Source organism: Ornithodoros turicata, chromosome 5, assembly GCF_037126465.1.
Source record: "Ornithodoros turicata isolate Travis chromosome 5, ASM3712646v1, whole genome shotgun sequence".
Classification (NCBI taxonomy): Eukaryota; Metazoa; Arthropoda; class Arachnida; order Ixodida; family Argasidae; genus Ornithodoros; species Ornithodoros turicata.
This window is the reverse complement of record NC_088205.1, coordinates 75,772,128-76,795,005: the sequence shown is the minus strand read 5'-3', so window position 1 is coordinate 76,795,005 and position 1,022,878 is coordinate 75,772,128. Positions and strand designations below refer to the sequence as shown.

Below are 1,022,878 nucleotides of genomic sequence, written 5' to 3'. Positions count from 1 at the left end.
TCAAATCTTGCTCTAAAATTAAAGCGCAGTTCCTGCTGTGTACCTACGCGCAATTATGGCTCGATCTGAGCACTTTTATTTTTCGGCCAAAAAAAAGGTAAGCCTAACCCCTTGGGGTTTTTTCGGTCCAAAAATTGAAGGTCCATTTTCGGTTCAAATTTTAAGCTAAAATTAAAGCGCAGTTCCTGCTGTGTACCTACGCGCAATTATGGCTCGATCTGAGCACTTTTATTTTTCGGCCAAAAAAAAAAAAGGTAAGCCCTTGGGGTTTTTTAGGTCCAAAAATCGAAGGTCCATTTTCGGTTCAAATCTTGCTCTAAAATTAACGCGCAGTTCCTGCTGTGTACCTACGCGCAATTATGGCTCGATCTGAGCACTTTTATTTTTCGGCCAAAAAAAAAAGGTAAGCCTAACCCCTTGGGGTTTTTTAGGTCCAAAAATCGAAGGTCCATTTTCGGTTCAAATCTTGCTCTAAAATTAACGCGCAGTTCCTGCTGTGTACCTACGCGCAATTATGGCTCGATCTGAGCACTTTTATTTTTCGGCAAAAAAAAAAGGTAAGCCTAACCCCTTGGGGTTTTTTCGGTCCAAAAATCGAAGGTCCATTTTCGGTTCAAATCTTGCTCTAAAATTAAAGCGCAGTTCCTGCTGTGTACCTACGCGCAATTATAGCTCGATCTGAGCACTTTTATTTTTCGGCAAAAAAAAAAGGTAAGCCTAACCCCTTGGGGTTTTTTAGGTCCAAAAATCGAAGGTCCATTTTCGGTTCAAATCTTGCTCTAAAATTAACGCGCAGTTCCTGCTGTGTACCTACGCGCAATTATAGCTCGATCTGAGCACTTTTATTTTTCGGCTAAAAAAAAAGGTAAGCCTAACCCATTGGGGTTTTTTAGGTCCAAAAATCGAAGGTCCATTTTCGGTTCAAATTTTAAGCTAAAATTAAAGCGCAGTTCCTGCTGTGTACCCACGCGCAATTATGGCTCGATCTGAGCACTTTTATTTTTCGGCCGAAAAAAAAGGTAAGCCTAACCCCTTGGGGTTTTTTAGGTCCAAAAATCGAAGGTCCATTTTCGGTTCAAATCTTGCGCTAAAATTAAAGCGCAGTTCCTGCTGTGTACCTACGCGCAATTATGGCTCGATCTGAGCACTTTTATTTTTTGGCAAAAAAAAGGTAAGCCTAAACCCTTGGGGTTTTTTAGGTCCAAAAATCGAAGGTCCATTTTCGGTTCAAATTTTAAGCTAAAATTAACGCGCAGTTCCTGCTGTGTACCCACGCACAATTATGGCTCGATCTGAGCACTTTTATTTTTCGGCCAAAAAAAAGCTAAGCCTAACCCCTTGGGGTTTTTTAGGTCCAAAAATCGAAGGTCCATTTTCGGTTCAAATCTTGCTCTAAAATTAACGCGCAGTTCCTGCTGTGTACCCACGCGCAATTATGGCTCGATCTGAGCACTTTTATTTTCGGCCGAAAAAAAAGGTAAGCCTAACCCCTTGGGGTTTTTTCGGTCCAAAAATCGAAGGTCCATTTTCGGTTCAAATCTTGCTCTAAAATTAACGCGCAGTTCCTGCTGTGTACCCACGCGCAATTATGGCTCGATCTGAGCACTTTTATTTTTCGGCCGAAAAAAAAGGTAAGCCTAACCCCTTGGGGTTTTTTAGGTCCAAAAATCGAAGGTCCATTTTCGGTTCAAATCTTGCTCTAAAATTAAAGCGCAGTTCCTGCTGTGTACCTACGCGCAATTATGGCTCGATCTGAGCACTTTTATTTTTCGGCCAAAAAAAAGGTAAGCCTAACCCCTTGGGGTTTTTTCGGTCCAAAAATCGAAGGTCCATTTTCGGTTCAAATCTTGCTCTAAAATTAAAGCGCAGTTCCTGCTGTGTACCTACGCGCAATTATAGCTCGATCTGAGCACTTTTATTTTTCGGCTAAAAAAAAGGTAAGCCTAAGCAGGAACTGCGCTTTAATTTTAGAGCAAGATTTGAACCGAAAATGGACCTTCGATTTTTGGACCGAAAAAACCCCAAGGGGTTAGGCTTACCTTTTTTTTGGCCGAAAAATAAAAGTGCTCAGATCGAGCCATAATTGCGCGTAGGTACACAGCAGGAACTGCGCTTTAATTTTAGAGCAAGATTTGAACCGAAAATGGACCTTCGATTTTTGGACCGAAAAAACCCCAAGGGGTTAGGCTTACCTTTTTTTTGGCCGAAAAATAAAAGTGCTCAGATCGAGCCATAATTGCGCGTAGGTACACAGCAGGAACTGCGCTTTAATTTTAGAGCAAGATTTGAACCGAAAATGGACCTTCGATTTTTGGACCGAAAAAACCCCAAGGGGTTAGGCTTACCTTTTTTTTGGCCGAAAAATAAAAGTGCTCAGATCGAGCCATAATTGCGCCTTGGGGTTTTTTAGGTCCAAAAATCGAAGGTCCATTTTCGGTTCAAATTTTAAGCTAAAATTAAAGCGCAGTTCCTGCTGTGTACCCACGCGCAATTATGGCTCGATCTGAGCACTTTTATTTTTCGGCCAAAAAAAAAAGGTAAGCCTAACCCCTTGGGGTTTTTTAGGTCCAAAAATCGAAGGTCCATTTTCGGTTCAAATCTTGCTCTAAAATTAAAGCGCAGTTCCTGCTGTGTACCTACGCGCAATTATGGCTCGATCTGAGCACTTTTATTTTTCGGCCAAAAAAAAGGTAAGCCTAACCCCTTGGGGTTTTTTCGGTCCAAAAATCGAAGGTCCATTTTCGGTTCAAATCTTGCTCTAAAATTAAAGCGCAGTTCCTGCTGTGTACCTACGCGCAATTATAGCTCGATCTGAGCACTTTTATTTTTCGGCTAAAAAAAAGGTAAGCCTAACCCCTTGGGGTTTTTTAGGTCCAAAAATCGAAGGTCCATTTTCGGTTCAAATCTTGCGCTAAAATTAAAGCGCAGTTCCTGCTGTGTACCTACGCGCAATTATGGCTCGATCTGAGCACTTTTATTTTTTGGCAAAAAAAAAAGGTAAGCCTAAACCCTTGGGGTTTTTTAGGTCCAAAAATCGAAGGTCCATTTTCGGTTCAAATTTTAAGCTAAAATTAAAGCGCAGTTCCTGCTGTGTACCCACGCGCAATTATGGCTCGATCTGAGCACTTTTATTTTTCGGCCAAAAAAAAAAGGTAAGCCTAACCCCTTGGGGTTTTTTAGGTCCAAAAATCGAAGGTCCATTTTCGGTTCAAATTTTAAGCTAAAATTAAAGCGCAGTTCCTGCTGTGTACCCACGCGCAATTATGGCTCGATCTGAGCACTTTTATTTTTCGGCCGAAAAAAAAGGTAAGCCTAACCCCTTGGGGTTTTTTAGGTCCAAAAATCGAAGGTCCATTTTCGGTTCAAATTCTAAGCTAAAATTAAAGCGCAGTTCCTGCTGTGTACGTACGGGCAATTATGGCTCGATCTGAGCACTTTTATTTTTCGGCCGAAAAAAAAGGTAAGCCTAACCCCTTGGAGTTTTTTAGGTCCAAAAATCGAAGGTCCATTTTCGGTTCAAATTTTAAGCTAAAATTAAAGCGCAGTTCCTGCTGTGTACCCACGCGCAATTATGGCTCGATCTGAGCACTTTTATTTTTCGGCCGAAAAAAAAGGTAAGCTTAACCCCTTGGGGTTTTTTCGGTCCAAAAATCGAAGGTCCATTTTCGGTTCAAATCTTGCTCTAAAATTAAAGCGCAGTTCCTGCTGTGTACCTACGCGCAATTATGGCTCGATCTGAGCACTTTTATTTTTCGGCCAAAAAAAAAGGTAAGCCTAACCCCTTGGGGTTTTTTCGGTCCAAAAATCGAAGGTCCATTTCCGGTTCAGATCTTGCTCTAAAATTAAAGCGCAGTTCCTTCTGTGTACCTACGCGCAATTATGGCTCGATCTGAACACTTTTATTTTTTGGCCGAAAAAAAAGGTAAGCCTAACCCCTTGGGGTTTTTTCGGTCCAAAAATCGAAGGTCCATTTTCGGTTCAAATCTTGCTCTAAAATTAAAGCGCAGTTCCTGCTGTGTACCTACGCGCAATTATGGCTCGATCTGAGCACTTTTATTTTTCGGCAAAAAAAAAGGTGAGCCTAACCCCTTGGGGTTTTTTCGGTCCAAAAATCGAAGGTCCATTTTCGGTTCAAATCTTGCTCTAAAATTAAAGCGCAGTTCCTGCTGTGTACCTACGCGCAATTATGGCTCGATCTGAGCACTTTTATTTTTCGGCCAAAAAAAAGGTAAGCCTAACCCCTTGGGGTTTTTTCGGTCCAAAAATCGAAGGTCCATTTTCGGTTCAAATCTTGCTCTAAAATTAAAGCGCAGTTCCTGCTGTGTACCTACGCGCAATTATGGCTCGATCTGAGCACTTTTATTTTTCGGCCAAAAAAAAGGTAAGCCTAACCCCTTGGGGTTTTTTCGGTCCAAAAATCGAAGGTCCATTTTCGGTTCAAATCTTGCTCTAAAATTAAAGCGCAGTTCCTGCTGTGTACCTACGCGCAATTATGGCTCGATCTGAGCACTTTTATTTTTCGGCCAAAAAAAAGGTAAGCCTAACCCCTTGGGGTTTTTTCGGTCCAAAAATCGAAGGTCCATTTTCGGTTCAAATCTTGCTCTAAAATTAAAGCGCAGTTCCTGCTGTGTACCTACGCGCAATTATGGCTCGATCTGAGCACTTTTATTTTTCGGCCAAAAACAAAAAGGTAAGCCTAACCCCTTGGGGTTTTTTCGGTCCAAAAATCGAAGGTCCATTTTCGGTTCAAATCTTGCTCTAAAATTAAAGCGCAGTTCCTGCTGTGTACCCACGCGCAATTATGGCTCGATCTGAGCACTTTTATTTTTCGGCCGAAAAAAAAAGGTAAGCCTAACCCCTTGGGGTTTTTTCGGTCCAAAAATCGAAGGTCCATTTTCGGTTCAAATCTTGCTCTAAAATTAAAGCGCAGTTCCTGCTGTGTACCTACGCGCAATTATGGCTCGATCTGAGCACTTTTATTTTTCGGCCGAAAAAAAAAGGTAAGCCTAACCCCTTGGGGTTTTTTCGGTCCAAAAATCGAAGGTCCATTTTCGGTTCAAATCTTGCTCTAAAATTAAAGCGCAGTTCCTGCTGTGTACCTACGCGCAATTATGGCTCGATCTGAGCACTTTTATTTTTCCGCAAAAAAAAAGGTAAGCCTTTGGGGTTTTTTCGGTCCAAAAATCGAAGGTCCATTTTCGGTTCAAATCTTGCTCTAAAATTAAAGCGCAGTTCCTGCTGTGTACCTACGCGCAATTATGGCTCGGTCTGAGCACTTTTATTTTTCGGCCAAAAAAAGGTAAGCCTAACCCCTTGGGGTTTTTTCGGTCCAAAAATCGAAGGTCCATTTTCGGTTCAAATCTTGCTCTAAAATTAAAGCGCAGTTCCTGCTGTGTACCCACGCGCAATTATGGCTCGATCTGAGCACTTTTATTTTTCGGCCAAAAAAAAAAGGTAAGCCTAACCCCTTGGGGTTTTTTCGGTCCAAAAATCGAAGGTCCATTTTCGGTTCAAATCTTGCTCTAAAATTAAAGCGCAGTTCCTGCTGTGTACCTACGCGCAATTATGGCTCGATCTGAACACTTTTATTTTTTTGCCGAAAAAAACGGTAAGCCTAACCCCTTGGGGTTTTTTCGGTCCAAAAATCGAAGGTCCATTTTCGGTTCAAATTTTAAGCTAAAATTAAAGCGCAGTTCCTGCTGTGTACCTACGCGCAATTATGGCTCGATCTGAGCACTTTTATTTTTCGGCCAAAAAAAAAAAGGTAAGCCTAACCCCTTGGGGTTTTTTCCGTCCAAAAATCGAAGGTCCATTTTCGGTTCAAATCTTGCTCTAAAATTAAAGCGCAGTTCCTGCTGTGTACCTACGCGCAATTATGGCTCGATCTGAGCACTTTTATTTTTCGGCCAAAAAAAAAAAGGTAAGCCTAACCCCTTGGGGTTTTTTCGGTCCAAAAATCGAAGGTCCATTTTCGGTTCAAATCTTGCTCTAAAATTAAAGCGCAGTTCCTGCTGTGTACCCACGCGCAATTATGGCTCGATCTGAGCACTTTTATTTTTCGGCCAAAAAAAAAAGGTAAGCCTAACCCCTTGGGGTTTTTTCGGTCCAAAAATCGAAGGTCCATTTTCGGTTCAAATCTTGCTCTAAAATTAAAGCGCAGTTCCTGCTGTGTACCCACGCGCAATTATGGCTCGATCTGAGCACTTTTATTTTTCGGCCAAAAAAAAAAGGTAAGCCTAACCCCTTGGGGTTTTTTCGGTCCAAAAATCGAAGGTCCATTTTCGGTTCAAATCTTGCTCTAAAATTAAAGCGCAGTTCCTGCTGTGTACCTACGCGCAATTATGGCTCGATCTGAGCACTTTTATTTTTCGGCCGAAAAAAAAAGGTAAGCCTAACCCCTTGGGGTTTTTTCGGTCCAAAAATCGAAGGTCCATTTTCGGTTCAAATCTTGCTCTAAAATTAAAGCGCAGTTCCTGCTGTGTACCTACGCGCAATTATGGCTCGATCTGAGCACTTTTATTTTTCGGCCGAAAAAAAAAGGTAAGCCTAACCCCTTGGGGTTTTTTCGGTCCAAAAATCGAAGGTCCATTTTCGGTTCAAATCTTGCTCTAAAATTAAAGCGCAGTTCCTGCTGTGTACCTACGCGCAATTATGGCTCGATCTGAGCACTTTTATTTTTCGGCCAAAAAAAAAGGTAAGCCTAACCCCTTGGGGTTTTTTCGGTCCAAAAATCGAAGGTCCATTTTCGGTTCAAATCTTGCTCTAAAATTAAAGCGCAGTTCCTGCTGTGTACCTACGCGCAATTATGGCTCGATCTGAGCACTTTTATTTTTCGGCCAAAAAAAAAAGGTAAGCCTAACCCCTTGGGGTTTTTTCGGTCCAAAAATCGAAGGTCCATTTTCGGTTCAAATCTTGCTCTAAAATTAAAGCGCAGTTCCTGCTGTGTACCTACGCGCAATTATGGCTCGATCTGAGCACTTTTATTTTTCGGCCAAAAAAAAAAGGTAAGCCTAACCCCTTGGGGTTTTTTCGGTCCAAAAATTGAAGGTCCATTTTCGGTTCAAATTTTAAGCTAAAATTAAAGCGCAGTTCCTGCTGTGTACCTACGCGCAATTATGGCTCGATCTGAGCACTTTTATTTTTCGGCCAAAAAAAAAAAGGTAAGCCTAACCCCTTGGGGTTTTTTAGGTCCAAAAATCGAAGGTCCATTTTCGGTTCAAATCTTGCTCTAAAATTAACGCGCAGTTCCTGCTGTGTACCTACGCGCAATTATGGCTCGATCTGAGCACTTTTATTTTTCGGCCAAAAAAAAAAAGGTAAGCCTAACCCCTTGGGGTTTTTTAGGTCCAAAAATCGAAGGTCCATTTTCGGTTCAAATCTTGCTCTAAAATTAACGCGCAGTTCCTGCTGTGTACCTACGCGCAATTATGGCTCGATCTGAGCACTTTTATTTTTCGGCAAAAAAAAAAGGTAAGCCTAACCCCTTGGGGTTTTTTAGGTCCAAAAATCGAAGGTCCATTTTCGGTTCAAATTTTAAGCTAAAATTAAAGCGCAGTTCCTGCTGTGTACCCACGCGCAATTATGGCTCGATCTGAGCACTTTTATTTTTCGGCCGAAAAAAAAGGTAAGCCTAACCCCTTGGGGTTTTTTAGGTCCAAAAATCGAAGGTCCATTTTCGGTTCAGATCTTGCTCTAAAATTAAAGCGCAGTTTCTGCTGTGTACCTACGCGCAATTATGGCTCGATCTGAACACTTTTATTTTTTGGCCGAAAAAAAAGGTAAGCCTAACCCCTTGGGGTTTTTTCGGTCCAAAAATCGAAGGTCCATTTTCGGTTCAAATTTTAAGCTAAAATTAAAGCGCAGTTCCTGCTGTGTACCTACGCGCAATTATGGCTCGATCTGAGCACTTTTATTTTTTGGCCGAAAAAAAAGGTAAGCCTAACCCCTTGGGGTTTTTTCGGTCCAAAAATCGAAGGTCCATTTTCGGTTCAAATCTTGCTCTAAAATTAAAGCGCAGTTCCTGCTGTGTACCTACGCGCAATTATGGCTCGATCTGAGCACTTTTATTTTTCGGCCAAAAAAAAGGTAAGCCTAACCCCTTGGGGTTTTTGGGTCCAAAAATCGAAGGTCCATTTTCGGTTCAAATTTTAAGCTAAAATTAAAGCGCAGTTCCTGCTGTGTACCTACGCGCAATTATGGCTCGATCTGAGCACTTTTATTTTTTGGCCGAAAAAAAAGGTAAGCCTAACCCCTTGGGGTTTTTTCGGTCCAAAAATCGAAGGTCCATTTTCGGTTCAAATTTTAAGCTAAAATTAAAGCGCAGTTCCTGCTGTGTACCTACGCGCAATTATGGCTCGACCTGAGCACTTTTATTTTTCGGCCGAAAAAACAGGTAAGCCCCTTGGGGTTTTTTAGGTCCAAAAATCGAAGGTCCATTTTCGGTTCAAATTTTAAGCTAAAATTAAAGCGCAGTTCCTGCTGTGTACCTACGCGCAATTATGGCTCGATCTGAACACTTTTATTTTTTGGCCGAAAAAAAAGGTAAGCCTAACCCCTTGGGGTTTTTTCGGTCCAAAAATCGAAGGTCCATTTTCGGTTCAAATTTTAAGCTAAAATTAAAGCGCAGTTCCTGCTGTGTACCTACGCGCAATTATGGCTCGATCTGAGCACTTTTATTTTTTGGCCGAAAAAAAAGGTAAGCCTAACCCCTTGGGGTTTTTTCGGTCCAAAAATCGAAGGTCCATTTTCGGTTCAAATCTTGCTCTAAAATTAAAGCGCAGTTCCTGCTGTGTACCTACGCGCAATTATGGCTCGATCTGAGCACTTTTATTTTTCGGCCAAAAAAAAGGTAAGCCTAACCCCTTGGGGTTTTTGGGTCCAAAAATCGAAGGTCCATTTTCGGTTCAAATTTTAAGCTAAAATTAAAGCGCAGTTCCTGCTGTGTACCTACGCGCAATTATGGCTCGATCTGAGCACTTTTATTTTTTGGCCGAAAAAAAAGGTAAGCCTAACCCCTTGGGGTTTTTTCGGTCCAAAAATCGAAGGTCCATTTTCGGTTCAAATTTTAAGCTAAAATTAAAGCGCAGTTCCTGCTGTGTACCTACGCGCAATTATGGCTCGACCTGAGCACTTTTATTTTTCGGCCGAAAAAACAGGTAAGCCCCTTGGGGTTTTTTAGGTCCAAAAATCGAAGGTCCATTTTCGGTTCAAATTTTAAGCTAAAATTAAAGCGCAGTTCCTGCTGTGTACCTACGCGCAATTATGGCTCGATCTGAGCACTTTTATTTTTCGGCCAAAAAAAAAAAAGGTAAGCCTAACCCCTCGGGGTTTTTTAGGTCCAAAAATGGAAGGTCCATTTTCGGTTCAAATTTTGCGCTAAAATTAAGGCGCAGTTCCTGCTGTGTACCTACGCGTAATTATGGCTCGATCTGAGCACTTTTATTTTTTGACCAAAAAAAAGGTAAGCCTAACCCCTTGGGGTTTTTTAGGTCGAAAATGAAAAAAAATGAAAAGAAGAAGGTAAGCCTTGGGGAGATATGTTTAATAGAGTCAAAGAAAAAAAAACGGAAATGTCAGCCAGGCTAAGCCATGGGTTTTTTTATGCCAAAATTCGCAGTTCAATTTTAGATACAAATTTTGGGCTCTAGTTGCTTGGTGGTGCTAACACACAATTTTTAAAAAGGCGTTTTTGTTTTCAGTCTCAAAATTTAAAGGTCTTTTTTGCGGCCAATTTACTGATAAAACGAATGACTGATATGCTTTGGAGATCTCCCCAAATAGCCACTTACCTTCATATCTTTCTAACGGGCTTTGTTGCAAGGTGGAATCATTCACTCCCCCCTCCCCCCAAACCCACCTCCGCACCCAAACAAAGCGCCTGAAGGATGCAGGTTCTTCACCTCAGTTGTGAAATTCTAGTCAGGTGTTTCCCATCCACGCATGCTGTTTCTTCTAATTCCCATGAAACCTTTAACACGTCATCCTTAGTCCTTTAAATACTATGCAAATGGGTTTTGAGGAAGGTGCCGAGAAGTTTCTAGAGATAGTCACTGTTTTATTTTCTACATGATTGTGCGTTTGCTAAGAGGCCTTCCAGTTTTGGGAGTAAAACTCATTTAGCACAAACAGCTCTTCGTCAATTTTGAACGGATTGCGGGTAGTGCAGGGACCAGCACATACAGTGAACCCTCGTTATTATGACCCCCGTTAATCTAATAGCGTCTTCGATAAACTTGCTCCGGAATTGCCCCGAAACCACAGTGGTGCGTGACGCTCTACACTGGCGGTGACCTGTGCGGAGGCATTATCGAACATGAAACTGCACTGCACTGGTGGATCTGATGGATACTAGCATGCGCTACCTAGAGATCTGTGCTCGTTGTGGCTCGTAGGCTGCGCGACCCGTAGCGAGAGGCACCTGGCGAGCGGCACCGATCGAATGCCATGCTGACGATGACTGTCTGCTGCTACTTGCCCGGCTACACCTGGCTACTTGCCGCTTCCGCCTTCCTCCGTGCTTCCGGCAGTCGCGATGCTTCTTGGGATTGCACTCTGGCGCTCGGCCGCTTTTCTCGGTGTGGGTTCGGGGCAACTCAGTGCTGCACTGAATGGGTGCACTCCTTTAATCGAGTACGTTCAGTGCGCACCAGTGCAGTTTATCGAGGATGGCAAGCCGCACCAGGTCGCACCGGGGCGCACCGGTGCAGTTTATCGAGGACGCTATAACATGAGCGCTTTATGACAGTTTCACCGCCATGTAAATCCATGTTGTTAGATGAGAATTCGGCGACAATCACTGAGACATCCTCTTGTTATTATGACCGCGCACTTGACGTCCAGGCTAGCCTAAACGAGAGGCTACCACAGATACCTCATGCAGAGAGCGACATGTGTTAAAGTAGGCCAACAATGTTTGGGATGACTTCTGATTATGTCGATCTCTGGATTATGCATAGCGCTTTTCGAACCGCGAAAGCCCTGAAAAAGGCGATGACCACAGCACCAGGTCACACAGTGTTCTGCTGACGCACACAGTGCTTTCCGAGAGTGACACATTGGGTTTGCAGAGGTCGCCTGCTAACGTCGTGAAAGGGGTGCCTGGTGGTGAGCTGAGTGGGCAACCACACGACACTGCGAAGGAGGCAAGCGAAGCACTAATGGTTTCACTGCTATTTTTTGAGCAATAGAGGGACATTTATAATGAGGGTGCAGTTGATGGTGCTATTATTGATTTAGAAAACTTGATTAGTGATAACTGCGCCAAGTAGACATCGGTCACGGACTTTCTCAGAAAATAAAACATCGTAACTATACGTAGGCCTAGCCCCGTAAACCAGAAATATCCTAGGTACGTCCCACAAAGGTCGCACACGTCGCACATATCCACCACGTCTATGCGATGTTACCTGTACGTCCGCAATGTGACTTCGAAAAGTGTCTTACTTTGTATATCCCTGGGGCATCTGGTAGATGTAAAAAGAAGAGAGAACCGCGCGTTATTTTTCGGAGACATCTACGACACGTGACCGTTAGTGGCATGACGTAAGCAAACAGGGAAAATTTTGGGGTTTACTACGTTATTTACCAAGTAATCACACTATAGGCGGTAGCTTGAATTAAAAACACGATAGCGGCTAGGATGGGGTGTCAGGAACGTTCGCAGGTATAAGCTGACACGGTATGCAGACTCACAAATTAACTGTAAAGACGTTGTCACCGTTGCAAATGTGATACGCCACGCTACACTTGACGAACGTTCTCCAACAATTTGTATTTCAGTATATGCTCGCTTTGGTATCTCTTGAAATCCGCGTACGCGGTGGAGTGGCCAAAAAGGCAGCCTGCGTCTGATATGATGAAAGGCGGGAGCACATTTATTAACCTGTGGTCTGCGTTGGTCTTGGATTATGGCCGAAAGGTCGCTGTGCACCCCTCCACAAGCGGGGTGTGCTTCCAAAAGTAGAAGCCTTTTTGTTTAATTACTATGTGCAGCATTTATTTGCTACAGCAATCAATCAATCAACTTCAATCAACTATCAATTTCAAATTGATTCAACGCGAAAATAGCATAAATTTTAAAATATCCCCTGAACATCCAAATATCCAAAATAGATGTCTATGCGACGGTTCTGGGATGTGAAAACAGTAGGAATCTGGGAGTTGCATGGATGTACTTTCTACGTAAACGGGCTCTCTGTGAAGCTCCCATGGATATCCTAACATCCAATTTGCGATATCGCCAGGATGTACCTGGGATATATATGGTTTACTGGGCTGTGTTCTGTGTAGCGGGCTGTCCGCACCGGGGCGCACCGGTGCAGTTTATCGAGGACGCTATAACATGAGCGCTTTATGACAGTTTCACCGCCATGTAAATCCATGTTGTTAGATGAGAATTCGGCGACAATCACTGAGACATCCTCTTGTTATTATGACCGCGCACTTGACGTCCAGGCTAGCCTAAACGAGAGGCTACCACAGATACCTCATGCAGAGAGCGACATGTGTTAAAGTAGGCCAACAATGTTTGGGATGACTTCTGATTATGTCGATCTCTGGATTATGCATAGCGCTTTTCGAACCGCGAAAGCCCTGAAAAAGGCGATGACCACAGCACCAGGTCACACAGTGTTCTGCTGACGCACACAGTGCTTTCCGAGAGTGACACATTGGGTTTGCAGAGGTCGCCTGCTAACGTCGTGAAAGGGGTGCCTGGTGGTGAGCTGAGTGGGCAACCACACGACACTGCGAAGGAGGCAAGCGAAGCACTAATGGTTTCACTACTATTTTTTGAGCAATAGAGGGACATTTATAATGAGGGTGCAGTTGATGGTGCTATTATTGATTTAGAAAACTTGATTAGTGATAACTGCGCCAAGTAGACATCGGTCACGGACTTTCTCAGAAAATAAAACATCGTAACTATACGTAGGCCTGTGTTCTGTGTAGCGGGCTGTCCGCAGGGTGTGTTTCTCGTTAGTGTGACAATTCGCGTTATGACCAAAATCCACAAGAATGGCGGCGGTCATATTAACGAGAGTTCACTGTCAGAGGGGGGGGGGGGCGAGAGGGGCAGCCGCCCCGGCGCTCGCGCTCGCCAGGGAGGGTGCCGAAGAGAGGACCTGGCAGGTTTTTTTGTACAGTATAAACCGGAAATGAAGAGAATTTTAATTTAGAATCTTGGCCGTGTGAATGAGCGTTTTCTTTTCTTTGTTTACAGAGCTTCTGACAGGAGTGAGAGAGAGAGAGAGAGAGGGGGGGGGGCGCTTCACGGTTACCCTGCCCAGGGCGCAAACTCGCCACGCGACGGCTCTGCTCACAGCATATCTCATCTGGAGAGGAAGACATGATAATCGACTCTACTTCAGACGGGGAGCCTGGTATACTGGTCTGGCGGAGATAGACAGACAAGACACAGCGAATAAATAACCGAAAGTAGTTTATTGCTTTAAGCTTGGTGCTCCTGTTTCTTGGAAGCACAAGAAAAAGAGATGATCATGGCACATTTCAGGCATTTGTGCAGCACATTTCTTGGCGAACGGTGAGAGCGTCACAGTGGTAGACAGTTCTTGGATATTCTACACAAGCAGTGTTATTCAAGAGACAATGCTTTGGCAGCCAGTATAAATAGCATGCCAGTACAGGAAAACCAGCAAAGGACGGTTCTCGGTGAGGAAAAATGCACAATGGACTAGACACTTGAGTTCTGTTAAAACACGGGAATGTACATGTATGATCATGGAGATAAGACATCAGAAGATATGACCGAGACATGGAGCAATACGAGAATTTGTTTTTCGTGTTTATGATTTATATGTGCAATCCCTGAAAGTAGATAGCTGAAGGATTTTTTTTTAACTTCTCATCTGATATCCTTGTTCTCACGTTCATGAAGTATTTTAGGAATGCATGTTAGTTATAGGTGATATCTGCAGTGTGCTTGCAGAGCGAACTGGGAATGACGAGTGTATGGCAAGTGAAGGGAAAAAAAAAAAGGCAAGTGAACTGTCCAATAGGGGACAAAATAAATCAGCATGCCAAAAACGGAGCATAAGGCACAGCACAACACATTATTCCTCTGAGTACACACATTCCTGTTTTTACGTATCTCAATGCACACTGTGTCACTTTTAACAGGAACGTGGTTTCCACTCACACATTCAACACATGTAGACATGAAATACACAACTTCTGTGGAAATTTCTTATTTCATGTGACCCGAAAACTTTACTCTGACTAGGTCTTCAGCTAAACTCAGAAGAAATCTTCCCTCTGAAGAAGCTAGCAAAAAAAAAAAAAAAAAAAAAAAAATCTATGCACACAGTAAGTCCCAAACATTCCCACTAACACACACTCTATTTACAGGCATCTTTGAAGTACTAGACATTTTTCTACACTATGTATATGGGTATGTACAGAGATGATCAACACCACTCACACATACTCCTCACTTGGCTTGGAATGACTTGGAGTTAATGGGTTCACAGTATCTGGAAGTTCGGCTATGTCCTTGAAGACTCCCACCAAATTTTCAAAGTTAGGCCCCCAGTTTAATAAGCAGTCCCAACCCAACATGTTCGCACCATTGGGTGGCTTGTAAGGCAAATGCGATATATCATCGTCCGATGCCACGAGTGTACTTAGCGAGCCGCGAAACGAATCGAAGCCGTCGTAAGTCTTTGATGAGTCTTCGTCGTTCTCGTTTACTTCTTCGGCCAACTTCGAGAAGATCATGTTTCCCGGACCGAAGTCCCGGTGCCCTTTGTCGTAGTTGTTATCATACTCGAACTCGGAGCAAGTAAAGGAATCATTTCCACTCTCGTCGGTAGAAGACTCGTGAGCGTCCATTATCTGTGTGTTGCTTTCAAGGAGATTAGATAACTTATTCTTCTCTGTATTGTCCTCACTGGAGGACGAGACAGCGTCAAGCGTGCTTACCAAGCTCGAGTTTCTTGGACGCGCGTTGAGGCGGTCGATCTCTTCAGCAGTCAACCCAAGGGATAACTCTCCAGGCTTCTTCTTCTTTAGCTTAGTGGCCTGAGGAGGACCGGATTGCATACTACTAGTGCTGCGGCTTAGATGGCTAACCGGACTGTTGAGACTCCGTTCCGAGTTGGTCAGAGGATCTTTGTAGTCCTTGGAGCCAACACCAGTGTGAGATGTTGCGAGTAGTGCAGTCTGAAGAGGTTTACCACTTATGTCTTGCAGTGTCAAGATTCGAGGAGTTTGCCTGGAAAGTTCACTGGAGGGGCTCAACCTTGCCAGAGGTGTATTTTGCATCTTGAGCGCTGAAGGACTCTCCCTAGGAACGACGTGGCTTGGACTTTGTCTCAGGACGTTACGCGGGCTCTCCCTGATGGGGCTTGGCTGGAACTGGTGAGGACTGTGCCGGTGATGATGCTTGTGATGATTCGGCATGTGAGGATTCGCCTTGAATTTGCGCAGGTTGTGAGTATTGCCGTCGCGAAATACTTTGTAGTGGTAGACAATATCGATGTCCGAAGGTGCGATGCTGCTGGCGTTCTCTAGGTCGTAGTGTTCTGGCATTTCTGGTTCTTGTGGCGGACATGATGGCACAGGGTTGTACGGTGGCTTCTCGATTGCAGGTGGGTGGTCTTCAACGCGCGGTGGAATCACAGCGGGAGAAGTGTTCATTACTTCTCTCTCGATTATGTCTGGACGTTGTTGAGGGCGTTCCTCTCTCATGACATCGCTACGATCTTTCATTTTCTTCGGGACGAGGTCTTGCCCTAAGTGGTGGCTTCTTAGGATGTCTTCGTGTATGTTACCGGTCGTGTTGACATTGGGGTTGTCGGCAAAATTTGAGTTGGCATCCTGGTGCAAGCCAGCCCGTGTGTTTCCCGACTCTGGACCCAGGTTGGTAAGAAATGCATTGCCGTTTTGTTTGTGGCTGGGTGCAGACTTATCGCGGCGTAGCTTGCACCGGCGGAACACGACGAAGCTCACCAGTATCACAACGATGAGAATCACGAAGAACACAATCACTAAAATGATGCCGACACTGAGAGGGTCGGTGGGAGCAACGTCCAATCCCATCGCTTCCTCGCTGCAGCTCCGAAGTACGACCCCGTGTGGGATCACCTTAAAGAATCCATGACTGGCATTCGGGGACTGTATCTCGCCGTTTATGATGACTTGCTGAAGGCAGCCCTGGAAATCTGTGATGAAAAGAAATACAACATCATGCAACTTGAACAGCAGTCTCTATACTGGTTGAGCATCTAAGCAAAGATTATGATTATAATACTAGTAAGTGCCCTGCCAGCACTGCGTACCTCGAACAGAGTCGTGCGCAACTGAGTTCTGCTCCCAGTGTCCACCAATCGCCAGCGATGTCAGGAATGGGTCAAGGAAGTCGTGCACTGCCTTCTCTGCTCTAATTTCTTCAGAGAGGTCATCAACCGACAACGTGATCAAATTATTGTTATCCAGGTTCTTCCACAGGGTTATGGTGTGCCAACGCCCATCAGAGACCTTTCTTGAGACCAGTGTGACGGGATCATGGTTTTTCATTTGTGAAGTATAGGTGATGTATCCTTCCGTCAGCTGAAAGGAAACAATTAAGCGGTAAGTCGAACGCATGGTCTCCACTTGACGAATGCTGTTAGCAGTCCAGCAGCTGGGGTAACATACCTGGAGAGATGTGTAGTCGTACTCAGTCGCCGCGTACATCAAGAGACCGTTTTCCACTTTCGTCCGCACTCTAACAGAGAAACTTTTCCTGGGTGGTATGGCGTCTTCTTCAATAGACCGTTTCAGGCGCTGGCGAGCAGCAGTTCCCTGGTAGAGCGCACCCCTTCTGTGCTTTTCTCGTGGCACCAGTTCCAAGTACGACCCACTGGCCAACGAATACGGTTCAACAGCTGAAAACAGACAAACAACTCTATTATTAAAGCTCAACTATAGTAAGCACAAAGCTTACTGTTGGTATGAATAGAATGACCTATACCTTCGTTACATTCCTCGGCCACTGCTCCTCCGGCGCACATACACGTTGCTGAAAACCAGAGGTCATGGCAGGTCCCACTTTCTCCGCAAGCCTTGCTGGAGGGTGTGGAACACAGGTCTCCCTTCCTACCACAGTTTGAAGTTGTGTGTTGTGACTGAAGGGGTGCATCCAAGTCCAACAACTGTCCGTTTACAGCCACACTGTGTACGCAGCCGACGAAGTCATCAAAGGCTACTTGACTGGGGCGCTCTAGTAAAGGGTCGATGGATGGGACACCACCGATGTACAGGTGGTTGTTGCTGAAGCTGAGAGTACTGTAAGAGAGAACAGCCGTATATTGCAAACTTGTGGGCTGAATAGGTACAGCCGCACTCGGAACTACTTTGGCATGGAAATGTGACAGGCTGTGCCGGCGTCCACGGAGGGGTAGGGGAGGGGCAAATTGGCCCATAAGTCCGCCATAGGGGGCACATAACAAACAAACAACACCTTTCGGACCGGGCATATCTGCTTTAGGACGACAGAGGAGAGAAAAACAAGAACAACGGGGGGGGGGGGGGGCACAAATTTACCATTCATGCCCCTGGAGACGAAATGTAGACGGCATCCCTGGGGACAAGCTCCTCAGGCAACACATTTCGCGAACTGTCTACAGAAAAATTCGCGAATGGCTTAAAGTATCAGTGAAGGCACACTCCGTAGATCTGTCGTTTATGGCTGCGACATACTGCGCAGCAGATAACACGTACTCTTGCACGAGAACGATGATCCTGGCTCACGCGTGGGGTGAGGTAGACGAGAGATATAGATGTGTAGAGGAGACAAGAGAGATATAGAGATAGATAGATTGTACGCGTGAGATATCTTTATGTGCGCATCCTCTAGAAACAATTCGATGTCCTCATAGAGCCCGATCGGGCTCACAAGTAAAGCTGCGCCATGACCGGCGTTCAGTGAGAATTGAGACCTCGCGGCTGCTCTCCAAGCTGATGCAACATCGCACGGACCTGATTAATCAAACACACCATGAAAGCATCCAAGGTGACGCCGTACCGCTCAAAAGGGTGTACGGCGTAGCATATGGCATATCGCTTCGAGCTTTTGTCTTGTTCGCTCTTTCATTGACGTCATAGCAGCATCCACAGCAAGCCTTCGTGTGTGACGCTGTGTCACGTGAGGCGCATGTCTGATGCTATCTAGGTGGTGTTGACTCAGGCCATGCCATCTAGGTGGCCTTGACGTGGCGCCCGCACGCGCGCAACAACGCAAACTGTTGCGCGTGGACGATACAGCTATCGCTGCCACTTCTTTGCACATAAGTTCCACGTCGTATTAAATTTTCTTACAACATAAGCGCCCAAAAGGCGTAGATTTTTGTTGAAGGGCGTACATACTGTCGCTTTCAAGAGCACGTCGCTGCCACGAAGGCTACAACCACGATTCTGCACCTGAGCACTGTTTGATATTCTTTCCATGCACACAGTTCAGGCGAAACTAAAGGCAGCAGTTATTGAGACCAAGCAGCCATGTTTTCATCCATAGTGTTAAAACTGCTAACAACACGAACATGTTTTCATGCCCGTGGATTAGAATACAGTGTTTGTGTAAACATTTTGCACATAGCTCCGCTTGCTGATAACAAGAAGCTTTGAATATTCAGTCAATGTAATGCGTCTTACCCTGTTTGTCCAGTGACAGAAACGGAACAGTTCAAGTTGGCATGGGAACATTCCTCGCAGTACTCTCCATGATTCTGACATCCCACAGCTGAGAGCGAAGCCACCTAAATAGATGAACGCGATCAGTTTAGTTCTCCTTCACCCTGCGAGAGGCAGAACAGGTGTCAGGTTACTTACTCTTCCATTCCTAATCACGGTAACTTTATGCCATCCACCATCGGCTACGTCAGTGTTCAGGGACACCTTCGAGATTGCTGTGCGGGATCCACCAAATGAGAACTGAGGCTTTCCTTCTATAATTTCCAGTGCGACGAAGTCCGACCGTCCGCCATTGTGCATTCCGAAATTGTACACTAACAAGGCGTTCTTTCGGTTCGTAGAGAAGATGACAGATATGTCGTTAGTTGTGGGCCTCAAGGATGGGAATGCCATGTAAGAATACGGGTGAAAACCATAGGTAGATTTCTCGCAGTGGCGGCCGAAGTAGTTGGGCTCACAGACACAGTGGTAGCCTTTGAAAAGAATAACACAAGAAACTGTGAACGAGCCACTACGAGAGAAGCGAAACAACATGGAGTATGTTATCTATGGTACTCACCAGGTTTCTCATTTACACACGTCCCTCCATTCAGACAGCGGTTTGGTCTGCAACTGTCCGTTGTCTGTTCGCAAAGAGATCCCTTGAAGCCAGGTCTGCATAAGCAGAAGAAAGATCCAGTAGGGGCGTCTTTGCAGCTTCCACCATTCTTGCAAGGAGAGCTTGCGCAGGTATCGGCACGAGGGGCTTCACATCGTTCCCCTTGAAGATGAGAAGGACAGTGGCACTGGAAGCCATTCCCATCAAGCTGGCACGTTCCGCTTCCGGCACAAGGGTTCGGCGAACATGGATCCCGCTGGTCTTGGCAGTGTACACCAGAGAAGCCGTCTGGGCACTCGCAGGAGAACGATCGAATGACAGTGGGCGACGTAAACACGAGGAACGGCGAGTCGAGGATGGATAGAGAGTCTTGAAGGTCCAGAAAACTGCCACACTTTCCTCCATTCTTGCAAGGCTCGGAGGTACATGGGTCATAGCCTATGAGGACTTCTTTAGAAAGCATGCCTTGCAGAATGTCCTTCTTCTTGTTCAACCAGGCAGTCACTTCAGTGGGAGTGGCATAGCCTCCAGGCTTCCTCACAGTAAGAGTGAGCTGGACTTGCCCGTTCATATCAGTGATGCTGTATATGACAGGTTCTCCGATGGTCTGCACGGACAAGACAAGAAATATATTTTGCTAAATGCCTCCACGCATACGATCGAGCTAAGACGACTGTAAAGGGTCTCAGGAAATGTGAATAACTGTTGATAGGCTAGGCTAGTTGACTGTTGCACTGATGGCACTTCCCCTAATACGTCGATAACAATACCCACGTTAGATTGACACCACGACACCTGCTGTCGCCAAGATATCAACATCGCCAGGCAACACACCCTTGCACAACTTTCAACAGCGCCATAGTGGAAGTGTCTACATATGTTAGAGGAACCATCAATAGAACTACTGCTGGTACCAGTGATAACAGGGCGGACCCAGGGGGGGGGGGGCAGTTGGGCGATCCCCTCCCAGCGCAAAACGTCAGTTTAAACATTGGATTTCCCTCTCTCCCCTCTCCCACTACGCGCTTCGACAAAGGAATCGCCGCCCCTCCCAAACGGGGTGGTCTAGATCCGCTCCTGGCTATTATGGTATGAATATTGGTGCTCATAGTATTGTTAATGATGTTTTTCGTTGATATAACTAGAGATTCTATACCACTGTCTGGTGTAACGTTAGACGCCATCCATAGATTATCTGTGGGGTAGCACCCATTGCTTCCAAGAATGCAGTAGGTAAAGCACAGTTACCTATGAGGCACGACTAGAGAATTATCGCCCAAGTCACTGACTGCTGCTTTAAGCAGGCCAGTAATACAGGCAGGCACAACTTTTTACTCACCTTGAGAACTTTCGCCAAAACCTTGAGGAAGTGGTCGTAGTGCGAAGTCAAGAAGTCACTGGCCGTCTGGTTAACGATGCGCAGCGTCACGCTGTTCTCTACCGTAGTATTATCGAACGCTCTAAACTCGATCATGATGTTAGACATGACATCTTGATGGTACCCATCGTTGCCTCTCATTGTCAAACTGTAGTTTCTTGGATTTTGCAGGCGAGAGGCGTGAAGGTCACAGTTTCTGATAATGCTGAAGACGGAAGAATCTCCTGCTTCGAGGTGGCATTGATACTCGCCGGTGGTGTCTGGGTCGAGCGGCCGAACATCAGCAATTTTTCCACCGGAAAAGACGTGCTCGTACACCCACACCAGGACCGTCAATGACCTCGGCGAAGAAGGCGAATCGTTCTTGTCCTTGACGACTACGGTAACAGTGTGCCTTGCTTTCATCGCAGGTACACCACCATCTTGTACTTCAACTATAACGTCAAGTGTTGGAGTAGCCTCACGATCCAGACTCCGAGTGGTCCTGAGCAGACCAGTCTGCTTATCAACTTGAAACTCGTTTCGGTGCCCTCCAACAAGGTAGTATGTGAAGGGTCCACCATTGGGTGGTAAGTCTCTGTCTTGAGCGCTCAGCACCATAACGCTCGTATACGGAGGTTCGTTTTCAGAGACATAGCCAACGACTTCCGGGGGGTCGAAGATAGGGCCGTTGTCGTTTACATCATCAATAAACACTCGAAGCATAGCTGTTCCTGTCTGCGGAGGACTGCCGTTATCAATGGCACCGATCGTCAGGTTGTAGCCGGAGATTTGTTCTCTGTCAAGTTCGCCGGCTGTGTGAACGAGTCCTGTTTGGGAATCGATTGTAAAAACCTTCCCGATATTTCCATCTATGATCGAGTAAGAGAACTGATTGTTGTTCGGCCTGACGTCTTTGTCTACAGCAGACACAACGATGATTGAAGAACCCACGGGAGCAGCTTCGCTAACGTGAGCTTCATAGACTTGGTCCAGGAAAACAGGAGGATCATTGCCGTCTTGAATACCGATCACAACTTGCGCCTCGTCAGTGTCATTGCCACGAATACTGCCGCTGTTCTTAGCCATCACTGCAAGGACCACCCTTGCCTGTGACTCCCTATCAAGGTGTCTGGCCACCGTGATGATTCCAGTATTCGGTTGAATACGAAAGCCTTTGTCGTTGCTGCTGCCGACAAATAAAAAGTAAACGTCGCCTTCTGGTCCACTGTCCTCATCGGCGGCCATGACCTGTCCAATGGGTGTTCCTAGTGCTGTGGACTCACTGACTGTGAACTGGAAGACAGGTTGCACAAACTTCGGGTAGAACTCATTCTTGCCGGTGATATGAACGTTGAGTTTCGCTGAACTGTACTGCAAGGATCCTGGGTTGCTTACAACAACTTCGAGGGAGTAATAATTTCGGTGCTCGTAGTCAAACGCGTTCTTCGATCTCACAACACCAGTCTGGCTGTCGATAGTGAAGTCCCTCGAGCTGGGTCCAACCAGGGAATACTGAATGAGACGGTTTCTAGGTGAGTCAGCGTCTGTGGCAACGAGCTGAGTGATGTATGTCCCCGGAGACTCATTTTCAGGGATGTAAGCTTCGAATGAGGTAGCATTGAAGACAGGTGCGCAATCGTTGACGTCAGTAATAATGACTATCAGCTTGGCAGAGGCGCATTTCGGGTGGAAAGCACGATCGCAAGCCGTGATGTTCACCCTGTACTGGTTTGTAGTTTCGAAGTCCAATGGGTTGATGATGGTGATAGCGCCGTTATCACTGTCAATACTGAAGCTGTTGTTGATATTTCCATCTGCGATGCCATATGTGACTTCGCCGTTCAGACCTGCACAAAAGAGCAACGTTATTTTCACATCAAAGTATTACGCAGAGCATGAACCCAGGCGTTCACACGAACCTGAATCAGCGTCCGTCGCAGTCACTGTCAAGATTTCAGACTGAACAGGCTCATTCTCAGGGATGATGATCTGATAACTGAGGGCGGTGAACACCGGACTGTACTTATTGTCGGCGGTTACAGTGACAGTAACTGTGGTTTCAGCATATTTGGACGGCACTCCCATGTCCGTAGCTCGAACCTTGATGGTATATATTTGTCCGATTTGTCCGTGAAATGGCTTGGAGACAGTGACCCATCCTGGAAATAATTATAAATGTGCATTAAGGCTGAGAAGAACAACAGACATGAGAAGAAAGATGAGAAGAAAGATGAGATTAAACGAGAAAAACATTCAGAGACGGTGACAAGAAACTGAAGGACACGTACCGCTTGTCGTATGAACAGCAAAGGTGTCGCTTCCATTGCCTGCTGTGACGCTGTAACGCACCTCAGCATTCACACCAGCATCCAGCGTGTCTTGAGCATGTACCTGCACGACTGATAAACCCACGCCAGAGTTGTCAGGAAGAGGGGAGAAGTAGGCCACCTTGGTGAAGACAGGTGCGTTGTTGTTGGAGTCGACGATATTGACGTGAACTGTAACTTCAGAAGACAACGGAGGCTTTCCATGATCCATTGCGATAATCTTCAGCGCATGCTGGTTTTCGGGAGAAGAATCGCCGCGTGGAGATCTCTTGTAATGCAAAACCTGTTTTGTGAGAATTTCTCCCGTTCCTGGGTCTATCCTGAAGAAATCCGATGGTCTCTTTAGAGTGAAGGAGACCATTGAGTTCGGGCCCTGCTTGTCCATGTCAGTAGCCGATACCCTTCCTACGAACGAAACCGGTTGCCGCAGTTCTGGTATGCTGAAGACATACTTAGACATCGTGAAGCTAGGAGGATTATCGTTGACGTCCTGCACTGATATAGTTAACGGCGTCTCCGCCTTCCAGGAGCCGTCGACAGCGGCCACTTTGAGAAGGTACTCGTCTCTTGTCTCCCGGTCAATGAGTCCGACGACGGTGACGTTGCCCGAAAGCGGGTCAATCTCGAACTTTTCCCCTGGATTTTCAGTGAAGCTGTATGTTGCGTTAGCATTGACATCTGCATCACGGTCTGAAGACGTCACTTGAATCACGAAGGATCCGAGTGGTGCGTTTTCGGTGACGTTCACACTGAATAGCCTCGTGAATCTGGGCGGATTATCGTTCTTGTCGGCCACGGAGACAAATATGGTCGTCGTTCCAGTCTTAGCCGGGGAACCATGGTCAACGGCTTCAACCACAAGCCGATACTCATCGACCTCTTCGCGGTCCAGCTTCGCGGTTGTCCGGATTTCTCCTGTTTTCGAGTCCAAAGAGAAGGGGATGTCTGTGGGTGTGCTCGCTTTAAACTGGTAGGTCATTTCACTGTTGGGGCCGCTATCAGCGTCAGCGGCTTTAACAGTGATAACCATTTGAGGTGGGTACTGTTCTTCTCTGATTGAAGCGTTGTAAATGTCATACTCGAAGACGGGAGCGTTGTCGTTAGCATCAGTCACTTCCACGTTGAGTTTCAGGACGCTACTGTAAGGTGGATCGTCGCTGTCCCTTGCTTCGATCCAGAGCTCGAACCTTGGTGATGTCTCAAAATCGAGCCCTTCGTTATCTGCGGCTACGGTTACTTTTCCCGTGGCGCTGTCCACAGTGAACACACCTCCTACGTTGCCCCCTGCGATGTGGTAGGAGATCCTCCCAGCAGAACCCGGCTTAGGCGAGACAGCCAATACGGTTGCGAAAACCCTCCCATCATTCGTAGTGTCCTCTTCTACGGTAAAGCTTCTGGAACCAGGCTTGTACTGCGGGAACAAATGCGAAGGTGCCGTCAAGACTTCGAGGTGGGCACTAGAAGAGAGTGGCACCCTGCCGTTGTCCATCGCATGAACTTCCAGGTGGTATCCAGCACGCTTTGCAAGCTTGTGCACCAATCGTATGACGCCCGTGTCCTGGTTGATTTGGAACTTGTCTGCATCTGATCCAGACAGGTGATAGACAACTTGGCTGTTGATGCCAACATCGGGATCATGTGCGTGGGCCCCGAAGACGAAGTGACCTAAAGGAAGGAAGATGGAGTGAGATGCCTGTGAACACCAGACCACGCCTTTGGAAGTTGCCCCGGTCCGTGGAAGCAGGTAAAAGTCGCGTCGCAACACCAGAAATTTTCGGGACAGCGTACAAGTCGCAATGACTAGATATGTAACATGACACCTTTCTTCCTCGAACGTAGCAGTTGGTGCAGCACATATGTTGCAGATGGTTTCTTCCGAGAAAAAAAAAAATACCACAGGCAGACTTCGCAGCAAACTCGAAGTTGCCCTTCTCTCTGAGCACGTTGTAACATTTACCATTACCAAACCTCGTCCACCGATCGTACTCGTCTGCCCCTCCCCTACCCTACACGTGGCATATCACCCTATTGTCTAGTCAGCAGAAGACACCCCACAACATCAAGCTTCATGCGCCTCTGCATTAAATCCTATGGAATTCCGCACATCATGACCTCGAGCCCTTTCCGAAAAGACACCCTTGCATGCAAATCAAGCAGACACTTCAGACACATTCTTACACTGTCTCTAACCAAACAATGGGGCATATCCAGAAAGCCGCCATGAGGAACGCCGAGAAAATATCTTCAAGGGACCTCCACCACAGAGCCAGACGTCCACACACACACACGCCATTTTCGTTTTCCACACTTTTGTTCTCGCCGACTGACAAATGGTAGGATTTCCATCAACACCTTCCTGCTTAGTAAAGCTCGGGTGTTGTCGCCTAGCGACCCTCAGAGACGAATCAGGGACTCCAGGGATGAAATATCGACGAATGATTCTGCAACGTGGTGCAACCCGGATGCCCTCACAGCGGGATATGTGAATCCGCGGCGACGTTTCAGGTTGCGTGACTGGCTTGGGGCCAACCGGAATTTACATCCCTGACGCATAAAATTTTGCGACTTCAAGGGGCAAGAAACAACTGCATTCTTTATTCCTCTGCAGAGACGACGCTGCGATGTGTGGAACTGCGCAAGATCCAATATGGGTGAGAAAAAGAACTACTACTTCTGAAGAAATTTGGCCTCAGAACAAGAACAGCAATCTTAGAACTCGTTCGGCAGCATGAATTCTGCCGTTTACTTTAGAAATAAAATAGAAAAAAAAAAGGAAACGTAGGTCGGCACTGGTGCGGCCAGCTGTTCCAGGACGCTTGACGTGTGATTTAAAAGATTATTTCAGCACGTTTAATTTAGATTTCCTTCGCGTCAACGGGTTTATCGCGTGTGAAAGTATTCATAAACAGCAGCAAGCGCGAAGAGGTATGCGACGCTTTTGACTGAGGTACATGCCCTGTCTGGTATATCTGTACTCCAGTCGTTTTACTAGTTGAATGAGTTAAACTCTACGCTCCGGCTTTTTTCTTTCATTAGATACGACACATCAGCCGCTCTCCACAGATTGCAACCGAACTTACCCTCCTGAGCCATCTAGAATACAGGGTACACCGATGTATTTGAACATTATTTACGTACCAGGCTCTGAACGGGTGTGGACGGTATACACCTTACTAGGCAACCCCCCCCCCCCCATACAACAGTATGGCTTCGACTAGATAAACATCTTCACATAATATATATCCACATGCGCTGAACCTCATCTTCAGAGGACTCACCGAACGTTCTCAGAAGGAATGGCCGCCTGCAAAGCATTCCCAGCAGACTCCATCAATTAACCTTCATTGCATTCTCTGGCACTTCTTGCAACGTTTTCGATTAGATTGATAAGATTACATTTTCTTTTGCCATCCGCAAAGATCGCAACTGGTATAATGAGTTTGGTCGCCACACCTTGCAATCTTCCTGCGCCTTTAATACCAGTACGTTTCTACAACATCATAGTCGCCGAGCATTCATCTTAATCTAAGACTGAACCCTTCTCCCCTTCTATCGGCGTACGTACGCTTTATTTATTCTCACACACTCGTCTAACGTACATCCCTATCAAGCATTCGATAACACATGACTGCAGCAAACGACCAAGCCATCATTACCATGGACCAATAAGCATGCAGAGTGTCTTTGTTGATTCACAATTTCGTTGCAGAAGGTCATGAGCTCAGAAATCAAAGCATGAAGCTGTTACTGCGTTCTACATGCTGGTCGGCCATCTCAGAGCGCTATGTTGTTTCGTATTATCCGGCGCAGTTACGGGTACATTACCTGGCGATGGAAGGTCGCCCAAAATTAAGTGTCTTAGGCCATATACGGTCAAGACTTCACAACAACGTCGGGTGGGAGGAAAAGTGAACCGGCGCTGTCAAGATGAGAAATGAAATGCCGCAAGGCGGACGCTTCCTTCCATAAAGTCCAAGACAAATGGCGGAGGGAACTGATGGGTGTGGTACCCTGCTGATGTGCTCGCTTAAGACGCTCCCATTGGCTCGATCCTTGAGGTCTGGCTCGTATAGACGCATACAAAGTGGCGCATCGCGCTTAGGATGAATTTTAATGTAGCAAATTACCAAGGGGGGTGATCGACATGGGCCAACTATGTACAAATTACCGTCTGGTTACGTTATGATGTGGAACGAAGAGTAACAGTCGGAAGCCTGCATGCCTACCGTCTCTTGGAAGGGATCGGTTGAGCGCTGCAGACAGGGGCGTTTTGTGAGAAATGGAGACATATGATAGATCATTACGTCGACAGCGTGTTTCTTGAAAGGAACGATTCACTTGAGTGATACATTTTAAAGCTTGGTAGCTGCAGGGGATATGAGCGTGTTTTGCTGGAGACTGGCATGACGAATCGAGGGGTTACGTCGGGGTACACACGTGATCTTCGGACAATGCTGCAGTGCTAATGACGGGGTAGGAGTGCTCAAGGTCGAACGCGTGAAGCGAAAAAGAGCTGGACTAGGCCTAGGAGCCATATGGGTAAGCGAGTCAGTAATAAATACGAAGCCCAGTTGTTGAACTGCAAGGATCTGGCAAAAGTCGTCTGTTTTCTGCTATTCACAGTCATCAAAAGTTATGTATGGCAAGATAAAAAAACAACGTGCACATGCACGGCACGCGCTTTTACTTTCCAAGTGTAAGCAACGCAGCACCAGCAAATACGGTATAGTGTAATATAAATGTAATATAAATAATAATACTGAATTTCAACAACCATGTGTCATTCCTGTATTGCTCCGCAATGAGAATGATGGGCTTCGTTTGTCGCATATCTAAGAATTTTAGAGACTTTCATACTGTTGTATGTTTGTTCTATTGTCTAGTACGAAGCAAGTTGGAGTTCGCATCCGTCCTTTGGAACTGTCTCTCTAACACACTCTCAGATCGCATCGAAAATGTGCAAAAGAAGTTTGTGCGAATTATTTACGATAGGTATTCACAAAGAAAATGGTTTTATGAATACAATCACCTCCTTGCTAAGCTTAAGATGACATCACTGAAGCAACGTCGTTATATTCGGGATATGACTTTCTTGTTCAATGTCGTGCATGGTAAAATAGATGCTCCTTTATTGTTAGCCAGTGTCGATTTTCATGCTCCATCTAGACATTGTAGAGTTCATCGTACTTTTTATCCACGTTTTTGTCACCCGTCTTCTCCTTTGGCGCTCATGCAGTGTTGCTTTAATGACATTGAAAACACTAGTGTGGACATTTTTGCTGATTTTACTTTATTTTTATCCTCTTTGTAACTTATCGTTTTGTAAGTTAACCACCTTTCCGTGCACCTCTACGTAGGCTCACGCTGTTGGCGGGCACGTGAAACTAATAAATAAATAAATAAACAGCATGGTAAGCTACATGCACAATGAAGACATTGAGCCCAAGAAAACAAGCTGAAACGCGATATATGCTCGTCTAACAGCACAATTTAACACGTCTATTCACTGTTCTGAAATATATGCGTCACCTGCTTCTATGTGTATAATCATGCAATACCAGCTACTACATGTTGCGACCACTCTCATACTGATATCTTGCCGGAACATTTATGTATGTCCTTCATGTGGCTGACAATTAAGAAGTTTCGTGTAACGTTTTCGCGTTACCGGTTGGTGTAGGGTTAAATTAATTAAGTCACATTATTTTAATTTTAGTTAGTAGTTAATTATTCACTAGTTAATTAATATAACAAAGTAGATAAATGAAATTAAAAGACACCAAAGTAAGTTCTACGTCCAAAACCTCGTGTACCTCTCCAAGGAAGAGAAGCCCGCAGATTTTGTTTTTGTTTTTGTTTTAGAGGTCGTTACTTACCGCCTTGGGCCCCATCAGGCACGATGACAGTGTAGTTCTGTCCTGCGAAGCGCGGCTCGTTGTCATTCTGATCTTCCACAATGATTGTGACTTCTGCCGAAGTCGAATGCCGCGTGGTCAAGCCGCAGTCTTCAGCGACAAGGATGACGTCGTAGCGAGCTCGTTCCTCGCGGTCCAGGACGGTCTTAGATACAATGGCTCCTGTCCAAGAATCAACGGCAAAGCGACCCTCGTGGTCACCCTTCATAGAATACCTGCGTTAAAATAGATCCGATGCTTAGACGAGCTGTACAGCTGAAGACGACAAGGGAGAGGACGACGCAGAAACGTGAGGCGCGGATATGCAGAACGGGCCTTGTAAAACATTCTGCAAAACATACATCTTGTTCAACAGCCTGTCTTGTAAACATCTTGTAAAACCTACGGCGTCGGCGACTCAACGTGACAACTGCGTCATCCCGTGGAGCCGTGTCACGGTAGATCATCTATGGAACTCCCTGGCGAACTTGCTGCGCATGACGTCACTTTGGGACATGTGGGCGTGTCCGTATTTTTCAGCGGGGCAAGTAAATCAAGATATAACGCTGCTGAAACATGTTTCGGATCAAGTTGATCGTCGAGGATCACAAAACACGAATACGGTCATTTGCTTGTGGTCAGAACCCCGTATTTCATGTAATATTTCTACCATGAATACTTTTTTTGTGAAAGTCGGATTAGATTCGACTCCTCCCAGAAAATCTGGCTTCTTTAAAGACGAGAATCACTCGAACGTACCTTAATGAGGAACAAAACTCGGATCCATTTCCGGAAGATATACAGGATTTCTCCAATGAAACAAAGAAAGAAACAATGGAAGAAAGAAGGAAACAGTGCATAATGTAATACCCCGAGACTAGGGAACATGAAGGGACAGACACAACACGAGTTGTGTCTGTTCCTTCATGCTCCCTAGTCTAGGGGTTTTACACTATGCATCATCTTCAACATGAAGGGACAGACACAACACGACGTGTCGTGTCTGTCCCTTCATGTTCCCTAGTCTCGAGGTTTTACATTATGCATAATCTTAACCAGCTCGCTTACTTCCTAGCCATTTTTTCAAGGTAACAGTGCCCGGTTGTCTGCCTACAGTGAGTCTCACTGGAATAAGTATGTCGCTGGTGCACGGACTATGCATGGTGTGCGGCTGTCGGAACAAGTTTACTCAGTACCGACGATTTCTATGTCGTCTGGAAGGAAGGTATGCAAATCACTGTCGCTATTCGGTTACTGCACGCTCATACACATTCACAAATCGTACACAATACACAAACAAAGTACCATACACCCAGGTTCCCAATTGTAATACCGGAGCCCAAGATAGCATACTGAAAATGAAACAAGTGCACCCAACAGCCACACACAGGCGGGTTCTGAAACAGGTCAAACACGACTTCTATTTCGGTAATCACCTCACATGCCATTATCACTCCAAGGTTCAATAACTGTTTTCCAACTAATGAACTTGTCGACTAATAGCTCATTAATAAATTATATTGCAACACCTTCGCTGCAGATACCATTATTCAAACACGACGACTATGTTTGGCAAGTGTTGAACGTAATTACCTGTCGCATGTGTCTTTGCTGGGCGTTTCGCTGAGATATTTTGCGCAACAGGAAGTATAGCGCACCTCGACTCAGCTATTTTAATTTATCGTTTAAAGAATTATACAGATCAGAAGTACCCGTGCAGGAGTTATCAGTTGCTTATCAAGCAAGTAGAAGCTGTTTCCTTCCTGAAGTCCACTCTTTTCGAAACAAATCGACGGAGTGACCAGTCCTACGTAACGGAATGTGACCGTTTCGTAAATCGATGTTCTTATCAGTGGATAGAAATCGGAAGGAAATGAAACTACGAATCGTTACCGTCCGCTCCTTGCATTCAAATAACCCTTTTTCTAGCACACCCAGTCAATTTTTCGGACTGTACAGATATGGGGAGATTGAACGATTGATTAGCCTTGGACAACGTCTTTTTTTTTTCTCTCTCTCTCTCTCTGTTGCTGTGCTGCGACAGCAGCTAATAAGCACCTCTCTCTGATTCCGTGGTTGCTGTTGTTAAACGATTATATCCACTAGTCGTTATAAACCAGAAGAGTTCGCATGATTATTTTTAATTTTTCGGCTGAGCAGTGTTGCCTGTTTCTGAGTGACGTATCACCAAACCCTTTGAATATTTCCTTCACCAAACCCATTACACCCAGCACACACACAAAAAAAAAACACTTTATTTTTAATTTTTACTTTTATCGTGGTGCTCGGCACAGCTTCAGCGTACCGCAAGCACAGTCTCTCGATCACGTGACTCTGACACGTCACAGGTCACGTGGCCCTACAATACCACGGACGGACCTACACAGTGGTTGGCACTACGAATAAAAATGAACTCGAAATGGCAATACGTACTTTACAAGCCCATTGTTGCCGGTGTCAGCATCCGTGGCCGCAATCTGTACGACGGGATAGTTGGGAGGCTGGTTCTCCGGAACTGAAGTGACATAACGCGCACGGTCGAATCTCGGAGAGTTATCGTTGACGTCACTCACAGTCACAGACACGGTGCCAGAGCCTGTTTGTCTTGGTGTCCCTAAAAGTGATAAAAAAGTGGGGGGGAAACAATGAAGTCACGGCGCAGTCGTCTGCGCATCGTACTTGTCGAAGTAAGCATCAGAAAAGAACAACAGCCTAGTTACTACAGCTTATAGCTTACTAGCTTACTTAACAGCTTACTATTAGTCTTATGTTACGGCCTCTTGTTTACAGTCCGTGCAGGGGTTGGACCACGTTAGAATCTCGTCGTAGTATAGCAAATCTCAGATTCTTTTATGATATTTATTATGGTACCATCGCTATTTCGCGTGATCTTTATTTAATACCCCCAACTTAATTTTCGATCGACTAGATCACGAATGTAAAATTGAACCATATCGTTTTCGCACCTCTGTGTTTCAAAATTCATTTTTTTGTTCGCTCAATACCACATTGGAACAGCCTTCCACGTGACCTTTTCCTCTCAAACTCGGGTACTCTGTTTACACAAAAAAATTGTTTCTTTCTTTTCGCGGTAACGGCTCACACTTTGGTTAGATTTTGTACTTATCAAATCCGTGTCACTGATGTGTTATCACGCTATACATTCTTTTGGCTCAATGCGTACTATGTGTTACTGTATTTTGTTATTACTGCATGTCGTGTACTGCACTCTCCCCTACGTAATTCCACTGATGTGGAGCAGTAGGGTATGATTGATAAATAAATGAATAAACAGGGAGCGCTTGCACAACGCCACCTAGATACACAAGGCCTGCTTCTTGGCTCCTCTCCCTCACGCGGACATATAAAGTCAGAATTCGTCTGCTACTGCCGCGATTCCCCGGTTCTGCGAATTCAAGAACTCACAAATGATTGCACCTAACTTCGAACCTGCACACTTAAATCTGCAGAAAAAATGTGCAACACGGTTTTGAGAAAGATATTGGACTGTTTTGCGCTTCATTTTGAAGTTTTTTTGTTTTTGTTTTTCATTTAGTACGCGGGGACGTTCAATCACCACTCGCAGACGACAACGGTTCGTCTCCATGGCTGCGACTGTTGAAAGCACTTTCGTGATTGGCTACAGCCATTGAAAACACGATCCTGATTGGCTGACTCTTAGTTGTTACGTCACGTCGACGAGTGAGCAGGCTTTCTGTATCCAGGTGGTGTTGGCTTGAACCCACGCTGAAGAGCGGCGTCTTCGGTAACTTTGGGCGGGCGCTACTATCCTCTATGCTACCTGTGCGTAAAGCAACTGGTAACGCTACGACCGGACACTGAGAAATGTCCTCAACGTACGTGCAAGCGGGCCCACAGGTGCATACATTGGCGTGTCTACGGTATTCATCATCAAGTGGATAGTGTCGACCTCACTGGGATATCGGTCGCAAATTGACATTTTCAGCTTCGCCTCGCAGATGTCGGCTCGATATTGGCAGAAAAATGCGACATCTAGCCAACACTGCCAACTTGTGACGGATATCATGTTGAAGTTGGCGATGTCGGCTCGGTGTTGACCAGAAGAAGCGACATCTAGCCGACACTGCCGACTTATTTTGGATGTCGGTCGGAAGTTGGCATTGTCGGCTACATGTCGCTTGTGTGTGCTAGCGTGAAGCCAACATTGCCAACTTCAAAGTGATATCGGCGGCAAGTTGGCATTGTCGGCTACATGTCGCTTCTTCTGGTCAACACCGAGCCGACATCGCCAACTTCACCATGATATCCGTCGCAAGTTGGCAATGTTGGCTAGATGTCGCATTTTTCTGCCAACATCGAGCCGACATTGCCAACTTCTGTGGTATATCGGTTACAAGTTGGCAGTGTCGGGGATATGTTGGGCCGACATGCCCAACTTGCTGCCTACATCGGCCCGATGTCGTGTGCTGCCTGGGCATTGCTGCAAGTGTAGCAAAGAGGCGAGATGATGATGGTGGTGGTGGTAGATAAAGAGGTGGGACACCCAAAGCGCATTTCGTCTATCTTTACCAATAACACGCCACGCGTACTGCCCAACGTTTTCCTTAGTTACTGTCCCCGTTGCCCAATTGAAGCTCTGCTTGTGTCATCATTGTAGCAGGTGATGGCTAAGAGAGACATCAATTGTAATAGAGCTAGCGTCAGACGTGAGAGAACGCAAAACGCGAACGCCACTGAACTAACATTGGAGAATAAAGAAAAGACGTGAAATCCCATATCGCTAGTTCCTGTCCTTGTGTAAATGACGAACACAACGCCTCAATCTGTACCTCAATAATAGGCAGTTTTATAGAGTAAAAGGTGTTCATGATGAAGGTTCCGAAAACATGATACAGCCAATAGTCCTATATTCCTTCGAAGCGGCTGACATCACGTGGCTAATCTTTGACCTTGCTGCTCATTTACAGTATTCGATTTCGTAAAGACTGCGTCCAATCTAGCAAAAACTCCTTCTTACTGCATGTCTTTGAACGCTATTCGCTGCGAGATCGGCCTATAGGGGGCGACACCGTCACCTTTCTAGTGTGAACAACACGCCGGCCGATGTTCGGAGTCGATGGCTCTTTTCCGTAATTCACCGGAATATCACTTGTGCTGCGATGGTACGATACTGTTCGATTCCCCAATGCTCCATCTACTGCCCTGAACGTGGAAAATAAACGGCTAAAAGCAGACGAAGAGAGGAAGCTACCCACACTACGGTAGTTCATCGTTTCTCCGCAGCGCTCCGACACCGTTCGATCTCGGGCGAATACATAAAGGCGCTGTATTCCGAAACACGTGAGAGATAGCTTTCCTGTTCCTTCTCCTTTGCACTGCACTACTTTTCTTTTTCGCAACACCGCATCGACACCAAACTATAAAATTTACACGTCACTTATCGTAAAGAAGCCTAACAACACGGACGCGCAATATACTGACCTAAAGTGCTCAACTATGTACCTAATACCTGATACTGCCTTGTCGCATAGTGTTTATTACGAGCAAAACACCCCCTTAGTGACACGTCCTGCTAGTTCCATATACAGCCACTGCAAAACGACAACCAACGCCAGGAGCGCCGATAGCGTTTTTCGGAAAAATACAAAATCCTTTCTATCCATACTTCTTTCCATACAGACGTGAGCGGCTTAAATATGGCAACAGAAAACAGGCCGCCGAGGCGCTTTATTTTTCTCGAACCTAATCTCTGGTCTTGGAAACGGACATAATGCGGTGATTTCTAGGCAAGACGTGATTCTGTTATCGCGCTGCTAATTGATGCCAATGGAATTCAGTCAAAGGAAACGCGCCTTCGTATCACCTTATACCTCAGTAATGCGCCTACGTCAACGGACGACAACGTAGCATGGGAGGTGACATAGACCTCTACTTCAATCCGTGACTTATGCGAAAAAGTGGCCATGCATTTTTGCGCCGTATGTATTGAAGATATTAATGAGGATCGCCCGTATGCTGAGCTGCTGAAGAATGCGGTTCTGATGTCGCACCCATTACAGCGAAAGCAACATATGGGCGACATGAAGACGACGTGCAGCGTCTCGTTTTCTTTCGGAAATTTCCTAGAAAATGTGGGAATCGACTTTTTTTTTTTACATCGTACTGGTAACACTGTGCGATGTTGCCGGGGAAGTTAGAGCTGCCTGACTCGACTATTATTATGCCATTTTGCGCTCGCAATGTGTAGTTTTCATACGGGATTTCTGCGTTCCTTTTTTTTCTTTTTCTTTCCTGGAAGCAACTCGACGAAACTGCTTGGTTTGCAGAAACATTATAAGTCGAAGGGGATGCTGGAGCAAGAACGTCGGAATTTAGCAGGAAAGCTCTACACGTTTATCTGTTTTCAGCCGCTTTTGTGCTGATTTAAAATGTAGCAAACAGCACACACAAAAATTTGAAGTGTGAACTGAAGTGTGAATCTTAAATCAACCATTGCCTCAACGTTCCATGAGCACCCGTTTCCAGGATTGACTCTCATCTTCCTCCTCTTCCTCATCATCATCCCCCCTTCCCTTATCTTCCCCCTTCGGGTGGAGTTGTGTTTCAGTATGTAGATCAGAGTTGGAGTGCGTGTAAAGGAGCCCACTTCCGTAGGTAGGTTCCTTACTTGATGACAACACACACACACACTTGCGCACATGCTAAATCTCGAATTTTCTACTCCCAACACAACTATTAGCTTTAAGTTTGTGCTGATACGGCAGATGTGGCTACAATGTGGCGCTCCGCACTTGGAGCCATTGTAGCAGAAAGACACCGTAGCACAGAAGCCTCGCTCAGTGGTACTTCGAACGCGATTCACAGAAAATAAACACTCTGTTCACGAAGAGAGCAAAAAACAAAGCTGTATTTGATGTAGCATTCTCACTCTAATGGCATCTTCATCTGGCCAGTCGAAGATACCATAAGACCCAAAGAAGACGCTACAAGATCGTTAGAACGCTAATAAAAGAAAACGAGCAACCACGACGTACTCTATACTAGAGACCTGGACAGCTGGCGACCCCCTATGGGAGAGACGGGTCACGGGTTAGTTACGTTAGTGACCGCTGCAAGTGCCACATAGCATTATTGGGGAGAGGGAATCACCCTTGCCACCGCCTTTAGTCTGCTACGCAGGGATACACAGGCTGTTGCTAAGCACGCGCTATTATCTCTCTTATACTGCTTCGTCGTTGTCAACACAGCCTACCATACATCGCCGCGGTTTCGACAAGTCACGTGGTAACGAATAGTGCGAGCTAGCGCCAAATCCCATAGCCAAGCGGCAATTGCCAGAACTACTACCCCGGTGCTGGGAGCATTGCGGATGTCCAGGTCTCTAGTATAGTAGTAGGTCATGCGAGCAACTCACCAGAATCCATAGCCAAGATAGTGAGCACGTATTCCGACTGCTTCTCTCTATCCAGCGCTTTGATCACAGACAGTTGCCCACTCGTAGCGTTGATACGGAACGCCGACTTATCACCATCCTTGATAAGATAGTGAAGGTTGCCTCTCGGCAAGAGATCGGCGTCGTACGCACTCATGGTCACAATCGCCGCGGGGACGCGGTCCGAGTTCTCCACCACGTTCACTTCGTACGGGGAATCCAGAAACACCGGTGCATTATCGTTCACGTCCGTAAGCGTGATGGTCACGGTGGCCGTATCGTACCTCACATCGTTCCCGGAGTCCTCCGCTTGAACGGTCACAACGTAACGATTCTTTCGCTCGTAATCCAGGTTCTTTCGTACACGCACAATCCCGGTATCCTCACCGATAACGAAGTCGTGATTCGGATCACCGGCGATGATCGAATATCTCACTTGTCCGGATGAACCCTCATCCTGGTCAGTCGCCGAGATCTGCAGCACGCTAAGCCCGATACTGGCGTTTTCCGACACAGACGCACTATACTGGCGTGGATCGAACACAGGACTGTTGTCGTTTTCGTCCAAGACGTTTACTACAATGTCCACGGACGCTGAGCGCGTAGGATAACCTCTGTCCTTTGCGATAACACGGACCTCGTAGCCCGACTTCACTTCACGGTCCAAAATACCCTTCACTCGAAGCAGCCCATCCACGGGCCCTAAGACGAACTTGTTGTCGGCTTTGGGTGCTAGGCTGTACTCGATGTAACTGTTACGACCTTCGTCCCTGTCCACTGCTTTCACGGCCATGACAATAGTGTTCATTGGTACGTTCTCCTGAACAGAAGTGACGTTTGGAGTGACGAATTCCGGTGACATGTCATTGACGTCTTTGAGTATTATGGTCACTTGAACAGTGCTGGAAAGACGCTGGTCTACTATGGCCGCTTGGTCTGTAGCGCTCACAACAAGGCTGTAGAAGGATTTTGTTTCACGATCCAGAGACTTGGTTGTGAAGATAGTTCCGTTGGCGGAGATGGCGAACTGCTGGTCAGCATCCCCTTCCACGATTTTGTAGATGATTCTGCCGTTGTCACCTGGAAATGAAGCAACGTTTTGCGAGTTAGATGCTTAGAAGAGACGCTGTGGTACATCGTGGTTTTTTCAATGCAGCCGAAGCCTACTTACCAGAGTCCAAATCTGTTGCGCTTACGCGTACGATGCTCGAACCGATAGTGACATTTTCGAAGACTTCGTCGCTGTAGCTCATTGGGTCGAACAGAGGAGCGTTATCGTTCAGGTCCAAGACGTTGATGTAGACGGTGACAGTGCTTGAAAGACTTGGGGTTCCCGAGTCTTGTGCTTGTACCACGAATACGTAATGCTGGTACTGAAATGGAAACGATACGTCCGTGAGTAAGACGGCTTGATGCGGATGATTTTCAGACTGATCTAAAGCGATCGTCGCACCAGTCGCGGTCGATTCCGAAACTATGGTGCCGTTTTACTCGTCGTTCATCACGACAATAGCGCCGAAAATCCGACACGAATTAGTGGAGTTGTTGCTGTGCAATTTGACGTAATGCATGGCAAGAGCGCACGACGGATGTTGAGAGTATACCGGAATTCCCTCTCTGGCAACTGATGAAACTGAGGAAAACGTCACTCAGGCAAGGCCAATCAGTGAGCGCCTTTTGGCGCGGACAAGTCCAACCCACGACCTATTAGATCACAGCGACCATGTCATAATCGGCAAACCCAATGGGGAGCCCGTCCGCACGATCCGTGAGATCTACATCATGATTGGACGATGGAAATTTGAATTTTGAACACGTAGAAGCGGACATACACGACTACCGTAGCAGAAGACAGCAAGAGCTCCTATGAAAACGCGTAGGATGATGATGATGATCAACTTTAGAAAGAAGCATCCCTCGTGGGACATCCACCGTTTGTACAAAAATACTAAAGTAAACTAAAGTATAGAGTACTGTAGAAATTCGGGAAGCAATAACCGGGCCAATGAGCAGCGCCACCGCTAGACACCAATACCCTTGTCATGCGGGCAGTTTTAACCGCGGTTACGCTTAACCGCCGTAACCCGAACAAACCGCGGCTATCTTGAACCATGGTTTGTTGTTGTCACACGGCAGTTTGTGATATGTTAGCAGTGACCGCACGATTGTGACACAAGCACCAGGTACATTGTGATTACGCTCTGCATAGAACGAAAAGAAAAGGGCATAATGGTAAGTAAAAAGTTTAACAATCATTAAATACACGGTACGCGCATGATTATTTGCGGGAAATGTTATTACACGCGTATTGACGTCGGAAAATCGGAATCGCGAAATCGATGTTGCCAAGCTCAGTTTGCCATAACCGCGGTTAGCGGCATAACCTGCGTTCGGTCGGCCGTGTGACTGCGGCGAATACGGCGTGTGACTGCGGTGACTGCGCCGTAAACACGGTTAGCGCTGCCCGTGTGACAAGGATATAAGGTAAGCGAAAGTCGACGCATTTACCGAGGACCTTTGATTCTTCACGAACTCGTAACAGACGACTCCGGAGATAATCGCCTGGCGCTGCGCTCCTATTCGTGTGTCTGGCTTACGTCATCGTGCTGTCACTATTGATGGGGCTTCCTTAGTTGCAGAATGTGTGCGAATCTTTAAAAACTCGTTTATTTAATATGTAAGCCGTTTTTTGGAACAGAAATTCGGCCAAATGGACTGTAAAGCTGTGACGAACGTTACCGTTTCCGGATGCTGTACTCCCTTTAAATTTCTGCAGGTAATCTTGTCGTATTATTGTCGTTTTCTCGTGGCCCAGCTGATGTTTAGGGACATGAACCGTTGTTGTTGTTACGAAGAACACAGTTGTTACAATGCGATATGGTCTGGTGGAATGTTCTCTGCTGGAGGTCTGTTAAAATGCGTCCAACACAAAAAGAGCACACACAAAGAAAGAAAGAAGAGAGGCGTCAGGATTTCTCGAGATGTCAGACACTGCACGTGGGACATCCTGGTAACTTGCCCACCAATGTTACATCGCAGTTTTCGCAAGCTACCAACCTGAACCCTACTAAGAACATGTCCTTCAGAAGCAGAAAACAGAAAAAAAAAGAGCGAAACCACTGATATTTCACCAGCCTACAAGCGACGTCAGAAGACAAAAACTCTTCTGCTATTTTTTCAATGTCTGAGAATGCAGTCTATCTACAGTCCAATCAGACTGCGAAATACCTCCTACTTAATACTACTTCTGTTTCCTTCTCCTTTTATTGCACGAGACGGATTGCCTTTTTTTTTCTTTCTTTCTTACGTGATACTCATTTATATACGCTCACTTTAAGCCGGCATGTAATATATGGCTCTGTAATAAGGATATTCTCCATTCCTGCAGTTGGTCCGAAAGCGACATAGAGGAGCAAGGTGTACGAGGGCGAGGGTACAAAATGGATCAAGGAGGAGAGCGGCTGGAAGATGTTATTCAGCGAACATGATTATCCAAGCTTCATCCGTGGGCTAGTAATCAAGCGGGCACTCCCGAAAGCGAAGGCTACCCGAAGAGCCTATGATATAGTGATACCGGAGGGACGGTACTGGGACATGCTTACATATGCAGAGGTGCGGTCACACCTAGTGAGGCTGTATGCGCCCCCAGGGAGCGTAATGGGAGGAAGAATTGCATTGTGCAGGATGTGAGCCCCCTGAGAGAGGAGGACTATTGGTGATCATTATCGTTCCTCCTGGCAGAATGAAGGAGTGCGGGATGCATACGGGTTATCAGACGAGAAGGAAGCAGGATAACACATGGACAAGAACGCGATTTCTGTCGAGGGTAAACCAGCTATTGGCTGCAGATACTTCAGGGGCTGTGTGAGGAATTTGCGAGAGAGGCCTGAATGGATAGAAAGCCACGAGTGGTTGAGGTGCGAGGGGTTTGGGATGCAGGTCAGTATGGTGGAGTTTTGCGTCGTCGTGTTAAGGTCCAGTTGGTTTGAAAGAAAGATATTCACGACACTGAGCTCAAGATCTCGGGTTCGATACTGGTCGAGTACGGTAGAAATGTGGGGGAGGTGGACGTAGCCTCTAACACCGTGTGTCGGGTGTCTCCAGCTCATGTTCGCAGGCCTATACCCTACGGCACAAAACACCTATACGGTCTATACCGTCCTATACCGTCGCCACAAAAATATAGGCTGACTCACCTTGCGTGTAAATCTACTCCCAATTATAATATTTTATTACATAAAGGACAGGAAGCGATACTAACGTTGCGGTCGTTGCATTAATGGCATTAGAAGGGGAGTGTCTATCTATGAGCCTATCGAATGCCTTCGTTTCCTTCTTCGTTATCCTTGCTTCCCTCTCAGGCATGTGTAATATCTAATAAGCATTTCAGGTTGACCTTCCCACGCAAAAAACGCCCATTCATTCGCTCTCGATCAAAGCGTAAGCACTCTCTACTCGGTGTTTTCAGCGACACGATCTCGTATCAACGCAGTCGCTCCGAGGAGCAATCTGAGGCATCGTGAGCATCCCACGATCGACAGGAAATATATACTCGTATTGCACAGCATTGCACTTCACGCATGCGCGAAAGGGCTTGGCACGTGCAACCGGAACGCCCACCGGGTCGGGAGCGACGTCATCAGGAACGAGTGCGCCACGCAAATTAGAGAAAGAGCTGCGTAAAAATATCACACCGCCTTCCATTGCTACGCTGGTGTTAGGGCTTCCGCGATGTACTTCTAGACAGCAAGTGTTTTTACACCTTTCAGGTGTAAATGCTTTGGCCAATGCCACACACCTTCGTGGTGCGAGTTTCACGCCAAAGAGAAGGGGGTGAGAAGGGTGAAAAAATGATGTATTCTAAATTGATGATATGATTCGAAATGATGTATAAAATCTAAATGATGTATTCGAAAAACACGATTTCAAAGGTCATATTCTACAGAAAACAGCCATTCATGGGGGGTGCATTCCATTCAAAACACTGTTTCAGATGGGTATTTTGGAAACATCATTTTTAACACCGGTATTACATCCTTTAGTAGAGGCTGAGGAATAATAAAAAAAAATGTATTTACAAGAACACCACTCTTAGACGCTGAAAGATGTAGAAATGTCACGGTGTAGCTTCCGGTTGTGGTTGCCCCGCCCTACGTTACCGCCCTTAGGTGTTTACCGCGATTGAAGGTGACCTGAAGAAGTGCAGCCTACTGCACGAAAGTCTTGTTTTTATGTATATAGTAAACAGTTGATGCTCTTAACCGTCTTTGTTATTTGTGACTTAAAAAGGAAGATTTTGCAGTCGTTTTTTTTTTTTTTCAACATTATCTACCTTGACCTAAGACAACAGGCGCATACCACAAGAAGGAAACAACTTCGAGAGTACGTGGACATGAAAAGAGGAAGACATCACATCTTACTTGTTCGTAGTCCAGATGGGACGTTAACGTGAAGACACCCGTCTGTGGATTCAACGAGAACACATCGTTGGCCCAATCACTAAGCACTGAGTAGGAGACCTGACGGTTGAGGCCCAAGTCCGCGTCCTTCGCCGATACGACGCCGACTTGCGCCCCACGCTGGGTGTCTTCCCACAGGTCGAAGGAATAAACTTGCTCACTGAATACTGGTAGGTTGTCGTTAGTGTCGATCACCTGTTTGGGACAGAATGAGGGTCAGTGACGTTTTAATGATATTGTCCAACTTTGGAGAGCACCTGTTTCATCCAGCCCAACATTTTATGCAACATTAACTACACCCTCTTGTTCCTGTGAGGCACGTTACAAAAACAGGCTTTTTTTCTTTTAAATTCTTCGATACAAAATGTCCAATGCCTGACACCAGCGGGAAGCTCTCCCATATCTTATCACGTGAAGTTGTACTTTGTATTAGAATCTACACTGCTTTTTTTTTTTTTCTCTCTCTCTCTCTCTCTTTGTAATGTTGCGGTTTCGCGGCATCAAAAGACGCGCGCGGGTCACATGAGTGACGTCAAGAGCAGGAAGTTAACTTTTGTGTTCAATATTGGGAGCTTTCTGTACATCCAGTGTCCGCTTGCAGGGACGTTGAGGAAACTTCCCAGTGCCGTCATCAGTAGCTTTGGGGCGCGTTGAGGACAGTACCGTGTGCCCGAACCACAACCCAAGCTATTGAGGACACCACTGTTCGTCCAAGCGGTCCCATGACTCTATTCACAGTAGTAGGTCGTGAGTACGACATCGGCTTGGTTACATGTCTAGCAGTTAGGGCTAGGACTGTCCCAGATGCTCCTTACTCCATGCAAGAGCTGGGGATACGTAACATCTCGTGACTGGACGCTTGCACCTTTACTCACATCAATGGTAATGGGAGCTTCAGCAGCCTGAATGCCATCTGTGGCTGTCACCGTGAATTTGTGTTGCGCTTTGGTCTCCCTGTCAAGAGGTTCCATGAGCACGATGACACCACGTTGAGGATCAATCTGGAACCGCGACTCTTCAGCAGCTAGGCTGAACTTGACGCCACCTTCCAGATCAGGGTCTTCAGCACGAATGGTAGTAACCGTAGCACCCGTCGGGGTGTCTTCAGACATGGAGATGAGGAAGGGCGTGTTCAGAAAGCGAGGAGGACTGTCGTTGCGGTCCAGGACAGTAACCGTCACCTATGGAGGTAAAATATAAAATACGTTGAGAAAACTGCCCGAAACTATGACAATGTCAATGTCTGACAAAAGAAATGCTAATAAGTGGAGAATGAATGGCAGCACTGGTAGCTTTTTGTCTTGGGCTGCCACCAACTCTGATGGAAACGGAAATAAAGGGGGAAATTATTAAGCGAAAACGACGTTATTACTTATTTGCTTTTTTTCCTTGTGTGTTTAAATCATGTTTCTCCAATGCCTTAAGCTATATATGAACTAGGTCATTTGAAATTTGAGTAATTCGAAGGTTTACGTCGCGAGATAATTATGATAATGAGCGACGCCATAATGCTCTCAGTGATGACTGTGGTCTCGCACACAGCACCCCGTACTTGACGTTACTCACGAAAAACGATAGGTCTAAGTCATGAAGTCTCATGCCATCAAGTTGAAGCCGGCATGGTTCGAAGACCCGGGCTTGAGACCATTAATGACGATAGTTTAAGATGACTTTCGAAAAAAAGGAAAAGACGGTGATGGTGATTTGACTTAAAAAAAAGAAAAAGGGGGGGGGGGTGAGTCGCGACGAAGTCGAAGTGGCTACTCCAGGACGCTTACACACAGAAAATACTAACAGATGAACGAGTTAAAGTGGTGGAGTTCAACATGTAGTTCAAAAGTTTCAACCAAGTGAGCGTAAAACGTAGGGATCGGTGGGGGCACACACAGCACACACCCAGCAAGTCATAGAAAAAAAAAAAGAAAGATCTCTTGAGCTCTTCGAGCACCCAAATAAGAAATGTGAAATAATGTACGAATCTTTCTTGGCACCGTAAAGGTTCTTCGTGGGTTCTTTAAACGTTCTTCGAACGAATACCGCTTGAAAAAACAAAACAAAAAAACGCCCTTATAAAACAAAATGACAGAGCGTATACTCCCCAATGCTTTGCTTGTGCTTTCCGTTTTTGCAAATAGTCACTCATCTCTAGTTCACAAATTTCCAAATAATTGTAACGTTGTAGCAGCTCACTCAATGGGACATTGAAGGATGAACACAACATAGATTTGTGTAGTTTTCCTTTCTTTTCTGAATAACGCGTCCTGGAGTAGCCAGTTCCGAGTGGCTCGAGTGGCTCTCAATTTTTTTTTTCTTTTACAAATCAAGCAATCAACAGAACACTTACGCGCCCACATTAACATTTATTTAAATAATGGTGGTTGATGAAAATAATGATCCCTCCACTGATGCCTTTTCATCAACTGCCATTATTTAATTGATGTTGTATGGGTGAAATTGATGTATGGGTTGGATCAAGTGTATAGACGCCAGGTATGGTATGTCGTACACTGCATCGTATATCTCTCGTGAAATATTAACGCGCTATCCACGTCTTATTCCACTGTGGCTTCGTTAAATGCAATTAACTTCGTGGACAATTCAAGCATGTTCTACTTCCACCTTTCAATAGAATCGCCACGATATCAGCATCTATATCTTTCTACGACAGACAGCCTACAAATTATATAACGGTCCTTATAATTACGATCAGCGCTCTAAATCAGCATCTTAGACAGTCATTACTTAGGTCTCCAATTAAAAATCAGCATCGTAAATAAGTAGATCACCCATCGCGAATTGAGCAACGGTATAAGACGGGCAAATGGCAGCCGTCGAACGCCTGAAGCGCGCCGTATGAATATTCATGACGCGACAACCCGACACCCTTTCAGGGAAGGCACCGACATGCGTGTGACAATTATGGCAGTCTGAGAGAAACTGGTTGCGCAAGTAAGCACGGTTCCAGTGATAGTGAGACCCCCTGGAACTACGCACGAACACCAGTTCGCGGGATAAATGGACCAAGATGCATCGAAATATCAAGCTATAAAATTGCTCCCATTGTTCTTGTGCGCGGGTGTTTCTTGCGATAAAGGCGACAAGAACACGATTATTTTCTGTCGTTCTCCTTTTAGCTTCGCTTTTCAGTGCTGGACTAGGGAATTAACACGAATTAGACATTATTTTCAACTAACTATGCTTTAGACATCACAAATTAGAGAAAATAGGACGGAAAGCGTAAATTAGAACCAGTCCGAAATGTATCCAATACCCACAAGTCATGGCACATTATTTCGGGAAGATTGGAAGCAATTTTATTGTTCGCACTTTTATTTTCGGTTCATGCGTACATATACATACATGCTTTCAGACCGACCGACCGACAGACAGAATCCATGATGATGATGTGAACAAAAATGTGAACCTCTTCATCACAAAGCTCCAAAAGCTCCTCAAAAAAAAAAAAAAAAAAAGGTGCCGAGGATGTCTTTTACGAATTAAGCTTAGGCAAACAATTCGTTCCCGAAGCACGACACATGTATGCCGAACCAGACTACTGTTTCAGGAGCACAAAAGCAAGTGAACAAAAGCCACTCTCTTCAAACACAATTTTGTACGTGGCGTTTCCTTGATACAATTAAAAGAGGAAACGATCGTACAACTATTAAGCTTCGTTGAAGGCAAGGCTACCGTGCAGGGCTGAGTTAGAGCATTTTCTCCATCTGTCTCTGTCTGTCTTGAAGGAACCTGGCTGTTTTTGTCTCATCACACGGGTGACTGTTGCGTGATAGCCAAGTTGTTCCTGTGCGCGGCGAACGATTTGAGTGCTTCTTTTTTCTTTGCGTTGTTTCATTCTGAAGCAGGATGGCGGGTCGTTTCTCTGCGGAGGGCGATATGCGACTTTCATTGTTTGTATAGCTCAGGAAGCCAGGGTACAACGACACCAGGCAGCAGCTCGTTTGCTTTGAAGAGGAGGGTTTGGGAGGAGTTGAGGCAAGTGCCCGAGAGGTTCGAAAATGGTTTATTGTAGTGTGGTACGTGGTGTCTATAGATACGAGGTGCCCGCAGTTTAACTGTTCCCGCTTAGCTGTTCAGGTGTTACGGCTGACATCCACTGCGAGTGACTAATTTATCTGTAAATCATATCTCATCGAAGGAACACTCGTATACGTGTAGAAACGGCGAAGAGATTTCGTAATTGTCCCCCACACAGAAATTTAGAAATTGTCCCACACACTCTGTAGGACACCACCAGGTACAACAGCCAGTTGGGAAGCAGGCACTGCGTAAAAGACGCACGTTCTAAACCACCGTGACTACTTATTCGCCAGTTATTTCTTAAGTAGAAAAAAAAATAAACAAGTAGAAGAACCGCAGGTAAAGCCAACGACTGTTGTAGAAACCAACAGCTCGAGATTTTTCTTCCCACACGGAGAACCATGACCATAGAGCCACCGACCCGCAAGTGTTGGATCATCGTTCATGGCTTCCACAATGCCAAACACCGTGAAAGTTGTGAAACTCCAGAAACATGTACTTTGATGCCAAAAAAATGCACAGCCCAATGACACGAAAGCGTTGCGAGTGTGGAACAGCGTGTATTTCCTCACAGAGGGTAATATCGCCCAACATGCGTGGTTGCCCTGTCGCTTCCTGCAAGGCTACGGATAATGTTCACTACGGTTGCCGGGGGTAGAGTCAAGCTTATTTAGTGGCTCTTGGCGGAAGAAGTCTATAGAGCTACAGAGGCTGTCCCTCACAGCTACGAGGCTGACGACGTAGCTCGTGGCAATTCTTTGCACCATCTATTTCATTTATTTATTTTTTCCACCCGAAGCCTGGATGCTGAAGTCAAAAATCCTCTAGAACAACTTCCTCTTTTAACAACGAGCCTTCCCTCTACCACACACACACACACACACACACACACGGCGAGAGGCGTGGACTTCCAGATGTCAGTAACGGCCACAAAAACGAAGCAAGGCGAGGCTTTCAAGGGCCCTGCCCTCGGTACACATTACGCACCTGGCTTAAACACACCAAACTGTGTGACTTTCGCACCAAAAAGAACGACCCAGAGGCGCCTTATGCAAGCAGACGAAAGTCAACATCACACGCCCGGAGGCAAGACTTTCACTGGGCAAATACATGTATGCCCAGTAGTTCTCAAAAGCTAACGCTCCTCGTGAGGTCAAACTCTCATTCCTCCTCCGAATTCCTCAAATGGAGAGGTAATACGAAACTACAAATGTTGTCCGCAGCGTTAATCTCCTTAGACGACCGCAACTCTGACGTCTCCTCGCGCTCGTGCTTCCAGTATGACAGACAGACCAAACCTTGGATGAGTCGAAACTGATATTTTAAGTAATAACCGGGTTGTTGCGAAGAGATGTTCGCAGCAGTCGATGTGTATAACCTGGTTCTGAACAAAAATCAACGAAAGAAAAGGGAGAAAAGTACCTATATATAATCATAGGTACTGTACTACTCAAGCTGTCAAGCAGTGACGGTAAGGAAGCCCAGCTGTCGTCAGTCCGACTATCGGTGCTGAAGAGAAAGCACGCGCATTGATGATGTTGATGTTGATGTTGGAGAAAAAAATAATATGGAGATATTGATTACTAAGCGGGGGCAAATGTGTTTGTCCGGGTTTCCGTAAGTGAGGGGTTGACAGCACACAAGCGTGATGCTTTAGCAATGGGGACAACAGTATATAGTTGAAGCAGAAGGATGCATTATCACATATCTAATAACACGATCATGGGTGGTAGGACATTTTTTGTTCTGTGAGATGGGACTTCGCTATACGCATACCTCTCCACAAGGGGAGTCGAAATGAAAGTGAAGACGTAGAGAGGTCCGGGTGGTTCCTGTTGATGTTCCCTGCCTTGTGACAATATGGTACGTTTTTGGAGCGCGTAAACAACAACGATGAATGAATGAATAGTGGTGACGGCATGGGGTGCTTCTCCGCAGTAGTCACAGGACCCTATCCCACTTCAAAGAGGTTGTTATGAGAGGATGAATTAAAGGGGAGCAAAGGAGATGGCATGTCGGGAAATTTAGAGTTCTTGGAGGAGTCCTGTAGCTTGAAGGAAACCAAAGAGGGAGAGAAGCAGCGCTGGAGTGCTCCATTGGGCCAATGGCTTTGGGCGAACTGAATGATCTTGGTCCAGGGGCTCAAGAAGGCGTCTAGCCACTTGTCGTTTGCACGTGTATACTGGTCGCAGACCTCGATGATGTGGTGAATCTTAGCTGAGGTATGGCAACCTGAGTTGGTAAAGCTGAGCACAGCGTCACGTTATTGTCGCACAGCTTATACCGGAACACAGGGCAGAAGGCGATGTTGAGTCGTAGGCGACATGAAGCTGCGAGGGCAGCCACCTGACATCCTGAATGATAATGTCAGGTCCACTGCATAGAGCAGTGATCACTGAGTGATGCCATGGCACCATTGGTGGCCTGCCAAGGGCGACGCCAACGCAGACGAATGGAAAGCCTATTCCCGTTGGACAGTATGATGGGTACGGTGTTGCCGTTACGGTAGGTCGAAGAACCCGTCAAATCTGCGACGCCATTACCTTGAACTCCAATGTGACCCGGGACCCACTGTCACACACTGGTAAAAAACCGGGACATATTCGTAAAAACCAGTGTCCCTTTTCCGTCAGGGTCTAGAGCACCCCCACCCCGTTGAGGAGTTGGTAAAGAAATGCAGAAAACTTCCTGTTTCTGAGACTATAAGGGTAGTTGCAGGAGTGAGTGGTAGACGGTCGGCCCTTCGGCTAGGACCAGGGACGGATCTAGGGGGATCCGGATGTCCTGACTCCCTCGAGCTCTGTCGTTACATAGAGTTTCACGTGACCTTGGTAGTGTTACAGCATGCTGTCCAAGGCAAGAACCCCCCCCCCCCCGGCCCCGCCCCTTTCAGAAAAATCCAGGATCCGCCTCTGGCCAGGACCTTGTTGTTATTTTCTGTTCATTCGGTGGTCCTCATACTCCTGGCCTCGTAAAGGACTATAGGTACAAGACGCGAGCATCAGGACGAGGAGGACAGTCTCGCATCATACCACGTGTGCCTGAAACCCGTCAAATCCTGGACGCCGAACTACCAACCAGTCACACGAACCACAGCGTACAAGAAACACATTCGGGGTCTTCTAACTTGTCGCAGATTGCCAGGTATCCAATTCTGTCTCATGCTTCACGCTGTCCCTCTAGTAGCCACACAAGAAGTCAGCCAGAGACACGACAGCTACGCTCGTTGGCCGCAATAAGACCAACAAAAGGCGAGACAGGTATTAAAACGAGAGACAGAAAAATCCTCTATGACAGAGGCAGCGTGAATGACAGCACGGCTGCCGTTAGCAGAATGGCGCCTGCTTCGTGGTTTCCAAAGCTCAGGGATCAAGTTCAAGACATCACCGTGACACAATAGAGTTTTGAGGACGCCGCGCGGATGTTCCGTGATGACCGTGAAAGTTGCACCGGCACGGTCACAGCCGGTCACGAATCGTGCAACGGGTGACGCAGTTGACAGAGACGCCCTCTTGCTAAGCCATGGCAGGGCATACGTCACGACGCTGATTACCGTGATGCCGGATTCGCCTGGACGTCGTTGGCTGTGCGAGGAAGCACTGCCGTCTGGAGTGTGGTTGGTTTTCGTGATGGTTTTTGTGCCAAGCATGAACTGTATGACTAAGTAGCCTCAGCGTATACGGGGTTCTCATGGTTGGGTTCCTGGGCGCGATGTGAAACGTCTTCTAAACTAATTGCCTCACACGTTGAAGTTCTCGTAAATGACTCCTCTTTTCTGGATACTAACTTCTTCGTGGCCCAGTCAAAGAACAGTATCCTGTTGGACATATCGGTTCCTGATATTTCGGTCGCTGGATCTACATTCTTGTCTACCTGTTTCATAAAGTGGGCGTTGTCTTGCTATTCCGATATTCCTTATTTCTTAATTTTCTTTATTTATTTATTTATTTCCGGAATAGCAAGCCGACGTCCCGTTTGGCTGACCTTTCCCCAGTTTTTTTTCTCTTCCTTTTCGTCCAATAAATATATCCCCCCCCCCCCCGATATGAACCGATACCGTAGTTCAGCAGTTAGTCATTCAATGCATGCTTTTCTTTGTTCATGACAGAGGCATAGAAGTACCAGCTCCCGTGGCATAGTGGTTAGGATGATCGCTTTCCACGCCGAGACTGGGAGGTGACACGGGCTCGAATCCTGTTACCGGCTGTGCTGTGTGAGGTTTTCCCCGGGTTTTCCCAAGACTTTCCAGGCGAATTTGTTGGATGATGATATGGTCAAGAAAACAAGTACGAATTCACAAACAGCTGTCGGAACAACCAGGTTCTTCGATGTATACAGTGCTGGATCGTACAGACTTAGAGACATGTACCTATACAGGTAACACAGTCGCCTGTTTGCAAGTCCGTACGGTACCTTTCGCTGCCAGCGTGTCACCCTGAGGAAGGAGCGCGTCGGAGCGTGTCCCGTAAACTGTTGTCCAGCACTGTACTGCCATTGGATGGTTGTAACCAGCGCGAAAGGAAAAGAAGCACAGGTTTCAAGTAGCGTTTGATGCTTTGTTCAACGCCACGAAGTTCATGCGAATGTAACCGTCAATAGATTCGAAGAATGACTTGTCATCTAGTCCTCACACATTCATCCTCGATTCACTACCCCGAAGGCATCCGTTATCGACAGGTCTATGGCAGACGGGCGACATGTGCTAATGATACGAAACGACCAGCAACGGCACGTCACTTGATGACACGTCAAGATGGCAGTCGTCGCTCAACGCGCGTATACGAGATAAGCGCTTTCCTTCAAACGCAATCTACCTCACACCGAAAACGCTCACGCAGGGAAACAGTGATCTACAGCTTCTCCCTCATTCCAACCATAGACAATTCACCATTCCATTTTTGCACCTGATAGCATGACACGCGGGGGACCACAAACAAATGGCTCTCACATTCCTCCTAGCCTCGAAGACCATTTCTTTAAACACTTGCCTCAGCAGCATGATATCTTTACCGCGAGTGAAACAGACAGTCCACTACGCGTTCTTTCGACTCAATCTTGCGAAATGAACGCAAAAGGAAAAGAAAATATGAAACGAAAAATAAGTTACGTGAAGGGAAAGAAAAGATGGAAGGAGGGGGACCTGCCTTTAATTTGCACAGACTTGTTCCTCTTTTTTTTTTCTTCTTTTTCCTGTTTCTTTAACAGGACGAGGTCAAGTCCTGGCCCGCCCCCAACCGCTGATGATTGATATAGTCTGCCCGGCCTATGCTTTCAGTAAGGCCGGTGCGTCCCAACATGGAAGTCGGGAACTGGAATGTGCCGCAGACCAGACCCTGTCTCGCAGGTCCTGGTGCAAGCAAGACATGCAGCGGCGGCGATTGCTTGTGAAAGACAAAACCCGAATGGGATCGTGGAGGAAATGGCGACAACCGACACCGGCTGTTTTGAGAAACAGTTCGTGCGTTCGCAGAAAGGATGTTATACACATGTGTTGAAAGGGGACCAAAGACAGAAGAGCGATGTGCTCTCTTGTGGTGTAGGGTGTGACAAAGATGGAGCTGAGGACGAGGTGTGAATTACGACGCGAGTAGAATGGGTTTTCAACGCTTTTGGGTGTGTTTTGCAGTGAGGGAGCTGGCACGTTTTGTGTCTTTGAGCTGCCAGAAAGTGATGTGTAGAAACACAGCTATGAACATCTTCCTCGGTACGTTTGCTGGGCGCGCAAGCAGATCGTGAGCTCTCCAATTCGTGTTATGTCCAGACAATTTACGTTTTCTTCCTTATATTTGCGTCGCCCAGCAACGTAGCCCGGTGGTCAAGTAGACTACATGGTTGCGGACCTAAAATGTGTTGGCAACGAGAATTAGCCGATGCGAGCTCCATCCAGGCACGACACAAACGCGTGAGCTTCCAACGCACAAGAAAAATGAATTGCAAATCATTCGGGAAAAAGGTGCCGACGCCAGGATTGGAACCTTGACCCTCCTGATTGCTACCGGAAGCCAGAAGCGTACAGGTTGCAGCTATCTGAATAAAATATGTGTCCATATATTTGTTTCCCTTGACACTTCTGCAAAGGAATATTCCGGTACAATTCGAGACAGCGTCGAGAACATCTGATGACGGCACCATAGGCCCCAAGGCACAATTACTAACACTGAGCAAAAAAAAAAACTAGGATGCAAGCAAGCTGGTGATAATCTGGGCACGGTGACATTCCTCGAGATTGACGGACGACAACGGACGCACACGAAGACATGTCCAGTTTGCTCCAGTTTGTGTCCACTGCTGTCCCTCAGTCTCAAAGGATATTACCGTGCCCACAATTACTAAATTTCTCCATATCATTCACATGTGACCTGAAGGCATCATCCTGTTCTGGCAGTTCAACACGTTGCTATACGTCGAATGATACCCTTTTATCATCCGGGCACTTCCGCTTGGCCCGAGCGTGAAGTGAACTTTCATCGCCTTCCGTCATCTCCTTGCGCACATCGGTGACCGGTCTACAACCGGTACGGAGCCGCTATACATTCCTCCAAATCTTTTCTCGTAATCACTGTTATTATTGTACTGTTCGCAGCCGGCCTGATATAGGGGCCCCCAATCTCTCCCTTGCCAGGACAAAAACCGCGTCACCCACCACACCTTTCCTGCAGGTGCATGATCCTTGGCAACGATAGTGTTCTTTTGTTTCAGGCCATACGACCAATGCCGGGTGTGGTTTGCTGGAAATGGGTAGAACAAAGCCCAGACCGCTCGCGCAGGAAAACTGGAGAGTTCATCTTGTGCGTTGAATGGCGCTATTAAGAAGCCACAGTGCTCCTGCATGCAAATCGGCTGCCGAGCTTGGTGGAACGTTTGAGTGCAGTGCGGTGCCCGGGTTCCTTGATGAGATAGGGTAAATTGTGGACGTGGTTGAGATCGTGAGAGGGTAATAAACTGGGGGGAGACGCCCCTTCTTGGGATGAGCTCTAGAGGCATAGATTGGTCTAAACGTGTATGAGTACACAGTAAATGCCTTTCCAACTTTCAGCGTGTCAAAGTGATATTTCTGTAAATGAACACCCTTCCCTATTCCGCATTGTCAATTGAAAGGTGTAATAACAGTGTATTAGAAGGGTATTAAGGGTAGAAAACAGAAGGGTAGAAGGGTAAAAGGGTAGAAAACACTCTCGTATGTGGTGCGGAACTTACACCACAAAGTCGTCGTCGTCATCTCAAGAAACTCGCCTATACGTCTTTAGTCCGGTCCAAGTTGGAATACGCATCTGCCATATGGGATCCATCCCAACTTTACTTATCACTATCACTTGAAGCGGTTCAAAACCGAGCTGCTAGATTCATTGTTGCTGATTTCTCGCGGAATTCTTCTGTATCATCCATCAAACAACAACTCAACCTTACCAGCCTGGATAAACGTCGGCTTGTTGCCAGGTTATTGCTCTTTCACCGATTCATCCATAATTTCCCATCTGATATCCCCCCGTTCTCCCGTTCCTCAGTTATCTTCCCCCGCTTTGATCACCGTTTCAAGGTCAACAGATTCGAGTGCCGCACAAATATCTACTCGAAGTCCTTCTTTTGCAAATCTGCTATTGACTGGAACAGTCTCCCTTCTCAGATAGCTGATATCACCGATCACTCGTTATTCCACAGGTCCCTTACTAATTAGCTTCCATACTCACGAGTGCGAACCACTGGTTGGTGTGTTACCTGCTTTTTATCTTCTGCTTGTGTGTGCCTCCACTAAACTTTTTTTTTCCTTATATTGATAGTTGTGCCTTCACGAAGTTGTTTGTTTGTATATATGTTGTTATCATTATTTGATTTTGCTTAGTCGATAGTTGCTGACTGTTTTCTTTCCCCACCCCCCATGTAATGCCTGCAAGGGCCTTTGGGGTATCATGAATAATAAATAAATAAATAAAGGTGTGTGCCATCGCACACTTGGAATGGTTCGATGATACCGAAGAAACCGAATGAAACCGAAGCTCACTCGCTGCACTGTAGTCACATCACAAGTGATGGAAGCTTGTATCACAGCGCTGAAAATGTGTTGCGATATATTCCGATTCCATTCTATTGATGTGATGTGATGTGATAAAGAAAAAAATGGGGATGTGAATTTCGACGAAGTCGAACTGGCTACCCCAGTACGCTTACACACAGAAAGTATAAATAGATGATGAGATGATGAGAAAACAAAGAGAAGAACAGAGATGATGACGGAGTTCACATGCAGTTCAAAAGTTTCGACCAAGTGAGTGTAAAATGTTGGAATCGCTGGGGGCACACACAGCACACATTCAACGAGTCATAAGCCCGGATGTATGTCGAAAATCTTCAAGTGCCCTCAGCGCATTGTCGGACGACGGAGGACCTAACAGTTTCGCGATGTCGAAGGCTCGGGAGTCCACACGAGAGAGGCCTGTCTCTAGTACCCTTCGAGCATCAACGATGACCAACCAATCATCAATCAACCATCCTATTGATGTATTTTGATTGTTTCGTATGTTTTGATCAATTTTCGAAACGTATCACATTCTTTCTCTCCTTCTACGACGATGTACGTGGCCCCATCAAGTCACCTATACGCTGTGCAGGTGGACCAGGAAAGGGTTCACCAAAGTCCACGCTCACAAGCAAAGTACCGGACACCAAACAGCTCCGTCTCTCCAAATTTCCCGCTGGAAGTTTTATCACTACCATATCCACAGGCAGCTCATGGAAGAGACAGCGCTTTGTTTCGGTACGGCGTCCGCACGCTGCATCGGTGCCTTCAAGCGTTGTTCTATGGCAGCCGGATGATTTACGCCAAAAAGGGAGCAACAAAAGAAAATGGCCGCGCACTTTTTCGATGATTTACGCTGCACCGGGAAGAGTCCTCTCACTGGCACTGCTGGAAACGTATGTGGGAGAAGGGAACAGCGAAAGTTGTCTCGATATGATGCATGCGTCTGCCGGTGCCATATAATATGCGAAGTTGGGGGGGGGGGGGCAATTTATAGACGCTATCTGATCGATGAATATAGATACGGTGCGCTTCTTTATTTCTTCTTCTTCTTCTTTTTTTTTTCCTGTCTTTCGAGGGATATATTACAGAGTTGATTGACTGTAAGGGAATGCTGTGAAGTTGCATGGTCTGAGAGCAACGGCGTGAGAGGATATACCTTGTCAATGCATTGATGCTGCTTTGGCGATGTCAGGAGACGGATGTCCACAAGGCCATCGGTAAGGGTTTGGTTACATACACTCAGAAGAAAAAAAAAGGTGAAGTAGTTACACCTTTTAGGAGGTAATAGCTGTCGCATATGTTGTGCCTAAAAGGTTGCAAAGTCCTACCTGCTTCCTATGAATGATAGGGTTACCGCTTCTGATTCGGTAAGCGAGGGAGGCGTACGACTTTTTGTAGCAATTTGGATATATGATAATTTCTTTTACCACCCTTTTACACCCTTTATCAGACGCTATGTTGACCTAGGTAGTAACTATAGAAGTTACCATCTTTTCACACCCTTTTTTTCCTAGAGTGTACGTGAGTACATCGTGAATATCGTTCGTTCTTCCAAGTTAGAATTCCGGTACCTGGCTGTGCTGAATGACATCATTGTCTTTCTTGATTTGTCGAGAATCAGAGGTGTACGCATTTTGTATCAATTAACACGCATACAAATTGGTACGAAAAGGCGTACACGTCCTATATTCAACAAATCAGCACAGGCGATGATATCATTGTAAACGAAAGTTTGTCCTTAGCGTGTTGTACAATGAATTTCTAACAGTATGTCGCTATTAGCGTTATAAATATACAGAAAAATGACAGGTAACTCATACCACCACATTGCTAAACCCCGAAACACACATTTTCCCATATGCACCCTCACGACAAAAAAAAAAAAAAAAAAAAGTGTTCAGCGAGAATAACAGGGTCCAACTTTTTTCCAAACCACCGCAATTCAGGAGACAATACAATCCGTCTTGCACACAAAAGATGTTCCTTTCATTACGAACGTGCAACGAACCAGTAAATAATCTCCCAGACACTATGCCATCTAACCAGCAACTAACCCCTCCTTGAGAAGGTGTAACCATCCTGTGGATAGAGCCCCCGAACGAAGAAAGGGTACTGCAATTAAAATGCCTCCCTGGGCAATTAAGCGTGAGACAACATTCTTCCCGGTGACACGGAAAGAGTAATTCACCCGTGGGCCATCCAGGGACCGGAACGGTTAGGCCCCGCCCCCTTTGAAGGCGGAGCCTCGTGTGTAGTTATAAGGGAAAACCAGGTATGCGCCAAGCACTTGATATTGCAAGTGCACGGGGGTGAGCTTGTGCAAGCCAATTAGAGTAAAAAGGCTGTCTGGTCCTGCCTTTTCTATATTTGCACTTTGTGCGTGAACGTCTCTTCATTTCATATGAGTGTGCGGGTTGCTCGGCGGTGACAACGACATCTGTAGAATGCAGTCATTCGGAAAGACGAATTAAAATATGGTTTCATGTGTGGACGGAAAATAACTGGTTTTTGTTGCGGTAAAAAAGGAACGTGGGAGCAATGTCGAGCTCGGAAGCGCACGAGGAAATATATGGCCACGTATGCCGATGTGGCTGTGATTAATGAACGTGATAAGAGCTATTATATGAAAAGAAACAGCGGATGCATATGACAACAACGTGGATGCTTCGTGTTTTAAGAGCTTGTGAAACTTCACGTAGTTCACACTGTGTGTCTCTTTAATGATGCCTTACGCAACAACGAAGAAGCGAAGCGGTGTCGTGGTCTTCGTCCCTCGAACTGAATGATGGCAGTTTAAGAAATGCTTTAGTCCCTGATTGAGAGCCGTATAGACAGTGCAGCATGAGATGACATTTCCTATAGTTTGGGTGCAGGACACAAAAAGCGATTTGACGCCCCAGACCCTCTTCTGTTTTTTTTTTTAATTCCATGTTAGTGCCGCGAAGCAACTGTGGCTATGAGCGGCGTACAGACGTGGACAGATGGAGAGAGGACAGCAGGAAGGAACGGGGGACAAAGGGAGGGGGGGTTAGTATGTGTCCTGGGCCGACTTCAGGGGGAACTGTGCCCACATTCGCCTGGAAAGTCTTCGGAAAACCCAGGGAAAACCTCAGAGAGCACAGCCCGTGACAGGGTTCGAACCCGTCTCACCTCCCAGTCTCGGCGTGAAAAAAGCGATCATCCTAACCACTATGCCACGGGAGGTGGCCGTCCCTCTTCTCAGTGATTGAAACAAAGTGTACTGTAAGGACATCGTAATGTTTAAATTGGGCAGCGTGTCTTGTCGAAGCAACTTGTCTTTGGCGTTCTGGCCTGTGACGGATCCATGGAAAAAACAGCGTGTCGAAATCAACGAACATCTGTACTTCCCAATCACGTCGATTTCCGAACGTATATACGCACGGCTGACCTTACTGGCCATAGTGACCATATTGACCCGTAGCACGAGTACTCAGACATGAACTTGGGCGAATAATATAAAATTTGCGAAACGTCACTGCTGTCTCACCAGCGTGCCAGTTGGTCCGTGTGTACTTTTCAGTGAAGTTACGTAGGGGAGTGACCTTTCCTTTTCTCTGCAAATGTCCAACCTTCCAATGCTTTCTCAAAAACGGACCGGGGTCTGCTCCACTATTCGTTATTCCATACCGCGTAATAAATGGTGGTGATGGTGGTGGTGTGGTAGTCCGCAACTCTCATGCAGGCAACGCCACGACTGACGCCGTCGGCAATATGCGTCCTGGGCCGACTTCTAAGGGGACTAGCTGTACCGACGTATGTCTGACAGCGTCTGCGACAAACCCAGAAAAAACCAAGACAGCATAGCCGGCACACCGGGATTCGAACCCGGGTACCTCCCAGTCTCGACGTGACGTGGCCATATCGCGCTAACCACTGAGCCACGCGAGCTGGTGTCGAACCCGGGTCACCTCCCAGTCTCGACATGGAATGTCATCATCGTAGCCACTGGGACAAGGGAGCTGGGAGCACGTGATAAATGCATCGCAAGCTCCAGCGCGACGGCCAATCGAAACGCTTTTCACGTGCGACCGCGTAACATTCGGAGCACGCCGACGTCGAAAATAAGATAACAAGCATATATGCACAGTTCAGCATCGTGCCCCAGCTAACAAACGCAACGAAAAAGCATCAAAGGTACCACGGAGCATTCAACTTCGAATTCTACAATTTTCGTCGTTTTCTTTCTACGATGATCCTCTGGGACATATGAATTCCCTACGCTTGCTCCTTGTGAACGTCTCGACAGCTATAATACATCGTCACTGTCGTCATCATTCTTGTAAAACGCCAACACACACACACACAGACACAATCATTGCGTTTTCTGCCGTCGACTTTTCCCTCCTTTTCTTCCCCGCCGTTTTTACCAATACTATACATCAGGGTCGCCCCCAAGGCATACAATTGCTTGTGTACCATCGAAGACACCGCAGGAATCGAACGTGCTCGAGACCCACAGGTCACAAGAAGGGTCGGTCGGCGTCGTTTCGTTCTCTCCGTGAGTTTCGTAAAAATTTCACCGACAGTCAGTCGGACGCCTCTCCACGGCCCTCTGTGACTTTTTTTTATTTCGTTCTTTCCCTGTCTCGAACTATTTTTTATCTCGAGATCCGATCTGGAAGAGAAAAAAAAAAAAAAAAAAACTGTTCCAGCGGCTCAGTTGGGTTCTTCTCGGTCGACTGTGCAAGGTGTGTTTAGCGCACCTGACAACCCCCATTCTGGATTCTTCAAGGTCAAAGTACAGGGGGGTGGGTTGAGATATGATTATTATTATTGTTGTTGTTACTGTCGCTATTCCTTTTTCGCTTTATCTCAATTATCAGATATTTTCTTTACGATTTTGTTGTTTGTTCTTGTTGTTGTTGTTGTTGTTGTTGTGATGTAACGTTGTATTGAAAGTTCGAAACATTGAAAGTAAAGATACGAATACTATGCCCCCGTCAGACGGAGTGACTCGGGCGCAAGACCAATTTTGGAAAGATACAGACGAAAGCTAGTGTAAAGTAATGACTTATAAAGTAAGCTAAGGCTGCCTGGAGAAGCTGTCGATGGTGATGACGTCGTCGGCAAGACAAGCACATTTCAAGAAGACGATTAAATAAATAAATAAGGAAGCAAAACGGGGAATAATTGCAGCTTCTAGTCCCTTAGATTGCACATTTTAATCCCCTGACCCCGAAATTTACTCCCCAGGACTGCAAATAGTCATTGGAACTTGGCACATGGTCTCCTGAATGCAACAGTCTAAACGTAAATATGCGCTCTTCTTGAATTTGATGGAATAAGGCACAGAACTTAGCTAACTTAGCAATTTTTCACTCACACAGAATAAGAAATAGTTAATCGTGCATTATGCATGTCGCAAGATTTTATATCACTCGACCTATTGACGGCTTAATTCGAAGTATTTTCATTCATGCACATGAATTATGTACCCGGGACTTTTAGAACAGAGCGTGAAATGCAGACCCCACTCTTTGATGTTCACTTACTCACGCGCATTTACTCCCTAAAGGGACCAATTTTTGTGGCAATGCATTTAGTCCCCAAAGGGGATTACAATTACTCCTTTTTTTCTTAGAGTGCACATGTTCTATATCTTCAGCAGACCCACACACTCAGCATGTTAGTACAGCCCGCAACATGTACTTAAACGAACTATATATACGACCGCTGGCTAAATAATGAAAGAAACGCCGAGAAACAAGAGGAAGGGGGAAAAAGACATCCATCGCGTAAATAAAAATTCCAAGCACATCACAAGACCAATATACGCAGTAATGGACCTGTAAACTCCATATCTCATTAGGTTCGAGTCAAAGTGGGGAAAAAATGATGAAGATTCTAATCGCTATATGACATAACGAATGATTTTAAAACGCAACAGAGTCCTTGATTAATGGTTATTTTTTTCTAGCGCGCAGCTTCCGTTGCTTTTAAACTTATTTTCTCCATTCGTATAAGGTCGGTGACACAGATACAGCTGAAGTTCATCTTATAATCCAGTCTTTCCTGTTGTCTTTCGTTGACATTTGCGTTAGAGCACCTCAGAAGCAGGTTAATTGTCGTGACTCGCTTACGTATCCCACATGCGAACAGATGAATCAAAAGATCACGTGCATGTACGTCGACTTAACGACGACCCCTTATGAAGAGCCACAAGTGGAAAAATGCCTGACAAAGCCGAACACGGCCTCGAAAATCGTGACTACGTTATTAGAAATGTCAACCGAGCGAAGAGGTTTGAAGGCTCGCTCGTGGTAACCTAGTTGTGCGCGTTGCCCTTTATTTCTTTTTATGAAAATTCGTTGCAAAAGAAGAAAAAAAAAGGTCACGACAACCGTTTTAGTGAACGGTTACCAGCAAAGCGGCAGTCTGTTGCCACTTCGTCCTCTCCGAGATAAAATAGGAGCTGCGGTCACAGATGTATTCCTCCGCCAGCCGACGATTGAGAGTGGAGCATACGAGTATGGCCGCCATAATACAAGATGATAACGGACGCAAGACAGACGGGAAACACGCGCTTCGTTAACGCGAATATTGTACATGTTTGGTTTTGAAAACACGCAAATATGTTCAAAGTACGTCGTCTCCGACGAGTGCGAGTGTCCATAATCTGCGCACAAGCAACAGCTTGAAGCATGCAGACGTACTACGTTGCGACGCGGAGACGTCATGCGCCGGCCTAAGCCAATCAGCAATCACAGACGTCTTTTTTATTTGTGTTTGTGGACTGGGTTGACCTGTCGCGGTAGGCATGTCTCGAAGTTTTGTCCTCCAAACACTTCATTTGGCGATGAGGCGATGAAATGGCATTCGATGTTTGATGTGCGGTGAAAACTGATTTGACGGGAGTAAAACAAAGTTGATGAACGATATTTCAAGCGCAAGTCTTCTACATTCGCATTTCATTTCGCACTGAGTATTAGCAGGCAAAAATGCTCGGTTTATTGACTCGCATTCACTAGGGCATACATTACACCCGACCGTCAAGTTGTATACATTAGGTTAGCTTGGTATCTCTATTTGCTCCGTACGCAGTAATTTTTGAATACCTTGCAGCCTGTACAAGGGATTTTTTTTTAAATAAACACCTTTTTTCAACTGAAATTTGTAACAACAGTGTTAAAAATGATGTTCACAAAACACCCATAGACCGATGGTGATGTGATAAAGAACTATCTAACTTGAACTAACTTGATAATAAACAAAAATAACAAAGACGGTTAAGAGCATCAACTGTTTACTATATACATAAAAACAAGACTTTCGTGCAGTAGGCTGCACTTCTTCAGGTTGGATAATAAACCTAATAAACTAACCAACATGCTGTTCCGACGTGTCCGTCCTGCTAAGCCTAACCGCCGCTAAAATGTTACTTTCATTCGCTAAAACGACTTTTACAGACATCGAAAACTCATAAAGCTAAGCGGCAAATTAGTGGTAACGGATTTCTAAACACGGCATATCATCTTGCGAAGCAATCGAGCATATTCTCTGTTTCGAGACCGTGAATTTCGAGGCCCTTCCAGGAACGACAGCCGTACGTACTATTTTTCAAGGAGGACGTTGGAAGCTTCGGCCGTCCACCACTGAGAGATGATTGATTTTGAAAAGTTAATTTCGTGAAGTGATATTTTTTTTTTTTTCAAATGATATATATTTCGGAGTCATACCTAAATAAATATAGAAAGAAAGAAACACTACGTACTCGTATACTATTATCATAACTCATGTCTTTGGAAGGATAAAAATAACTCAGGGAAGGAATGGTTAGCCTTTAGTTATTGACTCTGTTATCTTTTTCTTTCTTTTTTTTTCTGTAACCGAGCAAAAGGTGTAGCCAGGTCGGTGCTGGTCTTATTTATCACGTCCTACTGAAAATACCACATCCAAAATGACATTCGCCCCAGCAGCCTGCTACAAATCGAATGACATTGCAAAGACGACAGCAAAACGAAGGGTGATGATGTCCTTCTGTTTTCCTGCAACATTTATGTTTGTGTGTCAAGAAAGATTCAAGAAGCACCATTTGAAGGTCGTATACCAGCCAACCACACACACGCAGGTTTCACGAAAGGAAAGCACGAACATGCACGCTGGCAGCAAAAGGCGCCAGCCTCAGTCTATACACGTGGAATACACCTCCACCAGCTATAGTATTTGAGGCTCTGTAAACATTCGCTGGGAGGAAAGTACTTGAACGGGCTGCTATGCCTCCTTGAATGCCGGACGCGAAAAGAACGCTCTTGAAGAGCGAAGGAGAGATGGACCTGTTTCAATACGAGCTGCGCAGCAAACAGACCTCGTCCAAAGGAAATGGTGTCGTGTTTGAACGTTTTCACGTTCAGAATCACGTACAACGTCAACAAAGGGGACCAGTTCCCGTGGCATGGCGGTTAAGACGATCGCTTTCCACGCCCTAGACTGGGAGGTGACACGGGTTCGAATCCTGTCACCGGCTGTACTGTCTGAGGTTTTCCCCGGGTTTTCCGAAGACTTTCCAGACGAATGTCCGTACAGTTCCCCCTGAAGTCGGCCCAGGACGCATACTAAACCCCCACCACCACCACGCCTTCCTGCTGTCCCCTCTCCATATGTCCACGTCTGTACGCCGGTCATAGCCACAGTTGCTTCGCGGCGCTAACATGAAATTAAAAAACAACAAAGAAGATAGAAAAAAAAAAGAAGACGAGAGAAATGTCATTTTTCACGCGTTGCATTTTTTATTCCTGCTTGTGATACAACGTCGACATCCGCACCGAGACTGCTAAATCGCGGACTTTTGGTGTACGGTATAGTCACAAAGGATTTTCAAAAATGGCACCGGGATCATCAGATACGGAGTGTTATCCGGATATATGTGTCCGGTACATTCTAACTGTTTTCTAGTCTGAGTACAACAACAACAACGATAAATGAAGAAGTGATGATGACATGGGATGTTTCCCCGTGGTAGCCACAGGACACTACCCCACTTCACAGTGGTTAATATGAGAGGATGAATTATGGTGAGATTGAAGCGACGACAGGTCGGAGTTCTGTTTAGAGCTCTTCGAGGAGTCCAGTGGCTTGCATGAAAGGATAAATGAGAGCGAAGAGCCCGGCACTGATGCGCAGGGGAGCTCCATGGGCCAAGTACTTTGGACAGGCTGAATGGTCTGAGTAAAACAAAATTTAAATACAAAGAGTTGCAGTGTCTAGCGGCAAGCTGCGTTCCACGCTGTCATCTCCTTCCTCAGGACTATAGGGTTCGAACCCGGGATCCCGAAATCCAAGGATTTCGGCATAATTTCATGCCCCGAAATCCCGGGATAATAAATTTCGGCGTTCTTGACAATGAATACTAGGCAGTATGGAGTGACTTTTGGTTTCAAGTACCCCTTCACCGAAAAATATCATTTGCGATCCGAAACCGAACAACATGACAAAGACTTTTAGCTGCCGACTCATGTGGAACTGCGCAAGCCATGACCAAGAACAGCGCTCATGTAGCTTTAAGACTCCCTACGAGATCAGAAGAAGTCTTCCGGTCCATAAGGCTACACAAAATACTGCCAGATTCTCTCTCTGTCTCTCTCACTCTCTTTCTTTTCTTCTTTCTTTTTTCTTTTTTGTCCTCAGGAATATGTTTGAAAGTAAGAAGAGAAAATGGAGACAGCGTGTTCAGAAAACTAGACTCGCCTGCTCCAGACGAGAACACGACTGTTACTGTGGACGAATAAAAGGGGAGGAGTGCAAAGCGCACCATTGCACGTATTCTCACAAGCGACATCCCTCGGAATACTACAGCGGAAGACGGGAAAAAACGTCCCTGGTTTTAGTTGCAGCATAAGTACAAGTACAAGTCCTGAACGACATATCTTCACGTGCACTGCTAACGGCGAGAAGTATCCTGGGGCACAGCCGCAAGATATTCCGTAGCACACGACAAGAGACGCATCACAACGGAAGGTCGATATTCCGGCACGGTGCGAGTGCTCAATATAATACTTGGCGAAACTTTTGCCACTTTTGTGACAACTTTTTGGGTACATTTTTTTTTTTTCGTTTTCTTCCACTATAAAGTTCCGCGGGGATGTCAGGGGGGGGGGGGGAATATATATTTATTGAAAGGAAAGGTCAGGTCGGGGATGTCAGGAAACGCGCGCTGTACCGCAATTTGTGATAGGGTGGATATGTAGGTGGATACAGTCCTGTATGGCATCCTGGGGGATAGTTGAAAGAAAAAAAAAAGGAAAAAACTCGATCCCGTTCCGGGATTCCGGGACCCGCATTTAGAAATCCCGGGATTGTGAAAACAGCTTGGAATTCCGAACCCTACTCAGGGTTCTCATGGAACACACATCCCGAAACGGATTTGATTTGATTTGTAAAAGAAAATAAAAAAATAAAAAGAAACGGAGTTGTTAGTCCAGAGCCACTCGGGACTGGCTACTCCAGGACGCGTTATTCAGAAAAGAAGAAGGGGAAACTACACAAATCTATATACACTTTGAAATTGAATATAGATGAAAACATCACCACAAAACTTGGCACCAAAGGGCAACAATGTAGGAGAGTTCCCGAAACGGACCATCTCCATATCCTTAATATTTCCCGAATCAAATCTAATCAAATCAGCAACACAATGAACGTTATTGGAGCTGGAAATCTGTGGAAGACCTTGTAAGTCTCTTAAAGGACCTTAAAGAACTACGAAAATTTTATTGTGAAACCTACAGAGAAAACAGTGCCAACACACTTACGTTTGAAAACAGTGCACAGAAGACAGCAGAAACACGAGAAGGTGCTTGAAGCCCTCTAACGCGCCTATACGAGCAACACCTGTCTTCATAGAAAGACGGTCACGAGGGGGGGGGGGGGGAAGAAAAGATAAGGGAAAGGAAAGGTTATCCATGATGGAGGTTCTTCCATACCTCCTTCCTTCCATCAAAAGACACAACGTCACAACGTTTCATACACGGCGAGCGTGTCCTTACCAGTACCCTGTTCTATTTCTTTTTAGAGGATGTCCGCGTATGGAACACCAGGATGGTGTCACATCTCGTAGACAGAACACGCAAACCGACAAGTCATCCAACGACCTTATATACCTGAACTGACAAGAGTCTCTCGGAAAGAAGTCTCGCCTCGTACGAGATGTGTCGGAAGAGAGACAAGCGCTCTTCCTCACAAGAAGCCCGCACTCACACAACCTTGATTGATTATTGAGGAGCGCTATCGTAGCTGCCGACAAATAAATAAGAACAGCAAAGAAGAAGAAGAAGAAGAAGAAAAAGAAAGAAGGCCTTTGTCAAGCGCAAATTAAAACGCTTTTGCTTCCTTCGGCTCTGGTGCAAGAAGCCCCCCGGCGGGGGGGCATGAGCAGGCCAGCGGGGGCAACGGGAGGCAGATTGGAGTGGAAAGAAGGTTAGCAGGAGAGGAGGCAAGAAGAAAAGAAGCAGACTGGTATGTCGGGAATGCTATGGGGATGCTTTGGGTGGTGGACGCTCTGCTTGTTCTGTTTATGCGGTTTGTGTTTCTGTTAAGCATCTCAGTGCCAGGGATGTCCGGCGTGGTTGGGTGACAGAGCGCCTGTGGCTTTGAGTAGTCTAGCTGGCTTTGAATAGTGGTGGGAGGCGACGGTATGGGAATTTAGTGTCGGTTCCACTTTGGAGCGAGGGTATAGAAAATTGGAGTCACGCGGACTGTGGGAAAGGTTGCGGGGGAAGGTGTCGTCTTTTGATGATGAATGCTTTCACGTTCGAACGAGGTGTCAGTCAAGATGTGGGCTGTGGTCAGTAGGGTGTTACAGTTGTCGCAGGAGATAATCTGAAGCGGCAGCCACAGTACTTAAAGACAGTTTTGCGATGACACGTTGTTCAAATGCTGTTGAATGCAGACAGGCACATGCCATGTCATTCAAAGAAGGCCATTTTTAGACATTGATCGTGACTATGATGAGATGACTTTTTATTCCACACCAGCGACTATGGCTGGTGTGCAAGGAGAAACAAATGAAATTTCATACATTAATATCGGATAATCTGTTTTGTGCCAAAAAAAAAAAAAAAATAATTTGTACGCTTATGCTTCGCGCCGTATTTCTTGCTGCAAACTCAGGTCCATTCGTGAAGATGGCGACTAGTTGTAGTTATCGCGCTTTTTTTTTCTTTCAACACCTAAGCTAAACAAAGCTCTGTCGTTATTAAGAAACTACACCCCCAGTGTACTCCTTCGAGAGATTACTTCCGCTTGAGCAATAGCCTTACAAAAATATAACAAGGATGCTAGCTATCATCATCCATTCCAACAAGTGACGAGCTATCCAAACAACCGCTAACCTGCAATAAAACAAAACGCGCCTTCAAAAGTCCTCTTCAGTATATACTCAGCAGGCACCGCAGACCACTTAACGTCCTGCCGTGGAACGCCATGACGGCACTGCCTGTCCATCCCCCTCTCTGTTAACGCTGAGAGAGTGGAGTACGCTAACGCCGTCTAGCCGCAATGATACTGCGGAAGGCCTGCCCACCAAGTTAATGCTCTTTACGAAAACGCTACAACGACATCGAACCTCAGACTATCACCTGTTATGGAATCTCACACGGAGACGCAGTTTACGAAGTATATACGCGCGGGCTAAAAATACAAACACAACAAGACCAAAGGACAACCTCGCCGACGAAAAACGATCAGCGAAGCGTACCTTCTCAGCAGCAGCAGCAACAACAACAACCCAGACCTAACGACCCATTCTTCACTCACATATTTCACGGGAGGTCTTAGGCGGGGTTACTCTTATACGATCCGGACCAAGTCTCCGTGAGAAAGACATTTTTTTTTTCCTTCTTATTCTCTCGTTCTTCTTGAACGTGAGAGTAAAAAAAAAAGTGGCATCCGCCCCAAAGCTCCCCCGTCTAATATAAATATAAATATACTATATGTGCCCCCCGCAATGAGCACGTGCTGGGGGCTTCACGAAAATCGATGACTTCGTTCGAAAAATTCCCCAAGTGTCACGCTTATACACGGTTCAACTTTATCTTGCGTGTCGGGTGTGGTCACCGTTTTTTTGGTCCAAACCGGAACCACACAATCACAATCAATGCGTGGGTGGTAATCATATATACCCAGTTTTTTTGTTTCATGCTCTGGGGAGAAGCCGAGTGCCAGAAAGGTTGAGAGGTTCAAACGTTGTTTGCTCGATTAATTCCCTTCGTGACTTCCGCTCGATGATCATGTGTGCAATCTGTTGTTGTGCAGCTTTATTTTGTTTTTCAACCTTAATTAAAGCGAGATGTGAAAGGTGAATCAAGGTCTGCAAAGGAATAAGAAGAAGAAGGGAAGGTCGAGGTTAATATGGGAGTGGTTGCAGAAAAGTCGGTCGCCACAAACGCGGATTCGTTCTGCGTGCGGAATGACGATGCCGGGTTAGGGTTAGCGTTTCGTAAGAAGTTGTGTTCAAAGGCAAGAATGGCAAGAATATTCATAAGTTGTCCGTTTTGCCCACAGCCTTCATGTGTGAGAAAATGGGCGGTAGTTTTGGCGCTGTTGCTGTGAGAATCAGGCCGAATATCGGATCCCGAAACGGCAAAGATACGGGGACTAATATGGCCGTATATTTCATTTCCCTTCTAATCAAATCTATACTGGATTTTAGATGGACGCGCACTTCAATTTGGTCGGACGGACTTTTCTCGTGTGCTTTCGAGAGTTACATTGATAGGTGATTGCGCAATACGGTGATGCGCGTGGACGTTGTTGCTCGAAAACAACAGGCAGTACTGCAAAACATCAATTATTCCTCACTTAACACAATTTTTTTAAAAATAAGCTACAGTTCAATTAAGCCAAATTTCATCAATTGACTTGTTTATCATACCAAAATGGCTGAGATGCTATCGCATAATGCCTCTACCTATAAGAGAAAACGGGCGAATTCCGAAGAAATTCAATAAATGCGTATATTGTAATCAGAACACCCAGCTGACCTGGTTGTGAGTGTTACGATTTCCTATGCCATTATGCAATTACGATTTTATCAAAGATAACACGGTCCAAAAGCCATAGGGTAAACGAAGTCGACAAAAGGAGTTGCCATATTACACAGGACCATAACAAAAAAAAAAGAAAGAGAAGCCTCGATATTGTACATCGCTCGCATTCCTGTTGTTTTCTCACCTGCTAAGGAAAATATTAGTAATTTGTTCGTTTGAGGAAATTTATTACACGGCTGGCAGCACTGTGAGTAATTTTTAGGGATGGGCCAACCGAATCCGCGAATCCTGGAATCCTAGGTAGGGATCCGAGATTCGGGAACCCGAATGCAGTGCTCGAAACGGCGAGTGGAATCTTTCGAATCCACCATCCAACAACAACAAATAAATCATGACTATGGCCTGGGGTGGTTCACCATCCACGTTTGTTTATTTCTTTTGAAAACTGGCGCCTCCAGATTCCGCCAAAGGCCTGATTGGCCAGTGGGACCCGGTCGCATTAATTTAAAACAACTTTCAGCTGTGTTTTGTTGTTTGCTTGTTTATTTATTTATTTATTTATTATTTAGTTAACGTGACCTCAAAGGCCCGAGGGCATTGCACGAGGACATTACATATTTACATTGCTCTGGACTGAAAGAGTTCAGGCAGGAGCTCTTTATACATTCCAAGTTTAGAAGTAACATGGTTTTGCTTTTGATTGTTTCTTAGTTTTATGGAAATAATTCAGACTCGAGAGTTTTGTGTTTCCTGTAGTCGATTGACAACACGCCAAATAAGTTACATTTAAGAAGTATGTAGGATGTATGTATGTTTTCTCCTGAAAGTGAACTATTATTCTTTTTTTTTTTTTTTCATTGAAAAAAGGCATATCGAATTCTGCTCGAAAACACTTTTCGATAGAAGTGTTCTCTTTCCCTGGCGTTGTAGAATTCGTTTTTTTTGTTTTTTTTTTATGAAAGGATTCGAAAGATTCGAGGATTCTCATAACCTTCCTTGAATGCGGATTCGTCCTACCTCTAGTAATTTTAGTCCTTTTTTTGGTGTGTGTTTGGGGGGGGGGGGGGGGGGCTAAATACATCGCCACAACCATTCGTCCCTTTTGGGGATAAATGGAAGCGTATGGGACGTATACAGACCGTTTGCTGTGCTGGGGACTAATTTCGAGGCCTGGAGACTCTAAAATGGAGCCCATTTCTCAAAGCCCCCCCATTACCAAAGAAAGCAACTTCTTTCGCTGCCGCCGTATATCGACATTGCTCATTCTGCATAACAAGAGGAACGTGCAACAACGTAAGCGAACGCGATACCGAAACACAACGGAACAACTTCGGCACTAAAAGGGGGCTCGTCTCGAACAAAAGTAAAGGGACGGAGAATAACACATTTTCTCCGCGGACCACGTTGGGCGCCCGTTTCATGATGCCCGAGCAAAACTCGGAGAAGAATATATCTTGACTGCGCTACACGGTAATGCGGGTCCAACAGTAATTTATGCAGCTGGGAAGAACGAAAGAGAAAACGTGAGATATGCACAGAGACTTCGGGGAGAGAGCCAGACGGCGGAACCCGAATGTGTAAACATGGAAGACTTGTGTGCACGGTTCTGCGGGTTCTCGACGCTCAATGCAAGCTCAGGAGCACGCACGGAACAATACGCTTTCTGTAGCCCGAACTTCTTAAATAAATAGAAAGACCGCGTGTTCTTTCCTACGCTTATAGTTCCTGCCTGCTCATGTTCGTACGTTGCAAGAACGGCGCTTCGTGTACATCGTTATATAGGCGCAAGAGAAGTCGTTAAACTAGCAGTATATACTGTTGCCGAGCGCTTGGAAATATATAGGCACATCTGACGAAGAAACGGTCAAGGTTGGAGCAACCGCGATGTCCTCATTACGGAACATCCATTGGATTGGATTGGATTGGATTGGATATAAAAGAAAAATGTGGACATTAATCGACATATTTTGGTTGTTTACAACGAAAGCTACTAATATTTATACAACACTCCATGGACTTCCTGTCGTCCACTGGATTGCTCTAGACTACGCTTTCTTTCTTGTATTTTCATCCCCCCCTTGATCATCTTCACATAATGTTGTACGTGCAATGGAGTAGGGTTCCGCACCACCGCGGTAAAACACCCTATCTATATCGTCATCATTTATTATTTTGTTGTTGTTGTTGTTGTTGTTATACAACACATACTCTCTCCCATCTTGACCACAGCAAGTTTAATCTGCTGTTAATTCATTCCATTTTATTTCGTAAACACTCCATAACTCACAATGTAAAGCTATTTCATCTTCTAAGCGTTTACGACTTGCAGTTCTGTATACCTACAGCTACAGCAACTTAACGCGTAGCCAGTTTATTGCAATTACGGCGAGTGTCGGGGGCTAAATTAGTTTATCGTAATTGCGGAAAGTGCGAAGAGGAAACTCCCCACTGCCGTGGCGGCAGCGATGTACTCTAGTGAAGGGTCGTTGCCATCTTAATCCGACCACACGATGGACAATTTTCCAGCGACTACATGTCAAACAAAGAAGCACAAAAGGTCTTCCACGTACAAAATGTTTTCGCAATTGAAATAGCAAGCGGAATAGCACGCTATAGGCTATTTGTGTTCCGCTAAACCTTACCCACAATGCGTAGAAGTACTATATCATGCTCATTCCCCCCCAAAATCTCGCAGTGATTCATGGCGACTCGGCTTCACAAACAAGTTCAGAAACGACACAAACAACTCAGCGTGGTATCCAAGCCGTAATCCTCGGCAAAGCAAAACGGACGTGACAATACACCGGGACAACGATACCTACCACCCCCATTGAATGCCTCCCGAAGAACCAATTCAAGAACCAAAATACGGTAACCTTTAGGGGATAACTTTGAAAAAAAAAAAAAGAGAGAGAAAACAACCTACGGAGAGTGAACGAAGAAAAAAATTACTATAGAAATGTCTGAATTTCAACTACAGTTAGCATTTATCCATGAGGACCGACGTATGAAAAGAAAGGTGGGGATTGGTCTATTGTTGATTGTGACTTTGTATAGTCGCGTATAAAATAGGTTTGCTGGTTAGACTTTGAAAGACTATTCAGCGGTAGCACAATAAGCTTTACATCCTCATCTGCGCAGATTCCAGTTAAGATTAGGATTTAAGATTTAAGATTAGGCGGGAAAATACCAGGTAATTGATGACAAGGCGGCATGAATGTAAGCTGATTGCCTCAGAAAGGTTTCCGAAGCGTACGAACATATCAGACACTTCGAGCTATAAAGGTTAGGTATTTTCCAGGTGGACTACATATGATTGATGCTGTTCAGGATATTTAATATGCCGAAGTACACTTGCGTAGTACAATTTCAATACAGTGTATCAATCTAAAAATGATTGATGCTGTACTGTACTCTCTTACAATCTTCATATTTATTTATTATTTAAGATATACTATTAGCCCAAGGGCTACAATAGGAGTGGTAGGACCAGGAAAGAAAATACACCTACTGAAGAAAACAGTCTGAAGCTAACATGAAGGCATCAACACTTGAACAGCTTATCACAGACGATGGTAACTGGTTCAACGCGCCGATACTACGGGGAAATAAAGAAAAAGGAAAGCAATCCGTACAAAAATTAAATTCAGTAAAGAGCTTATCATGGGCTCGCCGAAGCGTACGGCCAGCGAGTGGTCTCAGATACCTTGATCTGTCAACAAATAACAGGCCTCTATCAATTGCGTACGTTTTATATGTCGGTATATGTAAGTGATGTGGATGTGATATACTGATAAACGTGAGGCATTGTACGGACATTATCAGCAACGGGATTCGGGAAACCAGCTATTACGAAATGGACTCAAATTAACACATTTGAAATGATAAATAATAATAGCGAAAACATAACAGCCGACAGCGCATTTGAAGTCTCGATGAATTTCAACACATATGTTTGCAAAGCTGCTATCTATTTCTTATAGAAGTTTTAGTGGGAAGCTGCATATTTCTAGCTCAATTCACTGAAAAAAATGTGTCAGGAGCAGCAGGAATGGAAAAACAAGAGCCATGTCATCATCCTATTCAAGTAAACCGATGCATTTACACCGCTTCATAGCACCATATTTCCATATCTCACACCTTCATATCGTATTCCGTATCTTATAATACATATCTATCTTATCTCAACACTCTGTGCCCTTTAAGATCATTCAACGATATTATGAAGCTCGTTCGTAACGATCACTGTAGCAGAATATGCAGCGTACGCCGTCTACTGGAGAGTGGGGACAACGGACAACCACAGAAATCCTCTACGACGAACAGCACGGATTTTAGGTCGCCCGCAGAATTAAACACAAACTAAAAACAAACAAAACATACACCAGACGAGGAGCATAATTGTTGCTGAGCAACAAATCAACAGACCTTTCCATCAATACAACTGTCAAACACAATATCAGTTTCCGAGAACGACGTCCACTTGTAATACAAAGCTTCCTTCAAACAATCATCCGCTTTTGTCTTAACACAAAGGAGCAGATACTTTTTTTTACAAAAGAAGATGATTAATGTACCTCGCATCCGACACGCTGTCCTACCCGATCTCATTATGCATGCGTTACTTGAATCAGTACAACCAATTCGAAGCCCATTGATGACTACTTAGAGCATCACGAAAGCAATTCGAGGAGACACCTCCTCATTTCCATACGGAGAATTGGATACAATGAGCATCGACATCCAGCTGCGTCCAAAAGGATTTTTGTAACCGTGTCGAAAATGTGGGAAGATGGAGAAGGAACGTCTTCCGATTGTCAAAGGATGTCATTGCGCATGACACCACGTGTCACTCGAAAACGCCGAGCTATACACGTTTGAGGGAATGTCAGTTTCAGAGTGGATGTCGTTTATGCACGAACTCTGGTTTGCTTTGTAGGACGTTGCATACATTTGCAAGCTCGCTGCGGTGGCGCGCGGAGCGCAAGAGTTTCGTGAGGTACGGACGCAAGGTTGTTTAATGCAGCGTAGTAGCAACTGAGGCAATGAAACGGAGGACAGGAAGCAACACTAAAACAATTAACGATCGAGAAGTTTACGTGCACAGTGTTATTTGAGAGCTTGTAATCCCACACAACATGGCACACACGTGATATGTCGCGCTAATTTATTTTTATTCATTGATCGTCAAATTTACAACAAAATCGGGCGGGACAACACCTGGTGTGAGATAACTCTCATTTTTGCGCTCATGTACTCAACTTTTTGTTTATTTGTTTGTTTGTGAGAGATTTCGATTTCCGCGCGGCGTGCCGTAGACGTGATTACATCGGACCCAATGTTGTCCGCATGCAATGTAGTTTTGCCACCACACTTGACGGGCAATGCGAAAGTGGTGTCTACTTCGGCACAGTGTTGGCCGCATTACGTACAAGCGACGTCTCATTTGAGTTTAGTGTGCGGAGCCAAATTTTAACGAACTGCGTATCTTGTAGGTTCCGAAGGCTCGCGTCTGTGTCTTGTTTCCTCCTCTGCTTGCTCTCGTCCCGCACTTTTCAACCAAAATTACCTCGAGCAGACGCCATTTTAAGTACGTGTTTCAGCAGCCAACATTTCAGATTAGAGACCTTCAGCACTCATCCTCCTGCAATACTTTACCACCTCGCGTTACTAAAAGGTCCTGCACTCGAGATTTCTGTCCGGTGGTCGCCGAAATATCAGATTACAGGGTCAGTAGTCAACAGTAATGTGCTGGATACCTTGTGACCACACCGGGTGTCACCTTGTGTCTGGTGGTCAGCGCCTGCAGCGCTCGTTTGTATTGCCAACTCTATGATGGAAATGCTTGCTGTGACCACAAGAGCAATGCTGGCTTCTATTGCCAACTGTACGATGGGACAAGCGGCTACAACAAGTGCATTGGCACCAAAGTGGAAGGCCGACCACGGGGGCCTACAACTACTAACGTTCATTCATGACACACACACATTCTCTCTCTCTCCCCCATGCCCCTTTCGCTGCGAACACTGTACCCGGGCAATGACAAACGAAGGGAAACTTTGGGAAACATACAACACAGTGATTGCTAACATGACGGATGCTTTTTTTTAAATTCCGATATGAGACTACCTTCGGCCGCAATGAGATTTTGGTCGTAATGACACACTCTGGGATTAAAAGATTATTGGCCATAATGAGACTTCGGCCGTAGTGAGGTAGAATCTCCCGCAGGGACTAGAAGACGCCGCCAGAGAACTCAGATTCCAAAGACTGAGGTCACTAAGGAGACTTGAGAACATTCCGAACTTTCCTTTGCCATGAGAACGAATCAGTTGTGTACGAAGCAGTCGCGATCAAAGTCCAACGTCAAACACACACACACACACACACATATGGGGATCCTTTCAAAACACAAGAACGCAAACTGAACCGACGAACTCCCACGGAGTGATTCGGGATGTCTCGTGTCTCGTGTTGCATGCAATGGGGGCTACGTGCAAGTTTGGAATGCATCGAGGGCTCGAGAATGTTGCAGAAGTTTGCAGAGGCTGTTCCTTCCGCTAGACTTTGACATCAAAGATAAGCAGAAAAGAAAAAGTACAGCGAAAACGTTCCAGGAGCCATTGATATTTCGAACAAGGATTACGATGATTAAGGATTACCTGAGCTCGAAGAAGCATATGAAGTGGACAGGACACACTCAAGGCCAGCAATGAAGCTTTGATCCGGCTTGTACAGTGACAACATGAGAACAAGACTGATATTCTTCACACTATTTTCTATACAACACTCCTGGTCCTTGTCTTTACGCGAACGTTTCTTTTGCTAAAATCAAGAAACTCGACGCCGTTTCCGTTCGTAAAATACGTAGCGTCACCACATATAGTTGAGCTGCTGAACAAAACTCGCTTTTGATCTGGTACAATCCTTCACCCGCGCCGGGATCTCATCAATGAATTACGACGTGAACATTGACCACCATCTTACGGCTCGGCTTTCTGACAACACCAAGCACGCTGTCAGAGTTGACGGACAACAAAGTCTCGCTATCCGGTGAAAGAACATGGCATATTGGGAGCAAGCTTTCACACAAAGTGCATTTGTATGTCTCGTGGGTGGCTGTTTGTGCAGATTACTTGGCAGACAGACCGCGTCCTGCACTTCGTAAAACAAGTGGAGCGTTTCGCCGCTGAGACGTCTAGGAAACGGAAGAAGTCGGAAGAGATTGATCCTTTCAAATATGCGCAGGCAGCGGGGAGGGACGGGTTCGAAAAGCGGCTGGTCATGGACTGACGGCGTATATCTGACAGTTTCATTGTTTGGCGAGCGCCTTTCGTACAGGGAAGTGGGTTTGCGGAAAGTGTCTATATACGCGAATCGTTACACTTTTCAGAGGTGGTGAAGAGGCATGAATTTCTGCGCGTAGGTGGACACTGTATAGCGCGTTCTCGTGAGAATAAGCGCTGCATTTGAAAGCTGATAATAATATTAACAACAACGGTTGGAACGAAGAGGACAGTTTAGATACGAGGGAGTTATTTATTTTGTCAGGGTGACCGAGAGAACTGCAGAACGCGGTTGTTGGCACTGTTCTCTGTGAAAGTCAGCCCAGGCCGCAGGACGTCGTCGTATCGACAGGCACGATCGACACAACCATCACCGCGGAATGCGCGTTTGCCGAAAAGCAAGGGAAGCTTGAAGAACGGTGGAGGCGGAACGTGATATTTTGCACTATGTTTCAGAATTCAAACGAATGCTTTCGCCAGAAAGCCACACTGAGAACGATGTTCGGGTTAGATAACTAACAATGTATTCATGCATAATGATGCACCACCTTATAAGGAGAGCTTTTCGCTAGGTACGGCGAGGTCCAGCCGACTTCGGGAACAGCTCTCATCCTAGTCAAATGTAAGCATTGCAAGGTAAAAAAAAAAAAAACTAAAAACCACCCTATAAATACGAACCAGTAGTAAAGTCATCTTTGGTTTATGATTGTTATCATTCTTATTATAACTTCCCGAATGTTCTGTATTGGTCTGCACCACCTCCCGAGAAGCACCCCTTTTGCAAGCACCCTTTTCGCCCATGAAAAAAAAGGGCAGAAAAGAAAAGCATCACCCGCACCGCCGACGTAACCGGATCGTCCATAGCGCACCCGAGTGTTTATTACCTTATCTTGACAACCTGGTGGATACACGTTCAAAAACGTAATTACCGCGGCAGCCTCCTCCGCATTATTAATGCTCCCCGAGCGATGTCGGACGCCAAATGAAATTGGCGGGCTCAAGCCGGATCAAGAACTCGCATGGTTCAAGGGTCGCCTTGGGAGTGGTACCCTGCTGGAAGCACTTGCTGCATAACAAAAGGCCCTTCCCAAAAAAAGGCGCGGCTCGCCACCAGATCCGAAACAAATCGCCGTCTGGGTTCAAGGCTACCTCCTCTAGTGGCGCCCTCATACGCCAAAACGGAACTCGTCTTGGATGGTGGTGCACTATTGGATGCAGCCACATGGAAAGCTGCAATGCATCATCACAGACTGCGGCGAATTTTCTATCTGTGTTGCGCATGCAAGGCGAATTGCTCTAGGTTGTGTTGTCGTCGTTGTATGCAAAGCGCTATGGAAGATGCGGGCTTTTTTTTTTCTCTCTCTCTACCTGAAACAGGACACAAGGTTGCTAGTTTGGTGATTGAGTTTGGGCCTGTAATGTACTCGAGTGCGTGGGAGTGGAGGTTAGAGCGGTAATTATGTGAGGGAAGGAATGCGGAAGATTTGGACAGGAATATAATGGATGTGTATTGTTAATGTCTATGCATATGGTGCTTGCGCTTCATCATTCTTTGGGCATGTGCTTACTGTTCAGTGAAGTGTGTAGCTAAGTGGGCGTCGACGTAGAAAACCTAAGGTGTATTACTTTGCGTCCAATTTATTTCCAAATTGGTCAACGCAGGCTGTTGATATAAAATAGGCCTCTGTCGACCGGCATGCGACGCTGTGCGCTACCACAAGGTTGCCAGAACAATTCGCACAAAAGTGCATTTGTGTATGTTTTGAAATGCCCAGGAAGATCGTGCTAAACGTCACATTCAGGAGGGTTATCAGCACAGCCCTTCAACTGTAAATGTGCATAAAATGAATATTTTTGGAGGTTTTACGTCGAGGTCTTGAGATAACTCTGATGAGTAGCGACGCCACGGCAGCTCGTCTGCAGATTATCTTTGACCTCCTGAAGGTTCTCTGACATGCTCTGGAATTTCTACACGCCAATCACAGTGTTTATTACCCTTCGTGGAGGACTAAGTGCCTGTGAACTTTGTAACGTCGCACCAAACAATCTTGGCCACCTTCGAACTCACGACCTTGAGATCAGTAAGAGGACACCTTACCAACTGATTCACCGAGGCCAGTAATTGGAACGATGTCACGTGGGTCGTCTGATAACTTGTAGGGGGGAGCAGAACGTGTAATCCTCTAAGACAAGAACTGTCAATACCCAACAAACATCCAGCACAGCTTAATTAGTTTCTGACAAGCAACATTACTCTAATACCCAATCCATCAAAAGTGCGAACGATAAGCTCCGACCAGATTTCTGCACTTCCTTGAACCTTACGCCACTCTGCCGCCATTTTGTCCCACAGTGCTTCTCATCGTAAGCTGATGTACGTAAGCACGAGAAAAGTACCGCACTGCACTCTCCTACCTACCTCTATATCATATAACGAGACAATTCATCAGAAAATGGTCGACCGCTTGGGAAAAGTACCTGGTAGGAAAATTCCAGAAAGACATCCCGCTGATACAGAAGCTCTCGATGCAAATTTTACGGACGCGTAAACAAAAAACAGAAAAGTGTCTCGGTGAGCGTCAAAGTAGGTTTGTAGTGATGTAGATATGAGGTGGCTGTACCGCGTGGGCACCGGAATGACCGGCGATGGGACCCGCCTCCCCTTGGCAGGATTAATCGGCCCCGACAGCCGCCCTGGTGTGGAATCCGACGGCCCACGTCTAATCGACGACCGGCCCGAGCAAAATTAGATTTTCTCTTCTCTTTTGTTTATTTTTTTTTCTTCTTCTCCGGGACCATTGATGTGATGTCGCAGAAGTGTGCTTTGCGCGTTCAGTGTGGCGAAGTGAAGAATGTTACCTGCGGGTCGGCTTATGTCTTATGTCGGAATCTGTGAGCGATGTTCCCGGTAAGGTGGCAAGGGCGACTATAGTGGTGTGCTTTGTTGCGTCGTATGTCGCACCATACGCTGCAGAGACAACGTTGGTTCTTGTGTTGTGTTATTCCTTCAGCGTTCCAGCGGCATCACATGAAAAACGTGGCCCTCGGGAGGGCGGTAAGCACGCTTTCAGGTGGTGTCGCTAGAGGTCCGGGTGATGACACAAATAAGCGCCACCACAAACACTGAGAAGGCTGCTGAAACGACACCGTTGGTCTAGCACGCTCCTGAATAGATTTAAAGTCTCCTGGCCGACTGGGAAAAATTTATTTGTACTCCTTATTTTACATACTTCACGCCGTCAGTTCGGCTTTCCTGCTCGATGACAAAATATTCGGCCGCAGGGGTCACGGGACAGTACTGCTTGGGCAGTATTACTTACAGTACTGCTCCTGGAAGGATTTTTCCTAGTCCATCAAAGTCAAGGTGTTGCTATTCAATATGCTTCACTATAGTTTTCAGTATAGACAAACATATTTTTCCAACAGTCGCTCAATGAGCGGAAGTCATCCCCAGATCATCGTCATCATGTATTTCTCTCTCTCTCTCTCCAACAGTCGAGCACTTGATCCTGCACTCTTCGTGCTTTATCTACTTTATCACGAAGATTGCAGGATCAAGAGCTCGACTATTGGCTGAGGGCGCGTGACATTCATCTCTGTTCTTCACGCCTTCTTTACGTAACGACCAATCGCAGGCGAGACACACAAAGTAATACAGGCCGATTACTTTGACGAGAATATAGGACCCCTGACATTTATTTTGAAGAGCACAAAGGTTGAAACCGCTATGTGTCGAAAAAGCGGCTGGCAGGTACAGGGAACCCCATGCATGTCTCAGTCGGTTCCCAACGACAGAGGCGCTTTTTAATAAAACATGCCGGCGAAAACGGCAATAAATCTCAAGAATGAGAACAGGAAAAAGTAAAACGCACGAAACGTCCTGTGATTCCTTGAAAAGATTAATTTCTTTCGATGTGCCCACTGGTGCTATCCTAATGGCCCTCATTACAGCTATATGCCAAGGGCAGAAAAAAAAAAGCTATTAAGGTAGCCCAGTTTGTGTCCCGTAGAAATTCACCGCTCGCACATTATATAGTGTTCTGAATTGGACACCTGCGGCTCTCTTGCGACGAACAAATCGTAAAATGTGGACATAAAGATTAGCTCCTACGATTATTATACGTACTATATCGCGAATGCTTGCTTTCGTTGGTGCATCTTTGGGAATACAGGGCCAATAACCATACTGCGCACCTCTCCTCGATATCTTCGTCGTTTACAGCTTCCGGGGACTCAGATAAATTTCCCTGTGTCGTTATAGCGTGAACGTATACGTTATGATTTGTCGTATCGTTTAACATCTGTAGCGTGATCTCATACCTGACATTCTTATCTTGGCTTATCTCTCCTCTAGCAACACGCCGCTAATGTCCACGGAGTCAATATGTCAAAGTATAGCCACGTGAAAGCCTGTCGTTGCGGCGAAAGAGACCACACTAATGTGTGAAGAAATATAAAGCCTCGATATCACTTTGGAAGTATTCTTGCTTGTCTATATGGTGAACACCTCGAGGTGACTCGATAGGACTTTCGGCGACGATGCTAGTAAATAGAGGGACACGGGGGAGACAGCTTATCGGTGGTACTCATCTGAACACAGCGCAGAGAATTTAATAAAGCAGTAATAACAATCACGACGATTAAACATTACATGATAAATTGTACGTCAATTTTTTTTTAAAGGAGCACAAAACTGATTCGCGCTCGATAAATTCCGAAGAGCACACAAGGACCGCGTACTGACAACCAAACCATAGAAAACCCCATTGATGGTAATTTATTACTTATTATTATTATTATTGGTTGTTTTTGGGCACCTTAACAAAAATAAAGTTATGATGATGATGATTATTATTATTATTACCGATGAAAGCTTCTCACCTCAGTTTTCCCTGTCAATATTATTATTTCGATCACACACTTTCTGCCAAAAAATAAAAAAATGTCACATGCAAATTGGAAGGCATAAAACGATATTTCCTATCACGAACAGCGAACCCTTTACATAAAACGAGGGGGAGCTGACGCTGTGTACTGCCTGGTAAAAATTTGAATTGAATTTTACTGAAATGGGGGGGGGTGAGAAAGAATCCAGGAATTGAACACGTCACCCGGCGAATTCTGCTACTCCCTCTACAACAAACCCCTTCTACAAACAAAAAAGAAAAAGAAAAGAAAAGGAAGGTAACCCCTAACTTTATCGCTTTTTAACCCCTAATCCCCAATACTGCTCTCTCCCATCGCCAAAAGACAAATTAGTTCGCGCAGCTTCCGAAACTTGCTGCCTTAGCCTTGACTGCAGCCAACACGATACACGATACTTTGCTCGGCCCAAAAAATCTATTAACGTTACGTCTCAATAACACCTTTCTGACAACACCATATAGAGTTGAAACAAAGCTGGAACCACCATACGTGCCCTCTCCCAACTCGGTCTCTGCAATCTCGATCAGCCGTTCTTAAGAAAGAGACCAGCAAGAGCAACACTCGAGATTATTAATTGTTTGCGCCGATCACGGCAGGCGTGACAGCGCAACACTCGAAGCAACGCACACACACACACACACACACAACCAGACAGAGGCGAACCGCAAGATATGAAATATCGAGTTTCCATTGCTGACCACAATACTTAATGGCCCTTCAACTCCGCAGATCACGGAGTTTGAAACGAGAAGGAAACTTCTTTCCTTTCTTTCCTTTTATTTTTTTTCAGTTGGTCACTAAGGAATAGTAAAATGGGTCATAGCGGACTTTATGATACGAATATGGGAGATGCATTATATTGTCAGCTAAAAGTCGTGAAACTATGAAGTGCGACGGAAAGCAAGAAAACGCACGAAGAATCGAAGTACGTGTAAATAAATATGTAATAAAAAAATATGGAAAGAAAGAGAGAGAGAGAGGGGGGGGGGGAGAATGTAGCATGCTCTCGCGAATGAATCGTTTTGACCTTCCGTGGCACAGCACGATGTCATTTTTCATTTCGCCCAGAGCCGGAAAGGGCCGAATATTACAGGTCCAAGAAGATTGCTTCGGCCACTTGGACTTGATACGATGTGCGTATGTGAGGCGTCTTTCTCGAAGCTTAGCTGTATACTTTATTTGTCTCGTTTTCCATTTTCTTCTTTTTTTTCTCTTCTTTTTTCCGTGAGTATCGTTTGCTTCTTTTTGCGCGCGCGCGCATGAGGGTTCGCCCCGCGTTAATTTCCGTGTAAGGTATTTAGCGATGAGTCCGCGTGCGTATTGTATGTCAGTGACGAGCCGTGTGCACTCGGAAATTGCGTGCTTCTTGTTGGCAGCGAGAAGATACGCCAGCTTGTAGTCAAGTTCGAGAGTATATACATACAGTCAAACTCCTTTACAACGAAACTCAGGGGACAGCAAAAAATTCGCAGTAAAGGTATTTTCGTTAAAAAGGATGTCCATTATTGGACCTAGAGATCGAGCTCCAGCGGGACCGCAAAAAAATTTGCTGTAGTGGCATTTTCGTTAAAAAGGTGTTCGCTATAAAGGAGTTTGACTATACTGTGTTGTGCTGCGGGTTGAGTTTGAACGTGCTGCGAGCGTTTGCCGAGTTATACAAGTGAGTTTTAGTTGTATAGGGGTACGCACCAGCGGCATGGCCGAGTGGGATAAGGCGTCCGCTCGTTGCTGATAACCAAGATCGTGCTGAAGACTGGGTTTTCCGAAGACTTTCCCGACGAATGTCGGCACAGTTTCCCCTGAAGTCGGCCCAGGACGCATACTAATCCCCCTGTCTCCCACTCCTTCCTGCTGTCCTCTCTCCGTCTGTCCACATCTGTACGTCGCTCATAGCCACAGTTGCTTCGCGGCGCTAACACCCAATAAAAAAAAGTTGTAGGGTACGCGATAGTTTTGCGAACACAAGGAAATAAACTATTAAAAAAAAACGCTTTCTTTATTCAGTCTTGGCGCCGCTAAGCAACTGTGAGCGGGGGAGGGGGGGGTTAGTATGCGTCGTGGGCCGACCTCAGGGGGAACTGTGCCAACATTCGTCTGGAAAGTCTTCGGGAAAACCCAGGGAAAATCTCAGACAGCACAGCCGGTGGTAGGATTCGAACCCACCTACTCCCAGTCTTCAGCACGGCCTTGGCCTACCACCAACGAACGCTCGGCCATGCCGCTGGTCGTACGCAGTACTAAAACTGCGCACTGAGGTATGTCAACGTAAGCGACGTCTATCAAACGTCCCGAGCAGAGCAGAACCGACAGTGTTTCATCCGTGCTTGGATGCAAAACGGACGTCGAGGGACCGTCCTGACTTCGTCTTGTACATTGGGCACCGCTGGAAAATAGTGGACATCAAGTGCATTTCGGCAGCACAGGCGGCCATGTTTACCGTACGTGACCCGACATAAAATTAACTACTAATGCGAGGTGACAACGGCTATAGAACGACGGGTACAAACTCCCAAGCACTGCAAGCGAGCGCCAAGCAACGTCACAAACTCGCGCCACTAATATTTACTTCGTCCGTTAGCTGACAGGAAAGAAATACACGAAGAACATAAGGGGGTGGAAAGATTCCACATTTCACTGTTCCGCTGTCTTTTTTTTTTTTTTCGTATTTGCCGTAGCTAACACACGGCCTATTCACATATAGACAAACAGACCAGAACATAACGCAAACACACGCCCACAAACAACGCGACTACATGTCGTACAGTCGGACTCACTTCGAAAAATTACAACTTGCGTGCCTCGTGAACGCCTACCGGAAACACAAGCTCTAAGGCGCCAATAAAAAAAAAGAAGAAAAGAAAAGGAGAAACGGGAGAAAACGAAACTTGAAACATCAAGAAGATGGCACGGGGATTCCACACGAAGATGAGACCAAGCCCTGTGCGAGGTGAAAAGAACCCAATAATTTTTGCCGTTTCGTGATCAAGACGGAAGAAAAAAAAGAAGAAAAGAAACGATGATGAACGAAACAAAAAGGAAAAAGAAACTGATCGCGCCTGCGCTTTTGAAGCAAGAGACAGAGAGGGGGGTACCGACGGAGAAAGTAAAGACAAAAAGAAGTTAAATAAAGAAAAGAAGAAAAAAAAAGAACACGAAGAAAGCGCGAAAGAGTGACTCGAATGCCATGGCTGTTCCTCAACAAGAGAGCGCCTTCTTCTACCTGGAGGTGCCTAGAGAAAAAGAGCCATCAGGGAATGAGTCTGAGAATCAGAGATGGCACAGGAATGATTTCGGGCTAACGGAAGTGGGCCGGTTGGAAAGATCGCTTTAGCGTCTTCCCCGACGGAACCTGGTTAATGGTGCTGATGGAAGGGTATAAGGTCGATAACTTTTGGACGATGTCGCGTTATGCGTCGTTGTGTCTGTTGGAAAGAGAGAGGGTTTCGTATGGAAGTGAGATATGGTGATGTCGGGTGCGGGGAATTGAACAAGTGTGCGCATTGTTATGAGGTACGTTGCCCCAGCAGAGAGGAAGAGTAGTTAATATGTATAGCAGAAAGAGATAGGTGTCGCAGGGGTCAAACCACGCCGCTCACCTCTCAGAGCAAGTTCCTTCGCCTTTTAGTGGACTATACACGAGTGAAATCGCACACTAAACGCGCGACGATATTAGTGCACGATTTTGAGTACACGAAGGTGCTTTTTTTTTAACTGTGTAATACAACACACTCACAGGAAATATACGTGACGGAACAGGAGTTGATTATTGGCAACGTTTCCTTGGCTTAACGAAGATCTCCAACAGATCCTGGGAAACGTTAGCAAGGGTGTGAGTTACCCAGGGTGTGTTACCGTCAGGGTGCTGCCAGTTACACGGCATCAGTTTGCCGCATGTCCTATACAGAAGTCGACGTCAGCCAAAGTCATACGAAACATAAGATAAGCCTCAGCCTCAGAAACTACGTCATCTCGCATATAGCGAGACACGAATGTTGGTCATCTTGTACAGAGACTGCAAATTTATGATTCAACGCTACTGCGCATGCGCTCCTCTGTCTAACCGTGATGAGAAACAAGCCCCACGAACCAGAGTCGCGTTCCGACACATTCAGAGCCAGCGACGACAAACAACACACTAAATCACCCTGATCAGATAACGGGTGGATTGCACGACATCTCACTAACCTTGAGACCTACTTCTTCCAATTCCCGTAAAACAGTCGCCACGTCTAACTAATACGTTCCGCCTCGATACATCTTAGCCCACTAGCACGCATCGAGAAACCATAAACCAAACATCCTTTTTTATTTAATCTCTTTTTCTCTCTCTCCCTCTTTCCAACCCGTAGTGCACAAAAATCTACGCACCAGAAGAAGGCGGGTATACGACCCCATCAAAATGCCATTTCACGCACGAAAAAGCTAAAACAGAGGGGAGAGAGAGAGAGAAAACGAAGAAAAACTTTCTCTAAACTAACCCTATGGCTCAGATATGCAAATTAGTATGCAAATCCAAAGCATCCCTTCGCAAAAAACCTGTCCTTGAGAGTCACGTATGGGCGTGGCCTAAGACTTTCCCGTCTCCCTGGGTAACTGCAGCGGGTTATAACATAAACACTACGTGTAACGCACGGCATCGGCTACACATATATTCTTGTGCCAGGACAGCACGAAAGAATAAAAGTGGACGCAGTATACGAAGCAACAGGGTTATTGGAAATAAAGCCATTAATATTCAGGCAGGATCTCAGATCGAAGATGCGTTTCTCGCATGTTCAATGTTTGTGCGCGCCTTGGTTGTACTGGGAAGAAGTGTGGGATGTCGAACACGCACGTACGGTAATAAGATGATGCGATTTGTATACTCTGTATCAATCGCGATGACATTTTATTTGATAATCGTGATTGGGCAGTGAGATGTACGTTCGTCGTGACTGCGTGTGGCGTCTGTTCTTAATCAGGCCTCAACGAGACTGATTTGTGTTTTTGATATGAGGGCATTAAAAAAAATAAGAATAAAAACGTAGTTATCACGCGGTAACGGCAGGTACGAAATTTGTTTGTCGGATTTATGCCGCCTATAGATTGATGGTGACCGGAAGTTAAGTATCAAACCGGAAGAAAGAATGGCGCGGTATCATGGTGTGCATAAAACGTACCACATCGTCCTACTTGTACTAGTTTTTTCCCCCTCTGAAGGGCTGACAAGTATTATTGATGAAGTGCAGAACGCAGATACTTTCGTTACTTCCTGTCAGCAATTGTGTTACTTCCAGAGATTGGTATTGAACACATTTCTTTCTCTCTCTCTCTTCTAAATTCCGTGCTAGCGCCGCGAAGTAACCGTGGCTATGAGCGGCGTACAGATGTGGACAGATGGAGAGAGGACAGCAGGAAGGAGGAGGGGGGGACAGGGGACACTTCTTTCGTCAGTGCTACACGCTGCCTTTTCTCTTGCCCATAGTTTGTGATACAAGGAACCTGTATTGATTTCCACTTGAAGTGCATAATACTTGAAGTGCTGGATAAAAAATAAAACACGCATAACCGGGGTTACAACGGTGCTGAAGTGGTGAACAGAATGAACAAGTTAATAATAGTGATGTTTGCGTGATACAGAAAAAAAATGATGATGTGAGTCGTGACAAAGTCGGACTGGCTACCCAAGGACGCCTACACACGGTGAACAGATGAACGGGCTGAACAAAGTGAAGAAAGGCTTCGTTCGGTTTTACCTTACACGAGTGGGAACAGACCCACATATGATGATGATGATGATGATTATGGAGGAGGACTATTGCACGCCTCCGGGCAAATAGACGATGAGGTAGATGACTAAACTACATTAACAGTCGTCGGCGAGACGTGCCTCAGTTCCTCTACTAGCAGACATTGGAGAACGCTGCAGTTTAAACTGCCACACGACATGAGACACAAACTCAGCCGCTCGCGAAGCTCTCAGAGAACGCACGAGACACATCTGGACACGTCCAGATACGAGGCGCAACTGACTACGGCTGCAGCTCCGGCTGACGAGCCGCGCGCTCCCACGTGACGGAGAAGGGCGAATCAGCTTGCTGAGCGCAGCCTGATTCGTTCTGCTCCGTCACGTGCCGCGCTGTACACGGACACCACAGTCACCCTGCTACGACGCCGGCTTTTCTTCAAAATGTGGCTTCTAATGCTAACGCATTAAAACAAATGCGAGTAATCTACTACGAAACGAGACCTTCAGCTATGATCACCAACCACCTGGCCTTCCTGCTGGTCCTCACACAAGTTCAAACAACGTATACTCATCCCCCTTTGTCTCAGCATAACGTCTTCGTCAGATAGTAAGAAGTGATTATATCGAAACGCAACCCTTGAAGACGTCCCTGAATTCGTTTCACTCAATTACAACTCTCGCAGGCTGTCATTTGGCGACATATCCAGAGACACGTAGCACCGTCTGATTACAATTGAATACATATGAAAGACCCCCTGTAGACCCTCCAGGAGGTCGAGATGGTGAGATATGGACAAGTGCTCTATTAGCCATTGGCCGAACAGTCGCTTCGTGAGAGAGTCATTTAAGAAGGTGCACGAGAAGCGATCGCCGGAAAATAAATTTGCTCGATACGGGCTCCTGATACTGCTGCTGGATGGTAGCAGGGTTCACCGGAGCGTTCACGGTGGGGTCACAGGTCGAGAACTACGCGGGAGTCGAGGACGAAATCTTTTTTTGTACGATGTGTCTTGCGTGCGCATCTACGCAACATGTGCGTGGGTGTTGGTGGCGCCACTGTTGTGACGGAATTAATGGTGCGAGACCATGACTTGATTATAGAAGGCGCATGATATGATATGGGCAAGAGTCATGAAGACTGGTGCGTTTAGCTTGTGATCACGGCGCCAAGAAACGAAATGAAAGGAAGGTGATATATTTGGAACTTTTTGTCTCCTCTGAACATCCGTTTCCATTGCTGTGAGCGCATTTTGTAACATTGTATTTTGTAACATAACAAGAAAATATTATTATCTGAGAGATATGTGCTATGTCTTCAAGGAGGTATGTTCAGAATGTACATACATATATACATTTTTTTAATTGAAATCGAATGACCCACAACATCATCATCCCATTTATGTGTGTGTGTGTGTGTGTTTAATTGAAGTCAAATGTACGGCATGGATGGCACGTTTACTGATGACGAAGCTATCTGCATGCCATACTGACGTCACGCGGGACACATCCTGTGCTGGCCAGTGCCGTTGCAAACTTTATCATCGAGTAATCTGTCAGTACGTGCTTTTTTTTTCGTCTACGTGGTAGCTTGCCTCATGGGTGTTACGTGGTCACATTCTCTCTCTACAAATTTTCCCAATATTATCTACCATAGTGTTCTGCGCCAGAAAAAACAACGTCGAATGAAAGAATAAGGAATGCGGAAGAGCTGTGCTCCTATTAGCAATCTTCTTAGAGATTCATTAAAGCCTCACTTGGGTCAAAAAGCTTTTCGGCGAAGGTTTAATATGTATCATTAGAAGTCTCAAGCTTCGTCCCTTGACCGACCTCAGACACACAGTCTCCAAAAAGACTATATATCGTTACAAATGGCGCTAACGCTTTCTATACCGATTCCAAGTTTTTAGCATATCTGTAAGCACTTCATTCTAGGCACAGAAAGCTTACGGTAACTTGCACGAAACTGCCACGGCTGTAGGATGCCAAACACGTTTCATCTTACCTGCAAAGAGAAAAGGAGGCATGTTTAGAATATATATATATAAAGCTAAAACATCTGTACGCCAGACAAACAGGGTTTCGTGCATCGTACGCTATCGCCTTTGCGTACGTAAGAAATAGCGTGGTTGTTCTGCGCACTGCGCGGAGATCTCTTTATGTTTTGCGCGCGCGCAGGACCACCAACGCTATCGTACCCCTTACGTACGCAACGGCGATAACGTACGGTGCACTAAAACTCTCTACTATCATGCGTATATCTTTCACATTTTCGTGCTTTCCACGATCTACAGACTTCACGTAAACGAAACAGACATTAGAGTCCACAGAACAACAACAACAACAACAACAGCAAGTGCATGTATAGTGACGATGAGTGAGGTTTGCCACGTAATTTGCGGCTGACCACACCAGGCTCACCACTCACGTCACAGCGTTATAAAGCCCCTAGAAAATACACATGCCAATCGCTCAAGAGTTTTTTTGCTCACTGCGACCGGGACCGTATACACAGTGCAACAGTGAACACATTAGCCTCGCACCATGCTCCCGTGGCATAGTGGTTAGGATGATCGCTTTCCACGGCGAGACTGGGAGGTGAGACGGGTTCGAATCCTGCCACCAGCTGTGCTGTCTGAGGTTTTCCTTGGGTTTTCCGAAGCCTTTCCAGACCAGGCCAGGCCATAGTCATGATTTAGTTGTTGTTGTTGTTGTTGTTTCCAGACGAATGTCGGCGCAGTTCCCCCTGAAGTCGGCCCAGGACGCATACTAACACCCCTATCCCCCACTCCTTCCTGCTGTCCTCTCTCCATCTGTCCACGTCTGTACGTCGCTCGTAGCAACAGTTGCTTCGCAGCGCTAACACGGAATTTAAAATAAAAAGAACATTCGGTTCACTTCGAAAAACAGGACCTCACGAATGGAGATCATCGCACCGATAGCATTCCGATGACCACCCGAAGCTATATCCGAACGTTCTCGAAGGGGTTTCCAGCTCAGCTGTCAGTCACAAGATTGACTCGACGCACCCAGTGTACATCGCAGCGGGCCTTTACATTTTGTCGAAGACTTAATAACAATAACAACCACCCAACAAAATATAGAAGCTCAACCTGATGATCATAATCGGAGCGGTTCAGTACCACACCTTTCATCTGCGGTTGTCTGTCTGTAATTTCGGGAACGCGCAGGGGGGTCGGGAGCATAAAGCGTTCTGTAACAGAGTATAACGTTTGTCATGAAAGCGAAAAGGGTAACGTGCTCGAAATATAGATTGCCACACGAGGTTCGAGCTTGACGAGGATTGATGCGGTTCGAGGTGGTTGCGAAAAAAAAAAAAAAAGTTGTTGTGTAAGATTTTGTTTGTAAAATGTCCGGGTTCTTACAGAATCGTGGCGATGCTTTTGGGAGGGATTGAACTCGTGATGCTTGTGGAGGACGAGCAAATTGAAATTTTAGTGGAGAGTAATTTTGAAGAATGTATGTGGCTGGTTTGTAGGGTGCTTGCGTCAGGGGTATATAGAGGTGTCTCCTGTAATAATTTGGTGTTTGCAGTAATTCAGTGTGAAGTAAAGCGAGGTTTTCGCTGTTTGGTGAATTACGCTCCGATATGGAGGTGTCACCTTGGGGGCTTGGACGCAATTGAAAACAACTTTAAGGCTTATTCTTCACATTACGATGCCTTCTGAAGAATGCCTTTTGGTCGTGAGACCTGTCGCCCTGAAGACGTCAAGAAGCGGAGCCCCTGCACAGTGTTGGACCTTCCGTCCAAGATTTTTTGCAAAAGCTCCAAGAAATATCGCACGTCTTCAACGGTATGGTATCAATTGTGTGGATGCCTCAACCCTGTCTATAACGACTAATGATCATCATTTCACAGAGAATCACCAAATACGTCAGCAATCCATCATCATCTCCGCAACAATTGATCACCCGTCACTCAACTCGTCCTAACACCTCTACAACGCAGATCGAAACCATGTGGACACATCACTTTCCCCGTTCACACCAAGAGGGCCTATACAACTGAGCTCACTTATAGACTCCGTGCGCTCAAAGGCATGGCGACACCTTCATACCCGAAGCACCCCAGTATATCGAACACACCGTGAATTCCTTCGGGTCTTCTAATTCCACGGCGCGCAACAAGTTCGAGACCTTGAGGACCGTCCAGGTCTTGGACTGCTTGGTATGCACGGCAGCTGCATGCCACAACGTAAAATTGGACGCTCTGCATTTCTCTCTTATTGCTTTTTACCGCCCCCTATTATTATTTACTTTGCCGTTCGCAGCTCCATCCTGCACTTCATCGACCAGGAGCACTGGACCGTACGTGAGAGGCGGTACCGGCCATTTTATCCGCATAAAATGCAGCCAATAAGGGACGATCGTGCTTCCCTTGCCCGTTCACGGCTCTACCGAGGTGGGCTAGCTCGTCTCTAGTCTCTAATTAGTCTCCGGAGACTATGCGATAGCGCTGAGCTCATCTGCATATGAATTCATCGTCTTGTATAGTACACTGTCCTGAAGGAAAGGTATTCGCGCTCGTTACAACGTCCGTTGTTTTCGCGATGGGAGGTTCTTTGTTTGCGATGGTACGGGTCTCGGAAAAGCATGCGTCAAAGGCTATCTCTGGAGTGGGAAATTTAGGGAACCTCCCCCAATTTCCGTTAGGCTTAACGGAAATTGGCGTCACTATGTAGGGTTGTGGCTAACTTCAGTGACGGCGCAGACAGTGAGCTCGTTAGTAAGGTCTTAAGTGGATGGTGCTCTATAGTTCGAAACTTTTACTAGCTGTTATGGGATGTGATAGATGTGATAATTGGTGTTGCGACAAGCGGAAAGGAGGAAAAGATATCACCACGAGTACCATATTTACCTTGGACATACTGGGATACCATGAACAGGGCACCATAATCGAGGTACTAGGCTCCTGAGGGTTCTTTGAGCTCTTGTACTTTATGTGTATTGAGTATAGTCACTGGGCTGGGGAACAACAAATCAAGAAGTTGCGAAAAGTCATTTGTTTTTTTAAATTGAAAAATAAAAGTGGGAAAACAAGGGATAGTGATGACGATAATGATGATGATGAGTTGATGTTCTGTGGCGCACAAGCAACTACGTCAACTTCGGGTTGGAATAATGCCACAAGCAAAGCTATCGTGAATTTTAAACTTCACGCAAAATTATGTAACCAAAAGCAACAACAACAACAAATAAGTTAATGACAATGAATGGGGAAATTCGCCACTTGAGGTGCGGCCCACTACCCCAAGGCACAATGGGGCAGGATGCAAGCAAGCAACTACACTAACCCACACTAACACAAGGTGTACCTGTCATATACTCAACACAGTCTCCTCACGCTCCTACTGTTCATTAAAAAAGGACACACCACAGGACCTCTGCCGCAACACACCCACCCACATTGCGGTCCCTTATACGGAAACCCTTCTTGAAGACTGCTGTAATAACGTTCCTCTACATCAACTTCACAGCACAAGGGAGAGGCTTCGCTTCGGAAGAGAATAGAGCAACTCCAGAACGATAAATCTCGAAGACGAATTTTTGGGCGCGGTAAACGACACGAGATTATAATGGAAATACGTTATGATGCCTTCCTCCATGGACCCGTCAGCAGCTGCTGCACACAGTGCGGTCGGAAGCTGTCGCGTCCAGGTTTGGATAGATGGGTTCTTCTCAGCAAGGTGCCGTGGATATCCACGGGGATTTGTGATGGAGCAACCTTTATAGGTAGCCCCAACGTTCAGGCAGTGCATGGTTGCCGTGCAAGGGCCGTCAGTTGATGCGAAATTGTTTATGATGCAATATTACGCTACGGTCGCTTGTCAACTCGTCAGTGCGTGATCTAAAGTAATGCGGTTCGGTCCAGCTAATGCATCGAAGGCTGTTCTTTTTCTGCCCGAACCGTTTATAATGTATGGGACCGGCATTACAGGGTTTGTAGTATGTATCTTGTAATGTTGCTGTTTCATATAAAGAGGATGATGAACGTGTCAATGTGATCGCCTGCTTTTGACGCAAATTAATGCGATAGGACCATAACCACACTTGTTCTTCTGGTTGTCATCACTATTCATTTTGCTCCAAACAGGATGTAAAAGATAAAAAGATAGAGATAAAAATATATAAACACAAAGTTTTCATAAAGTTTGTTCGCAGGAATGTTAATATATAACATCGCTTGCGTATACAACAAAACAAAGGGTGACATGTAATCTCTCACGTTTCGCGACCGCTATCTGTTTTCTCGCAATGTAAAATCATTTTTATTTTTTTATTCGCGCAAAAGTGCAGGCCCTATATATGTGGCACTAGCAGGAGCGGCTCCGCTCTTGATATAGCAAAGAAAGTGGCGCCATCTGTATGTAAACCCTGTTTACAAACAAAATAGGGTAACAACGAGGCTACAAAGTGGTCAAGATATCAACTGAAACTTTCAAGTGAACTTAACGCATTGAGTAGTATCTTATTCCAAACATCAACGGTTTTCATCATTTCGATAATTAATCATTTAATGGTAATTAAAGTGACAAAGTAAATCGTGACAAATCAGACTTCATCTCCCGGACATGTAATAAAAGAACCTAAAACAGAACAATATATTTTTGTTCAGGTTTCAGGGTATAATAATGAACCGTCAGATGGGCTAATAAACTTCAACTTAATTAATTGGCCCACTGTCCGATGCTCATGATTATAGCTATGTCGCAGCGTAAAGACTTTCTTTTTAAATTCGTTACAGAATTTTTATTTAAAACTCGCAGAGCAAAATAGATGCCGTTTTTGCAGTTGAGTTATATGGCGGGGCAAACATTCTCTCGAAGAAAGTATGTAACTACAAGATCACTAATTACCAAATATTCGTTAATTAACTCTTTAATTACTAACTAACTAACTAACTAACTAGGGGATTTCTCGCAAAAGCGATGTAGCAGAACGAGAGATATTTATTGTTGAAAGCCATTCCATGTTTTAAATATCCTTAAGCGCGCACGTGTGTTGATATACTTATCTATCGCTGAATATCGCTGTGCAAATGAGCCGAAACAAGAAGTGCGCACTTTTCGAGCGCAGAAATGCAACCTTCGCCTTATCTGCTTCGGAGAGCGGTCTATCTGGACAATAGATTAGCTCATACACCAATCAGCTCCATCGCTCTAAAGCACGTGGCCCTCTCATGTGGATTACCTGTCGGTCTTTCTCGGCTCGAAAAGTGCGTAGTTCTTGTCTCGGCTCATTTGCATAGGGAAATTCAGGGATGAATATTTCAACACAGGTGCGCGTTTAAGGGATTTTTTTAACATGGAATGGCTTCCAACGAGGAACATCTCCCGTTGTGCTATCGCGCTTTTGTGCGAAATGCCCTAATTAAAGAGTTAATTAATGAATTTTAGGTATTTAGTGATCTTGCAGTTACGTCCTTTCTACGTGAGAATGTTCACCTGGCCATATAACTCAACTGCAAAAACGGCATCTATTTTGCTCTGCTAGTTTCCTTTTTTTATATATATATAAATTCTGACACAAATAAAAAAAAACACCAATCATATATATCAAAAGAATATCAAAGAGAAAAACGTGCGAAAATCAATTCAATGACTGATATATATGATTGACTGATATATGACTGAAAGTTCCAAACTAATACCAAGTACCAATACTTGATACTTGGTACCAAGGTACTAAAACCGCTCTTTCACTTCGCTAGTCAAAAATTCAAAAATTCCTTTGCACGAGCTATACATAAATTATTTATTTTGAGCAAATTGAGCACGACAGAACGTAAGACACCTTCGACACTGCACTTGATACTGTCGAACGCGAAGGATTTTCATGCGCACGTAGAACCTGTCTCAAAAACGAAGCTGTCACTTGCCAGTTGCACAAAACGATTCCGTGACTCTGGGATATATGGCAAGTTTTCGGGAGCCCAATTCTGAACAATTTCGAGCCTCCTGAAGGTCGAAAGCGTCAGCGAACGATGCGCCATCTATTCGAACTGTCTTAGTGTTCCGCTCCAACAGTTAATCCTCCACGACATATAATTCAGATTACCGCTGAAATCCGCTTGCTACGTCGTGACTACTGCTTCTGCTTTTATTTCTTTATTGTTGCCAGACCAAAGAATCTTCCGCGAGTTGCACTTTGTGAGTCGCAGGAATGTTACTGACGAAAAAAAAAACATCCGATAAGAATACTGCGTTTCAGTATTCTTGCCTGTGCTTGTCATCCCAACCTTGACTTGTTGATCCCAGTCACAGGGTGCATGGGCCGGAACATTTGTAAACACGCTGCCTGTTCAGGTTTGTCTCTATTCCATGTTTACGACTTCACGAGGAAGGAGGAGGGGGGGGAGGATCGGCAATCACGTGACGGTATACGGTACAAACTCCAAAGTAGAGACGTAAAATGAGATTTAAGAAAAAAGTAATGAAAGAAAAGAAGACTGGTGAGAAAAGCGGGTCAGTGGAAGATATGGAGCGGCGATGTTGCTAGTGCATGTTTTTACGAGGTCTCTACGCCAAACATAACCCAGGAATGGTTTCAGATAAGACTTGTTGTTGAGATAAGGTGGGGGAAGGAACGCGTCTGATGACTGTACACCTATCAACTAACTTTCGACATGGGTGTTCGCTTTTATGATTCGAATGTTTGGCATTACGGGACAACCGGCACATGAATGAGACTTTGCTGGGGGAAATATTCTTCGTTAAGCTATATGCTGCTTCCGTCATGGAGTAGGAAAGTAAGAGGTCCACAGTTTTGAATGAGTACCGTCTGACTACCTTGTCATCCCTATATGCTTGAATCATTTGCCCTAAAACGCATTTACAAAGAAAACATGCTATTGAATGTGCATGCCGCATTGCATGCTATTGCATACTGCACGTGCAACATATCGCCACAAAAACTGTATGATATGATACAGTACTGTACTGTACTGTAATTTACAGGAGTTTTGCAAACTGGGAAAAAGCATGTGTGAAAAATGACATATTTCAGCCATTTAACGCTTTAGTTAAGGGAACATAGTTATAACAGTTTTGTTTGAATCGCACGTGCTGTACAAAAGGGGTAGAGCAGAGCCATGTAAATTTTAATGTACAGTATTTACTGTTACTGCAGTGATGTGTACTGCTTAATGTAGAGTATTATGAAAGCGTAGCCTATTCTTGTTTACCTACAGTTAAAAACCTGATTGTATCAAACCAAGTAATTATTTTTACCAAAACACATTTGAACAAAATGTACCGTCGTTAGTCTCTTTGTACGTTTCAAATTAGTGTTCTTATGTGATGACGCGCAACGTGGAAGAGTCCGTAATACATTAAGCATAACAAACGAGATGAACATGCACAAAACCAAGCAACGATACAACAAATAAGGAAGTCAATCACAAACAAAGCACAAGACAGCGCTCCATTATAATAGCCTAGTGGACACAGTGATTTCATCGTCGGGCCCCCAAATTTTATGCCGACTGAATCGTAACTACGTAATGTACGAGAGAAAGAGAAGAAGAAAAAAAAAAGAGAGAAGGAAATTGGGGGCGCCACCTGTTTCTCTGAATTCTCCGAGGATGATGTATAGGAGGGTGAGCCCAATTGGCGAGCAGGACTAAATGCGCGGTGGGTTCTTTTGTTTCATTCAGAACGCTGATTTTTGTTCCTATCTGGTTTTCGACTTGTATATTTTTTTTGCTGTGTCAGTGCAGATGATGAATCTGGGCGGATGTCGTTCCGCGGGAGACTCTGGGGGGAAGATGGCCCTTTTGTTATTTAATGAGGTTACATGAAGGTGGGGGAGAAACATAGCTTTGAAGGCAACTCTACGCATCGTGAAGCAATGACTGGCATATGAATATGTGCTGTACGTGGCACGCGTGAGACGTACATTGGTATGAAGGGGAAAGGGAAACCTACCCTTTTCACTCTCTCTCACACACACAAACAACACAACACAACACACAACATGGTCACGTGACAAAGGCACTTGTTCCGTTCCTGCGGTTCTGTGGCCTTCTGGGTGAACTATGATCAATTTCGTGTTTGTTTACCTTTTTGTTTGTTTGTTTTTCTTTTTGTATTCCTTTCTTTTTTCTTTTTTTTCCTTTCTTTCCTGGGAATAGCAAGCCGTCGTAGCGCAGGCTAACCTTTCCCTCCTATTTTTTTTAAATATAATAAACATATTGCCCCTCTCCTTTTCAACTTATTGTCTTATCATTCGGGCCAAACTGTACTACGACAGTGCTGTGTTCGCGTCGTCCTTCCAAGGTGTACCCCCCCCCCCTGCACAGGGGTTTTCGACCATTTTAAAATGAAGCACCAAACAGCCCAGTTTTTAACCCTTTTAAAGGGAACCTAGGTGCGATTCTTGTGGCCGTGCTAAATAAGTCATTGTTGTCTTTGAATTACGCCAACCGTCATCTCTAGTGTCATACCCCTTGATGAGGGTACATACTCCACTCTTCCATGGAACAATGATGTATACTGACCTGATCAGTCAACACTACAAGCCGCCATTAGCCATTCGATCACATATGTCATTCTGTACATAATAAAATACGTAGAGTACGTATCACGTAATAAGTACATGAAACAGATATAAATTAAGGGCAAAGGAAAAAAGTGGGTTAATACAAAACAGAATATGGGCCCACCTTTTTCGTGACCCATCTAATCAGTCAACAATGAAAAAAAAAAGGGATACGTAATAAAGCTTTATGGAAGATGAGCTAATAAGTCAACGATATGAAGTAGTAATTACCAAGTAACCGCGATGCGAATGTTAAGAGGTTACTGAAATAAGCACTGTATTAAGCACAATTGAGTTACTTCACGAAAACTCGAATGCCGAAAGAAAAACTGTGATGATGATAAACCTCAATTTTATAGGAGAATCCAAGTCGTAGTTGCGGCGTCTTATGTGATAGACGTTTTTCCGTCTCAGCGTATAGGGATACATTGGCCCACGTACAGTAGGATTTCGCACGCCAGGGCTTTCAATTCTGCCTTGGCACCGCGAATCAACTGTGAACATGAGCAGTGTATAGACGGAGACAGATACAGAAAGGACAATCACGAAGGAGATTGAGAAGGACAGATGGGTTAATGAACGTCCTGGACCCACTCCAAGGAAACTGTGACAGGAAAGCCTCAGACTCAACTGAAAAAGTGGTGGGTTTCGACCCCAGCACCGATGATCGCTTTCCACGCCGAGACTGGGAGGTGACACGGGTTCGAATCCTGTCACCGGCTGTGCTGTCTGAGGTTTTCCCTGGGTTTTCCGAAGACTTTCCAGACGAATATCGGTCGGTACAGTTCCCCCTGAAGCCGGGCCAGGACGCATACTAACCCCCCTGTCCCCCACTCATTCCTACTGTCCTCTCTCCATATGTCCATGTCTGTACATCGCTTATGGCCACAGTTGCTTCGCGGCGCTAACACGCAATTAAAAAAAAAAGATCCCAGCACCTCTGACCAGTAGCTATAGAGGAAGCTGCGTCAAGTCGGACATGTGAGGTTGCTTCTTCTTCTTTGTAGGGGGTAAGAGTTGTCAGCTACAGTCAAGTGGCTTGCTACTCCGTCGCGGCTGCTTTGTCGTTCGCAAGTGTTCGCAGATCAGCTGGGAGCGCATAGAACCGTCAGACCAATTACAACAAACCTCTCAAGGAGGGAGCTAAGTCTCATTTACGACTTACTTTTGAGGAGTTGCAAAAATTCCCCTATATTCAGCCGACGATTAGACAGACGCGAATGCGGAATAATAATTATTGCCCGTTGACACTTCCTCGTCGAAGACATCTTGCACTGCGCAGACGCTCGCTTCATCCCCTGTATGAATATAGACGTCAAAAGACGATTTATATCCACTTAGACTCCCTTGTCTCCATACTATGCTCTGTACGACGGCTGAAGAATTTGTGAAGCTGGCTGTCTACTGCTGCGGTGAAAGCGGTCTTTTATGGCTTCGTCTCTCGTGACAGGAAAAGAAGAACGAGGAAAAAAAGTATGCGGTGTTGTACTTCCCGACACCTTTGTAACAGCAAAATCCGAAGCCATAGCCAAAGTTTCAGGACAAATTCATCATCCATCCATCTCATCATCGTATCTCTATGTTTGTGTGTGTTACGACAAATTGGCGCCTTTTCAGCAATATTCATGACGTGAATAAATATACACAAATTAATGAATTATTATTATTATTATTATTATTATCACTAATAAAGTAAATTATTATAAATAAATAAATATGCTCTACGTGGCTTAACGGCTATTTGCATTACGCTGATGCAAGTTGTCGCATAGCAGGCTCGAAAGAAGAAGCAATCGTTGTTTGTGTACCATGTGTGTACCACGTTTGTTTGTACCAAGCAGTGGATTAATTGCGTATGAGCATTTTGTTTACTTATTCTGGCGTCTCGAATTCTGGTTGAATATCAACGTTGTTTGAGGAAATTTATTTAACGTCAACACTAGAACACTATTTAGAAGGTTCGGTGAAACGCGTATTCAGGCATCTTAAAAGAAAACCGAGTTCTCGTATTTCAGTCAATAACTTGCCATGCATAATTTAAATCCGACCCTGCAAATCTATCAGTAGGGAACAAACATACTGGCACGTACGTACCATTCGACATTCTCATAACTTAAATGCAATCAGTGTTCCGACGTTTCGGTTTCATGTAATGCTGACATATGCACTATGTCATTTTTCCTTCGTGCCACCCGGCTGTTGGACACACTGCATAATAGCGCTGCCAACCGTACTCCCCTCTTCCAGGCGACTGGCTATATACTGGCTACAATATCGCCTGCTACGTACTGCAAAGACTCAAAAGCCAATCAATACCGATGAAGGTAACTTGCTTTACAAGGATTATGCTGCAGAGGGACAGGAGCTGGGGAATATTTCTCAAGTGTCTCCAACGGCGCCCTCTGTCGCTCGCCCCCTGCGAAAACCAGTTGGCGCAAGAGACCCTCCCAGCCTTCTTTTTGAAGCCGATTTCCCCCCCGTCATCTCGGAAGGCAACCAAATGACTGTGCTATGCTAATGCCTGCGAGGCTCGAAAAAATGCCACGAATGCGTTGTGCCGCTGTGCTTTACATTCCCTTCGCACTCAACCGGCTCCTCATGCGTGTTCTTTTTCTTTCTTTCTTTTTTTTTCATTTTCAATGTCACAGGCGCTATATTCGCATCCTTCGTTACATTCGGAGGCCATATTGAGACGCGAGTTGTCTTTTCTAACTCTCTGACGAGTTTCCGGAATGGGTATTAAGGAAACTGGTTGCAACGTCACAGGTTCCGGAGGTGTACAAGTACTTAGATGGACTTGGAAAGCAGAAATGTATACTTCTTTACTAAGCTACGTTTCCTAAAATACAAATATGTTGCAAACAATTCCATCGTGGGAGTGTATCTTGAATAACACATACACACAAATGAAAATGAGAAAACCGCAATGAGTCATTAATATTAAAATGTACTACATCGCAACCATTGTGTGCCGTTGTATAACTGAGAGTGGGAAAAGTACAGGAAAAGAACACAGACACCGCCGCAACCACCTCACCCAAATGACGCCTCAAAACGTCACTGACATCCTACAAGGCCAATGACCGATACAATACGAATGTGTGCAGTGACTGTGTAGTCCTATATCTAGAAACGCTAACAGTGATACGCCTCTCCTAGATCAGGCACAAAACAAATACCAGCTCCCTCCCGTGGCATAGAGGTCAGGATGATCGCCTTCCACGCTGCGGGACTGGGAAGTGAACCACGTTCGTATCCCCCTGAAGTCGGCCCCAGACGCACACTAACCCCCCTGGCTCCCCAAACCCTGCTGTCCTCTCTCCATATGTCCATGTCTGTACGGCGCTCATAGCCACAGTTGCTTTGCGGCGCTAACACGAATAATTAAAAAAAAAAAAAATTAAATACCAAACACGGAACACAGACAGCTGTACAAACTAAAATGAGAGCAAGTCATTCCAAGACCGACGACAATATTGTACACGCCATCTATAGACATCTAGACGGTTTTTTCTAAGGCATATATCGGGTATCGTGCTACATTTAACGGTTAACGTTAACTTTAAGGTTCCGCAATCAGAACACTGCCACTTATATAGTTTGGCTGTCCCAATAAGAGCACGTGATCAAACGTGACCTCGCGCCAAAGTGGCCTGATTAACCTGACAGGAGTCATTGCATGGCGGATACCTGGTCTGGCGGATTCTCTCACGCCATTTCCTGCACCAAGATTGACACGAAAGGCACGTTTGCATACGAGGGATGTTATCGATTAAGTTGGGCAGTCATTAGGACTATTTTTTGTTGTGTGTGGTATTCCTCCAGCTTGGCTCCTTTCCATGGAATTACTGCCGTTGGTGTTCCAGGAGAAATCGTTGACGTGACGCGGTGGGCACCATTTACTGGCTCTTCAGCGTGTCGTTAGCCGTTTGTTTCTGTAGTTAACGTAGTCATGCAAGCACGTTTAAAAGCCATCGCCGTGGAGAGCTGGGCACTTTGTAACAGGCAAATTTTGTATCGGCGCTATCAATTTATGACGACACGATGCCAGCTGTCATGAAGGTGCGGCCATGTTACGGTTTAGGCATTCATAATTTCGAAACCTTCGTGCTAAAATTGTTTATGTTCTCTCACTTTATGATGTTGAATTATGAATTGAAACATGAATGTTACACGCACAGTATTCAGCTGGACCAGTGAGTTGAATGAACGGGTTGATAAGCGATTATATTCCACAATATAACGCAAGGAAGGTTTCTGAGACGCGTGAGATTCCGACCGGAAAAAACGAAGACTTTTGCGTGAACGCCGCGTTTAATAATAATAATAATTGGTAACACAGCATGGCACCACGAATAACCAACTCCTTAAAAGTTAACGAATATTACGAAGGCCACGCTGTTCCGCCAGAACATATGATAGGATCGTGAACGTTACATCACTTATTTTGTGTTTCCGAGCAGCTGTTAAGGGAACCCCCGTCGACTCCGCTTAAACAAAGCATCCGTTATCGCACGTCCGTGTAGGTGTGGCAGATCTTGATGTCCCATTTTCGAAATGTCACGACTGCACGGTCGAACTATCACGCCGGTATTTAGCATTATGTAATGACCACGCAGCTTTATATGAGTCGAAATTCTCCTTATTGAAACCACCGAGTGGATACGATTAAAAATCTCCCCCTTTTTATGAAACGCGTTCTTAATGGCCTGTCAGATGAATGCCTATCACCGGCGGCGAGATTGTTCGTACTTCGACGGACACGACATGACAGTCGTTGATTGTGGTGTTTTCTTGGTGAAAAATTCGTTTGTCCTCTAAGATCCTGCGTGACGTCAGGGCGGAACGTCGATGATGATGATGATGATCATGGACGAAGTTACGGAGACTCGGGCACCACGTAACGTGAGAAAAGATTTTCATAACGTAAAAGCGTTGTGTGTGTCTTGTGTTTGTCCTGTTTTTAGCGCTTTCACGTTATGAAAGTCTATCACCAACAAGCCCAAAGGGATGTTTTAGTGAGAAAAGATACTCCAGAGTGATCACGTAAGAGCATCATGGCTGAATAGGTGTTAAAATGATGGCGCCTCCTCCATATGAGCTATACGTAAATGAACGAGGAAACGTCGAAGAGATACTCCATATCTGCACACTTCCGAAAAGTATAAAGTAAGTGCTATATAAACACGAACTGATCCAGACTCGACGTATCCAGGATATAACGCTTCGGAGAACAAGGTAACATAAAAGACAGAGTTTGCGTCTCCGACTCTCTGTAGCCGCACAACGTGCCAATGCTGGGTCACTAGTCACAAATTTTGAAATGGAGATTTAAGAGTTAATATTTTTGTTTCGTTCGCTAGATATTCGTTGTGAACAAGATTGTAACTGTTCAATCGCCACCGCCATCCACCCACCCACCGTAACTGTTACTATCTACCTGAAACGGGGGGCGCATTCCTGTGGCCGCGGTGAGCTCAGGGATGCTGGTGCAGAGATGTGACTTCCCTGCATGTATGGCGCTTTTTTCGCTTGGAGGAGAGATCGTAAGTTATGGGCTGAATTTAGGGGGAACTGTGTTAACATTTAGTGCACCTGAGGGAAACCCAGGAGAAAGGGACCAGGTACCACAGTCAGTACAGGGATCCAAACCCGGGTACACGGGTATTTGGAAAATCTCTGGCACTTGTCTGGAGCATGGTCGATGTTTTTGCAACAAACACACTGTGATGTGTCACCTCGTCATTTGTTTTGTGTGGAAAATACGCCGGAGGAGGCCACAACAGCCCTTTTCATTGAGACATTTGTCGGGTGTGACGTGATGTGATGTGATAGAAAAAGACAAAAAATGGGGATTTAAGTCGCGACAAAGTCAGACTGGCTACTCCACAACACTTAGCCGACGTTTGTCGGGTCCTTTTCTAGTCCCCATCGATACCGTGCACACGGTGTGGAAGGCACGCCGGTCTGCTACACCAAACGAATCGCCAATATCCAGTTTGTGATCCGCCGTCACCTTCAGCTGGCTTAAGATGTGGTAAATAGTTACAGCGCTTGAGGACGGTACAACCGCAACTATCCGCAAGTCTTAAAAGAAACAAAGTGATCCGTTCTCTGGTCTACAACAATTTTTTGTTCTTCACTTGCTCGAATTTCTTCTATACTTTAAGTACACGGGATGTGCTTTTTGGAGACAATGCCTCATCAGAAGTACAAATTCAAGTCCAGGGAATTACAGTTGGAAATCGACAACCGTCGCAAGCTCAAAGAAAAAGAAAACATACTTTTCCGTTCATTCAACCCAGATAACGTACGTTAAAAAAAAAAAGGCACACACACACACACACACACATCGAAAAAGAACCCGCAAAAGCGGTTGTCGAAGCAAGTGGATTCTTAATCTGAACTGTCTCTTGGACGGCACCAGATATATCACATACCGGGTACCATAGTACTCCAGCGCTGACCCTCTCTCCACGTATATTGTACGGCTATGGGGTGAAAGGAACCATTACCGGTCAGGTATTTAGCTCGATTTATATACACATGCAACTCTATCGACTGTTACGTAATCCGAAACGTCGCACGGGCTCGCCACTGTCTGTGCGATATGTCACGGCTTAGACGTCGAAGAGCTTTGATGCACCTGCTGAGCGGAGCTTTCCGCTGCCCTTGGGTCAGGGTTAGCCGCAGTGAGAGAGACATCCATTTTGCAGTTGGATATCGTAAAAAAAAGAAGCATGCGGGAATCAATTTGGAAATTTAAAAAATGGGGTATCATTATGAAAGAGTGTAGTAAAGTTGTCGTATTGAGCGAAGGTGATCCTGTTCAGAGGGCATGGTGAATGGAGGGCATCGTGCGATCACGGTAGCGGTACGTCATACCGTGAGTCGTTTTATTTATTTATTTATCTATCTATCGAATAACTTAGGCGTCAGCTGGCATTAGATCAGTAGGGATGAGTATGTGCACCCGTTGGGATTTATAAAAAATGATGTTTGTGTAAGCATATCGCTTATGTCTCTGCTTTGATAAAGGGTTTTGGGCTTAGTATATCGTCGTTGTTTTTGTTTTTGTTGTTGTTGTTTTTTCTTTATACTCCGCAGATTCTCTAGAATGGAAGTCCAGCACAACACTCTATCGACATTTCGGGGTACTGAAGGGTTGGAAGAACTGAGTTGCGCAAATATTTTGGAGTCGTTTTTCTTCCCACTTGTCACGATCTTTGTTCGCTCAAATAACATACGTTACGCAGTGTACTCTCATCTACGCATCAAACACACTATGCGACTACATAATTAATAGGAACGACAGATAATGTGAACGATATGAAAGAGCAGTGAACGGAGTCGCGTCAGTTGTTGTTCTGTTTCCCATAACAGTCCCTGGTTGTGTCCCTGTCCCTTATTTGATATACCCTATGTCTACACCATCGTGTTTATTATTATTGTTTATTTTTTCAAATTAATTTCACTGCACGTAGTAAGGTACCAATACCGCGCAAGTGTATCAATACAGGGTGTTCAAAATTAAGCTTTCACGCGCAAACACAGCGATGACAGGAAACCGGATGATAACTTTACGCTACTTGTGTTAGAAACAGGTGCTGCTAATTATGTAGCACCTGTTTCTTACTCAAGGAACAGAAAAAGTAGCACGAGTTTTCTTTTGTTCGCGTATTTATAAAGTGCTAGTGACAGCTTAATTTTGAACACCCTGTATAATGTACCAGTACACAAACAGCCCGAAGTTACTTTTACTTCCTGGTATAGGAAACTGAGCGGCATCGAACAATTTCAACCCCCTGCCCACACCTCCCAGCGTGAACTATATTTCCATCATCGTGCAGTCACCGTAACTTTTCCCATCAGCTTCTCTTCGACGTTCCTCGCTGCACGAACGTTTCATGCAAAAGAAGCCAGGGCGGTTATATAGCCGTAATTAAGTTACTTCACAGAGGTAACTTTTACAACCGTCGCAGCAACAACCGCTTGCATGGAGCAATAAAACGCCAGAGAATCCGAGCCGTACAAGGGAACCGCTTTGAGGCATCGTCTTTTGAGACGTCGAACCCTCTTCCTCCCCCCCCCCCCTCCAAGCAAGAGGCCCTCCACTCCTTAGACTTGCGGAGAGAACAAGTGGTAACAGTTTACTGGGGGAATGACGGAGGGAAGGTTTGGCCCGGCTCGCGTCTTCGCCACACATGGCATCGGAGGACAGGTGAAAAGAATAGAGACAATGGTAGGGCTAAATGAAACGAAAGTTAGCGTGGATCTTTTGTGTTTTTTATTTATTTATTTTTTATGTCTCTCGAGAAGGAAGGGCAAGGTCGAGAACGATGGCAGGGATGAGTCGGAAGTGTGGTGGAGGAGCTGTGATGGGGCGAGGGGCATGGTCTTGTTTTGTGCATTTTTAACGTTTTTTTTATTTTTTTTTCAGCAATTAAGTTGAGGATAGCTACACGTAAGCAAGGTGCAATATCATGCGATTCATATGGGATGCCAAGATAGAAATCTGTACTCATAGCACGTTTTGTACCCCAGTCTACTGAACTGTGGAATGATTGCCATTAAAGCTACCAGGGTCATCATCAGCACCATGAAAAAGGCGGTAGACACACATGACATCAAGTGCAGTGCATCAGTGCATGTTACGTCGTTACGTAAAAAACGTGCTCCTGGGGGGGGGGGGGGCATCGTTTATCTAAATAAATATTTAAAAAAAACAAAGAGAGCGCGGTCTGCCTGCCGAGACGGGAGGCAAGTTGCCACAGAGAGAGAGAGAGAGAGAAAAAAAAGGCAAGAAGAAAGGGAAACAGGAAAAAACGGGACACAGCAACTGGACACACGACACATGGCGACGATACGTTCAAAGTTCGGTGGCTGTGCCTTCTGGGAACTATAAAACATAGAAGACTTTCGTGACGTCAACTTTTCCTCAAAACAGCACATAACGCTGTCAATTTGCTTTTGACGAACAACTTGGAGGTTAGCTTCTATGGCTTTTAACGTGCGCGTAATAGCGATGTGATCGTTCTCAACCTTAGAGAATGACAGTAAAAAAGAAAAAAAAATTAAATATACAAGAGACCTAAAGCGTATGACGTTCTCTGTTTGCCCAAACTATTCTCGAAAATATTTAAGTATATATAATGGTAATAAGGGTATATAAACAAAAAAATATAAAAAATACAATAACAATACAGAAAAAACACACAATAAGGGAAGGCCCTTTCACGCATTCACGAAACGTTCCCATGGCCCTATTCCGGCCCTATGCCAACGTCCAACTGCACAGGTACGCACATAAAACGGATAAAACCAGAATAAATATCAGGAATGTTTTCTGTGGCCTCCTCCCAACACCACAATCAGCATGTGGTTCCTCTCGTACAACGGCGCATTCATTTTGATTTTTTTTGTCCCAACCTCCTGGCACCTTGAACAGCACAGCTTCCGCAGGCGTCTCACACACATCTTTTGTCAAGCAGCGTACCCCATACGGTGTTCCAAGAAGGAGGTTATTTTGCACGTGAGTGCGGACCGGCACTTGAAAAACGCTTGTGAAGTGTTTTGAGCGACTGCATCTCGAACAACGGAAGCGAGTCGATGGAAAGGGTTTGCAAGAATGGGGGGGTGAACACTGGAGAAAAGTTATTTCGATAGTACAGCCGGTCTTGGTTGAAGAGTCTGGCAGGGCTGTGCGGTCGAAAGACGGTCTCGAAGAAGAAGAAGAAGAAGAAGAAGAAGAACGGGCAGGGAAACAGGAAGAAATCATAAACAATGCGAAAAGGCGCGACGCACGGCACTGTGGGAGGTTTTTGTGGGAGGCTGAAAAAGTCGCGTCTTGTCAGCGGTGTGACGGCAGTGCTGCCACCTGGATCTGATTTTGAGCGATCTACAGGAAGGACCGAAAGAAAAGAAAACTAAAAGTATGCAGGTATGGTTCGACGAAGCGAGCATAAATTTGTAAGAAAGGATCAGCAGGGGCAGTATGGTGATGAGGAAATTGTCGAAGCGGTACCTTTGGCGACGGTACTTTCTGCTTGTCTCAAGGGGGGGGGGGGGGGGGGCTGTGGTGTTTGGAACGAAGGTCGACATTCCTGACAGGGATTAAGCTGTGGATCAGTGGATATCTCGCTACCGCACTTTGTTGACGGTGGAAGCGGGACAGAGGCGAGTTATGCGGGAAACGGTGCTACAACAGGATTTGAGTTAGACATGGTAGGGGGTGGTTGTTTACAAGTAGCTACTGGTAGCCGGGTCGTTAATGCTGCAAAGGCGTTCTTTTGTGTGCGTGTGTTTTCCGTACTATTTCAGTGAAAAGGGAAAGCATGTCTACGAATGGCACTAACAGACGTGATCTTACAATTTTATGAGCATGCGAGCACAAGGGTAATAACAATGGCAATCGTGGTATGGTTTTTCTTTCTTTCATCATCATCATCGCTGTAGGGTCACAAATACTGAAATAAGCGTTCGATAGCAATGATCATTGTCATAATAGCAACTGAGTGTACTCGCCTTGTTTTCCATCTAGGTGCACCAAAAAAGCCATTCCAGACATCTCTTTAACCTAGTATTGTATGCATGTGCGTGTGTATGTACGAATAGATCGTCCTAACATCGCAAAAGATCAGTCACAGTGACGACACAACCGATTGTGCGTGTTTGTGCGAGGGAGAGAGACGTGAACTACGACAACGCGACTGAGCACCAACAAGGATTTACAGATCAAACTCAACGCAAGAGCAACTTGTGCGTATGTTATCTTACCGTTTCAAAAAAAGGTATTCCCGCACATGTTGCGATGCGCAAGACGCTACGAACACAAAAGAAGACGTCTAATGAAAAATAAATAAATAAAGATAGACCCGGCGCTACCCAGCATCCTTGCTGGGATCCCTAATCTACCGCAACGGACCACTGACGCTACAAGCTAACGAGTGGCGGGAAATTCAAAAAGGTGGGCACGTGACACATTGCGCGTGACGTGTACCACGGCCTTCACGTATCGTGCGAAGAGCGCCGTGCACGTGGTTTATCACCGTGCCCACTTTTTTAAATTTCCCGCCCGCCTTTTTGAATTTCCCGCCACTCGTTAGCTTGTAACGACCGTAACGACGATGAAGCGATTAAGCCTCCAGTATCGACACGGCGAAAAACCCGAACGATTCTACTGGGATTCATGAGGGAAAGTCTCCACATAGGAGTCATTTAACGACAAAGAGCGCTCAGGGTACAAGTCAACTTCACTGCCCTGTATACGGTGCCTTCCACGTGTGTGTGTTGTGTGTGAGTGTTTCTTGAGTTGAGTTGAGTTTATAAGAAAAAAAAAAGAGAAATAGGCACTCATTACGAAAGCCGGCTACTCGCCAGGTCCCTTAGGAAAACACAAATGGCTATCTACAATAAAACCAATTGCTCTATGTCTTTCTTTGTTTTAGGGCACCTTGCTGTCTTTCTGGCATTTTTTCAGCGTGACGTGACGTCACATCACTTCATGCACATATCTGCCACTCTTTCCCCTCGATGAATTTTCCCAATATTCAGAATGAGAACAGGAAACAAGAACTCCACAGCCTCAACCTCCATTGGACCGCGTCATATTTACTGCCTTCACCGCACCATTAGCGCGTAACATATCTGGCCGCATACTTCGCCATGGTTTACAATCGCGACTCTGTCCGTAAAACAAGCACCGATGAAAAGTAATTAAGCAAGACTCGTCTATATACCAAAACAACCAAGTCCCGTAGAAGGTGGCCGCAAATCACACCCACGTCTGGCAACAGCGTGTAGTATATACGGCTTCATCATTTAGTATGCATATCAAGGAAACCTACCATGTTACATCTCGCACCCGAGCGCCAACGATCCCAAAAGTAAATGCTCGCTGCAGTGCCTCACCTATACCAGTCTGTTTTATTGCGCGCTGAAGGATTGCTTTATAGTCCCCAGGCTAGTAGGTGGGTCCTGATTACCAAACACCCATTAAAATGCAAATTTGCTCGGCAACCTGGACCGACTGGAAAGCGTCGACGCCGTCGGAGTGTAAGAAACGACGACCTTGATAGTTACTCGCTTGTATGTGCATTTGATCCTGGTCGTACGTGGCGTAGACATATGCCGTATCAGTGCTCCGCTTCATTATTTGTTCGTCTTTGTCACGTCTTGGCTTGGCTTGCCATGAACAGATTATGTTACCAAGGTGCGGAAGGTCAGCGAGTTCTGCTACGGGAACAGTACTGGCGACAATGTAACGGATCGGAATATCGATTCTGCACATTGCGTCCAGCCTGATCGATTGGGTTTGCGTTTCAAGGGTGGAATTTTGAATAGAACGAAGCTGATACATTATACAAATGATCCGCGATAACAGTAGACAGCGTACGGTACAGTTCCAGTGCACGCGAATCTCGAAGCGTAAAATGAGCCAGATAATATTGCGCAACACAGCCAGGCTCAATACAGCACGTTGTGGGCTTCGATTCTGGATTGACTTGGATTTGAGTTATAATAAAATGGACAATGCAGCTCTCCTTGTGGGAACTGCTTGGACTTGGATTCTGGCTTTGGTGACTGGCGATGTTCCGTGACCACACACCGCTATGTATCCTGACGAATATCACCCCGAACACTATACGAGGCACACAAAGCGAGCTGTCAGGCGGACGCCAACAACCTCCACCGATTCAGTGTTCTTCACGGAGCCGCGCTTGGACTTCGCACCTCTCCACTTACGAAGCTGCTACCATTCTTCGCAACTAAACCCCCGTTCCCTCTCTCTCTTTCTCTCTCTCTCTCTCCCTCTCTGTGAAAGCTGATTCATCGCATCTCTACTCCTCCGAGAGAGCAAACTTCAGTCCTCCACACGGCAGAGGAACAGAAGCAAAACAAAAACTAATCCAAGAAGAAAACTTTCATGAGGGGTGGCTTCTTGCTGAGCCCAAGAGCATGCAGGAGCCGACCTGTCCACTTCGCAAAACAGCGACTATAGAGCAAGGCAAAAAGAAGAAGAAGAAGAAGAAAAAAGAAAAAGAAACACGCTATGGCATGACTCGTGCTTGCATGGGCCACTCCTTCCACTGCTTCGGCGATGTAATAGAACTTGCGCGTTTTGAGTGTGTGCGAGGTGTGTGCTCGCGGGGTTGGGGGAATGGAATAAGAATTGGATCAGGTGAAGCCGTGATAACGTTTCGCGGTGGTGATGATGTGGTGATGCTGAGGATCTAGTCGTATATATCAAGAAGGTACGGGTAGGGACGTATACACAGGAAGAGATAATGAGAGAGTCGTGACGTTGTTGTGATTTTTCTTGTCCGTGCACGGTTTCACGAGGGCACGACACTGTGTTCGTCCTCGCGTAACTCATCTAGTAGTGTGCATAATGCAGTGTGGTATTCATAGAGAGCACTGACACAGTGCGAACATCTAATCCGATTGCTGCGTTTTTTTTTTGTTTTTTTTAATACACGTGCTTATTTGTCGCTTAGTGTTACACTGCTATAGTGAAGTAATAAGTTAGAAACCTCGTCTCTGAATGTTTCGTTTTCCTTGGGTGGGGGGGGGGGGACATATTTATTAGACGAAAGGAGAAAAAAAAACGGGGGAGAGGTCAGCCAAACGGGACGTCGGCGTCGTTTTCCTTGGGGGGGGGGGGGGGTATATGTTTCCTTGGATTAGACTACATTGCGTTCGATTAAGCGGATTGTAAGTGTTTTTTGTCCTTTATCACATATCTTATTCCAGCTTCCTGTTCTACTCGTGTATTCAACTACTATGTGTTGATAGGATAATAACATTATTAAACATTAAAAGTAACATAGACAATAAACGTAACATATGACGGGTACAGTAGCGCGTGCGCGCTTACTGGAGCGAAGCCTAAGCTAACACAACTGTCATGACTGTCATATCACATCTACAACCTTCATTATAAAGACGCGCACGTTCCAGTGCCCTCCGCAATGGCTGTCAGAAACAGTCGAATAATAACGTCACTTCCTAAACCTGCATTCCTATTAGCATTTTGCCCGCTGTCCCCTGTCCAGACTTAACTCTCTGCGCTCAGAGCAAAACGTCCTTCATACCTCCTCGTGTCCTATCATTTCATCAGACATGACAGACCTCTTCTAAAAGGAAAGGACATGCCACGGTACATCAGAGGTCGGTTCTTGCAGACAAGAGAACAGTTAAGCTCTGCGGACGTCGGTGTCACGTTAGATTTGCGCGGAATGGTGTCAATGGATTCTTGCTCGGTATATGCGTGCCTAACTTGATAGGAAGTAATGGTACGTCAGAGATGTCGTGGCAGTTTTCTGCAAGCTACAAGGAGATATCTGTTGATGAGAGTTAGATCAACAATCAGGGAATGTTGAAACAGAGTCGAACGGTCAACACGACTGGTAAAAAGACAAGAACATTAAAACTACACTGTTAAATCAACATGAAGAAACCTGTCAGGTTCAGTGTGGACACAGGGGATATACTGAACGGTGATATACACATATCTGTTTAAGATCTAGTTACATGTTACGGCGTACTGAAACAGCCGGTCCAGGTATATAATGATAAACGGAACGCAGCCAGGGACACGGACGAGGAAGTGCACAAACGAACTGCTGACTCTCAACTAACAGAAGTTTACTTGCAACACACATTTAAATGCAAAAAATGCAAGGAATGTGACAACACCTTATCACCTTATCGGTCCAAGTATGTGTGGCGACATGCCGCATGGATGGTACTTGTGTTGGATATGAGTTTATGTTTTTCAGTTTATATTTTCACAGGAGAGTTTTGCTACAGAAGTTTAAAATTTTCTGGCTAATAGTCAACGGTCACTTAGTCATTGATCCAAGTGAATATGTTACATTCTCTGGCTTAGCAGAATCACTTATTAGACATTGTAAAGCTATTAAACTTGAGAAATGTCGAACTGATAAGTACATGCATTCATTTTTCCCATATATATGTCACGTCAATGGAATTCCCTCCCTAACAATGTTGTATATGTTCAACTAATTTAGATGCATTTCTTGATCATATCTCCTCTTTGTTAAAATAATTGCTTTTAATTCATACATTTATCTGGGTATTGTGCATTTCATTTTGCTCTGTCTTTAGGCACATGCTGTGTATTGTTTGTTTTGTCTTCACTTCCGTAACCGCCTCTTGGGCCAACAGTATTGTAAATAAAAATAAATAAAAAATGTACAATTATATGTATTTCTCATGGCGCTTTGTCTTTGACGATGCTTTGTATGCACGTAAACGACGACATCGACGCATAATACCGCACGCAACATTAATAACCATGACCAGTCGTCAGTTTCATTCCATGAGAAGACAGTGAGAATTACATTTTCGCTCGAGTACACATTTATACCACATCATTATATACAATTCTAAACAAGGAAAACGCCCTCGTTGTAGTAAAAATCTCGAGATTAAACAGTAAAAGCAGCAATTAAAAAAAGGGAGCTGAAGTAAAAAAGCAATTAGTTAACGCTTAGTATTATCTCAGCCATAGATCATCGCGCCATTGCGTAATGGCAGACAGCTTTGCTGTATCTACAAGGTTTAGGGTTACCTTCGAGAAAAGAGGCGAAGACCGGTACGGCAGTAATTAATCACGAAGAGGCAGTAAAAACACTGCACTTTGTATAATAAATAAAGGGGACCCCGAGGTATATCACACCGATCTACAGGCAAAGTTCGTGAGAGTGCCTGCTCTGCATTGTTGCTCTATACCAGACAACTGTCTAGTTTTGTGAACAATCACCTGGTAGTTTGTCACGGTAACGTTAACTACACAAAGGTTCTCGTGAGCCTGCTAAGATAATGCTGTCTCGCTCGCCTTCATTCATCATCTTCCACGTTGCTCAATGTCGAGGGTCCAACTTTTTCCCCGTTAATTCGACCTTTTGGTTAATGCGATACCAAAAATTCGAAAGCAGCAGCAAAAGTTCAACGTGAGATTAGTTTGTTTGCTTCCACGCTGTGCACTGCGGTCAGAAAAGTGTACCACGCCACAGGGAAATTTCTCAACAAGTAAATGAAGTAACGAGCAAATAAAAACAGTTCCTTCGTCACGCACAACGTACGCACACTACAACCATGCGCGTAGCCTTAATAATCATTACTTCCTCCAAAATGCCACTAATTCTATCCCGGCGACTCAGCCAGAAAAAAGAAAAAAACAAATGCATGGTCCACCATTTATAGGGAGCTCAAAAAACCAGTTTGGCGATGCTAGCGCTTCGGCACGGATGCACCCTTGACCCAGACCGGAAGACAGGGTCGACACTAGCGCCCTCCACACCCGATGACCTCTTCCGGTTCTGGTATCTGCCAGACCACTATATAGGGTTGAGGGGGAGGACGCAGTCATGAATAAACGTGTGAATCTTGCTCATAAAAAAGCCAACCAGCCACGCAGGAATGAATTATATGCATGTGCGCCATGTTAGGCTTAGTGAAAGAGCGATATCCGTGCAAAACGTTCGTCTGGGAACGTCGTCTGCGCACACTCGTGGAAGGTAATGTTGTGGTTAGGCAGCAACGGGTTGGTGTTGCGTGGCAGCGGCGAAGTCAAAATTAAATAAAGGCCGGGAAGCGTTCATCTTCGGTATAGGGCGTTTGTTGTTGGAGGCGGAAAACTACAAAGGTAGAAACGATCAACCGAATGCACACACATACGGATGACACGACGTCGAGTTTAACCAACGGTACGACACGTTTCTTGAGCTTCGGAGGTGAAGAGGGCAGAAAAAACGGGCAGAAAAAAAATGACATTACAATGTAATGCCAGTCGGGGCCCGAATGCCATTTCTTACGATAGTCAAGCTACACGTCAGATTGGAATGACATTAAACGTCGATGGGTGCGGGTCTCCCACTAGACGCGTAAGAGATGGCGTACTTGAAGAGCGTAAACGTGTTCAATGAGATTGAAAATACCCATAATATCCCACAAAATCAGAAAATTTGCTCTGTTTTTTTTTTCATAATCGAAGGTCTGTACTATGTCTCTGTTCTCACCTTGCTGTTCTCATCTTGCCCGTCAGGTGGCAGTCTACGCCAAAAGCAAATATGCAAAAAAGCAATCGTTAACAACGCCAGGCATTAATTTTGCCAAAATAATGCTTGCTTTTCGTGCAATTTATAAAATAATTGCGCGGTGGGCAGTACAGAGTGGCTTTATGGAAGTTTTAAATTGCTCTTGTGCCCAGACAATGGGAGCGAGGGTATGCATTTCGTGGGCGAATGAGTTGTGGCGATCTCATTACGCGGAAAATGTCATTCAGATGAATGTCATTAAATATCTCCGTATAACACGGCACGAATGACAGTAAGACTTAACTCATTACGCACTTAATGCCATTTTTCGTGCCCATGTGGCAGGGTTGTTAGAAAGTAAAGGGAACTTTGGATGTATAATATACGTATATAAGCAGTAAACATGAAATAAAACATTTATTCATTTATTGAGTTTTACAAAAATATATTGAGTTTTAGAAAAGTCACGTGGTATTCCTGCAGGAGAGGACTCTCTAGCTTTTCATTACCTAATATATGTATGTTAGATGTACCGTCGTCCGATAACTATAATTAGAATTATCGTGATGAATTGTCATTATCACGATGAATTCAGTGCCAACAGATTTCGGAGAAAATAGAGGGCACAGAGTTAACCTTGCTTACTGGTGTAGAAATATACAATGGGGATGCTTCTCGTTGTAATTATTACGCATTGTCTTCTTTGCTTTTCACTGATACTTGTAGTCACCTTAGTGGAGAGAACAGTGAACAGAGAAAGGGAGGACATGTTTATTAAGAAAAAAGAAAGGAAAAAGCCGCCTCATAGACAGTATGGAAAGCGGGATCAAGACAAAGAATAAGTAAAAAAAAAAAACGAAATCAGCCTTTCGAATGAAGGTCATCTCGTCAGTGTATGATAAGCGGAACGCAGGTAAGATCAAAGAACGTACAAGCAACAAAGGTACGTGGGCAAAAAAAAGAAAGGCGAAAGAAACGACTTCCCGACCTCTGATATATTGGGGCGTTATCATTTTTTTTCACGCAGGGTGGTTTCAGGAGGGATAGAGCGAATTTTTGTTTCTCTTTATATAGAGGCTGAGCTCATCGCATATGTGTCCCGTGCTCGCAGGTGGATTTTCGCAGAAACCGGTGAAGGGGAAGCTATGCGATAATTAATTACTCGCCGATGGACACATGCTCCTTCTTTCGATTATTGATTTATTGTTTACGATCCGTCCCCAGCATGCTTTCTATAGTCATCGCATCTGCGCACCGCCCGCCCCTCCTGTTTCACGTAGGCACGTCTTGTATACGAGAGGCCTTGTGTAACGCTGCAGCCCCTGTCAGGTTGTACCCCGGAGGAAGTTCGCGTTCAGCATCTGTGATTGTGTAGCTAAACTACGAACAGGAAACTGGTAAGATGAGTCGATAAGATGAACTACGTAAAGGAACTTTGCGGCAGTGTGCTGGAAGGAATGCGTTAGATTTTGTGTGTGTGTGTGTACTGGCACCGCGAAGCAACACGATGCCTATGAGCGACGTGCAGTCGTGGAATGGGGGAGAGAGGTCAGCACGAATGAGAGGGAGACAACGGTCTCACTATGCCTCACTAAGCCTAAAAACACGGACTATGACAACAATTCTGTATTGTGTGGTGTGCCCCAGTTCGTGTTTTAGTGCTTTGAGTAGAATGCGAGTTAGTAAAATATGCCCCCAGGGCGACTTCACGGCGCACTGTGATAGCATCCGTCTGGAGGGGTTGCCGGTAAACCCGGGGAAAACATCAGACAGCACAGTCTGTGGTAGGGGTTCGAATCCAAGACATCTTCAGCACGTCCTCGTAGCTATATACCTTGCATGTCAATGCCACATGATCGCACACGAATGAATGTGATAGATATCAGACAGCGACCAGCTCTATAGTGGCTGAGTCAATGACACTCGTTTGGATGGGACAATTGGCGTCAAGTTAAACCTGGTTCTAAACGGCACATTCAACAAAAGAGAAACAACGTAGATGGGGGTCATGTTTCAAAAATGCATTGTGAAGCAGTAGCATAATGTACGTAATGAAGAAGCTGATGATGCTGCAAGACACCTCTAGTACATGACAGGGACTCGGCAATGGTGTAGGGCATAAAAAATGAACGGTGGTGAGCAGCATATTGAGTGTGAACACGTATAGCAGGGAGGACGAAATGGCAATTTTTTTTACCTTTAAGCCCTCTTCCACAATGTAAGTTCTTACTTGTAAGCCGGCTTTTCTTCTTCTATACAGATTAAAAATTCCTGTTACAAGAACAGGTTGTGAAACGTAAATAAATATCGTGACGTCACTACTCATAACAAGGATGTCTTTGTCGCTGGTAGCGGAAACGTTTCGGGGACCTGAAGAACTCCACAAGACAAATGCCAGCCCTTATTTCACTCCCGTGCGCTTTCGCAACCGTCGAGAGCCACGCGGGCAAAAGCCTACAAACTACGAGCCGCTGTGCGGGCAGAAGAACGACCTGCCTCGAGAAAAAAGAAGCTTGACAGAAAGAAAGAGGCATCGCTGGTCTAGATTGATTGGAGAAAGCCCCCGGCGCCGTTCCGCGGCAGCCGTCCAGACCGGACGATCCACACTAGGAAGTTGGCGCCAAAGAGACCCTCTCCGAGAGGTTGCGAGACCCAGCGCAGGACTCCGTCACGTGGTGGAACTTCTTGCGCAACTTTCGTTTCGTCGCGTTTTTCTTCGACAGCATTCGCTTTCGCCCGATTTGGTCGATCCCCTCGGTAAATCTTTTTCTTCTTTTTTTTTTCTTTTTTCGGGTAGAGCAATTAGTGCCGAGTGTCTTGCAGACCTTGATGTAGAAGGTTGTTTTTTTTTTTTTTTAAAGAAGGCGTTCGGTTCAGTTTCGGGGAGGTAGAGTGAATGCCGTCTCTCTTGTTGTGCTGGTGTTAAAGTGATGAAGATGGGGTTAAGTGGGAGTTGATGGACAATGTTGTGTGTGTGGTCTTGAGGGAAAAGAATGCCGTTCGGGATTGAGCAGAGCAAGAGCTTTCCTTTCTTTTTGTGATAACGCGTTTGTAAAGTGAAGCATAATAAAGTAAAGTACAATACGGGAACTACGACTAGTGTCTCAAGCGTGACGTCATCATGATGCGAACTTGAATCGCACAAAAAAAAAAAGAAGAATGCTCGGTGAATTTTGGAGAAACCTTTGTATCTCACTCGATCTGTTCCGGCATGAACTAACAGACTGAGCTAATCAGCAATCCTCCAACTGTATGGTGGCCTACTTCTTTGACCGGATACGCATCAAATCACATTTTTTCTTTGTTCCGCGTTTGCACCGCAAAGCAGCTGCTGCCGCGTACACCGGTTGACAGTCGACAGTAGGCCTATAATGTGCGCCATGGGCCGACCTCAGTGGGAGCTGCGTCGATATCCGTCTCGAAGGTCTTCCAGGAAACCAAAGGGAAACCTCGAACAGCGTAGCTGACGGTGGGATTCGACCCTGCAGCCTCCCTGCTTTTGAAGTGAACTTGGACCCACCACCGCTATATCTAGACGCTACATCTACGCCGAAAGCGCACACCAAATCATGATATGGCGGAAGAATACACCTCGTGGGCACTACTTTCCTCTGCATTCTCGTTCCGTTGACTATTCAGCAGCCTATAGAAATCTATAAAACAAGTAACACGGCGTGTTGCCCCGTTCCAGTACATACCCGTCTCATTAAACTACCCAGAACTGTGCGTGTATGTAAGAAAGATTCCTTTTTAACCATCGTTCCAGAGAGATTAGCTAATCCCAAGTTTATGACTGCACCTTAAAAAAAAAGAAAAGAAATGGGTAAGACGCATCATGCACGACGACATGCTTCCTCCCAAGTACCTTCTGCAACGACCGAATGGTGTGGCCCTAAGACGTAGTCACGCGAACGACCCATCAAGCGCTTCCCCTCAGCAGGGTGCTTTCCTGTCGAACAGTTTTTAAAGGCGCAGTGCCACTTTGCGAGATCTGCGAAAATTTTCGATAGTCACGTATGTATTTTATTTTTATTTTTTTGTTTCTTCTTCGACTGTGGAAGGCGCTGCTTTGCAATAACCTCAGTTGAGCTGTGCTGTGTATAGTGCTCTTACTATTTTATTTCCTCCTCCCCCTCTCAGTCTATACGATTGAATTCGGAGCATGGCGTGGTGGTCTAGAAGAAACGTAGTTGTTAACGCGTTCATGACACGCGATTGGATAAGATCAATTTTCGTGCTTTCCGCGAAAAAAAATTAAAAAGAAAGTAAACTGTGGCGCCAAACTTTGCATCAATAATCTTGCGCTGCGAGGCATTTGAATTTTAAAGAGCGCGATAACAAAATTTTGTTTTCACGCGACAGAAGGAGATATGCTGAAAATTTCAAACGGTAATTGAATAGATAGACATTTTTTTTCTGTACTTTTACGGAAAGATTATAGACATAGTTCAGTTAAAAGACACTTTTTAAAAGCTATCGGTCAACATTGGTTTGCCTAATCAGATTAGTGTTCAGTTGTTGTTTGTAACCCTAAAGTTATATTCCGGTTAATACCGTCACAGCAGTATTGGCAATGATGCCGCAAATGCGAATGCCATTTCTGTTTTGGTTTCGTTCTTTAGCAGGGCCCGGACTTCCAACTCTTCGTTTCATGGCTTCGGTATATCTTACCTTGCACCTTCAAATGAATAAATGGCTACTATAATGCGGGACACAGCAACCATTTGCCTGTAGCTTTGATTTGTACCGTCCGCAATACTTTTGTGCCGTCGACAGGCGAACACTCCAAATGAAATGAAATTCCAAACATTCGAGAGCACACACTCTAAGAAGAAAAAAAAAGGAGTAAAACAGGGAGTAATTGCCGCTTCTAGTCCCCTAAACTGCATTTACTCCCTATTTTAGTTCCCTGACCCCGACATTTACTCTTCAGGACTGCAAATAGTCACTGAACTTCGCGAATGGTCTTAATTCCGAATGCAACAGTCAACGTAAATATGGCATAAGGCTGTATAACTCAGCCAACTTAGAAATTTTCCACCCCCAAAGATTAAGAAACAGTTAGTGCTTCTTTCTTCGCAAATTGCGCCCTATGTATGTGTCGCAAGATTTTATATCACTCGATATATAACTGTTGACGGTTTGATTAAACGTACTTTCATGCATGCACACGAATTATGTACCTGGAACTGTTAGAATAGAGCTTGCAATGCAGTCTCCACTCTGTGACATTCATTTACTCCCGAAAGGGACCATTTTTTCGTGGCAATGCATTTAGTCCTCAACAGGAGTAAAATTAGTACTTTTTTTTTCTTCTTAGAGCACATTTGAATCCTTTCCGAGAAGGAATGGTGTCCTAATAAAATAATACGTATTGACGGCTCTCGCCTTAATTCCAACTCATCCGTCCCCTCGACAACCTGCGATTAAAATCCCGCGGGCATCGCATCATCCGAGAGGAGAAGAAGACGAGGAAGAAAGAGAGGAAGACGGAAAGGACGTTTCGGATCCATACCCTGTAATTGCGGCAATCAGTGAAGCAGGGAAAACTTAGAGCTGCCAGAAAGAGACGAATCCTTCGCGACCAACAAGTTTTTAAGCGGCCAGATGATAATAATTAGAGGAGGGCAGGATCAGAAAGAGGGAGAGAGAGAGAGAGAGAGAAGACGCGTTCCTTTTGTCTCCTGCCCTCTGACAGCGCTCAGGTCGGAGCGCTGTGTGCTGGATGGAGTACCGTCGTAATTTCTCTCGCCTTTCGTGATGCACCCTCGTATTTGTCCGTGGAATGGTTTATTAGATGTAATGCGGCTAGCTGTCACACGCGTTACTGTGTTGCGCGTGGACTATAATGTTGGCCAAATAAAACACGGGATCGTGGGCTCGTGCGTGTCATGTCAGGAGCGCGTATGTAGGGAATTACGTTAGGGGGCCGCCGTCGGAACCGAGCTAGACTGCGCGTGTTACGTAGAGGTAAATGTGGACACTATGAGAACATATAAATTCACTTGCAGAAAAAAAAAAGCGCGTGATCTTTTTGTTTAGTCGTTTCAGGGACTAAAAAAAGACCCTTTCGTGACATTAGTCGCTTTCGGAAAGTTTGGGGACTACTATTTGCAGTGGTGGGGATTAAATTTCGGGGTCAGGAAACTAAACTGGGAAGTAGTTGCAATCTGGGGGACCAGAAGCTGTAATTGATCCGCAATTTACTCTTTTTTTCCCTTCTTTCTCAGAGTGGCCAGGATGATGGTGTGGCAAGGGCGGCAACTATATACGAAGGTTGGCGGAAAGGTGGCCGAGAAATATGTTATTGGAAACTATGGGAAAAACAAAGAAATACACATCATTTCTCCGTGGAAATTTCTGTCAAAATACTACCAGAACGCTTTACAATATCGCTCTGGACCTTATCTTTGATAGCAACTTTAATTCACCTGAAAGTGCTTGTGGGAATGTCGACAATATTGTGTCCCCAAATTTTTGCTAAGATTTGTTTCGCGACGTTTTCAGTTCAGCAATATCTGTTTGAGCATTAAACATGATGTGCGCGAGCTACCTCAACTACTGTTACGAACCTGCAGTTTAAAAGTATATGTACAAGATCACACGTCCAGAGGAGGTCCATTCATTGATACCCAACATGCCGTACATCTTTCCAGCTGTGCAGGTGCCGAAAGGCAGGTGCCAGATGTAGTAATTATCCGCGTACAGGAAATTACTTGAATGCATAACGAAGACTATGTCTATGGTCGCTAACTTAAAAACAGATGCGCCACGTAAACACCCCGCAATATGTCGCGATGCCGAAAAAGAACGAAGAACCAGATCCAGACGGACGTGCTGAGATCATGATCGAGTAGGTGACAGAAAACAGCACGAAAACTGAAGCGTCGCGGCATCTCACATCTTCAACGTCTCCAAAATGAGAAAGAACAAACAACAAAATGGCCTTGAGCACAAAATGAAAATGGGTGTTAAACCGAAAGTGGGAAATACTTCTGCGAGTAGACGAAGAAAAAAAAAAAAAAACTCACGGCATGACCACCTGCATGACGTTTCGGTTGGAGCCCCAAAACGGCCAATTTCTGCATCTTCTGTCCGACTCATGCGGGCATTGGGATCATCGCCAGCAGAAGATGGGTCGTTATGGCCCACCGCACTCGATATAGCATGTATTTTCACGAGTTCTCTATAGAGGAGCACATGGGGGCGCTGCAGGGCATGGCAATATGGCAGCCGCCATAAATTCGGCATCGAAGGAATGTATATACTGTTCGGAGTATGCAGCGAGGTATATTGGAAAGGGCGGGATGATTGGTACAATTAGACTTGCTATGGATGTCTCCAAATTGCACGATGTTGTGGCCATACTTAAGGGCTCCGGATGCGTGCGCTGGTCATCGCTTGTGTGGTTGTTGCGCAGTAAGACGTGAGCTGGGCATTACACTAATTGGCCAGTGCAAATTCGTATCTGTATAAAATGGGGTTGGATTCGCCTGGCGGTTCTAATTCGTGGAAGACATAGGCAGACACCGTCCGCCATAGGTTCCTGGAATATAGCACAATATCTACTGTGCATAGCACCATATCTGGTCGTCGGGGAACATCCTTTGCGGCTGTTCCTGGAAAGATTTTTTGCTAAAAATCACAATAACTCACGAAAACTTCGTGACATTATAGCAATGATGTCACGAAGCTTTCGTGAATTATTCCTGAATTCGTCTTCGTGAAGGTTTCGTGAATTCGAAGTCGAACCCTACAATCAAGGATTCGCCATGATTTTTATCTTGCAATGTAGTTTCATAGTGCCATATATTTTCGTGTAATATGTATTCGTATCGGATTTTTTTGGTGAAGCGAGCTAGGAAGGGAGGGTTTTTTAAAGATCTTAAGACAAGAGAAGTTCAACAGAAAAAGTAGGGCCGGTTGGTAGAACTCCATTTCTTAGCTACAATAAATAGGGACACTCGGTTAGAACAGAATAGGAAAGACGAGGTCGCAAGACAAGACGAGGACAAGAGAAGTTGTTAGGGACATGAAGGTAGGGTACTTGGATAATGCTTGCCCACTAGTTCACCCACACTGACGAATAAATTTTTAAAAATTTGTCCACAGTACGCGTAGACACCCTGTGCGTGTATATTACTAAAATCTTCCATGCCTCTTCATAGTCTACGAGTTCGTAAAAAATGTTATTACCTAAATCCGTAACTTTATACAGTTACTTGATCCACGTCGTCACCCTCATACGACGGCTCAAAACAAATAAACGCAAAGAAAAAAGATAGTTTCGCTCTTTCGAAGCAAAATATATCTTATTGACATTCCTTTTTCAGCTCGTGAACATCAAGCCATACATTAATAATGTGCACCTCATGCACTAATAATAGAAACACCTCCTAACGATGACGTGGTCAGCAAGCGCTTGAGGATACCAAAGAAGCTACATCGCAGGTGGCGAGTACAAAGCCCGAGCGGCACATAGCTACTGCACCACTCCATTCATCTATTTCCTGTTGCGAGATTTTATGCGACAGCGGACAGCTTAGCACACACGCACATGTTCGGTGTTCGAGACTTCCAAACCACTCCTGAATGAAACCCACAGCGGCGGGCGGGATAAGCCAGTATAGTACCTTTCTATGCGAAGCATTGCGGTCTTAGGCGAAAGAATAGGCTGTCTCGCTTTCACTTTCGTACTGGGAGAAGATTCCGACAAAGTTCGCGAAGAAGGCGTTGGGGGATTAGCTGAGGAGAGACGCTTTCGCTTTCTGCATTGATCGGAACTTTTGTTGTTTTCCTTTAGTTTGTACTTTCCTCAAAGCATGAGGACCACCACACTATTTATTTGATTCTGGGCTTAGCAGGTATACAATGGACTCTATATGCTTCGATGCAGGTGTCCGCTCCTTTCCCTTCTATTTTTTTTTTTTTTTTATGTAACAAACATATTTGAGCATGAGAGAACTGATGTTCTGAGGCTGGAAGAACAAAGAAGGGACAAATACATACAAGCCTCAAATTGCCTAAGAAATTAATGAAGAAAGATGAAAGTCACTGAAAAGGTTAGCCAGCTGTAGGACTCGAACCCACATCTTCTGGATTGCCTGAGAAGGCGTGTTAACTTAGCTCAATAGACGATTTCAGAAATTGCATGGATGGCCCACCAGAGAGCGCCGTGTTGCGAAAGCCCCGCTGCACCTTGGGATTTAGTTTTCATGAGTCAGAGAGAAGAAGAGCGCAAACGGTTTCGGTTTTCTTTCTCCTTCACCTCCCGCAACTTCGAGCAACAGGCAGCGAGCACGAATGTAAACCATTTCCCACGACGCATTGCGCGATGCGCGATCCTTGGGCGACGGAGGGCCCCCGTGCGGAGCACAAGGGCAATATCTGAAATCGCCTATTGGTAGAGCCCTGGACCAGCAATCCAGAAGATGTGGGTTCGAGTCCTGCAGCTGGCTAACCTTTTCAGTGACTTTCATCTTTCTTCGTTAATTTCTTAGGCAATTTGAGGCCTTGTATGTATTTGTCCCTTCTATGTTGTTCCAGCCTCAGAACATCAGTTCTCTCATGTTCAACAATTGCCGCTTGCGTCGATCCCTGTCGTACCAATGTGTGTATGAGGGAGCAAAAATATAAGAGTGAAAGGAGGATGAGTGAGAGAGAGTGACTGGTTTGTCCCTTCAGATGACGCACCCTGGAAGTCGCTGAGAAGGCGTGTTAGCTTAGCTCAATTGGTAGAGCCCTGGACCGGCAATCCAGAAGATGTGGGTTCGAGTCCTACAGCTGGCTAACCTTTCCAGTGACTTTCATCTTTCTTCGTTAAACATATTCGTTCTGTGTAACTCCGGATAATGGGTGAGAACGTATGTGCGGAAATCTAGTTCAATTATACCTTTATTACGCATGCGCGTATATTGTCTATGCTTTGTCAGGCTCCGCGCTAGCGCCCCGATACAACCGTAGCTATGAGCAGCGTACAGATATGGACGGTGGGAGGGAAGACACCGGGGAGGAGTGAGAAGCAGGGAGATTACTTCGCATCCTGGGCCGACTTCAGCACAGCCGTGTGCGCGATTCAGACCCGCGACGCCCCTCCTGTCTCACGTTTACAGTTAGCGTGACGTTTAGGATACCGACAACGAGCCCTTGTCCCCAACAGCGCCGAATATCCATTAGACGTACGAATTCGTTAGGACATTATTCGTACGTCCAGAGGATATTCGGTGTTGTTGGGGTTTGCATCCACACAACCACGCCTCTGGTAAGTTCCTGGAGCTCTCATCATACGACAAATAACGTGAGAAGCTGTTTCTAGATCATCAGGTGCTCCGGCAATAAACGTACCAATTCTATGATAGGAATTATGATAGGGATACGCCACGTCCTGCGTATCGGTATCGACTGTTTTCCTGTCTTCACTTTGTCGGCATACCAAATAACTAAGACGGGTAATAATAAATAAATGCTTATCTAATAAGAAGAAGGAGGAGGAGAAGAAGAAGACAGGGCATCTTGATGTCTTCATTTTAGCCAAGAGTAAGATCATCTCGCGTGACTCGATTATAACGTTAAATTTAAATCGTGGTGATTTGCCGCCGAGATACGGAGTTAGAGCACACAGCATAGGAGCCGTCACGTATATTAAACAGACACACAAAGAAAACAATTCCTTCTTTGTTTCATAATTCTTCGGCAAATTATCGCAATTTTTCTCAACGCACATACGTGTCTGCATTGAGTAAATGTATTCCGCAGCACAGAAATCCGCTCCGGTAATAATGAATCCCCTCGCATAACTTTCACAAATTACCCAACACGTATACATTGTCTTTTCTTATGTCAACACACAAATTATAAGAATGATGCATTGACTCCTTCCGTTCAACTGCGGCACATACACACACACACACACACACATGTGCAGCACATCCGTGCAAAAGTGCTCGGCCCTTATTACTTAATTACGAGTGGACGCAATATATTATATGTGCTTCTTGCACAAAAACAGAGCGCCAGAAACAGCTAATAGGTGGCGCGCAAATTTCCCGTGTTATAGAGATAAGAACCAATTGGGACAGCTGGAATTACAATCCACGGCCATGCGCAGACATGAGATTCCATTCAGGAAAATAAATGCACGGTGTTGGCGAGTGCTTGAAGCTCCACCTTCTTCATAAGTGCAACGTGAGAAAGAAAGCTTGCCGTCTTATTCAACGCTATGGACCGTACATGACAGTACTCTGCATATTCGTTTTAACAAAAAAAAAAAAAAAAAAGAAGAAGAAGGAGAGAAAGAAAGAAACTCCGTAGAGGGTGAGGAGTGAAGCAGGAAGGGGGGGAGGGGGGGGGGGGGGGTGACGTTGTCTCAGAGGCTGATTAATGAACACTAGGAGATCTTGTCAGAAATTATTTTCGTTAGAGGTCGCCCGGGGTCTTATTATTGCAAGGTCGACGCGTTTGTTTGTTTAGGAGGCTCTCGAAAAGTGTCCGTACTGTGTAGCCACCTGTTAATTACATTGGGGATTCATTAATCTTTTACCGTGAGTTACCGAAACTGAAATTACCGTGTGTGTATGAGGGGGACTCGCGTGCAGAACAAAGACAAGACGGTGATGAGCCTAGTGTCTAGATGTCTTTTGCGTGGTTATGATGTGTCATTTGTGAGTGGACGGCCAAAATTTAGATCGTTGGACGTAATTTGAAGTAATTGTGACGGATGAGGTTTAAGACCCAGCGATGTAACGTCAGAGAGAATGAAGTAGCGTTTTGTGACCCCGTAATTTTGAGTTCTTTAACGTTTGCCTTTAAATGAAAAGTTTAAGGAGTATTTTGTTGAAATTTTGCTCTCAATGTTCATTAACCCTTGTACCTCACGTAAGGGATTGCTTTGAAACGCGAGTTTTCTGCATCCTGAGGAAGGAAGGAAAACATTGAGGAGTAATCGCACTGTCTAGTTCCCTGGACGGCAATTACTCGCCACTTTAGTCCGAATCCCTGAAATTTGCCCCTCAGCCACTACAAACAGCCCCTGAAGGGACGACAGAGGAATTTTCGAAACAAATAAATAATTTCAATAAATTTCTTATTACAGTGTATGGTCAAAAATGTGCACGTATAGTGCTGCAACTCATCACACCAAATGACATCGTTATTAAGGAATTATTAACAAAACGGAAAACATTAACGATCCCGCAATGCACTGCCAACATCGAGGCACGCTTTTCAAGTCAAGCCAAATTGCCGCGTCCAGTTCCAGTCCAAATCACTGCCGAAGCAGGCAGCAAAATAATAAAAAGAATGTGGAGCATCTCAAAGAGAACTCGAAGCAGCGGATAAATACGAGCAACCTTTTTTTTTTCTGCTTCATCTGTACCTCTCACCGGATTCTCCACTACATAAGTTCACGAGCCTCAAATCGTGACGTAACGGAGGCCAACTTCAAAGTCTCGTCCTCTCCCGCACCACGCGAGAGCGAGAACAAACGCCGAATAGGGCAGAGGCAAAGTCACACCTCGCCCTGCGCAGGGTTCACGGGGAGGAGAGATATGGCTGAAAGAAAGCGATAGGTATATAGAAAGTGCCGTCTGACAGGAGAGCCCTGCTTCGAGAGATTTTCTCGGCGAAAGTTCGAAGCGGAAAACGGACAATGAGACGGCTTTCATTTTTCATTTCTTTTTCGCTTGGTTCGTGAGGGTCGCGGGAGATACGTCAATATACTATGGGAGGCTATAATGCTGGATGAAATGGTCTTGTGTTATAAAGGAGGATGTGTTTGCGGACTTTTCGTCTGTGTGGATTGCCTATTTTGGGTATTGAGCACAAGAAAAAAGGACGCACAGACGTTCTTGCACACAGACGGTCAAAAGAAAATGTTTCTGGGAAAGTCTTGGTTGATATGGTTAAGAGCGTCTTTGGTCTGCAGCTTGGAAGTGATAAAAGTGATGCTCCAATGATTTTTATACAATGGCGAAAGCGGCTTAGAGAGATGTTCTGGCATGCTAGTGTAGCCTGCATTTGTTTGTCTCAAGTATAATTTTGTATTTGTAGCTTGGAAATGATTAATTCACAGACTTTCGCACTTTCTGCAGGTTGTCTGCTACCGTTAGTCTCTGTGACGTTCAGACAGAAAGCAACGATGAAAAGTTAAAAGACAAAAAAAAATACACAGAAACAACACGAATATTTTTTAGTCCTTTCGGGCACAACACGCTCTACCACAGCCACTAGTCTCGGGACTAAATGCAAAAATATACACATGAAGGGCTGAGGAGTGAATTTTATGGTCAGGGGACGAAAACGTGGGCTTCATGCAAATGAATGGACTGAAAGCTGTAGTTGCGCACAATTCACTCATTTTCTTGTTACGGTGTACTGCGCACAAGGCTGCTGGGGGATGATACGATGGTTTAATTTAAACTAAAGCTAAACAATGGTCCTCCTCATCAATTAGTTAGGACCAGACTTCGATAGTGAAAAAAGTTACTTCTGAAAGAGGCGCAACGACATACCCTATCCACAAATCTTACCTTGACCACCTTACTTTCCCTGAGTATCCCCAATGTCACAGCTTTCTTAATTGGCCTCTCTATTAACCCTGCTTCCGTAAAAAAAAAAAAGAAAAGAAGCATTCGCAAAAACCACCGCTCATTATCGTCATCGCTCTTGCTCACTTCTCCCCCAGGAAAATAAAGGCCAAAAACACAAGGAAACGTACGAAAAAACGTCCCGCTGCAGGAAAGGGCAGCGAGAAAAAGCTGGAATCTTCGCCAATCTCCCATCTTTTCCATGCACCGTCAAGTCGAGCGCTCCTGTCCTGGACGTGCCTGGAAGTCCCGGGACATCGCGCGTCCTGCGATGATGAGACGCCACACACGGCAAGAGCTAAGAATGCGACCGGTGGTTGTGGCGAGGAGACCTTTTCTGCCGGTATAATGACACGGCGACGGAAAATTGTCCACAGGTAATGACACAGCCGCTCCATTACCATTGCGAGATGCTATCACACGGGCGTCCTCCTCGCTCTCAGAGGAGGTGCCTTCTTTTTTCAGTCTTTCGGCTCGTTTGTTCAAGCACAAAATCAGCCCAGGCTTCTCTGTGGGAGCAGGTGCGGTTCTTTTTAATCGGCAAGCTAGCTGAGCTGCTGTCTTAAGGTTTCCACATACGGAGGAGAGGACATTTTGTTTTCTAGCTTCTTGTTTGTTGTTGTGGTGGTGGTGAGCGATGTCGTGGTTTTCTGGAAGACTGCGGGATTGACAAAGTGTTGTCTTTGCTGCAATGAAGGTTTGTATGTCTGGAGGTTATCGTTTTTGTGTTGTTCGAAGACTACTTGGACAGCGGCGTTTAGGCGGATGTGACATACCCCAGAAATGTGATGAAAGAACGATGTGATGGTGTCAGTGCTATATTGTTTGCAGATTATTTACACAATCGTTACGTTATTTACATAAATGCAATGTGCTGCACATGCTTTGACGAACCTTCGGCGAAGTGTGTTTTAAAAATACATAAGTGAGGACAACAACTACATGAATGACGTTGGGATGAGGTGATTCACCACATCAATTGCGGTACTAACCTTACCTCAATGGCTACTTTATTATGGGAACAAAAGTGTTGGGTAAAAATTATTCACAAGAGCGAGAACCAGGAAGCTACACTGCCCCTCCTGTTTTAATAGAAACTGCTCTGTCATCAAGCAGCAGATGCCTTCCGAAATAAAAGCAATTTCCGCATTCCCATTTCCTGAGTTGCATTAAGTTTTGCTCGTTGTACTTCCTCTTCAATTTACGTGTACTGGAGTAGCCTTTCCCGACTTTGTCGGGACACGCATCTCGATATTTTTTCTGTTATCAATCAATCAATCAATCAAAATTTCCAAGGAAAATGCAGCAATGCTGCTTGAATGAATCCCTGTCCTTGTGCACCGTGTCCTTTGCTCCTCTGTGTACAATTTTGACAACACTGCAGCCCATGCCTGCATCGCACGTCATACTGGGCTACTGAACGGATGAACATGTCCGTTGAGCGTGGACGGCAGAATTTAAACAGGACAGATGTTGATTGCATTTTGGTGGCACGATACACTCTGCTTAGACACATTCGCCTTCCGTTATCACTGATAGCGGGTACTGATTGGTGAGAGTCTGTCACCTACTGCTAAGGACATCAAACGGTGAGTGCCTTGCGACGAGGTTAAAGCGAATGCTGGAGACTCTCAAGCCAGCAAGGTTGGTGGCCGACCACCTAGGGTACCTACCTACCTACCTACCTAGAGTACATATAATCAATGTCTTGATGTCCTGAACCTGTTTCATAACCAGCGACTAAAGACTTCTATAAGAGAGAGAGAGAGAGACCAGGAACGCCAGACGTGCCCACCAGTCATTCAAAGAAACCTCAGACGATGCTCATACAATCGCTTAGCGGACCAATGTTCTGCCAGGCTCATTGTTTAAGATAACAAGGAATTGCCATCATCGACGAAGCAACCCACAAAACCGATTAGAACCCCTTTTGTCGGGCGTTCGGCGACAACCCATGAATGCTGATAACCTTGGGCCGACGTGCCACACGACTGAACACGAAAGACTGTCGCTTTCTCCCGGAGACAACTGTGAGACTGTCGATGTGAGATAAAGCTGTAAATCGTTGCTGGGCCCATTTATCAGCCGCGAGATAACTCAAGCGTCTCAGGAATGTTTAAAGAGACGAGGTGCTCCAATTAGGGAAAAACGGCAATTACGGCGATTACTAACGCGCTAGTAAAAGAAGCTCCGGTTTCAATTATGACCACCGCAGTTGCACTGCAACATAAAGCAAAGCGCCGTGCATGCGTGACACACCGCAACGCTAGCCACGGCTCGGCTGGGGTACGAAAGGCACGCAGAGAAGAAAGACGGTGTGCAGACAGTGATTGTAACCGAAGCTGCGAACAGGTTGCTGTACTAATGAAGTGCACTGGTGGAGGAAAAGTGTTCCGCCTTGAATTAAGCGATTATACACGCTAACTACCGCATGGCGATACTGTCCGCTGTTGGAGGGGCTGAGAAAGGCCTTGGTACAGGTCAGGCGTGATAGTTGGGCATGCATTTATGCGTGGATACTGAATGTCTCAAAATAGTCCAGAGTATGAGCGCTGGATTCGGGTCTAGTGCTCTGCTTAGCAAAGACGAACGAATGAATAAGTTACACCCGTGGTTAGAGGTATTATATCGGACGCAGGGGGCCTGGTATCAAATTTTCGACGACTCTCTCTCTGAGGACAAGCCGGTTGCTGTAATTCACAGCAAAAGAAAAACGGGAGACTCACCTTGGTTTTTGCTGTTCGCGGTGACGTCGCCTTGGTGTCGATGACGTGCACCTCCAGTTCGTAGACGTCGCTGTCAATCTCCCTATCCAGGACAGCTGCCGTCGACACGACACCCGTCTCTCGATGGATTGCGAAACGTTGTCCCACCGCCGCACCATCGGCACGCACTGCCGTCAGGTAATACTCCAACTGGGCCTCGGCGTCCGACTGGGCACGCACAGTAAGCACACTTGTACTCGCTGGCTCGTTCTCGTACACTGCACCAGAGTATTCCGAAGCCGAGAATACTGGCACCCCCTGTGTTCTCTTCGAAGACCCCAGGACTGTCAGCACTGTCCTGGAGGACTTGCGGTGCGATAACACAGCTTCGTCAATGGCTTGAACCGTCAAAGAGTATGTCACAGCGGGTCGCCCAACCTGGCGACTGAGGTACAAGTCACCCGTGTTTCGATCGAGACTAAAGAGACTTGTGTCTCCTTCTAAAAGGTCATAGGTGACCAGGCCGTTTGTGTTGGCGTCGGCATCAGCAGCTGAGAGAGACATAACGATGTATCCTTTCTCCGAATCTTCTGGGAGAACACCAGCGTCAACGGATACAAACTCTGGAGCGTTATCGTTAATGTCCTCAACGATTATTGTCACCGTCTTTTCGGATGATAGTTTTGGGAAACCTTGATCCGTTGCTGTCACTGTCAGGCGGAAGGTGTCACTGAACTCGCGGTCGATATTTGCAGCCGTGTAGATGACACCGGTTTCAGGACGAACAGCAAAGTGGGATCCGGGAGGTTCTTGATTGGTGATGGTGTAGACAACCTTGCCGTTTAGTTTAGAATCTTTATCCACGGCAGTCACGGTAACGACAGGGGTGTTCATGGGAATGCCTTCCTCCACTTGGCGGACGATGGCGACGTTGGCGAATTGCGGTGGGTTGTCATTAACGTCCAGAACCTTGATGACGAATGGCAGCGTTCTCAGTTGACGAGGAGAGCCACCATCGCTAGCTGTGATGTTAAGAAGATAACTACTTTGTTGCTCATAGTCTAAGGGGCGGTCCAGGAAGAGTACGCCTGATACGCTGTCGATCTTAAATGTTTCCTTGATGTTTCCAGACGCGATAGCAAAGGAAACTTCTCCGTTTAGTCCAAGGTCTCTATCTGTAGCGACGAAGCGATGAATTTCGTAGCCGACTTGCGTTGTCTCTGGAATTTCAACTTTCTGTAACCTCACCAAGAACTCTGGTGCGTTATCGTTTTCGTCCAGCACCTGAATGTTGACCGTTGCCGTCGAAGTGTGCTTGACATCAACCCCAGTATCCCTGGCTAGAACGGTCAACTCGTAACTCGACGTCTTTTCTCTGTCCAAAGATTTCAAAAGGCTGATCTGCCCCGTCGATTCATCGATGACGAACGAATCGTCGACGTTTCCCGCGACAATCGCGTAGATAACATTCCCGTTAGGCCCATCATCAGCATCAGTTGCGCTGATTCGGACGACATGAGTCCTTTGAGGGGCGGCTTCGGACACGGTTGTTTTGTACGAAGCGCGAAGAAACTTCGGAGCGCTGTCGTTGACGTCCGTCACGTGTACAATAACCTTGGCTTCTCCTCGTAACCGCGTTATTCCGCCATCGAGGACCACGGCTTCCAATACAACGTAGTCATGACCGGACACTTCGACCAGCTTTTCTCGGTCGAAGAAGTGGAGCGTCCGAAGAAAACCAGTTTTGGGATCCACGGCAAAGTCGTTCTGATTACTGCTGATGGAGTAAGTCAGTTCAGCGTTCCTTCCTCTATCATTGTCCTCAGCTGACAGTTTCCCAACGTACGAATCTGGAGGTTCGTTCTCGGCGATGTAGAACGTGAAGGTAGCATTGTCGAACCTTGGACTGTTGTCATTCTCGTCTACCACGTGTACGACGACGGAGACGGCCGAAGAGCGGGGCTTCGTGCCGTTGTCGCGAGCGGTGACAGTGAGGGAATAAAAGTCGCGGGATTCACGGTCCAGCGGGTTTCTCACGTACATCGTGCCGTCGGGGAATATGCCGAATTTTCCATCGTCGTTGCCCTCGACGATATCGTAAAGCACGCGGCCGTTTTCGCCAGAATCGGAGTCGGACGCCAGAAGGGAGAAAAAGCGGTCGTTGACGGGTGTTAACTCTAGGATTGAAGTCTCGTAGGAGACCCTGTCAAACATTGGTGTGTGGTCGTTCTCATCTTCGACAATGACAACAATCTGCTGGCGCGACGACAAGGGAGGACTTCCCAAATCCGTAGCCGTAATTTCGAGTTCAAACTCCCTCCCGGCCTGTGATCGTACCGGCTTCTGTAACTTCAGCATTCCAGTATCTTTATCCACCGCAAATATTTCTTCGGGGTTCGACACCAACCTGTACTCGATCCTGCTGTTAATCCCGTCGTCCTTATCGGTCGCTTCTGCCGCGTAGAGTTCTAACCCAATGGGCCACCCTTCTGGAAGGGAGATACGCTGAAACGGTGTCTTGAATTCCGGCGCGTTGTCATTCAGATCCGTCACTGTCACGGTGACACTGGTCCTGACAAAGTACGCGAGGGTGTTGGCCACAACGTCCAGTGTGAGTCGGTCCCTCTTTTCGCGGTCGATCGGCGCAGTCGTCACGACGACTCCCGTCAGGGGGTCGATCCTAAACCAGCCCAGGGGGTCCCCTCCGATGATCGAAAACCGTGCTCTGTCTACATGACCTGACCGCACCAGGGCTGCCCGGCCTATCTCTCGTCCAACCGATGCATTCTCGTCAGTCACGAACTGGTAGCCGTCTCGTTGCACAAATTGCAGAGGGATCACCTTCGTTGGGTCCCGAACGAATACGACGACGAGAGCAGTTTGCTGGTTCAGGGACTCCTTGTCGCCCGGGTTTGTGGCAGACACGACAATTTCGTATCGCGCCTGATGGGCGAGTATTAGATTCGCCGAAGTCAGCAACACTCCGGTCGTCTCGTTGATCTCAAACTTTCCTTCGGACCCACTGACAATGTTGTACGAGATCGCAGCGTTCCTTCCTTCGTCTTTGTCAGTGGCCGTGACAGTAGCAACGTAACTTGCGGGCGGAGAACCGTCTTCGAGGTGCACGAAGTATTGTTTGGGGTAGAGTTCAGGTTTATGGTCGTTGACGTCCAAGATGGTCAGTTGAATCGTGACCGTCGACGACAATGTCGGTTGTCCTTGATCTCTGGCAACGACTTTGATTGTGTAAGAACCGCGTTCTTCTCTGTCAAGTTCAACCTTTGTCATTAGTCTGCCGTGCACGCTGTCAAGGTCAAACATGTTCGGGTAGATGTGCTCCACCTCTGGGTCCAGGGCGTACACCACACTGCCGTTCATACCGAGGTCGTTGTCAGACGCCGAAACAACCGTCACGAGCGATTTGGGTTGAGCGTTTTCCGAAAGCGACACGTTCAGGGTTGACTGCGAGAACGAAGGTGCTTCGTCATTGTCGTCCAATATTTGTATCTTGAGGAAGGAATAGGCCCATCGGGGGTTGGGTCCACCGTCTTTCGCGGATATCTTCAGCTCCACAAAGTCCTGCTCTTCGCGGTCTAATGGACGAACTGTTGTCACTAAACCCGTGTTGGCATCGATTTTGAACCACTTCTTATCGTTACCGGACGCTATCGCGTAGAAGATATGCGCGTTCACACCTGTATCTTCATCCGTTGCACGAATGCTGGCTACGAAGGTTCCAACGGGTGCTAGTTCAGACAACAGCGCAGAGTACTCCGTTTTCTCGAAGACAGGTTCGTGATCATTGACATCGTTCACGTGAATGATCAAGAACGCCGTTGAAGATCGTGGAGGAGAACCACGGTCGGTCGCCGTGATAGTCAGGTTGTACCGAGAGACCTGCTCCCGGTCGAGAACGCCATTGACACGCACAATATCAAAGCTGGGAGTCGACTCCAACCGAAAATGGTTCTGCTCATTGCCCCCTCGGATCTCAACAAACGTTTCTCCGTTTGGACCTTCGTCATAGTCTATGACGCTGACAGCTGCGACCACCGAACCGTTCTGTGCATTCTCGTCGACCGTAGCGTAGCTGTCGGGAGTTGTAAACACGCGGAACCTGATCACAGGATCGTGATCATTAGCGTCTAACAGATTCACAGTCACATATGCCCTTCCGTTTTGTTGCGGTGACCCGTGATCTCTTGCGAATACTGTAAACACGCAACTTTTGGGTCCCTTCCCTGGGCTTTCTTGCGGGGTCGGGTTGTTCTTGCGGCAACTTAAAGTGTCTGATGTTGTTATGACACCTTGCTGGGGGTCTATTGCGAATTCAGTCTCTGCGTCGCTAAGGAAGTAGGTGATGCGAGCGTTATCGCCAATGTCACTATCAGTCGCTCGTACCTGAAGAACACTCGTACCTGCTGGAAGAGACTCGTTGATACTCACGAAATAATCACTGTGGTCGAAGATGGGAGGGTTGTCGTTCACATCCAACACGGTCACATTCACCTGCAAGAATCCCATCTTGGGGATTTCACCACCGTCCTGCGCAGAAATGTTGAGCGTGTAGGAATCCTTCGATTCCCTATCCAGTCTCTCGGTCGTCTCGATGTGAAGGTACGGTGTTTCGCCGCTGGGATTCGTCGTCACCACGAGCCGAAACTTCCTATCCTCATTCCCGCTGACTATTTTATAATCAGTCGTGATATCGTTCACACCGGCGTCGCCGTCCGTCGCCGTATCGAGGATCACTCTCGTTCCCACATTCGCACTTTCCGAAAACGACACCGCGATGCTCGCCTCCGGAAACACTGGAGCATTGTCGTTCACATCTAAAATCGTGACGCGAACTTCAATTGGATACGTAGGTTGACTGCTCAGCACCACCAGGTCGAACCGGTCACTCGACAAACTTTCGCGATCGATTTCGACAGTCGTCGTGATTGTACCAGTCGTTCCGTTCAGAGCAAACTCCCTCGGATTATCGTTGAATCGGTAGGTAAAGTTTGCACGCGTTGGAATCGTTCCCACCACCGTTCCAGCTGGTTTGCCTTCTTGGAGCTCGAATAGAACTCGCGTGTCCACTTCTTTCGAGCGCATGGCCTGCTGGCCATCTGCCCATGATGTCCACGATAGGAGCACCGCTGTCAACAACAGCGGGACGCCTGCTTTCATGATTGGGATCCTTCACACTTTCTTTACTATGAAGAGTCTTCAATGTTCGCCATTAGGAAGCAGCTTCTCCGGGAGGTGAGCATTTTATCCCGGACGACTGCTGCCTGAACCACGTCCCCTGAAGCTGTCAACACTCTATTTTCCGTGCGTGCCCCAAGTGAACTATCCCGTAGCAGACGACATGACGTTATATCCTCGCAGCAACCCAACTCCAACCACCACCAACACAAACTCTCAGCCACTTGACACCACGCAAAAGAAGAGAACCAAGCCAGCGATCACTGCACCATCACAAGCAATACACACCCCGCTTGCGGTTGATAGGAACACTGGCGAGCAAAGCCAACTCTGTAGTTGTTCCCTCGCAAACTTCGAAAACCTGCTCCAGCGAGACTGCATTCCAGAAAGGTTGCCGATGGGGGGGAAGAAGGAGGCCCTGGTGACGTCACGCCCTTGATGGCCGCTCCTTCAGAGAGGGTCTTTGCGAGGGGGGTCCGAAAAATAGGCGAGGAGGGCTCGCAACGCGGGGGGAAAGAAACGGGGGGTTTGGAGGGGGGGCATCCTTTTCGGAGATTGAAGAAGCCGGGAAGACCAGAGAAGAAGCTTTGGAAGCGAGGAATGCAAGAGAAGAGAGCTTTCGCGCTGGATTCTCGTTAGCCCTGTTGGCTGCTGTTTCCTGTTGTCCGTGCTCCTGGCGCGTCGTTCGGCGAATTCTTGCTCGACTGGCGTAAAAAGCGAGAGGAATGAAAAAAAGAGAAAAATACGGGGCGGTGCAGTGGGTTAAGGGGCAGCTCGTTTTCGGGAGGGCCGAACGGGACTCTGATGGGGGCTATGAATGTAGGAGGGAGTTAAACAAGAAGAAAACGGGAAGACAATAGATTTAATAGACTAGCAGCTTCACGTTGTGCGGGGAGGTGCCGATAATTTTTTATGGTGTTGGAAGGTGGCACCATTTCGTGAGTGAAGGTTGCAAGATGGGACGGAGCGTTTGCTATCCTCTGCTGTTGGCGTCTGCTACCACGCAACCGATTTGTTCTTTGGGTGTTGGGATCGAGATAAGCAATCTCCATTTCCATTTGCCTGCCCATGTTTCTTTCTGCTGCGGAAGTACCACGTGTTTTAAGATGGCCGGCATGCTAGTTAGTGCAGGAGCGCTGATCTTGGTGGGCTCTCTGGATGCGCAAAGACACGGAGTGCTTAGAAGGAGAATGTACCGAAACGGTGAGAGGGGAATGGAGCCTTCGTACTACCTGGAGTTTTATACCTTGCGCGGCCTGTTGCAGTAAAGTTAGAGGCATCAGTCCCTGCAGCGTTGGGTCTTACTAAGTGGACAGAAACACACAGCGAGCGGTACTGCTAACCGCTGATTAAACATTCATCTCAAGACAAATACACATGCGGCTCGCTTTAAGTAGTAACACGTGACCCTGCTGTATCAGAACTGCAGTGTGCTGCAGATGAAATTTATACGGCCCAGTTCTATAGGAAGATTATCAGAATACGGGGTTGTTTTGTCCCTCCTCGATTATCAGAGCACTATTAAAAGAGTAAAATTCTATTTCAGCTCGCCTCCTTAGGAGTCATTTAAAACGTTTAAACTGCACTGTCGAAAGGTGAAGTCAAACACGCAGTTAAGGATGACACTGAATTAGAAACCCAAGCCCTTCTCGTGAAAGGCAGAGACATAATGTGCAATTTGAGGACAACCGACGAGGACAGAAGAAACCACACAGGACAGGCTCCCTGAAGACAGAAGACAGACAACACTGCGAGGCAACAAAATCGATAGATGCACGGGATCTCCACTTGCCGCACTGGCCTCATCAATTTCAGTCCAGCGTTTATAGAGTCGCTACGCAGTGTTGATGATACGGATTAATGCTTGCAGAAGCGTAACATGTGTTATTCGTAAGGAGAACCCGCTCAATTACATTTACGTTTTCTTTACTAAATCAGACGCTGTCCTACCATCACTGAGAACTCAAAAGATGTTATCGTAACCAGACAAATGGGACATCCTCGACGCAGCGAATCGGCCGCCTGTCCCGTTTTCAAATGCCACATGCACTGGATCGCTTATCCTGGTTTCCTTCGGAGACCATCCTGAGCAGCGTGGCGTCATTCTAGACAGGCAGACCACTCGGGTACAAAGTGTTACCCCCCCTGATATCCCTTCACTTAAAACCGTTTCTTCTCGAGGTTGTTTCTTCAGAGATCAAACACTTCTATTCCATCACCGATGCGCGTTAAATCCTTCACATACACGTCGAGCCTAATCTGGAGAAGGGTTAGGACAGGATATGGGGGGCATACAAAGTTGCAAACCCTTCAGGATAACCATTAAGTATCAGGCATGTGTTTAATTTAAACAGGAGGAGCTGATGACCTTTCTCGTTTTTCGTCGTACGATATTCAATGTAGTTTCTTGCACTGAGGGGTTTGTTTGCGGAGAGGTTAGTCAGAAAAAAATATGGTAAGAGTAAGACCTTCTACTTTGCATTCACGGGTTGTCCTCAATCACCATCATCACCACCACCAACTTTACTTAAATGATGATGAGTGGATGTTTTCATAGCCAGGGGCGATACCTTATACCCCATTACCACCAGTAGTAGCAGTAGTATTTGTTAGTAGTAGTGAAAGTAGTAGTTAGTTGTTGTTAGCAAATGAGTCAGTTGCTACCAGAACAAAAGCGGGGGTGTACGTATATGCGATTCATCCAAAGACACCGCACCAGCATCGACTTGATATGACATGATAAAATAGGATACGCTAGTCACTTGTGGAGTTCCGCCAGTATTTCATGTTGAAGGCTAAGTTCCGTCGTCCATTCAAAGCGCAGGCACGGTAAACCATTTTTAGGCACCAGTACTCCAGTAGTGACAATATGCAGTATACATCTTCAAGTACGCAGTAAGGAAAAATGAACCTTGTTTCTTTTTTCTTCTTCTTTTTTTTTTACATAAATCAGGTGGAACGCGTCGACAAAAAACCATTATCCGACTTTGGACGCAGACTGTGACGCAGGTTAACTCTGACGTGACGCAGTCGTCATGCCAAAACATATAATGGCCCGGAAGATAGCGTTAACTCTCACTGCCTAACATATTACGCCGTAAGATGTAATAAAGAGGTGAGAGGTCCAACCGAATGTGTCACGGATGGTTCCATGGCACCTACGAAAACGTTGGCGAAGCAGTAGCGCACACATGTTATCTACGTCTGCATTCGTCCCAGTGACACTGCCATTCAGACCACCATTATACGTGCAGCAATCTAAAACAACTTACCCAACTTTTTCAGCCTCTGTAGGCATCGCCCTACAACCTCATTTCATCCCACGCATCACATCTGCCTTCTTTAGCACTCCGACAAAGAGCCACATTCAACCTCTACAAACGCTGCGTATATATACGAAGCACAAAAGTACAATGTCAGGGCGTGTATGAAACAGAACCCTCCGCAGTAATTGTTGCAACAGTCGTCTGTCGCACCTGCACTGCCTGCAGTTAAAAGGACGATCACTCCTCAGACCGAGGGGGGGCAGTGCCGTAGGTGGGCAACTGTTGGACGAGCTACACAAAAGCTTGCCGAGGAAAAGCTATGGCCCCAGCGCCGGCGGCATGCAGAGCCACAGTCCGCGTTTGCCATCGTGAAATTTACGACCGGTCGGCATCGTGCGTGCGTGTGTGTGTGTCTGTCTTTGTGCGCACACCTCGCAGGCGTGGGCCAGTGGAAGAAAAAGCCATTCGGACGCTTGCCGTCTAAGACTGTGTACGCACAGGTACAGGCCGGTCGGCCTCACGTGCAAAAAGTGACTGACATACACGTACAGACCGTTTGCGCAAAAGGAATGACGTGGAAGAACTGGTGTAGCCACCTGGAGGAAAGCCGAGAAAACGCTATTTGTTTTAGGAGGGGGTGGGAGTGCTGGTACGAGAACGTGCATTGCCGTAAAGTGCTTACTCGTCGGTATGACGTATGTTGGACCTAATTCGCAGTCGTATAACCGTTCAGTTGCGACCGAATAAAAATTCACAGCCACAACGCTCGGCCGTAAATTTGGCCAGGTGTCCTGGACGAATACAATTTGTAAAATGTCAGTAACAAGTTGGTATAAACAAAGACATCGAACAACGAACATTGTATACTACAAAGCAGACAAGATGTTTCGACGCCTGTCAAGGTAACTAAATCCAGAAAGAGCCAGCCACCTTACATAAAAACGGTTCCAAGTAAAAAATAAATAAATAAATAAATAAATAAACAAACAGAACCAACAAAGGAAAAAAATACAGACACACACACACACACGCCACCTGCCCAACAGTATATGATGTATTGATTAAAAATTCGTCTTTTCCAGTTTGGCGGGTCTCCATCCCTCAAATAAAACTTTCTGGCGTTGCGATAGACCTGTAACGATACGGATGTGCATCAGCATGATTGTTCAACCTTCGCGTGTGAACAAGTTCCTCAGAACCTTAAATTTTTTTTTACGTCATTTGCGTGTAGTATGACGGTACTTTCTTCAATGTTCATAGGCGTTGGAGGCCTTGTGTTTTTCTTTTTGTGTGCGAGTTTCGACTTGGTTCATTTCCAGAAATATGGTACACTTTCTCGAGAGAGAGCGCGGGTGTGCTTGCACATGGTGCATGCTCTGCACGTCTTACATTTTGTCGCTCTTTTTTGTATCTATTATTTATGTTTCGCCAGACGAGCAATGCGTCTTCGGACACCAATACAAGTTTGACGCCTAATATTTCAGCAAATACATGCACGAAAGAGTCAGGACCCCTTTTATTCGGGCGTATATCTCCACACAATGGTTGGATTCTGATTACTGTAAGAGATTAAGATTAACTGATTAACTGATTAAGAGATTCCTTGCGGGACGTGACCTGGAGTCTGCGCGTTTCGCGGCATGACACAGCTCGAGCATGCTTTTCTTTCTTTATTTTTTTTCTTTCTCTCTCTCTCTCCTTCCAGGGGCAGCATGGGTCTGGACTCATGATCTCTCATTCCGCCTTTGGCAGCACGCTATGTCATTGCAGTGAATATCCATCATGCTCACATGCAAACTGTTAACCGCGCGCTGTGCCTTATGTTTGCAGAACGGAAATATCTTTGCCCGAGATCAGACTACCTGCGCTTCACGCTCAACTCAATCATAAGGTTTTATCAGCCCATACCTAATCCTTTATAATGACCTCCGGACGAAGCTTTCGCATACTAATATAGTGGATAATCCAACATCGGTACGAAGAGGGCGTCCGACAGAACCATCTTGAGCGAAATTAATAGTCCGAAGTGGTGAACTACACGTGGTTCGCTTATCGTCGGCACAATCTTTATCGGCGATTCTGTATCACATATGAGCAAGTAGCCGCTGTGAAAACAGCACCGCGTAATCCCTAAAATAAGATGGTACCGAGAGCACGGGTCATTCCAAAGGATTTCTGTCTTCATGGTGTCCAGTTAACGTCTTCCTCTCCATGGATATCAGTGCATGGAGCATGGGCTTCCAGAAGCGTAGGGGTTCTGAGCCGAGACAATAGTAGATGCGGGCGCAAAAATTAAAAGAAGAAAAGAATGCCAAGCATTGTGCCCTGTGTGAGAATCCGTGGTGGAGAAATGCCCTCACGGTCTCTGTCCTTACCTCAGTTTTTACGAACAGAGGTTTCATCTGACCTCACCTCAACGTCCGTGAAGCGAGGGTGAGCAGAGTGTGAGGACTTCTTCTACCTCATGTGTCCTTGTGAGGGTACCCACCGCTGATCACAACCCGTTCGCTTAAAACATAATATACAGCATGAACGCATTGCGGGAGATCGAGTGCAACAAGCGACCAACCAGAGCAAAGTCCAGTACGGCATCGCTTGCGCGAATGTATAACCACGCAGACCAGTTCACGGAAGCGTGGTCACAGAGTTCAATGGCTACAGGCTACAAGACACATTTCTGCCCTTCTTGCCAACCACAGTTCCAGGAATTCAAACCGACCAACAAACCCCAAACTCGACGACCGCGAAAACAGCTTCACAAAAGGCTGTCGACGGCTCGCACCACTTAAAATTCAGAACCTGAGTAGCCCGATACGTGGCAACGTATTAAAAACGAGTCAAAGATCCACACCATATCTGCCTTTCTGAGGGCATTCATTGACTTATCTCCAACAGCTTCACTTTCAATTAAAGCACTCGTAAAACGGGTAGTAAAACGACAGTAAAAAGGGACCAACCACACAACTATACTCCGCAGGCGAACAATATTGTTCGGTTCCTTTCAAAGCGGCGACTGGACGGACATCCGAAAACCTGTGTTTCGGTCGGCGACGATAACATAAAGTGCACGTGTCATTCTCGCCTCATATAGTGCGGCGCTGAATGTGAGTTCGTCCGACGGCCGCAGGTGCGGAGGTTCTGGAACGGCGACGACGGTGCCGGTTCTATTTGTCAAGTGATCCCCAAGCCTGCAGGGATGTTATACACGGTTCTAACCGGTCTTCGGTAACAACTAAGTAACTTGTAATTGTAACTGGTTCCCTTTTGCAATAACTAGGTACGGTAATTAGAAACTTGTCTGCAAAGGTAACCTGTAACTGTATATAGTTACCGCATCTAATAATAATGATGATGATAATAATAATAATCTATTTTCTGTTTCGCATGCGTACAGGGGTAGGCCAAGGGGGGGGGGGAATTTATTGGCAGAAAAAAAAGAAAAAGGGAAGGAGAAAGGTCAGCCATGCAGTACGCCGGCTTGCTATTCCCTAAACAAAAAAAAAAACATAAATAAGAGAGAGAAAAGAAATAACCGAAAGACAAATAAATAAATAAATATATAAATAAGGGGCGGGCGGGATGACCTATATGCCTTTTGGTATGTGGGTCCACTTTTACAGTGATAGACATTGACGAAACATTTGCTTAAAAGATGAAGAAGAAAAGAAAAAGAGAGAAAAAAAACGGAAGTATATGAGTTAGAAATACTTATTTTGCGCAGAAGCATAGAGAAGCCTGAGAACCTTAGTCAGATCCGCTAACACATTTAACAACATCATCAAACCAACACTTCATTGTAACAAAAGCTAACACATCAATACGTCAAAAAGTGATTACGCATTAAAACGCACTACCTTGTACAGTGGGGGGGTGAGCACGTGCTGGGCGAGAGCGTTCATGTTTTTCTTTAAATTGTCGGCATAGTAATATTTTGAAATAACCGTGCGTTGATAGAGGTTTTTAAATGGTAATATTTTGTGCCTGTGTAAAGTAACTGTAAAATGTAACTGAAGCTAAGTTACTCAGCTATGGCAATATTTTCCACGCGTCAGTCCCCTACCGTACGTTCTGTTGAGGCTTTAAGTACACTGCCATTTTTCCCAACCAGAAAATACGACATATTTCGTCCACAGCCAGGTTGATCTACACCAGGGGTCAGGAACCTTTACAGTCCCAAGGGCCCCATTTCAGCACCCTCCCTCCCCTCGTCGATTTTATTTCAGGGGCCGCAAAAGGCATTTGAACATATTTCAAAATAAGTCTAAATTAGCCTGCCGAAATTATTAATCGAACGAACAAACCGTATAACTGTACCGAACGCTTGCATTTTCGATGGCTTGCTGCATTCGATATATGGTGAGGGAGCACGACAAACACCTTTTTTTTTTTTAATTTTATCAAGACCGGGAAAGGCAACAGAGAGAGAGAGAGAGAGCTTTTGTCAGAAGAATTCGCCTGCAGTGCCGCACCCTCTGTCAGTCAGCTACGCACAGGCGATTTTTGTCGCACGCTTGCTCTGCGCTGGGCCGCAGATACCCAACTCCCAAGGTGCTGTTAAGGCCCATGAAAAACCCTCCGTTTTTAACACTGTATAGCTATGCTTGGACAGTATACAAGTGCTAAAAGAAATTCTAGAAATTTTTCTAGAGCTACATTTATGCGTTTTTTTTCCTTAAAAAGTAGCTGTAAAGTTACGAAGTTACTTTAACATGGTAACTGTGGCTGTATGTAGTTACATTTAAAAAAGAGTAAGTGTAATTGCAATTCATGCTAAGGTAACCGTTAAAAAAGTGAACTAACCGTAACTTATCGTTAGTTACCTTTAACGGTTAGTTAGTTAACGGTACAAACCTGAGCATGAGTTACCTTAGCATAGTTACCTTAGTTATAGTTAACGGTTGTTACCTTTTTTGAGTAACTTACCGATGACTGGTTCTAACGTGCTGCTATCGTGGTGCACTATATCCCGCCAGAGGATAACATAATGAAACTACGATTACATGTTCTGCGTGGCCATGACCTGTATGTGCAGGCTTTCGCAAGAGACTGTACTGTGTTTGCAATCATCTCATTTCGTCTTACACTAACCAACATGCCCTTATGTAGTGAGCCACAAGATATATAAGTGAGAAATTTCCTCACCGATCGTCATCACATGCATTTGTTGTTGTTGGTTTAATCAAGCGAAAATCAATTAAATGAAAGAAAACGCTGGAGGATACATTAGACGCTTAAAAAAACTCATGATATAATATGAAAATGAAATTTAAATATGAGAGTTTGAATTTCAATCTAACTCTCCGCCGATAAATCATAAACATTTAAATATATCTATTAGCTGCGTCTTAGCCTATGGCCTATAACACTTGCTAAGCCTCGTGTGTATAGTCGGTTGGCTTGTTCTGTGCAATCTTAAAGGGGCCCAAATATTTCTCGCGGAATGGAAGGTTGCATAATCTAGATAGCAATGCAAAAAGAATGCGTTGTGTCGTTCCTGATTTCAGGGCCAAGGAAAACGCAAATTTACGCTTTCCTTCTCAAGAGGAGCGAGAGCCTCTTATTGGTCACCGCAAACGAGCTGCCCAATGATCGTGGGAAATCGTTCACGGAGACCAACGGGAGGCCGACCCGCACTGTTAGTACCAGAGGAGAGGGAAAGCGCAACATGCGGTTTCCTTCGCGCTTAACTCACCAACGACGCGAGGTATTAATTCCACTTTTTTTTTTCTATTGCTATCACAGCAACTGTATATCCGCTTTATAGCAGTTTATCCGCTTTAAACTTTCTTACGATATTTCTGTTGCGTACTTTTTTACAATTTGTAAACAGGACAGGCACACATGCACTTTTGTTATGTCGCCGTTACTAAATATTTTACGTTCTACAGCATCCCTGGCAGATAAAAAAATGGTGCAATAGGCTATTGCCACTGCATAGAAGAAAGCACATTAAAGTGCAGCTCTTAGGCGCCCATTCCTGCGTTGAGCGGCATCGGTGTTGTAACCGGCAGAGCGAACGAGGAACGAAGCGAAGGATGAAAGTACGGGAGAGCGTGAGAAGGAAAGCAGTGGGGAAGCGTACGGCGAAAGTGAGGAGGGCACGAGGAGGAAAGCGAAGAAGGAGGGCGCGCTTAGGAAGCCGGGACGCATGCAGTTCGGTGAGCTTGGTGCCCTTGTGGCCCTGAGGGTATTGAAATTAAATAAATAAATAAAATTGCGACTGGAACCTGTGTGGGGAAAATAAAAAGAGTAGTGTATAACTCAACCTCAAGAGCGGCGCTCAAATTTCGCATTACTGATTATCGTAATCGACAAGTGAATGTTTTACCCCTTTCCCTTTTGACGTTTTTTTTTTTTCAGCAGCAAATTTGCAATCCAGATGTCCTTTCACCATTGCTACCGCAAAGCAATGATACACGAATATTTTGAACGGCGGTCGACAAGGGCGTATTCGCCTACGCGTAAAGGAACGCATGTAGCAAGGACGACGTTGACGGCTACCAGATCATCGATGTGTCTTATCTGTGGTACATATAATCCGTATCTGTAATCAAAGACAAGTGTGAAAATGAATATAAAATTATACACTGCATAAATTTCGTGCTCACGTGACCGAATATTTCGTATTCCGTTCGAGGGAAATCTCCAGCCGCAGCGCAGGCTAACCTTTCCATAATTTTTTGTCTTCTTCATAATAAACATATATCCCCCGCCCCTCTCAAGCCGAGTGCACTTGATGCAAAGCGAGAACAAGAAGAGCTCAGGTACAGCTACTTTCCAAGCGTGACTTTCAATAAGTTATAATTGCGTGGTCATTGACATATTTCAGTATCGGTTATTGTTTCACAGCCGGTAAAGTAACTGAACGCTACCTAGCACAACTACAGTTAGGGTGGATGGATACCGGGTGTAGGAACAAAAATTAACCCTGAAGAATGGTCCTTGGGGCGAAAAAAATGGTCCCGCAGGCACCTGCGACTATGATCCGTTTCGTCAGCTATGCACAACGACGCTCCTGCATTTTTGGGCGCACGGAACCCCGCAGGACCATTATTTCTGCCCACGCAACCAGGGACCATTTCTTCCGGAACCCATGGATACCCGCTCTTGGTGTCCGGGAAAACCGCATTCAGATATTCCCTTTCTGCCACGGTTTTTCGCTTCGCACGCTCAGACGTTTTCGAGACACCACTTGTATTACGAACCGTCGTCGACGCTACTTAATTTCAGGACTGAATACTGTGCAGCTTTCCGCGAAGTAAACTAATATCCTCCGGGCGCTGTTGAAGGTTAATTATACTATACAAGCCAGATTCCTCATTTAGCGAAGTACGAGTTGGAATGAACGCTTGCTTTTTTTAAAATTAAACGTTCCAGGTAACGTTTCAGACGCCCCGTATAGATGCAAGAACTCAAGAGCATGAAGAAAATAATCCAAGGTTAACCCCGAAAGAGCAGAAACACACACCAGCGACAGAAGCGAGTGGCTAAGCAAGTATAAGCAAGCAGGCAGTCGGTCCTTCGGGTTGGAGAGACTTTCATGCGAGTGTCGGTGAAGACACAGCGACGGTGGTTCTGTCGCGACCATAAAATCTGTCAAAATGGCCGGGCAAAAAGAAAGCAAAGGTCGCTCTACAAGAGGCCTACAAAACCCATAAGCCAAGGAACCGGTTCTCCGACACCAACGAAGCTCTGCTGTTGCTGCTACAACGCCACTGTCTCTTATTTATTGATTTTTTTATTCTTAGTGTCGAGCATCGTATCGCTTGTAACTCAGCCTGTACGAGAGGGGTAACCAGATTTCAACTTTGTGTACTCTTTTTATGCTCGGAGTTTCATATATTTGGGAGCTGAGTCTCTTTCGAGTGGAACAAAGCAAAACACATGAAGGGAGCTAGTCTCTTGGCTCGCAGTGCATGTGTTTGTTGGGTGGTTCCAGATAATTTCAAAATTTAAGAGAGAGAGAGAGAGAGAGAGAGAGAGAGAGAGAAGAGAGGAGAGGAGAGGAGAGGGCGGGGGGGGGGGGGAAGATCTATGGGGAGCACGAAAGGGAGCGAAGCTACCTTTCGTTATTGACTCAGTCCACGGGAAGTCTTCAGATTACGTAGCTACATCATGTTCAGAATCAGATTATCAGAAAGCCACCGATGGAGCGTTTTAAATTTATTTCATGCAATCGAACAATATATTAATTACTAACCATGTCGCGAAGATATGTAAGTAGATGGAAGCAAGCGGTTGCATGTCTCCCGCAACCGAACTATTTGCAGAGTGGAACTCATGCAGACTGGAAACGTGTGTGGTGAGTTCGCAGCCAATTCAGATTCATTCGACGCAATCTTGGAAAATGGACAAATCAAGGGAGGTAAGTTGCGGGTAAGCACACGCGGGTAGCCACACTCGCACGCACCCGCACCCGCAGACGTGCCACCCGGCGTGTGATGCAGGTATACCCACACATACCCGCGACATGGAGCGACACCCTTTACAGCGACAGAGTTTTACCCTCAAATAAGAAAACTACAGGTACTCCGATAAAATGCCAAATGACAATTCAACAATTCAACTAAAAAACAATTATTGGGTGGGTCCCGTAAGAAGCTTAGCAGTGAGTTAGCAAGAGGATGGCAAAATGTTGCCTTAGTGGGTCCGGGTAACGCAGATTGACCCGCGCTACCCGCGGGTGCATAGTGGGTACGAAAGCACTTTACCCACAATCCTCATCGACGTTATATTTCTACCCACAGATAGCAAAACTGTTCGGGAATCTGCGGGTACCTCGGATTTTGGCGCCTCGCCTACACAGATATACGAATCTTGTAACAATCACCTCACTAATGCAAAAATAACAGGATGACGGAGTTCGTAACCCTCGTCCAGCGACAATACGTATACCGTTCGCCTACAATCATATCGTCAATCAGGCTCATAAGCATACCTACAAAGAAAGAGTATCACAATGCAGGAACTAATCGGAAGCCAGCAGGAAGCATGCAGCAGACATAATTAGCTCTCGCGGCCCTCTCCTTATCCCCCTAACACAAATGTAATCATCCCTGCATGGCGGGATTATGACATGGAGACCCACAGTTCTAATCTCAAGCCACGTGGGAGAGAGACACTGAGCATATAAAGGTCTGCGGTGAAACGCAGTGCGCAACATTTCAGCTGGTTGAAGACCAGGAAGGGGTATCGCGATGTCCAAGGACCGGCGGGTGTTCCTCGGTGCTGCAGTGATGCTTGCGACTTTGGTCGCTCTATCTCAGACTGCTTCCGTTGAGTGGAATCCGCAGTTGCTTCAAGAGGAGCTGATGAAAAGGGTGAGTTTTAAGAGTGTATCCTTATGACGTGTGCATGGCATTTGTTGGGTTTGGTAGAAAGAGCTGGAACTTCCGTTCCTTCACCCACGCCACATAGGTTGAAAATAACGTGCGGTAAAAGCGGAATCCGGTAGGGCAGCTCAGCCCCTCAACCTCGAGTATAGGGATTGGAACCCCAGACACAAAAAATCATGATAGAATCGATGAACGTTCCAGCTCTTCACTCGAAAGCATGGCTTTGTTGAACGCTACAAGAACGTCTATAGTGGGACAACTTCAGCTCCGCAGTCTCAGTAGTCGGTGTTCAGAGAACACGTTGAAAATAAGGGTGTAAGCCTATGACAAGGTATGTGAAAACCGCGCTTGCCGGAGAAGACATACAAGACGAAACTCAGTAAAACATTCCGTGTTAGAGAGAGGAACATGGTGATAGACGCTAAGAAAACACGGACGGACAAAGACGGAAAACAAGCACATATGACTGCCTTGTTCACGCCTCCTGGTTCATCTAGCACAGGATGTATTGCTTCTACAGAAGGAAAGCCATAACTCGAGAGCCTGCTCGCGCAAAGTGAACCATCCTTCTCCTCTATGACGATGCTGCTGCATAACACTATTGGTACCATTATGATTATCGCCTTTAATAGTGAGCTGCACGTGTTATTAGAAAGTAGTGCTGTGTTTCGTTGGCATCTCATTGAAAGAAACACAGAGAAAAACAGGGAACACACAAGTCTACCGCTGACGACAGGACAGGACCACCGTTTGTCATGTGAATTCTCTATCTGTCTGTGTTTCTCTGACCAACCCTTCAAGTACGTGCCAATTACCCGAAATCGCTACTATCATCTTGTTGAAATTCTTCCCCAGTCTCCTCACCACTGCTCTCTCCGGATGGAAGAATGTGAAATATTCTCTTTGCACGTCTTCAGTAATTCGTACCATGATAGTTTCTGTACAAAACTGAGAGTGCTACACGACGTTGGCACAAGGAGTGGATTGGAGACATATCCTCGACATTGTCCGAATGGTTAATGACGGAATCTAACACTGCCACAGAGCTCAGCTGCACAGACAACGAAGTGGCAGAAATGGCCTCTGCTGTCTCTCATGCCACGTCAACGGCTGTACGAACAGTACGAATCCCGCCATGGCCAGCAGCCGCAGGGACCTGCATACAGCGTCGAAGGGGACGACGACGACGTAGGACTAGACTCTCAGGACGATTCCAGAAAAGCAAAACAGAGGAACAGTGAGTTGGTATAACCTCGCCCTAAGAGGCATTCTTTAGAGTTCTTAAAAGCGGTTGTAACAGATTTGTGCAGATTCACGTTCAGCAAGATTAACAAGATTGTGAGACGCTTACTGAATAGAATGTGACGTTGCGATGGTATATTCCTCACGTGGTTATATCGGGAAATGTTAATTGGTCCTGGGGCTAACAGGCAATCCGTCTGCTGGTAGCCTTCTTGAGTGAGACTGGTCTCACAACTGTGTTGTGAACACTCTAGTGCGAACTCCATCTTAGTGTGATCTGCTGACACCGTACTTTGTAGATCTGTAGTGTGCTATATTGTTTTCCCGCTCTGTTGATTGAGTGCCCGTGAGAATGTGAGGGATCCCGCTGTGATTTGTTTTGATTGCTGTGAGGATTTTGATTCAGAGTGTGTAATACCTATATAGTTTTTGCAATGGAGCAGGTAGCACCCATGGTGGGTTGCTGAAAGTTCCAAGGTTTACTTTATTTTACTAATTTATTAACTAACTAAATAACTATAGTTCTTCTGATGGGGGGGGGGTGATGTAGGGGGAAGGTGCAGCCAGCCTGCTCTGAATTGGCGCAACGGTGCACCCAGGGGAGGGGAGGGGAGGATGCAAGAGGGAGGGGAGTGATGATGGTGACACTGGAGAGGGAGGGGCGTGCTAACCCTCTTGCTCTTGGACGTGGGTAGTCCAAGAGGACTACCCACCACAGAAAACATGCGAGCATCACTCAGTAGTCTTCCTTGGGATGCTCCCTGTACCACAGTACGGTAACATAACGGTAGGATTATCGGCGAAGTTACCCCACGTAGTTCTTCTGATGTCATCCGTCCAGCGTACGCTTCACACGAACGCTGAGGAGACATTGTGGTATAACAGCAGCAAGACAAGACAAGGACAGCAAGAATAGCACATATGACGACTGCATCCCACCAGACGTCCTGTGTGCTATTCTTCCTGTCCTTTCTTTTTTTTTTTTTTGTCTTCCTGCTGTTTTACCATCATGTCAGAATACCGGCTACCCCAATTTATTTCCACTTTAGCGCAGAGGATATTCCTCAGTGGCGTCCTCTGAAACTTCGCTAGTGCTTCGGGCACGCGCTATAGGTTCCTCAACGCTGCTCGTGGTTCTGCCAGAGCTACTGAGGATGGATTCACTTCACTGATGGATTCACTTCACTGATGGATTTCCTCAGCGTTGGGGTAAGCGAGTTGAGGTCTGAGTGCTGAAGAGTGTATATACGGTAAAATACGCAAGGCGAAAGTGGTTGATAAAATAGCATATGCATGCGATTGGGTGGAGGGACTCCATAATATATATTAAAAAAAAAGCCCCAGTTTGTGCAGAAAAGCAGAACGAACGACACAGAAGGACGCACTCTGTGGAAACACTACTTCTGTGTCACCCGTTCTTTCATTATTATATTTAATTTTATATTATGGAATGAGGTTAGGGTGTACGGCATACGGTGTACATTGGGAGGGGAGCCTTAGTCAAGCCTCGTCGGCTTTTTGCTTCCCCTTCCAACCGAAAGGAAAATAAATACTAAAAGAAAAAAAAAGGTTCTAGTTGATTTCTTAGGAGCCCGTGTCACTAACTACCAATACTATGCAGAGTGGCAGAGTGGTATTGAAATCAGTCCAAGAATTACGTGAAGTCGTGCCCAGTAATGCAGTAGTTGCGTCAGAACTTGAGACTCGTGTCGGATCTCCTGCTTGCGGCATACGGATTTGCTAGTCTAGAGGGCATTAGCTGCGTTTCCTTCTACGTAATGTTACCGAAGGAAACACACGATGTGGCTACGGACCTGAAGTGTGACTAATGATTCAAAGAGCTGATATTTACCTATGCTCGCACTATAGAAGTGCCTGAAATGGCCAAAGGAATACACAACGCACTCTAGTAAAGCGAAGGGGCTCTGAACAAGACCGCTGCAATATGTAAACAAAATAAAAAAACAAAAAAAAAGTAAGGCTCGTGGTACCTTTGATACATCCGACTGATCTGAATCTGAATATTAGTGAATACGCTAAGGTTGAAATAAAAGAGGGACATAATACAACGAAAACCATAAAAGCACGCGACACAGCACTTCCAGGTATAGTCAGTGACGGAACTGCACCCAGGTCGGGTAGCTTACGCCAGCCTCGAGCGACTACGACACGGAAACCAGTGCCCATTGTTACGTCTCTATCACCTAATGGGGACAGACCATTGAACGGTGTGCGTTTTTGTCTCGCAAATTGTCGGGGACTCCTTCCTGCTGACTGGGAAGTTACGAGTCCTGCCGAGTAACTGCTCCATTTTGTTCGTGCGTTTTCCAGACATTAGGACTGCAATTGCAAATGGCGTTAGATATAACCCTTATACATATACCTGAGGCTAAATATTTGTTAACTCTTCTTTCAGAAGCGTGCTTCTTCAAGATATGTTCCTTCAGCACTCGGGCCCTGAAAGGAAGAGAGATGAATCTAGACTGAGACCTACCTCCATGAGAAGTTGAACGGTGACGGGGAGGGTGATGATGCAGAAATAAACTTCTTTTGCTGTAGTTTACTGTACACGAATTATTAATTGGGGTATCTAGTTCCCGTAACTACAAGTAGAAAAAAAAAAGAGGCAAAGCTGTGCTACGACAAAGGTCTAGGTGCCGTACGACTGTGAACCGTAGGAAGTGCAGTTCTTTAAGAATCACTCTAGAGCTACGGGATATGTGGCAACCACATAGCGGCCCTCGCATAGTAGAATGTGAATATTGCACTTAAGGCCGTCCAGAAATCATCTATACTGAATTCAAAAACTGAGCCCCTTAAAACTAATCTGAATGTGTGTCACGACAAACTATTTTCACAGCATTTTAGCATAATATTCTGCTGCGAGAACGCTTTCTCATTTTCCTCTTGTTTCTCTTTTCATTTCTTATTTACTGGATGTGATGTTCAGCTCGGCAAACTATTCTCGTTTGCGAATCAGATCTTCAGTTGTGGGGTAAACCCCCTAGAAACAGAGTTAGCAGGGCAAATATTCTAGTTTTATTGCAGTAGTGGAAGGCACAAACGTGTCATTTGCATAGCACGTCACTTCCGATATTCCTGCACAGTGCTAGTGCTCAATATCGTACGTGGCTGAGCTTATCCCCGTCAACAGACGCTTTCTTTTTTTCTTTTTTTTTTCTTCCACTAGAATATTCCGTGCGTATATATTGCGCGTGTGAACGCGTGGTATCTGTCCGTGTTCCCCTGGTTGCGCTATACTCAGTTCACAATATGCTAAGCATGCCACTGCACCACTTTCTTGCACACCCCGTTCAAACAACACATACACCAGCTTCCCAAAGACGACACGTGACGGCGCAACCAATCACTGTCAGTGACGGCGATCACCATGGGGTGTGCCCAACCGATGTTCCTCTCCTCCTCTCCGACTGTACAGCAGAGGTCCCCCTTCTTTGTGCTCCGTGCGCTTTCACGGCAATAGGCAAAGAGATACTATGTCGTCAGCGGCGGTTGAGCCAAATGTCACCGCGTTTGTGACATGGTCTCAGAACGAAAACGTGACCAGTGTGCGAGAACTGTGTCCGACGTGGCCTTGAGGGCTGTGGGCTCTCATAAATCATCTTTATACGCCACCTGTCAAAAAAGCTCCGGGGAGCGTCCCATGGCATTCCTGGCGTGCCGCTCGTCCAACCTGCTCATTGGACACTGCATGCTACGACCGTACGCGCACTGGCTAAAGTGCTTGGAAACAGTTTTAATCTTCCACTATAAGGAGGCAAAATGGAAGGCCTGCGTGAAGAGTATGTTTTGAATCATTGGTGAGTGTGAATGCAGGAAGTGCTTGAGATCTGAGTCGAGCGTGAACGTCTTTCTAAAAGGTTTTATGCGACGCTCAGGTGAGCTGATGGTTTTACGGCGGTACACAGCAGATCAGTTAATCTACCAAATTTTACCTTACAAAATAATAATAAGAAGAGGTGTTGGTCTGCTAAGCAGTGGCACAAAGAAAAAGATTAAGAGAAAATTATGCTACAAATTCACCGGGGGGGGGGGGATATGTTCATTATATAAAAAAATAGGGAGGAAAGGTTAGCCTGCGCTACGGCGGCTTGCTATTCCCAGGAAAGAATGGAAAAAAAAGGAAAAAGAAAGACAAACAAAAAGAAAATCAAACAAACAAACAAACATGCTAGGCTGAGATACTCTGCGTCTAAAATCTCCAAGATCGAATGTGTTTACGAGGTATGGTCTACATGCGACTCAAAGGCTCGAAGACCTAAGTCGTCACTCGAGTGTTTGAACAAAAACACATACCTTCTATACAGGGTGGTCCACCAACCATGTTGGAAATTCATAGTAAATACTGTAGGCAACGTAGAGACATGCGGTCCAGGAATTTTTTTTTCTGTCAGGAGCATTTGCCACATATTGGCACCATTTTATTTCATTTTCATTGATGGAAATTTAATTTCTTGAATTGAACTCTGAAATTTTCCAAGTCGACCTAACATTTTCTTTGCGGAAATAGGTTCCTCGTGTTCGTTTTACTTAGTATAGCATAAGTAACGCAGCGAAAATTGCTGAAATAAATTGGCCGAAAAGCCGCGGAAAATCAGTCTTTCGCTCCGTCCTTTCTTTCTTTCTTTTTGCTCTAGTTTGAGCACCATAGTGCGGCGAAATGAGGTTACATTCACACGCCATACGAGGGCGAGAGGGTTAGAATCCCATCAAAACGTCAGATGACCTCGTTTTTGATAAGACAGCTCTGCTTCTGGCACTCACCGCAGCGTGCTTATCCTGCAGGTTAGGACTCTAACTCTCTCCCCCTCATATGGCGTGTCAATGTGACCACCTTCCCTTTCGTTGCACTTTGGCGCTCAAGCTAGAGCCGACAAAAAAGAGGCGGGGCCAAGGGTCTCATATCCGCGGATTCTCGGCCAATTTATTTAAGTAATTGTCGTTGCGTTACAGGTGCTATAGTGAGTAAAATGGCCACGAGGAACCCATTTCCGCAAGGGAAAAGTTGGGTTGACGTGGAAAATTTCGGAGTTCACTTCAAAAAATTAATTTTCCATCAATTGAAATGAAATAAAAATGGTACTAATATGTGGCAAATGTCCCTGACAACAACAACAACAAAAAAGAAAAAATCCCTCGACCGTATGTCTCTCCGTTGTCTACGTTGTTTACTATGGATTTCTGTCATGGTTGATGGTCTACCCTGCGTACATTTAAACAGAAGGGAATGATTACAACCACCAGGAAAGTGAAAAGAGAAGAAAAGCTACTTAACGATCACAGATACATTGCAAGACGCGCAAAGTGTAGTTGTTCGAACAGAAGGGTCATAAGAAGATGGCGAAAATTGTAGCGAATTAAGCAGGAATCCCCAGAATGTCAATCGTCATTTCTGTCTCCCCATTAGGAGGGCTTCTGCTTCCGGTTTAACAGAAATTCCGCACTGCGCGCCATACGAATGAATGCTTGAAGTTCACGGGATACATCTGCATAATTATTGCGGAGGATTACACCACTGCGCACACATGGTTGCCAGAATGAAAGCTGCAGCATAAATTAGTTCCGCGTAAAGGCGAACCATAGTGCGGAACCCAGAGGCTTACAAACAATACAAACGCGATTTGCTTTCTGTTTCCACGCGCGATAAATCATGCCAGCAAGACACGCTTGTCGGCGGCTTGTGGTGCATTAAGGACCATTTCATAGTCAGTAACTCGAGGAGTGCGAAGAACTGCTAATGGATGCGAGCACGCGATGTGCTACACCTCGGGCTTCGAGCGTTGTCGTGATGCTGCAAAGGGTTACTTAGTGTCGGGACAGCTCCGCTTGTTCGTGTTGTGGATTCAGCATGTTTGAATAGGTGGCAGCACTATATGTAGACACATTTGCTTCTTCTTTATACACTTTAGTGGACATCCCTTATTAGAGCGTCAGTTCGTGAGACTGAGGTACTAAGATTGGCTGCTGAAAATTGTCGCATCTTCCACTACGGTGCCATTTTACTTGAAAGTGGCGTCTCATTTTTGTCGATGCAGTTCATAATGCTAATATTTTTCTGTGTTTACTCTACATACCGCAGTGTATTATTTACTACCATTTATTATACTGCGTATAATCTTTTTTTTTTTTTTTTTTTTGTTCCATACCTGAGTGTGCTCTACGGACAACAGGAATTGTGTAACCAGTCTTCCTGGAGCGCACAGCAGCTCGTGTTTCCCGAGACTGACTACGAGGTTCTCTGCTCGGATATCGGGCATGAAATTTGGCGATCTAAGGTAAGTGATGCCATGGTACCTCGTTTCTCGGAGTTGCGGTATTCGGAATGCCGACTTTCTACGCTGTATCCACATTACCCCCACTGCTGCAAGAGCGCCACTACGGGGTAATACATACACCGGATTATTATATATATATATTAATTCGTAACATATAAATCAACCTCGCTCAAAATACTCAATACATCAGCTCCCAGGAATGTTCGAAAGAAGCCGCAAAACCCCCATAGCTTCGGATTCTTTATGAGAAGGTGGTCACTAGCTGGGGGTCAAGTTCTGGCGTCTTTCTTTCAGGAACAGTGCGAGCGTCTCGCGCTCCACTCAACGTTGAGTGACCAACAGATGTGAGGAGGAGACGGAACTAGACTTCCGAAGAGCAATGTTGCCAGACGCGTTGCGGATTGCGCATCTGACGACGTATGGAAACGATAACCTACGTGTGTCGTCTTCTGTGTCCGTGTCTCTCGGTCTTCTTCATGGATCTATACCAGCTAGCCTGCACCCTTTCCTTTGTTTCTTTAGAATTGTCTGATACTTTTTTTTATAGTTCCGCTTCACATTCAGAAAAAAAATATTTTGGGAGTGTACGGCGCGAGACACGTGGATTTGAAAATTTGCATGAATGCAAAGACCCCAGACTTACTCCGTAGTGGCACTTTATGACATGTCAGAGCTAGACCTCGCAAGCTAGACCCCCCACACAACGTCTCACAGGGCAAAAAAAAAAGCCAGTCTACGAAGCACACCACACACAGCAACCACGAAGTGCACCTGACGGCTAAGACAAAAGGCAAAGAACGCTATACATGCAACCTTGTAAGCACGACAGCTTCCTCGTCGACTTGGCACCAAGGTAACACTATGTCACAAAACGTAACAGCCCGACACATTGAAACGGAAACGCAAGCCGTCCGTAACAGGCACATGCACGGTACCCGCCGTTTCCATGTTGGGGGCCTGATCTGTCATATTTCTGGACAACTTAATGAGCTCGTAAAAGAAGTAAATAAAAATAGCGCCGTAGAAGGGCAGGAACGACGAAGCAGAGGTCGAACTCACTTAACGCTTCGTTAATTCCTTATTATGCACAATTTTCATCAGCCCTTAAGTGTGCTTTCGGTGGAAGGCCACCGATGTTTGATGGGCGCTTATCTTCCGCAGGAATCTCTTTTGTCCACTGCGCTCAGAGAGGGAGAGAGAGATAGCAGGGAATGACGGAGGGCAAGCAAGGATAAGAGCATATAGGTACTATGTCTCCTGCGCGGGTCGTTGGACATCGAAATGACGGGCTCGGGACTCGAACGAATTCCTCGAACTTTGGCCCTGCGAACAGGATTTGGTGTTCCACCGGTGAGGCAAGAAAAAGCAGAAAGTAAACTTAGTAAGCGAAGAGGCCTTACGTAAGGTTTGATTCGTATTGAAGCGTTTTTCTTTTTCCTTTCGTCGTTGTTGTTGTTGTTTTTGGTCGTTCGTCAGCCTTTACTTTGTTTTCCTTCTGTCGTTTTAACGCTGTCGACAATACGTACTTTTCGTGTCGCATACTGTAAGGACTGGTACGACTACAAGGCGCCATGCAGACGAAGGCCACGGTGGAATGGAAATAAAGTGCACTGAGAAAAATGACGAAGAAAACACAAGGAATTGTTTTCAGTAGGTGAAGTGAAGGTCATGCTATCCATTTGCCTCCCTGTGTGAGTGTGTGAGCGTTTCGAGGTTTTCATGTGCTATTCACGTTCATCCCCCCCCCCCCCCCCTCCGAGAGCACGTGTACTAAGTTCTGAGTCTGAGGTTCTGACACTTGTCGGAACCAACATCCTCTATATCTAATATAATTTAATACCAAGTACGTCTCATCTGGAGTATATGTAGATCATTGCGAAACATTGCGAGATCTGCAAAAAGCTGATTCATGTTTACGTTACTTTTGTTTTCTTTTTAGGACAAAAATTTACGAACCCGATCTTGAGTGTCTTCCTTACACATCGAGGACTTCGCTTGAGGGCAATTACGTAGGCCGTACAGAATACTGTAAACAAAAGGGGGCCATGATGGAATCGAGCATCACACACAAGGTACTCCGTATAAGGCGATCAATTATGGATAACGACATTACGGAGCAATCCGTTATAGCTGAAGCAAGGAAAGGTAATTAATGGGCTCTAGAACACGGCAGGCAGTTTTTAAGTTGGTTTCATCACAATTTCTTCCTCCTCGCCGTTCCTCCAAGCATCACTAATACGAATCCTCTTGTTCTGCCTAAAGCGGAAAAGCAGCAATGCGTAGTCCTCAAAAAAAGAAATAAATAAAGGAACTGCAATTATGTCAAGCCTAAACACCATATGTTAGTTTCTGCTACAACTTTGTATTTGGTAGGATCATTTTCAAATCACATTGAATGTCTTATATTTAGCTATACGAACTGGAAACAAACTGGAAAAGTAAAATACATATAATCGCTCAAAATTAAGTCGACTCCTAAGTGAAAGGAAAGGCAATGGGGGTATGACACAAGACCATTTCGTTCAACAAATTTTGTTTTTCTTGAAGTGAAAATGAAGTTCCTTGAAACTGGGCGAGTTTTCTTGAAGATATCCGACCGATTAACATGTGTGACTTTTCCGTCTTTAAGTTTGTGCGGACACTCGTCAGGTGATCTCCACTGGTTGAACATTTGCCCTCTTTTCGCTTTTTTAAGTTCATTATCATTTTTTGAGCGGTTAAAAAGAAACACGCCAGCCTATCCTCCCTCGCATCTCCCGTCACTGTTTTTTTTTTCGTATCATCATCGTCCCTATCGCCAGTCTTTTGCGGAATTTTCCGCAGAGCACGAACCATTCGGTTACACCAGGGACGAAACATTGTACCTCGGTGTCATCATACAGAACAACACAAGAAGCAGGATGGAAGGCTATACCTCTGATTCTTCATGCACGGAATGTCCATCCCATTCCGACACAATTATATCCCCTCGAACAGCACACATGCATATGTAGAAGGACATATTCCTCACTGTTGCGCAGCAATTACACATCCATATAGAGCCCAGAGTGCATCCTGAATCACAGACTGCCGCCACACCTCATGCATAACATACATACCTTATTAGCGCAATTAAAAGCGCACTACCCCTTTAAGCAAGACGAACAGAACTATCGCAGAGACACACCCTATCCATATCTTACATCCAAGCCGGGGTCACGCTTGGGCATTGACTCTCCAAACACTCCCACATGTACCAGTTACGTCTGCACACACTGTCTCAAACCCGGATTACGAAACGTATGCATGCCCTTTGTGTTCACACAATGTTGCGAACTGGCCAATAAACATTATACAAGATCCGGGGACTCGCAACAACGACTTCCTTCAATATATATTAAAGATGAATATAATTTGCAGCCATAAATAACGTCTGGATTCCATCGCACGTGCCATATGGAGAACACAAACGTGAGATGGTATCCGTCCACCCACGGCCACACCCAATTGTACGTGTTTTTTTTATGTGATGCTAAATGACTCGCTGCGTGGTATTGCTGGATGAAATTGCTGCATCTAGTTATAGACCTGGCAGTATACGGTTTGTGTCCCGGCTGACTTGGTGGTACGACGAACCTTGCCGTTCCCACGGTTCAAATAGCATGCGTTAGTCGGATCAGTACGTTTCTTGCGTAGGTGGTCTGCAGACTGTTCAGGTGGTCTGCTCGGAGGCAAACAACTTAGCGGGAAATTGCGCGGAATTAAGTACATACGATGCGATGTGAAACGCACGTAAGTATAACATCAGTCACTGGATTTCGTAAGGCGCTAATCTCGCGTGGGGGTCCATGATGTGATGTGATGTGAATAAAGAAAAAAAATGGGGATGTAAGGGGGGTCCATGTTAGAGTGAGCTCAAAAGGTTGTGTGTTAACGGTCCGAGCTGGTGCGCTTTGGTGCCTGAACGGTTACGAAAACGGCTGAAATTCGAAGATAAGAGACATGTGATGGCGATGAACCGGAAAGCTGTTTTTGTTTTGCTGAAATCGGGGTATGCAGGAATGCTAGTAGGTCATACTTTAATTACTTCGGCAGCGAAGACTCTGCAGGGCAGCTTGATCAAGGGGAACCCATACCAGGCAGCGTTTTATGAAGGTTCTAAGAAGAGGGTTCCGCTGTCTATATGCTGGGCTGCGAAACATCACATGTGGTACTCTGCAGGTAGGTATGGAAGCCTTCCTCATGGGGCAAAACAATTTGCCATCTAATATGCTTTTACGACTACAGGTTCGTTGACATTGCAGGAAAACCTGCCCTGAAGAGGGAAGACAAGAGCTCAGATAAACATCCCTATCTTGTGCAACTTTAGAGAGCACGGCACCACGCACACATCACTTTGGAGACAGCTTAACAGAAGACGCCATAGTGTTGCATTGTCTAACTGCGCTCATGCTCAGGCTCCCTTTGTCATGACTCTTCCCGCTGTTTCAGTGACAGCTATGGAGGTGGATGTCTCTGGCCAACGTCCGAAAACTTTGGTCACCTCCGCAATAGGGGTGTTATGCGTTTCTACTGCCACCAAATAAGGAACCTACCAATGGAGATAGACCCCCTAACGGATATTCCACATGCTAGAAGACGATTACTCCCGACGAAGAGGGGCAGCTGTCCTGTGCGGACGCGCCATACCAGAAGAAACCAAGAGATCGGAAGGGTCGTTTCGGAGGCCAGCGTATAGCGCCAGCCCGCTGACGAGAACGTGATCTTCAACCCACCTCTCCAGAAAGGAAAGAAAACAAAGACACTGACGGGTACACCACAAGAGTCCACAGAGGGTCTGGTCGCGCTCAAAACACAAATCTGTGCTAATGACCTGAACATCACGCGAATTTCCGCAGACCCAGGTCAGCGAATGCTAACCGGCACCGGCGCACGGGTAATTTCTGCGAACTGAATATCGCGCGTAGGAAGATTGCCCGAAATTGATTTTACTGCAGAGCAAAAGTGTAGCGCCCGTAGACACTATTCCTCAGCTGCACCTATAGCAGTGAAAAGCACACACTGTCAGCTCCGTCCTCGCTGGGCATCACCCAAAGGTGGAGCATCCAAGTTTGACATTGATCTGTAACTCCCAGATCCTGCTTCGCTGTCATCAAATACGTGCGGCATGGGCAGCAATGAGATTTCCTGCGCGCAACACTACCAAAGCGTCGCCAGTCTAGCCGAACACAAGCGAAGGACATGAACTCTGCAACCTAAGCGTAACAAGTTATCATTATTAAACGTGAGGGGAGTTTACCAGACGATAATGGGCCACGAAATGGTGAAGCGATGGGGACATGAGGCATCCCTGTGTAGAAGAGGTGGTGTCATGAGTCCTGACCGGCGGTGATGGAATGTACGAGCGGGCAGATGTTCGTAGCCTCACGCTAGGACGGTGCCGATAGAACTAGAGCTGCTGCTGGTAGCGCGTGTTCTTAGCGAGGTAACTCCGTCGTTGTCCACGGAGCGCCACATCACCCCCCCCCCCTCAGACACGGAACGGCAATAAGATTGAAGGCAACCACGTCGTAACCGCAGGAGATGAGGAAGGACGACAGAGGACGACATGAGCTACAAAGGGCGCACAAGACACAGCTGTCATGTCACAACATCGAGGCACAGAAAAGCGAGGGACCAGTGGTGTGACAGAAAAATGCTTGAACGTGACGAGATGGGCGGACGAAGATGCGGAGGCGAGGTCGAGGAGGTGGCCTGGGGTGCCGCAACCGGCACGGGACGGGAGCGAAAGCTCGTAGGGTCCCAGGGAAAGCGAGGCTGCATTAGACGTGATGAGGGCACAGACGCCGGCTAGAGAAATCGCGCCGCGGTGTCGGCTGCCACGACGTACCGCAACCGGTAGGCAAGCACGAGGGTCTGATGTCGCGGCCGGCAGGAGGGGAGCGGGGCAGATGTCGTCCATGAATGATGCCTGTGTGCCGATGGGTCGTGCTTCGCGATATGCCGTGAGTGGTACAGCGGTCTTGTTGCCGAGTTGAGGAAGCCGTCGGAAAATGTGCCCAGGTCGAGACTTGTAGAGGAGTGGGTTTGAAGCGTGTCGAAGCAGGGGTCGGATAGCGAGTAGAGTCGAGGCAGACAGAGCGGCGAAACCAAGACCGGTACGGGAATGACGAACTCGAAAGGTTATCGCAGTTGATGATTGTCGGGTCGTTGCGCAGGCGTAGGGCGTCGTTGGGTTGGGATGCTTCCAGGGTTCGATGCTCGGCAGCAGCCATCGAAGCTGTTGCAAAATTTAGAATAGCGGCGGTATAAAGGCTGAATTGTTCATCGGACTGAGGTGTTCGTTGTCCGGATCACCAAATGTAAAGGAGATGTCGTTCCTCTACATGAATCCTCACTGGCGATGATGGAATGTCCCAGCGGACAGATGTTCGTGGCCTCACGCTAGGACTGTGCCGGTAGAACCGGAGCTGCTGCGGGTAGCGTGTGTCCATAGCTGGGTGACTACGTCGTTGTCCATGGACCGCCACACCTGTGTACCCCTGTGCACACGAGATCTCAAAGGGATCCATGAAGCCGACATTATAACGAAAACACAGCTGCTTGCTTTCCAATGAAACACCTCGATGCTGCGCATCTGAACTTTACCAAAATCGTAAGCCTTCAACAGTGATGGCAGGTATCCGTGTCGCGCACGACTGTCGCGAAAGACGCGACGACCAAAGGAATTACCCAGTAAGTCGATGTAAAGATGGAACTTGCTGCGCGACAGAAATGCCGGGTTTCTTTTATATTTTTACCTCTATGTGCCCCCGCGCTTTCGGAGAACACGGCCGGACACTTTGAAGATGCCACCCTCGTTCCTAGCATGTATGGTGTCTAGATAGTGCTCCTAGAGTCTGGAGCGAAGACACGGGGGATCGGGTTACCGTGAGGGGTTCTTCCAATGGTTGTGTGTAGCAAACAGGAAGCTATAAATCTCAGAGTTCGGGGATGGTTTGGATAGGCGAGTTAACGTTTGGACGAGGTGTATTGTTTTTGTATTATTTTCGTCAAGCGGGTAACTTAAGTCGTACAAAGGGAAGGGCAGCATTGGGGACTGGAAAACAACGCCATGAGCAGCAGGGTTGAAAGAAAGAAGGGGACTTGGCGAACGGGACTCCGAGGCGAACGGACGTCTCAGGACGAACGTCTTGACTGTGTCTTGTAAATATCATCGTGTTAATAAACCCGTCGTGGAGTGACTGAGACGTTGCCCGATTTCATCATCAAACGCAACAACTGGCTACGGCAAGCAGTGGGATCAGAAGAAAACATCGAACCAACAACTTCTCTCACACGAACGAAGTTTTACTGTCGAGTCACGTAGAGCCAAACTTTGTACGGCGGCCGGACTGCTGGAGACAGAACAAGCCTGGATCGGGTGCAGCACCCTGTCTAGTAGATGTGTTACTCGCGAAAGAAGCGTTTTAGCAAGGACCTTGTAATCGCACGGTAACAAAGTGACGGGAGCGGTACGCGTCCGGGTCTGCTTACGCGACGCATCCTTGCAGAGAAAAATGACGACCCCTGTTTGCATCATCCTAGAAAATGCTCCACGGGAAAGACATTGTTAAGAAGCCATAGCCATTGATCTCCCAGGAGTCTCCCCGATGCGTTTATAAAACCCGACCTGAAGACCATCCGCGCCGTTGCACTTTCCGCCCGACATTGCGGAGAGAGCAGCAAACGAGCAGATTCCCATTGTGCTCTACTTATTTCACCTGCAGTGTGTATTGTCATCAAGTAGGGGAACTACCTACAGTGGGCACCTCTCGACTGACTACAGTCTCTCATTTAGAGATGGCTCATTATAAAGAGTGGCACACTGGTAACGCATTGCGCGTTGAATATCAACTGCGTCGGTGAGAAGTGAACCATCCTCTGACTTAGATCGGCCATACTTGAGCCCAGAGCTCCTCACATGGAACGACGCAACAGTAGGCGCGAGCAGTATGCCTCAGGGAATCAACGCTCGCATTCCACTTGACGACAAACTTGCGCCACGCGTGCTTGCCAGTCAGCATTTTACGTCCGCAAGCTCAATGGCTGCATGAGGATCACGTCAGCCAGGATGCTGCATCCCAGGCAAGACCTGCCTGAGTGCATCTCCACACAGCCAGTGCTCACGCGCACGACGTCTATTCCTAAACTGTAAAGGGGCAGCAGCCCCTTCCTTCATGGTTTTCAAGTCGTGTGGTCCAAAATTCCTATGGGAACATTGTTCCTGGAGACAATTTTCTATATTACTTTCGATTTCTTGGTCATCTAGCAAGTAAACGTAAAGAAGACAAAGAGAGCACACGGTGCAAAAATACGCAATGTCAGATAGCGATAAACAGGGCTTCTTGGTCATCCGTAATGCCACCAGCAGGACACACCAGGCATCTCGACAGCGAGACAGCTAGGGCCGTCGACGCACAAAACCAGTAGCTATATTCGGCTGCGTTGTCAACGAGGATTGCACATCATCTTTCATTATGATGAAAGTGAGTAGTACATCAAGTTCTAGTAAGCAAACTGTTCCGCTCTTCGTACCGACTCTTCCGCAGGTTCAGGATTGTTCGTACGGTATGGTATGCACAACAAGCAATCTCTCCTTGGGAACGTTTTTATCCCGTATAGAGTTGATAGAGTTATCATCGGTGTAAGGTGAACTACCTGCACAGGGAGTTCTCCTATTTGATGACGGTACATATCTGTTAGTTCTTTCTTCACCGTCTTTAAGTGCCCCTCGACCATGAAACACAAACAAGGTCTCATTTTCAGTGTCAATTTTAATTGCAGAAACCCAGGGTACTACCAGTGCCTTCTGAGCCACAGACATTTCTATGGCCAGAACCGGCGGCACGTTCCTGCCCGAAGCAGAAGAGGGGGGGGGGGGGAATATGTTTAATGCAAAGTAAAAAAAAGAGAAGGGAAAGGTTAGCCACGATGTGGGCTTGCTATTCCCTAAAGCTTTCAAGCAAACAAAGGAATATACAAACAGCTGGGATACAGAAAATTATGAAAAAATACAGAAGAAACAGCAGAAGAGGGAGGTGGCAGTAGCAAGAAAAATCGCGTTCCATGGTCCCTTGTAGCCAAAAAAAAAAAAAAAAAAAACTGAGATAGAAGACACTGGTCGGGAGGGGGGAGGGAGGATATATTTATTAGAACAGAAAGGGAAAAAAAAAGAGGAAACGTCAGCCAAACGGTGTGTCTGCTTGCTATTCCGCAACAAAATAGAAATAGATGATGAATGATGAAAGGATGAATGATGAATCAGAGCATTTCCGCTTTCTTTCCCACTCAAGAGCTGGGACCGTCACTACCATCACCATTTTACCATAGTTACCTTTTCCTGTGCATATCATTGCATTCGTTCCCAAAAAGCAAAAGGGACGGTAAATTGCCCACCTCATCATCATCCTCATCATCTAACGCGCCCGCGTGCGCGCGCATGTGTGTGTATCATTGTAACCTGCTCTCGTCGCACCAACATGTTTTTTCGAAGACTGGTGGCTAGATCTAAGAAAATTCAGAAGACTTGCGTTAGAATGTGAAACCGAATGAAGTGGAAAAGTGCGTTTGAGCTGCTACACATGGTGGAACCCCAAAATATACCACAAGTATATTTTGACCATTTGACCATATATATTATTGACCATTGACCATTTGACCATATATATTTGACCACAAGTACCGATTCCAAGTCACCTTCGCCACTCAATGGTAAAAACACCACCCGCTTCAGCCGGACACCCTGTCAGCCCTCCTTCACAATCAGCATCGACGAAAAGATCACCTCATGGATCCCCGTCAGCTTGGGTTTCCCCATCATACCTTCACCTTCGCTTTTATCATCACCTTCGAGTGGAGTTGTTCTCCAGTATGTAGGCAAGAGTTGTAGGTAAGAGTGTATAAGGGCCTGCCTCCATAGACACGTCCCTTACTTGATGACAATACGCACACCGTAAGACAACATACACCTGTTTCCAACCATCCACTCTACAAAATACAAACGAGTAACGTACAGTTCCCACGGCAGTGTGAACCCTGCTTTCAACAGGCTCCACACGAACGAAAGCGAAAGGGGTATTTTCTCACAGCCACGGGGAGGGCACATCTGCGACGACCAAATCATCGTGCAATTAGTCAAGAACGCGCAGCTATCTATCCACCAGCAGACGGAGGAGGAGGTAATCGATCCCAATATATCAGCAGGGACGAACGCTGCACTGTGCGGTATTAAAGACTGCAAAGGCAGAGCCAGCCCCTTTCCTTGTTTCAAAGGGGACGGACGGTCCGCCTTACGTAACGCTGCTGCTGCTTTCGGATGATAATTGCCGAGGAACGCAAGCGAGGGATTTATGAGAAGACGTCGACGCGACGGAGAGAATGCCGTCGCCGACCTCTTTGTGGACGTACGCAGAATGGCTGCTCCCTAGACGGCACTGTCCAGCGAACACAGAAAAATACCAGCTAGGGGCATAGGTGGAGATGGTCCTTGTTGAGGCGTCGAGTTTTCTTTCTAGTGCGCAGTGCTGAAAGGTCGTATTTGCATACAGGTTTTTTGAGTTGCGCATCCGGATACTTTTTATGTACAACATAAGTAAGACAGTTGGTGTGGGGAATGGAGTAGAAAAAGCGAAAATCAAAACTGTATTCGAAATGATTTCAAGAAAACTGAATACCTGAAGAAAACGAACATCGCCTTCCGTCCTGATGATTGTCGCATAATGAAGCAATGTCTTGGAAAGCACGACACTTCATAGAGTAAGAGGCTTCATTACGTTTAGTGAGGGACATTAATTAGAGAGATTAATGAGATAGATATAGGTCCAGCACCCCCCTCTGCGTGTGCGGGAAGTCCTCACACATATTTGCGGAAAATGACGTCCGCGACAGATTGCGTGAAAGCAAACCTCCTAAAGGTATATTTGTACATCTCGCCAACCAGTACTACAAAGCGGAGAACGGGGTCACACCTGTATCCGGTTGTCGGTACTGGTGCATCTGGGACAAAAGTGCATGATTGCACAATCATTAGTCCTATCTCTACACACAATCAATTGCCAATCCACTTGAAAGATTCGGCACACGAGATCATGAACTGTGTGTGTGTGTGTGATCTACAAATTCCAATGACTATCCCAGTGTTCCTCTACACCGTCACCAAAGAAGCCGATTCCCACCTCCTATGGCACTATGTGCCGATATCCAGTGGTTCCACGCTTGATGTGTAAGGAGTTCTGGACCACTACCACACTCTAAGAAAAAAAGGAGTAAAAAGGGGATTAATTGCAGCTTCTACTCCCCTAGTCTGCAATTACTCCCCATTTTAGTCCCCTAACCCAACTCCCCAGGACTGCAAATTGTCACTAAACTTCGCGAATGGTCTCCTGAATGCGACAGTCTACGTAAATATGTGCCCTTGGTCAATTTGAACGACATAAGGCTGTATAACTCAGACAACGTAGCAATTTTCCAGCCACACAGAGTAAGAAACAGTTAGCGCATATTTCTTCGCAAATTGTGCCCTAGTATGGCGCAAGATTTTATGTCAGTCGATATATCACAGTTGACGGTTTGCTTCAAAGTATTTTCATGCATGCGCACCAATTATGTACCTGGGACTCTTACAACAGCGCGTGAAATGCGGTCTTCACTCTGTGACATTCATTTACTCCCGCGCATTTACTCCCGAAAGGGACTATTTTTTGTGGCAATGCAATTACTCCCCAAAAGGAGTAAAAGTACTCCTTTTTTTCTTAGAGTGCACCACCACTGGGGTCCATTGCTTGGAGACACTATCAAAGGCCATGACTGGGAATTGCTCCTCCTGGTTCTTCTGTACGACTTAACTACGCACAAGATGACACGATGTACCGAGCATTAGGGACTGCAGGGAACCGTGCCGCGACCTCTGACTTGCCACAATGGAAGGTTGGTGAGAGCAGTCAATCAATAGTACACAGACCCGACATTGCGCCGACGATCTTAATCTAGTTATGCAACCAGCTAGAACGTACAGGTCATTTCGTAGTCAAAACCTGGACCGGGGGGGGGATATGTTTATTGAAAGAAAAGAAAGGGAAGAAAGGTTAGTCAGGCGTAGGCCGACTTGCTATTCCTTCAATCTCGACCAAGATGGCGTACATGCCACCCAGCACTGTCGAAATATGCAGACCGTTGCTGCACTATTGGTTTGAAATACTTCACTCAAATATACAGAAAATTTCACTTGAGGACTGGAAGATGGACCGATGGGCCGAAATTTATTTACATTGTGCATGATGTAAATACAGTGAGATGCTCAAGAAATGCATGCTTAGGTGTCACAGATGCGCGGAAAACGATTAAAGAGTGTGTGTTGTCATCAAGCAGGAGAACGTCAAAGATTATTCTATTGACGACTGGAGGATGGGACAATGTGCAATGCTTGACGACGTCGTTTCTCTATACTAGAACCCCCTATGTTACATATCGGATAGCGATGTCCCCCGTGATATCCCCACCGCCATTTCAGGTTAGTGTCACTAACCAACGTTAATGTGCAGGATACGGCACGACACGACACGACACGACAGTCGTAGGTGAAGTACATGTTCGATTCCGTGTTCCTGCAAAACGGGCACATAGAGTTTGTCACGGTACCACAGCGGCATAGTCGATCACGTGTGTGGGATGAATTTTCCAGGTATAATTTTCCACAGTATATCTCTTGCAGTCAACCGGGAAGCCACGGCGGGATGAAAAGCAGCCCACTGAATTTTCTGCATCTTGGATGCACAAATGTACGTTGCACGTTGCGGGGACCCGGATTATTGCAGGTTGAACCCCTCCAGGTGTTTCTGCGCTAAGGCCGTTGTTCACCGGATAATCCGGCTCACGGTAGCGGCGAAGACGACCTATAGGCAATATCGCAGGAGTGTCTTTGCAGGGATATATTCCATTAACAAAATGCGCATCGCTGCATGTAAAGCAAAGCCTTGGTGCGTATTGTCAAACAGGAGCAGGATTAATAATTGGGTGTTTACGTCGCGAGACAACTGAGATCATGAGCGACGCCACAGCGGTCGGTCTGTGGATTGCTTTTGCCCACCTGAGGGTTCTTTGACGTGCGATGAAAGCTCATCACACGGCACCCCGTATTTAACGTCCCTAGCGGAAGACGGCGTGTCTAAGCAACTTGTACCCTGCCACCAAGTTGCTGGCGCCCTCGGCCGGGTTCGAACCCGCGATCTCGGGATCAGAAGGCGAACACGCTACCGACTGAGCCACCGAGGCCGTTAAACAGGAGCAGGAGAAAACTCGGAAGTGTATATTGTCATCACGCAGGAGAACTGCACGGGATATTTAATTCGCACTCCCGGAATTCACACTCGCTCTGCAGCTAAGGAAGCCCCAGCGATAATAACATCATGATGACGTAAGCCAGGCACACCAATGGGAGGGAAGCGCAGGCGATTGTCTCCGAGCTCGTCTGCATCGCGTTCGCACCGCGATATACTAACTGAAAAGTCTTCGGTAAAGACGCCGACTTTCGCTTACCGGTGTTACGCTCCTGGATGTACGAACACGTCAGACGCTATCCCAGAAGCACGACTGCAAGATGGTAAAAGCTCTACATAGCCAATCTCGTACCACACGCAGCCAAAATGTAGCCAACTAAGCAACACGTTCCGTAGCCAAAGAGACAGCCAACACTTCATGATGGGTTCATCTTTCCTTCCACAACAACTTTACTTACCAAACTCTAAAACTTTTGCCGAATGATTCGCAAGGGCAAAAGTTGTCAGTAACAATATGGTGGTCAAGCTCCCGTGTCATTACTGGTTTTAGGCATTTGTTTACCTAATTTCAGACAGGAATCAGTTATCATCATCAAAGTGAAGTTGTTGTCTTTGTGTCGTTTTTGTTCCTGACATGAAATACGTGTGGGGTGCCACTGCTCCATGAAAGTAATGTTATTCAATTAACGAAGGAATTTTCCTTCACCATGATCCGCACACCATGACAGATGCCGGAAAACATCTCGCACGCTACAACGGTGAAACATAGAGTGACCAGACACTTCACGAGTCTTTATCATCGTCTTTATCATGGCATATGACTATGGCGGGCTAGAAGGACTAGAAGGAAGGTCATTCTAGCCCGCCATAATATGACTGCTGAAGGTGCTTGAGAATAATAACACGAAGACATGTTCGAAAAGCGTGCATCCTTTTTCTATCTCTTCTTCTTGTGTTTCGTGGTATTCGTCATTTGGACACAGGGGGTAGCCAAAAATAACCGAATAGCCAACTCCGGTATTAAGGCGGCGGATGAGACAGAAAGTAGCCAAATTTGGCTACTTATAGCCACATCTGTCAAACTTGCCCAGAAGTGACATTCCACAAGCCGATCCCAGGCTCGCCGCGACCTGCGGACGCCCTGCCATCCGTTTGCCGGTCGACAGAGCCAGTGCCACCTAGATACAGAGGGCATGGTTATTGCCTCCTCTCCCTTCTTCTCTGCGTGGACACATCAAGTCAGAAACCGTCTGCTATTATTGCGATTCGCCGTTCTGCGAATTCAAGCACTCGCAAATGATTGCAACTAACATAGAACTTGTAGACCCGAATCTGTAGAGAAAAAGTGCAACACGCATTCCAGAAAATCAGTCTTGAGAAAGATATGGGACTATTTTGCGCTTTATTTAGAATTTTTTTCCCATTAAGTACGCGGGGACGTTCACTCACTACTCGCAGACGACAGTGGCTAGTCTCCATGGCTACGATCGCTGAAGGCACATATTCGTGATTGGCTACCGCCGTTGAAAACACGATCCTGATTGGATGACTTAGTTTTTACGTCACTTGGACGAGTAAGCAGGCTTTCTCTATCTGGGTGGTGTTGCCAAAGCAACCTACTCTAAGAACGTTGATCAAAGGCCCTTCGGCCGTTCCCTGATTGGCCTTGTCCGAGTGACGTTTTCCCCGATTTCCAGAGAGAGATTTCCAGCATACTCTCAACATCCGTCTTCTGCTCTTGTCGTGCATTTCATCAAATTGCACAGAGACTACTCCACCAATTTGCGCGGATTTTCGGCGTTATTGTCGGTGGGTGATGACCGAAGAGTACAACGACACCATAGTTTCGGAATCGACCGGGACGGACGGACGGACGGGACAGTTCTTTTAAGGCTAGACATCTGCAGAAATGTCGGGAATGCTCCAACCGCCCAACAACAATGGGAGCTGCAACGTGTGCGCGTGACGATTCACGGCGGCTTCTCTCCCCAACCACAAAAAGGCGAACATTATGAAATTAAGACAAGTGACGATTGTAGGGGAGCGGCGGAAAGATCTGACCCAAGTGCCACACACGAGTAGAAGAGATCGAATAAAGCAGCTCCGCTCGGTAAAACTAAAAGTGAAACGTTGGGCTGATACAATTTTTGCCCTTATTGCAGAGATTAAATTGCCCCACTTTGCAAATTTCAATCCATGCCTATCAAAAACCAAGCCTAGAATGCGAACAGACGTACATATACTGCAAAGCTAAATCCAGGAGATAAAGAGCCTGGAGTCATCTCCTTACTCTTCGGCACGGGGTTGATCCCGAAGAAATGAAGTAATGTCATCTGCATATGCAGACAATTTGACAGAACCACTGCTCGTAATGGGGAGGTCATGAATGCTTCGATGCAGACATTTCTGACAAAAATATCAAATTTACCCCAGCAGGTCGCGAATACCAGACAAGGGAGAACACTTCCCCCTATTTGGCGCTGACATACATTCAGCGTCATGGACGATGCTAGAAGAGACATCGCGGAGACGCAGAGTTCATACAGACATACAAACAACAACGACAACGACGACAACTTTATTTCATGATTATGATTAGTTTCATCGCCAGTACAAACATAAAAAGTTTATAGTCGGCATTCAAAAGCGTAATTGGACGCCAAGCACTCGGGTCCGACAGATCTACGCCGTTTTCGGGAACAAGGATTATCCGACCAAATGTGAAAAACGTCGGGATTTTTGCGACTGTCATTACGGACGTGAACATGTCAAGAAAATAATGGCGTAGTACTGGCTCAAAGGTACGGTTTGAATTGAAATGGCAAGCCATCTGGAAACGCGGTAGTCCTGCAACGCATATGGCGCAGTGTCTCGTCAGGCTCATTTAACGATAAAGGAGCACGCACCAGTTCCTGATCTATAGTACTCAGCAGAGGAAGAACGTTAAAGAAGGAGTTGTCTTTATCACACGCAGGACATCCTGGAGAAAGGTCGCGGGAGTAACAGCTGTTAAAAGCATCGAAGATCGTAGTGGGGGTCTGTCGTCACCCCCTGCATTGGGGAAGGGAGCAGGGCAAGCGCCCCGAGGATGTCTGGTGGGGCATCGACGACACCGAGGGTCGTCCATCCATCGTATGGCCGGAAGAGGAGCATCGCTCACCCAAAGGAACTTTGCATGCAGATCGAATATGGCGTTCCTCCTCGCACCGACAGCAGACTCACAGAGTGTCCCTGCCTTTACGATCTTGAAGTGTAACGTCATCTAACTCTAGGTCCTTTCTGCATACTTGTTTGAGGCCTGAACTGAATTTCCGTCGCTGAGGTACAAGGGAAGCACCTTGCAAAGAACGGTGACACAACGAGGACCCAAGGGTTGAATGGAGCAGTTCAATGAATCAATGGACTGCTCAGTGACGGTCAGGACGCTCTTGAGGACACGAGCCAAGCGCGTTGTCAGTGTTGTTGTTTGTTGTTGTTGTTGTGTGTTGTTGTCAAACCCACCTCATACAGGTTTCCTCTGCGATGAGAAACGTCGTATGTCAGTGCTTCCCAAACTCTGCCACCCTGCGATCCGCCAAAAATACAAAACATAGCGCCATAGAGGATTTGCTCAGAAATTTTGGTATGAATGTACTATTATATTAATCAAGTAAAAATCTGACTCAGGGACAGATTTAGAGACTCATCAGCGAAGACGACGAAAGCAACACAGAGACAGACAAGGGGGGATGCGTTTATTGAAAAAATGAAGAGACGAAAGGTTAGTTAGGCGCGCAGGCCGACAGACAGGGAAGGTCGAACTTTCAACCTTTTATCATATGATTAAAGGTTGATTATGATTCAAGGTTGAAAGTTCGACGTTCCCTAGCTGTCTTTGTGTTACCTTTGCCGTCTTCGTTGTTGTCGTCTTCGCCAACCGACCCCGCTCTTCTTTTAGTTAGAGAGTCATCGGGTGTTACAAGCCAGTGGCAACAGTTTTTCTATTACTAATTAACGCAATGTAAGCTGCACGAGTACAGAGCCCAATGATAACATCACGACCATTCATGAAGCTTCAGCTGATTTCTTTTTCTTTTTTCTTTTCTTTTTTGCTCGGGGGCCCCGCGGGCCGTATGGCAACCCCAGGCGGGTCGGCACTTCGGCAGATGCTCTCCTCCTACCAGAGTTAACTGCCAATTTCGCCCGAAATATTGAGAGCAGGGTGCGGTACCATTATTTGACACACTGCATATATTTTAATTGATAAGTCAAAAGCGTACGCCCTGCTTTTGTAGCGAATCGAAAACATAACTTTGATGCTTTCAATTTGCGTTATCACCCTTATAAGATGTAACTTTCAACTACCTAGTGATTGTTCCTGAGCGTACTAAACGGTGATGCTCTGCTCATGAATCAACCGATGGCAAAGACCACCATCATCAGCTCAAATTCAGCACAACAATCAACTGTGAAATGAAAGCGTGAGAAAGAGCGCTGGAAAATTGCAGCTTCTAGGTTCCTATATGTTGCAATCTATAAATTGCAATTACTCCCCATTTTAGTCCCCTGCCACTGAAAGTTACTCCCCAGGACATCAAATAGTTACCAAACTACGCAAATGGTCCTCTGAACGAAACAACAACAACAAATAAATTAATGATAATGAATAGGGAAAATCGCCACGTACAACAACAACAACAACAACAACAACAATAAATGAAGAAGTGATGATGACATGGGATGTTTCCCCGTGGTAGCCACAGGACACTACCCCATTTCACAGTGGTTAATATGAGAGGATGAATTATGGTGAGAATGAAGCAACGACAGGTCGGAGTTCTGTTTAGAGCTCTTCAAGGAGTCCAGTGGTCTGCATGAAAACGAAAAGGGAGCGAAGAGCCCGGCACTGATGTTCAGGGGAGCTCCATGGGCCAAGTACTTTGGACAAGCTGAATGGTCTATGGTCGAGGAGTTCAAGTTGGCGTCGAAGTACCCGGCGTTCACACGTGTACCGCTCACAGTCCTCGATGATATGGGGGATCGTAGCTGGGGTGCGGCAAGCTAGGCACAGCGCCGTGTTACTGTAACCCAGCTTAGCACGGAACGCAGGGGTGAAGGCGACGTTGAGTCGTAGACGCCGCAGGAGTGTCGTAAAGCTGCGAGGGAAGCCACCTGGCATCCTAAATGATAATGACGGGTCCACTGCATGGAGGAGCGACCATTGAGTGATGTCATGCAGCCATTGCTGGCGGGCCAAGGGTGACACCAACGCAGACAAGTAGGAGCGCCTATCCCCGTTGGAGAGGATAATGGGCAGGGCTCTGGAGATACGGTGGGCCGCAGCAGCCGCCAAATCTGCCTCTCCGTTGCCCTGAATGCCGGTGTGGCCGGGGACCCACTGTAGGGTCACCCGGTGTCCCTGTTCGCCGAGAACCCTGAGCGCCGTCAGGATACTAACAACCACCGGGGCCAACGAGCCGCGGATGCCCATGGTTCCTACACATTGCAGGGCTGATTTTGAGTCGGTGTATATCACCCAGGAACGGGGAGGGTACTTTGAGACAGACTTTAGAGAGAACAAGATGGCATACAGCTCCGCAGAGGTCGACGAAGTGCGATGTGACAGGCGGAACCCACATGATAGTGACTCCTCCGGTATGACAAAGGCAGCGGAGGAGCCATCCGACGTCGACGAACCATCTGTGAACACAGCCGTGCGGCCTCTGTAGTTTGTATCCATCATTTCCAAAGTAGACTGCTTGAGAACCGAAACGGGGATCTGGCTCTTCGGCCCCAGGAGGCCAGGGATGTGTGTCGAGAGGGATGGGCTCGGCAGTGTCCATGGTGCCACTGAAGGGGCGGTCGGGGCAACAGTGAAGTCAGGGATGTTTCCAGATGTTGCTGTAACACATAGCGAGAGTTTACTGTTCTTCCGCCTACGTAGCTTTTGAACCAGAGGATGACGCCGGTGGTGAGCGAGCAACCGTAGGTAGTGTCGGATGGTTTCTCTTCGGCGGAGGACATCGATGGGTATTTCCCCGGCGTCGGCGATCACCATCCGTGTCTCAGCGCTGCGCGGGACACCAAGGCACGTCCGCAGGCTGCGTGCCAGTGTACACCGGAGCTTGTGCTCAGACGTTATATCGTATTGCACGGTATAACAACAACAACAACAATCTACGTAAATATGCGTTTTTCTGAATTTGATGGAGGCTATATAATGACGCAATTTTTTGCCTACAGAGTAATACACATGGGCTAGCTAGAACTCCTTTGCGGCCCTTTACTGCTTTGAAGGACACCTTTGTTTGACACCGATGACAAACGACAGTGCCGATCTCCTTTTAGCTCAGTAGCGCCATCTGAAATGTGGCTGGGAAGTGCCGTATTCACGAACCTTCGTGAGAGCTTCATAAACTGCAATTACGAAATTAGCTGCAAATGGCTTTCTAACTTTGTCAGTTAAACAATTAAAGCCTACAAGTCGCACATTCTGTCGTGGTCTAATAATAACGGCTGGTTCTGTGTTCGAAGCTACGCATTTTCGTCCGTAAAGGAGATAAGTAATCTCCTCCTTATCTTCTTTACGCTCCCGCTTACGAAAGGGAGCATCTCCTTAATCGTGTGTCGTGGCCTCGTGGGACGCAAACGGCGTTCGTAAGGTGTCCTTCTCTGGAAAGGCCTTTAAGCTGCCCGTATGCTAGAAGTAGATTGGTAGTGTAGAAGAGGTAGCGATCCGTCCTTGGCAAATCGTGTCTTACGCATGTCACAAGATTTTGTCTTACACGAGTCACGGTTTAATTCCAAGTATTTTCATTCATACACATGAATTATGTACTGCTTGCGACACGATTATGTCTGAAATCAGCTCCCCATAGGTTATTCCACCTCAAATCTCGATGTGTCGCCAGATAATTTATTTCGAGTAATAGAAACACGTGCAGCCTATGGTCCACCTTTAAGTACAATATTGGAACTACATTTTCGAGGACAATCAAGGAAATATGGGTTGCAGAACTACTGACATGCGATTTCAGGCAACCGTGTCTAGAGCACTACATATAAGGACTGTGAGGGCAAAGCGTGAAATTCAGTGCCGACTCTGTGACACTCTGTGACTCACGCATGCCTGGGCAAGCGACGAACACATCGTCTATTGCCTCACTGCATAGAAGTAATAGTAGTAGCCTGTCGATATAGGATCACAAAAGTTACACTCAATTGTCTTGGGGATCCCTGCAGAAGTTTTTTTTTTCGCCAAACAGTTAAGTTATAGTATGATCAGAAACAATAAATATAGAAGTTAATAGTAGGAACAATAGTAGAATAACGTTGCAGGAACGCAGGTAAAAGTTATTGCCTCTCACAGGGTCGTCTTAAGAGCTCGCAGTACGTAATAATGCATCGAGACTGCCTTATAATGACACATGCCCGTAAGAACTGTTGTGGCGCTAGCTGCTGGTGACCAAAACGCCTCTCAGGTTGCGGCGTCATTAATACTGCCGTTAACAAGATCAAGATATTTCGTCCGTCGTTACTTTTCTCGTTCGCCATTTTGTTAATCCGAAGCGCCCTCTCTCAGAATCTCAGGAGTCAGGACTCATGGACAGCCATTGACATTGTACACGGTGTTGTGGTCAGTGTTTTCTTTTCATTTTTTTTTTAATTTTGGAGCAGCAAGCAGGCTCTTTGCCTGTTCAACCTCCCCCTTTTTTTCTCGTTTTAATAAACATATCCCCCCACCTCGTCCCGAAGCCCTACGACCACTTTTCCCATGACCTGTGCACAGAGGTCTTCCAGATGCACTTGTAGCACATAACGCGAAACAGACGCTGTACGTATACTACGATGAATGCCCACAGCCATCTATATACTGTATAATGCGGTGTGACACTAACCGAACGAGCGAGCATTCATCACCTTCGCCGCCTCCTTCCCTGCATGTAATCCCTCAGACCCGCACACGTGGACAAACCAAGAAGTAACCCGTCGCGACCCCGACATACATTGGTGTGAATGGATCTCACATGCAAGCACTCCGGCATAAGCTATCTATCGTTTCGCAGACGTTTATGGTGCACTGACATTATCCAAGTCAGAAAGTCCAGAAGGAAATGAATGGCTCGTCTGCAGCTGTGTAAACCGAGCCGCGCTAAGCCAGTTGATACCATTTCTACGACAGTTCAACGAATTGGGTCCCTCGAACAAGGAAGGCGTGGGAATGTTCTGCAAACGTTATAAACGTCTCCGTAACATTCTGTTGGTGTAGCTTTAGTGCTTGTTTACCTATCTTGCAAATTTGCTCTTTCATTTAATTACAATTACATTACATTTCATTACAATCATCACATTTCGCGTGGAATTTTCGGCTTCATGGATGCGTAGAAGAAAATTATTTTTTCATCTTGGGATCATGTAATTTAGCGAGGTGGGCCCTGCGGCTACCACGGGGAAACATCCCATGTCATCACTTCTCAATCATTTATTATTGTTGTTGTTGTTAGCGACAAGCAGGACACATCTTCCATCTACCCGTTTCATACTCAGAAGAGCTTGTTACGGTGCCACATATGACTTCAAGAACGTTGCAAGACCTAGAAACCCATATAATACAGCCAGAAGATTTAAAAAAAATACCGTGCATGCGGTGCAGAATCAGGGCTGTCGCATAACAGTAACACACTGCATATATTTAATTTATTGACGCAGAAATTAATGGGACGAAGAATCAATGAATAACGAAAATTGCGATACATATAGCATAGCAACATCTTGTCAATCCGTCGCTAGTGCTGCGATAAAAGTTCTGCTACACCGTCGACAGTTCACAGCATGAGAGGAGAGGCGGGTGTAACTCGGGTAGCGGAGCTGATAGAACGTGCGAATTTTCGAACGGCCCGCCACTAGTCAATACCAGAAGGCATCTGATAAAAGGAATGGCAACCAGGGATACGGACAAGGAAGCTCACAAACGAACTGCTCAACCAGAAGGCGCAGTCCACAGCACGCCAGTACTTCCAATCTGTACCCTAGCCGATGTTACAAAATTCAAAGCTAGCTGTGGAGTTTCTGCCTGCGCCTGTGCTTCGAGAGCGAACCTACTGCAATTCCAGAAACTGTTTTTTTTTTTTAATTCCGTGTTAGCACCGCGAAGCAACTGTGGCTTTGAGCGGAGTACAGATGTGGACAGATGGAGAGAGGAAAGCAGAAAGGAGTGGGGGACAGGGGGTTAGTATGCGTCCTGGGCCGACTTCAGAGGAAACTGTGCCGACATTCGTCTGAAAAGTCTGCCGGAAAACCCAGAAAAAACTCCAGAAACTAGTGTTGATCACGCTTTAGATTCAAATTTTTTGAACAGCGGAATGTCCTTTGCAAGCTATTACTGCTCAGTTTACCTTTTGGCAGTTTTCGGATACAACTCAAGTATTATGGGCGCAAACGTTGAGCAGGGTTGACACAAAACGATCCGACAGCTCCTGAACGATGTCTGCATATTCACAGCATAATGCTTGCGGCAGTGATTACACATCGTTACCTCCTTAATTGTTTCTTTCGGGCGGCTGACAGCTTCATTTCCAGAAAAAGACGCACTTGAGAACAATGATGCGCACATCCTGGCTTGCATATGTTAACCTCAACCCCTTCCTGAGCAGCATTTGTATGCAAACCGGACAATGTTTCACACCATCAATTTGTTTCTGCGCGCTACCCCGAAAAAAAAATAAAATAAAGAAATACAGAAAGCCAGTGCTTCTTTCCGGTCGAGCGACGCTCGGGAATGGCGTGTTTGTCGTAATACACCGTAGTGTAGGTGTTAGCTGTGAACTCCGCGAATAAACGGCGAAGAATTATCCCATGGGTACATCACGCACGTGGGGACCCTTCCTGAATGAATGAACGAACGAACGAACGAACGGATATGAAGGGACGACCGAATCGGTGACTTCGTGAATCGAAGAGGTACAAGTACAGGAAATTTCCCATAATTTCGATTTAGATTAGATGAAAAAGAAAAATGCGGAGGAAAAAAAGCGTAATGCTGTGTGCGATGCCTAGTGCAATGTGCAGAAAGACTTGCTTTCGCTGCAACCCGACAAGAGACCCAGAAAAAAAAAGAAAAGCAATATTTTTGCTCGCCGGACTCGCGGCAGGAATTGAGACTTTCGCACATTTAGCTTTGACTTTATTACGAATAGGCTGGAGAATGTGCCTAGAGAAGGGCTCTTGTGCCTGAAAGGAAGCGGCGCTGTATGCAAGCTTCACGACATAGCGTTTGCACTTCATGCTTTTTCAATGCCACACCAGTTGGAAAACAGATTGCTTGTCACTTCCGAGGCCACCGGTTCCGAAAAAGATTTAAAAAATACAAGCATCTCCACTGTGTCTCTCCCACATAACTGCCAGTGCGGTGTACAGCTCCAAAATGCGCTGGTATTATTACTAATCGCTCGTAAAATTCGCAAAATTCATTGAGGGGGGAACTTGCTGGGGGGGAAGCTGCTCTACTGGGGGGGGGGGGAGGAACTTCCCCCCCCCCCCGGCTGAGACATTATTTTCCCTTTATTTTGCATGACTTTGCAACTGCCCTCAAGGCTGCACGTCCCTGAGAGTTCCCGCCGCATTTCTAGTACTTTTCTTTTTCGTTTCCGTCGCCCGCAAACAGCAAACGACCAGCCCTAAATAATGTGGGACTTTGCAGTGGCGCCCGGGTCCGAGATGCTAGCCCTCCCTGAAAAATTGCCTAGTGGCGCACCTGGTATACGCAAGTCGACCTGCTGGATTTCGCAAGTCGAAGTAAATCTACCGCGTAGTGGAAGAGCCTGGAGCATGGGCAACAAAGAAATACGTGTTGTCTCTATGTTTCTGCCCACGTTCAGGTTTTTTTAACAAGGAGTTCATAAACCAGCTTGCCTGTAGGTATGCGGTTTTATCTTAACCGCGCTGCCACAGTATCTTATCTTTCGCAACTCGGAAAACGGATCTAGCTCAGCCTCCTTGAGTTCACCTGTAGCCACGCCCCGCCATCTAGAGGCACGTGCGTTAGGTAGAGCGCTCCATGTTGTTGAAACCGTTCGACACTAGATGGCTGCTCTGTGGATGCGGCAATTCCAAACGTTGGCATATCAACACGTTGCTGGAAATATCGTTTTTACCGCTTGATACACATTTTTCATTTCTTTCAACTTGCTACAACACAAACACAACTGGCTGTTGGCGACCTTACTGTACGGGACTAGGGACGATGAACAATTAATAAATACAGGACTGCAATCCCAGATGGTTTATGAAACAATTTCCACTTTAAACCATTAGGTACCGAAGTGGTTCAAAGTAGCTTCAAGTAGGGATTGTTTTATAAACCACTTGTAACTGCAAAAATTTTCACCTGGGATACATCTCAACCAATTGTTCGCCGTCCATGGTCCGTTAGTGTCGAATCGCCAATAAGAGTCAGTCATGTACCATACTTTTTACCATACCATACTTGCACGATACTCTAGCATACCGTACCATACTTTTCGTTGCTAACACAACTCGCAGGCAAGAAGCCTACTTGTATACTTGCCGTGATGTACAGGTCCCGACAAAAGTTTACGGAACACGCGAGCGGTGTATTTCCTCCTCGGTACGACACCCTAGCGGCAAGCGGAAGCTGGCGAAATCAGGCCAGTTCATTGCCTCAGAGGGGTGGACGACTGCGCTCTTAGCGACACACTGCGGTCGTTTCGGTATGATTACTGTTGTATGTGCCCGCAAAGTAAGTTGGATTTTACTGTTGTGCTCGCCAACAACACGTGATTCAACGGTTGTTGAGACAGGGAGATCGCCGCTATCATCGTGCTAACAAGGATGAATCATGGTGGAAACACTTTACGGTGTATTGCTTTTACTGGAAAGCCGTGATATGTAGACAAGAGAAAGAAAGATATCTTGTAAACAGTTGTTTTATTATGGACGACGCGTGACGAGCTGATAAACAATTGACACTGATATTGATAATTGATTGGTTGATAAACAACTGACGTTGAGTCACGAGTTGTTGGCGAGCGCAACAGTTAAATACAACTCACTTCGCGGGCACATACAACAGTAGTCATACCGAAACTACCGCTGTGTGTCGCTAAGAGCGCAGACGTCCACCCCTCTGAGGCAGTGAACTGGCCTGATTTCGCCAGCTTCCGCTTGCCGCTAGGGTGTCGTACCGAGAAGAAAATACACCGCTCGCGTGTTCCGTAAACTTTTGTCGGGACCTGTACCGTGATTATTCTTCGGACGCCACTATGCCGACTAAAAGGAACTATGCCGACATGTGTGTCTGAAAGCGTCTGGGGAAAACCAAGGAAAAACCCGCAGACAGCACAGCCGGCAGCGGGATTCGAACCCGGGTACCTCCCAGTCTCAACGTGACATGGCCACTCGGCGCCCGATGTGAAGCGGTGTCAACTCAAATTCGGAGAGGGCTTCACTGGGGGAAAACGGGGGTCGTATCTAGACTAGTTAAACCTGGAGAATTTTTCTTTCTTTCTTTTTTTCTTCTGCATTCGTCTCTAACTTAGTGATGTGTGATTTGTGAAAAGGATCCAAATCCCCTGCCGTGCACCACGTGATTGCAACCGCTTCGAAGACTACCCGCAAGACTAGGCGGAAGTCGTTTCATTAATAATTCATAAACAATTTTTCTAAGGCTACAGTATAAAATTCCCAAGCAAAGATAAGATGTCAACACACCCACCGTAGCAAAGGCCAAATATATTGCTGTAGCACCAAATAATCTTAAAAATGGCCTACGCAACCACAACGCAATTACTTTAATTACAAAGTAGCACAGTTTACTCCATACTTTACATACGTGGTTGACATGATTTCTTCGTCACGAACGCGTCCAGATGCCCCAGAAGATCCTGCTAGAGTCTAACAATCGGCTAGCATGAGCAGCGAACTTTCGTTTCGCTTCAAGACATTCAGCTGTAATGTGGTCGAGAGAAAGGAGCTCACTGTACGGAGTTTCACACAAATATTATCCTTATTAATTTATAATATTCTCCATGTCCTTGTAATTGCAAGCCAGAGCCTGCTCTCTCGGGGGACAAGTCGTAGCGCGGCCTCTTACTAATTCCATAGACGATGGCATTGTCCTAGCTAATGCTACATGTATTACCCAAGGCCTGAAAATTTCACGATTCTCGTATGAGAGGTTGGGCGGAACTTGTTGTAATTACTTGCCGCCATAGCGCTCGCTACATGACCCAGAATGGTGGCGAAGTCGTTGGAGGACGCTAACGGTAAAATGTGATATGTCGAAGAGTAACAAAATCGCGGTTTATAGCACGCATTTTCATGAATTATTCAAGAAAGGAGCACTGGCCATAACTGAACACGTGCCAATTTTTGACGTGAATCGTCATTAAAATCAGACCGAAACATATGGGTACCAGATTAGAAATTTGGACCGTAACGCAAACGTCTATATCTGCCGATATATACGATACAGTGTATCATCTCTCCTTAATAACTCCGTAACTATAGTAACATCGGAGACGCAAGCGCGGTGTCGTTCAATAGCGTATATAATCAACTCGCTAACACGACTCTGACTTCGCGTCGGAGCTGAGCGCGGGATAGGGGGTGGGGTGGGGTGAAATAACCAAAAACAGGCGCTCGCGGAACTTTCCGTTCAGTGTAACTCGCTAGGTGCCGCGGTGATCCGGGTGTCTTTAAGTGGACTTCGGACAACTTTTCTTTCTGAAAAGAAATAGCTGTGCAAAAATTTTTAAAAAATTGAGATGCCGGCAGCAGCACGCGCGGGAGCCAGTCGGAAATACAGATTGCGCATATCGTTGGCAAGAGGAGGCTCTGGAGGGGTACTCACCGATCACCCAATGTCGAGCACCGAGCGAGCGAGACAGTTTCTGGAGCGTCGCAAAGTTGACGCGGGCGCGCGCGCGCGCGGTGTGCGACCTCTACCGCCCCTGTACCCGAGCCGATGGACATAGCGAGCGAAGACGACAGAGACACATCGTAGACGCTTCACGTTAAGCCAAACACCGTGCACCCCAACATAGTCCCGGCCAATTTATTTATTTTATTTATTTATTTATTTTTGTATGCGCAAGGAAAAAGAGTGATAACCACGGTTAGCGTCGTCTGCTATCATCATCAGCTGGCGCAGAACTTTTCAGCAGGCATCCAACATTTAAATTACGTCAATTTCATATTCTACGTCAGATCGCAATTGATACAACATGTAGTCGAAGACACGGTGGTATAACTAATTATCCATGAGTGTTGCACGCAGCTCTCGAAGTCACATACGCTCGTTCGGCTGCCCAGGGGGCCTCCTCGCTCACTGTCTCCAGAGTCACCAGTGGTGGCAAGGATAAGTTATTTCCCGTATTTACCTGAGTTACCTCCCGCTTTCCGGCAGTTGTTTCAAACAGCCAGACATTGCGCACAAAGAAGAGATAGGTCGAGCACAAGACAGAATACAAACACGGCCACACGTGAAATCGCCAAAATCGTCTTCTATACACTTGTATAGAACATGCGAGTAAAACATTCCTCCGCCCGCCGCGGGGGCACAAAGCCGGCGCTACTGTCGGCCTGCCAAACTCTAGCCGAACGTCCGTCCCTATTGGGGGAGAGCTGCGTCACGTAATTGCCTGGGTATTCGCTCCGAGATCGAACGGTGTCGGCGCGCTGCGGAGAAACGATGAACTACCGTAGTGTGGGTAGCTTCCTCGAGTCGTCTGCTTTTACGCGGTCAGGGCAGTAGGTGGAGCATTGGGGAACCGAACAGTATCGTACAATCACGGCACAAGTGACCCTCCGGTGAATATACGCAAGAATTACGGAAAAGAACCATCAACTCTGAACATCGGCCGGTGTGTTATCCACACTACACAGGTGACGGTGGCGCCCCCTATAGGCCGACCTCGCCGAAAACCGTTCCTCGTTGTGCCCAGAGCTCTGGTTGTGCCGCCCTGACAGCGCCAATGTTCGCAGGTAAGTGAACTAAGTGTGAGAGAGCTTTTTTTTTTTTTTTCGTGGGAGCTTTCAGGCCTCCAATAATGCACTTAGGTCTCGGTCTACGGTACCATGTCGTCCTCTGCGGGGGACGCGAAATGCAGGGTGCTGAGATTTCCTCATGCGGGGAAGGCCTATACCCGCAGACGTTGCCACTGTGGCTTCGTTGATCACTATAGAGACGTAATTGCTGTGTCGTTAACCTCACACAGACAGAAGCCGACAGCGCCGCAGAAGCAGCACTCTCGTCTCGGAACCGGACCCGTATTGTTCTGCTCAGAGGAGACCGCCGTTCAATTCTGCGACGTCTAGTGACACCCCTGGCTTCCCGCCAACGGACAACCGACATTCTTCCCCCCTCTATGTTGAACAGAGTTGATCCCACGCTCGCTTTCCGCATGCCACGAAACACATCTCGTCAGGATGCTGCATTAATCCACCGCATGCGCCTCGATGTGGCCTTTGCAGCTCAGTGGCGTTACCGCTTGAGACAAATTGATTCTCCCACCTGCTGCCACTGTGGTGCTCTTGAGGATCTGGAGCACATTCTTCTTCATTGCCCTCACTACGAACCTTCCCGAACCACACTCTCCGAGTCTCTTCGTCAGCTGGACTCTCGCCCTCTCTCCCTACCGAAATTGCTTGGTTCCTGGCCCAATCCAGCCCAGCAACGCTCTGCGCTCAAAGCTCTTCTGACATTTCTGGACACCATCGGACTTCGATCGTTATTGTAAAGGGGCTCGTTATTTTATTCCCCCCATTCCACCAAGCACTGGGGTAGAGTATCGCCTGTTGCGATGAAACTCCCCACTCTCCAAGACCGAAAATAAAGTTGTTGTTGTTGTTAACCTCATTCATTATTTTAAGTCGAAAAGAGGGGAAACATTACAGAAGAAACAACTTAATTGTGAGACGATGAATGGGGAGTTTCATCGCCAGGGGCAATACTCTATCCCATTGCTGGGGCTTTGCGGAAGAAACAACTTATGTACTCACCATTTTCCGACGGGGACTTTGCTTGTGACGACGCACCAACTGTCTGAACTGGTTCCATTTCTCACAGTAAAACATACAGCGTTACTGAACACCAAGAATTGACGCTGCGTCCAAAAGCATGCAACGTAACTTCAGACATGTTAGGGACGTGCCTGGAACGCAGGGCAGGGGAAAGCGGGAGTGCTTCGTGTCTTATCTCGGACCATGTATCTCCGGCGCACCGTCGATGCCTATCTGCCACGCCCTACGAAAAACGTGACCAAATGAAACAGAAATGTACATGAAGCGCCATTACGAACTAAACAGAACTTCCAACAACTCATTTCCCCGCGAACTCAAATTTATACTGTAGCAGACATACGCTCTAGCAAAGCTACATTACTCATGTTAGCTGCTGATATCCGAGCCGTTTTTGTCGGAGCAGCACTATACAGCAAAAGTAAGGAGAAGCCAAAGCAAGAGATCAGAAAAAAGCTAAGAAAGATTATCCTTTCAAAAGTGCCTTCTTCTCTTTTTCTTTTTTGCATTCTCTAAGCCCTCCTGTGTCATTTTAACCACACTGTTTAGAGAGCGACTTTCTTTTTTCATTCCTCCGAGAGAATATCGTTGCAGGAAGGGGGCCATATACTTACTTCAACATCACTGGCATCAGCACTACACAACACTGATAAGCGGGAGATATTAATGCCTCAAATACATAACACGTGACGCATCACTTTATTTGCATGAACATTGAAAGATAATCGTATTTTATTGAGTACGCACAAGAGCTGGTATCCAACGTGGGCGTGTAATGACTTCAAACCTGCCAACCGCGTTGGGTTCCAGTATATATGATCCACTCGCGTCCGTGATTCACGTTGTGTAACCAGAAACAGGTAGACTCTTGAGACCGACGAGACAGACAAATGCACTATGCTGATTTCGCTGTCTTCTGCCACCAGTTGTGTACGTTGCACGCACCAGAAGCATAAAGGTAGCTGAAACTTCGTAGGCACAGAACACTCGTTTTACTGGCATGCGCCAGCACACACACTTAGGCACGTTATTTTTTCCTCATTTTTCCCCCGGACTTGCTCACCACCGGCGTCGTTGCACTGATGTCATTTGGGTGGTACGTATCAGCACGTAGGCAACATTTCTTTATTGGAACAACGCAACACCGCCACACTGCCGTTCCACGAGAGCTTCACAGCCGGGACACATAAGTAGTGCCTCAACAGGAGAGGGGGGCAGACTGCAGCATCCGAATAAAAACCAATGTCGTGAAAAGGAACACAGTGGAAACCCTGAACGGTATCACGTCCGTTACGTCGTTCTCGTTAGTGACGTCACGGAGAAAGCACGGCAAACGGAAACGTCGTCATCATCACGTCACGTAGCACAGTTGGTAAGTAACGCACTGCCCCTTACATCACTTTCATCGTCACCAACACCCTTTCACTTCACCACTACGACCATAAGCTCGTGACGACAACAACACTTAAAACTGACCATGTTGCGGGATCTACTATGGACGCCGTGTTGGTGCCGTCGACGCCGTTGACTTTCTGCTGTTCTGAGTGTCCCTTCTTCGGTTCGAAGTCTTCGGGATGACACTCAGGTATATCCGCCATTGGTACCCGAACTACCGTCCAGTTGAGGTACTCCGGAGGGTCCGAGCAATAGGATTCTTCCATAAGGTTGCTCGTGAGCCAACGAAGTCTACAGTCGCACGGTACCCAGTTTCCCGTAACAACCACGCGGCTGACAGCGTCTGTATCCGTGTAAAGGCCGTCCAGGGCCCTGGGCTGGAGGTTCGCGATGCGATTGCCGCGAATTCGCAGTTCGGTGACAGCCATCATGCCGGCGAACGCTGCTGCTCGTATCGCACCGATAACGGAATTTTCTATCGCGATTAAGCTTACGTTTTTCAGACCGGTAAATGCGCCGGAATCGATGACGCGAATGCTGGAATCGCGAAATATAACCTTGGCGATTTTTTCCATGCCGCGAAACGCAAACTGCGGCAACACGTCACTCTTCATGCCTTCGAACGTCAGTTCGTTGACGCTGTTGAAGCCGTGAAAGGCGTCCGACTGAATGCCGTCCAAATCGTACGGCATCGACACTATGCCGATATTGCGAAAATCGCTGAAGGCGCGAGGCCTTAACGTCGATATTGGGTTGCCGTCGAGAGATAACTGCCTAATGCCGTGGCTTCCCGCGAACGCGTGAGGTTCGATTGTGGTTATTCGATTGTATCCGAGGTGGAGGTACTGAATCTCGGAGAGGGACGATAAAGAATAGGTTGGAAGTACGGTGAGAGGATTGTTTTGGAGGCTGAGTTCCAGCATATTTTTGAGGCCACGAAACGCGTAAGGGGCCAAGGTGTGGATCTGGTTGTTATCCAGGATGAGCTTTTGAAGTTGGTTGAGGTGCTTGAAGCAGTCCGTGGGGACCCTGGTGATCTTATTGCTCGTGAGGAGGAGGTCTCGAGTTTCCCGAGGAATCTTCTTGCTAGGAATGTGTTCGTAGCCGGATTCCTGACACAGCACCTATAGAAAAGGAGACAGAGAATGTAATATTTTTTCTTTCATTTCCAATCCAATCCAATCCAATGTAATATAATAACGGGCAACATTGGAAATCAGCTGTGGATTGCGTTGTTGTGGGTTCGCGCTCAACTTTCTCGAGACATTTATTTATACGGGTTACAATGAGAGAGACTTTCAAGGTTAGTGGCAAGTGCGCGGTTTCGAATCCCAGCATCGCCTGTGCTAGTTTTCCTTCGGCAGACTTTTGACAAACGGATGTCCGATACAGTTCCCACTGAAGTCTGCCCAAGACGCATACTAACCCCCTCTCCGACTCTTGTGTGCTGTCCTCTCTCTTCGTGTCCGTGTACATCACTCATAGCCACCACTGCTTCGCGGTGGTGGCTATGGTATTATGGTATTATACCATATATATTTAATACCATTATGGTATTATGGTATTAAACAAAATAAATAATTGTGATATGTAGTATTCTACATGACATCCACATATCGGCCTCCTTCTTGCCAAATGGGATCATTCATGAACGCGCCTCGATACCCAGAAGCTTGTTTTTAAAATAATCTTCACTATAATCCTCCTCTCCCTTCGCTTTCGTTGCATAGGATAGTCCGTGTTGGAAACGCAAAACCGTATCACTCTTGATAGTAGTGAAATTTCATTGCATTGGACATCAATATGCAATGAATTGGTTATAGCACGTTATATACAACACTTTATTTTGATGATGATTGTTGAGCTGAGGTAGCCACATATTACCACGTCTGTCCTCCCCCTATATACCCTAACAGTCAATCTTCATCGACTCCTAACCTCACCTTCCAGCCACAGCCGTGGCGCTGCCCCTTCTTTTCCTGTATCTATTTCATTTCTCTCCTAACGGACTCCAACATGTTTTTATTACCACTGCTCAGAGTCCAAAAACCCACGACTCTGCTTACGTTCCGCAGAAATCATCCTTCCAAGCCCACACCAAACACCAACAAACAGTGTCCCATAACCAGAAGAGGGAGCATCAATTAGTTACTTTCACCCAGCTATGTAACCCCTACCATCCTTTTAATATACGCCCAGCAATATCACCAGCATGTACTGCTGCTCACACGTGCCACGAAAAATTCACTCGAATGTGGACGGCGAGCACCAGTACATCACACCCGACACGGCCGCATTCCGAGGGACGCAATCCGTAACCTGAGAACGATGCACCAAAATACCGGACATACCTCAACGCGTAGTAATTAGTTACTGCAGACATATATTGAAGCGAGAGATATATACATCGCATAATGAAAGCATACCTTCCGTCGTGTGGCGTCCGCTCTAACGACGAGGCGTTAACGTTATAATGGTCTTAAATTTCTGAAAGTTTCCCAGCAAGCCAGTAAATAACGACCAATTACTGCGGACGTGCGAGGGTTGTGCGGGATGTGCGGTCGTAATTATTTACAAGCGGAGAACAATAGCGCGTAATTAAATTCATTACGGTGAAGGCGCTACTATCAGGCTTCGTGGGAAGGCATGCTCGTATATGGCTGCGTCCTTATGGGGGACCTGGTCGGTTATCTCTTTCCTGAAAGGAGCTTATGCTTCTTAGGGGTTCAGGGGTTTGGAGTTCGCAGACGACAACGCGATGAAATACCTTTTCGATCTCCCTCTTAGGGGACAAGGCCCCGGGTGTCGGCAAAAGTTATCTTGGGTGATATTTAATGCTTGGCTTGCTGGGTTCCAGTAGGGCGTTCTTCCAAAATTAATTTGCTTCTTTTCTTTTTCTGCATCGACTTCTAGAGACAAGAAAAATCATACACCTATTGTTCATAACATCTCTCATGACAGGAAGGAACGTACAGTATTCATAACCGCCGACCTGGGGGCTTAATCGCTTCATCGTCGTTACGGTCGTTACAATCTAACGAGGGGCGGGAAATTCAAAAAGGTGGGCACGTGACACATTGCGCGTGACGTTTACCACGGCCTTCACGTATCGCGCGAAGAGCACCGTGCACGTGTTTTATCACGTGCCCACCTTTTTAAATTTCCCGCACGCCTTTTTGAATTTCCAGCCACTCGTTAGCTTGTAACGACCGTAACGGCCGTAACGGCCGTAACGACCGTAACGGCCGAGCGCTCGATGGCAAACGGTGGTCGTATCAGACGATAATCGCAGTGCCGTGTATTAAAAGGGAATCTTGCCATTAGGAGGAGCATAAGAAAGAGGCTCGACCTGTCAATCAAACTTGGGCGCATTTCATTGGTTGCCGTTTTCCATGGGAGCCGCCATGGCACCAAAAACCAAAAAAATCAATGTCACGACGAGACTGGGAGGTACCCGGGTTCGAATCCCGGTGCCGGCTGTGCTGTCTGGGGTTTTTCCTGGGTTTTCCTCAGACGCTTTCAGACATATGTCGGCACAGTTCCCTTAGAAGTCGGCCCAGGACGCACATTCCCCCAGGGCGTGAGTCGTGACGTTGCCCACATACGTGAGGCCGACAACGGCAAGCCCTATCACCACCACCACCACCACCACCACCACCACCAAAAACACCAGCTCGCGTGGCTCAGTGGTTAGCGTGATTGCCATGTCACGTCGAGACGGAGAGGTACCCGGTTTCGCATCCCGGTGCTGGATGTGCTGTATGGGGTTTTTCCTGGGTTTTCCTCAGACACTTTCAGACATCTGTCGGCACAGTTCCCTTAGAAGTCGGCCCAGGACGCACATCCCTCAGGGCGTGAGTCCTGCCGTTGCCCTCCTCTGTGAGACTGACAACGGCGGGTCCTTTCACCACCACCTCCACTAGAATTTCTCCAGAATGGAGGATGGCGCTTGGACCGGCGAAGCGGAGATATCGTGACAACTTTTTTTTTCTCATGAACTACTCTAATTTTATTCTGCGAATATGCATCCTCTTGTAACTCGCTGCAAAATCGGCTTCAACTTTCTCTCCGCCACGATTATTTACGCCAAAATTTCGTTCGTCGCTGCCGTTAGACCTAGTTAAGACAACGATCTCAAGAAAATAGCACGAAAGACGCCACTGATGCGTAAGATTACGCATTATATAATTGAATTTTATTTATACATACATCTTTGCGTATTTTTGATTACATCTACTTACGTTGCATAATTAAAAGTTCATACCGGCAGCCGTCTGTTACGAAGAAGCGGTTCTGCCGGCCAATCAGTTCTGCCAGAAACCATTTCTGCATTTCTGAGGCTTCCCAACATGCCTCTCTCCATGCAGATGGCGTTGATAAAAGCGGGCGCAAAATACGTCGTTTCGTTCTGTCACCAGTGATATCCGTTTCAATCCAAATCAATCTAGTTTCTCCAAAATGGTGGCACCCAGTAAATAAGGGTGAGGGATAAGTACTGGATGGCCTGTAACAATAGGGAACTGTATTTCGACCTGTGATTGGCTAGATACATCAAAAAGTGGGCGGAGCCTCAGGTACATGCAGGTCCCATTAATGACCACACTCCCTTTTAATACACGGCACTGGATGATCGCAGTGCCGTGTATGCCAAAGGGAGTCTTGGCCATTAGGAGGAGCCTAAAAAGAGGCTCGACCTGTCAATCAAACTTAGGCGCATTTCATTGGTTACCGTTTTCCATGTGAGCTGCCATGACACCAAATTTTCTTCAAGATGGAGGACGGTGCTTGGAACAGCGGAGCGGAGATTTCGTGACACAAAATTTTCACGGACTACTTTAATTTCATACTGTGAGTATATATCCTCATGTACGCATCTGGAAAATGAGCTTCAACTTTCGCTCCGCCATCATTATTTACGCGCAAATGGGATGTTTCGTTGCCAACGTTAGGCCTAGTTAAGACCGTGATACCAAGAAAATAGCAAGAAGGACGACCTTTATGCGTAGGATTTTGCATTATATAACTGCATGTTATTTATACATACATCTTTTTTCATTTTTGATTCGATCTACTTACATTACTTGACTTAAAACTTCATACCGGCAGTCGTCTGCTACGAAGAAGCGGTTGTATCGCTCTCTTGGCCAATCACTTCTGCCAGCAAGCATTTCTGCAATTCTCAGCCTTCCCAACATGCCTCTCTCCATGCAGATGGCGTTGATAAAAGCGGACGCAAAATCCGTCGTTTTGGTCTGTCACCAGTGATATCCGTTTCAATCCGAATCAATCGAGTTTCTCCAAAATGGTGGCACTCAGTAAATAAGGGTGAGGTATAAGTACTGGATGGATGTAATAATAGACAACTGTATTTCGACCTGTGATTGGCTAGATATCTCAAAAAGTATGTGGATCCTCAGGTATGGGCAGGTCCCATTAATGGCCAGACTCTCTTTGGTATACACGGCACTGGATGATCGTGGACGAGTGCGCCGCTTGCGGAGGTATCAGACATCGTGCGTTCGTTTTCTTGATGAGAAAGTCGCTGATTGCTGCTATGGACGACGTCTCGTACGGGAACGATGGAGGCTTTGCATCCACCGGGACGTTGACTGGGCTACTCCTCCACTTGCATATTTTGTACTCTGTTACGTCACTGCGGATCGTCCTAGCGCATGGGACAACGCGTGTGACGTCACTCCGGTGAGCTAAAGCTACGGGAGGTAGGCTCCGATGTAACTGCGGGAAAGCACCTCATAGGATAATGGCGTGAGCTACAAGCTCGATCGGCGCAAAGTTCCATTTCAATAGGATTTGCAGCAGTTGGATTATAGAACCACGAAGGCAACCTCTCCTCCTCGATTTATGCAACGTTGTCCTGTACCTTTCGGCAGTACAAAGCTGAACAACTCGACAAAAAATGAATGAAAAGAAAGAGAGCACACAAAGCAGTGGGGAAGAGAAGAAATGTACCGCTAGAGCAGACCACTTTCGAACGTAAAAGTCAAGAAGACAAATCTCGCACAGTTTCAGAGTTCCCAATCGAAGTTCTTGCATCTATAATTTAATCTGGACGCTGTACGGACTGAGAGTTGCAGTATGGTTTCCAGTATATCACCCCTCTTGTACTCCGTCTTTTATTGGCTTCTTCATCTGTACATATATTTCTTTTTTCGACAATCCCTCCCCAGAGCCTATAAATATAAATCACTCCTAGATGAAGACAAAAATCACTCTTCCGAACAGAGTGGAATTGAAATTGAAATGAGGCCGAGTTAGAAGAAGGGAAAAAGAGAACCGTCAAAAGGCTAATCGAACGACGGGAAGACTAGTGTCGATATCAATAGATTTATTATCGCTGCACTCTAAAAAGGGAACCTCACCACATAGCTCGGTGAAGGCTATACAGGGTGCTCAAAATTAAGCTTTCACTAGCACTTTATAAATTGGCGAACAAAAGAAAACTGGTGCTATTTTTCCGTTCCTTGAGTAAGAAATAGGTGCTACATAATTACACCTGTTTCTTACACTTTGTTAAGTAGCGTAAAGTTATCATCCGGTTTCCTGTTATCGCTGTGTTGGCGTAGCGCTCGTGAAAGCTTAATTTTGAACACCCTGTAGAATGACACCTTTATCATTCCCGATGTGGGAAAAGAGCGGGGCGTACGCCCTTTTTTTTTCTTTTTGGAACTGCATAACTGACAGCGTTGGGTTTACACTTCGCAAAGGGGACCTTGTTGGAATGTCGCGTTGCCACTGTAGGGTAGACCAGGAATCAGACAAATGCCTGAGGAGGGATCTTCTGTCTCCTCTCGAAAGTATAATGGGTGTAGAAGGCCGTTGTTGATGTGCAGCGGCAGCGTCGGCCTCGTGGTTCCCAGTTATTACGCAATGACCTGGAGTCCACTGAAAGGCAACGGAGCAAGAGCGTTCTTGTAGAGACTTCAGGGCGCACAGGACATCTATCACCACTGAGGGTTGGGAACCGCGGACGCCCATGTTTTTAATGCACAGGAGAGCTGCTTTGGAGTCGGTATAAGTTAGCCCTTGCCGCAGTTCACAGCCTGCCGCATATGTCAAGAATAACAGGATAGTATAAAGCTCAGCAGATGTCGATGAGGTGCGGTGAGACAGACGGCATCCACGTGTAACGGACCCTTACAGAAAGGCTGAAGATGAAGTGTCCCTAGTCGACGATAAAGCTGTACCGTTGCAGTATTGAGCCTCGATGAAGTCAAGGGTAAGTTTCCAAAGGATAACATCAGTATAGCTCTTTTTGTTGTTCTTGATGCCGGGTATGGAGGCATTGACAAGCGGCGATGGCAACGTCCATGGAGGCACTGGTGCCGTCGGGTCTACTATGAATTTGGGAATATGAGCTCTGAATGATGTTATAGAAGCATAAGCCGTCGCGTTAAGTCTAGCGTAAAGCTTGCGAATGAGGGGGTGACGTTGATGATGGACACGTAGACGCAGATAGTGGCGTGCAGTTTCGCGAGTACGGGGAACCTCAATGGGGACGTCCCACGCCTCAGCAGCTACTAGGCGGGTTTCAGTGGCTCGTGAGACCCCGAGACATACCCGAAGGCTTCGCGCGAGCAGGGCTCAAATCTTTTGAGGAAGTCCGTAAAGGACGGGAAGCCTGTACATTAGTGCAGGGCCACGAACCACGGCAACGTGATGACATCCTTCTCGTCTCGTCCCCATCACATACCTGCGAAGTGACGGATGACGTTGACGCAACGTTGGACTCCGTTTTCAAGAACGCCTCTGTGGCGCTTCCTCGACAAATTCCATGATAGAGTTACGCCGAGAAACTTGTGTTGTGTCACCTGCTCCAGTGAGCGTCAGCCAATATACAGGCGACATCTAGGCATGTCTTTGCGCGTGAAGGCTAGAACAGCGCTTTTCTTTACGGATATCTCCACTCCTGTCTAGAGCAAATACTGACGAATGGCATACTGACCCTGACGGAGTGCTGGACGGGAAGTACCTGTAGTCCAAATGCAGACGTCGTCGGCAGACGGGGACAAGTTGACTTTCCGCTGAATAGCGGGTTCCAATGCTCGCCGTAACGCCATTAAAGAGGAGCGGATTTGGGACGCTTCCTTGTGGTACCCCATGAGAGATGGGGATTTGCTCTGTGTTGCCTCGTTTCGTCCGGAGGAAAATACATCGTTGACTGAGGAAATCAGCGAGGCCCCACCTCCAGCTTCAGCACGCACTGATGCGTCATCAAACGAGTAAAGCGTTTGCAAAAAATCACTTTAGGTCCATTTTGCCGCAGCCCATCGTAAACGTTACAAATGATGCGCTTATCACGCCGCAACATTTACTCACGGACTCGGCAACCAAATGGATGTTTCGCACGCAGTCTGACTGTTGATGCGTTTGGCCATATTTTATGCAACAAATCTACTTTCAGCCGTCTCTTCGGATTGATATTCACTGGCCGAATGAACGATGAGGTTCTCCTCGATTCAGATTGACAAACGGAACACGGTAGTTACCTGTACACGTTATCACACGCGAACCCGAATCATCGTTATAAAATAAGGGTGTTGTTTTCACACATGAAGCACTTTGCCGTCTTGAGAACCACGCCACAATGTGATGTGCTTGGGTACCCGTCTCCTGGGAGAGAGTAGCTATCAGATTTAAGCTATGCGGCCAGAATATTTCAAAGCAGGCGTTGATTGTGACTTGCAAACAGTAGGGCGCCTGTAGCTCCCTCTGCGTGAGGTAAGGAAAACCACGTCGTCTGCTACGATATCCGCCATTTTGTCTCTAACGCACAGCACGCTCTGCGCTGACAAGACTGTATTGTTGACATTTTAACTGTACACGACACTTAAGAACCAAGTAAATACAGGAAATAGTAGTACAGGAGGTTCGAAAAAGCTGGTGAAAACGGAACACAGCATCTAGCATGCATGGTGATGGAGAGCGTCAAAATGGCGGCTTGCCGGCGTTCGATTCTGCAAGGAGTGAACCCTCCCTACACATAGAGGGAGCTAGTGATGAAGCACACTCAGAGCCGCATATCCACCCACTTCTTGCGCTGTCTGACCAATGACGTCTCAAAATACGGGGCATTATCAATCAGCCTATCCTCACTATCTGACCCCCCCATGCATGGCATGGGCAGCGCCATTTTGCATGGTGGAAGGAAACCAAGGAGCGGCCCTACCTACCCGCATTTCTCTACGCAAGCAAGCGTGGCAACCGACGCAGACGATTGTGGGATACACTCGGCCCCCACGTGATCGTATCACGTGATGTAAACAACATGGCGGCCCCCACGAAAACAGGGAATGTTCCCAATGCACTCCGTCCACGCATACTGTTGCGAATGCTTATGAGGGATGACACAAGGCACGTTGGGAAATGTCGTCTGCCATCCGTTGTTATTCCGCTGCAGCTCTGGTACACATCCTGTCTCCGATACGATTTTTTAAAAATTAAACAACATGACTATTTGGAACAAAAAAGGCAACAATCTTTTATCCCAAAAATTCAGTAATTAATTCAAACCTGTACAGCACAGTGCCGTTTTTCTTATTTTTTCGCTGTGATCGCCGTGTTCTCTATAGATCTAACAACCACATCAGAACGTGTTCTTTTCGGTTAGTCGTCGGTTGTGGAGCATAAGTTGCAACTGATTTTCGATAAACTTATAGGAGGATGTTCTGCTTGCGGCACGGTTTTCTGAAATCAGCACCCCGTGGTTTATCCCATCTCAAACCTCCGGGTTTTGCAAGATCATTTATTTCAAGTAAGAAACACGTGTAGCATATGGCACTCCTTTTAAATACAATATTGAAACAACATATTCGATGGAAATGGAGGAAATATGGGCTGCAGAACTACTGACAGGCGATTTCAGGCAACCGTGTCGCGAGCAGTACGTGTGCATAGTAATATCAGAGTAGTCCGTGAAAAAAATTTGTCACAAAATTCCCGCTTCACCGTGTCTGTTTTCGTCGCCATTTTGACTGGCAGTCATGGGGCGGCCCCGTGGTAAGACAGCAAACCGATTGCCACACTACCAAGGGGGTGAGTTTCAGCCTGCGTTAAGAACACACGTGACTTCTTTCCCCCTCGATTTCATTTTCGCACCACGAGGCAACTGTCTCTATAAGCCAGAGCGGACATGAGAGAGGAGGCGTGAGAAGGTGCGGGAGATATGGAGGTTATTTTCCGTCCAGGGACGGCTTCAGAGGGAGAAGCGACGAGAAAGAAAACTCCATAGCTCCTCGGGCAAACTCCCAGCTGCTCTCTACTGGCTATCACTTCAGCCTTTTACTCTAATATAATGTCGACGTCCTATATATGCCTATGTCTATAGTCTGATATTATCTAAACCCACATATATCTTCGTCTTCGACCTCACGCAGGTCCTCCTCTTTAATATCTACTAAATAAATACTAATTTGCACGGTCTCCGCGATTGCAACTGCTTGCTGCGCGAACTTATATCTTTCGTAACACGGACGATGTCTCACCTGCTTGTTTTCCAGGCACTTGCAGTGATCAGGACAACCTAGGCAGGTTCTCGTTGTTAAGAGGCCCACCACCAGGGGCAAGAGAAGAAACCGTGTACTCCACCTCACGCTCATCTGGAAGGAAAAGGAACGAAAGGTAAATGGCAAACGCGACTACCAACATACAGAGTGCAACACCCGAAAGTATGGATGTAGTATATACCGGGGGTTTCAGCTAATCCCCGGGCTAAATGATTCGCGAACGGGTGCACCAATCCACGAACTTTCTTTTTTACAAGTATCTGTCCGATACCACCTACAAGCTACACACCGTGTGAATGAGTGGGAGGCGCTCATTATTAAAATAAAAATGCAAATGAGTTTCGTAAAAAAGCGTAACTTCTAAAGCAGGGCGCTGTCGGCATTAAAATGGGTACTACCCCTTTTGGGACCTTCAGAGGACACCTTTTAGAGAAAAATATGCCACCGAAGCTGGTGACTTGTTGCAGTAATTAATTGGTTTCGGTTTATATAATTTTGTCACGGCTGGTCGCGGTGAAGCTCAAAAGGACGCTCTTTCATTCCCTTATCCACCAATGAATTACACCAATGAACTACGTCCTTTTGCGCTTCGCCGCGACCAGCCGCGACAAAATTATGTAAACCGAAACCAATTAATTACTGCAACAAGTCACCAGCTTCGGTGGCATATTTTTCTCTAAAAGGTGTCCTCTGAAGGTCCCAAAAGGGGTAGCACCCATTTTAATGTCGACGGCGCCCTGCTTTAGAAGTTACGTTTTTTCACGAAACTCATTTGAATTTCTATTTAAATAACGAGCGCCTCCCACTCATTCACACGGTGCGCAGCTTGTAGGTGGTATCAAATAGATACTTGTAAAACAGGAAGTTCTTCGATTGGTGCACCCGTTCGCGAATTATTTAGCCCGGGGATATAGGCACAACGATATGTTGAGACACTGGTATTATACCACAAATTTGCTGTAACTGTTTGCCGGATTCCCCGGGGGCGGGTTGAAATGATATGTGGGCAAGCATAGTACAGTTGGTAATACAAAGAGCCGGGTTGCGTGCGCGCATCATCCGTGAGTATAGTCATTGTCACGTCCCATGTGCAGTGCTCTCGACGCTGGCTTACCTCAACTGGGCTCTTTCATCACGATCAAGATTAGTGGCACATCAAGTTCTGGTAAGCACACCAGAAATTTGATCAAGTACTGCGACTCGTCCCATCCTCGAGGAAGCGACACAGGGACACTAGAAGTGTTTCGCCCTCCGTATAGCGACTCTTCCGGAGTTTCAGGATTGTTCGCATGTCACGTACAAAAAGCAATCTCCCTTTGGGAACGTTTTTATCTGGTATGTAAGATACAGTTACTGTCAGTGTAAAGGGGACTACCTCCATAGATAGTTAGTTCCCCTTACGTGATGACAACATACGCTTACAATTCAGTGACGATACACACTTTCAATTTGATGTCTACTTGATGGCAATACACACATCTCGTCTTGTCTCATCCTCCAACTAACAATACATACATGTAGTCGTGGTCGAGGCTGACATGATGATGGTGTGTGCTGACTCTTCTGGTCACAGGGCACCCAGCGCATTAGTATTTGCCAGTCTTGGGTAAGTTACTTCTAAAAAGTAACTGAGGTACAGTTATATTTACTTTCTTGGTCAAGTAACTAAGTTACAGTTATAGTGACCGAAAGAAAGTAACTGAGTTACATTACAGTTACTTTTTATAAAAACGACCATGAGAGGGTGATACAGTCGTTAAAAACATGCATTTATTTACATTTACTTAAGCGCGATAAAAGTATTATTGCACTTAATCAGAAGCTGTATAAGTCAATATGTGGCTCTCCCACAGGGAAAAAATACGACATGTGTACGCACGTACAAAAAAGGATTGACATTTGTTCGAGTAACTAGTTACATTTTGCAGTTACGTTCACAGAAATAGTAACTAGTTAAGTTAAAAGCTACTTTTCTGGAAATGTAACTAGTTACTGTAACTAGTTAACCCCAAAAGTAACTAGTTACAGTTACAAGTTAAAAGTAACTTAGTTACCACCCAAGACTGGTATTTGCTACTGACACTAATCTGGTATGGCGGCGTCGGAATAGCCTGACATGGTGGTGGGATAGTCTGAAAAGGCGTTCCATCGCATCAGTCGCGAATACCTCATTTCTACGATGAAAGTCCCTTTTATGTCCCTTCTGTCCCTTCTATGTTGTTCCAGCCTCAGAACATCAGTTCCTCTCTTGTACCTCTTTTCTGTTTTGCATAGCGCTCGTGTGAACGGCCGCTTTACAAGCATATGGTAGCGGTTTGGTACCGACGCACGACGTCTTGCGCGATGCTTAACGGACACGTCTCGGCGCATCTCTTTTTTGAACGGGGCGTGCGCCAACGTTGCCCATTTTTTCCAATACTGTACGTGTTAGGAATAGAGCCACTACTGCGGAGCTTTCGTAGCGACATGGGCACAGGGGCACACGCGAGTCCCTCGCGTCGCATCATGCGTTCCACTGATGGCTTTTGCTCACGACATCAATATAGTTGTGCCAGGCGAGGCCTCAATATCTCGGGTTGTCAGTATATCGCAACAATACTGTACAGTCAGCGGGGCCCGCCTGAATATACGAGAGAGTTCTGTGCTGGTAGTTTCGGGAGCGTATGCGGGTATACAGTTTAGCTCCAGGCGCCGCTCGGGGGCCGTGCTGTGATAGGGGACGTGCGCTTCTTTAGGTGGCGCGGCGAACACTGTGGCGATAGCGACAAAGTAGGAAAATTTTAACTCTCCGGTCGCTCCCTGCATCGCCTTTTCATCACTACCGACTTCACTGCCATTCAGAAATAAACAGGTAAGGGTAGTAAACAAAATGTGAACGATTCTTGCGAACAAAACACTGTCCGTCCGTGAGTGCTCGTTCGCGGAAGCTACACGACCGCAAAGCACCTTCTTTCTCCGCCCCGAAACTTTATTGCACGGTCACTATAGTGCAATCTCCACTTTTTGTTTCCTTTCTGCGGAGGGCAGAGGAACTGCCATCTGCCTCCATGTGTCATGCCTCTATGAACGTCTGTGTGTCATGTGAACATGTCTTTGTGTCAAATTGTAGGAAGTTCTGTTTTACGTCAAATAGCTCCCACAAAAATAGCTTTATCTATGTAGTCAAAACATGTGCTCAGGTACTATATACAGGGTGTTTGCTCTAACGTGTCCAGAAATTTTATTTAACGCGAGCGATAAAAGTGAAACGAGCGCTACTTTCCAGGTACTTGACTACTAGTGAAGCAGTACCTGTTTCTTACTCAAGTAGCAGACAAAGTATCACTGGCTTTTCTTTTATCGCTCGCTTTAAATATGATTTCCGGACACGTTAGAGCAAACACCCTGTATAAGGCAAATTTTGTGCATTGCATGAGTAGACCCAATAATAGAGCGGGAGCTTTTAATGGACGGTTATAAGATTGGAATTGTCTCAACGTCTGACGTGCGGGAGGAGAGCAATCTCCGTTATCGAATACGCGGCAATCCTTAGCGTTATGAGAAATCATGGAGGTCTGAACAATGATATCCTCTTCTATATGCACGACAAAGTAGCGACGGGACGGCATCGCACTTCTGACACCTTTTCAGCGTACAGCGTATTATACGTCTATCTTCGCCATTCGCGCCCTGTAGCCTTTTCGTCGACTCACAAAATAGGATACACGAGGAGGCTGGTAGTCGTGGCACGTGAAACTCGTGTGTGTGTGAGTGAGGAAAAATGTAAGAGTGAAAGGAGGATGAGTGAGAGAGAGTGACTGATTTGTCCCTTCAGATGACGCACCCTGGAGTCGCTGAGAAGGCGTGCTAGCTTAGCTCAATTGGTAGAGCCCTGCACCGGTAATCCAGAAGATGTGGGTTCGAGTCCTACAGCTGGCTAACCTTTTCAGTGACTTTCATCTTTCAACGTGAAACTCCTCCAGGAAATAACGCCGTTCGCCGGTATAGTATGTACCATAGCGGACGAGGAGGTTTGCGGGTACGGGTTGCTCGCACTGTCGTGTTTCTGGTCTATTCTGAAGGGAAGATGTGCTCGAAAACGTCCAAAAGCTATAAATAATGAACACTTCGGAAATAATAAAGTTACCGCTGAACATTGTAGCTCCAGTTGTCTTCTGCAATTCCCTCAGAGAGCTCATTGTCGTATGTCTTTTCTATGTCCGGTTACACTGCGTAAAAAAAAACTACGTTGTGTCACGTAGTTTACTTCGTTATAGTTACTATACTATACCGATCATTACTTTGTTACGTCGCATTGTTTAGCATTATCAACCTTCCCGTTTCACGCGTTTACCGTCACTGGAGCCACTAAGGCAGGTTAACTTGAATTGAACGCTTGACTCTTTTCTCTCTAAACGGATTTATTGTCACTAAAAGATTCATCACGCCACCAAGTAACGTGTGTAAACAAGAATTGAGTGTTAACTTCAAGTTTTAGCCACCCTTGACCTCGGTTCAAAGTCAACCAGCGTGGGTGAAACCTGGCCTTAGACGCGTTTGCAACCCTGTTGCACCTCGTTTCTGTCTTCTACACTTTGGGACACAGAACCTGTGCAAGAGGTGGTCAAGATGTCACGTGATTTGACATGACGACTTCTTATCGGGTACAATAAAGCGAAACAGGCTGAAATGAATGTGTGAAGCTATGGTGAATCTAACACGTGAACTTGTTAGCTAACGTTTCCTTCAGTATACGAGGAGAAGCTTCCGATAGGGTACACTAAAATTTAATGCGCTGAAATGAATATGTGAATACCACGAAAGCTGCCTGTGAGATGTTCGCTATATGGTGTTTTAAAACTGTCGTCGTTAACGCAACGTCAAGCTTCTTGGTAACGCCATTAAAAATGCGATAAAATGCACTCCACAAGGAAGCGCGCATCGGCTACGATGAATATGCGACACCAAACCAGCTTATTATTTGGAAGTCCATGAATTCGCATTCGCAATGGAGATCCATTCTCAAACGACGACCACAGGCACTAGCGCAAGAACTCGCGGAAGAATATCGCACTACTTTTACATCTCAGTGCTGAAAGTATCGCGCGGTGCTTTTTCAACTTGATGCCGTATGTAGCATTGCGCTCGTCGCAACTTCGTCACCAGTGCTCGTGGGTATGGGTAAGGAAAAAGATAGCGTCACCTCGTACCTGGATGATTGGAAAGACGGAAAGATCGAAGCAATCGTGTAAATGGCGCGGCAGGCAAGCGTAACACGTTTCCATGGAGACGAGTGCACGCGACTTCCACGGTAGCCTGGTGATAGTCTAGAAAAATGAGCAAGATACATGCGATGGGATTAAGTGGTATCGACTTCACCTGCTGCTAGTAGCACAGAGGAGCCATAAGTAATATCATCAGCTGGTTGCATCTGGCTCGTTAGCGCGGTGCGATATGGCTATATACTGCGCATTGTGTGATGTTCCCAGTTTTTTGTGCCGCGTCTTGTACACCGTGGAGGATATTGACAATATCAAACATGGCTAGAACTGATTTTACTCAACAGGGTCGATGTTGCGCAAAGTACCCAAAATTTACTTAAAGTATTAAGTACAAAGTACAGCTTGCGACATACTTCTCCGAACTTGCGGTTTATCCTTCTCTCTGAAATCTACAGGTGTTGCAAGAGTGTTCCTTCCGACCAGAGCCGTCGCGAGCCGAGTTGGCGCCCCCCCCCCCCCACCCTCTCTCACTGCCGTCAGAAGCTCTGTAAACAAAGAAAGAAAACGATCATTTGCCCTGCAGAGATCGTATAAATTCAAATTCTCTTAATTCTCGCTTTATACTGTACAAACGGCCTGCCGTTCGGCGCCCTCTCAGCCGAAGGAACCCGGGACGGCTGCCCCTCTCGCCCCCCCCCCCCCCCATCGCAACGGCTCTGCTTCCGACAAACATACACGTACGGTATCCTAAACCCAGTGCGTGTTTATTAGTCGAAACAGACAATCTTGCAACGTCTGCAGACTCCAGGCCGGATCAACCGCAAAGCTGTCGATTCTAGACAGGTATGTCGCAAGCTGTACCTGGCGTCAATAGTACTTGAAGCGCAGCACAGAGTACGACATTTTAAATGTACAGTGCTGGACAGAAGTTTACGGGACACGCTCTGGCGCATTCCTTCCTCAGATTGACAGGATAGAAGCCAATAGGACCGTACGGACTTACAGACATGTGCCTTATAGGTAACACAGTCACCTGTTTGCAAGACCATGCATGCATGTTTGCATGATTCGCTGCTAGGGTGTCACTCTGACGGGGGAACGGGCCGTAAACTTTTGTCCAGCACTGTTCTTGAAGTACAGTACAAAGTACTGAGAATTGTGCTTTAAAGTACCTGTTAAGTGCATTGCAACAGAGTTAGGGTAGTAATCTAAACAAACTGGTACACCTTGAAGAGAGAAGACGTGCAAAACTTGTGTCAGCGTTCTGTTGTGATAAAATTTGATAAGTGCTCACGTTTCGATTGGCCAGTGTGAGCATTTTTTTTTTTTTTTTTTTTTTGCAAATGCTAAGTTTTCAAGCCCAGCTAGTTAGTGCTTATCCATGAATATGAACGGGAACACAAGGCATAATTTCCGTTTACAGCTGCTCAGGCTATTTTATTTATACGTATTTTATTTCCCGATGTATTCGTCCTTGCACCTATTGGTATACTATGAAAAAGGAGGACAGCAATCCATTTTCTTGTTCAAAAGTACTGCTTCTAGACAAAAAATAGCTTACTTAATATTTTTCATATATTGTCTTTGCATTTCCAGTCGGGTAATTGAGTAATTGTTGTTGTTTGATGGGAACGGTACTAGACAAAAGTACCTAAAGTACAACCTGAAGTGCACAATTGGAAATGTACTTAAAGTAAATCACTCAGAAATTTACTTAAAGTACTACTTGGTACTTTAAGTACTGGCCACCACTGGGTATGGTAAACGTAGACCAATAAGCACAGCCCTGGAGAAAGTTTTCATGGTAATGAAAGTCTTTGTGTCGACTCAGGGAAAACGCGGCACGACGCTAGGGCATCATTGTGTCATTTGTCACACTGAGTCATTAAGCAAGAAGTGACTCGCGAAGTCACTTATGTTTTTTCTGGCCGCCCGCGCTCAGGCTTTTATATTAATACCAAGTAAGGTCACCAGTGAGCGCGCCTAGAATCTATACTTTATTCGAAGCTCTGCGTATAACTTATTGTATCGAGTTTGAAAAAACAAAAACAAAAAACACGTGCATGAAGTGAAGGACAGCAAAAGTAACAAAAGTACCTTCCATCCCAGTGAACCGAAGCTCCTTCTTTTTTTCTTTTTTTTTTTTTTGTCTACGCATATGTCTTGCGTACACCGTTCAGACTGCTACGCCACGAAACATGAGGCGACTAAATGAGAGGTTTTTCAAGGACGAATATCAAAAACGCCAATGCGTACTCTTGACTAAAAAAAAAAAAAAAAGCTACAGCAAAATACTCCATGGAATAGACATAACAGGTCGCGAGAAGCACAACTAGCAACCAGACAAGCAAAAAAGCAACAAAAATCGGGGCTCACTAATAGCCTTCACGCACTGCCAAGTTGTCGTATTCCCGCTTTTCCGCACAGTACAAAATCCCCGGGGAAAAGTGTACGCGTAGCAATAATGCGACAAGATAGCGCGAGAAACAGAAGCGAGGGACGGTAATTGTTGCAAATTCAGTGTATGGAGGCTGAGAACGCAACTGGGAAAACGGGACTCACTTCTTTACTTGGGCATGGAAATCGCAGTCTCTTCTCTCCACGAAGATGTGCTTATATACTGAGCAGTTCCACACAGAACGGCGAAAATGAGGCGCGCATCTGAAAGTACCACAGAGTGTTCTTCCTTCCCTTTTTCTTTGTTGTGCTTCAGAAGCAGTTGATGAACTCGCTTGGGAGTTTTTCCTTTCGCAACCAGAGGAGGTGCTTTAGGGAAGCGGATAGGCAATTGCGCGAAAGCAAGGTAAGCGTCAAACCGTAAGGGAAAGAAAAGGTTAAAAAGGAAATCCAGTAGCTGAATGGGAATGCCAAACTTTCCTTTCGGGTATGTGGAGAAAACTGTCACAAGTATGTTCCCAGTTCCATAGATTAATGCAGATTAGCCGAATTGTCAGAATTAGCAGAACGGCTATTGTGTCCCTCGAATTTGTTATCGGCTTTGTAAACGGGAAAGAAACCTTGTCGGCATAGGCTTGGTTGGTTGTTTATTGGTCGTTATTTGGTTGGTTGTCATGTGTGTGTGTTTTGTTGTGGTGTGGTTATTCGTTAGGTCAATGTGAGAATACTGGTTTAGCTTTCCTACACACGTTTTTTACGGAATCAATGTAACTGCTCGGGATTATCCTGGAGTACTGCTAAATGACAAAATAAAATGGGCCATTTCCATATTCGCGTCGCCCCTGGCGGCGGAATATCGAACGTCTCGTCTTTCCCCCCAATAAACACGGTGACGCTTATGGGACTGGCACGTTGCGTGGGAAAGTAGCAAGAGAAGATTGGAAGAAGAATGCGGAAAGAATGAAACCGCACTGCACTCATTACCAGTACAAAAGGTTGTCGTAGACCTCAAACGTCCACGTAACCTTGAAACAGATTGTCTCCCCCCAATGAACATGACAGTCGCCCGCAGGTGGGTCCATAGGAATTTTTGATTTTGATTTGATTTGATTTGGTTTTATTGTGCCCATTAACATCCCATTAAAGCGCCTTGTGATGGTACACATACAGGGAAAAAAGGGATCAGGGGGAAAAAAGGGACACATACAGGGAAAAAAGCAGAACACTGTTAGAGAAAAGCACTTCGAACAATATGATAAAAATTCGTGTTCATGAACATATGAATCTCATTAGATACTATAGTATCAAACATTAATTCACTCCTGATCACGGGTTAAGACAATAACACACGAGCAACGTGAAACAAATTAGCATTCCTCCGTTGGCGAGAGGGTACGCAAAAAGATACACATGAAAGTAAGACTGGACAATCAATAGAACTGTTTAAAATTTTGTGTAAAATTTTTCTAAAAAAATTGATGTTTTCCATCCAAAGATGGTGGTCGCAAGGGCTGGGCATGCGCACATGCGTTGTCGGAAATGGTCCATTGAACAACTGAGAACAAACAGCCGAGCTCATGCGAAATACTTGGAGGTGGCGGGATGGAATCCCACTGCGGACAGTGCTGTGATGAGGATTTCCCTTGATATTTTGCGGGCGTGCTCTCGGATAAATGCTGGCATAGTTGCCCATGAAGTAGACCCAAGACATATGTCAACAAAGCACTTGTCAGCTCCCTGTCGACCATTTTTCATGTGTCCACTTCCATACACCGCTCATAGCTTCGGAGTGCAAACACGCAATTCAAGACGGAATTAAATAATTTGAACCAAATGTAAAATAATTTGGTAATCACGTATTCAAAACGAAAAAAAAAAAATGCGGGGCGCGGAACAGATTAGTAACTGGAGAAAAACAAAATTGTGTCGATAAGACCTGCATTATATACTACATGTAATGTAAGATGGACAGACAAATAAAAGAAGAGTAACTGGAATGTACCGTTACTGCATCGCCTATTAAGTTTCATTAGCAATGGGTGAGAAATGTAATGTAGTTAACGGAATGTATGCCCAGAAGGTTGACGCCGAGTTGACAACAATATACTACTTTCCTTCCTAGAAAGCAAGGTCATTAGACGCTTCTAATTCGATCTCAATGAAAGGTGAAAATATATAAGCCGAAATCAGTACAGTAGTTGGAAAAGCAACAATAAACTGTAAACGAATGTGTAAATTATTCGAACAAGTACAAAGTGAAGTACCCTATACTTTCTGCCACTTAATATTCAGTTTATTCGTTGTTTTCTCAGCTACTGCGGCCAGCCAGTCGTTTCAACTGATATTTGCGCATACACGCGCATACTTTTTAAATACTCATCACACTTCCATGGTGCGCCCCGTTGCCCAACAAAAGCAAGGCACTATGCGATGCTTTCCTATACGACCCGTACGATAAGGCAGGGCCATCGTGGAAATGTCACATTTATCCTCCTGGCAAGTAAAGAATGGTTCGTGAACAATGGGGTTGTCACTGTTTGTTATATGTTACGCGGAATCTCACATTGACCTCATCATCTCTTGTGTCCTTCGTCTTTTCTGCGTTCGTTGCTTCACGTTTATTCGACCTAAGCTGCATTACAGCCCACTAATATACATTTATTAGCGCAACCTGCAGTCATTCAAGGCAGGGTGCCTCTTAAAAGTAAACGCGAAAGTAGGAAAGTTTCGTGACATAGATCATTCAGGCATCAGAAACAATTTGGAAGCATCGTAGATCAAAAGCGCGCGATGAAAGCTTTTTATTTATTTTTTTTTCATTTTCGGCGAAGTAGAAAAATGATTAATATTGCTTCGGAGTTTGGATCCCGGAATGTCAAAACACTCGTCGCCCGGAACTCAAATATGTTGAAAATAACAACAAAACAACTATGGTGTCGAGGAATATATGGGCATCTACAAGCGAAAAGGGAAGAACTGGCCTTAGAAGACACTCTTTTTTTTTTAAAGGAATCCCAGAACGGATGACATAGAGATATGAACTGTGACAAATGAGGCCATATACGAACAGCACGAGACCTGTCATCAATTCGTCTCTTTTTGAGCTTTACAATCTGGAAGCTTTGAAAAAAAATAAAAATAAAAATTGAGGTGCAAAATAGTATGTTCTGTTTGAATGTGACGACGCTGCGTAGTTTGAGTGAAGTGCGAAGGCTGGTGTACAGGGTGTCTCATGTAACGTGTCAATAAATTTTATTTAATTTACGACCGCTACTTTTCCGCTACTCGAGTTAGAAACAGGCGATACTTTCGATGTAGCACCTGTTTGTAACTCAAGTAGCAGAAAAGTAGCACTCGTTTTTCTTTTTTATTGCTGCTCTTCAAATAAAATTTATTGACACGTTACGCGAAACACCCTGTATATAAGGTCCGTCTTTCTCGTGTTAAATGCCTTTCTCAGATTAAGGGGGGGGGGGGAGGCAATCGGATGCTATTTTTAAATCTGTAATTCGGGGAGAAATCGGGCGATAATTGTGCCTTCGGGTGTTATCGCATGTTGTTGTTTCTCCTCCTCTTGCCTATTAAGTCCTTTCCTAATCTTTTTATTATTTTTTTGTTGTTGTTGACCTACAGCGCTAATCCCCGAAAGCATAGACAGTGCTGACACACATGGGTGTATTTTTGGGAACGTAAGTGACCCATCCTTACATGTGTAACACGTGACGACCCTTGTTCGTCTTCAGTGGAAACGTCGCTTGAGGAACGTCTAAGTGACTGGAATTCGGGTAGAAATCGGGTTTAACCCGAATTGGTCGGAGGGTAGTAACCGGGCGGAATCGGGTTTAACCCGACAAAGTTACTCCCTAGACCGCATTCAATGCATTTATAAAGATAGCACATTTCTTCCTCATTTTAGAACACTATAGCAGTTGGTTTCTAATGCAGCTTTTCTGTTACAGGAGGTAGTGAGTGGTACTGGACGAAAGCGTGAAAATTATGTGCGGTTTCTTTCTTCTGTTGTGACACAGATTAGAGGATACCTCGGAGATGGAACTTCCGTTTGCTCAAAAGATTTAGTTTCGCAAAAATCATAATATTCAGAAAAAGAGGAAAGAAAAAAAAAATAGAAAGAAAAGCCCAGAAGGGAGCGAAATGGAATATGTTACCATATGTAGCTGGTGCTGTTACGGTCAGACAGAAGAGGAGACTGAACAGGAAATGGAAAGTTTGCTGTTAAAAAAAAAACTGCGTGCGGCGCTCACACACAGCGGGAGTGTTCAATCGAACAGCACCGGCTCCAGATCTCGTTTCGCGGCTTCAAACATCAACACGCACTGCCGTGGAGAAACAACATCAACCACAAACGTTTATTCACAGCGTAGATGGGACTGGGCTACCCGGAAATTAATCGGATTAAAATCCGGGCCAGCTATTCAAACTCGGAACAGATAGAAACTGAAGGGAGAGAAAGAGAGAGAGAAACGATCTGGGTTACTGGGGCTTGGGATGTAGGAGCTAAGAAGAGCTCGGAAACCAACCAAACAAGACTAAGCTCTGTATTTCTATTAAGGCAGTATATGTTTTTTTATTCCGTGTGAGTGTCGCGAAGCAACGGTGGCTATGAAGCGCGTACAGACGTGGACAGATTGAAAGAGGACAGCAGGAAGGAGTGGGGGACATGGGGTTACTGCGCGTCCTGGGCCGTGTTCAGGGGGAACTGTGCCGACATTCGTCTAAAAACTCTGCCGGAAAACAGAGGGAATAAAACCTCTGATAGACCTTGACGCGTTACTCTCAAACCACTAGTCTCTGTGCGCTTCTTAGCCTCGTTCCCAGCAACGACACAACAGGGGGGGGGGGGGATATGTTTATTGAAGAAGAAGAAAAAAGGAAAAGAGGAAAGGTCAGACAGGCCGAGGCCAACTTACTATTCCCAAGAGAGAAAAAAGAAGCAAAAAGGAATGACATGGTCGTTATAATCTAGTAGGTCGTGGTCCGCACGTGCACAGTTCCTGTGACTACCACGGGGTGGCAGCACTAGTGGCGGCGCCTATTCCTTGAATCGCGTTTTTGTGTATATGGTCGTCACTGGACGTAAATTCCTACTACTAAACGAGGCCTCACTGCTAATCGCCGTAACGTAGTGAAGAGTCCGCCAATTCCAGCCATGCTTTCATCGGCCGTGGCTATGGAGACAAGCCGTCACCAGCCGTGTGGGGAGCCACCCGTAGCCATATAGTCTTTGTGCGCTTGCGTTCGACTGCGGCTGGTTGAATACATCGTGACTTCATAAGTCAACCCAACGACGGGGAGGAGAGGCGGCGACGTGCAGGCCTTCTTTGTTCTAGAAGGCGTTTTTATTGGCTCTCGATGTAAGCCCAAGTGTTGCAAGGGTAGAAGCCCTATAGATGCGATTTATTCCTGACATTTCTGGTATTCAGTGTCGGGAATAGATAAGCTTTAGTATTAATAATAACGAGCTCAACATCGTTACTGTTAAAACACACTAAAACAACAAGATTGGATTGGATTACTTTTTTTAAAATTAAAATAACAGGCTTTAAGCGTACTTACAATGCAAGCCTCGCTACTTCCATTTCGGAGTTACGGCATGGGCCAGCCTGATTATGCACCTCAATCTACGTGACGCACTGGCGAGCCATATCGATCATATATCACGTCGGCATTCCCTGCCTAATGTTCTCAAAGTTTCTCCAAGTCTCAGCTGCGTATCTGCATAATCCTTCGCCGTGATTCTTTCTGAAGCCTCGCATTAACAAGCAGACACGGAGATATGATAATTTGTGGGGGAGCACGTCCGCGTACGTTCAGCGTCTTACTGTTACTTTTACTTTGTGGAAGAGTGCGAGTTGGTGTTTGCACATTGAATTCTTCGAACGAATATTGCCGCGAAAAATGTCCGCTCGCGGTTGACATAACGTAGCGCGATTCAACAACGAAGCTACGTTTCTTCAGAACTTCTCGGTGCTTTTGAAAGGAACAGTGAAAGCGCCCTCAATGATTAAAAAGGATAAAATCCTCAGTGCAGGAAAAGGCGAGGACGGAACGCAAAAAGAGACAAGGACACGCCACTGAACCGCCAACCAAAGAATTTTTATTTCGCGAAACGAGGCTTTGAATACATAGGGACCAGCTCCCGTGGCGTAGCGATTAGGGTCCCAAGCACCACAACATCTTGGTCCCATATTGGCCCAATATCGGCAATACCGGCCCAATATTGGTCCAATATTGGCCCATTATTGGGCCAAGATGTTGTGCTGCTTGGGGTGGCCACTTTCCACGCCTATAGACTGGGACTTGACGCGGGTTCGAATCCCCGCACCGGCTGTGATTTCTGGGGTTTTCCAGCAGACTTTCCATGCGAATGTCGGCACAGTTCCCATTGAAGTCGGCCCAGGACGCATACTAACCCCTCTGGTTAGTAACTCCACTCCTTCCTGCTGTCCTCTCTCCATCTGTCACATCTGTACGCCGCTCATAGCCACAGTTGCTTCGCGGCGCTAGCACGGAATTAAAAAAAAAAAAACAACACAGGAATCCCCCTTTATTCCTTCTCGTGCAGGACTTTCTGTTTACACCACTATCTCTTGCACACCCAATCGTTACCAACAGATAGTGGTGTAAACAGGAAGTCCGGCACGAGCGGGAATAAAGGGGCGAGAGGGGGGTTTCTATGTATTGAAGGCCTCGTCGCGCGAAATAAAATCGTTTGGTTGGCAGTTCTGTGCCGTGTCCTCGTCTCTTTTTTGTGTTCCGTCCTCGCATTTCCCTGCACGGAGGGTTTTATCCTTTTCAACTATGAATCACCAACCACACCAAGTTTTAACCCTTATTCATGCCCTCAATAAGTTTGTCGTTTTTAGGTCCGATGCATGTAGTGCACGTCTTGTCCGTAAAAAAAAAAAAAAAAAAGAGAGAGAGAAAGAAAAAAGAAGAGAGAGGAAAAGAGAAAAGACGGCGGGACAAGAAAGGAAAAAAAAAAGAAGTGATAAATGGACGTCCGTCCTCTTCAAACCGCAGAGAGCACAACAGCTATACAAGCCTGTGTGAGCGCTCGAGTCGTTTTCCTGCCATTATGCATGCACTGTCCCGTGGTCATCCGTCTCGCTGGCCTCTATCACGCTTACGTCTCCCTTTCCATCTCACGACACCACCCTTGTCAATTTCACCTAGACCAGAGATGAGGAAAAAGTGTAGCATGCATAACTATAGAGGCCAGAATTTGCAGTGGGAAATCAAGGCCTCGTGGATGTTAGGGAAGGCCTCGTTACGCTAATGTTACGTCACACCGACCTGGTTACGTCACGCAAGGAGATCGGGCCGGGCCTCCAAGGGGGCGCCGCACGGCTACTGGTTCGTATTGGCACTTTCATAAATTAGATTGCGCGACCACTAGACACCGTCCAGCGAAAATATGTATTTTTTGCGTGGAGCTCCTCATAGACTTGCTTCGTGAATAATAAAGCGGGACTTTGTCATTACAATGTCATTGTCATTTACTTTATCGTTACATTGCTCCTTTAATGAGTGTCTGCGCTGGTTCGAGTCCTGTGTCGTACGTAGCTCTTTTTCTTTTTTTTTTGTATTCTTCAAAATCAACGGGATACACAGTGAAATACTGTAAATAAAAAGAAACTATCTGCAGCACCCTCCTGGGAGGTTTCAGTTAACTTGACTCTTAGGAACAATAATGCGTGAGGAACGAGAAACGCGACGAATTTTTCCATGGTACATTACAAAGTCTTGTTCAAGCCTTGCATATATGCAGGTACAGAGATTTCATGTCGCTAACGCGCAGGAACTCGGGAAGGTGGGACTAGGGGAGGTGGTGGTGGTGTGTGTGTGTGTGGGGGGCGGTGGGGGGGGGGGGCGACCGCCCACCCACCCCCTTGAGCCCATGCGGTAGGGGCGTCGCCTCCCTTTTCGTGCATGGAAACCGGGCAGAGTGTCGGACAGAAGCTTACAGGATTTGCAAGTTCGTTGGAATGAATTTTTATTACTGCGGCTAACGTTTCTTCTTATTTTTTCTTACATAAGGAAAAAATTCTTCGTATAAACATACTCATTGATACCGACACTACCCCTCCTGACACCGAAAGCTTTCCAAATCTAATTGTGTCAATATGTGTATATGTGATATTCACATAGAAAAAGACCGGCAACTGCTTAATTAATTGAATTTCGTAAGGCGAAGCTGCTTTAGCATGGTTCCAGTCATGCTGCTCTGCGTACAGACAACAACAACAACAAAAATACACTCATGACGATGAATGGAGAAACTAGCTACCTGGGTTGTGGCTCACTACCCCTATGCCGACAGGGCTGCATGAGATGTAAAATCACAATGAGGGTAATGAGGGGACAATGCGTCATTTCACAACATCTTTTCAGTTATTTTCTATACAGGAAATTCTTCTTCCGACGTCCCTCACGCAGTACGGTAACATCAGCATGTGTCCCATAAGCTAATTACATTAATAAAATAACTTAATACCACTGTCGCGTTCACACGGGCGCATAAGAAATGCGTACTACGTTGTCCCACTGAGGGAAGGTAAAACGGGTAGGAACACTTTATTACAATTAACATTAACATGAACAAGGCTTTCGTGCAGAGCCTGCACTTCATCATGTTAAAGAGTAGCCATACAACTGGACGTATATATACCAGTAGAAAGGGAGGGAGAAAAGGAAATAGAAAACCACAATCGAAGACACTTATCTAGCCGAGTGAGTTGAAAAAACAATAAGTAAAATAAGTAAAAAGCGAAGCAGACCGGGCAAGACCAAAAACAACAACCCAGGGCCACGGACACATAACAGGGGAAAGTTCACAGCGCGGACAGCCGAAAAAACGCAAGGCGGTCCCTCCGATGCTTCCTGTACTCGGGAGTTTCGAAGTTTAATTGTAATAAAGTGTTCCAACCCGTTTTACCTTCCCTCAGAGTAATCACAGTTAATAGGACCTTGGCGTTGCTTTTTAATTTGTATTGTAACGTTGTCCCAAATCAGGTAAGCCTGTTTAGACAAACACGAATGTGCCATTACCTGGCGTATCTTCGCCACTTCTGGACGACTTGCAGCACAACTTTCCTATCATGCGGTTGCGAACAACCAACTCATCGTGAACACTTCGACGGTACTACAACAGTTCTACACGTTGTACGACGTACAAAAAATACGACTGACACAAACAAACAAACAAAAAAGGCGAATTGTTCAGGCGTCAAGCACACAGAGACATCTTCACCCCCTGGGAATAAGCAGCAAGGCATATTCCTACAAATCCTCCGTGGTTCTCGAAGCACTTTGTGCAATTCGCTGCCGGCTTTGTCTGTCTTCAAGGCGCTGCTAGACAATATGACAACTGGCACTCTCTACTCTGATGGATCGCATTTAATGCCCCCTTTCCTCACGTAACTTAGAAAGAGACAGGAGTGGATTGTTCACACTGACAGATACGCAAGCACGATCATTAGATATGGCTCTGTAGTTGAACTATTGTTCCCAGCCAATCAATCAATCAAGTGATTCAGGCCAATGATTAGCAATGACGTCTGTATAGAGTTGTTATCGTGAAGTCGTATCGTGTGAGCGGATCTCACACACATCGGACAGCGTCAGGACAGGATAGGACAACATCCTATTACGCTACATAAGGTCAATTGAAGCTCTATGTAACGACAGAAATACCTCCCCCCCTCCAACTCCCAGATCCGCCTATGATCGTGCGACACCACCGGTGACTACGGAGACGTTGCTCACAAAACACATCATATCCAAGAGTCCTCAAAGTAACTTTTTTTCAGTTCTCAGCAGCAGTTCTCTGAAGGAGTGCCTTTCGCAAACCTGTCAGCCATCGCTTTCCATCATTTCAATTCTCTTTTAAAGAGTACGCGAAAGAGAAGAGAAGAGAAAAGACGATGAGACTGAAAGAGAAAAAAAAAAGTGATAAATCGACGCCTGTCCTCTTCAAATCGCAGACAGCATAACAGCCGATGTGAGCGGAGTACTCGAGTCGTTTTCGTGTCATTATGCATGCACTGTCCCGCGTCATCCGTCACGCTGGCCTCTGTCACCCCTACCTCACTCTTTCCATTTCACGACGCCACCCTTGTCAATTTCACTAAGATGAAGGATGAAGAATATGTGTAGCATGGAGAACTAGAAGCGGGAATGCCATCCGCATATGCGTATAACGTAAAGTGAGAGGGACATCCGGGTTGAGCCGGGGGGGGGGGGGGGGGGGGTCAGTCGAAAACGACATTTTTTTTATTTCTTCTGCACGCCGTGTCTTCATTTTCTTTACCCTCGTAATATGTTTGTATTTTTGCGTGCTCCTTTACGCACACGTAAGCTAATTTGACTAGAGTGCATTCTCTTTAGTGTGTCGTCACCCTTGCGGATAAAAGGGAGGCCCTCTCGCCCAGAACCCTTCGGTGAATTTCATTTCGATATGATAGTCGGCGCCGCGGTTATAAGTCATTATCCATAAACCACGATCGTTAATACTCATTAAAACAAGAAGGACATATTCCCATTGAGGCAGCGTGATGAGAAAAGCGTGCACAAACGGGCCTTGGTTTGAACAACCAAACACAACCCGTTTTGACTACGGGAGTGGGTCTCTAGGTCTTTCTTTCTTTCGTTCGAAGTTAGTGTATTTGAAGCGATCGGACAACGACAACGACGATCTGACAACGACGATACAAAATTCCCATGTAGTGTTTCTAGAATGTAACTTTAATGTCGTTGCCTTACAGAAAACCCTGGTGAACTTTCTGAAGACAGTGGACCCTCACGGTCGACAGGAAACTGTAGAACCAGACTGTGAACCTTTCCCTTCCCCCTGCCCACACCCCCTTTAATCCTTCCATGAGCAACGTGCCGCCAATCTAGGCAGGCAGACCGCTCGAATCCCCACATCACCGTAACAGGAGATGGTCTATACAAACGGCAGCCGCCAACGTTTAACTATCGTGACCTCTTAGATGCAACGTGATGATGTCTGTGTATTCACACGAGCGACATTCCCCAGAATACTCCAGCGGAAGATGTGAAAAACGTCATAACTTTCTGCTGTCACATGAGCGCTCAACGTCGTATCCTCGCGTGCACTGCTAACCGTGGGGAATATCCTGCGACAAAGCCAAAAGATATCCCGTAGCAGACGACAGGAAAAGACGCTGACGGTGTCGTCTGCTAAGTGTCGTCTGCTAAGTGCGCAGTACGCCACTCTCGATATTAAGCACCGTGTGAATACTCAATTTAACGCGGGACGGAATATTCGCCCTGTGAGCAGTGTTTTCGCTTTTTCTTCCACTAGAATCTTCGGTGAGCGTGTCGCTCGTGTGAATACACGGTGTAAGTATGAAGTATGAGGCGAAAGAGGGCCTTCAGAAGACGGCACTTTGCACATGCGCAGGCCTACAGAGCACGTAGGTTGCGCTGCCTCTTCAGAATGTGAAGCTGCACAATTTTTGTTGTGACTCAAGGGTCATGATTTTATAAGTTACTTTTTCGCAAAGTGGGGCGCATTACCAACGCTCGTTCTTGAAGCCGGTTACAACAATTACATAAGTCAAGACGGATTGGACCAGGAGCCTCCGACATTTCGAACAGAGACTGTACTTCTGCTACAGGCACCGTTGAAGAACAGCTTCCGCGGAAAGTTCAGGGCTCCGCCACTACGTTTTGGTGTGTATGTGTGTGTGTGTTACGACACGGTTTCGATTCTTTCTATATCTTTTTACTTTATTTGTAGTTTTTTTTTTCGAGTTGCAGAATTGGTCGGGTGTCGAATTCAATTTCTCCGTATCTTTTTAAATTTACTTATCAACTTACCTGGGGTCTGTCAGTGCAGCGTGTCGCCGCATAAATAGGGGCTGACTGATCTTACGTGTAATCCCACTTCGAATTATTATATTATTGTTGGGCACCGTCTTCATGATTGGCAGCGCAATGCTGCGGCGACCCAGAGAAACTTGTGAAGATGAGACAAATGCTATTTCGTCTGCTTGCTCCCCCTTTCGGGTATGCAAAGCACTGCTAAACAAACGTGTACAATCGAATACTACGTGTCTGTGACCCTAGTTCTAGTTTCAAGTCGCCGCTGTTTCCTAACGCAAACAACGTTTCCCCCCAAGCGGGGGAAAGGAAAGAGCACTGCTTCTCTTTTCTTTTTCTTCTTTTTCGAGGCCACTTTGCAGATACAGTGGCGGCGCCAAATGTGTGCGTCCGTCCCCTCGGCCCATTCACGAAAAGAGCGATCCTTCAGTTGCGGAAATGGAAGACAATTAATGATGGCGGTGGACCGCAATGAAACGCTACGACCTCACAGCTACAAAAAGGAAGCGTGCACTTCAAGGCTCTCCCTATTTGTCCTTTGGCAGCGCGTCATCAAAAAATTGCCGTTGCCTTTGGCCAACTACATTGCTTCGAAAAACAAACAGAGAAAATAAGCGTTCAACGTGATGTAAGCTAGCAGAAAAGATTATTTTTAGCGAGTTAGAAGGAAACGCAATATTTTTATTTTTTGTTATATTCTATTTTATTACGTTGAAAGCGTGACGTTGCGTAATTGTGGTGGAAGTTGTTGTTTTAGTTGTGTGTATTATTATTATTATTAGTTTTTTTTTTTTTTTTGCAGAATAAGCAGCTCAAGTTTCATAATTCGATCTTTTGCAGAAACGGCCTTCTATTTCCCGCACAAAATGACCACTTGGTGTGTTCGTCCTCCTAAGTCGTCCAGGTTTCAAACTTTCACCACACCGTATAAGTTGTATAAGACGCATGTGCTATATGTACTGCATAAGCAAGGCTCCGCATTTTCGGTTTTAATCGAAAACACCGAAAAACATACGCCGGGTAAATTTTCCCTCATTCGGTTTTAATCGAAAAACACCGAATACGGAGGGACATTCCAGGAACGATGACAGAGATAAATTGCTGCGCATGCCCAGCAAGTTGTTGATGCAGGTCACAAATAAGATGAACGTCTGTTTACTTTTTCGTCAGCCGTAAAGCGCCACCGCAGCGAACAACGCCATGTTGAATAAGCGTCGTGCAAATTACATTGTTATTTCCATTCGCCGATAACTGTCGGGTAAACCACGTACACGCCAGGAAAAATACCGAAAAACACCGATTTCGTGAGAATAAGTAAACACCGAAAAACATAAGCCGAATCCGAGCACAAATAAAAACCGAAAACGCTGGACGCATAACCAGCGGTATCAGATACCTCACCGTTTCCTTTGGATTTCCCGGTACAAATTAACAATCAAAGGCTTAAAAGGGCACAACGAAAACTAAAAACAAAGTTTCAGTTGCTAGGTCTTTCTTGTGACTGCTACATCACAGGCGAGACGGATGTAGTAATGTTAAGATGTTAAGTTGATGATCTGCACATCCTTTATATTTAGCAGTCCTTCCTGTGACAGCATGGAGGACCCAAAACATCAATATAACGTCTAACGCTTTTCTAGGGATAGATGTGGTGTTGATTGTCAAATCACGTGACATTATACCGGACGAGAAGTGCTCACACTTCATTGTTGTGGTTGGCGATTTACTGGAGCAAAGCACATTTTAAGGAATGGCAGTAAACTAACAAACTAACAAAAAAGTGCCAGAATGCAGAATAGAAGCTTCACTTGACCCTTTTATGCTCCATTTATCCAAAAGAACACCGCATAAAACATCCTAATAAAAATACCGAGCAAGATGGAATATGAGTCCCTCGATTCGCAACCACTTGGTTGATACTGAACCGTCCCATGACGTCATCATGCATAATTTAATTGTTCTCGTTGTTGGTTGATATACTTTATCATAACTGAACACTCTGAACATAAACTCAGAAGAGACACGAACCTTTCCTACTCCAAGCAAGGCACCCTGCCGAATATCCTTCAACAATATCCGTCTTCTTTCAAAGACAGAACTCGGTTAAAAAAAAAAAATCTCCGTCCACCATGCTCAGAAGCACGTGCAAAGAACTCCTTCAAACAGGTGTGCACTTCACAGAAAGAAGCTGTCTGCGGGTCACATAGAACACTTCACAAGCTCACGACAAGTCTTCTACTCCACTATAGTCGCCAAAACGACATACAGACATGTAGTAAACCGAAGGCTGTTGTTATATTTACGAGGAGTTGAAAATCCAAGCCTGTGCTCCATGCGGGGGTTGCGCCGGAGCGACGAGCCAGGAACATCGTACGACTAGCATTCCGAAAGGCGAACTGACGATGGACGGAACGTGGGGGATGCGAAAGGCGCCGCGTGCACCACGTGATCCGACCCGGGGATCGAAGGGAAAGCGCTATGCTCAAAACCATAAGTGTGAGCGGGGAATGCGATGGTACGGGTTAACAGCGGACGAGGGAACCGTGTTGCAACGTGACAGTGCAGTATCGGGTAGCACAGCCGTGGGACCGTATTTTATCCCTATTGTGGCTAACATTTCCCTTCTCTTTTTTTTTTAACTTTGCATTAAACATATCCCTCCCCCCACGATTGTACTGTGTGACACACTATGAAGAGATAGATACACTGAAGGTCAATTTGCCATGTAAATAACATTGGGAGCCAATATAGGGTTATATTGGTACAATCTTTGTTGTGCAACACGGCCCGACATTGAGCCAACATAACTGTCAATATTCGTCAAATACAGCAAGCACCTGACTAGACAGTGAAAAGTATGAATACTCCCTAGCTACCGTATTCCACGCGTAATTTTAATGCGTAGCAGGGATATAGTATAAGAACGCATCGCATTATAAAGCTACACGCAAAAAAAAAAAAAAAAGATATTTAATAAGAGGCGATAAAACACCCGACTTGGTTGTGCTGGTGAAACGGCTCGCCGTTGTCGGCATCACAGAGGTGGGCAACGTCACGACCAACGCTCTGGGGGAATGTGCGTCCTGGGCCGACTTCTAAGGGAACTGTGCCGAGTCGACATCTTGTCCTTTTGCGGACCAGAAACGGTGCTTGCTAATGAGATTATTCATATACCAACACCGCATGCAGGGCAGGGCATGGTCCAAGAGTTCGGCACTGCAAATGTCTCACTGAAATGTACTCGTAATAGTCGTGCATTGGAACTCCGCTGCAGTGAAAGTAGCTACTATTGTACAGCCTAATGATGTAAACACGATACAAAAGACAAAGGGACGGAGGAACGGACAGGACGAGCGTCTTTTACTGACACAAAAGGTAGGCCAAAAGAAAGGAAAACACAAACAGCGCCACAGATCTCACAGGTTCAAGTACACGAGTAATATTTTTTTATCCTATATACAAGGAAAAAATGTGAAACGATATGAAGGTTCACCCGTGCCCACACCTTGAAGAAATTGTATTTCCCGCTCAGATAACGTAATCGAGGGCTTGCTGACACAATTATCCCCATTATCAAAAATACAGTGAGCTTCAATAATTTCCCGAGTAATCTGCAATCTCGATTTCTCCAAAACAGTGGTGCTTCCAAAGTCAGGCTTACATCCACATCTGCTTCAGTGAACCGCTCAGCTCCCGGAAGGCGTACCTTTTAAGGTACACTGGCGTTCTCTTAATCTAATAATAACACATCTACCTGTCTGTCCGATATACTTTTTTACATGAGAGTGGGATTGAATATACCACACCAGTTGTACAAGGAATAAACTTTGCTTGATAACACACACACTAGCCCGATCATTTTTCTTCCTATAGGAGCAAAGGCCACGTAGCTCATTTGGGGCTGAAAAGACAGGGACGCTCGTCCCTTTGTCTTTTGCGTCGTGTTTACTTCATCATGCATTCGCACCAACTAGCCCAATTGCTCATCGTGTTGCAGTTCCTTTATTATACAGCCATTGGCCATCTTCTTGAACACCCCTGGTAAAATGGAGTGTACAGTCCATCGCACAGTGGGATGGTGGGATCCTTCAATGCACCCGCACCTTTGGAAACGAGTCTGTGCGAGTTCAGACGGCACTGGATCCGATTACTTTGCAAAGACAGCTGGTTACCTCATTGGGCGGAAGGAGATTAACACACTCGGAGGCTTTCCGGGTTTCAACACAGGAGCCATTAGTGATCTATCCCGGGAGCCTGGGAAGTGGGAGCCTATCTTTCCCCTCCCTTATAGTGGCAGTTCGGTGCTCGATAGTATACACGCGGTGGTATATTCGTGTACTGAAGCGCGCGCGCATTCAATGTAATTTCATAGTTGTATGTTTGCGTACATTCCGTCCGTGCGTACTAAACAGTGCACAGGATGAAATGGACTTAGCTGAACCTGTACGCCTGTCGCTTGATTATTTCGCTTCTCGTGTACAGTAAATTTTCCCCAGTATTTTCTCTAGTCAGTATGTGTGTCCGCTCCTGTGTGCTGCTAGGGTGTCGCTCCAATGGAGAAATGTGACACCCTGGTGTTCCGTAAACTTTTGCCCTAAGCTGTACTATCAGAAGCCTCGTGTACTACTTTGTCTTGTGTACCTCTTGCTATATTTTCTGGACCATCGTTTTTGTTGTTGCCCTTTCTTTTTCTTTTTGTGGCCGTATGCTGTCCTGCACGCTGGACTGGACAGGGTGTCCCCAAAAAAACGAGACATTGAGTTAAAAAAATAATAATAATAACGTGACTTAGAATCATGCAGTCAACGGCAAAGTTTTTGTCACCTCCTGATGTGAGTGTCATCTAACTTGTGTTTTATTATGTCAATTTCTGCGAACTCAACTCGAAAATTTGCCAAGTAAGGTCGCTTTTTTATCCCACCAACGTGAAGCGCATACCAAATTTACTCAAGTTCGTGATAACTGACACGGATATTGAGGAGCTATCCCATCGATATAAATAACCGAACATCACGCTTTTCGGAGCCTCCACAGCATAGCGCTGGATGAGTTTTTGCGCGCAGTCGTTGGCGAGAGGAGGTTGCCAAACTCGGCCCACACAAGGATAGTAGAAAGGGACAAGACTTATCTTATCTTATCGCATGCGGCTTCCGCTGGAATCATACTATCCCTATCAAAATTTCAAGAATTGTCACTTTTTCTACTATCCCTCTGTGGGCTGCATCTGGCAACGTCCTTTCGTCGGACTGCACGAAGGCTCTCACAAAGTCGTCGAGCGCTATGCTCTGGGGGCTCCGAAAAGCATGATGTTCCGCTATTCTTTCCTCCCGGGAGCAATGGGGTAGCATTCTGCTCAATGAGCGGAAGTCATCCCCATATCATCGTCATCATGTATTTCTCTCTCTCTCTCCTCCCGGGATAGCTCCTGAACGTCCCTGTCATTTATCATGAACTTGAGTAAATTCGGCACATACTTCACATTGGTGCTGTAACAAAGCGACCTTTATATAGCAAATTTTAATTAAAATGTAATAAATAGCATAATAAAAGTTAGATTACGCGCACATTCACATCAGGAGCTGGCAAAAACCTAGTAAGAAGAAATGCCGTTGACCACGTGATTCTAGGTGGCGTAGCTTTTTTATTATAATTGAATGACACGTGTTCTGCGACACCCTGTATGTATGTACATATACGTTTATATTTTTTCTGCACCAACACTAAAGCCTTGTGCTGTTCTTGGGCACGTACATCAGGATTAGCAGTAAGATTATGTGACAACAGCTTATCCGGGAAATATTACACATCTTCATTGTCCTCTAAAGCAACTATTTTTTTGGCAGAGCTGTTAAACGAAAGACTTCGTTCCACCCACAGCATACGCTGAAGTCCCGTTGAATAAACGCGTCAAAAGAGGAAAAGCTTTAAGGCTGTGACTTTTCAATGAATGAAAAAGAACGGAATGAGATCCGAAGAATTTCATTTCTCGAAATCGGGCTTCATTTAAAAGTACGGAACTTCAGCCTTTGTCAAGCTCACCAGCTGTGACCGGCAAAGTTTTGAGTTCAACAGGGCCGGCCCTGCGAGCACAAAAGTCTGATAGCCGCCAGTTTCACACACAAGAGAAAGAGGGAGAGAGAGAAAGAAGAGTTTGCCTCTGAAGAGTGACTACATTGATAGCTGAGGAAATTCCAAGCGAAAACTTCAATTTCAGCTACTTCGCACAAGCATTCATCTAGCTGAATGCGGCACGGAGGAAGCCTTGGCTCCTTCTGCAGAGATCAACTGACGCTCGTGTAATATATTGAATTGGAGACGCAATACAATTACACGCATATGCCGCGAATTATACGTCAAAAAAGAATGAGCGGCCGAAAAAGTGAGACCTACAGAGTGATTACATAATAATATATAGGCGGATTTATTAATTTAAATAATGTGTATCGAGACACTGCACATGGAGGACTGTGACGCAGGCTTCTCAAAAATGAGAGTGAGAAGAAAAACACACACACACACAAATAAAAAGCAGTGTGCGTCGATGACAACATTAGTCACCTGGAGTTTTAATCTACTTGCGGTAACTGCGTCAAAGGAGCTTTCAATTACGCGTGTTGTATCAGCCATCGCTGAAAAAACAGAAATAAAGTAAGAGCGTCCAACTTAAAGACTTGAATCCCCAATTCGAAAATCGGCTAATTCGACCACGCAGTCATAACCAGCTGAGTTTACATAATTGATGAAAGCTCCGGAGAGGAATAATAAATACAGGCATCTCTGGAAGGCGTAATTGATTGCGTTACTCATCGAGGCGTGCAAAGAAAGAATTTTTTTTTATTTTTCCTCGGCGTCGTCTTCGCGCACGCGAAATGGAGGGCAAGTGCAGTGTTTGGCGACATAGAAAGTCCCAATTAACGTATTCTGCACTAATTAATCTGATGTAGGCTTCGGTACATACTGGGCTCTGACCGTTTCACTGCGAATAATCGCGATAAGTAGGGCTCAACGTAATGACAGACAACTGCAGAGAGGGTCATTATCATTAACGAGCCCCATAACCATGAGCATACGTTATCTAACGGCCCTCGAAAAATATGACTTCCAGCTCGAACTATGCCACAAGGTGATGTGCTCCTTGCGACACGCTTGTCTGAAATCTTCAATAAGTGGTTCAACAGCCCGTAGTGGGTTTGTCGCCTTCGAAAGGGCTGCACCCATATCATGTCTGAGGGTGGGCCGCGCGTCACAGGATTCTATTAGTCACGGGAAATAATCTTGCAACAGGATAGACCATGGAGATAGACAGCTTTTCGTGAATTACCTGTTGACTTTGGCCATAAGCTGTCGATTTCAGAGAAGTATGTCGCAAGCAGTATGCCTAAGCCGGATTCGAACCTGCTACCCAGGACTTCAGTTCATCAGACAGTCAGTCAGTCAGTCAGTCAGTAGGTCATAGTAATACTTTACTCCATTTTCATATGTTTACATCGATAGGTCTATCCGTGCATAGACCGGTTTATGCCTTTGGCATTTGGGCCGTCCTTATTGATAGCAGGAAGTTCGAGTGATTATGTTAATCCATGAACACACGAAATACGAAAGGTTTTATTCGAGCAATATCTGAAGTTTTATTTACAGATGAAATATATTAGTTACAATATTTACAATACAAATAAAATTTATTTACAAAGCGAATAATTTAAAGTGGACACAGAGGTTAAATTCTGGGGAGAACGGCAGGTATGCAGAGGATTTCGCTTTCACAGCTCCTAAAAGCGAAATCGCCAACAAAACAACTAACAAAACAAAACAAAACAAATCGCTGATTGCACCGAATTTTGGTTGCTCATGGGACTCCAGTTCCAGCGTATTAATCTGTGTGGCAGTTCGAAGGACCGGTGTTGTTAGGCTGTTACGAACACGTTGGAGTACACACATGACTCAGCACACGCGGTGTTAGGAAGTCTCACATTGGAGAGCTCTATTTTGCCTTTCTTGTTTTGATTGCGTGTTAGCTCCGCGAACCAACTGCGGCTACGAGCAGGAGCTCTGTTCGTATGGACTCTAAGATCGGTGTGCGTTCGGCACACGCTCGTGGGCATAAGTGTACATGGGCGGGCTTTATGGGCACCTACAGTACCCCTGAAGGGTACGGGCTCTGAAAGGGGAAGGGACCGTACCGCTAGTGGGCAACCTGGTGACAGCACAGGGGTAGGGTATGGATTGCTCTCGCCAGCCCTAGCAGCATGTTAGCGCAAATTACACATACAGCCGCACTTCCTTGAAAGAGTTAGTATTCAGATTGTTCTTCGTGTGCTGGCGAAAACACGAGCTCGGCTTAGAATAATACATGTCTCGAGTATGCAAAATGCCGTAATGTGCGCCGTCGCGCGCTGACGCACACAAGGCAGACAGCCCATTACGGGAGCGGATTGGATTGGATTGGAAAATAAGATCAGGGAGTTACGGTACAGTACTACACTCCTCTGCAGGAGCCGCAATGTAAGAAAAGTGTTAAGAGAGGAGAACGTGCTGAAACACCGCGCTTTGAAAAGACATAAGAAGTTACTTTCGCGAATGAATACAGAGAAACCGCGAAGCAGTGCTGGAAACAAGAAGGCGCCAATGTTTCAAGAAAGTTGGCGAAACGCCGTCTGCGGGTGACAGGTCCCTCAGGGTGTGTGCTGGCTGGCGCTGCTTAGCGTTGTTAACGATGTTTCGACTACGTGAAGGGGATTATTCTTTTGAGTTCAGGTCCTTGAGATGAAAGGAGCTTCACCCTACCGGATCTTTTATGCTCTGCACGGGAGTTTGAAAGGTTAAACAGATGGGAGAATTTCATTTGGGAACGTCATAGCTGGATACGGAGAGAAAAAGGGGGAGAGGTAGAAGTGAGAGCAGATGCAACTGAAGAAAGAAAGAAAGAAAGGGAGAAGCTTTATGACACCGAAGTACCAGCTGCTGTAGCTGGGAGAGTGCGTGTGGAGAGGAGGAGGTATCGGACGGACATAACGCAACGGGATTAACCCTACGGAATTCCACCGCAGAGAGAAAGGGAAGGATAGAGGAACGTAGTGTACGTCAATACTCTCCCATTTTTGTTAAAGCGCGTGTTAGCGCCGCGAAGCAAGTGTGGCCATGAACGGCGTACAGATGTGGACAGATGGAGAGAGGACAAAAGGAAGGAGTGGGAGACAAGGGGGTCAGTACACTCTAAAAACTGAACTTCACCGCATAGCGCGCTCTGCGCCAATCACACCCACGAATGATAGGGTTATCGCTTCTGATTCGAGGGGAGAGGAAGGCGTACGCCTTTTGTATCAATTATCATGTATCCAAATTGACACAAAAAGGCGTACGCCGCCCCTCTCTCTTCGAATCAGAAGCGATAATCCTATCGTTCCTGGCAGTGGTTTGTGCAGAGCGTGCTATGTGGTGAAGTTCAGTTTTTAGAGTGTATGCGTCCTGGGCCGACTTCAGGGGAGCCGGAAAACCCAGCGAAAACTCCAGACAGCACAGCTGGTGCAGGGATTCCAAAGTGCGTCGCCTCCCAGTCTCGGCGTGGAAGGGGACCGTCCTATAAAGTCTCTCATTGCAGGTACGAAACTGCTACAACTAAATAAATTATGTCCTACTAATACGTTCCCAGCTTGAGACGCCGAAAAAAAAAAACGTCGTTCTACAACCACCCCCAAACTGAAGAAAATATGGCACTTCCGCATTCCGGACCGTCCATACACGTTTCAGAAATACAGGGAACATAACAGCTCTGGAATATCGCTTTGTTACCCGCGACGCTCGAACGCTGCATTTGCTTCCTCCTTTCCAGTTTATTCTTACGATGGGGGGTGGAGTGGAAAGGGTGGCAATACAGGCCGCGTGAGGGATACGTGCGGGAATACGGCCTAAACGTGTCTCATTTTTTAGGGCACCAACGATAGCGCAGGTCGTTGACGTTTTGCCCGTCGACGATGGGCTTTGAAACGACCGATGTGTTCATGCAGCCAACGTAATACCCCGGGCCAACAAAGGTCGATGAACAGTTTCCATTCATTTTGTTTGGAAACGGTACGCGACAGATATTTCACTCGGGAATGCGACGTGACAACGAAAGACGTGCATTCGAAAGTGCTCTTCTTACGCCGTCTGCCTCGACAATCCGAGGGAGGCTCTCATGTTGGAACGGCGTCGAATCCTGACCAGTGCAGCAACAATTTTGGTGTATGGTATATCAGTCGCAGAGGCACCTCCTCGTCTGCGAGGGACTACGAATGCCGCCTACTAAGAATTCAGCGCGCATTAAATATCCCAGTTTCCAGATGAAGGTAAAAATTAAGTCACCGTCAATCAATCATTGTCAACGACAGTTAAGCGGTAACCGCATACGACGATTTCTCGACGGAAAAAAAAAAAAACGGCCAACTTCCCCATCGGCATGACAACTCGACGGAAAAACGGCGGGATGAACCGCATGCACAAATTTCCAGTGCGGCCGACGGTGGCGTCCTAGCGGGCGTTTCGTTACTCCGTGTTAAATTTCGACTTCAAGTTAACTGATAAATATTTTGCTACACATAGAAAAGTTATAGTGGCACACCGAAGAAGTTCTTGCAGTCAAAGCATATTCGCGAAGCAAGCGCTACAAAAGAGCCCTTAGACAGCACAGCGCTCCTCCTTCGAACCTTGTCAATGCCTTGTGATTGTGTGACTGTGTGTGTGACTTTTCAGTTTTAGTTTTGTGTTCTTCCTTTCCTTACCTTATCTCCTTTCTTCTTAACTCTTTTTTCTTTTCCTTTCCTCTTCTTCTTTTTCTTTCTTCTTTTCCTTTCCTTTCCTTTTCCTTTCTTTTCTTCTTTTCCTTTTCTTCCCTTTCCTTATTCTTTTTTCTTCTTCTTCTCTTCTCTTTTCTTTTCTTATTTTTCTTTTCTTCCTCATTTCTCCTTCTTTCTTCCCCTTTGTTTTCTTATTTCTCTTTCCGTCCCCTTTTCTTTCCTTCCCCCTCCTTTGCCCCCTTTTTGTTTGGAATAGCAAGCCGACCTTCGTCTGGCTGACCTTTCCTTTCTTTTTCTTAATAACCATATCCCCCCCCCCCCTTAGACAGCAGCGAGCGGACGACAGCATCTTTCCCACTTCCCAGGTTAGCCATACAGGCATCCCAAATGCCCGCCACTGCTCCGGTACGTCTGTTCCTGGAACGACAGCGCGTGGAGCGGTCCTATTGGCTGCCGTCGAGCGGCCGCTTCCGCTCTTCGCCGAATTTTTCTGTCCACCGCTGTCGTCAAGAAATCGGTGAAGTTCCCATTGCTCGCGTCGGCTCACCGGAAAAACGGTGACGGTGGCCGTTTTTCCCGTCGATAATTCGTCGTATGCGGTTAGCGCTCCTCTTGCAACAGTCTAAGAGTGAAAAAAAATTACTCGATCGACTGGAATCGATACCAGCATTATCTAATTTTTCATAGATGGAATGGAGAGGAAGGGTAAAATCATCGAACGCGAAGCGTAGCTGAGACTGGGTCACAAAAAGGAAGAAAGCCACTAACGTGAACCAATGCAGGAGGAAACATGCCATGTTCGTTTGAATTTGCATAACTAAAGCGGTAAACGAAACGAAACGCACCAGGTGGACAGAAGAGATAAGTCGAGGAGCATTTGAAACGATGTGGATTCTATTCCACCGAAGCTTGCCGTTTACCGGCTCCCTTTATGACAGCAGTTATCTGCGCGTAATAAATACAGTTCGTCATTACGAGCCAAGAGGCTTTTCGCTATGGCAGACCCGACGTGCGTTTTTATCTGCGCTCGGCCACAACCGCCTGCAAGGATATTGTCTAGGATTTCAAGGATTTACGTTGCTATACGATGCTAATGTGTTAGTCGCTAAGCGTAGTTTCGAAACTATTGGGAATATTGCGAAACTAACGCCACACTCTAAACGCTATGTACTTTTAAAAAGCGCCCTTTTGAGAGATAATATTTTGCAAAAACGCACCTCTTATTTTATACGATACAGGACATCTTATAGAGGACCAATCCTTACAACGTACAGCTTCGGACAAAAGTTTATGGGACACGGCACTGGCGTTTTTCTTCATTTGAACCCCGATTCGATAATGAGCCCCTGCAGAATAAGGATACAAGTCCGAACGTGTCCAGAAAGGTCGAAAGAGCTTCGAGCGCATAGCGTTGGTGGGCTGGATTCGGCCAGGGACCAAGCAATTTTGATAGGGAGAAGTAACAATAACTAATTTGGTAACAGTCTACTCGTGGCCTTGGAATCTGAACATGTCGGTTGCGGTGAATTCTACGTGGTTCGGCGCCAGACGAGGTGAAAAGGTAACGTTGGCCAATTTTGAGGTCGCCACTTAGGATCTGGAAAAATTGTTTTCATCGGTGGGTCTTTCGACGCACTAATATTGGCTCGAGGCTTACTTGAGCATACAAGGGGGATTACTAAGGATCTTCTGCGATACGAGCCATAGATGAAACGGGGGGCAAGTCTCTGCACCCGATCCAACTGGAGAATGTGAGAAACTGTATGGGGATCCCACATGACATCAGCGTACTCGAGAATAGGTCGAACTATAAGGACAAGGAAGCTGTTAGTTTAGCTTCTCGAGTGCTGTGACCCAGATGAAGTCTACGAAACTAGAGTTCCTTTGTTGCTCTGCGGGTTACGTCGTCCACGTGATTATTCCAACGGAGATAGGAAGAAATCACACCACCAAAGTATCCGTGAGACTGGATAACCTTAAGAAGTACGGCGTTCACGGCGTACGGCGTTTATTATGTGTGGCGCTATCTTGTACTAACAACTAGTGGATGTTGTACCCTTGACCATTCAATGTATATATATGTATATGTGTGTGCGTGTGCGTGTGTGTGTTTATGTTGTACTCATATGGTCGCAGCGCCGGTCAGAGAACAGTGTTTTCAAACTTTGAACACGTCCCGTGGCAGAAACTAGTCGTCAACAATCGCTGCCGCAGGGACCGTGCCATTAATATTTCCTCATCACGGAAGGTATACATCTGATGAGCTCCCAAGTGCAAAGTAAATGTGTTCGTTGAGGATTCTGTTTAAATGTCACCACACTGACTGCTTTCAAGATCAAAGGCACTGCTCCCAGGAGCACGACGTTATCTCGGAAAGATTTCCGGAACCACTCATCGAGCTACCATCACAGTGTTGCTGTCACGACTGTTCTGTATTACACGTCCCCACGGCGATGTGTGTTGCGTTATCGAGAGAACCTTCTCAAAAGAACCTCATGGGAAGCATTCGGGGAAAGCAAAGTCCGTACGAGGAAACAGCCGTCTAAGACGAGGCGATGTCGTTTCTTTTTTCTTTTTTTCCCGGAACTCTCGAGACGTATCCTGCAGCATCACCGCCGGCACAGCACTGCCCTTGCGTAGCTGACGTCCGGACAGGTAAGATTCGGATGCTTTCGACATCTTCTGTTTGTGTCGTCGTGCATTAGCTGTCACCCTTTTGCTTTTTATTTCTTTTTTGGTATCAGACCGGCAACCGTGCAAGAAGGGAACGGTTTATCTCGGCTTTTGATCAACATATATTACCTGTGTATGTGTATTATGTTTCGAAAACGTAATATTATTCCCATTCACCATTTGTACGAGCACAGACTCTCAATTGCCTATATAAAAACCACGAGGGCCTGTTCTGCTTAGTATTGCCACCCTTTTACCTGCTATATATATACATGCTTTCATCGTCATCAGCAAGAATGGATCATTCCAAAATGTAGAACATTATATGGTGAGCAACAGATACAACATGCTCTGCCTACATTGTTAAATAACATTCGCATTAACTTACTAGGAGCCACAAGAAAATGTGTTAGGGAATATTTTACGAGTTAAGAAGTGTGTCGGAAAGTATATTGTTTTGCTTTTGTTTCCTGTAAGGTGCAATGTCCTTGTCTGTACGTCAGTTTTCTGTAAAAAATAAAATACTACGACATGCTGCTGTACGAGGAACAGTGACCTCGTCAAGTCACAACGTGACTTTTGTCGCTGTCCCCGGTCATCTTTGTGACGAAATAAAGTATTATTATTATATTATTATTATTAATATTATTCTATTATTAGTTTTCCTGATACACCATCTTTATTACATCAGCTTCATATCGCCGTACCTGTCAATGTAACCCGACGCACTAATATATTGTACCTATCCCACCATATGCCTGCAAATCCTCAACAAATGACAACGCAGTTCACCCCATTCTTGATATCTTTAACCCGCATACAAACGTTTTCAAAACTCTCCTCTAGCGTTCACTGAGTAACCATGTGAAGTTCTACAGTCTCTCTTTTCTTTCTTTCTTTTTTTCTCCTTCCCATCTAGTGCCATGTACTGTATATCTGTATATTTGTACTGTATATATCAATGTGAATATCTTCCTGTTATGTTCTTGTTTGTGAATATGTCTTAAATATGTTATGTTTTGTGTAATCTGTATATATGTGTGTATATGTATATTTGTAAGTACTGTATTGTCTACGTGCGCCAATACCAAGGCTTTGGCTCTTCTTGGGCACGTTAATAAAGATTATTATTATTATTATTATTATTATATTGTAATGTGGGAGCTACACCCTCACACGAGTACGATGGTGACGAGACGACGATGGTGGTATGACAATAATAATAACAATAATAAATCGGAACTTTTCGTCGCGACGTGACTAGCTAACGAGCTCACTAGCGCGAAGTAATAGCTGATCTGAGCTGCTTTTTGTCCCCCGGACCCACACTGTATGTCATGTACACTGAAATAAGCAAATACACAAAAACTATGATCATTATCGACGCCAAAAAGAGTACGGGAGACTGATCTGAACTTCCTCTCGGTGCAATGGCGGCCTGTCTAGGGTCGGGGCTCACCTTCTGCTTTGGAGAGAAAAAGAAACCGGAGCAACACGTTCATAATACATTGATTATTCACAGCACATACAAGGCGTGGGTACCTGCAATCAGTCCAGCCCTCCAGAAAGCAAGAATGTCCAAATAGGGGACATTGTCTACACATAAGTATGGCAACTTCCAGCAATGGAATGTCGTCATCTCTAAGACCGCCCTGAACCCACAGGACCTTTTTTTTGTCTACGTGTTGTTCTGTGTGTTCTACGTCAACAAGCCCTCCCGCTTTGCAACTCTTCCCTTCTGCTTCACTTTTCTTCCTCCACACCCGACTCTTTGCAATATTGGACGCAAACTGTTCGGTGTGCAAGTGACAAAACAGGTATCTACGAAGACCCGTGAAAATCCTTTCGAATTATCTCTTCCGACAAAGTGTGAGGAAGGATCGGACATCTCGGGATAGTGAGGAACGATCTGAAGAAGGCCATGCATCTTCGGGAAGACAATGGCTGCGATGAACTTTGCCCAAGCTGGGCTTGGTCTCACGTTGAGCAATTTAGAAGGAGCATGTTACGGAGACGCATGCTGAATCGTTAACGGAGACGGACAAAGACTGCAGCTGAGTAGGGGGGAAACACTTTCCTCGTGCTACCGCTTTGAGCATTAATTATGCAGATTTAAGTAAGACGGCTCCGTCTTGAGCGTCAACATTGGCGGTGTACATTACTGGTGGAAATACGAATGGTTCTGCCACGAACAGGTGCTCGCGCTGCCTAAGGGAGCCGAGAAGGACAATGCGTGGAATGGTAGCTAGAGCAGCAGACAATTCGGAACAGAAGCTTCAGTGCAAGTTGATTTGAGAGTGTAGCGGCTATTAAGGAACGTCAAAAATTGGATACAGAAACGCAACTTGTGAACTGGCGCCTCGTAGGCTCATGCTGCAGATTTTAGAGGGTTGCGCGCAGGCCAACCCAGCGATTTGGTGTCTATTCTAAAATTTTCGTGCCCCATCCCAGCCAATATAGGTTTTCAACGGGTGACAAAGATTATATCGTACAGATATACCACAGGGGTGGTATCCAAGGTATTGCTCCGTAGACGAAAGCGTGCTGGGCGAACGCAATGCATCCCGGACAGGTCCTGGTCGCACGTCACAGCAAACGTCAAGGCACACGTGACCTTAAAGATGGCGGCCAAACCGTTTGTAAACAATGCGGTTGTTGTTTCTGCGCGACGTTTTGAATGTTTTTCGATCATGGTAATTATTGGTATCCGATAATCTCGCAGTAAAACGCGCAGTTTTGCACATAGGCACTGTTGACGACTTCCAAAGATGTGATGACGACCGCGCATTCAGACCCACTGAGCCGATGCGATGTACTTAAACTAAGGAGAAATGGGCTACCATTGCGGAAGAAGCACCGCATAGTTCAACGCTGGCAAAACATGTTCATTTCTTCTCGTCGTGACGACGGAAATATGTCGGCAAGCGGCAAAACGACATGTAAACAAAGTCACATGACCTGAAAATGACGTTTTCTATGACGTGCGACCAGAACAAAATGGCAGTTTTGCCAAAAGTAATCGCTGGAGGGCAGTTACAACAATGGAGGGTTTGTGTCACCCCTGTGAGATATACTTTACAGTGATGTTCCTCCTGTAAAGCGTGCTCTTCCACATTATCTGTTATAGCGTGGCCTAGCGAACTTTACTTATGTAGTTTACGTGCCACGACATGGTACACAGGTTGTTGAACATAAAAGTAATATGCAAGCGTGCTGCTGTATACTTGATGTTGGCAACATATCCCTGAGCTCGGGGAAAAGACGAATTAATAGGGCATACGCGTTTCCTTCCGTTTGATATTTGTAGTTTCATTGCTAGGTTGAACATTGTCTTCTGCTGTTCGTTCTGCGTTCTCTTCATTTGTATTTTTCCCAAGGTCGGGCAGACGTTGCCAACGTCAAGTACACAAGGGAAGCCTCCTGCATAAGTTTTGCGTTTTCGAATGCTGCGTACGTGGCATAAGTAACACGAGCTATTGATCGTAACTGACCTGCAGCGCGCGCCAGATATCTTTGATCGCACACGCTCTAGAAACTCCTGCCCACTTTCGGAGAGCTGGTAAGTGAATCAGTGATGCTGACGTCACGCTGTGACGTGGAGAGTCCATCGCAAGGAGCGACGCGCGGTGTCTGCGACGCACCAATTTTCAGCGGGAAATGAGACCTGGGAACTGGTAGCTACGTTGACGCTTGGTCACACGGACCTGATTACGTCACGATAGAAGATCGGACCGGACCTCAAAGGGCATGCCGCACAGTACATGGCTGTTACTTTCATGACGTTTTAATGGCACTGCGACAAGAGAGTGCACCGCGGAAAAGTTTTACACGGTGACCCCTGATAGACTATTCGATGAATGAAGCAGGGTTCTTAAGCAATGCTAAATGTCACTTCCTTGCTTCTATAATGTTGGAAGGTACTGAATGTTGACGGACCGCTCCGTGTGAGGACGGCGTCTTCCGAGACTTCACAAGACCAACAAATAATAGATGATGAGGACAACATGGAGTGTGAGACCTTAACATGAAAGAGACATTATATCCGAGGCTGTCATAGGATAACGAAATAGACGTCTGCAGGTCACCCATCTCATTAAAGTCGATGCGTTCACTTCTGTCACGAAAATAGATCATGGGCTTCTAGGACAGCAATGTGCACATAAAGCACGTGGCTTGCGCAATGCACACAATCATGCGCACAATCATTATCATAGTACCATCGTATGGACATGGTAGCAAGGCTTTATGTCATTGAACAAAACAGTAAAGAGCAAGCAAGTTGGTGTGAAAGTGTAACATATCCTGGCGTTTCCAAAGACGTAAAGAGGATGACAGGGAAAAGTGGACAAGACAAGGCTCATAATTTCGATACCGGAAGAAAGGGGCTGGAATAACTGCGGCAGAACATTGCAGTTCAAGAAGCTTTTAACTGACCGACAGTCTGCCAGCCGTTATACGTGTGCGATGCATTTGTTTAGGAAGCCTATTACTGCAGTCGGAAGCCGGAAGCAATGCTCGCAGCCTATAGTGCACCGTCACTGAGATCCGCTAAACTACCGCTTTCGGTCATAACACATGGATACTTGACAGAAACAATTTCTGAAGGACAATAACCGATACATCATACATACCCTGTTCGTCGAAGTCAACGAGGAGCGCGTTGAAGAACAAAGCCAGAAAAGTTCATTTATCCCCGGTTGAAGTGGTAGACTCCACTGTAAGGGAATAAAAAATGACTTTAGAGGACATTCAACAGTCTCTATCATTTCAACCACAGTGTCGGATCATCCATAATTCGAGGTAGGATTGCATGGTACGGACAAAGGTTTCGTGAAATGTTTTCGAGGGTTGTGCATAATTTTCGAGGATCTGGTGGTTGATTAAATATGTACGCTTGATACGAATGTGTGGTTTAATTAATTATGTGGATATAGAACAGAGCTATGAGAGAGCCAAGCTCATCTCTGAGAGCCAGCTGTATGCTCTCTATCGGTAGGAGGCAGAGCTTTCACTAAATGGTCCTCGATGAGGCATTCAATGGCTTCGACCACGTAAATAACCTTCTCATAGAGACCCCTTGTATGTTACTAAATAACCTGTTGATGAAGTGCTGTGTTTCCTGTATTTATCATTCGTTTCTTCGACGTAGCGCAATGGCAACTATTAGTGGGCAGCGGCGATGATAAGGAGTTAATGAGAGCTTAGGGATGCTGGATACCACGGCGCATACAAGCAGCGTTGTGAGCGAAGAGCTGCGTGATTTTAAAAAGCGTCCATAAAGAGGAGTGCTCAGCATTCTCGAAAGGCGTGCTGTGGCATCCACTACATAATTCTTCTAAGAAGGTTCCTGTTGCTGCTTTGGAGCTACCCTATCTCGTTCAGTTCAACGATAGAGACAAGAGACTAAAATGTGCTCTAAAAGTTCGTTTATTTTGTCCAGTAGCGTCGCTATTTACTTTATGTATTTATTTACACCTTTGTTAGGGAGACCTGAACTATAAGACCAGAAGGATTTGACAAAGGCCTCTGCCCCCTACCCCCTCAGCAGCGAAAGAAACAGATTGTCAATACGTACAAATTGAGAAATACACCAATACACACATCAGAAACAACAGGTCACTGAAAAGAAAAGAAAGAAACAAACAGAATAGAATACAACAAAAAACTAGATGGTCTTACTGTTCAAACTATTCAATGTATTCAATTCATATCCAACTGCGTTGTTACTAGGTTGTGTTGCTGAGTCTGGAAACCGTAGGATGTTCTAGATCATGGGGGTTTATATTTTGAATGAATGAATGAATTTAATGTGCCGAAGAAGGGCAGTAGACATGATTGAAAAGCTGTATGCTTGTCCAAAAATTCAGTCATGTTTTCTTTAGTCGCAACTCTCTTATGTTAGGACTAATATGCAGCTATATAGGTTATTTATTTTTAATATTCTACGTTTTTCGAAAAACCCTGGGTCGTATCATGATAATGTACATTTTCTAAAGTATGCAAAACCTTATTCTGAAGCACTATTAGCTTAATCAAAGAAGTCTATGTGCCTGCAAAGCGTGCAGTTGTAAATGTTTTGAAGTCAAGTGATCGGGTAACTCATTTAATCGGTCAACATTACAAAACATTAGTTTAAAAAAAATCTTCGAGGGAACAGTACCGCAAAGGAAAACAGTATTGGTATTTCGTGATCATTCCTGCAAGACGGCTCCTGCGCAGAAACAGCTCGTACTGTAACTGTTTTGACACACACTGTGAAGTCATAGAATAAAGTGCAAAATGAAGTACCCCAAGGAATCGTCACCACACATGCCCAGACAGAAACAATGTTTTTGCGCAGCAACGACTTCTTTCTTCCTCGGGTATCATGTACTAACACTTTATTTTAGACGGATGTGTTACTCTGATATTCTCCTATACTCCTTACGCCACCTAAGAGCTCCTTTTCCTTCTCGTTTTCTTTTCCTCCTTTTCTTTTCCTTTTCTTTTCTTTCCCCATTTTCCATTTCTTTTTTTTTTGGAATAGCAAGCCGACCTCAGTCTGGCTGACCTTTCCTTTCTTTTTTCTTAATAAACATGTCCCCCCCCCTCCTTTTCCTTTGATTATGTTTGTCAGATTTGCTCTCTTGCAGTCTGCGATGTGATGTGATAGAAGAAGAAAAAAAAGGGGGATTTAAGTCACGACAAAGTCAGACTGGCTACCCCATACCCAGACCGCATAGCCGCAGTCTGCTTTATTGGCGTCTTATTTATTTCATCTCTCCACTTATTTACTCCTCACTGCGGTTTTGTCTGCTTTTCTTTTTTTATTCGCCATCTATGCTGCCTTGTCCACTTTTTCTTGTATTTATGTATGTTTTCCCCCTGACTCTGGGTATTGGAGTATCAATTCTGCTCGCATCGGGGCTAATATCTCGACGTTTTTCTTTTCCATGAAATGTGATCTTATCAGCGCAAAGAGTCTTCAGGGATGCCATCTGCACAGCCATGACGATACGGCTTCTTGATGATACGGTAACGCTAAACGAAGCTCTGCATTCTGGAGGCTCTTCACTTTACCACGTGACATCCCCCGAGGAGCTAACTCTCCAAAGTGCTGACAGGCGAAGTAAGCAATACCGAATTGATTAGAAAGACAGCAATTACGACAAGAGCTCGTCAGCCCAGAGGGGCGCCGTCGGTCACCGGCGAATGGCTATTTCTAGATTGGTCGGCCCTGTCGTGTCATGTTGCCAACGTCGGGATTGGTTGATATAATTTCTCGGTGGACTCCACAACACTCCAGGCTAGACTGAATGTCTGAAGCGTGGATGTGCTGCTCACTCGCAATGATCTCCAAGGGTTAAAGATTCATCTTAAAGGTATAGTGAGGTCGTAGGTAATAAACCACGGAATATGACGTGAAAGGGATAGTTCGTTCTCCAAGGACCGATTCGTTGATCTCTGTTGCAGATAGTAGTGTATTTCAAACTTTATCAGGTTCATGGATCAGTTTCCCGCAGCTCGAGCGGTATGATTTATTGTAGCCATCTGAAGGCAACGAGGTTCATGCAAGCAGGCTTTCCCGCCGACGCCCGCGCGACGTCTGTTTGAGAGCAGTATGACGTCAAGCAGGCGGTCCGTTTCCCCGTCAACGAGATGCGGCTTCCTATCGCCAGCCCCGAAGCAACGTCACGAAACGTCACGCGAGGCGACCGCCCCCTCCCGTAATATGCTCCTCCCTCGGCGTTCCGCCGATGTCCACAGGAAAATACTGAAAACTCAGGAGAATACGTCGCTTTTGAACCAAAGGGCCTCCCGGCCCCATTTCTTGTTCTGGGCGATATAAATGCGCATCACCCATTGTGGGGCAGCAGGAAAACAGACAGTCGGGGGAAGATCTGGGCAGACGTTTTGGAGGACCTACAGTTGCATCTGCTTAATGATGGATCGCCCACTTTCCTCACCCGAACTTTTCAAACCGATACCCTGGACGTTGCCGTCTGCTCCAGCGATGTTTTTCCACGTCTCACATGGTCTCCTGGTCCTGATGGCCGAGGCAGCGATCACCTTCCCATCTTCATTTCGTTCGACGGTTGTGCAGGCCGTGCTCGCAGGCGGTGGGTCACTCTCATTAATTGGAAATCCTTCCGCAATGAATGTGCCACCCACATGGGCGAGGACATGTCCTCGGAGGGCGTAACTTCTCTCCTTCAGGACGCCCTGCAGCGGTGCAGCTCACGTGTGAAAGTGATCCCTGGCCACCATGGAACGAGTCCCCGAGTTGAGAAGCTTCGGGCGTATAGGCGACGCGCAGAGCGCAAAGCTCGTAGATCTGGCATCCTCGAGGATATTCAAGAGGCCCGTCGTGCCGCAAAGCTTGTCTCCAAGGCCTTAGCGGCGCTGGATCGGCAGCGATGGAGGAAATTTTGTGCAACGCTGACGCCGTTTGTCAGTCCTGTAAAAGTGTGGCGTGTGCTGCGGTCCCTCAAGGATGCACCTCCCTCGCGTAACCCATTGGGCGCCCTTGCTTTGGCGCAGCACAAAAGCGAAAAAGACGTTGCTCTCTCCTTTTGCCACCTTATAACAGCTGGGTCACAAGCAATGTCGACTACGGCGTTCCGGTGCTACGCATCTTCTATAAATGCGCAAGTTGCCGATGCCGCTCCAGTCAGTGATCCCGCTATGGATATGGACTTCTCGCTGGCTGAACTTATGAACGCCTTTCATCTCTCTCGAGCACGGTCTTCTCCTGGTCCGGACGACATATCATATCTGGCGCTCCGTAACTTGGATGAGCAGTCACGGGGGTGTCTTCTGTCAGCTTTGAATGCATCCTGGAGGGAAGGTAAATTGCCCGAAGCCTGGAAACGCGCACGCGTCGTCCCCTTGCTGAAACCAGGCAAGATCCCTTCACAATTGTCCTCATTTAGGCCGGTAAGCCTAACCAGTTGTGTCGGGAAGCTGTTGGAGCGCATGATACTTCACAGACTTCAATGGTGGCTCGAAAAGAGATCTTTTTTTCCCAAAGAAATGTCGGGTTTCCGTCAGTACCGCTCAGCGCTGGATTCCATCATCGACTTAGTGTCCGCAGCACAGGAAGCAATGGTCCGCAAAAGGATAATGGTGGCTGTATTCCTCGATGTGAAACGGGCGTATGATACCGTCAGTCGCATTTTCATCCTATACATGCTTACTTGTGCTTCTTTGCCATTAAGGGCCATGCGTTGGATCACGGATTTCCTTCGCGATAGGTCCCTGTTTATCCGCACAGCTGAGGGAGATACTGCGCCTGTTCCATCAGACTACGGGGTGCCACAGGGAAGTGTGCTTAGCCCGCTTCTCTTCAACGTAGTTATGGCCGGTCTTAAGGACTGCATAGGGAGGAAAGTATATTTCTCTCTTTATGCTGACGACATCTGCATCTGGACTACCGGAAAATCTCGCCCCGCCATTCAGCGGCGACTGCAGTCAACCCTTAACTCCATACACCAATACCTGTTGACGGCAGGCTTAGATATCTCGTGGGAGAAGACAGACGTCATCGCCTTCACGCGAAGGAACATGCTTCCATATCGTCTTTCTGTGGCTGGACAGCAGCTCCAGTACTCCACCTCATGTAAGTTCTTGGGTGTAACGCTGGACTCCCGGCTCTCGTGGAGAAGACATATAGCGGGCCTAGAGGCGAAACTCTCCAAAGGGATCGCCCTAATGCGACACATTGCTGGCCTTAGGTGGGGCTGCGATGCGCGATCTCTTTTGACCATTCATCGAGCCTTGGTGCGTGGTCCGCTCCTATACAGCCTTCCAGTATTACACGGGATTTCGCCATCCTCCGAGTCCAAGCTTCAGTGTCTTTTGGCACGTAGCCTTCGTGTGTGCCTGGGCGTGCCAAGAACAACGGATACTTGTTTAGTCATGGCAGAAGCGAGAGAGACTCCGCTTGCTATCCAGCGCTTTAATGAGACGAGCCGTCACTATCTCCGTTTGTTGGCTCATCACCGGCACCACCCTTTACTGCTGAAGCTTTCCCGTCGCAGGAATAACAAGTTCAGGCCTAAACAGCTCAACCTAACAATTCAACAGCTAAAGCCTCACCTGCCACGTTTTCAAGTTGAACCCCAGGCGCGTTCAACACCACCTTGGACCCTCCCTCTGCCATCTGCTTCACTATCCGTTCCCAGGCTGCAAAGAAAGGATGATGTCGCTGCAGGTGTGTCCAAGGCGCTCACACTGGATATGATGAGTGAGCTGTATGCAGGCTTTACTCCTGTTTTTACGTATGGCTCGTCCACAAAATCCAGCTCTGCATGCGCCTATATTATTCCGTCCGAAGACATAACTGGTATCTTCCGTCTCTCGCATCTGACGTCGTCAACATGTGCTGAGCTACATGCTTTGCTCTTTGCCATGCGCAAGATCCTGCAGTGTTCATCTCGGCCATGGGTCTTCTACACAGACTCGAAAGCTGCTATCCAATGCCTCGCAACAATGGGCATTCGAGGTCCTCTCGCGTCCATTGTTGCTGACGTGCTTGAAACTTACAAGGAGCTGCTAGACCTGGGCCACTGCGTAGTATTACAGTGGGTACCTGGTCATGTCGGCGTACCCGGCAATGAAGAGGCCGACCGGGCGGCCCTGCGGGGTCATCATATACCTTCAGCCCACTCTATCATCTTGCCCAAAGGTGATCGTCAGGCCCTCGTCCGTGCTCTCTCTGCAGACAAGACAAGATCACAGTGGCTGCATGACATTACACCCTACTCTCTGCTCCACGCAGTGGATCCTTCTCTTTCACTGTCGCTTCCTCATCGCCTTCCGCGACACTACGCATCCCTGCTTCACCGCATGCGGCTGAATGTTGCATTTACACCAGTTATGAGGCAGCGTCTTGGCCGTGCGCCCTCGGACCTTTGTGCAGCATGCAGTGTGCGTGCAGACCTGCACCACCTACTTATGGACTGCCCGGACTACCAGCGGGAGCGTGCGATATTGCAGCACGAACTGCATGCGATCGATCATCGCCCCTTTACCATAGGCAAGGTGCTGGGCCCATGGTCCAGTCCAGCTCATACACGCCAAGGTCTGCGTCACCTCTGGGACTTCTTGTCATCAACAGGCCTCTCCACCCTGCTTTGATTACCGGACCCCTTATCATAATCATCATCATCTCTCATCACGTACAAGTGGCACTGGGGCAGCGCCCAGCCTGCTGGCCGGCATCAGCCCCATCTCATCATCGTACCTCTATTTGTGTGTGTGTGTGAACCAAAGGGATTCACGGGGAGTTTTTCGTTGTCTACTGCACAGGTCCAACAAGTTATTCTTTTTCTTTTTTTTCTGTTTCGTTAGGGAGCGAACAATCCGTTTAAACAGAACACATCGTCCATGTTAGAACCAATTTTTGTCACATTGGCCGTTTCTGTGAGGTTGCTGCTGGTGAGGGTGGTGAGGGTGGTGGTAGTGGTATTGGTGAAAGGGCTCGCCATTGTCGGCCTCACAGAGGTGGGCAACGTCACGACTGATGCCCTGGGGGAATGTGCGTCCTGGGCCAACTTCTAAGGGAAGTCGGGTGAGATTGCTATATCATATTCCACAGCAGAGTAGCAGATCAACGAAGGGATGATTTAATGAACGATCAAGCTGACAAAAAACTAAACTGAGCAGCTGAACGATATGTTGAAGCTCTATAACTGGTGAAACCTTGCTGTAACGGTTTGACCTCCATAATCGCGAAAAAAAAAAGCTTTATCAAACAAATGCGATATGCTTCTGGTAGTGTACTGTAATCCTAACAAATTGAATCGTCCAAACCACAAGAAATGAGCATCTCGAAACAGCCAAAATAGTCTGATATTCTTCAATCATTGCAGTTTATGTCGTCTAAATACCTGGTGATTATGATGGTGATGATAGGAACAAGAGAAAATGTTTCCTACAGCTGCACTGAGCTGTGTTTCTTCTTCCATACTTATGTAGTCTCAAGACGCAAGCGACATAAGCTGTTCCATTCTATAAGCGCCATAAGTCCGCCATAAGTCAGCGTCATATGACAACAGAGAGGACCTGAGTTGTCGCTTTTTGATTATAACATGTTGCTTCCCGAGGGCGATTTCCTCGCATACGACACAGTGTCCGGTGCGACTTACTGTAATAATTTCTTGTTTGCGCATCTTATTTTTCCATTACCACTAAGTATGCGTCCCAGAGGCCCAGTAGAGCCCGGAGCAGAAGTCATTCAGATGTCAGAGGGCGCTGCGTTTCGTACTCTGCCGTCCAATCAGAGTGTTCCGCTCCTTAGGGAGCTCTCTCTCGTGTGTCTGTGTTTGTTCTGTTCCCATTTCCTTAGTTGCAACAGGTTGTTCTTTTGGACGTTTGCTTAACACAACAGACGACACGCTTAGCCCCAGCATGGCAGTCGTGTGCAGGATAAAAATGCCAGGCCCTGCCTTTCGATGAGAGTCCCTGCTTTTAGTCCACTTACACGGCTGGAATCAATGCAATATACGACGTACCGAATACTGGAAGAGAAAAACAAAACAAGAAATCTGCTGCATGAACCAAACGCGAACGATGACACTTTATTATATTCATAGGATGATATCACACTGCCGGCGAGACCTTCCTAAGGCAATATACTTTCATTATTTCACCAATAACATTTTCATTAATATACGGCCGAAGAAATTGGCGATATGGATATATCCATAGAAACAGGGTATCTACATAGCACTGCGTTTATCGGCCATTGGCCCGAGTTGATGAAGGCGCTTGAGGAACAGAAAATTTTGGTGGCTGTTTTCTGCCTACCCTGCAGGAACCAACTTACGTAATAATGTTATGTGAGTAGTATAGTCGGAGTCTGAATAGTGAAACGGGCTATGCACAGCTAGTGCTGCATACTAGCCTCGCTACTGTGCTGAAACGATTGCCATCGTGCAGTGCACACACGGGTTTCATAATGACAATTTTGTGAACTAAACGTTGAAAGAGGAGCAGAAAGTTCCAGGAAATGCGAATTTAGAAATGAAACACCGTTGCAATGAAAACAGACACGGTACAAGAGATTTTCTGTAACAGCACCATCAAAGAACAGCTAGCCGGAACGAAATCTATTGTGTCTTCCTTCGCAGAACGATGTCACATCCGCAGGCGCACAAACGAAATCGCAACAGTTCCACCCTCTTTTACACAGCGCCCTCTGTTATTGTTCAAGAAGCAGGCGCCCCGCGTCTCTGCTTTTGCAGTCAGTTGGATCCTGTCACGAAGCCAAATTGCGTAAAAGTCAGCGTAATGCTTGATATGTGTATCATTCGTCGTGCTAGACAAAATCCGCTTTCTCATCCCTGCCTTCAGAGAGCCTGTTGTTTTAGTGAGTTCGTATATAGTTTTTTTTATTCAAGTCAGATTTTCATGAAAAAAAAAGCTATAAGGGCTAAAGACATGCTATTTTCACTTCTATCATCTACGTTCTTGGCCATATGTTGCACAACTGTCAAATGACTAATTACCTAAAAATCTTTAATTAAGTTTTTAATTATAAAAGCTACGAAGTTACTCCAATGAGTCAACATCTGTTCCGTTCGGTGGCCTGATATCGTAGCCGTTTTCAGAACAATAATTCGTCCGCTAGATCGTCCGCAAAAAAATTCGTGAAGGAACACCTTTTCTTTTTTTTTTTCTTTTGTTCATTGCGCATTTTCGGAGACGCGTCTTTCCTTCAACCCCAATGTGAGAGGGGGAAAGAGCACGCTATCGCCTCTTGCGTCCTGGACAAAGATTACAAGAAAATGTAATATACATATATACGGATAAGGGCAATAAAAAAGGAAAAAGAACAAGGAAAGCAAACGGGCCTCGCGGAACACTCTAAGACTATCTGCATGTAAGATCGTTGCACTGCGCAAGGACTACTTGGCTTCATTGAGATATACAATACACAAGGCTTCCCTTTCGAAGTGAAAAGACTTCAATTTCCGAAAAAGGGGCGAACGCAGCAAAGGCACTTCTACTCAACCCTGTGCGTGGTTTCTCAATTCGTAGAATGCGAACGTCACTTGAACAGAATTGAGTTCCCGATGTAAATGGTCCTAGTCGGCGGAGTTGTCTGCGAACAATTTATTAACCTTATTTTCCGCCGACAGCTTCCGGATCGATGTGATGTACGAGGTGTCCGCTCCTGACTCGCTTTATTTGCATTTCAGAGAAACACCGGGAGGCCATTGAAAACGTCGGTTGCGCTGGTAGTAATGCTTCCCAACGGTTTAAAGAAGCCAGCGAGATTTTTTTTTAAAACCCGCTTTAGCGCCGCGAAGCAACTGCAGCTATGAGCAGCGTACAGACATGGACAAATGGAGAGAGGACAGCAGGAAGGAGTGGGGGAGAGAAGGGTTCGCATGCGTCTTAAGCCGACTTCAGGGGGGGGGGGGGACTGTGCCAACATGCGACGGGAAAGTCTGCCAGAAGACACAGGAAAAACCTCAGACGGCACAGCTGGTGCAATGATTCGAACTCGCTGCACATGCTAGTCTCGGGATGTGTTTGTCCTATCCTTCTACGTTTAATTGCCCAATCCACAACCAATCAGAGAAAAATAGCGGTCTCCCTGCTGATGCAAGGAGGAGTAATGGGATAGCAATAGTTGAACTTCAAAAAAAAGAAAAAGAAAAGGGGGTAATTTTAGACTGCGCGTAATTGTGTGCAGATTTGGGTCGAATGTAGGACCACAACTGCAATGAGTTATGATGTAACGCTAGGGAGGATAACGCGCTATGAGGTTTGACGTGATGAAAAACCCACCATGAGTACTAAAGGGACCATGAAAGGATATTTGCCAAGCCTACGATCATCTTCAATTTGCTTTCAATTCTCTGGCTTCGGAGGTAAACAGTTCTCAACGTGCTGCCCTGGCTAGACGGCGCAGCGCTTTCTATATAGTGGCGTCAATGAGAAAACAGTGTATACCGGGAAAGGGGGAAGATGCATAAACTTGTCCGCCTCGCGACATCTATCGTACAGAGCTGATTTTCGGCGCAGAGAGACAGGAATTTCTGAGGAGCGAGCCCAACAATGCTACAAGTGTGAGGCCATTAAAACACAGTTATATAGGTGTGTCCCGCCTTACTATTGCTCTCCACATATCCATATTTTTCTTACCATTACAGTCATCAGGTTGAGTACCACTAAAATTAGAAAACCCGTCTTAATATCAAAGAATGCGTTTCGTTGGACGCGTGCAGTAACAAAAAGGTTCTTTCCTCCATGTCACGTGCTCACATTTTATGGTACCCGGACACGGCTAAGTACCTTGAGAGTATGGAGGCGTGTCTATCTCTTGTTCGCAGCTGTCTGCGGCTATAAGATTAAGCCTAACCACCGGTGAAACTCGGTTTACGGCAGTGTAGTCCGTGAAGGCAAGTCTTTTGCAACCAGCAGGAATGAATGTGATGGCGCGCAAAATTCAATTTGGAAAGTTTGCGGTCCATGCTAAACGGTTTAACTGGAAACATCACACTCAGAATGGCATAAAAGCAAGCCAGCTAATGGCAGAGATCTTGTTTTATTCTCGTTAGGGATCACGGTGATGAGTGTGTGTACGTGCGCGACTGCTACGAGAGGGGAATTTAATCAACCATGAAGACGGGTTCATTTTAAGTAATAAAATATTTTATTCGCACGTTGGAATATGATCAAAATATAAAGACGAATATGCAGAATCGGGAAAAGGAAGAGAGTGCTAGCCGGAGCAGTCTTCAGACGAACTGTTTCGAAACGGAACTGGATGATGTTCCTGTGCGGTGGGAGGTCGTCGTTTAATGTTTGTGTTCACGCATTGTCCACTAAGTACAGTTGCAAATTTCGCGCACGCAGTAATGCCTGTCATTGTGTCCGTTATATCGAGGAATTCATTCATAAAAACGAGAGGTTAAAATGATCCGATCAGAACGTCAATCTGTGTCCCGCGCGAACAGCGGCGTATATAAAAATATGCTTGAATGTAAGTGTAGCTCTGTGGCTAAATCCCTTGAGTTCACCTCAACCACCTCTTGGAATCGCTACAGAGATCATTCTCTGGCCGAACTCTCAATCTCGTAAGATACACACCTATGTGTATAGAGAAAGGCTATTTACATGTGATCGAATGGCTGATGATATTTGCAGTGAACAATGAAATGCACGGTGCCCAATAACCCAATAAATTATACAATGATATGTACAGGTATTGCAAAGGACAGCACTAATAACCATAGGTTAACCATAAGTAAGAAGTTTAAATGAAGGTACACGTTACTATTGAGATGACAATATAGAAACATGCTTTATGCTAATGCTAACACAGATCACGGAGTTCAAAAAAATTGGCGTGTACGAATTGTTATATTATATATATATATGACATGACGACGTTTGACTTACAAACATATGCTACACGTGCAGCCAAAGAGCTCTTGCTAATTTTCTTTTTCCTTATATATATATACCGGGTGTTTCAGTTAAATCCCCGGGCTAAATAATTCGCGAACGGGTGCACCAATCCATGAGCTTTCTTTTTTACAAGTATCTGTCCGATACCACCTACAAGCTGCACACCGTGTGAATTAGTGGGAGGAGCTCATTATTAAAATAAAAATGCAAATGAGTTAAGTAAAGAAGCGTAACTTCTAAAGCAGGGCGCTGTCGGCATTAAAATGGGTAGTACCCCTTTTGGGACCTTCAGTGGACACCTTTTAGAGAAAAATCTGCCACCGAAGCGGGTCATTTGTTGCAGTAATTAATTGGTTTCGGTTTACGTATTTTTGTCGGGGCTTGTCGCTGCGAAGCACAAAAGGACGCTCTTTCACTCCCTTATCCATCAATTAATTACGTCCTTACACCAATGAATTACACCAATAAATTACACCAATGAAATACGCCTTTTTGCGCTTCGCCGCGACCAGCCGCGAAAAAATACGTAAACCGAAACTAATTAATTACTGCAACAAATGACCCGCTTCGGTGGCAGATTTTTCTCTAAAAGGTGTCCACTGAAGGTCCCAAAAGGGGTACTACCCATTTTAATGCCGACAGCGCCCTGCTTTAGAAGTTACGCTTTTTTACTTAACTCATTCGCATTTTTATTTTAATAATGAGCGCCTCCCACTAATTCACACGGTGTGCAGCTTGTAGGTGGTATCGGACAGATACTTGTAAAAAAGAAAGCTCGTGGATTGGTGCACCCGTTCGCGAATTATTTAGCCCGGGGATTTAACTGAAACACCCTGTATATACAGTGTGTCGCACATTGAACACGTGTTCTGCCACCCACAACATAACCCATTTAGGCTGGTCGATAGGTGCTAGATTGACAATTTTCTTCGTCCAAAAGCTCACAAAATCTAGTCACTCAACTGAGAGACACAGCAACAGTGATCGAAGCAAATCTGGAGAGCAAATAATGAGCCTCTGTGCCGTCCCCGTAAATCTATTTCGCATTCGCCGCAGTCGTCTCATTTGTACCCCGTTTTCTTTGCGCTCGAGAATAACCTTGAGGCAGAGAAGAAGCAGAGGAGAAGAGAAGAGAACCTCGAGAAGAAGAAAATAACCCTGAAGAAACACCTTGAAGTTTGTCACCTTACACAATAAAAAAGAACCGATTCCGAAGTTGTCTCCAAGTTCTCAGTGCCTTATTCTGAAAACGGTTCTCCCCCGTGTTCTTAAGTTTTGAAACGGCACATCCCTTACTTTTTTCTACGAATCTTTAGTAGTCTACTGTTCGATTGCGACAGACACTTATTTCAGCGTTTTTCGCGATTTAAGAAAGACTGATTGCGTCTTACGTCCTACGAAGAGCGGCGGATATTCCCCCGCGTCGCAGAACCTTGTGTCGTAATGGGGTGACAAATCAGCATCTTATTTAAACTGAATTTGTGTCGCACAAGTCGTAGTGCACTGAATGTATATCCGCAACTTTTCTAGTTCGACTATATAATCCCATTCGTTGTAATTTAACGTAACGTAACTCGGCGTTTCACTGAACAGCTCGGGATTGATGGGCCCTGTCGTCTGTGAAGCATATTAGTGAAGTGCAAAGCGAAAATACTTCACGTTTGTTTTGTTTTCCTACTTTGTCTTGTATTTACGCGTTCTGGAGTACGCTTCTGGAGTAGTATTCCCACTGTATGGGTTCACATATCCATATTTGTCTTTTTTCTGACATTAGCCGTGTCCAGCCGACAAACAGCTCACAACGGACATCAGTCGTGTCCACTTTTCCATTGTCACCTGGGTCGCGACGTCAACACCATGTGACGTGCGAGCCCTGCTGCCACATTCCCAACGGTTATCAGTGTAGTTGAAGACATGGCGTTGAGCGCTCGCGCTCACGTAATAGCAGAAAGTTACGACGGTTTTCGCATCTTACGCTTCTGGGGTAACGTCGCTCGTGTGAATACACGGTAAAGGCTGGGCGTCCGCGTATGCCGCGATAGACGCAGACGCTGTGGCCCTTAGTGGGAGTGAGTGGACCTCACGACATAGATTTTGGGCCTCGTGCACAAGTGAAAGCAGGCGTGAAAGCGAGGCTGCGTCGCGTACCCCGCATGCGAGCGCATTTATGAGAAAACTCCGGGTCTGCGGCGACGGGCTTCCTGGTAACGCAAAATAGCGGACACGGCGTGGCATTTTCTTTTTTTTTCTTTTTTTTTTGTGGACCGCTTTGTGACCGACAGTTTGGGAACCACTGACGAAAGGAATAACCGTACCGCGAGAACCAGGAAATTTAAGAGCGAAATTGACGGGTCATTCGCCGATCACGGCATTCGGGCGTCCGCTCTCGTTTCGGTGCCATTGTAACTTCGTCGTTCATCTCTTCTTCTCTCCACAACTGTTATGGACAGACCTATACGGCTGCCAACGTTGGTGAGCCCTTATAAAGCCATCGCTTTAAAACAAACGAAAAAATATAAAGCGTGAAATATGCGCAAGTGAACGCTGTGCTGTGATGAAGATGGGAACAAGAAAAAATGGCGGTGACGAACTCAGGTACCATGAATCGTCTTATTGAAGTTACAATTTCTTTTTTCTTAACCACTGTCTTTGCAATCTATAACATCGATAGAGCTGTGTAAAATGGTGAACAGCATCTATAGGTACGTTGCAGAGAAGCTTAGAGAAACAGGCTTCGGTAACAGCAACAAAGAAACTCAGGAGTTGTATTCGTTACGTCGTCTGCTGACATCAGGCAGGACAACTTCCTCCGGAACCGGAACTGAGGCCCTACACGCTCCAGCTATCAAGTCAGAACCTTTCAACCTTCAACTTCCGCTCAGAGGTAAGGCACGGAAGTGCATAACTGACGGACGATGCTTTCAAATTCGACAAACGGAAACGGAAATGCCGTATAGCAATCCCCGAGGAAGCTATTTCAGCAACGTCTGTAGCTCCCCCGAGTGTAAAGCCATGTTAATTACGTTCGTGGAAAATCACCTGTCATCTGTCTGCGCGACGACAGTAGAATAACAGGGCCAGTGTAACCAGCAGAAGTGGTCACTTTTCTTGTGGATCCACTGCTGGCGTTACATTTTTTATTCTTTGTTCAGCACCGCGCGGAGACCGGTTACGACAGGCGTACACAGAGACGAGAGAGGGCGACCAGAAGGAGTGCTGCTTTTATCGTCCTCGTCAAGTCTATTGCAACTCTAATCTTTTTCCGGCAGCTACATTTAGCGGAAAAGCAATATTTCCATATCGGACCCCACTCCTGGGAACGAGGCCAACCGCAAGTCGCGCGTACGCTAGTAATTAATTACGCTGTTATTTCTAAATTTCCAAGTGAGGTTAGGTTGGGTAGGCTAACAGACGGCGAAGCCGTTGGTTAGGTCGGTGCGCCATGGCAGAAGCCTTGCGGCAGGCGAAACAACCGTTGCTGCATCAGCTGCACTTCCGTCTAAGCCTCGTTCCCAGTGCTAGATATGAGCGTGTCCAATGTGGGATATGTGTCTTGCTCCTACATGTAGCATAAGTTTACTAAGTTCAGTGTAACACACCACGGACGTTAGAAACAATCGGACATACATTTATTCTTGTATATATTACGTTATGCATGTATGTACATCTTTATATTCTTATTTTTTTCACCACCAAACCAAATCCTCGTATCTACAACAAACCTGTGCTTATCGTTCACAACTACCGACCTGGACGAAAGACGGAAGCCTGTTCACCCCGACGAGCTATTGGGCTAGTTGGTGTGAATGCACGATGAGGTAAACACGAAGCAAAAACACAAAGGGACGGAGGAGCAGAAGCTCGTCCTGTGTGCTCGTACGTCCCTTTATCTTTTGCGTCGAGTTTGCCTGTTCACCACGGACTTGGGAAGCCTGTTAACCACGGGACATAAACTGGGGATCTTGAAGGACTGAAAGAGATCTGAAGCTATAGGGATAGCCTTCCATACAGGTGCCAATACACTTAGGTATAGTTGGTCTCCGTTGGGCCCCGTGTGCCAATGCACGTGTATCGGGATAAAGAAGCTATAGGGGGCTACAGAGTCATATATCTGTAATTAGAGGATTCTCAGATCCTGACACGCCACTCAGCAAGATGCCTACGTTGTATCCCTTTGCAAGTAGTGTAGTGCTGTAGCGCCGGCTGCGCTTGCTTTTCTCTTGTGCTTTGAAAGCAACGCAAGCGCTTCGAAAGTCGGAGAAACTTCAGAGCAACTCTCCTGCCTACTCATGGACTTGGGATTTACAAGGATCAGTGGCAACCCACAATGCGTTCGTTAACCCCAAGTGTCGTTAAACAATTGAATGAATCCGCCAAACCTCAAGCGACACCTTGCGATGAAACAATAAACAGCTAAGTAAATTACGCTTAAATAGTTAAATAATCGGGCATGCAGAGCGAAAATCTGCTACTTGTACGGCACCTAGTTCGCCTCACCCACTTCTACACAGTTATCGCGAAGTGTAGTAGGTTACTTGAGGTCGTGCTGGCATGATCACTCGTCCCCTGCAATAAGTTGAGAACCATTGAGCTAAGGGGATGGGTGGATATACTTTGATAAGCAGTAGGGGACATCCGTTGACTTAAAGGTTTGTTGCCGCCTGCAGAAAATCCTGCATAGATGCAAGATATGCCTTTTGGAATTTAATGCAGCGCTATCGAAGCTTTCCACTTGAGTGGACAACTAAGCCGAAGGGCCTTTTTCTTTAATCTATCGCATGCTTCTTTCGCCGCTTGTTAGTTTGTCCTTTATTTCCTAATTACTTCATTTCTTCATTTCAATCAATTCATTTCTTTTTATTTATTTTATTCTTCTTTCATTTATTTTTATTTTTTCTTTGCAGAATAGCAAGCCGACGTCCCGTTTGACTGACTTTTCTCCTTTCTTTATTTGTTCCAATAAATATATTCTGCCCCCCCCCCCCCCGAAGAGAACATTTCTCCCATTCGTTAAATGCCGTTTAAGCACCGCGAAGCAGCTATTACCGTACCGTGTGGCTTTGATCTGTGTAGAGACGTGGACAGGCAGGGGGAGTGTAACAGGAAGGAGTGCGAGGGTACCATGTTTGCCCTAGGCTAGCGAGGTATGGCAAACCACTGTTCTGCACGGCTACAAACAGCTAAATGACTGCGGAAATCGGGACTTGAGGTCCAGTGCTTTCTAAGAGGTGTGACCAGCTCAGAGAAAACGAAGTGCTCCTCAAACAGCAACCCATCTTTCAACATATTGCACCGCAAGTTCTTTTCTCGCCTCCATCTTTTTACACAAGCAAATATGCGCGCAGAAAATGTATGCGCGTTCCTCATTCCACGAAACGTAGAAACGGAAGCAAAAACTGTATGCTTCTCTAAGCGTGAAACATTTAATTAAGGGCTGTCAGTGACAAGGGAACAACGTTCTTCGTCTCACGCCAGGCACGAAACAGGACAGGAAAAAGGAAGAAAAAGAAAACTGGCTGCTATCTTCTCTGCAACATTTCTGTTTGAGTCACATAGAAGCGTTCAACTGTTCAGCTTAATTAAACACGAATGAGTTCCGAATTGGCACAGTCAGCAGCCGAAACGCTGTGTACCCGCCTTTTCTCAACGGTACTTATTTCGCGAAGGATATTTCGAATCATTTTACTTTCGGTGGCATTTGCGCCCTTACCGCTACATTCGGCACCCTATACGAAACGGCAGTTTGCTTCATTCTACTTTACACGTACTGTGAAAACTCGATATTCGCAAATTAGAGCAAGTGCAACGTTCTAACTTTGTTACTTTATTTATTATTATTATATATTAGTTAATCTATTTGTTTGTAAAATATTCAATGAGTCTCCTGTCAGTAATATCAGGAACAGGCTTTCAACAGGAAGGAGTCAAATAATTAATAGATTGAACAGTGTATAGACTTGTGTAGTTTCCCTTTCGTTTCTGAATAACGCGTCCTAGAGTAGCCAGTCCCGAGTGGCCTTAGACTAACGTCTCCATTTTTTTCTTTTACAAATCAATCAATCAATTAATCAACAGCAGTTGGAGAGGATGTATCGTAAGACGAAAATGACAATCACGTGGCGGTATAGACAAATAGAGGAAAATAAATATTCAACAAGACATTCCTTTTGAAATCAATTTTGATGATCAATGATCAATCAAAAAATCACAGCGCAAGATATGCTTGCAATCAATTAGTCTACATGGACTCGATGGACTCGAGAAAATGTGTTAAAAATATCAATATCGTGTGGCATATGGTTGTACACAATTTGCAACCTGGATGATGGTAAAAGCTTCAATTGATTTAGTGGATAAAATAGCGAAACCTGTCAGGAACGTCAAATCGGCACATGAAATGCTAGAGCAGCAAGGAAGTCCCTACAAAATAAGGCACCATTAACAACTTTAAACAAAAAGAGAATATCACGTTCGTATCTGCGGCTAAACAGTGAAGAAATACCAAGCTTGCCAACAAAGTTTCAATTTCAAGTGGAGGTAGTGCCCTTTACTTCGAATTCTGCTCTACCTATACAGTGAACCTCGTTTATAACGAACTCGACGGTCAGGCTACAGCTGTTCATTATATCCGATAGTTCGTTATAAATGAAGTCCCCTTACATTGAGTTAAATATTGACGGTCGCTTGCGATGGGTTCGTTATAATAGGAAACTCGTTATAAGTGGGGCTGTTATAACCAAGATTTACTGTACCTGTTGCGGGGCTGTAGGAGAAGACGGTTCGGTTCGACAGGCACAGTTCAAGTGCCCGAAATCGTTTACTTAGCGACGTACATGCGGAAAATATGTTTACATGTCATTCACAATGTGGGCGAGTGACTGAATATGACAGCATTCAATGAAAAATACAATGACCAGTTAATTATTATTATTATTATTATGAATCCTGTCTTATGAAATGTGCAATGCGATACACAAACGTTACAAAGAAAATGCGAATGATACAATGCAGTCCACCAAAGATTACGATTAAAAACTAAACAATTTACACAGCGTAGAGCGCTGACTGAATACACGATCAGACCTCGCACTAGATTACCGTGTTAATGCGAATGAAATTGTATCACCTAACTGTGCTCGTGTTGGGACGCAGTGAAAGAAATTAACACACTATATTTCGAACGGCGAACAAGCTTTCTGTAGGCAAAGGTCGAACACCACAAGACACATCAAAGGGAGACAACAGCCCATGGGAAACAGCGAAACACTTTGTAGAGGAGGTGGTGTTCCTCTACATGAGTCCTGACCGGCGATGATGGAATGTCCCAACGGGCAGATGGTCGTGCCCTCACGCTTTCTGTATCTACACGTGGAAGTAGTGCCCTTTACTTCAACTTTTCTCTCCATGGAGCAAGAACCTTTACATGGAGCAGTTCTGCAATGTTGAATTCCAATGGCAAAGTCGGTGCAAATGGCAGACTCCGCAATGGAGCGGCTTGATTTGGCCTATAGAGCAAGTGATCCGAATCTGCGACTGGAACACTTCTGGAACTGGAAGACATCTCATCATCTGTTTGTACTTTCTGTGTTGTAAGCGTACTGGGGTAGATCCAGTTCGACTTCGTCGAAACTTACATCCCCATTTTTTTTTCTTTATCACGTCACCAACACTTGCGCCCAACTTGGAGTTAAGCCCTGGTCAATCTACCTTGATGGATGACGACCAGAGATGGAGGAACAAGGAGAAGAAGAAGGTACAGGTTGGGACAAAAGGTTACGCAACACGCGAGCGGCGTACTTTTGCTTTTGTGCGACACCCTAGCGGCCGCCGGAAGTGGGTGAGTTCACTGTTTCGGAGGGGTGGAAGGGTGCGCTGTTAGCGACACACAGCGGTAGCTTCCACTCTCCAGACACACCCAAGTCCCCAAGCGACACCGAAATTACCACTGTGTGTCGGAATTACAACTGCTTGCCCACTCTGCTAGTTGTGTTGCACACTGTAGGACTTGTATCGCCAACTGTAGGATGGGACAAGTGTTAGCTTGCCCACATCACGCTTCAAAAGTAGACCACAAAACAGCAACCGCCCGAGATCCCTCAGAAGCCTTCATTGGGATCGCAAGCGCCACCAGTGCTACGCAAGGGCTCATGGGAACTTAGGAACGTAGGACTTGTTATTTGTTTGTCTTGCAAGTTATAGGATGGGACAAGCGCAATGCTTGCTCACATCACGCTTTAAAAATAGTGCTGCTCTCGCTCTCTAAACGAAAAGCACGCTCTTACTGCTTGTATTGTTGGCTCTATGAGATGAGCCAAAGAAGACAGTGTACTCCCTCCCGGCGGATGGGACTTGTTAGTTCTTCAGAGTATTTTATTTAACATAATCATCCAAGTGCACACGTCACTGCCGTCACCTTCGTATTGCCAACTGTAGGATGGGACATACGAAAGTTTGCCCACATCACACTTCAAAAATAGTTGTATTGTTGACTCTATGAGATGAGCCACAGAAGATCGTGTACTCATCTTCCTAAACTTTCCCTAACCATTTATCCCGCTTGCTACCCCACTTGTCACATCACACTTCAAAAATAGTACTTGCCGTCAGTGTATTGGCATCAAATGGAAGGCCGGCCACAGGGGCAGGGGCAGGGGCACTTTGCCGACTGTTTATCCATTACCCAGATCACAAAGTAGATTCCACAGCCTGTGCGGACCAGAATAATTTTCGGCATTTCGTTTTGACGGTGCGCAGGGCAGCATGCACCCAAACCCTTTCTGCCAACACTGTCTTGCGCTAAATAATAAACACGGTACCGTGATGTTACAAGTAAGGTTTGTCTGCCTATAGTATGGCGACATGTTGCACGAGCCGCAGGGTAAGACTGCGGCCACCTGGGGTTCTTTCGACACACGGTGCTGGAAGCAATGTTTACCTCTCCCACGTTGCTACCGCCTATGGCCATGTTCGAAACCCGCGAAACAGGTGATCATTTGTAGAGCGGCGTCAACGCCGCTTAGATACAGAAGGCCTTCTTATTGCCCCCTCTCCCTCCTTCCCTACGTGGACATATGAATACGTCGAAAAGGGGAAAAAAATAAAACACTGTCAAGGAGCCCGCGAAGAGGGAATCACACACGTAACATGAAAAACGGTTAAGAGCAACTAATATTTATTCGAACAAGAACTTTCGTGCAAGAGACTGCACTTCTTCAGGTACCTGAAGAAGTGCAGTCTCTTGCACGAAAGTGTTCTTGTTCGAATAAATATTAGTTGCTCCTAACCGTTTTTCATGTTACGTGTGGACATATGAAGTCAGAATTCGTCCGCTATTATTGCTATTCGCCGTTATACGACTTGAAGAACTCGCAAACTTGCAACTAAGTCAGAACCTGTAGACCTGAATCTGTAGACAAAAAGTGCAACACGCTTTCCAGAAAATCAGTCTTGAGAAAGATGGCAGACCGTTTTGCGGATTATTTTACATTTTCCCCCCATTTAGTACTTTGGGACGTTCAGTCACTACCCGCTACCACAGATGATGGTGGCTCACTCCATGACTACGACTACTGACGGCACGTTCGTGATTGGCTACCGCCGTTGAAAACACGATCCTGATTGGCTGCCTCTTAGTTGTTAGCAATTCTGGCAGTGACTAGCCTAGACCTAAACTTTCGGCCGTCATCATTCTTCCATTTGTATCACGTCATCTCATGTCATCCTGGATACAGTCGTGACGAAGCCCACGTAAGTGTGGCGAACAACGGCAAGCCGTCACCACCACCGACGAGTAAGCAGGTTTTCTCTATTTAGGTGGTGTCGGCTGAGTACCGGTAAGTAAATTCGCACCCACACCGCACCCGCAGCCCGCGGACGCGGTGCAGATATACCCGCTTGTTGCCCGCAGCTCTGTGTCACAGAGTTGCTAGTCGCAAACGGCACAACTTCGAAATAAATCACAAATCAAAATCACATATCTATAATGGGGGTTAGTTCTGAGCGTCAGGCGTGAGAAACAACCAAACATCTTTATGTTAAGGATCACGAATGGGGAGTTTCATCGTCAGGGGCGATACTCTACCCCATTGCTACAGGTAATGAGTGAAATGGAGGAGATGGCGGTAATGTGTGGGAAGACGACTGATACTGTGTACTCACACGAGCGACATCCTCACGGAAGATTCTAGTGGAAGAAAAAGCAAAAACACTACTCACAGAGACCAAGTTCCGCCCCGTGTTACGTTGAGTATTCACACGATGCGGAATATCGGGAGTGGCGTACTGCGCACTTAGCAGACGACACTTCGCAGACGACACCGTCAGCGTCTTTCCTGTCGTCTGCTACAGAATATCTTGTGGCTGTGTTGCAGGATATTCCCCACGGTTAGCAGTGTACGTGAACACTGGACGTTGAGCGCTCGCGCTCATAAGGCTATGACGTTTTTCGCGTCTTCCGCTTCTGCGGGGAATGTCGCTCGCGTGAATACAGCTATAGTCCAATCTGACCGCGATATTCATAGATGGTCAGCTGGTGTTTGTCGAAAAGAGCTGACCGAACTCTCTCTCTGTATATGATACGGGGCTCTACGTCGCGAGGCAACTATGATGAAGCGACGCCACAGTGGTCGGTTCTGTGGATTAATTTTGTCCACAAGAGGGTTCTTTAAACATGCGCTGAAATCTCGACACAAGGCCCACCGTATCTGACGTCCCTCGTGGAAGACTGTCAGAGCAACTTGTGCAGCTTGGGACAAAAGTAGACAGAACACGGCACTGGCGTATTTCTTCATCGGAGCGGCTCCCTGCTGGCCATCAGCGAGAGACCGAGTAAGAAACGTGTGACCAGCTATTCTGTCCATTTCTCAGTGTGCGTGCTCGCTGCAGCTTGATGCTAGGGTGTCGCTCCAACGGAGAACTGTGTTCCGTAAACTTTTGTCTCCAAGCTGTACCCTTCCGCCAAATTGCCATCGTCCTCGGCCGGGTTTGAATCCGTGATTTTGGGATCACCAGGAGAACACGCTACGAAATGAGCTACCGAGGGCGTCACTAAACTCCATGATTTCTCCACGAGGACCTGCTGTTTCGCTTAATGTGTATCGTCATCAAGTAGGAGAACTACCTGTGGTTTGTATTGTATTGCAAACTGTAGGATAGGATAATGGCAATGCTTGCCCACATCACGCTTCAAAAATACTGCCCTCGCCCTAAAAATGAATAGCGGAGAGTTACTTGACAGCCGTTTTGACCTTTTGGGCTTCTTCAGCAGTGCTTTCGGTTTCGCTTAATGTTCGATGTCGAACTTGTCAGCTATTTAAGTAGAGGTCAAAGGTGCTCTGGTGGAAGGTCAAATGACCATGGGATACGTCAAAAAGCTTACTCTTGCGGATGGCAAAAGGTTAGCTTAGTAGGTGCGGGTAATGCGTGTTTAGGCGTACTACCCGCGGACGCATTGCGGGTACACTTTCACTTTACCCGCGGTAACACATAATTTTTACCCGCAAATCGCAAAACTGCGCGTGTGTCAGCGGGTATCCGCGGGTATACCCGCACAGGCGATCACCTCTAATCATTTGTGTCTTGCTGACTTCCGTAAGATCTGTCGACCTTCTGGCTACACAGCACAACACAAATAAGACATGAGAGAGCTGATGTTCGTTTTTCAGTGACTTTCATCTTTCAACAAATAAGACACATTAGTGTTTGCTATTGACACTACTCCAGAATGGGGGAGACCACCCGTGTGGTTTACGTACGGTCTTCAAGTGACCGACTTCTTTCAAGCTACACGAAACCGCATTTTAAAGCGGAACGTCGGGTAGTGGTGGTTGTGATGGAACTGCTGGCCGTAGTCAGCCACGCTCAGGCACGACGTTGCCACGCTCAGGCGAGCAGCGTCGTCCTGGGCCGACTTCACAGGGAGCTGTACCAACATTTGTCTTAAAGCTCCTGAAGAAAACACAGGGGACGTCAGGAATAACATATTGAATAAGCAGTAAACCAATAAAAGCAAAGACACGGAAAAGAAATATAGCTGAAAGCTGCAAAGTTTGATATCTCGGTACTTCACGAGATTGTGTACTAGAGGAGTGCTATCTATCAAGACTGTAGGAATTAAAGCAGGCCTCGACTACCTGTGGAAATCATTCTTATAGTAATTTCCGTTGCAAGGCTCTGCGCAGCACCAAATATATGGCAAAGCATTAAGAGCAAAGGGGCCCAACAAGAATCGGGTTCAGTCATACGCCTGCTGAGCAAGAGGCTTCCACCGGGTCTGCTAGGCTTCAAAGCATTCCATTCGCCTGGATGTTTCCGAAATACAGAAAAACAAAGCAAAGCAAGTTGTGAGCGATCTTCCCAACGTCGGGGGTTTTAGAACCCCCAAGAACGCTTTAAGTTCAATTGACGACTGGTTCCGTTTATTGCCTTAGCACATCCCACATTGCCACAATAAACTTCCGTTGCAGGTTATGAGTATTTTCTTCTGTAGCTTGTGCTCCGTCTTGCGCATTTCTTTTTCCTCAGTCTTGAGAGAATGTTACCTTATTCGGATCTACAGAGAGCTTCCGTACTTCCTGCTCTGATGTCCGACAAAACCTACGTGCTTCATGCTGAGCGAAAGTAATAAGAGAGAAGAACCCTGAAGAGCTCCCGTGATAAATGGATAGCATCACCGCATCCACCGCGTCGCTCCTCTTGAGATGGAGACGAGAGGGAAAGCATAGATGAGGAATGACGCGACGTATGAATCCCATTCCTTTCATATTTGTTGTCAAGGTGACGTAATTTGTTCCGTGTGAACAAATTTTCTCACTTTAACATCATTACAGTGTTTCATAACACTTAGCTTCATCTTTAATCGTGCCGTATTTGGCACTGTAGTATATTTAAAAAGTTCCTTCTGTAGCATGCGAAGTTCCGTGAGGCATGACTCTGCTATCTAAGACCGAGCAGAGTGAAAAGGGTCACCCGTATACATACATGCATGCTGATTGAATATGTCCATGGATTCAGTCTTTAGAACTGAACCGTGGGACGAATCATTCCACGCTGGCGTGCGAAGTGGTCATAATGCCCCTCCTCCTCGCAACAAAAATGTTTAATACATATTCCTCCTTCTTTGCGGAACTTAAGCAAATAAGCACGGTATCATTGTCACCAAGTAGGGGGAATATCTGCACCAAGTTGGTCACGTGCGAGTCTCAAACGATTGAACACCAACATTCCACCGCGTCTCCAGGTGATAGCGGTTCAAAGGTAACCAAAACTGTCTTTTAGGCTTGTCCGTACATCGCTCCTTTAAGAGCGCTAAAACAGCATCACACGACTACACACAAAGGAACGACAGAGGAGCGCTGGGTGTTGTCGGTGTTATTTCCTTTGTGCCTGTGTTTGCGTGTCCGTGGTTGTGTCTTAGCACTTTGTCTCCAGCTAAAAATATTGGGTGATCCGAATGCAAATTAGTTCACGTCACTTCTGTCCCTCTTATTTTTGCTTCAACATCATCATCATAAACGTAGTTAATGTATTCTTCCTCATGCGATTTGGTTAGTCACATTAGTCAGGCGGGCAGATCACTCGGAAAATAGCACGCTACCACCACCACACCACCACCACCACATTAGCCAAAAATTAGTTTGTTCAGAATACTCAAAAAGAACTGTCTGGAAAAACAGGAAAGTAAATTACGTAAGTTTAATAGTAGTGAAAATAATAGTAGAGACGCTACGTTTCCGTCGATTGTGACGTCATCGTTGGCTATCTATCACCAGATAACGGAACGTCATTGATGACATTCCACGTGTTGTAGTTTCTACTGCTGCCGTAGTGCGACAGACGGGTTTCAGCAAAGCTGCGATATAAACCACGTGTCCCCATGTGCACGACCTGTGTAGGGAAATTAAAGCGGAACCAGTGTCCCAAAGCAAAGTCGCATTGTGCACGAATAACTTACATTAGACACATACACATGAATTTGTGTGCATGCGTCCACACCGAGCTTACCACGTGTAGCTGAATGGGTCTCTCGACATGCCACGGTACAGCGTTAATTAAATGCAAATGGAACTTCTCGGCTGAGCGGAAAAGTGGCATGTTCCAAGGATATTACTTCGGCCGAACTGAACGGAACTTTGTTAAGCAATTTAAGGAAAATATATTTTCTATTTCAACGGTAATGATCAACAATGAAATGACGAAAGCAATCACAAACCAAGAGTTCTGTGCAGATCTACTTTACAGAGATACGTTAGTACAGTGTATGCACTCGCTATAGGTCGAAAATTAAATTGATCGATTCAGCTTTTTTGTTGCGCCCTATGTAGGTTTGCGAGGATTTGCCGAACACAAGAACGCGTCGTTTTCTCAACCAGTCCTTATAGCCGCACCAGTCGCACACCAGTGGGGTTCCGAAGATCACATAAAAGAACTAGACGATCAAAAATATGAAGAAAAAAAAAGAGAGAGAGAGGGATTGACAGGTATCGGTAATATCCTCCAATACGAGTTGGAAGCATGGTCGGTTACCTGAAATGGCTCCCTAGGGATGGGGAGGGAGGGGGCAGTATTTCGATCCACGGTTTCTGACAGGGGCATATACAACCGACCACGATGTCTGCTCTGCGAACGATAAGTGTAGTTGCCTCGTGCCTGACGCTGATATTCGGGTAGTGTGGTCAAGAATCGAACAACTGAAGGCTCACAAAAGAGGTGTCATGAAAATAAATGAAGTGGCACGTTTCTGTCATGTTGCAAAGGAAGCACCCGCAGTGACTCCAATTGACGTTCTATACCGGCGGGCCTTTCACACGGTGAGCCACGCTCACCTTCGTCAGGGTTTCCAGCATGCTGGCGTCGGCGGACGAACTTACCAGTGGATCTCTGACTACCTCACAGATAGGACCATGGAAATGATAACAGCAGACGGAAAAACCAACTCAGTGCCAGTTAACGAAAGAGTACCACAAGGGGGAGTACTTAGCCCAACCCTTTTCAATATCGTCATGGCTGGACTGATACCCCTACTCCCCCAAGGTGTGAAGATAACTGTGTACGCGGACGATGTGTGTATCTGGGCCAGCGGACGACATGTCAGCCGAATCAAGAACACTTTGGAATATGCCATGGAAACAATCACAACATTCTTCGAAGAGAGCGCTATGGACCTTTCCCCGGAAAAAAACTGTGTTCATAGCCTAAACCAGTGAAAAAAAAACATCTCAGACTGTCAGACTACCTATCCTACATCGATCCGGTACTAAATGGTATCATCCCTAGAAATCAGCATAGGTCTATCTAAACAGCCGTCCACAGAATTCGCCTGGGACAACTCTACACTCAAGACGACTCTTTACCGAATGAGGAGATCAGCATCGCCAGTATGCGCAACATGTAAGACGCGGGAAGATCACCCAATGCCCCGCCTTCAAACAGCACTGATAAAGGCTGGAAGCTGTCCTAAGCAAGCTCGACTCGCGGCCCTTCAGTTTTCGTAAGCTGCTCAAGATTGCAAAAGAAAGCGGAGAAAGCCCTCTTCGTTTTTCTTAAAGAAAGCGGCATTGCGGACCGCTTCTAAACCTGGACTCAAAAACATGAGACCCAAAGTAAAAGTGTCACGTGTCATTCACTCAAGAGTGGCGCATGCTAAAGACTTTTCTGTGGATATCACCTACAGAGCCTACAGGAAATGGCGCTGCAGGCGGCATATGAAGTCACCACATAGCTCCAGCAAACATCCAGTTAAAAGAAGAAGAGGAAGATACTGCAAAGCGGCCGGATTTCGATGTCGTATCACTGTCTGCTATAAAAATCAGAAACCATTCCCATGTCCTTCTTGTCCTTGATATTCTGCCATGCTTTCATATCGCGTGATTTAATTGACATGTAGGACTGTCACTTTGACGCCCACTGACATTGCAAATATAGCGTAAGCTGTGAAGCATAGTATATAGTGTAATATTGTGTAAGCCCGCACCTAGCAGAAGCTCCAGCTCTCGTGGCATAGTGGTTAGGATGATAGCTTTCCACGCCGACACTGGGAGGTGATATGGGTTCGGATCATGTTACCGGCTGTGCTGTCTGAGGTTTTCTCAGGGTCTTCCGGAGGCTTTCCAGACGTGTGTCGGCACAGTTTCCCCTGAAGTCGGCCCAGAACGCATACTAACCCCTCTGTCCTCCACTCCTTCCTGCTGTCCTCTCTCCACCTGTCCACCTCTATACGCCGCTCATAGCCACGGTTGCTTAGCGGCGCTAACACTGAACTAAAAAAAACATAACAAAAGCGAAAATCTCCCTCTATCCGGCCATCCCTTCATTCACTACACATCGCCTTTTTTACTTGTTTTTCTTGAAATGTGTGCTCCCTTTAAACTTTTTTAGATATTTTTTTTCCTGCGTTCACGTAAAATCGTGCGTGTAAACCATTTTAGGACGCACGTGCTTATGGCACAGCACAGATGTATTCTAGCCTTCACGCGATTTCTCTGCTACTAAAAGAAAATAACTGTATAGAATTAATTCATTTTGCTTGATTCTCAGGGATAAGCAAAAATGCAACAGAAAAATAACACGAGAGAGAGAGAGGCATAGAGGTTCACAAGTACAAGCGACGGAGATATCGCGTCGGTATCTCGGACATGGAATCTCTAAAACCTGTGAAACAGCGTAATTGCTGGTACCGAGTACAAGTGTATCTTCTCCAAAAACGCAAAGCTCCAGGGTTATGGGACTTGGTCTTTGTACTGTGCTCTTTTCCATTGTCCCATTTAAAAAATCATTTTGCAACTACAGTTGCGATTTATTCCATTTTATCTTTGTCCTTACAAAAATGTTCTACTTGCACTATAGTTCCACCTCCTCTCTCTCCACACACACGCAGGCCCGCCTAAGCTTTTTCCTACTATATTTCACACTGCCGTCTCTCACCCCTTAGTTTTTCGTCTTTCCAAGTACCTAGGAGTGTCACTCCCCGACATTAGTCACAGCGGGTGGAAGGGCACGGACGCTAAAAGCGGTTCCAGCTTTCCACCTGTGTTGAGAGGGCGGGAAAACTTTTCTGTAAACGAGAGATTGAAGGTGGCCCTAATGGAACACAGGGAAAACCACTGCACTGCGTGGAATGGATCGATATCTTGACACTTACCACACCCCAACTACGGCGGAAGGGAGAACAATTGTTTTCCAATGCTTACTAAACTGCGCTTCGAGCCTCAGAAAGGAAAGGCTGTGCTGAGATAAAGTATACAGATAGGCAAACCAGAAGAAAACCAGCGGCCAGTCAGGAGGGTCCAGGTTCACCTCGTGGCGCTGGCACTGATTGGCTTTTTCGAGGATTACTTGTTGATAAACGGTAACCGGCGTTGATAAGGGGGGAAAAATAGTAAATTTAGTCCAACGCATGGAAGCGCATGCGTACCTTAGGGACTGCTCGCCGTGATGGGGAGTAAATTTTGATGGTCGTGGTACGAAAATGGGAAATAATTGCAATCTGAGGGACTAGAAGAGGTGTTTACTCTCGAATTTACTACTTCTTTTACGCTGTCTACGCTGCTGCATCACCTGCTCGTGAAGTTACTTCACATTTCTCATAAACAACAAGTACAATTTCAAGCTACATAGATTTTTTACGCAATACTACTTGAAAGCTGCCAGGCTCTGCATCGCATCCGTTTTACTACAGCATGATGGGTAGTATCTAAGCTGAGGATACACTCTAAAAGAACGAGTAAATAGGAAATCAAACAGCTAAATCAAACACCCGAGGAAACTGTTTGATTTAACTGAGTGTGCGCGTTGGAAGCTTACGAGGTTGTGTCGTCCATGTTTGTAGCCCGCCTCGGTTAATACCTCGTTGTGTACGAGTAAACAGGGGAGCAACCACAGCTGCTAGTACCCCAGATTTCAATTGCTTTCTATTTTAGTACCCTGAAACTGACTCCTCACAATTGTAAGTAATCCATGAACTTCACACACACGTTCGCGCGTTTAGTCCCCAAAAAGGGACAAATAGTTGTGGCAATGCATGTAACCCCAACGGCACCGAAATCGGTCTTGAATGAAACTTACTCTCGAAGTCTTAACTTACTTTCTTTTCTTAGAGCCTAGAACTTAGATGAAGAAACAGAACACAAAGGCCACTATCGCCTAAGAACAATGGAAGACATCATCCCACACTTCCTGATTGCCGCGCACACAGCTGACAGCTATTGGAAGATTCGCAAATGTCCACGTTCTTAGGCGTTCCCGACATATTTCTCTCTTTGTGCGCTGACCCCTGCTTACTTCATCTCCATCATATTTACCAGATGCCGCCTGCTATTTTTATATCGTGTTAGCGCCTCGAATCAACTGTAGCTATTAGCGGCGAGCAGACGTGGACAGATGGAGGCGACAGGAAGAAGTGAGGACAGGGGGAAGTTAGTAAGCGTCCTGGGCCGACTTCAGAAGGAGCTGTGTCGATATCCGCCTGGAAAAAACTGCCAGAAAATCCAGGAGAAGCCTCAGACAGCACAGCCGGTGGAAGGATTCGAACCCAAGACCTTCCAGTCCTCAACATGACTGGTGATCAAGAAGCTTCGATTCCACTCGATCCCACCGTGAGCTTTATTTTGTCTTGTCGTGGTGGTGGTGGTGGTGGTGGTGGTGGTGAACCCTGGTGACTGACGCCCTGGGGAATATGCGTCCCAGTCTCGACGTGACATGGCCAGGGCGCTAACCACTGAGCCACGCGAGAACACATAACTACGGGACAATGAGTTCAACGAATTACAGCTAAGCATTGCCACATCTGATGACATGAGTGGTTTTGAAGCAGAACACGTTACTGCTATGAGTCCTGGCAATGGCGTTCGTTCGAGATCGTGCTCTGCTACACATAAGCAAAGTTATGGTTGAAAAGAATAATGACAACCTTTGTAACAGAAAAAAAAAGAAGAAAAGACTGTAGGATTGCAACCTAGCTGCCTATGTAAGGTACTTGAAATGTTGTCTTCGTCCTCAGACATGGTTTCTTTTGTTAGACCCGCAATTTATGATAGTTTGAAAGTGAAGTAATATTACTGCAGTTGCTGTACAAATTTGATGTGCGTAAACTTTCACAAAACGGTCAGTGACGATGATACCTGTTCCGTTCATAATTTACCTGAACCCAAATGTACCTGAAAGAACTGAAGTCCTTCATACATTCACACGAAGGACCAATTCATCAACGCACTTCCAATACGTTGGCACACATACACGAGATCTCTGTACGTAAAGACAGGCTTATCACACGATGACGACGCTTACGTCATTGGCTATCAAGGTGGGAAAGGCGAATAACACCTACATCTAAAGCATCATCCATATTTCCGGTGTGCGAGCAATCCGACCCTATCCTCGAAACGAGTAATCCTCTGCTTCCCGTCAAAGGAAATCCTTCGAAGCGAAACAGCGTAGGCACATTAAGTCCAGTCCGTTTGGAGGCTACCAAGCGGATTCCCTAGCGGCGGCTTAATGCCCCTCGAAAATAGAGGGAAAACACAGGAAGAGTCCTATTCACAAAAGTCAACAACGCAGAAGGCTGTGTATGGGGTACGTGCGACTCGATGCGAAGCATAAGAATGTCTTAGTTTCGTTGGGAAAGAAAAAAAAATACGTGAGCATGTAACAGCGACATCCCTAAGGAATATCCTAGTGTAAGACAAAGAAAAAAAAAACAGAAATGAGGCTGACTGGGCGGAGGCTCCACAGCGTCTCCTGCTGAGCATTCGCCCTGCGTCGCAATATGGAGAAGGACGTGCTGTGAACAAAGCAGACGACACCATTGGTCCTGTCGTCTGCTACGGGATATCTTGTAGCTGAATCGCTTTCGCATGACTAGAAAAGCACGAGAAGACATGACGTTGAGCTCTCACGTGACAGCAGAAAGCTATGACGTTTCGCGCATCTCCCGTTGTACTATTCTGGGGAATGTCGGTCCTGTGAATGCACACGGATATGGATGGAAGCATAACCTCCGTGCCTTCTGCTCTTTAGTAACTTCACTTCTTCGCTCCTTCAGTAACTGGCAGCATAGGAACGATAAAAATCTCTATTTTTTACTCTCTCCCTGTCATTCTTCCAATTTCTTAGCGAGTGCTTAAAAAAGTTCGAGAGAACTCCCAACTCTCTTTCATGGACGATTCTTACGCTCGTCGATAATTCCAACCGTTGCACTCCCGCGCGTCTCCATTTACGTAAACAAAGTATTATGTTCAACTTTCAGTAGCAACCCTAGAGGAAGCAGGAACCGCACACGTGCTGCAACTTGAAATTGAAGGTCGTCGTTTCTTTCGACACTATCTGCATGGGAGAGCATAGGTGGATTTCCCAGTGTGACAGCTGCGAAGCAGCAGCTCTCCTTTCGTATGCATGGATGAAGTTCTAGCGGCAACTTGATTCTCTGTTCTGCTTCAGTTTCACGTAAGGGAACGTGCGCACACTTTGTCTAGTCAGACCTTGGCCCGACTTCACGAGGGAAGTAGGATATTTATTCAGTACCTCCCAGCAATAGAATTCTCCTCACGATCACTGTTGTCGTGTAGTATAACGGAACATCACTCACTGCATCTGCAAGGCGGCATCAACAGAGCTAACTAAGAGAAAATATGGAATTTCTTCTGCTCTGTATGAAATATCGCAGGCGTCGTAACTTTAGTCAACGGCGCATGAAGTGAATCGTGTCAATAAATTGCAGATCTCAGCTTTTTTTCCGCGAATTACGAAAACTTAAAAAAAATGGCCCGTTCGTGTAAATTGCCTCTATACCGTATTCCATCATTTCATTGAGTTCTCGGAGAACTGCTGATGGTCCGAGATTCATTCTAGAAGATACCACTTACTATAGAAGTGTTATGCCAGATCTGTACTTTGCAATATGTTATACTTTGCAATTGTTAAGAAGCAGCAAAGTAAACATCGCAACGAAGTCTCTACTGCTACGAAGCTGCGCTATCCTACACACGCACACGAGGCTTAGCAAGCGATATAGGCCATTGGAAATGCCAAGAGGACAGCGTTACTTTTCACGATTTACCCCCAAGAACTGACAAGACGGAGAAGCAACTTGTACATAAACGTTTCCGCATAATACGGACTTCAAAGTATGACTTAGCTCCCGAACGCTCTTTCCGTTCATTTTATCTTGGTTACAAACGTCGTACATTGTCTTGGGTAACCCTCTAGAGGTAAGAAGGTAAGTGAACAACCCCGGTCCATCATTTGTAGCACTCCATTATAACACTCGGAATTCCCGAAAGCGTTTCGACAAGCATCAACTTGAGATTTGAGATTTAGATGAATGAAAAAACAGAACCGAGAGATCGACTAACGGCTGAAGCATTCAGAAGTGAAGAATAAAGACGAATAAGTAGAGTCTTGCTAAGGCTTTATCGACATTTTGTGGATGCTGATATAACGGAGCCTTTGTTGTATACGTATAGGCAATAGCATTGCAGGAAAATAGCATGGTCAGACAGCGCATGCGCTTTTTACGAAGACATACTCGGCACATGCGGAGTTTGCACGCAGTATTTCCTTGCGTGAGCGATATCAAAACTTTGCTTCACGGCCACGCCACTTGCGGTTTCTTTATTCGCGTTTCTCTTTCAATGGTATATCGGTGTTCGATATTTATTGATATTTACACGTACGGCTTCGATCTCTCAGAGCGCAGCCTTGGTTCCGGGACTTGGCCTCAGCCCGTACTTTGTCTCAGGACAGGAAAGAAACAACCGCGACCTAGAGCCCATCTTCACTCGCAAACACCTCAGAAGTAAGACCGAATAGATATAGCGCCTCCCGTTCCTCCCTGCCGGCCACCCCTTGTGATATCCAGAGAAACCCTTGGGTTATTGTAAAAGAGAGAGAAAGAGAGAACAAGAAATAAAGCATGTCATAATGCACCGTGTGTGAAGTAAGCACGCATCGACTTCACTATTATTGGGAGAAAGTAGACGACGCGGAGGAAATATTATAAATCTCGATTTTCTGCATTACTTAAAATACGGGCAATAAAAACGAAGATTTTGCTTTCGCGCTTCGCAAATTCGCCGGAGACGAAAGCGGCACAATATTATGTCCCGCTAATCAGGAACAATCAAGGGAATAATTAACTGTTAACGAATGTTAAAGCTGTCGAGCGAGCCACCAGTCCTGAGGCGGCTTACGGAGGCAATTAAAAGTTCATTTCCGATGGCAAGAGTTGACAGAGTCATTAACCAAATGCGGAGAGAGACAGAATTGAGAAAGACTATACTTCCAGTGTTCACGCACTGGACGCAAATGCTCGCAGCACGTTCCAATAATTGCGAGTGATACTGGAAATCGATTAGAGGTAGCTCTGATACAAGACGGAAGTCGGGAGATTTCGTTCGAGAAAAACGAAAAATTCACGTCCGTTCGCGCTGAATATCGAACCGTCGAAGAAGAGCACCCGCTCTAATGAATCTCACTCTTGTTATGGTACTCTTATGTATATACTTATTTTGCAAAACAACAACAACTTTATTGTGAGATGATGAATGGGGAGTTTCATCGCTATACTGATTTTGCATAGCATGATATCCCCTATACAATTAGACATGCATCACTAATGCTCATAGATGTTACATAATTCTCCAATCTCCCTTCGTTGATGAGGACCAATGCGTGTGTAAGGAAGAAGAAAAAGAAGATCTTGCTCTGCATGCGTCGTACTTTCATTCTATTCGTAGTGCAGCTCGGCCACTTCCCCGAGGCTGAAGAAGAAGAAGAAGAAGAAGAAGTGCAGTTTGATGCAATCGCTGAGCAGCTCCAGTCCTGCAAGCTCTTCGCTGTATTAACGCCCTACGTCCTATACACAGATGGGTAGAAATCCAGCGAACCGGTAGAGATGTAGGAAGGGAGTTGCCTCAGGACAGGAGCCGCCGATATTTCGAACACAGACTGTTCGAACAGACTCTGTTCGAAATATCGGCGGCCTCTGTCCTAAGGCAACTCCTTTACTACGTCCTACGCAGTTGGTTTCAGCTCTAGTCTGCTCTCTGTAACCATGTGCACGTCTCACCGAAAAGTCCCCGACAGCATAGCATCACATATTTCGGCTCTCCCCTCAATTCAGGCGCACTATGTCTCCACTATTGGCATCATGAAGAAATGTCATCCTCAGCGTACCGCCATCTGTTCTCCGAGGTAGCCAGGACATGGTGAGTCCCTCGCCTGCCAGTCATACCACCCAAAAGAGGGTTAACGCGAGTCTCCGTGTCCTTCTTCGTAGTCACAGTTCTACCACTTAAGTTAGACTCCTCGCTCGGTTAGTCATGAGACCCAGTACCCATGGAACCGTGAGGCACATTACAAGGTTAGTCTAGCAAACGTTACACATTTCAATCGCATCGTAAAAATAGAAGATGGGGTGGGGTTTACCCTACCCCAAACTTTGAAGACTGACAACCATTTGTCTTACGTTTTCTTTTTGTATTTTTTGTAAACGCTATGGTCAGGTAGGAAGAGAATTAAAATTCAAGCAAAATCTCGCCCCCATGTATTTTCAATGGCCTATCTCACGCAAACAGCGCCATTTTCTCTGGCGTTTGCTTCACATTTACATCACATCACACAGGGGGCGTTGCCTACAATGTCACATGCCCCATTCTGATGTTAGGCACTAATCGTCTTCATTTTTATGTTGGCGCCATCTGTGTGTGATGAAATGAAATTGAAATTCACACAGGAGAAAATGGTGGCTTTTGACTGATATAGGCCATAGAAAATGCATAGAGTGAGATTTCGCTTGATTTTTAATTTTTCTTCTACAGGACCATAACACCCACAAAAAGTTCTAACACTTCAGACAAATGGCGACCAGTCTGTGCGACGCTGTCTCACTATTACACAGCGGGCGAATGTCACTCTTAGCACATGTAACCACTGTATGCTGTTCTAATTTCTGTAAATTAAAATTGGACGAAATCATTTTTAACGCAATGCAATGACGTCCCACTCAGACGACAGCAAGTGCCCCTGTAAAGCGTGCTCTGCCGTATGAGGACTCCATATGTGGGGGAGCCAACTTTACGACGCCTGACACACTGTTATGGCACACTTGGCAGAAGTGTGTGTCAGGCAGCGCAAACGCCAGCACGTTTGAGAATATCAACATATAACAAAAAAACTATTTCAGGATGATGGGTGGAGAGTTGCAGCATAACAAAAAAAAAAAAAAAATGAAAAAGAGAGAGAGAGAGAGACAAGTTGGAAAAGGTTGGTAAACTCGCCTACTTCAATTATTTCTGGCTGGCTATTATCCTAATTCATATTCCACGCTAAAACAACAACGGCTGGTGGAACGTCAATATTGAATTCGCAAGCCGTAACAGAAATGGCTACGAGAATGGGTTCGTTAAGAGTGTAGCGATAGAACCTCGAACCAATGCTGTCTCGAATGACTGGTCAGGCTGAACCACTTCTGCAAATGGGGATTGTTGCGACAGGGAAGCGTGGAGGGTTGCCATGACGACGGATGTGTATCCGTCATACCACAACCCTTAGGCTCAAGTCTGACCAGTGCAAAAAGAACCTGTGTGCACTTATAACGTGCGCCACGCCTCCATTTAGCAACGTGAAGATGATGATGACGGTGATAATAATAATAATAATCTTTATTAGCATGTCTAAGAGCAGCCACAGCCTTGGTGTTAATAATAATAATAATGAGATATTTTATCAGTATAAATATTATATTGAGATCCCAAAACTATTTAAACAGCTCTCCCGCATAAGCCATCAAGTGCTTGTTGGCTGGGTGTGGTAGCCAGAGTAAGGGAGACGTAACAAGGCAACAATATGCAAGAGTGCGCACTAAAGGAAAAACCATATGTCAACAACAACCAATATGTCATACCACGTAAATGAATGCACTTCAGGATAAACAACATATCATACAAAGTAACATTGACAACATGGAACAACAACGTACTCTCAGACTAGCCGGTAGCAGTAGCAGAAAGAGGAGGAGGATGAGGAATAACAATAATAATAATAATAATAATAATAAACAATAAAAGAAACTGTATCACGGGCGGTCACAACAGCAGAATCACGGGTCATTCTTTTCACTGCTTTGGTAGCGACCACAGACAAAGCGCCTAGCGGCAAAGAATTGAAACTCTCTGGTACTGTTTGGGACACGGTTGTCTAAAATCTCCAGGCCGCGGCGGAGGGATCCTCTATCGCCGACGTCGCTCACGAAGAAACTATATCAATGCCCATCCCCATCCCCAGGTAATTATTAATATTATTAATTATTATTATTAATAATATTTTGATGGTGTCCATTGGCGTAAAGTTAAAATGCCTTCCGCCTCGAAATATTATTATCTGGAATGACGGCGTGTGCGAAATGGTCGAGAACCAGAAGGGCATTTTTTTTTATTATTTTGAAATAAATATTTTTTAATTAAAAATTAGAAATGTCATGAAAATGTTCTGTTATTGGTCCCTAGGTATGTGTGATAATTGAGAATCAATACGAGCGGAGTCGATTGGATGGTGGGCACAGCGGTGAATTAGTTATACCCGGCTATGTATCGAGCTTTTCTTGGTGGAACGCCACTTGTCGATATTGTGCCGATGAGAGAATGTAGAAGCACTGCCCCTCGATCGTACACGTGTCTTTTTTCTCGGACTTTACGAGTTCACGAAGGGGTTTCTAGAATCAAGCTCAAACAGTTAGGACCATCTAGCATCGAGGAACAAGCTCTCGTGAAGATTAGTAAGAATATAATTGAACCGGTGAGGAGGCGATAGTTTTCATGCCAAGCTCTTTCGTTTCGGATTCTGCTCGAAAGTTTGTCATTAAAACTACATCCAGCTAAAAATAACTCCAAACCGTTCAATTTCATTCTGGGTATCTTATGCGTGATTTTATTGATTTCCAGTATCAGTAATTGGTTTTAGTATTTTCTGTGATGATCGGAAAAAAATATGTGAACAAAAAGGCAGCCCCTGATTTGCTGTTCGGAAGTCTAGAACGGAATTCGAAAACCGCGTACACTTTCAAAGTGAAAACAGGCGTGCATTGCGTAGCAAGTTCGCACGCGAAAGCTGAATAGCCGCTATTTCTACACAGAAGACAAAGAGCTCCTTTTCAAATTACCCAAAACGAGGGAATAGAAAAAGACCGAGAAGTAAAAGAAATGGTGCCTCTCTCTCTCTCTTTTTTTTATTTATTTTTTGTTTCCCTTGAACTCTGCGACTTCTTAATATCATCTGCATAAAACACAAGGGAGCTCCTTTCATTGAGAGTATTCCATGAATGAGTTGTAATGTGAGGAGCTGGTTTCATGCTCAAGCAGTTTGTGTCACAGAATGAAGCTGCTCTCAATAGAAAAACAAACAAACAAACAAAAACAGCATTTTAAGGTACCCCGTCTAACACAGCTTTTTCACTGATTTCATTCTCATTATCCTTTCTTGGTGGACATCACTTTACGCTAAAACCCTTTTTAGGTTACACAGACATTTTTAAGTTCTCATTTCTTCCACGTACAGTTGAGGACTCGAATGGCCTCCCAGCCACGACCGTAGCCCAACAAAATATTAATACTTCCCTAAGAAAAAACCGTTACGGATGTTTGATACCGGCCACTTTCTGTAACGACCCATACTGACGTATGGATAAAATACAATAAATAAAACCTCCGGAGCCTAAGGAGTTAATGTGAACTTGTTGAAACAGTACCCGCATTATTAGAGCCGCATCATGTATCACCAGTAATCCGCTGATATTTGAATAGGAATGCAAATTAAGACTGTGGCTCCCGCTGCCTGCTGCTTCCTGTGTTGCACATCAGTGTGTATCATATACATCGCTTTTTTTTACGTTATGTGGAGTAATTTCCATCGACGTTAGGAATTCATTCTGTCCTGCATACCTCTTGTAAATATGCCGTCCTGGATTTCTGAATATTCAGCAAAGAAATTGCTTTGATCCTCCACAAAACTGAATACCAAACGCGAGGTATCTGCTTCACTAATGGAAGGATGTCGTAATAACCCGATCGCCTCATAAGACCCTATGCGCAATGAAAAGCAAAGCTCTTTTATACAACCTCAAAAGAGACGAGTAAGCTTTTACTTTTTCTATTAGGTTTCATAAAATAAGAGGAATTCTTTGGAAGAACGCGTTACGGATGTATGCATAGAGCACATTAGGGAACCCATCTACCGAATTGCACTACATACATCGAAAGCTTTACTGGTTCTCAATTTGCTAATGCAAGCGATACAAATGCCCTGTTGAGAACATGCATTTCAAACAGTGTATGCCTTCCTTATCAGTTCCCCTTGAGTCATGTGCCATAGAGCTTTCGCGCACGGATGACTTGGAATGAGGGGGGAACAAAAATGTCACGGAAATGTTCTCTAATTGGTTCGTGTGACAAAGTCATTCACTGGCTTCATGTAAACGCTGTACATGTTCAAGGAAAGGATACATACAAGAGAAGAGACACTGACGATAGCAAGCTTACAGTCAAGCTGGGCAATGTCAGTGTTTCCATTATGGCATGGGCACATGCTAAGTGCGTTCCTACCGTTACCAACAAAGTCTATTTAATGACATCTATATTATACGTGACATACAAGGGATTTATTCAAATGCTCACCGGTGGCCAGATGCTGGTGGCCGCTGATCTCCTGTCGCAAAAGTGAATTTGCTTCTTTGCCTTCCTATCCTATACACCCAATGGAGTACCTCTGCAGTGCTATGCACTGAAAGTGTGAGTGCATTTGGGTCTACAGGTAGATTACAGGTATAAGGTCTCTTCTTTTCCTTCGGAGTATATGTGCGAAACGAAACACTTCACTGATAGGGCACTTGCTACCCTCTCCTATGTACTTGAAGTTTCAATACACTGCGCTGATTGGGTACGTTTCCTCTTATATTTGGCGCTCTCGTTGTCAGGGAGGCATATTTTGTTTTTATGTTATTTTTTTATTTTTTTTTCACACAGAGCTAAGTGATTCTTTGATACGCATGGGGCGTCATGTGTATTGTCATCAAGCATCTATGGTGTACCTTGACCTGCGAGGCCGCGTTACGGAATTGGCAGGAACTTTAAATGTGCATAATTTCAAAACTATACTAAGAAATCAGAATATCGCAATGAGTGTGGTAGCGATGTGATGTGATGTGATGTGAATAAAGAAAAAAATGGGGATGTGAGTTTCGACGAAGTCAAACTGGCTACCCCAGTACAGTTAATACAGAAAGTTCAATCCGATGATGAGATGATGGAAACGCAAAAGGATGATGTCCAGAGACGAACAGAGATGATAATGGAGTTCAACATGTAGGTCAAAAGTTCAAGAGCTGCGCCCAAGTTAGAGTAAAGTGGCGGAATCACTGGGGGCACACACAGGACACATCACACATGGTGGTAGCACTGCATGGATAACAGATTGAAGTATGCTGTGATAATACACGCGTCAAGGAAGACGGTGCGGGGGGCGGGCGTGTAGCGCAATCGGGGGCACGAATTTCGTCAGTCCCCTGACGACAGAGCCGCACGGAGCGTTTTTTGCTCGCGAAAACGCGACGCGAGCGAAGATGCTCTCGCATGGAACCAGAGAAAAACGTCGCCCCGCGGTGTGCTCGCAGTGTTGCATGTCCACAGGGACGTCAGATGCACTGATGTTATTTCTGAAAAAATAACAAGACGATTGCTAAAGTAATAAATACATATTTAAAGCGAACTTGTAGTTTGACAGTCGACGTGCCACTTATTAGTGAATCTTAGAGCATTATACCCTATCGCCTTTGCGTGCGTAGGGTATAGCGTTGGTTGTCCCGCGCAAGCGCAAAACATGGGGAGCTTCGCGCACTGCGCAGAAGCACCATGCTATTCCATGCTATTCTATGCTATTGCATGCTATTCCATACGTAACACAGAAGAACAGTCAGGGCAGTCGCCGGCCAAATAACCCATAGTATTATCTTCATATTTCTATCCAACAGCAATCGCCAGCGAGAACATGGGGCTACCCTACCAGACAAGACGGAAGCTCTTGCAGTCACGTGATCCCGCCGCCAACTCTTATTGGCGAAAGTCCCTCCCAGTTTCCGACTGCGTCGCGACGCCGATAGGTCCTTCTTTCTTTCTTTCCTTTTTATTTCTATTATTGCTATTTTTTTAGCTCTCCTAGATAGCGGATATACGGCGAAAATGTGCGCCCGCGCGTCAAAACTTCGTCGCGCCGCGCCGACGAAGTGCGAATCGCAAGCAAAATCGCTCGATGGGTGTCAGTAATCGTGCGACGCACACGAATCGTGTGTCGAGACATGACAAGTGACGTGCTAAACTATTTGTCTTAACAAACTCACACCGTATGCACAAAAAAAAAAAAAAGAACACAAACACAAACAAAAAATTTCGAATGTAAAAGGCGTAGAGTAAATGGTGTGCCAAAGTGTGAATATCCTGGCAAAATCAGCACTAATGGGACTAAAATACCATCAAGGTCAAAGAAAACGTTTTCTACAGGAGGAAAAAGCTGACTCTATCGAATGTAAAACGGTATCACTACTGTTTCAGACCGTTCTAGACCTTACAGGCAGCGAAAGGACAAAGAAGCCACTCACGTTAACAGCGAGATTACATCACCACATCACCGAGGCTATCAACGTCGACGGTCCCTGCTACAAAACAAGTCAAAATCACTTGACAACCATCACGGACAGCACGTCCGTAGCTCAATGGCAAACCCCGACAGCTGTGACTCCGAGAACAGTCACCGCCGCCATTTCTCTTTACTCTGTCGACGTTGAATTCGAGCGGCTATATGGTCACGGTCGACAGTTTTAGAATTTGAGAGCGTTGCCCCCAGGAATATGGAGGTAGGCCCTTTTATACGTGTTTCGACTGCAACCCTCTCTTGAAGACTGTAGGATGGCACAATCATACATACTGAAGGATGACTCCACCGCAACAACTGCGTCTATTGTCACCAAATCGATGAGAACAGTGTGTGTTGTCAATAAGTAGGGAACCAGTGCGTTGTCAAGTAGGAAGCTTACCTATGCGAGGAGTCTCTTGTACACCTGAACGTCATCATGTAGCAGACGTACGTATGGAATCCACTTTACACCGACGGAAACTGCCCTTCTGTTGAAGTGGAAAATCTCCCCACTTCATCATCAAAATATATATGTTGTTGTCTGTTGAAGAGTGGAGTATGAGGCGATCCTACATACTCGGGAAATATACCACAACAACAGTGTGTTGTCATGAGGTAGTGACCATTTCATATTTGTGCCCCAACCGGTTCAGTGTGTATTGTCATAAAGTAGGAGAGCTACCTATCGAGGCAGTTCTCTTTACGGCGGTTGAAACTCCACTCCACTCCACTTACACTCCAGATGACAACGCTCCTGAAAGGAGATTGTTGAAATGTTGCCATATCAGATTGGCGTCAGCAGCCTACACTCCGAACCGAACCTCCTCCATCTCAGGCTAGTGTCTGATGTCAGCATTGTACACTGGGCTCCTTAGCGACATCAGACAAACAAAGACGTGAACAACATCATCGTGTTTACCAGCCCCTGGTGACGTTCCCTATAGACTGAACCTGTGCACTGCCACCAAGCAGGAGACTGTACCTGTATGATATTCAGAAAGCTTCCTTGTTTCCTACACACCTTGACTGTATCTGTTTCTTTGCGTGTAAGAAGGGCGTTTCAGCTGGTGTACATCGGGTCCAATGTCATCACTGAAAAGAAAAAAAGAAAAATCTGACCCCAGTACACCTATCCTTTAAATATGATTCCGATTCCTCAGGATTCGCACAGATTCGTCTTCGAGTTCCTCGAGGAAAGGACAGGAACTATTTACGAATTTTCGTTCTTCGCAATATCAGCACATAAGGGTAATGGTGCGTAAGTGACAGAGAGCTTAGGCGAATGCCATGACTATGTCTACTGTAGCCAGAAATAGCCACCAGTATAGCTGTGTTACTAACTAGACGTCTAACGCGGAAAGTAGCTTTTTTTTCTAATTTTTCTGCAACGAGGCGCGGCTTACCCCTCATTTGCGCACAATCCTAACTCTCGACGGGCCTCGTTAGTGAAAATATGGAATCTCCGCCAGAAGGCTATGCGCTGCTTATCGCCCTAACTTCGAAAAAGACGAGAGATTAGTCTCTTTAACAGAAACTACTCTGGTTATACATTTACCTGCGGCACTATTGTGTCTACCTGCAAAGAGGCAGTATGCAGCTCTGTCTTTAGAAAAAGCTCTGTCAATTGTGTGCATGAACTTGTTTACAACAGTGTGCTTCCTCTAGAGCCTCCCCCCCCCCCCTTTTCTCTTAGGACGTTTCTAAGACGTATTAGGGTGACTTGCTCGATAAATGCACTTCAGCAGTCAAGGCCTATTTTAACAGTATCGCTACCTTTAAACAAACTGTCGGGAGTTGTTGACTGATTTTGAGATTAGAGTTGCACTCCAATGTAAATTACGTGCAGATAAGGAGAAGGAGATTGAGGACTCCTTTGAGATATGGTAATTGAGGTACGGTTGATGATTCCGATATGCTATAGGGTAATCGGGGAATTTTAATAGTAACTGGGACTAGATTTACGGGGGATCAATGGTTTTAATGTGTGACAGAGCAAGAACCAGAAGCGACGGAGAGTGACGTCACAAATCACGAAAGCGATTGGACCATTCCAGGGTACGCGTATGCGCATGCCCAGTTACTGATGGCGGCAGCCGCCATATTTATTGATATGAAAACATGCTGCAGGCTCTAAATGGTGCAGCTTTTGGCCGCAATACATTCTAATGTGTTGCGTCTTCGACTGCCGAAACATCCAAGGCATAAACGTCGGTGTGCGATTCTTCCGCTTCTCACAGGAAACGCATCACCGAAAGAACCGGGAGCTTTGGTCACGCGCCGTTCCGCACACAGAAAAAGACGTGCATCTGAGACGTGCACGCTTCGTTTGAGTTTCGTGACGGTTTCGTGTGAAAGCCGAGGAAGAACTCACGTGTCAAGCTCACCGTCCCTAACATCTGAGTGCGTTTTCTTATTCAACTCTGGCAACTCCGAGTTACTTTCAGCCGGCGAAAAATAGCCAGAGTAGCCGGGGAGTGACAACTCTTCTCTAGTCTGAAGAATGTATTGCCATCAAGCAGCCGCAGCAGGTGTGTGTGTGTATTGTCATCAAGCAGGAGAGCCGTAGTTATGACGTCGCACAAAAGCTAGCAGACGACGATGCGTCGTCTGCTACCAACCGCCGTGTTGACAGACAATTTGGGTGGTGTTCAATTTGGAAATGCAGGACTCGTTACAAACTGCCAAACATTTTCAAAATCTGCTAGAGTGCACGCACTTGCGGTAAGTTGTTAAACAGACAGTATGCCAGCACTTCCACATCGTCTCGCCCGTCTTGCCAGTCCGCCATTTTGAGCGCAGAGTAACTCTAGCCGTTCGAAAATTGCGGTCAAAGGTGGCTACTCTGGAGTCACGTGATGATAAAGGTTCTCACGTCATTACCCAACTCCCTGGCTACTTGGGCTGAATAACAAAACGCGCCCTCTGTCTCTTTGGCGGTGTTTGCGCATGTGGTTTGAAGCTACTCGCAATGCCTGTAATGTGTTGCGTCAAACAGTACGAGCGCCAGAAAGATGCCAGTTAAGTCCATGTGGTGTTACTTCGTCACTTCACCGCCAGGAGCGACGCGTACATGGAAATGGTCCATTATAAATAATTAGTTGCAAGATTAATTTATGTACATTTTGCGCCCTGCGCGCGACTGCGCACATCACAAGACAGGTTGCGGCAGCGACTTCTTTAACTTTGGTTTCGGTTCGGGCTATCGCTCTACAATACATCACAGTTCTTATGTATGTTACGGCCCGGGTTTTCTTTAACGAAATGCGTCTCAAGTACCGCGCGACAAACACCGCATTCAGCGGCTTGCTTATAGAAAGCCGGCATCAGCCTGGATGACATCTACCCTTTTCTTTTCTTTCTATTAAACATATCCCTGCCCTCCTCTCATTTACCGCCACGTGGGCCGTTAACTCTCTCAACCACTCAAATACAATGCGGCAGCCACCTATTCCACTCACCTGTCTGTTCCTTCTTATATATTCACCGCTCAAATCGTAGAAAGAAAGAGAGATAAATACATAATGACGAATGAATCTATGCACGGTTCAGTAGCGTCAGGGCAAGGCAGTCAGCAAGAAGGATCAGGGGGTAAAACTCAAAGGTGAAAGTTAGAGAGCAACAGACGGTGGTGACATCGCTTACAGTTGCTGCTCGTGTTACCTGCGACGCCCTTTCTTCTCTTCCTTCCCAATAACGGTGCACGACAGGGATACAGGTGAGAATATTAAACGAATATGATATCGCGATATTAGAATTCCAGGCTCAAAGATGAGGAACTTAAAATATGACCATCCGGAACGAAGTACCCCGCCCCCTTTTTGTATAGCTAGTCTAATCTGGCCCTCCTTCTGACACTAAGACCGTTGTCTCACGGAGATCAGATGCTATCAGATTAGATTAGATTAGAAAAAAAAAATGTAGAGATGACGTCGCTGCTTGACGTTTCCCAGGAGCGTTATATGTGATCGTGCCACACATTTACATTAAAATGTCATGAGTCTCATATGAGGACGTTGCGGTATGGTCAGCTAAAATTCTAGCCCATCCATGTGTGATCTCCATATGTTTGATATCTCAATCAATCGATCAATAAATCAATCAACTAAACAATCAATAAATCTGAGATGATCAACTCTCTTTCTACTTCTGAAGAATTTTATACAATCAACACGGTTTCCGTAAAAATCTGTCGTGCACAACTCAGGTGTTTCCTGCTGATATACTTGAAAGCTTCCGTGCTGGCTATCAGTAGGAGACGCGGTCTTTATCGATGTGGCGAAAGCGTTCGATATCGCCTCGCACGATTACTCCATAGTGTATCACATTATAATATTCACCGAACCGTAATTAAATTGATCGAAGCCTCTTTAGCCGATAGGTAGCAGGTCGTCCTTTTAAACAACCCACGTTACAGGGGTATACATGTACAATATAATACAGGGGTATAACACTCGCGTCCCTCGAGAACCGGTCTTTTATAGCCCTGTCAGACGATACCCTAAATGTCAATTTAGTAACTGTCATTTAGGACAAAGGAGCTTTGTGTCCATGTCACATGGTAGCGGAAATGGCCTTTAGCAGTAACTGGCAATTTCAGCTAACAGAGCTCACTAACGGCCTTTAGAGTGTCAAAATGGCGAAGCCTCGTCACCGGGGCGCTTGCATGTATATCCTCACACACAAGAGCTCTTTGACTGTTGACGCCGGTCGGACACCATCTATGTAATTGAATAGGGTGATTGAACGATTCTTCTTCTGAATGTATGCGCCCATTAAACGGTTGACTGCGTGATGGATTTGAGTGCATATTTTGTGGAATTTGATTTACGCAATGATCCGCGCGCTACGGCAAGGCTAGCACGGCCGCGTAAGCTCGTCAATTCGGTTGCGTTTAGCAGTCGGCCAAGTACGGTGAAATACGTAGCAGCTCCAGAATAAACGTTCGTTTTTTTGTGTAACGGTGGTCTCTGGCATTCGGCATCATTGAAGATACACGTCAGACAGGAACACGCGACGGTTTCGAACGTCGCGGAGTGTTCAGGTAATCACACACGTTCTACATTGGACACGCCGCCATCTTGTGAAAGGTAAAGCGTTGGACCATGTACCATCCTACATACATTAAGTCACGTAAGATTACCTAACTTTAGTTAGTTCAGGTTGCGATAGACATTATGTCCCCCCCCCCCCCGCAGTTACGCAATAGGCGGTTCGGGCCTCAGAATTACAACAAGATACGATCAACTTACAACATGTGAAATTTGCTGTCAATCAAATACAAACGAAGCGAAGATTTAAAGCACGCGATGTCCATATCATTAGTGTACTCTAGGTTTCTCGCGATTTCTTGGTAATGCTCTTCTCCACGGACATCCAGCCTACGCAGATACCGGATGCTGTGTTGACTCTTACTCGATGAAACAGCGTTCCTCTTCCCTCGTTTGGTTTCGACAGACCCCGAGCATTCAACAACGTCCCCTTAAGGATAACACATTGTCCCGCGTGTACATTAAACCTCTGGCGCAGCTCGCTTTTGCAGACCACGCGTCCACGCAGCAGAACGACAGGGCCTACTTTGGAGTATCTGAGACGAAATGTATGCACTATAAGTAGTGTAGCGCCCAACCTAATTGGACGTATCTCTTTCTCTACCTTCCCCTCCCCCCCCCCCAAAAAAAAACATAAAAATCACAGGGAGTATCCTAGAAGTAACTGAAGAGATGAGTACAAAATATCGCCCAAAAGCATTACAGTTAAGATACCAAATATTGCATTTTAAAAGTGTTTGTAAGGTACCAACTCTTCCTTCACTCCACTCTCTCCATGCATCTTACGGTAAGGTACCAAGGTAGGGTACATTGTACAGGTACCAAGGTACTTGTAAGGTACCAAGTTACTCCCAAAAGTATTTAAGATGGAGTAACTTGAGTAGAACATTACGTACAAATCTTCACACAGCCCACTGTCGAAACGTTGTCCTCGCAAGTTCAGTTGTATATTTTGAGCATATTTGAACTCACAGGTTAATCTCGTGGTAGATACTCAAAAAGAAGAACCCACCTGTAAGACAGAAACATCAATAGTGTGGTTACGTCGACTAAAGCTAACAGAAAAAAAAAATAAATGAATACGAACCAGGCGGGCGAAAGCAATTTTAATCGGAAGCAAAAGCTTTGGACCGTAGCAACAAGACAACATCTGAAACTAATGGGCGCCATGTGATGACTGCACACCGTCGAAAGACATCAAAGCGGTAATCACGGGACGTTCACCACGTTGCAACCCGCGAAATGGAGCTGTCTTCTCAGGCTGATGCTTCTTTCCAATAGCTGACAGCATAGCCCGAATGACACATTAGCTGTCCTACGTTAGCTAGGGCTGGTGGCACGGAAATTCCAACCGAAAATATCCCATTCCTATTACTTTTCGGCAACACAGTCAGCAAGAGGTGTCACCGTAAGGCACTGCATAACCGCGAGCAGGATGAGGAAATAAACAAAATTGAGAAGATATGATTCCCTTCTTGATGACCTGTCAGGCTACGGCACATCGGAGTTCCTGCAGTTGCTTTATCATTGCTCTGCAACAAAATGTCTCTTTAACTTAGGGACTTTTACTTGTTGTTCAAAGTAAACTTTTTAAGTTTACTTTTTGTTCAAGTAAACAAGTTTACCTGTTTTACTTCAACTTTTACTTGTTCAAAGGGACAGGTAGAAAACGAAGTCTGAATGCTTTAGCTTCACTTTTGCACTTGATACTGTTAGGATTCAAATTATTTTGTTTTAATGTCCGCAAGGTGTCGATCGTGGAAAGACAAAGTTTTCATTTCCCAACATTTGGGTGATAGTCGACGGTCGTGTACGTAGGTCCGTCCGTAAGATGCGTGGAGAGAGCGGAGAGAAAGAAGAGTGTGGAAAAGGGGACAGTAGAAGGAAGAGGAATAAGTTACAATGCACCAAAACAAGTACCTTCGTCAACCTTCGTTATACCTTAGTGGACGAAGGCTAGAGTGTAAGGAAGAAGAAAAGGAGGAAGCGGAGGAAGAAGAAACGTGTGGGAGCCCATTGCCCTGAGGTAGAAGAAGAAGAAGAAGAAGATCAGGAACGGAACATGGCCCCATAAAGCTACTACAGTTAACCTCGTTTTGCAGAATGCCGAAGTTTCCTGTCATTTTTTTTTTCCTTACAAGTCGTCTTACTTCGATCATGCAATACGTGCAGCATGACAGCCCTTTCTTCTCTCGCCAGATGACATTACCCGCCCGTTAATTGGTCTCTCGGGTCTAAGTCGCAGAAGAAAATGCAGATTCTATGCGTTCCAGTTACTAACTCTCTCTAGAGCCTCCGTAAGGACGCATTACCTTAATGCGAAAGTATGAAGAAACGGGAATGGAAGAGGGGGAGGCTCTTAACGGCAATATTCACAGTCACTCAGTACGAAATGAGCACATTCCCAGAGGCAGTGGAGACCAGCTGGGACAAACCAATTCATATTTTCTCCAAGAAGCATTAACATACGTATTTGCTTCCTCTGGCTCCCTTCTGGCTTCGTTCTGACGGGCGTACTTTCTCACTCTGTCACCAGGAAATGAAGCTTCGTGACGCCGTAAATGCTGCGAAAGTGTGACGGGCTCACCGCATGCCAGACGGGATTTTACCGTAAAGTACGCATCTCATCTGTGCCATTAGTGTGCCTTGATTACCGCAAGGGGGATCGAAAAACACTTCGCTTCTCATGAGTAGCACACAAGCCACAAAGAAGAAAGTTCCACACTAGAAGGGTTCAGCCAAGCGCACGAAAAACAGATCCGGAAACCGAATGTTGCATTTCAGAAAAGAGAAAAAAGTTCATGTTCCGTTTATGGACTGTCGCAAGAACTCCACATTTAGCTAGCATGACCCTTGCTGGCGTTGGTTGAATATTTGTTGCATGCAGATCACTAACGGCTTCCGTACCTGTAGTTTTGCAAAGGGCACTCCCTCCTCAAAAATCAGTTATGTTACAACATTTCTGTCTCTCATATTTCCCTCGTTCAGCTCTGCTTCCAAAGTGTATTACTTCTAGCATTCTCCCTAGATTACGATTATTTACGAACGCGTACTCTACTGCCAACTTGCGACGTCTTGCCTGGGAAATCTTTCAAGAGCGGTCCAACACACCGTACAGGTTCTGTCGCCTTCGAAGGAACTATACCAATTTTGAATGTGGGCTGACGGCCACGCGATTCTATTAGTCAGAAGAAACAATCTTGTAACGCGATGCCTATGACTTCGGGGCGACCGCCAAACATCTACCCTAGATGCCAAACAATTGCCCGCACCGCAGAAACTGCATCCCACAAGTTTTAATGCAAAGTAACATAGTACCATGAATAATGCTCCCGCTGCCATCCAAACAGATTCGCACTGACGCGAAAAGCAGTTTGCAAATGTGCATCGTTTTCAATTCCACCCACAATGTTTTCGTCTGAAGCGAATACATTGTTTCGGGAGCAAACAGTTCGTTTGCATAGAAATAGCCCGTCCGTCCATGTTACCATACACAAATAAGGGCACCAGTTCGAATGTATTGTGCGTCCGAAAACTCGTTATAACGCCGCTACTGAATGAAAAAAAAAAAGAAGAAGAAAAACAAGAAAAAACAGAGGACGCTGCACTACCCTCTGGCCCTCGGCCACTGGTAGAGCATCGCCCCTGGCGATGAAACTCCCCATTCATCGTCTTCAAATAATGTTGTTGTTGTTTCCAGCGGCGTTGTGTACAGCGAGTTTCCAAGGGCACTTCAGGGGCCGCGACATGATATCTATATTCTACGTGCCCTGAGCCCTGAGTAGCGGTGAGGTGGCCTCATATTTTTCTTCTAGTTCTTGACTGTGTAAACAAACAAATAAAATGGGCTCCTGCGAAAGAATGACAAACAGAGGTGAACCGCAGCGCGCGCGCGCGCGCGTGGCCTTTGTTCCACACAGCTTTCAAAAATCCTCCACTCTTTCAAAGCGTGTGTAAGAGAACGAGGGGAGAAGGACGGTACTTCGTGACATGAGCAATCAGCCAGGCACGGTGATCGTCTGACTCGCGACGTAGACTGGCGCAGCAGTAGCAGGTACAAGCGTGTGAGCTGAAAACAAAGAAAGGAGGAGGGCACGGGGAGCTCTTCGACGTCATGCGAGGAGCGAGAGGAGGCGAGAAGAATATTTTGAATGGAAGAGGAAGACTTCGAGCCGCGTTAGATGCCTCGTCCCTGTTTCTTCAAACGCAGCTGCGCATCTTTCGGTGATTCATTAAAAAACATTCAGGATCTGTCATCTAGCTAAATTGCTCGTGAATTATTGATATTTTCTTTCGTTGATGACGATACACATTGTGAATAACGTACTCTTGGTTGTTGTCGTGACTCACGGACGCAATAAGAGACGTGTACTTCTCCGCAGCAAATACACACACACCGACACTTAGACCCATAAAGACCCCTTCCCCGCAAAACGTCCTCTTACGTACGATAACAGTATGCTTTCTAAAGGAAATGAGAGGATGCACAATCCTGTAATACATACTGGACATTGCGAAATGGACTCGCTGTTCTTTCTCAGCAAGACAAGACGCAGAAGCACGAATAAACCCTGATTGTGCCAGTGCTCGTTGAAGTGTTGCTACTCTAAGTAATAAACTTTTGATCAAATTGGTATATAAAATAATTATATTAATGCAGTATCCGATCAATATTTCCCAGTGCAATAATCTAAGTAACGTAGCTCTGTAACTACGCTATCCGCAGCTTCACACAAGGAAAAAAATTACACAGGGAAAGCAAATCTCGTATTTAGTAGACGGGGCTGCTCCGTTGGTCTTCCTCACTACTACACGGAGAGAGCAAGGAAGATAGGGATGTGAGAATTATAACTGAATGTCATGGACTCCCGCGATGATTCCCAGGCCCAAGTGAAGAGTTGCAGTAATATATGATGGCAATATTTCGGGATATTGCCGCGCGAGGAAAGTGTGATAATGTGATAAATAACGCCCGCAGGTGTCGGTCCGAGGATTCACCTTCCCCAACGAACTTTTCTTCAGCTTGCGCTGAAATCTGACGCTGCACCCGGTACTTATCGTTCGTCGCGCACAATGATGTGTGTAAGACAAACTTTTATCGTGTGGCGAAGTTGCTTGCGACCTGAGGTGTGTTCGAACCCCAAAACATACGTACCGGTATGCGAAAAGGTGACAAACTACACTTCGGGGCAACATACAGGCTACAGCCATAGAGATATATCTCCGCCAGCGGAGAATGTAGTTCGCGCATTGAAAGCGGGGCATACGACAAGATTGCGGATGCTAGGCGGATAAGGAAGTCGATTACCACGTTAGCTAGTAATAATTCGTTAAGGCGAATATATTACGTATTCGCTTTAAAAACATGTAAACGTCCTCTGAGCTCGTCGTCTCCGACGAGTGCTGTCGCAACATGGCCAGCGTGCAAGCAACAGTTTGAACATGCAAGCACATAACCTTACGACGCAGATGTGTCATGCGTCCACTTAAGCCAATCAATGACGCTTTTTTTTTTTTTTTAGATTTGTGGGCGGATTTCGATGGTAAGAGTTATCTTGTCCCGAAGTATAAATTACCGAATTCGGTGGTCAAAACGGTCCCCACTATTCAAGCATTGTATATCTGTCAGATGCACAAAGACAGATGAAGGTACGAAGTACTCAACACTCATCAATGCGTACCAGAGTGCATCCCTTCGTATCATTATTACGAGCGTGAACATTCGCGCACGTTTGAAAGGTTATGCATGCGTATACCCGGATATGAATCCCTGTCATATCTCAACACAGCCGCGCCGTCACCATAATTTCCGTCGGAAATTAATCAGTCGTACAAACCAAGTAACAATGAAACGTTCCAGTGAAAAATGACTCTGTGCGAGACGTTGCGGTCCATTAAGGTTATTAATTATTGGCCAGGATACTGCAACGATAACATATTACAGGACGAGATAATGAGCTCGGAATGATCATGCATAGTGAGGATATCGCCAAACAGGGGAGATGCGAAATAGTGCTGGTTAACAATATCAGTTGAAGGCTCTTGCTGTATTCAACCCTTTGCCATCAGCAAAACTAGTATCGCGAAAAATTTCCAAGCAGGGAATGGTAATTACGCGTCAGTGTGCTTAAAAGCCTCTAAAAGTATGAATACATAATACGAGTCAATCTATACATAACAAGGAGCTAGCTCCCAAGAAACGTGAGGAGGAAATGATGAGGCTCGAGGTACACCTTTTTTAAATTTTGCGGAACATCAATTTTGTGAACTATCTGGATTACGTGATATTAAGGCGGAATGTATCTGGAGACAGGAAGAGAAGTCGGACAAAATGTGTGTCGATTAGCCCGTTCGTGCCACTTCCTGTAAAGCGTGCTTTGCCTGCACTACCTGAGTGTACTCAGGAGAAGCGAACAAAACAATATCTCGCCCCGGCTCTCTAGCCGGTGGATATAATATTGTTGAAGCGAAGAGGGCGACCAGTTAATGTTGCTGTGCTTTTGTAATAGAATCTAATGATAGGGTATTTCGGTAGGATTATACACTCGGAACTTGTGAAGACAGCTTCCTGAGGTTTTCCCTGGGTTTTCCGAAGGCTTTCCAGACGAATGTCGGCACAGTTCCCCCTGAAGTCAGCCCAGGACGCATACTAATCCCCCAGTCACCCACTCCTTCCTGCTGTCCTCTCTCCGTCTGTCCACATCTGCTCACACCGCTCATAGCCACAGTTGCTTCGCGGCGCTAACACGCAATAAAAAAAAAGACAGCTTCCATTGTGTTTCGACGTAAAATAGGCCAAAGTCTGAGCCTTTTCTCTTTGTTTTTTTCTTAATAAACATACCCCCCTGAGCCTATGTGCAGTAGAATAATAATAACAATGACAATAATTCGGGGCTTTACGTGTCCACAGTGGTCGGGACTGTGGATTAATTTTGCCCACCTGAAGGTCTTTAACGTGCGCCGAAATCTCGATGCACGGTGCACTACATTTAACGTCCCTCGGCCGGGTGTGAACCCAGGATCTTGGGATCAACGGGCGGACACGCTAAGCCACCGAGGGCGACACAGCAGCAGAATAGCGATTTCTAACACTTCCCAACTGCAAAGGGCATAAAGACACAAATGCACTGCCACAATTCGCGTTCACGTTCAAATTGCAGCTTGCATCGGTGTGTTCGTGTTTGTGTCTTTCGCTCCATTTAACTTAACTTGGGTACAGTACATCGCGTACTTAAGCATCGCAAGTCCATTCTTTGCATCGCCAATTCGAACAACCCTGCAGCTCAAGTCGAAGAAACGAGCGCCCCGGGAAGTTCTAGGGGCTGTAACCGTGTATTCACACGAGCGACATCCTCATGGAATATTCTAGTGGAAGCGACAGCGAGAACACTGCTTACGGAGCCGAAGTTCCGTCCTGTGTTATGTTGAGCATTCACACGGTGAGAATATCGGGAGCGGCGTACTGCGCTCTTAGCAGACGACACTTCGCAGACGACACCGCCAGCGTGTTTTCCTGTCGTCTGCTACGGAATATCTTGTGGCTGTGTGGTAGGATATTCCACACGGTTAGCAGTGTACGTGAAGACACGACGTTGAGCGGTCGCACTCACGTGACTGTAGAACGCTATGACGCCTGTCGCATCTCCCGCTTCTGGCGGAATGTCGCTCGTGTTCGCTATCCCGTAACGCTCGCTAAACGATCGTGCTCCCCAGTTGACGGCCACTGCGCGTGACAGAATGAGCGCGCAAATTTTGAAAAATAGCTATAACGATCGCTATGTGCAAATCAAGATTGAGCCCCAGACTCGAGGCAAAACGATTAATAACGAGAGAAGACAAGGATAGACGCTGCGTTCCCTTAGTGATCGGCTTAACAAGAGTAGGAGATCCAGAGCGAAGACGTACCCGATCTCATCACTCGGATGATCCCGAACAAAAACAAGCTGCTCGGCATGCGGAGGAAAGATTGCGTCTGTCCTCGTTTGTCAGTGTTGTGATTTAATGAGACTATACTTCGGCTTCGCGTTCTCCAGGGACTGTACCTCGAACGTCATGACAATCTAAGCCGAGTCCCTCAACGAACCAAACACGGTTGCCGTTGAGTGGTGATTTCCACTGAGTTGAGACTGAATGTTTGCCGTGCAGCCAGAAACAGATATAATGCAGGAACGCCTGCTCAGGACGCACCTGCTCCACCGAGACTTGGGCCCTTCTGCTGTTGGAAAGAATTACGGTACCGGCACATTGTGTCATTTGGTGTACATTACACGGCGATAGCTTCACTGTGGTATTTATTTTGGTACACCGCGACATTTATTTATTTATTTATTTACCCTCATGGCCGTGAGGCAATACAGAGGGGAGTGGGTTAACTATTGGTAAAAATATGTTAATACAAACAGCATACCGAAATATTTCCAAATGAGGTCCACATAAACAAAGTTGCACTTATCGAGCAAATTACACAGACACGTATATGTGAAAAAAAGAAAAAGAAATGAAGAGGTTGAGTCTATTAGAGAGCAAAAAATGACATCACACGTGTACAACACGTAGAATGAAAAATGGCTATGCAGAGAAATAATCGCATAAACACTTCTTAAATTGCTTGTCGTCGGTAATGGGGGTGGTGGTACCGGGAAGGCGGCTTCATCACCAGGAATGGAACTCCACGCGGAATTTACGAGCAATGTCATCACGCGTTACTCGGTCAAAATGTAATTACTACTGCTCAAAACTCAGGAACATGCTGCCTGAACATCATGAACATTCGATTCTGCGTGCCTGTAGACAAATGAAGTTTTAAGACATTGATGACGCAAGCTTTTCTCGCCGGCGCATAAAACAGAAATCACTATTTTTATCAAGTCTGCGTTTATTTTTTCTTTCTTTCTTTTTGTCAGCAACCCATTCGACTTGACGGCCGATGTTTAGCACTATCCCATCAAAGTACAGAAGTAACTCAGCGCGGTTAGGAGTTCGGAAAGTAGAAATGCGTAGTGACGTTAAATCTCTGTCGCCTAAAAAATCTCGCACGGACGTGAGGAGAAAAATTTGGAATTAAGAAGCGCGTCAGAGTCTGCGACAAATCGTGTCACGTGTCAAGTTACGCAAACATCCGAATCACACACGCAAAAGAAGACACTATCACAGAAAGGTAGAAAAAAGGTGAGAAAAGGGTAGATAAACGAATAGAAAGAGACACAGAAGCCTTCCAGTAGGAGTGAACAGAGTGTCTCTCTGACACGCTGCGCTGCAGGCAACACTCTTTTTGGTATTATCAGTATCAGGAAAGAAGAAACACTGTTCAGCAATTTATTACTTTTCTTTTACATTTAATCTTAAAATAATGTAAGCAAAGTGTGAAGTTGACTTGTTCAAATTGGCTAATGTTGTTTCATTTCACTTCATTTATTTCGTTAATTTGTACCCTCAAGGCAAGCATGACATAGGGAAGTGGCGATACTGTTCCGAAAATGTGATGGTGAGTGGGTTCCAGTCGGTACTTGATTTTGGCACAAATGAATTCAAGAAGCGCCGACAATGCGGAGGGGCTTCCGATTGGTCTCCTCAAACGATCTCTCTCGATGGTTGGACAAATCGTTTGAGGAGACCAATAGAGGATTTTACAAAGATGCGCGCGCCACCAAGCGCGCGGCGCAAAGCAGCCTGGGAACTTTGAGCGATACGGCTCGGTCGTCTACTTCGGTTATCGTTTACCCCGGCTGTCGCTGCTGCTGCGCACACCGGGAATGTTGTTGTTCTTCTTCTACCTCCGCCTCTGTCCGTCGCGTAATGCTCGAAGGCGCCATAAGTTCCCATGAGCCTTTGCGTGCCACAGGTGGCGCTTGCGATCCCAATGAAGGCTTCTGAGGGATCTCAGGCGGTTGCTGTTTTGTGGTCTATTTTTGAAGCGTGATGTGGGCAAGCTAACGCTTGTCCCATCCTACAGTTGGCGATACAAGGTCTATGAGAGCGCGCACCGCACTGTCGGCCTTCTTGAGAAGGAAAGAAAGAATGAAAGCGTAAATTACTGGTGCTGTCTCTCATAAATAAAAAAAATAATAAAAATAAATAAATAAACTAATTAAAACACGAACAACGCGACCTGCTCATCCCATTCCTCTTGTATTGCTGTAAAGGTAACGATACCATTCATTCCGCGAGGAGGTATTTTTGCACTCTAGAGCCCCTTTAAGACGTTGATCATGGCGATTGCTGAAAGTTAATCATTATTTGTAGATATGCAATAACTGACATGACACAGGGAGCATGAATACTATCAGTAGAGCGCGGATAAATATAAAACTACCGAAATATGCCCATGCAACTACGTACAGAAAATCTTCTAAATATGCAGTAAAAACCCTCAACATATGCGGTGTTTTGCATTGTTTTTGGTACGAAAGTAATGCACAAAATACCTTTTTTTTTTTAAGTGAGTGTTTTGTTAGTTATAGTACGGTAAAATAAAGGCTCGTTCGTTCTGCAGAGCGCAGCAAAGGATACTTGCGCCACAGATATAAATCATGGAGCAGAATGCTTTGCGTTCGTGATTGATAAAATAGCGTAAACGTAGTCTAGCTGGCGGACGAAACTCATGACGGAACAAACCTGAGCATGGGCAACACGAAAAACACAAACAAACGTGTATGTTCGTGCTTTTCGTGTAGGCTATCCTCAGGCTTGTTTCGTCATGGCTTTGAGTTCGGCACTGCATCATGCCGAGAAAAATGCAAACTCCGTCCGTCTTCGTAACCGTCATGTGGCGCATGTGACGTACGGCCCATCAGCTATGCACGCTGTGGACGATGGAGCAGCCAGGTTACGGGCTGAACACCACACCTCACCCCACCGAAACACGAAAAATATCCGATTACGACCACAATTTTCGCGAAAGACCGTCGACGAAACCGCGTCGACCGTCGACGAAAAACACCGTCCCGAAACCAGCGAAACAATCAATGGAAAAAGAAGAAGTTAGCTCTCGCACCTAAAAATATGGCAAAATAGGCATTTTACATGCCATTTCATGCGATATATGCCACAACGTGGAAAACATGCATGCATATGTACAATAGAACATTTCTGATCGGCCTCAAATAAACATCAAAAGTGTTTTTTCATCATCCAGATACGAAACCACATCGAGAAAAAAACGTACATTTATATGAAAATCCGTGCTCTCAATATCAAAATAAAAGACTGAGCAGTCAAAAAAAAAAAGTCTTATCCTGCCTTCTTTCCGTTAGAGTAGGAAAGTTCAGAAGTCAGTCTTCAAAAAGTTGACAAGAAGTGCGGAAACGGGAGATATACTAAGTTCAGTCACCGTTGACGTTCAATCGACTTTGAAGTACTTAGTAGTGCAGGATTTAAGCAGAGTGCCACCTAAATATATGTTTAGCTATGGAAAGGTATTCGTGTGGGAGGACGCTCGATTACACGCTGGGATCTTGCACGCTAGCATAGCTTTGAAGGAACGCAAACTTACGGTGTACAGAACGATGCCCAAGCTATAAAAACACAGTCAACTTGAGTTTGCCTGTGTGTAGCGCATACTACTAAATCAAATGTCTGAGATTTTGATACCACCATTTGGACCACGTATACACTCGAAAAGCACTTGGCGCACTTGTATTCACTGTGCATAATAAATACTGTTCATATTAGTTGCATTTTCAACTCTGGCCTGCTTCTAATGAATACGCTTTGTGACGGGTCGGTACGAACGTCCCTTGTGTCTTTAATGTTTTTCTATTCGAATCGCGATCGTGGGGAAAACGCCGTTCTATTTAAAACAAAAACACAAAGAAACGAGAGCTAAAAAGAAAAGAGAAGAGAGAAGGAAAGACAGACGTAAATATTGACGCGCAAAAAGTGTGCAGAAACGCGTAGTTTATACTAAAATTGAAACCTTATGCTACGTACCAGTCACTTGTCCTGTAAAAAAGAAAACAGAAAAAAAACGCACTAATTTTAACTTGAATCTTGCGGTGTTGTTGACAACACCAATGTTCTTCATCCCGTTGTCGCATCAAACTCCTTGGCATGATTTTCGGTCCTGTAAGTATTGGGGGGGGGGGGGGGTATATGTTTATTGAAGAAGAAGAAAAAAGGAAAGGATTATGGGCCGTAAGTATGGGTATGGCCTCGAACCATCGCCTACGTATATATAGCCTACACTCCATCCACTGTAGTTTTTTAACCGAAATATAAAACAGGAAAGATGAAAGTCACTGAAAAGGTTAGCCAGCTGTAGGACTCGAACCCACATCTTCTGGATTGCCGGTCCCTTCTATGTTGTTCCAGCCTCAGAACATCAGTTCTTTCATATAAAACAGGGACTTGTGAAACTAAATTGCGCTGTTCGTCGTTCTCTATTTCGTTGGCTTTAGCTACTACTACGTTATGCCATCCGCGTCACGAAGTGGGATTATTGGAGGATCTTGATCGCCATTATATAGGATGAAGGTTGTATGGAGCTTACTTGCAAAAGTGATGTCGTTGAAGTATGCGATTACAACGAACGTTTTCTTTTTTCACATTTACGTAATAACTTTTTATCGCTATCGCTTTGAAACCATCTTATAATGGAGTCATTTCGTATAGTTTCTCGCGTAACGTTAGGTAGTAGGGTAGTTATTAGTTTTTTTTTTTTGATTCCGTGTTAGCTCCGCGAAGCAACTGTGGCAATGAACGGACATGAGAAGTGGACAGATGGAGAGAGGACAGCAAGAAGGAGTGGGGGACAGGAGGGGGGTTAGTATGCGTCCTGGGCCGACTTCAGGGGGAACTGTGCCGACATTTCTCTGGAAAGTCTTCAGAAAACCCAGGGAAAACCTCAGACAGCACAGTAGGTGGTAGGATTCGAACCCACGGCCTCGCAGAGTTCAGAGGTAGTGTAGAAGACTCATCGGACTCGTTAAATTTTGTCGTTTTTCTTTAAATTAATTGTTAAATATTAAGTTATTTTACGCTTTCACACTCTTTCCGTTCTTCTTTGAGGCCAGTTCTATCGTGGCTTTCCCGCAGCAAGTATGAAATGCCCTGAAAGAGGATGATGTGATGTGATGTGAATAAAGAAAAAATGGGGATGTTAGTTTCGACGAAGTCAAACTGGCTACCCCAGTACACTTAATACAGAAAGTTCAAACCGATGATGAGATGATGAAAACACAAAGGGATGAAAGAGGAGTTTTAATTTACTAATCAACTTATCTTATTATCAGGATTTACTAGCACGAGTCATTCTGAGCCGCGCTACAGCTTAACTTATGTCCTCATAAATGATTTTTTTTTACAGTACATAAAAAGAAATCGTTGTTCATGCGCCAGTAAAACCTAACTCATCATCATCATCGTCATCACATCAAAAGAAATCATTCAGTAATGGCCTAGGGTAAAGCACCGTGATTTCTGCACTGCCTCTGTGCTGTCTGGGGTTTTTCCTGGGTTTTCCTCAGCCGCTTTCAGACATATGTCGGCACAGTTCCCCTAGAAGTCGGCCCAGGACGCACATTTCCCCAGGACGTCAGTCGTGACGTTGCCCACATACGTGAGGCCGACAACGGCAAGCCCTATCACTACTACCACCACCACCACCAAAACCGCACTGCCCTCCTTGCAAACAATGACAGGTTCGGTGGTGTTCAGTTGATCATTTCGATTACGCTCCCAAGCCTTTTTCTCAATATCGCCGTTGAAAGAACCTAACATAGCCGTACGCGTAACTAAGTATATAAGCGAAACTAGTTGGCAGCAGTAAAGAAATACGCTTTATTTTTACGAGACTGACATCGGCTAAGAACCGGCGTAAAGAAGACGAACGTATTATGAGTCTTCATGTTGGTGCTGACGCGAGAAATGCCGTTCATTCCTATCTTACGGGCGGGCACGAAATTAAACTCTCTTCTTTTCGAAGGAATACAAATTGTACGAAGAACGCTGTCCATCCTCCGCTTTATGCGCACGTAATTAAAGTTTCTCCCCTTCAGAAGAATACATCTTCTTGCCGTTATTACGGAACGAGATACACGCATATTTCCGGCGCATGACTGCGACATTGACGAAAGAAAAGACCGTGCGTCCTGGGCCGACTTCATAGGGAACTGAGCCCGCATTCGTCTTAACACCGGCTGAGCAAAACTCAGGTTAAAAAAAAAACACCCATGCAACACAGCCGGCGCGCGGATTCAAACCCGGGTAATGTGGCCATATATAAAGTCGGAATGTCGGAAAGAGCTTTAACCAATCATCGCAGACTATTTCAAAGGCAGGCTTTCTGCGGCTACCAGTGGTTGCCCATATATTGTATTGTATTTATTTTCGTGTTTCTCGTTTAATAATGATTCTGTGTTATGCCAGTGACTTTTTTATATTTTTTTATACGGACGTTGTTTGTAATGTGATGGTCTGTGTGTAATGTAATGTTTAAACATAAACGCGTGTCACGTGTGTGAATTGGTTATTGTTATTAATTCGTTCGAATAATATTCGCTGTTATTAACATGACTCTGTGAAATGCATTTATTACTCTTTGTTATCATTGTTGCGAGGAGCCTTCAACCGGCATCTCTTTCCTGTGGCTCCTCTTCATGTTTATATTATATATTAACATTACATTACATTACATTACTTTACATTTTTATATTTTACATTATTATATTATATTAACACCGTAACAACCTGAATAAATTTTGGATTTGATTTGATTTGATTGTATTTAATTTCGTGTGACTCATGTACGTTCGTCTCAATAGCAACGGTCGCCCAAAGCACGTCGAGATCGGCGGACCTTGATGACGACTTCACTTCGCTTAAGCGATCAGGTTTTCTCGACCTACGTGGTAAACCGATCTTGCCACGCGTGTTCAGGACTGATACGTACTGGTGGAAAATCGCTGCTGTCACCGCAATAAATTCTCGGTTGACTGCGTTCGCGTAAGTCTGATTGATTGATTGATTTTAAAAGAAAAAAATGGAGATGGTAGTCTCGAGCCACTCGGGACTGGCTACTCCAGGACGCGTAAGTCTCTTTTCTGCCGTTTCGTTGCTTTGTCGTCGTAGCGATTTTAATATGTGACAGCCGCCCAAGAGAGCTTTGTCTTCTCGGCGGATATAAAGCGTCGCGATAAGAAATGCATTAACCATTGTGCACTAACATAAGACGGAAGAACAAAGCGCACGCAGGAATGCGGGGATCAATGGCGGAGCAATGGAAGGCTGAATGAAGACGCTGGCAACAGCTGCATCTCCCTTCTGCAAACACGAGACACGTTAGGGAGGAGAAAGAAATGGTTTCCACGCTATTATCCCCTTTTTACGTCTGGCCAAATGATTTAGATCAGAAAAGGGCGGTCGGTCTCTTTGGTGACCAGCAGCTGCGCGAAGTCACGACGCCCGCATTGGCGATGGTCTGTCCATATACCCATATAGTTGCCCCGCGTTTTAGCCAATCCCGTATGTTTGGATTAAAAACAATTAAAAACCCCCCAGTGCTGGGTAGGACGAGGACAGAAGATAAAAGGACAAGGACCGGCACTGAACTGCAACCAAGTGAAGTTTATTTTTCGAGCAAACCAGCGACACCCCTCTCACCCCGCAAAAACCGCCCAAAAGAGAGCGCTATAGGGCTGTTGCAGTGAAGTTTGCACAGCGCCATTTCGGGCCCAAACGGCCGCGGATCCCAACAGTAAGGAGTTCCATCAGCGGGTTTTGCATGGTGTGTCAAACGGTATGGTGCCAAGGAAGCTACAAAACCTGTAGGAAATCAACAGAAAAAGCGGTGCTTCTTGAAAAGCGCGAACAACTCGAAACCGTGTACTTGAAAGTGCCGCGTCGTCTGCTAAAATGGGGAGTGTTGCATGATTTGGGGTGCTGATGTTGCTGCTCACTCGCGCCACCTGGCCCAGAGCAACAGGCCCATACACCAGAAACAAGTTCTTCCAAATCTGCTTGCCTATCTGTTGTTTCGAAGAAAGTCGAAGAAAGAAAATCGAAGATTTTTATCAACGCACGAAACAACCGATAGGCAAGCAGATTTGGAAGAACTTGTTTCTGGTGTATAGCGCTCTCTTTTGGTCGGTCGGTTTTTGCGGGGTGAGAGGGGTGTCACTGGTTTGCTCGAAAAATAAACTTCACTTAATTGCAGTTCAGTGCCGGTCCTTGTCCTTTTATCCTCTGTCCTCGTCCTACCCAGCACTGAGGGTTTTTAATTGTTTTTAATCCAATATGAACCAACCAGCACAGACGATTGCTCTGCTACCCGTATGTTTCACGTTAGATATTGGCTCTATGGATACATTTCCTTTGAAGCGACCAGCAGTTAATATGTCGCTAGCACTCCTGATTTCTCCGCTCCCATACATTCGAGTTACGCTGATGGGGGGGGGGGGGGGGGTATGTTTAATGCGAAGTAAAAGAAAAAGAGAGGAGGAAAGGTTAGCCACGGCGTAGGCTTGCTATTCCCAAAAAGCTATCAAGCAAACAAAAGAGGATACAAGCAAGTGGGACACAGAAAATTATGTAAAAATACAGAATAAACAGCTCCTTCTCTAATCGTTGCGCATAGGACGTATCAGAGCATGCCCAGGAGTTTAGCTTCCCGAAAGAATCGTGTCAGCGCAGACGTGACGCCAGCGTGCTGAACAGGGCCAAGTAGCACCGCGAGGGAAAGCTCTCGGTAGCCTAGATGAGCAAGGCGGCGCCGGAGACTCGACCGGCGCTGATGGCTTCCCCCGGGAGATGTGCAATTATAGTTTAGCGAATGGAATACGCATTACTCCTCGTAGTAACGACGTTGGTACTCAGGTGTCGAGTGTAACTAATGATGTCGACGAAAAGTGTTGATATACGGCACATGATGCTTATGGTATACAGGTGACACGCCGAATGTGCACCGGAACTCTCACCATGTTTGAACCGTCCTCTGGAATATTAGTAATACTACGATGTCCACATCCATTTAAGGGTGTCTTAAAACACATGTGAAACAGCTATGACGCACCTCAATTCTCTGTGACAGTCTAAATATTTCCAGTCTGAATGGACACGAGATAATGTGCCGCCTGTGTGACTGGCTAAGCTGTTCCGTCGCGTTGCCGCAATGTTCTTTCTTGTAGCGTGCCAGAAAACACAAAACAAAAAAATTTGGCAACAAAATGGTCATTTCCGTATTCAGTTTGCTACTTTGTCCTCACAATGTAATAATACGTATAGTGAACGTTCTTCCCGCGTCGAAATGGTTATTATGACACATGGGCTCTTGAGGTATTCACGGAAATAAATAAATAAATAAATAAACACCAAAATATGGCGATCGTTGAAAAAGCCATACAAACTCTGTCATGTATCTTAAGCACCTTGAAGCTTGCATGTGTTGTGTTTCAGCATCGGAACTTTCATAAATAAATGTTCCACAACATTCTTGTTCCACTATTTTCAGCCTTTCATACATGCTACTCTCTTCCCAAAAGCACGTACGCAACTTGTTTTTTAGCGTCATGAAATAGTAGCAGTCGTTTGCTCGAAAATTTTCTTAATCGAAATTCGTGTGGCTTCAGTTCAACGCAAAAATATCGCGCCTTCATTCGATGGCGGTGTGATGGTCATAAAGAAAAACATGAGGTGTGAGTTACGACCCAGTCGAACTGACTACCCCAGGACACTTACACACAAAAAATACAAACAGATGCACGAGTTAAAATGACGGAGTTCAACACGTAGTTGAAAAGTTTCAACCAGGTGAGTGTAAAATGTGGGAATCGCTGGGGACACACACAGCCCACATTAAGAGGGGATATCACCGAGGAGCCATCTCCGATTCACGACTTTGTCGCATGTAGATGGCGCCGCACAAACATCCGGGTCTCATCAAGGTGAAAGCTCTAATGAATACCCCTGTTACGAGTTTCTCCTCCGCGGGATTGTGTAGTTCCATAAACACGTGTGACCTCCTTGACTATTGAGGTGCAGGGATCTCCCGTCATATGTGGGTTGCCAAGGTCAACTGAGCTAAAGGAAAAAAAGACAGGTCCGACCAAGGCGAATTCTTCTTCATTGTCTCTTTGTGGACAGCATCTCCTGACTTCTGGGGTTGATGTTATCTTAGCTTTTCTAAGCTTTCCATGTCTGAGTTCTTCGACACCAGCCCGCAAAGTCGAAGTGTTACGTTTCGTTCGCCGCGCTTATTTCTTTAAAATTATATTGACCTGCTGATGTTTCTTTGGCTGGGAGTTGCAAAACATTTCGCAGATAGAAGCTAGGCTTTCGTAAAGCCAAGTGCTGTGTATTCACAGAAAAAGTGTGGTGCATTGATTGATTGATTGATTACATTACCATATAGAATTTCTCCAATCTGCAAAACACACACGCAAGCGAACCTATGCTTGATTAACGATGAAAGAAGAAAGTCACTGAAAAGGTTAGCCAGCTGTAGGACTCGAACCCACATCTTAGTTCTTTCATGTCTATGCTTGATGTTTACGAGTCTCATACCATTTTTTATTTCTCCTTTCTTGGAAACGGTCACAATCGGGCAGGGGGACACAAATAGGCGACAAAACACTTTTGTTTAGAACTTCTACTACAATGTCATACCTTCGTCCTATTCGATGTCTGACTTATGGGTGACGGAATAAATGGTCCTAGAATATGAACCCACAGAAGAAAAAGAAAAGGCCATGGCAGTAAAAGAGTCGCAGTCGGTAAAAATGTGAGCGATATCGTTGGGTGAGCTCTTGTCCGATGAGCGATTGTCGGCGCCCTGGTGAACTTCATTCCGATAGAAATTCGCAGGGGCACTACATGCGAAACGAATTGTAAATAGCTGTATTCGAAACGAATATGCGAAATTTTTCTTCTCTTTTTTTTTGTTTGGTTTTTCAGCTGAAGAGGGGAGACCACTGGTTATTTTCATATCTTTGTCATTCACGAACAGCACAGGTCAGATAAAGGTTTTTCAGTTGTCTTCTCATACTTCGATTGTAGATTAACCGTATCATCAGCAAAAGCGGAGTTGTAAGGGCAATGAAACAATTGAATAAGTGTGTGTTCAGCTTTTATTATCCATAAAACATCGACACAGAAAAGTCTCACCAACAGATGAAAAAAACTAGCTTCCAGCGAACGATCGCTAGCGAACTAGTGCAGCGAGTCATATCGATTTTCTGTTAAACTCTGAATCAAATGTAGATTTCATTAATCCATTAACACACGAAAGAAGAAGAAGAAAAGAAACAAGAACCTACGTCTCCCAATTTCAACAAATCGGAAGATCGAATGGTACCACTTGGTCGGCTTTGATGTGCTTCATCGGCGATCTGCAACTACGCCTCTGCATTTTTGTCCGCGCTGTACTGTCGGGCAGACTTGTGCGTAACTCGTTACTAGTAATTGCGTTAGTTGTAATCAATTACTTTTCTGAGGTATTTTTGAGCAATCAGTTACTTTACTGTGAAATTAAGTTTTCGAGTAATTAGTTAGTTTACTGTGAAAGTAATTTTTCCAGTAATCAATTACTTTTCCGAGTAATCGATTACCCAGTAATTGGTTACTTTTCTGGCAGAGATTAACTTGTCTTTCTGACGTTCTGCACCAAGTCAAGCCCGTCAGCCTTAGTTGGGCCGTTCTTCTTTTTTAGTGACTCTAGTTCTACTATAGCAAGCGGAGGTCATTGTAATAACGTTCTGGAATCTCAGGGTCTCTCTCCCAAATCCCTTCCTACACCAGAGGTGCGGTACATGAAGCTTTTGGGGTTTAGTGAGTCATGGGGAAGTTCCACGCAATGTTCTCCCACAATCGGGTCAATGGCTTCCGGGGCCATAAATACAGTAGCCGTACAGATCTACCTCTTCTACGCGTTTGCGTTTTTTGCTGTTCTTCAGCTGTTCCGCTGTTGAACAGCTTTTTCTTTTCCTTTTCTTTCTTTCTTTTCTTTTTTGTTCTTGAGGCACACAAGGACGGGTATAATTTGCGTGAATGTAGAGTAACGACCGGAGTAACGCGTTACTTGTCTACTCGTTACTCAATCACATTTGGAGTCGAGTAATTGGTAACGGTAATCAGTTAGCTTTTGCGTAGAAGTAACGGTAACGGTAATCAATTACTTTTGTCCAGTAACGGGCACAAGACTGCTTGAGGGGCCATTTTTTGTCGACCATTTTTTCCTACACCCGTACGCATCCCAAGCAGCAAGATGTACTGAAAGTCGAGTGCAATAGGGGTGGACGGGTAGGTGGAAGGCCTTGAACAAACTCGTGAAACTAAAGAACACTGATAAGACACATACCGTCCACCCCTGTTGCACCCGACTTTCAGTACATTGTGCTGCTTGGGATGGTACCCACCACATGCGAAATCATTATTCAGCATGAAACGGACGTAATCTTTAAATTTCCTTATCAACTTAGCTTATCTTGCTACAATTTACCTAGACGTTTCGTGTCCTCCGTTGCTTTCCATGCTGGAGCAGCGCTCACATTATTTTATGCCCTCTAGTCTAACGTGTGCAGCTTCGACATTATTGAAATGTTTCTCCCTGGTTTTCTTTTAAATAATCAATCAATCAATTATTGAAATGTGTTCGGTTTGGAAGAAACATCGATGCGATTAGGAATTCGAACGTTGAATTGCATGTTTGATTCGGAATTCAAACAGAATATACGACTACTCGCTTCGGTTGACCTTTCATTTTTTCCCTTGTTCTTTAATTCATCTTCATATCCCCCCCCCCCCCCACCGTGTTTATTCACACTGTAGCAAATCGCCGACGTCCAAAGTGAACAAGCCCACGCGCATCAATATTGGATGTCCCTCAGGGGACATTTTTTTTTGTGCACATTTCTTCCAGCTGATAATTTTTTCGGTGGCATTTTGATTATTTGGGGGGTGGGGGCATTTTCCCCTAAAACCCTGCACCGGAGCAACTAATAACAAAAGCAGTGCCGATTTTCATACTCAGTGCAATTAAAAACTTGTATGCTTTCAAAGACAGCACCCTATAAAAGTAGGATACATGGTCCTTTTACCGAAAAATTGGCGGCCACTGTGCACAGAAAACAAACAAGGGTGATCGACACAGCTGCAGACTTGCCTGCCGGAAAACTTGCATTGCCATACCGATCAGGTCGGAAAAACCCTAGGCAGGGAACAGACTGGGAGATTGCGACACACATACTATCTCCAACAATCCCAAACAGCAGACGCTTTTGTCATTCCCTTACCTAATCTCCCAAAAAGAGCTGTTTCAAAGACTTCATCAGAGGGAATGGAACCTTTCAGGAAAGGGAATCTAGGATAGGGTGTTGGATTTACGCTGCTGTGTGGCGGAGGGATTCTTTGTACCCCTTTAGCCCGCGATATGGCGCCACAGGGAGGCGCAAAATGCAGCGCGTTACCAACATTCACATTTTATCATATATCGAGAGAACAGATAATCGGATGTGTATGATCCTCGTGTTAAAATGCTCTAGAAAGATTTTTGCTTTGCCGCTCCAGGAAAATTTCCGCATAGGTCTCTTAGTTTTTTTATCAGAGCGTGTCAAAGCTTGAGTATCCAATTTTGGTAATTTTTTGTACTTCAATAACGCGTTTAGAAAAATGTCTTGAGAAAAGCAATATTTTTTCCTGAAGCGACAAAGCGCATTTCCGAATGCTATCCAACAAGACCAGTCTCGTGAAAATCGGTTCATTATTTTCCGAAAGAGACTGCAAAGTTTGTCCCATAGAAAATACATGGGGCCGCCGGAGGTGGTATCCCCTCTTAAGCAAGTCATACAACATCCATAAGCCCGGTTGCACGTAGGAAATCTTCAAGTGTCCTCAAGCGGTGTTGACTGATTCATTTATTTAATGCAATGAAACGAACTCGCGTGTCCTGGAAATGAAAAAAAAAAAAAAACGGAAATAAACCGTCCTTGGAAAAAAAAAAAAAGAAAAAAAAAAGAACTCGCGTGGCCAAGTGGTTAGAGTGCTGGCCATGTCACGCCGAGACTGGGAGGTACCCGGGTTCGAATCCCGGCGCCGGCTGTGCTGTCTGGTGTTTTCCCTGGGCTTTCCTCAGACGCTGCCTGACATATGTCAGCCTGAATCAAGCCAGACCTTTCGCCACCGCCACCACTACGTAAGAACAATGATGGCAGCAAATCCAATCTAGGCATAATAGCTCCACTTTATTTGAAATGCAATATAGGCCAAGGGTTGCGTGCAAATTTCAATAAACACCTGGTTGTTGGCTGCGGCGTTTTGTGCAACAAGCAGGGATGGGCAGTATTTAAATACATGGTATTTAAAATAGTATTTAAAATATAAATACATGTATTTAAAATACGTATTTAAATACAGGCAAGAAAAATGTATTTATATTTAAATACCGTTTTAGGCGTATTTATATTTAAAATACACTTAAATACACATATCTCATCCTCCCGTATTTGTGTGCTTCTCTCGAGTTCCACATTGTTAGCCTCCAGCAATGAAGGGTATCTTGGTTAGATGTTACACTAATTTAAAAGAATAATGTGCCTACACTCTTAAAAATGAACTTCACCACATAGCACGCTCCTAGCCAACCATTATCTTGAATGATATCGTTATCCGCCCTGATTTGTTGAGAACGGGAGGCGTACGCCTTTTTTGTGACACTTATGCTGTTCATAATTGTCACAAAAAAGGCGTACGCCTCCCGTTTTCAACAAATCAGGGCAGATAACGATATCATTCGAGATAATGGTTGGCTAGGAGCGTGCTATGCGGTGAAGTTCATTTTTAAGAGTGTAGACGCCTGAAAGTATTTACGGAAGTAGTTACAGTATTTAAATACTGTCTTAATGTATTTATATTTTGTATTTAATTACTTTCATCATAAAGTATTTATAGGCAGTATTTAAATACATTAAAACATGTAGTATTTTGTATTTATATTTAAATACCCGAAAAGTGTATTTATGCCCATCCCTGGCAACAAGTAACATTCGCTCTTGCACAATAACGATGATCGCAGCAGCCCAATAGCGCGCACGAGAAGGGGGGAGTTGATAACTTTGACTGGGAAGTTGCAGCACTATAGTTGGACAGTTCTGCAGATTTTCTGGCCCTATGCTCTCGTGCACGCTATGCTCCGTAGGGCCAAAACGTTCCGTGCAATTTCTTAAGTGCAACGTAAACGCTCGTAAATGCCTGATTCTACGTAAAACGACAAAAATTTAGAAAATATAGATCTGACCCGAGCTTCAGCACTTTGCCTGTCATGCTGGGAAGGAAAACAAGTAGAAACACTGAACGCGGTGACGCTGAGTGCCATCAAAACAGGGAAGATAGCCAGCGTACTTTATTGCTTCCTCACGTCTTTCCCATATTGCTTCCCATAGAGAGAGAGAATAACTGGAGGTGCAACCAATTTACCCCTTCAATCTCCTTTCATGCCCTGGAACCTCGTTTCGGTGGCGCCGTCTTTGCATGGATATTCGAGAGAACCGTAAGAAAAACGAGAATGTGCATTTTCTTCTCTCTCTGATTCCGTTTTACGTCGCGAGTACGATTTTGAGCCCAGCTGAAAGGATAATCATTTCGATAGCGCCACGTTCAGTGCGTACTGCGAACAAGCCCTTATAGAAGCCTATAGTCGTGTTCAACTTAAGAATGAAAAGAAATCTAGTCCGTCAACTACGTACGCCTTTGAAGATAAGGAGAAGCAACAGCGCGCCATGAGAAATACCGCAGCGCCACCATGCGTCATCGGTACGGTAAGCACTTGCTTGTTTCATATCATCGGTAGGAGAGCGCACTTTCTGCCGCAGCGTACTGTCATGCGGCCAGTCATAACAGCCATTGCGGAAGCAGAGTGAGCATGATGGATTACATTATCTGGCGCAGGGAGAGAGCGTGACCTCTCCGCGTCCAGCCACCCTACCTGCTTAATGTTTTTTTTTTTTGTAATTTGTAGTAGTAATGTTTTGAGAGCTGACGGACTAGATCTCCTTCCCATTCTTATGCTGAACACGACTGTAGCATGGTAATCGAAGGAGTGATCTTTTGCGGAGACAGCTGTATGAGGGAAGTTTTGTCAAGTCCGCTGCGTGGTTCCTCGCATTTTATTCGGCGCGCCACTGGTTGGCGCTGCTGGCGCAGCAGCAAATCGGAAAGCAGATAGAAAAAGAAAAAGAAAAGCGCGGCTCGACCGCAGTCAGTGCACTCTCAGAACAGAACTTCACCGCACAGCACGTTGTCCACCAACCATTGCCACGAGGGCTACCGCGAGGGGGGCGTACGCCTTTTGTAGCAATTTGGATATATGATAATTGTTACAAAAAGGTGTACGCCCCTTCGCTCTTCGAATCAGAAGCGATATCCATATCATTCGTGGCAGTGGTTGGCGCACAACGTGCTATGCGGTGAAGCTCTGTTCCGAAAGTGCAGTGATGGCCACTAACTACTTCTACTGTAGTTTAACTATAACTACGAACTACTTTGCGATAGAGTAGTTTAACTAGTAGTTCAACTGCTTTTCAGGGGAATAGTTGACACTACTTCTTTAACTACTGAAATGTAGTTTAACTACGTCGATAACTACTTAACGTTGTCCGTCAACACCAATCACTTGTAGTGTTCTTGGACACCTAAATATGAATCACAAGCAATGATAAACTTTGGCTCAAGCTATTGCTACGATCGTCAAATACAAAGCTTGTGGCGGGATTCTTTCTGTGCCTACGCGATAAACTAAGCTGCAGAATTATTTCACAGCAAATGAGGCTTCACTAGACAAGCAATAAAAGCGAAGATTTAGTACACATGCACGACACAATTGCTCTGCACCTCCGTTCCCATCAAACAAGTAGCACGAGGTAAAAGTCGGAAGCACAATCGTGCCGTAAAGCTTGCGGCAAAATCGGAAGTAATTGGCGTCTTCAGTGACCTAACTACTGTAGTTAACTACTTAAAATAGTAGTTTAACTAGTAGTTGCCGATACATTTCTGCAAGTAGTTGGTAACTACTTTTTAACTACAATCAGGTAGTTTAACTGGTAGTTTAACTACATGTAGTTAACTACAGGCCGTCACTGCGAAAGTGTGTGATGTGGCGGCCACGGATGGGGGGGGGGGATATGTTTATCAAGAAAAAGAAAGGAAAGGTCAGCCAGACGAAGGTCGGCTTGCTATTCCAAACAAAAAAGGCAAAAGAAGGGGAAGGGGAAGGAAAGAAAAGGGGACGAAAACAGAAATAAGAAAAGAAAAGGGAAAGGAAAGAAAAATGAGAAAAGAAAAGGGGAAGGAAAGAAGGAGAAAAGGTGAAGAAAAGAAAAATAAGAAAAGAAATGGGAAGAAAAGAAGAAGGAAAGAAGAATAAGAAAAGGGAAGAAAAGGAAAAGAAGAAAAGAAACGGCCACGGAGAGTTGTACACCGTTCACAGATAGGAAGGCTCCGCGCCGGCTGCAGCACGCGAACGGAACAGCAGTGAAGGAACGCAACCAATGAGACGAAGCCAAAAAATTTTGAAAAGCTGGAGAATGCGAAGCCGAGGCGCCGAGTCCAAGAGACGAAGGTGGGAGAATGAACAAGTACGCGAGCACGAAGCCGCGGCCACGAGGTGTAAACAGTCCCATCCGTGTGCACTTGAAACGAATGCGCGTCCGTAAAGGTTTGCACTGACTAACGCGGAGTTTGCGGAGAAGTTTCTGAATAACGAGTTTCGACATGTTTGTGACGTTTACTGTGGTTTAGGACCGACGCGGCGACCGCACGCGCGCAACACAGAGAACTGTTGCGCGTGGACGATACAGCTATTGCTATCGCTTCGCACATGGATGAGAAAGGCGTGAATTTTTTTGTTGTTTGTTGGTTGGTTGGTATAAAAAAGAAAAATATGAAGATGTTGGCCCAACTCAACATTGAGCCAGCTACTCCAGTACGCTTATAGTAGCGAGGACTGGCTACGAAGGAGTCTAAAAGGATGTTTGTTCCACAAAAGTCCGAGGGAAGGAATTTTTTTTATTGACCTAATTACAGTTCGAGTTGTTAAAGGCACAGCAGCGACAAACTGACGGTGATGTGGCTTTGTATAAACTACTGCTACTGGTACGTATAAATTCCTAGTGAGATAAGTGCAGACTATCGTTTGGATGTACACATGGCAGACAAAGTCGGCGGCAACAACAAAAGACTTTATATGGATCATTATGATGACGCGGTTTTATCGCGACAGGCGGCGGCGGCTGTAATGCCTCCTGGCAAAGGGGATAGCGCCCTATAAAGGACATGGTTGGTAGTTGTGACTTCCTTTCACCACAGCAAATAGTTAATTACACATCCCTCCTTGGTGAAAACGGAATACTATTCGTGTTAAGCGTACTGTTTCCAGCACAGCTGTTCTCGACACGGATTTAATTACATGTCGCTTGTCGTGCGCCTTCTGGGTGATAATGCAATAGTGGTTGACAGCTGACACATATTTGGTCTTACTTCGGCGCGTCTTGGTCCCCGACGAATGTTATATATACGATGTGCCTTGTGCGGAGATTTCGTCGCCCGTCAGGCGGGTAAAATTAACTCACGTGAAGTCGTAACGCCGTTAAGTTTTCTTACCCTTAAATAAACAAGAGGGAGTAACGCACGTTAGCTATTGCTTTGGAATGTGCGAAATTAATGAAAATAAAAGGGCGATTATTTGCCCCAATTACAGCGACTTCTTTGTTGGTTCCTGAATGCCTCCCTCCTCTTCTCCCACGCGGCCACAACCAGCTCCGGTGGCGCAGCGGTAACGCGTGCGCTTGGAGACTGGGAGGTCCGCGGTTCGTATCCGCGGGCCGGCTGTGCCGTCTGGGGTTTTTCCTGGGTTTCCCTCAGATGTGTAATAGGCGTATGCCGGCACAGTTCCCCTGAAGTCGGCCCATGGATGCAGCTATCCTCCCCCCGAGCGGATTCCACTCGGTCTTCCACTTCACCCTTTCCTCTTCTCCTCTCCACCACCTTTCCCTTCCCGAGAAACATGCCGCCTAATCAGGCAAGCAGACCTCTCGGGTTCCTCCCAACGACACTCCTCCTCCTCCTCCACGCGGCCACACGCAGTGTTCCATTTCACTGCCATTCGACGCCATCAAGGGATCTCGATAGGATTCTCTCTATATACGATTCTTCACCTTGAGCTCTTAGCTGCCCCCTTATTTGGAAGAGGAGCCAATGAGGTAACTCCACCGCCAATAGCGGAGAGAGGGAAACTAGGGAGCTGAGCAAACAGGTGACGTCCTTTCATAGATCACACCACCAGCGTAATCCACACCAATCATAAGAAGACGTTGCCATCTACTTCGCCGTTTTCCAGTTCCCATTCTGCTTCTAAGCGCTTTCCTTTCAGCCTTCCTTTGCCATTCAATCACTATTTTTTATTATCACGCCTCGATTATGCAGTCGGTTTGTTCATCGCTATAGTCTTGAACATGTTTTAACGCACGTCTATAACGAATACTCGTAAAATTCAAAAAGATCCAAATCGGTAACAAGAAGAAAGCTTAACATGCCAGTAGAAAAAAAAAAAAAGAAAGAAAGAAAGAAGAGTGCCGCAGTCGCGTACTCACCAACTCGTTTACGAAAAATGTTGAGCTGTTCAGGGACAAAATTACCCACCTGTAAGGGACAAAAGACAATAATTAGCTACCAACAACAACAACATCAGATAAATTAATGATAATGAATGGGGAAATTCGACACACGAGGTGCGGCCCAGTACCAGGCCCGGCACTAGCTACCAGATATTCATGCGTCTCCGTATTTCCACAGCGCTTCTTGCACATTTAATATGAGCGACTCGGTGGAATAATAATATTTCTGGAAGGTGGAAGGAGTAATATTTCGTGTGGTGTAGTGGACGATGAGACAGGTTTACGTCGGAAAGAGTTGCTCCTGGCTGGTATTTCGTGCATAACAGACGACCCAGCTTTTCTCACTCAGCTCGTAGGTCCCTGTGATAATCCCCGCAATCAAGAGACAAACAATCTCTCTTCTGGTTGCCCCTCCTGTACCAGTTTGGACTAACCAGTGCATTGTGAACAATGAAAGTGACCTGTCCTTGCGCTGATTCCATGCGCAAACTGTGTAGGACATCTCACGGTGTATTTTTCTTCTTATTCATTACAGTCCCAGAGTGTGCTGCGGTTATGCATCCCGGGCAATGGAGCGTGTATAGGGCCTTTAAAGGCTGCTGAACGATCGAAGCTTTACTTTACTTATGTTTTTCTTCAAAATCTCTATCTAGATGTATATCTATAGCAGCTAGTGCCTCACTAGTGACAACTTCCAACACTCATGTGAAAATTTCTCGAACGTGGCAACCTAAGCTGGAAGCTAGCAAGGTGACAACCGAACCTGGATCAATATTAACCAACCGCGCTCGTAGGCAGGTGATCATTTTCCTGAAACGAGTTTCTTGTGGTGGCTTAACGTCATTGCTCTTTGTGTATGTTTTCTTTTTTTTTCTTTTCAGCACGCTACTAGTTCATATCCTCTTAAGTTATTACGGCGGAGAAAATTGGCTAGCAAGGATATCTACATATAAGCAATGCATGGAATCTCATCATGGGCCTGTGTCAACGCTGACGAATGTGAGCAACATGATATTAACGGAGGTGCTCCCTTGAAAAGTGAGAAACGAAGTATGTTAAGTCTTCAAAGCCATATTAGAGACAGGGATTCAACACGATCGCAACTTTTTTTTTTATGTCTTGAGGATTACGTACCACTATGACAACAACAACAACATAGATGAATGGATGATGATGATGTGGGATGTTTCCCTGCGTTGAGTGCTGGACCCTACCCCATTCCAAAAAGGTTCACATGAAAGGATGACGAGGGAAGGAAATCCCTACAGTTCGTGAAGGAGGCCGGTGGCCCTCAGAAAGGAAGAAGAGCGCCAAGTGCACGGCACCACTATGAAGCAGAAGTAGAAGCATACCGTTTAGAGGAATAGCCCCACTCCCACTAAAATGTGCATTAGTACGTAATACGCAAAAGTGTTTTATTCAATAGGCGATCAGAATGTACTAATACCTAACACAGCAACCAACTACTTAACTAATACTACTAACACTTATCTGTGAATCATTAATTCCTCCCATTCTCTGCGAAAGTGGAAACAGAGGCCAATTCTAAAACTCTACGTAGTGGCTTTTGCAGATATATTCCTCAGTAAAATCCTCCAAAAAATCCTCATGAAGGTGGAGCGTATTAAGACATGACGTTACAACGACGTTAACACTTCTTGCCACAGTATAGCGCCTGGTGTACGAGGGTGTTCGCAATGTCATCTAAAGCTCCGGTATATTGAGGTTCCACGCGAACGTCCAGAAAAGTACACAATTTAAAGCGTCATACGGCCGCTCATTTCCGGTGTCCTTGCAGCAATTGCCGAAACGAGGACCCGAGAGAATCAGTTCGGGCAACTAGTTCGATAGGATACCAAAGCCCAGCGTTTATTAACTGATACGGGGAGACATTCATTAAAGCGTCAATGTTATGAAATTCAGTCGATGCATTCATTACGTGATAAGCAAACGAAAATGCGCATCGTTCGTCACAGATAGATATTGATTCGATTCGATTATTGAGGCATCTGCAAGAATAGCTTCACTTAACGGAGCTTTACAATTATTAAGCTCATTTTCGGAAAGTTAGACTCTCTTGATTGGTTCTCCAGGATCCGTGAAGGAAATACGGGTTAGCGTCTCTGACCTATAGAAAGACACGAGTGACATGTGGCGAAAATTCTATGACTTTTTTTTTTTTGATTTCGTGCTAGCTCCGCGAAGCAACTGTGGCTACGAACGGCGTACACATGTGGACAGATGGAGAGAGGACAGCAGGGAGGAGTGAGGGACAGGGGGCGAGTTAGTATGAGTCCTGGGGCGACTTCTTGGGGAACTGTGCCAACATTCGTCTGGAAAGTCTTCGGAAAACCCAGGGAAAATCTCAGACAGCACAGTCGGTGTGGGGATTCGAACCCAACACCTCCCAGTCTTTAGCACGACCTTGACCCCCTCGGCCATGCCGCTGGTAAATTCGATAAAACGCCAGTGCGATGGTGAAAGAATATTTATGTAGTACATTTAGTAGTCGTAGTTAGCAGTAGTTAGTAGGAGCTAGTATAGTAATGCCTAAACATGCAGGCAATTTTCTGCTCGACAGCAATATCTGCAGAACGCAGGTCATTTTCCAAGCGCCTTCTTGTTTAGAAATCAACTCGTATTACCTGATAGCAGAACTGCAAGCACAAAAACGTTGCCTAATTCCGACCACTGCGTAGTACACCTTCAGTATTTTCCCCTCTTGTATGAGATCGTGAGCGCTGAGTGGATTTCCGTTTGTACAAAAAGAGTTCCGCTAAACGAGAGGTCATCGCCATAATGCACTAGGCATGTGTGGACCATCTCAAGGAAGTCATTTATTGAATTGCCCTCCATACGGCCAAGCTTCAGTTTCAATTAGCTTCTGCTCAATGAGCGGAAGTCATCCCCATATCATCGTCATCGTGTATTTCTCTCTCTCTCTCCCTCGGTTTCAACTTACCAATGTACGCGCGGAAAATCACGACCAAGCACATGCTCCAAGCCAAGCTCATGATTTTCGGCGCGTACATGCGTACTTAATACTATCTATGCTTTCTGCTACTGTGACAACCTTGTCTGTGTCGTAAATTGTTTCTGAAACGATTTTGGCGGCGTTTGTGGCTGTTATTGTGATAGCCGCCCCTGTCTCTGTTGTGTCTGTTGGGTTGAAACTGTTCCTGAAAAAAATTTGGCGGTGTTTTGTGCCTGCTTTGATGGGAGTTTGTTTCCTTTGTTTCCTGCTTGTTTGTTTGTCTGTTTCCTCCTGTCTTTTTTCCCCTTTCCTACTGCTCCCCCCTTCCCCCTTCATCATTTTTCTCTATATTTTTGTGTGTGTTATATCAAATGTACACGCACACCCATAGTGTCTTTAAGTGAGTCCGTGCCATGGAGCAGCTGGTCTCCATGTATGTGGAGCAAAACAAGGTTTTCTTTTTATAATCAAGCAATCAATCAATCGATGCTTTCGTTGTTCTCTGGTTGTTTGTTAGCGTCGCGAAGCAACAGTGGCCATAAGAGTGCGCGTAAATGGAAAGAGGACTGAATAAAGGGTTGCTGACAGGGGCTAGTATGCGTCCTATGCAGAGTTTATGAGAAATTCTGCCAACGTTTATTTAGGGAACATGTCGTAAGATCTCAAAGAACACTTGTCGCCGCCGTCTACAGCATGACTCAAGAGGCACGACAAGCCCGCGGATCATGCTTCTACTCGGCAACGCCGTCGGTACCAACCAGTCGATCTTTCTCTCTTTGAAACTTAAGTAACTTACTCAAGCAGCCCGTGTTAGGCGCTTAGGAAAAAGGCGGCTATGAATGACTCTCAAGGTGCTCACGTACCTCGTGCCTTGTGGAGTTTTACGAATCTATTCCATATTACTTTGAAGTCATGCATGAACACGATTGATAGATACACACTTGTACTGGATGAAAACGCAGATGCAATTCACGATTTGAGTGTAACGCGCTGTTGAGCATGGGGGATATAGAGAAGCCTACACTCGAACCGAATACAAGCCCTAGAAAGCCACCTCAAATGCAATTGCAGTTTCTCATCTTCAGTAAGCGAGTTCCTCTCGGACCGCGTCAGCAAAGTCAGGGTATTCGAAGATAATGTGCGACCACCGGCAAATTGGAAGACCGGATTGGAAGGAGCAACAGCAGGCTATATTGGGCACAGAAAATGCTATAGCTTCCTCTATATCGAGGAAGAAGTTTCGGTCCCGGCAACTGTTCTAGTAGTTTCCTCTAGTTTTCTGGGAAATGCAAACAAGCGCCGGTAATTGCCCGGAAATAATATAATACACACAGTTAAGAAAGACGGGAAAGGGTAAAAAAAAAAAAAGACGTCATTTATTGAGCGTAATAGCCAGGAAACGCCGCGTTAGCTACGCCGACGATTAAGAAACTACGGTAGCCGGTGCCCATGCAGTGCACTAAAGTAACAGAGAGAAGAAAAAAAAAAAAGTCCACTGCAAGTTTGCATACACACGATTAGGTGACGGAAACGTCGTACGCACATCTGTGGAGTGTTCAATGAAAAATGGGGTTAGGTTGGAGAACCCATTACGTAGCAGTTGAACAGAACTTCTGTTTTCCTTTCCTTCATTTTGGGTGAGCACTTTGGTAAAGAACGGAGAAAAGAGCAACGTTTATTGAAAAAAAAATATATATATACTTCCCTTTCTTTCCCTTATCGCCACGCGATGTTCTAACCTTGAACTAATGACGTGCGTTTGCATATCAATGTGGGCCTGGTTGTTTTCCTGCCTTGTGAGACGGTTTTTCGAGAGGTTGGTTATGATGAAATCCTAGTGGCCGGACCAAGAAGATAGGGAAGAAGCTGCGTAACACACTCCTACATTGTTATAGCCCACCGTATAGCTACGTTCTTCGTTCCTCCTGCGTCTTCGTCGACTAAAGCTGTACAAAAATGTTAAACTTTCTTACTCGTCCTCAGAAAATATTATTTAGTACTCGTAAAACTGATCTCCAGAATTGTACTGTTATCGCTATACCCGTATTAAACCTAAAACCTGCATGATATGTAGTCCGTGAACCCTAACAGAGTTACTTCGCCGGAAATATTACACTGCAACGCCACCAGGTACCGCCACCAGGGTTCACATATATAGTTTCGGTGTTGGCGTTCTACTTGTCGTGACGTAAGTGATGTTGATGGCACTGCAGCTAGTATTACGGCATAGTATTGCAGCCAATAGAAGCACGCTCAGGGCGGGGCTTAATTGGAACCCGCGCCACCTCCCAGTCTCAACGTGGACGGCGGCCACCCTAACCGCTAAGCAAGGATAACATAAGATAAGAGAATTATAGCGAGGACACGAAGAAGAAACCTCCAGCGTCTTTGTGCGTTCTGTCAAACATGTCTAAATCGTTAATCACATTAAATCCTTATTATTCGAAGTTGGCGCGTTGCGTTGAGCATCGAGCCCTGATTCTGATCTCCGGGCACTCCCACCTCCTTTCGGTGCCAGTCTAAACCCCCCCCCCCCCCCCAATAAGCCGAAACGGAAACCGCAACGACACGAAGCGCAGGGAGGGCTCACGTGCTATGGAGCAATAGAAATGATTGGAGTAGCGCATTTATTGGCCAGATCTGCCGCTTTGCGACCCCGAGAAGCTCTCGTCGGCGAGGGTGAAGCTATGTAAATGAGCTGAAACCAAAACAGTGCGCCTCAGGAGAACTTCACCCTCAGTGAAGCTATGCAAATGAGCTGAAACCAAAACAGGGCGCCTCAGGGGAAGCGATGGATATTTCACGGCGCGCGCTCGTTGCAGCAATTCTAAAAGGTAGAATGACTTTCAACGAGGATTTCAAATTCGACATCTATACTGCTTCCACAGCTTTTTAATAAAAATTATGTAAAGGATTAAAAAAAGATGGCCCTGTGTACAAAGCAGAGCGTTGAACCGAAACGTTTTTCGGTTTGTTTCGGGTTCGGCCATAAAGGTTCAGTTCCGGTTCAGCTCCGGAGTTCACGGTTCGATTATCCGGTTCACAGGCTGCAAACCGGTTCGAAATAAACGTATATCCCCCCCCCCCCGGTCGGAATCGGTTCCAGGTTCTAATACGCTACAAAATTAGAGGTAGCCACTAAAAATGATACAGGATCTCTTAGTTACGCTTTTTGTGCATTTATTTCTGTTTTTCGGCCAACAGGGCCCCCCTAATGTGCCGCCCAATCTAGGCAGGCAGCCGCTCGAATCCCCATATCACCCCACACCACACACCGAACCGAACCTATATCCCGAACCGGTAACCGAGGTTTTTAGATCGGTTCAGTTCCAGCTAAAAATTTCGGTTAATTCCGGTTTTCGGTTCGGTTCGACGCTCTGGTACAAAGCGCTATGCACAATAACCCACTACGGGTATCAAGGTATCAGACAGACTAAACACAGAAAGGGAGGGAATTGCATCAGGACAGAAGCCGCCGATATTTCGAACAGAGACTGTTCTTCTTCTGGGAAACCCCAGCCCAGAAGAAGAAGCCCAGAAGAAGAACAGTCTCTGTTCGAAATATCGGCGGCTTCTGTCCTGAGGCAACTCCCTTCCTACATCTCTACCGGTTCGCTGGATTTCTACCCATCTATAAACACAGAAAGGTTTGACGTGATGTCGTCGTAAAACATTCAGCTTAGTAACTTCAACTGTGACAAGTTAACAAGGGCCCCCTTACACTTCTAGCAGGACGTTTGCTTTATATTTCAGTGACTCGCACATCTTCCGAGTAATTTCCCACAGGGAATCGTTTAGGAAACCCCGTGATTAGTGACCATACCGGAAAGTCACTTAAAACGAGCAATAAAACAGAGATGCTATACGAAAGAAATGGAGCAGAATTGAAAGCAACTCCTTCCGCGGTCGTCTTAAATTGCTCCTCCAGGGGGTATGTGCTTCTGGCGAGCACTTTCTCACTGTGTTGCACATCACAAGATACACGTAAAAGAAATTTAGGTAAAGCCATGTAGCTACGAAAAGAGTTATGTTTAACTGAGACCCTGCCGGCTAAATGGGATCTTTGTGAGCACGATTCCCTCGTGAAACGTGGGGGGGGGGGGGGTATGTTTATTAGACGAAAAAGAAAAAAAAACGGGGAAATGTCAGCCAAACGGGACGTCGGCTTGCTATTCCAGAAATAAGAAATAATAATGAATAAATAAAAAGAAAAGATAAGAATTAAAGAAAGAAAGAAATAGGAAGGAATAAGAAATAAATAAATCAATAAAGAAAAAGAAAAAGAAGTAGGAAAAAACGAAAAACTAACAGATGATGAAAGAAGGATGAGGTAGATTAAAGACAAAGATGACAAAAAAAAGATGACTAACAAACGGTGAAAGAATGATGAGATGAATCACAGAAGATGACTAACAAACGGTGAAAGAATTATGAGATGAATCACAGAAGATGACTTTAAAAAGAAAGCATGAGGTTAATGCGTTGAGGGTGAGAGTGGGGCACAGAAGAAGTATGAGATTTCACGACTGAGTTCACAGGCTGTTCATCAGACCTGAACCTCTGTGAAACGGGGCCTAGCTTGGAAACTTTTCTCTTGTGCTATAGGTCAACTCTTATAACCTCTGAGAGCTTGGAATTGGAGAACCGGTCAGTCATCGTTAGTAACCGCCTCCTGCTCTTATCTCCTCATATCCCTCAGTGACAGTCGCGACGTTGCCCACAGTTGTGGGGTCAACAACTGCAATCGGCTCACTCCATCACCAGGAAATGTTGTGTATACTATGATTATGAAATGGTGGCGCGTTTCCCATATCTCGTTTTGCAACGCTTTGCAATTCTTGAACGTAACTATCGATAATTTAGGAATGTTCCCTCGCTTCCTTGAAAGCCAAGGGGTGCTGCCGCAAGTAGTCAGGTAAAGTAAACATTATTTCATCGCTTTAAAGAAACTGAGGAAAACTAATTTCGCAAGTATTCCGAGTCACATGAAGGACAATCATTACGTGTTGTATTTGGTAAAGTTTTATGTACTCTCAATTGTATCCCATGGTTGGGAAGCAAATAAAACGGAGTTTGAGCGCCGTGTCTCAGTTCACTTCGTTCTTATGTGCTGAATGCAGTACGTAGGTTGGTTCCCCATCGATCGGAAAACGATTGTATTCTGATAATCACTTTGCTTATTGCTGTAAATTTCCGAAAAACATATGCTCAAACAAAAAAAAAAAAAAGGAATGTTCAAAAAAAGAGGAAAAGAAAAGAAAAAAACGAAATTTGGACGGTTGATTATTACATTAGCGCCTTTCAATTTCTCCGTCTATCCCTATTTGCTCTTCATTGGCGCTTCTTTCATGTGCTTCTTCCTTTTGTGTGACGTAGCGTTGCGGAACCAGAGGACGGGAGTTCAAGAGTTGTACTTGCACATAACTTCATTTTCATATTTCACATCTCACGCTTCTCGTGTAATGGGGTAGTGTACTGCTCTCAAGCGGTGAATCACCCCAGGCCATAGTCATGATTTAGTTGTTGTTGTTGTTGTTCTTCTTCTTCATAATGTGGCAACAGTTACTGGGATTTCCTTCTGGTAATTGTTACAGATGTCGGCTCTGTGTGCAGTTTAGTTTTACGCAGAGGTCACGAGGCGAGGTAGATTGAATATTCCTGAAGTACTACGATTCACGACCTGCGTTTGTCCTGTTTGCAGAGTATGGTTGCTACATGCTGCGGCACCGACAGTGCAACTTATAGGGATCTGATCATTATAATGCAAAACACGAGAAGTAATTAATCAGATCCCTATAGGGCTGCACTGCCGGTGCCCAAACAGAACAAACCCTTGAATTGAATTCAATTAAATTTTATTTCCATCATACGATGAGGAGGCTGGACAAAAAATCAGTTTTCAATATTTTAGCTGTCCAGTAGCAGAGGATCAGAAAGCAGCTTTGCAAGTGCCGTCCTGCAAAACAATAAGAAATAAAGAATAAATAAATAAAATAAAATAAAAATAAGAGGGAAAGGACACTCTATGAAAGAATTTTAATATAATTCGGCTCAACCCTTCCCCATATACACTGTCGTGAAGTATACTGTCAAGCGCTCGAAATGTAATCTGTCACACAACATGGCGGTAAGGACGCTGGTGCATTAAAGAGTGATATGTTTTCCAAGCTTTTCAGATGCACTTTTTGCGGCTCCCATCTGTCATAGGCTTTGAGGCCATACTGATACTTTGAAAGGCACATCTGACAAAGGCTGACCTTTCTAACTGCGCGTGCCTGCGAGCGACTCTTCGCTATATGCATAACCAAGAAGGCGCCTCGGAAACGGCTTTTGTGAACAGCGGTGTCGTTCGAGGCGTTACAAGGGAGAAAATATGTTCCTTCTCCTCTTTTGATAGAGGTTTCTACTATGTGTCTCTTTCTCATCTCACATTAATGTCGATAGTGTTGCATCTGAGTTCGACTTTTGACAAAAGCCAGGCGTCAGGACAGTCACATTTTAAAGTAAGACCAGCATTCTTCATGCATCGCCATGCAAAGGGTGTCCGACCATTTTATCGAACGCCGTTTCCTGGAACGTCGTTTCATGGACGTCGTTTTATCGAACGCCATTTCATCGAACGCGTTTTCGTTGACGCCTGTTCAAGGTTAAATCAGGAGAGCCTTTTACGTATTTCACATGTTGCCGCAAGAAAAAGCGGCGGCCACTGATTCGATGAAGCGGCGTTCGATGAAACGTAAACTTTTCGACGAAATGGCGTTCGATGAAATGTCACGGAACCCATGCAAAGATGCCACGAACCTTACGGTCAATTCATCGACTGAGTGTCGATGTTCCGCTAGCAGCCGCATTCTCCTACAACATCGCAGCCGCCGGAACCTCGAATTCGACAACTTGTGGAACCCCTACTAAAACGAATCCAAAGTATGGGCAGTGTTGCCAACAACCACCAATGACTCATCAAAATAGCTGTTTTAGGCGAAACATTAAGGGCATAGAGATCTGCCTCGTGCATGAAGACCTCTAGTACAACAACGCACAGTGCGGAGTTCGCGAATGCAATTTCCGTCAAACTTGCTCACGCGGGAAAGGGTAATTACGCGTTATTGCAGTAATATTTCCAGTACAGACATAGCTAACAACGTGTAGATATTGCTATGGCTCGTGCTTAACGACGCAGGTGCACATAAATCAGCGAAATTATTCCTCGCGTATCGTTGATGAAGCGAGGGTAGGACGAGGTATGGAGCATTCGCAGCTCATATTCATGTTCGTGTGTTATGTGCATAAGGATAAGTTAGACGTCAGCATTCTATGTTCGTTTGGACGAAAGCGAAGCCATGAATTACGCTTGCATAGATGGCGCTCAAATATCAGATTTAATCCATGCGCTCGCTAATTCGGGCACGACATCTTGTTAAGTTGTTACATGAAGTAAGTTCTGAGAAGCAATTTGTATTTTATTTCGCCGCAGTCCGGCTTCTTTGAAGACTGACCTATTTCGTTGTTCTTGGACGATGGTGGCTTCAGAGTTCTAAGGAGGTGGTTGTCTGTCACTCCCATTATGTACTTTTCTGTACATAATGGATTGCGGAAACCACACGGCGCCTGAATTTCCACTCGTACCGAGTTCCCAGTCAGTGGAGGAAGCGATCCAACGTTGTACTTCGCACCACTGGTCGCATTCACATACCTGGTTAATGTAAACTGCGTGTTAATCACTTCATTTCATATTACATGAGCTGGATCAATTAACGGATGGATAGCCTGAAGACGTGACGCTCACCCTTGGCATCGATACGGTCGCCTCGCAGCTGCCCTTTGAGCCCTTTTGACATTGAACGCCTTTTCTCTGCGATAAATAATTTGGCCAGACAGGGTGACAGAGGAAACAATAGCTTTGGGGACGATTTATCCTTCCTCACAATCATTTGAGGCTTTCTGTGTGTCGGGTGAGGAAAGACGCAGCTGTGTTTATTCAACCCGCCAATTGAATTGTCATTAATCTGTCATTTTCCCGCAATCCGTAGCTCGCTCCATTCTCTATAGCTTGCACACTGTGACAATGGTTTCTTCGTCTCTCTTTTTTTTTTTTTTTCACTTTCTCCTCTATATGCATTCGCATTTCTTGATTTCGTTGTTTCCATTCGAACACAGGCTTGTCTTTTGACAGACGAAGAATAGCAGTGTGACTAAGATCGTTTGAGAAGTAGAGAATCAGCTCTAGTGACTGGACTTTCAGTTGGACGTTCATGTGCTTATAGAGTTGTTCACGTGGCATGGAGTAGCCGGATTAAACGTTGGTGGTGCTAATTTGTCCATGTTTTCCTTCGCTTTACTCACTGACTCACTCAATTTTGATGACATCCAGTATCACAAGAGAGGTAAGTCATATGAGTGTCTCGAAAGAGCCAGTGGTGTCACAGACAGGTCAACTTCTACAATCGTCAACTGCAGTGACCACGAAGTGACTTTAGGACGGGACCGGCTTGCGTTTTACCTCCAAGTACCTTTAGCATATAAATATGCTAACACTTTCCCTCACTAAGGTTTTTTTTCTTTTTTTTTTCACACGTTTCTTCAAGGTTCCATGTCCTTACTGAGAAACACGTGTAATGTTAAGAGGTCATCATGCTGTCGAGGCAAGCGAATACACTCTCTCTGCACGTGATGTGCACGCGCGCCTCCGTCTCAGCTGAAACGTGTAGTCATTGGGCGCGTTAAGTAGCTGCTCTCTTACTCCTTCTCGGGCGCTCCGAGTTTCGTGCTCCTGGAGTAGCGATTAAACGGCACTTTGACGCTTGAACGCGCTCTCTGTTCTGCCGTTTCTCCCTTTCTCTACTCTCTTTTTTTTACTCTCTCTGCTCTGCTGCCGCCCCGCGTCCTGCGTTCTTTGTCTTTGCTTTCGTGGAGAGGAGGGAAGCGGTCACGTGACGAAGCACGATATTCCTTTTTCGTGCACCCTCCAAAAGTTGGAGTGAGGACAAACGCGTGAAGAGCCCGCTCGCGTACGTAGCACCGAGTACGAGCGTAACCACTTAACGGTAGGAGTGCCAAAGACTCGCGCTCCGGAGTAGCCATTTAACGCGCCCATTCACTGTATGCGGCGCACTCTCAAAGTGAAGTATATCACAGGCATCTCAAGAAACCCGCGCACGTCACCCGTCCATTCGGTAAATGGCGGCGCCCTGAGCGTTGGTGGACGTGACCCCTTGCGACAAAACGTGATGCGGCTTTTAACTGCGAGATCTCATTTTTCTCCCTTCATGCACTCATATTGTGGAGTCCAATACGAAGTGTCCCTTTTTCTGGTAAGGGCAGAACTAAGGAAGTGAGAAAATGAAAGAGGGACTCATTTCTAAAGATTGAATGATTGTTAAAAGAAAAAAAAATGCATTTCTTGAGATATTTTTACACTCGTGAATTATGACCCTATTTCAGGAAATATTCGCTTAACCATTTCCTTATTTTGCCATTTCTGCGATGATATTGTGCGTTCTTGTGACCATCGGTGTTCAGTTTGTTGTTCATTTGGTCCACCTTTTGTTTTGAACTGCGCCGCCACTTGGGACCACCGCAACCTCACATTTTCTGTGAGCTACTTCACTTCAACATGTCAGCGGCGCTAAAGAAACACACCGAAACACGGGCAAGCGTTTTCTAACAAATGGATTTATTCCAGGACAAACACCTGTTGAATGACCTTTCCACCACCCCCGGACCCCTGGCGGATGTTTACTGCAAACCAACCAGCACAGTTTTCAACGGTTATTGGACTCAACTTCGCTTATTCGCCATTTCATTCTCATATCTAACTTCTCACTTGTAATAGGGTAGGGGAAACAGCGGGTTTTCATGCTATTGAAAAGATCCAGAAATTTCACGTCTTTAAGGTGTAAGGAAAATATGCAAAGTAAAGGAAATGCTTTACACATGGGCCGTCGCAATGAAATTTGTTATTATGGCCATTATTCCTTGCGAAGCGTAGTTTAAGGAATAATGACGAGATTTCAGAACAGTCAGCAACAACCCTCACCCACTTATTATTATTACCCTCTAAGTAGGACCTGATTAATTGGCGTCCGTTCCTTTACAGGTCACGCTCTGTTGATTCAATGCGGTGTTGAACATTTCAGCATGAATTGTTGCATGGAAACCTGTTCATCACGAAACCGCTTCAAGTATTCTGGTAGATGGTGGCTGCCCCCTAACAGAGTTTCTTAACTACAAGCATTATTTGACACGAATCCTTTGTGGGTACTGCACGCTCCTAGGGTGGAGCGGGGAGCGGGGGCCTCCGGCTTTCCGTATTGGTTCGGCGTTGTTTGCCCCACGTGAGTGAGCCCATGCAGATCTGCCGACGTACCTATTCACTTACACTGCCAAATTCCGACGCATTGTGGTGGTGCATAGCATACTTGACGGGAGTCGCTTATTAGCGTTTTCGTTCCATTCCTTTTCTGTTTTCTTTTCCTTCCAGTTTATATTTTGATTGATTGATTCGTAAAAGAAAAATGGAGGCGTTAGTCCATTTTATATTCTGATGATGATGATGATTGAAAGAAGAAAAAAATGGGGATTGTAGCCCTCATCACGAGGGCCGGCTACCCCAGATCACCTAAGGAAAGGAATGCCAGACACATCCACCCACACCCACTGGAGATGTCGCGAAGCGGCGACGAACGCCACAGACAGGGTCATAGCCCGTCTAACAGCTTGGTGTCCCTTAAAAACTGTGTAACGGCTCGCAAAGCTGGCAGTTGAGTGCTCGGTGACCATGGGCCCAGCACCTTCTGCACTCCGAAGGGTCGATTGTCAACCCGGCCTAACGCGGCTACAAGTCTGTCACGACACTCAGACATTTTATATTCTCTTTCATTTCTTTCCCATTCGTTCTTCCTTCCTTAATTTTTTTTTCAATCCGATCCAATCCAATCCAAACATCACCTATCCAGCCTGTGATCTATCGCTGCTTTCATTGCTAACGAAACCGGGATAACAATCATGCTACGTTCGTTTCAGTGAGAAAAGAGTTGCATTGTACGTCACTTATACGATTTCCAGTAAAGACACCCATTTCTACATAAAGTTATATATATATATATATAAAAGAACGAGAAGACTAAATCATTCCAGGTCTCGACTGTGAACCTAACATGTACAACTGTTCACATAAGACACCAACGTACATAAGACACAGAATGTACACTCAACGAAGATACTTTTTTTTTAACAGTATTGAGTGGAGCCTGCGCTGTTTGCATCCCACAATAAATACCCCGTCTTCCGACGGGCACATTGATCATCGTGAACACTGCAGCCCCCCAAGATGAGACTGTCACGAAAAGGCAGAGGAAGTGCAAACTGCACAGAGGACGAGGAAATTGCTTCGCCCGTTGGAATACATCAGTGACAGAAAACAGTCGTTTATTCGGGCGGCCGTTGAAGTTCGGGCCATTCATCTCCAGTGCATGCAATCCGACACTTGCATATTGCTCGTATTGTTGCGTATGGAATACCTTGGTGACGGCACAGGAGGAGCCGTTCGATATGCAAGACGGAGTACGTCAATAAATAATACATCCTGTTAATACAAGATGTGCAGGAAACTCCGAAGTGGGCAGTTCTGCGATTAAGTGCAACATGATCCATGATTTACAGCAAAAGGGACAATAAGCACGTAGAAAATTGACACAACGAATGCCAAAACTCATCAGCCTGTGACGCCAAGGCGGGGATCTCTGACAGTGATCGTACGCGATCAGTGCTTACGATCAGTGTACAGATCACGTGCTTACGAGAACCACTAGGTATGGCGCCTCAGACGCTCGGAGATCGACTTGGAAGTGCGTTCAAGGATTTGTAAATCGTCAAGTATTGCAGTCAGGGAATTATTTTTTCCCCTCAATACAGTGGCGTAGTGTACAATGCGTGCACGGTGCAATCAACCACAGCTACTACAGCCTTGTCAGAACCCAGGTGTCACTATCAATTTAAGCATGAAATGTAGTATGGTATCACTCACTGCTCAGGTATAATAAAGAAATGCACGAGTGATACCGTGCCGCATGTAAGTAACTGATATTGAAAACCAGCCAACGGAAACAAAGCGCCTTATAAACACTGTGACCCGCGAGCGTACATAGCAGCACGTCAACAAGTCTCAGGCTAGGAGCTGTTACGCAACTCGCTTGCAACGGGCACAAAGGAAAGTAACCCTACCACCGGCTGTGCTGTCAGAGGTTTTCCCTGGGTTTTCCGAAGACTTTCCAGACGAATGTCGGCGCAGTTCCCCAAGAAGTCGGCCCAGGACGCATACTAACCCCCCCGTCCCTTACTCCTTCCTGCTGTCCTCTCTCCATCTGTCTCACGTCGGTACGCCGCTCATAGTCACAGTTGCTCCGCGGCGCTAATACGGAACTAACACACACACACACGCACGCACACACACCTCGTGACGGTTAGAATACAGAACAACCCACCGCCCTTTGGTCTTTCTTACAAACCATGTATACATAGCCGAGAAAAGTGGAGAGCAAATTGAATGTGGAGAAGCAGCTTTCTTGCCCGTGATACCATATCCATTATTCTATTACCCATTTCCCCGAAAGATAGTATGTATAGTGAGTCTCTCAAGTTTCCGAATAATTTCAGCGTTATGTCGTGTGATTTGCTGTTTGTGTCTAGCGAGATTGGACGGATCAAGTTTCAAATTGAAATACTGAAAATTGCTGGTATCATATGCGCCAATTTAACCATCGGTCGATGGAGCTAAGTTTACAGGAGTTCGAAGGACGAGAGCGTGGAAAAATACGTGTCCACACTGACGGCGAAGCTTCTCACCGGAATATAGCCGTCGTCGAAAAAGCCAGAGAGCAGCGGGAGTCGAGCCATGCACCTCTATAGATTGCAGGTCGAGTGCACTGGCCACGACACTACACTGGCAACGGCCTGCCGACGACTTCCTGCGTGCCCCATTCAACCTACAGGTCACATACTCTTTCTCTTCACATTCTTTCCCACGTGTTTCTCGTACACTGGTACACGCACACACACATACCACACACTAAGGAGCCCCATGATGCCTGTATTCTATTCGTTCTGTATGCATGCCCCTCAGAATCAGAACAGTTACTTTCCATCAACCCAAGCAGCACAACACGTTGGCCCAATATTGGCAACACCGGCCCAATATTACCCAATACCTGCCCAATGACACAATATTGAACCAATACTGGCAATTTCGGCCTAACATTGGTCCAAGATTGGACCAATATTGGGCCGATATTGCCAATATTGGTCCAATCTTGGGCAAATGTTAGGCCGACATTGCCAGTATTGGTCCAATATTGTGTCACTGGGCAGGTACTGAGTAATATATTGTACCGGTATTGCCAATATTGGACCAACGTGTTGTGCTGCTCGGGAAACTTCTCACTCTTTAATGTATCCATTTATTGTTTTTCGTAAAAAGTGAAAATTTGCACCTGCACCGTTTGTCGGGTCGGGTAGAGGCAAGCTTTTGAGGCTATACAATTACTAATTGACGTGCCCTCACGTAACGTTAAATCCAAAAGCACCCTGAACACACTCCCGTCTCGCTATACCCCTCTACGGAAGAAATGCTCAACAGTGCAGAGAAGAGCGGAATGCCTTGTGTGCCCCTTGTAAGTAGACTCTCCTCGCCACACCCCTGGTCTACACGAAATATCAACGCAGAAAATGCTCAAGAGCACAGGTGTTTAGAGAAGCGGAATACCACCTTTAACGATCGCCATCTTAACAACACCTTGTAACTTTTTCCTGGCGTACAGACCGAGTTCTGTCATCTCTCTCTCTTTTACTCCATGGGTGCATATTTCTGTACGCTTCGGTTTACTTAACACTTTTTTTTCCCTTTAGCACGCACGAAATAACGAATGCTGCAAAGTCATTAAATACACATTAACGCTCCAAACATCAAGTCGACAAAGCGGCGCTTCTTCTTTCTCCGTGTTAACTTGTTGCGATGTTATAAGCTCCGTTTTTCGCCTCAAGTCCAACATTTACTGACCATTCCGTAAAACTGCCACAAAGTGCGCAATGCACAGAAAAAAAAAGGAAAGATAAGCACTGGTTAAGAACGACACAATTGTTTCTTTTGGTCTTTTTCACTTTCCTTCATTTATCCTGAATCAGTTGCATCATGAGCAAGACCATTTGTACAGAGCTGACATCTTCTCTTTCTCAACATCGTTTTACAAGCCAGGTATGAACCTCACCGTATAATAAAAAAAATATGAGTGGCAAAATTCGAAAGCCATTATTCCCCGCTTAAGTGGGCTTGGTCTGCGTCAGAACGAATGTGTATGCACCGCACTCCTGCTGTAACGACTACACAAAGCACTCATTCGAAATGGCGTTTTGGAGTGCGCACGCTATATTATATACAGTCAGCCTCCGACTTGTGAACACTGACCGTTTCATTAAAAAAATCAATCACAAAACAAGCGATTCATAAATCGAAGCATGAAAGTATAGGTGATCGCTAATGAAAGAAGACCGGCTCATGGCGACGTGACATGGCAATTTTAGCCATTTTTCATTCGTCTACTTCGATAAACTCCGAAAAAAGTTCGTGATGTGATGTGATGGAAGAAGAAAAAAATGTGCATTGACTCCCCACTGTTGATTTTACCCAGGATAGAAGACAATAACCTGACACTAGAGACTCTTCGAAATCTCGCACGGCATTACCTTCCGGGGTATGTCTCTAACGTGGCAACAGGCACGGGACGAAAAGCCCAATCTGACCTTGTGCGGGCACTTCTCGAACTGCCCGCTGTTAGACACACGAGCCTCTGTGTAAGACCTCCATAGTCATTGACCCCTTCACTTGCCGAATTGGTCATCCTCCCTATAGTCTCGACCCCAGATAACGTTGGACTGATAATGCTGACATGACTATAGGCGCATTCGCCGAGGAAAAGTTAGGACGACACTCGAATCCATTCCATTCATCTCTTCAAAGGCGACATAAGCTGTAGCAAAATATGCAGGAAAGGAAACACAAACAAAGTGAGAACACTTCAACGGGTATTTTCGCTTCCGAGAAACATTTCATTCCCACGCGTCTCATTTGCGCGAGTTTGCGTTAAGGATAACTAGATGCGTACACAGCGTTCATTCAGCGCGACGAAAATAGCTACTCGAATTATGTGCACCATTTGTACATATGGAATCTCTCTGCAGCGAATTATGTGGCGCTGTTTGCTGAAGCAACGCTGATTAGAGAGACGACACACAGTCTGTGAAGGAGATGCTAAGATATTTGCGGCGTAGGTGTAGGAACTGTGTGACATAGAAGGAACCAACTTATCTGTCGTCACGTTTGTTTTCTCCTACGGGAGCCATGTACGCTTGCAAATAGATTAAGGTTAGCCGTATGTGAACGCAGTCTGTTCTTGCCTGTTGTGTCGATCAATACAGAGCGGTACTTGTATACCATCCGCTAACCATTCAGGAATGCTGCCTCACAACATCAATTTCCATCATGCTGGATGTAGCGCTTTCTAATGGATGCACTGGTGTGGTTCGGCAAGGTAACAAGATTGTCTATTCGTTATCGATAGACAGTTTTGTGCCTTGAGTTGTTGAAGTGCGGATTTATACAAATTTTATCGCATCTTGTGTATAATCGCGAAGAGATATTTCGTACATCGGTGCACGGAGTTACGTAATCGGATGCCAAGAGCTCTGATTGACTCTTGGGGTATTTATTTTTAATTTTGTTTTCTTTCCTTATATTGTTTTTCTAAATGGTGGCGCCACCTTTCACAATACAACTTTTCTCATTTGCGTCCTAAAATGTTACAAATCCAAATGAAGCATCTGCAAACACGATCTATTGCCTGTAAGCATGATATATCTGGCAACCACAGTTTGTTCACTCCACAACCGTTAATCCTTCCTTAGTTAGCCCAAAAAATTTCTTGCTTCGCAGCCACTGTCTGCGATACTTTCTTGTTTATAAACCCCACAGACGCCGTAAACAGTAAATATGCCTATTCACGATGACCACACTTCCCTTTTATCAATTTTCCTTCGCGGACGTTTGTGAAGATTGTCTTTCGCCCCACACAACATAGTCAGAAGGCGCTTGGTGCAGTTCCTGCAGACCTGTGGCCTTCTGGGTGAACTGTGATACATTTCGTGGCTGTTTTCCTTTTTTCTTTCTTTGCTGGAAATAGCAAGCAACCGTAGCGCAGACTAACCTTATATTCCCCTATTCCGCCATATATCGCCCCCCCCCCCCCACACACACACATTTCTCCCACCCACGTCATTTCTAGTTATCTCGTCCGCCATACAGAAGCAGACTGTGTAGGAGAAGATGCAACATTTCCTTGACTCCATAAAGGGAAATACTGAGCTGGCACAGGTTTACTTTTTGGATACCATAAGACTTGATCCGATCCATATTGTGAAGAGGCTCACTATTTCATTCCCCACATCCCCACCAGCAATGGTGTAGAGTATCGCCCCCTGGCGATGAAACTCCCCATTCATCGTCTCAAAACAGTTGTTGTTGTTGTTCTATTCATATTTAATGAATTCTCAGCAAAGATGATCCCCAATCGCAATCATAGCACATGGTACATAAAATGTAAGAGGGGTAGAAATCCAGCGAACCGGTAGAGATGTAGGAAGGGAGTTGCCCCCTATAGAATGTAAGAGTGATGCCGATGGCAGTCTGCGAGTTCACATCATTCCTATTTGGAGCCGTGTTGCCGTTTTGGGTTGCGGAGTTCCGCTTGAGGGTCATGGTGCGTGCTCTACATCGGTCGTTATATATTTTTTTTTATTCCCTGCTAGCACCGCGGGGAAACTGTGGCCATTAGCGATGCCCAGACGAGGACAGATCGTGCAGCAAGAAGGAGAAGACGGGGGGGGGGGGAGGTTAGTATGGGCCAGAGAGCGGAATTTACAGTGCATGTGCTGACGTTACTTTTTCTGTTGATCGTGCTACATCCAAGAAATGAAAGTCACCGTCCTCTCAGCCAAGAAGAAATTAATAAGGAAAACAAGAAAAAAGAAAAAGAACTGCATCTCTGTAAAATGGGTTACTCGAATTTGTTTCACAGGTCCAATCTCGCGTATTTGAACTACTGTTTAGCGTTGATACCTACATTAGGATCGAGACTAAAATCTGTTAATCTTCTTTAAAGGTAGCATCGGGGTAAAAACAAACTCCATACTGCTTCTTTGCTGTACATGCAAAGGGCAAGTAACATTTAAGACCAACGTACGAAAGCAATGAACGGATGCGACTGAAGGTAAGAAAACCCCAGGAAAGTGTGCTGAGCGAACGGAATAGGCTTTGTTTTTAACGAGGTATCATAAAATTTTCAACTGCCCGATTTTTAAAATTTTCTTCCCTTCCGCGTTCTCCCTTCGCTCTTCCTTAATGTTCGAGCGTTGCCGTTAATCATAGTGGCACGGCACGGCTAATGTGTTTACCCGCGCGTAATTTTTGTTTCCAGGTGTTTGAGCGATCTTTTATTGGGGGAGCTGTAACGCGGATAGCATTACGCGTCAGGCTAACAAGAAGCCAGGTAACGGGGTAGGAATTTATCAAAATTCCCGCGAGTCACACAGGTGGTCAAAGGATTACAATATGTTGCTTGGTGAGCGGGTGGTGCTGATGTGTTCGCTTGCTAAAGTTTCCGCATTGCCCAGAAGCGGCAGTGACGATGAAACCATGGGTGTTATACTCCAATGTGTTTGTAATTTGTGCGTCTGGCTTTGCCAGCTTTGCAATTGGCTAACAAGCTGGTCACGCCAACATTTAGCGGTTTTTTCTTCTGCTGATCGCTGTGTTGAGTATGTTCACCCTTACCTAAAAGGCGGAATTCCTCAGAAGAATAGTTCAGAACAGTGCGTCATATTAGCAGATCACTTTTATTGGCGCAGAAGGAAGCAAGGCAACGGCCTAACTCATATGGCTGATAGCTCTTTACCCATAATAAGGGGGGGGTGAGAGGGGAGGCTCTACTGCAGACGCGAGACGGGCGGCGCCAAATACAGCCGGAAGAAGGAAAAGAAAGGAAAAGAAAGGCGGGCGCTTCACTATTGGACGACTGACGTGACGTCACTCGCTTGAAGCCGAGGGGAGCAAGTTATGTGACCAGAGAGATGGAGATGGAGATGAAAACCTCCCTCACGCTCCAGGATTGAACGCTACACTCGTGCTTTTTGCTCGAATATGTGTCCCAGGGCTTGCAAGACTAATATGTACCTCCCACGACATACTTTGTTACTGGACGACTCGCTATAGGTTAGATGAGAGTGAACAAGACTAAAGAACACAGTTGTCAAGCTATACAGCAGTATATAGAAAACACGTACTTTAGCAAAGCTATAAAACAAATAACAGATGATAAAAAACGCGAACGGTAAACTGACGCAGCGGGTATCGCATTTCGCTAATAACCTCGAAGAAGGACCATCCCCTACCAATGCCACTACAAAATCGCCAAAGGAAATGGTACTACGTGTACCATTTTCTTCGGCGATTTTGTAGTGGCACTGGCACTATATAATGCGAGGAGATGACGTGGGAAACAGAAACAAACTGAGGGGGAGAGAAGCTGAAGGCAGCTGATCGTCAGAGTGCAATTGAAGAAGAGAGTTTGCCTTATTTATTTATGCGCGAGGACGATTTTCTCCATTTGGATGCGATTTGGCTGAGTAGTCTGACGAAATACAGTCCGATTGAGGCGCACATCTGAAGTGCACCCGAGTGTTTTTCCTTTTTTTTTCCTTCTTTTTCTCTGTACTTCAGAAGCAGCTGATGGCTTCACTCGGGAATTGTGTTTCCTTAACGCGAAGTAGCTTAGGGAAAGAAGGAATCGGTAATTTTCAGAAAGCGAGGTTGCATGTTGCTTCATCGTAGAATTGGAAGGGAAAGGTTGGGGGAATAGGGAAAGCGGGAATCCCCGATTTGTTTGCAATATGAAACCTTGCCTCCATGTAGAATTTAGTCATCAAACAGGCGATGAAAGTATCAGCGGCAGAGATTACTAGATGTAAGTTGGACTGTAGGAATAAAAAAAAAATAGTACAAACATATTGATGTAGATATTTAAGTGGTGGCTGCAGTACATCTTAGTAAGAGCGAAACAAAAAACTGTTTTGTCAACATAAAAAACTGTCTGCTGCGTTCCACTTTAAGCTATGCTCATGCCTGTGTCTCTAACCCTGCGCTATACGGAAGTGTACGTGCGGTGGTGCGCTTTCTCTTCCCGAGGAAAAGTGGGAAACGAAAGAAACAAGAAGCAGCGTATAGAGTGGAATAAAAATTAGAAAGACGGAGCAAGGGTTCTTCCCCTGCAACAACAAAGAGGAATGAACACAGAGAGAAACAAAAAGAGGCAATGGTTAAGACCTGTTCACGTGCGATCGAAGCTTTTTGTTTCCTGAAACTCGACGCATTAACAATAGCGAACAATCGAAACCTTATAATTAAAAAAAAAACAAAAAACTCTTGCCCGCGGAGGAAGCCTTAGAGACAAGAGAGGTTCGTCGGTACCAAGAACAGAATGGAAGAAGGAGAGGAGGAGGACACTAAATTAAATTTTTCGGGGGAAGCATCTTGTGCGAGGTAAGCATTTTCAGTTCAAAACATCATCCGTCTCAGTTTTTACGACGCTGTGGGCACAACTTCGTGGAAATGAACCTGCACGAGACGCTTAAATAAGCCGTTTAAAATTAAGGACATCAATAATAAAAGATGCGTGAAGTATTACCAGGACTAGGAGATGTATCTAAAAGCGATTCTACAAAAAAAAAAAAAAACACACACACACCAAAAAACGGGGTTTTCTAGACGAATGTCGATTCAGTTCCCCTTGAAGTCGGCCCAGGCCGCATACTAACCCTCCTGTCCACCCACTACTTCCAGCTGTCCTCTCTCCACGTCTGTACGCTCCTCATAGCCACAGTTGCTTCGCGGCGCTAACACGAAATAAAAAAAGAGTAAATTGGGGTTGTAATGGCAGCTACTAGTCCCTTAGATTGCAATTACTCCCAATTTTTTATCCCGTACCCTGGATTTTACTCCTCAGCACCGCAGATGGTCCTCAAACTTCGCATAAACTTTCGTGCATCTTTAGTGCAGTTTAATTTAGTTTAGTAGTGCGCGTTTCGGGTAACGGTAACCTTTTTCTTTTTCTCTCTCTCTCTCACTTTTCCTTTCCCTTTTTTCTTTGCAATAAACATATCCCCCCCCCCCTAAAATAACCAAACTTTGTCTCTTTCTTCTTATCCTGTACACGTTTTTTTTTTTTTTTACGGGGACAGCACACACAGGCAATCACTCTGGTTTATGAAACCAATTAGTTTAAGTTAGCACCGCGTACCAACAGTCGCCATGAGCGGTGTACAGGTATGGACAGAGAGGACATGAGCACGATGTGGGGGACAGGGTGGGTAAGTGGGCCGACTTCAGGGGGAACATTGCCGACATCTGTCGGAAAGACCTGTCTGTCGGAGAGTAAATGTATCAATCCCCATTCGTAGATCTTCATGCCATTCTCGCTGTCGTTTATTGGCTGAAGTCTGTCCTGATGAAGGTAGGTCCTGTTCCATTTGTTCATTACTCGTCTGCAGTAGTATTTCACGTAGAAATGTTACGCAATAGTAACATCACTGCGGCGCTCAATCATCCACCTCATCATCATCCAATGATGATGAGGTGCGTCATGAGGATGCACGTCGAGTTTCGCGACGGTAACGCTACATGCACAATCTAACAATACGATCAGTGCCTCTGTCTATCCCAATCCAGAGATTGCTTGAAGCAGCTCCAATTTATTTTCCATTCCCTAATGCAAGCAGCGTTTTAACAATAAAAAACAGAAGGAGGAAAGAAAAACAAAAACCAGCGCTGCTTTCTTGGCAAGCCACTTTGCAGATGCAGCTGCGCGGTGTGTGTTTGTCGCCGTCGCATGAAACAAGAGGGAGAGAGCGGTATTCCACTTGCGAAACGGAATACAATTAAGGATGACGGTGCCACCCCGAAGAAGCGCTGTGTGTTGTTGGCGTCACGCAGCCAGAAAGAGAACAGCTACATGCAGACTCTCTTCTTGTCATCTGGCATCATAAAAAAATATCCGTAAACATAGCTATCTACCCTGTGTGAGCAGTTGAATAGTCGCTTTGGGACAGCGAGGATAGCGCATTGCCGATACCGAAAAACAGGAGTGTTTTCATTGGACAATGAAAGTTATCAGTTATGTGAAATATTTTCATCTTCTGCAGCATCAAATTCTGCTGTACCCGTGTGTTATTTACTTAGGTATTGATGATCACACACTGTATTTAGTTACACGAGAGACGGTATACTTATATACGAATGCACGTGGTCAGTGTAGCAGCGGAGCTGTTCCATCACGGATATTCGTGGCTTTACGTTTCTTGGCAACCATGGTCATTGAGCAATGCCATAGTTGTACGTACGGGTTGGTAGTACTACAAGGTAGTACTAGGTAGGACAAGTTGGTAGTACAGTTGTACGTACACTTTACCAACTGATTCACGCAGACAGTTGCAAGGACGATTGATTTTTTCCCGCTGGAGCTGTAAAATAATTGCCCTGGGACGTGAGTACTTGTGTTGGACGACGTACAGTTTTCGATTTCCGAAGGTGTTTGTCGTTTGAATACTGTACCACCAAAATGAACTTTTACTCTCTGCTTGGCTCGCATACCACAGTCGCATGTTCCATGCCTCCCATGACAGAACCACGGGACAGCGATATAGATGACGTACTTCTGACGTGTTGCATTACCACCTCTCATGCTTTGAGTCACGTATGTAAATCTTCTACTACATGCTAATGTCATACCACACGACAGGTCGAGCCAGTGCGGCAATTTCTGCAACACTCTACAACAATGACGTCACAATTCAATCACATGACTTTACGACTGATTTGGCATTGTTTCTGTCGCGTTCAGCGCTGAATAACACGGAGGAAGGCACGTTAAAAATGAAGAGATGAATAGCTGTTCTTTCAGTGAGCAAAATGGAACGTACCAGAGGGCACAACCTTCCGCATTGCAGAACACGTGGGATACTCTATTTGTCCATATGAGTGCACAATCCAACGCTCTTGAAATAGAAACGTAAAATCTGTCAGCTTCACGTCTTGCGCTGTACAGATGAACGTATACATATAAGACTCCATACGATAACCTGCTTAATTGTATCCACCACCTCTTTTTGTGGCAATTTGGGGACCGCTAGACCTCTGGCGTCGAAGTCTGTAATAACCGCCTGTAGAACTTAAACGTGTTGTCTTTGCGGTCTGCCCACGTCTTCTTTACACGCGTTAATGAAGTGATGGCCAGCACGCTGTCCTACACCCACCAACCCACCGTTCTTGTCTCTAGACCCTTCCTCCTCGATTTTTGCCCTCCCCTCTCCTCTCCTTCGACTTTCTTCTGACTATTACAAGATACACACCAGTAGCCAATAGCACTTTAATGAAGCAAGAGCCAACACGCCCTCCTAGTCCCACCACCCACGTCCTTGTCTCTAGACCTATGCTCCTCGATTTTTTCCCTACCCTTTCCTTCAACTTCCCTCTCACTATCTTCAAGATACACACACCAACCTTTCGAGGTCGTCAAAATGCAACGATATCCATCTTCCCGTAGACACGACTCCGTCGAAGAAAGTTCAACGCTCCGTGAACCATCCCCTGAAGGGCTTGAACAAGCTGCTTCGAACACGTGCACGAAAATCACCGACAGACATAAACCATTAGGCACTGCGGAGCTTCGTTCAAGGGCCTAAAGCGGGGAAACACACCAAGTTGTCACTTTTTGTAAAGGGTAGAAAATCCAAGTCGAAATAATCCCAGATTTACGCGATGGTTGCCACAAAACGACGAGAGTGAAACATCCCCACAACACTTCGAAAGGCGAACTGACTGTGAAAGGATAGTGAGGAATACGAAGGCGCTTCGAACACCACGTGACTCGGGCTGAGAGGATCGAAGGGAGCTCTCACGCGCCATACTCAAAAGAACAAGCTAGAGTGCGAAAGCGATGGGGGTCAAATGGGAATAGGTCAAGAGCGTCGCAATGTGACCGCGCTGTTGCTCGCGTACCTACTTTAAAGGGACACACCAAAGTGCGAAAAAAAATTTCCGTCGCGGAATAAAAGGTGCCGTTACCGTGACATCAACACAAAAGGAACGGGATTCATCGGTCGCGTCGTCCGTAATTTGCGAGCAACAGAAACGGCAATTTACGATTTCCCACTCCTTCTTCTCGAGAAGTGGGACAATGCGGAGAGGCCTCTGATTGGTCTCCTCAAACGATCGCTCTCCATGACTGGACAAATCGCATGTAGCGACCAATGAAAAGCCCGCTCCACATTGTGGGCCTTCTTGAGATGGAGAGGGAAATCGTAAATTGCGTTTTTTTCTTTCGATCATAAATCACGAACCACGACACCGATGAATCCTGTTCCCTTTGCGTTGGTGTCAAGGTAACGGTGTTTTTAATTCCGCGACGAGAAATGTGCGCACTTTGGTGCCCATTTAAAGGGCTTGTGAGTGAGCGAGTGAATGAAAAAGAAAAAAAATTGAGTAGAACGCATCACCAACGTGGAAGCCGGCTTCTCCATACCACGTAGACAACTCAGAAAACATACACTAGACTCAGATACGAATGGTCACACGAAGTCAGAACAGTCAAAATAAAAATAAAAATAAAAATAAAAAAGGGGCTTGTGACACTTCGTTAGATATGGTTTATTACATCACACCGCATTATGCTCCATGTAAGAGTATTTAGGAAAACAAAAAAATTAATTCTACGTGTCGTGATAATTGAACCCAAATAATTCAGGCTTTCTATTACATTTATCTAACGTCACGTCTTGCGTGCAGGCAGTTACAAATAATGGCTTGAATACGAAGACGCGATCTAGAATGTCGATATCTGACAATGATGGAAGGCATTCATTAAAACGCATCATGTACAAACGCTAACTTATCCCTAATTATCATCGGCGCTGGTTTAATACCCCTCCTTGAAATTGCTAGGACGAACTGATACCTTTGTCGTAAAGGGAACCGTATTACATTCAGAGGAAACTAACAGCTGGAATCACCATTAGGAGACCTGTCGTTCATAAACAGAAGTTAGCACAAACAATAGGATAGGACAATTGCGAACTCTTGTGGGAGTTCTGACAAGCTGTTTAAATAATGAGAGGAGATTGCATAGAGCAGGATTTCATGGGCTGATGAATGGAGTGCCCTAGATAGAGGTTCATTCCTATCAGGAGTAGGAATATTAAAGTTTCCGGACAGAGGAATTGCCTTTTCTTTTTTTCTTTTTTGCTACAACTGATACATACGATAATTTCCTGCGGAGAATTGCTCTCATTTTTTTATCGTCTCTAAGCGATTCCAAGCTTTAGTGTATGAGAAAAGGGAAAATGGGTATCAGCGCGATAATGAAGCCTTTACGTTAATCATTATTATTCCTTTTGCGCTAGCCGTCATTAACTTTCTCACCTAATGAAACTTAGTCCTGTTCGCTCGTATCGTGTCGTTCATTACTGGTAAATTATTTTCAAAATTCCCCGCTGTCGCCATCGTGAATTAACACTATGACGCTTATCTCAGTGCTAAAGCTCCACTAGTACCCAGGCACACATACTTTGTGTCGAGCATGTGCATTACAATGACATTTACGTGTGAGAAAATTACTCAAACACTTACGGTAGCTATGCCTTACTATACTACCTTACTGTATGTACTGCCTTGGTATTGCCCGTTACTTCGTGAGACGACTGTGGTCATGAGTGGTTCTGTACATAAATTGCGTAGCTATTTGTGCCACAGTTTGTCGTGCCTTCCTTATTCGTCTGATTCTGAGATATCGTAAGTAGGATTTACACTCCTGAGCATCCCGTTGGGGTTTTCCGTCATTCATGAAATTAATACGCAGTGCAACAAACACGGAAACCGCTGAAAGCTACAGCAAGCACACGAATACAGATTACAGAAGCAAAAGCACGCTGAGCTCTATGTGAACGGAAGAGTGATTAAATCGCTAGAATCACTAATAGCTAGACTAGAATTGTTACCTCTTACCAGACTTGTACGTAACGCGTTACAAGTAACTGCGTTACTTGTAATCAATTAGGTTTTTAGTAACTTTTCGAGCAATCAATTACATTTCTGAACAAGTAATTTTTCCAGTAATTCGATTACAATTTTGAGTAATCAATTACTTTTGAAGTAGAGTCTGACTCAAAATAACAATGCTCTGTGACAGATTTCCTGTGTCTTTGTTGGGCTATTCTACTGTAGTAAGCGGGAAAATATTACTGCTACTTTCCACGCGCGAGTCTTTCGCGCTATTTAGTTGTCCCAATCACTTCGGAGTTGTTTTTTTTTCTCTTTTTTTTTTCTCCGAAGCGCACACATGTGGGGAAATTTTTGCATGAATTCAAAGTAACGGCCCGGGTAACGCGTTACTTTTATACTCGTTACTCAATTACATTTTGAGTCGAGCAAATTGTAACGGTAATCAATTACTTTAGCTAGAAGAGTAACGGTAAGAGTAATCCATTACTTTTTTGGAGTAACGGGCACAAGTCTGCCTCTTACGAGAGCCAGCGTCACGTTCGTGTTTTTAATATACGTAATACATTCCACGCTCTCACTTCACCTCAGTTAGAAGGTCCTTTGTATACAAGCTTACCATGGAAATAACGTAAGTGTAAAATGTTTTCCAACAATTTCTGAAGCAGCAGCTTTCCAGCCTTCGGAACGACCAATAAGTGCGACACGAAATACTTTCTTTTGTACAGTTAAGTTCGGTTCCATAAAAGTTTGCAGAGAGCACGAAGCTAAACTTAACAGTAAGAGACACGGAATGAAATCCTCGGAATTTCATTTCTCGAAAGTCGGGCTTCATGAGGAAAAGTATTAAACTTCCCTCTTTGTCATTTTCACCAGCTGCGAGCGGCGAGTTTTAACAGAGCCGGCGAGTACAAAAGTGGGGTCTCAATCATTTTCTTCGAGGAAGATGGAGAGAAATTCCCTCTGTGAGACACACTGCATTCATAACTGAGGAAACAGGTGGAGCCGTAATTTTCGTCTCTCACGCACCAGCTACACGCGTACAGCAAGAAGGCCGGGTCCATTTATATGTCACTTATTAATCGCGTAGAAAGTAACTTGAGCCACACACACACACACAAACAAACAAACAAAAAAGAAGAGTTGCGAGAAAGTCAGCCATTGCGGGACTCCAAAATACTGGTAACGTGCATAAACAGTTTGATGCTGTAGATGGTATGAATTGTACACAAAGAAAGAAAGAAAGAAAGAAAGAAAAACAGCAAGCGCACACAGACAGACAGACAATGGCAAAAGGGCAAGTGTGCAGGCCAGCTGGTACATGGTGAAAAAATTTGGAACCCGAGAAAGGGACAGAGGAGGGACGACACGACACGTTCTCAGAACGTGTCGTGTCGTCCCTCCTCTGCCCCTTTCTCGGGTTCCAACTTTTTCCAGACAGACAGACACACACACAATATTTAAGAAAGAGCACATTACAGAAAAAGAAAGCTGCACCGGCGGTTGGATTAAATTGAAGAAATGGTGATCTCGTAATTTTGAACAGCAGCCTTAACTGTGTTAGAAAACGTTTTCACTAGCCGTTGTCACAAAACATTATTTATATACCCAATTTACTAAAAGCGCCAAGAAAAGACGCACAATGTTCGTTTTATCACACTCCGAGCTATCACGCAGTTGGATTTAGTACGCTGTTAATTACCGCACAAACAGTATCACTTTTAGAATGCACAATGAAGCGCAAGAACCAGGCTTCACGACACGACAGGTGGCGTAACAATTTACGTGCATAAAGAAAAAGAACACTGTACTCATTACCACCAAATTGGCGTTATCACCTGGCCTTTACCTTCATGGGAAATATTAAACGTCTCATTACTCATAATAATTAGTTGCTAGTAATTGCGTTACTTGTAATCAATTACTTTTTGAGTAATTTTTCGAGTAATCAATTAGCTTTCTGAGTAATCGATTACTCAGTAATTGATTACTTTTCCGGCAGAGATTAACTTATCTTTCAGATGCTCTGCCCGAAGTCAAGCCCCTCTTACCGTCAGCCTTTGTTGGGCCGTTCTACTATAGCAAGCGGAGGTCATTGTAATGATGTTCTGAAATTTCTGGGTCGCTCTCCTTAATCTCTTCCTTCACCAGTGTCTGGTACCTGAAGCTTTGGAGGTTGAGGGATTCATGGGGAAATTCCACGCAATGCTCTTCCACAACCGGGTCAACGTCTTCCAGGGCGATAAATACAGTATACGTACAGCTTGGGACAAAAGTTTACGGAACACCGGGGTGTCGCGTTTCTCTATTGGAGCGACACTCTCACAGCAAAGTGCAGCGGACACAGATACTGAGATGTGAATAAAATAGCCCATTCCTTATTCGATCTCTTCCTGATAGCAACCGGGGGACCACTCCGTTGAAGAAATATGCAAGTGGCATGTTCCGTAAACCTTTGTCTCAAGCTGTACAGATCCTACACGCTTTTGTTTTTCGTGTTACTTCAGCTGTGAAGCTGTTGAACTTTTTTTTTTATCTCTCTCTTTTTTGGGGCACACAGAGATGGGTATATTTTGCGTGAATGCAAAGTAACGACCGGAGTAACGCGTTACTTTTCTACTCATTACTCAATTACATTTGGAGTCGAGTAATTGGTAACTATAATCAATTACTTTATCCGTAGAAGTAACGGTAACGGTAATCAATTACTTTTTTCGAGTAACGGGCACAAGTCTGAGTGTTAGCGACATTATATCGGCTGTGTGCTAACAAAGCATACGAAACGTCGTCCTGTTCTTGTGATTGTCCATTGCGGGACGACGTTTCGTATGCTTTGTTAGCACACAGCCGATATAATGTCGCTAACACTCAGACTTGTGCCCGTTACTCGAAAAAAGTAATTGATTACCGTTACTTCTACGGATAAAGTAATTGATTACAGTTACCAATTACTCGACTCCAAATGTAATTGAGTAATGAGTAGAAAAGTAACGCGTTACTCCGGTCGTTACTTTGCATTCACGCAAAATATACCCATCTCTGTGTGCCTCAAAAAAGAGAGAGACAAAAAAAAAAGTTCAACAGCTTCACAGCTGAAGTAACACGAAAAACAAAAACGTGTGCCTTTGCGGCACTTGAGAGTTTCCTTGTGAGCTGCGGCATGGAACTCATATTTTAGGATTTTGTGCGAGTGCCTCGTATCAGTGTGTATCTTTGTAGTGTGTATTTGTAGTGTGTATTTTGCATTAGTGTGTATCTGTTTCTCTGCATGTTCTAGTGATATTTATTCACTTGCACCTAGTGTACTAACACACTAATTGTTGGGGATGGGGAATGTACTTTGTTTGTTTTTGGTTGTTTGTAGGTTGTTTTGTTTTGGGAGTAGCAGAACTAGTCAGGAGACAAGTTCAATTTCTCCCTGGTTTTCTTTTAAATAATCAATCAATCAATCACGAAACGTCGTCATGCAGCGCGTGGCATGTCCATTATGCTTTCCTGGCGTTGCTTAGCGTGCCTAACCACGTTGCCGTTACTAAAAATCACTTATTTAATCAAATTAATCAGAATTAGATAAAAGGGTTCTCACAGTGCGAGGTCTTATATGTATGGTACCGAGGTGTAACAACGGCCTAAAAGGGACGTGTAAAGATGTGGAAAGCTGGGCTGTGTCAGGGCAAAGGTAAACACGAGTACAGTAAATTATAATGTACTACTAATAATAAGTAATTGAGTGTGTATAAAAAACAAATGAGTGCTGACTTGTTCGCAGTGATTAAACAAATTTCGGGAAATAGAACAGATAACAAGGCGATGTCGGCAATCCGTGTTTCCATGTAGTATTATAACGATAATGAAAAGATGGTTAGGAGCAACTTTTATTTAAAACCTTAAAACAAGATTGATTGATTTGTAAAAGAAAAAAAGGAAAAAGAAAAAGAAAAACGAGACTCTCGTGCAGAGCCAGCACTTCATCGGGTTCTGAAAAACTTGTGTGGCTTTTCGTCAGTTTTTTTTTCTCTCTCTCTCTCTTTGTTAGTATTGTATTGTTTCCTTGCAGTATTTTTCGAATTATATTTGAAGTAATTTTGCGAAGTTTTCAAAAAATTCTGCCGTCTTTTTTGTCCCTGACACAACGAAACCATGTCAAGATTTTCCATAACCCTGTATGAATAGGAGTCCCGACTCAATGAACAGCGTTGCGTACGAAATCTTTCTCCACACCCAAAAAAGTTGCTAGCCATGTTGACAAGCTAGACACCTAGGCATGGAAAAAACAAGAAAAAATATTGCCTGTACTGATCTACTGATCACCCGAATCGTGGGTATGATTGGTGTTATCCAGTATGTGAGATAAGAGTTTCTGCCAGTGTAAAGGGGACTACCAGCATAGCTAGTCCCCCTACTAGATGACAACACACACCATTTAACCATCTTTAATCAAACATGGTTTACTACACACGACGCACATTATGTTACACTTTTGTCTGAAAAGGCAGACACGAAGTTTACAACAAGAACAAAATATGCAACGAAGTCCCTGTGTCCTGGCGCCCGACCAAACACTTCCAAGTCCTGCAGGCGTTCGTGCAGTTTTCTCTAGACTCCAAGCTGGCGGATGTACTGTGACTTCACTTTAGCAATCATGCCACGTATGTGACTACGCGACTGCTATTATATTTTTATTTTTGTTTCATAATTATCATTTTATTTACTTTACTGCATGTTTAACCTAACTGGAGTAGCCAGTTTTCTTCCCGAGTGCCACGTCATCCATTTTATTTTGCCTTACACCAAACCAAACCAAACTTTAACCTGATTATAAGGCCATTAAGCGGGTACCTCAGGTACCCAGAATACTGTAGCTCTCCAAAACATAAAGGGACTGATGTCGTCACTGCACTGTATATCGTGTTTCACCACTTTGAGGACAGACAAAGTAAACGAGAAACTTCTGATAAGATTGCATTAAATTACGGGGATGGCTGCAGCAGCATCACGTTAAGGGGTCATGCAAATGCCAAACAGGCTTTTAGATGCCATAATGTTGTCACTGAAGCGTATACGGTCCCAAGGTTTGTGGATACTCATCAGCTTTGGCCTGCTCCCATATGGAGCTTGAAAACTTGCAGAACTCTTGGTACGGCGGTGCATACACTTTAGCATTATGAACTGTAAAACAGTTATTTCTGGTCAAAACATGATGGAATGTCAACATTCTTGTTGGGGAGTGGGACATGATATCGAAATACGTAGATGCCAGAGCTTCGGAGCTAGAATGAAATGACGGACTGTAGACAATGTAAAAAGAAAAGAAATGGGAATGTCATTTATGAAGCCCAGCCCATACTGCTGAGGTCAGATGAGGCACAATAAATTGGTTACTGGCAGCCGTGTGGTGTCTCCACCTGTATCTCAGAGCGGAAGAAACTATGTCCGATCTCCTGTAAGCCTGTTCCCAAAAGAAGACTTCCTCGTCTTCCCTTTATTCACGTGCCCCCATGATGTGGCTACATCATCTTCCTCTCACTACACCACATCTTCCCCCTTGTAGACAAACTGTTCCGTAACGGAAATAAACCCAAATAAACCCAATAAAAATCCCACACAAAATTCTAGTTCTTTCATGTAGCCTCGTAGCGAACCGGTGGTCGTCGATTCCTTGTACTGCGTCGAAGTGCAGGCAATGGTGAAGTCACTGGTGCAGATGTAAAGTCCAAGGGACGAGGCTGGGGCTCTGCTGGAAATTCCACGGAAAACCAAGGGTTCCATGTGCGATTGCTGACGCTGGATGCTGCCACAGGTGCAAATTTAGATGAATGCCAAACCTTCCCGTCCTCCAAAAGAAAGGACAAAGGGCCTCGTCTAGCGATGATTTTGAGAGGAGGGCTGAATCGGAAAGTACCTTTCCGTTGCCGACGCGGATTACGGACACGCACATAGTCGCCTACAGCGTAATTTCTTGCATGGGACGGACGACGATTGTCTGTGTAGACTTTCTGTTTCAACTGGCTCATCTTGACGCGTTCTTCAAGTACCGCACTCTGCGGTGTTGAGCTGTGGAGATGAGTTTGGTTATAACCCGCGATGTGTAGGCGTGTTCGCAAATTTCTTCCATGAAGTAGAACTGCTGGTGGCACTCCCGTGGTAGCATGCGGTGTTGCTCTGTATACTGTGAGGTACTCCAGAACCGCAGCAGAAACAGGCTTGCTCTCCAATGCGCATAGCTGAATGATGTTCTTCAAGACACCATTAAATCGTTCAACCAACCCGTTTGCTTGAGGGTAGTACAGTGATACGTTGGAATGCCTAATGCCACGCTGGTGCAGAAAATCCTTGAATTCTGTTGCAACAAATTGAGGACCATTGTCAGTAACGATTTCGTCCGGAAAGCCTTCTCTGCTGAATACGTGTTTAAGAAAGTTAGTAATCGCAGATGTTGTAACTGATGAAGCGAAAGCAATCTCAGGCCATTTGCTGTGGTAATCTACCAGTGTGATGGCGTACTTGCAATGAGCTGGTAAATGGTCGAAAGGTCCAACAATGTCGATAGCAAGTTTTGACCATGGTGCAGTTGGGAACGGGACTGGGTGCAGTGGTGGCACACTTGTTTTCGCTGATTTGTCAGCAGACTGACAAACGTTGCAAGAGCCGACGAGTTGTTCCACTCTTTTATCCATGCCAGGCCACCAGTACTGCTCTCGGAGTCTTTGTTTTGTGCGGACAATCCCAGGATGAGTCTCATGAGCGAGCTCCAGGAAACGGCTTGTCAACGCCATGGGCACAATCACACGATCACCTCGTAACAAAAGTTCGTTCATGACTGAAAGTTCTGCACGACATCGATAAAACGGAAGAATGTCTTCGGAGCGTGATCCTGAAGATGGCCACGAGTCATTCTTCACGTGCTGCATTACCTCTTGCAATATGGGATCGCTGCGTGTGGCGCTTTGTATCTCTTGCTTCGTTACTGCAGACACTATGCAAATTACTTCTTCCTCCGAAGTATCTTGCGCTGGCAAGGGAAGTCTTGAAAGAGCATCGGCGACACAATTCTCGGCGCCTTTCTTGTATTGTACGGTGAAGTTGTAGTAGAACAAACGTGCAGACCACCTCGAAATGCGCAGAGGACGATGCCCTGAGACTTGCGAACCAAGAAGTGTAACCAAGGCCTTATGGTCGGTGCATAATGTAAATGGTCGACCCCACAGGTATATATGCCAGTATTCACATGCCCAAAGGCATGCCAGGGCTTCGCGTTCACCCACGGAGTATTTTCGTTCTTGTTCCGATAGTGTACGTGAACCAAATGCAACGGTTCGGAGCTGTGAGCCATCGTGCTGCTGAAGAACTGCACCCAACCCGTACGAGGAGGCATCAGTTGTAACGGTCACTGGAAGGGTAGGATTGAACATGGTGAGATTCGGGCAGGTCACCAAAAGCTTCTTCACTCGGTTGAAGCCCTGGTCAGCAGCAGCAGTCCAAGCAAAAGGCTGCTTTCCGCGTAGCAGCTCACGCATCGGCTCTACCACTTCGGCATAATGGGGTATGAACTTTGAATAATACCCAGCCAACCCGAGGAATGAGCGAAGCGACTTCAGGTCCTTGGGAGCTGGTGCCTTTTCAATGGCGGTAACTGCTGTCTGTTGCGGTAGTAATCCCGAAGAAGTGACTGTGTGACCCAAAAAAGGTAATTCACTGACATTAAACAGACATTTGTCGTTGAGTTTGAGTCGCTCGGAAGCAAGGCGTCGTAAAACGGCGCGGACGTTCTGCATGTGTTCTTCCTCCGTTCGGCCGTAAATGATGATATCATCAATGTAAAATAGTACTCCTTTGCAACCTTGTAATACCAGGGTCATCATGTGCTGAAAAGCGGACGGTGCGGAAGCAAGGCCAAAACACACTCGTTTGAAACGGAAAAGTCCTTCGTGTGTTATGAAAGCAGTCAAGTCGCGGCTGTCTGGGTGGAGTAGGACTTGGTGATATGCAGAAGCTAGATCAAGCTTCGTGAAGCGTTTGGCGCCAGACGAAGCGTTCAAGAGTTCCTCTGTGTGAGGAAGAGGAAAACAATCTGGAACTACTGCCTTGTTTGCCTCCCGAAGATCGACGCAAAGACGGATGTTGCCATTCTTTTTCTTGACAACAACGATCGGAGACACCCATTCAGATGCTGTTATCCTTTCAATAATATCATTCGTCTTCTCCCGGGTGTGAAGTTGTAGCACCGTTGGGTTTGTGTCGAAGATTTCTGCCTCTCCAGGCGACTGCGATGACGTCAATTGTCGAAGAGATTTTGTAGATCGGCATACAGGAGCAAAATGTCCTACCTTCCCGCAGGAGAAACATTTCTGGTTTCGTGCTTTACACGATGGCGAATTAGCGAGGTGAAAGGAAGACCCGCAACGATAGCAGTGAGATCCTGCTTGAGTGTGCGGTGGCTTCAACGGTCCAGTCTTCTGTCGGTTGCTGACGGATTTCTTCGTGCTTTTCTTGAAAAGACGTTGAACTGTATTTTCAGTAGTATTCGCGAACTCTCTTGCGTCTCGGTGAACTTGTTCCAGCTGGCGTGCAATCTGTACTGTTCTCGCCAAAGTAAGCGACGGTCCTTCGAGAAGTAGACGATCACGTAAGTGCGGAATGTTTGTAGACTCAACGATTTGGTCACGAATCATAAGATCCGAAGTCGATCCGAAATCACAGGTATTTGCAAGTTTCCGAAGTGCAATGACAAAATCATCAAGAGATTCGCCGTATTGCTGGCCACGCTGGCGGAAACGATGACGTTCGGCGATAGGGTTAGCTGCAACTGCGTAGTGCAAATCCAACTTCTGCAGAGCACTATTGTACGCATCAGTTTGTGAAGAACCAGGAGCTTCTGAATCTGCTGAAGGCGAAGGTAGTAGGTCGAAAAGTCGTTGACCTTCAGTGCCTAGGCAATGATACAGGATTGCCGCCTTGCGGGCTACTGCTGCGGACTCAAAACCAGCGGCGAGCACGTAGTTTTCGAACGTCTTCCGCCATGACTGCCATGGCATTGCTGGCCTCCCAGGCGTGGACAGAAAGAAAGGCGGTGGAGGTAAACCAGACATGGTACGATCGAGGTCAAGGGAAATAGTATTAGGTTCTCACCAGGCTCGTCGCCAAAAATTAATGTGGTGTCTCCATCTGTATCTCAGAGCGGAAGAAACTATGTCCGATCTCTTGTAAGCCTGTTCCCAAAAGAAGACTTCCTCGTCTTCCACTTTACTCACGTGCCCCCCATCATGTGGCTACATCATCTTCCTCTCACTACACCACAAGCCGCATAATGAATAATTTTCGTCCAAAACGTCCAAGAGACAAACTAGTAAAAAAAAAATATATGAACGGAAGGGCGTTACTGATAAAACGGGCTTTTCTTAGTTCCCTACACTTTGCATTTCCAATCGCCTCCATTAGAATCCTGAAGGATATGGCATCGAATAGAAAATGAAATTAGCATGCATCCCACCAACGCTTAAAAAAACGAGAACAATAAAAGCGGAGAAACTGCAGCAGAAATATGGCTACATGTGATGCACTACAAGTATGTAGACATTGAAGCATATGTGGAACAGCTGTTCTCGGTAGCTTTTGTTCGTTGGAGCGCGACCCATTTTTGCCGTCTGAAAACGGCAGCGAAGCGGAATACCTAGAGCACAAAGTAAGACAGTGGATGCCCTTTAAGAAAGAGCAACTCCATGGGGCTCTTATTTCGCGGAATATTGTCTACGCTCATTATCTATGTCCTGTAAATATATAAACAGTTGTACTTTACGTTGATGGCCGTAACATTTTACATAACCGTGCGAAATAATCGAACGTCAACATTATTGTACAGTTTCTGTTCACTAACGACCATTCATTTTGGCAATAGACCGTGAACAAAGCCGCGACGTATACCTTGTGCATAAAGTGCCATCTTAATGAGCGGCATAAAATGGTATCGCCTGTAAGAAACACCGTAGGACAGTAGCATGCTTGAAGACAAAGGAATCCCTAATGGTGAGCTTAAAAGGTCGTCTTTACTAAATGGTTCGTGACGTGGTTGGATGGCACCGACCTCACCTATAGTGGAGCTTCAAGTAAGGCCCGGTTTTACGAGCTCCTCATCAGTGCTGCACAATATGGACCATTCTGGGAATTATGATAAACAGTCATCCGTAGACTCGTGACTAGAGCACGGGTAAGGCCTTGTAAACGACTTGTGATTGTGTGACCGTGTGTGTGACTTTTCAGTTTCAGTTTTATGTTCTTCCTTTCCTTTTCCTTTGTCTTTTCGTTTTCTTTTCTTCCCCCTTTTCTCCTTCTTCCTTCTTTTCCTTTTCTTTTCTTCCCCTTTCAAATTTTTTTTGAATAGCAAGCTGACCTCCGTCTGGCTGACCTTTCCTTTCTTTTTTTCTTAATAAACATATCCCCTCCCCTCCCCCGGATAAATATGCTCTAAAAGCTCCCGAAATATGCATGTAACTGCGCCAAAAATGTTCTAAATATGCAGTAAAAACTCTTAATATATCCAATGTTTTTCATTCTCCTTGGTACGAAGGCAATGTATGTAATGCATATTTGACAAAATTTGAGCATTGTATTAGGGATAACACGCTAAAATAAAGCAGCATTCGTTCAGAAGCACGCAAGAAAGAAGGCTTGCGCCACAGATATAAATCATGAAGGCTTTGCTTTCGGCACTGCACCACAGTGTAGATCGAAATGAAATGCGAACGCTGCCTGCCTTCGTAACAGTAAAAAAAGTTGAGAAGGTGAACTACGGCCCACAGGCCACACGGGCGCAGCGAATGCACTCCGATGTCAGGTGCAAGCCTTGAGCGCCGCTGTAAGAAAATATTTCGAACATTCGTGGGTACAGTATTTCGCGCAGTGGAGCTGCCAGGGTGGGGTCTGAACACCACATCCCACCGAATAATCGAAAATATTCTATGCTGACCGAAATTGACGCGAAAGTGGACCCAAAACCTTCCCGAGGCCACCCAAACGTATTTGAAGAGGAGAATAAGAAAGCTGTCCCACGTAGAGTGGAAAACCTCCCCACTTCATCATCAGAATATATCTTTTGTTGTTGTTGTCGCACCTATGACTACATGTAAATATGGCAAAATGTGTATATGTGCATTATGCATGCAATTTCATGCGGGATATGCCATAACGTGGAAAACATGCATTTATATGCACCATAATACTCTTCTAATCTGACCCGAACCACGACCAAAAATGTTGTTTCATCGTCCAGATACAAAACGATATCGAGAGAGTAACAGACACACACACACACCCGAAAAAAGAACAAAAAAAAACATGCATTTGCAGGAAAATCCGCGCACTACGTTCATGACGTTACATGCGGTAGAAGTCCCCTCCAATGTTTCTTTTTTTAGATAATGCAGGAGCAGCTATACGTAGTAGAACTAGGGTAGCCAGGTCGACGATGACATTGTCGTGATTCACGTCACCATTTTCCCCCTCGCCCTCGTCGTCGTCGTCGTGACGTCAGTCAATGCTCTCTTCCTTCGAGATTTCTTTTTTGTGCAAGTCTCCTTCAGCCAACCTCCCTATTTACGTCTCAGCCTCTTACAGTTTTAGTTCTGTGCTTCTTGTCAGTGTGCGTAACCAGCTTTCCAGACATCCAGCTTTGTACCTTCCTACCCAAGCGAAATTCGAGGTGGGTTATGTCTCTTTGTGCACAGCCATGATTTAACGTTTCGCTGCACCGCTTAGTGTCACAACTACTAACTGCGAAACCTACCTGCCAGCCATGGTTTCCCATTTTGAAATGCTAGGCTTGCATTCTGCGAGATTGTTAGCGAATTTTTTCGAAAGTCGCAACGCTACATGTTCAAGATGCTTGCAGAAGAAAACAAAACATAGGTAAAGAGGTCTCGGAACGCTTAGAACACATTGAGCAAAATACGACAGCAGCACACTTTTCTATCTGCGTTTAATAAGCACTTATGCATTAATTCCCAAAAAGAAATGCAGCAAACGATATGGGGAACGTAAAACAAGCCTAAGCACTGAGAAAGAGATCTTTTAATGTGCGCACTAACGTTCCATATTTGTCCTTCACGATTTCTAATCATGCTTTACGTACGACTGCTCCATAGCTACATCAGTATAGGTTTGTTTAATATGCATTATTTAAGACATAGTTATTGGCCTTTATCCCTACAGGCATTCTTAACAAAAGAAAAAAAACATAAAACACCTAAAATGTCTGGTGCGAAAAAAAAAAAGACATACGCTAACCTGAAGCAGGATATTTCGCGACAACCTGTTTATACGAATATGACTTCGTTATAATGCGGGTGCTTATGTTTTGAAGAAATTTCCAGTCTGGATAGTTCCATAGAAATAATACACCTGTGCGGAATCTCGCTACAAGGCTCAGTCCATAGTGAAGGTACATACATGAAGGTACGTGACACGTTACGTGTAGATCTGCTCCTAATTAATATTATGAAGGTACGTGACCAGTAAAGAATTTACGAAATGCGTTCGCTCGCGCTTCTTCTCGCGCTGCAGTTAGATGAAACGAATGCGCACCTCGAAACAATGCTACTCGCGGCCCACATATAGCATGGGAAAGGGACGAGAGCCGTGCATGCTTCCCTAGGTTCCCGGAACATTATACGGTTGTGTCCCACCATTAATTGCCCCAAGATATCATTACTCCATCCCGTTACCGCGGCTTCCACCTGAAATTAGGGAGCTGCATAAACCACGTAACGAACTGTTCCAGTAAAAAATGAGCGGGAGCGATTTCGTTGTTAATTCACTTCACTAATGATTGTATGTACTAGCGATTGTATGTGTGCCTTTCTTTGTTTTATTTTTATTAAATCTGTTGATAGTGCAGCGTTTGTGTTTATTCCCTCCTACGTCCTTGTCTTTTTACCGTTTGTGTTAACCTTCAATCTGATAAGCAGTATCCCTACTATCGCCGTGTGTGCACTACACACTATCCTTTGGGAAACGACTACTTAGGAAACTGCTTTGCGCAAGCATAAGCCATCAATGGGAATCCATCCTATCAATTTTATCTTCCCTTTCTTTTCTTAATAACGCGTCCTGGAGTAGCCAGTCCCGAGTGGCACGAGACTAACATCTCCATTTTTCTTTTAAAAATCAATCAATCAATTTTATCTTGGAGCCCTTTTATATTTAAAAAAATGGATAACTTTTCATTCCAAAGTTTGTAGCATCGTTGTCTTTTGTCTTACTGAAACAGTGGCATATCGTTTTTTCACTATTGTTGTCGCAAAACAAAACTTTTGCGCATGCTTAACAAACTATTATTTACCTTCAAAGGACATGTGACATATTCCATGTTTCACAAAGAGAGTGCAGAGGAAATGGTATTCTGGCAGACACTGTGCACTATGGGATGCACTGTGCACTATCCTTCGCAAGAGTAGCCCGTTAGCCGCACCGGGTTCAGAAGACGATGCAGGGCTTTGCAAATGAGCTCCATCAGCGCCACACCATTTTATTTTTCCTCACACCAAACCAAACCAGCTTCTGTTTACACACTGGATAAGAATGCTTACATTCTTCCGATGTATGCAAGGACAAGTAAAGCTGTACGCATGTTTGTTTAGCTTCTAGACTCAGCATTTGCATGAACAACGGTAGAGAGAAGAGAAGTAAAATTTAAATATTTTTCAGAATGAGCAGCACAGAATATGTAAAATGAAAATGGCTTCGTAGAATATTCGGAGAAAATGAATGTCGCTGGTTGCAGAAAATGGGCTGAGGAAGCGCGTACCCGGACAAAGTCAGGCGGAAATATTCTGGAAGTGCGCTTCACCTCTGTAATAGTGTTATCAAGGTAGAGTACCCTTTACAGGAGCTCCATGACGGATAAGTGTACCGGCCGGGTTGGGGACCCTATCTGGAGCACCCAAGGCGGAAATGTAGGGGGGATAGGGAAACGTGTTTCTATAAACCCCCTCCCCCCCAAAAAAAAAAACAGAAAGACTTCGTGGTTTCAATTTGGGGCCGGGATCAGGATAATTATGAGTGGCTCGTAATAGTATATAAGTTGCCCTTTCACCGGCACCGGCAAGAACATTTTCTGCACATTGGCTGCACCTGTGTCTCACACGGCGCCCCAAAAAACGTGCCATTGAATTATGATTGACAGCACGTGTACCCAGCTCTTCCAACAGTGGGCGTTGCTACCAGCTGAAGTGAGGGCGAATATCCCGGGTCTACCACGCCGGAAAGATGCATCGACTCAAGTCCTCCGGCAGCTTAGTCTAGACCTAATGGAGAAGTCGGCGAGTAGAATTCAAATTTTCACCGATGCATCTACAACGACATCCGGCTCGTCATGTGCGTTAGTCACTCCTGAGATGAGTGCCGAAAGATCAGCACGGATGTCACACACCGACTCGGCTTCAACAGCTCAGCTCCAGGGGATACATCTGGCACTAAGCTTCATCATTTCTCAACCCACGTGCTCTCGGTGGTCTGTGTACAGCGACTCAAGGGTGATGTATGCGATAACTTGTGACTTTTGTGATAACTTTTCACTTGTAACTACAGTGATGTGGCCTTATCAAGCCACTGCATTGAAAGCGCTCCTACGTTTCCTTCAAGAGACGCGTCTGATTGACATTTTGTGACACTTTCCCTCGTTTGTGACAAGTGTTCCCACTAGTTCAGGATGCTTTTCTCCGGCCACCCCAACTACTGGGTGTTCTCCTTTTTTTAATGTATTTGAACTAACAGCGGCTAAGTGGTCTGGGATAACTAGTCTGACTTTGTCGTGACCCCATTTTTTTTCTTTTCTATCACATGACATCACACATATTCACGCCTGCAAAGAGTACTTTTCCGCAGAAGAACACTCTAGAATGAGAAGCCTACCTTACAACCTAACTTTACAATCATCATCTCTCAATATGCGCGTGTGTCCGTTTCGAACTCTGCTGCTGGCTCGATGAAAAAGAAATCCTTCAACATATACGTACACCTTCGTCCTCAGATAAAAGGAAAATCAAAATCGATTTTCAAATCAGCGGTCAGACGGAAACTCTCACTTCACGGAAGTGAAACGACCAGAAAAAGTAGATCCTGGTATCGCACTTCGGAGAGAGAGGGGAAAAAAAAAGAAAAGGAAGATGAAAAAAAGAAAGAAAAATAAAATACACATAGCGAAAGAGGGTGAATATGAAGCTAGCCATCTTCTTTTGGAGTCTATCAGATTAACGTCGGTTTCGACACACCCCGAGCAGGAATATTCACTTCTCTATTCGCAGTTCTGGGGCGCATAAACATGGAAAAGATCGAAATAGCGTGTCATCCGAGATCGAAAATAAAATCGGAAAAGTGTACAAAGGATAAAAAAAGAAACTCAATTTTGTATTGCAATGCGAATGGATCATCTGCAGTTTCAATGCTGCGCAACAAAGACATAAGGTCTCTCTGCCATCATCTTGTCGAAATAGATGGAACAAGTTGAAGTAGCGAGGACCTTTTCTCTTTCTCTCTCTCTTTCTGTAGAGGGTGTCCCAGCTAAACGCGAACAGATTTTTTAAATATATATATATATCACTTTTTTTCGAGATGAAGTCAATTGCAATATAGCGTACGCTGAAGGGCACTCATTAAGAGGACACCAGCAAACTCCTAAGGCAATGTCCTAATTAACTTTCAATAATTAACTTTTGAATTATAAAAACTACGAAGTTGTTGTATGTATGTGGGAGTATAAGGGAAAACATATAGGAAAGAATGTGAACAGAGTGAGTACCTGTCCCGTTCGTTGAGTGCGGCCCCTTGACCAGTGCAATTGACCGGCAATCAAGAGATGGGTGGTTGGGATTCCCGTTGCGGTGTGGCTGCTTCGACGGCAACCACATTTCGATCTGTCACGATAACAATGTTTGTAACTAACGCGCGGTCTCCACCAATAGCATTAAAAAAAATATTTTATCTGCATGAGATATTTTTTAGGCGCGTCGTCCTGAGTAGACGCAGACAAAACGTTTCCGCAGTCACGCATCATCATTGTGCGTTGAGGACATTCGGCGAAGGCAGCGAAGCGTTACTGACCTTTAAGAAAGTTTCTGAAATGCTATTCAAGCGACGTAGTCTAATGGCGAAAGATGTGTGTTGAATGCAATTTTTCACCCAAGAGATTCCGACCTAAGGGAAACAAACAAAGCGAAACAACGATGTCTCTCCGCAACAGAGCACACGTCTCTGTGATACAGAGTCGTTAGGACGTTTATTCACATCCCCCTTTCTTCCCTAGAAGTTTCCTCTATTTTGCCCTGTTTCAAGTTTTCCCATCTGGAATGCAGCACGCAGTCCGTGTGTGTGTTCTACTGAAAAACGGGGTCAATGCAGTGAACACATTATTAAGCCATTAAACCCAGCTCGCTATTTGTGTGTCCCCCACATACAAAAAAAAATAACGTGAGAGTAATTTATTAGACTTATTGATGGTAAGTGCTAGGAACAACTCTGAAATATCGTTTATGCAGCCGCCAATTCTCGCCGTCAATAATTAACAACTGCGATTATTTATCACTTTATAATGATTAATAATTAATTATCTATTTATAATAATAGTAACAATAATATTATTTATTAATTCAATTATTTTCCCACGTAAGTATGATGTACCTCGAACAAGAATAATGCTCATATCCACACATTCTTATAAAGATATATTTCATCGAGCCTTCCCATTCTGTGGCTATCCAAGGGGCTTACAGAAGCCAAATTCCTAAATCAGCATCCCTAAGAAACAATCGGCGAGTATTCTATAGGATGACTTCGTCGTGCCTTACTTCTCCATTTTTTCTTCCTCTATAGAATAGAATAGAAATAGAAAGAAAAAAATGGAAACGTAGGTCGCACTGGTGTTCCAGGACGCTTGACGTGTGGAAGCACTTATGTCACTTATCAGCACGTATCAGCACTTATCAGCACGTATGTCCTTGACGTAGGTCGTCAGGGCACATAGCGCCGGTCGCCGGTGCTGCCTTGGCCAGCTCCCCGGTACCTTCTCAACACTAAATGGTCGGTTGTCAAGTTTCGTTTCTTCCTCTATCACGTCACGTCACATCACATCACATCACATCACAAGATAGGGCAACACAGCATTGTTGTCGATCCCTCCTCTTTCTTTGTTTTCAGGACAGTTCTTACTTGTGGTAATGTGTTTGTGGGATTATATCTAAAACGGTTGTGGACAGCCCCTCTCTCGTCTTTCGCCTTCATTCTCATTGTTCGCTCTAGGGAAGAAAAAGGCTTAACGTGTCATCCGAGGAGTTGACTCGAAAGCGTTTCCTTTGTTACCCCTCCATCAGGGTATTACTTCCGCCTATCTGTCATGCTGGCATGTTGATGCGAGCCTTCCTGATAAGGGGCAAAGGATGGATAGGAGATCTCATTGCGCCCGGAGAAATTGTTACTGCATGTTAACGAATCACGTAATCATGGGGAAATATTGTTTATGTCGATGTCACGCTAACCCATGGCAAAGGGCACCGAGAGACACGGTCAACCAAAGATAGAGAACTATTTCTCATACACAGCAAGATTTATTACAAAACGAGCCAAATAAAATTGGTGTCTGTCTTTGGTTGATCGTGTCTCTCGTTGCCCTTCACCATCAGGTCATACCAGCTTGCCTGCACCATCTCCCTTTGGCCTTTCAGGTTAATCAAATTTCTTTCAACGGCTTCATCTTTGAACCGAGAATCCAAGTTCAACAATACTGAGCGCTATAACGTTTTGCCTCGAATATTATATTTTAGAATTTGAAGTGAAAATTGTTAGTTTAGCACGATTACCATGTACCTTCGCTTTTCTCTTCTTCTTGCAAAAGTGTGAACGTAGTTTGCTAACTGTCTGCTCCTTCGCTGGAAGATTTAGTGTTTGGCGTCGCGCATTATCATCGCGAGCTTTGGCAACCTCTTTTTTTTTTTATGTTATTGTAAAAGTAGCGTGCTGTAGTGACAAGGATGACTTTGTGTATTGAATATATGACCTACAATATTACAAACACCACAGCAAACATGCGCGGTTAGAGATTGTTTCGCGTTTAGATTTCCTGTGCTTATACCAATTGTTAATAGTTATTAACCAACTTTTACAAAAAAATATTTAGCATTAATTTTTACTTTACTTTCCTACAAATTTTCGTGCCGCCCTAGCTACCAACCAAGGAGCCCATATATGTGCAACTCATGCCTGTCTTTGCCAGTGACTTTTTTTTCCCTCTCCAGTTTATTCACGTTTCATATAGAAAGTCTCGTTGAATGCTTTATATTGTTTTATTCAATTTTTTACACTGTTCGCAGATCAACATGCTTTCACTGGTGCGTGCTGAATGCCTAATTAGCATGCGGGAACGAGCAGAGGCGTGTTCTATCTTGGAACGAGAAATTTCATTACGCCAGCCGCAGAGAAGCCATAGACAGCAATCTTCCCATTTTGTTTTTCTTTCGCCTTTCCTCGTTTCAAGATTACTTTCAGCCCAAAATTGAAATTCTCTGGCGTCTGACGAAGAGGACGATAAGGAGTTACTAAAAATCGGCGTCGTGAGGACTACTGTCCTGACTATACACGTTGCTCAGGATGAATGGTAAAATTAATAATTGATAAAGAAAGGAACTGAGATGCCGCCTCCACTGAGGAGCTTGAAGGCGAATAAGCACAAGAGAAAGTGTTACACTGCTTGAGATAAATGTAGTTTTCGGTTTCCCGTGATCTAAGCATCAGCTGCGTCACCTTGCTCGACGTTATAATGATGTGCCCAAAGATATAGGACTACTGAGGACAGTTTTTAGATACGATAAAGCGTAATCCGCAAGTTTTGTCTCTGATACCTCGGTAGATCAAAATACTGGAAGGTACTCAACGACTGGATATAAAACGATTCAATAATAAATTAAATGGGTACGAAGTTCAGGGAAATATCTTGAACGGCGATTTTCTGAATTATATAAGAAGGCAATAGACAGCGTTGTTTAACGTTGCTTTAGGTTAGGACTGTCAGTTTAAGATTGTTCGGGGGGAAACAATTAAGCAATAATGAACGCCTAAAGGCTGTTCAAACTGTCTCATGGTTCGTGCCGACGGACGAGAGCAATTAAAAGCTCGTCTTAGACTCTGCGGTATTCGCGAGTCATTAAGAGAACGCAATGAAGGGAAAGTTGTCGCTAATTCACAGGGAATTCCCGCTGGGTTTTAATAAATGTGTACGTCTTACGGACTGCTAATATTGGTGCCGTTTGTGACGACCAAAACGGACTGAACAAAGGTACAATGACATGCTTTAAGGATATGCGCAGGTCATATCCATCATACAAGTGCTTCTGAAATACTTGCATTAAAAAGAGTCGGTTAATTGCGAGCACTTCGTTCCCTTCCCTTGTAATTGAAAGGGAACAAAGAGGCAGAACAAGACATTTGAAACGCGCGTCCCGAAAGGATACTGTCGTCAGTACTCACATATATACCACATATATATATACATATAAAAGTGAAATAATAAGACTTGGACTACAGATTACAGGAACGTTAACAAAAACTAATTTATTTAATGGGCAATTTAACACATAGATTAAAAAAAAATTAAGCATTTTTTAAAAGCTTTTTTTAATCTATGTGTTAAATTGCCCATTAAATAAATTAGTTTTTGTTAACGTTCCTGTAATCTGTAGTCCAAGTCTTATTATTTCACTTTTATTCAACTTCGTAGCCGTCTGATATATTAACCTATTTGTTCTATATATATATATATATCACATATATATTCGTCACAGTACTCACATGTCGATGCCCGAAGACGTACAAAAGACGCACACACAGCTTTTTTGTACCAGCATCGAAATGACAATAGAACGCCAGGAGCTGCTTTTGTGAGCCAAAAGTGTGAGGCAAAAGAAAGCTCACACGGACGAACCAAAGAACCTGGCTGACAATATAGGCATAAATAATATATCAGTTTACGGGCACGCACGCGGATGTTTACTGGGTTTCTCTTCTGCGCCTATTGTAAGGCGGGAACTATTGCAGAGGCGGTACCGAAGAAACTGGTTCCTTTTGTGCCATGAGTGCTGGGGGAGTTCCTCGGGCTTCCCTCTCGTAAGTGTCGGTGCATCTTTCTCTGCCTGCTCGTCGAATCAGTTACCTCTCGTTGGCACACACAATGCCGGGAACGTAACAAAAGAAACTTGCGTCAATGGACTTTCGTTGAGTACTTTCAAAGCTTTCCAGAATCTCACACACCTTCTCAAGCTCTCCAATGGCAAACAGCAATGAGTACAGAACTTCATTAGGAACAATGTCGAGTCCAGTCGGAAGAGACCCTCTGTTCCTGTGATAACGATTGAAATGAATCGAAGCCTCTAGCCCAGCCTGTGTCGGAACCTCGAGCCCGCCTCGTTTTCCAACAATGAGATTGCCACGAAAATTACGTTTCAGTAAAGGGTGTTCGTAGTTGGTACTGGCAGCGATTTACTTCCACATTACCAATGACTGGCAGAAACTGTTAATAAGTAGCAATGCATCGCTGAATTGAGTAGGAGTGGAATCTTTCCTCACGCAGGTATCTCACTCGAGTCGAGCAAGCGCGGACAGAAATCAATCAATCGATTTATTATAACAGACGTATGCTTTCATCACCTTCATGCGGATTGTCGTGGCGCTGTTGGAAAATATCAATACCTGCACATCATTTCACCGTGTTGCAATGGAAGTCGTACAACGAATAAATATGTTATTGAAGATAAATGATATTAAATAATAATAAATAATAATAAATTAAATACGTTATGTCTGAGAAAACGGGCTGTGAAATATAAGCGTACGACCTCAGCAATGGTTAGTCGCTTCTAACGTGTTACCTAAATATTACCAGCGAACGCAAGAGGTAAAAACACTGACGAGAGTGAAAGACAAATGTAGCCGCGAGGCACCTTCAAGAGAGAGGAGGTTTGAGCCTTTGAAGGTGCTCCGTGGCTACTTTAGATTAGATTGTAAGTGGAAACGTCCACGAGAGCCGGCTACTCCAGATCACTTAGAGAAACAGACATGGCTAACTGCAATAAGGACAGTGAGTGACAAAGACCCTCAGTCAGTCGCTCACACACACTGTCAGTCACACTGTGGCCACCAACTTGGAGTCTGCGCAAAATCGCACAAATTTCTGCATGGCGTGATACTGATGGTCGGGTGTCCAAGGGCCTAGAACCTTAACAACATCGAATGGTCTGCCATCCAGCCGAGCTAAGAAGCTTGTAGATATTGTCTGTGCTACTGCTACCGTGGAGAGGATAATAAGATGTGTTCAGTGTCCTCAACGGTCCTACAGGTGCCACAGTTAGGTGAATCTGGCTTTCCAAGCGTGCGAAGACGACGTCCGCTGTAGGGCACGTTAAGGCGGAGCTGGAGGTAAAATGACGCTAACGGCCCAGGGAACGATGTCAGGAAAGTAGAGGCAAGCTCCGGGTCAACGCGGTGTATCAGCGAGGCGCGAGCCCCGCCATTGTGCTTCAGACAGTTGGCGACACAAATCAGTCAACATGGACCTAGCGTCGGACTTGCTGTAATAGATGAGTCGTAATCGAACATATGTGTATGTGTTTTTTTTTAATTGCGTGTTAGCGCCGCGAAGCAACTGTGGCGTACAGATGTGGACAGACTAAGAGAGGACAGCAGGAAGGAGTGGGGGACAGGGGGATTAATATGCGTCCTGGGCCGACTTCAGGGGGAACTGTGCCGACATTCGTCATATGTATGTATGTATGTATGCATGCATGCATGCGTGTATGCGTGCGTGTATGCGTGCGTGTATGCGTGCGTGTATGCGTGCGTGTATGCGTGCGTGTATGCGTGCGTGTATGTATGCGTGTATGGACGCGTGTATGTATGTATGTATGCACGTATGTATGTATGTATGCATGCATGCATATGCTCGATAAATGCAGTGTGACCCTTGTTACGTTTCGTCATCTTCTGGCGCTCCATCGTCAACGACTCTCGTGCGGAATAAGCACAGGGGTGCAAAAACACAGGGAGGGAGGGTGGGAGGGTGGGAGGGAGGGAAAGGGGAGGAGAGCGAGGGTGTGTGTGTGCGCGTGCGTGCGTGCATAGGACAGCTTTCGAGGGGACCCCCTTGAAAGGCAGGTACTAATGTGTTCAGCGTGTATTGTCATCAAGTGGGGAACCTACATATGCGCGTAATATGTTCAGTGTGTATTGTCACGTAGTAGAAAATACTTGCGCACTTTGCACTTAGTGATTGTTTGTGGTAGTTGCGTAGAAAGGCTTTTATATAATTCCTCGCAGTTCAGCTCGTTACAAAAATAATATCACCACCTCTGATCCTTCAAATAATATTTTTTTGATAACGTAATCAACCCACACCAACGTTTAGCAGCGAAGAATAAACTTAAACGTTCCTTTGCACAAAACTCCGTTGCATAACACCGGTTTTCCTAATACCATCATATTTAGTGAAAAAGCGTGGCAAAATCGGCTGAGAAGATGTGCGTTATTCCTCACTCGCAGATACTCGGTGGTTGGGATCGATCACTTTAGATGTGACGAAAGAGCTTCGTTTGGGTTACTCTGAATATGACGAAGAATGGAAGGTGCTTTCTTCCCCTGAAGCACAACCCACGTCACTATTTCTTATACACGAGCGCGTTAGCGGTTTATATTGGGTTTCTGGTAAAAGGTAGGTGAGGGTAACGTTGGGCAGACGAGCGGTCTGCCTGCCAAGACCGGCGGCACCAAGCAATAATACCTGAGAATGGAATTTTACGAAAAAGGGACACCGAATGAAGTGGAAATTCAATAGCCGGAGGCAGGGATGACAAAACGAAATATAACTGGGTATTTCTATTCAGGAACCTTACTGTTGTTAGAGAAAATATTGGAACTCATGAGCGCATGCATTCCAGACGAGAGATCATATCTCAAAGCAAATTTCCAATGGAAAGGCAATCTAATGTATTAATGTGTACGAAATCGAATACTGGCATTAAATATCACGGGAGGAATAAATGCGGGGTGAGAACCTGAAAAAAGCTGGAAATATAGGAGCTTTAATAAAGAGCTACCAATGCAGTTAAGGAACGCAGGGCCAACAGTGAAAAATTATGCCATAAGGGGATGCCGTGTTTGGAACTAAGTTCTGTGAGTGAGACCGAGTAAGTTGTTTTTCTTTATCTTTTAAGGCGTTAGCATTAGAGTCCTCGGTACACAAGAATCGCGGTGTGATCTGTCTGTAGCCGCGGCGCGGCGCGCATGCGCGGTGAGTGGAGAGGGAAGGAGGGAAAGCGAGGGCGCGTGGAGAACGCGCGACGCTGCGCACCGGCCAGTGCAGCTGTGACGGTCGACAGGTTCCGACGTGTCAGCGTGGTCGCGCCATAGGTTTTGAAAGCTGTGCGTAGGAGCACCGGCGAAAGAGAGCAGAGGCTGCGCGGCGCCGCCAAACTGAGCCAATTGTAACGCTCGTTTGGCTGCGGGTGCTGTCTTGCGTTAACGTTTGTGTAGGCTCGTTTGAAGGCTCGTGTAATGTTTGTGAAGGGTCGTTGAAAGAATGTGTAGAGTTGCGAAGCGGAGTTCCAAATGAGTTTTAATGAGTTTAAGTTTTAATGCTAACGCATTTCCGTCGGATCCACCAATAGGTCGACCATGTTTTTTTTTCTTTTTTTGCTGGCACGTTGTCTTTTTGTTAGCATGGGAAGCATAATAAAGAGCAGGCACAGATAATACCTGCAGAGTGACGGGCACCGTGTTGATGAAGCGTCCAACGTTATAAGGAATTTCATTAGAGCCAGCCAACTTCCTGTTTGCATGGAAGCCTTTCTCCATCAGTGTCGTGGGCTCACTTTTTTCGTGACTATTCAGCAAACACTGCAGTGCCTTACATGTCAGAATTCTTATTTTTGTCTCGTGTCTTCTAACATCCCATCGTCTTTTTTTCTTTTTTGTATCTTTTCTTTCCTTTTCGTCGGTGCTTGGAAGAGCTGCAGCGGAGGTTATCTTTCTCATTTCATTGACTCTGCAGGCTGCAATGAGAAAGATAACCTCTACCTATTTTTGAATGAAGGTCAGACTGAGTAATCAGTATTAAAAGAGATAGAGAGAGAGAAAGAAAAAGTAAGAGTAAGAAAGTTAAGTGTGCTTCCTTATTGTCAAACATGTTCGTAGTTAACCGCAAACAAGACCTGCTTATGCCATGGGGTATTTATTGAACTCCAGAAAACTCTATAGAACCAAATACGTAAGAACGCGTTCACTATATTGGCGTTGTAGATAAGTGACTGCGACTGTATGGCAGCAGAAACCTACAGAGATAACACAACCACAAGTGACAGAAAACTCTCCATCTAATGATAAAGTTTCAAGCTTGAGAAAGAAGACATACGTTGTTTTCGGTTAGGGAGTAAAATTATATGATGGCTACAGATCAAAACGCAATGGGTAATGTCTATGAGGGAAAGAAACATCCATCAGCACTACTGAACGACTAATCAGTCTGCTAATGTGCATACGGACGTGAGACGGCATACAAAGTGCCGCCTTTCTTCCAACAGGACAAGGCTTTGGCCCCCATTTGCGCACAATCCTGATTTACGATCAGTATCGCTGCCGAGCAAACGCGTTACGAGAAAACATACAGAAAAAAAAGGGCTGCACTGCTTATAGGCGTGTCGTTTAAAAAAAAATGGAGGAAGGATAACACTCTGTACGTGCAAATTTCATGTAGAAACTCGACTAAAGTAGAAATGTGAGCGAAAAATCCCACAGAACTCCTATAATATTTCCGGGTAGAGTTACTTTTACTGCATCATCTCGTTGACAATGGTCGATTTCATTTTCCGACGGCAGTACCTCAGTGCAGAATAGCGAAAGAACACTTTCGTTACTTTCGAACAGTACTTGTATTTGTTGTTCACTGTACATGTGCACATTTCTCTGTTTTGTAGCATAATGGCTGGCTGTCGAGGTTCTATGGGGATGTGAGAAATTATGTATTCTACCCTTAACCACGTGATGAGCTTATGTTTTTTTTTTTTACTCGAAGACGCAGGGGCAATTTGCGAGGGAACCAAAATATATCAACATGAAATCGGTAAAAACAGCAGCAGCATATTACTTTTTTTTCCCCCCATCTTATTTGGGGCAGTGGGCCACGCAGTGACAGGAGAACACTTTAATAAAAATAGAAAATGAGCACTAGGGAATAGAGAGAGTTGAGAGTCGTGCACCATTATGGTTGCGACTTGCCATCGTTACAGTCGAAGCAAGCTAAGGCCTCATTAGAGAAAAGAAACGACTTTCTGCGGTTCACTCATCGAACGATTCCTTCGGGAAAGAGGACAGAAAACGCTATTCATTGGGAACATCGCGAAAGTGATCGATAATTTTCAAGGGCTGTCACGAACTACTGTGTCTTCTGGTGTATACTATAAATGAACGACTGCTACAATAAACGGGTGTTTGCTCTTGGAGCTTATTAAAACCATTCGTTTCGGCATTTTTTTACTTTTCAGTTCCAAAGAGCCCAGTACAGGAGGACAGGTATGCCCTGGGCTACTCAGTAATGATGGAGTAGCTTCTTCCGACGATTTATTTGTTGGCTGATTGATTGATCTGAAAATTATTGGCGCAAGGATAACAAAGCTTCTACCGACGAGAATAGTCATTTCTCACCACAGCTGCCAATCTTACGTCATCCAGTGGGACACATTTTTTTAAATCTTGCTTTCATCCATCAAGAAACAGCACATACTACATATGTTTTTATGCATATACATATTTATGACGACCAGACATTCCTTCTTTTGTTTCTGTCTCCCTCACGCATTTGTTGATTACTTGTTGAAAAAAAGAAAAAAAAATACAGGACGGTTACGACTGGTGCAACGCAAAATTCGGCGTCAGCTGTGCGTGTGGTGAAATGAGGTCGGATGAAAGTGTGGATAGACAAATTTATTTAAGCGTGATGAGCATTGATTTGTGGTCGCTGAAATGATTTGCGAGGTGAGTGGTGTCCTGAACGAGGGGGCTGTTCTGGAACGCAAAGTGTATGCGTGAGCCGTGTCTAGTTGTGGGCTGGCGGATGTCGGTGCATAGCGTAAGGTCCAGTTGTTAGGACATATCACTTAGGAAAGTGGTGTTCATGGCCGGTGAAACGTCCACGTTGAAGTCTCCGACGACGAGAAGCTTGTGTGCGAGCGGTAAGGCGCGAGTACATACACGATATATTTACTACTATTTACTACTTTATAAAGTCGCGGATGCGTTCCAGCGCGGCACGAGGCGAGAAGTAGCACACAACCACCACGGGCCCCGGGGGAAGCTGCAGGCAGACATGTACAAGATACTCAAAAATGTATTTAAGATAAGATAATAAATACTGAGGTTAGAATGTAATTAAGATAGAGTATAAGTACATGAAAATTAAAGTAATTAAGATGGAGTACGAAATACTTCAAAAAGTATTTGAAATACAATTAAGATACTATTTATCCTTGAACGCAAAAAGTCACCACTCACTGCATGGTCAATGCGGCATGTCGCCGCTATGTGACATGGATCACCTAAATCCCGCGTACTACGCAAGCCGTCCCTGTGTGATAGGAGTAATCTAAACACAAAGTCCCAAAAAGATGACAAAGGGACACCACATAACTCCACTAAGTATATGTGACCCAGAACAAAGCAAACTTCTAGCAGGTCCCTGTTCGGCGAGGTGAGAATACGGCGTTACCGCATCAGGGCACACATAATAGAACCCTGACTCGCAAAGGATTAGTACACACGGGCTAAGATCTATGGAGACTTCCAAGAAAGGGCAATGTCCGGGTCAAGTCCGAAAAATTCAGGAAATTTCCACTGACCAAGCAAGATAATGGAAAGACGACACACAGAAAGTTTGAGAGGGAGATCCAAAATATGTAATTAGAGTATTGAGTAGAAAATACCATAAAATGTATTTTAAATAGAGTACAAATACACAAAACAAAAAGTATTGAGTAGAGTACCAAAACACCGCAAATTGTATTTAAAATACAGTATTTTAAATACAATACTCCAAATACGTACAAGTCTGGCTGCAGGGCACAGGTGACGCTGTAAAATTTACGTACTTTGGCTTTTATTTCACTTTTTATCTCACTTTGCATCGATAGCGGTTGTAAACTGGCGGGATTCTCCTCCTCACCCCCAGCGCTGAGCGCACGTGCGATAAGAGTTTTGTGCGGACATGCGAATGTCGACGACGCCGACGGGATCTCGGGAAAGTCTCCACTACACAGCTGACGCTGTCAAATAAGGAGACAAAGAATCGCCTCTGGTGGAGTGGCTTCGTTTCTCATTTTTTGGCATAACCGTCGAAATCGTTACGCGTACAATACGTTTTTTTTATGTTGATTTCAAAATTAAATATCGCAATGTGCGTTCAGACTGGGCATGATTAGTCTATAGGTGAAACGCACTGGTTCGATATAAAGATAGTTCTCATACTCCAGTGTTTCCGAAACTATGGGTCACGAGCCCCATGGGGTGTCGCAAAGTGGCTCAGAAACTTGAAAAAGCGACAGCAACAGTTTCCGCTGAAGTCCCTTCCCGAATTTTGGGCAGGCAATGCGGGAAACCCATGACCCTCTTGAGGAATCCTTGTTTCCTTTGGAGGAACATACTTGTGGGAACTTGGCTTACTGCTGTGGCGTCGATGAAAACAAAGAACAGGTCGCAGCTCAACGTCGAGCCGGAACTGGGAGTTGCTGTCTCGAAACTCCGCCCTCGTTTTTGCAAACTATGTTCTAACAAACAAGCTCGAACTGTCACTCCTGCTGGCATGTGTTGTTGTTCTTCTCTGTGTCTGTCTGTATCTCTCTGTCTGTCTCTGTCTGTCTGTCTGTCTGTGTGCGTGCGTGCGTGCGTGCGCGTGTGTGTGTGTTTGCTTGTGGGCTTGGCCGGGAAATCAGACAGAGAGAATATTGAAATAATGCTAAAAGAATTGATAATATGAAATATCCTACGGCGTACAAGCGATTATAATAATAATGATTATGAGAATTCAACCGCAAGAGGTGACCAAGACCAGGATCAAGATGTCTGTTTGTATCAGATAACCATGTATAATGGCCCCATACAGCAGCATCGTCGTGAGAAGTATACTAGTAACACAGACATACGCTGAACGTATTATTCCTTATGAACGTTTTCTGTGTTCCTGTCAACGCTATGTGCCTGCGGAATGAATTTACTTCTGTAAAGAATTATATGCTATAACTGCGGTAGGCAAAAGGTTCGACAGCTACATTTCAGAGATGAAACGTCACACGCGGCACTCGCTATTACAATATATCGTACTATCGGGTACAGACTGCACGAATGTTTTCAGAACACAAAGGACGCAGAACAATTTCCAGTAGAAACTACGGAACGTTTCAAGCAAACGACAGAGCAGCATTCATTCAGAAACAGTGTTCCTGCTGCCTACCAAACAGGTTCGCACTGACGTGAAAGCACTCTTGGAAGTCCACATCGTTTTCAATTCAGCCCAGAATGTTTTTCGACTGAAGTGAATGTATTCGAAAGTAAACAGTTCATTTGCATATAGAAAACACCTGTCTGCCCATGTTATCTCTCTATCGTCCCACTGCTCGCTACCGCGTGTGTTCCCTGTCAAAACATGCGTATTACAAGGGCTATTCAAACACTGGGACCCGATGCATTGTGTTGAAGACATGAAGTATCATGCCCGCCCTAACAGAACAGTACCTTAGCAGAACCGAAAATAGATATTTTAGCTATACCAGTAGTACGTATCAGTGAACTGCATGCAGTAGTAAAAACCAGAAGCATTGCCGCGTTTACGAAAGGCAAAATTTTCTTTCAGGCAAATTCACGTAGAATAGTTACCTGGAAACATTTAGGATTGAAGCGTGGGGTATCCTTTCCACAAAGGTACCGACTCGAGCACTGGGGAATAGTACCTTACTCATATTGCGTGTTTTGTGGTCTATTGGATTGATTGATTGATTTTAAAAGAAAAAAATGGAGATGGTAGTCTCGAGCCACTCGGGACTGGCTACTCCAGGACGCGTTATTAATAAAAGAAAGGGAAACTACACTAACCTCGACGCTTTGAAACGCTTTGAAAGAATAAATGAGAACATCATCACCGAGCTTGTCACGAAAAGCGAAGTCTCAAGGCACTAAAAACAAAGAGTGTCACAATGTGTCAAACAGGTCCGTCGAGACGAGAAATTGCACAAGGGCGCGCATGGCAGGTATGAGCTGATTTGCTGGCCAGCACCCAAGAACCTTTTCGGTGGAGTATGGCCGATTATCCAGGCGAGACAGGGACGACACAAGGGACGGCACACCGATGTCCCCTTGTGGTCTATTGGAAAACGTGAATCATGTATTGGAAGAGCGTAGTGCTGCAAAACTATTTTGGCGTACGCACTTTTTTCAAGTTGACTGTCCAGTGACGTGGGATGTTGGTGGATGGCGAATCACCCTATGCCATAGTAACGATTTATTTGTTGTTGTTGGGATGGTGCCTACGAGCCACAAGATATATTTCGTATGTTGATAACGGCACTGGGGCGACATGTGTTTTAGAAAGTCGGTAGATACGCCGATATTAAGAAAAAAAGAGCAGCAATTATGTTACTTGTCAATTCTTTCCTATTGGGGGCAGTAGATTTCTTAGCACAGCAGGCATCAGGGACAGGGGAAAGGATAAGAAATGTTAACTTCTTTTTGGCCTTCGGAGGATATTTTGCTTCGAAATTGCACAAATTTGTTGAAAAGTAGGCCATAGTGGTTGGTTGGTAGTAATAATAATACGGGGCTTTACGTTGCCCGACAACTGCGATCATGAGAGACGCCACAACTGTCGGGTCTGTGCCCACCACTTTGCCCACCAATTTTGCCCACCTGAGGGTTCTTCAACGTGCGCCGAAATCTCGACACACGGCACACCACATTTAACGTCCCTCGTGGAAAACAGCGTGTCAAAACAACTTGTCCCCTGCCACCAAGTTGCCACCGTCCTCGGCCGGGTTCGAACCCGCGATCTTGGGATCTGCAGGCGAACACGCTACCGAGGGAGCCACCGAAGACTGCTGGTTGGTTGGTTGGCATAAACAAAAAGAGAAAAAGAAAAATATGGGGGTCATACTAATGTATCCTTTAAGCCCCATTTATGCATGTCACCATGTATTATTTCGAATCTGAGAGAACAAGGGCGTGGCCTAGTCTATATAAAATCATAGATATATCGAATTTTCTGAAAACGACACACCGTACGACGTAATTCGAGGATGAACGAATTCGGCCCCTCACTGACAACTTTTTTATATGGCTAATGCACCGACACTTAAAAACCTTTATCACGTAACACATTAATTAATTATATTAATATCATTATATATATTAATATATAATATTAATATATATATATATATATAATATTAATTATATTAATATCTTATTTGGTATTTTCCAAGTCTGCAGTTTTAGGTAGCGCGTGGTGAGCTATCTATCTTTCAAAAAACTTTATGCGTCCGAAACACATTGGAAGTATTTCATGCCTTCACTATCAGCATCATTTCTAATGCTGAGTAAAAAAGGTTTAAAAAAACCCTGCACTCCGAGGGGGAATATTAAGGGAAGAACCTCAGGACAAAAGCTGCGATATGTCGAAGAGAGAATGTTCTAAATAGCGGCTCTCGTCAAGAGGCTCTTCCCTAAACGCTAATATGCTATACGTAAGCACGTGCTTTTCCTTTCTTTTTTTTTCTTAATAAACATATACCCCCCCATGTGCAATAATTATGAAAAACTTAAGATAGATTTAGGAATGCAGGTAATTCAAACGGACATGAAACCTTTGTAGCAGTGCATGTATTTTGTACTAGAATGGGGTAAAAAAGCGTGAGGTGGCGTTGGCGAATTTCGGCGTTCAACGTTCAATTGGGAAAATTTAAATTCTCGCGGATTAAAATTTGATGAAAGGGCTCAGACGTAATAGCAAAAGCTTCCCTGGGAGGAATAGCGTTGATCCTGTAATGTTCAGACAAGTAGAAATAGAATTTTATGACACGTTAGGCAAAACACCCGCTATGTAAGTACACATGTTCGAAGTGACTTCCATTCTTCTTTGGGTATCAATAACTAACGTATAACCCTGCTAAGGCAGAACAGAACCACGACGGAACAAAAATTGATAACAAAGGCGAGGATGGCTTCGTTGCACTTAAAGCATAGGTTCAAAAACGTACTCTTTAAAAAAACTTTTGCACGCCGTGAACTCCACATTATTCCCGGTTAATGATGGGGATAATTGGGCTCTAGGAGTCCAGATCAATAACTTACTAACGAGCTGAGGGCGTCTTCAATTGGCAGCCGATTTTTTCAGGCAGCTCCTCCTTATACATACGCCATAATATGCCGGGCTGAGACGACACGGGCTTTTGTCTGACTTTAGAGTGGCCAAACTTTAGAGTGGCCAAAGGCCTGCAAGGCATGACGGCTCGAGCCAAGCTGACCAGTCGTTTTACTGTCAATGTGCGAGATCAATGGATCCAGGCGGACAAATTGAACCATGAATCATTGTGCGTGTGCGTGATTGGTGCTAATGGCGAGGCATTTTTTTTTATTTCGTGTTAGCGCCGCGAAGCAACTGTGGCTATGAGCAACGTACAGACGTGAACTGATGCAGAGAGGACAGCAGGAAAGAGTGGGGGGACAAGGGAGGCCAGTATGCGTCCTGGGCCGACTTCAGAGAGAACTGTGTCGACATTCGCCTGGAAAATCTTCGGAAAACCCAGGAAAACCTTATTCAGCACAGATGGTGGTAGGATGCGAACCCACCACCTCCCAGTCTTCAGCACGGCCTTTGCTGAAAACCAACGAGAGGGACGCCTTAACCCACTCGACCATGCCCCTGGAGACAGGGCCTTTCTATCTTCCTAGTTCGGGCAAGTAATCCTCAGTGTGTAAGCACGTCACATTAACTGATTGTGTATATACTGTCAGATACTGTGTATTCACACAAGCGACATCCTCACGGAATATTCTAGTGGAAGAAAGAGCGAGAACGCTGCTCACAGAGACGAAGTTCCGTCTCGTGTTCTGTTGAGCAATTCACACGGTGCGAAATATTAGCGGTGGCGCACAGCGCAATTAGCAGACGACACTTAGCAGACGACACTTAGCAGACGGTCGCGTAGCAGACGGACGCGTAGCAGACGGACACGTAGCAGACGGACAGGCAGTAGACGGACACGCAGCAGACGACACCGTCAGAGTGTTTTCCTGTCGTCTGCTACGGAATATCTTGTGGCTGTGTCGCAGGATATTCCCCACGGCTAGCAGTGTACGTGAACACTGAACATTGAGAGCTCGCTCTCAGAAAGCTATGTTTTACGCGTCTTCCGCATCTGCGGGGAATGTCGCTCGTGTGAATACACGGATAAAGTCAACCAAGAAGCAGGTAGCGTCGCCGTTGAATTTGCACCTGAAAGTTTGATGTGTGTGTCTCATGATGCTGTCCTGACGTCCTCGCAATTCCTTTCGAATGAAGGCCGAGTTTCAAGTCTACTGTCTGTTTTCTGTCTTCTCAATACAGTGTACTTTTGTCGTAATTCCCTTTGCCAATGGTTCAATTGTAACTTGGGCAATAAACTTGCAGTGCGCCCCCCCCCCCCCCCCATCCCCTAACCCTGCATGCCGCCACCACAGTCCTTCTTCGCTTCCCCAAGACTTCGAGGCTAAGGGCCTTATGAACACACTTCGACTGTGATTTATCTTTTTCCTTTGGTATAGCAAGCCGACCTCGACAGGCTGACCTTTCCTATTTATTTTAATAAACCTGTACGTCCCCCCGCAAAAAAGAAAAGAAGAAAAAAAAAAACAGGCACAGAAGATTTATGTCATATGTTCTTTGTTGCGAAGTATGATTATTATTATTATTATTCACTGCATTTCATTATTTTAATATATTTACCAGCCGTAGGTAAAGCACTACCGTACGACTGAAGTTGTTAAAATTCAATCGTTCAATTCAATCAATTCAATTAGTCTTGAATTGGCCAAGGAGAGCCCATCCTGCTGTTATTTTCTTAAGTCCGGTGATTTGTTGGAATAACTGTTTGCCAGCAAGCAATGGAAGATGCAGTGCTGGAACTTTGGTGTAAGTGGCTACATTCATTGGGGTCAGAGGAACCCCCAAAACGTTTTCCAGTCTTCTCAGGTGAACGCTTTCTACCGCTATCTGTAAATTTAGTGTAACAGAAGAAAAAAAAAACAAGGCGAAAACACGGCGCCGAATGAGAAGACAACATAGAACGCAACGGCAGTAGCTACTTTCGTTTAATCTCATCCTCTCTCAAGGAAAGGGTGATGTTTTCTTATTGTCGGCAAACTCACTAATTGCCTCTAAGAACAGGACAGTACACGATTTGTTCCGACTTACTTTTCAGTCTTGTCCAAACGCAACATGTAAATCCTAATACATATTTTTTTACTAGCATAGAAGGATAGCACTGATGTTCTTTTTACAATGTCGAACATGCAGAGCTCACGGATAACAGTTTCTCCGACGTAATTTCCTAGTGTGTTCCATGTTCGTATGCTACGTTGCAGAGTTGTGCCTAACTCGTTACAAGGAACTCGTTACTTGGTAACGGTTACTTTTTTTGGTAACGAAGTAACGATTCAGTTACTTTTTAAAAAATTGTAATAGTAACGGAATCAGTTACAAAAATTGGTAACTCGTTACTGACGTTACTCGTTCCTTTTCTTCAGCATGGTGGAGCACATTTCGGCCCTCCGTGTGGCGCAATGCGTGGACCTGCGTGACCCACGACCACGTGTGACTCAAAGTATTATTGCAGTCCTTCGCTGGATGTGTTGTTGACGTGCTGAATCGTCTTAAACGAATGCTCTTGTCTTTTCTCTTGTTTCCGTAATCTTCGACCATCACTCCTTCCCAAGAATGGGCACCAATTGTGCTATATCTACAAAAAACGCGTTTCGACTTCTAGCCTTTTCTTGTCTTTGCTAAGCTTCTGAGCGCCCTAAATTATGACGCAGCCCCTCGTCTGTTTTTGGGAACCGTTGGTGATCGGTGGCACGAAAACCGGTGTCTTTTCTTGTGTTTTCATAACCTCCGATCACCCCCACTTCGGCAGCAGATATCTTCACACGGAAGAGAACGAAGATCACTGATGTAAATTTCGAGTATCAGCTTCTTGTGAAGTGCGATTTCTCATTAATAATGAGTTGAATGGCAAGTGACGGCATGTTTGTTGGCTCCTTTAACTATGCGGCGGTAACGTAAAAGTAACTCGTTACCTGTAAGTAACGAGAACTCGTTACTTTTGTATGTTGGTAACGAGTAACGTATTTAGTTACTTTTTTCTGAAGTAACGGGTAACGGTATTTAGTTCCTATTTTTTGGTAACGGGCACAAGTCTGCTACGTTGTGAGTTAGACCACGCTTCCCCTCTGTACTTTGAATTACATACACTGCTTTTAACTTACAGCTGAAGCTGGTGGGCGACGATCTCACTTTTGTCTCCCCTTGCTTACGTCGACTCAACCGAACTTTTTTCCTCTCTCAACATGCCTAAATTTACCGCACCAGTTTATTCGGTCTGTCCACTTTAGTTCGTTATCGCGAGGGAGATTTTTTGTCCTCTCTCAAAGTGGCGTAAATTTACCGCACCAGTTTAATCGGTCTGTCCACTTTAGTTCGTTGTCGCAAGGGATGAAGAAGACGCAATTGGTGAGCCGAGTAAAGCCGACGTTGCCGGCATGAAGTTCGGGACGACGAAATTGGTGCCGGCCCCCGTACGTGATTAGGGTTAGCGGAGAAGGTTAGCGGAGAAGGTTAGGGAGAGAAAGGCTCCACCTGTCCCATGGGGCCGACACTTCATTAGGGGACCTTAAACCCATAGCCTGTTACAGCTTCAACAAAAAGAGCTCAGTGTGACTAAATAGAGTCATCAGAAAGTGAAGTTTCGAGCAAAGTGATATTTCATTCGGCCTCTCTGTGCTTTTCCTTTTATTGTCTACATTCTGTTTACTTGTACTGTGTTTATTCTCGTGTGACGTGGGTTTATCGTTTATTCCTTTTTTTATCATTATTGTTATACTGATCCTGGTTGCTTCATTATTTTCCTTCTATTCTGACGCGCGATTTTTTTTTTCCCCTGTCCATTGCCTTTGCTTCTGCTTTTTTATTTCGGTCGGGCAATATGGAGGACTTGGTATCTGTGCTGGTGTGACAAAGGGAGTCTGGCCATTAATGGAACCTGCCTATACCTGGAGCTCCACCCACTTTTTGAGCTCTCTGGCCAATAAGGAGCTAAAATACAGTTCGCTATTAATCCCAGGCTTTCCAAGCTATATATTGCCTGGATTCACTGGCTGCCGACATTTTCGAGAAACTCGATTGGATTAGATTGAATTAGATATTCCCTGACGACCGAGCAACATAATGGATTTTGCGTCCACTTTTAACGGCGCCATCTGGGTGGAGAGGGGCATGTCGGGAAGACGCAGAAGGGCAGAAGTAGCAGGAGCAGAAGTGCTTTCTAGCAGAACTGGATAGGCCTGCAGAAACGCTAGTTGAAGCAGACTGCCGGTATTATAGGTATTTTAACTAGAAGGCATTAGAAGATTGAATCAAGAACGGGCAAAGGTGTGTATATGGATAAAAGTATGTCATAACATGCAAATTTTTGGTAATCCGAAGCGTTTTTCTTGCCATTTGCCTGTGATCGCTGTCGTTACTATAGGCCTAACACGGACGACGAAACATATTTTCAGGTAAACATCGACGCAGGAGCGTAATTTAAATGTGATTTGCAAGTTAATTGCAACATAATGTACACTTACAAAATAAAATTGATGTAATTTGTAAAAAAATTGTCATAAAATCCTCGCTTTGCCATTCCAAGCTACGCCGCCATTTTCGGGATAATTTTTGTGTCATGGCGGCCCGCATAGCAAGCACAGCCAATGACAAACGCCCAATTTGATTGGCAGGTCGAGCCTCTTTTTTAGGCTCCTCCTAATGGCTAGTTGGTCACGCTCAGGCGGGCAACGTCACGACTGTCGAAGAGGGGGTTGGGGGGGATCGTGAGTCCTGGGCCGTGGTATCGGTGAGTTCTTGAAGCTTCCAAACGGGTTTAAACTACTCTGTACACTGGCGAAACACTGGTTTTTTTTTTTTTCTGGTACAACATTGTATGGTATGGTATGCCTCGTATTTTCTCATGGCATCGTACGTACAGCTCGAGGCAAAAGTAACTGGAACGCCGCTTCGACCGGCAGAGCGGGAAGAGAGCCGCCCTAGCGGCGCTTAGGAGAAATAAAGGGAAATGGAAAAATAAATGTGCTCCTGGGATGACCGCCTTGCCATGAGCTGTTGAGTCGGCAGTGCTTATCATCGTGACGTTTGTTCGGGTCTGCGGCGATTATGTAAATGTGTATGCTGGCCGATATCGCACGGATGCGATGCTGTTATCTCATTGATACACGCGAAGGTGGACAGCAAATCTAATAAATTTGCCACTAGACTCTGTGCATATTCATTTGTTGTATCACAATGCTGAAAATACCCCACTCAGGAAACGCGGCCTATTCAGAACCTAGACACAAAAGCCACTGCTACCTTGCTGGGCCACACTAACAGGTCCTGGACTAACGGTGTGGTCCCCTCTTCGTGGAAAGTGTCCGTGGTTGTCCCCGTTCTGAAGCCTGGGACATCCCCTCGTTGAATTGATTCCTTTCGTCCAATAGGTGTTACCAGCTGTTTGCGCAAACTTGTTGAACGGCTGCTTTTAAACCGCCAGCAGTGCTTTTTGGAAACAAGAGATCTCCTTCCTCCAGTCATGGCAGGGTTCAGGAGCGCCCGAAATACCATGGACTGTACCCTGGACTTTGTATCGGACATCGAAGAGCAGAGGCATGCGGACTGCTGACAGTGGCTGTATTTCTTGACATCAGAAGGGCATATGACAGTGTCAGTCATTCATGTCACATACGCTCTCCAAAAATAGGGGAATTCGCGGTCGCATACTACGATTGATCGTGGGTTATTTGACGGGCAGGCTGGTATTTATGCGGACTAGCGGTAGCGCAAGAAACCATCAGCCTCAGGGTCGAGTACTGAGTACTAGGCTCTTTAAGATCGTTCCCACCGACTTACCTAACGCTCTTCCCCGTGGAGTCCGCGTCAGCAAGTGCGCAGATGACATCTGTATTTTGTCGTCTGGCAAACAATGGACAGCGTTGCAAGCCAGACTACAAAGTGCTATTGACGATGTGTTACTATACATTACGGAGCGAGGGATGGATGTCTCCACGGATAAGACAGTGTGCTTGCCTTTTACTCGCAAGCTGTTATCTCAGTTTCATTTGCACATTAACGGGGCTCCTCCCAGGTGAGTGAGCCACCAATGTTTTCTTGGTGTTATTATGTGCCGCACGTCGTCCTGGAACGCTGAAGTGCGGCTCTTAAAAGATCGTGTACATGTTAAACTGAATGTGCTTCGACACCTTTGCGGTACTCGTTGGGGCTCAACGTGCCGCGCTCTGCTCGGTCATCACTCATCCCTAATTCGACAGAAGCTGGCGTATCACGTGCCTATATTGACTGGCTTGTGCCCCTCTGCTGAAAATATTCTGCAGCGGGCCCTGACAAAGTTTAAAGCTATGTCTCGGAGTCCCTACCTCAACGTCCAACATTGCAGCCTTAGCCGAGGCGAGGGAACCACCCATATCTAACCACCCACATCCTCCGTCGCACTAACTCTGGCATACATAGGCTCATAATCCCGCTGCTTCATGAAATTCCGCGCCACAAAGCGTTGCGTACTCCAAGCTGTCCCTCATGGATCCTTCATCAGCCTGATGTTACCGTGGATATACCAGGTATGGTTATACCAGGTATAACGAACACGGGATCTACTCCAACGGCAGTCCTTAGGGACCTGAAGCTAGAACATATCACAAGGGATGCAGAAAAGACGATGATTTTCGCGGATGCATCCACCAATACCACAGGATTGTCTTGCGCATTCGTTATCCTGGGCGCCAGTGTCCACCATGCTGTGCGCTTATCGCACCAGAAGTCTTCTATGGCCTCAGAACGGTACGCTGTTCTCAATGCGGTCCGGTACATTGCCAACCAAGCAACACCTGGTGACTGGTCGATCCTTTCTGATTCCACGAGCGGCCTTCAAGCACTACATGCACGTGCCGCCTCCAGCGGTCTTGTTGTCATAGTGTACCACATCATCGTAGCGTACAACGCCGCTGACGCAAAAGGGGCACACAATCGAGCTCCAGTGGATCCCCGGTCACACCGGCATTGCTGGGAATGATGCTGCTGACATATAGACATATAAGCACGTAATGCTCACCAACGAAGTTCCATGAAAAAGATATATTTCATTTCTGAGGATGCAAACCGTACGTCATCCAGCGTGGTTCATTTCGGAGTTAGTGGTCAAATTCCGCAGAGCCGACGTCGCTGCTGCGAAGAATTGACCCGTACCTGGCTTACCGAATCCATCCGCGGATGTCCCGGCCGCACGAAACTTCGCTTCACAGACTTCGGCTCAATGTCCCATTGGTCAACGCATTTCTGTTTAAGATAGGCGCTCAACCTTCGTCATTGTGCTCAACGTGTCGTGTGCGTGAGGATTCGGAACATATGCTTCTCCAATGCGCGCGGTTTTACACTGCGTGTTTGGAACTTCAGAGATCTCTGGACCGTCCTGATAGCCGACCCTTTGACGTCATGAAAGTACTGAGCATATACAGCCTGCGATTCATCTTCAGGGCGCACAGCGCTCACTCATCACCTTCGTTAAGAGCATAGCAGAGCTCTCGTCTTTTGAGACGTTTTTGTTCCTTTTTTTTTCTCTCCACTACATGTGGAGTACCTTGTTCCGCGGTGAGCGGGCTTACACTTCCATTTTTTTTATCCTACCATCATCATCACTATCAGCAGCAGCAACCTATTGGCGAAGTTTGTAAGCGGATTGCCTTCTGCAGGCTTCACAGAGCCCGGCACAAAGCCGTGGATAACAACCTGCACAATTCTGTCAGCTTTAGCATCTCCAGTGAACACAACGGCACATCTGATTCATCAGCTGGATGTGTACTCCGTGCTTAAGGCACAAAAAGGCTTAACGCTTTCAAGCAGTCTGAAGGGAATAACGTGTGTTTACGCACATGTGCCAAGCAAGCCCTGTTTCTCAATGCGGACGGATCCCAATTGGCAAACCCAAATCACACAACGTCGTCGTCAGATGTTATCACATGATTTGGCAATCCTTCGCTTCGTTCTTACGCAGAACAAAGTCCCAATTACATTTCAAATAGACTTTCAAAACACGACAGACAGAAATAGCGCATGACTAACCACCGCTATGTCTAAAGGTTACAAAAATAACTACGCGTACATAAGGTGCGATAATTAAAACTTAGTCCTAGTTGCTTGTGCGTTATAAAACTGCACTGATGATCATTATGATTAAAACCGATTCCGAAAAAGTTTTCTTTTTTTTTTTTGCTCGGATTTTTTTGCGTGCTAAGTTTTATCACAACTACGCGCTCCAATACGGTACTAAACTTGCATTACGAGTTGAATGATCGTCCTCCTCTTCATCATCCTCATTGGCATCATCATTACAGCAGTTTTCCACCAAGGTAACTGGTGCAAGTGATGTGGAGTTTGGGGCCTCACACTAGTGAAGCCAAAATACCCATTTTATGTTTTCTTAAAACCAACCAACCGAGTGGAATTGTAAACTTTTTTTAAAAATCCCGTGTTAGCGCCGCGAAGCAACTGTGGCTATGAGCGGCGTACAGACGTGGACAGATGGAGAGAGGACAGCAGGAAGGAGTGGGGGACAGTGGGTTAGTATGCGTCCTGGGCCGACTTCAGGGGGAACTGTGCCGGCATTCGTCTGGAAAGTCTTCGGAAAACCCAGGGAAAACCTCAGACAACACAGCCGGTGCCAGGGTTCGAACCCGTGTCACTTCCCAGTCTTGGCGGGGAAAGCGATCATCCTAACGACAATGTCACGTGAGCTGGTGGAATTGTAAACTGCAGGAAACACTTGGATTAGATGAAGCATTCTACGATTGTCTCTGCAGTCTATAGCAGGTCGTTGATGAGAAAGCGATTTAGTCTATACTTAGAGGAGGAAGCACCGAATGCGTCACCAGTTTGGGGGAAGGGAGTTGACATTGCTGTGCCGTAACACGGTAAACATGGTGGATTAAGAGGACGATCCCGATCAATATTTCGAGGGGTCTCCTATAGTAACAAATATCGCTTAATAATGATAGCATATTTGAAAAGAGGTCAGAGAAAGGACAATTATGATACAGACCTGCAAAGTAATTAGTTACAAGTAATTAAATTAAATTACATCTTGCTAATTAATTACTTTTGCAAGTAATTTGTATTGCAGTCGGAAACACTTTTGGAACTACTTTGTATGCGATTTGGGATACTATCTCATTTCACATGTTGGATGTCTTTCACAATGTCGGCGATTTTTACTCTTTTACGAAAGTTTCGAAAGACAACACTTTCGTGGCAGCAACCGTACGGACGCAGCACGTGTTCAACAACCGAAGCCAAGACGATGCGATCCCCAGCATGTTTGTTGACATTGATGGAAAGTTGCGGTTCTCAGGCTGAAACACACAACACACAAACTCAACACTAGTCTCAAGATTTTTCGACGACTGCCCAATTTCAACAGTTGTTGCAATTCGTCGCCGGCGTATGGTTGGCTCTCATCGCTACCAAGCAAGAAGGAAGTGAGGAAATGTTAGGATCCCGTCCCAGCACAGCGTTCCCAGACAAGACAGACTAACCGCATCAACGTGACAACTTAATCGGCGTTTGAGTCAGGAAAGGCCGCCCGTCAACGGCGTCAAGACATCCCGGAAGGATCGTAGCCTTATGCCTATCGTCGGTCGACTTCGATTAGACGTCATTCACCCCATACTTCCGCCACAAGCTGGGTTGGTATGCCCTTGCTCTAATACTCCAAGTACTGCCCAACATATTCTCATCGACTGCCAGCGACGCGTCCTCCAGCGCCAACTTGAAGACACTGGGGCACCCTCACTTGCCCTATCTCTACTGCTTGGGCATCCGGCCCACCCAGGGAGTCAGCTACGAGATCTTCAAGCATTCATAACCTTTTTTTTTAGCAGCATCAGGCTGCGTGAGCTCTGAACATTCATCATCATCATTCACCATCTTCTCCCCCAGCGGAGATCTTAACTTTTTACAAAAGCTTTTTTTTTTCCTACTAGATCCCGAGTAGCTTGTCCCGCAGTAAGTGGGCTCACATCTCCTTATTTTTCTCCTACCATCAACATCATCGTCGTTAGTCCTGATGAGGCCAGGAATGGCTACTTTAGTACTTGTGGTTTATGGAAAATATACAACGATAAAAAGTAACTGGAAAATAAGGAAAACAACTAGAACAGCAATCCTGGCAAAGTTCCCTGGTGCAGAAAACCAGACAAAGGGACACACAAATGAAGGGGTATAAAGAGCACAAAAAAGGAAATAAAGAAAAAACAATTTGTCAAAGGGCAGCCCGAGCAAACATCTCAACATAGTCCATAATGGGAGCAAACAACTAATACGTTACGCAAGACGTTAACAATGAGAATGGAAATAAGATAACAGGATAACAACAAGATTAGACGACTTCAAGAGCTGTACTAGAGTACGCATTGTAGACATTTCGTGCAGCGTGGGTCACTGTACGCGAGGACTTTCATGTCCTATACATCTAGCAAATGATTCATGTTTCCTATGACTGCTGTCACGACGAAAACTTCAACATTTCGCGCTGAGAAATTCCAGGACGACAGCAACAAAAATCAAGTGGAAACATCGAAAACACAGCTTCTCGTGGCCCGGAGAGATGAAAAGTAAGAAAGCGAGGACGAAATATTTGACTTCAGCAGTCGTATCTTCCATTCAATCCTCGATCAGACAAGAAAAATGACGCGGTACACGACAGGCAAAAATTTTTTTCTTCGATGTCCTCTCGCACAAAAGAACGGCAAAGCTTCAGCGTCGATACTGATACGCGTAACAAAAGTATATCAAACTGGAATTCGCTTTAGAGCTATAGTGCTCTGCTGGACTTATGATTTATCCGTTTGTCGTCTATTTCATTTATTGGGGTTTTGCACTTTTGACTACCATAATTACCGCATTGCACTCTGTGCGCGCGATTGCTATTTGAGACGGTATAGAATACGATCAATATAATGCATTATCAATAAGCAACGCGCCAACAGAAAATTATAGTCTCGACTACCATTGGAAGCTGTACTTAGAAAATGAATTTTGGAACAGTGTTATGAGTCATTGTGTTTTTATTAGATTGGATTATAATTATTAGATTGTGGGTGTGATCGGTAGTCTCTTGGAAGCTGTATCAGTCGCAGTTTAACTGCATTAGTTTGACACTGCATGGCGAACAGATTCTAATCCTGGTTGAGTTCCAGTGGGCACAGAGGATAACACGGAGAACCCAACATACCTAATCTATAATAAAAATAAGAAAATTGAAACTAAGCGAAATCTTGCCTCGTTGTTTTGACCATTCCCGATTTCTTCGTTGCAGTTCCCTACTAGACTCTGCAAATCCACTGTTTTATCTATTAGACTGGATTTATCATTAACACGTCACACGCCCACAACACACATATTTTTAACGTACGTAGAACGCGGTGACCGAAAAGCGTCCGAATTCTTTCCGAACCGAATTCGGGACCGAACTTTTTTTGGACAACAGAATTCCGTGCCGAATTCAGCCCGATCTGGCCAAGTCAGATTTCTCCTCCGAAATGGGAAGTGACGCCAACCGAAAAAGTAGATGCGTCCAATAGCTATCCAGCCGGAAGGAGAACCATAGCAACGCTGACGTAGCAATGGGGGTGACTGTTGCCGTGTGTGCAACTTCTACCCCTATGAATACAGGGATTATCTCATTGACCTGGATGGTTGAAAGGCGATGTTCCCCAAGGCCAGAAGTCTTCGGCCGAAATTCGGGGGGCATTTCGGTAGCATGCGGTGATGCACAAAAAAAAGTTCGGTCCCGATTTCGGTTCGGCCAGTTTTCGTCCAGTTTTTCGTGCCATGCGGTGCAGCAGTCTAAGAGTAAGTAACAAGTAAAGACAAGAAGGACTCAGGAAGCATCACTCAGAACTCCTCCCAGTACAGGGGGCATATGCCAGCAACACCTGCCAGGCATTTCGTAAAGACGCGGCAGCTGCAGTGAAACTTGCCTTTTCACTACAGCCCCGCGTTTCAGGAGAAGCGAATGCGGAAACGAGACACCGAAACAAGTCGGCATCGTGACAAGTCCCACACTTCTCCACAGGGGTATAAAACGGTACAAGAAAATAAGAGCATGGTTTGAAACACGGGAGATGAATGACAGCTGAGGGAGCGAAGGAGATTTGGGCTAGCCAAATTGAGGGGGGGGGGAAAGAAAGAGAGAGAGAGAGAAAATAAAAAACGCCAGTTCGATAAATGATCGCTTAACTCTGCTGTGCGGGTTGATGGATGGGGTGAGATGCGGTGACTTGATTTCCTTACATCGAATGCTTCGATGTATGGAAATCAAGTTGCGTATATTTTCTAGCTATCGCTCAGTAGCATGCTACTGAGCGTAGCTAGAAAACATCCGCAGTTTTAGACAGATATAAATATAAATTATGGACGAAGAAACAAGTAATATTCCGCACATGTACGGTTATACATAGCTACGTAAAATGACCACTGTTACGTTGACAAAGATGGGAAGTACACCATCACAGAAAGAAGAACTGGAAAGGAAGGACAGCGCCCAAATGAGGCTGGTCTGTGCCCTACTCGTGTATACGTCCTATTTCAGACGGAGAAGCCAACAAAATGTAGCTATTTGAATGATATTGTATGTATTGATTGATGTATTGTTTGGGACAGGGTTGTCTAAGATCTCCAGCACGTGGCCGAGCAGTCCCCTATCGGCGATGTCGCGCACGCAGGAATTATACCAATACAGTCTCCGAGGGGAGGCGACGCACCGCCACCTGTCGGGAGAGAGAACCATCGCATACTCGGCGTCGTCTGCTAGAAAGAGCAGTTGAGCGCGTCCTCCCCTCGGGGAAGGTATTGGTAAAGTTCCTTCGTGCACGACATCGTCGATAGGGGATCGCTCGGCCAAGGGCTGGAGATTTTAGACAAGCGTGTCCAAAACAGTACTTCACAAGAAGGCTGTCAATTTCTGCTTCGGGTTTTCTTCAACCCGCTCCGGAGGTCCACGTTCTACCCGTACAGCACGCCATCCATTTCACGGCATCCACCGCACCGGCGCACGCGATCTCACAAGCGAATCACGCTCTCACCGAGATAAATGTGAGGAAGGCATTGGCCGAAACTGTACGGAATCACCCTCGAGGGTGTCGTTGGGTTTCCTGCTGAGAAAACATGCGCTTCGAACGACACCTCAGACACCGTGCGTTCATGTTCCCTGGTGATTCGAATGCTCTGTCGAATCTTTTTTCCGTACCATTAGGCACAACGTGAACACGTGAGATTCTAGTGGCGGAGTTTCTTCTTGACATTCCCACCGTGTGTTCGTGTTTTTCTTCCTTTCCTCTTAAAATGTCGATACTACGCCAGAAGAGTTTGTCTTGCGCCAATATTTGAGGAACATTCGACCTCTGTGGGTAACACATAATAAATGCTGTAACGAAACGATGAACCATAGCCATGCCACTTAAGTACCTAAGAGTTTTTAAAGCTATTTGGCAATTTAGCTTTGCGCATTAGTCAGTGGACCTCACAGGGTCTATTTTATATCTGCATGGATACACGTGATCAGCAAAAATTAGTGAGTAGGGTCGAGGTGATGCACGATGTCTCTCTGTCTATGTTTCCAAAAGTCGATGTTCACTTTTCGTGTGACATCTTTCCTTCTCACTCTCCACTCAGACCTTTTGCCGTAAGCACGTGGCTCCTCGTGCGCTGCATCACTGGCGACGGCGAGCGCTGTGACGTCAGAGCCGCGTTAGTTTCGGTATTCGTGGCGTCCATTTTCTCCGCTTCTCTTACCCTCTTCGACGTGAAATTTTCAGTGCAGGTTCACATCGGTGCAAAGAACGGTCTCTTACGTTTATCTGGGACGACCTGTCGCAACCCCTTAAAGTGATCCCCAATTTGCTCCTCTTTTCCCCTTTCTTATGGCGTATTCCATTGGGAGAGCAGATTTTGTACCGCGCTGGGTGGGGTTTCAGTGCATGCTCCCGACGGGGTCACACGGGTTTGTATCGTCAATGGAATGCTAACAACCGTTCGAGGCACGAAGCACACGCTGCGCATAGCGCGTGAGCCCGTGATTTCCCGGGTTAGCCTTGGTGTCGTGGCTCAAAAACTATTGCTCTTTCGAGCAAACGTTTTTGCCCTTGTTCCGCCCATAAAACATTCAACGTCTGACACGATTCTGCCAATGGAACAGTTTGTGTCCCTTCCCTAGGCAAAAATTTGACCCAGCTCTGCCAATGGAATGCGCCATTAGAGTGTAGTAGAGGCAAACTTGGCCGCTTCGGTTCTGAAGCCAGCAACGCATAGCACTCCGAAATTCGTTCGTCGCATTACGTCCCGGGCGGAGTGCGACCCTATAGTTCTTTTTCAAGAGGAGCCTCTTAATGGAGCAAGATGATAAAGTGTCGTCCAAGGCCATCCGCAGACATATTGGGCGTGACGCCTAATGACTGGAAAATGTTAGCGTCAATAAATTGAAGGATGGGGTGTTTCGTCGACGTTATCAATATTAAGCGTCGAGAGAGTCAGGGTCTACTTTTAGTCTCGTCGGCAAAGTTCGAGAAATCTTAGGCGGAGAAGCTGAGTACGTCGCCTACAATTTTAGACGCTCTCAAGGTTGCGTGATACAGAAATAAAAATAAAAAGTGACCAAATAAAATATAATCAAAAGTGACGCCGGCAGAGATTCTTCCTAAGAAGATGCGAACATTGGAGACGGGGGGGGGGGGGGGGGGGTCCCGAATTTGGCCGCAGAGGCCTCCGCAATATATTTCTCAGGCTTGCCAGAATTCGAAAAAGCATTAAAGGACAGTTGTCTTCTGAGAGTCCCCTTAAGAATATCTGTCACGCACTGTCTTTGCGAAACCAGTATTGTGTACTTTAAGATATCGCGAAATCTTTGCAGAGAAATCAGGTATGACGTCAAGCGAATGGATGAGCTTGTTCACTGAAACGAGGTATCTGCCGTAGGAACTAGGACAGACGACTGAAACAAGCAGCATCGTGTACTTTGCGTGAAACCCTAAAACTCGATTATCCGGAAACCCAGAAGACGGTGGTCGTTATGTCTGCTTTCCAGTAAACCAAAATAAATTACGGCGTCTGCGGATCAGCAAAAAAAAAAAAAAAAAAAAACGGATAAGAGCGATATAACTTTTCCGCTGCCGGCTACACATTCCCATATTGTCACAAGAGTGACCACGAAAGATGTGCTCCAGTTCATATAGGTAGTATCTTCCACTGAGCGCTCCGATCCTCGGAGACGGAGCGGAATAACAGGTCTCTCGCTCCAAATCTGGGCCGGAAGAATCTCGAACATGGCGAACATACCAGCCTCCTCCAGAGCAATGAGATGACGGAGGCGGCACTGGAGACGGCTTCCCATTTGACGTCGAATAATACAAAGATGGAGAACATCTATGCAAAGTACACGCAAAAGCAAACATGCCGGCACGGCAAGACCTCTCGGCGGACGTGCCCACTGTCATGTTGCTGGTGCGTGCAGATTCTACGGTAGTTCTGACATTGCGGGTCGCAGCACCCCATAGCTCTCCATGTCGGATGAGAGCGCTAGAAAAGACAAGCGGAAAGTGATCGCAGAGCCTGGTTTCAACCAGCTGCACACAGAATGCCTCTCTACACCCTCTTAGTGTGCTCGTGTTCCAATGTCTCAATGTGTACGCCAGGGGAACCAAATAAAATATAAACGCAGCCTTTTGATTCTACTATCTAGAAAACGATGTGAAGCCTTTGCTGCTCGGTGGTGTTTATTATTGCCAGCTTAGCATAGTCGTCACGGGAATCCTCTTACGAACTCGGTAGCCTGATCGTGCCTCGCATTTTTCAAACATTCTATTTAGACTGTTCACAAGTTGAATTCAATACTTTCCGGACGCGACGCGAGCTATTACGGATTTAACATACTCACCCGGTCGCCATCCGGTACTTCTGTCCTATTTCGCCATTGAGCGTGTTCCCTCTTTGATATTGGGATGAAACCCTTGTACGTTTGTAAGTAAATATTAAAGAACGACAACAACTATGAGCGTCACACATGTGCAACCACCCACTGAACGACGCCACACTCCACTAAAGTAGGGAACCACATTCGTTATTGCAACTTGACATTTTTGCTCAGAGCAACAGAACCACATAAGATAACGGACCACTTGCATGTGCGAAGCAGGCTTGAACACCGCACTCCTTATCAGCTTTTCTGCCCGCGGACTGCTACACTGGGAAGCACGGACAGGGCGAATGTCGCGTCACCAAATATATCCGCAACCCAAAGTAGTGCATGCTTTATCGCAATATTTGTGCCATCCAATAGCACAAATGTTAGCAAGATGTACCCAACAAGTAGTTTGAGTGGCTCGGAAATATTCCGGAAAAATTCAACAAATTGTCCTGTGTAGAGAGTGTCCTGTGTACTTTGGGTTGTCTTGTGTGTGTGTCTCTCTCCTCAAACTCAAGGAAATGCTCCCTTCTTAATTCTACAAAGTATGTGTTTCGTTAACGAATAATTTCGTTGATGCTACAGTAGCATGGAACGTTTGCATCAAGCACAGGTGTTTCAAGTCATCCGCCATCGCACTATAAATTTTTTTTCTTCTTATCCAATGTATATTTTTATTGTGCACCTACGTGTACAATGTTTATAGCGCAGACAGCTCGATATATGATGGCCACAGCGTCGTTTCCGCTTCATTCGCTGTAGTTCTTTGATGTTTAATGCGGTAATCTTCTCCAGGAATAACGAAGAAGGGAATGACGAATCTCTTCCTATGGCTTCTTGGGCTTGATGCAGCGCAGGGCTGTGGTCTGTGGTCCAAGGGTGGACATTTAATCTTCCCTTGTACTCGGAAATCGCGAGAAGACACATAATTGTGAGACTATAATAAGGCATCATTGCACTCTGATGCATGGGACAAGCTCTCTGTAATCTATGTCCTGGCTTTCTCTTTTGCAACGGGACCTTGTGGCCCATCTCCGGTGGCGGCTATGGAGCCCATGTTCGCTTTGTGCTCTTCCACAAGGGTCTCAAGTTTCCGTTCCGTAAAATGCGGCCGTTGAAAGTGTTCTGTAGCCGGCTGCTTGCTTCTCTCACCACGATGGGTGCTTGCGTGCTGTACAACAAAGCACATGTGGAAGGATGACTATATGCTCGCGTAGCTGAGTGGTTGGCGTGCTGGCCATGCCACGTCGAGCCTGGTACCCGGTACCCGAGTGCCGGGTATCGGGTACTAGGGTGCGCGGTACCCGATGCCGGGTACCAGGGTGCCCACCAGGGTGCGAATCCTTGTTCCGGCTGTGCTGTCTGGGGTCTTTCTTCGGTTTTCCTCAGACGCTGTCAGATACATGTCGGCACAGCTCCCTTAGAAGTCGGCCCAGGAAGCAGATTCCCCACAGAGCGTTAGTCGCGACGTTGGTCACCTTTGTGATGTTGACAACGGCGAGCTCTTTCATCAACATCGTCACCACCACCTATGCCTTTTACTTTCCTAATTGACTTTGACCACTCGTTTGCTTTGGTTCCTCTACGTTGTCATCAGGGATCGAGATGGTGTACACATCTTGTTCTTTCTTCTGTGAGGAATTGAGCTTCATAGACATTTTCGAGCAGCGAAAAGGAGAGTTACAGACACAATCATGCTATAATCTTAGAGAAACGGCAAGTTGAAAACACACGCTGATCGGGCTATTCAGAATGGAGACTGCCCTTCTATGCGTAAAAACAGCCTCTGTAGATTTTGTATATAGTATAAAGTACCTGCATATCACAAGGAACACGTCAAAACGTAGGCATATGGAAACATACTTTTCTTGACCCACGAGACTGAATTTGTTGCGTTGTATTCCGGGGAACGTGCTTACCTGCAAAGACAAAATAAATAATGAGAAATACAAGAACTATAGAATGAAAAAAAAAAAAACATAAAGAAAACACACAAAGAAAAACAACGTAGCACTCACTTCGGTGCACGAGTATGTATTCGAAAGAACACGAAACGCAAAGCAAATTATAGCAAATATACTAAACCTCTTTGCAACAAAAACTCTGCTTCCAAACTGCAGACTTGCGTACCTCCCCTGATACAGTGACTCATTAAAACCGGCCATTTTATTACGGCTTTTTGTGTGCTCCCGCTCATCCAAGTAAAAAAAGGCAGGTATATCTCATTTCATTTGCACGAAGACGTATGTCTAGAGGTTCCTGTACCAACTCGTAATATTGCGCATCCTCCCAAAAGAGACGAAAGGAAGTGCTTTTCCAGAATTCATTCGGTAACGCTACGTCGTGTGGCGAAGTGGCGCTACGGCGGTCCCCCCCCCCCCCCTTCCAGCGGAGAGAAATTACTCTCTCTCTTCCTGAAAGAGTGGATATGATATGAAGTGTGGTTGCAAAAGAAGGAATGATAAAGTGAGATGGGAATATTATACGGAAGAATGGAGTAAAGGAGTACCAGAAGTACAAGCATGAAGTATGACACGACTGACGGCGGCACGGAGAACTATATATGCTTCAAGGCAGGCCGCTGGTGATGGCATGATTGTCTGGGGTTAAGGAGGGATATGTAAAGGGGAATATGCAGGTAGATCGCATAGGTGAGCACCTGCCACTCGGCCGTTAGTGCTATGGAAGCTTTTGCTGGTGAAGAAGGTATGGATCACATGCGTCCGTTTTAGGAGCGCGTGATCCAGAGGTACGACAAGATCAGTAAGATCCGGTTCCGCCAACGCTGGTTAAGTTTGAACCGAGATCAAGGGTCGCTAAAACTTGAAGTTATCACTAAACTCCTTTTTAACAGGGTTAATTTGTAACGTGGTGAATGTTTCACTGACAATAACCACCTTTGGTGAAGCAGAGTTAAGGGTTAAATTCAAGTTGAGGGGCCACTGATCTCATGTCAAATGTTGGTGTTGGTCGGAGCTGTTGAAACTGGGCCTAAAATTGATTCATTGTTCGTTTGGTGTGCACGTTGCACGGTTGGGCTTTCGTGGTTTAATATCCCTTTAACGCAAGTGACTCTCTTTTTGCTTATGGGCGCTGTGCAGTGTGCACTCTAAACGAATTTTGGTCTGCCATAACTACTTCACGGCACATATGCAGGCAACACAGTTAGCAGTCACTTTTGGGTAAAGTTACGGATTCTTGTTTACAGTGTAAGTACCAGTATTTCGAGAAAAAGAACGGTAAGAAGTGACACGGTACAGCGTAAACCTGACAGAACGTTAGAATTAAGGACTGAATCCTTAAGGACGTCATCGGCAAGCGTTCCGTGTCGATTGCTAGATCGCGTTTCGTTTCCCTGAATGTACACCGCATCGAAAATTTCAGAGTCAACGTTCTTCTTCCTAAATAGTCATCCGCATATCATCGTCATCATGTATCTCTCTCTCTCTCTCCTAAATAGTCCCATGGGCATTCGGGGGAAAGCGATGATCTGGCAAAGCAAAAGGCAAGGCAGTATCGTCGCCATGGCTGCTGCTAACCGCCTACAAATCAAATACGAATAGCAGTGGAAAATTACGAAAGCGCCACACTACCAGAAGTTGCAAACAGGATTGCAGGCGAATTTCTTTCATCAGCACCACGGCAATGAAACCTATTTTTCAATGAAACCTACGGCATTAGTAAGCGGAAGTCATTAAATGTATTTACATGTGTTTTATTCCTTCTTTTCTCCCCAACCTGCATTTGCAATCCGTCTGAGTGTACTAGACGACATAACGCATAAATCAATAAATACATAAATAATTAACTTATCAAAGTTAAAGTTATCAAAGTTATATAAATAAATAACTAGGCTGCAACTATCAACCATAGTTGCGGATAGCTGGAGCCTATAGCGTGTGTGTGTCATTTTCTCGGTCGGTGCGTTTTTGTTTGCTTCTGAACCCTTCAAGTATGAAATAGATAACGACAACCGTAGTTCATATAGTCGCACGTTTTATTCAGCAGTGCCTCGATAATAATATAGTAGAAGGAATGGATCTCACAGCTGAAAAGGCTATCTGAAATGCCTATATGCCTCGAACTATATCTTGCATGCTATGGCCACAAACTTGACTATAGCATTCCCCATTGGCTTCCCTAACGGCGGAGAATGATCCACCACATCATCCTATTTATGTGTATGTGAGTGGCTTCCCTATCGCGGGCGAATACGAAAACGAATAATTGGTTCAACTATTGCCTAGCAATATATTTAAAATTAAATAACTAAATAATTCATTAGCACACAAGGGACATGAAATTTATACAGGAGATACGTATGCATGATGGCAAAGACAACGCTTGACGACGAGTTCAATTTTCCTTCTTTTTTTCCTTACAAACAAACAAACAAACACACAACGCTTGACTACCTCGTGACGAGTATACGGCGCCGCATAACTAGCCTCTACTTTATAATAAACGCAACGGCCTCTAAGACGACCCGAAGCGACAACGTGCATAAGACAGAATAAGAGAATGATGGCTTTCTTTCTCCTTCTTTATTCTATCTACATCTCCTTTTAATAAAATTCACAAAACAGGAAAAAAGCTTCCCCGTTGCGGGCCGAACTGAAATGAAAAATTCGGGGGCGTCACGGCTTCATGCCCAACGAAATGAAGCCATTTTCCGGAGACATATTTTATCTTTCCAAATGTTCCTCGCTTTTAACGCGCGCCATCTATCTTACGGCTGCGTATTTATGCAAAGCGACTCGAGAGAAATCTCCTAATACACCAGAACAGTCTCAGCGTTAGCAGTAATGTCTTTTCCTTCGCCAACGTGATCGGCAATTTAATGTACTTCACGCCGCACATCAGTTTGGATTGTTTTTGAGGTCCTATCCTTGAAATGCTAGGGAGACACATGCATCATTACATGATAGTACACGCACAAAGTTGTCCTGCGATCGTGTATGGTGGTAGTGGTGGTGGTAGTGGTGGTGGTGGTGTTAGTGAAAGGGCTCGCTGTTGTCGGCCTCACGGAGGTGGGCACCGTCACGACTCACGCCCTGAGGGAATGTGCGTCCTGGGCCGACTTCTAAGGAAACTGTGCCGACATATGTCTGCAAGCGATCGTTTATGCATAGGCATATGCATAAACGATCACACTGCACTGCAGCCGGTTGCCCGGCCTTAGTCAAGCAGCTACGCTGCTTTTTGCCAGACACCCGGCGTTCATGCTACGTATGAACGAAACAAATAAACTAAATGAAATTAAATGAAATGAAATATACCCTTGTCTTGTTCAATGAGCGGAAGTCATCCCCATATCATCGTCATCCTGTGTATCTCTCTCTCTTGCCCAAACGGGACCGAAGCGTTTGCTGATTAGTGTGTGTGTCCGTGGGGGTGGGGGGGTGTATTTATATATGAGAACAGAGAGACAGGAAAAAAGGGAAGGTCAGCCAAACAGTATGTCGGCTTGCTATTCCGCAACAAAATAAAAAAGAGAAGAGAATAATTATGCAATAAAGGGTAAATTAACAAAAGCAAAAACGAAAAAAAACAACAAATAAGATTTTTTAAAATGAGAGTAATGTGTATGAGGGGGAGAGGTGGACATGGGGTATTCGCCAGCCCCTGTCATCTGCACGTGGTCTAGTATTGCAGGTATATCGGAGAAGACTACCCGAGAAGATATTATTTTGTGTATAATGTTGGCGCTAAGACACCGCAACACAGGCTATTATTATTACCCGGTTGCGTTTTGTAATTACACTGAAATAAACAATGTATTGTGTTGTAAATAATTAGCTATCGTCATCCAGCCGCAGGATATGCTATAGATAGGATAATGAAGCGTCATTTTCCTATACAACTGGATCAAAGTCAAACGACGAGGTAGGTATGGGTCAACGCTTAAACAGTACGCTGTTGCAAGCGTTATCGCTCACTCTAGTTCACGTCACGTATCGTTGCGCGAACTTATTACGAACGCATTCTAGCGAAGCTTCCAGAAATCCGGAGGAAAAACGTCAGGCACGCTCGGCATCCAGCAAAGCATTCCTTATAGCTTTATTGGGAACATTCTTCGGGCAGCTTCCGTAGCAGAGAAGCAAGAGATGCCCGTTGTACTCTGTGCGGGAGCACCAAGAAGTATCCGGCATTACGAGCGTATGTTGGGAATGAATGTTTTAACGAGCATCGGCACGAAAAGTTCTGGCAAACAGGGAACGCGGTATCCAAGTAGGTCAACGACGGGGAATTCTTTCCCCCCTGTTGTTCCGAGCAAAACGTTTGGAACAGCGTAAATGCAGGTAAGCTGCGGCCTTTTACTGGGTTTCCGTCGTCTGCAATACCCCCTTCAGCAGACATTGTGTGGTTTACTACTTCCTGTCTGCGCTCAAACTCACTTATATACAGAAATAACTGTAATTTGGTCACGCATCTTTCGGTGTTCTTTCAACGTCGAGTGGCAAGTGGTGGTCGAGGAAAAGAAAGTGAAGTACGCAAACGACCAGGCGCTTGAAGAGTAGCGAGACTCTTTTATGGATGACGACTCTAAACGACTCTCAAGAAGTGTGCTGCACGTCGCTGCACAAATAGGGATGCACGTTCTCCATTTATATGCCGTGTCTTTTAGTCCCTCATACATCCGCCCCTTTTTGAAGAGGCAAAATGAAAAAAAAAAAAAACTGCCAGCCAAGCTCTCTGCCACAACAACAACACTAAGCAGCAACCTTTAAAAATGACGCGCTTTGTGTCGCAATGCTTTAACAGTACTTTGTCTCAGCACTCCATCAACTGTGACTCGCGCCATGTCAACCATTCTCCTGCCTTTTTGTGCGTGTGTGTGTTCTTTTCTCCTTTTTCGATTCTGCGATGCGGGACAGGGGATCATTCTATCGTGGCCAGGCTTCGTGTTCAGTGTTGTTGGATCACGAGTCGACTGTAAGAATAACATGCTACACCTTCTTCTTCTCCGACTTGCCTGCTGTCAAATGTCACAGATTTTTTTCTCTCTCTTCTCTGTATGTCCATGCAGTATGCTTCAATTTGAATTCGTAGTATAGGGTACACCGCAAGGGATCGGTTATTCTTTCCAGTCATTCAAATACAGCATATAAAGAAGATGCGTCGAGAGCCAATAAATATGCAAATACATTTTTGTTCACGCCTTTCTTGTGACCGCAGTGCGACAGCTGTAGAGCAAAAATTGTTGGAAGGGCGCCACAAGGGCACTTGTAGGGTGACGAAGCAACGGAAGTGCAACTTGTTTTTGGCTCTGAGCAAAATCATTTCAAACCCCCCTTCAGTCTGCCATAAGAGCAGAACTAACCCTTTTTGGATAACGTAGTGCTTCGGACCTCGCTATGACGCTCATCCTACCTTTGCGGCACGTGCAGCATGTCGCCACAATGGCACGTGCTAATAGCACGTGCATGCTGCACGTGCAGCATGTCGTGCAGCATGTCGCCACGCAAATAGGCTGACTCACTTTATGTATAAATCTCCTCCTAATTGGATATTTTTTATTTACTTATTATTATTTTTTTTGTGAGGCACATCAACCAAACAACCACGACCAATGGTGTGTGGTATCGCGATGACTCCGGCGATGACACGCTTTCCTTTATTTGTTTTTCTTTTCCCTGTTTTCTTCGGAATAGCAAGCCGGCTCTTTGCCTAGCTAACCTTTCCTTTTTTTTTAAACGAATATATCCCCCCCCCCCCCCCCCCCCCAAGCGTCATCACCAAAATAAAGTAGTTTCTGTTGAAGCCCTTCTGACGTAACCTCCCTGTTTCGTAAGACTGCGTTAATAATATGAGTTTTTCGGACACGAAAGTTAATATAATTTCGTATCAGATATGAATTGCACTTCGAACATGGAATTCTATATTCGATTTTCGAATCGAAGCGATGTCTCTGTCGATGTGAATATATTCGAATAGTTTCAGAAACTGCACTGGTAACTCCGAAAACGCAAGAAGAGAGGCTATTAAATAAAAGTGAGTTATGCTATTGCGAAGATCCGTTTCCTCATACCGTGTCTCCATATATACTCTGCTCATGTCTTCGGTTTGTTACGTAACAATTCTCATCGTATCCGCTTTGCCTTTGCTTCGGGTACAGAACCATTTGCTTCGTATTCGCTTCCGTAAATCACCAGCCCTAGTATATTGCCTTTTGCACCAGTCGAAACCAAAAGTTAGTGAATAAAGCAGGCTCTGCAGTGATAGCTTTTTTCCTCTTTTTTATTTCTTTTTTTATATCACATCACAGTGATAGCTTACACAAAGAAGACGAAAGGGGCAGGAAAAAACCGTTTTATCCCAGCGACATATTACCACCAAGGCAACCACCATAGGCTCGAACGAAAAACTGCCTGAAATAGTTCGAAGAAGCCATACTTCTTCTGTAACGCTTCTCGATAAGCGAAGAAGGAAGTAGAGAAAAGAACTGCTCTCTTCAAATTTTGATCTGCACTAAAATGATGGATGAGTCCTCCAAATCGATGCTTCCTCACGTTCTTCATTGAAGCCAACAATTTCTGGGATAAAGAAAATATGCGCCCCCTAAGTGACGTGCTAGGAATTATCGAACCAATCGAACTGAAATGCGGTGTCACAAAACTGGTCACTCAGAGCGCGAAACCCGGCTTGTATTATACATTCAAAAAACCGGGTACTACTACTGAATTTATTATACTGCACCATAAAGTCGGCAATTCCGCTGTCCCGCATTTTCGTGAAAACATCTAACTAAAAACTCAATTAATGAATTTAGGTAATTAGTCGCATAATATTTACATGCCCCTTCCTACAGGACGTCCGCCCTGCCGCGTAACCCACCCGCAAAAATGGAATCAGTGCTGCTCTCACGGTTTTCTTTGTATTTTTTTAAAAATCTGTAACGGGTAAAAAAAGCGTCCTGTAGAGCTAGTAAAAAAAAAACCTTGTGTATGAAAAAGACAATCCCAAATTTGCAAGCTATTTCATCCCTTGAAAACAATTACAGCTTAGAGACTTGCAAACTATTTTATCTCCTTTTCTTTCTTAGTCGCGACATACGGCCTCAATCTTTTTTTTTTTTTTCATTTCTCTATTATCATCTTCCTCATTTCCTCCTTCGTGATACCGAATCCGCCGTCGTTAAGAGAATCCAGACGAAGCTACCCCTACAAGCAAAGGCTGCTCTCGTTCAATTCATCCAGAACACGCCATCGATGGTGTGGGGGCCAAGCACCGAAAAATCGTGAACATATTAAACGGACGGCAACCCCAATCCCTCGTGCGAGGGCTGGAGCCGACTCCTAGTGACAGACGTCTTTTCTTTTCAGACGTCGACTTCTTGTTGTAGCGCACACACGACACAAGAATATATTCTGTGCCCTCATGTTTGTGACATCGTCAATATGTGGGCGCATGACAAAAAGCCGTTCTATGCAAAGCCATTGCCTTGGCAGATTGGGTTGTGGAAAAACCAATTTTCGAAATCTTCACTCATAAACAAGGGGGAAAAAAAAGCAACAAAACAGACAGTCTGCACATCTGGTGAACAGACGTCATTTCCATGACAATCACACGGGCAATATTGAATTCCGAAACCAAATCTGCTGTTCCACCTGGAGTCATCCGGCAAGTTTTGGATAAGAAAGCGGCTTCAACGCGTATACACAGCTTCTGGGTGGAATGGACAGCGCGTCGCTTTTGCATAAAGAGGCTGAATCAGAAATATAAACATCACAATGAGCAAAGAAAGGGACCAGCCAGAGGCGCAAGACACAATCTGCCACTTGCTTGCCTCGTAGAGTAACAAAAAACTGGTCAGCCGAAACAACTGGCTTCGCGGCCAGTTTCGTATCGATTTCGCGGCATCATTTTTTACGTACACACGCCACATACATATGATACCTTTTGGGAACACAGTAGCGGCATGCTTCCGAGTGTTGTGTCGAAAATGTGTCGGCACTACAAGAAACTCCCAGTTTAATACAAATGCTTTAGAGCCAGATCTCCTCGCCAAACTTCTTTTGTGAGGATTTGGTGCTGTGCAAATGACCTTCCATTCAGAATCTGCGTGTCAGAGGACGGTTCTCGGAGCATTACTTTTAAATATCCAAAAGAAGCAGTCGCTTTCAATTCTGTGTTCCTTTCGAGACATTTTAGTTCCCTTGGAAGCCTTTCGAAACAGGCATTGATCCCAAGGCTTCCACCACAATTCTTATTTAACGAACGTGCTTCCCGATAGAGATTTGCGGGTAACTGAAAACATAAAGCAGGCGAAAATCATTCTCCAGGGAGTAATAAAGACAGCTCAACCAAAGAATTGTATTCAGTTCAAGCCACTAAGCTCGCGTTCTTTCCTTCTTTTTCTTTTTGTGTGCGGCAGAAGCACATAATCAACGGGGGTTCTTACTGTTTTAGGTATAAAGATTTTGTGTGTGGAAGAAGAATAGTAACTCTGAGCGATACTTCTTTTGGTGCTACTATAAAACTACTGTAAGACTACTGTTCTTGTGTGTTCCTTGAAAACTGATCAAGATGGGCAGCCAATAACTTGCTGACTCTCAATAGCTTCTGAGGCAGTCGACAGACCTCTGTCTTCTGCTTCTGTCGTCTGCGAGAAAAATACAGTTTGTCCTCAGTGTCAGAAAGTCCTCAGAAAAACCTATCTCCATAAAGAGGAGCAAAGATTCCTCGGTGAACTGCTGTAATACGAATTCGCTACTCATTTAACATTTTTCTAACGTTAGGTTTTACAATTGATCAACAGTTTCCTGCAAATTGTCTTCAACATTCTTCCCGAGCACGAATTCGTACACTCAAACTTTTAGTGAAGTTCTGCTCGTACAACGAGGTACATAACTACATGCTACAATAAGATCCGCATTATTTATACGCATATGGACTGCCAGGGCGAGTACAGCCTCAGAGTGGTATGGATAGTTGCAGCCGTGCGTCTGGATTGGATTGGATTGGATTGGAAAAGGGAAGAAAAATACGGAGAAAAAAAATGGGGGGGGGGGGGGGCGAGCGTCTACTGTACAGTTTTTCCAGGATAATGTGCAAGCAGCGCAGTATTGTACGACACGCGCCAGCAGATGTCGATTATTTCAGTGTCACTATCAGAGAGCCCATCTGAGCTCTTGAAGAAACGGAGCTAAGCTCCACGACCGACAATGTGGGGTGGTATCCGCTCTTTCATCCCTAGTTCATATTGAGAATTCGTATTATTCATTATTTATTTCAAACGTACTGTTAGCACAAGGTGGGGGCAGTAACAGGAGTAGGTGGCGGAAATACAAGGTGATAGAGTGCACAATTCCACAAGACAAAGGACCATACGTTAGATAACAACCTCGACAGACAATAAAATGAGAAAATGCACACGCTGTGCTATAGAGTAGTAGGGTGTTAACTCCGCAAACCAAAAATCAATAGATGATAAGAATGTAGCTGAATAACAGAGTAAACAATGCCTTACATGCAAGGTATCATATCGTATCAGTAAACCGAGACAAGGGTGGTTGTACAGTCCCAGCAGAAGTGATTTCTAAAACTAGCTGGTTCCAATCTCTATAGTGGTTCGTGGAAAGAACGAGTAACGGAGACAATCAGACCGAAAGTTTTATTCTGTTAAGGTTTCTTCTTGATGTGTCGCAAACGCACTAACGAATCATTTAATAAGGAATAGCAAGCCGTCCTTTCTGGCTGACTTTTCCTGTAAAATAAATAGATTCCACCTCCCACCCCCTGTGTCGTAAAGTGCGTCCAATATGGTGTAATGTACCTGACCTTATTAATATTTAGTAAATCTTTTCTGAAGCCGAATAATAAATAACTTAAGGCTCCTTATCTGAAACAGTTTGCTGGTAACAGGGATACTAGCAGAGCGACGCAGTTCTTCATTCTGCTTTTGCCTCCGGTGCTGAAACGAAAATCCTAATAAACATAAGTTGGAGCAAAACAGCCTCTATAGTTCTATGTTGACGCTAATCAGGTCCTTTCAGCTACGGAAACAGTAGCAAGAAGATAATGTCGGGTTTGCTCAGCGAGATTTCGTCCGTGTAGAATAATGTCGCTCTTCCTATAAATGCACGTCCAAGTTACCCAACGCCATGCAACGTGACCTTACAACAAACTTCGACACCGACGTTCAAGCGTTGTTATGCGTCCTGAGCAGTCTATACTGCCCCCCCCCCCCCCGCTAATGGCTTATGACCTACTACGAGCTCAACCTCAAAATGCTACCACCAACGTGCAGTCCTTAAACATTTCATTAGCGTGTTGACCATATCCTGTTGCAGGAAGGTATATCCTTCGAACTGGAACATGAGTGATGAGAGACTCCAACCGGCTAACACACCCTCCATCTCCTTTATCTCCACGCCACCGTCTTCCCAAAATTCGAGTACGTGCTGAGGAATAAAGTGTTAAACTTCAACCGTACAAGTATCCAGCAGATTCGATATAGAAGTGATATGCTGTCGTATAGATACGTTAAGGTAACGTTTGCTGTATCAGGATTTGCCTCGCTCTTTTTTTTTTTTTTGAAATTCAAGGCAAGGTCTTCGCCGTAGAAAATGCAATACGCGAGATTACTCCCAGACGATGGTTGGCGAACGTGCCTCGTAGGGGGGATATGTTATTAATGTACAATATAGTTAATTGTTATAATTATTGTTAATTAATTGTTATATAGTATATAGTATAACACTTAATGTTATATAGTATAGTAGGGAAAGGTGCCTCGTGAATTATTGCCATGGCCCTTCCTTAGACGAATTCATTTAGGAATGCTAGGAGTTCGCATCGGATTTCCACGACAACATTTCCCAAGGGTACTTGCGCAGTAATGGCCTCGCGACATTTTGTTGCTTTGCATTCAATCACTCGGGGATAGGCTATGACTATTAAGGTGTGAGAAAATACACCAGCGTTATCCTGCCCATCGAGAGAGGCTGAGTATTTTAAAATTGGGCCTTTAAATCTCTCGCTGGGTAAGAGAAGAATCTCACGCAAAACGACATGAATACGTATGTATATTCTCCCAGGAAAAGGCGAAGCTTCCAGTGTTGCAGTGGATTAGTGCTGCACCTCCTCCGAAAAGAAGAATGGCTGAGTCTTTGGATATTGTGTGGTATTGTGTGCTGCATTCAAATGCGTTAGCTTTATAGGGTTATTGTTGTTGGTAAATTTTTGGCGAAACTCTTCTTGAAACGCTATTAATTTGTAACTTACTATACGTCAGCGTAATAAAGCAACCCGCGGACCTGCACTATGGTTGGCCGTATCAAGCTACGAATCTAAAGCAGAATCGGTGCAATATGTGGCAATGACAATATACCAAGGCCGGCATTGTGGGCCAAGGTAGTTCAACACGGCGAAGGACATTAGAGGCAATGGAAACCTTCCTTGGAACGCATTCTTGCTTAGCGGCCGGCAACGCGACATACAGGAATATTAATTGAACCAAGGTAGTGCCGTGGAACTGAAGCATAGTTTTAGGCGAGTACGCCGTTTAAAGTCGAAGACGAAGCGTGTAAATTACAAAATAGCGTAATAACGTCTGTCGAATCTCAAGTATAAATAGAGGAGGTGGAGGTGACCCATGGGATAACCATACATAACCCATAAGAGACCCATCACTAAGGGCCTCATGTACTCGCATTCATACTTTTAAGTATTCTGGTTTTGACGCCCCAAATAAACGGTTGTCGTTCTTTGTTTAACATGATCCCCGACTTTGGGTATTCAACTCCTTAATAAACATAAAATTACGTGTAACACACACACACACAGTACAATTTCGTACGACGAAAATATGTTCGCAAACTGAAATTACCCTCTTCCTACTAGTCTGGGTGTGAAATATTGTAAGCGATCCTTTGAAACATGATGTTATTAGAAGACATCCTGATCTGCACCTTTTTTTGATAACTCCTGTTTAATTAGAAGCAGTGCTGTTAACATGGGAGTTCATCCCGTTTGAAATCTGCGCTCGTTAATGTGAATCAGGACGGTAATGGGTTTTGGGGAAATGTGGATGGAAACGAGATTTGCCTTCAAGTTGGAAAGGGAGCAGGGATTCCCTATGGCAGAGATCTACAGGGCGGATCTTTGGCATGAAAAGAACGCGCATTCGAATACCGTAGAAAATGTGTCCTTCTTGTGGGCGATTCAATTCAATCTTATTTCTAGCAGCAGTTCACAATAAAGACTGGGAGGTCCCCTAGAGCAGTGTTTCCCAAAGTGTGGTCCGCGGACCCCTGGGGGTCCGCAAGAATGTCCGTGGGGGTCCGCGACCGTCTCTCACATTTCAGTGAGGATTTTCGTCCCCGCAAACACGCGCTCGTACATGCTGCCCGATTTCCAAACACCCAGAACTTCCAAAATTGCTACAAGCATGCTTCAACGGCTAGCTTCTAATTTCTGATAGAAAAGTCCTACAATGCACGTTTGTCCGCGTCATACACATACAAACAAGAAGAAGAAACCAGTCCGGAATCGTTTCTGAAGCTGTATCGAAAGCACGCAGCAGCTGACGATCTTGCTGGTTATGCAGTGGCTGTGACGGTGTGTGTGTGTGTGTGTGGGGGGGGGGGGGGGTACGTGAATTGGTTCTCATCGCTTCTGGGGTCCGTCACTGCCAAAAGTTTGGGAAACACTGCCCTAGAGAAGTAGAGACGGAGTACCAAAAGGTAAACACAACACAGGATGGAAGAAGAACTTCGTAATACCACTATTTGCTCGCACATTTCAAATGAGGAACTCAATATACACATAAACACTATAATACAAAGTGGGATATGTAAATTTAAAATAGAAGAAAAGGGTGTAGGCCACATTGGAAATACATAATATTGGTAGCCTGCAACGGAATATGTCATCTCCAGCGTTCCACTCCTAGAGTGGAAAACCTCCCCACTTCATCATCACAATATATATGTTGTTGTTGTTGTCATCTCCAGCACGTGCCTCTTGGACATACGAGTACTCTTGCGTCGAAGAAGCAACGTTCAACAGAGACAAAGAAAGAAGACGCAAAAGCTCCCGCAAGGGCACTGTAAGGTGTTCCCGTGTGCCTTTAACATTTCTGCACACTCGCAGGTTGATAATCATCATTTCTTCCTGAGTTGAGACCATATCTGAAATCAGTTCGTTCGGTACGCAAAACGATGGACGTCACAGATCATCCTAAACAGGACTTTTAAGGCTAGACATTTGCATATGACTGAGTATGTACTGTCATCGAGGGGAGTTACCAGCAAAAGGGCTATAGCGCAGGCGAGCTGGTACATGGCAACCAGGCAGACAACTCAAGAGAGGGAGGGAAGGAGGACAGACTGAAGACAGAAGGACACGTTCTCGAATTCTCTATGAAATTACCTATAGAAGTAGTCCTCTTCACACCTTCGGAGATTGTGCCTTACGCAGTGGAAACAACGTTCTCAAGGGGTGATTGCTTTTTACACGTGCCATACCATGCGAACAGTCCTAAAGGTTCGGAAGAGCAGCTACTCGTACCTTGGGCAGTTCAGTCTTAGCGTGCCTATTAGCCTTGATGTCCCAGTAACCTTGATCATGAAGCGTGGTAAACGACTGTTCATTAATTTTATCTCTCTTGCCTCCGGGTCATCGAGTGTGTGTTGTCATCAAGTAGGAGAACTACCTATGGAGGTAGTCCCCTTTACACAGGCGGATACGGATACTCCGCCGCCATATCATAGTTGTGTGACTAATCTCGACTAATCTGTACAGAAATGGCTGATGTTATTTACTATGCACAATGAAATGTACAAAGCTCAATAGATTGTACTATGACATGTACATACAACTGTTCAACTTGCGGAACTGTGGAGAACACGGAACACGTGCTGGTCACCTGCCGACGATTCGACTGTAGCCGGCGAACACTGAAGATAATAATAATAATTGGGTGTTAACGTCGCGAGACAACTGAGATCATGAGCGACGCCACAGCGGTCGGTCTGTGGATTGCTTTTGCCCACCTGAGGGTTCTTTAACGTGCGATGAAAGCTCATCGCACGGCACCCCGTATTTAACGTCCCTCGCGGAAGACGGCGTGTCTAAGCAACTTGTACCCTGCCACCAAGTTGCTGGCGTCCTCGGCCGGGTTCGAACCCGCGATCTCGGGATCAGAAGGCGAACACGCTACCGACTGAGCCACTTGATAACCGACTTTTTAGTGTTGAGAAGGTGCTGGGGAGCTGACCAAGGCAGCACCAGCAACCTGCTCTGTGTGCACTGACGAACTACCTCAAGGACATACGTGCTGAAATAACATTTTAAATCATTCAGTGCTTTCACACGTCAAGCGTCCTGGAACAGCTGGTCGCACAAGTGCGACCTACGTTTCCATTTTCTTCTTTCTATTCTACGTGCATGCATTACAAACACTGATCAAAGACTACAGCACAGTGGGTTTAGCGTCAAACGATCACGTCGGCGCGAATGCATAATATTAACGAGCTACCTGCCAGCCAATGCAGGCGGCGCAGATCAGCTAGTTGAAGTATACAGGGTGTTCAAAATTAAGCTTTCACGAGCGCTACGCAAACACAGCGATGACAGGAAACCGGATGATAACTTTACGCTACTTGTGTAAGAAACAGGTGCTGCTAATTATGTAGCACCTGTTTGTTACTCAAGGAACAGAAAAATAGCACCACTTTTGCTTTTGTTTGCCTATTTATAAAGTGCTACTGAAAGCTTAATTTTGAACACCCTCTACATGTAGCTCCGGATTGAGACTCTTGTCTCTTCCTCATATTTCGTTTTATGTTGGCACCCGTCTTCCTTGGTCTAGGTTCCTCGAACACATTTCCGTCCAGCCGTCTACACCCTCATCTTCTCTCGGGTGGTCAAAACTAGATGACTCTCTTTTCAAGACGAAGAGTGTAATAAAAGAAATGCAAAAATACATAAATAAATGAAAACGATGTCTCAACGTGCTCCTCACTGAACTCGATGGAATCGAAACAGGGCTTTCTTTGTAAGAGGTCCCCCATAAGCTAAGGTCAAAAATGTGTAACCCACCTTTTACGCATGAAAGAATAATACCGCCAGAGAGACGGTCACAATAAATGTCATTTCCCGTAGCATTTATCGTGCCTGTCTGATAAGGGTATCATAGACGAATAAATAAGACTGAAAGTGTGCACCGTATACGGCGCCCCTAAATATCAATACCAAGCCTGTGGATGTGACGCACATCCTAGGAGTTTACTAAGGAGGAGTTTACTAAACTGGAGGAGTTTACTAAACTGGTTTGAGAACTTCGCTGAGGAAGTCGGAGAAGCAGCTTCAGCCCAAGTTACTGAAGTTTATCGACTCACTTACCATGCGTCGCCATGCACTTTCCTACTTGCTCCTTTTTCTCACTTTGTTTTACTGACACTGAGTTGTCGCTAGTCGTTTAAGTCGTTCACGGAAGAAAGTCTGAAGACGAAAAGAACGAAACGGCGCGAAAGAAAGAAATAGGTAATTCAGTACATTATCTTTTCCTATAAACGGGATAGACGGGCAACAGACGACCAGGCAATTTCTCCATATTTTTTTTTAAATCCACTGAATGATGGTGAGAAGTTAGCAGTGAAAAAAAAAAAAAAAATAAAAAATAAAATAAAATATATATATAACGCGGACAAACGAGAAGCCTTTTTGGGCAGGCGTCGTCCGTGTCTCTCACGTTCTAGAATTTCAGCCACAAGTGTGGCAATACTGCCGTCCAAGAACACTGAGCAATAGAAGACTAAACAGGCTTTGCAATTTGCAAACCCGTGTTCGAAGCTTCTCCGGCGTATTTTTGGTCTCGTAAGCCGATGCTGGACGCTTTAAAGCACGGCCTGTCGACACTGGAAGAGCCTAGTATATGGGCCCGCTAGTTCCTGCTCCTCCAGGAGCTACTGAGCGCACGAAAGGGCTCTTTGGTTGAATCAGTAATGTGCTTCCTGTAAAGCGTGCTCTCCCTCAATGGCAGTAAGCCCGTGGCATAGCCACCTTTACAGAAACCACCACCATGAAAGACGGCGCTTTTAAAACGGAACTTCACCACATATCACGCTGAAGACCAACCATTGTACAGGGTGATACCTTTATCGCTCTTGATTCGTGAAAAGCGCGAGGCGTAGGCCTTTTTCTGGCATAAAAGGCGTACGCCTCCCGTTTTCAACAAGTCAGGTGACAGAACGATGTTATTCAGTATGACGGTTGGCTAGCTGCGAGCTATGCGGTGAAGTTCTGTTTGAATAGTGTGGCACTCATAATAACCTGATAATGGAAAATTTATCGCAGGACGTTCGGATAAACCCGTTTATGTAAATCACCCCGTGAGAGTCGGTACGTTCTATTCTGTAAGCGTCAGAACGCGCGTATCATCGATGAACGACGGACGGCGCCGCGGTGTTTAAACAACAAAACTGACACGTTTACATGTTCGTAACAAAAAGAGCGGTGGCGTACGTTGGAATGCACCCTATCCGTAATTACCTATGCGAGCCTGTGACAGTGAAACCACCACGGAACACACTATCTGCCCTGAATAGATGGGGATTTACGTATTTGATGAGGGAGGTACGCCTCTCTCCGATAACGACTCATGATTAGGAAGCACAGCACATCGACAGACCCGCCAGCGAAACTCCAAGACCGATATTGTGATTGGGTGCTACGCACGTGGATTTGTTTTGGACCGCTGGTCCGCCGAAGAGCCGCTAAGCGGCGACGTGATTGGGTAAAAGCAGGGTGCCTTAATAGTAGCTCCCTCTGTGTACACAGAGGGCGCTAGTGTTCAGGCACCATAGAAAAAAGGCTAATCGAACTAGGAGTACGTGTGACGCTTCCCAATTTCTGGGCAATGACGTACTTCGGACTACGTACGCCAGCGTAAATTTTGCGGCTCGCGTCCTTGTACAAAAACGAAAAAAGGGGGAAGCAGAGAGAAAGAGAGAGAGAGTAAGAGTATGACGAAAACAGGAAGCAGAACAACAAAAACTTTGTTTTTAAGATGAAATGGGGAGTTTCGTCGCCAGGGGGCGACACCCTACCCCTTCGCTGGTGGTGATGTGGGGAATAAAATAATGAGCCCCTTCACAATAATGATCTAAGTCCTATGGTGTCCAAAAACGTCCAAAGAGCTTTGAGGGCAGAGGTTTGGTGGGCTGGATGTGGCCAGGGACCAAGCAATTTTGATAGAGAGAGAGAGGGGGGGGGGCGAAGAGGAAACAGAAATAGGCGAAGCTCCAATGCATTTATGTTCCTGTTACATAAAATACCTGGGTATTCCATCACACACATGAAATTACGAACGAATGTACTAAGCAGCAATGGTGACGAGAATTGGCGTTTATACCACAAGATGTAAAATTTATTTTCTCAAATTAAATTACTTTCTCAAAATGCATGGAAGACGTGCTTGTTTATGTTCATCCGTGCCGCAAAAGAAAAGTTCATCTTTCTGTCTGGCGTGCGCGCCGACGTCGCATGATCCAGGCACTTTATTGCCAGAGGACGCGCTCGAATGCTTTCAAAGCGCAGGCGTCCCTATCTCCTCTTCGCAGCTCTCTGTGGTTAGGATTACACTCCGGCGAGGAACGGTTACAGCTAGGCTTAAGTAGCTTTTGGTGAGACAGCGTGGATTTTGCGACTGACGATGATAAATCTGGTAGCTCTCGTATTGTACGCGATGTCCGGCACGCGCAAAACGGGTCGATGCTCATGCGTTAACTGGAAATATTATTTCGATGTGTTCATGTGTACTGCTGCACTGTTTACTTTATAGGTAATACTAATGTTAATGAACCGTGATATCATGGCATCGATAGGAAAGAGGGCCTAATCGTACTCGACAGATTTGATGAGTGAACAAAGAATAAAGGTATGGTGGTAGCACTAATGTGAAGCCGGATATTGAAGAGCACTTAAGGCTGATCCTTAGGCGTGGGGTGGTTGAGGCTAACGAAAAAAGAAAGAAAATGACGGGAACGTGAGGAAATAAACGTGGAGCCGACAAGCAGGTGTGAAAGTTAAAGGGTCCGTCACATCCTTCTGGGATAAACCGAATGTAATCAGCTTTAAAACACGGTATCCGCTCGAATGTCCCTCAAATATATCGGATACCAACGCGAAGCGCTGGTTGCCTGCGAACGCCCCTAACGGTACTGAAAGTCTTATTGTACGAAGCCGTCTGGTGATGCGCGCACGCACTCACGCACGCACACACACACAAACAAACACAAACAAACAAACAAAAAGCAAATAAAGTGCGAGAATGCTAGACACGGCGGCTGTTGGAAGTAGTTGGTGGTCGGCACGTGCAGCGCGGAGAGTCCTCTGATTGGTCTCCTTAAACGATCTCCCCCCGACGATTGGACAAATGGTTTGAGGAGAACCAATGACAGCCCACTCCGTGTTGTCGGCCGTATGGTGGAGGAGATGAGGAGGGAAAGCGTACATCGCGATTGCTCTCGCTCACGAGTCACAAACGACGCAACGGATGTATCCCGTTCCTTTTGTTTCGGTGTCAAAGTAAGGGCACCTTTCATTACGCGAGGAGAATTTATGCACTTTAGTGTTCCTTTAAGACTGCCATTGTTACCATTACATGATGATCGCGTGACATAACGTACGATGCGAGAGGAACGAACCAATCTCTATTGCAATGTGATACCTGAACTATCGCGTGCGTTCTCATACGTCCCTCATCCTCGGGGCAATCCTGATGTCTCGTTCCCATTTCTTTCCTCCGCCGATCATCTATCCAGCAAACACACAATGGGCATGGGAAAGACGCGTTTGTTTAGAGAGGTCCCTCCCAGTCATCCGATGCTGCGCGTATTGGGAAGGTGCAGCTGTAACCGACATCTCTATTCATCCCTGCATTGATAACTTGCCCGTAATCTGTATGCCACACAGTTTCTCTCTCTTTCCCAGCACCATTGTTGGTACAAGGAAGTGGAGAGGGTGGTGTAGCGCACCACCCTAGAAGGCCATCAAACGGCATCACGCGGGGAGGCGGGAAATATAGATTGTTGTAGGTCCCGAATGCGTTTGCTTAATCAAAACCGTTTAGAGATAACGCGATCTCTGTCACTCTCATAACTAGGGAGTGAGATTTTCGGGTTAAATGTCTTTCTCAGACCCGGGGGGTGAAAATCGGGCGCTATTTTTAGATCTGTAATTCAGAAAGAAAACGGGCGATAATTGTGCCTTCGGGTGTTATCGGGTGTTTTTGTTTCTCCTCTTGTCTATTAAGTCCTTTCCTAATCTCTCTCTTTTTGTTTTTTTGTGGGATCGTGACTCTCCAGCGGTAATCCCCGAAGGCATAGACAGTGTTGACACACATGGGTGTATTGCTGGGAACGCAAGTGACCCATTCTTACATGCGTTACACGTGGCTATCTTTGTTCGTCTTCAGTGGAAACGTACGTCACTTGAGGATTTCATAGTGACTGGAATTCGGGGAGAAATCTGGTTTAACCCGAATTGGTCGGAGGTCAGTTCGGAGAAGTCACTCCTCACATATAACACAAGTTATCAGTCATCACACAATAAGTGACAGAACTGATAGAACAGACGAAGAACTACCGCCGTGTGCAGGTAGCTACTTAATTACTTCCAAGGGTGACAACTGCACAAGCACGCTGTGCTGGCTGGCTCCCTCTACCATTCTTACGCTCACCTCTGCGTGATCTTCATACTCGTATCGTGTCACGTGGGTCCTGACGTCGGCGCAGCGTGATCGAATGTTCATGCTTACAGCCATTATGTGTGCTTTGCTAACAGCTCTAAATTACTGCGTTAGCCTTTGCGAATTAGTGCAGTCTTACTACTTCTCTTGATTTCTCCAATTGAAAGCACAAAAAGTGTTGAGATTCGTCTGGAGGTACCGCGTCACTATTTTCATTTACTACCTCGTCTATGGACGCCTTACCATCTTCTCACATGTGCCTCGCTAAGGAGGTATCTCAAAGGTACATGCCAACAGGTCCTTCTGTTCCGCGGTTGCAATCAATTCAGAAACTTTCCTGGAGCGATTATCGCTATGGCGAATTTAAAGGGCGGGGGGATATATTTATTAGAACAAAGAAAATATATAAAAAAGGAAAGAAACGTCAGCCAAACGGGACGTCGACTTGCTATTCCACCGAGAAAAAAGAAAAAGAAATAAAATAAGAATAAAATAAATAAAAAGAAAAAATAATTATGAATTTTGAATTTGAATTTGAATTTATTTAAACTTAACAATGCTTAATGAACAGTACAGTTTATACAGATGGAAGACCCAGAGGGAAAAGTATCCCGGTTAAAGGATCTTCCGTGTGACATACAAAGATTAAAGCCATGAAAAAAATGTAAAAAAAAAACAATACACAAGCATAATACACGAAATACATAAAAACATAATACATGAAAACAACGCAAAGATGAAAAACAATATGAAACAAAGGATAAAGTAATAAACGGTGAAAGCAGGATGAGACAGATTAAAAGCAAAGATGAGGTAAATGCGTTGAGGGTGAATTTACCGCTTATTCGAGCAAGCACGTAGTGTAGCCACCGCCATCGAAAACCAATAATCAGAGAAGAACACAAGAAATGACATCCCAGAATCACGGAACGGACACAAACAAGCTCTCGGCTGCCTTAGACCAATTAGTGACGATAACATCGGGCTACTTCCCGTGGCACCGGAACTATAGGACCCTACACGCCTTAACTACCCCGGCAGGACATTATGAACTGTGCTTGGTATAAATCCGCGTATATATCCGGATTGTGAACTTCCTCCCGTAGGAGATGTGCGGAACTACATAGCAGTCGGATGATGGTTTCCGAAGAGGCAAAGAGGGCGCGGAAATGTTGCGGAAGTCCCACAGGAAACTCTTTCCATAACCTCTGCAACGCCTGTCGCATTTACTGCTACGCTAACTGGATGCATTACAAATTGCCTTTGACGTCCTGTCCGTCCGGGGACAGTAGAAGAGACAGCCAGCATGGCTGTTAGCCCAGTGCTACCCCATTTATGCTAGCTTCTTTTTATTGCTTGCGTTTTAGTGCTTCCAACATTAAATATCATACCTGGCGGAACACCGGATAAGTATATGCGACGGTTATTTATGCCAATGTGAACCAGCATTCCATGTTTTGCAGCAAGAGCCATACTGTTACAACTAGATGCAGGAGATAAGAATTTAGCGGCGTATACTCTATGGAAAAAGGAGTACTTTTAGTTCGTTTCAGGACTATATGCATGGCTACACTTATCAAAACCTCTCGTAACTAAATACATGGAACTAAATGAATGTCACAAAGCTGGGACAGCATTTCACGCTTTCTCCTCTGCTTTCATCCCCGTATCATCGTCATCATGTGTTTCTCTCTTTCTCTCTCTTCTCCTCACAATCCTATATCAACATAGCCTACGCTTACAAAGGAAAATACTTTGACTTTTGATTAAACTTATATGTCAATTATTATTTTGGCATGCAAGGGCAAGATTTATCGAGAGAGGCAAGAGCCACTGACTCATTCAAACTCAGACGCGGTCACTAGCTGTGCCTTAGTCTGTAGGTAGAAAATTGTAAAGTTATATTACGTTGTTCTCAAATTTCCTCAGGGCATAAATTTAGGTAGATTGTTGCATTCCGGGAGCAATTTACGAAGTTTCGGGATTATTACCAGTGATGGGGAGTAAATTTCATTGCTTGAGGAGTCAAATTGGGAGTCATTGCAATCGAGGGGACTAGAAGATGTAATAACAGCCCAGTTTACTCTTTTTTTATATATATGTAGTATACTTTGCTGTCATTCAATTGAGTGTCTAAAAAATAGCCTAAAATCGAGGTTGTTCCTTTTATTCTTTTTGGGTGGTGCTCCTCAGGAGATCGATTTTCCCTTTCAAATACAGGTTACTTTTTTTTTCTTGTCAGGAAATGTAATTCCGTAGAAAAAAAAATTTCTTCACCTAAATCATAGTGACACATAACTGCCTTTGTAATCTTTTTTTATTCTGTGTTAGCGCCGCGAAGCAACCGTGGCTATGAGCGGTGTAGAGACGTGGACAGATGGAGAGAGGACAGCAGGAAGCAGTGAGGAACAGGGGGTTAGTATGCGTCCTGGGCCGATTTCAGGGGGAACTGTGCCGACATTCGTCTGGAAAGTCTTCGGAAAACTCAGGGAAAACCTCAGACAGCACAGCCGGCCAGAGGATTCGAACCTGTGTCACCTCCCAATCTGGAAAGCGATCATCCTAACCGCTATGCCACGGGAGCTGGTCCTTTGTAATCGGTAAGTGTGACAGGGATAACAATTTGTATGCAGGCTACCCTACCTGTAGTAAGCTGGCCTAGCGTGTGGGAAAACATACACGAATGCCATTCACAAGATTTAATTTAAATAACATTTTAACAAATACACAGAAGTACACAGAAGTACACACAAGTGAGCTGAGCTAACACACCAACCCCAGCGACTTCAATCGAGGCTCCACTTTTGAGGCTTTGTATGTCTTTGTCCTTCTATGTTGTTCCAGCCTCAGAACATCAGTTCTCTCATGTACATATTTTTTGTTTTTAAATAACACATCGGAAAATTCCCTGCACACATAACTGAATGTATCTGTGTGGCGTGCGCGTCACGTTCATTTAATGACGATCGGGGACCTTCATCAACTGAAACAAGAAGGTAGATAGATGTCGTTCAGATCCCTGGGTGCTCATCGTGGTGGGACCGTTATTTAGATCTGAGATTGAATTTTCTCTCTCTCCGCGAGACGAGCCTACAGAGGCAGCACATGACAGCAATGTCGTTAAAGTATAGAACTGCGGCCGATCCCGGAAAACTCGGCTCCTTGAACGTGTCATGAAATATTCATTGAGGATAAGAGAATATATTCTCAAACGAACGGTGTCTCGAGGATGGATGGGGGCACTTGGTTTGATAAGCGGCAGGGCGTTCTCCGATTTACGGTTCGTTGCCGCCCGTATAAAGTACTTCTTTTTAATGTCACGCCAGCGATATATTTCACACCGAAGGTATCCGCTTGAGTCAATTTGACGGACGAACGCACCTTTTAAGTCGCTAAAACTCGACAATCCAAAAGCGCCTTTTTGCGACCTGAAGCTTCTGCTCTAATATTTCTTTTATTTGTTTGTACACCTGGGACTGTTCCCCAACACGTGGTTCGCAGTAAGGACGGAATGATACCGATATTTGTATCGATACCATCGATTTTCTTTTTCTCGCGGATATCAATATCTATAGATGCATATCGGTAGAAGTGATGAAAAAGCGTAGCTGTCGATACTGTAATCAATGTTTATTTATATATTTGTTAGATACCAAAATTTATCTATATTCACAATTTCGATATTTTCTTAACCTCTACTACGCACCCATGAGAAACACAATAAACGTAAAGCAAAGGACGTCAAAGGAGTCGTTTCGCAATAGTAGTCGCTACAAAGTAGGTGTTCCGAAAGCGTATAACCAGACATGTGCAAGATACCATAAAAAGTATATTTGAAAAAAAAAAAAAAAACGATACTAAGTACTCAAAACAGAATGTAATTAAAACAGAGTCCAAATACTTGCAAACGAAACAAGTTAGAGTAAAAAGTAACACAAAAGGAACGGAATTCGTCCATTGTGTCGTTCGTGAGTTATGATCGATAGAAAAAAACGCAATTTAAGCTTTCCCTCACCCTCTCCTTCCCAAGAAGCCCGACAATGCGTGGCGGCCTCCTATTGGTTCCCTCGAACGATCTCCCTTGATGATTGGACCAACCCTGTGAACAGACCAATAGGACGCCGCTTCGCATTGTCGCGCTTCTTGGGAACGAGAGTAAGAGAGAGCGCGGCGTAAATTGCTGTTTGGTTCGCCCTTCAATCACGAACGACCAAAAATCGGCGAACCCTGTTCCTTTTGTGTTGGTGTCAAGGTAGCGGCATATTTCAACCTTACGAAGAAAAAATTTTGCGCTTGAGTGCCGCTTTATTAAGAGCTTAGAACTCGTTATAAATCTAATCTGAATGTATGTCAATATGATGGCGGGACGCAGAGAACGACAGCCATTAAACCTCTTCTTTTCTTTTCTCTTTTCTTAAATATCGAGAGTACCTTATTCAAAAAATGCGCCACTTGCAACATAGACAACGTTTCCGCTCTGATGCAAAATGTGCAGGAAAAAACTAAAGGTAAACCCTGTGTTCAACATCAACTTCGCATGCCAAGCTTCATTTAAGAAACAAAAAGAGAGAAAAAAAAAACGCACCTTCATTTTGCATGCACTCATCTCCAGCAAGCTGGCGAAGACAGCGATATGATGAGAGGCAACGTTATTTAAATGCAAATGTGGCTTCTCGGCTGGCTGGAAAAGTCGCGTAGGGAAACCGCGTGGACATTCCAATATTAGTAACGCCGAGGAAAACACCGTTATTTCGTTTGTGAAAGCGATTTAAATAAAACCCGCGCTGCTACTGAGCTCTTTATGGAGATGGGACCAAAAAGTGCTAAGCCATGAAACAGGTTCAGTGTATCTCGTGCGCTTTAAAATGTGCGACTTAAATTCGATCTTTTGCGCCGCGCTTTTGTATCGACTTCCCCCCTTGTCTATTTGTTCAAGAGGACAAAGATTTTTCTCAATATCGTCTCTGTGTTGTCTAGCGGTTTTTGTAGGAATACGTACACGGCTCTGAAGTACAAGGCCCGGCCAGCTTCTATCATTTCATTATCTCTCTCTTCTAATCTTTCGAATGCCTGGGCCTCGAATGCACATACGACGTCATTCAGTTACATATGTAAATGTATATGATGTAAATATGTAAACAAATAAAGTGTCGTTAAGGGGAGAGCCTCAGGTCCAGAGCCGCCGATATTTCGAAGAGAGACTAAAATAGCTTTGCTATTTTTTGTATAAGAGACTGCGATATAAGTTACTCTCTATATATAATAAGTTCTTCTTCCTCTTGCAGGTTGAGAAGGAGCCATCAGTATTTTGAAAGATAAATGTGACTTTGTTGCAGTCATCAGAAAAAAATAAAATAAAATATTTACGAGTGCAACCTCAGGATAAAGGGACGATTCCCATTCACGAAGAACTCTGCTGATCTAACAAGTGCTTTACACTGGATAATGTTAGATAAGACACCCCGGGATGTGACCTGACGGAGCGCCTACGAGGACAGAATTGCGTGGACAGAACTTCCGAGCTATTCTCAATGTAATACTACATGTCATGGCACACATAATGGAGGTATGGTATTTTCGCTTATTCGCTTTCGCTTATTCCAGTTTATTAAATTATTGCCCGCTAAGTCATTAACTTGAACGTGATCCTGTTAAGTCATTAACGCCTGACTGGTCTTCCATTTCGTAACACGCAGGAGACAAATGGGCTGAACAAGAAAAAAAAAAGAAAGAAAACTTTAGTAACATGTCATAGAGTCCTGTCGACGATTTCTGCAGCAGCGTCAGCATTTACAGGGCATGTCATGGCCCCCGACCAAACGATTTCAAGCTCCGCAGACGTTGTTGCAGTTCACAGACATCAAGATGGTGGATGTACTGTCACTGTGATATTGCTGTGACGCTCATGTGACGTATGTGGCTGCTATTTTTTTTCATTTTATTAACATTCATTATCATTTTATTTACTTTCCGGGATATTTAATTGAACTGAAGTAGTCAGCTGTTTTCGCGAGGGCCACATTCTTCATTTTATTTTTCCCTGCACCAAACAAAACTACCAAACTTCAGTCAGAAAAAATAAAAATGCTTGCAGAACGACAGATTCTCCGCACAACCATCGTTCTATTTTTATTTTCTTTGGAGTCCTTTATGGAAAGGTCAAACTGCACCGGAGGAAATATGAGGCATACTGATCGAAGTAACAAAACTGCCCCGCTCGAAAACGAAAATAAATAAAATGGAACGAAAGGCACCGTCATAAATAACGGAAGAAAGATCAAAGAGTGAATTCGAATCTTTTGAGCGTGAACGACACAAAGGAACGCCGAACAGACCAGGAACCAGTGTCCTCCAACTGCCAAGTAAGAATGCGGGATGTTGCGAAAGGACAGATCGTGTTCTCCTTGCTTTGTCGAGTACGTCAAGTTTCACTTCGCTGCTCGTGTACATACGTTGTGCGACAAGAAACGACCCACACGGTTCGTATTTCACGGCGTAAAATTTCTCGCAGACGACAGCGCTTCAAGCAGGCTCTGACTTTTACGCAGCGCGTGAGAGTCATATAGGTGCGTTTAGTAATCATTAGAGACTACAAACAACCATGTTGCCGAACTGAACATGACCATGAACCATGTCACCGTTTCCTTCAAGCATGAACGATTCGCCCCGCTGTACTTCTATATCGTGTATAATCAGAATCAATACCAAGTCAATCAATATGATTAGAGAGGTGCCGCATAAGCGAGACTCAAACTTCTCACTTGAAGTCAAGGTTCTATATGATTCAACAAAATGTTCTTTTTCGTCACGTGTATGCTGAGAAACAATCCGCATGATATTATTTAAATCGGGTACTGGAAATCACTGTATGCTTTATTGGATATAAAGAAGTTTCGAAATGTATATTTGTGAGGTAATAATAAACATACTAGTACACTAGGTCGGACTTTAGATACAATTACCGCACTACTACCCAGAACACAAAATACGCGGAAGAACTCCACTAGCACGGCTCCTGTTGGGTGTCAGATAGGGTTGCACGTTAATTTGAATATCTACGTCAGTTTCAATTCCGCCCAGAATGTTTACCTGTGCAGCGAACCTATTGTTCAAGAGCCAAACAGTTCGTTTGCGTTCAAAGAACTCGTCCGGTCACATTACCACTCACGAAACTTTGCAACTCCGCTACAGTCTTCCATTGAGTGCTTCCCATGGAAACACCCTCTCTTTTAAAATGTGACTACCGAATACATGGAGAGGAAAAAACAAGACAAAGAAAAGAAGAGTTCTGAAACTTCTTCGCAAGGGAAGTACGTGCAGTATATGGTACTACTTTTTTTTTAAATTCAGTGTTAGCGCCACGAAGCAACTGTGGCTATGAGCAGCGACAAACGTGAACGGATGGAGAGATGACAGCAGGAAGGAGTGGGGGATAGGGGATCAGTATACGTCTTGGGCCGACATCAGGTGGGAACTGTGCCAACATTCATCTGGAAAGTCTTGAGGAAAACCTTGGGAAAGCCTCAGACAGCACAGTCGGTGCCGGGATTCGAACCCGTCTCACCTCCCAGTCTCGGCGTGGAAAGCGATCGTCCTAACCACTATACGCCACGAGAGCTGGTATAGGTATGGCATGTACATACGATTATGATGTCATCGATAGGCCTAGCAGAAAATCCTTCTGGTTGCAGAGTCGGGTCTACACACTTTTACGATGCCTATTAAATGGCTCAAGTGGGCGCTCGCATCCCAGCCAGTTGGGACAGAATCCACCTGAAAGTGCAAGAGTTAATCATGTAGTTCTACTTGACGTAATAATACGTCATACGATATGAATTTAGCGCGATAGCCCAGTGAGGAAATGATGATCTAGCTAGAGCAGTTTTACCCAGCTCTCTAGTCAATTCTGGAGAGCAGTCTTCGAGGCATGTCTGGCACAGGCAGGACTGTACAGATCGTTCGACTGTAGCTCAGTTTTGTTTTTTGTCCGTTACTTGAATGGACAGAAACGAAAACCGAAACTCCTCCACTTCGGATATTACTGCTGGTGAGAGAGATGTCACGTGCGTATCGCTTCTAATGAGAATGGCCCTAGCTGTCCTCTCACTTTTTATTCGCTATTTATTATATTTATTCGCTTATTTTGCTCGCTCGATTTTGTATCTCGCCAAGTGCGGCACGTAGAAAAATCATTATTGTTTGCTGAGCACTGTGGCGTGCAGCACAATGGACGCATAATGTATTGGACTGCGTCTATTAAAGCATCAATTTATTAAATTATTGAGAAATTAATAAGTTAATATATTATTAATTTATTAATTACTCCTTTTACTTAATTAATACAAGGAGGCGAGAAATGTCCACTGGTAGGACGAAGAAGGAAGACAAAGAGCGTAGCAAGGTCTACGGTAGTGCACGCCGTGATTCCACAGCACCAGCTCGCGTGGCTAGCTCAGTGGTTAGCGCGCTGGCCATGCCACGTCGAGACTGGGAGGTACCCGGATTGGAATCCAGGTGCCGGCTGTGCTGTCTGGGGTTTTTCCTCGGTTTTCCTCAGACGCTTTCAGATATATGTCGACACAGTTCCCTTAGAAGTCGGCCCAGGACGCACATTCCCCCAGGGCGTCAGTCGTGACGTTGCCCACATACGTGAGGCCGACAACGGCAAGCCCTATCACCCCTATCACCACCACCACCACCACCACCCGGATTGCAATCCCGGTGCCAGCTGTGCTGTCTGGGTTTTTTCTTCAGACGCTGTCAGACATATGTCGGCACAGTTCCTGTAGAAGTCGGCCCAGGACGCACATTCCCCCTAGAGCGTTAGTCGCGACGTTGTCCACCTCTTTGTGGCCGACAACGGAGAGCTCTTCAAGCATAACCACCACCGATTTCACAGCAGTTTTCAAAACCCAAGCTCAGAGCAGTTACGCATAAGCCAGGGCGCAGAAACAGAACTCCAGACAGATCTGGGAGTTGTGAGTGACAGTACAGCAGGCTCCAATTTAGCGCAGAACGATGTGGCGCCCCAAGGCTTGCAGAAGACAGTTCATACTTCCCTCTAATGAGGTGCTATTTTCCTTTCATCGGATTCGGAGAAGAATTTGAAATAGGAAACTCATTCCAGCTCGCTCGCTCTCTTTCACAGTATATATCCAGTGTACAGAATGAATAAACAACGACTAAATCCATTCTCTATCGCATGTCTCATCGAGGAACACGAGGATGATTTAGAAAGCGTTCCGCTTTGACTCAAACTGCATAAGACAGATTGAAGAATGCTTCGTCTGTTCACAAGGGACTCTCGCTTTATAAGCAATGTTTCTCGAAACTGCGAAACTGAGGAACACGCGCTCCGCATCTTGAGAGGAAAATTTCATCATAGGAAGGGATGAAAACTCTTTCGCGCACTTTCACATTGAATTGTTTTCCCATTAATTTAGGAAGGCGCTCATCAAGAATGCCCAAAATTCATTATTTCGACCATGAAAGATGGAAGTCACTGAAAAGGTTAGCCAGCTGTAGGACTCGAACCCACGTCTTCTGGATTAATGGACCGTTAATTCAGAAGATGTGGGTTCGAGTCCTACAGCTGGCTAACCGTTTCAGTGACTTCCACCTTTCATCGTTAATTTCTTAGGCAATTTGGGGCTGTGTATGTATGTGTCCTTTCTATGTTGTTCCAGCCTCAGAACATCAGTTATTCCAGTATTTCATCTTGGTAGGAAGTGGTTCATTCACTAACAAATGACAACTCCTGAGTGGAGAGTAGCGGGTGCTAATTTTTGCCGACCAATCTCCGCGGATTACCTTTTTTACATGTCCCTCTCCTCGCAACTTCATACTATGCATAGAACACCAACGTCGATTACGTAATTTTTGTACAATACATTATGCATTACCAAAGTTTTCATAACCAGCAGACTTCCAGAGCGGTACGGTACACTAATGATGAGGTTCTAGCGGTGCGTGCTGTGGATGAATCTGGTTGAATCCTGGTTGGCTCAACAGGTGGCGTACGGTATGGCGCCCTAGCTTGTCCTTGTGTAACTTTCATTAAAGTTCCAGAAATATCGGCATAAATGTTATATGTTAAGTACACAAGTGCAAGTACCGAGAGATTAAATTAAAGTTCGAATGTTAGTGATATTACATCTTCGAAAGTTGTCCTGAAGGCTTTCTTTGCCAATTTCAGATAGGGATCTCCTGCTTACACAATGCATGTGCACAATGACAAATATTAAATTTAAATTGCTTTCACAATCGAGTGCATAAGAAAATTGAATACCTTCCAGATGTTTCGAAACGACAATATCTCGCGGCGCGCTCAAATTAGTTTTCGGGCGGAATGTATTTCGACATCCAACAATATCATTTCAATCGGCCTCTTGTGCGGGCGCCATAAAACATTTCATATAACAACAACAAGTACTACTACTACTACTATTACTACTATTACTACTACTACATGAATGGCGATGGGAAGAGGTGTTTCACCGCAAGAATTGCGATACCATAACTGTTCGTGCCGGTTAATACAGGGTGTCCCAGAAAACGCGTGTCGTAAAGTTATAATAATAATTTTAAAAAACGCTACGCCACCGAGAATCATGCGGTCAACGGCATTTGTTCTTAATAGGGTTTCGCCACCTCAAGATGTGAATGTGGTGTAACGTGAGGTTAACTATATAATTTTTTGCGAATTGAACTCGGAAATTTGCCGAGTAAAGCTCACTTTTTTACCCAACTAATGCGGAGAGCGTGCCGAATTCACTCAAATTCATGGTAATTGACAGGGATATTGAGGAGCAATCCCATCGAGAAAAAATAGCCGAACATCATGCTTTTCGGGGCACCAAGAGCATAGCGCTCGACGACTTTTTGAGCGCAATCTTGTCAGTCCGACCAAAGGAGGTCGCAAACCCCCCCGGCCCATAGCGTGATAGTCACAGTTCTTGAATTTGGGAGAGGGAAGGCATGATCCCAGCGGAAGTCGGATGCGATCAGCCATGCCTGTGTTATCTCTTTCTAATATCCTGTGGAAACTCTACTATCTATTAGTGGGCTGGGTTTGCAATCTCTTTTCGTCGGACTGACAACTATTGCGCTCAAAAAGTCATCGAGCGCTATGCTCTTGGTGCCCCGAAAAGCATGGTGCTCGGCTATTTTTTTCCGATGGGATAGTGCCTCAATATCCCTGTCAATTATCATGAATTTGAGTAAATTTGGCACGCACTTCACATTATTGGGGTAAAAAAGTTATCTTTACTTGGCAAATGTCAGAGTTCAGTTCTCAAAAAATTTGCATAATAAACCTTACGTTACGTGACATTCACATCAGGAGGTGGCAAAGACCTAGTTAGAACAAATGCCGTTCACCGCATGATTTTAGGTGGGTAGTTTTGTTTAAATTATAATTCAATGACACGTTTTCTGGGACACCCTGTATAGGTATGAGTGGGATGGCCATGACACACACGTGCACACAGCGCGTGCGTGACAGGATACACAGCAAATGAGATGCTACACATGCAGGGGGCGTCGCAACTGTCGGGGTTAGTAGTTCATCCAGTCGACCACATCTGATATAGTGCGATGAAGTCGCATATGCAAAAGACTCTGAGGTTAGAGGAGTTCCTGGTAGGCGGAGGAGTAGGTGGAGACTGGTAGGCGCCAAGCACTTACGAAATAAGTGCAGGCATTGACGGTGCTGCGCAGTATTAGAGCGAGGGCCCAACATTGCGGCAAGGCTGAACGGCTTGCTATTGATACGGGTCAGTTGGGACTGGAGTATTGCTCCGCATTTTATATAGGAACACAACACATTTCTAGCTTCAAAGCAAGAGTTTCTTAGTTGCAATAATGTTATTTTAAAATTCAAATTTATTCAAAATTATTTTATCTTCTCAAAATAGAGTTGTTATGGTTGTTGTTCTATTATTGCCACCTCAACCATTTAGAAGCAAAACTCCCGTGATGGGATATATTGTTGAACGACCTGACAAACGTTAACAGCGATAATTAGCCGAAGTAGGCCACACAAATATAGACGACACAAACGCGTCACTCTCCAACGCCAAGTCAAGTCAACGTTGTTTAGTCGCGAGCGCCATGGATGCTTTTCCGATCTGAAAAAGTCTGAGTAAAACTATTTTTATATAATGTCCTGCATGTTGCGGTTGCCGCACAGAAGCGGAGAGCATTGACTAAAAATAACTACCAGGCAGAAAAAATAAACGAAAGAATAAACTGAAATTGCGTCTCTGTGCCGTACGTGATTAGGCTTACGAAGGGAAGCCAGACTCCCAAGCGCATTCTTTCCCCACGAGCCAGATTCCTCATTAATGAGGCCTAAACGACTTCCTGTGGGCTCCTACCCTTTACCTCGGAAAAAGTCAGCTGCTGAAAGGCACCACGCGAAAGTTACATCTCCCGCATATCTGAGCATGCAGGTGGCTTTTAATGTCTCTATGTAGTATATTTCGCACTTTTTTACAGCGATAGCTGTCACGGGCTCAATTTCACGCCGATCTTGTCCCACCGAAACACAGAAGAGAAGAAACGAAGAAGAAGAATAAGAAAAAGAAGGAACTCATCGTGGTGGTGTTCGTGTACATTTCCCCCATCGTGCCTCTTGCCAAGATACATGCGTTTCTTGCCTCCTCCTATTACAGTGACCATAAGGCGCACCTTACGGTCCTTAAGACCCCGCTGCCGACCAACATCCTGAAGCATATCAAGCACAACACCCTGGTGCTGACCAAGAAGATCTTGCTGCGGACCGCGCTCAACAGAGTGAACCATAAGCGTAGTGGTAGACGAGTTCAAATAAACATCTCTGTCGCTGTTGTTGATTTGATGTAACTTGTATCATATGCGCCAGTTTTCGTTTTTTTTTTTTTGTGTGTGTGTGTGTATGTACGATTGTCTTCAACATTTTTCTTGTTCCTTCGCGAATGATTTTGCCTCCTACTCTTATTGCACGAAAGTTGTGATGAGTTTCCTCTAGCATTATTTGCCAAACCAATCGTCTACACGTTCCAACCTATCATGAACCCCCCCATGATACATCTCTGTAAATTTTCTAGCGCTAAGTGGTGAGGTCAAGGTCAAGTTTCTCAAGTCGTCTGAGTCAAGTCTGAGGTCAAGGTCAAAAGTTAATTGAGACACCAAGGAAAGGTGATGGGGCCCAAAAATTTAAACACAGTGTAAGCAGGGTTTATTACAACAGTTTTTATCTTTATGAACATCTACGTTGGCTTTTTTACCCGCCCTCTTTGCACCTAGAACGTCGTTCCCTTCGTATTAATTTCCTATAGCTTTCGCGCCATTCACGTCCTGGTATCACATGCGGAACGACAGAGTCTAGACAGAGAATAAGATCCTAAAGCAGATCAGCCACTACATGGCACACATTTCCTTCTCCTTGTCTTTTAAATTCCTCCACAAAATTCTGAGATGAATAGATGCCATGTTGCCTCAATGATCTACTGAACTACACGACGCGTACCGCGTTATCAAGGGGCCCTTCTCTAAATATGAAGGACCAGTTCGCTTTCGCCTCCCTTCACCGCGAAAGATTAGTACGCGGAGTTGAAGAGTGAAGGGAGACCAAATCATATACAGGGTGTCCCAGCTAACTGTGAACATATTTAAAATATATATATATAACACTTTTTCCAAGATTAAATCAATTGCAATATAGCATATGCTGAAGGGCACTCCCAAGCAGGACATTAGCAAAGTCCAAAGGCAATGTCTTAATTAACTTTCATTAATTAACTTTTTAATTATAAAAGCTACAAAGTTGTCCCAATGAGAACATCTGTTCCTTTCGGTCACCTGATATCGTAGCCGTTTTCAGAACAAAAATCCGTTCGATTTTTGGCGGCACAGGCGGCACTGTGCTCCTTCCCCCTCTCCCGTTGGGGATGAAGGAAATACGCGTCTTCTAAGGAGAGCAATGAACAAAATAAAGAAAAAATGGCGTTCCTTCACGAATTTTTTGCGGCCATCTATCGAACAGATTTTTGTTCTGAAAACGGCTACGATATCAGGTGAACAGATGTTCTCATTGGGACAACTTCGTAGCTTTTATAATTAAAAAGTTAATTAATGAAAGTTAATTAAGACATTGCCTTTGGATTTTGCTAATGCCCTGCTAGGGAGTGCCCTTCAGCGTATGCTATATTGCAATTGATTTCATCTTGGAAAAAGTGTTATATATATTTTAAAAATATATGTTCACAGTTAGCTGGGACACCCTGTATACAAAGACGGTACATAAGAATGTTGTATTGTTCACTCTATGAAATGAGCAAGAGTGTGCCATGGTGTGCTCATCCTCCTAAAGTTTTCCTAACCATTTAGCCCACTTGTTACGGCACTCGTATATTGGCGGAACACCAGCCACAGAGTCATCAAGCAGGAGAGCTACCTTGTATCGCCAACTGTAGGATGGGACATGCGTTAGGGGACAGGAGAACTACCTAGCCACAGAGACAGTTACAACATTACATTTTCGCCAACGAAGTATTGCAAGCGAGCTTGTAGTTAAGCTAGTGATATCATCGTCGTTTAGTTTTGAGGGTGCCCAGAATAAAATTATGCTCCGCATGTGTCGTGGCATCCTCGAACGTGGATCAATATAAAGTGCTAAAATGCGTGCGGTAGAGAGGTGAAGCAAGTAAATATCTAAATGAAAAGAAAGAGAGAAAAATGTGATGTGGGGATGCTTTCGCTTGTCCCATCCTACAGCTGGCAATTCGAGAGAGAGAGAGGATTGGAGCCGGGTGGCTGCCAGTACGAGCGCCTGGAGTTCTGTGCCATTGGGTTGAACTCTGTCTAAAGACTGGGTGGACGCGCACAATACCTTCAGGGCTAAACTTCTTGGCCACGCGTAGGCACCGTCACTCTACAAAAGGACAAATGCCTTTGGTCCAGGTCAAAGGTATATACAGAGGGCCTTCAGTCTGGCTCTTGATTGCTCGTCTGGGCACCGCGTTACAAGGTGAAGTGTATGCTCAAGGACAGGTTCGAGGCCCCAACGCCTAATCTGTGCTTTGTTCTCGCGGTCTATAGAACATTGCGCGAGAACGGGAAGTGAGACACGGGAAAACAGACGACAGACACGGACGGCGTTCGTGTCTGTTGTGTGTTTCCCCGTGTCTCCCTTCGCGTTCTCCCCGGGCTGGGCCGGGTTCTAGTCACTGGGTCACAGGGCCGGGCCGCATAAAAATATGAAGGTCCCGGCCCGGGCCGGGCCATTTTTCGATGCGCCCGGGCCGGGTCGGACTCGGAAAAGTCGGCCCGTGCAGGACTCTAGGCCAGGGTTTTGAGGGCCTGGCTTGGTGTTTCGTCTTTTTCAAAAATCCTGGGAATATGCATGCAGGTCTGCGGTGCTGTGAGACGCCATGGCGCAGTATCCGTGTGATGGCTGCGAACTCTGCGCTTTGGCAGACTTCGTTCGACGTGTCGCAAAGCTTTGTGGACAAAACATTTGTGTCGGTTCTTAATCCATTTCAAGCAGCGAGTTGGCAGTGTGTCTAGTTAGGCGTCGTAGCAGGTGTCGTTCCCCTCTCCTGTTTTCAGAGCATTGGGTCCGAGGGTACCCGCACGTCTGCAACGATTGGTGCTATCCTTACGGTCTTTGATGGCTAGGATGCAGAGGTGAAAAGTGTCTCATATAGGCACTGTTGTTACCGCTAGCCAAATGAAGTTCCTACGCGATGACATGCAAAAGAAATACTAAATTGCCGCTCTCGCAGTCCAAAGTACCGTAACAGTGGCGTCCAAATGACGAAAACACAGAGCGAAGAGGATAGTTAAAGACAAAGATATCCACGTTTTTCTTTGCTCTTCGCGTCTTTGTGTGACTTCCTGCACTCTCCAATAAGAAAAATGTGCGCAGACAAGATGCAAAACGGTGAAGAAAATGCCATTTGTTGAGACTAATAGCCAGTTAAAGCCGCACTAGCGATGAGAACGATTAGGAACGTGCGAAGTGTGGAGACATGGGAAAGAAACACGACATATGCAAATTATCATGCGGGCCAATAGGCAGGAAACGAATTGTAACTTCCGCTCTACACTGAACGTTTGTAGAGCCTTCGATGAAAAATGGCCTTAGGTAGGAGCACATACGCTCAAACGAAACTCTTTCGTTTTTTCGTTTTTTTTTTTTTTTTTTCGGTTTGGTGTGCACTTCGGTTAGAATACGGTTATCGCAGCGCTCTGTGGCAAGTTAACATTTCCGAACTTCTGTCTGTCTTCAGTGTGATCGTATTAGTTTCTTTATTCATTTGTTTACAGTTACTGCTAATGAGATGTTAATGTTGCAGTGTGTATGCAATGGGTGTTTTGTACGAGCCTACGAGAAAGAAATTATAGCATAAACGGCTGGGATAGGGCAAAAAGTGCAGAACACAGCGTTGTCGTATCTGCTGATCGGAGTTCGCAGATAAATTTTCCTCCTCAAAAGGATTACAGAGAGCCGTGCTATGGGTGCAAGCAAGCGTGGTCTCACCAGGATAAACGAGACATCCCAAGCAGCAAAATGTACTGAAAGTCGAGTGCAATAGGGGTGGACGGGTAGGTGGAAGGCCTTGAACAGACTCGTGAAACTAAAGAACATTGATAAGACACATACCGTCCACCCCTATTGCACTCGACTTTCAGTACATTGTGCTGCTTGGGATGCTGTCTCCTCTGACTCTTTGGCTACATGGACATAGAGACACAGACATGGACATATCGTCAGCTCCAGACAAATAGCCGTATACGATTTCAGACAGGAAAGCCTGTGGGAAATAGTGGCCGCCCATGCAGCCGATTCGAGCTCGTTCCATGCAGATTTTTCGCTGCCGGACCGGACCGGACCGGATGTTCATTCTACACTGTTTGCTTGGTGCCAGATAGGCAAACGAGCGAGCTCAACCTAGGGACAAACACAACGCATAGAGCCTCCAAGAGCGTTAGGGACAAAGTCAACAAATCGCACAGGTTCTTAGAGGCTCCATGTGCTGTGTTTGTCCATAGATGGAGCTCGCCTCGGCACGTTTGCCTATGTATTCTCAGCAGCCACCTGCCTCATGTATGAATGTGTGAGTGAGTGAGTGAGAAAACATGGAAGAATGAGTGGAAAGGAGTATATGAGTGTCCCTAATTCACAAGAAGGCCATGCCAGTGTGGTGTAGAGGTAGCATCCCCTACCGATAATCAGGACGGTCCAGGTTAAACCCCTGGCGCTGACACTCACTGACTTTTTCGTGATTTATTTGTAGCTCGATGTATTCAGTAGGGAGCAGAAGTTATCATCGCCTGCCCCCCACCCCCTCCCCCTATAGCGTGCCTAAATCGCATCACCAATTCATCTGATATAGAAAAACTACGAAACTCAGGTCGCTACAGGGATCAACACTCACACGGTAATCGCATTTAAACGTGATCCGGTAAGTGCAACAATTGGGTCTCGAGCGAAGTCAAATTGGCCACGTTAAGCCCTTTAGGGCTTGGCTAGGTTCAGAGATTTAACGAGGGGATTACTCCCTGCAGCAACTAGCTCACTGTGCCTTGCAAATGGAGCTCCGATGAAGCCCGGTGAACAGCAAAGGTAAACCCCATCGCTAAGATGCATTTTGTTTTGTATCTAGTACTTACAGAAATACTTCCGTTTAGCCATTTAGATTCGTCAAATCCCCTCATATGCCCTATTTATTTCCGACTTGTTTGGTTCTTGAAAATCACGCGTCACGCGCATTGAACTGCCAGTCGATTACACTGCGATACACCGTCCGCAGAGTGGAGGCGCGCTAATGCAAGGGCGGCTTCATGGAATGGTTAGTGAAAGCAGTGATGCGAAGACAGCTGTGCAGGTACGAGGATACGGTTATAGAACTAGGCTGATGACTAAATCGGCTTATGTATTCAGCTGTAGTACATACATTATACATTATGTGTGTTACAAGTGTTTATACATTATGCCAGCAACCTTTTCATGAATACATAATAATAGCCTTGCCGGAATACGCCTATTCCCTATACACATCTAGCATTTTTTCCGAGTCACGCTCATAAACACACAAGGCAAACGCACTGTGGGTGGACGGCAGCTTTCTTACGCAATGCAACAGAATCTCAACACAGAATCTCAAGCCAACGAAAGAGCGATGGGCGATTTTGTTGATCGTTACGACGCCCAGTTGCATATGTTGGTTAAAGAACCGCCACCGGTGGAGAGGCACTCTCACTGAAATGTGAACAATAACCACCGACAGCGATCCCTAAATCTTGCGGACAACTGTCTCTTAAATTCGCGAAGGGTTTTCCAGAAACGCAAGGAGACAAACACACGAACAGAGACTGTCTGCTAGGTGTAATAACCTAACTCGGGAATATTACTCACTACAGTCAATTGTTTACTCTCCGTACCCCAAAGATGGCGAATGTATGCAGGCGGGAGGCAGACATCGATGTCACAAATTAAGTCACATCAGCTCTCTTGACGTGGAAGAACTTTTATAAAGCGATACTTCTATACTTATCTCAAAAGTAGCCGCAGCACGAGTGCCTGTTCTTCTTCTTACACCAAGTAAGTCATCCATGTCTTCTTGGTTTCCTCATAGCAGACCATTCGGGACGAAGAAATAAAGTTTTCTCCGCCTTAAATCGAGGAGGGAGGCAGAAGGGGGCGATGATAAATCGAGATGGGAAGGTTATAAAGAAGGGAGGAATCAGAGAGTTATTCTTCGTAATGGCGGTAACACCTGCATAGGAATGAAGTGAGGGACACCTGGTGACAGTTTGAGTAATTTATATTTGTATCGAGAATGCAGAGTCGAGTAATTAAAACATTTTTTTTAGGTGTCAATGTGAATATATTTATTCTCATGCGGTTGATTTTAAAACCAAACTGACCTGTTAGAGATTTCTAAGCGTGACCCTGCGCCACGCTTGCTTCGAAGCTACAAAGTAAAGCTGTAGAGGTCGTAGTCCAGTTAATTTCATTCTGTGGATGCAAAAACAAAATCGCAACTCGTCTCGTCGCAATCCAGTACTCGAACTTCTTCATTAACGTTGTACCTTCATCGAACTTCTTCATTCATTTGGAGTTTTTCATTAAGTCCATTTGTCTGTATTCCTACGCTTAGTTGTGTTAAGCGCCTGGACGGCCAGGTCGCCTTCGTCCTTTTACATGTATTCATATCTAGTGCCTGTTGAACGGTGACGCATCATTAATTTATGAACTTCTGAAAACGCCTTCCTTCAATCGGAAGGTTTGGGATCAAGTCCAAACGCCATCTTGGAAATTACTCAAAATATGTCCGCCATGTGTAAGAAATGTTGACTAGTCACGGCAGTGTACCCGCTACCAAAACGAAGTAACGGAATACCGTTACCCGCTATTCCACAAAAAAAAGTAGCGCAATACTAGCGTCGTTAGAAACTTGAAAAAGTAACGTAAACACTATGCTATAACTTTTCCGCTACGTATTCTTCTCTAGGAAGCACCTTACCGTAGGCATCTCATTGATTGATTTGTAAAAGAAAAAAAAAATGGAGATGTTAGTCTCGAGCCACTCGGGGCTGGCTACTCCAGGCATCTCATTGTTGAATGTGCCTAGAGCCAGTGCAATATTTCTGTTCCCTCGCGCCAGCATGCAGCATAAAGTATACCACTGCTTGCAGTGAAGATATTTTATTTTACATTGGTCTTGACATCAAGACGATGCGCATTTAAGATATGATTTCGTGCAAGTAGCGCATATATGCATTTAATAATTTTCCTGACAGAACTTTTTTGGGGGGATATACGTTTATTTCGGAAAGGTCAGCCATCGTGCGGAAAAGGACACTTATGGACTTGACATGTTGCTGACACAAAGGCGAATAACGTTGAGAAGCCTGCGGCAGGCGACGCGATGGCGAAAAGACGACTGATTGGTACAAAAGAAAAAAAAAGAAGAAATAGAGCCCAGTGGTGCTGCAGTAATCGAGCCGGGCAGAAAACCGTACGGAAGACCAAGACACCATTCTGTGACTTACGTCCATGTTTCGTAGACGACCTCCCGCGGTTGGAATATGTACGATGCCGGAGACTCCCGTTCTGTCCGTCGTCGAAGCAGGTCTGACTTCGCCATCGGGTTATCCCTCGTAGCGTTCGCGAGCAGTCTGGCTGATAGTCTGGCCATTAGCTTCGCCAACCTCACTATCTCATCTTCTGCCTGCATCAGACGGTTCTGTGAATGGTGTAGAAGTTCTTCCACGTTCTTACGATGCGCAGATTCGGCACTCAACGCTTCTTCCGTTGCCATAAGCCTGTCCTCAAGGTATTCTTGCACCGCACTGATGTCGTAACGTTCCTCCCGCATCATAGAATAGCTCTGTCGTGCTTCCTTTGATGTTTGCTTAGTTACGGGTGTCGATGTCTTCGTCTTATCCTCGTCCACTTTTCGTCGCAGTTGTGTTTCAAGGTCCTCTAGATGTTCTTTCAGAGTGTCTACCTCTCCTTCCAGCTCCGCCTTCTCTTTTTCTGTCACCTCTCTCAGCGTGCGATGGTCCTGCTGGAGAAGGCGGTAACTCTCCTCGATGTCCTCTCTGTCGGCCTTCTCCTCGCTGTAGTGACTTTCAAGCTGCTTCACCTTGTCGACGAGACCATCGTTAACGCCGTGAACTTGGGAAAGGAGATGTTCTAATTCCGCTATGCGTCCTTTGTACATTATTGTTTCTTCCCTTTGCATGGCGAGCTCCCAGCGCAAGTTCGCGTTCTCTCGCAGCAGGCTTGCTCTTGAGTTTTCAGCCCGTTTGTACCTCTCCTGCCAGATGTTTACGTTGGATACCGGTGCACTAAACATCCTTAAAGGGAGCGAGTTGTTCCTGATCTAAATGAAATCGTGTGGTAGAGAGCCGCTGGTATTTCGAGCAGAGACCGTTCTTCTTCAGGTTTGCTAGAGATGTCATTGAATTTTCGTTTCTTGTACATCACCTCCTCGTCATTTGTCGTGGACGCCATCTTCAGGAAAGAAAATTCGAAATGGTTAAATGATCACATCCGTATTATGGATCAGTTTGGTGTTCCTGGTAAGATGCAAATGTGCGCCGTTCCTTTTCGTGTAAGGTGACCTGGACATTACAATATCGAAACGGACGCACCTTCGTCTCAATGAAGGAGAACGGCCATTTTACGAGAAAGCAGCATAAGTAGTCTCGCGAAATCAGAGCCATCTGACGCACAGAAAAAGAAGCTGAGAATGTCAGTCATACGGATATCATGCAGGAAACAAAGCCACTTGTTTTTTTCCTTTTTTTTTGTAGTAGAAGGTGAGGCTTAAAACGTGTCTTTTTATCCATCATTAACTCCACAGCCGTCACCCCTACTGATGGACGTAACAGCGTTGTTGTGTAATTACTGCTCTGTGTGGAGGAACTTACGCCGTTCTGCAGAAAGCTGTTGTCCATTCCTCCCGTGAGCAGACACCAACTGCAAGACTAGCCGTGTTGCCGCAGGGCACACGTCGGCTAAAAAATACATAAAAATGTCGCCCACTCCTTGAAGTATTAGTTCTCGATATTGTCTACTTAAAGGTAACACAGTGTGGCTGCACCACGCATTGGGGAACAGCCTGTCATCAAACTGAGCGTGAGGAGGATAATGAAAACCGGTCACAAGCTGAAGTCTCCAGGACGCGGAAACTTCGCGACTTTTCTACTGAAGAAAAGAAGCTCACTGCAGTTTCGATATTGGTGGATTAGAGACCCCAAGGTTATAGATTACAACTTTGCAATTAAACCATAGACCTCTTTTCACTAATTAACGATATTAATTATAGGAGTTAATTGAAACTTGCATTAATTACTGACGCAATATTACCTTTTAGTAGGCCATATCGGGAATAAGTACATGCAGCAACTGTCTCGAAGGAAAATGATCCACGAATTAAAAAAAAAAAGTTTAGTTAGTTTTTCGTGATCACTGTGATCCCGTGATCCCCGTATAACAATACATACAGTACAATACAATTTTCAGCAATACCTTCTTCCAGTTCAGTGGTTCGCTAATCAAGTGAAGGTTTGTGAAAATAGGTGCTAAGTTTTCGAAACAGGTCTTCCTCACATAGGTGACATCATGCCTGGCTATCGCCGTTTACTCCTTAAAATTAGCGAAATTAGCGACGTTGTCGCTTTTTCCGCCTCCATTGTTCGCGTTTTGTATCATCCGAAATGCGTCATACGTAAGACTCGTTCAGGTACGTTTGTAGCTCTTCGGTACAGTGTTAGAGTTTAAACCAAATGGCATTTGATAAAACTAGGGTTTAAAAAAAAATGGTCTAAAGGCAGAACGACGCAAGCCAACAGAGTTCCTATTCCTCGCATTCCTCCTTAAGTGCTCGACTTCATTCTGAAAATCTCTGTCTGTGAATATAATCCCGTTACTAAAGCAGCCGCGTCGCGTAATGCACCGAGAGATTTGCGAAAATGTGTTTTCACGGGAACGAGCACTATGAAGCTAGCAGGAAACTTTTGGGAAGGTTTCGCAAACAATGGATTTCACATTCTGCAAGTGAGAACGCTTATGCTCACTTTTTTTTTCTCTCTCTCTCTTTTAAAAATATTTCCGCGCATCTGCTGCTCCAGGAGTTCGAGTAAAATTACTTATATATTTATGTTCACAAAAATATTCGGATCACCCCTCACAGCAAAGTATTTTAAATTTTTCAGCGTTTAAAAGGGTATTCACCCTTCTACACAGACCAGTCACGCTTAAATTCTATCCGAGGCATGGCCGAGTGTATGAAAGCATCTGCTCGTTGGAGGTCATTCTAAGGTCACGCTGTACACGGGGAATCAAAAATCACTCGGATGCCAACTCTTATAAGAAGCTGCAAAAGAAGGAAGAACAAGACGGTGAACGCTGGTGATTGTGAATGGGGTCTTCCGATCATTGACACTTGATACCGCACCTCATCATTAGTAGAAAAGAAGAAAACATCTGTGTGACAATCGATCAACGTGCGGTTCGATGACATTGAACGTCAAAGTAGGGCAAGGAACTCGAAGAAAGACACCATGTGTCACGACGCGCTACACGATAGCAAAAAAGGAGCAAAAACGAGAGAAGAAAGAAAAAAAAAGCACTGTTAGAAATTTAGTTGCAGTTGATGGAGGGTTTGGGCGAAGGCGAGTTAATGTAGCGAAACTGCGAGGCTGTCGTTTTAAAGGAATGTTGGATAACGACGCTGTTGGGGGTTTGACGGAAATGGTGTAGAGGTGTAACATTTTGTGGTTAAGAGCTGCTACGTCAGACTATCACGACGGAATATGCCGATAGAATGTGACGATAGCCGTGTATTCACACGAGCGACATTCCCCCAGAAGCGGAAGATGCGAAAAGTGTCATAGCTTTCTGCTGTCACATGAGCACGAGCGCTCAACGTCGCGTCTTCAAGTACACTGCTAACCGTGGGGAATGTCCTGCTACCCAGCCACAAGATATTCCGTAGCAGACGACAGGAAAACACGCTAACGGTGTCGTCTGCTAAATGCGCAGTTCGCCACTGCCGATATTCGGCACCGTGTGAATGCTCAACATAACACGGGTCCGAACTTCGGGTCTGTGAGCAGTGTTTTCGCTTTTTCTTCTACTAGAATATTCCGTAAGGATGTCGCTCGTGTGAATACAAGGTAAAAATGCGCTCAAAATAGTGCAGACTTGAGCTTGTGAAAGTGAAAGTTCAACGCTGCAGACTTGCGCACAAGAGCGAGGGAAAAGGAGTCGAAACGAACAAAAGCGCGTATTTTCAACGTTTCCCTTTATTTGGTGGGCCCTTTCCCTTTATCTCTTTTATGGGCCAGCCCACCCACCCGCCCACCGCCGACCAACCAGTTGTGAGTCAGAAGTCCCTTCTCCCTTGTTCTCGTGTGCATTCCCAGCTTTTTAATATGAATTGATAACGATATCCCTTAAGGAGGTAAATATTATTGCGCACATTCGTTATTGCGCACGAAGCGTCTGCACTTCTGGGATTGCTCCTGCTGAAATCCGATAGTGAAGCGATGGCATCCTGACAACTGATTGGATGCTAGAGAGAACGTCTTAGTTTAAAGAGAACTTTAGAACTTTAGTGCATCGTACGCCATCGTCTTTCGGTACGTAAGGAATAGCGTGGTGGTTCTGCGGGCTGCGCAACGCTCTCTATGTTTTGCGCGGGTACAGAACCTCCAACGCTGTTCCTTACGTACGCAAAGGCGATACCGTACGATGCACTAAAACTATATTATCGTACAAGGGACAACGTTTGCTCCTACCTACTTCAATTTGTTATCGGCATCAAGACCAAGCGTATCTAACGCTTGTGTCCCATGTAACATATCCATGAACTAACAATAACGTCGATTAGAAGGCGTCGCCAGAATTCAACCTCTTTCGACAGCTTAAGAATGTTAGTGACTGCGGCTAACAATTTCAGGTGAGTCACATGGCCAAGGAGAGACCACCAAAACGAGAACGAAGGTTGCAGCAGCGATGATAAAGTGTGATGGGAAGATTATACGGAGGGAAGAAATAAGAGGGTTATTCTCCTAAATGGCGGTAACACCTGCATCGGGATGAACTATGGGACTGCCTGTGACACTTTAGAGAATTACATTTATAACCTTTACTGCTGAAGAACGTTGGGTCACGGAATGGAGTTTTTTTTTTTCTTTCTTTCTTTTTTTTCCTCACACGCCCTTTTGTAGATCCTTGTAAGCCCAACGAGAGTGACGGAAGGTAGATTCCAAACTAGTTCTCACGACATGTGTGGACCGCTCTACGTAACAAGAGAAAGAAGAAAGCAGGAGTCTAAGTACCAACTATAATCCTTACAGCGTAGGCGTTCCAACTTTAAGCTCTCGGCTTTGCGGTATGAAAATCTCTTCTTCTCAGAACCACTCCACTAAGCCCTATCTGTCTCTGGATTACCCTGAGACTTACTGCATCTTATTCCCTGCTTAAAACGTATTTTAGTTCTATGCGTACCCGTATTTTCTTTCCGTGCCTTTTTCTCGTGAGAGCTTTGGAGCCGACTTTATTAAAAAGTATTTTAAAAAAAGTATAAAAACCATAAAGGCCCGCAGGAGACATTTTTTCTCCACTGCGATGCCGACATTTTTCCTCTGTGAAGTCGAATACGACGTTCAAATTCATTGACATGGTATTCGGGTAGTACTTTACTACCCGCCTCTCTCCCAACATGCCCTGTATGCACTTTTTTTTCTCTCCTCACAGTCATCGTCTTCTTTTCTTGTTCTTTTTCAGCTATGCACACAGTGAATAAGGTGAAAGAAAGGTAGACAAAAGAAGTTGGAAGACCAAACGACACTACTCTGTTGGAAGAAAGGAAATGATGCGAAGAGAGCATCGTAAATACCATAGCGAAAAAAAAAAAAGACTCAGCGGCACCGAACAAAAATATGCGAATATTGAGGGCACCCGAGGGCACGACTAGTTGCAAAGACATTCCAACTTGAGCCATCATAGTGTGCCTATCAGACGAGAATGCGTGACGTTGTGCATCGACGAACATACTCGTAAACTCAAACTCCTCCTCTTTTTTTTTTTTTTTTGCCGTTCGAACGTTTCCTTGTCGCACAGCCTGTGTGTGCGTGCTTTCCATTTGTTTTTTTAATATAAATACTGAGCTGTTAGGAGAAGCCCTGTCTTTGGCACAAATAACACTTGGAACCTTGCAGGTTTACGTGAACGAAGCGTACGGATACAGCACTGATGCAGTATAAAAAGACTTGGAAATAAGCCTTTCCAATAAAGCACAAGCGTAGGGAGATGTGGTAGGTGGCATCCAGTTATCGGTAACGTATCACTTTCATGAGCATAGGAATTCGTCGGCCATCAAGAGTGCATGCCAGAAACAACGATTGTCAGGCACCTGCCTGTAAAGCGTGCTCTGCCACACTAAGAGAAAGCGAGCGGGAAAGAAAGCTTTACGTTGTTTCCTGAACACAAATGCGCTTTCCCTGCATATTATTTTCGCGACACAATGAGTCAACCCTATCAGGAAAGGCTTCGGATACACGATATAAGCATAGCACGATCACTTCAATAATAACACTTACACGAATGAATATGGAATAATCTATAATCGTATGCACGGCAAATACATCACAAGTAGCGATTCATATCAATGGCACAGCATTTACTTGAAATAGTTGGTAATTCAAGCAGGTCACAGTGGATTTCACTATTTACTTTTGATCCGACAGCATGCTGCTGACCACTCACTTCCTTCAAGGAGAAAGATTGTGAAATGGGACTGGAATAACATTGCCCTTTCCCCGTCACAAGTCTCTCGCAAACGGCGCCCTAGCATTTTATTTCATATGAGAAGCGATTTAGTGAAACTGCCTCAACACTTTTAATGTACATCCGCCCAAACTATCACCAGGTGCTCTCCAAGTTACTAAAAGGATAAGCCCTTGAACTTTCAAACGCTCCCCATCATCGCCCCCTCATAGTGGCAAATCATACGAAATCGGGATGGTGTTGAGGCTCAATAAATCTACAAATGTTCGAATGGTGCTGCCATGATTTCGTAAATGCTTTAAGGCTCTCTCGAACGTAAGCCAGATGGAGAACATAATGAATTATCCATAACTTAAAAACCCGAGACTAGGGGACAAAAAAAATGAAAAACACAGACAAGGTCTCATTTTTTCTCAAGGTTTTCCATTTTTTTGTCCCCTAGTCTCGGGTTTTTAAGTTATGGATCTATACCACCAGCTCGCTCGCTACCTCTCTATTCTCTCGATAATGAATTATTCCTCAGATCTTGGGTTTCTTCACATTTCGAAAGCCGATAAGCTGTCTAGGTGAGGATTTGAATGTCTTTAAGCAACCGGGGTCTCAGTTGGGTAACAACAACCACTTAAACGAGCCTGACGAATGATGGAGAAGCTTTCAGAATATTCGACTGATGCGTGTTACTAGTTCAAGCAAAGCCGATTTCAGACATCTTTTGTGTCGACCGTTTCAAATATTCTGCCCGCTACGTCGCATTATTGTGTGGGTATGGAAGTGCTACAAAACATGCGTTTCAAAATACACCGCTCAGTGACCTGATCTGTAAGAGGTCCCACACCGTCCATCTTTGTTCCATCCTGGTTTCTGGTCGCTGTCATGGAAAGCTTCGTCCACGTAAAAAAAGGGGCGAGCTGGCATTCCATTTCTGAATGCCTCTCAAGACTATCTTTTCCATCAATTCAACCTTAAGTATTTTCCAGTGATCTAAATATGTATCGCGAAAGGATCACTCGAGAAAGATTCAAATCGCTCAGGGAAATTGCTCGTCGCATCCAAAGAGATTACGGCATCTCCGTATTGTGTGCAGACGTAAAGTATGAAGATGACGCAACGTTAGTCATCGGAAGAAGAATTTGAGGCCCAGGTTCAGAACTCACTTTCATCAGCGAGATGGTGGAGTGTCGACAATTTGCGCGCATCTCGAAGTGACGGTTTTCGCAATTGTTTTTGAACTATTACCAAACCAATAAGGAAAGCATTTTGCGATGCAACGCGATAAGCCGGTGCACGTAAATCCGACGCCCGATTTCTGTCAAACAAAACAAAACAAGAACAAAAACAAAAACAAAAAAAAAACGTGAAGTTGACTTGGCAAATTTCGGAGATCAATTGCGAAAAAATTCAATTTCCCGCGAACTAAATTTCATAAAAGTGTTCAGAAGTAAGGGGCACAGTCTCCCCACGGGAAAAATTACGTTGAGCGCATGACGCTCAGACAAGTGTGTTTTTTATTAATAAAACTTTTATCAGGTTAGGTGAAACACCCTGTAGATACGACATGTTGTTGATTTAGGGTGACCACAATAGCACGCTCCAAGCCAGCCACCATCTCATGATTTGTTGAAAACGGGAAGCGTACGCATTAAGTGTCATAACAACAACAACAGCAGCAACAACAACAACAACTTTATTATATGATGATGATGATGATTATTTGGGAGTTTCATCGCCAGGGGCGATACTCTATCCCATTGCTGGTTTCATCCCATAAGTGCCACAAAAAAGGCGTGCGCCTCCCCCGTTTTCAGCACATCAGGGGAGAGAACGATGGAGGGAGAGAACGATGTTATTCGGAATGGTAGTTGGCTAGGAGAGTGCTATGCGGTGAAGTTCCGTCTTAGCAGTGTAGGAAACGGTAAATTATCAAGCATCACTGCCGAACCAAGGGTTTGAATTTACGCTGCTTCAAAGTTCACTTTCACCGTTGACATTGGCACGCGTAAGACCAACACATGCAGGACAATCTGTTTGAGGATCGTCAAAGACAAACCCCCAAAAGAATAAACGACGAGATAGAAGAAATTAGTTTGCAATACAAGAAGAAATTAGAAACGACTCTAAAAACGAATCAAATAGAGTTAAACCTGTACATACGATTGAAGTAATTAATTTTTATTAGTATGGTACGTCGTCAGGACGATTCGTTGAGCACCACACGGAGGCTGTGTAGACGGCGTGAGGTTCCATTAAAGGGGCCGTAAACAGGTACGAAATGTGCACATTTCTTTGTGTTATATTATTGAAACTTATGCAGTGAAAACTCCTTGCAATTACAAACGCTCAAAAACAAAAGGCGCTTGCATACGGATGAAATATTCACTGCACTCTTTCGCATTTTAGCTCCGCCCCGCGCTCTAAGTTTACGTCATTTTGATGTAGCCCTTTGCTCACCAATTACGATCGAGTGTTCCACGTATGATTTTATTTCAAATTCGGAATTGGACTAGATGAACGTGAATCCTCTTCTATCCAAAATCTAAACAGTTACAGCCTCAAATTGAAAAAGAAATGCGTTTAATTTAGGTATCATACGCGCACTACGTTTTCTGGGCAGTAGCACGCAGCACACCACGAGCGCGAATGAATATCCGGGACTACAGTTCTGGAATCTTAGGTAGGTGCGCGATGGAACACCTTCGTCATCTTCGAATGGTTCCGACAACTGGGGTGCCGTACTTTGGTTTGAGCCACTCAGCATCGCGCGTTACCAGCTCGCGTGGTACAGTGGATAGCGTGCTATCCATGTCACGTCGTGACTGGGAGGAACCCGGGTTCGAATCGCGTCATGTGATAGCAGCCCAACTGTTGACGTTTGCGCCAGCCGGAGATGTTGAAGATGTCATGACGTTGAATTTCGGAACCACGGAGCGCAAAACGTCGTTTCACACAAACAAACTGAGCGCTCCGACTCACAGCTGATAACGAAGTATATTTATTGGCTGGTAATTTGAAACGTCATGTGCGCAGCTCGGCTCCCCTATTGGACAGCAAAACGCTACGTAGCCATGTGACGTATGCGTGGTGGAGAGAGGCTCGCTGGTTACTCATCTTTGAAAGCAGTTATACGGGTGAATGAGCTAGCACGAGCCGAACGAAATGTATATTTGGGCATTATGATCTGCGTTCTTTCGTGGGGTATCATTATTTCAGAAATGTTTGGTGGCCTGTTTACGGCCCCTTTAACCTAAGGGGAAAAATAGAGAAGACACTACCTTTAGTGAATATTTCACATATAATTATATTAACTTTCATACTGATATATTAAATAGGTGGTGAACACGATAAGCGAACCCCGTTGCTCCATGACCTCAAAGCTCAACTGGTTAACAGGACCTGAGACCTCCATTCTCGCCGTTAGCGCGCGAAAATATGTTACAACATTGCTTTCTCCTTAAAGGCGGCGTAACACGTGCATAAATATTTCACTTGCACGTCGTACTGGTGTTCTTTTTATTCAGTCTTTCCCAGAATGTGACTCAATGGAAAATGCAGCGACTGACACCAAAGCGCGAATGATGGTTTTACACCATCCTTACCATTCCCTTTAGGTTTCAATTTTCAGTTTCAATTTATTTCACCAAGTGGGTGTGGCGGTACGAACAAAATGCTGCTGATCTAACCACAGCTAAGGTACAAGCGTAGTCAGCTTCAGGAGAATCTACTAGGTTACTGGCACAACGTCTCCTCGTTGCCTTTTAGTGGAACTGTAATGGCTGATTTGCGATGCAATACACGACATCCAGCAGCAACGCGCGCTGCTTTGTCTGTTGGAAAAATTATTTCCATCAACCGGGAATATTTCGTCCGTCAAAGTTTCTCACGTACAAAGGGTAATTGAGCATTATCGCAGTAATCTCTCCAGCACAGACGCAACTCAGTGGTCGTAGACATTACCATCGCTCGTGCTTAACGACCCAGGTGTACATAAAGCACCGTAATTAGCCCTCTACACTGTTTATGAAATGGGATAAACTGAGGTAGCATTATAGAGGGCGCGCGGCCCATATTCATATTAATTGTCAGCACGCCTTAGTGATCAACCCACGGGCTTACTTCCATTTATATTTCCCTCACCCGACTCCAACTAGTAATGCACGGTGCGTCAGTGATGTGCACCATGGAGCTGTACGGAAATATGCCCATTCCAGCCTCTGCGTAACGCTTCCAGGTGGCGGTTGGGTGGCGAATGCATGAAGGGTCCCAGTTTTATTGCAGCGTGAACGTGATGGAGCTGTAACATACGATTTTTTTAGCAATACCTTTATAGGGCCAACCAGCCACTAGGGGGCTATGTGACACCACGTGACATAAAAAGTTTAGCGAACAAGCACGTGAAAACATGTTCGAATAGCACACATCAATCGAGACATTCCACGGTTCTGTTGTTCGCTTGCTCCATAGTTGGCCATGATCATCATAATAATAATCATCAAATGAATTCGTTCCTCTAGGTTACGATAAGGGGATCGGTTTAATTTTGTGGCACGATGAAAACGGCTGCCAGTTACCACACCAGGACTGAAACGACAATCAACGTAATCGTTCACAGAAGTGGGTTAATTGATGGTAGTTCTGGGAATTGTCTCTAACCCAAGCCACAAAAACAAATTGCTCGGCAACGCTTGACACAGGACCACACTGTAAACTTTTTCACACCTTTAAAGGTGTGCGCTATGAACATTCAACCTGGTTGCGTAACATTGAATCTCCAGGATGATATTTTACAAAATTTGGAAAGCATTACTAAAGATCAAGTGTCAGTGCAAATTTTGCTTTCATTATGTCTTGGATATCGTAGGTACGAGCTAATGCATATATGCATTGCTATCGATAATCGAGCACGCACAAGTGTCTACAATACTGTTGAACAATGTTGAGATGTTGCAAGACTGAATTTTTGGAGGACAGACAACACACGAGCAAAGAAAATTTGTGCGCAACCGTGCTCCATTATGATGTTACCAAAATTACACCTAAAAAGGCGTGCGCCATGCACGTTGTTACACCTTTAAAGGTGTGAAAAGATTTAGAGTGCACGCTCTGCAGTTAGTGTGAGCAGTCCTGCCCAGGTATGACGCATTTCATCGGTCTTTATGGTTTACCACCGGTGGCACATTTTAACGTTGCAGCACTACAAGGTACATCGTGTATTCAAAGCTGTAAACTAATAATTCCATCGGAATGAAGTCGATAACTTAAGCTAGCTTAAGATACAGGCATCCACGTATACATTCACCTCAGCAGTCGACCTTTGCCGAGAAACTTTCTGCCTTTTCCCCGCAAGGAAATCATTTGCGGAGACAGAGCGAGACAATAACGTGGGAACAATTTATCGTCTCTCCCAATCATTTGAGGCTTTGTGTGTCTGCCAGAGAGAGACGTAGTTGTCACCGACGCCTTTATTCAACCCTGGCATCGATCTGCCATTGATCTGTGTACGTCCCATTCCACTATAGTCTGCCGATCTACTCAGAGAGCGCAGCTTTCGCTGCTCTCCGTTCTTTCATGCATGCGACTTTCGATTAAGCTTTGTTTATGTGTGTTGTAGGTTGCTAAGCTGTTTCGAATAATCAAGCGCGGTACTACTTGTTATTTTATCGTAATTATTTTACCGAATATATAGATCGCTATCTCCTCTTCAGCGCTCTGATTTTCTGCCGCGAAAAATTCGGTTCCGTGACGTTTCGTCGAACACTGTTTCATGGAACGCCATTTCGTCAAAAATGGACGTTTCATCGAACGCCGTTTCAGCGAATCGGTGGCCGCCTCTTTTTCTTGCGGCAACGCGTGAAATACGTAAAAATCTCTCGTCACGTACAGTTCGGTGATTGGGAGGGGTGATGTGTTTCTATTTTTAGCTTTTCACCTTTTCTTTTCTTTCTCCTTTTCTTTCTCCTTGTGGGAGTAGCAGAATTCGTCAGTGACGAATTCAATATCTTCCGGGGTTTTTTTTTCTATAATCAAACTCAACTCTCCTGACCTAACCTTGGTCAGGCGTCGATGAAACAGCGTTCGACGAAAAGCCGTTCGGGGAAATTCAATACAAATAAACTTTATTTTATTTTTCAAATGGGATTATTTCAAAAAAGCGGCACAGAGCCGCTTACCCGCTTGAAGTGCCCGTTCGATTGCTAAAATAAATTTAGAGGGACAACGACAGGTAAGAGAGGACCATGAAACCGACAAGTACATTCGGGCTCGCTGTAAATAGAACAAACGAACTGCATAACACACAAATATCTCTCACAACAGGGATACGTAGCTAGGTTTTCTTATCTCTCTCTCTCTCTCTCTTGATCATCTACCTACAACGCAAATCGCTCACCACCCCAGACGGCGTCTTGAAATTAGTGAATTCAGAAAGGGAGGTCGTACCTGCAAAAAAAGAAAATGTTACACTATAGTTCGGTCGCTCCCGTGAAGTACACAGCACATGAACGTACAATCAACACAACAATAGAATTTCTGCTCCTAAGCGAGATGGCAATGGTATTTCATGGGCAGCATTCCCAATAAGGACAATAGGACACCATTTCTGTTTTTCTTCGTTCGTAGCCCGCTGCGTCGAAACCAACCTCAGTCACCATCACTAAAAAAAAAAGTTTCGTTGAACTTCAGTGCTTCGTACTGCTCGAGCTGCTGCGCAATTTTGCTGTTTTCGTGAACAAGACTTCTTTCTTTTCTTATTTTTTTCCAACGCGGTTCCGCGGGCCACCGAATTCTGTCTCTTTTTTGTATGGTGCTTCCAATTTACGATCCTCAATATGAAACGCTTTGTACTCCAAAAAGGATGTGTTGTAGCTTCTTCCGTAGTAGACCTTTCGAGAACAAAAAGAATTTAAAAAAAAACGTTATATTCGTTGAACAGGATCGTATTTTTCGCGCTATGCGAAAGAAAAAAAAAAAGGAAAAGAAACAACCACATGTGTAACACACTTCTCTTTCTCCTTTTCTCCTTTTCTTTCTCCTTGTGGGAGTAGCAGAATTCGTCAGTGACGAATTCAATATCTTCCGTTTTTTTTTCTATAATCAAACTCAAACTCTCACACTTCTCTTTCTCTTCCTTGTCATGCATCTAAGCAAGAGAGCGCGCGGCACTCAGATCTTCTCTGTTCATTACTGGAAGAATGGTAAAAACTAACTGAGCAAGCGGTAATACCCGAAACAATACCATGCACCTTCTCCTTCTCTTTAAGTGGAATGAATGAACCACAGACCCCTGTATGTACCAATACAGTGTGCCGAACACAGAGCTATCAATTCCAAGCATTGAGCGAGAACACTCATTATACCCATGTATTTCATTTGAACTATTATATGGACACGAAATAGCCTGCGCATAGACTGCGGCAGAAAAGATAGAGAGGGAGGGAGAGAGGAGGAGGGAGAGAGGAGAAGGAGGAAATGGGAATTTTAGCGTCTCCGGTGCATCCAGCTGCTACAGAACACTTCGCGTCGTCACAGACAATCACCCGTGTAACCCACTCCAACGCTGTTTGCACAGCGCTTATGGAATGTGTCACCCAGCCGTCTGTTTACGGAGACTGCAGTGTTTTGAGAGACAACAGACGATGTGTGAAGATAATGGGAGCTAATGTTGGCGCAGGCCGCATCTAAGAGATGGAGAGAATTTGTCGCTAGATTTGTTCTCATACAGAAGCCTGATGTTTGCTCGGAGATATAGACTAAACATACTCCGCTGTATATGCGTGCTATCACGTTCAATACAATACGCTACTAGCAGAGATGTAGGGTGGATGCCAGGTGATTGGTTCAGCGCGACGGGTAAGCTGAAATAGGTGAAGTGGAAGATGCGTTGGTGATTTGCAAAGTAACTGCTTAAGTTCCACAAGTTACCTTCTCATTAATCGAAGAAGGCACTGAAAAAAAAAGAAGAAGAAGAGAAAAGAAAAGTGCGCCAAAAAGGTGAGAATATTCTGCATTCAAAACGCCTTTGCTGCGCAACCTCAAATCTGCGTCAAATACCGAAATTATTTTCCTTTCATCCCAGGTGCAAATAATGTGCGATATCTGGAACGTTCCACTATGTGCGATATCACTCAACCAAATCGGCATAAGCAAACTAGAAGTTTCCTTTCGTTAATAACCCCCCCCCCCTTTCCCATAACTCCTTCCTGCTGTCCTCTCTCCATGTGTCCACGCCTGTACGCCTCTCAGCGACACAGTTGCTTCGCGGCGCTCACACGGAACAATAAAAAAAATAGATTTAAATATTTAGTACAAACGTTGCTAGAAACGTTACTAGATACTGTCTCAGTATCCATAACGTCGGTTTTAGCCGCTCGTGCATTGTACAAAGCAAGGCGATAAACAGAAACGCAGAACGCTGTAACGCCTATTTAAAGAAGTTTTGAATGAGAAACTAATGGGGCCGGTCGGTAAATGACTATGACGAACTCAGCGACGAGTTCGTCTGTAGTACCTCGTCGCTGAGTTCGTTATAGGAGTTTTCTTGTGTCCGGTTAGAAATGGGGACCTTCGCTTTCTCTCCACGCTGATGACCTTGTATTAGCTATCATTACGGGGATTTTTTTTACAACATTCAGCCCGCGGAGAGCCGAGGAGCTCAGCCACCGGAGTGATAGTTTATGGCCGAATAAGAGGCAATGCTTAGGGCGTTAGGTGAATATATCGCGGATGATGATCTATATCTCGAGACAGGTCAACTCCGCCTACAAATCGCACGATGTCCGTGATTGGCTTATCCGCCGCGTAGCGCTTCCGAGTCACAACATAGTGCACCCGCATGCTGCAAACTGTTGCTTGTACACTTGTATCATGTGACAAAAACACTCGTCTTATATAATGTACTCGGAGCACATTTAGATGATTTTAAAGCAAACACGCAAAACATTGGCTCTAACAAAACATGTCTATCGTCCCCCCCCCCCCCCCCCCCGCCTTCTCGTACGCCCAAGAGACGTCTCGTACGTCAAACTCTCAATGTACAAACTATGGTCCCCGCTGGCGGAGATAGAACTCTTTGTCGGGAGCTGTTGAGTTTTATGGGGGTATAGAGAAGCTTCCACCACAAAGCTACTGCTTGCGCAAACCTGTTGCGATAGCCTTGTTCGCTGGGCGTCAGTGACGACTGGACCCTGGTGGATGAATTAGGAACAACAGCGATCCAGTTCATCCAGTCCATTCTGCACTATATCGTTCTCAATGTTCCCTGTGTCACCTAAGACCACTACCTTTGGAAAGCATATTCGTACATTTCGAGACTGTAATAAAGCAACAGATATTGAAGGCAAGCGAATCACAGCGGCAAGAAAGAAAAGAAAATATATTAACAATACGAACTTTCCGTGGCTTAAGCCAACACGGTGTAAGTATATGTTGGAAACACCCGAAAAGAGTCAAGCGTCACAAGACGCGATGAAAGTTTTCATTTCCAACGAGGTCGAAACATGATTGATATTGGAAAGGGTTTAAATCTCAGAACGACAAAACACACAGAATTCAGGTATCTTCAGGGTAGAAACAAAACTGGACCAACAGCGCATCAGGAATATTGAAGAAAAAAATCAGGAAAAAGATAGTGCAACTTCCGACAGGACAAGAATTCAGAGATACCATGACAGATGAGGATATATAAAAGTCACACGAGGACCTTCATAAATTCTCATTCGTTCCTTGTTGAGCTGTACTTCAGAAACGATTTTGAACGGTACCTTCCTTTCAGTTCTTTCAGAAACATGTGCACATGCATGCCCATGGATACATGTGCAATTACAACAGAAGAACATGAACTCGCATGTGTACGTCAAATAGAAATTCTGGACTTATAGCATCAAGCGCAGATCATTCGGTAATGTGTATAGTACACAGTTGTTCTGGTGGCTGTGTTGAAGCACATTTGCGTGCATTTGTACCGTGCACCCGTGCCGACCACCTAAGCATTCCTGCGTACAGCAGTGAAAATAAATATAGTTGCATGTACAATGTACGCTTATCTTAAGACTCTGAATCAAAGTTTTCTCGTCTCACACGGCCGTCGCCTGCGCCAACCAGATTATGCACCCCAATGCACGTGATCGGTATATCACGTTGGCATTACTCGGACTCTCAAACTTTGTCCAAATCTCCGCGAGTTTTCCATGTAATCCTTGCTTCTGATCCTTCCTCCAGCACAGACTGGCGAGGAAAAAGAGAAAAGACAAAAATGAAACTTGCGGAGGAGCTCGTTTGCATATACTCGGAGGATAAATGCGGCAGGAATACTTCTTATTGCCGCTTTTACACTTGGAAGAATTTGAGACTGTGTCTGTATGTTGCGCTTTTGTTAGGAGAATGTATTTCATGGTAGCGTAAAAAGGAATGGTACTCGTGTCTCGTAGAGCGTTTCAAAATGGAGGTGATGTAATATTTGTCTATTGGCAAAGATTGGAGCTGTTGCACAATGGAAAAGCTCCGTGTCTTGCTATAACCTTCGCCGTGAGCTCGTTGCCGTAGAATGCATGCACGGAGGCGCGCGTGCAGGCAAGTATGTAGGCGCGGATGTAGGAACAGATGTAAACGCAGGTATAGGTCAAAAGCCCTATACCTGCCCTACATGTTGAACTCAATTATCATCTCTGTTCGTCTCTGGACATCATCCTTTTGCGTTTTCATCATCTCATCATCAGATTGAACTTTCTGTATTAAGTGTACTGGGGTAGCCAGTTTGACTTCGTCGAAACTTACATCCCCATTTTTTTCTTTATTCACATCACATCACATCACATCACGCAGGTATAGGAACTCATGTAGGCGCAGATGTACAGGGCCGCGTGTTGTGCCGATTCCGCAGAAGCCTGGATCTATTTCCACTAATAAGGTCAGTACGCGCGAAGCACAAAACGCCGTTATCGGTACATGCATTACATATTGTTGAATTTCCAGAATCAGAATGCTCGCAAAATACTAGATATTGTCTCCATCTCACGCAGAAAGCCATCGCTGAAGCGTTCAGTATATAGGCAGAGGTTTGAACTTGTAAGGAGGCACGGTGACAACAGAGTGTACTAAAAGTTAATGATAATGATGGAATACAATGTGGAATACAGTTGAATACAATGGTCACACCCAAGTGACATTAATCAGGCATTTAATCCACAGAAAGGTAAGAAATCATAGAAACGTTATCTAATATATATATCTAATATATCTAATATAATCTAGAATGGCCCTGTTTGCTCAGATACAATTTCATTAATAACTTTATGACTATTAAATATTAATATAATTATATTTCATCTCATACGTCCGTAATCATTAAATATTTATTTCATAATTCCTCGCCCAAAAACATGCACTTGACTCCTTTCTTGAATACACATAAATGAGTACGCACCTTACATATGTAAATATTCTGTATCTCCAAATATGACGAATGCGCTCGGTAATTCATTTATTCCGCGAAAAAAAAAATCCCTTGGAATCGCCTTCCCTCATCAATATATTCGAGAAAGTTCGTCACAACGTTCTCGCGAAGCATTCTGACGATGCACTAATGAATATCGTTCATTTTAAAATGACGTGCACGGGCTATGCGTTACATTTGATTTTTTCCCTTTACATTTTCCTTTGCCGACTTAATTATTATCTATGTACAACCTATCATCTGGTACGTGCAACCTTGAGGGCATTAAATGAATATGAGCAAGATGTAGTGTGTGCCAGGGATTTCCCGGACTCGTTTTAATTGCATCCCAGAGCTGACGTAATTACCTAGTGCAAACAACGTTCCGGCACGCACAGAGAAACGAGCGGTGCTCACTTTGAAACTACTTTGCTCACGCAGTGGCGACGCCAAGTGTGTTGTGTATATCCGGCCCCTCAGATTTTTTTCGTGAAAAGAGCGGTAATTCATTTCCGGCAGAGAATTAAGCATGGCGGTGAACTGCCATGGAACAGAACGCGCTCAAATTTGTATTAGTTAAAAAAAAAAAACACTACAAGGCCATTTTGTTGATTGAAAAAGTCCACGTTTCACGAACTAAATTGCTTCTAGACACCAGCGGAGGTGTCTTGGCATCAAGAAAAAAAATGGGTTAGCTTGAGGAAGTATCATGTAGCAAGAGGCTCCCCGTTTCATACTAGGTATAACTACAGCACAAATGCAGAAGTAGTAGGATTTGCAACTTGAACTACAGCTACATTACACATTGCAATTTTTATCCAACGTGCGAGTGGACGTCATGAACGTAGCTACACAACTCCTCCTTTTCTCCCAGTAGTTGCCCTGTGGCATGACTCCTTTTTTTTAACTATAATGGACATGGACATGAGAGGTAAGCGTGACCTACTACGTTACAAACCTTTCAGAAAATTGTTAAATTTTTACATTTGACGAAATGGCACGCGGTGCCGCCGCGCGACAGAGGAGATTCTTTAACACTATGTGCGCCCAGTTTCTAGCGTCGTTGTAAAGAGAATTAGCTAAAACTGTAAAGAGAAACAGAAGGTCAACATTCAACAACTTCAACTAACCGTCGTACTAAGTAGAGTAAGTAGACTAAGTAACTAAGTAGAGAAAAAACAACAACAACAAATACAACAACAACAACAACAAATAAGTTAATGACAATGAATGGGGAAATTCGCCACTTGAGGTGCGGCCCACTACCCCAAGGCACAATGGGGCAGGATGTGATGTGTCCTGATGATGAGGTGATGAACGATGCTAAATAGGGATAGTCAGTGGAGTCAGTATGACATCAGAACGGTAGGCAAAACCACAGCACACAAAAATACTACACACACAGCACACAGGTACGCAGGCAGATCATAGGGTAGACAGGAGACCAGTGTCCCGAAGAAAAATCTTGAAATACTCAAGAACTTGACGATGGTCAGTCTGGTTAGACCCAGGGCCGAGAATGGTTGCCAATGTGAGTGATGCGGCCATGATCGACTGCAGGCGACACTGTAGACTGATGATACACTGATGATAATGAATGGGGAAATTCGCCATCGGCGTGGTGGCCCACTATCCCAATGCCGATGGGTACTGTATGGATATAAAATGACAATGAGCAGACGAGGGAGGAGAGAGGGTAGCAAGGCCGCACATCAGGATTAAAGAACATAAAGGAGACCGGTGTCTTGCAGAAAATCCAGGAAAATCTGCAGGGCACGACGGTGTTGCAGGACACAGGTCCCAAGGACGGTCCCTCAAAGTGAACGGAGCGGCAGTGATTGGCCTCAGTCGGTTACGCGACCTTTCCCGTTGAGAAACCGTATGACATAATAGCGGAAATGGGACAGTGTACTCTTCACTGTGCGAGGACAGGTAGCATTTAACGCCGCAGCTGGGAAAATGAGGCACGAATATTTAGTATATACAGGGTGTCAACCAGCGGAACACAGGGTGCTATTTATACGCTGGTACTGAATCTGTCGACACACGTTTGTATTTAAAAAAATACAGGACGGTTACGACTCCTCTAACGCGAAATTCGACGTCGGCTGCGCGTGTGGCTAAATAAGGCCGGATGAAAGTGTGTAGACAAATTTGTTTAAGCGTGATGAGATTTGTGGTCGCTGAAATGGTTGGCAAGGAGAGTGGTGTCCTGAACGAAGGGCCTGTTCTGGAACACCAAGTCTATGCACGAGCCATGTATAGTTGTGGATTGGCGGATATCGGTGCACAGCGTAAGGTCCAGTTGTTCGGACACATCACTTAGGAAAGTGGTGTTCCTGGCCAGTGAAACGTCCACGTTCAAGTCTCCGACGATGCGAAGCTTGCGTGTGCGGTAAGGCGCGAGTACATACACGATAAAGTCGCGGATGCGTTCCGGCGCGGCGCGAGGCGACAAGTAGCACACAGCCACCACGACCCCTGTGGGAAGCTGCAGGGCACAAATTTCTCCGACGTCGTCTCCAGGAAGGGTGACTTCAAGTGGTGTAGCCAGTACTCGGGCACGCAGGTAGATGGCAACTCCGGCCGCTCGGTTGCCCTTGCCACTGCGACGCGCCCAGCAGCAGCGCTTGAAGCCGTCAAACTTGCATCGGTGTCTCCGTCTTCATCCAAGTCTCGGAAAGACACAGAAGTGGTGTCTTACGGAGAACATAGTCGTGCGCAACGTCTTCTGCGTGAAGCTGTACGGAGCGTACATTTAGGGCTGCGAGTATAAACGAGCGGGGCTTGTCTATTGTTGTTCCACGCACTGGGTGCTGATGGTGCGTAGGCGGTGCTTTTACAGTCGATGCAATTCGTTCGCCAAAGTTCTTTCGATATTCGCCTTACAGTGATAGAAGTTGAAGTCATTGCCAGCTCATTCAGCTATCTCACTTTCGAGATTCTCCTCCTTACTCCCAGCGCTGAGCGCACATCCGATAAGAGTTTTGTGCGGACGTGCGAATGCCGAGGACGCCGCCGCGATCTCGGGAAAGTTTCCACTATGCAGCTGACGCTATAAAAAAGAGTTGCATAACTTTGGTTTCCGCAGGTAGGTTATAGATCCTGTAGGACAGTGTGTGCAACTACTGGATTTACTAATTAGCTATAACTCATTAACTTATTAATTAGATGCCTTCTGGGATGTGCGAGATAGCAGAATCGCAGCCAGTCATTGTTGTAGTCTATCGTCCTTATTAAACACGCTGAGAAGCAAACGTGCTTCTCGAGATATAAATTGCCAAATTTCGCTATCGAAGTGAACCGAAACCAGAACTATACTTACCACCCGAGTGCAGAAAGAGCGACAGGCATTCCACGTGAGGGGGTCACGTGCTTTGGAGCTATGGAGCTGATTGGAGGAAGCGCCAACCTGTTGGCCAAATAGACCGCTCTCCGACCCAGATAAGTGCGTAGAGAGTGCATAGAGAACAGCGTAGAGAGTGCATAGAGGATTGCGTAGCTTCGGCTCATTTGTGCAGCAAAATTCGGGGATTTATATCTCAAGGTACGTTCGCTTATCAGAGGTCTTTAATAAGGGCCATGGATTTGAATAATGACTGGCTCCAATTCTGCTATCTCGCATTTCCCAGAAAACATCTAACTATTTAGTTAATTAATGAATTTTAGCCCAGTAGCTGTATACGCTGCCCGACAGAATATCCGCCTGTCCGTACAACCCACCTGCGAAAAAGAAAGTTATGCAGCTCTAATCGTTTTTCTATAAAACTATAAGTGTCGAATAATAAAAAAAAAAAGTATAACGTCTTTCAATTCAAAATGTGAAATATGACAGCATCATAGTGCCGGCGTTTACTACCCCTGTCCCCTAACCTCGAATTCATTGTAACCAAAACGCTACGGGGCATTCTGGAAACCACACACCAACCTTTCGCGTCGTCGAGACGCAACGATATCCGCTTGCTTGTACAAGCACCTCAGTCGAAAAACAAACACTTCGTCCACTATCTTCAGAAGGACATCAACAGGCAACTTCGAACACGTGCACCTCACAACAATTGTGTACGCGCACTGCACAGCCACAGACGGTCACTTTCACTTATTTCAGGGCTTTCACCAAGCCTCAGGAAACCGACCGAGTTGTACCGTTTTTGTAAGGGGCTCAGAAAATCCAAGATGAGGTGATAATCCGAGGCTCATTCGGTGGTTGCCACAAAACGACGAGCGTGGAACATTCTCCTTGCGAGTAGAAAGCCGGACTGAGAGCGACGGGAACACGGGGACGCCGCCGCGAACACCACGTGATGCGACCCGAGGAGGGAAGGGAGAGCGACGCACTCAAAGGAACAAGTGTGAGTGGGGAAGAGACGAGGGGTCAAGAGGGAACAGGTCATGGGCGTTGTAACGTGACTCTGCATTTATTGAGCGTGGGAAGGTATATTTTTGCTCGAATATCCTGCGACCCAGAACTTGGAAAGACGTCATGGCACAAAGTGAAGCTAATTTGCGACTTGAACCGGGTTCTTTAGCGTTACTCGACTGGCGGTGTAACCACCAGAGTTTCGAATTTGATAGACAGAATCCGGCGATTACAAAAGTGATGTTGTCCCTAGTGTCACACCGTGTTCTGCGCAACACTCCTATGACCACAATGACAATATTCGTCTTTAGCGTCCTTCATCGTGCACGAGAACCGTTAGCCAAAATTAGTTTCGCAGAGTTGCTGTAAATGACGTGCGCGACCGACACTAACAAAGCTGGCGAAGCGTACCAATGTCGTCCCTTAGCATGACTATTGCCATTCCCATTAGGGGTAAGCGCTCATTCGATCAGGTTGGTCGTGCTTAGATGAAAGGGCTTTTACACTACCAGATATTTATTACCTAACGACAAGAGCTTCGCAAATGCGTAAAACTGTCGTGGAGGAGCTCATAAGGGCAATGCACCTTACCATTCTACTACAATCGCAGGCGGCTTACCCAGGAGAAAAAGAAAGACGATAAAGATCTGCTTTATGACATTCCTTGTTATTATTCGCATTATTAATTACACCATCAACTTCCAGCATAATGAATGATGAAGGAAGGAAGTCTCTGAAAAGGTTAGGCAGCTGTAGAACTCGAACTCACATCTTCTGCATTACCGAGACTCTACCAACAGAGTTAAGCTAACACGCCTCCCCAGTTCTTAGACACTGGAGGCTTTGCGTGTTTCTCCTTTCTTCTGTGTTCCAGCGTCAGAACACCAATTGCCATCGTGTTCCAGCACAAGTTTACTCTAGTTCAATGCTCTCTCCAAGCCATTTATGGCGATATATTACCTGAGCAGGACATCTGAGCCCCGACCTTGCTTTGCCTTCCCGTCTAGAGCTTGCCCACGTTTTGGTCTTCGCTATTTCCTGTCGACGTCTGGGCATTGAAACCCGCCGGAATATGAGACACACCAGAAAAGGAAGCAACGTGAATGGGCTGCCGTATCCATTACATCAACGAAGAAATGATGCCCTGCAATTCAACTTCACTTGCTCACTCGGTAATGCATCCTCTGTGTTCAGCTTTCGCAAAGGGAGCTGCTATAAATGTCAGCGCTAAAGTGACTCCGCAAACACTCAGAGAGCAAGAAATGTCTGATGTCTCACGATGCCTCAGGCCCATTCCGTTCTTTGTTTTGGAACACTTGCAAGGGCTCACTAGATGCAATCGCGTACGGTGACAGCAGTGCAGTTTCATGCAAATAGCTTAGTGATCAAGCTACTAAAATTACAATCATTCTTTAACCTTTTTAACTACGTTGTCACTTTAAAACATTTTTGGGACCCCTCATATAGGACCCCGGTTAGCGAATGCTGCCCTTCTAGACGCAGGCGGGTTAACTTTGTTGTGCCATTTCCACATACAAAATATGGATTCTGTCGCAGGCAATGCTACGTACCTCGTATCTTCAATGAACTCCCTGTTGACATTTTCTGTTTGGAGTCTAAGTACAAACTAAAAAAAGCCCTACGGAAACTTTATCATAGGATGTAGTTCTTCTATATGTTCGTATATTGTCAAACTGTATGCTGCTGATTGCCTCAGGCCCAGTGCCACAAGCCTTTCGGCTTAGACGGGCCTGTTTTGTTATATATCTATTTTGCTTTCTTGAATAAAAATTAATTATTATTATTATTATAGTTGCCACCGTAGCTCGGCATTTCGGGCCTTCGAAACTCACGATCACAATCTGATAAGGCGTGACTTCGGGCATGGCTACGAACTCACGTGATGGTCGACATGGCGTATCGGTGAGCTCGATCACTTCCGCATATTAGTACGCTCACCAGATAACATCACATCTGCTCTTTTTTACATGTGTGATGTTATCCGGTGAGTCCACTAATATGCGGCATGATCGAGCTCACAGATATGCCATGTCGAACTTGACGTGAGTCTCGCGCCTTATCAGATGAATGTGATCGTCAGTTTCGAAGGCCCGAAATGTTGAGCTATGGTTGCCACGAGCAAGCTTCGTCGATAAACTATTCCCTGACAGAAGATGTTCAATTCTAAGATACGCGTGCTCTGCTCGTCAGTGTGTGGTTAATTCACCACGTATTCTTTTTCTTTCCAGAATTTATTTTCAATTCTTTTTCAGAATGATACTGTTTTGCAATCTTTTAATGCGTTCCAGAGATAAGAAGAAAAGTGAAACAGTGTTCCTATAGACTTGCGTCCGATACACATGTTTTAACGGTTTTATCATGTTTGTTACACATGTTTGTAAATAATGTTACACATGTTTTATCATGTTTTAACGGTTGTAAGCTGTATTCACTTGCATAGCTTCACATAACCTATTCGTTTACGTGCATGATACGAAGATATAAACGCGCGTACTTTCATCTAATCCGTCAACAATACAACAAAAAAGTAGTACACAACTGCGTCTATATTATTATATTGACAACGTTAGAATGCAGTTCTGGCAACACCTTAAAGGTTCACAATCAAGAGAGAATGCTTGATGGCTCAAAACATGTGAACGACGTTCATGTGCAACCTGGTCGATAAAACTCTACCGCCTTCAAGGTGACGAAAGGTCCTGGTTTATGAGGTAAAAATTGCGTGCTTTAGTCTCATCGCAAGATGGCGTCGACATAGTCTAGGAGCCCCGAGCTCATCCATCCCACATATCACCCCAAAATTCTGAACACTTCACTTGTTTTCATTTTGGAAAGTCGGCAGTCGTTCTCATCGGTCAAGGGAAACCAGGAACGCGTGGCAAACTTCAACACTCCAGAAAAAAAAAAGGATTAGAAGAACTACAGCGCAGAGTAGTACATGGGAGCAGGAATTTCATTAGATTTCATCGCAGCTTTTATCGGCCGTCAAACAAAATTTTATTACCACGCCAGATATAACAGGGCACTTTCGTGATAACCGATGCGCTAAGAAAGACAAAAGCTGATCAGTGCTCTTACCTCCGATGCTAGCACAGCCCTGTTAGAAAATGACGGCTCACTATCAAAAAGAAAAAAAAAACAGTCCTCTGACATTACAGACGGCTGGGGTTGACAGGGAAAATATCGTGGCCATAAACCAAATAGCATGACCTACGCATGAGTACCAATAACGAAGATAAAAAGGAAGCTGGTGAATGACAGCTAAAAGACATGCCCTGAAGGGAATCCTTCACGCGAAGAGAACAACAACAACTACAGATAATGATGATGATGATGACATTGGGTGAAGGGAGAGCATCCAGGCACGAAGATGCAGGCCTATCTCGCCACAGCCCTGAGGGAAAGGTGTTTGTATAAGATACATCACACATCGCAGTTGATAAGAAGTACGTTTACGATGGTCCTACGAGACGATATGTCCTGGCTTTCACCGCCTTATGCTGAAAGCGCGAAATACCGTTCTGGTTCATACAATCGGTATAACGTGTTTGCGTTCAAGCAGGGGATAACATTTTATGTTGCTAGACGATACAGGACGTAACGAAAGTGCCCGCGTAAGTCTTAAGGAACGCGTGGACCCAAGGTTACTTTACTTGGGAAAATATAGGAATTGCAGGAAAAATATTGATTTTCCAGTCCCTGTGAAAATTTCCCGAGCTCTCATCCAACTAGCGATTTCAAAATTTTAACGATGATGAAAAGTGCCCGGCACCTTTCATCCTAGCCTGATATATTTCCGAAGAGTTCAACAACCTCACACTCATAATCACACTCTGTCCTTCCCAATTCTCACGCTCCTATAAAGCTAAAGGATTTTCACGGATACTCGGCAGCTATCGTATCTGCATCCATAAGCTCCATCTTAATGTCTGGAATTGGATATTTTTTTTGGATCAAGACTTCTGCCACTTTCCAACAACGTTATCTACGCGCAGTGTAGGAATACAATGGAGGATTCTAGGCACTTGAGGCTTGTGTGTTGTGTTGTCCTTTCTTCTGTGTTCCAGCCTCAGAACATCAATTTCGATCGTGTTCAACAGATGCCGCTGGCGTCTCCTCGTCGTATGAACGTGTGCGTGAGTGAGAAAACATGCAAGAGTGAACGTGGGATGAGTGAGTGAGTGAGTGAGTGAACGTGGGATGAGTGAGTGAGTGAGTGAGTGAGTGAGTGAACGTGGGATGAGTGAGTGAGTGAGTGAGTGAACGTGAGATGAGTGAGTGAGTGAGTGAGTGAGTGAGTGAGTGAACGTGGGATGAGTGAGTGAGTGAGTGAACGTGGGATGAGTGAGTGAGTGAGTGAGTGAGTGAGTGAACGTGGGATAAGTGAGTGAGTGAGTGAACGTGGGATAAGTAAGTGAGTGAGTGAACGTGGGATAAGTAAGTGAGTGAGTGAGTGAACGTGGGGTAAGTGAGTGAGTGAGTGGATGTGTTTGTCCCTTCAAATGACGCACCCTTGGAAGTCGCTGGGGAGGTGTGTTAGCTTAGCTCAATTGGTAGAGCCCTGGACCGGCAATCCAGAAGATGTATTTTCGAGTCCCACAGCTGGCTAACCTTTTCAGTGACTTCCTTCTTTCATTCTACATAAAGCTCTCTGATCACATCGTGGATCAAGGTGTTTGCGCGGAAAAGTGTGCGCGAGTAAATCCATGTGAATTTACTCAGCCCATGAACTCCGCATACGTACGAAAGAAAAAAAAAAAAGGCGAGGCGATGGTGAGTGAGTGAGAGAGTGCAAATAAAGAGAGTGATAGAGAGAGCGAGACAGACGAATTACATTACATGCAAGAAGTGCAGAAATTGGTCAGTCAGTCACGGAGATGTACGAGAATCGGATGGACGAAACGCGGGTTTCGCCTCTATGATACTCCTATTGTGGGAGAGCAGCCTTTACAGGGGCATTGTTGCTGTGACACGGCTTATCCGTGAATGATGATCGCAGCATCAAGCAGATCAATGCCAATTCCATTTTAAACCAATTAAGTCAATAAAGCCAATTTAAACATTTACAGGATTGTATGTTGATGGTACCGGATAAAGAGCACGGAAAGTACGCTTTGCTTCAACTATGTGCACCGATCCTGATTCCCATAACAGGAAAGGCATTTCCAGTTATGCTCATGACGACACATACATAAGTGTCAGTTCTACGAACGTACCAGAAAAGACATGCAGTTTTTACTTAATTATATATACTCGCGCAGGTTTCATATCTCGGCACAATAAAGCAAAAGGATGGAAAGAGTGCAGGCAAGCTGGTAAAGCACACAGAAAAATTGAAAGTCTGGCCACATGACACGTTCTCTTCTTAGGCTAGCTATATTTTATTGCCACTGGACACGGTTGAGCGCCTCAGGAGCGCGGCCGTGCCCTATCTCTTGCTCGCGGCTGTCAGTGGCTTGGATTGGCTTGGATTACACCGCATGTTTAGTTCAATGCAACGGTTGGGGACTCCTGTATAAGCCGTTTGGTTTAGGCATCCGCCGAGGACAACTCTGGTGACCCACGGAATCTAACGCGTGCAATCTGCGGTCGGCACAAAAATGAGTTGGAGGTAAAAATGATTAGTCGGTGGACATATGAATTCGGATCAGGCATTCGCAGCAGCAGCTTTGCCCTGCCAGAAAGTTCATTGTTCTTCTTTTTCCCTTCACATTCTCACATTCCACCTCGTGGTAAGACCCACACCAGCAGCATCTACGGGCGTTACATTCACGAGCAAGGTGGTCATTTGCGTGACACTTCGCGCATGGCAATGTTGAAGGCATTTGAATATAACGGCAAAATTTCTGTACATACATCATTGTACATACCACTGATCATACCACATACCATTTGTAGATATTTGTCACCTGTCGCCTCCTCTCGCCTGTATATGAACATTTGGAAGTGAGCCTAGGCCACCCATGAATAAATTTTTCCCCACATAAAATTTCTGGTGCAAGATTGAACAGGTCCAAAAGTGTCGCTTTCTTTTTTTTTTTTAAATGCCCATTTCAAGTTCCAGTACAACATCAAGTAAAAATTCTAGGCGTAGTTTTTGACAGTGCAGGGGTATCATGCGTCAACTGACCCCGAGTATTCAGCCGCTGTAGTGCTGTGATGCGGCAGCTTAAACTTGCTCATTTGCGGATTACTCTACCAGTCGGTTGTGGTTTTTAGCAGTTGTTTCAGCCCCGCCAGCGGTAATACAGACTGCCATCACAAAAGGCGCGCGTTTAGCTTTCTGTGGAGCGACCCGTTGAATGAGTTGATAGGTCTCAACTTCTGCGGATCTGTGATCTGGGTGGGTTGGGAGGACCACTCGTGCCAGAAAAGTGTCTGGCGCTTCAATCGCGAGGGAGCGCTCTTGGAGCACCCTGCCTGCGCCTTAGTTCAGTATTTTCTGGGATACGCCACCCGGTGGTTCTGGAAAGTTCCGAGCTTCAGCCCAGAGCGGGGACACTCCCTGCTCATTTTGGACCTCGTGTAGCAGTAGTGCATTCAATACCCAGGTGACATCTCCCTGTGGAGCGTCTGTGCCGTCATGAGGGAAATGCGCCCGCAAGAACAGCAGCGCTAATGAAGTCCGCCTGGCGGCGTATCACTGCCAGCTGGCTAGATACACGGCACGCTATTCTCCAGTGGAAGCCGGCCCATAGCATCCTTCTACTTCTTGAACGTTTGCACAGGCTGTTTTTTTTTTTTTTTTTCGTACGGGCAGTTGTGTGTCTTGCGGCATGTCTGAGACTGCAGAACGATGTTTTTTTGCGGTGCCGTATACCGCTTTTACTGTGGTGCAGAGCGGCGCAAATATTTGTCCCACCAGCAGTCGATTGGGCCACCGTAAGGTACTTGGAGCCGCTGCCGGTAGTGTGCATAGAGCGGAAGCAGTTGTCATTGTTGATCGCTGAAATAAATATCCAAATTTGGATTCGCCGGTGACTGTTGGCCTTCGGTGGTCCAGATGGTAGCCAGTTACTTTTCTGCGAAAGTAACTTGTTGCCGGTTTTCCTTAAAGCAACTATATAATGCAACTGTAACTAAGTTTCTGAGGTATTGCAATATTTTCCACGCGAAAGTTCCCTAGTGTCATTTTGTCGTGGCTTCAGATATCCTGCCGTTCTTCTCAGCCAGAAACTGCTCAAATTTTTTCATCTCATACACAGCCAGGATCTCAGCCAGGATGGATTCCCACCGTACTGTTAGGGTCGATGGGAAATCCTATGCTTATGACACGGTATATCTATGCATGAATAGTACAAGCGCTAAAACATTTTCTTTTTCGAGTTACTCATTGCGCTTTTTCTCTTAAAATGTAACTGTAAAGTAATTAAGTGACTTTAACGTGGTAACTATATATATATTTCGAAAAGAGTCACTGTAACTTAGATTTTTTTAGTAACTTACCCGTAACTGGTTTTATCTTTGCTTGCGATCACTATTAAATAAACATGTGTCGCGGACGAGCACAAGGCAAGCGTATAGCGTCCAAGCAAGGTGCGTTGCGGGAATATGCAAGGCGCTTTCACACGCTCACTTGAGTAGCTATATCGAGACCAGGCATAGCTGATATGGAGAAAAAGAAAGCGCTCAACTAAGTACCATGATGTAGAGATTTAGGCGTGCATATTCATCAGTATTACTGAGCGACTAATCACCCCTTTCGTTGGAAAGTACGACGGCATATAGAGCAGCGTTTTTTGTCCCGACAAAGCGATCCTTAAGCCTCATTTGCACAGAATCCTGATTTACGATGAGGCTTCCTTGCCCAGAAAATATATTCTGTGCGGATGGAAACGAAGGCGCTATACTTGATGATCTCATGTTTTACGGAGAAATGATATAACTAGACGCCAGACTTCTGACTTTTTGTGTTTCTGCCGGAAATGCCGTCTTTCTCTCTCTCTCTCTCTTTGGTCTTAATAGTGCCTTTTTAGTACTGGATAACGAATTGGTACCCTAGCACCATTGATCTTATAGCGCCGATAAATGCCTATTTCAGTATGTATGTCTGCTTATTTTTGCGCAAATGCCTAAAATGCAGCTCTTTCTTCGAAAATTGTCTAAAACTCCCCGTTTTAGCGACAAGAGCAGGTTATGATTACGGAAGTCCCCATTTTGCACCGCAACATGCCGAAAACAAAGTCATACAGTTAACACCGCATTATAGTTTGTGATTAAGAGCTTCGGACTATTCTGCCACCGTATTGGAAAAGTGCACGAAGTCTACAGGTGTCATAGCAGCACAGTCTTATTCGCAAAATTTTCTAACACATGTACCGTGCGAGAAAAGTAGCACAGTACGAAAAGTAGTCTAGAACAACACGCGGCGACGGGGGGGGGGGGATATATTTAATAGTAAAAAGGAGGAGAGGCCAGCCAAACGGTATGTCGCCTTGCTATTCCGCAAAAAAGAAAAAAATGGGATATAAAAAATAAACTATCACTGCACGGCGACGGCTGCACACAAGCTCTATTCCCCTACAGATCTTCCGTCGACGTCTAGTCGTCTAGCGCCTTTGTATAGCACCTCAACGAAGCGCACCCAACCATCGGCGAGAACTATATGCCCTCAGTGTTGAAAATAGGTACATGTGGCGCACACGATCGAATGCCTTCGACTGATCGAAGGAAGCCACCACTGTTGCTGTGCATGAACACATTATCTAATGGATGGCATCACGTAGCGCTATCCTGTGGAGGTCTGACGACCTGCCAGGGACCGAACACGCCTGGCACGGGTGTAGCACCTTTTCTAAGTGCGGCGAAACACGCAAAACAAGTGCCTTGGCTAAGATTTTGTAGTCCCATGCCAATAGAGTAATAGGCCGGTATGGATCCGGATCTCGTTTTCTGGACGGGTCCTTGCACAAGAGGACAACAACTCCACTCTGCATGCTAGAACATAGCAATCCTCGGGACAAGCATAGATTAAATACCCGAGTCAAGGAGTTACCAATTACCCGCCAGAAACGTTTGTAGATCTCAACTGGCAGGCGCCATCAACGCCGGGACACTTTCCGTTGTATTGTTGACTCTATGAGATGAGCCACAGAAGATTGTGACACTTTCCGTTCGGCAAGCAAAGAGGACTACACCACAGCTAACGCATAATACGATCCACATAAGTGCAGTTGCAAGATAACGCAACCATTTTGTCGTCACCTAATTTCTATGGTGTCCAGGACAATGCGGGATCTTTCCGAAAGATTTCCCCTCGCTTACGAGAGCGCGATTGACCTAATCACAATGCACAACAGAGTAACGACCCAGGTGTAGGTGTATATGTATTCAACTGCAGTCAAGACGCAGCGTATGTCCTCTGTTCTCCACCAGCTCGCGTGACTCAGTGGTTAAGGCTGGTTTAGAGTCCGTCGTAGTTTTCGCACATCGCCGCCCGCGTTCCGCGCCGACGGCCAGCGTTCACTACGCCATGCTTTCTCATCCTACCGGGATCATAGTCTGTCGCGATCCGGCGCAGCGCAACGAAAACACTACCTGAAATTTTCAAATTTCGTAGTTGGAAAGCAGTCATACCTGGCAACTGTACCCACGTGTTGGAGCCCGACTAAAGGCAATCCGTATTTCCATCGTTGGCACTGTTATGCTACTGTTTATACTGTTTCATGTGTTACACTGTTTATACTACTGTGATACGGTTGGTACCCCAAACATGGAGACTGAATTGAAGAAGAAAGTCGCACGTCTTCCAAGGTGTTCTTCTTTTGCTTGTCGCTATATTATATACCTCGTGTACTATATAGGCACGGATGTTCCGTAACAGCTTCGATCAAAAGCTCCATGGGCGACGCCATGTTGGGAATGCGTCACAGGAGCCCACGCTGTGCACAGCTCCCTGGCTACTGCCGTTGTATTGTACCGCCCTGGCCGCTCGGCCACCGCCGTAGCGCGCGTGGCCGCCGCGCAGCGCTTCGCCGAGTGTCGTCCAACTATGAACTCGCCAGCGGTGGCTCGCGATGGCTCGCGGTGGTTCGCGATGTGCGGCCGTGCGCTGCGCGTCGTTACTCCCCGCTCCGTCGGACTCCAGACCAGCTTTTAGCGTGCTGGCCATGTCACGTCGAGACGGGTAGGTACACGGGTTCGAATTCCAAGAGTTTTTCCTGGGTTTTCCTCAGACGGGGTTTTCAGACATATGTCGGCACGGTTCCCTTACAAGTCGGCCCAGGATGCACATTCCCCCATTGCGTCAGTCGTGACATTGCCCACCTCTGTGAGGCCGACAACGGCGAGCCTTTCCACAACCACCACCAAGAACACTACCTGTGTTCTTCGGACACGAACATTGCGTCCACGCAAAGAGGTCCTTCGACGCTTCAGATCAGCAGAAGAGAAGCAGTTTGCTTTTCTGGTTACGAAAATTAATTTTCACGTGGGACTTAACCAGTGCCGCTCAGCGTTCGGTGGCCCAAACCCGGGAAGTGTGCCATCAAGCCATTCGTGGTGGTCTTCGTGCGGAACTTGGACGTGAGCAGAGTCGGCATGCAACTCTGTAGTGCCGTCGCCCGTGGTTGCCATCCGCACGTCTTTTTCGCCATATTCGACGTGAGTAGGAGAGAATGGTCCAGTCGCATATCTGGGACGGCACAGTCCTCCGAGGCGACTCTTCCAGGCTCTTTATGGGATTATTTGCATAACCTGGCGGCTGTGTACAGGAATCCCACTCCGGGTGGAGCTGTCCTCCAGTGTGTATAGGTTAGAGTTGGGTACTCTATATCTAAAGGGGCGCCTACCTCCATAGGTTGGTTCCCTGCTTGATGACAATACACACAGAGAGATATCGCGCCATTTGGACTGTTACGTGACTAAAATTTGTCTCAAAGCTGGTGTTTCGATGTGGCTTTATGAAAACTTACCAACAAACAACGGCGCATAATGGCTGGCCGTGATACTATTGCATGCTTCGATCGTTATGTACTTCTAATGTATTAAGGAAAACGGTAAGAAAAAGTAAGCGTATTTTCAGTGCTTTTCGTAAAGGCACACTAGTACGAGACAAATTCTTGTCACATACCAAACGGGGGGGGGGGGGAATATATATTTATTGAAAGGAAAGGTCTGCCAGACCAAGGTCGGCATGCTATTCCATTAAAAAAAATAAAAAGAAAACGAAGAATAAATAGAAAGGAAAGGACGAAGAGGAAAAGGTGAGTCTCCGTAAAAAGGAGGAAAAACAAAAACGAAAAGAAAGAAGGGAAGGAAAAAAAAATAGCAACGAAGAAAGAAGAAAGAGAAGAAAAAAGAAGAAGAAGAAAGAAAACGAAGGTGAGGCTCCTGGAGCGCGCAGCTCAGAGCTTAGAGGCCAGGCCAGTGCACTTCAGAAAGTGCAGTAAGGCAGTTGTGACGGCCCACTGTTGGTGCTGAGGCACAGGGCCAAGAAGTGCGGCCAGCGTGAGCTGGTTGTGCCCGAAACGTTCGAGGCAGCGGAAAAGGGTATCGCGATGGTCGGTGTACTTGGGGCAGGTCAGCAGGAGGTGTGATGTGTCCGCAACCACTTCGCAAGCATCGCAGAGGGCCGAGATCTGCCTCCCCATCATGCGCTGGACCGGTGGCGTGTATGCCAAGTTGAGGCGCAGTCGGTGGAGGAGTGTCTCTTGTGGTCTTTGGAGACGTCGTGGTGGGGAGAACTCCGCCGCCGGGTCGATGGAGCGAAGGAAGTCATTGGAACGGGCGGATTCTCGAATGAATCTCTGCGCCTCTTGGGCGGCCCAGCGGCGGATCTGGATGCGGCAAGCCGAAGGGGTGAGCGGTATGCGCGCCGCGGCGTCGGGTTGTTCGTGTGCGCGCCTGGCCGCAGCATCTGCTCGATCGTTCCCGCCGAGGCCAATGTGGCTGGGTATCCACTGCAGACATATATTGTGCCCGGAAGCAAGGGCGGTGTTGGCTAGGGACATTGCCATTGTGTGCAGGTCGTCCGTTGTTTTGGTGCAGTATGAGTCGAGTGTCTCCAGTGCCGCCTTGCTGTCCGACAGGATCGTCCAGGTTCCTGGGGGCGATGTCGTGATGTGCCGGAGGTCCGCGTGGATTGCGAAGAGCTCGGCTTCGGTGGAGGAGGTGGTATGGGAGAGCCTGAAAGCGTGCTCGATGTTACCTTGAGGAACGTAGATGGCGGCAGTGGCCCCATCAAGTGTTACGGATCCGTCTGTATAGATCGTTTGACGGTGTTGATGATGCGTCGATAGGTATTCGAGGACGAGCTGACGCGCAACGGCTAACGGCGTCTCCCTCTTTCGGCCTAGGCCAGGGACGCTGGTCAATACCTGGGGCTTGGCAAGGGCCCATAAAGGAGGGGCGTAGGATACACCTGAGGAGCGATCCGGGAGGATAGCCTTAAGACGGCGGACGGCTCCGCCAAAGGCCGATGCGGGGCGGGCATCCTCAATGGACAGCAGGTAGTGGCAAGGGTGCTGCGTGACGAAGCGCGCAAAGATGCGGAGCGTCTCTCGGTCCCGTAGAATATGCACGGGCGTCTCTTGCGCCTCCGCAAGTACGGTGTAGGTTTCAGCCGTGCGTGGCAGTCCAAGGCATACCCGGAGGCCGCGCGCTTGGGCATTGAGGAGGTCTCGCTCACCCGTCCTACTGATCCCGTGGAGCGCTGGGAGGTGGTACCGTAGTAGCCCCAGCACAAGTGCGTTATGGACGTGTCGGAAGTCACTGCACGAGGGACCCCACGACGCTCCAGAGATGCGCCGTAGCACGTTCACGAATTTCTTCGTCTTGGTAGAGAGGGCCTTGATGTGCTGGAACCATGACAGCCGTTTGTCTACGATGACCCCGAGATATTTGTAGCGGGGGACGAAATCAAGTGGCGTTCCCGCGACGTAGAGTGGGTAGTTTTTAAATGAGCGGTTGGTGAACGTCATGGCGACTGTTTTGCTTGTGGAGACGGTGTAAGGCCTGAAGCTTCCCATTTTCAAAGGGGACAACTTTTGTCATCGCCACCGGATGTTAACCGGAATGGAAAGTAAAGCTGTTGAGCGAAGCCAGCATTTCGTGGTAACTTCTGCACTCTGACCACATGTTACATTTCAGATGCCCGGGGTACATAAGAATTATGAAATACAACAACTTTGTATAATGGTGGTGAATGGGGAGCTTCATCGCCAGGGACGATACTAGGGGACCAGGGACGATGATCTAGATCACCGCAGTGATGGCATCTGGGAGAGTGAACTTGTCTCAAGCGGTAACGCCACTGAGCTGTAAAAGCCACTTCGAGTCGCATTCGATGAATTAATGCAGCGTCTTGACGTGAGGTGTTTCGTGGCATCCGGAAAGCGAGCGCTCTGGATCAACTCTTCTCAGCATAAATGGGGGCAGAATGTCATTGGTCCGTTGGCGGGAAGCCAGGGATGCCACTAGAGATGTCGAACGATGGAGCGACGGTCTCCTCTCAACAGTGCGATACTCGTCCGTCTCCGAGACGAGAGAGCTGCTTCTGTGGCGCTCTCAGCCTTTTCATTCCCCAAGGCACCACAATGGGCTGGAACCCACTGGAGGACCACATTGTGCCCTGCTTCATACACACGGTGGTAAGCCATGAACACATATCCGATGAGGAGATACTAACGATAAACGATTATGTATTGCTACGTTTTCACATAGAAGTCCGCCTCCGTGTTTCTCGGCTGCCGCCTTAACAGTCTGAAGGACGGAGTACATTGTGCAGTGCGATGAGGGCCATTGGTGTGTTTACTCTACGTTCATTTGAACTCTTGTTTCATTTGCTGAACCCATTCATCAGGCGATCTTTTTTCTTTTTCTTTTGTGGTTTTCTTTTTTTTTAAATGTCTCTTGGTCATCTTGAGATTGCTCTTTTTCTATTTTCTTTTCTATTCACGAGTAATGAGGTTGCCTGACCCAACTTTGTCAGGTCTTACATCTCCGTGTTTTTATATCTCAATCAATGAATCACACTTAAGTCCAATGAAATCCATGTATGTGGCCGGGTGGTGTCAAAGAATTATTATCGGCGTTTTGCTTCGAATGAAAGCCCGCAAGCCGGATGTCGTTCAGGGTTTCCCTCGGAACATATAGAGGCTTTCAGGCTTTCCTCAATTCGTATTCAGGCATTTTCCCTTTTTCGTTAAGTAAATATTCTGTACATTGTACATCTGTACATTTTCCCGACACATACCTCGTTATAACAATCACGTACGGCAAAGGTCTCTTTCAGTGGTATCGTCATTGAGGCTCAGTTTGACTCCGAGCACAACCTGGAAACGACGGGTCTCTCTGCTACCTCGGGTTAAACATGGGACGGTTTCCTGATATCTTATTCATGTATATTTCCCGAAATTCCTTCCGACGAATTTTGAACTCAGACCCAAGACCATACCTGAATCTACCGACCTTCGCAGATACGAATTCTAGAGTTTTTATACGGAACTTATGAGTTATTTGTGTTCAAATGTATCAAGGCTTCAGCGCCTGCTTGCACGAAACTGTTTGATGAAAATACTCAACAAGTTTTTCAATCAAGGCACACTGGGTACACTAATGCTTGAGTGAAAAACTCGTTGAGTATTTCCCTCAAACAGTTTCGTGCAAGCGGGCCCATATGCCTTTTGCAGGCATGTTGAACGTTTGCAGCGCAAAATTTTCAGAAATTAAATGCACGATGCCATGCATTTTACTTGTCTCGTCAAAGTTATTCAGAGAACGAATCCACGAATCCGTGCACCTGTAAAAGAGTACCGAACCTGTAAAGTGATTCGCTCAGCTATTTAAACTTCGCGTTGTGTAACAAATACCGGAAAGCATACGACGACGTGAATTCGAGGCACATGCGCGCATAACTGCATCTGCAACTCTTGCTCATTATATATGCATATCTGAAGCGCACGTTTTTTTACCCTTTTTAATTATAGAAAAGAAAGAACGTGTATTCAAATGGCTTATGATTTGGATGTTTAATCCCACATAATTTCATGCGGCTCAAAACACGCTGGATAAATGTATGGGTAAGCATCTTCCTACATTTTAGAACGCAATGTTAGCCCATTTAAAAACGACGAACATGATCGGCGAATACTAAATGAAGCTCCCACCCTAGAGTTTGCACCAATAATCTGACGGAAGAATACGCCCTTCATTTTCGCAGTAAGACCAGAATACAAACAGAGCTCATATTTAAGAGAACATAGTACGTAAAATGACCCTTGGCGCGATGTTGTCCGGCAGTGCTGTGGCTGCACTGAGCCTGCCATTCAGCGTTGTCATGGACATCGTACGGACATGCGGTGTGCTTGCGTAGTGCCAAAGTAATTCCACAGGAACGGTCAATCTGGAAGCTGAAGATAGAAGCGTGCATAACATCTGGTGACGATGGTCAAGCAGGAAACAAGCACCGTTTCTAATAAGTGGAGTGACGAGCTTCTGTGTTCGAATCTGGCAGCGAGTCGAAGCGATCAGTCATTTTTAAGCAGTGTCATTTAATTATGATCTCAGAGCAGTACAAGTACAGACCTGCAAGGGATACACCGATACACTCCGATACCACGATGCTATTCGCACTAATCTTCCATTTCCGATGTGTTGATGACAGTTGTTCTAAACCGAGAAAGCCTCATTAGTCATTCCGCTCAACATTATACCTAAGTGCGTAATTAGGGAGACAAATAGGAATCACGCGTAAATTAATTTCCAACTTTGTGTAATTATGCGTTCCTTAATTACAGTTCGAGAGGCAGGAAGTGTTGATGATTAATAAGCTGCCGATATCTTGTTCTCCGTGTCTACATCTATTGGGAGCCGCTTCCAACATCCCTATACCCACGAAGATCGCTTGACAGATGAAACTAATTTTCCCAAGCACGTGTTTGGGCGCAGTGTATTCGTAAAACTCTGACATATATCTTTCAGCTTCCTGCTTTATTCCAACACGATAGAGCTTTCGGGACGAGAAAAACAGATCTCTAAGAGGCCATATGCTACAGCAGTGTCATCCTTCATAAAACGGTCACTACAAGGTGTTGGTTAAAACTTGACATGATGGAACGCACAGAAGGACGCTGTCCGTGTCCGTGTCCGTGTCCGTCAGTGTCTTCTGTGCGTTCCATCATGTCAAATTTTTTAGAACGAGTTCAATTATGGAGAAAAAGTTACTTCACGGCGTATCGCGTTGAGTGCGAACCGTGAAACCAAATTATGTGCATCTAATCTGGTTGGGGAAAAAAAATGTGACAAGCTGGATCCCACAATGACAAATTAAGTTTCAGATGTTGCTCTGTTAGAAAAAAAAACATTTTCTTATATATAAATTTTATTTTATTAAATAGTTTCGCAATAAACTGTGCCTAGTTAGAGTAATGAAGCCCGAACTGACAAATTTTTGGTGGGATGTTAAATTTAATGTAACATCACCGCGCCCTTAAAACAGGATTTCAAAAGCGCGTTAGCAAATTTAATAAACGACGTTAAATGGCACGATCCTTCAATTGCATCTTGTCTTGTCGAACGACGTTATTCTCATCCTCAGCACATTGATTCATTTGCTAACAATAGGAACACGCATATGTTTTCGTCTCTTTTCTCTAATATTTTAGTCCTGTCCCAATGCAAGATATGCAAGGGCTCGTGCACGTACATGCAATCTCATTAGCATACTAGCAGCCGGTGTTCCTACAATGTGGGATACCACCTGCAGCATAGTTATTTAATTTAATTATTAATTTAAATTATGAGACATTTAATTATATGGTGGGTGCGTAGGTCACGAACAGCGACCCCTTTATTTTAATTTTGCAGTTCGCGCCTTGCACTCCCTGGTCCACGTGTGACGCCACCTGATATTAGCCTGGCCCCTGTCGAGCACGTCGAAAGGACGGCGAGAATGTCAGTAAGATGAGTTATGCAGGGAAATTCCTCCATTTATTGTACAAGGTGGACAAGAGAAAAGCGATGCGCATGTATACACATATGGGATTTATTTAATTAGATTCATTACATATATTTCTATTTTTGAATATTAACTAGTAAATTTACTAAATATATTTACAAACCCGATGTGCAAGATTAATAAAAAAATTATAATATGAATAAAGATCAAAGATAAAGTTATTGAATATACTCATGACACTCGTCATTCAGGCGCTTCACTTCCTCGTGAATTACTCGCTAATTACTCGTCCAAAAGTTGCATACACTATACTACAGGATGTCCGCCCTCCTGTACAACCAACCTCCGAAAACCGCAATTTATGCAGGTATAATAGCTTTTTGTAAAAAAAAAATATGTGTGGAATAAAAAAAAATGAAAAAACTATATATTTCACTGTGAGATTTAAAAACTCAAGCTGCTTCCATGTATGTGTGTAACACAGCGGACTCTCTGAACCGCCAAGTAGAATAACGATGCGCTAGGCTCTAGCTCTTCAGCTTATTTAAAAAAAAAATAGCGAACATTGTAAGGGTATGGCTCAAGACTCCACAGCTCTTTTTGACGGCGTAAATCAGCTTCCAAAGTCGATCTTGTACACATTTCAAGACAACAACGTTACATTCAACACCAGAAAGATACATGACAAAAGAGATCCACATCAACGACGTGACAACTTCGAGTTTCTAAGCGGATTGCCTTCTTGGCAATCCGCAGCTCTGAATATGGCACAAAGGCGTGGATAACAAGCTGCACAATTTGGTCGGCTTTGACTTCAGTGCTAAATACGGGCGCACACCTGATTCATCATGTGGATATGGAATGTATACTTCGTGGCTAAGGTGCAAATAATGTTTGTTGTTTCCCCCCACGCGAAGAGCAAAATTAATCATCTCTACTTCAAAGAGCACTTTACAACAGGACGGATTGGAGTAACGAAATCAATATTGATTTTCAAGTGATTTTTATTTTCAAGTGTTTTTGAGTAGCCGGCTCCTGTGGTTTGTAGGAGCCACCATCTCCATATTTTTCCTTCCTAACTCCAACTCCAATATAGGAGATACTAAATGGTAGAACGCAGCAGGAGGGTAGTTCAAGCAGCTGCATGGTTTAACAGTTTTAATATTTAAAACTATGAAATACATACAAATGAAGTATACTCAATAAAGATATCGTTATTTTGCGCGAAGGTTCTTCACACACAACACGACGTACTGCGCATGACATTCTCTTATCTCCTTTTTTTTTAACTTTCATTTTTCTTTTCTTCTTTTCTTTCCCTTTCTTTTCTTTTCCTTTCCAGTTTCTTTTCTTCTTTCCCTTTCCTTTTCCTTTTCTTTTCTTCCCCTTTTCACCTTTTTTCTTTTCTTTTCTTTTCGTCCCCTCTTCTTCGCTTCTTTTCCTTTTTTTGTGTTTGGAATAGCAAGCCGACCTTCGTCTGGCTGACCTTTCGTTTCTTTTATTCTTAATAAACATACCCCCGCCCCCCCCTAGTAACAAAAGCTAAACACATGAATCAACCGCTCCTTTAGGCTACGGCAATAATTACTGTAGGACGCGGCTAAATCATCCTGAAACATAGCAGATACGCAAGCAGAGGCTTCGTTTAGCGTCATAAATCTAATTATTAAGCCTCAGATTGCACAGTGCTTGTGTGCCACATCGTTTCTTCGTCGCCATTTATAATTGGAAACTGTTCGCGTAATGTGGCGAACATGTTTGTGAGCTGCTGAGCACACAGCCTTCTTTTAACTTCAGTGTTAGCGCCGCGTAGCAACTGTAGCTATGAGTGGCCTACAGACGTAGACAGATGGAGAGGACAGCAGGGGAAGGAGCGGGATACAGGGGGGAGGGGTGGGGGGGTTAGTATGCGTCCTGGGCCGGCTTCAAGGAGGACTGGTGCCGACATTCGTCTGAAAAGTCTGCAAGGAAAACCCGGGTGAAAACCTCAGACAGCACAGTGTGTGGAGTGATTCGGACGCGCCTCACCTCCCAGTCGCGCACTCTGCTCTCAAACGCTCAGTTCTGGAAGAAGTTTGCATCTAAGTGAGGAATAGTACTGGTAGAACTCTCTGAGTTGGCTGCAACTTTTGCATCAGTGTAATCAAATAGTTAATGACAAGTAGGAAGCTACTGTAATTAATTACTTTTAGGTTCCGGATGTCCTCACCCCGCCCCTCCATTCTCGATTTAGGCGGTATATAGAGGGTGTTTATTTTTATCATTTACAAATTTGTTTATAAGAACGCCGTGAGAACACCATAAATGTCGCTTTTGCACTTGGGTTATACGGCCAGGAACGCAGGGAAACATCCCACATCATCATTTCACATCATCCATTCATCTATGTTGTTGTTGTTGTATACGGCCAGGTGGAAGGGGGGAATGTGTTTATTATGAAAAAAAAAGGGGCAGGCATAAAGGAAGGGTCAGCCAGCCAGAAGTCGACTTGCTATTCCTTGTAAGAAGACAAAAAAAAACAGAAACAGAAAAGGAAAAAGACGCAAGCGGCACATGAGCAGCAGGGTGGCATGAGTGTACGATCGCTCAGAGGAAGTCTAGGAGCCCAGAGTCACCCAGGAACCATAATAGCGCTCTGGAAACGGCCCATTGCTTCTGCCCTACAGGGCCCAGTAGGGTGGCCAAAGAGAGGTCTCTGTGCCCCAGGGCAGATATGCGCTGCGTGAGTGCAGCCCGGCCAGGTGGGCATCCTCTCGAAGACATTATGCAACGACAAGGTGACTATATTTTAACGCGCGTGCGTGTTTAAGGATTTTTAAAACGTGGAATGGCTTTCAAGGAGGATAGTCTCTCATTCTGCTATCTCGCTTTTGCCCGAAATCTCTTGATTAAAGAGTTAATTCACGAATTTTAGTTAATTACTCATCTCGTAGTTGCATACTTTCTTCGAGAAGATCTCCGCCTGGCCGTATCATTAAAGTGGAAAAATGATTGATTCATTGATTGATCTGTAAAAGAAAAAATGTTAGCCTCGAGTCACTCGGGACTGGCTACTCCATGCTGCTCTCATAGGTTTTTTTTTTATATAAAAAATCTGTAGGGCATAGAAGTAAACAAGCATGCTCACTTGTATAGACCGAACGGCCCCGCTTGATATGCCCCCGACAGCCTCTACGGATAGAAGCCCTCCGTCCCCGTGCGTTGGAAATCTTCGGCACGTTAAAGAAAAAACAGGGGGTCTAAATCATTGAAAGGAGGTTCAAGGCTTCCAGAACATGTAACGTCACACAGTGATGTCAATAAGTTCTGATGTCGCTGCGCATCAACATTTAGCAGAAGACAGCAAACAGCAGCACTTTGACGACAAAGGCCTGTAAGATTGCGAACGTGAGGAGCGTATTGTAGCACCACGATTATCGGCCCCTCCTTTGTTTTGCTTTCAACAACTCGCCAAGATTAAGAAAGGGAGGAGAAGAAATCGACTTCCTGAGACGTGACATGAGTTACGGTGATTGGATAGACCATTTATGTTTTCTTTTCTTCTCTCAATCAGATTGACCGTCTCTTAGAGCAGCGAATGACTCGGGTACAAACCATATAGACACAACACACGACGAAGAGCCATGCTCGTCTCTGTTACGAGACAGGAGGCTTCGGTAGCATGGACGAGCTGGACTCGCCCACGGTAGGAAAGGTACTCTAGGAAAACGTGAGCAGAAACGTGCCCAGACTCAAAGTTCGAGCCAGACCTGAGACCAGGAATAGAACCATAAGAAAATAATAGAAACGTATCAGTTACAGTTGAGAGGCAGGGAGAAAGGAATTCATGCTGTCTATCGTTCCGTGGTTCGGGGCAACCGAGCGCAAAATCGAGGTCCTGCCAAAGATACATCATAGCATGCCCCACGCCGCTCGACAGACAGGAGTACAAATGGAAGAGCATATAGTGTAAAAAGGTGAACGAGTGGCTGGAAGCATAGTAAGTGAGAGTAGATTGAGCGCTGCCAGCGCGAAACTAAAAAAAAAGTGTCCCTTGGGTGGATAAGATGCTCTGAGTGGCTCGACATTTTCACCTAGCTGCAAGTTATACTTCAAATAACTACGACCGTGGCAGCATAAGGAAAACAGGCAACGAAAAGCATAACAACAACCACAACAACAAATTAATAAGTAATCATGATGTAGAGGGATGTTTCCCTGCTGAGGCGGCACCCTATCCCATTGCTTGAGGGGGAGAAGATGGTGAATGATGATGATGAATGTTCAGAGTTCACGCAGGAGCCCTGTTGCTGCTAAGAAGGAGATGAGGGCTAGAAGAGCTCGTAGCTGATGCGCAGGATTGACCGCGAAGGCCCAATCAGTTCAGGAAGGGTGAGGAAGTGGGGGTGCCCCAGTGGCTTCAAGTTGGCGCTGGAGGACGCGTCGCTCAGTGAAATACTTCTGACAGTCGATGAGAATGTGCTGGACAGCACTTGGAGTATCACAGCAAGGGCATAGCATTGTGTTACTATAACCCAGTTTGTGGCGAAAGTATGGGGCGAATACGACGTTCAAACGATAGACGTAATGGTCCGATGAAGGGTAGACGGCATTATGAAGGACAGTGTGGTATCTACTGAGTGGAGGAGGGATCCTTCAGGGATGTCTTGACGCCATTGATCCAAAAGCGTAAGTACGCTGTGTAGAAGCCACAAACTATATTTGTTTCCTTGAAGCACGTGTAACAAAAAAAATCGTGATCTACCGATCTGCAGTGCTCCCAATTCCACCAGTTCACGGCAGCTAGGACCCCACCAAATGGGATCTCATGGGCAGGAAATGTTCCCATGGTGATAAATGTGAGCAAACGTCGAAACCGTACACGCGAAATCACCGCCAGGGGAGCCGTTGCGCATCTCTTGCTGAGGAAACCTGGTTCCCGATTCGACAACTCGAGCATCGCGCCTCCCTGGAGGTTCGACTGGCATCGTGTCTTTCAGCGCCATTAGGCACAATGTTGCATGTTGCTAAAAAGGGTTCGCGTATGAGCAAGTAAGTCACAGACGCCCTTCGTTCGCTTGTTTCTCTCGAAAATTCCATGACCTATTTATTTTGTCCCTAGGTTCGAAAAATATTCGACATCAATGAAAAGTATCCGTTTTGAAGGAGTTGAAGGAGCGGCTACGAACGAACCTCTATGGGCAATAAGGGGATAAGTAAAAAAATCTCAAACCGAGCAAAGGGGCCTGATCTGATTGTCCGTCACATTGACATACATTCATTTCCCGTTTCTTACTATCCTGTAGCGGGCCAATATATTGCAATACGGTCCCAAATTTTCTTTGGCAGGTACATATTGGTATGTAGATGTCATTGTAGCAAAAAGGAGATAAATCGACTTATCCCCTTATTGTATGCAGAGGTTCAAATGTAGAGACATGTCTATCAAAGCGTAAAATTGTTATTATAATAACCTGCGAACTCCAAGCAGGAATTGTTAATAAACCTTCTTTCCGATAGTTATCATCGAAAGTAATAATATTTAATAGAACATTATAGGTCACCAATGTATATTCTATGACCAAAACTTCGTGGACTTTTCAAAGGGAGAGACCCCCGCTTCCGCATACATCTTATTTTTTTATTGATTATCCTCCGGGAATGTTTGCATACAGACCTCTTGCGAGCATTTCCTCTCTGGGAAAAAAAGAGAGAGAGAGAAAAAAAGATGGTAAACCACTTATGCACACAAAGCTCTTTCCCTCAATAAATCAATGATAGCACGAATAACCGAAGTAGAAGGACGGTGAATGCGCATTCCTCATGGAGTTATTTAAAGCTCTGTTATTTTATGAAGAGACAGCTTCCGTTGCAGCTGCGGTACATCATGCAAAATCAATTTCAGCGCGAAGAATTTCAACCAATGGCCTATTAACTGGTTATCGGAGGGAGCGAATGAATAAAGGATAAGCCCCTCCAACCATTTTTTTTTTTTTTTTTCACCTCTGAGCGTAAAAAGAGCGCTCAATCTGTGAGAAAAAGAAGCAGCGAATTCGTGTTCTTGTTGTTTTCTGTTTTGTCTTTGATGAAGTGTGAAGCTTCGTTCACACAGCAACCTTTTGCTCCTCGTATCCAAGGTATGGTGTCTGCCCGTTTCTGAATTTCATTGGTAGTTCAAAAAATTGGCGTTAATGAACATGATCAAACACACGACCATATGGGATGCCATCACTGGAGCTTCAGTTCCTTGCACCAGTCTCCATACTACAGTTTCTTTATTGGCCACAAAAAACAAACATTAATTCATTCCTTCTTCTTCAGATAATTCCCGCAATTCCCGCAAGAAGCGGAGCTGTCGGCACCGATGCGAACGCATGTAGCATAACCAGCGGGAGCGAATATTGTGCATGACCGTCAGCTGCTTGCAGCTTATACACATTGAAGCCTGTAACACGTCCACTACAAAAGCAAGCACCAAAGCGAAGCAGCTGCAGAATAAAATGTCTATACCCCAGGGTAACATTCCAGGAAGACTCACGTGGAGTAGAAACGATTGAGGAAACGGAGAGATAAACGCTTGCAAACAGTTTGGCCATCCAACGTGAGATCACGTTCGAGAACACAATGCCCGTTTTCTTTAGGCTCTACAGATGTAGCTGAAAGTTCTTCCGCACAACTCGGGAGCGGGCAATCCGCATTGCAGACGTCTTCGGGAATACTCTTTCCCCTCTTTTCAGTCTGATATTTACTTTTTGGAAGCACATGGAGATGATTAGAAGACGAATGCGTTTTAGAGTTAGCCCCTCCTTGAAGGATGGAATAATTACATCGGCATCGGTATGTGCCTGGCGTCCAAATTAGTTCGTCAATTCGTAATTTCTTAGTAACGGTTTTCACAACGAATAATGACGACGGCCGAGTTGGAGCTTTAGCACTGCTAGAAAGTTACATCCAGGTTCTTTACGGGCGTGTTGAGAGTTGAGAGTAGTGCAAGGCGGGCGCAGCGCCGTGAAGCGCCAGGACTTTCAGTGGGCGCGAGCGTCGCCGACCAGCGATTCCTCGGAGGAAAGAGGGGAGGGGGGGAGAACCGTACCTTGAGTGATGGTTTCTGGAGCGATTCGTTGGCCGATGCAGAATTTGGGATTGTACTCGGCAGAATTACGCCGAACATTGTGTTCGTCGTACAGGTCACCAAATGTTGGGACATAAAGAGCAACGACCATTCACGGTGGTGGCAGGTGTCCAACTGATCGTTTAATGAGCCTTCCCCTCCCCCCCACCTTCTCCATCAAAGTCTAAGTTCCCAGGAGCCTTTGCGTGCCACAGGTGGCGCTTTATTTTTGAAGCGTGATGTGGGCAAGCTTACGCCTGTCCCATCCTACAGTTGGCAATACGATGACTTCATATGGACCCAAAGTTTTTCGTAGTTGTTCAACTGCTCGTGACTGGACTGCTGGCATGCTGTTGAATTCATTCCACAATAATTGCCAGGTCTTTGTTTTTCGCAACGATCATTTTTGCGTCCGTTTTCTTGCTCTCGATGACCTCCCGGTACATGTAGACAAGTTGGGGACAGGAGGCTTTCTCGTCCACGGTATATGCATGCCGCGACGTTGCTGCCGTTTCTTTTTCCACATTCACTTATTTGAGAAACTGGCAGAAATGAGCATCTGAAAAATCGTTTAGGTCTCGAGGAGATGTACCTACGTACGTGGATGCAGGGTGCGTATTTCTTCTTCTTCTTCTTCTTAACTAACTGGACGGGAGTTACCTACTGGAGTATGCCTTCTTGTTCACCATAACTGGAGGGTGCGTACAGACGCCTAACATCGACCACCTTAACCACTTTACTTCTTCGTCTTCATATGTCCAGCCGAGAGAACGCTATGAAGAAGAAGCGCCGTTCCTCGACAAAGTACTACTGCAGTAGCGTTTGCGAAATAAAAGCCCGCCTTGAAGTTCAAGTACTCCTTGCTCGACGAAACCTTGAACGCGGATAGAGGTGTCGGTAATGGACAATTCTCACGACTGCAAAACGGCTGTTCTTTCATGACCCCGAATTTCTTCAGCAAACTGATCATAATGGGGGCAAATCCTTCCTGCTGGGAATACTCAGTGGCATCCGTACATATTTTTTTCGTAGCTGTAACGGATATCATACCGTACTATGTTTTTGTGTGCTCTAGTACCCATTCATCGTCTCAAAATGAAGTAGTTGTTGCATGCACTAGTGCTGGCAACAGTCACGTAAAAGGGCGGGGATATATTTATTAGAACAAAGGGAAAAAATGGTGGAAGGATTCTTGGTTCATCCATCCATCCATCCACAGGTATGCCGCGCATGCTCCGACCCTTGAGAGCCCAATTTTTCAATTCAATTGGTCAATTTCTCGACTCAAGGTGTGTTCGTGAAACGTTATAAGCACTGAAGACGACTAAGTACGTCGAAGGAATTTTTAAGGCCTTTATGAGAACCCGAGCCTTGATCCTTATTCCTGGGATTTCATCGTTGTCTTTTGGGGTCCCTCCACACTTTAGCTGCACCTTGGAAAGAGCCTTTGAGCCAGCCGTCAGTACCTACATCCGGGACGTCAACCTCCTCTTGGGGGTTAATAGGTGGAAGCGTACCGCTGTCAGACAGCGCTTTCTGGAAACAAACAAATAAAAAGAGAAAAACAGATCGGGTCTCGGATGTCACAAGAATCCCACGGGAAGCTATTTGAGCAGCATCTGCGGTACCCGTCACGTTCAGCTAATGCTAATTTTATGCGTGACACATGGACACACGTTCTGTCAGTTAAAATAAGTGAAGTGTACGCCATTGTCACTAATAGTAGTAGAAGTCTCGTTTTGTGTCACTCCTTCCAGTTGGACTGGTGGTTGGTTTACTTTCGTTGGAAGGCAACCTTGACCACAGAAAGGGTGAGCAGTGGATTCAACCGCGTCCTTTCTATACACTGCGATAGAAAGAAAATGGCAGGAACGTTGCGGTGAAATTTTACAGCTCCACATTGATGTGACTTAGTTCGTACCAGAGCTGATGAAACCCTACAAGCATATAGACGAATATATTCCAAAAGACGGGAATCATAAGGAAAGATGGAAACTATAACACCGACTTAACATAACAAACTAACTGGAAAACGGGTCACACTTTCAACTATGAGAACGCTACAACCTTGGCACGAGAACAACGGTGGGGACCACGAAAATACGAAAAATCGTGGCATATACAAAGAGAGCCTACCGCATGTAACGCCAACCGTGGCCCACTTCCCGATGTATACAAAGACTTAACTGGTTTTCGGTCACTCATTCCCTCCCGAGGGTGCACTGATGTCTCCCATATGGGTGACGAAACGTCTGAATAAATTGGTTAGTTTGCTATGTTAAGTCGGTGTTATTGTTTCCATCTTGCAAGCATACAGGCGTACACAGGTAAGCTCACGAAACCACGTCAGACTCTTCCGGTGGATCAAACCTGGAGAACCACGCAAACCCAACCATAAAGGCAAGGGTCAAGTTTGCCTGCGCCAGCCTCGGTCTACCGGTAAGTACATTCCGATATCTACCGGTATCTTTTAGTAGGGTGACCGCAATAGGCTGGGTGCAGACTTTAGCAAGGATCCCTTCGAAGCAGGAGAAGAACGGTTATCCACAGTGTGCCCCAAGCCTACTGGATTCTTTTTTTCTGGAGCAACCGAAGTAGGTAGTGTGCGGTGAGAAACCCCTTTGGTTGACATTGGGACAACGAACGCCATATACATTTCGACGTTAGCAATGCTATAACTTGTGCATCTGCAAATACCTGCCTAAAGTGAAACTCGAGCCAATTCAGCGTGATGAAACTGACATCCCAACAAAGGTTTTATGCAATCATCAAAACAGAAGTATCGAAAGAATAGAAGTAAATATTCTATTTCCAGGCCTATCGAGGCTGCAAGCAAACGCATTCGCTACAGACCAGCGTTGGCCCAGCATGATCCCCCTTGGACTTCTTTGGGAGATGTCATGGAGGATTCCGCAGCACACTGGAAAGCCAATGCAAAATCCGGTATGTACTTAAGAGGCAGATTGATTCTGTGCATATGACCTTCGTTGAGACCCGATTCGTGACATATGCTGTCCATGTATCGCAAGTAAAACAGCTGAGCGTTAGACATTTTGATTAAATTCCATGCTTCCTTGATGGTGTGCCAATCTGGTGCAGATTTCATCGCCAACAAAACAGATAAGAGAGGTAGGATGTATCCACTTGTTTCATCTTCTCTTCGTATTGGCTTTCGTACTCCGTTGTCATCGACATTTTTCTTCAAACAAGTTTGAAAGTTCAGGATGCTGTCCAATGCTTGCTCTCCCCAACCGTCGTACGTTAACAGGTGACGCCACATCGCTTTCGCCATACGGACACCAAGCACAGGCATGTTGAGGAACCTGCTACTGTTCGAGTTAAACCGAGACGCACGGTAGTACCCGGCAGATAATCGGAGAAAGTCATTCCTCGTCAGAACGGCATCAAAATATCCGACGGTCGAATTTAGCACGTAGGTTTTCGCAAGCTTCACTTTCATCATGAGGGCCTCGTATTTGCGAACTTCGAAGTAGTTAAGACCAAATTTACGATCTGATATGTCGGGTACCTTCACAGTTGGAATTGCCAGGTCAGACGGAAGTAGAAGCTTGAGCATTTGGAGTCTCGATCTCACAGCGAGGGTGTCCTCACCCTTGAATATGTCACTGGCCATAGCAACCGCTGAAACACTGTTGATGAGCTGGTCGAAGATGGCATAGAACTCGGCGTCTCTCTCGGGGTTTGCCAGAGCCTGAGCGTAGAGTGTTTCCCAGAGGTTGTTGGAGCGATCCATTTCCTCTTGGCAGATCCCAGAGATTTCGAGGCCGCTCAGGTTCCTGGCGAAGTTTGAATCTCGCGTAACCTTTATGTAGGCGTTGTACACGAAGGATGTTACGACGTATGCCGTGCTGAGTGGCTGCTTGGCATAGATGACTAGGAAGAGTTTGAAGAGGTACTCTTTTCCTGGATACCTCATCCACCTAGTTGGTACTGCTACTTCACGCGCCAGGTTCTGCCATTCTACATCGAAAAAACTAAAGATCACGCTGACGAGCTCTTCGGAATCAGTAGCTCTTCCCGTAGGAGGAGGTATTGGTAATCCCTCTTTTTCGAATTTCAGAAGCTCGTCGACGGTTATGGACGTGTTCAGATGGCTATTGTAGGCCGTCACTATGTGATTGAGACAGCCTGGCCTCTTCGTAAATAACGCAGAGGCGGCGTCATAGTGCGCGTCAATGTCAGTTAAGTCTCCCTTAGTGACAAAGTGCAGAGCGCCATTTATACGGTACAAGCCGACCATCATGACGAAAAATTTCGTTATAGAGTCGACGGCCATTTTCTCTCTAATGGTGAAGGTCTCCAGGATTCCCATTGTCATCTCGCCGCAGAGGACGTCTGTGTTGAGGATGCCATTCAAGCAAGACCTGTAGTATCCTGACAGGGCATTGCCAGCTGTGGTGTTCTTGCTCGACCCGACGCCCTGAATGATGTCGCCCTCATAAATATCCCGCATGATCAGCTTCTTCGTCTTGTTGAACCGAACGAGGTTGAAGCATGTGTACAGGTAAAAATCCGCACATGGGTCCAGGGACGCGTTTATGTTTCTAAACAGACTCCTCACTTCTTGAGGACAGCAAAAAGGTGCAGGAGGCATGGTGGGTCTCCCGTCCTTGGATCTGATGGCTAACCAAGCGGTGAATATTGCGAAGATGAAGATGAATGTGATGATTACGGCCGCTGGAAGGGATAATGGTTCTTGCCTTGCTGTCCTTTGGATGGAGGGAGTGGATGATGTGCGAGTCACGGAGGTCTTGGCACGACGTGGAGCTGACGATGGCAGATTGAGGACGGTGTCTGTCCGTGGTGGCACTAACTGAGAAAAGAATCCTGAGGAAAGGGACGACGGGAGGGTTCTGGCACTCTGTCGCCGTTGACCCATGGGTAAGGAAGCTGAGGTCATGGTTCCGCGGAATGGAGATGAAAATAGCGTGATGGTAATTCAGATCGTGGAACTGCTGGCCGTAGAGTGTGTGCCGTACTGGGGTCGCTCCAAATGAAGAGAGGTCGGTCAGCAGAAGGATGCGATCTGGTAGCAGCGAAGTCGGAGAAGAGCGTTTCATAGAATGGCCCGCTTGAAATGGAATGCAGCCAACCGTGCCTGCGCGAGACCACGTGTTTCTTCTTCTTCTACCAATGAGATGATGGCCGTGAGCCACTAAGGGAGATTGGCCAGGACAGAAGGGGCGAAAGATGTTTGTCTATGTCTATGTCTGTGCAGTAATGGTAGGGACTAAGGCAAGGACAGATCCAAGTAACTTATGACATATGTGACGTGTGATGACTAATACATGAACTGGATATGGACGTATGTAGGACATGTTTCTTTTTGTTTGTTTGTTTTCTTCGTCAGCATGGAATTGAAAACAGAAGTAACTGTGATCAATTGATACAAATAATTGTCTTATGGAATTGAAAATACCGATTTATCTCGAGTGTATTTAACTATTTATCGAATGCATTCTTACGAAACTGCTCCCTGCTGTCTGCTCGCGCAGTGCACAGACTGAGGACACGTTGGCTTAGTTCAAACCTATAGTAACGTTGGAAGAGCAGATTGCGGTTGCGAAGACTTCTCCTTGTAACAGCAAAGACGTCACAGGAGCTGTTTACTGTGAAGACGGCAGGAAATGTGAAAATGTCTGCATTAAAGCACCGCATTTCCCGCGAAGAACCGCCGGTATCCGTATGGAAGTTGTCCACTAATACAAAAGCATGCTAACAATTATAAAAATATTACACTTCACTGAAATCGGAGCATTGGGTAACATAGAAAGGCGGTTTTTTGCTTTCGAGCCTACATTTCGACGGTTTCAGGAAGTACGCCACGGAAAATCTCAAGCACACCGGGCGCTTGTCGTCTGCTTCGAAGCGCCCCCATTTCAAAATGGGTGTGCAGGGAGCGACTCGGAGTCTCGCACTACCCGGTTGCGCGAGTGGTGCTTGTGTCGCGTTAAGTGAGTGGAGTCTGAAACACTCGCGCTGCGGGGCGCCTACTTAACGCTACCACTCCTGCGCTGTTTCCTGACTCTCAGGAAAGCAGGCGCCCTCCGTTTCTTTCCATCTGCGTCTGAGTAATCTGATCCCGGACCTCCGTCCATTGGTTTCTTTCGGGTAATGTAACACAAAGGCTACGACCGGCGTGGTATACTACCTGTTCCGCTTCGTGTAGGGTGACGTAACGCGTTGGCCTTCGAAGGGGAAAGTTTCTGCACACTCCTCTCTACGCTCCTCTGTTTCGGTTTGATTGCTCGCTTATTTGAGGCATAATTCGTCACATGAGGAAGAAACAAAGTTGATGACAGGTATACAGTGGATGCTATGCACCAACTACGATGTGGAGAAATTTTTTTTCACCGATCGTTCCGAAGTATTCCTTTAAAATTAGGGTCACTAAATTGGGGAACAGAGTAGCGACACTGAGCCACGCCGGCGAGCGATCCCGCCATCTTGAGTCCGGCGCGGCTGCGTCGCCTAGCAACGGGACGCCAAGCTCTCCCTTCTCTGACGAAAGAATAACGCACACTCGAGCCAGCTCGCAACCAAGGAAACCGGTTTTGGATGGAGGTGACTCAACATTGGACGGAGAGTTCTTGGACGTAGAAACCACGTGACACGATCGGCCCAGTCGCGGACAGGTCGTCGGCTCCGCACTGAAAAGGAATGCGATGCTCTGTACCCGTATTTAGTGACTCCAGTTAATATGAGCCCAGAGTCGTGTAGGCCTACATGGAAATATCGTTGGTGACGCTGCAGCACGACACATTCACGATTCGGAGCCTGTTACAGGCGCTTCCCAACTGAGAATATGCCTCTCCATTACAGATAATGGCGCCAGGTCTTTATGGAGGAAACATTTAGAGCCAACACCTTCCCGTGGTCCATTGACCCAACGACGAACTACGTCATCGGAGGACACTTAGCACCGAGGGCAGAATGGGATCCCCAGCCTGTTGCGCCCCAATATTCACGCCCTCCGATCTATTCCACGCCCAAAGTTGAGGTCCCGACACGCTATACATTGTTCTCAACTGCCACCGATAGGACACCTTCTGTGACACACTCACGCGCCGCCTAGCCCTCCTGTGATATATTGACCTTTCGTACTGACGTTATACTTGGATGTACAATCCACAGTGGCGTGACAGCAAGCGCTGCTCAACTTTCTCGATAACACATAACATAACTTATCTGCCAACTGTGAGCAGTCATGCGAGCAGTGAACAGTGACGAAAGAGTGACCAGCGGTTCTACACTCCAAGAACAACAGAAAGAGTAACTACAGCTTCCAGCCCCCTAGATTGGAAGCACTCCCCATTTTAGTTTCCTGATCCTGAGAATTATACCCCAGCAGTGCAAATAGTCACTACACTCCATCAACGCCCGTGCATTCAGTCCCGAAAGAGGTTGTTGCAACCCATCGAGACCCAGAAAGGAACCAAAATTACTCCATATTATTTTTTAAGTGTACTCGTTTACTGGTACGCTGATTTATTCACCGTGTCTCCTTTCTATGCTTTCCTTCCCTTTAATACAGTATCAAGCCCACCGTCGTTTGACAACCTGTCGTCTGTTACGAGACGCTCCCACCATCCTTCCCCTCTGAGTAAGGTGAGTTGGTTCATTGCTGCGTTCTTGGTTGGTTGTGGGAGTGCTGCCGCCTACCGGCTTACCTGCCAGTATTGTTGCGTTCACTCTGGAATGGAGACATGCACGACGGCGGGCTTGATATTCTACGACGGTAGCATACCTTGAGCTTGAAGGAACGAGAGGACGCACAAAGGAGTAGGCAGGACGAGGCTCAAATGGCTCGTCCTGTCTACTTCTTTGTGCGTCCTCTCGTTTCCTCAAGCTCAAAGAATGCTACCGTCGTCGAACCTCCACCAGCTCGCTTGCCTGCTCACCCTTATTTCGTTGATACTCTATTAAAGAGGAGAAAAGCATGCAAGGCAAACACGGTGAATTAATCAGCGTAACAGTAAACGAGTACTCTTTAAAAATAACGGTGAGTAATTCTGGTCACTTTTGGTGCCTAGATGCATTGCAACAACTACTGGACCCTTTCGGGACTGAATGCATGAAAGTTGATGTGGAGTGATTATTTGCACTGCCTGGGAGTAACTCTCAGTATCAGGAAACTAAAATGGGGAGTGCTTCCAATCTAGGGGGCTGGAGGCTGTAGTTACCCTTTGTGTTGTTCTTGGAGTGTAGAATCTCTGGTCACTCCTTCGTCATTGTTAACTGCTCGCATGACTGCTCACATGACTGCTCACAGTTGGCTGATAAGTTCTGTGTTACCGAGAAAGTTGAGCAGCGCTTGCTGTCACGCCACTCTGTTTGTACGTCCAAGCATAACGTGAGTACGAAAGGTTAATATATCCCAGGAGGGCCAGGCGATGCGTGAGTGTGTCACAGAAGGTGTCGTATCGGTGGCAGTTGAGAACAAGGCATAGCGTGCAGCGACCTCTACTTTGGGAGTGGAATAGTTCGGAGTGCGTGCAACATTATGGCGCCAACAGGCTAAGAATCCTATTCTCCCCTCAGTGATAAGTGTCCTCGGATGACGTAGTTCATCGTCGGGTCAATGGACCACGGGAAAGTGTTGGCTCTAACCTTGTCCTCCATAAAGACCTGGCGCCATTATCCGTGAAGGAGAGGCATATTCTCAGTTGGGAAGCGAATGTCCTAAAACGAGCCCCTGAAATAGGCTCCGAGTCGTGAACGTGTCGTGATCCAGCGTCACCGAGGACATTTCCATGTAGGCTACTTGACTCTGGGCTCAGTTTAGCCGCTCAGATGACACAATCTGATTGTGCGTGTCCATAATCATGAAATGTTCTACGCTGACGACTTTTGGCAGAATGGTATACAGTCGTCTCTTACTCTTTGGAACGTCTCTTACGCTTAGTCGTCCAACGTCTGGAAAGCGATTTTTACATGTACCTCAAAGCAGCAGGTATGGCGAGTTTCATGCGTGAGACGTTTCGTGGGGAAGCTCAAATGCACGCTGAACAGTGCCGGATTTACAGTGGTGGGGGCCCGGGGGCACTGTGCTGTGGGGGCTCCCTCGTGTAGTCTATGTCTATCCAATGTGTTATTCGGAACGTGGACGGAGGACAGATTTTTACCAAGTTTCCGTTTCAGAGATGCGTTTCAGGAATGCAAAACAGATTTCCCTTGGACAAGGCCTTTACTGGTGGGGGCCCCTTTGTGGTGGGGGCCCCGGGCCAAGTCTGCCCCGTCTGCCATCCCCTAAATCCGGCACTGACGCTGTCAACATGTGGAACATTAAACGCTGCTGTGGATACGTTTTGCATGACTGACACGCGAAAACATATATCCGTTCTGTGACCGTGGAAAGTATATGAAAGAGCGGCGACGATGATCGCGTTCGCGACGAGGCTGGGAAATGGTTTGAACTCAAATCGCAGAACGGAATGTGTTGTCTATGTCTTTCCTGGGTTTTAGAGATGCTGTAAGGCATACGCCGGCATGGTTCCTTACGAGGCAAGTCGAGAGTGCGCGGTCCTTCCCCGACCAACATGCCGGCGTACAGGCAGGAGGTCGCTTGGCGAAAACACGCCATTTTGCTACCTCTTCTGACACAACAATAAGAAAGCAGTTTTCGTACGAACGTATTCGATAGGTCACGAATAAATAAATAATTTAAATAAACTCGAAATAAATCGCTATTTTTAATTACATAACAATTATCTGTTTCAGGTCATCACAGTTATTTCTATTTTCAATTCAAAACTCACGAAGAGAACGACAGAAAATTCCACGTCACCATCCCGCTCGTGGAGCAACGACAACAACGACAATTCACTGGCCACTGTTCCTAGTGGTGGAAGAAGAAGAAGAACAATTCACTGTATTCCATTCAGAGCGGGTCATTCTATGAAACGCTCTTCTCCGACTTCACTGCTACCAGATCGCATCCTTCTGCTGACCAACCCCTCTCATTTTGAGCCGTGTGCCGTACGGCACACATTCTACGGCCAGCCGTTCCACTATCTGAATTACCATCACGCCACGCCCAGCTCCTGTTTATTCCGCGGAACCATCACTTCAGTTTCTGTACCCACGGGTCAGCGACGACAGAGTGCCGAAACCACCCGTCATCTCGTTCCTCAGGATTATTTTCTCAGTTAGTACCACTACGGACAGACACCTCTTCAACCTGCCATCGTCCGGCTCCATGGCTCCAAAGGCTCACACCTCTACTTCCGTCTGACCTGGCAGTTTCAATTGTGAAGGTACCCGACATATCAGATAGAAAATTTGGCCTTAACTACTTCGAAGTGCGCAAATACGAGGCCCTCATGATTAAAGTGAAGCTTGAGGAAACTTACGTGCTAAATTCGACCTCGGATATTTTGATACCGTTCTGACGGGGAATGACTTTCTCCGATTATCTGCCGGATACTACAGTGCGTCTCGGTTTAACTCGAACAGTAGCAAGTTCCTCAACATGCCTGTGCTAGGTGCCCGTATGGCGAAAGCGATATGGTGTCACCTGCTAACCTATGACGGTTCGGTCGACCAAGCATTGGAGAGCATCATGAACCTTCAAACTTGTTTGAAGAAAAATGTCGATGACAACGGACGGCGAAAGTCAATACGAAGCGGGGATGAAACAAGTAGATACGTTCTACCTGTCGTGTCTGTTTCGCTGGCGATGAAATCTCCACCAGGTTGGCACACCGTCAAGGAAGCATGGAATATAATCAAAATGTCTAACGCTCAGCTGTTTCACTTGCAATACATGGACAGCATGTGTCGCAAATCAGGTCTCAACCAAGACGACATGGACAGAATCAATCTGCCTCTTAAGTACATACCGGATTTGCGTTGGCTTTCCAGTGTCCTGAAGGATCTCCCATGACATCTCCCGAAGAACTCCAAGGGGGGATCACGCTGGGCCGACGCTGGTCTGTAGCGTGTGCGTTTGCTAGCAGCCTCGATAAGCCTCGAAATAGAATATTTACTTCTATTCTTTCTATATATTGCAATTATATAAGGATTTCGATGTTTGCATGTTGGGGTGTCAGTTTGATCACGTTGAATTTGCTCGAGTTTCACTTTAGGCTGGTATTTGCAGATGCACAAGCTGTAGCATTGCTAACGTCGAAAGGTATTGTACGTTGTCGTTGTTGTCGAACGTTGAAAGGTCGTTCGTTGTCACAATGACAACCAAAGGGGTTTCTCACCGCACACAACCTACTTCGGTTGCTCCAGAAAAAGAATCCAATAGACTTTGGGCACACTGTGGAGACCCGTGCTGAATAAAGTCTGCAATACTTAACAACTGAGCCTGTTGCGGTCATGATAATAAAAGATAGTCCTTCGAGTCTGACGTGGTTTCGTGAGCTAACCTGTATGCGCCTATATGCTTCACTATGCCTATATGCCTATGCCTATGCGCCTATATGTCAGCACTAGTACAAAGTAGGACAAAGCAACGTGGAGCAGCAAAATTGCACCGCAACTTTCCTGATATTTCAGACAGCATATAGAAAGGACGCGATTGAATGCACGGAGGGAGGAGATACACGCCCTGCTCACACTTTCTGTGCTCAAGGTTGCCTCCCCAACGAAAGAAAACGAAACACCAATCCAACTGGAAGGAGTGACACAAAAAGAGAAGTCTACGACTATTATAGTGAGAATAGTATATACATTACTTATTTTAACTGACAGGACACATGTCTCTGTGTCACGCATAAAATCTGCATTAACTGAACGTGACGGATATCGCAGATGCTGCTCAAATAGCGTCCCGTGGGATTCTTGTGACATCCGAGAGCGGAAAGCACTTGTGATTGGTTGTGGAAGTGCTGCCCCCGACCGGGTTACCTGCGGGTATTGTTGTGTTCATTGCGCAATGGAAACGTGTGGCGTCTAATAAGTGTCCAAATACTAGCCACTGGTGTGACAGTGATGATTCAGTCTCTCTCACCCGTGGCCATGGCCATTCTCATCGTCAAGTTTCGCCAGGTTGTGTGCTTGCATAGGATCTTCAGGTGGCTTAAATATCGTACATTAAGCAAAAAAAGACTACGCGCTGTATCCGTCCTACTGATGAAACTCAGCTATATCAGTCATCGGTAGTCGTGGAAGGTATCACAATTAACAATATAATACTATCCAAATTCTAATTATACTATGTGCCTTGGTTGTATGGTCTCTCATCGGCGAGATCCAGGCAATGTTACTGTAGATGCTTGTGGTGCACGACCTTACCTCTATTCAGCAAAAGCCCGAATGTAAACAATTATTAAACGTCCGAGGTGCGTCGAAGTACAGAAATATTTTTCAAACGCGAGGCCGTCACGCATTGTTGCATGTTTTACTCTTCAATGGACAACAAGTCCATTGCAGTGCAGCAGTACTCAGTCAAAACAAATGGAACAGCCTTGGGAGAATGCGTGCCTAACAGTACACGACGGATGGACTATAGACAAAAGAAAGAGAACAGCTGGGAAGACATGTGGCTTTCATCTTCAATTCAGTGTCCACGTTTGGGGGTACCTTATTACAGTAGTAAAAACGTAACAGTGCCAACAATGGCAACACGGACTGTCTTTATTCGGACTCCAACACGCGGGTGCAGTTGCCAGATATGACTGCTTTCCCACTACGAAATGCGACAATCTCCGCTAGTGTTTTCGTTGCGCTGCGCCGAATCGCGAACGCAAGCTGTCGGTGCGGAACGCGGGCGGCGACGGGCGAAGTCTACGTAGGTTCTCGAAAACAACACTTTACCGCCCTAGCCTCTTATCTTCTAGTTCAGAGGCTGCCATGACTGCGAAGAGTCCCTTTTCACTCTCTCTCTGTAAGCTAATGCTGACAACAGGAACCACGCCGTCAAGGTATTGGCGCACGTCACCTCAAAGCACTCAACCACGTTCCAAAACGTTGTAGTGAAACTCTGCTGCAGCACCTTGACGTGACAAGACCGCATTCGTTGGGTACAATCTCCCGCTTTGTACATACTGAGCGAACGGTAAGAAACACGCAGACAGAAGACACAGCGTTCAAGCATTCAGCTTCAACAGAACTTGCCAGTCCCTTTGTCTCGCGTGTCTTCCGTCCGTGTTTCTCATCTTTCGTCCAGTATGCTTACTTTTGTTCGCTTACATTCGTCGCTACTTGGTGGTAAAGCTGAATGAAAGGTAACGAAAGCTATAGCACCATCAGGCACGTAGAACGACAAACTTTTTCCAGGAAAAAACTAGGACCTACTGAACTTTTGAACCTGTTCTATTTCATTGGCCGTACAACGAACTAGTTACCTTTTGACATTAGTACACTACAGCTTCTGCATGTACAGTGCTGGACAAAAGTTTACGGAACGCGCTCCTGCGCAGTCCTCCTTCAGTGACTGACAAAGTCAGTAGGGTACCAACCCTACTGACTTTCAAAGAGGTCACTGGGTTACCTAGGTACATGTCTAAGTCCGTACGCTCCAAGTCGCTGCTAGCACCGTACTAACTGAAAGGGATCCCAAAGTGAAATTGAAAAACGTTTTATGTAAAGATTCAAATTCTCATAATTATATTATGTACAAACAAAATATCTCCCTCAAATCGGCGTTTCACTCGCAAGCTTATCCAGGCTTCTAGCAGACACACAGGCTACAGAGCCCCATTGGTCCAACATGATTCCAGCAGTTCCGAGGCAACCATGGGAGTGTGCGCAGAGCACTGGAAGGCTGTTGCGAAATCCGTTATGTACCTAAGAGGCAGATTGATGGGGTCTGTAAGACTTTGGTTGTGACCTAGTTCGTGACACATGCTGTCCATGTATCGCAAGTAAAATAGCTGAGCATTGGACATCTTAATCAGCTTCCACGCTTCTTTGACGGTATGCCAGTCGGGTGCAGACGTCATCGCCGACACAACAGACTTGATGGCTAGAACATACACAACGGCTTCGTCCTCTGTTTCTTCCGAGTTTCGCCGCCTGTAGCCGCCGATATACCTCCTGAAGCAATTTTGGAACTTTCTGATGTTCGCAGAAGTTTCATCGCTCCAACCGTCGTACGTCAACAAGTAACGCCACATGACTCTGGCCATACGCACACCGAGCACAGGCATGCTTAGAAACCTGCTGCTGTTCGAGTTAAACTGAGACGCGCGGTAATATCCGGCAGACAGTCGGAGATGGTTATTCCTCGTCAGCACGGCATCAAAATATCCAACGGTTGAATTTAACACGTAAGTTTTCTCGAGCTTGACTTTCATCATGAGGGTCTCGTACCTGCGGACTACGAAGTAGTTGACGCCGAATCTCCTATCCGTTATGTTGGGTACCTTCAGACTTGGAACGGCCAGGTCAGATGGAAGTAGGAGCCTCAGCCTTTCTAGCGTTGGTTTAACTATATCGGTGTCGTCGCCCTTGAAGATGTTACTGGCAACAGCGAACGTTGAAACATTGTTGATGAGTTGGTCGAAGATGGCACGGAACTCGGAGTCTCTCTTGGGGTTTGTCGCAGCTTGAGCGTAAAGAGCTTCCCAGAGGTTGTTCGCTCGATTCAGTTCCTCGTGGCAGACTCCAGAAATTTCCAGTCCACTCATATTCCTGGCGAAGCTCGGATCTCGCGTCACCTTCTTATAGGAGTTGTAGACGAAGGATGTTACGACGTATGCAGTACTGAGTGGCTGATTGTCTCCGATAGTGCGGAAGAGGTCGATGAGGTACTCCTTCCGTGGGTGCGTCACGAACGCTGTTGGTATCGCTACTGCACGCGCCAGGTTCCGCCATTCTATCTCGAAAAAACTGAAGATCGCGTTGATGAGTACCCCGGTTTCTGTAGCTTTTGCCGTAGCTGGAGGTATTGGTAGCCCGTCCTTTTCGAATTTTAGAAGCGCGTTGACGTCTACGGACGTCTTCAGACCCCTGTTGTAGGCCGCCACTATGTGGTCCAGGCAACCGCGCCTCATTTTAGACAACGCGGTGGCAGCGTCGTAGCGCACTTCAATTCTCGTTACTTCGTGCTGAATGACCCAATGCAGGATCCCGTTGATGCCGTACAGGCCGAACATTATGATGCAAAATTTCGCAATCAAGTTGATGTCCATTTTCTCTCTGATGTTGAAGGTCTGTAGGATTCCCGTTGTCATTTCGCCGCAGAGGACGTCTGTGTTCAGGATGCCATTCAGACAGGACCTGTAGTATCCGGACAGTGCACTACCAGCTGTGGTGTTCATGCTCGACCCGACACCCTGAATGATGTCGCCTTCATAAACATCCCGCATCTTCAGTTTCTTCGTCCTGTTGAATCGGATACGGTTGAAACAGGTGTGAAGATGAAAATCTGTGCAGGGATCGATGGACACATTGATGATTCTAGAGAGTCTCCGTACTTCTTGAGGACAACAGAAAGGTGCACCATGCCTGAGAGATCCCCGGCCCTTCGGTCTGATGACTAACCAGGCGGTGACTATTGAGATGACGAAAATGAACGTCATGAGTATGGCCACTCGGAGGGATACTGTTCCTTGCCTTCCTGTTCTTTGGGAGGAGAGAGCGGTTGAAGACTGAGACACGACGAACCTGGCTCCTTGAGGCACTGATGGTGGCAGGCTGAGTACGACGCCTTTTGGCGGTGTTAACAGCCGAGGAGACATGCCTGAAGCGGGAGATGCGGCAAGGTTCTTGATACTCGGTCGTCGCCGACCGGTAGGGGCAGTCGGAGTACGCATGGTTCCACGGGAGAAAACAAAAATTGGAGCTGGGGTAATGAGAATTCTGGTCGTCGGGTTGCTTGCTGTAGGATGTTTGCCAGTCGTCAGACAGAAGGATCTCAGGCGGTCCGTCTGGTTTGCGAGCAATTCTCAAGTCGTCGCGGCGCTTTCGATAGAATGGCCAGCTTGAAATGGAATGAAGCAATCTTCTTCTTCTTCTGCAATCTGAGCGTGCGCCAAACGCCCATGGATGTTATTTTTTATCATCTCCCTCAGCAGTTCGTAGTTCAACGCTAATAGGGCTAGCCATAATACCCTGGAACGCATAATTTTAGCTAGTTTTCAGCGAAATATGTTCCTGTCCTCACTATGTACTTTATTCTTGCTGTATTCATTTTGCAACAGAAATTGGCGGCCTTATGCGTCCGTGTCCAATACGGACAAAATCATGTATGGATACGTGGTTGTACCAGAAACGTTTACGTTTTTTTTTTTTCCTTCGTTGACTTACAGCTCTGTCACACCACGGCCTACTACCGTAGCAATATCTATAGTACTTCTATAGCAGTATTTACTAGTATAGTAGTCCAATGCTCCTTCTTGAATGGGTCACTCGTTACGCCTCGAATGGCATTCATTTTACATGCAATAGCACTGCATTAACGCGCGTTTGATGCCTCGGTCAAGCCGCGTCGCGTCAGTGTCGTTATAGCCTGAGGGGAAAAGAGGGCCCTCGCCCTCGCGATGCCCGCTCTCCCTATCGTACGTCACACCGCCTCTGCTGTACTGAAACGTTGCGTCGGGCGCGCTCAGTGTCTGCACAGCGTATGCAGATCATTCGCGTAAGTGTAGAGCTCGCAGATATGCCGCCATTGCTGCAGGAGATGCAGACGCGTTGTCCAAAAATTGGCGACGTATGCCGCGTGCCAGTGAGGATGGCAGGAAACGGTGTGCGGCAAAGCGTGCCGCCGCTTTCGGCCTGAAACGCGCACAAAAGAATACAGTGACTTTGAGAAGAAGCGAACGCGTTTATAGGCGACATTCGTGTGTCTGAACGAGGCCAACGGTAGACTGTGGTCGAGTTTGGCGTTGCACGCAAGCACAGACGCGTCAAGCACTGACACGTTGCTCGTCTGCTGCTACAATACTGTCGCATTTGCGTTTCGTACTGTTCTTTTTTTTCTTTTTTTTTCCGGTGGAACTGCTACTGCGCACTTGCTGGTTTGTCAGGTTTGCGTTCGCTGGTTCCTACGTTTCCCCCTGATGTTGTTATTTCGCAAGAATCCTGGTTAACCCCATTTCGTTCTTTTTGTCGTCCTGGGTATTTTTTTTTTTTTGTAAAAGAAATAAAAAATGGAAATGTTGGTACTGAGCCACTCGGGACTGGCTACTCCAGGACGCGTTATTCAGAAAAGAAGAAAGGGAAACTACACAAATCCATACACTTTGAAACGGAATAGATGAAAACATCACCACAAAACTCGGCACCGAAAGCAACAGTGTAGGAGACTTCACGTGTGAAATCTCAATGCAAAAAAAAAAAAAGAGCGGAAGAGTGTCAAAGGGGTCCGTCGCGACGAGGAATTGCACAAGGGCGCGTATGGCCGTTATGAGCTGATTTCCGGCCCAGCACCCAAGACCCAGCACCTTTTCGGTGGAGTAATGTCGATTATCCAGGCGGGCCACCGATGACATAAGCGTACAAGGGTGTGCTCTGTACCTTGGGCAGTCTTGGAGTATACGATCCACGTCTTCAACTACATCACACAGACCGCAGTTGGGGGACGAAACCTTGCCAAGCTCGAACAAACGTCGGCCACTGTATGGGCTCTTCCTGGGTATCATGCTTGTCGTTTAGATTTCCTTGTCGGTAGAGGGCGGTAGCCTCTTGACGCTTATTTCATCCTCCCCTGGTTCGCTCGTCACGCGTCATGCATGAAGACATCTCTGTCGACAGGGAAATCCTCGGCGCACCAATCCGGGGCCGGCTCCCACTTTGTCCTGGGCGAACGTCGAGGGTCACCACCTTCCAGTTTTTATAAGTGTTCAAAATTAGTTCGCCCTAAAAGTATGAAGAACTGAGAAGTGATGATGTGTGTGTGATCACACAGCCAAATTCTACATGGTGGTGTCCTGAAACATGGTGGTTATATTTCACTTTACAGTTCCGTTAAGTCATTTCCTTTCTCGTGTTACGAGGAACACTTATCTCGTAGTGTCCAAGCTGCTTCCTTCTCTCCACATACCAAATGCGCCTTCTCTTCTTGATGCACGTAAGCGTGCCTATTGTGCGTTCGCTACTCATCACGAATGCAGAACAGTTGTCCATTTGCCCTTGAGCGTCCCCAAGTGGCAACCATGTTTGCTTCCTCTTTCGAAAGAGAATGCGCGATCCTTTAGAGGCCAAAAAAAAAAAAAAAACATAAGGGGGAAGTATACGATACGCCCGTGAAAGAAACGGAATGGAATAAAGATAGTGTCGTAAATAACGGAGCGGAGATCAAAGCGAAGAAAGGAGTTGGAGTCTTCAAAGCGAAAACGACACATAGCAACGTCGTAGAGACCGGAGCCAGACATCGTGTCACTGTTAAACAAGAATGCGCTATTTCCTGTTGCAAAATAAACAAACAAATAAACAAATAAACTAAAAAATACAAATATATTCTCTCTGAAGTATGTCGGTACCTCTCATTCTTTAGGAGCGCATATTAGTGTTACGATGACTGCACACGCATGCGATAATATGGCGCGTGATCCTGCGAACGCAACGAAAAACAAATTTGTGGTGCATTCTAAGAAGGACACGTTTATAAGCCGGAAAGTGTGGTACGAAAGTTGCAATGCGGCAATTCTTTGAATGTACAGAAAGCAAACGGTTACAGAAAATTATACGCTATGAAGGCGTACGACCCAATTTCAACCCTTCAGGTAGAATTATGAACTCATGGCGTAATATAATTATTACTTCTAGGCAACATTTCCCTGCGCCTAAACATATATCCACCTTTAATAGTTTGAACCGCACCGGCTTTCAACAAACATAACAAAAATACAGTTAACGTTTCGGTTCCCATTCGAGTCTCATCATCAGTTAACTGTATTTTGTTATGTTTGTTGAAAGCCGGTGCGATTCAAACTATTAAAGATGTCTACTCCTGGCAATTGGACTATATTCAGCATATATCCACGAAGGACACAGCAGAAGGGCAGCGAGTACCCCGCTTTGTGTGTGTATCTGTCACGAAATCGTGCAAGCACCTATGCCAAGCCAAAAATAAAAAAAAATAAAAAGAAAGAGTTGTGTTGAATTTTGAACGAGAGAAAGGAAGTTCAACACGTTGCGTTACTTCACGAAAGCGCTGTGCACGAGAACATTTTTTTTAAGTGTTACTATTAAGGTTGACGGGAGCTGTACGTGGTGGCCACAAACTGGAAGAATTTCAATGTTCCTCGTAGCCACAGTTCCTTCGCGGCGTTAACACCGAATAAAAAAAAAACAGTAATAATCACGGCATTGGTGTTCAAAATTATTTGCATAAAACAGCTCCGTGTAAAACGCGCGTACTGCCATATTATTTATCTACTTCCTGTATAACATTTGTTGAGCCACTGTGACCCTGCTGGAGGCGTTCCCTGCTTTCATGAAGTCAGGAAAGCTTCAATTCAATATCCCTGCATATACGACAACAGGTTGTGGGGGAAAAAATCTGCGCCGCAAACACAACAATACAGGCACAGAGTCACCTTAGAACCTGTATCGGACAATTTATATTTTATTTCTTTTCTTCTTTTTTTTTTCTTCTTTTGCGTGTATTAACGAAACAGGACCGCCTACCCGTAGCTTCCATAAAAGCAGCACGGCTTCGGTGGGATGGGACTGCAAGCGTGTTTGATCGAAAGGGCGAAATAAGTAGTAAATGGCACACGTGTAAGGTAGCTGGATAAATCGTAAACCGAGACCTCGAGACTACGTTTCAGTGGGTGGGTGTGTTATGACGAGTTTCTGTTCTTTCTATTTTGGATATTGTATTGCTTTTTTTTTTTTAGTTGCAGATTTGGTCGGGTGACGAATTCAATTTCTTCATATTTTTTTAAAAATTTACTTAGCAGCTTATCAACTTATCAATCGTAAACAGCAGGCAGTTACGAAGACTCCCTCTACATGTAGACGACGAGAGTGACGTCAAGACACTTATTTCTTTCCTTTCTTCCTTTCCCTTAAATATGTATAACTCAACCATCGTCCAACACAGCACAGACAAAATTGAGGCTTCCCTTGCCAACGCGAATCTTCCCTCCGGGCAATATTGAAGACGGACAAACAGAGCCAGTCAACTGCCCGCATAGAATGGCAGCAATTAATGTGCGCGAGCCAGCCTAATAGCGCCACCTTAATTAGTTTAAGCGGCGTATTCGCTAATGAGTTAGAAAAAAAAAAAGAATAACACCCACGGAGTGTTCGGGAGGCGAGAGCTGATCGAGTGATCATATAACATGAAGATTGCCTGAGACATCGAGTCATGCCACAGCTTCTTGCGCGGGGAAGATAATTGAGTCAACGAATTAGTATCGGCTTAACCGAATTTCGTTAGACAGGTACCTATAGCGCGCTGATACAAGAGCAAAATGGATAATTGAGGTTATGTCAACGTTTACGAGAGTGTCATCAATATCTGAAGTTGGGCAGGACTAGGAAGAAGTCGATCACGATTACAGTAGAGGAGTCACTGAGAAAGAGAGGAGGTGGGGGGATGGAAAGCTGCTACCGGACTGATCTGATCTACTATATGCGTTATGCACATTCATCGCGGAAAAATGCTTTTTGAAAATTGTTTTTTCTTCAAGACAATAGAACAATGGAAACAGCTCTACCGCAAATATTTATTCCTCGCAGTCTACAAATTTTGCTAGTCATTGTAGGGTCCTTCATCCTTAGTGGTGTAATATTGGCTTTACGCCATTATTACACGTAGTATCTTCGTGTTTAATTCAAATCCTTCTCTGGTCATATGTATTTCCTATGTACGCTATCGAAGTATTCAGTGCGCGTATTTAATGTTTGGTGCTAACGTTTGGTAATATTTTGGTCGTATCACCTTGTATTCTGTATTCCCCGCCCTGTAATAGCTCCTGCAGTGGCTGAAAGCATCGACAAATAAATAAAAAATGATGTACGACGAAGTAGGAACAGCCTTTCTTTTTCACTTCACACTTTAAAATCACTCGACAACGCTTCCGCAGCTCACCCATAAGACACCACGCATTCACACCAGGGAAGCCACACTGGAATCCCTCACCTGCAACGAAGAACAGTCTCCCATTAATACAGAGTCGTACGCGCATGCAGTTCAAATTCTTTATGTGGCATTTCGAACGTTATCGAGAAACACCGTTATCTCAAATGTGCTCATATAACATTAAACTCATTTCCATAAAGCGTCATATTACATTGCATGCACAATATCGTAGAGCCTTTGCTAGAGCCCTTCGCGTATTTGCAGCGCTCAACTCCACTAATAGAATCATATCGTTACGAAAGTCAAATATCATTTGACCAGCGGCATGAACCATGAACCATAATGGAAGATTGAAAAAAAAAAAAAAAGAACAGCGGCATGGCCCAGCGTGTTACGGCGTGTTATGGCGTCCCACACTCTGGTGGTAGTCAAGGTTGTACTGAAGACTGGGAAGTGATGGGTTCGAACCGTACCACCGGCTGTGCTGTCTGAGGTCTTCCCTGGGTTTTCCGAAGACTTTCCAGACGAAGGTCGGCACAGTTACACCTGAAGTCGGCCTTAGGACGCATACTAACCCCCCTCCCCTGTCCCCTACTCCTCCTTGCTGTCCTCTCTCCATCGGTCCACATATGTACAGCGCTCATAGCCACTGTTGCTTCGCGGCGCTAACAAAAAAAATATAATTTCATAACGTAGCAAGAAATACGTATGGCATAGTAATTGGGGTCATCGGTTGAGTCGTTTGTGACTTATGAGCGAAAGAAACCGCGGTTCATGTTTTTCATCTTTCTCTTCTTTTCGAGAAGCGCAACAACGCGGAGACACCTGATTGGACAATTCGTTTGAGGAGACCAATGAAAGCCCGCTCCGCATTGTCTGCCTTATTGAGGAGGAGAGGGAAAGCGTAAATTGCGTTCTTTTTTACGCTAATAAATCACGAAAGGTGCAACCAATGAATCCCGTTCCTTTTATGTTGGTGTCAAAGTAACGGCATCTTTCATTCCGCGACGAGAAACGTTTGCACTGCACTGCCCCTTTAACATCACTACTAAATGACCTGGTCACGTAATTAAAGAAGGAGAAGCCCACAGTCATTACGCTATTTTCCTTCCTCCTCATTTGTATTAATTGGATGCAGCTGAGCGCGCGAAGAAATGCGTGCCTATCTGCTGTTTCCAGGCGCCTGTGGCTGGGATTATCCCGAATATTCTGCGGAAGATTACATAACAACGCCGTTAACGGTGCGGTAAGAGACGAGCCGCTAAATGGATCCGTCGTCAAGCGAGGCGAAATTATCCATGATGCGCGGAAAATGTCCGTTATTCCGGGCAGGCAGGGGACGCCCTCCGGATTTCCAGGAAACGCGTGTCGGTAGCCTCTAGTGTCCCCCCCGCTAACACCACGCAATTGTAGATGGGCGATAGCTACTTCTTGGGAACCACATTTCAAAATTATAGTTTAAAAACTACCGTTCCCGCTGCGATATTTGAGCAATAATTAAGCTGTTGTGGTCGCGTTGTCTCTGCGTTTCTGCCCATGTTCAGGCTTTTTCACTATGCGGACTTCCTCCACCAGCTTGCTTGTAATTTTTTTTTAATTCCGTGTTAGCGCCGCGAAGCAACTGTGGCTGTGAGCGGCGTATAGACGTGGACAGATGGAGAGAGGACAGCAGGAAGGAGTGGGTGACAGGGGGGATTAGTATGTGTCTATCGCAGGCTGAGCCTTAGGACCGAAAGGATGCTTTTCTTCCGACAGAGGGAGGCTTAGGCCTCATTTGTTCACAATCCTCTTCTACGACGAACCTCGTTGCCTAGAGAATACATTGCCCGGACAAGGCGAAGCTGCCCTACTTATCGCTCTCACTTTGAAAGTGCGAGAGCAAAACTAACTCAGGCACACATGCTGCGCCGTTACCGCCGTTTGTATATTCGATCGACCGTGTGCAGTGCTTGAAGAGTTCATGCGACCTGTTCGTCTGTTCCGCTGGATCGGTGTTTGCACCTCATAATGTACATTCCTTTACGTCTTTTTCTTTTTCTTTTTTGTCGATTATTTAGAATAGTTCTTCGACAAACAGCTCTCGGCAATCAACGTGTCTATTTGACCTTACCACCATATTGTGCTTCGGCAGCAAATGTGGAATGAAAGAAGGTTAGGGTTTCTCCTTCCCCTTCTCTCCCGTTTTTAAGACACATAATCATCGCATCCATAAACGTAACTTTTCTGCTGTTGTTGTTGTTAAGAGTTGAGTGGCGTTTTCATGTTTTAACAAGGTTAAAAAGCGATAAAAACCGGGCTGTTTGGATGTGTCCCTGCCATTAAAGTTGTTTGTCAGTCAGTGCTTCGTCTGTGTTGTCTCTTTGTGTCCCCTGCACCGGGGTTTTATCACTTTAACAAGGTTGCTCCGAGGAAAGGCATGAAACAAAGGCACGACCAAAGGGTACTCCGTATTCCTGATATACCCGTATCTGAAAAAGTTGCGTCTGCGAGCACAAAATTTTTAAGCATTCGCCAACATTAGCGCATCTTATTTGGATTGTCCACGCAGCGGTTTGATGGAGGGTCCATCTGCAATCAGTTTCTCGTTCACTGCCTTATCACTTACATGAAGTATGGCAACATTAGCCCACGCGTCAACACGATACTTCCGAGCAGACGCTGTCATTCTTAGTCAATTTTTACATAAAGCAAGAGAGTCGACGGCGAAGTGACTGATATACACTTTGGTCTCTCCGACTTTTTCTCATTTTTGTTTCGCCTTGTGGTCTATGCCTCTTCTTTCTTTTCTTTTTTTTTTACTGCAACGGCACGACGTTTTATTCGACACGTGCGAGCTTTCTACCTCCCCATTTGCCTTTCCTAAAAGTGGGCACAACTGGCTCACTTCTTAAATTGGTCGAGTAACTATCAGGTGCTGAAGTAAATAGAGATTTCATGCTTTCCAACGCAAGCGTCCCATCTCTCAATAGAACCCCTGCATGAACACATTGTCCTTTCTGTGAAAGTATGGAGGAAGAAATGAAAATGGGGCACACGACATATTGATGGCCGTTAACTGCGAAATGAGCGCATTCGCGCAGGCAATGGGGAACACGCGGAAAAGAAATGCGATTCAGATTTATTCCTTCCAGCAGAAATCTTCCTTAACCGTTTCTTCCTCCTCGTTTTCTTCTCTTACACCCTGCTCGTATGTTGAAAGTATATTTGCCCGCTTAATCACATGAAAAGAATCTCGATTTTCTGTCTGACTCGCCCAGCAAAATGTAGCATACGAAAACCAACTTCCAACCCCTTGTGTCGCAGATGTTTCAATGAACGTGTGCAGTGGCACTCCTATCCGCTTGCCGATTTCTAAATAATAATAATAATAATAATAATAAATCAATATAATACAGGTTCTCTTTGTCGACCTCGCGTAACTCTTGATCCGAAGTTAACGTGTTACGTGGAGTCAGTGTAATATAATGTAATGTGGAATCTGAGGAGCACGTAGAAAATAAACCAGTAAATAGACTACCAGAGGGTGCAACTATTATCAAGAGCGAAAGCTGCATCACATCATGCACATCGAATAGGACTGCCTTCCCAAGCGGTCAGACCTGTCCCTGTATACCAGACACTTCGCAGCCTGGCTTTTGGCGAAGATATTACCGATTCTATCTGACACGAAGAAGGTAGGCCAGTAATGGAAGTTTGTTTTGGTTCACGTGTTCACAATATAACAGGTAAGACACACACACATCTAGCGATTGAATTTGTTGCAGTAAAATTGCCAAGTGCGGAAGTGTTGGTACGATAGCACATTCTCTATCACGCCGTTTCTTAACTCCTGTGCGATTATATTCGCGAAACTTCGCCCATCGAAGGTGCCTGTCACAACAGTCGTTTCCAATTCCATTACTTTCGCGTTGCGTCTAAAAAATCAAATCATCACGGTTATCAGCAACAAAGTTCTGCTTCGTTCATACTGTTCCACTTTTGACGTATCTGATGCGTGCCATGGACCTTCCTCGACGCAGTTATCGGCGATTACAATATTTTTCGCCGAAAGTACGAAAAAGTTGCAGGCAGACGGTTCTACGTGTTTTGTTATTGGTGTTGTTGTTGATACAAAAAAAAAAAAAAGCGGGAACCGTAATTATGTTACTCAAAACAAGCTCGCTTACAAGTTATGTTTGTGGCAGGGCAAAGCCTGCGACGTTCTCTAAACAACAGTTCATTGCTAGTGTTCATGGCTAGTGATCTGACGGTTGTGCGCCGATATCAATTCTCCTCATTTATGAGAACACCCGCATCGCGACCATTGATTTCACCGGAAATGAAATGGGGCCCCCTGTCCCTACCCCTGGTTCCGATCAGGAATGAGCCTGTGAATGACAATGCGGTTAATTGAGGTTATTAATGATACCGAAGTTACTGGAACGGTAACAGATTAGACCAAGAGATAATGAGCTCGGAAGGAACATGTATAGTATCGACGGTGCCGAAAGTAATTCCGGCCACATACGGGAATTTTCGAGAACTGGTCCAGTGTAATTGTTGCATAAAGCGGTTGTGGAGTCAGATCAGAAGAACGGTGACTTGGTCGGGACATAGTCATGATTTATTTGTTGTTGTTGGTCGGGACTAACCTCTCCACATTTTTCTTTCATATCCAATGCAATCAAATGAAGAACCTTATGAAAAATTTTACAGCGGTAGTTTGTAACGGGAAGGTCTCTGAAAATCGCTGTGGCTGTATCACAAAAACCCACGGTTTCGGTTTCGACGATGCAAAACAAGTTAAAATCGTCTAAAGCTAATCAAAGGCAGTTTTGACATACTCAGAGATGGGTGCGTTATCACTTTTGTTATCACGTCACCCGCTTTTGTGCCGATTTTAGTAATATTTTTGTCCCGCTTTAACACGTCATACATGACCCTTCAAATACCATGCCAATGATGAGGACGGTGCCCAGAAGAAGAACAGTCTCTGTTTGAAATATCCCTTCATACTCCTCTATCGGTTCGCTCGATTTCTTACCCATCTTCATTCCCCCAGGCCGTTAGTCGTGACGTCGCTCACCTCTCTGGTAGGTGGTAGCTATCCACAGTGACAACCGACCACAGCTGATGTTTATTCGCTGCTGTTTGTTCGTCTCGTAGAAACTACAGTTCCTTACAGCCAAATATTAATTATTTTCATTTCATATTTTTCATCACATTTCATCAGATTAAAGTTATTGTTGATTAGTAAAGTCTGCCTTGATGTGATATTAATTCATGTTCTACGTTCATAACAGAATGTATACTTAAATAAACACAGATACGAAGCACTAAATAGAAATAGTATTTGTAATACCTGCTTCAAGCTGTCGAGACGCCGGACTAGTAAGATTAATTAATGGATTAATTAATTCATCTTTATTCAACTTAATCTTTCATCTCCAAACTTTCAAAGTTAATTTGCTAATTTCGATAATGGCATAAGGCTCTGCTGACGTTCATGATGTATGATGCGACGGGCGGCATATCTGTTACACTGACTGCTTTAGGGTAACAACGGCACACCTGCAAGGACACGTATTAAACCGCTTAACAGACATTGAGAAGGACCAAAGCACCCGACTGTCAATGAGACTAAGCTCAACTAAATTATGGGAAGACCCGCAGCTCGATTTGAGCGTGTTCGAGCCACCTGGTCTAGGTCATTGCCCTCTGAGCAGCGCTCCAAGCACAGAGAAAATACCCAAAATATTAATTGAGAGACAGAGAGGGAGACGCTCTATTTTTTTCCCTTTCCTTCCTAAATTTCTTCCTGAACGTTTAAGCAGGACCAGAACATCGGACACTGAATTTCAATAACAGCGGAGGATAGGTGTTCTTAGTCTGGGGATCGGCTAAACAAGGGAGAGAATGTTCGACAAAAGACAGGTCTGCTGTTAATCACTCGGTTGCTCTCGAACAAAAAGACTCGGCAAAACGTGCGGAAAAAGAAATGCCTCTTCGCTGCGTTTGTCCAGAGACTGTATGTCTGTTTACCTTCGAACGCAACGACAAAATGGACATTGCAGCTGAACTAATGAAAGACTATTCGAACTCAGTGGTGGTGTTTGCTCTATTGAGACAGCGTTGTTTGCTGTGCCTCTAGAACTAGATCTAAAGAAGGAACGGTGATACGAAGGATGGTACAACAATCAACCTGAGAGTGTACATTTGCTCTCTTGTAACAGTATCCGTGCTCGTCCTCGGTAAGACATTTCTTTTCCCAGATGGACAACCGCGCGATTTTTCTCCACAGTGACACTACAATTTGCCGATAACGCGAAGACATGGACATATACAGGGTGTCCCAGCTAACTGTGAACATATTTTTTAAAAATATATATAACACTTTTTCCACTATAACACTTTTCCAAGATGAAATCAATTGCAATATAGCATATGCTGAAGGGCACTCCCTAGGAGGGCATTAGCAAAGTCCAAAGGCAATGACTTAATTAACTTCCATTAATTAAATTTTTAATTATAAAAGCTACAAAGTTGTCCCAATGAGTACATCTGTTCCTTTCGGCTACCTGATACCGTAGCTCTTTTGAGAACAAAAATCCGTTCGATAGATCGCTCGCAAAAAATTAGTGAAGGAACGCCATTTTTGTTCATTGCGCATTTTCGCCGACGCGTATTGAGGGTCCATACAATATCCTTTCGGAAGACTAACCCTGACCGTGATAAATGTTAGCAGTCGTGATATTCGCGTGAGGGAACCCGTAAAGCGTCTTGTATCATAAATCACTATCCTTCCCCGAATGCTATGCACGGCATTCTGGGCCGGAATAATGGCGGGTTATAAAACTGACTGTACATGATTTATGTGCGCGAAGGATGCGTATATGCATACACTATCGCAGCTAGCCTTTTCGACACCTGCGTAGCAAAAAAATAAAAAAACGCAATAAAGGAGTCGCAGCGAAACAGGAAGCAAGCTGGGGAAAAAAAAAGGTGCTGTGTTCCTTTTTGATCCAAGATCACTAAAGCGGAGATAAAGTTCCTAGCGTGAACTGCGCTATGTTGGGAATGAAACCAATGAAACCTTCACATGACAATACCATGGTGGTCTGCAACCTTATTTATTTATTCTACTAATATAGAAAATATTCGTTATGAGACCAAGTCCACGCAGTGAACCGCTAGAGTCAGAAGTGAACCGCATGCAACTTTCGTGTTGACACTCCCAAACGAGAGGCCATCTTCATTAGTTTCGTGACGCTGCTTCGGGAAGGGGTGGTCATACCAACTGGGTGCTCCTGCACAGCCGTACTTCCTTGCCATGCTACCATGCCGCTCTGTTAAGTCGTCCATATTTATTCACACACTTTTCGGGTCTCACTTCATTCACCTTCGTGACAAATATACTCCACCAACAGCTTGACGAATGAGGACATGATATGTCGCCGTTAATACTTAGTATCCAACTGTTTGATGTTCTTGAGGGTAGCACCTCGCAGTAGATTTACACGTGACATAAATAAACCTATATCTGCGAAGCGACATGCTGCTCGTGCCGCGAGGTAGGTCTGCGGATAACTTCGAATAACACTGCGGATAACACCTGTTTCTTCTTGTTTTTCTTTTTTTTAACGTGCTCCACAAACCTCCAACACCCCAGCACACAACACATATATTTACCATTCACACATTGTTAGCGTCCTGAGCCGGAATCGAACCTGCTCGAGAGCGCCCGCTCATTCTCCTGCAACTGCAGCACATTGCCTCACTAAAACAAAGCGTCATCTGATTACTGCAGCCACTAATCATTCCCTATATCCACGTGACAATGGCCTTGGGGGCATGTGGACGCGAGGCAATCAGTGGGTTTAACTAGCTCCACATAAAGACCAAGTCTAGCGTTTGCTAGCGGGGGGGACTTGGAAGCGTTAACGCTAATTAGTTTAGTTAACGCATTCATTACAACAAACGAGAACGAATTCGTATTGTTCCTCATAGATAAATATTGATCTGATGTGCTCGGGGGCAAAATCATTGCCGCTGGCTGTGAAGGAAAACTTTCGGTCAGCACATAAATTTCGGGATTCCTCTCTTTTCTGATAGCGTAATTAGTATGGTTGGGTACGTGCTGGACACTAGTGATTTCACAAAACTGCAACTGACTACGCCATAGCAGGTGATCATTCATCGACCGCTTGGGTTTGAAAGGTGAAATGATAGAACAAACAAGGTATGCTGAAAAAAGAACGCCATCTCGCAGTAACTGGTTTCCGTTCTTCCTTGCTTTATTCACTGATCTCTATGTATAAAGGTTGTATCGCGCATAGGAGAGGGGCGCGTGGGAGAGAGGTGCGGCAACTGGCCGCCATGTTGAGGGGTCCGCCGCCCAACATGGCGGCGGCGCCCTATGTTCAACGCCCTATGTTCGTTCAGTCTAGTGTTAATGCAGCGCCCAGTCTGGCCTATGTAAACCCTCCCGCATGTTAACGGAATGCGATATACCACATTCTGCCGGCATTCAACCGAGGCATTCTTGTGCGAAATCTGGCAGCCCCTTTTTGTAGAAGAACCATTCACCTTACCACAAAGAGTTATTAACTTAACTGGCGCTGAGAGGACCACAGGTACTCTATGTCTCTCTCCCACTTTTTCCAAGTTGTGTGACATAGTGTGTACATAAGGTATGGACACCGGTCGACCAGGTAACCTATCGTGCTTAGTCTTGGCCACACCTTTCACCTTAGCCAAGAGTGTTTCAGAAATTTCATACAGGATTCCTACTGGGTAACCCCCTTCGCATACCTTCATCACTTGTGCTGCAAAACTGTCATGTACATGGTGCTCGCATGACCTGTCCAAAGCAGCCCCGAGGGACGCTGATGCGATGGCCCTTTTTACAACTTTTGAGTGGCACGAGTCGAAGGGCAGAACTGCCTTTTTAGACCTGGGACAGTATGTCCAGCATACATGATAGGGAGATATCATTAAGCGTACGTCAGGGAACTGTAGGCAGGCTGCTCTAGGCATCTCAAATGTAAACCTCATGCCCCTTGAATGCAACCTAAAAACATCTAAGAAATCATTCTCCGATATTTGCGGTGAACAACAATCATTCTGCCAGTACAAAATCAAAAAATCATCGACATACCTAAAAATGCGGTATCTGCACCTGCCCTCAAGTGCACCACTCACCAATCTGTCAAAATCAGCCAAGAAAATTTGGCAAACAATGGGAGAAACCCTGGACCCAATTGGGGTGCCACCTTTTTGCACCAACAGTTTGTCATCTTCCTTGATGATAGTGGAAGACAGGTAAGTCCGTAGTAAATCGATGAACGCTGTCACAGGGATGCCCGCGTTATTTTGAAACCGGACAGGGTCAGACCGCTCAATGGCATCTTGCACAGATGAAATCAAGGCATTTTGTGGAATCGAATAAAAGAGGTCCTCAACGTCTATAGAAAACATGTTCACGTCAACATTGCCCTCATTCTGCAAGAACTCGATAACCGAGAGCGAGTTATCAATAGCAAAGGGGTCCTGAACGTCAAGCTGCTTGAGCTGCTGCAGAAGAAAGGTGCTCACACTCCGTTGCCAAGTGCCTCTTTCCGAAACAATTGCTCTAAAAGGCACTCCTTCCTTGTGTGTCTTCGCAGTATAGAAAACTTCCAAAAAATGTTTTGACGAAGACTTCACGAGGCGACACAAGTTGTCGAGGTTGTTGTCCCTGCACAATTCTAGCACAGCCTTATAAGTGCCCCTAGCTTCCCGTTGTGTAGCAGGGCGAAAATTCTTTAACAGTGCCTGGTCTCGTTTTTCCAGATACAGGGACGTGGGCACCACAACGAAACCCCCTTCCTTGTCTGACGTGACTAGCTTAGCCTGTGCTTCAGTGCAGAAATCTGTGACTTGCCTTAGTATGTGGGTTGCACCAGTTGGCAGTGGAAGGTGCTTGACCGTATGGACCGCTTCCCTTTGTGGAGGTGGAGAAAACTCATTTTATAGGGAAGCAGAAGGGTGCGAAGTCGTAGTCTGTGTAGAATGGACGCTTCTCGAAATCCACCGACGAGTCGATGGACCCGAGATGATCGTTCAATCGGATCGTTCCCTCTTGAAACTGCCGAGTGCCGCTGTGGCGGATTCGGCGTATCTGTAATCGACATGATGCGGCCGAAAGTGGAAGTGAATAGTTATTGAAGGTGACGTCCCCATGTCATCCTACATGCTAAGGCGTCCGCGCCGGTGTTGCCGTGCAGGCCGGTGTGACTGGGTACCCATTGGAAACACAGTCAATGACCCGACGATAGCAGTCGGTTGTATCTTACGATTATCATGGTGTCATGGTGTTTAGCCCACCGATTGCTCTGGTATAATAATTTGCCAGGACCTCTAGCGCCGCCTTACTGCCCGTGAGTACAGTCCACGCTCCAGGCGCTGATCACGTCATGTGGTTGAACGCGGTCAGTACGGCGAAGAGCTCGGATTCGGTAGATGGAGTTTCGTAGGGAAGTTTCTGCGCCACTTCAAAGTTTTCATGGGGGATGTAAAAGAGTGCTGTTGATCTGCCTTGAGACACTGATCCATTGGTGTACACAGGTAGTTGTTGAGTGAGCTGAGGTGCTCTAGCGGAAGTTGGTGAGCAACAGCGGGAGGTACAGAGCTTTTCTTCAGAAGACCAGGAATGTGATCACTTACAGGAGGTCTGCGAAGAGTCTACATTGGTGGAAATAGGAACGCACTGATGCTGTGGTGGTGAGGCACACTTTCAGGCGGTTAACAGCGCTGCGAAAGCTACAGTCTGGACAGGCTATATCGTTGAGCGGAAGATAATGGTAGGGGGTGCTGCGTGGAGGTACCGTGGCATAAATCCGGAGCGTTTCCACTTCGCGCGTCTCTGCCAGGACCAAGGCCAGGACATATTAGGTCGCCGTGGTTCTGGGAACTCCCAAACAGACGTGGAGGCTTCGAGCCTGAATACTGATAAGCTCACGCCATCCGGATACGCTGGGGCCGTGTAGAATAGGGGACGACATACTGTCTCCTTTTTCTTTTCTTCGCAGTCATTGCTTCACTGTTGCAGTCGATCGGGTTTCACAACACTACACTAAAGACAAGCTCATCTGCAGATATTTTCGTCTCGAAATAGAGGCGTTTCCTCAATGCATCCTCCACCCTCAACGAATAAACAAGAAACAACTATTTCTTTTCGCTATATTTCACTATACACGTGTTCCATCACATGTACTCACTCCAGTGCCACGCATTTTTACGTACGGTTCGCGACCACGACCTACTACTACTAGATTATAACGACCATATCAGGCGCACCCCTTCTATGCGCCGCATTTTTGGAAGGTAGCGGTTGCGCATCTGATCGTCCCAGTTATTGCTTCCTCAACTTCTACAATACTTTGTACTGTCAGGGACACTTCTAACTTTCTACTCGTTTCTGTGGCCGCGCTCCGATAAGCGCCACGCTAGCGGCCAAGGTCGCAAATAAAAAGTGGACTCGTCCATGGGTGGCCGGGTGCCGACAAGGTATCGCATTGTCGCACAAAGGCGTTGGAAGGACCGAGGAATTTACAATAAAGAAAAACGTAACAAGGGAAAGCAGACGCGATAACAAAGCGCGATCTTCTTGCTCCTTACAAAACAGGGCACGGCAAGTGACAACCAGATTAAGATAGTGATATAATTCCCTCTCACACCGTGTGCTTTCCTTTTGTTACGATTTTCTTTGTTTTTACACGTTCTTTCCAACACCTTCGTGCGGAAACGCGATACCTCGTCGGCACCCGGCCACCCCCGGACGAGTCCACTTTTTGTTTGCGACCTTGCCCGCTAGCGTGGCGCTTATCGGAGCGAGACCACGGAAACGAGTAGAAAGTTAGAAGTGTCCCTGACAGTACTTCAGCTTACCTTAGTATTTCTGTACAAGCGGTGGACGTTCCACAAATGTTTCATTCTGAGGTTGATTATCATCATCATTCTACGCGTTTTCATAGGTGCTATCGCTGTCGTCTGCTACGGTAGTCGTACACACGCTTCTGCGCGTTCAGAATTCAAATTTCCATCGTCCAATCGTGTTGTGCGGATCAGTAGCGCCCCTGGCGGATCGTGCGGACAGGCTCCTCATAGGGTTTTCTGATTGTGACATGGTCGTTATAATCTAGTAGGTCGTGTTCGCGACATGGTTGTCTGGAATCGACTATTAGTACTTCTGCATCCCATATTTCCTTGGTTGCCCTCGAAAATGATGGGTCAATATTGTATTTAAATGAAGGCCAAGTGCTGCACGTGTCTGTTACTCGAAATATACGATTTTGCGACACCTGAAGATTTGATACGGGATAAACCACGGGTACTGACTTCAGACAAGCATGTCGCCAGCAGTATATATCGGATCAATGGAAAACGTGCGTCTAAAAAAGTATGTCGCTGAGAGGCATGCTCTACCAAAGGATCCCACAACGTAATTTGTGACTGTTTGTTACTCGTTGTCATGGAAATCGTAAACGTACGCGGGAAAGGTCTGGCATTCTGTATACGAATATACCGTGGAAGGAGCATTCTCCATTCAGTTCACTTTAGGTATTTTCGAGTGCTTTAAGTATGAGTCGAAGAAGGACCACTGGAGGAAGATTGAATTCGAAAGGAAATGGATCCACTAGTGCAAGGAAATGGCAACGTCTTAAAGCTGTTTGCAGATGTGAAGTGTGTAGGTGATGAGGAAATGCGAATTCGAGACGCACTAGGAAGAGCTAGTTTTCAAAATATAGTTTCGACGCGACGTAGTCCCCTAGAGATCTTTATTTGTAAAGCTAGATAGGGGGGCTACGAGACCATATCAATATCATGTCTGAGGCACCGTTCCCTGGTTCCAAGGTCCCTGTCACAGTCTCTGGCACTATCAGCCATTGCGCTTATTTCCTGGAATTTCAGAGGCACGCTTTTCCCCTTCATACTCAGTAGTCGAACTGCACTCATAATGCGGCTTTGATGGCACTGACATTTTCTGGCCACGAAAGGTTCAAGGACGTGGACGGTGTCATTACTCACCCATCACCCCATTATCTTATATCATTTCACTTTATAGTTAGCAGTGAGCCCTTGGGGTAGTAAGCCTGAAATTAAGTAACAAATTTCATCCCTCTTCCACAATACACGTACTCGTTATCGTTGTTCCATGACCATTTTAGCCCTCCACATTCCCAGAAATTGTTGAACAATAAGTTGGACATTTAGAACAGAGAAGTAAGTATCCAAGAAACAGGTTATCAGGTACATTCCCTTCTCTCTTTTTTTTCTTTCTTTCTTTATCACATCACGATCATGTACTGTAGAGATAAACATTACAAATGCTTTTTCTGGAAACACGCGAATGCCACTCTTCAACCCGCCTCTTTCTGCAGGCAATGACTTGCGTATCCGGGGTTTAGAACCATTTGCCGAAATGTCTTTGTGCCCTCAAGCATTCACCGGTGACATTCGGGATGGAGAGAAATACGAATGATTCAGACAAATGAGGACAAATTTAAAATTTTTAAAAGTTTAAAAACGGACCCATTCAGTTTTCAGCTACTCTATACGGCAGACGAATGAAAAGAACCCGTCTGCTGTTTTCTTCCAGACAAGTGCGCAAAAAAAATGAAGAAAAGTAATTAAGTCATATTTTCTATTTACAAGACTCATAAATATTGTCATGAAACATATCGTCGAGTAGCTGACGGAAACCATTTTCTACTGACATTTACACTCCACCAATGCAAAAACTATGGAATGCATTCGCACTTCCCATCAATCTGTCATAACGCGGTGGCACGAATGCTGATCTATTCTGAATTTTAAAAGTTCTTCTGTATTCAAGGAGAACCTTTTAGGCACACATTTTATGCCTCCCATACGTATTCAGGCCATAGCGAGCTTTAGAAAGGCATCTTTTGCACTAGGCTGACCTTCTGAAAGCGTGAGAGAGAGACTCCTCGCTGTTCTAGTCTTCATTGGTAGCTGTCGTTGTGTACGATGTTCTTGAAGACGTGACAATGAAAACAGTACCGTCGGCACAGTTCCCCCTGAAGTCGGCCCAGGACGCATACTAATCCCCCCCTCCTGTCCCCCATTCCTTCCTGCTGTCGCTCCTTGCACTCGTAGCCACAGTTGCTTCGCGGCGCTAACACGAAAGTTTAAAAAAAAGAAGACACTAAGTTTCATGTTGCAATATATGTATCCTGTTGTTGTTATGCAGGGTGATTTCTGTGATGTCAGAATGTTACATTTAACACGCGTACAAAATAAGTATTCCAGTCAGTCACGCAGTTTCCATAGTTATCGAGTGCACCAAACGAAGCAATTAGAGCAACGTTTGTGGAAGGGTTGCAGGTATCACTATTAGTACTAAATATGATTGGCCCCGGCCTAGGGAATAGAGTAAGCACTGAGGAGAGCTCCGTGAAAGCCCTCATTAACCACAAAGAAAACGAAAGAAAGAAAGGAAGGAAGGGGCCGTAGTTGGGCAAACACCGCAGAGACAATCATTTGTTAATGGGGCAGAAGTGATAAGGAGACCTCGCCCTTCTTAACGCCTTCAAGCGCACCTAATTGAGGCAGTCATGGCTCTTCGCTCACGTCGGGGGACATTATCGACAAAAAAAATTTAGTTTCTGAATAATTAATAAATAAATATAAATAGGTTACGACGTCAGAAGCGCCTTCCAGGCGTCGCTGCAAGTCTCATATGTCTTCTATATACAGACCAGTTCTCAAACACGTTCTCAAACGCTTCAAAACACGCCTTCACGCACCTCTTCTACTGACTTCGTTTTGTTTTTCTTTCATGCAAGCCACTGAACTCCTCGAAGAGCTCTAAACAGAACTCCGGCCTGTCGTCTTTTCGCGTTCACCATTAATTCATCCTCTCATATTAACCTCTGCGAAGTGGGGTAGGGTCCCGTGACTGCCACGGAGAAACATACCATGTCATCATCACTTCTCCTTCATTGATTAATAATGTTGTTTCATACACTCTCATAGTTTTCAGATTGAGGTATAATAAAATTGGAAGAAAGGGGGAAGCATATGGAACGCGAACCTAAAATAAAAGCCAGTTACTCAATTGAGAATTTCTCACCACTATTGGGGGTTACGTATAGGCATCAAGTTACGCAGGAACAGGAACTGGTTAGGGTACCGTAGCTACATCAGTCACATCGCTAACTCGAACAGTTGAACTCCCAAGGTACGCGTCTGCCTTCAGGAGGCATAAAGTAAGGAACATTTCCCTTCGCAGTCAATTCCTCGCTTAGTTAGTCGCCTCTTTAGTCGTTCTCGTCACACTCGTCACCTCACTCTGTCTGTTCACAGTAGCCATTACCATTACCAAACTTATCACGCGAAAAATGTTAATTACCTTCTATTATATAGGAACTTTTCTGGTAAGGACAGAGTTAGCAGCGTGTGGAGACTGCCCTGACGCGTGCTTAACGGCGCAGGTGCACTTAAATCAACGAGATTAGTGCTCGCTTATATGTGATGAAACGAAGTAAGGAGAGACTGCGTTATGGAGCATGCATGTGAGCATATATTATTCAGGGTGATACGGAAGCCAAGCATGGCGTGCCCGCTTGAATGCCAGCTCTGTGTAAGTGTTCGATCATGTGTGCGGTTGAGCAGAGGAGAGCTTTCACTCCTCGGAGGAGATGAATGAAGGCTATCGGAGGCGTGAAAAACACCACAACATGTCTCCTGTGATACTGGCTATGATGAGGACATCGAACACACATCCTACTATAGCATGCCCTGCCCTAAACGTAACACCAACACCGAAGCAGATCGCATGCACCCTGGGAATCAAATTAGTATCAGACAAAGATACTGAAATTAAAACCAGAGATGTCCAGAAAAGATGCGATTTCATGAACAACCCTGACACAGCGGACCCGTTCAAAACACCTTAAGACAAAACTGACACGATAAAATCCCAACCAATAATCCGGGAGAGCGGTCGACACAGCGCGTGTCTCGTGAAACTTTTGTCGGGACCTGTACAGGCGTCTGCTCTATATACCCTCGAGGAAGCTGGCCTAGACGGGACCTTGTTATGTTAATTTTCGGGGACAACACCTTTGATAATGAATGAGGTTGCATTTATTAGTTTGGAGTTTCCTTCTAGACATCAACTTGTGAAGAGAGTCTGTTTATGGTTTCTTCTATATTCTCTGCCGGTGAAGTCCGCCACCTATGTCAGCACGCTGTAGAATATAACTACTACTACTAACCACTACTAGTAGCCAGTGTAGAATCTAACTACTCCACCGAAAGCCCACGCACTCAAGAAGGTTAGCGTCGCGCATACCTCAGCAGTATGCAGTCACCGTACAGTATAGAGGTCACTGGGTAGAACTCTCTTCATCATCTTGCTGAATGGCGCGACAGAATTTGTGTTTATTCATCCCATTAGAATGTCCGCCGTGCCAACATTTAAAGCAGCGTCACTGCCATGTATATGTATGTCGTGCTTCTGTTAATCAAAGTTACAATTTAATGGCTTACTTTGGTACGAAATGGATTGGATAACCCTGACTAGCTGAATAAATCACGCTGAACCTAAGCATCGGCACGTTCGCCCAGCAGCTGATCCTTGCCGAGAAAGTCAGCGTCACCGAATCATTCGCTTCGCCAGACGCAGTGAAAGAGGGAAACAATAGCGTGGGAAACCATTTATCCTTCCCTCGCAATCGTTTGAGGCTTTGTCTGTGTCTGGCGAGGAGAGATGCAGCTGTCACGGAGATCTTTATCCAACGTGCCATTGATCTGTCATTGATCTGTGCATTCTCCGAGGCCACAGTTACTCTGCGCCAAGACGACAATTTTTCTTGTCGCTCTTATCCCGCTGTATTTAGACGTTGCCTCTGAAATAATGGTGAGCTCCTCTGTAGCTCATCGAATAGACATTGGGTGGCGGGAAAAGTGAGTTGAGTTGAGTTGAGAAGAGAGAAGAAAAGAATGGAGAAAGAGGAACTCATTTAGAGAGCCGGCTACTCCAAATCACTTAGGAAAACAAAAATGGCTAACTACAATAAGAACAATGAATGACACAGACACTCAGACAGTCACTCACTCACTCACTCACACACACAGAGAGTCACACTGTGTCCACTAACTTCGAGTCTGCGCAAAATCACGCAAACGTCATGGCGTCGAACTGATGGTACGGCGACCGAGGGCCTTAACCTTACCATCGAAGGCTCTGCCATCAAGCCGAGCTGAAGAAGGTTGTAGATACAGTCGCCGCTGCTGATATCGTGGACGGGATAATAAGAAGTGCGCTAAGACAGGATCAGAGTCCTCAACAGTCCCACATGTGTCACAGTTAGGTAAATCTGCTTTCCCAAGCCTGTGGAGAAGACGTTGCCTGTAGGGCACATTGAGACGGAGCCGGTTGTAAAGGTAGTTATGACTTGCGAGATAAGAAAGGGGATATGTCTACGTTTTGCACTAACAACACAGTCACAAAATACACTAGGATACTTTGCATATCAATGTACGGTAAAACAGCAAGTCCCGTTTTGTTTGTGCAAGACACTAAACAACGACGAGTAATAGTAGATGGAAAGAACCCGGCGAAAACGACACAACACACGAAGCTGATAAATCCAGCAGTTAAATGCCAATATCAGCCGCTTCAAAGATAAATGGTTAGCCTATCACGCTTTTGGGGCCGTTAATGTGAGCATTTTCCCATCTACTAAAGCTTGCTAATGTGTCATAAGTAATTTCTACTGAGGATACGAGAAAGTCAGATACATAAGAAACAATGAACTGTACCTGATATTCCCACACGGCTATCGAGTAGAGCTTCCTTATTGTGCAGCTGCTTAAAGAACTTGAATAGTTTAGGCAGTGACGTGGGCAAGTTGGTATACAGGGAGAGGTATACAGGGCAAGTTGGTATACATCTTGAACAGGGAAAAGACAGCGCTAAAAACTGGACGGAGAGAGACACGGACACAGATCAAGCGCTGGTTTAGTAAGTTTACACAAGGACATTAAAGCTTACGGTAATTAATTAATTACGGTAATTAGCTTACGGTAATTAGTGGCCCTGGTGGTAATTAGCGACGCCATCGTGGTCGGTCCATGGATTAATTCTGCTCATCTCGGAGTTCTTGTAAACGCGCCGAAATCTCAGCACTCGGCATACCGCACCGAAGAAGACGTACCTAAGAAACTTGAACGCTGCCACCTTGAGTTACTGTCGTCCTTGGTCGGGATCGAACCAGCGACCTTGGGGACATCAAAACAACGTGTGAAGCAAACGAGTCAAGCATCCTAGCAGAGTGGACCGTAGAGGGCTGCGCGCGTTCATGACAACAACTTGTCATGTAATATCAGGGAATAACTTGTTGTCATGTGACTCGAGTAGGTTTCGTGACGGAATTGAAATGATGATTCGTTATAACTGGTTCTAGTGCTGTGATGTTTCCATTAGGTTCGTAATACAAAGTCTAACAATCGGGTGTCCTGTAGTTTGTGTTCGTTCAAGATGCAGGCGCACAACAGGAACAGTTTTGTTTGACGGGGATGATAACTGGGGGATTGATTGGCAGAGAGAAGGAAGAAAAAGGAAAGAAAAAGAGGAAAGGTCAGCCGGGCAACACGCCGGCTTGCTATTCCAAAAAAGAGAAAGAAAAGGAGAGGCAAGAGGCAATGCCCTGCCCCGTTACTGGCGGTAATTTGGTGAAAATATAAAGTTAAAGGCGAGCATTACTTTTTTTAGGGCGGGGTGAGCTGGACTTGATCAACGACAGAAGTAACGTTGTAAGAGTGATATTCTTCGTTTGCGGGAGGACAAATTAATACCTTCTTTTTCAAGAATGCTAATGAACACCAGGCGAAACACAGGAATGAATATTGATGACTGAGCTGGTGTCATTAACAATCGATTAGCAATGTGAGTAATTTGGAAGAGAAACGCCATGCCCACTACACATTAATCGCAGGAGAGTGCATGTGCATTTCAATGAACTTGTTAATGATTAGTGATGAACTGAAGAATGGTCTCGCTGCATAATCCGAATTTAACGATCTAGTAATTACCCTCCAATCAGCATTGGTTATTGTTTTGGTCCCGCTCCTAGGTGAGCATTTCCAAGAGAGAACCTTCTGAGGGGTAAAACTGATCCATGACGAACATTAGAACGCGGAGTTCATTGTCATCAAGTAGAGAACGTACCTATGGAGGTAGGTAGGTCGGTATCCAGTACACTAGAACCCTGAGATTGGGGAAATAACGCAGATGGTGTGCTAACGCAACGAGATGAAAGGACCACGATATCATCTATCAATGATAGCTTAAGTTTTTTTGTTCTTGGGAAGAACACACTCTTTCTCGAAGATGTTCCAAAAGCCAGGCATTATGGTAACAGTAAAGGGGAGAAAATCGTTGTTGTTCTTCCTCTTTACTGTTACACTCTTCTTCAGCCATAATCTCATTAGACCTCACGCGACGTCAAGCCCTAATACAAAAGAAGAAATCCTTCAATAGCTCTATGGTATAAATAAAAGGAAGCCGTCGGATAATACCAGCACGATGACGGGCACTGTGTTGATGAAACGCCCAATTTTATGAGACATTTCATTAGACCCAACTTCTCAACTATGTGTTTGCACGAAACTTTTTCTCCGTTAGTGCCGCGGGCGTCGGAAGTACTCTTTCTGTCTCTATTTCGTCTCTCTTTTATGCACGGGTGTATCCCACACAGATGTACGTAACGTTATATATAATACGTTACGTCACGCAATATTGCAACTTGGACATAGAAACCGAAAGTTACAAAAATAAAAAAGTAACCTCCGTTTCACACTAAATAAAAACAAAAAGAAAGCCGTTCCCAGGTCATCAAATGATAGAAAAAAAATAGATGAAACGAACGCATTTACCCGTCGCCCATTGATATATTAACTTTCTGACATCAAAACCGGTAAAACACCGATAACACCAATTCAGATAGTCTAGGGGCTCACCCAAACTTGTGAACAAGTTTTTCAAATCATTATCCGTAAACTTGCTGGTAATCACTTCCTTTTTGACTCTTCCCTTTACTGTCGTTCTGAAATTAATTTTAGAACATAGACGGGGAGAGTACAATGCAATCGCCAGCTCGGTAATGAAGAGCAATTAAAGTATCAGTGTCCCAAATTAAAGAGAAATTAAAGTATCAGATTTAATTCGGACATTCCAAGCTGGGGGGTGCGGGGACTTTGAGGATGATGTTAGTGATGATGATGACTGGGCGGAGGATTATAGTGGCGAGTTATCTTCTTCCTCTCCCTCCCTACCTTTACCCCCTTTCTTCCTCTCTTCTTTCTGTATACATAGGAATAGGAATAGGAATTTATTTAACGTTATTTAACATAAGATACACAGAGGTTTGCCTAAGCCTCAAGGGCTTGTGGGCAGAACCCGGCAGATAAGTGACAGGCACAGTAAGTTCAATATAACCAAACATATTCCTAGATTAGTATTATACAATTCAAATATTACATATTCCATGCAGTTCAAAACTAAAGAAAATTAAACAAGCAAAGGTTTCTCTATTAACAGAGAAGTGAATCAAGAGCACTTTTAACGGAACAAATGGACATTAAATTCAAAGCATCTGACGGCAATAAATTAAATATAGTGGGAACATAATAGGAACGTAATCCCTTGCCATAATTTGTAAAAATTCTTGGAATTATATAAGTTTCAGGACGTCGAGAAGCATAATACATTGTCCGACGAACCCTAAACATATCTGTCCAATAATATTTTAAGATCACAGTGCGGACAAATAAGTTGTGAAAAGTTGGCATATGATGAAGTTGAAATAGATTTACAGACTCCAGACTGTCTCCAGATAACACACCATATGACAAACTCTTCAAAGCTGATCGCAAGATACGGTCTATTCTGTTCTTCCAATCCAAGGAACAATTAGAAAAAAGTGTGATTCCATATCGTAAATGAGAGTATCCAAGTGAGTATAAAATTAATTTTTTTGCATAGTAAGGAATGTAAGACTTGATATGATATAATAGGCAGGCCACACTACGTAATTTTTTTACAACGAAAGATAAATGGGTGTGCCACTTCATATTGGAGTCGAAGTGTATGCCCAAGTGCTTCATAGAGGATACGTACTCTAAAGGTTCACAACTACAGTTGGTGCAGTCGGATGTATGGAGATATATTGGGAGGTCACAAGGCACTCTTTTTACAGGGTTATGGAAGCAGATCAGTTTTGATTTTAATGGATTTACAAATATAGCGTTTTTGCGAAACCAGTCCATTGCAAGGCAGGCATTGAACTGTAGAGATTGTATAGCATGCGGGTAGGAAGCGTGAGATGTTAGTAATAAAGTATCGTCCGCATACTGAAAAACATGTACGTCCTTTATGGTTGTCCAAAGATCATTGACATAAATATTAAATAAAATCGGCGCAAGGCACGAACCCTGTGGTACTCCGGCTAGAATGGGACTAAGTTTACTCAAAGTCCCCTTTATTGCAACCCTTTGCGTTCTGTTTTCTAAGTAGGAACAAAACCACTACATACATGAATAGAAATATTATGAATTGGTTATATGCATATTAATATCTATATGTTCCTTTCTTAAACATCCACTCACTCTTCTCGCCTACTGAGCGGCTGACTTACATGAACCCCAGCACATGCACACATGATTCGGAGTAGGCGGCTACTCCTCGGATGTAGGAGCCAAGGGCTCCGTAAGAAAAAGAGTTAAAACAGCGGGCTGTTTGGTGGAGCATTTTGGTAAATTTTTGGTTTGTCAGTCCAGTGTTGTCTGTCCGTCCTTTTTTTTCTCCCCTGCACAGGGGTTTCAGCGCTTTTTAAATCGCCATAACAATTCTAATTACGAGTACGCAGCAGGTTCGAGTTACGGATGTGAATATAAATTTTAGAATTAGACCTTTTGAACGATTTGAATTGCTAGGTCGGCGACCGAGCTGGATCACGTGACCGTTGAAACCCGAACATGATTGCTAGGAATCTAGCGGTTTTAGGTACTTTGATCACGCTAGGGCCGTCGCGGTCGCCCGTCTTCGAGTTCTGTCGTCTGCTAAACCACGTGATTTCAACATGCGGGCCAATGAGGGTACTCGCCACCATTGCAGTGCGGATGTGACGACACCGGATACAGTTGAGCAATCTGCTGCTCGGTCGTTTTGAGACCGGGCAAAAAAAAAAGTGCTAGCTGAACATGCGAGATTGCTTCATTTTGACCACGCGAACATGACTTGCTCGAGATCTGGCAAAAAATGTTGCTACGGAATGACCACCTGAATTCGCCATAAATATTTAGGTCTGCAGGTTCCATATGAGCTGCAATCGTTTGCGGGTTCTTCAATTCGCAGAACGGTGAATCGCAGTAGCAGACGAATTCTGACTATATATGTCTACGTTGCGAAGGAGGGAGAGGATGTAATGCGCAGGTGGCGTTGGCACTACTCGGCGGCTGATGTGACGTCACAGACTCGCAGGCGAGAGAATGAGCTTTTGAACCCACGAGGTTGAAAGCTCTCCTGGGCAACAGTACATAGTGCGCGCCGCAATCTTACGTTTTATGCCGATATGTGTCCCAGAAGTTGCAGTCCTTTAGGCGATTCAAAAGTTGGTACTGTCCCCTGCTTATGCAGCTTAGTATTCGGGATTCGCGGCGACTCTCACACAGCCAAATGCGATCTCATGGTGGCTCCGTAAAAACTCACCTCCAAAGGAGCCGTTGTGAGTGCCCTAGTGAGGAAACATTGTTCTGAAACGCCACCTCGAGCATCGCGTGTTCATGCACATTCACCAGTGGTCCGAATGACCTGGCATCGGTTCTGCGCATAGGGCACAACGTCCGCATTGCTATATAATATGGGCCTGCGTGTCGACTAGTAAGCTCCTAAGACATTTTCGTGTCTCTTGCTGATACAAAAACTGATACAAAAAGCTGATTATATCTGACGTCAATATTAAGAATATTGGGAAAGATAAATAGTTCCTCGAAGACTTGAGAAACGGTGCGAACCAAGTTTGAATGGTTTAGAGATTGTATGGGACGGCAGTCTTGTTACGAGGAGCACATGACCTATACACTGCTAGCGGTACTTGACTTCAGGGCACACTATCGGGGGCATCATATTTGCTGGAAATGGTTGAATTTTTCTCCGGTAATATCTCTCACGATATATGCATAGAGTTCGCCACCATCGAAATCAGCATCGCAGTACAGACACAGATACTACAGAGATGATCACATTCACAGTTTTATTACAGCTTTTATTTAAAGTCTTTATCAAACGGTAGTAGGGGCAGCATCGCGCTTGTGGTGCTGTTTCTGGGAAGATTTTTTTCCTAAAGTATTTATTTATAGTCTTATTTATGGTCTTAATTATAGACATAGTTTTTAATGTCATGTTGCATCTATTCTTTTGACTTTGACGTGTTTACTAAAAGAAGAGAGCACTGCCCTTTCCCTTGTTGGTATTTCACCTTTATTGCTCCTGTTACACGTGCGTGAGCTTTCAAGAGAACTGATCGCGAAGCAGCAATAAAGTGACAGAAATTTCCTACATTCGACGTGGTCATCCAAAGTAGCACTGCAGCGTAGTTTCCCTTTCCTTTATTAAGAACGCGTCCTGGAGTAGCCAGTCCCGAGTGGCTCGAGACTACCATCTCAATTTTTTTCTTTTAAAATGAATCAATCAATCAGCACTGCACACGTTCCCTGTTGTACAGGCGCTAAGTGAAGAGGAAGACGGAAACAGGCAAGAAAAATTCGCTAATCGCGTACATGTTAGATCACGGCACACATGTACACAATGTATACGCCTCGCTTCTCTTTCGTGCTGCACATAAGTTATCGTGGTTGGTGGAACATTTCGTGCGCAACCTGTGAGTGGGCCAATCAAGAATACCTAGCTTTCTTCCGAAAAGGAGGAAGCTCCTGCCAAGCTATTCAGAATCTAACACTACTACAGCTTCGTGATCGCTTCATATTGCTCTCCGCTCTTGAACTATATTTCGCTACATTTCAACGTTCCTTTTATATGATAACCAATCCGAATAAGAATATACGTATTCCATTTGTACAACGCCGTGCTACTAAAGCTCCCTCTATATCTGGTAACATTATGCATCTTCCCAAGGAAGACGACAGGCAGAAGGAAGCGACTTTTTCTAAAAGTCGTTCGATGGAATTTTTAGCCTTCGTGTTCTCCGGGGAAAAAATGACCGCGCTTTCCATCTAAATAGCTCGCGTTATGTGAAGGAAGGATGTTGGGAGAAGAATGATCAAGTGCTATGGAAAGATCATACGGAATATTACACATTAAGGGGGTTCCCTTTGTAACTGCCGTACCTGCACTGGATGAACTGTGACCGGAGGATGGTCACCGGTCGACGAAAATGTGAAGTGGCGGGTGCCGTAATTGTAAATATACAGGGTGACCTAAGCAACATGCAACAAGATTTTAAAAAAAGGTATGATCCCTGCTCTTTTTTTTCTTCTATGTTAGCGCCGCGCAGCAGTTGTTACTGTGAGCGGCGTACAGACGTGGACAGATGGAGAGAGGACAGCAGGAAAGAGTGGGGAGAAAAAGGGGGAACACTATGCGTCCTGGGCCGACTTCAGGGGGAACTGTGCCGACATTCGTCTGGAAAGTCTTCGGAAAACCCCGGGAAAACCCCAGCCAGCACAGCCGGTTGGTAGGAAGATTCGAACCCACCACCTCCCAATCTTCAGCACGACCTTGGGTACCGCCAACGAGCGCGTCGCTTTAACCCGCTGGGCCATGCCGCTGGTACTGATCGATCTACATAACGGAATGTTGTTTTCCGTCATATATCGCACTCGCCACTTTTACTTCATTATGCCTAACTAATCAAAAAGAATAACTAGCTAATATCTAGATTATCAACGTAAAGATACCGCGTAACAACGCGTTCCGTAGTCCAACAAACCGCCCGGTGCCGTATTTTGCGTTCGTATTTTGCGGTCTTTCTTGTCGCAGGCGCAAAAGAGATAGGCTTCACACGCGTACCTTGTTGCAAACACCTCGGTCAATCAATGAAGATGCCCATTTCGGGGCTTCCTTCTTCGAACTCTTCAGATGTTCGCTCTACTTTCGGAAATACAGACTCGTGACAATATACAGAAAACTTCGAAGTGACGGGCTCCGGGAGGTGTAGGGGAGTACGCGGACTATTCAGAAGACCGCAGCAGTACCATACGTGCAACAGACATCATCATCATCATCATGCGACGTATAGCACTGCAGAGCTACCCAGTACACTGGTCCTTCCCATCGATTAACCCGTCGCAGAGCACGTCTTGCCAGGAAGTGTTGCATTATTCACAAACCATTAAGAGGAAAGAGATTCCGTCCAACTCCAGGATCAACGGTGTTGGACCATTAGTCTCAATTCCCAGCGGTTGTGTCGACAGTAGGTTAAACAGAGGTAAAAAAAAAGTACAGGCGTGATATGAAGAACGAATTACCGACCCGTAGATCTAATTAGATTAGATTAAATTTGCCGCTGCGCGAACGTCTATCTGTCACAAGTTTATCGCGAGAAAGTATACGGATCACAGTTACCGCCGCGGAGGAACAATGGCCATAAGCGCTGTACAGAAAATAAAATAAGTAAACAGACAGGAAAATGTCGACACGGTACAGCCAACTGCAATGTCGTTATGTTCGAGGCAATATGCCAACAGCGATATAACGATTCGTAATATCGGTAATCCGGAGTGCCGAGGGGAAGAGAGTATATATGTTAATTCGAAAAAAAAATAAAGAAGACGACGACAAATGGGAAAGCCAGTGAGGAGAGGGGGGGGGGGATATATTTATTAGAACAAAAAAAAGGGGAGACAGAGAGAGAGGAAAGGTCAGCCAAATAGGACGTCGGCTTGCTATTCCGCAAAAAAAAGAAGATAAATAAATGAAAGAAGAATAAAATAAATAAAAAGAAAAGAATTAGGAAATAAACGATAAACTAAAAACGTTGAAAGAAGGATGAGATAGATTAAAGACAAAGATAACTTAAAATAAAAAGATGATAAACAAACGGTGAAAGAAGAAAGAACAAACTGTGAAGGTGACTTAAAAAAGAAAAAAGATTAGGTTAATGCGTTGAGGGTGAGAGTGGGGCACTGAAGAATGAGATGGTACGACTCGAGTTCACAGGTTGAGAGTGTGGGGCGGTCTTTGGTAGAAGAAAGGGAGCTGAGCAGAGAGCCGTTATCCTGCTACGGTTGGTTGACGGGGTTTTACTGTCGAGCACACTACCTACCGAGCAGTATCTCGGCGGCACCAGCTCGCGTGGCTGTGTGGCTTGCGTGCTGGCCATGTCACGTCGAGACTGGGAGGTACCCCGGTTCGAATCATCTGGGTGCCGGCTTGTGCTGTCTGGGTTATTTTCTGGGTTCTCCTCGGACGGTGCCAGACATATGCCCGCGCAGTTCCCTTAGAAGTCCGCCCAGGACGTGCATTCCCAGAGTCGTGACGCTGCCGACATCTGTGATGCCGACTACGCTTCTTACGCAAATGCACAAACATTCGGCTTGTAGCGTCTGAGGAAAACAAAAAAAGTCCACAAAATTCGAACCCGGGTCATCTCCCAGTTGTGGCGTGGAAATCCATATCGGATATCCATAGTCATCCGTCGACATCCATACCCATGCAGCACAATGTACCGTGAAAGTCGAGTGCAATAGGGGTGGACGGGTAGGTGGAAGGCCTTGAACAGACTCGTGAAACTGAAGTACTCTGATAAGACACATACCGTCCACCCCTATTTCACTCGACTTTCAGTACATTGTGCTGCTTGGGTAGGATCCATATCGGAAAGCCATATCGACTCCGCCCTCTCGACCAGCCTCTCAGGCTTCCTTTTTATTTTTTATTTTTTTTTGTGTGTGTGTGGTATTTGTTTTTTTTTTTAAAGGAATAGCAAATCGGCCTACGCCTGACTAACCTTTCCTCCCTTTCGCTTTTCAATTAGCATATCCCTCCCTCCCCTATCGGCCGGATGTGCTGTGTCAGCCTACTATCCCCGTAGACTCTTGCACCTCGTCAAGGGGTCTGAAGTAAAGTGTATAGCGAACTGAGACATAATAACTCGGACCTTCGCATCATGAGGCAACTATAGCAGAGCATTATCGATGCAACGGTGCCTGGTCGTCCACGGTTCAGTTTTGCCCGCTTACATATCGGAATCTCAGCGATCGAACAGGGGAGCTCGAAGATTTCGAACTGATTCGTTACGGAAAATGCTCCCTAAATTGATAGTTTCTCTACACGGACTCGCATGTATTACGCATTAGCTCAAAATGGAAGCTGGAGTTCGACCTTGTCCGATCTGAAGGACTCCTACACAAATGTGCGCGAAAGTTGTAGCGATGTACCTGCCTAATGTTGATACATGCACCAATGAAACTTCATTTGCCAGCATTCATAAAACAACGTTGAGTCAAATGAGCACTTGCTATACTGTGCTCTACCGTTTATCTTCGGAACCGTTTATCTTCGTCAATAGAATATCATCCGATGGCGCTCGTTGATTGAGACAAGTTTCAGAGGCTTGTCTCTCTCTCTCTCATCCAATTCCACATACCTGTTTCAGAAATGAAATTAATTTGACGTGCTTAGAAGGGTTTGAAGTGTTTCCTTTATGACTACTAAATGTTCACGCTGGATCACACGTTCTGCCTGTAGCAAATGGCATTAAAACTAACAGGCAAAAATGGGGAAAGTCTAGTACTCGCGAGTGAATAAGATAAGTTCAAATAATTCGAATGTTTCAATCACTTTAAGTACTTATCTTAAAATGGTATTAAACTAAACTTCATGTTGGAAATGCATCGCCCATAAGGTGGCACTTGAAAGCCATTTCCTCGACATCTACGAAGCCAACGTCGTGCACGGGCTGTTGTACTCGTTTCGACGTCTCACACCATAGACCATATGGCCATCAGACAGTTCTTTCCTTAAACTCGTGGCTCATAGCGTAGCTTAAGAGCAGTATTTATGAGAAGAACTCTCGAGCTGCTCAATATAAGAAAGCACTTTGAAGTTCGTTGCTTAAGCATTCCCTCCTCCTATGGGCGTAATACCCTGCGTTCGTAAGAAATACACGACGGCAGATGTCAAGTCAATAACATGAACAAATACAACGGTGCCGAACTAACGCCCAATATCTACGAATCTGCAGTGGAGTACACACTATAATCAGAACATTAGAGGAGCAGTGACATTTCGTCATTTATGTCAAATCAATGTGACGTGAACCTCCATTTCAAGTTTTATTGGAAAGGTGGAAAAAAAAACAAAGGTGTAAAAAATCTGTGTCACGAATACCGAGACTCCACTTCTGACATCACAGCAGACGTCTCCGCCAGTGGGGCAGCGTGGGTGAGATCACGTGCTTAGGAGAACGAATCAGAATGGCCGTAGCTCTCACTCCGTAAAGATTTTCAAGGCGATGCTTCTAGACCAATCTTTGGTGATAACCAGAACGTGACGTAACGACTAAGAAGCATTGAAACTGGAACTTGAAAATGTTGAAACTCTTGGCGGCAACCCCTCGTCTTTTTGTTCTCGTTTCGTAATTTTTTCCTTCTTGCTCTCTCCTATCATTTTTTCGGAATTCTGTCTTTTCTCTACTTTAATCAAGGAACAGTTGATAGCAGCGGGGAGTAGGTACAGTCTAAAAAATTGCATTCATCGAACGTAAAGCTACACCGCGAGTATGACGAAGCGGGGAAACGAGACAATAGTCAGAGAAAAACAAAGTCCGCCTCCCGTTCATTCATTGCGCTCCCTTTCTAGGCAGGAAGCACTCTGGCCTCACCGCAATTAAAGACGGAACCAGACTGGTGCTGTCTTTTATGAAACGCCGTGTTTCCTTCGTTGTCTCATTGCAGGGGATAAAGAGTAACATCTCTGAACAAAGAACGTGATTGGTGGGGCTCTCGTCGGATCACGTACTGAACAAATGTAGCCTGTTTTCCGCTTGCCTTGCAGTCCTTTTGTGCGTGGTATCTCGATTGGAGCTACGGGGTCAGTTCTTTTCTCGGCGAATTCTCTTCTCTTAGCGTCATCCGGTTACTATAGCCTCTGTTGTTATGTGTTCACGTGACATGGGCCTTACGCATTGCGTAGAATGTCGATATAAATCCAAAGTAGACGAAACACTCGTAAAAAGCCTTGTTTCTTACAGGCTTTGTTTACTGCTATGCTAGCATTGCCGTTTTCTATTTTAGCATGGATACTGTTGTCTGCAGTGTCCTCCCCTATGTTATTGTTTGACGTGATGCGACGCTTATGCTTGTGTTTTCGGAAGAAAGCGAAACTCAACGGAAAGGGTTTTCTTCGTTCACTGGCATGACAATGTTGTCTCCAGCAATTCTGACAGAAATTATTGTTTTCTCTTCGTTTCTTTCGCGAAGCACTACGATTACATTATGTCTTACCCCGTATGTATGCAGTTCTACAGAAGAATATTTGAGAAAGGAAAGCATAGAACAGCAAGGATGTACATCAAACATGATAACGGCTTCAATCCGTGCGGCGGATGGTAGCCAGATAAACATTGCTTCCGGCACAACGTCTTTTAATTTCCGGCACGCGATAAAGAACCCGAGATGGTCGCTATTATCCGCGGTCGTAACCGGCGGCACGTGCAGAATGTCGCGATACAAATGTAGTCTGACTCACCAATCATTACATAAAACACTGGATTGGATTGGATTGGATTGGTGGTGTTGTGGTGCTTTATGGCGCAAGAGTGGATTGGATTGGATTGGTCTGCAATTTTGGGCTTTTATGTTACCTCCGCCTTGTGAATAGTTTAGCTGACGAGAGAACGGATACCGAGCCAGGTTCAGGATAAGGTTCACCCGCTTCAAGAAAGCTCATACAATATTTCACAAAGTAATACCCCATCTATCGAAAGGCATTCCCAACACTGCTTCTGTACAAAAAGGGATGACCGAGCTATACGGCAGCTGAAATCCCTTTCCAAATGGGATCTCTCGGTAGAGGATGCTGATATATTGGCCCAGACGAAAGCCACAGCCACAGAAATATTGACCGTGCCTCCTAATGACCCCGAATCTCAGCCTACAGATAAATTGCCGGGTGTTGAACTTCCTCCGTATTGTCACCACAAGCTGCGCTAAAGACCGAATAGACTGGTATCTGCAAACACGAAGTGAAATGTAGTCCAAGTTTGCCCTACAGCAAGATTTAAGGATCTATGATTTCTTGCGCGCTTTTCTTAGGGGGAAGTCAAGAAATTCTGTCTCGTAAAATGTGACGCAAAGAGAGACCGAATCAGCTGCTAGGCTTTTTCCTCTTCTCTAATCCTGTCTATTGAGTTTCACGCCCGTTACATACATTATTGCAAGGCCTTGTCGCAAGGCTTTCACCTCAGGGGGTGCTGAGATTTCGTAGGGGGACGTGACAACCGTGTCTGCTGTATTTGGGGGAATTATGACCTCGTTATGCATTTGTCTAGGGAGGAAGGAGGGAAGGGGAGCATTATGGGTACGCGTGAGTGTTACGAAAGTTTCCGGTACACCTACGGGGTGTTTTTGTTTTAGCCTTAACGTAATTTTTATTTTAAAAAACTATGAGAGCAGCATAGATGTTGTTTTTGCATTTGAGTTCTACAGCCAAGCGGACATCCTCTGGAAGGGACTGGCTATGTAACTTCAAGAGAATGCTGGGACGGGAGAACAGTGGCGTAGACAGCAAACATGGCGGATGTGTAACCTGGTCTACGAAATTCTAATCAAGACTCTAAGCTAGCAGTCTCTAAATGTTGTACGACAGCAAACGCAAGCGGAGCGGAAACGTAGATACGAAGCCCGCATCATAGCAGCTGAGGAAAGAAGACGAGGAAGTAAGTGCGTCGACTGTGTTGTGACATGTGTTGATGCACGTCGCCTGCTCCTCGAAGCGGGCGTCGCTTTACACGTTGCTCTATAAAACGCAATAAATACGTATTTGGCAATTGTTATTCTGATTTATCGCAACTATGTTTTACGTGTTACACGTGTGCAGACTTGTACGTATCTTGAGTACGTACTCAAAATACAGTATTTTAAATACTTTTTCCGGTATTTTGGGACTGTACTCAATACTTTTTTTTCGACAAGTATTTTTAATGTATACTTTTTTCGGTATTTGCTACTCAGTACTCAAAATACTTTCCTTCCTCGTCAAGCCATATCCAGCACGCTTCCCGCCGTGCCGAGATTTTCAGTATTTAGTACTCTACTCAAATTACTTTCAGTTTTGAGTATTTTGTACTCTATTTTAAATACTTTTTCCGTAGAGTATTTAGCATCTAATTTTAAATACTTTTGCGCAGTATTTTGTACAAGTCTGCACGTGTGGAGCTTGAGTACAGTTCGAAAAATGAAACGGATCAGTTTTTGTAGCGGAGTACGGTAGTGCCAGTAGTGCCGGCATACCCTGCGTTCGGAGCACCGTGTGAACGAGAGGGTCGCGAACGCAGGAAAAGCGGTGAATGAGTTCCCCGCGTTCGCGGCTTTCGATGATGTAGTGTGATCGTAGCGTGGCACAGGGAAACGACATGCTGGTCCAGGGTCGGCGCGAACAACGTTGAACAGAGCATTGTTTGTTTGTTTGTAAGGAAAAAAAGGAGGAGAAATTGAATTCGTCTCCCGGCTTGTTCTGCTACTCCTAACATAAATTCTCCCCCCCCCCCAACTCCCCCAAAATACTTCCCAGGAGGAGGAGGAGGAGGAGGAGTGTCGTTGGGAGGAACCCGAGAGGTCTGCCTGCCTGATTAGGCGGCATGTTTCTCGGGAAGGGAAAGATGGTGGACAGGAGGAAAGGGTGAAGTGGAAGACCGAGCGGAATCCGCTCGGGGGGAGGATAGCTGCGTCCATGGGCCGACTTCAGGGGAACTGTGCCGGCATACGCCTATTACACATCTGAGGGAAACCCAGGAAAAACCCCAGACGGCACAGCCGGCCCGCGGATTCGAACCGCGGACCTCCCAGTCTCCAAGCGCACGCGTTACCGCTGCGCCACCGGAGCTGGTAATACTTCCCATGTGCTCTACTCGCAAGCATTAACAGAGCATTAAAATGCAAGCAAGCTGTATCGAGCCTATATATCGATGTTGACGATATCATTTCCTCGAGCTCGAGGAGGTGGTAGGGACAGAGGCACAAACCGCAAGTCCGGTCTATTTGTGCTCCCTGTCTCTATTTCTAGCACCTCCTCAAGCTCAACGAAATGATGCCGTCCACAGCAATCAATGTGCCCATTGAGAGACATCAAGGCTCGACGGCGCCGGCCAGCAACACTTGAGAGTGCCGCTTTCTCAGTTTGCCTTCCTCCGTTCTCCTTGGTCTTTACTTCATTTCCCCCATAGTGTCGTCAGATGCACAGTCTTTGCGACAGCGTCTCAATCCCTTTTAAAGTTGTCATTCCCGCCTTCTAAGAAAATGAAACGTCAATAAGGAACAATTGAAGCTTCCCAGATTGCAATTACTCCTCATTTTACACCCCTGACCTTTACATTATATTCCCATCAGGGAAAAAAGAAAAAAAAAGTGTAAACTTCGTACAAACATCAATGTGCCTTTGTATGAAGTCCCGAAAGGGCTTAATCCTTTTGGCACTGTATGTAGTCCCTAAAAGGCGTGAAATTACTCCTCAATTTCTGAGACTGCGGCTTCTCGAGTAGGGTGACGACCCGAAAAATGCGTCACGTGGATCACAGACGAGACCCTCAATTCTTGGGTTGCTCCTCGCTTTTGATCAAAGCTATATGCCGCACCTCGTCTAGCGGGTAAGTGGATCTGTCCAATCCAATCCAATCCAGTCTGTCTGTCTGTGGAATCCAATAGCGCCAATGGGCAAGACAATGGTTTCACGAAGCAGGATAGCGATGGAAACGTATGTCGTCTGCCTGTAAATGCTCACCCGTCTGGCTACCGCACTTCAGCATTGAAACGGTCGCCATATGCGTGTACAACACTCTCCGCTCTCCCGCCAAATCCACTCAGAGTGCTTCCACATCGTCTATAGAGCCTGCCACACAGAAGGCCTTGAATTGTTTGCGGAAGCTGTGCTCTTCCCACAGATGGCTTGCTGAGGAAGTACGATGAAGCGCTAGCTCGGTGATGGAGAGATATGGATTGCGCGCATCAGAAAATGCTTTCTTATGCGCTGTTACGCTTGTACGCATTTAGATATACCACACGCGTCGAGAAAAGAGTTAAGGATAGCCATAATACGACGAAGTGCACGAGCAGCACTCTTTGCTCTCCCTGCTAGCTACACACCCACGTCTAATGGTGAGCGTATATGTGTTCACTGCGTCTATAAGCTCTATGTCCGAGAAGCAGAAGCAAATACACTTAGCGAGCAGCAAGTACAATATAGTACAATACAGCGAGCAGCAAGACAATGATGTCGCCATGCATCCGAAGATTCGCACCCCTTCTTCCACATCGCGCACTTCCTGGTGTACAGCAACACAAGCCTCACCATTTTGGTGACGTACGATTTGTATACATTGAAACCACATTGAAACCGAAATAAGGCGGCAATTAATTGAACTATCCCCAGAAAACAAATTTCAAATATCCACCTTCGAAGCCACATTTCGAATTCTCGCGAATAAAAGAAAAGCTGTGTGAATGATGATGATGATGATGGTGGTGGTGGTGGTGGTGGTGTGGTGGTGGTGGTGGTGGTGATGATGATGGTGGTGATGATGATGATGATGGTGATGATGATGGTGGTGGCGGTGGTGGTGCTGATGATGGTGATAATGATGATGATGATGGTGGTGGTGGTGGTGGTGATGACGGTGGTGGTCGTGGTGAAAGAGCTCGTCGTTTTTGGCCTCACAGAGGTGGGCAACGTCACGACTAAAGCTCTGAGGAATACGCGTCCTGGTCTGACTTCCCGGGGAACTGTGCCGACATATGACTGAGAGTGTCTCAGGCAAACCCAGGAAGAAACCTAGAAGTTATATTCCCGTCACAGCAAACTTCCAATCAAAACCGATTCAAACCGCTTCCGAAGCCGGATCAGATATAACCAAAATGTTAAGAGAACCGTCACTTCCCGTCAGCTGTAAGTCAGCAAAGGACAGAAAGTACGGTATGTGCCTGATTCCCAGGAGGCGGTAACGAGGTTTCGCAAACTTTTCCTCGTGCCTGGTTAAAACCGTTGGCTACAAGGCACTCATCCGTAATGTCCTCGCGCTCCTGCAAAAGCAGAAAGGTGAAATCATTGTTATACTGATTACACGTCAACGTTTACGCGCAATAGCGTTGCTTTAGGGAAAAAGAGGCAATGTTGAGAACACTAAGGAAGGTGCGTATCGGAATTGGGGGTGCAAATTGAAAAACGTTTTGCTCTGCTGTCGCGTGACGTGACAGAGTCAGATGCTGAGGCGATGTTTCGTCAGCATTGGGCGCGATGTCAGGTGTGTGATTTTCAGGCGGCCTAGTCATTAACAGTTACGACTTCCGTAGTGAGTTTCCAAAACTCACTTATTGCGAGTTCCTCCGTATAAAGTACATGTAAGCGTAGAAGCAGAAAGTAGACGAAATCGTGAATTTATTAAAAGTTATGATCGGAGAAATAATATAGACTCTTAGGTATCTAGACAAACAGTTAACACGAGAGTAGATCGAAGCATGGGATCTTCTTCGCACTAAGAGTGTACGACATGGAACAACCTTTTTCCTTAAATTTTATCCCTAACACACTTATTGTAATACTTCCGTGTCACGATGATGGACAACTCTGATCATGAGTGACGCCACAGTGATCGATCTTGTAAATCCTGCAGCGCGTAGGCAGTGACCCGTTTTTTGACCCTTCTTTTCCTTTTCTTTTCATTTCTTCTCCTTTCCTTTTCCTTTGCTTTCTTCTTCTCCTTTTCTTCCCTTTTCTTTCCTTATTTTTCTTTTCTTCCCCTTTTCTCCTTCTTTCTTCCCCTTTTCTTTTCTTATTTTCCTTTTCGTCCCCTTTTCTTTCCTTCCCCTTCCCTTTTTGTTTGGAATAGCAAGCCGACCTTCGTCTGGCTGACCTTTCCTTTCTTTTTCTTAATAAACATATCCCCCCCCCCCGTTTGCCTGCACATTCATAGCTGCACGGCAACCAAGCATATACTGCTTCGTGTAGGAGGCGCTTGCCGCTGTTGGTGGTCCGTGGAACTACGCTCTAACGTATATCTTTCACGGCAGAAATAGCGCCAAACTCTGATGTGTTTCCGAGTTTGTGTTTTGCTTTCGGGGATCCAAGGAGCGCAGAAACCCGGTTCTAGCCTTAACGTGGCCATCATCTCTGCATGCCCTTGTTGCATCCACTAGTGCCACTTCTCCGCTCTTTGTCCGGACTTCGCGTTTATTCTCCGTCACTTTCTCTCAGTCCCCCTTTTCCCCTGAAGCACTCTGACCCCCCGACATTCTTCCCTCGCAAGTGGCACCCATGCACCACTCCACGCGCTTCGCTTAGCTCCATGCGTTTGGGTATTCGGAGTGCGGATTCGCTTAGGAAGCCCACTTGAACACGACTGATATCAAAGTGCAAAGTGACAGTGCTTGAGAGCAGCTAGTAGCGCAACTCTTGGAGTGTAGTGGAGCGAGGAAAGTAAAGTGATGCTTTTTAACGAGAAGACTTCGAATGTCGACAGGACGAAACGTGCGAAGTAGTAATCAGAACTTTGCATAAGTTTGAATTCCGCTAAAGTTTTTTTTTTCTTGTGATTTCTTTGAGTGCGGCGCAAACTTTCAAGGCATGATTATCACTTGAGATTTCATTTTGCTGCTTACCACACCACGTAATCATGGGCTGTAAGGCTTTCACAAAACCCATTTACCCGTTTGCATACCGTATACTTGTACCACGAACTAGAGTCTACGCTCATTTAATCACTCTGCGCCATTCATGAGAAGTAACCGTCCTTCGAAAACAATTTAAAATAATGAATTTGTGGCTTTGCGTCGCGAGACAACTGCAATAAAAAGTATTTAAAAAAACAATTTCTGATCTAAAGCACACGACGACGACGACGATGATGGAATGCATATTCATCCTTTTTCGCATGACATCTGAAACTTTGTACAAAACGACTTTCATCCAGTTTGCTACACGCTTTCTCTGAGATTCCTCTAGCAATTCATGCCGACGAATATGTTTCCCATTCCATCCGTGCCCCATTTCCTTAACTTCCTTTTACTCGGCAGAAATTTCAATGAGGGAAGGAGAAATGCATGTATATATGTAACCATGCTCTCCACAGACGGCAGACGCGCTGTTGAAATGTCTCTTCAAGCTGCGAAGGACACGGGCATGAGAAAGCGCGAGAGAGCGAAGAACGAATGGAATATGAACTCTCCCGTGTTCCTAACTCGTAAATCATGCTGCGCTATGTAACAGACAGCTTCTGAACTAGAGGAGAGGGAAGTTGAAACGCAGGTTAACGCACATGTAAGAAAACGACGACGACGAAGTTGTATCGCGGACCACACGCATCTTCCATTCGATTCTTGACCATTAAAGAAGCACAACGTCTGTGACCAGTTGTCCGATTGCTTACATTTTGGTGCCGAAACTCGGGAAGAAGACTACTCAGGAAAGCATTTGGCAACTGGACCGTGCCCCATGGATCGTCTCAATCAGTTAAGAGAACCTGTCCGTGAAAGGGTTGCGAAGCTTACTTCGGAGATCATAGCATCTCTCCAGGAAATTGCTTCTTACAAGACCATGCAGCTGAAGCTCACACTGCTAACCCGTCACGCCACAGAACTCCGTTATCTGGACAAACAGATATCAGCAATTATAGACTTGGACGACATCGAAACCGAAGCAGAGGGCTGCGACATGTATCTGGAGATGATAGTAACTGCTCAAGTGCGCGCTAGCAAGGTTCTGGAATGTTCAAGACGTACCTCAATGACTGCGAAAAGGCCTACCTTGAACACTACACGATTTGCTCAAGACGATCCAGACAGATCCACAGCAGAAGCTTTTCAGGAATCTCTTCAACGCTTGAACGACAGAAGACAATATAGCGAAAACCCTGAATTCGTTCTATTGGCATCAAGTGACAGCTCCGCAAATCAGATTGAGCGTCAAACCATGGAAACTTGCGGAACGAAAATCACAGGTGCTGCAGTAGGCCAGGTTCAACACGGGGATACAATGTGTATTCTCAAGATCTCCGCTGATGACATTTGGACTGGTAACGGAAGAACCTACGAAGAATGCGAACACCCCACGGATGAGGGAAATCATGAAGTCTCCTGTACCACATCAGCGAAGCAGACGTTGCATCCAACTATGACTTTGGCAGACTCTTCCGACGTCTACAACGGCGGACATCCTACGACCTCTTCCAGTGACATTGCCGCTCAGGCTGCTGCAACTAACCCCATTCTTGTGAACAAGAAAGGCAATACACGTACGTTTGTTCATGTCAGACTACGTCCTATCAGGCTTCGTAGGAGGAACTGTTCCCTACGTCACTTTGTCTTGCTACGTCTTCATCGGAACATTCATGTGAGGCCACCACGCACATCTCTCACGTAAGGGTTGGATACTGGAAGCACCTTCAAATAGCATTGATTCTTCGCAAGTGCCTCAGCTAACAGCGCCAGACAAGATCGTTCAGCCTATGTGGTTCTCTACAGGACTTGTAGGACTACCATTAGAGCCTGACTGAAGACCACTCGCTTTTGTACATCGGTTTTGTTAAGTTTTGTGTTATACGTTGCGTGTTTATGTATATTGTATCGTGGATATCGTCTCACCGTTGGCGCCGGGAGTGTAAGAAAACGACGACGACGAAGTTGTATCGCGGACCACACGCATCTTCCATTCGATTCTTGACCATTAAAGAAGCACAACGTCTGTGACCAGTTGTCCGATTGCTTACAGCACATTTTGCTCCACAACAGCGAACTAAGGGAAAGAGAATGTCGTTACGTGCTGAAAGTATTCGCGTATCCTCAGGGCCTGTATTTAGTCGCCATGCTGTAGAAGGCTTCTGAACTGCAACTTTCTATCTGACATCATATTGTACAATCGAACTTTTACAACAAAGCAAGACAAATGTAGCAATATTCCTACCGAGACGCGAAAAGCGGACATATACTAGGGGTCACACGGGGAGTCTAAATGGTCATTTAAACCAACGGCCATTGGACATGTGTGTTAGCGCCACCTCGTGTGTAACGTGTTAACCTCTCATCCTCAGTCAACCTCTCAATGAGCATTGGATCCATTGCTCCTTGAGAGGTTGACACCTTACACACTGAGTGGCGCTAACGCACATGTTCAATGGCTGTTGGCTTCAACGACCATTGAGACTCCCCAGGGTAATAGAGGGAACAGACATCAATCTAAAGAATATACTCCAAGTGCTGCTCGATACACGCGTTTTATTTGTTCGTTCTTCCTTTCAGCAAATGTAACCCTAAATCCCCGGAGAAAACTGTGCACTTGGGAATAATGCGACAGGACATCGCGAGAAGCGGAAATGATGTAACCCTTTCGAATGTGACCAACCTCTCCGCGTCTTTTAACTCTAAATACCTCACCCCCATCCCTTGCGAATTCAGTTTACGGTACTGTAGAATGCAAATGCAGAAGAGACTTTGCTTATTTATTTCTCGCACTCAAATCGCGGACGCTTTAATCCAGCCTAATGTGTCTCAGCTGAAGAGTTGCACCAAGCACCGAAAAAAAAAAAAGTAACGAGTGTTCTTTCCTTCTTTCTTTCTTTGTTTGTTTGTTTGCGCTTCAAGAGCAGTTGATGAACTCGCTGGGGAGTTTTCCTTTATGTGACGAGAGGTACTTTGGGGAGCAAGAAGGTCGGTAATATCGTAAAATGATGGCAGTCTGTGATGGTCTAAATAGAAAAAGCCAAAGGAAATGTGGAGCCGGAGAAATCACGGATTCATTCGGAACGTGAAAGCCTGATGCTTTGTTTAGAGGATTGCAAAATCGGTTCACAATTTCGTGTTTTCACTGACGTAAAATTACTCAGAGGAGTTCCCTTGAAATTTCGTGCGCTTTAATTACCAAGCAAGCAAGAGCAACACTCGCAGCAATATCGTGAAAGACGTATTCGACTCGTTGGGACCTGCGCTGCTTCGCTTTACCCGGTTACAACGAAGCGAAGTCAGCAACCGGTTTCACGTTGTTCCTTTGAAGCACCACAGAGAGCCATCATCCAGGAAAGCTTTTCCCTTTCGGCGTTTGGAGCGCACTTAGTCGTTCCCTAGTCGACATATAAATAAAAATGCGTAAAAATTTGCGCTTTTAATAAAAGGTGATAAACTTGATGCATTTCTGCCGTGAACGACTTGGTAGTCACAAATTTGAGGAATGGAACGGAGAACTCGGTACTGCGATGACAACAGGTGTCTGATTGATTGATTGATTGATTGAAAGAAAGAAAAAAATGGGGATTGTAGCCCTCATCACGAGGGCCGGCTACCCCAGATCACCTAAGGAAGGGAATTCCAGACACATCCACCATCACCCACTGGAGATGTCGCGGAGCGGCGACGAACGCCACAGACAGGTCATAGCCCATCTAACAGCTTGGTGTCCCTTAAAAACTGTGTAACGGCTCGCAAAGCTGGCAGTTGAGTGCTCATTGGCCATGGGCCCAGCACCTTCTGCACTCCGAAGGGTCGATTGTCAACCCGGCCTAACGCGGCTACAAGTCTGTCACGACACTCAGAGTATCTTGGGACAACGGGTGTCTATTTTTTAACTGCCGATTCTGTTTTCGAAATCTTCTCCGTCTACATTTTAACTGAAGCGCTTTTTTTTTTTTACTTCCTCACATAAGATGGCGCGCACACCGGTTCTGAGGAGTAGAAACTGGACATTTCCTTCTGGGCTTCCAGCCTTCGCGGACAGGCGGCGTGCCCCTACGTCGGCGCTTTTTAATGTGTTGCTAAAAAAAACAGAGAGAGTTGAACAATGGAGACACCGTCTGCGTACAACGTACAAAGGGCATAGTATGCCCTTTCATAGTAAGGCTTTCTTGTGCGGAAAAGCCGGCGCGTCAGAAAAAAGGAGGAAACAAATATTCGGTTTCGAAGTCACAACATAAAGTGCAGTAGGAGACGATGTTATACTTTTCGATAGAAAGTCTTCCATTGTTGCTCGCAGACGAACCTATAGACGACAGCGAAGGTGACATTGAACAGACAGGTATGAGAAATAGAGTAGGACACTAAATTAAATTGTTCGGCAGAAACTCCTTTGTACACAGCAAGCACTTTCCAATCGATACATCAAACTTCGTTGCTTTTCGGGAACGTATAGTGACAAGCTCAGTGGAATGGATGGAGGCGAGACGTGCTTTTCCAGGAACTTACGTTTTTCTTTTTGTTTTGGCAAGTTCGGGCAGTGTCCCGTCGTTTAAGGTTTTAGAAATCGTCGCACCGTTTGTGCGAATAGGAAACGAAAACGATATCACTCTAAGAAACTTATTCATTGCGCAATGTGGGGCAATTTGCAGCACCGTGTGTCGGGAGATTGCCGTCACACGTCAAAAGAAACCCGGGTTATCGAAATTATGCGCAGTCCTAAACTTTGGCACCTGCAGCATTTCCCCACACAAATTTGCCATGTTTCCCCGCCTTGATCACTCAAATAAAGTCGACCTCTTTTTATGTCATTCTAATGTTTTTTTTTTTTTCAAAATCATTCTTTTGTCGCACCGTCCTAGAATGGAATGACCTTCCGAGCAACATCGCTACAATAACACAAACTCAAGAATTTCGTAATGCTATCTCTGTTCTGTTCTCATAGCTATTATTCGGTTACCTTTGTACGTGTTTTGCTTGCGTTCAGTACCTCTTAACATGCTATTAACGTATATCACATGATCCATTTTTCATTGTAGCTTATGATGTTGTTGTTTCTTCATGCATAAACTTCGTTGTATGTCATATTCTTATCTCACATTATCACGGCGTTGTATCTTCACTATTTTTTCACTATTTTTTCTGTTCTAAATGTGATTTACATATACTCGTGATACTGATTGATTGATTGATTATTTAAAGGAATACCAGGGAGAAATTAAACTTGTCTCCTGACTAGTTCTGCTACTCCCAAAACAAAACAAAACAAACAACCCAAAACAAACAAAAGTACATTCTCCATCCCCAACAATTAGTGTGTTAGTACACTAGGTGCAAGTGAATAAATATCACTAGAACATGCAGAGAAACAGATACGCACTAATGCAAAGATACACACTGTTTATTATTGTAACCCACTCCCCCATGTAATGTCCCCAAGGGACCTTTGGAGGTATTCTGAAATAAATAAATAAATAAATATGTTGGCGGACTCACCTTACCTGTAAATCTACTCGCAATTATTATCATTATTTTATTCACTGCGTAACGCGCATCGTACGACCTTCCGGGCGCCGATAATTCCGGGCTTCACTCGATTAGTGAGACAAATGTGACCATAATGGTTCACGTTTACCTTCATTAGTGTTAATTAAATATTATTCAAGTTAATTAATGTTAATGTACATTAACATTAACTTTACATTCATTACTTCACGAAGTGAGAAGCAAGCGTCTAAGTGAAGAATGTTGGTACAAAAATGTTTCTAAAAATAATTTTAGGAGAGCACATGGCGAAACCGAATCACACACGCATAATTATTTCGACTTAACAGCTCAGCGAACGGTTAAGAACGGAAAACAGAATCGAGATTTTTCGTTCTCGGGGGTCACCGACCGCCGCCGAACTATACCCTACTGCATGTTGAGTCTTCTCTTCGCGTTCTCACCATGTTGAACTTTAACAGACACGCTCTCCATCTTATATCGTACTAAATCGCACTTATGCACTTTAACCTTATATTTTGCCCTCCATAAAAATACTATTGGTAACACCCGATAATAAAGAATACCCCGCATATTGTAACAAATAAATCTATCACTGACTCTCTGCCGCTGCAATTATTCAATTCTTGTGTTTGAGTTTGAGATTATAGAAAAAAAAGACATTGAATTCTTCACCTGGCGAATTCTGCTACTCCCACAAAGGAAATGGAATGAATGAAAGGAGAAAGAAAACTGAAAGGATGAAAAGGTGAAAAGATGAATTCCATTCTTCTAACTTTCGTTTTCCTTTGCTTGCTTGCTTTTTTTTCAACACAGTCATTTAGTGATCTTGGCAGCCTTGAGGCCCGTGTATTTCTTCTTGTTTAATTTCTTTTTCAGGCTCCCACAATACCCGCGACATGCGCAACAGGGCCGTTGCCTTGTGTTTACCCCTCTCATATTATGGACCCCTTCTGCTTTTAACCACTCTTCGAGCAACGAAAGGGCGGACACGGTGTTGACAGAGAGAGAGAGAGAAAACAAATGGTCCTCTCCAAACCGCAGACAACGCGACAATGCCAGAAGGTGAGAGCTGATTACACGAGTCATCTCCATGCCATTACGCATGCACTGTTCGTCGGTCATCAGTCACCCCTGTCTCTGACGAGGTATTTTATGCTGCTTCGAGATTCTCCGCACGTTGATGACAACATCGCAGTAAAGATCCGCAGAGAAAAGACAAAAACGGTAGAGCGCAGATAGATCCAGGTGACGAGATATTTCCGAGCATAACATGAGGTCGTTGAGTGGACATCCCCACGTGATCTCAACGGTACGCAAGACATTGCTCCTTGAGCCACATAATATGTCTTCAGAGCTCCCTTGATATCTTTTCCTTCACTTCCGCCTTGCAGCTGCATCGTTAGCTTCTTCTAAGGTAACCTTTTTTTTTTAATCCGGCGATTTGCAATTTTGTGCGTCCCTATTTCAAGAGCGTATCTTATGGCGATGACTACAAGGATAGCTCTATCCTAGAGAGCCTCTCTGCCTCTAATGCTCGTGAGGTATAAGGTTTTGCGTTGCAGACGACGCTACTGCTCGATCCTTAATATGCTGCAACCAATCAGCCTGCAGCAGTAATCTCAGACGAACGAGTTGATTCGACTGAAAAGATCGTGCGTTTCTCGAAGGAATCACTCGTCGTTTAATTAACAGCCGTGAATGCCCCCTCACTGTCCTTTGAGGAGACTGCATTGATGAGCGGTCATTCATGAAGCTGTTTTCACAATAGTTGAATGTCATATCACGCGATTCAAACCAGGACGTTAAATAACGGTCTATTATTAGATTATTCTGAACTCTGCCGCGACCAATGGCCAAGTCGCCTGGGAGCTAAACATGCTTTGCGTCCTTTGCAGCCCACATTCCGTATTCCGGAAAAACAATGCAGCGACAAACTTTTGTCGCATCGAGGTTCGAGAAATCGAGTTTAACCGCTTTTTTTTTTGGGGGGGGGGGGGCTTTCTATAAATTGCCAGGTTCGCTTACTTAATTAAGGGGGATTCGGTTCAGGGAAAGAACGGCATCGCATCGCGCTCCAACTTTTACGTACTAATTACAACCCAGACTAATCATACGCCTCCGTGGCGATTTAGCTTATTTACCTACGTGTCGTATTATCTTCCGTCCTCAATTTTAATCAGTACACCACATAGGGGACTTTGGAGCACCGACACCGTTGCTGTGGGCGTACCAATTCATTTATTTGCCGTCATTAGTTAGTCAGAGAGCAGTCCAGCATAAACTTTTTAGACGCACAGGGCCAGCGGCATAGGAGAGTTGTTTTTCGCTTTATTTTTTCGTAATGAGCGCAGTGGCTTACGCCATCTCTTTCATTGTTTATCGGCAAGATTTCATGTTATCTAGCAAGAGAGCATGCATGGGGGAAATATTTATCTTTGTTGCTGCTTACTTGCTGGGGGAATAGCGTGATTATGTTGATTAAAAACATGAAGGGTCAAAACGCAGAGTAACTGGTGGTACATGGGGTAGGAAAAGCAACAAATCAAGCGAAGAGAAGAAACGGCAGAATAAAATGTCGCAGGAATGCAGAGGAAACACGTGTTCAGAATACGTCTCGACGACCATTGGTAGTCTTGTGACGTTCATCATCATTTAGTCACAACGTGACCTTCGAGATAAGACAACAAGGAAGAGGAAAAAATGAAGGATAAGAAACAAAAAGTAGGTATGAGAACTTACTAGAAAGGCATACATACATGACAAACATTGGGAAAAACTCGGGCCTCACTGAAAAAGGCAGAGGTTCACTCTTTGTCATAGTCCTCGGCTGTGACCGGCAAAGTTCCAAGTTTAACGGATCCCTACGAATGAGATTGACTTCAGATTCTTTAGAGAAGATGAAAAGGAGCTTCCCCTGAAACACCGACTATATTGGTAGACGAAAAACAAACACACATCGAGTCTCTAATCCTCAGTTCTCTCACGCAGCTGCGCTTCTATGCAAGTATGAATCTTTCTTACTGGGTAACCACCCCAACAAACAGGACCGGTGAACAAGACAACACGACAACTGCTACTCTCAACTGAAAGGTTTAATGGTACAGGAAGTTTTTACAGGTAACGTCCGGGTTACCATGTGGAGTCATGTTCCTGGAGTTTCGCATTGAAGAATGAGCCCCTCTCTCGGAATGACGTGGCAAAACTCTTGGTACGTGTAAAAGCTTTCTGTATACCATTAAACATGGTCTTGTTCTCTGGTACAGTCTGCTGGGCTGCTTACCCAAGACGATCATGCACCAACTACCCGGACTTTAGGCTCTGATTGACGAATGTGTCGTAGATTCAGTACTAATTAATCGATTTTTTAGGAAATCTGAACAAGATAGCAGCATCTTAATTTCCTGGTTCAAAAACAATGTCCATATTGAACAATAAGGAACAGAAAACATCACACAAATAGCTATAACTCAAATGCTTTTTAGCGCAACAAAACAGAGGAAAACTGCAGCGACCTTCGATGAAAATAACAAAACTACAAACTACTAATTTTATGCCTGGGCGGTAATTGCGTTCAAGGAGCTTTCCACCATGGAAGTCCCGAAATATGAATCACTCAATATTTCTATTTAAAAAAAATATAGCTTCGAGATTAATATAATGCACTTCATTAGCCAGCATAAGCGTAACCACCTGGGTCTACATACTGATTAAAGCATGGCACAGGGTTAGAAGACAAATTCAGCCGCGGAAAGCATATTAGCGGGTCACTAATTAACGGGAGAGTATGTTTATTTCACATTTTAGATTTGCATTACTCGAACGCAAAGTTAACCAAGCTTAGCGACAGCACCAAGTTCGAGGTTACTGGTCTAAAAGACTGGCTTCGGAAGATACTGCACGCGCCTTCTCCTTGTGAATGAGGTACCTTCACTCGAAAATCGGCTCACCCAGTTTCATTTTCTACATTTGTGAACAATAGTTCATAGAGTTGCAGTTTTTCTCTTTACAAATCAATCAATCAATCAATCAAGAAACATATTGTTGCTTAAAAAAGAAGATTGAGTGCTTACTGAGATTCGAATTCTGGTTTGAGGTGTCTTTATTTTGTAAGTGAACGGAAAAGCGTAGGCAATGGGATTTTTTGTTGTTGCTGTTGTTGTTGTCATCTTTAGCGCGCCGTAGTAACAACAACAATAGTTATATTCTGACGATGAAGTGGGGAGGTTTTCCATTCTAGGAGTGGAACGCTACCCCATAGCTAGGGGGTCTAATATGAGTGGTGACAATGATGAGCGATGACGGTGATGAGCGATGGCGATCCTGATCGTGATGGTGGGAATATCCGAGAGCGCTGTTGGGGTCACAATGAGTCCTTTAGGCCGGTCGCCGTAGTAAAGTTTCAAAGACCCAAACCGAAAACCTAGCATCATTTCTTTTGTCGTTGGCAGGTGAGACAAAATAATCGATCAATAAACCAATTATGCACTAGAAATCACTGAAATCTACCAGCCAATACATATATCACGTGAATCGAACAATTTGTCGAGGACCTATAATAGTTTTAAAACGGATCGAAAATACCACTGAGGCTCAAAGATGTCGTGTCCCTTAGTCCCTTAAGGGGGTTCCTTTATACTTCCGTGCCAGTGGCGCAGCCACTTAATGCTGCACCGGTCAACACATCATGACATACCGAAAGTAATTAGAAAACAGTGATCGTCCGTTTTGTGTCGGGGTGTTAATATACATAGAAATCATTCTTATACCACGCCACCTCATATCGATCCCGTCTCATCATCATCATCATCTATTGTTGTTGCTGTTGACATCGACAACAGCATCGTTGACATCGTCGACATTGTTGTTGTATCGACACGGAAGCAGAATAAATTTGTTCACCATGAAAGAACTCGTGTACTTCCTCTCATCTATCGCACGGAAAGCCTGCAGTGCTGAAAGACATTCTGCCCGAGAAGGTTTGGTGATAAGCCGTGAAGCTTAACACACGCGATTGGATACTTCAGAACATATCCGCAGTAATCCGAAGAAACGTATGCGCAACTTGTGACGACCGAGGTCGTTTCCAGGTTGAACTCGATCTTAAGGTGTACAGCTTAAAAGGACAACGTCGCGTATCGCATTACAAGTGAACGCCTGCAGATGAGCTTGGGTTCGGCGAGCCGCGTAGTGCCTTTCTGAAGTGAGACAGCGCGTTCATTATGTAAATTTAAATAAGGAGACTGCGTCTTGAGTGCCATCGCTGGGTGCTGAAGTTACTTGGGAAACTCGCGAATCGTTCACGCGCAGTCTTCAGAGTCAGCGTGACGAGAAGATGCAATAAATTAGTAACAGAGAGATAGATGGGACTTGCCTAAGCGCTCTTCGTAAACAAACAACTTCTATCTCGAACAGAAGAAAACATTGCCAGGATTACCTCTGACATCTCGTCGCTGTGGTCCGTTGTGTTCCCTAAAACACAGACTTGTGCGTAACGCGTTACTAGTAATTGCGTTACTTGTAATCAATTACTTTTTGAGTAATTTTTCAAGTAATCAGTTATTTTAAAGTCGAAGTAATTTTTCGAGTAATCAATTACTTTTCTAAGTAATCGATTACTCAGTAATTGATTACTTTCCCGGCAGAGACTAACTCATCTTTTAGATGTTCTGCCTCAAGTCAAGATCTTCGTGCCGTCAGCCGTTGTTCTAGAATTTCAGGGTCTCTCCCCCTAATCTGTTCCTACACCAGTGTGGTGGTACCTTTGTGGTAGCTTTGGAGGTTTAGTGAGTCATGGGGAAGTTCCACGCATGATCTTCCACAATCGGGTCAACGTCTTCCCGGGCGATAACTACAGTAGACGTACATATTTTTGGGTTATTTCAGCTGTTCCACTGTTGAACTTTCCTTTTTTTTCTTTTTGGAGCACACAAAGACGGGTATAATTTGCGTGAATGCAGAGTAACGACCGGAGTAACGCGTTACTTTTCTACTCGTTACTCAATTACATTTGAAGTCCTGTAATTGGTAACGGTAATCAATTACTTTTTTCGAGTAACGGGCACAAGTCTGCGTAAAACATCATATTAGTTGTTACGACGCATCACAAAGTACTTAACAGCACATACAGTTAGTCATTTCTGAATTAATTTCATATATATATGATACCGCCGCCACGTATGACTTCGTTTCGCTTCTTCTGAAGTGGGAGTCAAACTAAATAAGGTGTTGCCTGCCGCTGTTGATAGGCTAACAGCCAGAAACATATCACTTCTTAAGTCCTTTCCACACCTGCCTCTTAAATACTGAGCCTAAATGTAATGGTAAATGAACCTAATGGTAATATTGCGATTATGTCGCTGAGCCATAAGAAGCTAGAAGAGATCATGACGCATCCTGACAAGACCTCCCTTTTATCGTCTCTTTATTCTATGCACCGTGATGTAAGTACGAACATATATGATTGGTAACACTGGTAAGCGTGCTTCCTCAAATGAGACATCAAAACATTAATTCCCTATCACGTATGGTGAGAAACGTTAGCCAGGTATGGCTCATCGTCAACATCAGTACCCGAGTCGTAATTCGAGTAATTATGAAGACATATAATTAAATAAATTAAGAATAAATCACATCGAAGCACAAGTACATTTCGAATTATGACTAATGAACAGAGACGGACTGATAAATGGTCATACTTCGTCATATTTCGATTATGAGAGAGTAACTAATTATTAATGCGAAGTCAGACAGAGATCAATAACTGCCGTACCAATGAGAAAGGGAAATGAACACGCACTTTTTCAGATTGAACTTTCTGTATTAAGTGTACTGGGGTAGCCAGTTTGACTTCGTCGAAACTTACATCCCCATTTTTTTCTTTATTCACATCACATCACGCACTTTTTTGAGGCACAATGACTAATTAATTAACGTCCATATGTCGCACTCATTAATTCTGAGCTGGAAATAACAATTAGTGTCTCGCGCGTAGAGCTGTATGCTGTAATGTACAGGAGACTAGGATGAGTGAAGGAGAGATAGCAGGTCATTCACGCTTATCTTATGTTATACCTATTTATAAACAGGCGCAAATGACGCAAGTTCGTTGCAAGGGTGGCGAATTTCCCCATTCATAATCATTAATTTATCTCTTGTTGTTGTTGTCGTTGCAAGGGGCCAAATAACATTTCTTATTTTAAAAAAAATGTTTGAAAAAACGTGCCACCACAAAGCTAAGCGGATTTTGAAATTTTGAACCACATCCGAAGAACTTTGAAGAACGGTCGCGTGGTCGTGCATGTTTACTGGTTTCCCTAGGTTTATTCGATAGTGAGTGTCTTAATGTAGTTACGTCTAACTTGTATCTGCCTCAGTAATAAACAACATCGTGATCAGAACTGTTCTTCCGACACCCATACATAACGCGCACCTAGAAATAACCTGGCTGACCTTTCCTTTTTTTTTTTTCGTAATAAACATATTCGGTGCTCAATCACTTCGATATTTACCGTGATGGAATGTCCTTATGAGTTTTATACGTAGGCAACACATCGTTCCACCTGCATTGAGTAATTGGCGAGCACGGCATGCTGGCGCGGGTAGACTTTTATAGGGTAACACCCTGTAGTTATAAGCGCATTGATTGATTGAAAGAAAGAAAAAAATGGGGATTGTAGCCCTCATCACGAGGGCCGGCTACCCCAGATCACCTAAGGAAAGGAATTCCAGACACATCCACCATCACCCACTGGAGATGTCGCGAAGCGGCGACGAACGCCACAGACAGGTCATAGCCCATCTAACAGCTTGGTGTCCCTTAAAAACTGTGTAACGGCTCGCAAAGCTGGCAGTTGAGTGCTCATTGGCCATGGGCCCAGTACCTTCTGCACTCCGAAGGGTCGATTGACAACCCGGCCTAACGCGGCTACAAGTCTGTCACGACACTCGGAGTATCTTGGGCACGTAACTATAATATGTTCGACGTCTTCGATTGAGCCACAGACTGGACAGTTAGGAGAGTCCGCCTTCCCAAGCCTGTACAGGAGTCTTGCACTGTATGGTACATTGAGCCGGAGCCTGTGAAACAATGACGTAATCTGCCGTGGCATGGATGTTGGGAGGACCAGAGCTAGTTCGGGGTCAACCCGGTGCAGAAGGGAAGATCCAGCCTCGCCACAAAACCATTGATCTTTTGACAGCTTATGGCTCAGAGACTTTAAGGTACTCTTGGCGTCCACCTTCGTGAAGTAAACACTGCGGAATGTACTATTTCCATGTGCTTTCCCGGCGTTGTGATCGGCCGCATCATGTCCGGTGATCCCACAGTGGCCAGGTATCCACCGGAAAATCACGTCATGGCCAGCGATCACTGCTTTTTGGTGCGCAACTAGTATGTCATTCAGTACAGGAGCTGTGAGGTGGTGTGTACCCGGTGTCATAAGGGTCTGTAAAGCGGCTTTGGAATCACAGAAAATCACCCATTTTCCCTGGGAAGGCGCGCACGAGATATGCTCTATGGCTAGAAGAAGAGCGTGTAGCTCTGCAGCTGTCGACGAAGTACGATGCGATAGTCGAGCACTGCGCGCAGTATTCGACGCTGGTACAACGAAGGCACAGGCGGATCCTGTAGATATTGTGGAGCCATCCGTATATACCGCCGTGCGATCATCCAGACGTTGGATCAATTCTAAGCTCAGCTGTCGCTGCATGCAAGGGGGTGAGGACTTCTTCGACGAAAGGCCTGGAACTTCTGCATTGACTCTGAGAGGCACAACACTCCACCATGGCAAAGGCGATGCTGGAATGCGTTTATATGATGGTGAGATGCCTCGGTATGGCAGAATGGCCTGGTGAAAAGTGGAATTATCTCTCTTATTAATTGCTTCAACAAGGTGGTGCCGACGATGACGCGTTGACAGTCGGATGAAGTGACGAAGTGATTCCTGAACTCTTAGAGCTGGGACCGGAGGTTCTTTCGCTTCTGCAACTGTGAGCTGGTATAAGCGCATTAATACATATCTCTCGGGACAACGTCATGACATCACCCAGTGGTCGCTTCTGTATGCTGTTGACCCAACACTATTATTTGAAATGCCAGGCGGTTTCCCTCGCCTGTTTACCTCTCTCGTACGTCGTTTACGGCTTAGCGTCGCATTCACCCCTGCACTCCGGTATAGGCTGGGCCACAGCAACACGGCGCTGTGTACAACTTGTGGTGTCCCGGCAGCAATCCGACACATTTTAGAAGACTGCAGCCAGTACGTATGCGAGCGACGGGCCTTTAAATGTCAACTTGAAATGCTCGATCAGAGGCCATTCAACATCTGCAAAGTTCTCGGCCCATGGGGTAACCCTGGACATCAGTGCCGTGCACTTGGCGCTTTTCTGTCCTTTCTGAGGGCCACCGGCCTCCTTCACGAACTGTAGGGATTCCCTTCCCTCGTCATCCTCTCATATGAACCTCTTTGGAATGGGGTAGGGTCCTGCACCCAACGCAGGGAAACATCCCACATCATCATCATCCATTCATCTATGTTGTTGTTGTTGTTCTCGGGACAACGTTCCGAAAAAATATTACGGCGCACTCGCTTCGCTGATGTCGCGTTTCAGTAACTTGACGACAGCCTGGCAATAGCCTGGTTGACATTTCCGTTTTTTTCTTTCACTCTATTAAACATATCTCCCCCCCCCTTGACGACAGACGGATTCAATGACAAACTTTTAATGAGATTCTAATTAAGTAGAGGGATAAACAAAGCTCAGTGTGACGCCAGGGGACAAGGAAGGGGTTTTAGGCCGACATGTTTTTATTTATTCAGTAACGGTGCCGAGGTTTTGTGGCCCGGGAACGCTAGAATATCGCATCATAGGAAGATAAAAAAAATCAAGAGTCTTGGAACTGGTATATACTACATTAGCGTCGTCGCTCGTAATGGTAAATTCTGTAAATTCGGGTAGAAGGTGGCCCTTTGACGAGAGCGTCTACTTGTCTGCGTTGGTGTCACCCTTGGCCCGCCAGCAATGGCTGCATGACATCACTCAATGGTCGCTCCTCCATGCAGTGGACCCGTCATTATCATTTAGGATGCCAGGTGGCTTCCCTCGCAGCTTTACGACACTCCTGCGGCGTCTACGACTCAACGTCGCCTTCACCCCTGCGTTCCGTGCTAAGCTGGGTTACAGTAACACGGCGCTGTGCCTAGCTTGCCGCACCCCAGCTACGAACCCCCATATCATCGAGGACCGTGAGCGGTACACGTGTGAACGCCGGGTACTTCGACGCCAACTTGAACTCCTCGACCATAGACCATTCAGCTTGTCCAAAGTACTTGGCCCATGGAGCTCCCCTGAACATCAGTGCCGGGCTCTTCGCTCCCTTTTTGTTTTCATGCAGGCCACTGGACTCCTTGAAGAGCTCTAAACAGAACTCCGACCTGTCGTTGCCTCATTCTCACCATAATTCATCCTCTCACATTAACCACTGTGAAATGGGGTTGTGTCCTGTGGCTACCACGGGGAAACATCCCATGTCATCATCACTTCTTCATTTATTGTTGTTGTTGTTGCTGACGAGAGATTTTCGCGAGAGGAATGTTGGGGGGGGGAGGGGGGAGAGGTATATACGTTTATTTCGGAAAGGTCGGCTTGCTGTTCTTAGTTCGTGCGCATGACTACCCAAAGCCTCCAAGCCAGAGGAAAATTGCTTTCCTACTTATCGGACACCGAGGAAAGATTTAAATGTGACATTCAAGTAAGGTCGTTAAATGTTGGCACAAATTTGAAGATGATAAGATAAGGACGATTTCGAAAATTGAAAATTCTAGGAAAATCTCACAAATACAGATTTTCTTCTTTTACATTTTATAAAATGAGATGTTTGCCTTGCGAAAACTTTGCAAGAAATTTACGAACGCCGGTTGCAAGCATTTTTCCCTGCACATAGCAACGCATTCGAACGTAAACGATACCGCTTCTCTTAGTACTCTTACCACATCACCGTAAAAGTTCCCTCGGAAGAACACTGCTGGCGATACGATGGCACAAAACCAGCATGAGCACTAGGAACTGAATATTTCATGGAAGCTCATGCGATGCATTGGCTCTAAAACACCTCCGATTTTACGGTCCCTGCACTCCGTGCTGCTGTTGCTTCTCGTCTAGCATGCTTCACGTAATATTTGTTAATGCAATTCCGATGAAAATCGATCAAAACACATGGAATACGGCAAGGCACTATTACGAAGAAAGAAAGCCTGAACTACTATAGAAGCACGGGAGATACACCAAATACTCGTCTATCTGTCCCCCGTTTCAAAACGATTACACCTTGTCATTTCCTCCGGAAGCAAACTCGGTGCCTTATACTGTTTGGCAACTAAGTCAAGACCGTTAAGACTGTCGTCGGTGTATCTGGACGGTCAACTTCCTCTCATACGAAGCGCGCGGAAATAGTCGGATGACTCTCCCATGTGACGGAGTGAAACGCCAGGGATGTCTGGCGATCTGGATAACGTCTGCAGCTCCCGTTACATTTGCTGTAATGCTTATTGAATCCGTTACAAATGATCGGCGACTTCCTGTTAGCCAAAGACAGTAGGATGTCTGGAAAGCAGGGCCAAGAATAGCGGTAGTAACCTTTCCCTTGCCTTGCATTGCAGCAACCGTGTTCATCCCAAGGTAATATGAATCATTTATGTCTCCTGTCGTACGCCATTGCTACATGCGTCTTAGGATGTTCACATATTACGAAAATATCAGCATTCCGAACACTACTTTTCCACTTCCAACACTACCTCATTATGGATCATCACATAAATTTGCCGCCGCCTGTACTCCTTTCTTTGCTTTCAATCTTATATGTTGAATTCAATTCAGTTCAATTTATTGACACCCAAAAATCCCTGTAGAGGGCGTTCCATGGGTGGAGTTGGGCATAACAGGCGCAAGAAACAACAATATACACAGTAGCTAACTAAGAACAGCATAAACAAGATGCAAAAACACAAGATATGATAGATGGTTGATATTGTGGGTTACGTTTGAATGAGTCATGTAGTCATGGCGATGTATTCAACTAACTTCTTCAGCTGGCCCACAGATCTACCCTGCACAGTTCCAGGCACGTTGAACTCATTAATTTCAGCCAGGCTTTTGCTTTATCACTGATAGGTGTTGTAAGGTTTTAATTGCAAAAGCAAAATATTATTGAGTTACATGAATTCCATCACTCTGCACCCCGTAGTTAGTGCTTGATGTTTCCCACGCACCCCGGCGTCCGCTTCGGCCTTGGGCGTTCGGGAATGACCCACTTGGTTGGCGCGTCTTTGTTACTGGCCGAAGTAATCCCTTGAGCCACTTGCACTGTGGATACTACATCCTGTTCAAGATGGCGGACCGGCTTACGGGATTTAGTTCATGTGGGAAAGGGGAAATTCACGTGACAAACCTAGTTATGTTAACGAATTAGGTGTTTGGTTTTGGTTTCACGATTTTGATTTTATTGGACCCTGCATGTAGTGGGCAGTGGTCAATTTCGCACTTTATAAGCGAGTGCGAGCTATTTCCGAACAGCTCGAGCGGGGACACTTGCTACAGGAAGGTCTGGGACCTGGTATCACCGTCCATCCCCGCCGGGTTCCTGTTCCGTAAGGCTTTGTCTTGATTTACATTGCCTTGTACATAGTGTGTATATTAATTAAACCCTGTTGCTGTTGAGTACTTCGCTCGTCGGACGTCTTTCTTGGAATCAACCTCTGCTCCTAGAACGCATCACTAACTTCTCCGGGGGAGGGGGGGGGGAGAAACTTTACTGGTGTACTGCCCGATCTCAAGTTCCCAATGCACCCTTGTACTTACCAACAAGCTCGGGAAAATGTATCTTTCCTCGGGGTTGTATTGACGTGGGTTGTATTGACGACGTGGGTTCACACAATGTGGGTTTCGCAGTGAAGCCTATTTTTACATTCTATAGCGGACGCCAGCCGGAACGCACCAGTAGAGAATCATATTGGCGTCGCAAGTCTGACGTCATTTCAAGATGTTTCTCTCTGTATATTCCGCCGTATTTTCCCATCATGCGTTTTGAACGTGGAAGAACTGGACACCTACTGACGTTGTGAATATCATTAAAGTATCTCAGAGAACGAAACACTTGTTGGCATCTCCTTCCATTTCCTACACGTTACCCTTCCTTTTTTTTCTGCAAAAGTGTGTGTCTGTATCGCAGCCGACCAGTTTATTGCAGTAGTTATTGTATCTTAATTATTATTTTAGGCAAGCGATATATTGCGATAAGTAAACGATAAAGTTGTCACGTCGGCGCGTCGACTTTAAGCCTTCGTCTTTCGTCTCTCCAAATTCCTCTTGGTGACACTGGTGACCAACGTAACACTAAAACTGGTTCCAGATTTCCACCCGCCTTGAGAAGGCATTGTATAAACGAGAAACTGAAAGCGGTTGCTAATGGAACCGAGGGAAGGCCACTGCACTCATCGATGTCTTTACACTAAGCAAACTCCACCTGCTGCAAAAAGATAATTATTTAACGCTTACTAAAGTTTCCTCGAATAAAGACAAAATGTGTAAACGATTGACGCAGCATCTCCACTCTTCATGAATGTTTCCGCACTGCGTTATCATCAAAAGACAAAAATTAAAACGCGTATAGATGTGGTAGCCTGTAGCTAACATGGTCACTCGGCCTTGTGAATAATTTTATGATCACACGATCCTATAAGGCTACGTAGGGACCTACACGTGGTTGGCCCATTAAACGCATCGCTTTTAAATCGTGGCTACTAATGTCGACCACCTGTCAGGAACCCGGAGTGATCTACTCTTTCTCATAAACGACGAGTTTCCGAGATTAATGCTTTATGCATTCAGAGCACTTGAAAGATGCTTGGTTCAACATTGAATTTCACTTCTCGATAAGGTGGAAATTAATCGAGCCGAGTCTAACGGTAGATATCTAGTGGTCGATTGATAGCTGCTGCATTCATAAAATAATAAATAGATCAAGAAAAGCAAACGAAGTCTCGCAAAAGCATCTGAAGCTCTGCCGATCGTTTCTTTTTTTGTTTGTTTTTCGGTTACGCCCTGAAAACTTGTGACTTATTCATTCTTTTTTCAATCATTTATTGGTATCTAGTATTTATTTGTATTCAATTCCATTTAATTCAATTTTGCTTGCCATTTTACACGGTATGACGGCAAAGCTAAAAGTGGCCAAATGGCAACTTTTTGAAACTTCAATCTCGACCTCCCAGTGCGTCGCCTTTATTCCGGGACTTACCTCGGCCCTTTGCCACACGTCGGGAAACACACATTGCAGGTAAGGAACAGCCGATCGATGGATCAAATGTGGTTCCGGGGCGAGAAATCGGAGCAATGGTGAGAAGGCCACAACGCGAGCACCTCAAACACAAGAGAACAAAGACGATGAACACTTCGAGGGTGCCTGTGTGCACGTATATTCTACGTAGAGATCTGATCTCTGATTAATCTACGTAGAGCAACATACAGGGTGTCCCACAAAACGTGTCATTGAATTATAATTAAAAAAAAACTACACCACCTACAGTCATGCGGTCAATGGCATTTGTTCTTACTGGGTTTTTGCCACCTCCTCATGTGAATGTCGTGTAACGTAAGTTTAATTATGTAAATTTTTGCGAGCTTAAGTCGGAAATTTGCCTAGTAAAGGTCACTTTTTTACCCCATCAATGTGAAGAGCGTGTCTAATTTAGTCAAATTAATGATAATTTACAGGGATATTCAGGGGCTATTCCATCGGAAAAAATAGCCATATATCATGCTTTTCGGAGCACCGGGCCATAGCGCCACATAAAATTTACATAATTAAACTTGGAGTACATGACATTCACATTAGGAGGTGGCAAAAACCTAATAAGAACAAATGCTGTTGACCGCATGATTCTAGGTGGCGAGTTTTTTTATTGTAATTCAATGACACGTTTTCTGGGACACCCTGTATGTGCCCTGTCCATTGCTGCGTCCTGTGTTCGATAAGGCAGCGGTGGCGAGCCTTATCGAGCGTTTAGACGAGCACCCAGAAAAATCACAACCCTCGTGCCACAATATTCCCAACTGCCTCTGCGAGATTTGTAGAAGGACGAATTCTAATGGGTTTCGAAACATACCGCAGATGCGAAGGCGGCAAAACATTTGTTAAGCACCGTAAATTTAATTAGTACGCCTCTAACTCTAAACGCATTTGCGTGGGACATCGCAGTATTTCACTTTAGTCGCGTTGAGACCTTCCGAATGTTGAGTTTGTGGAATGCAAACATAAGCCGCGAAGCCCCCCCGCTGGAAAGCGAGAAAACGTTTCTGTGCGTTGCCATTTATGGGGTGGAAGTGTTTTCTCCTCGGAAACAAATGCTGAATTGGGTGAACGCTGGTTGCTTGCAGATTACTAGAAGAGGGCAAGGCAGTTGTCGATGGAGCGCGCCTTACCTCCAACTAGGAAGACCTTATCCATATCTATCTTATCTATCAAAATATTATCCACACAACTGACGTTTATGGACATGATTTCGTTTGATGTCGAGCTCCTTAATTTGGTTATGGACGATTTTGCCGCCGCGGTTCTTTCACACATATACTAACGCTTTTCTCGTTTATAGATTACATATACTCGTAACGTACTTTCAACTTTTAACAAACACACCAGCAGGCTGAACGTATTCTGCACGCAAATATGCAACTCAAAGCACAACACCTTATAAGTGACTACAGCAAGCAATGCAGTGCGATTTTTTTAGGATGTTTATGATGTGGAGGGCAGTGTCATCGGTATTAGAGAGTAGGGAGTGATATTAGAAAGTGATAACAGTGAGTGTTAGTGGAACGTTGATAACGCGGCTACCACACCCAATAAACAGATACGATTCTAGAAAGTTTTAGGAAACCGTTCATAACGTGGCTTGCGTCGAACCGTATCAACCAGGACCAATCCGAGGACAAGATTCCGAGTCACACACGACTCCGATTGTCTCCGGTAGGCACGATGACCCTTACCAACGGTGTGGTGAAAGTGCCTTCTGAGTCACGCAAGTTGCCACTTCTTCCGGTAGGTACGATCACCTCACGGTGATAATCAAGGGTCTACTAACACTCAGAATCTTCTTCGTTGACTGGGTGCGATAAATACTGTACTACTTGGAAGGCCGCGTTATCGACGGCCTACTACCTGTCTCTATAAAGGGCTAAACGCATGGAGCGTTTTTCCGACGTTTTCAGGACGCGCGCGCGCTCGGCGTGCGTGTGACCTCGTAAAAACCAGTTTTTCAACGCGCGCGGAGGGCGTACGCCGGAATCTGTCAACTACAGATATTCGCGCGCGTCTGGGCGCGTTTTCCGAGAAGTAGACAGAACCATGGCCGTCGTGCGGCAGACAAGGTGGCGTATGAGCAGCTCGCATAAATTTTTGGAACATAATTCATCACACTAAATTTACGTGAACATTTTAATGGTATCTGGAATGAAGGAACGCAGGAACCACAAGAAAGAAGAGCATCGGCACGTTCTAACAGATATTTGTGGTCGACGAATATAGCAACAGTGGCGCGCGTCACTCGCTCCGTACACGTCCCATGCGTTTCGGGTGGTCGCCTCGCTGGCGTTTCTTCGCCGCGTGTGCAAGGCCATGGCGTACGCGCGACGTTTTGACGCTGAGAAAACGTCCAATGCGTTTCGCCCTTTAGTGAGGTTTAATGCACCGTACGCTGTTGCGTACGTAAGGGACAGCCGTGGTGGTCCTGCACACTGCGCGAACACTCTCTTTATGGTTTGCGAGTGCGCAGTACCACAAACGCTATCCCTGTCATGCGCAAAGGCGATAGCGTACGGTACACTAAAGCTCTCTATTATCGCGTGGAACGTACCGCTGCACGATAGTACGGTTGCGTATCCCAATTAAAAATGCTGCAGTAAATGTCTTATAGCTTGTGACTTCTTTCTTGGGCACTGCTTATTTCTTAGTAACCGTGACAGAAAGTTGGTGAGAACACAAAGGCAGACCTCGTTTTCGTATTCATGAGCACAGAACAGAATTCGTGAGCCATACACGAGCGTGAACGTTGCTCAACGGATTCACACGCATGACCTAAGTAGCAGCCATTCCCAGGAAGAAGACAAAGAACCTTTTTTTCAATTTACGTGCAAAGAGGAACAGAAGGAGATCAGGAAGTGAAAGAAATGATGTCCGCTTTTTTTTTTTTACTTCCTTTGAACTCTGACTTCTTAGTGCCATCTGCATAAAATATGAGGGAGCTCCTTCCATTGTGAGCGCTCCACAAATGAGAAGTAGTGGGATAAGGCGGCATCATGCTCAACTGAATGAGGCCATTTGCAAAAGAGCTATCTTGTTTTTTTTAAATAAAAATTCACGCATTATTCTGCATATGTAATCGCAAACCGTGGTCTGCAGTGACCTTGTTGAGACGACGTCTCCCGCAGCCTGCAACCCTTGCTCTCATACATCTTGGTGCACATCGTACGTGTAACTACTACTTTTACAACTTGATGGAATTTCCATGTATGTTAAACTTCATCGTATCGCAAACACCTTCGTGAGTATGTCGTCCCGAATGCCGAAATATTCTGCGAGGAATTGCTTTGATCCCGCATAACGTTGAGTAGCAAGCGCCAGATGTCTGCTTCACCTATGTGAGGTCGTCGCCATAACTCGACCACATTTTAAGACACTACGCGCAAAGAAAAACAAAGTTCCCATAAGTGCATGACCTCAAAAGACACAAGCACGTTTATTCTTTTTCTTCTTAATTTCATTTTCACAAAACAATAAGTCATTGCAAAGAACTCACGGCTGAATTATGCACAAATCATACCCAGGAACCCATCTACTAAATTACGCTCTATTTTCCCCCAAAAAGTTCACTGGATCTCAATTTTCTAATGTGGACGAGGCAAACGTTTCGCGCGCGGACAACCGACATTCTTCCCCCCTCTATGTTGAACAGAGTTGATCCCATGCTCGCTTTCCGCATGCCACGAAACACATCTCGTCAGGATGCTGCATTAATCCACCGCATGCGCCTCGATGTGGCCTTTACAGCTCAGTGGCGTTACCGCTTGAGACAAATTGATTCTCCCACCTGTTGCCACTGTGGTGCTCTTGAGGATCTGGAGCACATTCTTCTTCATTGCCCTCACTACGAACCTTCCCGAATCACACTCTCCGAGTCTCTTCGTCAGCTGGACTCTCGCCCTTTCTCCCTACCGAAATTGCTTGGTCCCTGGCCCAATCCAGCCCAGCAACGCTCTGCGCTCAAAGCTCTTCTGACATTTCTGGACACCATCGGACTTCGATCGTTATTATAAAGGGGCTCGTTATTTTATTCCCCCCATTCCACCAAGCACTGGGGTAGAGTATCGCCTGTTGCGATGAAACTCCCCACTCTCCAAGGCCGAAAATAAAGTTGTTGTTGTTCGTTTCGCGCGGAACGGAGATTTAAAACAGTACGGTGTTGTCTTTCTATTTTATTAATTCTCTCTTTGGTGGGTCCACTGTATAAGGCGGTAAAATGAATGAATGTGAATGAAGCTGGAACACAAATGCAATCAAATGCTCGCTAACTGGTTTGGGAGACAGACGGTACATTGGTTTCACGTCAGCACTGCTCTCGTTGAACAGAAGCCCACCTCTACGAGGATAGCAGGCGTGGTTAGATAACAGATCAAGGTCAGCAGTTTTTTCAGTTGAATTTGCTTACATTCTACAAGCCTTGTTCGAGCGCTACGATGTTACACTAGGGCCTCTCTACTACATGACGCCGATTTTTCCCGATGTATCTCCCCGGAATGTCCAACAAGCGCCGCAGAATTTGAACTTTACAGCCTTTATTGTAACGGAAGTGGTATCATAGAGAATGCTACTACTGTCAGCCAATTAGCTTACGCGCTTAGAAGGAAAGCGCGTTGAGAATTTACATCGCTTTCGATGGCGCCAAGAATGTCGTTTGACTCAGGAATACACAGTCACCAGAGAGCAAAGAGCTCGTTTGTGTAGAAACCACCCGTCTGTACATATGCTACCACACACAAACATCAGCTGTTACACTACGCACCAGCTGGATGTGTACACTTGGTGCGCATAAAGAGATAATGAGCTAGGAATGGTGGTGAGCTCGAAGCTGCGATATCAAGGATATTGCCAAAGAAGGGTAAGGTGAAATAGCACTGGTCGATAATACTAGTTTAGGGCCGTTGTTGTATTCGACCTTTTTCCATGAACAAAAAGACATCCCAAGAAAGACGTAAAGTAATCAGACGCGAGGGCAAACTTCTCCATGCAGCTTCCTTTTCCACAACTATCTAATCTGCGTTGTACTGATGCAGAACGCATCTATAAGCTCGGAGTCAGCCAAACAATTGCCAACAATTGTCAGTCAGTCAGTCCGAATCATCTCCTGTAAAGCGTGCTTTGCCTGCATGGGCGCAATGTACGCACAAGAAGCGAACTAAGCAATACGTGCTTCCCCGGGTCTCTTGCGACGACGTTCAATGTTGCGACGCTTTTACAATTATGTGTGACAATAGACAATAGTGAAGGTCGCATTTCGGATTCGATTAGGACTACGCTCTGGGAGGACAGCCATGCATTGCACTTCAAAATGAAGAAGGCCGAGGCCTGAGCTTATGCACAGTATGTCGCTTACTTGACCCGTCACGAGCCAATTCCCTGTTCCGTAGAACGTCGTCTTGCACCTTGACTATGCTTACCAAAAGATTCAAAGTATTCAGCGTGATAGTCACATACGCGTTAGGAGTAACACACAATTTACAACTTGCATTTTCGTCTTTCCTTCGAGAAAGTTCGTGTGCTGAACACACAGTTAAAAATAACTTTTTTCTCTCGTTTTATCTGAGAAAGCATCCCATCATTCAGAAAATATTTCATTCCGCGTTAGCACCGCGCATCAACTGTGGCCGTGGGTCGCATACATACGTGAACATACTGAGAGAGGGCAGTAGGAAGGAGTAGGGGCATTGGTGTTAGTACGCGTACAGAGGCGACTTCAGCGGCAACCGTCCGGAAAGTCTCCCGGAAAACCTAGGGGAAACATGAGACACGCACAGGTGGTCGATTCGAACCCACCACCTTCCACTGTTCAGTGCGACCTTGGAACTACGACTAAAGAGGGAGTGCTGTACCCACTCCACCATACCGCAAGTTCTCAGAAAAACTAGCGCTCTTTACCATAAACGCAACACTTTCTTCCCGCACGAATGGTTTTCATTGAGCAAGTGGCACGTAGCATATGGTCCCCCACTTGCTCAATTAAAATCATTCGCGCTGGAGGAATAATGATTCGGTAACGACGCACCATTAAGTTACGCGCCACGCGTCATTAACGCCAGAGATGATTTCTCCTCTTTCGGCGCTTTCGCTGGCGCGCAGCATAGGACAGCCGGATCAATCAACCTGTCAAGAGGCATATCAGATAGTTTATCAGAAGCATTGTTTGCTCTAATGCTCCCATAATATGAAACAGTTTTACTGTATCAACCTGAGCCTGTAAAATCGTATACTGCACTTATATCCTGAAGGTTAATATGTACGGCGACAGCGACGGGATTTCGTCGCAGGAATAACATTCCGACACCGATGGTATCACAACATGCATAACGTAAGTTGATTAAGATATTGCAGAATCCAGGACAAGCTTCAGCGACACGAGAGCGTTCTTCGATAAAGTGGAGACATATCTTACACAGAGCTGAAAGTAGAAGCGTATACGCCAATTAAGGCCCGCACATTCACTCAACGTCTCGTTACATAACTTCTGAAGATCAGCAGCAAACAAACCGCTGCTTCAGACTCAGAAGGCAACAGTGCCTGTTCGTTTAGAGCACCAACTCGTCGTCGTATATAAAGAGACACGTCGTATTACGGACTACTCTGATTACTATAGTTGGAAGCCGCGCGCCACTTCTCGGTGAGTCAACCAGATCGTTAGTTGTAAGGCACACACACACACACACACACTGCTCAGTAGTGAGGGACTTTGTTGTCAACTACCCGTCGAACACTGAACGAGAAGTTAAAATTAACTATACTCTCCTGAGGACGAATGTGCCTCAATTTGAACACAGTGATGCTGTATTGTGAGATTATGTGCGGCGAGGGTTTCTGTGTGATGCTTATAACGAGGTAAGAGATCCTAGGGTGTCGTCGTACATAATTTTTTTTTCTTCAGGATTGACTGCGTCATGAACTGAAAAGATGTAGTATATAAAAAAAAGAAACACTGTTCTAATTAACGGACAAACCAAGCTCTTTTTCCAGTTTTCAGTTGTTAACATTCTGAAAGTGTCCCTTTGAAGCGGCAGCTCACTTTTTCCGTATCATCATCATGTTGCTGCTGTTGCCTCACTTTTGACTATATTTCGTGACCTTACGTCACGAGACAATTATGGTCATCAGCGGCGTCGCAGTAGTCGGTACACGGGGATTAATTTTGGTGCCCTGACGGTTCTTCAACGTGCCCCGACATCTTAGCACACGGCACACCGTTATTTAACGACCCTCACGGAAGCAACTTATCCCATGCCACCAAGCTGCCGGCGCCCGCGGCCGTGTTCGAACCCGACACCTTGGGATCAGTAAGCGGACACGGTAAACTGCCTAACTTTATTATTGTACTTTATTATTAACGTTGAGGTGAAAGGAAATCACAATAAACAGAGAGGTAAAAAAGTACTCTTAGGTGACTCTCTTAAAGGTACTATAGGTCCCCAAGAATTTTTTCTCAGTCCGCATATTTATTTGTGTGTTTTTTTTAATTCCGTGTTAGCGCCGCGAAGCAACTGTGGCTATGAGCGGCGTATAGACGTGGACAGATGAAGAGAGGACAGCAGGAAGGAGTGGGGGACAGGGGGTTAGTATGCGTCCTGGGCCGACTTCAAGGGGAACTGTGCCGACATTCGACTAGAAAGTCTTCGGAAAACCCAGGGAAAACCTCAGACAGCACAGCCGGTGACAGAATTCGAACCCGTGTCACCTCCCAGTCTCGGCGTGGAAAGCGATCACTCTAACCACTATGCCACGGGAGCTGGTATATTTATTTATGTACATTCCTCAAGGGCCCTACAACGGCGTTACATGAGGGAGAGCAAAAACGATAATATGGCAACATATCTTGACATAGTAACATTGAACATGGTACAAGATAGATAGTAAACATTGACCAAATAACCAAGAACATGAAACAGGACATATGAAAAATAGTGTTAACACACAGTTAAACATGAATACACAGGTATGGTATGCATATTAGACACCGATGTACATGGACAGTGAGCGTTTGAATGTGGCATGATCTGTAATTGTCAGTTGTGACCAAGAAGTCGGGAAGGCCATTCCATTCAACGACTGAGCGTGGGAAAAAGGAAAATAAATACTGAGACGCATGTCCATTGATGGGTTCTAGTTTCAATTAATGATCCAATCTTGGGGACACACATGAAGCAGGCGAAAAAAAAAATGTAAAGTATGGACACCAACCAGGAACTTACGAAACAAGCAAATGCGAACGTACCTTCTGCGGAGGTCAAGGTCGGGAAGGTCAATAGAACACTTAATAGAAGAGATACTAGAAGGGTACTGGTAAGTATTAGTGATAAAACGTGCGGCACCTTTTTGGGCGCTTTCGAGGATGCCCATTAGGTTGGCAGTATATATGACAGGGTGCCACCGAAAAACAGTCTTTTAGCCGTTCCCAATAACACATCACTTAAAGACCATTACTCAAATACCCAAATACATTACTGCAGAGAATGGAACGTAAGCAGCTCAGAATTTCGTTTTCTGACAGTTCTCTTAAGTTAATCGATGGAAGGACGGCGCCACCAAAATAAGGTTTCCCGGCATGAAAGCAGATTGAAAGGATAAATTGGTTGCACCGCTCGTTATTCTCTATTTCACGTGAAGCAATATGGGAAAGATGTGAGGAAGCAATTAAGTATGGTGGCTATCGACCCTGTTTTCATGGCGCTCAACGCCATCGCGTTCAAGGTTTTTCTCTTCCTTGCGCGAGTGACAAAGGCATTGAGGGCTAAGGTCAAGTCTCTTAAGTCGTCAGAAAACGCTTGTACCTACAAAAATTTACAGGCAACACTCATATCTTATCATGTTTCAGGTTTTATTTACTCTTTCTGAGTTTCAATGAGTTACAAATTGGACTGTGAGGGCGTGCCCTGTATAACAGTCCCAGCAGTAAATACACAGACGTACATGAATATAATAAGCCTTGTGGGAAAGAAAAAAAAAGACATTGACGTTGACAAAAATGCATGGACAAGGAAAGTGAAACATTATGGTGCAACCTGTAGTATGTAGTAGTATCTTAATGAAAATGTGATTTCACAAATGTGTTCGTACGTGAAAGCTTGCGCTCCGAACATTATCTGACGCGGGCACCAAACAGGAATATCTCGGAGGAGATACAAGAGGACTTACTGCGCGGTCAATCTATGCCGTCACGAAACGAACGCGCCAAATTTTCGTGCATTATTTTTCTTATTTCGTTGCACATCAACATTTATTTCTATGTATTTCAAACAGGCATAAAACTGACTGCACGGTGTATATCTGAAGTTTTCCGTGACTCAATCAATAAACCATCGCCTATTAACGCCTATCAATCAATGACACACATCGATTAACTTGACTTATGGCTTATCGCATTTCTCGTGGGTTATACTAAGATTTAACAATTTTTTTTCAATTGAATAAATTGAATAAATGACCACGTTCGCTCGTGAATGTCACATGCACATGTCACGTGAATGTATTAGCAATTGTCGAGTGCTGAAAATATATACGCATTCCGTGCTGTAACAATCCCGCGAGGACGCATTCTTCTTCTGAAGCGGAGTAACTCCAATTTACGAATCGAAGGATGGACAACATTCCTCGCACAATTTGTATTCCTTCGAAGCGAAGATAGTTTAATTTCGTGCCCGTAAGACAGCGATTTACGACGTTACTCTCTCATCAAGAATCAATGAAACAAGAAACCAACGGATCGGCACCGTTCTAAGATATGTAGAAGACTATAGATTTTAAGCTGTTTCTTTACTATGGGACGCAAACATGTCGCAGAAAATGCCCCCGAAGTATGTTGCTGGGAGTAACGTGACTCCATAATAAGTTAAGAGAAACTAATAACGTCAGCATGTAATTCTAAAGAAACAAAGAAGAAAATATTTCAATTGAATTAGAAAAGAAACGTGGGGCTGTTAATTGGCTCCATCAACACGAATGCCGGCTACTCAACAGCGCTTATAACTTTATGCGAATGAATACCTAAATATAGCTCCGCGTAGAAGCACCCTTCAAAGCCATAGCTCATGCAAAAAGGATTTGCTGTCTTCCCGCGATGTAATGGCGAGCGGGATCCTCCAATAATCCCTCTTCGCGATGTGGACATCACAACCTGGTATAGCTAAGGCCAACGAAGCAGAGAAGACGAATAACACGCTTTAGCCTCGCAGCTACTCGTTGCATACTTTATTTAAAGGATGACAGTTGAAGAAGTACAGGGCTTAGGCGACGAGTCAATGACATAGATGCATGATAGCAAAGTCGGCATAAAACGAAAGGAGATTAATGAGACAACGGGGTGAGGAATATTGGAGTTCTATATGGGGCATCGAAAATTCAAATTGCGACAAAGATTACGGAACAAGCTACTGGCACACGGCAGTAAACTTAGGTGCAGCGTAGTCTAATTTTTACTGTGAAGTTCCGCATACTTTTAATACAAAAATTCACGTGCACCCGTCTAGAACAACCACTGCAGGATTCATAGGTGCATGAATGGACAGGAAAGAAAGACAAATATTGGGAGGAACATGATATAAAACAGGGTTGTCCGCTTAGATTCAGGTATCTTCGTGCCTTACTTCGCAAAGGTGACGAGCAAAAAAAAGTAATCAACCGAGAACAATACTTCCTGTTTCCTCGTATTGTATTAATACTTCCAAAGAGTGTTTGCTCAATAAAGTACCGATTTGGGCCTGCTGGTCACGCATAATAAAATCGCTAAAACAACGCTAAAAACAAATAAGGACGACACCAGCAGTGCGTCTGCCCGGTGACGTCTTCATTTGTTTTTAGCACTGTTTTAGCGATTTTTATTGTGTCTGCTCAAATTGTGTTCGGACGGAAAGTCATTCGCGTGCAGTGCAGCGTCTGGAAGAGAAGTCAACCCCATCGGGATTTCCGTGTCTCCCGTTTTATTCATTCCCTCGCCTTTTCGTTTCCCCTTCAAGCTTCCTACGCTCCCTTCATTGTTTGCTTAACTTGACACGTGACACGATTTGCCACAGACTCTGACGCGCTACCTAATTTGAAATTTTCCTACTCACGTACGGGAGAGGTATAGACGACAGAGGAAGCAAGATAAAGAAAGACCGGATTGCTGCCAACTGTTCAAAAGAGGAAACAGCCGCGTACTCACCAACACTTACGAGAATATTGAGTTGTTCAGGAACGAATTACCCACCTGCAAGGAAGAAAAGGAAATTATTAGCTGCCAGACGACATTCTTCCGGCTCCTGGCATTCAAACGTTCATTATCCACAGTTCAGTAATAAACCCAGCCTTTCTTCAGTTTTTTTTCCTTTTCGTCTAATAAATATATCATCCCCCCCCCCCCCCCAGCGTGTCACACGTACATGTTTCACGCGAACGATACAAATTGAACTGTCGTGGAAAATTCTGGAAAGTACTGGTTGCTTGCTTCACCAGCCGAGATGAGCACCAATATTTCTTATGTAATTAGAACACTTAGGCCGTCAATAATTAGTATTGTTATAGTAGCAATTATAGGTTGAAATGACACAGAATACAAAGGAAACAGTGAAACTAAATTAAAATGATCCCCCAGCAACACGTCACGATCTTACAATTACATGCTATGTGTCTTTACGTAACGGGATATGTGCTACACATTATTTCAAAAACCTACATGCTTTTTCCTAATTTTTAAGGTGTTCGCCACCTTCCTGTATGGGCTACAATGATATCGATACTTTTAATGCTGCCTGCCTCAGCTCTTGACCATGCCCAGCTCCAAACAATTAAGCTCAGGAAAAGCTGCGATTATGAGCCCCCTTTCACCTCAAGAGTAGGTTATGTATCGCTTCGCATGCAAACATCTACTCGTATAAGTAATCAGCCTCGGAGATAATATTATATTAGATACACAAAAGAAAAAAATTGAAGTAAGTACCGACACGACATATGCCTCTAGTTTTACTAGATTTGTGCTTTGCTAATTAATTCATTAATTCCTTCACAACTGAACCCACAACTTCTAGTATATCAGAACAACAACAACAGGAAAACTTCGGAATGCAAGCAAACGAATAGTGGGCATACAACAGTGATCGGTACACGTCTACCTCATACGTATTTCCACGTGTCCGACTTCAAGATAAGTTCAAGCTTTTTGAGCGCGGCAAATGAGGCAGAGCACGGAACAGTATTAACCAAGGACGAACGATGACTCCTGATCAATTTCCTGAAACGGGTTGCTTGCGGTGACATAAAATTATTACTCCTTCTGTATGACTTTTAGTACGTTTCCAGTTCCATCTTATCATCCATACCATATTAAGTCTTTAGTTTTTTGTCTAGAGAAAATTGGCAGACATTGGTATCTGCAGAAGCAATGAATGGAATTTCATTATTGGCCTCTGCCAACACTGATGCATGTGATCAAAAAGAAATTAACAATAAGCGTTTTGATTATCATTGGCTCTACATGGAAGTTTGTTTTCAGGACAATATGAAAGGCTATAGTGTTGAATAACGTCGTATCTATCGTATTTTGCGTGTCTTGAGGATTCGCCACCAGTATGACGCGCTTTATTTTCGCATCAGCAGTATGTTATTACATAGGTGATTAATATACCAAATGAAGAATTAATCATATTTAGCGTAGCAACTAACGCTGACTCTTGATTTGCCCCCATAGTTATGAACACAAGTAAAACTAATGCCTCTAAACTGTAGGGTGTAATGAGCAGTTTTATTGGTATACCGAGAAATTCTACTGTGTTTAATGAAGAATGTGCATCACAAAAAATATGCAATAAAAATACTTCAATACTGACATGTTATTAACATTGCTAGACAAATCTTTGTTACAACTGTTAGACGTCCATCTCAATTCCTCCACGCATTCGGGAGTCCTCTCTTGTCGTACACCTGCCCTCTAAAGACCCTCTCTCCCCATACATGTGAACTTGCACAAAGACAATCTAAAAAGTTCCTCTTAACGGCCGCTCATTTGTTATTGGAAAAACTTATTCCGGGAAGGGCAAGATTTCCGTCGTTCATGCGGCAATTGCCTCACGCAATCTGTGGACCTGAGGCAATCATTTCCATTAACAAGCTCCAGAGAACAGCCAAGAACCGGGTTTGTTAACTGATACCGAGAGACATTCACTCAAGCGTTAATGTTATTAAGCCTAGTCGATGCATTCACTACGTGGAAAGCAAACAAAATCGGATATGGTTCCTCGTAGATAAATATTGATTCGATTCGCTTTTTGATGTCATTGCAGAAACTACCTCGATCGATGCAGCTTTCCAATTATTACGCGTTTCCTGAGAGTTGGGCTGTCTTTGTTGGCTCAGGATAGTTCAGGCTTTGTTAGATTCGTGGCGCAAATATCGGTTACCATTTCAGACGTAGATACGAGGGATATGTCATGAATATTCGACATATCTCTGACATTCGAAAAGACCAACCTGTGAGACGATGAAAGATTGTTTGTGTTAAATATTTGGAAAAGGGCTGAAAAAGGGCACGAAGGTGAGCGTACATACTACTATCCAAGCTTTGTTAGCGTAGCGAAGCAGCTACGACGTATATATACGAAAACAGTACAGCAAGACGATGCGGATGACATGTGAAGGATATATTGTATCGTGGGACGACTTCATGAGGAGGCGTGCCGCCATTTACCTAAAAGCCTGCCAGGAAACGCACGAAAACCCGAAAAGAACTGCTGTCGCCTTACTTACTCTTGCCTATGTATATTGCAATAGTTACGTTGCATTACTGTAGTTATATTACATTAAGTATATTAAATATATAGTTATATTACAGTACATTATAGTTACATTACATCACTACGCAAAATAGGTAGCATTAGTTGTTAAAGGAAACTTTACTGACGGTAACAACACACAACGTACAACTAAACCGAGACACTACCATACAACATGCAGTTACAAGTAGAGACAATATTATGTGCATTCGTTTCAGAAGATATTTACGCACAACACACCCTAAAAAACTTGGCGTTAACTTGGTGTCAGGCAGTGACAATAGTTACAATAAGTACAGGTTGTATCTACAGTCAGTATTATGTACATTCATTCCGGTAAGCATTTACACATGTGGCGCTTTATTTTTGAAGCGTGATGTGGGTAAGCTTACGCTTGTCCCATCGTACAGTTGGCAATATAGCCCGGAAATACCCGTGCAGACATTGCTGCGAAACGTGCCCATACCACGGCTGCCTTGAGTCTCAGCATCCCGCTTTCAATGTCTGCCTGCCTGCTCCAAATACGTCGCTTGCGCTCTCGCTGTGTCCAAGATTTCACAGAACGTGCCATCTCGCCCAATACATTTCTGCACTCCATCGACCCAAAAATGCAATACGTCCCTCCCCCAAACATCACGAGGAGGGAGGCGTCCGTTATCCACCGTCTTCGGTTAAGCGTGGCTCGGTAAGGGAGGGATAAGAGAGGGATTAGTACGCAACTGGATCACTTCCCTCTGCTCCACGCGGTGGATCCGTCTCCCTCTGTGTCGCCTCCTCATCGCCTTCCGCGACACTACGCGTCTCTTCTTCGCCGTATGTGTCTGAATGTTGCATTTACCCCAGTTATGACGCAGCGTCTTTGCCGTGTGCCATTGGACCTTTGTGCATCATGCGATGTGCGCGCTGGCCTGCATCACCTACTTATATAGTCTGCCCTGACGACCACCAGGCGCGTGAGATCTTGCAGCAAGGAATTACACGCAATCGACCACCGCCCCTTTACCGTAGGCAAGGTGCTGGGCCCATGGTCCATGGTTTGTTGTTTTTCCTTCCTTTAATTTTTCGTTTGCCCCTTCCCCCCTTTTTTTCGGAATAGCAAGCCGGCTCTTTGCCTGGCTAACCTTTCCTTTCTTTTTTTCTTAATAAACATACCCCCCCCCCCCCCCCATGGTCCAGTAGCGTTGATATCGGGGTTGCGGAATGGGATCACCCACTCAATTCCAATTCCATTCGGAGGAATGAAGACTTGTGATAATTCCATTCCTTTCAATTCCTCGGAATGAAAAGGTACGGTCAATTCTCACTCCTGGAATGGCTTGGCAACCCCATTCCATTCCTTTATTTCCATCAATGTGTGCGCGCGCGCAACATTTCTGTTCGCCAGCTACCTTCTAGTCTGATCTCTTTGATGCATATAATATGCGCCGTAAAAGGCAAACGACAGGTAACAGAAACACCTTTACGAGTTCATTATTACGTCAGCGACATTTTGCCCCATCGATCTCTATTTGCTCTTGGTAATACGGCACCACAGTTACTGGCATTTCCTCCAGGTAATTCTTAGAAATGCCTTCTCAGCTTGGGTCCGTCCCTTCATACTATGCGATTTGTAAGCTGCGTTTCTTCTGTTTGTAGACGAGTACTGTCGGGGCTACGGAAACCGTGGTATGTACGAGTTATGCAACTTACATGAACCTTACACGAGCCTTTGCGTAGGCTTCTTTTCGGTGCATTCCGACGGGAATTATAGTGTAGTCAACCTCCGTGTAGGACCGTAAAACAGATAATTTGCTGTGACGCCATACATGCCCCCAAATTTCAGATTCTCCTTTCGCCGGAATATTGCACCTCCTCTCCTTCATCCCTCCCTTTATTCGTGATCAGGATGGACTACGGTGCCTCTGGTGACAGTTTGGCGAAAACGTATTCATAGCTGTTACTGATGAAGAGCGTTCTGTCAAGAAATTAGACTTATCACACGTTCCTCAAACCGTGTCGTGGTGTAGGTGTGTTTAAATCAATCGAAAGCAGCACTCAGAATATACAGGAGGCCACTCTGCGCAACTGCCACTCCTTTGGATCAGTGTGCGCTTATTTATTAGGCCGAGCGATCCGGGTCATGCACACTTCACAGTTGGGATCGGTGCTCGGATCGGACAATGTTTCAGAGAGAGAGGGAGAGAGAGTTGGACGGAAGAAAGCCTTTATTCAAAAAGACCTATGTCGACGCTTTGGCTAACGTCTCAAAATTTAGGCATTTCATTTAGGCTATGAAATAGACGAAAGACTATAAAATAGACGAAAGACTATAGAAGGTTGGTCTCGAGGTTCTCGTGTTCACGTTCCCTCAACGGTTGCCTGGATTTTCTACTTTTCCATTTTCTGTATTATTTTCTGTATTACGTGATTATGAAAAATATTTTCGTATGCCTTCCTATACAGACAAGAGCGCGAAAACACTCAGAACAATATTCGGGTCAACTGCACAGACGTTACGCAGGTAATTCTCTAGAAGGATGTGGTAAACACATCGTCAAGTGGTAGATACAAGTCATGTTTATTTCACGCTAACGTTCCACCCACTCGAGAACTACGGAATGTGTGGCGATTCCCTCGAATTCTAATTTCTCATATTCCAGCAATACAGGAAGGCTTCTTACTACGCACCTCGCGGCTTCCATCTATATTGGGCTTTCAGGCTATAGTGTGTCTTTGATAGGCATATTATGGAAGAGCCGTTCGTTATGCATAGCCAAGAAAGCGCCTTGGCAACAGCTTTTGTTAAGAGCGAATATCGTCACAAGGAAGAAAATATATTTAATGTCCTCTTTTGATTTCTTCGGTGTACTTTTTCCTTGTCCCTCGTTATTCTTGACAGTCTTACCGCGTGTGCGCACGAGCGATATTCCCGCAGAATATTCTAGTGGAATAAAAAGCACGGGGCTTCTCACCGGGCTGACCGCCGCGTCTCAGGAATGTGTAGCAGGAACACCAGGAAGTGCCTACTGCGTACATAGCAGGGAATATCTCGTGGCTGAGTCGCCGGATATTCCCTACGGTTAGAAGAGCACGAAAAGACACACGACGTTGTGCACTCGTGTGCACCTTGCAGCAGAGAGGTATGACGTTTTGCGCATCTTCCACTGGAATAATATGGGGACTATCGCTCGTGTGAGCACAGTCAATACGTGTCGAAACTAACTTCCAGCGTGGAACGTCGAAAAGGGGAAAAAATGAAACACTGTCAAGAAGCCCGCGAAGAGGGAATCACACACGTAACATGAAAAACGGTTAGGAACAACTAATATTTATTCGAACAAGAACTTTCGTGCAAGAGACTGCACTTCTTCAGGAAGTGCACTGAAGAAGTGCAGTCTCTTGCACAAAAGTTCTTGTTCGAATAAATATTAGTTGCTCCTAACCGTTTTTCATGTTACGTGTGTGATTCCAGCGTGGAACTTAAGAATAGGCAACGTTCCCGACAACCGCCACTAACTTTCACACTTTGACATGGTATAGCCTATACAGACTATATAACTGATGAAATTTAGATGTATATAGTGTGCATAGTTATATAGTAGTTACATAGTTGCATAGTGTGTATATATTGCCTGTGTTTTGCGTGCCGTATACGGTCCTTTAGTGTAGCCATCAAGTTAGTGTGTTGAGGACCGCTTGTGTATTACGTTCGTAACAAATTTTCCCTTAACAACAACAACTCACCGGAACAGCCATCTTAGACAAAGAGTTCCGGGCAGATAACTCTGCCTCGTGCAAGTAGCTCGAGTGTAATTACCCACACTATACTCAGTTCGTAAATGCCGCTTCCGTCAAACTTGCTCACGCGGGAAAGGGTAATTACGCGTTACTACCGTAATATTTTCTGCAGACATGGCAAACAACGTGCATATTGCTTTGGCTCGTGCTTCACGAAACAGGTGCACATGAATCAGGGAGAATGTTCTTCGATGATGCTAGGTGGATCGCGGCTAACAGATTTTATTAAGATTATTACAGCATTCACAGCATTTATTTACGATTGAATAGTAGTGCGCTTACGTGTGATTTAGAGGTCGTCATTACATGTTTGTCTCGGCGGATGCATGCTTGTGAGAGGAGAGCCGGACGAGGAGGGTGGGGCAACTTTGATTGGACGAAGACAAAACGCCTTCCAATGAACGTGCTCTACTCGAAAATGCACACTATAGCTCCCTCGCCGATATTATATTTGGCGGAGCAGTGGATAAACGTGCGCCTGTCCGAAGGCGTCTGGCGGTGGGGATTAGCCCTAATACCCTGCGAATGACAGCTTCGAATGGCACCGCTAAATAAATCCTTTTCTGTCACCCGCAACTCAGGGATCAACGCGTCTGCAAGGCTGCAGGTTCCGTTGTATTATCAAATAATGCAAACGATAACGAAGGGCAGGAGTCTGCTGAGGCGCATATGATACGCATCCTTACACTCGCGTGTGTAATATTGTGTATGGAATAGATTAGCGACGATGGAGGAAGTGTTCGATATGTAAAACGGAGCACGTCAGCGTATCGTACATTACCTGCCTGAAGTTGAGGAATATTAAATCTTCTGAACTGTATATGTAATCGATACCGTAATCTCAACGCGCTGTCCCACTGCAAAGTGAAGCAGAACAGGAATATTGACCACCATGGTGCATGGCTAAGCTTGAGAAGCACGATGACACTGCACATGTTGATCACGACATAAAGAACCAAAAACAACCACAACTTTATTTGAGTGATAACGAATGGACTGTTTCATCTTTAGTGTTGATACTCCGTCGCTATGATTTGAAGATATAATGATAAGCTTTACAATGAGGACCGAAGTCGTACAGTGCCCAGAAGAGACAGTTTCTTCAAAGTCTCATAATGTTGTGCCTTTCGTCTGCCTCCTTACGCGAGTTCCTTCCGGGAGTTCCTTATCTAACGTACAAAAACACAAGTAACGTAAATGTCAAAAAATAAGTAAAGGGCAAACAGACGCAACTGCTATCGCATTTCACTAATAACCCCGAAGAACGGCCATTCCTTGGCATTCCGAAAATCGAACTCGAAAAAAAAAAAAATCTAACACGCAGCTACAACGTTAGAAGATGACCTGGAAAACAGAAACGCACGGGGGAAGAGAGAAAGAAGGTGAAGGAAGGAAAGCGTTGCCAATTCACTGGGAGCGTCTCAGAATGCAATTGAAGAAGAGGGTTTTGTCTTATTTATTTATGCACGAGGACGATTTTCTCCATTTAGATGCCATTTGGCTGAGCAGTTCCGCTAAACACAGTCAGATTGAGACGCGCATCTCATGTGTGCTGAGCGTTTTCGCTTTCTCTGCGTCGTGCTTCAGGAGCAGCTGATGGGTTCATTCGGGAATTGTGTTTCCTTAACGCCGGGCAGATTAGGGACCAAAAGGAATGGGTAATTTTCTGAAAGCCAGGCTGCATGTTGCTTCGAAGTGGAACGGGACGGAAAAGGATGGGGCGGAAGAGGGTTTTCAGTATTGAACTTTAGTTCAGCGTTTGACGAAGCTTGTTGCGAAAAACGTTGTATACCAGGTACTAACAGCAGTGTAAATTATAAGAGGTGAGTTAAAACACACATGTAAAAAAAAGGGAATAAAAGATACGAATGAACTTTGTAACGTTGAACATAAGTAGAGGAAACAAGCGAGCTGGTGTATACGATTGAACGAAAAAAATCTCCTTGAGTCTGAGGAGCAACGAAGGGGGGAACTAGACAGGACAGACACGGGACAAGAACCGAACTTTGTAAAATATGCTGCTTGTAACATGCTGTACCATGTAACATGTAGCTTGTAACATGCTTGTAAAATATGCAGAAAAAAGCGTCTCGTCAACAAGAGGAAGAGATAAAAAAAGTATCGCGAGACGTTACAACGGGTTCTGAAATGTTTCTGCCTTCAACGCGGAATAACATGGAGCTACATAAGAATTAAGAAGAAAATCTTCTGTATTGCATCCACATTCTAGTCTATAGACCATTTCCTCCGCCGTCCTCCTAACTAATACGAGATACAGATCAACCTTTTCTGATCATCAAAATGTAAAAACATGCAACTCCTTTTTTTTTTCGCAACTCGACTGAAGAAAATGCAACGCTCCGTCTACCATCCTCAGAAGCACTTCAACAAGCCCTGCTTCGAACACGTGTACAAAAAATTACCGGCGGCGCACACAAACAAACGGCGCATCTGCTTATCCCGGGGCTTCGTTCAAAGGCTTGAAGCGGAAAGATGCACACAGATGTCACTTTTAAAGAAGAGTAAAATATCCAAGACGAGGCAATCCGATATCGCACAGCAGTTGTCACGAAACGGCGAGCGTGGAACATGATCGCTGCACTTGAAAGGCAAACAAAATCAACCTGAATGGAACGTGGGGAATACCAAGGCGCCTCGAATATCACGTTAATCGAACGGAGGACAGAAGGGAAACTCAGACCTGCCATATCCAAAAGAACAAGCGAGAGCGATGGGGTCGAGAGGGAAGAGGTCGAGAGCGTTGCAGAGTGTCTGCGAAGAAACTCCTGCGTTGAGCACTCACGTCACAGAAGCGACAGCCCAAGCCATAACCACTCGTTATCTTGAGCACATGACTTCTCCCGTAGTGAGACGCTGACCAGATCTCTTCGATATGTAAGAGTACGATAAAAGAGAAAATGTGTATAAGCCATAGGTGACGTAGTCGGTACGTCACTTATTTTGCGCGATAACTGTTCATACCGAAACACATTTCACACTTTACGGCACCCAATATTCCTGTCCGACTGTGCCGTATCGTTTATCATTAGACAATTACTACGTAACTTCCCCGTTGACGCTAACGTTACCAATTAGCGTTATGACGCAAACCGTAAGGCTATAGCGCCTCAGCACACACACAATTATATCGAACAATCTGCGCTACAATTACATTTTTTAATTGCTCGTTAGCGCCACGAAGCAATTGTGGCTAGCTACAATGACATTAATATAGGTAAACGCTCAAAACGCCAATTACGATAATTCGTGAACGTTCTTCGCGAGACAACTTTTTTATCATCAGCGACGACACGAAGAGTCCGTGCGTTCATTTTGTCCACCTGGAACCATGTTAATACGAACGAAAACGTTAATATGCGCAAAGTGTTAATTAAGCGATTAATTATAATTTTAAAGCTCGTCTCGCGTGCGCCTTGTGGCGACAATTGCCAATGAACTATTAGTTTCTGCGTTGTCAGGTTTGCAAGTTTTTAAAAGCTTTCCCTATATCGTGATGGATACTCTGTTTATCAATTGCCTACAGGTGTTTCGTCGAAGTACATTGCCATGTCTTTGTCTGACTGTACAGTTATAGAGAGTTTAAGTACATCAGAAGGTGTTCACGATAACAATTTCGAAAACACGATAAGGCAATCGCCCTGTTTCTTTTAAGCGTGTGACGTCACATTGCTAAGCTTGGATTTGAGAGATTCTTTTATCGTATCGTTGTCGTCGAGTCCTACCGATGTACTAAAACTCTCTAATATGAGTAGAATAGATCCCTCTGAAGATCGAATAGGACATCCTGTCATGACCGTCGGTTCAATCAAATGCGTGCTACGTTTCACCTCAGTTACGCATAAAGGAGTTCGTAATAGAGGAGCTTATCTTCGAAATAACGTACGGTGTAAAATGTGTCGGTTATTTCCAGTGCAACAGATTCTCGGCCTTAGAAATGACCAATAAGGTAACACAAAAATAAAATTGGAGCTATCCTTTATAAGCTTTCACCCAATGGACTGCAGTACGGCATGTAATGTCACGTAAGTTGATGCAGTTCTCCGTATGAAAGTTACCTAATAAACGAAATCTTCGATGTTCTATTTTTGAGCTGTCTTTGCGCAGTCGATCTTGACTTCACTGTCTACGTTCTTCTACCGTAACGATCGATAAGTAGGGCGTTTCGGTTTCGGCTATTATAACTTTTTAGGCCTTCCGAAACGTAAATAGAGATCAAGTTCGAATTCGCTTATAACCTGATGAGATAACGGGATAATTTCTGTTTCTCGCCCATCTTCGCCCTATCTTGTAATATCTCGAAAACGAGACACGTGATCCTTTATCACAGTGACGTTCGTTTCGATTAAAGTGTGCAACGAGAATAACGCCACAAAAGATAGTGAATGAAACCTTCGGAATTTCGTTTATCGAAAGTCGGGGTTTCATTGAAAAAGTATTGAACTTCATTTTTGTCATTTTCACCAGCTGTGAGCGGCAAGTATTAATAGAGCCGGTGAGCACAAAAGATGGGTTGCAATCAGTTTCGTCGAGGAAGATGGAGAGGATTTCCCTTTTTTGGGAAACGGACTACATTCATAACTGGGGAACAGATGGAACTTTAACTTTCGTCTGCCTCACAAAAGCATTCGTATAATTGAATGCCTCAAAAAGGAAATCCCAAAGTAACCTGAATCAGAAGAGAGAAAAAAAATGGTGGAAAGCTAGCCAGTGCGGCACTCCGAAACATTCGCGCCGTAACAATGTAGGCAGTACGAATTGTACGACGAAAGCAGTAGACGCATACACGCTTAAAACGGGAGGTAGTGGTGATGGTGGTAATGGTGGTGGTGCTGAAAGAGCTCGTTGTTGTCAGCCTCACAGATATGAGCAACGACACAGCGGTGCAGACAACTATACAAGGTACACGTCACAGCGGTTTAATCAGAGTCAGAAGTACCTGTTCACTCCGACGTGTAGTTGGCTTCCCTTTATTGCTGCCGCTCAACGAAGCGTTCTGCCAGTTATAATAAAGTGACAATAACGCAACAAAAAATATTCGTCCATTCGTTGATATTCGTCGCATTATTTAATCATTGCTTCCCGGTCTCGTAAGGTATCACAGCATCTCTACGCAGGCCATGGCATTGTTCGACCAGACAATATTTTCGTGAATACCTCCGCCACGAATTTGCTCCCTACCTACTTTTTTTACCCTCCTACACTCTTTAAAAAAAGGGCGTACTTTAACTCCTTTCCTTGTCACATATATAGCACCCTTTTGGAGAGTACAATTACGCTCAAAAGGGTGTCTTCTCTCTCCCTCAATGGAGTAGCATAACACCTTCTCCCTGCCGGGGAGTAATATTACTCCCCAGTAGAGAGAAGGGTGTTATGCTACTCCCTTTGTCCTCCAACACACCCCTCCCTACCTGTCCTCCCTACTCCTTGGGGGAGTGAGGAGACACCCTTTTGAGCGTAATTGTACTCTCCAAAAGGGTGTTATATATGTGGCAAAAAAGGAGTTAAAGTAGATCATTTTTTTAAGAGTGTAGTATTTCGACCGAGGACCAGAATGAGAAGCACAGAACAGACACAGAAACGTGAGTTCTCGTGCGTTGTCGTACCCACTAAGCTCACTAAAATAAAACGCCTACACTGCACATTTCGGTTGCTGTAACGTACCCCCTACGTTCAAGCTTCCCAAGGGGACCGCTATAAGTGTCAGCTCTACGGTCACTGAGCAAACACCACCAGACAAGAGTTATCGGATCGCTTAGGAGCACGGAACCCCTTTGTTAGTCTAGTAACACTCGAGCAGAAAAGTCGCGTATAACCCAGCACTGTGACCAGGCTTTCACACTATGCACCAATCGCGATTTCAGCTTGGTTATTAAGCTGTTCGAATTGCCCAATAGTAATACTTTTACAGACAATACTTTTAATTAACATTTACAGCAGGGTGATTGCGGAAAACGCTATTTTGATTGATCACTAAGTAATTAACGCGTGGTATGTTGCTTTTATCATACTACAACTGTTTCACAATGTTCCACTGTTCAAGATGCGGTAATATGAGAAGAGTATTCCTCAACTTCCTTCAACTCTCGCGTCTCAGCTTAACAGGTACCGTCGTTCTGTAAACACTTAAACCTTGCATTCCCCTAGGCGCAGAGTCACAGTGTGAGCCTTCTGCTGATTCGCACCAGATGGAGAGGTGAACAACTGAACTGAACAGGTGAACTGAAGGGAACAGATGGTGGCATCGGGCCGAACGACTACCTTCCGTAATTAAAGAGTTAATTAGTGAAAACTAATGTGGACAACGCTCCAGGAAATCGCTAGTGCGGCCACAAGGTGGCACACATAGACAAGAATATATAGCCAATTATTGTAGTTGAAAAACAAAAACATTTCCCTATTTTTAAGGGATTCTGACTACACATAGCGCGGACACTCTGAATCGTTTATACAATTATTATGCATTAATAATAGTATGCTTGTAAGGATGTACACTTTTCTTCCACTCCTTAACGGCTCTAGGGCCAACGATATGTATAAAAAATGGCATAAATAATTAAATCGCAAAGCCGTCCAAATAAGCAGAGAGAAAATTTAACCGTGATTGTAAGCGCATTAACTACGACGCTTGGGACCACGCGAATATCGTAACGCTTCAAAAATACGCTCACATGCTCACCTCACCGAGGTCGTGTTTCACCGTTTTCAGGACTAAAAGCGGAAACAGGGACTCCTGGTTGGGCTCCATTAAATTACGGAGACGGCTGAAGCAATATCACGTCAAGGGACCTTGCAAACGCTGTGCGGCTTTTAGGCTGCCATAAACTGCGTTAAGGTCTGTTCCGACATATAGCGATTTGATATATAGCGCTACAAAATAGGGCGATATTTTCCTCCTCGCAGTGCTCTGAAACGCTAAAAATTAGCGCTAGCCGGAGTTGAGATCCAGTCAATTTTTTCAGCGCTAATACTGGCACTAGATTCGTGTTGGCCAATGAGGAGGCCCTTCAGTGGTGACGTCGCGGAAGTCGTGGAGCTGTTTTGCTTCCGCATTTCACGGCATGGCGACCGCATTGGAACCACCGAGTGTGTCATCCCAAATGTCGGATAATTTTTCTTATTGTCCTTCTTGATAAGGGGTTCAATCAGTTGATCGAATTTTTCGTGCAACGCTGTCGAACTCTGGAGGCGTCATGATGGGAGAGACCGGAAACGATAACTTCCACTAAATTATAGAGCTTGCGCCGTTTTGCAAGTGTGAACCGTCCGATAACAGTGAGCGCTGCTTTTGCGTGCTGTTTTGTAGCGCTATATTAGCGCGCAGCTATATGTCGGAACAGGCCTTTACACAATCAGCTATCACAAGTCTCGCATACGCTAATTAGTCCTGGCATGCTGGAATATTGAATGCAGAGAAAGCTTCAAAAGTTGCGAAGCTCTCAAGACCACAGCACATTAGCACTATCGTTCTCACTTGAAAGATAATTTCCAAAAGTTTCCAAGCGTTCCCGAGTTTGTGACACCTTGCCGCCTTTAAAGCGTACTTCTCCACATACACTTAATTTAAAAGGGGAAGCGCGCTTTACGGGGAAATTCCATCCATATCAGTCATTATCAATGCGTATCTGCGTGCGTCTCGTTCTGAACCTTGCTCACTCGATACCAGCATAAAAAAGAAAGATATTAGAATTTCTACGTTAATCCTCGGATAAAGAGAAAATCGAAATTGATTTTCTATACCAATGCAAGGTGCGGTAGTTGGTACATAATGCAAGGCAGCCTTGAGCTTGAGGACACGTAAAAGACGAACAATGCAATGACAGACAACACAACGTCTGCAAAAGCAGAACACCAAAATCTTGACCCCGCCAACACCCAATGAGGTCGAACTTCTGCAGTATTGGACTGCCAATATTGTGCCAGGTTGCATCTTTAGTACCGGATCAATATTGCCGTCTAATATTGGTCCGACAACAAGGCTACGTAGGTGCAACTTTTGAGTCATATTCGGGTGTTGTGTGGGTCTGTTCGTTACATTTTCAACTTATTCCGTTACTAGGTTGGCGATTCAAGCAATTCGAAACGGAACATCATTAAGCTTCGTTTAACAGAAACAATTATGCAAATTAATGAACAGTCAGCGGCCTTGACAGCTGTGGAGCACATCATGTGGTTCGTGCCGACAGACGAGAGCAATTAAAAGTTCATTTCGGATTCAGCCGTTAAGAGAACGCGGTGAAGAGAAAATGCGAGCTGATTCAGAGGGAACTACGTTAGTTTTCTCAAAAGAAGAAAAAAAGTGGATATGTTGTGCATCAGCGAACAGCTAGTGGACAAGATCGTTATAGAAAATAGTTTTCAGCATGCTCATAACACAACGAGAGTGTGTTAGTCAAACTGCAACATAATCGACGATCGCAGGGAAAACATGCACATTATGATGAGTTAAGCACGTATTTAGGATGTGTTTGAGTACCCTTAAGTGGAAATTCACTGGGACCTCACCTCCAGTTGAGATGAAAAAAGAAAGAAAGGAAGAAGCAGGAGAAAAGGCAAAATTGAATCAGGTGCCCTGGCAGGAGCTCATGTTCACCACACACCTAACGTATGCATAGTGGAAGGCGTGTTTTCTTCGTTCTTCATCTTCAACCACATTCTTGTGTACACTTTTCCACGCGCATCTTCGTATGGGCTACGAGACCATGAGGTTATGAACGCGTTGTTGCTCGCATTTCCATGCGTCGTACAACCCTAATCCCTTGGAGGATGTAGTATTACCGTTGATCCAACGTTTTCAGCTTTCCAGTGGGAGTATCGTTTCAGACTTTAGCTCAGCCCAATAGACAGGTAGCAGCACTCCGTCACAGGCAGGCACACGCTCGAGATCTATCGCAGCAAACATTCTTCTGAAAGGTGTCTGACGAAGATTGTGACCTTATCCTGCTGCTTTTTGCATATATTCAACGCAGGCAAGCTGTGTCCCTTACATAGCTAAAGTCCACGCGTGCGACATTTCTCTCATCTGAGGAGAGCTGGACTCTCGTTACAATGCGTAAAAAAGAAAGAGAGAAAGAGAGAGAGAGAAAGATATGCTTCAGCGTTTGTAGGAAGAGTATCATAATGCCTCGTTGTGAATTGAGGGTCAAAGGTGGAGATGCCAATCTTCATGGGCCTAGCAATCCTACCCTACATGTAACAGGCCAATTTACTGTTGAGCGGATACTACGTCCGGATATTGCACAACTTACGTGAGGACGTTCTAATGTAGGAGTGACCTTGACATGAAACTGCGCACAATTCTAAAACGTCCGAGCTGTATTATTCATACATGAAAGCGAAACAAGAAAATTTACTGCTGGGTTAATATACTGTCAGGAGTTCGTACGATAGGACGCACACATGGAAAAGAGAGGAACATTTTTTTTTTGTTGTTGTTGTTGTTAACGTCCATACTGAAAGCACGATAAAACGTCCAAAGCTGTTTTTGTGAGCTGTTCTCCTCGAATCTTAAGAGGCAGGGGAAGAAAGCACACAGACAGAACCCCAGCACACTAGTGGGGATAAAACTTCCCTCACAGTACAGGCATAAATAATATATAAGACTGAATCCATACGTGGACGCCCGCTCGGTTGGGAGTCTATTCCTTGGCTGGAACCATTGTTGACGTTGTTTGTTTGTTCTGTTTTTTTTTTTTTTATGGTGCAAGCGAAACTTTGTTGTTGATGTTGTAGAGAGGAAATACTTTCCTTCGTGCAACGAGTGGAGAGAGTTGCAAAGCCATCTTCTATCTTCCGGAATGTCGGTGCATCCTTCTCTGTTTGCACTTGAAATCGGTTGCCTGTCGTTCGTATATAAAATGCGGGGGGAGTAACAAACCACTGGCGCATGACAGGAAGTACATCTGAAGCTTTCCTGACTCCGACATACTTTTGCAAACAATCCGATGGCAAACAAGATAGAATGTTCCTAGCTGTTAGTAGCAATGCCGCATACGACTGTGATTTGTCCAGGTTTAACATGGCGCTAGACGGGCAACGATACATACACAGAAAATGTATTTACATGTGACGCAGATGTGAACGAAAGGATGACGGTATGTGCACTGTAAGAAGGTCGCCTAATGTGAGAGGCCTAAACGGAGTCGCTCATTATCAGCGCTTTGTAGTCGCTGTTAAGAATCTGTCTCCAGGCTTCATGTTACCGTCAACTGTAGCTATGAGCGGCATACAGATGTGGACAGATGGAGAGAGGAAAGCAGGAAGGAGTGGGGAACAGGGGGGGGGTTAGTATACGTCCTGGGCCGACTTCAGGGGGAACTGCGTCTGGGAAGTCTTCAGAAAACGCAGGGTAAACCTCAGACAGCACAGCCAGTGACAGAATTCGAACCCGTGTCACCTACCAATCTCGGCGTGGAAAGCGATCATCCTAACCACTATGCCACGGGAGCTGGTTTATACCTTCCCAAGCAGCACAACATGTTGGCCCAATATTGGACCAATATTGGCCCAATACTGGCAATACCGGCCCAACATTGGTCTAATATTGGTCCAATATTGGGCCAACAAGCTGTGCTGCTTGGGTTAGTAACCTGCCTACCTATGTCTATGTTAAAGTCAGGGGCGGATTTTATTATTATTTTTTTTGAAGGGGGGGTCCGGATGTGAACGTAGGGTTCAATGAACCAATCCCAGCATGCACCTGGCACTTGTCCAATGCGGACCCCCCCTCCCCCCCCCCCCTCCCTCGGAAAAGTCCTAGATCCGACCCTCGTTAAAGCATCCCATTACAACCGCGAATGGGTCCTCCTGTTCGAAAAGCCTTTGTAACACGAATGTTTTCACGGAGAACATTCGCTCTATAGCGCGTAGTGGGACCGTGGAGAGACAACATGTATCACACAGGTGTTTTCTATATGCAAACGACCTGTTTGCTTCCGAATACATTCACTTCAGTCAGAAAACAATGTTAGTCGAATTGAAAGCGGTGCAGACTTCCAGAGTGCTTCCCTTTCAGTGCGAACACATTTTCGTATGCAGCGGGAACACTGCTAGTGAATGTGAATGGGAAGTTGCGAAATGTTCCGCAGTTTCTGTGGAGATTGTTCCGTGCTCTTTCGTTGCTCTGAAAACATGCGTGATATATCGTAACAGAGCGTGTCTTGTATGATGCTGCATTTCGCAAATTTAGACGTCGAAACTTTTGCGTACCACAATTATATCGCAGAATTGTTCGCAACAGTAAATTCAGTTGAACAGCTACTCAGCGTTCACAGATGTAGAGAGGGCCTTCAAATGGAACACTGCATCCATTCTTGATAGTGGAAATTTAAGTCGAACGATCGGTAACATGTGCGCATTCAAGGCATTAGAGAATTACTGGGAATCTTACTTGGGTGCCTCTTGTCTATGATCTCACAAAGGTAACAGTTTCATTTGCTTGACATCAAATGGCATTCACATTAACTTACAATTTACAATTTTGTTTTGGTTTGGTTCGCGGGGCGTCCTCTCTCAAGAACATCGTACCCCCATGAGAAGCAAATACTTCTCCCCTGGGATATAAGTATCAGAGCGGAAGGACTGTTTGTCGGTTAGGTCGTTAGGCTGTTGATGTTATCTGATACGTAAAAGATTCCGGTCGACTTCCCATCCTCACGGAGAGACCAAAATGTAAGGAATGGACATATTTCACTGCTAGGTGCATTTTATCGCTCATTGTGGGAGATATCGTTTTAGTATCATCCGTAGCCAACATCATTTTGTGGCAGTCCTTGAAAATTATCGATCACTTTCGCGATGTTCCAAATGAATGACGTTTTCTATCCCGTTTCTCGGAAGGAATCGTTCGGTTGGTGAACCGCAGATCGTCGTTTCTTTCCTCTAAATGGATATATGCTTCGTTTGTAAAGATGGAGAGTCGCAACCCTAATGGGTCTCCCTTCCCTATTTTCATGTTTTCAGTCCCTATGTAAATTTTCCGTAGTCATTGCGCGGCTCGCTGATTGAAATACGACGTAAAAATTAATAGGCTGCTCTCCGGTTCCTACTGATTTTATGTTGGCGCGCTTTGTTAGCTTCATTAATACCAAATACATTTCCATTTGCGTATCTTCTTCCTCAGAAGAAATAGACAAATAGAAATAGAGAAATCTCAGTTGTCTCGCGACGTGAACACCCAATTATTATTATTAGAAATAAAGAAATTAATATTACGTCCATTACATCGCCATACGTGGATAATTCGCGTATAGTCTTCGCTGACGGCGCCTATCCATTTCTTCCCGCACAGGCGTAGGAGCAGCAAATTGACGGTACATAACAAACAAAAAGCAGGCAATTGAAGCTAAACCGTTTATCCTCGACAAGTACACTGTTTCGATTGCGGTAGGAATAGCCCAAAGTTGACGAATTTCAGAGATTCCTGCGACGCATGATCGGGCAAGGAGCCGGACAAAATCTGCACTAAAGAAGGAACGAGGTTGAAAAAAAAAAAAAAAGGAAAAAGCTGGTCTACAGTTTCGTCAGCTTATGATGATTGATGACGCCCGTAAATTGATGCCTCAGCTTCGTCGTCTATACTGCGCTGACCAATTTGCGAGGCCAAGAAAGTTCGGAGAAAGTTTTGTTTAAGCGATCGCCGCGTATTTTCGGTGTTTCCATTACGATGTTTTCATGGGACGCATAGAGCGATACAGAAGAACCTTACAGAAGAAGAAGATTATTTCTTGAACAGTCCCTGTTCCAAATATCGGCGGTTCGCGTCCTGAGGCGTGGTGGTGGTGGTGAAGATGAAAACTGCTCGCCGTTGTTGGCCACGCTGAAAGCGAGCAGCGTCACGACTAAAACGCAGGTTAAAAAATTAATACAATACAACAACAAGAACACTACAAAAAAACTACACTACAGTCTCTTCCCATAACATACGTTGAATAGGGAATTCTGCATTTTACTCAAAGCGCGCGCGGGCGGCAACGATCTCACCTTTGGGCCAGACCTTCATCTGGTCGTTATCGCATAACGTGCGTTAAACGCATCAGTTCGGCCCGTGGTGGTGGTGGTGGTGGTGGTGGTGGTGGTGGTGGTGGTGGTGGTGGTGGTGGTGAAAGGGCTTGCTGTTGTCGGCCTCACGTATGTGGGCAACGTCACGACTGACGCTCTGGGGAAATGTGCGTCCTGGGCCGACTTCAAGGGGAACTGTGCCGACATATGTCTGAAAGCGTCTGAGGAAAACCCAGGAAAAACCCCAGACAGCACAGCCGGCACCGGGATTCGAACCCGGGTACCTCCCAGTCTCGACGTGACATGGCTAGCACGCTAACCCGTGATTGGCCACAAGCTCTTGCTCGAGCCAATAACAAAGCGGCTTTGGAGCGCGCGAACTTTAAATATAACGATAACGGCCGCTATGTGAAAGAGGAAGATCGGAGCCCTCTGCGCTTAAATCGATAAACCTTTAACTCCAGCCAACTGTTTTTTCCGAGCCGATACGTGAACACGCAACACCAGTTTAATCCAGCTGTCCACTTGAGTTAGTTGTCGCAAAAAAAAAAAGAAAAGAGAAACGAAGGCGAAAGGGTGGGTGGATCGACTAAATCCACGTCACCAGCACGAAGTTCAGGACAACGAAATTGGTGCCGGCATTGTTCGTGATTAGGGTTAGCGGGGGATGTTGAGGGAGAAAAAAGGATCTTCCTGTCCCACGGGGCGGACTCTTCATTACGGGACCTTAAACGAGTTCCCGTAAGCTGTTACAGCTTCAAAAAGAGGAAAAAGGAGAAGGAAGAGAAGAAAAAGGAAAGAAAAAGTTGTCTGCCTATATAGTATCATAAGAAAGTGATGTTTCCAGCACAGTGCATCTCACTCGAACTTTGTGTTATTGTTTTGATTGTTTCTGTGTTTACTTATTTATTTGCTTATTATTTATTACATTTCGAAACAGACATATAGAGTGAGTCTACGCGGAAGAACAAAAACGCAGGTACGGGTTCCCGAACGACAGCCAGGACGAGGAGGAAAACGATCCCCCCCCCCCCCCCCCCCCGAAATCGTACCCTCGGTAGTGCATTTGGGAGAGGGAAACGATGGTGAAATCGTCCGCCCCCGTGTAAAATCCTCATAGAAACCCTCCAGAAATATTTTTATTTCGGGTCTAACGGTATAAACACTAAAAGGGTGCACAAGTAAACAAAGTTGTTAGTTGGAGCCTGTGGTATATGTATGCTTTGTTCTTGTCCGCGTGTTTCGACCTTTTATCCCAACGGTATGGACCGATTGGCCCCTACAGCCATTCTCGTTAGGGTACACGGGTACACGAGGTTCTGACAATGTAGATAGGACTGATGGATTAACATAACGCGTGTGCTGTTTGTAAGGTTCAAACTTAGATGCCTATGGCCCGGTTTCACCAACGCTGGTTAACTTTGAACTGAGATCAAGCGTTGCTAAAACTTGAAGTTAACACTCAAATCCTGTTTACAAACATTGGCTGGTGACGTGATAAATGTTTCAGTGCCAATAACTTCGTTTAGTGAAGCAAAGTTAAGCGTTAAATTCAAGTTGAGGGATCGTTGATCTAGGTTCAAATGTTAATCACCGTTGGTGAAACTGGGCTTATGCCGGATGCAGCGGTTCTCGTGTGCCTCGAGCAGAAAACATTGTGAACAGCAATATTTGACCAACCTGCGATCTACAAGGGTGAATCTTCGTGCTCTGAGCAATGAACCTATCGTTCGTGTTCAAGGTACAGGTTAATTTAACACGTGCGACTTTTAATAGTCGATCAGCATAAAGAAAGTCCATCGATCATGCTTTAAACAATGTCACAACAACGGATGATTCTTTTTTAATTGTTTGAATAAAAATCGGACTACACAGGAAGGTTAGCGCAGACGGAAATATATTGCGGAAATCCAGCGTTTAATTTCCTCACTATGATACCGAAAAGTGACGCTTCTATGCTAGAGAGTCGCGTCGGATTTTCGAACTTTTCGGCATGTAATAGTGTCTTACCTCGCTCCCAAAATCCGACACCATCCAGAGAAGGTTTACATTCGGTTCATGACAAGGGATATTTCATACATCGACTCAAAAGGAAAGAAAACCTCGAAAGAATAGCCTACTTTACCGACGGTCGTTGTTTTCATCTCCTACAGAATAGTACTGCTGATACCAAGAAAACTTCCACGCTCGAAGTACCGTAGTGAGAACTTCACACGACGACACTAATAAGGCCAAAACTCAGCTTCTCGAGGCCTGGAGAAATAAAGAGTATGAAGGGGAAGAGGGAATGCCTTGACTTCCAAAGTTATATCTTCCATTCAGTCCCGGATCAGATCTGAAAAATGACGCGACACACGCAAGGCAGAAACTTCCTTCGAAGCTCCTTCTTACGAAGAACAGCGCGAAGATACGAGTACTTCGACGCTGCGAGACGCTACTATGATTTCTCCGTTTGTTGCCCGTTTAATTTATTTGACAACCTTAATTACTGTATTGCAGGTGTGGTGCGATTACTTTTTTTCGGTAGATGGTTACCGAATGCTTTCAACGGGATTCACTAGTAATCAGTAATGCATGAGCAGGTCCCAATCCTAGTCACAATTACCGTTTCACTCAAAGCTGAACTCACAAAATGTATTTGCAAACAGTCCTTCGTGGCCATGAACTTTGTGGACGGGATCGGTAACATCTTGGCAGGTGTATCAGTGACAATATAGCCGCCTATTTACCTTCGTTCGGGTATGCGTCGTGCCGATGATTGACGAAAATAAACAATATGGAGGCGCGAGCCCTACTCTAGCTACTTTAAGACACATAAATTGAAGAAAAAGTGAAAAAGTGAAAAAAAAAAAAAAAACAAGACAGGGGCAAACCAATGAGAGCGTAAAATTAACGAGACCGTAGTTTATGCGTCGTGCTTTCGTCGCATATTTCTGGTTGACTTCCAGTGGTGCAGCAGTTGACATGGACAACGTACTATCGAACCAACTAACTTACAACCCGATAGTCATTAACTCAAAAATAACTTTAAAAAATGTCACGAAATCTCCGCTCGTTGTTTTTTGCCTATTCCTGATTTCCTGGCTACAATTTCTAATTTGTCCCTCAAGATATTTCAGCGGTGGCCGCTTAAAGTTCAGTGCCAGAGAGATTTTTTTTATGCATTTAATGAGACTTACCTTCATCACGTCATACGTGCACACAGACACACTAAACAAAAGATTGCAGGACTCGTGTAACGCGAAATTCAGTGTCAGCTGTACGTGCGAAAAAATGAGGCCGGATGAAAGTGCGTAGACAAATTTATTTAAACGTGATGAGTGCTGATTTGTGGTCGTTGATATGGCTGTTCTAGAACATCAAGTCTACGCATGAGCCATGTCTAGTTGTGGGTTGGCCGATGTTGGTGCACAGCGTAAAGTCCAGTTGTCCGTACATATCACTTAAGAAAGTGGTGTTCTTGGCCAGTGAAACGTCCACGTTGAAGTCTCAACGACGAGGAGCTGGTGCGAGCGGTAAGGCGCAAGTACATACACGATAAAGTCGCGGATGCGTTCCTGCGCGGCGCGAGAAGTAGCACACAGCCACCACGAGCCCTGGTGGGAAGCTGCAAGGCACAGCTGACGATGTAAAACTGACGTACTTTGGCTTTTATCTCACTTTCCATGGATAGCGACTGTAAACTGGCGGGACTCTCCTCCTTACTCCCAACGCTGAGCTCACATGCGATAAGAGTTTTGTGCGGACATGCGAGTGCCGACGACGCCGACGCGGTCTCGGGAAAGTCTGCACTATACAGCTGACGCTGTAAAATAATTTTTCGCCGCAGAATACGCAGTAACCCAACGCGCACCTACAACTAAAAAAAGAAGAAGAAGAACCGTAGCTTTACCGAGGTCTCACGTCAGGAACTTGGCAGTGACACTTGACGGGTATTTCGCAGAGACGCACGGGGAAATGGCTTTTTTTTTTTTACTACAGCTCCGCTTTACAAGGTAACCGAACGGAGAAACGGGATTCCGAAAGAAGATGGCATGTTCCTGGCTTGTACGAGAGCAGAATAAAAAGGAGTACGGTATAAGGAGGGAAGAGAATGGAGTTGGAAACGAGTAAGTGACAGTTGGAGTGTCGCAACGCAAGAAAAAAAGATCGAGATGAAAGAGAGGCGAGATAAAAGATCGCGTAATACTGCTGTCACACGGGAATTTGTATCATCAGAGTTAAACCTCTCCCGGACCTATACACAGACAACCCATACCAAGCAAGCAAGCAAGCAAGCAAGCAAGCAAGCAAGCAAGCAAGCAAGCAAGCAAGCAAGCAACGGCGTCAGAGTTTCGGTTGTTTACTTCGCCCTGTTTGAATCCCAGGAACGAACTGCCAGTCCGTTCTTCTCTCGTCGTCACCTCGACACGAGCAATCGCCGACACCTCCGCCTCGTCGTCGTTGCTGCGCGCAGACGCTGGCAACGTGACTATCAGGGTGGTGGTGGTGGTGATAGGGCTTGCCGTTGTCGGCCTCACGTATGTTGGCAACGTCACGACTCACGCCCTGGGGGAATGTGCGTCCTGGGCCGACTTCTAAGGGAACGTGACTATCAGCGAAGGGAATGGCCATTTCAAGCACCACTAACGCTGTCCCGCCTTCAGAGGTTGACGAAAACGTCTGCGTAAGTTCTCGCGGAAAAGCGCATCTATAATAATGTAAAACGCAACGCAAGACATGATTTTGAAATTTTTAGTGCTTAAATTGTTCACCGCACGTAAAATACATCATGTACTTTTGTACAACCGTGTGGGGTGTTGACACCGCACCGGTGCGTGATGCAGAGAGTAGAAAAGTAAATTTGCGAATGCCAGCCACATCTAATAATCGTTACACTGAATCAACGACTTTTCATAGCACTTCTTGTGGGTTTATTGCGTGTGTCTGTGTTTAGCGTTTTGCTCGTTCACTGATCACAAGGCTGCCAATGGCAGACACTCGGCAGCTTCAATGGCATTCCACGAACCTCCATCGTGTCAACGGTAACGCAAGATGGTCGTGTAGCAGCTCCCGACAACCATTCAGTTCGATCGTCATTCATGACAATGACCATTGAATCGCCCGTGTGACAGCGGTATAACCCTGCTTCGCGTGTTGGTGAATGATGGTTAGATTGGATGTATCGTACGAGTCACAGCTAAAGGAACATAGGCATTCTTAAAGAGAGAACGATAAATTGGAGGAAAAAACATGCACCAGCTACGTAAAATGACCAGTGTTACATTCACACTGGGCGGGAAGTAGAGCACCCGAAAAAGAAAGAACGGGAAGAAATGAAAGGGATAGTGCTCACATTGTGTCTAAATAATAATTGTGCCGTAACGTTACAAGTAAGGTTAATCTGCCTGTATTATGGCGACGTGTTGCACGTGCCGCAAGGTAGGACTGCGGATAATTTCGACTACCTGGGGTTCTTTTGACGTGCGCCGGAAATGTCACAGAAACACGGTGCTGGAAGCGATAATTATCTCCCCCCACATTGCGACCATCCTCGGCCGGGTTTCAACTACGCCCTGTTTCAGACGTAGAACAACACAACAAAAGCTGTGCGAGCGAACTCGTGTTCATTGCTCCGCATCACAGGAAAGCGGAGCCATGCGGGTCCATTTCTGTTTCAGGTTTTCCCAGCACGCTACCGAAGTCTATACTCTACCCACGTCGCGGACGGATCACGCTGTTGTCACGATAAGTTTGAGGAAGGCATTTGTCGAAAGAGTACGCAGTCACCACCAAGGACGTCGTTGGATGCGTCTCTGACAAGGACACAGGAGTCTCGCGCGACACCAGAAGCATCGTGTGTCGATGTTTCCTAGTGGTTCGAATGATCTGGAATGTTTTCGGTGCCATTAACCAGAACGCGAACAGTAAACTGGCAAGATTATCCAATTGTCCCATCCTACAGTTGGCAATACGAATGCCTACCTTAGAGACTACCAACGAACGAATAACAACGTAGCACTATCAGCTACTCTTGTCACTCATGGTTGCTTCTTTTCCCTTCATGTGTATACCATCTGTATATAGCTTGTGTATTCACGGGCTTGCCATTTCTATATGATATGTATATTTTAAAGGGGCACTAAACAGCTCAGCGAACATTCTCCTGTTATTATGCTCTATGAAAAAACGTGGCTCACGATATCAAAACATTAAATTCGTTTACTTCTAGGGAGCGTCTTTACCACGAAACAATGCCATTCAAAGAGCATAATCCCCGTGAGCCTCTCCTTCATCCTTGGAACGGGGACACGTCACCAGGTTCTAACGCATATCGACACCGCGTTCTAGGCGCTGGAGGTAGGGGAGATTTCGATCTCCCAGCCAATGACAGGCCCCACTGAGACAAGCGGCAGCTCGCGAAGGAACCGGTTGCGGGAGCATCTCGGTGGACTCGCGGACTCACAATACAACACGGAAAACATAGTGCGCCCATGAAATGCGGCATTGCGGGCTTTTGGTATCGTTTAAAGTGGCTACAGCTCCGGTGGCGCAGCGGTAACGCGTGCGCTTGGAGACTGGGAGGTCCGCGGTTCGAATCCGCGGGCCGGCTGTGCCGTCTGGGGTTTTCCTGGGTTTCCCTCAGATGTGTAATAGGCGTATGCCGGCACAGTTCCCCTGAAGTCGGCCCATGGACGCAGCTATCCTCCCCCTGAGCGGATTCCGCTCGGTCTTCCACTTCACCCCTTCCTCTCCTCCTTTCCACCACCTTTCCCTTCCCGAGAAACATGCCGCCTAATCAGGCAGGCAGACCTCTCGGGTACAGTGGCTAGCCACTGTATCTCGGGTTCCTCCCAACGACACTCCTCCTCCTCCTCCCCCCTAAAGTGGCTACTTTGGGACTGACAAGTGGCAAGGCGTTTAGAGTTCACCTAACGTCCCGATATTGCAACAAAATCAATGTATAAGCGTCCGGCATTTTGAATGGTTGATGGTACGCGACGTCAAAATGACGTGTGGCTATTGTCGCCTTTGCATCGCAAGGAGTGGCATGAGCGCGAAAGAGTGCAGCGAATATTCGGTCGGTTTGGAGTCATTATTGAGTTTTTTTTTTTTTTTGTGACAACAATTTTTGGAAAACGTTCACCGCCAGCAACGTATCACAACCCGTTAGAAAGAAGTGCACCTTGCATACCCGTTCACTGCCCCTTTAAGTGTTGTTTAGCGTAAGCTGTGCAGCCACATTATTTCTGCAATCGCCTGTAAACACCTGTGCGTCATGTCGACAAAATCTTGCCCCATACCCGGAATAAATTTTTCCAATAACAAGTAATGGGCCAGGAGTGTTCCTGTTTGTGAAGGAGCCTTGTGGGCAAGCCTTCGCTTGTACCATCCTACACTTGGCAATACCTCCATAGGCAAGACTTGCGCTTGTCCCATCCTCTAGTTGGCAATATGACAATACATGCGCCAGTCTGTGACCGGTCTTCCGCTCGGATGCCAATACTTATACGCGAACAGAAATGCGAAATGCGATGAAATGCGAATCATTGGGCAAGCATTGCGTCTTGTCCCATCCTACAGTTGGCAGGATCGGCTCGCCGTTGTTGACAAATGACTGCAGTGGGGGGGGGGGGGGGGGGTGATGGCAGGATAGGCTCGCCGTTGTTGGCCACACAGAAGTGGGCGTCGTCACGACTATAGCCAAAAAAAGAAAAGGAAAACGCATAGCAAAACAAAACACAAAGGAAGGACGGACGGATGGAGGATAGAGGAGGTTGAAGGATGGGGATGCGGTGAGGTGCACGAGTTCATCGGGGAGAGTACAGTATTAGATGGGTCGATCAGCAAGGCCTGTCTTCAGCAGGAAGAGAATGAGGTTTCTTGCTTTGGCGGAACGTTCGGCAGAAGAACCAGCGGGGTAGAGGATGTCTGCTAGCGAGCCCGAGGTGGAGCGAGGGAGATGTGTTTCGCGCGCAGAATGGTATGCTCGGCAGTCTCGCAGGATGTGTGCGATTGTTTCGGGTTGTTGACAGTGGCCACAGCAGGCGTCACCCCTAGAGCCTATCTTGAACAGCTGAGAATTGGTGAACGCACACCCAGTGCGGAGCCTATGGAGCATGGTCTGGATGCTTCGAGGAAGATTTTTCGTGGGAAGAGGAGGGCGATTATGATGCATGATGTCCCGTATTCCAGGGTGGCGCTGTTCAACAAGGAGCTGACCAGACATCTGCCTGTCGGCGTCGACCGGAGTTGGCAAAACATTGCTGCAGCCCAGGTGTGCCGAGGACGCCAGCTGGTCCGCCCGGACTGCAGTAACTATACTGTATACCACGCATGGACCAATAAAAATCGATTATCCGTAAGTCCGCCATTTCTATATGTCTCTCTCTCAGTAAACTAATAAATTACGTTGCACGGTGTTTCGTGGGTCGGTGGGAAGCCGATAAGTTCGACGATATTTCTCAATTGTCGATGTCGTGTTGCTACACACGCCCTGAACACGCAACAATGAAAACGCATTTCGCAGAAATGTCGACACATTTTTCATTTTCTTACACACACAACGATCGCACTTTTCAAACACTATCTTTCGACAGTTTGCAAATTGACTTCTAGACGTTCCAGACGTGACGCACACTACGCCGAATTTAACAGATTTACCGCGTCGCCATCTCGTATTTGTCTCTTATTCCAGCATTGAGTGCGCTCCCTCTTTGTGATGTGGATGCGCTTGCGTACGAGTATATGCTCGCAGATAAATAATAGGCTAAGGTATCCTTGAACTTGTCTCAACCAAGAATTCCCTCTTTTGCTGCAAGTCACTTAGTAGGATGCAACATACGCAGTGCTTCTGTTGTCATGTTGTGGGAATGATGCAGCCGACAGCGATTTCTATGAAGTCGGCCTTGGACGTATGATCCCCCCGACGCGAGCATATAGACACAGCTCGGTGATAAAGACACCACAATAGTGTTTCATATACACCAACGTACATGCTCGCAAAGAGTATTTTTAACGAGTGTAGATGTGAAACCTATGCTTCGCATTGCACGACACCGCCTAACTAAAAGAGCAATTACAACTAAACGAGCCGGATGGCGCCGACATAGGGAATTCTCATACAGAGTTCTATAACAGATAACTAGACCATTAGAAACGCCGTTTCAGGCTTTACAGAGGAATGTTGTCACAGTAACCCCTGAAGTCTGCCCATGACACGTACTAATCCCCACCTGTCCCCCACTCCTTCCTGCTGTCCTCTCTCCATCTGTCCACATCTGTACGCCGATCATAGCCACAGTGGCTTCGCGGCGCTAACAAAACTAAAAGCGGCGCTAAAAAGAAACTCCGCTTCAACAGCTCAATGTCCCAAACGTGAGAGCGTTGGCACAGATTGGTGTAGAACCTGTCTAGTTCTACGTTAAATCATTCCTGTTGTGTATCAGAGCGTAACGTAGCTACCGCCCAAGCAGCACAATGTACTGAAAGTCGAGTGCAATAGGGGTGGCCGGTATGTGTTTTACCCATATGCTTTAGTTTCACAAGTCTGTTCAAGGCCTTCCACCTTCCCGTCCACCCCTATTGCACTCGACTTTCAGTACATTGTGCTGCTTGGGCGATAGCAGGAACGCAATCATAGAGATAACTGTGATAAGGGTCTCGAAAGGCAGTGACACGCGAATCAACATTGCAAAGGAGCAGTCAAAACGTGCCTGTCGCATTAAGAGGCGTCTTCCCAAGCAGCACAATGTACTGAAAGTCGAGTGCAATAGGGGTGGTCGGTATTCGTCTTATCAGAGTACTTCAGTTTCACGAGCCTGTTCAAGGCCATCCACCTACCCGTGCACCCCTATTGCACTCGACTTTCAGTACATTTTGCTGCTTGGGTTGTTGCACTGTTTCTGACCGAGAATATTTATGCTGAACCGGTTTCGTCCGGACTGGAATTTAACCGAACGCTATGGTTGCAGCGCCTGCTACTCCGAAACGCAATACAAACGTAACGACTAAAATTATTACGTAGTTACTCGGGATCGTCAAAGGAAAAGTGCGTGGAAAAAATCAGATCAACCGCAATTTCTCTTGATCACTAATGGGAGAAAACATGATGTCACGTGATATACATTTCTCATGGCTGAATCACAAGGAAAGACCACCCGTCTCCGCACCTGGACTGCACCAATGTGACACAGTATATTATGGGTTGCCGGTGAATGTTAAGCCGCCGCCGCGTTCAATCGATATAATGGAAAACGCATCGCATAAAGATAAAACTATTACACGGAATCGAATGCTCCGTTAGAATCACAGAGCCGGTTAGTTCCTTACAATCACAGCGAACCGCTATATGGGAAAGAATATCCATCTGTTGTCCCTGATGAGAAACATGACAGTGCTTCCCACATGCTCTCAAACAGCTAAATAATTTCTGCTTAAAGTACTTCAAACCGTTGACAGGTGAAGGATGAAGTTGTTAAGTACTTTCGTAGATATCACGCAGCCATTTAAAATTAGGTACTTCGATGTAGATTCCATGCTTCTAAATACTGCCTGGTGAGAAAGCTGCATGTAACAGCAAGATTACCTTGACGGCCAGGCATTCCGTTCATTCTCGTAGTGGCACCCGTCCAATCCCGTCGAAAGCACTCCACAGTCCACACGGAACAATTTCCCGAAACGCTATCACAGTGGACGGAACACGTTCGTTGTCACGCATTGTAAGACGACGCCACATTCCACTACAATCGGAAACCGCAATCCCTATTCTAACTTGACATTTTCGCTCACAGCAACACGAGCACGTAGGAAAACGGATCATTTCGATGTGCGACGCACACACGAACACCACACGTGTTGTTATCACCGTTTCCCCGCGCGGACTGCTACACTAGTGAGTACGGACAGGGCGAATGTCGGGTCGTCAGGTACAACCGCGAATCAAAGTAGTGCGTTCTTTGTCAGTATGATTCAGCCGTTCAGAATGCATGTGAGACAACAAAAAGAAAAAAAAAGAGAGAGGGAGTGTGTGTGTTAGTAAACCGTTGATAACGTCACCGTGACCGTGATGTTATCGTACGCACTGGAACCAATGACAGTTTGAATGACACAGACTCTTAGTCGTTACTAGATGTGAATGCGATGGCATGTTCCTGGTATCCTAGCCCTAAGGAAATGAAACGACATGAAATTAAACATCGCAAAGTAGTTTTGGGATTCTTCATTCTTCGTAGTACGTCCTCTGAATACCTGGCGACGTTTATGGTGACGATAGGGACCAGAGAAAATACTTCCTACGGCTAAATTGAGCTATGTTTCTTCTTCCGCGCTTGACTGGTCCCGTGACACTAAGAGCGACATAAGTCTGCCATAAGTCAGCAGGGATAATCTCACTTATCGCTTTTTCATTAGAACATGTTGCTTCCTAAGGGCAATCTCCTCGCATACGACACAGTGTCCGGTACGACTCACAGCAATAGTTTCTTGTTTGCGCATCTTATTTTTTCATTACCACTAAGTGTGCGTCCCGGACTCCCAGTGGAGCCCGGAGCAGTCATTCAAACGTCAGACGTCAGAAGGTGGGTGGTGGTGGTGGTGGTGATGTTGAAAGGGCTTGCCGTTGTCGGCCTCACGTATGTGGGCAACGTCACGACTGACGCCCTGGGGAAATGTGCGTCCTGGGCCGACTTCTAGGGGAACTGCGCCGACATATGTCTGAAAGCGTTTCGTACCCTGCCGTCCAATCAGAGTGTTCCGATCTTTGAGGATCTCTCTCTCTCTCTCTCTCTCTCGTGCGTGCGTGTGTGTTCTGTGCCATTTCCTTCGCTGCAATACGTTGTTCTTTTGGACGTTTGCTTAAAAGGACATACCAGCTCCCTCTCCCCACATGCATTCTGTATGGCGAATATTTGAAGCTTTTTCTCCGTAACCAGCGGTCAGGTTTTAATGCGAGTGTTCTTGCTGGAAACCTGCTGATTATCTCTCCTTCACCGATACACAGAATCCGCCTAGGTGAGCTGTATTCACGGACACTCTACAGAATGAATCTGACATCGACTTCGTTATGCCGCACCATAGCCTCCCCGCGCGTGTTTCGTGCTCAGCGGGCAGGAATGATCAGTATATAGGAGCTAGGCTATGGTCTGAGTTACTGACGAAGTTGTCGCAGCTCTGCTTTATGAAGGAGCCCGTGTATCCTGAGAAACTGGCGCCCCCACGTAGGTGGCGGTGAACGGCCGTTTCGTGCTCAGCTGGCAGGCATGATCAGTATATAGGAGGCTATGGCTGCACATGCAACACTCCGGAAGACACACTTCATATAATCATGCAGTGTCCATTTTACGAAACTCACAGAGAACAACTTCAGGCTGTGCTTGATAAGCTTGACGCTCGACCTTTCAGCTTCTGGAAACTATTTGGTTACTGGCGCTGCAAACAGCAGCAAGTGAAAGTAATGCAAGCCCCCTGAAGGAAACAGTGACGCTCATGTTAGAGCGTCGCACGTTCAAAACAAGTCTTCGCAGTTACGCTGAAGCATAAAAGAAATGGAGCTGCAGGTGCCCACCAGGGAGACCACATAGCTTCAGAAACCTTTCCAGTTCTACGAAGAAGATGAAGAAGGAGAAGACCACCTTTTGGATTCTCGCGCCAAAACCTTCGGCCTGCGAGCCGTTGTTCCTTTCTGGTTAGTTTGGGGCCAAACAGCCCAGAGAAAACTGCAACTGTTGATCCCTCCGGCTGTCTGTGTCTCATCCCCAACAGGTGGAACGACAAGATCTGCAACAGGTGGGGCTCCGAATTTCGAAATTGTTCTCAATCATTTCATGATCAGAGTTTGGAGGGTACCCACAAGAAGCCTAGGACAGATTCTAAAATTCCGGGCCCTACACCCCCCAGATCTTCTCGTCCTCTTTCCAACGTTACCACAGGTATCAAAATTTGACCGTTCATTGCTGAGAAAAAGCATCAAATCGCGAGCCATAAAAAAAATACACGTCGGAGAGGGAGCTGGTATTCTATCTTAACACAACAGACGACACAGACACGTTTAGCCCAAGCTTCGCAGTCGTGTGCAGGGTAAAACCGCCAGGGCTTGATGGTGGTGGTGGGGAAGAGGTTCGCCGTTGTCGGCTCACACAGGTGGGCAATGTCGTGACTAACGCCCTTGGGGAATGTGCGTCCTGGGCCGACTTCTAAGAGAACTGTGCCGACATACGTCACCCTTTAGACGAATAATTGTACCTTGATGTTACAAGTAAGGTTTGTCTGGCCAGTGTAGCGACATGTTGCCCGTCCTGCAGGGTAGGACTGCGGATAATTTCGACCACCTGGGGTTCTTTTGACGTGCGGCGGAAATCCTCGACACACGGTGCTGGAAGCAGTCTTTACCTCCTTCACACTGCTGCCGTCACAGGGGTGACACAGACCCGGCATTGCTGTAATTCACCTCAAGCGGGTGCTTTTGGCAAAACTGCCATCTTGTCCTGGTCACACTTCATAGGAAACGTGATTTGGAGGTCACGTGACTTTGTTTACATGTCGTTTTGCCGCTTACCGACATATTTTCGTCGTCATAACGCCAAGAGATGAACGTGTTTTGCCAGCGTAAAATATGCGGTGCTTCTTCCGTAACATGGTAGCCCATTTCGCCTTAATTTAAGTACATCGCATCGGCTCAGTGAGTCTTAAAGCGCGGTCGTCATCACATCTTTGGAAGCCGTTAACAGTACGAGGCTTTATGTGTAAAACTGCACGTTTAACTGCGAGATTATCGGATAAAAATAATTACCGTGATTGACAGACATCCAAAACTGCGTGCAGAAACAATAACCGCATTGTTTACAAAAGGTTTGGCCGCCGATCACGGGCGCCGCCATCTTTAAGGTCACGTGTGCCTTGACGTTTGCTGTGACGTGCGACGAGGACCTGTCTAGGATGCATTGCGTTCGCCCAGCACGCTTTCGTCAACGGAGCAATACATTAGATGCCACCCCTGTGGCTGCCGTTCTAGGCCGGGATCGAACCCGCGATCTTGAGCTCAGCAAGCGAACACGTTACCGACTGAGCTACTGAGGCCGGTCCGTCCGATGACAGTCCCTGCTTTTAGTCCACTTACACGGAAGGAATCAATGCACTCTATAGAAAAAACCGAATCAAGAAAAAAAAAACAAAATAAAAATAAAAATCTTCCGCGGGAAGGAACCAATGTTGGGATGATATCACGTTGCCGAAGAGCCATTCCCTGTTGTAATATAGTTTCATTCACTTCATTTCACTTCATGAGAAACATTTTCATACTTAATAGACAGAGAAGACATTGACAATATGTCCCTTGACCTTTGGGGTATTTTGAATAAATAAATAAATATGGATATCCCCATAGAAACGGGGTATCATCATAGCATCGCCCGCGGGAACGTGTGCTAAAGGAAATTAGCTTTCTCATCCCTTTCTTCAGCGAGCCTATTGTTTTCGTGATTTCGTGAATTAGAAAAGAAAAAGGAGCAAACAGGAAAAAGTGAACAAAGGAAGGGCATCGTGGCACACACTAAGACATGCTATATATGCATGATCAGTTCACTGCGCAAAGGCTTTTTTCAGCCTTACTTGGCTTCATTGAGGCTTCCCTTACCAAGTGAAAAGACTTACAAACAAAGAAGAAAAAACAGGCGAACACAGCAACAGTCAGCATCAGGGACAGCAAGAACATTTCCACTCAACCGTATGAGCGGAACCTCCATTCGTAGAAGGCGAACGCCACTTAAACAAAATTGGTCTGCACTGTGGGAGCTGAAGGGGCTTGTTGATATTCCTGAACTAGTATTATTTGTTACTGTATAACACGATAGTTCCACCCCGGACAGGAGATATGGGCAGCGTATCAGGTGAATGCACGTAAGTGAATAGGATGCTTATGAAACTACATTTTATAGGGACTATGAAATTTCCCGAACCCCCATACTTTTTTTCGATGGAAACTGTTCTTCCCGCAGAGAAACTAATATGCCACAAATTTTTCCGGACGAAATCGCTCCACTCTGCGAGGAGCGCGCGCTGCAAATGTCTCTTCCGCGTTCCTCCTCTCCCGCGCATATCTCCCTGCCGATGGTGTAACTGTACGGACCGCTCTTCGGTTCCCCGTTACGTCACCGGTGTTGCACAATGGCAAGTAATGCCGCGAGCTCGCGCTGTGGCTGCCGCCACTGCCGAAATCTGCCGATCGCGCGAAAGCTGCTGTCATGGAGATTTCCACTCCCGATGAACGCATACGCGTGATCCTACGGCGCATGCTCCTGGCGGGATTCCTCGTCTCGGCAACACGTCACGATGACGTGTTGCTGAGCCGGCCGTGGTCGCGTCAAGTTGCCCGTTGTGTCTCCGCTCGGCAGCTCGTCACGGCGCGGCGCCAGCTGTCCTCCCTTCGCCGCTCCGTTTAAATTCGCTCCCGAGAAATCCGCTCGCGCGACGAAAGTAAAATTACGGTTCTAGACTCAGAAAAATGTCTTCTTTCGAACGAAACGAAGAAAAAAATCGTTTCATAGTCCCTTTAAAATAAGTTGCAAGGACTTACGGTACACACCGGTTGTGTCACAAAGTGGAAGTAACATGGAGTGTCTGCAAACGTTTAACAGGGCTATTTGGTCGCATAAGCTGGAGTAACAACAAAACAATCTGCTTCAGCAAGAGACCGCAATTTTACTGTACAGGGCGAAGAAAACAATGTACATGTTCCTGTTCAAAAATATCCAAAAAAGTGATTTTATTCTTTTTGGCGACCACTTGCTTTGGAAGTTTATAGGAAGCCTACGGACTATTTGTAGAGCTGGTGGAGTAAATGTTAGTGTCAGGGGACTAAAATGGGGAGTAATGGGGAGTAAAACTAAGGAACTTGATCTAGGGTATGCTGTAACTGCTCTCCAATTTGCTTGCTCTCCAAGCAGCAGTTTGCTTTTTATTGCTTTGCGTCGTAGTAGACTGAAATATATATATATATATATGTTTTTAACTCAAAGTGAGTTATCTCACCCTGACGGGAGGAATCACGTGTTACGTGACCTTCTGACGCCATCCACTCAAACGTTGCCTGCCTGCGTACTGTTGATGAGGCCCAACAAGGCCGAAACAGCTGTCCAGCACTGGCATGGTGACATTTGAGTTACAAACATATGCTATACGTGCAGCCAAAGACCTCTGGCTATTTTTTTCCTTATATATATATATATTTATAAGTCCCAAACATCGCCACACCAGCACTGGACAGCTGTTTCGGCCTTATTGGGCCTTCATCAGCAATGCGTAGGTGGGCGACGTTTGAGTGGATGGCGTCAGAAGGTCACGTAACACGTGATTCCTCCCGTCAGGGTGAGATAACTCACTTTGAGTTAAAAACATATATATATATATATATATATTTCAGTCTACTACGACGCAAAGCAATAAAAAGCAAACTGCTGCTTGGAGAGCAAGCAAATTGGAGAGCAGTTACAGCATACCCTAGATTGTTTGTTTGATTGATTGTACCCTGTTTCGGCCTTATTGGGCCTTCGTCAGCAATGCGTAGGTGGGCGACGTTTGAGCGAGTGGCGTCGGAAGGTCACGTGGAACGTGATGTCCTCCCGTCAGGGTGAGTGACTCACCTCTGAAAGCCCAGTGCGAAGCCAGTAAAGTATTAAATGAAGAAAAATAGCATACGCTCTTTGGCTGCACGTTGAACATATGTTTATAAGTCCCAAACATCGCCACACCAGCACTGGACAGCTGTTTCGGCCTTATTGGGCCTTCATCAGCAATGCGTAGGTGGGCGACGTTTGAGCGAGTGGCGTCGGAAGGTCACGTGGAACGTGATGTCCTCCCGTCAGGGTGAGTGACTCACCTCTGAAAGCCCAGTGCGAAGCCAGTAAAGTATTAAATGAAATGAATTAAAGGGCTTTCAGAGGTGAGTCACTCACCCTGACGGGAGGACATCACGTTCCACGTGACCTTCCGACGCCACTCGCTCAAACGTCGCCCACCTACGCATTGCTGATGAAGGCCCAATAAGGCCGAAACAGCTGTCCAGTGCTGGTGTGGCGATGTTTGGGACTTATAAACATACGTTCAACGTGCAGCCAAAGAGCGTATGCTATTTTTCTTCATTTATATATATATATATATATATATATATATATATATATATATATATATATTTCAGTCTACTACGACGCAAAGCAATAAAAAGCAAACTGCTGCTCCCGCTTTCCATGCTCATATGCAGCTAATGGGAAACACGCGGCAACAGGTGTGTTCCACCTTTTTCTTCCCGCATATCCACATTTCACGGACGCAGCTGTTATATGCAGACCTACTGGTAGTTCCGTGGTCCGCGTAGCTCCGCACGAAACGGGAAGAGGGTGGAACAGGAAACTTGGGAGAGGTGGCAGGGAGCAGATAGAATACATCTCGTGGCAGGCGCAGCGGATGATTGTGGGAACTCGCAACCGAGAATTGCGTCGTAAGATCAGGTAGGAAGAACTATAGGAACTCAGCCGGGCAGCAGATGTCTTAAATTGTGAGTCGGGCTGGGGATATCGCGACAGGTAAAAGAGGGTCACCGTCGGCAGTGCTCATTAAGGGGCCGGTGAAAGGAGTAGTCAGTTTGTGTGACAGTGACACTGACAGTGACTGACACTGACAGTTGACTGACAGTGACAGTTTGCACAAATCAAAGAATACAAGAGAGAGGGCAGCACCAGTACCGACCAAAGCAAGAATGGGACGTCCGTCGAAATGTTATGACTTCATAACAGTGTGGAGTGAATGCGGAGACGTTTCAGTCTTTGACAACAACAACAACAACATATATATTATGATGATGAAGTGGGGAGGTTTTCCACTCTAGGAGTGGAACGCTACCCCATAGCTAGGGGTCTAATATGAGCCCAATTTCAGCTACCGCAGAGCTAAAGTCGGTCATCACGCTGAACTAAACATTTTGTGTACAAACTTTAACGTGTCCTCACTCAACCACAAAGAGCTGACGCTGGTATTCGCGTGAGAGGAGTCGTAACCGTCCTTGAATTTTTTGCTTACCATTATCACCGTCGGATTTACTACAGCTAGAATTACAAAACCTATCTCAACTTCAAAGCGTTTCGTTGGCGCGTGACGTAACACAAAGGTTCCTGTTCCTATAGCACTCGTCATAGTCTTGCATTTTATGGTTGCCTGACACGGATAAGTGCCATGAGAGTGCAGGCGTGTCTATCTCTTGTTCGCAGCTGTCTTCGGCTACAAGATTAAGCCTAACCGCCGGTGAAACTCTGTTTACGGCAGTGCGGTCTGCGTAGGCAAGCCTTTTGCAACAAGCAGGAATAAATATGATGGCGCTCGAAACTCAATTTGGGAAATTTGCGGTCCAGGCTGAAACGTTTACCGCGTTAACTAGAAGCATCACACTCGGAATTGAAAGCTTGACAGCACGTGAGCTGGTGGCAACAACAACAACAACAACAATAAATGAAGAAGTGATGATGACATGGGATGTTTCCCCATGGTAGCCACAGCTGGTGGCAGAGATCTTTGTTTTTGTACGTTTATCGTGTCGTTATGTATCACGCAGATGAGTGTGTGAATGTGCGCGACTGCTGTGAAAGTGAAATTTATTCAATCATGAAGACGGGTTTGCTTTAATTAATAAAATAATGTATTCGCATGCTCGAATACATGTAAAATATAAAGAAGAATATGCAAAACAGGGTAGGCGAAAAGAGTGCTAGCCGTTGCGAGCTTCAGATGGACGCTATTGGAACAACAACGAATTATCCGCGTGTTCCTGTGCGGTGGGAAGCCGTCATTTAACGACATTTATTAAAATTTATTTATTTCATTAAAGTTATAATCAAGTCCAGTCGAGTGCACGCACTGTTCGGTAAGTAAAATAGCAGATTCCGCATTGTGTCAGCTGTGCCAGTGAATTCATGCATAAGAACGAAGGTTGACATGCAGAATGAACCGAGCCCAATAAATTATGCAATGATATGTGCAGATATTGTAAAGGGCAACACAATCATAAGCTAAAAATGAAGGTATACGACACTATACAGACGGCAGAACGAGAACAGGCATGATGATAGTGCTAGCAGTGCTCACCGAATTTTAAAAAGTGCATCATTGGTGTGGACCCATTGTGAAAACTCAACAAAAGGAAGTAATATGTTTCGCGCAATGGACATATGTTCTGCCACATACAACATAACCCTTTAGACTGGTGGACAGGTGCTAGGTTGAAAATTTTCTTCCTCCTAAAGCTCACAAAATCTAAACACTCTATTGAGAAAAACAACAACAGTCAATGAAGCGAATTTGGACAATGAAGGACCTAATAGTGTTATCCCGGAAAATCTATTTCGCATTCGTTGCAGTCGTCTAAGTCTTTTGCACCTCGATTTCTTTCCACTCGAGTACAACCCCGAGGTAGGAAAGAAGAAGAGCAGAAGAAGATTAAGGGACCCTGCGAGGAAGGAAATAACCCCGAGCCAAAATAACCTTGAAGTTTGTCACCCTACACAATAAAAAAAGAACCGATTTAGACCTTATTCTGAGAACGGTCATCCCCTACGTTCCTGAGTATTAACAAGTCACCTCGTTTAATTTTTTTCTACTATTCTTTAGTAAAATACTATTCTATTGCAACAAACAGACTTATTTCAGCGTTCTTCACGATTTAAGAAAGACGGATTGCGTCTTACGTCAAACGAATAGCGTTGGATATTCTAGCGCACGGGTGCCCTGTGGAAACGGGGTGACAAGTCAGCAGCTTATTTAAGTTGAATGAATAAAGTGACGTTGTGTCCCACAAGGCGTAGTATACACCGAATGTATATTTGTAAGATTTCTATGTCGGCTATTTATTACCATTCATTCAAATTTAATGTAGCGTAACTCGGCGTTTCACCAAACAGCGTGAGATTGATGCGCCCTGTCGTTGTTTCTCAGCTTATCAATCAACCGCAAAGCGGAAACACTTCACATATGTTTCCTATTTACGTGTTCTGCAGAAGTCTGTCCGCTGCGCGGACACGCATCTTCACATTTTTTTCTCTCCTTATATATCTCACAAACACTTCACAACAGACATCAGCCCTGTCCAGTTTTCCATGGTTACGTGGGTCGCGACGTCAATGCCACGTGACTTGCGCGCCATGCCGCCACATTTGAGATTCCCCACTAAATGCACGATGTTAAATGAAAGGTATTGACAAATTCTCGCAACGAGATGACACACGTATAATAACAAACTGACGTACAAAATTAACCAAGCGTTAACTCACGAAATAATCTAAGGAATAACTGTACCGCAAAAGAAATAAAAGAAAATTTCGGAACAAAATTGGCGGGTCATTCGCCTAATGGTATTTGGGCGCCGTTTGGGTGCCATTCTAACTTCCTTTCTTTTTTTTTTTTTTCTTCTCTCCGCAACAGTTATGGATGGACCTACACGACTGTCACCGTTGGTGGGCCCTTATAAAGCCATCGCTTTAAAACAAACCAAATGATAAAGCGAGAAATATGCGCAAGTGAGCGTTGTGCGGTGATAATGACGGCAACAAGAAAAAACGGCGGTGAAACTCAAATAGCATGAGTCGCCTTATTCAGGTTGGAAGTGTCATCTTCTTAACCACTTTCATTGAAGTCTATAACATCGAACTGGTTAAAATAGTGAACAGCATCTAGGTACGCTGCAGAGAAGCCGAAGCGGGCTCCAGTAACAGCGAGAAAGAAATCCAGTAGCTGTATTCGTTACGTCGTCTGCCAACATCAGGCAGGAGGACTTTCTCCGGAAGCAGAACAAAGGCCCTACACGCTTCAGCTATCCGGTCAGAACCTTTCAACCTTCAACTTCCGCTTCCGCTTAGAGGTAAGACGCGGAAGCGCATAACTGACGGGCAATGCTTGCAGACACCACAAATGGACGCTGATATGTTGCAGAAATCCCCCAGAAACCTATTTGGAGCAACGTCTGTAGTTTGCCCCGTGTGTAATGTAATGTTAATTATGTGCATGGCAAATCACCAACCACGTCCTTGTGGGCGCAACAACAGTAGGAAAATAGGGCAACTGAACTGGTTAAAGCACTTCCGTTTCAGCACCACGAAGAAACTCTGGATGTGATCTGTGTAGGGACGTGGACAGGAAGAGGGGAAAATAACAGGAATGAGTGGGAGGATAGCAAGGTCTGCACCAGGTATGACAAACTAGTGTTCTGCAGGATTACCAACAGCTAAAGGGTTGCGGCATTCGGGCACTGCGGCACTGTTTTCTGAGAAGTGTTACCAGCTCAGAGGAACGCAGTGCTCCTCCAACTGCAACCCATATTTCAACATATTACACCGTAAGTTCTTTCCTCGCTTCCATCTTATTATTACCAAATGTGCGCGCGGAAAACATACGCGCGTGCCATATTCCACGAAACGTAAAAGCGGAAGAAAAAAAAAAACGTATGTTTCTTTAAGCGTGAAGGATTTAATTCAGGACTGTCAGTGATAAGAGAACAATGTTCTTCTTCTTATGCAAGCCACATCAGATTTAAAAAATTGCAGTAGTATTCACATTACATTACAAGTATTGTGTGTATTGTCATCAATCGGGAAGGATACCTATGGAGGTAGTCGTATTGCGAACTGTGGGATGGGACAAGCGAAAGCTTGCCCACATCACATCTAAAAAATAGTACTGAATAATAGTACAGTGATTCTTCACGGGCGATGTGGCTACGAAGACCTGCCCTGACAGCCTGAAATATAGCTGCGTCTCCGAAGTCTGGGCCACCGAAAGCCTCCCGGCAACGACGGATCCAAACTTGAAAGTTTATCTCCGTAATTCACAAAGCCAATCGTTTATGCTGAGTGCGCGGAACCGCACGGTGGCCCAGGAGACATATATGTATTGGCATCATCGTGGAAGACCAGCCATATTGGCTGGCTCCCTTTAACGCAACAAACGCACTAGTCTACAACCATCGCAATGCCAACACCCAAAGACGAGCTCACGGCAGGTCTGGGATTGATGTACGTGCTAGATGCCACCTCGCAACAAACCAAAACTCACGGAGAGTTGCTCGTGGGACAGCAGCACGAAGGATATTAGAAGCGGATGACATACCTACCATTGCTTTCTTCGAAGAGGGTCGCTGATGTTTGCCACCGCCTACCAAACTGGACGGCCCCAAGAACTGCTCTCTCCCTGTATAACACTCTACGGATGCCCGCTCTGACCCTCTTCAGTACCTCAACGGCGGTGCGAGCACGGCCACCGTGCACAGCTATGCAGCGCGCTATCCAGACCTGGTAGTTTATTTCTACCGCCAGGAGTACAAACTGGCGTCTATCGCAGACCGGAACTGGGAGCGAGCTCAGTAACTGGACCGTGCTCCACCGAATGAACGGAATGCCGTAAAGCACCTCAGCCTTGTGCCACAAAAAATCGGGGAGTAGACAGTTGCGAAAAGCGTGCTCCGACGTTTCAAAGGAAGGACAGAAAGGGCAAAAAGGCCTCGTCAAACCAAAGCGGGACAACCTGTCCCTGAGAGGTAAAACGTCGTGCGCAAGACGCCACTGCAAGCTTGCACGGCGCGCATCAGACAGGAGACAGTCGACACCATTTATTGATGTACCCTCATAGCATGGAACACGAACTAGTTTTTACTACGAATGCAGACCAGACTAATTTTCGTCATTTCGTTTTGACGGTGTCCAGTAGCGCGATCACACGCCCTTTCTGTCAACAATGCCTCACGCACAAAAAGAAGGTTGGGTGTTGGATGTTTGCGAAAAAAAAAATAATAATAGAAGAAGGTGATCATTTGCGCCTCGCTCGCTTCCGCAAGGTCTGTCGACCCCCAGGCTACACAGGACTAGATGACTAGAGGGACACATTAGTGTTGGTTGCTGACACTAATCTGGGATGACGGTGACTACCAGTGCGGTGAACGAATGGTCTTCAAGTTTTTTATCCTGTGTAAGCGCCGCGAAGCAACTGTGGCTATGAGCGGCGTACAGATGTGGACAGATGGAGAGAGGACAGCAGGAAGAGGTGGGGGACAGGGGAGTTATGGTCTTCAAGTGAATGACTTGTTTGCCGATTTTTGAGCAGAACGTCGAAAATAACAGCATAAACAGTACGACAATAAAAAAAAAAATAATAATCACGCCTTTGGCACCCATCTCGAAGAAGTGACAGCGATGGCTGTACCATCCGCGTGCAACAGTTCGCTGTGTTACGCGTTTGCGGGCGCCACCTCAATGCCATCTGGATAATTCTCTCCATAACATCACGCACCTAGACCGTCTCCAAAACATTTTCAATGAGGGCTCTTTTCTCTTCTAGGCTATTTCGGCGACGTCGCACCTATCTACCCCCAACAGTCACAGCAGGGTCACGTGCGTGACGTCCGTTGAAACAGTGCTCAGGCGACACCTCCTAGATAGCAGAAGGACTGCGCGAGCATTGCGACGTGCTTCCTTGCTTTTCACGTGTTCGCTCATTCATTGATGTCACAGCAGCATCAACAGTTGTGACAGCAGGCCTCCCTGTGGGACGTAGTGCGCAGGCCTTCCACTATCTAGGAGGTGTTAGCTCAGGCCTTCTGTTATCGAGGTGGCATTGGTCACGTCGGGTCGAAACCACAGCCCATTGCAAACGTTACAGAGTCGTTATTCAGAAACCTCTCCGCAAACTCTGTGTTGGCCATTGCAAACACAGACGTTAATACATTAAGGATGCGATGGACGCGCATTCGTTTCAAGTACACGCGTTACAACGTTAAATCGGGGCCTGCTTTTACAAAAGCATTGGTTAAAGCGCCGGGGAAACGAGACAAGGGACGCAACAAGACAAGACAAGACAACGCATGTCAAGATTCTGAGTCACACACGACTGTGATTAGCTCCGATAAGCAAGATAATGTTGGTAAAACGGTGTGATAAAGCTGCCCAAGTAATGGTCAAGTACACACGTCAAGGACGGTTTACATCTCCTGACAACGACTTCATGATTGCCCAAGCAGCACAATGTACTGAAAGTCGAGTGCAATAGGGTTGGACGGGTAGGTGGAAGGCCTTGAACAGACTCGTGAAACTAAAGAACATTGATAAGACACATACTGTCCACCCCTATTGCACTCGACTTTCAGTACATTGTGCTGCTTGGGTGCCTACTTTCGGATCTTCTCGCCTTCGTCGCGTCGCAACCGCCTTGTGTTCCCTCAATGTTGGGTCATGCTGTTTTTGTGCTTGTCTTTCGTTCCGCGTGGACACATTTTTACATTTGGACACTTTAAAATATACCAACTCCCGTGGCATAGTGGTTAGGATGATCTCTTTCCACGGCGAGACTGGGAGGTGATACGGGTTCGAATCCTGTCACTGGCTGTGCTGTCTAAGGTTTTCCTTCAGTTTTCCGAATACTTTCCAGACGAATGTCGGCACAGTTCTCCCTGAAGTCGGCCCAGGACGCATACTAACCCCCCTGTCCCCCACTCCTTCCTGCTGTCCTCTCTCCATCTGTCCACGTCTGTACGCCGTTCACAGCCACAGTCGCTTCGCGGCGCTAACACAGAATTAAAAAAAAAACTTTCAAATATCGGTACGTGGTAAGGTTGTCTCGCTTAATCAGACATGATACTGGCTCGCAACAGTGTTTTAGTTTTTTACGATCTTTAATCGGCACAACTTAACACTTGGCATTCTCAAGTAGCTCATACATAAACATCGGGCGGAGAACAAGGCAGCCCACGCATCGGACGCAGCATTCCGCGCTGCTGTACGACAAAGGTTCCTTCCGTAGCACGCGAAGTTCCGTGAGGCATGCCTCTATAGCATCTAAGATCGAGCAGAGTGAATACGGCCACTCATACAAGCACGCATGCTGATTGAATCTTTCCGTGGATTCATTCCACGCTTGCGTGAGAAGTCGCCGTAATGCTTCTCCTTCTTGCAACACAAATGTTTAAGACATAGCTCCGCTTTCGTTGCGGAATTTATGCTAGGAAGCACGGTATTATACAGGCGCACGGCATCGCGCTAGGATGATCGAGAATTTAACTGAGATCGCATTTTCTGCGCACTGCATCTTGAAGCTCGTCCGTGCAGATACCCATCGTGGCGCCACGATCTCCGTATTATTCGTAATCTAATCAAATTCAAACAAATTCCGAGCAAGCGGGTCTGTGACGGAAGAGCGGAAATAAAACGCATCGAACTAACCAGCCGGTGTGCAGATGGTTCCGATATACAGGATGCTTATTTTGATTCGTTCCAGAATTTTTATTTAAAAAACTAGCAGAGCAAAATAGATGCCTTTCTTTTCTTTTATTTTCTTTTCTTTTTGCTGTTGAGTTGTACGGCCAGGCTGACATCCCCCCGAAGAAAGTATGAAACTACAAAATTACCTAAACTTCGTGAAATAACTCTTTAATTAGAGGACTTCGGGCGAATGCGGGAGACCAGAATGAGATACTATCTTAATTAAAAGCCATTTCACGTTTAAAGGACCCTGAAACGCGCACGTGCGTGAAGATATCAACCCCCGAATTTGGATATGCAAACGATCCGAAACCGAAATCTCGGCGACTAGAACGCGGGTGGTACAGCCCTGATTTCATGTTAGAGGGCCACGTGATTTGGAACGATGGAGATGATTGGCGTAGGTTCCGACCTGCGGGCCAGATAAGCCTCCGTCGGGGAAGGTGACTCGCTTCTCAGACTCGCTTTTTCAGTTTCGGCTCATTTGCATATCAAAATTGGGGGATGGATATCATAGCGCAGATGCGTGTTTCAGGATTTTTTAAACGCGGAATGGCTTTCAACTAGGGTGGTCTCTCATTCTGATCTCCCGCTTTTGCCCTAAAACCCCTGACTACAGAGTTAATTAATGAATTTTAGGTAATTATTCACTTTGTAGTTGCATACTTTCTTCGAGGGGATGTAAGCCTGGCCGTAGAGCTGCTAAAACTCATTTTGCTCTGCTAGTTTCTAAATAAAAATTCTGTAACGAATAAAAATAAACAGCCCGTATTCCGAGCTCTATAAAATATATAGTTGAGCATTATGATGTGTGTATGTTGTCATCAAGTACGAGGAATATTTACATCACATAGGTCACGAGCAAGTCTCAAACGACTGAGAATCAATTCGAGCGCTGCGCAGCGCAGTGACAACAGCTCAAAGGTAATCAAATTCTCTCCTCGGCTTGTCCGTATATCATCACACACCGAGGAAGGTTAATTAAATGCAAATGGAATTTCTCAGCGGAATGAAAAAGCCGCCCAAGAAATCTCGCGCACATTCCAAGGATGTTACTTATGCCGGTCTACACCACAACTTGGTTTGGAAAGCAATTTATATAAAAAATATTTGTATTTCAACGGTAATGATCAACCATGGCATGACGAAACCAAGAGTTTCGCCGAAGATCTACGGCACTTTCGCACAGTGTACACCTGGACGGTTGAAAATTAGGTTCACTGGTTCAGATTTTTTACTGCGCCCAATGTAGGCTTCTATATGTGGATTTGCCGATCCCAAACGTGCGTTTTCGGAACCTTGTAGTTGACGAAGAGAAGAAAGGAACACTTTGTTGTCTCTTGCACTGTTAATCAAAGTTTTGTTTTTGTTGCGAAATAATTGTTATAGAGACGAACGAAGCCTCTGAAATGAGAAATCATACGGCAAGCCAGCGGCACACCAGACGGTTTCGAAAGGTCGCATAAAGGAACTAGGCGATCTCAAATATAAACAACAAAAACAAAAGGAGGGAAACGGCTATCGCGAAATATCCTCCAATAGAAGTTGGAAGCTTCGTCGGTTACCTGAAATCGCTCCCTAGGGGGCAGTATTCGATCCACAGTTTCTGACAGGAGTACATACAGCCAACCACGACGCCTGCTGTGGGAACGATAAGTGCAGTCTTCAAGAAATGTGTCTCGTGCGAGAAGCCGATATTTGGGTCGTCCTATTAAAAATCGAATAGCTGAAAGCGCACAAAACAGGCGTTTCTGTCATGTTGCAAAGCAAACACCTACAGTGACTTCTCAACAACAACGTTTTTTTTGTATTCTATACTGTAAATCGGCTAGAAACCTGTGTCGGATCATGTTCTAGTTAAAAATCTGACATCATTTCATTCCCGTGTGCTTCCTGTCTTTGATATTCTACCATATTTTCATAATTTATTCGTGATGTAGAACTGATACCTTGACGACCACTCACATTGCGAATATTGCGTAAACCCGCATCTAACAGAAGCGAAGATTTCCTTCTATCTCGGCACTCCCTTCATTCACTATACATTGCCTTTTCTACTTCCTTCTACTTTTTTTTTTTCTTTTTGCAAAAGTGTGCGCCATAAACCATTTTAGCTCGCGCGTGCTCATGGCAAACGAAAGATGTATTATAGCGTTTATGTGATTTTTTTGCTGCTAAAAGAAAACGACGGAAGAATTTATCATTTTGTTTCATTCGCAGGGATAAGCAAATATGCAACAGAAAAATAACAGAAAGCAGAGAGGCATACGGGGTTCAAAAGCATCAGCGACGAAGCATAAGACGCGTAATCTCGGAGACCTGAGAAACAGTGTATACCTATATATACATACATAGAAACGTATATATTCTTCTCAAAAAAAGCATATCTCCAGTGTTATGTGATTTGTTCTTTGTGCTGTGCTCTTTTCCACTGAACCATGTAAAAGAAAAATCATTTTGAAACTAGAGTTGCGATTCATTCTTCCTCCTCAAAAAAAGAAAGAACAAAATAACGTTCCACACGCACACACACGCGGGTCCCTCTAGGTTTTTTCCTACGATATTTCGCCCTGCTTTTTCTCACGCCTGAGTTTTTCGTCTTTCCAAGTACCTAGGAGTGTCACTCCACGACATTAGTCACAGCGGGTGGAAGGGCACGGACACTAAAAGCGGTTCCAGCTTTCCACCTGTGTTGAGAGGGCGGGAAAGCTTTTCTGTAAACGAGAGATTGAAGGCTGTCCCTAATGGAACACGGGGAAAACCACTGCGCTGCGTGAAATGGATCGATGTCTTGACACTTACCAAACTCCAACTGCAGGGCGAGAAGGAGAATGGACAATTGTTTTCTAATGCTCACTAAAATGCGCTTCGAGCCACAGAAAGGAAAGGGCGTGCTGAGATAAAGGGGTACACTCTAAAAGGGGAAAAGAAATGGTTTTAGTCATTTTGGAAACTAGATGCATTGTCACAACTGTTAGTCTCTTTCGGGATCCAAATGCACGTAAGCTTATGCTTACTTTAGGAACTACTCGCAGTGATGGCGAGTAAATCGTGATGGTGGTGGTGGTACGAAAATGGGAAGTAATTGGTGTCTAGTGAACTATAGAAGCGGTAGTTACTCTCTAATTTATTCCTTTTCTCTTCAGAGTCTACGCTGCTGCAGCACCTCGTCGAATGTGTCTGCATCCTATAATGTTGGGAAGAAAATAGCGCTTTCCAAGTCTCTGCTTGTTAAGAACAAGAAGTGACTCCACATTTCTCATCAACAACAAGTCTAACTGAGAGCTGCAGAGATTTTTTTACGCAATACAACTTGAAAGCTGCCAAGGTCTGCATCGAATCCATTTTACTAGAGAATGATGGATAGTAACTAACCCGAGGGTACACTCTAAAAAAAAAGTTAATTGGGGAGTAATTACAGCTACTAGTCTTTCAGACTGCAATTAATTCCTATTTCAGTACCTTGAATCTGAAATATACTACCCCGAAACCGTATACGTATTAGTTCCTGAACTTCGCATACACTTCAATGGATTTAGTCCCGGAAGGGATTAAGGGTTGTGGCAATGCATCTAATCTCCAAATGTACCGAAGTTACTCTTGCGTGAAATTACTCGAAAATTACTTTTCTCTTTTAGAGTGCATAACTTAGATGAACATACACAACACAGGGGCAACCATCGCCTAACAACACTGGTAGACACCAGTGCACACTTCCCAAGTGGTGTGCTATTTCAGAGCAGACTGTCTGTCGGCGTGACGGCTTGATGCTCGGTAGGAGGGATCGTGTGTCCTGGGGCGACTTCACGGGGAACTGTGCTGTGAGGAAAACCCAGGGAAACGCCGAGACTAGGAGGTCACGCACTTGAAATATTCTTCCTCGTTCTTAGGGGTTACCGTTGTATTTGACCGTTTGTGCGGTAACGTTTTCTTAGTTGGTTACCAGATGTCCCCTGCCTCGTTGTATGTACGTTTCTTTTATTCCGTGTTAGCGCATCTGAGTGACTGTGGCAATGAGCAGCGTACAGACGAGAACAGATGGAGAGGGGACAGAAGGTAGGGAAAAGGGGTTAATATGCGTCCGGGGCCGACTTCAGTGGGGACTGTTCCAACGTCCGTCTGGAAAGTCATGAAGTAACAAGTCCGGAAAGTCTACCGGGAAACGTACGGAAAACCTGGGACAGCACTGCCGGCGGTGGGGTTCGAACACGCCACCTGCCGGTCTTCAGCAGGACGTTGGACGTAGGTAACGCACGGATGCTATTATCCGCTCTGCGGGCCCGTGCATCATACTTGGGTACCTATTTTTTTAAAAGAGGACTATTATTAAAAAATATAGACTGTTCGAGATTGTACTCCGCTGGGAATAAGAAACAGATGCAAATTTTACGTTCATGGAGGTACACGTAAGCTATAGTTAAAGAGAAATAAAGGTACCCTTTGCAACAGCAAAAAGACAAAAAAAGAAAGAAAGTAGGATCTGAGCCTCACTGCTGACATTAAGTCCTGAAATGTTAATGTTGACGCCTTTGTCCTAACAGCTGATTTCTTGTGTTACACCCACAATTTATGACAATTAGAAAGTGAAGTAATATTGCTGGTGATTGATGTGCAAGAGTAGTGTGCGTAAACTTTCACAAAAGTATCAGTGACCATAATACCTGTTCCGTTCAGAATGTACCCGCCCCCCCCCCCTATCCCATACGCTGAAGCCTTTGATAAATTCATCATAAGAACCAATTCATCAACGCACTTCCAGTACTTTGGCACGCATCTAGGTAAGGCAGATCGAGATCTATATAGGTAAGGCAGGCTTATCACACGATGACAATGTTTACGTCACATGGCAGTTACGGCGGGCAAGAAGATGAACACCCACTAGTACAGCATCATCCATATTTCCAATGTGCGACGTGACCCAACCCTATCCTCGAAACCAGTAATCCTATGATCCCCTGCTTCCCGTTAAAGGAAATCCTTCGAAGCGTAAAAGCGTATTGGCACGTTAAGTCCGCTCCGTTTGGAGATTGCCAGGCGGATTGTGTACGTCAGATTCTTCAACAACCCACCAGATACGAATCCACGCATAAACACCTGCACGATTACGGCGGCTTGTCGCTCGAAAATACGGGGATTCAAGACTGATGCATTACGTTAAACAAAGCATACAGGCTGTGTGCTGAGCACATGCGATTCGATGCGAAGCATAAGAATGACTTAGTTTCGTTGGGAAAGAAAAAAGTACGAGTGCATGAAACAGCGATATCCCCGCGAGATATTCTAGTGGAAAAAAACCAAAATGCTGGTGGAGACGGAAGTTCAACTGCGTCTCCTGCTGAGCATTCGCTCAACGTTCGCTCTCGTTGAGCATTCATCGGGGATGACGTACTGCGCACAAGGCAGACCACACCATCGGTCCTGTCGTCTGCTACAGAATACGCCTGAGCCGCAGGACATTTCTTCTTCTTCGTCGTCGTCTTTCTCCGCAGTGGCGCATAGCACGGGGCAACTGGCCACAGATCGTGATATGAGGGCTCAATTAATGATGGTTACGTGAAGCGATGAGAGGATGAGATGAATGAAATGACTGAATAAAAGATGAGCGGGGGAATGGAATGGAAAAGCACGAGAAAAGTTGAGCGCTCCGCCTCTCTTCTACTTCGTTTCACTTCTTCTTCTTCTTCACTACTTCTGTAGGCGAGAGATGCAGTACCTGTCTAAGGGCCCGCCTTCATAGATGGGTTTCGTACTTGATGACAATACACACTTGACAGCAGAAAGCTGTGACGTTTTCGCGCATTTCCCCCTGGAATATTCCGGGGAATGTCGGCCGCGTGAATACACGGACATGGATGGAAGCATAACCGCCTTGTCTTCTGTTCCGGAGTAACTGTCAGCATCGGAGTGGAAACGTACCCATTGTTTGTTTGTTTTTGCCCCTTCTGTACCTCCCTCTTTGTCCCCTTTCCCAATTCCCTAGCGGCTTGTCCGTAACTTTCGGAAGAACTCCCAACTCTCTTTCATGGACGTTTCTTACATTCGTCAATAATCCCAACAGCTGCATTCCCAGGTGTTCTTCATTTACGTAAACCAAAACCTAGTATTATATTCGACGCTCAGTAACAAGCCTACAGGAAGCGGGAACCGTACGTGCAGCAACTTGAAGGTCGCCGTTTCTTTCGACGCTGTCTGCATGAGAGAGCATTGGCGGATTTCCCAGGGCGACAGCTGTGTAGGAGAAGAACTCCTTTCGCATGTGTGATGTTCTAGCAGCAACTTGATTCGAAGTTCTGCTTCAGTTTCACGTGCGCACACTTTGTCTAGTGAGACCTTGGCCCAGTTTTACTAGGGAGGTAGGATATATTTAGTCTGTGCCTCTCTCCGATGCCGATTCTTTCTGGATTAGATTGAAAGCTGCTCACAGCAAAAGCATTCGCGATCGCTGCCCTTCATGGCAACAAAAAAATAAAAAGAAAAATAAGAAGAAACAGGCAGTACATTTCTAAGGTGGTATCTGCAGGGTTAACAAAGATAAAGTACGGCATTTCTTTCCCTCCGTAGCAAATATCACAGGAATGGCAGACGCCATAACTTTTGAAAGCGATGCATACAGTGAATCGTGTCAAGAATTTACAGCTTTGAGATTCATATCCGAAAATTACGCGAACTAAAAAGATGACTCGTTCATATAAATTGGCATTGGCCCATTTCGCCATTTCCATGAGTTCTCGAGGAACTGGTGACCGCTCTGAAATTAATTCTGCAAGGCGTTATTTACTGGAAGTGTTACGACAGGAGTGTGCTGTGTTAATTTTCAAGATTTATGTTTAAAAAAAAAGAAACAGGACGAGAGGCAACTTGTATATGAAGGCAACGCATTATACGGTATATATACCAAAGTCTCTCTGACTTAGCTCTCGGACGCTCTTTCCATGCATCTTATCTTCATGACAAACGTCGTGCATTATCTTGGGCAACTCCGTTGAGGCAACAAGGTGAGTGAAAGATCTGGACAACCTTTCGTAGCACTCCATTATAACACTCTGAATACCTGAAAGCGTTTTGACAACCATCAACGCCAATCTTAGATTTAGATACATGACCAAATAGGGCCGAGAGATAAGTTAACGACTGAAGCACCTGGGAATAAATAATGAAGATCAATAAATACAGGTTGGGAAAGGTTTTATCGACATAATGCGAGTACTGATGTTAAGGAGTCTTATTTGTACAGTAGGCCGTCCCCTTGCAAGAAAATAGCGTTCTCAGAGGCTGCGCATACGAGATTTCCTTGCGTACGTAGTTTTAAAACTCTCTATTTTCTGTTTTTGAGTCCACAGCACTCGTGGCTCCCTTATACAGGGTTCGCCAAGATAAACTTCGGGGTTTGTAGCGAAGATAAAACAAATTAGAACAGTGTCGGAAAGTCAAAGTAGATGTTAGAGGACGTATTATGCCCCAAAATTTTTTGTCAATAATGCCGCTTGGTCTGTTTCTCTGCGGATAAATCGTGAAAATTAAAAAAATCGCCGGTGCCTAAAGGGCTATACCTGTGTTTCAGCTTGTTTCCGCCAGATGGCGAAACGGTCGAACGCGGCGTTGCAAAGCACGATTCTGCATTCAATTCCACTTGTTCAGATTTCGATGTCGTCTGCAATGCCGCGTTCGACCGTTTCGCCATCTGACGAAAAGGAGCTGAAACACAGGTATAGCCGACTAGGCAGCGGCCATGACGCGAGCTAAGATCCCGTCTTCTCCCATTCCTCCCTGTCGTCTACGTTATTATAGTCACACTTGCTTCACGCTGCTACCGCTAACTCGAAGAAATACCAAAAAGGTAACAAAGAAACACGGAACGAAAAATTAAGACCCCGCTATCAAAAGTAACCCGTGACATATGTGCGTCTTTGCTTAACCTTCCCGTTTACGGTCTCCTATCACAAACACATACGTATTGCTTTTGTACTGTTGCACTTGTACAGCATATTGCGTATTATAGAGTATTGCATATACAGCGTATTGTCGTTGTAGCAACCCAACAACCATATGTAATGACCATAAGAGCCCTTGTATTATTGTAACATAAATAAAGAAATAAATGCAGCATATACACCTTGTGTACAGTAAGTAGACATCCGCATCACTATTCTTGAGAAAAAGTAGCTAACGCTGAGAAAGATTATTTTTCTTAATTTTTTTATTACTTAAAATATACGCAATAAAACAAGGCTTCTGCGCTTCGCAATTCACCTGAGATGAAGCGGCACGGTATTATGTCCCGCTAATCAGGAACAATGAAGGAAATAATTAACCGTTAACAAATGTTAAAGCTGTCGAGTGAGCCACCAGTCCCGAGGCGACGTATACGAAGGCAATTAAAACTCCATTTCCGACGGCAAGAGTTCAGAGAGCCATTAACGAAATGCTGAGAGAGACAGAGAAAAAAAAAACTCCTGCTAGTATTCTTGCATTGGAAAGAAAGAAAGGACTACAGTACGTTACAATAATTGCAAGTCATGTTGCTCTGGAAATCGACTACGTGTAGTTCTAATATAAGACGACAGTCACGATACTTTGTTTCAGAGTAACAAACTTCACGCCAGTTCGCACTAAACATCGAACCGTCGAAGAAGCACCCGCTCTACAATGAATTTTACTCTTACGAATATACTCATTTTACATGGCTTGATTTCCCTTATACAAGTATACACATACCATTACGTACTCTCTACTTACTCATCCATTCTACATAGTTCTCGAATCTCCCTTCGTAGATCACAGCCACTGCGTGTGTGAGGAAGAAGAAGTACCTTGCGATGCATGCCTCGTGCTTTCATTCCATGTTCAGCCCACTTCGATGCAATCGCTGAGCAGCTTGACTCCTACAAGCTCTTCGCTGTCCAACATCCCGACCTCAGGTCTATTGTACTCTCTGTAACCATGACCACGCATGTCTCGCCGCAAAGCCCCCGACGGCCTAGCATCAAATATCCCCGCTCCTCCCCCATTCCAGGCATAGCCTCTTCACAAGCGACTCCACGGAGAAGTGTCATCCTCAGCACGCCATCATCGGTTCCAGAAAGTAGACAGGTCAGGACGAGTCCCTCTCCTGCCAGTCTCGCCACCCAAAAACGATTAACGCGAGACTTCGTAGCCTTCTATGTCGGCACGGTTGTCACACTCATGTTGGGCTTCGTGGTACTCATCGCTTGGTTAGCGATCAGAGCCACGGCCAAGGAAACCGTCAGGCGCATTACGCCTTTCTGTTGTCCAGACGAAGTGATGAGGCTGTCCAGAACCATCAACACTTCCCTCGACCCTTGCGCCGATTTCCATCTCTACACCTGCTTCAAGCACATTCGCTACAACAAGACGAAGGAACTGACGATGGGCGACATTTACGAAGGAGATATCATCCAGGGCGTCGGAACCGGCAAGAACACCACGGCTGGAAAGGCCCTGTCTGGATACTACCGTTCCTGCTTGAACGGCATCTTAGACACGGACGTCGTCTGCGGTGAGCTGGCTGCAGGAATGCTAGAGACTTTCGACCTCCAAGCGCAAGCGGATCTGAACAAGATCACAAAGTTCTGCATAATTGTGTTTGGCGTCTATGGCATCAACGGTGTCTTGCACTGGGAGAGACGTGAGGGAATTACTGAAATAGAAGCGCACTACGATGCCGTCAGGGTGTTGACTAGAACGCGGCCCGGCTGCCTGGAACACATAGTTGCGGCGTACAACACACGGCTTAATACATCGGTTGGAGTAAATGATCTGGTAAGGTTCGAGGAGGACAAGTTACCGACCCCGCCATCCACGACGAAGGTCACGGAAGTCTCGGTGCTCGTCAGCACCATCTCCCGTTTCTTGGAGCTGGAATGGTTGAACCTGGCACGCGAAGTAGGACTTCGAACAGCGAAGGTGAGGCACCCAGGAGAAAGATATCTCATCGACCTGTTCACAACCATCCAAAACAACCAGCCCATAAGTGTGGCATACCTCATAACATCCTTCGTCTACAACGCCTACAAAAAGGCAACGGGAGATCCCAACTTCGCCAGGAACATGAGTGGGCTCAGAATTTCTGCAATCTGCCAATACGAACTAAATCTAGCCAACAATCTGTGGGACACTGTCTACGCACAAGCTCTGACAACACCAAAGAGAGACGCGGAGTTCCAGTCCATCTTCTCCGACCTCATAGAGGCTGTCTCGAAGATCGCTTTCGATACCGACATCTTCGTGGGAGAGGACAAAGACGGGGTTAAACCAACGCTGCAACGTCTGAAGCTCCTACTTCCATCTGACCTGGCTGTTCCAAGCATCGCGGTACCAGATATATCCGATCGTGAATTCGGCGCCAACTACATCGCCGTCAGGAACTACGAGACCCTCATGATGAAAGAGAAGATGGTCAAAAACTATCCGCTCGATCCAACATTCGGATATTTCGAAACCGTTCTGACGAGTTACAACTTTCTGCGCTTGTCTCCCGGCTACTATCGCGCGTCAGACTTCAACTCGAACAGCAGCAAGTTCCTCAGCATGTCCGTGCTGGGAGTTCGTATGGCCAGGGTCATGTGGCATTACCTGTTGACGGACGACGGGTGGGGCGATGATACTTTCGAGAACGTCAAAAGGTTTCGAGATTGTTTTAAAGGGAACGGCAATGCCTTCTGGCAGAAAGGTACGCCGGGAAGAGAGGATGAGGCGATTGAATACGCTCTCGCCTTGAGGTCTGTTCTATGGGCGACAAGGAATGTTCCTGACTGGCATATCGTCAAGCCGGCTTGGAGTTTAATGAAAATGTCGAACGCGCAACTGTTTTACATACGATACATGGACAGCATGTGTAATGAACCAGGGAGTAGCCAGAGTGAAGTGGACGTCATCAACATGCCTCTCAAGCACATACCGGATTTTGCAGTGGCCTTCGACTGCACTTCAACGGAAAAGGCGAAATCTTGCCAGTCCGTTAAAAGTTCATAACGACCATGTTTACAATGTGCGATGTCTACGAAACAACCCTGGACACTCTTATGAACGGAATGTTCCGTAGGATTTCGTTTTTTGTTTTCTTTTTAATAATGCAAATATAGGGGATTTAGATGTTCGCATAAAAGCACCGATTGATGTCACTTGTCTTTTCGGTCTGTCACCCACAAGTATTATGCGCACTCAAAATAGTCCTTTACTCTAGTACTGGGATGCGTCAGCTGCCACTGATCGATCTGCGTTATTGACGATCTGGTGAAGTAGGCCTGGGTAGAAGGTTCTGCCAACTTTCGAATTAGCATGACAAATGTCTATATCGCCACCCAAAGCTTCGAGAGGATGAATTCGTGCTACAGCCGAGTAGTAGGTCTTCGCTGGTTGATCCCAGCTTGACAAGTTGCGACCTTCCTTTATGGCAGACAAATTAACGATGAAAGATGAAAGTCACTGAAAAATCGTTAATTTCTTAGGCAAATTGAGGCTTTGTATGTATGTATTCCTTCTATGTTGTTCCAGCCTCAGAACATCAGTTCTTTCATGTTCATCAGTTGCCGCCTGCGTCGATCCCGTCGTATGAATGTGTGTGTGAGTGAGCAAAAATGTAAGAGTGAAAGGAGGATGAGTGAGAGAGAGTGGCTGGTTTGTCCCTTCAGATGACGCACCCTGGAAGTCGCTGAGAAGGCGTGTTAGCTTAGCTCAATTGGTAGAGCCCTGAACCGGCAATCCAGAAGATTTGGATTCGAGTCCTACAGCTGACTAACCTTTTCAGTGACTTTAATCTTGCAGCGCACACTTTGCAGCATCGTCAGAAAGGTACTGGGAAAGAAATCGGGGTTCCGGGTACCCATAAGGTAATCCAGCAGTGCTGCCCTGAGAAGGTCAAGTCTGAGGTCTAGGTCAAGGTCAAGGTCTGAGAACGTCGTCTTAATTAAATCACACATCTATAGCCCTAAAGGCGTTTGCGTGCGACACCGTCTTATTTCGTTTTAGTCGCGTTCGCTGCTTCGGAGCGTTGAGTTTGGAAAGTGAGTAAAAAGTCTCGGTGCGTAATCCGTACTGGGATTGGAGATAGATTTTACGTAGTACGTAGATAACGATAGATAGATTTTAGTAGTTCGTGGATCGGGTGCAAGCTGGGCATCTGTTACATCACGACAGGAAGGAAACTGAGGAATAAGCGCGCCTAAAAGCGATAAAAAGCCCCAATGTAGGGTACAACGAAGAGAGACGACGACACGACACGACACGACACGACACGACTGACAAACCGCTCCACATAGGAACGGTAACGAAGCCCACCGTACAAGCAAATTTTGGAAGGAAGAAATCTTCTTCTTCTTCTTCCACCACTAGGAACAGTGGAGAAATCTTACCTGCACAAGTGCCCTGTATGAGCAACCGTTCACTTTTTGTCATCCTCGCTCATTATGTTGTGGGTAACCCTAGCACTGCGCTTGTTTGCGATACACCGGCGTTCCACTCGCTCATAAATTGCATGTACGATATGGTGGGGCTTTAGCTGTTATTTGTTAAAACGAACACACCAGGGGCAAGGCCGAATTAAAACAGTGTCTGTTCGCTGAAGGGCTGAAAGGCTGAAAGGTGGCAGTATTGAATCCTTTTACCAGGGTTTTTCCTGGGGCTCTCTCTGGGTTTTTCCCTGGTGTCACGGTACAGTTTCCGTGCATTCACACGAGCGACTTCCTGACGGAATATTCTAGTGGAAGAAAAAGCAAAAACACTATTCGCAGAGCCGAAGTTCCGTCCCGTGTTATGTTAAGCATTCCCACGGTGCGGAATATCTGGATTCTGGAGTGGCGTGCTGCGCGTTTAGCAGACGACACCGTCGGCGTGTTTTCCTGTCGTCTGCTACGGAATATCTTGTGGCTGTTAAATATACGCAATAAAACAAACCAGGCTTCTGCGCTTCGCGATTCGCCTGAGATGAAGCGGCACGATAATATGTCTCGCTAATCAGGAACAATGAAGGAAGTAATTAACCATTAACGAATGTTAAAGCTGTCGAGCGAGCCACCAGTCCTGAGGCGATGTATACGAAGGCAATTAAAAGTACATTTCCGACGGCAAGAGTTCAGAGAGTCATTAACGAAATGCTGGGAGAGACAGAATTCAGAAAAAAACTCCTACTAGTATTCTTGCATTGGAAAGAAAGAAAGGCTTGCAGTACGTTCCAATAATTGCAAGTCATGTTGCTCTGGAAATCGACTACGTGTAGTTCTAATATAAGACGAAAGTCACGATACTTTGTTACAGTTTGTCACAGAGCAACAAACTTCACGCCAGTTCGCACTAAACATCGAACCGTCGAAGAAGCACCCGCTCTACAATGAATTTTACTCTTACGGATATACTCATTTTACATGGCTTGATTTCCCCTATACAAGTATACACATACCATTACGTACTCTCTACTTACTCATCCATTCTACATAGTTCTCGAATCTCCCTTCGTAGATCACAGCCACTGCGTGTGTGAAGAAGACGAAGAACCTTGCGGTGCATGCCTCGTGCTTTCATTCCATGTTCAGCCCTCTTCGATGCAATCGCTGAGCAGCTCGACTCCAACAAGCTCTTCGCTGTCCAACATCCCGACCTCAGGTCTATTGTACTCTCTGTAACCATGACCACACACGTCTCACCGCAAAGCCCCCGACGGCCTAGCATCAAATATCCCCGCTCCTCCCCCATTCCAGGCATAGCCTCTTCACAAGCGACTCCACGGAGAAGTGTCATCCTCAGCACGCCATCATCGGTTCCCCAAAGTAGAGAGGTCAGGATGAGTCCCTCTCCTGCCAGTATCGCCACCCAAAAAAGATTAACGCGAGACTTCGTAGCCTTCTATGTCGGCACGGTTGTCACACTCATGTTGGGCTTCGTGGTACTCATCGCTTGGTTAGCGATCAGAGCCACGGCAAAGGAAACCGTCAGGCGCATTACGCCTTTCTGTTGTCCAGACGAAGTGATGAGGCTGTCCAGAACCATCAACACTTCCCTCGACCCTTGCGCCGATTTCCATCTCTACACCTGCTTCAACCACATTCGCTACAACAAGACGAAGGAACTGACGATGGACGACATTTACGCAGGAGATATCATCCAGGGAGTCGGAACCGGCAAGAACACCACGGCTGGAAAGGCCCTGTCTGGATACTACCGTTCCTGCTTGAACGGCATCTCAGACACGGACGTCGTCTGCGGTGAGCTGGCTGCAGGAATGCTAGAGACGTTCGACCTCCAAGCCCAAACGGATTTGAACAAGATCACAAAGTTCTGCATAATTGTGTTTGGCGTCTACGGCATCAACGGTGTCTTGCACTGGGAAAGGCGTAAGAGAATTACTGAAATAGAAGCGCACTACGATGCCGTCAGGGTGTTGACTAGAACCCGGCCCGGCTGCCTGGAACACATAGTTGCGGCGTACAACACACGGCTTAATACATCGGTTGGAGTAAATGATCTGGTAAGGTTCGAGGAGGACAAGTTACCGACCCCGCCATCCACGACGAAGGTCACGGAAGTCTCTGTGCTCGTCAGCACCATCTCCCGTTTTTTGGAGCTGGAATGGTTGAACCTGGCACGCGAAGTAGGACTTCGAACGACGAAGGTGAGGCACCCAGGCGAAAGATATCTCATCGACCTGTTCACAACCGTCCAAAACAACCAGCCCATAAGTGTGGCGTACCTCGTAACATCCTTTGTCTACAACGCCTACAAAAAGGCTACGGGAGATCCCAACTTCGCCAGGAACATGAGTGGGCTCAGAATTTCTGCAATCTGCCAATACGAACTAAATCTAGCCAACAATCTGTGGGACACTGTCTACGCACAAGCTCTGACAACACCAAAGAGAGACGCGGAGTTCCAGTCCATCTTCTCCGACCTCATAGAGGCTGTTTCGAAGATCGCTTTCGATACCTACATCTTCGTGGGAGAGGACAAAGACGGGGTTAAACCAACGCTGCAACGTCTGAAGCTCCTACTTCCATCTGACCTGGCTGTTCCGAGCGTCGCGGTACCAGATATATCCGATCGTGAATTCGGCGCCAACTACATCGCCGTGAGGAACTACGAGACCCTCATGATGAAAGAGAAGATGGTCAAAAACTACCCGCTGGAGCCAACCATCGGATATTTCGAAACCGTTCTGACGAGTTACAACTTTCTGCGCTTGTCTCCCGGCTACTATCGTGCGTCAGACTTCAACTCGAACAGCAGCAAGTTCCTCAGCATGTCCGTGCTGGGAGTTCGTATGGCCAAGGTCATGTGGCATTACCTGTTGACGGACGACGGGTGGGGCGATGATACTTTCGAGAACGTGAAAAGGTTTCGAGGTTGTTTCAAAGGGAACGGCAATGCCTTCTGGCAGAAAGGTACGAAGGGAAAAGAGGATGAGGCGATTGAATACGCTCTCGCCTTGAGGTCTGTTCTATGGGCGACAAGGAATATTCCGGACTGGCATATCATCAAGCCAGCGTGGAGTCTAATGAAAATGTCGAATGCGCAACTGTTTTACATACGATACATGGACAGCATGTGTAATGAACCAGGGCGTAGCCAGAGTGAAGTGGACGTCATCAACATGCCTCTCAAGCACATACCAGATTTTGCAGTGGCCTTCGACTGCGCTTCAAAGGAAAAGGCGAAATCTTGCCAGTCCGTTAAAAGTTCATAACGACCATGTTTACAATGTGCGATGTCTACGAAACTGAACCCTGGACACTCTTATGAACGGAATGTTCCGTAGGATTTCGTTTTTTGTTTTCTTTTTAATAATGCAAATATAGGGGATTTAGATGTTCGCATAAAAGCACCGATTGATGTCACTTGTCTTTTTGTCACTTAAATAATCACACAATCACAAAATAGTCCTTTACTCTAGTACTGGGATGCGTCAGCTGCCCCTGATCGATCTGCGTTATCGACGATCTGGTGAAGTAGGCCTGGGTAGAAGGTTCTGCCAACTTTCGAATTAGCATGACAAATGTCTATATCGCCACCTAAAGCTTCGAGAGGATGAATTCGTGCTACAGCCGAGTAGTAGGTCTTCGCTGGTTGATCCCAGCTTGACAAGTTGCGACCTTCCTTCATGGCAGACAAATTAACGATGAAAGATGAAATTCACTGAAAAATCGTTAATTTCTTAGGCAAATTGAGGCTTTGTATGTATGTATTCCTTCTATGTTGTTCCAGCCTCAGAACATCTGTTCTTTCATGTTCATCAGTTGCCGCCTGCGTCCATCCCGTCGTATGAATGTGCGTGTGAGTGAGCAAAAATGTAAGAGTGAAAGGAGGATGAGTGAGAGAGAGTGGCTGGTTTGTCCCTTCAGATGACGCACCCTGGAAGTCGCTGAGAAGGCGTGTTAGCTTAGCTCGATTGGTAGAGCCCTGAACCGGCAATCCAGAAGATTTGGGTTCGAGTCCTACAGCTGACTAACCTTTTCAGTGACTTTAATCTTGCAGCGCACACTTTGCAGCATCGTCAGAAAGGTACTCGGAAAGAAATCGGGGTTTCGGGTACCCATAAGGTAATCCAGCAGTGCTGCCCTGAGAAGGTCAAGTCTGAGGTCTAGGTCAAGGTCAAGGTCTGAGAACGTCGTCTTAATTAAATCACACATCTATAGCCCTAAAGGCGTTTGCGTGCGACACCGTCTTATTTCGTTTTAGTCGCGTTCGCTGCTTCGGAGCGTTGAGTTTGGAAAGTGAGTAAAAAGTCTCGGTGCGTAATCCGTACTGGGATTGGAGATAGATTTTACGTAGTACGTAGATAACGATAGATAGATTTTAGTAGTTCGTGGACCGGGTGCAAGCTGGGCATCTGTTACATCACGACAGGAAGGAAACTGAGGAATACGCGCGCCTAAAAGCGATAAAAAGCCCCAATGTAGGGTACAACGAAGAGAGACGACGACACGACACGACACGACACGACACAGGCTGACTGACAAACCGCTCCACATAGGAACGGTAACGAAGCCCACCGTACGAGCAAATTTTGGAAGGAAGAAATCTTACCTGCACAAGTGCCCTGTATGAGCAACCGTTCACTTTTTGTCATCCTCGCTCATTATGTTGTGGGTAACCCTAGCACTGCGCTTGTTTGCGATACACCGGCGTTCCACTCGCTCATAAATTGCATGTTCGATATGGTGTGGATTTAGCTGTTATTTGTTACAACGAACACACCAGGGGCAAGGCCGAATTAAAACAGTGTCTGTTCGCTGAAGGGCTGAAAGGCTGAAAGGAGGCGGTATTGAATCCCTTTACCAGGGTTTTTCCTGGGGCTCTCCTCTGGGTTTTTCCCTGGTGTCAGGGTACAGTTTCCGTGCATTCACACGAGCGACTTCCTGACGGAATATTCTAGTGGAAGAAAAAGCAAAAACACTATTCGCAGAGCCGCAGTTCCGTCCCGTGTTATGTTAAGCATTCCCACGGTGCGGAATATCTGGAGTGGCGTGCTGCGCATTTAGCAGACGACACCGTCGGCGTGTTTTCCTGTCGTCTGCTACGGAATATCTTGTGGCTGTTAAATATACGCAATAAAACAAGGCTTCTGCGCTTCGCGATTCGCCTGAGATGAAGCGGCACGATAATAGTCTCGCTAATCAGGAACAATGAAGGAAGTAATTAACCATTAACGAATGTTAAAGCTGTCGAGCGAGCCACAAGTCCTGAGGCGATGTATACGAAGGCAATTAAAAGTACATTTCCGACGGCAAGAGTTCAGAGAGTCATTAACGAAATGCTGGGAGAGACAGAATTCAGAAAAAAACTCCTACTAGTATTCTTGCATTGGAAAGAAAGAAAGGCTTGCAGTACGTTCCAATAATTGCAAGTCATGTTGCTCTGGAAATCGACTACGTGTAGTTCTAATATAAGACGAAAGTCACGATACTTTGTTACAGTTTGTCACAGAGCAACAAACTTCACGCCAGTCCGCACTAAACATCGAACCGTCGAAGAAGCACCCGCTCTACAATGAATTTTACTCTTACGGATATACTCATTTTACATGGCTTGATTTCCCCTATACAAGTATACACCATACCATTACGTACTCTCTACTTACTCATCCATTCTACATAGTTCTCGAATCTCCCTTCGTAGATCACAGCCACTGCGTGTGTGAAGAAGACGAAGAACCTTGCGGTGCATGCCTCGTGCTTTCATTCCATGTCCAGCCCTCTTCGATGCAATCGCTGAGCAGCTCGACTCCAACAAGCTCTTCGCTGTCCAACATCCCGACCTCAGGTCTATTGTACTCTCTGTAACCATGACCACACACGTCTCACCGCAAAGCCCCCGACGGCCCAGCATCAAATATCCCCGCTCCTCCCCCATCCCAGGCATAGCCTCTTCACAAGCGACTCCGCGGAGAAGCGTCATCCTCAGCACGCCATCATCGGATCCCCAAAGTAGACAGGTCAGGATGAGTCCCTCTCCTGCCAGTATCGCCACCCAAAAAAGATTAACGCGAGACTTCGTAGCCTTCTATGCCGGCACGGTTGTCACACTGATGTTGGGCTTCGTGGTACTCATCGCTTGGTTAGCGATCAGGGCCACGGCCAAGGAAACCGTCAGGCGCATTACGCCTTTCTGTTGTCCAGACGAAGTGATGAGGCTGTCCAGAACCATCAACACTTCTCTCGACCCTTGCGCCGATTTCCATCTCTACACTTGCTTCAACCACATTCGCTACAACAAGACGAATGAACTGACGATGGCCGACATTTACGCAGGAGATATCATCCAGGGAGTCGGAACCGGCAAGAACACCACGGCTGGAAAGGCCCTGTCTGGATACTACCGTTCCTGCTTGAACGGCATCTCAGACACGGACGTCGTCTGCGGTGAGCTGGCTGCAGGAATGCTAGAGACGTTCGACCTCCAAGCGCAAACGGATTTGAACAAGATCACAAAGTTCTGCATAATTGTGTTTGGCGTCTACGGCATCAACGGTGTCTTGCACTGGGAAAGGCGTAAGGGAATTACTGAAATAGAAGCGCACTACGATGCCGTCAGGGTGTTGACTAGAACGCGGCCCGGCTGCCTGGAACACATAGTTGCGGCGTACAACACACGGCTTAATACATCGGTTGGAGTAAATGATCTGGTAAGGTTCGAGGAGGACAAGTTACCGACCCCGCCATCCACGACGAAGGTCACGGAAGTCTCTGTGCTCGTCAGCACCATCTCCCGTTTTTTGGAGCTGGAATGGTTGAACCTGGCACGCGAAGTAGGACTTCGAACGACGAAGGTGAGGCACCCAGGCGAAAGATATCTCATCGACCTGTTCACAACCGTCCAAAACAACCAGCCCATAAGTGTGGCGTACCTCGTAACATCCTTTGTCTACAACGCCTACAAAAAGGCTACGGGAGATCCCAACTTCGCCAGGAAGATGAGTGGACTCAGAATTTCTGCAATCTGCCAATATGAACTAATTCTAGCCAACAATCTGTGGGACACTGTCTACGCACAAGCTCTGACAACCCCGAAGAGAGACGCGGAGTTCCAGTCCATCTTCTCCGACCTCATAGAGGCTGTTTCGAAGATCGCTTTCGATACCAACATCTTCGTGGGAGAGGACAAAGACGGGGTTAAACCAACGCTGCAACGTCTGAAGCTCCTACTTCCATCTGACCTGGCTGTTCCGAGCGTCGCGGTACCAGATATATCCGATCGTGAATTCGGCGCCAACTACATCGCCGTGAGGAACTACGAGACCCTCATGATGAAAGAGAAGATGGTTAAAAACTACCCGCTCGATCCAACATTCGGATATTTCGAAACCGTTCTGACGAGTTACAACTTTCTGCGCTTGTCTCCCGGCTACTATCGCGCGTCAGACTTCAACTCGAACAGCAGCAAGTTCCTCAGCATGTCCGTGCTTGGAGTTCGTATGGCCAAGGTCATGTGGCATTACCTGTTGACGGACGACGGGTGGGGCGATGATACTTTCGAGAACGTCAAAAGGTTTCGAGGTTGTTTCAAAGGGAACGGCAATGCCTTCTGGCAGAAAGGTACGCCGGGAAGAGAGGATGAGGCGATTGAATACGCCCTCGCCTTGAGGTCTGTTCTATGGGCGACAAGGAATGTTCCTGACTGGCATATCGTCAAGCCAGCGTGGAGTCTAATGAAAATGTCGAATGCGCAACTGTTTTACATACGATACATGGACAGCATGTGTAATGAACCAGGGAGTAGCCAGAGTGAAGTGGACGTCATCAACATGCCTCTCAAGCACATACCGGATTTTGCAGTGGCCTTCGACTGCGCTTCAAGGGAAAAGGCGAAATCTTGCCAGTCCGTTAAAAGTTCATAACGACCATGTTTACAATGTGCGATGTCTACGAAACTGAACCCTGGACACTCTTATGAACGGAATGTTCCGTAGGATTTCGTTTTTTGTTTTCTTTTTAATAATGCAAATATAGGGGATTTAGATGTTCGCATAAAAGCACCGATTGATGTCACTTGTCTTTTTGTCACTTGTCATTTCGGTCTGTCACCCACAAGTATTATGCACACTCAAAATAGTCCTTTACTCTAGTACTGGGATGCGTCAGCTGCCACTGATCGATCTGCGTTATTGACGATCTGGTGAAGTAGGCCTGGGTAGAAGGTTCTGCCAACTTTCGAATTAGCATGACAAATGTCTGTATCGCTACCCAAAGCTTCGAGAGGATGAATTCGTGCTACAGCCGAGTAGTAGGTCTTCGCTGGTTGATCCCAGCTTGACAAGTTGCGACCTTCCTTCAATGCAGACAAATTAACGATGAAAGATGAAAGTCACTAAAAAATCGTTAATAATTTTATGCAAATTGAGGCTTTGTATGTATGTATTCCTTCTATGTTGTTCCAGCCTCAGAACATCAGTTCTTTCATGTTCATCAGCTGCCGCCTGCGTCGATCCCGTCGTATGAATGTGTGTGTGAGTGAGCAAAAATGTAAGAGTGAAAGCAGGATGAGTGAGAGAGAGTGGCTGGTTTGTCCCTTCAGATGACGCACCCTGGAAGTCGCTGAGAAGGCGTGTTAGCTTAGCTCAATTGGTAGAGCCCTGAACCGGCAATCCAGAAGATTTGGGTTCGAGTCCTACAGCTGACTAACCTTTTCAGTGACTTTCATCTTGCAGCGCACACTTTGCAGCATCGTCAGAAAGGTACTGGGAAAGAAATCGGGGTTCCGGGTACCCATAGGTAATCCAGCAGTGCTGCCCTGAGAAGGTCAAGTCTGAGGTCTAGGTCAAGGTCAAGGTCTGAGAACGTCGTCTTAATTAAATCACACATCTATAGCCCTAAAGGCGTTTGCGTGCGACACCGTCTTATTTCGTTTCAGTCGCGTTCGCTGCTTCGGAGCGTTGAGTTTGGAAAGAGAGTAAAAAGTCTCGGTGCGTTATCCGTACTGGGATTGGAGATAGATTTTACGTAGTACGTAGATAACGATAGATAGATTTTAGTAGTTCGTGGACCGGGTGCAAGCTGGGCATCTGTTACGTCACGACAGGAAGGAAACTGAGGAATAAGCGCGCCTAAAAGCGATAAGAAGCCCCAATGTAGGGTACAACGAAGAGAGACGACGACACGACACGACACGACACGACACAGGCTGACTGACAAACCGCTCCACATAGGAACGGTAACGAAGCCCACCGTACAAGCAAATTTTGGAAGGAAGAAATCTTACCTGCACAAGTGCCCTGTATGAGCAACCGTTCACTTTTTGTCATCCTCGCTCATTATGTTGTGGGTAACCCTAGCGCTGCGCTTGTTTACGATACACCGGCGTTCCACTCGCTCATAAATTGCATGTTCGATATGGTGTGGATTTAGCTGTTATTTGTTACCACGAACACACCAGGGGCAAGTCCGACTTAAAACAGTGTCTGTTCGCTGAAGGGCTGAAAGGCTGAAAGGTGGCGGTATTGAATCCTTTTACCAGGGTTTTTCCCTGGTGTCACGGTACAGTTTCCGTGCATTCACACGAGCGACTTCCTGACGGAATATTCTAGTGGAAGAAAAAGCAAAAACACAGAGCCCAAGTTCCGTCCCGTGTTATGTTAAGCATTCCCACGGTGCGGAATATCTGGAGTGGCGTGCTGCGCATTTAGCAGACGACACCGTCGGCGTGTTTTCCTGTCGTCTGCTACGGAATATCTTGTGGCTGTTAAATATACGCAATAAAACGAGGCTTCTGCGCTTCGCGATTCGCCTGAGATGAAGCGAGCACGATAATATGTCTCGCTAATCATGAACAATGAAGGAAGTAATTAACCATTAACGAATGTTAAAGCTGTCGAGCGAGCCACCAGTCCTGAGGCGATGTATACGAAGGCAATTAAAAGTACATTTCCGACGGCAAGAGTTCAGAGAGTCATTAACGAAATGCTGGGAGAGACAGAATTCAGAAAAAAACTCCTACTAGTATTCTTGCATTGGAAAGAAAGAAAGGCTTGCAGTACGTTCCAATAATTGCAAGTCATGTTGCTCTGGAAATCGACTACGTGTAGTTCTAATGTAAGACGAAAGCCACGATACTTTGTTACAGTTTGTCACAGAGCAACAAACTTCACGCCAGTTCGCACTAAACATCGAACCGTCGAAGAAGCACCCGCTCTACAATGAATTTTACTCTTACGGATATACTCATTTTACATGGCTTGATTTCCCCTATACAAATATACACATACCATTACGTACTCTCTACTTACTCATCCATTCTACATAGTTCTCGAATCTCCCTTCGTAGATCACAGCCACTGCGTGTGTGAAGAAGACGAAGAACCTTGCGGTGCATGCCTCGTGCTTTCATTCCATGTTCAGCCCTCTTCGATGCAATCGCTGAGCAGCTCGACTCCAACAAGCTCTTCGCTGTCCAACATCCCGACCTCAGGTCTATTGTACTCTCTGTAACCATGACCACACAAGTCTCACCGCAAAGCCCCCGACGGCCTAGCATCAAATATCCCCGCTCCTCCCCCATTCCAGGCATAGCCTCTTCACAAGCGACTCCACGGAGAAGTGTCATCCTCAGCACGCCATCATCGGTTCCCCAAAGTAGAGAGGTCAGGATGAGTCCCTCTCCTGCCAGTATCGCCACCCAAAAAAGATTAACGCGAGACTTCGTAGCCTTCTATGTCGGCACGGTTGTCACACTCATGTTGGGCTTCGTGGTACTCATCGCTTGGTTAGCGATCAGAGCCACGGCCAAGGAAACCGTCAGGCGCATTACGCCTTTCTGTTGTCCAGACGAAGTGATGAGGCTGTCCAGAACCATCAACACTTCCCTCGACCCTTGCGCCGATTTCCATCTCTACACCTGCTTCAACCACATTCGCTACAACAAGACGAAGGAACTGACGATGGCCGACATTTACGCAGGAGATATCATCCAGGGAGTCGGAACCGGCAAGAACACCACGGCTGGAAAGGCCCTGTCTGGATACTACCGTTCCTGCTTGAACGGCATCTCAGACACGGACGTCGTCTGCGGTGAGCTGGCTGCAGGAATGCTAGAGACGTTCGACCTCCAAGCCCAAACGGATTTGAACAAGATCACAAAGTTCTGCATAATTGTGTTTGGCGTCTACGGCATCAACGGTGTCTTGCACTGGGAAAGGCGTAAGGGAATTACTGAAATAGAAGCGCACTACGATGCCGTCAGGGTGTTGACTAGAACCCGGCCCGGCTGCCTGGAACACATAGTTGCGGCGTACAACACACGGCTTAATACATCGGTTGGAGTAAATGATCTGGTAAGGTTCGAGGAGGACAAGTTACCGACCCCGCCATCCACGACGAAGGTCACGGAAGTCTCTGTGCTCGTCAGCACCATCTCCCGTTTTTTGGAGCTGGAATGGTTGAACCTGGCACGCGAAGTAGGACTTCGAACGACGAAGGTGAGGCACCCAGGCGAAAGATATCTCATCGACCTGTTCACAACCGTCCAAAACAACCAGCCCATAAGTGTGGCGTACCTCGTAACATCCTTTGTCTACAACGCCTACAAAAAGGCTACGGGAGATCCCAACTTCGCCAGGAAGATGAGTGGACTCAGAATTTCTGCAATCTGCCAATATGAACTAATTCTAGCCAACAATCTGTGGGACACTGTCTACGCACAAGCTCTGACAACCCCGAAGAGAGACGCGGAGTTCCAGTCCATCTTCTCCGACCTCATAGAGGCTGTCTCGAAGATCGCTTTCGACACCAACATCTTTGTGGGAGAGGACAAGGACGGGGTTAAACCAGCGCTGCAACGTCTGAAGCTCCTACTTCCATCTGACCTGGCTGTTCCGAGCGTCGCGGTACCAGATATATCCGATCGTGAATTCGGCGCCAACTACATCGCCGTGAGGAACTACGAGACCCTCATGATGAAAGAGAAGCTGGTCAAAAACTACCCGCTGGAGCCAACCATCGGATATTTCGAAACCGTTCTGACGAGTTACAACTTTCTGCGCTTGTCTCCCGGCTACTATCGTGCGTCAGACTTCAACTCGAACAGCAGCAAGTTCCTCAGCATGTCCGTGCTGGGAGTTCGTATGGCCAAGGTCATGTGGCATTACCTGTTGACGGACGACGGGTGGGGCGATGATACTTTCGACAACGTCAAAAGGTTTCGAGATTGTTTCAAAGGGAACGGCAATGCCTTCTGGCAGAAAGGTACGAAGGGAAAAGAGGATGAGGCGATTGAATACGCTCTCGCCTTGAGGTCTGTTCTATGGGCGACAAGGAATATTCCGGACTGGCATATCATCAAGCCAGCGTGGAGTCTAATGAAAATGTCGAATGCGCAACTGTTTTACATACGATACATGGACAGCATGTGTAATGAACCAGGGCGTAGCCAGAGTGAAGTGGACGTCATCAACATGCCTCTCAAGCACATACCAGATTTTGCAGTGGCCTTCGACTGCGCTTCAAGGGAAAAGGCGAAATCTTGCCAGTCCGTTAAAAGTTCATAACGACCATGTTTACAATGTGCGATGTCTACGAAACTGAACCCTGGACACTCTTATGAACGGAATGTTCCGTAGAATTTCGTTTTTTTTCTTTTTAATAATGCAAATATAGGGGATTTAGATGTTCGCATAAAAGCACCGATTGATGTCACTTGTCTTTTTGTCACTTAAATAATCACACAAAACACAATATCACAAAATAGTCCTTTACTCTAGTACTGGGATGCGTCAGCTGCCCCTGATCGATCTGCGTTATCGACGATCTGGTGAAGTAGGCCTGGGTAGAAGGTTCTGCCAACTTTCGAATTAGCATGACAAATGTCTATATCGCCACCTAAAGCTTCGAGAGGATGAATTCGTGCTACAGCCGAGTAGTAGGTCTTCGCTGGTTGATCCCAGCTTGACAAGTTGCGACCTTCCTTCATGGCAGACAAATTAACGATGAAAGATGAAAGTCACTGAAAAATCGTTAATTTCTTAGGCAAATTGAGGCTTTGTATGTATGTATTCCTTCTATGTTGTTCCAGCCTCAGAACATCAGTTCTTTCATGTTCGTCAGTTGCCGCCTGCGTCGACCCCGTCGTATGAATGTGTGTGTGAGTGAGCAAAAATGTAAGAGTGAAAGGAGGATGAGAGAGAGAGAGTGGCTGGTTTGTCCCTTCAGATGACGCAGCCTGGAAGTCGCTGAGAAGGCGTGTTAGCTTAGCTCAATTGGTAGATCCCTGAACCGGCAATCCAGAAGATTTGGGTTCGAGTCCTACAGCTGACTAACCTTTTCAGTGACTTTCATCTTGCAGCGCACACTTTGCAGCATCGTCAGAAACGTACTGGGAAAGAAATCGGGGGTACCCATAAGGTAATCCAGCAGTGCTGCCATGAGAAGACGACGCGAAGGCGCCCAATACAAGGACCGCGGAACAAGAAGGAAGATTGCGATCACTCGCAATCAATCGTCGTTTCCCTATCACGGAAGCTAGTATGGAATAAAGGGCGGAAGAAACGAATCATGTCGCGACATTCTTTTTCTTTTTTTAATGGTACCCGATGGCGTCGCGCTCAAAAAGCATTGTGCTTTGAAATTCATGACCTACAATGACGGCTTGTGTGAAATAGTCGAGAACCAGAAGATGATCAATGCGGACGGAGTCTTGCACCGATTGGATGGCAGCCATGGTTTGAATAAGTTACATCCTGCTGTACATCGAGTTTTTCTTTGTGGAACGCAGGGTTCCGATATTATGTCGATGAGATAGCGTAGAAGAGACACATATTTTTCTTCTATCTTTCCTGTCGATGAACGTTCTGTGCGGGAACCCGTTGGAACTGAAGTGTCGTATTTAGCGTAGGCCATTTCAGGGGTCTGAAAGAAAAGTAATAATTATCACCAAATAATTTTTTTATCAAAATCGTAATTTATTTGATGCCTCGAGATTTTCGCCATCTAAATGCAGATGTAGTTGTTGTAACTGCATGTATACCATTGTTGTATGTTTTTAATATTAGTAATTTTAACAGACAAAATATTAATACGGCGCCAAGTTCACGAAGGAATACAATTGAAACGGTTAGGAGCATCTGGTTTTAACGACAAGTTTTCGTACAGATTAATAAACATAAACAAAATACAGAAACCGACCCTGAAGATTTAATATGTACAAGCTTTCGCGTGGAGGTCCACGCTTCCTCAGGTAGTAAGAATAAAAGATTCTTAGATTAGTAAGAATAAAACTCAGATTAGTAAGAATAAAACTCAACGACTAGGGGCATTTAGTTTTAATGACAAACTTTCGTGCGGATAATTCTGCGCGAAAGATTGTTACTAAAAGTTGGGCGCTAGTTATACTATCTAGGCGCTAGTGGAACTACCTCGTAACCGTCTCAGTTTTATCCCGACTACTCTATTAATCATTTTATCAGTTTTCCATTATCATTAACTGGTTTTAGTGGTTTTGGGAGGATAGAAAAGAAAAATGTGAGGACACAAACGCAGCCGCTGATGTGCTATTCATGGGTACAGAACGGAATTCACAAACCTCATACGCACGCCAAGAGAAAACGAGCGTGCATACTGCGTAACAAATTCGCACGCAAGAGCTAAGTAGCAGCCACTTCTAAACAAAACACAGAGAGCCCCTTTTCAAATTACTCGAAACGAGGAATAGAAAAAGACCGAGAAGTAAAAGAAATGACATCTGCTTTCTTTCTTTTTTTTCTGCGACTTCTTAATACCATCTGCATAAAACACCAGGGAGCTCCCTCCATTGTGAGCATTCCACGAATGAGTAGTAGTGAGACAAGGCGGCTTCATGCTCAACCTAATGAGGTTTACAGTTACAAAAGAGCTACTGTGAACTTGTTAAAACATTCCCCTCATTATTACGGCCGCATCTTGTATCATCATTAACGTTCAAATGTTCTTGATATTTGGGTGAAAATGAAACCGGTGATTTTGGCTCCCGCAGCCTGCAACCTTCCCGTGTTGCATATTACTGTGTTATCACCCACATAACAGTGCTGTGTTTGCTTTATGTAGAGTAATTTCCGTGCATGTTAGAGCTTATTCAGTCCGGAAACCTATTGTAAATATTCCGTCCTGGATTTCTGAATATTCAACAAAGTAATTGCTTTGATCCCGCACCACATTCAATAGCATACGCGGCGTATCTGCTTCACTAATGGAAGAATGTCGCCATAACCCGATCGCCTCACAAGACTCTCTGCGGAATGAAAAGCAAAGCTCCCTTGGGTAACTTCAAAGGAGAGAAGTATGCTTTCAGTTTTTCTATTAGCCTTCACAAAATAAAAGACATTTGGAAGAACCCATTACGGAGGTAAGCATAGAGCACAATGAGGAACCGAATTGCACTCTGTACATCGAAAGCTTTTCTGGTTCTCAATTTCCTAATGCGAGCAAGGCAAACGTTTTGTGCAGAACATGAATTTAAAACAGCCTGTGCTCTTCCTATCAATCCCCTTTGATGCATGCGCCATAGAGCTTTAACTCATGAATGACTTGGAATGAAACGGAAATAGAAATGTTACGGAAATGTAGTCTCACTGGTTTTGTGTGACAAAGTCGTTCACTGACTTCATATAAACGCTGTACATGTTGAAAGGAAGCATACATCCAAGAGAACAGATTAAGCGCACCAGTGACGATAAAATTCTTCAGGTGTGTTTGTGAACACTGGGCTGTCAACGCATACATTATGGCATGGGCGCATGTTGAGTAGTTTTATACCATTACCGACCAAATTTATTTAAGATATTTGTAGTTATATTATATAAGGCATAGAATACATTTATTCAAACCATCAGCGATCACGAGATGTTTATTACGATCGTTCACCTTCTGTCTGGAAAAGCGCATTTCTTTCTTTGCCTTTATGACCGCCCGCAGGGAAACATCCCACATCATCATCATCCATTCATCTATGTTGTTGTTGTTGTTCTGACCGCCCAATGGAGTACCTCAGCAGCGCTGCGTACTGAAAGCGGGAGTGCATTGGGGTGTGCAGGTAGATCAAGGTCGTTTCCTTCATGGACGGATGTGGTAAATAAAGCACTGAACTGATAGGACTGATAGTATCAGTACACTGTGCTACTTGGCTACGTTTCCTCTTATTTTTCGCGCACTCGTTCTAGTTTGAATTTCCAAAGGCGGCATTTTTATTTTTTTTTATTTTTTTCACCCAGAACTTCGTCCTTCTTTGCGATACCTATGGGATGTCATGACAGGCGAGACCGTGGCACGAAATTGGTAGCAATTTTTTAAACGCTCATAATTTCAGACCTACTCAAAGTATAGAAACGAGTAAGGCGGCATTGTATAGGTAACAGATTAAGGTATCATGTGATGGTGCAAGCATCAGAAATGGTGCGGAGTGGTGGTGATGGCGAAAGGGCTAACCGTTGTCGTCCTCACAGAGGTGAGCAACGTGACGACTGTTTTAGTCCTAGCAGAAGCGAACGGGACAAGCGACCAGCCAGGTTAACAACCACACGCGAAAATCCTTCTTTATCGGCTCGCAACCACGCGCCGAACTCTCACGCGCTCGCTGCGCACTTCGTCATCTACGATGACTATAACACATCCCCCTCTTTTTGCAGATAAACTGAGGTTATATAATAATATAATAATTTATATTAATATAATAATATAATAATCTGAAGTTAATTTAGTAAGTTTGATCAAGCTTGATACTTTTTTTTGGAGGGACGACGCAGCGCCCTCTTTTTGTGTGCCAGTGGGTCGTGTCCGTGCACCGTTGGTCCGTCAGTACGTCGGTTGAAGTGTCCGTTTCCAGGTACCTGGGTACCGGGTACCTGGGAGGTACCCGGGTTCGAATCCTGGTGCCGGCTGTGCTGTCTGGGGTTTTTCCTGGGTTTTCCTCAGACGCTCTCAGACATATGTCGGCACAGTTCCCTTAGAAGTCGGCCCAGGACGCACATTCCCCCAGGGCGTCAGTCGTGACGTTGCCCACATACGTGAGGCCGACAACGGCAAGCCCTTTCACCACCACCACCACCGCCGCCGTTTCCAGGTGGCTGCTTCGCGGAGCGCTCGCCGTCGATGTACTGGGCTCTTGCAGGCGTGGGAGGGGAACTAGACGCGTCCTGTTCCTTCTGACTTCTCTCTGCTCTGTGGAAACAGAATAGGACCTGGGTTGTGGAGTCTGTCCCTGGACAACGCCTTTCCGTTGCAGATCTATTACGCAAACATCCGTGCAGACTCCAAGTGGAGGTAGCGCCCGCACACTGTGTCTCCTAGGCGCCAAAAGGAGTGCCTTGGTTTCACTCCGAGGATCACGGCCACTTGGAAGAACGAAGAGTGCGGGCTCCCGTACAAGATCATAGATCGACGACATTCAAACGGGTTTCGCAGCATGCCAAAAGCGATTGTTTCATTCTTTTCATTACTGTTCTTACAGGTCGTCTTACTTTGGTCATGCAAACCCGCAGCCCCTTCCTTCATTCGCCCGATGACGTCACCCGTCCCGTTAATTGGCCTTGCAGGTCTCAGTTGCAGAAGAAAAATGAGGTCCTATGCGTTCGTGTTACAAACTCTCTCTTGAACATCCGGCAAAGACACATTACCTTAATGCGAAAGTATGAAGAAACGGGAATGAAGGGCTTACGGCAATATTGACAGTCGTTCAGTACGAAACGAGCACATTCCCAGAGGCAATAGAGAACAGCTGGAGACGAAACAATTCGGATTTACTCCCAGAGACATTAACATAACTGATTAGTTTCCTACTGTTCCCATTGTTACTTTCGTGCTATAGCCTTATTATTTTACCACTCTATCATAAGGGGTTCATAAAGCGTTATAACGCGGTATATGCTATAGGCGTGTTTCGGGCTTTGAAATGCGTTTGGCTATGTAGTCTTGCACATTGCATGTCATACGATAATTTGTCTTGGGCTATACACGTGATCTGTGTCATCTGGTTGTGTGTCTCAATTGTCGCATGGGGAATACAAATTACTGTATTCTCTCGGGTAGCACACAAGTCGACAGCAAGAAAGGTTCAGCACTTTTAAAAGTCGTACAAGAGTGCATGGAAAACAAGTCTGGAAGAAGAACGTGACATTTCAGGCAAGAAAAAAATCGAGACGCCCAGTTCACGGACTCTCGTAAGCAATCCACATTAAGCTTTTGATGCTTGTTTAAGTTATATTTCAAGTGCTTGTAGGGAACGTTTTTACGTGTAGGAGCCTTCTGCTTCAAACTATATGTACCTACAGCGTTGGCTCCAAATGCTAGCACTGCCCTTGCTGATGTTCGTAGCGTTCTTGTCATATGCAGATCACTAGAGGCTTCCGTGCTTCGGCTTTAGCAGAGGGCATCACATTCTCGAAAATCAGTTGCTTTACCGCGTTTCTCTCTCTCAGATTTTCTTCGTGCCCGCTCTCCTTTCTGGTTCTATTACTTTCAGCATTCTCCTTGCACTGTACGAACACGCATTCTATGGCAAAGAATTTCCATTGTTCGCCGTCATCGCAATGGGTTTCTGTATGTCTTGAAATAACTACCCGTTAATAATTGAACCATTGTACGTCATTGGATATCAGAAGTCCCAGAGTTTTAGAGCTACGACATGCTTCGCGAGAACCTCGTTACATACAACACGATGCCGTACTTTTAGGTACGACCGACACATCTACCCAGGATGCCAAACAACTTCCCGCAGAAACTGCACTCCACAAGCTTCAGTGCAACGCAACGTAGAACCACGAACAATGCTTCTCCTGCCATCCAACAACAACAGCAACAGCAACATAGATGGATGGATGATGATAATGATGTGGGATGTTTCCCTGCCACCCAAATGGATTCGCACTGACACGGAAAGCGGTTTGCAAATCGCCATCCTTTTCAATTCCACCCACAATGTTTTCGACTGAGGCGAATATATTGCCTCGGAACCAAACAGGTCGTTTGCATAGAAATCGCCCGTCTGTCCATGTTACCATACGCAAATATCAGCACCAGTTCGAATGTACCGTGCGTCCCAAAGGTGGTTGTAACGCCGCAGCTGAATGGAAAATAGAGGATTCTGCGCTGCCCTCTCGCCCTCGGTCGGAAACGACGACAGCGAGTTTCTAAGGAGATTCCAGGACTCGCGACATGATGTCGAAGCAGCAGCGAAGTGGCCTCCATGTTTTCTTCCCATTGTTGATTACGGCGTGTTCTGCAACAAATAAAATGCGCTCCTGCGAAAGACCGCAGAAAGAATCCTTTGAAATAACCTTTCAAAGCGCATGTAAGAGAACTTGGCAAAGAGGAGAGTGCATCGTGACGTAAGCAATCCCCCCTGGCAGGGTGATCATGTGATCCGCGACGCAGATCCGCGCAGCACTAGTAGGAGACGTGTGCGAGCTGAGAAGGACAGGAAGTGCATGGGGAGCTGCGGGCCGACGTCACGCGAGGAGGGAGAGGAGGTGAGGAGAAAATTTTGCATGATGGCTCGCGACAGACATTTTGATGAACGAAAGAGGACTTCCAGCCCTATGAGATGTCACGCCCCTGCTCCTTTAAAAGCAGTTACGTATATCTTTCGGTGATTCATTAAAAACCATTCATGATCCTGTCACCTGGCTGAATTGCTGGTGAATTATTGGTAGTTTCCTTACTTGATGACATTGTGAATAACGTACTCTTGGTTGATGTCGTGGGTCTCGGACGCAGTAACAGACGTTTGCTTCTCCGGAGCAAATCAGTACACACGCACTGACACGCATCTCATGAAGACGCCTTCACCGCAAAACATGCGTTGTAATACATAGAGGATAGAGCGAGCTGGTGTTATAGATGCATAACTTAAAAACCCGAGACTGGGGGACTGGGGGACAACAACAACACAGACAAGGTCTTGAGGCCTTGTCTGTGTTGTCGTTTTTTGTCCCCCAGTCTATGGATTTACGCTATACATGTATACTGCTTATTACGTACGATAGCAGTATTCTTTTTAAACGAAACGGGAGGATGCACAACCTTGTAACGTATACTGGACACTGCGAAGTGTACTTTCTCAACTAGACAAGACACAGTCTCCACAGAAGCTCGAACAAACCTGAATTGTGAAAGTGCTCGTTGCAATGTTGCTACTCTAGGTAATAAAATAAACTTTTGATTGAATTGGTACATAAAAATGATTATGATGATGATAATGATTGAAAGAAAAAATGGGGATTGTAGCCTCATCACGAGGGCCGGCTACCCCAGATCACCTAAGGAAAGGAATGCCAGACACATCCACCCACACCCACTGGAGATGTCGCGAAGCGGCGATCAACGCCACAGACAGAGTCATAGCCCGTCTAGCAGCTTGGTGTCCCTTAAAAACTGTGTAATGATTATGTTAATGCAGTAACCGATCAATACTTCCCAATGTAATAATGTAAGTAACGTAGAGTTGAGAGTGGGAGACACGAGTATTAGTAAGCGTCCTGGGCCTACTTCAGGGGGAACTGTGCCGACATGCGTCTGGAATGTCTAAAAAAAAGACACCTCAGACAACGCCCAGCCGGTGGAAGGATTAGAACTCAACACCTCCCAGTCTTCCAGTACGAGCTTGGCTACCACCAACGAGCGCTTGACTAAACCGCTTGACTAAACCGCTGGTCTTTTCCAAAAAATCACACAGAGATGGCAGATCCTTGTACTTAGTAGTCTGTACTACATAGATCCGATAGCTGCTCCATATGTCTTTCTCATTAACACATGGAGTTAGCAAGGAAGATAGTGCTGTTGCAATTATCACTCAACGTCTTAGACTCCCGCGATAATTGCGAGACCCAGGCGATGACTTACAGTAATATATGACGGCAATATTTCTGGATATTACGGCGCGAGGCAAGTGCGATAATACGACAAATAACGGGGGCAGCCGCCGGGCTGTTTCCTCAACGGAAGGTTTCTTCAACCTGCACTGAAATCCCGCACCGGACACGGTGTTTACCGTCCCTCGCGGACAACGATCTGGGTAAGTAAACTTGTACCGTGCGACGAAGTTGCAAGCGCCCTGAGATGTGTACCTATCCTCAACCCATGTACATGTATGCGAAGAGCTGACAAACTACATTTCGGGGCAACATACACGCTGCAGCCATAGAGATATATCTCCGCCAGCGGAGAATCTAGTTCGCGGATTAAAAGTGGGGCATGCGAGAAGATTGCGGACGATAGGCGGGCGAGGAAGCAGATTACCGTGTTTAGTTAAGGCCAACATATTACGTGCTCGCTTTTAAAATCATGTAAACGTCCTCTAAGCTCGTCGTCTTCGAGGAACGCTTTCGCAACATGGTCAGCGAGCAAGCAGCATTTTGAAGCATGCCGGCCCACTATATTGCGAACCGCAGGCAAGATGTGCCCGCCTAAGCCAATCAGCGGCGTTTATAGATTTGTGGGCGGAATTGTACGGTAGGAGTTAACCCGTCCCGAAGTCTAAATCACAAAATCCAGTGGTAAAAATAGCTTCCATCACTATCCAAGAACTGCATTTCTGTCAACTGCTGAAATCAAGATAGAGCTAGAAGTACTCGACACCCATCAATGCTTATAGACTGCATCCCCATCGTACCGTTATTAGAAGCTAAACATTCGTATAGGTTATGCACGCTTTGCCGAGTTAATATCGCTTTGTGTATACCTTGATATGAATCCCTGTCATATCTCAAAACAGCCGCGCCTTTACCACAATTTCCGGCGAAATTAATCAGTCGTATAAACCACATAACAATTAAACGTTCCAGTGAAAAATGACTCTGTGCGAGACATTGCGGTTCATTAAGGTTATTAATTATTGGCGAGGTTACTGCAACGATAACGTTTTACGCGAAGAGATAATGAGCTCGGAATGATCATGCATCGTGAGGATATTGCCAAATAGGGTTGATGCGAAATAGTGATGGTTGATAATACCAGTTGAAAGTTGTTGTTGCATTCAACCCTTTGCTATTAACAAACGAGCTTTTTAGTGCAAAAAATTTCCAAGCAGGCAATGGTGACATGCATGACATGGGGAATGGCAGACATACTACGAAGAAAACTCCCGAGAAACACGTGAGAGGAGAATGATGAGTCGCGAGGGTCATTTTTGTAAATTTTTGCAGAACTTCCGTTTTGTGAACTATCTGGAAAGAGAGAGCGAGGTCGGACAAAACCTATATCGATGAGTCTGTCCGTGGCACCTCCTGTAAAGCGTGCTTTGGCTGCAGTGCTCTCGTGTATGCAGGAGAAGCGAACAAAACAAAACATCTCGCCACCGCTCTCTAGTGACCACATATAATGTTGCTGTCCTTTTGCAATAGAATATGGTGATAGCGAAGAGTGCTCTTCGGTTCGATTACATTCGCACCCTGTGAAGAGCGCTTGCATCGTGTTTTAAAGTAAAGTAGGCCGGGGCCTGAGTCCATGTGCAGTAGAATGGAGATATGGACCTGTTGGTACATTTCTTAAATTAAAAGGAGATAAAGACACAAATCCACTGACACTATTTGCGTTCACGTTAAGTTGGAGCTTCCATCAGTGTATTCATGTTTGTGACTTTAGCTCCGTTTAAGCTAACTTATGTATAGTGCATCGCGTACTTCAGCACCGCAAGCCTATTCTTTGTATCACCAGTTCGAACGACCCGGCCGACCCAGTGGGTCGTCAACACTGTGCTCCTCCGCTTTCCCCACGCTTCGAACCTTGTCAACGCCTCGTGATTGTGTGACCGTGTGTGTGATTTTTCAATTGTAGTTTTGTGTTCTTCCTTTTCTTGTCTACTTTTTGTTTTCTTTTATTTCCCTTTTTTTTAATACCAAGCCGACCTCCGTCTGGCTGACCTTTCCTTTCTTTTTTCTTAATAAACATATCCCCCCCCCCCTTTTGAAGCTAACGTCGAACATCAAGAAACGAGTGCCCCAGGACGTTGTAGTGGCTGTAACTTCCACCAGACTCAAGATAAAACGATTAATGTCGATAGCAGAAAAGGACAGATGCTATGTTCGCTTAGTGATCGGCTTAATAAGAGTAAGGGACCTGGACCGAAGACGTACCCGATCTCTTCACTCGGATGATCCTGGACAAAAACAAACAAGCGAGGAAAGATTGCGTCTGCCCTCGTTCGTCAATGTTGTGATTTAATGAGACTACTCCATTTTTGTTTTGTCCAAGGATCGTACCACGAGAGCCATGAGAAGCTCAGCCGAGCCTCTCATCCAATAAAAGACGATTCCCATTGAGTGGTGATTTCTACTGTGCTGAGTCTGGAAGGTTTGCCGTGCTGACAGAAATAGACGCGATGATGGAACGGGAAGACAAAGACGAGCACAAACATGAACGTTTCCACATTTGTACGTAACTGGTACACTGAGATTTCGCTCTCCCGTTTCCGTCTCTCTCGCAGGCGCCTGCGCCACACCCAAAGATTGCGTCAGTCGCCGCAGTGAACCTAGTTCGATAGAATACTACACATGTAACTTACCTGGGTTAGGCCACTTGGTTGCTATAGGTTTATTACTCACCGAGTTATCGAGTCATGAAATTCGGCATAATTTCGATGTATCGTAAATTTTGACCTGGCTACCAAACGATTTAACGTCAGTAGAAAGAAAAGAATTAGGAAATAAAGGACGAACTAACAAAAGGTGAAAGAAGAATGAAATAGATTAGAGTAATATAAGATTTTTTAAAAAAGATGATAGTAATGTGTATGAGAGTCAAACGGGTGGTGAGAGTTCCGCTCCTTAACTTGTATGCGCATTCTGCGTCAATATTAATGTTCGACATCACATGTACAACAACCATCCTATGCCCTGGCATCCACTTTAATAGTTATTTTCCGCACCTGAATATCAACCTACTACTACTGTAATGAGTATTCCATCTGCCAAACTGCACTTCCACATCCCTGGGTGGTTGCCCAAAGCACGTCGTGATTGGCGGACTTTTAATGACGTGACAGTCACGGGTGACGTATAAGTGAGATATAAGTGATATAGGTGAGATATCAGTGACGAGCGAGATATGTGGCGTGACGGTAAATCTTTCTCGACCTACGTAGTACCGGTATTGCACGGCGTCTTCGAGACAGATATGTGCCACGCTGCACTGCTGCAAAATCGCTGCTGTCACCGCAATAAATTCTCGGTTGACTGCGAGCGCGCAAGCCCCTTTTCTGCCGTTTCGTGTTTTGTCTTCCCAGCGATTATAATACGCGACGCCCACGCATGGGTGCTTTGTCTTCTCGGCGGACAAAGCATCCCGATAAGAAATGTAGTAACCATCGTTCACTAACATAAGACGGAAGAACAAAGCGCACGCAGGAATGCAGAGATCAATGGCGGAGCAATGGAAGGCTGAATGAAGACGCTGGCAGCAGCTGCATCTCCCTTCTGCAAACACGAGACACGTTAGGGAGGAGAAACAAATGGTTTCCGCGCTATTATCCCCTTTTACGTCTGTCCACCTTATTTAGAACAGAAAAGGGCTTTTCTGGCCTTTTGGTTACCATCTTCTGTGTGTACCACGTGGCCCGCGTTGGTAATGGTGCCTCCGTATTCATAGATTTCTCAGAGTTTTAGTAAACCCCGCATGTTTCCCATTAGGAATTGCCTCTGTGAAGCTGCCAGCCATTAATATATCGCTTAGCAATCCTTTGTTTGTTTGTATGAAAAAAGAAGAAGATAACTTTCTAGTTATGCTAATTGCGTCCTGGTAGCCGCATAAACCCCGCGCTTCAAAGAGTGTACGGGGATCCATTAAAGCTCACGACATGCCGACTTTATGTGACCCGGGTTCGAATCCGGGCGCCAGCTGTGTGTTTTCCTTGGATTTTCCTCAGACGCTTTAAGACAAATGTCGGCCCAGTTCCCTGTGAAGTTGGCCCAGCACGCGCGACCCCATGGCCATGCGATAGACGTGACGTTGCCCGCCTGAGCGTGGTGAGCTCTCCACAGATAGCTCCACATATTTTTTTGTGCCGGGGCGGCGCTGGTAGAGTGCGTTTCGCACGATGCACGGCGCTGCAATCGTATCTCATTCCTCGGAATGGAACGACCACGATAAATTCTAAACCCTCCTTCCTCCTGATACTGTTTTTTTTTTTTCTCTCTCCTTTAATGCACGACATCTAATCACAGCCTATGTCGCTAGAAATATTGTTTTCGCTCGTCAATGTCGCAGTCACGTGCTGAAAATATGCGGGTATTCCGTTCCGGACCAACGGCAAGACGATGTATTCTTCTGAAGGGGAGCAACTTTAATTACGTGCGCATAAGGCGAAGGAAGAACATCGTTCCTAGCACAATTTGCATTCCTTTAAAGCGAAGAAGGTTTAATCTCATGCCCATAAGATAGTGGTGAATTGCATTCCTCGCGCATTCCTCGTCAGCATTCCTCGTCAGCACCAGCATGAAGACCCATGACACGCCGGTCTTCTTTATGCGGGTCCTTGGCTATTGCCACTCTAATAAAAATAACGATATATTTTTTAGCACTGCCGACTAATTTCGCTGTTACTTAGTCACGCATACGGCCATGTTCTGTTGTTTCTGCTCGACGGCGATATCGAGATAAACACTAAGGAGCATAATCAAAATGATCAACTGCACACCACCGAATGTAACATTGCTTGTAAGGAGGTAGTGAATTAAAACACTGTGCTTTATCCTAGGCCATTACTGAAGGATTCCTTTTTATGTCCTGCAAAGAATCCTTCATGACGCAAGTTAAGCTGTAGCGCGTCTCAGAATGACTCGTGCTCGTATGTCCTCTTTTAGAACATTTAATACGTGCTGCAGAAAAACCGCGACCAAATTGGCCTTAAAGAGAAAAAGAGTACGAAAGTATCAACTAACTTAATGAAAAGCGAAAGAACGAGTTCGAACGATTTTTAAACTTGTAGCTGAAGATTCATTTTACAACGACTCTCAAGTATGGCACGTGGACAGGGCGCAGCAGACGCCTTTTAAGCACATTATTACGAGTAACGTTGCTTAAGAAACGATATAAAATGATCCCATTATAAACTGGTTCGAAAGCAATAACGACGAAACGTCATTACGTAAATCTGGAGCAGGATAAAAGAAAACGACATTCGTTGTAATCGCATACTTCAACGGCATCATTTTTGCAAGTAAGCTCTATACGGTCTTCATTCGATATAATGGAGATCAAGATCCTCCAATAATCCTCCTTCGTGATGTGGGTGGCATGGTAGCTGAAGCCCAGGAAACAGAAAATGACGAACACCGCTACTTAGTTTCGCAACTCTCTGTTTTATATTTTGCTTAAAGGACGACAGCAGATGGAGTGCAGGCTTTACAGGCGATGAGTCAAGGCCATACTTACGCGACAAAAAGTTAAACTAACCGTTTGATGCGATAACGGGGTGAAGAATATTGGTGTTGTGTACAGGATCACAGGATTCAGTTTACGAGTTATTAGTTAGACATCCCACATCATCATCATCCATTCATCTATGTTGTTGTTGTTGTTGTTATTAGTTAGAACTAGTTAGGCCAACTCTTTTCTGTTTTATGTTTTACAGAAGAAACGACCGGTACGCAGCCTTCATACGACGCCTTGTGGTGCTCATTCAGGAGAAGAGGGAGAGGAAAAGCCCACAAATATTTGGCGGAAAATGATATCAGACAACACTGACTGATAAAGTAAACTTCGTGCTTTAATTGCAATATATCAAGATGAAGCGTAAAAATTAGTAATAAATTGCTGAACAATGTTTCTTGTTTCCTGATACTGCATTGTATAATACTAAAGAGAGTGTGCTTTGTAGAGCCGAGACTAAAAGTAATTTGTCTGCTGTACAGCGTATCAGATAGTCAGTCTATTCAGTCGTACTGGGAATTTTCTGTATCTCGATCTATTCGTTTACTTGTCGGAAAATGTCGAGCAATTCAGGGACAAAATTACCCACCTGTTAGGCACAAATGGAAAATATTAGCTTCCAGAAGTTCATGCGACTGCATATTCCTACAACATTGCCTCCACACATAATATGAACGACTCGGTGGAACAACATTTCGCCAATATCTCGTGGAGTGTAGTGGACGATGTCAACCACATAATGCGAGTGCGCAGACGGTTTACGTCCGAAAGAGGATAGCTGCTGGCTGGCGTTTCACGCGTGACGGACCACCCCGCTTCTTTCGCTTAGCTCGTGGGTCCCTGGGATAATCCCCGCAATCAAGGACAACTAATCTCTCTTCTAGATGTCTTCCATGTCCAGTCTGGACGACACAGTGAATTGTGAATGCTGCCCTTGCGCTGATTCCTTGCACAAAGTGTGCAGGACATCTGACGGTTTCTTTTCCTTAGAATTCGTTCTAGTCTCGTGGCGTGTTACGGTCATGCAACCCCGGCAATAGAGCAGGCAGCGTCTTTTAAGGCTGCTAAACGTTAGAAAGCATTACTTTAGCGGTCTGTTTCCTTTTTTTTTCTTCCAAATTTATATATAATTATCTGTCTACCTGTAGCGGGGGGGGGGGGGATATGTTTATTAAGAAAAAAAGAAAGGAAAGGTTAGCCAGGCAAAGAGCCGGCTTGCTATTCCGAAAAAAAGGAAAAAGGGGGAAGGGGAAAACGAAAAAGAAAAGGAAGAGAAAAGAAAAAGGGGGAATCGAAACAAAGGAAGGAAAGAAAAAAGAAACACGGGGAAAGGGAAAGAAAAAGAGAAAGAAAAAGAAAGGAAAAGAGAAAGAAAAAGAAAGGAAAAGAAAAGAGAAACAAAAAGAAACAAAACGAAAGGAAAAGGAAAGAAAGAAAGGAGAAAGAAAAGAATAAACACTAGGCGCAACGTTATACATGCAGTTCCTGCCTACCTGTAACGGCTATTCGCCTCAGCTGCTTAGAACAATCAACACTCAAGTGAAAACTCGTTCAACGTGACAGCCGAAGCCTAATTAACACCGATCGATATTAACCGAGCACGCTTGTTGGCACCTCATCATTTTCCTGAAACGACTTCCTTGCGGTGGTTTAACGTCATTGCTCTTTCTATTTCTTTATTTTGTCAGCATATTCCTAGTTCATACTGTTTTAAGTTATTACGGTGAAGAAAATTGACTGGCACGGATATCTACATATAAGCAATGCACGGGATCTCATTACGCGCCTAGATCCCCCCCCCCCCTCATTAGGCGCCTCTGTCAACGCTGACGAACGTGAGAAACAGGATATTAAGAGAGGTGTTTCTTTTAAAAGTAGCAAACGCAGTATATTTGAAGTCTTCAAAGCCATGTTAAAGACAACGATTGAGCATGGTCGTAGCTTTTTTGTATGTCTCGAGGACTTCGCGCCAGTAGTTCAAGTAGTGCAGAAACGTTTAGAGGCATAACCTCCCTCCAACTAATGGTAATGGTATTGCGTAGTACACGTAAGTGTTGTCTCTCCCGACTCCCCTCTAAAGTACGTATTGGTAGTAACATGCGAAAACATTTCGTTCCAAAAGCGATGCATAGACACCAGTACCTAATACACGTAGTCACCGAAGCATGCTCTTGATCTGTGGAGCCTCACACGATTACTGAATTTCTTCCGTTTTTTACAAAAGTGTACAAGTGGACAAACAGAGGTCAGTTCTAAAAAAGTTCTATTCGTCAATATAGTGCTCAACGAAATGTTCATGAAGGAGGAACATATTAAGATAGGACGCTTCCACTTTTCCACCTTTCCACTGTAGCTCCTCCTATAAGAGTGAGTGAGAGAGTGAGTGCGTGAATGAGTGAGTGCGTGAATGAGTGAGTGCGTGAATGAGTGAGTGCGTGAATGAGTGAGTGCGTGAATGAGTGCGTGAGTGCGTGAATGAGTGCGTGAGTGCGTGAATGAGCGCGTGAGTGCGTGAATGAGCGCGTGAGTGCGTGAATGAGCGCGTGAGTGCGTGAATGAGTGCGTGCGTGAGTGAATGCGTGCGTGCGTGAGTGAATGCGTGAGTGAATGCGTGCGTGCGTGCGTGCGTGCGTGAGTGAATGCGTGCGTGCGTGCGTGCGTGCGTGCGTGCGTGCGTGCGTGCGTGCGTGCGTGAGTGAGTGAGTGAGTGAGTGAGTGAGTGAGTGAGTGAGTGAGTGAGTGAGTGAGTGAGTGAGTGAGTGCACTGACACCTAAAGCTCCGATATATATTCATGTTTGAAGCGAACATGCACAAAAATGCACACTTTAAAAAGGCCCACAGTCGCTCATTTCCGGTGTCCATGCCTCAATTACCTCACGGAAGACGTGAAGCCGAGGGATTCAGTTCGATTAACTAGATCGATAGGATACTCAAGTCCAGGGTCTATTGACTGATACGGGAGACATTCATCGAAGCTAATGTTAAAACGTTAAGTAGACGTATTTATTACGTGGAAAGCACGAAACTTACATCCCCATTTTTTCTTTATTCACATCACATCACATCACGCAAAACTGCACATTGTTCCTCGTAAATAAATATTGATTCGATTCGATTTTTGAGGTTTCTGCAAGAAAAGATTCGCTCAACAGGGCCTTGCAATTATTAAGCGTTTCCTGAAAGTTAGGCGGTCTTGATTGGTTCAGGATGTTACATCCGTTAAGCAAACAGAGATTAGTATTTCAGACTTGGAAAGACACGAGATATATGGGGCAATGTTTGCTATGTCACCAAAAATTCGACACAAACGTCAGTGCGATCGTGAAAGAATGTTTGTGTAGAGTATTTATAAACGGTGATGGTTATGAATGTGACCATTCGAGTTTTCAAAGCATGCAGTCATTTTTTTTTTCTTTTTTTTTCGACAACAGCATGTGGAGAACGCAGGTGATTCAAGCGCCTTCCTGTTTAGAATGCAACTCATATTACCTGGTAGCAGTATTGCAAGCAGAAAACCGTTGCCTTTATTCCGCCCCCTGCGTAGTCATTCAGTATTTTCTCCTCTCGCATGAGACCCTGAATTCTGTGTATCTCCGCTTGTACTAAGAGGGTTCAGCTAAACGAGAGGTCATCGCAATAATGCACTAGTCATGTACGTGGACCATCTCAAGGAAGTCATTTATTGAATTGCCCTCCATACGACCAAGCCTCAGTATCAATTTGCCAATGTACGCGTGGAAAATCGGGCCCAAGCAAATCCGTACTTAATAATAGATGCTTTCTTCGAAGTAAGTGGCCATAAGAGCGCGCACGTAGGGAAGGAAGACTGAAGGAAGATGTGTGAGACACAGGGACTAGTATGCGTCCTAGGCAGGCTTCATAAAGGTTTGTGCCGACGTTTATTCAGAAAACATGTCGGAAGATCTCAAAGAACACTTGCCTCTGCAGTGTATAGTATGGCTTAAGAGGCGTGATAAGCCTGCGTATCATGCAATCTACTCGGCAATGACGCCGGCACTAACCAATCTGTCTTTCTGTCTTTGAAATTTTACAAACTTATTCAAACAACCCGTGTTATAGACTATTAGGAAAATGTCTGCTGTGAATGACTCTCAAGATGCTCACGTACCTCGTAACTTGTTAAGCTTTACGAATCTATTCAATATTAGTTTGAAGTCATGCATGAACACGTTTGAAGAAAATACACTTGTACCGCATGAAAGCGCTAATGCAATCCGCGATTTGAATGCAACGAGCTATTGAGCTTGGAGGACATAGAGGAGGCTACACTCGCACCGAATATAAAACCTAGAAAGCGACCTCAATCGCGACTATTAGGAAAGTTTTTCATCTTGTGAAAACGAGTTCCTCTCGAACTTCATCAGCAAAGTCGGGGTATTCGAAGACAATGTACGGCCACGGGTAAATTGGAAGGCCGGGTTGGAACGTGTAACAGCAGATTATCGGACACAAAAAATGGTATAGCCTCCTCTATACTGAGGAACGTAGGTGGGTAGAAATCCAACGAACCGGTAGAGATGTAGGAAGGGAGTTGCCTCAGGACAGAAGCCGCCGATATTACGAACAGAGACTGTTCTTCTTCTGGGCACCGTCCTCATCATTGGCATGGTATTTAAAGCGTTAGGTGTGACATGTTTAAAGGTTCATGCGAATTGTGTGTCAACAGCCCGGAGGGAAGAAAGGGTCCGTACGGGTTTTTACGGCCGGATTGAATGGCCGCTTTGTTAGAGTGTGCAGGGGATTATGTGAACGAAGTTCGTTCACATAATCCCCTGCACACAACCCTTTAAACACCTACACCTAACCCTTTAAATACCATGCCAATGATGAGGACGGTGCCCAGAAGAAGAACAGTCTCTGTTCGAAATATCGGCGGCTTCTGTCCTGAGGCAACTCCCTTCCTCTATACTGAGGAAGAAGCCTCAGACCGGGAAACTGTTCTTGTAGTCTCCCCTAGTTTTCTGAAAAACAGAAACAAGTGCCGGTAATTGCCTGGTAATAAGAAAATACGCGCAGTTCAGAAAGACAGTGAACAGTAAAAAAAGACGTCGTTTATTGGGCGTAATAGCCAGAGAACGCCGCGTTAGCTACGCCGACGATTAAGAAACGTCGGTGGTCGCTGCTCATGCAGTGCACTAAAGTAACAGAAAAAAGAAGAAGAAAAGAAGAAAAGAAAATTTCACACACGCGATTAGGTGAGGGAAACGTCATCCGCACATCTGTGGAGTGTTCAGTGAAAGATGGGGTTAGGTTGGAGAATCCATTACGTAGCAGTTCAACTGAACTTCTGTTTTTACATGTTTTCTTTTTGGTTGAGCACTTAGAGCACTTAAAAACATGTAGAAAAAAGCAACTTTTCGTGAAATATTATGCTTCCGTTCCTTTCATTCTCCCCCCGCCCTTTTTTTTTTTTTTTCGTTATCGCCACGCGAAGTTCTAACCTTGGACTAACGCGGAACCATCCAACACTGAACCTTTCAACTTATTTAGTGACAGAAGGTTTCTTGTAGCAGATTACATTTCTAGGTGAGTTTGCATATCACTGTGTGTGTCCGGGTGTTTTTCTGCTGTAGTAATAGGAAAGATTTTTCTAGAACTTGATTAGTATGACGTCATAGTGCAGAACCAAGAAGATAGTGGAGAAGCTGTGTAACACAGTGCTACGTTATTATAGCTAACCATAGCTACCTCCTTCGTTCCTGCTGTGTCTTCGTCTACTAGGATGTAGAAAAACGTTAATCCCTCTTATTCGTCCTCAGGATATAGTATCTAGTATTCGTAACACTGGTTTTCATCGTTTTGCTATTATTGCTGTATACGAGGTTGAAACACCTTTCGAAGCAGGGGTACCATTTACAGCTCGCGCATATTCGTGAAATCAATTTTCGGAGAAACCGACGAATCGAAAGATATAGAAATCCCATTCCATTTTCTTCAATGCCCGAGTAAACATTCGGGCCTCGCAATGGATAAAGAATAATATTATCTAATTTCTCTTGGACAGTGAAGTTTAGTAACTAGGCTTATGGAAGGAAAAGATCATCTTTCTTTCGATAAGCATTCGCACGCATTCGAACTTTTTTGGAGATCTCGTTCTCGAGGCAATTGTACGCATGGTCATTGTGAGGGTACTGGATGGAAACTGAAAAAAAATGGAGGATGATGGGCACTTAGTTAGCTCTGGTGTTTATGCGGTTGTGAAAACTCCAACCAATCCAGAAGCATGATTTGCCCATGGTCTGAACCCATAGGCATTCTGTCTGGCTTCTTAGAGACCCCACTGCGGTATCATGGAAGACTTTCAGACGCATTTCGGCGCAGTTCGCTCTGAAGATGGCTCAGGACACAACATCTCCCATTGGCCTACTGCTTCTGGTGCAGCGTGAAACCAGGCAGACAATGGCAGACAAACCGTTCAGCACCATAACACCACCACCATTACCTTAAACAGAGAATTCGGAAGGATTCGTAAAAAAATTAGGTGAGCATCATACCGAACACGCACCACGTTCTCGATACCGAATGCAACATTCGTATTTACTTGGCGCGAGTAATTAATTGGTAAATGATGATAATAGAAAACCGAAACCGAACAGCGAAGAGCTCCATACTACGGCGGTTCGTCCGGAGGAGGATACTGTGACGTCACCCATCGTTGTCGTCTGCTTCGAAACCTGCATTCTTCCTTGCGTTTTGAAGGAAACAAAAAAGGCCGTCCCATGTAGTTGCCGTTTCTGTCGTGTAGTGAATTCCTTGCCGCAACCACTCATTCAACATATTGAGCCCACCATTACGGCGTCGATTGCAACGGGATAGAAGCGAGTACGCTTTAGAAAAAGGTAGCATCCTTCCAAAACACGAGCTGGTAAAATGAAGCAGCGCCCGGAAAAGATGCCGGATGATGTCGGCAGTGTGTTGCTTTCAGCGCCCTCTCGCTTCACAAAGGCGAAGCGCTCGCTTCGTAATAAATTAGTTTCAATAAAATCTGCGCATGTTTTGGAGCGAGATATTTCGTACACATGTTCCTGACATCCCAAGAGCTACGGATATACCAGAAACTTTGTGGTGATTTTGTTGCGGAGTGCCACGGGCAATAAGTCAGCGCCTTTGTCTGCCCGAAGCTACATCTGAGGAAAAAGAAATCCTCTCTCATGCTTAATTTTAACGTAAAGGAAGACGATAATAACAACGACACGGAGAAGAAATCGGCTGCACCTGGTGACGTTCTGACAAACGTGCTCTCTCTCTCTGTCGTGCTTCCCTTTCTTCTTTTTTTTTTCAGGAGTGAAACTTGTCGCCTTGCTCACTCCTTTTTTTTTTTTTAGTTATTGAACGTCAACCCGCTGCTCCCCACACCCAAACGTGCGTGTTTAAATACGGCAGCCTGATAGGCCATCTTCCTGTTCTCCGAGCGCCTGCGTTCCTTTAGGTGACCCCATATCCATTATGACGTTTTCCTTCTTCCCTTCCCTCTCCTTCGTCTCCAGCAACTACGGACGTACGTACAGGGTTGTCGACGTTGGTGGGCCCTATGAAGCTATGGCTTTAAAACGACGTAGGTCAAGACGAAAAAATAAAAAAAAATGCGATGATCCAGAAACTTACGTTGCCTGCAATTTCGTGTCCCTGTACGATGCGCATCTATAGTGTTTGGACCTATACAAAGCGGTGTGGACAACCGCACACTAAGGTGTAAGAAACTGCTTAAGGTGTAAGAAAGACCAAACACAGAAAGCGTTAGGGGAGGTCCTGAGGCACTTTCCATACATAACATTTCCATACAGGTGCGCAGGATTTTTTTTACTCTCCTATAAACACAGAAATGTTTGATGTGATTTCGTCGTAAAACAGTCAGCTTAGTGACTTCAACTGTAACAAGTGCACCGGCTTCACTGAGGACTCGCTTATACCTCTAGCATGACGTTTCCTTTATATTTCAGTGTCTCGAACGTCCTTCTTCGAGAGCAAGTGTCCCGAGTATATCCCACGGGGAACCGTTTAAGAAACCGTGTGATCGGTAGCCATACCGGAAAGACACATAAAACCAGCAATACCACAGAGATGCTACGAAAGAAATGGAGCGGAATTGAAAGCAACTGTTTCCGTGGTCGTCTCAAATTGCCCCTCCGAGAGTATGTACTTAAGACCCGCTGTTTCTTGCAGTGTTGCACATCACAATGTCCACACACGCAACAAAAATAATTCTGGTAAAGCCATCTAAAGCTTCGAAAAGATTTATATGTTCAACTGAGAGCCTGCCTGCCGAAATTGTACCTTTGTGAACCGGACCACAGAATGCTGACTTAACTACGAGTAAGAGCGTTGCCTTTAATGGCAATATATTTTCCCTTTCACTCCTCCTTCTCTCTCCCCCTTTCTTCCTCTTTTCTTTTTGGATGGCTGCACGAGCCTATGCGCCACAATGCATACTTGTGCGCGCGTGTGGTGGGTGCACTGTTACCCTACTGATTGTTGTTTACCAACAAGATGGAAATTGACTGAGTCACACGTTGATGAACAGTTGTCGAATATCAGACGCATCACGGGGTGGGGGTGGGGGGTGGGGGGTGGGGGGTGATATATTTATTAGAGCAAAGTGAAAAAATGGAGGAAAGGTGAGCTGAACGGGACGTCGGCTTGCTACTCCGTAAACAAAGGAAGACAGAAATCAAATGAATAAAAAGAATCTGCTGAAGAGCCTGGACTTTCTGAACCAGGTGGTGTCACCAACGCTTTCCTGAGTCGTATAACATTCGATGAGGTGTTCAGTAGAAAACGGGTTTCCCTCACCCGGCCAGCTGCTTCTTGTCTAAATCACGTCCAAAGTTCGGTTTCTATCATCATCTACGGGACACATCGGTACGGAGTTAAATAAAATAAAAAGTCATCAGCGTTAAATTAACAGCTGACTAAACTTTGAAGGTTATTCGGTAACTGCTCCAATTGGCTTCCGATGGTAGATAAATGGACCACGTCATCAAACCGCTTAGCAAGTATGCTAAACCATGAAAGCTCTGAACATACTAAGCTAGACTCTGAAACATGCTAATCGAATCCGTCGGCTCTGATTTTGTGATCATATACAGCAGATACAGTACCGCTGGTGACAACAACTTCTCGTCATTTCATTTTCTGCTGTAGATGAAGTATGAAGCTGAAGCAGGTATATATTACCACATGTTCCTGAATACGACTTTTACCCACCTGCAAAACGTGGGTTGCTTCGTTACGCCCTGGTGAGGCAAGGATGCCCGTTTTTCTACTCACCTTATTCCAGTTCGTCTCTGTTTTATGTCTCATTTCAAAAGCTCGAAGGTGGACCAAGGACGCCCCCCCCTCCCCCCCCGTCTCCTACTACATCCTGCTTGCTGTCCTCTCTCCATCTGTGCACGTCTATATGCCTCTCATAAAAAAACAAAAGACCAGGAACGTCTTAGACAGTTGATTATTACATTAGTGACCCCCATCTATCTCTATTTGCTCTTGGTAATGTGGCACCACTTACTAGGATTTCCTTCACGTAATTGTTACAAATGTCGGCTCTGCGCGCAGTTCAGTTCCACGCAGGGGTCACAAGGCAGGGTGCATTGAATAATCCCGGTAATACCGCTGTTAAGAAGTAGGAGACCCAAAACCAAGTACAATCGTGTATTACGGGCGTCAACACTACCCAGGCAGCACACGACATCGGGCCGATGTCTGTAGCAAGTTGGGCATGTCGGCGCGATATATCTCTGACACTGCCAACTTGTGGCCGATATACGACAGAAGTTGGCAATGTCGGCTCAATGTTGACAAAGTAGTCTATAGACTACTTGCGAGCAGAGCACCTGAGTAGTAGTTTTTGGGGCTGGGGTTGGGTTGGGGTGAGAATTTATGTTAGGAGTAGCAGAACAAGTCGGGAGACAAGTTCATTTTCTCCTCGTTTTTTTTTTGTTTTTTTTTTCAACAAACAAACAAACAAACAAACAAGACTACTTAAAGAGAGTGCGCGAGCACCAGCCCCGCGCTCATGATTTCTCATTGGTCAACTCCTCCTTCTCATCGTTTGTTCATACTTGTGATTCACCGACTACGATTCATGATCTGCGTCTCTTCCGTTTGCAGAGCATGATTGCTTCGTAACTGTGGCACCGACTGTGCACCTTATTAGGGATCTACTCATCATAATTCAAAACACTCGAAGAAGTAATTTGTATTGGTCCTCTACGGATATTAGAATAGATTACAAGTTGAGGGCAACTTTTTTTTTAAATTCCTGTGGTTATGAGCGACGTATAGACCTGAAAAGATTGATAGAGTACAGCAGGTAGGAGCAGGGGACGCGAGGGGGGGGGGGGGGGGGTTAGTGTGCGTCCTGGACAGACTTCAGGTGAAACTGTGACGACATTCGTCTGGAAAATCCGTTGGAAAACCCAGGGAAAACCTCAGACAGAACAGCCGATGGTTGGACTCGAAGTCACCACGTCCCAGTCTTCAGCACACCAACGAGCGTATGCTTTCATCCACTCAGCCATGCTGCTGATTATGAAAGCAGTATGACAACTAAAAAACAAAAACAAACGAACTGATGTAGCTGACGATCCCTAATAACAATATTTATGAAGTAGTCACGCAACAGCTTCGAATCAGCCATCGTGTAATCAGTTATAGCACATGGCCCAAGTGCATATTATTATTTCCATACGTGACAGGTAAGTTGATGATCGACAGGAGTAAAAAGAAAAAAAAAAACACAAAAACACGTAGTAAACCAGCCTGAACGTACGTGTAGTCTGATGCACGAGGTGAACACCAACATGTTGATGCTGGTGATGATAGTAAAACTATCGAGAAAAAGTGCATGTTTCCTTCTTGCTGAAACGAGGAATGTCGTCATTGTTCCCGGTTTACCGGTGGAAGCGCGGTGATATTGAACGGGTGCATTTTTCGATGCGGCAGAATTTTTTTTTTTTTCAGTATTTTAGTACTGCCATCGGAGAAGATCAGAAAGCGGCTTTTCAAATACCTTCCTACGCAAAAGTGTATGAACGCATTTTGATGGAATTCGGGAGCCAACACCATAGACAGTCGTGAAACATATTCTCACGCGGCAAACGCTCGCCCGAGTGTCTCTCTCGAAACTAATCTGTCATAACACAACGGTATAGGACGCCGGTGCATTAAAGAATGAGATGTTTTCCAAGCTTTTCAGATGCAGTTTTTGTGGCTCCCATCTGTCAAAGACTTTAATGCAATAGCGATACTTCGGAAGACACATCTGAAAAAGGCTTACTTTCGAAACTGTGCGCGCATGTAAGGGATTCTTCGCCATGCATAACCAAGATGGAGCCTCGACAACAGTATTTTGTGAACAGCGGTGTCACTCGAGGGCAAGGAGAGTGACGAGGGACAAGTAAAGAAAATATATTTCTTCTCCCCTTTTGATCAATGTCTCTTCAATGTACCTCTTTTTTGTTGCGCATGAATGTTGGGAGTGCTGCCTCTTAGTGAACCTTCTGATAAAAGGCAGGCGTTAGGGAAGTCACATTTCAAAGTAAGAAGAGCATTCTTGATGCATCGCCAAGCAAAGATGCCACGGTCCTTACTGTCAGTAGTTCATCGTCCGAGGCTCGACGTTCCTTGTGGAACTTCTACTAAAACGAATCGGCAATGCGCAGGCAGTGTTGCCAGACAGTGACCCATCAAAATAGCTATTTTAGGCGAAAAGTTACGGGCACATAACTTTGCATCGTGCATGGCGACATCCAGTACACACTGCTAAGTCCACAAATACCATTTCCGCCGTCAAGTTTGTTCACGCGGGAAAGGGTAATTACGCGTTATTGCAGTAATATATCCAGTACAGACATAGCTAACAACGTGTAGATGTTGCTGGGGCTCGTGCTTAACGACGCAGGTGCACGTAAATCAGCGAAATTATTCCTCGCGTACCGTTGATGAAACGAGGGCACGAGACTGGGGAATGGAACATTCGCAGCTCCCATTCTTGTTCGTGTGTTGCGCGCATGACGTTGATTGAGTCAGCATTCTCTGTTCGTTAGTACGAATGCGAAGTCATAGATTACGTTTCTAGGTGGCTCTCAAATATAAGATTTAATGAGGGCCGTTGCTAATTCGTACACGACGTCTTTGTACAAGGAATTAGTCCTGATAAGCAATTTGTATTTTATCTCGCCGCTGTCTGACTTCTTTGATGAGTGACATTTGCTCGTTCTTAGGCAACGGTTGTCTACCAGTCCCAGTACTTATCTGTACAGAACGGACAGCGGAAACCCCGCGGCGACTGAATTTACACTTCAAGTAGGTTCCCTCGATGCAGGAATGTACTTATGGACTATATAATGAAACATAAATACTGGACCGCGCTCTGTAACTAGTATTATCTTTATCTCAGTAAGATGCAAGGTGAGGAGTTTCTCCCGTACCATTGCTGACCGTTTCATCAAAGAGATGGTGAAAATAGGCTCATACACGTGAATGAAGTGGACGCACTAAACTGTAACCGAATGTTGTTCTGTAGGGGGCATCAGTCTTTCTGTGTCGTAACCATCGGCAAAGGTTTACTTTCCGTTTGTTCCACATGGGCATGGCTAGGCGCTGCCACATTTCATCTTTCATTTTTAATTAATTACTGCACTAATTAAGTCACTAACTTTGTGACTCATCTAATCAGCCAACCATACAAAAAATTAGACTGGAGTATTTTATCAACGCTAACATAAATGCACCAGGGCCAACGTTGCACCTTGCATCACTGCGATGTATCTGGTTAATGAACTGATTATTAACTCGAGTTAATTACATTCTCGTATTACATGAGCTGCATAAATTAATAGATGGGATAGCCTGAAGACGTGACGCTGACCCTTGGCATCTATACGGTCGCCTCGCAGCTGCCCTTTGAGCCATTTTGCCATTGAACGCCTTTTCTCTTCGACAATTAATTTGGCCAGACTGGCTGGAGATAGAGGAGACAATAGCATTGGGGATGATTTATCCTTCCTCACAATCATTTGAGGCTTTGTGCGTGTCGGGTGAGGAAAGACGCAGCTGTCTTTATTCAACCCGCTATTGATCCATCGTTCATCACTGCATTACGCCGCTTTCTGCAACTTGTTTCATTCTATAGCTAACACTCTGTGACAATGGTTTCTTCGTCTCATCTTTTCACTTTCTCTTTATGATACATTGTTTATTTTACTTAATTGCGTGTTAGCGCCGCGAAGCAACTGTGGCTATGAGCGGCGTACAGACGTGGACAGATGGAGAGAGGACAGCAGGAAGGAGTGGGGGACAGGGGGGTTAGTATGCGTCCTGGGCCGACTTCAGGGGGAACTGTGCCGACATTCGTCTGGAAAGTCTTCGGAAAACCCAGGGAAAACCTCAGACAGCACAGCCGGTGACAGGATTCGAACCCGTGTCGTCTCCCAGTCTCGGCGTGGAAAGCGATCATCCTAACCACTACGCAACGGGAGCTGGTATATGATACATTGCATCTCTTGATTGATTGATTGATTGAAAGAAAGAAAGAAATGGGGATTTGATTGATTTCGTGGTTTCCATTGGATCACGGGCTTGTATTTTGCTAATGGAGCAGACGTGGAATAGCAGTGGGACTATTAGCGTTTGAGAGGTAGAGAATCGGCTCTAGCGACTGGGCTTACAATTTGGATGACATACGGTATCAACAGAGAGGTAAGCAACACGAGAGTGACCAATGGGACATCTGTCATTACAGTCATAGACATGTCAAAGTGACTTTAGGACTGAATCGGTTTGCTTTTTACCTCTAAGTACCTTTGTCATACAAATAGGCTTACACTTTTCTTCGCACACGTTTTCTTTCAGATATTTCTTCAGGTTCTAATATGCCTTCCTGAGAAAGTTGTAGTAGTAATGAACTGCTAAAAAAAAACGAGAAAAGATAAACGAAAACAACAACAACAACTTTATTTTCGGCCTTGGATGGGGAGTTTCATCGCAACAGGTGATACTCTACCCCAGTGCTTGGTGGAATGGGGGGAATAAAATAACGAGCCCCTTTACAATAACGATCGAAGTCCGATGGTGTCCAGAAATGTCAGAAGAGCTTTGAGCGCAGAGCGTTGCTGGGCTGGATTGGGCCAGGGACCAAGCAATTTCGGTAGGGAGAAAGGGCGAGAGTCCAGCTGACGAAGAGACTAGGAGAGTGTGGTTCGGGAAGGAAGATAAACGAGAAACACGTGTGACTCTTATAAGGTCAACATGCTGTCGGTGCAAGCGAATACACTCCAATAATGCACGTATGTATGCAATGTAATGTAATGTTCTTCACTGGTTCATTGTATGCACTGTTCTTCGCTGTCTCTTTTTATCTACCACTGTCATCCGTTGTATGTTATTAACCGGCTTCACTGTATATACCACTGTTATTTACTGCTTGCACTGTACATATCATCAGGTTAATGTAATAAAGTTTCTTTATATAATACACTCTCTTCGCACGTGATTTGCCCGCGTGCCTCCATCTCAGCTGAAACGTATAGTCATTTACTGTATGCGGCGCACTCTCTACGTGAAGTGCATCACAGGCATCTCAAGGAACCCCGGCACGTCACCCATCCATTCGGTAAATGGCGGCGCCCTGAGCATCGGCGGACGTGACTTCTGCGACAAAACGTGATGCGGCTTTTTAACTGCGAGAACTCTTTTTTTTTTCTCCCTTTATGCACTCAAAGTCCAATACGAAGTGTCCCTTTTTCTGGTAGGGACAATACTAAGGAAGTGAGAAAATGAAAGTGGGGGACTCATTTCTAAAGATATTTTTGCACTCGTGAATTATGATCTTCTTTCACGAAATATTCTAGCAACCATTTCGTTATTATGCCTTTTCTGTGATGATATTGTGCTTTCTTGTGACCCCTCGGTGCTTAGTTTGTTTTCATTCCGTCCACCTTTTGTTTTGTAGTGCGCAGGCACTTGGGACCACAGCAACCTGAATTGTTCTGTGGGCTCATTCACTTATTCGCATTTCATTCTCATATCGCCCATCTGACCGCTCACGTGTAATGGGGTAAGTAACACACTATGGTGGTTTTTCCCGCTATCCAAATTACCGGAAATTCTGCATCTCTAGGTGCAACAAAAATACGAGAGAAAAAAAAGTGCTTTGCACATGGGTTATCGCAATATCAATTACTCCTATCGCCGTTGTTCCTTGTAAAGGATAGTTTAAGGAATAACAACGAGCTTTTAGAACGGTCATCAGCAACACTCTTCGAATAATTATTATTATTAACTAGAACCTGATTGCATCTGCCCAAGTTTCTTTGCTGCACATACTGTGTTGATTCAAAGCCACGTTGAAGACTTCAACCTGCATTGTTGCACGGAAAGCTGCCCCCACGAAGCCACTTCATGGGCTCTGGCAGATGGACGCTGCCCCCGTCCGTGACCCCAGACGTGTGAGCCTTCCATTAACCCTACGCGGTTTTGTCCCTTCCACGAGCAACGTGCCACCAATCTAGGCAGGCAGAGCGCTCCAATGCCTACGTCACCCCCACCCCCCCACCCCCACCCCCATTCGCGCTTCTCAACTGCAGGCATTATCTTTCACGGCCAAATTGCAATACGCAGTGATGAACCTTTCGTGCTAGTTGGGGGGCATCACCTATTACTCTTATCTTTTTCATTCCTTTCCTGGTTTCTCTTTCTACCATTTTCTTCTTTTCTTTCCGTTTGATGTTTTCTGTCTCTATTTTTTTTTTCTCTTTTATTCTTTCATTTTCCTCTGCAATCCGATCCAATCTAATCCAAACATCACTGATTCAGCCTATGACTTATCGCTGCCTTCACTGCGATACGAAACAGGATAACTAGATAACGAAGGTAACCAGATAACGAAACCAGATATCTAGCATACTAGTTTCCTTTCAGTGAGAAAAAAGTTGCATTCTACCTGACTTACCATTTGCAATACAGTCACCTATTTCCACATAAAGTTACAAAACATAACGAGAAGACGAGATGACTCCGGGTCTCCTCTGTGAACCTAATATCTATAACTGTAAACACATGACACCGACGTGCTTCCACGGAACGTCCATAACGCAGACATTTTTTTTTTTTTTTTCAGAACAGTATTGAATGCAGCCTGCACTGTTTGCATCCCATAATAAATGCCCCGTCTTTCGACGGGCACATTGATCACCGTGAACACTGCAGCCCCCAAGATGAGACTGTCACGAAAAGGCAGGGGAAGTGCAAACTGCACACGGGACGAGGAAATTGCTTCGCCCGTTGGAATACATCAGTGACAGAAAACAGTCGTTTATTCGGGCCGCCGTTGAAGTTCAGGCCATTCATCTCCTGTGCATGCAATCCGACGCATGCATATTGCTCGTATTGTTGTGTATGGAATACCTTATAGTGACGCACAGGAGGAAGCGTTCGATATGCAAGACGGAATACGTCAATAAGACGTACACTACTTACATTCTTTTAATGCGAGACGTGCAAGAGACCCCGAAGACGGCGGACGGCAGTTTTACATGTATTTTACAGCAGAAAGGAAAATAAACATTGCCACCCCGAATGTCGAAACTCATCGGACTGTGAAATCACAGCGAGCATCTCGGTCGGACAGATCACCTGCTCACGAGAACTAATAGGTATAACTCCTCTGACGTCAGAGATCGACGCGGAAGGGCGTTCAATGATTTGTAACTCGCCAAGTAGTACAGTTAGACAAATAATAATATTTTCCCACAATACAGTGGCGTTGTGTACAATACGTGCACGGCGCAATCAATCACGTCCATCACAGCCATATCACAACCCCATGTGACACAACCAATTTTAGCGTGACAAGCACTGTGGCACCACTGACTCCACATGTACATAGCGTAATAAAGAAATACACGAGTGATACCATACCGCGTAGAAGTATCTGCTATTGGAAATCAACCAATGGAAACAAAGCGCCTTATAAACATTTATAAACACTGTGACCTGAAAATGTATATGTCACGACGTCAGCAGGCCACCTAGGGCAAGTGTTAAGCCAGCAACTGTTACGCAGCTTCTCACCACGGGCAGCTTCTTCCGCAGATCACAAAGGAAAGCCCTACCTGAAAAGAAGAGCACATTAAATGGGGACTCGGACACTTCGCTAAAACACACACACAGCGTATGAACACAAAATAAAACGATCATTTCAGTTCTCTCAGCGCACAAGGTCAGTGATATCTTAACAATGGGAACTTCGTCAAGCTATATATAGTTTTTTTTGTCTTTCCCATCAGAAAAGTATTTTTGATTAAATGAATTCAATTCAACTTCAAATATCTTGTGACCGTTACAACCCTCCGCAATTTGTTCTCTCTTACAAACCGTGTATATCCCTGAGAAAAGTGGAGAGCAAAAAGAAATTTGGAGAACCATCTGTTCCTAGCCCGTGATACCACATCCGTTATCGCATGACCCACTTCTCCGGGAGATAATACGGGGTCGTAGGATAGTACGGAGAACCTCCCATGTTTCCGAATAATTTCACAACGTTATGCCGTACGTATTTGCTGTTTGTCCTAGCAAGATTGCACGAATCAAGTTTCAAATTTAGATAGAGAAAATTGCTGGTATCATATGTGCCAATTAAAGAATCATGAAAGAAGGAAGTCACTGAAAAGGTTCACCAGCTGAAGGGCACGAACCCAGTTCTTCTGGAGTTGAGGCTTGTGTGTTGTGATGTCCTTTCTTCTGTGTTCCAGCCGCGGAACATCAATTTCCATCGAATTAAGGAATCGGTCGATGGAGTTGAGTTTACAAGGGTAGGAAGGATGAGGCGGTCGAAAAAACGGGCATGCCCACGCTCGATGTCTCACATACTCCTTAGTGTATCCATTTATTGTTTTCCGTAAAAAGTGAACGTTTATATCACCAATGATTACTCACGTAACTTTCAGTTTGGGTAGAGGAGAAATTTTGAGGGTATGTATACAATTAGTAATTCGCCGATTGGCTCGATCGTTGGGTGTGCATTGATGGGACGTAAAATCCTGAAGTATTCTAAGTACCCCCTCATCCCTACATCTCTGGTCTATACAAAACATCAACACAAGAAATGCACAACAGTGCAGGTGCTACAGACAAGAGTGGAACACCTCCTTTACCCCCGAATGTGTGTGTAATTTTTTGCTGGTTATTACGATTACAAACCGAGTTCTATTCTCTCTCTTACTCCATGCGTGTATATTTCGGCTTGTTTCTAACATTTGCGTTTTCCTTTAGCGCAGACGAAACAACGAACGCCGCAAAGTCATTAAATAGACATTAACGTTGAAATCATCACGGCGACGAAACGGAGTTTCTTTCTTCCCCGTCTCAACTTGCAAAGTTTTTCCCCGCAAGTCCAACGTTTTACAGCCATTCTCGAAAGCTGTCACAAAGTGCGAATTATGCAAAAAAAAAAAAAAGAAAAAGACGTAAAGAACGACTTAATGGTCTGTACACCGTTATGTCTCTTTCTCTTTCTTTCATTTCTCCTGAAGGAGTTGCCATCATGCGCGAAGAATAATTGGCCGGAGTTTGACGGCGTTTTCTTTTCCTCAACATCGCTTTACATGCCAGACATGAAGTCGCACACTGTATATTTCGAAAATAAACAAAGTTACGCAGTATATTCTAAAGCCCATTATTCCCCGCGTAAGTGGGCTTCGTCTGCATCAAAACGAATGTGTGTGCACCGCTTAACCGCTCTTACGGCTATGCGAAGTACTCTTTGGAAATGGCGTTTTGAAGCGCGCTAACAGCTTTTTCTTTTTAGATTATTTCACGCTTGCTTGTAGCCGTGCTCAGTGAGATTATGACAGAACGTTCGAGAGAAAATTTGTTGCCACAATTAGCAGGAAAAAAAAGTAAAATCCAGCGCGGTTATTCAATGACTAATCGCTTTCGCAATTGAATTTTGGGGAACTTATTACATACGTGGTCATTTATTGCTGCCTGGTATTTGTAGCGTAGTTATACGCTATATTATATAGTTAAAGTTGTAGCGTAATTATACGGTAATTCAGTTATTATTCAATCGTCGCCATAGAAAAAAAAACACACATATGAAATTACCTTTAGAAATAACAAAACGAGGCCGCGCCGGCATGAGACTGTGCTTTAGAAAAGACGTTCGCTAAGTTTGCGGAATACGTTAGTTCCGTATTAAACTTTTAAAAAAATTGTCGCAAATATTAGTCAGTTTCGTTTATCATATCATTTGCAAGTATTTTTGATTGGATTGGATTGGATTGGATTTCATTTCAAAGAAGATTCGTACCAATGCTATCTTCTCACTTTACGCTTTCTTACTTAAGAAAATGCATCTGTCACACTTCTATAGCATATCCCTACTACCTTTGCACTACTACTACTTTTGCACTAAGACTTCAAATGCAGCTTCCCATCGATGCAAATGAATTGCCTTCCACATTTATTTCGCATAACTTCGAAAAAAGCGTCGTAAGTTCTTCATGAACGCGATGCTCCCCTACGACTTTTCCAAGACCGTCAGTACACCTTGCACAGTGGCTGAGACAGCGAATGGCGAAAGAAATAGGGCAGTCATGCAAGAAGCCAGACAGTATTCGCCGAGCATTTGCCGAGGAAAAGTTCGGATGACGCTGGCATCCGTTCCATTCATCCTTTCAAAGGCGACATAAGCTACCGCAAATTATGCAGGAAACGAGACACACACGAGGAAAGAACACTTCAAGAGGTATCTTCGTTTCCGAGAAACCTTTTATATACTCACGCCTCTCATTTGCGAGATTTGGCGTTAAGGATAATTAGTTGCGTACATAACGTCCGTTCGGCGTTTATCCGGGAAGTAGCTACTCGAATAATGTGCACCATTTGTACATATGGAATCTCTTTGCACCGAATTGTGTAGCGCTGTTTGCTGAAGCAACGCTGATTAGAGAGAGGAAAGAGCAGCATCGAACGCTATAGATTTTTGTGATGTCGATATATAGGGGCTGTGTGTCATAGAAAGAACGGACTTATCTGTTGCCACATTTATTTTCGAGGAGAAACCATGTACGCTTAGAAAGAGATTAAAGTTACCGGGTAATTCATTACCTGGGGTATGAGGAAACGACTTGGGACAACACTCAGACTTGTCAGTGTCGTCCTGTGTGGTTCTTCCTAGTCCTAGAACACTCCGAATGCTTCACACCAGCTCGCTCGCTCCGTTCTTCTTGAGTCGTTAGATTGAGGTCACTAAATGAACGCAGTCTGTGGGTGTCTGTTGGGTCGATCGATACAGAGCTCTGTATTGTTCGACACAACAGACACCGACAGACTGCGTTTAGACTCCGTGCTCTCTGAGCCATAAGCTGTCAAAAGATCAATGGTTTTGTGGCGAGGCTGGATCTTCCCTTCTGCACCGGGTTGACCCCGAACTAGCTCTGGTCCTCCCAACATCCATGCCACGGCAGATTACGTCATTGTTTCACAGGCTCCGGCTCAATGTACCATACAGTGCAAGACTCCTGTACAGGCTTGGGAAGGCGGACTCTCCTAACTGTCCAGTCTGTGGCTCAATCGAAGACGTCGAACATATTATAGTTACGTGCCCAAGATACTCTGAGTGTCGTGACAGACTTGTAGCCGCGTTAGGCCGGGTTGACAATCGACCCTTCGGAGTGCAGAAGGTGCTGGGCCCATGGCCAATGAGCATTCAACTGCCAGCTTTGCGAGCCGTTACACAGTTTTTAAGGGACACCAAGCTGTTAGATGGGCTATGACCTGTCTGTGGCGTTCGTCGCCGCTTCGCGACATCTCCAGTGGGTGATGGTGGATGTGTCTGGAATTCCTTTCCTTAGGTGATCTGGGGTAGCCGGCCCTCGTGATGAGGGCTACAATCCCCATTTTTTTTCTTTCTTTCAATCAATCAATCAGACTCCGTGCTGCATTTGCAGTTTGGCAAGGTAATAAGATTGTCTGTCAGTTATCGACAGACAGATCGTGTCTTAAGTAAGTCTTAACAGAGTCTTGTCCAAGTACAGTTTCGTACGAATTTAGTCGTATCCTAAGGGATATTTCGGACACCTTTGCCCACTCAGCCATGCCGCTGGTTTCCCAGATGTCATAATAATATGAACCTCTGAAAATCCGCACAGCCCGCAGCGTCATCTTCCAGGAAAAGAGGTGAAGAGGTTACACGCTTAGGAGGTTCTTCCCCCAAGAACGGCCATCACCTGCCAACAAAATCGCCGAAGAAAATGGTACACACAGCTATATGTTTAATGCGAAAAGATGACGTGGGAAACAGAAACGAACTGAAAGAGAGAGAGAGAGAAACATACTGAGAGAGAGAGAGAAACCAAACGCAGGTGATCGTTGCATATACAGTGGAAGCACACTCAGAGTGCAATTGAAGGAGAGGGTTTGCCTTATTTATTTATGCACGAGGACGATTTTCTCCATTTGGATGCGATTTGCTGAGCAGTTCGACGAAAAACAGCCCGATTGAGACGCACATTTGGAGTGTGCCGAGTGTTCTTCCTTTTTTCTTCCTTTTCGTTGTGCTTCCGCAGCACGCTTATGTGATCATTCGGGAATTGCGTTTCCTTAACCTGATGTAGTTTGGAAGATGAAGAAAGCGGTAATTTTCCGAAAGCGAGGTTGCATGTCGTTTCATCGTAGAATTGGAAGGGAAAGTTTGGGGGAATAGGGCACGGGAATTAGTTGCAATATGAAACCTCGCGTCCGTGTAGAATCTAGTCATCAAATAGGCGATGAAAGTATCAGCGGCAGAAATTACTGGAGGTAAGTTAGACTATAGGGATAAAAAATGGTACAAATAAATTGTACCCCATACCACCCCTCACCCATTACTCTCCCCACAACCCCTTACCACCCCTCAGCGAATGGTCTCGCCGAAAGGGTTATAAGAGACCTTTAGCAATACATCGCGGTGTACCCGGGATTCCGAGGCGGTTGGGTAAGTGCGCCCTCGATGCAGTGGTTCGGCACCACAACCGATCCCACACTGCATTGAGTAAGATAGCCTTCAATAAAGTATACGATGAACGTACCTAATCGTAATACATTGACACAACTAACTTTGACTCTCAAGCAGAATCCCAGACTACAGACGCAAACTCAATCCTAGCTCGAATGAGTGCTTGATAAAGCCGAATAAAACAGGAAGGTACGCGATTTCTTTTATTTCATGTTAGCGCCGCGAAGCAACTGTGGCTCTGAGCGGCGTACAGATGTGAACAGGTGGTGAGAGGACAGCAGGAAGGAGTGTGTGGGGCAGGGGTTTAATATGGGTCCTAGGCGAAAATCACTGGTGATTCGCGATATGACACCCAGTGCACTGATACCGCTGTTCACCAAGTTAGAAACATTGGCTTTGAAATTGATTTCAGTATCTAATATGCCTCCCAAGTCACGAATGGTAGAGCAGCGCTCGATGGGAAGTCCGATTAAGAAATACTAATAAGTTATGCGTCGCAGCTTCGTCATAAAGGACATTTGTTTAGTTTTGGCTGCATCTAGGTGCAGGAAGTTTGCTTTACACCATCGTTGTACAGAAAGAAATAGACAACAATTCCTGCAATAGACAACAGACGCCAATATACGTAACTGAACGATTTTTTTTTTTTTTGAAATTCATCCCCGTACTGAAGTCCCTTGCTGTGCTTAATACATTGCGGCAAAGAAACAATGAGGGGCCAAGGATAGATCCCTGGCGAACACCTGACAGCGTTGGATAGGCTCTCGATAAACCAACATGAAGCTTTACAACGTTAATGAGATAGCCACAACTCATTCGCCGATCAAATGCATATTATCGCCCCCATTATCTGCGCTGAGTAACAGTGTTACTCTTGCATAAAACCAGTTTGCACTGTACACTAGCACAAGATAATTTGATAATTTGAGTCGTCGTAATTACACGAGTATTCTTTGACGAGTACACTGACGATGGGCTCGATGCAACCGATGCCGTATTGCTTTTGTTTTGAATTGGGTGCCAGGCGTCAAATAGCTTTTACGTGACCACCTTAGTATGGCATATTACAGCCATGAAAATAATGTTATACTAATGTTAAATTTCAGAATATTCGTGCACTTGCGACCTATTTAATAACCTGTAAATTTTTAAATCGGCATAAATTTTAGTGGACTAGTGAGCAGGCCGCATCGGCATGATCGGGTTTATTGTCATTTCAAACTGACGTGTCGCATGACCTTCGTGGGTAATCGAATTCGAGATCCTAATGACATCAGTTGAAAATGGTATTTGTTCTACCCACCATGAACAGGTAAACCGTGTAAAATTAAGGACATAAATGGTAAAGGAATTGCATTGAAACACGTTCTGATAAAAAAGAAAAGAGTAAAGAGAAGGGTGCAATGGCAGCTACTGGTCACCTAAATTGCAATTACTCCCCATTTTATTCCCTTGACCCTGCAGTACTGCTCAGCGCCTTTCGATGCATCTAGTTCACGAAAGGACCAAGCTTACCCCTTTTCTTCTTATCGTGTATACACGTTTTTATGGGGAATGTACATACAGGCAGTCATTCTGGATTACAAAATTTATGTTTAGGAAGCTGTAAAGTAAGCCTTAATGGCACATTTACTTTAGCTTAAGTTAACACCGCGTAGCAACTGTCGCTATGAGCGGTGGATAGAGAGGACAGGAGCGGAACAGGGTGGGTATATGGGCCGACTTCAGAGGGGCACTATGGCGATATCTGTCGAACAACAAATACAACTTTATTTGAAGATGATGAATAGGGAAGAAAAAGTTGTCTCGCAAAGGGGTAAAACTATGAATCTGCCTTCGCAGACACGCATATGCCATTCTCGTTGTCGTATATTGGCAGAGGGCTGTCCTGATGAAGGTAGGTCCTGCTTCGTTGGTGGCTCAGTTCTGGTCTGCTCAATCTTACGCAGCAGTAACGCAACGTGCACAATCTAACAATACTAACAGAGCTTCTCTCTATCTCCCTCCAGAGGCTGCCCAGAGTCGCTCGAACTTCGTTTCGGAGCAGTCGCAATTCCCTAATGCAAGCAACGTTTCAACAGTAAGAAGGGAGTGAGTGAGAGAGAGAGAGAGAAAAGACAACGAATAACAGCGTCGCTCTCTTGGAAACCCACTTTGGTGATGTAGTGGTGCTGCGTGTGCGTTTGTCGGCATCGCACGAAAAAAGAAGGAGAGAGCGATATTCCACTTGCGAGATGGAAGACCATTAGGGATGGCGGTGAACCGCAGAGAAGGGTTGTGTTTTGTGGGCGCCACGGCCACAAACAGAACAGCTACGATTCAGGCTCTCTTCTTGTCATCTGGCGTCACCAAAAAAGATCTGTAAATAAGTGTTGACGCAACGAGGAAGAGGGCGAACTCACGCTCGTGCATGGGCATGCATTCATTAAACTGACATTGCTCGGAACGGATGTTCCTGTGTTCATCGCATATAGCTAGCTACCCGGTTTGAGCTCGGAAAGCGCATGACCGATTAGCAAGCGTACGAAAAAGAGTGCCCATTGGACAGTGAAAGTTGCCTCAGTTATGGGAAATATTTGGAACGTCTACTTCGTCGAATTCTGCTGTACCTCTGTGCTATTTAATTAACCTTTGTATAATGTATTTACTCACATCAGAGATCATACACCGATACATCATACAGTATACGTCATACACCCATACATCATACAGTGTATGATCAGAGATCAGCATGTCTGCAGCAGTAAAATGCCTTGTCTGCCACAGTAAATAATTTTACACCTTTATTTGCTCAAAACCGGAGTATTCTTACAAAGACACCATTTTCTATTCCGCAAAGGGTGCAAGAACAGCATTACTAAAGGTGTAATATCGACATACACCACGCTATACCCAATGTCGATGATTAAGGGTGTAAAGTGGGGTGTTGAAAACGGTTTTTACCATCTAATACACCCTTTTTACACCCCATTTGAATTGGGAATATGGTGTTGAAAATTGTGTTTTATTTCGTGACAGAAAAATTATGCTGGTTTCATAGCTCCGCTCAGCAAGTAATCACATTATAGACGATAACTTGAGTTGAAAACACAGTATTTGACAGGGAAGAATGTTAGGTAGTTAGCTGATATCTTTGACTCGTTGCAAGCGTGGATGTTAATTGCAAAAACGCATTTCCGTCACCGTTAGAAACGTTTCCCGCCCCACCACATGTGACGAACGTGCCCCAACAAATTGTATTTCAGTATATGATCCATCCGACACGCCAGTATAGGCTAGACCTCGCCACTCACGTTGGTCCCAGTGTTGCCAAGCTAACGAGGCGTGCCTGCGACGCATTGCGCTGCGGTTTAGGTACTACGATGGAACCATGGCTGGAAGTCTGCCGTGTTCAGGGTGGTGCTTGCCATAGAAGCAAGAACGTCAAACTGTATGTGTCGGCCACTGGTCTCGGCATGCTGCCTCAGAAGCTTCTATTACACTAGCTATTCGCGTGTTTTCAATAGAATACACCCCTTTTAAGGGTGTTTTTGTTTTGAAACGCCTATTATAAGTGTTTTATTAGGAATACACTTCAGCAAAGGGTGTATTAGAAAACACCCATCATTTGAGCGTAAAGGCAACACCCAAAAGGTGTGCTCATGGGAGAAGCCATTTACACAAAAAAAGTGTAAAAAGTTTACTGTGCATGGGGATCGTCCGTGTTTTCTTTGCGCTCGTTGATTAAGTAGTCACGTTTCAATTAACTAATGTAGTAGTCAACACGCTCCTCGTTCTATGATTCACGCTCTTCCCACAAAACCATTCCTCCTCATTTCCTTTCGGTTTCGTTCTCGCTATCACAAGATGCACACCAACCTTTTCAGTTCGTCAACATGCGACGATATCCACCTCCTTGTAGACACCACTCGGTCGAAGAAAGTTCAACGCTCTGTGGCACCATCCACAGAAGGACATAAACACGCTGCTTCGAACACGTGAGCGAAATTTACTGACGGACACAATCCACTAGGTACTGCCGCGCTTCGTCCGAAGGCTTGAAGCGGAGAAACACACCAAGCTGGTCACTTTTTGCAGGGAGTAGAAAATCAAAGTTGAAGTATTCCTAGTTTCACGCGATGGTTGTCACAAAATGACGAGAGTGAAACACCCTCGCTGCACTACGAAAGACGAACTAACTGTGAAAGGATGGTGGGAATACGAAGGCGCTTCGAATACCACGTGACTCGCTCGGAGGATCGAAGGGAGCTCTAACGCGCCATACTCGAAGGAACAAGCCAGAGTGCGAAAGCGATGGGGATTAAATGGGAATAGGTCAAGAGCGTCCCAACGTGACTGCGCTGTTGCTCGCGGAGCTACTTTAAAGGGACACCGAAGTGCGAAAAAAAAAATTGGCCCTACCCAACCTCCCTTATGGAGGGTTGGGCAGGGGTGAGGGGAATGAGTGGAGTTTGGGGATATCCCAGGGAGACAAGTGGTTTTGGATAATGATAGGAGGTTGCATAGAGCAGGATTTCAGAGGCCGATGAATGGAGTGCCCTAGATAGAGGTTCATTCCTATCTGTTTTCATTCCGTCTTTCTTCTAAGCGGTAGCGCTGTATGAACTAATTTTGCTTGCATTATACTAATTGAAACACGGGCTTTCATTTGAGAACAAGTTGTTTGTGCCCCAGCAGGCCATGCATGAGGCCTCGCATTTTGCATTGAGGCATCTTGCCTTTTCTGCTAAAGGTGATAAGTACGATAGTTTCCTGTAGAAATTGCTCTCATTTCTTTGTCGACTCTAAACGATTCCGAGATATGGTGTATGAGAAAAAGGAAAATGGGTATCGGCGAAAAGGAAGCCTTTACGTTAATTATTTTTTACCCTAGCTGTCACTAGGGGAACTCTTCCTCGCCGAATGCCACCTGGTCCTGTCCGCTCGTGCCGTATCATTTATTACTGGTCAATTATTGCCCATTTCAGTTACTTACTTAGAAGGTTCTTTGTATACAAGACTTCCTTGGAAATGACGTAACTGTAAAATGTTTTCCAACAATTTCTGGAGCAGCAGCTTTCCAGCCTTTGGAATGATAATACCTTCTCTTGTACAGTGAAATTCGGAGCCATAAATGCTTCCAGGGACTACAAAGCTAAACTTAACAGTAAAAGACACGGAAAGAAATCCTTGGAATTTCATTTCTCGAAGGTCGGGCTTCATTGAAGAAGTATTAAACTTCCCTCTTTGTCATTTTCACCAGCTGTGAGCGGAAAGTTTTAACAGAGCAGAAGAGTACAAAAGTCGGATCTCAATCATTTTCTTTGAGGAAGATGAAGAGAAATTCTCTCTGTGAGACAGACTGCATTCATAACTGAGGAAACAGTTGGAGATGTAATTTTCGACTGTCTCGCACCCGCTACACGTATACAGCAAGGATGTCCATTTATATGTCATTTACTAATCACGTAAAAAGTAAAGTGAGCCACATTCACACGCATACACACACACACACACACAATGTGCGAGAAAGTCAGCCATCGCGGGACTCAAAAATACTCGTAACGTGCATAAACCATTTGGTGATGTAGATGTACGAATTGTATTTAAAAAAGCAGCACGCGCACGTAGACAGTCAGATAGAAACACGATAAGGAACGCGCATTACAGAAGAGAAAACTGCACCAGCGTTTGAATTAAATTGAAGAAGTACCGATCTCGTAATTTTGGACCCCAGCCTTAATTGCGTTACAAAATTTTGCTACTAGCCATTATCACGAAACATAATTTATACGCAATTTAATAAAAGCGACACGGTTTGTTTCATAGAGGATATTGTAAATGGAATATGATGCGAATAAACGAGACCGAGGAGAGAAGATACGCACAAAAGTTTGTTTTATAACACTCCGAGCTATTACGCAATTTAATTTAGTACGCCGTTAATTACCTACTGTATCATCTTTGTAAGTATCATTTTTATAGCATCATTAATTACCTAAGTATCATTTTTATAGGCGCACAATGAAACCCTAGGACCCAGCTTCACAACACAATAGGTGGCATAACAATTTACGGGCGGAAAAAAGAATCATTGTAGTCATTACCACAAAATAGGCTAACAATGTAGACGAAATGTCGTCTGTGGGAGGCACATCCAGTAGTCTTTCCTGGGGTTGCTTAGCGCACCTAACCACGTTGCCGTTACTACAAAGCAGTAATTCACTCAATTAGATGAAAGGGCTCGCACACTGCGAGATATCTTATACGGAGGCTTTAACAACGGCTTAAAAGGGACAGGGGCCTTGCCCAGGGAAATACTAATCCTATTTGGCGAGAAATAAAGGTGTGGGAATCAGGATTTGTGTCAGGGCAAAGGCAACAACGAGCACAATAAATTATAAGCTCCTGCGACTAATAAATAATTTAGCCCGTGAAATATAAATGAGTGCTTACTTTTGATCGCAAAATTTCGGAAAACTTCACTCCCACTTCCTGTTTATTTCGCTCTCTCTCTCTTTTTAGTGTTGTATTGTTTCTTTGGGGTACTAAATGTCAAAGTTTACAAAATTCTACCGTGTTCTTTTTTCTTTTCTTTTTTCTTGATATAACGAAACCATGTCACCATGAAACCTGCATGAACAGGAGGCTTAAAGCAATCTGCCGACACATTTCGCAGCGTTGCGTACGAAATATGTTTCCCCACAAACAAAAAAGATGCTAGCCATGTTGACAACACACACACACACACACACACACATAAATGGGATGATAATGGGGTGGGTCATTCACTGCCCCATTGCACTTGTGGAAGGGACGAGAAAAGAATGACGAAGGGACGTTGACAAGCTAATCACCTCGGCATGAGAAAAACGAAGAAAAAAATATTGCCTGTCATTGATCATCGGGAGCATTGGTGCGGTTGGTGGTGGTCCAGTATGTAAGATAGAGTTTCTGTCGGTGTAAAGGGGATATGGAGGACAGGTAGTTCCCCTATTTGATGACAATACACACCGTTTAACCATCTTTACTCAACAATGGTTTACTACACAGGACGCGCTTTATGTTACATCTTTTATCTGAAAAGGCGGATACGAAATTTCAAAAATAAAACAAAATGCAACGAAGTCCCTGTGTCCTTGGCCTCCGACCAAACAGGCGTTGCAGGCGTTCGTGCATTTTTTTACAGACACCGAGCTGGCGGATGTACTGTGACTTCACTTTGACAATCATGTGACGTGTGGGATACGCCAATGTTATATTTTCTTTACATTTTTGTTCCTTAATTTTAATTTGATTTAGTTTACTCCATGTTTAATTGAAGTGGAGTAGCTGGGCCTCCTCATGATCAGCGCCACATTCTCCATTTTATTTTCCCTTACACCGTACCAAACCAACAAAATTTAACCTGGTTATAAGCCCCGATTAAGCGAGCCTGTCAGGCACCCAGAATATTGTAGCTCTCCAAAACATAAAGGGACTGATGTCGTCACCGAACTGAATATCGTGTTTCACCGCTTTCAGGACAGACAAAGTAAACGTGATACTCCTGATAAGATTGCATTAAATTACGGGGATGGTTGCAGCAGCATCACGGTAAGGGGCTATGCAAGTGCCAAACAGGCTTTTAGGCTGCCATAATGTTGTCACTGAAGCGTATACGGTCCCAAGCTTTGTGGATACTGATTAGCCGTGGCAGGCTCAGACATCGAGCTCGAAAACGTGCAGAACGCTCGAATGGCGGTGCATGAACTTTAGCATTATGAATTGTAAGAGAGTTATTTCTGGTCAAAACATGATGGAATGTCCACATCCTTGTTGGGGAGTGCATGGGACATGACATCGAAATACGCAGATGCTAGAGTTTCTGAGTCAGAAGGAAATGACAGACTATAAGGACAATGTAAAAAAAAACAAAAAAAAAACGACAATGTCATCTATGGAGCCTAGCTGATACTGTAGAAGTCAGACGAGGCACAATAAATCGGTTACTCGCAACTGCATCATGAATTATTTCCTGCAAAACGTGCCAGACACAAACTAGCAAAAAGAGCAATGAACGGAAGGGTGTTAGTAATAAAATGGGGGTGGGGATAATGGTTATCGAAAAATGAAAGAGGGGAAAGGATAGTCAGGCACAGGCCGACTTGCTATTCCTAAAAAAACGTTGGACTTAAAAAGAGGCAGTGGCCTTAGAGGATGATCGAGAGACTGGAAGCATGAAGGAAGCGCAGGAGGATAGTCGTGACCATCGCCCTTGGCCATGGGGCTTTTCATAGTTGCCTACTCTTTGCATTTGTAATCGCTTCCATTAGCATCCTGAAGAATCTAGAATAGAATACAAGATGAAACTAGCATGCATATCCTCCCAAATCTTAAAAAAGAGAGAAAAAAAAAGACAGATCGAAACTTTAGCTGAGAAAACAAAAGCCATGACTTCACTACAAGCATGTATAGACACTGAGGCAGATGTGAAGCAGCTGTTCTCGGCGGTTTTTGTTCGTTGGACAGCAACCCATTTTTGACGTCCGAAAACGGCAGCGAAGTAAAAGCAGAAAGTAAGAAGTGGATGGCTCTTTAAGGAAAAGCAACTGCATCGGACTTTTATTTCGCGGAGCATTGTCGACGCTCATTTTCTCAACGTTTATCCTGTAAGGATATAAACTGCTATGCTTTACGTTGGTGCCCACAACATCTTACATTACGGTGCAAATAATCAGGCGTGAACATTATTGTAGTTCCTGTTCATTAATGGCCATTTATTCTGGCAATAGACTGTATGCAAAGCCCTAGGAGACATACCTTGTGCATAAAGTGCCATCTTAATGAGCAGCATAAAATGTTATCGCCTGTGAGAAGCACCCTGGGTCCTATGACATGCTTGGGGACAAAAGCACCCCTAATGGTGGGCTCAAAATGTCGTCTTTCTTAATGGTTCCCGACGTGGTTGAAAGGCACCGAACACACCTAGTGGAGCTTCAAGTAAGGCTCGGTTTTACGTGCTTCTCATCAGCGTTTTCTGCGATGCTGCACAATGTGAACCATTCTGTGAATGATGACAAACACTTATCGGTAGCTTTATGGCGTTACATGCTCCAGACAGGTCTTTTTAATGGATGTTTTCCAATACAGGGGACATCAAGTCCAACCAGTGAAGTCTGCTCCATTGTCTCAGCTTTATACAAAGTAGGGGCAGCAATACGTAGTTAAACTAGGCTATACAGATCGACCTTTGTCGTGGCCACTGATCTCTCTTTTGGGTAGTTTCATTTTAAATCGAACAACGTGTGAAAGTCGTATTTTTTAATTCGGCCAGAAAAAATATATGTTAGAGGACAGTTCAAACGACGCAAATCGCGCCACGTGCGACGCTCGTGCGTAAAGTAGTTTCCGCGTAGGGGAGGGGGAAAGTCGGAGGCTGCTTGGGCGCGCTTTCTTCTGGACCGACTTTGACGGGATCTAGCACCGCTGACTTTATGTCTTGGAACTGGAGGATTTTTGTGATTATAGGCTGCACCATAGACACTGTCCACAGCCACCCACAGAACTCTCAGAGCCACAGATTTTCTGTTAAAAAATGCCAAACTTGGCGTAAACGTTCAAAAAGGCCAAACTTTGTTACCAATTTTCGTCATGACGGAACGTCTGAGAACATCGAGCTTAGTGCCATTCGATAGGACGTTGAAAGAGCTTTCGTGCTGTATAGAATTCATTTTTCTCAGCCCAGTTGTTTCTGTGTTATTAACTTGAGAATCACACATGGTAGGCTAAAATTGCCAATGTTGCATCTCAATTTTCTCAAAAATGCCATCTTCGATTTCTTTGATTATTTTTCAAAAGGTGGCGTCATGTCTGTACTTTAGACGTCAAGTGAGACAATCTTTTATTTTTGGCTGAGAGACGCGCAGCGATTTTTTTTGTCAGGCATGGTGCACGAGGCTGCGGCTTGCGCGCCCCACCCACGAGCACGCGACCTTCAACCTCTTCTTTGCTATATGTGTCTCGTTGACGGAGAAATCAATGACCACACTGCGTGAGCTTGTTGTAGTGTCCCCGGAGCATCACTTTACGTTTACCCAATGGTCTCTCAGTTCCGTCAGGCTCATTCAAACCGTGGGAGAGTACATGAGTTGCTTGTTCGCCCTTTACAAGAAGCCCCAGTTCGACGAACATACCGACAAAGCAGTGAGAAGAAACGAAGCGCTTCGTAGAGATCTTTATCCACTGGTAACATCTTAGCTTTTGTTTCAGGTTGCCACCAGTCCCGCAGGAAGTGTGAAAGTCACATCCTTTTCATTGGTAAAAGAACGAAGAACGGAAGTTTCGAACAACGTAAAATGTGCCCATTGCGAGATCCCTGCAGGTGGTGGCTGCCACCATTGGATTAGCATCATCCGACAGCTTTAGACATGACCTTTCACATGATATAAAGTGACTGGGTTCAAGCGCATTCTTTGTCCGCCTAGTATCGCAAAACCACGAGTGGTACGCGAAAATTTTGCATGTTCGATCTCAATTATTTCTAAAAAGCCGGAATATTTTTCACGATTTATTCCACAGGGGCAGAATTATGCCGGTACTTTGCGCTGCTGGTAAAGTACCTTTTCTCCTTTTGATTGAGACGTAGGGCTACCTTTCCTCGGAGCGATTTTTCCACACAATGGCGCTCTTCGAATGTTTACGAGCGCGTTTTGCTTCGTAGTCTGCTTTGTAATTTAATGCCCAGGTGTTGCATTATGTACTTATTTTGCACTTATGGTACGTATGTTTATTTTTTCCTTTGGAGACGCAGGGCAATACTTTCGTGGGCGACTTGAACTTGCTATTACGCACTTTCATGGGAGTCGCACGCACGTGCGCATATTCACTATTCTCCCGCACATGTGCTTGAGGCAATGCACATACGCACGCTATGAGGCTGTCGTGCGAGTTCATATTAAGAAGCCAGAACTACGGCCACAAGGGACAGAAAGTTACAACACCTGAGAATACAAATTTGTGGTCGCGCGGTTGCAGTCGCCTCTTAACTTGGGCGCAATAAGTGATAGTTCCGAGGGTGTGCATGCTCGCTTTAATTAGTTTTATGCTCCGTAGCGTTATTTCGGAACCACGACGGGTGGTACAAAACCCGTAAGACCGCTGTGATGACAGTTGCTGCTCTCAAGTATAACACGTTCGCCCTCACCGAGATGTGTCAGTGTCACCTTGGGAACCAAAATTTCCGACAGAACAACGCACAACTAAAATCCCTCGTTTCCGGTAGCCGTAGGTACCTTAAACCCTCGGTGTGGTCTTCAGTAGTCCTTCTGGCATCTATGCGCTTGAACCCATTCACCTTATACCATGTGAAAGGACATGTGTACAGCTATCGGATGATGCTAATCCAATGGTGGCAGCCACCACCTGCAGGGATCTCGCAATGGGCACATTTTACGTTGTTCGAAACTTCCGTTCTTCGTTCTTTTACCAATGAAAAGGATGTGACTTTCACACTTCCTGGGGGACTGGTGGCAACCTGAAACAAACGCTAAGATGTTACCAGTGGATAAAGACCTCTACGAAGCGCTTCGTTTCTTCTCACTGCTTTGTCGGTATGTTCGTCGAGCTGGGGCTTCTCGTCAAGGGCGCACAGGCAACTCATGTACTCTCCCACGGTTTGAATGAGCCTGACGGAACTGAGAGACCATTGGGTAAACGTAAAGTAATGCTCCGGGGACACTACAACAAGCTCACGCAGTGTGGTCATTGATTTCTCCGTCAACGGGACACATATAGCAAAGAAGAGGTTGAAGGTTGCGTGCTCGTGGGTGGGGCGCGCAAGGCCGGAGCCTCGTGCACCCTGCCTGACAAAAAAAATCGCTGCGCGTCTCTCAGGCAAAAATAAAAGATTGTCTCACTTGACGTCTAAAGTACAGACATGACGCCACCTTTCGAAAAATAATCAAAGAAATCGAAGATGGCATTTTTGAGAAAATTGAGATGCAACATTGGCAATTTTAGCCTACCATGTGTGATTCTCAAGTTAATAACACAGAAACAACTGGGCTGAGAAAAATGGATTCTATACAGCACGAAAGCTCTTTCAACGTCCTATCGAACGGCACTAAGCTCGATGTTCTCAGACGTTCCGTCATGAAGAAAATTGGTAACAAAGTTTGGCTTTTTTGAACGTTTACGCCAAGTTTGGCATTTTTTAACAGAACATCTGTGGCTCTCAGAGGTCTGTGGGTAACTGTCGACAGTATCTCTGGTGCAGCCTATAATCATAAAAAACCTCCAGTTCCTAGACATAAAATTAGCGGTGCTAGATCCCGTCAAAGTCGGTCCAGAAGAAAGCGTGCTCAAGCAGCCTCAGACTTTCCCCCTCTCCTACGCGGAAACTACTACACGCACGAGCGTCGCACGTAGCGCGATTTGCGTCGTTTGAACTGTCCTCTAACATATATTTTTTCTGGGCGAATTAAAAAATACGACTTTCACACGTTGTTCGATTTAAAATGAAACTACCCTTTTACAATCGAGATCAGTGGTCGGGGCTCACGTCGCCATTTTCCTCCTCGTCCTCGTCGTCGTCGTCGTGACGACAGGAGATAGCGTCATTCTCCGTGGAGCAATCCACGTTCTGTTCCTCAGTCGGTAGCGTGTTGACTTGCTGAGGTCAAGATCACGGGTTCGATCCCGGTCGAGGACGGCAGCAATGTGGAGCAGGTAAACATTGCTTCCAGAGATTTCCGGCGCACGTCAAAAGAATCCCAGGTGGTCCAAATTATCTGCAGCCCTACCCTGCGGCACGTGCAACGCGTCTCCATGCTACAGGCAGACAAACCTTACGTGGAGCCCCACGGCATCATTATTATTATTATTTCTCTTCCTCCAATATTTCTTTTTTCTGCCACGTCTCTTTCAGCGTATTTCCCTGTGGAAGTTGTGTCAGTGTGCGTCATCTGACAATCGACGAGCATAATGCAGGTAGTGCAGCTGTTAGATTTCTCTATATATAGCCTCCTACCCAATGTATATTCCACCTGGCTAATGTTTGCACAGCGCAGCCGTGAGTTAAAGTTTCACGGTAACGCTTAGTGTCACGGTTGTTAACGGCTAAAGGTACCGTCAGACATGAAAATATTCTGCCAAATTGTTAATGAAAATTTGAAATGTGGGTGGATTAAACGTTACAGGTACAAGATGCTGGCTGTAGACAATGCAACAGGGGAAAAATGGCCTTCGAAACGTTGGAACACATCGAGAAATGCAGCAACAGATATGAGAAACATAAAAGTAGCCTAATAATCAGATGGGATCCTTTAACATGCACAATAACGTTGCACATTTGTCCTGAACGATTTCTGATATTGCATTAAACATTTTTTAGTTTTAGTTTTCTTTCTTTCTTTTTTTTTTCAGCACGGAACACGCTAGGCCCCAGATCTTAACAGCATTGAAAACAAAACGGACGACACAGAACATATGAACAGTCTGCTGCGGAACAACAAAGAAGAAGAAAAGAAAAACACTAATACGAATCGGCAGCAGCCTCTGACAACTTATTATACTTCCTGTTTGCACCAGTATAACTTCATTATAAGGTGAGTACTTATCTGATTCTCATGGAGTCGAAGAAATTGCCAGTCTCGGTGTCTGCACAGAAATTATGACACCTGTGCGGAATGTGGTTACGAGACTCTGTCCATATTGACTTTACGTAAGGCGTTCGCTCTTGAATCTCCTCACTCTGCAGCCACTGGGTGCTTGCGTATACAGTCGCTTCGAAAAAATACTACTAGTGGCTCACATACAGCATCGCCAAGAGACGAAAGCCATGCATCCTCCCCTAGGTTCCCGGTACATCATGTTGCGTCCCACCATCGATTCCCTCGATTTATCATTAAAGTCGTCACCACTCTTCTTTTACCCAAGCTATCCAGACACAACGTGGTCTTATTCCGAAGCACAAGCCACATGCATTACCGGATATCCCAACGTGGGTCCTGCAGCCTCCTGACGTAAGAATTAGTGTGCCTGGACGCACGGGAAAGAAGGATATACCAACGCATGTTCTTCGTCAGTTCAGTCTTGAGCTACTAAACAGCTCCGCAGGCAGGATGCAGATTTTCACGGATGCCTCTACGACATCATCCGGCTCCTCGTGTGCATTCGTTATCCCGGAGGCGAATATCGAGAGAGCGGTGCGGCATTCTCACGTCACCTCTGCAACAGCCGCTGAACTTTATGGAGTCCTCTTGGCACAAAGTTTAATCAACTCACAATCTTCAGTTGCTCGCTGGACCATCTATAGCGACTCAAAATGTGCGTTACAGACCCTAGCTAACATGTTTACTACGGGATCTCTGGTGACAGCAGGACAAGATGTCTTACACGCACACCATGCAACAGTTTTAAAAGTGTGATACAGCGGATCCCTAGCCACTGTGGCATTGCAGGTAACGAGGCTGTGGACGCTGCTGCACGCCGGGCTCTTCAACTCAGGCGCGCCCAAGTGATGCCCATTTATTTCACCAAGGGCGACGCGCGGCGAATGCTGAACGAGCTCAAGCAACGAATGTGCAACAACTCTTGGTTAACAGGATCGGCTCAGGATTCGCTTCTGTACAAGGTCGACCCAGGGTTACGCTTTCGAGTACCACCTTCCTTCGCGCGACAAACGACAACTGTCCTACATAGACTACGGCTCAATGTACCGTACAGTGCACGTCTTCTCTTCAAACTTGGAAAGCGAGACTCTCCGAACTGTAGTGAGTGTGGCGTTGTAGAGGATGTAGAACACATCCTTCTCAGGTGTCAGAAATACGTTGATGCTCCGAGGGCATTAGAGACAAGCCTCTCTCGTGTGGACTCTCGAGCCTTCGACATCACGAAACTGTTTGGTCCTACTTCGTTCGACAAGGCGCAAAGAACACTTGAAGATTTTTTGCATGCAACCGGGCTTATGGACATCCTATGACACGCTGAATGTGTGATGTGTCTTGTGTGTGCCCCCGGCGATTCCGACATTTTACTCTCACTTGGGCGCAGCTCTTGAACTTCTGAACTACATCTTGAACTCCATTATCATCTCTGTTCTTCGCTGGACATCATCCCTTTGTGTTTTCATCATCTCATCATCTGTTCCAAATTTCTGTATTAAGTGTACTGGGGTAGCCAGTTTGGCTTCGTCGAAGCGTGGTGAAGCATATATAAAAAAACAAGTCACATGGTACAAGAGAAAAGGGTGAGGGTGAAGAGAAACACAAACGCAATACAAATATAAACAAAAATAAACGAAAACAAAACGCAATCAATAGGAGGAGGCAGGACAGGGTCAGACAGACATACAGACAGGTCGGAGTTGTACGTGGAGGAAACCAATGAACATCACATGAATAGGCACAACAGCCTGTCGTGTGACAGGCTGCTGTGCTTTGTGTTTTCTTGTGCCTATTTCTCTTTCTTTGTGTTTTCTGCTGCCTTGTGTTTTCTCTACAAGACGAACCGTAACATCAACTTCATGAACCAACATTTTTGGATACTTGTCAATAGTCAACGACGACATCGGCTTCATCCGACACAACCGCCTATATCAGTCTCCATGGGATTTTCTGGCGTTAGATGGTCACCACCTCAACCTCCGCGGGGCCAGAGTTCTTTCATCACACCATCGCAACTGCATCAAGCGATTCTTCTCTTCCGCCAGTTGCTCACCTCCAAAGTCCAACGATACCTTTCATCTGAACCTCCAAGATTTTCCTCCGATTGAACAGGTCCTCAAACCTGAAGAAGTGCAACCAACTGCACGAAAGTATTGCTTTTAATACGTACATAGTTGATACACTTAACCGTCTTCGTTGCATCGCCGGACACTTGTACATTGTTTTTCTTCACGTTCTACGATATTTGTTGTATTATGAGATTCTTAGCATTCATTCCCATCCATATCTCTCGCGGAGGGAAGCCTAAGTATTCGTTACCTGAGAAATGTCTGCACGTCAATGGACGTCATATCACCCATGCTCTCGCTCTGTTAACATATGCAGACGCGATATCTACCTAACATTTATGCATATCAGTGTGTTACAGCGTCTGAAGGAGCTTTCTTTCTTTCTTATTTTTACGAGAAGAAACCGCGGCAGCCCAGATATGCTTCTCGGCTCCTTCCGGACTTAACAAGCTCAACAACGTCAATAGCAGACGCAATGTGGCATTTGTCCTAAATGCCATTTGTTTTCAATGGTGGTCACGAGGGTCTCTATAGTTGCTTTCCAGGTCTCAGTGATACATCCAACAGTATCTACTAAAGTTATCCGAGCAGACGGAAGCAGTGAAGTATTGCGGTGGAGTTAGATAACGAAGAAAGGTAGCTTGATGGAAGGCCTCATGCATGGCCTTGTGTGGCACAAACGACTTGTTCTCAAATGAAAGTCCGTGTTTCAATTAGTATAATGCAAGCAAAATTAGTTCACACAGCGCTACCCTTTAGAAGAAAGACGGAAAGAAAACAGAGCCGTCTTTGGCGGCAATGTATGGTATCCCTAGAGTCACTAAATAAGCTACGCTTCAGAGTATCGACACTGAGCCGCCATGTTGTTTCGGATGACCTCCAGCGCCATCCATTTAGCGCTCCTCGAAGTGTTGTCTTCTTCCACTGCTGAACTTCACCTTCTTCTATTTCTACTGCCAAAATAGAGGTGGGGCTGGAGGTCATCCGAAACAACATGGCGGCTCAGTGTCGATACTCTGAAGCGTAGCTTATTTAGTGACTCTAGGTATCCCCAGGAGGCAAAGGTTGGTGGCACCCAATGAGACAGCAGGAGAAGCGCACGCGTACCTCCCGTGGGCATGTGGATTTGGAACGGGTCCGATCCTAGTGTTTCGTATATGCGCGGCATGACGCGCACTACTGCATTTTTCAATACCGATTCACTGAATTGTAGCCCAGAACAAGTTTTCGCGAATGTTCCACTGACAACATTTATCTTCACGTCCTTCGGACAGCGACTCCAGTCCGCTTCATAACGCGCACAATGTTTTTAACCGGGACTGCTCCATTGCGTGGCACGTGCGTGAACGCGCGGCCTGGACTAAAAACACCTCAATGCACAGGGCGCCTCCTTGTTTGTTTGTTTGTTTGTTCTTCTCTTTTTTTTTGCGCCATATCAATGAGGCCATTATCACTTTAGGTACGATATATTTGGTCTATAACGACGCATTCAGATTTTTGCTCCTCCACCGTTCTATACCCAGGACGTTCTGGGGCCACCCTAGGGGGGTTAGGGTAACCCTATGAGATCCTGAGGTTACCTCAACAGCACCCCAGGATTTCTGCATGGTAACCTAAAGATTTTCTGAGGTCGTGGCAAATTAAAAGCGTTAGAAAAAAAATACACGGCTAGAAGTACATTTACAGCAAGGACGGCCACTCATAGGAAACCAGTAGGCTTACATGACATTTAATGTTGACAAGTCCTGTGTATCGACGTTGCAAATTAAAAGCGTTAGAAAAAAAATACACGGCTGAAGCACGAGCTGAACCGACGTTCACTGCTTAGCGCCGAAGCACGAAAGAGTTCAGTATAATTTCAATTGTAGCTCCGTAACGGAATCAAAGTTTTGAATTATGATAACAAGTACGAAACTAACACAGCGTGTAGCGTAATTTGAAGTCAACTTGTTTATGCATTTTAGTGCCCCTTTAAGGCACAGATATAGTCCAAAGTTTCTGGCGTCGCAGTCGGCGACAGCAAAAGTCTGACACGCCACGCCAAGCCATCCGGGAAATATTTGTTTACAGTCAGACGCGTGTCAGCACTGGCCTGCGGCAGTGGCGCATGCGCAATGTCGCGATGACTGCACCAGCGCGACTGCGACTGCACTGCTCCAGCGCCCTCCGCGGAAATAGAACATGTTCTATTCTGTGCGTCCTAGCGCGTTGTATGCCGCTGGCCGCGATAGCCGCAAGCCGTCATGCTCTATAGAGCATAGAGGGTGTGATTTCCCCCGGCGTAGCGCAACTGTGCAGCGCGCGGACGCGCAGCACAGTTACGTCGGACTATATCTGCGCCTTTAGGCTTATGAGAATGATGTGAAGATTAGGAAGAGTAGGCAGTACCTTTGAGGTACCTGAGGTGCTTAATTTGACCCCATGAACGACCTTGTTTTACAACGTCTGATCTACACACGGCACCTGACAAGCAATGTCCCTACTATCCCATTGCGTGCACTACACACTATCGTTTGGAAAACTGCATCTTACGGAAACTGTTTACCGCAAGTATAAGCCGCCAATGGGAATATATTTATCAATTTTATCTTTTTATATAATAATATTATATAATTATATATTTATATACCAATATATAGTATATACATTATATTAATAAATTTGTACATCTTATATATCATTTTATAGATAATAATCTTTTGTATAAAAATTTAACAACTCTTAATTCCAAAATTTTTTGCACCATTTTTTTTCATCTTATTGAAACAGTGGCCTCTTGTTTTTCATTAATATTTTCGCAAAACAAAATCTTTCCGCATGAATAACAAGATCAATTACCTTCAAAGTACATGTAACGTATTTCATATTTCACAAAGAGAGAGCAGAGGAAAGGATATTTTGGCAGGCATGGACTAAGATAGGACATACCTCGGAAGAGTAACCCAATAGTCGCACGGACTTCAAAAGTAGATGTAGGCTTTGCATAAGGGTTTCTGCTTACACTGTGGATGTTTACATTCTTCTGATGCATGCAAGGATAAGTAAGGTCATACGCATGTTTGTTGAGCTTCTAAACTCTGCATATGCATAAAAAAATATAAAACTGGGAGGGAGAAGAGAAGCAGTGAAATTGGAAGCTGTTAAAAAATTGTAAATGCAAAAACAAAATATGTGCTTGAGATGTCTCTTGTCGTAGAAAATGGAACAGTGACGGTAAGGAAGCTTGTGTAGACGCAGATTCAAACTTAAACATTCTCAATATGCAAAATTTCTCATTTATTTTAATTTCTCACCCTCCTTATCCTTTCTCGTTTACTCCCCCTTCTCCCCTTACCCTTTCACAAAGGAGTGAAACTTGCCGCCTTGTCTGAGCAGGCTGACCTCATTCCTCTCCCTTTCACCACCAAATATTCGTAAAGTGCGCTTCCCCTCTATAATCGTTATACTAAGGTAGAGTACCCTTTACAGGAGCCACGTGACATTTACCAGCCGAGTGCGGAACATGACCTTGGGCACCTAAACGCAGAGTCCAGGTGGGGCAACGTGTCTTTTTTTTTTTTTTTTCTATCTATTCCAAACAAAAGCCTGTGTGGTTGCGATTAAGGGTCGGGATAAGAAAAATTATAACGTTGATGATGGCTATTTTTTTTTCGATGGGATAGCTCCTGAATATCACTGTCAATTATCATGAATTTGAGTAAATCCGCCACGCCCTTCATAGTGGTGTGGTAAAAAAATTTCCTTTACTTGGTTAATTTCCGAGTTGAGTTCGCAAACATTTACATAGTTAAACTAAAGTTACAAGACATTCACATCAGTTGGTGTCCAACACCTAGTAAGAACAAATGGTGTTGACCGCATGATTCGACGTGGCGTAGTTTTTTATTATAATTCAATGACACGTTTTCTGGGACACCCCGTATATCTACACATTTTCTCGATTTTGTGGCGTGATGCAAGGGTGCTTTTGTACAGAAGGACTTTTCAGAAAGAGAAGACCACTTTTAACAACCAAACCTCACAATCATCATCTCAGAATATGCGCGTGTGTCGTGTTCCGAAGTATGCTGCTGGTTCGATACAAAAGGAAATTCTTCAACGCATGCGTATACTTTCTTCCCCAAATAAAAGGAAAATCAAAATCGATTTTCAAATCAGCGGTCAAACGGAAGCTCTCACTTCACGGAAGTCAAAGGACCAGAAAAAGCAGATCCTGGTATCGCACGTCGAAGAAAAAGAATTTACAAAAAGAGTGAACGAAGGAAGGACAAAAAAAAAAGACATAAGAAAACATGCGAAAGGGGGAGAATATGGACCGCGCCACCTTATTTTAGAGTCTATCAGATTAACATCGGTTTCGATATTCCGAGCAGGAATATTCAACTCTAAACTCGTAGTTCCGAGGGAGCAGAAACATTCAAAGGATCGAAATAGCGTGTCATTCGAGATCGAAAATAAAAAGTGCGCGAAAAACACAACAGAAAAAAAAACTTTACAATCTTTTATCGCAATGCGCATGGTCCTTCTGCAGTTTCAATACTGCTCAAGCAAGTGAATCATATTTCAAATGTGGTCTCCATGCCCTCATCTTTTCGAAAGAAATGGAACAACAAGTTGAACTATAGAGAGGATGCTTTCTTTTTTTCTCTTATTTTTATTCTCAGTACTTTAAGAAACTCGCAGGGAAGCAATTCTGTCTCCTGGTTACTCTATGGCTCAGTGGCGATTATGGGCTTATTTAGCTGACCTTTTAACCAGCAAGTAGCTACAACGCATGAAGGGAGAAAGCGACAATCTGAACCGTGCTCAGTAGCGACATTTTGAGCTCGGCGTTCCTACCATGAAACTCTGTCTACCGCAACCGTCACGCCTCCCCTACCTCATTTGTGACACCGTGTAAATTAATCGAAATGAATTCGTTAGTTTTGTTTGTTTCTAGTTAACCGATGCGCTTTAGGGACCCAACGTGCCAGGCATGGCTTCATGATGAAAACTAGCGCAAGAAACGGAGAATACACAACACAACGTACTGCACTGCATGTTTACAACACGTTAAAGCACTCCACTACATGTTTATTTCGATATTTCGCAATCACGATGTTTGTAACTGACGTATACGTGGTAGCTACCTTTGTCTTTGCTTGTAGTAACCAACTTTGCGATGTGCGATTGGGAACATATAGAATGATGACATTTGTGTTCTTAGCGGTCTCTAACAATGGCATTGAAAAGATTCTATCTGCATGGGATATTTTTAGCTGCATCGTCGTCAAGTTAAGCGCAGATAAAACGGTTCCGCAGTCATGCATCATCATTGTGCATTTGCGGACATTCGGCGAAGGCAGCGAAGCGTTAGTGACCTTTAAGAAAGTTTCTGAGACGCTATTCAAGCGACGCATTCTAATGGCGAAAAATGTGTGTTAAACGCAATTTTTCACCCAAGCGATTCCGATCTAAAGGAAACAAACAAAAAGCGAAACAACGATGTCTCTCCGCAACAAAGCACACGTCTCTGTGGTACACAGTCGCTAGGGCGTTTATCCCCGTCTTCCTTTCATGTCCAGAAGCCCGCTTTGTTTTGCCCTCTTCCAAGTTTTCCCATCTGCAACGTAGCACGCATTTCGTGTGTGTTCAACTGAAAAATGGGCTCATGGCAGGAAACACATAATGAAGCCATTGAACCCAGCTGGTTGTCCCGTTCACTCCTGTTCAAGATGGGCGGCGTACCATCACCCCACTTGCGTAGAAGACGATATCTCCCATCAGCTCTTCCACTTTCGGCGTCACCTTCATCATCGGGCCGTACTCTGGCAACGCCTCTCAGAGCTTGGGTGCGCGGACGTTCCCCTCGCAACAGCCCTTGGCCCCCGTGCAGCGAGCTAGCCAGTGGGGTGCCACAAAGGCGGTGCTCTGCTTTCTGCGTGATGCGGGTCTCCTGGACTCCCTGTGAGCCGGTTTTTTTTTAAATTTTCATTTTATTATTTTTTATTTTTTGTTTAGGGAATAGCAAGCCGGCGTGCTGCATGGCCGACCTTTCCCCTTTTCTCTTTCCTTTTCCTTTTTTTCTGCCAATAAATCTCCCCCCTCCCCGCCCCCAGCTTGTTGTTTCTATGTGCTCCACATAAAAAAAAAATGTCTGAATAATTTATTACATCTTTTGGCGGGAACTAATAAGAGAAACTTATAAGCATCATTGGGCAGTTCCAGTTTACGCAGTGTGTTCGCGTCGTCGATCATTAATACCAGTAGTTACCTATTACTTATTTTATTATCTATTCATTTATCTTATCATGATATCGACAATAATGGTAGTAGTTTTCGCACGTAAGTATGATGCGCTTCGAACAATAATAATGGTTCTATCCACGCATTCTTTCAAATATATATTTTATTGCGCCTTTACCGGTGGCCGTCCGAAGCCCCAACAGCACCGAAATATCCTCGGGATGTAGAAATGATGTCCTAACGGACTCGCATGTCTGATGGATATCTGAGTGACACCCATCGCGCGTACGAATCCGTCAGGACATTATTCCTACATCCAGAGGATATACGGTGTTGTTGGGGAGGGCTCACAGAGTTCCCAGATCAGCATCAATAACAATCAGCGAGCATGTTATACGATATAGCATAGCGCTACGCAGCATTAATTGTTATTCCCTCCTCTTTCTTAGTATTCAGTATTTTTCTTATTTGCAGGAAAGTCATTGTAGGAGCGCATCGAGAGCTGCGGGGACATCCCCCTCTCCCCTTTCCCAACCGTTCTCACTATTCGCATTAAAGACGAAAAAAACTTAACATGTTACCCGGGGAGCTGACACGAAAGCGTTTCCTTTGTTCGCCCCCATCAGGATGCTACTTCCGCCTATCTGTCATGCAGGCGTCCTGATGTACGTTCTCCTGACAAGGGGCCAAGGCTGGATAAGAGACCCGACACGCCCGCGAGCCCAGAGAAATTTTTACTGCATGCCAAGGAATCGCGTAACTTCACGGAGTAGCATTATACCGGGTGTTTCAGTTAAACCCCCGGGCTAAATAATTCGCGAACCGGTGCACCAATCGAATAGCTTTCTTTTTTACAAGTATCTGTCCAAAACCGCCTACAAGATGCGCGCCGCGTGAATGAGCGGGAGGCGCTCATTATTTAAATTTAAATTTTTCTCCGGGACACTGGTCTCCTCTCTACCCTATGATCTGCCTGCGTACCTGTGTGCTGTGGTTTTGCCTACCGTTCTGATGTCTTACTGACTCCACTGACTATCGACCCTATTTAGCATCGTTCATCACCTCATAATCAGGACACATCTCATCCTGCCCCATTGTGCCTTGGGGTAGTGGGCCGCACCTTACGTGGCGAATTTCCCCATTCATTATCATTAACTTATTTGTTGTTGTTGTTGTTAAATAAAAATTCAAATGAGTTTCGTGAAAACTTCTAAAGCAGGGCGCCGTCGGCATTAAAATGAGTACTACCCCTTTTGGGACCTTCAGTTGACACCTTTTAGAGAAAACTCTGCCACCGAAGCGCAGTAATTAATGCAGTAATTAATTGGTTTCGCATTGGCACATTGGCTCGCACTGTGGCATTGAGGAGTGCTCAGTCACCCTCCCAGGTGTATATCGCTCGCTGAGTGACCCCTGGTTTGCCAATCCCGAACGATGCGCAGCTACCCAGGGCCGACGAGCCGCAAACACGGCGAAACACGTGTCCTCTGGTGCTGTCGCATCGTTCAATGAGTATCTGTTTCTCTACGTGCAGCCATAGAAGCCATTTTAATCTGTAAGTTTGAATTTCAAACACGTCTAGCATCACTTACTTATTATTTTTTTAATGGCTTTTCCCCCCTTTTTTTATAATTCACTGGCTTGCACTGTGGCATTGAGGAGTGCTCAGTCACCCTCCCAGGTGTATATCACTCGCTGAGTGACCCCTGGTTTGCCAATCCCGAACGATGCGCAGCTACCCAGGGCCGACGAGCCGCAAACACGGCGAAACACGTGTCCTCTGGTGCTGTCGCATCGTTCAATGAGTATCTGTTTCTCTACGTGCAGCCATAGAAGCCATTTTAATCTGTAAGTTTGAATTTCAAACACGTCTAGCATCACTTACTTATTATTTTTTTAATGGCTTTTCCCCCCTTTTTTATAATTCACTGGCTTGCACTGTGGCATTCAGGAGTGCTCAGTCACCCTCCCAGGTGTATATCACTCGCTGAGTGACCCCTGGTTTGCCAATCCCGAACGATGCGCAGCTACCCAGGGCCGACGAGCCGCAAACACGGCGAAACACGTGTCCTCTGGTGCTGTCGCATCGTTCAATGAGTATCTATATATATATATATATATATATATACACTTACACTTACACTTACCAGTGTACCAGTTAATAACTTATAGTGCATCTCAACAGCTAAAGCCTCACCTGCCACGTTTTCAAGTTGAACCCCAGGCGCGTTCAACTCCACCTTGGACCCTCCCTCTGCCATCTGCTTCACTATCCGTTCCCGGGCTGCAGAGAAAGGATGATGTCGCTGCAGGTGTGTCCAAGGCGCTCACACTGGATATGATGAGCGAGCTGTATGCAGGCTTGACTCCGGTTTTTACGGATGGCTCGTCCACAAAATCCAGCTCTGCATGCGCCTATATTATTCCGTCCGAAGACATAATTGGTATCTTCCGTCTCTCGCATCTGACGTCGTCAACATGTGCTGAGCTACATGCTTTGCTTTTTGCCATGCGCAAGATCCTGCAGTGTTCAGCTCAGCCATGGGTCTTCTACACAGACTCGAAAGCTGCTATCCAATGCCTCGCAACAATGGGCATTCGAGGTCCTCTCGTGTCCATTGTTGCTGACGTGCTTGAAACTTACAAGGAGCTGCTAGACCTAGGCCACTGCGTAATATTACAGTGGGTACCTGGTCATGTCGGCGTACCCGGCAATGAAGAGGCCGACCGGGCGGCCCTGCGGGGTCATCATATAGCTTCAGCCCACTCTATCATCTTGCCCAAAGGTGATCGTCAGGCCCTCGTCCGTGCTCTCTCTGCAGACAAGACAAGATCACAGTGGCTGCATGACATTACACCCTACTCTGTGCTCCACGCAGTGGATCCTTCTCTTTCACTGTCGCTTCCTCATCGCCTTCCGCGACACTACGCATCCCTGCTTCACCGCATGCGGCTGAATGTTGCATTTACACCAGTTATGAGGCAGCGTCTTGGCCGTGCGCCCTCGGACCTTTGTGCAGCATGCAGTGTGCGTGCAGACCTGCACCACCTACTTATGGACTGCCCGGACTACCAGCGGGAGCGTGCGATATTGCAGCACGAACTGCATGCGATCGATCATCGCCCCTTTACCATAGGCAAGGTGCTGGGCCCATGGTCCAGTCCAGCTCATACACGTCAAGGTCTGCGTCACCTCTGGGACTTCTTGTCATCAACAGGCCTCTCCACCCTGCTTTGATTACCGGACCCCTTATCATATCCATCATCATCTCTCATCACGTACAAGTGGCACTGGGGCAGCGCCCAGCCTGCTGGCCGGCATCAGCCCCATCTCATCATCGTATCTCTATTTGTGTGTGTGTGTGTGTGTGTTATAGTGCATCGCTTTAGGCCCGGAGTGGGAATGAGAATCTCCTTTTCTTGGGTGGAATGAGAATGAGCCTCGCGTCTTCATTCCGAGGAATTAAAAGGATTGGAATTTCGACTCGTGACCACTCCTCGGAATGGAATTCGAATTGAATGTATCGACCCATTCCGCAACACTGATAAACACACGTCGTTAGAGATGGTTTCTCGACTGTGCGCGTTTGCATCTCCCGTGGTTATAGAAGTTTTTTGGTGATCATTCTTCAGCAGTTTTTATAGAATTACTTTGATCATAAATTTTTCGTAGACCTACACACAGATGATGTGCGTGCCACCGTATAGCTACTCAGAAGTTCATATATGGGCAGCTCAACCCTGCCTTTCCAAATGGCCATTTCTTTCCCCTCCATTTTGGTCTTCTAAGGGTTCTATATAAAAACTCGGGTTGCAGGGTTTATATTCTTTTGTTCAATATTTTGATACTGTTCGCAGACCAACATGCTTTCACTCGCGCACGCTCAGTGCCTAATTATATAAAGAAAATTTATTACATCAATCTGATGATATGTCTAATTAGCATGTGGGAAGACAATCTAGCAGAGACAATTTTCTCGAACGCCCGACACGGCGCGCCTATCTGGGGACGAGAAATTTAATTATACGACAGCAGCAGAGACGCCATAGACAGCGATCTTTCCATTTTGTTTTTCTTTCGCTTTCTTTTTTTTTCTTTTTTGTCTCAAGTTTACTTTCAGTCCAATATTAAAAATCCTCTCTGACGTTAGCGCAGGAGGAAGATAATAAGGAATGACCAAACACCGCCGCTGTAACGAACATTGTCTTCTGATTATACACGTTTGCTGAGACTCGAAGGTAATATTAATAATGGATAGAGAAAGGAACCGAGATTCTGGCTCCACTGAAGAGTTTGAAAGTGATCGCGAGCAAAGCACACACAAACATGATGACAATGGTGACAATTAATGTCATGGGGTGTTGTAATGGAGTACGGTATTCTCCGCATTGCATGCGAGTTAGCATGAGTGATGTGAAGATGTATTGCACTAAGGGATAGATACTACACGGGGCGGAAACCTATAGATAGATATCCTAGGCAAGATGCAAAACCGACTGAGGGCCGGTTTCGGACAACATAAAGAAAATTCGGCAAGTTTCGTCGCTGATCCTTTGGCAGATAAAATACCGGAAGGTACTGACAGTGACACGAAACAACTGGATATAAAAACATTAATCATAAATAACTGCGGCTGCGAGATTAGCTGAACTAGATTGAACGCTTATTTTTGGCATTATAAGAAAGCTATTAATAGACAACGTTGTTAAACGTTGCTTTTAGGTTAGGACTGTCAGTTTAAGCCTTGTTCCAGAGAAACAATGAAGAAATAATGAACCCTGATGGGGTGGGGGGGTGGGGGGATTTATTTGCACAAAAAGAAATACTAACTGACTCCTGGATCGTGCCGACAGACAAGAGCAATTAAAAGCCCATTTCAGACTGCGGCATTCGAAAGTCATTAAGAGAACGCAATGAAGGGAAAGTTGTCGCTAATTCAGAGCGAATTCCCGCTGGGTTTTAATATATGTGCACGTCTTACGAACTAATGGTTAGCCTGTTAATGTGGGAATGTGTTAATGTGTGTAAGAATGTTAATGTGAGAAAAACGGATTGAACAAATGTACAATGACATGATTTAAGGGTATGCGCAGATCATATCCATCATACAAGTGCTTCCTAACTTGTCTAAACTTATTACTTGTCTTGTACTTGCCTAAAAGGTCAGTTAATTGCGAGGACTTCGTTCCCTTTCGCTATATGTGAAAGAGAGAGAGAAAAAAGAAAAAACGAAACACAACAAGAAATTTGAAGCGCGCAACCTGCAAGGGCATCGCCGTATTCGCCACGGTTCTCATATATCGATGCCTGAAGACGTACAAAAAGACGGGTACGACGTTTTTGTTTTTTGTTTTTTTTTCTTTCTTGCACCAGTATCAAAATGACAATAATACGGCAGAAACTGCTTTTGTGAGCCCCTCTCTTCTGAACTAAAGCGCAAAAAACTGGCAAAAGGAAGCACATACGGCCGAACCAAAGAATCGGGAGGAGCAGAATGCTTCGCTGGCAATATAGGCATAAATAATATAGTACCAGACTCTACGGGTATGCACGCAGATACTTACCGGGTCTCTCTTGCGCTATTGTGTGGCGGTAATCATTGCAGAGGCTGTACCGAGGAAACTCAATCCTTTTGTGCCATGAGTGCTGAGGGAGTCCCGTGGGCGATCCTTGGGCTTCCCTCTCGTAAGTGCATAGATGCATCTTTCTCTGTCTGCACTTCGAAACGGTTACCTCTCGTTGGCACACACAATGCAGGGAAGGGAACAAAAGAAACTGTCGTAAAGAGAGAGAGAGTTTTGAAACTTTCCTAAATCTGACGGAACCTCTCAAACTATCCGATGTCAAACAACCATGGGTGCAAAAATTGTATTGTTGACTGATTAGATGAGTCACAAAATTAGTGAATCCATCTTCCTTATCTTTTAGCCTACCACACCCTATATCCTTGATTTACTGATTTGCTTTATTTTCCCCAACCAAGTCAGCAACTGAGGCCAGTTCTAAAACTCTGCCCCATTGCTTTTGCACTTGAGTGTAACGCTGTATCGTGTGCTTCAGAAGAGCGTCAACACTCCTGTGCTTTACAATTAACTCACCCCAAAATTCCGATAGATCTCCTTGTGTTGCGGCGTTAGTATATTATAAATTCATTTAACTAGTCTGCCAATTTAAATTTAATACCCTCCACTACTCTGAACCCTTTACACTGCCAATGTTTCGCGAAGTTTTTTGAATTAAAGAGAAACAATAGACCATTTTACAAAAGCAAGCGCCACCTGTGGTACACAGGAGCTGATGGGAACTCCAAACGCCTGCAAGCATTGCGAGACGGCCAGAGGCGGAGGTAGAAGAAGAACAACAACATTCCCTGTGTGCGCAGTAGCAGCGTCAGATGGAGTACACCGTACCATAACCGAAGCAGACGACGGAGCAGTGTCCCTCAAAGTTCTCATGCCGCTTTGCGTCGCGCGCTCATCTTTGTAAAATAGTCTATTCTGCGTCAAGTCGAGAGACAAGAGGCATATTTTGTATACTGGAACTGGAGAAGGTAAATGACATCGTTTTGTTTCTAAAGGACGGCGACCATGTGGCACACTAGTCTGAGATTTTTCAGCTTTGTCAGGCTTTGTGATATTTTGAACATTTCGTAGACAAGTGAAATAAATATTCTATTCAGTCGAGAGAGACAGCTTGTTCTTGTGATGATGATTGAAGTCTCTATCCGATCCTACGTCCGAGCCTCGAGCCCGCCTTGTCGTTCTTTTTTTTACCAGACATATTTTTTTTAAATGTAGCGTTTCAGTAAAGGATGTTTGTAATTCTTACTAGCAACGACTTACCCCCTCCTATTACCAACGGCCGGCAGAAACTGTTAGTGGACAGTGCATGGCGTATCGCAGAATTGAGTTGGATCTCTCCTCACGTAGATATCTCACTTGCCAGCGAACTCAACGAGCGTTACCAGCGTGTCCGAGAGCGAAAAAGCACTGAAGAAAGCGAAAAAGCAATAGACAAATGTAGCCGCGAAGTACATTCAAGAGTGATAAAGTTTGAGCTTTTGAGGGTGATTCTTTGCTACTTTTCTAGCATTGCTTTTCACTGCTTGACCAATGACTTTCAACTTCCTTTAGCGCTTTCTTTTTTCGCTCTTGGATTCGCTGGTAACATATTACGTAACACTTGAAAACAAGCGCAACAAACCCTGAAAAGCGAGGAGGTTATAAAATACTGGCGTCAGCACCTCATTCGTGAGTTATTTTATTGAAGAGGTTGTGGAGCGCCACAGGTAGCGTACAGTGTACATAGGGCCACACAGTATTTGTTTAGCGGTGTAGAGCTAAGAGTTTAGAGTGTTTTGGAGTGCTTTCGAGGCTTCTATCTTCAAAGACAGACTGCATTAGCGTGCACAGCATGTTCTGTCATCAGGTGGGTACCAACATATAGTCTGCTCAGTGCGTATTGTCATGGAGTAGGAAGTACTTGTGTAATTGAAAGTTCGTGGAATATTTTGTATTTTTCTTGTGCTAGTGGCGTAAGATGCTTTTACATAACTCCCCACAGTTCGACTCGTTGCAAAAACAATATCACGTTCCTTTCCTCCCCCCCCCCCTCTGATCCTTCGCATAAGAAGCATATAAATAAGTACCCATAATATTTTGATAACGTAATCGACCCACGCCAACGTTTAGAAGCGAATAATACAATTGAACTTTTCTTTGCCAAAAACTTGTTTGTTTGTTTGTTAAAAATAAGAACAGGAGAAATTTAACTCGTCTCCCGACTTGTTCTGCTACTCCTAACATAAACTGTTTTTCCTTATACTATCACATTTAGCGAAAGAGCGTGGCAAAATGCGGCTGTGACGATGTGCGCTATCTCTTTCTCGCAGACATTCGGTGGCTGGGATGGATCATAACTTGGAGGGGACGTAAGAGCCTCGTTTGGGTTACTTCGAAATTGACGATGGCATGGAAGATGCTTTCTTCCCGAAAGCACTCGTCACACTTTGTAATACACGAGCGCGTTCGTTCGTTGTTATATATTCCGTTTCTGGGGCTCAATCTTGATGTGCACATAGCGATCGTTATAGCTATTTTTCAAAATTTACGCGCTCATTCCGGCACGCGCATTGGCCGTCGACCGGGGAGCACGAGCGTTTAGCAAGCGTTACGGGATAGAGAAAAGTTCAAAATCTAGCCCCACACTAATGTTGATAATGGGATAATGTTGGGTAGACGAGCGGTCTGCTCTCCTAGACTGGCGGCACAAGGCCATAATACCTGAGAATAATATACGACGAAAAGGAGACATCGAACGAAGTGGAAATTCAATAGCTGGAAGCAGGGATGACAAAATGAACGACACCAACAACTTTGTTTTTAAGGAGCGGAACGGGGAGTGTCATCGCCAGGGGCAATACTCTACCCCATCGCTGGTGGTGATGTGGGGAATGAAATAATGAGCCCCCTCAGGTCACATAGTCACGATGTGACTCATGTGACTCATCTAATCAGTCAACAATACAACGATCCTTCGATCCCTCAGCAGAAGGACCGAAGTCCAATTGTGTCCAAAAAGGTCAAAAGAAAAATGAACGATAACTGGCCATTTCCATTCAGCTGTTGTTAACTATACATACTTTCTTCTTGTCTTTGCTATACGGAACCCTGTTGTTGTTCAGAGAACATATTCCAACGAAGGAGCCCAGAGATTCAAGAAAAGCGATAATATTTTGCAGAAAATTTCGATTTCTAATGAAAAGGCAATCTAATGTCCCGGTGTGTACGAAATCAAACACTGGCATTAAATATCACGGTAGAAATAAATGCGAAATAAGAACCTTAAAAAAAGATGGAAATAAACGATCTTTATTAAAGTTATACCAACGTAGCTGAAGAACGCAGGATGAACTGTGAAAAATTACGCCATACAACGCTGTGTTTTTAACTACTAAGCTACTAAAGTGTTTTTGTTTTTTGCAGGTAATAAACTTTAAAATGTAGTTTTAATAAAGTTAAGTAAACTCTAGTAAATATGTTCATAAAAGCTAAATAAGTTCATAAACTCTAATGTTTTAATAAACTTTACAGGTAATAAAAAGAACGATGTCTGTTGTTTTAAGAAAATTTCTCTGTCTCCAAGGAGGTGCTGCGATCCGATTGGATTGGATTGGAAAAAGAAAGAAAAATATGAAGAGGTTAGTCCCGACCCAGTCAGAACTGGCTACTCCAAAACACGTTTGTGGGTGAAAAAAAAGCAAAAAAACGACGAGCTAGGGAAAAGAGAAGAACAAACAAACAAACAAACAAACAAACAAACAACAAAAAACATCCGCGATCCGAAATTTAACTCCGCTAATAGCAGTTATCGATGAGCTGCAATTTTTCTTCTTCCCCGTATTACCGCCTTCGTAGAGCAAACCCGAATGCAAATTACTTTCTAGCTATCAGTCTTTTTCTTAGCATAGGAAGCATAATAACGAGAGGTCTCAAATAATGCCTGCAGGGTGACAGGCACCGCGTTGATGAAGCGTCCAACATTATGAGGAATTTCATTAGTCAGCCAACTTCTCGACAACCTGCTTCCATGGAATCCGTCGTCAGCGTCTTGGGCTAAATTTTTTTCGTGACTAGTCAGTCAACACTGCAGTGTCTTGCGTGTCGGAAATCTTATTTTTGTCTCGTGTCTCCTGACATCCCGCTGTTTTTTTTTTCTTCGTCATTTTTCTTTCTGTCTGTGCTTTGTAGGGACTGCAGAGTCAACGAACCGAGAAAGGGCGCCTTTACCTCTTTTGAATGAAGGTTAGACTGATTAATAACCGTACACTCCATTTTGTCCGTTTCCACTCCGTTTCAAAGTGTATAGATTTGTTAAGTTTCCCTTTCTTTTCTGAATAACGCGTCCTGTAGTAGCCAGTCCCGAGTGGCTCGAGACTAACATCTCCATTTTTTCTTTTACAAATCAATCAATAAACGTACAAAAACGAAGAGAGACAAGGTGACATTATCACCGTTGTGATGTGATGCGAGAGAGAGAAAAAAAAGGGGGAATGTATTTATTAGACGAAATGGAGAAAAAAACGGGGGAAACGTCAGCCAAACGTGACGTCGGGATTGCTATTCCGCAACAAAAAGAAAATTAATGGAGATGAAGAATAAAACAGAATAAAATAAATAAAACACAAAAGAAGAAGAATGAAGACGAAGAAAGAATAACATAAATAAAAAGCAAAGAATAGATTGAAGAAGAAAGAAAAGAAGAAGAATTAAGATGCGGAGGATTTAAGGGAAAACGGGGATTTAAGTCACGGCAAAGTCACACCGGCTACCCCAGACCACTTAGCCGCAGTTAGTTGAAATAAATACAAAAGGAGAACCAAGTAGTTGGGGGGGGGGGGGGGGGGGGAGACAAACACTTGCCACTAACAAGGAACCAAGAAGTGTCACAAAATGTCAATCAGATGCGTTTCTTCAAGGAATTCACCGTTAAGAGCTACAATGTGGTTAATTGTAGTCGAAAATGTTCGTAGTTAACCACGAAGAAGACCTGCTTATGTCAAGGGGTATTCATTCAACTCCATAAAACTCTAGAACAAAATATGTAAGGACGAGTTCAATATATTCGTGTTTTAGACACATCACTGTGAGTATATGACATCAGAAACCTACAAATATAACATGACTAGAATGATTGGAACGCTTGCCATCTATGATAAAGCTTCAAGCGTGGGAAAGAAGAAATAGTTTTCGGTTAAGGAGTAAAATTATATTCCGGCTACAGATTAAAGCGCAAGGGGTAATGTCTATGAGGGAAAGAAACATCCATGGGAGTACACACCCATCGGTACTGCTGAAAGACTAATCAGTCTTCTAATGCACACACGGACGTGAGACGGCATATACCGTGTATTCACACGAGCGACGTCCTCACGGAATATTCTAGTGGAAGAAAAGGCGAAAACACTGCGCTCACAGAGCCAGAGTTCCGTCCCGTGTCATGTTGAGCATTCACACGGTGCGGAATATTGGGAGAGGCGTACTGCGCATTTAGCAGACGACACCGTCAACGTGTTTTCCTGTCGTCTGCTACGGAATATCTTGTGGCTGCGTAGCAGGATATTCCCCACGGTTAACAGTGTATGTGAAGACACGACGTTGAGCGCTCGCGCTGACGTGACAGCAGAAAGCTATGACGCTTTTCGCATCTTCCGCTTCTGGGGGAATGTCGCTCGTGTGAATACACGGATAAAGTGTCGCCTTTCTTTCAACAGGGCAAGACCTTGACCCCGATTTGTGCGCAAATCCTGATTTACGGTTAGCATCGCTGCTGAGCAAAGACACGATGAGGAAACTCACATAAAAAGGAGCTGCACTGCTTAGAAGCCTTCCCTTTAAAGAAAGGGAGGAAGGATAACGTTGTACGTGCGACTTTCATGTAGAAACTCCTCTTAATTCGAAATGTGAGGGCTCGAAAGAGCCCTGAAAATCTCCGCGAGAGAGAGGAAAAAAATAGAAGCAAGAAAGAAAGAGGTTTTTTTTTTTTTATTCGGGCTCAAGATGAAAAAAAAGAAGAAGAGAAACCTATAATATTTCCGGATAGAGTTACTTTTACTGTGTCATCTCGTTGATGCGGTCTCTTTCGTTTTCACATAGCAGTACATCAGTGCAAAGTAGCGACGGAACACTTTTGTCATTCTCGTATGGTACATTTTTTTGTTCACTGTATATGTGCACGTCTCGGTGTTTTCTAGCATCATTTCAGGCTGTCGAGGTTCTATGGGGACCACGCCCTTTAAAGTGAGAAATTATTTATCCTACCTTAACCACGTCGTGCACTGATTTTCTCTATGACGCAGAGTCAATTTGCAAGTGAACCAAAAAATGTCGAAATAAAATATGTAAAGGTCACAGCAGCGTGTTATTTTTTCCTGTTGTATTTCGAGCCGTGGACCACGCAATGAGAGCAGAACACTTTGATCGAAATAGAAAATAAGCACCAGAGAATTGAGAGAGAGTTGAGAGTCGTGCACCATTACGGTTGCGACTTCCTATCGTTACAGTCGAAGCAAGCTAAGGCCTCATTAGAGGAAAGAAACGACTTTCTGCGGTTCACTCGTCGAACGATTCCTTGGAGGAGGAGGAGGAGGACAGAAAACGCTATTCATTTGGGACATCGCGAAAGTGGTCGATAATTTTAAAGGGCTGTCACGAACTGCTGTGCCTACGGGTGTGTACTATAAATGAACGACTGCTACAATAAACGGGAGTTTGCTATCTGAGCTTATTCAAAGTATTTGTGTCGTCATGTTTTTTTTACCTTTCAGTTTGAAACAACCCAACCCCCTAAGGACCTTTCCCTTTTCTTTTTTTTTATAATATACATATGTTTTCCTCCCTCCTGAGGACAGGTATGCGCGAGTGCTACTCAATAACGGTGAAGTGGCTTCTTCCGGCGGTTTATTGATTGAACGACTGATTGATTTGAAAATTACTAGCGCGAGGATAACAAAGTTTCTCCCGACGAGAATGGGATGCTCACACCACAACTGCCAATCCTATATGTCGTCTATAGCGGGATACGATTTTAATTGAGTCTTAGTTTCCTTGGTTCCTTTTTACTCGTTTTCTTTTCCAATAAGCATATCCCCCCTATGAAAACAACGCATACCCTTATTTACGACAGTCTGACCCATGTATCCTCCTTTTTCCTTTCTTTTTTGCGGGCTCTGGCGCGCCCTTGTGGGATGTTTGTTGCAAATATATGATAAGAATTATCCAAATTTGATACACGAAGTATGACTGCCGTAAACAACGGCTCTTTTTGAAACCCAAGCAAAACTTTGAAAGACTTATACCCTAGTCAGACAGCATTTCAAACTGTCAGTTGCGAGAAATGGCCTTCGGCCTCGCCTATGACCTTTGACCTTGACCTATGACCTTCGCCTATGACCTTTGTTCGGGGGCTCCTGCCAGACAGGCGGGAAAGGAGTGCTCCTCGACTGACTGCCCTCACCGGCTCCCTTTTTCGGTTTCGTTTTCCCTGTCTGCTGTGGAAATTTGAAGTTGGTCTGTGCGACACAGATCAAGATGCAGAAGCCATATGCACTTCTATAAATAGGATCTAAAATACGTTTACACAGTTTCACTCTATTATCTTGACGATAGGGCTGATGAGGCCCGTTGGGCTCGAGGGTACAATGGCATAACACTGTCGTCGAGATTGCTCCTTTCTGCTCCTCAAATGTCGTTGGGGGCCTCCTTTCGCGTTGATGGTCATTTCTTAGAAAGGTGCTTTGAGCTGCCGTCTGACACGGCTGTCAGAGGTCATTTTTTGCAAATGACAATTCCCCGAAGTCCTTCGAGCATGCCGTCTGACAGGAGTATAAATCTTGTACAGTAAACGGAGCGACATAGTCATCCTGTTCTCGAGAACTGCAGAATTATTAACAATAAGCGGCACAAAAAAATGTGTTCGAGACAGTCAATAACCACATATGTAAATCACAGACCGGTCTGTCACTGCTCTCAGTGCATCGTCAGCCATCTACGCCCCACAGGATAGAACCGGCAATGCATTTAAGCCATAAGAGAGTGTTTTATCGGTGCAAAAGAACAGCCTCTAGTGCTCTAACCGTAGTATATCGTCCACGGTAGCGGAGATACACCGCATTGTCAAGACACTAGAACACGTGGAGTCTTGCCCTTCACAGAGGCGGACTTTTTTTGCCTGCCACGAAGGCTGCACTTGGAAATATTTCTGGACTTGGGCTGCGGTCTTCCAACTACATGTGTTCCTTCAAGTTGCTAGAACCATACATCATTGTGTAGGTTCTGTGTTCTGGTTCTGTGAGGCTGGACATAGTAACATCTTTCTGTGTCCCCATTTTTTCCTTTCAATCATCATCAACATCACCATCATCTGTGGGTTCCTGGACATTGTGGCATAGCAGGCAACGAGGCAGCAGATTCTGTTGCTCAACGTCGTATTACACACCATACCGCTTGCATGCACAGATGCAAACCTTCTCCTGCTACAGTTCGCTTCGGATGAGTGGTTGAGAAACCGCGAATCTGTGAATTTCTCCATCTCTGTGGTGTAAGTAGAGTGCATGCATCTTTAATGCATCGACTCCATCTGAATGTTGCCCAGCACACGTCTCATGGGATGTACAGAATGAGGAAATGTTGCTCCCCGAATCGTTCCACCAGTGACACACTAGCTGCCGCTGAGCACATGAGATTTATAATGTCCATACTTCGTACATACGTTAATAATAATAATTGAACTTTATTTTCAATTATCATCATATGATTGATAATCATTGATTCATCGATTGATTGATATCGTGCTCACCGCCCTAAGCCGAACGGCGTGTGAGCTTGGCCCGCCAAGCAGATAGCGGGAATACCGAAATAATGCAAACTAACTAATAATATTTATTGCTTTAATATGTGTACAAGGGTTTTAATAACGACAATAATAATACAAATAGAAGAAGTGATTAAAACCACGGACAAGATGTTATGACATGACGATGTCTTTGGCCCCATGCACACAGCAGCCTGAGAAGTACGCTATAGTAACACAGACAGCCATTTGACGTATTGTGCTACTTGTGAACGTATTCTCAGTACTCGTCAATACTATGCGCCTGTGGAAAGAATTCACTTGTGTAAATAACTATATGTTACGACTGTGGCACGCAAAAGTATCGACATCCATATTTCAGGGATGAAACGCTACACGCAACACTCTCTATTGTAATATATAGAACTATCAGGTACAGACCGCAAAAAATGTTGTCAGAACACAAAAGACGCGGAATAATTTCCCACAAACTACGGAACGTTTCGCGAACTGTAGCGCGGCATTCATCCAGAAACAGTGTCCCGGTTGCCTACCAAACAGGTTCGCACTCACATGAAAGCATTCTGGAAGTCTACATCGTTTTCCATTCCGTCCAGAATGTTTATAGACTGGAGTGAATGCATTTGGGAGTAAACAGTTCGTTTGCATAGAAAACACCTGTCTGCCCATGTTATCTCTCCATGGTACATACACGCCGCGTATGTACCCGTGGAAAGGTCTGTGTATATGCCCCGTGAAAAGGCTATTCGAACACCTCGACGCTATGCATTGTGGCGAAGAGATGAAGTATCGTGTCCGCCCTAGGAGAACAGTACCCTGGCAGAACCCAAAACTATAATGTACTAGAAAGTTCATCGTACGAAGACAGATGTTTTAACCATACCAGCAGCAGGTATTTATGAACTTTATGCAGTAGCTATACAACGAACATTGACCCGTTTACGAGAGGCAAAAGCTTCTTTTTGGAAAATGAACGTAGTATGGGTGATTGATTGATTGATTGATTGATTGATTGTGATATGAAAAATATGGAGATGTGAGGCTACTCCAGTACCCGTGAATAAAAAAAAAAAGAAGATAGAAAAACCAGCCTCAAGATGACCAAGGGGCATTGAAAAACGAAAACTACAACAACAACAACAACAACAACAATAAAAACAAAAAAGCAGGGTCTACCCGATGAATGAGTCAGAAAATGAGATAAGGGTTCAAATGATGTTAGACTAGACCAATGGCCCTCATCACACTGCGCAATGTACTCTGTCCTTAAGACTGGCGTCACAGAAACGCAGACGTCAGAGGGTGGAAGGTCACATGATTTCAAAAGTTCTGTAACCGCGTGTATGACCGGTACTTGGTGACCCACAGGCCAGAATCCAAGAATTATTTCGGTGCTGAAAGGGTGGCTATCCAGATGGGCCATAGACGATTCTAAGATACGGCGGTGGTCTCTGTATTTAGTGCAGGCATGAATGACGTGTGCAGCGCCCTCTGGGACGACGTAGCGTCTGCTTGACTTAGTATGGTTACCTGGAAATATTCAAGATCTACTTTAGACTTATGCCTGGGATATCCTTTCCACAAATGTACCCCTCGAGCGCTGGAGGAGAGTATCGTACTTCAATTTTGTGTCTTTTTGGTCTATCGGGAAAATGTCAGTTATGTAAGAGCGTAGAGCTGCGCAACAGTTTTGGTGTATGGTAGAGAACTTTTTTCAAGTCGAGTGTCCAGCAAAGCGGGATGGCGCATACGAGCCACAAAACAGATCTCGTGTGTTGATAAAGGCACTGAGACAACGGGTGTCGTCTCCCACGTCACACAAACCATCAACCCACATGCTCTGGGATAGTGTCACACAGCCTAGACGTGGAAAGACACCATGACATCATCTGCCATCATTCAGAATTTAATTGCTGTTGTTGTTGTTATGCTTTGTTTATATTTGTCACAATGCATTGTTTCGAATTTTGTGAGAACAAAAGCATGCCCTACTCTACGGAAATTGTAGGAAGTGCCTTGTATGCTTCTATAAGCATCAATATAACTAAGGTATAGCCCTGCTGAGGCAGAATATAACCAGGAAACAACAAAAAATAAAGGAAAAATGAGAACAAAGGTGAGGATGGCGTCGTTGCACTTGAAGCACAAGTTCAAAAACTTTTTTTTTGTCACACACCGTGAACTCCACATCATTCCCCGTTAATGATGAGGGTAATTGGGCTATCGAATTCCAGATCAATAAACTTACTAATGAGCTGAGGGTGTCTGCAATCGGCACTCGATTTTTCCAGGCAGCTTCCCCCTTATGCATATTATGCCGAATGTAGGGATGAGACCGCAGCTTTTGTCTGCGCTGCCAAGTGGCCAAAGGGCCTGCAAAGCATGACGGCTCGTGCGAAGCTGACCAGCCCTTTTGCTCTCAATGAGCGAGATCAATCGTTCCAGTCCGTCAAATTGAACCACAGCTCCTTGTACGTGTGCTTGGCGCTATATTTACCCGAGTGCGCTAATGATGGGGTCTTTCAACCCACCTTTTTCAAGCAAGAGAGCTTAAATGGTTAAACCCATCACATTTTTTCACTACACACTCCATCAGATAACGAGAAGCAGGTAGCGTCGACACAACACATGAAAGATTGATAAGTGTGTGCTGCTGCTGGTGATGGTGATGACGGTGATGATGATGCTAGTGCCCCGACTTCCTTGCAAGCTCTTACGAATGAAGGTGGGGGGTTCGGGTCGGGCGTTTGTTTTCTATCTTCCCAAGGCAGCGTGCTTTTGCCATAATTCCCTTGCCATAATTCCCTTGCGAATAACTTCTTTGTAATGATGCCCTCTGACTGGGCTTTCTCGTGCCAAGTCGTGCCTCTACAGCACTAACTGTTTTCTTTCGTTTCCTTACTTTTGCCTTTCCTTACTCTTTTTTTTTTTTTGAATAGCAAGCCGGCATTAGCCTGGCTGACATTTCCATTTCTTTCTTTCTTTTTTTTTTTCATTCTATTAAAATATGCCCCCCCCCCCCCCCTCGCTATAGTCGCCGCATTTTCCTTGTACGAACTCAAGCGTCGGTGCTCCGAAATAATGAAACAATAACATTCAGCTTCGCGCTCAAAGCGCGTTCTCGTATGTTAGTATTTCGATACCGAACAACACAGCTTTCGCGTATATTACTCCAATTTCATTCCTGTGGAAAAACGGAACACGTTCGATATGAAATATTGTGCCAGTGATTCTCCTCTCTATATCTCTCTTAATACCTCCTGTGCTGTTAGTTGATGAGGAGAAACGATCCATCATAGTGGATTAAGTAGAGGGTGTAGGCTGTAACCCTGTTCGAAGAGCTTATCTGGGATTAAGCTTGGTAACGTTCGAATGGACCCTGCAGTGATGATAAATAATTCAATTTCAGTTATTGCTCCTTAAAGTAATATTTTTTATGCTTCGTTTTGGTAGAACGAACTTTCAGACAAACGGGTGGCTTCTAACTGATCTGCTTGGGAATCGAATAAAGGAATGCCACGTACAAAGCCGATGCAGAAGTGTTCTACCCAATTAATATAGCGGTATACAACTATAAACATAATAACAACTATAAACAACTATATAAACTTCTTTCTCGTGTTGCTTTCGGCAATTGCTCCACAGGGTGTACTTTTTCGATTCGTAGCTTCTCTGTGGTCGCTTATAAACGTCTGGTCTGGCTACGAGAAATACGCTGCCAACGTTTAATTGCTATTGGGCTAGGCTGACTGAAATGGCTCTATAGCATTTGTTGCATTGCGCCGGCGTTGCCCCGGCGAAAAGACAAAAAAAAATACGATTTCAACCTTACTAGTCATTGTGCTCTCTGCTTTGAATAACGTGCACAGCTTTTTACTCATAGGTGACGCTAGCAGCGATGATCTCACGCCCCGCCCCACCTTGCTTACATCGGTAAGACTAACGCTACCGAACTTTTTTCCTCCCTCAACCGGCGTATAAATGTACCGCGCCAGTTTAATCGGACTGTCCACTTTAGTTCGTTGTCGCAAGGAAGATGATGAAGAAACAGTGGTTGAGCCGAGTAAATCCGTGTTGCCGGTACGAAGTTCGGGACAACGAAATTGGTACAGGCACCGAGCGTGATTAGGGTTAGCGAAGAAAAGTTTCGGAGAAAAAGGCTCTTCCTGTCCCACGGGGTCGACCCTTCATTAGGGGGCCCTTAAACGACTTCCCATAAGATGCTACAGCTTCGACAAAAAAAAAAAAAAAAAAAAGTTCGGTCTGACTAAATAGCGTCATCAGAAAGTGAAGTCTTGAGCAAAGTGTATTTTATTCAGACCTTGTGCTCTTTCCGTCAAAGTTATTCATGCTTTAGCATTAGGAGCGTCAAAATGGAAAAAGCTGTATGTACATGTGTGTATGACATGGAAAGTGTTCACCGAGGAGATGTAAAGGGGAGATAAGCGTGCGAACGTAAATGAAAGAAAATTAGTACATGAAATTGAAGTAGTTGAAGGTAATTAAGAGTAAGAGGTAAGAGCAATTAAAGGTCATTAAAGCGAGAAAGTTGAGTTTAAAGATGATGACGGTAAGTTTTATGTTATTAGGAGAAAGATTAAATGACATTAAATATTACCGAAGGTAACCGCAGGTAATCAAATGTAATTAAAAGTAAATAACGTCAATTAAAGCGAAATTGAGAGTAATTAAAGCAAGTAAACGTCATTAAAGGGAATTAAATACATTTCAAGATTTGCTAGATGCAATTAGAGGGTAAATAAGGGCAACTGAAAGTAATTGAGGCTAATTAAATGTTAATTAAATGGACTAACATATAGTAATGCATATAGTCGTAGTGCAGACCGGAGGTGGACAACCATAACTCGGAAGTCAAGTATAGACGGGAAGTGGACAACGTGGAGTCGGGTTTTGACCAAAAATGGATAGCCGGATGTCAAGTATAGATCAGAAAAGGCGTTTAATGCTAACACGTTTCTCCTGCATTTACCGCTAAATCGCAGGTGAGTCTTTTACATTTTGTTTACTGCTACTAAAACTACTACTGCTATTTTTTAAAAAAAGAGGAGAAATTGAACTCTTCTCCCGACGTGTTCTGCTACTCCTGCCATAAATTCGCGGGAAAATTATTAAATGCACATATGCGCTATGTGCATTAAATTATGCCTTAAGCGCGCGTTATCTCAATGTCATCACCAATGTGATGTAATGTAATGTATCTTGGCTATAAGTACTGGTATACTTTATGCTGCATGCTGGCTATGCGAGGGAACATATATAATGCACCGCCTTTAGGCACATTCGATAACGAGACGCCTACGGTAAGGTGCTGCGCAGAGAAGTGTACGGTGGCGGATAAATAGCAACATAATATTTACGTTACATTTATTCGGTAGCGGTAGCTGTATCGCGTTACTACAGTGAAGTAGCGGGTAGCGGTATTTCGTTACTTAGTTTTGGTAGCGGGTACCACACTGACCTCAATAAGGTTCTTGTTTATTAATAAGTGGGCTCTTCTTTCTTTATTTTACGTTTTTTTTCTTTACTGACGGAGAACAAGTCACAAGTTTTGCCCAATACCAATTATCTACCGTGGAAAGCCCGTAGCAGAATATAGTTAAAGAACAAAGTTCTCAACACATGACCAACAATAACAGGAAGGGACATCACGGCGTCATGTATCTGCAGCCTATTATGTAATCTGACCCGCAGTTTCAAACCAGCAACTGCTATTCCGCAAACACTCGTAACAGTGAAGTGAAATTATGTGACGACTGTTAGAACGCAATCTATTGGCGAAGTTGATAAGCGGATTTGCCTTCTGTAGGCTTGCACAGAGCTAGGCACAAAGCCGTGGACAACAACCTGCACAATTGTGTCGGCTTTACCATCGCTAGTGAACACAAGAGCATATCCGATTCATCAAAGTGATGTGCCAAACGTACTTTTTAAGCACAAAAAGGCTCGACGCTCTTAAGTAGTCTTAACGGAATAACACGTACGTTTACATTTGTTGGTCGGTACGTTTGCGTGCTTTTGTCAAGTGAGGCCTGTTTCTCAATGTGAACGGATCAGAGTTGGCAAACTCAGATCTCAAAACGGCATGAGAACTCACCACAAAATAGGTGCATCAAAGTGCACATTTTCGATAGAGACTTCAAAGAGACACACTTCAAAGAGACTTTCAAAACACGACAGATCGGAATAACAAATGAATAACTACTGTATCTATAAGTTACACAAAATAGCTACGCGTAAATAAAATGCGATCATTACAAACTTATCGCTAGTTGCTTGTGCGCCATAAAATCTCCAATTATCATCATTAAAAACTTGCCGACAATTTTTTTTTCTTGTTTTTTTGCTCAGATTTGTTTTAACTATACGTGCTCCAATACCATACTGAACTCGTATTTACGTGCGGAATTTTCAACTACAGGAAGCTCTTGGGGGGTTTGAGGAGGGGGGTTTATTGGCAGAAAAAAAGGAAAAGGAAAGATAAAAGGGAAAGGTCAGCCATGCAGCACGCCGGCTTGCTATTCCCTAGAAAATTAAAAAGAAAGAAAATTTAGAAATAAATAAAGCATTTGAATTAGGTTGAGCATTCTACTATAGCCTTTGCAGTTTAACCATTAAAACTAGGTCGTTCAAGAGAATAAAAATTTAGCTAATACTTCGAGGAGGAAAAGCCGTATGCATCACCAGATTGGGGAGAGGGACTTGACCTTGTTGCCGTAACACGGTGAACATCCTGGATTAAGAGGACAATCCCGATCAGGTTTTCGAGAGGGCTCCTAGAGCAATAAATATCACTTAATAATGATGGTATAAAAATGAATATACGAAGTATGGAGCACCTAGAAAAACGTTAATTACAAGCTTTCGCGCATTATCTGCGGCTCGGGTCTGCGCAGGGAAGCGCAGTATGATAGTATACTGGAAAAGAAGTCAGAGAAACGAGAATTACGAAATCAATCGGTGTCAGCGGTACAAAACAAATAAATGAAAAAGTCCAGAAGCCTAAAAAGCTGTAGACCAGCATTTGATACAGTACATTTATGCAAAGCAACAAATCCCTTTTCCCACGAAACTCTATCTACTTTACATTCCGCCCCGTGAAAGAATTTGCCGTTATAGTCACGCCCCCTTAACGATATGGTGTAGCCATCGCTTTTGTATTGCATAAAGGGATCTCGATCGTGACGAGAAAACAGGCCTTGTGCTCCGTGTTGCGTTGCACGCATTGGGACGCAGGTAGATAGATGTTGAACAGTGTGACATCGTGCACGTCCACCCTTTTAGGACGGCTTTGGAGCTACACACCAGGAGAGTATGAAAGTCGAGAGAACTTGTGTTATGTTACGGTTTTTGTGGCTTTAATCTCGTTTGCCCTGAAAGCGTTCGGAGAACGAGAAAGCGTAGTAATAATTGTGGTCGTCCCTACTAGAACGTAACGCGAGTTGATGGTGTTGATGTTGGCGAAAAAAATAGGGAGAGATTGAATTTGCCGTACGACAAATTCCCCATAAACGAACACTCCCCCAGAGAAAGAAAAAAAAGAAAGAAAAAAAAACGCCGCTTTCGCGATAAATCTTGGTCAAAGGCCAAATCATTGGTCAACGTAGCGCACAATGAATAGGGCCTGACTTTTTCGGGTTTTATTTTTGGCCAAATTCGGGGGGTAAATATCGGGTGATATTTTTCATTTGAAAATTCGGGTGTATTCGGGTTAAATCCCGTTACGGCATATTCTGTCGTCAGGAATTCGGGTGTATTCGGGTGATTTTTCTTTGTTTAATAAAAATTTGTCTTAGCACGGAACTAATGTTTAGCAATGTTATCAAACTTTATTTTAATGCACGCTTATGAGTGTGCCACGCGACCCGGATGTTTTCGGGTAGATTCGGGTTAAACCCGAATTTTACAGATTTCGTTCGGGGGGTAAATATCGGGCGGATACGGGTTTAACCCTAAAAAGTCAGGCCCTAACAATGAATCAGGCGGTCCTAACAGACTGACTCCAACGCACTGTTCTGAATAAATGTCACAAGCGCCGACAAGGCAGCATCCCTCTTGTCAGGTGGCCAAGGACCCAGCACTTTTACGAGGTCAAAGTTGCGGTTGTCCAGTCGGGCGCGAGCAGATTTCATGGGGTGGGGGGGGATATATTTATTAGAACAAAGAAAAAAAAAAGAGAGGAAAGGTCAGCCACACAGCATGTCGGCTTGCTATTCAGCAAAAAAAAAAAAAAAAAAAGAACAAAATAAATGTAAATAAAAGTATTCAGTAAAAGTAAGTAAAAGATTTCATGGTTGCCCTTTGAGACGTATATCTAGAACACTGCACGAGAGTGTTCTCAATACGCTAAATCAGCCTTTCGAGTAAAAGTGATTGGATAAGCCATTGCATTATACGGCTATTCTCCAATCAGATAGTCCATTCCTCAGACACTGCATTTCATTATGATGTGGTATTTGTCGTTGTTGTTGCCCTGAAAGAAACGATAATATGACAGCAGACCACAACTGTCCTGAACTAAGGCAATGTAGCAAGCGAAGGATGATACATCAATCGCGCACATGGAGTAAACGGAATGCGTTTGCTGTTTTGGTAAAATTTTTGCGGCTTGACGAGCATGGTTTAGAGGTCGCCATAACTGTGACAGAGTCCTACAGCGATGAAATGGTAGAAGTACGGTTGGTTTTACGAGGCAAGAAAGGCAGTCGACGTAAAGTCTCTAGCAGTGGGACTCACAGCCTAGCGTTACACGTGTTTGTGTCCTCCCAGTCTCCCACGAGTCAACCCTCGACACGCTGTTCTTCTTTGTATATCCTCTCTTTCATTTCTCATAGCCACATTCACAAAAAACGAACGTAATCGAGGACTGCAGCAGCTTTCTTAAATAGTGTTACACTAAATGTGGCCAATGAAATACAGAAAAACCAACGCACCCTGGCGTCGCTTTTGTGTATCTGGACGCGGCTTATTGTGTTAATGAGAAGGTCGCCGGCATGGTGCAATGGAAAGATTTCTCTCGGGCAAACGAATGGTATGTGCTCCAGACCCACTGCTAGTGCCGTTTAATCAGCTGTCGTTCTCAACCGTAACCTGTCTCTGGAGTGCTGTACTCGTCCTTTTTAGTGTTGCATTGGCCACAGCTACTACGACGTAATTCATGGCCCCCTAGCGTACGTTTCAAGAAGAACGAAGCGAAGACCGTGTCTATCTAGACGGCAGAACAATGGTAAGAGTTTTCTAACGGTGTAAGGTGTAAGCATAAACGACTTACGTGACTCTCAGTCTGTATGTTCTTAGTATGTACATGGGATTGGTGGCTTTTTATTGTGCTTGTGACGTGTCATACGCAGACGTGGGTGTCTTTACCGGAATCAACGGGCGTCACTTGTGCTTCCAGCAGGAAAAGTTGTGAAAGGTGCTATTCAAACAACCTCTGTGAAGCATAGAATAATCGATGTGCTCTAGGGTAGTCACGACCGTTCGTTGGTACCAATTAAATATTATTATAATTATGATTATGATTGTTATTAGTAGTTATTATTATTACTATTATAATGAATGCATCGTTCTTCTCGAAGGTAAAGTAAGCATAACTCAGGCGACCACTCGTCAGCTAGCAAAGTGCAAAAAGCTTGGCTTATCATCTTGAAACAATGTCAAAATGATGTTGTTTCATTCTTCTAAAGATTTCTTGGAATGAGATGGTCCTAGAACAGATCAGTTTGTGCAGCTGGATACAAACTGCAACGTATATAAGACTTAATGCTATAGCTGTCCTATCGAAACACGTGACGTTTTCCTGGTTGGCTGTTGCGTCTGAAGAGACTCTCCGGTAAGAAATAATGTTTCCCCCTGCGACACAATGCAGATGAGCAGAGTGTTTGGATTAAGACAGCGGATATTGCATATACCGACAAGAAACAGAACAAGAAACACACACACATAAATGGGGGTGCTGGGATGATGGGAGAAAATAGAAGTATACATCATTGCCGAGCAAAACTTGCGTCTCCTAGATAGTCCCGTGTCCGAAAGAGTCCTTGGTCCCGATGGGGCAAGGCCTGGCTATTTCAGTACTTGTAGCTTGGCGAAAAAAACGATAAAAAGGAATTAAAAAAAAAATAGAACAGCAGTTATCGCAACGTTCCAGGTGCAGAAAGCCAGACTCGGGACAGAATCAAGAGGTATAAAGACCACAAAAAAGGGGGAACAAATTGACAAGGAGCAGCCCGAGAAAATATCATGACATAGACGACATGGGAGTATAGAGGACCAATACGTTACGTCCGACGCTAGCAATGAGAATGGAAATAAGATCACAGGATACCAATAAGATTGGACGGCTTCCAAAGCTGTACTAGTGTATGTATTGCAGACATTTGGTGATACGCGAGCTAGTATACCCGAGCACTTTCATTTCCTATACTTCGGGCAAATGATTCATGTTTTCTAAGACTGCTGTCACCACGAAAACTTCAACGTTCCGCGCTGAGAAATTCGAAGATGACAGCGACACAGCCAAATAGAAACATCGAAAACATACTTTCTGGGGGTCTGGAGAGATGAAAAGTAAGAATGCGAGGACGAAATATTTGATTTCGGGAGTCGTGTCTTCCATTCAATTCTCGATCGGACAAGAAAAACGACGGGATACACGAAAGGCACAACATTTTCTTCGAAGCTGCTTCGCACAAAAGAACAGCACAGAGATCCTTCAGCGTCGATATTGATACGCATAACAAAAGTATGTCAAACTACAACTTATTGTAGAGCTATAGTGCTCTCGAGGACGTCATGTCCGTTTGCCGTCTACTTGATTTATTGGAGCTTTATAGCGGAGTGACTATCATACGTAATTACGGCATTGCACTCTGTGCGCGCGATTGCTCTTTTAGACGCGGTATACAATGCGTTCAATATAATTCATTATTAAGAGTTTCTCTTGCGCCAATATTTGAGGAACATTCTTCCTGAGTGAACAATGTTTGAATTGATATAGAATTCCAAATCCTAAAATGGAACACGGTATCAGACAAACCTCCTCATATTCTAACAAAGCCGCTTGGAAAGACACGCACGACACCTGTTAACTATATATATATATACACCGCATATAGTCCTTTAGTGTAGCCATCAAATTAGTGTATGTTGAGGACCGCTTGTGTATTACGTCCTTAATAAATTTTCCCTTAACACCAACAACAACTCAAGAAAAGGCGTTCTTGATAAAGGTGAATTCTCTTTTTGTAAAAGAAAACAAACTAAAGGTACAATGATGATGGCAATCGTCCCTCTAGTGGTAATAATGTACCCTCGAAACGATGTACCCTCAGTCATGACACTTGAGTGTGTAAGAGCTTTTAAAGCTATGTGTCGACGTACTTTAGGCAGAAGACGCTACAGTGACTATTTTACGTCTACATGGATACACGTAATCGGCAAAATATTAGCGAGTCGAGTCGAGGTGATGCACTACTTCTTTGATGTTTCCTCAAGTCCGTGTCCATTCGTGTGATTTCGTTCCTCCCCTCTCTCTCTCTCTCTCTCCTCAGACCTTATGTAAACTTCCTTCTTCTTTCCAGAAAAAACATTCCGCTCCTTGGAGTTGAACCTCCGAAAACTCTGCGAAAGGTTCCTGGTCGGAACGACTCTTGCCGTCGCCTTGAAATGTATTTTGAACTGCAGGATTGACAGAAGAAAGAAAAAAAAGAAGTGCGGAATAGTCGAGGAAGTATTTTCTACGCAAAAAAGAAAAAAAGACGTTTACGAAGTTTACGAAACTCTTATCCGATGACAGTGATGTATACAACCAACCTCTCCGCAAGGATATTGGCTGAAATCTCATGGAATTGGTTGGAATCACGTTAGAGCAAAAAATGCAAATGCTGTACGTGACAAAATGAGATTAAGAATCTGCACGTCCTCCTTATGGCGCAGCCCTTATCGTATATACAACTGCGGTGATGAGTGACGTATAAAAGAAAAAATGCGGAGGTATATAACTGCAACACGCCAGCTTTGGATGTGAGCGCAGCTTTTTCCCCTCATGCTTTTCCCTCCCATGGCATAATCACTACAGCATCTTCGTCGAATGTTTCCCGTAAGAATATAGCAAAAAAAAAAAAAAGAAAAAAGAAAGGCGTAACATAAAGCATTATCTCGCAAGTCGTTCCCAAGATTTCGTCTGAATGGGTATGGATTGATAGCATCTTACACTTTAAAAAAAAAATAAAAAAATACGCAGAAGTTGATACGGGACTACTAGGGACCTTAGGGACTATTTTCAGTGCTCGGGAGTAAAGTTCAGGGTCGAGGGACGAAAATGGTGTGAGTAGTTGCAACCTAAGGGACTAGAACTTGTGATTCCGAATTTAATCCTGCTTTTTTCTTTGCAGTGTAGTAGTCGCCAAACATGGTGGCCTCGGTTCTCAAGCCGGCGATGCATAGCACTCCGAAATTCGTTGGTGGCGATATCCCACATATCCTATGCGGAGTGCGACCGAAGTTCCTTCTCAAGAAGGGATAAAGACGATAAAGTGTCATCCAAGGCCTTCTGCAGACATATTGGGCGTGCCGCTTAATGACTGGAAAATATTAGCGTCGATAAATTGGAGGATGGGGTGTTTCCTCAACGTTATCAAAGAGAGATAGAGTATACTTTAGTTTTGTCGGCAAAGTTTGAGAAATCTTAGGCAGAGAAGCTCAGTAGTTGGCGTACGGGCTCAAGGTTGCGTGATGCAAGAATTAAAATAAGAAGGGACCAAGTAAACCAATACAAAGTGAAGTCGGCATTAAACCTTCGTTTCAAGATGCGAACGTCGGAAACAGGTTGCGGGGTTCCTGAACGTTGCCGCGGAAGCCTTGCTACTATGTTTCTCAAACATGGTAGAATTCAAAAAATGCACTACAGTACATTTATATTTTGAGAGTGCCCTCTAGAATATCTCTCAGGCACTATCTTTCAGAAATCAGTATTGTGTCCTTTACGACGTCGCAAAATCCTTGTAGAGAAATCAGGTATGATGGCAAGCAAATAGACGCGCTTGTTCACTGAAACAACCCGCACGAGGTCTCTACCGTAGGATATATAGGACAAATAGGACCTATAAAACAAACAAGGACAAACAGGAACTATAGGACAAATGACCGAATTATCCGGAAATCAGGAAGATGGTGTGGTCGCTAACTATGTAAAGCAATAAATTACGCCGTCCTGCGAAGCACTGAGAAATCGATAAGTGCCATAAAACTTTTCAGCTGGCCCCTGCACATTCCCACGTTGCCACAAGAACGCAAGAGTGACTAAATAAAACATACGTTATATTATGGAAAGAAGGGAGAGGGTGTAGGCAAGTTGGTACAGACTCACGGTAGGCGACCGAAAGACATGGAACAAGAAGGACGGACTACACAATCTCAGACTCAGCAGAAAAGGTTTATTACATTATTAATCCCATTACTATTAAATTATTAATAAACCTTTTTGCTGAGACTGAGAACTTGTCGTCCGTCCTTCTTGTTCCGCGTCTCTCGGTCTCCTACCACGATACTTTATATTGTATATTCGACTGCACCGATCCTAGGAGTCAGAGCGGAAGAACACGTGTCGCGCTCCAGATCAGAGCAGGAGGAATATCGCACATGCCAAACACGCCAGCCTCCTTCGAAGCAATGAGATGACGGAGACGGCACTGATGTTGAATGCAGTCTCCGTCATCTGGGCTCCCCATTTTGCGTCGAAGAATATCAAGCTAGAGAGCACCCGTGCAAAGATGACGAAAAACCAACCTCTCCTACACGCTAAGCATTCTTAACGGACGTGCCCACCGTCAGGTGGCTGGTACCGTGACCAGATTCCAATATAGCTCCGACATTGCTGGTCAGGGCACCCTATACAGAGTTCCAAGTAGGACGAGAACGTTAGAAAAGACCGGACTTGTGCGTAACGCGTTACTAGTAATTGCGTTACTTGTAACCAATTACTTTTTCAGTAATTTTTACTTTACTGTTACTTTATTTTTATTTTTATTTTTTTTACTTTATTTACTTTTATTTTTACTTTACTGTTAGCTACTTTACTATCAAAGTTATTTTTGGAGTAATCAATTACGTTTTGAGCAATCGATTACTTTTCCGGCAGAGATTAACTTATCTTTCAGATGTTCTGCCCGAAGTGAAGCCCCCTCGTGCGGTGAGCCTTTGTTGAACCGTTTTACTATAGCAAGCGGAGGTCATTGTAATTAGAGTCACTAAATAGGGGTACAGAGTATCGCATTCCTTTTCCGCGCCGGAGCCGCCGTTCGGTGTTCGCGATTGGGCCGATCGTGTCACGTGGTTTCTCCTTCCAAGAACGCGCCGTCCATGTTGAGTCCCCTCCATCCAAAACCGGTTTCCTCGGTTGCGAGCTGGCTCGACTGGGCGCTCTTCTCCGGCGGCGAAGGGCGAAGTTGACGTCCGGTTGCTAGGCGACGCAGTCGTGCCGGAACCAAGATGGCGGGCTGGCTCGCCGGCGTGGCTCAGTGTCACTACTCTGCTCCCTATTTAGTGACTCTAATTGTAATAACGTTCTGGAATTTCAGGGTCTCTCTCTCCCTGATCTCTTCCTACACCAGCGTGGTGGTACCTGAAGCTTTGGAGGTTTAGTGAGTAATGGTCCTAATGGGGAAGTTCCATGCAATGTTCTTCCACAATCGAGTCAACGTCTTCCCGGGCGATAAATACAGTACACGTACAGATCTGACTCGCGTGTTTGTTTTTCGTGTTATTTCAGCTGTTCCGCTGTTGAACCTTTTTCTTTTCTTTTTTTCTAAGGCACACAAAGACGGGTATAATTCGCGTGAATGCAGAGTAACGACCGGAATAACGCGTTACTTTTCTACTCGTTACTCCGTTTGGAGTCGAGTAATTGCTAACGGTAATCAATTGCTTTTTGCCGTAGAAGTAACGGTAATCAATTACTTTTTTCGAGTAACGGGCACAAGTCAGGAAAAGACCAGAGAAAAGTGATCACACCGCCCCATTTCAAACACTCGCACACAAAATGCCTCGCGACCACTTTATAAATTTGCTTCGTATACGCTCGTGTTCCAATATCTCAACCTGTACGCCAGGAGAACGAAATAAAATATAAACGCAGCCTTTTCATTCTACTACCTGGAGAACGATGCGAAGCCTTTGCTCCTCAGTGGTGTTTGAAACTCCCCATTCATCGTCTCGTAATAAAGTTGTTCCTGTTGTTCAGTGGTGTTTATTATTGCCAGCTTAGTAAACACCTCAGGCGAATCCTCTTACGAACTTGGAAGCTGATTGCGCTTCGTGCATCGCGCTTCTCAGACGCTCTATTTCGACAGTTCACAAATTGACTTCAAAGCTTTCCAGACACGACGCGAACTATGCCGGATTTAACGGACTTACAGCGTCGCCATCGCGTACTTCTGTCTTATTTCGCCATCGACCGTGTTCGCTCTTTTATATCCGGATGAAACTATTGTACGTTTGCAAGTAAATATTAAAGAGAGTCTTCTCCCGGGCCTGCGTAAACCAATAGTGTGTAATATACAGGGTGTTTGCTCTAACGTGTCCAGAAATTGTATTTAAAGCGAGCGATAAAAGACAAACGAGCGCTACTTTTCAGCTACTTGACTAAGAAACAGGTGCTACTAGTGAAGCACTACCTGTTTCTTACTCAAGTAGCAGAAAAGTACCGCTCGCTTTTCTTTTATCGCTCGCTTTAAGTATAATTTCTGGACACGCTAGAGCAAACACCTTGTATAATATTGACATACGACAAGTCTAACTCACACGCCATGTGCATGTGTACAATGTCATTTTTTACTCTTTTTTTTAAATTTCAGTTTCAGTTTAAATTAGTTTTCCTCACCGCGTACTGCTACACTTGGCAGTCAGGCCAGGGCGAACGTCGCGTCACCAAATATAACCGCAACTCAAAGTAGTACACGCTTTCTCGCAAAATTTGTGTTATCTATAATAGCACATATATTAACAAGAAGTACCCAATTCCCAATCGATTCACGCTCGCGCACTATAGATTTTTTTCTCCTTTTCCAACGTCGATATTTCATGTACACCTACGTGTCTGCGCGACACCAGACAGCTCGATTTATTATGACGACAGCATCGTTTCCGCTTCATTTACTTTTTGTGTTTTTTTTTTTTTTTACTGTTCCGTGCGGTAATCTTCCCCAGGAATTGTACGAAGAAGAGAATGACGAATCTCTTCCTATTGCTTCTTCTCTAGGCTTGATGCAGCGCAGCGCTGTGGTCCGTGGTAAACGTTTGTACATTTAATCTCCCCTTGTATTCGGACATTGCGATAGGACACACAATTGTGAGACTGTAATAAAGGCATCATTGCGGGCTTATGCCGGGGACATGCTCTCCGTAATCCGTTGCCGGACTTTCTCTTTTGCAACGGGACCTTGTGGCACATCTCCGGTGGCGAAGCCTATGAAGCCGATGTTCGCTTGGTGGTGTTCTTCCACAAGGCTCTCAAGCTTACGTTATGGCGGACTAGAATCTTCTTCTAGACCTTCTTCTAGAATCCTTCTAGCCCGCCATACTTACGTTCCGTAAAATGCGGCCGTTGAAAGTGACGATGACGATGACGACGACGACGACGACGATGACGACGACGACGACGACGACGACGACGATGATGATGATGATGATGACGACGACGACGGTGGTGGTGGTGAAGATATGGAGATGTGAGCCCCGCTCACTGCGGAACAAGCTCCTCCTGATCTAGTAGAGGAAAAAATAAACTAAAATAAAAACGTCTAAAAAAAACGAGAGCTCTAGCTCTTGACGAGAGCTCTTAACGAAGGTGATGGGTGAGCGCTGTGCACCCTGACGATGAATAGCAGGTTATTCGCCCAGCACTTTCACGACGTCAAAGTGTCGGCTATCAAGAGACGGTCCAGACCAGCTCCCGTGAGACGCAGTGGTTAGAGTGATCGCTTTCCACGCCGGGACTGGGAGGTGACACGGGTTCGAATCCTCCCACCGGCTGCGCTGCCTGAGGTTTTCCCCGGGTTTTCCGAAGACTTTCCGGACGAATGTCGGCACAGTTCCCCCTGAAGTCGGCCCAGGACGCATATTAACCCCCCCTGTCCCCCACTCCTTCCTGCTGTCCTCTCTCCATCTCCACATCTGTACGCCGTTTATAGCCACAGTTGATTCGCGACGCTAACACGGGATTTAAAAAAAAAGACGGTCCACGGTTCCCTGGGGTTGCACACGCGGGCGGTGTGAAACCGCGCAAATTCGAGAAGAATGAAAGTGTTCTGTGACCGGCTGCTTGCTTCTCTCGCACCGATTGGTTTGGTGCGTGCGTGTTGACTATCTGACTATTCATTCCTCATTTCCTCAGACGCTTTCAGACATATGTCGGCGCAGTTCCCTTAGAAGTCGGCCCAGGACGCACATTCCCCCAGGGCGTGAGTCGTGACGTTGCCCACATACGTGAGGCCGACAACGGCATGCCCTATCACCACCACCACCGACTATTCATTCACTTTCATCACCACCACCGCCGCTATCCATTTGCGTTTGGTTTGCGTTGTCATCAGGGATCAAGACGGCTACACACCTTATTCTTTCTTCTGTGATGAACTGAACTGCATACGCATTTTCGAGCGGGGGAAAAGAAGAGTTACAGGCCGAATCATATTCACTAACATCTCCCAGAGAAACGGCAAGTTGAAAACACGATAATCGCGCTATTCAGAGTGGAGACTGTCCTTCTAGGCACCAAAACAGCCTCTGTAGATTTTGTATGACATAGTATAATTATAAAGTACCTGCATATCACATGGAATCCCTCAAAAACGTAGAAGTAGGGAAACGTACTTTTCTTGACCCACGAGACGGAATTTGTTGCGTCATCATCACTTATTTGTTGTTGTTGTTGTTGTTGTTGTTGTTGTTGTGTTGTACTCCGAGGAACGTGCTTACCTGCAAAGACAAATTAAGTATGGTAAATACAAGGACTATAGGATGTAAAGAATAATCTAGCCCTCATTTCTTGTTTATGGGTGCACGGGTAGCCATTCGAAAGAACACGAAATGCAAGGCAAATTATAGCAAATATACTAAACTTCTTTGCAACAAAAGCTCTGCTTCCAAACTCCAGACTTGTATACCTCTCCTAATACGTTGACTCATTAATGGCTAACTCATTTCTTCTTAACTTTAACTCATTAATTCTATTGCGGCTCCTTTTGTGCTCGTCCAAGTAAGACTGCAGGTATAACTCATTTCATTTGCACGAGGACGTACGTCTAGAGGTTCCTGTACCAACTCATAATATTGCGCATCCTATCAAAAGAGACCAGAGGAATTGCTTTTCCAGAAGCATTCGGTTAACCTAAGCATTTTCGGCGTTGTGTTTGCCATCGGAGAAGAATTACCCTGTCTTTCCCTCAAAAGATTGGATATGATATGAAGCGTGGATGTAAAAGAAGGAATGATAAAGTGAGATGGGAATATTATGCGGAAGAATGGAGTAAAGGGGTTTTCATTAATGAAGGCCGCAGAAGTACAAGCATGACCTATCACATGACTGACAGCAGCACCCAGAACTATGTTCCAAGGCAGGCCTTGGCGATGGGGCGTGATCGTCTGCGAGGGGAGTGGGGAGGAGGATACGTAATAGGGAATACGCGGGGAGCTCGCATATATGGGGACCTGACAGTCCGCATTCGTGTTGCTGCAGTCGTAAGCAATGGAACACACGTGTGCGTACGAGGAGCGCGTTATCCACAGCCACGTCAAGATCACTGAGACACACAGCTAAAGATTGATGTTTCATCTGATTGATTGTTCAGGAGCTCAGATTGATCTGATTGTTCAGGAACGATTGTGCAGCGATTATTTGTATTTACGCAAGTAAAGGCAGCTATGGTTATGGAGCTGCATACAGTGGTAGCTCACGTCCCCATTTTCTTTTTTTTTCTTTTTTTTCTTCTTTATCACATTTCCATTCAAACAGGCGACACACAAAGTTAGCCGCCATTTCTGTGGCAGCACTACCAGGCCAAAAAAGAGAATAAAAGAAGAAGATCGTAACGAGTGCAAAATTTGTTACCTGGATTAGAGATTGCTACGCACAAAATACATCAGAGTCAGTGAGATACACCTGCTTCAGACCTATTTCCCATGCTGGAGGTTGCTCAAGCTAAATGGATATTTGATGTAGCTGTAATGGCTTTATAGTGGGTAATAAATTATACCTCAGAATCCACGACTCACCCTCCTTAATGGAAGTGCATCAGATGGGCTTTTTGATAGATCCGCAACACATCCCCACTAAGCATGAATTGTCTGCATTTTCCTGCAAGGCACTTCTCTAATGTTTCTGTGATGGCTAAGCACCATAATAAACGCACTAAAATCTTCAAGTATAGTACACAACAACAATGAATGATGACGATGAGATGGGGTGTTTCACCGCGGTGGTGCGGTACCCTACCCGACTGCACGTGGAACATTATGTGAAGAAGATGAAGGAAGGATGAAAATACGAGAAAGAACTAAAGGCGTCTGGAGCAATCCAGTGGACGACAGGACGTCCATGGACAGGTGCAAAACCCGACGATGGAGCACAGGATCTTCATAGGTGCCAATAAGTGCAGCTAAATTGAGAGGCCTCTCGCTGATACGGTCAAGCTCATCACACAGTATCCGCCTTTGCGGGCAGTAGAGTGCACATTCCAGAAGAATGTGCTGTGTGGTCGCCACGATATTGTACATGTTTAGATTAAGCAGGCGCAAAAACGAACAAAGAAACAAAGAACCACACACCACGCCCTGTTACTCACAACTAAGAGAGATACATGTTGATTAGCATTCTAGGAGTTGTTCTGTCGGAGACGACGGAGACGACTGAAGAGATACAGAATCTCCGCCGTCGTCCCCACAGAACAACTTCAAGAATGCTAATCAATCAGTATTCTTGCACCGCTTTCTCCCCCCTGTTGACCCTAAATAAAATTTCTTAGTTGTGAGTAGCAGGGCGTGGTGTGTGGTTCCTTGTTTCTTTGTTCTCCCGTTTTTGTGCCCGCTTGATCTAAACATGGACAGTACTCGCAACTTCCAGTCAATTTCCCGTTACCGTGACCTCGTTCCAATAAGCGCCCGACTGGCGGCGAACACTGCAATCAGTACCGGGTCGGATCGATGTTCTTTAGAGGGGTGGCAGGATGTTGACATGTTGTCGCTTGTTGTCAACACGTGTGGTAAACAGACTGGACAAAAAAAAATCTGGGGCAATCTTCGGGACGACCCTGCAACGTGTCCGTTTTGCCACTAATATCTTTAAGATTATTGCACAAATTTATGATAAATCGCTGTTTGGTGTAATGATAATTCGTGAAGTCCAGAGCATGAAGTCTAGACTTTTTATTAAGTCACGGCATTGCGTCGTACACACAACGTAGAGATAATACTGTGGAACGGGGGATATGTTAAGAAAGAAAAAGGAAGGGGGATGCCATATGGGGCTGTTCGCGGACCTCCGGCTTGACACTGCACCGAACATGGCCAGCTGAACAGAAGGGTAAGTGAAATGTACCAAAATGCAGAGGAGGTGGTGTTCCTGTACATGAGTACTGACCGGCGATGATGGAATGTCCCAGCGGGCGGATGTTCGTAGCCTCACGCTAGGACGGTGCCGGCAGAATTGATGAGCCACCGCGGTAGCGCGTGGCACCATGGGTCCCGTCGTCGTCGTCGTCCACGGGCACTCACAGACACTCCCAGCTGAAAAGGCTCTCAGTGAGGCCTATATCCTCCTAAGAGTCTTGCATACTATGACCAGCCACTGTTGACTAGCATTATGTCTAAATTAAATAAATCATTACACAAGGGAAATCAAAGTCACATGCTTCACGTGTGCACGATGCTAAAGAACACGCGTGACTGTTGCGTGGCGGATACGTGACGCCACATAAGTAGCTTCTATGTTATAATAAACGAAACTGCCTCTATGACGACTCGAAGCGTACGATAATAAGGGTAAGAGAATGATTCATTTTCTTCGCTTTCTTTATGCTATCTACATTTCGTTTGGATAACATTCATAAAAATCGAAAAAAGCTTCCCCATTGCGGGCTAACTCAAATGAAAAATTCCGGAGCGTCACGGCTTCATGCCCAACGAAATGAACCCATTTCCGAGCACATATTTTATATTTCCAAACGTTCTTCGCCTTTAACACAGGTCATCTATCTAACCGCAGCGTATTTATGCAAAGTAACTCCGGGGAAATTCCGTAGTAGGGTAGTTTCATTTTAAATCGAACAACGTGTTAAAGTCGTATTTTTTAATTCGCCCTGAAAAAATATATGTTAGAGAACAGCTCAAACGACGCAAATCGCGCCACGTGCGACGCTCGTGCGTGTAGTAGTTTCCGCGTAGGAGAGGGGGAAAGTCTGATGCTGCTTGAGCACGCTTTCTTCTGGACCGAATTTGACGGGATCTAGCACCGCTAATTTTATGTCTACGAACAGGAGGTTTTTTGTGATTATAGGCTGCACCATAGACACTGTCGACAGTTACCCACAGAACTCTGAGAGCCACAGATTTTCTGTTAAAAAATGCCAAACTTGGCGTCAACGTTCAAAAAGGCCAAACTTTGTTACCAATTTGCTTCATGACAGAACCTCTGAGAACATCGAGCTTAGTGCAATTCGATAGGACATTGAAAGAGCTTTCGTGCTGTATAGAGCTCATTTTTCTCAGCCTAGTTGTTTTTGTGTTCTTAGCTTGAGAATCACACATGGTAGGCGAAAATTGCCAATGTTGCATCTCAGTTTTCTCAAAAATGCCATCTTCGATTTCCTTGATTATTTTTCAAAAGGTGGCGTCATGTCTCTACTTTAGACGCCCAGTGAGACAATCTTTTATTTTTGCCTGAGAGACGCGCAGCGATTTTTTTTGTCAGGCAAGGTGCATGAGGCTGAGGCCTTGCGCGCCCCACCCACGAGCACGCGACCATCAACCTCTTCTTTGCTACAAGTGTCCCGCTGACGGAGAAATCAATGGCCACACTGCGTGAGCTTGTTGTAGTGTCTCTAGAGCATCACTTTACGTTTACCCAATGGCCTCCCAGTTCCGTCAGGCTCATTCAAACCGTGGGAGAGTACATGAGTTGCCTGCGCGCCCTTGACGAGAAGCCCCAGTTCGACGAACGTACCGACAAAGCAGTGAGAAGAAAGGAAGCGCTTCGTAGAGATCTTTATTCACTGGCAACATCTTAGCTTTTGTTTCAGGTTGCCGCCAGTCCCTCAGGCAGTGTGAAAGGCACATCCTTTTCATTGGTAAAAGAACGAAAACCGAAAGTTTCGAAAAACGTAAAATGTGCCCATTGCGAGACCCCTGCAGGTGGTGGCTGCCACCATTGGATTACCATCATCCGATAGCTTTAGACATGACCTTTCACATGATATAAAGTGACTGGGTTCAAGCGCATTCTTTGTCCGCCTAGTATCGCAAAACCACGAGTGGTACGCGAAAATTTTGCATGTTCGATCTTAATTATTTCTAAAAAGCCGGAATATTTTTCACGATTTATTCCACAGGGATAGAATTATGCCGGTACTTTGCGCTGCTGGTAAAGTACCTTTTCGTTGATTTCTTAGGCATTGGAGGCTTCTGCCCCTTCTATGTTGTTCCAACCTCAGAACATCAGTTTCTCTCTGTGTACCTTTTCTCTTTTTGATTGAGACGTAGGGCTACCTTTCCGCGGAGCGATTTTTCCACACAAAGGCGCTCTTCGTATGTTTACGAGCGCGTTTTGCTTCGTAGTCTTTGCTTTGTAATTTAATGCCAGGCGTTGCATTATGTACTTATTTTGCGCTTATGGTACGTATGTTTATTTTTTCCTTTGGAGACGCAGGGCAATACTTTCGTGGGCGACTTGAACTTGCTATTACGCACTTTCATGGGAGTCGCACGCACGACGTTTGCGTATACGCACGTGCGCATATTCACTATTCTACCGCACATGTGCTTGAGGCAATGCACATACGCGCGCTATGAGGCTGTCGTGCGAGTTAATATTAAGAAGGCAGAACTACGGCCACAGGGGACAGAAAGTTACAACACCTGAGAATACAAATTTGTGGTCGCGTGGTTGCAGTCGCCTCTTAACTTGGGCGCAATAAGTGATATTTCCGAAGGTGTGCATGCTCTCTTTAATTAGTTTTATGCTCCGTAGCGTTATTTCGGAACCACGACGAGTGGTGCAAAACCCGAAAGACCGCTGTGATGACAGTTGCTGCTCTCAAGTATAACACGTTCGCCCTCACCGAGATGTGTCAGTGTCACCGTGGGAATCAAAATTTCCGACAGAACAACGCACAACTAAAATCCCTCGTTTCCGGTAGCCGTAGGTACCTTAAACCCTCGGTGTGGTCTTCAGTAGTCCTTCTGGCATCCATGCGCTTGAACCCATTCACTTTATATCATGTGAGAGGACATGTGTAAAGCTATCGGATGATGCTAATCCAATGGTGGCAGCCACCACCTGCAGGGTTCTCGCAATGGGCACATTTTACGGTGTTCGAAACTTCCGTTCTTCGTTCTTTTACCAATGAAAAGGATGTGACTTTCACACTTCCTGGGGTACTGGTGGAAACCTGAAACAAAAGCTAAGATGTTACCAGTGGATAAAGATCTCCACGAAGCGCTTCGTTTCTTCTCACTGCTTTGTCGGTATGTTCGTCGAACTGGGGCTTCTCGTCAAGGGCGCACAGGCAACTCATGTACTCTCCCACGGTTTGAATGAGCCTGACGGAACTGGGAGGCCATTGGGTAAACGTAAAGTGATGCTCTGGGGACACTACAACAAGCTCACGCAGTGTGGTCATTGATTTTTCCGTCAGCGGGACACCTGTAGCAAAGAAGAGGTTGAAAGTCGCGTGATCGCGGGTGGGGCGCGCAAGGCCGCAGCCTCGTGCACCCTGCCTGACAAAAAAAATCGCTGCGCGTCTCTCAGGCAAAAATAAAATATTGTGTCACTTGGCGTCTAAAGTAGAGACATGACGCCACCTTTTGAAAAATAATCAAGGAAATCGAAGATGGCATTTTTGAGAAAACTGAGATGCAACATTGGCAATTTTCGCCTACTATGTGTGATTCTCAAGTTAATAACACAGAAATAACTGGGCTGAGGAAAATTAGCTCTATACAGCACGAAAGCTCTTTCAATGTCCTATCGAATGGCACTAAGCTCGATGTTCTCAGAGATTCCGTCATGAAGCAAATTGGTAACAAAGTTTGGCCTTTTTGAACGTTTACGCCAAGTTTGGCATTTTTTAACAGAAAATCTGTGGCTCTTGGAGTTCTGTGGGTGACTGTCGACAGTGTCTATGGTGCAGCCTATAATGACAAAAAACCTCCAGTTCCTAGACATAAAATTTGCGGTGCTAGATGCCGTCAAAGTCGGTCCAGAAGAAAGCGTGCTCAAGCAGCCTCAGACTTTCCCCCTCTCCTACGCGGAAACTACTACACTCACGAGCGTCGCACGTGGCGCGATTTGCGTCGTTTGAGCTGTCCTCTAACATATATTTTTTCCGGGCGAATTAAAAAATACGACTTTCACACGTTGTTCGATTTAAAATGAAACTACCCAGTATATAAGAAAGGACATGCGATACTGTCTTTTTCTTCTCCAACATGATCGACGATTTAATCTACTTCATGCTACACATCCTGACCTTAAACATCAGCTTGGATTGTTTTTGAGGTCTTCTTCTTGAAACGCGCATCACTGCATAGCACTACACACATAAGACTACAGAAATAGTACTTATACATAAAGTTGCTGACGATCGTTTATGCATATTAGGTACATTTGTCTTATCGAAACGAGACCGAAGCGCTTGCTCACTAGTGGGATCACTTCCTCAGGGATCACTGGGTATGCAAGCCTATTTCATTCAAAGTAAGTGCTGTTTGTAATGCTTACCTATTTAAAACGATGCAGTAAGGACCAAGTTGAAATATATTAAAACACGTTTTTACAATACTTGAAGTTGACGTGACTGTTCTGATTAAATACTATATTGATGACGACCGTACAAGGTATTATTCTGTGCACGATGTTGAGTTAAGAGACCGCAACATAGGATATCCTAGCGGTCTCTCACTGGGTTGCGTTTTCTAATTCCACTCAAATAAACATTGCATTGTACTGTGCTGCAAATAACTCGCCATCGTTATCCAGCTGCGGATTATATGATAATGAACTGGACTGACGTCAAACGACAAGGCATGGGACAACGCTTGAACAGTACCCCGTAGCATAGCAGAGCTCTCGTCATTTTAGACGTTTCTTTTTCTTTTTTTCTCTCTACTAGACCTGTAGTAGCTTGTCCCGTGGTGAGCGGGCTCACATCTCCTTTTGTTTTTCTCTTACCATCACCATCATCATCATCATCAGTACCCCGTTGCAGGCGTTATCGGTCACTGTAGTCCGCCTCGTGTATTATTGCACCGACTTATTACGCACGCATTCTAGCGAAGCTTCCAGAAATCTGGAGAAAAAACGCGAGGCACGCTCGGTATCCAGCAAAGCATTCCTTATAGCTTTATTGGGAACATTCTTTGGGGGCAGCTTCCGTAGCAGAGAAGCAAGAGATGCCCGTTGTACTCTGCAGGGAGCACCAAGAAGTATCCGGCAATACGCGAGTATGTTGGGAATGAATGTTTTAACGAGCATCGGCACGAAAAGTTCTGGCAAACAGGGAACACGGTGTCCAAGTAGGTCAACGATCGGTAATTTTTTCCCCCCTGTTCTTCTTGTTTGTTCCGAGCAAAAGGTTCTGTACAGCGTAAATGCAGGCAAGCTGCTGCCTTTTACCGGTTTCCGTTGTCTGCAGTACCAGCTTCAGTAGCTTTTTTGTAGCTTACTACTTGCTGTCTCTGCTCAAACGTACTTATTGCGGAAATAAGTGTAATTTGGTCATGGTGGTGGTGGTGGTGGTGGTGATGGTGAAAGGACTCGCCGTTTTCGGCCTCACAGATGTGGGCAACTGACGCCCTGAGGAATGTGCGCCCTGGGGCGACTTCGAAGGGCACTGCGCCGACATATGCCTGAAAGCGTCTGAGGAAAACCCAAGAAAAACCCCAGACAGCACAGTCGGTCATGCAATTTGGTCATGAATCTTCCTGTGTTGTCCCAACGTCGAATGCCAAATGTGGTTAAGGAAAAACGAAGTGAAGTAGGCAGACGACCAGTCGCTTGAAGAGTAGCAAGTCTCTTCTATGGCTGATAACTCTAAAGGCGTCTGAAGCAGAGTGCATGATCCTGGCCGTGCTGCACGTCGCCACACAAATATAGATCCACTTGTCCTAGGCGTAAATGTACTCCGAATTTCCTATATTATCTCTCCATTTATGTGCCGAGTCCTGTGGTGTCTCATACCCTAAAATGAAAACACTGCAGTCAAGCTCTCTGCCACCGACAACACCACTAACCACCATCTTTTCCAGATGACGCACTTTGAGTTTCGAAGCTTTCACAATCCTTTGTCCCAGCACTCCATCAACTGTCTGTCACTCGCGACATGCCCCTCACTCCCCACCCCCAACCGCTCTCTCGTCATTTTTTTTCATTCGTGTTTCTTTCGCTTTTCTAGATTCTGCGATGCTGGACAGGTCATCATTCAATCGTGGCCCGGTTTCCTGTTCAGTGTTGTTGGATCACGAGTTGGTTGTAAGAATAACATGCTACTCCTCCTTCTACGACTTGCCCGCTGTCGAACGTTACAGATCGATCTGAAGCCGTGCCCTTCATTTTCAATTTGGAAATTTCTACTCCGTCAGTACGCTTCAAGTCCACACGCGGTACGGTACACCGCAAGGGACCGACTATTCTTTTCAAACATTCAAATACAGCCTATAAAGAAGATGCGCTGAGCGCCAATAAATATGGAAACATATACTTATTCACGCTGTACCACACTGCGCAGGCGTGGCGCGTGGGTGTTTCACTTTTCGTCATCTCATTAAACTTGTTGCTCGTTCAGCGTCCGTGTGTCTTCTTCAACTACTCTCGTCCTGTTTTTTTACCGCTGGTTACTTTTTCCATTACTACGTACCAACAGGCGCAAGCATTCACCATTCTACGACCGACCTGAGCTGTCTGCCCATAAGGAGTATGCATGGTGAGTCCCCCGTGCGGCGTGATGCGCTGCTGCAAAAGAAAACTCTGGATAGCATCCTTCTTAGTGCCTCCTTTTAGCAGTGTGGTCTTGAATATCCGCGCAAAATTTTCAGCTTGGCCTCCACACTTTGAGTGGTAGGTTGGAATAAGGATACGCTGGATAACACGTTATTGTCTGAAATCCTTAAAGTGCCACTCCAGACTCGGAAGAGAGCGTTTATTTTATTTACTCCACGAAAAGAAGGTGCCTCAAGGATTCTATACGCGAAATTTCAATCCTGTTTACCAACGCTGCGCATTTCTGTGAATTTTTGAAGGTCTGCTGAGCCTCCACAAGTTTCGATGACGCAAGCAGCGGGTGACGTAATCATAAGCCCACAAATTGCAATGATGTCATGTTCCGGAGAGGGTACTCGTATCCCAGCAACGACGGCGGCGTCCAAGGAGGGTCACGGGGTGGAGAAGTCACGTGACGCTGATCGAAAGAGGGGCAAATGGGGGAGATGTCTTCTCCCTCCTTTGTGTTTTCTAGAAGGTCGGAGCGGTCGCACGATATGTCACGTGGGACTCCGCTATCGGAGTGCAAAAAGTGAAACCCCCGGGAAGAGGCGAAGGGCAACAACGTTGCCAGATGAGAGCCGGCCGCTCCGTCGAAGCCTAACACGACGTCGCAGTTCTCAAATATAAAAATTAATTTTCTCTAGCTTTCGCGTCACGTAGAGCCGAAATTTTTTGCAGAAACGTAAACTGAGACAAGAAGGTTTCAGTAACAAAACTTTGGTAGGATTCTTAGGACACGAGATGTAGTCCGTAGTGGCACTTTAAAAACTTGACCGGTGAACTGGGGCCCATTATCAGTTACCAGCTGCTTGGGAACCCTTGTCGAACGAAAACATCCTACAACGTCGCTACCGTAGCAGAAGCAGACGTAGACGGCACGTACGCTACTTCAGACCGTTTGCTCTAAGCGTTAATGACAACAAGAAAATGCTGAGCACGAAATTCTGCGAAATCACGGTGAATACGAGTCCACGGTGCGGTTGGCGATTCCCATTGATGTAGCAGGACAGGGCGTTTCTGACCACTGAATTCTGCGCATGTTTTGCAGCCTCGGCAGAGGTTCTACTGCAACCAAGAACAGTAGTATCCCAGACAAACATAAAATATCTTTAGAGATGAGAAATTTGCAACCTGTCTTTCATCTCCTCCTGTCTTTCTTAGTCGCGGCTTGCGTCCTTGTTTTCTCATTTTTCTATTATCATCATCCTTATCTCCTCGTTCGTGGTATTCGAATTTGCAGTCGTTAAAAGAATCCAGACGTCATTTTGGGTGCGAAGGTCACACACGCCACGAAACTGTTCATACAAACAAAGGTTGCCTTCATTCATTCATCCAGATTACATCGCAGATAGGAGAGAAGCACAGAAAAGCCGTATTAACATATCAACATAATAAAGGGACGGATATCCCAGTACCACCAGCAAGGGCTGTAGGCGGCTTCTAGTGACAAAGCACCGCATACACGGCAGAGGAATATTTTCTGTGCCGTCGTGTTCCTGACGTCGTCAATATGCCGATGCATTACAAAATGCCGTAGTATGCAACGCCATTGCCTTCGCACATTGGGTTGTGCAAAAAACCAATTTCCCAAATCGTTACTTCTAAACGAGGCAAAACCAGAAAAAAAAAAGTCCCAGAACAGACAGCCCGAACACTTCGTGCCAACGTCATTTCCATAACAAATACTCGTGCAAAATTGAGTTCTGAAACCAAATATCTTCTTCTGTTCCACTTGGAGTGATACGGCGAGTTCTGGGTAACAAATTGGCTTCAACGTGTATACACAGCCTGCGGGTGGAACGGACAGCGCGCCTCTTTTGCATAAAGAGGCTGGAGCACAAATGTAAACATTAGAATGAGTAAAGAAAGGGACCAGTCAGAGACGCAAGTATGTATCTGCCACTACTTTGCCTTGTAGGGCAAAAATTCGTGTGCCGAAACAAATGACTTCGTCGCCAGCTTCGTATAGCTTCCGTGGCGTCATTCTTTACACACGCACATCGCATGTACCTTGCGACACAGTATAGTGGAACGCTTCCGAATGTTCTGTCAAAAATGTGTTAGCAATTCAAGAAACGCTCAGTGTAATGGAAATGCTTTAGACCCAGATGTCCTTTACAAACTCCCTTTTTGTCGATTTGGTGTTGTGCCAATGATCTTCCATTCAGAATCTAGAACGTTATTTTTAAAACCCCAAAGAAGCAGTCGCTTTAGTTTTCTTTCCTGACATTTCAGCTCCCCTGTCAGTTTTACTTGGCCTCTCGAGACAGGCATTGATCCGAGGGCTTCCACCCCTATTCTTATTTAACGAACTTGCTTCCCGATAGAGATTTGTGTGGGAAATGGAAAACATAAAGCGGAGGAAGATCATTCTCCAGCGAGAAATAAAGCGGGATTATCGGAAGAATTGTGTTCACTTCCATAACATATCTCAATGGACCTCATTCGTAATTGCCGATGCGCATGTGTCTTTGTTCCGTGGCACCTTCTGCGTTACAGGCCCATCTCATTTCGCTCGTCAGATGGCGATCTGCGCATCTGACTTCCGCGTAACAGCTCTCTCCTAGAACAACTCATACTCGGGAGACAAGAAGCCCCGCTGATGCAGCTCCAATAGGAATTTTGTGATTGGATGCTCTGTACGTGAGTTTTGTTACAAGAGTGGTTCGCCGAAGAGCCGCTAGGCAGCGACGTGATTCGGAAAAAGGCCCGTCGAACTACGTGTGACGCCTCCCAATTTCAGGGCAAGGACGTGCACTTCCAGATACGTAAACCACCGTAAATGTTGCGGCTTGCACGTTGGTGAAAAAACAAAAAAGTGAAAACGGAAAGAAACTAGCTCCAATTCATTTATTTTTCTGTTGCATAAAATATCCGGGTCTTCAATCGCATACTAACATACGAACGAGTGTAGATACTCATTAACAACCCGGACGATATTTACCATTTAAGCCACAAGATACATAATTCATCGTCTCAAAATGCATGGAAGACGTCCTGTTTACGTTCATCCGTACCATAAAAGAAAAATTCGTCTTTTTTTTTTTTTTTTTTCTGGCATGTGCGGCGTCAAACGCTACGCGCATTTTATTGCCAGTGGACGCGCTTGAATGCCTCTGAAGCGCAGGCGTCCCTATCTCGTCTTCGCAGCTGCCTATGGTTAGGATTACACTGCTGCGAAGAACGGTTTTACAGCTAAGCTTATGAAGCTTTCGGTGTGACCGCGTGGATTTTGCGACTGACAAGGATAGATTTGGTGGTTCCTGCATTGCAACTTATGCCACGTTCGGTGCGCCTAGAACGCCTCAATGCTCACGCGTTAACGGGAAACATCGTTCTGTCGTGTGTCTGTGCACTCTTATAGATGATTTATTTATCTAATAGTAACGCGATATAACACGATAACACGATTAACGATAACGATTAACACGATATAATGCATCAATACGAGAGAGGGCCTAATCTTATTCGAAGGATTTGATGAATGAATGAAAGAGAGAATACGGACACAGCGTTTTCACTAATGTGAAGCGAAGAGATAAATGTGGAGCTGACAAAAAGGTGTGTTAGTGAAAAATGTTCGTTAAATCTTTCTCGGTTCCACTGAAATCTGCTAAGCTTCAAATACTGCTATTCACTCGAATGTCTCGGAAATAGGTGATAACAACGTGGAGCCCTGGTTGCCTGCCAGTGCCAGTGACCAAACAAAGCTGTCTGGTGGCACGAAAAAAATTTCGTAAGTGAATAAGAGGGTGCGAAAGACGGCTGCTGTTAGAAGCGGTTCGAAGGGTTGGGACGGTATAGCATGATATTCCCGTGCTTCTGCCGGGCATAATTCTACGGCAATGTGACAATGGCTGGTAAGGGTGCCACGACTCTTGCCTTTTCAACGACAATGGTGATGCGTATCAGGAAGAGAGGGAGAAGGGAAGCGTACATCGCCATTTATCTCACTCACAAGTGGCAAACGACGCAGTGGATGTATTCCGTTCCTTCTGTTTTTGGTGTCAAGGTAACGGCACCTTTCATTCCGCGAGGAGAGTTTAGTGCCCCTTTAAGATTGTCATTATTACCATTAGTTATCACAATCGCATGGCTAAACATACGATATGGGAGGAACGAACCAATCTCGATAGCAATGGAAGACCTCAACTATATTGCATGTGTTCTCACATCTCTCTCAACGTCGGGGCAACCTTCATATCTCGTTCCCATTTCTTTCTTCCGCCAATCTAGCACAACACACAATGGGCATGGGAAGACTCATTTGTTTTGAGAGGTCTCTCCCAACCACCCGATGCTGCGTGTGTTGGGAAGATACAGCTGTAACCGACATTTCTATTCGTCCCTCACTGACAACTTCATTGTAATTAATAACTGAAACCTGTAATTCGTATGCCGCAGTGTTTCTCTCTCTATCCTCGCCCACCTCATCATCATCCAATGTATGTGTGTGTCTCTCCTAATATCATTGGTGGTTGGAGGAAGTGGACAAAGCGGTGTACCGCACACTAGAGGGCCATCAAATGGCATCACGCGAGTATGGTGAGCTAGAATGAAGGGTGTGCTTATAGCCCTATCCGATAAGTGGGGAGGGGGGAGAGGGTCCCTCAAATGAAGGATAGCTCGATTCGTCGCTCGCAGCGAACCATGCGGATTCGTCACGAGCGACTGGGGAAAGCTAAGTCACCGCCTCTGTCTTCGTGTAAGCGATGAGACATTTTTTTTTTTTTTTTACGTCGAAGCTTTCTTCAGTGGCAGCTGTCCCTTTCTGCTTGCATTTGTGGTTGCCTATTAGAGGACAGTGACATCGGTGCCGTCACGTGACAACGGCAGACGGGTGTGTCTAATGACAGGCACCTGAGCACCTCGATGCGGTACCTCGATGCGTCACCTTATCAGTAAAGCGGCACGCGCGTGCGCATGCTTTGGTTCCCTGTTCGGAGAACAAGGAAATAAATAAGGATAAATAAAAAACGTTATCTTGTCTACTTCTTGCTTTGATAGACGTAAAACGAAGGGGTTTTCGCAGCATGATACTCCACTGGTAAAAATATTTCTAATACAGTCAAACTCCTTTATAGCGAACACCTTTTTAACGAAAATACCGCTACAGCAAATTTTTTTTGCGGTCCCGCTGGAGCCCTATAGGTCCAATAATGGACATCCTTTTTAACGAAAATATATTTACTGCATTTTTTTTTTTTCTGTCCCCTGAGTTTCGTTGTAATGGAGTTTGACTGTATTCCTTCTTCGAGAGCTTATGGGCCATCGGTTTTATCCATGTCTAGATAGTTGATTGAGCAATGAAAAAAAAAAGTATACAAAAGGACGTCACGTAAATGTTTCTTGTCGAACTGCGATACTGCTCGTAGGGGGCAGTAACACGCTTTCCTTATTTCGTTTTGGTCATTTTATCGGCGTTTACAACACGGGCTTCTTCACAGAAAGCCCTCATAACGGCATTACTTCCCAAGTCAATGCGCCTTTGTTAAGTGCATGACCTTCTCTCTCTGGCGAAGTCATAACCTTCTCACCAAGAGACTTAATTTGCATATACACCAGGCTGTTGTTGAGTCCCGCAAACTCAATGCGGTCGCTTGCCAAGACAAAGGCCCGCCGAATAAGGAAGCTTGGTTATAGTGGTCTTGAAAGTTGTGTGGCGACTGCATGGTTTCTCATCCTCCGGGATGACTCAGTTGGAAAGCAAACTAACAGAAAAGGAGAGAAGGCTAGCCGCGGTGATATCTGCAACAACACAACTGATAACGAAGATAACTGATCACTCGTGTCCCCATTTGTTCGTATCGTATTCTATGCGTTGGCATTCGCGCACCAGCGCTGTCGGGCAAAGAGCAATGGAGCATCACGTGACTTAGGAAAAATCCGCCAGAGCGCGATCCTATCGCGGACTTCAGCGCCCCTGGAGCATCCTTCATTTTTGGGTACCTCAAAACCTTGCCGATTGGTACACCCGTCATTCTAGCTCATCATAACGCGAGGAAACTGGAAATAGATTGCTGTTGGCCCCTAACTTCATCAAACCGTTTACAGATAATTCGATCTCTGTCACTTATCACACACGTTATCGGTTATTACACATTCACTACATCGTCTAAGAGCTATCTCAAAGCTACACACCAGCAGGTCCTTGTGTTCTGTGGCTGCAGGTAATTCTGAAACGTTCCCGAATCGATTATCGCTGTAGCGAGTTTACCGAGTATTATAGAGCGGACGCGTGAAGAACACATAGTGTGCCACAGCCGTCAAACATCGGCGTAACCAGACGTGCAAGCAGCAGGAAAGAACACACAAAAAATGACGTCCTAAAAATCACGGAACAGTCACAAACACGCTGCCGGCTGCTTTAGACCAATTAGTGACGCTAACATCGGGCTACTTCCCCTGGCACCGGAACTATAGGACCCTACACGCCTTAACTACCCCGTCAGGACATTATGAACTGCGCTTGGTATATCCGGAACGTGAACTTCCTCCCGGAAGCGATGTGCAGAACTACATAACCGTCGCATGATAATTTCCGAAGAGCCAGAGAGGACGCGGAAATGTTGCAGAAGTCCCACAGGAAACTCTTTCCATGACCTCTGCAGCGTCTGTCGCATTTATTCCGACGCTAATTGGATGCATTACAAACTGCCTTTGACGTCCTGTCCGTTGGAGGATAGCGGAAGAGACAGCCGCAATAGCTGCTAGCAGTGATATCATTTATGCCAGTTCCTTTTTACTGCGTGCCTTTTGCTTGCAGCATTAAATATCGTAGCCGACGTAACGCCGGATAAGTATAAGCGATGTTTATTTATGTCGGGGCGAGCGATTACCCCACGTTTTACAGCAAGAGTCATGTCAGAGTGCTACAGCTAGATGCCAGTGATAAGAACTTTGCGGCGTATGGAAAACACTCTATGAAAAAAAAAAAAAAACAGAATAATTGTCGTCCGTCTGAGGACTATAGGTGCATTGCGACACTCATTCGGCCCTTTTAGGACTTAATTCGTTGGATTAAATGAATGTCACAAAGCGGGGACAGTATTTCATGCTTTGTCCTCACAGTCCTGTCAACATACTCTATGCGCACAAATGAAAATAATTTCACTTTTAATTAAACTGATATGCCAATTATAAAATCTTGTGGCATCCACAGGGGGGCCCGGAGGAAGAGCCATTAACTATTTATTACTCTGTAGGCAGAAAATTGCTAAATTATATTGCATTGTTCCATCAAATTTCTGCAGAGCACATGTGGCATTTAGGGAGCCATTGGCGGAGTTTAGGGACTATTTGCGGTGCTGGGGAGTAAATTACAGGGTCACTGAACTAAAATGGGGAGTAAATGCAATCTAAGGGACTATAACTCTGTAGTTACAGAGCAATTGACTCCCCTTTTTTAAAGTGTACTCTGCCGCCAACCATCTGTGCTTGTTTAAAAAGTCGTTTGATTGATTTGATTCGATTTGATTTTAAGAAGAAAAAAAAAGTCGTTTGAAATCAAGGTTGTCCTTGTTGTTTTTACTGGCTGATGCTCCTCAGACGTCGATTCTTAGTCGTTATTATCGATTCTTAGTCGTATGCAAGTTACCCCATAGCCGTAGTGTGCTAGACTATATTGCTTGTGGGAAAAACATACACGAATCTCAGTCAGAGGAACTGCAAAAAAGCTATGCCGCGCAGCAATATTTCCTAATAAATAGATAAAAAAATTGAAACAACACCTCTCAAAGCGTCCTGAATGTATGACTGGGTGTAACTAGATGGAGTGCACCCTACGATAAATTGACATAAAAAGGTATGGTGTAGGCGCTCAGATTTGCGGCTGTCCCCGCGGGCGCCCAATGTGGTGCATGAGACTGTTATTTAGAACAGAGATTGAATTCTCTCTCTCTGCGAGACGAGCCCTACAGAGAGGCAACACAGGGAGCAATGCCGTTAAAGTAGAACTGCGGTCGATACCAGAAAACCCGGCTTCTTGAACGTGTCATGAAATATTCATTGAGTATAAGAGAATATATTCTCAGAAGAAAAAGGTCTCGAGGATGGATGGGTACACTTCGTTTGATAAGCGGCAGAGCGTTCTCCGATTTACGGTTCGTTGCCGCCTGTATAAAGTACTTCCTTTTAATGTCACGTCAGCGGTATATTTCATTATTTTCTGGGAGGATACCGAATGTATCCGCTTGAGTCAACTTGACGGACGAAGTGACCTTTCAATTCGCTTTATTTTTATTAATGTGTTCTGAAAGAGCTGTAAGTACGTGGGCACAAAACCGTTTGACGATTTCAAGCAAGAGCCCTACGCGATCGCCTACAATCCGATAACCCTTTCCCGACCTGAAGCTTTTGCTTTTATATTTGTTTTATTTGTTTATTTTTACGCACCTGATGAAGGACGGACTCCGTCCGAAAGCTTGTTTTTCAGCAAAATAAATGTTTCAATCTCTTTAAATACTTATTTTATTTATTTATCTAAGACGTTTCCACAGAGGCGGCTCGCGCTAGGAACTGAATGATGTCGATGTTTCTGGTTGATATCATAATATTTTTGTCGCGGATATCGATATGTATTGAAGCATATTGGTACAGTGATGGAACACCGTACCTGTCGCTATTTCAATCGATGTTTATTGACATTCTGTTTCAAATACCGATACTTATTGATATTAAGAATTTCGATATTTTTTAACCTCTACTAAGACCCACGAGAAACACAACTAAACATAAAGCAGAGGACGTTAAAGCATTCTGAATATAACGGGAGCTAGAAACACGGACAAGAACACACAGGACGACACTTGCTCCACTATCAACAGATCTTTAATGGCAGCATTCCTTAAAAGGAGTTGTCGAGGGAAAGAGGGAGTTTACATCATCCCATTATGCTGTGGTCTTTTTAAAAAAGAGTGAGTCCCTGCACGATAAGGATCGAGGTCCTATGGTGTCCAAAAACGTCAAAAGAGCTTTGATGGAACACCAAGTTTTGTACCATTGACTTACTGCTCACAAGCTTATAACTTTCGTGGTTTGCACACTAGGCTCTGGTGGATTCCATCCTGTGCAAACTTCCGAAACAACGCGAAACAAATGCAATCAGCGTTATTTTGCGTATGCAAATAAATTGTGTTCGCGCGGGAAATGCACGTCGACTATTCATTTGGGGTGGGATAAGTAATGACCAGGTCCACTCATTTTAGATTGGTGCTACTTTGGGGCTATGAGAGGAGAAGAAAATGTCATTCTGACCCTCGTGGTTTAATGAAACTGGAAACGATACAAGTAGAAAAAATGAAATCATTATGTGACGGAATGGAAGAAGATATGTGAAGCATACGGGAAAGAAACTGCTGGAAACAAAGTAAATGGTAGTTGATGAAGGGTGTCACGAAGAACATTTTAAGCAACAAAGCGTAGAGGTTCGTTTAGAAAGAATGGCTTGCCTTGTAGCTGAAAAATAGGTAGGCTTGCAGACTGTTGTCATTGTGGCGAAAAAGCTCAACGAAGCTCCACCACTAAGCAAAACAACAACAAGAACAAAAGAACTTCAGTCAGCAAAAAGCCAGTAGGAATACAGGTTCTCAGTGAAGCATCATTCTTGCCTTCATTTCCTTAGGTTCTTTTTGAATTGCACCGGAGGAAATATGAGGCCTATCGATCGAAGTAACAAAACTGTTCCGCTCAAAAAAAATAAGAAGATGAAAACAAGATAAAGTGAAACGGAGACGCCATCGTAAATAACCAAAGGAAGATCAAAGAGCAAGTTCGAAGCTTTTGAGCGTGAACGACACAGAGGAACGCCGTAGAGACCAGGAATCAGAGAACTCCAACTGCCAAGTAAGAATGCGGGATTTTGCGAAAGAAAGATCGCGTTCGCTCTCCTTTGTCGAGTACGTCAACTTTAACTGTTCGTGTACGTACGTTGTGCGACAATAAAAGACCCACATGATGCGTATTTCACAGCGTAAAATTTCACGCAGGCGACAGCGCGTCAAGCATGCCCTGTCTTTTACCCAGCGGGTGAGAGGCATAGGTGTGTTTAGTAAGCATTAGAGACTACAAACAACCATGTTTCCGTTTCGTTTAAGCATGGACGTTGCCTATACGCCATTTCTGTTTTACACAGGGCCGCGGATTTAGGGGACCACGCGGTTCGCCTCACTATACTTCTACTTTCGTGTATAATCAGAATCAATACCAAATCAATCAATATAAGTAAAGAGGTGCCGCATAAGCGAGACTAGAGCCTCTCACTCGAAGTTAAGGTTCTATGATTCAACAAAACACCCTTCTTTTTCGTCCCGTGTGTACTGAGAAACAATCCGCAGGTATTATTTGAAATCGGCCACTGGAAATTACCGGATGCTTTATTGGATATAGAGACGTTTCAAAATGTACATTTGAGACGCAAACTAGTACACTATGAGAGAACTGATGTTCTGAGGCTTTCATAGTACACTATGTCGTACTTTAGGTACAAAAACCACACTACTACCCAGAACACAAAATAGGCGGAATAACTCCACTAGCACGGCTCCTGTTGCGTGTCATGTAGAGTCGCACGTAAGAATCACTTTGAATGTCTACATCATTTTCAATTTCGCCCAGAATGTTTACCTGTGGAGCGAACCTATTGTTCAGGAACCAAACAGACGTGAGGTATGGTACTATGAAAGATGAAAGTCACTGAAAAGGTTGGCCAGCTGTAGGGCTCGAACCCACATCTTCTGTATTACCGGTCCAGGGCTCTACCAACTGAGCTAAGCTAACACGCCTTCTCAGCGACTTCCAGAGTGCGTCAACTGAAGGGACAAACAAGTCATTCTCTCTCACTCATCCTCCTCCTTTCGCTCTTACATTTTTGCACACTCATACACACATTCATACGACAGGGATCGACGAAAGCGGCAATTGTTGAACATGAGATTCGCTCCGAGATCGAACGGTGTCGGCGCGCTGCGGAGAACGCAGAACTACCGCAGTGTGGACGCGTCGTTTGCTTTTACACGCTTATTCCGCGTTCAGTGCAGTAGGTGGAGCATTGGGGAACCGAACAGTATCGTACCATCGCGGCACATGTGATCTTCCGGCGAATATACACAAGAATTGAGGAAAAGAACCGTCGACTCCGAACATCGGCCCACGTGTTATCCACACAAGAATGGTGACAGTGTCGCCCCCTATAGGTCGATCTCGCAGCAAATAACTGATGTTCTGAGGCTGGAACAACATAGAAGGGACAATCACATACAAGGCCTCAAGCCGCCTCAAGGCCTCAAGTGAACTTGAGGCCTTGTACGTGATTGTCCCTTCTATGTTGTTCCAGCCTCAGAACATCAGTTCTCTCATGTATGGTACATCATGAGATTTTCCTTTTTTGTTTTTGTTTTGTTTCGTGCTAGCTCCACGAAGCAACTGTGGATATGAGCGGCGTAGTGAACAGATAGAGAAATGACAGCAGGAAGAAGTGGAGAAGGAGCAAGGGGATTAGTGTGCTTCCTGGACCGACTTCAGGGAGGAACTGTGCCGACATTCTCGGCTTTTACGGTACGGGCTTTTATGATACCTATTTTAGTTCGGTTAGTGTCCACGAAACATACCTATTCTGTGAGACATATGTCGGCACAGTTCCCTTAGAAGTCGGCCCAGGACGCACATTCCCGCAGAGCGTTAGCCGTGACGTTGCCCACCTATGTGGGGCCGACAACAGCGAGCTCTTTCAGAAGCACCACCACCACTACCACCACAACCACCTATCATACCTATTAAATGGCTCAAGTGGGCGCACACATCCCAGCGAGGCAGTACAGATTCCACTTGAAAGTGCAAGAGTTAATGATGTAATTCTATTTCACGTAATAGTACATCATACGATAATACGAGGGGTGTTCAAGTCAAACCGGGACTTTTAGTTTTTCGCAAAAGTAAAATGAACTTACAGGCAAGAAATTAGTTTTATTTTTCAACGTAATCTCCAGCTACAATGCACTTGTCCCAGCATTTCACGAGGGCTTGGATGCCAGCCACGTAGAAATACTTACCGGCGCGTAGCAGCCATGATCGGACCGCATTATTGACCTCGTCGTCGCAGCTGAAATGGCGGCCCCCAAGGAACGCCTTCAGTGGCCCGAAGAGATGGAAATCGCTGGGGGTGAGGTCTGGACTGTAAGGGGGACGTGGCAGCAACTCCCAGCCAAGTTCCTGTAAGGTGCGTGTCGTGAGATGCGCGGTATGCGGGCGTGCATTGTCCTGCAGGAGGAGGACTGCTTTGGTGATGAGGCCCTGCCGCTTTTGCATCAGCGGCTTATGCACATCCCTGAGAACCTGGCAGTAGTATGCACTATTGATGGTGGTACCACTGGGCAGAAAATCAACATGAACAACGCTAGCCTTGTTCCAGAAAACCATGGCCATGACCTTACCCGCAGACGGGGGGCTTCGGAACTTCTTGGGAGCTGGCGAGCCCGGATGCTTCCACTGTTTCGGTGCGCGTTTATACTCAGGAGTGAAATGGTGCACCCACGTTTCATCGCACGTGATGATCCGATCAAGGAACTGTGCCGACATTCTCGCGGAAAGTCTGCCGGAAAACCCTGGGAAAACCTCGGACAGCACTGTCGGTGACAGGATTCACACCCGTGTCACCTCCCAGTCTCATGTGTGGAAGGCGATCATCCTAACCACTACGTCACGCGAGCTGGTAGGAATGGCATTGTGTACATACGCTTATGATGTCACCGATAGGTATGACAGAAAATCCTACTGGTTGCAGGGTCGGGTGTACCTTCAGTGTCGAAACGGTACCTTAGCTCTTGGGAGATTTCCAGCCTTCTCTGCCGGTCAAACACGAAGAGCTGCCTCGGGACCCGACGGGCACTAACTTTCCGAAGCTGGAGGTGTTCATGAATGATAGTGCTCAACATTCCCACAGAAAGGTCCGTCTTTCGAGCCAGATCGAGACATGTTATCCGTCGGTCCTTGAGGATCAGGCGCTCCACAAGTTGGATGTTCTCAGGAACTCTGACACTGGGCTCTGAGCCGTCCCGGTCGGGATCGTCCTGCACTGATGTACGGCCGTCTCGGAACCGTTTGCACCACTCAAACGCTTTGCTGCGGCTAAGTGTATCGTGGCCATACTGAGCCTTGAGTCCTTTGTGAATTTCAGATGACTTTGCGCCTTCATTCACGAGAAACTTCATGACAATTCGCCGTTCGATGTGCGCGCTCACCTCGTTGTCGGCCATCTTGTCCAGCGCGTGTCTTCTGTTTTTCACAAACTTTGGACCACCACATGGTGAACACGGAGGCCTGTCGCGTGTGAAAATGACGAAAAAGAAGTAGCGCGAGCCATTTGTACACTCAGGAGACAGAAAGTCCCGGTTTGACTTGAACACCCCTAGTAAATTAGTGCGATAGCCCAGTGATAAGAAACGATAATATTGCGAGAGCGGTTTTACCCAACTCTATCTAGTCAATAGACCTTTTTACAAAAGCATGCGCCCCCTGTGGCACGCAAGGGATCATGGGAACTTACAGCACCTTAGAGCATTACGAGACGGACAGAGGCGGAGGTAGAAGAAGAACACTCCCGAAGTGCGCAGCAGCAGCGTCAGCCGGGCCATAACCGATGCAGACGACGGAGCAGCGTCGCTCAAAGTTCCCATGCTGCTTTGCGCGGCGCGCTTGGTGGCGCGCGCATCTTTGTAAAATCATCTATTCTGCAGAGCAGACTTCGAGGCAAATCTGGCACGGATAGGATCGTATAGATCGTTCCGGCCGTAGCTCAGCTTTGCTTGTTGTTGGTTACCTGAATAGACTGCAACGAAAACCGAAACTCCTCCACTCCGGATATCACTGCAGGCGTTTCAGCCAATGAGGCAGCGAGAGAGATGTCACGTGCGTATGGCTTCCAATGAGAATGACCATAGCTCCCCTCTCGCACCTCTGACGTCAGAGTTTGACGAGTACGTGATTTTATGTCTCCACAATAGACGCATATTGTAATGAACTGCATCAATTAGAGCGTCACAACTCGTTTTACTTAACTAATACAAGGAGGCGAGAAATGTCTACAGGTGAGACGAAGGAGAAAGACAAAGGGCGTAGCAAGGTCTACGGTAATGCATGCTGTGATCCCACGGCAGTTTTCAAATCTCAATGCTCAGAGCAGGTACGCTAGGGTCAGCGCGCAGACTCAGAACTCCAGAAAGATCTCGGCATTATGAATGACAGTACAGTCGGCTCCAATTTAGCTCAGGTCGACCTTGCACCCAAAGGCATGCAGAAGACGGTTCATAATTGGATCTAATGTGGCGTTATTTCCTTTTCATCGGGTCCGGAAAGAAATGTGATATTGGAAACTCGTTCTAGCTTTGTCTGTCTCTCGCTTTCTCTCCCAGTACACATCCAGTGTACAGAATGAATAAACAACGACTCAATCTATTCTCTATCGCATGTCTCATCGAGAAACACGAGAATGACTTAGAGGGCGTTCCGCTTTCTCTCAAACCGTAAGACAGATCGAAGAATGCTTCGTCTGTTCACCGGGAACTTTCGCTTTATAAGCGATGCTTCTGGAAATGGTGAAATTGAAGAACACGCGCATCGCATCTTGAGAGGAAAACTTCATCATAGGAAGAGATGAAAACTCTTTCGCGCACTTTCGCATTGAATTGTTTTCCCGTGAATTCAGAAAGACGCTGATCAGGAATGCCCACAACTCATCATTTCATTTTGGTACGAAGTGGTTCATCTACTAACAAATGACAACCCATGAGCGGCGGGTAGCGGGTGCTAATTTTGTCCGACCACCCTCACCGCCTTACCTTTTTCACATGTCCCTCTCCTGAAACACCAATGTCAATTACGTAATCTTGCTACTATACATCACGAATTACCAAATTTTTCATCACCAGCAGGCTTCCACATCTGTACACTAATGATGAGGTCCCAGCAGTTCGTGCTCTGGTTGAATCCTTGTTGGCTCAGTAGGTGGCGCACGGTATGGCGCGAAAGCTTGTCTTTGTGTAACTTTCATTACGTTCACAGTAATATAAGCATAAATGTTTCAGCTAAAGTACGCAAGTGCAAATAATGAGAGATTAAATTAAAACTCGAATGTTACTGATATTACATCTTCGAAAGTTGCCTTGAAAACTTTCCTTACAAATTTCAGAGAAACATCTCCTTGTGCGGAATCCCAAACATTAAAACCAAATCGCTTTCGTAATGGAATGCATACGAATACTAAATATTTGACAGATGTTTCCAGAACGACAACATCTCGCGGCGTGCTGAAATTAATTTTCGGGGGGATGTATTTCGGTATCCAACATAAAAGGCGTTGTAAATATCCTTCCAATCGGTTTCTTATTCGAGCGTCATAAAACATTTCATATAAGAACAGAGCACGTTTCTAACTTAAAATAAGCGCTTTTTGGTTGCATTGATGTTATTTCTATTATTGTCAGCTTAATCATTTAGAAACACATACCTCCGTGATGGGACACGCTGTTTAAGGACCTTGCAGACGTTGTTCGGACACAATCGCCATGGATGCTTTTTCGTCCTGAGAAAGTCTGAGTAAAAGTATTTTTATATAGTATCCTGCATATTACTTTTCACACAGAAGCGGAGAGCATTGACTAAAAATAGGTGCCAGTCAATAAAAACATAATACAATAAAATTTCGTCTCTGTGCCCTACGTGATTATACGAAGGGAAGCCAGACTCCCAAACGCATTTTGCCCCACGGGCCCCGTTCCTCATTAATGAGGTCTTAACGACTTCCTGTGAACTCCTTTCCCTCGGAAAAAGTGAACTGCCGAAAGAGGTGCACGCATAAAGTGATGAGTTTCCTCTAGCTTTCTTTGCCAAATCTATCATCTCCACGCACCAACCTATCATGAACCCCACGATGCACCTCTGTAAATCCTCTAGCATTAATTGTCGAGGTCGAGGTCAAGGTCACGGTTTCGTCGTAAAAGTAATTGAGATACCAAGCAAAGATGATGAAGCCCAAAATATCAACACAGTGCAGTGTTCATTATAACAGTTTGTAAGCCTATGAACATCTCCACTCGCTTTTTACCCACCTTCTTTGCACTTAGAATACTGTTCCCGTTTTAGCAGAACACATCGGTCCTTTTACCTATATTTCCTATAGCTTTACCCTTGCCATTCACATCCAGGTTTCACACGCGAAATTGTTTAGATATAGAGGATACAAACCTCTCTGACTACTTCCTTCACAAAATTATGAGCTGAATAGATGCCATGTTGTCTCAAAGATCTGCTAAACGATACTACACGTTCTCTTCTCATCACTCGGTTGCATTCGGACAAGACCACGCAGCCATCAAGCGGGAAAGGGAACTTGGTCTTCTATACCACCGTTGTGATATAATGAGACTACATAACCATGGTGTTTGTGCACAAATCGTACGTGTTTGGACCCTCGGATGCAACGACAAAAGAAGTCACACAGCAGACTTCACGAAAAACGATTCGATGTCAGCTCTGCCTTCCGCTGCATTGACATTGAGGTGCTTGGTGTCACGACTAGGGTGCGGGACTTTATGCAAAACAATCTTCCAAAAAATATGCGTGCAAGTAGGCGGCTCAAAATATCTTCTTCACGATCTTCACACAGCATCTACTCGTCGTCCGATGTTGTGGACGAGTTGTCGATCACAGAGTACTCGGCTCTTTGCTGAAGAGGCGTATCATAGGTAGCAGCATTCTCCACTATAGAACGGCATCTTCGTTTCCACTAGTAGCTGGCCCACCGTCGGCAGCGCTGGCTGTTTCGTCAGCTTCAACCGGTTTGCTCGTGTGAGGAACGCGAGTGTCGGTTGTCGTCCTAACTGCCGCAGGAGCAATATCTTCAAGGTCTTCAGCATGTACCACATCCGGCGGTGGATGTTGCTGCACACATGAAGTGCCACTTTGTGGTTGCTGCTCCCAGAAGACATCACGGCTAACCCTAGCGCTGACGCAGGCTGGTTTCCAATAGCCGGGAATGCGTCTTCCGTAGGCACAACAGGTTGTGCACCAAGTGACCAGGTTTTGATAGTGGACCTCCCAGCATTGCTTCGTCATAGCTTCGGCTACGCACGCATTCTACAGTTGCGTGGTCGCCTCTGCAGCGCATAGAACACGACCAGCAGTCAGCCTGGAGATGGCCAAATGTGGAGCAGCGCTCGCAGGACGACGTTAGTGCATGCTGTTCGAAAATGCCCCTGTTTCTTGCACCTACTGTATACGTGGACAACACCAGGGGACTCACAAGCACTGAGGTACTCTCTTACTCGAACGAAGTTTGGTAGCAGGTGCTCCTGCGACATCTCCATTTTACAACTCTGGTTTCAGTTTAAGCCTTTTCCCTCCCATGGTAGACGACATCTTCAATCTCTATTACCTTTGACAGCGCTTGCATGAATAGTTCATTCTTAGGGAACAATGGCGTCCTCAGAAAAGTAAAATGACAGTGCTAGGCGCAAAGGGTGTACACTGCCACTGTTTCGCGAAGTTTTTTGCTCCTAACCTTAGCCGCTCCCTCCCAAGCAAAGTTCGTACGTAGTAACTGATTATATTTCTCATTCGTTCTTTACCCCAGCAGTCGCCACCATGCACCACTCTACACCTGTTTACCCAAGCTTGATATACGATTTCGACTGCTACTAACATGTAAAATTTCTGTTGTCTTTTGGTTACTTTCCCAACATGTATTCCCACAGCTTCTTCAAACGTAGCCCCCCCCCCCCCCCCCCCCTGCCACCTGCTGTCCGATGTCCTTGCCATCCAACATCCTATATATTCCATGTAGAGCATGTGCTTGTGACAATTGTTTCAGATCAGCAATCTGTAGGCCCCCAACTTCAATAGGCAGTTTTATTTTCTCTTGCGCTACCCATTGCGTTTTCCCATCCCATTTAAACTGAAAGCAGAGTTTCTCAATTCTACGGCATATTTCAGGAGGCTACAGTTAGCGTGTATTGTCATCAAGCAGGAGAGCTACCTATGGAGGTAGGCTCCTTTACACAAGATGCGCACTATGCTGAAAGGCAGGATAACAATGTTAGCAGTGTGTATTGTCATCAAGCAGGAGAGCTACCTAGCAACGACGAGTTCAGAAAGTTACGTTATCGACAACGAAATAGTACAAGCCGGCATGCGGTGAACCTAATGATTTCATCGTCATCCAATTTTGAGGGTGCCCAGAATAAAATTATGCCATGCATATGTCGTAGCATCGTCGAAAATGCGTTGCAGTGGAGGGATTAAGTAAGTAAGTATTATCTAAAAAAAAAGTCAGGCTTGGGGCAGCGTGGCTGCCAGTACGGGCACCCGCAGCTTTATGGCATTTGAGTTGGACTATGCCCTAAAGACGCGGTGGAGGTGTTAAAAGCGGCGAAAGTGCCTGTATGGCTCAAGTTCTCGGTCATGTGTAGGCCATCTCCCGATCACTTTACAAAACGGGACAGACATTTCGTCAAGGTCGAGGGCTTAGCTTCTTGAACTTGCTGGCTCGCAGTCTGGACACTACAGTACAACGTAGAAGTGTGTCCTCTGGGAATACATCTGCTGCAGAGGTTCGAGGCCACGATGCCTAATCCGTTATTTGTGGTCTAGGTGTACAAAGCTTCCAGACAGATCTGGTGAATAGCTGTCTCGAGGCTTTGGCGTGTGTCGCGTTTTTGAGCCGGGGTCTACGTGGGTCATGTAATCGCGCTCCTGCTATAGGCTTGTTTCCATGTTATTTTTATCCTTTGTTTGCGATTTTTTTTCTAGAAATCCCTTCACATCTGACTCGGAAAAGGAGATATCAGACTTTTGCTGAGCGCGCTCATCGCTGTCACGTCAGGCAATTCATTTCCTGGTGTTCCGAAGTGTGAGGGCACCCCCTACAAAAACGTTGTGAGCCCCATTCTTGCCGTTCAAGGGTCTTGCAATATTGCGCACGCGCAGTTTCGCCGGCATTCTATTTTCTGACGTTACAAGGGCTGCTTTGGAGCCTGTGCCGATGACTCATTTATTTGCTGTAGAATTGCCAACGCGCCGCAGAACTTTGGGGATGCCATGCAATTTTGCTATGGTGGATGAAGTAGAGTTTTGCGACGTCTTCTACAATAAAGGCTTTGGATGGTCTACCACGAGGAGAGGAGCCGTCCATGTAGGCACGGCTTGTGTGTCAGAGTATTTTTCTTCCAGCTGAGCGATGGCCAGTGATATGAAGGCCAAGCTTCGTGTTTCGTCTCTTTTTTCCAACCCTCGGAATATCTATGCAACTAGGCGGTGCTGCTGTCATCCTTGTGATGACTCTGAACTCTGCGCCTTGACACACTTCGTTCAGCGCGCCGCAAAGCTTTCTATAGACGAAGCCTTTGTGTCGGTTCTTACTCCATTCATACAGAGGGTGGGCAGTGTGTCTGGTGAGGAGACGTAGCAGATGTCGTTCCGTCTACTGTGTTCGTAGTACTTCGGCAGGGGGTTCCCGCGGTGCAGAAGTGAAAAGTGTCTCCTAGACGCTTTTTGTTCCCGCCAACCAAATGAACCTCCCTACGTGATGACAGTATACACTCGGAATATAGCAGCGCAGTGACAGTCGGAAGTACCGCAGCACATGCGAACAAGTGTCGGAAACAGCCGCTTTAGCTATGAGAATGCGACATATGGAAATTTTCATGCCGGCGACTAGGCAGGGAGGGAACCGTAACTTTCGCCCCACACGGCACGTCTGTCGAGTGTTCAGTGAAAAATGGCCTTAAGTAGTTCTACTATACGTACTATAATGCGTTCAAACGAAACTCTTCTCTTTTTTTTTTCTTAGTTTGGTGTGCACCTGAGTTAGGATATGCGGTTTGTGTCGCAGCTCTCTGCGACAAGTTAACATTTCCCAACTTCTCTCTCTTTTTCAGGTTGACCTTGTTAGTTTTTTTATTATTATTATTAGCTTCTGCTAAAGGCGTGTTCTTGTTGAAATTCTTTTTTGCAATACGTATGCTCAGAAGATGGGTGTTTTGTACGAGCCGAGGAGGAAGGAGTTATATCATAATTCGACTCCGAGAAGAAACAAAGCGCAGAACACGGCGTTGTCTTAGTCATTGATCGGATGGGCCGACTATCGCACAGCAAGATTTCAAATCCCCTTTTTGTCTCCAGATGGAGCTCCTCTCGTCTCGTTCTCAGCAGCCCCCCCCCCCCCCCCCCCTGTACATGGATGTGTGAGTGAGTGAAAAATAACATGTAAGAGTGAGAGGAAAGGAGTGCATGACCCGAGTACTCAGGGCTCCCCAATTCACGAGAAGGTCTTGCCAATATTGTGTAGAGGTAGCATCCCTGAACGGTTATCAGGAGGGTCCAGGTTCAACCCTTTGCGCTCACACCCTTTGGCTTTTTCGTGATTGCTTAATGTATTCAGTTGGGAGTACACTCTTAAAAATGAACTTCACCGCATAGAACGCTCTTAGCCAACCATCATATCGAATGATATCGTTATCTATACCTTGATTTGTTGAAAACGGGAGACGTACGCATTTTTTGTGGCACTTATGCTGTTCGTAACTGTCACAAAAAAGGCGTACGCCTCGCGTTTTCAACAAATCAGGGCAGATAACGATATCATTCGAGATGGTTGACTAGCTAGGAGCGTGCTATGCGGTGAAGTTCATTTCTAAGAATGTACGGCTTATCATAGTATCGGATTCCCCCACCACCTCCTCTCCCTAGTGCTTGTCTAAATCGTAGCACCAAACATAAAAGCTACAAAAATGGTCGCCAAATAGATCAACACTCACTCACACCGCAATTGAATTTAAAGCTAATCCGATAAGTGCAGTAATTCTGTCTCGCGCGAAGTCAAATTGGCACGGTTAAGACCATTAGGGCTTGGCTAAGGTCAGAGGATTTAATGAGGGGATTACTGTGTGCGGTAAGTAGCGCATTGTGTTTCGCAAATGGAGCTCCGGTGAAGCCCGCTGAACAGCCCAGGTAAATCCCATCACTAAGACGCATTTTGTTTTATATCTAGTACTTACAGAAATGCTTCCGTTTAGCCATTTAGATTCGTTAAATAAAGTATCCCAATCACATGCCCTATTTATTTCCAACTTGTTTGGTCTTTGAAAATCACGCATCGTGCTTATTGTACACCCCGTCGATTAAACTGCAATATGTCGTCAGTATAGAGTGGAGTCGTGTTAAAGCAACGGCAGCTTGATATAATGGTCACTGAAAGCAGCAATGCGAGGACGTCTATGTAGGTACGAGGATGCAGTAAGAGAATTACGTAGTATATGCTACGACAGTACGTCTCTGCGCATGAGAGAAAGAAAAGTGTTGGAGAAAGCACGTGACAAAATATCTGTCCACTCAAAAAGCAGCAATAAGGTATTATTCGCCAACGGGCCACAACACTATGGTGAAAAAGATGAAGCAACGTGGACCTCACGTGCAGTTGCTGCGGTACCTTCTTTGAGAGCGATCCAATGAGACCGTTCTACGTGCACGAGGGGAAAGGGAAAAGCTGAGGAAATGCTCGAAAGGTTAGACCTACTTTCATAGCGTACTACTAAACCGGTTTATGTGTTCATCTGTAGTAGAAACAAAATCAAATGAGTGTTCATACATTCCCGAACAACATTTTCATCAATACACTATGCCTTGCCCAGATACACAAGCAAGGGCACTCATTCCCTACATATCAGGCATTTTTCCCAGTCAGGCTCATAAACACTCAAGGCAAACGCACTGGGGGCGAACGGAAACTTTCTCACGTAATATAAGTAGAATCTTAAAGGGGTACTAAAATGCAAACACAAGTTCGCTTCAAATTCCGTTACACGCTATGTTAATTTCGTGCTTGTTATCATAATTCAAAACTTTGATTCCGTTACGGAGCTACAATCGAAATCCTACCGGACTCTTTCTCGCTTCGGCGCTAAGCAGTGAACGTCGTTTCAGCTCGTGCATCGGTGTGTTTAGTCCACGACCTACTAGATTATAACGACCATGTCAGGCGCACCCCTTCTATGCGCCGCATGTTTGGAAGGTAGCGGAGGCGCTTCTGATCGTCCCAGTTATTGCTTCCTCAACTTCTACAATACTTTGTACTTCAGCTTACCTTAGTTTTTCTGTACAAGCGGTGGACGTTCCACAGATGTTTCATTCTGAGGTTGATTATCATCATCATTCTACGCGTTTTCATAGGGGCTATCGCTGTCGTCTGCTACAGTAGTCGTACACACGCTTCTGCGCGTTCAGAATTCAAATTTTCATCGTCCAATCGTGTTGTGCCGATCAGTAGCGCCCCTGGCGGATCGTGTGGACAGGCTCCTCATAGGGTTTTCTGATTGTGACGTGGTCGTTATAATCTAGTAGGTAGTGGTTTGGTCTATACTGCGCGTGCACGTGCGTGCCACGCCATGGAGCAGTCCCGGTTCAGTGAATTCAGTGAATCTGTATTGAAAAATGCAGCAGGAGGAGGAGGAGGAGGAGTGTCGTTGGGAGGAACCCGAGAGGTCTGCCTGCCTGATTAGGCGGCATGTTTCTCGGGAAGGGAAAGATGGTGGAGAGGAGGAAAGGGTGAAGTGGAAGACCGATCGGAATCCGCTCGGGGGGAGGATAGCTGCGTCCATGGGCCGACTTCGGGGGAACTGTGCCGGCATACGCCTATTACACATCTGAGGGAAACCCCCCAAAAAAATGGAGCAGTGCGCATGATGCCGCGCATATACGGAACACTACGATCGGACCCTTTCGAAATCCACATGCCCACGATAGGTACGCACGCGCTTCTCCTGCCGTCTCATTGGATGTCGCCAATCTTTGCCTCCTGGGATAACATTCGTTGTCGCAAAAGACGGCTCTGTCTTCATTGAGTTTTCTTCTAAACGGTAGCGCTGTGTGAACTAATTTTGCTTGCATTACAATAATTGAAACATGGACTTTCATTTGAGAGCGAGTTGTTTTTGGATTTTGTTGCGCCCCCCTTAAGTCAATGAAGTAGCGAAGGACGAATACCTTCGATGACAGTTACGTGAGCGTCACGACGCCCAGTTGTATATTTTGGTTTAAGAACCGCAGCTGGTGGAGAAGCACTGTCAGTGAAACGGGAACAATAACCGTCGACAGTGATGCTTACATTTTGCTAGCAACAATTTCATAAAATTTCATCATTTCGCTTTGGTCGATGGTCGCGTTGGTCACAAAACGTGTTGGTCAGAAACGCTGGGACACAAAGACATGAACAGGGAGTGTGTTCTGCTGGGTGTAATAACACTGTTTTCAATCAAACACCTGAATCCTACCAATATGAGTTTGAAAACGAAAAGATGGCTAAGAAGCAATCGAGATGACGAAGTTGGTACATAATGTAAAACCCCGAGACTAGGGAACACAAAAGGACAGACTTGGTGTTCGTGTCTGTCCTTGCGTGTTTCCTGATCTCGGGGTTTTACATTACATTTTTTACATGAGTTTGAATTCAGGAATGTTACTCACTGCAGCCAATTGTTTGCTCTGCGTACTCCAAAGAGTCAGACGACCCCACGTCAACCGTCCAGAGATGGTAGATGTATGCTGACGGGATGCAGGCATCGATGTCACCAATTGCGTCAGTACCAGCTACATTTGCGTGGAATCTTTTTTCCTTGTTTTTTTCTTTTCTCACTCTCTCTCTTTCAAAGCAACGTTTCTACGGTCTTCTGAAAAGTATCCGTAGCCTAAGTGCATATTCTTCTTCCTACACCAAATAACGTCATCCATGTCTTCTTGATATCCTTTTAACAGATCATTCGGGACGTAGAAATAAAGTCTTCTCGGCAAATCGAGAAGGCAGGCAGAAGAGGGCGATGATAAATTGAGATGGGAAGATTATACAGAGGGGAGGAATCAAGAGAGTTATTCTTCGTGATGGCGGTAACACCTGCATCGGAAATGAAGTGAGGGACGCCTGGTGGCAGTTTGCGAAATTGATATTTGCAGCGAGAATATAGAGTCAAGAAGTTGAACATGTTTTTCTCGTGTGTCCTAGAATGACATGCGAATATATTTTATCTCGTGCGGGTGATTTTAAGCCCAAACACGTTGAGCTGTCCAAAATTGATATCAAAGCAGCACCCAGTGAAACTATTGTTTCAAAGAGAGATAAACAATGTTAACAAGTAAAAGGTAACTAAAATCGCGGTCATATCTTTACAGTTACTATCAGTTTTTCCCCAGCTCGAACTTCCTCATTTGAGTTTATTTGGCTATATCGCCTTCGCTTAGTGGTGTTAAGTGCGTGGACGGATGCGCCGCTTTTCTGAATTTATAGATTTTGTATTTACATATATTCGTACCTACTGACTTCTGCATGACGACACATGATTTACGTACTACAAAAAACGCCCTCATTGAATCGGAAGGCCTGAGATCAGATTTGCCCGAAGGCTTCCTTCGAAATTAGTCAATAATGTGTGAAACCCACATGTGTGGGAAACGTCTACTAGTCACTGTAATTTTTATTTTCCCATATTTATGCAGGCAAGCCTTCGTACGTAGACGCCCCATTCGCTTTCTTCGCACACTGCCTACAAACACATTATGTGACGGCCTTTAGAAATATTTTATTTATGTTTACGGAGCTATGTTTTCGCCTTCCCTTCAGCTATTCTAGATTGATGACATTGGGCACATCACGGTCTCTCGAATTCATAGCCTGCGCCACTATAGTGCTGTTGCAATGTGGAACGTTTGGACGCTCGCAGCAGGAGAGTACGCTATGCCAGTTTGATGGCCACGCTGCGGCATTTTCTGTAAATCAATCCATATTTCAAAAACATCCTGAGGAGGTCTGGCGCCGTTTGCGAAAGAGATCTAGGTCAGTGCAAACGGCAGTGGTATTTGAACCCCATTTCAGAGTTTATCCGTAAGTATAGTGGTATGCTTTATGATGCAAGCTGGCTATGTGAGGGAACATAAATATTGCACCGTCTCTATACACATTCGGCAACGCTAAAGTATTGCCTAGAGAGGGGTATGGTAGTGGAAAGGTAGCTGCTTAGTGTTTACGTTATTTTATTTAGAGCGGTAGCGCGTTACTCTTTCAAATTTGTACCGACGCTAGTATTGCACTACTTTTTTTGTGGAGTAGCGGGAGCAAGCAGTATTCCGTTACTTATTACTTGCTCACTATTTCATTCTCTGCCTGCATGAGACGATTCTGTGACTGGCGCAGAGCTTCTTCAACCTTGTTACGATACTCACATTTGGCTCTCAACGCATCTTCGCTTGTAATAAGTCTGTCCTCAAGATGTTCCTGCAGTGTACTGACGTCATAACGTTCTTCCCGCACCACGGAGGGTCTTCGCTCGGCTTTATTCGGCGGTTGCTTAGTGACAGAGTTCAAAGTCTTCTTGTTGTCTTCGTCGGTTTTCTGTCGCAGTTGCGTTTCAAGGTCACTTACATGTTCTTTCAGAGTAACCACTTTTTTTTATCTAACTCCACCTCCTTTACATCTGCTGCCTCTCTCAGGGTGCGATGTTTCTGCTGGAGAAGGTCATACTTCTCCACGGCCTCTTTTCTCTCAGCCTTCTCCTCGTTGTAGTCAGGTTCAAGCTGGTTCACCTTTAGTCGACAATACTCCCGCCTACCCCCTAGACTTGGAAAAGAAGATGTTCTAAATCAGCTATGCGCCGTTTGCTCATTATTGCTTCTTCCCTCAGGACGGCGAGTTCCCAGCGCAAGTCGGCGTTTTCTCGCGGTAGGATCGCTCTTGCTTTTTCAGCCTCTTTGTACCACTCGAGCCAGATGTTGTCGCTGGGGACCGGTGTACTGCACGTGCTGACGTGAAAGAAATTAAGTCCTAAGGTAGGGAGTCGCTGACACGTAGAACAGAGACAGTTCTTCTTCAGTTGTCCTCCTGACGTTCGTGAATCTTCGTTTCTTGTGCGCGCGTGCGTGCGTGTGCGGTGTGCCGTGTGCGTGTGTGTGTGTGTGTTCGCTTTCGTAAACGTTACGGGGAAATTCTCCATTGCAGAAACACCTTTTTCTCAATGGGAACGACCATTTTGCGAGAAAGCAGTAGGAGTAGTAGTCTCATGAAATCAGAGCCATCTGACGTACGATATCACTTGTGCATCACGCAGTATAGAGTGAGCCACTTTTGTTTTAGTTGTAGGTGAGACTTAAAACATGTCTCTTTATCCGCCATTAGCACACTTGTCGTTAAGTCCGCTTCGCCCTTCATAATAGGGGTACCACCAGTGCAGTTGGGTAGTTACCGCACTGTATACAGGAACTTGAACCGTTCTGTAGAAAGGTGTCATCCATCCCTTCCGTGAACAGAGACCAACCACAAGACTAACCGAATTGCGATCAGAACCACGTCGACTACAAAAATATGGCCCACTCCCTCTTATTCTTCCTCTCCTTCTTCCTCACACACAAAATGGCCATTGTCCACGGAGGGAGATTGGCCAGGGCTATAGAGAACTATATAAAATTGATGTATCACTATCACTATGAACCAGTATGAACTTGGATTCCGCGTTACGGTGACGAGGCTCGCAAATTTATCAATCTCAATCAACGGACCATGAAGTCAGTTCCTTTCCATCACGATCCCGAACGAAGCTGCGAAGGCGCCTTACCGCCCTCTTCCTTCCCCCCATATACAAAGCATACAGTACTATACATTGAACACAATACAATTTTATAGCGATATCTTCTTCTGCAAATGGGAGCTAATTTTTCGAAACAGGTCTTGCTGACATAGGTTACGTGCATGTCAGACTAATGTCCCTGTCAGAGGGGCACGATAAATGCCATTTCAATGCACTGTGAATGATACGGGAAATGGCATTTGCCGTGCACGTGCGTGTAGGGTATAAGACCTGGCCACTCTCGCGCCTTAAAGGGACAGTCCGGGAAAACCGGAAGTTGATTTTTTCCAACTGCCACGGAGGCTTACATGCTGTGTGGAAAGTTTCAGCTCACAAAATGGCGTGGTTTTCGAGATATCGAATAAAAAATACTCCTCTGATGACATCCGATTTCGTTTTTCTCCCTCGCATAGTCCTTGCCCCAACGATCCTCTATGTACGTCAGCCGTCACGTGAGCAATGGACAAAGTGGAGCGGAGGACTGCGCCGTTGCTGGGAATGCAGAGAGGTGTTTTTGTCTATGAGTGTACTGAACAGAAGGCTGCGTCGCGATACCTGTCTTTAGATTGACGCTACTCTGCATTTTAGTCTACATAACGCGTGATTACTACTCAAAAACATCATAATGGACAAATGCTAGCACGCAACAATCAACTATCGCGCAAACAGGCATCCGCAAGTCACGTGCGGCATTGCTCTTATGCACGTCACGCGAGAGCTCTCTGCGGCCTTTACTCAGGACCAACTGCGGTATAAAAAAAATTGATTATAAGTCGTGCGATACGATTTCTTCTTAAATATTTTGCACAGTTGTTGTGAGGAGTATTAGAAATCATAAGGCGGTGTTTCCCAGACCTATGTTTTCGACCGGACTCTCACTTTAAATTTAGCCAAAGTGACGAAACCTGTCGCCAACTCTGTCGCCTTTGTCGGCTGCGTTCTCCTCATTTCGCACCCTCCAACGCGTCACGCGTATAAAATACGTTCAGGTAAATTTGCAGCTGTTGCGTCAAGTGTGTGACTTCAAAACCAAAGGGGTCTGAATAAAAATAGATTTTTTTTAATGGTCAGAAAACAATGATTGAATCTAGTTTTTACTTCTCTTCCACAACTCTTATTTTTCGAATTCTCCCTGAAGTACACGACTTCAAACTTCAGTGTCAAAATCTGTGACTGTAAATGTAATCTCGTTACCAAAGCGGCAGCATCGTGTACTGCATCGAAAGATACGCGGAAAGATGTTATCGCGAGAACAATGACTCTGGAGGAAGGAAACTTTTGCACGGGTTTCGCACACAATGGATTTCACATTCCCAAAGTGGTTCCGAAGTTTATGCTTATTTTTTTCTTTCTGTTTTAAAAATATTTACGGATAGCTCCAAGGGTTTGATTAAAATTATGAAATACTTACGCATTTGTGTTTACGACAGTATTTGGATGACAGTAAATTAATTTACAGCTTTCAGCGCTTAAAAGTATTTTCCCCCAAGTGTGTTCTCAAGCGCACTGCTATAAATCAACATGTATGGCGCATTCATCCCGATGCCTGGACATCGATTCAAAATCTCCCCCCCCCCCCATCTTCTTTGCATCACAAGGGAAAACACTTCGCTTCTAATGATATTGCGAACTCTAAGCGCCAAGACTAAGGGCGCCCTCAACGTCATAGGACGAAGTAAAGATGCGCTGTTTAACACCTGTGCTGTCGAAGAAAATATAGAACATATCTTGCTTCACTGCAGAACATACAAACAACAGAGGAGACATGTAATGGAAACAATGGAGAACCTAGGGGACCCAGGCCCCCTTCTGGAGTCACTCATTTACCCCAGTGGCGTCGGGGCCACTCATTTACCCCACTGTGTTGACATGACCGTGTTCATGTCAACACATGCGGGCAACACAAAGCACAGCCCTAGACTTCATGAAGGAGAGTAACCTCCTAGGCGTTCCCTGACAGAGAAGAAGAAATACAAAACGCTGTGACCTGCCTGACGAACAACCTGTGACCATCTGTGAACCGGATCAACTAATGTGACCAACAAACATGTGACCGGCTGTAACAAATATGATAAACTGAAAGTTATTACGGTGAAATGACCACCAGATGGCACAACCACCGAACTTCGCACTGTACGTATCATTGCTATGTGTCGTGTGCCTTGCCGCCAGACCACCTGTGTTTCTTATTTTTCTTTCGTTCGGTAAACGATACCTCTCCCCCACTCTCAACATAGACCAGAGGCACGGCTGAGTGGATGAAAGCTACCGCTCGCTTGTGGTCATTTCAAGGTCAGGCTGTAGACTGGGACTCAAAAATTGTTTGGATTCCAACTCGTATACGAAGCTGGAAAAGAAGGAAGAACAAAACTGTGAACGCTGGTGACTGTGAATGGGGTGTTCCATGACGACACTCTACTGCTATAACGAAACGTCTGGATGAGAATCGACGTACGGTTCAACGACATTGAACGTCAAAGCAGGGGGACAAGGAACAGGATAGAAAAAGGAAAAAAAAGGAAAGAGGAGCAAGAAGTAGTGAGAGAGAGAGAGAAAAAAAAGAAAAAGACAGTTAGAGTTGGTTGAGGAATGGGGGACGGGCGGAATCGCGGGGTTGTCATTTTAAAGGAATACTCGTCAAGGATGCTCTTTGGGGGTTTCACGCAAATGTTGCAGGTGTATTATTTTGCGGTCAAGAGCTTTTACGTCAGAGTATCGCAATACAGTCTGCCGATACAAATTCGCTAAAGATAGTGCAGCTCTTGGGCTTGTTGATAACCGTTCATATTAAAAGCTTTAGGAGCGCACATGAACGAGAGAAATCGAGGCGAGACGAACACAAGCGCTCATTTTCGACGTTTCACTTTATTCGCACAACATAGTGCGAGTCATGATGTGACATGTTGAAAGTAATAATCTAATCTATCTCAGTTGTCCTTTGTTCTTGTGCGCTTTTACAGCTTTTCATATGGAGCGCTAAAATATTTCTTATTTCGGATGTCTCAAAGTGCTCCCCCCCCCTTTACGTTCCCGATGTGCAATAGGCCAGTGTACCGTCCCAGCGGCGGTAAATCACCCACCTCATCATCATCCAACTCGTGCGCGTGTGTGTACGTGCGCGTCGTGCGTGTCCTTTCTTCGAACAACTCCCCATTACTACAGAAATATGTAGTGACCCTTGCATAATTAGTTGCCCAATGTCGTTTCACGGCCGCACCGTTGCTCACAAAATTAATGGTCCATCAAAAGAGTTGGACCGGCCTCGGTGGCTCAGTCGGTAGCGTGTTCGCGTTCTGATCCCGAGATTGCGGGTTCGAACCCGACCGAGACGGTCAGCAACTTTGTGGCAGGGTACAAGTTGCCTAATCTTCCGCGAGGGACTTTAAATACGGGGTGCCGTGTGGTGACCTTCACTCTGACTTCACTTCATTCTGACGGGAAAACATGAGGAACATGGAATATGATAGAGACGGAATACAATGCGCATGTATTGTTTTGTGGTCAGTAAATAGCATGGATCTTGCATTGGCATGATAAAAGTCTTTAATGCGGTAAATTAGCAGTTACTGACATGCATGACAAAAGGGGAAAGAGAGATTATTGTTGTAACCGGGACGTTTCCTCCGAGGTAGTTCAATTTTCTGTTCGTATCGTGACTTCACGCACTGCAATTTCCTCAAAGAACTGGTACAAATGTCGAATGCTCACAATTACCCTCTGCTAAGGACTAAAGGCGATATAAATAAAAAGAAAGGCAAGAATAAACAACGCAGGATGAGGCACGCTAGCTGTTGTACACGAGAAAAAGGCATAATTCATTTGAGCTTAAGAAAGCACAGCAAGACACCAGGATGTGCATCCAACGCTTGCCGTGGTTATGAAGAATATGAACTACATTACCACCTATACAGTTGCGCCGATTGTACGATTCTAGGCACGATAATGTTGACTACCATAGAAGGGAAGTGAAGAACCGACAGTGGACAGTACAACGTGCGACAGCGATCAACAATAACTACACCGACACCACCGGGTCTTAGAACTTTACCAGCTCCATTTTTGTGACGTAATAATCATAGGCAGTAGATTTACACCAAGATCATATATGTGTGTTTGTGGTGTGCATTTTTATTTTATTTTGCAGCTTCTTCGTGAACCAACAATAACACCGACTAAATGGAGTCGCCAGAATTTCATCACTTTTCAGCAGCTCAAGAATATTAGTGACAGCGGCTAACAATTTCGGGTGGGTCACATGACCAACGAGAGACCAGAAAACGAGAAGCAAGGAAGGAAAGAAGGAAGGCTGCAGCAGCGATGATAAAGTGTGATGGGAAGATTATACGGAGGGAGGAAATAGGAGGGTTATTCTCCTAAATGGCGGTAACACCTGCACGGGGATGAACTATGGAACTGCCGGTGACATCTTAGAGAATTATATTTATAACCTTTACTGATGAAGCACGTTGGGTCACGGCACTGAGTTTCTCTTTCTTCCTTTTTCTCACCCGTCCATCTGTAAGTGCTTGTAAGCCCGACGAGAGTGATGGGACGTGTATTCGAAAGCAGCTCTCACGATGTGTGTGGGCCGCTCTAAGAAACTAAAGAAAGAAGAGAGCAGGAGTTTAAGTACCATTTAATCCTTACAGTGTAGGCGTTCCAAATCTAAGCTCTCGGCTTTGCGGTACAAAAATATCTTTCCCCCTGAACCTCTTCACTAAGCCCTATTTGTCTTTGGACTACCCTAAGGCTTTGTCTCTTATTCCCGGCTTAAATATACTTTAGTTTGGCATGTATATATTTTACCTCAGTGCTTTTTTTTTCTCCGAGAGCTTGCGATGCGGCTTCAGCAGAAAGTATGAAAACGAAAGAAACCTCAGTGAAGGCTCGCTGGAAACAAATGTTTTTTTTTTTTTTTTTCACTGCGATTTCGACTTCGATGTTCCCATTCACTGATATGATTTTCTGGTAGTATTTTACTACCCGCCGGTGTAAACATGCCCTGTGTCTTCCATTTTCGTTCATTTCTTGTCCTTTTCAAGTTACACGCGCAGCGAATAACGTTAAAGAAGGGTAGAAACGAGATGACCATAAATACTATAGCAAAGAAGAACGTTTTGAGAAACGGAATAAAATACTCGAAGACTGAGAACATCCGAGTGAAAGAAACGACATTCCAACTTGAACTATCGTAGTGCGCCTATCAGATGAGAATGCGTGACGTTGTGCATCGATGAACATACTCGTTATCCCAATCTTCTTCTTTTTGCCTTTCGAACGTTTCTTTGTCGCAATACCCTGTCCGTGTTTTCTTTTCATTTTTCCCCCTAAGCACTATCTGCCACGCAAGGCTCTACCCTTGGCAGAAAATGGCACTAGAAACTTTGCAGTTCTACATGAATCAAGCGTGCGGATGCAGCACTGATGCGGCATAAGAAGCCTTGAAAATAAGCCTTTCCGATAAGTTGATTCGGTCACACTCTTCGCAAGGTGAATACTGATTTTATCTTGTAAATGGGAATATCCGCGAGATGAATATGCAGGAGCCTTTGAGCTTTTTGACAACACAGAAAGCGTTGCCTTTGCGATCGGGGGAAACGGAAATACCTGAAGGAAACACAACGCGATAACGAAAGAGTTTCTCAATCTATTTGCCGATGTATGATTTTCTTTTTTCGTGTATCTTGTCTTCGAGAATAACGGCACTTTGGTCGCCAAACTTTAATCGAATACAAAACTTCCCGGCGCTCAGTTATCGGGCGCTTTCTGTAGATACGAAGAAGAAGAAATTCTGATTATAACACATACCACTTTCGTGAGCATAGGCATTCATCTGTCACTATGCGGCATAAGTGCATGTCACAAACGACGATTGTCAGGCACCTGCCTGTAAAGCGTGCTCTGCCACACTAAGAGGATGCGAGTGGGAAAGCAAGCTTTACGATGCAAAGCACCAAATTGTGCATTTCCATTTCTTCCGCGACGTAATGATATCAACCCTATTAAGAAAGGGTTCAGGTAACACGATATGAGCCAAGCACGAGTACTTCAATAATACGACTTACACGAGTGAATAAAGAATAATCTATAATGCGAATATGCACGACAAATACCAATGACACAACGTTTGCGTGAAACAGTGGATAATTCAAACTGATCGCAGTAGATTTCACTGTTTACTTTTGATATGCCATCATACTGCTGATCACTCACTTCCTTCAAAGAGAAGTATTGTGAAACGGGACTAGAATAACGTTACAATTTCTCCTGATAGGCTAGAATAACATTAGCCTTTCTCCTCACAGGTCTCTCGGAAACGGTTCCAGTGCTCCATATGAGAAGTGATTTAAGGAAACTGCCTGGGCACTTTCAACGCACGTCTGCTCAAGCTGTCAGCACGTACTCTCCAGGTTCTTGAAGAAATAAGCCGTTCAACTTTCAAACGCTCCACATCACCGCCCGCTCATGGTGACAAATGATACGAAATCGACAAGGTGTTAAGGCTCAGTAAATCTATAAATGGTTGAATGGTGCTGTCATGATTTCGTAACGTTTTAAGGCTCTCTCGAACATGAGCCAGATAAACAACAGCAAAAAAAATTGTTCTACAGAGGTCTGTTTTCAACACTTACGAAAGCCGACACGCTGTCTAGCCGAGGCGTTAAACGTCTACAAGCTCGACTACGACCCGGGAGTTTGTTGACGTTTAAGATCTCGGCTAGACAGCTTGTCGACTTTCATATGTTTTTATTGTTATGATTATTATTACATATGAAAGTCGGCAAGTTGTCTAGCCGAGGGCTTAAACGTCTACAAACTACCGGGTCGTAGTCCAGTAACAACAACCGCTTCGACGAACCTGACGAATGACGCTCTCAGACATCTTTGGTGCCGACCGTTTCAAATATTGCGCCTGCTACGCCGCATTACCGTGTGCCTTTGAAGGCACGAAAAAGCTCGCGTTTCAAAATACATAACTCAACGCCTTGCTCTACAAGAGGTTCTATACCGTAACGGCATTCCATCTTGTTTGCTGTTCACTGTCATGGAAATATCCGTGCACATGAAAAATGGGTGAGTTGGAATTCCATTTGTGAATGCCCCGCAAGACATCTTTTCCCTCGATTCACCCGAAGTATTTTCGGGAGCTCTAAATATGTATTGCGAAAGTACCACTAGAGAACGATTCAATTCGTGCAGGAAAATTGCTCCTCGCATCTGAGGAGATTACGGCGTCTTCGAATTGCATGCAGACGTAAAGTATGAAGATGACGTAACTCTAGTCATCGGATGAAGAATTTGAGACCGAGGTGCAGAACTCATTTTCAGCAGCGAGATTGTGGAGTGCATATAAGATCATGTAAGGTATATGTACGTGTAAGGTCCCTACTCTCCAATATAGCCCTCTTTTGAATGGCTTTGTACGACATGTTGTATATTTAGGGTAACAAGTACGAACGTACGCAATGATGAATTAACGAGCATCACTGTAGCACTAAGGATTTGGATCTACACTTCTTCAAAGTTTACTCTTACCATAACAACACTAAACCAGTTGTCCAATAACATGTTTTTTTTCTTTTTTGCCTAGGAACTGAGGCAAGTTCATGATTTCAGCGACATGATGGAGTAGCGGAAATGGACTGCAGGCGTTACCCCGCCGGAAGTTTCACGCTGAATATTCTAGATGACTTTACAGACACGATTAAGCACTTAAGCATATCGGTCACCTGGGATAGTGTCACCTGAAAAAGAGCAAAGGTGCGTGATGGGCTGTGTCTTTGGGTTAATAACACTCCAGAGTTTGCCAGGGCCAGGCGTTAGTAACGTTGGTGAGGTCTTATTAAGGAAAAGAGCGTTTTGTTTGCAAGGTACTAGTGGGTTATGCTTTGTTATGCTTTGCTATGCTATAGTTCCAAATGTGCAATTGAACTCAATTTATCTACAGATAAATTCCCACTCATTTATGTTGTAAGAGTCCGAAAGATGCAAATTCAACATGATCAGCAGCGATGCGGTCTCTAATTACCTTCCGTCTGGAAGACCCCTCGAGGAATAACCCTGTCTAATTGGGTGGGCACAAAGCACTGGTGCCTGAGACTTTTCAATGGCGCATATCGGAGCCAAATTATCAGAGGACGATATCAATGGGAATTCCAAGACATTGGCAGTCGTATGATTGACATTTGTAGTTTCGGGAACAATGTGTTTGAGGTGCAACAGAGACAAAGCCAAAAAGCAAAAAAACAACGCCCTAGAAGAAATTAGAAACAACTAAAAACGAATCAAACAGTGTAGAACATATACATCTGATTGAAGTAATTAATATATATTATAACCAATATTTATTATTGTAATTATATTTATTATTGTACGTCGTCGCAACGATTCGTTAAGAACCGCATGGAACGTGTAGCGTTCCATCGGGGTAAAGATCGGGGTAAAAGAGAGAAAACACTGCCGTTAGAAAATATTTCACATCTAATAATAAATAAAATGGGGGGAGAAGACGATAAGCACAACACGCTTCTTGATGACCTCAATGTGCAGCAAAATAATGCCATCTCAGACCTCCACTCTAACCGCAAAGGCTGAAACAAACCAGGGGAGGAAAAGGATATGATGCTACAGCAGTGCTTTCGCCTTCCTGCGTGGCGGCGAGTAAAAGTAAAAAGAGACCAAGAAACAGGCATTAACATTTCACTAACCCGTTGTACTTGTTTCTTTTTATTCAGACTTTCCTATAATGTGACTCAATAGAAAACGCAGCGACTGGCCCAAAGCGACGATGATCTAATAGGATACCTTTTACATCGCAGTTAAGGTGGTCAATACGAGTCTCGTGAGGTTTCAATTCATTTTTACCATGTGGGTGGTGGGACACGAACGAAATGCCGTCGAGGTTTAGTTCAGTAACAGCAGCTAGAGTACAGGCATAGCACGGTTCACGACACAACGTCTCCGCGTCGCCTGTATGTGGCAGTGTAATGGCAGAGTTGCAATGGAATACGCGACGTCGAACAGCAACGCGCGCTGCTCTGTCCGTTCGCGACATCAACGGAGAGTATTTCGTTCGTCAAAGTCTCTCACGCGGAAAGGGTAATTCAGCGTTATCGAAGTAATCTCTCCAGTACAGGCGTAGCTCACTGTGTGTAGACGTTACCGGTTCGTGCCTAACGACCCAGGTGTACATACATAGGGCAGCGTAATAAGCCCTACTGCACTGTTGATGAAACGGGGTAAATTGAGGCAGCGTTATAGAGGGCGTAGGGCTCATGTTCATGCCCAGCACGCTCTAGTAATCAGCCCACGGGCATATACCTCCCTTTACATTTCCCTCACCCGACCCCTACGAGTAATGCACGGTGTGTCGGTCATGTTCGACAGGGAGCTATACGGGAATATGGCCATTCCTGCCTTTGTATAACATTTCCATGCGGCACTTGGGGAACGAATGTGCGATATATCCCAGTTTTAGTGCAGCGAGAACATGACGTAGCCGTGACTTTTGCAATTGTTGCAGCGATACCGTTATCTGGCTCACCACTCCGTAGGTTCGTCCGGGGCCCTATAGGGTCATGTGACACCAAGTGACACAGAGTTTCACGGTAAGTTTCGTGAACACATTTTTGAAGAGTAAACACTAGTTATAAAACAGCCACCGGTTTAGTGGTTCGCTTTCTCCATAGCGGATCACGGTCATGATAACCATCATCAAATAAATCCGTTCATATCGGTCGCACTAGGGTATCAACCAGTACGTACATTTGGTGGCTGAGTGAATTAAAATAATTCATTTATTTGCATCGTGGGTTGTTGCATTATCAAAATGGCCGAAACGACTGCGATGGTAAGCCGTCTATTTTTGTGGAACGATGCAAGCTGTTGTCAATTAACACACCACGGCAGGAACGTCAGCTAACATAATATTGTACGGAAGTGGGATCAGTTGACAGTTGGTCTGGAAAGCGTCTCGAACCGAAGCTAGAATAACAAATTGCTGGGCAACGCTGGACAACAGACCGCGGTCTACAATTAGCATTAGTTTTTGTTGTGTAGGTCTGCCCAGGTGTGACATAATTTATTAGTATTTATAGGATGCCATTTCTGCACATTTTAACATTGTAGCACTATCTCGTATTCAAAGCTGTAAACTGATAACTCCATTAGAATAAACTTGATAACTAAAGATAGCTTAAGACGCAGTCATTCAAATATGCATCCACTTCAGCAGCTGACCTTTTGCAGATAAACTTTCCGCATGTTCTCTGCAAAGGATTTATTTGGGGAGGCAGAGCGAGACAATGACGTGGGGACAATTTATCGTCCCTCCCAATCATTTCAGGCTTTGTGTGTCTGCCACAGAGAGCGACGTAGTTGTCACCAATGTCGCTATTCAACCCTGGCATCGATCTGTGATTGGTCTGTGTATTCCCCATCCCACTCTGGTCTGCTGATCTACCCTGAGAATACAGCAACTCCTTTCCCTAATCTCCGTTCTTTCAAGCGCGGGACCTTCGATTTAGCTTTCCTTATGCGTATTGTAGGTTGCTAAGCTGTATCGAATAATTAAGCGTTGTACTACAGTTATTTCTTCACAATTATTTTAGTGGATAAATTGATCGGCATCTCCTCTTCGGTGTCTTGACTTTCTGCCGTGAAATTCAATTCAATTCTTTTTTTCTTTTTTTTTTTCAATTCGCTGATGGGTAGGGTCAGGGAAAAAAAGCGCTACAGAGCCGCATAGCTGCTTGAAAATGCTTGTTCGATTGATAAAGTAAATTTAATAGGGTAACCGCAACTAACCGAATGCTATGAACGATAAACTGGTGACGGTCACTAAACACGTACATACAAGCGCATTCATGTTTGCTGTAAATAAAATACAGGACTACATACCATGCAGATTCTCACAACAGAGATATGTAGTTAGGCATTCGAGTCGCTTTCTCTTGGACATCTGCTCCGGTGGCCGACCCCAATCAGTTACGACGCACCCGCCTGTGTGATATCTCATTTGCGTGTGTCATGTGTGTTTGCGAGTGTGTACGCCTCACCTTTTTCATCGCCATCCCGCCCATATATTAATCCACATGCACTGAGGTATGGTACCGCAATTGTTGCGGTGAATCATCTCATCCCATCGACATTCATGTAGTTGTTGTTGTTATTGGATATCTACCAATAAATCAACTCGCTCTCCACAAACGGCGTCTTCAAATTATTCGATTAGGGAATTCAGAAAGAGATGTCGTACCTGCAAAAAAGAAAATGTTATGCTATAATTCGGTGGCTCCCACGAAGCACACACTGTACGTCAACGTACAACAACACAACTATAAAATTTGTATCCTTAGGCGAGATCAATCGTATTTTATGGCCATTCTCAGTAAAGACGCCACTTCTGTTTTTGTTCGTTCGGATAGTCCGTTGCATTGAAACCAACGTCAGTCATCATCACTAAAACAAAGTTTTGTTGTACTTCAGTGCTTCGTAGAGCTGCTGTGCAATTTTGCGGTTTTCGTGCATAGGACTTCTTTCGTTTTGTTTCTCCTGCAGTCTTTTTTTCTGCACGGTCCTTCCAATTTACGGGCCTCAATTTGAAACGCACCGATGTTTTGTAAAAGGAAGTTTAAGTAAAAAAAAGGATGTTCTGTAGCTTCTTCCTCAGTAGATGTTTCGAGAATAAAATGAATAAAGAAAAAAAGAACATTATATTCGTTGAACGGAATTGAATTTTTCGCGTTATGCGAAATGAAGGAAGAAAGGAAAATAACCACATGACATGTGCAACTCAACTCACCTTTCTCTACCTTTTTCTCTCCTTTGTTCCCTGAGGTTATCAGTGAGATCAACTAGTCTGGTGTTCCAATTCCTACAATTGAGAATTTCAGTTGTCGGAAGGGGGTAATAAACTAATAACCTGGGTATTTACATTGAAGAAGCAGAATAACCATGAACCGCGAATAGCTATGTGCAAGCGTACTGGGGTAGCCAGTTCAATTTCCTCGTAACTCACATCATTTTTTTTTTCTTCTTTATCACGTCACCATCACTATGAAGCTGTTGAATGTACTGCATTCAGTCCACGCAGTTTTATGTCTTTGAACGAAAACCGAGAGAGAGAGAGAGAAATTGAGACATCGCCTCTTACGAGATAACGAACAGTTGGAAGATTTGGGAATGCCCGACAAAAGCGTCAGGTCAGTGCTGTTTCTTTCTTCTTTTTCCAGTTCTGTTTCTTGGGCCTTCTTGCAGCATTCGCAACAACTCTTCAGAGCACCAAGCGCTGAATAGGACCGATTCCGTTTTTATGCGTGCATCCCAAAGCAAGAGAGCATGGCACTCGTGAGACTCTGTTGACATAGAAGTTCTCTGTTCATTATTGGAAAAATGGTAGAAGCTCACTACACAAGCGCCAATACCCGAAACAATACCACTCATCTTTCCCCTTTTTCTAATTTGAATCAATGAAACACAGTTCCCTGCCAGTGCATGTACTAAGTTTACCGAACAGAGACCTATCAATACCAAGCATCGATTGAGAGCGCCCATTATATACTCATCCCCTTCATTTGAGCGACTATATCACCGCCCAATAGCCTGCGCATAGACAGCGGCGCAAATAAGAGAGATGCATAGGGAAAAAAATGGAGACATTAGCCGGTCCGGTGCCGCCAGCTGCTCCAGGACACTTGTCAGTAATCACCTGTGTAACCCACTCCAACGCTGTTTACACAACGCGTATGGAATGTATCACACAGCAGTCTGTTTACGGAGACAGCTCTGCTTTGAGAGACAGTAGAAGATGCGTGAAGATAACAGGAGCTAATGTTGGAGCAGGCTGCATCTAAGGATGGAGAGAGTTCTCGCTCCATGTGTTCTTCTATAGAGGCCTCATGTTTGCCCGGAGATAGACCAAACCCTACTCCGCTATATGCGCCTGTTATGTCGTTCAATACAATCATCCGCTAGCAGAGATGTGGGATGGATGCGGGAGCATTCCTAAGTGAAAGAATCGTTGCTGGTTTGCGAAGTAGCTGATTTCTTTCCAGAACTCACCTTCTCATTAATCAAGACGAAAACACTGAAAATGTAGTAACCGTAACTTCTTAGAAGACGCGTCTTTCCTTCACCCCCAATGTGAGAGGGAGAAAGAGCACACTATCGTCTCTCGCGTCCTGGAAAAAGATTAAAAGGAAACAGAAAATGCAACCCAAGATAAGGCCAGTTCCGATAGAGTCACCCGATACATTTGTTTTTGTTTTGTTTGCCCAAGTTAATGCTCATTTTCGACGCATGAGGCGGCACTGTACTCCTTTCCCCTCTCACGTTGGGGATGAAGGAAATACGCATCTGCGAAGATGCGCAATGAACAAAATAAAGAAAAAAAATGGCGTTCCTTCAATAATTTTTTGCGGGCGATCTATCGAACGGATTTTTGTTCTGAAAACGGCTACGATATCAGGTGACCGAAAGGAACAGACGTTCTCATTGGGACAACTTTGTAGCTTTTATAATTAAGAAGTTAACTAAGACATTGCCTTTGGACTTTGGTAATGCCCTCCTAGGGAGTGCCCTTCAGCATATGCTATATTGCAATTGATTTCATCTTGGAAAAAGTGTTATATATATTTTTTTAAGAAAGATGTTCACAGTTAGCTGGGACACCCTGTATAGGCGGTCGTGCTGGTGAAAGGGCACGCCGTTGTCGGCCTCATAGAGGTGGGCGTCAGGGTGACGTCACGACTGACGGCACCCTGAGGGCGATTTGCGTCCTGGGCCGACCTCTAAGGGAACTGTGCGAGGCGCGTGTGTTATGTGCGTTAAGAAGAAGCATGGATCCATTTCCACCAATCAGGACAGTACGCGCGAAGCACGTGACGGCGTTATCGGTACATACATTAGATATTGTCGAACCAAAATAATCAGAAGCTCCGATAAACGCGGAATATTAGAGCCGTTCATATGCTCGTCCGTTAAATAGGGAGAAATCTGAACTCGTAAGGAGGCAACGATGGCAACAGAATGTGCTTGAAGTTAAGGATAATGATGGAACAGTTAATACAATGGTCGCATTCAGGTGACATTAATGAGGCATCTACTCCGTACGAAGCTAAGAAGTATTAGAACAATCCTTTTAAAATGGCCGTGCTCCCCAAGATACGGTTTCATGCATGATCTTTAAAACTATGAAAATTTAATTTCGTTATATATTTCACATTAAATGCCAGAATCATTAAATACTTACTTATTTCATAATTTTGCGGCAAAACACCCGCTTGCTTCGTTTCCTCAATAGAGATAAATGAGTATGACCCTTTCATACGTAAAGCTTTTGTATCTCTCATTTATTCCTCGAGCACCATTCATTTGGAATCGCTTTCTCTCATCAATAATCTGTGTTCTCGCGAAGCATTCTAACGATGTGCTAATGAATGTCTTCATTTCAAATGGTGTGCACGGGTCGTGCGTCACATTTTATTTTTCCCTGTACATTTGCTTTGGTGACTTAATTATTGTCTACAATCACTCCTCTGTAACCTGCAACCATGTGGGCATTAAAGTGTGGGTATTCAAGCGACTCCAGAGATTGCTCGCAGTCGCTTTTGCTCCCCACGCTCAAGCGCGCACACTCTAAGACAAAAATTAGGGAGTAAATTAGGGAGTGACTTTTCAGACGAATGTCGGCACAGTTCCCCCTGAAGTCGGCCCAGGACGCATACTAACCCCCCTGTCCCCCACTCCTTCCTGCTGTACTCTCTCCATCTGTCCACGTCTGTAAGCCACTCATAGCCACAGTTGCTTCGCGGCGCTAACACGAAATTAAAAAAATAAAAAATCAGTGAGTAATTGCAGCTTCTAGTCCCCTAGATTGCAATTACTCCCCATTTTACACGCGAACTTTACTCCCCCAGGACTGCAGATAGACACTGATCTTCGCAAATTGTCTCCTGAATGCCACTGTCCAAACGTAAATATGCGCTCTTCTTGAATTTGATGCAATGAGGCTACATCGCTTAGCTAACTCTGAAATTTTCCACCCACACAGAGGAAGAAATAGTCCGGGTTTCTTTCTTGCAAAATTGTACCTTTTGCATGTCGCAAGATTTTACATCACTCGACATATCACGGTTGATGGTTTAATTAAAAGCATTTTCATTCATGCACGCGAATTATGTACCTGGAACTGTTAGAACACAGCGCGAAATGCAGTCCCCACTCTGTGACATTCATTTACTCCCACGCATTTACTCCCCAAATGAACTATTTTCGTGGCAATGCATTTAGGCCTCGAAAGGACTAAAATTACTTTTTTTTTTTTTTTTCTTAGAGTGCAGAAGGAAACAAACGCCGCTCATTTTGACCACAACTTGGCTGACGCAGTGGCGACACCAAGTGCGTGTGTGTGTCTGTCCCCTCAGTTTTGTTTGTTTGTTTTTCGTGAAAAGGGCGATATTTCATTGCCGGTACACAATTAAGGATGGCGGTGAACCGCCATGGGCTCTATGTCATACTACTCACAAAAAAGAAACAATGCAATGTCATCTCGTTATTTAACGAAGCATAAATTTGGTGTGCCACGTTTCGCCGAGTGAATTGCGTCTAGAAACTAACGGAGGCCCCAAGAAAATGTTCATATGTGTTTTCCTTTTTGTTGTTGTTGTTATTGTAGTTGGGACAGTGTCCGGAAATATCACGTGGGAGTGTCCTGCTTGGTATGAATATATACAACGCAAATTCAGAAGCAGTAGGGTTGGCAACTTGGACGAAAGCTTTATTACACAGTGCGCGTTTATCCAACGGGCACGTGGAAGTCGTGAACGTAGCCAGACAATGATTCCTTTCTTCACTGCTGGAGCAGTAGTGTAGTTGCCCTATATTGGATGTGATGACATGAGAGGTGCGCGTGGCTTGCATACGACGCGAGACTTCCTATAAAATTCTTAAATATGACCAAATGGCGTGAAGTGCCGCGCTACACAGGACGTGCTTTAATTGAGAACGTTTCATGAGCATTAACACGGCTTATGTGCTGAAGTACAGATGTAAAAGTTTCCTGATGTACACTGTCTTGTGGAAGTTGCAATGCTGGTAACTGTGATTTACTTTTACCGGAAGTGTTCTGACCAGTTTTTAGCGTGGGACAACTTTTCTCCTCTCCACACTACAAATTTTAAAGGGAAAGAGGGAGTCAACATTCAGCGACTTCGAGTAATGGCCCTAGAGTTAGTAGAGAAACCGCATGACATACGTAATAGGGGAAGTGGAATATTGCACTCTTCACTGTGCAAAGACAGGCACCGTGTAACGTCAGAGTTGGGCAAATTAATTACTATTATAATAAACTGATAGAATATACACTGCACACTGTGTCTAACTGTGTGATATATACTGTGTCTAACTGCAGAGCACAGACCTTTTTTTTTTTAATCTGGTGGTACTCCCACTTTTTTTTTATCTCCCAGTGCACCATCTGATGTGTCGTAAGTGAAAATGTAAAGTATACCAGCGTCACAGCGCCAACGCTTACTACCCCTCCCCTAAACTCAAACTGATTCTAACCAAAACGCCACATAGCATTCCGGAAACCACGCACAAACCTTTCACGTCGTCGAGATGCAACGATATCCACTTGCTTCTACGAGCACCTCAGTCCAAAAAACAGACAAACACTCCGTCCACTATCCTTAGAAGGACATCAACAGGCAGCTTCGAACACGTGCACCTCACAAGAATTACGTGCGCGCACTGCACAGACACAGACGGTCACTTTCTCTTATTTTGAGTCTTTCTCCAGTTCTGAGGAAACCCACCGAGTCGTACAGTTTTCCTAAGGGGAAGAAAATCCAAGATGAAGTAATAATCCCAGGCTCATTCGGTGGTTGCCACAAAGCGACGAGCGTGGAACACCCTCTTTGCGAGTAGAAAGCCGGACTGACAGAGACGGGAACGTGGGGAAGGCAATGCGAATACCACGTGATGCGACCCGAGGTGCGAAGGAAGGGAGAGCGCCGCAATCAAAGGAACACGTGTGAGTGAGGATGCGATGGGGGTCAAAAAAAAGGGAACGGGTCATGAGCGTTGCTACGTGACTCTGCTGTTATTGAGCGTGGGGAATGTGTACTTGCGAGTGTACTGCGTCCCATATCCTGGAAAGACTGCATGACACGAAGCGAAGCTATAATACCCCTGTCACACGGGCAGTTCGATCCTTCTCGAATCCGATCTGCATCGAACTTCCCGAGCACGCTCGAGTTTTGACGCTGCTACACGGCCACTTTCAATGCGCATTGAATGGTTGACCTGCGCAAATGAATAAACGGAACTCATTAATTTCGCGTTTCCTATATAACAGCGATATTAGTGGTAATTTATCGTATACCGATGTAAACATCATTTGTAGCTTCGCGCGCATTTCCGTCTTAAGTTATGACAGTTCACCAGGGTCGAAGATGCAAATGGCGGCCGTCGAGCCGTCTTGAAATTCTCAATCCTGTTATGGGAACTGTCTTGAGTCAAGCAGGATCAAAGTTCGATCCTGCTTGGAAGCGGCCGTGTAGCACCATCCGATCTGCATTGGGTTCAAGCAAGTTCGGTCGAGCAGGATCGAAAATGCCCGTGTGACAGGGGTATAATATGCGACAGCGGGTTCTTCTGCGTTACTCGCGCGCCCGGCGATATAAGCGGTAGAAAAAATGAATTTTTTATTCGGCGTTTTTTACGATTGTGCAATGTGAACTACGCGTGCAGTTTGTACTAGAGCAACAGCTGCTCCTCTAGGTTTGTCTCTGTGTAAGTGTGCTCCGCTTTATGTCAAAGCATCCCTTACCAATGCTAAACAGACGCACAACTGGGGCACTAGACGGGACCATCGCTTCTTCCGTATTGCGTTTAGGAGCGCCGACCACACAACTGTTTTCTTGTCATCGGAGTAACGGTAGCGTCTGATATGGTAGCTGTATCAAAATTAACTTTAATTAATTAATGATCCCTTTACGAGCCTAGAGTGCCAGCGTTGTAATTCTGTGCGAGGGTAGTGCGAGCATATCCTAGCGTCGTGACATAAGAAGATAAGAAGGCAAAAAAATAGGCGATGTCATGTTGCCGGTGGTGAGTAAAGAGTGATATTAAACGGTAGGAGCAACTTATTTATTTACCCATGGTAAATAAGATTTTCGTGTACGAGACTGCACTTCTTCAGGTTACAATAATATGAACACGGCACAGGCACATATATACAATTGGCAGGGGAGTTCTAGCACGAGAGGGTAACGAGGTGATGGAAAGGATACTAGTACAGGTAAAAACGAAAAGAAGATAAATACAAAAGCAGGGCTATCTGAAGCGCAACATAACGTCACATAGTTATGTATTGTGTGTGTTGTCATCAAGCAGGCATAGGCGTAGCCGCAATATATACAGAAAATTAATTTACGCGTGATCTGATGATATTTACAGTGCACAATGAAATGTACAAAGCTCAATAAATTATACAAAGATGTGGACATATATTCAATGTGACAACCCTAATAACTATACGTTGCAAACAAAAGTACTATTGAGACGAAAGAACACAGAAACGTTTTAGGATAATTCAAACATAGCTGTAGTAGTTTTGAAAAATCCATCACAGGCGAGCGCGCATTGTGAAAAAAAAAATTAACGTGTTTTGCACAGTGAACTCGTTTCCTGCCACCCACTTCGAGGAAAACGCAATGGGGTCCACAACGTGCAACTCCCGAGTGAAATGCCCCCCACCGCACAACAAAGAGAAGCGACCAATCCTAAGACAGGAAAATGGCGGCTACGGTGGACAACAGCACTACTCCGTATTCGCCCCAGAACCTCAAACCGTAAGAACTCCTTGAGCTCCGCAATTATAATGGTCCAAGACCAGGTTACCAAAAGATTCTGTCTCTGTACCCCGCTCCAGTATTCTCCCAACTGCAATGCCCGTGCCTACCGATTACAGAAGCCTTCTGCCACGTTTCCCCCATCTCTGGCCTTCAGCTTCTGAACTGTATTACATGGTGACGTGACCGGGAGACCGTACACCGTGGCCCACTTCAAGGTCGCCCTTCATCCAGTCCTCCTGGTCACCGACGTGGCAGATCTTGGTCAATTCCAATATAACCACGTGTCACGTGTAGCTCCTAGAGTCTAACGCCGCCGCGGCGAAGTCCCACTTCACGTCCAGCAGGTCGATGACTGTCAAGGGAAAGGCATGCCTGGAGCTTGAGGCACCGAACCCCGTGCTTACTCTGCGACTGAACTGGGTACCCTCCGTCATCACCTAGCAGGATATCGGCGCTACATTTATCAACTACGGCAGCTCTGCTGCGCGTGCACTCGTCGACAGCGTGAAATCCACACCATTCATCCGTCCATCTACCATCCATCCACCCGCGTGCATTGGCATCGAGGCGGAAGTCCAGTCACAAGGACTGGCTCCCATATAACAAGCTCAACAAACTAGGACTAAAACTAGAATTAGTGCAATACCAACTCCTGCCTGTGATATATCATGTCACGTTAAGGATTGCTGTTCGTGCTTGTCGCCATGCAACAGACCAAGACTGCGGAGACTTGCGTACGGGATAACAGCACGAAGGAAGGTAATGCTTAGTAGTGGACAACGTACCTTCCACGCGTTTCTTCGAAGAGCAGAGACGAAGTTAGCCAGCGTCTACCGAAATCCACAGCACCAAGCACTGCTCTCTCCCTGCGTAGAACTCTGCGAACACCCGCTCGAACGAGGCTTAGAACGTGTGACGGCCCCCGAGCGCGACCGCCGTGTACCGCTAGGCAGCGCGCTGTCCACACTTGGTAGTTCATCATCTCTACGGCTCAGGCAATGAGCTGCCGTTTATCCTGGACTGGAACGGGGGGGGGGGGGGGGGGGGGTCTTGAAGGAGCGTTTGAATGGGGCTCCAACGAATCTGTGGAACTCCGTACAGCTCCTCAACTCTGTGCCATAAAACGTCGGGAACGAGACACTCGTGAAAAGCGTGCTGCGCAGTTTCATGGCTAGAGCAGAAAGGACAACGAGGTGAGGTGAGACCATAGCGATGCAAACGATCCCTGAGTGGCAGGACATCGTGCGCAAGTCCTCACTGCAAACTTGCACGGCGAGAGTCCAACCATCCTGCAGTAGCGTAGCGCCATGCGACCTGACGCGGAACTGATAGCTCCGGTGCACCCGTGGGTGCCGGAAGTAAGCCCAGCAGGGACACATAGAACAGCCTCACTGACCGTGTAGAAAGATCAGCGTCCACGTAACTCTCGCGGAGGCGACAGACTGATAACACGAACTGTGTATTGGCATCGGGGCGGAAGACCAGTCACAAGGACCTCAGACCTCGTATTGGATGGGACAAGCGTAAGCTTGCCCACACCACGCTTCAAAAATAAAGCACCACCTGTGGCACGCAAGGGCTCATGGGAACTTATCCGGAAATAAGAAAAATTTATTTACACACAGGTGCACAGGTGATCTTTACAGGATGCAGTGATGTTACTAACAATACGCCATGGGACTACTTACAAGATATATGTAAGATGAGGTGAATGGAGGTGAAGAAATGAGAGAAAAGGTACAATGACGAAGTTGCAGCGACACATGACACTATCTTATATACAATATACAAAGTTCGAGTGGTCAAAGCACAGCACACAGTACATACATGTAATGTATGTACACCCACACATATGTACACACACGCAACTAGTGAACACATACAATTACATAAAAGTGCACACAAACAGAAGGGATGCACAGATGTCACCGATAAAAACAACATGGTGTATGTACAAAAAACTGTATCGTCTATGCAGAAAATTAGTGATGTACGAAAAATACTAAGTATTAGTACGGCAAAGTATTTCAATACCACCTGCGCGCGCATAAAGGCTAGGGCGATATTACCGATGTGGGAACACCACCAGACCCTTTCGCACACAGAAAACAGCTTCCGCATACCAAGTCTGAAGAAAAGCGTCAGAGGACATGTGGTGCATCTCAGAACTAAGGAAAGACCTGGGTGTAGATCGCAGGGACGCGACCGCCGCTAAGATCGGTAAAAACCTCCCGCGTCGGAGCAGAGCACGAGTGCGAGCTTTCCAAAGCGTCTCAAAGCCCAAGAAGGTAACAATGCGGCAGAAGCGATGCGTAGGAGAGCGAGGAGGCACGCGGAGTGCTCCCCACTGCATGGGGCAGTGCAAGGAGAAGCAGCGTGAAACCCTGGCCCAAAAGACACGTGACACGCGACAATCGTAAAAGACGTGTTGGACACTCTCGGTTCGGACGCAGGAACAACATGTGGAATTCTGCACCATACCGAAGTGACGTAACCTATCGAGGGAAGGGAGAACGTCCCACCAGGCTTGCCAGATAAAATCCTGAGAGGAGCCAGGAAGGTCGCTCAGCAGCCGACTGCGGAAGGGGAGACGCAGGCCTTGAAGACGGGCGCTGGCCATCTCATCAGCCAACGCGAGGCGTTCAGAGATGCGAACAGCCGCCACCTCCAAAATGTCCTGGTCGCGCAGAAGAGGCGAAACACGCCGGTACAACTCCACTAAAGATGCGTGCAACTGCAGAGGCCGTTCAGCCCGCACACGACCCCTTAGGGGAGGGACATCCGGCAAAAACCAGGTCTGCATCGAACAGTAGTAGGCCGCCAGACGGTTGGCTGCACAGTTGGTGTCCCGCAGTACCCCCACCAGGATCTTGAGGGCAACGCACTTGCAGACGACAGAGAGATCAGGGATGCTCCAGCCCCCCATAGAGACTGGAAGCCGCAGAGTGGGGCGGTTAATAACAGCAACCTTCCCTGACCAGAAGAAGGAGAACAGGGCCGAGTTGAGCCGCGTGTCCACGGTAGGAGGCGGCGGTAAAACCTGACTCAGGTGCCACAAACGGGGGCACATAATTGCACGGACGAAATAGCTGCGCTCCCAAAAAGTAAAAAAAAAAGCACCGCGGACAAGATGGTGGCCTTGACCGATGAAAGGACGCGTTCCCAATTTGCAAGGAGCACACCACGTTTGTCAAACAGCACACCAAGGATGCGCAAAGCGGTACATGCCGTGAATGTAAACCCAGGAGGCAGGACAAACAAGCCTACAGGTAGGAATTTGCTCTTCGAAACATTCAGCTGAGCACCGGAGATAGAAGAGTATTGCTGAAAAATCTCCCATACATTTCGTAGGGACACCTCGTCCCTCAGAAACAAAGTAATGTCGTCCGCATACGCGGAAACCTTAACACTAGTGCTGCCTGGTACTGGGAAGCCCTGGATGCCCCGACGCGCAATAATGTGCCGAATAAACCCATCAAGCGTCAACGCAAACAGCAAAGGCAACATGGGGCACCCTTTGCGTACACCGCATTCAACTCTAAAAGGCGGACCCTCACGCCCGTTGAACACAATGCTGCTTGTTTGAGAGCGGTAGATGTTGGTCACCGCAGAAAGGAACTCTTGAGGAAAGCCATACCGAAAGAGCAAGCAAAACAGAAAAGAATGAACCACTCTGTCAAAGGCTTTCCTCTGATCCAAAGAGAGAACACCGCCGTTGACGCCATTCGTGCTGCTGTAGTGCAATAGGTTACGAATGAGAGACAAGGCAGGGTACATCCCGCGGCCCGGCACAGAACAGCTTTGGGCTTCATGGATGATCGTTACCGGCTACGTCACGTAGCACGTGAACCGGCTACTTCACGTAGACGGTTATTCAACACTGACATAAAAAGCTTGTAATCGGTGTTGAGCAGTGTTATCGGGCGCCAGGAACTCTGCAGCAATGGGTCCCCTCCCGGCTTGGGAACAAGAATAACTCGACCAAAGGCAAAGAAGGTCGGAACTCTGAGGCAAGTCATGATCGACTGAAAAAGTGCTACGAAGTAATGGCGGAGTACTGGCCAAAAGGTACGGTAGAACTCGATAGGCAATCCATCTGGACCTGGGGCTGCTCCACGATGCATCTGCCGTAAGGCATGGTCCAGCTCCTCAACTGTTATGAGAGCACGCAGCGAAACCTGATCCTCGAGTGATAAGCGAGGGAGGATATCAAAAAAAGGGTCGTCCGGGTTGCACGGGGGGCATTCTGCGGACAGATTCCGTGAGTAAAAGTCATTAAAAGTCCGAAAAACTATCGCCGGGTCACTCGACACGGAACCGTCCGGCAACTGGCACGACGAGAGAACCGTGCCGATGCGCTGCTGACATTGTTCGAGGAAGCGGTACATGCCAATCCCCGAAACTGAACGACTGCGCACCCTCTCTGAGCGCGCAACGGGGCAAGAGGAGTAGAGCAGAAGATTACGCTTCACGATCACACTGTCCAAGTACTCAGCCGACTGCATAGACAAGCTGCCGCCTCTACGTACCACCCGAATCTTGTCACACAGGCGGTTGAACTTCTGTGTCCTCTCTCGGGAACGCCGCTTTCCCCCAGACAACAAAAAGCCTGCGCAGCTCGTATTTACAGCTCTGCCAGAAACGTAACGAAGGCGTCCTCGGAACAGCAAGCAAAGCGCGAACAGCGGCAACAGCATCTTCGTCGTGAAGCAATGTCGTATCTAATACCCCTGTCACACGGGCATTTTCGATCCTGCTCGACCGAACCTGCTTGAACCCAATGCAGATCGGATGGTGCTACACGGCCGCTTCCAAGCAGGATCGAACTTTGATCCTGCTTGACTCAAGACAGTTCCCATAACAGGATTGAGAATTTCAAGACAGCTCGACGGCCGCCATTTGCATCCTCGACCCCGGTGAACTGTCATAACTTAAGACGGACATGCGCGCGAAGCTACAAATGGTGCTTACATCGGTATACGATAAATTACCACTAATATCGCTGTTATATAGGAAACGCGAAATTAATGAGTCCCGTTTATTCATTTGCACAAGTCAACCATTCAATGCGCATTGAAAGTGGCCGTGAAGCAGCGTCAAAACTCGAGCGTGCTCGGGAAGTTCGATGCAGATCGGATTCGAGAAGGATCGAAATGCCCGTGTGACAGGGGTAGCGCCAAAAGGGGCGGTGCAACGCAGGTGGATGGGCAAGGTCAACGGACAAGAGAACCGCACGGTGATCAAATTTGTAACGATCTGTGGAAGCAATCTCGTGGTGACTGCAAAGAGGATCTTATCTTGCAAGCTGCCTTGCACATAGATGCGATCCAGGCGCGATCCAGATGCTCCACGCTGCCACGTCACACTTACGAGCTGCGGTCCATGAACGACGCGAAAGGCATCTACAAGGTTCAACTGGCCAACAATATTGCTAAGTTCGCGCGTGTTCCAAACTGAGCGTCCCTGGCCTCGACCTATCACATCAACCTGAGAGTTTTCTACACAGTTGAAGTCCCCCGCGACAATAAGGTTGCCAACGGAAAATAAACTTAGATTAATAGAGGCAAAGAAAGCATTGCTAAGGCCGGGTGTAGCAGGTGCATAAAGATTCACAACGCGATACTTCGTGTCTCCTACAAAGAAATCAAAGCACAACAAACGACCATCTGCATCATATGTACAAAAAAACCTGTGGAGAAGCACACAGTTGAAAACAACAACCGCAACCCCGCTGGAGTTTGCAGATCCAAGACTAGCATAGATGTGGACGTTGAAACGGGACCTAAACAAAGGGACGTCTCGCGCGGAATAAAAGTGCGTCTCTTGTAACAGCAAGATGTCAGCGCCCATACGTCTCCCGAAAGCAACTACATCGCCCTGCTTCTCAACACTGCGAAGACCGTTGACGTTTAACGTGGCAATTGTAACCCGCATGTTGAGGAACAGGAAGAATAGCAGAGATCCGCCAAACATAATTGCAAGAAGTTGGGATCAATTAGCTTACTAAAGAGTCTGAAGAACTGTCTATATCGGAGCCAAAAAGCTCCCGCACCTGAGATGTAATTAGTTTCTTCCTCTTAGACCTGCGGCGAGGTTTGTGGCTGGGGCTTCGTGCACCTCCATCAGCCGTTGAACTCCCTGACATCAGCTGGTCGTTGCAGGAGTCTGAAGGAGGTAACGATGGATCCATGATGGTGATGATGCTGGGAGGAGCCGACGTAGACAGCACATCTTTGTCAGAGACGGTTGATGGCGAAGCTACAGTGGTGGCGGGTACGTCGGCAGGACGCGACAACTCGGGGAGCTCGTTCGATGAAGAGCCAGCACCACCAACAGCCAATGGTGGAGAGCCCTGCTGTCCCTCCGACTGCCCCTCGAGTGGGACGGGCGGGGCCATCAACGAAGCTGGAGGCACGTCGACGGTCTGCCTGGCAGGCGGCAGCACAGGAAAATCCTCCTTGGTGACACTTGCATAGGAGGTCGGAGCAGGGCAAGGGCCCTGTGCATGCTTGCTACGGCAGCGGCGACATCGGGAGCCGCACTCGTCGGTCGTATGTCCGAAAGACGAACAACGTACACAGAAGGGCACCTTGCAGACAGACCGAAAATGGCCTTCCTGTTTGCACCGGCGACACACACGTCTCACACCTGGGTACTCACACTGAACCAGAGCATCCAGGACGCGGATAAAGTTGGGGAGAGGTGTGCCGCCCCTTCCGATCATCAAAGGTGACGTGTGTATTGTCATCAAGCAGGAGAGCTACCTATAGTGGTAGTCCCCTTTGGACACGTCCCCTTTTGGTGACGTCTTCTTCAGCAAAGGTTTCTCATAAAACGACCCACACAAATAGTTCGGCTAGTTGCAAGCTAACGCAACCATTTTGTCGTCACTTAATTTCTATGGTGTGCAGAACAATGTGGAATCTTTCCAAAAAACTTTCCTCCTCTTATAAAAATCAGGGATATACATTTGCACAATGCACAATACATGCACTTTCTTTATATTTAATAAACATATCCCCCCCCCCCCCAACATAACACAATGCACAACACAACAATGCACAACATAAGAACGACCCAGCCAAATACAGCGTGCGCCCTGCGTCTCAATACTAGATCCTTTTTCTATTCTGCGCTCTCTTCTTCGGACGACGAATACTGCATCCAGGCAATGAGGTCCTTCGAACGCTTCAGACTTTCACAACAAAAGCAACAGCAACAACTTTATCTAAAGATGATAAATGAGGGGTTTCATCGCTAGGGGCGATACTCTACCCCATTGCTGGTGGTGATGTGGGGAATGAAATAATGAGCCCCTTCACAATAAGCGTCGAATTGTGTCCAAAGAGGGCAAAAGAACTTTGAGGGCAGGGCATTGCTGGGTTGGATTCGGCCAAGGGCCAAGCAATTTTGATAACAGCAGAAGCAACAACAATAAATAAGTAATGATGATTTAGTGGGATATTTGGGTCGCTGAGGCGGCACCCAACCCCATTGCATGAGAGGGAGAACATGGTGATTGATGATGAATGTTCAGAGTTCACGCAGGAGCCCTATTGCTGCTAAGAAGGTGATGAGGCCCTTAAGAGCTCGTAGATGATGCGCAGGATTGAACGCGAAGGCCCAAGCAGTTGAGGTAGGGCAAGTGAAGGTGACCCAGTGGCTTCAAGTTGGCGCTGGAGGACGCGTTGCTCAGTGAAATACTTCTGACAGTCGATAAGAATGTGCTGTACAGTACTTGGAGTATTACAGCAAGGGCATAGCATTGTGTTACTAAGTCTGGGGCGAATGCGACGTTCAAACGAAGACGACGGACGATAGACGTAATGGTCCGACGAAGGGTAGACGGCATCATGAAGGACAGTGTGGGATCTACTGAGTGGAGGAGGGATACATCCGGTATATCTTGACGCCATTGATGGGCGGCCTTTACTGATGCAAGCGCCGACAGGTAAAATCGTCTATTCTCTTTTGGCAATATGATGGGGATCGTATGTCGACGGCGGTGGGCTTCTGCCGCTATTAAGTCTGCGTCTTCGTTACCACGTATACCGATGTAGCCAGGGATCCACTGTAAAACCAGAAGGTGTCCCTGTTCGTGCAGTCGCTTGTAAAGTCGCAGCATGTCAGCAGCGATTGATGGCAAGGAGCCCCGAATATCCGCTTATGCTTATTATCCGCTTATTATATTTTCCGCTTATGTCAAGAATAAAACCCCGTCAAGGTACGATAGAATAGAGCTATTATCAAGACTCATTCGACAGTCTATCAGGTTAGAAAAGCGAGCATATTCTTCCAAACTAAAGCTCAGACTTCGCGGCAATACAAAGGAACTTTGGAAATATGTGAAGTCGATGAATAAGGTCCCTACAGGTATCCCAGCGATTAAGGTTGCTAGTGAATTTGTAACAAATGATGTGGACAAGTGTGACGTTTTAAATAATTATTTTAAATCTGTGTTTTCGTGTCATGCTGCTACACGCAAACCAATGTATGTTGTGCCGTTAGACTACTACATGGACAGCCTTAGCTTATCAAAAAATGGGATATTAATTCAGATTCGAAATCTAAACACCCAAAAAAGTCCGGGACCTGATGGTATATCTTCTATTGTGTTAAAGGCATGCTCCAGTGTTATTGTGGAATATCTTTATGTGATCTACAAACGCTCGTTGGAGACGGCTAAGGTCCCGAAGGAATGGAAGTTTGCGAACGTCGTTCCGATCTTTAAGGCAGGTGATAAAACTCACGTTGAAAACTACAGACCTGTTTCACTCCTATGCATTTGTGGCAAAATCTTAGAGCACGTTGTTTGTTCAAATATAGTGTCTCACTTATCTCTAAATAATTTTTTCTTTCCATCACAGCACGGATTTCGGAAAAACTTGTCATGTACAACTCAGCTTGTCTGCTTTTATCATGATCTTGCACGCAATTTCGATAATCAGATCCGAACTGACTGCATTTTCCTCGACTTCAGAAAGGCATTTGACACTGTCAATCATAACTTAATGCTTCACAAGTTACAGTTCTTGAAATTGGACCCTGTGGTATTGAATTGGCTCAATGACTATTTTAAAGATAGGAAGCAATCTGTGGTGATAAATGGTGCAGTTTCAAAAGTAGTTGATGTAACATCTGGTGTCCCACAGGGATCAGTATTGGGCCCACTAATGTTCCTGATATATATAAATGACCTTCCCAAAGTCGTGGATTCTTGCATCAGGTTATTTGCTGACGATTGTGTAGTATATCGGGCAATCCACTCAGCAGATGACATTAATATCCTACAGAGAGACCTGGTCAAAATCGAGACCTGGTGCAGAGAATGGGGCATGGCACTAAACATCTCTAAATGTCAGTCTATCGCGTTTTCTTCGAATATACATACTTTAACATATAATCTAAACAACACAGTCCTTCAAACTGTAGAAGACTACAAGTATTTAGGCATCACGCTGAGCAGGAATTTAAAGTGGGATAAACATATCGAACGGACTGTTAGTAAAGCTACTAAAACACTTGGATTCCTGCGACGAAATTTTAGATCAGCTCCTAAAGAGATCAAGATAATAGTTTACGAGTCGTATGTTCGCCCGATCTTGGAATATTCTAGCGCAGTATGGGACCCATCTGGTATTGGTCTTCGGAAGAAAATAGAAAGGGTACAAAATCAAGCTGCAAGGTTTGTCATGAACAATTACTCTCAGTATGTCAGATCAGCAGATTTAAAAGCAGCCTTGGGCTGGACATCACTGGAAAATCGCCGCAAGGCGTCTCGTTTGAAACTTTTTTTCGACATATACTATGGATACACGGGTGTTAGCCGATACGATTATTTGCGAAGTCCCCATTTTATATCGGAACGGCTGGATCACGCATGCAAGGTCGAGCCGTATCGCCACCGGTCGTCGGTCTTTAAGGATTCATTTTTCGTGCGAACCATATCAGAATGGAATGGCCTTCCACGGGACCTAGTTGCCACCAACAGTAGAAACAGGTTCTCAATGGAGCTTTGTTTATTTATGTCTGAATCTTCCTGATACTTAGAAAGCACTGAGTTTCTGTTAGCTAGATATAGTGATTGACATTTTTGTATCAGCTGTATTTCCCTCTCCCCTACGCAATTCCACAGTAAGTGGAGAAGTAGGGTAGTTTGAATAAATAAATAAATAAATAAATAAATCCCTGCTTCCAATACACTGTAGGGCTGCTTTAGAATCAGTATAGATCACCCAGGAGCGGGGCGGAAAGTGACACTCAGATAGCTTTTTCATGAAGAAGAGAATAGCGTAGAGCTCCGCACAGGTGGATGACGTGCACCCGCATGACAGGGACCCTTCTGGTACGGCAAAGCGAAGGATGAACCTTCTTCAGCGGAACACCCATCGGTAAAGACAGCAAAGTGAGTTCTGTATACAGCGTCCATCATTTCTAGTGTCGCTTGCCTCAAAACAGAAACTGAGGCTTCTTTTTTCTTGCTCTTGATCCCGAGGACAGAGGTCGCGATTGCCGGTGTTGGGAGTGTCCATGGAGGTAGGGATGAAACTACATGCTGCATTGTGAAACGAGGGAGGTGTTGATGCGCTTCACGGACACATACGTAGACTTTGCTGTTTCTTCGCTTATAGATCTTTCTGACCAGAGGATTACGGCGATGGTGGACCAACAAGCGCACGTGATGCCGGATAGTTTCTCTCATATACAGGACCTCAATTGGGATCTCTTTCGCAACCGCCATCACCATGCGTGTGTCAGTACAGCGCGGTAAGCAAACCCGCACACTGCAATTAACATTGCATCGTTGAAGATCTAAAAGTTCAAGCTGATTCAAGGTAGATTCTAGGCAGGTTCAATGTGATTCTGTGTACTTGTTTAACAGGGCGGCCCCCTCAACCGCCGAGTCGAATCACGACGCGTTAGGTTCTAGCACCCCATCTTATTAAAAAACTTCTTCTTTTGCCGACATAAGTAAGCTTGGAAAATCGATCATGTACAACCTGTTTATAAGCTGTTTAAAATGAAGCCACATTAAGGCAGAACAACGTTGCATTCAACAGCAGGAAGATACACGTCACAAAAGGAATCCGTGTCAATGACTTGACGACCTCGAATTTCTAAGCTGATTGCCTTCCTGGCATTCTCCGGCCCTAAATATGGCACAGAGGCGTGGATACTAACCTGCATAGTTTGGTCGACTTTGACGCTGCGGTAAATACAAGCACGCACCTAATTCACCACGTGGATAAGGAATATGTATACTATATGGCGAAGTCACAAAGAATGTTTCCGTACTTGTTCCTTACTTGATGACAACACACGCAAAGAATGTGTTGTTTATGCGAAGCGCACAAATTAATCTTGGACATATTAGATGGTCCTCGAACGTAGCTGAAGGATTTGACAGTTTTAACATTCAAAATTATTAACTATACGCAAATTAAGCATGCTCAATAAAAAATTCGAGGTCTGTTACGACTCCTGTACATAGCTGGGCGTATAGTATCGCACAGTATAGGCATAGCGACAACCACACATCCAACTAGCACACGCAACACGTACCATGCATGGCATTTGTACCAAAGCTTTACAGTTGAATTAAGCGATCCTTTAAGCTGCGCTAATATTTACTGTAGGAGGCGCCTAATTCGATATGATACGTAGCAGATATACGCGCGCAGTGGATTCGTCTAGCGTCATAAATCTAATTACGCCGCCAATTGGAAACTGTTCGCGTGATGTGGCGTACAACTGCGTGAGCTTCTCAAGACGGAATTCTCATACGCTCAGTTTCGGAAGGAGTTTGCAACAATGGCAGCTTTTTTGCAGGTGAAGAACACTAGTGGTAGAACATGATTAAGAACGCGCACTACTCGCGCCATAATCGGCCATACTCCACCGAAAAGGTTCTTGGGTGCTGGCCAGCAAATCAGCTCATACCTGCCATGCGCACCCTTGTTGTGTAATTTCTCGTCTCGACGGACCTCTCTGACAGATTGTGACTCTCTTTGTTTTTAGCACATTCAGATTTCGCTTTTGGTGCCAAGCTAGGTGGAGATGTTCTCATTTATTCTGTTTCCATTCCATTGCAAAGCGTGGAGTTTTGTGTAATTTCCCTTTCTTTATAACGCCCCCCCCCCCCCCCATTGTACTGCACTCTACCCAACGTTACCCTTCCCCTCTAAAACAATGCAAACCGCCCGTGTTTATGGTCGCCTATAAGCTATAAAAGTAGGTCAGCCTTTCGCGCAGCTCCTTTGCTTTTCTCGTTCCCCTCGTGCGCATCGAACGCTCTCATTGGACAGCTCTCAAATAAGGTACCACAACAACTGCAGGTGAGGACGAGAACCGGCGTGTTCAGCATGGTATGGACGACGGCAGGCGAGGTGAGGTTTGGATTGCTGAGCTCAAGATCGCGGGGTCGATCCCGGCCGAGGACGGCAGCAATGTGGCGGAGATAAACATTGATTCCAGCACCGTCTGTAGGAGATTTTCGGCGCACGTCAAAAGAACCCTAGGTGGTCCAAATTATCCGCAGTCCTACCCTGTGGCACGTGCAACATGTCGCTGTACACTAGACAGACAAACCTTGCGTGCAACATCGCGACTATTATCATTATTGCAGGTGAGGTCCACGTTGCCTCACCAGCTCGCGTGACTCAGTGGTTAGCGTGCTGGTCATGTCACGTCGAGACCGGGAGGTATCCGGGTTAGAATCCCAACGGTAGGAAAGGTGCTCTCGAAGACCGTGAACAGAAACGTGCCTACACTGAAAGTTCATCATATAAACATATCAGTCACAGTTGAGAGAGATCTCGCAAAAATGAATTCATGCTGTCTATCGTTTCATAGTTCGGCGCTTGAAAATTTGCGTCCATTACATATTTATTTTTTCCTTGTATTCGAATAATATTATACCACATGGAAGAGGTTTCTATTTATTTATTCTTTTTATTTATTTTGTGCTATATGCCATGTTGAAGCAGCAGCTGCCAACACGTAGACCATAGCGCAAAATTGTTATTGCAATAACCTGTGAACCTTTAAAGGCAGGTATTGTTAATAAACCTCTTCTCGAAAGTTATCGCCGAACGTAACCCTATTTAATCGAAGTCACCAAACTAAATTCTACGACCTAAACTTCGTGGACTTTACGAAGGGAGAAATCAGCGCCCTTTCTTCCACGCACACCATATTTTTTATTGGCTAACTACTGGCAGTAGCACTCCTGGAATGTTCGCATACATATCTCGCGTGAGCACTTCCACTCTGAAAAAAAAAAGTGCTACGTTTACAACACCCTTTCCCTCAATAAATCAATGATTTATCCGGGAGCACGAAAACCGAAGAAAAGTAGAAGGGCGAGAGTATGCGCTTTCCTCAGAAAATCATTTAAAGGCCCAGCTATTTATGAAGAGACACTTTCCGTTGCAACTCCGGAACATTATGCAAAATCAATTTCAGCGCGGAGAGAAGGTTCTCTTTATTTTCTTCAACCAATCCTGACTGGATATTCGAGGGAGCGAATAAATTAAAAGACAACCCTCTCCACCCATTTTTCGTTTTGCACCTCTCGGCGTAACAAGAGCGCTCAATATGTGAGAAAAAGCAGCAGCCACTTCGCGTTCATGTGGTTTTCGTTTTTGTCTTTCATAAAATGTGAAGTTTCGTTCACACAACCACTTTTTTTTTCTCGTAGCCACGCTATGATATCTGTCTGTCTCCAAATTTTATTGGTACTTCGAAAAGTGAGTGTCAATGAACATGATCAAGCACATGATGATATGGGACGCATTATTGGAGCTTCAGTTCCCTACACCAGTTGCCCTTATACAGTTTCCCTGTGATAGAAATGACGCTGCCTGGTTGCCGACTACGGCAAGCGGCATCACCACCACCACCAGCATCTACAGTTTCTCTGTTTGCCACAACCGTATACAAGGTTGAAAAAAATCCGGATATTTTTAAAAAAGATCCTCTCCAGTGGGCATTTTTGGGTAAAACCCGGATATTTTTTTATATTTTTTGAGAATCCAGACCAGCCTAGAAATGCGACACAGAGTAAAAACAAATGCGTTTTGCTGTTCTTCTTGATTTCGGATGACATCTCATAGTTTCGGTTTATGAAACTGCCTGTCCCAGTAACATTGAATTAGTTTCCATTGTTTTCCGAAAGGCAGAGTCCCATGCACGCGTGGCTGAATGGTGTAGACGCTACACTTCTGGACTAGCTGTCGTGTTTCAGTTAACATGCCTCCAGGAAGCAGAAGAAAGCCTCTCCCTGAATGGGCAGAAGTATAGGAGAAAACGGGAAAAAGTGAAATCTGAAAAGTTCAAAAAGTCAAGTTAACAAGTTAAAAGTGAATGTAATTAACCTGGGCTTTTGTAAACAGATAACGCTACAACAAAATAAGGCGGGAGTATTCCGTGTGACGTTGAGTTAACATCACGTGACATCTGGACGAAATCTCTATAAAAAAATCCGGATTAAATTGTGTGGATTAAAATCCCCAAAAATCCACTGGATAAAATCCACGTGTATTAAATCCGAACAACACTCACCGTACACCTTGTTCTCCACTTCTTGAATTTATTATTTCAGCGATGCCTAGTTTCCCCGCAAAGATAATCCCGGCAATCAGCTGCCGCTGCCGATACCCGAGCCCATGCACTGCCAGCGGGAGAGAATATTGTGCATCACCTTTAACTTGCAGCTTATACATCGTAAAAGCTGCAGCACCATACTGTATCCCGCACTCTTCGACAATTAAAACTAAATTTCACTAAACAATACACCCATGTCCTACGCGGTTCAGAATGATGTCACAGGATGCAGCAGGACGCAGCATTGTTATAGATACAAAATTCCCAGCAGCTATCTCAACTGCTGAAACAAAAAGTTTTTGTGTGTGTGTGTTTCCGAAGGGAGGGGGGGGGGGGAATGGAAGAAACGAAATGTTCACTCGTACGACAGACTTATTGACGAACACTATTAGAGCGCAAATTATATTGACTTCCTTGGTTTAGCACGTAAATACGAAATATAACAGGTTTACCTGAAACTAACAATAAGCGTAAAGCCTAACTAAAACTAGTAAAAGCGTAGTGCTATGTGGAGTCGCGGTAATTTTGAAACGTTGAAATAAAAGCACGACTTTCGACGTTTTTCCACAACTTTATGTGTGTTTCTATCTTGGGGGGGGGGGGGGGGGGGATTGGAAATCATGGGCAGTTTGGTGTTAAGATTCCTTTCGTTGGAAGCCAATCCTGACGCACTTCTCAGTGCATACAACGGCGTCCTTGCGTTATCTCTGATAAAGATAATGCAGGAAAATTGTGGTGACATTGTGATGCCGCACACTGATTTGACCTACTTAGCACTATAGAGCTGATCGTACCATACAAGCATAGAGGCGTATACAGGTTAAGCTCAAGAAACCGCGTCACACTTGAAATACTCTTCGCTGGAGCAGTTCTGCAAATATGAACAATGCCGGGATGTTTTCCTACTGTGACCGCTACAGGCCTCGGCCTACAAGTATTGCGGACAAGTATTGCGGACAAGTATTGCGGACAAGTATTGCGGACAAGTATTGCGGACAAGTATTGCGGACAAGTATTGCGGACAAGTATTGCGGACAAGTATTGGACTAATTCGAAGCACGCGAAGAACGGTTTACTGGATTCTTTTCCTGGAACAACCGAAGTAGGCAGTCCGCTGTGAAAACCCCCTGAGGTTGCTTATGTCATTGTGACAACGAACACAGATTATAATCCTTTTCGACGTTAGCCATGCTACAACTTGCGCAAATACCTGGCTATGGCGAAATTCAGTGTGATCAAACAGATATCCCATCAAAGGTTTTATGCAAACATCCAAATCCTCATAATTGTAATATATAGAAAGAATAGAAGTGAACATTCTATTTGAAGGCTTATCGAGGCTTCTACCAAATGCACTCTCTAGAGACCCGCACTGGTCCAGCATGATCGCCCTTGGAGTTCTTCGGGAGATGCCATGGAAGATTCCGCAGGACACTGGAAGGTCAATGCAAAATCCGGGATGTATTTAAGAGGCAGATTGATACTGTTCACGTGACTTTGGTTGAGACCTGATTCGAGACAAATGCTGTCCATGTATCGCAAGTAAAACAGCTGAGCATCGGACATCCTGATTAGATTCCATGCCTCCTTGACAGTGTGCCAGTCTGGTGCAGACCGCATCGCCGACAAAACAGACTGGATAGCCAGAACGTATCCGCTTGTTTCATCCTCTCTTCGTATTGGCTGTCCCAGTCCGTAGCCATCGACATTCTTCAAGCAAGTTTGAAAGTTACTGATCTTCTCCAATGCTTCATCGCTCCAACCGTCGTACGTTAACAGGTAACGCCACATCGCTTTCGCCATACGGACACCAAGCACAGGCATGTTGAGGAACTTGCTACTGTTAGAGTTAAACCGAGATGCACGGTAGTATCCGGCAGATAATCGGAGAAATTATTCCTCGTCAGAACGGTATCAAAATATCCGACGGTCGAAGTTAGCACGTAAGTTTTCGCAAGCTTCACTTTCATCATGAGAGTCTCGTATTTGCGAACTTCGAAGTAGTTAAGGCCAAATTCTCGATCTGATATGTCGGGTACTTTAACAGTTGGAATTGCCAGGTCAGACGGAAGTAGAAGTTTGAGCCTTTGGAGCCTCGACTTAACAGCAGGGACATCCTGACCATTGAAGATGTTACTGGCAATAGCAACCTTTGAAACATGGTCGAGGAGTTGGTCGAAGATAGCATGGAACTCGGCGTCTCTCTCGGTGCTTGCCAGAGCCTGAGCATAGAGGGTTTCCCAGAGGTTGTTGGCGCGATCCAATTCCTCTTGGCAGATCCCAGAGATCTCGAGGCCACTGAGGTTCCTGGCGAAGTTTGAATCTCGCGTAACCTTTATGTAGGCGTTGTACACGAAGGACGATACGACGTATGCCATGCTGAGTGGCTGCCGGGCATGGATGGCTAGGAAGAGTTTGAAGAGGTACTCTTTTCCTGGGTACCTCATCCACCTAGTTGGCGCTGCTACTGCACGGGCCAGGTTCCGCCATTCTACCTCGAAAAAACTAAAGATCACGCTGACGAGTTACCCGGAATCAGTAGTTCTTCCTGTGGAAGGAGGTATTGGTAATCCCTCTTTTTCGAATTTCAGAAGCTCGTCGACGGTTATGGACGTTTTCAGACGGCTATTGTACGTCGCCACTATGTGATCCAGACAACCTGGCCTCTTCGTAAACAACGCAAAGGCCGCGTCGTAGTGCGCGTCAATGTCAGTTAAGTCTCCTTTAACGACAAAGTGCAGGGCGCCATTTATATGGTACAAGCCGACCATCATGACAAAAAATTTCGTTATCATGTCGATGGCCATTTTCTCTCTAATGGCGAACGTCTCCAGGATTCCCATTGTCATCTCACCGCAGAGGACGTCTGTGTCAAGGATGCCATTCAAGCAGGATCTGTAGTATCCTGACAAAGCATTACCAGCTGTGTTGTTCTTGCTCGACCCGACGCCCTGAATGATATCGCCCTCATAAATATCCCGCATGATCAGCTTCTTCGTCTTGTTGAACCGGACGCGGTTGAAGCACGTATAGAGGTAAAAATTTGCGCAGGGGTCCAGAGACGCGTTTATGTTTCTAAACAGACTCCTCACTTCTTTAGGACAGCAAAAGGGTTTAGGAGACCCGGTGGGTCCCTCGTCCTTGGATCTGATGGCTAACCAAGCGGTGAATATTGCGAAGACGAAGATGAATGTGATGATTACGGCCGCTGGAAGGGATAATGGTTCTTGCCTTGCTGTTCTTTGGATGGAGGGAGGGGATGACGTGTAAGTCACGGGGGTCTTGGCGCCATGAATAGCTGTCGATGGCAGGTTGAGGACGGCTCCTGTTCGTGGATTTCGTAACTTAGAAAAGAATCCTGAGGAAGGTGATGAGGGGAGGTTTCCGGAACTCTGTCGTAGTTCACCTGTGGTTAGGGAAGGTGAAGTCATGGTTCCGCGGAATGAACAGGTGCTGAGCGAGGCGTGATGGAAATTTCGAGCGGTGAACTGCTGGCCGTAGAATGTGTCTCGTCGCTCAACATGAAGAGAGGTCGGTCAGAAGAATGATACGATCTGATTGCAGCGAAGTCGGCGAAGAGTGCTTCATAGAATGGCCTGCTTGAAATGGAATGCAGCTAATTGATCCTGCGCGAGACCACGTGCAGTCTTCTTCTTTTGTTTTTTTTTTTCCTTCTCTCCGTCAGCTTGGAATTGGAAATGGAAGTAACTGTGATGAGCTGATACAATCAATGCGGTTACGAAATTGAAAATACCGATTTCTCTCGAGTTGATTTAACTTATTTATTTTGTTCGTGACTTATCGAATACACTTTTGCAGAAACTGCTTTGTTATTGTCGTGTCGGAGGAGGAGGAGGCAAAATGCGTGTTTTTGCCGAGCGACCCCCCGCCTGTGAGCCGGCATGTTGGTCGGGGAAGGACCGTGCACTCTCGACTTGCCTCGTAAAGGAGTATGCCGGCGTATCTCTTACAGCGTCTCTAAAACACAGGAAAGACATAGACAACACATTCCGCACCGCAGTTCGAGTCCAGGCCACCTCCCAGTCACGTCGCAAACGTGGTCATCGTCGCCTCTCTTTCATACAGTTTCCACGGGCACAGAACGGAGATATGTTTTCACGTGTCAGTCATGCAAAGCGTATCCACAGCAGCGTTTGATGTTCCACATGATGACCTTCAGCGTGCATTTGAGATTCCCCAGGAAACGTCGCACTCATGAAACTATACTAGCGCTATACTTGCCGCTTTGAGGTACATGTACAACCCCCCCCCCCCCCCCCCAGAGGTTGGACGACATTTAAAGACAAGAAAGCCACATTAGAGACGACTCTATATACCGTTCCTCCAAAAGTCGTCAGCGTCGAACATTTCACGATCATGGACACACACAATCAGATTGTGTCATCTACCCAGAGTGAGCGGTTCAAATGAAGTCCAGCGTCGTGTAGGCCTACCTGGAAGTGTCCTCGGTGATGCTGCTGTACGACGCGTTTACGACTCAGAGCCTGTTACAGGCTTTACGGCTTTACGACATGCGCTTGCCAACTGAGCATACGACGCCTCCTTTATGCTGTCTTGGGAAAAGTTACTTGAAAAAGTAATCGGGTTACAGTTACTACATACACAAAGTAACCAAGTTACAAGTACAATTACTCTGCACAGATAGTCGCTATAGTTCAGTTACAGGTAAAAGTAACTTATAACTCTACAGTTGTTTTCCGAAATGGCAAAAAAGGGACTCCAGTTCAAAAACGTCTATTCTAAGTTCTTTACTTGTGCAATATGAACCACTTGTGTAGGTTGTATTGGAGAAACCGCTGCTGCTCCAAGTTTGTCTGTGAGTGTGTCAGTTGCATTAATCGTATTCTGTCTTCTTCTGTGTTTGTCCCTCGTGTAATTGTTGCGACATGCCTACACCACCTGTAAGCCTGCCCCGTTTTATTCAAAAGCATCCCTACCAATTCTGAACAGCCGCTCATCTGGGTCACTAAACTTCCGCATTGCTCTTAGGAGCTCTGACATTACCATGGAAGTGTTTAGATTTTTTTTTCTTTTTTTTTTTTTTGGCATACTGATGGCTACGTTTTATATTGTAGCAACACCATACTCAATTTTAATTTGAGCCCTTTACGAGGCTAGAGTGCCAGCGTGTACTTCTGTGCGCTCATACAGCGTAGTGAAGGAGTGAAGTGTCGTCACGGATAGTCTCGAGTCGAGGGCCACCTCCAAATGCAACGGACTCTCCACGCGTTTGTTTCTGAGTCGCGGTGACAGTTGCACCCTGTTCACATCTCCATTATTTTAGAGCTACGGGTACTGTGTGAACAACGAATAACGTATACGGTAAAGGGTACTGAAAGAAAATGCGAACGCTTTCGGAAATTATTGCGAAAAACTTATTCTGAAGTAACTGAAAAAGGGGACAGCTGAAAGTTACATTCTTAGGAAGAGTAATTAGTCATTACATTTCCAGTGCCTAGTTACTTATAACTAAGTTCCTCAGCTTCCCAAGACAGCCTTTACTGGTAATGGCGCCAGGTTTTTATGGAGGTCGCTGTTAAAGCCAATACCTTCCCGTTGTCCACTGGCCCAACGATGAACTACGTCATCCGAGGACACTCATCACTGAGGGAATTAACGTTAATGAAGGGCCTTAATGTTGCACACCCACCGATATATTCCACTCCCAAAGTTGGGGAACCGACACGCTATACGTTGTCATCAATTGCCACCGATGCACTCTACACTACAAGAACACACTCTACACACACAAGATGGGGTCTCACGTGGGTCTCATGGGAACACACAATGGGGTCCGTTCTGCTGCTAAATAATTCCAAGTATGCACCAGCTCGTTCCATTAGGACAAGAAGAACGCCACGCGAGCTGCTTCCCTAGTTGTCTGGAAAGCAATACATTCTATTATGTTTCGAAAATACAAATTCAGGCGTCAGTTCTGTCTTCAGCAGGATACCACGTTTTACCTGCGCGTTTACTTTTCGTTTACGTTGTAGAGGCTATACAGAGGATGTTTAAGAAATAACCGTAACTGGTAAAACTTCAATCATGCTAATAATTTACAATTTCCACGTACACTGCGTTCTGTTTTCTGTGGAGGAGGCTGAAATTAAGCTTCAAATACTTCATACACCGGAAGATTGGGAGGGGCTCACGTGATCACGGTCAAGACCAAGGTTTCAGTAGAGGGCACAAAATGGCATCGCTACATTGGTTTCGATTATATTTGTCTGTCAGCCAATGGACGTCGAGAATTTGGACAGATTAACCACTCTGAGTTAAAACAGAAGTTAAAGCAAGAAACGTGATTTAGATCGCAGTTTAATAATAATTATGACGATGCTATAAAGAAGGACATGAAGGTGGAAGCTCCGCTTTGCGTGACATCGGCTGTTCCCGAGCTATTATATGAAAGCATATTTCTATGACATGGATGAATAGCTTTTTAAACCGCATGGTGTGGGCATAATGTGGGCTCTTTTACATAACGGATTTTACAGTTCATTAGTTTCCTTTCTTCCTTCCTTTTTGGGATGTAGATGTGGGGCTGGCCTGACGTCGGAGTACAACATCCAATTTAACATGGCCAATCTTCCCGCTTCTCCTCTTAAGCATTCGTCCATCCATCCACCTTGTATTATATTTTATCTTCCCGATAAATGAACGATATTCGCTGTTTCATACTACGAAGGGCACTTCTCTGCAAATACGAAACCTGCATTCTCCGCTTGATGCACGTAAACGTTCCGATCATGCGTTCGCTACCACTGATCTCTATGTATAAAGGCTGGATCGCGCATGGGAGAGGGGCTCGTGGGGGAGAGGCGTGCTTTCGGGCCGCCATGTTGGGAGGCCCTAAAGCGCAGTGTGTGCCCATAGAAAACAATGGGAGGCAACGGAGATTGTGAGTATTTATTGCGCTGCAGGCGTTGATCGTTGTTTGTCATCACACAATTTTGTAAGGTGCCAGTATACTGATGTATCCTAACAGTGTTTCGCAGGTGTCCCGTCGTTCGATTCTTAATTACGTTATGTTTTGCATTCCGAAACTAGACAGTCACTGCAGTGCAGCGCTGGGGATTGTATTACAGCACGTTTCCCAGCCAATATTTCAATAAGAAACTATGTGAGGTTAACAACAACCATGTATGTAATATCCCGTGCTGCGTTCTGGATAAAAATTGTTCCATAAAGAACGGTCCGGGAAAAGATATATACTCGCATGGCAGAAAGAGATCGTTCTGTAGAATCACAGCCGTTGTTTTAGCCGTGTATGGGTTTGGTATGATTTATATCAAGCATCGCCGCAGAAAGAGTCTTTTCGTGAACGACACCGGTGCTTTGCCTCGCAAATATGGACACACTGAAGCAGCCGAAATAATTACTTCACGCAATTAGATCACGCTCGTTAGGACAGTTAATCAGGTAGTGATGTAAGCTTATTCAATTAAGTTACTTAGAAAGTGGTAACACTTCCTTGAGACACAGGACTTATCTCTTTTCAAGTACAGCCCTTCAATGTTTGTTTGTTTCTTCCTTCATTTGTTCTGATTATTTGCAGGCGCGGTTGTGCCAAACTGAATGTCCTTCTCGAGTACTCACATGCTTTTGCTGAATACAACTGCAGCGTGAGCAAAGCTGCTTAGGGACGGGGGCCTGCTATCCAGTGCTGACTTTGTCATGCTTCTTATGTGGAGCACGTTCCAAAAATATGCAGCTGCACATCTGAAACTCCAATCATCCATCGTCATCTAAAAGGGAGTGTCGTAGCACCGTTGTGAGACCAGACACACTTTCTGAAGATCTTCTATGGCACCTTCCGCAGTTTGCACAATTTTGTCAAGCATCGAAGTCTCCCATAGGAACCACTTTGCATTAACTGTGACTCCCATCTTACATTTTGATGTGCAAGGGCCCTCTTGCAGTGGTCTGCAAATTGCAACAGGACGATTTGGAGCTTGAAACAGTTGTGATTTTGTCATTTTGGCCCTCGTGTACCCCGTCTGTGAAACGTAAACAAAAAAAGTCTAACACGATATGCTTTTGTAAAGAAGATCACTGATGATGAGTAAAGAGAATATAAAAGTTCAAGTTTATTCAACATTTTATATCATTCATTATATTATTCAACATTATCAAGTTCAAGATTTATTTCTTGCACTTATGCGTTTCAGGATACAATGAACGTGCAGGGAGGTCGCAAAAGACTACATTTATTGTTTTGTGACCTTGCTACAATGACAATATATATTTTAGGAATGACAATGGACAGGTACACTCTCTAAATTTGTAGCACTCAATTTTAGGTTGGAATGAGCAATGAATAGCAACTTCCCCACTGATATTTTCTCATTAATGCTAAATTTTAAATTTAATGTGATCGAATATGTGATAATATAATAATAATATATAAGAATATAATATGTGATAAATGAATGTGATCAACAGTAGATGTAAACAACATGAGTAGCCAGAGAAGTGCATTCTCAATAAATAATTGTCTTCTTATAGCGTATATGTGCATGCCTATTAACTGAAACAATTATCACAGTTCCCTGACAAGTTTTAATTTCTGAGAGTGTACTGTAGGAGCTGCTTAGATCTACAACAGTTCATACAAGGTATTGTATACTGTGAATGCCTTTAAAAATCCCATGTGATACATATCCCTTTACTTTCTGGAGATGCTGTGGTAGTCAAAGTTTGCGGGCATTACGCAGGTTCTGCACCCATTTCTTGAGTACGTCGAGGCAGCTGTGAAGTAACCTGCATTGATGATGATTATTCAAATTTTTATGGTGCATCGACAACAAAGGAAATAATACATCAGAACATTGGTTTGGGTGCAACCAGTTAAAAATGAATATGTTGTTTAATAAATGCATTGGACAAATGTTAAAACATCAGTTTAAAACATGGTTTACAATCCCAGTATCTTCTAAAAATTAAAAAGATTAAAAACTATTCTACAAAGAACATGGGGAACTCTTCTAAAAAGAATTATAATCTTTAATTATTATATTCCAGGGTGAAGGAGCCTAAAGTGTAAGGTGTGTTTCTGATGTGAACATGTAAGAAAATATGCAAAAGTGAGAGAGGCTACCCACAGTGCGTGCACTGAGGTTGTTCCTTCCTGTAAAGTAGAAACCAGTGGATGAGGAACGTGATACTTACCTGTACACCCAGCCGTATCACACTGCACAGATTATTCACTGGGCAGCCCTCATGACGAAACCTGTATTGAGAGACCACTTTTGCCTTAAAACTGCTACAAATTATTACTATCGTAACAAGCTGACGATACAGCTCAGACACAAAGGCGTTATTCAAGTCGCGCCACACCACCGTTACGTAGGATTCTTTGTCACAAATCAAACCAAGGCACAAAACAATACCAATATATGAAAAAAGGTGACAATCTTGGTCTCATTATGACGTAATAACGAACTTGTGCGCGAAGGTAGTTCAAAGAAATGAATGTGGCACTTGCTTCCGCAGAGAACACCGTGCACCATGCTAGCAATGCATGCAAAAAAGCGCTCGATTGCTCGCACATATATTGATGACAACACTACCTGTGTAGTGTAACATGTTCTTTCAAGCATGTTATGCACTCAAACTGTATTTGCCGCCGGGTAAAATGCAAGTGTGCTCGATTGAACGTCGGAAGAGCGATCAAGCAACCTGCATCCAGTGTTCGTTTTGGGCAAAAAAACACTTCATAATGGTCAAGTAAATATACAGAATGGACGCCTATTTATTCCTTGATGAAGAGTGACTCACCTGTATAAATTTAGGCCCTGTAACCCTGCCAGTATGGTTGGTACGACCGTAATTGCAAGAAGGTGCCATGATCGCTGCGGCGACTGTTGTGGGTACAGTAAGATGCCGGCCGGTTTCTTCACGCTCGCGCTCCCTATCCGCCATCCAGCCTTTTACAATCGAGATCAGTGTTCGCTACTTCTTCTTCTTCTTCTCCCCAAGAAGATGGCCGCGATCCGCAGGGGAGACTACTGATCACAAATACAGAACAGTCTTCTTCTTCTTCTTCTTCGTCCCACGGAGTCGTCTCTTTGTCTTGTCCATCTTCTTCTTCTTCTTCTACCAATGAGGTAATGGCAATGGCATCTTCATGTGGCAACCTTGTAAACTTCCTCTTTCAAAAGGGAGCGCGCGATCCTTTAGAAGGTCAAATTCACCATGGCCAAACGGCATGCGGAGGAACTATGCGATACGTCTGTGAAAGTGAAAAAGAAAAAAATAAATAAACTGAGCTCTTTCAAGAAACGAACTGGAGTAAAGCCAGCGTCGTCAATAACGGAGCGGAGATCAAAGAGGCAAGTTGCAGTCTTCAAAGCGCGAACGACACATCGTAGAGACTGGAACAAGAATGCGCGATGTTCGTACGCCAAAAAGCCCCGATCTCTTTCCTTTCTGAAGCATGTCGGAACGTCTCATTGTTTATGCGCACATTTTGTATTGAGAACGCACGCATGCGATAACACGGAGCCTGATTTTGCGAATGCATCCAAAAGCACGTCTGTGGTGCATTCTAAGTGGGACTCGTTTATAAGTTGCAAAAAATAATATAATAAGAAGCCGAAATTTGCAATGCGGTATTTCTTTTATATTTTTTTATTTCCGTGTTAGCGCCGCGATGCAACTGTCGCTATGAGCGGAGCCCAGATATTAACATATGGAGAGTGGACAACAGGAAAGTGAGGTGGAAAGGCGGTTAGTTTGCGTCCTGTGGGCCGACTTCAGGGGGACGACATTAGTCTGAGAAGTCATCGGAAAACCCAGGGAAAACCTCTCCGATATCTAGACCTCGTTCCGCTTTCAGCCCAACGTGCCATTACTGATGCGACCTTCATGTACAACAGGGTTGTGGAATGGGATCACCCATTCCCTTCCAATTCCATTCCGATGAATGTAGACATTTGTGATAATTCCATTCCTTTCAATTCCTCGGGATGAAAAAGGTACGGCCAATTCCCACTCCTGGAATGGCTTGGCAACCCCATTCCATTCCTTTAATTCCATCGATAAAAGAAAAGGGACCGGTAACCGTGCTGCGTAGCCCAGCAACGCTATATAGAGGAGATTGGCATTACCTATCACGGAAAAAGCACAAAGACAAGGTTATTTTGCCCTTACTGTGTGGCACCCAGACCAGTACCATTCCAATTCCATTCCGCCTGCGAAAAAAATGCCTAATTCCATTCCATTCCTAGGACAGTTCCGCCATTCCATTCCAATTCCATTCCGGGCTCTGATAAATCTGGAATGATCCCGGAATCATTCCAACTCCGGAATGGCAACTCCGCAACCCTGATGTACAAATGTATCCATTCAGCTGCTGACAGCCCCAAGTGTTGAGTCGTTTGAATCTCAAGCTTCCGCGGCTCTCGCTGCGAATACACAATACCTTGTTTGATCTCAACAGGTGCCCAGGTGACCACATTTCACGTGGCTGCAGGCTCAGACACTGTCTGACACCCCCCTTCGATGTCTATAATTCGATTCCCTGCTGGTCTTTGAAAAAGCTCTTGCCTCTGTTCTACTTCGCTAACGCGTGTCTTCTTTCTTCGTTCGTCATTTATTGTTATAATAATTTATCGTGTAATATTGTGTACCTACTGTGTAACATTGTACACGCGTACACTGTATACTGTACGTATATTTATCAGCGTCTTTTTGGTGACCATTTTCTTTACGGAGTCAAATAATCTGTATTGTTATGTTGTTGTATCCGTATTTCAATTTGTGTTTCTTACTTTTATTATCCTTATCCTTTATAAATGATTGTATTGTTGAGATTATGCAGTGTACTTTCACATGAATTGCGTCTCTCGTCTTTCCGTCTGTGCTGTTCGCAATGTAAGTATTATATTTTCGTGTGCACCAGTACAAATGTCTAGCGTCGTTCTGCGGCACTAAATAAAAATGAAAGTGTATTATTATTATCATTATTATTATTATTAAAATTCACGCCTATACGCGCTAAACGCCGAACTGAAGACAAAGCCACTCGCGTGCAATTGGCCTTCACGCACCCCGTGCACATGCAACCAGTATTCCTTTCATTCGACTACTTCAGCAGAAGCGTTGTGAAGACTGCACTGCTAAAAACCCTGCTTTCTGCTTTCGTTTACTTCAGCCTCTACCCGGACAAACCTTCGAGGCATCATATCACGACCAACGCCTTCACTCCCTGCATTTCCCACACCAACTTCGACTCCTGTCTATCCTGTCCAGTCATGGCTACTACTATCTCCGTCCCGCGTGCACGACGGCCTAGCATCCTCAAGCTGGCCTCCTCTCCCATACCAGGAGGCGCCTCTCGACTACTAAATCCCCGTAGAAGTGTCGTACTCAGCGTGCCACCATCACTGCCTCTGAGCGTCCCGACCGCCATGAGTCCCGCTTCAGGCGATCTCTCCACCCACAAGACGGGAATTCAGGGCTCCTTATCGTACGTGATGGCCACAATCGTAACGCTCATCCTATTTTTCGTACTGTTGATTGCTTGGCTAGCCATCAAAGTCCAGGGAGAGGAAGCTTTCGCACGCCGAAAGCCTTTTTGCTGTCCCGATGAAGTGAAGAGGCTGTTCAAGACCATCAACGATTCCCTCGACCCATGCACAGATTTTTATCTTTACACCTGCTTCAACAACATCCGGTTCAACAGGACGAAAGAGCTGAAGATGCGCGATGTTTATGAGGGCGATATCATTCAGGGTGTCGGGTCCAGCAAGAACTCCACAGCTGGAATGACCTTGTCCGGCTACTACCGGTCTTGCTTGAATGGCATATTAGATACGGACGTCCTCTGCGGTGACATGACAACAGGAATCGTGGACACGTTCCACCTGGAAGAGGTAATGAACCTGAACAAGGTCACAAGGTTCGGCATCATTATGTTCGGCATATATCGGATCAATGGCATCTTACACTGGGACGTGAAGGGAGACATAACGGAGATCCAAGTGCACTACGATGCTGCGAAGGTCCTGTCCGTCAAGAGACCCGGTTGCCTGGAGCAGATAGTCATGGCCTACAATAGTTTCCTAAAGACGTCCATAAACGCCAGTGAACTTCTCCATTTCGAAGACCAGCAACTACCCGACCCACCATCCACTTCCAAGACTACAGAATCTGACGTACTACTCAGTACGGTGTTCCGTTTCTTGGAGCCAGAGTGGCTGAACTTGGTACAAGAGGTGGCTATAACAACGTCGAAGGTGAGGCACCCGGGAGAAATGTATCTAATCGACCTCTTCACAGTCATCAATAATCACCAGCCGTTAAGCGTCGCCTACCTGATAACATCATTCGTCTACAATTCCTACATAAAGGCTACGCGAGATGCCGACTTCGCCAGGAATATGAGTGGACTAGAGATCTCTAGAATTTGCCAAGAAGAACTGAACCGGGCCGACAATCTGTGGGAAACTGTGTACGCCCAAGCTGTGACAAACCCCCAGAGAGACGACGAGTTCCGTTCCATCTTCTCTGACCTCATCGAGGCCGTGTCGAAAATAGCTGCTGAGAGCAGTATCTTCGAGGGCGAAGACAACGACAAAGTTAACGCAACGCTCCTTCCTCTAAGGCTCCTGATTCCCCCTGACCTGGCCATTCCAAGCATTCAGGTTCCAAACTTAACCGACCGAAAATTCGGCGTCAACTACTTCGAGGTGCGAAATTACGAGACCCTCATGAAGAAAGAGAAGCTGTTGAAAAATTACCCGATAAGTCCGTCCAACGATTATTTCGAAATAGTTTTGACGAGGTACAACTTCCTGCGACTATCAGCTGGTTACTACCGTGCGTCAACGAACTCTGCCAGCAGCAAGTTCCTCGGCATGTCAGTTCTGGGCGTTCGTATAGCCAGAGTCATGTGGAATTATCTGTTAACGTACGACGGCTGGAGCGACGAAACGTTGGAGAACATTCAAAACGTTCAAGATTGTTTGAAGGCCAACGCCGTCGCGGGAAGAAATAGGACGCGAAAAGAGGCTATGGCCTTGGAATACGCTTTTGCCATCAAGTCTGTTCTGTGGGCCATGAGGAACGCTTCCCAGTGGCATACGATGAAGCCAGCCTGGGGTCTGATCAAGATGTCGAATGCTCGGCTTTTTTACCTGCTATACATGGAAAGCATGTGTAACGAAGCAGGTCGTAACCATACTGAAGCGGATCTCGTCAATCTCCCTCTCAAGCACATACCAGATTTTGCAGTGTCCTTCCAGTGCCCCGTGAAGTCTCCCATGGTTGCCGCCAAAGAAGCTCTGCAATCTTGTGGGAATCGTACCAGTTTATAACGAGCACGCTTCTTCGTGCACCGTGACTACGAATGGAACGCCCACAATCGCTCGGCGGGAATCTTATTTTGCTTACAACGATATATATTAGCCTTTAAATGTTCGCATAAAACCCCTGGTGCATGCTTATCACACTGAAACTGCCTCTGATTTTTATTTTAGACTGGCCAGAGATCATAAACATCACACCCGCGTGATAATGGTTTAAAAGTGAAGTAAGTATTGCAAATCACGCATAGCAGCAGATGACTGTTTGATATGAATACCCATCACTCCTGCCTTAAGCGAGGGTTGCGGTTCCATTCCTTTCAATCCCTCGGAATGGAGAGCTATAGTCACTTCCCATTTCTGGCTGACCTCCCCCCCACTCGTGGAATGGCTTGGCAACGTCTATTCTATTCCTTGAATTTCGGAAAGAATAGACAAGGCTATGTGAATGAAGCAAGTAAGAAGCCCGATGCTTCCAAGCGGAGGAGTGCAGGAGTGTTCTGGCGCGAGGACATCGATCAGGGAGTGGAGGGGTGGGTGACGTCATGCGGAACACAGTAGGCAAAGTATTGAGGGAACGTAGTTGCGGAAAAGTAGGTAACAACAGCCTTCGCTGCGCTGTCATAATCAGGGTCCCCAGAACGCGTCGCGAAGGTAGCAGACGACAGGCGAACTCGGCTGCAGGGCCTGTGACGCTGGACAAACGAGGTGGGTGCAGGAGGACACAGCTTTGAACTCCAGACTAACACAGGGTCACCCGGGCCATTTCATTCCCATTCCATTTCAGTGAAAAAGTGGAGTGATTCTATTCCCACTTCAATGATAATTTCGTTGCTGACTATTTCTATCTGCATTTAGTTATTCTATTTCCTCTCCATTCCTGGCTCTGTCACGGGGAAATGATTGCGTAACCATACCAACTCGGAGTGGCGACTCTGCAACACTGCTGTAAGCAATATTCAAGCTCTGTCAAGGCAGTCTGGTAGAGGGTGGTTTATGGAGAAACCTTATTGTTTTTTGTCTCAGAAATCTAATGTTGTTCCCTCGTACGGTGCCCAAAGACAGCGAAGCTTATTCTGTCCGATGTGCTATCTTGTATTCCGTAGCCTAAGGTAGAATGGGTAGGAGCCTTATAGCGCTATATCCTCCAGTAAAAACCCTGCGTTCCTAAAATTGCTTGTGATTCGGGTGCAGTTTCCGGCGCCTCCATTTCGCAGTACATGGTACGGTGCAAACACAATGCCATGCTCGAAGGAATATGTTTAATAGAAAACAAAGAAAAGAAAAGAGATGCTGTCTGGACTGTACACGTAATGAAGGAAGCACCTTGTCAGCGAGATTCTGGTGTAAAATTTACGAAATAACAAATTAAAAGCTAAAATCTAATCTTGTCTAAAATTTAATTATCATTAGCCTCAAACGGTTCCCGAATATCTTAGATTATGTGCATATCTTCAGAATTAGACAAGCTTTCCTTTTCTGCTCCTTCTTAGCCTTCTCCTGTATCCTTCCTTAGTTGATTTAGCCTGTGACGTGATGGGCTAACTTGGAGGATAATCTTGTTCTTGAGATCCTAACGTCAGGATGTTTAGAATTAAGACAATACTCACGGCTTTGCTGCACAAACTTACTTGCACGAAAGTCGCTTCGTTTAAGACGCTCATCACGCGATATTATTTAACTATCTATTACCTTCAGATTATTTGTTGCGCCTCTATGACCTTGCTGGAGGTTTTCCTGCTTTCATGAAGTAATGAATCTAGAATCGAATCTCCTTGCATATACAACTAAGAGTTGGGAAAACAGACGTATGGCAGAAACAACGATACAAGGATGTAGTTATCTTACAACTTGTATCAAACAATTCATATATTGCTCTTTTTCTTTTTGGACTTGTGCATGTACTAACGAAACAAGACTGTCTACCCTCAATTATGTTCAGGCAAAACTCTACGGTAGCCTCCACAAAACCTGCACAGCTTGTGCGGCATTGGATTGCAAGCGTGTTTGGTCGAATGAGCGACTACAACTCCTATTGCTACTACTAGCAAACTACTACTACTACTACTACTATTGCTAACTGGGCGAGAATTGCTGGCAGGTTACTGCATCAATCCTGTACCGCAGGCAGTTACGAACACGCCCCTTACAAGTGGCCGACGACAGTGACGATAACCTGCTTAATGTAATGTATCAATCAATCAATCAATCATTTTTTATATTCATTCATTTATATAATAAATTCGACAAATCATATACAACTGAAGGAACCTGAGGGAAAATCTCGGTTAAAGTTTCCTTCGTGAAAAGTACCTAAATGTCACTAGAGCGTTATCCAGTGTTAGGTAAAGCAACATGGTACAATGCAATAAGGAAAAAAAGAAAACAGGACAAATAAATCGAATTCAAGCAATGACGGCACATCAACCAGACAAATTAAACTGTGTTACAAGTTAATGCGTGCCTAACTTGATTTCTAAACAAAGAAAAATGACGGATACTTATTATATCATGAGACAATTGGTTTCACTCACGGAATCCTCGAAACAAGAATTACAGCCTCCCATAGTTTGTTTTCACCAAAGGTAAATTCAACCGACCACCAGCTCCGGCCCTCGTCCATTGGTTCGAACTGACGTGAGTAAAATTAATTTTTGGCAAGATAAGATTCAGGTTTTAGGATGCGGTAAGTCAAGCTGCGTACACTGTAAGAAACCACATCGTAAACTCTCTAAGGGTATGAATGTCACGATATGGGACGTGAGAGAAAAATGTCAAACAACAACAACAACGGATAAATTAATTGTAATGAATGGGGAAATTCGCCACATGAGATGCGGCCCACTACTAGGGTTGCCACCTTTCGTAGTGAAAAATACAGGCTGAGGGAGAGGAGGTGGAATAGGGGGAAAGGGAAGTGGGTGAGAGGTGGACGAGCACAGAGAGAGAGAAAGAAAGAAAGAGCGAGCGTGCTCGCTCAAAATAATACGACGAAACATGTGTTCCTACCACTACCCCAAGGCACAATGGGCAGGATGTGATGTGTCCTGACGATGAGGTGATGAACGACGCTGGATAGGCGTCGATAGTCAGTGGAGTCAGTGAGACATCAACAGAAGGGTAGGCAAAAGCACACACACAGCACACAGGTACGCTGGCACATCATAGGGTAGAGAGGAGACCGGTGTCCCGGAGAAAAATATGGAAGCGCTCAAGAGCTTGGCGATGGTCGATCTGGTTAGACCAAGGGCCGAGGATGGTTGCCGATGTGAATGGTGCGGCCACGTTCGATTGCAGGCGACACTACAGAGCTGCTCTTTGGGAGGTGTAAAGTTGGCAGCCGAGAAGCAGATGCTTGGTATCCGCCAAAACAGCACAGCTAGAGCAGAGCGTAGAGTCTGTGGACCAGCCATACCAAACGGCGAGGCACACGAGAATGCATGGTGAAGCAAGGGCCAGGGTCCACCTCATGCACCAGAACTGAAACGTGACACTAAGTACATAAAATTCAACATCGTCCAACATCGCACAGATAAAACTGAGACGTCTCTTGCCACTGAGGCGAATCGTCCGTTGCAGGAATATTGACGAGGGACAAGCAGAGTCGTTCAACGACACGCACATAATTACAGCAACCACTGAACACGAGCTGATGAGAGCCCGCCTTGCAGCGTCACTTTAATTAGTTTAAGCGGCGTATTCCCTAATGAGCTGCAAAACGAAGAATAAAACCCGCGGAGTGTTCGGAAGACGAGAGGGGATCGAGTGATCACGTGACATGAAGAGTGCCTGAGACATAGAGTCACGCCACAGTGTTTTACGCAGGGAAGATAATTAATTGGACGAGTTAGTCTCCGGCTTAACCAGATTTAATTAGACAGGTACCTAGAATGTATACAAGAGTAGAATGGATGTGGAGTAAAATGGAGTAAAATGGAGTAAAACTGAGGTTTTGTTAATCTTTACGAGTGTGTCATCAATATGCCTAATTGGGAAGAAGCCGATCACGATTACAGTAATGGAATCACCGAGAGAGTGGGGGGGAAAAAAGAAGAAGAGGAAGCTGTCACCGGACCGATATTATAACTGTGATGTCCCATGAACACCACACTGATTTACACACATATGCACAATTTGCAATATATACATATACCAGGCATGTGTATGTACCACATGCATTATGCACATTTATCGCGCGCAAACACTTTTAAAAATCATTTCCGCTTCAAACCAATATAGAACAAGGGAATTGACTCTTTTCATCTGACGTCACTGTCGCAGACGGCATAGCCTTATAGCCTTTCCCCCTGCTTGTGGCAGTCATACTTTTGTGCATGGCGCGTGCACGCTACCAGCATTAACTGTGGTGCGAGCACGTGCGAACACAAAAGTATGGTGGACGGAATAAGGTCAGTGAAAAGGGTCTAGCCCCCAAATGTCCAAGTATTTTGTCAGTCAAGGAATGGTCCCACATCCTTAGTAGTGTCTTAGTGTTTAATTATTTCGACATATGTATTTCATGTGTGTATGCTGTTGAAATATTTAATGTGCGTATTTAATGTTTTGGTTGTATCACTTTGGTATTCTGTATTCCCAGCCCTCTAGTAGCGCTGGAATGGCCTGACAGTATTCGTAAATAAATAAATAAATTTATGAGGCGCAGTGAAAAGACGTACGACCAAGTAAGAACACACTTTCACTTCACTCGACAACACTTACGCAGCTCACCCACGAGACACCACGCGTTCAAACCAGGGGAGTCACAACGGGATCTCTCACCTGCAATGAAGAATAATCTCCCATTAATACAGAGTCGTACGCGCACGCAGTTCAAGTACTTTATGTGGCATTTCGAATGTTATCGACTAACAGCGTTATCTCGAATGAGCTGCTCATAAACTTTCCATTTCCATAAAGCGTCATACTACACTGCATACACAATATGCCTTTGCTAGAGCACTTCGGCGTAGTATTTACAGCTCTCAATCCCAATAATAGAAACATAAGGTTACAAAAGTTAAATATAATTTCATAACGTACCACGCCCTATATGTATACACGGTCAACCCTCGATTCCTGAACGGTCAACGTTCATGGGAATAACCGTTTATAAATCAAATGATTCATAAATCGAGATTTGGGATGCGTTTTGTCTCAGAAGGCACCGTTCATAAAGCGATGGAACTCATAAAACGAGGGTTCAGTGTATATACCAAAAGATGAGGATAATCGACATAAATAGCCTCATCGCATATGATATCGCACAAAGAGGTTAAAGTGTTCGAATGAAGGTTCACTACTCCAATTTTTTCTTGGATGGAAATCCCTCGTGAACATAAGAGGAGGACAGAAACATCGAATGTATTTAATTATGCAAAAACATAAAAAAAGCAGAAAGACAGAAACATAGTAATCCTGTACCTGGTTCCATGCAATGAATGGACGCTAGCATACTGAAGAGGTTACAGCGAATGAAGGTAGTTATTATCCATTCCCTTATGGAGTCTACCTCGGATGCAATTCCCTGTGAGATATCAACATCGCGAGTCCCCAGGCTGGACGCAGACCAGAATTCGCAACCAGGTATTCTGGCAGTTGAGCTACAACCGAAGGGAATTCCTTTCCTGGCGTAAAATACATAGCCCGTTCACCGCAATGGGCAGCACGCGGTATCTACTGCAGCAAGGACATACGAGTCCGATGAGAATGCTTGAGTAGCAGCATAGTGTCCTTCTTGACACTCGCCCTAGACACTCACCCATAGAACTCAATTACCAGGAAGACAAGCGCCGATGCATAAATATATCGCCATGCTCAATATGTTGTAGCTCAATATATAAAGAAACGATGAGAATATCATCTCAGCTGTATCTGAACACTGATAGAATAACGCTGCATTGCGAGGGTTACAACAGCTGGAAGACTTTCAGAGAACGAAGCATTAAGCTTTGTTTGCTTTTTCAACGCGAATAAACTACCAGTATATGTTGTATAAGTTGCGGAACAAGTATGTTTTTCTCAGGTTTCACGTGGACTCTACAAGACAACCTTCACAATGGAAGTTATCGTGGGGCTCAGGAACAAAATTATCTCCGTCAATTTGTTATTATTAGCTTATTCTTCTCGGGGCTTGGCCCATGCTAGACATTGCTCACTGTAATACTTGACGGAAAAGGGAAAACACTAGCGCGTAAACAGAGGTAAGCAGAATTTTGGTTCTGCTGTTCCTAAAACCCAACAGGTGTCGTTTCTCCTGCACATTCCCCTTGCGTTTCGGACCTCTACTTCTGCACTTCTGCGTCATTTTTATAACGACATTCCGTTGCGGAAATACGCCTCTATCTGAACAGACTGCTTCTAATTTGATATTTACTTTACGTATTCTGCGATACTTTCCAACGTTTGTCTCTCATGTGCACTGGACTGACGAATTTCCGTTATCCTTACTATCCGACCGCACCTGTCGATCATATATGTTATCGCAAACTGAAACAAAATGCCTATTTAAAAGGGGCGCTAAACCGTAAACATTTCTCTTCGCGGAGTAAAAGGTGCCGTTACTTTGACACGAAAACAAAAAGGAACGGGATTAATCGGTTGCGTCGTTCGTGATTTATGAGAGAAAGAAACCGCCATTTACGCTTTCCCTCTCCCTCTCCTCCTCGAGAAGGCCGACAATGCGGAGAGGCTTCCGATTGGTCTCCACAAAACCAGCTCCGGTGGCGCAGCGGTAACGCGTGCGCTTGGAGACTGGGACTGGGCTGTGCCGTCTGGGGTTTTTCCTGGGTTTCCCTCAGATGTGTAATAGGCGTATGCCGGCACAGTTCCCCTGAAGTCGGCCCATGGACGCAGCTATCCTCCCCCCGAGCGGATTCCGCTCGGTCCTCCACTTCACCCTTTCCTCTCCTCCTCTCCACCACCTTTCCCTTCCCGAGAAACATGCCGCCTAATCAGGCAGGCAGACCTCTCGGGTTCCTCCCAACGAAACTCCTCCTCCTCCTCCTCCTCCGGTCTCCACAAACGATATCCCGCAATGATTGGACGTTTCACACATATGTCGGCACAGTTCCCTTAGAAGTCGGTCCAGGACGCACATTCCCCCATGGCGTCAGCCGTGACGTTGCCCACCTCTGTGAGGCCGACAACGGCGAACCCTTTCACCACCACCACCGATTGGACGTTTGAGGAGACCAATGAGAGCGCATTGTCGGCATTATTGAGCAGAATAGGAACAGCCTAAATCGCCATATCTTTCGCTCATAAACCACGGACGACGGAACCTGTGAATCCCGTTCCTTTTGTGTTGGCGTCAAAGTAACGGCGGTTTTCATCTCGCGACGAGAAATTTTTGCACTGTGTTGTTCCTTTAACATCTCTACTAAATGACCTCGTCACGTAATAAAAGAAGAAGTAAAAACACAAACTGAAAGTTAAGCATACGCCCACGCTATTCCTCTCTCTCATTATACGCTATTGCTCTCCTCATTTGTATTAATTGGATGCAGCTGAGCGCATGAAGAAATGCGCCCCTATCTCCTGTTTGCAGGCGTTTGTGGCTGGGAACGGGATTAAGCGGGACTTTCAGTGGAAGATTACATAATAGCGCCGTTAACGGTGCGGTAAGAGATGCCGCTAAATTTCCTCTGCGTCCTCCCTTGCGTCTCCCTTCCTCTCTGTCCTCAGGCGAAGCGAAATTATCCGTGATGTGCGGAAAAAGTCCGTTAGGGCAAGCATGCAACGGACGCCCTCTGGATTTCCGGGACATGCGTGTCGGTAGCCTCTAGTGTCCTCGCTCTAACACCACGCTCTTGCAGATATGGTGTTAACTACTTTTTGGAAACCACCTATGGAAATTGTGCTCTTAAAACCAGTGATGGCCACTAACTACTTCTACAGTAGTTTAACTATAACTACTAACTACTTCGCAATGGAGTAGTTTAACTAGTAGTTCAACTACTTTTCAGTGGAGGCAGTTAAAACTACTTCTTTAACTACATCTATAACTACTTAACGTTGTCCATCAACGCCAATCCCATTCTATAGTGCTCTTGGACACCTAAATATGAGTCACAAGCAGTGATAAAAGTGAAGATTTAGTACACATGCACGGCACAATTGCTCTGCACCTCCGTTCTCATCAAACATGTAGCTCAAGGTAAAAGTCGGAAGCATAATCGTTCCCTAAAGCTTGCTGCAAAATCGGAAGTAGTTGGCGCCTGCAGTAACCTAACTACTGTAGTTAACTACTCGAGATAGTAGTTTAACTAGTAGTTGCCACTACATTTCTGCAAGTAGTTGATAACTACTTTTTAACTACAATCAGATAGTTTAACTAGTAGTTTAACTACATGTAGTTAACTACTGGCCATCACTGCTTAAAACTACTTGAACTACATTTCTGCAGCAATAGTTGAGCGATATTAAGCTGTTGTGTTCGCGTTGCCTCTTCGTTCTTGTCGATGCTCAGCATTTGTCACTTTGAAGTTCCTCCACCAGCTTGCCTGTATCTACAAGATTTTATCTGTCGATAGTTAAAACTACCTTTGTAACTACTGCAATGTGATTTAACTACATATTTAAGTAATGCTTTGTTTTGCCTCATTTGCTTGTTTTTAACCGTTCCATGTTCCCACAAGCAGCACTTTCCAACCCAAGAGCGCCAAGACGGGGTAACACTTCGCAGGCTGACCTTTGTTCTCTAATATAATTGTCTGTTCCAAGCTTTAATTTCTAATTATTGCGCACTTGTAAATTATTGTGTGATACGCGGATGAACGCTTACTTTATAAATGAACGTAACTGAATATACATTTTCAACTCCTCTGCCTCTTCACCAATATAGTTGCCCAATCCTCTTCTGCGATGAGCCTCGTTGCTTAGAGGATACATTGCCCGAACGAGGCGAGGCTGTACTGCTTATCGCTCTAAATTTGAAAGAGCGAGAGCCAAATTTCGTCGGCTCAAAAACCCATGCTACGCCATTGCAGCTGTTTGTATATTCGTTCGACCATGTGCAGTGCTTGAAGATCCATACTGAAGAACCCCTGGACGAGGGACACGGAAACAAGGGGACACCCCTGAAGAACCCCTCGAAGAGGAAGAAATGGAAATGGGGAACACGGCATATTGATGGCCGTTAACTAAGAAATGAGCACATTCGCGCAGGCAATCCGGAACAGCTGGTAAAGAAATACGATTCAGATTTATTCCGTGCAGCAGAAGTCTTCCTTTAACCGTTTCTTTCTTCTCGTTTTCTTCTCTTCCCTTGCTCGTATTTTCAAAGTATATTTGCCCACTTAATCACACGAAAAGAATCTCGATTTCTATCCGACTTTTACCAGCAAATTGTAGCATACGAAATTAACTTCCAGCCCCATGCGTCGAAGTTTTTCAACTAATGTGTGCAGGGGACAACTATCCACATGTCAATTTCTGAATAATGATGACGGTGATGATAATAATAATAATAATAAATAATAATAATCATAATAATAATAAATCAATATAATACACGAGCTTGACAATGTAATAAGGACCTCCGAGGAGCAAGCAGAAAACAAACTACTAGAGGGTGCAGCTATTATAACCAAAAGCGAGAACTTCACCACATCGAACAGTACTGCCTTCCCAAAAGACCACACCAGTTCCTGTATATAGCAGATACATCACAACCTGGCTATTCCCGGAGTTTTTTCCGTCCTATCCGGCACGGCGAACGGATACGCGAGAAACGGTAACGCAGTAATGGAAGTTTGGTTTGGTTCACATGTTCACAATATAACAGGTAAGACGAACACATCTCGAACTTGAATTTGTTGTAGTGATGTGATGTGATGTGATGTGAATAAAGAAAAAAATGGGGATGTGAGTTTGTTGTAGTAAATTGCCACGTACCGAGGGATTGGCACGATAGCATTTTCTTTCACATCGTTTCTTAACTCTTTCGCGACTATTCTCGAAACTTCGCTCGTAACAGTAGACCATTCATGTCCTACGAAGATGCCTGTCACAATGATCGTGTCCAATTCCATTACTTTTGTTGCGTCTAAAAATCATCGAACAGTTCTCAGCAACAAAGCTCAGAGTAATTTGATTACCTCATAGTAGTCCACGTAAGTTCTTAAGTTCATAAGGTCCGCAGTCAAGTTACTTGCGGTAACTTTGAGCTTTGCTGTCCCACCATGTAATGTGGTAAACCATAAATTGAATTGAATAAAATTGAATTGAATTTGGCGTCCTCCGTGTCACGGTCTCTCGATGGACCTTGCAGGAAGTCCTCAGATGCGCTGTCCCATCCAGTGTTGGTTATCGGTTGTTACTATTTTTCGCAGAACGTACGAAGAAGTTGCAGGTGGACGGTTATAGGCGTTTTTCTTTTTTTCTGTTTTTCGCGTTATTTATATAGAAAAGGAGCCCTAATTATATTAAGCAAAACAAGCTTGCATACAAGGTATGCTCGTGGCATGCTGAGACGTTCCTTATATATACAACAGTTTTTTGTTAGTAACATGCATTTAAAGAAACAAATTCTCCACGATTTACGTAGCATCGCAAGAGCCAATCTGACACATGATAAGTCGGTTGTGCCACGATATCAATTCTCCTCATTTATGATAACACCCGCATCGCGACCATTGCTTCCACCGGAAATGAAACGGCCTCCCTGTTCCAGCCAATGGTTCCGATGAAGAATGAGCTTGTGAGAGACGTGGCGGTTAATTGAGGTTATTAATGATGCCGAGGTTACTCGAACGATAGCAGACTACACCAAGAGATAATGAGCTCGGAACGAACATGCATAGTATGAACGATGCCGAAAAGCACTCCGGCGACATAGTCGAATTTTGCAAAACGAGTTCAGCGTAATTCTCGTACGAAGCGGTCGTGGCGTCTTCATGTAAGCGAGTATCGGAATACAAGAGTGGTATGCAAGAACCTTACAGGAAATTCGTTTTGCTCCGTATGTCGGGGTAAATGAAACCCAAGGCAGCGCAGACGTTAGCAGGACATAGAGAGAGGGCAAGCATTACCGCTACCACGTGAGGCTGTACGATATACGGCAGCTGTCCAGTGCCAAAAAAGGTTGTGGTTTCGGTTGCGGCACATTTTCCTTTTTTTTTTTTACAAATCATTTTTTGCGTGTTAGCGCCGCGAAGCAACTGTGGCTATGAGCGGCGTACAGATGTGGACAGATGGAGAGAGGACAGCAGGAAGGAGTGGGGGATAGAGGGGGTTAGTATGCGTCCTGGGCCGACTTCACAGGGAACTGTGCCGACATATTCGTCTGGAAAGTCTTCGTAAAACCCAGGGAAAACCTGAGACAGCACAGGCGGTTGTAGGGTTCGAACCCACCACCTCCCAGCGTTCACCACGACCTTGGCTACCACCAACCGGGGGGGGATATGTTTATTTAAAAAAAAGAAAGGAAAGGTCAGCCAGACGGAGGTCGGCTTGCTATTAAAAAAAAAATGAGAAATGGGGGGAAAGAAAAGGAAAAGAAACAGAAGAAAAGGAAAGGGGTACAAAAAATGAGAACAGGGGAAAGAAAACAAAAGGAAAAGAAGAACAGAAACCAAAAGGAAAAGAAGAAAAAAGGCCCGCCATGCCACCGGTTTTTTACAGATCGATCAATCAATAAATGGATCATTTGCATATCCAAATTTAGCGATCTATCCCTTTAAGTACATGCTCATTTCAGGATATTTAAAAAAGGAGGGTGGATGCCTGGCTCCAATTCTGCTATATCGCATTTGCCCCAAAAGATCTAATTAATCAGCGAATTCATTGACTTTTAGGTAATCAATCGCGCGGTAACATGAACTTTTCCGGTAAGATGTCCGTCTTGCCGCATAACCATCTGCGAAAGCCGCATCAGGTAGTTCTCTTAGTTTTATTATAAAAATGTAAATTTTGGAAATTTAAAATTCTGTAAATAATAAAGAAAAACCCCCTGCGTTACCTAACATGGAGAAAGCGACAGAGTTTCTCATATCCGCCTATTCTTGTGAGACTCGTCTCGTCCGTTTGCGTCTGTCGTCTTTGCATATCTACAACGACTCAGGGTTATGTTACCAACAAGAAACACACATTCATTCCCGCATAGTCGACAGAAACGGAACACTGAGGAGGAAGTCGCTCTATTTTTCTCTTTCCTTCCTGAATTTCTTCCGGAAAATTGAAGCAGGTCTAGGACGTCGAACACTGAACCTCATCACAGCGAAGGATAGGTATTCTATTGTCCGGGTGATGGGGAAGGGGAGGGAAGGGTTCGATATGTTCACGGATCTGTTGTTAATCACTGGGTTGCTCTCGAACGAAAGGACCCAGCCAAACCAGCAGAAAAATGATTGCTTCTTCCGCCGCTGTTGCGATTTAACGAGACTGTTGCAATGTTCTGTTTGTCCAGAGACTGTATGTCTGTTTACCTTCGAACGCAATGACAAAATGGACATTCCGGTTGAACTAATGAAATACTATTCCAAGCCAGATGTGGTTTTTACTCTATTGAGACAGCGTTGTTTGCTGTGCTTCTCGAAACAGATCTGACGAAGGAACGATGGTACGAAGGATGGCGCAACAATCGACCTGAAAGCGTATATTTGCTGTAGGAAGGACCAATCTGATGAGGATCTGACGTGACGGTCCTTCACGGGTTACTGTAGCGTTTTATTGTGCTACACAGTTTTTCTACGGAACATAACGTTCGCACCAAACTAAACACTACCAACAGTATCCGTACTATAGTATTCGGGAAGACATTCATCCCAGATGGATCATCGCGCGATTTTTCTCCATACTGACTAACTTGCCGATAGCGCAAAGACGTGGACAGAGATGTGATTTAACAAAGACGTTATATGACGACGGATGCTATGCCGGCTGTTCCGCGAAGGTCCCCCCGGCTGAATAATTTGTAAACAGGTGGCGCCATCGAAGAACTACCTTGTTGGTAAACATCCTTTGAACATCGGCCATGAACTGAGTATAGTGAGCGGCTCATTTGCATACGGTCACAATTCAATCAATGTCCTAACTTTTAAATTTTATTTCGCACGCTTTCGGAGCCACTAGTGTTTTCCGTATCAGGACCCCTAGTGAAAATTATAAAACCGTGTCGAGTTTTTGAGTAATTATTCGGTTTCGGCTAATTAAGCGATTGTAAGCGCATATTACGACCGTCACTTTTGAGACGATCTAGTCAGCGGAGATTCTTCAGGATATCGTCTGTATAATACATTTTATGTCATACAGTCCCTTTACAACACATCTACCACGATGTCATTATGGTTTAGTCAAAACATGTTCGATGTGAAAAGCAAGAAACATACCTTCATATGTGGCCTGGATGTGAAATAACAATAAGAGTGAGTGAGTGAGTGAAAAAGAAAAAAAATGGAGAAAAAATAAGATAATCATTGATCACTCGACGAATTCTGGCATACAGATGGTAAGGAACGCAAATTTAGGGTATTCTTTGCAAGACGCATAATGTATGCACAGTGAGTATATAGTAGCTCCACGTAACAACGCCTCTGGGGTGGACGATATTAATCAACAGACCGACTACTGTGAGGTCGGCCATGATCACAGCTGTCTCGCGACGAAAGTCACGAATTATCTTTATCATTAATGCGTGCGGTATGATAGCCTCATCAAGGTCGTCTAGAAAGGGACAAACATACAATAACCTTCCAAAACCTAACAAAAAAGAACAACATCTGGAAGTTCACCTATTTGAATTGGCTGCCGGCAACATAGAATGACTAGTCTAAAACTATGTGCAGCGTATGTGCAGCGGTATAGCTTGACAGTTAGCTTTGTGGCGCTACATTTGGTGTATGGCCACTGCACGCCCCCAATTACACTGAATTATGTGTTGCAAGCTTATAGCTCAGGAACGGTCCTGCGTTCATCGTATGAACTAAGTGAAAAACACAACACAGCGTCCACGCGGAACACCAGTTGAACTATAGCCTTATCCATATTGTGAGTCTTTTTAAAAAGGAGTAGAAGAAGAAAATAGCGACGGCCACTACGATATCCTTTCGGAAGACTAACCCTAACCGTGATAAATGTTAGGAGTCGTGATATTCGCGTGAGGTAACCCGTAAAGCGTCTCGCATCATAAATCACTACGCTTCCTCGAATGCTATGTATGGTATTCTGGGATAATGGTAGGTTATAAAACTGCCTGTACATGATTTATGTCCGCGAAGAATGCGTATATGCATACACTATCGCAGCAAGCCTTTTCGACACCTGTGTAGCAAAAAAAAAAAAAAAGAACAAGCAATAAAGGAGTCACAGCGAGACAGGAAGCAAGCTTTAAAGCGTTCAGTGCTTCTTATTGATCCAAAATCATTGAGGCGCACATCTTGGCGTGGACTGCGCTGTTTTGGGGACGAAACCTCCATATGACAATAGATGGAAGTTTGCAAAGACCACTTTTATTTTAGAGAGTTATGTGCGGACCACGACCTACTAGATTATGCCTTTATTATAGATTATTCGATTAGACTTACAGATCGATTAATAGATCAGATTTACTAGATTACCTAGATTATAGCGACAATGTCATAATCGGCAAACCCATTGAGGAGCCCGTCCGCACGATCCGCTAGGAGCGCCAGTCATCGGCCGGCGAGATCTGCATCATGATTGGACGATGGAAATTTGAATTTTGAACGCGCAGAAGGCGGACGCGCGATTCCCGTAGCAGACGACAGCAACAGTTCTTATGAAAACGCGTAGAATGATGATGATAATCAACTTTAGAAGGAACCATCGTTCGTGGGACATCGCCACCTGTACAAAAATACTAAGGTAAGCTAAAGTACAGAGTACTGTAGAAATTGAGGAAGTAATAACTGGGCCGATGAGTAGCGCCACCGCTAGCCTCCACATGCGGCGCTGGGAAGGCGTCCGTATGACATGGTCGCTATAATCTAGTAGGTTGTGGTGCAGATCGCGTGGTCCGCGTAGCTCCGCAGAAGACGTGTGTGGCGTTTATTTATTCGTGACGGGTTTATTTATACGATCAAGAAAGAAAAGATTTTTTATGAGACCAAGTCCACAGAGTGCACAACTGGAGCCAGAAGCGAACCAAAGCTTTCGTGCCACTTCCAAACGAGCGGCCATCTTTAATAGTGCCGTGACGGCGTGACGGTGCTTCGTGGCACAGTGGTCAGATCAACCGGATGCTCTAGCACCGCCTTACCCCAGAGAGTACTTTGTCACGCTACCACGCCGTTCTGCTAAATCTTCTATATTTATTCCCAACTTTGCGGGTTTCACCATGGTATTAATGGTGGTGGTGGTGGTGGAAAGTGCTCACCGTTGTCGGCCTCATAGAGGTGGGCAACGTCACGACTGACGCCCTGGGGGAATGTGCGTCCTGGGCCGACTTCTAAGGGAACTGTGCCGACATATGTCTGAGAGCGTCTGGTATTAATGACAAATGTACTCCACCAAAGGCTAACCAATGAGGAAGAAAACAGGATATTAATACCTAGCATTCAAATGTTTAATGTTCTCGAGAGTACCAACTCGGAGTAGAGTTACACGTGACATGTATCAGCCTATATTTGTAAGGCGACATATAGTGCACGTGCCGCAAGGTAAGTCTGCGGATAATTTCGGATAACACTGCGGAGATTTTTTTAACGTGTTCCGTAAATGTTCAACACACAGCGCTCGAAGCAATCTTTACCACCCCCCAAGTTTGTGCCGTTCTGAACCGGGACTCAAACATGCCCGAGATTCTGCTCATCCTTCTACAACCGCAGCACATTGCTCCACTAACACAAAGCGTCCTCTGATTACTACAGCCACTAATTTCCTATATCCACGTGACAATGGCCTTAGGGGCAAGAGGACGCGAGGCAATCAGTTCGTTTAACTAGCTCCACATAAAGACCAAGGCTAGCATCTGTTAGCGGAGGGACTTTGAAGCGTTAACGCTAATTAGCTTAGTCAACGCATTCATTACAACAAACGAAAACGAATTCGTATTGGCCCTCATACATAAATATTGATCTGATATGTGCTCGAGGACAGAAACATTGCCGCTGGCAGTGAAGGAAAAGTTTCGGTCAGCACATAAGTTCTGAGAATCACCTCCTTCGTTTCTGATAGTGTAATTGGTATGGTTGGGTAGGTTTTGGATATCAGTGATTTCAGAAAACTGGCTACGTCATAGGAGCTGATCATTGGGTATGAACGGTGAAATGAAAGGACAAACAACATATGCTGAAAAAAGAACGCCCTCTCGCGGCAACTGGTTTCCATTCTTCGGTGCCTTATTAAATGGAATGAAAGTGCACCCCACAAACCTTATGAAACAGTAAGCGAGCTGAAGTAAGTGACCTCACCACTAGGCATTATTACGTACTTAGCGGGGCATTGAAAAACATGCGTTTACTGAAAAAAAAGTGTGTCGCTGATAGGCATATGCTCTGCCAAAGACTGTTTGTTGCTTTTTACTACTTGTTGTCATGGAAATCGTGAACGTACGTGGGGGAGGTCTGGCGTTCTGTTTACGAATACCTGGAAGGAGCATTCCCCATTGAGTTCACCTCAGGTATTTTCGAGTTCTTTAAGTATGAGTCGAAGGAGGACCACCGAAGGAAGATTGAATTCGAAAGGAAATGGTTCCAATTCGTGCAATGGAAATGACAATATCTTAAAGCTGTTTGCAAATGTGAAGTGCGTAGGTGATGAGGACATACGAATTCGAGACGCACGAAGAAGAACTAGTTTCCAGAATACAATTTTGATGGGACGAAGTCCCGTAGGGATCCTTATTGTAAAGCAAGAGGAGGGGCTACGAGACCATATGAATAACATGTCTGAGGTAATGTTATCAGCAATAGATAATTATTGCCCCCTACACTCTAAGAAGAAAGGGTGAAAAAAGGTGGTAACTCCTATATAGTTACCACCTAAGTCAACATAGCGTCTGATAAAGGGTGTAAAAGGGTGTTAAAAGCAATTATTATATATCCAAATTGCTACAAAAAGGTGTAAGCTCCCCTCTCTCACCGAATCACGGTGAAGTTCTGTTTTGAGAGTGAGGTAGCGGGTAGAACGTTGCACCCTTTTAGGCACAACATACGCGACAGCTTTTACCTCCTAAAAGGTGTACCTGCTCCACCCGTTTTTTCTGAGAGTGTATACCTAAGGAATAGATTAAGTACTGAGGAGGGTTCCGTGAAATTCCTCATTAGCCGCCAAGAAAACAAAAGAAAGGAAGGGACCGTAGCTTTTCAAACATTCCAGGGAGAATAATTTCGTAAATGGGGCAGAGGAGATAAGGACGGACACCTTGCCACGTTTAACGCCTTCAAGTGCGGCTAATTGAGGTAGGCACGGCAGTTCCGCTCACGCCGGAGGGACATAAAATAAGGGTCGAAACTGAAAATTAGATAAAACAGGTTACGATGTAGGAACCGACTTCCCGGGTTCGCCGCAAGTCTCGGATGTCTAAACGCGAGTTTTACAACGCATAGAACGCGTTCACACTTCTGTACTGATTTTGCTTTATATACTGTCATAGTTTTTTCAGATTGAGGACCAACAATATCGAAATGCCTATGAGGAAGCGTACAGCGCAAACTTAAAACAAAATGCCATTAATGGACGGAAATTTTTGCCCACACTTGGGGGCTACGTAAGTTAGACGCGGTAACCTCACTGTGTAGGGAACCGTAGCTACACCAATCACATCGCTAACTATTCGACCTTTTCAGAAAAGCAGGCGCCACCTGTGTCACGCAAGGGCTCATGGGAACTTCGAGCGCTTTGAAGCGTTACGAGACAGCCAGAGGCGGAGGTGCAGGAAGAACAACAACGTTCCCGGTGTGCGCAGCAGCAGAGTCAGTCGGGGTAAACCTTAACCGAAGCAGACGACAGCGCAGTCTCTGTCACAGTTCCCATGCTGCTTTGCGCCACGCGCTTGGTGGCGCGCGCATCTTTTTAAAATCGTCTGTTGCCGATGTACGAGTCAACTTCAGGAGACATAAAGTAAGGCACGTTCCTCTTCGCAGTCAATTATTCGCTTAATGACAAAGCGTGCGTCACCTACAGTCGCCTTTTTAGTCGCACTCGTCAAAATGTCTTACCAGCTGGAACACACCCCACACTGTCCGTTCACAATGGCCGTTTTTATGAAGCGGAAAAATTTCGTCTGTCAAAGCTTCTTATGAGAAAAAGGATAATTACCCGTTATCGTATAGGAACCTTTCTAGTAATACGAAGAGAGTTAGCAGAGTGCGGACATTGCCTTGGGGCGTGCTTAAGAGCGCAGGTGGAGCTAAATCAACGAGATTAGTGCTCGCGTATATTTGATGAAACGAAGTAAGGATTAGATGCATGCGTGTGTGTGCATAGTATTTTACTCGGACTGATACATTAGTGAAGCATGACGTGCCAGCTTGAATGCTGGCTCTGCGTAAGTGCTCGATCATGTGCGCGGTAGAACAGAGGATAGGAGAGCCCTCAGGTAGAGCCTTGACTCCTCAGAGGAGATTAGTGAAGACCACCTGAGGGTATTTCGGGAAAAAACATCGCGCCATTTCTCCTGTCATAGTGGCGATGATGAGGACATCGAACACATCCTACTAGCATGCCCAGCCCTAAACGAGACGTTTCTTTAGACCTTGTAGATGTTGTCTGCGATGCTCTTGGTCCCTAAAAGTGTTACGGCGATCCCAATCGTGAATAAAATCTCTGCCAGGTTGGTTTTGCCATCGCGGTTTGCTCTTGACCGTGTCTTTCAAAGCGGCCTGGTCGTCGCGAGCTAAGCCAGCTGCACTGACTCCTTGTGCCCTCGTCGCGTTACAGTTCTATGTACGATAGTTCCGCCGCTGTATATCAGGGACGTAAATATGATACGGGCCTTACGCAAGTGCAGAAAGCTCCTGCAGCTGGTCAACCTTACATTTGAGGATCGTAAACGCAGGGGCACTCTCCGAACGCGGGAATAGAAAAATAAAAATAAAAACGACACTGCGAGAAACTGGAGGGTACGGAGCCTACAAAGTTTTGTTTGAGTCATGGAAGCTTTGCTCCGGTGTGGTTACCCAAAGCCCAGAAAGTCTGCCTTCGCTGCAAGCATGGGCGGCCGCATTCGCTCTGCCAGTAAAGTCTCGTTTATAAGCGGTGCTCATTCTCCTGACGCACGTCGGGTGAATTCCACCCACGGTGTCCGGGTGCTTGCACTGCTCCCGCCACATGTGCTTGCGCGGCCCGCACGGATTTTGCGCAGCTTCAAGTAGTGCAGAAACCCGCGGGCCCACTTACAAGTTGCCCAGGCACACAGGAACTTCATGGACACTTCTCTCTACCTGAGTAATGGATGTTCTCTCAGAGCAAAAGACTCTCTTGGATGGTCCTACTCCTGCTAGATGCACCCGTTTGCCTGTTTCGACGTCCGTTACTGAGCTGCCAGCGAAGACAATCTGGTTTTGCGGAGAAGGTAGCGTTTCCTTTGGAGATGCCTGTACCTGCTGTCGCCGTCAACGATCAACATATGTCCGATCAACCTATATGTCACTCGTAGAAAAAATGCTTAGTGGTTAAGATGAACACTTTCCACGCCAGGACTAGGTGGCGACTTGGGTTCGAATCACGAAAACTGCTGTACAATCTGGGTGTTGTCTGGGTTTTCCTCGGACTCTGTAAGAAAAATGTCGGCACAGTTCCTTGTGAAGCAGACGCGTGACTGACCCCGCCGAGCAGCATGACTTCTCATAGGGGAGCGTACCACCAGGAATACCACGCCACCAACCGAACAACCTCATCGGAAAAGAAAATAGTAGTCAGCAACCCGTCAACGGAACAACGTCCTGTCACAGGATTATCGTAGCCATCGTCTACTCGGCAGTCGTGCCACTAAAGCTGTCATTCACAACCTAACATGCCATTTTTGCCGAAATATGCGCTAACCTTCCATTCATATAGTTAAATGACGAGAGTAAGATATGCTAAACCTACATAACTTTGCAAAGTGCTGAAAAATTCTGAGCTACTCCAATTAGTAATACTAGCTTAAGTTTTTCTTTTTTGGGAAGAAAACACTCTTCCTCAGCTATAACCACATTCTACTTCACGCGGGGTCAAACCCCCCTACAAAAGAAGAAATCCTTCAATAACGCTATGGCATAATAAGAGGAAGACGTCGAATAATGCCAGCACGGTGACGGGCACTGTGTTGATGAAACGTCCAGCGTTATGAGGAATTTCATTAGACCCAACCTATGAACTATGTGTTTGCACGAAACTTTTTCTCCGTCAGTGTCTTGGACGTCGGAAGTATTGTTTTTGTTTCGTGTCTCACGGTATTCCGCTTCTCCTTTCTTCACGGCGGCATCCCACACAGATGTACGTAACGTTATATAATGCGTTACGTCACGTAATATTGCAACCAGGAGGGACATGTTCCGGTGACAGCAACGGATGGGAACGTCAAATAATTGCACCTTGGCCATAGAAAACGAAAGTTAAGAAAATCAAAAAGGAATCACCGTTTCACACCAAACTAAAAAAAAAAAAATCAGTTCCCGGATGATTATACAACGGAAGAAAAGTAGATGAAATGAACGCGATGGGCGTTTTCACGAACATTTTCCCGTCGCCCAAAGACGTCAAAACCAGTAAAACACCAGTAACAGTAATTCAGATAGCCCAGAGGCTTATAAAAAAATTACGAAAAACTTTTTCAAATCATTATCCGTACACTTACTAATGACTTCCTTTTTGACATCTCCCTTTACCATCATTCTGAAATTAATTTTAGAACACAGGAGGGGAGAGTGCAATGCAATCACCAACTCGGCAATGAAAGGTAATTAAAGTATCAATGTTCCAAATTAAAGGGAAATTAAAGTATCATATTTAATCCGGGCATTCCAAATTGGCTGCAAAGATAGCAGTGACGTTGACGATCATGTTGGTGATGAAATGATAGCGACTGGGTGGAGTAATTTATTATAGCAAAATTTATTCTTTCTGTATACATGTATATAACAATTATGATTGGTTATTTATTAGTAGCTATAGATTCCCGTTTTACTCATTCATGTACTCACTCGCCTACCCAGCGACTGACTTACATGAATACCTGCACATGCACGCGTCATTTGGAGTGGCCGGCTGCTTCTCGGATGTAGGAGCAAAGATATCCGTAACAAGGTATTAAAAAGAGTTAAAAAGCGGGCTGCTTGGTGGCTGCTGTGTTTATGCAGGGGTGGCATCCAATGCATTGCTCCATAGACGAAAGCGTGCTGGGCGAACGCAATGCATCCTGGACAGGTCCTGGTCTGACGTCACTGCAGACGTCGACGCTACACGTGACCTTAAAGATGGCGGCGCCCGTGATCGGCGGCCAAACCGTTTGTAAATAATGCGGTTGTTGCTTCTGCACGACGTTTTGGATGTTTTTCGATCACGGTGATTATTTTTATCCGATAATATCGCAGTAAAACGCGCAGTTTTGATACTCAAGGCCTCATGCTGTTGACGTCTTCCAAAGATGTGATGACGACCGCGCGTTAAGACTCACTGAGCCGATGCGATGTATTTAAACTAAGCGGGAATGGACTACTGTGTTGCAGAAGAAGTACCGCATAGTTTACACCGGCAACGTTATGACGACGGAAATATGCCGGTAAGCGACAAAACGGCATATAAATGAAGTCACATGACCAGAAAATGACGTTTTCTATGACGTGCGACCAGGACAAGATGGCAGTTTTGCAAAAAGCACCCGCTTGAGGGTACTTACAACAATGGCGGGTTTGTGTCACCGCTGTGTGAGTTACCTGTTCGGCCTTTTTGTTTTTTTCTCCCCTGCACTGGGGTAATAGCGCTTTTAAAATCTCCATAACAGTTCTAGTTACGAGTGCGCAGCAAGTTTGAGTTATGGAAGAGCAGGGTGAAGATTAGCTGTTTGTTGGCGCAAGTGTCTGATGCACCGCTCATAACAAATAAGCAGTGGGGATAACATGCTCACACTGAGATTCAGCGCCGAAAGTTGGGAATCTCAATAATGGTTGTATCAATAAATGTCGTGTCGTGGCAAGTTCTGCATTTTTAGGCCCTGTATGGCGTGACTCCCTTCACAGCGCCAGCACGAAATACAGTAACATGACTAGTTTGAGCGATAGTAATCAGTAGTAACTCTACCGCAGCCGTTCGAAGTCCTTTAATAGCACGTAGAGGTTTCTTAATGAAGTGCATCTAACGTTGTGAATTTCGGTTATGACTCGACTTTCCCCGCGTTCTTTTCGTATTGTTATTCTTCCACTCTCACACAGTGCAATCGAACAGGTCGGATCTGCAGGCTCCCTCTGCTGCTTAATTGCGGCGAAGGGCTTTTGTCTGGCAACAATGATTTGTTCAACCCACAGCTGCCGACCCTCTGTCGGCGAGCACAACAGCTCTCTTCATTGCTTGTTTGTTTGTTTCATTCATAATGGAAACAGCGGATGCTCTGATTTGCGATGAGTATAGAGCTACGCTCCTTCCATTTTGTTCGAATTTATTTTCCATCCTTTCTCGTTGCATTTATATTCCAAAGGAATAACAAAGGAATACGGCAACAGTAACAACAACTTTCTTTTAAGATGATGACGAGTGTGTACGGTATATTATCTCATATGGCTTCTATATACCAAATTTGAAATTCAGCAGAACTGTTGTAGTCTTGGAAATGTTCTCCGAGCTGCCTTTTCGGTTATGTTAGCAATACTTTGCACATAACATGACAATATTCCGGCAATAGCGAAGAAAAGAGTCAGAAAAAGTCTTTCTTCCACAGGCTGTGGGCGATTTGTTACCTGATCTAGTTTCTATAAAGGTTGGAAATTGAATTTATTTATTGTGATGCTCCAAGGGCCTTGCGGCGTGACATCGAGAAAGCATAACTGCAATGAACATGATGACAGAACAGTAAAAATAAAAAAAGAAAGAAAAAGATTAGGAAGTGGATTAACACAGCACTGCATAACTGCATAGACATTAACTAACACTAACGTTACATAACTGCAACGAAAATGATTGAAAAGAAGACGATTTAAAAGGATCGTTTGCAGGCACGATTTCTCATGATCAATCGATGCAATTCTTTCTGGTTGCAGTCAAATTTAGAAAGAAAAAGATCATTATTTCAACCAAAGTCATTATTTCAACCACGCGAACTCCACAGTGCTCCCTATCATGACCGAGATAATTGGGATACCGAATTCCAGTTCAATGATTCACTAATGAGCAGCTAGGGCGTCGGTGAAGAGCTGCCGAGTCAGATCCCCCTTATGCAGTGTAAGTGAATGCCGGACTCGCTCCATGTCCTTGTTGTCCTTAAATTGGGTAACTCCTCCGGTGAACTGCAGCGCACGTGCCAACGTGACCAGCCTATATTCTCAATGAGCCAGCCGACCAACTTGAACAATAGGGACGGCGCAAGGATGACTTGAATACGCTAATGATGTGGCCTTAGAGAGCAGAAACGGTAGACGGCTTCGTATGTCTTCTTCAACACGTCAACCTTGCAACTCGGTCGCCCTTACTCTGTAGATGTGCATGCAAAGAAATCTTTCAGAACGCGAACTGCATAAAAAGTATTCAAACGCGAAAAGAACGGACATGTAGGTCAGATGTCAGCACACTGCTTCTCTCAAATGCGATTTTTGTTTGCGTGTTGCGATTGTTCGTGCAGTGTGTGCGCGCGTACGTTCGTGCACATGCGCGTCTGTTATCAATAAAGCGTGCATTGCGTTCATTAGAAATGAATGAAACAAAAAATCGCTAGGAACAACTTACCCTCGAAAAAAGAAAGAAAGAAACAGTTCTGATAGACGCAGCCAAGTGATTTAGATATAGTGAGAATTATTCCCGCAGCACACTAACGTATTAAAATTAGAGTACAAAACCGCAGAAATTAGACAAATATATCATACATGCTGAGAAAACTGCAAAAATGTAAATTCGCTACGGCACGCATTAATTGCGTATACAGAATCTTTTCCTATACATTCTGCTGCAAAGTATACTTTACGCATAATTTAATAATATTCAAAAGTTTTACCGAATGTCGTACGCAATTCTGAAGTGGATCTATAATTCCTGAACACAGCTACCTGGACCGACACATGTGATGAAAGTGTCGGACGTGTTGACTGAGTTCAAGTGGTGCACTGCGAATCTAAGTTAGAATATACAGGGTGTTTGCTCTAACGTGTCCAGAAATTATATTTAAAGCGAGCGATAAAAGAAAAGCAAGTGGTAGTTTTCTGCTACCTGAGTAAGAAACAGGTACTGCTTCACTAGTAGCACCTGTTTCTTAGTCAAGTAGCTCAAAAGTAGCGCTCGTTTCTCTTTTATCGCCCGCTTTAATTGAAATTTCTGGACACGTTAGAGCAAACACCCTGTATATACCTATAAGATGCTTCTTTTTAGCAGTAACAAATTTTCATAAAAATTAGAGTTGCCTTAGGACGCTTTTACTTTCGCCATTGGTTTACTCGACGGGGTTGCAACTAGAAAGCCGTATTTATTCTCAATTAGGGGACTAATTAACAGATATATTTTATATCAACGATTTAATTATTGACTGAGGGAGCACATTGCAATTGTAATGTTAGAGTCTGATCTTCACGTGTTGCGCTCGAACCACTGACGAAGCACGAAAGTAATCGCAGCGCGCGCGCCACAGACCTTATTATTTCGGCTCTGCCGTCTGTTGCGCACCTCAAGTGGTCGGTAAAACAGCCGTCCTCACATAGCGTCACAGAAAAACGTTATGTTTCGCGATCTTCGTTTTGTTGCGTTTTTCTTTTCTGCCTGCAACGAACTTTGCGCATCACCGGTACATATCAGCGCTTATCGTACAGGGGAAGGGCTGTGTCCGGCAGGATGAAATGACTGATACGGCAAGCGACTGCGAACACATGAAGGAACGAAAGGAAAGAAGGAGTAAAAACAAAACACAGATCGTGAAACATACCGCGATAAGGGATAGGCAACATCGCGTGTGACGTTCTCGACGCACGGACTCAAAAAGCGCCATAAAGTGATCACGCAGCAGTGATCCCGCTCCTGAACCGAACCGTCGGTTGCAACAAGTTGCTGATGACACTGGGAGGCCAACGGAGGTAACGGCCAAACAAAAGGCGACGGCAATATGCTTCCCACGACCAGCGCTCGACAGACTGTGCTGCCGCAAAATGGTCTCAGAAACGTAATCTGCGAGAAGCTAGCCTCCCTAGCACCTCCTGTAAGGCTTGATCATTGCCTGGGCCTCGCGACCCAGGATGGCGCAAAGTAGACAGCATTTGCCGGAGGTGCACAAATTCGTCCCGGCTCCCCCTTGCACGCCTAGCTCTCCACTGACGAAAAAGACTCGCGTCTCCTAATGTGGTCTCCTCCCACCACTCCAAAAACTAGATTAGGACTAAACTAGACTAAAGGACTAGACTAAAGTGTATGCACAGCGATCAAGAAGATACGCTGTGACGTCGTTACGAATTTCTGTGCCTCGCTAGCAGGATATATCCACCAATAGATTTTAGGAAAAATCTTACTGGAAACAACACCCCAAGCGATGCTGCCCCACCAATAACAGAGAGAGTGTATTGGCATCAAATGGAAGGCCGGCCACAGGGGCAGGCTTCCTGTAGCATCTCAAATAGACTCGAACAACATTCTGAATACCAACTCTCGCCCAGCGACTAAGGCTGTTCAGAGATTGCTATACGTGCTATACCAATAACAACTTTGTGTTGCCAACTGTAGGGTGGGAGCTTACCAATAACAACTTTTTGTATTGTTGACTGATTAGATGAGTCACAAAATTAGTGAGCCCATCTTCCTTATCTTTTAGCCTAGCACTCCCTATATCCTTAATTTACTGATTTGCTTTATTTTCCCCAACCAAGTCAACAACTGAGGCCAGTTCTAAAACTCTGCCCCATTGCTTTTGCACTTGAGTGTAACGCTGTATCGTGTGCTTCAGAAGAGCGTCAACACTCCTGTGCTTTACAGTTAACTCACCCCAAAATTCCGATAGATCTCCTCCTTGTGTTGCGGCGGTAGTATATTCTAAATTCATTTAACTAATCTGCCAGTTTAAATTTAATAATACCCTCCACTACTCTGAACCCTTTACACTGCCACTGTTTCGAGAAGTTTTCTGCACCTAACCTTAGCCGCTCCCTCCCAAGCCAAGGTCGTACGTAGTAACTGATTATATTTCTCATTCGTTCTTTACCCCAGCAGTCACCACCATGCACCACTCTACACCTGTTTACCCAAGCTTGATATGCGATTTCGACTGCTACTAACATGTAAAATTTCTGTTGTCTTTTGGTTACTTTCCCAACATGTATTCCCACAGCTTCTTCAAATGTCAAGGCACGTAATCCAAAATATTTCATAAAACAGGACCACAGGTACCCCGGTACCTTACACTCGAAGACGGCGTGCCTCACCGTTTCTATTTGACCGCAAATCTCGCAGTTCCTTCTGCGGCTTTTACTCCACAGATAAAACTTGTCCCTCACTGGTATGACCTCATGCGCCATTTTCCACAAGAATGATTTTCTTTTGCCTTCTAACCAGTAACTAAGAATTCTTTTCCAAGCTTCCGCTGTTATTGTAGATGGATATTTCTCTATTTCTTTCCCCCTCAGATCTCTGTAAACTTACAGATTGTGAATCAATTAACTTTTACGAACGAACCTCAGCTGAGCGGCAGATACTATAGATACTATACTTACTATAGATACTATACTATACTTATAAAGATAGATAATATCTTTTCAACCTGTAATGCAATTTTGTCGGTGGTGCGGGTCAAAATGCTCCACGTACGCGACGCATGCCCCGTGCTGCCGTCCAACATTTACAACCTCATCATCGTCATCGTTGTCAATATGAGTGAGCTGAAACTCATGCAGTGTGTTTAGCGTGGGAGGATCTCGCTGCTCTTCGTCGTACCTACTTCGAAGAGGAATTTCCACGAGGTACTTCCAGCACGCGCGGGAAATAGTAAAAGCCACTAGTGAAAAAATGCATATAGTGACAAAAAATGACATCAGCAAAAGGAAAAAGGTGGCCTTAACGATGGGGTAACTTGGTTAATTCTTCTGACGGTTACCCCAGTGCAGGAGCATCCCAATGAATGCCCCAGCCCCGCTTCACGTGTTGTGACGTCCGATCAGCCAAGCACTTTTATTGGCTGCCAAGAATCATCTGCTACGACGTGTGAGCTAAGCTACCCGTCGTCTGCTCCGCTTCTGATGCGGGACGGGGGGACGGGGGGGGGGGGGGTATAGGGACGGGCGGCGCCAAATACAATCGCAAAAAAAGAAGAACAAGAAGAGGACACGCCCCCGCTATATTGGGAGACGTTTTTCTGACCCTCGAGGTAGAAGGCTCTCTTGCGCACCAGTACTGCGCGCCGTAATCGTATGTTTTGTGCGACTATCTGTACCAGAAGAGTTCACTGTTGGGCATGTTGGTATTCCATCTAGAATCGAAAGCGTAGACACAAACGGGCACAGAGAGTCGAAACACACGAGCGCTACTTACAATAGTTTAATGGAACCGCAGCATAAAGTGCAAAACCAGAATTACAAAACCGTCACCTGGTGCTATGTTGCGTGAACTCAAGAAGGATATCTCTTTTTCCAAAAGAGCCACGGAGGGCGTACTAACACACGCATCGTCACACTCGTCACAAGCGTGTGTGCATCACTAGCTGTCCCAGAAGTGATAGTCCTTCAGGCGATTCAAAAGTTCACGCTGTGCCCATAGAGCTTAGTATTTGGCGTAGTATTTCACGGCGGCCATGGCACAGCCAAATGCGATCTCATGGACGCGTCCCGTGCAGATAAATGTGCGAAAGGCATTCGACGAACCCGCTCGAAATCACCGCCGAGGGAGCCGTTGTGAGTGCCCTGCTGAGAAAACATGGTTCTGGAACGATATTTCGAGCATCGCGTGTTCACATCCAACCGTGATCCGAATGACCTGGCATTGGTTCCGCGCATTACGCACAACATCCGTATTGCAAGAAAATACGGACCTGCGCATCAACTAGTAAGCTCCGAATACCTTTCGTGTCCTTTTTTTCAAACAAAAACTTGCAATGCGATCATATCCGGCTTCAACGGGCAATATTGGGAAAGAGATGTACTTTATCGAAGAAGTGACACATGCTGAGAACGAAGTAGTGTTTAATAATTGAGAGTAGATTTACACGTACTCTGCGGTCTTTTTTGTCAGGCGGAAAGGAGATACGGCCTCACACGCGTACCTTGTCAGATACCTCGTTACAAACACCTCGGTCAACCAATGAAGATGCCCGTTTCGGGGCTTCCTTCTTCGACGAGATGGTGTATATGCAGGCCAGCTGGTGGGGGTGAACTCTATAATGTAAAAGCCTGAGGCTGGGCACACAGAGGGACGACACGAACACACGACTCAAACCAGCAACGTTTACTAACGCTTACTGTGTCGGTGTTGCTTCTGTGGCTATCCATCCGGCTTACCGACGCCTTTTGAAACCCTTGCATTCGCTTGACCTTCTGCCGGGTATGTAACCTTCTTGTTACCTTCCTTTCCCTCTTTTTCCCACGTTGTGTCACCATATGTACACATGATGTTCTTGTCATTAGTAAACTTTGCCGGTTTGAGTCGTGTGTTCGTGTCGTATACGGACGTGTAGAGGGCTACGGGGGCAGTTCAAAAGACTGCAGCATTACGATAGTGCTTACAGACGTCATCATCATAATGAAGAGGCGTATATCACTGCAGAGATTGTCCGACAGTGACCTTCACGTTCGTTCTCTCAGAAAGGATACCCGGTACACGGGTCCTTCCCATCGATTAACCCGTCACAGAGCACATCTGGCCAGGACGTGTTCCATTATTCACAAACCATTAAGAGGAAAGGAAAGAGGATCAACGGTGTTGGACCATTAGTCTCAATTCCCAACGGTTGTGTCGACAGTCGGTTAAACAGACGTAAAAAAAAAGTGCAGGCGTGATACGGAGGAACAATTTCAGACTCGTGAATCTAATTAAATTTGCCGCTGCGCGAACATCTATCTGTCAGCAGTTTATTGAAGGAAAGGATACAGATTACGGTTACCACCGCGGAGCAACAATGGCCATAAACGGTGTACACAAAATAAAATAAACATGAAGCAAGAAAATGTTGGCCTCGTACAGCCGTGATGTTGTTATGTTCGAACTTTCGATGCAGTATGTCGACAGCAGTAGAACGGTTAATAATATAAATCGCTAAAATCCCCCAGTGCTCGGGAGCTAAAAGGACGACACAGCACACAACACCACTGGTGTTCAGTGTTGTGTGGTACCTTTAGCTCTCCAGTATTGGCGGATTTTAGCGATTTTAAAATATGAACTACCGAACCGCCCAGTTTTTTACCCTTTTTAATATTTTAATAATTCGGAGTGAAGAGGGGAGGATGGGTGTTTATTTATTTTATTTAGGATGGATGGATGGTTATTCGAAGAGAATAACAAGAACAAATTGAAAAGCTGGTCAGGAGAGGGAGTGGTGGCGTTGGTAGGAGAACAAGAGAAGACATTGACATCTGTTTTTGTTTTTGTTTTTTCGCTATTTCTGTTTAATCCCTACACTCTTAAAAATGAACTTCTCCGCATAGCACGCTCCTAGCCAACCATAATCTCGAATGATATCATTATCTTCCCTGATTTGTTGAAAATGGTAGGCGTACGCCTTTTTTGTGACAATTATGAACAGCATAAGTGTCACAAAAAAGGCGTACGCCTCCCGTTTTCAACAAATCAGGGCAGATAACGATATCATTCGAGATTATGGTTGGCTAGGAGCGTGCTATGCGGTGAAGTTCATTTTTAAGAGTGTACTTTAGTCAAGGAACAGTTGATATCAGCAGGGAGTACCTTGTATAAAAAAAAAAGCTACGTCGGGGGACAAAGCAAAAATAATTCTTAAATTAAACGCTATTTGGAGAGCATCTACATGTGGCATTCATCAAACATGAAGCTATACCGCGAGTACGATGAAGTGGCGAGACGAGACAATACTCAGAGAATCCCCCGACAACACCGAATATCCTCTGGATATCACTCAGACATCCGTGGGACGTGCGAATCCGTTAGGACATCATTCGTACAACCAGAGGATATTCGGTGTTGTTGGGGTAACGGAGACCGCCCTTTTTCAGTCATTATAGCGCTCTCTTTCAAGGCAGGAAACAATATCCCTCAGCTTAAAATTAAAGACGGAACCAGGTTGGAGTTGCCTTTTATGAAACGAGGCGTTTCCTTCTTTGTCTGATTGCAAGGATAAAGAGTAACATCTCTGAACAAAGAACGTGATTGGTGGAGCTCTCGTCGGATCACGTACTGGACAAACGTATCTTGTTTTCTGCGTGCCGTGCAGTCTTTTTGTGCGTGACATCTCGATTGAAGCTTCAGGACCAATTCCTTTCTCGGCGAATTCTCTTCTCTCAGCGTCATCCGGTTACTATGGCCTCCGCTGTTATATGTTAACGTGACATGGTCCTTACGTAGAATGTCGATGTAAATACAAACTAGGCGAAACACTCGTAAGAAGCTTGTTTCGTATAGGCTTTGTTTACTACTGTGCTAGCATTGCCTTTGGCTATTCTGGTATGAATACTGTTGACTGCAGTGTCCTCCCTATGTTATTTTTTGATGTGACGCGACGCTTATGCTTGTGTATAGATAGTCAAAAGAAAACGAAACTCAACGGAAAAAGGTTTTCTTCATTCATTGGCATGGATTGGATTGGATTGGATTGGAAAAAGAAAGAAAAATATGCCAATGCGTGACAATTTTGCCTTCAATTGTTGTGACAGGAATGATTGTTTTCTGTTCGTTTCTTTCGCGAAGCACGACTATTACAATATATCTTGGTCCGCAGAAATGCAGCTCAGCAGAAGGCTCCTAAAAAAAAAAAGAAAAAAAAAAACGACATAGAACAGCGAGAACGTACATCAGACATGGTAACGACTTCTATCAGTGCCGCGGACGGTAGTCAGGCAAATAATGCTTTCAGCACCCGGTCATCATTTCCAGCACGTGATAAAGAACCCGACGTGGTCGAAATTATCCGCGGTCGTAGCCCGCGGCAAGTGCAGTATGTAGCGACGTAAATGTAGGCTGACTCACCACGCGAGTAAATCTAAACACGGTAAGTAAACAAAAGTAAAGTAAGTAAAAATAAAGTAAAGTAAGTAAAAGTAAACACGGGACAAGACAACACACACCGACGTGCGACGTCGCACTTTCTCCACTTTTAATCAAACTGAATCTAAGACCTGATCAACCCTTAATCAAACCGAATATAATCTAATGAAAGCGAGACGTCGGTGTATGTTGTCTCGTCTCGTGTAGTCGCCTCCCTCCAAGCCATGCACCAACCGGCCCCATATACAGGGTGTTTCACCTAAGGGGATGAAAAATTCTAACTGGCGACGTAGTCCCCGGAAGATTGTGGGACTTTCGGCAAGTACCTTCTGGAAACTATTGCCGGCATCTAGGAAGGCTTTGGGTAATTCTTAATTGAGGGAAATTTATTTTTTCAATTGAACTTTCAAAATTGCCAAGCGAACCTCACTTTTTTTTTACAGAAATGTGAAGTCCCCCAGTCGAAAAAAATTAGTAAAAATTCCGCTTTAGCCCCGCCTCCTTGATTGTCGCAAAGAAGAGCGCACGGAAGATGCGGGGTGAGAAGGAAGTGTTCCCGCCTCTTGCTTTACCTTTCTTTCCCCTGCTTTGACCTTGATGCTGGTGACAACAGTCTTATCACAAAGAAAACGAAACAACCGTCTTATCACAAAGGAGGCAATACAAATGAGGGCGGGGACACTTCTTCCTCTAGACGCACATTCCGCGCGCGTTTCTTTGCAAAAATCAAGCAGGCGGGGCTATAGCGTACTTTTTAGTTTCAGTTTTTTTTTTTTTTTTTCACTATTTCTGGTGCGATACTGTGCATAGTTTGTGTTGGGTCTGTGGTTATTCGTAGAGGACAAAGTGGAGGAGAAATTTCAAAGTTCAATTGACAAAAATAAATTTCCCGCAATTAAAAATTGTCCAAGGCCAAAGCAAAGGTGGCGAAAGTTCCCAGAGGGTAATTGCCGAAAATCCCATAATCCTCCTGCCAGTACGTCGCCAGCTAGAATTTTTTAGCACTTTAGGCGAAACACCATATATTCTGGGAGTAAGATTACTTTCAATTATTACAGAAAAGTACTGGATTGGACGGCTATTTTAGGCATTTATGTTACGTCCGACTTGCGAATAGTTCGACTGACAACGAGAGAACAGATACCGAGCCAGGTAAGAATAAGGTTCGCCCGCATCAAGAGAGCTCGCACAATATTTCACAAAGTAATACACCATCTATCGAAATGCATTCCCAGTCAATGCTTCTGTACCAAACGGGTGACCGAGCTATACGGCAGCTGAAATCCCTTTCCAAATGGGATCTCTCGGTAGAGGATGCTGATATATTGGGCCGGACGAAAGCCACAGCCACAGAAATATTGAGCGTGCCCTCCTAATGATCTCTAATCTCAGTCTAGATAAATTGTCGGGTGCTGAATTTGCTCCGTATTGTTACTACGCTAAAGACTGAATAGACTGGTATCTGCAAGCACAAAGTTTCAAAACGTAGTCGAAGTTTGCTCTAACGCTAAATTGAAATATCGATATGAAATAATACTTGCTGGTGCGTTTCTTGCACACTTTTCTTAGAGGAAGTCAAGAAATTCTGTCTCGTAAAATGTGACGCAATGAAGGGGGGGGGATATATTTATCAGACGAAAGGGAAAAAAACGTGGGAAGGTCAGCCAAGGAAGGATCTAATCAGCTGCTAGGGTTTTTTTTCTCTCTCTCTCTCTCTCTCCTCTAATCCTGTCTAATGCATTTCGCGCCCTTTGCTTTTATTCTAATGCTTTCTCGTCACCTTATATACCTACATCAATACGTTCATGTATAAAAGCGGCAAAGCAGCTGAAGTGCAAGATGCATACTGAACAGAGATTTGCGCAAGGTTTTCACCTCAAGGGGTGTTGAGATTCCGTATAGAAGGGGGCCGTGACAACCTGCTGGTGATTGTTATTGTGAGTGTGAGTTTTGGGGGGCAAAGGCGATATATCTGCTGGATTTGGGGGAATTGTGACCCTCTTTATGCATTTTGCGGGGGAGGGGGGGGCTCTTTGGAAGGAGCATTAGGGGTGCGCCAGAGTAACGAAGATTTCCGATATACATGCACATATAGTGTATTTGTTTGCCACCTATCCGAGCTACGGAAGTACGTATTGCTATCAAGCTGGGAACCACCTATACCTATGGAGGTAGGCCCCTCTGCGCTCACTCCAAATCTGACGTATATACTGGAGAGTGGCTCCGGAAGGCTGCTTCGTCCCATATGGGGACCCCGGAAGTGACATGCTTCAGGGTCGACGCGAACAATGTTTAGCAGAGCATTAAAGTGCAAGCAAACTGGTGTATCGATGTGGACGGTGTCATTTCCGTGAGCTCAAGGAGGTGGTAGGGACAGCGGCACAAACCACAAGTCCTGCGTCTACATGTGGTTTGTGTATATCTGTCTCTGCTACCTGCAGAAGCTCCACGGAATGGTATCGTTTTCCCACTCCACGGCGTCAGCAACACTTGCGGGAGCCGCTTTCTTCATTTCCCTTTGCCTCCTCGCCGTTACTTTATTTCCACGTGGTGTCGTCAGATGCACATATTTTGTGACTGAGTCTCAATCCTACTTAAAGTTTGCGTTCCTGCCCTCTAAGAAAAAGAAAAAAAAGTAAATTGTGGATTATTGAAGGTTTCCTAGATTGCAATAAGCGATTTCAGGTATTGCCCTTGTGCTCCGCATTGGAGCCCTCCGTCGCCTAAGTCACGCGCAATGCGTCGTGGGAAATAGTTTACATTCGTGCTCGTCTGCCTGTTGCTCGAAGGTGCGGGAGGTGAAGGAGAGAGAAAATCGAAACCGTTTGCGCTCTTCTTCTTCTCTCTGACTCATGAAAACTAAATCCCAAGGTGCAGCGGGGCTTTCGCAACACGGCGCTCTCTGGTGGGCCATCCATGCAATTTATGAAATCGTCTACTACTCCTTATTTTGGTCCCGTGATTCGAAATTATCTTTTCATGACTGCAAAAAAAAAAGAGTATAAACATCGTACAAACTTTCATGCGACTTCGTGTGAAGTCCCGAAAGGGTATAATCCTTATGGCAGTGTATATCGTCCTCAAAATTACTCTTCCGTTTCCGAGACTGCCGACTTCACGAGCAAAATGACGTTCGGAATGATACGTCACATGAGACATAGGGAGACCATCGACAATCCTTTCTCGCTCCATGCTCTTCATCAAAGCTGCACCACATCTTGTCTAGTGGATAAGCCGGGAAAATGTCATCTATCAAAGAATCCAATAGTCCCAATGCACGACAGTGGCTTCACAAAGCGGGGCAACGATGGGAAAGTACCTTATGCCTTCTGTCTGTAAATGCTCACCCAATCTGATTCTCGCACTTCAGGACTGAAAGTCGCCTTATGCGTGCGCGACACAATACCGGCTAATCCGCTGCGACAGTATTTGCGCATCGTCTGTGGAACTTGCCACCCGGAACTCCTTGGATTGTTCGAAGCGAAGAAGCTGTGCTGTTCCCACAGATGACTTGCTGACGAAATAGTAGCTAACATTGTCGCAACGTTGGCTCAGTGACGGAGGCACATGGATTGTGCGCATTAGAGAAAGCTTTATGCGTTGCTACACTTGTTCACATTTACAGATGCCACACGTGTCGAGAAAATAATTATGAAAAGTCATAGTAGACGAATTGCGTCTGGCATATGCCGGAGTCTAGATTATTCGATATACCGTGCTGTTGTAATACACAACTACACTCTTAAAACTGAACTTCACCACATAGCACGCCCCTAGCAAACCATAATTCCGAATGACAACGTTCTCGCCCCTGATTTGTTGAAAACGGGATACGGAGCCTGTTTTGTGCCGTACATAATGGGAACAAAATAAGCACCGCCTCCCGTGTTCAACAAATCCGGGGTGAGAACGTTGTTACTCGGGATGATGATTGGCTAGGAGCGTGCTATGTGGTGAAGTTCATTTTTAAGAGTGTACCTGCGGCGAAATCCGTTTTTTGCTGAAGCTACGAAGCCCATGGGGTTAGCACAGAGAGTGTTACTGACGTGAACACTATCGTTCATGACTTTACCACCATGGAAAGTTGGGGTGGAAGGACAGCTCTCTCTGGTCTCCCTTCTATAGCAACGCACTCATGTCTAATAGTGAGCACGTGCGCCCATTGTGTCCAAGCTGTACGTCCAAGAGCTTGATTCGATTTGATTTGGAATTTCCCGACGCAAAGATAACGTCTATGTCCACGAAGTAGAAGACGACACACTTAAGGTGCATGCTCAGAATTAAAGGTGCAGCGGAAGACGTCCTTTCTGAACAGGTCTGCGAGGATTTCCTAATCAAGGTCTGGTAGAGCAAGACAATAATATCGTATTGCATCCGAAAGTTTGCACCCACTTCGCCATTTTGCTGACGTGCCATTTGCAAAAACTTAAACCAGATTGAGCAAGGCGCGAATTAGGACGACAATATAATTAAACTACTCTCAGAAAAACAAATTTCAAATGTGAGCTTTCGGAGCCACATGGCTCACCCTCATGAATAAGCGAAAAGCTGTGTGGGAGAAGTTGTAATCCAGTCACAGCAAACTTTTAATCACCGAATTCAAAACGAAATTGTTTACGTCGTTTCCAATCAAAACCGCTTTAAGCCGGGTCGTAACCGGTGTTAAGAGAACCATCACTGCGCATCAGCTGCAAATCAGCAAGGGACAGAAAGCAGGGCATGTGCCTGATCCCCAGGAGTTTGTATCGAGGCCTCGCAAACTTTTGCTAATGCTCGGTTAAAACCGTTGGCTCCCGGCCCCTCATCCGCAATGCCCTTTTGCTCCCGGAAAGGGGAACAGGTTGAAAGCATTCTACGGCTGATTACACGCTTACGTGCTCCAAGTTTCGGCCGTCCAGTATTGCAATAGCGTTGCATTACGGCAAAAGAAGCAATGTTGAGAAGAGTAAGGGAAGCGAGTGTCCGAACTGAGGGTGAAAATTGAAAAAATGCTGACAGCCTCGGTGGACCGTGTCTTGCAAGACGGCCGAACTATTTTTCCTTTTATTTTAGTGCGCTTTAGCTCCTGTTTCATAAACTTGCTAAATGATACGGTAAACTATAGTAATAATTCGGGGGGGGGGAGGATATGTTTATTAAGAAAAAAAGAAAGGAAAGGTTAGCCAGGCAAAGTGCCGGCTTGCTTTTCCGAAAAAAAGAAAGAAAAAGGGGGGAAAGGGGAAAACGGGGAATTCGGGTCCTGCTATACTCGAATTATTACCGGATATCATTTTCGTTTCCTTTTCTGTTTCAGGTATTATGAGTGTTTCTGTTACTGTAAAACCTGCTGTATTTCTTGCGTAGTACGGTTTCTCTTTCTGCTACCGTTCCGGTTACCTTTCCCTGATGGTTGAAAGTAAACTATGAGCACGAGCGACACCACAGTGGTCGCTCTTCCAAATCCTCGCAGTGCACAAGGACGAACGCGTTTGTCGGAACTTATATAGCTGAATGTCACTCAAACGCATCGCTTCGTGTAGGAGGTGCTACCGCTGTTGGAGGCCCGTTGAGACACCTCTAACATATAGCTATCACGGACGAAGTATCTCCAACCCTCGTGTGTCTCAGTGTTTTTCTCCTGGCGGAAAACAAAGGTTCGCAGAAACCCCGTTTTTCAACCGTAACTAAAGCCTTACCACCTTCTCTGCCGTTGTTGCATCCATTAGTGCCACTTCTCCATCTCTTTGTCCGGACTTTGCGTTTATTCTCCCGTCACCTTCTCCTAGTCACGCTTTTGTCCTGAAGTACCCTTTCCCCGATATTCTATCCTTTAAAGTGGCACCGAGGCACCACTCCAAGCGCCTCGCTTAGCTCTGAGTGTTTGGGTATTCAGAGTGCGGATTCGCTTAGGAAGCCCACTTGAACAGAACTGACATCAAAGTGCAAAGTGACAGTGCTTGAGAGCGGCTTGTATAGCCTGAAGAAGCTCTTGGAGCTCGCGAAGGGAAATTGCGTTGTGGAACCGGGAAAGTAAAGTGATGTGTTCCAGCGGGAAAACTTCGCTGCCGAGTGGATGAGACACGAGAAGTAGTCATCATAACTTTATAGTTTAACAAATCCCTGCTGTAGAACTCTTTTAAGTACGACGCAAAATTTCACGGCCTAACGATACTTGAGATTTCATTTGGCGGGTTACTAGCACGTTTCTACTGCACTGCTACACACACACACACACAGTTACACAACGTGCACTTACTCAGTGGAGACGCATTAACGCTATCAAGATGAAGCTCGCATCGAACCTCAAGCAAACGCACATACAGGGTGTCCCAGAAAACGTGTCATTGAATTATAACAAAAAAAACGACACCACCTACAGTCATGCGGTCAATGGCATTTGTTCTTACTGGGTTTTTGCCACCTCCTCATGTGAATGTCGTGTAACGTAAGTTCACTTATGTAAATTTTTGCGAGCTTAAGTCGGAAATTTGCCTAGTAAAAGTCACTTTTTTACCCCACCAATGTGAAGAGCGTGTCTAATTTAGTCAAATTAATGATAATTGGCAGGGATATTCAGGAGCTATCCCATCGGAAAAAATAGCCGAACATCATGGTCTACGGCGGTCGCACAGAATAGCGCATGATGAATTTTTCGGCGCAATCTTTGTCAGTCCTACGAAAGGAGGTTGGAAACCCAGCCCTCCCCGATATCGCAGAAAGAGATAAAACAGGCACGGCTTATCACGTCTGACTTGCGCTGGGCTAATGCTTTCCCTCTCCCAATTTTAGGAAATGTTACTTTTTCTACTATCACTCTGTGGGCTGGCTTCGGAACCTCCTTTCGTCGCTCTGAGAGCGATTGCGCTGAAAAAGTCATCGCGCGCTATGGTCCGGTGCTCCGAAAAGCATGATATTCGGCTATTTTTTCTGATTTCTCGTGAATATCACTGTGAATTATCATGAATTTGAGTGAATTCGGCATGCTCTTCATATTGGTGGGGTAAAAAAGTGCCCTTTACTTAGCAAATTTCCGAGTTCAGCTCGCAAATATTTACATAATTAAACTTGGACTACATGACATTCACATTAGGAGGTGGCAAAAACCTAATAAGAACAAATGCTGTTGACCGCATGATTCTAGGTGGTGTAGTTTTTTTATTATAATTCAATGACACGTTTTCTGGGACACCCTGTATATCACCTGGAATCTGGGACATGGGAGCCATGTTGCCGGCTTTCTTAGTAGGCATTCAGTATGTCAGCACTTTCTAGAGGAACGTCAGAAGTGAGATGTAACCTCATGAAACACGTAAAAAATACACGTAAGAAATATGGCGGCCACCACGGTCCTTCACGTCCTTCCTGTGCCGTTTGTGGACTCTCCTGTGGGTCTTTACAGCTCGTCCCGTTGCCATGACTTGCTCCCGTTGCCACAGATACCATGACTGACTCTGATTATCACTGCCTTCTTTGTTAGTTAATACCGTGATTAGTTTATTTCTCTCGCGCAGGATCCTGAAACGCACCGCACCACGTAGCCATTGACTACGAGGCTTTCACAAAAAACCCATTTACTGTTTGCAGTTTATATGCTTTCTGTGCAAACTATAGACTATAACTGCATAAGCTCATTCAGTCAGATAAGCTCATTCATGAGATAGAACCGTCGTTAAAAAAAAATAGTGTCTAGAGAATACGACGACCGATGATGGAATACATATTCATCCTTATACGCATGACATGTGAAACTCGGCACACAACGACTTTCATCCTGTTTGCGATACTCTTTCCTTGCGCTTCCTCTCGCAATTCATGTCGACAAAAATGTTTCCCATTCCATTCGTGCCCCATTCCCTTAACTTCCTTTCACTCGGTAAAATTTTCAATGAGAAAAGAGGAAATGGGGGTATAGCCTTGTTCTCCACAGACGCTAAACTCGGTGTTGAAATGTTTTTCTTTTTCTTTTATTTTTTTGTTGTATTTCTCTTTTTTTTTTTCAAGCTGCGAAGGACATGCGTGCGAGAAAGCGCAAGAAAGCGGAGAATGAATAGAAAATGAACTCTGCCATGTTCTTAACTCGTAAATCAAGTTGCGCTATGTAACAGACAGCTTGTAGACTTGAAAAGAAGCAAGTTCAAATGGCACGTAATTTACATTATTCAGCGTGCTCCATATCAGCCAGCACACAGAGAGAATGTCATTACGTGCAGAAAGTTTTCGCGTAGCCTCGAGGCTTCCTTTCCATTATAATGTAGTAGAAGGCTTATGAGCTCCAACTCTCTATGTGGCAGCATCATATTGTAGAATTAAAATTTTACGATAAAGTAAAAAAAAAAAAGTTCACTAGAAAAACGCAAATTGACGGAAGGGACATCAATCTCAGTAATATACTCCAAACACTGTCCGATATACGCGTTTTAATCCCTTCTTCCCTACTACCCAACCTAACCCGAGATCTCCGAAGAAAATTGCGCACTTACGAATAATGCAGAAACGTGGAGCGAAACGATGTAACCCTTGTGAACTCCGCGGACGGTTCTCCAGAATGCAATTCGAGAAGAGACTTTGCTTAGTTACTTCTCGCATACAAATCGCGGACTCTCTAATCCATCGAAAGGTGCCTCCACTGAAGAACTATACAAAGTGCCGAAAAAGATGCAAACGAGTGTTCTTCCGTTCCTTTCTATTTTGTTGCGTTTCAAGAGCAGTTGATGACCTTGCTTTGGAGTTTTCCGTTGTGTAACACGAGGCGCGTACTTTGGAGAACAACAAGGTCGGCAATATCGTGAAAGGAAGGCAGCCTTTGCTGTTTGATATCGGAAAAACCCGAAGGAAATGTGAGGAAACGGGACCGGAAAAAATCACGGAGACGTTTGGAACGTGGAATTTTCCTGCTTCGATTCGAGGGTCACAAAATCGGTTGGCAGTTTGATGTTTTCACTGACACGAAATTACTCAGACGAGTTCGATCGAAGTTTTGTGCGTTTAACCCTTTAACTCCCATGCAAGAGCTGGACACTTGTAGCAACATCATCAATGACTATAGTTCTACTCGCTCGGACGTACGCTCCTTCACTTTTTCTGGCAACTACGAATCGAACTTGTCAACCGATTTCACGTTGTTCCTTTTATATAACCAAGGGGCATCAGAACCCGGGGGAAAATTTTCCCTTTTGGCGTCTGGAGCGCACTTCGTAGTTTCTTATTCCAAATAAAACGCGTAAATTTTAATAGAAAATGGTGAACATTGTGCCCAAGAACACGTGTGCTCAGTTAAAAAAAAAAACAATTCTTCGGAATTGGCCAAGCACGTTATCTCTTGCTCTGATTGTGTTCCCACATTCCCGAAAACTGAGTGCATATATCTTGTTAAAAATAACCTGTCGCGAATCATTATTGAAGCTGCTACAATTGCCTCCCATAGCTATTGTGTAAGCCAATCCTCAGTTACCCTAACCCCCTCTCTCTGTGACCTCCTTTCCCCGACCTGATTTTGGTACTGCTAATAAACTGCTCATGTGCTGGTTCCGTGAGCCTCTTGTATACTTCGTTTTCCTCATGCTCAAGGTGATGCTTCCTACTTGAACTTTGTGCGTCTTCTTTTTTTTTTTTTTTTACTTTCCCGCAAAAGACGCCGCCAAAACGGGCCATGAAGAGTAGAAACTGGCATTTCTTTATCACCCTCCGGCTTTGGCGGAATACCAGCATGTCCTGCAGCTCACCGACGTTCGAGCTTTTTAACGTGTTACTCAACAAAACAAAGAGAGAGCAAAGCAATGGAGAGGTCGGCCGCACCAAAGTACAAAGCACATATAGGATGCCGCGCTACGGAGTTTGAAGAGACAAAGATGGCTTTCTTGTGACGAAAAAGAAGCGTGTCCGTAAAACGAAGAAATAAAATGTCTATTTCGAAGACCTAGCAGACACTGCAATGGGAGTGGATGTTATACTTTTTGACAGAAAGCCTTCCCTTGGTGCCTGCAGGCGGACGACAGCAAAGGTGACATTGAACAGACAGGAATGAGAAATACAGTAGGACACTAAATTAAATTGTTCGACTGAAACTCCTTTGTACATAGCAAGCACTTTCCAATCGATACGTCAAACTTCGTTGCTTTTTTTTTTTTTTTTTTTTGTAACGTAGTGATAACTGCAATCGAATGGATGGACACGAGACGTGCTTCCACGAACTTCTTATGTTTTTCTATTGTTTGTTTTTGTTTTTGTCGTTAATTCACGAAGTGAGGGGCCTCAAAATGAAGCGTGTAAAACTGTCGGTGCATAATTTAAAAAAAATAATATCAGTAAAGAACATGGCGCCCTCGAATCGCATATGCAAATGCTACTTCGACTTCGCAGCTCAGCGAACTGTTAAGAACGGAGAACTGAGAAGGGATTTTCACGCTCGAACTCTTCTGACCGCCGCCGAAGTATACCCTACTAAATCATATTATGCACGTTTCCGTTATATTTTGCCCTCCATGAAGATTGTATTGTATTGTATTGGTCACACCAGATAATAAAGAATTGCAATGCCGCGCACATCGTAATTAATAACTATATCACCTGCAGCTGCAATTATTCGTTCCTTCAAAGCTTTGCTTTCATTTTCCTTCTTTCTTTCATTCTCTTATCGCTACAGAGTCATTTACTGATTTGGGAAGCCCTGGTGCCAGTGTATTTCTCTCGTTTCTTTAGTTATTTATTTATTAGTTTCAGACACCCAAACAACCAATGCGGAACAGGACCGCTGCGTTCTGTTTACCCACTCTCGTTTTACGGACCCCTTCTGCTTATAACCACCTTCGGAGCAACGAAAGGACCGACACGGTGTTGCGAGAGACACGGGAAGAAAAGTAAACCAATGGTTCTCTACAAACCGCAGAAAACACGACCATCTCAGAAGGTGAGATCTAATTATACGAGTCGTTTCCGAGCCATTACGCATGCACTGTTCCTTCGTCATCAGTCATCCGTGTCTCTGTCAAGGTATTTTATGCTGCTTCCACTTTCTCCGCACGTTTATGACAATACCCGCAGACAAATTTTCCTTTCCTTCCTTCTTTTCCCGTTTTTTTTCTTTTTTCCCTTTTTCCTTTCTTGGAATAGCAAGCCGGTTCTTTGCATGGCTAACCTTTCCTTTCTTTTGTTTTCTTCATGAACATATCCCCCCCCCCTCCCCGCAGACAAAAGTGAGATAAAAGACAAAAAAAAAACGGGTGCGCGCAGGTACATTCAGGTGACGAGATATTTCCGAGCATAACATAAGGTCGTTCCCTGGTCATCCCTACGTGGTCTCAATGGGAAGCCATTGCTTCTCGAGCCACATAATATATGCCTTCAGAGCTCCCTTGATATCATTTCCTTCACTTCCTCCTTTCAGTTGCGTCATTATCTCCTCCTAAGATTTTTTTTTTTTTCTGCCGATTTGCAATTTTGTGCTTCCCTGTTTCTAGAGCGTATATTATGGTGATGACGACCACCAGAAAAGGATAGCTCTCTGCGCGGCTAATGTTCATGGGTATAAGGTTTTGCGTAGCAGACGACGAGGCTGCTCGATCCTTAATCTGCTGCAATCAATGGGCCTCCAGCAGTACTCTCATATGAACGAGTTGATTCGACTGAGAAGAACCTGCATTTCTCACAGGAATCATTCGTGGTTTAATTAACCGCTGTAAGGGTCCCGCAATGTCTTTGAGGAGACTGCATTCGTGTGCGGTCATTCATGAAGCCCTTTTCACAATAGTTGTAGATGGGTAGAAATCCAGCGAACCGGTAGAATGTAGGAAGGGAGTTGCCTCAGGACAGAAGCCGCCGATATTTCGAACAGAGACTGTTCTTCTGCGCCCAGAAGAAGAACAGTCTCTGTTCGAAATATCGGCGGCTTCCGTCCTGAGGCAACTCCCTTCCTTTTCACAATAGTTGAACGTCATATCATGTCATTCAGATTAGGACGCTAAGTAACAGTCTATTAGATTATTCTAATCTCTGCCACCCCAACGGACAAGTACGTATGATAATAACGTTCGTCACGGATCTACACATACTACACGACCCATCATGTGCCGTATTACGGAGAATAAACATTTAGCGACAAAATTCGCGCAACGACTGTTTTACTGTTTTGGGGGGCTTTCTGTAATATGCTAGGTTCGTATTTAATTAAGGGGGATTCTGTTCTGGGAAAGAACGACCTCGCATCGCGTTCCAACTTTTACATACTAATTACAACACACACTAATCATACGCCTTCGCGACGATTTAGCTTGTTTACCTTTGGGTCGTATAAACCTTTCGTCGTCAATTCCAATTAGTACACCACATATAGGAGTTTAGGAGGCCGATACTGTTGGTGTGGGCATACGACTTCATTTATTTGGCGTAATAATTAGTTTTGGAGCAGTCTAGCGTAAACTGCTCAGACGCACCACGGAAAGTTTTCTTTTTCCTTTATCGTAGAGGGCGCAGTCGCGTACGCCATCTTTTTTATCGTTTATCGGCTCTAGCGAAATAGCATGAATGGGAGACACATTATCCTCGCGAGTGGCTCTGGGAATAGCGCGATTACGTTGATCCGAAACATTAAGGGTCAGAACGCAGCGCATGCGGTAAAAAAAAGCAACGAAGCAAGCGAACGGAGTTGACGGCAGAATCAACTGTCACAGGAATGCAGAGGAAACGCATGTTCAGGATACGTCCTGACAACCATTCGTATGCCCACCATACCATTGGTAATCTTGTGACGTTCGGCATCATCACTGAGCACTGAGCTCCTTCCCCCTCTCCCGTTGGGGATGAAGGAAATACGCGTCTTCTAAGAAGCGCAATGAACAAAATAAAGAAAAAAATGGCGTTCCTTCACGAATTTTTTGCGGGCGACCTATCGAACGGATTTTTGTTCTGAAAACGGCTACGATATCAGGTGACGGAAAGGAACAGATGTTCTCATTGGGACAACTTTGTAGCGTTTATAATTAAAAAGTTAATTAATGAAAGTTAATTAAGACATTGCCTTTGGACTTTGCTAATGCCCTGCTAGGGAGTGCCCTTCAGCATATGCGATATTGCAATTGATTTCATCTTGGAAAAAGTATTATATATATTTTTAAAAACTCTGTTCACACTTAGCGTGGACACCCTGTATATAGGTAGCTGAAGAAAGTCACAGCAAGTCTACAACTTTCAGCCATCTCATGTAGGCGTGGAGCTATTCACACTTTTAAAAAGGGGTGTACTTTAACACCTTTCCTTGCCATATATATAACACCCTTTTGGAGAGTACAATTACGCTGAAAAGGGTGTCTCCTCACTCCCTCAAGGGAATAGCAGAACACCTTCTCCCTGCCGGGGAGTAATATTACTTTCCAGTAGAGAGAAAGGTGTAATACTCCCCGGGGTAAGGGTAAAGGGGTAATATTACTCCCCGGGAGAAGGTGTTCTGCTATTCCCTTGAGGGAGTGAGGAGACACCTTTTTGGGCGTAATTGTACTCTCCAAAAGGGTGTTATATATGTGGCAAAAAAAGGAGTTAAAGTACACACTTTTTTTAAGAGTGCAGGGATGAACCTTTCTTACTGGGTAAGCAACAACAACTACATGAATGACGATGTGATTAGGTGATTCACCGCAACGATTGCGGTACCATACATCAGTGCATGTGGGTTAATATGTGAGTGGGTAGGCAGCCTAACAGACAGGACCGGAGAACGAGACGAAAGCTACCCTCAACCGAAAGGTTTCATGACACAGGAAGTTTTTACACAGAACAAGAAAGCATCGCATGATTAAATAAAGGGAGGAGCACAAACAACTGTCTCGCTAGAAGATTCCAAATGCTAGGTGAGACACACGGGTTATCTTGTGGGATCACGTTTATTGAGTTTTGCGTTGAAGAATGTGTCTCTCTCTCGGGATGGCGTTGTAAACTTCCAAAAGCTCCCTGTGCCATTAAACCTTTCAGGTGAGAGCAGCAGTTGTCTTGTTGTCTTCTCCGTCCAGTCTGTCCGGCTGCTTACCGAAAAGAATCAAGCACAAACTTTATGGTTTGATGGATGAATATACCGTAGATTCTGCAGGGATCGGAACCGGTATTTTTTTCGGTCCATTTTTCGGTCCACCGGTATTTTTTTCGGGTTCATGCATATTGGTTCGGTTCGGTTTAGCTCCGCAGAACTGAAATTATCAGCTTGAACCGGTTCAGGTATATCGGTTCGGTTCGGGTTCGGCTCAGGGAGAACCCCCCCCCCCCCGCACATACACAGACAAAAAAAATCTGTCAGCGGTCGGGGCATTTACAGGGACTGGAACAGTTACTTTTTTCGGCCTCGGTTTAACCGGTCCACGGGCAGTAATTTTGCTACGTGCAAGCAAGCTGACGCTCACCATACACGATTATAAGAGAAAGGCGTGAGATAACCGTTCAGGTGAGCAAAAAAAAGGTCGGTCAGTAGTACAATTAATTCACCTCTGAACCGATTCCCGAACCGGTAACCGTATCAATTTTTTTCGGTTCAGTTCCGGTTCGGCTCAGGACAAGCAAAAAAATCGTTCGGGTTCGGTTCGGTTTCGTCAGAAAATAACGTTTTTTTCCGGTTTTCGGTTCGGGTTCAGTTTCGGTTCCGATCCCTGAGATTCTGTACAAATGAAACGTAGATTAATCGAGGTAGTCCAAAACCGAATAAGATATAGCGGTGCATTTATTACCTGGTTCACAAACAATATCTATAATACGCGCGCATTGTCTAATGTTACAAATTAACCGAATAATGAACACGAAACACCACACAAATAGCTACACTTCAAATGTTCCAGCAACGAACAAAGAAAAATGCATCGATGTTCGGTTGAAATAGCAAAATTACAAACCACTTTTATGCCTGGGTGGTAATTGCGTTCCAGAAGCCTTTCATCATGCAGGTTCCAAAATATGAATCCTTCGCTATTTCTTTTTTAAAAAAGAATAGCTTCGAGGTTATACCGCTTTAAAGCACTTTCATTAGACTGCATAAGCATAACCACCTGAGTTTACATACTGATTAAAGCCTCGCACATCGCTCGGAGATAAATTCAGCCGCGGAAAGTAATTTAGCGGGTCCCTAATTAACGGCAGAGTATGTTTATTTTGTATTTTATATTTGTGTTACTCAAAAACGAAGTTCATCAAGCTTGGCAAAAGCGCTATAAGCTCGAGTTTAGCTGTCTAGAGAGACTCAGATGCGAAGTTTGAACTTATAGTGGAATGCCGACTTAAGCAAGACACTGTACGCGCCCTCTCCTTGAGATTGAGGCTCGCATTTGATGGCAGAGAAAACTGTCAATCTTCCCTTCACTCGGAAGTGGCTCATCCAGTCCCATTCTCCACACTGGTGAAACAGAAGTAAGAAAAAGACAGTTGCTGAAGCAAATCGGGTGCTTAATTTGATTCGAATTCTCGTTCGAGGTGTCTTTCTTTTAAGTGAAGTTCTTTCGCCTTCTGCGCGCCGTAGGAAAGTTCATAATGTCCAAACTGAAAATCTAGCCTCATTGGTTTAGCCGTTTGCAATTCGTCCTCTCATATTAACCTCTGAAGAGGGGTAGGGTGCTGTGGCTACCACGAGGAAACATCCCATGTCATCATCACTTCTCCTTCATTTATTGTTATTGATGTTGTTTGCAGGAGAGTCAAAAATAATATCAATCCATCAACCAATTATGTACTAGAAATCAATTTATTTCCTTTTCACCAGCGCTTGTTGCGCAGTGACTTGATGTTGCACTGGTCGGCACATTGTAACTTACTAGAAGTGTTGGAGAGCAATAAATGTCCGTTTCGTGGCAGGTTCCGCTGTAAAAAGGTGTTAATATCATCATGAAAATCGTCTCCTACAACATCACATTACATCGACGTCGAAGCAGAATACATTTGTTCAGCGTGAAAAAACACGTGTACTTCCTCTCACCTATATCGCACGGAAAGCCCGCAGTGATAAAAGACATTCTGCCCGGGAAGATTTGATGAGCAACCCTTTGTTTCCTCCGACTTGGCAAAGCCTCAGTTCGCACACGATTGCATACTTCAGAATATATCGGTAGAACTCCGAAGAAATTTAGGAGTAACTTGCGACCAGGGCCGGTGCTAGGGGTGTGCGGGGCCTGAGGCGAAGGCACATCGCCGAGCTTGTTCCACACCAGCAGTAATGAAAAGATAAGCAATGATAATATTTTCACAGTGGGAAATTAAAGTAATCCCTGGTTGAGGGCTTCGTGCGCGGGGCCTAAGGCGGTCGCCTTACTCGTCCCCCCTATCGCCGGCCCTGATTGCGACCACCGAGGTCGTTTCCAAGATGAACTTGATCTCGAGGTGCACAATTTAAAAGGAGCACGTTGCAAAGGCACCCGTTTTGCGTCCCATAACAAGTGGGCAAGGACAACGCCTGCAGCTGAGCTTGGGTTCCGTAAGCCGCGTAACGTACTGCTTAGTGAAACGTAGATGGGTAGAAATCCAGCGAACCGGTAGAGATGTAGGAAGGGAGTTGCTCCAGGACAGAAGCCGCCGATATTTCGAACAGAGACTGTTCTTCTTCTGGAGAAGAAGAACAGTCTTCTTCTCCAGAAGAAGAACAGTCTTCTTCTCCAGAAGAAGAACAGTCTCTGTTCGAAATATCGGCGGCTTCTGTCCTGAGGCAACTCCCTTCCTGCTTAGTGAAACGGCGCGTTAATTATGTAAATTTAAGCAAGCAGTCTGCGTTTTGATTGCCATCATTGGGTGCGGGAGTTACTTGGGGAACTTGAGAATCGTTCACGCGCTCTCTTTAGAATCTACGTGAGGCCGACAACGGCAAGCCCTTTCACCACCACCTCTTTAGAATCAACAACAACAACATAGATGAATGGATGATGATGATGATGATGATGATGATGTGGTGTGTGCTTTAGAATCAGCGTAGCGAGGATATATGATAAATTAGTAGTGGAGAAGGAGAAAACAGAGAGATGCATGGGACACACACACAGACATAGACATTTACGAACGCCGGTTGCAAGGGTGTTTGTCCTGCACGTAAAAACATATTCGGACGTAAACGATACCGCTTCTCTTTGTACCATTATTACACCACCGTAAAAGTTCGCTCGGAAGAACACCGCTGCCGATACTATGGCATAAAACCAGCATCAGCACTGAGCACTGAATATTTAATGGCAGCTCATGCGATGCATTGGCTCTGAAACACCTCAGATTTTACGATCCGCGCACTCCAATGCCGCTATTATTTCTCTAGCATGCTTCACGTAATATTTGTTATGCAATTCTTGGGTTGAAAATTTATGACTCAGTTAAAGCGCGTTGGAAGGCGTAACATTCGATGGGGCATCCCAATACAAAAGCGCAATCTCCTTCGCTTGACATCGGTACTAGAGCGGTTTATTGCGCATTGTTCTGTTGGACCTTATATTCAGTGGCTTCAGGGTATATTCAGAGGCAAGAAGGGTTTGGAGAGAGTATAGTCGGCGTCCCAAATTTGTACCCTAATCGAGATTTCAGCACTACGCTGAGATGATGGTAGATATTGGGACAAAAATTTAAGGAACACGGCACTGGTGTACTTCTTCAACGGAGCTGCCCCCTGCTAGATATGAGGAAGATACCGAATAAGTAACGGGACCTAAGTAACGGGAATAAGTAAGTGACCGATGCGGTGACCTCGGTGCGTGTATCCGCTCCTGTTTGCTGCTATAGTGTGTCACTCCAACGGAGAAATGCGACACCCCGTAAACTTTGTCCCAAGCCTTATGCTCAAATACGTCTTGCCAATAAATCGAGGTACCCTTAAAAATATAGGTTCCCATACGACGAAGGTATGCAAATATTAAGCGTCGAGAGGGGCAGACTTTGTGCAACTTTATTGTGGTCAGAATTGTTTCAACCCTTGTTGTTAATGTTTGAGTACTCTATATCTTGCGTAGTATTCACCCTCTCAGACACTTGCCTATGACATGTATTCACGCACAATTTCTTGTGTTGTCAACTTATTCTTTGTTTGTTGTGTGTATCGCGAGGCTGAGTTAAGCAGCATGTATCATCCATATGCAAGACTGTAGGTTTCAGTTGTGCTTTTTCACTGTCTAGCTTTTATTTCTACATCACTGTCAAGACCAAGGGTCCCAGGACCTTGTCAAGCTGCACTGTGCAGCTTTTTGTCCTGGGTTTCCCCACTTTGCTGAGTGAAATAAAATGAACTGAATTGAAAAATTAAATTGAATTGAATTGAAACGCCCGAAGAAGATGCGGAGAAGGAGTCGTCATACGTCATAGTTAGAACCCGCGCCTAACCTGGTGGTGGTGGTAGTGTGGTAGTGGTAGTGGTGGTGGTGGTGGTGGTGGTGGTGGTGGTGGTAGTGGTGGTGGTGGTGGTGGTGGTGGTAGTGGTGGTGGTGGTGGTGGTGAATGGGCTCGCCGTTGTCGGCCTCACAGAGGTGGGCAACGTCACGGCTGATCGCTAACGCACGACTGATCGCAACGTACGTGATCGCTACTGGCGATGAAACTCCCCAATCATCATAAAAGGTAAAGCTTGTTCATCCATTTTGTGAAGCAATCATCAGCTTGTCAAGTGGCATCTCGAGATTTGATAACCCATTGACATTTGACATTTGGCATCACCCAGTGAGTCTCCTTTACTTCGGGACTCGGCTCCTGTCAGCCCACTGCCGCACGTCGGGAAACGCGCATTGCAGGAAAGGAACAGCCGGTCGAGAAATCTGAGGAAGGGGAAGAAGACCACAACACGAGCAGCTCCAACACGTCGGGAACAAAGACAGTGAGCACTTCCACGGTTCGCGTGTGCTCGTATCTATCGCTGCGTCCTGTGTGTCTGACAAAGTAGAAGTGGCGAGCCTTATCGACCCTTTACAGAGGCATCGAGCAAAATCACGTCCCTCGTGCCGCAATATTCCCAACTGCCCCTGCGAGATTTAGAAAAGGACGAACTGTAATGGGTTTCGAAACATACCGCGGATACGAGGGCTGCAAAATATTTGTTAAGGACCGTAAATTTAATTAGTACGCCTCTAACTCTAGAAGCGTTTGCGTGGGACATCGTATTATTTCATTTTTGTCGCGCTGAGACTTTCGGAATGTTGAGTCTGTGAAATGCAAACGTAAGCCGCGAAGCCTCCCGCTGGAAACGAAAGAGTAACTGTCGATGGTTTGCGCCTTGCCGCAAAATGGCAAGATCTTATCGATATCTATCTTACCTTTATCAAAATCTTATACACACGACTGACGTTTATGGACAAGATTTTCATTTCCTGTCGTAGTAGTTAGTTTAACAATGGACAATCTTGCAGTCGCGGTTCGTTCACACATGCTAATCCTTTACTCTGTTTAAAGATTACATGTACTCGTGACGTACTTTCAAGTTTTTAACAAACACACCAGCAGGGTGAATGTATTCTATACACAAATATGTTACTCAACGCGCAACATCTTATAAGTTGGCTCGAGACTACCATCTCCATTTTTTTCTTTTAAAATCAATCAATCTTATAAGTTGCTTATTACTCGTTGTTACATATTCTCACTCTTACCAGCTCCCGTGGCATAGTGGTTAAGGGTGATCGCTTTCCACGCCGAGACTGGGACACGGGTTCGAGTCCTGTCACCGGCTGTGCTGTCTGAGGTTTTCCCGGGGTTTTCCGAAGACTTTCCAGATTAATGTCGGCACAGTTCCCCCTGAAGTCGGCCCAGGACGCATACTAACCCACCCCCCGTCCCCCACTCCTTGCTGCTGTCCTCTCTCCATCTGTCCACGTCTATACGCCGCTCATTGCCACAGTTGCTTCGCGGAGCTAACACGGAATTAAAAAGAACATATTCTTACTCGCTCAAACTCAAACCTTATAAGTTACAATAGAAAGAAATTAGGGTGAAGAACTTAGGGTGAAGAACTTAGGGTGAAGAACTTAGGGTGAAGAACTTAGGGTGAAGAACTTAGGGTGAAGAACTTAGGGTGAAGAACTTAGGGTGAAGAACTTAGGGTGAAGAACTTAGGGTGAAGAACTTAGGGTGTGGAGGGCGGTGTCATCGGTATTAGAGAGTCTAGGGAATAATAGCAGTCAGTGTTACACGACCGCTGATAACGTGGCTTCCGAAGTACCGTATCTACTCCATCCAATCAACAGATGAGATTCTGAATCAAGCACGCTGTCATTGGTTCCGGTATAGGTACGATAACTTCACGGTGACGATCTACTATCAATCATCAACTATATCGACCGATCTACTAGCACTCAGAATCTTCTTCGTTGATTGGGTGCGATAAATACAATACTACTCCGAAGGCCGCGTTATCAACGGTGTACTGCCTCTCCCGATTATCGCGTGGAACGTACCGCTCTACAGTAGCACTGTTGCCGATCCAAAATTAAAACTGCTGTAGTAAATACCTTATTGCTTGTAACTTCTTTATTTGGCACTGCTTATTTTTTAGCAAGCACGACAGAAAGTTGGCGAGAACACAAAGGCAGACCTCGTTTTCCCATTCGTGAGTACAGAACAAAATTCGTGAGCCATATACACGGGCGTGAATATTGCGCAACGCATGACCTAAGTAGCAGCCATTTCTAAGGAAGAAGAAAAAGAACCTTTTTTTTCAATTTACGTTCAAAGAGGAACAGAAGGAGACCAGGAAATGAAAGAAATGATGTCCGCTTTTTTTTTTTTTTACTTCCTTTGAACTCTGACTTCTTAGTGCCATCTGCATAAAATATGAGGGAGCTCCTTCCATTGTGAGCGCTCCACAAATGAGAAGTAGTGGGATAAGGCGGCATCATGCTCAACTGAATGAGGCCATTTGCAAAACAGCCATTTTGCATTTTTTTTTTGTTACGAAAATTCGCGCATTATTCTGCATGTGTGCTTACCACCATGGTCTGCAGTGTTCTTGTTGAGACGATGTCTCCCGCAGCCTGCAGCCCTTGCTCTCGTACATCTTAGTGCATATAGTACGTATAACTACTTCTTTTACAGCTTCATTCGCGGTAATTTTATATCACATCATATCGCAAACACCTTCGTGAGTATGTCGTCCTGAATTCCGAAATATTCTGCGAAGGAATTGATTGGATCAGTCTCGGGAATAGTTACTCATAAAAGTCAATAAAAGTAACTCTATAGTGACTGCACAAGTAAAGTAGCTTCGCTGCAGTTATTTTTCAGGAATAGTAACTCGTTAAGTTGCTGTTCGAGTACCTCAGTTACTTCGCAGTTAGTTTCCAAATCAGCAAGGAGAGAGACTCCGGTTGAACCGAACATTTATTTCCGGTAGCAAAGTTCACATAAGTGACCTCAAAGGGGAGGAGCACGTTTATTCTTTTTCTTCTCAAATTCACTTTCGCAAAAGAAGAGGTCATTGCAATGAACGCGTTGCTGAATTATGCACAAATCACGCCGAGGAACCCATCTACTAAATTACGCTCTATTCCCCCCAAAAGTTATCTGGATCTCAATTTTCTAATGTGGACGAAGCAAACGTTTCGCGCAGAACGGGGATTTAAAACAGAACGGCACCGTCTTTCTATTTTATCAATTCTCTCTTTGGTGGGTCTACTGTATAAGGCGGTAAAACGAATGAATGTGAAAGAAACCGGAATACAAATGCAATCGGATGTTCGCTAACTGGTGTGGGAGACAGACGGTACAGCTGGCTTCACGTCAGCGTTGGCGCCCAGAATCTTTTTGACTCGGGAACAGACAGCAAACAGCTCTTTCGTGCACGCCCGTCTCTCCATATGTTACCACACACAAACATCACTGTTAGGCAACGTACCAGCTGGGGGTGTATTGCACGCGTACATTCCAAGGACCCGTACAACGTCGCAGCAGTGAAAGAAAAACCGTAGACCTTTACTTATCCGGATGCAAAGACATAAACGTCGAACGCCGTACTCATGAAAGCTTTCTCATCGCAAAACGTATGTGAACGTTGGCTTCATTACAGGAAAGCTGAAGATGCGGCGCCGTTTTATATTACGTACGAGACGTCACAAAAAGAGCTCATCCTCATCTCTTTCTCATCCCGACAATAGGCACGGCCCTCGTGTGGACAAATAGGTGTTAATTCTGAAAATTTAAATTTTGAAACTCCCATACTCCTGTAAACACTTACCGTGATATATGAGAGGGATAATTCGATGATATTACGTCCCGATTCCGACAACTACGACGCAACGCCAAAGCGTTAGCCCCGTGGATTATCTCAACGAAGCGGTCGTTAATTGAGCATCTCACAGGGTACCCTTTAAGTACCTTCGGTACCAGTGTTTAATGTCCCTCGAGGCGAGCAACGTGTCTAAGTAGATCAATACCACGCCTAGGAGATTCGGCGTCTCGGGAAGCTTAAGAAGCTTAAGTGATCAGCTTAAGAGGACATACCAGCTCCCTCTCCCCACATGCATTCTGTATGGCGCATATGCACCCACTCCAGTCGTACCGCAAATTCACAAAAACACTAGCGCTCTTTACCATAAACGCAACACATTCTTCGCGCACGAATGGTTTTAATTGAGCAAGTGGCACGTAGCATATGGTCCCCCCCGCTTGCTCAATTAAAATCATTCCCGCTGGAGGAATAATGATTCGGTAACGACGCACCATTAAGTTACGCGCCACGCGCCATTAACGCCAGGGATGATTTCTTCTCTTTCGGCGTTTTCGCTGGCGTGCGGCATATGACAGCCTGATCAATCAACCTGGCAGAGGCATATGAGATCGTTCATCAGAACCAACATTTGCTCTAATGACCCCACGATATGAGACATTTCTACTGTATCAACCTGAGCCTGTCACATCGTATACTGTACGTATATCCTGAAGGTTAACATGTACGCAGCGAAAATTCATCGCCGGAGTAACAATCCGATACCGGTGATATCGCAACATGCATAACTTAAGCTGATTATGATATTCAGGACGAGTTTCAGCGACACAAGAGAGTTTTTATACAAAATATAGACAGCTCTTATACAGAGCTGAAAGCAGCAGCGTACGCAATTAAGGGCCGCACATTCACCCAACTTCTCGTTAGAGAATGTAAGAAGATCAACAGCAAACAAACCCGAGCAGCACAACATCTTGGTCCGATATTAGACCAATATGGGCGTTACCGGCCCAATACTGGACCAATATGGGCGATACCAGCTGGGTGTCATTGCTGCTATGTCAATTCTAGGCTAGGTGGCGCAAGCTACCGCCCACTCCAAAGAGATAAGCCACAGTACCCATCCGTCCATCCATCCATCCATGCCTTTCAGCCGTCCCAAAAAATACATCGCTTAAACACCATTAGTGCAAAGAGTAGAACGCAAGCAGCTCAGAGACTCGTTTTCTGACGATTCTCTGAAGTATCGATGAAATGACGGCGCCACCAAAATAAGGTTTCCCGGCATGAAAGCAGATCGAAGGGGTAAATTGGATTCACCGCTCGTTATTCTCTACTTCACGACAAGCAATACGGGAAAGATGTGAGGAAGCAATAAAGTATGCTGCCTACCGTCCCTCTTTTCATGGCACTCAACGTCACCGTCGCGTTCAACGTGTTTTCGTTCCTTGCATGAGTGACAAAGGAGTTGGGGGCTGAGGTCAAAGCTCTTTTAAGTCGTCCGAAAATGCGTGTACCTACAAAAATTTACGGGCAACACTTATATCCTATCTTAATAATTCGTCATGTTAAAAATAAAGTTGTTGATTGTTATTATCTTAATAAAAATGTGATTCCCCAAATTCGTCCGTACGTTCGAGCTTGCACTCCGAACAGTATCTGACACGGGAACGAAGCAGGAATATATCGGAGGAGGTGTAATTGGTGTAATAGGTAATATCTTATTTCCTTCAATCAGCGAAAGAGGGCTTTCTGTGCGGTCAGTCTATCACGTCACGGAACGATCGCGCTTCTTGCGAATTAAAAAAAGAAAAATCACCAGAATTATCAGGTACTGACTGTTCTTATTTCGTTGCACATCTACATTTATTTCTATATATATATTTTAAACCGGCATAAAACTGGGTGCACGGTGCATTTCTGAAGTTTCCCACGACTCAATTACTCAATGAATAAACCATCGCTTAATAATGCATGTTAATCAACCCCTATTAATTAACGCCTATCAATCAAGTTAATCACTGATTAAGTTGATTTATGACTTACCTTTCATCCCTTTTCTCGTGGGTTATGCTGAGAATAACCAGATTTTTTTCAATTGAATAAATTGACGAGCGCGTTCGCTCGTTAATGTCACGCTATTAGCAACAATCGAGAGCCGAAATATACGCATTCCGTGCTGTGACAATCCCACGAGGACGCATTTTTCTTCTGAAGCGGAGTAACTCCAATTTACGTGCCCTTAATCGAAGGACGAAAGGCATTCCCTCGCACAATTTGTATTCCTTCGAAGCGGAGATAGTTACTTTTTAATGCCCGTAAAACAGCGATTTACGACGTTCTTCACGCATTTTAGTCAGTCTTTACTACAGGACACAAAGATGAGCGGAAAATGTCAGTACGTAATACCAGAGAAACCAAGAAAAAAAACTGAACTGAATTAAAAAGTAACACGAAGCTGTTAATGGCTCCATCAACACGAATGCGGACTACTCCACCGAACTTATAACTGCATGCTCTATGCGAATGAATAACTAAATATAGCTCCGCGTAATAGTATCCTTCAAAGCCATAGCTCATGCAAAAAGGGATTTGCTGTCTTCCCGTCATGTAATGGCGAGATGGATCCTCCAATAAACCCTCTTCGCGATGCGCATATCGTAACGTAGTAGTATGTCAGTAGCCAAGGCCAACGAAGCAGAGAATAGCATCCTTTAGCCTCGCAGCTACTCCGTGCATACTTTATTTAGAGAATGACTGCTGAAGAAGTGCAGGGCTTAGGCAACAAGTCAATGACATACTTACACGATAGCAAAGTAGGCGTAAGACAAAGGAGATTGATGAGACAACGGGGTGAAGAATATTGGAGTTCTACATGACCACCGAAAATTTAAATTGCGACAAATATTACGGAACAAGCTACTGGTACAAGGCAGTAAACCTAGGTGCAGCTAGGTGCTAGTCTAATTTTCGCAGCGAAGTTCCCCGCAGTTTTAATACATAAATTCACGTGCACCCTAGAACAACACCTGAAGTATTCATAGGTGCATTAATGAAAAGAAACGGAAAAGAGTTATTGGGAGGAACATGATATAGAACAGAGCTATCTGCTTGGATTAAGTTCTCGTCGAGCCTTACTTCGCAAAACTGACTAGGAAAAAATAATAAACCGAGAACAATATTTCCTGTCTCCTTGTATTGTATCAACACCTCCAAAAGTGTCTACTCAAGTTGTGTTCGGTTTTATTCATTCCTTCATCTTTCTTCTTCCTTCCTAGAGCTTCCTATACTCCTTTCACTATTTGCTTAACTTGACACATGACACGATTTACCACGGACTCTGACGAGCTACCTAATTTGAAATTTTCCCACTCACGTACGGACGAGGTTTAGACGACAGAGAAGGCAAGATAAAGAAAGACTGGAGTGCTGCCAACTGTTAAACAGAGAAAACAGCCGTGTGCTCACCAACACTTTCGAGAATACTGAGTTGTTCCGGAAAAAAATACCCACCTGTAAGGAAGAAAATAAGGAAATGATTAGATCCCAGATATTTTTCCGGCTCCTTTTTGGGCTTCAATAATTCATAATCCACAGTGCAGTAATAAACCCAGCGTGTTGCACGTACATGTTTCAAGCGAACGATGCAGTCTGAACTGTCGTGGAAACTGACTTGTGTTAAGTTGCAGTTGCCGGCTTTACCAGCAGAGATGGGTGCCAATATTTCTTACGTATAATTAGAACGCACACGCCGTCAATATTACTTAAGTTTGTTAAGTCAACTCTCAGCACCGAATACATTGCAGAAATTACAAAAAGAAAATCCGCAGGTGAAAACGACACAAAAATGAAACGCAATACAGAAAAACCGAATTAAAAATATCCCCCACCAAAGACATTTGGCAATGGTACAATGACATGTTACAAGTCTTTACGTAATCGTAATCGGAATATGTGCGCGTATTTTGTTAAGAGTCTATGTACTTTTTCCTCATTTTTAGAGTGTTCGCTATCCTCTGTGAGTTGTCATCACCTCGATACTTTTAATGCTTCCTGCTTCAGCGGAATTATGAGCCACATTTCGCATCAGAAGTAGGTTATGTACCGCTCCGCATGCAAACATCTATAGGTCATCATGTCATCAGCCTCGGTTATTCGATTAGATTAGATATAAAGGAAAAACTTGGAGGCATTAGTACCGACGCGACGTATATGCCTCTGATGATACTACATTACTACTTTTCTAATGAATTCATTCAGTGCTTCACAAATGAATAAATAACTTCTAATATAACAGAACAACAACAACGGGAGAACTTAGGAAGATAAATAAAGAAGTAGTTGGTATACGACACTGACCGGTACGTCCACCTCATATGTAACTCAATATCACCGACTTTATAACTCTACCCATCCTCAAAACAAGTTTAAACTTTTTGGGCGTGGCAACTGTGGAAGAGCACGGATAAATATTAACCAAGGGGGCACGTTGACACATGATAAGTAAGTAAGTAGGTATTATCTGAAAAATAAAAATATTCCTGGAACAAATTCCTAGCGGTGACATTGCGTCATTACTCCTTCAGTATGATTTTTAGCATGTTTCTAGCAGATACCCTCTTAGGTGCTTAGTTATAACGCTAGAGCAAATTGGCCGGCACCGGTATCTGCACAAGCAAAGTATGGAATCTCATTATGGGCATCTGTCAACACTGATGCATGCAGCAAAAGGAAATTAGCGATAAGCGTTTTGTTAAACATTGGCTCTAAACGGCAGTTTCAGCTTGTTTTTTAGAACAATATTAAACGCTATGCTGTTCAATAACGTCGCAAATGCTTTGTGCATCTTGAGGATTCCACACCAATATGAATCATTTTATTTCGCGCAAACAGTATTTTATGACATCGGTGATTAATACTAGAGAAATACTTAGTAATAGTTAGCGTAACAACTAACACAGGTTCTGCATCTATAGTACGCCCTAGAGTGACTCTATATGACGTAATGCGCAGTTCTATTGGCAACGAGAAATTCAACTGTGTCTGAGAGAAAATACTCACAAAAAATAGGCGAAAATAACAAATATTCCAATTATGATATTCGTTGCAGAAATCTTTGTTACAACAATCTTCAAACGTTTCAGTCTAAGTTCCACCACGCATTCGAGAGCCACCACAATGTGATCTAAAGGCTGCCCCTCCTTCCTCCTCACATCCCCCCCCCCCCCCCCCATGTTTGAACACAAATATACACTCTAAAATGTTCCTGTGAACGACCGCTCATTTCCTATGTTCGTGCTGCACTCGCGGAAAATGTGGACCTGAGACAATCAGTTCCGCCAACTAGCTTCCATAGAACAGCCAACTCCTGGGTTTGTTAACTGATACGGAGAGACAACTCATTGAAGCGTTGATGTTAATAAGTTTAGTCGACGCACTCATTACGTGGAAAGCAAAACGAAAACGCGTACCGTTCCTCGTAGATAAACATTGATTCGATTCGACTTTTGATGTCATTGCAGGAACAGCCTCGGTCGATGCAGCTTTCCAATTATGAGGTGTTTCCAGAAAGTTTGACTCTCTTTGTTCGCTCAGGATATACTTCAGCTCTTGTTATATTCGTTACGCAAATATCGGTTAGCATTTCAGACGGAGATACGAGGGAGGTGAATATTTGCTATGTGGTTGAAAAAGAAAGAAAAATGTTTTGAGGAAGATCGATCGATGAGACGGTGAAAGAATATTTGCGTTAAATATTTGAAAAAGGGCCGAAAAAGGTGCGTAGGTGGACGTTCCAAGTATGGATTAGCACTATGCTTGCCCCGTGCTATAAACTTTATAAACTATGGCATGACGCGTACTTCAAGTTGAGATCGACATTCTGCCTCTTAATCGGGTTTCGATGTAGAGTAACTTCTTATCGGGCAATAGTGTTGATGGCAAGTTTGCGTGCTTACGACTCTTATGTGTAAACTGTAAACATAGAAATCTGGAGCAGGCTAGTTGCCTTCAGAATTTGTCATCGTCTCCCCCTTTAAAGCGAAATTGCAAGCAAGAAAATGTTGCTTAATTTCGATAACTGCGTAGTACAGTTTCAGTATTTTTCCCTCTCGCATGAGAACGTGAGTTGCGTAGATCCCGGATTTTCTATTTAAAAAAAAAACTTCCGCTAGACAAGTGGTTATTGCAGTAACGCACTGGGCGATATGACCATCTCAAAGAAGTAATTCATCGAATGGCACACAACTCTCGTATAAAGCTTGTCAGGAAACGCACGAAAACCAACAAAAGACAACTTGTCGCCTCGCTTACTCTTACTTACATCGCTACTTACTCACATCACTATGCAAAATACGTAATTATCAGACTTCGGTTCACCAGTCGTCTTCCAGTCTCGCATGAGCTTTTAAGTCTCCATCAATGAGCGGATGTTATACTTGCTGGGCCACACCGCTGGAACGAAACTTCTTTGACCTCTTTGATGCACGTAACATGCGTCATCAAAGGCAAACGACAGGTAACAGAAACGTCTTAGCGAGTTCATTATTACGTTAGCGACATTTTCCCCACATCGATCTCTATTTGTTCGTGGTAATGCGGCACCAGTTATTCGCATTCCCTCCAGGTTATGCTTACAAATGTCTTCTCAGCTTGGGTCTTTGCAGAAGTTATAAGGCGACATTCACAAGCTGCGTTTGTTCTGTTTGTAGAGGAGTACTGCTGTTACCGAACCCGCGGCACTAATAATGCAACTTACACGTATCTTACACGTGTCTTTGCGTACACCACTTTTTGGTGCATTCCGACAGTGCCTATCGTAACAACTTCTGCTCTTTTGATTTTTTTCATGCCTTTTTTTTGTATTTTAACATTTTGTGTGGATTTTCCAATTTATTGCTTATACCTCTTTGCATTTTATTAATTTCTCGTACTTTGTTGTACGCTTTTGTCTGTGTGCGGTGCCCGTTCGAATTGTTGGACATAAACGAAAACGCTCTAAGCGTGTTGCACTCCTCCGCAAGCAACTCAAGGTCTAACTCAAACTGCTCACGTGCGCTGCACCTGTGTAGTGCTATTTTGTGTCCGAAGTAACTTGGAAGTAACTCGTTCTTCTTCTTAAGTAACTCCGTAACTGCGAGTTACATTTCAGGCTGAAGAACTTAGTTATTAACTTAGTTAAATTTTTCACACGGTAACTCGAGTCCTTTTTGACGGGTAACTTCTCAATCTATGACAAAAATACTCGTAAAAAAGATGCGAGTATAAGACACGGGGCGTCGTTTTTTTTTTTTTTTTTTTTTTATTTTTTTTTTTTACTCAGCTGGATGTCGTGTGAATGTTAGGCAGTACCGAATGTAGACTGTGTTGTTTCATCCCATAATAAACGTCCTTGCTTCGACGCGCACATTGATCATCGTTAGCAGTGTAGCCATCGAAATGACACTGTCACCGGAAGGTAGAGGAAGAGCTTTCCGCTATGTTGAGGAAATTGCTTTTCCCCGCTAGAAATACATCAGTGACACAAAATAGTCGTCTATCTGGGTCGCTGAAGTTCGGGACATCAATATCCGGTATATCCTCACACACTCGCGTAGTGCCATGTAATATTGTGTATGGAATACATTAGCGACGATAGAGGAAGTGTTCAATATGTAAAACGAAATACGTCAGCGTATCGTACATTACCTACCATTTGTCAATGCGAGAAGTCGAGGAATATTTATCTTTCTGAACCCAGAAGTAATCGGTAACGTAATCTCAACGCGCTGTCCTACTGCAAAGTGAAGCATCATCCATTGCATTCACCATCATGGTGCATGGCTAAGGATGGGATGCACGACGGCATTGCTCACGTGGATCCCATCGTGTCGAAGCAACAAAAACTTTATTTTGGTGATAATGAATGGGGTGTTTTGGTGATTTACGGCACAAGTGCAACTACCCAAGCAGCACAATGCACTGAAAGTCTAGTGCAATAGGGGTGGACGGGTAGGTGGAAGGCCTTGAACAGAATCGTGAAGCTAAAGAACGTTGATAAGACACATACCATCCACCCCTATTGCACTCGACTTTTAGTACATTGTGCTGCTTGGGTAAGGGCAGTGGGGTGTTCCATGAATGGGTTTGTTCCATAATGTTCCATCAATGTTCCATCAACTGAGTTGATACTCTGCCCATTGCTCACGGTGATTTGGTGCAGATACAAAGATGAGCTTCCCAATGAGGATCGAAGTCTTATAGATTCCAGGAATGTAAGCAGGGGTTTTTGGTTATAGTGCTGGTGAGCCGGACAGAGCAATCCTGCCATAATGAAAGGGCGACAGTGTAGTTGATTTAAGGACACTGTAGGGATATAGGTGAGTAAAAAGCTAGATGGAGGATCAAAAGAAAGCATAGGTGACGTAACCCCTCTTACACGAGTATTCCGTGTTTCATAAGCCTCTTTAATCATTGTATCATAATGTTGCGCATGCCATCTCCATCCAGACGCAAGTTTCATCATGGTTTCCCTCTTATCGAATTTACGCCGATAAAAAGAGAAGTAACGTAAATGATAACAAATAACTAAAGCGTAAACTGACCCAACGGATATCGCATTTCACCAATAACCTCGAAGAACGGCCGTTTCCTGGCATTCCGTGATTCGAAATTAGAAAAAAGAATCTTACAGGAAACTACATCGCCAAAAGATGACGTGGAAAACAGAAACGCACGTGGGGGAGAGAAGAAAAGGTGAAGGAAGGAAAACGCTGCCAATTCACTGGGAGCGTCTCAGAATGAAATTGAAGAAGAGGGTTTTGTCTTATTTATTTATGCACGAGGACGATTTTCTCCCTTTAGATGTCATTTGGCTGATCAGTTCCCCCCGAACACAGTCAGACTGAGTCGCGCATCTCATTGGCGATGAGCGTTCGCTCCTTTTTCTGCTTCGTGCTTCAGGAGCAGCTGATGGGTTCATTCGAGAATTGTGTTTCCTTAACGCCAGGCAGATTGGGGAGCAAAGGAATCGGTAATTTTTCCGAAAGCGAGGCTGCATGTTGCTTCGAAGTGGAACGGCACGGAAAAGGAAGGGGGGAAGGGGCATGCGGGAATCTCGAATTGGTTTGCAATGTTGAACTTTATTTCAGCGTTTGACGAAGCTTGTTGCGAAAAATGTTGGATATTAAGCGGTAACAGCAGCGTAAATTATAAGACATCAGTTAAACCACACAGAGAAGAAAAAAAAAGAACAAATGAAATTTCTAACACATGAGCAAAAAATGTCTCGTCAACAGAAAATGAAAAAAAAAAAGCATCACCTGACGTTGCAACGTGTGGTGAAATGCTTTTGCCTTCAACGCAGAATAACATGGAGGAACTGAAAGACGTCAGCTGACGCAAAAGCCAGCAACTCGTTTTTGGTCAATTGCAGTCTTTCAGGTCATTCCTTTGGGTGTTGGTGACGCTTACATGTGTGTCGTTTTAATTGTTCCTTATGGCTCTGCAATTTACGTAACACGAAGGAAGTGACGTCACCGCTTGGAAGGCGAAGTGTTACTCTTTCAGCAGGAAAAAGAATCAGCAAAGAGCACACGCAGTTACGCTTTGCAGAACACATATGGTATAGGTTTCGCGCTCGTCATTCATTTGTCTATAAGCGCTCTATGCAAAGCTCGCGTCGAACTGTAAAATACGTCACTATCGCAGTCCTGCTTCTCGAATGTGAAACTGAGCACATAAGGCTTAAGAAGGTTTTCTGCTGTATTGTATCCACATTCGCTACATCTTACATTACATCTCGTCGCTAGACCCTTTCCCCTCGCTTTCCACAGTACCATTTGCTTTCCCCTTTCCCTCCCTTTTTATAATAAACATATTCCCCTCCCCCATTTGCTTCGTCGTTCTCCTAAAGCTAATACGGGATAGACGCCAACCTTTTGCGATCGTCAAAATGCAAAGGCAGACACCTCCTTGTTGACACACCTCGATCGAAAAAAAAAAAAAAAATGCAGCGCTCCGTCTACCATTCTCAGAGGCACGTCAACAAGCCCTGTTTCGAACACTTGCGCAAAAATTACCGGATCACACAAACAAACGGCGCCCCTGCTATATTTATTTCGCGGCTTTGTTTAACAAGCCTGAAGCGGAGAAACACAGGCAGTTCTCACTTATTAGGAGTAGGAGAAAATCAAAGATAAGGTAATCCGAGACCACACGGCAGCCGCGAACAGATGATGAGCGTGGAACACGATCGCTGCGCTTGTAAATGCAAAGGAAGTGTGAAAGGAACGTGTGGAATACGACGGCGCCTCGAGTGCCACGTGGTTCGAACGGAGGATCGAAGGGGACCCTAACCTGTCATTACCAAAATAACAAGCGGGAGCGATGGGGTCAACAGGGAATAGGTCGACAGCGTTGCAGCGTGACCGTAAGGAAACGCTGGCCTTGAGCACTCAATTCAGTCACCTTGGCCATCTCCATTGGTTTTCTGAAGCACGTGACCTCTTACGTAGTGAGACCCTGACCAGATCTCTTCGAAGCTGAAGAGTACGAAAAAAAGAGAAAACGTGCATCCGCCAAATTGACCTAGTGGTTATGTCTATTATTTTTATCATAGCCGTCGTTCATACCGAAACAGCTCTCCTACCTAACGTTTCAATATGTCTTCATTCAATCATGTCCGACTGTACAGCACCGTTTATTGCAGGACCGTTACTGCTTGATTTACCGCTGGCGCTATCAATTCGCGTTATGACGCTCACAGTGGGGGTATAAGGTCGCTCACACACACTCTTATATCGAGCATACGCGTTACAATGACATTAATATATAGGTACACTCTCAAAATGTCAATTATGATAATTCGTGGTCTTACCTCGCGAGACAACTACGATAATGAGCGACGACAGAGAGAGTCTTTGCATTAATAATACTAACGAAAACGCTAATATGTGTAACAACTAATTAAGCGATTAATTATAATTTTAACGCCCATCTCAATATTAACGTCCATTGCAGTATCCCTCTCCCGAGACAACTACGACAATGAGCGACGACAGAGAGAGTCTCTGCATTAATAATACTAACGAAAATGCTAATACGTGTAACAGCTAATTAAGCGATTAATTATAATTTTAACGCCCATCTCGCGGGATCTCTATCCCGAGGGATGCCCTGTCTATCAATTGCCCAGTTGTTCTGCGGTGCACGTTGCCGTGTCTTTGCTTTAGCGCAGGATAAGATGAACAGAACAAATCCGTCAGAGAGACCGGCTGCGACATCCTGTCTTGTGTGTCTGTTCAACTAAATGCGGGTCACTTTGTCATTTAGCCTCAGTTACATATAAGGGGGCTTGGAAATACCGTACGGCGTAAGATGTGTTTCAGCTATTTCTAGAGCAGCAGCTCCTTGACCTTAGTGATGGCGAATAAGGTAACACAAAAGTAAAAGTGAACTTTTTTTTTTATTAAGTGCAAGCTTTCATGGAGCGGTCTGCATTTTGTCACGTAAGGTCAGGTAAGGTCATGCACTTCATCGCATGAAAGCTATACCTAACAAACGAAGGCTTCAGTGTTTTATTTTTGCGTTGCCTTTGCCAAGTGGAACTTCACTTTACCCCAAGCAGCACAATGTACTGAAAGTCGAGTGTAATAGGGGTGGACGGGTAGGTGAAAGGCCTTGAATAGACTCGTGAATCTACAAAACATTGATAAGACACATACCGTCCACCCCCATTGCACTCGACTTTCAGTACACTGTGCTGCTTGGGATGAGTTGTGTACAGTACGCTATCGCCTTCGCGTACGTAAGGGATAGCGCTGGTGATTCTGCGCACGCGCAAGACATAAACAGAGCTTTGCGCATTGCGCAGAACCACCACGCCGTCCCTTACGTACGCAAGGGCGATATCGTACGATATACTAAAACTCACTAATAAAGCCTTCGGAATTTCATTTCGCAAAAGCCGGGTTTCATTGAAAAACTACTGAACATCCTCTTTTGTCATTCTCACCGGCTGTGAGCGGCAAGTATTAACAGAGCCAGCGAGTACAAAAGTGAGGTCGCATCAGTTTCGTCCAGGAATTCTTTTTGGGAAACAAGCTTACATTCATAAATGGGTAATCAGGTAGAACTTTAACGTGTTGCCACGAAATGACCGCCCGAATTCGCCAGTAGTTGAGCGATGGGAACAGGGATGGATGACGCACAGATCTAAAGTAACTCGAATCACAAGAAACGCCTCCTTGCCAGTTATTAGCTCGAGTGACATTGTGACACTCTTTGTTTTTAGTGCCTTGAGACTTCGCTTTTGGTGACAAGCTCGGTGATGGTGTTCTCATTTATTCGTTCAAAGCGTTTCAAAGCGTCGAGGTTAGTGTAGTTTCCCTTTCTTTTATTAATAACGCGTCCTGGAGTAGCCAGGCCCGAGTGGCTCGAGACTACCATCTCCATTTTTTTCTTTTAAAATCAATCAATCAATCAGCTCGAGTGACTTTGTTCCCTCCACGGATTTCTTATTGAAACCGTGAGACAGACGCCGTTTCGTTACGCTTATGCAGTTATGTTAATCGTCACAGGTGGTGGTGCTGGGGAAAGGGCACGCCGTTGTCGGCCTCACAGAGGTGGGCAACGTCACGACTGACACTCTGGGGGAATGTGCCTCTTGGGCCGACTTCTAGGGGAACTGTGCCGACATATGCCACAAAAAAGCGTATACCTCACGATTTCCACAAATTAGGAGTGATAACGGCCTTCAGCACGTTACGTGATGAAGTTTTCTTTTAAGAGCTTGGGAACACGACAAGACAGTGCACATAAGAGTTAAATAATAAGAGTAACAACACTACCAATCACTAATTTTATACGCTGACCGTAATAGACACGAAAGCCTTTTCCCCCGATGACGAAGTAGACTAAACGTCGTCTGTGGGCGGCACATCCATTAGACTTTTCTGGCGCACCAAGCGTGACTAACTATGTTACCTTCAACTTAACCAATTATTCCACCAAGTTGCGTGCAATTAGATAGAAGAGATTTCACGCAACGATGTATTTTACTCCAGATACAAGGGCTTCGCGTGGAAGCAACGGAAGACTTGCCTCGGGAGACAAAGGTCGCCCCTGTACACCAATTACACCAGCTAGCTTGCGGGCACTTGCTATGTTCTAACGGAAGACAATGTTTCTACGCAGCAAGAAAGAGAGGCTCCCAAGCAGGGTTGTATCGCGGTCCCCAAAGGCAAACGCGGGTACGACATAAATTACAGTATCCTGCTTCAGTCACGGTTCTGTTAACTCCAAGTTAGTTAACGTACGAGTTACAACTATCTAGCGTTGTAATCGTAATAATCAAAAGAGAATAAAGCAAAAAAAAAAGATTCTTCGTTCGTTCGCTGATATTCTTCGCATTATTAAATCATTAATTCGCGGTGTCGTTAGGAATGATAGCGTCTCATAAAGCATTATTCGAGCAGACAGAATGTTTTCGTGAATGCCTCATGCACGACTTTGCTCTATACCTACTTTTTATGCTCTCCTGTTAGTATTGTGGATACTTGAACCGAAGATCAAAATGAGAATCCTGAAACGAGAAGAAAGAACGTCAGTTTTCGTCGTTTATCGTACCCACTGAACTAACAAAAATGAAACGTCTCCACTGCACCTCCTCTTGCTGTAATGTATCCCCTACGTTCGGGTTTCCCAAGCTATCAGCTGTATGGTCACTGAGCAAACACTACCAGACAATACTATATCTGATCGCTTGGGACCACAGAGCTCCTTGGTTCGTCTAGTAACGCTGTGGAAGAAGGTTCGCGTACAACCGAGCATTGTAACAAGGCTTTCACACTATGCACCAATCGCGATTTCAGATTGGTTATTAAGCTGTTCGAATTCCCCAATAATCCAATAATACTTATCACGAGCCAGAGTCACCTTCGCAAACCGTTACAGCAGCGTAACAGCGCAAGACGTTCTTTTTTATCGATCAGTAGATAATGCGTGCATGCTATGTTGCTTTTTCATGCTACAACACAATGCACAATGTTCCATTGTTTAAGATGCCGTAATATGAGAAGATTATTCCTCAACTTTCTTCTACCCTCGTGTCTCGCTCACTGTCGCTTTGTAAGTATACTTGCACCTTGCATTCACCTAGGCGCACAATCACAGCGTTAGCCTTTTGCCCATTCGAACCAGATGGAGACATGAATGGAAACACATAGCGGCTAGGAAAGCAACAAAAACGGTGTCCAAATACGCCGTTTATACGGGGCCATTTCCTCGCTGTATGCTAGCTCGATGCTTTTTCTCAAAACGGCATAAATGCACCGAATCGAACAGATTTTGTCATTGGGCCAAACTTCTGCACTTCGTAATTAAAAAGTTAATTAGTGGAAATTAAGCAGGGCAACGCTCCGGGAGGCCGCTTGCGCGGCCATAAAGTGGCACGTTTAACCAAGAATATATCGCCAATTATCGTAATTGAAACGAAAAAAGTCATTTTCCTATTTCTAATGCTTTCTGACTAATATTACCGACAGTCTGAATCTTTTAGCCAATTATTTATATAGTGTGCTCGTTTTGTGTGAAGATGTACACATTTCTTCCACCTCTCTAACGACTCTAGGATCAACGATATGTATAAAAAATTGAATAAGTAATTAAAACCCAAAGCCGTCAAAATAGGCAGACAGAAAATTTAACCCTGATTGATTAAGACCATTAACTAACGCTCTTGGGACCACGTGAATATCGCAGCGCTTCAAAAATATAGAGAGGCTCATATGCTCACTTCACTGAGGTCGTGTTTCACCGCTTTCAGGACAGAAAAACCAAACATAGATCCCTGATGAGACTCCATTAAATTACGGGGATGGCTGAAGCAGTACCACGTCAAGGGAGCATGCAAATGTTGGTCGTCCTCTGGGCTGCCATAACTGTGTTACCGAAGCAGCCATCCTAAGTCTCGGATACGTTGATATAGTATTGGCATGCTGGACTATCGAACGGGGAGAAAGCTTCAAAAGTTGCGAAGCTCTCGAGACTGCAGTCCAGTAGCATCATTGTTATTATTTGAAATGCATTTCCGAACGTTTCCAGCCGTTCCCGGGTTCGTGTCGCCTTGCCTCCTGTAAAGGGTACTTCCCCATAGATACTGGTTTTAAAAGGAGAAGCCCCCTTTACGAGGCAACTCCATCCGTCATCAATCATTACTTCCGTATATGTGCGTGTGTATCGTTCTGAGCTCTTCTGCTCACTCCGTGCATCAGTAAGAAAGATCTGGGTTTCTGGTTTACTCCCCAGATAAGGAGGTAATCGAAATCTATTTGGAAACATCGTGCTGAGTCTAGAAAAAGTATATACTGGTACAGCGCTTTCCAGAGAGAAAGTAACAACAAAAATAGAGAGACAGAAAGGAGCATTGCAAGGTTGCCACCTTTCCCCTTTTTTACGTTTTCTTTTTCTTTCGTTTTTCTTTTTTACGCGAAAACGTCTGTAAGTGCGGCTTGGTAGCCAGGCCAAAATTTACGACGCAACAAAATTATGTCGAATTTCGTGAAGCGATTACTCGGTGAGTAATAGACCGATAGCGACCAATCGGCTAAATCCATATTGCTTACGCGTGTAAGATTCTAGCTAACTGGTCATTGCTGCGACTGACCCAATCTCTAGGTGTGGCTTGCGCGAGCGAGAGAGACGGAAATATAAGGCTACGCGTAACGTTAAATAAACATATCCCTAAAGCACAGTAGATGGGTAGAAATCCAGCGAACCGGTAGAGAAGCACGTAAGAAGTTGCCTCAGGACAGGAGCCGCCGATATTTCGAACAAAGACTGTTCTTCTTCTGGGAAGAAGTACAGAAGAAGAACCGTCTCTGTTCAAAATATCGGTGAGTCCTGTCCTGAGGCAACTCCTTCCGTATCCACCTAAAGCAGTTCTTTTCTCTTTTTTAGAGCGCCAGTCCTGTCAACCGATTGCACCCAAGTACTTATGCGCCATTTTCGAGCCATTTAGTACGGTAGACTTCAATACACAGTTATGTATTGAAATTAGAAGTCAAAACATATTCCCGTAGCAGCATTATTCCAATGCAGATTTATAATGCTCTGGTACAAAAAAAAAAGAAAGAGAAAACGACGTACATAAAAAAATTGTGACATCTATTTGTGGGTCGCCCCTGGCGAAGAACTCGCCATACATGAATGGTTAGGACCTTCATTCCTAATCTCCTTCTTCTCTAAATGTCTTTCCTATTTTTGTCCTCTTTCAAACTTTCCATCTGAAGTGCAGCACATATATAGTCCGTGTGTGTTCAAGCGAAAACAGTGTCGAGGCTACTAAACACATTATAAAGCCATTAAACCAAGCACTGCTGTTTCTTGTGCTGCACAGCAAAAAAAAAACATTGCTTTTTTTTTCAGTAGCGGCGTCTACTTTTCACTTCCGGGGGGGTCAAGTGGGAAATTTGCGCCCCACACCCCGTATGCTTGCTTCCCGAAAGTTTGCTATTTTGCGCTCCTTTAGGCGGGCTCAGGGGGGGAGGATTCTCAGGGTAGCGTATTGCACTTACTGAGGGCAACTATCGAACACAATAACAACCAACACCTTTACACAGCTCCGGTCTGTGCAATGTTCCCTCTTCGACGGATAACCAGACTAAATGCCCATACACACGCGCGTTTCTGTTTCGCCCATATCCGCGCGCTTTGTTTCGTTCAAACTCCGCAGCTCATTGCCCATAGAACTTCAGTTACCAAATCAGAATCATCACCGCCTCCATGTCTGGTGACGCAATCGCCGCCATATTACTTTACATAGCGTTCCACCCGGCTCATACTTCGTACAGAACGAAATAAGTATTTAAAGAGATTGAAACATTTATTTTACTAAAAAACAAGCTTTCGGACGCAGTCCGTCCTTAGTCAGGTGCGATACATTGAATACTTGGTAGAGATATTTGTACTAATGTACATCAGAGAAAGGGGACAAAAAAGGACAAAGATGTACATTAGTATAAATATCTCTACCAAGTGTTCAATGTATCGCATGTGATGAAGGACGGACTGCGTCCGAAAGCTTGTTTTTCAGTAAAATAAATGTTTCAATCTCTTTAAATACTTATTTTATTCACTTGCGAGTGCTAGACGTCTCCCATTTTTGCCTGTTAAGTTCGTACAAAACGCGCAATATATTGAGCCAAGTTGCATCTTTAATATCGGCTCAATATTGCCTTCTACTGATCCGACAAAAAGGGTACAACTTTTGAAGCATATTCGGGTGTTTGCAGGGTTTGTTCGTTACATTTCTTATTCCGTTACTACGTTGGCGATTGACGCAATTCGAAACGGAACATCATTAAGTCTCGTTTAGCAGAAACAATTATGCAAATTAATGAACCGTCAAAGACGTTAAAGCTGTGAAGCGCGTCACGTGACTCGTGCCGACTGACGAGAGCAATTAAAAGCCCATTTCGGACTCGGCCATTAAGAGAACGCGGTGAAGAGAAAATGCGTGCCGATTCAAAAGGGACTCCCGTTAGTTTTCTAAAAGAAAGTGCGCATATGTTGTGCGTCAATTGGACAGCTAGTGGAGTGCATCAATGGACTGGACCAGAAACTTATATAAATTCGTTTTCAGCACGCCTATAATTATAAAACAGAGAGAGCAACGTTGACTAAACTGCAACATATTCGGCGAGCAGAGGGAAACCACGGATGTAATGATGTGCTAAGGGTACTCAAACGCGCTTCCAAAAAATAGATATTCGCTGGGACCTCTTTACTACGAGATGAAATGAAAAACGAAGAAGCAGGGGGAAAGGCAAATTTCAAGCAGATTTTCTCCTTTTTTCTTCTTAAAACAAACAAACATGAAGCAGAATCTCTGGCAAGACATAGCGCATGAGAGAATGGCATAAATGCATGCAAACTGGTGGAAGGCATTTCCTTCGTTCTTTAGCTACTTCAAGCACGTTCACTCTCCAAAGTCAAAATAAAGTTGTTGTTGTTGTTCAAGCACGTTCTTGTGTCAACCTTCTCACGCGTACCTTTTTATGGGTTTGGAGACGACGCGTTGTTCCTGACATTACCATCCGTCGTACGACCCTAATCTCGTGGAAGGGGTAATGGTACCGATGTCACTTTTTTAGTGGTAGTATCGTTTTACTCTTTTCTCAAGCAGCACAATGTACTGAAAGTCGAGTGCAATAGGGGTGGACGGGTAGGTGGAAGACCTTGAACGAACTGGTAAAACTAAAGAACATTGATAAGACACATACCGTCCACCCCTATTGCACTCGACTTTCGGTACATTGTGCTGCTTGGGTCGTGTACCTTTTAATGTATATACCGTTAGAGAACCCTTATCTGTTTCCTTTCTTTCTTTCTTTTTTCTTAATAAACATATCCCCCACTTATCTGTATTCTAGTTCTGCCGCCTAGGCTCGCTCTTCGTCCATTCCGAAACGTAATAAAGAGTGCTTGGGTTAGCTCAGCTCAGCACAAAAGTACAGCAGCACTCGGAAGCAAAGCTTTATTGCAAAATGCAGGAATATTCGATCACGAACAACAAGCAACATTCGTTCGAAAGGTGTCCGGCGGAGATTGTTATCTTGGCGATAGCATATCTTACCGGAAATCAGAAGACTCAGGTTCGACTGCTGGCATAAGGAGGGCAAAAACAACTTTTTCACACCTTTAAAGGTGTGCGCCATGCACATTAAACCTGGTTGCCTAACGTTGTACCTCCAGGTTTACAAAATTCAGAAAGCATTACAAACGATCAGGTGTTAGTTCAAATCTTGCTCTCATTATGTCTTGGATGTCGTAGATACGTGCTAATGGATATATGCATCGCTAGCGATAATCGAGCACGTGCAAGTGTCTACAATACTGTTCAACAATGTCGAGACTTGAAAGACTGAATTTTTGGAGGACAGAAAGCACGCGAGTAAAGAAGATTAGTGCTAAACCGTACTCCATTATGACGTTACAAAAATTACACCAAAAAGGGTGTGCGCCATGCAGATTAGTACACCTTTAAAGGTGTGAAAACGGTTACAGTGATAGCAAGAACAAATGCCGTTGACTGCGTGATTCTAGGTGTGCGTAGTTTTTATTATTATTATTATTATTATTATTATTATTATTAATAATAATAATAATAATAATAATAATAATAATAATAATAATAATAATAATAATAATAATAATAATAATAATAATAATAATAATAATAATAATAATAATAATAATAATAATAATAATAATAATAATATTATTATTATTATTATTATTATTATTATTATTATTATTATTATTATTATTATTATTATTATTCAATGATACGTTCTTAACGCTGTTTTCTGGGACACCCTGTATGTTAAAGCCTCACCCTTACCGCCACGCATTGGGTCCCCGCGTTCGAGCAACCTTTTGTAACACGGATAACACAGGGAACATTCGCGCTATACCGTGTACCATGGAGAGACAACACGAGCCGACAGGTGTTTTCTATATGTAAATGAACTGTTTGCTTCCGAATACATTCACTTCAGTCGAAAAACATCGCGGGCGGAACTGAAGACGATGTAGACTTCCAGAGTGTTTCCACTTCAGTGCGAACGTATTTGGAATGCAGCGGGAACACTGCTTGTGAATATGCATGGGAAGTTGAGAAAGGCTTCGTAGTTTCTGTGGAGATTGCTCCGCGGCCTTTTGTGTTCTGAAAACACGCGTGACATGTCTAACAGCGCGTGTCTCGTAGGACGTTTCACCTCGCAAATTTTGGTGTGGTAACTTTTGCGCACCACAATCATAGCACGGAACTGTTCACAGAAGCGAATTCGGTTGAACAGCTACAGACTGACGTACGGTGCTGACAGACGTATACAGAGGACGTTCAAAAGGAACACCCCTTGAATTCTTGGCATGGGAAAACTATGTCGAACGATCGGTCACATGCATGCATCCAAGCCACTTTAACTAACTTTAAATGAAAGCTTACACTTTTTATTTTAATGCTTTAGCATTAGGGGTGTCAAAATAGAAAAAGCTGTATGTATGTATGTATGTATGTATGTATGTATGTATGTATGTATGTATGTATGTATGTATGTATGTATGTATGTATGTATGTATGTGTGTGTGTGTGTGCGTGCGTGCGTGCGCGTGTATGAGATTGTGAGGCCTCACCGAGACAGCGGTACAAGTGGACATGTAAAAGAGATATAAGAGGGTAAACGTAAATGGAGGTAAATGATTTGGAATTGAAGTAGTCGAAGGTAACTAAGAGTGAGAGGTAACGGTAATTGAAGGTAATTAAGGGCAATTAAAGCAAGAAATCTGAGTTTAAAGGTAATGAATGTAAAATACATGTAATGAAGAGAAATATTAAATTAAATTAACGATTACTATTAGAATGAGGAGGTAATTATATGTATTTAAAGGTACGTCAATTAAAGGGGAATTGAGAGTAATTAAACCAGGTAAACGTAATTAAAGTGAATTAAAAGAAATTCAAGACTACCTCTGTAACCTGCGGTTACCTTCGGTAATTAAAGGGTAATTACAGGGTAATTGAAAGGAACTAAAGATTCCGCTCGATCTTCCTTGCTTATGGAGAGACCATGGGAGGCTGTAGGCAGAGAACGTTTTCATCATCCCTAGCCACAGCATTTTGTGACAGACCCTTTAAAATTATCAATCACTCCCGCGATGTTCCAAATGAATCGCGTTTTCTATAACGAACCGTTCGGTGGGTGAACCGCGGAGAGTAGTTTCTTTCCTCTAATGAGGTATTGGCTTCGACCGTAATGATGGAATATCGCAACCCTAATGGGTCACCACTCTCTATACTTTCTGAATCACATTTTCATTTCAGTTTGCATAGCAATTTTCGGTAGTCATTGTGCGGCACGCTGATTGAAATACGACGTAAACATTAATTTGCTGCTCCGGTTCTTAACGATTCTATGTTGGTATGCTTCGTTTCCTTCATTAATACCAAATACCTTTCCATTTGCGTATCTTCTTCTATATTCCTCAGAATAATATAGCCATTTCCTCACCCTACGTGCACGTAGTCTGCGGAGATGTCTTTCCATTTCTTCCCGCGCAGATGTAGGCCAATCATATCGACGGTACATAACAAACGAAAGGAAGCGCCACCTGTCCCACGCAAGGGCTCATGGGTACTTACAGCTCCTTAGAGCATTACGAGACAATCAGAGAAGTAGAAGAAGAACAACAACATTCCCAGTGTGCGCAGCATCACCATCAGCTGGGGTAGACCATAACGGAAGCAGACGACATAGCAGTGTCCCTCAAAGTTCCCAAGCTGCTTTGCGCCGCGCGCTTGGTGGCGCGCGCATCTTTGTAAAATCGTCTATTACAATGCAATCGTTTATTCTGTTGTGGTAAGAATAGCCCAAAGTTTGTACAAAGTGCTGTATATTTTCGTTGTTTCGGTTACGACGTTTTAATGGGACGCATAGAGCAAAACACAAAGAGCCTCTTTGAACAGTCTCTGATCGAAATATCGACGGTTCTCGTCCCGAGGCTCTTCCCGTAACATACTTTGAATAAGGCATTCTGCTTTTTACTCAAAGCTCGCGCTGGTGGCGAGAACCTCACCCTTGCCTTCGTTATATCGATAAACCTTTAAATCCAGCCAACATTTTTCCCAGCGCACGTGAAGACACAACACCAGTTTAATCCAGCTGTCCACTTGAGATAGTTGTCGTAAAAAAAGAGATGAAGAAGAGAGCGGGTGGGACGAGTAAATCCATGTTGCCAGCAGGAAGTTCGGGAACAACGAAATTGGTGCCGCCACTGTACGTGATTAGGGTTAGCAGGGAAGGTTGAGGGAGAAAAAGGATCTTCCTCCAGTCCCACGGGGCCGACCCTTCATTAGGGGACTAGCGACTTCCCATAGCCTGTTACAGCTTCAACAACAACAAAAAAAAAAAGAAGTTCAGTCTGCCTATATAGTGTCATAAGAAAGTGAAGTGAAAGTGAAGACCAAAGTGCACCTCACTCGGACTTTGTGTTCTTGCTTTTATTATTTACGGATTTACTTAAATTCATTTGCTTACTCTTTATTACGTTTCGGATTGGACAAAGAGCGAGCCTAGGCGGCAGAATCAGAATACAGATAAGTGGGGGATATGTTTATTAAGAAAAAAAGAAAGGAAACAGATAAGGGTTCTCTAACGGTATATACATTAAAAGGTACACGAGGTGCTGACGACGTGGATGGGACTGATGGCTTTCTATAATGCGCGTGCTGTGTTCACGATCACACAGGTGGAATACTTGTGCAAACGTTAATCTCGGGAGTCGTACCCCCATTCTATGGGGCGGTTCACGGTACCTAAATTGGTCCACTGAAGACGAACTACTGGAGTCCCTTGAGCCTTTCAGGGGCACAAAAGTCAAGCGGGAATTGACCTTCTCTCGTGAAGAAGACGGTTCGTCAAAACTGACGTGAAAAGCAATTCCGATATTCGAGCAAGGAACAGGACTTGTTCCCTTAGTTCACCTGTCATACGGATCCTGTTGTCGAATATGTTCCGCCTTCTGTGCAAAGTTGTAAAGGTCACATTGCCAGGAATGGCTGTGGCCAATAGGAATGTGCTTTCACTGTGAGGTTCATTGGCCAAATTACCGCGAGCAATGGGGTCAAGTATCGCCTCTAGCGATGAAACACCCCATCATCATCATCACCCACACGCGCTGCATAATACGGGTCGTAGCTCGAACGAAAAAAGCGCCGCGTCGGAATAACAAACGCTCTCAAAAAGTTGGCAATACATTTGCTTGCAAAAGTTCGTTGTAAAGGTCGCGAATTTCGCTCTACCGACTTCAAAATCACTTCGTTATTTCGGTACATTCGTTATACAGGAATTCGTTATAAATGTCAGAAGTACACATTGAATCCTATGGGGGCCTGACTAGACCGGGGAAAAACGTTCGTTATAATGGTCTTTTCGTTATAAAGGCGTTTGACTGTACACACTCGCACATCATAGGCCGTTCCCGTCTGCACAAAGCTACTTCCACCAATGTACGTAGAATATGAATTACTTTGAACCAGTCAACGAATGGGTTGAACGCCGAAATGGATGATCAAGATAACACGGTAACTATAGAGGAGTGTACAGAGTTCAAATTATAAGCCACCGCTACCAGAATTGTGTTGTCAGACGCAGTTTGATGCCACTCGACGTATTATTGTGACTCTACACACCAACTGTGTATTTGGAAGACCATAAAAATCACCAGTTCACCGGTCATCCAAGACTGCCCTTTTCGAGCTCTAGCATGGAGGGCAGAGCAGGCAGCGCAGCAACGAAGACAAATGACTGCAATAAGTAGTGCTGTGTGCCCTACGTGGACCAATAAAACACAATTACCCGTAAGTCTGTTGCTGTGTCTGTTTTCTAGTAAACTAATAAATTACGTTGCACGCTGTTCCGTGTGCCGGTGGCAAGCCGATAAGTTCGATGATACTTCTCAATTGTCCGTGCGGTGTTGCTATACTGCCTTAACAACAACAAAAGCTACATCAATGGCGATGGGATGATTGGTGATTCATTATTGGTGGGACGATGGGTGATTCACCCCAACAATTTGCGGTACCATACTTCAGTGCATGTAGGTTAATATATGAGTGGGATGACGATGAAAAAGATGAGGCACACACACACTCGCGCGCACAAATGACACACGCAAATGAGATATCACACACGCTCGTGCGTCGTAACTGATAGGGATGGTATACCAGAACGTGACGTAGTTGCCGATAACGGGGAACGCAGTTATATAGATAACTGCGATAAAGGTCCAGGAGGACAGTGACATGCCAATCACCAACCTTGTGGTGCCTGTTGCATTACGGGTTATGACGCGTTTTTGCGCAAGTTCCGACAGAGAATATTTATGCTGAGCCAGTTTTGTTACGAGTGGGGATTGAACCAGAAGGTACGGTTGTAGCGCGTGCCACTCCGAAGCGCAATACGAACGTAACGACTATAATCATGACGTATAGTTTCGATCACCAATCGGAGAAAACGTACATCTCAGGCGGCATACATTACCCACGGCTGAATCCCAAGGACAGACCATCCGTCTCCTCTGTTCTGCACCCATGTGGCGCGGGACGTTGTGGGTGAATGAATGTCAACACGCCGCGTTCAATCGATACTAATGAAAAACGCATCATATGAAACGATTTCTTACACGCAATCGAATGCTCTAGCAGAATCACAGAGCCGATTAGTTCTTTACAATCACAGCGAGACGCTCGATACCAAAGAACATTCATCTCAAAAAAGGAAGTCACTGAAAAGGCTAGCTAGCTGCAGGACTCGAACGCACATCTTCAGCACTGCCGCTCCAAGGCTCGACCGATTGAGCCAAGCTAACACACCTCTCCAACGACTTCCAAGGATGCGTCATTTGAAGGGACAAACCACATCCACTCACACACTCATTGCGTCCTTTGTGTGTATGTGTTGTCCTTTCTTCTGTGTTTCAGCCTCAGACCATCACATTCCACCATAACATTCATCTGTCGTCTCTTATCAGCGTGGCACCGCTTTCCACGTGCTCTCATGTAGCTGAATAATTTCAGCTTAAAACACCTCAAGCCCTTGACAGCTGTTGGACGAAGTTGACAGTACTTTCATCGGTATGGCGTAGCCATTCGAAGCTGTACCTACCTTTCTTCTAAACACGGCCTAGCGAGAGAGAGCGCACGTAACAGCATCCTTACCTCGATGGCGAAGAAGTCCGTTGTCCCTTCTAGTGGTACCAGGCCAATCTCATCATTCCACACGGAACAGTTTCTCGAAACGCCGTCAGACTGGACGGAACACGTGCTCTTTCACACACTGCATACGGCGCCGCACTCCACTAAAACAGGAAACCGCTCACAGCAGCAAAAGCAAACAGGAAGCACAATTTGTACGCGTGGTCCACGCATGAACAACGCACGCGTTATCAGCGTTTCCCCCGCGGACTGCTACACTCGGGAGTGCGAGCAGGGCGAATGTCCGCGACATCAGGTATGACCGCAAATGAAAGTAGTGCGGACTTTCTCACTATAGTTGCGTCATCCAGAATGTATGTGAGTCAATGTAGAATGTGTTCGTGATGATGTCACCGCGAGGTTATCGTACATACCGAAACGAATGGCAGTGTGCATGACTCAGAATGTTATCGGTTGAGTGGGTGCAGTAGATACGGTACTTCGAAGTGCAGGCTATCAACTGTGTGCTAACATTCTCCAAAGTTTGTGTTCCATCGAATTTGCAAACTGTAGAAATATGTGGACGCGCGGCTCGTAAGACATACGGGGTAGATTATATATATATTTATTTATTTATTTTCGTGTTAGCGCCGCGAAGCAACTGTGGCTTACAGGGTAGCTACCTATAAAAGTTTACCCATGCGCTGTACTCACGAAATGCTCAATGTAGGTGGTTGTAGATGGGTAGAAATTCAGCGAACCGGTAGAGACGTAGGAAGGGAGTTGCCTCAGGACAGAAGCCGCCGATATTTCGAACAGAGACTGTTCTTCTTCTGGGCCCAGAAGAAGAACAGTCTCTGTTCGAAATATCGGCGGCTTCTGTCCTGAGGCAACTCCCTTCCTTCAATGTAGGTGGGAAATTCATGTGTCCTCCTCGAACCTGAATTGGTATGTTCCATCGTGGTAAATTTCAACCCGATTCAACGTCGCGATCCAAGAAGCTCCAAGTTCCTTTGCGAAAACAATCGAGATCACATTATGGGTAAATTTTTATAAGCAGCTACCCTGCACATTTTGGAAATAATGTGGCGACTGAGTTCGACTGGGTCAACTGCAGCGGATCTTTGTCTTTGTTTCTGCCTTTCTTTATATAGCCTTCGTTCGACCTCTAAGGCTGTTAAGGTACGTCTTTGCTCTCCAGCACGGCACACTGGAACGTCGAGCTATGCCTAAACTTCTTTGCCGAAACACTTAGCTGGTTGGTACTCCGGCGAGCTTTCCATCGACCCAATGCTGTGACGATGAGACAGATACCTTTGTGGATCTTCGACCAATCGTCGAACGTCGCCTGTCTTCCTAATAGTCTTTCGGACAAGAATTCTTCTGCTTCGTCAAGAAATCTTCATCACATAAAGCAGCGTGAGACAATATCCAAGTGCGCTACATTCGCTCTGCACTTTGAGGTACACGTAACGTCATCACGACGGCTCCGTGATCTGACACGTACCTTCCACTTTCGGAAACTTCAAGGACGTCCATCGCACCTCGCTACACAGGTTTGTGTATTATTATAGCACATAAAATCGATCCAAGCGCGTGCTGCTTTGTCCTCGGTACCAGGTGTACACCACCGCGTCGTCACAGTGTCGTTTCATCGCGTTCACCGAGACGCTTTCCCCAGTCGTCGAACTTGTCATTCCTCCTTGTCAGTTCCACCTCTCAGCTACCTCAGTTACCTCTTCAGTTCCAAGACGGTGCCTTAAGCTTCCTTCCTTGGCATTAAAGCGATGCCATTTATTGTGTGCACAGATGGCACCGAACAGCAGGTCTGGTCTCATTTGACCAGGAGGAGGCTTTTGATGCGGTGCGGTCGCATATACAGTCCAAAATCGTCCTTAAAGCGAAGCGTCCATATTATCGAATACCAAGGAAATAACAAAAAAATCAGAACGTTTCTTGAAAAATATTTTCGAATTAGTGCCTGCTTGAAGGACCGTTGGCTTGGCGTTGCTGAAGTCGTCGACGCCAGAGCCTGACAACTTGCCTTGACAACTGTACCGCTTCTGTTCTCGTAAGCTACAACTCCTTGCACCAGGATGAGCCGTCATACAGCACCATGACGTCATACAGCATTTTCCAGGCTCTTCACGCCCGCAAATAACTCCCTTTCCTCTTATAGTTCTTGTGGACGGTTGCGAAGGAGGGGGCATAGGTCCCTAAACGCAACGGAACGTCTTACTTTCAAAAATTCTCCTGCAGAACGTGGGGAGAGGCTTGCCCTCCACACTGACTACATAGACTACCATAGATTATGATCTGTACCGTGCTGGACCGTCCATTGTTCGAAAAGCGAGTTTTCATATTAACGGTCCTCTAAAAAATCGTTCATAACTCGAGTTGTCCATATTAACGGGGCCCATATCAACGAGGACAGGCTGTACCCAGTAGTGCAGGCCGTTGGTTTTATTCCCGTGGTAGTGGGATAAATCAACACCACCTAGAAGAGAAGGCCTCTCCAATATCCCCTCGCCTTCGCCATATACGTCAGCCTACTCGCATGGTTTCTCTTCAATGAAGCGCGTGTCGTCTCCTACGCCGGGACACATCTTTCGTGGGATTGGCCGACGCCTATCGGAGTAGGATGACATTACGCTGCGGAGCGCTACGGAGCTGCGCTGAGCTTCTGTCCAGGTGGTGTTGGATTTTATACCCAGGACTTTCGGCTTGCATTGAAGTGAAAGAGTGTGTGTGTGGGGGGGGGGGCACTTCTCAGTGGCACAAGTACACCACAGGCACGGTTCCCTGGTTCCAACCTAACGCCAGATGCTAGTTGTGCTATGTGCTAGTTCTATGCGGCAAATTAGTGACCGCACTATTCATGTGAACAAAAGTTATGAGTTGATGCCTGGAGAGCGAAGTCAATGGTGACGTTAACGAGAAGTTGTGACCGGTTACACTGATATGTGGTTCAGTATATCGTGGACGCATTTTAGTGCGCGTCAGGGTAATCAAGGAAAATACTATTGTTCTATACATGTTGCTATTTCGCGAGGTCCTAACTCTCTCACATCGGCGTCAACGGTATGTTTCCCATATTGATCCAATCAATTCAATCCACTATACATTGGTTTATTATAACGATGAACACTTCAAGCTATTTCTTCGCCTTCCGTACCAGCTTCGTCCATAGTCTGCATCGTAGTAGACGCCAAGCTATGCATCTCTTCCTCCTCAGACGACTCGCTCGACATTATCATATCTTGCGAAGACGGGCGTCCCGACGCATCCAGGACAGACCCTCCATCGCCAGGCCTTAACGACGCCCTCCTGGCCGCGTTCAGCCATCGCTGAAAGGGCAACGAGTCCGGTTTCCAAAGACGGTTCTTCTCAAGGTACGAAAGGGCGCTCACGCACTTCTTCAACGGTTTCTCCTCTTCGACGGAATGCCCTATTCGGCTACGACCTTGTGTCATAGACGGCGTCATGTATTCCGTCGAGTTCGTACGTCTCAACATTCTGAGACTGATCGGAGCCACGGCGCTCGACCGTGAACTGCTGTAGAGAGGGAACGGCGTGCGGTACGGCGCCGTTTTTCGCAGCGTTTTCTTGAGCGATTTTGGAGAACCGCTGCTAGAGCTGTCTTCGAAACTGGCTTGCTCTGCGATGGTGGTTGCACCGTTGGGCGAGAAGACCTCACTTTGACGTTCCGTATTATAAAAGCGCCTGCCTCGGTCGCAGTCGACAATGATTGTTACCTCCGACGTACTTTCGCACTGTGGAAGACCTGGAATAATGCGGTAGTCTGCGCTGGACTGCAAACTGGATGATTTCTTCCTGTCGGTTTCGATATTTGGTGGTTTAATTTCTAGTGAAGTCGGGTAGTCAGTCTTCGGTATCATCTCGTCCGGTTCATATGGTTGCGGGACATTAGAAGAAATGGGCGTACCTTGTAAGTCGTAACTCACGTACGTGGTTGACTTGGGTGTATCCCGCGTCACAGACGTCTGGTACGCCGTTTTATGCATGTACAAGAAGGTCTTCAGAAGTGGGTTCATCTGGTTTTCGCGGATGAAGTTTTCGAGGTCGATCTCCTCCAACGTTGTTCCCTGTCTTGTGTCGTCCAAGCCATGCAGCACATGAGCCATGGATTCGGTTTCCATAACGTCGCCCGAAGGATCCGTTGAAGGTGAGATTTGGCAGGATGAGACTTCCTTGTAGAGGGAAACAGTCCTAAGCCAATATTCTGTATACGACTTGGAACGCGGGACGAAAGCAGGTTCACCATCAACGCTGCCTAGTCTGTCGGATGGAAGGATGCCGTGGAATGACGCAGATTTCGGCCTCGTTCGTTTTCCGTTGGTGAAGCCACCTGTATAGGTTTCTCATATTACTGTTCTCATATTTAATAGGTTATTATTAAATATCAGAGCTGCAAGCTATTTAAGCTAAAGCAGTGTAACTGTAGCTAATATCTCTCTTTTTCGAGCATGTAGCTATTACGTACTTTTCCGGTCTCTTTGTCCACCTTCTCTCGAGTCATCGGTTTTGCTGCCTGACACGGACGAAAATCTCACGACTGCAACTCCCGTGGTGGTGTAGTTTGCACATATGCTCTCGGTGTCACGATATTCTTCTCGAAATGGCTCAGTCCATCTGGCGGTGTTGCAGTCGGGAGGAGAAGACGTCGTTTCCTCTAGAGGTACGATATTTCCAATCGCGCCTTCGCGCGTGTGGTGTTGAGAGGGTGTCACTTCGGGTGTCATCTGTTGTACTCCTGCTGCGTTCTTCAGAACATTTTTCCTGTATTCTTTTAGGAGCAATTTAGGAATCTGAGGGACCCAGCTCATTGTTTTAGTGTCTTGATCTCGATGTTTTTCAGGTGGTCGTCGCCTTCTCGGGCTAAATGGAAATCGGGTATCAACAGAACGACGAGGTTTTCTGCAATCGTTAGACCCTATATTAGATTCTGATGAATTGACGACAGTAACTTGAGATAAGAACTTTGCCATTTCTTTCTCTTCTAAGTGAACATGACCGCCTTGATCCAAACTATCTTCCGTCATCTCAGTCGTCGCCATTGCAGCCGTGGTGGTATCCTCTGACGACGAAGTCTCACTCCCGGGGGCGTCACCATCAGGTCCATGAATAGGCATAGAGTCTATGCCGACCTCTGGGAAGCTTAATTCCGTGTAGAACCTTCTCGTTGATATAGACGATGTCTCTTGCGTAACCGTGTTCTCAGCCGTCGTAGCCGTGGTCGTCGTTTGTCCAGGTGAGTCTTTCGAAGATGAAGAAGTTTGCCGAGTTCCTGATGACGGCTGCAGGTCGAATCCATCCGCTGTGTTAGCTTCACCGCTCGACCGCGCAGTTGTAAATTCACACTCTCGTTTAACAGAGTTCGTTGATGGTGATTCTGGAGCAATAAGCTTGTTGCGTGTCGAAGTACCAGAGCTTTCCCTATTCACCTTTTCCAAAGGCTCATGGGTGAGCGCTAGCAAGTTTTCGTGTTCGAAAGGCACCGGAGGAGCCGTTGTGCTCTGGATCGACGGCACCCCATGTGTTGCGAGCTGAAGAACATGGGCGTACTCTTCTTCCAAAATTTCCTTCAGCATATTTTTCAAGTCGCCTCTTCGTAGGCGCGAAAGTGGCTGACTGAATGCTTCCAGATCAGCTTTAGGCGCGGTGGAATTTCCTTTGGGATTAATATCAACATTGGAAACGTCACTGGTGCTTAGGAAGTCCTCGTTCAAAAGCACGTCTTGCATCAAGTCGTAACCGCAAACAGCCTCCTGCGTAGCTTTTGCTTCCGGGAACTTCCTGTGGTCTTCTACAGCTATGGCTCGATTTGGTCCTGCGACTCTGTTTAAGCACTGGATGATGTCGTTCTCGGTGATTGTCAACTTGACCTCTTCGCATGCCTTTCGAGGTGGAGATAACTTAGCTGTAGTGTCCTTTAGTATCGCGGACGATGCGACTGTTTGGAGGTTCTTCTCAACGATCTCTTCAACTTTGCTGCATGCCATATCTTGTCTTGGTGTATTTAACAGAAAGAGCGCAGGACATTGAATATCTGAAGGGGGGCTACTTGAGGTGGGATCTACGTATGCGGCAGCAGTGCCTGTCCTACTTTCTGTTACATGGAAGGAATGCGCATATTCTTTCACTTCGCTCAAAGGCCCCGAAGAGCACAGAATAATGCTTTCTTCAACGGGCGTTCTGTCACAAGCGTCCACTTTCTGCAGCACGTCTTTGCAACCCCAACCATGAATGTACGTACAGGACCTATTGAGAAGCCTGGACGTCGACGGATTAGGCATGTATGACCCTAGTTCCAGTCGTGACAACGAAAATGAACTATCTTGTGTGTGATATTGTAAACCTCCCCTCTTTCTTGAATAAGGGGGTAGAAGAACTGACTTGTTCCTTTTCTTCTTAGGTATGGTTTCCAGGTTAAGTAGTGGCGTTTCTTCTTCGGCTTGCAGACCTACGACCTCGTCTTTTATCGGGAATAAAACGATTTTAGGTGGCTTCTTAAGAAGCTTCTTTGGTATACTGCAGAGCGAGGTTTCTTCTCTGACTTGCAAGACATTGTCAGAGTCAATGTAGTGTACCCTTGGGTGTACCATTTTTGTGAATCCACCAACATCTGACTGTGTTCTATCAACTTCCCCATTGTTTTGCAAGGAATCATTTATCGAGGGACAATCTGCAGTAGCTACCGTCGGAGCCTTGCCTGCAAGGTACGCCTTCAGACTATCCCTAGGACGATTGTGAAGGTCCACATCACTCGAAATCGGCTCCAGAACCAGTTTTGCCGAATCTGATATCGGCAGGGTCGTCGTTGGAATGAACTTCTGTTGTCTCATAAAACGATTGGGGTCGGAACACGAGTGAAATGATTCGGTCGTCGGATTATCTTGTCGTTCGTCTCTAAGAAGGTAACACCTTTTTGGAAGACGATCGGGTGTCTGTGTAACAGGAAAAGCATCGATGGTTGCAGGGGTGCTTTGATGAGTCTGCAAGCGAGGAACACCATAGACTGGAGGCTCCGGAAAATTTCTACCGACCCGATGTTCGGAGACCGTATCGCTTATTCGAATTCGCTTACGTGGATCCTTCGAGACAGAGTGTGGAGTTAGAATTCGACATAGGGTGGACACATCCGCGTACGTTTTGGCTTTTGCTTCGCCGCACCCTTTATCGAGAGAAGGAAGCAGCTCCATGGTTTTATTTCTTGGAATAGCGCTGGACGTCCGACAGGAATCTCCGAAAGACACTTGGTCAACGCTGGGGGCTTCCTGCGCCGCCATAGTGTGTAGCTTCTTGCGTAGCTTGAGCAGAGTTCGAGAATACACGGCTCGGACTGTATCAGAAAACTTGCCCTCGTCAACTTCTACTCTGCATTCGTCTCCTTCGATTCTGCGGAGCCCATCTGGGCTGCTTTGCGGGTTTGAGAGCTGGTCTATAACTATCCTCATAATGTGTTCTAGGTCCGCGTTCAAGTTGAAATATCGCCTTTTCTCGTCGTCTCCGTGCTTTGGCGATGGTGCGTCCGCATTCACTTCGGCGTGTTGAATATGCGGTACGACAACATCGTCAGCTTGCCGTTGAGAATCCATAGATGTCGCCATGTTTGGAGTGGTAACTGGGGAGGTCTGTTGCAACGGTTCGACTGATTTCTCAGAAATCTTCGCCCTGTGTGACGTTGTCGCTCTAAGTGAAGTATTTGCTGTTGTTGGAGACGTTTCTTGAGAAAGCAGTCGCGTTGCTCTGCGAAGGTCAGATTCCAACGAAGCTATGTCCTCAAAGTCCAACGGTTCGTATGGCACGTGGACATCGACCACAACCGTGCTCTCATGGGAGGTTCTGGTAGGCCTGGTAGGCCGGATTTCGATTAGACTTTGCATCTGCGGAGAGAGCACGGGCTTTCGAAGTACCATATCTTGTATCTTATCTTTGCAGTCATTGAAAATGCGCTTGATGCCTTTGCTTAACAGGACCATCGGAGGATCATCCGCCTGATGTCGCCATCGATAACGACCATGTGGTCCTTCGTCGCTATCTTGGTGTCGGCCTTCTCTGACAATTATGATCCTGGAACAAATTGTGAGGGTATACCGGACTTTGCCACTCGATTACTCTTCCTTGAGACCGCATAACACGGTCTAGCTGAATGTAATTAACGATATCCCTAGAGGCTTTATGTGATGTGCTCTACCGAGACGTTACCTGGCCACAAGAGCTGCAAAGCCTGCGATAGCTCCGATGCTCATGAGAAGCATGGCAAACACGTTGGCCGTCTGGGAAGTAGTACTGGATGCTGAATCTGTGCGGTAAGAAGAAAGTTAAGATCACCACTTAACAGGATGTGTGTCTAACCTGGGATGCACAGGTCCTTCCTTTTCATAACGTTCGGTGGCGAGCAGGTGCAGATCTGGTTCACACATTCCACATAAGGGTTGAGGAACGCACATTCGGCGGTGTCCGCGCAGTCTTCAAAGATCAGGCGAGCTGGACAATTAGGACATTGTTTTTGCTACCCGTCTTTTGTTCAACTCGCTGTTGCATAGCGACGGTAAAATCATAATCTTCGCTAGAACAGACTACACTGAATATGTGTCCAAGGCTTCTTACCAGAGACACATCTTGGCTGGTCGTGCTCCACTACACGAACAGGTGTGCTGTCGGGGCACTGACAGGTTCCTGTCGAGCCTTGCTTCTCGATGTTGCACACTTGGCCCAAGACTTGCACGCAGTCGAAGTCGTCCGAGCACCGCTTGCCTGTCTTGTGCTTCGCAGTATCTGGAATATAACGTAGCACAATTGAGTTCTTCGGGGCTTTCGCCGCTGTGTGTGTAAGTAACCAGACAATGATAGCGGTATCTCTACTGAAACGCCGAGTGAACGAAATACACCCTGATCTCTGACCTGTGTGTCGCAACGGGGTATTCGCCCTCTCTTTTCGAAAGTGGGGAGAAGTAGTACACGGGGTAACTTCGCCAATAATCCCGTTGGCTACCGTGGTACAGGGCGCGTCCCAATGAAGCCTACTGAGGGATTCTCGCATGTTTTCTGTGGCGGGTAGTTTTCTTGGACTACCCAAATCCCAGAGCAATAAGGTTAGCGCACCACTCTCTCTCATGTACCACCGTCATCTCTCCCACCCCTCTTGCAGGGTGCAACGAGCCACCCCTCCACAGTAGGCTGACCGCAGCTTCCCCCTACATCACCTCACCACCACCCACCACAGAGAAGTAGCACTCTGTAGAGGCGTTTGATACGAGCATGTTCTACACACGAGTATGCATTTTTTAAGTGGCCAGTAAGCGGTGACATGTTCTTAAGTTGACGTTAACATTGCCCCGAGTTTGAGCCTTGAGTTTGGCCTGCTCCTGCTATGTTCTTAAGATTTGCCCCGAAGGTGCGTAAGGTTATTTTTAGAAAACTTGCAATAAGTTGGCGCAGGAGTTGGTTCGTGGATGAAGAGAACTTCTTCCCTCGCCTGTCGCTTCCCCGCAGAGTTCTCCATTTGCCATTGGAGGGTTTCTTGAATATCAGTTTTGAAACTGAAATTGGAGAATGAGAGCAGAGTTAATCTTGTTGCCATCTAGTCATTTGGCCTCACTCTAAGCCTAATTCAAGCAAGAATTCGAGATGTTCGTCCTAAAGTGGTTACGTCAACTGTGATGCTTTCAACCTTTAGGTGCTTCGTTTAGTACATCGTTCTTTTGTCAACATTAACTCGTACCCTAGCTTTAAAACCGCTTTAAGCTCACATGTGAGGCGGGCGCTTCAATTGCGGGGCATCCATCTCAAGATCTGGTGACTTCCGACGTGTGGGTTTTGAAGACACAGTCTGCTGCCTAACCCTCCAAGCGAGAAGGACCAGAAGAACGCGCACAACATGCATTCCCGCTTTCTGCGCGAGTACAACAACAGCAGTGTACATAGCAAAACGGTCCTTGAGAGGTGAACTTAACCTGCCTGGTTCGTCTTGAAAGAGGAAGAAATATTTTGGAAGGAGTCAGAAGACGCAGCCTACTCTGCTAGTGGAAGGTGTCCACTTATGAAATGGTCCACTTATGGTCCTGGTGATGAATGTGCTGGAAGAGAATTACCTAAACACCCACTGCGGTTCTCTGAATGGTTCTTCTTCTTCTTCTTCTTCGTCCCACGTTCGGTGGAGTGAGATCACGAGGAAGTTTCTTCCTCTTCTTCTTCTACACGCATTCCTTCTGACAAGAAGACTATATGCTGCTGCCGTGTAGGTCGAACCGAAAAGTCTCCAGCCCTGATCACCTTCCAGTTTAATTTCACAAAAGCTTCTGGTTGACAGCTTTTGACTTTGGTATTTAATAGTTCTTAGGCTGGTGGCCTCCTGTGTCCTCTTCCAAGCGGGAAACTGTTGTGACACTAGTCTGCAAGAATCCGTCCCGCAAATGGGGCCTGAATGCTCACAGACTTGTGTCTAGTAATGTCCCCTGAAATAAGCCTCGGCGGGGGGGGGGGGGGGGGGGGGTACGGATATGAATACATGTTTGTGGGTGTGTGCATTGGAGCTCTATTTGACAACTTCAGAAATTCAGGGTGGATGTTGCAAAACAACCAAGGTGGGTGTCGGAAAATCCCTGCCAGTACCACTACTCGGTACACCCTATGAGGTTATTTCGAACGCAATCCTGCTGAGAATTGCTCTAGTCCTTGGACTTAATTGTTATCCCTCCTTCTCAGGCATGGGCAGCCCCTGAACGGTCCCTCAAGCTGCATTCCTTGACATCAAGCAATTTTTTCACGCAACGGCAACTTTTGTCTGTTTTCATCAGAACAAGACTTTTGGTATGGTATACACCACGAGTGCATGTACGAGAGCATGTGAAAATTGCTGTTTTGGTACCTGCTGCGCCCAATAAATGGCATCACGTAATGCCAAGAAATGAAGTTTGAGGGACCGTTCAGGGACCCAATATGCCTGAGAAGGAGGGATAACGATTGAGCCCAAGGATCAGAGGCCCAGGATTGCGTTCGAAATAATCTTGCAGCCTGAATCGAGTAGAGACACAGGCAAGAATTTCGCTACAGTCGCCTTGGTTGTTTTGCAAGATCCCCCCTGGAATTTCTGGGGTTGCCCAATACAGCTCACCTACTAATGCGCACATCCACAAACATGTATCCATATACATACCCCCCCCCCCCAAGAAAAAGGTCGATTTCACGGGCCATTACTAGTCACAGGTCTGTGAGCACTCGGGCTCCATTTGCGGGACAGATTCTTGCAGAGTAGTGCCATAACAGTCTCCCACTTGGAAGAGGACACAGCAGGCCACCAGTCAAGCGACTATTAAATAGTAAATTCAAAAGCCGGCGCAGTGTCGACCAGAAGCTTTTGTGAAATTAAACTGGAAGGTGATCCGGGTTGGGAGACATTTCGGTTCGACCTTCACGGCAGCAGCATATTATAGTCTTCTTGTCAGAAGGAATGCATGAAGAAGAAGAAGAAGAAGAAGAAGGAACTTCCTCGTGATCTCACTCCACGTAACGAACCATTTGGAAAACCCCAACGCCTGTTCAGATGTAATTCTCGTAATTCTCCTCCAGCACATTCATCACCAGGACCTCCAACCTATTTGCTCCTTTGTCCTACAATTTCATAAGTCGACTCCTTCAACTAGCAGAGTAGGCTGTGTCTTCTGGCTCTTTCCCAAATATTTCTTCCTATTTCAAGAAGAAGCAGGCAGGTTAAAGTTCAGCTCTCCAGGACCGTTTTGCTATGTACACTGTTGTTGTTGTACTTGCGCAGAAATCGGGAATGCATGTTGTGCGCGTTCTTCTGATCCTTCTCGCTTGGAGGGCAAGGCAGCAGACTGTGTCTTCGAAACCCTTACGTCGGAAGGCAGCAGATCTCGAGATGGATGCCCCGCAATTGAAGCGCCCGCCTCGCATGTGAGCTTTAAGTGGTTTTAAAGCTAGGGTACGAGTTAATGTTGTCAAAACAACGAAGCATCTGAAATTCATCCAGTGGAGCACAAGTGTGAAAGGACAGTTCACGTGACCATTTCTGAGCGAACATCTCGAACTCTTACTTGATTTACATTTAGAGTGAGGCCAAATGTCTAAATTGCAACAGAATTAACTCTGCTCTCTTTCTGTACTTTCAGTTTTAAAACTGATATTCAAGAGAGCCTCCAATGGCGAATGGAGAATTCTGCGGGGAAGCGACAGGCGAGGGAAGAAGTTCTCTTCGTCCATAAACCAACTCCTGCGCCAACTTATTGTAAGTTTTCTTAAAATAACCGCACTTTCGCAGCGAACCTTAAGAACATGTCACCGCGTACTAGCCACTTAAAAAGTGCATACTCCTGTGTAGAACATCCTCTTTTCGAACGGATCTACAGAGTGCTACTTCTCTGTGGTGGTGGGTGGTGGTGAGGTGATGTAGGGGGAAGGTGCGGTCAACCTATACTCTGGAATGGCGGCTCGTTGCACCCAGGGGAAGGACAAGAGGGGTGGAGAGTTGGTGGTACAGAAGAGGGAAGGGTGTGCTAACCCTCTTGCTCTGGGGTTTGGGTAGTACAAGAGAACTACCCACCACGGAAAACGTGCATGCATTGGGATGCGCCTTGTACCACGGTAACCACCAGGATTATTAGCGAAGTTACCCGCGATGTGACACTTCTCTCCATTTTCGAAAAGGGATGGTACATTTCGTTCACTCGGCGTTTCAGAAGGCATACCGCTATCATTGTCTGGTTACCTACACGCACAACCGCGAAAGGCCCGAAAAACGCTATTTTGTTACGTTATATTCCAGATACTGCGAAGCACAAGACAAGCAAGCGGTGCTCGGACGACTTCGACTGCATGCGAGTCTTGGGCCAGGTGTGCAACATCGAGAAGCAAGGCTCGACGGGAACCTGTCAGTGCCCGGACAGCACACCTGTTCATGTAGTGGAGCACGACCAGCCAAGATGTGTCTCTGGTAAGAAGCCTTGGACACATATTCAGTGTAGTCTCTGTTTTAGCGAAGAATATGATTTTACCGTCGCTATGCAACAGCGAGTTGAACAAAAGACGGGTAGCAAAAACAATGTCCTAATTGTCCAGCTCGCCTGATCTTTGAGGACTGCGCGGACACCGCCGAATGTGCGTTCCTCAACCCTTATGTGGAATGTGTGAACCAGATCTGCACCTGCTCGCCACCGAACGTTATGAAACGGAAGGACCTGTGCATCCCAGGTTAGACACATATCCTGTTAAGTGTTCATCTTAACTTTCTTCTTACCGCACAGCTTCAGCATCCAATACTACTTCCCAGGCGGCCAACGTGTTCGCCATACTTCTCATGAGCATCGGAGCTATCGGAGGCATTGTAGCTCTTGTGGCCAGGTAACGTTTCGGCAGATGATAGCACGTAAAGCATAACGCCTCTAGGAATATTTTTTGCATTGAGCTAGACCGTGTTGAGCTATTTTGTCTCAGGGAGGAGTAATCGACTAGCAAAGTCCGGTATACCCTCACAATTTGTTCCAGGATCATAATTGGCAAAGAAGGCCGACACCAGGATAGCGACGAAGAGCCACATGGTAGTTATCGGAGGCAACGCCACACGGATGATCCTCCGATGGTCCTGTTAAGCAAAGGAATCAAGCGCATCTTCAATGACTGCAAAGATAAGATACAAGATATGGTACTTCGAAAGCCCGTGCTCTCTCCGCAGATGCAAAGTCTAATCGAAATCCGGCCTACCAGGCCTACCAGAACCTCCCATGAGAGCACGGTTGTGGTCGACGTCCACGTGCCATACGAACCGTTGGACTTTGAGGACATAGCTTCGTTGGAATCTGACCTTCGCAGAGCAACGCGACTGCTTTCTCAAGAAACGTCTCCAACAACAGCAAATACTTCACTTAGAGCGACAACGTCACACAGGGCGAAGATTTCTGAGAAATCAGTCGAACCGTTGCAACAGACCTCCCCAGTTACCACTCCAAACATGGCGACATCTATGGATTCTCAACGGCAAGCTGGCGATGTTGTTGTGCCGCATATTGAACACGCCGAAGTGAATGCGGACCCACCATCGCCAAAGCACGGAGACGACGAGAAAAGGCGAGACTTCAACTTGAACGCGGACCTAGAACACATTATGAGGATAGTTATAGACCAGCTCTCAAACCCGCAAAGCAGCCCAGCTGGGCTCCGCAGAATCGAAGGAGACGAACGCAGAGTAGAAGTTGACGCGGGCACGTTTTCTGATACAGTCCGAGCCGTGTATTCTCGAACTCTCCTCAAGCTACGCCAGAAGCTACACACTATGGCGGCGCAGGAAGCCCCCAGCGTTGACCAAGTGTCTTTCGGAGATCCCTGTCGGTCGTCCAGCGCTATTCCAAGAAATAAAACCGTGGAGCTGCTTCCTTCTCTCGATAAAGGGTGCGGCGAAGCGAAAGGCAAAACGTACGCGGATGTGTCCACCCTATGTCGAATTCTAACTCCACACTCTGTCTCGAAGGATCCACGTAAGCGAATTCGAATAAGCGATACGTTCTCCGAACATCGGGTCGGTAGAAATTTTCCGGAGCCTCCAGTCTATGGTGTTCCTCGCTTGCAGACTCATCAAAGCACCCCTGCAACCATCGATGCTTTTCCTGTTACACAGACACCCGATCGTCTTCCAAAAAGGTGTTACCTTCTTAGAGACGAACGACAAGATAATGCGGCGACCGAATCTTTTCACTCTTGTTCCGACCCCAATCGTTTTATGAGACAACGTAAGTTCATTCCGACGACGACCCTGCCGATATCAGATTCGGCAAAACTGGTTCTGGAGCCGATTTCGAGTGATGTGGACCTTCACAATCCTCCTAGGGATAGTCTGAAGGCGTACCTTGCAGGCAAGGTTCCGACGGTAGCTACTGCTGATTGTCCCTCGGTAAACGATTCCTTGCAAAACAATGGGGAGGTTGATAGAACACAGCCAGGTGTTGGTGGATTCACAAAAATGGTACACCCAAGGGTACACTACATTGACTCTGACAATGCCTTGCAAGTCAGGGAAGAAACCTCGCTTTGCACTATACCGAAGAAACTTCTTAAGATGCCACCTAAAATCGTTTTATCCCCGATAGAAGACGAGGTCGCAGGTCTGGAAGTCGAAGAAGAAACACCACTACTGAACCTGAGAACTGTAACCAAAAAGAAAAGGAACAAGTCAATTCTTCTACCTCCTTATTCAAGAAAGAAAGCAGACTTACAAGATCGCACACAAGATAGTTCATTTTCGTTGTCACGACTGGAACTAGGGTCAGACATGCCTAATGCGTCGATGACGAGGCTTCTCAATAGGTCCCGTACGTCCATTCATGGTTGGGGTCGCAAAGCCGCGCTGCAGAAAGTGGACGCTTGTGACAGAACCCCCGTTGAAGAAAGCACTATTCTGTGCTCTTCGGGGCCTTCGAGTGAAGTGAAAGAATATGCGCATTCCTTCCATGTAACAGAAATTAGGACAGGCACTGCTGCCGCATACGTAGATCCCACCTCAAGTAGCCCACCGTCAGATATTCAATCTCCTGCCCTGTTTCTGTTAAATGCACCAAGACAAGATATGGCATGCAGCAAAGTTGAAGAGATCGTTGAGAAGAACCTCCAAACAGTCGCATCGTCCGCGATACTAAATGACGCTACACCTAAGTTGCCTCCACGTCAAAAGGCATGCGAAGAGGTCAAGTTGACAATCACCGAGAACGACATCATCCAGTGCTTAAACAGAGTCGTAGGACCAAACCGAGCCATAGCTGTAGAAGACAACAGGAAGTTCCCGGAAGCAAAAGCTACGCAGGAGGCTGTGTGCGGTTACGACTTGATGCAAGACGTGCTTTTGAACGAGGACGTCCTCAGTACCAGTGACATTTCCAAAGTTGACATTCATCCCAAAGGAAATTCCACCGCGCCTAAAGCTGATCTGGAAGCATTCAGCCAGCCACTTTCGCGCCTACGAAGAGGCGACTTGAAAAATATCCTAAAGGAAATTTTGGAAGAAGAGTACGCCCATGTTCTTCAGCTCGCAACACATGGGGTGCAGTCGATCCAGAGCACAACGGCTCCTCCGGTGCCTTTCGAACACGAAAACTTGCCAGCGCTCACCCATGAGCCATTGACAAAGACGAGTAGGGAAAACTCTGGTACTTCGACAGGAAAAACACTTATTGCTCCAGAATCACCATCAACGAACTCTGTTAAACCAGAGTGTGAATTTACAACTGCGCGGTCGAGCGGTGAAGCTAACACAGCGGATGGATTCGACCTGCAGCCGTCATCAGGAACTCGGAAAACTTCTTCATTTTCGAAAGACTCACCTGGACAAACGACGACCACGGCTACGACAGCTGACAACACGGTTACGCAAGAGACATCGTCTATATCAACGAGAAGGTTCTACACGGAATTAAGCTTCCCAGAGGTCGGCATAGACTCGATGCCTATTCATGGAGCTGATGGTGACGGCCCTGGGAGTGAGACTTCGTCGTCAGAGGATACCACCACGGTTGCAATTGCGACGACTGAGACGACGGAAGATAGTTTGGATCAAGGCGGTCATGTTCACTTGGAAGAGAAAGAAATGACGAAGTTCTTATCTCAAGTTACTGTCGTTAATTCATCAGAATCTAATATAGGGTCTAACGATTGCAGAAAAACTCGTCGTTCTGTTGATACCCGATTTCCATTTAGCCCGAGAAAGCGACGACCATCTGAAGATCATCGAGATCAAGACACTAAAACGATGAGCTGGGTCCCTCCGATTCCTAAATTGCTCCTAAAAGAATACAGGAAAAATGTTCTCAAGAACGCAGCAGGAGTACAACAGATGACACCCGAAGTGACACCCTCTCAACACCACACGCGCGAAGGCGCGATTGGAAATATCGTACCTGTGGAGGAAACGACGTCTTCTCCTCCTGACGGCAACACCGCGAGATCGGTTGAGCCACTTCGTGAAGGATATCGTGACGCCGAGAGCACATATGCAAACTACACCAGCACGGGAGTTGCAGTCGTGAGATTCTCGCCCGCATCTGGCAGCAAAACTGATGACTCGAGAGAAGGTGGACAAAGAGACCGGAAAAGTACGCAACTGGTACATGCTAGAAAATAGAGATATTAGCTACAATTACTGTTTTAGCTTAAATAGCGTGCAATTTTGATATGGTACTTTAGTAACATGACAAACCCATACAGGTGGCACCATCAACGCAAAACGAACAAGGCCGAAATCTGCGTCGTTCCACGGCATCCTTCCGTCCGACAGATTAGGCAGCGTTGACGGTGAACGTGCTCTTGTCCCTCGTTCCAAGTCATATACAGAATACTGGCTGAAGACTGTTTCTCTCTACAAAGAAGTCTCAACCTGCCAAATCTCACCTTCAACGGATTCTTCGGGTGACATTATGGAAACCGAATCCATGGCTCATGTGCTGCATGGCTTGCACGACACAAGACAGGGAGCAACGTTGGAGGAGATCGACCTCGAAAACTTCATCCGCGAAAACCAGATGAATCCACTTCTGAAGACCTTCTTGTACATGCATAATACTGCGTACCAGACATCTGTAACGCGGGATACACCCAAATCAACCACGTACGTGAGCTACGACTTACAAGGTACTCCCATTTCTTCCAATTTCCCGCAACCATATGAACCGAACGAGATTATACCGAAGACAGACTCCCCTACTTCACTAGAAATTAAGCAACCAAATATCGAAACTGACAGGAAGAAATCATCCAGTTTGCAGCCCAGCGCAGACTACCGCATTATTCCCGCTCCTCCAATGTGCGACAGTACGTCGGAGGCAACAGTCATTCTCGAGTGCGACCGGGGCAGGCGCTTTTATGATGCCGAACGTCAGAGTGAAATATTCTCACCCAACACTGCAACCACCATCGCAGAGCAAGCCAGTTTCGAAGACAGCTCTAGCAGCGGTCCTCCAAAATCGCTCAAGAAAACGCTGCGAAAGACGGCGCCGTACCGTACGCCGTTCCCTCTGTGCAGCAGTTCGCGGTCGAGCGCCGTGGCTCCGATCAGTCTGAGAATGTTGAGACGTACGAACTCGACGGAATACATGACGTCGTCTATGACGCAAGGTCGTAGCCGAATAGGGCATTCCGTCGAAGAGGAAAAACCGTTGAAGAAGTGCGTGAGCGCCCTTTCGTACCTTGAGAAAAACCGTCTTTGGAAACCGGATTCCTTGCCCTTTCAGCAGTGGCTGAACGCGGCCAGGAGGGCGTCGTTAAGGCCTGGCGATGGAGGGACTGTCCTGGATGAGTCGGGACGCCCGTCTTCGCAAGATATGATAACGTCGAGCGAGTCGTCAGAGGAGGAAGAGATGCATAGCTTGGCGTCTACTACGATGCAGAGTTATACGAACGAAGAAGGTACGGAAGACGAAGAAATATTTTGAAGTGTTATATATATTATTATAATAAACCAACGGATAGTGGTTTGAAACGGTTGTCAATATAGAAACACACCCTTGACGCCGATGTTCAAGAGCTAGTATCTCGCGAAGTATATATAGAACAATAATATATATTTCCCCGAACACCGTGACACCAAAGCCTCAGAGTCATACGGACTGACATCGTGTGTAGCTAAGGAACGGTACAAACAATACAGTACAATACAAATTAACAGGCCTACAAATTACAGGCAGGTTTAACAATCCTTAGAGCCTACGGTACTACTTCTACGGTAGTTTAACTATAACTACTAACTACTTCGTGATGGAGTAGTTTAACTAGTAGTTCAACTACTTTTCAGGGGAGTAGTTAAAACTACTTCTTTAACTACTGCAATGTAGTTTAACTACACCTATAACTACTTAACGTTGTCCATCAACACCAATCCCTTGTAGTGTTCTTGGACTCCTAAATATGAATCACAAGCAATGATATGCTTTGGCTGAAGCTACTGCTACGATCGTCAAATACAAAGCTTGCGGCGGGATTCTTTCTGTGCCTACGCGATAGACTGAGTTGCATAATTATTTCACAGCAAATGAGGCTTCACTGGACAACGGTGTTGCGGATTTAAATCCGGGGATTTGATTTAAATCCATCAAAGGGCTCGTGGATTTGATTTGGGATTTGGTTTACGGGGAAAATATGGCGACGATTTGGATTTGGATTGAATCACATTTTTGACAGATTATTTGAATTTTGATTGAATCACGTGTTTTTTGTTTTGTTTTGTTTTCGACGGAATTCGACGTGTATTTGGTCAAGCTCCTGAAGGGAAATGGTTGGATTTTGACTGCTGCGAAATTTAACGTTGACGGGCGGGCAGATTATTTGTCAGTCGTATCTGAGGCCGTCTCTGTAATTACGTTTTTACAAGACATTTGGCTGAATTGCATTTCACATATGTTTACACATGATGCAATGCAACTCTTAATGAGGAGAAGGTCTAAAAAATGTTTGTATTTGAGATGGCTTGCCTTGCATCCCGCCATCTCGGTTCCCAATGTCCCGCTAAAAGTTCTGTTTCGTTTAAAAAGAAATGCCACAATTTTTTGATTGCGTGAAGCAGTCTACGGACACTGTTTGTAGACTTCTTCAAGTTTAAGAGGTGGTTTGTCTGTCAGACAGACCACCTCTAAGGCCTATAACCCTCTTCCCTTCCGAGCACTAAAGGTACGTCATGCAGTACTCTCACACATAATCACATGGGCAGTTCGATGTCTAATTCTCAACGGTATCACAGCGTTCTATAATTTCTTAGAAATGGAACGCATTGGAGAAAGCGCACCACTGGTCCACTGAGCTCAGACAATGTACGTACGAGAAAAGGACTACCATACACGTATTTTGTCTGTTTTATTAGTTCTGAACTGCGACTGATGTCGCGTTCTGGTGTCCTTGAGATTGCTAAAATAAGTTCCGAAATGTCCACATGAGAACCAGTCGTATGAGGTCATTGTGTCCAGGAACAGGAATGTGAATGTTGGTTGCCCTTTTTCATAGAGGCTTGCTTATGGTCAACTTGGTGCCACCGCAGAACTCACCGCAAAAACGAATGACGAAATCCTCTCTTTAAGCGAGTGTACAGTAAAGGATGATGTTGTTTCCCCTCTCTACTATTGGATGTCCACAGTGGCCCGCTACCCGCTGCTTTCGGAAGTAGCGAAACATTTATTTGCAGTCCCTGCAAGTTCTGGAGCAGTTGTACGAGTGCTCTCTGCAGCCAGCATGATCAAGACCGCGAAAAGAAACAGGCTGCACCAAGCTACATTGGAGCAGCTGGTCTTTCTAAACAAGAACTTGAAAGAATAAGACTGCTTACGCGTGTTGGGCGGATGTACTACTGAGTTTGTTATAACACAACTGCGGTGTGCAGCACGCAGCCGTCACATTTAACACAACATAATTCCCGGCAGTTGGCTTTATCATATGTTCCGAGTAAGCGTATTTGACAAATATATTTGCAAACGTATTTGCAAAAACGTATTTGCAAACGTATTTGCAAATAAATGTTTCGCTACTTCCGAAAGCAGCGGGTAGCGGGCCACTGCGATCATCCAATAGTAGAGAGGGGAAACAACATCATCCTTTACTGTACACTCGCTTAAAGAGAGGATTTCGTCATTCGTTTTTGCGGTGAGTTCTGCGGTGGCACCAAGTTGACCATAAGCAAGCCTCTATGAAAAAGGGCAACCAACATTCACATTCCTGTTCCTGGACACAATGACCTCATACGACTGGTTCTCATGTGGACATTTCGGAACTTATTTTAGCAATCTCAAGGACACCAGAACGCGACATCAGTCGCAGTTCAGAACTAATAAAACAGACAAAATACGTGTATGGTAGTCCTTTTCTCGTACGTACATTGTCTGAGCTCAGTGGACCAGTGGTGCGCTTTCTCCAATGCGTTCCATTTCTAAGAAATTATAGAACGCTGTGATACCGTTGAGAATTAGACATCGAACTGCCCATGTGATTATGTGTGAGAGTACTGCATGACGTACCTTTAGTGCTCGGAAGGGAAGAGGGTTATAGGCCTTAGAGGTGGTCTGTCTGACAGACAAACCACCTCTTAAACTTGAAGAAGTCTACAAACAGTGTCCGTAGACTGCTTCACGCAATCAAAAAATTGTGGCATTTCTTTTTAAACGAAACAGAACTTTTAGCGGGACATTGGGAACCGAGATGGCGGGATGCAAGGCAAGCCATCTCAAATACAAACATTTTTTAGACCTTCTCCTCATTAAGAGTTGCATTGCATCATGTGTAAACATATGTGAAATGCAATTCAGCCAAATGTCTTGTAAAAACGTAATTACAGAGACGGCCTCAGATACGACTGACAAATAATCTGCCCGCCCGTCAACGTTAAATTTCGCAGCAGTCAAAATCCAACCATTTCCCTTCAGGAGCTTGACCAAATACACGTCGAATTCCGTCGAAAACAAAACAAAACAAAAAAACACTTGATTCAATCAAAATTCAAATAATCTGTCAAAAATGTGATTCAATCCAAATCCAAATCGTCGCCATACTTTTCCCGTAAACCAAATCCCAAATCAAATCCACGAGCCCTTTGATGGATTTAAATCAAATCCCCGGATTTAAATCCGCAACACCGTTGTCCAGTGAAGCCTCATTTGCTGTGAAATAATTATGCAACTCAGTTTATCGCGTAGGCACAGAAAGAATCCCGCCGCAAGCTTTGTATTTGACGATCGTAGCAGTAGCTTCAGCCAAAGTATATCATTGCTTGTGATTCATATTTAGGAGTCCAAGAACACTACAAGGGATTGGTGTTGATGGACAACGTTAAGTAGTTATAGGTGTAGTTAAACTACATTGCAGTAGTTAAAAAAGTAGTTTTAACTACTCCCCTGAAAAGTAGTTGAACTACTAGTTAAACTACTTCATCACGAAGTAGTTAGTAGTTATAGTTAAACTACTGTAGAAGTAGTTAGTGGGCATCACTGGACTGACAACACTATCTGGCAGTGCGTTCCATTCCGATATAAAGCGTAGAAAAACAAAAACAAAAAGGATACTTGAAAGCATCTATTCTGCTGAGAGAGCTGAGAGGATGGCGGCTAGCTGGTGAAGGTTCATAGAGATGGGAAACCTTATCTGTGTGTCTTATCTTTTATCGTCTTTTAGAGTTCTCAAGCTCGAGGACTATGGATCTATTCCTTCAGATGTCTTGAATTAGTATTACGGAGAATCTGTTGTTGCAATGATTGAGTATACAAGTCTACGTTACTTTTTACACCATGATTTGCATGTGATTGCATGTTTTGCATACATGTGAGCATAGCAAGCGTAGTCGATTCACCCTCCTTTTTATTTGCAAAGTATTTGCGTGCATCTTCCACTTTCTTCTTCCACTTTCGGAAACTTCAAGGACGTCCATCGCACCTCGCTACACAGATTGTGTATTATTGTAGCACATAAAATCGATCCAAGCGCGTGCTACTTTGTCCTCGGTACCAGGTGTATACACCACCGTGTCGTCACAGTGTCGTTTCATCGCGTTCACCGAGACGCTTTCCCCAGTCGTCGAACTTGTCATTCCTCCTTGTCAGTTCCACCTCTCAGTTACCTCAGTTACCTCTTCAGTTCCAAGACGGTGCCTTAAGCTTCCTTCCTTGGCATTAAAGCGATGCCATTTGTTGTGTGCACAGATGGCACCGAACAGCAGGTCTGGTCTCATTTGACCAGGAGGAGGCTTTTGATGCGGTGCGGTTGCATATACAGTCCAAAATCGTCCTTAAAGCGAATCGTCCATATTACCGAATACCAAGGAAATAACAAAAAATTCAGAAGGTTTCTTGAAAAATATTCTCGAATTAGTGCCTGCTTGAAGGACCGTGGCTTGGCGTTGCTGAAGTCGTCGACGCCAGAGCCTGACAACTTGCCTTGACAACTGCACCGCCTCTGTTCTCGTAAGCTACAACTCCTTGCACCAGGATGAGTCGTCATACAGCACCATGACGTCATACAGCATTTTCCAGGCTCTTCACGCCCGCAAATAACTCCCTTTCCTCTTATAGTTCTTGTGGACGGTTGCGAAGGAGGGGGCATAGGTCCCTAAACGCAACGGAACGTCTTACTTTCAAAAATTCTCCTGTAGAACGTGGGGAGAGGCTTACCCTCCACACTGACTACATAGACTACCATAGATTATGATCTGTACCGTGCTGGACCGTCCATTGTCCGAAAAGCGAGTTTTCATATTAACGGTCCTCTAAAAAATCGTGCATAATTCGAGTTGTCCATATTACGGGGCCCATATTAACGAGGACAGGCTGTACCCAGTAGTGCAGGCCGTTAGTTTTATTCCCGTGGTAGTGGGATAAATCACCACCACCTAGAAGAGAAGGCCTCTCCAATATCCCCTCGCCTTCGCCATATACGTCAGCCTACTCGCATGGTTTCTCTCCAATGAAGCGCGTGTAGTCTTCTTCGCCGGGACACATCTTTCGTGGGATTGGCCGACGCCTATCCGAGTAGGATGACATTACGCTGCGGAGCGCTACGGAGCTGCGCTGAGCTTCTGTCCACGTGGTGTTGGATTTTATACCCCGGACTTTCGGCTTGCATTGAAGTGAAAGGGGGGGGGGCACTTCTCAGTGGCACAAGTACACCACAGGCACGGTTCCCTGGTTCCAACCTAACTCCAGATGCTAGTTGTTCTACGTGCAGATGTGCTAGTTCTATGCGGCAAATTAGTGAACGCACTATTCATGTGAACAAAAGTTATGAGTTGATGCCTGGAGAGCGTCAATGGTGACGTTAACGAGAAGTTGTGACCGGTTACACTGATATGTGGTTCAGTATATCGTGGACGCATTTTAGTGCGCGTCAGGGTAATCAAGGAAAATACTATTGTTCTATACATGTTGCTATTTCGCGAGGTCCAAACTCTCTTACATCGGCGTCAACGGTATGCTTCCCATATTGATCCAATCAATTCAATTCAATCCACTATACATTGGTTTATTATAACGATGAACACTTCAAGCTATTTCTTCGCCTTCCGTACCAGCTTCGTCCATAGTCTGCATCGTAGTAGACGCCAAGCTATGCATCTCGTCCTCCTCAGACGACTCGCTCGACATTATCATATATTGCGAAGACGGGCGTCCTCGACGCATCCAGGACAGACCCTCCATCGCCAGGCCTTAACGACGCCCTCCTGGCCGCGTTCAGCCACCGCTGAAAGGGCAACGAGTCCGGTTTCCAAAGACGGTTTTTCTCAAGGTACGAAAGGGCGCTCACGCACTTCTTCAACGGTTTCTCCTCTTCGACGGAATTCCCTATTCGGCTACGACCTTGTGTCATAGACGGCGTCATGTATTCCGTCGAGTTCGTACGTCTCAACATTCTGAGACTGATCGGAGCCACGGCGCTCGACCGCGAACTGCTGCAGAGAGGGAACGGCGTACGGTACGGCGCCGTTTTTCGCAGCGTTTTTCGCAGCGTTTTCTTGAGCGATTTTGGAGGACCGCTGCTAGAGCTGTCTTCGAAACTGGCTTGCTCTGCGATGGTGGTTGCACCGTTGGGTGAGAAGACCTCACTTGGACGTTCCGTATTATAAAAGCGCCTGCCCCGGTCGCAGTCGACAATGATTGTTGCCTCCGACGTACTTTCGCACTGTGGAAGAGCTGGAATAATGCGGTAGTCTGCGCTGGACTGCAAACTGGATGATTTCTTCCTGTCGGTTTCGATATTTGGTGGCTTAATTTGTAGTGAAGTCGGCTAGTCCGTCTTCGGGATCATCTCGTCCGGTTCATATGGTTGCGGGACATTAGAAGAAATGGGCGTACCTTGTAAGTCGTAACTCACGTACGTGGTTGATTTGGGTGTATCCCGCGTTACAGATGTCTGGTACGCAGTTTTATGCATGTACAAGAAGGTCTTCAGAAGTGGATTCATCTGGTTTTCGCGGATGAAGTTTTCGAGGTCGATCTCCTCCAACGTCGTTCCCTGTCTTGTGTCGTCCAAGCCATGCAGCACATGAGCCATGGATTCGGTTTCCATAACGTCGCCCGAAGGATCCGTTGAAGGTGAGATTTGGCAGGATGAGACTTCCTTGTAGAGGGAAACAGTCCTAAGCCAATATTCTGTATACGACTTGGAACGCGGGACGAAAGCACGTTCACCATCAACGCTGCCTAGTCTGTCGGATGGAAGGATGCCGTGGAATGACGCAGATTTCGGCCTCGTTCGTTTTCCGTTGGTGAAGCCACCTGTATAGGTTTCTCATATTACTGAAGTCAAATATCAGAGCTGCAAGCTATTTAAGCTAAAGCAGTGTAACTGTAGCTAATATCTCTCTTTTTCGAGCATGTAGCTATTACGTACTTTTCCGGTCTCTTTGTCCACCTTCTCTCGAGTCATCGGTTTTGCTGCCTGACACGGTCGAAAATCTCACGACTGCAACTCCCGTGGTGGTGTAGTTTGCACATATGCTCTCGGTGTCACTGTATTCTTCTCGAAATGGCTCAGTCCATCTGGCGGTGTTGCCGTCGGGAGGAGAAGACGTCGTTTCCTCCAGAGGTACGATATTTCCAATCGCGCCTTCGCGCGTGTGGTGTTGAGAGGGTGTCACTTCGGGTGTCATCTGTTGTACTCCTGCTGCGTTCTTGAGAACATTTTTCCTGTATTCTTTTAGGAGCAATTTGGGAATCGGAGGGACCCAGCTCATTGTTTTAGTGTCTTGATCTCTATGTTTTTCAGGTGGTCGTCGCCTTCTCGGGCTAAATGGGAATCGCGTATCAACAGAACGACGAGGTTTTTCGCAATCGTTAGACACTATATTAGATTCTGATGAATTAACGACAGTAACTTGAGATAAGAACTTCGTCCATTTCTTTCTCTTCCAAGTGAACATCACCGTCTTCATCCAAGCTAGCTTCCGTCGTCTGAGTCGTCGTCATTGCAGCAGTGGTGGTATCCTCTGACGACGAAGTCTCACTCCCGGGGGCGTCACCATCAGCTCCATGAATGTCCACGTCTGGGAAGCTTAATTCCGTGTAAAACCTTCTGGTAGATGTCGACGATGTTTCTTGCGTAACTGTGTCGTCAGCTGTCGTAGCCGTGGTCGTCGTTTGTCCAGGTGAATCTTTCGAAGATGAAGAAGTTTGCCGAGTTCCTGATGACGGCTGCAGGTCGAATCCATCCGCTGTGTTAGCTTCACCGCTCGACCGCGCAGTTTGTAAATTCATACTCTCGTTTAACCGAGTTCGTTGATGGTGATTCTGGAGCAATAAGCTTGTTGCGTGTCGAAGTACCAGAGCTTTCCCTATTCACCTTTTCCAATGGCTCATGGGTGAGCGCTGGCATATTTTTTGTGTTCGAAGGCACCGGAGGAGCCGTTGTGCTTCTGGATCGACGGCAACCCATGTGTTGCGAGCTGAAGAACAGGGGCGTACTCTTCTTCCAAAATTTCCTTTAGGATATTTTTCAAGTCGCCTCTTCGTAGGCGTGAAAGTGGCTGACTTAATGCTTCCAGATCAGCTTTAGGCGCGGTGGAGTTTCCTTTGGGATTAATATCAACTTTGGAAACGTCACTGGTACTGAGGACGTCCTCGTTCAAAAGCACGTCTTGCATCAAGTCGTAACCGCACACAGCCTCCTGCGTAGCTTTTGCTTCGGGAACTTCCTGTTGTCTTCTACAGCTATGGACTCGATTTGGTCCTACGACTCTGTTAAGCACTGATGATGTCATTCTCGGTGATTGTCAACTTGACCTCTTCGCATGGCTTTGGAGGTGGAGATAACCTAGCTGTAGTGTCATTTAGTATCGCGGACGATGCGACTGTTTGGAGGTTCTTCTCACGATCTCTTCAACTTTGCTGCATGCCATATCTTGTCTTGGGTGTATTTAACAGAAAGAGCGCAGGACATTGAATATCTGAAGGGGGGCTACTTGAGGTGGGATCTACGTATGCGGCAGCAGTGCCTGTCCTAATCACTTTTTCGTGGTAGGATTGCGCATATCTTTCACTTCGCTCGAAGGCCCCGAAGAGCACAGAATAATGCTTTCTTCAACGGGCGTTCTGTCACAATCGTCCACTTTCTGCAGCACGTCTTTGCAACCCCAACCATGAAGGTACGTACAGGACCTATTGAGAAGCCCTGGACGTCGACGGATTAGGCATGTATGACCCTAGTTCCAGTCGTGACAACGAAATGAACTATCTTGTGTGTGATATTGTAAACCTCCTCTCTTTCTTGAATAAGGGGGTAGAAGAACTGACTTGTTCCTTTTCTTCTTAGGTATGCTTTCCAGGTTAAGTAGTGGCGTTTCTTCTTCGGCTTGCAGACCTACGACCTCGTCTTTTATCGGGGATAAAACGATTTTAGGTGGCTTCTTAAGAAGCTTCTTTGGTATACTGCAGAGCGAGGTTTCTTCTCTGACTTGCAAGGCATTGTCAGAGTCAATGTAGTGTACCCCTGGGTGTACCATTTTTGTGAATCCACCAACACCTGACTGTGTTCTATCAACCTCCCCATTGTTTTGCAAGGAATCATTTATCCAGGGACAATCGTGCAGTAGCTACCGTCGGAGCCTTGCCTGCAAGGTACGCCTTCAGACTATCCCTAGGGCGATTGTGAAGGTCCACATCACTCGAAATCGGCTCAGAACCACTTTTGCCGAATCGGATATTCGGCAGGGTCGTCGTCGAATGAACTTACGTTGTCTCATAAAACGATTGGGGTCGGAACAAGAGTGAAATGACCTCGGTCGTCGCATTATCTTGTCGTTCGTCTCTAAGAAGGTAACACCTTTTTGGAAGACGATCGGGGTGTCTGTGTAACAGAAAAAGGCATCGATGGTTTGCAGGGGGTGCTTTGATGAGTCTGCAAGCGAGGAACACCATAGACTGGAGGCTCCGGAAAATTTCTACCGACCCGATGTTCGGAGACCGTATCGCTTATTCGAATTCGCTTACGTGGATCGTTCGAGACAGAGTGTGGAGTTAGAATTCGACATAGGGTGGACACATCGCGTACGTTTTGCCTTTTCGCGTCGCCGCACCCATTATCGAGAGAAGGAAGCAGCTCTACGGTTTTATTTCTTGGAATAGCGCTGGACGTCCGACAGGAATCTCCGAAAGACACTTCGTCAACGCTGGGGCTTCCTGCGCCGCCATAGTGTGTAGCTTCTTGCGTAGCTTGAGCCAGAGTTCGAGAAAACACGGCTCGGACTGTATCAGAAAACTTGCCCTCGTCAACTTCTACTCTGCATTCGTCTCCTTCGATTCTGCGGAGCCCAGCTGGCTGCTTTGCGGGTTTGAGAGCTGGTCTATAACTATCTGCATAATGTGTTTCTAGGTCCCGTGTTCAAGTTGAAATCTCGCCTTTTTTCGTCGTCTCCGTGCTTTGGCGATGGTGGGTCCGCATTCACTTCGGCGTGTTCAATATGCGCATACAAGGACATCGTCAGCTGCTTTGAGAATCCAGAGATGTCGCCATATTTGTAGTGGTAACAGGGGGAGGTCTGTTGCAACGGCTCGACTGACTTCTTAGTAATCTTCGACCTGTGTGATGGTTTGGCCGCTCCAATGAAGTATTTGCTGTTGTTGGAGACCCTTCTTGGAAAGCTGTCGCGTTGCTCTGCGAAGGTGAGATTCCAACGAAGCCATGTCCTCAAGTCCAACGGTTCGTATGGCACGTGGACATCGACCACAACCGTGCTCTCATGGGAGGTTCTGGTAGGCCTGGTAGGCCGGATTTTGATTAGACTTTGCATCTGCGGAGAGAGCAACGGGCTTTCGAAGTACCATATCTTGTATCTTATCTTTGCAGTCATTGAAAATGCGCTTGATGCCTTTGCTTAACAGGACCATCGGAGGATCATCCGCGTGATGTCGCCATCGATAACGACCATGTGGTCCTTCGTCGCTATCTTGGTGTCGGCCTTCTCTGACAATTATGATCCTGGAACAAATTGTGAGGGTATACCGACTTTGCCACTCGATTACTCTTCCTTGAGACCGCATAACACGGTCTAGCTGAATGTAATGAACGATATCCCTAGAGGCTTTATGTGATGTGCTCTACCGAGACGTTACCTGGCTACAAGAGCTGCAAAGCCTGCGATAGCTCCGATGCTCATGAGAAGCATGGCAAACACGTTGGCCGTCTGGATGCCGTTGGCCGTAGTATTGGATGCTGAATCTGTGCGGTAAGAAGAAAGTTAAGATCACCACTTAACAGGATGTGTGTCTAACCTGGGATGCACAGGTCCTTCCTTTTCATAACGTTCGGTGGCGAGCAGGTGCAGATCTGGTTCACACATTCCACATAAGGGTTGAGGAACGCACATTCGGCGGTGTCCGCGCAGTCTTCAAAGATCAGGCGAGCTGGACAATTAGGACATTGTTTTTACTACCCGTCTTTGTTCAACTCGCTGTTGCATAGCGACGGTAAAATCATACTCTTCGCTAAAACAGAGCTGGACTCCACTACACTGAATATGTGTCCAACGCATCTTACCAGAGACACATCTTGGCTGGTCGTGCTCCACTACACGAACAGGTGTGCTGTCGGGGCACTGACAGGTTCCTGTCGAGCCTTGCTTCTCGATGTTGCACACTTGGCCCAAGACTTGCACGCAGTCGAAGTCGTCCGAGCACCGCTTGCCTGTCTTGTGCTTCGCAGTATCTGGAATATAACGTAGCACAATTGAGTTCTTCGGGGCTTTCGCCGCTGTGTGTGTAAGTAACCAGTAGCGGTATCTCTACTGAAACGCCGAGTGAACGAAATACACCCTGATCTCTGACGTGTGCGTCGCAACGGGGTATTCGCCCTCTCTTTTCGAAAGTGGGAGAAGGAGGTAACTTCGCCAATAATCCTGTTGGCTACCGTGGTACAGGGCGCATCCCAATGAAGCCTACTGAGGGATGCTCGCATGTTTTCTGTGGCGGGTAGTTCTCTTGGACTACCCAAATCCCAGAGCAATAAGGTTAGGCACCGCTCTCTCTCCTGTACCACCATCATCTCTCCCACCCCTCTTGCAGGGTGCAACGAGCCGCCACTCCAGAGTAGGCTGACCGCAGCTTCCCCTTACATCACCTCACCCACCCACCACAGAGAAGTAGCATTCTGTAGAGCGTTTGATACGAGGTTCTACACACGAGTATGCATTTTTTAAGTGGCCAGTAAGCGGTGACATGTTCTTAAGTTGACGTTAACATTGCCTTGAGTTTGGCCTGCTCCTGCTATGTTCTTAAGATTTCTCCGAAGGTGCGTAAGGTTATTTTAAGAAAACTTGCAATAAGTTGGCGCAGGAGATGGTTCGTGGATGAAAGAACTTCTTCCCTCGCCTGTCGCTTCCCCGTAGAGTTCTCCATTTGCCATTGGAGGGTTTCTTGAATATCAGTTTTGAAACTGAAATTGGAGAATGAGAGCAGAGTTAATCTTGTTGCCATCTAGTCATTTGGCCTCACTCTAAGCCTAATTCAAGCAAGAATTCGAGATGCTCGTCCTAAAGTGGTCACGTCAACTGTGATGCTTTCAACCTTTAGGTGCTTCGTTTAGTACATCGTTCTTTTGTCAACATTAACTCGTACCCTAGCTTTAAAACCGCTTTAAGCTCACATGTGAGGCGGGCGCTTCAATTGCGGGCATCCATCTCAAGATCTGGTGACTTTCGACGTGTGGGTTTTGAAGACACAGTCTGCTGCCTCACCCTCCAAGCGAGAAGGACCAGAAGAACGCGCACAACATGCATTCCCGCTTTCTGCGCGAGTACAACAACAGCAGTGTACATAGCAAAACGGTCCTTGAGAGGTGAACTTAACCTGCCTGGTTCGTCTTGAAAGAGGAAGAAATATTTTGGAAGGAGTCAGAAGACGCAGCCTACTCTGCTAGTGGAAGGAGTCCACTTATGAAATTGAATGTAGAAGGAAGAAATAGCTTGGAGGTCCTGGTGATGAATGTGCTGGAATAGAATTACCTAAACACCCGCTGCGGTTTTCTGAATGGTTCGTTCGGTGGAGTGAGATCACGAGGAAGTTTCTTCCTCTTCTTCTTCTTCTACACGCATTCCTTCTGACAAGAAGACTATATGCTGCTGCCATGTAGGTCGAACCGAAAAGTCTCCAGCCCTGATCACCTTCCAGTTTAATTTCACAAAAGCTTCTGGTTGACAGTGCGGCAGCTTTTGACTTTGGTATTTAATAGTTCTTAGGCTGATGGCCTCCTGTGTCCTCTTCCAAGCGGGAAACTGTTGTGACACTAGTCTGCAAGAATCCGTCCCGCAAATGGGGCCTGAATGCTCACAGACTTGTGTCTAGTAATGTCCCCTGAAATCAGCCTCGGGGGGGGGGGGGGGGGGGGGTTCGAATAATACATGTTTGTGGTGTGTGCATTGGAGCTCTATTTGACAACTTCAGAAATTCAGGGTGGATGTTGCAAAACAACCAAGGTGGGTGTCGGAAAATCCCTGCAGTACCACTACTCGGTACACCATATGAAATTATTTCGAACGCAATCCTGCTGAGAATTGCTCTAGTCCTTAATTGTTATCCCTCCTTCTCAGGCATGTGCAGTCCCTGAACGGTCCCTCAAGCTTATTCCTTGACATTAAGCAATCTTTTAACGCAACAGTTACAAAAAAACGGCAACTTTTGTCCGTTTTGATCAGAACAAGACTTTTGGTATGGTACACCACGAGCGCATGTACGAGTGTGAAAATTGCTGTTTTGGTACCTGCTGCGCCCAATAAATGGCATCACGTAATGACAAGGAATGAAGCTTGAGGGACCGTTCAGGGACCCCATATGCCTGAGAAGGAGGGACACGATTAAGCCCAAGGACCAGAGGCCCAGGATTGCGTTCGAAATAATCTTGTAGCCTGAATCGAGTAGAGACACAGGCAAGGATTTCGCTACAGCCGCCTTGGTTGTTTTGCAAATCCCCCCTGGAATTTCTGAGGTTGCCCAATACAGCTCACCTATGCGCACATCCACAAACATGTATCCATATACATACCCCCCCCCCCCCCGTCAAGAAAAAGGTCGATTTCAGGGCCATTACTAGTCACAGGTCTGTGAGCACTCAGGCCCATTTGCGGGACAGATTCTTGCAGAGTAGTGCCATAACAGTCTCCCACTTGGAAGAGGACACAGCAGGCCACCAGTCAAGCGACTATTAAATAGTAAATTCAAAAGCCGGCGCAGTGTCGACCAGAAGCTTTTGTGAAATTAAACTGGAAGGTGATCCGGGTTGGGAGACATTTCGGTTCGACCTTCACGGCAACAGCATATTATAGTCTTCTTGTCAGAAGGAATGCATGAAGAAGTAAAGAAGAAGGAACTTCCTCGTGATCTCACTCCATGTAACGAACCATTTGAAAACCCCAACGCCTGTTCAGGTAATTCTCGTAATTCTCTCCAGCACATTCATCACCAGGACCTCCAACCTATTTGCTCCTCCTCATTCAATTTCATAAGTCGACTCCTTCCACTAGCAGAGTAGGCTGTGTCTTCTGCCTCTTTCCCAAATATTTCTTCCTATTTCAAGAAGAAGCAGGCAGGTTCAAGTTCACCACTCCAGGACCGTTTTGCTATGTACACTGTTGTTGTTGTACTTGCGCAGAAATCGGGAATGCATGTGCGCGTTCTTCTGATCCTTCTCGCTTGGAGGCAAGGCAGCAGACTGTGTCTTCGAAACCCTTACGTCGGAAGGCAGCAGATCTCGAGATGGATGCCCCGCAATTGAAGCGCCCGCCTCACATGTGAGCTTTAAGTGGTTTTAAAGCTAGGGTACGAGTTAATGTTGTCAAAACAACGAAGCATCTGAAAGTCATCCAGTGGAGCACAAGTGTGAAAGGACAGTTCACGTGACCATTTCTTTGCGAACATCTCGAACCTTACTTGAATTACATTTAGAGTGAGGCCAAATGTCTAAATTGCAACAGAATTAACTCTGCTCACTTTCTGTACTTTCAGTTTTAAAACTGATATTCAAGAGAGCCTCCAATGGCGAATGGAGAACTCTGCGGGGAAGCGACAGGCGAGGGAAGAAGTTCTCTTCGTCCATAAACCAACTCCTGCGCCAACTTATTGTAAGTTTTCTTAAAATAACCGCACTTTCGCAGCCAACCTTAAGAGCATGTCACCGTGTACTAGCTACTTAAAAAGTGCATACTCGTGTGTAGAACATGCTCTTTTCGAACGGATCTACAGAGTGCTACTTCTCTGTGGTGGTGGGTGGTGGTAGGTGATGTAGGAGGAAGGTGCGGTCACCGTATACTCTGGAATGGCGGCTTGTTGCACCAGGGGAAGGACAAGAGGGGTGGAGAGATGGTGGTACAGAAGAGGAAAGGGTGCGCTAACCCTCTTGCTCTGGGGTTTGGGTAGTACAAGAGAACTACCCACCACGGAAAACTTGCAAGCATTGGGATGCGCCTTGTACCACGGTAACCACCAGGATTATTAGCGAAGTTACCCGCGATGTGACACTTCTCTCCATTTTCGAAAAGAGACGGTACATTTCGTTCACTCGGCGTTTCAGAAGACACACCGCTATCATTGTCTGGTTACCTACACACACAGCCGCGAAAGGCCCGAAAAACGCTATTTTGTTACGTTATATTCCAGATACTGCGAAGCACAAGACAAGCAAGCGGTGCTCGGACGACTTCGACTGCATGCGAGTCTTGGGCCAGGTGTGCAACATCGAGAAGCAAGGCTCGACGGGAACCTGTCAGTGCCCCGACAGCACACCTGTTCATGTAGTGGAGCACGACCAGCCAAGATGTGTCTCTGGTAAGAAGCCTTGGACACATATTCAGTGTAGTCTCTGTTTTAGCGAAGAGTATGATTTTACCGTCGCTATGCAACAGCGAGTTGAACAAAGACGGGTAGTAAAAACAATGTCCTAATTGTCCAGCTCGCCTGATCTTTGAAGACTGCGCGGACACCGCCGAATGTGCGTTCCTCAACCCTTATGTGGAATGTGTGAACCAGATCTGCACCTGCTCGCCACCGAACGTTATGAAAAGGAAGGACCTGTGCATCCCAGGTTAGACACATATCCTGTTAAGTGCTCGTCTTAACTTTCTTCTTACCGCACAGCTTCAGCATCCAATACTACTTCCCCGGCGGCCAACGTGTTCGCCATACTTCTCATGAGCATCGGAGCTATCGGAGGCATTGTAGCTCTTGTGGCCAGGTAACGTTTCGGCAGATCATAGCGCGTAAAGCATAACGCCTCTAGGAATATTGTTTACATTCAACTAGACCGTGTTGAGCTATTTGGTCTCAGGGAGGAGTAATCGACTAGCAAAGTCCGGTATACCTTCACAATTTGTTCCAGGATCATAATTGGCAAAGAAGGTCGACACCAAGATAGCGACGAAGAGCCACATGGTAGTTATCGGAGGCAACGCCACACGGATGATCCTCCGATGGTCCTGTTAAGCAAAGGCATCAAGCGCATTTTCAATGACTGCAAAGATAAGATACAAGATATGGTACTTCGAAAGCCCGTGCTCTCTCCGCAGATGCAAAGTCTAATCGAAATCCGGCCTACCAGGCCTACCAGAACCTCCCATGAGAGCACGGTTGTGGTCGACGTCCACGTGCCATACGAACCGTTGGACTTTGAGGACATAGCTTCGTTGGAATCTGACCTTCGCAGAGCAACGCGACTGCTTTCTCAAGAAACGTCTCCAACAACAGCAAATACTTCACTTAGAGTGACAACGTCACACAGGGCGAAGATTTCTGAGAAATCAGTCGAACCATTGCAACAGACCTCCCCAGTTACCACTCCAAACATGGCGACATCTATGGATTCTCAACAGCAAGCTGGCGATGTTGTTGTGCCGCATATTGAACACGCCGAAGTGAATGCGGACCACCAATCGCAAAGCACGGAGACGTCGAGAAAAAGGCGAGATTTCAACTTGAACACGGACCTAGAACACCTTATGAGAATAGTTATAGACCAGCTCTCAAACCCGCAAAGCAGCCAGCTGGGTCCGCAGAATCGAAGGGAGACGAATGCAGAGTAGAAGTTGACGCGGGCACGTTTTCTGATACAGTCCGAGCCGTGTATTCTCGAACTCTCCTCAAGCTACGCAGAAGCTACACACTCTGGCGGCGCAGGAAGCCCCCAGCATTGACCAAGTGTCTTTCGGAGATTCCTCTCAGTCGTCCAGCGCTATTCAAGAAATAAAAACCGTGGAGCTGCTTCCTTCTCTCGATAAAGGGTGGCGGCGAAGCAAAAGGCAAAACGTACGCGGATGTGTCCCCCTATGTCGAATTCTAACTCCACACTCTGTCTCGAAGGATCCACGTAAGCGAATTCGAATAAGCGATACGTTCTCCGAACATCGGGTCGGTAGAAATTTTCCGGGGTCTCCAGTCTACGGGTGTTCCTCGCTTGCAGACTCATCAAAGCACCCCTGCAACCATCGATGCTTTTTCCTGTTACACAGACACCCGATCGTCTTCCAAAAAGATGTTACCTTCTTAGAGACGAAAGACAGATAATGCGACGACCGAATCATTTCACTCTTGTTTCGGACCCCAATCGTTTTATGAGACAACAGAAGTTCATTCCGACGACGACCCTGCGATATCAGATTCGGTCAAAACTGGTTCTGGAGCCGATTTCGAGTGATTGGACCTTCACAATCCTCCTAGGGATAGTCTGAAGGCGTACCTTGCAGGCAAGGCTCCGACGGTAGCTACTGCAGATTGTCCCTCGGTAAACGATTCCTTGCAAAACAATGGGGAGTTGATAGAACACAGCCAGGTGTTGGTGGATTCACAAAAATGGTACACCCCAAGGTACACTACATTGACTCTGACAATGCCTTGCAAGTCAGGGAAGAAACCTCGCTTTGCACTATACCGAAGAAACTTCTTAAGATGCCACTAAAATCGTTTTATCCCCGATAGAAGACGAGGTCGCAGGTCTGGAAGTCGAAGAAGAAACACCACTACTGAACCTGAGAACTGTAACCAAAAAGAAAAGGAACAAGTCAATTCTTCTACCTCCTTATTCAAGAAAGAAAGCAGATTTACAAGATCGCACACAAGATAGTTCATTTTCCGTTGTCACGACTGGAACTAGGGTCAGACATGCCTAATGCGTCGATGACGAGGCTTCTCAATAGGTCCCGTACGTCCATTCATGGTTGGGGTCGCAAAGCCGCGCTGCAGAAAGTGGACGCTTGTGACAGAACCCCCGTTGAAGAAAGCACTATTCTGTGCTCTTCGGGGCCTTCGAGTGAAGTGAAAGAATATGCGCATTCCTTCCATGTAACAGAAATTAGGACAGCCACTGCTGCCGCATACGTAGATCCCACTCAAGTAGCCCACCGTCAGATATTCAATCTCCTGCGCTGTTTCTGTTAAATGCACCAAGACAAGATATGGCATGCAGCAAAGTTGAAGAGATCGTTGAGAAGAACCTCCAAACAGTCGCATCGTCCGCGATACTAAATGACGCTACACCTAAGTTACCTCCACCTCAAAAGGCATGCGAAGAGGTCAAGTTGACAATCACCGAGAACGACATCATCCAGTGCTTAAACAGAGTCGTAGGACCAAACCGAGCCATAGCTGTAGAAGACAACAGGAAGTTCCCGGAAGCAAAAGCTACGCAGGAGGCTGTGTGCGGATACGACTTGATGCAAGACGTGCTTTTGAACGAGGACGTCCTCAGTACCAGTGACATTTCCAAAGTTGACATTCATCCGAAAGGAAATTCCTCCGCGCCTAAAGCTGATCTGGAAGCATTCAGTCAGCCACTTTCGCGCCTACGAAGAGGCGACTTGAAAAATATCCTAAAGGAAATCTTGGAAGAAGAGTACGCCCATGTTCTTCAGCTCGCAACACATGGGGGTGCCGTCGATCCAGAGCACAACGGCTCCTCCTGGTGCCTTTCGAACACGAAAACTTGCCGAGCGCTCACCCATGAGCCATTGACAAAGACGAGTAGGGAAAACTCTGGTACTTCGACACGGAAAACCACTTATTGCTCCAGAATCACCATCACGAACTCCTGTTAAACCAGAGTGTGAATTTACAACTGCGCGGGTCGAGCGTGAAGCTAACACAGCGGATGGATTCGACCTGCAGCCGTCATCAGGAACTCGGCAAACTTCTTCATCTTCGAAAGACTCACCTGGACAAACGACGACCACGGCTACGACAGCTGACAACACGGTTACGCAAGAGACATCGTCTATATCAACGAGAAGAGGTTCTACACGGAATTAAGCTTCCCAGAGGTCGGCATAGACTCGTTGCCTATTCATGGACCTGATGGTGACGCCCCTGGAGTGAGACTTCGTCGTCAGAGGATACCACCACGGCTGCAATGGCGACGACTGTGACGACGGAAGATAGTTTTGGATCAAGGCGGTCATGTTCATTTGGAAGAGAAAGAAATGACAAAGTTCTTATCTCAAGTTACTGTCGTTAATTCATCAGAATCTAATATAGGGTCTAACGATTGCAGAAAACCTCGTCGTTCTGTTGATACCCGATTTCCTATTAGCCCGAGAAAGCGACGACCATCTGGAAGAACATCGAGATCAAGACGCTAAAACGATGAGCTGGGTCCCTCCGATTCCCAAATTGCTCCTAAAAGAAATACAGGAAAAATGTTCTCAAGAACGCAGCAGGAGTACAACAGATGACACCCGAAGTGACACCCTCTCAACACCACACGCGCGAAGGCGCGATTGGAAATATCGTACCTGTGGAGGAAACGACGTCTTCTCCTACCGACGGCAACACCGCCAGATGGACTGAGCCACTTCGTGAAGTACATCGTGACACCGAGAGCACATATGCAAACTACACCAGCACAGGTGTTGTAGGCGCGAGATTCTCGTCCGTATCTGGCAGCAAACCTGATGGACTCGAGAGAAGGTGGCAAAGACACCGGAAAAGTACGTAACTGGTACATGCTAGAAAATAGAGATATTAGCTACAATTACTGTTTTAGCGTAAATAGCTTGCAATTTTGGTATGGTACTTCAGTAACATGACAAACCCATACAGGTGGCACCATCAACGCAAAACGACAAGGCCGAAATCTGCGTCGTTCCACGGCATCCTTCCATCCGACAGATTAGGCAGCGTTGACGGTGAACGTGCTCTTGTCCCTCGTTCCAAGTCATATACAGAATACTGGCTGAAGACTGTTTCTCTCTACAAGGAAGTCTCAACCTGCCAAATCTCACCTTCAACGGATTCTTCGGGTGACATTATGGAAACCGAATCCATGGCTCATGTGCTGCATGGCTTGCACGACACCAGACAGGGAGAAACGTTGGAGGAGATCGACCTCGAAAAGCTTCATCCGCGAAAACCAGATGAATCCACTTCTGAAGACCTTCTTGTACATGCATAAAACTGCGTACCAGACATCTGTAACGCGGGATACACCGAAATCAACCACGTACGTGAGCTACGACTTACAAGGTACTCCCATTTCTTCCTAATTTCCCGCAACCATATGAACCGAACGAGATTATACCGAAGACTGACTCTCCTAGCTTCACTAGAAATTAAGCAACCAATATTCGAAACCGACAGGAAGAAATCATACAGTTTGCAGCCCAGCGCAGACTACCGCATTATTCCCGCTCCTGCACAGTGCGACAGTACGTCGGAGGCAACAATTCATTCTCGAGTGCGACCGGGGCAGGCGCTTTATGATGCCGAACGTCAGAGTGAAATCTTCTCACCCAACACTGCACCACCATCGCAGAGCAAGCCAGTTTCGAAGACAGCTCTAGCAGCGGTCCTCCAAATCGCTCAAGAAAACGCTGCGAAAAAACGGCGCCGTACCGTACGCCGTTCCCTCTGTGCAGCAGTTCGCGGTCGAGCGCCGCGGCTCCGATCAGTCTGAGAATGTTGAGGACGTACGAACTCGACGGAATACATGACGCCGTCTATGACGACAAGGTCGTAGCCCGAATAGGGGCATTCCGTCGAAGAGGAAAAACCGTTGAAGAAGTGCGTCAGCGCCCTTTCGTACCTTGAGAAAAACCGTCTTTGGAAACCTGATTCGTTTGCCCTTTCAGCGGTGGCTGAACGCGGCCAGGAGGGCGTCGTTAAGGCCTGGCGATGGAGGGTCTGTCCTGGATGAGTCGGGACGCCCGTCTTCGCAAGATATGATAACGTCGAGCGAGTCGTCAGAGGAGGAAGAGATGCATAGCTTGGCGTCTACTACGATGCAGAGTTATACGAACGAAGAAGGTACGGACGACGAAGAAATATTTTGAAGTGTTCATCATTATAATAAACCTATGGATAGTGGTTTGAAACTGTTGTCAATATAGGGAAACAGACCCTTGACGCCAATGTTTAAGAGTTAGTATCTCGCGAAATAGTATATTATATCGTAGAACAATAGTATACATTTCCCCGATCACCGTGACACCAAAGCATCAAGTCATACGGACTGACATCGTGTGTAGGTAAGGAACGGTACAAACAATACAGGACAATACAAATTACAGGCAGGTTTAACAATCCTTAGGAGACTAGTGAAGGCATGAAAATTTGCACCCGCGCCGCACGAGCACCTGCAGCAATGTCATTGGTGCAACCGCATCTGCACATCCGGACGCGTACTCTCATACCCGCAGACATACCCGCAGTCCAATGCGTACGCAGGTTTCAATTATGCCAGACGATCATCAGAGCACGAAATGATTTATTGGTGCTGGGGGCACTACGCGTTAGCGAGCCACTTTTCCAATGCGCTGTCGCTGTGGTTACTGCTTCCATGGTTGCCAGCTTACTGACGCGAACCGTACCAGTCGTGGTGCCGAAAGATAGCCCCCATGCGGCAAACATAGTCAATGAGTAAGCAGAGAATATATGTGCTAGGAAATGAGAAAGCTGTCATCTCGCACACCACGGAAGGTGTGCATATTGGTGGGAGCGAAGAACGTCTTGGAAAGTATTTTGACCAAATGTTCGCAATGAATCTGATCGTGCACCAAAAGCTGACTGGCTTGCTTTGCGCCTTCGGGTACTGCGGGTATTCCCGCATAATCCGCGGAGGCAGTGCTGGTCTACCGCGCATTACCCGCAACCCGCGGAGGACACGGAAATGTGTATACCCGCCAAGAACAAACTTGCGCGGGTACCCGCGGGACTCGCACCCGCATTCATCTTTAACGATACTACAGCCTCCTCTCGGAGGCCATGTATAGGAGTTGAACACAAGTATACAATAAATACGGCACTTTACGACACGGGTTGGCTCGCGACGTGAAGCACCGAGTTATTACTTTACGCGCGATACACAACAACAATTTTACAACATTCCAGGGTTACCACAGACATTGTACAAAAAACAATCTAAGAAAAAGAGGTAGACTTTTCTACCCATCTCCGTGGAGCTGTATTGCAACCACATTTCTACTTAAACCAATTTTACCTTTTGGGTAGAACTGCAGATGACCGAGCATGAGCAGAGTAGAAACTGTCGTTCTACCAGCTTGGGTAGGAAGTTCTTACCTTTTCTCTGTCTTTCTTTTCTTTTTTCTTTTTTTCTTAGAGCAAATGTGAGAAAGAAGAGTAAGGGAAACGGGACGCTGCCGCTTATATCGGCGGAGGAGACTGCGTGCGAGGATGCGGATTGACCCGAAATGGTAGAGGTACAGTCGTTCTACCAGCTTGAGTAGGAAATTTTACCTTTTTTTGTTATAGAGTTGTAGAGGCGGAATCGCGGCGTATAAACACAGTGTACCTTTTAAACAACTAGAAAATGCATCAATCGAAGGTGCGGTGACTGACAACACTATCTGGCAGTGCGTTCCATTCCGATATAAAGCGTAGAAAAACAAAAACAAAAAGGTTACTTGAAAGCATCTATTCTGTTGAGAGAGCTGAGAGGATGGCGGCTAGCTGGTGAAGGTTCATAGTGAGGGAAACCTTATCTGTGTGTCTATCTTTTATCGTCTTTTAGAGTCCTCAAGCTCGAGGACTATGGATCTATTCCTTCAGATGTCTTGAATTAGTATTACGGAGAATCTGTTGTTGCAATGATTAAGTATACAGTCTACGTTACTTTTTACACCATGATTTGCATGTGATTGCATGTTTTGCATACAGTGAGCATAGCAAGCGTAGTCGATACACCCTCCTTTTTTATTTGCAAAGTATTTGCGTGCATCTTCCACTTTCTTCCACTTTCGGAAACTTCAAGGACGTCCATCGCACCTCGCTACACAGGTTGTGTATTGTTGTAGCACATAAAAATCGATCCAAGCGCGTGCTGCTTTGTCCTCGGTACCAGGGTACACCACCGTGTCGTCACAGTGTCGTTTCATCGCGTTCACCGAGACGCTTTCCCCAGTCGTCGAACTTGTCATTCCTCCTTGTCAGTTCCACCTCTCAGTTACCTCAGTTTACCTCTTCAGTTCCAAGACGGTGCCTTAAGCTTCCTTCCTTGGCATTTAAGCGATGCCATTTATTGTGTGCACAGATGGCACCGAACAGCAGGTCTGGTCTCATTTGACCAGGAGGAGGCTTTTGATGCGGTGCGGTTGCATATACAGTCCAAAATCGTCCTTAAAGCGAATCGTCCATATTATCGAATACCAAGGAAATAACAAAAAATTCAGGAGGTTTCTTGAAAAATATTCTCGAATTAGTGCCTGCTTGAAGGACCGTTGGCTTGGCGTTGCTGAAGTTCGTCGACGCCAGAGCCTGACAACTTGCCTTGACAACTGCACCGCCTCTGTTCTCGTAAGCTACAACTCCTTGCACCAGGATGAGTCGTCATACAGCACCATGACGTCATACAGCATTTTCCAGGCTCTTCACGCCCGCAAATCAGGGTGTCGGAGCGAACCGAAAACCGGAACCGAAAACCGAAAAAAACCGCTATTTGGTGCGACCGGAACGGAAATCGAAACCGTATACGTTTTTTTCGGTCAGGAGGGAAACGGAAAAATATATTTAACGATTTTCGGTCCAAGAAAAAAGCTTCGCCGGTTTGGACTACGGATAGGCGAATGAAACAGACGTCGTGTGCTCTGAAGTCATGTCATGGATACTATACGAGGGTTACGGTTACGGTGGAATGTATGTCGGTATAGTATGACCCTTAGGCTCCCTTTGTAATGGTTTATCGTTCGCGCACGCACACAGACTTAGAGGAACATGTGGCTCTGCCGTAGCATGCCGTAACATGTAGCAATGTGCCGTAGTGGTCGTTTTTAATTTGATCCCCGCAAACTCTCCTCAACTAAACAGCAACCCCAAGGGGGCTGCATAACGGCTTCTTTATAGGTAATGTCGCGCAACGCGTCCTTGTTGGAGTGCAGCTAAGTTGAATACATTTACGTATACGCGAGGGCAAGCCTGTGCGAAGTGGCAGCTCACGCAGGCACGTGGCAGTGGCAGTACACGAGGAAAATAAAACGGAGCCGTCGAGCGCGTTTGTGAGTAAAGGTGTTCCTCGATTTGCATCCTACCCGTGCGGTGATGCTTGCTGGCTAGACAGACATTCGGATGGACGCGATCGCTCCAAGTCCAGCAAGAAAGGTACTTTACGTATGACTTCACGACAAACAAGTCCGTATGTAGCATGTGCTTCAAGAAAGGAGAAAGCCCATTTGATCCGACAGTAACCTACAGGAACCAGGAGCTACCAATTTCACAGCTGTCTATTATATTAAATACCATGTATGCGGAATAAACGGTTTACATTTTGTAACATTGATTTTTTTTTTGTTGTTGTAGGGATGAATATTCCCAGCAGAAGCCGAACCGGTTAAAAACCGGTATTAACCGTTATTTTTTTGCTCCGGAGCAGAACCGGTACCGGATCGTTTATGATGTAAGCCGGAACGAAAACCGGAACGAAAAACGTTTCGGTTCGACACCCTGCCGCAAAAAACCCCCTTTCCTCTTATAGTTCTTGTGGACGGTTGCGAAGGAGGGGGCATAGGTCCCTAGAACGCAACGGAACGTCTTACTTTCAAAAATTCTCCTGTAGAACGTGGGGAGAGGCTTACCCTCCACACTGACTACATAGACTACCATAGATTATGATCTGTACCGTGCTGGACCGTCCATTGTCCGAAAAGCGAGGTTTTCATATTAACGGTCCTCTAAAAAAATCGTACATAATTCGAGTTTGTCCATATTAACGGGGCCCATATTAACGAGGACAGGCTGTACGCCAGTAGTGCAGGCCGTTGGTTTTATTCCCGTGGTAGTGGGATAAATCAACACCACCTAGAAGAGAAGGCCTCTCCAATATCCCCTCGCCTTCGCCATATAAGTCAGCCTACTCGCATGGTTTCTTCCAATGAAGCGCGTGTCCGTCTCCTTCGCCGGGGAACACATCTTCCGTGGGATTGGCCGAACGCCTATCCGAGTAGGATGACATTACGCTGCGAAGCGCTACGGAGCTGCGCTGAGCTTCCTGTCCACGTGGTGATGCATTTTTTACCCCGGACTTTCGGCTTGCATTGAAGGGAAAGGGGGGGGGGCACTTCTCAGTGGCACAAGTACACCACAGGCACGGTTCCCTGGTTCCAACCTAACGCCAGATGCTAGTTGTGCTATGTGCAGATGTGCTAGTTTCTATGCGGCAAATTAGTGAACGCACTATTCATGTGACAAAAGTTATGAGTTGATGCCTGGAGAGCGAAGTCAATGGTGATGTTAACGAGAAGATTAGACCCGGTTACACTGATATGTGGTTCAGTATATCGTGGACGCATTTTAGTGCGCGTCAGGGTAATCAAGGAAAATACTATTGTTCTATACACGTTGCTATTTCGCGAGGTCCAAACTCTCTCACATCGGCGTCAACGGTATGTTTTCCCATACTGATCCAATCAATTCAATTCAATCCACTATACATTGGTTTATTATAACTATGAGCACTTCAAGCTATTTCTTCGCCTTCCGTACCAGCTTCCGTCCATAGTCTGCATCGTAGTAGACGCCAAGCTATGCATCTCTTCCTCTCAGACGACTCGCTCGACATTATCATATCTTGAGAAGATGGGCGTCCCGACGCATCCAGGACAGACCCTCCATCGCCAGGCCTTAACGACGCCCTCCTGGCCGCGTTCAGCCATCGCTGAAAGGGCAACGAGGTCCGGTTTCCAAAGACGGTTTTTCTCTAGGTACGAAAGGGCGCTTACGCACTTCTTCAACGGTTTTTTCCTCTTCGACGGAATTCCCTATCGGCTACGACCTTGTGTCATAGACGGCGTCATGTATTCCGTCGAGTTCGTACGTCTCAACATTCTCAGACTGATCGGAGCAACGGCGCTCGACCGCGAACTGCTGCAGAGAGGGAACGGCGTACGGTACCGGCGCAGTTTTTCGCAGCGTTTTCTTGAGCGATTTTGGAGGACCGCTGCTAGAGCTGTCTTCGAAACTGGCCTGCTCTGCGATGGTGGTTGCACCGTTGGGTGAGAAGATCCCACTTTGACGTTCCGTATCATAAAAGCGCCTGCCTCGGTCGCAGTCGACAATGATTGTTGCCCCTCCGGACGTTACTTTCGCACTGTGGAAGAGCTGGAATAATGCGGTAGTCTGCGCTGGACTGCAAACTGGATGATTTCTTCCTGTCGGTTTCGATATTTGGTGGTTTAATTTCTAGTGAAGTCGGGTAGTCCGTCTTCGGTATCATCTCGTCCGGTCAAATGGTTGCGGGACATTAGAAGAAATGGGCTTACCTTGTAAGTCGTAACTCACGTACGTGGTTGATTTGGGTGTATCCCGCGTCACAGATGTCTGGTACGCCGTTTTATGCATGTACAAGAAAGTCTTCAGAGTGGATTCATCTGGTTTTCGCGGATGAAGTTTTCGAGGTCGATCTCCTCCAACGTTGTTCCCTGTCTTGTGTCGTCCAAGCCATGCAGCACATGAGCCATGGATTCGGTTTTCCATAACGTCGCCCGAAGGATCCGTTGAAGGTGAGATTGGCAGGATGAGACTTCCTTGTAGAGGGAAACAGTCCTAAGCCAATATTCTGTATACGACTTGGAACGCGGGACGAAAGCAGGTTCACCATCAACGCTGCCTAGTCTGTCGGACGGAAGGATGCCGTGGAATGACGCAGATTTCGGCCTCGTTCGTTTTCCGTTGGTGAAGCCACCTGTATAGGTTTCTCATATTACTGAAGCCAAATATCAGAGCTGCAAGCTATTTAAGCTAAAGCAGTGTAACTGTAGCTAATATCTCTCTTTTTCGAGCATGTAGCTATTACGTACTTTTCCGGTCTCTTTGTCCACCTTCTCTCGAGTCTTCGGTTTTGCTGCCTGACACGGACGAAATCTCACGACTGCAACTCCCGTGGTGGTGTAGTTTGCACTAATGCTCTCGGTGTCACGATATTCTTCTCGAAATGGCTCAGTCCATCTGGCGGTGTTGCCCGTCGGGAGGAGAAGACGTCGTTTCCTCCAGAGGTACGATATTTCCAATCGCGCCTTCGCGCGTGTGGTGTTGAGAGGGTGTCACTTCGGGTGTCATCTGTTGTACTCCTGCTGCGTTCTTGAGAACATTTTTCCTGTATTCTTTTAGGAGCAATTTAGGAATCGGAGGGACCCAGCTCATTGTTTTAGTGTCTTGATCTCGATGTTTTTCAGGTGGTCGTCGCCTTCTCGGGCTAAATGGGAATCGCGTATCAACAGAACGACGAGGTTTTTCGCAATCGTTAGACCCTATATTAGATTCTGATGAATTAACGACAGTAACTTGAGATAAGAACTTCGTCATTTCTTTCTCTTCCAAGTGAACATAACCGTCTTCATCCAAGCTATCTTCCGTCGTCTGAGTCGTCATTGCACCAGTGGTGGTATCCTCTGACGACGAAGTCTCACTCCCGGGGGCGTCACCATCAGCTCCATGAATGTCCACGTCTGGGAAGCTTAATTCCGTGTAAAACCTTCTGGTAGATGTCGATGATGTTTCTTGCGTAACCGTGTTGTCAGCTGTCGTAACCGTGGTCGTCGTTTGTCCAGGTGAATCTTTCGAAGATGAAGAAGTTTGCCGAGTTCCTGATGACGGCTGCAGGTCGAATCCTTCCGCCGTGTTAGCTTCACCGCTCGACCGCGCAGTTGTAAATTCACACTCTGGTTTAACATAGTTCGTTGATGGTGATTCTGGAGCAATAAGCTTGTTGCGTGTCGAAGTACCAGAGCTTTCCCTATTCACCTTTTCCAATGGCTCATGGGTGAGCGCTAGCAAGTTTTCGTGTTCGAAAGGCACCGGAGGAGCCGTTGTGCTCTGCATCGACGGCACCCCATGTGTTGCGAGCTGAAGAACATGGGCGTACTCTTCTTCCAAAATTTCCTTCAGGATATTTTTCAAGTGGCCTCTTCGTAGGCGCGAAAGTGGCTGACTGAATGCTTCCAGATCAGCTTTAGGCGCGGTGGAATTTCCTTTGGGATTAATATCAACTTTGGAAAACGTCACTGGTACTTAGGAAGTCCTCGTTCAAAAGCACGTCTTGCATCAAGTCGTAACCGCACACAGCCTCCTGCGTAGCTTTTGCTTCTGGGAACTTCCTGTTTTCTTCTACAGCTATGGCTCGATTTGGTCCTACGACTCTGTTTAAGCACTGGATGATGTCGTTCTCGGTGATTGTCAACTTGACCTCTTCGCATGCCTTTCGAGGTGGAGATAACTTAGCTGTAGTGTCATTTAGTATCGAGGACGATGCGACTGTTTGCAGGTTCTTCTCAACGATCTCTTCAACTTTTGCTGCATGCCATATCTTGTCTTGGTGTATTTAACAGAAAGAGCGCAGGACATTGAATATCTGAAGGGAGGCTACTTGAGGTGGGATCTACGTATGTGGCAGCAGTGCCTGTCCTAATCACTCTTTCGTGGTAGGATTGCGCATATTCTTTCACTTCGCTCGAAGGCCCCGAAGAGCACAGAACAATGCTTTCTTCAACGGGCGTTCTGTCACAAGCGTCCACTTTCTGCAGCACGTCTTTGCAACCCCAACCATGAATGTACGTACAGGACCTATTGAGAAGCCTGGACGTCGACGGATTAGGCATGTATGACCCTAGTTCCAGTCGTGACAACGAAAATGAACTATCTTGTGTGTGATATTGTAAACCTCCTCTCTTTCTTGAATAAGGGGGTAGAAGAACTGACTTGTTCCTTTTCTTCTTAGGTATCCAGGTTTCCAGGTTAAGTAGTGGCGTTTCTTCTTCGGCTTGCAGACCTACGACCTCGTCTTTTATCGGGGATAAAACGATTTTAGGTGGCTTCTTAAGAAGCTTCTTTGGTATACCGCAGAGCGAGGTTTCTTCTCTGACTTGCAAGGCATTGTCAGAGTCAATGTAGTGTACCCTCGGGTGTACCATTTTTGTGAATCCACCAACACCTGACTGTGTTCTATCAACCTCCCCATTGTTTTCCAAGGAATCATTTATCGAGGGACAATCTGCAGTAGCTACCGTCGGAGCCTTGCCTGCAAGGTACGCCTTCAGACTATCCCTAGGACGATTGTGAAGGTCCACATCACTCGAAATCGGCTCCAGAACCAGTTTTGCTGAATCGGATATCGGCAGGGTCGTCGTCGGAATGAACTTCTGTTGTCTCATAAAACGATTGGGGTCGGAACAAGAGTGAAATGATTCGGTCGTCGCATTATCTTGTCGTTCGTCTCTAAGAAGGTAACACCTTTTTGGAAGACGATCGGGTGTCTGTGTAACAGGAAAAGCATCGATGGTTGCAGGGGTGCTTTGATGAGTCTGCAAGCGAGGAACACCATAGACTGGAGGCCCCGGAAAATTTCTACCGACCCGATGTTCGGAGACCGTATCGCTTATTCGAATTCGCTTATGTGGATCGTTCGAGACAGAGTGTGGAGTGTGGAGAATTCGACATAGGGTGGACACATCCGCGTACGTTTTGCCTTTTGCTTCGCCGCACCCTTTATCGAGAGAAGGAAGCAGCTCCACGGTTTTATTTCTTGGAATAGCGCTGGACGTCCGACAGGAATCTCCGAAAGACACTTGGTCAACGCTGGGGGCTTCCTGCGCCGCCATAGTGTGTAGCTTCTGGCGTAGCTTGAGGAGAGTTCGAGAATACACGGCTCGGACTGTATCAGAAAACTTGCCCTCGTCAACTTCTACTCTGCATTCGTCTCCTTCGATTCTGCGGAGCCCAGCTGGGCTGCTCCGCGGGTTTGAGAGCTGGTCTATAACTATCTCCATAATGTGTTTTAGGTCCGCGTTCAAGTTGAAATCTCGCCTTTTCTCGTCGTCTCCGTGCTTTGGCGATGGTGGGTCCGCATTCACTTCGGCGTGTTCAATATGCGGCACAAGGACATCGTCAGCTTGCCTTTGAGAATCCAGAGATGTCGCCATATTTGGAGTGGTAACTGGGGAGGTCTGTTGCAACGGCTCGACTGACTTCTTAGTAATCTTCGACCTGTGTGATGTTGTCGCTCCCAATGAAGTATTTGCTGTTGTTGGAGACGCTTCTTGAGAAAGCAGTCGCGTTGCTCTGCGAAGGTGAGATTCCAATGAAGCTATGTCCTCAAAGTCCAACGGTTCGTATGGCACGTGGACATCGACCACAACCGTGCTCTCATGGGAGGTTCTGGTAGGCCTGGTAGGCCGGATTTCGATTAGACTTTGCATCTGCGGAGAGAGCACGGGCTTTCGAAGTACCATATCTTGTATCTTATCTTTGCAGTCATTGAAAATGCGCTTGATGCCTTTGCTTAACAGGGCCATCGGAGGATCATCCGCGTGATGTCGCCATCGATAACGACCATGTGGTCCTTCGTCGCTATCTTGGTGTCGGCCTTCTCTGACAATTATGATCCTGGAACAAATTGTGAGGGTATACCGGATTTTGCCACTCGATTACTCTTCCTTGAGACCGCATAACACGGTCTAGCTGAATGTAATGAACGATATCCCTAGAGGCTTTATGTGATGTGCTCTACCGAGACGTTACCTGGCCACAAGAGCTGCAAAGCCTGCGATAGCTCCGATGCTCATGAGAAGCATGGCAAACACGTTGGCCGTCTGGGAAGTAGTACTGGATGCTGAATCTGTGCGGTAAGAAGAAAGTTAAGATCACCACTTAACAGGATGTGTGTCTAACCTGGGATGCAAAGGTCCTTCCTTTTCATAACGTTCGGTGGCGAGCAGGTGCAGATCTGGTTCACACATTCCACATAAGGGTTGAGGAACGCACATTCGGCGGTGTCCGCGCAGTCTTCGAAGATCAGGCGAGCTGGACAATTAGGACATTGTTTTTACTACCCGTCTTTGTTCAACTCGCTGTTGCATAGCGACGGTAAAATCATACTCTTCGCTAAAACAGAGCTGGACTCCACTACGCTGAATACGCATCCAACGCATCTTACCAGAGACACATCTTGGCTGGTCGTGCTCCACTACACGAACAGGTGTGGTGTCGGGGCACTGACAGGTTCCTGTCGAGCCTTGCTTCTCGATGTTGCACACTTGGCCCAAGACTTGCACGCAGTCGAAGTCGTCCGAGCACCGCTTACCTGTCTTGTGCTTCGCAGTATCTGGAATATAACGCAGCACAATTGAGATCTTCGGGGCTTTCGCCGCTGTGTGTGTAAGTAACCAGACAATGATAGCGGTATCTCTACTGAAACGCCGAGTGAACGAAATGCACCTGATTTCTGACGTGTGTATCGCAAGTGGGTACTCGCCCTCTCTTTTCGAAAGTGGGGAGAAGTAGTACACGGGGTAACTTCGCCAATAATCCTGTTGGCTACCGTGGTACAGGGCGCATCCCAATGAAGCCTACTGAGGGATGCTCGCATGTTTTCTGTGGTGGGTTGTGCTCTTGGACTACCCCAATCCCAGATCAATAAGGTTAGCGCACCCCTCTCTCTCCTGTACCACCATCATCTCTCCCACCCCTCTTGCAGGGTGCAACGAGCCGCCACTCCAGAGTAGGCTGACAGAAGCTTTCTCCCTGCATCACCTCACCACCACCCACCACCACAGAGAAGTAGCACTCTGTAGAGGCGTTTGATACGAGCATGTTCTACGCACGAGTATGCATTTTTTAAGTGGCCAGTAAGCGGTGACATGTTCTTAAGTTGACGTTAACATTGCCCTGAGTTTGAGCCTTGAGTTTGACCTGCTTCTGCTATGTTCTTCCTCCGAAGGTGCGTAAGGTTATTTTAAGAAAACTTGCAATAAGTTGGCGCAGGAGTTGGTTCGTGGATGAAGAGAACTTCCCTCGCCTGTCGCTTCCCCGTAGAGTTCTCCATTTGCCATTGGAGGGTTTCTTGAATATCAGTTTTGAAACTGAAATTGGAGAATGAGAGCAGAGTTAATCTTGTTGCCATCTAGTCATTTGGCCTCACTCTAAGCCTAATTCAAGCAAGAATTCGAGATGTTCGTCCTAAACTGGTCACGTCAACTGTGATGCTTTCAACCTGTAGGTGCTTCGTTTAGTACATCGTTCTTTTGTCAACATTAACTCGTACCCTAGCTTTAAAACCGCTTAAAGCTCACATGTGAGGCGGGCGCTTCAATTGCGGGACATCCATCTCAAGATCTGGTGACTTCCGACGTGTGGGTTTTGAAGACACAGTCTGCTGCCTCACCCTCCAAGCGAGAAGGACCAGGAGAACGCGCACAACATGCATTCCCGCTTTCTGCGCGAGTACAACAACAGCAGTGTACATAGCAAAACGGTCCTTGAGAGATGAACTTAACCTGCCTGGTTCGTCTTGATAGAGGAAGAAATATTTTGGAAGGAGTCAGAAGACGCAGCCTACTATGCTAGTGGAAGGAGTCCACTTATGAAATTGAATGTGGAAGGAAGAAATAGCTTGGAGGTCCTGGTGATGAATGTGCTGGAATAGAATTACCTAAACACCCGCTGCGGTTTTCTGAATGGTTCGTCTTCTTCTTCTTCTTCATCCTCGGAGAATGGTTCTGAATGGTTCGTTCGGTGGAGTGAGATCACGAGGAAGTTTCTTTCTCTTCTTCTTCTACACGCGTTCCTTCTGACAAGACTATATGCTGCTGTCGTGAAGGTCGAACCGAAAAGTCTCCCAACCCTGATCGCCTTCCACTTTAATTTCACAAAAGCTTCTGGTCGACAGTGCGGCAGCTTTTGACTTTGGTATTTAATAGTTGTTTGACTGGTGGCCTCCTGTGTCCTCTTCCAAGCGGGAAACTGTTGTGACAGTACTCTGCAAGCACCCGTCCCGCTAATGGGGCCCGAATGCTCACAGACTTGTGTCTAGTAATGTCCCCTGAAATCGGCCTCGGGAGGGGTATATGAATACATGTTTGTGGGTGCGTGCATTGGTGACTGAGCTCTATTGCACAACCTCAGAAATTCCAGGGTGGATGTTACAAAACAGCCAAGGCGGGTGTCGGAAAATCCCTGCCAGTACCTCTACTGGATACACGCTATACGGTTATTTCGAACGCAATCCTGCTGATAATTGCTCTAGTCCTTGGACTTAATTGTTATCCCTCCTTCTCAGGCATGTGCAATCCCTGAACGGTCCCTCAAGCTGCATTCCTTGACATTAAGCAATTTTTTAACGCAACAGTTACAAAAAAACGGCAACTTTTGTCCGTTTTGATCAGAACAAGACTTTTGGTATGGTACACACCACGAGCGCATGTACGAGTGTGAAAATTGCTGTTTTGGTACCTGCTGCGCCCAATAAATGGAATCACGTAATGACAAGGAATGAAGCTTGAGGGACCGTTCAGGGACCCCATATGCCTGAGAAGGAGGGACACCGATTAAGCCCAAGGACCAGAGGCCCAGGATTGCGTTCGAAATAATCTTGTAGCCTGAATCGAGTAGAGACACAGGCAAGAATTTCGCTACAGCCGCCTTGGTTGTTTTGCAAGATCTCCCTTGGAATTTCTGGGGTTGCCCAATACAGCTCACCTACTAATGCGCACATCCACAAACATGTATCCATATACATACCCCCCCCCCAAGAAAAAGGTCGATTTCAGGGGCCATTACTAGTCACAGGTCTGTGAGCACTCGGGCCCCATTTGCGGGACAGATTCTTGCAGAGTAGTGCCATAACAGTCTCCCGAAAAGCTAGTCAGTGAAAAACTGGTGTCGGCTGTGCTGTCTGGGGTTTTTCCTGGGTTTTCCTCAGACGCTTTCAGACATATGTCGGCACAGTTCCCTTAGAAGTCGGCCCAGGACGCACATTCCCCCAGGGCGTGAGTCGTGCCGTTGCCCACATACGTGAGGCCGACAACGGCAAGCCCTATCACCACCACCACCACCACCATCCCACTTGGAAGAGGACACAGCAGGCCACCAGTCAAGCGACTATTAAATAGTAAATTCAAAAGCCGGCGCAGTGCCGACCAGAAGCTTTTGTGAAATTAAACTGGAAGGTGATCCGGGTTGGGAGACATTTCGGTTCGACCTTCACGGCAGCAGCATATTATAGTCTTCTTGTCAAAAGGAATGCATGAAGAAGAAGAAGAAGGAACTTCCTCGTGCTCTCACTCCACGTAACGAACCATTTGGAAAACCCCAACGCATGTTCAGGTGTAATTCTCGTAATTCTCTTCCAGCACATTCATCACCAGGACCTCCAACCTATTTGCTCCTTTGTCCTACAATTTCATAAGTCGACTCCTTCCACTAGCAGAGTAGGCTGTGTCTTCTGCCTCTTTCCCAAATATTTTTTCCTATTTCAAAAGGAAGCAGGCAGGTTAAAGTTCACCTCTCCAGGACCGTTTTGCTATGTACACTGTTGTTGTTGTACTTGCGCAGAAATCGGGAATGCATATTGTGCGCGTTCTTCTGATCCTTCTCGCTTGGAGGCCAAGGCAGCAGACTGTGTCTTCGAAACCCTTACGTCGGAAGGCAGCAGATCTCGAGATGGATGCCCCGCAATTGAAGCGCCCGCCTCACATGTGAGCTTTGAGTGGTTTTAAAGCTAGGGTACGAGTTAATGTTGTCAAAACAACGAAGCATCTGAAATTCATCCAGTGGAGCACAAGTGTGAAAGGACAGTTCACGTGACCATTTCTTGGCGAACATCTCGAACTCTTACTTGAATTACATTTAGAGTGAGACCAAATGTCTAAATGGCAACAGAATTAACTCTGCTCTCTTTCTGTACTTTCAGTTTTAAAACTGATATTCAAGAGAGCCTCCAATGGCGAATGGAGAACTCTGCGGGGAAGCGACAGGCGAGGGAAGAAGTTCTCTTCGTCCATAAACCAACTCCTGCGCCAACTTATTGTAAGTTTTCTTAAAATAACTTGACTTTCGCAGCGAACCTTAAGAACATGTCACCGCGTACTAGCAACTTAAAAAGTGCATACTCGTGTGTAGAACATGCTCTTTTCGAACGGATCTACAGAGTGCTACTTCTCTGTGGTGGTGGGTGGTGGTGAGGTGATGTAGGAGGAAGGTGCGGTCAACCTATACTCTGGAATGGCGGCTCGTTGCACCCAGGGGAGGGACAAGAAGGGTGGAGAGATGATGGTGGTACAGGAGAGAGAAGGGTGTGCTAACCCTCTTGCTCTGGGATTTGGGTAGTAAAAGAGAACTACCCACCACGGAAAACTTGCAAGCATTGGGATGCGCCTTGTACCATGATAACCACCAGGATTATTAGCGAAGTTACCATGTGACACTTCTCTTCATTTTCAAAAAGAAAGGGTACATTTCGTTCACTCGGCGTTTCAGAAGGCATACCGCTATCATTGTTTGGTTACCTACACACACAACCGCGAAAGGCCCGAAAAACGCTTGTTTGTTACGTTATATTCCAGATACTGCGAAGCACAAGACAAGCAAGCGGTGCTCGGACGACTTCGACTGCATGCGAGTCTTGGGCCAGGTGTGCAACATCGAGAAGCAAGGCTCGACGGGAACCTGTCAGTGCCCCGACAGCACACCTGTTCATGTAGTGGAGCACGACCAGCCAAGATGTGTCTCTGGTAAGAAGCCTTGGACACACATTCAGTGTAGTCTGTTTTAGCGAAGATTATGATTTTACCGTCGCTATGCAACAGCGAGTTGAACAAAAGACGGGTAGCAAAAACAATGTCCTAATTGTCCAGCTCGCCTGATCTTTGAGGACTGCGCGGACACCGCCGAATGTGCGTTCCTCAACCCTTATGTGGAATGTGTGAACCAGATCTGCACCTGCTCGCCACCGAACGTTATGAAAAGGAAGGACCTGTGCATCCCAGGTTAGACACATATCCTGTTAAGTGCTCATCTTAACTTTCTTCTTACCGCACAGCTTCAGCATCCAATACTACTTCCCCGGCGGCCAACGTGTTCGCCATACTTCTCATGAGCATCGGAGCTATCGGAGGCATTGTAGCTCTTGTGGCCAGGTAACGTTTCGGCAGATAATAGCACGTAAAGCATAACGCATCTAGGAATATCGTTTGCATTCAGCTAGACCGTGTTGAGCTATTTGGTCTCAGGGAGGAGTAATCGACTAGCAAAGTCCGGTATACCCTGTGGTCGAGCACCACGAAGCTTTCTACACAAGCCCCTGGATGGCGCTTCAGCAAGTGTCTCAACCTTGGCCTCCGATAAGAGGGGCGTTGCTTCAAAGATAAAAGGCAGGGTGCGACAGGGGAAGGGAGCTTTTTCAGGGAGATGCTTGCCCTGGCGCGGTACACGTTGTGGCAGAGAAGGTGAATAAACGATGTTGTTGCATTGAATCTTGGTGTGTGCCGCTTGTTCCTTTGCGCACGGAACGGACGGGCTGACGCCCCGAGGTTGTGGGAACGTAGGTTTCCACAACTGGCGCCCAACGTTTGGGGTCCGAGCTCGTCTGTTCCGTGCCGGGGAACACGCGGCACGGTTAGTAGTACATAGTAGTTGTTTTAGTTTGTAGTTTATTGCTGTTGTTTCTTTGTGTGTGTGCGTTTTTCGTGTTTTTTCTTCGAGTTTTTCAGCTCCCACCCGGTGGACGAGCCCTTGGAGCTGACGGCTGACAAGGCGAAGGTGCCCACGCCGCAGTCAGACGCCATTGCAACGGCAGAACTCCTGTCACGCATGACGGAGTTGTGCTCGTTGGTGGTTCAACGCCTGGATGCCGGGTCGGTTTCGCCGCCGCAGGCACAAGCACCTCTACGACTCAACTTACCGGTGCCTACCTTCTCAGGTTACACCGATAAGAAGTCCGTTGCCGATTTCCTGGATGACCTCACCGCCTATCAGACGGGTATGGGAATTTCGGACGAAGTCCTAATCCAACGCATCCTGCAGGTTGCTTTGGTCGGAGACGCCGCCCGCTGGCTTCGGTTGCAATCGGAGTTTACGTCCTTGCAGGACTTCCAGGAGCGGTTCAAAAACGAATTTCTTCCCCCGGATTACGAATACCGTGTCCTAGAGGAATTGCATAAGCGTACTCAACATCCTGAGGAAAGCTTATCTGAATTCGTTCGGGCATTGCAGGATCTGTACAGCAGAGCGGATCCCACCGCAACGGAAGAGCAGCGCGTCGCACGGGCGATCCGTCAGTGCCACCCGCGCTTCCGGCCCTACTTAAGAGCCCATCGCTTTAAAACCCTTGAGGCGTTGGCCCAGGAGGCTCGTTCAATACAAGGCGACCTCCTGGCAGAGCTTCAATACCGGCCCCCTCCGCCCCCAGAGCAAGCCTTGGAACCGCGCTGCGCGTGGTCGGGAGGAGCCGCCTCGGTCGAACGCCTGCATGCAACAGGTTTGGGTGACAACCCCCGTAATTCATACAATGCGGAGTCATCCCACCGAGCCCTAGATCCGTTCCTCTATGACCAGAGGACGATCCCCGCAGGAACGAGCCTTGACAGACCCGTCCCGCCCCGAAGTCGCGGTCAACCTGGCCTTTCAGCTAGCGAAACCCAACGGCAGCGGGAGCGGCACCATCCTGCGCCCCCGCAGCCACGAGCGCCCAACGGCTGTTGGAATTGCGGCAGCCCTGACCATTTTCGTCGGGAATGCCCGCGACAAAGACCGAACACCCGTAATGTGCCATCGGGAAACGGTCGCAGCCGGCGTCAATGAATGCTCGCTCAACGACGTCGGCAAGTTGCGAAGAAAGCGAGCAGACGGTTACTATCCGTGGCCTTGATCAGTCAAAAACTAGCTTTGCAAGCGGTAAGATAACGCAAAGAGATGCTTTGGCTCCTCTTGCTTTTTCTGTCCGAGATTACATCGAGGATAAGGAACCAAACATCGCCGTTCGAATTTTGGGTAAAGATTACATCGCCCTTATCGACACTGGAGCTACGCTTTCCCTTATTGGGGACAGTGTTTACGGGCATTGCGTATCACGGCATGTGGAATTGCAATCCACAGATGTCACTCTTCGTCTTGCTTCCAATGACGCCGTTCCAGCACAGGCAGCAGTTGTGCTCTGGGTACGTTTCGATGGGAGACGACGAAAGCAGCGCTTCGTGCACCTTCCTGGCCTGGCAGTTCCTGTTATCCTGGGCAGAGACTTCATCATCCGGCAGAAGTTGGTGCTGGACCTGCCCAATGGAGGATACGTGTACCACGGCTCGTCGGGATTTTTCCGCTTCGCCGCAGCACGGGAACACTGCACAGCACAGCAAGCTGTGGCAGCGACCGTTGAAACGTCTGGGCTGCCGACTGTCTTGGGGTCATTCCATGGTCCCGAGGAGCAACGCCGTCAGCTTGAACAAGTACTGCGGCAGTTTGACGGAATCTTTACCGAAAAACCGGGTAAGTCGTCTGTGTTACAGCATAGCATAGACACCGGTAACGCTAGGCCCTGGCGTTGTAATCCGAGACTATTGAGTGTGCATAAGCGTGCTTTGTTAGACGCTGCTCTTGACGAAATGCTCCAAACCGGTGCAGTTCAAAGGTCCCAGAGTCCTTGGGCATTTCCTGTTGTTCTGGCTCCGAAACGAGATGGTACGGCTAGGTTATGCGTCGACTACCGTCGACTTAACGCAGTAACTGTAAGGGACTCTTACCCCTTCCCGTCCATTGAGTCAATCTTGTATTCCCTGGGCAATGCAACTGTGTTTTCAACGCTTGATTGTAGTAGAGGATTTTTGCAAATCCAAATTGCCCCGGAGGATGTCCCAAAAACAGCCTTTACGTGTCATAGAGGTTTGTTTGAATTTGTACGAATGCCTTTCGGACTGTCCAATTCACCCGCCAGTTTCCAGCGGTTGATGGATACAGTGTTGGGAGATGCGAAGTACAATTTCGCAATGGCATACATGGATGATGTCGTAGTGTTTTCTAGAAGTTTTCAGGAACACTTGGAACACCTATCAATCGTCCTTGCAAGGATGAATGAAGCGAGCATAACGATCAACCCCCGCAAGGTGCAGCTGGCATCGTCTAGGATCAGCCTTCTCGGCTTTGTGGTGGACAGAGGGACCATCCGTCCTAACGACGACAAGCTAAAGGCGATCACGGACTTTCCGGTTCCCGGTAACGTCAAAGCCTTGCAGCGCTTCCTAGGTATGGTTGGTTTTTACAGACAATTCATTCCTAATTGTGCCGAGCTAGCGCAGCCGCTTAACCAGTTGTTGCGCAAGGACACGCGCTGGACTTGGGGAGAAGAGCAGGAACGATCATTTCGAGCTCTATCACAAGCAATCGCTGATACGGCTAGGCTTTATCTGCCCGACCTCAACAAACCATTTGTTGTGCAGACAGATGCAAGCGATTATGGTGTTGGCGCAGTTCTCTTGCAGGAGCATGACGCTATTCTTTGTCCAGTGGCTTTTGCAAGTCGCACGCTGAATCCGGCAGAACGGAACTACTCCGTGACGGAAAAGGAGTGCTTGGCGATCATCTTCGCTTTCAGGAAGTTCGACCTTTACCTGGACGGCAGTACCTTCACTGTCCAGACTGACCACCAGGCACTTTCTTGGCTGCAGCGGCTCCATAACCCGTCTGGACGACTTGCCAGGTGGGCCCTCATGCTACAAGGCTACTCCTTCAACGTGGAGTACAGGCGGGGCTCAACAAACGTGGTAGCAGACGCGCTGTCCCGCGCGCCTCTTCCGGAGGGGGAAGAGGAAGGCACCGAGGCGCCTTCTCAACTTCTGGCAGCAGCACAGGTGGCACGAGACGTATCTTCGTCTTGGGGCACGGTCGTGAGCAGAGAGCAGCTCCTAGACGCTCAGAGAGCGGACGGCCTTTGTCAGCGGGTGTCGCAGTGGATAGCTGACTCGGCGGACACCGGAACGACTGACGGACGGCACGACTCCTATCTGCTGGGCGAGGATGGCATCCTGTTCAGATACATACCCCAGGCGGATGAGGACGACGGCTCATCCCCGTTCAGAGTCGTGGTGCCACGGAAGTTGCGTAAGTCTCTCATACGTTATTTTCATGACTCGGCCTTGGCAGGTCACAGCAGCGGCAGGAAAACTTATGAAAAGTTGTGTCGTGTTGCGACATGGCCAGGAATGAGACAGGATGTAACAAAGTATGTCCGTACTTGTCCCGTATGCCAGAGAGCGAAACCTCGTGGTGGTTTACCCCCTGGGCGCTTACAGCCTGTTCAGAGCAATAGACCCTGGCAGATAGTTGCTTGTGATGTGATGGGACCATTTCCCCGTAGTCCTAGAGGTAACCAGTATTTGTTCGTGGTTACTGATCATTTCACGAAATGGGTTGAGCTGTTTCCTCTCAGGACGCTGACTTCCCAGAGAGTGTGGGAAAAACTACTCGACACCTTTTGCCGGTTCGGGTTTCCCGCACAGCTGATCACCGAGAACGCAACCTACTTTACAAGTAAGGTATTCTCAGATTCTTGCGCTGTCTTAGGCATTCAGCATAAGAAGACTTCCCCGTATCACCCTCAGGCTAACATTACCGAACGTGTTAATCGGAACCTGAAAATGATGTTGGTTGCTTTTACTAGCCAGCATCACCGTGATTGGGATCTTCGCCTGGCTGAGCTGGCGTTCGCTACACGGACGACGGTCAACAGGTCTACAGGATTCACCCCGGCGTTCCTGAACTTGGGACGAGAGGCCCCTTTTCCTGTGGAGAATGCTCTGGGCCTCCGGGATGGTGCTACCCGGCCTCCTTATTCAAGGTTTGCTGAGGACCTCCGGAGTCGACTGGACGATGCAGCCCGGACGGCTCGGGAGAACCTGGACGTCGCAAGGTTGGACCAGGCTCGCCAGTACAACCGTAGACGTCGGAACCTCACCTACAGCGTCGGTGACCTCGTCCTTCGACGGACTCACCCGCTAAGTGATGCGTCACGAGGCTTTGCAGCTTCACTCGCAGATAGGTGGGATGGCCCCTTCGAGGTAAGTGCGTGCTCCTCCGGCCTCACTTACAGGCTTCGTCGCTGCAACACCGGCGAAGAGACTGGGCCAGTTCACATCTCGGACCTGAAGTCTTACCACCTCCGAGACCCTGACGGAGAGGAGCCCGATTCGCAACCTGCATCCCTCCAGGACCTGGACACGGATCCCGTTCCCGGACCTGCGTCCAGCCGCTACAACTTGCGTCCCCGCAGGCGGCGCATGTAGCTGCCACTATCTCCATCGCTAAGCATAGTGCTTGTGATTTAGTGCTTTAGTAGTGTGATTTCTGTTGCACAGTTTTCCGCTGTTTTTCCTAGGGAGTGCCCTTCGGGCGCTTACGGCTTAGGGATACCCCCTTTACCGTGTTCCCGTCTCTCTCGCAGTTTCAATGCCACGTTTCGCTCTACCTCCACACCGCCCGGTTTCCCGGTCCCGTTCACGCCGAGACCCAGCACGGAATTCTGGACCCCCGGACCGCACAGCCCGCTCCTCACCTCCACACCGCTCCGTGGCCACCTGGACGGTCGTGGCCAATGGCCTGCCTGTGGCATGGACGTCACGGTCCCGCTGGAGCAGCCAGCCCCGGCCGCTGCGGGGAGAAGACCCGTCACGGACTCCTGCCCCGTTCAGGGGTCTCACACTAACAGACAGGCACCCCTCGGACCCCCTCCAACCTCTGACCGCCGAGGAGAGGCGGATTCTCTGTCCGCAATGTTAAGTACCCGAGGTGCGCATGGGGACCCACCGCAGAGGCGCCCTGCACCGAGCCCGCCTCGAAGCAACCCGCACAGTGTCCGACGTTGCCACCGCCATCACTACATTACGTCGCCTTCGTCCCGAACTGCTGGTGGAGTCCGCACCTGCCAGGCAGCCCACAACACAACCGGTTCCTCCGGTACCCGACGACGCCATTCTCGACATCACCGACGATCTGATGGCCCTTTAAGGGGGGAGGAGTGTGGTCGAGCACCACGAAGCTTTCTACACAAGCCCCTGGATGGCGCTTCAGCAAGTGTCTCAACCTTGGCCTCCGATAAGAGGGGCGTTGCTTCAAAGATAAAAGGCAGGGTGCGACAGGGGAAGGGAGCTTTTTCAGGGAGATGCTTGCCCTGGCGCGGTACACGTTGTGGCAGAGAAGGTGAATAAACGATGTTGTTGCATTGAATCTTGGTGTGTGCCGCTTGTTCCTTTGCGCACGGAACGGACGGGCTGACGCCCCGAGGTTGTGGGAACGTAGGTTTCCACAACCCTCACAATTTGTTCCAGGATCATAATTGGCAAAGAAGGTCGACACCAAGATAGCGACGAAGAGCCACATGGTAGTTATCGGAGGCAACGCCACACGGATGATCCTCCGATGGTCCTGTTAAGCAAAGGAATCAAGCGCATCTTCAATGACTGCAAAGATAAGATACAAGATATGGTACTTCGAAAGCCCGTGCTCTCTCCGCAGATGCAAAGTCTAATCGAAATCCGGCCTACCAGGCCTACCGGAACCTCCCATGAGAGCACAGTTGTGGTCGACGTCCACGTGCCATACGAACCGTTGGACTTTGAGGACATAGCTTCGTTGGAATCTGACCTTCGCAGAGCAACGCGACTGCTTTCTCAAGAAACGTCTCCAACAACAGCAAATACTTCACTTAGAGTGACAACATCACACAGGGCGAAGATTTCTGAGAAATCAGTCGAACCATTGCAACAGACCTCCCCAGTTACCACTCCAAACATGGCGACATCTATGGATTCTCAACGGCAAGCTGGCGATGTTGTTGTGCCGCATATTGAACACGCCGAAGTGAATGCGGACCCACCATCGACAAAGCACGGAGACGACGAGAAAAGGCGAGATTTCAACTTGAACACGGACCTAGAACACATTATGAGGATAGTTATAGACCAGCTCTCGAACCCGCAAAGCAGCCCAGCTGGGCTCCGCAGAATCGAAGGAGACGAATGCAGAGTAGAAGTTGACGCGGGCACGTTTTCTGATACAGTCCGAGCCGTGTATTCTCGAACTCTCCTCAAGCTACGCCAGAAGCTACACACTATGGCGGCGCAGGAAGCCCCCAGCGTTGACCAAGTGTCTTTCGGAGATTCCTGTCGGTCGTCCAGCGCTAGTCCAAGAAATAAAACCGTGGAGCTGCTTCCTTCTCTCGATAAAGGGTGCGGCGAAGCGAAAGGCAAAACGTACGCGGATGTGTCCACCCTATGTCGAATTCTAACTCCACACTCTGTCTCGAAGGATCCACGTAAGCGAATTCGAATAAGCGATACGTTCTCCGAACATCGGGTCGGTAGAAATTTTCCGGGGCCTCCAGTCTACGGCGTTCCTCGCTTGCAGACTCGTCAAAGCACCCCTGCAACCATCGATGCTTTTCCTGTTACACAGACACCCGATCCTCTTCCAAAAAGATGTTACCTTCTTAGAGACGAACGACAAGATAATGCGACGACCGAATCATTTCACTCTTGTTCCGACCCCAATCGTTTTATGAGACAACGTAAGTTCATTCCGACGACGACCCTGCCGATATCAGATTCGGCAAAACTGGTTCTGGAGCCGATTTCGAGTGATGTGGACCTTCACAATCGTCCTAGGGATAGTCTGAAGGCGTACCTTGCAGGCAAGGTTCCGACGGTAGCTACTGCAGATTGTCCCTCGATAAACGATTCCTTGCAAAACAATGGGGAAGTTGATAGAACACAGCCAGGTGTTGGTGGATTCACAAAAACGGTACACCCAAGGGTACACTACATTGACTCTGACAATGCCTTGCAAGTCAGGGAAGAAACCTCGCTTTGCACTATACCGAAGAAACTTCTTAAGATGCCACCTAAAATCGTTTTATCCCCGATAGAAGACGAGGTCGCAGGTCTGGAAGTCGAAGAAGAAACACCACTACTGAACCTGAGAACTGTAACCAAAAAGAAAAGGAACAAGTCAATTCTTCTACCTCCTTATTCAAGAAAGAAAGCAGATTTACAAGATCGCACACAAGATAGCTCATTTTCGTTGTCACGACTGGAACTAGGGTCAGACATGCCTAATGCGTCGATGACGAGGCTTCTCAATAGGTCCCGTACGTCCATTCATGGTTGGGGTCGCAAAGCCGCGCTGCAGAAAGTGGACGCTTGTGACAGAACCCCCGTTGAAGAAAGCACTATTCTGTGCTCTTCGGGGCCTTCGAGTGAAGTGAAAGAATATGCGCATTCCTTCCATGTAACAGAAATTAGAACAGGCACTGGTGCCGCATACGTAGATCCCACCTCAAGTAGCCCACCGTCAGATATTCAATCTCCTGCGCTGTTTCTGTTAAATGCACCAAGACAAGATATGGCATGCAACAAAGTTGAAGAGATCGTTGAGAAGAACCTCCAAACAGTCGCATCGTCCGCGATACTAAATGACGCTACACCTAAGTTACCTCCACCTCAAAAGGCATGCGAAGAGGTCAAGTTGACAATCACCGAGAACGACATCATCCAGTGCTTAAACAGAGTCGTAGGACCAAACCGAGCCATAGCTGTAGAAGACAACAGGAAGTTCCCGGAAGCAAAAGCTACGCAGGAGGCTGTGTGCGGTTACGACTTGATGCAAGACGTGCTTTTGAACGAGGACGTCCTCAGTACCAGTGACGTTTCCAAAGTTGATATTAATCCCAAAGGAAATTCCACCGCGCCTAAAACTGATCTGGAAGCATTCAGTCAGCCACTTTCGCGCCTACGAAGAGGCGACTTGAAAAATATCCTAAAGGAAATTTTGGAAGAAGAGTACGCCCATGTTCTTCAGCTCGCAACACATGGGGTGCCGTCGATCCAGAGCACAACGGCTCCTCCGGTGCCTTTCGAACACGAAAACTTGCCAGCACTCACCCATGAGCCATTGACAAAGACGAGTAGGGAAAACTCTGGTACTTCGACACGAAAAACACCAGAATCACCATCAACGAACTCTATTAAACCAGAGTATGAATTTACAACTGCGCGGTCGAGCGGTGAAGCTAACACAGCGGATGGATTCGACCTGCAGCCGTCATCAGGAACTCGGCAAACTTCTTCATCTTCGAAAGACTCACCCGGACAAACGACGACCACGGCTACGACAGCTGACAACACGGTTACGCAAGAGACATCGTCTATATCAACGAGAAGGTTCTACACGGAATTAAGCTTCCCAGAGGTCGGCATAGACTCGATGCCTATTCATGGACCTGATGGTGACGGCCCTGGGAGTGAGACTTCGTCGTCGGAGGATACCACCACGGCTGCAATGGCGACGACTGAGACGACGGAAGATAGTTTGGATCAAGGCGGTCATGTTCACTTAGAAGAGAAAGAAATGGCAAAGTTCCTATCCCAAGTTACTGTCGTCAATTCATCAGAATCTAATATAGGGTCTAACGATTGCAGAAAACCTCGTCGTTCTGTTGATACCCGATTTCCATTTAGCCCGAGAAAGCGACGACCATCTGAAGAACATCGAGATCAAGACACTAAACCAATGAGCTGGGTCCCTCCGATTCCCAAATTGCTCCTAAATGAATACAGGAAAAATGTTCTCAAGAACGCAACAGGAGTACAACAGATGACACCCGAAGTGACACCCTCTCAACACCACACGCGCGAAGGCGCGATTGGAAATATCGTACCTGTGGAGGAAACGACGTCTTCTCCTACCGACGGCAACACCGCCAGATGGACTGAGCCACTTCGTGAACAATATCGTGACACCGAGAGCACATATGCAAACTACACCAGCACAGGAGTTGCAGGCGTGAGATTCTCTTCCGTATCTGGCAGCAAAACTGATGACTCGAGAGAAGGTGGACAAAGAGACCGGAAAAGTACGTAACTGGTACATGCTACTGGTATTAGCTACAATTACTGGTATTAGCTACAATTACTGTTTTAGCTTTGCAATTTTGATATGGTACTTCAGTAACATGACAAACCCATACAGGTGGCACCATCAACGCAAAACGAACAAGGCCGAAATCTGCGTCGTTCCACGGCATCCTTCCATCCGACAGATTAGGCAGCGTTGACGGTGAACGTGCTGTTGTCCCTCGTTCCAAGTCATATACAGAATACTGGCTGAAGACTGTTTCTCTCTACAAGGAAGTCTCAACCTGCCAAATCTCACCTTCAACGGATTCTTCGGGTGACATTATGGAAACCGAATCCATGGCTCATGTGCTGCATGGCTTGCACGACACGAGACAGGGAGCAACGTTGGAGGAGATCGACCTCGAAAACTTCATCCGCGAAAACCAGATGAACCCACTTCTGAAGACCTTCTTGTACATGCATAAAACTGCGTACCAGACATCTGTAACGCGGGATACACCGAAATCAACCACGTACGTGAGCTACGACTTACAAGGTACTCCCATTTCTTCTAATTTCCCGCAACCATATGAACCGAACGAGATTATACCGAAGACTGACTCCCCTACTTCACTAGAAATTAAGCCACCAAATATCGAAACCGACAGGAAGAAATCATTCAATTTGCAGCCCAGCGTAGACTACCGCATTATTCCCGCTCCTCCACAGTGCGACAGTACGTCGGAGGCAACAATCATTCTCGAGTGCGACCGGGGCGGGCGCTTTTATGATGCCGAACGTCAGAGTGAAATCTTCTCACCCAACACTGCAACCACCATCGCAGAGCAAGCCAGTTTCGAAGACAGCTCTAGCAGCGGTCCTCCAAAATCGCTCAAGAAAACGCTGCGAAAAACGCTGCGAAAAACTGCGCCGTACCGTACGCCGTTCCCTCTCTGCAGCAGTTCGCGGTCGAGCGCCGTGGCTCCGATCAGTCTGAGAATGTTGAGACGTACGAACTCGACGGAATACATGACGCCGTCTATGACACAAGGTCGTAGCCGAATAGGGAATTCCGTCGAAGAGGAGAAACCGCTGAAGAAGTGCGTGAGCGCCCTTTCGTACCTTGAGAAAAACCGTCTTTGGAAACCTGATTCGTTGCCCTTTCAGCGGTGGCTGAACGCAGCCAGGAGGGCGTCGTTAAGGCCTGGCGATGGAGGGACTGTCCTGGATGAGTCGGGACGCCAGTCTTCGCAAGATATGATAACGTCGAGCGAGTCGTCTGAGGAGGAAGAGATGCATAGCTTGGCGTCTACTACGATGCAGAGTTATACGAACGAAGAAGGTACGGAAGACGAAGAAATATTTTGAAGTGTTCATCATTATAATAAACCTATGGATAGTGGTTTGTAACGGTTGTCAATATAGAAACAGACCCTTGATGCCGATGTTCAAGAGTTAGTGTGTGACTGACATCGTGTGTAGCTAAGGAACGGTACAAAGACAAATACAAATTACAGGCTCTGTTTATTTAACGATCCTTAGGGACTAGTGCGGGCATGAAAATTCGAACCCGCACCGCACGAGCACCTGCAGCAATGTCATTGGTGCAAACCGCATCTGCACATCCGGACGCGTACTGGCATACCCGCAGACATACCCGCAGCCCAATGCGTACGCAGGTTTCAATTAAGCCACATGATCGTCAGAGCACGAAATGTGGTGCTGGTGCCATAAGAATATGACAACAGTGAATACGGCGCTGAATTTGAATTTGGCGCGGTATCTCAATTTGCGGTAATCGCAAGGGTCTCGGTTCAGAGAGCTCACGGTACGACACTGTGTTCGAAGTCGGAAGTATTCCGCAACTTAGTCCTGTCCAAAGAAAACAAATGCATTCTGACATTCTGCATTCTATTGCAATAGATTGCCATCACGTAAATTCGGGGGGATTCTGAACACACGAGATTTAGTCCGTAAGCGCAGCTTAAACTCCAAGAGGCGTCTGTACCTATGCACTTCGGGTGGTAGGAGACTTTTCCTTATTCATTGGGATGCGCATATTTATCAGTCGACCTCTTTATGCAAGAGCAACGCGCTGTCTTTTGCAGCCGCTGCCTTTCAATGCACGCACACAACCAGCTTTCTTATCGGATACTCGTTGTGTGACTCAAGGTGGAATTGGTGGAGGGGGGGAAGGAGAGAGAGAGAGATTTAGTTTCGAAATTCAATTTTGTCCAAGTGACTGTCACGGAAATGTCGCCTACAGTACACCAGGTGTGCGCGAAGATTGTCTCCTCTCTCGCTCCATGTTGGAGTAACGATGTGGGAAATTGGTTTTTCTGTAACTCAAAGTGTGGTGGCAATTGCTTTGCACAGAACGGCCTCTATGAATACATCTACATATTGGCGATGCCACAAGCATGTCGCCCAGGAAGAAGTCAACAGTCTGAGTGAACTGCGAAAGTGCGAGTGCTCTGCTTCCCTTCTTCTTCTTTTTTTTTCTTTTTCTTTTTAGTAGAATTTCCCTCTCATTAAAGTTTACTTATAAGTAAACTTTACACGCCTCCAACCACATCCTTCCGTTCAGAGATACTCCTCGTTTCAACGGAGGAAACGTGTCCAGTAATAAAAAGGCATCTTCAATCTGATTCTCTCTCTAAAGCGATAGATCGCCCTCTAAGCATGAATTCGTATACTTTTGTTTTGATAGGTAATGCGTTCAATAATTTATCGAATCACTGGTCGCCAAGTCCATCTCAAACTCATATAGCAACTATCCAACAGTAAGTGGAATACACACGGTTTGAAATCCCCGCGTGGCGGCGTTGGTGAGGAGACACTCGGCGGCGCACGACGCGACGTCGTAAGCGGGCGGCGGAAATAGACGCGCATTTGCGGCGTTGGGAGAGGAGAGACGTCGAGCCAAACAAAGAGACATCTGCCTGTTTGTAAAGAAATGACGTCATAGTGTTCGACAGCGCCACCAATTTGGTAGAGTTGAACTACGCTCAAAGCTCTCCTACGCTCAAAGGTCTCCTCTGTGCAAGTTGAACTTCTACGCTGGGGAGCTTCTGAGGGGGAAATTTTCAGGCCTGTGCCCGGCCCGGCTGCTACGTCCAGCACCTGGACCGGGCCCGACGTCTTCTATAGATTTCCAGCCCGGGCCCAGCCCGTATACCCGACTGTTTCCATGCTCAGGTCCGGTCCCAGCCCGCCTCTGCTCTATGTGTTCTCGAGGCCCGAAGGTGTATTTAGATTTACGAAAATGCACAGCGCAGCGACGGAAAGGACGCAGCTAATTGGTGGAGAGTGAGAAGGAACACTCGAACGGAGCGGCTGTGTTTCTCTGCCGGCAAGCCGCTCTGTGCTTGGTGCTTGCTTACATGGGAAGGCAGCGCGCAGCGGCGCGTGGGCGATATGTACGTACTTTGCGGTTCAAGAGAGACTCATCTCCGCTCGATTGCGAATGCACCGGTGTTAGTTCCCCTTTCTCGAACTCTCACACGAACGAAATATGTCAGAACACCTAACCTAACTGACCCCCGTGCAGGACTCTCAGCGCGCGCGCCACAACAATCGTCCCCAAATATGTGTGAGCACACGTGTGAAATCCAGACCCATTACACGAAATAAACGTGATCACATATAAAAAAGTGATAGTTCTCAGATGAGAATACCATGATATCCCACACCCAATGGAAAAATAAACTGACATGAAAATTCAGCTGTCCAGTCTCGTGAAATATGTTCGCGTACATGCGCGACCATGGCCGGCGTTACCCGGCCGGGCCCGGTGGCTGAAACCTCATCCCGGCCCAGGACTGAATAAAAAACGCAAAGCCAAGCCCGGCTCGGCCCGCGGTCCGGGCTTTCGGGTAAGCCCGGGCCCGTGCAGTGCTCCAGTTGCGGTTACGTCGTTGCTTCCTTCCCACGTAGGTTCACGTGGGCTCTCCATGTCCAGTTTGTTGTGCTGGGGGCGGCCAGTCATGTGCCGCGTTAGGTTACGTCAGGGGTTGAGGGAAAGGGGGAACTGAGGAGCTGCAGAGCATCTTGAGGGGATCACGATGATATCAAAGTAGAAAACCGGGCATGTTGGTGTTGATCTTGCATGATGAACTAGCACTGGAAACGGGACAGAGAGAAGAGACGACACCTGTCCTGTCGTCTCTTCTCTGTGTTCCGTTTCCAGTGCTAGTTCATCATGCAAGATCACGATGATCTCTGAAAGAGACGCGACCTTCAGTCCTACTTTTCTTTCAATAGGAGGTAGCGAACAAGTGCCCATTCGTGGAACCCAGCCCTCTCCTTCCGATTTGTTTCGGATTCAGTCTGTCTACCAACATCATGATGACGTTTCTCGGGTAGAGGTCCACTGCCATGCCGAACTTCTTTCACGACGTGGGCGTGAGCTGCCGAGAACGATACACTGGCGACCAATCAGGTGACACAGAGAGGCCACGCCTCCTGATGTTTCGTCTGCTGTGGACAACGGAATGCTGCTGTGGTGGGAACATAAAAATAGTGCACTCTGACGGGGCGACAGAAATGCGCCTATATACTAATAGGCTGATAAAGCTTATTAGTGTCTACCAGCATGCTTTGCGCGGCGGCGTTACGTAATCAATGACGTCGGGGCTCAGGTCGTCAAGCTTTGAAGCGTTGCAAACATGGGCTGTTACTTAAATTGCGTGCGTCGACCTTACAGTGCCACTAGAGGCTACATCTCCTGTCTTCAGAATTTTATCGAATTTATGCCAGTTCAATCAACGTGTCTAACACTGTTATCTCCCAAAATGACGTTTCTCTATGTGTCGCGGAAGTAGCACAACATTAATTTACAGTTTCGGGAATTATGACGTCATAGCGTGTGCAATCCGCAATACGTCTGACAACATTGCCTCCCCGGAAAGTCGGTTGTCGTATCCTCGCCGCTCACACCATACCATACAGCAGCTGCTGGCACACTTCCGGCGCTGGGCGAAGATGCTCCCGCTGTTGCTAGGAGAGAGTGACGTCACTTTTACTCTCTCGATGACGTCAGCTTCTTGTGCAGGACCCGAAACTATTATGGCCTTGCGGGTTTTTCACTGAGCGCATTCACGTTTTTTCTCGAATGAACCTTCGAGCGATGTTGATACGAAACAAAACGTGGAAATTTTAAAATTATTTACAAATTATAGTGGATATTTAATCATTTGCGCACTGACGACTGGTACACTACAGATTGAAAACGGTGTTCATCTTCAATATTTATCGTGGGAGCGCTTTCTATGTCACGTGACCTGCTAAGATGGCTCAACACGAAAACAAAGGTAGCTTCCACCATTTTCCGCGCCTGTGTTTTGCCACGAACACGGGGCGTACGACCTCGTGCCTAAATTAAGAGAACAACAAAGAAACTTGTGAAATAAAAAAAAAATATTGTGATCTCCAGGTATAATGGTCGTCATTCATTTGGAACAGGTCTTATCTTGCGCACGTTCTCCAGCAATAAAGAGACACTGCTACCTTTACACGTGTTATGAGTAATTCTCCGTTGTTATCGCCCACACTTTGGTTACGTTTTTCCTAGCCTCGTTTTCAGCTCCTTCATGTTTAAAAGTTTCATTATTGGGTTTACAGTCAGTGCTTCTGTATCCGTCCCGCAAGGTAAGGTTATTTCTGTCTACGCTACTCCCGATAGCCCCTTTGGTTTTTGGTCATTTTTGTTTGCTTGTGGAAGTGATGGAAAATAGCTGAATGCCATAGAAAAGAGTGATAACCAATACGATGATATAGCTACGCTTTATTGTGCCCACGTCCTCTAAGTCATTCAGTGAACTGTTCTGGAGACGCATTTTTTTCTAAAATAATGTAAAATAATCATCGCAAGACTCAAGAGGTTCGGATTGACAAAAGCCCTGTACAACGTAACAATATATTCGTAACTGCATTGCATGCGAAGCTTCCGACAAAGCGTGTATTTGACTGAATATATAAAAAAAAGAAAAAATTGGCTACACATACATGAAGACAAGCGTGGATCTATGAATGGCGCACTATATTAAACTACGATCCGGCGAGAAGCACCGAGCTGTCGTAAGTTGCCCCTAGAAGGCCATTGCAACCTTGAAACCTAAAAAACTTTGCGGCATGAACGAATTTTCACGCGACCGGCAACGCCCTATAGCTGACACCTTCAAGTGTCACCTACATTATCAGACTTGCGAGCACGTCAGCACGTAGTTGACGCAATAATTTGGACCTGCGCGGGTGCTATCTGCAGACTGATAGTTTGACAATACGCCCGAAAAATGGGTGTTTCACGCCGGGAATGTGCCTTGACAGCAAGCACTCTGAACATAGTCTATAAACCTTATCTGCTTGCCGTCGCAATTATAGGATGAGCACGGAGCATGAAATTCGTATTTTCTACGTAAAACAGTGTGGTATAAATGCGGTTCTTGGGCGTGCAAGTGAGGCACATGTGAGAAACTGACACCAAAGTCGCTCGGCAAGAAGGTGATTCTATCCAAATCACGTCCACATGCTTCTTTGTTCATCCGAATCTGTATTTAAGGCAAAGCCGGCGTTTCAAATCCACAACGCTCTCAAGTACACATACTGTCGTGGCCACTGTTAACCAATCTCCCGTTTCCGTGGCCTAGATGCGATTCTGGGGGGCATTGGGGATGGCCGGGTGCTGGCGTCCCAAGCAGCACAATGTACTGGAAGTCGAGTGCAATAGGGGTGGACGAGTGCTGGAAGGCCTTGAACAGGCTCGTGACGCTGAAGAACATTGATAAGCTACATACCGTCCACCCCTATTGCACTCGACTTTCGGTACATTGTGCTGCTTGGGTTGACTACCTGAATGATTTCCTGATTTCATTGCACTTTCGGTGTTCTTACAGGTGTTATCAATAGACCAGTGCTATCTCTCACGTACGCAAAGACGATGCCGTACTATACACTAAAACTCGCTATTAAACGATAGCATACAGACCTTCCCCAAAGTGACTGTGGACCGGTCCAATTGATAGTTTCGCTGTTCCCCGGTAGTAGGGGGCGGTTATCGGAGCCAGGCCCCGGAAACGGATAATTGGTAACGGTGGCCATGACAGTACATCCGGTTCCCGACACGGCGGTACACACGTCTTAGCGACGCCCAGATGATGGACCATTGAAAACTATACAAGAGTGTTCTGAGAAGTTCCTTATACGCATGCTAGACGACAGAACGTCGCTCAGAGTTAAATTTTCGCGGTATCAATAGGAACGTCAGCAGTTCGCGAAATCGCTTATCTGTTTCGAGTGTCCATTGAGTGGCACGTTCGAGATAGAGGTGTCACGTCAATCTCGTTTCAGGAACGTAGGAGAAAGGAGCAGCCACCGCTGACTGAAACCCGTTTGCGGCGAATAATGGAAAATTCTAAAGTGCTCACGTCCTCATTCGCCGCCGTCCAGCCCATCAGGGAAAATATTGGGGCGTATCTACTCAAGTGTTTGTACAGAGCTGCAGATTCTCGATTGGTGAGTGAACAACTGTTTTCTATACATTCTAGATTTCTACAGGGTGTCTCATTTCTTACGCAGTATAAGAAACACAGGCAGTTCGACAGACGGCGAAACTTGGCGTAATTGATATGTCGAGGGCTTGAAAATCGTGTAACGGATGTCGAAGTATATCACATCTGTCAGTTAAGAAATTATCACTTGCATACACGTTTGCAATGTCCATAACGAATTACGTCATCTTCCTCAGCTGTGGAGAAATCACAGTAGGTACTAAATCGTTACTAATTCGATTAGGCATATTTTACAAGGACTATTTACTAATGATGGCTGAAAGACCGTGCATATGTTATGTCCTAAAATGTGCCCTATGCTCCGTCCATGTGATACTTCAGCTGCAGAATTACGTCAGAGATTTTAAAATTTTCAGCTGGCAACGACGAGCGGGTTGCTGGGTTACACGTATTATGTGTATAAATGTGGTCTGGCTTTTTCACTTTAAACCCGATAATTCCCTCCCGAATCAGTTTAGGACCCATTCGGGTTAGGCCAGATTTCTCCGAGTTCCAATCACGTATCACGCGTACCATTTAGCAGCAGTTTCACGCGTGTTAGACGTAACTATTTGTGTGCGACAATAAACCATGCGAAGCACATTCGATCTTGCAACACGTGGTCCTTGCAGACATGTACACGATACTCAAAAATGTATTTAAGATAAGATAATAAGTAATAACGTTAGAATGTAATTAAGATAGAGTATAAATAGATGAAAATTAAACTAATTCAGATAGAGTACAAAATACTTCAAGAAGTATTTGAAACACAATTCAGATACTATTTATCCTTGAACGCAAAAAGTTACCGGTCAATGCCGTGATTTGCCGCATTGACCGGTGACTACGCTAGCCGCCGCTGTGTGATAGGAGTCATCTAAGCACAAGTCCCAAAAAGATGGGAGATACCGCATAAGTCCACTAAGTATATCTGACCCAGAACAAAGCAAACTTCTAGCAAGTCCCTGCTCGGCGACGTCAGAATTCGGCGTCACCGCGTCAGGGCACACATAATAGAACCCTGGCCAGGGATTAGTACACACGGGGCAAGATGTCTAAATGGGGGCTTCCAAGAAGGGCCAATGTCCGGGTCAAGTCCGATGGACTCGGGAAATTTCGACTGAACAAGCAAGATAATGGAAGGACGAGACACAGGAAGTTTGAGAGGGAGATCCAAAATATGTAATTAGAGTATTGAGTGGAAAATACTATAAAATGTATTTTTAATAGAGTACAAATACACAAAACAAAGTAGAGTACCAAAATACCGCAAATTGTATTTAAAATACGGTATTTTAAATACAATACTCCAAATACGAACAAGTCTGGGTCCTTGTCACTATAAACAGCGAGGCAAGCATGTTTCACCAATATACGTACATACACGATGTTATTGTTTTCCAATTGGATAGATTTTCTTATAAATAAGCTGTGAGAACTGCAGAGATGCCATTTTTGCGGGTTACAGGGCCAGGGACTACTGGACGATTCATTAGCTAAAATTCATTAATTAACGTTATTAATTAGGTTTTCTGGGAAATGCGAGATTGCAGAATTGGAGCCAGTCATTACTCAAGTCCATCGTCCTTCTTGAACACTCTGCGAAGCGAAAGTACTTTGAGATATATATTGCTAAATTTTGCTACGCAAATGAGCCGAAACTAGAACTATACGCACTACTCGAGCGCGGAAAGAGCGACATGCATTCCACGTGAGGGCTACGTGCTTTGGAGCGATGAAGCTGATTTCAATATGGGCGCTAATCTATTGGTCAGACCGCTCTCCGGCTTCGAATATGCGCACATATACCGCAGGTTTTGTCTACCTTTCCCAATTTAGCTACATGTGCGTTTGTTCTTAACATCCCAATCCTTGCCTCGAACAGCAGCACGCGCGCTCTATAAAGTTGTCGAGAAACGTCTCCGACCGTATTTCCTATTATGTTGCCTGTATACTCCCATTGACGGTTTCACTTTCATCTTGCTTACCTAGTGTCCCGTTTCCGATTATCTTGCCCTGTATGGTCTTTGTGCTCCTTGCTTTCATCGTCCCAAATTAAATACTTAACAGACACACGCTTAGTCGTGTTCCACCATTTTGTGTCCGTATGTTGTTCAGATGTGTAAATACATCGTACTATAAATACAACAGCGAAGACGACGGAGAAACAGACTCATGGGGGAACCTCGAACTTTCAACCTTTAATGACACTCGGTGAAAACAAAACACTAAAAAAGCTTCTACTTGAAAAAATAGAAATGAAATAACATTTCTAAAAATTTAAAGAAATTAAACTACAGACCCTAGCGGGAACAGGAAAGAGACCAACCAACTTTTCACTGGGTGTCATTAGAGGTTGAAAGGTTCCCTGTCCGTCTCCGTTTTTCCGTCGTCTTCGCTGTTTTCATATACCAACCGGCCCTATTTATCTCTTACTATAAATACATACAAATAGACAGTACTTTCCTGACGCCCCTCTTTTCGTCCAAATTCCTCAGCTTTGCCTCGTATCTAATCTTAATTGTTTGCTGCTCTCGCTCCCGACGATGACTATTCCGTATCCCCCATTACCCCCTTCATTGGGCGCATTTCCCATGTGCCCCCAGAACAAATCTTCCTACTCTTCTCTGCCACGTCTCCATCAACGATAGTATGCCTGCATTTGGACAAATTACTCCGTTTCCAAAAGTCAAACCTGGTACAATTACCTCTTTCCAAACCGTACGGATTACTTCGTAGCTGCTGTACGCCCGAACATCTTATATTTTGTTATTGCAGAATTTTGTCACGTCTTTTTCGTCGAACTGTCTCCTTGTTTCCTTAAGACATTGCTGTCAGCGTTGAAACAGATTCCTATAGATATTTATATTGAGATCAGAGACCGTTTCGATTGTTTTACTTTGTGTGTTTAACGATGGATCATCGTGAAACACCATGTTACCCCGATTTTCCTCTACTGAACTCCACTTTTAGTGTTCTTCCGATTGTGTCTCGTATATCCAGCAGCTGTTGTAGCTCTACTCCAGTCATGATTACTACATCATCCTCATGCATTAAGCATGGTAGTTCTAGCCTGTCTTCTAATCTGTTTTTCTTAACAGATACCTCGAAGCCCCAACTTCGATGCCTCTAGCTCTCTAATGTATAGCATGTTGAGAATAGGCGAGAGTGGACATATCCTTGTCGAGGCCCCTTTTTGTATCGTTATATTGAAAGTCGTTCTTCCCTTCCAGCTTACTACAATTTCATTATCCTCATATATCATTATCCTATCATTATCTATATCTTCATTGTCATGGTATATTGCCCTCACTATGCCAATCATTCTTTCCTACATACCATCGTTATCGTTCCATACAACTTCGTAATCCACCGAATATGTACTCTCCACGAAACTAACCCTAAAAATGCGGTTTTTCTTTTCCGCTATTTCTGTTCCTTCCTTGTGTCAGGACAAACAGATTGACCTCCAAACGCCTTCATTGACGAAATCCGTTCTGTAACTCCCCCAGAATTTTCTCTCCTTGCACCCACTCTGTATCCTTCCCTCGACCACGTGCACACTACAAAAGTGACTGTTGTTGGTCGGTATGACCAATATCGGCATGTGACTCGGTGACAATATCGGTCGGTGTGTGACTCCTTTACCCTAACATCAACGGCAATCACCACCACCACCGCCTTCATTATATATCAGGCTTACTTTGATATGTTTCCACTGAGTCGGTATATCTTTGGTGGTGAACCCCCTTACTTAACGACTTCAAATAAGACAGCTGGCGCCATCTATCGAAAGGACTGAAAACTAGATAGGGGTCATCGTTCGCCCGGGCTCCGTAAAAATAGCATACAATGCTTCTTGGGGAATTGCACGCGAAAAAAAAAAAAACACTTGCGAGTTGGCCACAAGTTTTTAGCATTGTATTACCGGCGTACTGCTGGATCAACAGTGTTTTTCAAACATGCGAATGCTTTTTTTCCCTACTGGCTTCTTTTTCCCTTAAAGATCAATGGCACTACAGATGAATCTCTGTCCTTCGCCGAAGTTGGACGACAGGCTAATGCCGCTGCCAAGAGCTTTATCAGGCATGGCATCCGAGAAGGAGACATTGCCTGCTTTATCACGGCAAACTGTATGCCGATAATCCCTGCCCTAATAGGTCTGGCTTCTATCAATGCTGTCGCCACCTATGCTGAAATGAGTCAAGGTATGTTGATAGAGTGGCCATCCCAATTTTTAGGGGACCTCATTTCCAGGATGTAACTCCAATCATCTACCCAACGAAAATGCATCTGGTGAACGTCCATTAGGTTAAGGAACTCTAATAAAGCAAAAAGGGGCTTTCAATCATATAGAGGAACTTGAAACTAATCTGACACCATATACCACAACAGTGCGTCCGATCTTTGAATACGCAAGCATTGCTTGGGACACTTATACAGCAACACTGGAGAACGAAATAGAACAAACACAAAGAACGACGGCAAGATGTATCATGTCTAATTTGCAGACTGACCGCATAAGTGTCACGAATGCGCTTACACCTGGAACCCCCTAGCAATACGACGTAAGGTTGCTAAACTTAAAGGGGCACGAAATTATGTGACACGCTATGTTAATTTCGCTCTTATTGTCGTAATTCGAAGCTTTGATTCTGTTACGAAGCTACAATCAGTATTACCGTATTTTCACGCGTATTAGCCGCACCGCAGATAAGCCGCAGGACTCGTTTTTATATACATTTTGAAAATGTTTTTGCAGATAAGCCGCGGGTAATACGACGCGACTGCTTTGTGCGCTAAACCAGTGATGCACATACAAAATCAACAGAGACGCTCAACGCACGTCAGCGCCGTACTCCCTGCCAGCTGCCCTGTTCCCGTACTTGTCCGCGAAGTCGACGACTTTTAGTTTGAAGCCGCTGTCGTGGCTGTGCCTCAGCGTTGGAGCCATGCCTCACCTCTAACTGCCGTGCCCGTGTCCACGAATGCTGCTGCTCTCGTCAAATGAGAACTGACGCTTAGCTGACCACGTTTTATCCCGATGTCAGGTGTATTGAACCCTTCCTGTGGGTCTGCCGACAAAGGAGACCGTAGGGAAGGCAATAAACCCTGTCCACATTCCGGTGTCGGCATGATGTATAACAAAGGAGGTCAGGTCTAGTGTTCTACTAAGATCGGATTGTGCCCTTGTTGCGTGTCTTTCGTGGATTGACGGGTTAGTCTACTCGAATGTGGAGTGGACCCGCCCGTATTCGGTATTGTTCGTGCACTGGCAGGGCGGTCCTGTTCCGAAAAACATGAGGCACTGTCGGCTCTTTCGTTTAACCCGGGGTATGGGGAAAGTACAAGGGAAAAATAGTCACCAGATAAGCCGCACCCACGGATAAGCCGCAAGAGCGTCTGCGAAAAAAAAATCGCGCATAAGCCGCGGCTAATACGCGTGAAAATACGGTATACCGGACTCTTCCTTGCCTCGGCACCAGGCACTAAGCATTGAGCGTCGCTTCAGCTCGTGCATAGGTGCTTTTAGCCCGTGCTCCGCGTGCACGCACGTGCCACGTCATGGAGCAGTCCCGGCGAAACAGATAGTGCGACTTACGAAGCAGACTGGTGTCGCTCCTCGAAGGACGTGAATATAATTATTGTCACAAGGAGATCCGTGATTACCGTATTTTCACGCGTATTAGCCGCGGCTTATGCGCGAATTTTTTTTTTTTTTTTGCGGACGCTCTGCGGCTTATCCACGGGGGCGGCTTATCTGATGGCTATTTTTCCCTGGTATTTTCCCCATACCCCGGATTACACGAAAGGGCCGACGGTGCCTCATGTTTTTTCGGAACAGGACCGCCCTGCTAGTGCACGAACAATACCGAACAAGGGCGGGTCCACATTCGAGTGGACTGACCTTCCGAATACATTCCCCCACGAAGCTTTAACAAAAGGGGTGACAGTGATTAATGTCTCCTGGAACACCACTAATTCATCAATCGGCAAAAAACACGCAACAAGGGCACAATCCGACCTTAGTAGAACACTACAACTGACCTCCTTTGTTATACATCATGCCGACACCGGAATATGGACCACAGGGTTTATGACCTTCCCTGCGGTCTCCTGTGTCGGCAGGAAGGGTTCAATACACCTGACATCGGGATAAAACGTGGTCAGCTAAGCGTCAGTTCTCATTTGACCTGAGCAACAGCATTCGTGGACACGGGCACGGCAGTTAGAGGTAAGGCATGGCTCCAACGCGGAGGCACAGCTACGACAGCGGCTTCAAACTAAAAGTCGTCGACGTCGCGGACCAGTACGGGAACAGGGCAGCTGGCAGGGAGTACGCCGTCGACGAGCGTTGAGAGTCTCTTGATTTTGTTTGTGCATCACTGGTTTAGCGCACAAAGCAGTCGCGTCGTATTACCCGCGGCTTATCTGCGAGTGCGGCTTATCTGCAAAAACATTTTCAAAATGTATCCAAAAACGAGTCCTGCGGCTTATCTGCGGTGCGGCTAATACGCGTGAAAATACGGTACTGTTGTGGGCTACAATTCAATAAATTTGTATTGAAAACAGACACGACTGTAACAACACGAATACTGTAGCCAGTTTCGATGTAGCGGATAGAACCCTCTTTGTTTTTCTTGAAGAAAGCGGCATCGCAGACCGCTTCTAAACCTGGACTCGAAAACATGAGACCCAAAACCAAAAGTGTCACTCACTCAGGAGTGACACAAGCTAAGAACTTTTCTGTGAATATCACCACCAAGGAATGGAGCTGCAGGCGACATATGAAGTCACCGCATAGCTGAAGCAAACACCCAGTTAAGAGAAGAAACGTTTCGTTCTGTCTCAGTGGCCCAGTATCAACTCGCCAGCAGTATCATAACCAAATGAAGTATGAATTACATGAGATTACTTTTGATGTCATTTATGTTAAACTGAGTAGCAGCTTTGTTTTTTGTTTTTTTATGGGTCCAACGAAACGTGCATCGAAACAGAACCCTTTTATTTTGCAGAAGACACAGTGGACCATCTGAATAAATTGAAGGCCGTCGCCATTTTATGCGACCCTTCCAGTATAAAACGAGCGCGAGCAGTCAAGGAATTGGCACCTTCTGTGGTCGTAAGTAGCGACACTCCTTTCCATTTCTACTTCACGGCAAACAGGGGAGGCGAGTGAATGTATTCCACATCAGAAAGAGTGCTTACAGAGAATATCGCGGAACTTGTTTAATACTATAATTTATATCACGCGGAGAGTTCATTCAAATTCAGGTACGAAGTCCGATGAAGAGCCCTCTACTGTCGGCAGAGCTACGCTTAAAACAGGGTGCACCTTAACTCCTTTTTTTTTTTTTTTTGCCACATATATAACACCCTTTTGGAGAGTACAATTACACTCAAAAGGGTGTCTCCTCACTCCCTCAAGGGAGTAGCATGACACCCGTTTGAGCGTAATTGTACTCTCCAAAAGGGTGTTATATATGTGGCAAGGAAAGGAGTTAAAGTACACCCTTTTTTTAAGAGTGTAGGCAGACTCTTTATATCAGTTTTATTAGTTAAGGTATTACTTGTCCAATAAAGACGTAAACTTTGTGTTTGCACGAGGTCACGAGGCATAACAATACCTCGGATGACGTAACGGTTTGTGTCCGTGAAGTGTCATCTGGTCAAGTTCTGCTTTAACAGTGTACAAAGCGTGTTCTTTGCTGCTTTCGTATACTGCAGAATTTGTTCGTGATGGGCGAGTGCGCTGAGTCCGACTGCATCAGCTGGAACACGTTACTGGCGGAACAGAATGGCGATTCTACCGTGGTGGAGGCCCGCTACATTCCCAAACATCCCTGTTACATGCCGACCACGAGCGGAACGACGGGAAAGCCTAAAGTTGCCATCCACACTCACGAAACAATCATGGCTTGCTTTATGGCCGTCAGGTATAACCGTACCTGACAGACTAATCATATTCATATACCGCACGCTTTGGTGTCACCTCATCCCATCGTCATTGACGTAGTTGTTGTTGTCCTCTCCTATCCCCCCCCCCTCCTCTCTATACGTTACTACTTTACGTTATTTTCATCCCGTTTATCCAAGTTTTTTCTTTTCTTTCTTTTTCTTCTTTCTTTTTTTGCTTTCTTTTTCCTTTTTTTCTTTCTTTTCTCTCCTTTCTTTTTTTTCCTTTCTTTTTTTTCCTTTCTTTTTTTTTCCTTTATACTCCTGAAGATCTTATCGCACCAATGCGGCTTCCAAATTTTATCGGCAGCAATCGACTCTTTTTGTTCGAGGGCGGTAATGTTTCCAGTTGTTCCGTGCTTCACAAACCACTGCAGACGTTTTTTTTTCTTTTGTTTCAGTTCTCTTTTTTTCTTTTTTTTTTTGTGACTATTAACGTAACTGCATTCGTCTCACAATAGGGAGTTTTAGGAAAACGTACACGTTTCACGATAACGTTTCTGAAAACACGATAAACCAATCACCTGATTCCGTTGAAGTGGCTGCCATCCCGTTGCCGATATTTCATTCACTGACGGCGATACGGAGTCGGGAGGCCGATTTCCTAAAACTTGCATAGTGAGTCGTACGCCTCACGTTTTCAACAAACCGGGAAAATGAACGACGTATCCGTGATGATGGTCGCTTACACGAGCGTGTCATGCGGCGAGGCTATCTTTTAGGAGGATGACTGCTAATATGATGGTCCCACGTTTCGCCTTTATCAGCTCCTGTAGCTGCCGAAGACTGTACATGCTGTGACAAAGACGTGACTTTATGCCACTATATCCTGGAAACACTAAGCAAAATATTAAACTATAATAATTAACCTAATAATAAACTAATACAATTAAATTAACATAATCTAAAATATAAAAACTATTTCTTACTTGTTTTGCTTTTCCCGTGTGGGGCTGTATAGACTACAAACACACGTATGGAGGTATAGTAACACACCTCTTCAGAAAGATTGCAGCATCTACAGGTGGGGGAAAAAAAAACACGTTCTAATCCTCTTTTCATTGCAGTCATCCTGACCACATGCCTCTAGGTCCGAAAGATGTCCTCCTATCCACCACAGCACTTATTCATGTGTACGCACTATTTGATTGCACGTGCAAGGCAATAGTACAGGGTGCATCGTCCGTTTTCCTCGAACACTGTGAGGGGGACTCTGTCTTGCAAGCCCTACAACGATACAAGGTATCGTTCACATTTCTGAATTCTGCATGGATTGATCGTGTGGAACTTGTCATCAGTCAGGGTCGCATTGGATTGCCTCTGTATTCGCTTCCACTGATATCCGTAATCGTAACAGAGGACTTCATACAAGATTTAACTCCATAGCGAAAAAGACTAAGGAAGAATGAGGAGGCAAGAGTGTTAATGGACCCAATGGACATGTTCCATGACATTGTCACAACCTAGCGGCTCTTCGGCGTACTACTACTGCCACGCGTCAAGACGAACCCACGTATATACGATACAGGGTTTCCCCTCTAGTCCCATGGTGTCGGTGTCAGATTTTTTTTTTATAGGGAAATACTTATTTTCAGTCACAGTAATTAACTATACGTACTTTGTTAAGTGGGCCACCACTTACGGTCTCACTAGCGACCTCCTGTAGTGTTGCCCTCATTAATGCCTGCCCCAGAAATGCACTCTTCTATTGCCCTAAAATGCAACTCTCTCAATTATATTACAACCACAGCTTTATACGACCCCACCAGCGTCGACATCCGCGTAGGTCCGTCCGTAGCAGTTGTGGAGAGAGAAGAGAACACGGGAGAAGTTACAATGGTACAGAAACGAGTGCAGGGGCCCGAAGATCGGGTTTCGCAAGATGGCCCTTAAAACCACCATATTAAAACGCCCATCGCTTTATTTATCGCTTTATTATATTGTATTTATTATTCAACCACAAAACCGTCGTTCGAGCTGCACCGGCCGTGCCCTCGCAGTGTCCTCATTCTGCTCAGCATGCCTGACCCGTTCCCGTATAGGGATGAGCTCCACACGAATCCGATACATAAAACGCTATCTGTTGAGTACGCAGAGAAACTTCCCCTGTGGCGACATCATATGTGCGCATAAGCAGTTACGATATAGGTCCATTCAGTCTTTTAGTTGGTGTCATTAATACAGTGCTGTACGAGAGGACAACTTTTTGCAGGTCACGTCGCTGCACACGGTGCCTTACGTGGCACAGGCGCTTCTGAACAACCCCAGACTAGAAGACGATGGCATCGACACACTGAAGCACATGACGACAGCGTCAACCTACATAGCGGAAGCGACTGCTCAGGAGCTACTGACAAGGCTCAAGTTGCAGGACTTTGCCCAATGTAAGCTCAATTTACTTCGTGCTTGCTGCACCGAATTATTAAAGGAGTATGGTACGCTAAAAAAAAATGTCACAAGGACTAGAAATTACGATTCCAAGCTTTGGGGGATGCATGTTCGCACAAGAACTATAAGTACATACAACGCGCAATCTTGGTGCGCAAGAGAGCTTGCAATCTTGCGGATCAGAAGACCTGCTTCCCTCGGCGACCAATCTGTGACGTCATGTCTTCTACACAATAAGGAGGCGCGCGTCTTCTTTTATTTCTCGCTATGGAGGATACGCAGATTCACTTAAGCACCCCATAATCATCCCTACGGGTCACCCAGTCACCGCTTTGCTCGTGATGAGCACGCATACAAGGCTTCTCCACACAGGTGTTCCAGAGACTCTAGCCGAACTCTGAGAATATTGGGTCATTAGAGGTCAACAGGTCGTCAAAAGTGTCCTCCGTCAGTGTCTTGTTCACAGACGCGAGCCTGGGCGCGTTTACAGCGTGTGTTGAGGTTAAGGTTGCCACCTTTCGTAGTGAAAAATACCGGCTGAGGGAGAGGACGTGGAATAGAGGGAAAGGAGGAAATGCTCGCGGGAAAGGGAAGTGGGTCAGGGGTGGGAGAGCAGACACAGAAAACGAGAGAGAGAGAGCTCAAGACAATAAGGAGACTTGTTCCCATGTGTAATAATAATAATGAATAACTAAGGAAACAACTGGTGACTGCGCGGAGTTGGGTCTGTGCTCCAGATTTATTCAAGCTGTAGTGAAATGTTGAAGGGAAAATCCCGCAAAAGCCCCTATGAAAGGTCTTGAGCCACAAATACCGGCAGAAGGCTGCCGGTATCACCTTCCAACCGGCCGTGCCGGTATAATACCGGCCTGGTGGCAACCCTAGTTGAGGTGTGTGTTTTACGCGTGTGTTGAGGAAGATGACACAGTGACGTCACTACGCATCATACTCGTGATCGCGCTTGAGCGAGGATTTTCATTCCACTTCAGTTTGCGGTTCCCTTTTGCGGTTGTTGCTTGGCGCCGTCCATCTCGCATCTGACACAGAACAGTCGACCTTCCTCGCTTGCCGTATAGCAGACTATTCCCGGCAGCCAATAAGAGTGCTTCATAATCTGACGTCACAACACGCCAGAAGGAGTTGGGAGAGGTCGCCCCGAGCACCCTTGTAAATTACTTTTCTCAAGAAAGGCGTGCTCCCCAAATGAAATATTTTACGGGACAGTTACCAAGGACATTAGTCTATAATTCATATTACGCGGTAAAAAAAAAATGTTCCAAGTGTCTTCCATGCTCCTTTATGATGGCGAAGACACAACATAATTCCTACTTCTTGTAGTGTACGGACAAACTGAGATCATCTTCGCTACAGCGGGGGTTTATGGTGAACGTTCTCGTACAAGATCCATGGGGAAGCTGGCAAGTGGTGTGGAAGCTGTTGTAAGCATGTATTCCGTTACTCTCCAAGGTCCCGTATGTTCTTGTCGACCGGTATTCATCTGTTGATGTTACTTCCCGACAGATACGTGACTGTCAGACTGGTGAACTGCTAGGGCCAGGGCAGCAAGGCGAGCTTTACTTAAGAGGACCTGGTGTGATGATAGGCTATTATGGCAGGATGGATGAGCCCATTACGGATTCAGAGGGCTGGCTCAAGACAGGTAATTTCACAACTTCTCCAATTGAAATTGAAAGTGTTCCACGGTTTCATTAGTCACTGATACATCGTCATACACCTATGATTCGAAAAGTATCAATTTTCGTATACTGTAGTTTGAACAAAGACACCGGTGCCCTGCAATTTGTTTTCGTTCGGAAAGAGGTGTTCTAAGTATCTATGCCGCATATGGACCAAGCGGGTTTGGTGACGAGTCGGTGTCCAATAGGCTTTATCTCCATGACGTCACTCGCCAGGGAGCGCCACATTCGCTAGCGGACTTGCTGCCATGAAGTAGGTGCGAGTGCGAGGACCTGACGGTCCAGACCTTTACCCTCCTCGTATTCGCCATTCATTTGTTGTTTCGAAGTTTCTCGTTCAGCGTGAATGCTCTTAGTCCCATGTCCCAGTACCATGTCCCAGTACCATGTCCCAGTACCATGTCCCAGTACCATGTCCCAGTACCATGTCCCAGTACCATGTCCCAGTACCATGTCCCAGTACCATGTCCCAGTACCATGTCCCAGTACCATGTCCCAGTACCATGTCCCAGTACCATGTCCCAGTACCATGTCCCAGTACCATGTCCCAGTACCATGTCCCAGTACCATGTCCCAGTACCATGTCCCAGTACCATGTCCCAGTACCATGTCCCAGTACCATGTCCCAGTACCATGTCCCAGTACCATGTTTTAAACGTTTTTCTTAAATCTACGAAGTAACATACGGCAGCGAACGAAAAACTGAACCCAAACTTCGCAGGACCTATACCATGGCAGCGGTCTCGCCATGGCATTACTTCCAACCGGAATTTACAGAGAATCTAGTTAATATATGCGACAACCCGCTGATATAATCGCTATCATCATCATCACTACTGCCCCCTATACTTAACACATTTCTAAAGCAGCTTTCATTAAGAACTCACTCGCTGGCCGTCTGTGTTTCAGGCGATGTATGCTACTACGACAGCGATGGCTACATCTACCTGGTGAACCGACTCAAGGAGTTCATCAAGGTGCGAGGCACCACCATTCCTCCGGCAGCCGTAGAGACGGATCTACTGCGGTGTCCTCTAGTGAAGGACTGCGCCGTAGTCGGGCTTCCGGATCCAGAGACGGAACAGGCTCTGCACGCCATCGTAATTCCAAGCACCCCAACTGCAAACGAAGAAGAGATACAGAAGTTCATGCAAGGTAAGTGCAGAAGTTGTCACAAAAAGGCCGCATGCCTCCCGTTTTCAACCAGTCTATAGAGAGAACGGACGTTAGGTACGGTGTGCCGTGCGTTGAGATTTCAGTACCCTCAGGTGGGCAGTGTTCAGTGTTAACGCTGCGAAGCAACTATGGCTATGAGCGGCGTACAGACGTGGGCAGATGGAGAGAGGACAGCAGGAGGGAGTGGGGGACAGGGGGCGTTAGTATGCATCCTGGGTCGACTTCAGGGGGGAACTGTGCCGACATTCGTCTGGAGAGTCTTCGGAAGACCCAGGGAAAACCTCGCATAGCAAAGCCAGTGACAGGATTCCAACCCGTATCACCTCCCAGTCTCGGCTTGGATAAGCTATCATCTTAACCACTATGCCGCCACGGGAGCTGGTGTGGGTAAACTGAATCTACAGACAAACCACTGTGTCGTCGCTCGTGATCACAGTTGTCTCGTGACGTAAAGCCACTAATTATCATTATCCAGAGATAACGATATCGCACTCGGAATGGTGGTTGACAAGGAGCGTGTTATGAGGTGAAGTTCTGCTCTAAGAGATAAGGAGAAAAGGGTGTTCGGTGGAGCCGCGGTGTTCACCGTGTTTGTTTACGTACGACAGCGAAATCTGTCGTTACCCAAGCAGCACAATGTACTGAAAGTCGAGTGCAATAGGGATGGACTGTGTGCGTCTTATCAATGTTCCTTAGTTTCAGGAGTCTGTTCAAGGCCTTCCACCTACCCGTCCACCCCTATTGCACTCAACTTTCAGCACATTGTGCTGCTTGGGTAGCTACGTGTCGGGGACCTGTACAATAAAACGCCCCTCTTTGGAGTGAGCAATATCCCCTCGTGTAATATTCTTTGTGGAAAGTATTTTAAGGTGAAATATCTACGAATTGACTAACAGTGTTTCTTTTTGTTTTTATGCAGAGCACGCTCCAGATTTCTACCAGCTGGAGGGCGGCATAACATTGACTGATCGCATCCCGAGAAACAAGATAGGAAAATTTGTGCGGAAAGAGCTGGTGCAGTGGCTGTTAGATAGAAAAGAAAAAAAACAATAAAGGGTTGAACAATGTATGACCTGGTTACTTCGGCCCCTGCATTGTGTTTGGAAGTTGCTGCTCACTTTTGCTGCGCAAGCACTTCCGTGTAACGAGACCTCAACCAGACGTTACAAGAAAGAGGTGCGTTCGAATTCACCCTGGTCGACCGGAGAGTAGAGAGCAACTACTCTTTGCATTCCAGAATCAACTCTATTACGTCACGACCCGCGTTCCAAAAGCGGGTCCCCTTACCAGAGGGTAGCGACTACCCCTACTCCCTGCAGATGCCACAGATGCCATGCCTGCCATATAATCTAGGGTTCCGCGTTTTCGATTTTAATCGAAAAATACCGAGTACAGTGAGACATTCCAGGACATGACAGAGATAAATTGCTGCACATGCCCAGTAAATTGTTGATGCAGATCATAAAAATCATACAGAAATACGATGGTTGTGAAAAATGTCCGTTTACTTTTTCATTATTTGTGGAACGCCACCGCAGCGATCAACGACATGTTGAATGAGCGTCGTGTGGAGATTACATTGTGATATCTATTCGCCGATAACTGTCGGGTAAATCGCGTACTCACCAGGAAAAAAAAACATCGAAAAGAGCAGATTAATAAACATCGAAAACCATACACCGAATCCGCCCAAAAATAAAAACCGAAAATTAGGAACCCTACATATATCGTACCACGTAAAATTCGACTCAGAGTTTTCGGGCAAAACTCGACGTAGTCCAGTACCGCCCATTAGAATTTGGCCCTCAGATTAAGCCCAACCTCGCAGATCTACTGCACGCAAAGCACAGAATCTCCTGCGACACATGAGCACGTGATGCTTCGGGAACAAATCCTACCTTGGCTTCATGTTCCAGGAACCTGTACCTGCAGGAGCACATATGCACAGATATGCACAGAGCAGGAACTATGAAAAGGGGAGACTGACCTTTAATGGGACCTTGGTGGTGGTGGTGGTGCTAATGAAAGAGTTCGCCGTTGTCGGCCTCACAGAGGTGGGCAACGCCACGACTAACGCCCTGGGGGAATGTGCGTCCTGGGCCGACTTCTAAGGGAACTTTGCCGACATATCTCTGACAGCCGTTTGACGAAAACCCAGGAAAAGCCCCAGACAACTCAGCCGGAACCGGGATTCGAACCCGGGTACCTCTCAGTCCTACCCGCCGGTAGATTCAGTACATCGCCACACATACGCATAGGCTGACTCGCCTTACGCGTATATATATCTACGATCTAGTGCGATTGGGGGATACTACTAAATATGACAATTTTTTTTAAAGGTGCTTGAACACGATCGCACGGAAATAAAGAAGATGAAACTCTGGATGTAAACGAACCAATCAAAAATATTGATAAAAACAAAAGTGTCCTTTATATACGTATAAGTGGTCGTAAAGCTATAAACCGTCGATTTCTTGACGTAACGTCTTTTTTCTTTTATGTTGGGAGAACTTATAAAATTCTCGTACAAGTTTTTAAAATCCTTGAACTTGTTTTTCCACAAATAACGCTACATGTATCGCCTCCATTGGTATTGTCCGACGTTGTCCACGTTGTCCATTTAAATGGGTTCTGGCAGCATAGGGGAGGGGCAGGGGGTGGCAGCTTTACACCCCTAGTAAAGATCGCGTACTCAGGTTCATAGTTATGCCGTTCTGCTGATATGGCACCTCGCCTTGCTTGGTTTCTGTTCCTCTCTGCTCGTTTATTGCAGCGACTTCTCCAGACTTCAAGCATATCATGCGAAGTATATAACCTTGACTGACAACTTCGTTCCAAGAAACGCGTTAGGAAAACTCACGCGGAAGGGCCTTGTGCAATGCTCGTCAGACAGGAAAACAGAAGTGAAATACAGCTCCAAGGAAAACAGACTCTCGATTTTCATTTCTGTTTCAACTGCGTGACATTGAAGCGCGTTTTGATGCTCACGCGTATAGTGCTCACATGCAGGACAGTACATCCCTGTTGTAGGGATGAAAATAGCTTGAGGTATCCCTCTGTACAATAATACAACATGGAAGAAAGAGAGAGAGTGTGTGTGTCGTGAATCCTACTCAGGCAGTCAGATGGGCTCCTTGAATGACAAATAGGAGCTCAAGGCCTCTGAAACGCGCTGTCAGAACTCATTTCTCAGTGCGAAAATTTGCATAATAATAGTTATTACAAATAATAAATATACAATTTACTATACTACTATACTATAATTTACAATACTTTCGGGAATCTTATTATTATCATCATTCATGGGAGTTACGTTGCCAGACAATTGTAATGTTCAGCGAAGCAACAGTAGTCGGTCTGTAATTGCATGGCGCACTGTATATATTTGGCGTCTGTCGTGGCATTTTATTTTCATACGTACGTGTTTTGTACAGTTTTGCACACTCATGAGTACACATCGTACGTAGCCCGCCTCTTAACACGCGGTCCTAGAGCATCAAACTCCTCAACTACGACACCAAAACCGATTCCCGCAAAGTGGCTATACGCAAACAGCGGGAGGAAGTCCCGGTGAGGCCAAACGGAAACAACTTCTCTCCCTCCTCCGCACCGGGACTTCCGCTGCTGAGACCCCTTAAACAATTAACCCCGCAATAACTTCCTGTAAACTGAACTCTTTGCTCAAAACGTAGATGTACAGTGCCAGTGTAATACGATGCACTACAAGGACTGAATTCGTAGATGTCCAGCCATGGCTTCAACCAGGACGTTCCTGCAGGTCTTTGTAACTTCGTGCTGCATCGTGATATCGTACTCTTTCTTGTCCGCGTTGTACTCTTGCCCCAGTTTGCACCTCTGCAGCTGCTCGTCCAACACCATAGAATGCGTGTGCCCAATGGGCAACGAGAGACTCGAATTCTCCATCGTCGTGGACCCAGACGTCCGAGTTATCACGGTCCACAACTGCGGTAATGTCACTCTGCCTTTCTACATGCTTGCTAACCACGAACTTGAAGAACTCAGGTTCACTAACGTTGCGGAGCTCCACGTGAACACTTTGGCGTTCGCCGGTACGATACGGCTGGACTTCCTCTACCTAAGGAATGTCGCTAACTTGGTCTTGCACAAGCACTCCTTCTTCGGCCTCAGCAATGTGACGTCGATCGAATTTCGCAACGTCAGCGTCCAGCACATCGGAACCGCGACCTTCGCTGGATACACCAACGTGAACGAATTTGTGATTCGTGATTCGCGTATTGGATTAATAGAAGGATTCGGTTTCACGTTAGCGAATATCAGTATTTTCCGCGTGATCAACACCAGAGTGGAAAACCTTCAGAACGCGTCTATCTGGGTGAGTGGAATCGACATCGTAGAGTTCGACAACGATACATTTCTGTACACAGACGATAGCGCCTTCGCACTCACGGATATCGTGAGCTTCAACATAACCAACTGTCACTTCGCTCACGTGCATTCTGAGATGATCGTTGGAAAAGGCGTCGACCAGTTTGCCTTCGAGATGAACAACGTCGAGATGATCGGCGAGAACGCCTTCTGGAATCTCGTGGCGAGATCGAGGGTCAGGATCGCCGACAACAAGTTTTCCAGCACCGAGAAAGACTCGCTCAGCGTCTTCAGCAGTCCTGGATTGCGGATCGAGTTCTTCAACAACAGCTTTGCTTGTGATTGCCAGATATTCTGGCTATGGGAGAAGATGGGATACCATAGGTACACGGATCTCTTTAAATCTGGATACTGCTTCGTACCCGAAGAGTTGAAAGGTGTACCTCTCGCCAATGTTACGCCCGTGTATGTGGAAGAGACTGAAACCTGTACTGGCTTTGTTCGTGCTACAGAGAGCGTGCCGACGAAGAAACCGGCGATACAGCGCGCAGTGAAACAGGATGCTGTGAGAATGTCTCGCGCGGTGACTCTTCAAAATGATCCAGGGTTATCTTGGTACATTGCAGTATTGGTGTCCTTGTACTATCGGCGGTATCTCTGACGCAACTGTTGCTGCGTCGTTTGTCAAGAATGACGCCACGCGACTGAAAGAGGCGGATCCTGCGAAAATGTGAGAACGGTCTGCTCAACGACAAACTCGGCTGGAAGTCCGTACGACAGGCAATGGATGTAGCTTTGGATCTTGGCAGGTTTTGATACGTAAACATGTGAGGAACAAAAAGCGCAGGTGTAGGATTGCTTTGTGCACGTCTCGTACGTGGCGCGATAGGACGTGCCACAGACACTAGATGGGTCCTCCTGTTACAAAAACGCGCATGTCATCTGATGCCACTGATAAATGTGTGCCTACAACACTGATTGCAACCAAAGGCACCAACATGTTCCTTGTACTTGTCTCAATGTTGGCAAAAATGACCTTTGATATCAAGCAATGCAAGTCTTTGTGTTTGATTTTTCGTCCTTCTCAAACGGTGCTGCAATGCCTTAGTGCAACTGTTGTGTTTGTTTCTTGCTGGAGTGTTGCCCATTCATGCAATACTGTCTCTTTGTTATTACGTTATTAGCCGTATCTAGAATCTCCTTTGTTAATGGATAGATGGAGGGAGGGATTGTGGATAGTTCCTGCCTATTGCAAGGTTCCTAGACACTTCCGATGTTGCTCCTGTCTCTTAACGTAAGACAGCTTATGCCTAAGCAGGAGCTCCGCAAGCGTTGGAACGGGGAAATCCACGCCTCACTTCATCGGACATCACATTCACGACAGAACCGTGATGTCAAAAATGGCGTACCCATCACGGATGTTGAGCAGTGTACTTCGTCCAGCCTAAAACCTACACATTAATGTTGATACCGCATGCTCAACGCACGACCGCGAAATGCGTTTATTGTTAGTTCCTGTCTAGTTTTTACACGGCTGCGGGCTCTCAAATGAAGAAATAAAGTTTGTGGATCTCATCTCTCTGCTCTGAATGCAACTCGCCCTCTGCTGCTTATAATCTTTTGAATGTCACCAGTTGGACATCCATGTGTGCTGCCTGCACTAGACCCGGGTTTTCGTTCGGAGTACCTTTTCTGCAAGAAACACTGCTGGACATAACGGATGCGTATGACAACACCGTTCGACCAGTTATAGGACAATCGTCTTTTTCCTATTAACCGTAAAATCCTAATTATCAAGCAGCGCAAGGAAGGTTTCGTGACAACCTCCCACATTTCTTCAACTCTTTCTTGAGCTTATGAAGGCAACCTGAACCTGAACCTGAAGTCTTTTCATTGCCACCGTGTGCGACATTCGGTATTGTACTGAAAGCCTTGAGCACTCAGTTGAATACATTGGTAGCTGCATATACAGGAAGTGTTCACCGACCAGCTCGGTATGGCGAAATCCTAATCATTCCAAGCTGTTCAGATTTCACTGCTCTGGCCGCTGGCAGGATTTTACTTAGGCTCTAACATTTTATAGCGGACGTATCACACAACGTTCTTAAGAATATACTTAGCGTCTCTCGGGCTTGTGCCATCGAGTAAACTGATCACAAATCCGTGAAAGTGTGGTCGCTCCAGCTTGCAGGTGCCAGGGAGATTGCTATATCTCTGAATATTGGTTTTCCAAAAATTTCGACAACTTGAAATGAAATTACTTCAAAACTTGAAACGTCTTGCTTCTGTATGACGCTTTACAGCACTCTCTCAACAGCTTCCAATCTGAATTGAAACCTCCCAGCGAAGCTGTATCTTGATCAACGCATTCAACGCTTGCTTGCAACCTCTTCATGCAACCACAAGTATGGTGACCTCTAGCGGGGCATCCATGACTGCTTCCAGTGTTCTTCTTCTTTCTTCCTCTACAGATTGCCACTGTCCACTAGGTAATGTGCTTCAATGACTGCATTTTCGTCTTCTTCAAATTGGCGTAGTGTTCGCAATACCATTTCTGTACGGCCTCAAAACAGCAGAACCGCATCACCAGCATCAACGCAACAACAACGCAGCAGCAACGGCAAGATTTATGGATGACGAAAAAATGATTGGACTTATCGCCAGGTATCGCCGTCTTCGAGAAAGCCTCGTCTCCAGTCTGAGTACAAGATTCACGTGCCGAGAGGGCACGCGATTTGGAACTTCGCGCCTCCCGCCTGTGCGACGACGATAGCAAAGTCCTTGTGTGCCTTCCAGGTACCATGCGGTCCTGCCCCTAGTGAGGCAGGTAAAACACAAACGACAACGTTCCGCTGAGTCCCTGGAACGCCTCTTGGGCACGCTAAAAGGTTAGTCTCCGTTAACACAACATTTGCGTGATTCCTATGTCAGACAGTTGTCGGTTGACGTTCGCAAAATGGTTGTGTGCATTCTGCATTTTTTCTATTTCGTGAGCACAACGCTCTACCACCTTCTAAGAACTGACTTAGCTCCTGTCGCCGTAGAGCTACATCTAAGAATATATACGCTGTGACATAGCGAAGGAAGCTACACAGCAGTGACCGTACACAGCAACAAATCGAGATGACCATTCAGGAGTCGCTGCTCCGTTTGTATCCAATCGGGTAAGCATGCGACGTATATAGCGTGATACGTGATGCGATAACAGTCCTAGACAGTACGATGTACTTTAGGTGCGATAGGACACCTGCCCGCCACGCCCATGTATACTTGTACATTGTGCAGCTTTGGCTATGTGGTACTCGGCTTTTTGTAATCTCCCCGAAATTTTCCCGCACACGAGACATGTATTCACGACATTCACTATACATTCTTTTTCACTGATATATCTTAGCTCTTTCGCGCTGTTGAGCTTCCTCGTTCGATGTCCAGTCATTGCTACGCTGCAATGGTCAGTCAATAAATGAAACAGCAGCATAATGTCTCCACTCTCCATGCGCAGATGTCCACCGTCACTACAGAGCCCAGAAGCACGACGCGTACCGCGACACGAAGTGGCACACGAGCGACAACACGAACTGGTACAAGAAGCGCTACCAGGAGCGCCACCAGGAGCACCGGAACATCCTACCATTCTGCACCACCCCCTCGAAGCACATGGTAACGTCAACAGTTACGCCGTATCCAAAATAACTGTTTATGACCGTATACAGGCTGGACATGATAGAGAACAGTCCGAACAGGCGGAAGATCGAGATTGGGGTCATGAGCAGTGTCTTCCTTGTCGTCATGATTGTCCTCTCTCTGACTGTATTCGTCATGCTGACGATCCGCGCAAGCCGTGAGTTTCTTTCCGAGCCTCGTGCTTCAAAGTTCATTGCGTTACAACAGAACATTGCTGGTGCAACGTTCCAGGACCACGGCCTACTAGATTATAACGACCATGTCATATAGGCACCCCTTCCCAGCGCCGCATTTGGAAGCTAGCGGTGGCGCTTGTCATCGGCCAGGCTCTTGCTTCCTCAATTTCTGCAATGCTTTGTACTTCAGCTTATCTTTGTATTTTTGTACAAGCGGTGGATGTCCCACGGGAGATGCTTCTTTCTAAAGTTGATTATCATAATCATTCTACGCGTTTTCACAGGAGCTGCTGGTGTCGTCTGCTACGGTAGTCTTACGTCTGCATCTGCACGTTGAAATTTCAAATTTCCGTTGTCCAAACATGATGCAGATCTCGCGGGCCGATGAGTAGCGCCCCTAGCGGATGGTGCAGGCTGGTTCCTCATAGGGGTTGCTGATTATGACATCGTCATTATCATCTAGTAGATCGTGCACAGGACACAGCACGTTATCAAATTCAGGAGGGACTCTAGCTGTATTTCATCGCTGAGTGATGAGCACAGGCTGCAGTAGAGCTACAACGATTGCATGTGATGAGAACAGAACGTCCACTAGAACACAGAACAGTTGCAAGGTCGACATGAGTATATTTTATCGTAAATAGTGGTTTGTACCTACGCTAGCTAAGAGCATTGTGAGGCTTGACCAGACCCTGGTGAATGATAAAAATTATTCCCTCGTAATATTTAGCACTTTTGGAATGAGTATGCCTTGCACTTGCGAAGAATCGCAATTCGCAAGCATTCATGCGAAGCTTCAATGAAAGCTGTCAGCATCATTGCCAGGGAGGGATCCCTCGGTTAGGAAAAGAAATATACTCTACATATTGTGCTGAGATTAATGGTTGAAATTGTTTGGAGTATTTCTGGCGAACCAGTATAAAATAGTATCCCCCCATGCGTCGCTTCATATCGTATTCGTTATGTCATCTCCCGGCTTTTGGAGTATTTTCGCATCTATTCGTTCCTTTGGCAGCCGTGAGTCAAGCCCCGTTGAACCTTCAGAACGCAGTGTTCTGCGAAAATGCCACGTGCTTCGAGCAATGTGAGTACCGAACATGTTGCAACGGACCAGACACATTAAAAGAGAAATGCCTTGCAGCACGCCGCGTGATGGGCTACGTGGAGTGGAGCAAGGAGCCCTGTGATGATTTCTACACGTACGCGTGCAAGGGGTACCACGTAAGCGTCGCCAACCTGGCTTCCAAGTACCCTATCACCCAGGGGGCCCAGGAGAGGCTTCGCAATGCGGTCGAAGAAATACTCAACAATTGTAAGGATCTTTCGCAGCGGCATCTAAGGAACAACATATATATGCCCGGTTGCTCGCAGGGCACATCAACATGAAACCGACGGACAACTTTTACCTCCGTTATGGCGTCAATCTCTTCCAGGAATGTATGCAGGGTGGTACGTACCCTTAACTTCTATTTTTTAGGCTTTAGCAGCAATATTACACTTGTCAACTCCGCCCACAAGTTTAAACGCGTCTATGATTGGCTTAGGTGGGCTCATGACGCCATCGAGTCACAAGAGTTGTCAGGGCAAATTCCTGAACAGTCGCCAACGCGCACTGACAAAGTAGCCAAGAGTAGCCAATTTCCCGCGTATGTAGCCAATTGTGTAGCCAGTGGTGTGCATAATCTCACATTGAATGTGCTGCGCCCCTCTAAGGTGATCGTATACCACGAACGCGGAACTGTTATTTCTACTTTAACACATGTGATAGGCCTGCACTATACATTGACCAATTAGTAAAATATTCGTGCCGAGCTCTTAAGGCACACGATATGTCAAAGAAAAAAAAGACCAGGTTCGTGTCGACATTATTTAAGTTCCACGCAAAACGTGACCCGGGAACGAAGCACAACCAGCCTGGTGGTCACAGCAGAACCAAAGAGGAACCTTATGATGACTCGTACAATGACGAGCTAAAGAACTGTGATCATAAGAGGCACGACAACGCAGAGTCGATGGACTAATTTGACCCAACCAAGGAATCTTTAACGAATTCTAATCCTCAGCAAAGAAACGGAAGAGTTCGGTGGACATTACACCGAGTGACAGAAGGCCGATCACCAAGGGATTGTGGAATGAATGCAATGTATAAATACTTCGACATGAGATGTGTCGCCACGATGAAGTTTTGGGTGTACAGAAGTCTCAAATGTGAAATATACACAAAGTAGCCAGAAAATAGCAAAGTTGCCATCGCTTAATTATCGGCGCCACGAGAAAGTAGCCAATTTCGCGCAAAGTAGTCAAATCTGGCAACCCTGCCAGAGTATTGTATAGAGTAGAGCTGTGTAGAGCTGTATAGAGTAGGCTACTTTGTATTCATAAAGTAGCCTACTACACTGATCATGTTGCGAAAACACTCGTCGGTGAAGACTTAGCAAACACGTAGAGTATTAGCGTTAACAAAACATGTGAATCGACTTGCTCCATCTGTCTGGCGTCCGCTATCTTCTGTCATGCCCGATGCACTCTTTTTTGTGCGGACTACGTTCTCCGCTGTCTGTGTCTGTGTCTCATGAGATGTCTGTGCTAGAACCTGCGCACCGCGAATCATCTGAGGCTGTCCTTGTGTCCACATGACTACAGCACAGGAGGAATGAAGGAGCACATCAGGGCGACAATGTTCTTTCTTCCCAGCACTTACTAGCCAGGTCTCTTCACGACAAGTTATAACCCTATTTGCTGCCCAGTTATTAGAACCATACACTGTTGCTGAATACAATGTTGCTGCGCGACACATGTAACATTGCTCCAGAGCTTGACGAGACGTAGAAAAATAATACGACTGCGTCATTCCTTGTACACAGTGACGGACTATAAAGAGCAGCTGCTGAACGTGTTCGCCGACATGACCTACAACCACAAGCCCTTTTTCCTTCCCAAGAGCTTCGACCTGGAGCCCCATACGCTGGCATCTCGCGTCGGCCGCAATTTCTGGTTCTTTCCGCTCATAACAGTACGCAAAGACGTCGATCTGGAGAACCGACAGCGTGTCATCGTGCATCTGGACGAACCACGGCTCACAGCTCCCAAAGCCATGTTCGACGATTCCGAATTCCAGACGGACTACATGCAGGTATCTTTTTGCCCACTTTCAAAGGGCTATATGACGCGGAGTTTGTCGCAGTCGCTGTAGAATATGTTACAGCTATAAGCATTCAGGTGAAGCATTCTTCTTCATTGCCTCCACTACCAACCATCCCGAACCGCACTCTCCGAGTCTCTTAGTCAGCTGGACTCTCGCCCCTTCTCCCTATCGAAATTGCTTGGTCCCTGGCCCAATCCAGCCCAGCAACGATCTGCGCTCAAAGCTCTTTTGACATTTCTGGACACCATCGGACTTCGATGGTTATTGTGAAGGGGCTCATTATTTTATTCCCCACATCCCCACCAGCAATGGGGGGTAGAGTATCGTCTCTGGCGATGAACCTCCCCACCTCAAAATAGTTGTTGTGTTTCAGCTATAGTGTGGGGTCGACAACAGTCTCTGGGCGTCAGGGCTTCAGAAGTTAGCGTACACAGAGTCGCGTGCTACGTAACTCTTGTGGGGACCAGAACTTGCGCATGCGCGTACATGCGTAGTCACGTAGCTTTCGTCACTATCATAATTCCGAAGGTAACTGGCTTAGGTGTGACATCTCTGCAGAACATCCCCCGACCTGGGGTTTTTGCTTCAGTTTATCTGACTTCTAGTTTTCCTTGTGTACAAATGATGGTATGGACGTCGTGCGCTTCTATGCTTCTATATGCGCTACAAGCGTGTTCTATGTAGAGAGGTGATAGTGTGTAATAGTGTGTCAATGCGAGTGAATTGCACACTGTAAACCACAGGCGATGCGAGACCTGGCCATTTCATTGGGCTTCGACAACGTCAACGAAACGGCACGCATCTTCAAGTTCGAGCAAATGCTCTCTCGAGGAACCAGCAGTCCTCGCGCAAGAGTGCCCTACTACAAGAAAGTCAAACTGGGATCTCTCTTCTTAGACAAGGCAAGCCAGCAAGCTTGTCCCTTACTCACACTCCTCAATGAATGGTTTTATCTCTATTGCAGTGGAACATTTATATGTATCTCAGCAACGTGTTAGGGGAGAACATGTCTCCAGAGGATGAGGTGGCGTTGAGGTCGGAGAAGTACTTCTCGAGGTTCCTCAAAGCCTTAAAGACTACAGAATGGTACGTTATGACTTGCTAACCCTTGCTGACTGAGCAGCCCTGGTGAGTGCAACGCTAGAAAGCGCACGGACTGTTGAGGCACTTGGTCGAAACTTTTGAACTACGTGTTGAACTCCATCACTTTAACTCTCTCATCTGTTTGTAACCAGTTCGACTACGTCGTAACTCACATACCCATTTTTCTTATCATATCAACACCATCATAGGGGAACAGTGAACAACTACATCGTATTTCGACTGGTTCAGTTCCTGAGCCCGTTACTGATGCCCAAAGAGGCCAAGATCTTGCAGTTCATGTACAAGTACGCATATGCCCTAAGACCTCCACCTCCAAAGAGGACAAGATGCCTCGACGCTCTGGAACCGTACTTCAAGCCTCTGCTGCTCACTGCTGCAAAAGTTACGTTCAGAAATACAGAGGGCAAGAGGGCGGAGGTAAGTGCCTTACAGTCGACCTGTAGAACGTGCATTAGGCGTCACAACGCGCCCGTGCATGAACTGCTAAAGTCCGGCTTGGGCTGTACGTTCACTGTGTGACCACATTGGAAACTCCAGGATATGAATAATTTACCGTTTCTTCCCAAAGGCGAGTCGTGCCATTGCAAACCTGAAGGAGTCCTTCAAGCGAATGTCCATTAAATCCTTCTACCCTCACACAGAACAGAGCACACTCAACAACAAGGTAAGACCACGGTAAGCTACACATGGTCAGCTATACAAGCTATACGTGAAGCGGTGGCCAGTCGTTAACCCGTACTCATAAATGGTCGATCCATTCTGCGTACATAGCTACGACGAATGCGAATCTATTACTTCTATCCATACGAGACGAAGGAGTACCAGTACATGAAACAGTGGTACCGCTCGTGGGTAAGTCCATGGTGGGGAGGTGGGCAGAAAATATTCCTGTTACGTTCCTGTACGTCCTGTGTTTCGCTTGCAGAAAAAGCTACAGTACAAGTACGGACAGATCGTCAAGAGTTTTAGAAACGCCGGATTTGAATACGCCAAGTCTCAAGCACACAAGACAATTCAAGACTTCGAGTATGTAGCCTGGTGTAGCGTAGCCATCATAAATTAGCTTAGCAATTCGTCCCGCATCTTTCAGGTGGAAGGGATCAGTCTTCGAGCAGGATCCATACTATGATGCTGATAACAACGCCCTCTGTGAGTTGCCCCTTTTCTGTACCAAAAGCTACGTGGAGCCTGCGTGACGTTCTATTCTTCCAGACATACCAGCCAGCCTGTTTGAGCCGCCACTGTACTACGGTGATTCATTCTTGTAAGGTCGCTTTCTACCTTCCAGTATTTTAAAATTAGGCAGTGAAAGTCAATTGCTTCTGGCAGGCCCTTCTCGATTCCCATGTACGGCTGGCGGATTGGGACTAAGATGTTTCAGGCCATCGACTATAGAGGTAACGCAATCGTTTTACTTACTTAAAAATCCCCACTCCTGCATTGCCTGTGGCCGTGCGTAGTAGTAGATATCGCGCTATTTAGGTTTGTCCGGAAAACAGGCTCGCTGTGAGCTTCGAAATGAGGTTGCAAATTTTCTCCCGATGTATAGTCTATAAAAATCGATGTTCTTGTGTAGAGCTGCATGGCAGTAGTACTAAGCTACGAAGTTCCGTGCAACTCGCACGCCTGAAAAGACGGGAACGCCCAAATCCCCTTTCAGCACAAAGTGCGAACTTGTATGCCTTGAGGCATTTCACGGAATGCCTTGTAACGTAGTTCGAAAATGTTCGAACCATATTCGACACACCCGTTGTAGAAAAGCGTGTTCGGTTGTATAAAGGTCTTGTTCTGGAGTAGGACACAGTAATCTTGTTCCCCGTGTCTGTTCCTTCTGTAGGCCGTACCATCACGGACAGTGCACAGTACCGCAACTGGTGGGGTGAAACACTCATGGCACGCTACACCGAAGTCGAAAAATGTTTCCGCAACGCTCACGGCTCTCTTAAGGTAAGCGCGAAAGCCTAACCCTCAGAGGGACAACCACACTTATCGGTTTCACTCAGTTTCATTTACTGTCTCTTACAGCTTGCTGACGATTCCGAGCTTTACGACCACATCGCGGACAGCGCGGTGGTTATTGTTTTGTATAAAGTAAGTATATCTCCTATTTAGGTGCGACGTTTGCTAGACCACAGTCTCTACCCAGCCTGTTCCTCCAGGACAGTACTGACAGTGAGTACAGCACTGTATGCGCTGGCCCATAAACCCGAGCATGACGTATAGCGTTTTCTGGCAATCATGCAGTCAGCTCCTGTACAGTCAATCCTCGATTTACGAATTCCCTCTCTTTATGAACGGTGTCCTATGGATTGGATTGGATATCATTGCGCCGAACGCACCTGGTCTTCACACGTGGAAAGGCTGTGGCCGAATCCGGCCGAATCCAGAATGATCGATCATGGCGCCTCCCGGACTTGGACACTGGGAGAGGGCCTTGCCCCCGTACAACTCCTTTGCTCTCCCCCATCACTCTCTCTCCCAGCTTTTCTTCTAGCCTTCTCTTTTTATGATTTCTATGCACTTCCCCTATCTCATTTGAAACCGAGACTTATGAATCCCTCGAATGATGAACAATTTTTCCAGGAACGTTAACCGTTCATAAACGGATGGCTGACCATATAACGGATGGCTATTCATCATAGTCATTGCCCATTAATAGATACCAAGCTCCTTGTCCTCCATGGTACTGTATCGCAGCCGCAATACCTGCGACTGATTAGTGACGTTGCAGCTGTGACGTAAGCACTTTCGATTGCGCTGCTTTGCATTATTATTATGATGCTCTTGCAGGAGTACAAGCGTATTGTTGAGCAGCGCGTTGGACACGAGAAGGACATTCGTCTGAAGGACATCAAGCAGTTCTCTGGAGACAACCTTTTCTTCTTGTCCCTCGCCCACGTGAGAGAGATTCGAGTCTCAAATGAAATCACCTATTAACCCTGAGTAACAATTCCGCAGGGAGTTTGTACCAGGATATTTCACGACGCAGCTGCCGTAGAGAAAAAGGCTGGAAAGCGGATAGCCCAAGAAAGGTAAGGTGCCCTTCGACCGAGAGAGACGAAATTAATGATGGATTCGTATTGTGCAGGCTCAACATGGCTCTTACGCACTGGCCTATATTCAAAAACCTCTACCAGTGTAGTTCGAGCGCTAAGATGGTTCCCCAGCATCGCTGCATGTTTTGGTAGAGTTAGGAGTCTGTCAAGGAGAAAATGATGTACACTTTTTCACCGCTTCGTCAAAATAAAGAGCCACTCTATATGACGCACAATAGATTACATTGCTAATGGCACACAAGGCACACAAGAGAAAAGTGCTGAGGCAAGGTTACTGGATCAATGATGAGGCTAGACCGGTGCCTTCGAGTAGATACAATGGTGGTCAAGCTCCACCAACGTTTTCACCCGAACGGCGTCATACCTCTGGCATGGCACATTTTAGTGACTGGAGCCCCATGTGCTTCACTATCTGTTTCATACGTGACATCACGTGACATATCATCCGACCGCTCCGACCTTCGAGAAAACACAAAGGATGGAGAAGACATCTTTCCCATTTTCCCCTCTTTCGATTAGTGTCACGTGACTTCTCCACCACGTGACCATCCCGGACGCCGGCGTCGTTGCTAGTAGAGTGCCCTCTCCAGAACATGACATCATTGCAATTCGTGGGCTTATGATTACGTCACCCGCTCCTGACGTCATCGAAACTTGTGGAGGCTCAGTAGATCTTGAAAAATTGACAGAAATGCACAGCGTTCGTAAACTGGATTGAAATTTCGCGTATAGAATCTTTGAGGCACCTGCTTTTTATGGACTAAATAAAATAAACGCTGTTTTCCGAGTCCGGAGTGTTAAGTATATCCTTAGAATCGACGCGTAAATTTTGGCGTTACATCTTGCCGCCTAGAAAGACTGCTGATTTTTCCGGCCCCCCAAAACAACGCCGACAATTTTAAGCTATTTCACGTCGGTATTCTCGCAAGATGATGGCATTGTGAATTCCTTCAGCAGTTATAATGAACTTGGCGGGAAAAAAAGTGAAGGACCAGATCACTTCCCGAATACCTATTGCAGACTGGATATCTTTGTAGTTACAAATTATATCTAGAAAAGTTTATGAAACATGTAAGGTACGTGATGCTCGGAAAGCAACAAAAATTGTCCCGGCACCTATTTCACCGGCACCGACCTATTTCTTTAATTTCAACATGATTCAAAGATTTTTGAACATTATCAGTAGTCTTTTTGGAGGAGCACAATGGATGTCAATACGCGTTGGTGTTTGCTTTTCTGGACTTAGAAAATGCTTTCGACAAGATGTCTCATCCAAAGTCGCTGCATAAATTGCCCTGTACATTGCCCTGTACATTCAAAAATGTAAAACTGGTAGGCTGCCTTTCGTGATATCTAAATGGTCCACTGCAGTTTCAAGTGTCTTGTTAGCACGAGACAAAATGAAGCCAATCCCATAATCACCTAAAATATCATGCCACGGTCCTTCGATCGACTTTTCTGAGAGGGGGGTCCAGCCTTGGCCAGCACGGTAGACACACGAGGAGGTAGATATACGGAGGGGTCAGGACATCCTGACCCTCACCAAATGTTTGGAGACACCCCCTAACTTCCTTACCTGATGGTGGTTGATGTTCTGACGCTGAAATAAATACATACAAAGCCTCTTTCATCATTATTTCCTTACCTGTGTAACCCCTACCAGCGCCTCCAAAGGGGAGGGGGGGGGGGGACACATGTCGGTTGATATGTTAAGCCGTTATGGCTTAAGTAGTAATGGCTTATTTAGTGACTCTAGTTATGGCGTAACTATAATGATGATCCGCGCCAGTTTTCTGCCACCCCCGTAGTCGAGATTCTGGATAAACCATTCGATACTCGAGTACAGAAGGAGCTCAGTCATGCGAAAAGCGCGGCTGTGTGAGACTGCGGCATAGTGTCTCGCCTGTCTGCTGTGTCGTCTCATGTTTTCACCTTACGTGTATAAATAAACTCACAAAAAGAGAATTAACGTGTCGCGAAAATCCGCACTGTGAAGAAGACTCACGCATGGAGAACTGTGAAGAAGAGTGCTGTCCAGTCACCGGATTGTTTCAGAACACGTGGCTGATTCGTGTGACATTACATTACCCTTTTATGGTTTTCCGACGAAAAAAAACAACAAATAAGCTCAGAGGTTAAAAATATAGATTAGAAGAAGCTGGAATGGTTGAAATTTAATTTTTAAATCGTGGTTGCCAGCTGCAAGTTAAACATGCCGCCGATGCCAGGTGGCCCTAGTGTAGTGCGCGCGCCACTATAAATGCGCCCATTTCCGTTTCCTCGAGCCTCTCCTCTCCATTCCAGCTCGTCCATCTTGGTTGTCCGTCTCGTTGGGTTCTACGTGCGTTCGTGTTGAGGTGAGCAATCGCATTTCATCTTCAACATCCGAAACCTGCATTTTCGTAATCATGTTGGTTTCAATACGTGTATGTTATCCCTTGGTAGTCAACACAATATTTTAATTCAATTGCTTTTCTTTCGCTCGGTATTGTTATAAATGTGAAGCCCCACGTGTGCCGGTCTTTGCATGCTGATAATACGGCATTCTCCAAATTCTCTTTCACCTGAGAAATGAGCATTACAACGAAATGATTCGTATATTGAGAGAGCAAACGATTGCACTGTACCAGTGATGACAACGATGACGAGGCTGAACGTTCATGCTCGGCGATTCTATTGTTGTGTTCTACAGCATGGTTGAGCTGCGTGAATGCCAAGTGCTGACAATGAGGCATTTGTCTGAGATTTACAGTGTGTTTTAACTGGCGCGTGCATTCTAAGTCTTTGTGGAACTGCTTCCTAACGAAGTGCCACTTTGCGCAGGTTTTCTTGACCCCCACACGGCTCCTGGGAAATACGCCAGGCAACATAATTACATGTGAGTAAATGTTCAGTACTGCGGTACTGTGTATATTATGATGAAATTTGACTAGAGTCTCTGACACATACCCTTGATGCGTTTTCCAAAACCTGACAACGTGCTTATTTTAAGAACGATTTCGCTTGCTACGTTGTCTGAGGGCGGATGTCTTTCCTTTTCAGGAGCCGTTTAATGCTCTCTCTCCTTATCCATTGTGGCACCCGAAGAAGCTGAGCTACACGTGGTGTACTGTTCATGGTAAGGTTCAAGGCTTTTGTGTGTACTTCTCTTGGGAGGACAAAGTATAAATGTTGTGATGATATTTTCTACTTGGTCTGTGTTTCTGAATCACGATGATACAGCAGAGCTGAGTTTTCTGTTGAGCTGCCATCAGATAAATGTGTATGCTGTGATCTGACTTGATCTTCATTCTCATTCCAGGCACTGTTGTACAAGTGATCTTCAATTGGTAAGAAGTCATTCAGTCCTGATCTCATACTCACTGCTGATGAAGGTTATTCGACTCTGTCATCGGAGTCTCTGAAACAGACATGTCCTGATGTTTTTACTTTGGAAGTCTGATGAACGACGTTCTTCAGCTTGTTATGTGGCATCTTCTCCATTTTATTCATGCTCCCCATGTTCTTGCAGGGTGTGTCTATTCCAGCACGTCCACATCCTTTCAACACCTTATGCGATGTGGTACGTTGTTTGCTGGTCGTAAACGTTTTGTATTGTGATGATTTTTCATACTTGGTCTGTGTTTCTGAGTTAAGATGATACATATGTTCTGAACATTTCAATGTGTTTCTTGTACTTGTGTGGTGAGAGGTTTTCTCCATTGTTCCTCTGGATTAGTGTTTCAGGTGGGCTGCAACATTTGTCAGCATGCATTCCTCCTTGCTAGGATTACTATGTAAGTATTCAACTGAAGGCATATATGTTCATTTGATCGGAGCACGGCCCAATCTGAGCGGAAGTGAGTCATCAAACCTGTCAATTCATTGGACAAAGAAAATTTCAAAATTGCTGCCATCCTCTAGCTCAAGAATTCTTTCAAAGGATCCGAGAGCTCTGACTCCAGTGAAATGAGCTGTCTCTGATGTGGTCCCGAGCACATATCTGAACACTGAGCAGGTTTTTGTGCACTCTCAGCCAGCTCAGTGACTTCCTATCTGGTCTAAGCGCTTCCGAGCAAATTAACATAAATGCCAGAGTCCCGTTACTGTGGTCATGTGATGACTTCTGATACCTCTTGGCTTACTATTGCTGCAGACAAGTTTTACACTGAAGTGTTTTCTATTGTTTGCTGATGTACCTACCTGAAGTATGTGTTTCAATAGTTCTGTTTGTCATTTACAGGTCAGGTTGGCTGGGCTTTATAAGGTATGTTATCCCATGGTCCTTGGTTAGTTCTTGCTTGTGATGAGCTTACTTTTTCTGACACCTAATCTGAAATATAATGATCAGATCAATGCTTATAGTGTACTGATGCCATTCTGCACTGCTGCATGAAAAGTGTTTTGTTGCTCTGCTTATTTTGATTGCAATTTCTTTCAGGTGAGTCTCCCCTACACGTATTTCTTGTGCAATAAAGAATTATTTCCAAACTTGTTTTCCTCTCTTACCATTGTACAAAGGACATATTCACATATTGCACTTCATGTAGCTACATGAAAGTGTTTTAGTGAAGGCCTTCTGTTGGGATGCACTGTACTACTCTGAGATTAGTGCAGCTGCAGTTAATGTGTTGCATAGACTTATTTTTGCTACTATTGTGTAAAGATTCAAGTACCCTGATTAGTGATACCAGTAACAATTGGAAGATAGTTTACAAAAGTTTATATATAATAGTTTATAAATAGAGGGCTGTTGCTATGATCCCTAAGCAGTTCTGTAGCCTGTGGGTGGTGAGTTATGCAAGAGTGAAGGGGACTGCGTATTCAGCCTAGTTCACTAGGTACAGTTCTCGAGGCCAACTGATCTAAAAGTGCGATGAAACTTCGTCTGGTACTTCTAAATGGAAACTATTAACGTTTCTGGAAAGGTCGTATGGGGAGGAGGATTTCCCCATTCTCAGACGCACTATCGAAGGTACGATTCGTACGTACGGGAGGGGAGTTCGAACCCCCGTGTTTCGTGTGCATAACTGTGCTACGATTGTACTTTTCATCACGGAGTTTGCAAAATGTACTTTTGGGTTTTTTTTTTTTTTTTTCGTTGCACGTGAGGTTTGTGACCACACCAGTTGAATAAAGAGTGCACAAAAGCAGGCAATACCTTCATTGGCCGATCTTTCTTGTTTTTTTTTCTTCATTGTTTTTATTTAACATTGCATTTATTTTCATTTCATATTTTTGCGCCGATGGGAGCAGTTCGACAAAAGGGAAAGGGCGCAGACTGGTGCATGATGATGAAAGAACGAATAACCGAGAGACAGGGACACGCAGATAAACACGAAAAGTTCCATAACTTACCCGAGACTACCCTACCATAAAACCCGAGACTAGGGGACAAAAAAAAACGACAAACACAGACAAGGTCTCAACTCTCTTTTAGACCTCGTCTGTGTTTGTCGTTTTTTTTTTTTTTTTTTTTTTTTTGTCCCCTAGTCTGGGGTTTTTAAGTTATGGATCTATACCACCAGCTCGCTTGCTACCTCTCTATCCTCACGAAAAGTTACCAGGGCAGATCTCGGGGAAGTTGGATGTGCTGTGCAGTTTCGTTTTCATCTGATTTTGTATCGCAACTATCGCCTTCACTTCTGTTCGAAACTTCTCCTTCGAAGTCAGGCCTGCACGCAGCTACCCGCAAGGCGGCGCGTCGACAATTTGCAATTTTGTTTGTTCGACTTTCCTGGTTCGCGTGTGATTATGCCGGTGTTACACATGTTACCCCATCGTATTTCTGCTTTCCTCTGTTCCGTGTTGTTGATTTTTCTGCTACATTTAACTCTGTACGTGACTGATGCACTTTACGAAGACCAAGTGGGGAAATTTGACTGGCGACAGCACTACATCGGTAAACTAAAGTACGTCTACATCGACCCAAGCACATCGGGGACACAAAAATTCGTCGTTGCCACGGAGAAAAACGTTGTAGCTGCCATAAACACACGCACGGGATCTCTCTCATGGAGGCAGGTCATCGAAAAAGGCGGCCAGGTATCTGCAATGTCATCTACTGGAGAGCTGGTAACCGTCTCCGGAGACGACGTCTTCTTCATCCGTGGATGGGATTTTGCAACGGGAGTTCTTAACTGGGAAAAAGTGCTCCCACCGTCCTCGCCTCCGTCCTCGGCTCTAACTCTGGACGTTGATTCCAACAACAAAGAAGTAACGGTCGCAGAAAGGCATCCAGGCTCTCACGTCGTCGTCACAGTCTATTCTCTGGACGACGGCACGCTGAAAGCTTCGCCCAATGTTCCAGCACCGTGGATGACGCACGATACGAGTTGTGAAGTCATTGGACACAAGTATTTTATGTGCTTCGATACTGTGAGCATGTCTGTGAAAGTGATGTCGCTTGGCGAGTCAGCAGCCTTCAGAGATTTCCCCGTTTCTTCGATGGGATTATCCACGGATAATCCACACTCTCGGCCACAGTTTGTGCAGCTTCACCTACCTAGGAAGCATGGAGATGGCTATTATTTCGCGCTGAAGCTTCCCGGAAGTGGCTATGCAGTATTCCTCATTGGTAGCGCGGGCCTGAGTTTGTCCAAGTTGCTGCCGAACGTTGTGCACCTCACTGCTACAGCCTTGAATGATATGAATGTGTTTGGCGCCGTAACGCAACATGCGGACGTTTTTACCGTAAAAATCTACAACGCGCAAACTTGGGAGGAGCTCGGAGAGTTTGACGGGGAATTTACGGTGCCCCCAACGTACGGTTCACCAGAATGTGTGCACCTGCTGCCATTCTTCCGCAAGGACCGTACACCGAGCTACAAGATCTTGGTCAGCACCGAAGATCACGGGTTGGTGCTGTTTCACCAGCAGGGTAAAGTTTTCTGGAGCCGCGAAGAGGCCTTAGCATCCGTGGTCTCGGCGGAGTTCATAGACCTGCCTCTGTCGGAGACGGATGCAAAGATTGAACAAGAATTCGGAGACAACGACAAGGCTAACATACTCAGCATGTTCATCACTCGAATCACGACACAAATCTACCAGCTTCAAAGCCTCGTCGTCGCATTCTTCGCGACGTTGCAAGGTATCAGTCACCAGGCCGACTTGCTGTCGTCGCAGGATCTCACACGTGACAAGTTTGGCTTCAACAAGGTGATCTTCATGACGACTTCCGCGAGGAAGCTCTTGGCCCTCGACAACAGGAACGGCCAGATCATCTGGACAAAGTACATCTCGGAGATGAACCCGCTGAACAAGCTCGGAAAGCCGCACCTCCCGATTTTCGTGCAGAGGACGACGGCCCACTATCCGCACCCTGCCAGGTGCACCGTGTTCGGTAAGCACCGTCTTACCGGCAACAGTATTATCGTGTCCGTCAACCCCATTACCGGTGCCCTGCTGGACAAACAGGAACTGCCGTACCGTATCATACAGGTCTCGTCTCTACCCTCTCCAGACAGCGAATACATTCGTGGTCTCGTTCTGCTAGACAGTAACCTTACCGTGCACACGTACCCCACTTCGGCTGAAAGGACCCTCCTCAGGCACAAGGACACGCAGTACATATTCACAGCCAGCGCCGAGACCGGTGTGCTCACCGGCTACAGCTTGCGCCCGTCCACCGAGTCGAAGCTTCAGATCGAGGAGGTCTGGAAGACTCCCCTCCCTCAAGACTCTCAAACCATCACCCACGTTGAAATGCGGAACCCACTGGAGCACGTGCACTCGCAGGGAAGAGTCATGGGGGATCGCAGTGTCCTGTACCGCTACCTCAACCCCAACCTGGCCGCCGTGGTGACCGAAGGGGTGGACATACAGAAGATGTCCTCGGTCACCGTGTACCTTGTAGACGTGGTCACCGGAGTGCTCATCTACGCCGCCAGTCACAAGCGAGCGCGGGGTCCCATCCACATAGTCCACTCCGAGAATTGGGTCGTCTACAGCTACCACAACGAGAAGAGCCGTCGGACGGAGATGTCTGCCGTAGAGCTCTACGAGGGAGCGACGCAGAGCAACACCTCCGCCTTCAGCTCGTTCACCTCTCCGCCGTCACCAGCTGTCGAACACCAGACCTACATTTTCCCAGGAAACGTGGAGGCTATGGATGTCACCGTCACAGAAAAAGGCATTACGAGCAAGCACATCCTGGTCGCGCTGCCCAGCGGTGCCATAGCGGAACTCCCGAGGGCCCTGCTGGATCCCAGGCGCCCCATTATCCCGACGGCCGAGCACCGCGAAGAGGGACTCATCCCGTACCTGCCCGAATTGCCCATCAGTGCCGAACACATAATCAACTACAACCAGAGTGTGTCCATGGTGGCCGGATTTGCCGCGGCAGCGTCCGGATTGGAGTCCACTTGCCTCGTCGTTGCGTACGGCTTGGACCTGTTCTACACGCGCGTGACACCATCAAAGACGTTCGACATCCTCAAGGATGATTTCGATCATGTGCTCATTTCTGTAGTTTTGACTGTGTTGATAATAGTGTCGTATATTAGTAAAAGGTTATCGACGAGAAAGGCACTGAGAGCAGCATGGAAATAAAAATAACTCGGGACCGGGACTGGAAAACATTCTCACGATTGCTGTTCGGTGTGCCACCGTTATTTTCCGAGAGTTTTAAGTCGTGATAACGGGAACTGTGATGCCTTGAGCTTTTTCCTCTTTCTTCCCAGTTCTTTGGTGAATGCCGGTGCAGAGTTGGCTCTGTTTAGAGGACGGTGTCATATAGAACACGTAGAAATGCAGGTGTATCCGAAGGGTGTCAGTTATTGTCGCGGCTCACACCAGGGACTGCAAGGCCCCACACCACAGCAGTAGTACTGTGTAAAAATTAACTTTTGAGTCTCCGCACACCAGATTAGCTACTGCTTTTCACAGCACATCGCAACTCTCAAATTATTTGCTAAAGTGTCTCACTGTTTGGAACGAGTATTGCCAGTTTATTACTAGTCCTTTTCTACAAACGAGAAAAGTTGTGAATAAAAAGATATTCCCGTCTAAAGGTTGCCGAGAATCATTCAACGACGACACACATTTGAACCGCTTTATTTTCGCTGAGATGGAGATCGTGAAGCGCTTCTGCACCCGGTTCTGAAATGAGGCACCAAATGACGTTAGTTTAATTGTTTGTTAGTTTAGTTACATGGTTCCGAAGGCAACTCACAAGTGAATTTCACATACGCTGCATATCCAAGCAGGACCAAAGCAGCAGCCAGCACAGTAAGCGTGATACAGCTGAAGGTGTACACTGCCTTGTTAGGAATAACTGGATCTTGGGACCACATCCTTCAACAAAATTATTCCAATAAAGAGGACAGCACGGTCACAAAACTGCAAAAGTACAAGAAGTGCTGCTGTAATGCCAGAGTCCTACCTAGGCCTTAAGATGGGCACCCAGCCTTTGACCTCAGTGAGTCTAGCTGTAGATCCTTCATACATTTTTCACAGCAGCTGCAATTAATATATGAAAGCATAATTCCAGCAGCGCAAAAATTTATCCGGATCTGGTCTCTAGTGTCTGGCTAAATACTGCTGGAATACAATATTTAATTTTTTTGTCCTAGAAACAGGCCGGGCCTACAATACCCAGTGATATAGTATGTGATGATACTGGTAATGATACAGATTTACACATCGGTGCAGACACTGCTGGGCAAGTGCGACAACGTTTGCGTGTCTGGCCTCAGGTTAGTATATCATGGACTAGATGGATTTTCCCAGCATCCCCTATGCGGTATAAAGCTTGCAACCCCCCTCCCCCGAAAAGAAAATTTTTATATTAATACGAACATACTTGGTGGTAGCTAGCTGAAGAGGTCGTGGCATCCCCACCATACGGAACCCTCACCCCCTCCCCAAGCCCAGATGAGAACGCTGTGCACAAGCATGTTGTGGAACACACATACCAGTAACCAGTTCCTTTCACAAAACCAAACGATCTTATACCTATTAAAGGAGCAGCGAAAGCCCCTTTTTTTTCTTTTTTTTTTTGCGCGTCATGTGGCGGCGCGCAGTGTTCCTAGCAGACCAATCGCTGCTGCTCGCGTCGCACTGATCTAGCTACGTCACACCAGGAGATCGAGCCGGGCATGGTATGGCTAACTATGGCATATAATCTGTCAGGTATTCTCTCTCCAATTTCTTGAACGCGTGGAGCTATTCACAGCATTTAACGCATACAAAAGAACCTTGGTGGAATTCTCGCAAGATACGGATTTGCAGCTCAGCACCAACTAACAAGTGGCTATGTCACTTATTTTTATTCCCCTTGACGTATTAAAGAGCCAGCTACCTGGTCAGGAATCTCTCCCTTTTTATAGCTCCCTCTCAGAGTCCCTCGCGAAGTGAAATTAATGTGTTACAAATTGATAGTGCTATATGTGACTGCTTATCTCCTTGACAAACTGAGTTGCTCGTTGTCAACACATTGGAATGAAGGTCCTCCCGCCAAAATTTGAGGATCTTCGTGCCAAGTAATGGAATAAGTGCAGCAAATAGTAATTGCTCTTGCTATATCTCTGCAATCAAATTCCACGGTGGCAATGAGGGTGCCCTTCCAGTACCATAACTTGTTAAGTTGAACACGTACGGCTACGCTGTTTTCCATTACACCAAATTAAGACTGCACCAAAAGAAAGCCTCACCTGTTTTTGAGATGGCGATTGAAAGTTCGCCTCCGGTTAGCAGGGTTCCAAGACTGTAGACAAGCGGTCCCTTCAAAAAGGCTCCTCCAGATTCCGCAATGGAATAAAAGCGCTTCAACTTTTTCGCGTGGGTCGCGCGAGCCAGATGGCCGAAGTCGGAACTTAGCCGGAAAGCCCGAAGAGACGGCATTTAGTTGTCTAGCACTGCTCTGGACTAACTCTAATTTTTGTGTCGCGTTGTCATGTGCGGTTCCTCTTTAAAGTGGTACTTTCATGACTTACAGCTCGCAATAAATTTTCCTCCCTCGAGGGAACCCGGATGTTTAGCTGCTCATGAGACACTTTTTAAATTGCTAGAAATTTTTAGCACCGCCAACAGGGACTGGTGTAACAATGATTTTCTCTGAACAGTGTTTTTGGTGAAGGCTCACTCGTAAAAGCGTATATGGAATAACGAACGGCACGAAAGTAATATTCCCACCATTTTCGATGGGAATGTGTGACAAACTCGAGTGTGTTTGTGCCGCTCTCTGACTTATAAGGACTGAGTATATCAAAATAGCTTTTCATTCTAAGGGTGCACGGAGCGAGGGTCATATCACCTCATATTAATTTACACGTAGTTACGTGTACCTTACACCATATATACATAGTCATAATTAGGGTCCTCACTCTTTCGGGATAAATGCCTTTCCCAGATTCGAAGGGGGAAAATCGGGTGCTATTTTTAAATCTGTAATTTGAGGCGAAATCGGGCGTTACTGACACATTCGGGTGTTACGGATTAATATTTTTTCTTTCTGTCCAGCAAGCCCCTTGCAATTCAAATGCATATATTCGTCGAACATACATACCTCGCCATTTCTAGTGACAAGGATCACAATTTATAATTGTAATGTCAAATGTGGTTCACGTTGTTTATTATTACTCTCAAATAATATTTAGTGAGACATGCGTACAAATTGCTCGCAACAAAATATAGTGCACGTGATACGTGGTACAACGCGCTACACGATCGAAATTCGGGGAGAAATCGGATTTAACCCGAATTGGTCCTAAACTGATTCGGGAGGGAATAATCGAGGAATCAGCATTAACCCGAAAAACCCTACTCGTATTAGATGAAGTGCGTTTAACTTATCCCTGTAGCTCATCTTCTTGGCACTCTCCTCGTTTCAAAATAATCCAGACCAACCAATTTCCCCCATCGTTATCGATCCAACAAAGCAACGGTCGCGTCGGCAATATCATTTGCGAGTCCGCATATAAAACAACCGCCCGAAATACTTCGAAATAAATGAACTTTACCCTGCCGAGATACGCAGTCTTAATTCAACTTAAGCTCATACATCCAACTCTTCGCGGACAAGTTATCACGTACTCCTCCGGCGTTCTTTCCCAACCCGTCTGATCGTGGGTTGAGGTCCGAGCCTAGTGCCCCTAAAGAGGATCCTCAGGGCGATTTTAACCGAAGCGTCCGAACGATGATGGTCGTCCTGAAATATAACAAACGCCGCCAGAGCGATGGCAATGTCGAACATGCCGAAGAGGAGCAGCATCCCGTGGTACGGAGTCAGTTCCAACCAGGAGCGGCTCAGAACCATCATGGTCGTCGTGAAACACAGGTTCAGGAAACAAGAAGATAGTTGGGATATTCTCACCGGATCGAAGTATTCCAGACCCTGCGGTACGTTTTCCAAAGCAAGTGTGATTGCGTTATTTAGGACCAACGCGCGTTGGTAATGCGCGTGCCCGCGTACAGAGAAAATGTCTGTTGCAGGAGGCGCTGAACCGTACCTGCAGTCTACAATCTACATATTCCGCTATGCAGGGTCGGATACAGAGAAGGGGGGCAGGATGTCCTGACCCTCTGCTCAGTTTCTGTCTTCATATAATGTTTAATTGACCTAAACTGTGTATCTACGACGCTGGCCAAGGCTGTACCCCCTCTCAGAAAAATCCTCCAGAGATCAGAGGAGTAGCCAGAAAAAAAAAAAAAATTTCGGGAGAGGTTCTATGGAGTCTTTACATGAGAGAGGAGGATTCACCTCGCTTCCCTCTCCCAAATTCACTACCAAAGGTACCATTTCGGTGATTGAACACCCGCATCCACCCCGTCTATACGCTAGTGACAGAGAACATGCGGCGTAACGACTACTGGCTTACAATTAAGTGACGAACTTTGCTCCGGAATTCTCAAGCAAACGTTAATAATACGTGGAAGGTGACCAGGATTCCAGAGTATTTTCCCCGTTAGACAATTACATACTTTCATAAAACGTCGTGGTTATAACGGGTAATGCAAAGTATAAGGAAAGCGTGTATGCCCTGCGTTTCCTCGCATTTGTAAGCCTTCTGTTAAAGCTGGCCTCACCGCAATGACCCATCACTGTGCTGTGAAGACACCTTTACGACTATACGTAGGGCCACAAAGGCGATAGGTATATTTTTTCGGTGGCGTATATCGTACCTTGTTCAGAAAGATGACGTGCGTCACAAAAGACACCATCACGACCAATATCCAGACTGCCGTTCTCGGTGAGAAAATGCCTCCGATCTCAGCGACGGTCATCACGATGGCTTTCACAGCAATCGTGTACGGCACGGAGGAACAGGAACTGATGAAGATGTGGACCAGGATGCAGTCGTTGCCTTTCGACTGCCAGATAAGACCGGCAGCCAGTGCCATCGCAATACCCATCAGAAGGGCATAGACCAAGAACCCTATCGGTAACCGGTACAAATCCACATCGCAAGTCATACAAAACCATCATAAGATTAAAGGGACACTAAAGCGCAAACATTTCTCCTCCTGGAATGAAAGATGACGTTACCTTGACACAAACGTAAAAGGAACGCGATTCATCGGTTGTATATGGTTCGCGGTTTATGAGCGAGAGAAAGGCGCTCGACAATGCGGAGAGGCCTCGGATTCGTCCCCTAAAACGATCTCCCGCGATGATTGGACAAATCGTTTGCGGAGACCAACGAGAGCGCTTTCCGCACTCTCGGCCATCTTGAGAAGGAGAGAAAGGGGGAAAAGTCGTGAACGACGCAACGCAACGAACGAATCCCGTTCCTTCTGTGTTTGTGTCAAGGTAACGACATCTTTTATTCAGCGACGAGAAGTCTTTAGTGCCCCTTTAAGGCAGAATAATTCAATACCGGTCTGCATGAGGAAGAGTTCTAGTTCCATGGCAGTCATAGGTTCCATTTCTGAAGGAACTCCCAGAACCATGAGCACTGTACCGGCCACTGTCAGCAAGCAAACACTGACCACCAGAACGGACGTTGGTTCGTTCAGCACCGTCACCATGAGCACCGCACTGTCATATAGGATTGCCATAATGTGTCTTTGTCGGTATCCGTCCACGTATACTATTTGTACGCACGTTACCAGACCATTAGCCATTCCAAGAGCTACTACCAGTGTCGATGACGTGAACTGAAGGGCCAGGCCTTGAGCAACGTCTCCAAGGGTGCCTGCAATACAGACTCCATTCACTGTATAATAGTTTTATACTTCTTGCATTTCTACTATCGTTAATGCTTTTATGTTTCTACGCCTCAAAAAACGCATAAGAAACGCTAGTACCTAAAGCAGCGCCGGAGAGCCACACGGGATCCAGGAGAAATCGCAGTTGAATACCTGCATGGAGATAAGCACGGACTACATGCTCGCTTATGTTACATCGAGGACGTGCAAATTCTCACTGTCGTATTTCATGCTCAGCTTCCCGAGACCATACTTCTTTATAACGAAGCTAGACGAGTTGAAGAACACGTTTGCAATGGCCAGGACAACACCCAAGAGGGTTCCCGACTGAGTGGGAATATCTTCGGAGCCACTGCATACGATGGAGTCCGGAGGCAAGACAGACGCCATGACCAAGGAGTCATACGGCGAAAGGTTGTTGCCACGACCGAGCCTTCACAACAGATGCAGGGATAGATTATGGTCTCAGAATCAAGGTCTCATCCACTGACTGAACATGCCTGATAGCTCAAGGAAGTTGGCTATGGCGCCAAATTTGTCATGCTAATGGTGCTGGTAGTAGACCTTCCCGATAGAACCATTGCACAAATGACTCGATAAAGCTGAGCTGAATAATTATTCTCACAATAATGGAAACTGGTTATTTGTGGATTATAGGTAATTTCATTAGAAAACAAAATTATAATGATGTCACATGACTGAATTTCGTTTTCTGATTGCGACTTGCTAGGCAACTTGTTAGTGGCATTGTTTCTTGTTTTACTTAAAGTAGAACGAGAGAAGCAAAATATAGTCTATATTTTGCATAATCATAGAAATTTTAGTTTTAATTAATTTTCTTTGAAGAAGGTATACTTTATTTGGTTGACAAGCTGAAGCTCTTTCATGGTTCACGACAATTCGCGTGTCCTCGGATAGTAAAGTGCGTACACTTACTTGGATTAGTACGGGTGAATCAGATGTGTAAAACATCGAGCGAACTGACTAGCTGGAATAATGAACTGACACCAGCAAAAAACTGCACGTCTGCAAACAAAACTGGCGCGCGAAAAGCAATCATCTGCTACACTGAAACCGGAAGTTAAAGGAATCCTGGGAAGGAAAATCACATCCGCTATTCGTACGGTTGGTGCCGAGTACAGAAGCACGTAAAAAAAAGGTATTCAATTTTTCTTTGCTGGTGTCGACAAGGATAAATACAGTGCACTGTCGAAAAAGTGCCGTACCTAAAGCAGGGCTTCCCGTTGACAAAGTTAACAAGTCTTTCGAGGTAAAATTTTTGTAGAAGGGTACAGTTTGGTCGTTGTCGGGCTCCTCACGTTGCGACGGAATTTCGTTCTTGTAAAGCATTGTAGAATTGTTCCAGAACACTATTTTGTGCTGCCTCATTATTCTTGTTGAATATGATGGATTCCTTTTGAGGGCTTTCATTGAGAACGTTGCTCTTACGAAAAGGTCATGCAGGTCGATTATTACTACTTTCAAAGAGAGCTTCAAAGAGCTTGCGAAATTTGGGATATTGGGAACTTGCAATTGTTCTTCAAGTGCTCGCACAAACACAATGAACGTGTGCCACATTATGGGTGACCGTACCAAGTTTAGCGCTTGTGCACTGTTCGCAGCAGAGATGGGCCACTTAAACTGGGGTCAACTATACAAGCTTCGAGGGATCGTCATGTACAGACTTTCCCAGCACGAGCAGAGAGCTCTCGCCGGTATAATCACAAAGGGAATCCCCAACACGATACGTAGGACTCGAGAACAAATTCTCTACGTACTCCCACGTAAGTTTTTTTTTTCTTTTTCAGAGAGCCGCCGTCCCTCGAAAATTACTTACGTCACTTTCCATTTCAGCTTTTGTTGTGGGATACATGGTGTACGACTGGTCGAAACGGGAGCATGAACACTTGGCCAGGAAGAACCCGGAGGACTACGTCAATGACAAATAGGCAGCACCCCGCTGTACATCGTGTAGTAGAAATTGTGATTGCTAATAAACAGATTGAGCTGTGCAGGATTGTGCATGCAAAGAGAAGCACATCACACATGACATGTTTCGATCAAGTTGATTCCTCAGAAATGGAAATGTGAGAAAGCATTCGCAGGAAGAATCGCGCTGTTACCTACAGTTTGGCAAACAACACCCAATAGAAACTACAGTCTGCCCTTGCAATGCCCATTGTTGCCATTATAATTTCAGCTTGTCCCAAATCATATCAACCCAACAGTTATCTGCATAAATGTTCTGAAGTCACGCCACGCTGATCTGCCGCATCTCCCTGCAAGGTCGTGAGAGGATATAGTTTGGAGGACACTAGTAAGAACAGTGGCTTGAGCTCCTCTTAAGCCACCACTTGGGACATCAGTGGTCTTAGGCCTTGTTTCACCAATGCCAATTAATATTTGAACCTATGTCAACGGTCCCTTCACTTGAATTTAACGCTCAACTCTGCTTTGCTAAAAGGAGTCTTAACGTCAGAATTAATCTTGGTTCAGCGTTAACCAGCGTTGATGGAACCAAGCCTTAGTTTATTGACTATGTTGCTGGTGCAACTAGCAAACCAAAATCAAAGTTGCAAATGTCTGCCACAAACAGCTTTGCAGGAAGAAAATGTGCCGTGTTGTCTATGTACAAGTACGCTTTATTCTAAATATTAGGAACAATTTATCACAATTATCAGAGTTTACACGATTACCACCTCAATATGATGCCGCCAAAATAAAACCTCCGTTGAGTAAGACTTCAACCAACGAGCTGTGTACTGTCCAAATGAGGATATGAAAGATGGTCACAAGTGTACACTATGAGATGAATGAATGATTGGGGAGGGTTGAGAGATACGACTCCTCCAAAATATCAACACGTTGCTGCAGCGAGGGCGGAGGAAGCGCCGGGACATGCGAGCGTTGCCATGAGTCTCTGGCATTGCATGACCCCCCGCTTGTGGCCCAAGAGGCCCCAGATGTGGGCTGCATCGGCCAGCATCCCTTCCCGTTGCTCCCGGGACGTCATCGCGGCCTGCGGAAGGTGACGACACGCCAGCAGCAGCGCCTCCGCCTCTTCCCGAGAGGCAGAGTCTTGGTTACCTTGAACATTAAATGTGCTTTCACGAGAACTGTACATATAGCCAGCAATGTGCAATGCTTAATGCCTGAAGTTTTAGGGTTTAGCCCCGATCCTTCCCCAAATTTGCATACCGAATTGAAGGTTGCCTCCTTAGGGTGAAACCCCGATTTTTTACCCGGCAAATTGCCCTCACTGAGACGTCTGTAGGAATGCACAGTGACTTGTTTGGCAGCAAAATGCAGTTACATCACTGTTTGTACTAAACCCGTACAGTTAGTTTGGGTAACTGAGCCCAATTTCTCCCCGAATTTAGCATACTGGAAGCTTTTCCACCAGAATTCGCATGAATTTAAAACGCGTTATTTACCAGATTTTTACCCCGAAAACTTCAGGCTGTATCGAAGCTCAATGAATGTTAATATTTGCTGCATTGCAGTATGGTACAAGATATGTACAAGTCCATTTTCTAAGGATCCATAAAAAAAAACACACGGACAAAGGTAGCTTATCTGCCAGAAAATTTTCAGAGCTTTCCTAAAAACGTGTCCGGCGGCTTATCTGCCAGAAAATTTTCAAAGCTTTCCTAAAAACGTGTCCGGCAGCTTATCTGCGAGTGCGGCTTATCTGCCCAAAAATTTTCGAACCTTTCCTAAAAAGGTTCTGCCTTCATTGAAGCCCTGAGCAATACTGATTTAATATAATGTTATGCTAATGTTAGCGCTATTATGTATCGTGGTTCCCCGATGAGATTATTTGGTTTGTTAGTTCTTTTGTTTATGATTGGTGATTGTGGTAGTGTTGAACCCCCCTGTAACGGTCCCACTTGGGACTAACAGTATTCGAAATTAAAAAAAAAAAAACGTGTCCGGTGGCTTATCTGCGAGTGCGGCTTATCTGCCAGAAAATTTTCGAAGCTTTCCTAAAAACGTGTCCAGTGGCTTATCTGCGGTGTGGCTTATCTGCCAGAAAATTTTCAAAGCTTTCCTAAAAACGTGTCCGGCGGCTTATCTGCGGTGCGGCTTATACGCGTGAAATTACGGTAAATGTTTCTGCTCCTCTTCTACTACCTAGTTAGGAAGTAAGAGGAGGAGGAATTGATACCAACCTTTGGTACAAATAACAGACGGATAAGTAGATAACCTCCTCCGGAGGCAACGATCAAGCACCAGCTGGGTCCTGATGGGGTTGGCACCAGACAGCACTCGCTGCATCGCCTCGTACAGCGTGAGCTACAATAAACGTAACACCTCACTTCCATGCTTTACCATGTTTGTATAGCAAACAGTACCTTGAGCTGGAACTGCGGCATGTTCTGGGCTAGACGGCGGAAGAGAGAGAGGTCCCTGTGGAAACCCTGCGCCAGGGGCCCTCCACTGGGTCTTTCGCTGCGTTCCCACAGCTCCATCTGAGTCTGCAGCAACCACTCACAGCTCGTCATCAGCAGCACCTGCTGTAGAAGGCAGACAGCACCACATGGAATGCTTCATGCTGCTGATACTGGTCTTGCAAAATTTCACGCAATGCTGAACCTGTTGTTAAGTTATGTTGTCCTGTTGTTCTTGCTAAGAACTGTTGTCTTTCTCAAGATTGTAGAGGAGAGTAGTATATAGAGAGCCTGAGGTTTTTGGGGAATATATTTTTTTCTAAATTTGGGGGCAAAAATCGCGTAAATAAACATGTGCTTTAAATCCATGCGAATTTGGGTGGAAAAACTTCCAGTATGCTAAATTTGGGGAGAAATCTGGCTCAGTTACTCAAACTAGCTGTACCGGTTTGGTACAAACGGTGATGTAAACTGCATTTACTGTCAAACAAGTACGTGTTTGTTCGTACAGATGTCTCAGTGAGGGCAATTTGCCGGGTAAAAATCTGGTTTCGCCCTAACGAGGCAACCTTCAATTCAGGATACAAATTTGGGGTAGAATAGGGTTAAACCCTAAAACTTCAGGCTGTACATATGTACACAGTCACGTCTCGGTTATCCAGAATTCGTTTGACATTTGCAACAAGACAAAAACATGTGCACTGGATCAACTTTCTGAGACGTTACCCTTCTTTGAACATCAAGGTGCCGTGGCTGTGACGAAAATTAAATTATGCGTGCCAAATAATTTCAAGCAGCTTATTTCGTACGAATTTAAGCAACTATCTTTTCCTTGTTTCCTTTTCTGGAGCTATAAAGAGGTCTCACAAATTTTTCGGGTTTCCCCCAAAATTTCCTGGTTCCTTTATCCGGATGAAAGGGAACAACGACTCTCGAGGTGTCCGGATAATCGAGACATGACTGCATAATGTGTACTGCCACATCACTGGCAGTTACAAACTTCTCCCACAAGAATGCAAAAGTTGCATTTTGCATTACATGCAGGCATGTTCATGTTCATGGCAGGCAACACCATTGTTTATTACACATAACTTCAAAAAAACCAGACAAATTTCTTTATAATTTCAGTGTTCAGCAGGACAATAGAAAGACAACTCCAAATACATCACAACAACAAAAAAAAAAAATTAGCACTGTTCACTTCTACCAGGAACGTGGAGCTCGGTGAAGGCATCATAACCACCAAGCGGTTGCACTGCAGGAGCACTGCACAGCTTCAAGCATACATGCAATGCAACTACAATGCACCACCAAGTGTTATTTCTCTCTCCAAAGTCAAAGCTGGAAGAGAAAAGAGAATTTTTGTTGCCAGACCAACCTGCGATGGTCCACTTAGAGGTTGCTGCAGCACACTCAGGCAGTCGCGGAGCAGAGCACTGGCAGTGCTGCACGCCCTCAGTACATCACGCTGAGAACTGAGCTGTCCGGAAAGGAATCCCCTCCTGGCACGCACTGCAGCCACGACGGCTCGTGGTAACGGATCCCTGTCAAGAAAATGCGATTGAGACGCCGATGCCAGGACAGGAAACCGTGCTAGGGGTGTGCGAATAGAAATTTTATAATATATCAATTTTATAATAAAATAATAAAAATTTATAACGAATCGAATACAAAGCAAATAGCTGGAGAATGAAAATTGTCACCGACTTAACGCAACGGGAAATAACAATTTATTTGGATGTTTCCTGTGCAGGAGACATCATCAGTGCAAGGCTAGGGACGGGCATTCCCGTACAAAGCAAATAGTTCCAGATGTTACTATAACCCAACCAAACACATACAGTGAATAAGTATGCAAAGCCTTGTGTCTTAGGGTTAAATCCGGTAAAACTAGTCTTTAGAATGAGATGATATGGGCTGGTTGGCCCAACATATTTGGTAAAAACTCTTCCTTGTCCCACGATTTGCATCTTCGTCACTTGGGGAAGAAGCAGATTTTGAAACTTCTGAAATGAAACCTGATTTTTGCCCTCCTGATTTTCGTAAAACATGCGGATTTATGAACCGCATGGGTCTACATACATATACAGATAGGGTCCGACTTTTTCCGATTATATTTTTCAGCAACATCGGGGGGTAAGTATCTGGTTATATTTTGCTTCAATAATTGGGTTGAACGGAACCTGATTCTACCCAATTCTGGTTGAATCTGATTGAATCAGGTGTAAATCTTCGGTTTACTCCCCATAATACACATGATGCACCGGTAGACAGAGTATAAACATTGAGTCCATGCATTTAAGAGGCAGCAGGGTCTCTATTTTGACAGTTTGTAATGAGCATACTTATGCAATTACAACACAATTGACAAAGTTCTGTGTTAGTTGCGATGACTTCGGATCCCCCTGATCCAGAAGTTTTCGGAGAAATATCGGGGTAAACCCGGTTTTTGCTGATTTGAATCGTGGGGTAAATGTCAGGCGTAATGGGGTGTAACCCTAAAAAGTCAGGGCCTAGTATCAGTCTTTGTACAAAGTAGCACTCACTACTTTTTGAAACCCTCTCCTCTGTCGTTATAAGGCTTACAAGCTCGGCTTCAGAACTATTCAAATATATATTCATTTGGAAGAAACACGTCACCCCGATATAGGCTTCCAATATAGAACTCCATATATGATTTGGAATTGAAATCGAGCATAGAATTATTCGTCCAAAAGAATACAAATTGGTGCTTACTCTGCGTCCTGAAGCTGGGGAGGTACCCGATTGAGCCCCACCTTGGCAGCCACAGTTTCCGCTTCGGTCTGCTCACCACGGCTCCACAGGAACGCGACCCTGACGACCCCACCCCACCAACGGGACAGTTCGTCCGCCATGTTCACATTAAGACCCGTACCGCCGCCACAGGCTGGAACAACGGCCGCACTTGCCTCCTCCAGAAGGTCCAGGTAGTCTTCCCCGTCGTAGATACAACGGTTCCTGAAACGTTGCGCAGTGTTCATCACCATGGTTCTTAATACCGCTTAGCTGACCTAGATCTCCTCACCTTGGGGTCGTCGGTTCAACGCGTCCGCACACGGCCAAGGCGTCCATTGCCCTGCTCAAGAGGTACTCCCTGTATCGTTGTGACACCACAGCTAGCACAGAGCCTTGGGGAAGGAACAGGGAGCCAAGTGTTAGTACTGCGGAACAACTGACCCACTTAGACCCGGTTTCATCAACGCCGATTAATATTTGAACCGAGATCAACGGTCCTTCTACTTGAATTTAACGCTCAACTCTGCTTCACTAAAGGGTAACGTTTGAGATAAAAAATAATTGAGGGGTAACCTCAAGTTTTAGCAATCCTTGATCACGGTTCAAAGTTAACCAGCAATGGTGATAATGAGCTTTAGTGAGCAAGACATACTTCTGTCACCCGTGCTGCTGAAATTACTGCTGTCCGTCGCTGCCAAGGGAAGCCACTCGAGCCCGAGCACAAAGCTTTGTCCAACGTCTTCGAAGACCCATTTCAGTTTTGCTGGAATGTACTCGGAACGGGGCCACGACCAGCTGGCACGGCACAGCAGCAGCCGCTGCGGAGTTGTGCGCACATTAATTGGAAAGCTACGAAGAGGATCAACCCCAAACGGGATGTGTGAAGGTAGATGCTTACAGGAATGAAGTGCAGTCTCACAGAGAAGCACTGCAGCAGCCTTAATGCCGCTGCAATGTGCACTTCTGCTAAGGCCTCGGGGGTCAAGGAGCCACGACCTGCAACTTGTGCCCAGTTGAGTGCAGCCAAAGCCTGAGTCAAACTTTGCCAGCGGCTCCATTGCGGCACAAACCCTGGTACGAGAAATGGTATACAGTAAGCAAAAACAGCCGCGGACAAATTTTTCACGCAGGAATAAACATTGACTAGCAATTGAGACCAACTCTATGGTTTCTAGAAGAAGAAGAAAAAAAAAAAAAAAGAATCTGGGCACAGACTGTTCTAGGAAAGGGTTCAAATCTAGACTGTTCAAATGGAACAGGGTTGAGGAACATTTACCGAGCACGTGCAGTTGATTCAGCTGATGGTGCACCAGCGCCAGATCAGCGGCAGCACGCCGGCGCTCACTGCTGGATAGCCTGGGACCCCCAGCGGCACGACGGGCCACCACAAGCCCCACAACGGCCCAGTGAAGGATCTGCCGAAACATCTGCCAAGTTACAGAGCAAGCGGTCTCGAGGAACGACCCGGGTGGAGGATGGCCCAGAGCGGTTAGGCACAGCACCAGATTTCTCGCTGCGGCCTCGTGATTGCCCTAAAGGAACGAGCAAAAATTACTCAAGTCAGGAAAACATTTTTACTTTGGAGCAACGAGGTGACATTTAGCATGGCTCCAAACCCTGTTTCACTTGTCAAGCTGCCAGTGTACTGCATGAGGGCCACTGTGCAAAATATTTTCCCTCTGCAATATCTTGTCACTGTGCAATCACATTTACGAAAATTATTGGGGAAAACAGCCCGAGACGGACGGCCTGATCCCACCACATGGTGCCAGCAGCTCCCTGTGCCTTTCTTTGTTTCTTTCTTCTCAGCTCATGTGTTGCTGGCACCCGCTTCAGCTGTGCCAGTCCACATCACAAGTGACGTGATCACCCCTATGCGGTATAGCTGACATCGTGACGTACCCCCTTCCTTTTACATGCTCTTTCAAAGGGAGTTTCTTTTTTTTTAGAGTTGTGTGTAACAAAGGTTGTCCACTCATGCTGCAGGTCACATGCGTTCGATGTTCTTTCGTTTCGTTACAGAATACGCTGCAGCCACACACACACAAAAAAGAAAAAAGAGGGTGACCTCAGTGCTCCTTTAATATGCAAACGATAGCTTGCCTTTGCCAAGTCAAAGTCCGCTTGCTTGCGGTGCCTCCAGAAAGCCGTAGACACCTTGGATCCAGGCTTGATAAACGTGTCCCCAAAGATGAAAAGCTTGGCAAAGACAATGGAGGCAAGGATTATGTTTACGAGCCAGCCCATCGCAGGAGTTCGTAGAAAGCCCCACCAGGGCACTGGAAAAAAAAAAAAAAAACGGGAATATCACGAGCGTGGCCACGAGCCGAGCCCTAAACACCAAAGAGCTTACCAGCGGAAAGCTCGCTGCCGTCCGACAGAATGTTCCGTCCACCAGCGTGCTGGGACGCGGAAAACGCGGAGCTACCGTCCGCAACTCCGCCCGTGAATACCTTCCCCACCGGGTTAAACGCAAAGAAAGCGAAAGCGAACATGCACAGCGCCACCCTCGTCGTGTGCATCATGGCGCCCTGAGCCAGGAAGACTCCCTTGGCTTCCAGGGGGCTCTGGGGGGGAGACGGGGGCTCCGACATGTCGTCGCCCCCGCTGTGGTCCGGCGAGCTCGCGTCGGAGGAGGGTGGGGTCATCTCTTCCGGTTCCAGCTCGGCAGGCGATTGCTGCTGCTGCTCCACCAAAACTTCACCGGGATCTGAGTTTGCATTAGAAAAGTTACTGCATGTAAAGACACTACCGCAGGATTTGTAAACTTACCACGGACTAAAATTATGATGGAGGGATTTACTTACATTTGCGCTGGAAGGCCATTTTAAGCGCCATGTTCTCTTGCTTCAGTTTGGCATTTGTGTTCTGCATGTAACGGATGTAGTCGATGGCCTTCCGCAGTACAGCAGACTTGTTCAGCTGCACAGAATTAGTAGATTAAAAAAAAAAAAAAAAGAAACAGTACAAAAATTAGGTCAACTAATTTCAGGTCAGATGTATCTGGCTCGTACCTTAGCTTCGGTGCCGACAACCATGTTCTTCAGCTCAATGATTTTATCGTTGATGCTGCTACGGTAGCGCCTCTCGATGGCGTTGTGTGCATTACGTTTTTCACCCTTATTCGGCGACTTCACCGTGACCACCCTAGAACGTGGACACAGCAAAAAAGGGCACAAGTTAATGTTGTGTGCCGCAGATAATCCCGATCTCGTGCTCACCTGCTCAACTCGTCTGTGTCGAGCATCAGGGGGATACCTGTGGTGGTGGTGGCTAAGATAGGGCTCGTTTGAGGCGCTGCAGCCACAACTGCTGGGGTGTGCTGAATAGGAGTGTAAGTCACAATCCCTGGGGAGCTGTCCTTGACCAGCTGCTGAAGAAGCATCTGGTACAGCAACAAAATTCCAGTAAGCTACAAGCACAATTGTGGATAGTCGAGGAAAAATACTGCTACGGTAGATCCGCTTTACACGGTGTCCCAGAAAACGTGTAATTGAAATTTTAATAAAAAACTACACCACATAGAATCATGCAGTCAACGGCATTTGTTCTTATTAGGTTTTTGCCACCTCCTGATGTGAATGTAATGCAACTGAAGTTTAATTATGTAAATTTTTGCAAACTCAACTCGGAAATTTGCCACGTAAAGGTCACTTTTTTAATCCACCAATGTGAAGAGCGTCCCGAATTTACTCAGATTGATGATAATTGACAGAAATATTGTGGAGCTATCGTACCGGAAAAAATAGCCAAAAATCATGCTCTGCGGAGGCGCAGAGGATAGCGCGCGATGAATTTTTCAGCGAAATCATTGCAAGTTCGACGAAAGGAGGTTGGAAACCCAGCCCACACCAGCATGGTAGGAACAGATAACACAGACATAGATTATCACGTCCCGCTTTCGGCTGGGACCATACCTTCCCTCTCCCAATTTCAGGAACTGTCATTTTTTCTACTATCACTCAGTGGGCTGGCTTTCCAACCTCCTTCCGTCGGACTGACAGCGATTGCGCTCAAAAAGTCCTCGCGCGTTATACTCAAGTGCCCTGAGAAACACGATGTTCGGCTATTTTTCCTGGTAGGATATATCGGTTTGATTAACCGGTTCAGGGGCTTTAAACCGGTTCGGAACTGGTTCGAGGTTCTAATATTCTACAAAAATTATAGGTAGCCACAAAAAATGATACAAGATCTCTTAATTACGTTTGTTACGCATTTATTTCCGTTTTTCGACCAACAGGACCCCCTTTCATCCCTTCCCCAGCAACGTGCCACCAATCTAGGCAGGCAGACTGCTTCTTATCCCCACATCACCCCCACTAAACACCAAGCCGAACCAAACCGGTATCCTGAACTGGTAACCGAAGTTTGGTAATCGGTTCGGTTCTGGTTCAGCTCCAAGACGGCACTAGTAATTACAGTTCAGTTCCAGCTAATTACGGTTTTTGGTTCCGGTTTGACACTCTGCCCACAGCAGAAAGCGTCAAAGTATCGTTATAAGGGCGGAGGAGAAAGTAACGGAAACCGCAGGCCAGTAATGGGATTTCAAAGTACGTTTCCTTCCTACCTGCTGCACTCTCTGCGTGGGCAACTGTGAGAGACGGTTGATCCGCTGCTGCTGCTGATTCTGCTGCTCTTTGAGGGCAGCGAGGAGCTCCACTACAGATGGAGCCTGTACAGCAGCCGCAGCCTGGATGGGCCTCTGCTGCTGCACGGGTTGCACCTGCGGCAGAGCTTGCTGCTGCGGCTGCTGCTGCAACGGCCGTGCCGCCACCACCCCCTGCTGGTGAGAAAATGGCCCCACCACGGTCACCTTCTGTATGGGTCGTGCGGCAGATACCTGCGGTGCCACGTGTACCTGAACCTGGACGTAAAGACAAAGGTAGTGGCGTTATTACGATTAAATTTTCTTCGTACCCTTTCTTGACGAGTTACTACAGTTCTTCCCACCAAGTGGTCTCTCACAAATTATGAACACAGATACACATGTTATGCGGTATGTCAATGGTTCCCAAACTTAAAATATAGACGAATAAATATATAATAAAATATAGACGAATTGGCAATTTGTCATCCTTCAGCCCAGATGTTATAGCTTTAATGTCCCTAGCTTTCTGCGGTAGAAAATTAACATTTCCACAAAGTGGGATTTACGAGTCCGCGAGATTCTACGGCCAAGAGAAAACGAGCAAAAAGTTGTTGTGCCATTCTCTCAAGATCGCTTACAGACTCGTCCCATGCGGGTTTTCAGCCTTTCGTAACTTATCAGTGTGCAGAGATAACTGGACTAAATTCTGACATTTTCTCTGCAGGCATTTTTCTCGTTCAATTTTTTTTTTTCGTCACAGCACGTTCAGCTATGTAAGTGCCAGCAGTATCAGTCGTGTCATGTGTGCAAGTCGGGTTGTATCAGGTGTCAGTCATTGCAGTCGCGACTGTTCGGGTTTAACTCCAAAAAATATCTCAGATCAATTGAAATCCTTATATAATTATTACGTAATATATAAGAATATTCCGCAAAAGATTCTGAGGGAAACAGCAGGTTCCAAGAGACATGGTGAACTCCACAAAATCGCCTGCAATCGCGGAAAGATAGGGGCTCTAGTTATGATGTTCATGGTCAAAAGTGTATTGACAACGAGGGTGCACAAAGAAACGCCCTAGTAAAATGTGGTGGTTCTATGAACACTTTGGAGGAACACTACGTTTCTTGGGGGAGATATACGCTGGAATTTGGCATCTTGGTTTCTGTTCGTTTTGTCTCAGGAACAACTCTGGTGCAACACTACAAAGAAGTTTGTCAGTCAACCGTGATGGCAGCTGCAGATATGTTCAGTTCACAGGTATTTCCATACAACAGCAGAAAGAAACCAGCATTTCGCTAAAGCATCAGGCCAGACCCTTTTCTAAAGCCAGTGACTGATGCAGTGAATGATCCAGCATTGTTAAACCACAATAAAGACCACAATGCAAATCAAAATTCTGTTTAAAATTAATAGCTGTCGTTCCAGAGAGCGTGAGAAAAGAAAAAGAGAGATGTAGAATTGTTCCATATCCTGCATTTCTAACATTCTAGAATGTGCTCTCTTTGTGCGCATGTTTTGCTACGGAATCGTGAACAAACTTCAGCCTGTATAGGAATCTGCCACTGGCTGAACTTTGGACATGGGCTAAGAGCAACTGCCCTTGAAGAATGAACAAACATGCACCTTCTGAGGCTGTACAGCAACCCTTCTAGATGGAAGCTTCTGCTCGGGGATGCCCGCAGGGAGCTGTACAACTTGTGCGGGCAAGCTGTCAGCCGTGAAGTACTCCAAAGTTGTTGTCGGGGTGGCAGGTGTTGGTGACAGCGACGCCACCGCACCATCCAGGGCAGCAGCTTCACCGCCTCCCAGGAATTCCAGGTTCAGGTCCTCTTCTTTGATGCCCATCAGAGAGGGATCATCTTGGAGCATCGGCAGTGACCCAAAAATATCGTTGTCGAAGAACTCTGATGTCCCGATGCCGGACTCTGACATCAAATTGAGGACATCTGAAAAACCAATAAGTGATTGAAGCTCTTTGTAGTATTATGCAGGAGCTAACAGCCCATTGGAAGAAAAGAAAATTAAAAAAAAATGACAATAAAACTGAGAGGGGAATGCTGAGTGGCTGCTATCAATGCTATCAGTGGCAACCTCAAACGCCATAACTTTTTTCTTGTAGGAAAAGCAAGAAGGTGTGGTTAGCTTCCGTGTGCAATCAGGTTTATCTCAATACCACTATGTGATAACAGTGGAAATAACTTGGAACGAGCTTAGAGAAGTCAAAATGTTTCTGGTGCAATCGCTAACAAATGTGAACATATGAACAGCAGTAGCAAGCTACAGTAGGCAGGATGCATGCACGACTTTTTTTCTTTCTTTTTTTTTACATGCATCAAGTTCCACGCATTTGTTGCAATGAAAGGTGCGAATTATGTGGCAAAGGTGTGTGCGCGCCCAGCGCGCGGCAGACGGCCACAGCTCCGAGACTTCAACGTTCGAGACAGTCACTCGCTGAACTCACCATCGATGTCCGATGGTGCTGTGGAGTCCATCTCACTATTTACAGCGTTTTCTGAACTCGAAAACTCAGAAGAATCGCTGCAATTCCAGTCAATATTTACCACTCCTGCCATTTCATGACTGCTCTATTTATTCCGTCAACGTGAGACCACTGAGGCCACGAGACATGGACCAATGAATGAAGCCCAAACGATGGGGTGATTTGATGTCACTATGACGTCACGACACTGACGAAGCGCCGTGCCTATGGCCGTGCGAAGAGGGTAAAATGAGCCACTCAACGATAGTGGCGCTAGTAATCAAGTTAATAAATATTGGGATGTTCAGGTAACCGTTGAGTACATAGTTATTTGCTCCAATTTACATATGCACCGTTTCAACGTGTTTTGCGTATGACAAGGGTACGAGTTTTGGAAGTGACCTTGCACATGCGCAGACGGTCTGCACATGAAACCGAAACTGTCGAATGGCGCTGAATTGAAAGTAATCGTGAAGTCCAGCTGCGGTCTTAATATGTAAAAAACGTTTTTGTCGTTGCTTGTCACAATGACATAGCGATTCAATTGCATAGCGCTGCAAATTATGACGTTTAAAGAGTAACTGCTATCGTTGCTAATGCTTCCGTTTGACTAAAATTCCATGTTCAGAGCTCGCGCACATCCACGTGCATTTTCACATTCAAGCTGTGCCTGCTGCCCAGTGTGCATGGTGCTGCGTAACAACGGTAACATCCCCAGAAGTTGACATCCAAAATCGAAGGAGCGTACAGGTAAACGCAACAAAAATGTAGTACAATCCCTTTTTACGCGGAGTACATCCTAAAATAACGACATAGTCCAGTGACATCGTGTTGCGTCTTTATGGAACGCCTTCAGGTTGTGCTCAAATAAATCAAGATGCCAGACCTGTTCCTTGCTGAGGATGTTCAAGCATTGCTACTGAAGAAGAAAGTAGCATTCATGGGGTGTTCAAGTGAGATTTATTTTCATGTTACAAGCGAATGCCTTCACGAAACGCCTGCAGCCATTGCGCAGAGATGCTTCACCGATGCGGTTCATTGCAAAGGTTTCTCGATATTTTAGATATCCGGGCCCAGTACAAGGACCTTGTGACTTTATACCAGGGTGATCATATCATCAGTGGGAAAGCACTTAAAACAAAGGCGAGCTTTATTAGTATCGAATTCGTGCGATTCTTGCTATAACACCCTTGTGTGATTGCAGATGGAAGAAAGCTTCCTCAGTGACTCTCTAGTTTGCCACGGGAAGAAACACAACGGCCGAGATTATAGAGAGGAGCGAGTTTTTCAAACTGAAGACGTCAGCATCTCGTTCTATTTCTTGACTCGGGTGTACAGTGACTACGTCGAAGGAATCTTGCGGAGGATGGTGCTGGACCCCCCTGACATCGTAGTTGTTAGTTCCTGTCTCTGGGATATCTGTCGGTGGGTCACCAGTTCTGCGTGGGTCAAACTGTGTCACGAAAAATTTACAATTCCCTGATGGGATACTATGTAGAATGGGCTTCTTCACTTTGCCCATCTTATGATAATCCTGTTTGCCTTGCTCAGCTGTTTAACGGTTGTAAGTCTTGTCAGGGTTCAGAAATTATCTTAGTAAAAAAGAAGAGGAACAACAGAAAAGACCATGAAAAGCAATTATGGCTTTGGCTCTGCAAATCAGCTAGGGTTGACAATCTTGTTTTTTTAGAGTGAATCTTGATTTTGCAAATGGAGTTTCCATCACATTCGGCGTTAACAGTTAATGGGTTTGTGAATGGAAAAACACCGTCGATTGACAGGTTTCTACCCACTGTCTCTAGATGGGGGCCCAATGGAGTTGTTGAGTACAAGGAGAACCTGCGCCTGCTATTCAGAGAGTTGACAAACAGGCTTCCCAGTCGGACCTTGCTCATCTGGCTGACGACCGCTCCCATAGCCCAGGCAGTTAATGGCGGATTTCTCATCTCGCAGCTTGAGTTCCTGCAGTACTCATTACGCTTTCATGTGCTGGAAGCAAACGCGTTTTGCGCAGAGGTAAGTACGCCCACACGGACAGTCCTGAGAGTCAGACCGTATACGGTGCAACCTTTTCATCAGATGGCAGATAGGTACAGGGTGGACGTCCTGGACATCCACTATCATCTACGCATGTTGCTGGACTTGAGGGCGGAAGACGGCGTCCACTGGACCCCTCTGGCAATCCGCCTGTCCACCAACTTGCTCCTCACGCACATCGCCATTTCTCTGGGGCTTCCAATGCCAAAGCGGTGGGTGAATGAGAGAACGCGGGTGCACTTGAATAGTGATGCGTCACACATGCCGTCACAGTGTGTGCCTTCGAGCCAAAGTATTCGAACGAGCACCGCTGTGCACGCCATCTAGTGCCATTCATCTGCAACCTATATTTCATGACAAGACTCCAGACGGCGCATAGCAAGAGGCGCGTGAATGGAATCGGCCGTAATAGCAGACAAGAATTTCTTCTAGTCCAATATGGGCACCGATTAAATTATGGCCTTTTTATTGTTTATTTCATTATTGAAGCAATTGTTTTGTTTAATTAAAAACTGTTTTAAGGGCTAATGTGAGACACTAAAGTTACAAGTGTAATTGTTCCGCAGTGTTTCGCCTTCACGGTATGCTGCCATTTGTTCAAACAAAGCAGCCGCCGCAAACTGTCGTCTGCTAAATTTTTCAACGAGCGCGCCCTCCTCCCATGGCATCGTTCTTTAAAGGAGCATGGAAGGCACCTCGAACATATAGTATTCTTTTAATGTGTGACATGTACACACTACTATAAGCCACCCTGAGAAGTGATAGTACCTTGGGATGGAAATTGCCAAATTTTGCTATGCAAATGAGCCGAAACCAGAACCACGCACTTCTTGAGCGCAGAAATTACACGACCGTCGCCTTATCTGCGCCAGAGAGCTGTCTATCTGGCCAACAGTCTACTCCAATCAGCTCCACCGCTCCAAAGCATGTGGCCTCCTTACGTGGAGTTCATATCACTCTTACTGTGCTCGAGTGACGCGTATTCGCCTCTCCAGCTGGCTGCTCGCCACCTAGCGGACCCCAGCAGAAGCACTCAGTGAATGATAGTAACAGCAGACGACAGGTATATTTCGCGCCGACCCGAAACTACCGCAGCTTCCCTTCTTGTGCGATGGACTTTCCCAGCTTACAGAACTCAAACAGCAACAGCACTGCTCAATTCCGCAGCGCAAAACTACTGCGGAGAAGAATATTCAACGTCGAGAAGGGGAAGAGGGAGATGAAACAACGAAGACAGCAGGAAATTACGCGCGAGCTACGTTATTCGTACAATTTTTGAAGCGTGTCTAATGGAAGAAGGCTTGAAGCAGGGCGATTTATTCATCAGCAATCATTCTTTTCTCCGCCATCTTGAGGACGACGGGAGCACCTCTATAAGTAGTTGGAGAGGCGAATAGGTCTGGTTTCGGCTCATTTGCGTAGCAAAATTTGGCAATTTATATATAAAAGTATGTAAGTTAGCTAATTAATTTTGGTTAATTAGTCACCCAGTAGTTACAAACGCTCTCCAAAAGGATGTCCACCCAACTGCATAACCCACCCGCATAAATGGCACCTTTGCTGCTCTCGCGGCTTATTTATTAAAAAAATTTAACAAATCGAAAGAAAAAATATATATTTTATGTCCAAGATGCATACAGTGCTCCTTTAAGGTGAATCCTGAATTGACTTGCATGCAACTGTGCCTGCTGTTACCCTGCAGGACGGAAGACTGTTATACCACAGTGGAGAAAGAAGGGTTGTCTGAGAATAGCACCCCAGCCACTGGGCAGCTTCAGATAGCTGCTTTGGACTCTACACTTCCGAATGACCTCTCGTATGGGCAGATTTTTGGCCAGGACCAGAGGGTTGTGCAAGAGGTAATAACAGCATCATTTTGTCTCTCGTACAGTAGACTCAATTCAAACTCTGATGTATACTTCTGGTCAATTCAAGCAGGTTTCAAGTTTTTGTTCGGCCCTCTTGTTTTCAATGTACATGTTGAAAAGCAACTCAATTCAAACGGCAAATTCGTAGGCAAAACGGCCTAATTCGTAGTTTTTGTCCCCTCGCAAAATGTTCCTGCCAGCCAAAAACTGCTTCTGCATGTGTTTGAGATGCCATCCCTTGTGGGACCTGTCTTTCAACACATTCTGCTAAAGAAGAGTCTCGTAAGGAAGTGCTTGCTTTGGCTGGCATTCAAAAGTGTCACGCATTTTTGGTACGATAAACAGAACGCCACAACTTTGTGAGCGAGCGAGCACATGGCATGTCTCGACTGCTCAAAACATATCTCATCCCTATCAGATTAGCTCAACTCTCCTCATGTCTGCTTTACACTTTTGGCAACCTTGGGTCAGTGACGATGGCAGATGAGGATCTGAGTAGGAGGCGAATGCATATGAGCGAGCGTGAGCACCCAGAGAGCCCAGTCACGTATGAGTGAGCGAACGAGGCTGAGCAGGAAGTGAGAGTGAGTGAGCATAAGTGAGAGGTAGTCTCAACTACCGGCACATCAAACCGAGATAATAGCGCTGCATTCCTCTCCGAATTTTCGTGCATAAATAGCACCTGATTTTTCCCTCCCGAATTTGAAAAATCATAAAACCCGAAAACGAAGAATCCTAGGTGTACGGCGCGAGTACGGAAGAGCGCCGTGAATCTCGGGTCCATTTACGGGCGTTCTGTTCTCTTTAGTGCCAATAAATTTTTGAAAATTTTCGCGGTGAAGTGTACCTTTTAATACCCGTTTAATGTAAGATTGAAGTTTATGCTAGACAGTGTTTACCGCATTTAGCACATGCCGATTATGGAAGAGCTTCTACAGGGTATTCAAAATTAAGCTTTCACTAGCACTTTATAAATACAGGCGAACAAAAGCGAAACTGGTGCTATTTTCTTGTTCCTCGAGTAAGAAACAGGTGCTACATAATTAGCAGCACCTGTTTCTTACACAAGTAGCGTAAAGTTATCATCCGGTTTCCTGTCATCGCTGTGCTTGCGTAGCGCTCGTGAAAGCTTAATTTTGAACACCCTGTATATTACTTCCTCAGTTCTGTAGGGCTGTGTAGCCGTCCCAACTTTTTTAATAGCTCGCAGTCTCCTTCAAAGTGCCTCTGCATTGCAGATGAAGCGGAACGCTGCCGAGCTGGCAGCAACTCCGCGCCGTGCTAGGCGGCGGTGCGCCCAGTACCGCCCGCCGCGGGCCCACCACAGAAGTTACAGCCAGGGCAGATACGGGTCGTATCGCTACCAAAAATAGTGGCATTTACCTTAACTCGCTGCATGAATGGTGTGAAAGTGAACTGAGGGCTTTTCCCACTTTTTTTAAAAAATGGAATTGTGATAGTCTAGACTGTGATAAGCTTTTGTGTATACTGGTCTTTCACGAGCCAGGGAAGCCAAGTTATCACTTTTTGTTCTTTCGTACTCCAGTGGAAGTATGTACGTGCACAATGGCAGTGTGTGTAACGTAACAAAGGTAAAGTCTGTGATAACACATGCAACAGTGGTAAAGCGCGCAACGTACTCTCACAGTGCCTGTCACTACAGCAAGTACGTGATGCACTTGGTCAGCATCGGCTCACATTTGTTATCGCTGTATCAGATATAGGAACACTGTGTGTACGCGCTTATTGGCGAGATGTGTTTACTCTGTGGTGATATGTTATGTATAGTCATAGTTAGAGGGATACGTAGAGCATTAAAAGAGGCTACTGGGCAACCTCATGTGCTGTGATAATTCTGGCGAAAAATGTGGAGTAAATAATGTACTATTGTAGTAAACTTGCACCGCGTTCAATTTATGTAAAAAATTCACATCAAATGCTCTTCTTTTTTTCTTTTTTTTTCGTGTGCAGCATTTTTGTTTGTACCAGCACCTCTCCGAGGTGTGTATTCACGTGCTGTCCTTCAGAATCTCTGCACCAATATTTGTTTTTGTTGTTTGGGAAAGAACATATTTTTTATTCTCATCCTTCACATGGAGGAATAAAAGATGGCATTGAAAACTATGGAGTGGTTTTTCTTTGTAACCTTGCAGCAAACAGAACCACGTGCTAGTTACACATGGAATGACACCCCCCACGAATAAGAATGGGCCATAACAAACTATCGCGGCTTGTCCTACGTTGAATTTGTGTAATTTTCAATGCGTTGCAACCAGGATGTACAGGATGTCAGCCAGTCTGCCGCAGATGATTTCAAAAGACTGGCTCTGTGGCTGCCCATGCGTCTGATGACAGCTTCCCTACGGCTGCCAAAAGCACGACCATGATTGGTGGATTCTCATTACGTCACATCGATGAAGTTTAAATAGGCTGACACAACCTTACGTGTAAATCTAGTCCACGATCAGGCTACAGTACGAGCATATCAGGCTTTGTTTCTGCTAGCGTTGCCTGCACACAGTCCCTCCATTCCTATTGGTTCCTGTAAGCACGTGATCGCTCCCGTGGCAGATGCGCAAATTCCTCCCGCCGACGTGTCGCTTCACTGAGTAACGGCAATGCATTCGGTGAAGGCGACTTCAAGGAGAAAAGGCTGCACAGTTCCACGTCAATAACAAAGGCAATGCGATTCGATAAGCAACACCAAAGGAGGAGAAATTTTGCAACATCTTTTGTCGTTCTGTCAAACGGGTCCAAATGCAGTAGCTTTACAGGGCCATCTTCCTATCCTGATCTTCGGGTACCCACACTCGTTTCGGTGCCATTATAACTATTTCTTCCTTTTCTCTCTCTCTCTCCAACTGTTACGGACAGACGTACACGGATGTCGACATTGGTAGGCCTTATAAAGCTATCGATTTAATACAGTCTGTAAATGAACAAATTTTGAGCACGCGTCTTCCATGGGCGTGACTGTTTTCAATCATCTTTTTTCCTTAATTTCTTTACTTGTAAGATTACTGTGTTCCAAGACTGCTTGTGCCGCCCCATAATCGAGTATATTATTTTCACGCGTATTACACCTACAAAATGGTCTCGGCATAAAATGGTACTGCAGGGGACATGGTTGTCTAAAATCAGCACTCTGTGCTTTATCGTATTTCTATAATCTCCAGGTGTTCCAAGACTATTTCTTTCGAGTAATAAACACGTGCTGCACCTGGTCCATCTTCAAATACAATATTGGCAGAACACTTTCAAGCGCAACCGAGGTAATATGGGACGGCGAAGTTCCGACAGGCGATTTTAGCTAACCGTGTCCCGAACAGTATACAGGGTGTCCCAGAAAACGTGTCATTGAATTATAATAAAAAAACTACACCACCATCATCATCATGCGGTCAATGGCATTTGTTCTTACTGGGTTTTTGCCACCTCCTCATGTGAATGTCGTGTAACGTAAGTTTAATTATGTAAATTTTTGCGAGCTTAAGTCGGAAATTTGCCAAGTAAAGGTCACTTTTTTACCCCACCAATGTGAAGAGCGTGTCTAATTTACTCAAATTAATGATAATTGACAGGGACATTCAGGAGCTATCTCATCGGAAAAAATAGCCGAACATCATGCTCTACGGAGGTCGCACAGAATAGCGCACGATGAATTTTTCAGCGCAATCTTTGTCAGTCCGACGAAAGGAGACATCACAGAAAGAGATAAAACAGGCACGGCTTATCACGTTCGACTTTCGCTGGGCTAATGATTTCCCTCTCCCAATTTTAGGAACTGTTACTTTTTCTACTATCACTCTGTGGGCTGGCTTCGGAACCTCCTTTCGTCGCACTGAGAGCGATTGCGCTCAAAAAGTCATCGCGCGCTATTGTCCGGTGCTCCGAAGAGCATGATATTCGGCTATTTTTTCCAATGGGATAGCTCGTGAATATCACTGTGAATTATCATGAATTTGAGTGAATTCGGCACGCTCTTCATATTGGTGGGGTAAAAAAGTTACCTTTACTTGGCAAATTTCTGAGTTCAGTTCGCAAATATTTACATAATTAAACTTGGAGTACATGACATTCACATTAGGAGGTGGCAAAAACCTAAGAAGAACAAATGCCGTTGACCGCATGATTCTAGGTGGCGTAGTTTTTTTATTATAATTCAATGACACGTTTTCTGGGACACCCTGTATATTCACTTAGTACGACCTTCATAATTCACAGGTGCACGTGAGTACGTCGAATCACAGCGTTGTGTCTCTCACCTTTATGACGCATATCCGCATGTACGCGACGTACAAAAGGAAAAAAAAAAGTGCTTACTACCACAACCCCCCCGCAGAAGGCTGTCGTCTGCAACGGAAATATCTGCGCAGATGAGAATCGCCCGCCGAGAAAGCGTCATCTGTTCGGGACAATTCGGTGACTGAAATACCAAAAGGGGAAGATTGGGGTTAGCAGGGCGTACACGTGAGGAAGGACTCACGTGGTAATGATGCCTGCATCCTTTCTGAGTGCAGTGAAGTACAGCTCACCTTCGTTAGGCGTATATACAGGGGTATTTTTATTTTTTAGCATTTACAGAATTTTTATACAAAAGCTATGAGAGCAGCATATATGCCGTTTTTGCAGTTCAGTTCTACGGCCAAGCAGACATCCACTCGAACGAAGTGTGCAACTACAAGGACTAATTACCTCAAATTCGTTAATTAACTACTTAATTATAGGATTTCGGGCAAAAGCGAGATAGCAGATTGAGAGACTATCCTAGTTGCGAGCTAGTTCACGTTTAAAAAATCCTCAACTACGCACGTGCGTTAAAATATCCATCCCCGAATTTTCATAGGGTATCTAAGCCAGTGATGGCCCATAGTTAACTACTAGTTAAACTACCTGATTGTAGTTAAAAGTAGTTATCAACTCCTTGCAGAAATGTAGTGGCAACTACTAGTTATACTGCTATTTTAAGTAGTTAACTATGCAGCAGTTAGGTTACTGCGGGCGCCAACTACTACCGATTTTGCCGCAAGCTTTACGACACGACTGTGCTTCCCACTTTTACCTTGAGCTACTTGTTTGATGAGAACGGAGGTGCAGAGCAATTGTGCCGTGCATGTGTACTAAATCTTCACTTTTAATGCTTGTCTAGTGAAGCCTCATTTGCTGTGAAAAAATCTTGCAACTTAGTTTATCGCTGGACAAGAGAGAAACTGGTGTTCTGAGGCTGGGGCAACATAGAAGGGACAGATACAAACAAACAAAAGCCTTAAGTTAAGCTAACCTTTTCAGTGACTTTCATCTCTCATCTTAGTTTATCGCGTAGGCACAGAAAGAACCCCGCCGCAAGCTTTGTATATAACGATCGTAGCAATCGCTTGAGCAAAAGTTTATTATTGCTTTTGATTCATATTTAGGTGTCCAAGAACACTACAAGGGATTGGTGTTGATGGACAACCTTAAGTAGTTATAGATGTAGTTAAAATACATTGCAGTAGTTAAATAACTAGTTTTAACTATCCACCTGAAAAGTAGTTGAACTACTATTTAAACTACTCCATCGCGAAGTAGCAAGCAGTTATAGTTGAACTACTAGAAGTAGTTAGTGGCCATCACTGATCTAAGCAACTTGTGCTCTACATCTGCTTGGGAACAGCCTCGTTTGTCAACGGCCTTTGTCGTAACGATTTTTTTTTTTAAATCGTCAATCGGTCACGTGGACTACAGTCAGAAGGCTCGTCCTGGGACGAACGGAAGACATCTAATTTCAACGGTATTGTTCGAATGTTCAATGTGGGCCAAGTGGCTCGAGTAATTCGCGGAAGCTTAAGCCGCGTCAGCAACAGAGCGTTTCTGGTGCCAAGTTGGCGCCTTTAGGATTATCGCTCCTAGCAACGTGAGTGGGCTAAAAGCTGCTATATAGCAGCCTCCCTCAACACACTCGTTTTGCGGTGACACCATCGGTTTAGCCAAGTACAAGTACTTAGCACTGACCGACCGTTTCGGGGGCACTTTAAGAACGCCGCTGTCCATTTACAGCTTAACGGGATATTCAATAATGTAGAACGTAGACATACTATAAATAGCGGCATGACGGAACGGGTTTTGTTATTCCTCTCGTTGATACTGGTAACTACAAACGATGATTTAGTAGGATGTTTCGCCGCTGAGGCGGCACCCTATCCCATTGCTTGAGGGGGAGAAGATGGTGAATGATGATGATGATGAATGTTCAGAGTTCACGCAGGAGCCCCGTTGCTGCTAAAAGGGTGACGAAGGCTTGAAGAGCTCGTAGCTGATGCGCTGGGTAGGCCGGAGGCCCAAGCACTTGTGGAAGGGCAAGTGAGGGTGTCCCATTGGGTTCGAGTTGGTGCTGGAGGACGCGTCGCTCTGTGGGATACATGCTGACAGTCGATGAGAATGTGCTAGACGGTACTTGGAGTATTACAGCAAGGACATAGCATTGTGTTACTGTAACTCAGCTTGTGACGGAAGTATGGGGTGAATGCGACGTTTAACCGAAGTTGACGGAGGGATCCTTTCGGGATGTCTTGACGACGTTGATGGGCGGCCTTTGCTGGTACAAGGGTAACTCCGAGGTCGAATGGGATGTGGTTGCAATTCGAATCCCATACCATCGACCGTGTCAGAGGTTGTCCCTGGGTTTGTTTTCTGCAGGACTTTCCAGATGGATGTCGCCACAATTCCCCCTCAAGTCGGCCCAGGACGCATTCTAACTCCTTGTCTTCCACAGTATCCTGCTGTCCTGTCTCCCATTGCCCACGTCTTTCCGTCGCGCATGCTTAGCGGAGCTAACACAGAATCTAAAAAAATGACATCCATGTACTCTATGACATCCATGTTGTCGCCCAACTGCCTACAACGTGTACCATCCCATTCATGTCGTGAGATCTGAGTAATCAAGTACACGCTTAAAAATGAACTTCACCGCGTAGCACGCTCCTAGCCAACCATCATTTCAAAATATATCGCTATCTGCCCTGATTTGTTACAAACCGGAGGCGTACGCCTTTTTTGTGACAATTATGAACAGCCTAAGTGTTACAAAAAAGGCGTACGCCTCCCGTTTGCAACAAATCAGGGCAGATAACGATATCATTCTAGATGAAGGTTGGATAGGAGCGTGCTATGCGGTGAAGTTCATTCTTAAGGGTGTAGGACGTGTTGTAGTGAACTGCTTTGTTTTAGTTGTACTGCTATTATAGTGAGTGACAGGGGTTAGTATGCGTTCAGTGTCGACGTCCTCCTGGAAAGCCTGGTGGAAAACCGGGGGAAAACCTCAAACAACACAGCCGGAGGTACTTTGTCTTATACGCTAGCCACACGGACACGGCAAATTTAATGCATTAAACGGAATGGCAGTAACTTCCCCTCCTCACCAACCATATAATCTCGAATGACATTGTTCTCTCCCCTGATTTGTTGACAACAGGAGGCGTACGCCTTTTCTGTTACAGATTTGTTCGGCATAATTGTCAGGTGACTGAGGTGAAGTTACTGCCATTCCGTTTAATGCATTACGTTTGCCGTGTGGTTAGGGTATTAGTGAAATCCACATTGTAGAATGTGAGTTCATCGCATAACACGATATTGGGCTCTGGTCATTCGCAGTCGTTACATCCGTGCCTACACTCTTAAAAATGAACTTCACCGCATAGCACGCTCTTAGCTAACCATCATCTCGACTGATATCGTTATCTGTCCTGATTTGTTGAAAACGGGAGGCGTACGCCTTTTTTGCGACACTTATGTTTCATAATTGTCACAAAAAAGGCGTACGCCTCTCGTTTTCAACGAATCAGGTCAGATAACGATATCAGTCGAGATTATGGTTGGCTAGGAGCGTGTTATGAGGTGAAGTTCATTTTTAAGAGTGTACGATTTGGATATTTACAGTTTATCGTGGGAACGCTTACAACTCACATCAGGGCACGGAACGCTGACCATCTGAAAGAAAAAGGAAATCACGAGGAGGGGTCACGTGGAGTTGAACATGCATGTATCCCGTGAAGTCTATTTTCACATCATTAACGGTCAGTCATGCATTCATCCATCATTATACACTAGAATGACGAATAGAGGAAGCTCTAGAAAAAACACACTAAATACGTTGAGCCCTATCGTTTTCATTCTAATTGTTTAAAGAACTCGTTTTTTCCTCTCACGATCACCACCTGGAATTGTCTACCACAGCAAGCTGTTGATTGTAACTCACTAGCATCATTTATTGACCTTGTTCAAAGTGTTTTGTGTTGAATTTTGTTAGATGCGCGTGAATTTTTATAACCTCACTATCCATATTGCAGCTACAACTATGTAGTCTCACTGTTCAGTTGTTCAGTGTATTACCTGTTACTATTTGTATGCCACTCCTTCTATGACATTTTTAATGTCAAAAGTATTCTAAATAAATAAATAAAACGTTTATCGCGCAGCATACAGCCACGAAGCATCAATCAAATCGAGATCACATTTCCAAATTTGCACGACAAAGCCAACCGAATGGAGCAGACTCCTTCGGTGATCTCGTCCTCTGATGAAGGTACATTTCATCGTCAAACTATCTCATTCGACCAGCTCACGACAAGCAAGGACCATATTATATGAACATGCATTCAGCTTGTTCATTGGGTGCACCTGCATTATACGCATGTCTTATTATGCAATGTGGAAGGAATATAACGAGCATATATACCTACGCAGCGTTGGCCACACTCTTAAAAATGAGGTGGGGGTCCTTTTTTGTACCACTTATGCAGTACATCATTGGTACCAAAAAGGCGTACGCCCCCGTTTTCAACAAATCAGAGGCGAGAACGATGTCATATTTGGGATGATGGTTGGCTAGGAGCGTGCTATGCGGTGAAGTTCATTTTTAAGAGTGTGGCCAGCACTGCGTACACTCTTAAAAATGAACTTCACCGCATAGCACGCTCCTAGCCAACCATAATCTCGAGTGATATCGTTATCTTCCCTTATTTGGTGAAAACGGGAGGCGTAAGCCCTTTTTGTGACAATTATGAACAGTGTCACAAAAAAGGCGTACGCATCCCGTTTTCAACAAATCAGGGCAGATAACAATATCACTCGAGATTATGGTTGGCTAGGAGCGTACTATGCGGTGAAGTTCATTTTTAAGAGTGTAGGTATGCGTCCTCAGACGCTGTCAGACATACAGTTCCCTTAGAAGTCGGCCCAGGACGCACATTCCCCCAGAGCGTTAGTCGTGACGTTGCCCACCTCTGTGAGGCCGACAACAGCGAGCACTTTCAGAAGCACCACCACCACCACCACACCACCTCACTTTTAAGAGTGCAGCATGCTTAGCTTTGGATCCTCAAAAACAGAACTACAAGTTGTTACACTTCAATATTGCACAATTTTCTTTCTGAACCGTCGCCCTGACATAACGCGGCAAAAATATTATTATCCTCCTCTCTCTCTTATCCTGGTCCATCTCATCGCTCATACCTGTAGATAACACACACTCTCTCTCTCTCACATCGTCATCATCTCTCACATACTCACCGTAGTTTTGGCGCTCTATGGCCTTTGTTGCCTTTGTACCCATTAAACCCATAATCTCTCTATCTAAAATATTATTTATAACAGAGCCGCGTTAAAAGTAAAAACAACTGGCGACTCCACCTGCTATATCCGT

At 45.5% G+C, this 1,022,878-nt stretch overlaps 17 protein-coding genes and 4 long non-coding RNA genes across 32 annotated transcripts; 11 read left to right on the top strand and 10 right to left on the bottom strand.

Moving 5' to 3' along the window:
* Window positions 1-13,421: 13,421 nt before the first annotated feature.
* On the bottom strand, window positions 13,422-135,073 carry LOC135394862 (cadherin-related tumor suppressor-like). The gene is made up of 17 exons (XM_064625893.1): window positions 129,667-135,073; window positions 42,615-42,920; window positions 41,701-41,934; window positions 37,452-37,653; window positions 36,263-37,360; window positions 31,300-31,480; window positions 28,849-29,102; window positions 22,934-24,637; window positions 22,565-22,804; window positions 20,625-22,492; window positions 19,247-19,892; window positions 18,826-19,160; window positions 18,649-18,752; window positions 16,970-17,283; window positions 16,654-16,883; window positions 16,296-16,566; window positions 13,422-16,178 (listed from the first exon to the last, which is right to left on the bottom strand). The coding sequence occupies exons 1-17, from the start codon at window positions 134,818-134,820 to the stop codon at window positions 14,434-14,436; spliced, it is 14,886 nt and encodes a 4,961-aa protein (XP_064481963.1). The 5' UTR covers window positions 134,821-135,073; the 3' UTR covers window positions 13,422-14,433.
* Window positions 135,074-147,243: 12,170 nt separating this feature from the next.
* LOC135396208 (uncharacterized) lies at window positions 147,244-151,233 on the top strand. The gene is made up of 3 exons (XM_064627234.1): window positions 147,244-147,424; window positions 148,484-148,676; window positions 151,098-151,233. Exons 1-3 carry the CDS (start codon window positions 147,302-147,304, stop codon window positions 151,166-151,168), a joined length of 387 nt encoding a protein of 128 aa, XP_064483304.1. The 5' UTR covers window positions 147,244-147,301; the 3' UTR covers window positions 151,169-151,233.
* Window positions 151,234-184,969: 33,736 nt separating this feature from the next.
* Window positions 184,970-589,260, bottom strand: LOC135394860 (leucine-rich repeat-containing protein 70-like). 4 transcript variants are annotated; one of them, XM_064625891.1, is made up of 9 exons: window positions 588,976-589,260; window positions 559,013-559,057; window positions 492,069-492,119; window positions 437,705-437,754; window positions 385,190-385,245; window positions 307,810-307,858; window positions 233,750-233,833; window positions 196,187-196,300; window positions 184,970-186,808 (listed from the first exon to the last, which is right to left on the bottom strand). In XM_064625891.1, exons 3-9 carry the CDS (start codon window positions 492,070-492,072, stop codon window positions 185,723-185,725), a joined length of 1,443 nt encoding a protein of 480 aa, XP_064481961.1. In that variant the 5' UTR covers window positions 492,073-492,119; window positions 559,013-559,057; window positions 588,976-589,260; the 3' UTR covers window positions 184,970-185,722. The 4 variants fall into 4 exon arrangements, with proteins under 4 accessions (XP_064481961.1, XP_064481959.1, XP_064481960.1 ...); XM_064625889.1 differs by lacking the exon at window positions 559,013-559,057; XM_064625890.1 differs by lacking the exons at window positions 492,069-492,119; window positions 559,013-559,057.
* Window positions 589,261-629,650: 40,390 nt separating this feature from the next.
* LOC135394861 (uncharacterized) lies at window positions 629,651-880,865 on the bottom strand. 2 transcript variants are annotated; one of them, XR_010422974.1, is made up of 7 exons: window positions 880,604-880,865; window positions 869,350-869,407; window positions 807,231-807,290; window positions 788,140-788,248; window positions 718,688-718,792; window positions 659,582-659,622; window positions 629,651-630,006 (listed from the first exon to the last, which is right to left on the bottom strand). It is a non-coding gene; the product is annotated as an uncharacterized LOC135394861 (long non-coding RNA). The 2 variants fall into 2 exon arrangements; XR_010422973.1 differs by lacking the exon at window positions 788,140-788,248.
* Window positions 880,866-883,692: 2,827 nt separating this feature from the next.
* Window positions 883,693-890,779, bottom strand: LOC135394859 (uncharacterized). Its single transcript, XM_064625888.1, has 7 exons — window positions 890,698-890,779; window positions 890,030-890,145; window positions 889,214-889,381; window positions 888,959-889,090; window positions 888,809-888,905; window positions 885,084-888,673; window positions 883,693-884,948 (listed from the first exon to the last, which is right to left on the bottom strand). The coding sequence occupies exons 2-7, from the start codon at window positions 890,106-890,108 to the stop codon at window positions 883,729-883,731; spliced, it is 5,286 nt and encodes a 1,761-aa protein (XP_064481958.1). The 5' UTR covers window positions 890,109-890,145; window positions 890,698-890,779; the 3' UTR covers window positions 883,693-883,728.
* Window positions 890,780-892,092: 1,313 nt separating this feature from the next.
* On the top strand, window positions 892,093-899,072 carry LOC135396207 (uncharacterized). 2 transcript variants are annotated; one of them, XM_064627233.1, is made up of 7 exons: window positions 892,093-892,519; window positions 892,735-892,850; window positions 893,388-893,555; window positions 893,681-893,812; window positions 893,872-893,962; window positions 894,107-897,696; window positions 897,809-899,072. In XM_064627233.1, exons 1-7 carry the CDS (start codon window positions 892,347-892,349, stop codon window positions 899,029-899,031), a joined length of 5,493 nt encoding a protein of 1,830 aa, XP_064483303.1. In that variant the 5' UTR covers window positions 892,093-892,346; the 3' UTR covers window positions 899,032-899,072. The 2 variants fall into 2 exon arrangements, with proteins under 2 accessions (XP_064483303.1, XP_064483302.1); XM_064627232.1 differs by having other exon boundaries at window positions 893,866-893,962.
* A 10,222-nt stretch (window positions 899,073-909,294) lies between these two features.
* LOC135395943 (uncharacterized) lies at window positions 909,295-910,701 on the bottom strand. Its single transcript, XM_064627028.1, has 5 exons — window positions 910,686-910,701; window positions 910,094-910,306; window positions 909,829-909,960; window positions 909,670-909,775; window positions 909,295-909,535 (listed from the first exon to the last, which is right to left on the bottom strand). Exons 1-5 carry the CDS (start codon window positions 910,699-910,701, stop codon window positions 909,295-909,297), a joined length of 708 nt encoding a protein of 235 aa, XP_064483098.1.
* A 2,188-nt stretch (window positions 910,702-912,889) lies between these two features.
* LOC135395942 (uncharacterized) lies at window positions 912,890-915,620 on the top strand. The gene is made up of 7 exons (XM_064627027.1): window positions 912,890-912,974; window positions 913,199-913,337; window positions 913,552-913,667; window positions 914,203-914,370; window positions 914,495-914,626; window positions 914,680-914,776; window positions 914,921-915,620. The coding sequence occupies exons 1-7, from the start codon at window positions 912,890-912,892 to the stop codon at window positions 915,618-915,620; spliced, it is 1,437 nt and encodes a 478-aa protein (XP_064483097.1).
* Window positions 915,621-925,968: 10,348 nt separating this feature from the next.
* On the bottom strand, window positions 925,969-931,479 carry LOC135395941 (uncharacterized). Its single transcript, XM_064627026.1, has 7 exons — window positions 931,095-931,479; window positions 929,960-930,884; window positions 929,695-929,826; window positions 929,545-929,641; window positions 927,330-929,409; window positions 927,040-927,226; window positions 925,969-926,978 (listed from the first exon to the last, which is right to left on the bottom strand). The coding sequence occupies exons 3-7, from the start codon at window positions 929,720-929,722 to the stop codon at window positions 925,969-925,971; spliced, it is 3,402 nt and encodes a 1,133-aa protein (XP_064483096.1). The 5' UTR covers window positions 929,723-929,826; window positions 929,960-930,884; window positions 931,095-931,479.
* A 1,436-nt stretch (window positions 931,480-932,915) lies between these two features.
* On the top strand, window positions 932,916-941,010 carry LOC135394858 (uncharacterized). The gene is made up of 7 exons (XM_064625887.1): window positions 932,916-933,230; window positions 933,355-933,497; window positions 933,713-933,828; window positions 934,365-934,532; window positions 934,656-934,787; window positions 934,841-934,937; window positions 940,229-941,010. Exons 2-7 carry the CDS (start codon window positions 933,364-933,366, stop codon window positions 940,989-940,991), a joined length of 1,410 nt encoding a protein of 469 aa, XP_064481957.1. The 5' UTR covers window positions 932,916-933,230; window positions 933,355-933,363; the 3' UTR covers window positions 940,992-941,010.
* A 15-nt stretch (window positions 941,011-941,025) lies between these two features.
* Window positions 941,026-946,046, top strand: LOC135394857 (uncharacterized). Of its 2 annotated transcripts, XM_064625886.1 has the most exons (3): window positions 941,026-944,692; window positions 944,809-945,231; window positions 945,366-945,561. In XM_064625886.1, exons 1-3 carry the CDS (start codon window positions 941,203-941,205, stop codon window positions 945,464-945,466), a joined length of 4,014 nt encoding a protein of 1,337 aa, XP_064481956.1. In that variant the 5' UTR covers window positions 941,026-941,202; the 3' UTR covers window positions 945,467-945,561. The 2 variants fall into 2 exon arrangements, with proteins under 2 accessions (XP_064481956.1, XP_064481955.1); XM_064625885.1 differs by having other exon boundaries at window positions 944,809-946,046.
* Window positions 946,047-950,204: 4,158 nt separating this feature from the next.
* Window positions 950,205-966,511, top strand: LOC135394856 (uncharacterized). The gene is made up of 11 exons (XM_064625884.1): window positions 950,205-950,324; window positions 952,023-952,187; window positions 956,232-956,433; window positions 959,242-959,348; window positions 959,954-960,162; window positions 961,249-961,423; window positions 962,394-962,565; window positions 963,908-964,008; window positions 964,091-964,229; window positions 965,176-965,421; window positions 966,362-966,511. Exons 2-11 carry the CDS (start codon window positions 952,077-952,079, stop codon window positions 966,493-966,495), a joined length of 1,596 nt encoding a protein of 531 aa, XP_064481954.1. The 5' UTR covers window positions 950,205-950,324; window positions 952,023-952,076; the 3' UTR covers window positions 966,496-966,511.
* Window positions 966,512-969,071: 2,560 nt separating this feature from the next.
* On the top strand, window positions 969,072-971,364 carry LOC135396206 (leucine-rich repeats and immunoglobulin-like domains protein 1). Its single transcript, XM_064627231.1, has one exon. It carries the CDS (start codon window positions 969,194-969,196, stop codon window positions 970,448-970,450), a length of 1,257 nt encoding a protein of 418 aa, XP_064483301.1. The 5' UTR covers window positions 969,072-969,193; the 3' UTR covers window positions 970,451-971,364.
* Window positions 971,365-972,480: 1,116 nt separating this feature from the next.
* LOC135396205 (neprilysin-1-like) lies at window positions 972,481-981,162 on the top strand. Its single transcript, XM_064627230.1, has 21 exons — window positions 972,481-972,677; window positions 973,292-973,449; window positions 973,503-973,630; window positions 974,665-974,733; window positions 974,791-974,961; window positions 975,021-975,098; window positions 976,514-976,782; window positions 977,538-977,696; window positions 977,759-977,880; window positions 978,087-978,315; window positions 978,467-978,562; window positions 978,670-978,750; window positions 978,824-978,924; window positions 978,989-979,047; window positions 979,111-979,162; window positions 979,228-979,295; window positions 979,736-979,845; window positions 979,924-979,989; window positions 980,689-980,796; window positions 980,857-980,930; window positions 980,987-981,162. The coding sequence occupies exons 2-21, from the start codon at window positions 973,292-973,294 to the stop codon at window positions 981,084-981,086; spliced, it is 2,298 nt and encodes a 765-aa protein (XP_064483300.1). The 5' UTR covers window positions 972,481-972,677; the 3' UTR covers window positions 981,087-981,162.
* A 1,999-nt stretch (window positions 981,163-983,161) lies between these two features.
* LOC135394855 (uncharacterized) lies at window positions 983,162-986,338 on the bottom strand. 2 transcript variants are annotated; one of them, XR_010422972.1, is made up of 4 exons: window positions 986,292-986,338; window positions 985,137-985,266; window positions 983,582-984,354; window positions 983,162-983,346 (listed from the first exon to the last, which is right to left on the bottom strand). It is a non-coding gene; the product is annotated as an uncharacterized LOC135394855 (long non-coding RNA). The 2 variants fall into 2 exon arrangements; XR_010422971.1 differs by lacking the exon at window positions 983,162-983,346 and having other exon boundaries at window positions 983,531-984,354.
* LOC135394854 (uncharacterized) lies at window positions 983,225-996,719 on the top strand. Of its 2 annotated transcripts, none has more exons than XR_010422970.1 (8): window positions 983,225-983,311; window positions 983,778-983,832; window positions 983,997-984,072; window positions 984,256-984,283; window positions 984,466-984,516; window positions 984,673-984,730; window positions 985,177-985,200; window positions 996,704-996,719. It is a non-coding gene; the product is annotated as an uncharacterized LOC135394854 (long non-coding RNA). The 2 variants fall into 2 exon arrangements; XR_010422969.1 differs by lacking the exon at window positions 996,704-996,719 and adding an exon at window positions 985,375-985,428.
* LOC135394851 (ER membrane protein complex subunit 1-like) lies at window positions 986,601-989,943 on the top strand. The gene has a single exon (XM_064625880.1). It carries the CDS (start codon window positions 986,688-986,690, stop codon window positions 989,481-989,483), a length of 2,796 nt encoding a protein of 931 aa, XP_064481950.1. The 5' UTR covers window positions 986,601-986,687; the 3' UTR covers window positions 989,484-989,943.
* Window positions 989,972-991,819, bottom strand: LOC135394853 (uncharacterized). Of its 2 annotated transcripts, XR_010422967.1 has the most exons (4): window positions 991,586-991,771; window positions 990,316-990,392; window positions 990,106-990,227; window positions 989,972-990,032 (listed from the first exon to the last, which is right to left on the bottom strand). It is a non-coding gene; the product is annotated as an uncharacterized LOC135394853 (long non-coding RNA). The 2 variants fall into 2 exon arrangements; XR_010422968.1 differs by lacking the exon at window positions 990,316-990,392 and having other exon boundaries at window positions 990,106-990,272; window positions 991,586-991,819.
* Window positions 992,489-996,113, bottom strand: LOC135394852 (uncharacterized). 2 transcript variants are annotated; one of them, XM_064625883.1, is made up of 7 exons: window positions 996,018-996,113; window positions 995,300-995,514; window positions 995,181-995,234; window positions 994,978-995,068; window positions 994,751-994,911; window positions 994,056-994,309; window positions 992,489-993,267 (listed from the first exon to the last, which is right to left on the bottom strand). In XM_064625883.1, the coding sequence occupies exons 2-7, from the start codon at window positions 995,469-995,471 to the stop codon at window positions 992,959-992,961; spliced, it is 1,041 nt and encodes a 346-aa protein (XP_064481953.1). In that variant the 5' UTR covers window positions 995,472-995,514; window positions 996,018-996,113; the 3' UTR covers window positions 992,489-992,958. The 2 variants fall into 2 exon arrangements, with proteins under 2 accessions (XP_064481953.1, XP_064481951.1); XM_064625881.1 differs by lacking the exon at window positions 996,018-996,113 and having other exon boundaries at window positions 995,300-995,631.
* Window positions 996,720-997,702: 983 nt separating the features above from the next.
* On the bottom strand, window positions 997,703-1,009,457 carry LOC135394849 (sterol regulatory element-binding protein 1-like). Of its 2 annotated transcripts, none has more exons than XM_064625878.1 (17): window positions 1,009,277-1,009,457; window positions 1,008,439-1,008,761; window positions 1,006,797-1,007,093; window positions 1,005,451-1,005,614; window positions 1,005,244-1,005,376; window positions 1,005,037-1,005,151; window positions 1,004,583-1,004,939; window positions 1,004,333-1,004,508; window positions 1,003,506-1,003,761; window positions 1,003,128-1,003,300; window positions 1,002,882-1,003,047; window positions 1,002,519-1,002,621; window positions 1,002,209-1,002,451; window positions 1,000,851-1,001,016; window positions 999,437-999,598; window positions 999,254-999,377; window positions 997,703-998,168 (listed from the first exon to the last, which is right to left on the bottom strand). In XM_064625878.1, exons 1-17 carry the CDS (start codon window positions 1,009,386-1,009,388, stop codon window positions 997,939-997,941), a joined length of 3,300 nt encoding a protein of 1,099 aa, XP_064481948.1. In that variant the 5' UTR covers window positions 1,009,389-1,009,457; the 3' UTR covers window positions 997,703-997,938. The 2 variants fall into 2 exon arrangements, with proteins under 2 accessions (XP_064481948.1, XP_064481949.1); XM_064625879.1 differs by having other exon boundaries at window positions 1,005,451-1,005,599.
* Window positions 1,009,458-1,009,755: 298 nt separating this feature from the next.
* LOC135396204 (PC-esterase domain-containing protein 1A-like) lies at window positions 1,009,756-1,015,323 on the top strand. The gene is made up of 8 exons (XM_064627229.1): window positions 1,009,756-1,010,044; window positions 1,010,151-1,010,247; window positions 1,010,358-1,010,437; window positions 1,010,499-1,010,719; window positions 1,011,097-1,011,310; window positions 1,011,374-1,011,543; window positions 1,013,034-1,013,190; window positions 1,014,438-1,015,323. The coding sequence occupies exons 2-8, from the start codon at window positions 1,010,172-1,010,174 to the stop codon at window positions 1,014,570-1,014,572; spliced, it is 1,053 nt and encodes a 350-aa protein (XP_064483299.1). The 5' UTR covers window positions 1,009,756-1,010,044; window positions 1,010,151-1,010,171; the 3' UTR covers window positions 1,014,573-1,015,323.
* Window positions 1,015,324-1,022,878: the final 7,555 nt, after the last annotated feature.

Coding starts and splice junctions, on each gene's coding strand:
- LOC135394859 (XM_064625888.1), bottom strand. CDS start 890,108: ATGGAGAACTCTGCGGGGAAGCGACAGGCGAGGGAAGAAGTTCTCTTC. Junction 889,091..889,213: donor CCAGCCAAGATGTGTCTCTG/GTAAGAAGCCTT, acceptor CTAATTGTCCAG/CTCGCCTGATCTTTGAAGAC. Junction 884,949..885,083: donor TGGACAAAGAGACCGGAAAA/GTACGTAATAGC, acceptor AAACCTATACAG/GTGGCTTCACCAACGGAAAA.
- LOC135396206 (XM_064627231.1), top strand. CDS start 969,194: ATGGCTTCAACCAGGACGTTCCTGCAGGTCTTTGTAACTTCGTGCTGC.
- LOC135395943 (XM_064627028.1), bottom strand. Junction 909,776..909,828: donor GAAGGACCTGTGCATCCCAG/GTTAGACACACA, acceptor CTTACCGCACAG/ATTCAGCATCCAATACTACG. Junction 909,536..909,669: donor TTTGCAGCTCTTGTAGCCAG/GTAACGTCTCGG, acceptor AATTTGTTCCAG/GATCATAATTGTCAGAGAAG.
- LOC135394857 (XM_064625885.1), top strand. CDS start 941,203: ATGGTCCTGTTAAGCAAAGGAATCAAGCGCATCTTCAATGACTGCAAA. Junction 944,693..944,808: donor TGGACAAAGAGACCGGAAAA/GTACGTAACTGG, acceptor AAACCCATACAG/GTGGCACCATCAACGCAAAA.
- LOC135394849 (XM_064625878.1), bottom strand. CDS start 1,009,388: ATGGCAGGAGTGGTAAATATTGACTGGAATTGCAGCGATTCTTCTGAG. Junction 1,004,509..1,004,582: donor CGGCAGCGAGCTTTCCGCTG/GTAAGCTCTTTG, acceptor TTTTTTTTCCAG/TGCCCTGGTGGGGCTTTCTA. Junction 998,169..999,253: donor GTCTGTTATTTGTACCAAAG/GTTGGTATCAAT, acceptor TTAATGTTCAAG/GTAACCAAGACTCTGCCTCT.
- LOC135396205 (XM_064627230.1), top strand. CDS start 973,292: ATGTCCACCGTCACTACAGAGCCCAGAAGCACGACGCGTACCGCGACA. Junction 974,734..974,790: donor TGCCACGTGCTTCGAGCAAT/GTGAGTACCGAA, acceptor AATGCCTTGCAG/CACGCCGCGTGATGGGCTAC. Junction 978,751..978,823: donor AACAGTGGTACCGCTCGTGG/GTAAGTCCATGG, acceptor TTTCGCTTGCAG/AAAAAGCTACAGTACAAGTA.
- LOC135395941 (XM_064627026.1), bottom strand. CDS start 929,722: ATGAAAAGGAAGGACCTTTGCATCCCAG. Junction 929,642..929,694: donor GAAGGACCTTTGCATCCCAG/GTTAGACACACA, acceptor CTTACCGCACAG/ATTCAGCATCCAGTACTACT. Junction 929,410..929,544: donor TTTGCAGCTCTTGTGGCCAG/GTAACGTCTCGG, acceptor AATTTGTTCCAG/GATCATAATTGTCAGAGAAG.
- LOC135394860 (XM_064625889.1), bottom strand. CDS start 589,000: ATGAACGGAATGCCTGGCCGTCAAG. Junction 492,120..588,975: donor CGGAATGCCTGGCCGTCAAG/GTAATCTTGCTG, acceptor TCTTCGTTGCAG/GTGAGGGATTCCAGTGTGGC. Junction 233,834..307,809: donor CATTTTTCGTAAACGAGTTG/GTGAGTACGCGA, acceptor ATTCCCTTACAG/TGGAGTCTACCACTTCAACC.
- LOC135394858 (XM_064625887.1), top strand. CDS start 933,364: ATGCATATTGTGCGCGTTCTTCTGATCCTTCTCGCTTGGAGGCCAAGG. Junction 933,829..934,364: donor AACTCCTGCGCCAACTTATT/GTAAGTTTTCTT, acceptor GTTATATTCCAG/ATACTGCGAAGCACAAGACA. Junction 934,533..934,655: donor CCAGCCAAGATGTGTCTCTG/GTAAGAAGCCTT, acceptor CTAATTGTCCAG/CTCGCCTGATCTTTGAGGAC.
- LOC135396204 (XM_064627229.1), top strand. CDS start 1,010,172: ATGCCAGACCTGTTCCTTGCTGAGGATGTTCAAGCATTGCTACTGAAG. Junction 1,010,248..1,010,357: donor AGCATTCATGGGGTGTTCAA/GTGAGATTTATT, acceptor TCGATATTTTAG/ATATCCGGGCCCAGTACAAG. Junction 1,011,544..1,013,033: donor GGGCTTCCAATGCCAAAGCG/GTGGGTGAATGA, acceptor GTTACCCTGCAG/GACGGAAGACTGTTATACCA.
- LOC135394856 (XM_064625884.1), top strand. CDS start 952,077: ATGGAAAATTCTAAAGTGCTCACGTCCTCATTCGCCGCCGTCCAGCCC. Junction 964,230..965,175: donor AGAGGGCTGGCTCAAGACAG/GTAATTTCACAA, acceptor TCTGTGTTTCAG/GCGATGTATGCTACTACGAC. Junction 965,422..966,361: donor GATACAGAAGTTCATGCAAG/GTAAGTGCAGAA, acceptor GTTTTTATGCAG/AGCACGCTCCAGATTTCTAC.
- LOC135395942 (XM_064627027.1), top strand. CDS start 912,890: ATGCATGAAGAAGTAAAGAAGAAGGAACTTCCTCGTGATCTCACTCCA. Junction 913,668..914,202: donor AACTCCTGCGCCAACTTATT/GTAAGTTTTCTT, acceptor GTTATATTCCAG/ATACTGCGAAGCACAAGACA. Junction 914,777..914,920: donor ATTGTAGCTCTTGTGGCCAG/GTAACGTTTCGG, acceptor AATTTGTTCCAG/GATCATAATTGGCAAAGAAG.
- LOC135396208 (XM_064627234.1), top strand. CDS start 147,302: ATGTCCAAGGACCGGCGGGTGTTCCTCGGTGCTGCAGTGATGCTTGCG. Junction 147,425..148,483: donor AAGAGGAGCTGATGAAAAGG/GTGAGTTTTAAG, acceptor ACACTGCCACAG/AGCTCAGCTGCACAGACAAC. Junction 148,677..151,097: donor AAAAGCAAAACAGAGGAACA/GTGAGTTGGTAT, acceptor CTCTTCTTTCAG/AAGCGTGCTTCTTCAAGATA.
- LOC135394862 (XM_064625893.1), bottom strand. CDS start 134,820: ATGAAAGCAGGCGTCCCGCTGTTGTTGACAGCGGTGCTCCTATCGTGG. Junction 19,161..19,246: donor GTGTGTAAATGAGAAACCTG/GTGAGTACCATA, acceptor TTCTTTTCAAAG/GCTACCACTGTGTCTGTGAG. Junction 16,884..16,969: donor GGCCGAGGAATGTAACGAAG/GTATAGGTCATT, acceptor GTCTGTTTTCAG/CTGTTGAACCGTATTCGTTG.
- LOC135394852 (XM_064625883.1), bottom strand. CDS start 995,471: ATGGCGTCTGTCTTGCCTCCGGACTCCATCGTATGCAGTGGCTCCGAA. Junction 995,235..995,299: donor GCTGAGCATGAAATACGACA/GTGAGAATTTGC, acceptor ATCTCCATGCAG/GTATTCAACTGCGATTTCTC. Junction 994,310..994,750: donor ACTCTTCCTCATGCAGACCG/GTATTGAATTAT, acceptor GGTTACCGATAG/GGTTCTTGGTCTATGCCCTT.
- LOC135394851 (XM_064625880.1), top strand. CDS start 986,688: ATGCCGGTGTTACACATGTTACCCCATCGTATTTCTGCTTTCCTCTGT.
- LOC135396207 (XM_064627232.1), top strand. CDS start 892,347: ATGTACACTGTTGTTGTTGTACTTGCGCAGAAATCGGGAATGCATGTT. Junction 893,556..893,680: donor CCAGCCAAGATGTGTCTCTG/GTAAGAAGCCTT, acceptor CTAATTGTCCAG/CTCGCCTGATCTTTGAGGAC. Junction 897,697..897,808: donor TGGACAAAGAGACCGGAAAA/GTACGCAACTGG, acceptor AAACCCATACAG/GTGGCACCATCAACGCAAAA.